Source organism: Bos taurus, chromosome 3, assembly GCF_002263795.3.
Source record: "Bos taurus isolate L1 Dominette 01449 registration number 42190680 breed Hereford chromosome 3, ARS-UCD2.0, whole genome shotgun sequence".
NCBI lineage: Eukaryota > Metazoa > Chordata > Mammalia > Artiodactyla > Bovidae > Bos > Bos taurus.
Window position 1 is genome coordinate 67834950 of NC_037330.1, and position 1127498 is coordinate 68962447.

Genomic DNA, 1127498 nt, shown 5'->3' on the forward strand with positions numbered 1-1127498 from the left:
ATTAGGAAAAGGAAGGATGAGTTCATTAATTAAGATGATCCATTAATAGGAATTAATAAGAATACTAATTTATGGAGAAGGAAATGGAAACCCACTCCAGTATTCTTGCCGGGAGAACCCCATGGACAGTGGAGCCTGACGGACTACCGTCCATGGGGTCACAGAGAGTTGGACATGACTTAGCAACTGAACAATAACAACATATACTTATTTAACCCATTGTTTTCAAAATGCTATCATTTTTTAAAATGTGATCAGTACAAAAATTGTCTATTTATGTTATATTTTCATAAAAGTTTTTGAAACCCAGTGTAAATATGGCACGTTTCAGTTAAGACTGGTCACATCCCAAGCGCCTGACAGCCATAGCCAGCATACTGGGCAGTGCGCTGTCACTGTGACCCACGGTTCAGGCCGACCTATTGCTTCCCCAAGGCCAGACTCAGGCAGGCATTCTTTGCAGAAGTGAAGCGGTGCCCTTTGTGGTTTTCACATCAGGAGGCACAAGGTGCTGCCCTGGCGTCACTGCCAATGTTAACCTTGGTCATGGCACATGATAGGGTTCTGTACTACAAAGTCACCATTTTTTCCTTTTGTAGTTGATAAATATTAATCCTATTCCTCTTCAAACCATCAGCCACCAACCTTTACTTCCAAGGCAATTTCTTACTATATCAGCTACCAGTATATTGATTATCAGATGGTATTTTCTATTTCTATCATTTCTTCTATATTTATTAGTTTATTTCCTATTGTAAGGAACAGATTTTTCTTCTTTCCCCTTCATTCATTCATATCAGTATTGGCTCACGGATGTCTATTTTACTCAATAATATATTTTAATCTGTTACTATCAGTATTTATTTTGATGCTTATAATGTCCCAAATTTGACCAGTAGAAGTCTCTTCAAGCTGACTCCTCTGTCCCTTTGATGAATCTTTGTTATTCTTTGAGCATTCCTTCAATTATGGTCCAATAAGATATTCTAGGTTTGTCTCATATTTTTCCTGTCTCACCTTTGGAATTAGTTATTTCCCCAAGGAGTCCTGTTTCCTTATAATGTAGGATAGAATTTAGAAACCACGATTTTGCTGTGATGCCCTGAGTCAGTGGACAGAGCTAAGATGCATACATATACATATATACATACTATGCCGTACCCCTGGGATCAACACGACAATATAAATCAACCATTTCAATAAAAATTCTTTTAAAAACAACAACAAAAAACTAAAACTACATATAAAAATATGTATGAATCTCACAAGCATCATATATAAAAGAGATCGGACACAAAAGATAATATGTTCATTATTCCATCTCAGTGAAGTCCAAAAATAGATAAAACTAATTTATGCTATAAAAGTCATGATAATGATTATCTATGGTGGGAGTGAATGACAGAAGGAGGATGAGGGAATTTTGGAATAGTTGGTCTTGTTATGTTTTTAGATCTGAGTACTGTTGGTGCTAGTGGTAAAGAACCCACCTGCCAAAGCAGGAGATGTAAGAGACATGCGTTTGATCCCTGGGCCGGGAAGATCCCCTGGAAGAGGAATGGCAACTCACTCCAGTATTCTTGCTTGGAAAATGCCATAGATAGAGGAGGCTGGTGGGCTATAGTCCATAGGATTGCAAAGAGTTGGACATGACTGAAGTGGCTTAGCATGCACTATTTACACAAATGTGTTCCATCTATGGAACTTAATATGTTGTATATTTAGGATATGTTAAGTATAGTCTTATGAATGTATATTATGCTTTAATAATCAGTTTGAATATAAAAGTAATTCTAGCTTAAGAAACAATGAGCAGTGTCTCAACATTTATTCATTCATTTAACAAATGTATTTATGCACTGTTCTTATAGTTACCAGGGATATAGCAGTAAACAAGAAAGATCTTTCCCTTAGAGAACTTATAGTCTCCTAACAGAAAGAGAAAATAAATTAAGAAATGAATAAGTACACTATAAAAATCTCAAGGAATGATAAATTTAGTGAAGAAGAAATTAAGACAGTGCAATGCAGAGTGTAAGGAAATAGATAACATTGACTGGGGTCCATCACAGAAGACCTTCCTGAGGAGGTAGCAACAGAGCAGAAGCCGAAAGAAGGGAGCACCAGCCACATGAACAGTTGAGAGGATGCTAAGGCTCTGAGGTAGGAATAACCTTAGAGTTCTGGGGGGAAAAGCTGAAATTCCTCTTACAGTAAAGATGATATTTGGCTATTTTTTTCCTCATACAATGAGATATCTTGTTGGGAACATGTACATAAGGCTCCCTTGACAAACATTTGTGATAGTATCTGCTTGAGCCATTGAGAGCCAATATCCTTGGCCCCGAGAAGCCACTGAAGGAAATAAAGTCAGGGAGTGAGGTGGTGAGGCATGTGTTTCAGGAGGATTATTCCAGCGATGATAGAAAGGATCCAGAGGAAAGAGCAAGGAAAGAACACGTGACAGACGAGTACAGGATGGAGAACCACTTTAGAACTGACTGCACCGAGGCGACAAACTGAAACTTGTGAAAGTGCCCTGTGAACACAGCGTGTTTCGGATTCTAGTGGTTCATGTGCCGCCTGTGGAAGGGTTTTGTCGTGAGAGGTGTCTCCCTCAGGCTGAAAGTTGCTAATGAGAGATTGTGCTGATCACACTAGGCTCCCAACCTAGTTTTCATCTAGTGGAGTGTGTTTTCACTTAACTCACATAAATACTGATGGAGGGCTTGTTGGTTTGTTGTTTTTTTAAACTTGTATTTGAATCACGCTTGGGACCAAACCAATTTAGCAATTCATTTCCAAATTCTTACAAATATCGAATAAAATGCTGGTTGGCATCTTTTTAACTACATCCTCTACATAAAGCAAGAAAATACATTGCTGAATTATTTCAGATAATCCACTAAGAAAACAGATCCATCCTAACAGACATTGTATCTCTTCTTTATTCTAGAACAATCTGTGTCCAGGCAAGAAAGAGTTGCCCTCTCTTTTCTATTTTCATTGTGTCTTTCCCCAGCATGCTCACACAGAGGGAAAGAGACTATTAACCCCACATCCCCATCACCTCCACCACCAGGGGCTTTCCCCCCCATTTTGTTGGCATATAGTTGATTTACAATGTTGTATTAATTTCAGGTGTATAACAAAGTGATTCAGTTATACATACATTAATTTTTTTTAGATTCTTTTCCCATATTAGTTATCACAGAATATTGAATAGAGTTCCCTGTTTATACAGTATGTCCTTGTTGATTATCTGTCTTATATATAGTAGTGTGAATATGTTCATCCCAAGATGCTAATTTATCTCTCCCCATCACATTTCCCCTTTGGTAATCAGAAGTTTGTTTTTAATATCTATAAGGCTGTTTCAATTTTATAAATTAGTTCATTTGTATCATTTAAAAAAATAGATTCCACATATGAGTGACATCATATGATAATTTGTCTTTCTCTGTTTGACCTACCCTCACTTAGTATGATAATCTCTAGGTCCATTCATGTTACTGCAAATGGCATTATTTCATTCTTTTTTATGGCTGAGTAATATTCCATTGTATATATGTACCGCATCTTCCTTATCTATTCTTCCATCAGTGGACATTTAGGTTGCTTCCATCTCCTGGCAATTGTAAATAATGCTGTAATGAACATTGGGGTGTATGTATCTCTTCAGATTATGGTTTTCTCCAGAACCATGCCCAAGAATGGGATCTCAAGGGCTTTTAATCTATAGTAATGTGGTAACATAGAAGTTTCTACTGCTCGTCAACATAAGGGATGTTGATTTCTCTCCACTGAGTAACTGCAGTTGGCCAGGTACACAAGACATTTTCATTTCTATGGGGGCATCAACTCTGGGCCTCGCTCTGGACCTATTACAGACACTCAACAGGTGCTGTTGTAGTCACTCTGCATAAATAAAGGGAAAGCACTTGTTTATCTCACCAGGTTAAATAAGAAACATTGTTGAAGACCCACACACACACTAGTTGGACTTTCTAAGGAACTGACTCATCCAGATTATCTTTGATAAGTGGATTTATTGCAAGGATGCACAAGACAGTGAATGATCATATTTTCAGTCTGTGAAAAAGACAGCTATCTTTTTTCCAGTGTTATATCTCTCCTTTCTATATTCATATAGCTGCTATGCAACCCCACCAGATTTTATCAAGGCATACAACTAGAGGCAACGCAGCCCAAGGCAACATCTCCCAGCTCCCCTTCCAGCTGAGTGTGGCCATATGAACAAGTTCTCCCAAAGGTGATGAGTAGAAGGGAAGTATGCAACTTCCATGCCACTTAGAGAAATTTGCTTGAATTCCACATGCTCACTTTCTGCTTCTCAATGGGATGAAAATGGATCCTGTGCTGCTGAGATAGCTTTGATTATATAACTAGGACCACTTCCCAGGAGATGACAAAGCCCCTATACTTCAGAAGGAGGGATTTTGACATGTGTGGTTTCACACAAAGTTGATTTAACTACACTTCCACACTCTAGAACATGACACATTGTACTCATGGATTATAAATCATTTCCAGGCTTCCAGAGAAATTTTTCTTGAAGTACATTGAAAAGTGAGCTTCCCAGGTGGCTCTGTAGGTAAAGAATCCACCTGTCAATGCAAGAGATACAGGAGACACAGGTTCGATCCCTGGGTTGGGAAGATCCCTTTTGGTAGAAAACGGCAACCTCCCAACCCCCAGTATTCTTGCCTGGAAAATCCCATGGACAGAGGAGCCTGGAAGGCTATAGTCCATGGAATCACAAGAGTCAGACATGACTTAGCGACTAAACCATCACCACCACTCCAGTATTCTTGCCTGGAGAATGCCGTGGACAAAGGAGCCTGGTAGGCTACAGTCCATGGGGTCCCAAAGTCAGACATGACTGAGCACAGCACACACATATGCACACTTTTCATATACACTGAAAAGCATCTCCTTCTGAAGGCTCCATTCACCTTGACTTTCCACTTCTTCATTTCAGAGGGTGAGCCAGTTCCAAACCACTCAGGGCTGTCCTAACACACAGTTGGGAATGGTGGTGACCACGGGAGAGTTCATTGCTGAAAAAATATTTATCTGTTGTTAGTGTCTGGAAATTCTTCATTAGAAATGCATCCTCTTAGTTTAAGGAAATGTTTTCTGATACAAAAAGAAAATATCCCTGTAATGTCAAGAACTTTGAGGAGTCTGAGATTTTATTTACTCGCAAGCTAACAAGCTAGCCTGCCACAATTTCACAGAAGCTAGTAGGAGACAGGTATCTTCTGTGTCAGAGACAAAGGACTCTGATACTGATGGCTTTGCAGGCTGCATGCGCTTCATGCTCACGTTGGCTCCCCTTGCACCCAAGTCTCACTGGGACCTAGGTGAAGTTATGCATCACAGTTGAGGAAATCCTTACTTTTGAAAGAGTGATTCTAGTAAACTTGCCCAACCTTGGGATATTCTGTGGAAGCAGACATTATCTTCATTACCCCGGGTCATGAAGCTAAAGCTCTTTCTGTCCTGGAGGGAGATATTATTTCTGTCTTCCAAGGCTGTCTGTTACACAGGCAACCTTGAAAAAACAGTGTGGAACAAAAGCTGATATAAGAAAAACAGAAACACTATTGAAAATTGTTAATCAACATATGAAAGAAAGACTATTAAGCCCCTAGCAACTTTATACACATGACCAAGTGTGTAAGGACACTCTCTAGCCTGGCCATCTGAAATGGTTTCCCAACAAAAGAATGGCAAACACAAGAGGTAATTTCCAGAGTCCCAGTGGCCAGGTACTCAACAAAGTGATAGAGCTGGATAAAATACTCAGTTGGAGATCCCGGAACAGGAATAAAGGTGTTGCCTTCACATACTTGACTTGGCTCTTTCTGCCTATACTATTAATACCATTTTTTCCCTTTGCAAAGATATTTTTTCACTTTTTCCTTTAGAATTCTGATAAAGCATCTCCTTCTCTGCAAAACCTGCCCTAAGTGCTTGCCTCCAGCTGAGATAGGTGTTGTGCATCTGTGTCCCTGCAGCACTCCATGCCTACTTTCCTTTGCAGTAGCATCTACTCTACTATATTACAACTTTCTGCATATTTATAATTTCTCTTAATAGGAAATTTCTTGAGGGCAAAAACTGTCTATCTCTCAGTCTCCCTGGCTGCAATAAATGTTTGAGCAACTGAACTGAACTGGGGAGAATGTCAGTACCTAGATTTGACCTTGCATCTTCACTGGTCTTTAAATTCAGTGTAAGTCTATTGTTGTTGTTCGGTCATGTCCTACTCTTAGCAACCCCATGGACTGCAGGGATCCAAGCTCCTCCATCCTCCACTATCTCCTGGAGTTTGCTCATATTTATATCCACTGAGTTGATGATGCCATCCAACCATCTCATCCTCTATCACCCTCTTCTCCTGCCCCCAATCTTTCCCAGCATCAGGGTCTTTTTCAGTGAGTTAGCTCTTCACATCAAGTGGCCAAAATATTGGAATTTCAGCTTCAGCAACAGTTCTTCCAATGAATATTCAGAATTGATTTCCTTTAGGGTTGACTGATTTGATCTCCTTGCAGTCCAAGGGACTCTCAAGAGTTTTCTCTGGTGCCAGATTATAATAACTATAACAGATTATAATGGGCTTCCTTCATGGCTCAACAGTAAAGAATCTGCCTGCAATGCAGAGGCTACTGGAGATGTGGGTTTGATCCCTGGGTTGGGAAGGTCCCTTGGAGGAGAGCATGGCAACCCACTCCAGTATTCTTGCCTGGAGAATCTCATAGACAGGGGAGGCTGGCAGGCCACAGTCCAAGGGGTTGCAAAGAGTTGGACATGACTGAAGTGGCTTAGCACACATGTACACATGTACCAGAATATAATAGTTATATAAGATTATAATAATTATATCAAATTATAATTTCTTGCAGTGCTTTGAATTCTTTGATACTTCCCTGAGTGATCCTTCATAGTAGGTGGGAAACGAATTAGATGAGATTCTTTCTTTTGGTAATTATAAAGGCTAAATGAACAAGAAGTTACTCAAGGTCATGTTAGATGTCACCAGTGCTGGATAATTGTTCTGATCTTCAGGAGGCAGACTATACATTTGAATTTTGGAAGCAATAATAAAGAGACTTTACTGTTGTGGGTTAGGGTACAAGCTAAACTGCTATAACAAAGATACCCCCCAAAATACTAGCTCAAATAAGATAGAAGTTTATCTTTCATGTATTGGTCCAGAATTAGATGGATAGATGGACCAGGGTAAGTTCTGTTGGCAAAATCAAATTTCCCTTTTTTAGTTTGTCACTTAAAGTTGTTTTGACATCTCATATATCACTGTGGGGTCTGGAAGTTAGTTTTTCTGTAACACCCTACATTTCCAGACTCTCTATTTACTTTGTTTCTGATTGAAATTGCCGTTTGTTCCCCCATGGGGTATTATTTGTCTTGTAATATTGCCAAACACAGCCAGTAACAACATACATAAAATTACATTTCAGTTTTCCTATCTCTCCATCTAAAGATGCCTGCTCAGTAGACACACAATCTGCTTTTCATCTTATCTCAGAAGGTGGTTTTACCAAATATGATACATGGATCTCCATTTCTCTAACTTTAGAAATCAATCTTCTTAATATCTCACTGCTGGACCAATGCCACATATTATAATTCTGGGGGATTTGTTTTTGCTTTGTTATTTGGTGACAGCTCACTGCTTCTGTTCTCAATATGCGTATTAGCCAGGGTAAGGTATTACGGTAGGTTATATTAATATTATTGTTCCCAATTATTTGCTGTTCCTCTCTGTGGAGGGATTATAGTTCTCTGGAGAAGGCAATGGCGACCCACTCCAGTACTCTTGCCTGGAAAATCCCATGGACAGAGGAGCCTGGTAGGCTGCAGTCCGTGGGATCGCTGAGTCGAACACGACTGAGCAACTTCACTTTCACTTTTCACTTTCATGCACTGGAGAAGGAAATGGCAACCCACTCCAGTGTTCTTGCCTGGAGAATCCCAGGGACGGGGGAGCCTGGTGGGCTGCTGTCCATGGGGTCTCGCAGAGTCGGACACGACTGAAGCGACTTAGCAGCAGCCGCTCCTTTGTAATAAGCATGGCCATGTGACTTGGTGTGAGCAATGAAATGGGGACAGAACTATTGCATGCCACTTCTGAGCAGAAGCTTTAAAAGCCATCTCATGGGTCCTCCTACTTTCTTGCCTCTGCTACGAGAATAGCAGCACCCCAGTTAGGTCTGCTTCTTCACTTTAAATGCCTGAGTGAAGACACATAAAGCAGATACACAGCTAATCCACAACCACATCTAATGTGAGAATATCTAATAGTGTTCTAAGCTACTGATATTTTGTGGTTGTTTTCACAGCATACCTTAGCGTAATATTAAAGCTAGAATGTACTGCAGAAATAAACTCCTGTTTCTTAGTGGCTTAACAAGAGTTTAAAGCTCTCCTTTAGGGTCGGGTGAGGGAGCTCCATTTTCTTTAGGATACAGCCTGCTATTTGGCATTACTAGGAAAATTGTCCTGCACTATCCTTGCTTTGAACTTATCTGACCAGTGTCCCTTTGTACCATGTACAGCCAAATCCACGGGGAGGAAGCCTCATGAAGGTCTGGATTTTTATTGTTATTTTCTTGTACTGCAAATCCTCTTAGTTTGTTTGTGTAGTTTGACTCTTGCCATTCTGAAATTCGTTTTGATCATGGATGTACCATGTTTTTTTGTCATTAAAGAAGGATTAATTTGGTTGCTCCAAAATGAATTCTATTTTCCAAATCTAATTTTCTTTTGAACTTATTCCAGAAACTGTGAGGCAGTGTCAGTCTCCTGATGTATTTGGGGCTCTGCAGTCTTGGTGTGGGGAGAAATTTTAGGCTCTGTCTTCCCCTTCCTCACTTCTCAGTCTCAAACCTCACATAGAATTTCTAAATGCGCCAAAGTGACCTGCTTATTTCTCTCTTATCTAAAGACGGTGATTAAAATTAGCTCAGTGCTGAAGCTCTCAAAGCCTTTGAACAGATTTCAGCTGCTCGGTCTATCTTTGATTAGGATATGTTCATTTAGGTGTTCCAACTCCTTTAAAAACTCTTCAGTAAATTTCCAAGCCTCTTGTCTAACACCACTGACCGATTGCCTTTCCAACTCCCAGCCCTAAAGGGCTCTAAAATCATTTCTCCGACATTCTCATCAACTAATTGGACTTTGATTGGTGTCAGCTGCTGCCAACTGTGATAAAACTGTTTTCAGTAGGCCTTGACATTCTGGAGGTGACATTAGGTCACTTTCTCATAAACAGGACAGCTTTAGAATCGAGAGGGGGAGCTGATGCTATGAATCACCTTTCATTCAACAGATCTAAATTAAGATCTGACTTTGTGGGGGGTGGTAGGGAGGTTCAGAAGGGAGGGGACATATATATACCTATGGCTTATTCATGTTGATGTATGGCAGAAACTAACAGTGCTGTAAAGCAATTATCCAAGTAAAAATAAATAAATATAAATAAATAAAAAAGATCTGACTTTGTGCCAGATATTGTTGGAGTGGGGTAAGAACTTACTCCCTCCTTCAAATTCTCAATGAACACAACAAAATATTGTAGTTGGAAAAGATGGTGAGTTCAGACCAAGGGAAGTGCTTTCCAGCTTTGAGATGGCTGTGAGGTGAGGAAGAGACCAGGGCAGGAGATGTGGCAGATGTGTGTGTGTGTGAGGTCTCCATCCAATCCTCATATACCACCACGAGGTAAGTATTCAATCCTAGTAACCCCTTTTATGTGTGAGGAAACCAGCGCCCTCAGAGCACTCACCGAGTTTGTAATTGGCTTGGATGATGAGTTAAGCTGTGTGGGCTCCCAGGGAAGGTGGTTGTATCCTTTAGAGAAGGGAAGCCTGGAGCCCCAGTTAACTTTCTGGCTGCCAAGTCACCTGTGGAAAATAGCCACTGCATAGAGATGAGGTTCCCTGAAGGGACTGAACTGGGCTGCAGCTTCCTCCAAACTTTCCTGAGGGCTGTGCGTGCGTGCTAAGTCACTTCACTCATGTCTGACTCCTTGTGACCCCATGGACTTTAGCCCACCAGGCTCCTCTGTCCACGGGATTGTCCAGGCAAAAATACTGGAGTGGGTTGCCATGCCCTGCTCCAGGGGATCTTCCCCAGGTATTGAACCTGTGTCTTCTGCAGTGCTGGTGATTCTTTACTGCTGAGTCACCAGGAAGGCCCCTCCCAGAGAGCAGCCATCCTGCTAATCTCACAAAGTAAAACTACAGTATATCTAAATATTCTTTTTTTATATGTGTTTAATATTGTTGGAAATATTTGATCAAAGACCCACAGTCGTTGTGGCGGAATCTGCCTGAACAATGCTGGGTAAACATGGCTGTTCCTCTTCTGAGTGGGCAAACAGAGAACACTTACTCACTGGGCATGTGATATAAAACAACAGCAGCTCTAAAGACAGCAGGCTTCCTCATGCCACAGGGCAAGTGTCACCCTGCGAGTCACAGGAAGAAGAAGGAAAACTCTCAGATAACCTCTTATTTGCATTCTCAATAAGAGTAAATTGCATTTATGATGAAAAAGCAGGCAATCTGGAAAAGGGAGGAGTCTGAAAGTTTTCATCTTTTTTAAAACATTTTACTTTATTTTGGAGTATAGTCGATTAACAATGTTGTGATAGGTTTAGGTGAACAGCAAAGGAATTCTGGCCTACCTGTGTGTGCGCTCAGTTGCTCAGTAGTGTTTGACTCTTTGCGACCCCGTGGACTGTAGCCTGCCAGGCTCCTCTGACTATGAGATTTTCCAGGCAACAATACTGGAGTAGGTTGCCATGCCCTCCTCCAGGGGATCTTCCAGACACATGGATTGAAGCTGCATCTCCAGAGTCTCCTGAATTTCAGGTAGATTCTTTACTGTTAAGCTACCAGAGATGCCCAGCCCTACATATACATGTATCCAAACTTCTCTCCCATCCAGGCTGCCTAATAACATTGAGCAGAGTTCCCTGTGCTGTAGAGTAGGACTTTGTAGGCTATCCATTTTATATCTAGCAGTGTGTACACGTATATCTGAAACTCCCTAACCATGCCTTCACCCCATCCTTCCCTCCAGCAACCATAAGTTCATTCTGTAAGTTTGTGAGTCTATTTTGTTGAAAGTTTTCATCTTGGAGATGAAGAACATCAACTCTGAATTCATTCATTCAGTGGAAGAAGCAGCCAGTGATTTGAACTCAGGAGAAAATAGAATTAATGCATGAAAAGTAAGGCTGATAAACTATCCCAAGACAGTAAGGGAAAGAATAAAGTAATGGAAACAGAGCAAAGAAACATGTGGCATGATCTATTAATAAGTGAGCTGATATCATATAGCTGGAATGCTTTTCAGAGAGGACATTATAGGTGCAGGAAATAGTGAAAGAAAAATATTTTTAAGTGGAGGAAAAATTTGGCTCTTAGAGTTGAGATAATTAAAATGTCTAGCTACGTCAGGGCAAAGTTTCTTAATTCAATGGTTTTTGAGTGCTTTAACGCATGCAGATTCAAGGGAAATATTCATTATAATGGAAAATAATCCAACCGACCTCAGAACTCTTCTTTAAAAAATAAACACTGGAAGAAAACAATGAAACACTGGCCACATAACAGTACAGATTCCCTTCCTTTCTTTTTTTGAAGCAATTTTGAGGCACAAACATTGTGTTCCCAGAGGTCTAGCCCCAGACACACTAGCCTTCATACGGGAGGGTAGAAGGAAAACAATCTTCAATGTGCAAGGCTTCAAAATGCATGCTGTCAGTGTACCTTTCCTGAAAAAAGTATTGACTAATTTGCTCCAGTGAACCAAGAAATTAATCGTAATAAAGAATTTAGAAATCAAGAGGATTTATAAAAGAAAATGTAGTGAAAGATGAAACCAGTGAAATAGCATTAAATTTAGATTATTATTGCTAATGTAGTTATGGAACTTACCGCAAATGTCAAAATAAAGGGAAAGAGAAGATAAATAATGTCAAAAAAGTATTGAAAAGATTGAAAAGTCCTAGATCATTTTAACAAAAATGTCACATTTTATAGGAAGAAGTATACTGTTTCATGTTTGATGTTAATAGAAATATATGTTTTCATAAATTTTTTAAAAAGTAGCTAACTTAAAAAATTTTTATTTTTATTTTTTGGCTGCACTGTGTGGCATGTGGGATCTTAGTTCCCCCACCAGGAATCACACCTGTGCTCCCCTGCATTGGAAGCATGAAGTCTTAACCCCTGGACTGCTAAGAAAGTCCTTCATATGTGCTTTTTAAAAGTTTCAAAGATGAACACCAATATAATAGCTTAACACTTTTTTGTTTTTAGTAGTTGAAATTTTCCTCTTTCCCTCTACACACACCCATGCACCTAAATATAAAAGAGGTCATATTGGCACAAAGACAGAAATATAGATCAATGGAACGAAATAGAAAGCCCAGAGATAAATCCACGCACATATGGACACCTTATCTTTGACAAAGGAGGCAAGAATATACAATGGATTAAAGACAATCTCTTTAACAAGTGGTGCTGGGAAAACTGGTCAACCACTTGTAAAAGAATGAAACTAGAACACTTTCTAACACCATACACAAAAATAAACTCAAAATGGATTAAAGATCTAAACATAAGACCAGAAAACTATAAAACTCCTAGAGAAGAACATAGGCAAAACACTCTCTGACATACATCACAGCAGGATCCTCTATGACCCACCTCCCAGAATATCGGAAATAAAAGCAAAAATAAACAAATGGGACCTAATTAACCTTAAAAGCTTCTGCACATTAAAGGAAACTATCAGCAAGGTGAAAAGACAGCCTTCAGAATGGGAGAAAATAATAGCAAATGAAGCAACTGACAAACAACTAATCTCAAAAATATACAAGCAACTCCTCCAGCTCAACTCCAGAAAAATAAATGACCCAATCAAAAAATGGGCCAAAGAACTAAATAGACATTTCTCCAAAGAAGACATACAGATGGCTAACAAACACATGAAAAGATGCTCAACATCACTCATTATCAGAGAAATGCAAATCAAGACCACTATGAGGTACCATTTCACGCCAGTCAGAATGGCTGCGATCCAAAAATCTACAAGTAATAAATGCTGGAGACGGTGTGGAGAAAAGGGAACCCTCTTACACTGTTGGTGGGAATGCAAACTAGTACAGCCACTATGGAGAACAGTGTGGAGATTCCTTAAAAAACTGGAAATAGAACTGCCTTATGATCCAGCAATCCCACTGCTGGGCATACACACTGAGGAAACCAGAAGGGAAAGAGACATGTGTACCCCAATGTTCATCGCAGCACTGTTTATAATAGCCAGGACATGGAAGCAACCTAGATGTCCATCAGCAGACGAATGGATAAGAAAGCTGTGGGACATATACACAATGGAGTATTACTCAGCCATTAAAAAGAATACATTTGAATCAGTTCTAATGAGGTGGATGAAACTGGAGCCTATTATACAGAGTGAAGTAAGCCAGAAGGAAAAACACCAATACAGTATACTAATGCATATATATGGAATTTAGAAAGATGATAACAATAACCCTGTGTACAAGACAGCAAAAGAGACACTGATGTATGGAACAATCTTATGGACTCTGTGGGAGAGGGAGAGGGTGGGAAGATTTGGGAGAATGGCATTGAAACATGTAAAATATCATGTATGAAACGAGATGCCAGTCCAGGTTCAATGCGCGATACTGGATGCTTGGGGCTAGTGCACGGGACGACCCAGAGGGATGGTGTGGGGAGGGAGGAGGGAGGAGGGTTCAGGATGGGGAACACATGTATATCTGTGATGGATTCATTTTGATATTGGCAAAACTAATACAATTATGTAAAGTTTAAAAATAAAACAAAATAAAAAAAATAAAAAAAAATAAAAGAGGTCATAGTGATGCCTGCTCGGTTGAGAGAGAGCAGCACACTCAAAACTATGACCCCTGGGCTTCCCTTGCATCTACCTGGGGACCCAGAGGCCCTGGAACAAAATCTTGGAGCTCATGGAGCAAAATTTGAAAACCATTATCTTAATAGATATTATCTAATAGGTAGAATGAATAAATCTTCCATGTCATCTTCCATGTCACAGCTTTTGCCAAGGTGCTATAAATGGACTCCAACTTCAAGATACTGATCTCCTCGGACTGTGGGGTGGCTGAGCAAGCCTGGGGCTGTTGGATTCCCGTAGTCTTTGACCTGGAGCTACGTCCAGGGCTTCCTGACGGGTGGAGTGATCTGATGGTGCCTCTCAGTCCCCACAGGCTGGCCATGCCTTTCTACATTTGCCCTCTGCTCTTTGGGGCTGTGCCAGAGCACAGATGAGGAGGAACGTGTGCACCCTGGATCCCCCTCTTTCAGCAGCCAGTGTTCACCAGTTGTAGTTGGAGAACCACACTTAGCTTCACGTGATGCTGGTCCAGTGTAGGGGTGTCCAGGTGGGCACAGCTCCCTGTTTTCACATACATCTGAAAACATATGCCCATTGGTGGCATAATGCCTCTTTAGTGGCAACTTAGCCAGCTTCAGGATGGCCTCTTAGAGAGCGTGTGCTGTTTCTGAAAATTAGAGCATTGTCAGTGCAGGAGGGTTTCCTTTCCTCCACACCCTTTCCAGCATTTAATGTTTGTAAAATTTCTGATGACCATTCTGATTGGTGTGAGGTGATACCTAATTGTAATTTTGATTAGTTAGTGAGAATCTTTGATTAGTTAGAATTAGTTAGTTGAGAATCTTTTCATGTTCTTCTTGGCCATCTGTATGTCTGCTTTGGAGAATCTCCATTTAGGTCTTCTGCTCATTTTTTGATTGGGTATTATATATATATATATATTGAACTGCATGAGCTGTTTGTATATGTTGGAGATTAACCCCTTGTTGGTTGCAAAATATTTTCTCCCATTCTGAGGGCTGTCTTCAGTTTGTTTATGGTTTCCTTTGCCTTGCAAGAGCTTTTAAGTTTAATTAGGCTCTATTTGTTGTTGTTTTTTGTTTGTTTTTATTTTCATTAGGAAATGGGTCAAAAAAATTTTGCTGGGATTTATGTCAAAGATGTTCTGCCTATGTTTTCCTCTAAGAGTTTTATAGTATCTGGTCTTACATTTAGGTCACTAATCCATTGGGTTTATTTTTGTGTATGGTGTCAGTGTTCTAGTTTTATTCTTTTACATGTAGTTGTCCAGTTTTCCCAGCACCACTTATTGAAGAGACTGCCTTTTCTCCATTGTATCTTCTTGCCTCCTTTGTCATAGATTAAGTGACCATTGGTGTGTGGGTTTGTCTCTGTGCTTTCTATCCTAAATTTTGTATTCTAAATGTTTCTCAATTTTACTTTTTTATTTTTAATCGTAATTTCATAATATAAAGAAAAAATATTTTGTACCAAGCCTTCATATTTCCTCCAGTTTCCTGAGTGTGCAACAGAAGTATTATTTTCCATGCACATACGTCATAATGTAAAAAAGGTTGGCTTTTTTTTTTAAATTTTATTTTATTTTTAAACTTTACAATATTGTATTAGTTTTGCCAAATATCAAAATGAATCCGCCACAGGTATACCTGTGTTCCCCATCCTGAACCCTCCTCCCTCCTCCCTCCCCATACCCTTCCTCTAGGTCGTCCCAGTGCACCAGCCCCAAGCATCCAGTATCGTGCATCGAACCTGGACTGGCGACTCATTTCATACATGATATTATACATGTTTCAGTGCCATTCTCCCAAATCTCCCCACCCTCTCCTTCTCCCACAGAGTCCATAAGACTGATCTATACTTCAGTGTCTCTTTTGTTGTCTCGTACACAGGGTTATTGTTACCATCTTTCTAAATTCCATATATATGCATTAGTATACTGTATTGGTGTTTTTCTTTCTGGCTTACTTCACTCTGTATAATAGGCTCCAGTTTCATCCACCTCATTAGAACTGATTCAAATGAATTCTTTTTAATGGCTGAGTAATACTCCATTGTGTATATGTACCATAGTTTTCTTATCCATTCGTCTGCTGATGGACATCTAGGTTGCTTCCATGTCCTGGCTATTATAAACAGTGCTGCGATGAACATTGGGATACACGTGTCTCTTTCCCTTCTGGTTTCCTCAGTGTGTATGCCCAGCAGTGGGATTGCTGGATCATAAGGCAGTTCTATTTCCAGTTTTTTAAGGAATCTCCACACTGTTCTCCATAGTGGCTGTACTAGTTTGCATTCCCACCAACAGTGTAAGAGGGTTCCCTTTTCTCCACACCGTCTCCAGCATTTATTACTTGTAGACTTTTGGATCGCAGCCATTCTGACTGGCATGAAATGGTACCTCATAGTGGTTTTGATATGCATTTCTCTGATAATGAGTGATGTTGAGCATCTTTTCATGTGTTTGTTAGCCATCTGTATGTCTGCTTTGGAGAAATGTCTATTTAGTTCTTTGGCCCATTTTTTGATTGGGTCATTTATTTTTCTGGAGTTGAGCTGTAGGAGTTGCTTGTATATTTTTGAGATTAGTTGTTTGTCAGTTGCTTCATTTGCTATTATTTTCTCCCATTCTGAAGGTTGCCTTTTTACCTTGCTAATAGTTTCCTTTGTTGTGCAGAAGCTTTTAAGTTTAATTAGGTCCCATTTGTTTATTTTTGCTTTTATTTCCAATATTCTGTGAGGTGGGTCATAGAGGATCCTGCTGTGATGTATGTTGGAGAGTGTTTTGCCTATGTTCTCCTCTAGGAGTTTTATAGTTTCTGGTCTTACGTTGAGATCTTTAATCCATTTTGAGTTTATTTTTGTGTATGGTGTTAGAAAGTGTTCTAGTTTCATTCTTTTACAAGTGGTTGACCAGTTTTCCCAGCACCACTTGTTAAAGAGATTGTCTTTAATTGGAAAGAACAATTTAAGGAAAACAAATATGCAGAGAAAGTCTCATCAATAACAAAAATAAAGGAAGAATAAAGGAAGCCTATTTGAACATTGGTCAACATGTATTAAGTGAGAGGGCAAGTTATAGAACAATACATATGGCTTATTTTCACCTTTGCAAAATAACAGCTATTGCTAGTAGATTCTGTGCCTCACAGTGACGCCTCCCTTCTTGTTACTGTCCTTCAACCCAAACATGCAGTTACAATGGAAGCAGCCATCTTGCTGGGACACAAGCATGCCTCTTGGATTGTGATGGGCTCTTTAAAGAGTCCTGATGCCCTTCCCTGGGAGCTTTGGGACTGTGACCAAGAATGTCTGGTCTCTGTCTGGCTGCTTGCTTGAATAGAGGAAATTGAAAATCACAAGATGGTAGTTTGCATCCTTTTCTGCTGTAAGAGGAGGAAACAGAGTGAAGGATGGAGAGAAGAAACTCTTCCAGTTCCCTGCCATGCTTTAGTCTGTGTCTAACACCTGGCTGCCTTCCTTCTTTTGAGTTCATGGAGGCACCCTACTATGCTTATTATAAATCCCTCCTTTTGCATTAATTCCTTAAATTAAGTTTCCTCAGCCCACATTCAATAAATACATAATCTGTATGTTAATTCACAGGGAAAGATGAAAGTCAGGGACATCTACATTAAAATATTAGCAGAGCTTAACTCTGGATGGTGGACTCTGGGTGAATTTTAGGTTTTATTTTGCTTTTAGAAAAACTTGGAAGACATAAAAGGCACATGCATCACTCTTGTGATATGTTTAAGTCTAATTTTTTATTTTTAAACTCCTAATTTTGAGCCTTATTATACATGAAATAAAACAGTGCTGGTGGTAATTTAGTCACCAAGTCTTGTCCCACTGTTGCAACCTAATGGACTGTAGGCCGCTAGACTCCTCTGTCCATGGGAAATAAAGTGAAAGACTCAGCAAATAATTCTGAAAAGACTGGTATTAATTATTATGACTAAAACTAAAATAAAAATTTAGCAATATGCTCTTTAAATGCTTATAAAAGTAATTTCATTTTTCATTTACTTGCTAGGAGAAGAATTTACAAATTTTTTGTTAGTATATAAATCATACTCCATTTGAATAAATATTTTGTGAAGGGAAATATATTGCCCTGAATTGTTTTTTTTAGATTAAGGCAAAGTGAGTCATAAGAAAAGTTACAGGTTCCCAATCTTGACCCTGATTGTGGGTCCCTGCAATATCTGTACCATCAATTAAATGAGATTTCAAAGAAGCTTGACCTATGTTATTATCCCAGGTGGATGGGAGAACAATGAGGAAGCACATTTGATTTCGGAGCTGCCTGATGGTTGGTGGATTAATAGACACATGTTTTTTAATGAAGGACAAGAGGGAAAAAGGATGCAAGTTATCCAACCACCAACTGTTTTCAAAATGTTAGGAAAGTCTGAATCATTGAAACCCAAGATGCCAAGAAGGCATAAGCTAGAATTTCCTTCTGAACTATCATTTTCTGAGAGAAAATAAAAACAGTCAACATGCTAATAATTTGACCAAGTTGGTCATGTGACTAAAAGCTTAAATGTTGAGATAATTCATCCTGAGAACTGTGTGAGTTTATGCTTAGCACAGATGGGTTCACCTGTGTGAATTTCAGTTCTTGTTTAATGCCGTCATCCTTAAGATGAGAAATGGAAGGCTGACATTTTCTGATGCATTTTCTCTGGCAAGTGAACAGAAATAATCACGGGCGTGATTTGCCTGATGACACTACAATGGGGTAAAATGAATGATGTCAGCCCGTGGCACCTGCCTGAGTTTGCCCTAGTGGAGAGAAGAAATATTTGATTGAAATGAAAAGCTGTTCAAATGTGTGGCTAACTCCATTCTCCATTTCAGTGGTGACAGTGTGTGTGTGTGCTCAGTGGTTTCTGACTCTGCAATCCCCTGGACTGTAGCCCACCAGGCTCCTCTGTCTTTGGAATTTCCCAGTCAAGAATACTGGAGTGGGTTGCCATTTTCTTCTCCAGGGAATCTTCCTGACCCAGGGATTGAACCCATGTCCCTGGTGTCTCCTGCCTTGCAGGTGGATTCTATACCACTAGCACCACCTGGGAAGCCCATTTCCCATTTTTGTACCTAACCATAAAAGTTGCTTATATCTGATTCTTAAGTCCATCATAGACCTTGACCAGTCTCCAGTGTAGGATCCAGTGGCTTTGAATTTTGGTGTCAGTGCTTTCTGAGCCCCATCAAACATCATTTAAAGCTGACACTGATTTTTTCCTCAGGTTGCCTCATCAGGGTGGGTCCAGGCTTTGGATTCAGATGAGCTGTTTGAATCCTGGCTCCTAGAGGTGAGCCTGAAAAGTAACTTCATCTCACTGAATACTCAGTTCATAGAACTGAGTAATAACACTCACCTCCCATAGTTGTAGACAATAAACATGGTGAAAGTAACTGTCACATTCCCTAACACATATTCTTGTACAATATACTTTATATTTTATAGAGAGGCTTAATTTCAGTCCTAACCTTGCCCACCTTGAAAAATTTCCACTATATAGCCTCCGTATCTTTTATGAGAATACTTTGTTCATAACACTGGCATTCACATAATTTCAGGATCACTTAAATATTTGTCATTTAAAGCTTTTCCAGAGCATTATTCTAGAAAATTCCCTTTTTTGTTCAAAGACTAACATGTCATTAAGTGTTAGGACCTTGGGGGCCTAGCAAGTCAGTCACTTGGAAATATGATTCACCTTCTAGACTACAGAGGTATCACAAACTGAGGATCCACTGTCCTTGCCTCAGATGGTTATGTGAGAATGAAGTGACATAATCTATAAAACCTTTAGCATGATGCATAAAGATGGCTATATGAGTGACAATGTTGATAGTGTTAAATGGTCCTGTGTGTGCCAACCAAAACAATAAACTTATAAGGAGTAATTATGTTGCAGATTCTTTTCCAATCAAAGATTAGACCATAGCTATAGGACAGATTGCAAATAGAGACCGACCCCTCTGCCCACATGCTATCTGGAATGCTGAGTTAGGAAGACATCTGAAGCTGCATCTTAGCTCAGTGAAAGAAGGTGTCATGACTGATAAGAGGTGTCCGATCTGAGAGCAGAGGGCAAAGGTTATCCAATGACGTTAATTTAGCATTGCTCTTCTAGGTCAGTTATCCCAGGTGGTGCAGTGATAAAGAATCCATCTGCTAATGCAGGAGATGTGAGAGACCAGGGTTTGACCCCTGGGTCAGGAAGATCCCCTGGAGTAGGAAATGGCAACCCACTCCAGTATTCTTGTCTGGGAAATCTCAAGGACAGAGGAGCCTGGAGGGCTACAGTCCAGGGGGTTGTAAAGAGTCAGACACAACTGACACACACAAACACACACACTTCTAGGTCACTTTTTTCCCTTTTATTTTTTGACTGCTTCCTGCTTATATGGAGCAAAAGAGTCTTTGATTCATCTGTCTTACCCCTTCCCATTTCCTAGGATTAAAAAACAACTCTGTAGCAGCAAAAAAAATTGGAGGAGAACAAAATAATAAGCACTATGCTAAAACTTTCATATTAGTTTCCAAAAAATCATAGGCTCCTCCAAAGTCGTCATCAATTTTAGAGCTATTAATCCATAAACACTGAATTGGTAAAGACTCTGGACTCATTGGAAAAGACCCTGATGCTGGGAAAGATTGAAGGCAGGAGGAGAAGGAGACTACAAAGGAAGAGATGGTTGGATGCATCACCAACTTGATGGACATGAGTTTAAGCAAGCTCTGGGAGTTGGTGATGGACAGGGAGGCCTGGCATGCTGCATTCCATGGGGTCAGAAAGAGTCAGACACAATTGTGCGACTGAACTGAACTGAAACATTGAATTAAAAATAAGGAAACTAAAGTAACAGTAATTAAAAAGCAAGCCTACCACCTGTTGAGAACCCTGGTCAATCAAGAACACACTAATAATATTCTTTATTGAGGGATGTTCTCCAAACACTCAATTAAGAACACCTTCAAACTCACAGCAAAACTGACATAATTTCCACCACCTTGATCCTGCCACCAACATTTTACTGAACTCTCCTATTTTATGGCCCTTTGATAAAATTTGATTACTAGAAATGGCATGCTTAGTTCTCCACTGAACTGCCTTTCTGAGACATGTCATGTGGACATCTCTGGCTTTTATTAAGGGTAAAACGACATGGTACCACAAAGAACACTCTCTTGCCTCTTTATAAAACCACTGCTCTCAACATGGCTCCTCACATAAGGGTTAACACAATGTTAGTCCCAGGACAACTGACAAACTTTCCTTTTAGCCAATTTATTCCTATTTATTGACAGGCCCCTATGTGCCAGCCACTGTTCTAGGTGCTAAGGACACAGCTGTGAACCAAACAAGGGCTTTTCCTTTTCATGGTGCTTGTATTATGTTGCAGAAGCCATGCAATAATGAAATAAACAGATGAGTATGTATTATAATAATGTCAGGAGTGGTTGGTGAGCATTGTATAATTAGCATTTTCTTTGCACTGCCTTTCAGGACACTAATAATATTCTAATAACAATCTTTCTTCCTCTAAACAGTGGGAGTTTTAACTATGTCTATTTTCATGTAGAATAAGATTTCCAGTGTTGCCAAACCTTGAAGAGTGGTCAGACTTAATAGAATCCTGATTTTGAAAATTTACTTCTGTAAATTTTGCTTACACATTAATTTTAGTTCAATGTGACAAAGATTATTAACAGCCCTCAGAATCCCTGGATGGACACCAGGAATAATAATTGTTTGTATTCATAGGGTTTGTGGAGGTAAAGTGAGATGCTGAATGTAACAGCAAGGACACAGGCAGACACCCAGTGAGAGCACAGAAAATATTAGTTATTATAAGTTCATGCAGTTTTAGGAATTCTAGTGAGATGCTGCTAACTCCTTAAATTCTTCTCTGTTTTCTTAAGGGAGCCCACTACACCACTTGAGTGACTTCTGCTCACTTAAGGTTTTGATTCATGTTTTTTTAAGAAAGCCTGTTGCCTTGGGGGCTTCCCAGGTGGCGCTAGTGGTAAAGAACCTACCTGCCAATGCAGGAGATATAAGAGACCGTGGTTCAATCCCTCAGTTGGGAAGACCAACTCCAGTATTCTTGCCTGGAGAATCCCCATGAACAGAGCAGCCTTGCGGCCTACAGTCCATAAGGGGACGGACATGACTAAAGCAACTTAGCACACACATTGCCTTGCACAGACTATTTTATTTTCTTATATATTTAGCATATTTGTAAATGTCTTTAATGAGCTAGACACCATGCAATGTTCTGTGTGGGAGAGGAGGTCACTAACATGAATATTACCGTCCCTGACTCTAAGGAACCATCAGTCTTCCTGGAATGTGTGTGGCAGCCTGAATTAATCTTATAACTTCTATGATCTGGCCCAATCTACATTTCCAAATGAATTTTCTATCACAGTGTCTTATGCTATGTCCACATTGAACTATCATATTTCTTAAGCAATACTTATGCTTTCCAAACTCTGTATCTTATCACATTTTATTTCTTCTAACTTTGAATGATTCCCATCCTCACTTTTAGAATAGGTCAACTGTAACCTTCCTTGTGAAATTTTTCTTTATTGTCATAGTCTGCAAGTGAGACTCCTTTGTGTAACTGTGAAAGAAAGTGAAAGTGAAGTCGCTCAGTCGTGTCCGACTCTTTGCGACTCCATGGACAGTAGCCTGCATCAGGCTCCTCCGTCCGTGGGATTTTCTAGGCAAGAGTACTGGAGTGGGGTGCCATTTCCTTCTCCAGGAAACCTTCCCGACCCAGGGTTCGAACCCAGGTCTCCTGCATTGTAGACAGACGCTTTACCATCTGAGCCACCAGGGAAGTGCTTGTGTAACTGTAGCAATGTGTATTTTTGGTGAATGAATCACTATGGGAATTATGAATGTTGTATCTTACTATAGTCATGGGGCACAGGTAAGGCATGCCTTAGTCATGCTGGATATATATGCAGAAGCTGGTTGCAAGATATTTGGAAGGCAAACATTAGAGATTTGCACTTAATGCATACATAAAACCAGCCTTATTGTATATTGGGTTATTCAAGGGCACCTCCTCTGGCATCAGATCCCAGCCCTAGGACTCCATGTTACAGCCTCAGGCAAGTTACTCAGTTTTCTCATCTGTTAAGTGGAGATAACATAAGTACCAACATCACAGGGTCGTGCAGATTAGATGAGACAATAGCTATTAAGCTATTGACATGATAAGATCCCAGCATATGGTAGGAATTCAACAAATGTTAATTATTACCATTTGCCATCTTGTGAGCTTCTCATTCTCCATGTACCTGTAAGACTTGACTCAGTGCTCATCTTGAATCCAGCTCTTTAGATTCATCTTTCTTGACAGATAAACATTTTATTTTCTTATGCAAATATAAAATTGGGGACCATTAGGAGACTATTTAGTATCAAGAAATGTGGTTTGTGGAACTTTTTGTCTGTCTCAGATAAACCAGTTCCTCAATTGGAGTAGTTCCTACTCTATTCTCTTTCAGTTGCTGTCTAACCACACTTGATGGTCATCTCCTCTTGTTAGCTGGCATTAGTTGAAACCAATTAAAATGCAATTAATAAATGATAACACTGGCATAGGATGATGTTGAATTGTGGCAGAAGTGTTCAGAAACAGAGCTGCCCAGGAGGCCTGTCAGGTTGGCAGAGTAAGCCAGAAACCCATTTAAATGTTTTTTGAAAACAGCTGAAATGGCTTCCTCTGAGCATCACCAGTAAAGCACAAAAGCATCCCAAAGAGCATCTTGATGCAGTGCTGTTTACAGCAGATTTCCCTGATCAAGGACGAATAGATCATTTATGTTATATTTTATGTGTGTGTATATGTGTTAAATAATGCATGCCATCCATTGTAACAGGAAATTTGGATAATAAAATTTGGACAGTAAAGTACAGGTGAGAAGATTAGAGCCTTATCTGCAACACTACAAAGGATGTGAAACACAGCATTTGAGGTCAATCAGAGTTTCTTTGAAATCATTTTTCATGAGGTACTTAAACTGTACCTCATTTGCGGTTTCACGGTTTACAAGTGGACTGTGTAGGCTGGCTGTTGGTTGGGTGAATCCCTTGCAAAATAGAACTGAGAAACATTTGAATTAGGCATGAGACATGACAGGAAAAAACATCACGGCGAGAGGAGCTGGAGAAAGAAAGGGCATTTAGAAAAGTGGCATAGCTGAAGTGGTTAGATGCCCTGGGTTGTTCAGGAGAGTTGCAGTTTAGACTTCTGCCCAGACATCTAATTTATTTAGCACCCCTTTTCACTGTCAATGTCCCAGTTTATGCTGGAGATTAAATACCCAGTGGAGTTTAAACAGAATGCTCAATTTCACTTTCATAAACCAGAAAAGAGTAACATGGACCAAAATCTGCCACTGGCTGCTGAAAGTCCAATTTGTCTAATAGGAATTTAGAAGGAAAGGCGAGAGACTGCATGCTGAAAATCCTCAGCACATTCACTTTGTTACTTAGGTAATAAAGATGACACATCTGGGGCTGGCAAGATAATCAAGTGTATTAGTGCCTAATGCAAATTTGGTCCTCTGGAGAATTGATAATGTGTTTGCCTGGGATCTCCTACTGCTCACCTTGTGGCAGAAGCGATGCCTCACTTTTTCAAAGTAGTTGAAAACAGAAAAATGTCATGGCTTCTTACGAGACTTTATTCAAGGAGGTAGGCTAAAGTGAGATGTGGTTAAAGGTATGATTCTGGTCCAAAGGCTCAAACTTGTTGCCCTGGAAACAGCCTCTTACTCCTAAGAAAGCACAGCTCACCTGTGGAGTCATCTCCTCAGCTCCTTGCATGTGCACCCAGGAGGGGCCGACTGCTGCCTGAGGCCACAGAGCTGTGTCTCACTTTGGCAGCACATATACCAACCCTGGAATGAGTTCAGAAATATTAGCATGACTCCTGTGCAAGGATATTCAGTGTTTTATTTGAGGTTTTGGCCACTGGAGTAAGGCAAGAAAATGAAATAAAAGCTGCCATGAGTGGAAAGAAATAAGCAAAACTGAGTATTCAGAGATGACATGAAAATTGTTCAAGTAGAAGAACTACTGCATTTACATGTACATACCCACACAACACATTAGGATAGTTTAGGAAGACTGCTAGATGTAAGATTATTAAAAGTCAATTGCATAGTAATACAATAGCAACCAATAGTTATAAAGTGTTCATTTGTATAAAATGTTTTAAAATAGCAACAACAATTTATACTGAGGAATAAATTTAACAAAAGATGTCTGTCTTTTATGTAGAAAGAAGACCTAAATAAATGGAGACATGACATGTTGCTAGATATGATGATCAGGTCTCCCATAATTGATCTGTTAACATAGCAATTGAGTTGTTGGTAAAACTCAGTTCAGTTCAGTTCATTTGCTCAGTCGTGTCCAGCTCTTTGCGACCCCATAAATTGCAGCACGCCAGGCCTCCCTGTCCACCACCAACTCCTGGAGTTCACTCAAACTCATGTCCATTGAGTTGGTGATGCCATCCAGCCATCTCATCCTCTATCATCCCCTTCTCCTCCTGCCCCCAATCCCTCCCAGCAGCAGAGTCTTTTCCAATGAGTCAATTCTTCGCTCAGTAGGTAGCATCTAAAGTGTAAAGGAAAGGGGAAAAGGCAAGTAAACAGCCAAGAACAGCTTGAAAATAAAAATGTGGGGGAACTTGACCTAGAACTGTAAAGACTTATTTTAATGCTTTGTATTAGTTTGATGTGGGCTTTCCTGGTGGCTCAGCTGGTAAAGAATCCGCTTGCAATTCAGGAAACCTGAATTTGATCTCTGGGTTGGGAAGATCCCCTGGAGAAGAGAACGGCTACCCACTCCAATATTCTGGCTTAGAGAGTTCCATGGACTATCCATGGGGTTGCAAAGAGTTGGACACAACTGAGCAACTTTCATTTTCATTAGCTTTGTGTATGGATACATAAAGAGATCACTTAAACAGGAGAGTCAGAAACAGACCCACCCATACATAGAAAACTGACTTATACAGAGCTCACATTGCAGACCAAGCAGGAAAATGGGCTGTGCTGTTGATTATGTTGGGACCATTGACTCTCTCTGTTCAAATAAGTACAATTGGGCCTAGGCTTTGTATTCTAAAAAAAATCTAGTTCGGGTGACTTAAAACTTTAATAGTGAAAAGAAATCTCTAAACCTTCTGAAATAGAATATAGGATAAAATCTTTACCTCAAGTGGTGAAGTAGCATTTTTAAACAGTTCACACAAAATAGAAACCACAAAGGAAAAGGAAATGAATTTGATGACATTAGCATAAAATTTTATGTTATCAGAAGGCAGATAAATAAAAATAAAACTCAAAAGAAAATGAGCAAAAGACATGAAAAAGTCATTCCACAGAACAAAAAACCACTGATATTAAACATATATGAAGAAAATATTAGACCTAATTAGCAACCAGAGAAATCCAAATTAAAACTACAATGAATTCATGTCTTATACTCATCAGACTAGCAAGGCTGGACAATGCTAGCTGTGATGAGAATGTGAGATACATAGACCTTGTTAGAGTATAAATCAGCACGAACACTTTGGAAAATTACTTGTCATGATTTTTTAAACTTGAAAAATCATATCCCATTCCTTAGCAATTTCTTTCTTAGGTGTATACTGTAGAGAAATTTTTGCTCATGTGTGTAGTGTGCAAAAATATTCTTACTGTGTCCACACAAATGTCTATCCAAATGTCCATTGCCAGGAGAATGGATCAATAATTTGCATAGTTTAGGAGTGAAGATGATTGAATACAACTGCATGCTTCAACATGGATGAGAATCGAAGCACAATGCAGAGAAAAGAACACAAATCACAGAAGGATACACTGAGTTCACCTGATCAAGTTCAAATGTACAAAAATAAGTGGCATATATTTCTAGTTTATGTGCATATATAATAAACTGTTTTAAAAAGACATAGTCCTTGGTGGGGAGGAAGGGAAATAAGAAAAACTATTGGGAAAGGGGCTTTGCCAGAATTAGTCACTTTCTGTTTCTTAAGCTGGCTTGGGCACATGGATGGTCAGTCAATCATTCTTGATACTTTAGCTATTACCTAGACGTAATTTTTTGAATCTATGAAATAGTTCATGAAAAATAAAATTTTAAAAAGGTTCCAGCTGGCCACAGATTTTCATCAACCGATGCAGACAGTCCAATTATTTCCTTATTTACAGCTGGATTTATACTTTTAACTTTGGCTCATCCCTGAACAAATTTACTGAACATGGTCTGGTGATCAGATTAGCGGCTCTCTATAACGTTTTAGCCAATCCCAACCTCAGCATATGCATAATACAGTTTTAATGACCCAGAACAACATATTTAGTCATCTAGTGTAGGCAGTTTCCCCATTAGCAATTGCTTTGGAAATCCCCTAGTACGTAATTTCTATTAGTGACTTTATTATGAAATTCCACCGCTGTGTGCTGGGGGCTGTATGAGAAACCAGATTTGATGATTCCAACAAATGTTACTTTCTCCATGAAGCCTTTCCCAGTGCCTGAAGGCAGACTTTGTTTCCTTCTGCTTATCCCAATAGCATTTCTTTTTTACAAAATGGGAGTAGTGACTTAGATCTTATAGGTTGCCATGAGGAATAAAGAAGATAATTCATTTAGAGTGACAGTAGGCATCAGCAAATATTAGTCATTCTTTTATGTATATTTATATTCTTGTTTTTGTTATTATTAATATTCCTCAGGCTTTATCAGGATACATGGCACAGTGTGACAAACATCAGCTAATAATGTCTAGCTTTGTCTCTCTCCTTAGTTTGTAAACCTGTTGAGGGTGAAAAGTGTCTTCTCATTTCTTTGTGTCCCTGGCACCTAGTATTGCTCCTGATGTGTAGTAAGCACTCAGTACCTATTTCTTGAATTTAGTTAAAATAGAATTGGTTTATGGCTTAAAATTCTTCTTCTAAAATTTAAGATTTGCAGATCTAGTCCAGGTTCAAGTCCCCTGAAATCCCCTGATATTCTGGGCCTCAACTCTGAGCCTCAGGAATGCCAGTGGTGTTGGTACTTGTCCCTCGCTGGCTGTAATTCAAGGATGGTGAATGCTGGCAGGGGTCTCATAAACACTTCTTGAGGAAAATGAGAAGTGTTCTTCCTTGGGCAGTTTGCTATTCTGGTAAAATAATTAAAAAAAAAAATGCTATTCATTAACCACCTGGCTTGGCCAGAAAGTGTAGGACCCAAGAGTGGATAAAACCCTCTTTTCCTAAGTTATACTGGTTTCTTGAAAATATTTGTTTTGGAAAGAAGACAAAGAACTCAGCATTATTGATCATAATATTATAATATTGCTTTCATAGGATAACATAATTTGTTGCTGAAAATAATCCAGTGGACATTTAGAGTTGAAGCCTCATTCAACTGGCTCTAGACTTGACTCTCCCATATGGATCAGTCTGAGAAATAAATGAGAGCTGATATGATGTACAGCAAGGTGAGGGCCAGAGACTATAGACATTTAAGACATACAGTTAGGCCAAGTCTCCAAAGACCTTACATTCTAATCTTGATCTGTGACTCATTCTAGTTGTATGCTTAGTCACCCAGTCAAGTCCGACTCCTGAGACACTATGGACTGTAGCCCACCAGGCCCCTCTGTCCATGGGATTATCCTGGCAAGAATACTGGAGTGGGTTGCCGTTTCCTTCTCCAATTCTAGTTGTATAGTCATATGATAAAGTGCTTTTACGAATTTCTATTAGAGAGGAAAATAGTGTGATGTGATGTGTAATATAGATCAGTCTGAAATTTTATTGGGAATTTTGTTAGTGTAATTAATAAGCATATAAAATGTATTTTGTTAGAGGGGTTATAAAGATATAATTATGTGGTTACATATTCTTGGAAATAATTTGTGTTATATGAAGAACAGAATACACTAAATCAATGGATTGGGGGAACAGATTTTTAGATAGTAAAGTATTTGAAGGTACTATCAAGAAGGAGAGGAGGCAGCTGTGAGAATGTCTGTTTTTGTGACCACAGCAATGGTGAGAGCCAAGAATAGCAATCAGAACCTTATGAAGTGGGGTTCTCTTGGCTGATAAGGGACTTTTTAAGCACTCTTGGTGGCTCAGGTACTAGTCCCTCCTCATGAAAAGATACTAGGTTGAGCAAGATTGCATGCAAAGGAAGTAAGCAGTCATCAAGGCAAAGCAGAACACGGTCTTATCAGCTGGCTTTTGAAGTGGGAGTGGAAGTGAAGGGATGGAATCGATGATATAGTGTGAAAGCAAATGGGGATGGGTTTCTATCATAAGTACAGTAAGTCCCATATATACAAGTTCTGTTCCAAGACTGAGTTTGTAAGTCTAATTTGCTCACAGATCCAACAAAGTTAGCCTCGGTTCCCAACTAACACAATTGGCTATATAGTGCTGTATTGTTATAGGTTTATAATACTTTTCACACAAATAATACAAAAAAATGAAGAAAACATTTTAAATCTTACAGTACAGTACCTTGAAATGTGCAGTAATACAGCACAACAGCTGGCATGTAGGGGCTGGCATTGAGTGAACAGGCCAGAAGAGTTACTGACTGAAGAATATAGAGGAGGTGGAAGATGGTAGAGCTGAAGGATCGTCAGCAATAGGAGACAGGGGGCAAGCTGCAGTTTCACTCAAGCCTGATATTGATGGAATGCAAGTTTTGCATATTTGAAAAATTGAAACTTGAGGGTTCATATGTAGGGATTTATTATTAAGGAGTTGTACCATGCTTTTATCCTCAAGAGCCAGGATGCACTGCTCTTATTGGTCATTTTATCCAGTGGTGTATCCATGATACAGATTTAAACCAAGGTTCATTAAGTGGCACGTTAGTTGTAGGTAAGGAAAGGCTAGAAGCAGCCAGTAGAAGAGTCCACATAATACAATGAGTGTGACTTTGGAGTCAGGCGGTGCTTTAAGTCCAATCTCTGCCACTCACAGGGTTTGACCCCTGGGTTGGGAAGATCCCCTGAAGGAGGGAACAGCTATTCACTTCAGTATTTTGGCCTGGAGAGCTCCATGGACTGAAAAGCCCATGGGGTGGCAAAGAGTCAGACATGACAGTGAATTTCACTTCACTTCATTGCCACTCACAGGACCTGATATCTTGTGTGACTTACTTAATATTTCTGAGCCTGTTTCCTATTTTTCATAAAATGGAATAGAAACAGGTTCTTAAATATACCTTTATTGGTTTTTGTTTTGTATTTTAATTAAGAACTAGACTTCACAGCTTCCAAAAAAAGTGAAAGGATTAGTCTCTCAGTCATGTTTGACTCTTTGTGACCCCATGGGCTGGGGCCTACCAGCCTCCTCTGTCCATGGAATTCTCCAGGCAAGAATACTGGAGTGGGTTGCCATTCCCTTTTCCAGGGGATTTTCCCGACCCAGGGATCAAACCAGGGTCTCCTGCATTGTGAGCAAATTCTTTGCCATCTGAACCACTGGGAAAGCCCCTTATATCTATCAAGTGCCTTTCATTGCAGAGGCTTCAAATTCTCCTTTACTAATAAACATTGAGTATAACTCCAGTCTGCCCTTGTGCTAGAATTTGGGGAAGAAAGACGAATGAGACACTGTTTCGTTTTTTTTTTCCAAGGAATTTACCATGTCCTTAAGAAAACAGGTAAACAAATGTAACCATTTTATTTTCAAGCAGGAGTGAAAGAAACTGCTAGCTGCCTTCTAGTACCCATCTGTTCTTCTTTCTTGCATATGAGAACCCCAAATTTTGTTGGGAACATTGCAGTTCAGTTAAAATACTATTTTACGAACTCCATTTGGCAATTAATTAACAGCCTTGCAATTAAGTAACAGCCAATGGGAGACAGGCAGGTGCTCTGTGTGCACCATCTGGGATGTTTCCTGAAGGTTAAGGGACATTCCTTTACTGTCTGTTTTTCTTTTTCTGCTACCTGGAATGTGGTAGCTAGAGTGTGAGCTACCATCTTATACCCAAGGAGAAGGTCCTGTAGGGAGGGAGTGGGAGCAATAGCAAAGCAGATTTCTTCTCGCCCCACCTTCCCCCAACCTAGATCCTTGGTGCTCCTGAAGCCAGCTTCCAGCCTTGGGGTTCTTACTTTCAAATTTCATGAGAGGAAAAGTAAACATATATATATTTTTAATACTTTTAAGTTTTCTGCAACTTCTAGCTTGCCTTAACTGAATCATTATTAATGCTACAGAATACAGTGAGGGATACTAACAAGGGATGGATGACTTTTTATGGGGGGACCAGACAAGGCTTCTCAGAGAAGGTGATGCTTAAGCAGACTGGAGAAGATGAACAGGTGTCGGCTACCCAGTGAGGTGCCTGGACATTAGGAGTTTGCTATTTCTGGATACTGTTGGCCTGCCTTAGGCAAACTTACTGGAAGGAGGGTTTGAGAGGCTCTTATATAAATTGATCTGCCATTTCCCAAAAAAGAGAGAGCTGGGAGAGAGCTGGAGATCTTCATTGAGAGGCTTAAACAACTTAACAACTGATTGTTTTTTTCAACTTACTGTGTGTGTGTGTGTGTGATGCTTTGGAAATGTTACTGTTTTCTCATATTTCTTTTTATGTCTTGACCCTTATCCCACATTTTGATCAACTAACCAGTCTATGTTCACTGGCACAGAAGAAGAAAGTGGCGCAACAGGCAGAAAAAAGGAAATCTTTTCCTGGCTTTTGAGTTTCCAAAGCACAGATTCTGATTAGATTTTTAGATTCTCCAAATAAGAATGGAAAAAAAGTAAGTCACTGGAGATAGAAGACAGTCAGACAAGAAGCATGGATGAGTCCCTAAGAACGAAATTCTAAGTGTTCTGCTCTCTGGACCCAGCCTCTAGCCAAGGTGTGTGAGGCCACTGGAAAACCCAGATTTGAAAACAGAGGGTCTCTTAGCCCTCTCCTAGGTAGAGTCGTGGGTGAGTGACAAGGCTCCAGAAAAGAAGTGATTGTGTTCTGTAGGTGGAATGGATATTACATACTGAGAATACCCCTGAATTCCAGTAGGGGCCTGGGAACTGCCTAATGATGGTCCAGAATGTGTGCCCGGAATGGCCCAGAAGTAGCAGACAGAGACCAAAAGTGCCACTAAACCCAGCGAAGTGTCGGGGAGGAGGGGGGATAGCCCAGAGGTAACTAGAGGGCATGTTTCTGTGGGTGTCAACTTGGACAGATGACTGGTAGGATGTGTTGCCAACTCTTCAACCCCTTAAAATTATGTAAGGTTCCCCAGATCTTAGGTGTGATGGATGACCCCACCACAGAAACATGGAGCTGAATCTTATACTGCTAATCTGGTGAAGAACAGCTAAATTCAGTTATGGAAATATAGAGAAAATAATTGTTTTTGCAGAATTGAGTATGAGGATAGAGATTAAGGTCTGTTGCATATTCACTCATTCAAGAATAATTTATTAAGTGCCTGTGAAGTGGCTAGCACAGTTTTTAGATGTTTGGAATGCTGCAGTGAACAAAATCAAATAAATTCCTGCTCTGGTACAGTTTGAATACTAATTAGGGAGATACACAATGCATAGAAAGCACATAGATATTGTATTATCCAGTCAGGTAGTCACGAGGATCAGGTCGAGAAATAAAGCAGGGCCAGGGATAGCTCACCTATACTGGAGGGTGAATATTCGCACGTTAATGATGAGGCTGAATAGAAACCCTTGCTTTTGTTGCCAATCTTGCTGTGTATCATATTGATATTGTGTAGCTGATGAGAACACGCAATTATTGATGACTCTCAAGGTGGGGGATGCCAGAAATGATGATGAAGTAGGTAAACTATCTGTTAGTACCTTCCAAAGATCAAGGCCAAAGTTGAAGCTAATGCCATATTTTTTGGCTGAACCCCCAGGATGAAGCTGAACTTCAATGCAAGGCTCATGTAGAGTCTCTTAACCCTTTATCCACCCCAGTGGGTAAATACCTACATTCAGTTTTCTAGAGTAACACTCAGAGAGGTTATTCAGTTGGGCTAAGATTATATCAAGATTCAGGTCCAGGACTGTGAATTCAAGGCCCTCCCTCTATACTAAATTGGGTAAAAACACTTCAGCAGACTCCATGGGCTCTATTTCTGGACTCTCATAGCTTTGCAGCCAATTAGGGGGAGTTTCAAACAGAAGGATAAGCCTGAGAAATCCTCTGCCAATCCTAAAGGACACTCTCTTGGACAGGTCAGTCTCAGAAAATCGTAGCACTCCCGTTTGGGATGGAAGGTAGAGTAGGGGAGGAGGGGGAGAAATACCTTGGAATGAAACTCAGAAGCCTAGATTATTCTGCAGCAAACCACCATGGGTTACATTCAGCTGAAATCAGTCTGCAAACCGTGGCAGAGGTATTTGTTGTGGTCCTAAACCGGAGGATTAGAAAGTATGAAAGGATTTTGGGGATCATCTAGTCCTTGAATTTCCTCAATAGGATGTCTGACTTGGAGTCACTTCACCTTTTCCTCCCTCCCATCTCTTGTTTTTTTAAAGAGACGCTCTTACCTGACTCAGCAAAATGCCTGTGTTCAAAGAGATAATCCTGTTCTAAGGTGAGCAAAGGATGATGACGAGACCTTGGGGATGAGTAGCCTCGCGGTGTCTGAAAGGGAACATATAAGGACAAAACTCAGGGGTCTCTGTCCATTTCCAAAATACCACTCTGTAATGGGAGAATAAGAAAATTGGAGCCGACTTTATCACGGTGGGGGCTTCCTTAATATAGATCTTAACAGTTTGGCAAAGTAATCGGCCAATTGCCTCACAGAATAAGCCTTAATAAAAGAATTCAACCTGAACGGTGTGCTGTTTTATGGCTAGCACATGTTGGCTCACCTGTATGAATTTACTGTGCTTGTTTAATATCCTCTTTAAGATGAAAAATGATGCCAGCTCAGAGTTAACAGCATCTTTTGACACTGAGAAAGTGCTCCTGTGGATTGAATGGCAGTCGCTCCTTCCTCAGACAGAGATTGAAAACTTCATCCTGAATGTCTTGCACAGGTGATGGCGTCCTGGACAAACATCAGCGTCAGTGCGCAGGTTGATGGAACATTTCATCACCATAGGTACCCTGACTTAGCGGGCTCACTAATCAAGGGTGTCTTCTTTCAGAGAGCCTTTGTCAGCTTCCATCAAACTAGTATAAAGGAAGCTGCTAACTAACTCGTCTTTCAATTTACAGGGTAGCTCTTAAGATATTATCCATCAGATGGCATATTTCACTTTTTCGTTATTCTCTATCTTACTGCCCCTTTGAGTCTTAAAATCCTCTCATAGGAAAAAAAAAATGATAGATTTATGAAGACACTCTACGTGTCAAATTATTCAAAGTTCCCTTAGAGATCCTGAAAGTGATGGAGAAAATGTTATGGGAACACTTCAGGAAACAGGAGAAACAAGATATTTTGATTTTTTTGTGGGACTCAGATCCCCTGCCTATAAACTCAGGGAGAGGCTGAAAGTATCTTCAAGAGCCTAATATCTTGACGGTCTGTATTTTCCCCCAGTTTTTAGGAATAGAGTGTTAGAAGTTTTACTGTTAAGGTGCATAACATTTTATTTCTCATTGTTTTCTCTATAATATAGTGAAAGCTAGGTATGGTGTTGGGCAGAATATAACACTGAATTAGAACTCCATCAGGAGGCTGATTGTAGTTCTAGCCAATGAAAACTGTATGGTGCCAGGTAAATTACTTAGCTTCTCTAAATCTGGGTTCATTCATTTATTAAATGAAAGTGCTAGATTAAACTCATTTTTTTTAGTCCTAAAATATTAGGTTTTGTACACCATTGAGATTTTGTAATATCTAATAAATTATTTTAAAAAATGACAGGGCTTTCCTGATAGTCTAGTGGTTAAGAATCCACCTGCCTTTGTAGGGGGCATGGGTTCAATCCCTGGCTCAGGAAGATTCCACATGCCACAGGGCAACGAGGCTCATGAGCCACAACTACTGAGCCTGTGTCCTAGAGCCTGTGCTCCATGAGAAAAGAAGCCGCTGCAATGAGGAGCCCAAGCACTGGCCTTGTGTGCAGCAATGAAGACCCAATGCAGCAAAAAATGGATGATGATATATAATTGTTACTTTGACCTCTTTCCAACAAGAACAGATTCCTTTAAACAGAAAATAAGTTAACCTGTTGGGGTCTTATATTGAGAGGGGTGGGGGGTAAGAATGCTGGACAGACCTGTGCTTTTCACACTCGTGTTTGTGGACTCCTAGAGTCCATAGATGTATTTTCAGAGGTCTGCAAGGTCCTAAGTCTGAGAAACATTGGTATAGAGACATCAAACCAAGCAGTACCTAGAATTGGAAGTAGGTATGGGGTAGGTACAGGTGGGAGGGAGGTGGAGATAGGTGAGTGTATCCATCTTGTCAGCAAATAGAAGGACATTTAAACTGAGTCATTTGAGGAGAATTTACTGAAGAGTATTTCCGAAGGTGCTCAGGGTCCAGGAAAACCATAAAGAAAGTACAGTGTCCAGATACCATGAACACCTTAGATTAGCAAGGGTAGAGAAAGGAGTAATTGCCAGAATAGAAACAAAAAAGAAGCTGTGGCCTTCAGCTGGAACACCCCACAGGAGGAGCTGGGAAAAAGCACAATATCACCCTCCTTCCCACCTCTATTCCTCTGCATGTTCACTGAACTCCGCCACGCAGTCCAGCATGAAGCCAGACAGACCCACCTCCAGAGGGCAGAGAACATGATCCAAAGCAGAGAGATGGGTCTGTGGAAGAAAAATGAAGATTCCAAAGAAGACATGCAAATGGCCAATAAACACATGAAAAAATGCACAACATTGCTCATTATTAAAGAAATGCCAATCAAACTACAATGAGGTATCACCTCACAGGAATCAGAATTAAAAAAAACTACAAACTATAAATGCTGGAGAGGATGTGGAGAAAAGGAAACCCTCCGGCACTGTTGGTGGAAATATAAATTGGTATAGCCTTTAAAAAGAACAGTATGGAGATTCCTCAACAAACTAGAAATAAAAATACCATACGACCCAGCAATACCACTACTGGGCATATACCTTGAGAAAACCACAATTCAAAAATACACATGCATCCCAATGTTAATTGCAGCACTATTTACAATAGCCAGGACATTGAAGCAACCTAGATGTCCACTGACAGATGTGATAGATGAATGGATTAAAAAGTTGTATATATGTATATACAATGGACTATTACTCAGCCATCAGTCAGTTCAGTCGCTCAGTCGTGTCCGACTCTTTGCAACCCCATGAATTGCAGCACGCCAGGCCTCCCTGTCCATCACCAACTCCCGGAGTTCACTCAGACTCACGTCCATTGAGTCAGTGATGCCATCCAGCCATCTCATCTTCTGTCGTCCCCTTCTCCTCCTGTCCCCAATCCCTCCCAGCATCAGAGTCTTTTCCAATGAGTCAACTCTTCGCATGAGGTGGCCAAAGTTTTGGAGTTTCAGTTTTAGCATCATTCCTTCCAAAGAAATCCCAGGGCTGATCTCCTTCAGAATGGACTGGTTGGATCTCCTTGCAGTCCAAGGTACTCTCAAGAATCTTCTCCAACACCACAGTTCAAAAGCATCAATTCTTCGGCACTCAGCTTTCTTCAAGAAGGAACAAATTTGTAGTTTTAGTGAGGTAGATAAGACTAGAGCCTGTTATACAGGGGTAAGTAAGTTAGAAAGAGAAAAACAAATATTGCATATTAACACATATTTATGGAATCTAGAAAAACAATACTGGTGAACCTATTTACAGCAAAGAAATGAAGATGCAAACATAGAGAATGGTCTGGTAGACACAGCAGGGGAAGGAGAGGGTAGGACAAATTGAGAAAGTAGCATTGACATATACACACTATCACGTGTAAAACAGATAACAAGTGGGAAACTGCTGTGTAACACAGTCTGGCAATCTGTAGATCTACAAGTGTGGGACCTTGAGCCTAGGGAGGTTCAAGAGGGAGTAGGTATATAATTATTACTGATTCATATTGATGTATGGCAGAGACCACCACAACATTGTAAAGCAATTATCCTCCAACTAAAAAAAAAAAACAAAAAAACTTGACACCCTCCTCCCTCCAAAAAAAAAGAACCCAACATACTGGGCAGAGAAAAAGAGAAGTATCAATCCTTTTAACAGGATGACTTAAGTATCCAGCACCATTTGTACTGAAGACAGGTTTTGCTTAATATGATTCTATCATAAAGTACCAAAAATGAACATGCCTCTGTCTCCTCTGTCCTTACAGTACCTAATGCAACGTACTGCACACATGAGAAGCTCAACAAAGATGTATTGATTTGATTAGATGGTACTTATGCTGTGTGTGCTAAGTCACTTCAGTCATGTCTGAATCTCTACGATCCAATGGACCATTGTAGCCCATCAGACTTCTCTGTCCATGGGATTCTCCTGGCAAGAATACTGGAATGGATTGCCATTTCCTTCTCCAGGGGATCTTCCTGACCCAGGGATTGAACCTGCATGTCTTACATCTCCTACATTGACAGGAGGGTTCTTTACCACTAGTGCCACTTGGGAAGCCCTTACTAAGACTTTAAATTTGGAAGTAAAATTTGAAGGAACATGATGGTTTCTTAAAACTCATACTTTCCCTACACATTGGGAGAAAGAAGAGAAATAAAAATGTTTTAGAGTTAGGGTTGGCCATGAAGAAGTGAAATAAAAAACAAAAAAAGGATGCCAGAATTTAATTTTGTTAGCCAGTATTGGGAAGGTCATTTTGGTTTACAGTGCCATTTCAGAGTTGCTGTCTTAATCAAGTCTTCAAAACACACCTGTGAGTTGTTGCTGCTCTTGTTGTTTTTACCCCTACTTTATAGATGAAGAGAATGAGGCCGGAGGAGGCTGAGCAATTTGCCCAAGAGCAGGCTGCTAGTAAATAGTGCTGATTCCCATGCTGATTCCATCACACTGTTCATTACTTTAAAAAGATTAATACAAGACTCCCTGAGGGGGGATGTTAGACTACTAATTTATTCATCTTCTACCTTTTCTTTCTTGTAAGTGGAAAATATGACAATATTATTTGCAACCTAATGGATTACTTTTTTGTGGGGGGGGGCATTGAATTTAAATGATATCATCAATCATCTAGCCAGATGATGTATGGCTTCAGGAAGCAAAGTTAAAAGTGTTTAAGCAGTAAAACATATATTTTATTTCTCTTTTGCATTTTAACAGAATCAGAATACAGTATGTATACCAACACCTGTTTGTTATTTGCAAACAACTATATTTATCTTGTTATTTTCTTTAATTGAGCAAGATTTCATATCAGATTCAGAGTCTGCAGATAGATTGTTTGGAAATAAAATGTCAAATTTCTTGTTCACATACCTAATTTCTCTTTGACCTCAGAGAATTCCCCCAATCTAATGAAACTGCTAGGTAAAGGAATGAGGAGAATCTGGCTGCTCTCAGGCAATTTTGTTCCTCCTTATGTATTTTCATGATATCTGTTTTGCAGTTACTAAATGGTGGTCACAGGGATACCCATCTGTCATGCCTAATTAGGGACTAGAAATAGGTCTTCAGCAAATATTTCATTAAAAATGAGATTTCCAAGTAGTAGAAAGATATTACACCCAAGCTATAATGGCAAGCACCTTATAGAAATATCACAGCAAAATAAGGGGAAATGAATCATATATTATATTATCCAAATTTTAATTAGACTCCGAAAATGTTAACATGAGAAGAGAGCTCAGAGAGAAAGTGGCTGGGAGGTAGAGAGCTAAACATCCATTTAAATAAATTTGCTTCATTTAATAACCATGACATAATTAGAAAGTTGAACTAGTTATTGTCATATATATCCAAGGAAGCAGAGGCTCAGAGAGGCTTTATAATTTTCCAAATGTCACACAGCTAGAAAATGGCATAACTAGGGTTCAAACCTGAGTTTACCTGCATTGATTGCTCAAACTCATACCAGTGGACCAGCTACATTAATAAGACAAGAACCTGGGTTTTCTGACTCATAGTGCAGTGCTCTTCTAACTCACTATGATGCCTCCAAGCAAGGATGAACCCAGAACCTGAGAATGAAGCTTGAGGCTTTGACCGTTCTTCTCCCCTTAGTAAATCTCCCATAGCCTCATAACATCACATATATGAGCATTTATTTATTATGTTTGATGTAACCCATTCAACATATATCAAGGAGGAAGTCTTAAAGAGATATCCACATCTGTTCTCTCTTCTTTATTATAATCATCTTGCTTCTTATAATATTCAAAGTTTATCAAGAATTGTAGTGGTATAAAGTTATGACCAATCTAGATAGCATATTGAAAAGCAGAGACATTACTTTGCCTACAAAGGTCCGTCTTGTCAAGGCTATGGTTTTTCCAGTGGTCATGTATGGATGCGAGAGTTGGACTGTGAAGAAAGCTGAGCGCTGAAGAATTGATGCTTTTGAACTGTGGTGTTGGAGAAGACTCTTGAGAGTCCCTTGGACTACAAGGAGATCCAACCAGTCCATTCTGAAGGAGATCAGCCCTGGGATTTCTTTGGAAGGAATGATGCTAAAGCTGAAACTCCAGTACTTTGGCCACCTGATGCAAAGAGTTGACTCATTGGAAAAGACTCTGATGCTGGGAGGGATTGGGGGCAGGAGGAGAAGGGGATGACAGAGGATGAGATGGCTGGATGGCATCACTGACTCGATGGACGTGAGTTTGAGTGAACTCTGGGGGATGGTGATGGACAGGGAGGCCTGGCATGCTGAGATTCATGGGGTCACAGAGAGTCGGACACGAATGAGCGACTGAACTGAACTGAACTGAATATAATAGATGTATATTGTATAAAGCCATGCATCTGCATGGGTATCATTGAATTTGGAAGCTAAAAGATTTGCTGGGGATGATATAATATTACTTCCTACATTACTGTATGGAAGTTAAGTCCCAGAGAACTTCAGTGACTGATCCAGTCATCCATTTACCTCAAGTTCTAGAATCCAGGTTTTCTGATCTCCAGACGAGTAATTTACTCCTTCACATAAGTTTGTTCTAGAAACAATAACAACAAGAAGATATAAAAAATAAATAATCCCAAGGCATGGTATGCTGAAGTAGCAAAACTCAAGAAAACTAAAAAAGATCCCTATCGTTATCTAGGTAGAAAAAGCAAAAGGCACTCAGGAAGAAAAAGATCAGACTGGCCTAAAAGTTTGGAGGTATTAGAGCAATATCTTTAGTGGTCTTAGAAGAGAGAGTAAATGAAGTCAAACTGTTCATTAATAAAGGTAGGAGGAAATAGCTTCTCAAACATTTGAGCTATAGATGATAAAGAAATCAAGGCAACCATGAGAATCAAATGAAGAGCGTTGGCATTAGAAAACCATAGTAAGAAAGAATGTATTCATAGACTCTGGCAATCAAGGTTGAGGACCACAATGTAAATGTTATACTTGACAAGGTAAAAGTAATAACACAACTGACAAAACCTGAGATGTGAGATGGTGAGGGTTTGGAGAGAAGTGAGAGATGAATATGCACTACCATCTTCAACTTTCATGTTGAAGTCTCACTGATTCAGTGCAACATTGTTAAACCAAGAAAAGGAGACATATGTACATTCTGTGTAGTTACAGAAGCAATGCCCAGAAGAACAAAAAGCAGAGAGGAAATGAAAATTCGCAAAACAAAATGTACCCAAAATACAGACCATCTAGTCAAAGATTGAAAAAAGGCACAAAAATCCAGATGAGTTTTATGCCTCATTTATATAAAAATCAATGCATCTAAAAAGATTTATATATCTTTACCCACATACACTACATTGCCTGTTCATAAAGATGCCATATGGATTGAAGTGGGAAGGGAAGGGGAGAGCTATAACTTTAGCATTTATTTTACAGGACATTTATATATGTTTTATAACATAGTGAATATATCTTAACAATTAAACAAATAAATGACATATGAACCAGTAGAGATTACCTTAAAATTTTACCAATGATTTGGACCAAAAATTTTGGGATATGTATACTGTGTATACTCCCTCCGGGGCACCTACAATTGACTGTTAAAATGCTGTCATCTCAATGTCCCGGATTACTGTCATACACTAGGATACCAAGCCAGGCTGCCGCTGCCGCTGCCGCCGCCACCACAGGCTTTGCACACTTCAGGAGTCACTAGCAGTTCCTACACCCAGCCTGGGTCAACACAGTTCTATTAAACTGTGTGAGAATTTTAATATTCAATCTCTAAACTTCATATTCTTCCACTTGTTTTGGTTCATCTACATAGGAAAGTATTTTGATAAAAATTAGAATTTTTATTATCCCACAAATAGTGCAAGCAAAACTTAACAATTCTCTTTTCAGAAAGTAGAGTATGAGAGCAAGTTAGAAAAAGAATTTAACAAAAAGTAGGTAAATTCCTCGCATTTTAGAAAGGAGGCTATTATGCATGACATCTGATCTCAACAAGAGCATGTTTCAAACTCCTTTCCAATTTTCTCTTTGGAGCATGACCTTGCAACCAATACCACATGTATTTTAAACATTTATTTATGTTTCTGTTTTTTTTTAAATATGAAAAGATACAGTTTTTACAGTATGAATCACATTTTCAACTTTTGAGCTGCATTTGAACATCCATGAGAATTTTAAGCAGGAATACTGAATAACAAGTGACTTATTGTGTAGGTGTGTGAAAAATTCTAATTCTCTATGAAATGCTATTTTTCTGTAAGACAATTTACTGAGAATAGAAGTTTAATAACTGCTGTATGATAATGATTTGTGATGTTATTGATGGTTTTGAAAATTACTAATATGCAATCTGGGTATCTATAATAAGGTGCAGACAAAAACGTGTGTTTTGGTATGTCTGTTTGAGCTGAGGGATGTGTGTTTGCAGTCATAACAACTGCAGGATGACAAAACATAGCAGGAACGATCCTCTTACTCCTACCACTTTGTGTCCGCCTCAGGCTACTGAATCCTGTGTTAAAGCCAGGAGGGCCAGAATTTACTATGCATGAGGGTACAGACCCAAGAGTGGCTTCCATGGTGGCTCAGTGGTAAAGAAGCAGCCTGCCAATTCAGGAGACACAGGTTTGATCCCTGCATCAGGAAAATGCCATGCAGAAGGGATGTAACCCGCTCCGGTATTCTTGCCTGGGAAATCCATGGAGAGAGGAGCCTGGCAGGCTACAGTTCCGTGAAGTCTCAAAGAGTCGAACAGGACTTAGTGATTAAATAGCAACAACAACACAACTCACAAGTGGTTCTGTCATGAACTTTGTCCAATTAGCATCCCTGCGATCTAGTCACTTATTCAACAAGTATTTATTAAGAATCTAATGTGTCAAGCAGAGCTACCACTGGGGATAGAGCAGAAAACAAAGTTATGATTTCAGTGTTTTAGGTAATGTTTACAGGTGGTTTTTAACAGGGAGCAGACTCTAAACTGGAGGTTTATTAGATTATATGCATGGGTTCAACACACGGGGAAGGGAAAGCAGGAAGAAGGATTGGACAGAGGGACTACAAGCTGCACTATAATCTTAGCAGATTATAAACATCTGGGGCCCACTACCCCATCCCTCTTCTCCAGAACTCCTTGTTCCTGGGATTCCCTTATTGTGCCTTTCAGGGCCTGAAGTAACCAGCCAACCAAGTCACTTGCCACTGCCCATGGCCACATCTTACCTTGGACCACATCTCTTTGCACACAAATAGGATGACCCGGTAAACTGGCCAAAGCTCTGCCCATGGATAGCATTTCCTCTCATTGTCCATCAAGGACACCTCTGAATGAGGTGGAGTTGCTGTGACTGTTGGTGTGTAGCTTTCATTCCTATACCAAACTAACCTCCCCATGAACCATGCTTGGGGGTTATTTTCCATTAATGGATCATGAGGGATCTCCCAGGAGTCTCATGTTGAAGTGTAGGTAAGGGAGAACTGCTGTTGCGAAACAGTGGTGGCTGACACGTGGGTCTGTCCTAACGCTTCTTGTAGCTTGTCTGTGTACTCTAGAATCGCTCATGCTCAATCCTGGCTGTGTCACTTCCAATTTAAGATGAATTGCTGCGGCCCCATCCAATTTTATGACTTGATGGGTCTGATGAAACTCAGGTCATGATGGACAGTTCTAGCTGTATGGCCATTTGATGCTCTATAATCTGTCTTTTTCTCAAGGTCTGGGGCAAGACTGCAAACATACACGGCTGTCTGTTCAAGTGAGTGCAGCTATTTCTGATCCTCTTATCTGATAGAGATGGAGAATAATTCATCTGCCAGATCAATAGCTTCATAGCATATATCTGAGATTGTGTTAATCTGCTCTGGCATATAATAGTTCTAACATAGCAGCTGCAACTGGGGCTCCTACTTTTTGAGTTTGCAATAGAATAGCATTCCGTCATCCTCCAGAATCCATCTGTTTCCTTATAGGGGCCAGACTTACTAATTAAATGCTGTTATGATGGGAATAATCAACCTTACATCTTTCAGATGTAATAGTAGCACTAATTTCTGCTATTCTCTCTGAGATGTTACATTATTTTTGATCTCCCATCTTAGCTTGGAGTGTGGAGCAATCTTAGAGTTTTATTCTTGGCTTTCCTCACTGTGATATCACTTGCCACACAGGCCAAGCACAATCTGTGTCAGTAGTGTCGACTACTATATTTCGGGACTTGAGAAGTGAATAGTGATGGGTCCATGGACTCAGCGGATCCACTGTGACCTGAACCTGGTCCAGGGCTCATTTATTCCTAGCCTTTCTATATGTTCATACTAATGTGGGGCCATGGTGCCACTTTTGGATGTCAATGGCAGCTCATACTCTGTGTCCAGGAGTCCTCTCAATGGGTAAACTTCTTTCTGTAATTTTCAGCTAATCAAGTAAATGGCTTTAGGTCTTTTTGGGAGAATCGCTATTATGTTACTTGCCTGGAAAATCCCATGGATGGAGGAGGAACCTGGTGGGCTGCAGTCCATGGGGTCGTTAAGAGTCAGACACAACTGAGCGACTTGACTTTCACTTTCACTTTTTCACTTTCATGCACTGGAGAAGGAAATGGCAACCCACTCCAGTGTTCTTGCCTGGAGAATCCCAGGGCTGGTGGAGCCTGGTGGGCTGCCGTCTGTGGGGTCACACAGAGTCAGACACGACTGAAGCGACTTAGCAGCAGGAGCAGCATGGTCTCAGAAGACCCTTCTTCTTGGGGCCCACCCTCTCTATCAGTTAAAGGATTCTGTGTCTGAAACCTGGCTCAGGCCCGTGAACTGGGTGGGAAATTGTGCTCTTAATTTTAGGACTGCCTTCTTCCTTGATTTTAATCTTTGTAAGGTATCAGTTCATCTATCCTTAATATCTTTTGATTATGTATATTGACTAGTACCCTCACTGGCTTCTCATTTATTCTTTACCTCCCCATAAAGGGATGCCAAATATAGTTAACCATCTTCATGGTCCTCTGTGGGCTTCCTAGGTGGCTCAGTGGTAAAGAATCTCCCTGCCAAAGCAGGAGATGCAGGTTTAATCCCTGCGTCGGGTGGAGGAAATGGCAAACACCTCCATTATTCTTGCCTGGAGAATCCCATGAACAGAGAAGCCTGATGGGCTACAGTCCATAGGGTGGCAGAGTTGGACACAACGGAGCAACTGAGCATGCACGTGTACTCCTCTGTAGGTAAGGGCCCTTGCTCGCATTTCTGACTTTGTCACTCACCATAACTGCATCCATTAGGCCTCTGGCATCTGGCCCTATGTTTCAGAGGCTTACCATCCACTTTCTATTTGTGAATCTAGTACTATAATGGAATCTCCAGATCATTCTGGCCTATAGAAGAGAGGCACCACTGAACTTCTTAGTCATCTTGGCACCCATCTCACCAGTACATTCTTTATCATTTTGGTGTTGCTGTATCATTTGGGCTGTCTGGTAGGACATAGTCCTTTAGTTGGTTTTTCAGCCCTGCACTGAATATACTATAGAACTATATAGTAAAGCAATGCTCAAAATTCTCCTGCCAGGCTTCAAGAATACATGAACCATGAACTTCCAGATGTTCAAACTGGTTTTAGAAAAGGCAGAGGAACCAGAGATCAAATTGCCAACATCCGCTGAATCATTGAAAAAACAAGAGAGTTCCAGAAAAACATCTATTTCTGCTTTATTGACTATGCCAAAGCCTTTGACTGTGTGGATCACAATAAACTGTGGGAAATTCTGAAAGAGATGGGAATACCAGAACACCCAACCTGTCTCTTGAGAAATCGGTGCAAGTCAGGAGGCAACAGTTAGAACTGGACATGGAACAACAGACTGGTTCCAAATAGGAAAAGGAGTATGTCAAGGCTCTATATTGTCACCCTGTTTGTTTAACTTCTATGCAGAGTACATCATGAGAAACGCTGGGCTGAATGAAGTACAAGCTAGAATCAAGACTGCTGGGAGAAATACCAATAACCTCAGATATGCAGATGACACCACCCTTATGGCAGAAAGTGAAGAAGAACTAAAGAACCTCTTGATGAAAGTGAAGGAGGAGAGTGAAAAAGTTGGCTTAAAGCTCAACATTCAGGAAACTAAGGTCATGGCATCTAGTCCCATCACTTTATGGCAAATAGATGGGGAAACAGTAGAAACAGTGGCTGACTTTATTTTTTTGGGCTCCAAAATCACTGCAGATGGTGATTGCAGCCATGAAATTAAAAGATGCTTACTCTTTGAAAGGGAAGTTATGATCAACCAAGACAGCATATTAAAAAGCAGAGATATTACATTGCCAACAAAGATCTGTCTAGTCAAGGCTATGGTTTTTCCAGTAGTCATGTATGGATGTGAGAGTTAGACTATAAAGAAAGCTGAGTGCCGTAGAATTGATGCTTTTGAACTGTGGTGTTGGAGAAGACTCTTGAGAGTCCCTTGGACTGCAAGGAGATCCAACGAGTCCATATTATAGGAGATCAGACCTGAGCATTCATTGGAAGAACTGATGTTGAAGCTGAAACTCCAACACTTTGGCCACCTGATGTGAAGAGCTGACTCTTTGGAAAAGACACTGATGTTGGGAAAGATTGAAGGCAGGAGTAGAAGGGGACGACAGAGGATGAGATGGTTGGATGGCATCACCGACTCAATGGATATGGGTTTGGGTAAACTCTGGGAGTTGATGATGGACAGGGAGGCCTGGTGTGTTGCAGTGCATGGGGTCGCATGGAGTCAGACATGACTGAGCGACTGAACTGAACTGAACTGATAGTATATCCACTGTATTATGACTCCCTTCTCTGAGTCTTTTATTCCCCCTCCTTTTTAAAATATCTGTTGTGCATGGATCATCATTTTTACCATGCTTCTAGATATTATTCAGGTAGCATATTCACATTATCTTCCAAAGTCCTTGTCAGGTGTTAAATCTTGTATCCTGGTAGAGTGCTTCCAGTTTGACAAGCTTTTCTTATCAGACATGTTCAAGCCCCTTAATCAAGCACCATCCGAGTCCAGTCCCGTGTATATCCTCCTAGCCCCTGCTATCACATTAGTACCTCTTTTGGAAAACTCTATCCGGTTTCCTGTGCTCTTAAATCCCTATTTCCAGCCTGCATCAGTTCCTGAAGCCTCACATGCATCTTCAAAAACTTAAAACTGATACTTAGACTTCAAAACATACAAAGCAGAATTCCTTCTCTTCTTCCTCCATCCCCACAAAATTCTGTCATTTCTTCTGTATTTTCTAACTTTGTCATTGGCACCACCATCTTTCAGTTGCCCAAATTAGAAAACATGAACTCAGATAACACTTCTCATATCCCTAGAATGTGTGTGGCCCCCTGCTGATGAAGAGGACATATAAGGTCTTTCTCCTCATTGAGTTTATGATGAAATGAGAGAGACAAAAACTAGTAAACAAATAGGTAAAATAATTTTTGCTTGAGATTGTGGTTATGAAGAACATTAGCAGGATGATGGGATAGACAGAACCTGGGGAAGGACATTATTTTTGTTAAGGCAGTCAGACTTCCTTGAAGAAATTACATTTTAACTGAGACTTGGGAAAGAGAAAAGACATAAGTGCAGATGTTTCAAATTTGATGAGTCATTTGCAATGCTTCACTCTCCTGTCTCCCATGCAAGCCAGGTCTATGGCTTTTCTTTCCCAAACAGTTTGTAATCAGCCTGCTTCTTTCCCCTGCCTGTAGGATATTGTATTCAGGACATCATGCTTTCTTGCCCCAATTACATCCTAGCCATTGCCATGTCATTGTCCTGGTCTCATTCCATTCCACTTTCAATAAAAAGATACATGGGGGTAAGAGGATGGGAGGAATTGGGAGATTGGGATTGACAAATATACACTAGTGATAACATGTGTGAAATAGATTACTAAAGAGAACTTACTATAGAGCTCAGGGAATTCTACTTAATGCATCCTGGCCACCCGATGGGAAGGAAATCCAAAATGGAGGGGATATATATGTGTATATATATATCACATATATATGATATGTATATGTATATATGTATATGATATATACATATGATATATACATATATATACATATATATATGTGTATATATATATATATATATATATATATATATATATATCAGTTCAGTTCAGTTCAGTTGCTCATTTGTGTCCGACTCTTTGCCATCCCATGAATCGCAGCACACCAGGCCTCCCTGTCCATCACCAACTCCCGGAGTTCACTTAGACTCACGTCCATTGAGTCAGTGATGCCATCCAGCCATCTCATCCTCTGTCGTCCCCTTCTCCTTCTGCCCCCAATCCCTCCCAGCATCAGAGTCTTTTCCAATGAGTCAATTCTTCGCATGAGTTGGCCAAAGTACTGGAGTTTCAGCTTTAGCATCATTCCTTTCAAAGAAATCCCAGGGCTGATCTCCTTCAGAATGGACTGGTTGGATCTCCTTGCAGTCCAAGGGAGTCTCAAGAGTCTTCTCCAACACCACAGTTCAAAAGCATCAATTCTTCAGCGCTCAGCCTTCTTCACAGTCCAACTCTCACATCCATACATGACCACTGGAAAAACCATAGCCTTGACTAGACGAACCTTTGTTGGCAAAGTAATGTCTCTGCTTTTCAATATGCTATCTAGGTAGGTCATAACTTTTCTGCCAAGGAGTAAGCATCTTTTAATTTCATGGCTGCAGTCACCATCTGCAGTGAGTTGGGAGCCCCCAAAAATAAAGTCTGACACTGTTTCCCCATCTATTTCCCATGAAGTGATGGGACCAGATGCCATGATCTTCGTTTACTGAATGTTGAGCTTTAAGCCAACTTTTTCACTCTCCTCTTTCACGTTCATCAAGAGGCTTTTTAGTTCCTCTTCACTTTCTGCCATAAGGGTGGTGTCATCTGCATATCTGAGGTTATTGAGATTTCTCCTGGCAATCTTGATTCCAGCTTGTGCTTCTTCCAGCCCAGCGTTTCTCATGATGTACTCTGCATAGAAGTTAAATAAGCATGGTGACAGTATACAGCCTTGATGTACTCCTTTTCCTATTTGGAACCAGTCTGTTGTTTGATGTCCAGTTCTAACTGTTGCTTCCTGACCTGATAACAGATTTCTCAAGAGGCAGGTCAGGTGGTCTGGTATTCCCATCTCTTTCAGAAGTTTCCACAGTTTATTGTGATCCACACAGTCAAAGGCTTTGGCACAGTTAATAAAGCAGAAAGAGATGTTTTTCTGGAACTCTCTTGCTTTTTCGATGATCTAGCGGATGTTGGCAATTTCAGCTCTGGTTCCTCTGCCTTTTCTAAAACCAGCTTGAACATCAGGAAGTTCACAGTTCACATATTGCTGAAGCCTGGCTTGGAGAATTTTGAGCATTACTCCACTAGCGTGTGAGATGAGTGCATTGTGTGGTAGTTTGAGCATTCTTTGGCATTGCCTTTCTTTGGGATCAGAATTAAAAACTGACCTTTTCCAGCCCTGTGGCCACTGCTGAGTTTTCCAAATTTGCTGGCATATTGAGTGCAGCACTTTCACAGCATCATCTTTCAGGATTTGAAATAGCTCCACTGGAATTCCATCACCTCCACTAGCTTTGTTCGTAGTGATGCTTTCTAAGGCCCACTTGACTTCACATTCCAGGATCTGGCTCTAGGTCAGTGATCACACCATTGTGATTATCTTGGCCGTGAAAATCTTTTTTGTACAGTTCTTCTGTGTATTCTTGCCACCTCTTCTTGATATCTTCTGCTTCTGTTAGGTCCATACCATTTCTGTCCTTCATCAAGCCCATCTTTGCATGACATGTTCCCTTGGTATCTCTAATTTTCTAGTCTTCCCCATTCTGTTGTTTTCCTCCATTTCTTTGCATTGATCACTGAGGAAGGCTTTCTTATATCTCCTTGCTATTCTTTGGAACTCTGCATTCAGATGTTTATATCTTTCCTTTTCTCCTTTGCTTTTCACTTCTCTTCTTTTCACAGCTATTTGTAAGGCCTCCCCAGATAGCCATTTTGCTTTTTTGCATTTCTTTTCCATGGGGATGGTCTTGATCCTGTCTCCTGTATAATGTCATGAACCTCCATCCGTAGTTCATCAGGCACTCTATGTATCAGATCTAGGCCCTTAAATCTATTTCTCACTTCCACTGTCTAATCATAAGGGATTTGATTTAGGTCATACCTGAATGGTCTAGTGGTTTTCCCTACTTGCTTCAATTTAAGACTGAATTTGACAATAAGGAGTTCATGATTTGAGCCACAGTCAGCCCCTGGTCTTGTTTTTGTTGACTGTATAGAGCTTCTCCATCTTTGGCTGCAAAGAATATAATCAATCTGATTTCGGTGTTGACCATCTGGTGATGTCCATGTGTGGAGTCTTCTCTTGTGTTGTTGGAAGAGGGTGTTTGCTATGATCAGTGCATTTTCTTGGCAAAACTCTATTAGTCTTTGCCCTGCTTCATTCAAATATAGCTGATTCATTTTGCTGTACAGTAGAAACGAACACAACATTTTAAAGCAACTGCGATTCATGGAGTCGCAGAGTCGGACATGACTGAGTGACTGAACTGAACTGATACTCCAATAAAAATGAATTAAAAATTAACAAACCCCTTTTTATTTAAAAATAAAAAGATACTAAATTTGATCTCTTCATTACCCTTAAAATCTGACCCAGGCTCCTGCTCTTCTTCAGTATAAACCTCCAATTTTCTAGTATGCAATACTAAATATTCCTACCATGAATCTTGTTCCCCCCTCCCATAATTCATTGCTTACTTCCTGCCTTCCAGCCATACTGAATTGCTCACCATTCCTTTACTGTATCACAAGTTTGCCTGCATCCATTGCAAGAGTGGTTGTTTTTCCTGGAACACCTCACCACCTCCCTGGGACATAGCAGATGCTTTGAGGACTGTGATTGACTCATTTCCTCACACTCTTTCTTTGAGAATTATCAGCTGTACTCTCATGACGGCATCTTTTTATGTTACACTTACTGTCCTCCACAGAATGTGGCTTGGTGGTTTTCTCTATTTTTCTCTTGCCCACCTCTCAGTTTAAAGCACTCAGTCTGGTTACTGAATTTTCTTTCAGATATAGTCTTTCCTGAAGTTGCCTCCAACAGCTAAATTCCGTTTACCTAACACCCTATGGCCACAGAGCACGGCCGAGAGGAGCTACCCCACGTCCAAGGAGCAGTGGCTGCACGGGCGCCTAGGGAGAGCCTAGAGGAGCTATTTCACGTTCAAGGTCGGAGGGATGGTGGTGAGGAGATACCCCTGGTCCAAGGTAAGGAGCAGCGGCTGCACTTTGCTGGAGCAGCCATGAAGAGATACCCCACGTCCAAGGTAAGAGAAACCCAAGTAAGATGGTAGGTGTTGCAAGACGGCATCAGAGGGCAGACACACTAAAACCATAATCACAGAAAACTAGTCAATCTAATCACACTAGGACCACAGCCTTGTCTAACTCAATGAAACTAAGCCATGCCCTGTGGGGCCACCCAAGATGGGCGGATCATGGTGGAGAGGTCTGACAGAATGTGACCCACTGGAGAAGGGAATGGCAAACCACTTCAGTATTCTTGCCTTGAGAACCCTATGAACAGTATGAAAAGGCAAAATGATAGGATACTGAAAGAGGAACTCTCCAGGTCAGTAGGTGCCCAATATGCTACTGGAGATCAGTGGAGAAATAACTACAGAAAGAATGAAGGGATGGAGCCAAAGCAAAAACAATACACAGCTGTGGATGTGACTGGTGATAGAAGCAAGGTCCAATGTTGTAAAGAGCAATATTGCATAGGAACCTGGAATGTCAGGTCCATGAATCAAGACAAATTGGAAGTGGTCAAACAGGAGATGGCAAGAGTGAAAGTCGACATTCTAGGAATCAGCGAACTAAAATGGAGTGGAACGGGTGAATTTAACTCAGATGACCATTATATCTACTACTGTTGGCAGGAATCCCTTAGAAGAAATGGAGTAGCCATCGTGGTCAACAAGAGAGTCCGAAATGCAGTACTTGGATGCAATCTCAAAAACGACAGAATGATCTCTGTTCATTTCCAAGTCAAACCATTCAATATCACAGGAACGCTGAAGAAGCTGAAGTTGAATGGTTCTATGAAGACCTACAAGACCTTTTAGAACTAACACCCCAAAAAGATGTCCTTTTCATTAAGGGGACTGGAATGCAGAAGTAGAAAGTCAAGAAACACCTGGAGTAACAGGCAAATTTGGCCTTTGAATATGGAATGAAGCAGGGCAAAGACTAATAGAGTTTTGCCAAGAAAATGCACCGGTCATAGCAAACACCCTCTTCCAACAACACAAGAGAAGACTCCACACATGGATATCACCAGATGGTCAAAACCAAAATCAGATTGATTATATTCTTTGCAGCCAAAGATGGAGAAGCTCTATACAGTCAACAAAAACAAGACCAGGAGCTGACTGTGGCTCAGATCATGAACTCCTTATTGCCAAATTCAGTCTTAAATTGAAGCAAGTAGGAAAACCACTAGACCATTCAGGTATGACCTAAATCAAATCCCTTATGATTAGACAGTGGAAGTGAGAAATAGATTTAAGGGCCTAGATCTGATACATAGAGTGCCTGATGAACTATGGACAGAGGTTCATGACATTGTACAGTAGACAGGATCAAGACCATCCCCATGGAAAAGAAATGCAAAAAAGCAAAATGGCTATCTGGGGAGGCCTTACAAATAGCTGTGAAAAGAAGAGAAGTGAAAAGCAAAGGAGAAAAGGAAAGATATAAACATCTGAATGCAGAGTTCCAAAGAATAGCAAGGAGATATAAGAAAGCCTTCCTCAGTGATCAATGCAAAGAAATGGAGGAAAACAACAGAATAGGAACGAGATCTTGTCAAGAAAATTAGAGATACCAAGGGAACATGTCATGCAAAGATGGGCTTGATAAAGGACAGAAATGGTATGGACCTAACAGAAGCAGAAGATATCAAGAAGAGGTGGCAAGAATACACAGAAGAACTGTACAAAAAAGATTTTCACGGCCAAGATAATCACAATGGTGTGATCACTGACCTAGAGCCAGATCCTGGAATGTGAAGTCAAGTGGGCCTTAGAAAGCATCACTACGAACAAAGCTAGTGGAGGTGATGGAATTCCAGTTGAGCTATTTCAAATCCTGAAAGATGATGCTGTGAAAAGTGCTGCACTCAATATGCCAGCAAATTTGGAAAACTCAGCAGTGGCCACAGGGCTGGAAAAGGTCAGTTTTTCATTCCAATCCCAAAGAAAGGCAATGCCAAAGAATGCTCAAACTACCGCACAATTGCACTCATCTCACATGCTAGTAAAGTAATGCTCAAATTTCTCCAGGCCAGGCTTCAGCAATACGTGAACTGTGAACTTCCATATGTTCCAGCTGGTTTTAGAAAAGGCAGAAGAACCAAGCTCAAATTGCCAACATCTGCTGGATCATCAAAAAAGCAAGAGAGTTCCAGAAAAACATCTATTTCTGCTTTATTAACTATGCCAAAGGCTTTGACTGTGTGGATCACAATAAACTGTGGAAAATTCTGAAAGAGATGGGAATACCAGAACACCTGACCTGCCTCTTGAGAAATCTGTTATCAGGTCAGGAAGCAACAGTTAGAACTGGACATCAAACAACAGACTGGTTCCAAATAGGAAAAGGAGTACATCAAGGCTGTATACTGTCACCATGCTTATTTAACTTCTATGCAGAGTACATCATAAGAAACGCTGGGCTGGAAGAAGCACAAGCTGGAATCAAGATTGCCAGGAGAAATCTCAATAACCTCAGATATGCAGATGACACCACCCTTATGGCAGAAAGTGAAGAGGAACTAAAAAGCCTCTTGATGAACGTGAAAGAGGAGAGTGAAAAAGTTGGCTTAAAGCTCAACATTCAGAAAACGAAGATCATGGCATCTGGTCCCATCACTTCATGGGAAATAGATGGGGAAACAGTGGAAACAGTGTCAGACTTTATTTTTTGGGGTTCCCAAATCACTGCAGATGGTGACTGCAGGTATGAAATTAAAAGATGCTTACTCCTTGGCAGAAAAGTTATGACCTACCTAGATAGCATATTGAAAAGCAGAGACATTACTTTGCCAACAAAGGTTCATCTAGTCAAGGCTATGGTTTTTCCAGTGGTCATGTATGGATGTGAGAGTTGGACTGTGAAGAAGGCTGAGCGCTGAAGAATTGATACTTTTGAACTGTGGTGTTGGAGAAGACTCTTGAGACTCCCTTGGACTGCAAGGAGATCCAACCAGTCCATTCTGAAGGAGATCAGCCCTGGGATTTCTTTGGAAGGAATGATGCTAAAGCTGAAACTCCAGTACTTTGGCCACCTGATGCAAAGAGTTGACTCACTGGAAAAGACTCTGATGCTGGGAGGGATTAGGGGCAGAAGGACAAGGGGACGACAGAGGATGAGATGGCTGGATGGCATCACTGACTCGATGGTCATGTGTCTGAGTGAACTCCAGGAGTTGGTGATGGACAGGGTGGCCTGGTGTCCTGCGATTCATAGGGTCTCAAAGAGTCGGACACGACTGAGTGACTGAACTGAACTGAACACGGTATGGAATGCTGTGTGGCTTGCTGTGCTCCTTTTTCTTACAGAGTTAAATTTTTGTTGGGAAAAGCAATTAAAATGCAGTGCGGCACTGAGGAAACCAGAATTGAAAGAGACACGTGTAGTCCAATGTTCATCGCAGCACTGTTTACAAGAGCCAGGACATGGAAGCAACCTAGTTATCCATCAGCAGATGAAAGGATAAGAAAGCTGTGGTACATATACATCATGGAATATTAATCAACCATTAAAAAGAATGCATTTGAATCAGTTCTAATGAGGTGGATGAAACTAGAGCCTATTATATAGAGTGAAGTAAGTCAGAAAGAAAAACATCAATGCAGTATACTAATGCATAGATATGGAATTTATAAAGGTGGTAACAATGACCCTATATGTGAGACAGCAAAAGAGACACAGATGTAAAGAACAGACTTTTGGACTCTGTGGGAGAAGGTGAGGGTGGGATGATTTGAGAGAATAGCATTGAAACATGTATATTACCAAATGTGAAACAGATCGCCAGTCCGGGTTCGATGCATGAAACAGGGTGCTCAGGGTGGGTGCACTGGGATGACCCTGAGGGATGGGATGGGGAGGGAAGTTAGAGGGAGGTTCAGGATGGGGAACACATGTACACCCATCGCTGATTCATGTCAATGTATGGCAAAAACCACTACAATACTGTAAAGCAATTAGCCTCCAACTAAAATAAATTAATTAATTTTAAAAAGTGCAGCGTGGATCCACAAGTCTTCTTATTTCCTACCTAGAATTTTAAACCCTCCAAGGGAAAAAATCTAGGGGTTTTGATCGCATCATTGGCTTTGAGGATCTTCTCACATTCAGTGTTTATTCATACATTCAGATATCATGTATTGAACACCTTAGTGGTTCTGAGTGTAGTTATGAAGTCAAAACATACATTGGTCCTGTCTTCTTATACCATAAACCTACTCTTGGGTGAGTTATATAAATTTATTGAATGCCAATGTCTTTATCTGGGAAATGGGAATAAAAAGTCTTTTTTCATGTCAAAGTGATAGTAATAAAAATGACATTGTTCCATTTACTCATCTGTGTTACTCCAAAAGGTGATGTCTTCACTGGTCCTTTTGCAACTGCAAGAGAATTTATCTCATCACTTAATACATGTACTCCTTCTTTGGTATTAATGGGAATGCTGTTTCTAAATTTTCACTCCAGAGGGAATCTCATATACTTATTATAGCCCTGGTGGTATTATTCTCCAGTCTCACTTTTTTTGGAGGGAATGACTTCAGTTCAATTCAGTTTAGTCACTCATTCATGTCTGACTCTTGGCAATCCCATGGACTGAAGCACACCAGGCCTCCCAGTCCATCACCAACTCCCGGGGTTTACTCAAACTCATGTCCATTGAGTCAGTGATGCCATCCAACCATCTCATCCTCTGTCATCCCCTTCTCCTCCTGCCTTCAATCTTTCCCAACATCAGGGTCTTTTCCAATGAGTCAGCACTTTGCATCAGGTGGCCAAAATATTGGAGTTTCAACTTCAACATCAGTCCTTCCAATGAACACACAGGACTGATCTCCTTTAGGATGGACTGGTTGGCTCTCTTTGCAGTCCAAGGGACTCTCAACAGTCTTCTCCAACACTAGAGTTCAAAAGCATCAATTCTTCGGTGCTCAGCTTTCTTTATAAATCTAACTCTCACATCCATACATGACTACTGAAAAAACCATAGCCTTGACTAGACAGATCTTTGTTGGCAATGTAATATCTCTGCTTTTTAATATGCTCTCTAGGTTGGTCGTAACTTTCCTGCCAAGGAGTAAGCATCTTTTAATTTCATGGCTGCAATCACCATCTGCAGTGATTTTGGAGCCCCCCAAAATAAAGTCAGCCACTGTTTCCCCATCTATTTTCCATGAAGTGATGAGACCGGATGCCATGATCTGTTTTCTGAACGTTGAGCCAACATTTTTACTCTCCTCTTTCACTTTCATCAAGAGGTTCTTTAGTTTTTCTTCACTTTCTGCCATAAGGGTGGTGTCATCTGCATATCTGAGGTTATTTATGTTTCTCCTGGCAATCTTGATTCCAGGTTGTGCTTCATTCAGCCCAGTGTTTCTCATGATGTACTCTGCATATAAGTTAAATAAGCAGGGTGACAATTCCTATTTGGAACCAGTCTGTTGTTCCATGTCCAGTTCTAACTGTTGCCTCCTGACCTGCATACAGATTTCTCAAGAGGCAGATCGGGTGTTCTGGTATTCCCATCTCTTTCAGAATTTTCCACAGTATTTATTTATCTATTTATCAATTTACTTTATTCAGGACTTCCCTGGTGGCTCAGTGGTAAAGCATTTGCCTGCAGTGCAGGAGACATAGGTTTGATCCCTGGGTGGGGAAGATCCCCTGGAGGAGGAAGTGGCAACCACTCCATTATTCTCGCCTGGAAAATCCCATGGACAGAGGAATTTGGCAGGCTACAGTCCCCAGGGTCGCAAAGAGTCAAACATGACTGACCACGTATATATACAATTTACTTCATTACTTATATAAGTGGAGTAGGAACTAGCAACCCACTCCAGTATTCTTGCTTGGAGACTCCCATGGACAGAGGCGCCTGGCAGGCTACACAGTCCATAGGGTCACAAAGAGTCAGACACGACTGAAATGACTTAGTATGCACACATGCACTTATATAATTGAAGTATAGTTAATTCATAACATTTCATTATTTTCAGGTGTACAACATAGTGATTCAAAAATTTTACAGATTATATTCCATTTACACCTATTATAAAATATTGGATATATTCTTTGTGCTATTCAACATATCCTTGTAACTTATTTTTTTTTATACATAATAGTTTATGCCTTTTACCCCCTACCCCTATCATGTCCTCGCTACTGAGCATAATACACTCAGGTCTATTTATGTTGTTGCAAATGGCAGAATCATATATTTTTTTTTTAATGGCTGAGTAAAAAAGCCGAGTGTGTGTGTGTGAGACATTGTCTTCATCCATTCATCTGTTGATGGATTTTCAGGTTGCTTCCATATCTTAGCTATTATAAATATTGCTATGAACATTGGTGTACATGCATCTTTTCAAATTTTCAACTTCTTTTGATATATTCCCCAAATGAATTTGGCCAATCATATGGCAGTTCTATTTTTAGTTTTTTGAGACACGTCTGTATCATTTTTCATAGTGACTGCACCAATTTACATTCACACCAACAGTGTATGAAAGTTCCTTTTTCTTCACATCCTCAGCATTTATTGTTTATAGATTTTTGGATGATGGTCATTCTAAAAAGTGTGAGGTGGTATTTCAATGTTATTTTACTTTGCATTTCTCTGTGGATTTGTGATGTTGAGCATCTTCTCATGTACCTGTTGGCCATCTGTATGTTTTCTATGTAGACAATAGAAAAATGTCTATTCAGGTCTTCTGCCCATTTTTAAATAGGGCTGTCTTTTTTTTTATATTGAGTTGTATGAGTTATTTATATAGTTTGGATATTAACCTCTTACTGGTCATACTCTGTGTGTGTGTTTAGTTGCTTCAGTCACGTGTGACTCTTTCTGACTCTGTGGACTGTAGTTCATCAGGCACATTTCTCCAAGGGATTCTCCAGGCAAGAATTATATGGAGCGGGTTGCCATGCCCTCCCCCAGGGGATCTTCCTGACCCAGGGACTGAGCATGTATCTCTTATATCTCCTGCACTGGCGGTGGGTTCTTTATTCGTGCCGCATGGAAAGCCCTATTGGTCATACTATTTGCAAATATTTTCTCCCATTCAGTAGGTTGTTTTTTCATTTTGTCAATGATTTCCTTTGCTATGCAAAAGCTTTTATGTTTAATTAGGTCTTCTTTGTTTATTTTTGCTTTCATTTCCTTTATTTTCATAGATGAATCAAAAAAGTAATGCTACAATTTATATCAAAGAGTGTTCTGCCTATGTTTTTCTTCTTGGAGTTTTATGGTTTCCAGCCTCACATTTAGGTCTTTAATCCATTTTGAGTTTATTTTCATATTTGATGTGGGAAAATGCTCTAATTTCATTCTTTTACATGTAGCTGTCCAGGTTTCCCAGCACTATATATTGAAGAGATTTTTCTTTCTCCGTTGTATAGTCTTGCTTCCTTTGTCATAGATTGATCATAGGTGCATGGGTTTATTTGTGGGCTTCTTATTCTATTTTATTGGTCCATGTGTAAGTTTTTGTGCCAGTACCATGCTATTTTGATTACTGTAGCTATATAATATTGTCTGATGTTAGAGAATGTGATGCTTCTAGTTTTGCTCTTTTTTCTCAAGATTCCTTTGGCTATTTGCAGTTTTTATGGTTTCATATAAATTTTAGGGTTATTTGTTTTAGTTCTGTGAAAGATGTCATGGGTATTTGGTAAGGGTTGCATTAAATCTGTACCTTGCTCTGGGAACCATGAACATTTTAACAATATTAGTTCTTCCAATCCATAAACATGATATATCTTTGTTATTTATTTTTATTGGAATTAAATTTACTTTATCAGAGTCTTATAGTTCACAGAGTGTAAATTCTTTCACCTCTTTGGTTAAGTTTATTTCTAAGTATTTCATTCTTTTTGATGCGGTTATAAATGGAATTGTTCTCTTGAATTCTCTATCTGATAGTTCAATATTAGTGTTTAGAAAAGGAACAGATTTATGTATATTAATCTCATATCCTGCAATTTTACCAACTTCATTTATTCGTTCTAATAGCTTTTTGGTGAACACTTTAGCACTTTCTGCCTATGGTATCATGTTGTCTTCAAACAGTGATAGTTTACTTCTTCCCTTCCAGTTTTGATGCCTTTTAATTCTTTATTTTACCCTTATTTTGAGTTTGTTGAACTTGCCAGTAGTCTGGGCCATTTTGGGGGATAGTTTTATTATTTCATCTGACTATAAGTCGTATATATATACTGAAAAAATACAAAAAAACATACGGATGGAAATAAAGAAACTTCACTTCCCATATTACAGGTAATTATTAATGTTTGGTTTTTACTTTTTTCTCCACATTTGTAATATTTTTATTAGTTGACTCCCGGATAATTTATATTATCTAAGAACCATCATTCCAACATATAAAGCAATATAGAAGGCTATCTGTAACTCTTATCATCTTAATTTGATTAACGTAGATCAGTGGGTTTTAATATCCATAGTCAGTCACCACTTAGGTAAGAAGTCAAATAGAATCCTTCACTTGAAGGCAAATATTGTAATTCCCTTGAGGCCATTAGAATCTTTGGGATACATTTCTCCCCTAAAAATGCCTGTCTTACTGGACCCCTTATCATATAAAGATCACTGATTATACATAAAAGTTCTATGCTTGCTTGTTAGTCTTCTCAATCTTTATGATCTCTTTGACCATCTTCTAATATGTTAGTAATAACTTATATGAAGTAGAGCCAATTGAACTGCCAAGCTCTCTTGATTTCAGGAAAAATCTCTACTCATACTTTATCTTATGAAGCTATATTCATCCTCAAATAAAGGACACACATAAATTTTTAAGAAAATGAGCACTGCCCAATTGAAAAATGGGTATACAAACATATTTTATAAAAGAAGAAATATAAATAATAAAATATTCTAATTCACTCTCATTAGCAGTCAAATATGAATTAAAATAATACTATTATTCCTTACTGGACTAGTTCAGTTCAGTCGCTCAGTCATGTCCGACTCTTTGTGACCCCATGAATTGCAGCACGCCAGCTTCCCTGTCCACCACCAACTCCCGGAGTTTACTCAAACTCATGTCCATCAAGTCAGTGATGCCATCCAGCCATCTCATCCTCTGTTGTCCCCTTCTCCTCCTGCCTCCATCCCTCCCAGCATAAGGGTCTTGTCCAATGAGTCAACTCTTTGCATGAGGTGGACAAAGTACGGGAGTTACAGCTTCAGCATCACTCCTTCCAATGAACACCCAGGACTGATCTCCTTTAAGATGGACTGGTTGGCTCTCCTTGCAGTCCAAGGGACTCTCAAGAGCCTTCTCCAACACCACAGTTCAAAAGCATCAATTCTTCGGCACTCAGCTTTCTTCACAGTCCAACTCTCACATCCATACATGACCACTGTATGGAAAAACCATAACCTTGACTAGATGGACCTTTGTTGGCAAAGTAATGTCTCTGCTTTTGAATATGCCATCTAGGTTGGTCATAACTTTCCTGCCAAGGAGTAAGCATCTTTTAATTTCATGGCTGCAATCACCATCTGCAGTGATTTTGGAGCCCCAAAAAATAAAGTCTGACACTGTTTCCACTGTTTCCCCATCTATTTCCCATGAAGTGATGGGTCCAGATGCCATGATCTTAGTCTTTTGAATGTTGAGCTTTAAGCCAACTTTTTCACTCTCCTCTTTCACTTTCATCAAGAGGCTTTTAATTCCTTTTTACTTTCTGCCATAAGGGTGGTGTCATCTGCATATCTGAGGTTATTGAGATTTTCCCAGCAATTTTGATTCCAGCTTGTGCTTCTTCCAGCCCAGCATTTCTCATAATGTACTCTGCATAGAAGTTAAATAAGCATGGTGACAATATACAGCCTTGACCTACTCCTTTTCCTATTTGGAACCAGCCTGTTGTTCCATGTCCAGTTCTAACTGTTGTTTCCTTACCTGCATATAGGTTTCTCAAGAGGCAGATCAGGTGGTCTGGTATTTCCATCTCTTTCAGAATTTTCCACAGTTTATTGTGATCCACACAGTCAAAGGCTTTGCATAGTCAATAAAGCAGAAATAGATGTTTTTCTGGATCTCTCCTGCTTTTTCGATGATCCAACAGATGTTGGCAATTTGATCTCTGGTTCCTCTGCCTTTTCTAAAACCAGCTTGAACATCTGGAAGTTCACGGTTCACATATTGCTGAAGCCTGGCTTGGAGAATTTTAGCATTACTTTACTAGCGTGTGAGATGAGTGCAATTGTGTGGTAGTTTGAATTCTTTGGCATTGCCTTTCTTTGGGATTGGAATGAAAACTGACGTTTTCCAGCCTTGTGGCCACTACTGAGTTTTCCAAATTTGCTGGCATATTGAGTGCAGCACTTTCACAGCATCATCTTTCAGGATTTGAAATAGCTCCACTGGAATTCCATCACCTCCACTAGCTTTGTTCATAGTGATGCTTTCTAAGGCTCACTTGACTTAACATTTCAGGATGTCTGGCTCTAGGTGAGTGATCACACCATCATGATTATCTGGGTCGTGAAGATCTTTTTTGTACAGTTCTTCTGTGTATTCTTGCCACCTCTTCTTGATATCTTCTGCTTCTGTTAGGTCCATACCATTTCTGTCCTTTATCGAGCCCATCTTTGCATGACATGTTCCCTTGGTATCTCTGATTTTCTTCAAGAGATCTCTAGTCTTTCCCGTTCTGTTGTTTTCCTCTATTTCTTTGTATTGATCACTGAGGAAATCTTTCTTATCTCTCGTTGGTATTCTTTGGAACTCTGCATTCAGATGCTTATATCTTTCCTTTTCTCCTTTGCTTTTCACTTCTCTTCTTTTCACAGCTATTTGTAAGGCCTTCTCAGACAGTCATTTTGCTTTTTTGCATTTTTTTCCCATAGGGATGGTCTTGATCCCTGTTTCCTGTACATGTCACAAACCTCCGTCCATAGTTCATCAGGCACTCTATGTATCAGATCTAGTCCCTTAAGTCTATTTCTCACTTCCACTGTATAATCATGAGGGCTTTGATTTAGGTCATAGCTGAATGGTCTAGTGGTTTTTCACTGCTGCTGCTGCTGCTGCTAAGTCGCTTCAGTCATGTCCGACTCTGTGGGACCCCATAGACAGCAGCCCACCAGGCTTCTCTGTCCATGGGATTCTCCAGGCAAGAACACTGGAGTGGGTTGTCATTTCCTCTTCCAATGCATGAAAGTGAAAAGTCAAAGTGAAGTTGCTCAGTCGTGTCCGATTCCTAGCGACCCCTTGGACTGCAGCCCACCAGGCTCCTCCGTCCATGGGATTTTCCAGGCAAGAGTACTGGAGTGGGGTGCCATTGCCTTCTCCAGTGGTTTTCCCTATTTTCTTCAATTTAAGTCTAGATTTGGCAATAAGGAGTTCATGATCTGAGCCACAGTCAGCTCCTGGTCTTGTTTTTCCTGACCATATAGAGCTTCTCCATCTTTGGCTGCAAAGAATATAGTCAATCAGATTTCGATGTTGACCATCTGGTGATATCCATGTGTGGAGTCTTCTCTTGTGTTGTTGGAAGAGGGTGTTTGCTATGACCAGTGCATTCTCTTGGCAAAACTCTATTAGCCTTTGCCCTGCTTCATTCTGTACTCCAAGGCCAAATTTGCCTGTTACTCCAGGTGTTTCTTGACTTCCTACTTTTGTATTCCAGTCCCCTATAATGAAAAGGACATCTTTTTTTGGTGTTAGTTCTAAAAGGTCTTGTAAGTCTTCATAGAACCGTTCAACTTCAGCTTCTTCAGCATTACTGATTGGGCCATAGGCTTGGATACTGTGATATTGAATGGTTTGCCTTGGAAACGTACAGAGATCATTCTGTCGTTTTTGAGATTGCATCCAAGTACTGCCTTTCGGACTCTCTTGTTGACCATGATGGCTACTCCATTTCTTCTAAGGGATTCTTGCCCACAGTAGTAGATATAATGGTCATCTGAGTTAAATTCACCCATTCCAGTCCATTTTAGTTCACTGATTCCTAGAATGTCGACGTTCACTCTTGCCATCTCCTGTTTGACCACTTCCAATTTGCCTTGATTCATGGACCTAACATTCCAGGTTCCTATGGAATATTGCTCCTTACAGCATTGGATCTTGCTTCACCAGTCACATCCACAACTGGGTATTGATTTTCTTTGGCTCCATCCCTTCATTCTTTCTGTAGTTATTTCTCCACTGATCTCCAGTAGTATATTGGGCACCTACCAACCTGGGGAGTTTCTCTTTCAGTATCCTATCATTTTGCCTTTTCATAGTGTTCATGTGGTTCTCAAGGCAAGAATACTGAAGTGGACTAGAAAAGATTTTAAAATACTGGACTAGTAAAGATTTTAAAAATTGCTAATACTTAAAATTCATGAAAATATGGTCAAATGAACTCACGCTGGCAGTGGAAAGCAATTTGGACATACTGTTGAAAATCTTTTTCTTCATATTTTTTAATGTAAAAATTGCCACTCTAGAATCTAGTCTAAGGAGATAATGACATATACATAGAAAAATTTAGTGACACTAATGACATATACATAAGAGAATTTAGTGACACTAATGACATATACATAGGAAAATTTAGTGACACAAATATTTATTGTAGTGCCATATAATAAAAGAAGAAAGAAAATATCTTAGTTAAGATAGGGTTAAGTAAAATATGTATATCTTTATATGAAATAAGTATGTTGACTCTTAAAATTATATTTTTGAAGAATTTTTAATGACATGGTAAGATTATACTATAATATCTTATAAAAAGAATATAAAATTATATATTTAGATATTAACAGCTACATGAAAATACTCATATAAAATACTGGAAGTAAATATGTCTCATCAAAAATTAACAGTAGTTATTTCTGGGTAACACCCTTACTGGCTAATTTTTAATTAATGTCTTTCTATTTCTTACATTAACCTTTCTATCAAATCCTCAATAGCAAAATAATAAAGGTTATTTTTTTAAAAACAATGTACCAGGGCATTATTCATACTATTTATCACCACTTACAAGTTGTTTTGGTCATGTGGAATATATTGAAAAAAACCTGTCCTGATCTTGTTTCCTTCCTATCCTCATTTGAAATGAGAAACTGGAGTAGTTGGTCATCAGTAAGCTGTGACATTTATAGCCTTCAGAGTTCCTGCTCCTCTTGCTCTTGAAAGGTCCCCCAGTCCCAGCCTGCTCTCATGATTGCCCTCAGGACTGGGGTCCCCATGAGATTCTAAGGAACTATGCACTTTCCCTTCTGCTAAGTAGAAGGAGCAGACATACAGGCTACCAGCTCTCAGCTACAAATCAAAGTAATTGTCTGGAGTTGGTCAGAAATACAGGGAGGGCACATTCCTCAGAGATAAGAAAATGATGAGTGGGTTTCCTTTGTACTCATCTTCCTATCCCTTTGTTCTTTGCCTCTAACCTTACATCCTTGATGACTTATGGGTTTCTAAGATGGGGAGAGTTGAATAAAGTCTTAGTTTTATCTGGTTCAGATCAGAACACTATATTTATTATAGAAATATTCAAAAGACATTAATAATCAAGATGAATTGTGTTTTTAGTGGTTGCTATCACAAGACACCTAAGCAAAATACTAAATTACTGAGACTGCCAAGCAAACCAAAATGCAAGGATGCTGACAGTGTGACTCTGTGCAAGCTGGGTGTGCTAGAGATTTCTCTTCATCATTTGGTATTTCATATTGATGGTGAGTAGCAATACTGCCCTTTGTTTATTCTCTCAGCCTAGATGATAATGATAAAAACACCCAGCCCTCACTAATATTTTTTGCAAAATGCTCTTACCTTCACTGTCTTAGTTAAAAGAAGTCAGAATGATGAAAGGGAAAGAATTCAGGCTTTTTTGATTTAGACAGGCCTGGACTTAGTCCTGCCTCTACTGCTTACTATTTGTGGAATCTGTCTGTAAACTGAGAGTTTTCTTACTTTGCAGTTTTGATATAAAAATTATTAATTACATATGCAATGATCTTTTTAGTTCATTCTTTTATTCATGGTTCAAAAGGCACTGTGCTTCTGTTGGTGGGAATGTAAATTGATACAGCCACTAAGGGGAATAGTATGGAGATTCCCTAACAAACTAGGACTAAAACTACTGTATGATCCAGCAATCCCACCACTGGGCATCAGATCAGATCAGATTAGTCGCTCAGTCATGTCTGACTCTTTGCGACCCCATGAATTGCAGTGCGCCAGGCCTCCCTGTCCATCACCAACTCGCGGAGTTCACTCAGACTCACGTCCATCGAGTCAGTGATGCCATCCAGCCATCTCATCCTCTGTCATCTCCTTCTCCTCCTGCCCCCAATCCCTCCCAGCATCAGAGTCTTTTCCAATGAGTCAACTCTTCGCATGAGGTGGCCAAAGTACTGGAGTTTCAGCTTTAGCATCATTCCTTCCAAAGAAATCCCAGGGCTGATCTCCTTCAGAATGGACTGGTTGGATCTCCTTGCAGTCCAAGGGACTCTCAAGAGTCTTCTCCAACACCACAGTTCAAAAGCATCAATTCTTCGGTGCTCAGCCTTCTTCACAGTCCAACTCTCACATCCATACATGACCACAGGAAAAACCATAGCCTTGACTAGACGAACCTTTGTTGGCAAAGTAATGTCTCTGCTTTTCAATATGCTATCTAGGTTGGTCATAACTTTCCTTCCAAGGAGTAAGTGTCTTTTAATTTCATGGCTGCAGTCACCATCTGCAGTGATTTTGGAGCCCCAAAAAATAAAGTCTGCCACTGTTTCGACTGTTTCCCCATCTATTTCCCATGAAGTAGTAGGATCGGATGCCATGATCTTCATTTTCTGAATGTTGAGCTTTAAGTCAACTTTTTCACTCTCCACTTTCACTTTCATCAAGAGGCTTTTTAGTTCCTCTTCACTTTCTGCCATAAGGGTGGTGTCATCTGCATATCTGAGGTTATTGAGATTTCTCCCGGCAATCTTGATTCCAGCTTGTGTTTCTTCCACTCCAGAGTTTCTCATGATGTACTCTGCATATAAGTTAAATAAACAGGATGACAATATACAGCCTTGATGAACTCCTTTTCCTATTTGGAACCAGTCTGTTGTTCCATGTCCAGTTCTAACTTTTGCTTCCTGACCTGCATAGAGATTTCTCAAGAGGCAGATCAGGTGGTCTGGTATTCCCATCTCTTGAAGAATTTTCCACAGTTTATTGTGATCCACACAGGACCACAGCCTTGTCTAACTCATTGAAACTAAGCCATACCCATGGGGCAACCCAAGACGGTCGGTTCATGGTGGAGAGATCTGACAGAATGTGGTCCACTGGAGAAGGGAATGGCAAACCACTTTAGTATTCTTGCCTTGAGAACTCCATGAACAGTATGAAAAGGCAAAATGATAGGATACTGAAAGAGAAACCACTGGGCATACACTCTGAGAAAATGATAATTCAAAAAGATCCATGTACCTCAATGTTCACTGCAGCACTATTTACAATAGCCAGGACATGAAAGCAACCTAGATGTCCATAGACATGTGAATGGATAAATATGTAGTACATATATATACAATGAAATATTACTCAGCTTTAAAAGGAAAAAATTTGAGTCAGTTGAACTGAGGTGGACAAGCCTAGAGCCAGTTATACAGAGCGAAGTAAGTCAGAAAGAGAAAAAACAAATATCATATATTAACACATGCATACAGAGTTTAGAAAAATGGTACTGATGAGCCTATTTGCTGGGCAGGAAGAGAGACACAGATGTAGAGAACACACTTGTGGACACAGAAGGCAAAGGAGAGGATGGGACAAACAGAGAGTAGCACTGAAATAGGTGCAGAAAACGAAGATCATGGCATCCGATCCCATCACTTCATGGCAAATAGATGGGGAAACAATGGAAACAGTGAGAGACTTTATTTTTAAGGGCTCCAAAATCATTTCAGATGGTGGCTGCAGCCATGAAATTAAAAGACGCCTGCTCCTTGGAAGAAAAGGTATGACCAACCTAGACAGCATATTACAAAGCAGAGACATTGCCAACAAAGGTCTATTTAGTCAAAGCTATGATTTTTCCAGTACTCATGTATGGATGTGAGAGTTGGAATATAAAGAAAGCTGAGTGCTGAAGAATTGATGCTTTTGAAGTGTGGTGTTGGAGAAGACTCTTGAGAGTCCCTTGGACTTTAGGGAGATCCAACCAGTCCATCCTAAAGGAAATCAGTCCTGAACATTCATTTGAAGGACTGATGCTGAAGCTAAAACTCCAATACTTTGGCCACCTGATGTGAAGAAGTGACTCATTGGAAAAGACCCTGGTACTAGGAAAGATTGAAGGCAGGAGGAGAAGGGGATGACAGAGGATGAGATGGTTGAATGTTATCACCAATTCAATGGACATGAGTTTGAGCAAGTTCCAGGAGTTGGTGATGGACAGTGAAGCCTGGCATGCTGCGGGCCATGGGATCACAAAAAGTCGGACACGACTGAATGACTGAACTGAATTGATGTACATTACCATGTGTAAAACAGATAGCTAGTGGGAAGTTGCTCTGTAATACCAAGAGCTCAGCCTGCTGCTCTGTGACAACCTAGAGGGGTGGGAGGGAGGCTCAATAGGGAGAGGGTATATGTATACTTATGACTGATTCAAGTTGTTGTAAGGCAGAAAGCAACACACTGTAATGCAAATATCCTCTAATTAATAATAATGATTTAAAAAGGCACTGTACTTGTTCAACTTCAGCAAAGAGAAATACAAATTAAAGCAATAAGTAATATATATAGTATCAAATAAGACATTGTTGCTCTTTACTTAGACCTGACATCTTAGTGTTTCAGTTCAGTTCAGTTCGTGGCTCAGTCGTGTCCAACTCTTTGTGAACCCATGAATTGCAGCACTCCAGGCCTCCCTGTCCATCACCAACTCTCAGAGTTCACCCAGACTCACGTCCATTGAGTCAGTGATGCCATCCAGCCATCTCATCCTCTGTCATCTCCTTCTCCTCCTGCCCCCAATCCCTCCCAGCATCAGAGTCTTTTCCAATGAGTCAACTCTTCACATGAGGTGGCCAAAGTACTGGAGTTTCAGCTTTAGCATCATTCCTTCCAAAGAAATCCCAGGGCTGATCTCCTTCAGAATGGACTGGTTGGATCTCCTTGCAGTCCAAGGGACTCTCAAGAGTCTTCTCCAACACCACAGTTCAAAAGCATCAATTCTTCGGCGCTCAGCCTTCTTCACAGTCCAACTCTCACATCCATACATGACCACAGGAAAAACCATCACCTTGACTAGCTGGACCTTTGTTGGCAAAGTAATGTCTCTGCTTTTCAATATGCTATCTAGGTTGGTCATAACTTTCCTTCCAAGGAGTAAGCGTCTTTTAATGTCATGGCTGCAGTCACCATCTGCAGTGATTTTGGAGCCCCCAAAAATAAAGTCTGCCACTGTTTCCACTGTTTCCCTGTCTATTTCCCATGAAGTGATGGGACCGGATGCCATAATCTTCGTTTTCTGAATGTTGAGCTTTAAGCCAACTTTTTCACTTTCCATTTTCACTTTCATCAAGAGGCTTTTGAGTTCCTCTTCACTTTCTGCCATAAGGGTGGTGTCATCTGCATATCTGAGGTTATTGAGATTTCTCCTGGCAATCTTGATTCCAGCTTGTGCTTCTTCCAGTCCAGCGTTTCTCATGATGTACTCTGCATAGAAGTTAAATAAGCACGGTGACAATATACAGCCTTGACGTACTCCTTTTCCTATTTGGAACCAGTCTGTTGTTTGATGTCCAGTTCTAACTGTTCCTTCCTGACCTGCATACAGATTTCTCAAGAGGCAGGTCAGGTGGTCTGGTATTCCCATCTCTTTCAGAATTTTCCATAGTTTATTGTGATCCATACAGTCAAAGCCTTTGGCATAGTCAATAAAGCAGAAATAGATGTTTTTCTGGAACTCTCTTGCTTTTTCGATGATCCAGCGGATGTTGGCAATTTGATCTCTGGTTCCTCTGCCTTTTCTAAAACCAGCTTGAACATCAGGAATTTCACGGTTCACGTATTGCTGAAGCCTGGCTTGGAGAATTTTGAGCATTGCTTTACTAGCGTGTGAGATGAGTGCAATTGTGCGGTAGTTTGAGCATTCTTTGGCATTGCCTTTCTTTGGGATTGGAATGAAAACTGACTTTTCCAGTCCTGTGGCCACTGCTGAGTTTTCCAAATTTGCTGGCATATTGAGTGCAGCACTTTCACAGCATCATCTTTCAGGATTTGAAATAGCTCCACTGGAATTACATCACCTCTACTAGCTTTGTTCATAGTAATGCTTTTTAAGGCCCACTTGACTTCACATTCTGGGATGTCTGGCTCTAGGTGAGTGATCACACCATCATGATTATCTGGGTCATGAAGATCTTTTTTGTATAGTTCTTCTGTGTATTCTTGCCACCTCTTCTTAATATCTTCTGCTTCTGTTAGGTCCATATCATTTCTGTCCTTTATTGAGCCCATCTTTGCATGAAATATTCCCTTGGTATCTCTAATTTTCTTGAAGAGATCTCTAGTCTTTCCCATTCTGTTATTTTCCTCTATTTCCTTGCATTGATCTCTGAAGAAGGCTTTCTTATCTCTTCCTGCTATTCTTTGGAACTCTGCATTCAGATGCTTATATCTTTCCTTTTCTCCTCTCTTCTTTTCACAGCTATTTTTAAGGCCTCCCCAGACAGCCATTTTGCTTTTTTGCATTTCTTTTCCATAGGGATGGTCTTGATCTCTGTCTCCTGTACAACGTCACGAACCTCATTCCATAGTTCATCAGCCACTATCACACAAAACAAATACACTGAAAATTGCCACTGTGATAAATGCTATCCGTGATAGCTATCTGTAATAAAAACTATTAAGGGTAGTTTCACGATCCTACTCAAGTAGAAAGTTGTGCTTAAGCTAAGATCTAAAGGATGTGTAAACTCTCCCTCTCCCAAGGGAGAGAAGGGAAAGAGGAGCATCTAGATGAGGAATGAGCATGTGCAGTGGCTGGGAATGTGGTCAGTGAGACAAAGAACAAGAGAAAGGGGACAGGTGTCCCAGAAGAAGTGGGAAAGGGCCAGACTGTGCAGGCCTTTGGGATGATTTAATCAGTTTCTCTTAATCTACAATATTCCATGTCAAAAACTGTGGCAAAATTGTAAAAACTGGGTTAGAGGGGAACCATAGAATATGCAACTAGATCATTTAAGGGGTTACTTTAGTAGTTGAAAAGAGATCACGACAGGCTCAATTAGGATGGTGACAGTGGAAATACAGAAAAGTGGATAAAATTCAGAGACAGTTAGGAGGCATAATAGAACTTGGTTATGGAATGAGTGTATGCACTGAGGGGAAAATCTAAATTTCTGGACTGTATAACCCAAAGCCATAAGACCAAGGTTGAAAGACAAATATTCTGATAAGCACATGTTGGATGTAGGGTATATTTGAGATCTCCAAAAGGAGAGTTAAGTGGGCACTTGGTATACAGTCAACTTTTAATAAAATGATGTGTATTATTCATCATATTATATAAACATTGTGTATTCACAAAAGTGTAAGAAACTGGCTATACACTGTCTCATGGGTTAGTACTTGTGATACTGATCAGTGTCCTTAGTTGTAGACAACTGAATCCACTCAAACTGCTTGTCGCAAGAGAGTATTTGTTAAACAAAACCAGTTAACTAAAAAAATCTATTAGTTGGCCAGAGAATTAGCTTTGGATACTGCATAGCCAGGAACAACACAGCCAGGACAACAGACTCAGACCAAATACCCAACCACACCCCTGGCTGTTAGTACCTCTGACTGCACAAGCAGAACAGATATGCTTGCCAGAAAAGCTCATGTCTCTACAAGTGTTGAAGTACCACTACATATGGTTTGAGTCTGCATCCAAAATTTGGGAGACTTTTTATGATGAGTGTAAGCTAGAAAATATGGAGCATTCTAGCTGCAAAGGAGCCTAGGAATCTAGTTTAGGAAAGCAAGTTAAAAGAAAGCTGAATGGGTTTTGAGTGAGCCACCTTCCAGTATCTTCTAGACTTCCTTTTGTGCCCTTTTATATTCAAATTGATCAAATCAATCAAACCAGTCAATCCTAAAGGAAAATATTCCTCAATATTTATTGGAAGGACTGGTGCTGAAACTGAAACTCCAATATTTTGGCCACCTGATATGAAGATCTGACTCATTGGAAAAGACCCTGATACTGGGAAAGATCAAAGGCAGGAGGAGAAGGGGATGACAGAAGATGAGATGGTTGGATGGCATCACTGACTCGATGGATACAAGTTTGAGCAAGCTCTGGGAGCTGGTGATGGACAGGGAAGCCTGGCATGCTGCAGCCATGGGGTTGCAAAGAGTCAGACCCAACTGAGTGACTGAACTGGACATTCAAGCACAGTTCTTGTCCCATCATTAAACTTATAAACACAGATTGATTTTGCCTAATCTAGTATAGCCACCTCTCATACAAATCGATCATGCTCATCCTCCCTTCAAGAGGTAGATAGAGGTAGATAGAGGCAGAGACAGTTTATTGCCTATCTAATACCCATTTCTCTCTGTTTTTCTAAGGATGATTTTGTCTGGGCTGACAGAAGACCCTGCTTTTTTTTTTTTAAATCAGCATTTCTCAGCTCTCTTGCAAATATATTGGCCATATGACACAGTTGTGAGAGTGAAATATGCGTAACACTATACTTTTTGGGTGGATTCTGGGAAAGTCTTTTAAAAGGGGTGAGGACAGATGCTTGAGTGCGCGTCCCAGTTTAGCCTTTGAGCTTTTTTTCCCCTTCCTCTCTGAAAGGTGGATGTTTGAGTGGCCATCTTGTAACCACTCCATGACAGAAAAGCCCATATAATCATATAGACACCTCTGCCCCAGTCCTAGTTTGCTCTTCCTTCTATCCACGCACCTATGGACACCTTATCTTTGACAAAGGAGGCAAGAAAATACAATGGAGAAAAGACAATCTCTTTAACAAGTGGTGCTGGGAAAACTGGTCAACCACTTGTAAAAGAATGAAACTAGAACACTTTCTAACACCATAAACCAAAATAAACTCAAAATGGATTAAAGATCTCAACGTAAGACCAGAAACTATAAAACTCCTAGAGGAGAACATAGGCGAAACACTCTCCGACATAAATCACAGCAGGATCCTCTATGACCCAGCACCCGGAATATTGGAAATAAAAGCAAAAATAAACAAATGGGACATAATTAAACTTAAAAGCTTCTGCACAACAAAGGAAACTCTGAGCAAGGTGAAAAGACAGCCTTCAGAATGGGAGAAAATAATAGCAAATGAAGCAACTGACAAACAATTAATCTCAAAAATATACAAGCAACTCCTGCAGCTCAACTCCAGAAAAATAAATGACCCAGTCAAAAAAATGGGCCAAAGAACTTAATAGACATTTCTCCAAAGAAGGCATACAGATGGCTAACAAACACATGAAAAGATGCTCAACATCACTCATTATCAGAAAAACAAATCAAAGCCACAATGAGGTACCATTTCACACCAGTCAGAATGGCTGCGATCCAAAAGTCTACAAGCAATAAATGCTGGAGAGGGTGTGGAGAAAAGGGAATCCTCTTACACTGTTGGTGGGAATGCAAACTAGTACAGCCACTATGGAGAACAGCGTGGAGATTCCGTAAAAAACTGGAAATAGAACTGCCATATGACGCAACAATCCCACTGCAGGGCATACACATTGAGGAAACCAGAATTGAAAGAGACACGTGTACCCCATGTTCATTGCAGCACTGTTTATAATAGCCAGGACATGGAAGCAACCTAAATGTCCATCAGCAGATGAATGGATAAGAAAGCTGTGGTACATATACACAATGAAGTATTAGTTCAGTTCAGTTCATTGCTCAGTCATGTCCGACTCTTTGCAACCCCATGAATCGCAGCATGCCAGGCCTCCCTGTCCATCACCAACTCCCAGAGTTCACTTAGACTCACATCCATTGAGTCAGTGATGCCATCCAGCCATCTCAGCCTCTGTCGTTCCCTTCTCCTCCTGCCCCCAATCCCTCCCAACATCAGAGTCTTCTCCAATGAGTCAACTCTTCGCATGAGGTGGCCAAAGTACTGGAGTTTCAGCTTTAGTATCATTCCTTCCAGACTGGTTGGATCTCCTTGCAGTCCAAGGGACTCTCAAGAGTCTTCTCCAACACCACAGTGAAAAAGCCTCAATTTTCAATGCTCAGCTTTCTTTACAGTCCAACTCTCACATCCATACATGACCACAGGAAAAACCATCACTTGACTAGATGGACCTTTGTAGGCAAAGTAATGTCTTTGCTTTTCAATATGCTATCTAGGTTGGTCATAACTTTCCTTCCAAGGAGTAAGCGTCTTTTAATTTTATGGCTGCAGTCACCATCTGCAGTGATTTGGGAGCCCCCAAAAATAAAGTCTGACACTGTTTCCACTGTTTCCCCATCTATTTCCCATGAAGTGATGGGACCAGATGCCATGATCTTAGTTTTCTGAATGTTGAGCTTTAAGCCAACTTTTTCACTCTCCTCTTTCACTTTTATCAAGAGGCTTTTTAGTTCCTCTTCACTTTCTTCCATAAGCGTGGTGTTATCTGCATATCTGAGGTTATTGATATTTCTCCTGGCAATCTTGATTCCAGCTTGTGATTCTTCCAGCCCAGCATTCCTCATGATGTACTCTGCATAGTAGTTAAATAAGCAGGGTGACAATATACACCCTTGATGTACTCCTTTTCCTATTTGGAACCAGTCTGTTGTTCCATGTACAGTTCTAACTTTTGCTTCCTGACCTGCATACAAATTTCTCAAGAGGCAGATCAGATGGTCTGGTATTCCCATCTCTTTCAGAATTTTCCATAGTTTATTGTGATCCATACAGTCAAAGGCTTTGGCATAGTCAATAAAACAGAAATAGATGTTTTTCTGGAACTCTCTTGCTTTCTCGATGATCCAGGGGATGTTGGCAATTTGATCTCTGGTTCCTCTGCCTTTTCTAAAACCAGCTTGAACAACTGGAAGTTCACAGTTCATGTATTGCTGAAGCCTGGCTTGGAGAATTTTGAGCATTACTTTACTAGCGTGTGAGATGAGTGCAATTGTGTGATAGTTTGAGCGTTCTTTGGCATTGCCTTTCTTTGGGACTGGAATAAAAACTGACCTTTTCCAGTCCTGTGGCCACTTCTGAGTTTTCCAAATTTGCTGGCCCATTGAGTGCAGCACTTTCATAGCATCGTCTTTCAGGATTTGAAATAGCTCCAATGGAATTCTATCACCTCCACTAGTTTTGTTCGTAGTGATGCTTTCTAAGGCCCACTTGACTTCACATTCCAGGATGTCTGGCTCTAGGTCAGTGATCACACCATCATGATTATCTGGGTCATGAAAATCTTTTTTGTACAGTTCTTCTGTGTATTCTTGCCACCTCTTCTTAATATCTTCTGCTTCTGTTAGGTCCACACCATTTCTGTCCTTTATCGAGCCCATCTTTGCATGAAACGTTCCCTTGATATCTCTAATTTTCTTGAAGAGATCTCTAATCTTTCCCATTCTGTTATTACTCAGCCATTAAAAAGCATACATTTGAATCAGTTCTAATGAGGTGGATGAAACTGGAGCCTATTATACAGAGTGAAGTAAGTCAGAAAGAAAAACACCAATACAGTATACTAACGCATATATATGGAATTTAGAAAGATGGTAATGATAACCCTGTATGCGAGACAGAAAAAGAGACACAGATGTATATAACAGTCTTTTGGATCTGTGGGAGAGGGAGAGGGTGGGATGATTTGGGAGAATGGCATTGAAACATGTATAATATCATATATGAAATGAATCGCCAGTCCAAGTTCGATGCATGATACAAGATGCTTGGGGCTGGTGCACTGGGACAACCCAGAGGGATGGAAAGGGGAGGTTGGAACGAGGGGGGTTCAGGATGGGGAGCACGTGTATACCTGTGGCAGATTCATGTTGATGTATGGCAAAACCAATACAATATTGTAAAGTAATTCACCTCCAATTAAAATAAATAAATTTATATTAAAAAAAAAAACCAAAGAAGGAGATTCAGATCCTCGCCTATAAGCCATTGTTCTCCAGGGATTTCTATTATAAGCAACCAAATTCAGGTTTCTAACTAAAAGGTCTTTTAATCAGGCTGTCGTATTCCTTCTTGTCCCTTCAAGTCTATTTTCTATACCAAAGACAAGGGACCTTTTAAAATGAAAATGGTTATATAATATCCTTATTCAAAACCCTTCAAATGATTTCTCATTACTTGTAGAAGAAATTCTACAGTCTTTCACATGATCTGACCTCTGCTTACTTCTCCAACCCTATCTCCAGTAACTTAACCACCTTTGCCAGGCTCTGAACATACCTATTTCACTGTCAAAACACATCTTCAAAGGCCTCCTCTTAGAAGGAAATGTCCACTGTCCTCACTTCCTATACACCCATTAGATTTTGGCTTTAAATATTCCTTCACCATGTAGATCTATTCTGACCCCATAATTCAAAGCAACCCTTTCCTTTTAGTCTATGTTGCTGTACCATGTTATTTTTCTTCCATAATTTTTACCTCAAATTGTATTTATATACAAGCTTAGTTTTGTTTGTTTGTTTGTTTTTTTAAAACTACATTTCCCTTGTTGGATCATAAACTCCATGAAGGTAAGGCCTTTAACTGCATGGTTAATATTTACATTGAGAACAGATCCTTGTACATAGTAAGTGTTTAACAAATATAGGTTGAATGTCAAATGAATTGCATAATCTATCAGACTGATGATAACAGACATGTTTGAGAAATTAGATCTTATGCATATTATAAACACAGAGTCAAATAGACTAACAAGATTTTATTGTGATAAAGGACCTTGGTGATCAATAGCCTCTTGAGAGTCCCTTGGATCACAAGGAGATCCAACCAGTCCATTCTGAAGGAGATCAACCCTGGGATTTCTTTGGAAGGAATGATGCTAAAGCTGAAACTCCAGTACTTTGACCACCTGATGTGAAGAGTTGATTCATTGGAAAAGACTCTGATGCTGGGAGGGATTGGGGGCAGGAGGAGAAGGGGACGACAGAGGCTGAGATGGCTGGATGGCATCACTGACTTGATGGACGTGTGTCTGGGTGAACTCCGGGAGTTGGTGATGGACAGGGAAGCCTGGCATGCTGCGATTCATGGGGTCTCATGGAGTCGGAACGACTGAGCGACTGAACTGAACTGAACTGAACTGATCAATAGCCAAACACAAAGTGGGAAAAGTTCAGAGATATTGGAGTTTTTCAAAGGTCAGAGGACCCTCTTGTCCCAAATCTTAAAAAGTTCTAACATTAGATAATTCACTTGTTAAGCAGTTTTTATTCACTCAGTCATTTAACAAGATTCATTGAGCCTTTGCTACATGCCAGGCAATATACTAGGAGGAAGATGTTAGAGATAAAAAACATATTCCTGCCTTGAAAGAGAGTACACACATTGGTAGATTGGAGACAAGTGTTTCTGCAAAAGTAAGTGCAATGTCCTCTGGAACTGTAAAACCAGGGCACTAACCCAACTGAGGAATGTAAAAGAAGCATCAAGGGAAAGATGATATGTATGTGAAGTCCTGAAGATAAATAGGAATTCTATAGGCTGATGAACATGGATGGGGGCATTTCAGTTGGAAAGAACAGCATATACAAAGGCATGGACATTGAAACCAAAAGGCCAGAGCTAAGTGGAGCATTTATGACAGGTGCAATGAGCTCTTGACATTCTCTTATGACTCAGCTCAGTCATCACCAAGCTGGGGAACTAACTAAATCTGGTTTGCCAGGCCTCCTTATCTTAGAAGGTGCCATGCTGTATTAGGATCACTCATTTACATGCCTGTGTCCCATACCAGACTGCTTGTAGAGGTATGTAATGAATACATGCTAAATGGATATTTGAATTTGGGCAGGGACCAGATCATGAAAAGCATGAGCAGGTCAGTGATGTGACATGCTGGTAGATTTTAATTTTGATAGATTACCATAGTCTTGAGAATTGGAGGGAGGGCTGATTCAGAGGGGTTGGAAATGAAGGCAGGGTGAGCAATAGAAAGGTGTTGAAATAGATAAAGTATTTGCAGATCACTTTATTTGTTGTTGTTCAGTTGCTAAGTTGTGTCTGACTTTGTGACCCCATGGACTGCAACATGCCAGGCTTCCCTGTCCTTCTCTGTCTCCCGGAGTTTGCTCAAACTTATGTCCATTGAGTTGATGCTGTCTAACCATCTTGTCCTGTCTCCCACTTCTCTTACCTTCAGTCTTTCCAGCATCAGGGTCTTTTCCAATGAGTCAGTTCTTCACATCACGTGGCCAAGGTATTGGAGCTTCAGCTTCAGCTTCAGCATCAATCTTTCCAGTGAATATTCTGGGTTGATTTCCTTTAGGATTGACTGGTTTGATCTGCTCGCAGTTGAAGGGACGGACTCTCAAGAGTCTTCTCCAGCACTGCAATTTGAAAGCGTCTGCTCTTCTGTGCTCAGCCAGATCACTTTATACTTAAAGTAAAATCTCTTCTAAAAAAAAACTTCAGGTAGGCAAATATGATCCAGCTTTATCCCATGCATCTTTTATATTGTCAACCCAAAGCCTTGTAGATATTTCCTTAATATGATATTTTAGTAAATATAGGGAATATAGTAAATATCGGGAAGCACTGTATTTATATAGTAAATATAGGGAATACTATGATATTATATTATCATAATAAGATGATATTAATATATTTAATATGATATTATAATAAATAATATCACCCTCTCCTATGATTTCTCTATGATTCCTAATCCATCTCTCCTCTTTCTCTCCTCTTCATTAGCTAGCTTCTTGAGAAAAAAGTCATCTGCTTCCTAAACTCAAGCATTTCTTAAACAATGGCGAAATGTGCTTTCACTACTTTCCTAAAAATTCTCACATTTTCTGAATGGTTCATTATGTTGATAGCTCCTAGGCTTCTAAAATATGTTTTTTCTTTTCCCACCCTCAGCCTGATCCCCACTCAACAATTAATCTACTATTCTGAACTGCCTTTTAAATGTTAAAATTCCCTTCCTCTTTCTTCCCCATCTACATAGAAAGATGTCATTGTCATTCACTTCCCAAGTTTCAGGCATAGCTAATGCATCTGACTTTCAAATCTGTGTTCCCTAGCCTCCATTTCTTTCACATGAATGTATCAGAGATACCTCAAACTCAATATATCCACCTGTGAATGCATCCTTTCTCCTACCCATAAAGACTTTCCTTCTCTTGCATCCTTATCTCCGTCAGTGGAATCATCATATATTCAGTTAACCAAGGTGTAAACCACAGAGTAATTCTGAACTCCTTTTTCCTGGTCTTACACACTCCTCCAAATCAAATCAATCACCAAGTTTGAAATATTCTCTCCATAAAATAACTTTTTTACTGTGTTTTATATATAATTGTATTTATTTATTGACTCTGCTGGGTCTTCGTTGCTTCGAGGGCTTTTCTCTAGTTGCAATGAGCAGGGACTACTCTGTAGTTGTGGTGAATGAGCTTCTCATGGCAGTGGGTTCCCTTGTTGCTGAGCATGGGCTCTCGTGTGCATGGGTTTCAGTAGCTACAGCTCTCAGGCCCTAGAGCACAGGCTCAATAGTTGTGGTGCACGGGCTTAGTTGCTCTGTGGCTAGTGGAATTTTCCTGGATCAGGGATTGAACCAGTATCTTCTGCACTGGCCAGCAGATTCTTTACCACTGAGCCACCAGGGAAGCCTTATTGTGTTTTGATGAGCAGAATTGTTCAAAAGTGACGCTGGAAGCTCGCTCTCATTATTTGAACAGCGAACTAGCTGGAACTAAGGATTTTCTTCTCCCAGAGGGAGGAACTGCACCCGAGCTCCACTTTCCATGGGCCAAGAGGTGTGCTCCTTTCAGTAGGGTCAACCTCATCATTTAAAGGGTCCAAACTTTCAGGTTTTGAAGAACCAGAACTCCTGGTCCATTCCCAGATTGCTAGCACCTCAAATTCAGATAGCCTTATACTAGGCAGCCTATGTATTCCTGAAATGGCTAAGCTGATTTTTCAAGCTTGTCTTATGAAGAGACAGACCTATGGCTAATAAGGGACATCTTTCCCCTGGAACATAGACCCAAGATGTATGTCCAGCAGGTTTAGACCCCAGCATGCCCTCTGTGAAATAATGCTAAATATAGAGAATCTCACCTTCTTCTGGCTTCTTGATCCAGGTTGTTCAGTTCAGTTCAGTGGCTCAGTCATGTCTGACTCTTTGCGACACCATGGACCACAGCATGCCAGGCTTCCCTGTCCATCACCAACTCCTGAAGCTTTTTCAAACTCATGTCCATCAAGCTGGTGATGCCATCCAACCATCTCATCCTCTGTCATCCCCTTCTCCTCCTGCCTTCAATTTTTCCCAGCATCAGGGTCTTTTCCAATGAGTCAGTTCTTTGCATCAGGTGGCCAAAGTATTGAAGTTTCAATTTCAGCTTCGGTCCTTCAAATGAATGTTCAGGACTTATTTCCTTTAGGATGGACTGGTTGGTTCTCCTTGCAGTCCAAGGGACTCTCAAAAGTCTTCTCCAACACCACACTTCAAAAGCATCAATTCTTCAGCACTCAGCTTTCTTTATATTCCAACTCTCACATCCATACATGACTACTGGAAAAACCATAGCTTTGACTAGACAGACATTTGTTGGCAAAGTAATGTCTCTGCTTTTTAATATGCTGTCTAGGTTGGCCATAGCTTTACTTCAAAGGAGCAAGCGTCTTTTAATTTCATGGCTGCAGTCACCATCTGCAGTGATTTTGGAGCCCAAGAAAATAAAGTCTGTCACTGTTTCCATTGTTTCTCTATCTATTGTAAGTTATCCTTTTTCAGGATCCAGATTGTAAGTTATCCTTTTCCCCCAAAAACGTATATTTTTAAGTCCTTGCCTTGTGACATTGTCAAATATATCCCAAACCATTATACATAACAGGTGATAAGCCACAAGGGACCCACTTGGCATGTCACAGTTTCTCTCTTTCCTAAAACAACATATTTTGTTAACATCCTCAATACCTCTCAGGTAGACCACTGCTTCCTGTCTGAACTGCCTTGGGTCTTGCTCCTTCTCTTTCTAATCTTCACACACCTTCTGACGGCAAATTCAAAATGAAAATCTAATCACCTATTTACTCTTTTAAATCTTTTAGTAGCTACATGGAACCTATAACAGTGCTTTTTTTTCCCTTAAAGAAAAAATGTTGTTTCAGATTCCTAGTGTTGACTTAAATTATTTAGTATGATATTAGCTAAATCTATCACATAAGATTTAGACACATAAGACTAGATGTAACAACTCCTTTTCTCATAGATTATGTTCAAATTTAAATCTCAAAATAAATATACAATTAAATATAAACAAAACTATAAAACCAATACAATTCATACTAACAACACTAATTAATATGAAAGATTAATAGTAAAAAGATAAAACTAAATCTTTCTCTATTTTCATGTTCTATCTTTAATTTGTTTCTGTATCTTAAACTTAAAAACACTAAGGAGGACAATATTTTTATTTAAGAATGTTGTTGATAATGGTATTAAGTAACCACAGGTTTATTTACTACTTTAAGATATTCAAACCACTTACTTATCCTAATTCTGCCCAGATTATTCTGTGGAATAATCATCAAATGCCAATTTTAATGAGCTGTCTCTTGATCCCTATGAGGCTATCTTGGTAACTTGAAGATAAGGTTGTTATTATGACATGCTTAAATTTGCATTAAAAGATTACCTAATCCAATTATTACTGGACTTGTGAATGGGAAAATAACATTTGAAGTCATTTTTTGTTTCCTATATTTTTTGAAGAAATACTCATGGCTGCAACACAGACCTAGTGAAAAAATGTCAGTAAATAACAGTCTGATTCATTCAAACCATTTTGAAATGATATGACCATAAATCAAGTTTTCTATCATTGTTTCCATTTTGTCTGAAATTTGGAAGAAAGTCTATTCAAACTAAAACAAAACCTTCTTTGTATGATGTCCCATGATGTTATTGGGCCTTTATTTAGCATAAACAAAGCATTTACTTAATAAATCTGTCTCTGATCATTTGTCATAAGCCAGAAACACTTGAAGGGGCCACCATTCCCCTTGCAATGCTGTATTCATGGTCTCACATCAGAGTCTTGATTTATTGTCTAACTTAACAAAAATCATATTCTAGTAAAATGTGTTTTATTTCAATTGTCAATGAGAAATAAACATTTTTTTCATAATAAATGATGAAATAATTCAACATAAATACAATGAATTCATTGCAGGACGTTGTCATTTTGCCATTAATATGTGTTGATACAACCCCATGCAATCAAATACACACTTACTAATGCATTAAAAGTTGAAAACTGCTACTTTAGGTCAGGATTGCAAACTGGAAGTACCATGCTTTGTTTGAACGCCACAGTTTTTATTTTTAGCATTGTATTTGAATACTTTTTAAAATGAAGTATGTATAATATACCATGGACCCTTCTACTCTTGATTGTTTATAGCCAGCATGATCATTTATTTGCAAAATGGAATCTATTAAGTATTCAACTCCCACGGTGGATCCAGGTGACAGTGTAACCATGGACAACAAGCATGCTAGCAATCAAAATGATCCAGAATATATCTGTATTCATGTTAGAGCTTTTGTTTGTTTGCTTTTGTTTTGCTTAGATCCTTATCAAAATGAGGGAAAAGAAAGCTTTTGCATCTCAAGAGTGTCCACCCCAATTATCCATGTACTCCAGTTTGAGAAATACTGGCCTATAGTTCAGTTCAGTTCAGTTGCTCAGTTGTGTCCGACTGTGACGTCACGGACTGCAGCACGCCAGGCTTCCCTGTCCATCACCAGCTTCCACAGCTTGCTCAAACTCATGTCCATTGAGTCAGTGATGCCATCCAACCATCTCATCCTCTGTCGTCCCCTTTTCCTCCTGCCCCCAGTCCCTCCCAGCATCAGGGTCTTTTCCAATGAGTCAGATCTTCGCATCAGGTAGCCAAAGTACTGGAGTTTCAGCTTCAGCATCAGTCCCTCCAATGAATATTCCTTTAGGATTTCCTTTAGGATTGACTGGTTGGATCTCCTTGCTGACAAAGGGACTCTCAAGAGTATTCTCTAACACTGCAGTTCAAAAACATCAATTCTTCAGCACTCAGCTTTCTTTATGGTCCAAATCTCACACCCATACATGACTACTAGAAAAACCATAGATGACAGCTGGTCTATAGGATGAGACCAAATTCATTAAGGGGGTGTTCATTCCATTTTAGTGGACTTCTCTGGTGGCTCAGTGGTAAAGAATCTACCTGCCAAGGCAGGATACACAAGTTTGATCCCTGGATCGGGAAGATCCTCTGGAGAAAGGAATGGCTACCCATTCCAGTATTTTTGCTTGGGAAATCCCATGGACAGAGGAGCCTGGTGGGCTGCAGTTCATGGAGTCACAAGAGTTGGACACAGCTTAGGTACTAAACAACAAGCAAACAGTTGTTCAGCAGACCTTTCCTCCTCTCCTATCATATACTGTATCTTTCAGCCACATCAATTGTTTCCCTTTTAAACTTTCCATGAATAATAATGTCTTGATGTAAGTACATATTTTCTTCCTTCTGCCTCTAGTGGCCATTCCACCTTGAAAGTGAAAGTGAAAGTCACTCAGTCATGTCTGACTCTTTGCGACCCCATGGACTGTCATGGAATTCTCTAGGCCAGAATACTGGAGTGGGTAACCTTTCCCTTCTCCAGGGGATCTTCCTAACCCAGGAATCAAACCTGGGTCTCCTACATTGCAGGTGGATTCTTTACCAACTGAGCTATCAGGGAAGCCCTTATTAGATGACGAACTCCCATTCATCCCTCAAGGCTCTTTGTGATCCAGCTGAAGTGTCATCTCCTTGATGAAGGCTTTTCAAACTCCCCATGACTGAGTTAGTTGTTTCTTGCACTATGCTCCCCACAGCACTGTTTTAAAAAACACATTCCTCTAGCACTGATTATTTTACATCGTGAATGAGCTCTTTTTGAGTCATTCACTCTTTTACTGCATAAGAGATGGGGAACTGTATCATCACCTCTTTTCTAAGGACCAGAGATACTACAGAAGTTTTCCAGAACAAATACAGATGATAAAAGTAAATGAAGGAAAGGGGTAAATATCAAACAATAAAGAAGGCTGGGATGAAGAGTTCCATGACTCTTCCAAACACAAGGAAAGAGCATACAATTTAAAGTTATGAGTCCCGAATTTAATTCCTCATTTTTGGAAAACTATCTGCCATTGACTTTTCAGATATTGCTCCCTTCCTGTGCTCTCTCTCCTCTCTTTCTGGAAATCTGGTTTACATGTGTGTTAGACATTCTCACAGTATCTTCTATGGACTTCATTTTCTCTTTTATATTCTGCATTTTGTTGTTGTTTTTTTGTGCTACATTCTGTACAATATCTTCTGATCTGTCTTCCAGCTCACCAGTTCCCTCTTTATCTGGATTTAATGTAATTTAAATACAACCACTCAGTTTCTAATTTGTTATTGTAATTTGAGTTTTAGAAGTTTACTTATTTTTTATTCAGGTCTGATACGTAACTTCTTATAGTTTCATATTACTGAAATCAGATTGATTATATTCTTTGCAGGCAAGGATGGACAAGCTCTATACAGTCAGCAAAAACAAGACTGGGAGCTGACTGTAGCTTAGATCATGAACTTCTTATTGCAAAATTCAGACTTAAATTGAAGAAAGTAGGGAAAATCAGTAGACCATTCAGGTATGACCTAAATCAAACCCCTTGTGATTATACAGTGGAAGTGACAGATAGATTCAAGGGATTAGATATGATACAGACTGCCTGAAGAATTATGGATGGAGGTTCATAACACTGTAAAGGTGGCCGTGATCAAGATCATCTCCAAGAAAAAGAAATGCAAAAATGCAAATGGTTTTCTGAGGAGGCCTTACAAACAGCTGAGGAAAGAAGAGAAGCGAAAGGCAAAGGAGAAAAGGAAAGATATACCCATACAAATGCAGAGTTCCAAAGAACAGCAAGTAAAGATAAGAAAGCCTTCCTCAGTGATCAGTGCAAACAAATAGAGGAAAACAACAGTTTGGGAAAGACTAGAGATCTCTTCAAGAAAATTAGAGATACCAAGGGAACATTTCATGCAAAGGTGAGCACAATAAAAGGCAGATTGGTATGGACCTAATAGAAGCAGAAGATATTAAAAAGAGATGACAAGAATACACAAAAGAACTATACAAGAAAGATCTTCATGACCCAGGTAACCGCGATGGTGTGATCCCTCACCTAGAGCCAGACATCCTGGAATGTGAAGTCAAATGGGCCTTAGGAAGCATCACTATGAACAAAGCTAGTTGGAGGTGATGGAATTCCAGCTGAGCTGTTTCCAATCCTAAAATTCTGTGAAAGTGCTGCACTCAATATGCCAGCAAATTTGGAAAACTCAGCAATGGCCACAGGACTGGAAAAGGTCATTCCAATCCCAAAGAAAGGCACTGCCAAAGAATGTTCAAACTACCACACAATTGCACTCATCCCACACGCTAGCAAAGTAATGTTCAAAATTCTCCAAGCCAGTCTTCAACAGTATGTGAACCATGAACTTCCAGATGTTCAAGCTGGATTCAGAAAAGGCAGAAGAACTAGAGATCAAATTGCCAACATCCTCTGGATCACCGAAAAAGCCAGAGAGTTCCAGAAAAACATCTACTTTTGCTTTATTGACTATGCCAAAGCCTTTCACTGTGTGGATCACAACAAACAATGGAAAATACTTCAAGAGATGGGAATACCAGACCACCTGACCTGCCTCCTGAGAAATCTGTATGCAGGTCAAGAAGCAACAGTTAGAACTGGACATGGAACAACAGACAAATTGGAAAAGGAGTACATCAAGGCTGTATATTTTCATCTTGCTTATTTAACTTTTATGCAGAGTACATCATGTGAAATGCCAGGCTGGATGAAGCACACACTGGAATCAAGATTTCCAGGAGAAATATCAATAACCTCAAATAAGCAGATGACATCCACCCTTATGTCAGAAAGCAAAGAAGAACTAAAGAGACTCTTGATGAAAGTGAAAGAGAAGAGTGAAAAAGTTGGCTTGAAACTCAACATTTAGAAAACTAAGATCATGGCATCTGGTCCCATCACTTCATGACAAATAGATGGGGAAACAATGGAAACTGTGAGAGACTTTATTTTGGTGGGCTCCAAAATCACTGCAGATGGTGACTGCAGCCGTGAAATTAAAAGATGCTTACTCCTTGGAAGAAAAGCTATGACCAACCTAGACAGCATATTAAAAATCAGAGACATTACTTTGCCAACAAATGTCTGCCTAGTCAAAGCTATGGTTTTTCCAGTAGTCATGTATGGATGTGAGAGTTGGAATATAAAGAATGCTGAGCACTGAAGAACTGATGCTTTTGAACTGTGGTGTTGGAGAAGACTCTTGTGAGTCCCTTCATCAGCAAGGAGATTCAACCAGTCCATCCTAGAGGAAATCAGTCCTGAATATTCATTGGAAGGACTGATGCTGAAGCTGAAACTCTAATACTTTGGCCCTCTGATGTGAAGAACCGATTCATTGGAAAAGACCCTGATACTGGGAAAGATTGGAGGCAGGAGGACAAGGGGACAACAAAAGATGAGATGGTTGGATGGCATCAATGATGCAATGGATATGAGTTTGAGTAGTCTCTGGGAGTTGGTGATGGACAGGGAAGCCCGGTGTGCTGAGGTCCATGGGGTCACAGAGTCAGACATGACTGAGCAACTGAACTGAGTTTATAGCATGCTTTTCATTCCTTTGAATATAGCAAGTTAAGTTTTGCTTTATTATTTATATCTATTTCAAGCATATCAATTCTTTATGTATAGAGAAGATACTCTTGTTGACTTATGTCTCCTAGTTGTCTAATTATATTTCTTTTTTTTTTAAATTTTATTTTATTTTTAAACTTTACAATATTGTATTAGTTTTGCCAAATATCGAAATGAATCCGCCACAGGTATACCTGTGTTCCCCATCCTGAACCCTCCTCCCTCCTCCCTCCCCGTACCCTCCCTCTGGGTCATCCCAGTGCACCAGCCCCAAGCATCCAGCATTGTGCATCGAACCTAGACTGGCGACTCGTTTCATACATGATATTATACATGTTTCAATGCCATTCTCCCAAATCTCCCCACCCTCTCCCTCTCTCACTGAGTCGATAAGACTGATCTATACATCAGTGTCTCTTTTGCTGTCTCGTACACAGGGTTATTGTTACCATCTTTCTAAATTCCATATATATGCGTTAGTATACTGTATTGGTGTTTTTCTTTCTGGCTTACTTCACTCTGTATAATAGGTTCCAGTTTCATCCATCTCATTAGAACTGATTCAAATGTATCCTTTTTAATGGCTGAGTAATACTCCATTGTGTATATGTACCACAGCTTTCTTATCCATTCACCTGCTGATGGGCATAATTCAAAAAACTGGAGCCTAGGATAATGACACTTTTCTCCAAGAGAATTTTTCCTCTTCTAGGGGCTTGAGAAATACTAATCTCAGAAAATGTTAATGTAAGTTCAAGATTGTGGTTCCTTAGATCTACTAGTTGCCATAAACCTGAGATGTAAGAGTCTGTTTATTTCTGGTTTACTCTTGAGTCTGTAGCCCTTTGGGGTCCCACCTTAATGTAGGAGGATTGTCAGGTTCTCCAGATGGGCAGGTCCTGGGGGTTGTTTTCCCATCTCTTTTCGAGGCCACCAGAAGTACGACTCAGTTTGCCAGCTCTTCCTTCCCACTAGGTAAGTGTGCTCAGCACAAAACAACTTTGGATGCTGGACTTGCTTCTCTGGATCCTCAGCAACTCCTAGACTGTGGCCCCATTATTCTTGGGATTGTGTTAGTTCTTACGTGCTTTTAAGAGATACTTTTTATATTTCATCTCTCTTTTTTGTTGTGTTCAGTTTGAGGGTTAATTAAAATTACCTAGTTGCCATCATTAGAAGATGGGAATGACAGAGGATGAGATAGTTGAATGGCATCACCAACTCAATGGACATAAATTTGACTAAACTCTGGGAGATGGTGAAGGACAGGGAAGTTTGGAGTGCTGCAGTCCATGGGGTCGCATAGAGTTGGACATGACTGAATGACTAAACAACATCATTAGAAGAAATGTCTAGTCAGGGGCCTTACTATTAGAGGTCTAGGGGCCATACGTTTGATCATCTCCAGCACCTAGAACAGCACAGGGCACATAGTTTAGTGCTCAACAAGCGTTTGCTATTGAACCTGTAGAACACACATAGCAACATGTAACACACAAAGCTGAATTAAGGACAAACATGAGATAACACATATAAAAGCACAAATTCAAGGTGCAGCTGGGGAGGTCTAGAGAGGTTTAGTGATCTGTCTATGGTCCCAAAGCCAAGTGTGAGAAGAGACAAAAGTAGAAACCAGAATCCCTCGTTCCCACTCCAAGGTTCTATGAAAAATGATGCTTTAATGAATGGCTGCCTTGTGGTTTTAGAAAAGTAAATCTTTCTGGGAGTGATGAGCTTGCTGTTAATAGCCTCCTGTCAGGACAAAACTGTTTCAGTGCAACATGAGTGCTTCCCCAGATCTCTCTGGTTACATATAAATTGATCATCTCAACTCACAGTCTGGTGCTACTGGATTGCATGCACAATTCAGTGAAGCAACAAACCAGATAAATGAAACATGCATAGCACTGTTACCAAAGGAGGGAAAAAAAAAAAAAACAAAGAAGAATCTGGGAGAAAAGCAGTCTGTCTCTGGTCACAGGCTCTGTCTTTAAGTTGAGCCTAGATCTGTGTTGAATCTGGTTGGGACGACACTGTGGAATGTGATAACAGGTTTGTTGCTACAGGTTGAAAGTAGTTTCTTCATCTTGCACTTCACTCACTAAGCATGGCTTAGTTAAAACCCACCCAGTTCCATTTGCCTCGGAAAGTCTTTATAGGAGACATGCCGTGTATACTGTGCTAGGGGACCAAGGGTTCAGAAAATAAGTAAGGCATACACAGCCTTCCTTCAGAGAGACTGGAGTGGGTGTAGAAAGACATAGGATCTCAATTATCATAGTTCAAAGCATTTGTTATTGGCATCCCTAAAAACTTACCTGTTTCGGGTCTGACTGTGTGGACATTACTGTGGGTGGGTTTCTCCAGTCGTTTTGGTCATACATCTGAAAGTTACCACCAGAGTAAACAGTGATCTCTGTATTCAGAGTGCATGGCACTCAAACGTATGTTGCTGACTGCAGACTCACTTAAGATTGCTGAGAGCATATGTGTTTCCTCCAGCTGTGTGTCTCTCAACTGTGAGTCCACTCTTCTTCCCTGGACCTGAATTTCTTCAACTGTCAGAAGGAAAGAATGTTCTTAGGAAAATTCAGCCCTAAAGAGAAGTTGAAGGCTATGAAAATCTTCTCAGGGATCTGTTTCTCACCAAATTATTCATTCACTTTTACACATTCAAAAGCCAATATGTTTCACGGAAAAAAAGGAAGAAATCTGATAAGATAAGCTTCCATGCTTCCTAGCTTTTGGGCATTAATTCGCTCTGGACTGATCCAGCTTTCACCATCTCATATTTCCACACATTTCTAAAGGGTATAAAGAGTAGACAGTTTCTTGATTTACTGGTCAGGTATTGATGGGGAACGTGTGTGTGAGAGTGTGTATGTCTGTGTTGTGAGGGTTGCAGGAAAGACAGTAAGAATAAAACCTACCTTGAACAAAAGTAATGCATATCCAAAGTGGATCTGGCATTTGACACTGAGCAGGATGAATTTTCTGCACATATTTGATAGAAATGGGAAAACGGAGGGAGGGGAATGGTGCTGTGTCAGCACATGGATTGCAAATGCAGTAAAAACAGTATCTGAAACGGAGAAGGGAAAATGGGAAACAGTTTAAAACACTCTGAATAGAAAAAGAGAAAGCAAGGACAGTTGTTTAAGTGAACAAAAATAACTGTGAATCAGAAAAGGGAGGAAGGAGAGGGGGATGGAAAGAAGGAGACAGAGGAGGGAGTGGGGGAGGAATTGAGAAAGCACAGAAGCTAGTTTTCAAAGGCCTTGGACCATTCCTTAAAGCGCTGTGAAGAATATGAGGATGGTGTCTATTGAGGGTCCTCCCCTCTGCCTTCTTAAAAGCTTTATCTTCTGTGCCCACATCCTTCATTCTCCTTGTCTCCCAATCTCTTCCAAGATATTTAGTTTTCCTATTAAGAAGGAAAGTTTTCATTTACTCCAGCTGAAGTGTAGATATGATTTTTTGTTTTATGAAGAACATGGTGAAATAAATTGCTAATGGTAAAAAATGTGGACCCCTAGTAGGGACATGTTTTGGAAAGTGTGTCTTCCTGGAAAGCTTTAGACATATGTCCTAGGTAATTAGCAAGGATCTCACCCCAAGGACAGTTCCAAAAATGACAGGAAAAACCAAGGTTTCAAAGAGCTGAAGAGAAATACTAACAGAGAAGCTATGAGAGGTATAAGTAACAGAATATTCATTCATGGAGGTATGTTTTCAGAAAGTCGAGAGAGTAATCTTCAGCTAGCATTATAATTAGAACAGTCAAGAGAGGAAACTAGCACTGATTACACACTAGGGGGCGAGTATGTTGCCATCTGCTTTTACGTGGTCTGTCTCGTTCTAACAATAGCTGTGCGGGGTACCTCCTACTACACCTGTTTTACAGGTGAGAAAATTAAGGCCTGGAAAAATTGAGAAAGTTGTTTAAACTAAAACTGACAACTAATGGCTACCAAGATGAATAAAAACAGCTATCACTTATTGAGAGCTTACTATGTGCCAGGCACTAGTCTAAACACTTTGCAAATATTAGCTAATTTAATCTTTATCATGACATTTTGAAACAAAGATTAATTTCCCCAATTATAGGAGAAGGAGAGAACACATAACCAGTTAAGTGGTGAGGATTGGTTTTAACCCCGGTCTGTCTGACTGGGGACCTTACATGTCACTGACCTGGAGGATCCCACACTGAAGTCCTTGCTGAATACTCCCTTTGCAGGGTGCTTTCCTTATGGTTGCTAATTCTCAGACCCAGCTCTGAATACTGTTCTCTGGCCTCCATTTGTTTGTTTGCTTGTTTTATTTTTATTTATTTGGCCACCTCAGGACTCAACTGTGGCACGTGGAATCTTCGTGGCATCATACAGAACCTTTTGTTGGGATGCACAGGCTCAGCAGTTGTGGCTTGTGGGCAAGTGGGACCTTAGTCCCTTGAACAGGGATCGAACTAGAGTCCCTTGCCTTCTTAAGCTCTGGACCACCGCGGAAGTCCCTCTTCTGTCTTCCTTTAATTCTCTATCTGATGCTATTATACTCTGATCTTGATCCCCCTTCTCCCGAGGAAAGACTCGCTTTGCTGTAGGCACTATTCTTTTCTTACAGAATCTTGAAACCAGCTCTGCAAAGTAAATGTTATTATCTCTATTTTACAAATGAGGAAACTGAGGCTTGCATGGTTCAGCTAACTTGCCCAAGGTCAAACAGGTAGAAAGTGGTGGAGTTAGAATTCTAAATTCAATCTGGCTGACTCTGAGGTCTGTGTCCTTCCATTTCCCTGCAGGACCCTTCGAACGTGTTCTGGGGAGTAATCCTGTGCTCACAGTGGGGCAGAGGGTTAGAATTCTGAACAAAGTGCTTTCTAATCATTGTACTGTCAGAAGGCCTCCACTTTACTTAGTAGCAAACTCCAATTTTTGTAGTGTGAAAGGAAACCTTTGCCAAATAGAAAAAGTGCTTTCATTCCAGAGAGAACCCTAGGAATAAAAAAAAGAAAAAAAAAAAAAAAGGAATTGCAAAGAAAAGCAGTGGGGAACACAGCTAACACCACTATTTTCATTCTCATAAAGGTAAAAGAGACATTCTAGAAAGGATCTATTATGTGAACTTGAAAACAAGAAGTAGGGTCAGAAGTGCTATGGTGGCAGGCCTGTGGAGGAAGTAGCCACTAGAATAATAGCCTTGATTGCGAGCCAGTGTTAATTAGGCTTGTGGGCCCTGAGGAGCTGAGAAGATTGAGCTTTCGCCATCAGTTCCCACATGAAGGTTTTTTAATATGAAAAAAATAGTTAGTTTTCCTTTCACGTTGTCCTTTTGAATTCTCACATTAATAAAATTATTTTCAGTGGAAATATCAGCAGCTAGACATATAAAATACTAACAGCAAGCACTTAAAAAAAAAAAAAAAAAACTCACAGAAAGGAGCTAGGAAATTGACACTTGATTGCCAGCACGTTTTACAGCCTTGCTGTTTGCTGCGGACCAGAGATGATTTTTCTTCTGGAGAATTTACAAGTTTCCATACTCATCATGCTGAAGATAGCCAGGATCCAGCACAAGGCAAGTGGCTGCTCTGTGCTCAGTAAAGAAGACACACGAGCACAGGGAGCATGTTGGAGAGAGGAGGAGGAATAGCACACTCAGGGAGAGAAAATAGGAAAGGATCGCTTCCCCCTGGGTCACCCTCACCAGACTCTGCATTTCCAGTTCTCAGTATTCTTTTAAGTTATTTGTTTAATGTCTGTTTCTCCTTTTCAGTCTGATAAATTGAAAAGCTCCATGGGGGTTTATCAATCTCTGTGTGAGGCATAGTGAGTGCTGCTGTTGTTGTTTAATTGCTGAGTCATGTCTGACTCTTTTGCGACCCCATGGACTCTAACCCGCCAGGCTCCTCTGCCCATGGGAATTCCCAGGCAAGAATACTGGCGTGGATTGCCATTTCCTTCTCCAGGGGATCTTCCCAACCCGGAAATCGAGCCTGCATCTCCTGTATTGACGGGTGAGTGTTTTACCACTGAGCACCATGGAGTGAAGAATTTGGGTTTGGAGCTAGGATTACTGTGTTCACATTCCAGATTCCCCACTGGTAGTTTTGTAACCTTGGGAAAGTCCAGTTTCCTGAGCCGTATAGCAAGGGGACAGTAATACCTACTTCACAGGGCTGTTAGAAAAACTGCATGATTTAATGATTGTTGTAATGGTGCCTGGTGCCTATATAAACTAGACAAAACTATGCTGCTGTAATTATTCCTCACAGCTGCATCCCCACTCCCTAGCTAGTACAGCACTCACGTAGAATACTATTTTTTAGAAGAATGAATGGATATGTACAGCACTTTTTTCTTTTTCCTTTTAGAAGGAAATGATTTTTTTTTTCCCCTGGAGAGAATGAGAAGTCCAAATTTGCCAAACTACATTTATTTTGTTTCAAATATTGGACTAAAGTCGAGATCAAGATAAATGCCCAAACTAGTGCACTGGTATTTTTTATGTATTCGTACTCCTAAGGATTCTAATAATACACATAACTTATGTTTCATGATTATTAACAAAGCATTCATGTCTATGAAAAAGGCAATTCACATCCACCCTTGAATATATTCCAGTTCTTAGTGATCATGTTTTAGCTTTACCTCGAAATGTAATCAACATGAACCCACTGGGAATTTTGTAGAACAAAGAGCTTTCCTGTTTAGAACTTCCTTTGAAGCTAATTTATTATTCTTATTGTGAATTTTAATGTCTTTATCCTTTTTCTTTTTCCTGCTTTCTTTAAAGTTATATTCCAAAACACCTGTTAGGGAGGATATTATCTGACCAACGAATGAATAATTCTTCTCTAATGGTAGTTAGGACAGAAGGCTGAGTTGAGACCATCATTTAGCAATTCGTAGCATTTGAGATGAGGCTGAAGACTTTGGAGCACTCTAGTATTTCTTGGTTCTTTTGGGATGGGCTCTAACAGCCTCCCATGGCCTCAATAATCTTTGCTAGGCGATTTTTTATTCAATGGACATTCTTTTAAAGATTTCTCTTCCCTTAATTGAGACATCCTGAAGAGATGAAACAACAACATCTCGAGGTACAACATGATGTTTGTAATCTCTCTGAGTTCTAAACAACGTAAATATTTTTTAGCTACCAGTGGTATCAATGTCATCTGTATTGTGTGTATACTGGAACTGTGACTTCTGGCATTTTTTGAAGAGTGGTGTCTAAGAGCCTATGACAGAAAACCTTTGAAGAGTAAGGCTTGCTAAAATTAAGATAATAATTATGGAAAGACAGGAATAGCATATTCCTGTGATGGCTTGGGCATACCCTCATGTCACTTATGTTAGAGAATAAGGTTCATTTCAATGTTTCAATGATTATCAATTTAGTATTTGACTCCTTTATTATTTAGCTTAAATGATTGAGGTTAAACTTCAAATATCCTCTTTATTTTTTAATTTATTTTGAAAAATCGTTTTTAGATTTGTTTTTGGTTGTGCTGGGTCTTTGTTGCTATGCAGGCTTTTCTGTAGTTGCGGAGAGTGGAGACTGCTCTTGAGTTGTTACGTGGGCTTCTAATTGTGGTGGCTTCTCTTGCTGTGGAGCTCGGGCTCTAGAGAATGTGGGCTTCAGCAGTCACCAGCAGTTGAGGCACGTGGGCTCAGTAATTGCAGCTCCTGGGCTCTAGAGCATGGGCTCAGCAGTTGTGGCTCAGGGGCATGGTGGGATCCCACATGTGGGATCTTCCCAGATCAGAGATCAAACCTGCATCTCCCACACTGGCAGGTGGATTCTTTACCACTGAGCCACCATGGAAGCTCTCATTTTTTAAATTAAAAGTTTTGCTTTGAAATGATTGTACGCTGATGTGCAGTTATAAAAGTAAAACAAAGAGACCTTGTGAAAATTTTATCCAGTTTCCCCCGAAAGCTCTTTTTATAACTATGGTATGACATCATTACCAGACCATTGATATAGACACAGTCAAGACAGAGGTATGACAAGAATCCCAAACCTTCTTGTCACAGCCACACCCTCTTCCTCCACTCTCCTTTATCTCTCAGTCAGTTCAGTTCAGTCGCTCAGTCGTGTCCGACTCTCTGCGACCCCATGAATCGAAGCACGCCAGGCCTCCCTGTCCATCACCAACTCCCGGAGTTTACCCAAACTCATGTCCATCGAGTCAGTGATGCCGTCCAGCCATCTCATCCTCTGTCGTCCCCTTCTCCTCCTGCCCCCAGTCCCTCCCAGCATCAGGGTCTTTTCCAATGAGTCAACTCTTCACAAGAGGTGGCCAAAGTATTGGAGTTTCAGCCTCAGCATCAGTCCTTCCAATGAACACCCAGGACTGGTCTCATTTAGGATGGACTGGTTGGATTCTCCTTGCAGTTCAAGGGACTTGCAAGAGTCTTCTCCAGCACCACAGTTCAAAAGCATCAATTCTTCGGCGCTCAGCCTTCTTCACAGTCCAACTCTCACATCCATACACGACCACTGGAAAAACCTTAGCCTGACTAGACAGACCTTTGTTGGCAAAGTAATATCTCTGCTTTTGAATATGCTATCTAGGTTGGTCATAATTTTCCTTCCAACGAGTAAGTGTTTTTTAATTTCATGGCTGCAATCACCATCTGCAGTGATTTTGGAGCCCCCAAAATAAAGTCTGACATGGTTTCTACTGTTTCCCCATCTATTTCCCATGACATGATGGGAACAGATGCCATGATCTTTGATTTCTGGATGTTGAGCTTTAAGCCAACATTTTCACTCTCCTCTTTCACTTTCATCAAGAGGCTTCTTAGTTTCTCTTCAATTTCTGCCATAAGGGTGGTGTCATCTGCATATCTGAGGTTATTTATATTTCTCCCATCAATCTTGATTCCAACTTGTGCTTCTTCCAGCCCAGCGTTTCTCATGATGTACTCTGCATATAAGTTGAATAAGCAGGGTGACAATATACAGCCTCTGCATTCAAACACTGAAACCATAATCACAGAAATCTAACTAATCTGATCACACGGACCACAGCCTTGTCTAACTCAATGAAACTAAGCCATGCCATTTGTATATTCCCATTTGAATGCAGAGTTCCAAGGAATAGCAAGGAGAGATAAGAAAGCCTTCCTCAGCAATCAGTGCAAAGAAATAGAGAAAAACAACAAAATGGGAAAGACTAGAGATCACTTCAAGAAAATTAGAGACACCAAGGGAACATTTCATGCAAAGATGGGCTCAATAAAGGACAGAAGTAGTATGGACCTAACAGAAGCAGAAGATATCAAGAAGAGGTGGCAAGAATACACAGAAGAACTATACAAAAAAGTTCTTCATGACCCAGATAATCACGATGGTGTGATCACTGACCTAGAGCCAGACATCCTGGAATGTGAAGTCAAGTAGGCCTTAGAAAGCATCACAATGAACAAAGCTAGTGGAGGTGATGGAATTTCGGTTGAGCTATTTCAAATCCTGAAAGACGATGCTGTGAAAGTGCTGCACTCAATATTCCAGCAAATTTGGAAAACTCAGCAGTGGCCACAGGACTGGAAAAGTCAGTTTTCATTCCAATCCCAAAGAAAGGCCACGCCAAAGAATGCTCAAACTACCGCACGATTGTACTCATCTCACACGCTAGTAAAGTAATGCTCAAAATTCTCCAAGCCAGGCTTCAGCAATACGTGAACCATGAACTTCCAGATGTTCAAGCTGGTTGTAGGAAAGGCAGAGGAACCAGAGATAAAATTGCCAACATCCGCTGGATCATGGAAAAAGCAAGAGAGTTCCAGAAAAACGTCTATTTCTGCTTTATTGACCATGCCAAAGCCTTTGACTGTGTGGGTCACAATAAACTGTGGAAAATTCTGAAAGAGATGGGAATACCAGACCACCTGACCTGCCTCTTGAGAAACCTATATGCAGGTCAGGAAGCAAAAGTTAGAACTGGACATGGAACAACAGACTGGTTACAAATAGGAAAAGGAGTACGTCAAGGCTGTATATTGTCACCCTTTATCTCTAACCCCTAGCAATCACTAATCTCCCCATTTCTGTAAGTTTGTTATTTAAAAAACATCATGTAACTAGAATCATCAGCATATCCTTTGTTTTTGTCTTTAGGGGAAAGAATGTTGTGGCTGAAGATAGAGAAAAAGTTAGAAATTAAGATCTGTGGCTGGTGCTGCTACTCACTAGAGCTATGACCTCAGGAAGTCATCTAATCTCATCTGTAAAGTGAGTTTGGTCTGATAACTTCAAAGGTCACTTCCAATTCAAAATTGTTGTAATTCCAGGGCTCCAGTGTTATCACATTGGAACTGAAACAACAGGAGTGCAGAACTGGGGCTTTGGGAGCAAGGAGGGTCGCTGTCCAGGCTTCTCTCTGAGGATGTTTTCAGCAATATTTGCATCTTTTCTAGTAGGGGGTCACTACTGGATACTCTCCTTCTGTGTAAAAATCTCCCTTCATTTGCAGTTGCAGGAAGTAGTAGAATATTCAGATTTTTCTTCCTACTCCTTTATTAAGTATGGTTATAGAGGCTTCTTTGAAATGCATCTCTGTAGGAAAGTATGAAATTATTATTTGAAACTCTACCTTCTCTGGTACTTCCAGAGTCCTATAGAAAGGACACTGGGGTGAGCATTATACAGAGACACCTCCTTGTAATGGGAAGTCTGCAGGCTAGGCAGACTTCAGGGCTGAAGCTTATGGGAGGGTAGGCTGTTTAACAGCTCTTGCTCCAAATGCAAGTTCTCATGGTGTCAGGGTCAGTTTCATGGCATCTCACCTGTGCAGTAACACAGGGGCCCCTGCCCACAAAGGGTGTGCCTTTTCACTCTTGTACAGTTCTGAAACGTTTTATCCTTTAACTTATATTTTATAGTCCAATGGGATAATGGAGCAGGTGTATGAGTAGTGCAGATACAAGCAATGGGCGTGCTTAGTCGCTCAGTCATGTCTGACTCCCTGCGACCCCATGAACTGCACCCACCAGGCTCCTCCGTCCATGGGATTTGCTAGGCAAGAACACTAGAGCAGGTTGCCATTTCCTTCTCCAGCAATATGCATGCTCACTACTATTCTTTGTCAGCTCAGTTGCATATAGCCTTTCCAGTGCCCCAACGGCACAAAATCTGGTGGATTCACAATGTGGGAATTCACTGACTCTAATGAAGGTAGTATCAGGTGGTACCCGTGTGACTCAGTGCTGATAGCCTCCAGGGGGCCATGCTTTCCGTACTAACCAGAACTTGCTTTGCATACAGGAAGAAGGCAGTGATTTCTAAGAAACATGAATGACCAAGGAAGATTATCAGATCCTTTCTCCCTTGTGTTGCTTCCTCGAAACATATGTTGAAAATTATTAACAAAAGGACACTCATGAGTAAGTCAAAGGTGGAATGTGCATGTACCGAAAAGTGACATAAAATCAGTTGGGTTAGTTTTGTACAGTGTTTTCATTCTCCTGGAGCAACAAAACACCTATATATGAGCTACTAAATATGAACTGTGTAATTCTGGTGATTTTATCTATCAGTTAAATGCTTTGATATTTGCATTTGAAACAAACATTGCACAATGTAAATATAAATAGTAAAATTCATAATAATTTCAAATTTTAGTTTCTTTTTTACTTCAGTTCAGTTGCTCAGTTGTGTGCGACTCTTCGCGACCCCATGGACTGACTAGACAGACCTTTGTTGGCAAAGTAATGTCTCTGCTTTTTAATAATGCTGTCTATGCTATGCTAAGTCACTTCAGTCATGTCCGACTCTGTGGGACCCCATAGACGGCAGCCTACCAGGCTCCCCCGTCCCTGGGATTCTCCAGGCAAGAACACTGGAGTGGGTTGCCATTTCCTTCTCCAATGCATGAAAATGAAAAGTGAAAGTGAAGTCGCTCAGTCGTGTCCGACTCTCAGCAACCCCATGGACTGCAGCCCAACAGGCTCCTCCATCCATGGGATTTTCCAGGCAAGAGTACTGGAGTGGGGTGCCATTGCCTTCTCTGAATAATGCTGTCTAGGTTGATCATAACTTTCCTTCCAAGGAGCAAGCGTCTTTTAATTTCATGACTATAGTCACCATCTGCAGTGATTTTGGAGCCCCCAAAAATAAAGTCTATCACTGTTTCCATTGTTTCCCAATATATTTGCCATAAAGTGATGGGACCAGATGCCATGATCTTAGCTTTCTGAATGTTGAGCTTTAAGCCAACTTTTTCACTCTCCTCTTTCAATTTCATCAAGAGGCTCTTTAGTTCTTATTGATATTTCTCCTGGCAATCTTGATTCCAGCTGTGCTTCATCCGGCCCACCGTTTCTCATGATGTACTCTGCATATAAGTTAAATAAGCAGGGTGACAATATACAGCCTTGATGTTCTCCTTTTCCTATTTGGAACCAGTCTGTTGTTCCATGTCCAGTTCTAACTGTTGCTTCCTGACCTTCATAGGGATTTCTCAAGAAGCAGGTCAGGTCATCTGACCTGCTCATCAGGTCACCTGCTATTCTCATCTCTTTCAGAATTTTCCACAGTTTATTGTGATCCACACAGTCAAAGGCTTTGGCATAGTCAATAAAGCAGAAATACGCATTTTTCTGAAACTCTCTTGCTTTTTTGATGATCCAGCAGATGTTGGCAATTTGATCTCTGATTTCTCTGCCTTTTCTAAAACCAGCTTGAACATCTGGAAGTTCACTTAGAACAACATTAAATTAAAAAAAAAAAAAAAAAAACAAAAACTCCATGATGAGTTGACAGACAGACTGCAAAAGAAAGGAAAAGCTTATATTTTAATACCTTTAATGAGACTTTTCCATGTTTTGGACAAGGAGCCCCACAGTTTCGTTTTGTATGGGGCTCACACGTGATGCAGCCAGCCCTGGGTGGTATGATGGTCATGAGATGCTAAGCACAGACAAATAGGGAAAAACCTTAGATGCACTGGTTGCCTACTTTGGTTTAAAGAAAGCAAAACCAACTTTGCTAACTTAATAAAAAACACTTTTGTTTTCCTTTGTTTTGTTTGGAAAGGATGCAGGATACTCACAAAACTGTAAGAACAGCTGATAAATTATGTTCAGAACAGGAGGAAATCAGAAATTTCCAGGGATCCGGGTTCAGGAAACAAGGACAGTCTTGACGGCATTGCTGGGGTGAATCTGTTGCAGCTGGCTGTCTGTGCTGTGCTACTGTACTTGCATGTCTCGGTCTGGAGAGGGCGCTGGACTGGTCCACCTTGACTTGCTGCATGGCTAGAGAAGAACAGGTCTTCTCGACTGACAGTTTTCCAAGAGTGCACACGATGGGAAGGAGCCATTCCTCAGTTTGAAAATTGGGGTGCCATACCTCAGGATGAGAGAATTCAAGATGAGTGCAAAACCAACAATTGCCCATTACATAGGAGAGACATTCTAAAAAGGGAGTATCTGTACCATCAAAGTATGTGAATGATTCTTTATCCTGACTTCAATGATTATGGAGCTCCCACCAGTCCACATATCTATGTATAAAATACCTTGAAGAGATTATTTTTTATTTATTTCTTCATTGTTCAGGAAAAAAAATGTATATTGGGAGACTACTAAAATCTCTGTGTTAAATATTGGTGACACAGTCATACAAAAGACAGACATGATCCCCTCCTCCATGGAGCCTATAACCTGGGAAGATTAGGATAACAGCTAAAGGATTATTTGAGATCATGGAATAATAATGAAATGTATTTTACATTCCAGCAACATCTGCAAATATACACACAAATGATGCACAGTTAGGTTCTGATACTGATGCCCCAATTCTTCCCTCTGAGTAGCTGATGGAAAGCTGTAGCTAAGCTTTTGTCTACAAAAGCACAGTCCTACTCATTTGTCAAACATTTCTTTATTAGGCTCAATCCATCTAGGATGGGGAACTCTTCTTTCAGGTTCTACGAAGAAAGAAACTTTTCTATATCCTACATCATGGTTGAGAGAGTGGATTCTGTACCCATTCTCTGTCTGTATCCAAAGTTGTCTCCCTGCCTCATAGCTATGTAAGCTTGAGCATATTTTGTAATCTTCCTCTTCCTTTTGTGAAGTGGGAATAATTCCAATATCCACCTGAGTAGATACTTAATAAATCCTATTACCATGACCACCACCCCCTATCTTAGTGTCCACTTTGTGATGTCACCGTTACTGGTCACACTCACTAAACTCTAAGAACTCCAAACCCTCCTTCTCTCTCTCCATTGGCTAGATTTACAGCTACCTATTTCTGCAATAGTGGAAATGTTCTGTGTTTGCACTGTCCAAAGAGTATCCCTTAGTTATACTAAAGTGGCTCTTGATCCTTCAAAATGTGTCTAGTGTGACTGAGAAACCAAATCTTTAATTTTATGTCATCCTAATTAGTTGAAATTTAAATATTCATGTGTGACTACCATATTGGACAGTACAAATCTTGAGAAAGGATAAATGACAACATAATCTTTGAGTTACATGCAGTGGGATTTCTCTGATAGGAATGTAACTGAATTGGAGGAGAGGAGGGGAGAGGGTTAAAGAGTTGTCTTCTCTCATTTTTTCTTGCTTCTCTTTTTCTCCTTTTCATTCTTCCATCTCATATAGCATTGACCTCAGGGAACCCCTGATTTATTAACCTCATCATCATGTGAAAAGTCAAAGGTGGGCCCCAGGGGGAAGGTGGGAGGGCAGTCTTTCTGCACCCCTGATTTTAGCCTGAAAGGTTAAAGCATTCTTGCAAGTCTCACAAATGCCAGCTCAGTTCACCAGAGGAAGACCTGAAAGAAAAGTGGCGTAAAAGCCTAGCTAGTGACGAGTTTACATTTCCTGGGGCCTCTATCCATTAGAAACTTAGCTGGGGGTCAGAATCCAGGCACTTCAGTTCTTTGCTATAAAACTTGAGAAAGAACTATCAGCTTTTAAATTCCCTATTTAGAACCCTGCTTTTAGCTGCTGTTAGATACAATCTTTAGAAATAATATTATCAAGTTTTCTTCCTCCAAAAGACTGCAAAGTGCTGGCCACCTGATTCTTGTTAAGATGATACATGAAAATAATGGCAAGAAATGTGCACTTTTGTCCTCCACACTTCCTTGAAGATGATTGATGTGTTCCTTAGCCTTTTGGAGGCACCCACTCTGCCTTGAAAAGAATGAGAATTGTTGCCACAGAAATGCAAAGAGGAAAAAAGTCAAGTGGAGGTTTTCTGACTTTCATTATAGGCTATTGGAGCCCACAGTAGAAATAAGTTTTGAAAGGTGAAACTTTTAAGTTAGAAGAGGTTCATTATGAAAGGAGAGGCTTTGAGAATCACAAAGGTACCCTTCAAGCATGCAGGACCTAAAGACTGTGCCAGAATATCACATTGGAAAGGGAAACAAAAAGATCCAGACGAATTGCTTCCAGGGCCTCGAAATGATGCAAATGCTAAGCTAATATGTGTAAAGCTTTTAGCATTTGAGACCGGAAGGGAAGTAGGTGGTAGGATGGGGCGTGGATTTGGAGAAGGAGCAGGGGTGGGGCCCCTGTCTAAGGGAACCACAGAGAAGGATACAAAGTCAACAGGTTACTGAGCCATGGTAGGGTGGGGCTTGTGGAAGCCAGACCAACCCTGCAGGCATCCACCAGCATGATGACAGACACTACCCACATCTGAGCTAAGAATCCACACAAACTCTTCATGGCGTCCCTGATGCCTGGGGGAGCGATTTTAGTGATGGCTTCCAGCACACCTGTTAGTGGGTTGTGCGCCAGAAGTGAGGCTTTGTAGTTCCATCTGCTGCCCAAGTGGACATTCCTCCATTTTTCAACCCCCCTGAGACACTCATGCTGTTGCTGTTTAGTTGCTTCAGTTGTGTCTGCCTCTTTGTGACCCTTTGGTCTATAGCCCGCCAGGCTTCTCTGTCTACGGGATTTCCCAGGCAAGAATACTGGAGCGGGTTGCCATTTCCTTCTCCAAGGGATCTTCCTGACCCAGGGATCGAACCCAAGTCTCCTGCATTGGCAGGCAGATTCTTTACCACTGAGCTGCCTGGGAAGCCTGGGACATTCTTAAGCTCCCTTAATTAAATGATGAAAATGTTTGATGCTGATAGAGTGTTGGCATTGGGTAAGGGAACGTGGGTGGGTTGCACTGTAGAGAAACCACACTAGCTTTGTGGAGAGTGCTTCACTCTCTTACTTAACTTAGAGCCAAAGCTCTGTCTTTATAATCTGGATGCTTTAGTCCCTCTTTCTATGCTTTGTCTTCCTGATTATGCTACACTGGAGGAGACCTTGTCTTGAACTTTTTTGGTAGAAAAGCAGCTTTCTGATTTTCTCCCTTGGGGGCAGAATCACTAGTTATATGTGTTGGTATTAGGCATTCACCTCTGGCTGCACTAACCAAGAGGACATTTCCAACTTGATCAATCAGAATCAATACTAATAATCTTTAGCACACTCAATCCAATTGAATTAATTTCTCCAAGCCTGTTTCAAGAGCCAACTCTAAATTAGGCACCAGGCTGATTACCAGTGATACAAAGTTGAATAAGACATGGCTTCTTAGTTCTTCCTACCTCCTTAAAGGTGATGCTGTTCATCTAATATCTATCTGTTGCCCATGTGGGGCAACTGGTAGACACGTAAACATTCCAATAAGTGAGTCTGAATTCTTTTCTTTTACTTTTTGGCTGCAGACTATTCCTGACTCATCTGATAGTGACTCGTGTAGCCCTTAAAGAGCTTAAAGAAGATATTTGGTGGCTCTGTCTACTCTCTTATCTCTCCAGTTCTTGCCTCTGTCACTCAAACTTCTCAGCCCTGGAGCCCCTTCCTACTCCCAAGCCCACCCCAGGGTCCCTCCTCCTGGAACTGGGATAGGCTCCTCCATGCTCCCAATGCTGAATTCCTATTGGCTTGGTTGTTTCCATTTAGCTGTTAGAGACAGCTGCTTGAGGGTGGCTGAGTGGGTAGCTGGAGGCTGTCCAGCTCCATTTGGCTTGTGATAATAATTTAGAAGGTTTTGTTTCTTTCATTTGTTTCCCATTATGGTTTCCAAAAAATGGAAATTTGTCTGCTGAGTGGGATCGAAAGGTAGCAGGTGGGCGAGGCTGGGAAAACGGGACTGGGTGCCTCATGCCTGCCACCTGTTAGGCTGAGAAATTCATTCCTTTCTCTTTTGCGCTTTGCCCCTACCATCTGCCAAGCTGTGTTAGTCAGGTCTCTTTGGTTAGAAGTAACAGGAACTAACAACCTCACTTAAATAAAATGGACATTTATTTTAGGTCTGTGTACAGGGATCTTGCACAGAAGCCAAGGACAAGTGACCTCAGGAAGGATCTGGAATAAGTCTTTGGCTGTCTTCCTTTTTTATCCCTTTCCTCTGTGTCTCATGATTCACTGGCTTTCTCCCTTCCCATCTCGCTGTCTCTGTCTCCCTTTCTGTGTCTTTCTCTGTAAACCCTCTTCTCAGGATTCTGGTCCATCAGGTGGAATGTGACCACCCCACAGCACCCAAATTCACATGTTACTATTTTGTTCAGCTGCAGAGACTGACCATTGCCATCCAGGCCCAGTTCAATACCCCATCTAAATGGTGGGCTTTAGTCCAGTGCTTACTCCTGGTCTAATCAACCATAATGAGAGGGGTGGGGACGTGTAATATCAACTTGATGACAGGATGCACTTCTGTGGACCAAGAGACAATTCTCAAATAAGGGGAAACAGTCTGGAATATGGGCAGACTTACTAGGTATATCCTGAGACAAGCTGTATCTTATACATTTTTCCTTCTTGATCCTTTCAGCTCATTATTTATATGCTTTTGCCATAAGGAAGAGATAATCACTGTAATTCTTCAAGGTTATCCACCTACATCCAGGCCAGATTCATATACTGGCAGGCCATGGATCTCACATGTTAACGACCTGGTCTGTAAATTCATTAAAGATTCTGAGGCCCGTTGACATCTGAGTATCTCTGCCCCAATAACTGTTGAGCATCCTAAGACAACAGTAAATGAAACTGCTGTTTGAATTTCTGGGGTGTTCAATTCTCCTTCTACTTACCAAGAACGGGTATCCCTTTCTTTTAATTAAAGCCCTGACTTTGCTGAGCATCCACTGATACAGTTATAACCTCAGGTTTCTCCTCTGCACTTCAATTTACTCATCTTCAAGTAGCATAATAATATCCCTCATTAACTAATTCAGGGATTTACTGAATGCCTACTACGCACCAAGCATTGTGCTAGGCTTGTGTGTGTGTTCCAAAGTACTTTGAAGACCTACATTAAGAAGAAGAAAAGTATTTCAATTCTCATGGTATGCATATTTAATGATTATCACAAAGTAGACATCAAAAGAATTACAAAGAATAATAGAACAGTTGTGCATTCATGGTCAATTTAAAGAATAAAATATTCCCACAGCAGTTGAATTCTCTGTTAACCTCTTCCTGAATACACCTTCTGCCTTTTTCCCTCAGGTAACCACTTTTCTTTATTTAGCATTTATCATTATCATACATTTTTACCTATTTAGGTTATGGGTTACCTATGTTCCCCCACCACCAAATATGTTTAAGTCCTAACCCCCAGTTTCTTTGGATGTGCCTTTATCTGAAAGTAGACTTTTTGTAAATTATCACGTCAAGGAGACATATGTATACTTGTGGCTGATCCATGTTGATTTATGGCAGAAACCAACACAATATTGTAAAGCAATTATCTTCCAATAAAAAATAAAATAAAAAAAAGGGAAGATTAGGGTGTGATCCAATTTGATTGAGTCCTTGTTGTTATTGTTGTTTAGTCACTAAGTCATGTCTGACTCTTTTGCAACCCCATGGCCTGTAGCCCATCAGGTTCCCCTGTTCATGGGCTTTCCCAGGCAAGAACAATGGAGTGGGTTACCATTTCCTTCTCTAGGGGATCTTCTTGACCCAGGGAGCAAACTCACGTCTCCTGCATTGTGGACAGGTTCTTTACCACTGAACCACCAAGGAAGCTCCTTGGGTCCTTGTGAAAAGGGAAAATTTAAACACAGAAACAAACACACACACAGCAAGAATGCCACATGAAGATGAAGGCAGAGATGAGGATGATTCATCTACAAGCTAAGAACACTTGCTTGGAGGAACAATTGGCCATCTGACAAATGCCAGTAAATCACCAGAGCTGGGAGGAAAGTATAGAATGGATCTTCTTTCAAAGCCCTCACAAGCAACTAGCTTTTTCCCAGAGACTCAAGAAATTACAATTCAGTAGAATCTCCTATTCTACTAAATCCTACCTGCTGCTGCTGCTAAGTTGCTTCAGTTGTATTTGACTCCGTGAGACCCCATAGACGGCAGCCCACCAGGCTCCCCTGTCCCTGGGATTCTCCAGGCAAGAACACTGGAGTGGGTTGCCATTTCCTACTCCAATACATGAAAGTGAAAAGTGAAAGTGAAGTCGCTCAGTCGTGTCCGACTCTCAGCGACCCCATGGACTGCAGCCTACCCGGCTCCTCTGTCCATGGGATTTTCCAGCCTAGAAGCTTATATATATATGTTTTTTAAAAACTCCAGTGACATGCTGCACCCCAGCTTAGTTATAAATCAGAATCTCTGGGGAAGGAGGGTTCAGGAACTAACAATTTTAAAAGTTTCTGAGGTCATACCAATGTTCAGCCAAGATCAAGAACACTGGGTTAGAGGATACCATTCTGAAAGGCATTGAAGGACACACCTTATATTAGTCTCAATTACAATAAAGTGCATTTGAATAGAAAGTCACCATCTCAGGGCTTGGCTACTGTTGTTAGAATGATTTATGAGTGGAAACAGCAAATGGGCAGCACTGAGGTGGGAAAGAGAGCACCACTGTTGCAAATTAAATGCTTTGAGTTTTTTCCTTGCTTGTGAAAACTTTGCAAAATATTATAAGCTTTGCCAAAACAGGGTTGTATTCCCACTCTGTAGCAATCTATCTCTTGCAGCAATTCTAATTCTAGCATCAAAAGGCCCTCTCACAGCACCCTCTGGTTCACAGATCCCAATGAGGTTGCATATTCCCTCTCAGAAATTCATTCTTCCTTGAACTTATAACATGTTTGCACTCTGAGGGCATTTAGAAGGAATTGCTTAGAAAAAGGCCTGCAGGGAGCCTGTCATAATGATGCGGTTTTAAAGAACTTCCCAGACCACTTGTGGGGAATTACTAACCACCCACTGTGTTTCGTTTTCTTTCCTGATCTCCAAGCTTTCTGCAGTCCTTCCATTTGTTTTCCAAGGAAGAATTTACAGTGTATTTCTGACTGAAGAACAACTGCATTTTATCCAAAAGTCTTGTTGGGTTTCCATTTCTCACCAGGAGAACCAAGTCATATTTTCCCGCAGTTTTCTCCAATGTTCACTTTTATTTTGTTCCATGCCCTCCCTTAAGATAGAATGAATAGGGGAGGCTGGTAAACATGTATGCCCTTGGCGAGCAGGCTGCAGATACAGATCTGTTCCTAAATGGGGAAGCAGAGATTCCAGCTGTGTGTGTGTGTGTGTGTGTGTGTGTGTGTATGCCTGTGTTTATGTGTGTGTACTTGAATCTTTTGGGATGTGGGAATAGGGAAGACAATGGATCTTCTTCTACAGCTTCAAATAATGACCAAATAGGAGCTCAGGTTTCTCTCCCTGAACCCACTTGATTGGGTTTCATGATATTAGTGTGGTGTGAGTGTGTCAATCTCTGATCTTCCTGTTCAGATAATCATTCACCTGACAAGCAATTGTTTCATATGGATAAAGGCCCATGTTTGGGATTCAGAGGCCATAATTGAAAGTCCTGGAAGTTTGCTTTCAAAGCCACATTTTTAACCAGAGGATGCCAATTGCCTTTTTATTACCAGATCGCATCGCCTTTTATGTGAATTCAGTTGAGTAGGTTTTCTTTAAAAAGTAGACTCCATGTTCTTCCCCCATCTGTTTCAAATGTTTTATTCAGTATTTGTTTCTCATCAAAATTCAAGTGTCACTTCCCACATCTTCACATATCAGAGGCTAGTTTGCTTTCCAATGAAATGCCCCTTGTTGGCTGTCCTCCTCTTCTGTGCATTACAATTGTTCATGTCTCCCCTTTCTAAATCAGGGTGAAAAAGACACCACAGGTGTTGTCATCTTTAGCATATTTTTCTTTCAGCTCCAAATAAAGACAGTGGCTCTGCAGTGTCTGATATGAGTCTATGGGCTAAATCGATAATGAGCCTATTGAGACAAATAGGCCAGCAATTGTTCTAGCCAGGCCAAAGGAGGCAAGCAAAATGCCAAATGCAGACCCAGTGGTGAGCCAGTTGTGGACGGCAGAGGCAGTACTGGATTAATGGAATCGCAAGGGCTCAGCTTGCACCGGGAACTGAAGTGGCTTTGGGAAAGGCATATGGCAAAAATAAGCCAAAGTTAATCACAGAGTCAGGTGTCCAATAAAGCGGCATCTGCTTGTAAAGGAAGGCACATCAGTCCCTGCCTCGTGACTTTTCTCCTGCTCCTGTCTAGCAGGAGGATGCACAGAGTGGGATTAGCAGACCAACCAACCACAGTGCTGCGGCTGCCAGGAAGGCCAGGGAGCTTGGCCCTCGTGTGCCTGGGGCCCCCGGCCCGCTGAACACCTGCTCCAGGAAGCTGGCTGTGGATCTGATTATGGCCAGAGGAGAGGGCAGTTCTGGTACTAGTCCCCACTGCCTCCCTTTTCCTCCGTGCTCAGAAAACAGTTGCTACCTTGCTCTCTAGTTTTTAAAAATGGCCACTACCTTGCTCTCTAGTTTCCTCCCAGCTCTTCCTGTACTGCCGATTATCAGCAACCACCTGTGCACTCAAGTGCGTGGCCTCATTCACAGAACTTTGGCAGAATGTCAGTGTCGTGTTCTCCCCTCCACCTTTAATAGTGGCATCCCATTTGGCCACCTGATTCTGTCATAACTGCCACAAAAAGCTTCTATGTCCAGGAGTTTGTAAAACTCCCACGATCCTCCCTAAGAGACAAGAAAAGGCCAGAGGGTTATTGACTGCCCAAGGCTTGCTGCCTTCCCTGGAATTTGTTTCTGTAGTTGTTATAGATGATGACCCTGGTTTTTGCCTTGGGTGGTTCTGCCTGTAATCCAACTGCGTTTTCTGGGGGATATTAGTGGGACCTATATGAATGTCATTTAAGAAAATAGCTTCCCAAGTCATCTAAACTTGAGAAACACTGGGTATTCCAAAGATTTCTTATTGTACAATTCTTGTTTATTGTACAGAGACACAACATATTTATTCATTTATTTTGGGTGTGCTGGGTCTGTATTGCTGCGTGGCTTTTCTCTGGTTGCTACGAGTGGGGTCTACCCTCTAGTTGCGGGGCTTGGGCTTCTCTTGTTGTGAAGCAGGGGTTATAACACAGGTTCAGTAGTTGTGGTGCAAGGGCTTAGTTGCTCCATGGCATGTGGGATCTTCCTAGACTAGGGATCGAACTCGTGTCTCTTGCATTGGCAGGCGGATTCTTTATTACTGAGCCAGCAGGGAAGCCCATGGTTCAGTATTTTTAAGAGGTTGATGTGCCTTGTGATTGTAAACAGTTGATAGAGTTGACAAAATTTCCCGATTATTTTAGCCTCAGAAGCCTACTTGAGGAGAATATTTATGGGTTGAAATGTGTTTCCCTAAATTCATATATTGAGGCACTGTTTTAGTTTGATCTGCGAGAACAAAAATACCGTAGATTTGGTGGCATAGCCAAGGTTTGTGTCTCGCAGTTCTGAAGAGTTCAAGATCAAGGTACTGGCAGATTCCGTGTCTGGTGACGGTGAACTTCCTAGTTATAGATGGCTATCTTCTCACTGTGCTCACATGGTGGAAGGGGCTCTTTTATAAGGTCACTAACACTAACCCACTTTTGAATACTCTACCCTCATGATCTAATCACCTCCTGAAGCCCCCACCTTCTAAGACCATCACTTTGGGGAAGAGGTTTTGACATTTGAATTTTGGGGAGACACAAGATTCAGCCTGGAAGCCCTAATTCCCAGCATCTCAGAGTGTGACTTCATTTGAAAATAAGGTCATTGAAGATGCAATTAGTTTAAGATGAGGTTTACCGGAATAGGCTGGGCCCCTAATCCAATATGACTACAGTCATTATAAAAGGGGGAAATTTGGACATATGAACAGAGATACACATGTACAGGAAGCACGCCATATGAATATTGGAGTTATACTGCTGCAAGCCAAAAAGCTACCAGAAGCTGGGAGAAAGGCCTAGAAGAAATCTTCCAGGCTTCTTCCAGGCCTGAAACTAGTTTTATAATTTGAGCATTTGGGGCTATCAGAGGGCAGTGTACCTCTGAAACTAGTTTTCTTCTTCCAGTCCTGAAGAAATCCCAGCCTTCAGAGGGATTGTAGCCCTGGTGACGCCTCCATTTCAGATTTCTAGCCTCCAGAACTATGGGAGAATAAATATTTGTTGCTTAAACCACTCAGCTTGTGGTACTTTTTATGGCAGCCCCAGGAAAATAATACAGTATTCAAGGGAATCCTGCTTTGAAGAACTTACCTTGAGAAATGCTGCTAAACAAGCTTAACAGAATAACAATTATATCAGTCTAAGAGGCTGAGTGCCAAAGATTTGATACCTTCAAATCGTGGTGCTGGAGAAGACCCTTGAGAGTCTCTTGGACTGCAAGATCAAACCAGTCAATCCCAAAGGAAATCAGCCCTGAATATTCATTGGAAGGACTGATGCTGAAAGGGAAACTCCAATTCTTTGGCCACCTGATGCAAAGAGCATCATTGGAAAAGACCCTGATGCTGGGAAAGACTGAAGGCAAAAGGAGGAGAGGGCAGCAGAAAATGAGATGGTTACATAGTACCACTGACTCAGTGGACATGAATTTGAGCAAACTCTGGGAGATGGTGGAGGACAGAGAAACCTGGAGTGCCGTAGTTCATGGGGTTACAGAGTTAGACATGACTTCGTGACTGAACAACAGCAACAAAGAACATATTTTTGGAAGTTTAAGATTTTCAGAAGTTTAAGGCTCAATTAAAAAATTTATGTATATTTGTGAGTAAAGTTAATTTTAGCCAGATTGAAGATATTTCACATTTAAAAGAAAAATCTTAAGTCAACCATACCAGATATTTTGTAAAGCAAATGGGCACACTGCCCTCTGATATCCCCAACTGCTCAAATTATAAAACTAGTTTCATTAACTTAAGCTGATGATAATCTTTTGCCTTGCTTCAATAACTGCAGCAGACTTTAATTAGATGGGTTGGCAAAAGTGTCCCAAGAGTTGCGGTAGCTGTCTTTATTGTATTGCTATTTCCCACTGGCTTGAATTAAAATGGAACATCCTACAATTTGTGGCTGCACAGGAACTGGTGATGCAGCTATTTTATTGAGGGAATTCCTGAGATTGAATAGTGATACCCAAATTTGGAGGTTTCACAAACCAGTAAACTTTTTTAAATTAAGGACTGACATAGATTTATAAATGTTTTCTTTTGTAAAATAAACATATTAAAACAGCAACAAATGACAAAGTGAAAAAGAACAGTCATTGTGGGCTAGCAACATCATTTAAACTTTTTATTTTTCCAAGTAAGAATATTAAAACAATAACCAAGTACCAAACCCAAATACCCCAAACCAACATCTCTAACAATGGTGAACTAGTGATACTGTTTACAAAAGTATGTTTTCCAAACCAAAAAGGTAGAAAGGACAAAATATCATGATGATATTGATGGGTTATGTGTTTTGAGTGCTATGTGCCAGGCGTATTCTAAATGCTTTATGTGTGCGCACTGAATTAATCCTCACAAAAAACTGTAAGGTTGAAACTAGTACCTCCCTTTTATAAGAAGGGAATCTGAGGAACCAGGTTTAAAAGTTGCCTAGGATCACCCTCTGGAAGGTAGTGAGGCTGGGAGTTGAATTTATAAGTCTAGATCCAGAGTATATGATGTGATTTTGAATGTGGTATGATATTTTCTCTAACAAAACAGTTCTTCCTGAAAAAGAAACCCACAAATTGAGTGTGTGTGGATGTTTTTATTCTATTTTCCCCATTATCCTGCATACCTGTGATAACATCGTCACAGAACAGTCTGGACTGGCAGTTCAGAAGCCCCAGGCAGCTGCTCTGAAGGCTACATGACAGCAAGGAACCCAGAACTGAAACGCACTGTGCTGATTACAGAGGGAATTCCTAAGGTAGACAGATGAAATGGCTCATTTTTCTTTAATCAGGCATCTCTATTTTGTGGTAGGGCTTGAGCAACCTTAAAATAGGTGAGTACAAATCAATCATTTCAGCTGACATTTTGAAAATACTTCAGGGTGGCAGCAAGATAATGTATCAAATATCATTAAAGGTGTAGAACAATAAACCAAGACTAATATACTTTAAACTTAACCTCACAATCCAGGTTGTGGTTCAGTGCTGAGCTTGGCTGTACATGTGTGTACATGCATGTAGGTGTGCATGTATGTGTGTGTGTACATGCATGCGTGTGTACTTGTGTGTGATTTGAATTCTATAGCCAAGGTGCTCATGAAAACAGCCCACATAAGCCATTCAAATGGAACAACATTAAGTATATAGATGGCCTTTTGTAACCGGAAATTACCATACTGATGAAATGTTTTGCAAGTACAAACTTTCACCGTGTACTGTGATTTAGTGAAAGGAGAACATGCTTTGGGAGCAAATAAACATGAGTTCAAATCCCAGCTCTTTTTCTTCCTTGCTGTGTGATCTTGGAAAGCCATTTACCCTCCTAATTCTATTTCTTCTGTAAAATGGGAACAATGAAACCTATCTTACAGTCTTTAAAGGATTGACCTAATTCATCTTCAATGCTTAACATGATTACTGACCAAAAGATAATTTTATTATTAAACAAATATTTCTATCGTGTTTATATTGCTAGGCTCAATCCTAAATGATTTATAAATATTCATAATAACCCTGTGAGGGTAGGTATTATGATTTCCATTTTATAGCTCAGACGAACGGGACGTAGTAAGGATGAGAAACTTGCCCAAAGTCACGGAGCTGGTGTCAGAGGACGGATTCAAACCCAGTCAGTCTGGTGTCAGAGACAATGGTCTTGGCCAATACTATATAACATCCTGATGATTGACACTGAAATCCTTTCAATTTTAAGTATTTATCAGTCAACCATACTTGAAAGATGTGCTTTACCGTAACGTTAGAAAGAAAGGAATTAGTTGGATATGAACAGACTGTGTGTGTGGATTTAACTAGCTGAAAACAAGCAGGGCTAAGTGCACAGAGGTTGTACAGTGTGGATTTCCCTTAACTGCCTCTTTCTTTGCATCAGGGGTTGGCACTCGTGTATAGCCATCAGATTCCCAGATGTCTCCTAGTCCTCCTTCACCTCTTCCCTTTTACCCCCCTGGGGTCCTTTCTGGCCAGATTGCCCTCCTCCAACCCTCAAGGTTCTGCCATGGCCCCCCTTGGATGAGGGGGTTCTCACATCCTCTTTTGGACTTCCTGCCTCTGTCAGTGTCCTCAGTGTGGCCAGTCACTCTCCCAACCCTTCTCTGGTTCCAGGCCACTTCTTTCACATATTTCCTTTTCCCGTCCTGCCCAGCCTCCCACTTGTGCCTGTTGTCTCAGTGTCAGCAGAGGACTTGACCTCCTCATTCTCAGGAGGAACAGAGGCCAGTGCACACCAGCTCCCAAGCTCCCCTCACTGTGTGTGCACAGCAGTGTACAGGCAGAGGTTCTTCCTTCCTCTCCAAAGCTACTCTGCGCTTGTGCTTCTGATCCCATCCCTTATCTACATGGCCTTTCTTTCTTCATGATTTCCCCCTCTTTCTCTCTTGCACCTTCCTTTTCGTCAAGTTTTCCCCACATTGCACCAACTCCTGCCTCAAACCTATAATGCCATCAGGTTCCTGCCCTTTCCTCTTTGCTTCATTGACACATATCTTGAAAGAGAGCTGATACTGGCTGTCACTCCTTTCTCTCGTGCAACCGACATTTCAACTCCTGCATCTATTTGGCTTCTTTCCACAACACTTGACTGAATTGCTCTCCCAGTGGTCATCAATGGCCTTTTAATTGTTGAATCCAATAGAATCTTCTCAGTCATCGTGCTTGACCTCTCAGTGAGACTCCACACAGTCTGGCCCAAGGCCAGCTCTTTCACCTCATTCCCAACTACCTCCCCTTTACGCACCCCTCCGCAGCAATATCGGTCTACCTACTGGTCTGCAAACAAGCCAGCACCGCTGTTTCATGGCCTTTGCATGTGCCAATGCCTTTGCCTCCAGAACATTACTCTCTCAGATATTTGTGTGGCTCTCTTCTTCTCTTCATTTGCATCTCTATGTAAATGTCATTTTTCAAAGACAGAATAGCATCGACATATATACCCTATCGTGTGTAAGATAGATAGCTAGTGGGAAGCTGCAGTATAGCACAAGGAGCTCAGTTCGGTGCTCTGTGATGACCTAGAGGGATAGGATGGGGGGCAGGGGGTTAGGAGGGAGGTTCAAGAGGGAGAGGATATATTTATACATATAGCTGATTCGTGTTGATGTTTGGCAGAAACTAACAAGACACTGTAAAGCAATGACATTCCATTAAAAAGTAAAATGAATAAAGAGGCCCTCCTGAACACTGGTATCTACAACAGTACCCTCTTCCCTCATCACTTCCAATTCCCTAACCTGCTTTATATTTTTTCATAGCATGTATCACTATCTACCTGTTCCTGATCTGTTTCTGAATCTGAATATAATTTTTTGAGGGCAGGGACAATACTGTTTTGCAGGTATATTTTTAGTATGTACAGTAGTACCTGCTACACAGTAGATGTTCTATAAATGTTGGGCTAAATTAACAACATTGAATGTCCTTCATTGCTTAGCTTCTGTGATGCCACACTCTCTGGCTTTCCTGTGGCCTCCCTGACCCAACATTCCTTCACTTGCACTTGACCTTCTTCATCCACTTTGGATTTTAGAGTTTTGTTCATGACCCTCTTTCTCCCCTGCTCTGTATCTTGCCTTCAGCAACCACATCTATTTAGTGACTTTAGCTCTCACTTACATGGTGATGACTCCTAGCTCTTTATCTCCTGGACCTAGAGATGGATCCATATTTCCAACAGCCTACTACACACCTTCACCTGGAGATAACACCAACATAGCATGTTGGGCTCATTGTCTTCCCTCAAGTTTCTCTATTTCTGTCTCAACTTATGGTGCCACTATCTGCTCAGTTGTCTAAGCTAAAAACTTCTTATCCTTCCCTTCCACATCAACGTTTCAGTATGTCTGTTTCAGAAGAAATCCATTCTGCCATGCTTGGGGCCAGCCCCTCATCATCTCTTTCCTGGACTGTTTTATCAGTGTCCTATATGGTCTTTCTGCCTCCAACCTTTCCTACCTCCAATCCAATATAGCTACATAAACTGCTACCAGAAATCTCTTTCCAGAATGAAAACTTAATCTCTTGTTTTTCCTCCAAGAATCTCAGCAGATACCCATAGCTTTGGGATTAAAATTCTATCCCCCTGGTATGTCCCATACAATTGGTCAGTCATGTCTGACTCTTTTGCCACCCTGTGGACCATTGCCCACCAGGCTCCTTTGTCCATGGGAATTTTCAGGCAAGTATACTGGAGTGGGTTGTCATTTCCTTCTCCAGAGGACTTTCCCAACCCAAGGATTAAACTCACATGTTCTGCATTGCCGGAGGATTCTTTACCACTGAGCCACCAGGAAAGCCCATATGATTGGTCCCAGGGAACTTTGAATCCGTTCTGAGAGAACACAGCACCACAGCATAAGATCTGGTGTCATTCCTGCTGGACAGTGAGGAGCAATAAATGTCTCATACCACAGCCAAACTCATGTGAGGCAATAACAGCCAAGGGTTTCTCAGTGTAAGGTGGGGTAGTTAACCTACAGGGCTTTCCTGGTACCTCAGCTAGTAAAGAATCTACCTGCAATGCTGGAGATCCCGGTTCACTTCCTGGGTTGGGAAGATCTGCTGGAGAAGAGATAGGCTACCCACTCCAGGGCTTCCCAGGTGACGCTAGTGGTAAAATACCCACCTGCTGATGCAGGAGACATCAGAGACAAGGCTATAAGACAAGCCAACACTGTACCAATTATCAAAATATCCTCTCCTCCAAAGATGTGGACTTTTTCATGAGAAAGATTAATGAATACCTCTTCAATTGTGCTTACTTCATTGATATTAATGATAGTATTTACCACTTGCTATATACCAGCACTATTTTAATCCCAAGCTTCCCAGGCAGCTCTAATGGTAAAGAACCCACCTGCTAATGCAGGAGATGCAGACGACATGAGTTTGATCCCTGAGTCAGGAAGATCCCCTGGAGGAGGGCATGGCAAACCATTCCAGTATTCTTGCCTGGAGAATCCCATGGACAGAAGAGCCTGGCAGGGTACAGTCCATGGGATTGCAGAGTCAGACATGACTGAAGCATCTTAGCACATGTGCACATTCTAAATACTTCATATATATTAATTAATTTAATCAGAAGACAGAATCAGGTAGATATTATGATTCTCACCATTTTACAGAGTGATTAAGTAAATCTTCAAAAGTCTTGCAGATGGAGTTGGAACTAGGATCCAAATTTGGGTAACATGACTTCTGCATTAGGAAGGAAGTCAGGGGAAACACAGGTCTTATTGAGAAGGAAATGAAATTGCAATTGAGGAAACAATAGTCCCCCTTTCTTTCTCTGGGGCCTTCAATGACTGGGCTGAAGAGAATGCCATGAGCAACTGAGGCAGGAACATGCAGAAAGAAATTTGATAGGAAAGATTTTAGTTTTCTTGAACAATACAGTTTGGGTGTTTTAACAGAGATATGAAAGAGTGGTATGGAGAAGAAAGGACAGGCAAGAGATAGAGAGAGTGAGAGATGAGAGATGGAATATGAGAATCAGAGTTGAATGAGAGTGCTCTCTGACTTCCTTCCCTGTAAAGCACTGAGTATGGAAAATCCTTGTTTGGCCAAGGACATGACTCAAGTGATTACAATGTGGCCTTAGATTACTCTCTTCCTGGCTTCTGTTATCTCTGCAGCAAGACTTAAGCCATTGTGTCTTCCAGAGAACTTGATTAGGTGGAAGAAGACAAAGTAGTCAAGAAAGGATTTCACTCCCCTGTGCCTTTTGATGGAGAAGGGGCTGAAGGAGTATTGCCTTTGAATGAATTAAACTTGGATGCAGGAGAGACCAGTGATCAAGAAGGCACCTTAGATGACCCCAGGCTTCAGAGGCAATAGTACTAAACCTACTATTGTCCCAGGTTGATGGCCCACGACCAAGCATGAGCCTGCTACAACCAGATTGACATGCTTCAACCACATTCAACGACCCATCACTGACTCACCCTTTGGGATCTCTCCCATGACATGTCTGTCAGTGTGCTGCTCTGGCCTTCTATTCCCCTCTCTTGCTTCCTACCCTTGTCACTCCCTTCAGTTCATCCCTCGTTTGATGGAAGTCTTACAGGTCTCAAGGGACATGGGGTGTATTTCCATTATCATATAAAACACATTAAGTACGTGTGTTAAACTGTGAGCTCCCTTAAGAGCACACATTGAATTCTTTCCTTGGTGTTCCCACCAAGACGTGCAGGGCACATGATAGGTGCTTGATAAATGTTTGATGAATACATGAGTGAATGAATACCTGGAAAACATTTAATGCTGCTGCATCTGTTGCTGCTGTCAGTCCTCATGCATCTCAGTGGATTTCGTTTTTCTTTTTTTGCATTGGCACACTGCTCCCACTGAGAAGTAAACAACCCCCTTTCCCCTTGGGAGATTCCAAGGGTGTCATTTATTACATGGCACCCCTGATGGCATGCAAATAATCATTTATCCATTGTTATTTCTTCTTCTTTATTTAAACAACAAGAAAAAAAATCTGATTTGTATTAAAGTCTCCTCTAATGGTGACTCTACACTGACAAGGCTTTCTTTTTCAATGATTAATGAAAATTTCATTGAAAGATTTATTTTATCCTGGCTACTGGGCAGGACACTTTAACACATTTTCTTTTTATTAATAATCCTCAGTGTAAGGTCCATTTGAAAAAGCATTATTTTCATTTTAAAATGAAGATACTGCAGCTTAGAGAGGTTGAGTGACTTGTCTAATCTAGCTTACTAATAAGTGAAGAAGTCAGAATTCAAAAGTGTAACCATTGGAATCCAAAAATCCATGCAAGGAGGAGCCATGATGAGATCTGAGTTTCAGAAGGCCTCTGATTGGTGGGTGGAGGATGACTCTAAGGGAGACAGGTCCAGGGTAGGAGAGCAAGCAGGAGCACACAGCCATGTTCCTGCGAGAGCTGATGGGGCCTTCACTGGGGGTGACGGTGGTGAGGACCGACAGAAACAGGCAGACTGAAAGCATATTTGGAGCATAACATTTGAGAAATATTATGATTGAATAGATATTGGAGGATAGGTTGGGGAAGATGTTTTGTGATGTTCTAGCTCCTGATTGGTTGTCCAGGCATATAACGGCTTCATTTGCTGGAGCCATTTCCAGTCACCAGGAAATGGAGACTGGTGAGATGCTAATATAATTCAGCTGTAGTTGGTGAGGTGTTGAAGGTTATGTATTTGGGGACATTTGTGTCTATGAAACTTAGAGGGAATTTCTTGAATCTTCTAAATAGTCATTTGTGCTGTGTAATCATTTGATTCGCATTTCTTTTTAGTTAGGAAAAGTTTTTTCACTTAAAGGTCAGAGGAATTTGGGGAAGCATCTGTTAGTGAATTAGAGCTTTGCAGGTGGTGCTAGTGGTAAAGAACCTGCCTGCCAATGTAGAAGACATAAGAGATCTGCGTTTGATCCCTGGATCAGGAAGATCCCCTGGAGGAGGGCATGGCAACCAATTTCAGTAGTCTGCCTGAAGAATCCCTTGGACAGAGGAGCCTGGTGGGCTACGGCCCATAGGGTTAAAAAAGTCGGATACGACTGAAGCAGCTTAACATGCACACACTGGAAATCTTTTCCATATTATCTTATTAAATACTTGAGTGAGATTTTACCTTTATTGTACCTGAAATCATTCTGCAACCTTAAATGCATTGTATTGAATATTGCTCATTATCAGGAAACAAAGAACTGATGGTGTTACTTCTGCTTCTACAGTCTCAAACTTTCCTTGGTTGTTAAATGAACTATCTACCTCTATGAGTCATTTCCAACTGTCTCTCTGAAAACATGAGTTATAATAATACCTATTTCTCTTCCACACCATCACTTGATTTAAAATAATTATCATATTCCCCTTTAATTAAGCATTTGGCCCTTCAAGATAGCCTTGTTTATAATCCTGAACATAGATGAAAATACCACGATTGAAAACCTAAGAGTCCCAGCTCTGACTATCTCACCAAGGAGACTGCAAAATGCTCCAAGATAAAAGGGAAGGCAGAATGGTAGCAAGTGATAAAAAGCATTATCTCATTGTAAAAAGGAAAAAGGACATGAAAGCCAAAATGGCCTGCCTACAGATCTCCTCCCCTTAAACTGGGGGTCCAGTATATCTTGCTTGATGTAGTGGATATGGCAATGCACTTCCATATATTTGTGAATCACCTCCTCCCACATCAGATTATAAGAGCTGGATCCTACCTGAGAAGCTGAAAACATGATTATTCTCCCAGACCCTTGAAATTACAGTGTGGACACATGACCCAGTCACTGGCAGTAAGCGATAGGCTTGCAGCTGGAGGCTGGCAGGATGGAGAAGCCGGAATTGTGTGGACTCTGTACTCGTGAGTTTCAGCAGTGTCATGCAGTTTTCCGAGATGACAGAATGCAGCTGTGGTTTGATGCCCATGTCATGGAATCTGTGCCCAGCTCTTATGGCAAAGGTGTCTTCATCAGACCTGCTCTGTGATATGTGATTTTGCCATCACATATCTGATATGTGATATACTGCTTTTGCCAGCCAAGCCTCCATACCTGCCTCTCTTAGAGATTTTGTAAGCTACCCAACATACCTTTATTCAATTCACTTTCTGTTCATATTAATGCGAGTGTTGTCTGTTGCTTGCAGCTGATTGATGGCTTTGAAATTCCTAGCTCTATAACAAATTTTAAGAAATTGTAATACTCTGTCCTCCTACAGTTTCTTTCTTGGAATGCTTTTAGAATGAATTTCACTTTGCCTTGTATTATAGTAGCATGTTTTGTTTTTTAATTAATTTATTTTTGGCTACACAAACCCACATGTTGTATCTTAGTTCCCCAATCAGGGATTAAATCAGCATCCCCTGCTTTGGACTTTGGGGCACCTTCACAACTGGTCCACCAGGGAAGTCCCTTGCATGATTTTTTAAAAGCATGTTTTTGAGAGCAGAGATTATATCTTATTCATCTTTGTAGCCTTCTGCTAATGCTGCATCCCAAATGTTTTGCATATTGTGAAGGTTATTTATAAAACTGACTTTCAGTTCAGTTCAGTTCAGTCTCTCAGTTGTGTCCAACTCTTTGCGACCCCATGAATCGCAGCATGCCAGGCCTCCCTGTCCATCACCAACTCCCGGAGTTCACTCAGACTCAACTTTAGAAGGTTGTAAATAGACTGTACATTCATAGCTGCAAGAAAATAACATGGGATAAGCCCACCTGTAAGAGTAGACTGTGGAGCCCTGAGAAACACTGGGAGGCAAGAAGAGTTAAAGGATGACTTCCAGTGGTCAAGACTCAGTGAGATGCTCCCTGTGAGGCTTGGCCTGTTAGCAAGTCCAGCCCACTGGTCAGTAATAGCTAGGATGATGATAGTAATCCCTCTTCTCAGTATTTCCCATCAGAGTCAATTCACTGAGCAATAATAGTCTGCGTCTCACTGGGTCTTCTAGTGAGTTATGGACCTAATGCTATTCTCCTTTTCAGCAGAGTGGAGAGAAGCTTCTTTTCCTGTTAAAGAAAGAAAAGTAGCCCCTAGAATCAGCAGCTTGTGCTCTAGATAATAGTCTTTATTTCTCAGTATCTCACATTCCTTCTCTGTGTGTGAAGGAAAATCGTATATGAAGTTTGCATTCATTTCTTACACAGGTGCAACTGTCAGGCTAATTTTATTATGCTTATTGGATTTATGTATAATATGATACCTAAGGTCACATTTCACTGCTATTTGGCCTGAGTCTAGTGAGTAAATCTTAACGAAGTTGTGCCCATCAAACCTGAAATTGACCTAGTTAATCTTAGCATGAACATGAATTGAACTCCTTTCCCTTTTACCTCATATCTGTAACGCTAATTATCAGAATTGTCATGCATTTGCTTTGTGGGTTTCATTGTGGTCTTGATCCCTTCCCTACACTGTGGTCTTAAAGAGGCATGTGAATTCCATGCCTATGCCTCCTCACACCTATTATAGGTTATTGTTTAGTTGCTAAATTGTGTCTGATTCTTTTGTGACCCCACGGACCATAGCCCACCAGGGTCCTCTGTTTATGGGATTTCTCAGGCAAGAATACTGGAGTGGGTTGCCATTTCCTTCCTCCAGGGAACTTTCCAGATCCAGGGATCGAACCTACATCTCCTGCATTGGCAAGCAGATTCTATACCACTAAGCCATCAGGGGAGCCCATATGACTTGTCAAAGGGCATATATAATATACTTGCCTTATACTCTAAAGTGGGTACCATTACTTTAAGTGGAGAGAGGTTGTTCAAAAGATTCTCAGAGTAGAGTAACTTCTAGACCACACTTTGATATTGCATTAACTTAAAGACTGTGAAAACCATTCTGATTCCCTCCCCCCACCCTCATAGCTGTATTGTTAAGTGCAAATTTGCCTTTATCTATCTAGGGTCATCAATGCAAGGCATAAGAGTATAGTATAGTGATTAAAAGTATAGCCTCTGATATATGACTGCTTGGGAACAAATCCCAGCTTTTCCATTTAATGGTTTTGGACTATTAAAAGAGCCATACTTTGACTTCTCTTCTGTAAAGAGTATCATAACCTATATCAGTGTTGTTGAAAAGGACAAGTTAATATTTACATGTAAGACTTAAAGCAGGGTTCTTGATAAGACCTTAATAAGTATTTGCTATTATTATCCAATTTTATTTTTATATATCTTAAAATTGCAAAGACAAAGCCACTCCTTAGACAGTCTATTAAAATTACAAACATTGGAATTCAAAAAGAATTAAAACACTAACATTGGAGCATTTACAGGTCTTAGCATACATAATAGATTTAGAAGAAGTTAAGCCATAAATTAATTTTTGAAACATGATAATCCATCAATTTTTATTAATTACCTTGTGGCCATTAAAACATTATTTCATAGATTATTAGATTTTTGTCAGCCTAGGTACTAGGTTTTGATAGATCATAAATATACAACTTGAAATGGAATCATGGCATCTTAGACATTTTAGACTTGAAAGGAGTCTTAGATATTAGATGTTCTCATTTTCTATCTGATATGGAAACTCCATTGCTCAAGGTCTCATAATACTCAGGGCTTTCAAGCCTAATAAGACTCATATTTTAAAAAGTAGCATGACTAACTGGAAGAGAGTTTGCACTTCCTCCAACTGTTAGATTTTATTCATTTAAAAGACATGTACAAGTACAAAAATTTAGTTTAAAAGAAGCAATATGTAGAAATAGACAAAGTTAGATTGTTATTCAAAGTAATTTTACAAAGTAAAATTCACATATAAGAGAATGACTAATTTTTATTACTGAATTCCATAGGTAACTAATATTTCAATCTTGTCATTCAGGTTTCAGGTCTGTGTCATCCCTCAGAGAGGGTTCCTAACCATCCTAGCTAAAGAGCCCTTCCTCTCTCATTTATCCTTCTTTATTTTCTTCCTAGTTTATATCAAAAATTATATTACCCATTTTTTTATTATCTCACTGTCTCACACTAGGAAGTAAATTCATGAGGGTCTATGATATCTTGTTAAATATTGTGTCTATGTGTACTGGAACCATTGCCTAGCACACAGGTTAGTTAAAAACACATTTGCTTGATTGAATGAGTAAATACAGGCTTCGATAAGGAAGTGTGATTTCATGTTGAGGGCATAATAAGTGCAGTCAAAGAATTTGGTGCAGCAAGGTAAAATGACCAATTACATGATAATGAGACACTTCGGCTGCATTGTGCACTTACCATTCAGTTCAGTTCAGTTCAGTCACTCAGTCGTGTCCGACTCCTTGCTGCCCCATGAATTGCAGCACACTAGGCCTCCCTGTCCATCACCAACTGCTTACCATTAGCAACCAGGAAATTATATTTACTTTTGGACTTCAAGTGAGAGTACTAGCAAGTATCATTTGCAGCAAAGGCAGACAAATTGAGGAAATGAGAGATTAGAAGAACAAGAAGAAAAATGAAAAGGAGGAGGTGCAGGAGAAAAAAGAAAAGACAACATAAAAAGAAAAGGTTTGTGAAAACAAATGCCTTGGGAAAATAACTACAGACAACCAAACCTCTCAGTGAGAGGGAGAGCTTGGTGAGGTAGTGAAGCATAAATGGACAAAAGGAATCCCCCAGCAAGAGCTTTGGGTTATGAAATTTCTACTTTCAGAGATTAATTTGAGCCCTTACAATGTTATTTTCAGAACTGCTCTACCATCTTTTCACCTAAAGTTGTCATCAAATTTTGTGCTGATACATGGACTCAATGATGCAGGAAGTTGCTAGTGTCTTGGTAACTCTATTTAGCCCTTGTGGGAGGTTTATAAGCACCAAGCAAGATGCTGATGGGACGGGGGTGGAGGGCTTCTGATGCTCTATGCTGTGTATTTTAATACAAGAGTGGTGGCTGCTAAGAGAAACAGGACCTCTTAAAATGCTGGATTCAATTCGGAAATCTCAGCTGGTGAAAAGAAGAGGTCACATAATTAACTGTGAGTTAATGGAAGGAGAACAGTGTCATGAATCATGCCAAACAGTAGATCATCTTAAAACTGCATATAAAACGGGGCTTTGAAATGCACTGCATGACTTCTTTGGCAGAGGATTTACATCTTATTTGCTTTGCTTAAGCTAATAGTAAAATTAGTTTGTATTCCATCTGCATCGGAAAGATGTTTGGTACCAAGTGAATTGGCTGGAAGGCGAGAAAGAGAAGAGGAAAGGAAGTTCTTGGAGAAGAGAAGTGACCTGGAAGCATACTGGCTGGCTGGGAAGTTCAGGCTATGATAAAAACTTGCCACATGGACCGATCTAGTGCAAAACGTTTAGGTGCACAGCGAAGAGTGAACCATATAAACAGTTGATGTATTAAAAGCACAAGGCTTGATAAAATCAGCATGCAGTATATACTTGTTAAATAAATGAAACCTTTTCTCTGATTTTGGGGTAAGGGCTCCTTCAGTTCAGTTCAGTTCAGTCCAGTCGCTCAGTCGTGTCCGACTCTTTGCGACGCCATGAATCACAGCACACCAGGCCTCCCTGTCCATCACCAACTCCCAGAGTTCACTCAGACTCACGTCCATCGAGTCAGTGATGCCATCCAGCCATATCATCCTCTGTCGTCCCCTTCTCCTCCTGCCCCCAATCCCTCCCAGCATCAGCGTCTTTTCCAATGAGTCAACTCTTCACATCAGGTGGCCAAAGTATTGGAGTTTCAGCTTCAACATCAGTCCTTCCAAAGAACACCCAGGACTGATCTCCTTCAGAATGGACTGGTTGGATCTCCTTGCTGTCCAAGGGACTCTCAAGAGTCTTCTCCAACACCACAGTTCAAAAGCATCAATTCTTCGGCGCTCAGCTTTCTTCGCAGTCTAACTCTCACATCCATACAAGACCACTGGAAAAACCACAGCCTTGACTAGATGGACCTTTGTTGGCAAAGTAATGTCTCTGCTTTTTAATATGCTATTACAGATAGCTTAATAGATAAGGTATCGTAAGTTGGAAGAAAAGATTGAAGACTTTCCTGAAGGGTTTTCAAGAATATAAGGAACCCAAGCACATATAGACAAAAGGAGCTGAAGCACAATAAAATTAGTCTGCTGCTGCTGCTGCTGCTAAGTGGCTTCAGTCGTGTCCAACTCTGTGCGACCCCATAGATGGCAGCCCACCAGGCTCCCCCATCCCTGGGATTCTCCAGGCAAGAACACTGGAGTGGGTTGCCATTTTCTTCTCCAATGCATGAAAGTGAAAAGTGAAATTGAAGTCACTCAGTTGTGTCTGACTCTTCGCGACCCCATGGATGGCAGCCTGCCAGGCTCCTCCACCCATGTGATTTTCCAGGCAAGAGTACTGGAGTTGGTTGCCATTGTCTGGGTAATGTTAAATAGCAAGAGCTTTAAAACTCTGAAATAGGTTAATAAGGTTACTTTCGCTAGGATTTAAAAATAAGCTGGTGTCTCATCTGTGAGAGGTGGTTGAAGTGCAACACACCAAGGACAGACCGTGTGGTCAGCTTCCTTAAGTGTGCCTTTGAGCCTTATAATCTCTAAACACTTAGAATTCATTATCACTTCTACTTATTTACTTCAAAATAACAACTGACACTTTGCAATTTACAAAATGCTTTCACACATAGCCTCTCATTTAATTCTCACAACCTCCTACTATATTATGCATATTTTCAAGAGTAAATAACAAAACTGAAATTTGAATAAGTGCTTAATCTAAATGTGATGCTCTTTTCTGAACGTCTCATCTACCTCCCACTTCCATGTTGTCAGCTGGAGAACTGATGAATTCACCATCTTCTGCTTCAAACCTGCTGCTTCTCCTCCATTCCTTGGTTGATGGAATCCCTTTCTGCCCAGTTGCCTGAGTCAGAGATGTAGGAGTCACACTAGACCCCTTCTTTCTCCTGCCTCTGATCAATCTCAAGTCTTGTTTATGTTTAGCTCCTAGATATATCTCAAAATATTGTCTTCTCTCCACCTCACCACTACTTTTTTAGTTTTAAGTCCTCACCACCATTTACCTGAATTACAAAAATAGTTTTCCACCTAGATTTTATCCTTTCAGCATTACCTCCTGAAGTCTAACCTGGGACCAGAGAGAAGAGTTTAAAAGTAGGACTGTAAAATAGGGAGATTCCCAAGGAAATCCTTGGTCTAGAGCTCTTCATACTCCTTGTCTCCTACTGCAGTTTTTCCTGGCTTTCAGCATTTTGTTGCCAGAGTCCTACACCATTGAAAGTGATATTTGGTGTACTGTTGAAAAAATACATTGATGCCCATGATGTTCTGTACTGGACAAACCATAAGACCAACCCATATCATGTGTTCTTCCCAACCTTCCAAAGAGTTGAGAAGGGAGTTTCAGTTATTCAAGGTCTGAAATGTTCTTGCCAGAACACCAGGCCTGGGACTTCCCTGGTGGTCCAGTGGTTAATAATCTGCCTTCCAAAGCATGGGACTTAGGTTCAATCCCTGGTTGGGGAACTAAGATCCCACATGCCACAGGGCAACTAAGTCTGCATGCTGCATCCTGCAACGAAGAGCCCGAGTGCTGCAATGAAGACCCAGAGCAGCCAAAAAAAAAAACCAAAACACACACTGGGCCTGAAACTTATGAGCCCAGGTAACATAAATGATCATCAGAGCAATAACTATTTTAGTCTATCCAAGGCAATAATATTCATGAAATCAGAAGTTTCATGGGCTAGTTATGCTTCTCCCCAATATACATCAAAAAACACATATAACTATTAATGATTTTTTAAATGTTTGTTTATTACCTAAAATTATCTCCATGTATCAGTAATAAACCTACTACACTATTGGAAATTTCTGAGTGTGAAATAAATGACTGTCTATGCTTAGAGCTCTATGTTCATTTTGTAGCTTCATCTGTAGGGTGATTGTAGGATGTAATATAACTTCTCACACAAACCAGCATACTTTTGAGGGTAAAATAATGATCACAACTTAACTTTCTTGGGACATCAGGTATAAAACTGTACAACACAGGGGACTCCGTAATTCAATCCTCTGTAATGGCCTATATGGGAATAGAATCGAAAGAAGTGTGGATAAATGTATTTATATAACACTTTGGTTTACACCTGAAACTAACACAACATTGTAAATCAATTATTGCCCCAATAAAAATTAAAAAACGAACACAAACAAAAGACTTTACCATCTCAGGAAAATTTAGGCATATAGTCACCCCATTCGTCTACTCACTCCCTAATTTCTTTTTTATGCTTGCAAATATTTTCAGGTTTTTCTATCTACTAAGTGATTTAAACCCTCTGAATTTTTGTGAGTTCTGTTCCTTTAGCCCAGAAACCCTTTCTTCCTTTTCTTCTGATACCTAACTCAGGCATCAGCTTCTCCAGGAAGTCTTCCCAGATTTCAGACCGGACCACATGATTGTTCCTAGTATTTCTGAGAACATACATTTATCTCATCTTCACATTAAGGCACTCTCTAGAACAGATGTCACATCTTACTGACTTTGTTCGCTGCAGCACATACATACACCTTCAAGGCATACACAGTGACACATATATGACTCACTACTGACAACCCAGTGGAGGGACCCTGCTGTCTTCCTGTGGGTAACCTGAAGTTAACCTTAGCCTGTCTACTGATGCTGGCACTACATCAGAGTACTGCTCTGAAAACAGGTGCTTGTCTCCCCTCTCTTTTCTATGTTTACCTTCATCTTTGGTGCAGAAGCAGAATATCACGGTGTTTAGGACATCGCTTACGGATTAGGCAGAACTGGCTTAGAATTTGTGCTCTGTATTTACTAGCTTTGTGACTTTAGGCAATTTTCCTAAAACTCAAGTTTTCTTGTCTATAAAATCTAGATGATAATAAAACTCACCTCATGGGAATATTACAGTGATTAAGTGCTTTGGTGCATCTAAAAGGATGACATTACTTTGCCAACAAAGGTCCGTCTAGTCAAGGCTATGGTTTTTCCAGTGGTCATGTATGGATGTGAGAGTTGGACTATAAAGAAAGCTGAGTGCTGAAGAATTGATGCTTTTGGACTGTGGTGTTGGAGAAGACTCTTGAGAGTCCCTTGGACTGCAAGGAGATCCAACCAGTCAATCCTAAAGGAAATCAGTCCTGAATATTCATTGGAAGGACTGATGCTGAAGCTGAAACTCCAATACTTTGGCTACCTGATGCAAAGAACTGACCCATTTGAAAAGACCCTAATGGTGGGAAAGATTGAAGGTGGGAGGAAAAGGGGACGACAGAGAATGAGATGGTTGGATGGCATCATGGACTTGATGGACATGAGTTTGGGTAAGCACCGGGAGGTGGTGATGGACATGGAAGCCTGATGTGTTGCAATCCATGGGGTCGCAGAGTCGGACACGACTGAGTGACTGAACTAAACTGAACTGAACTGAAAAGGATGACTACAGTGCCTGGCATGCAGTATGTGCTGAAAAAAATGTTACTAAAAAGAGCCATGGGTGGATGTGATGAGAATGTAGAGAAATTAATATCTTTCTTCTGTTGGCTCATTAAGGAACCTTGGATTTTCAAGTCCAGTTGCTTGAATCAAAGTCCATATGCAAAGTACCATCCACAAGCTCTGAGGAAGTATGGAATGAACACAGAGAATTAAGACCTTACTTTAGGGAGCATATGTTTCCTAACATATAAAAATGAAGAGTTTAAAAAGATTAACTTTTTTCACTCACAGTATAGCACTGAGATCATCAGCTGCTCGAGGGCTATTTGTAGTTCTTGGTGCCACATCTTCTGTGTACTCAAAAACACATTACTAAGTCCCTAATGCCTTCTCCTCCAGCCCATGGACAACCTGAGTAATTAATCAATCATGCAATAACTAATTAATTGGTTAACCAGAGATCTGTTGTTTTGTTGCTAAGTCATGTCCAACTCTTTTTGACTCTCCAGACTGTAGCCTGCCAGATTCTTCTGTCCATGGGATTTCTAGGCAAGAATACTGACATGGGTTGCCATTTCCTTCTCCAGGGGATCTTCCAGATCCAGGGATCAAACCCGCATCTCCTGAATTGGCAGGCAGATTCCTTACCACTGAGCCACCAGGGAAGCCCTAGGCAGAGAATTGTGGTTTTTTTTTTTTTAAGTCACTAAGTCATCTCTAACTCTCTGTGACCCCATGAACTACAGCATGCCAGGCTCCCCTGTCCTTCAATATCTCCCAGAGTTTGCTAAGATTTATGTCCATTGAGTCAGAGTTACTGCATGCCTTTTACATGACTCCTATGAGGGTCCTATTTTGTGATCAGATCAGATCAGATCAGATCAGTCGCTCAGTCGTGTATCACTCTTCACGACCTCATGAATCACAGCACACCAGGCCTCCCTGTCCATCACCAACTCCCGGAGTTTGCTCAGACTCATGTCCATCGAGTCAGTGATGCCATCCAGCCATCTCATCCTCTGTCGTCCCCTTCTCCTCCTGCCCCCAGTCCCTCCCAACATCAGAGTCTTTTCCAATGAGTCAACTCTTCGCATGAGGCGGCCAAAGTACTGGAGTTTCAGCTTTAGCATCATTCCTTCCAAAGAAATCCCAGGGCTGATCTCCTTTAGAATGGACTGGTTGGATCTCTTTGCAGTCCAAGGGACTCTCAAGAGTCTTCTCCAACACCACAGTTCAAAAGCATTGATTCTTCAGCGCTCAGCCTTCTTCACAGTCCAACTCTCACATCCATACATGACCACAGGAAAAACCATAACCTTGACTAGATGGACCTTTGTTGGCAAAGTAATGTCTCTGCTTTTGAATATGCTATCTAGGTTGGTCATAACATTCCTTCCAAGGAGTAAGCGTCTTTTAATTTCATGGCTGCAATCACAATCTGCGGTGATTTTGGAGCCCAGAAAAATAAAGTCTGACACTGTTTCCACTGTTTCCCCATCTATTTCCCATGAAGTGATGGGACTGGATGCCATGATCTTCGTTTTCTGAATGTTGAGCTTTAAGCCAACTTTTTCACTGTCTACTTTCACCTTCATCAAGAGGCTTTTTAGTTCCTCTTCACTTTCTGGCATAAGAGTGGTGTCATCTGCATATCTGAGGTTATTGATATTTCTCCTGGCAATCTTGATTCCAGTTTGTACTTCTGTAGCCCAGCATTTCTCATGATGTATTCTGCATATAAGTTAAATAAACAGGGTGACAATATACAGCCTTGACGTACTCCTTTTCCTATTTGGAACCAGTCTGTTGTTCCATGTCCAGTTCTAACTGTTGCTTCCTGACCTGCATATAGGTTTCTCAAGAGGCAGGTCAGGTGGTCTGGTATTCCCATCTCTTTCAGAATTTTCCACAGTTTATTGTGATCCACACAGTCAAATGCTTTGGCATAGTCAATAAAGCAGAAATATATGTTTTTCTGGAACTCTCTTGCTTTTTCCATGATGCAGGGGATGTTGGCAATTTGATCTCTGGTTCCTCTGCCTTTCCTACAACCAGCTTGAACATCTGGAAGTTCACGGTTCACATATTGCTGAAGCCTGGCTTGGAGAATTTTGAGCATTACTTTACTAGCGTGTGAGATGAGTGCAATTGTGCGGTAGTTTGAGCATTCTTTGCCATTGCCTTTCTTTGGGATTGGAATGAAAACTGACCTTCTCCAGTCCTGTGGCCACTGCTTTTCCCAAGTTTGCTGGCATATTGAATGCAGCACTTTCACAGCATCATCTTTCAGGATTTGGAATGGCTCAACTGGAATTCTATCACCTCCACTAGCTTTGTTCGTAATGATGCTTTCTAAGGCTCACTTGACTTCACTTCTGGATGTCTGGCTCTAGGTCAGTGATCACACCATCGTGATTATCTGGGTCGTGAAGATCTTTTTTGTACAGTTCTATGTATTCTTGCCATCTCTTCTTAATGTCTTCTGCTTCTGTTAGGTACATATCATTTCTGTGTTAGGCATTAAGTAATATGTAATAGGGATAAAATGATGATAATATAAGTATGTGGTCTTAGGAGCTCAAGTGAGTCAGACAAAGCTTTAATTATATAAACTCCCTACATGTGGCCGTTAGTTTCCCGAAAAAGACGTGCCCAGGTGCTGAGGGTGTGTGGAGGATCGGTACCTAATCTCCACAGGAGTGAGGTTGGTGTATCAATAACAGCTTCTGTTCTGTTTCAGGAAGTTTTTCTTTGGTAGGGCTTACGTGCCATGGATGATCTAATCATCCGATGATAAATTGCACGGGGCAAGAGCAAAGGCCTTTTTCTCTGGGTCCTTTGACCTCCCCGTTGTAACGAGGCTAAGAGGGAGTTGACAATTCCCATGCCTGCCTTCAGGGATTCAGCACTGCCTTCAGGAATTCAGCACAGGATTCACCCACTCCCCAGTCCTCAATGCTGGAAACAGAGAGAATTGGGTACAGCAGGCAGGGAGGTAGTTTAATGAGGCAATTTTTTCAATGCTAGATAAAAACACAGATAGTAACCAACGGAGTGGAAGAAATCTGAGCTTAAGAGGCAACAGGAAGGAAAGAATGACAGGTTCTGATGACACCGAGGTTTCAGCCTGGGTGACCTCATGACGATGAATACTATTAGGAGTAAAGGAATCATAGGATGAACAGGAAAAAGCTCTAGTGGGAGTTTTATCCTATTTTTATAAGATATGATTTTTAACAAGAACTAACCTTTCTGACTATAAATGGCAATTGCCTTCTGCTCAGTATTACTGCATTTTCTTCAGATTCCAAACAAAATGAAACCTGTCACATGTGTCCTGGTACTACCTAAACAAACTCAGGACAGAGTACATTTGAACAATTAGAGACAGTACAGGGGCTTCCCAGGTAATGCCAGTGGTAAAGAACCTGCATGGAGTCATAAGAGACAAGGGTTTGATCCCTGGGTAGGGACGATCTCTGGGAGGAGGGCATGGCAACCCACTCCAGTATTTTTGCCTGGAGAATCCCATGGACAGAGGACCCTGGTGGGCTACAGTCTATAGGGTTACAGAGTCGGACACAACTGAAGAGCATTAGCATACACACACACACACACACACACACACACACACAGTACACTTCCAGTCTGTGTGCAGCTCTGGTCAAGCTCTGTCAATTGTTAGCTAAAGATTTCCAGTAATTAATCAGCCATTTTTTATGTCTCTATACACATGTGTTTTTAAAAAATAACAGTGATGAAGACTCGTGGCTGCTCACAAATACTTGGCTGCCATCCTGGACCGGCTTGGTGGGATGCACATCCTTGCAATGTTCCTTTAACAATCCCACTGATGACTACTTAAAACCAACCTTGTCACATTGGCATACAGTGCAAAGATCATATCTAATTAAACTGTTCTAGTTTGGCATAATTAGTAAAATGTCTGAACTGTGGGCTCTTCTAAAACAATTATGAACATCATGATGCTCGCTCTGTGTTGTGTTAGAAATTATGCCAGCTGACGTGTTGCTGGACAGCTGTCCTGCCCTAACATAGAGGTAAAAAAAAAAAAAAATTATGGCTATTAAGTCAAAGCTGCAGCATGAGCATTTAGCTGATCACAAGGTTAGTATGAAAATGGGTGCCTCTTTAAATGGTTAAGGGGCTTCCCTCATGGCTCAGCAGGAATACTTGGGTTCAGTCCCTGGGTCTGGAAGATACCCTGGAGGAGGACATGGCAACCCACTCCAGGACTCCAGGAAAATCCCATGGGTAGAGAAGCCTGGAGGGCCAGAGTCCATGGGGTTGCAAAAGAGTCGAATATGACTGAGCCACTAAGCAACAAAAAGTGGTTAAAGATTTTGTTCTATGATGTAGTCAAGCATCCTCTTTGAAAACTCCCTTATACATTTCATTGTTCTGAAGCGTACTCCTTTCATCTCCATTAGTACAAAATTAAGTTGTAGGCCATCTCTCAATTTAATTTAGGTCTAATCTAGGTCTTGGGAGACATAACCTAAACTATATGTCCCAAGTTCCTGACCTCATATAACTTTCAGTTATTTTGCTGAATGGGACAGTGAGATAGGAGATTTATTCTAACAACACATTTTTGCATCACAAAGTGCTATGTGTGCATGCTAAATCACTTCAGTCATGTCCAACTCTTTGTGACCCTATGGACTATAGCCCACCAGGCTCCGCTGTCTATGGGATTCTCCAGGCAAGAATACTGGAGTGGGTTGCCATGCTCTCCTCCAGGGGATCTCCCTGACCCAGGGATTGAACCCTTGTCTCTTATGTCTCCTGCATTGGCAGGCGGGTTCTTTATCACTAGCACCATCTGGGAAGCCCATCACAAAGTGCAATAAACACACTAAATAGGGAGTTAGAATAAACTATTTCTGGGGAGATGGGGGCTACTTTAGAGTATTAGGGGAGCTCTGGAAGTTTATGTTACTTGCTTTAAAATCTCCATGATGACAGAAAGAGACAGTCAAACTAATTTGTGGGAGGAAGAGGACAATGCAGAGGAGAGAGCATGTGCAAAGACCTTGAGACATGATGGAAAATAATGTGTTCAAGGAACAGAAAGAAGGCTTGTGTAGCTAGAATATATTAAGTGGGAGAGAAGGGCGAGGAGATAAGGTCAGCAGGAGAGTAAGCCTTCCCTGATACCTTTGCCATGGAAAGACAGTGGGTGTTGGGTGCCATGGGTATTGTGATTTAATGTAAGTGTGAGATCACTGTGGCTGCAGTGCAGAGCATTGGATTTGGGAGACAAAAAAGAAACAGGAAATCAAGAGCTAATGCATTAGTCTAAGCAAGAGCTAAGTGAAGCCTTAGAAGTTTGAGCTAGAGAGAAGTGATTAGGTTGGGATAAATGTTGACAGACAGATCTTCCCAGGTGTAGCTAGTGGTAAAGAACCCGCCTGCCAGTGCAGAAGATACGAAAGACAAGGGTTTGATCCCTGGGTCAGAAAGATTCCCTGGAGGAAGGCATGGCAGCCCACTCCAATATTCTTGCCTGGGCAATTCCATGGACAGAGGAGCCTGGTGGGCTATAGTCCATAGGATCTCAAAGAGTTGGACACAACTGAGGTAATTTAGCATGAAATGTTGATAGACAAGCCTACAATATTTGCTGAAGGACTGAATGAGGTTATATTGAAAAGAGTAAAAAATAGATGGAAATTCTAGGGTTTTAGTTTGAACAGCTTCCTGGATGGTGTTGCCATTCACTGAAATGTGGACCACTGGGAAAAGAGCAAGTTTGAGAGATAAAATCAAGAGCTTAGTTTAAAACTAAGCTAAATTAAATTTAGAGCAGTTTTTTTTTTTTTAAGACATCCAAATAGATCTATCTCATAGGTAGTCATAAATCTATGTCCATTATTCATGGCAGGGTCAAGATTAGAGATGTAGACTTGGAAATCATGAGAATAGCAAAGTGATGAGGGGTCAGTGGACTGACCGCTGGATTGGGAGGACCAGAATAAGAAAGCTGGAATGGTAGAAGGAGTATTCTGAGGGAAGGATGAATTAGGAGTTTGTGTGTGTTATTAGTGGGATTGGGGGCTTCCCTGGTGGTTCAAATGGTAAAGAATCTGCTTGTAATGCAGGAGACCTAGGTTTGATCCCTGGGTCAGGAAGATTCCCAGTGTGGGAATGGCTACCCACTCCAACGATCTTGCTTGGAAAATCCCATGGATAGAGGAGTCTGGCGGGCTAGTGGGATTGATGCCTAAATTAGGATCACAGGAAGGAGGTATGGAAGTAGAGGGTAGAGGATAATATGTCAAGGAATAATGGCTGGTCCTTGCTATGAATGGGAAGTCACTTACAGTGACTGCAAGAACAGAGGTGGAGATGAAGACAGAGGCTCAGATGCTATAGCTGCCATAATTGAGGAGAAAGGACTGTGGTGTTCATGGATGGAAACAACCAGGAAAGAGGGCAAGAATCACATTTTGAAGATTTGCACTTTAAGGGCTCTTGGAGGAAGGAGAATAATAGCTTTGGAAACAGCGAATTGGAGCAAGCAGGACATACTCTACTCCTATGCCTAAGATACAGGCCTAGGAGAGATGTGGGTGGGAATCATCTTTGGGAAAGTTGCTAGGAAAGCAGCGTCTTTGAGGGAAATCCTAGTTCCAGGTAGAACATCAGAATCCTCTTGGAGACTTGTTAAAACACAGGGTTCTGGGCCCCATATCCAGAGTCTCAGATTCTATAAGTCTAGTGTAGGGCCTGAGAGTTTGCATTTATATTAAGTTTGCAGACAATGCTGACACTACTGGTTCACTACACCCTGAGAACCCACTGACTTAGAGCCAGAAGGTTAGGTCCAGTTTCAGAGAAGACTGGGGAGATTGTTGGAGACAGACTGAACATCAGAGGGCAACCTGGAAGTTTTGGAAGAACAGAAGGGGTGTGATAATAAATGAAAACCATCAACTTGGCTATCTGCTGTGCCTGGGGAAATCAGAGATGTGAGCTCTCCTGGGGTCAGCTCTCATTTTATGGAAGGAAGATAGTCAGGGAAAGCTCTATGGTCCAGGTCACTTCTATTATTTAGAATGGTGTGTGGACCTGAAGGAGGGCCGGGGGCCTCCTCAGAAGCAGCTCAACATCTGTGGCAGCTCCTTGAGTGGCGAAGCGGAGAAGGGGCATCTTACTAGGAATGGGAGAAAATGTGGTCTCCAGACCACTGCTCTCTCCCCTGCACAGAGGTGTTGACCCAACAGGAGGGCACGGCTGGTGGAAGAGCACCAGGCGGCTGAGGTCATCGGGCTCCAGGTACTGGGTCAGTTGGAGCTAGCAGTGATTTAAAGACAAATTAGCTTAAAAGATTTTGAGCACCTATTTTGCACAGTGAACAGTGGTGGGTATTGTTGTGGAAGGGCAAGACTTGCCCATTAGGATTTCAAAATCCTGGAGGTACAGAAAGGAGAGAAACTTATCTAGGACTCTCTCTCTTGCCAGTCCCTGGGTGTGACTCTTTCTAGGCACAACTGGACCCAGGTGCTCAAGCTCTGTCATCTTGGAATCAACCTCTCTCTCTCTCTTAAATATTTCACCCATGTTGGCTTCATTTGCAGAATAGCTATCTCTTTCTGGTGGCTATCAGCAGCCCAAATTTATACCTTCTCACTCAGAAAACCCAGTGGGGACTTCCCTGATGGTCAAGTGGTTAAGAAACCACCTTGCAATGCAGGTGACATGGGTTCAGTCCCTGGTTGGGGAACTAGGATCCCACACGCCCTGGAGTAACTGGGCCTGTGCTCCACAACTATAATACTACTGAGCCTGGATGCCTCAACTAACAAGGAAAGATTTGCATGCGGCAACAAAGACCCAATGCAACCAAATAAATAAATAAAGCCATATCTTCAAATCTAGATTCTATAGCAGTGTTATCTAATAGGGATATAGTCTTTAAAATGGTGATAATAGGGATTTCTCTGACAGCCCAGGAGTTAAGACTCTACACTTTCAATGCAGGGAGCGTGGGTTTGATCCCTGGTTGAGGAAGCAAGATCTCACATGCCATGTGGCACAGTCAAAAAAAAAAAAAAAAAGAGAGAGAGAGAGAGAGAAAACCCAGCAGAAAGAAACCTTCTCTTCCCTAATAGTCCCTTGTAAACTGAGGTGACCTACCAATCCCTGTACTGATCACTGTGACCAGTGAGACAGATGCTCTGATCTGACCTTATGTCATGTGCTCATGGATGGAAAAGGAGGAGGTGAATGGGGGTTCTCTGTCACCTCCACCTTAGCCACATGCATTGAAAGGGAAGAAATTGATTGCCTAAAAGAAATTAGGATATATAAGGATATACACTACCATATATAAAATAGATAAACAACAAGCATTTACTGTATAGCACAGGGAACTGTATTCAATATCTTATAATAAAAAATAATGGAAAATAATTTAAAAAGGCATATAGATGTATATATGTATGAATGTAACTGAATCACTTGGCTATACACCTGATATGAACACAATATTGTAAATAAACTATACTGAAATTAACAAAAAGTTATGTTCATATAAAGCAGATAGTAACCATGTTTAGTGAATGTTTTCTCTTTGTAAGATATGATGCTGAGAGTGCATCGTTTCATTTGATTTTCACACAGCCTGCTGAGAACAGTGCTGTTGTCTTCCCCATGTTACTGAAGAGCTGAGAGGTGAAGTCAGTCTATAGCTGTCTATGGCTTGTGAGGGGTGGGGCGGAACCTGGAGTGAGGAGCAAGGACAAAGGGCAATGTGGATGTGTGTGGTGTGTGTCCGGGGAGGGGCAGTTCTGATAGAGGATCCCAGAGAGAGCCACATGGAGGTGAATGAAGGAGTGGGGTCCACAGGTGAGGCAGGACAGTGATAGGTGGCCATGGGGTGGGGGCGCATTCTCAGTGGAGGAGCGGGCAGCACAAACAGTGATGCGGCCATGCCAGAAAGCAAGGCATTCCAGGATGGGAAGAGACTGTCAAAACCAAGTGCCTTGGCGCACAGAAAACTTCAAATAAGTGACGATGGACTTAATGAGGCTTTACTGCACTAAGCTGTTGCTGTCACGATCACTTACTTCCTCTGCAAACACATTAGAGCTGAGGTGGCACAAATGTTGAAGGAGAGAGAATTGGAGTCACGCGGATTATTGGTACCTCATCGACATGCTTGTGCAAATATTCATACATTTCCCATCTGCTTTTCAATTTCACTCTGTGAATCTGGAGCATTTATTTGCAGATCCTCCCCTCTTTTCCCATAGGCAGAGTTGTGCTTAATTTTAATGAACCTGAGTAGAAAACATGTGATTATGATTCCAGCTTCAGCCATAAGAATTTTCATTTTGCTACCTCACACGAGAGTTTTAAGTAAGATTATGGGAATGAGAAATTTACTAGGCATTTTCAGCAATTGTGAAGCTCACAAAACCACACAGTTTCTCTTGTTGGTGTCCTGATGGAAAGCTCTTTGGTGAATCACCAGGATCACAGTATGCCAGGTATGATTAGGTCGACATGATGGATTTCTAGCTGCCCTTGAGAGGCACCCCTTCCCTCTTCTGTGTAGATTTCCCTCTCTTTATTTGCCTTCAATTGATCATAACAGGTACAATAAAACCCACTTTGCCTTAATAAAAACGAATCAGAGAGGCTCATTCTATACATTCCAACCTCACTCACCAAGTGCTGATTATTGATCTGAAAACATGCTATGCCTTAGCTGGTAATGTTTAGCTTTATTTCCACATTCAAGTTTCAATAACAGCCACCATTGCAGCACTGGAATTACCCTAGTAGAGAAATATGATAGCAGACAGGTCAGAAAATCTATCTTGGGTTAACAATTCTTCATAATAAAAATTGAAGACATCCAAGCTTATTCACCAAGCAGTTAGCACATAGAGCAATGCTTTCACCTCGATATATCATATGCATAGGACTTGCTGACAATCACCGATAAACTCAATTTCTTCAGAATAGCTGATAATTATGGCATTAAAAAAATGATTTTGCATAACAAATAGCCACATAACCGGAGCCCATTTGGCTGTCATTGCTGCAAAAGGGAAAATGACAGTGGTTTGCCGCTGAATGCCACGGACGCCCGAAGAACTGTTCAGGAAGGTGAAGCCCAAAAGCATCCAATTCTCTCCAGATGAGCTGTTTTGCCAGCTCCTCCTTGTGAAGTGAGAAGTAGATATCTTGGAAGTGACAGCAAAATGACACCAAGGCCATGGCTACCTGTACTTTCATTTTGTGATTTCCATCCTCTTCAAATCACAAAGTATACAGGTTGATGAGGTCATTTTGCCAAGGGCAGGAACCACAGAGCTGCTCCAAGATGGGAACGTCAAGCCGTGTGTTCTGCCTCTTATTTTACTGTGAACAATAAACCCTGTAATATTCCATTCTATTTAGTAGAGGCTTATTGAGTGTCCACATGTCTCAAGCTCTCTGCTAGGGGCACAGTTTCATGTGATTTATATGCATCTTGTTTCTGTTCGTGTTTGAAAGTGCCATGGGGATGTTTCCTGGGATAGGCATTTCACTGTCAGCTAGATTTCTTGCTCCACTCCATGGCTGTCGTGGTGTGCTATTGTGTCATCTACGCGCTCACTCAAAGCACACACCGAGGGGGACGACTTACCAGTTGAAATTCCAGGTGCAGTAACCTGCAAGCTCCATGGAGTGGCTAGCTCAGACTCAGCAGAGGGCTGGACAGACTCAGGACAAATGTTGGGAAGTAAGATCTGACCTGATAATCCTGTGCAAATGCACGATAACTGAAGAACACAGAAGTTATAGACATTTTACAAAGAGAGACACGAAAACTGTTCATAGTCACCTAGAAACCAGCACTATTTCTAATTTTGCTACTTTTTCTTTTTGGCTGCATTGGTCTTAGTTAGGGGCTTCCCTGGTGGCTCAGTGGTAAAGAACCTGCCTCCTAATGCAGGAGATGCAGAAGATGCAGGTTCGATACTTGAGTTGGGAAGATCCCCTGGAGAAGGAAATGGCAACCCACACCAGTATTCTTGCCTGGGAAATCCCATGGACAGAGGAGCCTGGTGGGCCACAGAGACCGTGGGATTGCAAAGAGTTGGACACGACTGACTGAGCACAGATGCATGGGTCTTAGATGCGGCAGGCAGGATCTTTGTTGATTCATGCAGGATCTTTCACTGAGGCACATTAACTCTCTAGCTGTGCCTCTGGAGCTCCAGAGCTGGTAGGCTCGGTGGTTGTGGAGCGTAAGCTTAGTGGCTCCATGGCATGTGAAATCTTGGTTCCCTGGCCAGGAATCCCTGCATTGCAAGGTAGATTCTTTACCACTAGACCACCAGGAAGACCCTATTTATGCTACTTTCTGTACACGCACCACAGAGGCACTTTCACACATACTCATATTTACAAAAATGCAGGTGTGCCTGTTTTATAGCTTATTTTTTCCATTGAAAATATACTGTGAATATATATTCACTTATTAAGCATTTGTTATGTGCCAGGCACTCTTCTGGGCATGGAGATTTGTGAAGAAAAGAGGAAATTCCAGACTTCATGGAGGACTTATTCTAGTGGAGGTATGAAGTGTAGAGAAAATAAAGACATAAGAAGATACAATAACCACACAGCAGGCAGATGTGATAGATGGAGCTTGGGGGATGTTTTTGTTTGGCTAGGCAGAGGGGCCCCGCTTTCAGAAAATGATATTAAGCAGTGAATCAAATGGCAAAATCAACCGGGTGTGAGAAGATCTGAAGAAGAACATAGAGAGAGCAGCTAGTACAAGGGCTTAGAGAGAAATGGAGATTGGCAAGCTGTGGGAACAAAGAGAGGGCCCTTGCTGCTGGGGTGGGTGAAGAAGGGAAGGTGAATAGGAGATTGAAGTAGAGAGGGAGGCAGGGACCTGCAACTTTCTACACAATTATTTCTCTGTGTGATCAGGGCCATTGGAGGATTTTAAGCAGTAGAGTAACATGAATGGATTTGTATTAAACTCTCTCTCTCTCTCTCACACACACACACCCCAAACTCTCCTAGAAGCAGAGTGAGAATGGATTGCAGAGAGGGATGATAGAGAGACTGTAACCAGGGATATCATGTAAAAGAGGTCATTAAAGTGGTTCTGCAGAATGGTGATGATGAATTGATCCAGGGAGTTCAAGCCATTACCCTACAGGAAGCTTGTTCATACCAACTAGTGGTATTAAGTTATTCCAAAGGTAAGTAATGTGTGGGCAGAATCCCCCAATAGGCCCTTGGGAAGAGGGAAACACATGTGAATCTTTGGATATTTTAATTAGGAACAAGAAAGCTCTTTATCCTTGAGTGCCACTAGCAGGGTTGACATCAGAAAGAGAGAGAGAGGTGAATAAGACAACGTGAGCAGAAAAAAAAAAGGGGGGGGGGCGGTGGGGAGAGAAAGAAAGGAAAGCACCAAGGGGAGAAATTAGAAAAATAGACATCAAGCAGTTGTGAGTGGTGAGGCCATTAGAAATTTCTGCTCCCTGGCACCTGTGAGAAAAATCATCTACCTCCTTCAACATTGTGTCATTAGTAAAATTAGCTATTTGTTAGGAATTTGCAAAGAATAATGAAATCCAGGGGCTTATTCACAGCTATAAGGGTTCTGTTGTCTGAACTGTGATGGGACCTTATTAAAAGATAAAAATAAGCAGCACAGGGTCTCAGGCAGGAGTAGACGCACAGAGTAACAAGATGTCATCTCAGGATCTCAAAATCATTTTCCTGATAATTATACATAAATGGCTTAATCTAGACTCTCATGCACTTGTGGAGTAGGAAATGTAACCCACTTGAGTATTCTTGCCTGGCAAATTCCATGGACAGAGGAACCTGATGGGCTATAGTCCACGGGATTGCACAGAATCAGACACGACTGAGCAACTGAGCACACGTGCATGCACTCACGCACTTGACTTCTAATTGAAGCCAATTGTAAGTAGAGAACCTGACTTTCACATCTTGTCCTACTTTGTTCACACATCCTTTCTTCTCATCAGTGCCTTTTATCTCTCCTCATGTGTGGTTCGTTAGTAGGGTGGAGGCAGGAGAGGAGTGGGAGAGAGAGAGATTTAGGATCTACCTGACTTCATCTTTACTTAAATGAACGTCTTTTAGATGGGCAGTGTATGTGGAAATCTTGTTTTGCCTGAAATATCTGAGCTGCAATTGGGAACATTCTATATTCACAGAATAACTGCTTAATGTGAAAAAAAAAGTGACGGGAGTTATAGAAAGAGTAAGCACTTGGGTGCCTAGTGATCATGCTTGAAATCCTGGGTCTGCTATCTCTTCTGTGACCTTGCCAGTTTATGAAACCTCTCTTGAGCTCTTGGTTTTGTCATCTGGAAAATAGAGATGGGATTACCTGTTTTGTAGAGTTGTTGCAAAGAATAGATATGATCAGGGTGAAAAGTGTCACCCACCCAATGAACAGCCCTTATCTCCTCTTCATTGCTTTCTACTTCTCGGGACACACCCAGTCCAGAACTCCTTCCTCTTAGTCTCTAGGTGGACACATCTACACATATGCAGACAAAACCCTTCTTTTCCTCTCTCTCTGTTGTCACCTGTCCTCTTGTCCACGAAACCCTACTGCTGTTCTTTGGCAGATGAAGCTGTGGGATTTCAAGTTGTCTGCTCATTGGACCACAGTATGGACCTGTCAGTTTGGTTACGGGCCATGTAGTATGTAAATAATGACACCTCTTAAAACATTTTTAATCCTTCATCTTGATGGATGCTTTGGTGTTTCACATTTGTCCTTTGAGTAAGAAGGAAACTAATAGTCCCTCTAGGTGACAGGATAATTACACATCAGGAGCTATGTTAGCCCCAAGTCTGTGCTGAGCTGTACTGCTAAAGGACAGAATTTTTCAAAATCCCACCCCTTTTCCCAATGATGTTAAGAGAAGATAGGTACATTTTAAAATATTTTGTTTTATGTTTTGGCCACACCTCGGGGCATGTGGGATCTTAGTTCCCTGAACAAGGATCGAACCCATGCCCTTCCCACCCTGCACTCCCTGCCACCCACATTGGAAGTATACACTCTTAACCACTGGACTGCCAGGCAAGTTCCAGTAGTTGCACTTTTAATTACACTTAAACACTGAATCATCAGGGAGGTGAAAAGCCGTTGCTGACTGAGCCTGTTTCAAAATTGCCCAGAAATGGAAGCCCAAGAAAATGTTTTGGCATCAGCACCAGGCTAAACAAGGCCGGTTTGATGTTGTCTAGAGATGAACATATGCCTCACGTGTCCAGAAAGTCTAACCACTAGAGGAAGAGAGCTGGTTTATAATCTTGGTTCTGTTTCCTTGTTCTTAAACCAGCATTATCTGATTGTAGTGAAATGGTCCTGAGCCTCCCACATACTTACTGTGAAGTAGGGTGGCTGTAAAACACCCCACAGAAAGGATGCATCCAGGTAAATCTCATGAAGCCATGTAGTGTAATAATGTGTAATAATAAAAGGTAACATTTATTGAGTACTTACTACATGCCAAGCACTTTACATGCATGAATCCTCTCAACAACCTCTCAGCTTCCCCGTTTTACAGATAAATAAACTGATGTACCGAATAATTAAGTGACTTCTTCAAAGTTATGTAGGGAATGACTTGAAACTGACCCTAACCAGCCTAACTCTAAATCTGTGCCAGTAGCCTCGACGTTGTATTGTCTGGTATAAACCCAGGGACACAGTAGAAGCCCGACAGAGTCAGGAGATCTGGGCTTAAGTGCTGCCATGTGCTTGCTGTGTGCTCACAGGCAAATCCCATGCACTCTCTGATGTTTTGTTATAGGAATAGTAATACTGCTTTCCCAATCTCAGAGGACAAATAACTCTATGATTTATTAAGAATATACTATGTTCTCGGTATTTTATATACAATTTAAATATTCCTTTAAAGTACATAAAAGGGAAGAACAATGATCTCCCATTTGTGGATTAAATTTTTAAATAACCTGCCCGAGACCTGCTGGATAAAAGCTATCTGGGTACAGAGCCTACCCTCTTTCTAGGATGTGTATTTTTTATAATTTATTTATTTTTGTCTGTGCTGGGTCTTCATTGCTGGGAGGGCTTTTCTGTAGTGGAGGGCGAGGGCTACTCTGTAGTTGTGGTGTGCAGTCTTACTACAGTGGTTTCTCTTGTTGTGGAGCACAGACTCTAGGGCACACAGGCTTCAATATTCGTTCCACAAGGGCTCAGTTGTGGTTCCTGGGCTCTAGAGCTCAGCCTCAGGAGTTGTGGGGCATGGGCTTAGTCGCTCCAGCATGTGGGATATTCCTGGACCAGGGATCAAACCCGTGTCTCCTGTACTAGCAGGCAGATTCTTGACCACTGAGTCACCAGGGAAGCCCCTAGGATTTGTCTGGATCCACAAGACTCTGAAACTGAGAGGGGCACACTCAAAACATCCCTCTTGACCAGCCCACCTGCTGTTCTCCATCCCCCGTCTCACGGTTGTGGCTCCTTCCCCTTGCCTCTTCTTCTGTATCATTTGATGGTTGCTCACTGCATGCCAAGAACTGTACAAGGTGCTTTCTGTCTTTTTAATATTGAAAATAACTCTGTAACATAGGATTTCAGGGCTCTTTGTTAGGTTGTTCACTTGCTAACACACAAAGGAAGAAGGAAAGGGAAAACAAGAGCAAGAAGTAACATTTTATTAAACACTTCCCACATGCCAGGCAGTGTCTTGAGAATTTTATGTAGGTACTACCATCCTTCCCTTTTTATGGATGAGATAACTGAGGTATAGGGAGATTAATACCAAGCCCACGTCAGGCATTCTGGCTCCAGATCCTACGGTCTCAGCCATGTTTCGTTCTCAAGGTGCCTCCTTAGGGTGCATAATTTAATTCTCATTTGCCGCTGAGGAGACTGAAGCTTAGAGACGTTGACATGTGTTATGCATCTATGATGAGTCAGAACTGCGACTCAGACCAAGCTTCCCTGACTTTGAAAGACCGTCATTTTTGTATCTCACCATGCAGCTTCCCTCACCTGTCTTTCCATCACTGAGGCTGCACTGTTTCTAGAACTTCAGTTCAAAAGACACTCTGTGACACTTAAAGCCGCATTTAAATAAATCCTCTGAATGTGACCGTAAGACTTAAATGGTGTTTCTTTGCCTTTAGCACTACTGTCAGCTGGAGGCAAAGAAAGCTGTGGGATGAAGCGACCCAGTGGGTATCAGACTGAAATTGAACAGTGTGATGTGGGACCCCTATACCTTCGGTACAAATGGTCCCTCCAGACCTGTGGTTATGCCTTAAATGAGGCATCATCATCAGTAGGTGTTTGAGAGATACTTTCACAGAACAGTCTGTCCTGCTGCTTAGAAGGAGTGGTCTCATCCAATGACAACTCAAACAAAATACCTTTCTGAACCAGTTATCCACCCCAAAACCTAGGGGTGTAAAACAATGGTTTATTTAGCTCACAGTTCTGTTGGTAATTTGGACAGGACTCAGCAGTATGGTCTTCTGGTCTGGGTAGAGCTTGCCTATTTTCAGTTGGCCCCTTCAGATGTCTGGGGCCTCATCTGGGAAAGCTGGAACCACTGGAATCCTCCTTCAAAACATCTCTTATCCTCCAAGTGGCTGGCTTGGGCTTGTTTGCATGGAGATGGAAACGCTCCTGTCCTAAGAGCAAATCTGCACGGCCAAGACTGGACACCTGCACAGTGCCATTTCTGATATTTTCTGCTCATGAAAACAAGTTATAAAGTCAACTAATATTCATGGGGTGAGGAAGTAGACTCCACTTCTTGGTAAGAGCTTCAAGGGCTGTATGGTCATATTTGCAATCTATCACACTCTCCTTCCTTTGTTCCTTCTGTATAGAAATTTCCCAATTCTTCTCTCCTCATCAATCACCACAAATATGGTTCATTTCAGGGACTCAATCTTTCTTGAAGCCTTTCCAGCTACACAGTCCATTTCTATTCCCTTCTGGCTATGGTAAATAATTTAAATCATAATTATATATTATCTTTTATAGTTTTTTATGTTGAATTATTTTGTTCGAAGTGAATATTGCTAGTTCTACTTTGTTCTCGCTGGTGTTTGCCTGATAGAGCTTTGTTCTTCTCTTTATTTTCAGTGTTTCTATGTAATTTTATTTGAGGTATGTCTCTTGTAAATAGCACCTACCAGAGTTTTGTTATCTCACCTAATCTCAGGATCTTTTAATGGACTATTTTTAATGCATTTGAATTCATTATAATTCTTTTTTATGTTTATCTGGATTGCTTTTCTTTGTTCTCTTTGCTTTTTTCCTCAGGAGTTTTGAAGTCATGCATCTTATCTCTTTCCTTATAGGGGTTAACTTTATATTTTCTCACATGCATTTAATCTCTATACCTTCTAAGTCTACCCGAGACATTTAGCATTCTTTACAACTCCCCTGGCTTCTCCCATGCCTTATGGAAAAAACTTGGGATTTAGTTCTAGAGAGCTATTTGTCCCCATTGATCTTGCATTATCTTTGGAAACCAATACTTTAAATTTATCTTAAGTTTCACCATACACTTATATGCAACATTAAGGAAAACCAACAAATGAAGACAAAAAATTGTATACATAGTTACACTACTCAAATTTCAAATTCCTATGTTAGGCAAATTAGCTGTTGTAATATATTTTTTCTTTCATGCTTAACACTAATTTTATCAAGGTATGGTTCACAATAAAAATCACCAATTTTAAGTATAATACAATACATTAAAAAAATATTGATGTATAGTTGATTTACAAAATTATATTATTTTCAGGTGTACAGCATAGGGATTTAGTATTTTTGCAGGCTATATTTCATTATAAGTTATTACAAAATAATGGCTGTAATTTCCTGTGCTATCCAATATATCCTTGTTGCTTATTATTTTGTATCTGCTAATTCCATACCCCTAATTTGCAATGCAATAAGTTTTGACAAATATAAATGGTTGTATAACCACAAACAAAATCAAGATATAGGCATATCTACCTCATAGATATTATGGGTTGGTTCCAGACCACCACAATAAAGTGAATATTGCAATAAAGGAAGTCACACAATTTTTTGGTTTCCCCCCAAAATGAAAAGTTATGTTTACACTATTGTTGTTTCTGTTTCTGTCTGACTCTTTGTGACCCCGTGGACTTCAATATGCTAGGCTCCCCTGTCCTCCGCTAGCTCCCAGAGTTTGCTCAAATTCATGTCCATTGAGTCAGTGATACTATCTAATCATCTCACCCTCTGCTGCCACCCTCTTCTCCTTTTGGCTTCACTCTTTCCCAGCATCAGGGTTTTTCCAATGAGTTGACTCTGTGTATCAGGTGGCCAAAGTATTGGAGCTTTAGCTTCAGCATCAGACCTTACAATAAATATTCAGGTTTAATTTTCTTTAGGATTGACTGGTTTGATCTCCTTGCAGTCCAAGGGACTCTCAAGAGTCTTCTTCAGCACTACAATTTGAAAACACTTATACTATAGTCTATTAAGTACATAATAGCCTTATGTCTAAAAATACAATGTACAGAAAAACAAAAAGCAACAAAAAACAAAACAATGAGTATATCTTAATTTAAAAATCCTTTTTTGTTTGCTAAAAAATGCTAACTGTTATCAGAGCCTTCAGTGAAATGTAATCTTTTGAGGGTGGAGGATCTTCTTTCCATGTTGATGTTTGTTGACTGAACAGGATGGTGATTGCTGAAGACTAGGTGGCTGTGGCAATCTCTTAAAATAAGACAATGAAGTTTGCTGCATTGATTGACAGTCCCTCTCATGAATGATTTCCTTGTAGTATGAGATAGTTTGATAGTATTTTACCCATGGTATAACCTTTTTCAAAATTGGAGTCTAGTCTCTCAAATCCTGCTGCTGCTTTATCAACTAATTTTGTATTAATCTAAAGCCTTTATTCGGAAAAGGCAATGGCACCCCACTCCAGTACTCTTGCTTGGAAAATTCCATGGATAGAGGAGCCTGGTAGGCTGCAGTCCTTGGGGTCGCTAAGAGTTGGACATGACTGAGTGACTTCACTTTCACTTTTCACTTTCATGCATTGGAGGAGGAAATGGCAACCCACTCCAGTGTTCTTGCCTGGAGAATCCCAGGGACGGGGGAGCCTTGTGGCTGCCGTCTATGGGGTCGCACAGAGTCGGACACGACTGAAGCAACTTAGCAGCAGCAGCAGCAAATCCTTTGTTATCATTTCAGCAATCTTCAGTGTATCTTAACCAGGAGCAGATTTCATCTCAAGAAACTGCCTTCTTTCTTCATCCAGAAACTCCAATACTTTGGCCACCTGATGAGAAGAACTGACTTATTGGAAAAGACCTTGATGCTGGGAAAGATTGAAGGCAGGAGAAGAAGGGGCAGGCAGAGGATAAGATGGTTGGATGGTATCACCGACTCAATGGACATGAGTTTGAGTCAACTCCAGGAGTTGGTGATGGACAGTGAGGCCTGGCGTGCTGCAGTCCATGGGATCGCAAAGAGTTAGACACTACTGAGTGACTGAACTGAATTGAAGAAATATCTCCTCATCTGTTAAGATTTTGTCATGACATTGCAGAGATCCAGGTATGTCTTCAGGCTCCACTTCTAATTCCAATTCTCTTGCTATTTCTACCTTATGTTCAATTACCCCCTCCACTTGAAGTCTTGAACCCTTCAAAGTCATCCATGAGGGTTGGAATCAATTTCTTCCAAATTCCTATGTATGTTGGTATTGTGATTTCTTCCCATGAATTCCAGTGTAATGATGAATTCTTTCCAGAGGTTTTCAATTTACTTTGCCTAGACCCATCAGAGGACTCCCTGTCCATGGCAGCTATAGCTTTACCAAGCATGTTTCACAAATAGCAACACTTGAAAGTAGAAATTACTCCCTGATCCATAGGCTGTAGAATGGATGTATTAGCAGACATATAAGTGGCTCAAATGGTAACAAATCTGCTTGCAATGCAGGAGACCCAGGTTTGATCCCTGGGTCAGGAAGATCCCCTGGAGAAAAGAATGGCTATCCACTCCAGTATTTTTACCTGGACAAGAATTCCATAGAAAAAGGAGCCTGGCAGGCTACAGTCCATGGGGTCACAAAGAGTCAGGCACAATCAGGAGACTAATACACACACTCAAACAACATTAATATGGTTGTACCTCTCTACTGAAGCTCTTGGATGACCAAGGGCTTTGTCAGTGAGCAGTATTTTGAAAGAATTCTTTTTTTCTGAGCAGTGATTTTCAGCAATGGACTTAAAATATTCAGTGAACTATGCTGTAAACTAATGTGCTGTTATCCAGGCATTGTTTTTCTATTTACAGAGCACAGGCAGAGTACAGTTAGCATGATTCTTAAGAGACCTAAAATTTGGGGAAATGGTAAATGAGCTTTGGATTTAACTTAAAGTCACCAGCTGTGTTAGCTCCTAACAAGAGAGTCATTTTGACAAAGGCATTTGTCAAAGGCATCTGCTTTCAAAATAAGACTGTTTTGTTAAAAACAGTTTAAAAAGTTGTTGTTTAATGCAGTCAACTTTATTAATTATTTTAGCTAGATCTGGATAACTTACTTTAGCTTCAATATCAGCATTCTCTACTTCACCTTGCATGTCTATATGATGAAGATGGCTTCTTAAACCTCATAAACCAAGCTCTGCAAGCTTCAAACCTTTCTTCTTTGGCTTCATCACCTCTCTCAGCCTTAATAGAATTGAAGAGGGTTGAGGCTTTGTGCTGTAATAGGCTTTGGCTTAAGGAAATGTTATATCTGGTTTGTTCTTCATCCAGACCAATAAAACTTTCTCCATATTAACAATAATGCTGTTTCACTTGCTTGTCATTTGTTGGTTCATTGGAGAAACACTTTTAATTTCCTTCAAGAACTTTTCCTTTACATTCACATCTTAACTAGCTGTTTGGTGCAAGAGGCCTAGCTTTCAGCCTGTCTCAGCTTTCAATATGCCTTCCTCACTAAGCCTAATCATTTACAGTTTTTGATTTAAAATAAGAGACATGTGATTATTCTTTTTACTGCAACATATCAAGGCTATTCAAAGATTATTAATTGATCTAATTTCCATATTGTTGTGTCTCAGGGAATAGGGAGGCCCAAAGAGAGGGAGATAGATAAGGAGAGAGTCTGTCAGTGGAGCCATCAGAACACACACATATATTGATTAAGTTCACTGTCTTATACAGGCACGGTCCATGGAACCCCAAAACAATTAAAATAGTAACATCAGTGATCACTGATCAAAGATCACCATAACAAATATAGTAATACTGAAAAAATTTGACATATTGTGAGAATTACCAAAATGTGCTACAGAGACACAAAGTGAGCAAATGCTATTAGGAAAATGGTACCAATAGATTTGCTTAGTACAAATAGGATTACCACAAACCTTCAATTTTTTTTTTCTATAGCATTTACTTTAATTTATTAAATTTTTAAAATTAAAAAAATTAAATTTTGTTGAAATATAGTTGATTTACAATGTTGTGTTAGTTTTGAGTTAAAAACATAGTATCTGCCAAGTGCCATGAAAGTGCAATAAAATACAGTAAGCCTGTAGAGAATATTTCCATCACCCTAAAAGTTTCCTATGGAATGCTTTGCAGTCAATTCTCCCCATTCATCCATCATCTCTCTATGATAGCTTTATCAGAACGAAGTGACTGGGAATTCCCTGGCAGTCCAGTGGTTAGGACTCCGTGCTTCCACTGCAGGGGGCAGTTGGAGAACTAAGATCTTGCAACCTGGGCAGCACAACCAACCCCTTTCCCATTCAAAACACACACACACACACACACACACACACAAAGAAAACCACATATGCATGGGTCTAATTCAGGACATACTATTCTGTTCCAATATTACACTACGTTGACTACTGTAGCTGTATATTAAGTCTTGCAATCAGATAATATAAATCCTCCAACTTTAAATCTGTCTCTAGAAGTCTGTTTCTTTAGTTTAATAGTCAACTAGTGGCACGACTGAGTGACTTCACTTTCACTTTTTACTTTCATGCATTGGAGAAGGAAATGGCAACCCACTCCAGTGTTCTTGCCTGGAGAATCCCAGGGACAGAGGAGCCTGGTGGGCTGCTGTCTATGGGGTTGCACAGAGTCAGACACAACTGAAGCGACTTAGCAGCAGCAGCAGCAGTGATTGGATAGAGATTTCCTTGAACTCTTGGAACCAGTAAAGACTGCAGACTGTGCTGAGGTTGTGTGCCTGTCTGGACCTTCCTTCAATACTCAGCCAGTGGCTTACAAATCTAATGCAGGCTTTATTTCCTGCTCTCGCAGAGCCTCAAGGTCAGAAGGAGATGAGACTGTGAGGTCCTCTGCTCTCCTGACACACAGCCCAGAGCATGCACACGGCCTTTGAGATTCCCGGGAATGTGTTGGAGTTTTTCAAAGCCCAAATAGACATCTCATTTTCTAGGTTTTCCTTCCAAGTTTTTTGGTTAGTTTATTGTTTGTTCCAACTGTACCTTAGGCAGCAGCAACTAAAACAGCCTGAAAAGGTTTTCAATAAATGCCTCATGGGAAGCAGCTTTAGCACTGGACCAGACAAAGCCTTTGAGCTTGTCTTCCAGGAAGCCACCAAAGTCAGAGCAAATAATTGCAAGTCTCTCAAATGAAGGCCCTTAGCTCCCTCTGGTATGGGAAATAATGGCTATTATCTTCATGGCTACTGGCTAAGCTGAGAAGCAGGGGATGGGACTAGGGTAACCTAAAATGCCACAGAGTTCTCTGTTCTTACTGAGAATCAGCTGCTTTTGTTGTGTAAGTGATATCCAGACTGTTGTAAGGCTTTTGTTAATTTTCAGAGTTCTGAAAAAGTTGATTCTGTACGTTTTTAACAGTTTTTTTCATTATCTTTATGGAAAAATGGAATTTGGATCTCCTGACTCCACCATGTTTGCTGATGTCTTTCCTCTTTTTTCCTGATGTCTTTCCTCTTTTTTCTTGCTGAAGAGTTGTATTTTCTTTATTCTTTATATGCCTCATAATTTTTTAGTAGCATTTAGGCACTGTGAGTTTTAGAATATTGGATGCTGGATTTCCTTAAATATTGTTGGGTTTTGTTCTGGGATGTCATTAAATTACTTGAAATAAGTTTCATTCTTTCAAGATTTATTTTTAAGTTTTGTGAAGGTGGGTCCAAAGCAGTCTTTAACCAAGGGCTAATTAATTAATTACTAATTAACACTCTCCTCTACTCAATGCTTTACATATTTGGTTGGTCTTCTACTCTTCCTGGTTTGAACCCAGACCCTTCCCATCCCTGTGGGAGCTCCAGAGATTGTTCCATCTACAATAAGTCCCCTGCATACAAAACTTTAAGTTGTCAACTTTCAAAGATATGAATGTACATCTGATTCCAGCAAGGAACCAGAACCTATGCCATCAGTGTGAGGCATGAGTGAATTGCAGCTTGCCCTCCATCAGCGCCACCATCTGCCACCCCCTCTCCCTCCTCCAGTCAGTAATCTTTCTTGCCTGTTCACTTGATGCCAGCCCTTGTATGTCAGCTGTTGTACTGTACTACTGAATTTTTCCAAGGTACTGTAAAATTAAACACATTTTCTTTATTATTTGTGTTTGCTTTATGTATTATTTGTGTGAATAGTATTATAAACCTATTACAGTACAGTACTATAGAGCTGACTGTACTAGTTGGGTATCTAGGCTAACTTTGCTGTACTTACAAACAAATTGGATTCATGAATATACTCTGGGAATGGAACTCATTCATATGCAGGCGACTTACTGTATTCCCTTCCAGTGCTTCTCTAGATGTGGAGATTTTTTTCCTCATGCATGTGCCGATTAAACTAAGATGTAAGGGGATCTCTCTGCAGATCTCTAGAGTTGTGTCTTTGTGCTGCTCCCTAATCCCAGGTGTTCTGCCCTTTGACATCACTTGTCACTTGACATCTCCGTAATATGACATAGCTCAGCTCTGCAACTGCTGAGATATCTGGCTTCTCCCTCTGTTGCCTATTATTCACTGAATGAAAACCAAGGTGTCATCATCTCTTTTGACTGATTTTCCAGTATTTTAAAATAGGATTTCTCATCCAGTCCCTGATACTCTGTCATGACCAGAAAAACAAGCAGTCGTTAACACTAATTAACACAGGTGTAAATAGTTCTTTGTCTTATTGGTCCTTTTATCAGCATTTTCCCCTTACATCCCAAGCTCTCCTCCTGCTTGGGTTTTGTTTTGTGCTGCAGAAGTATATTCTGGCAGAAGGAATTATTGGGTGGTGTGCCTTCTGAATCTTTGTGTGTCTAAAACTATATTCTTTCATTTGTTGGCTTGGTGAATAAATCTATGTTCAAAATTGATATAGCTTAAAGACATTTCTCTATCATTTTCCACAATCTAGTGTTTTATATGAGGTTTTGAATACTAATTTGTTTATTGTTCTTTTTTCTCTTTAGAAGCATTTCAAATTTGTTGTTTTTCTTAGAATTCAGAATTGCCTGTGTTCCATGATCCCTGAGTGGGGAAGATCCCCTTGAGGAGGGCGTGGCAACTCACTCCAGTATTTTTGCCTGGAGAATCCCATGGACAGAGGAACCTGGTGGGCTACAGTCCATAGGGTTGCAAAGAGTCAGACACAACTAAATTGACTTAGTACTATGAACCAAAAGCTCAATTGTTTTGATGGTAGGGGGATATAGAAGGATATTTTAAAAACTCTGGCAAACGGAGAAAAACTGGGAATAAATGAAGCTTTCCCCTACAGATTGTTATGAGCTCCTAGTCACCTATGCACTCTCTCTGATGCTTTAAGCCTGCCTTTCATTCCTGTCTTCCTTATTTCTTTGAACTTCCTCATCCAGTCTGCCAATGACTCTTGCCTACTTTTGTAAGATATTCTGGGTCCTATAAACAAGGATGTGCTTGTTTAGTTACCAGTCATCTGCTTTATATAGAAACATAGTCTAAAAGTTTTATTCTCCATATAAGAATAAAAGCTCAGAGAATTATCTGCTAAAACTTAGAGATTTTTACAGTTCAGTAAACAAATGTTCCGAAACTAGATTTATCAACTTTGTGGCTAAGGTCCAAAAGAAAAATGTTTCAGGTAAAAACTCAAGCTCCAATATCAGAGTGACACATACTTTCTGGTAAATGTTATAGCCTGTGAAAATTAATTTCAGGTTTAAATGTGCACAAAAGAGAGATATTAGAGGTGATAATGTGTTAAAGGGAGCATTGCAATGCTCATTTTCATTTCATGAATTGTTATTAAATTATGTAATGTTACTAAATTGAAGCCAGCCTATGGAAGACCATGGCTGCTGATTAAAAGCAGGAGGAACAGTTTTGCTTTCGTGTGTGTGCTTTTAACCTAATGCATCTGCTTCACAAAATTAAAAAAATAAAATGGCTATTCCTTTCCCAGACATTCAACAGAGAAGAGGAAAAGAGATAGGATGTAATCTGGGATGGATGCTTTTGTAAGGATATGGTTTCTGATTCAAGTTTCAATATCATTGTACTATAGCATATTCAGACAGAGGTTTGATAGGCACTTGGAAGGCTAGAAGAGGTAAGTTATCTTCTCCTGGGATTTTAACATTGTGTACAATGAAGTACCTGTTTAAATACTTTCATCAACAAGATTTGTCCATGTTTCTCTCTATGGCTACAGCACAAACTGTTTTCAGTGCCGAGTATATAACTTTATGGCTGAAATAGGTTTATGAGGGCTGTCTTTTTTTTTTCCTCAGCAAGGCTTTATTAGGTCCTCTGCTGCAGCAGGGAGAAAGAGAACAAACCACAGGTTCCCTTGCTTGCCTGCTCTGCAAGGAGGGGGGAGCTTGTACCTTATATGGGGTGAGGGTAGAGGTATGTTCAGGGGTCAGGCTGGAGGTGTGGCTTAGGGGTTTTGCCCACCCCTTAGGTGGCAATGTGTTCAGGGGGCATGTACAGTACCCTGCTTTTGCTCCAGGCTCCTAAAAATGGCAGCTGGGTTTTTCTGGTCTCTTTGTAGCTTTTGGATCCAGAATTTGCCTCAACTGTGCATTCAGCCAGTTGTTTTTAGTCTCATACTCTTTCTTTGTCTTTTGTTCCTCTAGGAGAGGTGTGTCCAGATGCAAGCATTACAGCAGAGTCCCAGATCCCAGCCTGTTTCACTTTCACCAGAGAGACTCTACACCTTTATTCTTAAAGGGTAAGGGGATGAAGGTCTCTTCTTCTGAAACTTCTTTCTGCTGAACAGGGGCCACAGACCCTGACCTACCCTAGAGGTGTAGAAGCAGCTCACTGACTGTTTCAAGGACCTGCAAAGACCTGGGCCACCCTCTTCTGGAACGGGCTGAATTTCTTGGGCCATTGTGAGCTTTACTTCAAACTGTTGGAGCCTAAAAGATGCAAACTTAACCAAAAGGTTAATCAAACAAGGGCTAAAAAGGAGAAAAACAATAGCCATTAAAGGGAAGGAACAAATCCAAGGGTCAGGAGGATCCCCTGTCAAAGGAAATGACAACCCACTCCAGTATTCTTGCCTGGAAAATTTGATGAACAGAGGAGCCTGGGGGGCTATAGTCAATGGGGTTGCAAAGAGTTGGACATTACTGAGTTACTGAGCACAAAAGGAAAGGAACCAGATCAATTTTGACCTCCTTAACTGTTGACCAGACAAGGGAGATAACATTGCCCCTGCCAAAATTATGAACGCACTCTGCTTTGTTCTACCAGAAGGCAATCAAGAGCCAGACAATTGTCAAGAACCACATCAGTCAAGGGAGCAAAAGAAGCCCCAAGTACCATAAAGGCTCTGAATAGGAGCCTGCCCACTTTATCACTTTCAGTTCAGTTCAGTTCAATTGCTCAGTTGTGTCCATCTCTTTGAGACTCCAGGGACTGCAGCATGACAGGCTTCCTTGTCCATCACCAACTCCTGGAGCCTACTCAAACTCATGTCCATCGTGTCAGTGATGCTATCCAATCATCTCATCCTCTGTTATCCCCTTCTCCTCCCACCTTCAATCTTTCCCAGCATCAAGGTCTTTTCCAATGAGTCGGCTTTTTGCATCAGAAGGTCAAAGTATTGGAGTTTCAGCTTCAATATCAGTCCTTCCAATGAACACTCAGAACTGATCTCCTTTAGGATGGACTGGTTGGATCTTGAAGTCCAAGGGACTCTTAAGAGTCTTCTCCAACACCACAGTTCAAAAGCATCAATTCTTCAGCACCCAGCTTTCTTTATAGTTCAACTCTCACATCCATACATGATTACTGGAAAAACCACAGCTTTGACTAGATGGAACTTTGTCAGCAAAGTAATGTCTCTGCTTTTTAATATGCTGTCTAGGTTAGTTATAGCTTTTTTTCCAAGTAGCAAGCATCTTTTAATTTCATGGCTGCAGTCACCATCTGCAGTGATTTTGGAGCCCCCCAAAATAAAGTCAGCCACTGTTTCCATTGTTTCCCCATCTATTTGCCATGAACCTTATCTGTTAATGATGCCTGTCTTTTGAATAGATATCTCAGCTCTTCCCCTGGCTCACAGATGTATTGTTTTTCTGTTGTGACCTGTGAAATTTCTGGAGGTAAAATTTTAGTCTGGACAAATATACCCAGCTAGATATCCATTGCCTGCTTCCCTTGTAGCTCAGATGGTAAAGAATATACCTGCAGTGCAGGAGACTCTGATTCGATCCCTGGGTTGGGAAGATCCCCTGGAGAAGGCAATGGCAACCCACTTGCCTAGAGAATTCCATGAACAGACCATGAGGTCACAAAAAGTTGGACACGACCGCACAACTAACACTTTCTTTCCAAATATCCATGGAAATTTGAAAGCAGTGGGGGTGGTTAAAAGTATTTTATAGGGGCCATTCCTTTTGGAAATGTTTGGTCTTTGGGGGACCCCTCTTTCCAGGGCTTAAGAAGAACTTGGTCCCCGGGATTTATTTATGAAGGAACTACTCTTTCCTTTAGAGCCTCTGGACGAGTTATGAGTCCAGCTATATACTCTGGAAGCAGAAACTATGCCAAAAGAGCTTGGCAGAATAAAACAAGAGAATATGGGAGAACATACACTTATGAGTTAACCTTAGAGAAGAGGGTAAAATTGCCTGTGAATTTCTGGTGTCAATTTTAGTGTCTTCTCTCTATGTTCCCCTAGCAGACATGTGGATTCATTGATGGGGTGTTTTGGATAAGCCCTGGAATGGCTTGTTGAGTTCATCAGAATGACAGTAGATGGGGCTCCCACTGGAATGCAGGAGCCTAGGGCTGGGCTTACTTAATGCATCACTGTTCTAGCCTCTAATTCTTGTGTTTTGGAAATGCAGGTGACAGAAAATAACAATGACAGGACTTTAATTTCAAACAGCTCCTGCCCATGTTGAAAGACTGGTAGGAAATAACTCTTTTGAAAAGAAATGCTTGATTAAAAAAAAAAAATAAAACAGAAACAGGACATGATGAAGGCAGCAGAGATAAGGTAAAGGCCCAAGATTTAGGGAGATATATAGGCATGCTGGGCTTCCCTGGTGACTCAGATGGTAACGAATCTGCTTGCAATGCAGGATACCCAGATTCCATCCCTGGGTCGGGAAGATCCCCTGGTATAGGGAATAGCTACCCACTGCAATATTCTTGCCTGGAGAATTCCATGAACAAGGAGCCTAGTGGGCTACAGTGCATGGGATCGAAAGAGACAGACATGACTGAGCAACTAACACATACTACACACACACACACACACACACACACACACAAGCAAGCTATCCAGTGTAATAGAAAGTCCATTTGGGAATGAAGATCTTAAAAATATCTTCAAGAAACTACTGAGATATACTTGGGTGAAGTGGGAACCTCAGGCAATACAGATTCCTTATATATTCCTTATATATTTCTGCCTGGTTTCAGCCAGTATGCATTCCTGTTACAGAGGAAATGACAATTGGTAGAGAGGGAGAGCCTGTGTGACTATCCATTAAGTTGTGCCAAATTAAAACTTCTATGGCGATCAGTCTAGCTGGTGAAGAAACTTTGGACAAGCCAGAGTTTGGGAAGTTTTAATTTTTTAAAAAGAAAGAAAAGCAAAGTCAAACATTTCTATCTTGGGGAAAGAATTTCTGATAGCAGCAATGATTAATCCCACAAAGGGCAGCTGCTTACATTCAAATTGGCACTTTGGTGCATTACTGATGACAATTGTAAACTAGTATGATTCTCTTGAAAGCAATATGGAAACACAAGGCGACAACTGTAGAAACTCCTAGCCCCTAACGCAGAATCTCACCCTGGAGAATGTGTCCTAAGGAAATAATTCCACAGAAGTAAAACAGCTACATACAAGAAAATATCCATTGTAGCAGCTTTATAATAATAACTACAAAAGTGTCTTCGAGAAACAATATATGTATAAAACAGTTGTGAAATTGTTTAGTAAATTACAGAACATTAAGTCTATGGAATATTATTCAGCCATTAAAATTATAATTATGAAGACCTTCAAAAACAAGGAAAAACGTTTCCACTATGATGTTAAGAGAAAAAATGCTGAATTAAGACACAGGGTACATTATGATTGCATCTGTTTCAAAATATGTATGTGAGTAGAAAGAAAATGTGCACAATAGAGTTATTTTAGTTTGGTGGACTTATGGTTGATTTATTTTCTTTTTCAAAATTGGCCTTAAGAAATGATATATTTTAATGAAGTACAGTGGCAATAGACTGATAAAAATAGTAAATGATGGAGTAAACTGGCAAAGATGATACATAAGGCAATGCTGACTCTTGTGGAAATTTTGTTGCTTTAGTTCAGCAGAGGAAAATAACTGTGAGAATGTGTAATGTAATTTACCTTTCATAATAAAAATGTTCAGGCAGATGGAGTCCAGTGGAGCTGTTCTAAGCTGTGGAGTTAAGCATATGGGTGTCTTTCCACACTCATCAGTTATAGAGACGGAGTGTAAGCAGACCTGACAAAGCCGTTAACTTATCAGAAACAGATTTGCTGACTCCTGATTCCCCATCCCCAGTGACTAGTGCCACTGACCACTCCCACCAAAACTTGCCCCCGTGTGTTTAATATGTACAAGTGAATATGTAATATGAATGCATCCTTGTGTGTGTTTGTGTGTCTGTGTGTTTGACTTTACCTTTTAAAAATTATGGATTATTTTATACATACAGGGAAATATAAGAAACCTACAAGTGTTATCTACTAAATAAGTATGAAGTGAATTCCTTGTATAACCATCATCTAAATTGGAAACTGGAATGTTGCCAGTACCTTAGAGACTCCCGATCACGGCTCCTTCTCTCATGAACCACTGGTAGCCAAGGTCAGGAAGTACTACCTTGATTTGCGGGCGATAACCATTCCCTGATTTTGTTGCTTCTTCTCATAGGTCCTGGGTGCACAGAACTGTGTTAGTCACAGTTCTTGGTTCATGGCACACTACTATGATCATTCTGTGCAGAGATAGCTATTTTTATCCCTTTTCATAATGATATGGTAAACCATGAATTCATCACCTAAATCAACACTTATCTCCTAAGTACTTCTCAACTATCCTATTCCACTGCCTCTTTCCCAAAGGTACACAGAGTCCAGAAGTGGGTATTATTCTTTCCTTGCTCTTTTAGAAATAATGTATGTGTCTTCCTTCTTCTCTTCTCATAATGTTTAATTATGTCTGGTTATTTACATGGATGGAGTTATACCACACATTCTTCAGGGACTTGATTCTTTCACTAAAATTATATTTATAAAATTCATCCCCGTTAACGTGCTATCTCTTGTTTGTTATCATCTCTAAGTAATATCTGATTGTATGAATACAGAAAAATTTATTTATTCAATTTAATGGTGATAGGTGTTTGTGTTTCCAATTTTTAAATTATGAATAGAGCTGCAATAACCAATTTTGAACACGTTTCTGGATGCACACATTCAGGAGTTTCTCTAAGCTATATTCTGGAAATATACCAAATGTACATTTCAGTAGGGTTTACAAATCAATATTCAACCTTCCCGGATGGCTCAGCAGGTTAAAAAATCTGCCTGCAATGCAGGAGACACAGGAGACATGGGTTTGATCCCTGGGTCGGAAAGATTCCCTGGAGAAGAAAATGGCAATCTGCTCCAGTATTCCTGCCTGGAAAACCCCATGGACAGAGGAGCCTGAAGGGCTACATAGTGTCACAAAGAGTCAGATACAACTAAGCACAAAGGCAGCCAAAGTTGAGGCCAAATGTTAACACCATCCTAGTAAAATGAATTGCTTTATAAGAATAAAATCGAAATTTTATGAAAATGTAATTGTTGCAATTCAAATGTTAAAAATTTTAGTAATTAAATTTTAGACATTTGAAATGACACACTATTTCTCAATGCTGTTGATTATCAGCAGTGCTGTCAGTAACTATGATCACCATATTGCACTTTTACAATAGATACTTATTTTTAATTAGAATCAGGGGAGAAACAAGGTATCATTTCACCCATTCTGCCAGGATAGGGTTCTATCTATGAGGAAGATATTGGCATCAATGATTACTATGCATTCCTCTCTTCCTAGTGGTAGCAAGCTAACTTCACTAAGCTAATTACGTACAAAACATAACTCCACTTCAACTCATGAAATTGAAAATTTGGTCTATTGTGATAATGCAATTTTACTGAAGCAAACCAAAGCTTTGAGTATTTGTTGAAAGGATCAAATCTATTTTCTGAAGTAGATTTAAGGCTAATACCTTCACTTTTTTTTTATTTCTAATACTTTTGCCTTTAATTTTCTTCCTCCACTCAGTCAAATTGAGAAAAAAATTTGTTTTTAAATCTTGAATTTAGAAATGAGGCCATGCAACAATGTGGTTAACTTTCAAGATAAAAAAAAAAAAAAAAAAACCATGAACATTTCCACCTACATTTCAGCTTTTGTTGCATACACAATAATTTCAGATTCTTCTTTAGAGTAGAATGATGGGAGAAATGTTTTTCAGCAGATGTCAGGTAAGAAGTACTTGCATTTCAAGGAACACGAGTGTGGCTGCTTTTCCAGCAGCTTATAGCAAATACCTTATTTCATGTGTGCTAGGCAATGGCACCCCACTCCAGTAATCTTGCCTGGAAAATCCCATGGATGGAGGAGCCTGGTAGGCTGCAGTCCATGGGGTCGCTAAGAGTCGGACATGACTGAGCGACTTCACTTTCACTTTTCACTTTCATGCGTTGGAGAAGGAAATGGCAACCCACTCCAGTGTTCTTGCCTGGAGAATCCCAGGGATGGCGGAGCCTGGTGGGCTGCCGCCTATGGGGTCGCACAGAGTCGGACACAACTGAAGCGACTTAGCAGCAGCAGCCTATGCTGCTTTACTGATATTGTTCACTACAGTGTATAGTATTAATATCTTTGTTGTTGTTTCCTTAAACATATAGAGGCTGATTTTCTAGCTTTTTTTTTTTTTTATCATGAATGGATGTTGAATTTTGTCAGATCTTTTCCCTGCATTTTTTGAGATGATCATGTGGTTTCTGTTTTCTCTTTTGTTGATGTGGTATATCATGTTGATTTATTTGTGTATATTGAACCATCCTTGTGAACTTGGAATGAATCCCATGTGGTTGTGGTGTATGATCTTTTTATGTGTTGTTGAAATTAGTTTGCTAATATTTTGTTGAGAATTTTTGCATCTACATTCATCAAAGATATTGGCCTGTAATTTTCTTTTCTTTTTTTTTTGGTGGTATCTTTGTCTGGTTTTGGTATCAGGATGACTGTAGCTTCACTGAATGTCTTTGGGAGTATTCTCTCCTCTTCAGTCTTTTGGAAGAATTTGAGAAACACTGATAAAAGTTTTTTGTGTGTTTAGTAGAATTCACCTGTGTAGTCATCTGGTCCTGGATATTTGTTTGTGGGAAGTTTTATAAATTACGTATTCTATTTAACTTCTCGGAGAAGGCAATGGCACTCCACTCCAGTACTCTTGCCTGGAAAATACCATGGACGGAGGAGCCTGGTGAGCTGCAGTCCATGGGGTCACAAAGAGTCCGACACGACTGAGCGACTTCACTTGATATGTCTATTTAAATTAGTTCTCGTTTCAGTTTCGGTCGGCTGTATTTTTCTAGAAAGTTGTCCATTTCTTCTAGGTTGTTGAATTTGTTGGCATGCAGCTGTTCATAGAATTCTTTTATGGTTTTTAGTATTTATACACTATTGGTTGATATTTTTCCTTTTTCGTTTCTTAGCTTGCTTATTTGCTTATATAGGCTCTCTCTGTTTTGTTCTTGGTGAACCTGACCAGAGGTTTGTTATTTTTATTTACCCTTTCAAAGAAGCAGCTCTTGGTTTGAGTGATTTTTTCCTATTTTTTAATCTCTATTTTATTTCCTCTCTGGTTGTTATTATTTCCTTTCTTCTGCTGACTATAGGTTTTGTTTGTTCTTTTTCTAGTAATTTTAGGTGGTAGTTTAGGTCATTTATTTGAGATTTTTCTTGTTTTTTTGAGGAAGGCTTATAATGCTATGAACTTCCTTATAATAACCACTTCCGCTACATCCCATAGATTTGCATGATTGTGTTTTCTTTTTCCTTTGTCTCAAGGTATACTGAAAAATTTTTTAATGTTTTCCATTATGGTTTATCACAGGATATTCAGTATAGTTCCCTATGCTATACATTAGGATCTTATCATTTATCTATTCTAAATGTAATATCTCCCTTGCATTCCTATACACTAATAATGAGAAAACAGAAAGAGAAATTAAGGAAACAATTCCATTCACCATTGCAATGGAAAGAATAAAATACTTAGGAATATATCTACCTAAAGAAACTAAAGACCTGTATATAGAAAACTATAAAACACTGGTGAAAGAAATCAAAGAGTACACTAATAGATGGAGAAATACACCATGTTCATGGATTGGAAGAATCAATATAGTGAAAATGAGTACACTACCCAAAGCAATTTATAGATTCAATGCAATCCCTATCAAGCTACCAACAGTATTCTTCACAGAGCTAGAACAAATAATTTCACAATTTGTATGGAAATACAAAAAACCTCGAATAGCCAAAGCGATCTTGAGAAAGAAGAATGGAACTGGAGGAATCAACCTACCTGACTTCAGGCTGTACCACAAAGCCACAGTTATCAAGACAGTATGGTACTGGTACAAAGACAGAAATATAGATCAATGGAACAAAATAGAAAGCCCAGAGATAAATCCACGCACATATGGACACCTTATCTTTGACAAAGGAGGCAAGAATGTACAATGGATTAAAGACTATCTCTTTAACAAGTGGTGCTGGGAAAACTGGTCAACCACTTGTAAAAGAATGAAACTAGAACACTTTCTAACACCATACACAAAAATAAACTCAAAATGGATTAAAGATCTAAACATAAGACCAGAAACTATAAAACTCCTAGAGGAGAACATAGGCAAAACACTCTCTGACATACATCACAGCAGGATCCTCTATGACCCACCTCCCAGAGAAGTGGAAATAAAAGCAAAAATAAACAAATGGGACCTAATTAACCTTAAAAGCTTCTGCACATCAAAGGAAACTATCAGCAAGGTGAAAAGACAGCCTTCAGAATGGGAGAAAATAATAGCAAATGAAGCAACTGACAAACAACTAATCTCAAAAATATACAAGCAACTCCTCCAGCTCAACTCCAGAAAAATAAATGACCCAATCAAAAAATGGGCCAAAGAACTAAATAGACATTTCTCCAAAGAAGACATACAGATGGCTAACAAACACATGAAAAGATGCTCAACATCACTCATTATCAGAGAAATGCAAATCAAGACCACTATGAGGTACCATTTCACACCAGTCAGAATGTCTGCGATCCAAAAGTCTACAAGTAATAAATGCTGGAGACGGTGTGGAGAAAAGGGAACCCTCTTACACTGTTGGTGGGAATGCAAACTAGTACAGCCACTATGGAGAACAGTGTGGAGATGCCTTAAAAAACTGGAAATAGAACTGCCTTATGATCCAGCAATCCCACTGCTGGGCATACACACTGAGGAAACCAGAAGGGAAAGAGACACGTGTACCCCAATGTTCATCGCAGCACTGTTTATAATAGCCAGGACATGGAAGCAACCTAGATGTCCATCAGCAGATGAATGGATAAGAAAGCAGTGGTACATATACACAATGGAGTATTACTCAGCCATTAAAAAGAATTCATTTGAATCAGTTCTAATGAGGTGGATGAAACTGGAGCCTATTATACAGAGTGAAGTAAGCCAGAAGGAAAAACACCAATACAGTATACTAATGCATATATATGGAATTTAGAAAGATGATAACAATAACCCTGTGTACGGGACAGCAAAAGAGACGCTGATGTATGGAACAATCTTATGGACTCTGTGGGAGAGGGAGAGGGTGGGAAGATTTGGGAGAATGGCATTGAAACATGTAAAATATCATGTATGAAACGAGATGCCAGTCCAGGTTCAATGCACGATACTGGATGCTTGGGGCTAGTGCACTGGGACGACCCAGAGGGATGGTATGGGGAGGGAGGAGGGAGGAGGGTTCAGGATGGGGAGCACATGTATACCTGTGATGGATTCATTTTGATATTTGGCAAAACTAATACAATTATGTAAAGTTCAAAAATAAAATAAAATTTAAAAAATGTAATATCTCAAAGTGTTTTTAAATTTCCTTTATGATTTCTTTGTTGACTCATTGGCTTTTTAGTAGCAAGTTGTTTAGACTCCATGTAATTGTATTTTTCTGAATTCTTTATCTGTGGTTGATTTCTAGCTTCATGACATTATGGGCAGAGAAGATACTTGAAATAATTTCTGTTTCTTAAATTTATTTACATTTGTTTTGTACCTTAGTACATGGTCAATCGTAGATAATGTTCCATGTGAACTTGAAAAGAATGTGTATTCTCATTTTTTTAGATGTAATGTCCTGAAAATATCCTTTGCTATGCTATGCTGTCGATTCAGTAGTGTCCGACTCTGTGTGACCCCATAGACAGCAGCCACCAGGCTCTCCCGTCCCTGGGATTCTCCAGGCAAGAACATTGGAGTGGGTTGCCATCTCCTTCTCCAACGCATGAAAGTGAAAAGTGAAAGCGAAGTCGCTCAGTCCTGTCCGACTCTTAGCAACCCCACGGATTGCAGCCTACCAGGCTCCTCCATCCATGGAATTTTCCAGGCAAGGGTACTGGAGTGGGGTGCCATTGCCTTCTCCGGAAAATATCCTTTAAGTCTACCTATTCCATTCTGTCATTTAGGATCTTTGTTGCTTTATTGGTTTTCTGTTTAGAAGATCTGTCCATTAATGTGAATGGGATATTAAAGTCTCCTACTGTTATTATATTGCCATCAATTTCTCCCTTTATGTCTCTTAGCGTTTGTTTTGTGTATTTAGATGCTCCTATTTTAGGTGAATACATGTTGATGAGTGTAAGGTCCTCTTCTTATGTTGATCCTTTTATCATTATATAGTGTCTTTCTTCATGAACTTTGTTTTAAAGTCTATTTTGTCTTATATGAGTATTACTATCCCTGCTTTTTGTCATTTCCTTTGGTATGAAATATCTTTTTCCATCCCCTTACTTTTAATCTGTGTATTAATATGTCCATTGCCTTAAAGTGGGTCTCTTGTAGACAGAATATTGTGGGCTCCTGTTTTTAACCCAGTCTGCCACTCTATGTCTTTTGATTGAAGCATTTAGTCTATTGACATATAAGGTAATTATTGATAAATATGTTTTTATTGCCATTTTAAATTTTGTTTTCCAGTTGATTTCTGTGTTTCTTCTATGTCCCTTTCTCTTTCTTTTTGTGGTTTCCATTGTGGATTTCCTTTTACTTTATGCTTGTGTTCTCTTCTTTTTGATTTTTGTGGATCTAATGTATGTTTTTGATTTGTGGTTACCCTGTTTTTCAAGTATGTTAAGCCTTTACTATATCTGTTTGCCTTAGACATAGTCATATAAGTTCAAACATTTCTAAAAAAAAGAACCTATATTTTCTTGCTACCTATCTTATATTTTATGATTTTGATGTTCTCTTTTACATCTTCACCCAACGTCATTTTTTTTGAACAATAATTCTGTAACATTTATGGTAAAGACTAAACACATTACTTTAGAGTGTGAACAATGTTATATGTGTGTGATCTCTAAACCACTTTTAGTGCTTGCCATATTGCTTAATTTCTAATGACAATTACATTACACTTGTGATGTTTGGTTTTTTGGGGGAGATTAAATAATATGATTACCAAAATTCATGCAATGGACTCATAGAACATTATACTCAACAACTGCATAGAATACATTTCAGTCTATTTAATCACATGGAGAATTTGAACATTTTCTAGTTCACAAAACAAACCTCAACAAATACTTAAATATTGGAATCATATAGATACATCCTCTAACCACAATGCAATTAATTTAGGAATTAAATTTTTTAAAATTAAATTTGGAATATGTATTTTTAAAGTAAACCCATGAACAAAATGGCTTGGATGGTAAAGGATCTGCCTGCAATGCAAGAGACCTGGGTTCGATCCCTGGGTTGGAAAGATCCCCTAGAGGAAGACATGGCAAGCCATTCCAGTATTCTTGCCTGGAGGATCCCATGGACAGAGGAGCCTTGCAGGCTACAGTCCATGGGGTCATACGGAGTGGGACATGACTGAAGTGACTTAGTAGTAGCAGTAGCATGAATAAGAAGTCACATTGGAAATTAAAAAAAAAAAACAACATTGGAACGGATAAGAATTAAAATGCTACATATAAAATAAGGGTTTCAACAAAAACTAGAGGTAATTACGTAGCTGTATAATGTAAAATGCTGACACTGAAAGGTAAGAAAAGTTAAAAAAAGTTGATAAGCTAATTATCCAAACTACATTTAGAAAATAACCATGAAATAAACTCAAAGAACAAAATAAATAAAAACTATAAGTAGCAATTAATACAATTAAAACATAAAATATAGACAATTTTAGAGACAAATTGTTCTTTGAAAGAGAAAATATAATTGACAAACTGATGAGTGAATTTGGAAAACTCAGAAGTGGCCACAGGACTGGAAAAGGTCAGTTTTCATTTCAATCCCAAAGAAAGGCAATGCCAAAGAATGCTCAAACTACTGCACACTTGCACGCATCTCACATGCTAGCAAAGTGATGCTCAAAATTCTCCAAGCCAGGTTTCAACAGGATGTGAATCGTGAACTTCCAGATGTTCAAGCTGGATTTAGAAAAGGCAAAGGAACCAGAGATCAAATTGCCAACATCCACTGGACCATCGAAAAAGCAAGAGAGTTCCAGAAAAACATCTACTTTTGCTTTATTGATTATAACAAATCCTTTGACTGTGTGAAAAACAACAGACTGTGGAAAGTTCTTAAGGAGATGGGAATACCAGACCACCTGGCCTGCCTCCTGAGAAATCTGTATGCAGGTCAAGAAGCAACAGTTAGAACTGGACATGGAAAACAAACTGGCTCCAAATTGGGAAAGGAATATATCAAATATATCAAGGCTGTATGTTGTCACCCTGCTTATTTAACTTATATACAGAGTACATCAAGAGAAATGCCAAGATGAATGAAGTACAAGCTGGAATCAAGATTGCCAGGAAAAATATCAATAACCTCAGATACGCAGATGACACCACCCTTATGGCAGAAAGCGAAGAAGCACTAAAGAGCCTCTTGATGAAAGTGAAAGAGGAGAATGAAAAAGCTGGCTTACAACTCAACTTTCAGAAAACTAAGATCATGGCATCTTATCCCATCACTTCATGGCAAATGGGAAAACCATGGAAACTGTGACAGACTTTATTTTGGGGGGCTCGAAAATCACTGCAGATGGTGACTGCAGCCATGAAATTAAAAGACGCTTACTCCTTGGAAGGAAACTTATGACCAACCTAAACAGCATATTAAAAAGCATCGACATTATTTTGTCAACAAAGGTCTGTCTAGTCAAAGCTATGGTTTTTCCAGTAGTCATGTATGGATGTGCAAGTTGGATTATAAAGAAAGCTGAGCACTGAAGGATTGATGCTTTTGAACTGTGGTGTTGGAGAAGACTCTTGAGAGTCCCTTGGACTGCAAGAAGATCAAACCAGTCAATCCTAAGTGAAATCAATCCTGAATATTCATTGGAAGGACTGATGCTTAAACTCCAATACTTTGGCCACCTGATGCAAAGAACTGACTCACTGAAAAGACCCTGATACTGGGAAAAATTGAAGGCAGGAGGAGAAGTGGACAACAGAGGATGAGATGGTTCGATGGCATCACCAACTTGATGGACATGAGTTTGAGCAAGCTCTGGGAGTTTGTGATAGACAAGGAAGCCTGGTGTGCTGCAGTCCATGGGGTCTCAAAGAGTTGGACTCAAGTGAGCAACTGAACTGAACTGATGAGTCAGAGTGAAAAAAAAAAACTGTACTAAGAATGTAAAAATGTAGAAGCTTCAGAAATTAGAGAAAATAAAATATTATTAATGTATAGGCAGTTTTACAGAAATGTTAGAAATACAGATGAGAGAGGTTATAATCTAATATAATATGAAATATGAATATAATACTCTTCTATAATAGGTTATATTCACCATCTTTGATGTTGTTTCTCAGTTGCTAAGCCTTGCCAACTCTTTGCAACCCCATGGACTGCAGCGTGCCAGGCTTCCCTGTCCTTCACCATATCCAAAGGTTGCTCAAACTGTTGTCCTTTGAGTCAGTGATATCATCCAGCCATCTCATCCTCTGTTGCCCCCTTCTCCTCCTGCCCTCAGTCTTTCCCAGTATCAGTGTTTTTTCCAGCGAGTCAACTCTTCACATTAGGTAGGCAAAGTATTGGAGCTTTAGCATCAGTCCTTTCAATAGTTATTCAAAGTTGATTTCCTTTAAGATTAACTGGCTTGATCTCCTTGCTGTCCATGGATGCTCAAGTGTCTTCTCCAGCCACCACAATTCAATAGCATTAATTCCTCAGTGCTGAGTCTTCTTTATTGTCCAAGTCTCACCTCTATATATGACTACTGGAAAAACCATAGCTTTGATAAGACAGACTTTTGTCAGCAGAGTCATGTCTCTGCTTTTTTAATACACTGTCTAGGTTTGTCATTGCTTTTCTTTCAAGGAGCAAGCATCTTTTAATTTCATGGCTGCAGCCACCATCCACAATGATTTTGGAGCCCTAGTAAATGAAATATGGCACTGTTTCCATTTTTTCCTCATCTACTTGTCATGAAGTGGTGGGACTGGATTCCATGATCTTCATTTTTTGAATGAGTTTTAAGCCAGCTTTTCACACTGCTCTTTCACTTTCTTCAAGAAACCCTTAGTTTTCTCTTCACTTTCTGCCTTTAGAGTGGTATTATCTGCATATCTGAGGTTGTTGATATTTCTCCTGGCAACCTTGATCCAATTGATGCTTCATCCAGTCCAATATTTTGCATGATATACTGCTTCCCTATAGTTCAGACAGTAAAGAATCTGCCTGCAGTGCAGGAGACCCAGAGTCAATTCCTGGGTTAGAAAGATCCTCTGGAAAGGGAATGTCTACCCACTCCAGTATTCTTGCCTGGAAAATCCCATGGACAGAGGAGCCTGGCAAGCTACAGTCCATGGAGTCACAAAGAATCTGACATGACTGAGCGCCTAACACTACTACTATTCTGCATATAAGTTAAATAAGCAGGGTGACAATATGCAGCCTTGACGTATTCCTTTCCCAATTTGGAACCAATCTGTTGTTTCATGTCCTGTTCTAACTGTTGCTTCTTGACCTGTGTACAGGTTTCTCAGGAAGCAGGTAAGGTGATCTGATATTCCCACCTGTTTAAGAATTTTCCAGTTTGTTGTGATCCACACAAAGGCTTAGCATAGTCAATGAAGCAGGTGCTTTTTCCTGGAATTCCCTTGCTTTCCCTATGGTCCAATGGATGTTGGAAATTTGATCTTGATTCCTCTGTTTTTTCTAAATCCAGCTTGTGCATTGGAAAGTTCTTGGTTCATGTACTGTGGAAGTCTAGCTTGAAGGACTTAAAGCATTACCTCACTAGCATGTGAAATGGAAGAAACAGGAAAACGATAGAGCCATAAATATTAAAGAAATTAGATTAGCAGTCAAAATTCTTCTCATAATGCAAATTCCAGGATCAGATGGCTTCACTGGCACATTTCACTAAGCATTCAAGAAAAAGTAGTTCAGTGTGTATCTGCTAAGTCACTTCATGCTATGCTGTGCTGTGCTGTCGCTTCAGTCATGTCCAACTCTTTGGATTCTGCAGATTGTTGCCCACCAGGCTTCTCTGTCCATGGGATTCTCTGGGCAAGAATACTAGAGTGGGATGCCATTTGTATCTAACTCTTTGCAACGCTATGGACTGTTGCCACCAGGCTCTTCTGTCCATAGGATTCTCCAGGCAAGAATACTAGAGTGGGTTGTTGTGCCCTCCTCAGGGAATCTTACTGACCCAGAGATCAAACCCAAGTCTCTTATGTCTCCTGTGTTGCAAATGGATTCTTTACTGAGCCACTGAGGATGCCCGAAGCTACTTCTAATCCTCAGCAAATGATTGAAGAAAAAATATAAAGAAGAAGGAAAGCTCTCAAACTCACTTTATGAGACTAGTTTAATATTGATACTAAGAATTGAAAGGATTATTCAAGAAAGGAAGAATACAGGCCACTTATATATTTAGATGCAAAAACCCCAAACAAAATGTTAAATCAAATCCAGAAAAATATGAGTGGTGATAATACTTTATGGTCATTTTGTTTTTAACTGAAGAATTCAGGATAGATGTGGCATTAGCAAAATTAATGAAGGTAAACTATCACATTAACAGGTGGGAAGAAAAAAACTCACATAATTATCTCCATAGATTTAGAAAAATTGTTTGAGAAAACTTAACATCTATTTATTATTGCTTGAAGAATACCATGGACAGAGGAGCCTGGTGGGCTACAGTCCATGGAGTCACAGAAAGTTGGCACAACTGAGCACACACACATAACATCTGTTTATGATTGAAACTCTAAACAAACTAGGAAAGTTTCTTAAGCCATTAAGGTAATTGCAATGACTTTTTTTAAACCTCATGTTTGAAGTGAAATTTTGAAGGCTTTGTCTTTAGCATCAGTAAAAGACAGAAGGTTTCCATCTTCAATTCTTTTAGTGTTTATTGGAGATTCCAACCAGCACAATAAGACAAGAAAAAGAATTATAAGAGTTATAAAGAAATGCAGCTGTCATTTTTATATTATGATCATGAGTATTATTAGAATTCATACTATTTCACATTAAGCCTGTAATTTTTTCTCAGTTGTTAAGACTTACTATTTTCTACTAAGAAAGAAAAAAAAATGCCAATTAAATTCTGACATTGCCATAGCAATAGTCCTGCACACTGCATGAATTAATCTTTATTTGTACAGAAGGATTTGATGATCTTTTCAGGGTTTAGGGAGGTTCTTCTCTCAGTTTTATTGCTTGATATATGGCATACAATTATTTTTCACTAATTACAGAATGCTCAATCTACCGCACAGTTGCACTCATCTCACACGCTAGTGAAGTAATGCTCAAAATTCTCCAAGCCAGGCTTCAGCAATACATGAACTGTGAACTTCCAAATATTCAAGCTGGTTTTAGAAAAGGCAGAGGAACCAGAGATCAAATTGCCAACATCCGCTGGATCATCGAAAAAGCAAGAGAGTTCCAGAAAAACGTCTATTTCTGCTTTATTGACTATACCAAAGCCTTTGACTGTGTGGATCACAATAAACTGTGGAAAATTCTGAAAGAAATGGGAAAGCCAGACCACCTGACCTGCCTCTTGAGAAACCTATATGCAGGTCAAGATGCAACAGTTAGAACTGAACATGAAACAACAGACTGGTTCCAAATAGGAAAAGGAGTATGTCAAGGCAGTATATTGTCACCCTGCTTATTTAACTTCTATGCAGAGTACATCATGAGAAATGCTGGGCTGGAAGAAGCTCAAGTTGGAATCAAGATTGCTGGGAGAAATATCAATAACCTTAGATATGCAGATGACATCACCCTTATGGCAGAAAGTGAAGAGGAACTAAAGAGCCTCTTGATGAAAGTGAAAGAGGAGAGTGAAAAAGTTGGCTTAAAGCTCAACATTCAGAAAACGAAGATCATGGCATCTGGTCCCATCACTTCATGGGAAATAGATGGCGAAATGGTGGAAACAGTATCAGACTTTATTTTTCTGGGCTCCAAAATCACTGCAGATGGTGATTGCATCCATGAAATTAAAAGACGTTTACTCCTTGGAAGGAAAGTTATGACCAACCTAGATAGCATATTCAAAAGCAGAGACATTACTTTGCCAACAAAGGTCCATCTAGTCAAGGCTATGGTTTTTCCAGTGGTCATGTATGGATGTGAGAGTTGGACTGTGAAGAAAGCTGGGTGCTGAAGAATTGATGCTTTTGAACTGTGGTGTTGGAGAAGACTCCTGAGAGTTCCCTGGACTGCAAGGAGATCCAACCAGTCCATTCTGAAGGAAATCAGTCTTGGGTTTTCATTGGAAAGATTGATGCTAAAGCTGAAACTCCAGTACTTTGGCCACCTCATGCGAAGAGTTGACTCATTGGAAAAGACTCTGATGCTGGGAGGAATTGGGGGCAGGAGGAGAAGGGGATGACAGAGGATGAGATGACTGGATGGCATCATTGACTCGATGGATATGAGTTTGAGTGAACTCCTGGAGTTGGTGATGGATAGAGGGGCCTGGCATGCTGCATTCATGGGGTTGCAAAGAGTTGGACACCACTGAGCAACTGAACTGAACTGAATTACAGTTAAAACCTATCACACAACTCCATCTGCTTATCGACATTTTCCTTTATTTTCTTCTGTATAGCACTTTGTTTTGCAAGAAAATATAGTATTTTCTTCCAATTAGATATGATTATACCTCTCATAATGACTATTTGCTGCTAAGTCGCTTCAGTCATGTCCGATTTTGTGCGACCCCATAGACGGCCTCCTACCAGGCTCCCCCGTCCCTGGGATTCTCCAGGCAAGAACACTGGAGTGGGTTGCCATTTCCTTCTCCAATGCGTGAAAGAGAAAAGTGAAAGTGAAGTCGCTCAGTCCTGTCTGACTCTTAGCGATTCCATGGACTGCAGCCTACCAGGCTCCTCCATCCATGGGATTTTCCAGGCAAGAGGACTGAGTGGGGTGCTATTGCCTTCTCCGAATGACTATTTACTACATTAATATCTAGTTTATGTCATATTTCTTTGTTTCTGTGCCTTTTTGTGTACTCAATAAATTTTCTTTCGAAAACTTACTAATAGGGAGTTCCCTGGTGGTCTAGTGGTTATGATTTTTCACTTTCAGTGCCACTGTCTGTTTCATTCCCCTGTCAGGATACTGAAATCCCATAAGCTGTATGGCATGACTGAAAAAAAAAAAAAGAAACACCCAACATCTTAATAATAGTGCAATTGTTTTAAAGACATTTAAATTGACAATTACACACACAAAATAATAGCTATATATACACAAATCAACTGAAAAGATGACAATCACTCTCACCAAGTTCACTATTCAGAGACAATGATGACTACTATCTAGAAAATGGTAATTATAAATTTGATTATAAGATACATTTTCATCCCAGAGATGTGAGACTATGTAAATGGATACTCTTTGGAATTACTTAAATATAAGACACTTTAGCAGGTTTGCAGGATACAAGGTCAACATACAAAGTTTCATTTCTTTACCAGTAGTAGACAAAATACCCAGTTATTTGGGTTAAAGTCGCTGAGTTTTTGCTCTACAAAGGGCAATATAATGTCAAGCAAAATGCACTATAAGAAAACTTTCCCCACCTCCCTGCTCTGTTTCTACTCTAGGTGCTTTCCTGCTCCTTTACAGCCCCAGAATACTCTGTTTCTCCAGGGCTTTCTTGCACTGCTCTTACAATGTTTTGGCACCATGAATCTTCCTATGATTGCTGGATTGGATTAGATTTAGAGAGTGGAATCACATCTGGGTTGCTGCTGCTGCTGCTGCTGTGTCACTTCAGTCATGTCCGACTCTGTGCGACCCCATAGACGGCAGCCCACCTGGCTTCCCATCCCTGGGATTCTCCAGGCAAGAACACTGGAGTGGGTTGCCATTTCCTTCTCCAGTGCATGAAAGTGAAAAGTGAAAAGTGAAAGTGAAGTCGCTCAGTCGTGTCCGACTCTAGTGACCCCATTGACTGCAGCCTACCAGGCTCCTCTGTCCATGGGGTTTTCTAGGCAAAAGTACTGGAGTGGGGTGCCATTGCCTTCTCCGCACATCTGGGTTAGTTTTCCATCTAATAGAAAGATTCAGTTTAAACTTTCTAAACCTCTTCAAATATCTCATATTTATGTTTTTTTTTTTTTTTTTCCTGTTAAGAAGCAGGATATGAGAGGTCTTTAAATCATTCAATGTTTCTATAAAACAGGGGAGAAAATCACTCTTTGATCTCTTTCTCTGTTTCACCATTTATAATCTTCATACATATGTATCTGAAAACAGTAATTTTTACCAAACCCTGCCACTTACTAGCACAGGGTTTGTTATTGAAGCAAACTCTTGAGATCTGACAAAAGCTTTTAAATGTATTATAGTAGGTAGAGTTATGGATTTTGTATGTATTTTCTTTAGTTATGTCAATTCTTTGTGCATCTCAAATCTAAAGAGAATTTGAGCAGAAAACACACACATTTTTAAAAAACCACTTTATACTGAATCCTTCCAAAAAATTTCCAGGAGTTGATCAGCCAATTTTATCTTGCACTAAATAAACTCTAATGATAGCCATTTTATGATTGGCAAAACTTCTATTTTTTTGTAGCTGACCATTTTCTAAAATATGGCACCGTGAAAAGATTACCTGCCTAATGAGACTGGTAAGAAATCTATTTTCAGACATGGGGATGCTTATCTTTTCACTCCCTCTCCAATTATTCTTGCAGCCATTGTGGTCATTCTTCTCGGATGATGCCTTTTTCTTCATCAAGTAGTGTGTCTCTTTTTGTTAATCACACTATATGGCTTTCTTATTGACTCCAAACTATGCTGTGCTCTTTCTTTTTCCATCTTGGCCATTGTGTTGTGAATAAATGAGCAAAATAAGGTACATTTACTGTATTGCTTTGGAAGAAAGTGATTGTCCAAATAATACCATCCCACTCCATATATCTCTTCCCTAACTGACAAAACTGACTGCTTTGTTGACAACAGCAAATGTTCTCTTTTGGGAATGTTGCAAAGCCAGTGTAGCCAGGGAAAAGAAAAAAAAAGTCTTATTCAGTTTTATTCATTAGCAATAAAATTATATCTAAAGTCTTACTACAAAATTTATATTAATGATATGTGAAAGACAGGAATGCCTGGATACTTGGATAGAATTTTGAGGATGGATGTATCTATGCTAAAGAAGTTGTACCTACTTTTTTCTTTTTTAGGAGCATTGATGGGACTATAAACTATAAGCCACTCTAAGGTCAACTTTACAGTTATTTTCTTTAATCTATTTTACGAGCAGTCTTACTGTGTAGGAGAACCGAGGGCAGAAAAATTCTGTCTTGGATATCTCTTTTGCCCTGTAACTTTTAGTAAGTTCCCAAACTCTGTACCTAGAGTGGTGGCAGAATTCTCAAGAGTTTTTTTCCATTTGCTGCTTCATTAATACCTATAAGTTTTTTTTCACTGGTATAGCAATACTCTCTTAATAATAATATTGAGTAGAAGTAAAACGTGGGGGCTCTGGACTCAGTTACTAGCTATAACTTTGTGCAAGTTGTTTAACCTCTCTAGACTCAATTTCCTCATGTGAGAAATGAGATATAATGAGATGTGATAAAATGAGAATAATAAATGTATTTACCTCATAGGGATTAAATGAGAAAATATAAATAATCATATAATACAGAGACAGGATGAGAGTAAATGCTCACAAATGTAGCTATTATTTTTACTAATATTGAGGCAAGAAGGAAGTAGGTATGTGGATGATAGTGTTTGTGGTGTGAAGGGTATAACCACATCTAGTGCCATGAGCAATGTTATTAAAAAGGCTTCTGTTGCTTTACCAAAATCCAAAATGTACTCTAAATCATAGAAGATTCCTGAAAGAATATAGAGCTAAAATGAGTTTGACAAAATTACAATGCTAACCCACTGGCTGTAAAAATTATTTTCAACTTCTAAAGAAAATAAAAGCTAATACAATGAATAGAAGTAAAATAAAATTACTTTGAAAAGGATGATTAACTGATGAATAGAAGATTAGAAAAGTCTTTAAAAATGAAATATGACTTGGATCAAAGTTTGTGGCTAATATTTGAGTACTTAAGAAACACAAGTTGTCTTATAAATAACTTTTAGCCTTATCCTGAAACCCCAAAGCAAATAAACAAAGCAAACAAAAAAAGCCAAACAAGTCAGGAGACACTGGACTGTACACAGTGATTAAGCTAAAATATCTTACCATTTCCCTATCCATTTTTCACCAGCATAACTTCCCAGAGTAACACAGTCCATTGCATCAGATGGAATAGGTGAACCTTGACCTGAGGTTGTGGCACATCTGGAAATGTCAAGCAATAAAGGGAAGACATTTGCTTTATTACCATGAATGTTGCAGACCAGGGTTAACAATCCTATAACCTCCGACCGATGTGTCTTTCATTTGATGAAAAAGCCCCACAAATTTAAATTTATGATAAAACATAAATCAGAGCTCTTGAAAAAAGCATTAAGTCATAGTGTTCATTGCCTTAGTGAAATCTTTGCTTCTTCACCTTGTTATACATGAATCATGGCAGTAGAGTGAAAAAATGGTGCTCATAGACATTGAGTGCTCAGCTTTATGTCTCCCAGCCCAGGTCAGGTCCTTAAACTTCAAGTAAAATCTACCAATTTCTAAGAGCCTATTTAGGAGGTCTGCAAAGGGGAAAGAAGGTCATGGAGCAGGGTGAAGGGGGGATATCTGAACAAATGGAAAATGAAGACATATTTCACAGAGATCTCATTGACTTTTAGAAATACTTTGAACAACAGCCACGGTCACTGGGGTGCTGTAATGACATGCCCCATTATAAAATATAACACTAAGTAAATGTAGGAGTGGAAATTTAACAATTTAACACTTAATGGCTGCAATTATGGCAAAAGAATAATGAACCTATTAGATAGGAGAACTGGCAATTACTCTACAGCTTATTGGAATACAGCTGTGAAAAAGTAATACAGCAGCATACTTAAGAATGGTTATTAAAAGAGGATAATGCATTCTGTTTACACTGACAGAAGCAATTTTTCTTTTGAAATGAAATGGGGCTTTTTGGCTATCAGACATATGAACTCAGATATGATGAATCCTACTATCTTAAGGTAATGCATTAAGATATGCCTCTCTAGCTGTAAATGATGCCTCCACTCAGATTGTAGGGCTGAGATTTTTTTTTTGGTAGAAGAAATGGGAGATGTCAAAATGGACTTATAAACACAACATACATCACCTGAAGAAAAATGGAATAATTTTAAATGATCCAAATAGCTGTAATAAATGAAACAGCCATAAGTTCAAAAATGAGGGTTGAAAAGAGAGGGTGTACAGAACAAGTGAAGTCGCTCAGTCGTGTCCGACTCTTAGCGACTCCATGGACTGCAGCCTACCAGGCTCCTCCATCCATGGGATTTTCCAGGCAAGAGTGCTGGAGTGGGGTGCCATTGCCTTCTCCCATCAGAACAATTACATGATCTATAAAATCACTTTGGTATCCAGGAATGACAGATGTGTCTCATGATGTTTTTAAAATGTATATACTTCTAAATACAATTTATATGGCCTTATCCATTTTTCAGATATACCCTTCCAAATGTAGTTACCAGAACCCTAGGAGTCAGCCAAACGTCAGGCTGGCTGAAAACAATAATCTAGACAAAGGGTCAGGCACTGAAATGCAGTTAAAGTATAAGAAAAGTGTCCTACCTAAGTGCATTTGACAGAATGGAGAGAAGGCTCAGCTCTTCAAGACCCAGACACCTGCCTGGAGACAGATTTTGGATTCTTGTAACAAGGTGTCTTTTCTGCTATTTTCAAGGTAGATTGAAGGAATACAAAATAGAAATCTCTGCTTCATGGAGTGCTGGAAATTAAGAGATCCTTGAGGGGGGTGTCGTTTGGTCCATCCTTCTGCCTACGGGCAGGACCATCGTTAAGTCATTTAAGATGGATAGGGAACATCTTCCATTTTCTCTTTCATTGGAGAAGACTCAAAGACATGGTATTTATGACAAGAAAAAATGTGCACCTCCCTCTCTGTGGGGAAAGTCTACATGAAACTCAAACTTAGATCCCTTTTCCTATTCCTGTCCTATAGTTTTATAGGGCAGAATTAAAGCATGGTAATCAGGACATGAGACTGAGCAAACTCCAGGAGATAGTGAAGGACAGGGAAGCCTGGCATGCTGCAGTCCATGGGTTACAAAGAGTCAGACACAACTTAATGACTGAACAATAACCAGGACTTGAACTTCAACTTTCCTGGAAAACTGGTGTGTACAGAAGCCTCAGCCACTTCAGTCTGTGTTTTCCAACAATCTGGTCTGGTCCCAGCCTGGGGCTGCAAGCCAGCTGTGCTCACTATGCCTTATATAACAAGCTTATGTGGAAGAGACTGTTTTTAATGGTATATTCTGTCTGGTGTAGGACCATTTTGATGTTTGACACATGTAAAATGAACAAAGTAAATTATCTTTTGACCTGGAAGAAAGTTGCTTAGGGCAGGGAATGAATGTGAAGCCATAAAACAACAAAATATTTTTATACTTTTAAGGTCACAGACCTGTTTTGAGGATCTAATGGAATCTGTAGACAATCACCCCAGGAAAATATACAGACATACTAGTTTTGCATGAAATTTCAGGAATAGAATCCTAGTAGGAAGCTAGCAGTCCTAGACTGAGACTTATACATAAGAAGTGGCCGTTATCAATTTACACAACCCCTTATCCAGATAAAAAGTATGTAATTGCCAGTTCTCAAACATTTGACTTAATGAAGCCAATGATAATGGTGAAATGATATCAAGGTAATTTAAAAAAATGATTATAACTAAATGGTTTTCCTAGCCTTCTTACCAAGCCAAATTCTAACTGGTTTGGATTTTTCCCTCTTTTCTTCCCATGTTTAAGCTGGTGGAGAAGCAATGAGAGCAAATGTGTAGTGTGTGGACACAGAGAGAATTTTAGATAATCAGCTCTTGAGTATGAAAATAGACTGTTAGTTTTGAGATAGAGAAGAAGTGAAAGATTAGAGAATGGCTTTGTCCATATTTTTCTTCCAACTCTGGTCTCACCAGTGAACCAAACTTCTCTGCATTCAGGTTCAACATGATGGAAAAATTGTCATGCTGCTGCTGCTGCTGCTAAGTCGCTTTAGTCGTGTTCGACTCTGTGCGACCCCATAGACAGCAGCCCACCAGGCTTCCCTGTCCCTGGGATTCTCCAGGCAAGAACACTGGAGTGGGTTGCCATTTCCTTCTCCAACGCATGAAAGTGAAAGGTGAAAGTGAAGTCGCCCAGTCGTGTCCAACTCTTCGTGACCCCATGGACTGCAGCCCACCAGGCTCTTCCGTCCGTGGGATTTTCCAGGCAAAAGTACTGGAGTGGGGTGCCATTGCCTTCTCTGAAAAATTGTCATAATGACATTTTAAGTCTGATGCCAGAGGGGCTATAAAAATAGGCAAAGACTTCCCTGGCAGTCCAGTGGTTAAGAATCCACCTTCCAATGCAGGGGATATAGTTCAATCCCAGGTTGGGGAACTAAGATCCTATATGCTGTGGAGCAACTAAGCCTGCATGCTGTGACTAGAGAAGCCAGAGCGCCACAACTACTGAGCCGGTGGGCCCCAGGAAAGACCCGGCCCAGCCAAAATTTTTAAAAAAGAAAGAAAAGAAAATGGGCTGAAAAGACAAGTCTACGCTTGTAGAGTTTGCACAGCAAACTCCAGTGTCTAACGTGCCCTGCTCTCATTTCAGTGACTGCCCTGCTCAGCCCACACCTTGGACTGTCATTCAAATTTCAACTTGAGGTTTGGGTCTGGGTTCAAAATAATATCATCCTCTCGCATTTACTCTTTGACTTGATTTGCTGTTAGATTTTATTCCTTTGATATAGCTGTTGGTGTTTCCTTGAGTAAACTCTCTTATTTTGGTATGCAGGCCCCACCTCCCTACCTCTGCAATCTAGAGAGAGGGCCTAAGAGTGGCCTTGAACTTGCGCTTCTTGACAAGGCTCTGCCGTGTGTGGGGACAGGCAATAGGAGAAAGGGAAATTGTTAAGTGGTTATTAATTATACGATGATTATTAAGATGGGAGAGGAGGGGGGAAGGGGAGGAGGGTACTCAGTTGACATGTACACAAAAGTCTTCAAATTTAAGCTTCTGGCTTCTCACATAAGACAGGTTAGAAAGAGGTTAGAAACTCAGGTTAGAGAGAGGGCAGCCTTTTAACAATTTGACGCTTGTGCATTATTTCAGATCACAGTGCACTGAGATAATTCTTTTAAAATATTATAATTATCTTATGAATAGTGCAATTATATTGCTGCATGTGTGTGAAAATTGTCAATTTTTTAAGTGAAAACATTTATGTCTAGATTTGTCACTTCTTAATTTTTATGTACTTAGAGCCTCAAAAAAGAAAGACAAAAAATACCTGAAACCTGAGAAGCCCTGGAGAAAGAAAGAAGAGACAAAGGAAAGGAAGAGAAAATTGGGAATAGAGAAAAAATAAAACAGAAATTGACTTCTAGTTTAGATGCAGAAGAGACCTAGTCTACCTTTTACTTGCTGTCTTTTCCATTTCTTCTCACAAAAATTGAAATGCTCCTCTCCCTCTCTATTGCCTGATGATGAATATATGCAAATTAAAATATGCAGAGGCCATGGTATGGCTTCCATGAAAATATCCTCAAGGATTTGATTAGATGCTAAAAAAGGAAGTGCCAAAATTCCCTGTCTCTGTGACTTCACAAATTCTCCATAAGCATTTGTTATATTGAATTCAAGTGAATAAGTTCTGAGATCACTATTTTTTCAAGTTCCTCTGCAATGTCTGTTGCAAATCAATGAATAGCTTTGCCTGCAGGTATCCCCATGAATCACTTGGCTAGTGAATGAGCCTCCATTCACTCATGACTTGTCTCATCAACCCTCTGCATTGCATGCACAAAAGAAATGTTGGACTATTTGAAAGACCTAAATTTCTAGCCCCAGATCTGTCTTTGACTAGCTGTGTGATTTTAAGTAAATCAATTTACCTTTCTGAGCTCTGTTTCCTTCTCTGCAAATAAAGGCATTGAATGATGACAATGTAAGAGATATTTTCCAGATCTAAATGTTTGTGATTTTATGATTTTAATTATTTTTCAATATGATGTTATATGACCCCAAAACTCCATCCTACATATTTTGTTGTCTGAGTACACTGTATCAACATTGCTCAAACTAATATTTCTTTCCATGTATACAAATTGTGAAACCTTTGTTTTTCTGAATACATCAACAGCTTATTTTCATTTGGTGTGTCATTACAGAGGTAATAGAAACTTGGTTTGAGGGATGATTGGAGAAATAAGGCTAGCGATTATTAAGGAACTTATGCAAATTTCTTCCCAGAGCCTGGACCCTTCCTAGATTGCCATGATGAGATTTTTAAGTCTGAAGCCAGCCTTAGCTTACCTCTGGAGATTATGATTACATGTTTAAACATGTCTTATCGTATCACAGTGGGAGCTGGTTGAAAGCACCAAGCAACTGTGCTTTCTTGCTACGCAGAAACAGCAACAAGCTATTTTCTTCAGGACGTGCATTTCACTGATTAGAAAATACAAAAATACTGCCAAAGTCTGGCAAACAAGGAGCTCAGAAAGGTGATTAATAAGAAAAAGGAAATTACTATCTTTATGAATGTGTACTCCCTGTAGCTAATATCAGAAGCAAATATTTAGGATTTTGAATTGGCTCATAAATGCAGCTATCAACAGACTGATAGCAGCAGAATTCTTAGAGAATACATGTATTACTTAAAGAATAAACATAGTTCTTTCTTAATAAGTAGTGAAGCTTTGCTGATTATTGACAAAAATATTGAAAAACAGTAAGGGAAAATTTTCAGAAGAAACCCTTCCAGCTTATGCCACTCTAGGTAAATTGTATTTTACAAAAAAAAAAAAAGAGAAGCACAGAAACTTGTTTATTACTATGTAGTATCATCTTTTCAATATTTCCTTTGGCAGCATTCAATGTTCATGGTAAAGAAAGCAGTTGTTTCCATCCAATGTACTCTATTCTTGACATCATTCTCTTTAGCAGACTTTGAGAAAGGAACATTTTTCTTTTACAAACACAATACAAAAATTTCTGCACTAGGGAATAGCTCTACCCTCTCAAATCTACAAATTGATGCAAAGCCTTTATTGTTTTCTCATTTATTCTCCCAGTGGCATATCAGTGCATATATCACTACTGATATATTAATAATATTTAATGATAATTACATTAGCAACATTAATAAAGTATTTTAATTCTCTTTCCCAGTTAAATCAATTCCCTTGCGCTAGAAAGAAATCATTAGTAATTCCACATCGACTCACAAAATTTTCCAATTATGTTAATGTTGGAGTTTCAGACTTCCACTGAGATGTGGTAAATAAATAAGTCCTTTGTAACAGTTCATCTTCTATTTCAGCTTCTACATGCGGCATTTTTTTTATTTTAATTAATTAATTAATTTTAATTGAGGATAATTACTTTACAACATTGTGATGGTTTTTGCCATACATCAGTGTGAATTGGCCATAGGTATACATGTGTTCCCCCATCCTGAAACCCCCCCACCTCCCTCCCAACCCTAGCCCTCCAGGTTGTCACCGAGCGCTAGCCTTGGGTAGCCTGTGTCATACATCAGACTCACACTGGTTATCTATATTACATGTGGTAATGTATATGTTTCATTGTTATTGTTATCAGTTATATGGAAAGGAAGAGCAAACCACTGAGGTATTAAGAGGGAACTGGGATCCACACCTTCACTTGCCAATTTCAACAGAAGGCTTCTTCAGGAATATACAAGTGAGATTGAGATTGTACTTTTTTCCATGTTTTCCTTTCTAATCTTTTAATAAATTGCATTACTTTTTATTGTTTTCCTTTTTCTGAATACATAATACATAGTTTTTTTTATTTATAAGGAATCAGCTCTTTAAATAAAGCCCTCAGTTGAGTTCAGTTCAGTCACTCAGTCGTGTCCAACTGTTTGCAACCCCATGGACTGCAGCACGCCAGGCTTCTCTGTCCATCACCAACTCCCAGAGCTTACCCAAACTAATGTCCATTGAGTTGATGATGCCATCCAGCCATCTCATCCTCTGTCATCCCCTTCTCCCACCTTCAATCATTCCCACCATCAGGGTCTTTCCAATGAGTTAGTTCTTCGCATCAGGTGGCCAAGGTATTGGAGTTTCAGCTTCAGCATCAGTCCTTCCAATGAAAATTCAGTACTGATTTCCTCTAGGAAGGACTGGTTGGATCTCCTTGCATTCCAATGGACTCTCAAGAGTCTTCTCCAACATCACAGTCCAAAAGCATTCAGTACTTTGGTGCTCAGCTTTCTTTATAGTCCAGCTCTCACATCCATATATGACCACTGGAAAAACCATAGCATTGACTAGACAGACCTTTGTCAGCAAAGTAATGTCTCTGCTTTTCAATATGCTGTCTATGTTGGCATAACTTTTCTTCCAAAGAGGAAGCATCTTTTAACTTCATGGTTGCAGTCACCATCTGCAGTGATTTTGGAGCCCCTAAAAATAGTCTGACACTGTTTCCATTGTTTCCCCATCTATTTGCCATGAAGTGATGGGACCAGATGCCATGATCTCCATTTTCTGAATGTTGAGCTTTAAGCCAACTTTTTCACTCTCCTCTTTCACCTTCATCAAGAGGCTCTTTAGTTCTTCTTCACTTTCTGTCATAAGGGTGGTGTCATCTGCAGATCTGAGGTTATTGATGTTTCTCCTGGCAATCTTGATTCCAGCTTATGTTTCATCCAGTCCAGCATTATGCATGATGTACTCTGCATGTAAGTTAAATAAAGAGGTTAGCAATATATAGCCTTGACGTGCTCCTTTCCCAATTTGGAACCAGTCTGTTGTTAAATTAATACAATCAATGTTTATTTCTTACTTATGGCACAGTTCAATGCAGGTCATGTGGCAATCCTGTGTGGCTCTCATCCGAGCTATGACTCGGGGACCAGACTGTTTGCATCTTGCAACTGAGGAATCCCAGAATCCTTTGCTTTGGGCTTCTTTGTTGGAGAGAGAAAGTATGTGGGGAGGGCACATCTGCCCTTCTGTGCCTCAGATTATAAAGGAGGCAGACTTCTTTTCATTTTCCGCTAGCAGGAACTAGTCACATGTACCCACCTAAATACATGAAGACAGAAAATTACAGTGAAGCTCATTTTGTGAGTGAGGATATTTTTTGATAACAACACTCTCAGCCATATAGTTAAAAAAATAGAAAGATTTTTATTGAGAGGAGGGAAAAGGAAAGTTCAAGGTGAAGAAATTGTCCTTCCTCTCAAGAGTGTGGAGAGTTTAGGGGATTAATGAATTCTAGTGTAGTGTGTAGTCACTCAGACATGTCCAACTCTGCAACCCCATGAACTGTAGCCCTCCAGGCTCCTCTGTCCATGGGATACTCCAGGCAAGAATACTGGAGTGCTTAGCTATTCCCTTCTCCAGGGGATCTTGCTGACCCAGAGACTGAACCAGGGTCTCCCACATTGCAGGCAGATTCTTTACTGTCTGAGCCACCAGGGAAGTCTGTTATTAATTATTGAATTCTAAACATTCAATAATTCCAATATTATAATACTGGACTTTTCCACTTTGGAAGGTACTTTTACAACACTGCATCCTTAGAACTTTTACAGTTTCCAACACATAGTAATTGCTCAATAAACACTTTTGCTGAATCCATGAATTTATGTCAATTCAGTTCAAACTCTTCATAACCTTGCATCTTATCCCTGGTCGGCTGTTTAGCCACTGGTGATAATACAACTTTAGTAACAGACAGCTATGCCACAGTTTATAAAGATAATTGGGCAGCAAATGATCAGAGTTGCCTCTTCCTTCATTAGACTTTTGCCCGGCCACTTGATGTACATGGAACTGCTCTAGATCTGTTCTCTAGAGAGAAGAAAAAGATATCCAATTGCTGCCTTGTCCTTTGTGCTGTGCTGTTCTTAGTCACTCAGTCATGTCCAACTCTTTGTTACCCTATGGACTGTAGCCCATCAGGTTCCTCTGTCCATAGGGTTCTCCAGGAAAGAATACTGGAGTGGATTGCCATGCCCTCCTCCCGGGGATCTTCCCAATCCAGGGAACAAACCCAGGTCTCCTGTATTGCAGGCAGATTCTTTACCGGTTGAGCTACCAAGGAAGCTCATCCTTCTATTTTTCCCTTAAATAGCTTTCCTAATATTGATTAGGATAAATTCTAACAACTGTTACAGATAAACCCCAATATCTTTGAAGTGTTTTATCACTGAACTTATTCCTTACTCATGGCATCCAGTGCAGATGCTCCTGGTCAGGTAGGCTTGTTTGCAAACTATGTCACAGTGACTAAAGCTGTTTTCATCTTAAAACCCCACTGCCTCCCACCTATGTGTCCAGGTTATACTGTGGGGTCACCTTCATTCAAGTCAGCTGGAAGGGGAGGTTCTTATAGTAATATTATACCTGGGATACCTGGGAGTATATAAGTAATACTATACCTGGGAGTTTCTTATAGTAAAATTTCCATAGACCTAGAAATTGTGTACATCACTCCCACCTATATTCCACTACCCACTATTCAGTTTTACAACCATATCCAGTTTCAAGGGAGGTCAGGAAATGTTTTTGAACAATTATTCTAGGAGAAGAAAAACAGGTAGTGCCTGTCACAATAGTCAACATAGATTAAGTAGACATGGTATTTATAAATTATTAACTCACAGAGCATGTAAGATACTTATGTTAAGAGGACTAAAATTTTTATTCACACTAAACACCGATATGTATGTTATCTATTAGGTATTCACTCTCTTTCACAAGCTGCCACCCACTGGTAAGGGAAAAAGAAAAGAAACTAGATTTTAGTTCAATTGAGTGATATAATGCCACAGAAGCCTTCATATCTGATGTTCTCATTATCCATATTTGGTTGGCTATTTGAAAAAGCTTAGCAAAGCAGGAAATCACAAAAGTAGAATCGTAAATACGTTAAGGATTGCAACTTGAAACATATAAATAGGTGTAGTTTTGCCTAGCTTTTGATATAAATTCAAGGACTTTCATTTGTGTGTGGATTATTAATTCAAGTGACTCTTATCTTTTTTGCATTAAGTACACCCTCTGTGCTTTCTGTGTTTTTAAGTTTCAATTTTCTTAAAAAGGAGCAAATTTCCAACTCCCTTTTATAGTTGTCTCTCCCACATCTAATTTGATAGTCATTTTAAGTGTCACTTATCTTTAACAAGATTTTCCAAGACATTCATATTCATTTCTTTCTTGTATAGTGAAATGTATCAAAGAAATAAAAATATTGGATTGGCCAAAAGTTTGTTCAGTTTTACCATACAGTTTTACCAGAAAACCCAGACGAACTTCTTGGCCAACCCAGAATATATCTACAATTTTAAAATGCACCTACCATTCAGCTTTGGATTATAACATTTGTTGTATCCTAGAAGTCCTACCGATTCCCCTTTCCAACAGGCTGCTCACTTTTCTCCTGCTTCTGAGATAAACTTTATCTTGCACACATGCTACGTCACTTCAGAGTCTGACTCTTTACAATCCTGAGGACTGTAGCCCACCAGGCTCCTCCGTCCATGGGATTTCCAAGTCAAGAATACTGGAGTGTGTTGCTATTTCCTTCTCCATATTGCTTGCACTTTACATATGTGTGATAATAAAGCCTATTAATGATTTACTTTTTTTCATTCAAATTGTTCTTTTAAAAACCATCCATGTTCATACGTATTTCTGCTGTTCACTCATTTTAACTACTGTACACTGTTTTGTATTTAAAATACAATTATCACAATTTATCCATTCTGCTGTTGACGGAAACTGCATTGTTTCTAGGTTTTGCTACTATAAATATTCTTGTACCTGTCTCCTCATACACATATACAATATTTCCTTGATTACATGTAGAAAATACTTGATCACAGATAGTGGTTGTAGATGTTCAAATTCACAGTGTAAAGTCAAAAAGTTTTACAAAGAGGCTGTACAAATTTATAATCCTACCAGCTGTGTCTGAGAGTTCTCACTGTTGCACATTATCATCTACATTTGATATTTTCCTATTGTTTACTTGGGATACTAAGCCATTGTTGGATAAATGTCATAAACATCTTTTTGTCAGTACTTGGAGTCTCATATCTCTATTCATTGTATCTTTTAGTGAACAGGCACTTAAAAATTCCATTTGATGAGTTATATTACTTTTAGTTTATAAATTGAGTTTTAAATTTTGTTTAAGAAATCTTTATTGCCCGAAGTCCTAGAGGAATTTTCCTATATTCTGTTTTAAAAGTTTTGTAATTTTCCTTTTACATGTAGCTATTTAAATTATTTGAAGTTGATTTTTGTATCTGGCATGAAGTAAGAATCCAATTTCATGTTTTGTTTAGTGAAGAGCCAATTGTCCCAGTGCCTTTTATTAGATAATCTGTCATTGTCCCCACTAATCTGCAATGCCGGTTTTCTCATATATTGTGTTTCTATATTAAATGGGTTCATTTCTAGACTCTTGCTGTTCTGTTGAGTTATTTTTCTATCCCTAAGCCAAAACACAGAGAAGGCAATGGCACCCCACTCCAGTACCCTTGCCTGGAAAATCCCATGGGTGGAGGAGCCTGGTAGGCTGCAGTCCATGGGGTCGCGAAGAGTCGGACACGACTGAGAGACTTCACTTTCACTTTTCACTTTCATGCATTGGAGAAGGAAATGGCAACCCACTCCAGTGTTCTTGCCTGAAGAATCCCAGGGATGGGGGAGGCTGGTGGGGTGCCATCTATGGGGTTGCACAGAGTCGGACACGACTGAAGTGACTTAGCATTAGCAGCAGCAGCACGCCAAAACAAACCTGATAATTGTTATAGCTTTATAAAACATTTAAAAAATATATTCTAGGAATCTTGCCTTAATTTCCCTTTGTGGAAAAATAGGCAACTGTATGATATTGAATTCTCTTATTCATAATCATGGTAAAGTTTTCCATTTTATTTAATATTTTAATACCTCTCAATAAGAGTTTATAATTTTACCTTTAAAAGTCTTAATTTTGTTTCTTGCTTTATTGAAATGCATCAAAGTAAATTTTTTCTGTAGTCATTAAGATGTTCATATCATTTTTTTCTGTTTGTTAATGTAGTGAATCATATTTATCAATTTTCCAATGTTAAGTCAGTTCTGAATTTCTGGGATAAACACAACGTGGTCAGTCATGTTTGGATTTGGTTGGCCAATAATATAGCACTTCTATATTTGTGCTCATAAGAAATGCTGGACTGTAACTTTTCCCTCTTGTGCAATCATCATCAAATTTTGATATCCAAGTTATATGAATCTTAGTAAATTAAAAAGAGAATGTACTCTTTTTTCTCTTTGCTGGAGATATTTAACGTGAGATTAGAATAATAATTTGTCTCTAATATTTTACAGAAACATCAGTAAGACCAGCAAAAATATCTGGTCTTGTTTTACCGATGGTTATGTGACTATTCAATTTTTTTATTTATTTTTGAGTCAATTTGATAAGTTATGTGTTAAGGAATTTGCCTAAATCACCTTAGATTTCCATTTTTTTTTTGCATGAAGTTAATCTAAATATTTTCTTTTTATTTCCTAATCTCACCACGTGTTATTATACCTATTGCCTTCTTAAAATTATTCGTTAGTCAATCTTTCAGTTTATTCTTTCCATATTTTTGCCTCTTTTAAGAAGCTTACCTTTCTCAAAGAACAGATATTTGGTTTGTTCACACTGTTTAAAGTACCTTTTCTCTTCTCCATTTCATTGATGCCTACTCTTATCCCTATTATTTCCTTTCTTCTGCTATTTTAATGTTTACCTTGGGTTCTGTTTCTAACCTAATTTATTGATTTTCAGTTGTTCTTATTTTCTCATAAGGCATTTAATGCTGTAAATTCTCTAAGTATAACACATTAGCTGCACACCACAAGTTCTGACAACTATTGTTTCAAAAATATTTAATTATAAATATTTCTTTATTTCCACTGCAATTTTTTTACTAGGCATTCTTTTAATATTTACTTGTTTGTTTGCTTGCTTGGCTGCACGGGGTCTTAGTTGTGGCACTTGGGAATTTAAGTCATCACAGATGAACTCTTAGGTGCAGCATGTGGAATCTTAGTTCCCTGACCAGGGATCACACCCAGGCCCCCTGCATTGGGAGCCCAAAGTCTAAGCCCCCAGGGAAGCCTTACTAAGAATTGTCTTGAAGTATAATTTCCAAGCATTTAGTCTTTCTTTAAATTTTTGTTTTTATTGTTGTTAATTTCTAACTATGTGCATTGTAATCAGGAAATAAACTGTGTTTGCTACTTCTTGAGAAACCTGTATGCAGGTCAGGAAGAAACAGTTAGAACTGGACATGGAACAACAGACTGGTTCCAAATAGGAAAAGGAGTACGTCAAGGCTGTATATTGTCACCCTGATTATTTAACTTATATGCAGAGTACATCATGAGAAATGCTGGGCCGGAAGAAGCACAAGCTGGAATCAAGATTGCCAGGAGAAATATCAATTACCTGAGATATGCAGATGACACCACCCTTATGGCAGAAAGTGAAGAAGAACTAAAGAGCCTCTTGATGAAAGTGAAAGAGAAGAGTGAAAAAGTTGACTTAAAGCTCAACATTCAGTGGCTGACTTTATTTTTCTGGGCTCCAAAATCACTGCAGATGGTGATTGCAGCCATGAAATTAAAAGATGCTTACTCCTTGGAAGGAAAGTTATGACCAACCTAGACAGCATATTAAAAAGCAGAGGCATACTTTGCCGACAAAGGTCTGTCTAATCAATGCATGGTTTTTCCAGTGGTCATGTATGGATGTGAGAGTTGGACTATAAAGAAAGCTGGGCCCTGAAGAGTTGATGCTTTTGAACTGTGGTGTTGGAGAAGACTCTTGAGAGTCCCTTCTACTGCAAGGAGATCCAACCAGTCCATTCTGAAGGAGATCAGTCTTGGGTGTTCTTCGGAAGGACTGATGTTGAAGCTGAAACTCCAATACTTTGGCCACCTGATGCAAAGAGCTGACTCATTTGAAAGGACCCTGACGCTGGGAAAGATTGAGGGCAGGAGGAGAAGGGGACGACAGAGGATGAGATGGTTGGATGGCATCACCGACTCGATGGACATGGATTTGGGTGGACTCCGGGATTTGGTGATGGACAGGGAGGCCTGACGTGCTGCAATTCATGGGGTTGCAAAGAGTCGGACACGACTGAGCGACTGAACTGAACTGAACCGAATCCTTTAAAATGTATTGAGGCTCTCTCTATAGCCTAGCACGTCATTAATTTTTATGATTATACCACATGTACCAAAGAAGAATGTGTATTCTGGAGTTTGAGGGTACAAAAACAATCAGTGTGCTATTTAAATTTCATCTATGTGTGTATGCATTGTATGTGTGTGTGTGTGCTTAGTCGTGTTCAATTCTTTGCAACCCTGTAGCCTGTTAGGCTGCTCTGTCCATGGGATTTCTCAGGCCAAAATACTGGAGTGGGTTGTCATTTCCTTCTCCAGGGGATCTTCCTGACACAGGGACCAAACTCAGGTCTCCTGCATTGCAGGCAGATTCTTTACCATCTGAACCACCAGGGAAGACCACTTTACCTCCTAAATCGTCAATATCCAATTTTAGTGTAATGACAGACTTTCAGCTAAACTCTCGAGTAAGCAATGCCTAGACGAGCCTGGAGTTCAGAAGAGAGGTCCAATGTGGAAAGGCAAATCTAGGAATCCTTGCATATATGCAATCTTTCAGGCCAAAGGGCTGAATGAGATCACACAAAGATTGAAAACAAGAAAGAAGAGTAGACTTCTGAAGATTGGATCAAGGGGAACTCTAATGTGTATGGGATAGGGAGGTGGGGAAGAACAAGCAAAAATGACTGAAAAAAAGAAAGAATCTAGTCAGATAGGATATAAAATAAAAAATCACCTGCTGAAAGATCAGTGAAAAAAGCTTTTCAAGGAGTAAGGACTAATGAACTGTGTCAAAAGTCACTAAGTCATATGAGGACTAAGAATGGAACAAACCCAAAGGACCTAGTGATTGTATATTTCAGTTGATGGGAGCAGATGTAAATGAATGAGTGAGTTCAAAAGCTGCTACTGCTAGCTTCCAGTATTCAGGGCACTGGGGTCTTGTCCTGCTGTCAAGGAGCCAAGGAGAAAGGAAGTCTGATAAGAACATTCAGGCTTCCCCTTTCTGCTAACCTTACTGGCCATCTATGATGGGGCCATCCCCACTGTGGTTAGCACAAGCCTGTGAAGTAGCCTCCTCAACACCACTATAAAGAGAGTGGGATGGCAGTCTTTGTGCCTTCAGAGTTCTGGTCCATAATCCAAAGCCCTTCCCCTTCCTTCCAGGGTGGAGCTCACAGCACAACACTTTCAGTACCAACCCCTCTCCTTGCTCTGCTGGACTCCTGCCCACCTTCCTTTTACACAGAAGAGGCAAGGCTTTTTCTTTGTCTACCTTGTATTCTTTTATTTCCTGTCCAGTCTCAGTGGTAAAAGAAGGTATGGTTCTGTGGACTAGTGGAGAGGCACAGGGTAAACTATGAGCTAAAGAACTTTGGAAAGTGCTTAATGTTTGATAATTAATAATCTATCATAATAATTTATTTTGGCCTGTAAGAAAGGTGAATCTTCCATTCCACTCTTCTTCCCCCCACACACATACACAAACTGGCTGTAACTCTTACTTGGAGGAAGATGGTTGCAACAGATACGCCTTTGTTGTCACTGCTGTTTAGTCGCTAATTTGTGTCAGACTCTTTTCCAATCCCCTGGACTGTAACCCTCCAGGCTCCTCTATCCGTGGGATTTCCCATGCAAGAATTCTGGAGTGGGTTGCCATTTCCTTCTCTGGGGGATCTTCCTGACTCAGGAATTGAACCCATATCTCCTGTGTCTCCGGCTTTGGCAGGTGGATTCTTTACCCCTGAGTCACCAGGGAAGCCCCAAAGAGTCCTTTAGGGAGAGATTAAAATGTAACAGTTGAATCAAGGAGCCATTTTATTGGAACCTGTAGTAACATCAGCATAGAAAATCTTCAGTTGTCACTATCAGTGCTGTCCTTAGAAAGGTAAAGGACTCAAGATAACTCAACCACTGCAAGGTGGGTTGGGGAAAATACCACCCTTAGAACTGAAAAAGAGATCTCCGTATCCTTTACCCCTGTATCTTGCACTTTAGGGAACCTAACCTTGGCCCTATATGTCTTTATTCTTCCCTACCCTGGGAAGAAGTACCAGGGGCAAAGGAACAGGCCCACCAAGAACCTGCATATCCCCAAACATTGACTCCTAGGCTGCATTCTGGGAACTCATCATCCATGTCTCAAAGCCCATTACTAAGCCTTATGCAGAATTCTTCCTTGACATTATGCAGAATGTCCTCCCAAGAGTGGACCAAACCTCAGATGAAGATCCCTCTAGGCCTTGGGTATGACCAGTGAGTGATTGGTTTTGCTGGAGGAGGGAGTGTTATGGAGCTTGGCAACTGACAGAAGTATTCAGGTATATTTGACCATCCCACAGTGTGGGATGGAGTCAAGGATGGGAAGAGTGAGCAGTAGGCTATTGATGAGATTTTCCCAACCACCAAATTCCAGCATGGAACTTGGAGAGTACCAAGAACTCTTAAATTCAAAGCTGATCTTTCAGATTGTTATGAAGTTATATTTTTCAAGGTAGAAAGATAGAACAACTTTCATGTGACATTTTGTTACATCAGTTTATGAATTATAAATATTTAAACATACTGTATTTCTTGGTCTGGGTGCTATAGATATTAGGGTTGCAGTACAAGGGGTAGAAAGATATTATTAGGGCTGGTGTATATATAAAATCATGTCACAAAACAATGCAAGAATATGTAAAATAAAAGTTATGAAAAATAAATGCTTTAGGTATCTCTTTTAAATATTATTTTTAAAAATTTTATTCATTTACTTATTTATTTTTGGCTATGCTGAGTCTTTGTTGCTACGTGTGGGTTTTCTCCAGTTGCTCTGAGCTGGGCTGTGGTGCACAGGCATCTCACTGAGGTGGCTTCTCTTGTCGCAGAGTACAGACTCGAGGCCTGCAGGATCAGTAATTGTGAAGCACGGGCTTAGTTGCCCCAAATCATGTGGGATCTTCCCAGATTAGGAATGGAACCCGTGTTCCCTGCATTGGCAGCTGGATTCTTAACCAGTAGACCAACAGGAAAGTCCCCACTCTGGGTCTCTTTTAGTGAAGCACAACTTCTTGCTGCAAGTTTTCCCAACGCAGGGTCCTAGGAACACTGTAACTGCTGAATCCCCGAGGTGGGCCTGCGAATCAGGCTGGCTTCTCACTTCTCTGCTGTGTAATCCCCCTCTAAATAAAAAGCCACTTCCCTCCCCAGGCTGTGTACCTTACCATCCTTCTATATTTTCCTCCTGCTGAACTGAACTGTACCGTCTCACTGGCTCCTTTCTCCTCTGCATCAAATAAAACCCTATCCGTCTTTCCAAGCTTAACAAAATGCTTGGATTTCTGTTCATAGCATGGTGATTTCTGATTATCTGTTTATGTTTCTGTCTCTCAGTAGCATTCATGCCCCTGAGGTCAGGGAGTATATCTGATTCATCTTTGTTTCTCCAGGCTTCCTCCAGAATCCTACACATGCAGGCATTCACTGGGTGTCTTTAGGATAAATGAATAAATTATGTGATTCCTATAGCATATGTATCTAGCATGGTGGGTTCCGTCCTGGAAGATATACTGAATATATCAGTAGGAGGGCTGTTTCCTCTCTGTGTAGTCTGCTTTACCAACTGAAAAGAATAGTGTGGCTATCTTTCGATGACTCTTTCAGTGTAACTTGGATAGTTGTAAGATCATAGTTGGTTTCTGATAATACCCTGTAAGGTTGATTAAAGAAGAAAGGATATGAAAAACATGATTTAAGATGGAAATGGAGCCCAGTACTTCTTGGTAACAAATGTGTCTATAGATATATTTTGGTAAGGGGAAAGGGAAAGAAAAATTGGAGAGGATTAGAAATTATCTCAAGATCCTGCAGTGAGAATTCTATTTTTTCCCTTATCACTGTCCTTATTTTTAGGATTCTAAGTGGTCTTTGAGGTGATCTCCACTGCCACTACACCCTTCCCTCTTAGTACAGGCTGTCATACCACTTGACAGTCGCATATTTCTATCTGGTTTATACAACTTGCAAATACCTTGCTAAGCATCAGGCAGCCTTGAAAAAATAATGCTGGCAGTTTTGACTTTGTATCATCCCCTAGACCAATACCAGAGCCTTAAAAACACTTCCACTTATTCACATTGGCCTTTGGAATAATTTTTTTGAACACTATTAGTTTGACAGTGAATTAATTTCATTATGGCTTTGATTAAGCTTTTTTAAACCATCATCTCAGATGATACAGTTGAGATGGCTAAAAAGAGTCACTATCAAGCCAAAAGCTACACTATTATTAGACAATATATCAGGACAACATCTTTCTTCACAATTCAAGTCAAATAAAAATGAGAAATAGGGAGTGAGGTGGCTGCTGAAACAAGGCAATCCTCTGCAGTCATGCCCTTTTCACATTAGTGTGGAGACCAGGGCTTGAGCAGGAGGCAAGTCAGAAACAGATGCAATGAAAAGCAGATCTGGGAGCAAGAGTGAACAACTGGATTTGTGTGCATTTTTTAAATTTAAATTTTATTTTTTATTGGAGTATAGTTTATTTAGAATGTTGTGTTTATTTCAGGTGTACAGCAAAGTGATTCAATTATACATACACATATATCCATACTTTTTCAGATTCTTTTCCCATTATAGCTTATTACAGATTATTGAGTATAGTTCTCTGTGCTATACCATAGGCCCTGGTTGCTTATCCATTTTATGTATAGTACTGTGTATATGTTAATCCTAAACTCCTAATTTATCCCCACTACCACCCTTTCCCTTTTGGTAACCATAACATTGTTTGCTAAGTCTGTGAGTCTGTTTCAGTTTTGTAAATAAGTTCATTTACATATGCATATATATATATATATTTAAATTACAGAGAAATGGAAATGAAATGAAAGTGGCTCAGTTGAGTCCAACTGACCCCATGGACTATGGAATTCTCCAGGCCAGAATACTGGAGTGGGATAGCCTTTCCCTTCTCCAGGGGACCTTTCCAACCCAGGGACTGAACCCAGGTCTCCCATATTACAGGTGGATTTTTTACCAGCTGAGCCACCAAGGAAGACCAGAGAACTGGGTGCAAATTCTGCTTTCTAAATCCTTGGGCAACTTAATCTCTCTAAGCTTCAATTTCTTCCTGTTTTATTATTTAATAACATGAACCCAGCAGTAGATCTCAATAGGTTGCTGCAAATAGGCTCAATTTTGAAAGAAATTTAACAAGGAAATATAAAATTCTATTCCTATGATTTAAAAAAATTATGTCTCCAAACACACAAATACAGTGGTAATTAAACACACACTTGGGAGTGGGACCAACAGAACTCTCAAAAGAAAAAAAATACACCAGCTTTGAATTGTAACACACAGAAACTTAATGGAGAACTGACTTACAGATTAAGTCACAGAGGGGAAATTTGAATTCCCAGGAAAAGATTTTTAACAACAGACAGATTAAACATTTTTATTACTCCAGAGGACTCAATGTGTAGACATATTAGAGTCTTTGGAAGATGTATCCAACCACCTTAATGGACAAGAATGAAGGAGGCTGTTTCTGGGGCTAGTACACTTCCCACTTCTGCAAGTGGTGTAGCAAAACCTGCATTTAAGGCAGGAGAGAGTAGTGAGTAAAGACACCTCCTGGAGACACATTGCCTGGGTTCAAGTCCCAAACTCTGTCCCTGACAAGCTGTGCCTTCTTTGTGCCTCAGTGCGAAATGGAGATAAAAGCAATGCCTGCCTCATATGGTTGTTACGAGGATTGAATAATTAACAAATGTAAAGCACATTAATGCAATGTAAGCTTTAGACTTTATTAGTCTAATATTTTAGACATAATTAGTCTGTTAGTAGTAGCATTTCATGGGGAGATTGTTGTAGAAGAAATCCATGCTTTAAATGAGTTTCATTGGACAATCAATAAGGGATCTGCCTCTTCTGAGATTCCAGGATCCCGTGTTTCTATATTCCCTATCTTTAAGAGATTAAAATAGCCCTTCAGTTGAGCATAGGCTGAGACACTGTTGAAAAACAAAACAAAAACAACAACAATTCATGATTCTTTAAAACAGTTTGACCACCTGTGTTTGAATATTAATGAACAGTATGTTGGAACAATTGTTCATATGATTATTTTATGACTCTCAAATAAAAAATAGCTTTCCTCAAACCAGCACTTGGGCACCTAGGGGCACCAGGGATAGAAATGGAAAGAAGAGGGAAGCGGGTGTCAAAATCAAATTCATTTCAAAAGACACCAGTTTATGCAATGACTTTACAGTGTGATGGATACAAAATGAAGGATGATCGCCTTGGGCCATGGTGAATACATCCCTTTACTGTGAACACTGAGCTTTGTTGGATATCAGGATGGCAGCCTTAATGGGCGTCCCCACTTTGAGATAATGCAATAATTCCCTTTGGCATTGCAGCTTCCTCACTGTTCTCACTCTCTTTGACTTCCCTATTCCCATCCGTTTGTGTACTACTGCTTGAATATCCCTTATAAAATGCCAATTCATCTCTACCTAATGCCTCTCACTGGCTTCCCTCACGTCTAAGGTATGACATATAAATTCTTTGTCTAGTGACTCACCAGCAACCATGGTGAAGTCTCCGCATCTTAATTCCTGTTTTCCAGCTGACCCCTGTAGTGTCTGTTAATGGTGGCTCTGTGGGCTCCATCCAGATGTACGAAATCTGAATCTCTGCAGAGGAACCCATAGATTAGGCAACTCAAATCAACCATCCATCCATATTTGGTCTGGCTGCCACTACAGGCGGGGGTGTGTGTTGGGGGAGGGGGGTTTCTTTTCCTTGCAGTTTTAATGGAAGGATGGTTGGCCCCAGCCCTCACATCTACCTCTCTTATCAACGGCAGAAACAGCAAGCACTTAACAAACCCGAGATTAAGGCAAATAGCCAAAGACAGCTTAGCCCTTTTCTCCGGCACTGTGTCTTCCAGCTGCACCAGAGATATAATTCATGGCAGCAAACCCGCAACTGCAAGTCTTGACAGATTAATTCCATAACAAAAATCAATCATGACACTTGTTGCCGGCATACATAATATTTTGAGCTTCCTGTCTAACACCACCGAGAAGCAGACCTCCTTGACCTTGACTACACTAAATGAATGCACGGATACATTAATGCAATCAGCTGGTCATGCATGAGCCATCATCCAGGTCTGTATAATGGTGATCAGCCTTGAGCTCTGTTTCCTAATGGAGCCTCCTAAACCAACCAAATTGCCATCCTTCATAGCAGAAAGGATGTCTCTTCTGGCTGAAAATAGGAGCTTTAGCAACATCCTGAGAAGGTCTTATTTTTCGACTGGACACCTCAGGCAGTGTATGTCACCTGATTTGCCTGCTAGCTTTTCCCTGAGCAAATATAAGCCAGCTAAGAGGAAAAAAAAAAAAAGCTCACACTGGAAATTGCAGTTTGACCACAGATAAAATACTTTCTTGTTCAGAAAACACCTTTGCTCCTCCTAGAGCCAAAGAAGGCTTCCTGGTGGCTCAGCAGTGAAGAATCTGCCTGCCAGTGCAGGAAACACAGCTTCAACCCCTAGATTGGGAAGATCCTCTGGAGAAGGAAATGGCAACCCACTCCAGTATTCTTGCCTGGTAAATCCCATGGACAGAGGACCCTGGCAGGCTACAGCCCATGGAGTTGCAAAAGAGTCAGATGCGACTTGGTGACTAAACAACATGGTCAAAGAGGCTGAACAGGAAAGGAAACATGCAGATGGCTGGCGAGCACATCACTTGTGTAAGGAGGACAACACAGACTGGAGCAGAGGACAGGGGTGGCAAGGTGGGCTGAGTGGAGGGAAGAGGAATAAGTTCTCCTCTTTAACGTTAGAGCAGTCAATGGATTAAATTAGACCTGACAACGTGAACTGCACTGGGGGGGCAGAAGAACCCTCCAGAAAGAAAAGTTATTGACTCTCCACTGGATTGCTCACCATAGTGCGGTCAAGGTGGGTGAAGACTTTCACTGTTGATGTCATCTGAGAGACAAATCTAAGTAGCCGAGAGGGAACTTCACCGAAAGTATTTTCCCAGAAACCAGAATGACTCCACGTGATTTGCCTCAGTTGGCCATTTACAGATAAAGTAAGTGATATTCGGGCTCCTCAGGAAGCAGAGCTGGTGTGGCCATTGTCCCCAGCAACCCATACCTATAGAGAAGCCTGTCTCCCCATGTGGGACAAGAAGCAACCCTGCATGATTATTCCAACTAGCCAAAGGTAGCTAAAGGACACACCTGGACTTTGATACCTTTGTGCCACATAGAAATGTCTCATTTTCAAAGCTCTTAATTTACTGTTTTATAAAATGATCCTGTGTCAAAAGGAAAGAGCTAATTAAGCATTTCATTATCTGGCTGATATAACAAAGCACACAGTGAGGGTGGAAAAAAAAATTCAGCATGAGGAAACATCTGTCCCACTTGAATCCTGAGAATTTTCCTGCCTAGGACAGCATCTGCAGATGGAGGTTTTTAAAAATTGAAAGGAAGGAATATTCAAATAGCATATTATAGAAATACCTATAGGGAATAAACTCCAGGTAAAGTTTGCTCTTCAAGCCTACACATAGAATTTACTGTTTTTAGAAATGATAGCACAGCCTCTGTGCTAAGGAAATCATGGCAAGTTGGCAGTGATTTAATGAATACAAGGAAATTATACTGAAATTTACAGTGTGTTGTCTCTCTCATGCTCAAGACTCCAAAGTGCCTTACTAACAAGCAATTAAAATGCGAAAGACCAGGGTTCGTGGGCAATGGGAAAATGTCTGCTCTTATCCCAGGAGCTTATAAATTTCTCAGAATATCTCCTTGGTTGCAGGAGGAATGTTGATTGCTGATGTGATAGCTGTCCTTGCAGCTGTTTGAACAGGCAATGAGATCTGGGATTCTCTCTAGTTAGTGGAATTTAAGAAGAAACTCCGTTTGTAGCCTTCCCATGGCAACTATAGTAAGCCAGTATGCACACAATGCGTGCACTCTGAAAATGTGCTTTCTAAAAACAGCCACTAAAGCACATCAACAAACAAAAGCCCTCAACTTATTCTTAATATAAAATGAATAAATGGCTAATGTAGAAATACAGAAAGCAAAAAGAAGAAATAAAATCAGTGTATCATCTCACCCCAGGGGGAGTTAATAGGCACAATGCCTGGTGCATAGTAGGTATTTCAGAAATATTGGTTAAATAAATATTTCCTCCCATTCTTCTCTAATGAAAATATACACATCGCTTAAATAAAAGTTAGATCGTATTGTACCTATTTTCCTGAAGCCTGATCATAAAACTGTTAGTACTAGACCAGAAATAGCTTTCCAAGTCATTAAATATTCTAACAGTTTACATGATTGCTTGGTACTACCTTTGGGAACACCTTTAAAGTAAAAATAAGTCAACATTTAGTAGCATCTTCTCTTTCTTTCACCCATTCAATAAATATTTTTTGAACACTAACTGTGTGCAAGATTCTATTCCAAACACTTTGACTTCATTAGGGAAGAGACAAAACTCTTGCCTTCAAGGAACTTACACTGTAGTTGGGGGAAACAGACCACTAAATCAAGCACAATAGCTAAATATTTGAGGATGATAAGCACTGTGGAAAAGAATAAAACAAAGCAAAGGGGACAGAGTATATCAGGGAAGCAGGGAAAGGGTATTAATTTTAAAAAATAAAGTTGAAAAAACGTCTTGAAGGAGGAGAGTGAGTTAGTCACATAGATGTTTTAGAGAAAGTGTTTCTAACAGAGGAAATGGCCAATGCAAAGGCCCTGAGGTCACAATGTAATTGTCATGTTCAAGGCATAGCAAAGCAGCTGGACAGGAGAAGAGAGTAGGACATGGTCTGAAAGGGAAAGAGGGAAGATCAAGAGTTTTGGCTTTTTCTCTGAGGGAAATTGGGATCTCCCAGAGTGTTTTGACCAGGGGAGTGATACAACCTGACTTCTGTTTTCAGGGTCTGTTGAGTGCTAAATCAGAAACAGACTTGTGGTTGCCAAGGGGGAGAAGGGCCATGGGAGGGATGGAGTGGGAGTTTGGAATTAGTAAATGCAAATTATTATATTAATATATAGGATGGACAAAAAACAAGATCCTATTGTATAGCATAGGGAGCTATTTTAATATCCTGTAATAAACCATAAGGGAAATTATATGAAAAATAATTTTAAAAAAGAGCAGAGATTGGTACCACATTGTAAATCTACTATACTTCAGAAAAATAAAATACTTGAAAGAAAAAAAAAGAATATATGGGGAAAAGGTGGGAAAAGAAATGAGTTAGGAGGCTAGTGTAAAGCAGCCACAGTGCTGGTGACTCATCCAGGGTAGGATGGTGAAAGCTAAGAAATTCCATTCTCGATGGATTTTGAAGGTGGCATCAGCAGTACATGCTGATGGGTGAGATAGGGGTGCAAGAGAAACAGCTGTGTGAGAGTCATTCGAGGTGCTTGGGCGCAGCACATGGAAGGGTAGAGCTGCCCTGTACAAGGATAGGCAGAGTTGGGGGTGGGCAGACTTCAGGGGGGAGGCCAGGATTCAGTGTGGGTTCGTGCTAAGTCTGAGGTGTCTATAGACATCTAAGTGGAGACTCTGAAGATACAGTTGGATTTAAGACCTTGGAATTCAGTGAGAGTGCAGGAAATATGAGTTTGGATTGGAGTTATAATTTAGGGTATCAGGGACATAAAGATAGCATTAGATTCAAGTGACTGGCTGAGCTCACTCCAGTGTAAGTGTGCAAAAAAAAAGAGAAAAGAATCAAAAGTGCTGAGGGGCATTCCCACATTAGTACATCCACCAAGAGAAGGTGAAGAAAGAGTAAAAAGAGATGGAGAAGAGCAACTGGTGAGCTGAGAGAAAAATCAAGTATGTGGGGTTCTGGAAGCCATGTGAAGAAAGTGTAGAAAGGGGGAAGGCACAATTAACTACATCAACTACTGCTAACAGGCTTACTGCTGTTAATCGATAGTGCCTTGTAGGAAGCTCATCCGGGGAGCCCGGCTCCTACCAACATGCATCTAAACAGCTGCTGTGTGGGTTCCATTTCACCCCTCCGTCCACTTTCCAAGCATCTGCATAGGCACCACCTGCACAACTGTACATGGCCACCCTTGCTGCTGATGGGTAAGATCAGGACCAGCAGCTGATCACTGAATGGAGCAATGTGTGTGCCATGAGTGACTTGGAGAAGGAGTTTCAGAGGAGTGGTGGTCATAAACACATGAATGTTAGGAGATTAAGAGACAATGAGAATAGAGAAAGTGAAGACAGTGCTTTGGAAGAGATTTGGTGCAAAGAAGAGCAGAGAACTCAGGCAGTGGCTGCTGGGGATGTGGGGGTTGGGAGGAATGGAAAGAACAGCAGTGTATTTGTAAGCTACTGGGAGCATCGTACCGTCCTCTCTTGCCTTGAGGTTTTCTCTTTGGTTTTCTTACTTCTGCAGCCCTACAGTCTTTTCTCCAAATATCCCCTGAGTGTGATCCTCTTATACCATAAACCAAATAATGTCATGCTCTCTTTCCTATCACACTTAAAATAAAATCCAAAGGCCCTGTCGCGATTTGTCCGATCCTGCCTGACTCACCCTTTGCCCTTTTTTCCTACCACTCATCCCTCAGATAAGCAGCTCCAGCCACGCCAGCCTCCTTGTTTTCCTTTGGAGGCACCAAGCATTCTTCCTACGCAGGGCTTTGTGCTTTCTGCTCCTTCTTGCTGGAACTCTTCCCTGCATTTTTGCAGGACTTGTCTCTGCACCTCACTCAGGTCACTACCCAATGGTCTTTTCCTCAGTCCTTGTCTGACTCCCTTAAGATCTCCCTGTCATTCACTATTTTTTTCCCATGCTTTTTTTTTTCTTTCATAACATTTGTCAGTACATGTCTTTCTGTAATTCTTTTTTTTTTAAATTTATTTATTTTAACCAGAGACTAATTACTTTACAGTATTATGGTGGGTTTTGCCATACATTGACATGAATCAGCCACAGGTATAATTCTTTATTACCATGTATCTCCCCTCCAAAATTCAAGTTCCATGAAGATAGGGACTTGATCTCATTTTATTCATGTTTCTTCCTAGTTGATACAGTAACAACTGGTACTTAGCAGGCACTCAGTAAGTGCATTTTAAACATATGAATAATTGGAAGAATACAATGAACACCTTGATTCCATTGGCAGTTGAGTGTCATTAGTTTTGAGTTCCGGTGGTCTTTGCAGATGAGTAGTGAAAATCCAGTGTGTATTTTATTTGCTGCATACATATGTACCCTAAGGATATTCTGTCCAAAGGCAAAGGACTTTTGATTCAACCTAATCATACTGTTAAGAGCATTAATTTAATGGAAAAACTCTGCCTGAAAAAAATTTAAGAAAAAATTTAAAAATTAGAGATGTCCTAGCACTGGACATGTATCGGAAGACCTGGATCCAGGTTTCTGCTCTGCTTTTTGCCAATGCTGTGTGACCGACCTTCTGTAAGTCACTGTCTCTAATTTTATATTTGTGAGAGATAATAACTCTTGTACTTCCATCATCTCTTTGCTTGAGGACCAAATGAAATATCTTGGATAATGCCAAACAAATGTGCATAAATATTTTCTCTGAATAAAAAGAAAGTGTTTGAAGCTAAGCTAAGGGGGTGAGAGAGAGAACACAGACAGTTCTGCTGCAGCATACGTACCATCTGGCTCCTTCAAATGTGTCCCTCAGGAAGAAAAATGAGACTGTTGTCAAGACTGCAGTAAAGAATCATTGCAAAAGGGATGTTTTCCAGCTTTAATAAGTCTGTGATCAAACAATCAGTTTCTGGGTAAAGGCTCCAATTTCCACCAGCTGACCTGGACGCAGGTACATTGAATAGATGTATTTAATGTCGAGAGTGTGCACGCAAAAGCGTTTCTGCCTGTGAAAAGCGGGGGAAACCATGTCCTGTAAGAATCTGGACACTCCATTTAGCTGAGGATGGAAAGAGAAACGTGCCTTCATGGACCACCCTGATGCACCCCCTGGCAAATTCCAGCCTGTCCCTTAAGTGACCAGAGGGGTATTGTAAATTCAGGATTTGTGTGTGTTAGTGGCAAAAAGAGAGGAGTTGCCTGTGAGCACATGCAGGTCAGGAAGGGCAGGGAGGAGAATAGCTCAGGGTTCCCTCTGATCTCTCCCTCCAGGTAGCATTCTGTTTCTGCTCTTACCTGCTCTGGGCCCCTCTTCCACCATTATCTTCCTTTGCTTACTCTTGTTTCAGTCCCTGTACCTCAGACTATGCGTATCCCTCTAGGCTTGCCCTGGACCTGTGTCACTCTATTTGTGGTGGTCCACATAACCAAATGAGTCTCTCAGCTTTCCAGTTGCAAATATTTATAGAGAAACCTCATTGGCCCACCTCACCTAAACACTTTGATCCTGGTCACTTAAGTCTTGGGTCACACAAAAGTCCACTTTGCTTTGGACTGCCCTTGGGAGAGATGCTTACCCCTGGTACCTCTCTGAGGTGGTACAGAGCCTGGCTGGGCCCATAGACAAAGAGTGTGGGGCTGGGCAGACTCCCTGAGAAGGGGATTGGATGGCACGGGCATTTTAAGTGATACCTGGCATAAGCGAGAGCATGTTATGTGTGTGGGTTGCCTAGCAGTCTCTTTTAGAATCATTGTTTATTCAAAGAGCAGAAGGCTGTTACTGAGAGAGACAGGTTGAGTAAGTTACTGAATATCCCACTTGGAATCTTTCTTTTCATCTTGTCTATCAATCTAAAATATTTTTTGTCACCTTAATTTATTTTTAAGGCTAACAAACTGGTTTCTAATGTGTCAAAAAGAGGTCCAGACACTAAACCCCATTAAATTGTAAGAGCTGTTTCATGGTACACATTTTATCATGTAGGCTTAGGCTGCCCAGTGTATGAACTCACACAAGTATAGAACAATGTAGGATCCTACTCCATAACACCCCTCCTTTGGTAACCAGCTACCCAACTCTGATTCAGTTCTTCTAGGCTTTTCCTAGTTCTTAGTGGTGGGAACTGGACATCAAACCATGACCTACTATTTCCAGGAATATTCTTTTGGCTGTGCAAAGCCAAGCAAGCAATCACTATAACCTAGGAAATGCTATAACCTTTTTCACCAGCCATATTAAATGTAGAGGATTCGTTGGCCAGATGGGGGCTGCCAGGACTCCCTGCTCTGACCTTCAATACCCCTGGTACTATTTTTTGGGAAAAATTAATTTTTGTGTCATCTCACAGAGATGGGAACTGAAAATGTTCTCCCTCTGGGCACTGAGCTGCCAGCACCGCTTGAGTGTACAGCTGCTCCAGGGCTTGGATAATCACGTGGCCTCCCGCGAGAGGTTCTCAGGATGAGAGTGGGGTTTGGAACTCTGCTATTAGCTTCCTGCCAGAATCTGAAGCACAAGGAAGCACTCATCCTCCCCACCCCCACACCCCAACAAACTTCTCATCGTTACAGCCAGAGGATTGAGTCTTTCAGGACAGTCTTGAAGTGGGGACTCCTATTACTTTGTCAAGGCCTGTGACCAACCCAGTTGTGTTTATTAAAAGAAGAATGAGGATGAGGAGCTCTATGGATCTATGAGGCTGATTGTGTAAGGTTGCTATGGCTCCCTTTCATTCCTAAATGTCTGGATTGGTTGTGGAAGGCAGTCGCACAGATAGGCTTCTACTGGGCAGACAGCCTTTCCATGTTTGAGAGATCACAGGTGAAAGATGGAGTTTCTCACCCCATCCAGGCAGTCTGCCTACCCACAAAGGGTGTTGGACAGCCTGAAGGGGGAGTCTCCCAATCATGTTTTTTCTAATAAGGATGAAGAAGACAATGAAGATAATATCAATAAAATTCACAGATACTCAGAGATATTAAATGACTTGGTAGGGTAATGTGGTAAATGGCCCCAGTACTAGAGAGACAGATTTCCTGTTGAGAATAAATGCAGCTGTTCAAGAGTTTCACATATGTAGAGTTTGGTTCACTCCCAATTTTTCCTGCCCCATTGCTTTTCTGACTAACTTTTAAAAGAGAGAATATTACATAAATATGTATCATATCACTTGGATGTGGAATACACAAAGAAATACAAACGGAAGCAGACTCACAGATATAGAAAACAAACTTGTGGTTCCCCAAGGGGAAGGGAATGGGGGAGGGGACAAATGTGAAGGATGGGATTAAGAGATACAAACTACTATATATAAAACAGATAAGCAACAAGGATATATTGTATAGCATAGGGAATTAGATCTATTACTTTGTAATAACTTATAATGGAATATGATCTACAAAAATACTCAATCACTATGCTGTATACTGAAAACTAATATACTATTGTAAATCAACTACAGACAGTGTGTTAGTGTTAGTCACTCAGTCGTGTCCGACTCTTTGCTGCCCCCATGGACTGTAGCCCGCTAGACTCCTCTGTCCATGGAATTCTCCAGGCAAGAATACTGGAAGGGGGAGCCATTTCCTTCTCCAGGGGATCGTCTGACCCAGGGATTGAACCTGAGTCTCCCACATCGCAGGAAGATTCTTTATTACCTGAGCCACCAGGGTACTTCAATTAAAAATAAATAAATGAAAGTGGGAACATTGACATGGATTCTAGATATTTAGGGGCTAAAAGACTCCACCTTCTTTCCATCTTGAACCACCCTCCATGTAGGATGTACTGGGGAGTTTGAATGAGATTTACTAGCAGGAAATGCCCTTGAAGACTGCCTGTGTTTACTTTTCAGATGTGTGACAATGGCAAAAGAATGCACACATCTTTGCAGAAAGGATGGCATCATAGGTTCTGAGACTTGGCTGCCATGTACAGGTGGGCAGTTGGGCACTGCAAAAACTAAATGAAGAATGAGCATATTAAATAACATGCCCAGGTCATGGGACTGGTTAAGGGTCAGAATTCCTTGCATAGTGCCCGAAAACCAGTAGACTACCAGTAAATAGTTACTGAATGAATGAAAAACAGAGTCCAAATCCAACTTTCCATTCCAAGGACAATATTGTTTCCATTTGGATAGTGTCTGGTTCCATCTTAAAAGTCTTTCATTAATCAGCATTGAGAGAACAGGCACTCTTAATTTTCCATGTTATCTCTGAAACAGAAATGTCATGTTTTGATAGTAAGTAATCCCATCAGAACCATGCTAGTATGACGTTGGTAGGAACTTTGTCAATCTGAGCCCCCTCCCCATCGTGGGTAAACAGCAGGCCACAGTCGGCCTGGAATTTCTTTTACTTTTGTCAATGGAATAACAAGTGAGTGTAAAAAGAGGTTCAGTGAATATTGGGGGGAAAAAAGGAATCCCACTTGAAATGATTGTGTTGCTGTGAGTATGCTGTATGGACCAAAGTGTCAGTCTTCCATGCTGAGAAGAGCAGTGTGGTCAGATAAGGAAACACAACTCATAATTGAGTGGGATCATTCCTGAGATTCATCAGGTAAGTTAATTCAGGATGCTTCATGGTTTAAAGACCACTGATCACCATGGAATATCACTCTAATGCAACCTGCCACAGCTTAGAGTTTACCATAAAGTTAAATAACCTCTCCAAGGATGTTATCTTAATCAAGTAGCATAAAAGAACTTGTTTACTAGTAAGGCAGGCCCTGAGCAAGGGTGGCGAGAGCACTGGATAAGCACTCTACTTAGTATTTAATAAGGGGAAAATGGTTTAATAAAGTCTTTTTTGCATTTAAAAACCCTGAGAAATTCTCCCTCTCTCTTTCTCCCTATTGCTCTGTCTTACTCTCAGTCTTTCTGCCTCCCACCTTTTATTTCTCTTCCCCCTCTTGTTTTCTTTCTTGAGCTCACTGTGTCAGTGAAGTCTCTCATGCAACTCTTCATGCAAGAAATGGAGCCATTGTGCCCATTTAAAGTTTATAAACTTCTTCCCCTTGGTTTATTTCAGTAGCAGTCACTCTTCTCCTCATCTTTTTGAACAACAGAATAAAATTTGTTTCTTATGAGTGCAGGCAAATGCTTTACTACCTACTACAAGTCTTCTGGCTTGCCTACGAATTTTGGGAATTGAAGTGGGGAAAACTCTGACATAGAACATATGAATGGGCAGAGGCAGAGGGTGCCAGAAACATGCCCAAAATCTATGTTTCTGCTTCCCAGGCCAGAACTGATTTATTAAACCATGTAGGTATGCAAGAGGCCATCACAGCTCTAATGCGATATGTTAATTCTGACAGGTGAGAGAAGGGTTCAGTTTCATTTCACGTCTGTTTCCTTCCATCTTCCTTTCATTATGATATCACATAGCCAACAGCAGGCAGCACATAGATGGGGGCCGGGACCAAGTGATGCACCATTCTCAGGAGGCCTGTATCCATGAAGGGACTCATCACAGACAGCCAGTGGTCTGGTCCAGACTGGGATTAGATTTTTCAGCTTCTCAAGCTTCAGCATACCTCTTGTTTAAAGCGGAGGAATTGGTCTAAAGTGTTAAAAGATCTGAGCCCGAAGTATGGTTTTAATTATTCTGTTCACCTAGCATCCATCACCAGCACAGCGCCTCTGATTTTCCCTTTTATGTATATATTGTCTTAAAGTTCCCATTCACCCATACGTTTTAGTAACTTAAAATGGAATAAGTGTTGTCACATATCACATTTGAATGGTGTCTCTGTCATATAAAAGCATACAGTCCTCTCAATGGGGTAGCATGAAAAATAATTCCTTAATTAGTTTAGGTTGTAGTTGTATGTGAGGGTTTGTGAAGTGTGTAAAGGAAGATAGGAGTTGAGAAGTGTTAGAAAATTTGACAGGGACACACTGTTATATTTAAAATGGATAACCAATAAGGACCTACTGTATAGCACCGGGAACACTGCTCAATGTCATGCGGCAGCCTAGATGGGAGGGGAGTTTGTGAGAGAATGGGTACATGTGTATGTACCCAACTCATATATGACTGAGTCCTTTTGCTGTCCACCTGAAACTATCACAACTTTGTTTTTTGGCTATTCTCCAATATAAAATTTAAAGTTTTTTTTTTTTAATTATTAATTTAAGCAAAAAAAGAAGTTTCTGGTAAGGAACTTATTTCTTAAGATTGTCACTTTTTTGAGCAGTTTATTATCAGTTATATACATAGACTTCAAAATGACCATTCAGTAGCCACATTCAGGTAATTTTACCCTGTAAATGAACTTGAGGGCTAGGTGAAAACTAGATCTTCCCTGGAACCAGGCAGAAGTGCCCTTGTTAACCCTACAGCCTGTGGGTGATGCATTTTCAACCATGTCCCACATGAACAGGTCACGTGGAGAAAACATCATCTTGTTTAGAGCCATTTTCATAGTTTAAACAACAAATCCTACAGCCCAGAGGTTACTTGTGGGGCATAAGGTCGGTGAATAGAATACCAATCTAGAGAGGCTTACAAATCTGGAGAAAATTACCTTCAACTACACAAAAAGCATTATGAATTTCAAGAAAACCCTTCTTATTTTTAGAATTCTATGACTAACACTCTACTTAACCTTGAGATGCAGATATTCCAGGAGCTATGGTGTGGCCCAGCATTGGCATATCTAATGATAAAGCTGTTTGTCAGAGACAGATATATATGAGAGCTATTATGTTAAGATTAAGGAAGAAAAATATACGTAGGCGAGAAAGCAAATCAAGCTTTGTATTTTGATCTGAGAGAGACTGAAAGACATTTTCTAAGGCAAAGAATTTTCCTAAGTTCCTTTTGTTTGAATGAATTGTCCTCCTCCTACACTTTTGAAGCCTATTTTGGGTGCCAATTATAAGTTTAGAAAAGCTTTTCAGTGGTATGGTTTTTACTTGATGAGACTGAGTTTTCCCTCTGGTTTTCGCTTCTGACGCACATGTATGACCTTTCAGCTTAAGTTTTACAACCTTTTAAAGCAAAGCCTTGTCTGAGATATTCAAGAACGTGCTGCCTCCAGCTGGGAGTGAGCGGGTCTCTGGCCCTGCCCTGAATGACTGAATCAGGCTGTTGTTGTTCAGTCACTAAGGCATGTCCAAGTCTTTGTGACACCATGAACTGCAGCAGGCTAGGCTTCCTTGTTCTTCACCATCTCCCAGAGTTTGCTCAAGTTAGTAATGCCATCCAACCATGTCATCCTCTGTTGTCCCCTTCTCCTCCTGCCCTCAATCTTTCCTAGCATTGAGGTCTTTTCCAATGAGTGAGTTCTTTGCATCAGGTGGCCAAAGTATTGGAGCTTCAGCTTCAGCAGCAGTCCTTTCAGTGAATATTCAGGGTTGATTTCCTTTAGGATGGACTAGTTTAATCTCCTTGTAGTCCAAGGGACTCTCAAGAGTCTTTTCTCCAGCACCACAATTCTTTGGCACTCAGCCTTCTTTATGGCCCAGCTCTCACATCCGTACCTGACTATAGGAAAAACCATAGCTTTGACTATATGGACCTTTGTTAGCAAAGTGATCTCAGCTTTTTAAATATGCTGTCTAGGTTTGTCGTAGCTTTTCTTCCAAGGAGCAAGCACCTTTTAATTTTCTCTCTCACCATCCTCTGTGATTTTGGAGCCCAAGAAAATAAAATATGTCACTGTTTCCACTTTTTCCCCATCTAGCTGCTATGAAGTGATGGGACTGGACTTTTGGCCTGTTTATACTTTTCATGGGATTCTCAAGGCAAGGATACTGGAGGGGTTTGCCCTTCCCTTCTCAACTGAATGAGGTTAGAACTCACATTTGGAGTCAGTGTCAGGAGAGTGCTTGTGTAGTATGGACAGCATGAAGGAAGGTGTTATAGCTGGAACTTCCTTATCTGAGGTGAAGTAACTTGGAGTTGTAGGCTGTTAATATCTCTATGAGCTTATTTCTCCTCTTCACTTCCCTCCCCTTTAAAGGAGGGACATAAAAACCAGCAATGCATCCCGTACCCATGTGAGATCTCCTGGTAATTCCCCAGGTCCTTTAAGATACCTCCTTTGCTCCATTTGAGCTCTTTCTAGGCCCTCAGTATCAGACTAAGGAAATCAGAAGGAAGACTGAAGGTGTTCAGGGTCATTTCCAGGGATAGAAAATATGAATCTCCAACAACATAAAGAAGATCAGAAGAGAAAGAATGTTGACCCAAGAAGACAGTGGAGAACAACAGAGTTAGACAGAGGCTGACTGGAGGCATGAGGAAGTAGAACATTTAGACAATTAAAACAGAAAGAAATTTCTAAGGGAATTCTTGTGTTAGAGATGACCTCCCAATATTCTGCCCCCCTGATTAGGACTGCATTTTATCATCATTACTCCCCAAAACTGTTACCAGAAACCTTTGGGGTATTAAACACTGCTTTTACATAATTTCCATTTACTTAAACTTTTGTTGTATTGGTGGTGGTAAAATGTGTATAATATAAAATTTGAAATTTTAACAATTCTTCAGGTACAATTCAATTCAGTGGTATTAATTACGTTCACAATGTTGTGTAACCATCAATTTCTAAAATGTTTTATCTCCCTAAATAGAATATCTAATGATTAAGCAATAACTTACCATCCTTCCTCTCCCCAACCCCAGTCTCTGGTAACCTCTAATCGACTTTCTATCTCTGTAAATTTGCCTATTGAAGATATTTCATGTAAGTGAAACTATACATCTGTCCTTTCGCATATGGCTTATTTCACTAACCAAAATGTTTTCAACTTTCATCCATATGGTAGCATGTATCAGAACTTCATTCTTTTTTATGGATAAATACCATACCATTACATGTGTATACCACGTGGTACTCATCTATTCATCTGTGATGAACATTTGGGTTGTTTCTACATCCTGATGCTTGTGAATAAGGTCAAAATTAACCAAACTTTTAAAACTTATAATAGCCATTTGCTAACAAGTTGTTCTTCCTTGCAAGTGTATTTCTTTAAGGGACAGCTTTATAATACCTTTTCTGGGGAAAAGAATTTCCAGATCATCTTGAATGCTTAGTACGGTGGGAACCACATTCTTGTTTTGAAGTCAGCAAATCACTTCTGACCCTGTCCTAGTCGCACCAAGATGTGGGACATCACACCCCAAGATGACTGTGCTAGAACCCCGAATGGAACTGTGTGATAAACAGTGCTCAGTGTTGAGTCCAACAACAGAAGAGAGATTCCAAGAAAATAACGATTGGCTGACTCATACCTGAGAGTTAACTGGTGAACTATGTGGCTTTAGAGCTAATCACGAGTCAGTCAGAGATTCATACAGGAGACAAAACTCTAAAAATAGTTAAAGCAACAAGGAATTTAAGATGGAGAATTGGTTCCTTTCAAAGTTCTCCGAAGGACTTATGGGGCGGGTACTAGAAGGTTCTAGTGTTCTCAAACCATTCTCCAGTGATTCCCAGGGTCACTACCATCACTGGAGGAAAGGACTCATGCTTTTGTCTCCTGTGATCCAGGGTTCTGGACCTAGAATCATTGCAGCTGATGCCGCTCCTGCCTTGACCATCTCTGTGACACTTGTCTGCAATGTCTACAGAGTTGGAAAAATGGATTCTGGGTCGTATCTGCAAGAATTCTACAACTTTTTCACATTCTGTAACTTTGTTTGCCTGCAGAAGCAGCAAAATGGACCATCTGTCTCACTTTCACCTAAGTTCCTTTACTCGGATCTTGGGAGCATTTGCTCAAACATAGTAGAACAAACTAGAGTAACATTGCACTTTTCTCTCCCCAGATAAGTCTGATGAACACCAAAGACAATTTAGGCTGAATCGAAGGTTACTCATTGAGGGATAAATTGGGATATTGGGATTGACATACATTCATACTATTATATATAAAACAGATAACTAGTAAGGACCTACTGTATAGCACAGGAACTCTTCTTCTCAATACTCTGTAATGACCTACATGGAAAAGAATCTAAAAATGAGTGAGAAAAAAGTGGATATACATAAATAACTGATTCACTTCACTTTATAATAGAAACATACAACATTTTTAATCAATTATACTCCAATAAAAAATATTTTAAAGAAAGGTCGTGCATCCCCTGATGTAGTTTTCTTTCTTTTTCAACAGAATAAAAGTAGAAATAGGTTGGGAGTTCCCTGGTGGCCTCGTGGTTAGGATTCCTGGCTTTCACTGCAATGGCCTGGCTCAGGGAACTGAGATCCCACAAGCCACACTGTGTAGTAAAATAAAGTAGAGATAGATTGGATTCTCTAGGGCTGTTCACTGTTATTTGAAGTTCAGAAAGGAAATCGAAAGTTCAGAAAGAGATCTCATTGCTTTGTAAATAATTTTTTAAATTACAAACTTAGAGATGGTGATGATATGTAGTAGTATTTCCACAGTTCAGTTCAGTCACTCAGTCGTGTCTGGCTCTTCGAGATCCCATGAACCACAGCATGCCAGGCCTCCCTGTCCATCACCAACTCCCGGAGTTTACCCAAACTCATGTCCATTGAGTCGGTGGTACCATCTAACCATCTCATCCTCTGTTGTCCCCTTTTCCTCCTGCTTTCAATCTTTCCCAACATCAGGGTCTTTTCAAATGAGTTAGCTATTCAAATCAGGTGGCCAAAATACTGGAGTTTCAGCTTCAACAGCAGTCCTTCCAATGAACACCCAGGACCGATTTCCCTTACGATGGACTGGTTGGATCTCCTCGCCATCCAAAGGACTCTCAAGAGTCTTCTCCAACACCACAGTTCAAAAGCATCAATTCTTTGGTGCTCAGCCTTGTTTATAGTCCAACTCTCACATCCATATATGACCACTGGAAAAACCATAGCCTTGACTAGACAGACCTTTGTTGACAAAGTAATGTCTCTGCTTTTGAATATGCTGTCTAGGTTGGTCATAACTTTCCTTCCAAGGAGTAAACGTGGTAGTGAATTTAAAATGAGTGTCTGGGTCTGCATAAGCAGATAGAGAACTCCGTGATTTTGGAGAGGAGTTTCTCCTTGGGAAACTTGGATGGAGTTTTTCCACAATAGAAGACTTAGCATTTCAGTCAGAGCCCACAAAGCTCTGGAATGAACCTCACAGTTTTTGAGGAAGGGTTCTAAGTCAAGGGCTCTGAACACAGATCTGCCTCTTTCTAGAAGGATGCAAATTTTCCTCATGTCAAAAGGGCTTGAAAGTATCCCTTCTACCTAACTTTCTCTCAAAAGATGTTGAAAAGCCCAGTAGGAGCTTTGATAGTATTTTATAAAAACAGGAAAAAGCTATCCATATAGATGCAAAATTCCACATGAATCATAAACTTATCTTTATTGCCTGTGTATAAAATAGCAGTCTTGCTGCAGCCCTCCTGGGGATTGGTCTACTGTATGTGTTGTAAGTGTGTGGGTGGGGGAGGAGTACTTCTGCTTCCCTCCTTGGGGACATCTGCTAGAGTGTCACTGGTTAGTGAGTTTGGAAAGAGCAGAGCAGGCATGACTGAGCACTTCCTCTCTCTCTCTCAAAGCTGGCTTCCCTCAGGAAGTACACAATCTGCTTTGTCCCTCCGTGTTTACAGTTTTGCAGGGAGGAGGTAAGAGCCTTTAATGTTCAGTTGCAGTCCACCATTCCTGAGGACTTTATTCTTTGAAGTTCAGTTTCTCCTTGGGAATTCACAAGGGAGATGGCTTAAGTCCGAATATGCAGCAGTGTTTTTTTTACCAGAGAGTCTTTAGGTTGCAGAATCAGTAAAGAGCTAAATTAGCCATGGTGATGGAAATGATTTAGGTTGGGGAATCAAATGACAGAGCAAATCAGCCTTGGGTATAGAATGACCTTGTAGTGTCCTCTCCTATTCTATTCTAGCCAACTTCAGAGTTTTCTGGAACAAAATTGAAACTGCCCACTAGTGGTTGGTAAAGGGTGATTTCTTCCTTCCATGAAATAACCTTAGCCCTGATCGACCCTTAGGTTAGGGAATATTCAAAGAGAAACTAATTTTTCTAGCTTCAGATTTCTGTAAGATGAAACCTCAATTAATCAATGCAGCTGGGGGCATTAAGTTCACAATGTTAAGTTCCTTCCTCTCCCTGGGGTCTTTGGAGGCTGTAAGTGACTGAATGTATAAATTATGCTCTGGTTTGCTCCTCCCTTGTAGGACAAGCCTGTGGCTATTCATCAATTCCAATGATTGTGTACAGATAAATAAGGGAGTGTTGGTCACTCAGTCCTGCGGACTGTGTGACCTCATGAACTATAGTCTGCCAGGCTCCTGTGAACATGAGATTTTCCAGGCAAGAATCCTGGAGTGGGTTGCCCCTGTGGATGGATAAGTCTGTTTAAATCAGGACAAAGTATGACAACACCCACTTGGCCAGTAGATAGACCTAAATCACCAGTCTCTAATATCAGCTTCCATCAATAATCTGCCTGCCTTTTGAGTCTCTCATTTATTTTGTTTCCTTTACCTACTTATAGGATTCTTTAGAATAAGATCTGAGTGTCCATATGAAATTTCTAATATCCAGTGGTGGCTTTTGAGCTTAGAAAGAAATTGGTCTTATTTATATTTACCTGGGTTTTAAACTAATTATTAGTTGATTAAAATCAATCATAATTTTAAAATCCGGTTTTCTTTCAGCCTTTAACTAGCAAGTCTTGTTATTCTAGTTATTAACTTAGTAATTTTGGCATAAAATAGAAACAATTTATCAATGTCCATTAACTCAAGATAACAGACTAAATTTGCTGTGACTGTTGTCAATTGGACCACTCCATCCATCATTACTTGCTCTACAAAAATCAATCCTAAATGAACTCTTGAAATACTGTGTTTTTTTGCCAGTGGCCTGGCATCAGCAGTGGGCTCTGCAGAGACACTGCAGCAGGAAGGGGCTTTTCCTCTTGAAAGGCTCCTGTACAAATGCAGTTTCTTCATGTGCCCATCTACCGTGCTGTGAGTGGCTTCTCCAAAGTCTAGAAATTTCTGTGAAGATTGATTCTCCACGTCCAGCTCCTCGTGTGTGGGTGGTTCCTCCAGCGCCGCTGCCACTGTGTACACTGGAAGCCAGCATCTCTCCTCAGAGCCCCCTCAGGTTTCCTAGCAGGATGCCTCTGGTACGAGATCCCTGTAAACAGCTTTCCCTTGTATCTTAGAGAGTGGATTTCTGGAAAGTTTTACCAGTAGAGCTCCACAGCGACTTCTCTTCCATCCAGTGAGACATCTTCACCGAGGTCTGGATCTCAATCCAGGGTAGGCCTCCTCCAGTGTGCTCTTACTCATCTTGGTGGCCTATAGTCCATGGTTGAAAAGAGTCAGACACGACTTAGTGACTAAACAACAACAAAGGATAAGACTGCTTCCTATATTCCTTTATTCTTTATGGTGCTTTTTCCTTCTTACTAGACAATCCCTTCTTCAATCTCCCTTTGTAGAAATAACTCTTTTAAACTTTGCCTGCAACAATTTCTGCACAAATTTTTTCTCTTGATTGGACCCTGACCTATACATACCCTTTTAAACAAGGAGTCCTCTTTACAGACTTAATTAATAAAATATAGACTTTTCAACTTCATTTGTATACTGAATATATTTAATTTTCTTTTATAACATTTAAAATGCCTGATAGGGAAAACTGAAAATCCTAACCAGCAAAATCTCAAATACTTAAGCAATCCTTATAAATTTAATAAGTTAAACTTTTATAGGAAATTTTGAATTCACATAAGCATTCCAATTTGTTGATAGCCAACTTCTTATAGAGACTTCAGTTTAAATCATAATTCTAAAATCAATTACTAATTTAATTTTGGCAATAGAAGGCTAATCTTCCAGATATGATATTCCAATTATCTTAAATACTATAATCATTTTTTTCTAGTACACTCTTTTTTAACCTTTTAATCAAGATATAATTGACATATAACATTATATTAGTTTCAAATATACAATGTAATGATTCAATATATATACGATCATTTTAAATAAAAAATATGGATTAGCTTGAACAATAGCAGTATTTACACTGTAGTTTTGAGTTGCTTATTCATTCTTTACTTATTTCCAAATCTTCCCAGAGTGGAAAAGATATTTAGTTAACTATGAGACAATTTAATCTCTAGTTAGCTAAGGTTATTGTGTCGGTAATTCATATTCATGTTATACTCACCATCTTAGACAGGAAAAGCCTTACCCTTTTTTTAAATTTTTATTTATTTATTTTTTTACCCTTTTTTAAAAAAAATAATTTTGGCTGTACTAGGTCTTAGTTGCAGCTGGTGGGATCTTCCTTTGTGGCATGCAAAATCTTAGCTGCTGCGTGAGAACTCTTAAGATCCCACAGGCTTGCAAAATCTAGTTCCCTGACCAGGGATTAAATCCTGGCCCCCTGCATTGGGAGTGCGAGTCTTACACACTGGACCACCAGGGAAGTCCCCAGTCTTATTTATTGATCAAGATTTTGAGACCACAGGGGAGATATAGGGGCAAAATTTCTGAAGCATATACAGATACATTTAGTTCTTTTTAAAAATTATTCCCCTATGTCAGTAAGGAACTTGAAGGTCACGCCTCTACCAATTCTTTCATGTGATTTGGGTAACAGGAATTCTATATTTTCACTCAAATTTCAATTGTGCATGTGTGCTAAGTTGTTTCAACTCGTGGCCAACTCTGCCACCCTATGGACTCGAGGCCGCCAGGCTCCTCTATCCAAGGGATTCTCCACGCAAAAAGACTGGAGTGGATTGCCATGCCCTGCTCCAGGTGATCTTCCTGACCGAGGGATCAAACTCATGAGACTTAACAGACAAACCCGCACTGGCATGTTGGTTCTTTAGGTTCAGTTCAGTCGCTCAGTCGTGTCCGACTCTTTGTGACCCCATGAATCACAGCACACCAGGCCTCCCTGTCCATCACCAACTCCCAGAGTTCACTCAGACTCACGTCCATCAAGTCAGTGATGCCATCCAGCCATCTCATCCTCTGTCGTCCCCTTCTCCTCCTGCCCCCAATCCCTCCCAACATCAGAGTCTTTTCCAATGAGTCAACTCTTCGCATGAGGTGGCCAAAGTACTGGAGTTTCAGCTTCAGCATCATTCCCTCCAAAGAAATCCCAGGGCTGATCTGCTTCAGAATGGACTGGTTGGATCTCCTTGGAGTCCAAGGGACTCTCAAGAGTCTTCTCCAACACCACAGTTCAAAAACATAGATTCTTCGGTGCTCAGCTTTCTTCACAGTCCAACACTGACATCCATACATGACCACTGGAAAAACCATAGCCTTGACTAGACGGACCTTTGCTGACAAAGTGATGTCTCTGCTTTTCAATATGCTATCTAGATTAGTCATAACTTTTCTTCCAATGAGTAAGCATCCTTCAATATCATGGCTGCAGTCACCATCTGCAGTGATTTTGGAGCCCCCAAAAATAAAGTCTGTCACTGTTTCCACTGTTTCCCCATCTATTTCCCATGAAGTGATGGGACCAGATGCCATGATCTTCGTTTTCTGAATGTTGAGCTTTAAGCCAACTTTTTCACTCTCCACTTTCACTTTCATCAAGAGGATTTTTAGTTCCTCTTCACTTTCTGCCATAAGGGTGGTGTCATCTGCATATCTGAGGTTATTGATATTTCTCCCAGCAATCTTGATTCCAGCTTGTGTTTCTTCCAGCCCAGTGTTTCTCATGATGTACTCTGCATATAAGTTAAATAAACAGGGTGACAATATACACGCTTGATGTACTCCTTTTCCTATTTTTAACCAGTCTGTTGTTCCATGTCCAGTTCTAACTGTTGCTTCCTGACCTGCATACAAATTTCTCAAGAGGCAGGTCAGGTGGTCTGGTATTCCCATCTCTTTCAGAATTTTCCAAAGAAGCAAGAAGAGATAAGAAAGCCTTCCTCAGCGATCAATGTAAAGAAATAGAGGAAAACAACAGAATGGGAAAGACTAGAGACCTCTTCAAGAAAATGAGAGATACCAAGGGAATATTTCATGCAAAGATGGGCTTGAAAAAGGACAGAAATGGTATGGACCTAACAGAAGCAGAAGATATTAAGAAGAGGTGGCAAGAATACACAGAAGAACTGTACAAAAAAGATCTTTACGACCCAGATAATCATGATGGTGTGATCACTGACCTAGAGCTAGACATCCTGGAATGTGAAGTCAAGTTGGCCTTCGAAAGCATCACTACGAGCAAAGCTAGTGGAGGTGATGGCATTCCAGTTGAGCTATTTCAAATCCTGAAAGATGTCACTGTGAAAGCGCTGCAATCAATATGCCAGCAAATTTGGAAAACTCAGCAGTGGCCACAGGACTGGAAAAGGTCAGTTTTCATTCCAATCCCAAAGAAAGGTGATGGCAAAGAATGCTCAAACTACCACACAATTGCACTCATCTCACACGCTAGTAAAGTAATGCTCAAAAATCTCCAAGCCAGGCTTCAGCAATACGTGAACTGTGAACTTCCAGATGTTCAAGCTGGTTTTAGAAAAGGCAGAGGAACCAGAGATCAAATTACCAACATCTGCTGGATCATGGAAAAAGGAAGAGAGTTCCAGAAAAATATTTATTTCTGCTTTATTGACTATGCCAAAGCCTTTGACTGTGTGGATCACAATAAACTGTGGAAATGTGCTAGTAATGGTACCTTAAAGATGACACAGAAGCTGGAATCCTGCTGCCTGATTAAAAAAAAGTAGTAGGATTGTGAAGTGAGCTTAGGGAGAGTGTGTAAATATTTTCTTCCATTTCCATTATATCTGTATTTCTGAAATCAGGTGAAACACGGTGAACAACTGGACAGGCCCCATGAAGACTGAGAGTTCAGATCTGGTTATTATTACTCTTTATGCTATCTAATCTGTTTACATCTCACCCTAAGGTAAGACTGCTTCTCATATATGCTATTTCTATATTCTTTAGAGTTGTCTTCTCTTTGTTTCCTTGGTCACTATTCTTCGGGACCACTGAGACCTTCTGTATTTGACTTGTAGCCCTTTGGTTTGTCATCAGGATCCAAAACCTGGCCTCATCCTTTTCCCAGGGTCTCAGAGTAGCTTACATATCTTTACCTTTTTAAATTGCCATTTATTGAATACTTTATCTTCTAGGCTCTGTGATAGTCACATGACATAAATTATCTCTTTTAACTCTCACCATGAGGAAGGTATTTTCACCACATTTTTATAGATGAAGAAACTGAGACACACACACACGCACAGACACATGCATGACTACATTGTGCTAGGTGCTCTGCAAGGTGCCAGGAATGGACAGCTGACAACACAGGTGTCCCTGTCTTTTAGAGTTTATGGCACGGTGGGGGAGGGGTGATATGCATTTTATATATATATACATATATACACACACACACATCAGTTCAGTTCAGTTGCTCAGTCATGTCCGACTCTTTGTGACCCCATGAATCGCAGCATGCCAGGCCTCCCTGTCCATCACCAACTTCCAGAGTTCACTCAGACTCACATCCATTGAGTCAGTGATGCCATCCAGCCATCTCATCCTCTGTCGTCCCCTTCTCCTCCTGCCCCCAATCCCTCCCAGCATCAGAGTCTTTTCCAATGAGTCAACTCTTCGCATGGGGTGGCCAAAGTACTGGAGTTTCAGCTTTAGCACCATTCCTTTCAAAGAAATCCCAGGGCTGATCTGCTTCAGAATGGACTGGTTGGATCTCCTTGGAGTCCAAGGGACTCTCAAGAGTCTTCTCCAACACCACAGTTCAAAAGCATCAATTCTTCAGTGCTCAGCTTTCTTCACAGTCCAACTCTCACATCCATACATGACCACTGGAAAAACCATAGCCTTGACTAGACGAACCTTTGTTGGCAAAGTAATGTCTCTGCTTTTGAATATGCTATCTAGGTTGGTCATAACTTTTCTTCCAAGGTGTAAGCGTCTTTTAATTTCATGGCTGCAGTCACCTTCTGCAGTGATTTTGGAGCCCAGAAAAATAAAGTCTGACACTGTTTCCACTGTTTCCCCATCTATTTCCCATGAAGTGATGGGACCGGATGCCATGATCTTAGTTTTCTGAATGTTGAGCTTTAAGCCAACTTTTTCACTCTCCACTTTCACTTTCATCAAGAGGATTTTTAGTTCCTCTTCACTTTCAGCCATAAGAGTGGTGTCATCTGCATATCTGAGGTTATTGATATTTCTCCTGGCAATCCTGATTCCAGTTTGTACTTCTTCCAGTCCAGCGTTTCTCATGATGTACTCTGCATATAAGTTAAATAAGCAGGGTGACAATATACAGCCTTGATGTACTCCTTTTCCTATTTGTAACCAGTCTGTTGTTCCATGTCCAGTTCTAACTGTTGCTTCCTGACCTGCATACAGATTTCTCAAAAGGCAAATCAGGTGGTCTGGTATTCCCATCTCTTTCAGAATTTCCCACAATTTATTGTGATCCACACAGTCAAAGGCTTTGGCATAGTCAATAAAGCAGAAATACATGTTTTTCTGGAACTCTCTTGCTTTTTCCATGATCCAGCAGATGTTGGTAATTTGATCTCTGGTTCCTCTGCCTTTTCTAAAACCAGCTTGAACATTTGGAAGTTCACGGTTCACATATTGCTGAAGCCTGGCTTGGAGAAATTTGAGCATTACTTTACTAGCATATGAGATGAGTGCAATTGTGTGGTAGTTTGAGCATTCTTTGCCATCGCCTTTCTTTGGGATTGGAATGAAAACTGACCTTTTCCAGTCCTGTGGCCACTGCTGAGTTTTCCAAATTTGCTGGCATACTGAGTGCAGCACTTTCACAGCGACATCTTTCAGGATTTGAAATAGCTCAACTGGAATGCCATCACCTCCACTAGCTTTGCTCGTAGTGATGCTTTCGAAGGCCAACTTGACTTCACATTCCAGGATGTCTAGCTCTAGGTCAGTGATCACACCATCATGATTATCTGGGTCGTAAAGATCTTTTTTGTACAGTTCTTCTGTGTATTCTTGCCACCTCTTCTTAATATCTTCTGCTTCTGTTAGGTCCATACCATTTCTGTCCTTTTTTGAGCCCATCTTTGCATGAAATGTTCCCTTGGTATCTCTCATTTTCTTGAAGAGGTCTCTAGTCTTTCCCATTCTGTTGTTTTCCTCTATTTCTTTGCATTGATCGCTGAGGAAGGCTTTCTTATCTCTTCTTGCTATTCTTTGGAACTCTGCATTCAGATGCTTATATCTTTCCTTTTCTCCTTTGCTTTCACTTTTCTTCTTTTCACAGCTATTTGTAAGGCCTCCCCAGACAGCCATTTTGCTTTTTTGCGTTTCTTTTCCATGAGGATGGTCTTGATCCCTGTTCCGCCATTTTGCTTTTTTGCATTTCTTTTCCATGGGGATGGTCGTGATCCCTGTTCCTGTACAATGTCATGAACCTCTGTCCATAGTTCATCAGGCACTCTATGTATCAGATCTAGGCCCTTAAATCTATTTCTCACTTCTACTGTATAATCATAAGGGATTTTATTTAGGTCATACCTGAATGGTCTACTGGTACATATATATATATATTCTGTAATCAACATAGAATTCAACCAAGGACTGCAGGGTAAGGAAGGCTTCTGTATTTTAACTCAACTCCAGTATGTTTGCTAGTAAAGCAAACATAAAGTTTCAATTAGTTGAGAACTGTTAAAAGTATATGAATCCGACAGAATTGGATTCAAATCCTAGCTCTATTTTTCAATATCTGTATTAACCTATCTGAGCTTCAATTTCTGCATTTGCAAAGTGGAAGTGGTGATGATGATGACAGAGATCTCATAAAGGATTAAGTAAGGTGATATATATATATAGATATTTAGTACAGTGTCTGGCATCTAGATTTATTTCCTTTTCTGTTCCACGTGCTTTTGTCCAATTTTGTCGTTCATCTTTGTTGGCATGTCTTATCTCTTGATTTCCAGTCCCCTTCCTTTTGAAAAGACCTTGGAACCTGCATGCAAATAAGATTCCTAAAGGTGCATTCTCAAGCCCAAACTCCCTAAATTGGGTATGTAGATTAGATGCCCGTCTCACAAAGGACCCTTATGAGAAAAAGTTCCTCACAATGAGACAAAGATTCACAAACAAACAAACAGAAAAGCTTATCTCCCACTGCACCCTTGCCAGTTAGCTGGCTTTTTGCAGCCGGGAGTGATTGCTTGGGATTCTACCATTTTTAGGAAAGTTTAGAGGTTTCTGCTCATTGCCATTCATCATGCAGCGCCCTCTGCTCTCTGTGCAGGTTGTAGCAACCTCACTGCGCCTGCCAGCTCAGGATGCAATTACTGCCAATTGCACTGGGACATTTTGTATGAAAGAATGCCCTGTGACAGAACACACAGAGGGAAGCAAAACACTGATTATTTAATTTGCATTGTTTTTCCATGGAACTAAAGAAACTCCCTTCTGCAAGGAACATGGAGACAAAATGATTAATATAGAACAGCCAGAATAGAATGAAATAAACCTAGTTGCTTAAAAGAGTGAGGGAAACTCAGGGAAGCAGAAGCAGTCATAAAAAACCATGTTATTTAAATAATACTATATCTCTCCTGCCTTATCATTCTGATTACATTCAACTAATCTACAAAATTGAAAGGTAATGAGCAGTATTTCCTTAAAGCACATTAAATAATAGTGTCAAGATGCAAATTTATTCATTAAGTATAGATGAGTATATTAAATATTCATGAATTGTTGCTCACAGTATATAATTAATCCCATGGTCTTTGTGTCCAAAGAACTGAGAGAATAAAGGGGTTGTACCACCACTATAATAAAATGATATCGTTCCTAAAAATAACCCTCAGGACAAAGATCAGACACCCAGCAGATCACAGTCTGGAACTTCATTTTATCAATACATTACATTGTGTTTTAATAGAAACACAGCTATCTGATGACATACAATTTATTTTTCCAACTCCTGTTGACTGAAAATCTAGGTGAAAAATAAATATTTCAGGCTTGAAGAGGCTCTTATTTGGTCAAAATATACTAGATCTGAGATTCTCTTTGTTTTTGACCTTAGACAAATGGAAACATTTTATGGAAGTCCCCTTCTTAAGGAGAAAATTTTATGCTTCTATCTCTTTTCCTAATCCTTTCTTTCAAAAAAAAAAAAACTAGTCCTTTCATTTGGGATGGAGCACTCTTGGTTTTAGAATCTCTTGAAATTACAGCTCAGTTACTCTACATGGTCCATCTCATCTAAGGCCCTATGGAGAGTCTGAAAATCATTTTTCTTCCTAAATGGCTAATATATCTTTGTAGGTTCTGGGAAGTTAATGACACCTGTTCCTTAGTGTTTCTTATTTACTTTCTAAGTTACTTGTATCACTGTTTAGATTCATAAGTATTGTGGTTGAATTCTAGGGAAACTCACAGGTGAAAAGTAGCAAAAAAAAAAAAAGAAAAAAAATTCAGATTTTTACCAAAAGTCAAAGAAGCTGTAAATATTTCTCTTATTATGTCTAAGTTTAATAGTAAATTTTGTGGGCTTTGAAAGTTTTAAAACTAGGAACCAGATTCTTTCAATTATGTGACTTATCAAGAGTGAACTAGATATACAGGATGTCTTTTATGTAAAGCTACACAAAAATATCTTTATGTAGACTGGTTTCTTGTTCTTAAGTCTTTACTTTCACTTTTGGTTATATATCCAGAAATGAAATTGTTGGATCATCCAGTAATCTATAATTAATTTTTAAATTAATTTATTTTAATTGGAGGCTAATTACTGTACAATATTGTGGTGGTTTTTGTTAGACATCGACATGAATCATTTTTAAGAATTTCCATACTGTTTTCTACAGTTGCTGGACCATTTTACACTCCCACAGGCAATGCACAAGGGTACCAGTTTTTCTACAACCTCAGCAACATTTATTTTCTTTTTCTTTTCTCTTTTTTATAATAGCTTTCTCTCTGGATGTGAAATGGTATCTCACTGTTGGTTTTGATTTACTTTTTCTTTTTGCATTTCCATAACGACTAGTGATATTGAGTATCTTTTCATGTGCTTATTGGTCACATATGTCTTCTTTACAGGAACGTCTATTCAAGCCTTTTCTTTAATGCAGCAGTAGCTATTTAATACAAGATCTATTAACAACAGAAAAATATGTATTAAAAGGGTATAGTAGTTTTTACTTGTAGAAATTCTAGTACATTTTGCTTTCTCTTTTATTCTTTTTGTACTTTTTTGAATATTTTTATAACATGTATGCATCATTTGTTTTTGCTTTTTGGAATTTTTTTTCTAGATTTATTATAGCTTTAGCCCTTAGATTTAGGTCTATAACTTATAACAAATAAAGACTGGGAAAACATTTGCAAACCATATATCCAACAATGGACCTACATCTAAAACATATAAAGAAGTTTCCCAATGCAGTCTAAACACTTTATAAATGAACCAAATATTTGAACGGACATGTCATCTAATAAAATATGTAATGGTTAATAAGAACACAAAGAGATTGACATTGTTCTTTATCAGCAAGATGCAAATCAAAACACACAATGAGATACCACCACACACTCACCTGAATGACTGCAATCAATAATACGGACAATATCAAGTGTCAGAAAGGATGAAGGAAAACCAGAATCTTCATGCATTTCTAATTGGAGTGCAAAATAAGGCAGCCACCTGCAAAACACTTGGTAGTTCCTCAAATAAACACAAATTCATCAGATTCCCCAACAATTCCACTCCTAGACATTTACCCTCCCCCTCAAAGTAAAGTCATATGCCAACACAATGAATCGTGTGTGAATGGTCAGAGCACCACCACTCATCACAGTCCAATACTGGAAAAAGTCTAAATGTGTATCAGCTGACCACGGACAACAAAATGTGGTTAATGCTTTCAAAGCAGTGCTACTTCATAGTAGATAGAAACAGACTCTTGGTATGTAATACAGCGTGAGTGAATCCCCCAAATGTATATTAAATAAAAGAAGACAGACACAAAAGATTACATATCATATGACACTATGCATGAAATATCCAGAAAAAGCAACTCTATAATGGCAGAACATAGATCAGTAGTTGTCTGGAACTGGTGGCAAGGGAAGATCCTGGAGAAGCTTGTTAAGCTGATGGAAATGTTCAAAAACTGTACCGTGATGATGCAGGACTTGTTAATTTACTGAAAGTTTTTGACCTCTACATTAAAATGGGTGAGTTTTCTGCTTCAGTCATGTTTGACTCTTTGCAACCCCATGGTCTATAAGCCCACGAGGCTCCTCTGTCCATGGAATTCTCCAAACAATAATACTAGAGTGGATTACCATTTCATTCTCCAGGGGATCTTCTTATCCTAGGGATAGAACCCAAGTCTCTTATGTCTCCCGCATTGGCAGGTGGGTTTTTTACCACTAGTGCCACCTGGGAAGCCTTACATTATAGAAAGTGAAAGTGGCTCAGTAGTGTTCGACTATTTGTAAGCCCATGGACTATATAGTCCATGGAATTCTCCAGGTCAGAATAGTGGAGTGGGTAGCCTGTCTTCCCAACCCAGGGATCAAACCCAGGCCTCCCACATTGCAGGCGGATTCTTTACCAGGTGAGCAACAGGGGAAGCCCAAGAATACTGGAGTGGGTAGGGTATCCCTTCTCTAGCTGATCGTCCTGACCCAGGAATCCAACTGGGATCTCCTGCGTTGCAGGCAGATTGTTTACCAACTGAGCTACGAGGGAAGCCCTACAGTATACAAACTGTATCTAAATAAAGCTTTATAAAATAATCAGCAAAAAGTTTGAGGTACAGTAAAACAAATTAGGCAATACATTGGGAATTGATGAACTTGGGTGATAGGTAATAAGGGTTCATTATACAATTCCTTATACTTTGTGTATATTTTAAATTTCTCATAATAAAAACTTTCTTAGAAGATTTTCCTATGTCCTGTGTTGGATAAAAGAAAAGCTACAGAAAACAAGGCTAGTTTATTCTTAGGTAAACAACAGTTTTGTAAGAAGGATGAGACAAATGATTCTAGTAGAAGGTAGAGAAGCCTAGCAATGATTTTCAAAACAGAATGGGAGTGGTGAGGAAAGGCTTCACAGTGGAGATGACCTTTGAGTTGCATCCTGGGGGGAGAATGGCTTTGACATTAGCCCAGGGTCAATATGGAAGTAAGAGTGTGAGAAGTTTCAGGGGATATGTGAGGGCTGCAAGGTAATTTAACTGGATAGTGTGATGCTTAGGGATACTGTGACTGCAATGATTTCATTTACTCACTATGTACTTCATTCTTTTCATTTAAAATTTTTTCCTAGCTTTATTGAAGTATCATTGACAGATAAAAATTACATATATTTAAGAAATATAAGGTGATTATCTGAAATGCCTGTACATTGTGAGATGATAACCATGATCAAGTAATTAACACATCATCATCTCATATAGTTTCCATTTGAGTGTGTGTGCGTGTGTGTGGTGAGAACACTTAGCAGATTTCTTACATTCAGTATGTATTCTTTTCCCCACCCCCTGGCTTTATTGAGGTATAATTGACAAATAAAAATTATATATATTTAAGACGATCAAAACATCAGAGCATTTGTATACATTGTGATTACTACAATCAAGCTAATTAACGTATTCATCAACTCATATAGTTATTTTAGTGTGTGCAGTAAAAATATTTAAGATCCATTTTCTCAGCAAATTTCAAGTGCAGTTTGCAATACATTTTTACTAACTACAGTCATCATGCTGTACATTAGGTCTCCAGAAAGTTTTCATCTTATAAATGAAAATTTGTACCCTTTGGCCAGCATTCCCCCATTTCCCCCATCCTTGTCCCGTAATAATCACCCTTCTATTCTATGTTCTTATGAGTTTGACCATTGTAGATTCCATATATAAGTGAGATCATATAGTATTTACCTTTTTGTGTCTGTCTTATTTCACTCAATGTAATACCCTCTACTTTTAATCAAAACCTAGTTGACCATGTACATGCATCATTTTTATAATAAGAAAAAACAATATGCTTATCAGTTCAGTTCAGTCACTCAGTCGTGTCTGACTCTTTGCAACCCCATGAACTGCAGCACACCAGGCCTCCCTGTCCATCACCAACTCTCGGAGTCCACCCAAACCCATGTCCATCGAGTTGGTGATGCCATCCAACCATCTCATCCTCTGTTGTCCCCTTCATCTCCTGCCCTCAATCTTTCCCAGCACCAGGGTCTTTTCCAATGACTCAGCTCTTCACATCAGGTGGGCAAAGTATTGGAGTTTCAGGTTCAACATCAGTCCTTCCAATGAACACTCAGGACTGATCTTCTTTGGGATGGACTGGTTGGATCTCCTTGAAGGCCAAGGGACTCTCAAGAGTCTTCTGCAACACCTCAGTTCAAAAGCATCAATTCTTCTGCACTCAGCTTTCTTTATAGTCCAACTCTCACATCCATACATGACCACTGGAAAAACCATAGCCTTGACTAGATGGACGTTTGTTGACAAAATAATGTCTCTGCTTTTTAATATGCTGTCTAGGTTGGTCATAACTTTCCTTCAAAGGAGTAGGTGTCTTTAATTTCATGGCTGCAATCACCTTCTGCAGTGATTTTGGAGCCCAGAAAAATAAAGTCAGCCACTGTTTCCATTGTTTCCCCACCTATTTCCCATGAAGTGATGGGACCGGATGTCATGATCTTAGTTTTCTGAATGTTGAATTTTAAGCCAATTTTTTCACTCTCCTCTGTCACTTTCCTCAAGAGGCTCTTTAGTTCTTCTTCACTTTCTGCCATAAAGGTGGTGTCATCTGCATATCTGAGGTTATTGATATTTCTCCCGGCAATCTTGATTCCAGCTTGTGCTTCCTCCAGCCCAGCATTTCTCATAATGTACTCTGCATATAAATTAAATAAGCAGGATGACAATATACAGCCTTGATGTACTCCTTTTCCTATTTGTAACCAGTCTGTTGTTCCATGTCCAGTTCTAACTGTTGCTTCCTGACCTGCATACAGGTTTCTCAAGAGGCAAGTCAGATGGTCTGGTATTCCCATTTCTTTCAGAATTTTCCACAGTTTATTGTGATCCACACAGTCAAAGGCTTGGCATAGTCAATAAAGCAGAAATAGATGTTTTTCTGGAACTCTCTTGCTTTTTCCATGATCCAGCGGATGTTGGCAATTTGATCTCTGGTTCCTCTGCCTTTTCTAAAACCAGCTTGAACATCTGGAAGTTCACGGTTCACGTAGTGCTGAAGCCTGGCTTGGAGGATTTTGAGCATTACTTTACTAACGTGTGAGATGAGTGCAATTGTGTGATAGATTGAGCGTTCTTTGGCATTGCCTTTCTTTGGGATTGAAATGAAAACTGATCTTTTCCAGTCCTGTGGCCACTGCTGAGTTTTCCAAATTTGCTGGCATATTGAGTGCAGCACTTTCACAGCACCATCTTTCAGGATTTGAAACAGGTCAACTGGAACTCTATCACCTCCACTAGCTTTGTTCGTAGTGATGCTTCTTAAGGCCCACTTGACTTCACATTCTAGGATGTCTGGCTCTAGGTGAGTGATCACACCATCGTGATTATCTGGGTCATGAAAATCTTTTTTGTACAGTTCTGTGTATTCTTGCCATCTTAATATCTTCTGCTTCTGTTAGGTCCCTGCCTTTTCTGTCCTTTATTGAGCCCATCTTTGCATGAAATGTTCCCTTGGTGTCTCTAATTTTCTTGAACAGATCTCTAGTCTTTCCCATTCTATTGTTTTCCTCTATTTCTTTGCATTGATTGCTGAGGAAGGCTTTCTTATCTCTCCTTGCTGTTCTTTGGAACTCTGCATTCAAATGGGTATATCTTTCCTTTTCTCCTTTGCTTTTCACTTCTCTTCTTTTCACAGCTATTTGTAAGGCCTCTTCAGACAGCCATTTTGCTTTTTTGCATTTCTTTTCCATGGGGATGGTCTTGATTCCTTTCTCCTGTACAATGTCATGAACCTCTGTCCATAGTTCATCAGGCACTCTGTCTATCAGATCTAGTCCTTTAAACCTATTTCTCTCTTCCACTGTATAGTCATAAGGGATTTGATTTAGGTCATTCCTGAATGGTCTAGTGGTTTCCCCCACTTTCTCCAATTTAAGTCTGAATTTGGCAATAAGGAGTTAATGATCTGAGCCACAGTCAGCTCCCAGTCTTGTTTTTGCTGACTGTATAGAGCTTCTCCATCTTTGGCTGCAAAGAATATAATCAGTCTGATTTCCGTGTTGACCATCTGGTGGTGTCCATGTGTAGAGTCTTCTGTTGTGTTTTTGGAAGAGTATGTTTGCTATGACCGGTGCGTTCTCTTGGCAGAACTCTATTAGCCTTTGCCCTGCTTCATTCTGTATTCCAAGGCCAAATTTCCCTGTTACTCCAGGTGTTTCTTCACTTCCTACTTTTGCATTCCAGTTCCCTATAATGAAAAGGACATCTTTTTTGGGTGTTAGTTCTAAAAGGTCTTGTAGGTCTTCATAGAACCATTCAACTTCAGCTTCTTCAGCGTTACTGGTTGGGGCATAGACTTGGATTACTGTGATATTGAATGGTTTGCCTTGGAAATGAACAGAGATTATTCTGTCATTTTTGAGATTGCATCCAAGTACTGCATTTCAGACTCTCTTGTTGACTATGACGGCTACTCCATTTCTTCTAAGGGATTCTTGCCCACAGTAATAGATATGATGATCATCATTCCAGTCCATCTTAGTTGCAGATTCCTAGAATGTCGATGTTCACTCTTGCCATCTCCTGTTTGACCACTTGCCTTGACCAATTTGCCTTGACCACTTGCCTTTGACCACTTTGACCAATTTGCCTTGATTCATGGATCTGACATTGCTAGTTCCTATGCAATATTGCTCTTTACAGCATTGAACCTTGCTTCTATCACCAGTCCCATCCACAACTGGGTGTTGTTTTTGCTTGGCTCCATCCCTTCATTCTTTTTGGAGTTATTGCTCCACTGATCTCCAGTAGCATATTGGGCACCTACTGACCTGGGGAGTTCCTCTTTCCATGTCCTATGTTTTTGCCTTTTCATACTGTTCATGGGGTTCTCAAGGCAAGAATATTGAAGTGGTTTGCCATTCCCTTCTCCAGTGGACCACATTCTGTCAGACCTCTCCACCATATAGTTATGTAGACTAATTAATTACCTAGGCTAGAGCTGGCAAACAAATTGTTCCAAATCTTTATTTAGGATCATAAATCATGTTTTGAATGGCCCACACTTAAAGTTTTATAATAAAGACATTTTATAAATACTTTAAAAATTAGAAAATATCGTAGATATCTGACTTCTCTTACAAAGAAGCCGAAGCAACACTTGTCTGCCTTCTGTTCTGTCTGTATTAACTCAGGACTGAATAGTGGCTGCTAACTTGCCTTTCCTCCCATACACATCTCTGTCATGGTAGCTCTATTTGAATTTGTATCCCCTGCACAAGACAAAAGTGTGTGAGAATGTGGAACACTTAAGTTCCCCAAGCTTGCAAATTCCATGTAGAAGAATGGAAAGTATCTAAGATTTGAAGTCAAAGAAGCCTGAGGTCAAATATGTCTCTGTCTTAGACTCTTTACCTACTGAGCTATCAAGGAAGCCCCTTGTGGCTCAGCTGGTAAAGAATCTGCCTGCAATGCAGGAAACCTGGGTTCGATTGCTGGGTTGGGAAGATCCCCTGAAGAAGGGAAAGGCTACCTACTCCAGTATTGTGGCCTGGAGAATTCCATGAACTGTATAGTCATTGGGGTCACAAAGAGTTGGACACAACTGAGCGACTTTCACTTTCACTTAGGCTCTTGGTGACTTTGCAAAAATATCTCAGTTCCCCAAAGTATTTGCTTTCTTCTCTATAAAATGGAGTTACCTGTGAAAAGTGAAGGTGTTGATTGCTCAGTTGTGTCCAATTCTTTGTGACACTATGGACTGTAGCCCACCAAGCTCCCCTGTCCATGGGATTCTCTAGGCAAGAATACTGAAGTGGGTTGTCACACCCTCCTCCAGGGGATCTTCCCGGCCCAGCGGTCAAATTCAAGTGTCTCACGTCTCTTGCACTGGCAGGCAAGTTCTTTACCACCTGTGAAGTAATATATACATATGGAAACACCTAGATGAATGCCATCAAAAGGAAGCCCCTATATACATGCATTCCCTTCTCAGACTCACAGTGTTTAAAAAGGACAATAATAACATTCAGTTCAGTTCAGTTCAGTCTCTCCTCATGTCCAGCTCTTTGTGACCCCATGGACTGTAGCACGCCAGGCTTCCCTGTCCATCACCCACTCCTGGAGTTTACTCAAACTCATGTCCCCTGAGTCTGTGATGCCATCCAACCATCTCATCCTCTGTTGTCCCCTTCTCCTCCTGCCTTCAATCTTTCTGAGCATCAGGGTCTTTTCAAATGAGTTAGTTCTTCGCATGAGGTGGCCAAAGTATTGGAGTTTCAGCTTCAGCGTCAGTCCTGCCAATGCATATTCAGGACTGATAACATTAGCAATGATAAATTTAATCTCTTAAATGCTTGTTAAATGCTAAATATTATGTCAAATACCTGATAATTTCTGTCTCTGCATCCATCATTTCCAGTAATGCCTTTGGATATTATGTTCCTGCTTCCTTCAAATTTTTTGTTTAAAAATCAGTGAGATCCTTTCTGAGCATCCCTTTATTTATTTTTTCTCTCCATGTTTCATTTCAGATGGCTTTTATTGCTATGTCTTCAAGTTGACTAGTTTTTTATTTTCCTTCCATAATTATCTACTGTTAATTTCATCCTGTGAAAAAGGAATGAAACAGTGCCATTACAGAGACGTGGGTAAACCTAGAGACTTTCATAGAGAGTGCAGTAAGTCAGAAAGAGAAAAACACCATATAATTTCCCTTATATGTGGGATCTAGAAAAATAATACAGATGAGCTTATTTGCAAAGCAGAAATAAAGAGATGTAGAGAATGAACTTAGAGTTGCCAAAGGGGAAAGGGGAGTGGGATGAGTTGGGAGATTGGGATTGACATATACACATTACTATATTTAAAATAAATGACTAATGAGAACCTGCTGTATAATTCAGGGAACTCTATTCAATGTTCTGTGGTGACCTAAATGGGAAGGAAATATAAAAAGAGGGGATGCTAAGTTGCTTCAGTCATGTCCAACTCTGTGCGACCCCATAGATGGCAGCCAACCAGGCTCCCCCATCCCTGGGATTCTCCAGGCAAGAACACTGGAGTGGGTTGCCATTTCCTTCTTCAATGCATGAAAGTGAAAAGTGAAAGTGAAGTCGCTCAGTCGTGTCCAACCCTCAGTGACCCCATGGACTGCAGCCTTCCAGGCTCTTCCATCCATGGGATTTTCCAGGTAAGAGTACTGGAGTGGGGTGCCATTGCCTTCTCTGAAAAGAGGGGATATATGTATACATATAACTGACTCACTTTGCTGTACAGTAGGAAATAACTCAACATTGTAAAGCAGCTATACTCCAATAAAATTTTTTAAAAATTTCATCCTGTTGTATTTTTAATCCCATACACTGAAGTTTTCATGTCTAGAAATGTCAGCATAGGGAAAACAGCTACAATAATTTAAGAAATGTCTTTGCTAATTCTAACATCTGTGTCAGTTTTGGATTGGTTTTAGTCAATTAATTTTTCTTCATATTTTCCTATTTCTTTGCATTCTTAGTAACTTTTTGTTGAATGCCAGATATTGCAGATTTTACTTTGTTGGGTAATGGGCATCTTTGTATTTCTAGAAATAGTCTCGACCTTTGTTTTGGGACATACCTAAGTTTTTATTAATAAAGTGAAGTGAAGTGAAGTGAAATGAAAGCTGCTGAGTCATGTCTGACTCTTTGTGACCCCATGGACTGTAGCCTGTCAGGCTCTTCTGTCCATGGAATTCTCCAGGCAAGAATACTGGAGTGGGTTGCCATTCCCTTCTGCAGGGGATCTTCCCAACCCAGAGATTGAACTGGGGTCTCCTGCACTGCAAGCAGATTCTTTACCAGCTGAACTACCAGGAAAGCCCTTTAGCTTAATTCATTCAGATCCTGTTCTTAAGATTTGTTAGGTGGGACTAGAGTGGTGTTAAGGAGAGACCTAATTATTCCCCAAGGGCTTCCCAGGTGACTCAGTGGTAAAGAATCCACCTGCCAATGCAGGAGACACAGATTCAATCTCTAGGTGGGGAAGATCCCCTGGAGAAGGAAATGACAACCCACTCCAGCATTCTTGCTATGGAAATCCATGAACCGAGGAGCCAAGAGGGCTATAATCCGTGGGGTCACAAAGAGTCAGACATGACTTAGTGACAGAACAGCAACAACAACACTTATTCCTCATTATTCAGTCAAGAACTTAAGTCAAATACCGTACTCAGAGCTCTATTAATAATGGGATTTTCCAGTTTTGCTAATGAGAGTGGGCAGTATTCATGGCCCTGTGTGAACTCTCGCAATTGTTCCCTCTAACAGCCCTGGGATTTCTTTGGAAGGAATGATGCTAAAGCTGAAACTCCAGTACTTTAGCCACCTCATGTGAAGAGTTGACCCATTGGAAAAGACTCTGATGCTGGGAGGGATTGGGGGCAGGAGGAGAAGGGGATGACAGAGGATGAGATGGCTGGATGGCATCACTGATTCGATGGACGTGAATTTGAGTGAACTCCGGGAGATGGTGTTGGACAGGGAGGCCTGGCATGCTGCGATTCATGGGGTCGCAAAGAGTCAGACACGGCTGAGCGACTGAACTGAACTGAACTGAACTGAATACTTTTATAGTCGCTTAGTCATGTCTGACTCTTCTGCGACACCATGGACTGTAGATTCCTCTGTTCATGGGACATTTTAGGCAAAAACACTGGAGTGGGTTGCCATTACCTCTTCCAGGAAAATCTTCCTGACCCAGGTATTGAACCCACATCTTCTGTGTCTCCAGCATTGCAGGCAGAATTTTTACCATTGTGCCATCATTTCAAAGGCGTGTGCCCATAGCTATCTGAAAACTCTAGGGGGCCTTTTGCAAATCTCTAAAGTTCCCTCTCTATGCATCCTTATCCTTTCTGGTACTCTGTCCTTCCCCCTCTAGTTACCTTGGTCTCTCTAGAATCCCAGCTTATTCTCTGTTCATGGCATTCAGCAGATTTTTCTTCAGTCCCCCCTCCCTGAGACATGGCCTGGAAATTCTCAAGTAGTAAGCTGGAGCAGTCATAAGACTCATCTCATTTATTTCCCATTTCTCAGAGAGTTACTGTCCTTTGTTGCTTAGTAGTCAGTATTTTGAAAACTAAGGTTTTATATATTTGGTTTATCTTTTTGGTTGTTTCCAGGCAAAAAGCTGTATTCAGCCTTTTCTTGTCATAGAAGAGGAAGTCTTTAAATTTTTCTTTATCAAAGAAAAATATTTGTTAATGTATGTATCACAAGAAAGGTCAGCTGGCTTGAATTTATTTCTGTCATTTATTGATCATGGAAATCCACTTTCGGCATGTGTGCTGGCCAATACTATTTGACTTTTTAATGATAAATTTAAGAATTCAAAACCAAAAATCGCATGAAAACATGGAACTAATCATATTTTCTGAAACTACTACACCATCAGTAATAAAAAGTAAAATAAAGGATGCTTTTATTTTCCTTTGTGTGTGTCTAGAAGTGGACAGGGCAGGAAAACATCTGGACATAATTGGAATTATCAGACAGCAGGACCACAGACAGGCAAGCTGAATCTCAAGGCATCTTTTATCATCAGTCAAGTTATTAATGAGACAAAAGAATACATTTTGTAAAGCATTAGAGTAAGATGGTGTCATTGTGAAGGACACCCCTTTGAGGTGTCATGATAGATGGAAATGAACAGTGACTGCATTGATTCTTCCCTCTGGAGTTGTGAGAACACAGATGCCAGAGTGATAAACGAAGGGCTGCACTAAGCGAGAGCAGCAGCATTTGTGTGGTGCTCAAAGGGGAAGCTGAGCTTGGGTTACTTGATATGACATAGTATAGGCGATGAAGTGGGTGGAGAACTGAGGCATCTGGAATTTTCTCAAATATGTGAATGTGGAGATGGTGAGGAAGCAGGTGGGAAGGGACATCTGTCTGCCTACTTAGCACTAGATGATCCAGGGAACTTTCTGGTATTTTTTAAAGTGGTCCCAGATTATGTGCTCATCTTTAACCTGACACCTATCCTCATATGTGTATATCTTAAATGCTGCTTTCATAATGCAAAATGAGGCGGATATTTTCAACTATCATGAAAATGAAGACTTTGGTTGGAATAATTCAATTTGGTTGCATCTCTTGGAACTAGTTAATATAAGTTTTTGCTTTCTTCATATCATATATAAACAATTCTCATAGGGGAGAGTGTAGGGTAACAATAATACTAGTGGATAATACTTATTTGGCACACTCTAGGCCAAGTTCTTTCTATGCATCCCTATTTAACCATGTCAATGGCAACAGAAGTTAGATATTTTAGCATTTGTGTATGAGGTGTAGAAAGATTAAGTAACTTGCTAAAAGTCATGCATTTTATGAGTAGTGAATCTGCAAAGCCTCAGATCCTCATTTGACAACATAGGTACTTATCGAATTTTCTTGAGTTGTTAGTGCTAAGTGAGGTAATGTGTGAAAAGTGCTTAGCTACAGCGCCTAGCACAGAGTATGCACCCAGCACATGATTGGTAAGCATCACATTCATTATCTTCAGTGTTTTGTTCAAGACCACACACTTGAGTAAGTTGGAGGCTGGATTTGAAAACTAAGTCTTCTGATTCCAGAGGTTAAGCTTTATAATCCAATTCATACAGGCTTTGATGTGGTTAGAGGCATGGCTTCAACCCCTGGCAGGAAGATCTGACAAGAGCAAAGTTTAAAGGAAGAAAGGCATGATAGAATCATAGAAGAGGGATCCATGGTTTCCAGAGGAGCTGGTTTCTTCATGAAAGTCTCACTAGAAGCTTTTCCTGTCTACTCAAAACCTAAGGCAAGATAGTGTGCTAAGAACAGACAAGTGGATGACTTGCCAACCAAGGTGGAATGCATAGAATGCCATCAGAAATTCCTATGAATACCAGTCAAATTGAAAACATGAAAGGATCAGATGCAACTAGTCTACTGAAGGGGAACAGTTTGCCACCCCAAAATGTGCCTCTTTGGCAAATGCAAGCAGAAGAATCAGGATTGCTAAAACAAAGAGGGTTGCTCAGCACCCAGTTCTACAAGGGTTAAGTTGTTATCTACTGCAGTTGCCAAATAACAGTGCATTCAGAGAGGAAGTTAGATGATATCAAGATATGACACTGTGCTTTGGACAAGCAGGCCCCTTAAATGGTTAAATGCATATCTCAGGAAGAATTTTAGTGACCCCAGATTCTTGCATCTTCCCATACATAGAAAAGGACTAAAATCATTCCCTTGAGATATCTGTTTTTTTTTTTTTTTAATTAGCAGTAGCCTTTAACCAAGTTGTATGCTTGACTGCATGTATTCCTTGCCAAAAATCATATATAAGCTGGCCTTTCCCCACCTCTTCAGAGCAGTCTCCTCAAAGCTGAGTGGCTTCTCCCAGGGTACAGTCCTCAGCAAGACCCTGAATATAACTTAAACTCACAACTTACATTGTGCATCTTTCAAGTTCAACCTGAGTCTTCTCTGTCCCCCCAGGTGCTTTCTTAACTCTCCCTGTAGACTGTATGCTCCCTGGTAACTTGAAAACAGCTCAAGGTTTGCGGTCCATCAGATCTGTAATAAAATTCTGCTCAGTTGCTTATTATGAAACTTTCTTAACTTCCCTGAATTTCACTTTCTCCATCTGTAATGGGGGAATGATGATAGCACTTAACCTTTGTCAAGGAGCTGCCCAGAATGTGGATCTATCAATCCCAGAACGAAAGAGCTGTAGGAGAGAGGGACCTTGTGGGAACCTTTAAAGAACTCTGGTAGGAGAGTCAGCTGGTTATCATCCCCCAAACCTACATTCTGGAGTCTAGCTAGCCACATAAAAACAGGCTTATTTCTTTACTCCTCTTCCCTTCATACACCCAACACCAAGACTCCAGTGGGGAGCCAAATAGTATAGCAAATGGGTGAGGAGACTAACAAGATAAAAATAGAGAGTGGAAGCCTCTAACCTAAAGCTCCAAGAGCTGGGGAGGGGAGAAGACTTGATTCCCAAATAAATATTCAGAATAGTCACTGTTACATGGGACAAAGTATTTTCATTTCTGATTTGAGCCTTGTTTTTAATGACATAAGTGACCAGGTGGTGTTATAGTACCTGGAAATGACCAGAAAAGTTCAATTCTTCCTCCTGTGGAAAAAACTCACCTCCATTCAATAAAATTTAAAGGGACTGTGCGAAGCACAAAGTTGTGTGTTACTCATAATCTTAAATTGTTTATTCAATGTACGGTTTACTTCAACATCACAAATCATTATGACCATAGATAGGATGGAAGAAAATAGAAGCATTAATGCTCTGTGAGTGATGAGGAGTTACTAATAGCCAAATAATCCTAATAGCCAAAGGATGACAAAAATTAGAAGAAACAGTCAAACAGAGAGCCAAATAGCATGGATTTTATAAAAAATGGAATTTTGCTTTACTATTTGTCTCCCTACTGGGGTCTTGGGGTTAGGTATGTTTCCAATCTTTTGCTTTCCTTTCATTTATTTTTGCTGTTCTTTTCTCACCTTCCTGAAATGGATGCTAAGTTCACAGTTTTTTAGCATCTCTCTCCCCCTCTTTTTTTATATACATTTGAAACAACACATTTATCTCTATGGATAGCTTTAGTTGAGTTACATATATTATGTCATATCTTCATTATCATCCAGTTTAAAATATTTTAAAATTTCTACTGCAACTTTCATCTTTGACCCATGGGTTATTAGGAAATGTATATATATTAATTAAGCTCCAAATGCTTGGTAATTCTCTAGGTATATATATTTTAAAAAGTATCATTATTCCACTCTGAGAAAACAACACTTGGTACAGTTTCCTTTGAAATATTTAGAGACTTGTGTTGTGGTTCATCATATGCTCAATTCTGGAAAAATTTTCCATGTGAACTTTAAAAGAATGTGTGCTCAGACTTCCCTGGCAGTCCAGTGGTTAAGATTTTGCCTTCTAAGGTAGGTGCGAGTTCAATCCCTGGTCAAAGACGTAAGATCCCACATGCTTCATGGCCAAAAAACTCAAACATAAAAGAGAAGCAATATTGTAACAAATTCAATAAGGACTTTAAAAATGGTTCATCTCAAAAAAATATTTTAAAAATATATATTCTGTTATTTTGGAGTGCAGTGTTCTATATATTTCAGTTATGATAACTTTGTTTTTTACATTAATCAAAAGTTCTAAATTCCTACCTGTTTATAAACTGCTTTTTTTTTAATATCACTTACTGATCATAGTTTGTTAAAATTTCCCAATATAGTTGTGTTTTTTTTCTTCCCACTTCTCAGTTTATTTCAGTCAGATTTTGCTGTGTATACTTTGAGGCTCTATTATTAGGTGAACACAAATTTGAAACTTTTATATCTGTCTAGTGAGTTGACCCGGAGAAGGCAATGGCACCCCACTCCAGTACTCTTGCCTGGAAAATCCCACGGACAGAGGAGCCTGGTAGGCTGCAGTCCATGGGGTCGCTAAGAGTCCGACACGACTGAGCGCCTTCACTTTCACTTTTCACTTTCACGCATTGGAGAAGGAAATGGCAACCCACTCCAGTGTTCTTGCCTGGGGAATCCCAGGGACGGGGGAGCCTGTTGGGCTGCTGTCTATGGGGTCACACAGAGTCGGACACGACTGAAGCAACTTACCAGCAGGAGCAGCAGTGAGTTGACCATTTTATGATGAAATGTCCTACTTTATCTTTAGTGAAGCTTCTTGCCTTCAAATCTGCTTTTATGTTGGTCCAGATGCGTTAGATTTTTGATTAATGTTTGTACAGTTTATCTGCTTTTATCACTTAATGTTCAGTTATTCTGTATATATTTAAGGTGTATCTCTTATAAACAGCTTATATTACTTGTGTCATTATTTATCAATTAGTACATTTAATTTGTACCAAGGTCAGGAAGCAACAGAACTGGACATGGAACAACAGACTGGTTCCAAATAGGAAAAGGAGTACGTCAAGGCTGTATATTGTCACCCTGCTTATTTAACTTCAATGCAGAGTACATCATGAGAAATGCTGGGCTGGAAGAAGCACAAGCTGGAATCAAGATTGCCGGGAGAAATATCAATAACCTCAGATATGCAGATGACACCACCCTTATGGCAAAAAGTGAAGAGGAACTAAAAAGCCTCTTGATGAAGGTGAAAGAAGAGAGTGAAAAAGTTGGCTTAAGACTCAACATTCAGAAACCAAAGATCATGGCATCTGGTCCCATCACTTCATGGGAAATAGATGGGGAAACAGTGGAAACAGTGTCAGACTTTATTTTTCTGGGCTCCAAAAATCACTGCAGATTGTGACTGCAACCATGAAATTAAAAGATGCTTACTCCTTGGAAGAAAAGTTATGACCAACCTAGATAGCATATTCAAAAGCAGAGATATTACTTTGCCAACAAAGGTCCGTCTAGTCAAGGCTATGGTATTTCCAGTGGTCGTGTATGGATGTGAAGTTGGACTGAAGTTGGATGTGAAGTTGTATGTGACGTTGGACTGTGAAGAAAGCTGAGTGCCAAAGAATTGATGCTTTTGAACTGTGGTGTTGGAGAAGACGCTTGAGAGTCCCTTGGACAGCAAGGAGATCCAACCAGTCCATTCTGAAGGAGATCAGCCTTGGGTGTTCTCTGGAAGGAATGATGCCAAAGCTGAAACTCCAGTACTTTGGCCACCTCATGCAAAGATTTGACTCATTGGAAAAGACTCTGATGCTGGGAGGGATTGGGGGCAGGAGGAGAAGAGGACGACAGAGGATGAGATGGCTGGATGGCATCACCGACCTGATGGATGTGAGTCTGAGTGAACTCCAGCAGTTGGTGATGGACAGGGAGGCCTGGCATGCTGTGATTCATGGGGTCGCAAAGAGTCGGACACGACTGAGCAACTGAACTGAACTGACCATTTAATTTAGGGCTTCTCTGGTGGCTCAGTGGTGAGAGAATCTGCCTGCAATGCAGGAGATGCAGGTCTGAAGGTTTGGTTCCTAGGTCAGGAAGATCCCCTGGAGAAACAAGTGGCAACAATACAAGAATATTCCAATATTCTTGCCTGGAAAATCCCATGGACAAAGGAACCTGGTGGGCTATGGTCCATGAGGTCACAAAGAGTTGGACATGACTTAGTGACTAAATCACCACCACCACATTTAATTTATTCACTGATATATTGGACAGTAAGAGAGTAAGTTTTACTATTTGGATTCCATTTGTTTCATATGTTTGATACTTCTTCACTATATTTTATTGCCTGCTTTTACATTAAATATTCTTATCATATTTTCTACTTCTAGTTAGTTGTATTATCTTTTATTATTTTTTGGTGGTTAGCTCAAGATTTCAATCCACCCTTCTTTTATTAAAGTCTGAAATGAATCTGTACTTTTACCATTTCCTGATTAATATAAGGAATTTAAAAAACTTTATTTATCCTTTTCATGCCTATTAGTTTTTGTGTCATATATTTCTATTTAATGTATTTTAAATTTCACAACTTGATCATATGTTATCAATATGTATTTACTTACACATCAATCTTTCTATTGCTTTGTGCTACTTCTGATATTTCTTTATTTCCATTTAGGATAGATTCCTATCTTCTGTCATAAGAAATCCTTTCATCTCTTTTCCATCCTAGGTTTACTGGTGAAAAATACATTTTTGTGAAAATGCCTTTGTTTTGATTTCATACTTATAGGATATTATCACTGGCTAAAAATTTGAAGTTGGCAGTATTGAAGACGGCATTACATTATCTTCTGGTTTTATTATTTCTATTGAGAAGCCATCTGTCAGTATTATTGTTGCTCCTTTGAAATGATTGTTTTTTGTTTCTTTCCTTTAACCTTTTTAAAAAATTTCTGTTTCTTTTTTCCCAGCTGTATTATGAGATGTTTAAGGGTTGCTTTCTTTATGTTTATCCTTCTTGGAGTTTAAAGTGTTTCTTGAATCCATGGCTTGATATCTTTCTTGTTTTAGAAAACTTTTGACCACATTTCTTCAAATATGTGCACTCTTTTCTCCTAGGACTTCAATTACATGCAGGTTAAATGTTTCCTGTGCAAACTTGGATCTCTACTACTAACCTATCATTCAGTTCACTGGTCTTTCTACTCTTCAGCTATGTCCAGTCTGCTATTGAACTCATTTATTGAGTTTCATTTTCAGTTTTTGTAATTTTCTTGTTGTAAAATTTCTAGTTGATTTGTTCTGGTTGGGGGAAGAGAGGGGTGGTGCTAATCTGTGATCGCATTATTCAGTTTCACTCTTTGGACACAAATAGTTCTTTTTGTACCTCAACTGTTTTCCTTCTTTTAAAAAAATTTTTTTATTTAATTTTCATTTGTCTGTGCTGAGTTCTAGTTGCAGCCTGTAGGCATGAGGGATCTCATTCCCTGTCCAGGGATTGGCCCAGGCCCCCTGTACTGGAAGCATGGAGTCTTAACTACTAGATCACCAGGGGAGTCCAAATTTTTTTTTATCTGTTGAACTGTTCATCTTGACATATTTTTCTTGAGTATATTGGTCATAGATACTTTTGTTTTTATATATGATAACCACAATATTTGTATTTTCCATAGGTTCATTTCTGTTATCTACTTTTTTCCCTTATTGATCTCTTCTATTGATTTTCCTATTAAATTTTTAATAAAAACTTTTTGGATCTTACATATAAAAAATAACTTAGATATAATTTGATTTAGGGTCATATGAAATATTTTCTTTAAGGGGTTTTGTTTTGTTTTCCCTGCTAGAATGCAGTTAGCCTGGGGATAAATTAGTTTAATTCACTTTGAGAATAGGGACGATTGGAATCTGGTTTCCTGTGGGGTTGGCCTATTTCTTGTTAACCTTTTTTCTCCTGAGTGATCCTTTCAAAGATATCAACTGGAAACCTTAGATGTTTACCATAGTCTCTTCTCTTTGAGGGCGTCAAACTTGAATTTTTTTACTCCAAGCCCTATTGTCTAAAATTTTGCTTTCAGCCTCTCAGAGGCTGCCTACAAATCAGCCAGTGCTTTGAAGGGAAAAGCAGAGCCAAGTATCAGGCTTATTTCTTTGTACTTCCGTTCTCTAAGAATCTTGCTTCCTTGATGGCTTCCCAGTGTTTTCCAACAGACCCCATTTTTTTTTTTTGGTTCATATTTTATTCAGTTTTCTCAGTTTTTCTTGGCAGGAGAAGTTAGTCCTATACAAGTTAGTATGCCGTCACTAGAATCAGAACCTCTTATCATGCTTTTCAAATTGTAGTTTTTGATGTACATATTTTATCTTTACTATTAAGTGATAAACTCCTAAAAGACTGGTTGATCTTTTACTTATAACATCTTTCCCTACATATAGTATAATATATTACTGACTGGCTGAATTAATAAATTTTTATTGAGAGTTTCCCAATTAAAAAATATTAAACTCATTTTCTTTGAGTTAAAATTTCCCATAAAGATGCTATTGAAGAGTTATTGTGATAGGTGAATATAGACTCAGAAAAGTGAGCCAGCTAAACTACATCAAAGTTTTAAAATAATGTCAGAAAAGTCAGACACAGAAATTCTGAACACCTTTAACTCCCCAGGATTTATTCATCCTACACGAAATAGGTGTTCTGCTACTGACACTTTGATCTAACATCCTGGTGTTGTCAGAGTTCAGAAGCCTTAAGGCCTCAAAGTGCTCCTCTGATTTTGATCCAAAACCATAATCACATTTTGATCCATTGCAGAAAAGAGGTCTAATCTCTAGAGTCCAACAGCAGCTATGGCATCAGAGGAACCATAAATACACAGACCAAAGGCTCAGTGAGGGGCAAACAACTGATAAATGTGTTGCTGAAAATGTCTGTCCATTTCCTTCTTTCCCTTTGTTCAATGACTCGCTATAAGAATATTTATTTTTCCTTTTCTAGTCTTTTGAATTATGGTTTTTATTATTGCTTTTTTAAAAGAAATATTTTAATGTTGAAAGTGAAAGTGAAGTCGCTTAGTCACATCAGACTCTTTGTGACTCCATGGACTGTAGCCCACCAGGCTTCTCCATCCATGGAGTTTTCCAGGCAAGAGTACTGGAGTGGGTTGCCATTTCCTTCTTCAGGGAATCTTCCCCACCCAGGGATCAAACCCAAGTCTCCCGCATTGCAGGCAGACGCTTTACCCTCTGAGCCACCAGGGAATCTGCAAATATTAGAGCTAGGTAGATGTAGATAGGGATATGAAAAGTATTGAAAAGACTACTTATTTCCAAGATAGGAGAGACAGGAGTGTGTGTGTGTGTGTGTGGTGGTGGGGGGTGATATATATGATAAAGAAGGTTGATGGCCTAGACAGGATGAAACCAGAACATCTTCCAAATTCCAGATTTAATCCTTACTGTGGAAAATGCATAATTATTGAATGAGCAACTGTATTTCAAGAAAATTGTTGAAGTGTTGTCCTCATTGCTACAGGAAATTCTTAAATGTGAGGTGCTTGTTCACAGGATTTAGCAAATGTTATTTCAAAGTAAGGCGCCTCTGAAGTATTGCCTTTTTGTTTTTTAATTAAAAAAGCATTCTAATACTCTAACAGATTACAGTATTAGAATTTGATATATATGATGGAGTATTTGGGAATTCAGAGTCTTCAGAACAAGAATTTTAATCTAAATTGAACAGTCCAGGAAAATGTGGACAAGGATAACACCAGTCAGAGTCCTGGAAACCTGAGCCAGGACAGAGTTTGACAATTGTATTTAGATTAAATAGCTTTAAATCAGCTAACTGGATTATTTCATATGGTGGTTCCATAGATACAATGCCTGACTTATCCAGGACAGACTCAACTAAATCCATCATCTTACCAGGGAAGAATATGATAATAAACACTTCTCTTTCAACTCATTAGTGAAATGGTTTTAACAATATTTTATTGCTGGCCTAACTGAGGAATATAGTATTTTGATAATTAATTGGTAACATTTCATTTAAAGTAATCTTTATTTGCCCAATAGTTATTTACTGCATGCACACATTATTAGATTTGGGGGTATCATTAAATGAAAGATACTGACTATATTAATTAGAATAGTTTTAACTGCCGCTAACAGAAAATCCCAAAATAATATGCAGTAGAGGTATAGTATACTGCTTGTTTCCAGGTAATTTCCACCATCCATGTTGTCATGGTCCAAACTGGCATTCATGTTCCCAGGACAAAGTAGAAGGGACAAAGTTTGGGTATCAGCTGTCCAGTTTTGAAAGCCTTTTAATTATTATTATTTTAGTTTACATATTGAAAAATCAACTTTTTGCATACAGTTTTGAGTTTTAACACATATGTAGATTTGGGTGGCCACCACTGAAAACTCAGCTTCTGTGCACTGGTGCTGAATCAAATCTCAGAGACAGATTTTTGGCTGAAGTAGAAAAGAATAGTTTTACTGCTTTGCCAGGGAAAGTGGGTTCATGTCCCTCAAAACTGTGTGTCTCAACTGGGAAGATTTGGTGAGGAGTTATATAGCAATGGTTGAAGGGTGGAGTTGCTGATAAGAATCAGGGTGTGTGCAGGGCCTGCTCTCCTTTAATGTGGCCCCAAGTGGTCTTCTGATGAGTTCTCTGGAATGAAGAATGCTAGTATCTTCCATTCAGTGGGGGTTTTTGTTCTATAAAAAGCTCAAAGGTAATGTTATGTGTATCCCTTGAGGTGGAAGTAGGACCCTGCCCCTAGGGTGCTGTATTGTTTCTTGGCTGCTACTCCCTTTCTAGATTAGCAACTGTTCAAAAGGCTTCAGGGAGCCCCAAAGGGTCCTGCACAGTTTCACCATCACAGATAAAATACAGAGTAATTCCATCAGCCCCCAAATTTCTTCATACTACCTCTTGGTAATCAATTTCCTCAATAGACCCAAACCCTGGCAACTGCTGGCCTGTTCTCCATTTCTATAATTTTGCCTTTTACAGAATGTCATATAAACCAAATTGTATATCATAAAGGCATTCAGCTTTTTAGTTTTGGCTTCTTATATGTTATCTGTTCAGTCACTCAGTCATGTCTGACTCTTTGTGGCCCAATGGACTGTAGCCCACCAGGTTCCTCTGTCCATGAAATTTTCCAGGCAAGAATCCTGGAGTGGGTTACCATTTCCTACTCCAGGGAATCTTCCCAACTCAGGGATAGAACCCACGTCTCTTGCATTTCCTGCATTGGCAGGTGGATTCTTTACCACTTGCACAGCCTAGGAAGCTCCTTCTTTGATATAGTATAATATAACTGAAATCCATCCTATTGTGTGAATAATAGCTTATTCTTTTTATTACAGAGCAATATCCCACTGTGTGGATGTACCGCAATTAATCCTTTCACCCACTGAAGAATATTTTGGCTCTTTCCAGTTGAGGTGATTGTAAATAATATTAATATAAATATTCACATACATGTTTTTGTTCTGAATAAGTTTTTTTTATTTAAATGCCTAGGTCATAAGGTAGTTACATGCTTAACATTATTAGAAATAGCCCAGGTGTTTCCAGTGTAGCTGTATTATTTTAGCTTTAATCAGTGGGAGACAGAGTGGAGTGTGTTTATACCTTAAATGATATTAGAAAACTGTCAACTATTTTTAAAGAAAGTATCAACCTCATGCTTATACAATATCCATGCTCACATGTCATTGACCAGAATTTAATATGCTTATTCCCATCTGCAAAGGTATGTGACTATTTTCCCAGTCAGAAATTAGAATCTCTGTCATTATGGGAGAATGGAAAAAGCATATATTAGGGGAAAGATAGCAATTTTGAACCACTATCTATTTCCAAAAATTTGAAGGTCTGATAGGGGATATAGACAAGGAAATCCTGTGTTACACTGTTATATTGTAAATGCTATGAGAGATTTATCTTTGTGAGCATAGTTTCCACAGTGGAGTGTCTGGAATCTCAAACACTTTGAGGATAGTCATGTAGATCCTAAAACTTTTGTGATATTTTGAAAACCTTCACAGTAATGGTATATTTACCTTTAATTAAGCTTTCAAAGTTTAACGAAGCATTACATTTATTTTCTTTGGTTGAAATTTTTTCAGCTCAATTAGTAATTTTTGTTTTCTTATTCTTATTAAAAGTTTATAATAGATGTAAAATTTCTCAGTTATTAAAAGTGTAAAACAAATTGCTTTTACTTAATAAATGCAATGTAGTAGACAGTATCTTTCGAAACATGGGACCTTCATGTTGTTGGTAGATTTTATTAGTCTAGATTGTTTGACAGCAAATAACAAAATAGCAAGAATACAATTTTGTTTCTAGACAGTTTCTCAGACGCAAAAGAGAAAAGGGGACATTTATTGACTCATAATCCTGAGAAAAATGCTGGAATGACATCATTCATGATTTTTTGAGGGTTCAAAACTATCACCAACCAGAAAACTTTTATATCTTCTCTTATATGCAACATGGACATTTTTCTCATTAAAGAGGAGATAGGTATTGGCCAGATAGCCTGTTAGCATAACTTTGCAGTAACACCATTGGGAAGAGTTAATTTCATTCTCCCAGAATCTATTCATCAGTCACAGCAAAGAGATCTGATGGCTTCTTCTTGGGTTAGATACCCATTCCAAACCAATTATCATGGCCAATGTGATACAGAACAAACTTTGGTCCATCATGGACTACTGGCCCATCGTGGACTATAGGTCCATCCTGGACTACCTGCATGATCATGATTTGTTGCTGCTAAGTTGCTTCAGTTGTGTCCAACTCTGTGTGACCCTATAGATGGCAGCCCACCAGGCTCCCCCATCCCTGGGATCCTCCAGGCAAGAACACTGGAGTGGGTTGCCATTTCCTTCTCCAATGCATGAAAGTGAAAAGTGAAAGTGAAGTCGCTCAGTCGTGTCCGACTCCTAGCGACCCCATGGACTGCAGCCTACCAGGCTCCTCCATCCATGGGATTTTCCAGGCAAGAGTACTGGAGTGAGTTGCCATTGCCTTCTCTACATGATTTGTTACTGGATGAATATACAGGGGAAAGAAAAGAATGTGTATTGGGAAAAGAAAAAGAACACCTATCTAACCTTAATACAGTGGGCAATAAGAGAACCCAATATTATACCTGATGTAATTTTCTTATCTTTTCTTTTGGTTGAGTATCTTATTTTTTCTTCAATTTCATACCTATATCATTCATCAAGTTTTTCCTTTGAGAAGGATAACAGAGAAGTTCCTGAAATTATTACTTAGAGTAATATATTCTAAAGTTAACTTTCTTCTTTCTGCCAGGAGTTCTGAAATGTCACTTTGTGTCCTCAAGTCAGGAATATTTTCTATCATTAGAGCCAGACAAAAAATCTCAACTTTATTTTAGCCATAGGTGGTATAGATCTGAAAGATCTTTACTATTTTTTTTCCTATCCCTTTGCCACATTCCAGCTGTGATATAGATAACCTAGCACCAGGCTTGAGTACTAATTTGAAATATTATAGTTTCCTACCTTAAAAATGCCCCAGACTACTTTTATTTACACTTCCAACAATTACTTAGTAAAAATTTGTTAAGTAAATGCATTTTAAATGAATAATAAATGTCCATTCAGAACATCAAATATCAAAGACATTTTTGTCTTTTTCGAGATCTTACAACTTTCCTTCTATATATTGACATTCATGATGCATGTTTCATCTTAACTTAAAAAAAAAAAATTTATTTATTTATTTTTGGCCATGCTGGGTCATTGTTGCTGCACATGAGCTTTCTCTAATTGCAGTGAGAAGGAGGTACTCTCTAATTTCAGTGCACAGGCTTCTCATTGCAGTGGCTTCTCTTGTTTGAAGCATGGACTTTAGGGTCCATAGGTATCAGTAGTTGTGGTGCACAGGCTTAGTTGACCCATGGCATGTGAAATCTTCCTGCATCAGGATTGAACCTGTGTCCCCTACATTGGCAGGTGGATTCTTAACCACTGGACCACAAGAGAAGTTCCATATTACATTATTACTGACTATATTCCCCATGCTGTACACACTGATTCTGTGGATTGCCTTGGGCAATATGGTCATTTAGTAATATTAATTCTTCCAATTCATTCTTCAAATTAATCCATCAATGTCTTATAGTTTTCTGAGTACAGGTCTCCTACCTCCTTCAGTTCAGTTCAGTTCAGTTCAGTCGCTCAGTTGTGTCCGACTCTTTGTGACCCCATGAATCACAGCATGCCAGGCCTCCCTGTCCATTACCATCTCCCAGAGTTCACTCAAACTCACGTCCATCGAGTCGGTGATGCCAACCAGCCATCTCATCCTCTGTCACCCCCTTTTCCTCCTGCCCCCAATCCCTCCCAGCATCAGAGTCTTTTCCAGTGAGTTAGCTCTTTGCATGAGGTGGCCAAAGTACTGGAGTTTCTGCTTTAGCATCATTCCTTCTGAAGAACACCCAGGACTGATCTCTTTTAGAATGGACTGGTTGGATCTCCTTGCAGTCCAAGGGACTCTCAAGAGTCTTCTCCAGCACCACAGTTCAAAAGCATCAGTTCTTCAGTGCTCAGCTTTCTTCACAGTCCAATTCTCGCATCCATACATGACTACTGGAAAAACCATAGCTTTGATTAGATGGACCTTTGTTGGCAAAGTAATGTTTCTGCTTTTGAATATGCTATCTAGGTTGGTCATAACATTTCTTCCAAGGAGTAAGCGTCTTTTAATTTCATGGCTGCAATCATCATCTGCAGTGATTTTGGAGCCCCCAAAATAAAGTCTGACACTGTTTCCACTGTTTCTCCATCTATTTCCCATGAAGTGATGGGACCAGATGCCATGATCTTCGTTTTCTGAATATTGAGCTTTAAGCCAACTTTTTCACTCTCCTCTTTCACTTTCATCAAGAAGCTTTTGAGTTCCTCTTCACTTTCTGCCATAAGGGTGGTGTCATCTGCATATCTGAGGTTACTGACATTTCTCCCGGCAATCTTGATTCCAGCTTGTGTTTCTTCCAGCCCAGCGTTTCACATGATGTACTCTGCATATAAGTTAAATAATCAGGGTGACAATATACACCCTTGACGTACTCTTTTTCCTATTTGGAACCAGACTGTTGTTCCATGTCCAGAGTCAGATTTATTCCTGGGTATTTTATTTTTTTTTGATGCAATCCTAAGCTGGATGGTTTTTGTAATGTCTCTTTCTGACAGCTTGTTGGTAGTATATAGAATTGCAACAGATTTCTATTTATTAATTTCATACCCTGAAACTTTCCTGAATTCATTTATTAGTTCTAATTTTTTTGGTGGCAGCTTTAGGATTTTATGTGTATAGTATTATGTCATCTGCAAATACTGACAGTTTTACTTCTTTCAAATTTGGATTTATTCTATTTTTTTCCTATGCATTCCATATGTTGTTTTTATAATGAAGTTAAAATATCTTATGACAAGATATGAAGACTTATGTGGTCTGATATCTGACTGAATTGCTCATTTATCTCTTACTACCACCTTCCACCTCTCACCCCTGTGGTTTTTCTCCAACCATCTGTAGTAAACTTCTTTTAGACTCTTGAACTTGTTGTTTCTCTCTTCATCATGATTTTCTGCATGAGACTGTGCCTTGTCCATGCTTATATTCTTCATACCCCTTTTACTCAGTTTGTTTCTGTTCATCTTATTGATCTCAACTTAAATTCACTTTTATCAGAAAGCCTGGTTTGATAATCCCTTTGTCCAATCTGTTGTCTGTGATAAGATCTCCTCTGTCATCATATCCAAAGCACCTGTATTTTTTCTGTCTCAGCACTTATCCAGTTGTTTGTGAAAACCTATTAACTTGTTTGTCTCTATCATTATACTATAAACTCCATAAAAGTGAGAACTATGTTGAATTTTTCACCAATATGTCCCTCATCCCTAGTAAAGTGTTCAGTTTTATATGATATTTCCTGTTCACTGTAATGTTAAACACCTTTTAAAGTGTTAATTGACCATTTTTGTATCTTTTCTTGTGAGGCATATGTTTAAATCATTTTAAAATCAAATGTTTGTCTTTTTATTATTTAAGAATTCATAGAATGAGTCATTTGCAAGTATCTTTTCCTCTTTGTGGCTTGTATTTTCATTTTCTTAACAGGGTCTTTCCAAAAAAAGTTTAAATTTGTGTCTCATTTATTAATATTTTTCTTTTATGATTTTTATATACTAAGAAATCTTTATTAACCAAAAGTCATGATGATTTTATACTTTGTTTTCTTCTAAAATTGTTTGTTTCCTTTATCTTCAAAGCTTAGATCAATCATCCTTTTCAGGTTAATTTTTTTGTATGGCGTGAGGGAATAATTGAGATTTTTTTTTTCCATGTAGATATCCAGTTATTTCAATACCACATGTTGAAAGACTATTATTTTTCCATGAAGTTACTTTGGCATCTCTATGAAAATCAATTGACCAAATATATGTGAATCTTTTTTTGTGTGTGGACTCAATGACCATAACTCATGAGAGCTGATATGTAATGGAGAAGGAGAACAAACCATTAAAAAAGAATGTAAGATAACCACAGGGATTGAGAAGAGACACATAAAATTATTACTATTTGATCTTGCAACTACCTCTCTCCTCTCCCTTTACCCCCATTCAAGGTAACTACTACACAGGACAGAAATGTTTCCCAGAGTAAGTAGGTTATTTAGGTCATGAAATTTATTTAATCAAAGGAAAAAGTGTGGTTCCTTCATTAGATTTTCTTTGGAAATTGTAGACAACAGCTGACAATCAGGACAGGTGCATATTATGATTTCTGCTTTCCCAGTCTGTTTCTTAGCCCTGTTAAGTCTTCAATTAGATGCATATTGCTACATTAGAAAATTTTCATTCAAGCTCAGTAGATATGTATAGATGAAACCATCATGAGAAAAAGCATAATCAGGGTAATTCACATTCATGGTAACTCCTAAAGCTGAGAGTGAATGCATATAGAGAATAATAACACAAGACTAATTGATCTACATGGATAAATAGGATAAAATGGATCCATATTTACCTACATTGGTTCCACATCTGATGTTATTTGAATTTACAGCTTACTTTGAAATGTCCTTTAAAGGTGTTATTTGCTTGATGAATACATTTAAAAATAGTACCAAAGCCTTGACTGGAGTCAAGGCTAGCAAATTTCAGATAGTACAGGGGAAAAGATATTTTTATTGTAATGTATTGTGGACATATTTATTTGATTTTCCAAAAATAACCCCTACATTTTCAAATAAACATTGCTATTCTACAAGATACTGCTATCAAGAAGCCTCATCTTGTTTTAGATGAAAGCATCTTTATGTCTTGGTGGCTATCTCCTATATTAACGATTTCCAAAAGGCATTGCTAATAGTGGTTCAAAATCCTCTTTCTGAGATCTAACGTGATATAGTCATAACACATGGTATATTCACCCTAGAGATGTATTTGAACATTACTTGCAAATATAATGCAATGACAATTTTTATAACTGAATCATCATTTCCTTATACTTCTTATTCTTCCATATTACATATATTTTTGTTTACATCATTCTTTTGTTTATTTTCTTGTTCTGGGCCATCTGGTATGATCAGAAATTTTTATTTATGTTTCTAGTTCTTCAGTAAACTCCATAAAGATAAATACTACAGCCTATCCATTTCTGTATTTTCCAAAGCTCTAATGAAGTACCATGAATTTGGTTATATTCAGTGTATATTTGTTGAAATAATTTTTTTATAGATATTAAAGATCAGGACTAATTCCTTAGTTATATACCAATTATGTTATCGACATTTCTCTCTAGTTACATTGCCAGGAACACAGTTAAGCTTATGGGCTATCCAAGTCTCAGTAACAAGGAGAGAGATTTGATGGTGTGGGATGATTAAAATGCTTAATGTTCAATTAGCCTTCTTGGATTAAGTCTAGTAAAGGAAAAGGCAGGTAATTTAAAGTTGTATTATGGAGAATATTATTTTACAAAAATCTTAAGAGGGAAATTTGAAAAGGGCATTGATGGCTCAAAACTTAAAATATCTAAGGCATCATTTTGAAACTACAAAATCAGACAAAAGGACTATAAATATACTGAAAATGAGTGATACAGATTAGAAAGCTGAAAAATGTAACTAAATTCAATATGAAGAATTTATTTAATCTAGCAGTAATAGGAAAAGCTGGACAATATAAATGACTTCTAAATCTACAGTGATAACCATTATAATAAGTTACCAACATGAGAAATGCTACGATACTAAATGTAATTTTCTTGAGTCATTACATTTCAAAGACATAGCACAATAGCAAGTATATAAAAATGTGGATATATGAAATGTGAACAAATTTCCCTCACAGGGAAGCAAAGGAAATTATGGCTCCTTGTGAAGTGTTACAAGAATGAAGTCAGTGTTAGGCAGTTGTAAAGCTGGGGGTGGTGGTGATGTAGGGTGTGTCTGTTAGGGTGTGTGTGAGTGAAGAGAGTGAAAGTCACTCAGTCGTGTCCCACTCTTTGCAACCCCACAGACTGTAGCCCGCCAGGCTCCCCTGTCCATGGAATTCACCAGATCAGAATACTGGCGTGAGATGTCATTCCCTTCTCCAGGGTATCTTCCTAAACCAGGGATTGAACCCAGGTCTCCCACATTGTAGGCAGATTCTTTACTGTCTGAGGCACCAGAGAAAAATCTGCCCAAAAAGCAGATTTTTTTTAAACTTTTTTTTTTGGTGAAGAGGCTGTGCCATGCAGCATGTGGGACCTTAGTTCCCAGACCAGGGATCAAACTTGTGTCCCCTGCAGTAGAAGCCCCTCAGAGTCTTAACAACCGGACCACCAGGGAAGTTGTGTGTGTGTACCTAGCAGCGATTGAATGCATCCGCAGAATTCAAGAACCAACTCCGAACATGAATTTGGTGACGTTTGCCATCATCCGAAATAACTTGTTTTAAAAGATGTCTTCTGAATACAGTGCTGGTAAAGCAAAGGCCTTCCAAAATACAGCCACATTAGGCTAACTTTTTCACAGCTTCAGTTTGAAAACTTCCCACTCGGAGTTACATCCTGTCTCACAGAATGTGGGCTTTGAAGGGAGTCTGGGGTAGGGTCAGTAAGTCCAAATTTCCAACTGGGTGAAACACTGAACAAGGGGATGGTGTGATCTATCTGAAAAGATGTCACACAAATCCACTCATTCTAAAAATCCACACTTTACTTCTGGACTCTTCTGAATGTTCTCCTGAGGTATAATCTGAAATTTCATTGATTGGCTCTAGTTCTGTCCAATGGAGTCACAGAGTTTAACACTAATTTTGCACCTCCATTAATACTTTTAAAATGTTTGAATTTAGTTCTCCTTTAAACACTCTATCAATCCAGATAAATGTTTTCAATTACTGGTATGATATGACTTCCAGTTCCCAAGTGATCCTGGTTCTATCTCTTTCGAATGGATTCTTGTCTGTATCTTCAAAGTGTTGTGACTCTCACTGTGATAGAAAAATAGACAAAATACTGGAAGGGCTAATTCATGAAAGAAAAAAATATAAAATGTCAAAAAATGTGCAAAAATATTTACCTTCCATGATAATCAATTAAATGCTAATTAAAGCTAGTCACCCTTCTTTGCATGGGTAAATTTGGCAAAGATGAAAAAAATACCAATTTTTGACAAGGATGCAGGGAAGCAGACACCACTGTATGCTGGAACAATAAAAGAAAAAATCAGAGGAATGTTCAAAAATTCAAAAACAAACTTATTTGTCATATAGAAAAAAATGACAATAGAGGAATGGTTAAATAGATTATGGCAAAATGTAGCAACTGAAAATGTTGAAGGATAATTTAGTGACATTGGGGAAATGTTTGTGATTTCTTATTAAGGAGAAAAGCAGGCTATAAAATAGCACATTTTAAATTTATGTAATTTATCTAGTATCTATAGAAAAGTACCAGAGAAATACCAAGCAGTGTGATATTGAGTATCATACTTTTCTGTCTTTTCAATGTTTTTGACAGTGGGAATTTACTACTTGTCCAATTAGAAATCAAGTAAAAATGAGTTTTAAAACTATTTCAGAAGTGGTCTGATTAATCCTGAACCTTGCTACTTGTTCTTAGACTCTCTTAACATCTTAGGTCTTAATGACCTTTTAAAATTGCTACATCTTAGATTGTTCTAAAACCTCTAAATATTTTTTATAAATACTATTGTTAAGTCATGCTCCTGTCTCTTTTGAACCCAAGTGCCTGGTTTTACGTTTGTTCCTGTCATTTGGTTTCATTGAACCCATACTTTGGACTGTTAAATGTATATATATATATATAGTTGTTGTTGTTTCTTCTATTGCCCCATACTGAAGAGCCACCCACACCTCTGCATGATCCACAGATGCATTTGCATGGTATTAATGTCCTCATCCAACTGTAACACCCTTTTATCCATCAAAGACTGTAGCATAGTATATGACCTTTTTAACTAGAGATGAGACCTATTATAATCATTATCACCAAAAGATATGTTGGACAAGTCACTTTAATTTGAAGCAAAACTGCCACCAAAGATGGAAGACCATTCTGAGTTTATTTCATTGTAGGTGTTATACTTTGGGGGAAGTTCAGGAATTTGGAGGGAAATAATTTGGAGAGATTACAGTGATGTCATAAGCATAGAAAACAGTATACTTGAAAAGTTTTACCAATGTTAGGTGCAAGAACTCTTAACAGGGCATGGTATAAGATGCTACTGGTGTACACTATACTTGTGTTATTCAAGACTTTTAGCCATGGGATTAGGGTTAGTGAGAATCTTATTTTATTCTTGTCAAGCAATTTAAGGTATTCTTATCACCAGTTACAACTGTTAGAAATTCAAACTTTTGTCATTTACCAACTAGGTGCTATAGTTTCTTGTCCTGAAAAGGAATTTCACATTGACCCAGAAGAAGGTAAACACTGGCAGATTCTCTTCTCTAATTATTTTGTTTTTAGAGCCTTAACTAATCTGCCTTGTTAGACAAACTAGGAAAATCTATATTCTCACTTGCAAAGTATTTTTTTCTCAAGACAGCAAACAGTTTCCCATTAAATGAGAAAGAATTTTAGAATGTGAAATACAATTGGTATCAGGAGAAAAAGGCTTCTATGTGGCTTATAGAAAGTAACATCAAAGGATAGAAAGTACTGGGAAGGGAATAGAAATACTGGGAGTTGAAGAGACAGTTCAAGGGGCTTCTCTCCATGAGAATACACCTGTGCCATTTTGGTGATGGACAACCCTTTCATGGCATATTTGGACCTTTTCCCTTGAACAAGTTCACATGCCAATGTGAACAGAGAATGCGAGGAAGCTATGAGAGAGAGATTTGTCGTTTTAAAATATTGGAACCAGCAGTTTCATTTTTTTTTAAATTTTAACATATCATTGCAGCACTGAATAGATCTGAAGACCAAAGGAAAATTGAAAAGAGAGGCTAATCTTTGCAAAGGAAATAGGTGACCCAAAAGATGAGATGATCAAAGGCAAGGGTCAATCCCTATTATTTTAACCACAGATCATTAAGACATTAAAAGTCATGTTTCTTCTACTGTTGGTAAAATTACTTAGACGTGTTCCTTACTTACTAGTTTCTCATTTCACTTCCTCTAGAAAAGGAAATCATATCCTCTGGTGGCATAATAGAATCTAAAACAACATTTTGCTCCCTAGTTTATTTTGTCCGAGGTGTGGGTACTGACATCCATGTGAAGAAATTTTTTTCTTAAGTGTTCCTGATAAGGATTGTCAACATAAATGAGTCATCCATATATCTGCACAAAACTGAGTGATTTTCTTAAAGGCTATATATCAACATGTCTATGACTATTATGGCAGTGCAGAGTGATTTTTTTAAAGGCTATATATCAACATGTCTATGAATATTATGGCAGAGACTGCTGAATGTCCTTTTTGTTTCCCTCTTGGGCACACAGTTAAACAACTTGCCAGGTCATGTGATTGAGTCTGGCCAATAGAATGTGGATTGAATTATGTACATGACTTATAGACTTGCCTGTAAAACAAGTTCCCCATACTTTCCCCATTGGCAGGCCCATACGGAGGTCTCTAAGTATGCAGTGGAGGGCATAAGCACATGATTGAAGGAGCCTGTGTCTTTCTCTGAGTAATCCTTGGAGACAAGCTGGTTAGAGCAGATCATCTATAGGGGACTCATGTTTTAGAGAGAAAAAAACATTTTATTGTCACTGAAATTTGAGGGGTTTTGGTTATATCTATTAGCCTGCCTCAACTCGCCTCCCCAAGGCAGGAGGAGAAGGGGAAAATAGGATGAGATGGTTGGATGGCATCACCGACTCTATGGACATGAGTTTGAGTAAGCTCTGGGAGTTGATGGACAGGAAAGCCTTGTGTGCTGCAGCCCATGGGGTCGCAAAGAGTCAGACATGACTAAGAAACTGAACTGATTAGCCTGCCCCAACTAGGTATTGATTCTGGGTCAAATTTCCCAGGTTCAAAATCTCATTCCATTTCTAGGGAGGCAACCATGGACATGTTACTTATCTACTATTCAATTTTCTCATATGTGAAATTAAATTAAAGATTTACTGAGAGCAGCCACGCCCATCAGAACAAGAACCAGTTTCCCCCAGTCTCTCCCATCAGGAAGCTTCCATAAGCTTCATGTCCTTATCCATCAGAGGGCAGACAGAATGAAAACCACAGTCACAAAAAACTAATCAAACTAATCACATGGATCACAGCCTTGTCGAACTCAATGAAACTACGAGCCATGCCATGTAGCACCACCCAAGACAGACGGGTCATGGTGGAGAGTTCTGACAAAATGTGGTCCACTGGAGAAGGGATTGGCAAACCACTTCAGTATTCTTGCCTTGAGAACCCCATGAATAGTATGAAAAGGCAAAAAAAAAATATGACACTGAAAGATGAAATCTCCAGGTCAGTAGGTGCCCAATATGCTACTGGAGAAGAGTGGAGAAAGAGCTCCAGAAAGAATGAAGAGACAGATCTAAAGCAAAAACAATGCCCAGTTGTGGATGTGACTGGTGATGGAAGTAATGTCTGATGCTGTAAAGAACAATATTGCATATGAACCTGGACTGTTAGGTGCATGAATCAAGGTAAATTGGAAGTGGTCAAGCGTGATGGCAAGAGTGAACATCGACATTTTAGGAATCAGTGAACTAAAATGGACTGGAATGGCAGAATTTAACTCCAATAACCATTATATCTATTACTGTGGGCAAGAACCCCTTAGAAGAAATGGAGTAGCTCTCATAGTCAACAAAAGAGTCTGAAATGCAGTACTTGGATGCAATCTGAAAAATGACAGAACGATCTCTGTTTGTTTCCAAGGCAAACCATTCAATATCACAGTAATCCAAGTCTATGCCCCAACCAGTAATGCTGAATAAGTTAAAGTTGAAAGGTTCTATGAAGACCTACAAGACCTTGTAGAACTAACAACCAAAAAAGATGTTTTTTTCATTATAGGGGACTGGAATGCAAAAGTAGGAAGTCAAGAGATACCTGGAGTAAAAGGCAAAGTTGGCTTTGGAGTACAAAATGAAGCAGGTCAAAGACTAACAGAGTTTTGCCAAGAGAACACACTGGTCATAGCAAACACCCTCTTCCAACAACACAAGAGAAGACTCTACACATGGACATCACCAAATGGTCAACACCAAAATCAGATTGATTATATTCTTTGCAGCCAAAGATGGAGAAGCTCTATACAGTCAGCAAAAACAAGACCAGGAGCTGACTGTGGCTCAGATCATGAATTCCTTATTGCCAAATTCAGACTTAAATAGAAGAAAGTAGGGAAAACCACTAGACCATTCAGGTATGACCTAAATCAAATCCCTTACAATTATACAGTGGGAGTGACAAATAGATTTAAGGGACTAGATCTGATAGACAGAGTGCCTGAAGCACTATGGACAGAGATTTGTGACATTGTACAGGAGGCATTGATCAAGACCATCCCCAGGGGAAAAAAAGTACAAAAAGGCAAAATGGTTGTCTGAGGAGGCCTGACAAATAGCAGAGAAAAGAATAGAAAGAACGAAAGGCAAAGGAGAAAAGGAAAGACATACCCATTTGAATTCAGAGTTCCAAAGAATAGCAAGGAGAGATAAGAAAGTCTTTCACAGCAATCAATGCAAAGAAATAGAGGAAAACAATAGAATGGGAAAGACTAGAGAGCTCTTGAAGAAAATTAGAGATACCAAGGGAACATTTCATGCAAAGATGGGCACAATAAAGGACAGAAATGGTATTGAGCTAACAGAAGCAGAAGATATTAAGAAGAGGTGGCAAGAATACACAGAACTATACAAAAAAGATCTTCCTGACCCAGGTAACCATAATAGTGTGATCATTCACCTAGAGCCAGACATCCTGGAATGCAAAGTCAAGTGGGCCTTAGGAAGCATCACGACAAACAAAGCTAGTGGAGGTGATGGAATTCCAGTTGAGCTATTTCAAATCCTAAAAGATGATGCTGTGAAAGTGCTGCTGCACTCAATATGCCAGCAAATCTGAAAAACTCAAGAGTGGCCACAAGACTGGAAAAGGTCAGTTTTCATTCCAATCCCAAAGAAAGGCAATGCTGAAGAATGCTCAAAGTACCTCACAACTTCACACATGTCACTTGCCTGGAGAATCTCATGGACAGAGGAGCCTGGTGAGCTGCCATCTATGGGTTCACACAGAGTTGGACACGACTGAAGCGACTTAGTGCAGCAGCAGCAGCACATGCTAGCAAAGTAATGCTCAAAATTCTCAAAGCCAGGCTTCAACACTACATGAACTGTGAATTTCCAGATGTTCAAGCTGGATATAGAAAAGGCAGAGGAACCAGAGAGCAAATTGACACTATCCACTGGATCATCGAAAAAGCAAGAGAGTTCCAGAAAAACATCTACTTCTGCTTTATTGACTACACCAAGTCCTTTGACTGTGTGAATCACAACAAACTGTGGAAAATTCTTAAAGAGAGGGGAATAGCAGACCTGACCTGCCTCTTGAGAAATATGTATGCAGGTCAAGAAGCAACTGGACATGGAAAAACAGACTGGTTCCAAATTGGGAAAGGAGTGCGGCCAGGCTGTATATTGTCCCTGCTTATTTAACTTATATGCAGAGTACATCATGCAAAATGCCAGGCTGGATGAAGCACAAGCTGAAATCAAGATTGTCAGTAAAAATATCAATAACTTCGGATACACAGATGACACCACCCTTATGGCAGAAAGAGAAGAAGAACTAAAAAACCTCTTGATGAAAGTGAAAGAGGAGAGTGAAAAAGTTGGCTTAAAACTCAATATTCAGACAACTAAAATCATGGCATGTGGTCCCATCACTTCATGGCAAATAGATGGGGAAACAATGGAAACAATGAGAGACTTCATTTTTGGGGGCTCCAAAATCATTGCAGATGGTGACTGCAGCCATGAAATTAAAAGACACTTGCTCCTTGGAAGAAAAGCTATGACCAACCTAGACAGCATATTAAAAAACAGAGACATTACTTTGCCAACAAAGGTCCATCTAATCAATGGTTTTTCCAGTAGTCATGTGTGGATGTGAGAGTTGGACTATAAAGAAAGCTGAGTGCTGAAGAATTGATGCTTTTGAACTGTGGTGTTGGAGAAGACTCTTGAGAGTCCCTTGGACTGCAAGGAGATCCAACCAGTCCATCCTAAAGGAGATCAGTCCTGGGTGTTCATTGGAAGGACTGATGCTGAAGCTGAAACTCCAATACTTTGGCCACCTGATGCAAAGAACTGACTCACTAGAAAAGACCCTGATGCTGGAAAAGATTGAAAGCAAGAGGAGAAGGGGATGACAGGATGAGATGGTTGGATGGCATCACCAACTCGATGGACATGAGTTTGAGCAAGCTCCGAGAGTTGGTGATGGACAGGGAAGCCTGTTGTGCTGCAGTCCATGGGGTTGCAAAGAGTTGGAAATGACTGAGTGACTGAACTGAACTGATATGTGAAATGATTATAGTAACGTTATATACCTCCTAGTATTACAGGTCACTGAATGCAATATGACAGCCCTTTAATAAACCTGACATATAAGCATAGGTTATTATTACTTTTTTCCCTGAAAGATTCTCATTTTAAGATCGTATTCAAATATGGGTCTCTTATAGCAGGGAGTATCAACCTCTGGGATCAAATGACTGATGAGCTATGGTGGAGCTGATGTAAAAATAAAATAAATAAAGTGCATAATAAATGTAATGCACTTGAATCATCCTGAAACCATCTCTCCTCCCTCGTCTGCAAATGATCTTCCATAAATCTGGTCCCTGGTGTCAGAAAGGTTTGGGACCACTATATAGGTTTGCTGCTGCTGTTGCTGCTAAGTCACTTCAGTCGTGTCCGACTCTGTGTGACCCCATAGACGGCAGCCCACCAGGATCCCCCATCCCTGGGATTCTCCAGGCAAGAACACTGGAGTGGGTTACCATTTCTTTCTCTAGTGCATGAAAGTGAAAAGTGAAAGTGAAGCCGCTCAGTCGTGTCCGACTCTTAGCGACCCCATGGACTGCAGCCTACCAGGCTCCTCTGTCCATGGGATTTTCCAGGCAAGAATATTAGAGTGGGGTGCCATTGAGTACTCTAATTTGTAAAATGAGAAACTATCCATATATTATATTCAACTTCAAGACTGCTGAGTTTTCTAGAAAGGAAATAAGGGAGAATGGAAGAAATGAAAGGAAAGGAAGGAAGTAATGAAAGAGAGAGGGAAGAGAGAATGCAGCCTTCTCTATTTTAAGCAGCTTTTGTACTAACTCAACTTTGCTAACAGGTCTAACATAGCAAGGTAAGCTATATACCTCAGCATCAGATAGTTAATGTTGACAAAGCAAATTTTGGAGGCTGACCAACATCTTCTCTTGCCATTGTCTACAGTAGTATCCCAGAAGTCTTTCTGCCTTGGATACTGAATCTCTCTCCCCAACTGCCACTCAACTTTTTTCCCCTCCTTCAATGACACATATTCTCTGGCTTTGTTCACCTCTCCTCATTTGTCTTGTCATAAAAGTAAACCAAACTGAAATATACCAGTAGTCCTCTGCCACTTAGTAAGCTTTATTCTAAGGCATGATGCTTATAAATAAAGTAATATGAAGCCAGGGGAAAATAAAACCTCACCAAATGCACAACTGTGCATTTACAGTTTCTTCTATAAATAGATGAAGATTACAGGTTTTTAAAGTGAATGAAAGACTACAGCAAAAATTGTGTGAACTGAGAAAAATGAGTGAAGCATAAAATACACTGTATGTAATAGAAATGGGTATTTACTCAGTAGCAATGACAACAAAGTTAAACACAGGGAAGTGATTGCTTTGTAGGTTAGATAACAAGAAACCATGAAATGCCCTGCTTTTAGTCCCTTTGGAGTTTCTTAGAAGAAACTGCTCACTAGGTAGGCAAATATTGGCTATTTATTTGTCAAGATGTTCTTCACTTTTATGAAAGTGAGCTTCTATTTTTCTGAAGTCTCCAAGGCAGGAACAAAAGGAAACCTATCCATGGAAAAAGAGGAGCCTTTTTACTCCATAAACAAATCGTGCCTACTCTGAAAAGAAAAAGAAAAAAAAAAAAAAAGGTAGAGAACAACCAAAATAAATGATGTATTCTACAGTGTTACGATGCCCAAAGACAGTTCTGATTTGATGCCTTAGCAATTTACATGGAATTTTACTCTAGTGGATTCTCTAAGATTCAGCAAAAATAAGCAATAGGACAATATGCTATCTCTGAGCCATTTCAGAGCCTGGTGCATATATTTCAAAATTCTCTTCTAACAATATCACATGAATGGGCTGTAAAAAAAAAAAAAAAAAAAAGCCTTTCAATCTTCATGGTGATTGAGTCTTGTGGGGCATTTGATTTACTGCCCAGAGAGTACATAGACTCAAAGATCATGTGTAGTACAGAGATGAGTGTGAAACCAAAGGGTAATATTTCACCTGCCATTGCAGATGTCTTATTTCATTAACCCAGGCAGCTGAACTGCTGCCAGAGATGAGGCTCTGGGGACAATTCAACGATAGGACCTGCCAGTTATACCAGGTAACCTCTGTATTCAACAGCCCTTAAGAGTATCAGTGACTTCATCATCCTCAATAACAAAAGATGACACTGACTTTTATCCATCCATTCTTTAATCCTCGAATTTTATGACAATAGGACATGGCCTAGAGTTACCAACAAACATAGATGATAGAAAGTGTTAGTTGCTCAGTTGTGTCCAACTCCTTGTGACTCCGTGGACAAGGCTTCTCTATTCATGGGATTTTCCAGGCAAGAATACTGGAATGGATAGCCATTCCCTTCTCCAGAGGATCTTCTGACCAAGGATCAAACCTGGCTCCTGTATTGCAGGCAGATTCTTTACCATCTGAGCCATCAGGGAAGCCCATATAGATAACAGAGAGTATTAGCAATTACTGAACTATTACTTCAATTATACAAATATTTCTATAGTTCAGTGGAAGAATTATTTTGATCATGAGTAGAATCAACATTAATTGGAGCCCTTGGCTTCCAGGAATAGTCTTCCAATAAGTCAGTATGCATTTTCCAGCTACTATTCTGTGCTAAAACAAATAAACAATGTAATGGAGAAAGTACTAAAGAAAGAGACATGAGATTAAGTCTCAGTACTGCTATTAGTCTGGTTTATAGCCACTGGCAAGTCGCTTCACCTCCACCAGTCAATTTCCTCAAATCCAAGATGCAGGAGTTGGATGGTTTGGTCTCTAAAGCCCCTTGCAGTTTTACAAGTCCAGACAATGTACAAAGGCTGGCACTGGCTCCTTCAGTCACAGGATCTATGTATACTATGAAAATGATGAGGTCTTGCCTTTTAAAACTGCAGTCAAGGAAAAAGTATTTTCCCCTCTTGGCCCTGGGACTATAAATTATTTATTGTGCTAAGACATGCAAACAACTGACGCTGGAAAACAGAGTTTGTTCTTTGCATTTGACGTGCCACATTAAACACTTTTTTTTTTAATGAGTCATCTGATTATATTTTCTTGCTTATTGAAATTAAACTGAGCTTACAATTAATGTCCAGTTAACACCACCAGGTGAAGTACTTTAGTGTTTTTTGTTTTTGTTTTCTAAGGAAGTAATGAGTGATTCCCTTCTAGTGGCTTTATACTTCTGGAAAGGTCAGTGAGGTCCCCAGGTCAGACTCTCGTTCCCACGTGAGCTGATTCATTCCAAATCTTCAAGGAGCAATCTCCTTATATAATTTTCTCTTTTTCACAATGGTCACAGTTCTCTAGCCATATAATAAACATCATGCAAATCAGAGTTTGCTTATGGTAAAGACAGGCTTATTTGAATAAGGGGACCAGTGTTCATTCACGTCAGTGTGAATGGAGCTTGATGCGATGTTTTTCAATGTGACTTTAGCTGAGCTGCAATCGGCAGAGCCTGTGATACAGATTGCTGTACTTCCAGGTCTGATTTGTGACTGCCGTGGCATATAATTGTGTCCTCAGTTCTGGATGTAGCAGCTTCTCTAGCTTTATTCTTTTGGCCAGCTGCTGATTGTGTTTTACATACTCTTAGCAATCAGTACATTTAATCTGGATCTTCTTTTTTCTTCAACATTCAAAATGTAACCCAACAAATTTCAGATCAAGTCTAAACTAGATTTTCTATAATTCATACATATCAGTGAGAAATACAGGTTTGCCTGTATACCTTTGTATACACACAAACACACATGAATACACATATATACACAGAGACTCTATGTGCATATATACAAACAGCCTTCCAAATTGGTTTTTCTTTGATAGATTTGATAACAATGTAAAATCGTATATTTTAAAAGATTTCTAACATTACTACCATATAAATAACTACTACTTATAACTTAGAAAGGATTCAAATGTTAATTTTAAAAACCCTTTTAAAATTTTATTGCTTTTCATCAAGGATTCTGCAGAGTTAAAAATAATATTTACTTTATTATTTTTAGTTTGCACATTTTTATGTTCATTTCAGAAAATCGTGGCCATTTTCCAGAGTCCATTTGCCTAGAGCCTGATATGGAAATATTTTTATTTTTTACAAATATTAATTAACTTCTGAGATACATACATATCATTGATAAATAAGTTTAGTCAAATTTTTCAATGTTTAAATGCTGGGAAAAATCCCTTTTTAGTTAACTAGAACCTGTGATGTGGACCAGAAATTTGCACAAAAAGTTCTGTCCTTGAATTTTGCTCCTTTACCATTCGCTTCTCTATCAGTAAACCTTAGGTGGGAAATTTCTCAACATAGGACAAATTAGACTTTGTATTTCCGCTAGCAGTAGAAAGCTCAGGGTAAATGAGACTTTCCTAGTAGCCCAGCAGTTAAGACTCTGTGCTTCCAATGCAGGGGATGCAAGTCTGATCACTGGTCAGGGAACTAAGATCTTACATGTCATGGGGCATAGCCAAAAAGTAGAAATAAATAAAACAACAATAAGAATAATACAATAATTTTAAAAAGAACAGGAAATGGAAGCAGAGAATGTTAAGACTGCAAAGAAAAATAAGTCACGTAATTCTATCAAAATGGTGATGGCACTGGAAGTCATTCAATTAGGCCTACACAATAAATAAGAATAATCTGATTTTTGTTTCCCAATCTTAGCAGAAAAAGGAGATAACGAGACAACAATAAAAAGTATAAAATGGGTTTAAGGAAAAAAAAGGGAAGGAGAGGTGCCCCCTTACCCTTCCAAAGGAAACACTGCCTATTCTACACATATCTACCATCACAGACTGAGGGATACAGAGCTTTGCAGAAGTCTCCATTCACAGACCATCACAGTGAGGCAGGAGAACACGGATGTTTTTTGAAGTTTCTCAGTAAAACAAATAGGGTTGGCCTTCCATTTACCAGAAAACTAAATCAACTACATTATGTCATTCCTTGAAACACTCTGATAACCCAGGTTTCCTTTTTATTTAAAAGTGGAACTTCTGTATCACAACAGGGGGGAAAAACAGTCTGTATTACAACTGTGACATTTTCATCTGTTTATTTTTCTTTGAGTGGGCATTTCTATCCATCATTAGCTTGCTAAAACTAACATACATACAACTGAAAATCACATGAGGAAACAGCAAAAGAAAAACAACAATAACAATTTCAACAATGAAAGTGGCACTTGGTCATTTTTATGGATGCGAGTACTGAGGTATTGAAATGGCAGAAGAGAACAGGAAAGAGGATTTTGCACAAGAGGACCCATTTCAAGGACAGCTAATGGTGGGATTTAGCATTGGTAGAGACCTACAGAGAGCTCCTGAGTTGAAAAGTTATCATCACTTGCAGCCTCCAAAACAGGCTGAGTTGAACCCAGCTTTGTCCTCTGAATACTGGTAAGGATGTCTTTGGTCTCTGAGCTCCTCTCTCAGTAATTTAACCCTCTAATATTTGACAAGCAACGAGTGTCTGGAGAACAAAGTAATCTTAAGATGGAGACAAGAAACTGTATTTCTTGGCTTCTATTCCTTCCTGTTGTCCCTTTACCTCATCTTTTCCCCACCTAAATGGAGTTATGGGAAAAAAATCAAAAGTATCCTTTGTTCACAGGGGTCCTAGTCTATGGCCAAGACCATCCTTGGGATACTTTCTGCATAATCTTGATATAATACATTTATTTGGCACTGAAATCAATTGGTTGCTAGTCTACACAAATGCTACTCTATACAAATATTAGCAAGGGGAGCAACCTGGAATATATTAGAGCAATTAACAAATCACAGATCATCTGCTAGTATGTCAGAATGTGTAGGTAATAGCCCAGTGGGGTGGTCACGGGTGTCACATGAGACAGCATATGTGAAAGACTCTACATGACAAAGCACTTTGGACATCAAGGTCATTATTATTGTGTTATTGTGGTATAGCAATTGATACACTCTGGGGAAAATAAACCCCCAAGAAGGCAAAAGCTCCAGTCAAATTAAATACAAGAAATCATTTCCTCTCCATGTCTAACAGTTGGCACTTGGCAATGATAATGTAATGTGTGGAGAGACACATCTCGGGCCTATAAAATAGAAATTTGAATATACAAATATATATTATGAAGTATGGTAGGATACAAATTGATGTAAAAATATGCTTTGCTTTCCCTGTGTCATGATTTTAAAAAGCATCAAATTTTGTGTTGTTGGATGTTGTAGTAGAGTTAGTAAACCCTTTTGGTTATGTTTTAAGAATGTTTTCACAGTATATGTTATTACAGTGTTGGTATATTATATGTTAAATAGCTTTCTGAAATATTTAGGACTTGACCAAAAATAACTAAACATTAATACAGATCATTCTAGTAATATGTTTAGTTATATTGGGGGGGGGGTAGTAAGAATGGAGTGACGAGAGTAGAAATTCATCAAGATTTGCTAGCTGGCCCATTCTGAACGAAGTGTTTGAGATCGTCAAGTAATCCTGATGGGTAGGATGTCCATGGTATCTTCCTCATTAATAAGGAAATGGCCTGAGGCTTTATCTGTTGGAGGTACTGTTGGAAGAGGGGAAGTCAGAAAGAGGTTTCTTCCCTGCCCCAAAGCCAAGCTGTCACTGTGGCAAGTTTACCCAGAGAGCGTTTCTTGGGTCAGTGTTTGACAATCAATCATTCTTCAAGATGGTGGAGCTGCTCAGGCTCAAGAGACTAGAATCAGTAACCTTGCCTCATGAGGCCAAATCCCAGGGATTTTGGAAGTTATTCACCGTCCAAGAATCCTGGGCAGCTATCTTGAAGGATAATCTTCCAATTTCTTAGGTCACTGTTGTCATATTACTGGCCTTCATTTCAATTCCAGTTAAATTATAAAGTGCAATATGTAATGTTGAACCTTCAGAAAGAACGTAATGAGCACAACCAGCCTCCACAAAATCCCAAGTTCAAATTACAGGTAGAATCACCATCCGTATCTGAGAATGTACAGAAACTTGATCATTGTTGTTGTCTTTATCATCACCATCATCAGCATCAGCGTCATTAGCATCACAATCTCAGCATCATGATCATGTCAAGTGGTGTGGCCAGGTCAGAAAAGCCGACATCAAGACACTGTCCAGTTTGGGTGTGTAAATATTATCCTGTGTTTCTTGGCCCACTTAGCAAACACTTTCTTTTCGGTGATAAACCTATGCCCCCCATATGGCGCATGTTCATGAAGAAAATATTCATCGCATTCATCTCTTCCTTGTTCATAGTAATGGTAGGGGACTTTTCTATACCCTTCTGTCCTAGAAAAGAAACAAAGAAAAGGAGAGAAAGACTGAGATGAAAAATGAAGCACTCATTTATTAGAATCCATTATGTGCCCAGTAAATGCATTACTTGCAAACCCATGCCTGATTCTTGTCCATGAACTCAGTTAAAAGCTATTATACACAAAAGCTTTTAGAAAGACATACTAGGCCCTTAGTGCTTTAATAAATCAAATAAAATTTATGCATCACACCAATTATATGCAAACATAGAGCCATTCTTTGAGGGAGGAAATGGTGTATAATGGAAACAAACTTTGGATAAGCTGATTGCTTTAGCAGAGCTTGAGGAAGCTTAATGATTTTCAGAGTAAGATATTTGGTTCATCTGTGCTCCATTATGCTTACAGTTAAAGTAGAAATATTTGATTATGAAGACTGTGGCTTAGGTACCATTTGACAATACGATTAGAACACTCTCTGAATGATACTGTGCCAATTGTTGGTAGGGAAATCTATTTCATTACCTTGATGAAGCATGGAAGGTTTGTTTTATTACCTAATTAGAAACTATCCTACCAGCAGGGATATACTGTGGATAAACACATGCATTTTAAATAAGGATCTGACAGATTACTCACTTAGCAGTGAAATATAATTTCCAGGAATTCTTGTTAGGGTATCAGCTTCTCTGAGGCTTCAGGACATTTCGTCCTTCAAGATCAAATACAACCATTGAGTAGATAGCCATTCATCAACCATTAGAGCAGAAGAAACAACAAACCTGTTCTGCAAATTAAATAACCATTGAACTTGTTCTGTATTTTCAAGCCAGAAGTCCCTGACATGCCACAGACTAAGGGAAAAATGTTCCTTCTGACATTTGACATTAGACTGTGGTAAATATTTTTCTTTTTATCATCCCTAAAAGTCACAACTTGATGCACTGACAATAAAATGTCATGTCAGCAAAGAATGCCAGGAAAAAAATTGTTGCTCTCTCTGTTTCTCAGATTTATGGTATTAAAATGAATTGTGATATTTTGACAAGATATCAGAATTGGAGATGCATAAAAATAACTTCCTGTGATCTTACTTGCAGTAGGTGTCATTTATCATCCCGTAGACGTGAATGCCGTAACAGGCATCCATGGCCAGAATGAAGGTGAACCACCCCGTGCTGAGATAGGAGCCAGACTGGACTCTGTGGGGGGAATGAAAGAAACAAACAACAAACAAAACAACACAGAAGACATACACAGAGCAACAGCGAAGTGTGAGGAGAAGTGAGCAACCTTTCATCAAAAACATAGCACTTGTTATCAGGAAAAAACATAAGGAAACTTGACAATCTGTCAAAGATACACACTTATTTTGAATTATCTCTGAATAGTTTATAGGCATACTCTCACTCTTACTACCTTAAGCCTAGAAGCTATGTTGTATGGAAGAGAAGCCATATGGCAAATATCTGGAGTCAAATAATCCTGCTCCCTTCAGGTGAAAAATAATTTATTTGACTTTCCGTAAGACACAAATTAGTGCTGTATATCAGAGGACAGGTTTTCTCAAGTTGCTTGGAGCCCTGATGGGAGCTGAATGATAATGGTGTTATCTTACTTACCTGGACATATCACTTCCTTGGAGGCTTGCTGGGCTTCTAAGTGGAAATTGGATGCAGTGTAAGTGAATGACTTGGTCTGTGAAAGCATTTGAAAAGTTTTCCTTCACTGTTTTCCTGGCATCACGAGACAAGATTTTTCCTTTATAAGACCTGTGTTACCAATCTCCTGAACATGTTTTAACTGAGCACCTACTATGTGCCCATCACTGCTGTAGATGACACAGATATATAAACACAGTAAGTATCAAAACAAGGCTTTTTGTCTTCACAGAGGCTAGAGGATTGGATCTGAAGATGGCTATGTTATAAATGTTGATCAGGGAAGGCCTTTTTGATAATAGACACAAAGATACGGGGAAAAGAGAGGGCAGGAGAGGTGAATGGGAAGAAACCATATGGGCCTACTGGGAAGGCAGCCTCATGTGGGCAGTCTTTCAACCCCTCTTGGTCACCTAAGAATAGGCCTTGGGCCTGGAACACTTCCTAACCAAGGAGTTTTCACAGCCTGTGCTGGACGTACCACCTTGTGTGAGAGTAGCCTCTTCTGTTTCACACTCAGTGTGTACTCCTTTGCTCTGCTTAAGTGACATATAGCACCTGGCCAACCTCACTGCTATAACTGTTCCCTGCAAAAAGGGGATGGGGTCCTTTGTTCTGTGGTACAAGAGGGTTGCACGCAGGCCAACAGTCCTGTGTCAGCTGCTGGGAGGGACCTGCTGACCGTGTACTGATGTCCACTCTTACAGCTGGTCTTGCTCTGTCTCTCTTCTTTATGTGAGGAGAGCACTGTTCCATGCAGTGCTTGACTGTGTTGTGTTTTCTTTGGTGACTCCAATACCAAGATACAGTGGGCAGAAGTGTTTGGACTTCTACTCCTGATGATAAGCAACAGATGCCACTTGCTCAACAGACCATATGATGGAAGAGTGTTCCAGGAAGTGTTCAATATCACAGATATGAGGATGTGTGCTTGTATGTTTAAGAAAGAGATGGGAAGTAGAATGACTGAAGGGATAGAGAAATTAGAAAAGTGCTGATTTGAGGAGTCTGTCAAGTTGCAAATGGTTCAAGGGAATGTTGGATGAAAAGCTGGATCTCCATATTCGTCTTTGGCCAAGACAACCCAATCTATCCAAAACAGATGACTGCCAATCTCCTTAAAACTTTCCCCATAGGGGCATCTGGGTCTCCCCAGGTTGTTTGGCAACTGTGTAGCACCACTTTCTAAAAAAGACTAAATTTCCGATCTTCCACCTAGATGTCTTGGTAAACTGGCGCACTGTCATCTCTTCTCCTCCACTTCACCACTGGCACAGCCCTCCCGCCAGCGGTTTTCCCCACTGATGTCCAACATCCTTGCCGCAGTTCTCCAGGACCAAGCCATCAGTGTGCTACAGTTAGGCCCCTGAAGCCTCTTATTCTTTTATAAGCAGGCACCACTTAGTATCAAATCTCAACAGGTAAGCATTTCAGGAGCAAGGAACTCACAGAGAGGGTTGATAACTGGATTTTTAGCCTTTATTTTCATCAACTTTGGTTGATTTGCAAAGAGAAACAAACCCAGTGCATCTGTATCCACCCCCTCTGCCTATTTGTCACCGAGTCTGAAATGCCAATATGTAAAATGACTTCCTTTGTATCTCCTGGTGTGTCTTCTAAATGGAAAACATTCCAGAAACAGTACCACATTGAGTTACATGCACTTTCCCTCTGTGACAGGAACAGTTGCAGCAGCATGGGTTAGGAACAAGTGCCAAATTGGTGGGAAGACCCACCACAGGGAGGGGAAGATAGAAGAGAGCAACTTTGCCTATAATACAATGCAACCTGCAGTCAATCCTGCAATTCTGGTGTCTGAGGAGGAGCAGCAATAATGGGAAGTGCTTAAAGCACCATCTGCTGAAAAAGTCATCTGAAAATTGGGAGAGATCAGAATAGACAAGAGTCTTGACCAAAAGCTCCTAAATCAAATCTAGAAATTTTATCTACATACTGATTTTTTTTTCCCAGTTATTCTTCCTGTTGAATTGTATTTTTCCCCTCTTCTTGCCTTTTTCTTTCTACTTTTCTACCTTCCAATCCTCCCTATCCATTCTTCATTAGTAGGCTGACCAAGCATTAGTAATGATCATAAAAAATTACAGCATTTATTTGCACATGATGAAAAATGACAGGTCTCACATATTTACCCACTTATTCACCTTTTTTAACAAACATTCATTGGAATCCTATTATGTGCTACCGACTATACTAGAAGTTGGTGATGAATATCGAACATTTTCTTAAAGAGCACACAGTCTAGTGGGGGAGGCCACACATGTTAAAGCAATTAATCACAATATAGGGTAACAAAGCAGAACCTGTGTGTTTCAGAGTTAATACCAAGCACAGTAAAGAACTGAGTGAGGGTATCTGGTTTCCCATTCCAGCTGTGACATGACTGAAATGTGAAGCTTTGGACAACTTAGCTTCTTTGGGGCATCTTAGTTTCCTTTTCCCTAAAATGAGATAGTTTAACTAAGGCTTATCTAAGGTTTACTCTCATTTTAAAATCAAACGATTCTGTGATCATCACTCATGATAGTCAATCTGTTTTCATCTTTAGCCATGTGGCAGTTCCATGCTCCATCCATGTAGAGTGTGTAATTAACAAGCATATAACACAATTGGTCAGGTCACAATAAATGCACATTTGTAACATGGGAATGCCTTGGAGTGCCTGGGGTATATATAGAAAGGGCGTACAGTTTTATCTGGCAGTGGTGGTGGCTACCTTCCCTCAACTTTTGGAGGGAAGGTAGCTCTTCTCTCCAAATATGGAAAACTTTCCATATCTTTCTCTTTCACACAATTGCTCATAGAAGGTGCTGAAATGGCTGTCTAAAACCAAAGACACCACCATACCATTGAGGGTAAAGATTAATTTGAGTGAGAAAAAAATCTGAATTAAGTCAAATCGGTTTTCTTTTTAGGTGTTTTTCTAGGAGCTGGTCCCTCCACATAGTAGCTGTCAAGAACCAAGATGGCCTCAGAGCCCCGAGACAAAGGGAGGATCGCTCATGGGACATATGGACTCCTACTCGGCAAAATAAGCTCCCCTGGCTCTTTCTGGTCCAACCCACATAGTTGTTTCTGAGAGTCCAACAGCTAGGCTTTCCTAGCAGAACCCTCAAAGGATAAATAGGGTACAATTGTCAAAGTGATTTCTCTATTTGATTGTCTTCTCTTTACTACAGGAAAAGAGGGTCAAGAATTTCAGGGTTTGGCCTCTGGTCAAAGATCTTTCCATCTCTCCACCTAATAAGGAAAATTTTACCCCATTTCTGATATCGATGGCTTTTAAGCTTCAACTGATTTATTTTGTTTCTGGAGAGAGAGAATAATAATTAGCTCAAAAGCTCTTCGAGCAAGCTGTGTTGCATTTGATTCAGACTACGAGGTTCATACGGCCCAAGTGCCCTGTCCTACAACCATCACTTAATTAAAGAGTTGCATTTCCACCCCCACCTGCCCCCGGTGCCTTTGACATATTTGGGATGTAAAAATCATATAAGGTTTCCTACCCATAATACTTTGCCTGGGCTAGCAAAGTGGTTTCTTTGCAATACTTCCAGCTAATATCCATATAATGATACTTTCAGTGGAAGAATGGTAGCTGCTGGATTAATAGAGGAATTCTTCCAAATAAATAAAGGGGCTTCCCTTGTGACTCAGTTGGTAAAGTTTCCGCCTGCAATGAGGGAGACCTGGGTTCAATCCCTGGGTTGGGAAGATCCCCTGGAGAAGGGAAAGGCTACCCACTCCAGTATTCTGGCCTAGAGAATGTCATGGACTATATAGTCCATGGGGTCGCCAAGAGTCGGACACGACTGAGCAACTTTCACTTCACTCCAAATAAATGCCCTGATGATCTGGGTTCCTAAGGGAATTCGCTGGCCTGGATGGCACTGCATCTGGGAATTCTTATAGCTGCACCATTTCTAAACTGTCCTGCTGTGTGGGTATACTAGAAAGGAGGAAGTATAAATTTTACACCCCAGTTGACCTTTTGGAGGTTTCAATAGAATTAGCAACAAAAAGACTTGAGCTGATACATGTGAAGTTGTTTATGCTTCTTAGCTTGGAGAGACCTAGTGATAACTATCAGATGCCTTAAAAAATTCCAAAAGGGTCACCTCTTGGGCCAAATATTGTCTTGTAATTTGTCAGTCATGCACATAGCACTGTGTACTAGCTGGCCATCAGCCATGGCACTTTTTATACCTTCCACAATTGGGGATCGATAAAAACAATTATTGTCACCTACAAATAAACAATCAAGATTCCCATAGGGATGATAAGAGAATGTTAGCCCCTAATTCAGTACAATAGGAAAGCTTAAATTAATGCAGCAGAATAATGAGCCATGTTGGGGGAGGGGGAGGAGGGGGAAGGCAAGAGTGTTAAAAGGAAGCTATCAATCATTTGTTTCACCAGGCAACTTCCCATCCCACTGCTCCTTGGTAATCAAGACACTTACCACTTGGAAACTGCTAAAATTTACTTGCTCATCTCTTGGAAAAATGATGCTGTCAACACCTTGATGTAGCACATGCTTGAAGGCATATCATTTAAAATATGATTTTTCATCTACTTTATTACCAATAAAATATAAGTTACCATGCCCCTTGATGTTTACCCCTGTTCCTCGATGCTAAAGGCCATCACATGGCCACAGGTGTATGTTGTCTGTCATGCTAGCCTTATTTTTTTTACCAATCCCAATATCTTCATTCACCTGCACCCTTGCTTCTGAGCATGTTCCCTCATCTTCTCATTTCTGGAAACATATTGTGAAGCATTTTTCTCCTAATGCCTGGAGAGCTGGAACTTTCTAGTGAGTGACATGTCCCTTTGGGATAATTTCGGAGGAGGAACTGAGGAAACAGAAATGGTTACTTTTCAAAAGAAAGCTGACTTACAATGAACTGGTCTATTTACAGAATGCTCTCATGACTGAGTGACTAAACACACACACATACGCAGGATGCTCTAATTATTGAGCACCATTAGCTCAATGACTTGGATTCTGAACTCAAGAAGCTTATACTTCGATGGGCAATATAATAGCACTTTCCCTATATCAGGGTTTTTTAAATCTTGGCCTGCTTTAGATGCGATAATTCTCTGTTGTGGTGTATGCCCTGTGTAAGAAGTTCTCTTGCACATTTCACCAGATTCCTCTTTGTTCCAAGCTCCTCTGAGCTTTAAGAGGACAGTAGACTTCTTCACTTGCTGGTGCATGGTCTTTGGCCGAGAGAGATTTGCCATGGGGATGTCTCTGACCCCAAATCCAGGCTCTCCTTATGTACATTCCCATACTTTCTGCTCACTGTCCCACTGGCTTTCCTTACCTAGCCAAGCATCTTGACAAGTCTATCTGAAGCCATTCAGGTCTGGTGTATACTGAATTATTATCTTACCTTGCAACACAGCCCTAAGAATCAACATACTTGGCCTAAACCTAAAGGGAAGTCCCTAGCCTACAATGGGTGCTGTGCAATGCAGAAGGGAAGCCACTGTCAGGGAACAAGGATGAGGAGTCCAGTTGCCTCCATCTCTGTGGCTGCCACCTCTTCACAGAATGGTTCCTTTGGGGGCCTTTGTTTCTACTGTTTCTAATCCATTTCTTCTACGATCCAATGCAAACAAGGCTCAGGGCATTCCAAGTAAAAATTTCAAAAGCGTAATAATCATTTATCAAAGCCCAAAGGGGATCCAAACCCTTCCTACAATGAAGGTTTACTGGAGAGCACAATTGTGGCAGCAGTTTCTGCTGAAATCTGCTATACTCAGGAGCAAAAAGGGAATTTTAAAAAAGACTTAATCAATATTTCATATCTTATTTTAACACTATTGGACCTCAGTTCTCTCATCAATATACTACACTGGCAGGATAAATAAAAATAGTAAAGTAAGTTTCTATATACCTTCCTAGGGAGAAGGAGCATCTGGCAGAATACAGATTATTCAATTAAAAACATTCTTCTATTTTTTTCAAAAGCACATGGATAATGAAAGAATATATTTAAACAAAGACACTGGCCAGGAAAAACAGCTGATGATTATCAGTAGCACCTTGGGATTCAATCTAATATTGTGAACCAGTCTAATGGAAGCAGAGCTCAAAGTGTGGAAACAATTTCAGCTGTCCCCAAGTCATATATTTTTGTATATCATTCGATAGTTGGGAGCTATGGTAATACTCTGGAGTTTGCCCATTATATTAACAGTATATATTTGTACTATCTATCAATGGGATGTGCCCAGCAAATCTTTAGGCAGCAACAACTTTCTGCAAATCAGGTGGCAGAATTCTCCATCTGGGCTTGAATCATTTACAGATGGACATAAACTTTTCAAATGGATAAAAATGCCATACTGAGGAAGATTCCAAAAAGAATGCACTTGACAAAAAGAGTCTAGGTCTGGAAAATAATGAAATATGGACCATGGGCAAATGGAGAAAGCCATAAATCTTTAAGACTGTACTACCATCCGGATCAGCTAATGCAAAAATGCCTGAGCTAATCAGTAGACACTTGGTTTGTAAATATAACAAATAGTTTTCCTAACATAGAATCAACAGGACTCTGACTAGTGATGAATGCAACAAAATTGTGCAAAAGGAGCATAATCAGAAATTACTGTGTTCTTTGCAAAATGCACATTTAAAAGTAAAATGGTTCAGCTCCCAAAGGTATGATTTATGGCTGCTGTAGAAATAGAAGATACCACTCACAAAAATTACTTTGTTCATTCATCTCAGAAATTAGAAGGTTATTTTGCTCCTCCCCTTGGGCTTTAAAGCCCCTTCAGTTGGAAACGTTGGTTTCTGGGATTTCATTCAATTTTTTAAATGAACAATGGAACCTCAGGAATGACAGGGATGGATAATGGAGGTCTCTTTGGACCACTTCATTAAAGCAGGACTAGATCCTTAACCACTCAGTATTGGCTGAATTGTATCCCCTCCAAAATTTTATGTTTAAGTCTTTACCCTCGTTTTGATGGTGTTTGGAGATGGGGTCTTTGGAGGTAATTAGGTTTACATGAGGTCATGAAGTTAGCGTCCTACTGATGGCACCATTGTCCTTATATGAAGAGGGAGAGACCAGATGACCCTTCATGTTACATGAGGACATAGCAAGAAGGCCACAAGCCAGAAGGAGATTCTCACCAGAAACCGACCATGTTGGCACCTTAATCTCAGGCTGCCAGCTTCCAACACTATTAGAAAATGAATTCCTGTTCTTTAATAGGAATTAAAGTATGGTATTCTATTATAGGAGCCCAAGCAGACTAAGACAACGGGTACCTCTTGGGGCCCTTCCCCAACAAACATAACCCCCCTACTCTTTCTGAACTCCCAAGTCTAGTCACATGGTTCCATTTATGGCTCCTTAGTACATCTTGTACCTATCAGATTCTGCCTTTTTTTCTCTTGACTTGTGTACATTTTCCTTCTTCCTGAAATGCTCTCCCCACATCCTCTCCAGTTTCTAATCTTATCAAGCTTTGATTCTGCTTACCTTCATCCATTAAAGAAAGATTTGGTGAGTGCGCTGTAGGTGTGAGGCACTGTGCCAGGCACTGGAAAGACCAAGCTGCCCTTGATCTCAACTCAAGGTCAAGGTGGGGAAACACTCAGTGACTGGTTTCAAAAATAGGGTTATCGAGAGAGTAATCCCCTTACAGGTGTTACGAGAATACTGAGGGAAGAGCAACAGATTGTGCTGGAGGGAACTGGGGAAGGTAGGAGGTAAGAGCTGAGCTCCAGACTAAGAGTAAAGACCAAGCAGATAAAGGAACAGGAGGACACCTTTCAGGCAGGAGGCTATGGGACTGTGCACTGAGGTATGCGAGTAACCAGAATACAGAATAGTTCTGCTTTGCCTTCTAATCTGGAGCAAACCTCAAAGCATCATCAGTACTTAATTTCCATAATAAATTATTGGTTAGAGACAGGATGCACAACTAACGCTGATTTATTTATCTTTTTTACATTATGTTTTGAATTATTAGAGATACCTTGATGTTTTATATACCTAGTTTTTTCAGCTGAAGGAAATTTATGGATCTGGCAAAAGTATCCAGGGGAAAAGTGGCAGAATTATATTTTTACTTCCTCATTAAATTCCTCATTAATTCAGAACTGAGAAAAATGTAAACAATATATGACGAAGAATAAAAACAATTAAAAAATGTGTGAGGCTATTGGAGGTACCCAGTGGTGTTCAGCTGTGTTATAAACTAAGTTACAAGTCATGAGCAAATGCCATCTAATCTCCGTGTAGTCTCTAAGCAAACATCCTTGGTATACACCCAAAGGCTCTCAACTTGCTCCACTTAAAAAGGAAACAGTTTTTACATAAACATTTAACTTACCAAGGGTTTTAAATTATTATTCTTGGACATGAAAATGGATACCATTGCTGCTTTAAAGACATGAACACTTTGCAGTTGCTTTCTGGTCAAGAAATGCTGAACTAAATGTTCTCTACAGCAACATCTCCTCTACTCAGTGAAGCTTCTTGGAGACGGGATTACATCATGTGCCCAATCTCTACTCTGAATAACTGTAGCCTTCCCTGGACCTGTGGTTTTTCTAAATGGCCCATGATTTTGAGGATGTGAGGTATTGTGGATAGCCCATGTGATTTCTAGTTTCAGACTATTCAAGCTACCATAGAGGCCCTTGTCTCAAGGGCCGTAGTTTTTCTATCAACTTTCCTGTGCTAGGTTGTTTTGATTGTTCCCTCCTTGAACATGGCTTGCTCGTGCGTCAGTAACTTTCCTGCCTCGCTGCTTTAGGCTTGGCCAAATGACTTGCTTTGCCTCATAAACTTCTAGTAGAAGTGAACAAGGAGACAGTTCTCAGTAGAGATTTTAAGTATTACATGCTTCCCATTTCTTAATTTCTTCTCTCCATCATGAGAACAGCACATCCTAGACAGAGAGTGCTCATTCAATCTGGGTCCCAGGCTGCAGATCTGAGCCCTAAACTAGAGCTAAGTTCATTGATATCTAGCAGAGTTATAGCTGATCACAGATCTATGAGTGGTAAATAAATGTTCTTGTAAGCCACTGAGTTTCAGGGTTATTTGATAAGTAGCAAAATGCTAAGTATATTTTTTGATAAATAATAATTGTTATTATTTATGGATAATTTATATATACTAGACATTGTGCCAAGGGCAATATATAGGTCATTTTGTTTAATTCTCACAACAACCCCATCCTTTGGGGAGAATTAATATCTCCATTATACAAATGAAAGTTTGGGAACATATAAAGGACTTGCCCAGAGAGTGTCGTATCAGAGAACTCAGGTTTTTAACTAAGCTCTCTCTTGTTTACCATCATTCTCAGCATTGCCCGAGGCATCACATGTCTGACAGTTTGGTTCAGTTCAGTTGCTCAGTATGTCCGACTCTTTGCGACCACATGGACTGCAGCACACAAGGCCTCCCTGTCCATCACCAACTTCCAGAGTTTACACAAACTCATGTCCATTGAGTCAGTGACGCCATCCAACCATCTGATTCTTTGTCATCCCCTTCTCCTCCTGCCTTCAATCTTTCCCAGCATCAAGGTCTTTTCAAATGAGTCAGCTCTTTGCATCAGGTGGCCAAAGTATTGGAGTTTCAGCTTCAACATCAGTCCTCCAATGAACACTCAAGACTGATCTCCTTTAGGATGGACTAGTTGGATGTCCTTGCAGCCTAAGGGACTCTCAAGAGTCTTCTCCAACACCACAGTTCAAAAGCATCAATTCTTCGGTGCTCAGCTTTCTTTATAGTCCAACTCTCACATCCACACATGACTACTGGAAAAACCATAGCCTTGACTAGATGTACCTTTGTTGGCAAAGAAATGTCTCTGCTTTTTAATATGCTGTCTAAGTTGGTCATGACTTTCCTTCCAAGGAGTAAGCATCTTTTAATTTCATGGCTGCAGTCACCACCTGCATTGATTTTGGTCTGACAGACCAGCTGTCAAAAGACCTCAGTTCTTCTGTTTCTACTGTTAACTATCTAGGAAATCTTGAACATGTTGCCTCTTCTTTGGGGGCCCCATTTTTTTTCTCTAATCCATGTGAGAGAGATTATAACTGTCTAGCTGTGTTTTTAGCACAAGAGTTATTATCACCACTTTATAGATAAGTGTTAATAGCTTTAACATTCAAAACACTTTTTAGAATTTCAGCTGTGGTCATGTTCAAACAATAGTTTTAGGCCATTGACATGGATATGTGCATCAACTTTAAAAAGAAATAAAGGGTTAAGTCCTGAAAATAAAGATCAAGTTCCTTTGATTTACTTCATTCCCCAGGCATGGCTTCCTTTCAGCCCTAGGTTTACTTCATTCCCCAGGCATGGCTTCGTTTCAGCCCTAGGATCTTAACATTTTAATAAATTGTCCTCTTTGACTTATGTCAGCTGAAGGAGGCATCTGTTCCTTGTGACCAAAGATTTAAAGTTGGATTGGTTGACCTCCAAGATCCTTTCTAACATAATGAGTCTACTTAATACTCTGGGTATAATTAGGGAGTCAGTTCTACCAAATCCTTAATTCTTATTAGCTATCACTATTTGATCTGATCCTAGTTCTATACTTAAGCTTAAATAAGTTGCTTCTTTCTAACTTACCCTTCAACTTATCTTGAAATCATGCCCTTCCTAAATTGATGTAGTCTTCAGTATTCTGAATGCTAATCACCTTTCTCTACCTAAGGCATAGGTGCCTGTTCCCTGCTAACCTGATAAAGGTAATTAAAGGAAGGTTTTGACTTTCTCTCCTAGTTCTCTTATCAGAAATTCCTTCTGCATATACTTTCCTTAAGACTAAGGCAGAAAAACAAATGAAAGATTATAATCAGGTAGGAGAATATCTAAGTAGATAAGAGATTTTTTTCCTGCCACTTTTAGTTTTTAGAAGAGAAAAGAAAGGTCTCACTTTCCCTTAGTTTTTTAAGTTAATTGGAACTTGAGTTAAAACAAGCTTTTCCTTTAGAAATTGTTCTAGCACAGAATCAGACTCAAACTTGTTTCTGATAAAAATGCTTTCTGAGCCTTGTTTCACTTTCAAAGTGAAAATTTCTGTTTAAAAATAACTTTTTGAAAAGTTGAGGTATAACTGACATTCAGCATTATATTAGTTTCAGTTGTAAAACATAATGCTGTGATATTTGTATATACTTTGAAATGGTCACCACAATGTCTAGTTATCATTCGTCACCACACATAGTTACAGATTTTAAAAAATAATTTTTAAACAATTAAAAGTTTTAACAAGGATTAAGACAGAGACTTGAGATGGTTTCACCTCACTGAAGGAGAACTGGGAATCCAAGCTTATTGCTAAGGTCTCCAGTACCATTGGGATAATCACAAAGCTAGCTCCAGCCATAGCCAAGCAATCAGCTACACATAATAGTGAAATTTTAAAAATACAAAGCAGCCCTGAACTTCTGGTTAAAATGATGAATTTTGCTGCAATTTCCTGCCTATCTGAATCTACTGTTTCTGAGTAACATGGCTTAATAAATCCTGAGGTAAATTATTTGAGGGGAATATTGGACTTTAAAACCTTTGACTGTGTGGGTCACAATAAACTGTGGAAAATTCTGAAAGACATGGGAATACCAGACCACCTCACCTGCCTCCTGAGAAACCTGTATGCAGGTCAGGAAACAACAGTTAGAACTGGACATGGAACAACAGACTGGTTCCAAATAGGAAAAGGAAAGGCTGTATATTGTCACCCTGCTTATTTAACCTATATGCAGAGTACATCATGAGAAATGCTGTGCTGGAGGAAGCATAAGCTGGAATCTAGATTGCTGGGAGAAATATCAATAACCTCAGATATGCAGATGACACCACCCTTATGGCAGAAAGTGAAGAGGAACTAGAAGAAGAAGAAGAAGAAGAAGAGCTTCTTGATGAAAGTGAAAGAGGAGAGTGAAAAAGTTGGCTTAAAGATCAACATTCAGAAAACGAAGATCATGACATCCGGTCCCATCACTTCATGGGAAATAGATGGGGAAACAGTGGCTGACTTTATTTTTATGGGCTCCGAAACCACTGCAGATGGTGATTGCAGCCATGAAATTAAAAGATGCTTACTCCTTGGAAGGAAAGTTATGACCAACCTAGATAGCATATTCAAAGGCAGAGACATTACTTTGCCAACAAAGGTCCGCCTAGTCAAGGTGATAGTTTTTCCTGTGGTCATGTATGGATGTGAGAGTTGAACTATAAAGAAAGCTGAGTGCTGAAGGATTGATGTTTTTGAACTGTGGTGTTGGAGAAGACTTGAGAGTCCCTTGGACTGCAAGGAGATCCAACCAGTCCATCCTAAAGGAGATCAGTCCTGGATGTTCATTGGGAGGATTGATATTGAAGCTGAAACTCCAATACTTTGGCCACCTGATGTGAAGAGCTGACTCATTTGAAAAGACCCGGATGCCGGGAAAGATTGAGGGCAGGAGGAGAAGGGGACAACAGAGGATGAGATGGTTGGATGGCATCACCGACTTGATGGACATGGGTTTGGGTGGACTCCTGGAGTTGGTGATGGACAGGGAGGCCTGGCGTGCTGTGGTTCATGGGGTCGCAAAGAGTCGGACATGACTGAGTGACTGAACTGAACTGAACAGTTGGTACAGTGGGGTTTCCCTGAAAACTCAGTTGGTAAAGAATCCACCTACAGTGCTGGAGACCCCAGTTGATTCCTGGGTCAGCAAGATCTGCTGGAGAGGGGATAGGTTACCCACTCCAATATTCTTGGGCCTCCTTTGTGGCTCAGTTGGTAAAGAATCTGCCTGCAGTGTGGGAAACCTGTGTTTTCTCCCTGGGTTGGCAAAATCCCCTGGAGAAGGGAAAGGCTTCCTACTCCAGTATTCTGGTCTGGAGAATTCCATGGGCAGTCCATAGGGTCACAAAGAGCTGGACACAGCTGAGCGACTTTGACTTTAACTCCTTTTAGGTGGCGCAGTGGTAATGAATCTGTCTGCCAATGCAGGATTCACAAGATGTCAGCTCTATCCCTGGGTCAGGAAGAGTCGGAAATAGCAACCTGCTCCAGTATTCTTGCCTGGAAAATCCCAAGGGCAGAGGAGCCTGGTGGGCTACTGTTCATGGGTTGCAAAGAGACATGACTGAGCACACATATTTATTTTTAAATAGGAAAAGTTATGCTGTACCCCCTTATTCCCATCTATTAAACTGCTTTTATGTAGCTCACTAAAGAAGGACAATTCAATTAGTAAAGGTCAAAAGCGACAACTGACACATAGGTCTTCAGGGACTGAGAATTTAAGTATCTAACTTAGAGAAGGAGGTTTTTGTCATTTTTCCAACATGCTGACTTTCATTGACTACCTTACGCACAGTATCTTTGCCAAATGATAGGCTATCATCAATGTGTCAACAGGCACACTGATCTAATTCTTCTACTCTAGCACCCCGGGATTCCTAAGAGGGGCATCTGTTTGCTCTAGCGGAACACCTGAAGTCAAGTGACTCAGTGATGGAATCTTGCTTGAAACAATCAGAGCTAATGGAGTCTCACTTACTAAACAAAATTTTTGTCCACTAAGGTAGAATGCTATTCCAATTTAATTCTGTCCAGGAATTTTAGTCCTAAGAAATCCATTTTCATCTGTATTCTTGAGATGGGATAGTGTTTGAAGTCTATCCAGATTTTTCCAACTGAGCTAGACCCCTTGCTTAGTGAAGAGAAGAATTTCTTTCATGGAGATGTGTTTTCCCCATAGTGTTGATATACAGGTTGGCTGGCAAACTGCAGAAAGGAGCTGTGTGTTTGTCGTGTTTACTTACAGAAAGTTTGTACCTGGGAAGAAGCCCTTTTATACACAACCTCCCCATACCAAAACTTCTCCCGTACTGGGTCTTTTTATTTAAGGACCACCTTTCTGATCAGAGAAAAGATAATGGTAATAATTCCATTCTTTCCAGCAGAAGAGATGACATTTATGTGTCTCTGGAATTCTTCTAGGCCAGTAATTTTTTTCTTATTGAGGTATAATTGATTTACAATATTGTGTTAGTTTTAGGAGTACAGCATAGTGATTCAGTATTTTTGCTAGTTATTGCAAGATATCAGTTATAATGCCCTGTGCTACATTTTACCCTTGTTGCTACATTCAATAGTTCGTATCTGTTAATCCCTTACCTGTAACTTGTCCCTCCCCTCTTCCCTTTCACCTTTGGTAACCACAAGTTTGTTTTCTATGTCTGCCAGTCTATTTCTCTTTTGTGTTTATATTAAGCTCAGTGATTTTGTAACTCCAGAGTAGACAAAATTTCATAAAATAGGAACGAGAACACAGAGCAAAAGGAATATATCTTAGAAAATGCCAAAAGAAATATGAAATAGAACTTAGAAAATGCTTCTCATTTGAGAGCATCTGATTAAAATGTGAGTGTTGTTTTCTCCACAGACTTTGCTACATTGCAACAATCACAGAATGTCAGAAATCTCTACGCCTCGCTATATAAATGAAAAGGACATAGGAAAACAGTTGAGAAGCTCCTCCACCTTGCATCTTTGCTTTCACCAGTTGGTGATAACACGTTGTGCCTATGTTTCTAACTAAAGAGGCTGCAAAGAAATGACGAGAAGAGCTACTGAACTCTGAAGGCTGTTGAACAGCAGCAGGAGATGAACAGAATTGCTCCTATTTTAGGAGCCCACAAACTGGCTTCCCTTCATTCCTCCTCTCTTCCCCTTCCCTCTGCTTAGTCTTAAGTGTCCATAATCATGCCAAGAGGATGCAAAGAACTACATCGTTGCTTTTTGTAGAGAAGATATATGAGGCATGAAATTTTGTGAAAGCCTCACTCCAAAATAAGAAAGTAGATTGAAGGGAACTTAGTCTTCCTGCCTCATGAACCAGATAAAGGGAAGTGGTGAGTGATGCCAATTAACTGGCCCCTTACCAGCTCCCTCCCCATCATCACAGCCCCAATCTTTGGGCTGCTAGAGCCCAGTCTTGAAGACCCCTCCACCATTTTCTCATTCTGAAAAACTCTTTACTGTCATCAGAGGCCAACATCTCTGATGTGATGATTTTGACTCCACAATCCTATCCCCAGGGTTTCTCTCGTAGCTGTCAGTAAAGAATCTGCCTACAATGCGGGAGACCTGGGTTCAAATACTGAGTCAGGAAGATCCCCTGGAGAAGGAAATGGCAACCCACTCCAGTATTCTTGCCTGGAGAATCCCATGGACAGAAGAGCCTGGCAGGCTACAGTCCATGGGGTCTCAAGAGTCGGACACGATTTAGCAATTAAACCACCACAATCCAACCCTTTCCTTCTCCCAGGGACATCCTTTCTTCCTCTTTAGTACTTGGATCTCACTCTCTACCCTCAGAGCCTTGGCTCCACTTCCCAGACACAGCACTGATTCCACTCTCTGTAGAGGCATTGTTTGCATCGTCTGCACCTTTTCCCAACTCATTTACCACCACTGCTACTGATAATGGGTTCTGATTTTATTGTCCTAGGGATAAAGTCTGGTATTTGTACTTAGTAAGAGTTCTTTTGAAAAAAAAAAAAAAAAAGCTTTCCTGGGTGATTATAATGTGATGTGTGTAGCCACGGTTGAAAATCACTGCTATAAATGCTTGTTAGGTTTGAGGATTCTATTAGAAGTTGAGTTCCATTTTATTATGAATTAAATTAGCTTTTGAGGATTAGCCTGAGAATCTAACCACCATTTAAAAAATTTGTTTCTTTAGGAAAATGTTTCCCGATTTATAAATAGCTTACTTGCAAACTGACTGAATATTTGCCAGTGAAGGGATGATGGTCACCAAAAATATCTTGGCCTTTTTAAAAGTTTATTTATTTAATTGAAGTAGAGTTGATTTACAATATTAGTTAGTTTCTGATATACAGCATCTCTGCTGCTAAGTTACTTCAGTTGTGTCCAACTCTGTGCGACCCCATAGACGGCAGCCCACCAGGCTCCCCCGTCCCTGGGATTCTCCAGGCAAGAACGCTGGAGTGGGTTGCCACAGCATAGTCATTCAATAGTTTATAGTCCACTTAAAGTTGTACAGCAGTGACATTTTATTTTCTTGGGCTACAAAATCACTGCAGATGGTGACTACAGTCACGAAATTAAAAGATGTTTGCTCCTTGGAAGGAAAGCTATGACACTTAACGTATTAAAAAGCAAAAACATCACTTTGCTGACAAGGGTCTGTGTAGTCAAAGATATGGTTTTTTCCATAGTCACGTATGGATGTAAGACATGGACCATAAAGAAGGCTGAGCGCTGAAGAATTGATGCTTTTGAACTGTGGTGTTAGAGAAGACTCTTGAGAGTCCCTTGGACTGCAAGGAGATCCAACCAGTCCATTCTGAAGGAGAAGTCCCTTGGACTGCAAGGAGATCAAACCAGTCAATCCTAAAGGAAATCAACCCTGAATATTCATTGAACTATAGCCACTATTTGTAATAACTTAGTTGTTCAGTCACTAAGTCGTGTCTGACTTTTTGCAACCCAGTGGACTGCAGCACACCAGACTTCTCTGTCCTTCACAACCTACTGGACTTTGCTCAGATTCATGCCAGTTGAATCAGTGATGCTATCTAACCATCTCATCCTCTGCTTACTTCTTTTCCTTTTGCCTTCAATCTTTACCAGCATCAGAGTCTTTTTCAAAGAGTCAGCTCTTCGCATCAGGGGGCCAGAGTATTGGAACTTCAGCATCAGTACTTCCAATGAACGTTCAGGATTGATTTCATTTCGGATTGATTGGTTTGATCTCCTTGCAGTCCAAGAAACTCTCAAGAGTCTTCTCCAGCACCACAATGTGAAGGCATAAATTCTTTGGCAGTCAGCTTTCTTTATGGTCCAACTCTCGCATTGATACATGACTACTGAAAAAACCATAGCTTTGACTATACGGACCTTTGTTGGAAAAGTTATGTCTCTGACCGTAGGCACTCAATTGGTTCTAAGTTGAATAATTTTGGAATGCAAGGTATTCCTAAGTAAGAAATTGCTAACATTTTTCCCATGGAACTTTAGTTTACATATATATATATGTATATAATTTTTTAAATGATATAATAGAGACGTGTGTGTGTGCTCAGTCATGTCCAACCCTTTGTGACTCCATGGACTCCTCTGTCAGGCAAAACTCTGTCCCTGGGATTCTCCTAGCAAAAATACTGGAGTGGGTTGTCATTTCCAACTCCAGAGAATCTTCCCAACTCAGGGACTGAACCTGCATCTTTGGCATCTCCTGCATCATCAGGCAGATTTGTTACTACTGAGCCACCTGGGAAGTCCATAATAGAGATACTTACTAATATACCTGAGAATACATTACCTGTCAGAGATACAACCCAGATTATCACACAAAATTTGATAAAACCCATATGTACCTCTTGTATCTATTTACCTCCAGAATCAGATTTCCTCCCAGCTTTATTGAGATACTAATGAAAATTGGTTGATCAGTGGTAAAGAATCCACCTGCCAATGCAGGAGACATGGGTTTAATCCCTGGGTCAGGAAGATCCCTTAGAGAAGGAAATGGCAACCCACGTCAGTATTGTTGCCTGGGAAACCCCATGGACAGGGGAGGCTAGCAGACTATGGTCCATGAGGTTACAAAAGAGTTGGACACAACTTAGTGACTAAACCACAACAATGACACATAACATATGAAAGTTTAAGGTGTACAATGTAATAATTAGATACATGAACACACTGCAAAATGATCACCACAGTATGGTTAGGTAACATTTCCATCCCTTTATATTATTACAGTTTGTGTGTGCTTGACATTTAAGATTTATTCTCTCAAAAATTTTCAGGTATATAATATGGTATTGTTAATTATAGTTACCATACTGCACATTAGATCCCCAGCTCTTAGTTATCTTGTAGTTAAGATAGAAAAAAAAAAAACACCTTTTTTTTGGTCAGTTGAACCATAGCTCAATAAAAAATTCCTATTTCATCTATCAGGATTAAAGTGTGCTCTGTATTTTTTTTTAATAAATAACAAATCATACCACAGGGTTGGCCATATATGGTGCTCCAAAGAAAAGAGAATAAACAAATATGGGGCTCCAGAAGGTGGAAATATGTGTTTTTGTAATTGATGGTACCCACAGTGGATTTCACAGTGGACTGTGAAGAAGGCTGAGCACCGAAGAATTGATGCTTTTGAACTGTGGTGTTGGAGAAGACTCTTGAGAGTCCCTTGGACAGCAAGGAGGTCCAACCAGTCCATTCTAAAGGAGATCGGCCCTGGGTCTTCTTTGGAAGGAATGATGCTAAAGCTGAAACTCCAGTACTCTGGCCACCTCATGCAAAGAGTTGACTCATTGGAAAAGACGCTGATGCTGGGAGGGATTGGGGGCAGGAGGAGAAGGGGACGACAGAGGATGAGATGGCTGGATGGCATCACTGACTCGATGGACGTGAGTCTGGGTGAACTCCGGGAGTTGGTGATGGACAGGGAGGCCTGGTGTGCTGCGATTCATGGCGTCGAAAAGAGTCGGACAAGACTGAGCGACTGAAATGAACTGAACTGAACTGAACAGTGGATTTATCAACATCAAGGGGTGTATTCATTGTTAAATTCTGGCAATCATGAGATAACATATCAAGTTACCTAAGTTAATTTAGCCTCTTGAATTTTTCACTGCAAAGCAAACTCTCAGAAAATTAAGTGTCATCTGTACCTTCCTGAAGTTATAAAGCACATATTTAATAGAATCTCTGGCAATTAATGTCTTAGGTCACTCTGCAGACACAGGGAAGACTCTTCCTCCCTGTGACCGCTGTCCTGCACCCCTCTTGTCACTTCTGCCACCAGTTTTGCAATCAACAAAGTCCAGAAAGTGACATTTGCATACTGGCCTCCCTTGGCAGGAAAGTTTCAGTCTTCCTGTCAGCACAAAGCTCATTCAACTATGAGCTTTGTTCAGCCTCAGAAGTGCCGTTTTATTTATCAGGAGGCCACTTTCTAGTTTTTAAATGGCTTTGGACCTGCCACTTCTTTGAGCAACCCTGACTGTAAGAGTATTTGCCATTCACCTCAGGCTGTGCTAGCAATCCTCCATAACTAGCGTGCTGCTAATAGGACTAATAATGCATGTGGGATGGTGTCCAGCCTTATCGAGACACCTTTCTAAAACCCAAGCTTTCCATGGCTGAATTGCACATTATAAGAGAAGAAAATCTAAGTGCTCAAAGCTGTGGTGCTGCGAGTACTGCTTCCTTCCGTTCGTGGTTTGAGAATTAATGGAGATATTAACACAGCCAAGAGAGATGTCAGATGGTAGATGGCTCCAGCTCCCAAATTATCTCATTTAATTTGTTTGGATGATGGCTCCATGATTCTCCAGGATATGTGCATCACCCTTGACTCTGCCCTCTTCCTCATCTTTCACATCCCATTAGTTACTGAGTTGTGTTAACTCTTCACGTTCTCTCTCACATCTGTTTCTTTGTATCCCTCTACTACTTTAAAGGACTTTCCTAGTGGCTCAGTGGTAAAAAAATCTGCCTGCTAATACAGTCAATGCCAGTTTGATCCATGATTTGGGAAGACCCCCTGGAGAAGGAAATGGCAACCCACTCCAGTATTCTTGCCAAGGAAATTCCATGGACAGAGGATCCTGGTGGGCTATGACTCATGGGGTCACAAAAGAGTTGGGCACAACTTAGCAACTACAACAACACACTACTTTGAAACCCTGGGTAACAAAGCAGCTTAGATGTAGGCTTCAGATCAGTACAGTGAGCCACTGTGGTACATCTCTGAAATCTGTGTAGACATTTAACAGAAGGGAATGAGGTAGTGGCTGGGCTGGTGGCAAAACAGTGGATACAAATGCAGCCTCAGGGAGGCACTACCAACAAGCAAGATGTCCCTTCACAATCTTGGCATTTTCTTTACAATCACAAAAAATAGGAAGCAGGGACAGTGGCAAAATTTTTAAAGGGGAAACATTTAAGCACTGCTGTGGAGAAAGATATGTTTTCCTATCTCCCTACCCAATAATTTTCTCTAGTCACTGGTGACTTTATTGTGGAAACAGCCTCTCTGTATTTCCTGGTGAGGTGTTGAAACTGAAAAAGCACAAGCTGGGCTAGACACAAAATCAATATTCTTTGATTCGGTTTCAGCTCTTCACTGGGGCACTTGCCCTCATCATCTCCTTCAAGAAGGCAATGCAAAGGAAAATCAGATTTTTCTCTAATTAAGGGTAAGGAATAATTTCTAGCTTTGTTTTAATCAAGGTGCTTCAAAGAACTCAGAACATCACAGCCATTCAAGTCTTGATTTCATATTACAACATACCACCAAAAACTTCTTTCGATTATGATCAGTTTTTCCTTTGTACACTGTTACAAAAGTAACAGCATTTAATAAGCATGTTAAACATAGGCTGAGCACTATTAAGTGGCAGGAAATTTGAGTGTATGAATGGATGAATTAGTTCCTCCCAACAAGTCACCTAAACAAACGTGCTTTTGTGAAGAGTGGGATGGAGCATGGAGAAGGAACCATTTTTCTATTGACAACCATTATTTCCCTCTAACACACATACTTTCTTTCTTGGCATTCATAACATTATAGAGGGCAACACAGGGATATGTGATCTTAGCAGTTTCTTTTTGTCTTAAAAGAAATACATCCAGGATTTGGTTAGAGGATTACATCTCATGCAATTCATGCTTTAGACAAAGGTATACTAGTTTTATTTTTAGCTACCCAGCATGTGAAAATACAAAGAGAAAAAAAAATTGGTAACTTACTAGCTTATTTACAAAGAATCATTTTTGAATATTAAGTTCATTTGAATATGCTGAAAATATCTGAAATGATTATTGTATCTTGAAAGTACTGAGGGAAAGAAAACTGAAATTTAAAGATCCAGTGGTAAGAAAAACACCAATTAATAAAGGATTAAAAAACAATATATGTTTAGCATTTAAAAAGTTGATATATGTGTATGTATATTTAAAAAGCCTGGAAAAAAGATTCATTTTTCTCAATTTAATTTATGACCCACATTGTTTCAGGAGCACATTGGTTGCATAAAAACCGGGGAGGACAACATGAGTGCATTTATTTAACAAGCTCTATGCAGCTACTCCACAAACACCAAGCACAGCAAGGTGCCTGCCATGAGCCTGGCCCTGAACAGCTAAGGTATTTTGCTTTTTGATGTTGAGTAATTCTTGTATGAGGAAGGAAAACATATAAACATCTTTGTGTGTTTTCATGCCCAAGCCCTTAGAAGATCAGTGAAGTATTTTTTCTATGAAAGTATGGCATTTCTCTGAATAAAGGGTTCTATGGCTGGGTGAGGAACTGGTCTAAAAAGGGAACCTAACACCCCGTTTCTTCCCTTACAGACCATGAATGTCCAACCCTGTCCCAACAGTGCTTCAAAGAAAGTGTTTTTAAAAACCTGATCGATACTCCTCGATGCTCTTCTAGGGATCCTAGACCCTCACAATCCAGCACGCTCTGTTTCTTCTCTCTCCCTCGACAGGGCTTCGTCCTTGTCACCTCACTTTGTTCCTAGCATCAGGGACAAGGTGCTCATGGAGAAGTTCGATCCTCATGGCTGGGATTCTGTCATTTCCTGCTTCTCTGACCTGTCTTTGATGCCCTCCTGTTCTATGGTGAACCGGAGTGACAAGAGCAAGGAGTTATTGCTTCTAAGCAGAGGAGGCTGTCTGAACTGCTAACCCTCTGGAGCAAAGAGCAATCATGTTTACTCACAGTGAGGAAAAATGGAGACACTTGAAGCATCATCAGTAGAGAAAGCAGAGCTAACGCGGCAGGGGTGAGGGTGGACCCTACAAGCTTGCTGACAACCAGTTAGCACAGTGTTTGGCTTCATCTCTCTTTTGGCTATTTCATAGAAAATATTTCAAATGAAGAAAATAAAATCTTATGATAATTCCTACGCTGCATAAATTGTTTTATAACCCCCCGCCAAAATATGGAACAAAATTTCCCAGTTTGTATAACCAATTTAGCATCTCACTGATAATGAAAGCTAGGAAAGAACTAAAAGAGGGTCGGGGTGGAAAATGACAGTACAATCCCATTTATAATTACAGGCTCAAAAATCCTCAATTAAAATCTAACCAATATAGGACTTTCCTAATGGTCCAGTGGCTAAGATTCATCGCTCCCAATACCAAGGGCCTGGTTCAATCCCTGCTCAGGGAACTAGATCCCATGTGCCACAACTAAATGATCCCTTATGCCACAAAGAGATCCCATGTGCCACAACTAAGACCCAACAGAGCCAAATAAATAAAGAAATATTAAAACTAACAAACAAACCCAGCCAACTGATCATAGCACTAAAATAAATAGACATACTCTGCTACCAAACAGGTTCTGTTCCAGGAGGGCAAGGACAACTTAATACAAGGAAAATTATTAACATGACACTTCTCAAATGTGTTATTTTGAACCCTAAATCAGTGGGATACTCACCAGTATTTTATGAGGGAAAGAAGGACAGGTGATATTTGGGAATGGTGAGTTTAACAGTTAACTGAATCTCTTTTTTCCATTATGTTGGGATATAACTGACACACAGCACTGTATATAAGATGTTCAGCATAATGATTTGATTTATACCTATTTTGAAGAGATTGCCACAATAAGTTCAATAAACATCCATCATCTCAAATAGATAGAAAAAGCATGTGGTTTTTTTGGTGATAAGAACTTTTAGCATCTACTCTCTCAGCAACTTTCAAATACAGAATTACCCTACAGCATTATGGTGTATCTATATATATGCCGGATTTCTTGACTGCTGGACTTATCATCTTCCATACGATAAGAGTTAATTTGTCTCTAAGAAGTGAATATGTGAGGCAACATTTCCCCAAGCTATTTGACCAGATGACAATTTCCTCCCTTCACATTTTTTTTTTTTCCCTGGATGAACCAGCTTGAGGAAAATGTGTTCTCTGGGAAACATCTTTGGTGGATCCTATATTAATTTAATGCATTGTATCAATCATTCAAGGAGATACTGTATCATTTCTTCAAGAGATGTTAGAAAGAATTTGATACAATCCAACATTCAATCCAATTAAAATTGTTTTAATCTACAACTAAAGGGATATCCCCTTAAGGTAATAATAATAATTAAAAAAAACCTTCTCTCTTGGACTAAGGGCTAGAATCATAAATAATTGCAAAATACTAAAAGGAATGTGTTGCTGAGATCAGGAATAAGAAAAATGTGTATGCTATTTTTTTTTCTTTAACATTGTTCTGGAAATTTTAGAGAATGGAATAAGATATGAAATGTTAATGATAAGAAACAGAGCTCTTATACTTACATGAAATAACTGTTTAAAATTTATAGAAGGAAAGGACATCCTATATAACACAGGAAACTATACTTAATATTTTTAATAACCTATAAGGGAAAAGAATCTGTAAAAGAATATAAGTATATACATACACATAGACATCTGAATCAATCTTCTGTACATCTGAATCAATATATATTGTATTTGACCATTTTATCAAACTCTCTTATTCTAATAGCTTTTAGCTTCCTTCTACACCTTTTAAAATTTTTTATTTTCTTTATTGAAGTATAGTTGATTTATAATGTTGTGTTGCTGCTGCTGCTGCTGCTAAGTCGCTTCAGTCGTGTCCGACTCTGTGCGACCCCATAGACAGCAGCCCACCAGGCTCCTCCATCCCTGGGATTCTCCAGGCAAAAACACTGGAGTGGGTTGCCATTTCCTTCTCCAATGCATGGAAGTGAAAAGTGAAAGTGAAGTCGCTCAGTCATGTCCAACTCTTAGCGACCCAACGGACTGCAGCCTACCAGGCTCCTCCGTCCATGGGATTTTCCAGGCAAGAGTACTGGAGTGGGTTGTGTTAGTGTACAGCAAACTGATTAAGGTATACAGCAAATTGATTCAGGGGTATAGCAAATTGATGTGCGTGTGTGTGTGTGTGTGTGTGTGTGTGTATTCTTTAAAATAAGGGAAAATAATTTGAAAAAGATGTATATATATCTCTGAATCATATATATGATCTGAATCATATATATGATATATATCTGAATCACACACATATATATATCTGAATCAATTTGTGGTACACTAATACATTATAAGTGTACTATATGTTAATAAAGAAAATAAAATTTAAAAAAAGAAGGAAGTTAAAAGATAATAAAATAAGAGCATTTGATAAAATGATCAAATACAATATATTTATTAATATTTAAAAATGAGAAGGTTTATCTTATAGTAGTTTTACCTTATAACCTGAACTAATGGGTAGAAAATATAATGTACTAAAATATTCCTAAAATTCATAATAACAGCAAAAATATTTTAAAAATACTAAATAACAATCTTAATTAAAACTTATGGGGTATTCAGGACTGGACTACCAATGTCACTCACTTGGAAGACTGAAGGCTGTAAGTATGTCTATTCTGCCCAAATCAACACATTTGAATGCAATTCTGATCAAAATTCCACTTATGTGCCCTATGTTCATATAGCAATAGCAGCACTATTTACAATGGCCAAGACATGGAAACAACCTAGGTGTCCATCAACAGATGAATGGATAAAGATGTTGTCGTATATTACTCGTTCATAAAAAATAATGAAATAATCTCATTTGCAGCAACATGGATGAAACTAAAGATTATTATACTAAGTGAAGTGAAGTTGCTCAGTTGTGTCCGAATTTTTGTGACCCCATGGACAGTAGCCTACCAGGCTCCTCTGTCCATGGGATTTTCCAGGCAAGAGTACTGGAGTGGGCTGCCATTTCCTTCTCCAGGTGTGAAGTAAGGCAGAAAGACAAATACCATATATCATTTACATGTGGAAACTAAAATACAACACAAATGAATTTATCTACCAAATAATGACTCTCTCAGCCATAGAGAACAGATTTGTGGTTGCCTAGGGACACCACCCTTATGGCAGAAAGTGAAGAAAAACTAAAGAGCCTCTTGATGAAAGTGAAAGCGGAGAGTGAAAAAGTTGGCTTAAAGCTCAACATTCAGAAAATGAAGATCATGGCATCCGGTCCCATCACTTCATGGGAAATAGATGGGGAAACAGTGGAAACGGTGTCAGACTTTATTTTTTGGGGCTCCAAAATCACTGCAGATGGTGACTGCAGCCATGAAATTAAAAGACGCTTACTCCTTGGAAGGAAAGTTATGACCAACCTAGATAGCATATTCAAAAGCAGAGACATTACTTTGCCAACAAAGGTCAGTCTAGTCAAGGCTATGGTTTTTCCTGTGGTCATGTATGGATGTGAGAGTTGGACTGTGAAGAAAGCTGAGCACCAAAGAATTGAAGCTTTTGAACTGTGGTGTTGGAGAAGACTCTTGAGAGTCCCTTGGACAGCAAGGAGGTCAAACCAGTCCATTCTAAAGGAGATCAGCCCTGGGATTTCTTTGGAAGGAATGATGCTGAAGCTGAAACTCCAGTACTTTGGCCACCTCATGTGAAGAGTTGACTCATTGGAAAAGACTCTGATGCTGGGAGGGATTGGGGGCAGGAGGAGAAGGGGACGACAGAGGATGAGATGGCTGGATGGCATCATCGACTTGATGGACGTGAGTTTGAATGAACTCCGGGAGCTGGTGATGGACAGGGAGGCCTGGGGTGCTGTGATTCATGGGGTTGCAAAGAGTCGGACGCGACTGAGCAACTGAACTGAACTGAACTGAACTGAGGATGGTGTTGGGGGGAGGGATAGATTGGAGTTTGAGGTTAACGAGGATACAATTACTATAGATAAGATGATAAAAAACAAGGTCCTATTGTATAGCACAGGGAACTATATCCAATATCTTGTGATAAACCATGATGGACAATAATATAAAAAAGAATGTATGTACATGTATAATTGAATCACATTACCTTAGAGAAGAAATTAATACCACGTTGTAAATCAACTATACTTCAATAAAAAAAAATCCTCTTGTGCAAAAGTAATCATAAAAGTAAAACACACTGACAAAGTGGAGGAAAAACATCAGTGATACACATGGAACACATGGGCTCATGTTTTAAAGACTTCTTTTTAAAATGATTGAAAAAAGGAAAGCACTGAAGGAAATGGGCACAGGTCACATGTTCACACATTCCTGGCTAACAAATTTTGGTCTTCTGTTCGACAAATGCTCCTTCTTGGTGAGCTTTCTCCTCACCACCCTGTATCAGTAGCAAACTGACCATCCCTCACCCCTAATCCCCTCACTCAGCCTCATTCTCCTCCACACCACTCATGACCCCCTGGCAAATGCCCATAGAAACTTGTTTACTCTTCTCCTCCCATTTGACTGTAAATTCCATAAATGTCATTTATTGGTTAATTTCTGCTTTTCCCAGAATCTAGAGTACTTGTCATATAGCAGAGGCTCAATAATAATTTGTTGATTGAATGAATAAATATCATTTAGTCTCTTCTATTTACTTAAGTACTTCCTAAATTCATTGGATGATTTGATTCATTTGTTTTATGTGTGACTGCCTTTTTCTTTCATATCAGTATGTTCATGCCTTAGGTTCAGGTACTTAGGATTACCTCACTGGCTTAGGCTAGACTTGCTATTTTGCAATGAAACTGTACTTTATATGAAGCAGGGTGTTAAAGCTTTGGGTACAAACCACATTTCAATTGAAATCTGTCACAAGCTTATGAAAATTCCCATTTGTGTTGGCTGATTGGCTCATCTCGGTGTATCAGAAGATTCTTATAAACGAGGTAGTTTAAGAGGCCTGTTACCTAGCAGCAGGCTGGCTGCCAGGGTTAATTAGGCAAATGTTATGCTTGGTTAGGGCAGTCGTGGGACCATATAAGGTACAGTGTTGCTGAGTCAGAACCAGAGCTGTAGGTCATGGCTGGACAGTGTGTCCCCTCTACAAGGGCACAGGGCCAGGAGAGAGGCTGGGGCAGGTGGGGCCTGTAATCAGCCTTTATTCTGCTTGCTAAAACTTATGTTTGGTTCTGGCTGCATCAGTCCAGAGAAAGAGATGCCCTTCAATAGTCCCTCATCTAGAGGGCGCACCTTTCTATTCTGTAATGAGGGGATATGATAACATTAGCTTCCCTTGTGCCTCAGCTGATAAAGAATCCGTCTGCAATGCGGGAGACCTGGGTTCGGTCCCTGGGTTAGAAAGATCCTGTGGAGAAGGAAAAGGCTACCCACTCCAGTATTCTGGCCTGGAGAATCCCATGGACTGTATAGTCCGAGAGGTCCAAAGCGTGGGACGTGACTGAACGACTTTCACTCACTCACTCACTCATGATAGCATTGGGTCTAAGCATACCGAAGACTTTCCTTAGTAAATTGAGGACCAGTTCAGAAGGCAGAGAAAAAAGGAACTCATCAGCGAATCCACAGATATAATATTTGTTGTTTAAAAAAAAAAAAAAAAAAAAGGCCCTAGGAAGAGCTTCCATTAATTAGCAGTTAGGAGAGCAAAATGCTTCATTTTAATAAATCCCAATAAGCTTAACTAAAAAAAAAAAAAAGTTTTTAAAAACAAAGAGATCTAAATGAATAGGTTTTAAGAACCCGTTCCACTAAGAACCTGTTATTCCAAAGCCTGAAGCCAAATAAGAGGTCTAAAGCCCCTCCCTGTCTGTGGAATACTCATAAAATCTGATTTAAAAACCTGCTTGGGATTTCCCTGTAGCTCAAAAGGTAAAGAATCTGTCTGCAAGGCAGAAGACCAGGGTTCGATCCCTGGGTCAGGAAGATCCTCTGGAGAAGGGAATGGCAATCTACTCCAGTATTCTTGCCTGAAGAATTCCATGGACAGAGAAGCCTGGTGGGCTACAGTCTGTGGAGTTGCAAAGAGTCAGATAAGACTGAGAGACTAATTCAGACATAATTGTATTACAATGTTGTGTTAGTTTCTGCTGTACAACAACAACAAAACCTGCTTAACTTTCTACATCATTAAATCATTGACCAAAAATTTTTAAAAATTAAAAAAAAAACATAAAAATAAAAAGACCAAAGTGAGAACAATCCTGGAAACATGACCTTGAAAAAGACCCTGAATAAGTTTACACCCAAAATTAAGTTCGGTTAAGATTGATAACAAGAAAAATTTAACACAGAAGTATCATCTATCCTTCTTTTCATGAATTCATATGTTTTGTGACATTCCTTCAAGTGCTATGAAAATACAAGGAGGATGGAGTTAGGTGAGGAGGTAGTACAACATGTCAAGTGTTACAATGGAGGTCCAAATTGAGAATGTTGAAGAAGGTATTCTATCAGATCAGATCAGATCAGTCGCTCAGTCATGTCCGACTCTTTGTGACCCCATGAATCGCAGCACGCCAGGCCTCCCTGTCCATCACCAGCTCCCGGAGTTCACTGAGACTCACATCCATGGAGTCAGTGATGCCATCCAGCCATCTCATCCTCTGCCGTCCCCTTCTCCTCCTGCCCCCAGTCCCTCCCAGCATCAGAGTCTTTTCCAATGAGTCAACTCTTCGCATGAGGTGGCCAAAGTACTGGAGTTTCAGCTTTAGCATCATTCCTTCCAAAGAAATCCCAAGGCTGATCTCCTTCAGAATGGACTGGTTGGATCTCCTTGCAGTCCAAGGGACTCTCAAGAGTCTTCTCCAACACCACACTTCAAAAGCTTCAATTCTTCGGCGCTCAGCTTTCTTCACAGTCCAACTCTCACATCCATACATGACCACAGGAAAAACCATAGCCTTCACTAGACGAACCTTTGTTGGCAAAGTAATGTCTCTGCTTTTCAATATGCTATCTAGGTTGGTCATAACTTTCCTTCCAAGGAGTAAGCGTCTTTTAATTTCCTGGCTGCAGTCACCATCTGTAGTGATTTTGGAGCCCAGAAAAATAAAGTCTGACACTGTTTCCCCATCTATTTCCCATGATGTGATGGGACCGGATGCCATGATCTTCGTTTTCTGAATGTTGAGCTTTTAGCCAACTTTTTCACTCTCCACTTTCACTTTCATCAAGAGGCTTTTGAGTTCCTCTTCACTTTCTGCCATAAGGGTGGTGTCATCTACATATCTGAGGTTATTGATATTTCTCCCGGCAATCTTGATTCCAGCTTGTGTTTCTTCCAGCCCAGCGTTTCTCATGATGTACTCTGCATATAAGTTAAATAAACAGGGTGACAATATACAGCCTTGACGAGCTCCTTTTCCTATTTGGAACCAGTCTGTTGTTCCATGTCCAGTTCTCAGTATTGCTTCCTGACCTGCATGCAAATTTCTCAAGAGGCAAGTCAGGTATTCTATAGAAAGTGATATTTCTGGGTGTTAAAGTATGAATAGGAATTTGTTGAATGAAAAAGGTGAGAGCATTCCTGACAGAGAGACGGTATATGATAAAAGACAAAGAAGTTAAACTCTGGCACTTTCAGGGGATAAGGAGTTTATTATCACAACACAAGGCAGTATACACAAGAGAGTGGCACGAGATGAGGTGAAAGAAGTAGATTTTTAAATCTGACTGTAAAAGAGCCTCTTTGCTCTGTTTGTGTGTTTACATTGTACATTTTAACCTATAGAAAGCTAACATATGTTTGCTAGGAAATAACTTGATTAGACTTTTATGATAAATCTGTGTAAACTATGAACTGCATTTGGGAAATAATGGTGATAAAATGACAAGACAGGAAGTCCAGTTAAGACATAATGAAGATGGTGATTAAGGTGTGACAAAGGATTAAAGAGAAGAGAGACTAGAGCTAAAGAACATTTCAGAATAGGAAAATGAATGCAGGAGGATGCAGCAAAGAGTCAATTGAAGGTATTTCTAATATGAAAAATAGATGGGATGTTGATACCCACCTAGTAGAGAATGGAGAGTGGAAATGAAGAATCCAGAGGTCACAATATTTTAGGCTGTAATTGAATAGGGTTTGGTATAGATGTGTTAAATTTGAGATACCTCTGGGACCTGAGCCTGGGATGTTCCAAATGAATTTAGAATGTTTGGATAAGTCAGGTTTAGATAGAGACGTCTTGACATAACCAGGTAATGGATTGTAGAGGAAGAAAAGAGATTAAGGAGAGAATAGGAACAATAATGGATCTTTAAGGAACTCACATTTGAAGTGTTGGCAGACGGCAAGAGGTTGAAGACAGAGATGGAGAAGACACCATAAGAGGTCATCTGATGCATGATCCTTTTAGACTTGGCTAGAGATTATACTTATATTCTCTCTCCATGTCTCATATTTAAATTGTGCATATTGTTCTTTTCATTAATGTTTTAACAGAAAAGTTAATATAGCGGTCAGATTAAGTGTTTACTTCTGCATTTCTAAGAATGAATATAGCATCCAGAATTTCCTGAACGCATCTGATTCAGTTCGGTTTAGTTGCTCAGTCGTGTCTGACTCTTTGTGACCCCATGGACTGCAGCACACCAGGACTCCCTGTCCATCACCAACTCCTGGAGTTTACTCAAACTCATGTCCGTTGAGTCGGTGATTCCATCAACCATCTCATCCTCTGTTGTCCCATTCTCTTCCCTCCATCAATCTTTCCCAGCATCAGAGTCTTTTAAATGAGTCAGTTTTTCACATCAGGTGGCCAAAGTATTGGAGTTTCTGTTTTAGCATTAGTCCTTTCAACAAATATTCAGGACTGATTTCCTCTAGGATGGACTGGTTAGATCTCCTTGAAGTCCAAAGGATTCTCAAGAGTCTTCTCCAACACCACAGTTCAAAAGCATCAAATCTTCAGTGCTCAGCTTTCTTTATAGTACAAGTCTCAAATCCATACATGACTACTGGAAAAACCATAGCTTGGACTAGACTGAGCTTTGTAGGCAAAGTAAGGTCTCTGCTTTTTAATATGCTGTCTAAGTTGATCATAACTTTCCTTCCAAGGAGCAAACATCTTTTAATTTCATGACTGTAGTCACCATCTGCAATGATTTTGCAGCCCCCACCAAAATAAAGTCTCTCACTGTTTCCATTGTTTCCCTATCTGTTTGCCATGAAGTGATGGGACCCGATGCCATAATCTTGGTTTTCTGAATGTTGAGTTTTAAGTCAACTTTTTCATTCTCCTCTTTCACTTTCATCAAGAGGCACTTTAGTTCTTCTTTGCTTTCTGCCATAAGTGTAGTGTCATCTGCATATCTGAGGTTATTGGTATTTCTCCCAGCAATCTTGATTCCAGCTTGTGCTTCTTCCAGCCCAGCATTTCTCATGATGTGCTCTGCATATAAGTTAAATAAGCAGAGTGACAATATACAGCCTTGATGTATTCCTTTCCTGATTTGGAACCAGCCTGTTATTCCATGTCCAGTTCTAACTGTTGCTTCCTGATATTCATACAGAATTCTGAAGAGGCCGGTCAGGTGGTCTGGTATTCCCATGTCTTTCAGAATTTTCCACACTTTATTGTGATCCCCACAGTCAAAGGATTTGGTGTAGTCAATAAAGCAGAAGTAGATGTTTTTCTGGAACTTTCTTGCTTTTTTGATGATCCAACAAATGTTGGCAATCTGATCTCTGGTTCCTCTGCCTTTTCTAAATCCAGCTTGAACATCTGAAGGTTCATGGTTCATGTAGTGTTGAAGCCTGGTTTCGAGAATTTTGAGCATTACTTGCTAGTGTGTGAGATGAGTGCAGTTGTGTGGTAGTTTTAGCATTCTTTGTCATTGCCTTTCTTTGGGAATGGAATGAAAACTGACCTTTTCCAAAGGCCCACTTGACTTTGCATTCCAGGATGTCTGGCTCTAGGTTAGTGATCACACCATCGTGATTACCTGGGTCATGAAGATCTTTTTTGTATAGTTCTTCTGTGTATTCTTACAATCTCTTCTTAACATCTTCTGATTCTGTTAAGTCCATACCATTTCTGCCCTTTATTTCACTTACATTTGCATGAAATATTTCCTTGATATCTCTAATTTTCTTGAAGAGATCTCTAGTCTTTGCCATTCTATTGTTTTCCTCTATTTCTTTGCACTGAACACTGAGGAAGGCTTTCTTATCTCTCCTTGCTATTCTTCGGAACTCTACATTCAGATGGGTGTATCATTCCTTTTCCCCTTTGCCTTTAGTTTCTCTTCTTTTCTCAGCTATTTATAAGGCCTCCTCAGACAACCATTTTGCCTTTTGAATTTCTTTTTCTTGGGGATGGTCTTGATCACTGCCTCCTGTACAATGTCACGAACTTCCATCCATATCTTTTCTGTCCTTTATTGTGCCTATCTTTTCATGAAATGTTTCCTTGATATCTCTAATTTTCTTGAAGAGATCTCTAGTGTTTCCCATTTTATTGTTTTCCTCTATTTCTTTGCCTTGATCGGGAACACATCTGATTACAGAACATTTAACCTCTGATGTTTCATATAACATATTCTGGAAAAAATACACTATATATTTTAGTAATCTTGTGTTATGTACAGAGGTTAAATTGATAATATTCATTATAATAAAGTACTTCTTACCTATTAAAAATGAAACAATGAATTGATCTGTCCTGATAATTCAAATAGTCAACCACTCTTTCAAAGAACTGTGACTTTGCTAGGACCAGTCAATTCTTTATATTGTTCATGGTGAAAGTCACAAAAATTTACACATTAAACCAAACATGTATGCTTATAGACTAGTACCAGATTTTTCCTATATATTTTATTTTTCATTTCCAACTTGATTTTGTCTCAAATCTACATCCATTACTCTGAAATAATTCATATAGATGAAAGACTAGAGGTAATGTATTCATCAATACACAGAATAATAAACTACCAAGCTTAAAAAAACTCAGCATTAAGAATTCAGACCCTAGTATTCCAATCTTAGCAGGAGTAACCATTATTTGGTTTTTGGATTTATTACTCCATTATTTTTAGTATAGTTTTAACATACCTGTATGTGTCCACAAACAGAATATTATTTGGTTTTGTGAGTTTTTCAACTTTGCATATTACATATATATATGTATATATAAGACATGGCATCATTTTGCATGTATTTCTCTGTGACTTGTCTTTTTCATTCAGCATTTTGTTTGTGAGACTCATCTATGCTATGCTTGTGGGTATAATTCATTCATTTTTACTATAATAGTAAAATTCATCTATGAATACATAACAGTTTATTTATCCATTCTTTTGTCAGTGGATATCTGAAATGTTTCCAGTTTTCTTTTTTCTTTTGCAAACATTACTACCATGAACATTCACACACCTGTACTAGTGTTTCTCTAGGGAAATATGTAGGGAGTAGAATTGTTAGATAGAAAGGTAAGCAAATGTTCAACTACAAGGTAATTCCAAATTGTTTTCTAGAGTCTGGGACCAATTTCTATGCCTATCAATAGCATATAATAGTTCCTGCTGCTCTTTGTAAATCCTCAATAATACTTTATATTTTTAGACTAAAATTTTTGCCAATTTGGTGGGTGTATAATGGTATTTATTTTGGGTTTGAATTTGCATTGCCCTGATTACTAATGAGGTGGAGAATATTTTCACATGTTTTCAGCTATCCATGTTTCCACTTCTGTGAAACCGTCCAGGTTATTGTTTATATTTTCCAGTGAGTTGTCTTTTTCTTAATGATTTTTGACTAATACTTTATGTTCCTCCTATCTGTATGTGTTACAAGTATCTCCCCTCACCACTGTGCCTTATCTTTTTACTTTTGTACTTTGAAAGAGAAAAGTGAAAGTGAAGTCGCTCAGTCGTGTCCAATTCTTTGCAACCCCATGGACTGTAGCCTACTAGGCTCCTCCATCTATGGGATTCTCCAGGCAAGAGTACTGGAGTGGGTTGCCATTTCCTTCTCCAGGGGATCTTCCCGACCCAGGGATTGAACCCGGGTCTCCTGCATTCCAGGCAGACGCTTTAACCTCTGAGCCACCACATTTAAACTTAAAATTAATCAGCTAAATTGATGAAACTTTTAAAAATAAAATTAGCAAATTAATTAATTAATATAATGAATATGAGTAATCATATGTATGCAGCGTACATCATGAGAAACGCTGGGCTGGAAGAAGCACAAGCTGGAATCAAGATTGCCGGGAGAAACATCAATAACCTCAGATATGCAGATGACACCACCCTTATGGCAGAAAGTGAAGAGGAACTCAAAAGCCTCTTGATGAAGGTGAAAGAGGAGAGTGAAAAAGTTGGCTTAAAGCTCAACATTCAGAAAACGAAGATCATGGCATCTGGTCCCATCACTTCATGGGAAATAGATGGGGAAACAGTGGAAACAATGTCAGACTTTATTTTTTGGGGCTCCAAAATCACTGCAGATGGTGACTGCAGCCATGAAATTAAAAGACACTTGCTACTTGGAAGAAAATTTATGACCAACCTAGATAGCATATTGAAAAGCAGAGACATTACTTTGCCAACAAAGTTCCGTCTAGTCAAGGCTATGGTTTTTCCATTGGTCATGTATGGATGTGAGAGTTGGACTGTGAAGAAAGCTGAGCACCAAAGAATCTATGCCTTTGAACTGTGGTGTTGGAGAAGACTCTTGAGAGTCCCTTGGACTGCAAGGAGATCCAACCAGTCCATTCTAAAGGAGATCAGTCCTGGGCGTTCTTTGGAAGGAATGATGCTAAAGCTGAAACTCCAGTACTTTGGCCACCTCATGCGAAGAGTTGACTCATTGGAAAAGACTCTGATGCTGGGAGGGATTGGGGGCAGGAGGAGAAGGGGACGACAGAGGATGAGAAGGCTTGATGGCATCACCGACTTGATGGACGTGAGTTTGAGTGAATTCTGGGAGACAGTGATGGACAGGAAAGCCTGGAGTGCTGCGATTCACGAGGTCACAAAGAGTCGGACAAGACTGAGCAACTGAACTGAACTGAACTGAATCAAATGTATAGATCTTTTCCTTTACAGCTTGTGCTTTGGAAGCTGTTTTTAGGAAATCCATTCCTAGTCAGATATCAAATTTAAGATTCTTTAAAAAGCACATTTCCTTCGCTTGTCTTACATTTAAAAATCACAAACCTGTTACTATACTTGGACTTATCATGCTAACAACTTACAAACATAATGATTTGGGTGGCTTCAAATGTAGCTTTGGTTCTCTTTTCCTGCTGATTCCCTTCCTCCTCTCTGCTCACGCATCACCTCCCATGTGGACTTGCACATGTGTGCGTGCACACGGAGAAACAGTGCACCTGTGCATCTCTTTCTCTACCCACTCTCAACTCTGGAACTGCCGTGCAACTGAAGTGGTCCCCAGTCATAATTTGGGTGCACTGCCAGCATCAAACTTTCATACTTAAGCCTGTTTCTATACGTGCTCGCTATGCACAATTCTTAACCAGCTGTCAGTAGTCAGGGCTGCCATTCATTTTTTTTGCAATCCTTTTCTCTCATTCTTTCTTTTTTTAATTCAAGAGTATTGACTTTTATTAATTCATATTAAGTCACTCGAAATTATACTTGTTACATTTAAATGCTCATTAATGCTGAACAATTAATGCTGAACAAATCCATTTCCGTGGCCAGTCAATATAGTTGTCACTTCAACACAGCCTTATGACAATTCCCATATCAAAGTAGTACTTTATTTTCTAAATTTTGACCCATTTGAACTATGTTGTATTTTTCTTCAGCAGTCAAATGTACATTTGACAGCGTTTTTTTTTTTCTTTCTACATGCCTTGTTAATGTCCTCAGATGATGACTTCACCTCTTTTCAAAGCAATTAGAGATGGTTAAGTCTCTGAATATTTCTTTCTCCCTCTCTTCCCCACTACTGAACTTTCTTCATTTGGTATCTGTTTTCATTTATTTGGATTGAGAGGGCTATCTCCCACTGCATTTGGGATCTGTTGTTTGGATCCTGCCCCTGCCAATCTCTAGTTAGATTTCCTCCTATTCCTTCAAAATCTCTCCATTCCTAACGTTTTCTCATCTGTATACAATTGCACTCTCCTGCCTCCCTCAGTTGGTCACTTTCACTACTGCCTGTGGTAAATCCCCTTATTCCCAGCCCATTTCTTTTTTTTTTAATTTATTTATTTTAATTGGAGGCTAATTACTTTACAATATTGTAGTGGTTGTTGCCATACACTGACATGAATCAGCCATGGGTGTACATGTGTTCCCTATCCTGAACTCCCCTCTCACCTCCCTCCCCATCCCATCCCTCAGGGTCATCCCAGTGTACCAGCCCTGCACACCTTGTCTCATGCATCAAACCTGGATTGGTGATCTATTTCACATATGGTAATATACGTGTTTCAGTGCTATTCCCTCAAATCATCCCACCCTTGCCTTCTCTCACTGAGCCCAAAAGTCTGTTCTTTACATCTGTGTCTCTTTTGCTGTCTCACATATACGGTCACTGTTACCATTTTTCTAAATTCCATATATATGTGTTATAAACTGTATTGGTGTTTTTATTTCTTATTTACTTCACTCTGTATAATAGGCTACCGTTGCATCCACTTCATTAGAACTGATTCAAATGCATTCTTTTTAATAGCTGAGTAATATTCTGTTGTGTATATGTACCACAGCTTTCTTATCCGTTTGTCTGCCAATGGACATCTAGGTTGCTTCCATGTCCTGGCTATTATAAACAGTGCTGTGATGAACATTGGAGTACATGTGTCTCTCTCAATTCTGCTTTCCTTGGGGTGTATGCCCAGCAGTGGGATTGCTGGGTCATGTGGCAGTTTTATTTCCAGTTTTTTAAGCAATCTCCACACTGTTCTCCATAGTGGCTGTACTATTTTGCATTCCCACCAACAGTGTAAGTGGGTTTCCTTTTCTTCACATCCTCTCCTGCATTTATTGTTTGTAGATGTTTTGATAGCAGCCATTCTGAGAGATGGCTGAGATGGTACCTCATTGTGGTTTTGATTTGCATTTGAGCATATTTTCATGTGTTTGTTAGCCATCTGTACGTCTTCTTTGGAAAAATGTCTGTTTAGTTCTTTGGCCCATTTTGTGATTGGGTCATTTATTTTTCTGGAATTGAGCTGCAGGAGCTGCTTGTATATTTTTGAGATTAATTCTTTGCCAGTTGCTTCATTTGCTATTATTTTCTCCCATTCTGAAGGCTGTCTTTTCACCTTGCTTATAGTTTCCTTCATTGTGCAAAAGCTTTTAAGTTTAATTAGGTCCCATTTGCTTATTTTTGCTTTTATTTCCATTACTCTGGGAGAAGGGTCAGAGGATTTTGCTGTGATTTATGGCAGAGAGTGTTTTGCCTATGTTTTCCTCTAGGAGTTTTATAGTTTCTGGTCTTACATTTACATCTTTAATCCATTTTGGGTTTAATTTTGTGTATGGTGCTAGGAAGTATTCAAGTTTCATTCTTTTACAAGTGGTTGACCAGTTTTCCCAGCACCACTTGTTAAAGAGATTGTCCTTTCCCATTGTATATTCTTGCCTCCTTTGTCAAAGATAAGGTGTTCATAGGTGCGTGGTTTTATCTCTGGGCTTTCTATTTTGTTCCACTGATCTATTTTTTCTGTCTTTGTGCCAGTACCATGTTGTCTTGATGACTGAAGCTTTGCAGTAGAGACTGAAGTCAGGCAGGTTGATTCCTCCAGTTCCATTCTTCTGTCTCAAGATTGCTTTGGCTATTTGAGGTTTTTTTTATTTCCATACAAATTGTGAAATTATTTGTTCTAGCTCTGTGAAGAATACTGTTGGTAGATTGATAGGGATTGCATTGAATCTATAGATTGCTTTGGGTAGTATACTCATTCTCACTATATTGATTCTTCTGATCCATGAACATGGTATATTTCTCCATCTATTTGTGTCATCTTTGATTTCTTTCATCAGTGTTTTACAGTTTTCTGTATATAGGTCTTTGTTTCTTTAGGTAGATTTATTCCTAAGTATTTTATTCTTTTTGTTGCAATGGTGAATGGAATTGTTTCCTTAATTTCTCTTTCTGTTCTCTCATTGTTAGTGTATAGGAATGCAAGGGATTTCTGTGTGTTAATTTTATATCCTGCAACTTTACTATATTCATAGATTAGCTCTAGTAATTTTCTGTTGGAGTCTTTAGGGTTTTGTATGTTATCTGCAAACAGTGAGAGTTTTACTTCTTCTTTTCCAATCTGGATTCCTTTTATTTCTTTTTCTTCTCTGTTTGCTGTGGCTAAAACTTCCAAAACTATGTTCAATAGTAGTGGTGAGCATGGGCACCCTTATCTTGTTCCTGACTTTAGGGAAAATGCTTTCAATTTTTCACCATTGAGGATAATGTTTGCTGTGGGTTTATCATACATGGGTTTTATTATGTTGAAGTATGTTCCTCCTATGCCTGCTTTCTGGGGGGTTTTATCATAAATGGATGTTGAATTATGTCAAAGGCTTTCTCTGCATCTATTGAGATAATCATATGGTTTTTATCTTTCAATGTGTTAATGTGGTATATCACATTGATTTGCAAATGTTGAAGAATCCTTGCATCCCTGGGATAAAGCCCTGTTGGTCATGATGTATGATATTTTTAAAATGTTGTCAGATTCTGTTTGCTAGAATTTTGTTAAGGATTTTTGCATCTATGTTCTTCAGTGATATTGGCCTGTAGTTTTCTTTTTTGTGGCATCTTTGCCTGGTTTTGGTATTAGGGTGATGGTGGCCTCATAGAATGAGTTTGGAAGTTTACCTTCCTCTGCAATTTTCTGGAAGAGTTTGAGTAGGATAGGTGTTAGTTCTTCTCTAAATTTTTGGTAGAATTCAGCTGTGAAGCTGTCTAGTCCTGGGCTTTTGTTTGTTGGAAGATTTCTGATTACAGTTTCAATTTCCATGCTTGTGATGGGTCTGTTACGATGTTCTATTTCTTCCTGGTTCAGTTTGGAAAGTTATACTTTTCTAAGAATTCATCCATTTCTTCCAAATTGTCCATTTTATTGGCATTATTGCTGATAGTAGTTTCTTTTTTTAAAATATAAATTTATTATTTTAATTGGAGGTTAATTACTTTATAATATTGTATTGGTTTTGATAGTAGTTTCTTATGATCCTTTGTATTTCTGTGTTGTCTGTTGTGATTTCTCCATTTTCATTTTTAATTTTGTTGATTTGATTCTTCTCCCTTTTTTTCTTGATGGGTCCCAGGCGATTTCTTCCTATTCCATTGCAAACTGGCTTCTCCCATTCAGTCTCTAAGCCATGACTCCAAATGATTTTTCTTAGGAGATCTAAGCTTTAATCCTGGCTTGACTACTGACTTCTAAGGTTGGAAAGAAAGCAGCCAGTGTCCTTGTAAATGAAGTAATTAGCCCTACCTCCCTGAGTTGCTGTGAGGATTAAATAAAACAATATTTGAGCTTCATGCCAGCATGTGATAGAAGTTCTGTGTGTAAATTCTTTAAAAAAAAAAAAAAGTTTAGTTGACTCTTCTTTAATCTCCTCTTTCAACACTGAAAAATAAATTTCTGTTGCTTCTTGAGCTAATTATTGAAATTCTTTTACCCCATAATTAACTCATTTAACCAAGACCCAATGTCCTAATTCCTTTATTTACCAAAAATAATTATACATTCCCTCAAACTCCATTACCCATTTTATTTTATTAATTATTCAGTTGTATCTCAGTGAATATTAGAAAATAAGTAAAAATAACTGAAATTAGTGAACTTTAATGTGTGTTGCTTTCCTGAAAAAAAACCTGAAGGTGGCCTCAATATTTTTCCATTTTGTAGATGACCATTACCAGGCAATTTTTTAGTGAAATGGAATTGGGAAAAATACATTAGATAAATGGCTTCTAAAGTAGTGCTCTAATCTGATTATTAAAGCCAATACATATTCATAAATTGAAAGTTGGCAAAAAGAATGTTGCTTTGATGTATTTATTTGAGAATAACCTTGACATGATTTAAAACGTACTGAGTAGACTTCTTCAAGACACAGCACAGCACAGTCTCAGCACAGTGAAATACCACTGAAGTGAAGAGATTTATATTCTGGATGATATTATATACTGGATAATAGACTTATATGCTGGATGGGATGTATACTCAGATCCAGGAATTTCTGGTGGGGAAGGGGACACAGAAAAATGAGCAGAGACCCTTATATCCCTATATATCCTGGATTCTTATATCCCTAGCTCCCCAAAGAATATATGTAGTCAGAGTAGGTCCTCAGAGAATGTTGGACCCAATAATAAGTGTAGGTTGAAATAAGATTCTTCATTTGAGAGCAGTGAAGGTGATCCCATTTTCAGATTAGTATACCTTTAAATTAACTTTTGATCAAAAATGGATTTTTAATTCCTACCTATTTCTCTCTTCCCACAAAATCACTTTTCCAGATGTAGAGAATAGAACACAGCACATATGCTATCAAATTCTGTGTCCTGAAAACTGCATAAATGATCATAATTTCATTGACATGCACTACCAAAAATAATAAAATATGATAGAGAGAATGGAAGTTTTTTTTTTAGGCAACACTATTCCTATCACACACACACTGAGCTAAAAACGGAAAAGGTAATACAATAAGAAAATAACCTATTTTATCATAATTTCTTGGATATTCATATGTAGACATAGCACTCAGCACTTTTTCACCATGAAATGTTTACTCTACAATTGTTCTTTTACAATAAGTTCATACTTTAATAAAACTTTAAAAAGAAAAAAGAAATCTTACATAAACAAATCAATTATTTTATGCATAAGAGAATGATAAAAGATGATGTATTTTAATGCAAATAGATAAGGAAAATAAATGAGAAGTATTAATGGTATATTTTTTATCAAATTTATGGCAATAAGCAATCGTAAAAATATATGTAAGAAAAAAGTGATGCAATGAACCTAAAACCATGGGAAAAAAAGCAAGTATACTAATAAAGATGGATTATTTTTGAAAAATAAATATTTTAATATTCAGTTCCATAAAGTATTTTTGCCTTCCATGAAGTATACAAAAATGCAGTGAGAAACAGATATACTTAGATTTCACATATTTTTGTCAGAAATTTATTTTTTGTATAGGTATAGAAAGAAGTATATAGTAGATGTTAGTATTATTGAAAAAATACGCCCTAATTACTCCTCACTTAAATACTTATTAAAAAACAATCCTGCTTTTGGTCTGACAGAGGTTGCCCATTTATTTTTTGTTTTGTGAAGTATTTATGGAAGGAATGAACAGTGAAGTTCGGTGCTTGTCTATAAAAGCACTCCTGAATCAAGGGTATACTAGGGATCAGAAGGATTAGTGGAGGTTTGAAAAGGTATTTTACTTTTTTCCATCACTGAACACAGTGCAGTCAATACAAAAAGTTTCTAGATCCAGAAAGATTGAAATAGGATTAGAATTTATATTTCTTTCCCAAGGCCTCATCATCAGTTTAAATTCTGAATCTGTAAGCAACATTTTGCAAAACAGTTCTACTTGTCAGCTTGACTCCAGTCATTCCTTTGGTCCCAGGGGACACTCTATCCTTCTGAAAGCCCTGGATACATACCATGGGGTGGGCAGATGTGCAGGGGTGCATGGGATCCCTGCCCTTGGGGAGTCAATTGGCACCCTTAGGGCTTCCCTGGTGGTTCAGACGGTAAAGTGTCTGCTTGTAAGGCCAGAGACCCGGGTTCGATCCCTGGGTTGGGATGATCCCCTGGAGAAGGAAAAGGCAACCCACTCCAGTACTCTTGCCTGGAAAATCCCATGCACAGAGGAGCCTGGTAGGCTTCATTCCATGGGGTCACAAAGAGTCAGAAATGACTGAGCAACTTTACTTTCTTTCACTTTTACATGAAGAGTCTCCCATCCTTTTTGTGAAGGCTTCTGGTTATGTGCTCCTACACTGAGCTTGGATGACTGAAATCTGGGCCTGGTGGACAAGAGGTATGCCAGACAGAGCAAAGAGAAAGGGTGAGAGCATAGAGAGCAGAGTCGCATTATGTTAGAAAAAGCACAGACAGATCCCAGGGTTCCCAACCCCAACTCTAACACTGGTTAGTGTGAATTTGCATGCATCACTCAATCTCTTTAAGTTTCTTCATTAGTAAAGAGACAATAAAAATATAAAAGCCCTTTACTTACTAATAGTTTAGGTTGTCAACAGCTGTTCAAAGATCCATTTGCTTGTTTGAAAGTGAAAGTGAAGTCGCTCAGTCGTGTCTGACTCTTTGCAACTCCATGGACTGTAGCCTACCAGGCTCCTCAGTCCATGGAATTTTCCAGGCAAGAGTACTGGAGTGGGTTGCCATTGCCTTCTCCAGGGGATCTTCCCAACCCAGGGATTGAACCCAGGTCTTCCGCACTGCAGGCCGACATTTTTATCGTCTGAGCCACCAGGGAAGCTCCAAAGTAATCAATTTTTAAATTTCTTCAAAATGGCAGTCTAAGCTGATCCTTTAAAGCTGAAAACCAGGAATATTTTCTCTCCTTCTTATATTATCAGGGTACCTTTTTAAAAAATAGAATCCTTTTGCCCATTGCAAATCTGGAGAGAAATGCATACAGTTTTCCCACTGCCCTGCCACCAGAAATGATGCCCACAATTGTTAGAGGGAAAATTGCCTTCTCTAGAATCTATACTCGGTGCCAAGTCCACTTCTTCATATGGGCTTCCCAGGTGGCCCTAATAGTGAAGAACCCTCCTGCCAATGCAGGAGACCTAAGAGATACAGGTTTGATCTTTGTGTCAGAAAGATCCCTTGGAGCCCTTAGAGAAGGGCTTGGCAACCCACTCCAGTATTCTTGCCTGAAGAATCCCATGGACAGAGGGGCCTGATGGGCTACTGAATAGTCTACTGACCTTTGGGATCATTCTCAGAACAGGGGAGTAGTTTTATCAGCAACTTCCCCAGCTTTATATGGAAAATGTGAAGTCAAGTAGGGTGTGTGTGTGTGTGTGTGTGTGTGTGTGTGTATCTGGCTTGTATGTATCTATAGGTTTCAGCCCACTCCAGTGTTCTTGCCTGGAGAATCCCAGGGACGGCGGAGCCTGGTGGGCTGCTGTCTATGGGGTCGCACAGAGCTGGACACGACTGAAGTGACTTAGCAACAAGCAACAACATAGGTTTCCATTAGAAAGGGAAAGAAACTCATCACTGCCATGACCAGGACCCTGCAAATGGTAAGTAAACAACTTGCATTTATTGAATAAATGAAGAGAAGATGACTTGAATGATTAGTCAAATTGGAATACCCAGACTTTCTGCTGCTATATTAGAGCTTTTCCCCATGCCCTGAAAGTTCTGGGTAGGAGTGTCTTTGGCAGGCCTCCTACACACATCAAATGGGAAAACTAATCAGTAGAAAACTGCCTACTATCTCTTTGCTTTATGCCTCCAGACTCAGACTAAACTATGGATTTTCTTTCTTTATTCTTTCCTTTATTAATGTCCCCAGAAATCTTTTAGACTAGTAAATCTCTTTGAGAACACAGCAGTAGTTAGCAAGAAGGAAGAAACAGATACCCTTTTAACCATCTCTTAAAATGAACTCAGGGATAATTATAAGCTTACAAGTATAAACGTGTTCAATCAAAATTGAATTCAGTTCTAAAGAGACTAACTAACAGCATCCCAAACATCTTGGTGTGTGGAGATCCAGCTTGTGGCTGGCCGAGTATACAGTTCACTGAAAGCATCAGTTATAACAAATGTTCTGACATGAAACACAGGGGGAAAGTCCTGGGCTGATGTCATTTCGGTTGGGTTGTGGCTTAATGGAATTAGTCATTCACTTGTTAGCAATCCCTATGTCACTATATGTTTCTTTGTTTTTTAAAATAAGATGCTAGGCTAAACTATTTAAATAAAAGACTTGATAACTGCCACATATCTTATCATTATCAACAACAATACAAGTGCAGATTTGTCTATATTGAATTTCTTGGAATTTGAAATCAGTGTTGTCCAAGAAGAATTTTTTCAGTTCATAATAAAACAACACTTTATGTCTTTTTTTTTTTTTTTTTTAGATTTACACCCACCCTCACTTCCTAGGGGCTTCCCAGATGGCATAGTGGTAAAGAATCCACCTGCCAGTACAAGAGACACAGGAGATGCAGGTTCAATCCCTGGATCAGGAAAATTCCTGGAGGAGGAAATAGCAACCCTTTCCAGTATTCTTGCCTGGAAAATTCCATAGTCAGAGGAGCCTGGTGGGCTATAGTCCAGGGGATCACAAATAGTTGGACACAACTGAACACACACACACACACTTCAATTCCTGAAGCTTTTATTGAGCAACTAGTATGTGCCAGGATCTAGGTTAAAAGCTGAGACTATCTCACATAGACTGTAGATGGTCTCTACTTCAGAGACTGACTATTTCACTGGAGAGATAGGCATTCAAATATAACTTCACATGATAAATAAAATAAAAGAGGCATGCATAAGTTATTAAGGAGGGAATAATTAATTCTTCTTGGGGAGGCAAAGGGGAAACAAAAACCTAAAGCAGGAAGTCCTTGAAGAGTTTTCCAGAAGTCCTCCAGGCCTCATATTAATAAACAAAGCCCACATTTCATGAGTTTATATAAATTAAAAAGATAAATTTTGCATTTTTAAGTGCAGTGGTTCTTAGCTTCAGTTGTGTATTAGAATTACCTGGGGAGCACTTAAAAATGGGGATAAGGAGACTACACAAATCATTTAGTTCAGAGTCCCTTGAGTAAGCTTCAGTCACCTATCCCGTATAAAAATTTCTCCAAGTGATGCAAATTATCACTAGGACTGAGAACTATTTTTCCATGGTAAACAGCTACAGGGCAGCTTCTTTGCCCTAAGCCAAGGGGACCATTATTTTTGCAGGAAGGTGGACTAGAAATATATATATTTCTATATAAGAAATAAATAGAAAGAAAATACAATAAAAGCCAAAGGTCTTAATTACACAACTTCATTTTTGCATACCTAACTGCACTCAGTGTAAAAATCAGGTCTAAAGTGACTACATACTCATGTATGATGTTTATTGGGCTTCCCTTGTGGCTCAGCTGGTAAATAATTCTCTTGCAATGTGGGAGACCTGGGTTTGATCCCTGTTTTGAAAAGATCCCCTGGATAAGGGAAAGGCTACCTACTCTAGTATTCTGACCTGGAGAATTCCATGGACTGTATTGTCTACGGGGTCGCAAAGAGTCAGACATGACTGAGCGACTTTTACTTCACTCACATGATGTTTATTGATTGATACTGGGCCTTAAGAGTTATAAATCAGTGTGTGGACCTGAAGATTCTTACACACTAAACACTGTGGGATTATAAGTACTTAGAATGATTTCTGTCTCATTTAACCTATCCTGAGTAGTTTTTGAACATTTTAAGTATGCCGTGATGATATATTTATTGCACTAGAATTTGAACTTCAGCTAACTTTCCAGTTCTCTTCCCCTGTAGCCTAATAAGGTAGAATATCAACTATGTTACTATGCCAACATCGCTTCTGATAAAAATGTCATCTGGTTGATAAAATGCATCTCAGCTGGGAGAACTATAAACACCTTATGGGAAGCCACAGCTCTAGGTTTACTTGAGTGTGTGCGTGGGGACTCCTTCTAATTGGCATGACCCTTGTGGGGGTCTTGGAAGCTATACCTATGATGTTGTTATAGAAGATAGAGGCTCCTGTGAAGCATGAGGCTTTTAGACCAAAGTACCTCTCACATCTGCCTGGCATGAAGCTTATTTTCTAACACTTCACTGTCACCTGGATGCCAAGAGGATACCTTCTGGATAGTTGTATGGATTCTGCAAGGTGTCCCCTGAGAGGACAGTCAGATGCTGCCCTTCTGGCAGCCTGCATTTCTTGTCCTGTAGTTTTCTAAGCAACTAAATTGTCAAGTGTAGCTTCTGGGAGAACTGTCAGTCTGTTAGAACAGTGCCTGGTGGATACTGACTATCTGTATCGTTACCTTCTCAGAGAAGCTGTAGATAGATGAGAAATGATGTTATATTTTCTCTTAGACACCCAAATCCACTTTCACACTTCTATTAAATGGTTGCACACATCAGTGCAAAGATCAGTGGTAGTATAGGTAACTGTTCAGGCAAATTATGTGCAATCATAGCTATTTCAAAGATAATCAAAGAAAAAAAAAGTAAAGGGTACAAAGGAGCATATCCATCTATCTTTCTGTCCATCCATCTATTCATCATTCATCCACCCATCCATCCATCTACCCATCCATTCATCCATTCATCTGCCCATGTATGCATCCATCCATCTATCAATTCCATCAATCTATTTACCTAACCTAGATAGCATATTCAAAAGCAGAGACATTACTTTGCCAACTAAGGTCCGTCTAGTCAAGGCTATGGTTTTTCCTGTGGTCATGTATGGATGTGAGAGTTGGACTGTGAAGAAGGCTGAGTGCTGAAGAATTGATGCTTTTGAACTGTGGTGTTGGAGAAGACTCTTGAGAGTTCCTTGGACTGCAAGGAGATCCAACCAGTCCATTCTGAAGGAGAACAGCCCTGGGATTTCTTTGGAAGGAATGATGCTAAAACTGAAACTCCAGTACTTTGGCCACCTCATGCAAAGAGTTGACTCACTGGAAAAGACTCTGATGCTGGAAGGGATTGGGAGCAGGAGGAGAAGGGGATGACAGAGGATGAGATGGCTGGATGGCATCACTGACTCAATGGACATGAGTCTGAGTGAACTCTGGGAGTTGGTGATGGACAGGGAGGCCTGGTGTGTTGCGATTCATGGGGTCGCAAAGAGTCAGACAAGACTGAGCGACTGAACTGAAATGAACTGAACTGAATTGAACTGAATGTTATTGAGGTTTCCCTTCCTGAGAAGATAATATTAGGACATAGTTAAGAACAATTTATTATGGGGTATAATTTGATAACTCAGGTCTTCTGAAAAACTAGATGCAACAAGAGGGATTACACATCTTTCGTACTTTTGAAGGTTCCAAATGTCAAGGATATTAAGGGACAAGTATGTTTTTTTTCCTAAGAGGAGAAGTGAAAATTTTAAGAATTGGGTAGATGTGTTATGTTTTTCTTCTTTTCTGTTTATCCATAAATCATCTTGCAAAAGGAAATCATGGGATCTCATGTTTGTAATACTGACTGTTGGGACTACTAGCTTTCTATTTAAAAACAAAATCAGTTCTAGACGAGTTTAAAAAATAGCTGTTTAAATAGCTTCATTTGTATGTCAGTACTTTTACATTTTCTATATTTCTTTGAAAAATATATTTATTTCCAAGAATCACAACTAAAATCACATGACCATATAACGACTTCATCAGCCACTGAAAGTTACCCCCTGCTTTCCAGGTGGCGCTAGTGGTAAAGAACCTGCCTGTCAATGCAGGAGACAGACATGGGTTTGGTCCCTGCGTCAGGAAGATCCCTGGAGAGAGAAATGGCAACCCACTCCAGTATTCTTGCCTGGAGAATCCCATGGACAGAGGAGCCTGGTGGGCTACAATCCATGGAGTCACAAAGAGTCAGACACGACTGAAGTAACTTACCACACATGCAGCAACCCATGTTTAGAGTCATGTCTTAAGGGAATCCAGGAGGCCCTTCTGGATAAAATGCAGGGTGAAGGGGCATCATGAGGGCACCTTCCACTCCACGTTCTTTCTTATGCTGACTGTGATGGGCTTTGTGTGAATCAGGACAAGTCTTGAGAGATTTCTGCAGGTGAGCGGTTGGTGTATTCTATAAGAGTAAGGCCCTCTCTTCGCCATCAAGGCACCAACCCATGTCCTATGACAACAGCACACTTATTCCACTGTAATGAAACCATTTATTTAAGGACTATATTCCCCTTAGACTCCAGATCACCTGACCTGCCTCTTGAGAAATCTGTATGCAGGTCAACAAGTGACAGTTAGAACTGGACATGGAACAACAAACTGGTTCCAAATTGGGAAAGGAGTATGTCAAGGCTGTATATTGTCACCCCACTTGTTTAACTTATATTCAGAGTACATCATGAGAAATGCCAGGCTGGATGAAGTACAAGCTGGAATCAAGATTGCTGGGAGAAATGTCAATAACCTCAGATACAGAGATGATATCACCCTTACGGCAGAAAGTGAAGAACTAAAGAGCCTCTTGATGAAAGTGAAAGATGAGAGTGAAAAAGTTGGCTTAAAACTCAACATTCAGAAAACTAAAATCATGGCATGTGGTCCCATCACTTCATGGAAAACAGATGGGGAAACAATGGAAACAGTAACAGCCTTTATTTTGGGGGGCTGAAAAATCACTGCAGATGGTGATTGCAGCCATGAAATTAAAAGACGCTTACTCCTTGGAAAGAAAGTTATGACCAACCTAGATAGCATATTGAAAAGCAGAGACATTACTTTACTAACAAAGGTCTGTTTAGTCAAAGCTTTGGTTTTTCCAGTAGTCATGTATGATGTGAGCGTTGGACTATAAAGAAAGTTGAGCACCGAAGAATTGATGCATTTGAACTATGGTGCTGGAGAAGACTCTTGAGAGTCCCTTGGACTGCAAGGAGATCCAACCAGTCCATCCTAAAGGAAACCAGTCCTGAATATTCATTGGAAGGACTGATGCTGAAGCTGAAACTCCAATACTTTGGCCACCTGATGCCAAGAACCAACTCATTGGAAAAGACCCTGATGCTGGGAAAGATTGAAGGTGGGAGGAGGAGATGACAGAAGATGAGATGGTTGGATGGCATCACCAGTGCAATGGACAAGAGTTTGAGTAGGCTCTGGGAGTTGGTGATGGACAGGGAAGCCTAGTATGCTGCAGGCCATGGGGTCACAAAGAGTCAGACACAACTGAGCAACTGAACTTTCTTTTTCCCTTAGATTCCAGTATGGGTACCTTGAGAGCAGAGGCTGGGTCCCCTTTACCTTTGATTCCCCAATAAATATCATAACTGGTAGGAATTCAATAATTAATTATTGGAATGAAAATAAACTTTGGGGGAAGTAGAGCAAACAGTCTCAGATAAAGTGTCTGGGAGGTGATTTTGAAACTCTGGACAGTGTTGTTACATTCTTTACTGAAGAAGGAAAATATAAAAGTAGTTTAGAAAGAGAGTTTATAAAATGTCTGTTTATTCTGCCAAGTTTAATTTATTAACACCATGCCCTTTTAAAGGTCAGCAGAGCTTTGGATCTCTTTTTATTATCTCTTTTTTATTCATCTAAATAAGATGAATAGTTACTTAGTTATTTCAAAATGCTCACCATGCCATGATTTTGTTATCTAGTTTGGGCAGTAAGAACTCAAGGTAGGAGCTAATAACATTGTTGCTAGCAAGGAGATAAAATTAAAAATTAACAATGTGATCACATAAAATTCCAGCGATAGCATCACCATTAGCTCTGCAAAACAATACAGTTCTTTACAGAGTCTTCCTTTGCTTGTATACTGCATTTTGTCTGATAATCACTTGCCAACAAAGACATCATACTAATTATAATGTTATACAGGGACAGGAAAACTGATAAATGATTCATTGATTATTTTCTTTCAAAAATAATTCTTCCATTCTTGTCCTTAAGTTACATATGGATTATAAATGGAAGCTTTAAGTGCTTTCCCAGAGAGTTGTTTAGAAGAAATCATGTTGGCAGTTTTAATTCTTAGCAACTTAGCAACTATGAGTGGATACCCATTGGAAAAAAAAAAAAAAGAATGAGGAAAACACACAAAATTTGAATCTTTTGCATGTGAGGAAATGAGTAGTTCTTTTAAAAGGAAATCTGCTATATAAAACATTCTTTGCTTCTCTCTATGATATTTCGAGTCTTCCCAGGTGGCTCAGTGGTAAAGAAGCCATCTGTCAATGCAGAAGACACAGGAGGCGTGGGTTTGATCCCTGGGTCAGGAAGATCCCCTGGAGTAGGAAATTGCAACCCACTCCAGAATTCTTGCCTGGAGAAGTCCATGGACAGGGGAGCCTGGCAGGCTACAGTCCATGGGGTCACAAAGAGCAGACATGACTGGGCCACTGAGCAGACATGATACTTCAGTCCTCGCCTTGCCAGATTACATGAGGCGCATCTCCCTCTCTACATCCCCAGACAGATGGCCAGCAGGGCAAGACGTCATCCTGGTTTTCCTGTCTGGAAAAGGTCAGCACATAGTAACTGATTTGTCTGAGGACAATGGCTGGGCAATAGCAAGACTCTGGCTGAAGAGAGGGTGTAAGCCAGTTCACAAGGCCTTCAGTGACTCAGAAGGAGGGACCAGGAGGTCTGAGATGAAGAAGAGTAGAGAGGGGATGGAGCGAGAGACAGAGGGCTCCAAGGTTCTGTTTGATGCCTTCTCTTCCCTAAGTGAGTGAGGGAGTTAATGAGTATGTAGGTTTATAATCTCTCCTGTGTGTGTATAGTGCTCCTCATCAATAACAGGCCCTGAACTGTTCTTTGTGTATTGTCTTAACTGTTTTTGCATTTCTGTACCCTCATCTCAGTTAAGGCTTGTCAGCAGTCATGTAGCCAGAAACATTTCCTCATTATCTCCATCTCTTTGTTCTCCTTTAACTCGACATGCTCTTGCTGGATTTTTCTTTGTTTCTCAAATTCATCCTCTTTGTCTTTCACTTAGAACTTCATCATCCCTGTTCTGGACAACTATCATCACTTCTTGACTAGTCTCTCTGCTTTCAACCTTTTCTCCCACTTATCTACCTACTAAACTGCTGCCACAGTGATTTTTCTATAATGAAAAGCTTTTATGTCATTATCTTTGCTTACAATACTTCCACTGCTTTCCACCACTAAGACCAGAGAACCAAGACTAGTATTCTTTACCTTTTATTAAGAAAATCTTCACCAGTTTACTTCTGTTTACACTTCTGGCCTCGTACACAGAAGCTGACTCTCACATGATATACATGAACCATTTAGAATAACTTATAGAGCCCCGTATTGTGCTATTTGTAAATTAAACTGACATTTATTATTTAGATGCAAAGCACCAGACACTTTCTAGGTTCTGGGTATACAGATGTGGTCTTTGTACAACCTGTTCTGGAATGCATGTCCTGGGGAGTCTTCACTGACTTTCTCAGGCAGAGGCAGCCAGGATATTTCTGTGCTACCAAATATATTGCCAAACACATATAGCTCTGATATGGCATATCATAAATACATATTTTGGTATCTCTTTTCATCACTAAACTCTAGGGTTGAAGTCCTTCAAGACAAGGGCTGTGCATCCTTCATCTCCATAACCTCAGCGTATGGAGTAGGGCCTGGCAAGAGTAGATGGCTGGAAAATGTTTTCTGAATGAATGACAAATACTGTCCATCATATGTGTCCAGGATACATGGACTTCATGCACATCAGCCTCACACTCTACACAGTTCAGACCCATTACCAGAGGACCCACACAACACTTACTGTCAAAGTGATACCACAAATTTCCAGATAAAAATAAAAATTGTTTTGGTGAAAAATAAAAATACACAAATCTAGAAAGAAAACAATAGTTTTCTCAGGGTGGGGTGGGTTCCCAGAGGGAACCTGAGCACAGGCTTGAAATATCACTCCCCTACACACACACACACACACACAGACACATAGACACACACACACTCCACCTAGTTAACTCAATAGTCCCCATATCTTCACTCATTTGCATTTTTTCAAAAAATCTCAAACCCCCACCTCTCCCCAGATTAAGCAGTCCCCCTGTCGAGTATTCTTATAGCATCAGCTATCCTCTTAGCCTTTATCTACCTGTAATTATATTCATTCATGTAATCATTTAACTAATTTCTATTTCCTCTTCCAAACCATAAGCTCGACAAGGACAGGCTCCATGCCTGTTACGTAGGAGATGTTGAATGACAAACAAAGGATCTGATTTAATCCTCATAGTAATTATTCAAGGTAAACACCATTATCATCTGCATTTTCCAGAAAAAAAATAGACACTGAGAACAATATCCTGACCAAGGCCACACAATCAGGGATGAAATCCTGGGACGGTTACTGGTTTCCTGTATCACAGAGAACTAATCTAGAGCTATTTAAAAACTTTAAGTGAAGGAGCTCAGCTTTATTATTCAATGTTGAATGCCCAAGAAAATTAGTAATTTTAAACATAAGTTTTTTAAAAAATTGAGTGGACCCACAGAGAGTTCATCTTTTTTAATCTCTCAACTCTGATTGGAAATAATTCAGTATTAAGCGAGCTGCTAAAATCTCCACCATGAAGAGTCATGTGGGTGCCTGGAGTCTGACAATTGAAAAAGTAAGCCTATTTTCTCCTCTAATGTATGGTTCTTATATAATTCCCAGTATGAGTTTGAAATAATTAAAAAAGTAATCTGATATTTGCAATGTAGTGAAACAGATCTGACAACTGGGTATTGAAAAATTTATTGTTGCATTATTTTATAGCTTTCCTAAAATCCTAATCCTATTCCTTTATAGAATGGATAGGTCCTTTCCTAGTAAAAGACACTGAGGCATAATGGCAGGTGAAAGATGGTCACATTAAGCAGTTGCTCAGAACCTCAGTAAAGTGTGGGTCTTGATTACACAGGGTTCCACAAACCCCAGGGAATGGGGAGTGGAAATAGAGGCACCTCTTGAGTATAGACGTACCACGTGACATGACTTGATGTGAGAGATGTGAGACATGCGTGCTCAGTCCTGTCTGACTCTTTGTGACCCCAGGGACTGTAGCCCACCAGGCTCCTCTATCCATGGAATTCTCCAGGCAAGAATACTGGAATGGGTTGCCACTTCCTCCTCTAGGGGACCTTCCCAGCCCAGGGATCAAACCCTGCGTCTCTTGCATCTCCTGCATTGCAGGTGGGTTCTTTACCACTGCACCACCTCGAAGCCCATAATATAACTTAGCCACACTGAACACATTTTTCAAGGTCCCTTTGCTGATCCTGCTCTTAGCTGCCACTGGATTCAGCCAGAGATGACTGAAATACATGCCCAGTTTTCAGAGTACTTAGCCCAGTGAAAAGGCAGGTGCCACAATACAAAATGGATTACAAGAATAAAACTGGAATCTACCTGCTACCCCTCAGAGAGGAAGTAAGGAGTATTGTTGCCCCCTGTTTGCCAAACTTGGTGTGGATAAAAAGCTCTATGCATGCAGGAGCGCTGGTCATCAAGCAAGAACTTGTTTCTAAGTCATTAAATACCTGAATGTCCAGTTTATCTGTTTCTGGTAGAATTATGCTATCTTCAATAATAATTTAAGCTACCCTTAAGCCAGTCTTTAGTTCCCTTTGCTTCAGGTGGATTCTCTGAATATTATTCAAGCAACTGTGCAGTTAGGACCAGAGCTCTGAAAAGGCAGCCCTAGCCACCTGACCAGAGAAGGCGATGGCACCCTACTCCAGCACTCTTGCCTGGAAAATCCCATGGATGGAGGAGCCTGGTGGGCCGCAGTCCACGGGGTCGCTAAGAGTTGGACAGGACTGAGCGACTTCACTTTCACTTTTCACTTTCATGCATTGGAGAAGGAAATGGCAACCCACTCCAGTGTTCTTGCCTGGAGAATCCCAGGGACGGGGGAGCCTCGTGGGCTGCTGTCTATGGGGTTGCACAGAGTCAGACACGGACTGAAGCGACTTAGCAGCAGCAGCAGCCACCTGACATGTTGCTTCATATTAATGCTGAATTTCAGGCATGAATTATTTTAATAGCCCATTTTATTAGCTACTGTCTGAATTCTTACAAAAATTACCCAGTTTTATTCTCTAACCACTTAATAAAAATCTCCAATTGTTCTCATTCAGAAGGAGAGAGTGAAAACCAGGTCAGGGCACTTTGTCCTGCCCACCAGGCAAATCCCTTTACACCAGGGCAATGGGCAGGCAGTCTGGTGAGTAGGAATGAACTACATGTTAGAAAGCACAGGGTGAAGGGAAATCTCAGTTCAGGGCTATATTCCTCACCTGGAAAAATACAGAATTCTTACAGGCTCCTGTAGAAGAGTCTGACTGTTGTGTGAAATAGTTTAGCCGTAACAGTAAGTCCTCAGAATAACAAATAGATATTTGCCAATGGCAGGAGATATTGGAGACCAAAGCAGTGCTTTGTTATGATGGAACGTTTAGTGTATTATTCATGCATTTTTGTTTTTATTCAGAGCTGTGTAGACACACGTCTACTACATTAGCTTTCCCATTCTAACAGAATCACTGTGGGCAGAAGTAGGTTCCTATCACCATGTATAATGTATCAGTCAGGGTCTAGACACAAAAAGAAACCACTCTGTACTTCAAGTAGAGAAAATTTAACACTGGAATTAGTTACATAGAAAGACATGAAAAGCCAATCAAGGGAAGATGAGGCATCACAAATATAGGCAACAGCAGGAAGCCAATACCCCCCGGAAGTGGTATTTCCAGAAATCAGTATACTCAGGCTGGAACAAGTACCACTAGGGAGGCTGCCGAGCAGAAGCTGGAGGCCATGGAGGGAAGGGATGTCCCCTGGGGAGTGGGTAGAGCTAAAGGAGAAACAGCTTCTATTGGTAATACCCCCAAAGGCACTGGGAGAAATACCTTGCTTTCTCAGCCTTCCCATCCTCCAGTCTTCCGCTAGTACCTCTTGCTGATGAAAATTACCCAGAATTTGGTTGTCAAGGGAACCTGAAAAATGGTGTTTCCTGTGATTAACAGTAAAGCAGGGGAAGGGAGGGAAATGGACCTAAGGATAAACAGGCAAATAGCCAACCAGCACCCATGTGCTGCCCTCCAGCCTTCCACCCACGGCAAGTATCAAGCACACTCCTTGTGTGCTATCAGCTTTGCAATTCAGTTAACTTTCTCTTCTCCTTAGATTTCTATTGACTATTATTGACCTATCTCTTGTGTCCTGTGTTACACACAGATGCCGAAGTTTGCTGTGATAGAAAAGTAGAGATCAAGAGGGAGGTACCAAAAGTGGAAGACAGTGACATTGTACACTTTATTTGACTACGCTGCTGCTGCTGCTACTAAGTCGCTTCAGTCGTGTCCGACTCTGTGCGACCCCATGGACGGCAGCCCACCAGGCTCCGCCAACCCTGGGATTCTCCAGGCAAGAACACTGGAGTGGGTTGCCATTTCCTTCTCCAATGCATGAAAGTGAAAAGTGAAAGTGAAGTCGCTCAGTCCTGTCCGGCTGTTCACAACCCCGTGGACTGCAGCCCACCAGGCTCCACTGCCCATGGGATTTTCCAGGCAAGAGTACTAGAGTGGGTTGCCATTGCCTTCTCCATTTTTTGACTATAGTTTCATTTTAAAAAATTCTAGGGGAATGTTTTATTTTTATTATTTAAATTTGTTTCTTTTGACAGACTTTTTTTTAAAAAAGGTATTAATGACCACTGAGCATTTACCAAGTCCATCCTTCATTTTTAGGATGGTGTCTAGCAAGGAGCAGAATATCTATAGGTAGAAAAGGAGAGGAGCAAAATGTGTTCGTTGCATTAATCAACCCTGCTTCCTACCTCCATCCCCTTCTGGCATTCCTCAGGCTGGCTGGAGCACAGCACCCCTGGTACCCTTTCCAGGTTCCTGGAGGCCCAGGTAAATCATCCTTGGTGGATGCTCTTGATGAGCTCATGCTGCCACACCAAGCAATGGGATCTGTCTGCACCTTTTGGTGCTGTGAGCCTGCCTCTTGTTAATCCCAGCCTCCCTTTCCTGCCCACCTGCCGTTTCTCTTGTGCCACTGAAACTCAATTAGATCTGAATCTCATTGCCAGAGGGTTGGGGTGTCTTCACGAATTCCATTCATCAAGAGTCCATTATATGTCTGGAATTGAACCAAACATTTTTCTGGATTATTTCATTTAATCCTCATGGGAACTCCCAGTTTAGAGATGAAGAGACTGATTCAGAGATTAAGTTGTTTGCCCAGAGTCATCCAACTGGTAAGTCAGAGAAGTGTGATTTGAACTGGCTTTTGTGTCCAAGCACATACTCCATTATACCTTCTGACAGCTCAGGGCCAGTACAGAGCAGCAGTGCAGCAGGCTGCTCCTCACTTACACCAGGTGTCAGCGTCTAACGAATGTGGCCCTTTCACCAGACTTCTCAAAGCCAGCCACAGCTCTGTACACAGATAGGAGCTGAGGAGAACTGGATGGGCAGTAAGGCCTTTGTGGACACCAGGCCATCCTGTGACATGTACATGCCCACAAGTACAGACCAGGACTCACACAATATGCTCTCCCAGTGCCCGGACTTCTAATCAGCCTTCCATCTCACAGAATGAATTGGTGTCAGATAAGCAAATACATTTCTTTCCTTGTCTCTTCTCATTTAGGGGGCTGTATCTACTTCCTACAGCTTATTTTGTACCATGTATCAAGACTAATATAAAATCATTCTAATAGTAATCCACCCAAACTGGCCTTCATATCTGGTGCCTGCTGGAATATAACAGAAATCTTTCCATTCCAGTTTAAAGAATTGCTTCATCTAACCAACTGAGAGCAAACTGACACACTTTCTAACATAAGGGCTATGGGCCAGCAGGTAAATGCAAAAGTTCTATTAGTTTTCAGACCTAAGGTTTATGATATTCATTTTAAATAAAATAAAAATCCTATACAGGGATAGGAAAAGTCCCAGGGATAGTTTCCATCTTAAAAGCATCCACTTAGCTATTATATAAGGGCCAATAAGGTAGTTGTTTCTGAGTTACCATGTAGATACTTTTTTTTCCTGCTCATTGACTTTGACAAAGACAGCAAATAGCATACAGAGAATAGATACATTTTAAAGAAATATTAAAACACTGATTTATATAACATTAAGATGTATAAAGTCTCTTGCATAGAGTGAGAGAAAAATTAAAATGCTTTTGGTTCCTAATGAAACTGCACCAGGCTCATATAAATCTAAATTCCTTACCTTAACCTGAGCTTAAAATAATGGGCTAACTGACAGAGCTTTACAAATCCTAGCAATGAACATTATCATTTATTACCAGAATGAGTGATAATAGGAGTAGCAAGGAGATATCACATATTGGGAAGTGTCCAAAGAGTTTAGCAAGACAATATTTCTTTTTCACAATACAAAGATAAAAGAGTTGTGAAACTGAGAGCTCATTTCATTCACTTGGAAGAGAAGGGCAGGTGGGTGTTCTTGTTAAACAGATTGCAACCCTTTCCTCCAGGAACGTAAAGGAGAATGAATAAACACAGGAGGTAATATTCACTCCACAGTGCAAGAAGGTACATGGATTTAAAGTCCACCTCAGTAATTAAATTTCAGTGTTGACACAGTACATCTCAACATTCCGAGTTCTAAATATAGTTTATACAGTGCCTGTGAGCAAAAGGCAGCACACATGAATATTTATCTCTGCAGCGATGATTCTTCTGTCACATGCTCAGAAAAGAAGGGTTGAGATTAGGACAGACCAGAACAGAGTCCACAGAATCTGATGATAATCATTTCACATAGCTGAAATGATCTCATGGCTTTCTCTGAGGCCGTGGTTTTCTACATATTTTTGGTTGCAGAACCTTTTGTACAATGAAATTTAATTAGAAGCCAAATATTTGAAGTGGATGGAAGTCAAGTAGGCCTGTAGATTTATGAAGGGCAAAGGGATGCTCCAGAACCTTGACTTCTTAATGCCGCAGCCAACCTTGAGATGCAAAACCTAAATCTATTATTTTAAGCCATAAATAAGTAAAATAAAAATTCATTTTGTATCTGATTGATTTTAAGGTACTTTGGTGATTTTGAGGTGCTCACAAGTTGTACAGAGCTATTGTATTTCAAAGGAAGGTCTTATGGAATCAGTTGATTAACAGCGGAGAAGCAATACGATTAGGAGAAATAAATATTATTTATTTTTTGCCACTCCTCAGGAAGATACTAACTCCATTAACAGTATTCCCAGGCCCTCAGCTTTGGGCCTGGCCCCATCTTGGCAGTTCATCTGCTCTGCGTATGCCTCGATCCCCAGTCTGTCCAGTTCTGCCCTCAGAGATGGTGTCTGTGCTAGGTTCTTCCTTTGCTGAATGTGGCTGGGACAGCAAGGTGCTGCTCTTCTTTTATGCCTAACATGTTTCTCCAGCGTTAGTTCAGATCTCCTTAAGCATAGCCACTAGAGTATCAGTCATTTTAGGTAAGGCATGAAGTGGTAACAAACAGCCTCAAGTACTCAGTGACTTGTAACAACTTAACAACTCTTACTGGTATTACATGAGCATAATGGGTTTGCCTTTCTTTGGGATTGGAATGAAAACTGACCTTTTCCAGTCCCGTGGCCATGGCTGTTTTCCAAATTTGCTGGCATATTGAGTGCAACACTTTCACAGCATCATCTTTCAGGATTTGAAATAGCTCAACTGGAATTCCATCACCTCTACTAGCTTTGTTCATAGTGATGCAAGTCCCTTGGACTGCAAGGAGATCCAACCAGTCCATCCTGAAGGAGATCAGTCCTGGGTGTTCTTTGGAAGGACTGATTCTAAAGCTGAAACTCCAATACTTTGGCCACCTCATGTGAAGAGTTGACTCATTGGAAAAGACTCTGATGCTGGGAGGGATTGAGGGTAGGAGGAGAAGGGGACGACAGAGGATGAGATGGCTGGATGGCATCACCGACTTGATGCCCATGAGTTTGGGTGAACTCCGGGAGTTGGTGATGGATAAGGAAGCCTGGCATGCTGCGATTCATGGGGTCGCAAAGAGTCAGACACGTCTGAGTGACTGAACTGAACTGAACTGAATGGGTTTGCTAGACGTGTTCTTTACTCCAGGACTAAAGCTAATGGAATCCTCATATTTAGGACATTGTTGACCTTGTCCCAGAAAAAAAAAAAAAAAAAAAGGCCACATGGCAGTATGCTCCATAAGGATTCTGAAAACTTTCTGTTGGAAGTGGCACACATCACTTCTGCTCACATGCCACTGGCTCAAAAAAGTCAGCTGTCCAAACTGGATATCAGAGAAGTGGGATGTGGGTTTGGGGGTATATCATCTTTCCACAGAGAGGTGTCCCATAGGAAGGAGTGGCAATATTTTCAACAATCTACTACAACTAATTATTAAAATTCCCTTCCTTACTCCACCTTTGAGAAAGCTCAATTGCATAATTTGGCTTTGTTTCTTCCGACACATAATTTCAGTGATGGGTATCTTATTTCTCTAAAGTTGGCAGGACCCATGGCGCTTTCCACTGAGAGTCGGAAGTAGGATTTCTTGTATGCTTTGTTTTTCAAGCTTGATTTTCCTTTTAGGGCTGCCCATTAAATAATTTCCTGTCTGAGGTTGCTGCTAGCTTTTAAAATATTTGGAAAGCAGAGACACCTAACATGCCCTGAAAAAGAGGACTGCTCTGCCTCAGTGCTGCTGACTCTCCCAGAAGGATGTTTTTATGGAATTTTATAATTATGGAAGGGCTTCCCTGGTGGCTCAGCTGGTAAAGAATCCTCCTGCAATGTGGGAGACCGGGTTCGACTCTTGGGTTGGGAAGATCCCCTGGAGAAGGGAAAGGCTACCCACTCCAGTCTTCTGGCCTAGAGAATTCCATGGACTGTATAGTACAGGGGTCACAAAGAATGGGACACAACTGAGCCACTTTCACTTTCCCAGGTGGCTCAGTGGTAAAGAATCTACTTGCCAATGTAGGAGATGTGGGTTCAGTCCCTAGGTTGGGAAGATCCCCTGGAATAGGAAATGGCAACCCACTCCAGTACTCTTCCCTGGAAAATCCCATGGACAGAGGAGCCTGGCAGGCTGTACTCGATAGGATCACAAAAGAGTCTGACATAACTTGGTGACTAAACTGCAACATAATTATAGAATCATAGATTAAAATAAATAATTTTCATTACACATTAAGAGTGACACACTTGATTTGCATCAAGAGGAACTGGACTATCATATGCTTTTTAGTGGATTCATGGTTGACTGACTCATAACATATTCATTCATTCATTTGTTGAGCATTTCTGTCAATCAAGCAAGAAGTGTCCCACATAAAGTCATGTCCTCCTGGAGTTTATAAATACAACCCAACCTGGGAGGGATACTTGATGTCATAAATGGCATGTTCAATATCTGATATCACCACAAGTGCTACACTGATCCCAACTCTGCCATTTGCTGACTGTAAGACTTACCTGCCTGGCTTCTATAACTTTCTCCATACCAAGGTGGGGAGAATGTAAGTAAGTGCCTCATAGGTTTGTTGTGAAGATTTCCTGAGATAGTGGAAAGCACTTAAATGTGCCTGGAGCATGATGAATGCCCAATAAACATTAGTCCTGGGTTTCATCATCACCACAATCCCATAAAATGTTAGAATAGGGCTGGGGAAGAGAATCTGACTTTACAGAATTACATCTGAAAAGGATCAGGAGGTCATTGAAAAAATTCATGATGGGTCAATGGTATAAAGTAGCTATTAAAAAAAACTAAATCCAACTGAAATAATAGATGGAAAATATTAATATTTTAGCAAAGTCAATTCTCCTTCAGCCTTCTATGATCAAAACTCACCTAGAATATTGAACTATGCTTTTTAGTTTGAGGCCTGTATTTCTGAAAATGAATTACCAACTGAATCACACAGGTTCCTAAGAACATAGCCTCTATGAAGATGAGTTCTTGGCATTATATGCAGGCAAGCAGTCTTCCATTTTTGTTAAATCACTAGGAGTTATGACATGCTCTAGCTTTGGCTTCTTCTAGGAATTTTTCAGACAATTGTTGGTCAATCCTACAGGGAGGCTTTACAATGCCCTTCAGAATGTCAAAAGGACTTACACCAATCCCTAATTTCCTGCTGATCTTTACCATCTGCTACCTTGACCTTTTCATCAAAAGCTCCTCAAGCTGCTAGAAGCCCTGCATGTTAACACCCAGTATGATACTTTCCTGTGTTTCTTTGCCTCATCTGCAGCAGACCTGCATACATTTTATCTGCCATTACGGTTTGAAGCCATTCACCAGAACACAAAAATACATGGCAAAAAGAGAGACTTCTGAGTGGTATATAACGCACATTGCTAAACACTTTCAACTCAATATGATGCTGTGGCATGTTTGCTGGCTGAGATTATTTGCCATATGGGGCACAAATATTTGCTACCTGGAAACATATAGAACAGTCTACCACACCAGCTCTCACTGGCTTAGAGTATGCTGGCATTCCGAGGATCTTAAAAATCATGTATTAACAATGTGCTTTAATTAATTCTTCAGTAAATACATATGTTTTCTTTGGGAAAACCAGTTCATATGCAAATAACTTTGTAGCAAGCGGCAAGCTCAGTCGTGTCCGACTCTTTGCGACCCCCATGGACTGTAGCCTACCAGGCTCCTCCCTCCATGGAATTCTCCAGGCAAGAGTACTGGAGTGGGTTGCCATTTCCTTCTCCAGGGGATCTTCCCAACCCAGGGATCAAACCCAGGTCTCCCTCATTCCAGGCAGACGCTTTAACCTCTGAGCCACCAGGGAAGCCCAATATTAAATGGAACATGTTCAAATTTAGAAGCATTTTAAAAAGGGTTAAGAATAAACTATTGTTGATTAAAGGTCATGAGAAATATAGGAAACTTGGCTAGAGCAACTAAGAATGTGAGCATCCAAAGAAAAAGATTTACTTGAAATCTACTTTCAAACAAAAAAGGAAACTGACATGCTCTGCCCAGTTCCAGGGGGCAGAAGGAGGACCAAAAACTGATAATTATGAAACAGTATATTTTCATTTAACTTGAGAAAAGTTTTTCTAAATTTCATACTATCCAAAAAAGGAATAGTTTGTCTTCTGTAATAATGAGCTTCTTATCACAAGAGGTAGTAAAGTTGGATGACTGTTTGTTACAGACAAAATATATGGGACTCATTAACTGGGTAGCATGGTGGTTTATAAACAGTGGCCACAAATTGTCAATTGGACGAATTGACATTCCTTCCGTAGAAAGGTGGGGTCCATGTTTCTCTCCTTGAATCTGGGTAGACTTGTCATTGCTTTAATTATAAAGGATGGGTGCAGTGATACTATGTCACTTCCAATGCTAGGTCATAGTTACACAGTGTCTGCCTTGTGTTCTTGGAATGCTCGATTTTAAGAGTCTCTGTCAGAACCCAACTGCCATGCTGAGAAATCCAAGCCACGAGGAAAGATCGTATGTGGGTGGAAAAAATTCTGATTATATTTAACCTTTCATTTATATCTATTTTCTATTTGAAAAATTAGAAATGAAGTTCTACTAAAATGTAACATTCTACATCACAGTGGCAGCATCACGCATCCATATGTCAGAGAATCAACATATTAACATTCAGCATACTGTGACACACTCTGATTTAGGTGGTCTAGTCAAACTGGGTTATACATTTATTATTATATTTAATTTTGTATTAATTAGCCCTATTAAAGTGCACAGTGGGCTTAAAGATATACCTGCAAAGAAACCACAGATTGACAAAATACTACCAGTGCAAACACAGGCATGCAGCAGAAACCGGACAGAGCTGACACATCCCCATCCAAGGTCAAGCTTCTTGCTAGTCACAGTGCCAGGATTAAAGCTGTGACGATCTGAACAGAACTAACTAAACAATTTAGAAACTAGGAGCATATATAAAATACAGATTTATACCCAATATATCATTGACCCTCACCTTAAGAGTTGTGCCTTGGTATATTAGCAGTCATAGCATATATGTGCGTATTTGTAAATAATAGATACAAATGCATGCTTAGTTGCTCAGCTGTGAATCTGCCAGGCTCTTCTGGCCATGGGATTCTCCAAGCAAGAGTACTGGAGTGGGTTGCCATTTCCTTCTCCAGGGGACCTTCCAGACCCAAGGATTGAACCTGGGTCTCTTGCATTGCAGACAGATTCTTTACCTTATGAGCCATCAGCCATCCTCTTCTTTAGGTCCTTACTTATCTCCAGGGTGGCTGAGGGCTTGTGAAAGTCCACTCAGGTTGAAAAAATAGAAAATTGCCAATGTTCAAATAGCTTGGACCCATAAAATATCCATTTCATATAGATGGCTTAATTTAACTTATTCAGATTAAATGCTCAAAAATCACTTACCTTCAGAGTGAAGGCAATAAAAAACTGTTTGTAAAGTACAGATTTAAGGAATAAGATGTATGATAAGCATGGATTTAGTAAGTACACGGGAAACCATTCAAGATTGCTCTCCAACTTTATATGTAAGCACTGACACATGACATGTTACAAAATAATTGTTATCTTTGTCTGGCGGGGATAAATAATTTTATTATAACACATGGACTCTTTCCAATTAGAGTGGCTCTTAGCACCCGGATATATTGTGAAACCCTGACTTGAATGACAATGATTATTCTTTGTCCGACTCCATTCTGCAGAGATCTATGTAGAAAATCAACATTCCTTAGGAAGAAACAAGGCTTTAAAAAGAATGATCTTTATGGGAGATGGTGGTTATAGAGAATTTTAGTGCCAATAAAAAGAAGATGAGGATTACTTGTTCCTTTGAGGCCGTGAGGTAATTAAAAAACAATATTTAGTGGCTTTTAGAACACCTATTTCCATGAAATCTCGGCACTGAACAATTCAGGGAAATCAGAATAGATAAATCACCTAAACAGAGCAGAAGAAATGGATAAAGCAACCATAATTCTATTCTATCTCCACCCCCTTCAGATTCACTAAATTATTTCAACCTCTTGGCACAAAGTCCCATAACACTCCAAAGCATGTGTCTTGCTTTGGTGCTTGTCAAAATTAGCATCTGAAAGACTGCACAGGGAATGCTTCTCCTACAAGGGATAGTTTCCTGTTGAAGCCCTCCTGCCAAATGGCTCAGGAAATCCTTTCTCATCCTGCTCATGTAGTATCAACTGTCTCTCATCAGCTAATATTGTGCTGTTTCACAGCACAATATCTAAAGCTGAATTTATTCTTGAAAGTAAAAGGAGATCATGGATCTTTTTCATCTGTTTTTCCATCATTGATTCATTCAACAAGTATTGCAGTGGCTACCAGGTGCCAGGCAGTGATGAAGGAGACACAGAAGACCATAGCAATTTGCAGCCTGGGACTGAGAGATCAACAAAAGAAAAAAGAAATCAGAATTCTAAACACCAGGTGAGTTTGCTTCCCTAAGATAACATGAAAATGTGAGAAGAATGAGACATGTTGTTGAAAACTAATGTGTTCTGGCACTTTTGTGTATCTCAGTCATTTACATTTAAAAACTAGCTCCTTGAGAAGCAACCCCAGAGTTGAAATCATGTGGCAGAACACCTGGAATAAACTGAAAATTGGGTAGGGGAGGCTGAATAAAGTGGGGAGGGAGCAGCCCATTTCCAGAATCTCTGAGACACAAAATTGCGAGAGAGTGAATAGCAGACATAAACGTGTCAAAAGAGCATAGCCAATTTTAAGGAGCTCCTACTGGGCAAAGATGGGACAGTTTGAGCATCAATAAGGATAATAACTATAATGGATAGAAATACTTCAATAAATTGTAAATGCTTGTGTTCTTCATGATGTAAAAAAAATAATGGGCCCTGATAAAGAATGCCAGGGAGCTAAGTCATTATTTTGAAAACTATAAAGGAATGAAAATTTTATCTTCTCTTTTCAACACTAACTGTACCACTGTTAGCCAAAGAGTAATTAAGGGGAATTTTTTTGATTGTAGAAATATTACATCTAACAATGAAGGAGAAAATAAGAAAATCACTAATTTGTAATCTCTAATGAATTAGTGGATCTGGGCTTTGAACTCTAACAGCTAACATCTTTCAAAGAAACAACTAGACATTGTTTAAGTATGTGAAAGTGAAAGTTGCTCAGTTGTGTCTGACTCTTTGTGACCCCATGGACTATACAGTCTATGGAATTCTCCAGGCCAGAATACTGGAGTGGATACACTTTCCCTTCTCCAGAGGGTCTTCTGAACCCAGGGATCAAACCCAGGTCTCCCACATTTCAGGCAGATTCTTTATCAGCTGAACCACACAAGGGAAATCCAAGAATACTAGAGTGTAGCCTATACCTTCTACAGCAGATCTTCCTGACCCAGGAATCAAACTGGGATCTCTTGCATTGCAGGTGGATTGTTTACCAACTGAGCTATCAGGGAAGCCCTTTAAGTGTCTTAAACAACATAGTAAGAAACTTTCATTGTAGTAAGTCCCCTACATAGGAATGAGTTCCATTCTAAGAGCATGTTCATAAGCCCAACAAAGTTAGCCTAGGTACCCAACTAATGCAGTTGGCTATATCGTACTGTACTGTAATAAATTTATAATACTTTTCACAGAAATAATGCATAAAAACAAACACAAAAAATAAAACATTTTAAATCTTAATATAGTATCTTGAAACATACAGTAGTACAGTTCAACAGCTGGCATACAGAGGCTGGCATCATGTGAACAGGTAAGAAGAGTTACTGACTGGAGGAGAAAGAGGAGATGGGAGATGGTAGAGCTGAAGGATCATCAGAAATAGGAGATGGAGGGCAAGCTGCAATTTCACTCACATCTGACATTGATGGCACAGGTTCTGGTTACTTGCTAAACTCAGTTCTATCTACCTCTTGAAAAAACAATCCAGTGATGTCTGGGTAGCAACACTTCTCTCATCATAGATGATACAGTAGTCCTGGATTGCATTCTGAATGGCTGCTGCAACCTTCATGTACAATTCTACTTCAGATCCTGTGCCTCAAAAAGTAACAGTGCGGCCTCCCTGGGGGCCTAGTGATTAAGAATATGCCTGCCAATGCAGGGGACACAAGTTCAATCCCTGGTCCAGGAAGATCCCACATCCCACAGAGCAACAAAGCCCATGCTGCTCAAGAGAAGCCACCACAAATGAGAAGCCCGTGGACAGCAAGACCCAGTGCAGCCAAAAATAAATAAGTAAATCATTTTTAAAAAAGCACACACAGAAGAACTAACAATGCCTCCTCAAATAAATAAAATCCCCTTGCCATTTCCTGCATCCTGAATCTCTTTGGCTCTTCAGTTACTTCTTTTTGTCTCTCTTTTTCCTTTCTCTGGGCCTCTAATTCTATCAGGTCTTCATTAGTAAGCTCCTTGTGTTGCACAGCAAGAAGCTCAATGTTAAAAGAATGAGAGATGTCTACCATTTATTCCTCCTTACTCCACTCTTTCAATTATTTTCACTTTATTTCCATTGCTATTTCTTGGTGCTTCTTAGCAGTACCATCTACATCATCAGGGCTTTTACATTTGCTTCTGGGCATCCTGGGCTTGAAAGAAAGACACTGTACTACTGTACTCTATACAGTACTGTACAGAACACAGAAGCACAATCACGGGTCAAGGATGAACACACATGACAGTGTATGCCAGACACGTGAACTAACTCATGTGATTGGGCATGAGTGCTCCTGTTCACATCTTTGAAAGTTCACAACTTAAAAGTTCATATGTAGGGCACCTATTGTATATGTTTTCTATTAAGTAGACAATATCAGATATGTAGCTATATTATCCAAAAAATCAAATCTGAACATGGTCAAATCTCTAGATCCAACCGCTAATTATAGAAGTAAGAGGATCAAAGGACAGTTTAAACTATACTGTGAAGATGCGATCAGCAAAAGCTAGACTAAGAGAAGGTGTAGGACACCAAGTATCTTTAACAAATGAACTGAAATGAAAAAAAAGGAGAGGAGTATATATCTACTTCTAAGAATCTTAAAGACATATCAATCAATGTAATAGATGAACTTTATTTGGATCCAGTTTTTTTTTTAAGGTATAAATATCTATGACACATGCAATAATTGAAGACATAGACATTGGCTGGATATTTGATGATAGAAACATATATGGTTAATTTTTTACTGTGATATTAGTATTCTGGCCATATATAAAACCTGAGTTTTTATCTTCTAGAAGTAATACTGAACCATTTGGGGCTTCCCTGGTGGCTCAGTGATACAGAATCCACCTGTGATGCAGGAGACGTGTGTTCGATCCCTGGGTCGGAAGAGCCCCTGAGAAGGAAATGACAACCCACTCCATTTCATGCCTGAGAAATCTTGCTTGGGTATTCTTTCTGGGAAATCCCACAGACAGAGGAGTATTCTTGCCTGGGAAATCTGATGAGCAGAGGAGACTTGCAGGCCACAGGCCACAGGGTTGCAAAAGAGTCGGACATGATTTAGCCACTAAGCAACAACAACAATTGAACTATTTAGAAATAAAATAATGAATGCATATGACCTTGGATTTCCCTCAAAGTAACACAAAGTGGGTTTGTGACTCATGGTGAGGATGAGTTAGGATAAATTGATTAGCTGATGTTTTCTGGGGCCAGTGATAGATATGCAAGGTTCATTATAGTATTCTGTTCATGTTTGTGTATGTTTGGAATTCTCCACAATAAAGAGGAAAAAATAAGTAGACATAAAACTGCATATACCCAAAAGACCACCAGGGACTGCTAATTTAAGCTATTAATAGTTCAAGTTTTTCAGTCAAGTTAGCATACACCTAATGGTCTGGTTTTCTCAGGGCCAAAGCTATACCACATGAAGTATATGAATATATGTAAAAATGACAAGAAGAAAAGAGGACATTTATCTCAAAGTGTATTGTGTAGAATATGTAAAATATGTATGTCCATGTACACACAAATATGTGTATGCATAGATATCTCCTGAGATGCATCATTTTGATATATTCTGCTTGACAATGTATTTCACCTTGTTGAAGAAGGGTGAGATCAGGCTGAAAACAAATATACCAATATTCCAATTAGCACAAAATCACATATCAGATTATGTACTAGACAAATGAGGCGTGGGTAGGTAGCATATATAAAGTGTGTTCATGTGAATGTGGACAACAGGTCTCAACAATGAAGGGAATTCTACACTAACAAATATTTGCGTCTAGGTCAATTCCAGCCTGGAGAAAAGGCACTAGATTTAGGAATTCACACTGCAGAGCAGATCCAAGTTTCCTGGGGCTAATCTTTAAAACTGAATACATATAGAATCTTCCAACAAATCAAGCAATAAAAAGATGGTTCACCTACTTTTCATATCACAGGTCAAAGCATCTATCTTAATACTGCCCTATGAAATGCTAACACAATAAAAATTTTAAAAGGAAACACAAGCAAGCAAAACCACCACTCCCTAAACTCCTGAAAAGCAACAAAGCCCAGATTATTATATAATAGCCTCTTACATCTGATTGCTTACCACAACTAGTTGTTTATACAACATAGAAACTCTTGGGGGCTTCTGCATTATTAGAGCAAATTAGCATGTTTCAAGAATGGTGGATTATTGCAGATGAAAGTGTTTTACCAACAGAGGTTTTATGGTTGGCAGATGTAATTATATATCCATTAGCATCTGCAAGTCAACCAAACATGTGCCATATACCTCCTGGAAACACGTCAAGGTGGCTTTCCTAATTTCCACCATTTTGTAAGAACAAAGGGGTTTTTAACCAGGCATAGCCAAAGATAATTTTCAAAAAACTGAGTAGTAAACTAGGGCAAATTATTTCTGTAACTTAAATGATTATCAACTTCCCATCTGCTACAACAAAAAGAAGCGTCTGTCATTTTTCGAAACGTTGCAAATGTTGACCATCTACTTAATTAGTCTACTGTGCTTACCACTAAACATATTGAAATTTTATAGAAGAGAAACTTGGGGAAAGTAATAAACAGTCTCTTTCTCCATCTGAACAGAATACTGTCATAAAAAAATGAGAAAGCTGCCCTCCTGGAATTGCTTGGCCTATGAATACAACTCTGTAGGGCTCCATCATTGTGTGGAGGCAGGCATGCAGGTTAAATCACCACTGATGTGAGCAGTGTGTTTACAGGGAAAGGACAGCACCTTGATGATCTTAGGGTGTTGATAAAAAATATTCCCCTCCTTTACCATAGCTTTATTTTTCACAATTACTAGTATGTATGTAATGAACTCTTAAGCAACAGCTGGAGAAAGGCATGCCTATTTTTCAAGGTCTACAGGAAATGAATGCTTTTATGACATGATTTATAAATGATATTATATCTATGAAATTTTAATGCTTCAATTTGGCCCACATGGCATGAATTAGTGAGCCAAGATTCTATCAGGTCCCCTTTTCACAAGAAGAAATTACCACTAAAAGATTAAGAGGCCACAGCTCTCACTAAAGGTTACCTTCCCAGCTGAAGGATGCAATGGCTATGGAAACCTAGCATGGCCTTCCTACAAAACAATTCCCTTGGAGGGATCAAAATGCATTCCATTTGACAGTTTTGTCATCAAAATCAGAGTAATGGGAAGATGAGCAAATTTTGCTTAGATAAGAGTCAAATGAGGACAAATTAAATCAAGCAAAACAGGTCAGAAAAGAAAGAAAAGCTTTAAAAGTGTTTACCTAGGACAATCTTCCCTCCTTTAAAAAAACATTGGCCAGAGAACAAGATAGTGGAGGAGTAGGTGGACGTGGAGTACATCTCTCTCCATGCGTACATCAGCAATACACCTTAAGACACAGAAGTGCATGCAGAACACCAGCTGAGAGCAGATAGGAGTACTTGACCAGAGGAAAAGAATATATAGGACCACGCAAAACTCGGCAGGATGAAGGAACTCAGGGGGAAAACAGGAGTGTTAGTAGGACTGGACCTGCCCTCGGTGGGTAGGGGAACTGAAGCAGGGGTCTGATCCCCACATCTGGGGAATTGTCTGAGTCAGAGGAAAAACATTTAAGGCTGAGAGTGAAACAGCTGATCTGTGAAAGCCTAAATGGAATGAGAATCAGACAGTCCTTGCGGCAGTCATGCATACCCCGGACCAGAACGCTGGTCCCCTGGAAGGTACAATGGTTGGGAGCTGGAGTTTAGGGATTGTGGAGCAATCCCAGGGTGAGGGGTGCTGTTGACTGTGGAGAGATGGATTGAGAGGATGTGAGGGAGGAGATTGTGGAGGAAAGCCAGGCAGCCATGGGAAGCAAGGCGATACTGCTGAGTCACACGTAGGGGGTGAAGCCATCACCATAGCCTCTGTCTCCTCACATCCCAGCATCTGCAGCTGAATAATAGAGAGGCTGGCCCTGACACACTGAACTACGGAGTAGGACCCCACCCAGGGTTCTCCTTTAAGTGACTGATGCGCCAATCTACAGAGTAGCGCCTTAGTTAGGGGGGCCCCTCTATGTGCCTGATGCGTTGAACAGAGAAGGACACCAGGCAAGGGAACCAAGTGCCTGGACAGGCAGAGCTATGGAGATAGACCGGCTGAAGAGGCCTTCTGATCGCCAGCTACAAGAGACTCAAACAAAGACTCTCATAGAGCCACAATTCCTGCGTTGGAGGCCGTCTGTGGCCCTGCACACTTGGCACCGCCAGGGTCCCCACAGGTCAAGCAGATGTGCCACCTTCGTGCTCAACTCTCCCTGTGGCAGAGCTGCCACAGGCAAAAAAGTCTTGAGTCTATGCATGCAGGGTCGCTATGGTCATGTCTGACTCTTTGTGACCCTGTAGACTGTGGCCTACCAGGCTTCTCTGTCAGGGAACGGGGTTCTCCAGGCAAGAATACTGGAGTGTGTTGGCCAATACTGGTTGCCATACCCTTCTAAAGCACTATATTTCCTGCTGCCCTAGCCGCCAACCCCCCTGAGTACCTGGTGCTGCCAGAAACCCTGTGACCCAAGCAGCTGTACCACCTCCACACCTGGCCCTCACAGGGGCAAACCCAAGTCGTCCTCCCGGGAAACCTCAGGAGCAAACCCCAGTGGACAACCCACATGCAGAGGTGGAAATAAAACCACAGTTGAAACCCAGGGGCAGTGTGGTTAAGGAAGAAGACCCAAAACCTTCCCACTAGCTATACAAGCTGCAGATTAAATCCACACGATCAACTAGGCAGACTCTGTGTCTATGGAATATATAAAAGGCCATTGAGAGCTCCCACAAAAGAAAATGCACTAGTTCTAATAGCTGTTCATTGGACACAAGAACACACTGGAGTAGGACCTGATTAGAATCTGAGCTACCCCACAGTAGGTCCAGAGATCAGCACAGTGTTGGAGGACATCCTAGGGAGGTAAGGTGGACTGTGACTCCCAGAGAGAGAAAGGACTGATAGCAGTGACTCAAGAAAAACATTTATTATTCTTATTTTTTGACTTGTTCTGTAGATTCATTTGGACTTATTTTTCTTTTCTTCCCCCCACCCCCAGCACCGCTGTAGCTGTTGATTTAATTGGCGCTAAGAAATCCAATTAAGTTTTGAACATTTTTTTTCCTCTGTCACAATTTTTATTGTTCTTATAAACCTCTGCCTCTATGTTGGGCTTTTGCAGTTCTGTGGAGTTTTCCTCTTTTTTTTTTTAATTTTAATTAAAAAAAATTTAAACCTATTATTTTTTCTACATTTATTCATTTGTTTGCTTTTCCTACTGTCCTTTTCCCCTTGTAGTTAATCTTTAATGTATTCTTTATTTACCTCTATTTAACTTTGCATATCTATTCTTTTTTTCTTTTCTTTCTCTCTTTTCCTCTCAACATATTTGTTAGTTTTATTTTCATTGGTTTATTCCCCAATTGGCACCTTGTTGTAGTTTTGTTTTCCAGTTTGTGCTTTAGTTAGTTTTGTTCTGGTAAATATAATTTTTGTTTTCCTTTGTTCTGTGGGTCAATCTATTGTTCCTTATTTCTGTTGGACTGCTTTGATTTTGCTTATGGGTGTATATGCACATGCTATATTCAGTCACACTTTTTATTGTTGTTATAAACCTCTGCCTCTACATTGCACTTTTGCAGTTCTGTGGAGTTTCCCTCTTTTTTTCCCCTTTTTTCTTTATTCTACCTTTTTTTTCTCTTTTTCATAATTTTAATTTTTTAAAACCTATTATACTTTTTCTACATTCATTCATATGTTTGCCTTTCCTACTGTTCTTTCCCCCTTGCAGTTAATCTTTAATGTATATAAATCTTCTTAATCTACCTCTATTTAACTTTGCATATCTATTCTTTCTTTTCTTTCCTCTCAACATATTTGTTAGTTTTGTTTTCGTTGCTTTATTCCCCACATGGCACATTGCTTTAGTTTTGTTTTCCAGTTTGTGCTTTAGTTAGTTTTGTTCTTGACTGGTAAATATAATTTTTTTATTTTTTTGTTCACCAGGTTAATCTGCTGTATTTTATTTTTGATGGACTGCTTAGACTTTGTTCATGGCTGTATATGTATATATGTATATTCCATTATTTTAATTATTATTTGCCTGATTTTGTAACTGCCATTTGTCTGGGGTTCATCTTTGATTTCTCATTTTTGGATATTTGTTTTAATCTCACTTAATTCCATAACAAACCACTTGTGGAATCTTCAATCCTGACCAGAGATCAAACTCTGAGCCTTTGGAGTGGGAGCACTGACTCCAAGACCCTAGACTACTAGAGAACTAACCCTAGGGAGTATCAAATAGTGAGAACTCACACGAAGGAAACCACTTGAATACAAGACCCTGGCATCACCCAAACACCAATAGCACCCTGTGCAGGACACCTCATCTAAACAACAAACAAACAAAAAATAAAAACCTAATTATCAGCAGACAAGATTACCACCTCACTCAGCCTTGCCCATCAGAGGAAAAAGAAACAAACAAACAAAAACTCAGCACAAATCTAACCTTATTGAAGCTTACACAAACCACCAGACCAACCTTAAGAGGGCATAAACCAAAAGGAAGAAAGAATTCCACCTTCTTCAAGGAAAGAATTCAACTTTCCTTGAAGCCTCAGACAAGGAGACCTCAAACACAAGTTAAAAAAAATAATAATGAAAAGGCAGAAAAATATTATACAAATGCAGGAACAAATTAGAAACACAGAAATCCAAATAAATGAAGAGGAAATAGGCAAACTATCTGAAAAAGAATTCAAAATAATGATAGTAAAGATGATCGGAAACCTTGAAAACAAAATGGAGAAAATGTAAGAATCAATTAACAAAGACCTAGAAGAATTAGAGAATCAACATACAGAGACAAACAACACAATTACTGAAATTAAAAATACTTAGAAGAAATAAAAGCAGAATACCTGAAGTAGAAGAATGAATTAGTGAGCTGGAAGATAATGGTGGAAATAACTTCTGAAGAGCAGAATAAAGTAAAAAGAATGCAAAGAACTGAGGATAGTCTCAGAGACCTCTGGGACAATATCAAATGCACCAGCATTCGAATCTTAGGGGCCCCAGAAGAAGAAGAGAAAAAGCAAAGGTATGAGAAAATTTGTGAAGAGATTATAGTTGAAAATTTCCCCAACATGGAAAAGGAAAGAGTCAGTCATGTCCAAGAGGCACAAAGAGTCCCATACAGGATAAACCCAAGAAGAAACATGCCAAGACACATACTAATCAAACTAACAAAGACTAAACACAAAGAAAGAATGTTAAAAGTAGCAAGGGAGAAGCAACAAGTAACATACAAGGGAAACTGCATAGGCTTAACAGTTGATCTGTCAGTAGAAGCTGCAGGCCAGAAGGGAATGGCAGGATGTATTTAAAGTACTGAAAGAGAAAACTCTACAGCCAAGATTACTGTATCCAACAAGGATCTCATTCAAAATTGATGGAGAAATAAAAAGCTTTTCAGACAAGTAAAATTAAGAGAATTCAGTACCACCAAACCAGCTTTATAACAAATGTTAAAGAGACTTATATAGCCCAAGAAATAATAAAAGAAAAGAAAAAGATCTGCAAGATCAACTCCAAACAATTAAGAAAATGGCAATAGGAACATATATATCAATAATTAGTTTAAATGTAAATAGATTAAATACTTCAACCAAAACACACAGACTGGCTGAATGGATACAAACACAATACCCATGCATATGTTGTCTACAAGAAGCCCACTTCAGACCTATAGATACATATAGACTGAAAGTGAGAAGATGGAAAAATATATTCCATGCAAATGGGAAGCAAAAGAAAGCTGGAGTAACAATCCTCCTATAAGACAAAATAGACCTTAAAATAAAGAAGATTGCAAGAGATAATGAAGGACACTACCTAATGATCAAGGGATCAATCCAAGAGGAAGACATACAATTGTAAATATCTATGCACCCAACGTAGGAGCACCTCAATACCTCCAACAAACACTAAGACATAAAAGGAGAAATTAACACAATCATAGTAGGAGTCTTTAACACCCCACTCACACCAATGGGCAGATCATCCAAACAGGAAACTAATAAGGAAACACAAGTCTTAAATGATAACATTAGATGAGGTGGATCTCACTGATATCCTCAGTACATTCCATCCAAGCAGAAAGAATACACCTTCTTACCAAGTGCACGTGGAACATTCTCCAGATAGACCACATCTTGGGTCACAAATCAAACCTCAGTAAATTTAAGAAATTTTAAGAAAGTTGAAATTGTTTCAAGCTTCTTCTCTAACCACAACACTATGAAACTAGACATCAATTTCAAGAAAAAAACTGTAAGAAACACAAACACATGGAGATTAAACAACACGTTTCTAAATAAGCAACAGGTTACTGAAGAAATCAAAAGGGAAATAAAAAATTTCTAGACACAATTGACAATGAACACACAACAACTTAAAATATATGGGATGCTGCAAAAGCAGTTCTAAGAGGGAAGTTAATAGCAATGCAATCGTGCCTCAAGAAACAAGAAAAACATCGAATAGATAACCTAACTTTACACCTAAAACAACTGAAAAAAAAAAAACCCAACAACCCCCTTCCCCCCAAATTTAGTAGAAGGAAATAAACCATAAAGATCTGAGCAGAAATAAATGAAAAAGAATTGACAAAAACAATAGTAAAGATTAATAAAACTAAAAGCTAGTTCTTTGAGAAGATAAACAAAATTGACAAGCCATTAGCCAGACTCATCAAGAAAAAGAGAAAAATCACATCAACAAAATTAGAAATGAAAAAGGAGAGGTTACAACAGACAATGCAGAAATACAAAAGATTGGAAGAGACTATTATGAAACACTATATGGCAATAAAATGGATAACCTGGAAGAAATGGACAGATTCTTAGAAAAGTTCAATCTTTCAAGACTGAACAAGGAAGAAATAGAAATTATGAACAACCCAATTACAAGCACTGAAATTGAAGCTGCAATCAAACATCTCCCAAAAAACAAAAGCCCAGGACCAGATGGCTTCACAAGAGAATTCTATCAAATGTTTAGAGAAGAGCTAATGCTTATCCTTCCAAAACTCTTTTTCAAAAAATTGCAGAGGAAGGAACACTTTCAAACTCATTCTATGAGGCCACCATCACCCTGATACCAAAAACAGACAAAGACAACACACACAAAAAAGAAAACTGCAGGCCAAATCACTGATGAACATGGATGCAAAATCCTCAACAAAATTTTAGCAAATAGAATTCAGAAACACATCAAAAAGCTCATACACCATGATCAAGTTGGGTTTATTCCAGGGATGCAAGGATTCTTCAATATATGCAAATCAATCAATGTAATACACCATATTAACAAATTGAATTATAAAAAGCATATGATCATCTCAGTAGATGCAGGAAAAGCCTTTGACAAAATGAAGCAATCATTTATGATTAAAACTCTTTAAAAAATGGCCATAGAAGGAACCTACCTAAACATAAGAAAGGCATGTATGATAAGCCTACAGCAAACATTATTCTCAATGGTGAAAAACTGAAAGCATTCCCCCTAAGATCAGGAACAAGACAAGGGTGTCCACTTTCACCACTGTTATTCAACATAGTTCTGGACGTCCCAGTTACAGCAATCAGAGAAGAAAAAGAAATAAAAGGAATCCATATCAGAAAAGAAGAATTTGTAAAGCTCTCACTCTTTGCAGATGACATGATACTGTGCACAGAAAACCCTAAAGATAGAATCAGAAAATTACTAGAGTTAATCAGTGAATTTAGCAAAGTTTCAGGATACAAAATCAATACACAGAAATCAATTGCAATTTTATATACTAACAATGAAAAATTAGAAAGAGAAATTAAGAAATCAATCCCATTCACCATTGCAACAAAAATAATTAAATATCTAGGAATAAACTTACTTAAGGAAACAAAAGAACTGTACACAGAAAATTACAAGATGCTAATGAAAGAAATCAAAGATGATATAAACAGATGGAGAGATATTCCATGTTCCTGAGTAGGAAGAATCAACATTGTGAAAATGACTATACTACCAAATGCAATCTACAGATTCAGTGCGATCCCTATCAAATTACCAATGGCATTTTTCACAGAACTAGAACAATTTCATAATTCATATGGAAACACAAAAGACCCCAAATAGCCAAAGCAGTCTTGAGAAAGAAGAATGGAGCTGGAGGAATCAGCCCTCCTGACTTCAGATTATACTACAAAGCCATGGTCATCAAGACAGTAAGGTACTGGCACAAAAACAGAAATATAGACCAATGGAACAAGATAGAAAGCCCAGAAATAAACCCATGCACCCAGGGGTACCCTATTTTTGACAAAGGAGGCAAGGATGTACAATGGGGAAAAGAGAGCCTCTTTAATAAGTGGTGCTTGGAAAACTGGACAACTACATGTAAAAGAATGAAATTAGAACAGTTCCTAACACCAAGCCCAAAGATAAACTCAAAATGGATTAAAGACCTAAATGTAAGATCAGAAACTATAAAACTCTTAGAGGAAAACATAGGCAGAACACTCGACATAAATCAAAGCAAGATCCTCTATGACCCACCCCTTAGAGTAATGGAAATAAAGACAAACATAAACACGTGGGGCCTGATTAAACTTAAAAACTTGTGCACAGCAAAGGAAACTATAAGCAAGGTGAAAAGACAACCCTCAGAATGGGAGGAAATAATAGCAAATGAAACAACTGACAAAGGATTAATATACAAAATATACAAGCAGCTCATACAACTCAATACCAGAAAAACAAATGACCCAATCAAAAAGTGGGAAAAAGACCTAAACAGACATTTCTTCAAAGAAGACATACAAATGGCTAACAAACACATGAAAAGATGCTCAACATCATTCAGTATTAGAGAAATGCAAATCAAAACTACAATGACATATCACCTCACACCAGTCAAAATGGCCATCTTCAAAAAGTCTACAAACAATAAGTGCTGGAGAGGGTGTGGAGAATAGGGAACACTCTTGCACTATTGGTGGGAAAGTAAATTGATACAGCCACTATGGAAGATGGTATGGAGATTCCTTAAAAAACTAGGAATAAAACCACCATATGACCCAGCAATCCCACTCCTAGGCATATACCCCGAGGAAACCAAAATTGCAAGAGATACATGTATCCCATTGTTCACTGCAGCACTATTTACAATAGCTAGAACATGGAAGTAACCTAGATGTCCATGATAGATGAATGGATAAAGAAGTTATGGTACATATACACAATGGGATACTACTCAGCCATAAACAGGAACACATTTGAGTCAGTTCTAATGAGGTGAATGAACCTAGAACCTATTATACAGAGCGAAGTGAGTCAGAAAGAGAAAGATACATACATATCGTATGTACGGAAACTAGAAAAATGGTACTTAAGAATTTATTTACATGGAAACAATGGAGAAACAGACATAGACAATAGACTTATGGACATGGAGAGAGGAGAGGAGAGGGTGAGATGTACGGGAAAAGTAATATGGAAACTTACATAGGTAAAATAGATAGCCAATGGGAATTTGCTATATGGCTCAGGAAACTCAAACCTATTTGAGTTTGTATCAACATAGAGGGGTGGGATGGGGAGGGAGATGGGAGGCAGGTTCAGAAGAGAGGGGATATATGTATACCTTATGGCTGATTCATGTTGAGGTTTGACAGAAAACAGCAAAATTCTGTACAGCCATTATCCTTCAATAAAAAATTAATTAAAAAATTGGCCATCATATTTGAATAATTTTGTATCAAATCATCAAAGGACAATAAGAACTTTATATAGATGCAGTTTTAACCTTTGAACCATATATAGAGAAATATGTTTTCTTTTTCTCTTTTCCTTCTTTCCTTCTTCCTTTCTACTGCTGCTGTTGGCAGCTGCTGCTCAGTCAGGAGACACCGCACGGGCTGCTCTGTGCTAGACATTGTGGGAATGAAGAAGTAAGCTCGGAACCTGTTCAGGTCTAGTCTAGGGAGGAGGAGAGAGTAACCATTGAAGTGCAATTTGTCAGAGTGGATGATGACATTGTGTTATGTTACAGACTCTAAATGGTTGGGGGAGAAGGGAATCAAGGACATTCATAGTGATCAGGAAAGGACTCCATGAAGGAGAGATGAGGAATAGGGGCTTGAATGGGATGCGGAAGATGGTAGAATTCTTGTGGTTACAGTGGGAAGGGACACTCCTCCTGGGCTAGAGATCCTCCTAGATCCGTAATGGAGTAATGGAGCACTAGATAAGTAATGGAGTTTTTGGCCTTACTTATCCTTATCCTTCTAGATAAGTAATGGAGCTTCTGGCCTCCAGAAAATGATTATGTATGGTAGATTCAGAAAAATACATATTATACATATAAATATAGGTACATACATATGGAGAGGGAGAGAAATACATCTATTTATGTACAGATTTATCTCTGTATTTATGTATCACTAATCTATTTACATGTATCTACCTAGTCAAGGCTATGGTTTTTCCAGTGGTCGTGTATGGATGTGAGAGTTGGACTGTGAAGAAAGCTGAGCACCAAAGAATTGATGCTTTTGAACTGTGGTGTTGGAGAAGACTCTTGAGAGTCCCTTGGATGGCAAGGAGATCCAACCAGTCTATCCTAGAGGAAATCAGTCCTGAATATTCATTGGAAGGACTAACGTTGAAGCTGAAACTCCAATACTTTGGCCACCTCATGCGAAGAGTTGACTCACTGGAAAAGACTCTGATGCTGGGAGGGATTGGGGGCAGGAGGAGAAGGGGACAGCAGAGGATGAGATGGCTGGATGGCATCACTGACTCGATGGACGTGAGTCTGAGTGAACTCCGGGAGTTGGTGACGGACAGGGAGGCCTGGCGTGCTGCGATTCACGGGGTCGCAAAGAGTCGGACAGGACTGAGTGACTGAACTGAACTGAACTGAACCTATCAATCATCTTTTTATCTATCAAGAGACTGAAGGGAATTTGTTACACATGCAAACCTACTGTTCAGCTATGAGAATACTCTTATTTCCATGACTACTGTGGAAAGGGTTAATCAGGCTCCTCAGAGCTCATCCTTCTCGCCTTTCTTTAACATGTTATCTGTACATTCCAGAGCTATTAGACAACTTTTATGAAACTAAGTTCTATAAGACAGGCTCTAAGGTGTGACTTATGTCTCTTTCTTAAGTCAGAGAAATGTGCACAGCCTGTGTCTCAGGAGACTAATATTTCAGCTCTTCTTGGGGGCATTATTACCTGTTTGTGTCTGGCTTCCACAGCATGAGGCTGCCAAGAGTCCTTGGTCTAACTGCAGCAAGGGAAAAGGCTATCATCAATTATGGATTGGGAGCAAACAATTAACTTTGCAGGAAGCAATTTAAATGAAAGCCAAATTTCTTTTTGGACATTCTGTGACATAAAACTTTGGTTTATCAGGAGATACAAAAACATTTCATTTTCTATAGTGTCTGTGGGTTCCATTAAGTTCTATCCCTTGGCTTTTCCCTGTGTTGCTATAAGAATAAAAACACCATCATGAAGAAAAATATCCCTTGCCATATAGCTAATAATCCTGTTCTCCACTGCATCTGACAGTCTCTAAGGGAGAAGCAGAGAAACTCTTTGAGCAGAGTTGCCTAAGGTTTCCCGAGCTGGCCCTGACTACGCTGGCCACCTGTTCCCTGTTTAAAGAAACTGTCCTCCCCCCCCCAACCTTCTGTTCCTTGTCTCAGACTAACGATGATATATGGGGTTCTGTGTTCCTCCTAATTATGAAAATTGCTTTCCATAGGTTCCAAGATTTTTATTTGATATCTTCTCAGAATCTTGGCTAGCCCCTGTGCCTTGGAGTCCTTATGTAAAATTAGATCTTAGAGTCCCCATATGGGATCTGACATACAACTTTTAACCAGGAGCTCTTATTTAAAAAATGAAAACCAATGCTTCAAAGAAAAGATACCAGCTATTCATCACATAGTCCACCATGTCACTGAGCCTGGGCTTCCATACCTAAAGAAAGGTTCCCGGATCCTGGCGCATGAATATTATGATTGGTGAACACTCCTTGGCTCACATTCTTTTCCCTGTAGGTCTACATCAGTGTGCTGTTGCTTCACGATTCTTCACCTATGCGGTGGGGGCACCATCACCCCCTTAACACTCTGAGTCAGAAACCTGAGTTACTTTTGTAACTGTCCCCACTCCTATATTTTGTTATCATCAAAACTCTCTCCTTGATATCTTCTAACCTAGTCTACCCCAATCCACCTACATTCTACTACTTCATTTTAGGCTCTCACTGGAATTAAACAGATGGCAATCCACTCTTGGTCCCATGTACCCTCTTTGTTTTATCCTTATTCCTGTTTAATTGTTTCTACCCCCCGTAGTTGGAATGATTGCTCCCAAATAAAAATGTTCTATTATTATTCCCTTCCTCCAAGTCCTTCAGTGACTCTCCACTACCATCAGATAACACACAAGCAATGATGCCCAGAATGTCCTACCCTTTCTTTTTCTATTAATAAGTGATTCTGATTTGTCCTCTGGAACATGCCTTGTAGATGTTTTTCATATTCTTGTGCATTCCTCTAAAATAACTTTTTTGTTTGTCTCTCTCCTTGAGCTCCTTTGGGGGATGGGAGAATGCTCTGTATATTTGGTCTGTGAATCCTCAGCACAATGATAGTGTCTGACACAGTCTAGGTTCTCAATATGTTTGGTGAGTGAATCAATGATGCAATTAATGAATAGTCTTCCCTCTTCCTAATTGGCCACAAAGGACATAAATGGATATGACCATAGTTTTAAGGTGTTATTAAAATCACAAGATGGAGAAAAAACTCAATTGTTCTATTTTTACACTGAAATTGTTAGTGTGTTTGTCATGGATGTTGAAAAGAAACCTAAGAAAGATATCTTTCCAATGATAATTATAATGGAATTTAATTTCCCCTGCATATCAAGATTAACATTTGTTATGGCTTAAACCAAGATATTTCATCACTGGCTTCTCCAAGACATACACTGCATGTTAGAGGCTCTTCTCTGCTACAAAAATAGATATTTGGGCTACTTCAAACTGCAATTCCATATTCAGAGTTTCCACTAAAATAACTCAGCTATTCAGATACCTTTGACCAAAGAGAAGTCCAGATGGAGCTTAAAAGATCAACTCTTTTGCCTTGGGATACAGTGTGAGAGGGCTTCCCCGGTGGCTCAGAGGTTAAAGCGTCTGCCCGCAATGCAGGAGACCTGGGTTCGATCCCTGGGTCGGGAAGATCCCCTGGAGAAGGAAATGGCAACCCACTCCAGTATTCTTGCCTGGAGAATCCCATGGACAGAAGAGCTTGGCGGGCTATAGTCCACAGGGTCACAAAGAGTCAGACACGACTGAGTGACTTCACTTTCACAGTGTGAGGCAGGCCACACGCGGACCAGTGAGCGAGGAAGGGGCCACCTTTCCAACTAATTAAACAGATAAAGTCAGCTCTGCAGACAAAGGAGTGGCAGATGCCAAAGCCAGATGACCTCAGGCCTAGCGCTTCCATACCCCACTGGTGTTTCCTTACTCCCTCCATGGTCTTCCTCACTTGTTTTATGGCGAGAATCTAGCACCTGGACACTTTCGGGGCTCTTCCTGGTTACTTGACCTCTGATGCCTGAGAAAGAAATCTGCTCCTCGAGCCTCAACTTCACTGCCTGAGACAGTTCCTGAGACTTGCACATGACTTTCAACAGAAGACCCTCTCGGTTGCGGATTTCAGATTCATAGAAGGAAGATCATTTTTAAAACTAGAGCTAGTGGCTGGAAGAATGGGTTGCCCCAGGAAGCAGAGAACTTCTTGTGCCTAAAGATTTCAATGAGAAGTGAATAATCACAGTTTAATATGCTGGGGAGAGGATTCAGCCACTCAGAGTGTAGAGCAGGTAAAAACAGAGAGGGTGAACCATATAACATTCAAGTCTTTTCTATCTTTGAGATTCTATGAACTGCATAGATATGGCTCAAGTTATGATAAATTCTATGTGCAGGCTTAAATAACTGTCAAAAGACTATAAAACACCATCTAGAAATAAGACTGATATGACTAGCTCATTTTTATGTAATCCACTATTTTAGACACAACAAATAATATACAAATTCTTGATTATGAATTTAACACATCATCACTCAAAATGTTCCTGATACGAGGTCCTGAAAGTACTTATTTAAAACAGTTTGGCTGAAAATTATTTACGGAAGTTTCCAGTTTTGCATTGAGTGCTTTCATCCTTTCCTGTTTACTTTCTGAGGATTATAACATCTACAAAGGCATTTTTACATTATTCACTGCATTGTTTTCAGTATTCAAAGCAGTCCTTGGTACATAGTAGGCATTCAATTATCATTTATTAAATGATGAACATTTTATTACCCATGAAAATTGGACAAAAAAGACAAAGGTATCAGTTCAGTTCAGTCATTCAGTTGCGTCTGACTCTTTGCAACCCCATAAACCATACCACGCCAGGCCTCCCTGATCATCACCAGCTCCTGGAGTCCACACAAACCCATGTCCATTGAATCGGTGATGCCTTCCAACCATCTCATCCTGTCGTCCCCTTCTCCTCCTGCCTTCAATCTTTCCCAGCATCAGGGTCTTTTCAAATGAGTCAGCTCTTCGCATCAGGTGGCCAAAGTATTGGAGTTTCAGCTTCAACATCAGTCCTTCCAATGAACACCCAGGACTGGTCTCATTTAGGATGGACCGGTTGGATCTCCTTGCAATCCAACGGACTCTTAAGAGTCTTCTCTAACACCACAGTTCAAAAGCATCAATTCTTCAGCACTCAGCTTTATTTATAGTTCAACTATCACATTCATATATGACCACTGGAAAAACCATAGGCTTGACTAGACGGACATTTGTTGGCAAAGTAATGTCTCTGCTTTTCAATATGCTATCTAGGTTGGTCATAACTTTACTTCCAAGGAGTAAGTGTCTTTTAATTTCATGGATGAAATAACCATCTGCAAAATAACCATCTGTGATTTTGGAGCCCAGAAAAAGTCAGACACTGTTTTCACTGTTTCCCCATCTATTTCCCATGAAGTGATGGGACGGGATGCCATGATCTTAGTTTTCTGAATGTTGAGCTTTAAGCCAACTTTTTCACTCTACTCTTTCACTTTCATCAAGAGGCTCTTTAGTTCTTCTTCACTTTCTGCCATAAAGGTGGTGTCATCTGAGTATCTGAAGTTATTGATATTTCTCCCGGCAATCTTGATTCCAGCTTGTACTTCTTCCAGCCCAGCGTTTCTCATGATGTACTCTGCATATAAGTTAAATAAGTAGGGTGACAATATACAGCCTTGACGTACTGCTTTTCCTATTTGGAACCAGTCTGTTGTTCCATGTCCAGTTCTAACTGCTGCTTCCTGACCTACATACAGATTTCTCAAGATGTAGGTCAGGTGGTTTGGTATTCCATATCTTTAAGAATTTTCCACAGTTTATTGTGATCCACACAGTCAAAGGTTTTGGCATAGTCAATAAAGCAGAAATAGATGTTTTTGTGGAACTCTCTTGCTTTTTCCATGATCCAGCGAATGTTGGCAATTTGATCTCTGGTTCCTCTGCCTTTTCTAAAACCAGCTCGAAAGTCTGGAAGTTCACTGTTCACATATTGCTGAAATCTGGCTTGGAGAATTTTAAGCATTACTTTACTAGCATGTGAGATGAGTGCAATTGTGCGGTAGTTTGAGCATTCTTTGACATTGCCTTTCTTTGAGATTGAAATGAAAACTGACCTTTTCCAGTCCCGTGGCCACTGCTGAGTTTTCCAAATTTGCTGGCATATTGAGTGCAGCACTTTCACAGCATCATCTTTCAGGATTTGAAATAGCTCAACTGAAATTCCATCACCTCCACTAGCTTTGTTCGTAGTGATGCTTTCTAAGGCCCACTTGACTTCACATTCCAGGATGTCTGGCTCTAGGTGAGTGATCACACCATCATGATTATCTGGGTCATGAAGATCTTTTTTGTATAGTTCTTCTGTGTATTCTTGCCACCTCTTCTTAATATCTTCTGCTTCTGTTAGGTCCCTACTATTTCTGTCCTTTATCAAGCCCATCTTTGCATGAAATGTTCCCTTGGTATCTCTGATTTTCTTGAAGAGATCTCTAGTCTTTACCATTCTATTGTTTTCCTCTATTTCTTTGCATTGATCACTGAGGAAGGCTTTCTTATCTTTCCTTGCTATTCCTTGGAATTCTACATTCAAATGGGTATATCTTTCCTTTTCTCCTTTGCTTTTCGCTCCCCTTGTTTTCACAGCTATTTGTAAGGTCTCCTCAGACAGCCATTTTGTTTTTTTGCACATCTTTTTCTTGGGGATGGTCTTGATTCTTGTCTCCTGTACAATGTCATGAACCTCCATCCATAGTTCATCAGGCACTCTGTCTATCAGATCTAGTCCCTTAAATCTATTTCTAACTTCCACTGTATAGTCATAAGGGATTTGATTTAGGTCATACCTTAATGGTCTAGTGGTTTTCTCCACTTTCTTCAATTTCAGTCTGAATTTGGCAATGAGGAGTTCATGATCTGAGCCACAGTCAGCTCCCGGTCTTGTTTTTGCTGACTGTATAGAGCTTCTCCATCTTTGGCTGCAAAGAATATAATCAATCTGATTTCGATGTCGACCATCTGGCTGCGATGGTGCACAAGCCTGGCAGCTGTGATGGTGCACAAGCATGGGGGGCTGTGATGGTGCACAAGTGAGGCTGAGAGGAGCCATCCACACCCGAGTTAAGGAGCAGAGGCTGCGCTTTGCTGGAGCAGCCATGAAGAGATACTCCACATTCAAGGTAAGAGAAAACCAAGTGTGACAGTAGGCCCTGAGAGAGGGCATCAGAGGGCAGACAGACTGAAACCACAATCACAGACAACTAGCCAATCTGATCACACGGACCACAGCCTTGTCTAACTCAATGAAACTAAGCCAAGCCGTGTGGGGCCACCCGAGATGGTCGGGTCAGGGTTGAGAGGTCTGACAGAATGTGGTCCACTGGAGAATGGAATGGCAAATCACTTCAGTATTCTTGCCTTGATAACCCCATGAACAGTATGAAAAGGCAAAAATATAGGACACTGAAAGATGGACTCCCCAGGTCGGTAGGTGCCCAATATACTACTGGATATCAGTGGAAAAATAACTCCAGAAAGAATGAAGGGATGGATGGAGCCAAAGCAAAAGGTATCTGTTTACAGCAAATATTTTCCTTGTATCCTTCTCCACTGCTTCTACTAGCCACTCAATCCTCTAAATAGTCAGAGAACATAATTGCTCTATTAAATACTCAAAGAACATGACCAGACCACTCATTATTTCCTAAAGTATAAAACCAGAGGATAAATACAAAATGGTAACAGTATGTATATTATGAATATGTTTATTTTTCTTTAGGTTTTTCATTTTTAATGAGTTTTCTTAAATTATTACCAGTGTGACCCCAAAATAAAAAGAGGTGGAACAGGAAAAAGATCCCACCCTGGTCATGCCTGAAAACAAATCTGGGCAGCATCTTTGTAAATGTGGAGTCAGGAGGATGTTTTCCGTTTTTCTCTGTGTCGGTGAGGCCCAGGCAATGTGACCTAATTCACAGTCACACAAAGGTGTGAGCAGAGACAAGCTGTACAGTTGGGTTCCCTGGATCAGGACAGGGTCCAGTCTACAGTTGCCCCTTAATTGTGCAACTTGCATGCAGTGCCTGGCTTCCCTGAAAATAAGAACACTGCCTCTGGGTGTTTGAAATATATGTGATGGATGCTGCTGCCTGTCAGTCAGCAACAGGATTTGTAATGTGAAAGGAGGAGGCAGGAATGTCAGAGGGTTTGTATTGCTTTGATGCCTCAACAAGTAACTGGATGCTTGTGAGAGGACCTGAAAGGCCGTTTCACTGACAAAGACTGGTAATTACTTTTAAAAAGTGCCTGTAGAAATCATTAGATGCCTTGCATGCTCCGTGGATGAGACCTGGCCAAGGGACTTCTAAGGTTTGTTCAGCATTGCTTTCAGCCAGAAGTACAAGTAAAACAATGAAACCTATTTCCCCATAGCTCCCCTGGCAACACAGTTCTACTCTTGCTACATCGATCACTGAGAAAAGATTATCCACTTCTACAAAACTTAGTTAACTTTCCGGGCTATGGTCTGAGATCAGCCAAGCTTCTCTTAACTGATAAGACAAGCAATTTCATTTTCTTCTCTGGTGAGCTGAAGGTACTAAGTCACTATAGAATTGTTTAAAATGGTATCTTCTTGTCTCTTTGCCAAGCTATGAGACTAACAATACTTTTGACAAGATGAAAAATTCTTTAGCTGCCTGCTGTCTCTGCAACAAATTTCCTTCATCAACTAATTCACTAATTTGGGCCTTCTTGAGAACTCGGCTAATTTGTAAGAACAGGTGGCTCATTCCATAAGTGTTCAATAAAGATTTGCACATGATTACACACACAGCATTGCCTCAAAAACAAATGAAGAAATGTGTGTATTTATGAAGAAGCTAAAGAGACAGACAAGAGATTCTTCAGTAGCTAAGAGTGCATCTGGTGGTCTGGTAAAATTATTTCAAAAACTGGTGGGGGTAGGGAGTAGAAGCAGGTGACATAAGGATATAAAGTTCTTGTCACATGGACAATTAACAATTCTTGGGAAACTACCAAGCAGTGTTGGATATGAAAACAAAGAAACAAACTAACCACAGCCTCATTCTGATTTTTTCTTTATTTTTTATCCTGGATTTGAGTTCATTCATTCATACAACATTTTTGAGCATCTACTACATGTCAGGCACCATTTCAGCCACCTCAAAGTCACCTATTTTCTATTATACAAAGAGGAGAAGGTATGTTATAAGGCTAAAAAAAAATCTTAATTTTGTTTAAATCATAAATTAGATGTTGGGCTATTACTGGAACAGGTTAAAAAAAATAAGCTCATGTCAAAAAACTGTAGAGCCAGTCAATCCACTGGTTATTTGGGCATAACATTTTAAAAAGAGGGAGTCTGGATCCGCATGGTAGAGTAAGAAGGTTTTGTGCTCACCTTCTTCCATGGACACAACAAAACTACAAATACACAGAACAACTATCTCTGAGAATGACCTGAAGACTAGTAGAACAGATATCAGGTTTTTACAACTAAGAATATAAAAAAAGTCCACATAGAGACAAGCAGTCAGGGCAGAGGTGCAGTCTAGTCAGAACCCACAGCCTTAGGGCAGCAACGCATACATGGGAGGGGTATCAGAACTACAGGTGGAGGTCCTCTTCAAAGAGCAGGGATCTGAGTCCCACACTGGGCTTCCCATCCTGCAGGACCTGCACTGGGACGATGAGCCCCCAAAACATCTGGCTTTGAAAACCAGCAGGGCTTATGCTGGGGAGAGTCAGAAGACTGTGGGAACCTGAGACTCTGCAATTGAAGGGCTTTCTCACAAGCTCACTGTCTCCAGTCCTGGTGTATACTCAGTGAGTTGCAAAGCATCTCAGTCATATGAGATGGAGATTCATTGGCTACTGTTAGGGCACATGTTGGATCTGGTAGATACAGGGATATGGTGGAAATTTCTCTGGGGACAGAAGCACTGGTGGGTGACTTTTTTCCCCTTTCCTTCCACCTAGCTGGCCTGGAGCTGGTAGGCTCCATTTATGTTACTTTCCATTAACCTACCTACCACCATGCACCCTGTCCTGGCATTCTCCTGAGAACCTACCCCAGCCAGCCCTTTCAAAGAAGCTTCCTTCCACCAGCCCACCAAACCTGGGACACAGCCCTGGCTGGCACTGGTGCCCCTATAAAGTGACTCCTATTCTGGAAGGTGAGTCCCAGCCTGCTCAGCAGTTGGCTTCACCAGCACTGGAACCTCTCTAAAGCAGCTCTTGTTCTGGGGGGCCCAGCCTGCTCACAGCAGTTGCAGTTGGACCTTGAAGACAGCCAGCCTGGAGGACAACCCTATGCACCAGCAGGCTCACAGCAATCACAGCCTAATCACAACAGAATAACTCACACAGGAGATACCACTGGAGCACCAAGCTCTGGAGACCAGGGGAATTGTGCCGTTGGGCCCCTCGGGACTCTTTCTACATAAGGTTTCTCTTTCAGGACTGGGAGGACATAGCTAATAAACTTCATATATGGAAACAGAGAGAGTTAGGCAAAATGAGGAATGGAACTCCTTGCTGTAGCAATCAGACAAGATAGAGATGAAAGGCATCAAAATTGGAAAGAAGGAATAAAACTATCACTATTTTCCAAAGATGTGATATAGCAGAAATCCTATGTGGAAGTGAAGTCGCTCAGTTGTGTCCAAATCTTTGTGACTCCATGGACTGTAGCCCACCAGGCTCCTCCATCCATGGGATTCTCCAGGCAAGAATACTGGAGTGGGTTGCCATTTTCTTCTCCAGGGGATCTTCCTGACCCAGGGATTGAACCCAGGTCTCCCGCATTGCAGGCAGACATTTTAACCTCTGAGCCACCAGGGAAGCCCATATAGACACCCTATAGACTCCATCAAATACGTTATTTAATAAATTATTTAAATTAATAAATGAGTCCAGTAAAGTTGCAGGATGAAAAATCAGTGTACAGAAATCTGTTATTTTTCCATACACTAACAATGCACTATCAGAGAGGGATAATTAAGAGATAAATCCCATTTAAAATTGCATCAAAAAGAATAAAATACCTAGGAATACATTTAGTCAAGGAGGTGAATAATCTGTACTTTGAAAACCATGACATTGATGAAAGAAATAAAGATAACACACAAAAAATGAAAAGATGGCCACTGTGATCACGAATTGAAAGAATTACTGTTATTAAAATACCCATTTGAGCCAAAGACTCTCTGCAACCCCATGGACTGTAGTTCACCAGGCTCCTCTGTCCATGGGATTCTCCAGGCAAGAATACTGGAGTGGGTAGCCACTCCTTTCTCTAGAGGATCTTCCCAACCCAGAAACTGAACCCAGGTCACCCACGTTGCAGGCAGGTTTTTTACTGTCTGAGCTACTAGGGAAGCCTAAAGCAACCTACAGATCAATGCAAGCCCTGTCAGGATACTAATGATAACAGTCAAATAAATCTTAAGGCAGGAGAACAAAGTTGGAGATATCATACTACCTGATCTTAAACTATACTACATAACTATAGTAATCACTAGTACAAAAAAACATACAGAACAATAGAAAAGAATAGAGACCCCCAAAATGAATCTGTATTTATATGGTCGATTCATCTATAACAAAGGAGACAAGAATATACAATAGGGAAATGACAGCCTCTTCAACAAATGGTATTGGGAAAACTGGACAGCTATATGCAAAGAATTAAACAGGACTAGTTTCTCATACTATATATAAAAATAAACTCAAAATGGATTAAAGAGCTAAATGTAAGACCTGAAACCAAAAAGTTGCTAGAAGAAAGCATAGGTAGTACACTCTTTGATATCATTCTTAGCGATATTTCTTTGGATATCTCTCCTCAGGCAAGGGAAACAAAAGCAAAAACACACAATGGGACTTTATCAAATAAAAAGTGTTTGCACAGCAAAGGAAACTGTCAATAAAACAAAAAGGCTGCCTACTCAATCGGAGAAGATATTTGCAAATTACATATCTGATAAGGTGTTAATATACAAAATATACAAATAACTCATACAACTCAATATCAAAAAATAAATAACCTGATTTTAAAAATTGGCAGAGTACCCAAACAGACATTTTCCAAAGAAAATACACAAATGGCCAACAGACATATGAATAGATACTCAACATCACTAATTATCAGGAAATGCAAATCAAAAGAACAATAGGTGAAATAGGTGTAGAGGATTAAGAAGTACAAATTTCATGTTATAAAATAAATAAGTCATGGGACTTCCCTGGCAGTCCAGTGGTTAAGACTCTGAGCTTCTGATGCAGGGGACGTTGATTTAATCTCTGATTGGGGAACTAAGATCCCACATGTTTCATGATGTGGCAAAAAGAGAAAATTAAATTGAAATTAATAAACAAAGTCATGAGACATTATGTAGAGCATGAAGAATTAGTCAATAATATGGTAATAACTGCATGGTGATAGATGGTTACTAAACTTATTGTAGTGATCAATTCATACTATATATAAATGTAAAATCACTGTGTTATATACCTGAAACTAATATAATATATGTTAACTATACCTCAATTTAAAAATGAAAAAGAAAAAAAGAGTAAAGAATTACAGTAAAAATTCTGGCTGATTTCTTTTGTTGAAAAGAATCATTTTTCAATGAGAAAAATATAACTTGCTTAGTAAATAATGCCTAGCATGATGAGAAATAATGCCTAACAGGATGAGATGGTTGGTTGGCATCAACAACTCAATGGACATGAGTTTGGGTAAACTCTGGGAGTTGGTGATGGACAGGGAGGCTTAGCATGCTGCAGTCCATGGGGTCGCAAAGAATTGGACATGACTGAACGACTGACCTGAACTGAACATGATAACAGTAGAAGATACAAAGTGATGTTATCATTATGTATTTTTATTAAAAGGGGAAGAATTTCTTCTAAGAGAGTTACTACAAGAGAACATAGAAATGTTCCCTCTTTCTCCTTAATAGGAGAATTAGGAAAACCCATGTGGAATTTGCATAGATCATTACCTTACAAACTAGCAGAACCAAATAGTATAAACTACATAGTGAGAGCCACAACGGTTTTGAATTAAAATGTACATAATAGGATGATAATTCAGTCACCCTTTATGTACAGTAAATAAACAGCACCAACTCACTCATGCACAGTGGACCTTTCTTTCCTATATAAAATTCTAGCTCTTCTTTTCTATTCTTCTAGCTAAGAAGAAGAATCTTTTGCATTTCTAAGACAGTAAACACTTCTAGTCCTCTGAAGGTTTAAAACAGAGGTTAATGGAAGTGAAGAATTAAGCACAGTCCTCTAACAAAACACATTTTTTTTTTTAAGAAGAGGATTCAGTTCTACAACCTTGAAAAAATCACGGCTATGAAAATCCTTCAACTGTACAGGATTCAGTTCAGTTCAGTCACTCAGTAATGTCAGACTCTTTGTGACCCCATGGACTGCAGCATGCCAGGCTTCCCTGTCCATCACCAACTTCCAGAGCTTACTCAAACTCATGTCCATAGAGTTGGTGATGCCATCCAACCATCTCATCCTCTGTCATCCCCATCTCCTCCAGCCTTCAATCTTTCCCAGCATCAGGGTCTTTTCAAATAAGTCAGTTCTTTGCATCAGGTGGCCAAAGTATTGGAGCTTCAGCTTCAGCATCAGTCCTTCTGATGAATATTTAGGACTGATTTCCTTTAGGATGGACTGGTTGGATCTCCTCACAGTCCAAGTGACTCTCAAGAGTCTTCTCCAACCCCACAGTTCAAAAGCATCAATTCTTTGGCATTCAACTTTCTTTATAGACCAACTCTCACATCCATACATGACTACTAGAAAAACCACAGTTTTGACTAGATGGACCTTTGTTGGCAAAGTAATGTTGCTGCTTTTAAATTTGCTGTTTAGGTTGGTCATAGCTTTTCTTCCAAGGAGCAATAGTCTTTTAATGGCTGCAGTCACCATCTGCGGTGATTTTGGAGCCCCCCAAAATAAAGTCTGTCACTGTTTCCATTGTTTCCCCATCTATTTTCCATGAAGTGATGGGTCTGGATGCCATGATCTTAGTATTCTGAATGTTGAGTTTTAAGCCAACTTTTTCACTCTCCTCTTTCACTTTGATCAAGAGGCTCTTTAGTTCTTCTTTGCTTTCTGCCCTTAGGGTGGTCACCGAAGAATTGATGCTTTTGAACTGTGGTGTTGGAGAAGACTCTTGAAAGTCCCTTGGAATGCAAAGAGGTCCAACCAGTCCATCCTAAAGGAGATCAGTCCTGAGTATTCATTGGAAGGACTGATGTTGAAGCTGAAACTCCAATACTTTGGCCACCTGATGTGAAGAACTGACTCATTTGAAAAGACCCTGATGCTGGGAAAGATTGAGGGCAGGAGGCGAAGGGGAAGACAGAGGATCAGATGGTTGGATGGCATTACCGACTCAATGGACATGAGTTTGGATAAACTCCGGGAGTTGGTGATGAACAGGGAAGCCTGGTGTGCTGTGGTCCATGGGGTCTCAAAGTGTTGGACATGACTGAGCAACTGAACTGAACTGAATAAGGGTGGTGTCATCTGCATATCTGAGGTTATTGATATTTCTCCTGGAAATCTTGATTCTAGCTTCATCCAGCCGGGCATTTTGCATGATGTTTTCTGCATATAGGTTAAATAAGCAGGGTGATGCTATGCAGCTTTGATATACTCCTTTCCCTATTTGAAACCAGTCTGTTGTTCCATGTCCAGTTCTAACTATTGCTTCTTGACCTGTGTACAGATTGCTCAGGAAGCAAGACAGGTGGTCTGGTATTCTCATCTCTTTAAGAGTTTTCCACAGTTTATTGTGATCCACACAGTCAAAGGCTTTGGCATAGTCAAAAAAGCAGAAATAGGTGTTTTTCTGGAACTCTCTTGCTTTTTCCATGATCCAGCAGATGTCGGCAATTTAATCTCTGGTTCCTCTGCCTTTTCTAAAACCAGCTTGAACATCTGCAAGTTCATGGTTCATGTCGTGCTGAAATTTGGCTTGGTGAATTTTGAGCATTACTTTGCTAGCATGTAAGAAAAGTGCAATTGTGTGGTAGTTTGAACATTCTTTGGCATTGCCTTTCATTGGAATTGGAATGAAAACTGACCTTTTCCAGTCCTGTGGCCACTGCTGAGTTTTCCAGATTGCTGGCATATTGAGTGCAGCACTTTCACAGCATCATCTTTCAGAATTTGAAATAGCTCAGTTGGAATTCCATCACCTCCACCAGCTTTGTCCGTAGTGATGCTTCCTAAGGCCCACTTGACTTTGCATTCCAGCATGTCTGGCTCACACCCTTGTGGTTATCTGGGTCATGAAGATCTTTTTTATAGAGTTCTTTTGTGTATTGGTGCATTACAAGGATTACCAGCCTTTATAAATATGGATGCTACGTCTTTTAAAAGCAGATGCTACAGAAGTAGCCCACATTTTCTGATCTAAGGAATCAAGAAGGGCTCAGTCATTTATTAACTTTTCACTTTCTTTTGCTCATTTTTTCTAAAATAATTTATTGAACATCTCACAAGAGGTAGGTAGCATGAGAAGTTCAAGGCTTATGAAAGCAAGTAGAACATTACCATTAATGACTGCAGCAAAATTTAGTAAGTGCTAAAAGAAGGATACATGAACTGGAGAGGGAGTAGATCAGACTTTTCAGTGGAGGTGATAATGGGTCTAAGGTTTGAAGAATAAGTAGGACATAGCTATAAGAGAAAGGGGGTGGGATACAGGAAGTTTCTCCAGTGCAAAGAGAAGGCACAGACTGATAAAAAAAAAAAAGCAAAAACATAATGTACGTGTGAAAGTAAAAGTCATTTGTTGTAGCAGCAGAGACAGGAAAGAGCCAGGTAGGTTGGAGATAAGTTCAGGACAAGTTCAAGAAAAGTCTCATCTGCTAAGCCAGGGTCTAGAAACAGTGGGTGCACAAGGAAAAAGAAAGGAAAAAAGTAAACGTGGCTTAAGGGACTTATAGGATACCATAAGCAGATCAGTGTACACATTATGGGTGTATAATGTGTTTATTATTTAGGAGAAGAGCAAGAGGGAAAGAAATCTTATTCTAAAGAATATGGGCTGGAAACTTCCCAAATTTGGGGAAGGAAATAGACACTGAGATCCAGGATTCTCAAAAGATCCTCCCCCCCAAAAAGATGACATCCCCCTCCCCACCAAATCCACACAAAGGCACAGTATAATAAAATTGTCAAAGGTCAAAACAAAGAGATAATCTTCAAACAGCAAGACAAGATTGACTTGTCATATAAAAGGGAACACCCATGGGGAACACCCATGAGCAGTTTTCAGCAGAAACCTTACATGCTAGAAGGGTGCAAGATGATATATTCAAAGTGCTGAAAACAAACAAAAAACACCTGTTGACCAAGAATTATCAGGAAAAATTATTCAGAAATAAAGGAAAGAAAAAGGTTTTCTCAGGCAAATACTAGACTTGCCTAACAAGAAATGCTAAAGGGAGCTCTGCAGATTGAAACAAAAGGACACTAAACGCAATAAGATAGCACAAGAAAGTATGAAACTCATTGGTAAAGGTCAATATATTAAAAAATACACATTACTGCACTACTGAAAGAATGGTGGATAAACCCCCTTTAATTCTAGTATAACAGGAAAAAGCCAAAGTATCAAAAATAACTATAAACAAAATTATGTTAATGAATATACAATAAAAATGGATGCAAAATGTGATATCGGTAACAGATAATGTGGGAGAAGAGGTTAAGTGTGTAGTTTCTGTATTCAGGTGAAGTTGTTATCAGCTTAAAGTAGATTTTTATATTTTATGTAGCCCCATGGTAACTGCAAAGAAAATGCCCATAGAAGTTATACAATAAAGTGTGATGGTTAATTATACGTGTGATTTGACTAGAGTAAGGGGTGCCCAGATAACTGGATGCAGATCATTTCCAGGTGTGTCTGTGAGCATGTTTCTGGACTCAGAGAAGCAGCAGACAGTCTCGAAAACGTGGACAAAGTCCTAGAAATATATAACCTTCTTATACTGAGTCAGGAAGAAATAGAAACTCTGAACAGAACAATTACCAGTAATGACGTAAGACAGATAAGATTTGATATAACATTGAATGTGGTAAACAAGAAAGAAGGATCTTAAATAACTAAGATTCTGGTTTTAAGCCTGAAAAGAATGGAGCCTTGTTCATCACCAAGGATGTGCCTCATCTTTGCTCTTTTGGAAAAATAAGCCAAGGACATTTTGGGGAGAAAAGAGAATATGTTCAGTTTCAGGAAGTTTGAGTTTTCTTCAAGAGTATTGAAACAGAGACATATAGCAGATAACTGATATTTGGGTCTCAGCAAGCACAGGCTAAAAATACAAATATCTAAGTGGTACCCGAAGCCACGAGCATGTCCTTAGTCCCCTAAGGATAACACATAAAATGAGAAGAGAACCGGGGAAAAATAAAGTCCTAGGGAGACTATTTCTGGATTAAGAAGAAGAAAATCTGTAGAAGGAGATGACAAAAGAACAAAGAAGAAGAAAAACAGTGGTGTCCTCAAAGGCAAAAGAAGAGAGCCTTTTGATAAAGGGAAATGTGTCAAATACCCCGGAAAGAGAAGTAAAACAAAAGAAAATATCTATGCACTTTGGCAACATAGAACATCATCGGTAGGCGTATTGGTGTGGCAGTAAGAAAAACCAGTTGAATGGTTTACAGAGTCAGTGAAAACTTAGGGAGAGAACGTGGAAAGTACACACCTCTTTGAAGCACTTTAATATGAAATATTTTAGAGGTTTATCACAGTAAACCCAGGAGAATATGAGAATGAGAAAATAAAAAATAAGAAAAATGGATGGAATTAAGCAACTTCATGGGCTGTATGGAGAAAAATTAGTACAGAGAAATAATTGAAGGCATAAAAGGAAGAAAGAGGGGTGGGGAAGGAGGGAAGGAAGGAAGAGAAGGACAGAGGAAGGCAAAATAAGAAGGACCTTTGCTCTGAGGATCCAAAGCACAGAAGAACTGCCCATTTCAATACATACGTTTTAATGATATTCCATAAAGGTTTATATTTTATAAAGATAGTCCATAAAGTTTTAAATTTCACATTGATTTAAGATGGACATTATTAACTCAACCAATATAAGTGCATGCTATTCAGAAATGACTGAATTAACTATTAGATCCATTATTTCCACAGTTCGGAGCATAGCTCAGCCCTTCTTTAAGGGCTGCTTCATTACGGAAAGTGGATTTGGTTTACATTAACCTCAGACCGAAAATGATCAATGATTTGAACCACCTAGACATGGCTGAGACAGTAAGTCACTTGCTATCTTGAGATGTTAGGAACTGATTTCCCTAAATTTAAGGACATCAAATCCAAGAACACAGAAGTTTCATGACTTAAAAAAATCTCTGATGCTAATAGCGCAAGTGATAAAATATGGGTCTAATCAAAATGAGTCAGTACTGAACATTAAGCCCTGCAGCATCCAATTACTCAGTGCTGTTTCTGGTGAGAAATATTATATTTAGGGATATAACCTAACCTGCAGGCATAAATAATATACAGGGTGAAAATAAGCAGGAAGAAGCTCCCTAAATGCTGTCCTACGTGATCTTAATTGTAGTCTTATTAGGATAGTAATTATTTGGTTTTTTTCCCCAAGCAATCAGGTTTTTCACATTCAGACTGCACTTCCAAAGTTGATTTGGTAATAAAGTTGCATTTGCAACCCATATTAACATGATTTTATTTTGAAAGTGTCATTTTGATTTGCCTGGGAGTCTTGTTTTGATTTGCCTGGGCTAATTTTGCAGCAGAACAAACAGAATTTTCTTTAGCTGTCTCAGCTCACACAGGGTTAATTTGGCAGCCCCCTGGGCTGGGTTGAATAACTGACTTGCCATGTTTCTATTCATTCATTTTTGCCAGGCTGAAATCCCTTTTCAGGCTGGAATCTTTCCTCCTCCTTGCAAATACATAACATGTTTAGTACTGATACAATAGGTCTTGGAAGGAAAAGGTAACTTGAAACTAGAGAAATCCATATTTTATTTTTTATTGTCTTGTTTTTGCTGCCTTCCAGAGAAGGCAATGGCACCCCACTCCAGTACTCTTGCCTGGAGAATCCCATGGATGGAGGAGCCTGGTGGGCTGCAGTCCATGGGGTCGCTTAGGGTTGGACACGACTGAGCAACTTCCCTATCACTTTTCCCTTTCATGCATTGGAGAGAGAAATGGCAACCCACTTCGGTGTTCTTGCCAGGAGAGTCCCAGGGACGGGGGAGCCTGGTGGGCTGCTGTCTCTGGGGTCGCACAGAGGCGGGCACGACTGAAGCGACTTAGCAGTTTTGCTGCCTTCACCTCAAACAAGTGTATATTTGGGCAGCAGAGAGAGTAGTATATGCTCTTCATTCATTTCCCTAGAGAATGGTTTCTCAAATGAAAAAAAAAAAAGGAGTTATTTTATTCTGTATGATGTATATCAGATTTTTCAACAAGGTGTACTCATTAAGGGCCATTCAGTATACCTGGGGTGCTTCCATGGACAAACTCCCCTGGGGCAATTTAACCTATTTATTCTTCTCAATTTACCTCTAAGTTTCCAGCTACAACAGGAACACAATAAATTAAATTAACAAAATCCATTTGGAAAATGAACCTTTTGTAATGGGTTCCAGGAAATATTTAGGCAGGAATGAACATTACTAACATTTCCACTCACACCCAAGATGACTGCTTTGATACATGAGCAAGAGACTCTTGGCCAACCTGGGATTTGAGGCAGGCCTCATTAATGCACCCGCACTAAGTAATGTACAGCGTGTCAGTGTTTGCACTGTGCCTTTCCGTCGTCTCATCTCCAAATGCAGAACCCCAGTTTGCTATTGTTTGGTTGGGTACAAACTGCCAGTGTAGGTGGGGAATGGTTGTGTGTGTTGAAGTAGGTGTTAATCCATGCATCAGTTCAATGTAGTCGGGCTCCTGCAGAGATTCCAAATTACAATGCGACCGCACAGGGTTTATAGACACCTCTCATGCTGGGAATGAGATGGTCTGAGTGAGTGCCAGGAAGAAGGTACACATACAATTCAGAATCAGGCTCGGGCACAAACCTTCCATAACATTTTTGTACATGAGTTTTGGTGTGTTAAAACAAGGTGAAATGCTTAACATATAAATCAGTTCAATCGCTGGAAACAGTGCACAGGTGCCTTGGGATGTGTACCAGATGATGGTTGGAAGTACAGGGTTCGAAATGTGCCTCTACTTTTTACGTGCCATCTGAGCTCTGGACAAGCGCCAAACCTCTCTGAGCTTCATAGGAGTCTGTGGTAACACCCACTTCACAGGAGGGCTTACAGGATGGAATGACATTACAGATAAGCAGTCTCCTAAAACCCACTGTGAGTTATCCAGGCATTCTGTGAGGCACCTGGGATACAAAATGATAAGATGTGATTCCTGTCTTGAGTTTCAAGTGTTTTGTTTTTTTCTTTAATTTCTAAAGCATCTTCTCTCATTGTCATAAGACCTCAAGGGACAATAATCTTATTTTTACCAAACTGATGCAACCACTGAGAGATATACGACTATTTGCTTAAAGTCGAATACAACAGATACTCCATAGAGAGCACATGGTCCTGATACCCAGCTGACAGTTCCAAGCCGAGGAAGGCAGGTCCTCCCTTATCACATGCCACAAACTGATTACAGATTTACACACCCACCCAAGAGTGACTGGAAACTTGTCAAGGTAAATAACTGAAACACACCCAGAAGAGACAGACACACAGTAGGTTCTTAGAGCCACAGCGTAAGGATTCGTGAGAAGTATGTATTTCCATAAGTACCTGTTTAACTTGATTTGGGCAGTTCAAAGGATATCTTTGCAATATCAAAGGAATTAAAACTGGAATATTATTAGCTACCTCACATCTAGATATTATTGTGTCTTACAGAGTGACTGCTTAGTGGTGCAGCTTTAAAACGTTTTATTGTGCAAAAGGAAAAAAATGGCATTTTATAATATTGTTTTGTTAGTTTTAATACATCATTGGAAACAATCTTTTATTTTGCTTGAGTTTTTCTAGTAAAATGTCAGAGGTAAATAACAATTGGTTTCCCCTGTTTCTTTGATTATTATTCTTTTGTTGGTACCTTACTTTGCCAGTCATATCAAAAGTAAGGTCATGACTGTGCTCATGAATATGCACAATTATAGAGCCTACACCAGCTTGCATAGTATATTAAACCTGGAATTGAAATTCCAATCAGATGTGTTATGGTACTGTGAAGCATCAAAACCAAGAAAAAAGGGTCTCAAGGCTTTAAAAACATATTTAATTTGATCCAGGCATCTCCTAAAAACTGTGCAAAAACATCTCTTTTACTTTCCACAAAAATAAGTATTAATATCCTTTTCCTCTCTCTTTTTCTCTCTCTCTCCCTCCCTCCATTTCTTCCTAGTTCCCTCCCTCCTTTCCTGTCTTCATTCTTTCCTTTTTTCCCTTTCTATCATTCAACATTTCTTTTCATTTCCTTTCTTTCAGCTCAACATATTGAGAGTGGGGTGACCAACTGTCTGAGATTTCTGAGACAGAATGGATTCTGAGGATGTGAAGTTTTCACTGATAACCCTCAGAAATTTCCAAGCAAAGTAGAATGAGGTGGTTTCTTAATTGACCTAGCCTGATCTGTTCAGGTACTACTCCCAGTGCTGGGCATTTAGTAATAAATAAAGCAGATTCCATCTCATGCTGCATATTTTCCAACGAAGAGAGACCAAAAATTAATTCTGACAAAGCAAGTAAGTGTTAGGAAGAAGAATGAAACAGGATAAGAGAGGAAGTGACGGGTAAGGCAAGGAGAGGACTCATTCTATTTCTGGTAGTCTAATAAAAACTTTTGGGTTAGGTGACATTTCAACAAGGTGGAAGGAAATAAGGGAGGACTGCAGAGGCAATGAGGACTCCAGTAATAGGAAGGGCCCTGGGGCAGGCGTCTGTGGAAGGGTGGGAAGAACAGAAGGAGACCGGTTGGCTGGAATGGAGTGAGAGGGCACAAGGAGTAAGAGATGGGGGACCGGCTGGGACATCTACAAGAAGGTGAGCTTTTACTCTGAGTCTGGCGAGAAGCTACTGGAGGAGTATCCGAGTTTATAAGAAAGGTTCTGGCTTCTGTGTAGAAAATAAGCCATAGGGGAAAAGGGTAGAAGGAAGACTAGTTAGGAAGTTCTTGCCATAGTCCCTCTATTATTGGGATGTTTTGAGTATGAACTGTTCTTTACCTTCTAATTATTAAGCCACACCCCTTTGAAAGCTACTTTATATATCAAGCCAGACTGAGATAGTTAGATGGATGGATGAATGGATGGATGGACTGATAGAATAGATAGGTGGATGGATGGATGGATGAATAGATAAATACGTAGATATAGCACACCACTATTCTGGTTCAGAATCGGGGAGATACTGCTGTTTGGAATTTAACTTTTAGGGATCTCGATGGTACCTGTCATTTACTATTACCTCATTCCTACTCTGTCCATGAGATAGACAGACTATCCAAAGAAGTCATCTTTTCTTTAAAAACAAAGTTATTCATTAGCTAAATATAAACATGAACTCACTTGACTAATTTCTAAGTATGTCACAATACCAAACTCTCACTTAGAACAATAACTGAAATAAAATAAAAATACAACACTGATCAAAATAGAAACACTTTCACAAGAAAATCTTTTTAAAAAGGACTTTTCATAGTCCAATGGGAGAGATAACAATTATGATTTAATGGGCTCTTTTCCTCTTCATTCCTCTGTGCATACCCCCTATATTGTTCCAGAGGCATCCATTTGCTCCAGAGAGGATTAAGATTTTTCTTAGGGCAGGATTGCAAAAATCAGGGGAAAGATGAGATGGATATTCAGATCTTTGGAACAGCGGCAAAGCAATAATTTTTAACAACTAGATCTGTTGACAATGGGCTTCCCAGGTGGCACAGTGGTAAAGAATCCACCTGCCAATGACACATGGTACAATCCCTGGGTCAGGAAGATCCCTTGGAGAAGGAAATGGCAACCCACTCCAGTATTCTTGCCTTGAGAATCCCATGGACAGAGGAGCCTGGTGGGCTATAGTCCACAGGATCACAAAGGGTTGGACATGACTAAGCACACACCCTATTGACAATGAGAAGGATTTTCTAAAATCTGTTAGCTTCAATGAACACATCAAGAACTGGGCCTGAGGTACAAATCAGAAATGCTTGTGGTTTTTTCTGTAATGTAGAGAGGACACCCTTTCTGACACTTCAGCTGAATTGTGAGGCTATATGTTCCAGGAAAAAAAACACTTGACTTAGAAGAAGCTAGTTCAAGGGAGGAAGATAAAATGGAAGGGCCTTCCCTTTCTCTGAGGAATTGGGAAGAAAGAGGAGGAGAGTGCTGGGGAAACTGATGGGAACGTGTGTGTGTGTCTTGGTGTCTCCCGGGAGACCGCTGTGTTCTGGGAGGAGACTGCCATGGTGGCCCCGCCAAAGCAAAACAGCCCATTTCAGATCTCCAGAATCTTCCTCAACTCCTGTTGATGTAGATGCTGTCCAGAAACTTCCTCCTATACTCTGGAAGACTGCAGAAGGAGGATGTATGATAAGCTCTGAGGCAGGAATGCTTTCAGTTGGGTTTGTTTTGTTCCCAGTGTGGCAAGTCCTGGTGAAGTTTACCCAGTGAGAGCCCAGAATAAAGTGCCGGCATCATCAATGAGATCAGAGGAGCCCTCTGCCCATCCCAAACCAGGAACGGGGGACACTCCACCTCACCCCCATATACCCAGATTACATCTTTGGGAATAGAATGAGGGAAAGGAAAAATTCTGAAAAGGTCGAGCATTTTCCTGGGAAGAAGTTTTGTTGTTGTTGTTGTTTTTGGCCTTAATGGGATCTTACTTCCCCAACCAGCGATTGAACCTGGGGCCAGGAAGTGAAAGCGTCAAGTCTTAACCACTGACAACTAGGGAACTTCTAGAAAGGAGTATTTTAAATAGAATGAAAAAGAAGAAACAGAACTGTCAAGGTAAAGTTTCTCTCCTACTCAGAGGGAAGGTAAAAACTCATGAAGATTAGATCAGCTTCAGAAAAATAAACATGCCACCTTTTCTTTGCATATTTGAATCTGCATGTTACCTTTAGATCTCACCAGTTTGATATCACCAATGGATCTACCACTAGTTTGGTATTTAATCCACATCTGGCCTGTGAAGTTTGCAGTCATTTGTTGCAGTTTCTGAATAATTATTTTGAATTAAATTCTCTGCAAGAATGGATCCAGGTGATATGAACCCTAAAGCTGATATGATTGGGGCCATGAAGGTCTTACAAAAAAATAAAATTACAAACACAAATTAGGTATGAAAGGAAATACTTAGAAGGAACAAATAAATCACAGCAAATTATTGAAGACATCAAAGTTTAGTTCCTTTTCTTTACTCCATGCAAGAAGGGGGCCTTGATGCCCAAGCTTCTTTAGCTTCATGCTAAATCTCTGGCTCTCAGTTTATACCAGTATGTTACTCTGTTTTCTATAAGAACTTACGCTGCAAGTTTAAGTCTATGATCTCTATGCATGTGTGCTAAGTTACTTCAGTCATGTCTGACTCTGCAACCCACTGGACTACAGCCAGGCTCCTGTGTCCATGTGATTCTCCAGGCAAGAATATTGGAATGGGTTGATGTGCCCTTCTCCGGGGGATCTTCCCAAACTGGGGATTGAACCCAAGTCTCTTCGTCTCCTGCACTGGGAGGTAAATTCTATACCACCTGCGCCGCCCGGGACGCCCACGCCTATGGTCTACTTACAGGCAAACCAGCAGACCAGAAGAGGTAGTTACTTCCTTTCTATGAATGGCCTTATTAGAGAAAGGGGAACGTTGTCAAGTTCACTGTATGCTCCCTCCCATACCACGTATCTACTTCCCCCTGGACATAGGATACTTAATAGTTCTTTCCTGCACAGAATGAAAGAAATTATTACTTTCTTCTTCTGCTAAAGGTTATTAAGAACATTGACTCTTAACCAAAGACTCTTTCAGTTCAGCTCAGTCACTCAGTCGTGTCTGACTCTTTGTGACCCCATGGACTGCAGCATGCCAGGCTTCCCTGTCCATCACCAACTCCCAGAGCTTACTCAAACTCATGTCTATCTAGTTGGTGACACCATCCAACCATCTCATCCTCTGTCGTCCTCTTCTCCTCCTGCCTTCAGTCTTTCCCAGCATCAGGGTTTTTTCCAGTGATTCAGTTCTTTGCATTAGGTGGCCAAAGTATTGGAGCTTCAGCTTCAGCATCAGTCCTTCCAATGAATATTCAGGACTTATTTCTTTTAGGTTTGACTGATTTGATCTCCCTGCAGTCCAAGGGACTCTCAAGAGTCTTCTCCAACACCACAGTTCAAAGGCATCAGTTCTTCAGCACTCAGCTTTCTTTACAATCCAGCTCTCACATCCATACATGACTACAGGAAAAACCATAGCTTTGACTATATGGCCATTTGTTGGCAAAGTAATGTCTCTGCTTTTTAATATGCTGTCTACGTTGGTCATAGCTTTTCTTCCAAAGAGCAAGCATCTTTTAATTTCATAGCTGCAGTTTGCAGGGGCAGAAAGAAGAATGAACATGGCTGAGCTCTCTCATGGAAGCTGTGCTAAGATCCTTTCTATGGCTTGTATTTTTCTATGGAGGAAAAATTATTGCTTCACATTTTTTCATAATAAAATCAATCGAAGCATATATTTCACAGTCAAAACAGTACAGTTTTCTCCACTGGGTAAATTAAATAAGACAATATATGCAAAGTACTTTTATAACTGCACACTGCTAAATAAATGTAAAATATGCTTGCTATTGTTATTATTGCTATTATTTCTACTGCTTTGGGGTATGAAAATTAAATTGGTTAGTAAATATGCCTAACTTTGTCTTCAGGGTGTTGCTGGGACTCTGAAATCCTAAGAACTATCTTCCTTTGAGGAATCCTGGAGCAAATTGCAAGGGTAAAAAGAAAAACATTTTAAAGAAAGTACTGGAAACAATAGCATGACTTCTAGCATGACTCCTGATTCTCCAGACAAAAGAGACATCAGACATCTGCCTCTCTCAGTCTGTCCCTTTGTCAGCACTTGGGAATTGATTTGTTGCTGTTCAGTTGTTCAGTCGTGTCTGACTAGGCGACCCCATGGACTACAGCATGCCAGGCTTCCCTGTCCTTCACTAACTCCTGGAGTTTGCTTAAACTCATGTCCATTGAATTGATGGAAGTGATGCAGATTTTAAAATAGATGGGCCAACAAGATCTAATTTCATCTCTGGCTCAAGGCCTAAGATCCCTTCTTCCCTTTCCCTGGGTCTCCCCACCTGCCTGGTTTATTGAGCAGGTTACCAAACAAGATTGAAAACTGATTGATTTCCCATTTTGATACAGCTAGGTTGCTGGCTATATTTTTCTTTAGTGGGGTTAGTTAAATATTTAATGGAATCTTAAGAGAAAAATTCTGTCTGTGTAATGTAAACATATTGTTAGGTTGCCTGGAAGGGTCATCTCTTGATTAAGCTGAATGTCAGGAGTATTGATAGTACCTTCTTAGTATTCCAGAGAGATGCCGTCAGTAAAGTCCCATGTAGCATGGGGGCTGCTATGCTTGTTATGCACAGCCCAGATGTGTTCATGGTGAGAGAGCTGGGTGAGCACCACATGGGGGTTTGATCCTGTCATCTGCACATCCGATTAGCAGTTTAGTTTTTTAAAAATAGAATTCTAATTAGAGAATTAATCTCTCTGACCTTTATTGTACAAACATATATACATTCTATAATCTACAACAGATCCTGATAGTTGGAAAATAAAGTTTTCCAAAGTTATCACAGCAAAATATCTGTTTTTAGGCAGAATTAAAGACAATGGGTAGATGTGGCAGAAAAGTAAATTTCGCTTCAAAACAACAAAATGAATTAAAATGATTCTCCGACTAGGTCAGCAGGAGGATAAGAAGTGATGGACAGAGGCTTCAGCTCTGGGTGTTTCAAAATAGAGGGATATTTAACCAAACATCAGGGATGATAATGGGGAGCCTGCCTGGTTACCCCTTTATAATCTCACATTTGTTCCCACTGTATCATCCCCATTACCACTATGTTATTTCAAGCCCTACTTATCATGTCTTAGAATTCTATCTACATTCTTGAGCTTGTTTCTTTATCTACAATACGGTCTCTGACAACCTGTCTTCCACAATGACACTTAAAAACCTTTCTTTTTTTTTTAACAACTTTGTTGTGCTATAATTCACATATCATACTATTCATTCATTTAAAGTATACAGTTCAGTGAGTTTTAGTACATCCACTGAGTTGTGTGCCAATTGTGTGTCTACAACCTAATTTTAGAGCATTTTTATCGGCCCCATAAGAAATCCCGTACCCATTAGCAGTCACTTCTCATACCTATCCCAGCCCTAGGAGACAACTAATCAGTCTGCTTTCTGCCTCTATAGATCAGCCTGTTCTAGCTATTTCACATAAGTGGAATTATATAATGTGGCCTTTTGTAACTGACTTTAGCAGAATGTTTACAGTGTTCACCCATGTTGTAGCATTGGTCTATACTTTTTATTGAGGAATAATATTCTATTGTATGTATAGACCATATTTAAAAAATCCATTCATTAATCGATGAGCATTTAAGTTGTTTCCACTTTGGGGCTATTATGAACACTGTTACTGTGAACGTTCATGTACAAGTTTCTGTTCTAAAGTAAGCTTTCACTGGGCTTCCCTGTTAGCTTAACTGGTAAAGAATCTGCCTGCAATGCAGGAGACCCCAGTGTGATTCCTGGGTCAGGAAGATTCCCTGGAAGAAGGCATAGGCTATACACTCCAGTATTCATGGGCTTCCCTGGTGGCTCAGACGGTATAGAATCCGCCTGCAATGAGGGAGACCTGGGTTCGATTCCTGGGCTGTGAAGATCCCCTGGAGGAGGGCATGGCAACCCACTCCAGTATTCTTGTCTGGAGAGTCCCCATGGACAGGAGCCTGTCAGGCGACAATCCATAGGGTTGCAGAGAGTCGGACACAACTTAGTGACTAAGCATAGAACATAAGCTTTCATTATATTAGAGTGAGATAATAGATCATATACAGCTGTATGTTTAGCATTTTGAGAAACTGTCAGATTGTTTTTCAGAGCAGATGTACCATTTCACATCCTTAGGGGCAATGTATGAGGATACCAGTTTCTCCATCTTTGCCAACTCTCATCTATCTTTTGATAATAGTTATCCAAATGGTTATGAAGTGGTATCTTACTGTGGATTTTATTTGCATTTCTCTGTTGTCTAATGAAGTTGAACACCTTTTCATGTGCTATTGATCATTCATATAATTTTTGGAGAAATGTTTATTAAAATCTTTGTCTATTTTTAAATTGGGTAATGTGTCTTTTTGTTATTGAGCTGTAATAATTCTTTTTTTTGTAAATTAATTTATTTATTTTAATTGGAGGCTAATTACTTTACAATATTGTAGTGGTTTATGCCATACATTGATATGAATCAGCCATGGGTATACATGTGTTCCCCATCCTGACACTCCCTCCCACCTCCCTCCCCATCCCATCCCTCAGGGTCATCCCAGTGCACCAGCCCTGAGCTCCCTGTCTCATGCATTGAACCTGAAATGGCGATCTATTTCACATATGGTTAATATACATGTTTCAATGCTATTCCCTCAAATCATCCCACCCTTACCTTCTCCTATAGAGTCCAAAAGTCTGTTCTTTACATCTGTGTCTCTTTTGCTGTCTCACATATATGGTCATCATTACCATCTTTCTAAATTCCATACATATGCGTTATTATACTGTATTGGTGTTTTTCTTACTTCACTCTGTATAATAGGCTCCAGTTGCATCCACTTCATTAGAACTGATTCAAATGCATTCTTCTTAATAGCTGAGTAATATTCCATTGTGTATATGTACCATAGCTTTCTTATCCATTCATCTGCCAATGGACATCTAGGTTGCTTCCATGTCCTGGCTATTGTAAACAGTGCTGCAATAAACACTGGGGTACACGTGTCTCTTTCAATTCTGGTTTCCTTGGGGTGTATGCCCAGCAGTGGGATTGCTGGGTCATATGGCAGTTCTATTTTCCAGTTTTTTAAGGAATCTCCACACTGTTCTCCATAGTGGCTGTACTAGTTTGTATTCCCACCAACAGTGTAAGAGGATTTCCTTTTCTCCACACCCTCTTCAGCATTTATTGTCTGTAGATGTTTTGATAGCAGCCATTCTGACTGGCATGAGATGGTACCTCATTGTGGTTTTGATTTGTATTTATCTGATAATGAGTGATGTTGAGCATCTTTTCAAGTGTTTGTTAGTCATCTGTATGTCTTCTTTGGAGAAATGTCTGTTTGGTTCTTTGGCCCATTTTTTTGATTGGGTCATTTATTTTTCTGGAATTGAGCTGCAGGAGTTACCTGTATATTTTTGAGATTAATTCTTTGTCAGTTGCTTCATTTGCTATTATTTTCTCCCATTCTGAAGGCTGTCTTTTCACCTTGCTTATAGTTTCCTTTGTTGTGCAAAAGCTTTTAAGTTTAATTAGGTCCCATTTGTTTATTTTTGCTTTTATTTCCACTTCTCTGGGAGGTGGGTCATAGAGGATCCTGCTGTGATTTATGTCAGAGAGTGTTTTGCCTATGTTTTCCTCTAGGAGTTTTATAGTTTCTGCTGTTACATTTAGATCTTTAATCCATTTTGAGTTTATTTTTGTGTATGGTGTTAGAAATTGTTTGAATTTCATTCTTTTACAAGTGGTTGACCAGTTTTCCCAGCACCACTTGTTAAAGAGATTGTCCTTTCTCCATTGTATACTCTTGCCTCCTTTGTCAAAGATAAGGTGTCCATAGGTGCATGGATTTATCTCTGGGCTTTCTATTTTGTTCCATTGATCTATATTTCTGTCTTTGTGCCAGTACGACAAGTACATATGTACTACAAGTCCTTTAATAGATAAATAATTTGCAAATATTTTATCCCATTCTGTGTGTTGTCTTTTCACTTTCTTAACAGTGTCCTTTCAAGCACAAAAATTTTAATTTTGATGAAATCCAGTTTATCTGTTTTGCTATTGTTGTTGCTAATGCTTCTGGTGTCAAGATCATGAAAATGTATTCTTGTGTATTTCTCTAGGAATTTTATAGTTTTATTTCCTGTGTTTAAGTCTGTAATCCACTTTGTTAATTTTTGTTTATTGTATGAGGTAGGGTCCAACTTCATTCTCTTATACATGGATATACAGTTGTACTAGCATCCTTTGTTGAAAGGGTGATCTTTATTAAACATAAGTATAATAGTTTCATTTCATTTCACACTCAAAATTCTTTAGTAGTTCACTGTTGAGTATAGTAGTGATTTCTAGACTTGGACCTCATGAACCAGCAAAGTAAAATAATTTTGGAAGACTTAGGGTTGCAAGCTTTTTATTATTATTCAAGAGAGCAATAGGTAAACAGTATTTTACTTTCTGTACATAATTTAACAAGAATATATTTTATATAGATGTACACATCAGGAAAGAAAATAATATCAGAAGTCAAATATTTTAAGTAAATTTAGCTTTATTAAAAACTCAGCAGATTGCCCTTTTTTTTCTTATGTTCCTATGTACTGGTGGAAATATTTACCACAGTCTGTCATTTGTGAAATATCATGAGTTTTCCTGCCTGACAAGCTTCATTTCTTGTCATGTTCCTCCTACACACCTTATGATGCAGCATACTGAACAAACATGACTTAGTTTATCTTCTTTGCTTCTGGCTAGAAACGCCTCCACCCAATCTCATTCTCCAAATGGCAGAAGCATACATATAAACTCGAATACAATTTTAATGGCATAATAGTGATAAAAAGGCCATAGGAGTGCAAGAGTTAGTCTCTACCTTATCTGATCTACATTTCTTGGGAAAGGAGTTAGGATAACCAATGCAAAAACCTAATGGAATCTCAACATCACTGTTAACTATGGACAAGACTTCAACTTTCTTAGACTGAGATTTACTACCTATAATTAAAGATAATACTATCTCTCCCACAGAGTTACTGTGAGGATCAAATGATTTAAAAAATGTAAGCTACCCAGTTGCAAAGCTAGATGCATGATAGTTCATTAGTAAATGCCATTTGCCTGCCTCTCAGCCCCAAGTTAGGGCTTCCCAGGTGGTAAAGAATCTGTCTGCCAATGCAGGAGATGCAAAAGATGCAACTTCAATCCCTGGGTTGGGAGGATAATCTGGAGTAGAAAGTGGCAACCACCCCAATATTCTTGTCTGAAAAAATGCCATGGACAGAGGAGCCTTGTGGGCTACAGTCCATGAAGCTGCAAAGAATCAGACACAGTTGAGCACTACACACACACACACATACATAGTCTGTATTGGTAGTTTGGAACCCTGACTATACATAGCATCACTTGGGTAGTTTGAAAAAACCCATGTCCCACTGACATGTTAATCCTAAAATTCACATGAAAATTCAAGGGAAACACTCTTGAAAAAGAGAGCAGAAGGTTGGAGAACTCATACTTTTTGGTTTCAAAATTTGTTCCATACGGCTATATCAATTGATTTTTCACAAGAGAGCTAACACAATTCAATAGAGGGAAAATAGTTTCTTCTACAAACAGTGCTAGGACAGTTGGATACCTGCGTAAAAAAAGAATGAAGTTCTTCACATGATACACAAAAATTAACTAAAAATTCATCAGAGACCTAAGGGTAAGAGCTGAAACTATAAAACTCTTAAAAAGATAATACCAAAGTAAATGTTTCTGACCTTGGTTTATGGCAAGGTTTCTTAGATAATCGGACTTCTTCAAAATTAAAATATTTTGTGCTTGAAAGGGCACTGTTAAGAAAGTAGAAAGACTCCCAACAGAATTTGAGAATATATTTCTAGATTATATATTTGAAAAGGAACTTGTATGCAGAATATATGAAGAATAATTACAGCTCAATAATAAAAAGCTGAATTAAAATAAGGAAAAGATTTAATAGGCAGTTCTTTAAAGATGGTACACAAATGGCCAATAAACATATGAAAAGTTGTGCAACATTATTAGGCATCAAGGAAGTACTAATCAAACCCACAATGAGATAATGTTTTATAACCATTTGTGTGACTATTACCAAAGGTTGGATAATAATGAAAGTTGACTAAAATGTAGAAACTAGAACTCTCATACATTGCTGCTGGGGATATAAAATGGTAGAGCTGCTCCAAAAAACAATCTGAGAGTTTCTCAAAATGGTAAGCATAGAGTTAGCAAGTGACCCAGCAATTCTAGTTCCAGGAATATATCCAAGAGAAACAAAAACATACGTCACACAAAAACTTGTACATGATTGCACATAGCAGCATTATTCACAAAAGTCAAAAAAGTATCAACAACCCAAACGTCTACTGATTGATAAATGAATAAATAAAACATATTGGTATATATCCATACAATGCAATATTTCTCTGTCACAAAAAATAAAGTACCAGTGCATATTATGTTTTGATAAACCTTAAAAACATTAGGCTAAGTGAAAGAAGACAGTCAAAAAGGCCACATATTATGTAATTCGACTGATAGGAAAGATTCAGAATAATCAAATATATACAGACAGAATGGAGAAGGAAATGGCGACTCACTCCAGTATTGTTGCCTGGAGAATCCCATGGACAGAGGAGCCTGGTGGGCTATAGTCCACGGGGCCACAAAGAGTCGGACACGTCTGCGGGACTAACACACATACAGACGAAAATAGATTAGTGGTTGCCTAGAACTGAGAGGGATTAAGGGTACTGGGAGTGACTGCTAATGGGTACTGTTTCTTTTGGAGGATGATAAAAAATGTTCTAAAATTGATTGCGCTGATTGCTGCACAACTCTAAATAGAGGGGAAAAGCACTGAATTGTGTACTTTAAATGGGCAAATTATGGTATGTGAATTACACATGTGTGCATGCCAAGTCTCTTCAGTTGTGTCTGACTCTTGGCAACCCTATGAACTGTATAGCCCACCAAGCTGCTTTGTCCATGGGATTCTCCAGGCAACAATACTGGAGTGGGTTGCCATGCCCTCGTCCAGGGGATCTTCCTGACCCGGGGATGGAACCTGTGACTCCTGCATTGGCAGGCAGGTTCTTTACCAGTAGCGCCACTGGGGAAGCCCAATGTGAACTATATACCTCAATAAACCCTAACAACAACCTACTCCCAGAGTTTCTGATTCATTTGTTCTGGCACCTTGGCCTTAAAAACAATAGATCTCTAGTAATCCTCATGTGTACTTTGTCAACGTCTTCCTTTAATTTCCCTGATCCATCTACTTTAGAAACATTTATTCAGCCCACCACTTGTGCGCCTTCTGTGTACCTGCTCTCTTCTCGCCATTCCTCCAGTTGTTCACTGTCTTCCTTCTCCCTTACCCAAATCAGATCAACGTCTTTTACCTTCTTTGGATCTGATTCAAATGACATCTATAGGAGACCTTAAATGACTAGCCCCTCTTTGCTTTGCTCAGTGGGTCCTTTCTCCACACATGATTTGTTCATATGTGCTCCTTAGAATCACCAACTTAAGTTTGCAAGCAGGAAGAACATTTTAAGAAAAGGGAAGGAGTAGTCTACACCAACTCCATCACTTTGTTTTACAGCTGATACAAATGAGGTCCTGAGGAAACAATTCAATTCCAACTGAGGAAACAGTTCAATTCTAAATATTTGCCTACTTTGCACTGTTGTATTTACTGATATTAAAAAATTATCTCACATAATACATTGTTGTATTTATTGATGTTAAAAATTATCTCACGTAATACATTGTTGTATTTATTGATTTTAAAAAATTATCTCATGTAACTTTTCATGTATTTATCTGCCTGATTATAGTCTTCTTGAAGATATACAGTAACTTCATTTTGCATGAATTTTCTGTGCCTGTTTACAATAAAATATATGTTTAACCTAATAAGTTGACATTTCCAATGTCTTCCTGAAGTCCCTTCTTATATTATTCAAGGAAGCTTTTACTTTTATGGTCATTAAGACTATTTTTTATGAGGGAATAATAAAGTAGTCTGTTTCCATTATACAGAAGAGAAAGAATTTAACCTGACAAAGGGGACATTTAGGCAAACTTGGACAAATCACTCAACTTTTCTGAACCTCAGTTTCTAACTATAAAATGACAGAGTATAAGTTAATGCTTATTAATATTTAGAGAGTACTTTAAAACTCCCTAATACTGTGGTATCTGCTCAGGAAATATTAGTTATTTTTATCATCATAGTCCTTATGATTACTGGAAGTTTTTCTAGCCTGGAATCAGTTCTTAGCAACCCAAAGATTATTACACTATTGGAATTTATTTTTGCTTCAGAGCATTGAAACTTCTGTTCACTGATCTATTTGCATTAATACAGCTTCTCAGATAACTTTCATTCAATAAGTATAAATGACTATAAAACTACATGCAACCAATGTTCAAGATGCTAATTTCCACCTGTCCTTGCATCATTTCATATGTCTAAAGGAACTGGCTTTATTAACCAAGTAAACATCCTGATTTCAGCATCAGAGAAGGAAGAGCCTCTGTCCCCAGGTAGCATTACCTCCATCAATCAGTAGCATGGTCTAAGGGGGAGAGGTGTCTTCATTAGTTAACTTCTTCCACCAATTTTCACATTGAATTTCTGTTTTGAAGCTGAGTAAAGCTGGATTCGGAGAAGGCGATGGCACCCTACTCCAGTACTCTTGCCTGGCAAATCCCATGGATGGAGGAGGCTGGTAGGCTGCAGTCCATGGGGTCATGAAGAGTCGGACATGACTGAGCGACTTACCTTTCACTTTTCACTTTCATGCATTGGAGAAGGAAATGGCAACCCACTCCAGTGTTCTTGCCTGGAGAATCCCAGGGACGGGGGAGCCTGGTGGGCTTCCGTCTATGGGGTCGCACAGAATTGGACATGACTGAAGTGACTTAGCCACTTAGCCAAAGCTGGATTAATTGGGTTTTCCCCCTTGTAGCAAAAGTTTGGGGGAAGAAGTATATCTTGAAATCTAGTTACATATCTTAACTGTCACCTGAGAAATTTAACATTCACAGATGCACTTCATCTGTCAAATATAAAGACAATTGCAAATGCTGGGCATAAAGGTGGAGATATAGTATATACTTGCATAAATTGTTGCTGTTTCTCTGTGTTTATTAACCCATAGTTAAGTAAGGAGATATTATAACTCCCAAGAGTTTGGTATTTTTCTCCCTATGTTCTATATGATGAAGAAGGAAAGAGAGTGATAAGAATATTCTCTTACTAACACATTGCCAATTGGTATACTGTACTTGATTCACAAAACTATGAAACTAATATTAACTATTTTAATCAATTTCTGAAAAAATTTTTAAAGCTAACAGACCAAGACATCATATTATTGTTACTATTTGTGTACAGTTCTCTTGATACAGTAACTTTTCCATAATTGTATGAATATGTGCATATAATTAGGATTGATATTCAGAAGCAAGACTGCTCAACAACCATCACAACCATATTTCTACCCTGACCTGACATTTTACCACCAAGAGCAATTATACTGAAATAATTTTGCAATATAGAAGCTCTAATTATTGAACAGAATATAGTTTCTTTGCTGAGTATCATAACTACAAAAGGTTTTATATGTATATAAGTCTCAAAAATGATGCAATTACCTAAGATGAATAAAAACAGGAAAAATCAAAAGTGGTGCTAAGGGAATAAGAGAAGTTGCATTCTTCACCACCATCCGCTCTACCCAAGACAGCTTCTAGGAAGACAAGCCCTCCTGGTTCACAAGCAGAACCCAGTTACCTGGAGCAATGAAGGGCCTATTTCCTAAATGACTCTGGATACAGGTCTCACCAAGTTTGTAGGCAAATGGCCAGTATGAGTCACCTCAAAAAAGGTCATGGCACTGGATCAAGTTACCTCAGAAATTCCTGGCTGATTGGAAGTTCTTCTATCCCCTTATTTCATGGTCCAAAAATAAGCAGAACTAATACTTCCACCCTCTTCATATCTTTTGCTATTATTACACGTTTTACATATTTCATTTTAAAAATGTAGAAATACGGAAAAAATGAAAGAAATAAAGAAATCGTGAACTAAACACACAAAGATCTAAAAAGAAATGCATGTAAATTAAAATAAAAATAACAATTCCTTAAAAACCTTAAGGTTTCTTGCAATTTAGAAAAAGACCCAGGTCTCTCTTTGAAATACTCTCAATAACCAATATATATTATTTTAAGAAGTGAAAGATGTTTCAACATTAGAAAACCTATTAATATATTACATAACATTAATAATAAATAATCCATGAGAATCTTGACAGATGATAAAAAAGTATTTAAATTTAATATTCATTTGTGTTTAACTCAGTAAATTGGAATAAAAGGGAACTTTCTAAACTTGATCATTATTATCTATCAAAAATCTATAGCCAGGATCATACTTAACAATAAAACTTTACAAAGTTACCATTAGAAGCAGAGTAAGACAGTGGCTCAGAAGGTAAAGAATCTGCCTGCAATGCAAGAAACCTATGTTTGATCCCTGGATTGGGAAGTTACCCTGGAGAAGGGAATGCAATCCATTCTAGTATTCTTGTCTGGAGAATCTCATACACAGAGGAGCCTGGTGGGCAATAGTCCATGGGATCCAAAAGAGTCAGACAGGACTGAGAAATTTTCACTTTCAAAACAAGGATGCCTGCTATCACTACCTGTTTTTAATACTTTTAGGAGGTCTCAGTCAACATACTTAGAAAATAAAAATAAAATGAGATACATAATGGAAAGAAACAAAACTGTATTTTTGTTTTATAAATGATCAGTTTGTTTGCATGAATAATCCATGAGAATCTACAGACCATTAAAATTAGTCAATGTTCAGCAAGGTAGCTGGATACATGATCAACCTAAAAATAATAATGGGATTTCTACACAGCAATAATAATTCATTTGAGAAAAATAATATTTAGAAGTACTTCATTTAAAATAACAGGAAACTAAAGTGTAGCTAAGAAAAAATAAGGCAAATATGTATTGATCTTTATGGAATAAATTATGAAAGTACTTTCTGATTGACTGAAAGAACTGAATAGATAGAGAGGTATACCAAGTTTATGGATAAGAAGACTCAAATTAACCCATGTATAAGGGTGCTGCTAAGTCGCTTCAGTCGTGTCCGACTCTGTGCAACCCCATAGACAGCAGCCCACCAGGGTCCCCCGTCCCTGGGATTCTCCAGGCAAGATCACTGGAGTGGGTTGCCATTTCCCTCTCCAGTGCATGAAAGTGAAAAGTCAAAGTGAAGTCACCCAGTCGTGTCCGACTCTTCGCGACCCCACGGACTGCAGCCCACCAGGCTCCTCCGTCCATGGGATTTTCCAGGCAAGAGTACTGGAGTGGGGTGCCATGTATAAGGGTAATGACGTTCAAATTTTTGACAGCATTTTTCATGAGACATTATAAGCCAGACTTCAAATCCATTTGAAAGAGTACAAAAAGTCAATAATAGTGAAGATCATTTTCAAGAAGAAAAGGGTCAACGTGCCCCAAACTATGAGATATCACAATTAGTAATAATAATAGTGATGCTACAACTAAAAATAATAGCAGCTGACTTTCATTGAGCATTTATTAAATGCCAGGCAAAACCTTTTCATGTATTAGGAGTTTGGTACAATTATTGTCACTATTTTACAGTTAAGAAATAAATGAGGCCATAAAGAATTAAGGATTTCTCTCAAGGTACCAAGGTGAGGAGGCAATGACAGAGTTAGGATACAAATCCAAGCAGCTCCTGAGCCCTGCCCCTAACCATAAGCAATACAGTCCATAAAGCTATGGTGATACACAGGGACATCGGGATGAAAAACAGCCACTGAAACATAATGCTAAAACCAGAAAGTGACCCATGGATAAATGGAAACTTGGTATCAATCAGTGACCAAAAAGGAACCATTCAACTGAGACTGTTAGTTATCCACAAGACAAACATAAAATAAGATTCCTTTAGGCTCCACCGGGACTAATAGGGAAGCAGAAACTTGAACTTTTTAACAAAAGAGAATATGATGCAATATCTAAGATTTTAGAGGTAAAAAGAAGGATCTTTTTGCAAGATACATAAAAAGCCCAAACCACAAAAGTCACCGTTGGTATATTTTACTATATTACAATGCAATACTTCTATTCATAAAGCTACATTGTAAACAACATGAGTAGACAAGCAACAGTGGGGGGAAGATATCTGCACTGTGTTTTAACAAGAAAGGACTGTTATCCAGAATACGTAAAGAATTTTACAAATTAGTAGGATTGCTATCTGGAATATAAAAAGAACTTTATAAATCAATCAGGAAAAACTAGCTCGCTGTTCCCCTCAAAAGGGCAATGGGTATGAGAAGGCAATTTTAATAAAAAGAAAGCTGATTGCACAACAAACCTTTTGAAAGATCCTCAGCCTTCCCCATTGTCAGGGAAATACACCATAAAACAATGAGATATCATTTCACACCAACAGACTGACAAAAATCAGGATCTGATACCAAGTGTTCAATACAGACACAATTTCTCTCATCCACTACAACATTTTGTAGAACTTTGTCAAAAGCAAAGAAAACAGAAAAAATATACCTCTCTTACCCTGTAATTTTATTTCTGGGTATATACCTTAGAACAAGAAACTCTCACATATGTGACAAAGAAATACGTAGAAGAATGTTAGTCACGGGTAACATCATTTGGAATAAAAATAGGGAAGGACTGAAACAATCAAAATATTTACTGAGAGAAAAAAATAAAACTAAATTGTGGTATATTTTTACAGTGAAACACTACTGAGCTACATACAACTGCTGCTGCTGCTGCTGCTGCTAAGTCACTTTAGTTGTGCTTGACTCTGTGTGACCCCATAGACGGCAGCCCACCAGGCTCCTCCGTCCCTGGGATTCTCCAGGCAAGAACACTGGAGTGGGTTGCCATTTCCTTCTCCAATGCATGCGTGCATCCTAGGTTGCTTCAGTTGTGTCCAACTCTGTGCGACCCTATGGTCAGCAGCCCATCAGGCTCCACTGTCCACAGGATTCTCTAGGCAAGGGTACTGGATGGAGTGGGTTGCCATATCCTTCTCCAGAGCTACATACAAAAATATGGTTAAATACCAATGACATGATAGTTCAGAAATACTGAGTAATAATACTTTTAATATTCACATAATTCATTAATATAATATAATAATATTAAAATATACTATAATATAGTCCTCTGTCCGAGGGATTCTCCAGGCAAGAATACTGGAGTGGATTGCCATGCCCTTCTCCAGGGTATTTTTTCCCCCCGAAACAGGGATTGAAGCTGCATCTCTTATCCCTCCTGAATTGCCATGCAGATTCTTTACCACTAGCACCACCTGGGAAGCCCATAATAAAATATTTATATACAGTTAGAAAACATATAAAATAATAGTGCTTATGGGTATGTAAATGGTCATAGTATCAAGTTGACCAAAATGAGATGTTATGGAAAAACTTGAACTTTTTGGCCAACCCAATATATTAAACAATATTTATAAACAATTGGAAAACATGTAAAATAATAAATACCCTATAGTTTTATACTGTTCATGGATATGTATATGTGAATGCTCAGTCACTCAGTTGGGTCAGACTGCGGCCCCATGGACTGTAGCCCGCCAGCTCCTCTGTTCATGGGATTCTCCAGGCAAGAATACTGGAGTGGATTCCCATTCCCTTCTCCAGGGGATCTTCCTGACTCAGGGATCAAACCTGCATTTCCTGCATTGTGGGTGGATTCTTTACCATTGAGCCATTGTGGAAGCCCTGGATATACGTTTAGTCATAGTATAAAAACATACTAGACAGGTAAATCCAAATTCAGGATACTAGTTTACTCCAGTGAGAGAAAGGAAGGAGCACATACTAGGGAAAGGGACACAGGGACTTCAATTGTATCTGAGATGTTTCGCTTGTCAAAATGCAGTAACCTCCACAGACCACAAGGATGGATGGCAAAATCTGTGAATCTGATAGAGTTGGGTAGTGAGTATGTGAATAATCAGTATTTTATTTCAATCATACTTCTTTTTATATTTGAAATATTTTTAATAAATAAAAAGGAGTTATTATAAATATACAATTTTAATAACCAGAGTCCTATTTTCCCAGGAGGTTGTGATTATGATTTCAGAGTTAGCTTCTCTCTTCTTTGAGAAGCCAACCAAATCACGAGTGAAGCAATATTTATTTTATGCCTGCCATTTATCTCCAACAACTGTGATGCTGAAGAAAACTCTTGAGAGTCTCTTGGATTGCAAGCTTCAATACTTTGGCCACCTGATGCAAAGAACTGACTCATTAGACAAGACCCTGATGCTGGGAAAGATTGAAAGCAGGAGGAGAGGGGATGACAGAGGATGAGATGGTTGGATGGCATCACCGACTCAATGGACATGAAGCTCTGGGAGTTGGTGATGGACAGGGAAGCCTGGCATGCTGCGGTTCATGGGGTCGCAAAGAGTCGGACATGACTGAGTGACTGAACTGAACTGAACTGCCATTTATCAGGCACAGAGCGAGGTCCTGGCAATACAGTGGTGAGAGACCCAACCAAGGAGAGTATATTCCAGTGGGATTAAAAATGTACATCTGCAAATCATGATAAATGCCATGAAGGGAAGAGCAGGGAACTCTGACTAAATAACTGTGGGGCGAGCACATGCTGTGGCAGGTTTGGCTGCCAGAAATTATTCACATGCCCTCTTCTTCCTTGCTTTCCTCCACGACAGAGGTTGGGAAGCTAATCATGATTTTCCAGACTCTCTTGCATGCAGCACAGTTCTAACCAATTAGATATAGTTAGGCGACTCTGGGGGCAGGCGCCTTTCCCAAAGAAGAGAGCCCTTCTGCTCCCTTAGCTCCTTGCATGCCACTCTGCCTGCAGCACAGATGTGATGCGGGGCATGGAACAGACATCTTGACATGATGAAGATGGAAGCCATATGTTCTTGATGCTGCAGCTGAGTCATGGTATGGGCCGGGAGCTGTTTACTCTGAACTTCATTTTAGCAGGTTATAAAGATCTACTGGCTTGAGCCATTTTTAATAAGATTTCTTTCTGCAGCCCAAATCATTCCAAATACCTACCTTCTAGAAGATGTGACTCTTACGTTGAGAAGAGGGGTGTGAGAGGTAGCAAACCCTGCAGAAAGGAGTGTGGGACAGGGGAGGGGGAGAGTGACAAGGCCAGCAGAGGAGGGGACAACAAGTTTGAGGCCTGTATGAGGAACTCAGGAAAGCCCCCTGACACTGGAGCTTGATAAACGGATCAGTTTGCAACTGGCTGGGAATCTGAATATTTGACTCTCAGGTTCCAGGCTAAAAACAGTGCAGTTGATCTATAAACAAAGATGAAGGTTGTTGCTATTTTCAGAGACTCGTCTCTATAAAACAAAGAATTAACGTCTAATCACTTTGCTTGATTTTTTATGCTTGAATTTTTAAAAGTGAACTCTACCTAGTCCACCTTAAATCCAGAAATACAGCTTCCTCTATCCCTTCCTCCACTGCCTAGGAGGGGAAAAAAAAAATTAGCATCTCCCAGTCCCCTTGACATAAAGTAAATTGCAATGATAGGATTTAACCAGAGCCTAGCCAACCGTGTCTCAGGCATTCCCTGTGCTACAAAGGTTTCCATTTTGTTCTGTATTTGTCTGAATGGAAAGAGGCAACTTCATTGTCGACAAGAGTCTGACTTGAACTACACAACAAAATTCTAGTTGCTTTAATCCTGTCCTCACTGGGTATTAAGAAAAGGGTTGGCTTACTTTCTAATGTGCTTCCTACTGGTCCATTTCCAGAATCTTATATTTTTATAGCAAACGAGGGTTATTTTATAAGACAGCATTTACTGCGCACCTGGGTAGGCAGAGTGCCGGTTCAGGCAAGAAGCCCACTGCTTGGAAGAAAATGTGCATTTTCATCTGAAAAGTCTTAATTTTACAGACATTTGGCAGGTTTCCACTTGGCTATTTTCGAATAGACCTGTATATTTATTATTAGTTTCTGGATCTCTCCCTCCTCTTTCAGCTTTCTGCAACTAAACTCTAGCTATCTAACCTTTTTACTCTTTCATCCGAGTCCTCTCCTCAGGCTCCTGGACTCATTCACTCTTGTTATTCTCCGCACTTCTTCCAAATTGCCCGTGCTTCCCTAGGAACCAAGGTGGCAGGAACACAGCCTGAGGGGCCAGGTGCTACTCAGCTAGAACTGGCCACAGAGGAACTGTTACTCCGTGCCCTTCTGCACAGGCAGCTTCAGCCTGGACTTCCCTTTCATCCTGCCAGACTGCCTGGCTGCCCTGAATTTAATTTGCGGCCGCCGTGCCCCCTGGGCCTACTTTGGCATCGCTGCGTTCTGGTGTCGCCTTCCCCGAAAACAGCTCTATGTTTGGATTCTCTTCCCCCAGGTGTATTCACTGCCTTGCCTTTTTCAAATGCTCACAAAGTTATTATTCCCAGCCTACATCCCTCAAGTCTCAAAGGTTGTTTGCATTTTATTTCTGTTGCCTGAGCTGCTCACAACACTTTCCAAATTGGAACCATTAGTGAATTCCAAAAACATCCAGCCTCTTCCCTTTTTCCATCCAGGTCATGAATAAGAATGTGTAAGTAAGAGTCAGACCCACAGTTGTGCCAACAGTGCATCAGGAAGCACTTGTTAATCCTTCAATGGTTACCCTGCCCGCTTCCAGCAGCACTCAGAACATTCTCAGTTTAAAGGAGTTTTTCTGCTAATTTTAAACCCACATACTCAACCTTCCAAACATTTATTGGGAATTATGCTAGGTTGCTGTGAGAGATTCCAAATCATGTAAAAAACAATCATCGCCCTTCAAAAGGCTTCTGGAATCATAGAGTACACGTATACCGTGGAGATATTGCAGGTTTAATTTCAGACCACTACAACAAAGGGAATATCACAATGCAGCAAGTCACACAGATTGTTTTAGTTTCCCAATTCATATAAAAGTTATGCTTACACTATGCTGTAATTAAGTGTGCAACAGCATTATACCTAAAAAAACAATGTGCATAATACATGGTTAAAACATACTTTATTGCTGAGAAATGCTAACTCTCTTTAGTGAGCTGTAATCTTTCTTACTGCTGGAGGATCTTGCCTCCATGTTGATGACTGTTGGCTGATCAAAGTGGTGGCTGCTGAAAGCTGGGGTTCTTGTTGTTCAGTTGCTCAGTCATGTCCGACTCTTTCAACCCCATGGATTGTTGCACACCAGGATTCCCTGTCCTTCACTATCTCCCAGAGCTTGCTCAAATTCATGTCCATTGAGTTGGTGATACCATCCAACTGTCTGATCCTCTGTTGTCCCCTTCTCCTCCTGCCTTCAACCTTTCCCAGCATTAGGGTCTTTTCAAGTGAGTCAGCTCTTCAAATCAGGTGGTCAAAGTACTGGAGTTTTAGCTTCAGCATAAGTCTTTCCAATGACTGTTCAGGGTTGATTTCCTTTAGGATTGGCTGGTTTGATCTCCTTGCAGTCCAAGGGACTTTCAAGAGTCTTCTCCAGCACCACAGTTCAAAAGAATCAATTCTTCATTGCTCAGCTTTCTTTATGGTCCAACTCTTACATCCATACATGACTACTGGAAAAACCATAGCATTGACTAGATGGACCTTTGTTGGCAAAGTAAGTCTCCATTTTTTTAATACACTGTCTAGGTTTGCATAGATTTTATTCCAAGGAGCAAGCATCTTTTAATTTCACAGCTGCAGTCACCATACACAGTGATTTTGGAGCCAAAGAAAATAAAGTCTATCACTATTTCCATTGTTTCCCCGTCTTTTTAGCATAAGTGATGGGATCAGATGCCATGAACTTTCATAATTGGAGTCAACCCTCTCAAACTCTACTTTCTCAACTAAGTTTATATAATATTCTAAATCCTATGTCATCATTTCAATATTAAGTTCACCTTCTTATATGGTGTGGTTCATGGTGTCCCCAAATGATTATAATAGCAACATCAAAGATCACTGATCACAGACCACCATAACAAATAAAATAATGAAAAAGGTTGAAATATTGTGAGAATTACCAAAAGGTGACAAAAGACAAATTGAGAAAATGACTTTTTGAAAAATGGCACTGATAGATTTGCTTGATGCAAGTTTGCCACAAAACTTCAATTTGTAAAAAAAAAAAATATATATATATATATACACATATATATGTTATCAAGTTAAGCACAATAAAATGAATGTGTGCATGCTAAGTCACCTCAGTTGTGTCCGACTCTGTGTGATGGTATGGACTGTAGCCCACCAGGCTCCTCTGTCCGTGGGATTCTCCAGGCAAGAATGCTGGAGTGGGTTGCTGTGTCCTCCTCCCGGGGATCTTCCTGAACAAGGCATTGAACCTGTGTCTCTTAAGTCTCCTGCAATGGCAGGTGGGTTCTTTACCACTAGCGCCACCTGGAAAGCCCAGTCATCTATCAATATATTTCAGCAATTGTAGTTTCAAAATATTTTTGAAACCCAACTAGTCACCATCATCACAGCTGTCACCCTAGTCATATCTATTGCTACTAAAATTTCACTCCAACTGATCTCACTCTTTCCATTCCCATTTCCCTCGAGTCCATTCTCAAATAGTATACAGAGGAATCTTTTAGAAACATAAATCCTGCTTTAAAATCTTTAATTGCTTTATATTACTCTCAGCGTAAAGTTCAAATTCCTTATCATGGCCCACAAGGCCGTGTACAGTCTGAGACCTATTAAGTCCATATATCAATTTTAAAGAAGAAGAGTGCCCTGACCCTTGCTGTCCTTATAAAATTAATGTGTAAGATGCTGTCAGAGGGCCACACTTATTTCCTTAATAGCACCTTCCTCACTGTGAATTTCATATATTTTAATGTAATTGATTAGTAACTAATTACCTCTCACACCAGACTATATGACACTCGAGGGCATAGATTATGTCTATCACTGAATTCCCAGGGCACACTCTAATACCTGCAGGTAGAATGTGCTCAATAAATGTTCACAAATGAGTGAAAAGGAAGAAAAAATGTGAATATCTTTGGCAAAGTTAAAAAGTGACCACCCTACATAGGATTCCAATTAAGTAGATCCTCCCTGCACCCTCCTCCTTTTCCCGGTCTCTGAAATTCAAAGATCTGAGAATTACTGCTCTGTGGTTAAAAAGATAACTCAGCTTGGGCCTCTGGATATAATGGCCTACATGAACAGCCTTTAAAAGCTTGTGGGAGGTGATAGTAGGGAGAAGCCAAAGTGGGGCTGGTCATCTGCTCTTTGAGATGGCAATTTCTTTGATCTAATTCTAGTTCTTGAGTTCTGAAAGTCTGGGCTTAGGCTCTCGAAGTCTTAAGTAAATGTCAAAAGAGAAAAGGAGCAAAGAAACGTGGTACCCATCTCAAGGTTAAGCTCTGCATTTTAGAAAAGTTTATTTGTGTATCTTACCCAATGTGCTGACAAAGTTTAAAGGTAGAAAAATTTATTTATGGTATAATCTTATCCATATATCAACTAGCTATACAGCATCTCAAATCATAACCTATGGACTATAAATTAGAAAAGCAAGATTCTGAGCCAACCAATCAGATTTAGATTCCCTGTGGCAGATTGTGTTACAGCACTTGGATTGTTCTATCAGATAATTTATTGAGATCCAGATGCTCCAGTTTCTGATCTTCCCTGAGTAATTGTCAGGTACTCTTGTCCAAAAATAAGGCAGTTTGTACTTAACTGTAGGCTCCCACACTTGTCAAATGATCTCCGAAGAATATGAAATTGCTTGTCATCTCTGTTAAAATTTCACATGAGTAAGATATTGGCTATCTGTGTTGTAATTAAAAGCTCAATTAAAAGAAATTCTGAAATCATTATCAACTTTTTCAGCCATGAATCATCCTACCGAAAAGCAAGCTGTTTATAGCTTAGGATTTTCCTAGCATTCAAAAGGTGGCTGAATAGGCCGAAGGAAAGGATAAGGTCAGACTAATGTGGAAGCATCCTAAAGGAAGGCAAAAGCAAGAGGCAGACAGTGATATTACCTTCCAGGTAGCAATTCCTCTTGCTGACACTAGTGTGTATAACTGCACATTCTCTAATTAGATCGTGTCATTTCATTAACATTGAGGACCACTGTCCCTAATGAGTCTCTCCGAAATGAGCAAACAGGAGGTAGCTTATCATTATGCTTCTGATTTATGCTATGCCTATCTACTAGAAGAATATTATTGGAAAAATTAATAGTATTACAGTGGGTGCCACTCAATATAAGCACATTTGGTTCTTAGGAAATGATTAGCCTAAGTGGTTGACCATATTCATTGACTATACAGAGTAGGTGTCAGTGATGAGAGTGAAGTAAGTATGTGTGCACATCTGAAGAGGAAACTCACCATTTTATAGCCATAACTGAGGTGGGATGAGGAAGCAGCCTCTGCCTGGAGATATAACCAGGCAGTTTCTTAAGTCAAAACATGAATTATTAATACCAATAATTCAATAGCAATCTCCATTTATTGAGAACTTACTATGTACTAGCAATGAGGCTAAGCCCTTTAAATTCATGATCATACTTAATCCCCACAGCTCCATGAGAATTGTGTCATAGCTTGTAAGTGGTAATCAGGAAGCAAACCAGTTTGACTCTAAAACCAGTACCAATAATCATAAAGCTGTACATGTTAGATACAGACTCCACAGAGATTAGAGCTTCTGGGCTGTTTTTGTTATTATCCCAGCCATGCTATCAGCCTGGATTTAGCCAGTACATCTGGGATTAAGGTATCCAGGCATGATACTGAGCTGAAGGAGCACCTGTGGGTATTTTTTCCTTCCATTCATTTGGAAATTGTTTGGACATAATGGAAAACACTATTTTCAAGAAGAAAATGACTTAACCTTTTTTTTGTGATTGTAACACTAACTAGCAGATAGCAGTAAAGCCTGATTTTTAAAAGTAGCACCAATTCAAATTTTCCGAACTTTCTATTAAACAGAAGGGGTAAACAGTACTCCTAGTGTGTAGTTTAAAACTTCTAATGAATGGGAGTAACATATATTGGAAGATGCCAAGTAAGAAGCAGCAGCAACCTTGTTTTATAGAACTGCCATGGCATACCTGATAAAGGGACACCTCAGAAAATCTTCACTGGCTTGATTATGATTCCAACCATGTGACCTTCCTACCATGTGCTTCACTATCTGGAAAAGGGAAGACTTATGTTTGACTAGAGCAGAGGGTGCATATTGATGGAGCGTGGGAAGAAATGCTGAAGACTGGGTTGTGTTTAATATGGCAAGGCTCCTGAAAGTCCGAATGTCTGTCTTCAGGGTGAATGCCTCCGGGAAGTCGGGCATAGTTGACTGCACATCAGATCTTTATATCTTTGAATGAAATAGTTTCTAATATACTCAAAGGCAGATAAACAAGGGATATTTTAAGGGGAAGACAATGTGTATGTGTGCGTGGGTGTGGCTCATACAGCACTGCTGGAGAAAAGCTTATGCATAGAGGTGGGAGAGGAGCAGCAAAAGAGCCAAGGGTGCAGAAGGGGAAAGCTTTAATGGCTGGTGTGAGAGCAACCCTGAGAAGGATAAGGAAGGGCTTCTGAAGATGATTTCATCTGCTAAATCGGTGGGTTTTGTCCTTAGGGGAATGAGTTAATACTAATGACCTTATTCTGAAGCCATGATGCAAGATCCTCCCCCACTTCCTCATCACCCACTGTCTTTCTTCCACTCTCGGAGGTGTAAGAGTCCTTCCTGCACAGAGCCAACCTTTCCTGTGGATCCAATCCCCTCCACCCCTTCCACTTCATTTGGGGACATGCTACCTCCTTTTTCTCTGTTTTCTTATATATTTCTACTTTTCCTGTTATTGGTGCCTTCCCTTCATCCTCCTGTGCATGCACGCTAAGTCACTTCAGTCATGTCCAGCTCTGTGTGACATTATGTATCATAGTCCACCAGGCTATTCTGTTCACAGGATTCTCCAGGCAAGAATACTGGAGTGGGTTGCCACGCCCTTCTCCAGAGGATCTTCCCGACCCAGGGATCAAATCCGCGTCTCTATGTCTCCTGTGTCAACCGCATTTGCAGGTGGTTCTTCACCACTAGAGCCACCTGGGGAGCCCCTTCATCCTCCTACCTTAATTTAATTTCTCTCCTCCTGAAATAACCTGCTCCTGCCCCTACATTCCCTCTCCTCCCTCTCATCCAAAATTCTCTGCAAAGAAAGACCTGCACTCACTCTCCCCACATTTAGTCTTCAGTTGATTGTAGTTGATTGCCACCTCTGCAGTGAGATTGCTTTGATCCAGTCACCTGGAGTCACAGTTAAAAGAGTCTTCTTAAGTCCTTATACTAAATGTTATTGCTTTGGTTCTCCTTTGCACCCCACCACTTTCCTGATCTTCTGTCCCTCTGGCCTCTGCACTATGACGCTTTATCAAGTCCCTTCACACCATCTCATTGTCCTCTCTAGGGTTTCAGCTTTCCTTTTGGCATACTCTCTAAACTCTGCCCTTCCGAGGTTTCTGTCCTCGCTTCTCTTCTCTCAGGGTTTTAATCACCACTAAAATGCTCATGACTTACAAATCTGAATTTCCTTCTCAGATCTGCTGTTCACAATTCAGGACCATATATCCAGTTGCCTCCTGGACACCTTTACTCCAATGTCTTACAAAAACCTTGAGAAAAACATGATAAAAAAATGAACATGTCTCCTAGGTCATATATCCGAGTCTCCCTCAGTATTCTGTGCATAAACGACTAGAAATCATCCAGTCAGTCAATCCTCACCAGCTCATAAAATTAATCACTCTGTGTTACCTTTCTTCACTATTTTTCATATTACCCTCTTTGTTCTATCTGACTCTCCCTGCCTAAGTTCCCACTCTCAATACCCTCCTCTCTCATCTCCCTGACCCTCGAACCCACATTTCATCCCCCAGAGTGACCACCTTATATCCTGGCTTTATTGGGTTTCCATCAACAATGGGGTAAAATCTGAATGTTTAACATAGTATTCAGCCCTGCTGTAAATCTGACCTCTCAAAGATACATATTCAGTACCATTTTTCAACTCAAACAGGGGCTCTGTATCAATTTAGAGGGGTGGGATGGGGAGGGAGATGGGAGGGAGGTTCAAAAAGAGGGGATATATGTATACTTATGGCTGATTCGTGTTGAGGTTTAACAGAAAACAGCAAAATTCTGTAAAGCAATTATCCATCAATAAAAAAATAAATAAAATTTAAAAAGACACATCTTTTGCTATTCTCTGCTTGATATTTTAAGCTCTAGTCATATTGATCCCTTTACTGACTCAGAATATACCACACTCTTTCTTCTTACCTCGAAGCTATATTCATGCCATCTTCATCTCCTGGGACTCCCTTCCTCTCCTCTCCCTTTCTCTGACCTCCCTTACTCTAAAAACTTAGTCAGAGATCCCTTTCTGTGCTCCCAAGTACCTGGTATGCATCCGTTATTACCAAATACATTGACATTCTCTGTTTATAATGCCTGCTTTTCCAACCTAATTACAAATCCTTGAGGGCAAAACCAGTACTATTATTTCTCTGACTCCTCAGTGCCCAAAGTATTCCTGGTACAAAGCAGGCACTCTTCTGATTTTTATCGAATGCCACAATAAAGAGAAACAAATATGTGTATAGGACTTGAGTATTTCAGAGCACCTTCCAACATATTATACCTCCTTTAATTTTCATGGAAATCCTTTTTGGCTATTCAAAATGTATATTTTTAAAATTTCCACTTATACCATATGGGAATAAATGGCAGCTTATCTGAAAGCTACCTGAGAAAGATGTTAAGAAAACACAGCCTATCTTTATTTCAATAGGAAACTATAGTACTCCTTTAATAAAGCTCATGAGTAAAAGAAAAAAACAAACATACAAACAAAAGAAAAATCCAGAAACAGAAACAAAAGCACAAGGTTTAAAAGAAAAATCCCATTCACCATTCCCATGTATGTAACTCTTACAGTCTACTCCAGTGTGTCTGTTCTCTAAAATAAATGATTCAAAGCCATTTTCCTGTGCTGTTGTTGGTAACTGAACATTTTACCTACCTACTTACTCCTCCAAACTTTTAATTAGAGGTTGTACTCCATTTTTGGTTCAAAAATTTCATAGTGAGTCCTCAGTTCTTATTTTGTATTTTTACCTGATTTTTAAAAAAAATTTTAGGCAAATTCACAAATCAGATTTTATATGTAAGAGCATTAAACGGAGGCATTGTTTAAGATTTCATTTGCCCAGCAGAATAAAATAGGTATCAAATGCTACTTTTGCTGATGAAGCTAATATACCTGTGGCCCATTACTAATACCATTTAGTGCTTTTTTTTTTTTTTCTTTAAGACAAATAGCTTTACCTCTTGACCTAGAGAAAAAGAAGCCATCTAATAACAAAGCTCATGATTTGAATGACGTTCAGAATTTTAATAATGGTTTGTTCAATATTTGAAGTCAATTTTTTAAAGATAAAGGAAAGTAAATTACATTATTTAGTTACTTCTTACCCACTAGAGGGAAAAATATCATCTGCATAAAATATTAACACATTCATATTCTGTTCCATTTCTAACTGACTGTTCTATAAAGGAAACTGTTGCTTTTGATAGATACCAAATATAGAACTCAAGATTCTTGTCCCAACATCTTCATTAGCTGCTGCATGATCCTAAAGGACAATATTCCTTTGCTTTACTTTTAAAAAGCCATGAAAACTAGAACTTGCCCATTAACAGAAAGATAATGCTGCTAAGTCACTTTAGTCGTGTCCGACTCTGTGAGACCCCATAGACGGCAGCCTACCAGCCTTCCCCATCCCTGGGATTCTCCAGGCAAGAACACTGGAGTGGGTTACCATTTCCTTCTCCAATGCATGAAAGTGAAGAGTGAAAGTGAAGTCGTTCAGTCGTATCTGACTCTTCATGACACCATGGACTGCAGCCCACCAGGCTCCTCTATCCAAGGGATTTTCCAGACAAGACTACTGGAGTGGGGTGCCATTACCTTCTCCAACAGAAAGATAATAGAACAGGCCCAAAAGAAATCAGACTGTTGTCTGATGATTATTGTCCTATAAAAGAAAGCTATCAATTTCAGCAATGATATTGGAATTCCTGGAGCCATTTTCTGGGCACATGGAAACATAAGCTTGAAGGCTAGATTTCTATATGTCAGAAAAGAGGTTGTTGCAAATGCTAATAGATTTTCTTAAATTTACAAAAAATAAGAGTGAATACTTATACTTCACTTATTATATGTCAAACACTCTTCTAAGAACTTTACAGGTAGTCTTCATTTTGTCTTTCCTGGGAGTCTAGAGTCAGAAGCCTTAGGACATGCTCTCACCTCTAGCCAACACCTCAACCCAGGAGAGCCTTGAATATGATTACTGTACTCCATGAGATGATTTCCTATTAAAGACTCTCTTTATGTTGAAAAATTTTATTGAAGTTACAGAAAGTCAGCAAGTTAGAGTGAACAAAGACTCAAGAAATCATTCAGTTTAACCAAGACCTAAATGATGTGCTGGAGAAGGCAATGGCACCCCACTTCAGTACTCTTGCCTGGAAAATCCCATGGACGGAGGAGCCTGGTAGCCTACAGTCCATGTGGTCGCTAAGAGTTGGACACGACTGAGTGACTTCACTTTCACTTTTCACTTTCATGCATTGGAGAAGGAAATGGCAATCCACTCCAGTGTTCTTGCCTGGAGAATCCCAGGGACAGGGGAGCCTGGTGGGCTGCCATCTATGGGGTCACAGAGTCGGACATGACTGAAGCGACTTAGCAGCAGCAGCAAATGATGTGCTAAGTGTCGAACACCTAGTTGGTGACAGATTAGAAACTAGAACACTGCATCCTAACCCCTATATATTCTACTATTTCATACCCCTTTACTTATGTGAAAAGTGAGATACTCATTTGTATCAAACATGTTTCCTGATCACCTACACCATATACCAGGCACCAGTTTAGACCCTGGAGATATGGTTAGGGACAGAAAATGTCTATTCTCATGGAGTCATGCTCTTCAATTCACTAAATAAACAAGGATTTACTGAGCACCAATTATGCTCCAAGCTCTGAAGGTCTGCAGAAGTGGATGGGAGCAGGGTACGGGTAGGGTGAGGGAGGGAAGAGTACAAGAAATATTCCCTGATGTCTAGGGAGTTACACAAAGACAAGGGGAAGAAAATGAAATACTAGTAGGAAAATACGATAGAGAACCCAAGGACTTTCAGAGAAGGGGATATCCAGAGAGAAAGTGGGAGGGATGTGGGTGTGTACATTGTGGAGAAAGCAGAGAGCTGAAGGTGATGGTTGCCTACCATGAAGTAAGCAACAGCTAGATTTAGTGACATGGAGGGACTTTAAAGGTATAAGCCTGAGTAAGAAACTAGGAGACACATGAAATTTAATATTTGTGTTATGTGAAATAAATGTACATGTAACAGAAAAAAATTTTTGCTAAAGGTGTATGCAATAAAGAATGATGCATGTAAAATGTAATAGAATGCCTGTTAATACAGAGAGAGGTAAGGGAATAGGAATAAACAAAACCATTAATTCACTGATTAAATAATAAATTAGATCAGGTCCCTCACAAACACATTATGAAATTGTATCATGACCTTGTTAAGTCAACTCTCTACCATCAAGCCCAAGAAAAAACTCAAGGTGAACTGGAAGAGATACAGTGAAAATTTGTAGGCTGAATAGACCATGTTTAGGCTGAGAGAGGAATGGAAAATGTGATCTAGGTTAGGGGACAGTAGGAAAGACCTTTATGCCTGAAAGGGAAGGTACATGTGAAGGGAGTGGGGGAAATATGGGCAGATAAATGGTTTGGATCTCTTAGGAGACCCTCAGAAGTCAGGCAGAAGCCTCAGAGCTGATGGTAGAAAACACGAGTAGGTGAGGGATGCAGAGAAAGAGGAGATGAAGGAAGCAGAGCCTACCAGCATCTTCAGAAAGGACCCCAGTGGTGAAGCACCTAGGAATTCAAATTGTGGACCATTCAGATGTAAGTGGATGAGGGCTGAAGTAGTGGTGCTCATACAGAAGAAAAAGGGGCTTTGCAGGTGGCGCTAGTGGTAAAGAACCTGCCTGCCAAAGCAGGAGATGCAAGAGATGTGTGTTTGATCCCTGGGTCGAGAAGACCCCCTGGAGAAAGGCATGGAAACCCAGTCCATGCAAGGTACAGGCTGTGTATCCTCTTCATCTCCCTTTCTTCTCCATACACATCCTGTGGGAAGACCACAGAAACGCTACAGGGATGTACTGGTTTGGTTCCTTCTGCAGGACAGTTTTTGAAAGTTTGCTTCAGTGTAGCCACAACTCCTGAAAACAGTTAAGTGGGTCACTTGCTTAGCTTTCCTTAGTGGTAGATTAATTAGCCAGCTGTAACTCCCGGATCTCTATTTTTAAATAACGACTTGCATAAATCTCTGAAGACAAGAACTCACCACTAGTATACAGCATATTCCGGCAGCTGCAAGTTATTATGCCCAGTGGAAATTAAATATCTTTTAGGGAAATCATGCAAGATCTCGTGACAAATATGAAATTAACCCCTGCCACCTCTGTACCCAACTCATTTCTTCGCTTGCCTGCCATTCTATTAAGCAGAGTCTCTGGGGTTCTGAAATGACAGTGGAATTGGCAATATTTTACAAAGGTATTATTCATCTATGAGCATTAGTGAAAGATAGAGCCTTTGTCTCACACTGAATTAGAAGCTCTGGAAATCAAACACTGATAAAACACACAATAGACTCCTACTAAAAAACTATTAACCTATGGTCAGACAGAGAAACTTATAACTCCAGGAATATAAACAAACAATTCATTTTGTTTATCATTTTAAGCACCTTGTTTCCTCTGCTTAACACCTTCAAGCTCCCATTCTTCTTCCTCTGACCAAATGCATTCTCATCTGGTTGTTACTTCTTTCTTTGTTTACAAGCTTCAGGTTGCAGATAACACGTGCTTTTTCACTTTCTCTTTTCATTGCCTATTTTTTACGTAAGAGTTCTTATAATTTGTAGGAGATATGAAACACTGCATTCTCCATCAGAGTGAAAATAGAATAAAGAGAAAGAATGGCAAGGGTCCTGAGGTCTGGAGCATTATTGAACATTCTGGTGCCATTTGTAAATGTGTGTTTAATTTACTGGCAGTCAATACTGCCATAATCACCAAGTGAAAGACTTAATTTGGCCATTTTCAATAAAAGACAGAAGTCAGGCATGGTTTTGGCAGGAAACACATTCCTGGGTGGGTGAAAATGGATTCCTCAGATTTCCCAAGTTATTGCAAAGACTCCACAAGAAATCCCTGATTTCCCATGTAAACACCAACAGTCTAGAATCCAAGAGAATAAAAAGATGGAAGCAATCTCACTGTCCATTGGATAGAAGAATGGATAAAGAAGATGTGGAGTATATATCCAATGGAATATTCAGTTCAGTTCAGTTCAGTCACTCAGTTGTGTCTGACTCTTTGAGACCTCATGAATCACAGCACGCCAGGCCTCCCTGTCCATCACCAACTCCCGGAGCTCACTCAGACTCATGCCCGTCGAGTCAGTGATGCCATCCAGCCATCTCATCCTCTGTCGTCCCCTTCTCCTCCTGCCCCCAATCCCTCCCAGCATCAGAGTCTTTTCCAATGAGTCAACTCTTCGCATGAGGTGGCCAAAGTACTGGAGCTTCAGCTTTAGCATCATTAGCCATAAAAAGAATGAAATAATGCCATGTGCAGCAACATGGATGGACCTAGAAATTATCATACTAAGTGAAGTAAGTCAGAAAAAGACAAGCATCAAGTGATATCACTTATATGTGGACTCTAAAATAGGACACAAATGAACTTATTTATGAACCAGACTCACAGATATAGAGAACCAACCTGTTGTTGCCAAGGGTGGGGTGGGAGAGTGATGGAGGAGGAGTCTGTGGTTAGGGGAGGCTAATTGTTATATACAGAATGGATAGACAATATCCTACTATATAGCACAGAGAACTATATTCAATATTCTGCAATAAGCCATAACACAAAAGAATATGTAACTGACTCACTTTGCTGTACAACAGAAACTAACACAATATTTTGAATCAACTATACATCAACTTGGAAGGAAAGTTATGACCAACCTAGATAGCATATTCAAAAGCAGAGACATTACTTTGCCAACAAAGGTTTGTCTAGTCGAGGCTATGGTTTTTCCTGTGGTCATGTATGAATGTGAGAGTTGGACTGTGAAGAAGGCTGAGCGTGGAAGAATTGATGCTTTTGAACTGTGGCATTGGAGAAGACTCTTGAGAGTCCCTTGGACTGCAAGGAGATCCAACCAGTCCATTCTGAAGGAGATCAGCCCTGGGATTTCTTTGGAAGGAATGATGCTAAAGCTGAAACTCCAGTACTTTGGCCACCTCATGTGAAGAGTTGACTCATTGGAAAAGACTCTGATGCTGGGAGGGATTGGAGGCAGGAGGAGAAGGGGACGACAGAGGATGAGATGGCTGGATGGCATCACTGACTCGATGGACGTGAGTCTGAGTGAACTCCGGGAGTTGGTGTTGGACAGGGAGGCCTGGCGTGCTGCGATTCATGAGGTCTCAAAGAACTGAGCAACTGATCTGATCTTATACATCAACTAAAAAAAATCTTTATATAGATGGCATACTTTAGGGTCAGAGGTGAAGCAGAGGTTATCAGTAAAGACCGGAAAAGAGAACAGACATGATAGCTACCACAGTACTCCTGCTTGGAGAAGCCCATCACTCAAGGCCATCACTGTGGAGTGGGATCTGCTGCCCTTTTATCAATTCCCACCTTGGTTCCCCAGGCCTCCCCTTAGCTCATCACATGCTAAGGGGAGTGGCCTCCCCTCAGCTTACTACACACTGAGTGTCTCAGAGGGAAGGTTTCAAACACCAGTGATGCCAGGCAGCACTGTTTTCCTTTCATTTGAGTCCAGATGTGGGCTTTCACCTTGACCCTTTGACCTCCTATGCCAAGAAGTTAACATGGTTCCTGCCCCAGCTAATGGTTTCCAGCACTGCTGAATGAGAGTCTATCTAATCAATTATGTGAACTTCAGACTTTGGCATAAAGGTCATTATTGTGTTATGCACCTGGAATCACATTGTAATGAGGCAAATCACATTCTCTTACAGTCAATGAGGGGGAAAAAAAGCACACAAAATGGAAATCACTCCTAGAATGACCTTGCTCGATTTCTACATCTGGCTAGCAGAGCCTGTTTCTATACATCAAGAAACTGACGTGGCAGCTTTGTCATACAACCAGGCAGCCCAATCCCATGTTAGCAAACATACTATTATGGAACATATGGCATAAGCCCATTAATTTTGTGCACAGTTGATGAATTCTCAGCGTAGAACTCATGATGTTTACTGATTTTCTGCCACCTTGCCCCAGGCTGCTTCCAAACATGTCAGAAAAATAAAATGTCATCCATATTTGCATTCAGAAATTATTCAATATTTACACATGCTAATAAAAACAAAAGCTTGCTTTTTAAGGAAGGGGCAAGCTTCGTAATCAATTTTCTGAGAGGTTCCAGTGTTTGACATGTTCTGCATACATTGCATTCACTGGAATAGCAGCTTGAAAAACTCACGTAGGTTGTCTCTGCAGCATCTCCCCGCTTCTTGTGCTGATAGCAGCTGAGAACAGACAACCAGCCAGGACAGCTGAAGGTACCTGTGGACCACGCACTTCCTCTACCTAAACAACTTGTCTTTGATTGTTTATAAGTGACTGGACAAATATTTAATGAACCAGTGAATGAATTAACTAGATGAATTGCTGTGACCTGAGAGTGCCCTAAAAATTCTCTGCTCCTTTCATTAATAACCATCTCCCTCTCCAATTCTTCAGCTTTGCTCTCTTCCCTGGAATATAGTATTTGGGTTTATTAAATAGGGTATGAAATTCTGAAAATCACTGGCAATGTTATTTTCAAGAAACAAATCATTTAACTTCTTGGAGCCTTGATTTATTTACGCATAAAATGGGTGAATTACAGTATTTGTCTTGTAAGGATTAAGTTGCAAGTGACAGAAACCTAATTCAAATCACTTTTAGTCACTTTTATGTCAGAAAGTGAAAAAGAACAAAAGAGTCTCTTGCTGAAAGTGAAAGAAGAGAGTGAAAAAGTTGGCTTAAAGCTCAACATTCAAAAAACTAAGATCATGGCATCCAGTCCCATCATTTCATGGCAAATAGATGGGGAAACAGTGGAAACAGTGGCTGACTTTATTTTTCTGGGCTCCAAAATCACTGCAGATGGTGATTGCAGCCATGATATTAAAAGATGCTTGCTCACTCCCTGGAAGGAAAGTTACAACCAACCTAGACAGCATATTAAAAAGCAGAGACATTACTTTGCCAACAAAGGCCCATCTAGTCAAGGCTATGGTTTTTCCAGTAGTCATGTATGGATATGAGTATTGGAATATAAAGAAAGCTGAGCACCGAAGAATTGATGCTTTTGAACTGTGGTATTGGAGAAGACTCTGGAGAGTCCCTTGGACTGCAAGGAGATCCAACCAGTCCATCCTAAAGGAGATCACTACTGGGTGTTCATTGGGAGGACTGATGTTGAAGGTGAAACTCCAATACTTTGGCCACCTGATGAGAAGAGTTGACTCATTTGAAAAGACCCTAATGCTGGGAAAGACTGAGGGCGGGAGGAGAAGGGAACGACCGAGGATGAGACGGTTGGATGGCATCACTGACTCAATGGACATGAGCTTGAGAAAGCTCTGGGAGTTGGTAGTGGACAGGGAGGCCTGGTGTGCTGTCGTCACAGGCCTGGGTCACAAAGAGTCGGACTCGACTGAGTGACTGAACTGAACTGAAGAGAAACAAAGTAAGTCTGCTGGCTCACAATGCTGGGAGGGATGTTGGGCTATCTGACCCAGTCAGGGAACAGGAACTTGGTCCTCAAATGCTATGATTAGAACTCAAAACCATCAAACTCACTCTCTCCATCATCTCTTGACTCAGCTCTGCTTGACTTCATTCTTTCCCATTTTAGCCATGCCTCCTCAACTTGAAATGAACTTGGTCACTCTTAATTCTAACTTCACATTCTTTCAGCATCATGAATCCAGAGGCATAACTGCTTATTTTTCACATTCAAACGGAACCCTTCTCTGGTATGTCAGAGGAGGCCTGAAATAGGCCCTGCTGGTTCCCATATTAACCTTAGGACAAGAGGCCTGATTAACTGGCATGGTGTTGTGCCTGCTCCTACACCTAGGGTGAAAGAATGTAGCTAGAGTGAATTACCAGAAGAAGGGGGATCAAAACCTTGCTGAGTAAATAAAGGAATAGAGTTGACCTTATCCTAAACCCATCTCACCAGGTTGTTATGAGCACCCACAAAATTGCTAAACAATCATGGGTTAATATTATGTGGATATAGGCTTTATAAATTGCCAAATGTCATATGTGAGTCTTAGCAAATTAACTACCAATTTGATTTGTTACTGCTCTCTCTGAGTGTGGAACTGGCTTAAGTGAGTATTAACAAAACATAATAGTTGACATTGAAGGAGCAGTTACTGAAAACCAGGAACTGCTTTTCTGAGCACCTTATATATATCAACTATGAAGTAGATTATGTCATTGCCCTCAGTTTTTACACAAATAAACTACTGCAAAGAGAGGTAAAGCAAGTTGCCCAAAGTTAGTTAACCAGCAGTGGAGTGAATGTTTGGCCACAGGAAATCTGGGGCTAGAATTCACACTCCTAACCACCAGGCGTCAATATTTCTTGCACTAGAAGTACGGGATATAAGTTGAAAAGCAACTAATATTTTGTGTTGTGCTTTTTCCTGATGTGCTGAAAACTCTATGAGATCAGTAATTATATCTATCCTACTCACAGTTGCATAAATATGTCACTTAAGGTCTACATGACTGGTATGAGATGAGTAGAGATAATTAGGATTGGGCTAGACTTTTGAGTGTCTGAATATCATTCAAATAATCATGCTTTTGAAAATGAATATGTACATCCATTTTTCTGAAGTTAAGAAAAGATGCATAATATTCAGGTGCCTAATAACTTGGTTGCTAGTTAATCATGAGTGACACTCATATAGCACTTCACCTTTTAAAATCATTCTAGAATACGTTTAGTTCATTAATCCTTACAATATCCATGTGAGACAGGGAAGGCTCCTGACCTGCCTCTAATCTTCCTACTAGCTGGTATCTAAATACTCGGTGGATAAATGAAGGAAGAAAAAAATTCAGATCAACCAAGTAAGGAAAGAAACACATACAACCAAGAATGACAGAGACATGTGGGCAATGAATGCAAAAAGAATATCCTCTGACTTAGAGGTTTGCCCTTGATACGTAAACTTTGATTTCCTGGTGGCTCAGACAGTACAGCATCTGCCCACAATGCAGGAGACCCAGGTTCGATCCCTGGGTTGGGAAGATCCCCTGGAGAAGGAAGTGGCAACCCATTCCAGTACTCTTGCCTAGAAAATTCCATGGATGGAGGAGCCTGGTAGGTTACAGTCCATGGGGTCGCAAAGAGTCACAGACAGGACTGAGCGACTTCACTTTCACTTTCATCCATATAATAATTATTATTCACCTCTGATTGGTTAAAATGTAAGAAAACAGTAATCAACCCACTTCAAATGTCTGTACATCAATCACTTAATCTTATTGTTGAATCATTTCCATTGATTAAACTTGCTTCTTTCTGTGCATTTTCATAATATTTTTATGTGTACATTCTATATCCTGTTTCTCACCCCAATTCAATTTTTCTCAAAAAGGATCTGCCTGATGTTAACATCTGGTATGGTTTTTGCTATGTTCAGTAGAGATTCTTTCATTTCTTTTGTCACCTGGTTAAGGGTTACTTTTAGACAGCGTGAAATGCCGAGGTAATCCTGCCAGTCCCCTGAACAAAGATGTCCCTGGCCATTGCTTTTTTGCTTGTATACTGTGACTACGGTACTTCTCCTCAGTTATGGAGGCTGATCACCACTGACAACCCAAAAAAGTGGAGAGAGAAAGGTACTGAACAAGGTAATAGGGCTAAGAGGATTTGGAGCCATAAGCAATACTTTTAAAATTATTGAGAAGGCAATCCCCTTAATAGAATGGCATAAAAATCAGACTGAATGCAGGTGAGCATATAATCTTGGTTAGTAAACAATCATTTTCCAGCATGAGCTCATCCTGACCTGGCTTCAAATTGATTAAGCTAATTACTTAACTGTATGATCCCAGGCAGGTTGCTCAATCTCTTGGAGTATCAGTTTCCACAGGGTAATACCCACATGGTAAAATTACTATGGGATTACATAAGATAGTTCACTCATAGGCTCAGCCCAGTGACAGGAATTTACTGAATGCTCAGAAATAAAGATTATTAACTGTCTCCAGAGTTCTTAGATGTTTTCACATTCAATTCTGAGGTATGATATTGAGACTTCTTTAAAATGATAAATCCAGGAATTCTAGATAATGACTGCCTGTGTAAAGTGAATATGCTGTGGTTTGTGTTAACACATAGTCATTTTTATCTACCCAGACTAGAAACAAAAATGCTCTAAATCACCCCAAAGGTCAGATCCTTGCCAGCAGTTAGCAAACTAATATGCGATGTTGACCTTGGGCAAAGTCAGGGAATAGATGATGTGTCTGTGATGAGCCTGTGTTTTTCTGCTTGTTCCCTCTTCTGGAGATGTTATCCTCACCCTATTTTATCTGGAGCAATTGAAGCCCTCCCAGATGCCTTGGAAGTTCCAATAACTAAATGACCACTTTACCTACTCATGAGTGCTATGCCAGCAGGGCAGCTTAGGACTCTCAAGGTTACTGATGGTAGCTTTTGTTCATTTCCTATTACCACATTATTAACCTGGAAGGTTTTTCAACTCCTTTCCCTCCCTTCAAACAGTTACAAAGATAATGCATGATAAAGGCACTTGATGGTGCCTCTGATTACCCATTAGCATGGGACAAGGCAAAGGAGATGGTATCAAGTTCATGGGTTAATTTGCACTGGTACAGGGAAATCTGGGCAGATCTTTTAAGAATCAATCCACTGGGGGAACATAGACAAGGAAGCATTCAAACCACGTTGCTCAAGCGGAATGAACACTTATTTCACAGACACAATTACAACCACCAGGGGAGAAAATTTTTCTGAAACTATTTAATCTCTGAAATGGGCAATAAGCTTGTCAGCCTCTTGGGCATTTCAACCTTGGTGCAAATGGTTCATAGCAAATCTTTCTATGACCAAAACCATTGGATTCATCAAGTGTCTCCATTCTCTCATAATAAAAGTCTTTTAAGGCTCTGAGGGTGAGGTAGGCTCTGTGTGGGCAATATATGCTCCTCTCTGTTACCAGTGCAAAACCTGGAGATACGAGGGAGAAAAGAGCCTTGAAAAATGAGGATATTCATCCTGCAAGTGTTTGAGATGCTATTTCTAAGGTAATTTCCCCCTACAAATCAAAAAGTCCGATTCAATTTAAGTCCAATTGAAGCTTGTTTTCCGGAATATCTAGTTAATCCTCAAAAACATGAAGTGTGAACCTCACTTTCTACCCATCCTCCTCTGTGCCCTGTGAATTCCTTATGGCTAAGAAAAGTATTAAGACTAGAATTAGCAGAGAATTTGCTAGAACTAGCTGTTTTTTTTCTCCCTATCATGTCTATTAATGACTGCAACATTATAAACAATAAAGTTTAATTAGGAACTAAAGTGTCTACAGCAATTAAATATGAAGGAAGTATTAAAAAACACAGCAGGAAAGATCATATTTTTAAATCATTTAAATTGTAAATGATGCTATTGATAGAACTTTTACAAGAAATTTTGTGTTGGGAAAAAAAAGAAAAATCTAAAGTGAAGTGTTGACTCCATGACATTTACAGACAAATAAATATTTAGGATGGATCAATTTACAACCATGAGCAAATGCTTCCAGACATACAGAGAACTAATAGGAGCCGTCCTTAATTTCTACTTCACTGAGTCAATGAAGGAAAAAAAAAATCAACTTAAAAGATTCCAGAGTAATGACATGACTCATTAGTGTTATGGCCACTTCAAATTAAAGGATTCATCTTCAGTTACTGAAAGAAGAAAATTATTAGTGAACTTCATGCATGAACACTTGGAAAGGGCTACAGCTCACTCTCTGGGCATGAAACTGTCTGAAGCTGTAATCACAGGATTTGTAATCACAGGTTTCTGGGACCAGATTCTAAAAACAAATTTTCCTCATTTTGGTTCTATAGCTCACTGCTTGACAAACAGTGCTGGAAATGGAAGTTGTGTGAGCAGTGAGCCACCGAGAAGAGCTAGAGGGTTGCAAACTACACGGATAGGGTGCATGCCAGAGAGAAAGGAAAGTTCTAGCTGCCTGGAAAGATATGCAAAAGAAGGGGGCAGCTGAGCCTTCATTCCTCTAAGTTTATGCTATTCCAAATACAGCCGCAGCAACTTGAGGACAAAATGGAAAGATGATGAAAGGTCAGGCATCCTTCTGAATGCTTTACCATACTGCACAGCTTCTGCATTTGTCATTGGTTTTGGCATTTGTTTTGAGATTGAATCTGGACAGTCTGCTTCCATTTTTTAATTCACATATTTGGCCCACTCCAGAGAGATGTCCATTTGAAGCTTCTAGTAATGAAAGCTTGCTGTTTGAAGGAACTCTGTTGAATGAGTTGTCTTATTCCTTGCAAACAAGTTATATAAACAGTAGTCTCATGGAAAATGAAATACTCAGGTGTAAAGTCAAAGGAGAAGTCCAGAATGTGATGACTACAAGGGACTGGGAAGTTTGTAGCTAGCGGTGCTGCCTCCTGTACCATTTATGAAAAAGGTGTTAGATTAATGTACTCTCTACATTAATATTTGAATATTAATATTCAATCTTAATATTCAATCAAGTTTGAATATTGCCAAAACAACTGGGCGTTGTTCACTGGCTCACCGGATGACCTATACCCATATCTATTTCTAAGTTAGAGATTAAAGGAACAGAGGCTTATCTTTAAGGAATTCCTTTCTAATGGCCAGGAATCATGGCAATTTTATCTACTTGCACAATTGTATTTCTTCCTTCTCTGTGTTTGAATTGCAAAAGAACAGAGCATGGCGTTCCCAGTTGAAGTCTTCAGGTTGACAGCTTGATACTCTGATCTATTTTCATTTACTTTAAATTTAAATTCAAGGCCAGTGTTCATAGGTGTCTTCACAACAAGATACAGGCCTCTGGGAAATACTCCCTGGCTCCTGTTTATCTAAAGTTTGGCCTCCTCATTATGATCAATTAATATTTCAGAAAGTTAATCTTTTTCTGAGATTGCAATAGATGTCACTTTCTGGAAAGCCATTTACATTGCTATTCATTTTCTTTTCAGTGCCTGTTTATGACTAAAAAAAATGCACTGATGATTTCATAATGAGAGCATATTATGTAGAAATGGAAATATAATCTTTGAAAAGTATGACTTTTTATGTGTTAGGGAACATTTTTTTTCAATTTTCTTTTTCATGAGATTTTTTTATTTTCTAAAGGGAAATACGTGTTAAAAGAGAAATTAAATATATATCAAGATTTCTTTTTTCTATATTTTTTGAACTACTATAAATTCTATAGGGACAAGATGATTGAAGTCCTTCATTTTTAAAGAATTCTCTTTGAGAAATCTTAGAAGCTAGAGACAAATTGTTTTTAATTATTGTTTAAGTTTTGTTTAAGGGCATTGACTATATCACGTTATTTAAGGAAACAAAATATTTGCGTCTATTTCTGTAATATTCATACAATATGTTGGATTTTTAAAAGCAATACTATTCAAAATGTGAAAGGTATCAATAAAGTCACTGACCATGAGTATCTCAGGGCTATTTATTCATTTACTTCATGATTTAGTTAACAAGTAAATGATGAGCACCTACTACGCGTGATTACATATGCCAAATGTCATAGCAAGCACGGGGACTTCCCTGGGGGCTCAGCTGGTGAAGAATCCGCCTGCAATGCAGGAGATCTGGGTTCGATCCCAGGTCGGGAAGATCCCCTGGAGAAGGGAATGGCTACCCACTCCAGTGTTCATGCCTGGAGAATCTCATGGATAGAGGATCCTGGGTGGCTAAAGTCCATTGGGTCACAAAGAGTTGGACACGACTGAGTGACGAACACTTTCACTTTCAAAGCAAGTACGAACATGAATGAAGTATAGTTCTTACCTTTAAGAAATGCATAATATAGTCATAGGGACAGACATAATGAAGGGCAGAAGGTTCAAAATGTTATGGGATTTCTAGCACAAATGACTTACTGCAGGTACTGCCTTTCTTCTCAAATTACTTCTGATGTGACCTTATAGCAAACCATTATAAAAGCATGGCATGGGACTTCCCTGGTGGTCCAGTGGTTAAGACACCATGCTTCCACTGCAGAGGGCATGGGTTTGATCTCTGGTTGGGGAGTTAAGATCCTGCATGCTGCGTGGCACAGACAGAAAATAGAAAAAGGAAAAAGAGCATGGTAAGACTGGAAAACCGGCCATCCTAACAGCAGAGCAGTACACTGACAGGAATTTGGGAAGAAATAAATAAGAATAGACTGACAGATCCTTCTGTCCCATGTATTAATTGATTAATGCAGTTTTTGGTAGACTAATTCACTCACTGAGAATTATTTTCAAAAAGCAGAAAAACACAAAAATCCTCTCTTTAAATATTTATATATGTAGCTTCAGAAATAATAAGGACTAGAGAGGCTAAAATTGTGGAAAGAGGAGACTCTTGGAAGGATGTAATAATCATCTTCAGTGACATTTTCCCTGGAAGCATGCTGATTCTTGCAAGGGGAGGCTGGGAACCAGGGGTGTCACTGGGCAGAGGACCACTGCTAAAGACAAAGAAAGCAGCACATACTTGGCATTTAGTTGAAATGGACTCACAATTGGATACCTGGGGAGCTTCAAGTGAGAAGTGATTCCTCCCTCAAGATATATACTCTTGAAAGTATACAAGATAGAAGACTAAAGAGATAAACTACAAACTCTGAGACATAAGTGGAAAAAAAGGTCAGCTCCTATGCTGAGAAGACAGACTTGCTACGGCTAATGGGTCTAGTAAATAGGGCAGGCTCTTAATTGAAAGTATAGCGGTCTCTGGATGAGAGGCAGGAGAAAACAGCAATAGACTGAGTTTTATTTCAGTTTAATAAAAACTTCAATAAAGCCCTCAAACTGGTTGATTCCTAATGATTTAAAATAGTCCCTCACTTGGCACTTCCCTGGTGACACAAATGGTAAAGAATTTGCCTGCAGTGCAGGAGAGATGGGTTTGATCCCTGGTTGGGGAAGATCCCCTAGAGAAGGGAATGGGAACCCACTCCAGTACTCTTGCCTGGAGAATCCCATGGACAGAGGAGCCTGGTGGGCTACAGTTTTTGGAGTCATGAAGAGTCAGACATGACTGAGCAGCTAACAATTTCACTCTACCTCAGAGGGGAAAAAAATAATCCTTTTCTGATGCAAGATCACAATATCTGGGACCTCTTCAATATTTACACTCAGTATCTATACTTCAGTGGCAACTGTCATGCAGAAGAAGCTCTTACCCTTCATCACACAGTTGAACACACATTTGGCTAAGAATTTAGAGAACTGAAAGAGGAGTAGTGGCTGAACACCTGACTGCCACCTAACCCCAATGAGGTGAACAGATCAGTGATGACATGTGTGAGATGCAGTGGCATTTGATGTCACTGCATGACCTTCTCAGTGTAAATCTATATGGCTACTGCTTCAATTCAACCTCAAATCCCATACACAATGTCTATTGTGGTCCATATGAACTAAAAACATGTAACCAAGAGAATTCTTGGAAATGTTGTTCAACCGAGCATAAGTGACACAATAAAAAACCACCAAAGAATCTATACAAAGAATTAGATGGAGATTGCAGAAGTAAAATAGTGTCTTATATTACAATAAGAACTAAATTAATGCATAGAACACCAAACTGGACAGAGTTAAGGGGAAAAAAAATAGTGAACTTGGAGACAGTCAAGGGAAAAGATCCAAATAGAAGTACAGAGAGAGAAATCAAAGAATCCATGTGGAGAAGAACAGAGTAAAAGAGAAATAGTATGACATGTATGTAAGTGGTAAATCACAAGGAGAAGGGATAACCGAAAAGGAACAACATTTAAAGAGATGAGAGAACAAAATTTTTCCAATTGAAGAAAAACATTAATTTACAAATTCAAAATGCTCAGCAAACTACAAGCAGGATAAATAATTTTAAAAATCATTAAGTTACATCATTAAGAAACTGAGTTTAAAAAGAGAAATAGAAATAATAAATCTTAAATGCACTCAGGGGAAGAAAAAGACAGTATCTTCAAAGGAATACCAGTAAGAAAACAGCTGACTTCTTAATGGATATGAAGTAGGCCAGAAGACAATGGAATAATACCTTAGAAGTGTTCAAAATAATTGTTAATATGGCATTCTATACCCAGTGAAAATGTACCTCAAAAATTAAAAAAAAATTACTAGAAAAAGTAATAAGATAATTTATTGTCAGTAGGATTGTATTAAAGGGAATATTAAACAAAGTTTTTGGGCCAAAGGGGTATGATCATATAGGAAAATATAGAAATGGAGGAAGAATTTAGGAGCAACATAGAGATATGTGGGTAGACATAGCTGAGTATAAATGGCATATAATTCATGCTGAAGTTTGAAAGAAAACAGCAAAATTCTGTAAAGCAATTATCCTTCAATAAAAAGTAAATTAATTAAAAAATGTTATGTTTACGGAATTTAAACTATATGTAGAATTAAAATGTGTAACAACAGTAATACAAAAGGGATAAATTCTATTATTATAAAAGAGGTAAAAATAATCATTTGTATTAGGCTGTAATAAGTCATAGATGAATATTTTGATCTCTTAACCACTGAAAGAATTATTTTAAATATAAAGCTGAGAATATATTCAATAGAAAAAAATTGAATGACAAAAATAACTTGATTAATCCCAAAGAAGACAAAAAAGTAAAAGGCATTTAAAAAAGCATTCAGATGGGCCAAATGTTAAATAATAAGAAAGTGATTGTAAACCCAAATACATAAGCACATTAACTATAAATGGACAAAACAGTTTAAGTAAAATATTAATATTTTCAAAGGCTGGGTCTTAAAAAGTTACATGTGCTTACAACAATAAGGAGGTACTATGTACCAGGTAAATACTAACCAGAGAAAGCTGGTATAGCTATACCAATATCAGCCCCAACATTTATAAGGCCAAAAGGATTACTAGGACTAAACAAGGTCATATAATAAAGCGCCAGCCCACCAGGAAGATAAAATAATTTTAAATCTAAATGTATCTGATATAAAAAAACTTAGAATTTATAAGCCATACAGATAAAAGTGAGGGCCTCCAAAATAAGTGAAAATTTCCAGAAGAACCTCAACTAACCAAGAGATTAGAAGTAGTGATGAAGGCTAGAAGTAATAAGCTGGGTGATTGGCCAGGTATTTTTGTTCTGTGCGTGTGTGTGTGTGTGTATGTACTCTACTATGGCAACCCCTGGCTCTTAGAGCAGCCAACTACAATTGCCCCTAGAATTAAGCTCTAAGTATAGCTATATAAAGGGCTTCTCAGGTGGCTCAGTGGGTAAAGAGTCTGCCTGTTATGGTGAGAGACATGAGTTTGATCTTTGGGTCAGGAAGATCCCCTGCCAAGATAAGAGGCTACAATAAGATAGAGTGCCAAGATAAGAGGCTGTGAACTATCTCTAAAGAGGGACCTGTCTAGTTATATGTCTCTCTTCCCTTGCTTAGTCCAGGGAACCAAGGCTCCTATTATCAGAGCCTATATTTGCTGCTAGGTCAATAGAGAGATTCTCGTTTGTGCTGACTAAATAAATGTCATTATCAATACTTTTCAATCAAGATCCTCAGATACAAACATGAGCAAACATGCACAAATTGCTAAATATTTGATGGAAACAACAGCATGAAGAGTCACTGACTCAACAAACAGAAAGTAACCACCAAGAAAACAGAAGTTAACAAAGGAAACAAGGAAAAAACTATGTATATTAGAGATACACACTTTTTAAATCTCATAAATATTTCAAAAATATGATATCTGTGATAAAAGCAACTGGCTGCTCTGAAAAATAAATTAGCAGAGTTCTTGGAAATTAAAAACAGAATTATGGTAAACTTAACAGCAGAGTAGTTGAAAACTGAATAATGAACTAGATCAAAATGAGAGATTCTCCTATAAAACAGTACAAATAACAGAGTTGAGTATGAAAGAAAAAACGACTCTTGGAGAATGGAAGGCCATACGGAGTATTAATCAAGATTAACGAAACAACTAGCTGTATCTGCATGATTGTAAAGCTGCATTACTACAATAGTCACTAGCTATGCACGACTATCTAAATTTACATTTAATTTAGTTAAAATGTAATAAATTAAAAATTCATTTTATTTACCTATTACCCACATTTCAAAGGTTCAATATCATAAGTGATATAGGCAGCTACTATTTTGGACAGTATAGTGAATAAAGATTACTTACAGAGAAACAAGGAACTGACTGATGTCAGCCTCTTCAGAAAATTTGGATGCACAAAGCTTGTAAAACCAACCACGTCTTCAAAGTTTTAAGGAAATATGAGTTTCAACCTAGAATTTTACATTTAAATTATTTTGCAAATGTGAAAATGAAATTGACATTTTAAGACACATTCTCAGGATGTATTATCCCATAGGTTCTTTTTGAAGGGAGCACTTGAGGGTATGTTCCAGAAAACAGTAATAAAGCTGTGACACTTAAGGCAGTTTCCATGGATAATTACTAAGAAAGCTCTTTAAAAAAAATGAATAAACTGAATATATAATTGCTGATCACTTCAATAAAATATAGAAAGGGGCAGGAAGGTGGAGAGAAATTGAAAAAATACTAAGAATCTAGTTCAAGAGGTTAATTTGAAAAGTACTTAATGTAAACACAGAATTTGAAATTGTAGGTTTTCGTAGTGTATTTAAACATACAATATATGAAAAAAATTGAATGTATAATTACTAAAGAAGGAATGAAGAAAAACTCAATAAAATCAACTAAATATAGAAAAGGAGAAATGAGAACATCAACACAGAACACATATTTCAGTTATTATAATAAATGTGAATTAATTAAAATACTTTATTTAAAATAGATGCCGTATAGGACATGTAAATAGTCTCAGCTATATGATCTTTACAGTAGTCAAACCTATATTACAATGGCACAGAAAAGTTGAACATAAAATTTCACCAGTAAAGCAAGACTAACCCTAGCAATAATAAATGTGCTTGAGTTTAAATGAAAAGAATTAAAATGATTATGTACTTAAAATATAAAATAAACAACATAAGATAAACTTATTAGAATTATATAAGGTGAAATAAATTTACAAATATATTCAGACACTGCAATTATATATCTCTGAAAAATCAACAAACTGAAGTAGTCATAAGTAAATAAGAATTCAGATTTTCTGATATTAAAAATTATCATGTATTTTAAAATATATACAGATAGAACTTCATATCAACTAATGACTCCGTTTTAATACCCATAGAATATTTGTAAAAACTGGCTACATAAAGCTACAAAAAAGTCATGCATTTTGGAAAGGAGAAACTACAGTCTCCATTTTCTTACTAGATAGAGTGAAAAACAAGCCATCCCTTCCTACAAAACAAAGAAAACTGATAACAAGATAACTCTCCAATTATAAATGCAAAAAATCTTTTACTTTTAATAAATCATGATTTTAAGAAGAAATCAAAGTTAAAATCAAAATCTGCTTAGAAGTGAATAGCAGTGATTACATATCAAAATGGCTAACCTAAAGCTAAAATAAAATTTTAAAGTGTGGCCTTTTAATGCACCCATTAAAAACAAAAAGAATATAGGAAATAATTAAATTATCAACTTAATCATGTTAAAAACAACAAAGCAAATAAAAGAATGTTAAAGGAAGGCATTAATTAAAGTAGAAACTAAACACCATAGCAATAATTGAAGGTAAACTTTAAAAAGATAAGATTGATTAATCATATTTAAACCTGATTCTTTCCAAGAGTAAAGAAGATCTACAAAAAATTGACAAGTCTAATAAAAAACCATATGAGATAAGTTAGGTAAAAATAAGAAGTAGTTAACTTTTTTATATGCCAAAAATAAAACATTAAGAGCATACTTAAAAATTATATTCACTAGAACAATTAAACTAAAGCACAAGGACATAAATTTACACAAAATAGGAAAGATCTATATGAAGAAAATGATGAAATTTTAATATAAGACATAAAAGGAGACCTGAATAAATGAAGCAATATATCATATTTTGGGGTGAGAAAAGTTCATATTTTAATTGTTGATCTTCTCAATATAAAGCTACAAAGTTAATAAAATTTCAATCACAATCCCATGGTTATTTATAAATTTAAAAAGATAATTACTTAGTTCATGCAGAACAATAACCTGTTCAAGAAAATAAAAGAAAACTTTGAAAATAGACCATAATTAATTTGGATTTATCTCATCTGATTCCAAATTTATAAATAAAATGATAAATAAAGGAAAGACTAAATGGTTTTATTAAAAATATGTTTTTAAACTTCTATATTAAAAAAGTTACAGTAAGCAAAGTTAAAATATAGCTAGTAGGAAATACCTATAACATGTATAATATACAATGGTTTATTATTAATTTTATGCAAAATTCCTTGAAAAATTTATGAAGACAAAATATTAGAAATCTCAACAAAGGACAGCTAAAGGAAAAGAAGTGCGTGTGGCTAAGAAATTTAGGCAAAATTCATCAATCTCACTAATATAGGAGAATAAAAATCAAAATAAGGTACTATATATTAGATTTCAAATGTAGAAAAAATTGATAGTATTTTTGACAATGTAGTGAAAAGAGCAAGTTCAGATACTATCCAGGCATATACTCTTTTTGAAGAAATCTGTCAGTGTGTAGCTATCGAAATATAAAATGCATATAGACCCTGACCTTGCAACCTCACTTCTAGGAATCTCTTCTATCAAAAATCTTGCATTTATCCAAAAGCCATATATACTTGGTTATAGCAGAAAAAAAAAAAGTAGAGAGGAGTTTTTTCAGTTGCCATTTATAGAAGCCCAACTCAATTAGTTAAAACAAAAATAATCAAAACAAAAAGGAAAAATCATATACCCATTAAAAGCAAACAAAAGGAGAAAGAAAATTTATATATATATGATTATTTATAGTTGTAAATACATATGCATACATCTGTATATATATTTACATATATGTTTATATGTAAATATATATGTATGTATATCTATATAGAAATATTTTCAAGACATGTTGTGAAAGAACATTTAAAAAAGAACTCAAGTGGCTGGATAATGCTAATATAAATCCATCTAATAATAAAAAGCAGCAGAAAGAACAAATACCACATATGTGCAAGGTGTGTGCGAGTATATGTATACACATAGAAAAAGAGCTAGTCTTTTACTAGAGGTTACTTTAAAGGAGAAATGGAGACAATCTTTCACATTTTTGAATTCTATTTTACATATTATTAAACTCCTCCCCTACAAAAATCATAATATTCCAATATGAAGTTTTCTCATGCAAGAATCATTTAAGGAAGAAATGATGTTATGGCTGCACAGAAAAAGAAGAAACTAACACCAGAAAATAACTCTGAATCTGGAGCCTAAGATAAAGTCCCTGCCCTTTGGAAGGTTAAGGGAGATAAATATTTCTCAGGTGGCCCTGACAGAAGTAGAGAGGTCTGTAAGAGAAGTGAAAACAAATTGTAGGAGAAGTCAGGAGAGAACTATTACTTCAAATATGTTACCTAATAATTCATGTTGTTCCACCACTTAATGTTGAGAGGAAAATTCAATTCATTTGAAATCATTTATTCATATCCCTAAACTGAGTGGCATATTGATTTTGATAGTCATTTTCATTACAGTCAATAGGCCTTCAATTGAAGCCCTTTCCGTTTGTAAGTGTCCTTGAGTCACCCATGATTGTACTGTTACTCTCTGAATACAATAAGGGATAGTTACAGTAGAGGGGGAGGGTTTTTGCTCTGTTTAGTTGAATACAACAAATGTTTGTATACCAGATATTGTGCAAGGGCTGGAGAGGGGAGGTCTTGGTCTAAAGACACCTCAGATCTACAGGAGGGAACAGAGGTGTAAGCTGGGGCTGTGCCCAAGGTGTTGTAGGGGAAGGGGAGTAAGCAGCACCTCACTCAGGTGGAGGAGGAGGGGACTGGCAAATAATTCTGAGGAGAAGCCAGCATTTCAGGGGAGAACAAGAGCAGGATTTACTGAGGTGTTAGAGAAGACTCTTGAGAGTCCCTTGGACTGCAAGGAGATCAAATCAGTCAATCCTAAAGGAAATCAGTCCTGATGCTGAAGCTAAAACTCCAATACTTTGATCAACTGAGGCAAAGAACTGACTCATTTGAAAAGACCCTGATGCTGGGAAAGATTGAAGGTGGGAGGAGAAGGGGACGACAGAAGATGATATGGTTGGATGGCATCACTGACTCGATGGACATGAGTTTGAGTAAACTCCGGGAGTTGGTGATAGACAGGGAAGCCTGGTGTGCTGCAGTCCATGGGGGTTGCAGAGAGTCGGACACGACTCAGTGACTGAAATGAACTGACCTGGAGGAAGGAGGTGTAAATGTAAAAAGGCAGGCCCAAGGGTGTGAAACACACAACTGTCTATGGGGAAATAGAATCCAGTGTATCTGGATTGTAAATAGTAAGAGTGCATGCGGAAAGAGAGGGGTGAAGGTGAGGTCAAAGAGGCAGACCCAAGTCAGACTTCTCCAGGGATTTGAATGGAGAGTTAAAGAATTTATGTCTTATACTGAACAGGATATGAAGGGTTTTAAATCACAGTTAGATTTATCTTATAAATGGATCTCTATGGCATAGGATAAGAGAGGGAAGCTTGACTAAGTCACTTCAGTCGTGTCAGACTCTTTGTGACCCCATTGACTGTAGCCCACCAGGCTCCTCTGTCCATGGAATTTCCCAGGCAAGAATACTGGAGTGAGTTGCCATTTCCTACTCCAGGGGATCTTTCCGACCCAGAGACTGAACCTGTGTCTCTTCTGTCTCCTGCATTGGCAGGTGTGTTCTTTACCACCAGTGCCACTTGGGAAGCCCATTAGGAAACATGGGCAAAATATCCTGATGTCCCGAACTAAAGTGGTAACAGCAGGTAAGGGAAATAGACATGTGTCTGAGAAACTCTATCTAGAAGGTTAATTTACTAGCCTTGACTTGTGAGGATTAAATGAATTTATACACACAAGGTCTGAGACCAGTGAACGGCATATAGTAAACTATTTGGTATTATTAATGTTATTCTTCAATCTTGTATGTTCTTTGCTCTGTAGTACCTTCTGCTCTGAATTGTTGGGCCATCTGCGTCTAGTGGCCCTCCCATCTGGTTCCATAGCTCACTCTACTGCTCCTATCATGACACATTCATGTGCTGTCTCTGGCTGAGGGCTGCTAGACTGACATCTATATATCTCATTTGTATTGCCTTCCCCAGCACCCAGCATACTGCCTTACTCAAGGTCCTCAAGATATTTTTCGTGAAGGATAGGAACCAAAGCCCAGAACATCTTATGATACTATTTTTAGCTCAAAATCATGCCTCCAAATGTAAATAAATTCAGTATGGACACCATACTGAATACTAAAGTTCCTATCCACAGCTCCTAGTACGATGTGGGTTAAATCATCCCATGTATTTGTGCCATGATCTATTATTTTAATGTGGAAAATCTATGTCATTCAAGCCTTTGATTTCATCATTAGCAAATGACACACTTCAGAACAATCCACCGTGTTTTAATGGTGCTCTAAAGAGCTGGGCTCAGCCCTCACAAAAAAAAAAACCAGAAATAAAAACAAAACCATTTTCTCTACCACCTTAAGGCTGATATTCAAATAATTGAGACAATTCCTTCTTCCCAGTTAGAATGGCCCCTTAAAGATGTCTACATTCTAATCCCTGAAACTGTGAATTCTTATCTTATACAGCAAAAGGGACTTTGCAATTGTAATTAAAGACCTTGAGATGGAGAAATTATCATGACAATCACTGTCACTGTAATTATTAATATAAGACTTTTTACAAGGAAAAATAATGGTAGGGAAGACAGGAACGATAGAAAAGGAGATATGACAATAGAAGCAAAGGTCAAAATGATATGGGTCCATAAGCCAAGGAGTGAGGAAGACCTTGCATTTCTTGCTGGAAAAGTCAAGAAAAAAACATTTTCTCTTCAAGCTTCTAGAAGGACCAGTCACAAAGGACCTTGCCAATCCATTTTCAACTTCTAACTCCTGAACTCTAAGAAAATAAATTTGTGTTGTTTTAAACCAGTAATTCTGTGGTAATTTGTCACAGCTGCCATGGGAAACTAATATATTCCCTTAACAAGAATCTTACTGGTACAAACAATATCCAGTTTATGTCTTCCCTTTGATGTAGTTCCAATATCTCAAGAACTGCTCTTACATTTAAATGTCAGAGTAAGCATGGCTCTTCATTCTTTTTATGATTCTGACCAAGATATTGCTGTAGAATCAGTTCAAACAGTCCCAATATTATAAATTTCCATCTATTCTTAATATGTCGGAGAAGGCAATGGCACCCCACTCCAGTACTCTTGCTTGGAAAATCCCAGGGACGGCAGAGCCTGGTGGGCTGCTGTCTATGGGGTCACAGAGAGTCGGACACGACTGAAGCGACTTAGCAGCAGTAGCATTCTTAATATGTAAGTCAATTTTACCAAAGCTAGCATTCTTGAATTTTTGCTAATATTTTTGGAATCATTCTTTGAATGAAAATTCTATAGCAGCTATAGTCAGCACACACCTTTTCTTTGGCTTACAGCTTCCATTTTATGTTAGCTTATTTGTTTACCTATTTTTTTTCTTAGATTGAACTGAGTAATAAAAGATATTTCCCTAGACAACCAGCTTTTAAATCATTTCATAATATACCAATAATTGAAGACTAACTCTATTGGTCTTTCCAGAATAAATAATCCCATTTCCATTTTTTGATGTGTTTAAAAGTAACAATCTGTTCAAGTCATGGGTTTTTATATTAGAAGCTGTTGGGACCTAGAAAATTCTGTCTTACTTGGTAATGTATTTATTCTAAATGTAATTTGTTCTTACTAAGTTGTCACTGTATGCTCATGAACTCTTTTAGTCTGGCAATTTTGGTATATCTTCATGTGATAATAAAAACCTTTCTTAATGGCTCTTAAATGAGAAATATGCTCAGTGTCTCAGATTCAACATCAATTGTCAACTCTTCATTAATGTAAAAGTGACTCTGTTTTCCAAAATCTTTACAATTTTAGAGCATAAAGTGAGGAGAATGAGAGGAGGCCATGGGGTATGCTCACATAGAAGCCTGGGGTCCAGCTCAGCCCCTGACTGGTGCCTGCTGTGAAACCCTTCTCCTTCCCTTTCTAGGGCCTCCTCTACATGCCTTGCTCAGCAAAACTTGCTTTAGTGGCAGATTTCTGGATATCATGCTTCAGCATACTGGGACTCAAGCAACAAACTTCAAGTGGGTTGCAGCTTTTCTGAGTCTTTCTACAGACAGTCAAGGGGCTGTTTGGTCCACAGACCTCAGAGGTGAAACTCTTCTACGTTACAAATCTTTCTAAGGCATGTTTACCCATCAATCAAAGTGAAAGGAGTCAACAAGGGCATGAAAAGATGCTCAACATTATTAGCCACCAGAAAAATCCAAATCAAAACCATAATGGCATACCACTTCCCAACCATTGGATAGATATATTTTTAAAAATACCAATAGATGATAGCAAGTAATTGGTAAGGATGCTAAGAGACTGGACCTTTATACACTACTGACTCGGAGAAGGCAACGGCACCCCACTCCAGCACTCTTGCCTGGAAAATCCCATGGACGGAGGAGCCTGGTGGGCCGCAGTCCATGGGGTCGCTAAGAGTCTGACATGACTGAGCGACTTCACTTTCACTTTTCACTTTCATGCATTGGAGAAGGAAATGACAACCCACTCCAGTATTCTTGCCTGGAGAATCCCAGGGACGGAGGAGCCTGGTGGGCTGCCGTCTATGGGGTCGCACAGAGTCGGACACGAATGAAGTGCCTTAGCCGCAGCAGCAGCAGCACACTACTGGCTAGAAAGTAAAATGATGCAACTACTTTAACAACAGTCCAGCACTTCCTTGGGGCTTCCCAGGTGGCTCAGTGGTAAAGAATCTGCCTGCCAATGAAGGAGATGTGGGTTCTATCCCTGGGTTGGGAAGATCCCTTGGAGAGGGAAATGGCAGCCCACTTCCCTTCTTGCCTGGAAAATCCCATGGACAGAGCAACCTGGTGGGCTACAGTCCACGGGGTCACAATGAAGTACTGATACATGTGACAGCATGGATGAACTTTGAAAACATTATGCTAAAAGAAACCAGTCACGAAGGACCACACATTGTATGATTCCATTTATATGGAACACTCAAAGAAAGCAAATTCATAGAGATCAAAAATGGATTAGTTGTTTCCTAGGGCTAGAATGGGTTGAGGACCTGAGAGATGACAGCTAAAGGGTATAGGTTTCATTTTGGGGTGATTAAAGTGTGCTAAAATTGATTATGGTGATGCTTGTGAAACTCCCACTGTACTAAAAGCCACTGCATTATACAGTTTAAATGAGTCAATTATATGGCATGTCAATTATATCTTAATAAACCTGTTTTATAAAAAAAGAAGTGGAACAAATGAATATTTCCCACCCAATTATATCCTGAGCTGCATCGGTTGCATAACCCGTGAAATAATGAATGGCAGGGGGGGCATTTGCTTAATCCTGCTGGTTTCTTCCTGAAAATTCCTGCCACAGCCCAACTGCATGGGATTCTTCATTATTTCCAAAGGGATGTTCACCTAAGTATTTATTTCAGTTACCTTCCATGTATGCTCCAAGGCTCCACTCCACTATGTCAACATTTATGTGTATTTACTTCTGCTGATTTCTAATTATTTCTTCGTGGGCTGACCTCCAAAGAGAGGTGATAGCTGATTGCCTTTACAACATGATCTGAGTGTTGTCATCTGATCCAAGCCTCCTCAACCAAATTGTCTCCAGTCTCCCCTTTTCACTAGTTTAGCTAATCTTCATGTCTTGAATGTGAAACCCCCATTATTATCTCTCCTTTGGAATAAGGCAAAGAAGTCCTCCTTGAACTATAAATGTGCCTTGGAAAGGAAAGCATAATGATATACCCCCACATATTTACCCCAGTACAGAGTCAGTTGTTCAATAATGTTTCTAAAGAATGGGTTGGGAAGGTATGGAGCAAGCAGCACAGTCTAAGGAGGGTTTTGCTATGTTGATAACCTCAGCCCTGGGAAGATTCACAGAGCCAGGGAAAGCCTCAGGGCAATGAACATCTGCTTATTCGGGTCACTGAAAGAGAGAAAGTGACCATTAAAGGAAAGATGAGGTTTTAGTGTTAGAGATTTTTCACTTAATTCACACTTTTGCCTGGGATGGGCCCAGACTCCTTTTTGTCTTGAGACAAGAGTCTTCTTTTATTCCACATCAGGGCAGTATTATTCTACTACTATTGAACTTCTGTAATATTTCAGTGATAGTAGAAGTAGCTTTTCTCTCCCTTTGGATATACATTGGCTAATAAAGATTTGCAAGACCCCAAGATTCAATAGGGTGCAGAGGACTACCTAATGAAAGCAGAAGACTACTTGTATCTCACAGACCCCATTTCCATGGGACTCAGCAACATTCTGAAGTTTATTGGCATATGATGTGTCAAATAAAACTCATGTTTCATATACAGCACATTATTAAATAATGATTACGTATCAAGGTAGGAGCTGAACATATTTCATTTTTTCCCTCTGCTATTAACTAAGAAGGTTGTTTTCAGCAGCTTTCTTGACAAGTACAGTCAAATCAACACTGAGCCTGGCACTGAAATTAAGTGGTACTTCTTCCTCCCATGCACAAGCCCCTCCATGTGTCCATTTTAAAATTATTTCTGATTGTTATGTTCAGCAAAGGTGAAAGATTCATGATAGTGCAGCTGCAGGCCCTCCATTCTGAGCTTTATTTCCGATGTTTTTAATACATAATGCTGCATTTCAAGCCATGTATAGTCAGAGGGACTAGCTCTGCCTCTTGGAGGATGTAGAAGTGATTTCCCCATCCAAACCTACTGAAGTCTTTCCCTCTTTGGAAATGAAATGAAATTCTCAAATTAGACCAATTGAGCCTTGCCAGTTTTTCCTTCTACCCTCAATTTCTTGAATTCTTTTGCTGGCTTCATTTATTTTAGTGTATGGAGCCTAAACATACTAAACTTTTAGGTTCGGTTTCATGTTTTCTGGCCAGTAAATATTCTTGCCTAGAGAATCCCCATGGACAGAGGAGCCTGGCAGGCTACAGACCGTGGGGTCACAAGGAGTTCAACATGACTGAGCGACTAAGCACAGCACACATGATCAGATACAGATTCAAATGTTTATTTTACTAACATAAGCATATAATATTCCTACATTCTGTCATATACATTACATTAGAAATATCACAATATTACTCATTTACTCTTTTCATTCATTAACTTTTGCTTTCTTATGACAGTTTTATTATTAAAAAAAGACTTAGGTTTGGAGCTGTTGTGGTCTTGGGCAAGTTGTCTAATCTTTACTGGCCTCGGTTTCTTCTGTTCAGTGGTGTTATAGATTGAATTGTGCCTTGCTAAAATTTATATGCTGAAGTCCCAATCTCAAGTACCTCAGAATGTTACCTTATTTGGATATAAAGTCTTTACAGGGGTAATCAAACTAAAATAGGTTCATTAAGGTGGGCCCTGTGTTGTGTTGCTGTGTTGTGTCGCTTCAGTACAATATAGCTGATATCCTTAAAAAAAGGAAAAATGTGGATACACAGGCTTGCACAGAAGGTGGGTGGTGTGAAGAGATCTAGGGAAAAAAACAGCCAAGGAGAAAGACCTGGAAGAGATCCTTCCCTCAGAGTCCTCCATCACTAATTTTGGGCTTGTAGCCTCCATAACCTCAAAACAAAAAATTTCTGTTGTTTAAGCCACCTATATTGTGGAACTTTGGTATGATGGCCCTAGAAAGCTAATACTGATGGCAATAATAATACTTAAGGTCATTTGAGAACATTAATGTGTCAGACATTGCTGGTCACTTGCCTAAAGACCAGCATGTTACTTGCTAACAGAGCCCCAACTTTTCTTTAGGTATTGGGAAAAGATCCCTTGATCTCAGAAATGTGGGTGCTATCCTTGGGATAAGGTGACACAGCAGTGCCTAAGGAGATGTGAGGGGAAACTGCTTGGGGGGAGGGGTTCTGAGAAGGATATTGTTCCTGGACAAGAGAGTCACAGGTGGAGAAGCATTGCCTTTTGCCAACCTTTGTCTCAGGCTTGGAAGTGGATTGTGGGAGGATGTGATGCTTGACACTGACGTCTCAGAATATGGGAACACTGTGGAGGCCAAAAGTATCACAGAGATGCTGAGCTGATCAGGAGCTCTGATTTCATTGATTGGCTGAATCAACTCCAGCAACTCCCTGGATCCAGACTGCTTGTTAGGTAAGAAAAAGAAGCTTCTACTGTTTGGGCATCTCAGCCAAGGGTTTTCAAACTGAAGAAACAAGGCTGCTATTTCGTAATGTGCACTCATCATACATGGGTTCCCTTTCCCCTTGTTCTCCTGTCTAAGCTTCTGTAGCTTTCCTCCCCACTCTGCCTTTTAAGCCTTTCTCTTTTAGGCTGCCTGCATATCCTGCTTCTCTATCTTTGGTATCATTAATTTGGAAAAACTGTATTTGGCTTGTTCATAAGCATATTTTATTCTTTTCTATTCCTTTACTCACCTCAGTCAATTTTTTCCCCTAAACTGACGTCCTCTCCTGCTGCTTTAGTGCAACAAAATGGTTTACTTTCCCTGGTGTTTGTTTTGTGTGACTTAGACTATAATCTCCTGGGATAAGGACCTTGCCTTTTGAAAGGTTTGCCTTATAAAGCATCATGTATACATCTGGGGATTTACAGATTATAGATAGAGCATGCCCAGAGCTGTGGGGGAGTGTCTGCAGTAGAGAATGGATGGGAAAGAGACTGGAATCATCGAGCAGGCTCTGGCCTTTTCCAGGAGGAGGTCAATGGTTTAATTTGGCCCAAGGTAATAGCAAGCAGAAATCCAGATGAGAAATGGCCTGGATGGGGAGGCAGAGAGGATAAGGAAAGGAGCACATTTTAAACTAATTTCCATTTAATACCTTACTGCCAATTCTGCAACAAGGGAAAAAGAGAAAAATATGCCTGCCTCCTCCTCCAGGAATCCTCCTCCCACTACCCTAGGAGTACTCACTATGCATTAATCCAGAAAAGGTTTATGAATGCACAGTCACATATAATTAGAGATAATGTTTACTACTATTGCCTTTTTATTTTGTATAAATGGGTTCACAGTAAACACTATTCTGTAACCTGTTCTTTTACTTCAAGATACATCTTGGATATTTTCCCATATCTGTATACATTCCATAAGTGCCTGAGTAAATGGTGAAATTGCTTTCCCAAAATTATCCTTCAAGAAGGAAGGATAATTATTATGAGGTCCTTGCAATGTCTCTCAGATTATGGAGAGCTTTCCTCGTTGCTTGTGTTTTAATTTAATTTTTATTTTACATTGGAGTATAGTTGATTTACAATGTTATGTTAGTTGGAGGTGTACAGCAAAATGATTCAGTTAGAAATATACCCATTCTTTTTCAGATTCTTTTCCCATGTGTGTTATTACAGAGTATTAAGCAGAGCTCCCTGTGCTATAGAGTAGATCCTTGCTGATTATCTATTTTATATATAGTAGTGTGTATATGTTAATCCCAAACTCCTAATTTATCCCTCCCCCGACATATCCCCTTTGGTAAACCTAAGTTTTTTTTTTTCCTCATTACTTAATTCTGAACAAAAGATTGCTATTTGAAAAAGATGCATCGGCCTACAACAACCTCATTCATCAATAATTTTGAATGCTTATTGAAATTTCCTGGTGGAATTGATTAAAAGGAGGGCAATGAAATCAATCAATTGATCAGATTAGTTTTTATTCTTAGGGCAAGAACTCAAAATTTCAAGCTTGACATTGTGTAAATAAGTCTTTCAAAGATCATTTAATGAATAAGTAGCTGTGATGTGAAATACCACATACACCTCTACAGAATGAATGATGAAACTATTTTCCTGATGTTATGTGAACAGGCACCTGTGGTCTCAGATAAAATTTCTAGTGACTGTGTCTGATGTTGGCCAACAAATGCTGTCTCTCAAGTAATAGACGGAAATAAATGAAATGTACTCTGGAAATTAGGGGTTTCCCTGTTGATTCAGCAGTAAAAAATCTGCCTGCAATCCAGGAGCTGCAGGATACAGTTCGATTCCTGGGTTGGAAAGATCCCCTGGAGAAAGGCATGGCAATCTACTCCACTATTGTTTCCCGGAGAAGCTGGACAGAGGAGCCTGGTGGGCTACAGCCCATAGGGTAACAGAGTCGGACAAGACTGAAGTGACTTAGCATGCATGTACTCTGGAAATTATAGGTTAGATGGCACAGAAAGGAAATCCAGTTTATTTAATATTTAAATAATATAAATAATAATGATTTAAGAAATGCAAAGAAGTAGAAACATTTCCAAATTAACCAATACGTTACATGATATGTGATCTTAAATGCGACCATATATCTAGATTAATAAATTAAACATAAATACCACATTAACAAATTGAAAAATAAAAACCATATGATTATCTCAATAGATGCAGAGAAAGCCTTTGACAAAATTCAACATCCACTTATGATAAAAACTCTCCAGAAAGCAGGAATAGAAGGAACATACTTCAACATAACAAAAGCTATATATGACAAACCCACAGCAAACATTATCCTCAATGGTGAAAAATTGAAAGCATTTCCTCTAAAGACAGGAACAAGACAAGGGTTCCCACTTTCACCATTACTATTCAACATAGTTTTGGAAGTTTTGGCCACAGCAATCAGAGCAGAAAAAGAAATAAAAGGAATCCAAATTGGAAAAGAAGAAGTAAAACTCTCACTGTTTGCAGATGACATGATCCTCTACATAGAAAACCCTAAAGACTCCACCAGAAAACTACTAGAACTAATCAATGACTATAGAAAGGTGCAGGATATAAAATCAACACACAGAATCCCTTGCATTCCTATACATTAATAATGAGAAAACAGAAAGAGAAATTAAGGAAACAATTCCATTCACCATTGCAACGGAAAGAATAAAATACTTAGGAATATATCTACCTAAAGAAACTAAAGACCTATACATAGAAAACTATAAAACACTGGTGAAAGAAATCAAAGAGGACACTAATAGATGGAGAAATATACCATGTTCATGGATTGGAAGAATCAATATAGTGAAAATGAGTATACTACCCAATGCAATTTATAGATTCAATGCAATCCCTATCAAGCTACCAACAGTATTCTTCACAGAGCTAGAACAAATAATTTCACAATTTGTATGGAAATACAAAAAACCTCGAATAGCCAAAGCGATCTTGAGAAAGAAGAATGGAACTGGAGGAATCAACCTGCCTGACTTCAGGCTCTACTACAAAGCCACAGTCATCAAGACAGTATGGTACTGGCACAAAGACAGAAATATAGATCAATGGAACAAAATAGAAAGCCCAGAGATAAATCCACGCACATATGGACACCTTATCTTTGACAAAGGAGGCAAGAATATACAATGGATTAAAGACAATCTCTTTAACAAGTGGTGCTGGGAAATCTGGTCAACCACTTGTAAAAGAAAGAAACTAGAACACTTTCTAACACCATACACAAAAATAAACTCAAAATGGATTAAAGATCTAAATGTAAGACCAGAAACTATAAAACTCCTAGAGGAAAACATAGGCAAAACACTCTCTGACATACATCACAGCAGGATCCTCTATGACCCACCTCCCAGAATATTGGAAATAAAAGCAAAAATAAACAAATTGGACCTAATTAACCTTAAAAGCTTCTGCACATCAAAGGAAACTATTAGCAAGGTGAAAAGACAGCCTTCAGAATGGGAGAAAATAATAGCAAATGAAGCAACCGACAAACAACTAATCTCAAAAATATACAAGCAACTCCTACAGCTCAACTCCAGAAAAATAAATGACCCAATCAAAAAATGGGCCAAAGAACTAAATAGACATTTCTCCAAAGAAGACATACAGATGGCTAACAAACACATGAAAAGATGCTCAACATCACTCATTATCAGAGAAATGCAAATCAAAACCACTATGAGGTACCATTTCACACCAGTCAGAATGGCTGCAATCCAAAAGTCTACAAATAATAAATGCTGGAGAGGGTGTGGAGAAAAGGGAACCCTCTTACACTGTTGGTGGGAATGCAAACTACTACAGCCACTATGGAGAACAGTGTGGAGATTCCTTAAAAAACTGGAAATACAACGCCTTATGATCCAGCAATCCCACTGCTGGGCATACACACTGAGGAAACCAGAAGGGAAAGAGACACGTGTACCCCAATGTTCATCGCAGCACTGTTTATAATAGCCAGGACGTGGAAGCAACCTAGATGTCCATCAGCAGATGAATGGATAAGAAAGCAGTGGTACATATACACAATGGAGTATTACTCAGCCATTAAAAAGAAAACATTTGAATCAGTTCTAATGAGGTGGATGAAACTGGAGCCTATTATACAGAGTGAAGTAAGCCAGAAAGAAAAACACCAATACAGTATACTAATGCATATATATGGAATTTAGAAAGATGGTAACAATAACCCTGTATATGAGACAGCAAAAGAGACACTGATGTATAGAACAGTCTTATGGACTCTGTGGGGGAGGGAGAGGGTGGGAAGATTTGGGAGAATGGCATTGAAACATGTAAAATATCATGTATGAAACGAGTTGCCAGTCCAGGTTCGATGCACAATACTGGATGCTTGGGGCTGGTGCACTGGGACGACCCAGAGGGATGGTATGGGGAGGGAGGAGGGAGGAGGGTTCAGGATGGGGAACACATGTATACCTGTGGAGGATTCATTTTGATATTTGGCAAAACTAATACAATTATGTAAAGTTTAAAAAAAAAAAGAAAAGTGAAAGTGAAAAAAAAAAACAAAAACATAGACACTTGACTATTCCATTTATAATACTGAAAGCAAATACACTTAAGTTAGCCAAAACCTTTAAAAAAGAATTTTCGTGTTGGAGAGTATGAGATTGTTTCACATTTTAGGCAACTTTCTACAAGAGTTGTAATGGAAGATCTATCCCATTTTTCTTTTTTTTAATTGAAGGATAATTGCTTTACAGAATTTTGTTTTCTATGAAACCTCAACATGAATCAGCCACAGGTATACATACATCCCCTCCCTTTTGAACCTCCCTCCCATCTCCCATTCTTCAGGGCTGCCTGAGTGCATTGTTGTATGCTCAGTCACGTGGGACTCTTTTCAAGCCCATGGACTATAGTCCACAAGGCTCCTCTGTCCATGGGACCTCCCAGGCAGGAATACTGAAGTGAGTTGTCATTTCCTCCTCCCAGGGGATCTTCCCAACCCAGGGACTGAACCCACGTCTTCTATAGCCCCTGCATTGGCAGGCGAGTTCTTCACCCCTGAGACACCTGGGAAGTCCAAGGGCTTCCTAGTACTCTCTAATAGAGAAGCACAATGGTTCATTTTGCCATTTGTCTATGATAGCCATTTCTATTTTATGTTCTTCAATTACAAACAAGATTGCAATAAATTTCCTCAAATCTTCATATACTCTTGCACATATGTCTATGGAATAAATTCCTCCAAATGAAATTTCTGAGTCAGTTTATATTATAGTTGAATAGAATGTTCTAGTCCTTCTCTATTTTCTCTCTTCCTTACAAGAAGGAGTTCTATTAGTACAGTGCATTTGAGTTACACTGTTTGTGGCAATCAAAATCAGCAAGGGAAATGCTTTCCTACCTTATATATTTTGCTTTCCTACCTTATATATTTTCACTTTGAAGTCCATAGGGCCCCTTCCCCTCCACTAAGCCCAGGACACAGCAGGATCCCAACAGGGGAGGACCTAATAGAACTGAGAATCTGGTAACTGCAAATCTGAAGGATGACTCAAAGATAAAAAGACCCTCTGAGGAGGGAAAGAATTATGAAAAGAGGAGGTGAGAAAGGACATAGAAAAAAAGATTAGAGCAGAGGCTTCTGATTTTCATCTGAGTTGGACTCTGTGTGGTCTGATAAGGGAGTTAGTTAAGAGGACTAGCAAACAAAACTTCTGGGTTTTTTTAATACTTCAATTCCAATAAGGGGACTCTACTTTCACACTCTGACAGATGATGAACATGACTAAGATGTGATAATAAATATTGCCAAATTGCCCTCCAGAAAAGCTATTTCAAATTCTACTCCCACCTAGAGATTTCCCCCATACCCTCACCAATATTTTGTATTATCAAACTTTTAAATTATTTCCAATTAGTAAAAAATAATATCTCAGTAATATTTCTTTATATAGTGGGTTGGTCAAAAATTTTGTTTGAGTTTTTCCTTAATATCTTATAGAAAAACCCAAGCAAACTTTTTGGGCAACCAATATAAGTTTAAGCATCTTTGCTTGGTCATGAACAAATTCTTGTCTTTTTCTGTGTCTATTTTTTTTTCTTTGATTCCCATTGTTTATATTTTTCTTCTTAATATGTAAAGAGTTTATTGCATATTTAGGAGATTAATCCTTTATTCATCAAGTGAGGCAAGTTATTATGTGTCTTTTTATGTTGTTAATTCACTAATATTTCTATGCAGAAGGTTTATTTTCTTAAGTAATCAAATTTACCAATTGTTTTCCTTACAGCTTCCGTTGTGAAGTGCTGTTGTATTTTAATGCTAATTGGTTAATGCATGACACAGGAAAGCAGGCAGAATTTCATTCTAGCCACTTACCAGGCAAGTAATTTTGGATAAGTCACATGGACTTCAGTAATTTTCTACCTCTACAGAGGGAAACTTTATCATCTGTCTACCTTTGTTTCTCTCTGCTGTTCTGAGAATTGAATGAGGCCAAGTTTATCAGAGATTTTTCACCCTTCACAGTCTACATGAGTGGTAAAGTAGTTTAGGCCTGCAAATTAAGGATGACAAAATGTGACCTAGTTTTAGAAATTGAATTTAAAAAAAAAAACAAAAAACCCTTGAATTAGGAAAAAGTAATTCAGATTTGTGGGATCAACTATATAAAATTCAAGCAAGACAAAGAGAGGATTTTATGAGGGCTTCTTTCTCTTATTGATCAAAGCTCCCCCAACCATCCCAGATGAGAGCCCAGGGCATGAGAGAGCTCAGCCAAAGTTTATGTTGTCCTGCCTGTGACCCAGCCTGGTCAAAGACACTCAGGCGTTCTGCATTCTCCCCTTGTTCTGCATTCTCCCCTTTCAGACAAAGCCCTCCCTTGGGGAGAGTGAGGACACTGAGAGAGAGGAGAAGGGTCATTTTTTAAAAAAACATTGCCCATGTTGAGAAGGTGCTGAATGGAACTCTCTTGTCTTCTATCATAAACATGAAGAAGGAGAGAGAGAGAAAAATCAGTATTCACCCCTTAAGATCATGGGCTTTGAACCATACAGTCTTGGCTTTTAATTTACCAATGCTAGCTGTGCACCATTAGGCAAGTTACTTAAACTCTCTGAGCCCTAGCTGCGTTCTGTCTAAAATGGGACATGAATGCCTACCTGCCAGGGTTTGGGGGGAGAATTCAAGACAGAATATGTGTAAGGTACTTAGCAGAGTAGTTGGAGCAGAATGTAAACCCAGTAAATATTAGTTTTCCTTCTGTATCCTCTAAATCTTTTATAAGGATCAGGCTTAGTTTTGTCCGTTCACCTTAGTGATTCACAGATTAATCTCCCATCCACGCTTTAGCTTCATGGTTTTGAAGCTAAACAATATTATTTCTTTTATCCTCTTTCACCTGGACTCAAATTTTCCAGACTTGGACATTATCATGGCCCCTTTCAGAACTCTCCTCTAATCCTCTCCATTTCTCTTAATTTGTGGATCAACAGTTTGGGAAATGGATTTGCTCCCGAAGTCCAAGAAGATCCAATAGGCACAGATACAACAGACTTTCTTCCCCTGGCCCCTCCAAAGCCACCCATAGTTACACCTCACTCCCAGACAGAAAATGGAGAGTCCCTTTCTTTGAATTCATGTGATGTCAATGACTCCTCATTTCCCACCATTCCAATATTATAGCTTCCCTCTCCCTTCCTCAGAGAATCCCGAATTAGGGTTATTAATACTCCTGACTAGGTCCCCTGAGGGCTTCCCCAGGGTGCAGTGGGTAAAGAATCTCCCTACAATGCAAGAGATGTAGGCAGACATCAGTTTGATCCTCAAATCTGGAAGATTCCCTGGAGGAGGGCATGGCAGCCCACTCCATGTATTATTGCCTGGAGAATCCCATGGACAGAGGACCCTGGCAAGCTATGGTCCACGGTGTCGCAAAGAGTCGAACATGACTGAAGCAACTGAGCATGCACACATAGGTACCCTGAAGAAAGCAGACCATCTGGTACCTTTGGTAAGCTTCCAAATTGTAAGCATTAAAAATGAATCCCTCAAATAAAAATAAAGAACTAATAACCCAACTTTTCAGTTTCTTCACCCATGTGAAGGAGGCAGATGGCAGAATGGCCTGTATTGGAGAAAGCTCCCACCTGAGGCCACGGAGCAGTCAGCCTTCAAGGGCAGTGACTTCAGGATGCAGACATATGGAGAGGTCATTTGTTTCTCATTTACCCAACAGAAAAGAATATGGAAATAGTCTCAGTCCATTTGTTTGATGGGCCTCCTAAGCCGGTAATAAACAAATCAATACAATTAGTTTTGGCCCATTGTCATTAAGGAACCTTCACTGCTGGGACACAATCTAATTATTCCACTTGCTTCACAGGAAAGGAAACCTCTCAAGATGGGTGGTTTCTCTTGAGGTTGAAGCAGTGTGGTTGTGGGTGGGGTGGTTCAGAGGCAGTGTCTGTGTGACTCTTTGAGAATGGAGTGCATGTGTCAGGCACAGCTGGGGCCTGCCCAGGATGGTTCTAAGTGCTCCTGCTACAAACTCTTGGGAATTCGTCTGAGCAAATCAGCATTCTGGGTGAAGCTCAGATATAACAATGCTAACAAATTGAAATAATGAACAAAGATTAAAATGAGGATGTCTAATCCAGAAATGATATCAAACCAAAAGCCAGAATGCCTGGTATGGGTCCTCTGCATCTCTCTGTAGTCGTGACAGATCTACAGAGCTGCCTCTGCCTCAGCTTTTTCAGCTAAGTCTCTCGCACATTGTGACTAACAAGCAGCTGATATTCTGTAAATAAGATCTGTGAACTCAGTCTTGCTTGCACAAAGCACGCTTTGGACCACAGCTGATGCTCTGTGGACTTAAGGCTTTGAATACCATCTAGCTGCCTCTCAGAAGGATTATTTCATATGAACAGAGGAACCATTTCACATCTTTCACTCCCTCCCCTCACTTCCAAGTAGAACTCATCCTTAAACCTAAAGAGATGGTTGTCCAATTAACATAGTTGAAATTTTGATTTGGAAGTGATCTTAGAAACATATGTGGGGCCAACATCCAAAGTTTTAAAATAGGAAACTAAAGCACAGAGTTAATGTATTTGCCTAGGTTACCCAGTTGATGTGGATAGTTTGGTACTTGTATCTACAACTCAATTGGTGGGCTCCCTCAGCTACATCCTAGTGAAAGTGAAGTCGCTCAGTCGTGTCTGACTCTGTGCGACCCCATAGATGGCAGCCCACCAGGCTCCTCCGTCCCTGGGATTCTCCAGGCAAGAACACTGGAGTGGGTTGCCGTTTCCTTCTCCAATGCATGAAAGTGAAAAGTGAAAGTGAAGTCGCTCAGTTGTGTCCAACTCCTAGCGACCCTACGGACTGCAGCCTACCAGACTCCTCCATCCATGGGATTTTCCAGGCAAGAGTACTGGAGTGGGTTGCCATTGCCTTCTCTGCAGCTACATCCTAACAAGTCCTTATTTCTAAAATTCCCTGCAAAGGAAGACTCTTAAATAATAAAACTTTTGGAAAGCTTAATTTACTACCTCAATCTGTAGTCTTTTCCTACTGGGTTCCACAGAGATCATCAATAGAGAAAAGTTACCTACCTAAGATTATGCAACTTCTAAGTCAGTAATCAATTAAATACATATATTTGGAGTTGATTTTATATTTCTTTCCCTTTCAAAGTACAGTGAGATACATATTGCTTTAAAAATCTATATTTAAACATATGGATATGCTTCATATGCCTCAGGTGATATGAAAGTTGCTCAGTCATCTCTGACTCTTTGTGACCCCATGGGCTATATAGTTCATGGAATTCACTAGGCCAGAACACTGGAGTGGATAACCTTTCCCTTCTCCTGGGGATCTTCCCAAACCAGGGATTGAACTCAGGTCTCCCGCATTACAAGCGGATTCTTTACCAGCTGAGCCACCAGGGAAGCCCAAACCACCACAAACATATGGAAGGATTCTACAACTGGAAATTACAACCTGGAGGTGAATGACCTAGGAAAGCCTCCCAACCTTTATCGACTATGATGTGAGAAATAATTGTTTTTATTAAGCTAGCATAATACCAGGCCTGACTGTTATAGGACACTAAGGTGTCCTTGACAAATACTTTATCAAACAAATGAGACTTCACACACCATTATTTGGGATTACAAAGTCAACCATAGGATAGCAAGTCAAGCAGAGCAAGAAATTCCCCCCTTCAGCATCTGACAAGTTATCTGCAACAAGATTATGACAAGGATACTGTAATTTTTAGCACTTTTTCCTAATAATAGTAAAATTTACTCTTTCTATTATTCTCTCCATTTTCTAATGCCAGTAAAAATGTCTATTAAGTGAATACCTAGCATACACACAATGAGCATTCTGTGAAGCTTAATCTTCAGTGTCAACTTGACTGAGTCACAGGGTGCCCCAGTGTGGCTGTCTATGAATCAATCAGCAGGCTGAGTAAAGCAGATTGCCCATTCTAATGTGGCTGGGCCCCATCTTATCAGTAGAAGACCTGGAGAGAAATAAAAGATTGATCTTCTGGTGAGTAAGAAGAAACTCCTCCTGCCTGACTGCTTTGGCTGAGACATTGGGTTTTTTCCTGCCTTTGAACTCAATATTGGCTCTTCTTAGGCCTTCAGCCTGTAAGCCCTTGGACTGGAACTAGATCACTGGCTACCCTGGGTCCATTTTCCAACTGCAAATCTTGAGACTTGTCAGCCTCCATACCACAAGAGCTAATTCCTTAAAGTAAGTCATATATATATGTGTGTGTATACACACACACATATGTATGTATATATTCCATCTTTTTCATTCTATTTCTCTGAAGAACTCTAATACACACCCAATGATTGTTTGTAAATGAACAAACAGATTAGAAAACTTAATTCAAGAGACTTAATAAGGCCAAAATTTCTTCCAAAAAAAGAAACTTTACTTAAAAACAGGATTCTTTAGTAGAACATCAGAAATAAGATTGCTAAATATTTAAGGTGGTATGGATCCTAAGAAACATAGGATGTGGTTAAGATATCATTTAGGCCTCAAAATGGACAGGGAATGATTCGGAAAGTGGAACCAGAAATATGTTCAGATATGCTACTACCAAGATTGAGTCAATGTTGTGATAAATCCCAAGACATTTTGACAGATATTCTACTATTTGAAGAACATCATAGAGTTGCAGAGCTTTATAGAGATATGAACATAGACCCTACTAGGAGCCTGAGCAGAGATGAGAAAGGTGCTCAGATGAGAAAGGGGAAAAAATTTGGAGACGAGATATCTCCATGAACTTGCTTGTGTCCAGGAGGAAATGGCCCTGTACAATGGAACATTTTCAGATTATGGAGATTCCTGATAAGCTTGTTGATATCAATTTGAAACAGTTCTGAATGACCAAATTCAATCCCTCTTCTTATTTAATGAACATGCTAAAAGGACAGTGTGAACCAAACAAATAAATCAATACACGTTGATCATGTTTTGAAATCAGAATGCTGCTGCTGCTGCTGCTAAGTCACTTCAGTCGTGTACGACTCTGTGCGACCCTATAGATGGCAGCCCACCAGGCTCCCCCATTCCTGGGATTCTCCAGGCAAGAACACTGGAGTGGGTTGCCATTTCCTTCTCCAATGCATGAAAGTGAAAAGTGAAAGTGAAGTCACTCAGTCATGTCCGACTCTTCATGACCCCATGGACTGCAGCCTACCAGGCTCCTCCACCCATGGGATTTTCCAGGCAAGAGTACTGGAGTGGGTTGCTATTGCCTTACAAACTGTAATAAAAAGACAAATAGTATACCAAATTCCTGCACTGTCTTTTATTCTAAAGAGCTGAAAACATGCCTATAACATGTTATCTTATTCAAAGCTGGGAAATAGGCATTCCTTTTGGATAGTTCAAGAAGGCTCACATTTTAGAAAACTAGATGATTTCAAGATAACAGGGAACATTTGAGAAATAATCGAAGTCAGGAGTCAATTAACTACATAGAGATCTTAATGCAAGTTCAGGAGCAAAGGGTAAGTTCAGCAGAGACACCAGAGCTGAAGAGATGACAGCGGTAGTTTCTGTGTCTTTCTTTTCAAACTAAGATCACCTTTCTACTTCTGGTGTCCCCTAAATTCCCTTGTTCTCCAAGTCCTACTCCAAAGGCTATTTTTCGGTTTTTCTGTGTTGTCTCCCTGTCAGTTTCTCTCAGCTTCTCTAGGTGTGCCCCAAGGCCATGGCTTCTGGACTCTGCCAACTCTACCCAGCAGTATCTATCTCTTCAGCCACTTGAAAAACGTCTGGCACAAATTGTTTTATAATAGATATTCTTTACTTCCAAAGACAGCATTCAGTTTTGAAAGGTTACTGAATGATATAAGCAATTGAAGAAAAAAGAATATAAAATTAAACTCAACAGGGAGTAAAATGATATTTAAAAGTAGGTCTTGTTGTTTTTCAGTCTCTGAGTCATGTCCAACTTTTTTGTAACCCCATGGACTGCAGCCCACCAATCTCCTCTGTCCATGGGACTTTCCAGGTAAGAATACTGGAGTGGGTTGCCATTTCCTTCTCTGAAGGATCTTCCTGACTGACTGATTGATCCCATGCCTCTTGCATTAGCGGGTGGATTCTTTACCTACTGTGCCACCTGGGAAGTCCAAAAGTAGGTCTAGTGGTACTTTAAAAATGAGTCAACAAATGTAAGAAGATGTCAACTATATTATTACCCACTCATCCTTTCACAGGCCCAGCCCTTAGGGTGAAGTAAGGGTGTAAGGTTAGAGACAATTCAACCTCAGGGCCCCAGGAGAGAACAGAAATTCAGCTAGTTAGTAGAACAGGTGATGAAATATGGCTTATGAATGACATTATTGTGCAACAGATCTGCAGTACCCCAAACTTCCAAATCCACCTGCTCATTGTTGTTGTTCAGTTGCTAAGTCACGTCCAACTCTTTGTGACCCCATGGGCTACGTGACCCCATGGACTGCAACATGTCAGGTTTCCCTGTCCTTCACTATCTCCCGGAATTTGTTCAAACTCATGTCCATTGAGTCAGTGATGCCATCCAACTATCTCATCCTCTGTCATCGCCTTCTCCTGCCCTCAGTCTTTCCCAGAAACAGAGTCTTTTCCAATGAGTTGGCTCTTTGCATCAGGTAGCCCAAGTATTGGAGCTTTAGCTTCAGCATCAGTCCTCCCAGTGAACTGGGTAGGTTTCCTTTAGGATTCAGAGTAGATTTCCTTTAGGATTAACTGGTTTGATCTCTTTGCTGTCTAAGAGCCTTTCTCCATCACCACAATTCAAAAGCATCCATTCTTGACACTCAGCCTTCTTTATGATTCAACTCTCATGTCCACACTTTTTTCCAAAGCTGGAAAAACCACAGCTTTGACTAATATGGGACCTTTGTCAGCAAAGTGATGTCTCTGCTTTTTAATACACTGTCTAGCTTGTCATAGTGTTTCTTTCAAGGAACAAGTGTCTTTTAATTTCATGGCTGCAGTCACCATCTATAGGGATTTTGGAGCCCAAGAAAATAAAATCCGCTTATTAATCTTACATATTTATTTAATCACCCAATTCTCCCTATATTCATTGTCTTATTTTGAATCTACCTAGATTGCTGCTCAGTACTTCCCTCAGGGTGGCTTATTCTGTACTCTAGGTAGTCCTATACCACAGCTTACTTCCATTCCCAAGTTAGGTTTGCATACATACTTTATGTTACCTTGGTGTTACGCAAGGGTAGCTTGGCTTCCTAAGACGCCTTGTATGGAATGGGTGGGGTTCAATGTTGGTGATAAGCTACACTAATCAGTTTTCTTTCAAACTACATTAAACTTTATCATCAAATAATTATATAGCTAGTTTGCTTTTTCTTTTTACTTTTTAATAAGCTCATACATTTTGGATTTTTTTTCTTTTTGATGTAAGTCATTTTTCTCATATAAGCCTACTTACACGAAAGCATCATCAAATCTATTTTATTTTACTTCTCATTAATTATGTTTTATTTATCCAGTGTAAGGCTCTCTTGATAATTTTGTAGGCTTAAAGAACACCAATAAAATTATTCCTATTCATTAACCCACTGGGCCTCCAGTCCATTCTTAGAAGGGCAATGAGTTAATTCACTGGCAGGGAAAGAGCAAAGATTACGGAGTGAGAAAATCTAACTAGCCACAGTGTGGGGTGCTAACTTGTCTGAAACTTAGTTTATGAATCTGTCAAACAGGAATAATAATATATGCTGCAAATGCCTTTGGACAGTGTACATTAAATTGCATATTCATATCAGGATGTTAAATTGGAAGTTTTGGCTGAAAATTCAGCTTTCATAGACAATAGATACCAAAATGATTTATGAGACAGACCAACCTGCAGGATTTGAAAAGGAGACAACTAAAACCAATTTCATAATGTTAAGCAAGTCAGCCACAGAGAATACAAGAAGCTTGAGCCAGGAAAGAATATGTGCAGGAACTTCAGTGTGTGCTACGCTATGAGGTCCCTTCCCCAAAGGGGTGTTCACCCCTTTACATCCAATCAAGTGAAAGAGACTTTGACACAGCCACTTGGAAATGTGGTATCTATTCCCTACAGCAGAGGAGATGTAGTGAAAATGGCATCTAACATTCAGTGGCAACAATGAGTTGAGAAGTGTCTCCCAGAATTTCTTGGGACAAAAATTGTATGAGTGTGTGTCTTAGATTAAACACAGCCCATGTAAACAGGGGACCAGAATGAGGTTGTGTTAAGTTCTATTCTGTTTAATAGGGCCTTTGAGATGGGAAAACTCATCAAATAGAAGGTGAGCCTCATCCTCCCACCCGTAATTCCCTGGGACTGTGGAAGGAGTAAGGAACTAGAAGAAAATGAATCATAGCCTACATCAAGAGAATTGTGTTGCTGGGAGATTCCCAATACTGAGGGTGGGTGGGGAACTCCAAATGTTCAATGGGAAAAAGTGCTTTAACATAGGTCAGGCCCAGAGGGCCTGAGGCCAACATCTAGCAGAACTGGCCATGCCAGAGCTTGCCTCTCCTCCTCACCTCTTGCTCCAATTCCAAACGATCTATAAATAGCAGCTAGCTAGTGCAGAGAGAAGCCAGAGCGTAAAAGAAACCAAATACATTACATTTCCATGCTGTGGGCCCACTGGGAAGAGAGAGAAGAGCTGTAACTTTGAATGAAGTTAGAAGGTTTGACTGTTATATGGGACTGGACATTTCACGTACCAAATTGTGACAGTATTTTGTTACTTAAAGTAATCAGAATATTTTTATTTCCTAAGAGGTATTAGAAAAAGGCATGGGTATATTCAAGCTGAGGTTTCATCCACAGCAGAGGAAAAACTGAAAATACTTTAAAGAGAGAGGTGACAAAATAATTGTGTCACTACATTTCACAAACTGTTTTCAATGTACTTGAGGTATACATACATACTATATATATGTATACATGTGTACCATAAAATGTATAACATATATGCTATATTATATATACTACATATAGTGCTTCCCTGGTGGCTCAGACAGTAAAGAATCTGCCTGCAATGCAGGAGACCCAGGTTCAATCCCTAGGTAGGGAAGATCCCCGGAGGAGGAAATGGCAATCCACTCCAGTACTCTTGCCTGGAGAATTCCATGGACAGAGGGGCCTGACAGGCTACAGTCCATGGGGTCGCAAAGAGTCAGACAAAGCTGAGCAACTAACTCTATCACTTTCACTTTCATGTATACTACACATACCGTATATATATATATGTTTAGCCTAATATTATGGTAAAAATTGAAGTGTGTGCTGAGACTGCAATATAAAATATATAGGAATTTTTAAGGTCAACCCATCATGTGATGATTTTCAAAACATTGTTCCTGGATCTTAGAATTTAATCCCCACTTTGAAAATCCAAGAGAGTCTAGAGTATGGTGCAAGAAGAGAAAAGGTGAAGGAATTTCATGGGAAAGCTCTTGCTTTGTTGAATCTCCACCTCCCCACTTCTACCCCAGGTCTGGTGAGAGGATCAAGAGGAAGATCCCTGGTAGATCTGTGGGCTGTGTTTCCTGGTCAGGAGCTAGAGAAGTCTGATGCCTAACTAACCCTTGACTAACCAGCTTACCTTCCCAGAGTCATTCATGGGAGGGATATGCATATTTCCATGGGGCAGATTTGGGTCATATAGGAGACAGAGCAAATGTGGGATTTTCCTGCATCATCACTAAGAAGTCTGCCTAGAAGGCTCACACCCAGGATATGTACCATCCAGCTTCTAAGGGCTGAGAAAAAAAGCCATAGGAGAGCATCTAGACTAGAATATGCTCAGGAACCTGCTTAGGATGAGAATCGTCAGAAGGGGCCCAACTTGGGAAACTCTGAAGGGCCCACAAAAGCGTCATCAACCAGGCAGATCACTTTGAACCATTTGCAGACTCAGAACTAACAGTCAAGTAAGAACTAGTAAGGCTGAGGTACCATCCCCTTTAACCTTCCTCCCACCTCTTGTTCAACCCTGTGTTGGGGTGATCTGAAATAGCAGCTGAAGAAAATGAAGAAAGAGACGAGCAAAGGAGAACAGACCAAGGACCTAAGCCCATGGTCCCCTGTTTGATTGCAGAGCTCCATCTGGGGGAAGGGAGAAGATTAAATGCAAACTCATGTTCAGAGTTTTGGTTATTCCTTAGAACCAGAAATCAGTTACTGAATTGAGACTGTATTTGTGACTTCAAGACATTATAGGGCCATTTTACCCATGAGTGGGTAGAGGAATTATGAAGTGTACTAGAATTTTCATCCAGGATCAAGGAAAGAAAATCCCTCTCAAAAAAAAAAAAAAAAAAAGTAAAGAGATGGTAGTAACCAAAGTTGTATTTTGATTGTCTATACTTACTCAGTTGTGTCTGACTCTTTGTGACCCCATGGACTATAGACTGCCAGGTTCCTCTGTCCATGGGGTTTCTCCAGGCTAGAATCCTGGAGTGGTTTGCCATGCCCTCCTCCAGGTTTGATTGTATACTGATCAACAATATAACCTAATGCTAGAAAAGCCTTGGCACATAGTAGCTACTCAATATTTATTGGTTGAATAAATGAATAGCAAGCTAGTTTCACATATATATGCAACTCTGAAAACTAAAGCTTCCTATAGTAATACTTCTAAGTAAGTACAATATTACAATAATTATTAATGGTGGTAGTATCCAATTCCCTGCAATCTTGATAAACAGGGTTTGCAGTGGAAAGCATTCAGCCATTCATTCACTAACTGAGATAACAAATGTTGACTAAACAACTTCTTTATTTCAGGTACCATGATGGGCAGTGGAGATACTATGATGATGCAGCTCTTGTCTTTATAAGTGTCACTGTTCAAAGAGAGAAGACAGATAAACGAACAAACAGTTGTTTGCAGAAATCTTGAAATTTTGACTGAGGAGGAAGAGAAAGGAGAAGAAAGATGATCACAGAAAGTCCATGAGTGGGATTTCCTCTGGGCTTGCTGAGTTTGGGGCACCAAGCAGTGAGCATAGAGGACAACATGGGCTGGGGCAATAATAGTACCAGCAAAGAATAAGAAAGAGCAGAGGCTGCCAAACGGGCATTTTGCTCTCTTTACACATTTGTGCGGCACTGATTCTAGGAGCAGAAGCGGGTTGATAGGCAATCATAGACAAATGACAGATGTCAGAATGAGCTAGAATGGATGACTGGGGAAGTTTAGTGGAGGTCAAAGGCCAGAATGCTTGCAAATTGTCTTACATTGCTTTTCATTCATTCATTCCGTAAATATTTATTAAGTGTTGGTTCTGAGACAGCCCGTATGCTCTTGGATGTGGCGTCTTGAAAATGGTCCATTGGAAGCTCATCCTGGTCTTCTTATTCCTTAGTTCCCTCTTCTTGCCAGGGCTTCTTATTATACTCCTTTCTTAGAGAAGACAGTTCATAGTTGAGCAATTAAGAACACAGACTTGGAAAGACCCTGAATTTTGTCTAGGTGACTGCAGTCAAGTTATTTAATTTCTCTGAATCTCAGTTTCCTCATGGGTGAAAATGCTATAGTAAAAGTATCTCCTTGGAGAGCTATTGAGTAGATTCAGTGGAACAATGAATGTGAAGGAATTGGCACAGTTCCTTGCACACTGGAAACCCTGGATAAAGGTTAGCCATTTATCATGATTGTTCTCTTTGTTTCTTTTCTGCTCTGCTCCCTGGGAAACTGGGCACTTTATTCTACTCACTGCAGATGCTGTGGTGTTTAAAATATTCATACTTTGTGAAGCTATTTAATATTGGTGTGTGGGCTATTTTCTCTTTTTTCCCTCTTAATCAGTGTTATTGTTAACAACTCAGAAGCAACACAGTGATTATGGCTCCAAGAGGATTGAAATCTCAGTGGCTCATAACCTTTCAGAAAATGAAAGCTCTTTTAGGTTAAAATTCCAAAGGCTGGCTCCTACTGCAAAGGTGAGAGGTGTGTGTATGTCTGTGTGTGAAGAAAATTTGATAAAATTCTCTCTGACAAATTTCTGAGTCATTGGAGCATGAAAAAAGGTGTTTCTCGTCCTTTGAAAGAAATTCTGGGTGCCTTTTTCAGTGAATGAATATCTCAATAAGCAGCTTGATTTTTAAATGTCAAACTTGCCACAGAACTTGGTTCTTGGGTAGGACAAATGCCTTTGATTTGTTTGAAGAAATTTGATTTGGAAATGGCCAAGTGATTAGTTGTCGAGACTAAGGCTTTGAAGTCAGAGTTTGGATTTCTATTATAGGCCCTTGCAAAGCCCCAGACATTTGCATGTAAAATATTTCTAAAACTTTTGCATATGCTTAGATATTAAAATAAGCATGCTTAATGCATTTATAAGATCCCATCTGTCACATACACAATGCACTTTAAAATGCTACCCAATGAGGAAATATCATCATGTTGTTTAATCAAATAGGAGAACAAATAGACAGTGCTGATGAACTACGATTGCTAAAGTCCTAAATGCAGTTGTATATAATTCTGTACATTGTGCATTTGGGGTCCTGTTAAATAATAGCTTTTATGAGATCTCCATTTGAAAGAGACTCAAGAAAGGGAACTGAACCAAAGAGAGGCAAGAATCATTCAAGTATAAAAATAGAAGTCTAAAAAGGACCTTGCAAGGTTGAAGCATCCAGTCTTTATCTGAAGACTTGCAGGATGTTAGGACTGGGGACCCAAGGGAGACCACCTATTCTGAATGGTTCATTGCCAAAATCAGGAAACTGGGGTCCAAATCAGAGTTTCTAAAAACCTTATCTATGCTTTTCCTTCAGATTTTCAGAAGAGAAAATTCTAAAACTTCCTCTAGCAACAGATTCTTAATTATCAGGAAGCTGTAACTACCTTCCTAACGTGTGTGGATTTAAAATAACAGTACAGCATACATCTCTGTTAGTGACTAATGGTAGGACATGACACTCTGACAAACTGTTAGAAATTGGATATGATTAATTCAGAAATGAGGAAACTCACCAGAGGGGACCTAATCAGAGTTTTTCAACAGATTCACAGTTACTTTATGATGAAGCAGGATCCATATGGTCAAAAGGGAGGGTTTGGAGGAGATGATCTAAGTTCGAGCTCTGTTCCTTACAAACTGGAAATGGGCAAATTACGTAACTTCTCTTCTCTAGGTCTCTATTCCTTTAGAGAAGTAGCAATGGATAGGATTGGAATGATGCTTAAAAGGACTCAGAAGCGTGTCTAGTCTGTTGAAATATCCACTACACCTCTATGCGATATTTTGATTGTGGTTGATATTATAGCTATATCCCATATTTGCAGGGTAATAAAACAGGACAGTGATTACTGCTCATCATTACATATATCATCTCTAACAAATATGCCATTTTAAACTATACACATACATAAGAATTTACTGCTATAAAAAGAATTTCAAGGACTAGTATTTGGGTCAAGAGTAAAGGGACTCTTAAATAGATGATTGCTGAAGGATCTTTTTCCTCTTTCTTCCTGGAGACCAATTAAGTATAAGAGTCGCTAGAGGTACTATAGGGAGAAGGCAATGGCACCCGACTCCAGTACTCTTGCCTGGAGAATCCCAGGGATGGAGGAGCCTGGTGGGCTGCCGTCTGTGGGGTCGCACAGAGTCGGACAGCAGCAGCAGAGGTACTGTGTATCCCATGCAGGGGAATGGAGTTGGTGACATTTTGGTATTCTTCTACCTATGACTTCCTGATTTTTTTCTATCCAACATTATCTTTGAATTCCATCTTATTCTCTTAGTTTTATGAAGCATTAATTCATGTTTGGAGTCAAAAGAAACCTAAGAACAGATAGAGAAAGCCACATATACAAGACTTGTGTCCAACCTCAAGATCCAGTTATAAGGAAAAGCTATTATTTTAATCTTCTTTCAGCAGTACAGAGGAGAAGTCTTGCTTGTTATCACTGGAGATTCTAATTTATCTGCATAAAATGAATTCTAAATGATTATTGATAGTGGTAACTCTTATGCAAATCTATTTCAGATCAGTAGTTGAATGTTAATTTTGCACCATAATGAAAAGCAAATCCTCTAAGTTCTCACTCTCATTATTTAATACAAATTGATGTCACAACATGACCAGTAAACAAAAAAATATCTTTCTCTATTTCTTCTATTTGTTAGTTTCACACATTTAATTATAGACGTGGGAGTTGTCAGTTTTTTGTTTCTTTTATTAACCAATTTTTTGTTTCTTTTATTAACCAACAACTGTAGACAATTTCACTACTTTCTGGTCAGTATGCTATACTAAAAAATGTGATTTTTTTTTTTTTTTTGTATAGGTGGATTGACCAGTAAAAGGATAAAAAATTTGGATAATAAGAGTTTGACACTCATGTACTCAGGGAAGTCCTTACAGGCTATATATCAGCTTCTTGTTTGACTGTATGACATTAAGTGAGGTTTGGGGAAAAAATAAGATTGTTGACTTTGTACACTCCAATGACTGTCCCCCCTAACCCACTTCCTGGAGTAAGTAGCCTCTTCTAAGATGTGAAGATGTATGTAGACTGGACAGTATTTCAGTTGTGCTGTATGTCTCCAGAATAGCATTTTAAGCATGTTGATACTGTGTTGGCTGGAAAGAGTATTGTGAATTAGTGACTAGAGGAAGAGTTACAGCCATAAACGGGAAGAAGAAGAAGATCAACCAGATTATTAAAAATCTAGAACCACATGACTATAAATAAATAAATAATATATATATATATATGGTACTGGGAGTATTTTGATTTTAGAACAGAAAAAATTCACTTTGTCTTCTGGGAATTAAAAGCCCATTCTCTATCTGCATAGGAGTTAGAGATACTGGGCCCGATGTCAAGGAACCCAACACCACTGAGCAAATGAAGTCTCTCTAAAATTACCAACAATACATCAGTCAGAACAGAAAAGCCTGGATACATCAAAGAAAGAACAAACATTGGTTCAACCTGGGCTTCAACAAAATTTTCTCAGAGAGTAAACCAAAAGGGCCACCACAAAACAGAAAAGGATATGTTTGTAAAAGCTCAGGACAGGGGGCCTACATCCAGTGAAAAAACATCCCTACCCCAAACAAAACAACCTTTGACCACAGGGATGACACCTGCAAGGTGAGTATGACAGCCTTGGGCCTACATAGACTGAGACTTAAAGACCATAAAGTTAAAGACCATAAGGTCATGTAAAGGGACTTAGCCCAGACCAAGTAAACACAATAGGGTCAGATGAAATTAAGAGATGAAACTCACATGACTACACCTATTCTTGAGACCTGGTGGGCAGGGAGAATGAAAGATCACCATTCACAATTAAAAAAAAAAACAAAACAAAACATGAACTGTAGGCAGGAGAGACTCACAACTCCCTTTTCATCACTTCTCTCTACCAATCCTTCCAAAAAGGACCATGCTATGGGTTAGTCCAGTTCAAGGACATTTTCTTTGGCCTTCAAGTGTCACAGTGCTGAACACAAGTGATCAAAGACAGACTCAAGGAAAAATGGTATCTTCAGAACAAGGTAGGGAGTAAAATGAGGAGATACCTTGTTTCATGCTCACTGCTTTATTGCCAGGACTTAGAAGAGTGTCTGGCTTATGAAGCTGCTCAATAAATCTGTGTTAGGTGGATTAATGATTGAATGAAGCAGTGACTGGAGGTTGGAGGCTCTCTTTCTCTTGGTGCAACTCTTGTTCTGAGAACATCTGGAGCAGAGGGCCCCAAGAAGTCTGGGAGAGGCAGCCCAGGCCAGCTCTGACGTGGACATTGGACAAACCTGCTCAGGCTCTTTCTTGAGCTGCTTCTCTTCCCTGAAAAACATGTTCTTCCCGATCCAGCCTTCATTCCCTGTTAGATGGATGAGATGCCAAAGGCCAGGCTCTGGAGTAGGCTTAGGGTAAAAGGAAGAAAGGAAGCTGTTTGCCCTAATTTACTCTAGGCTCTTTGTTATACCAAGACCAAGCCACCCAAAAGGAATTCTGCTGGTCCGGCTTGGCTCACAGTGGACCAGACCTCAGCTGAGGTGCTACTTATAGCTAGTGGGCTGTGATTCCATTTGCCTCTTTAACATATCATATAGGATTCATCAAAATATGCTTGATTAAAACACAGCAATGGGGTCTGCTCTCAGCATGGCCACTGATAAATATTTGGGAGTATTTTTTGTGTTTTAAAAATATTTCTCCTTTTTCTCTTTGTAGTCAATGGAAGTGGAAAGATAGGTACAATAACAGGGTAAAGAGAGGGGGAAAGACATTACTGGTGTCTCCAAGGAAACATCTTGGGATGTAAGCCAGAAAAGAAAAGATCAAGACAATCTAGATTATGGCTTCCAGGAGAGTATTTCTCTCCTGGGTCCACAGAGAGGCAGGAGCCAAGGCAGGTGCAATGACTGAAAGAGATACTATCCACCAGTGAGGATTTCCCTCCCACTGGCTGATTGAAACATGTCCTAAAAACCCCTCATCATGAAGGGATATTCAAGCTACTTGTACACAACACAAATAGATGTGTTGGCAGCCAATGGTCTGGGCCAGCTGTTCATTTTCATAAAGGGCAACACGATTTTCAGTTTAGGGTTTTAATGGCAGCTTGTGCCTGATGCCATAAAACCCTGTATCTAAACTTCTCCTCTGAGGAAGAAAAAGAAATCTGTGCAAAGCACAAGGATATTGTTCAGAACTAATGTGCTGAATGGTTTCCAGTCCTGAAAATCATACCTAAGCTCATTGCTTCTCAATAAAAATGGCCCTGTTCCATCAAGGAATGTAATCAGTGGTCTAATTTAAGCCAGCATGTGTGTGAATCAAAATCAGAATTGCTTACATGTTATTTACTTAATGTATTTTCTCACTCTTTTCTCCCAGTATTCATTGGCATAAATATACTAGCAATAAATAATACAAATTAACACTAGAGTTGTGGTCTGCAAACTACAGCCTATGGGTTAAATTCAACCAGTAACCTGCTTTCATATGAGCAAAGAATGGTTTGTACACTTTTAAAAGGTTGTAAAATATAACAAAGAATATGAGAGATAGAGATCATAAGAGACCCGCAAAATGAAAATATTTCCTGTCTAGTCTTTCACAGAAAAAGTTTGCTGAATCCTTCATTAGAACACTGTTTGCTTTCTTACATCCAAAATTATGAAAAATGAAATAATGAGGAACCAGCCTGGCAGTTTTGGTTTGCCTAAAGATCTACAAAGATTCTGTACAACAATAGAAACTGTCCCCCAAGAGCGATATCATAAAGACACATAAATTATAAACTGATCTGTTATTAAATAATATTATATTAAACAAGTGTTACATTTAAATAATTGACTAAATGCACTCAGACTTCATTTCCTTATGTTGTAAACATTTCTGAAAAATCATCTCAATAGGCCAAAAATGAAAAAAGCCCCAGATTTGCACTAAGTCTAATGACCATAGGCACCACTTACTGTGTCCTTACCATATTAAGTACTTCACTTACAATGTTGCATTGCTCTTCAAAACAACCCCAAGAGGTAGACAGTATTCTCCTCATTTTACAGCTGCAGTGACTGAGGCTCAGCGGGGTTAATAGTGTGTCCAGGCCCCAAGGTTAGTAAGCGATGAGACAAGGACTTGAACTCCGTTCTGGCTGACTGTGGAGCACAGGCACATAATCTTTATACTATAGAATCTTAACATAATACTGACTCCCTTAGAGGAGATGCAGTATGCTTTAGTTTTTCGCTTTTTTTCCCCCACAAATACTGCACAGCCTGGCAAATGGGAAGTCATGACATTGCCTGCTAGGTGAGGCCTTAGGCCTCAGGGTCTCAGCCTCCTCCCTATGCGTGAACACACACACACACACACCACAGACATCCTGCTTAAGACACAAAGGCACCCTTTGGGAAGGTTTAAGAATTCATAAAAGAAAAACATCTCTTGTCATTTCATTGTGATATAAAAAGCTAAGGTTAGAGTTTCTTATTTTCATTTGAGGTTATTTAAAGGGAGAATCTGTGAATATGATAATTTTAGTTGAGTGTGTATGTTGTGTTTCTTACTTTTATTTAAGCAGTGTAGCCTTCCAAGAGGTGTAACTAAAATAAGGTACAATCCCACAGGATACGACGCTGCTTGTTTTCTCTCATGTGTGTGTCCTCTCCCTCTCCTTTCTTTCTGCCTTCTGCTTGATGTTTCTGCTTTTGCAACTAAACACAGGAAAAAGGAGTTAGAAAACACCCTTTAGGCTGGAACAAAAGGGAAGGAGAGCTAGTTGCCTCTTTTTGTTGAAACCCCTAGGGATTCTGGTCCTGACTCAGCCCTCAGCTCCAGCCTGTGAGCCTAGCTGCTATGGGAGCAGTTTTAAAGGGAAGCTATGTTGTCATATCAAAATTAACTATAAACTTGACTTACATTCCTCAAGAATACAGTTCTTTACCTAGACGGATTGCTGTCCACAACCCAGACATAGAGTTTCATAATCATTTTATTTTCCTTTCTCCTTTGCTCCCGTCCAATCATCGGGTCATACTGAACCTGGCCGCCGACTGTTCTCCCACATTTTCCCCTACTTCTCTTTCTGTACTTGGCCGCTCATCACCTGACCCTGGATTATGTCTGAGGGCTTTTAATTTGACCTCCTGTCTTGAGATCTTTCCCTTCATGTTCCTTTGCAGCATAACAAAGCTTTCAAAATCTGGAGGCTTAAAGTGGAAACCACCATTTAGCTGCTCATGTTTCTGTAAGGTGGGCAGAGCTCAGCGGCAATGGCTTGTTTTTGCTCCACATGTGTTGGTTCAGGAACTTGATTAAGGCTGCAGGAATCAAGCTGGCAATACTAACACGTCTGGCAACACTGTTGGGGTCGTTGAGCTAGCTGGGGCTACACGGGCCTATCTCTTCTCATGCTTTTTCATCCCCCAAGGCCTCTATCTACCTGCCTCTCCCTCCAGCAGGCCAGGGTTCTTGGACTTTTTTATGTGGTAGCTGAGGAATTCTGGAGGGCAGAAAAGGAAACTGCAATTTCTCCCAGGGCATAGGCACAGAAGTCACACTAGTCACTTTTACTTCATCCAGTTCACAAGTCTAGCCCACAGTCAAGGGGACAGCCCAGATTTAAGGGATAAACTCCACTTCGTGTTGGGAAAAGTGACAAAATAACATTGTGAAAGGGCATGTAGGGTAGGAAGGCTTTTTGTGTGACCATCACAAGAAGAAAAAAATCTATATTTTAGCACTTATGTTTCTACATTACTGGACTCCAGTCTACTCAAAAATACAATGGTCAGCCCTATAAAAAATTTCCCATGTATAAGTATATTCAAGAACATGTTGGGTGGCACAGGGGCAAGATCTAATCCAACTCTAAAATTTACCTTTCTAGTAGTGTTGCAAATTTGTAAGGAGAAAGATGACTCAATGAAGCAAGAAAAGTATGGTATAATCAATCATTTATTTGTGGTGGAGTCATTTTTTTTCTGGTGGAGAATCATTATAAATTCTAACTTCACACTATGGACCACAATCATTTTCAAATGTTCAACTTAGACTTGTCATCACCTAGAAATACTCCACCAGTGGAAGAAAACACCACTGTCACTTTGTGAGCACAATTTCTTATCAGACCAGAATTCTCACTCCTTTGTCAGACTATACATTCTGGCTAGTGTCATCTTGTCTCCGGAAGTTACAGCTCTGTAACTACTTCATTTATCAGTCCTACTCCATTCCTCACTCTTGCAACTTCTTTTCTCCCTCTAGATGAGCTTATTCCTGTTTCACAAAGACAACCATCTATTAGTCTGGAAGGCTTTCAGCTTTCTGGTCCCCACCCACAAAGGTATCATTCTTAGTTTTGCCCCTTTTTACTACCCCCAACCTATCCCTAGCCTTAGGGAGCAAGAAACCCCTCTATCCAAGGTTCATCCATCCATCCACCTCTTCTCTAAATTCTATCTTCAGTCATCTTCTCAGCAGTACTATTCCATCAACTAATCCCTAATTTTTCTACATCTTCAATCCTCAATCTTAGAGAACTGCTTCTTTCCCTCCAGCATAAAAACTATCCATCTTTCACTTAGCTGGAATAAAATTCCTAACCTCTGCCCCTTATCAAACTATAACCTCATTTTCTGTCCAGTTCTCATGGTCAACCTTCAAAAGCAATCTCAAACTGTCTTTGCAGACACTGCAAAAACCACAGTTAATATTTACTGAGGACTTGTAAGGAAATAAGAACTGTTCTACGCATTAACTAAGCATTAACTGTTCTAAGCATTAACAGTAACTAAGAACTTTAGTCCCCATTATAACTTTGAGATAGTTCTATTTTTATTATCATTTTGTAGAAGAGGAGATTGAGGCAGAGAGATATTTGGCAACCTGTCTATAGTCAACAGCTAGTGAATGGAAGAATTTGGGTTTGAACTTGGACAGTCCAGTTTCAGAGTCTGTGGACTCACTCATTACACTTTATTGACTCAACCATTCATGGCTTTAGTCCACTGCGATCTGCTTGTGCCTTTTCTGCCTCCCTGGAACTGTTATGAAATCACCAAGGCCGTGCTAATTTCCAGTTTCAGTGGATACTTGTTGATACTCATCTAAAGTGAAAGTGAAAGCTGCTTAGTTGTGTCCAACTCTTTGTGACTCCGTGCACTATAAGTTCACGGAATTCTCCAGGCCAGAATACTGGAGTGGGTAGCCGTTCCCTTTTCCAGGGAGCTGACAAATTACTCATGAAGAGAAATGAGGAGGAATGAAATGAGAAGAACAGAAAAGGAAGAAAGCAGAGACTTTCCATCTCCTGTTCAAGTGGGAGGGCAGAGTATGGGAAACCAGGTCTTTGTCCAGCATGGCTGAGACCACGAAAATGAATCTTTTCCCCCACCCATCTATGGCTTATGTATTTTAGAACACATTTCTACATGGAAACACCTGAAATCAGTCAGTTCAAACCACAAACTCACAAATGAAGGCAAGTGCTCATTATACTTTTAAGTGACCCCACAAATTGAGTGTTTGCCTCCTTAAGCACCGATTTTGCTAGGGCTGTTGAATACCCTTACTCACAAACACCTGTGCAGAGCATGCGCCTGCAAAGTCCTATAGCTCTTAGAAATTCATAAAACTCCATCTTTTAACAATTGGTCAATAGTGTCAGTATGTGTCATACTGAAAAAAGTCCCCCATTGTTTGAAAAATAACCTTCATCCTGGTTCAAGCTCGAAAAAAGAACTTAAGACATTCTTCTTTCTCTTTTGGCCGCACTGCATGGTTTGTGGGATCCTAGTTACCCAACCGAGGATTGAACCTGGACCCTCAGCAATGAAAGTGTGAAGTCCCAACCACTGGATTTCAGGGAAGTCCTTAGACACTGTTATAAACACTATTTGGAAAAATACAATAACAACAAAAACTTTCAAGAATGATGCCAAAAGACTGAAGAATGTAAAACAAAGTGGAAAAGTTTATTCTCAGATATTTGACTATGTTTCATTTCTAGCTCATTTAGTCAACAAATGTTTATTGAATCCTAAGCACATGCATGTTGCCATACTCTATTCAGAGAGGGGGAAAAAAAAAAACAAAAAACCAGGCCCTACTCTCTTTGGCTTTAAATGCTAGTGCTCACTGTATGTGCAAACTGGTGAACATTTATTCATTCATGAGGCATATGCTGAGTGCCCATGATGGGTAATCTTTGATGAGCTTATAAATCACTAGGGGAAAAAAAAAACAAGAATAACATGAACATTAATACAAAGTAGGAAAAATACTTTTAAACATTTGGAACAGCTATAAACATATAGTAAGCATGTAACAAATATTTGTTAAATAAACAGTAATTGTTATAACATAAGTTCATGTTATGTACTATAAACACTAAAATAAGGAACTCGGTAGGTATTTCATGAAGATAGTATTTGAACTGGGACCCGAAAGAGATTCAGACTGCCATAGATAGGCAGGGAATCTCCCTGCCAAATGTTCCAGGGCAAAGCCACAGAGACCAGAAAACCCAAAAGATATGTAACCAGTCACTTTTGCCAGAATTGGGAGGTTAACTAAGGAATTAGTATTTTAATCGATAGGACCTCATGAACTGTAGCCCACCAGGCTCCTCTGTCCATGGAATTCTCTAAGCAAGAACACAGGAGTGGGTAGCCATTCTCTTCTCCAGGGGTTCTCCCTGATCTAAAGGTCAAATCTAGGTCTACCTGCATTGCAAGTAGATTCTTTATTATCCGAGCTACCAGGGAAGCCCAATAAAGAATCAGCAGCATTATGGAGGAGTGATAGAAAGGGATTAGAACTTTGAGTTAAGGAGCTCAATTGACAATGTGGTATTAACATGGATAGGAGGGATGAGATTCTCCCTTGGAAAGAAAGAAACCAAGTCATGCTTGTATTTCTATCAACAACTAGCACAAGTCCTGGCTATCAATCAGTGGAGTAGACATCTGCCATCTGTTACAGCATCCAGTTCCTTTTTCTGGTAAAAGCACTTGAGTAAATCATTCCTGTCCCATATTCAGCCTAGTTGGAGCTGATCCTAGCTCCAGGAGAGAAAAGTCCACCCAGGCAAAACCTTGACCTCAGTGATGAGTTCTTGAAATGGACATGTGATCTAATTCAGGCTAAAGAAATCAGAGCTTAACTTTTTGTCCAAACTCTTGGGGAAGAAAGCACTTGATTTTTTTCCCCATTAGATTTGGGTATATATTAGGGAAAAACCTGTTTAAAAATAGAGACAATTTAGGAAAGAGTATATTTTATGCTTGTGATATAATAATTCCTAAGCTGCCTAAGCCATTTTAAACTGGAATTTTCATCTAACTTTCAAATGAAAAGGATCCTGACTGGTACAATAAAAGCTTCACTTAATGAATAAACTGAAGAAAGGATGATTGGTTTTATATGCAGAAATAGAAAAGATCTAGTGCAAGACGAGACCAGTCTTTGGTTAGACTATCTAAAATATCATGTTGGAATCTCTTTCCCGCATGAGCTATGATTTGTTTCCAACAGTATTGTTCCCAATGATATTATGATGTTTCTAAGTCAGTCACAGAGAATCACAGTACTAGGCACACAGTAGCAATGCAATAAATCTTTTGATTGATTTGTTGCAGAACCTAAGCTTTAGGGAGAAAACAAGTCATGAAAGATTCTGTTTTCAAAAAAAAAGTATAGTGTTGTAGCAAGTAAAAAGAGATTAATATTGGAAATGCCCCTCAGCTGGCCTGAAAAATGACCACAGGCAAATGCTAGAAGAAACAAGTCGGGCAATTTTCTTTTATTATTATTATTTTTATTAAATTTTTAATTGACAATGTGTTGGTTTCTGCCATACAACATGAGTCAGTCATAATTATACATATATGTATGTGTGTGTGTGTGTGTGTGTGTGTGTGTGTGTGTGTGTGTTTGTGTATATATGTATATATATATATATATATATATATATATACTCTCCCAGGCTTCCCTTGTGGCCCAGCTGGTAAGGAATCTGCCTGCAATGTGGGAGACCTGGGTTTGGTCCCTGGGTTGGTAAGATCCCCTGGAGAAGGGAAAGGCTACCCCCACTTCAGTATTCTGGCCTGGAGAATTCCATGGACTGTATAGTCCATGGGGTCACAAAGAGTTGGACAAGATTGAGCAACTTTCACTTTCACATCTTCTCCCTCTTGAGTCTCACTCCTCCCCTCCATCCTACCCCTCTAGGAACACTGAGCACCAGGCTGGACTCCCTGTTATATAGCAACTTCAACATTGGCCATGTTCATTTCTGATCACCTGAAGCAGTGGCTCCTTTAATACAGAAAAATAAGTCAAATACCCATCAGAACATTTCAAACTTTTTTTCTTTCTAGGTGGCTACTACAAGTCGGTCACAGCTACTCGGTATTCCCACAATAGCAATACATTGCCAAGGCTGGCTTTGGCTGTTCAGAAATAAAGTAACTGCTCTCCTCTGCCTCACCTGTCATTAAATTGGTGGGCTTTATACATCATTCATAAGCCTCCTAGTGTTATTTATTGTGATTCTCTCTGGCTCAAGTCACATTTGATCAACATACTGAGAAACAAGTGTTCCAGCCACTAAACAAAACTTTTATAAGAAGAGAAATGATTTGAAACATGTTCTGGATTCAGCTTCCCTTAATACAGTTAACTGGATTAGCTGCCAGGTATATGTCTCTTTGTGAATTATTTGATAAATTTGTGACTCTTTCCCCCAAGGTTCTGAATTGAATTTATTCAATATTTACTGAGCGCCTGCACTATGCAAGACACTGTGCTGGATCCTGGGGCAATCCAATGTTTTGTACTATTAGATATCATCCCTCAAATTCATAAGAAAGTGACAAAAATGTAAATGATGAGGACATGTAGGAGGAAACAGGAGGAGGTGTGTGGTGTTACAGTAGCAATAAGCAGTCAGGAAAAAGTCTTTTGTTAGGGAGAAATAAAAGCCAACATTTTAGCTAACCCCCAGGCTAAATCATTGCAACACATAACCAGAGGAATTTATAAGAAATGGACACAGTAATTGTCTCCTGCATAAATAATACTTTACTACCTAGTTAATAACACTGCCTTTTGTTTTGCGGGGGGAGGGGGGGTGTTGGGGGAGGTTTCCTTGGTTGTACCATGCAGCATATGGGATCTTAGTTCCCCAACCAGGGATAGAACCTGGGCCTCTTGCATTGGGAGCATAGGGTTTTAACCACTGGACCGCCAGGGAAGTCCCAATAATATTGTGATAATCAATAACTCATCCCTTGTGAGACTTTCTCTTTTATATACTGAGGCAGAAAAAGCAATGATTCCCCATCTGCAAGGCATCTCAGGTGGCACTAGTGGTAAAGAACCTACCTGCCAATGCAGGAGACATAAGGGATGTGGGCTTGATCCCTGGGTCAGGAGATCTCCTGGAGAGGGAAATGGCAACCCACTCCAGGATTCTTGCATGGACAGAGGAGCCTGGTGGGCTACAGTCCATTGGGTCACAAAGAGTTAGACATGACTGAAGCAGAAAACACCCCATCTGCAAATACAGCAATCAAGTAAAGACTTAAATTTTTCATAGGTGATGCCAGAGTATCTCTCTACCTTCTTCTTTCCTCTGTTACTTCCTTCCTTCTGTTCTTGCCTCCTCTTTTTTTCTACTTCAAAAATATTTACACAAATCAATAAAAAGTTAAGCAGAAATTTCCATAGTTTTTGCTATTGATTAAAAGTGCAAGGGAGAACAAGATAGCATAAGAGTGGTGGACGTGGAGTACATCTCTCACCACAGATACATCAGGAATACATCTTCAGACACAGAAGCGCATGCAGAACACCAGCTGAGAGCAGCAGGAGTACCTGACCAGAGGAAAAGAATATACAGACTCAGGCAAAACTCGGCAGGATGAGGAACTCGGGGGAAAAACAGGAGTATTAGTAGGACTGGACCTGCCCTTGGCAGGTTGGGGAACTGAAGCAGGGGTCCAATTCCCACATCTGGGCAACTGTCTGAGTCAGAGGAAAAACATTTAAGGCTGAGAGTGAACAGCTGATCTGTGGCAGCCTAAATGGAATGAGAATCAGACAGTCCTTGCCACAGTCATACACACCCTGGACAGGGACACCGGTCCCCTAGAAGGCTCAGCGGCTGGGAGCTGGAGTTTAGGGATTGTGGAGCAAACCCAGGGCAAGAGCTGCTGTTGACTGTGGAGAGATGGATCGAGGGGATGTGAGGGAGGAAATTGTGGTGGGAAACGCCTGTGGAGGAAAACTGGGCAGCCGTGGAAGCAAGACAACACTGCTGAGTCAAGCATACGGGATGGAGCCATCACCATAGCTTCTCCTCACACACCAGCATTAGCAGCTGAACAATAGAGAGGCTGGTTCATCAAACGCCTGGTGCACTGAACTACAGAGCAGGACCCCAGCCAGGGTGCCCCTTTAAGTGCCTGATGTGCCAATCTACAGAGTAGGACCCCAGCCAGGGGAGCCCCTCTATGTGCCTGACATGCTGACCAACAGAGAAGAACCCCAGGCAAGGGAGCCCTCTAAGTGCCTGAATGGGCAGAGCTATGCAGAAAGACTGGCCAAAGAAGCCTTTTGATTGCCAGCTACAAGAGGCTCGAAAAAAGACTTTGAGAGAGCCATAACTCCTGCGGTGGAGACAGTCCATGGCCCTGCACACTTGGCACCACCAGGGTCCCTGCAAGCCAAGCAGCTGCGCCATCTTCATGCTCAGCTCTCACTGGGGCAGAGCTGCCACAGGCCAAAAAAAAAGTCTTGCAGCTATGCTCACAGGGTCGCTTCAGTAGTGTCTGACTCTGACCCTGTAGACTGTGGCCTGCCAGGCCTCTCTATCAGGGAGGGGGTTTTTCCAGGCAAGAATACTGGAGTGTATTGGCCAATACTGGTTGCCATACCCTTCTAGAGCACTATATTTCCTGCTGCCCTAGCTGCCAACCCCCCTGAGTACCTGGTGCTGCAAGAACCTCTGAGACCCAAACAGCTGTACCACCTCCACACCTGGCCCTCACAGGGGCAAACCCAAGTCCTCCAGGGCAACCTCAGGAGCAAACTCCAGTGGACGACCCACGTGCAGAGGTGGAAATAAAACCACAATTGAAACCCAGGGGCAGTATGGTTAAGGAAGAAGACCTAAAACCTTCCCACCAGCTATATAAGCTGCAGATTAAATCCACATGATCAACTAGGCAGACTCTGTCTATGGAATATATAGAAGATCATTGAGAGCTCCCATAAAAGAAAATGTACTAGCTCTGATACCTGTGGACATTGGAGGTAAGAACACACAGGAGTAGGACCAGATTAGAATCTGCGCTGGCACCACAGCAGGTCCAGAGATCAGCACAGTGTTGGGCAGCATCCTAGGGAGGTGAGAGGGACTGTGACTCCAGCAAGCAAAAAGACTGGGACAGCAGTGACTCAAGAAAAACATTTATTATTCTTATTTTTTGACTTATTCTGTAGATTCTTTTGAATTTTCTTTTTCTTTTTTCTTCCCCCTTTTCCCCTCTCTGTTGTAGTTGTCGATTTTATTGGCACTATGAAATCTAATTAAGCTTTTGAGCTTTTTTTGTTTCCTCCTTCACATTTTTTATTGTTGTTATAAACCTCTGCCTCTATGTTGTGTTTTTTCAGTTCTGTGGAGTTTTCCTTTTCTTTTTTATTTTTTCTTTTCTCTTTTTTTAAATTTAAAATTTTAAACCTATTATTATTTTTTCTACATTTATTCCTTTGCTTTTCCTACTGATCTTTTCCTTTGCAGTTAATTTTTAATATATATAAATCTTCTTTATCTACCTCTCTCTAACCTTGCATATCTATTCTTTCTGTCTTTACTTTCTTTCCTTTCCTCTCAACATATTTGTTAGTTCTATTTTCATTGCTTTATTCCCCAATTGGCACCTTACTTTAGATTTGCTTCCAGTTTGTGTTTTGGTTAGTTTTGGTCTGGTTGATATAATTTTTCTTTTCCTTTGTTCACTGGGTCAAGCATTTATACTTTATATTTTTGTTGGACTTTTTGATTTTGGTAATGGGTGTATATGTATATGTGTATATTCAGTCACACTTTTTGTTGTTCTTATAAAACTCTGCTTCTGCATTGGGCTTTGCAGTTCTGTGGAATTTCTCTTTTTTCTTTTTCTTCTTCCATTTTTCTTCTTTTCTCTTTCTTATAATTTTAATTTTTAATGTTTTAAAGCTATTATATTTTTCTATATTTATTCCTTTATTTGCCTTTCTTACTGATCTTTTCCCCTTGCAGTTAATCTTTAATGCATACAAATCTTCTTCATCTACCTCTATTTAACTTTGCATATCTATTCTTTCTTTCCTTTGCTCTCAACATGATTTCCTTTTTTCACTGGGTCAATCTGCTGTACTATTTTTGATGGACTGTTTTGACTTTGCTCATGGGTGTATATGTATACACCCATGGGTGTACATGGGTATATGTATATGTGTATATTTCATTATTTTAATTATTATTTGCCTGATTTTGAACAGCCATTTATCTGGGGTTGATCTTTGGTTTCTCAATTTTCGATATTTGTTTGCATCTCACTTAAAGTCATAAAAAACCACTTGTGGAATCTTTGTTCCTGGCCAGAGATCAAGCCCTGCGCCATTGGAGTAGGAGCACTGGCTCCAAGACCCTAGACTACCAGAGAACTAACCCTAGGGAGTATTAAATAGTGAAAACTCACACAAAGAAAATGACTTGAATATAAGAACTGGCATCACCCAACCACTAGTAACACCCTGTGCAGGATGCCTCATCTAAACAACAAACAAAACAAAAATATAAACCCAATCATCAGCAGACAGGATTACCACCTCACTCAGCCTTGCCCATTAGAGAAAAAAAAACAAACAAAAACTCAGCACAAATCTCATCCTATAGGAACCTTATACAAACCACTGGATCAACCTTAGGAGGGCAGAAACCAAAGGGAAGAAAAAAATCAACCTTGAAACCAGGGAAAAGGAGACCTCAAACACAATAAGTTTTAAAAAAATAATAATGAAAATGCAGAGACATACTACACAAATGAAGGAACAAACTAGAAACATGGAAGTCCAAATAAATGAAGAGAATATAGGCAAACTACCTGAAAAAGAATTCAGAATAATGATAGTAAAGATGATCAAAAACCTTGAAAGCAAAATAGAGAAAATGCAAGAATCAATTAGCAAAGACCTAGAAGAATTAAAGAATAAACATACAGTGACAAACAACACAATTACTGAAATTAAAAATACTCTGGAAGGAATCAATAGCAGAATATCTGAAGCAGAAGAACGAATCAGTGAGCTGGAAGATAAAATGGTGGAAATAACTTCTTCAGAGCGGAATAAAGTAAAAAGAATGAAAAGAGCTGAGGATAGTCTCAGAGACCTCTGGGACAATGTCAAATGCACCAACATTCAAATTATAGGGGTCCTAGAAGAAGAGAAAAAGAAAGGTTATGAGAAAATTTTTGAAGAGATTGTGCTGCAAGATGAAAATTTCTCCAACATGGGAAAGGAAATAGTTAATCAAGTCCAAGAGGCACAAAGAGTTCCATACAGGATAAACCCAAGGAGAAACATGCCAAGACACATACTAATCAAACTAACAAAGACTAAACACAAAGAAAGAATATTAAAAGCAGCAAGGGAGAAGCAACAAGTAAAACACAAGGGAAACCCCATATGCTTAACAGCTGATCTTTCAGCAGAAACTCTGCAGGCCAGAAGGGAATGGAAAGATATATTTAAAGTACTGAAAGGGAAAAATCTACAACCAAGATTACTGTATCTGGCAAGGATCCCATCCAACATTAATGGAGAAATCAAAAGCTTTTCAGCCAAGCAAAAGTTAAGAGAATTCAGTATCACCAAACCAGCTTTACAACAAATGTTAAATGGACTTACATACTCCAAGAAATACAAGAGAAGGAAAAAAGCATCTACAAAATCAACACCAATTAAGAAAATGGCAATAGGAACACATATATGAATAATTATTTTAAATGTAAATGGATTAAATGCTCCAATCAAAAGACAAAGATTGGCTGAATGGATACAAAAACAAGACGCATATATACTCTGTCTACAAGAAACCCACTTCAGACCTAAAGACACATATGGACTGAAAGTGAGAGGATGGGAAAATATATTCCATGCAAATGGGAAGCAAAAGAAAGCTGGAGTAGCAATCCTCCTATCAGACAAAATAAACCTTAAAATAAAGAAGATTGCAAGAGATAAGGAAGGACACTACATAATGATCAAGAGATCAATCCAAGAAGAAGACATACAATTGTAAATATCTATGCACCCAACACAGGTGCACCTCAATACATATGATAAACACTAAGACATAAAAGGAGAAATTGAGAGTAACACAGTAATAGTAGGAGACTTTAACACCCCACTCACACCAATGGACAGAGCATCAAAAAAGAAAATTAATAAGGAAACACTAGTCTTAAATGGTACATTAGATGAGAAGGATCTCATTGATATATTTGGAACATTCCATCCAAATTCAGAAGAATATACCTTCCTCTCAAATGCACATGGAACATTCTCTAGGATAGACCACATCTTGGGTCACAAATCAAACCTCAGTAAATTAAAGAAAATTGAAATCATATCAGGCATCTTCTCCGACCACAACGCTATGAGACTAGATAGCAACTATAATTTAAAAAACTGTAAGAAACACAAACACATGAAGATTAAACAACACATTTCTAGATAACCAACAGGTTACTGAAGAAATCAAAAGGGAAATCACAAATCTCTAGAAACAAATGACAATGAAGACACGACAACTCAAAATGTATGGGATGCAACAAAAGCAGTTCTAAGAGGGAAGTTTATAGCAATACAATCCTACCTCAAGAAACAAGAAAACCATTGAATAGACAACCTAACTTTACACCTAAAACAACTGGGAAAAGAAGAACAAAAATCTCAGAAATTAGTAGAAGGAAAGAAATCACAAAAATCTGAGCAGAAATAAAAAAGAAATGAAAAAAACAATAGTAAAGATTAATAAAACTAAAAGCTGGTTCTTTGAGAGGATAAACAAAATTGACAAGCCTTTAGCCAGACTCATCAAGAAAAAAATGAGAGAAGAATCATATCAACAAAATTAGAAATGAAAAAGGAGAGGTTACAACAGACAAAGCAGAAATACAAAGGATTAGAAGAGACTATTAAGAACAACTATAAGGCAGTAAAATGGATAACCTGGAAGAAATGGACAGATTCTTAGAAAAGTTCAATCTTCCAAGACTGAACAAAGAAGAAATAGAAATTATGAACAACCCAAATACAAGCACTGAAATGGAAGCTGTGATCAAAAATCTCCCCAAAACACAAAAGTCCAGAACAAGATGGCTTCATAGGAGAATTCTATCAAACATGTAGACAAGAGCTAATGCCTGTCCTTCTAAAACTCTTTCAAAAATTTGCAGAGGAAGGAACACTTTCAAACTCATTCTATGAGGCCATCAACACCCTGATACCAAAACCAGACAAAGAAAACACAAAAAAAGAAAACTACAGGCCAATATCACTGATGAACATAGATGCAAAAATCCTCAACAAAATTTTAGCAAACAGAATTCAGAAACATATCAAAAAGCTCATACACCATGATCAAGTTGGGTTTATTCCAGGGATGCAAGGATTCTTCAATATATGCAAATCAATCAATGTGATACACCATATTAACAAATTGAATTGTAAAAAGCATATAATCATCTCAAAAGATGTAGAAAAAGTCTTTGAAAAAATTCAGCACCCATTTATGATTAAAACTCTTCAAAAAATGGCCATAGAAGGAATCTACTTCAACATAGGAAAGGCATGTATGATAAGCTTACAGCAAACATTATTCTCAATGGTGAAAAACTGAAAGCATTGCCCCTAAGATCAGGAACAAGACAAGGGTGTCCACTTTCACCACTGTTATTCAAAATAACTCTGGACGTCCTAGCTATAGCAATCAGAGAAGAAAAAGAAATAAAAGAAATCCAGATTGGAAAAGAAGAAGTAAAGCTCTCATTGTTTGCAGATGACATGATACTGTACATAGAAAACCCTAAAAATATTATCAGAAAATTACTAGAGTAAATCTAGCAAAGTTTCAGGGTACAAAATCAATACACAGAAATCACTTGCATTTCTATATACTAACAATGAAAAATCAAAAAGAGAAATTAAGGAATCAATCCCATTCACCATTGCAACAAAAAGAATTAAATATCTAGGAATAAACTTACTTAAGGAGACAAAAAAATTGTACACAGAAAAGTATGAGACACTAATGAAAGAAATCAAAGATGACATAAACAGATGGAGAGAGATTCCATCCTGGGTAGGAAGAAACAATATTGTAAAAATGACTATATTACCAAATGCAATCTACAGATTCAGTGTGATCTCTATCAAATTACCAATGGCATTTTTCACAGAACTAGAACAAAAAATTTCACAATTCATATGGAAACACAAAAGACCCCAAATAGCCAAAGCAGTCTTGAGAAAGAAGAATGGAGCTGGACGAATCAACCTTCCTGACTTCAGATTATACTACAAAGCCACAGCCATCAAGACAGTATGGTATGGCACAAAAACAGAAATATAGACCAATGGAACAAGATAGAAAGTCCTTAAATAAACCCATGCACCTATGGGTATCTTATTTTTCCCAAGGGAGGCATGAATATACAATGGGGCAAAGACAGCCTCTTCAATAAACGGTGCTTGGAAAACTGGACAGCTACATGTAAAAGAATTAAATTAGAACACTTCCTAACACTACACACAAAGATAAACTCAAAATGGATTAAAAACCTAAATGTGAGTCCAGAAACTATAAAACTCTTAGAGGAAAACATAAGCAGAACACTCGATGACATAAATCAAAGCAAGATCCTCTGTGACCCATCTCCTAGAGTAATGGAAATAAAAACAAAAGTAAGCAAGTGGGACCTGATTAAACTTAAAAGCTTTTGCACAGCAAAGGAAACTATATGCAAGGTGAAAAGACAACCATCTGAATGGGAGAAAATAATAGCAAATGAAATAACTGACAAAGGATTAATGTCCAAAATATACAAGCAGTTCATACAACTCAATACCAGAAAAATGAACAACCCAATCAAAAAGTGGGAAAAAGACCTAAAACAGACATTTCTTCAAAGAAGACATACAGATGGCTAACAAACACATGCAAAGATGCTCAGTATTGCTCATTATTAAAGAAATGCAAATCAAAACCACAATGAGATATCACCTCACACTGGTCAGAATGGTCATCATCAAAAAGTCTACAAAGAATAAATGCTGGAAAGGATGTGGAGAAAAGGGAATGCTCTTGCACTGTTGGTGGGAATGTAAATTGATACAGCCAATATGGAAGACAGTATGGAGATTCCTTAAAAAACTAGGAGTAAAACCATCATAAGACCCAGCGATCCCACTCCTAGGCATAAACCCTGAGGAAATCAAAATTGAAAAAGACACGTATCCCATTGTTCACTGGAGCACTATTTACAATGGCAGATGGAAGCAACCTAGATGTCCATTGACAAATGAATGGTTAAAGAAGTTTTGCTATATATACACAATGGAATATTACTCAGCCCTAAAAAGGAACACATTTGAGTCAGTTCTGAAGGTGGATGAACTTAGAACCTATTATACAGAGTGAAATGAGTCAGAAAAAGAAAGATACATATCATATTCTATTGTATATATACAGAATCTAGAAAAATGGTACTGAAGAACTTATTTACAGGGCAGCAATGGAGAAACAGACCTAGAGAACAGACTTATTGGACATGGGGGGAGGGGAGGAGTGGGTGAGATGTATGGAAAGAGTAACATGGAAACTTACATAACCATAGGTAGCCGATGGGAATTTGCTGTACGCCTCAGGAAATTCAAACAGGGGTTCTATATCAATCTAGAGGGGTGGGATGGGGTGAGAGATCGGAGGGAGGTTCAAAAGGGAGAGGATATATGTATACCTCTGGCTGATTCATGTTGAGGTTTGAAGTGAAGTGAACTCTTAGTCTCTCAGTCCTGTCAGACTCTTTGCCACCCCATGGACTGTCGCCCGCCTACCCTGGCACACTGTATACTGGACTTGAATTCTACAGTCCCTCAATCTCAAAGGATAGGGGTCTAGATCTCAAGTATTACAAGCAACGACAAAATATTTGGGTGTTTCTATGGGTTGCTCTCTCTAGAACCCGCATGGAACTATGTGTAGTTTTCTTACTTGGCGAAGTGGTAGTCGGAATAAGCAGATACATAAATAAAATGGGTCACTCCAGAGCAATTTCAGCTCATTGTGACATCCCTTATAAATAAAAGATGGTCTCTGGAGTTGATACAGGTTTGTATCTCCTTATATCTGAGTCAGTGTCATCATCACAATGATTTAACCCAACTATATGAAACTGAAGGTCAATTTTTCTGGAGACTAACAATATTCAACTTAGATTTATTTGATATTAGGGCTATTACAAACCATGACAGGGAGAAATGTTTGTTACAACACAATTTATTTTATATGAGCATCCTTTATGCCAAGAGTCATAATACATTTTACAGTGATACATAAGCTAATGGTCCTTGTACAATGCTGATTTTTCGATGTTTATTTCACATGGGATAAAAAATCGGTTGTTTTATTTTCTGGCAGGTAACAGCTGACTTTTCAACAACTGTGTTAAAGAAAATAATCCCAGAGGTTAAGAAAAGACCAGAAAGACCACAGACCTGGAACATCATGATTTACCCTCTCCCAGTGCCTCATACGGAACTGAGGAAATACAGCATTGTGGTGAAAACAAAGGAGGAGAGAAAAGAACAGGAAACGATGGTATTCCTCACTAACAGGGAAAATCTGTCAACCAAGGAATATTTGTTCCTAAAAGAAGTGAAAAACACTCCCTTGTATTTTGCCAGTAAGTGTGCAGCTCCTCAGCTGCTTTCAGGGTACCGATGTTCTAACATTTAAATGATAAAGTAAGACAATTTGAAGTTCACCATATCAAATATACCAACAGCTCCCCAAGGAACAAGAAAGAAGAATCAATGGCTGTACTGCTGAATGCTTTAGGCCTGTGGTAATATTTTCATAAATTAAATTTATAACCAACTGGTTTGCTTTCTTTTGCTCTTTCATTGAAGTCAAAACATCGTATCTCCCCATCAAGAGAGATGATACTGACAGTTTCAGACAGATTTTTTGGCTTTCTCTTTTCTTTTAGCCCCAGTCCCTCATCTTAGCATAGAAACTCTGGGAAATTCTTGCTTCCAAGGGAATAGAGGGTATGCAGGGTTCTTCTAAAACCACATAGAAGTGACTCAGCTGGTCAATGGTAAAGCCTTTTATTCCCCAAGGACACAAATTCAGGAGAAAGTCTCATTGGGTTTTAGGGCAAATGACTCAATATCTAAAGTGCAGAAAATCCAATGCTTCATTGGTATTCACTTGAGGATTTCCAAAATCTCCTGCTAATATGTAGTTCATTTATTCCTCCTCCTTCTCCTTTAAATTCCATGCTCTTTTTTTATCACTCAAAGGGAAGACATAGATCTAATCAGATTTATTATTTTTTTAATTTATAAAATGCCTGCTTGTTAAAATATGTTTGAATTTTTAAGAAGGTCAGATATGATGGCAAATGAGATTTTTGGCAAAGTTAATGGCAAAAACAAAGAGGCTTTGAGGAGATAGAGTAGTGAAAGAATGCTTCTGAATTAGATGAGGCTAGAGTTTGAGCCTTAGTCCTGAAACTAGCTGTGTAATCCTGGACAAGTCACTTCTCCTTTTTAACTCCCAGATTTTCATCTATAAAATGGAGTTAAGAGACACCTTGTAGAGTGATTGCAATGACTAAATGCAATGATAATATAAAGATTCTAGTATGATGCCTCTCATATAGAAAGCCTGGCATACAGCAGGCAATGAATAGATGACAACAGGCTTTGTCATTGCTGCTGCCAGAGGTTTAAGTTATCACCCCATACTTTTGCATTCTTCCTTGAGAACAGATGACGGACAATACTGAACTTGGACTCACAAAGTAGGGGCTAGTTGTTAACAAGGTGGTCAGTTCTCTCATTCTTCCATAAGACTCTTCCTCCCAAGATACTTACTACAAAGCCTAGTGAGCTGGATAATTAACAAGGAAGTCTATGACCACTTCATGGGTCATGATCAATATCACCCACAATGACAAATATTTATTGAGCTTTTCAAGTATTTGTTAGATAGAGATAAAGTACTGTGTAGGAACCAGAGGTTGTGGTTTTAAATAACTTTTCATATTGATTAATAAGATAGCTTCCTGGAAACACATATAAAAATAAATAACTCTTTTGAAATTGTTTCAAATGTGTCTGTCATAAAATTAGCTGAAGCATAAGTCAGGAGAGCTGGAAGGTCTTACAGGGAAATATTAGAGTAAAAGTGGAGCTCTGTCAAGGCATACAATGCCAAGGAGGTGATCTAGAAAGATGTGATCAGGGTAGAGAAACCATAGTGATACACTGTACCCCACGTCTAGCAAAAGAGGGGCATCGGAGGAACAAGAGGAGGGGGAGTGGTTACTGGAATGCAGAGACAGAAACAACTGCGTGGAGACAAAGCCTGAAAGGATCTCTGATTTTCGATATTGCAATAGAGCCTGCCTGCCATGACCTTGCAAGGAGGGAGAATAAATACTCCTTCTTCACTGTCCTTCCTCCCTCTGATCTTCTGCTAGGGCATCCATTGGCTAAACCCAACCAGATGGCAGAGAGCAAGAGAGTTCTTGCAATCCGTGTGGACCAGTCTCCCAGGGCAGAGAGCAAGGTGAAGGTCATAGAGTGGGCCTGGAGGGCAGATGGAGGACCTGCAGTCTACCCATAGACTCAGGCAAGATGAAACCAAGTCTTAAAGTTGGAAAACTCATAAACCTGATGGCCCTTTATAGAAAGAATCGCATCTGGCTCACTTTGTAATCTTATTGTCCAACAATTACCTTGCTCAGAGTAAGCTCTCAACAAATATTTGTTATAGGTACAGTGGTGTCACTTGGGTATTCTTCACTTTAGTACTGGATTTTTTTTTTTAAAGAAGAACATTTTCAATTTGCTACTAAACTGATCAAAAGCTTGTCTCTATGGAGTCATGGAGAAATAGGAAAATAGACAAAGTGACAAAAGTTTGGCATGTGAAGTCAAAACTGTCTTATCTCCAATGAGCTGTGCAAGGCAGCTCTGCACATGAATGCATTCCGCAGCAAAGTCTGGCTCCTTCCCAGCAAGTTGAAGTTTAAATCCTATATTAATGCTATTGACTGATGTAAATGGATCCCCACAATTTAACTAAAGCAGCAGTACTTTTAGGTTAACAGTTGGAGAGGCAAATTTAAAGAAGAGTAAAAAATGAAATAATTCTGTGAATTTCGAAGTTAAGCTTCCACCATTACATTTTTTTAAATTTCTATGTTTTTCGTATTAAAATTCTCTGTGGTATTTTTATTTTTGATCATGCTGCATGCTAAGTCACTTCAGCTGTGTCCAACTTTTTGCGACTCTACAGACCATAGTTCACCAGGCTCCTTTGTCCATGGGATTCTCCAGGTAAGAAAATTGGAATGAGTTGCCATGCCCTCCTCCAGGGGATCTTCCTGACTAGGGATTGAACCCATGTCTCTTATATCTTCTGCATTGGTGGGTTCTTTACCTCTAGTGCCATCTGGGAAACCAGTGTTAAAATAATTGTACTAGGGTGAAACTTCCTAAGCCTTGACCATAAGTTTTACAAAAGCTGACTAAATATAAAACTTTAGGAACTGTTTAAGCAGGACAGGTGATTCTGGGTCACAGGTCACATACTGCGATGTCATTTAGGACAGTATATTTCAAACAGTAAGCAATAGACTTCACATAGCAATCTAGTACACACTCAGATATATACTGAATCACAACACAAAATGTTTTTCTTAGTGTAGACAGTGGTCAAATGTTTTGAAATGAATTTTCCTAAATGCTAGTGTGGCGTTTGCTCTGCTTAAAACATGCCTTAATGTATGATATTTTAAAAGTACTATTGATACACATGAAATCTTCTATTTATCCATCCATCTGAAACAAATACTGTGTCTTTCTATTTGCCATGCATGCTGATAAGCTGTATTCTTTTCTGGTCTATTTATTTCTTTAAAAACTGCTGACTACTACCCTCTAAATTAATTTCAAGACCCACTAATGGATAGAGACCCACAATGTTAAAAGGCTTGATTTGGCTTAGTGTATATATAAATGCCAATTGTGAAAAATAAGAAACTACAAGGCAGCCTAAAAATAAAATGATGAGGACTGGAGAAACTAAAGAGAAAAACAACAGGATCATTTATCCAGGGACCTATGGAGATGGCGGGGCCCATTTTACATTAAGAGTTGGGACAGAACTCAGAAAATAACCTATTAGTTCATTCACCCACACATTTTTCTCCCATTAATTCAACCACTCATTCCACAGACTTTGAGTTCCTGCTGTGTGTTATTCTCTCTATATAGAGAGATAAAAGTCTCAGTACCAGTACTCTCCAGAAGTTCACAATCTGGGAAGATGGAGACAAGTATGGAGATACTTGTTGTACAGATGACATCAGCTGCTGTAGACAGACAGGATGTCAAGTAAACAGGAGGCTGTGTGGTCAGCAAGACTGGAAAGTTAGGTACACTGTACACCGGAGGCCATGCTAAAGACATGCTAGGCAACCTCAAGAACCTGCCCAGGTTGCTTTTTCAGGGCTTCAGTTAAGGTAACCAAGGTCTCAGTCCTTATTCTGTCTTTTATTACCCGAGTGACCTTGAACAATCTTTTGAGCCTCAGTCTTTCCATCTATAAAATGAAAAGTTAATGATACCCACCTAGAGGAGTTGTGATAAGGATTAAGGAGGACAGTGTACAATAAGGACCTTAGCACTGTACCGGGAATCCAACATATGCTCACTGCCACTACCAGTACCACGGTCAGCATCAAGCTCGTCCTTCTGCTTTCTCCCTCCAACTAAAAGCTCCCTTGCAAAATGGAATCCCGAATGATTGGACTTTGAGGCTGCGTCTCCTGAATTTATACAAGCATGGCAGTTGTCCATGCTGAGACAGAGACCATGGCCTGAAGTCTTTAGAGAAGAATGTGGAATAAAGGCTCCAACATTAAGCATCATTGGTCCGGAGTATCTTTTCCTGAAGTTTTAATACTGTTGTTTGAATAGTTTAATTGTGTGATTTTAAGTATTCTGGTGCTTTGAGGGCTTAACAGCTCATGGTATAATTACTTAGAGATGAAATGTAAAATAAGGAGTGAATAGCTATCAAACTTCAAAGTCTGCCATGAGCAACCACCAGGGAAGAGACAACTTAAATATAAAGCCCAACTCATTAAATTGAACTAAGATGCAAATGATAACTGATTGCTGATCACTTTGTGCTTAGCATAGTTAGAGGAGTCATGGAGAATATGAATTACCAGTAGATACGGGATATTACAAAGAACAATTTTATAGTGGAGAAGAAAGAAGAAGAGCCAGATTAAAGAAGACAATGACCAATCTTGACTACTAAGATTCAATTTCCACTTCCATGTTTCCTAAGTTATATTTTTTATGCTCTGATCTTACTTCAATAAATGAGACATTCAAATAAAACGATCACAAACAATACTAGTATACATCTCACTACAGAACTCTGACCCAACCATGGTAAAAATCTGCTACCATTCCTTCTTCTACCCACTTACCCAAAATACTTCAACAGAATCAGAAATTCTGAGTCACCAACCTAGTCACTGGATTGAAAAAGGAATAGATCCCCATTATCAGGCTAAATGTTTCCATTGAGAATGATTTGGATGATGTGAAGAAGTGCTCTCTAAAAGACTCCATCTCTATGTGTTAAATCAAATAAATAAATGATAACAGGATGCTGGTTTGGGTTATAATCTTGTTCCAGCTTACAGCAGTTGCTAATGCAAATGAAAAAGAATGAAGTCAGGCCCTCTTAACAATTGTCTTTGAAGGCAATGCCAGCTCCTGGAAACCCATAGTGATGAAACCAGGTGCAAAAGTGAGACTTGGTTCTATGGTCCATCATTTATTTGCTGGAATCAAAGGTTGCCTTGTTTCTTGACAGATGGAGCCAGGGGACTAGGGATCAAAGGGAAAGAAACAAGAAAGGCACTTCTTAGTGAATGGTGGACAAAGATCTTAGCAATATTTATCCTTGAGACTTTTCCAAATTGTGTAATTCTTAATAAAATAACCAAGAAGCTTTAATTTTTGTCTTGAGCTTAAAATATTATAGCACAAAGGCAAGTGAATTTTAAAATGGGCAAAAGACTTGATATGTCTCCAAAGATATGTAAATGGCCAAGAAGCACATAAAAATATGTTCAATCTCATTAGTCATTATGGAAATGCAAACCAAAGCCACAACGAATGCCAATTCACAAGGATTAGGATAGCTATTAAAAAAAGAAAGAAAAAATAATGTGTTGGCAAGGATATAAAGAAGTTGGAACCCTTATACATTGCTAGAAGAAATGAAAATAGTGCAGTTATGTGTGTGTGTGTGTCAGTCACCCAGTCATGTCCAACTCTTTGCAATGCCATGAACTAGTTTGGCAGTTCCTCAATAAGTTAAACATAGAATCAATTCAACTCCAAAGTTCATACCTAAAAGAACTGAAAAATAGTGTTCCAACAAGGACTTTTCCAAAAATATTCATAGCACAAATATTCACAATAGCCAAAAGGTAGAAACAATTCAAATATTTATCAGCTGATGAATGGATAAACAAACAAAAAAAAATGTAGTATATCCAGACATAAAAATGAATAAAGTACTGACACACACTAAAACATGGACAAATCTTGAACATATGCTAAGTGAAAGAAGCCAAATACAAAGACCACATGTTGCATGATCCCATTTATACAAAATATTCAGAATTAGCAAATTCATAGAAACAGAAGCAGATTAATGAGCAAATGTCAGGGTCTGGAGAAGGGATAATAGGGAGTAACTGCTTTATTAAAATATAAAAAAAATTAATTTTTTAAAAAACGGCAGAAGACTTATATAGACATTTCTCCAAAGAAAGCATACAGATGGATAACAGACACATAAAAAGATGCTCAACATCACTAATTATTAGAGAAATGCAAATTAAATCCCAATGAGGTATGACCTCATACTGATCAGAATGGCCACCATCAGAAAGTCTACCAATAATACGTACTAGAAAGGATACAAAGAAAATAGAACCCTCCGACACTGTTGGTGAGAATGTAAAGTGGTAAATCATTATGGAGAACATGGAGATTCCTTTAAAAAAACTATAAATAGAGCTACTGTATGATCTAGCCATCCCTCTCCTGGGCATTTATCCAAAAGAGATGAAAACTTTGATTTGAAAAGATACCTGTGACCCAATGTTCATAGAACTAATATTTATAATACTCAAGGCATGGAAACAACTCAAATGCCCATCAAAAGGTGATTGGTTAAAGAAGTTGTGATATATATATATATATATATATATATATATATATATACACAGACACACACATACATGCACATACATATATACTATATAATAGAATATTATAGTCACATACATAATGGAATATTATATATATATATAAAGAAATATTACTCAGCCATAAACAAGAATGAAACTGCCATTTGTAGCCTCATGGATGACCTAGAGAATATCATACTAAGTGAAGCAACACTTCCCAGGTAGAGCAGTGGTAGAGAATCTACCTGTCAACACAGGAGACACAGGAGACACAGGTTCAATCCCTGGGTTAGAAGATCCCCTGAAAGAGAAAATGGCAACCCATTCCAGTATTCTTGCCTGGAGAATTTCATGGACAGAGGAGCCTGGAGGGCTACAGTCCATATGGTCACATAGAGTTGATATCACTGAGCACCATGCACGTGCACACACATGAAGTAAGGCAAACAGAGAAAGACAAATACGCTATCACTTATACGTAGAATCTATAAACTAATACAATGAATTTACATACAAAACAGAAACAGACTTAGAGACATAGAGAAAAAACCTATGGTTACAAAGGGGGAAAGGAAGATAGTAGGAGGGATAAATTAGGAGTATCAGATTAACAGATACAAACTACTATGCATATAAAGGGGCTTACCTGGTGGTTCAGACCGTAAAGAATCTGTGTGCAATGTAGGAGACTTAGGTTCAATCTCCAGGTTGGGAAGATACCCTGGAGAAGGAAATGGCAACCCACTCCAGTATTCTTGCCTGGGAAATCCCATGGCCAGTGGATTCCAGAAGGTTATATTCCATGGGGTAACAAGAGTCAGACACAACTTACTAAACCAAACCATACATAAAATAGATAACAAGCATTTATGCATAACACAGGAATATATTCAATATCAACTTTTAATAACCCATATTTAAAATAATTTGAAAAAATACATATAACTGAATAACCTTACTGTACACCTGAAACTAACAGATTATTGTAAATCAACTATACTTTGATAAAAGAATCAAAAAACTGTGTTTACTAAGCATGAACATAGTTTTCTTTTAAAATGGATATTTATTTAGGCTTAAAGTAAATCCTAATTACTGGCTGGAAGTAAGAGGATGATGGAGATTTAGGAAGAAAGAAACATATGAGAAGTATTCCACAGCACTACCCATGTTAAAACATCTTATAGAAGTAGCCAGTTTTTCCATTTTTAAATAGTCAAATATGAGACGCTATTTTTTGCTGTGGATGCACAGTAAGTAAAATAGATGTGCATTCAACCATGTTCATATTTTGTTACCTGTATTTATTTAAATGAGCATAGCCTATAATTTCTGTTCACAGCATCACCATTTTTCTCCCCGGTAATATGAAATACTGATAATTTTGTTCTTGACTCCCCTTGCAGTGACAGGGAGCAAGCATGTTTACATACTTGTAATAAGCTACTCCCCCTAGCAGCCCACAATCAACTGCATTCTATCCTCATATTTCTGTCTATTAGATAGTGACACCTTATTGTCTAAGGACACTATTTTGATTCTTCAGGCCATCTTGAACCTGAGTTTAAGAACAAGGAAAGGAAGGAACCCAATTTCTTAGAACTGATAGCTTAGAAGTTGTTTCTGTACAACTTAAGCAGAAGTATGTTCACTCCTTGGAACATTTATTGACATACTACTGCTACTACTGCTAAGTCACTTCAGTAGTGTCCGACTCTGTGTGACCCCATAGACGGCAGCCCACCAGGGTCCGCCATCCCTGGGACTCTCCAGGTAAGAACACTAGAGTGGGCCACCATTTCCTTCTCCAATGCATGAAAGTGAAAAGTGAAAGTGAAGTCACTCAGTCGTGTTCGACTCTTAGAGACCCCATGGACTGCAGCCTACCAGGCTCCTCCATCCATGGGATTTTCCAGGCAAGAGTACTGGAGTGGGGTGCCACTGCCTTCTCCACATACTGGGACTTTATAAATACCAGAAATAATACAGTACATCTTCCTGAATTGTCAATTTCTTTCCATGATAAGTGACCTAAGAACATTATTTTTATATTAAAACAGATATTTTATGGAGCAAAATGCAAGAAGTATAATCTTACAAATGTGTATTTTTAACATTATAGAAGACTGAAATGTCTCACCAGTTTTCCGTCACTGAAGGAGCAAGTTCATTCTCTGCCTTCAGAAATAAATAAAAGCACTGTGTAAACTGCAGCAAACCAAACAAAATTTTGGCAACATAGCATGGGGCATGTTGGTACAGAAGTATGAGGATCTCACCTAATGCCACACAGAAAGTGACAAACTTATTTCAAAAAATATATGGGGCTGGCCAAAAAGTTCACTCGGGTTTATATCTGAACGAACATTTTGGCCAACTCAAAATTATTACAGTTAGTTCACAAAGTGTTTCTACACATGCAATTCACTCAGTCCTTACAATGCTCTTGTGAGGTTGGCATTTTATACAGAAGGGTAAGGAAGCTCTGAAAATTTAAGCAATGTTCATCAATAGCGGTAGTAATAGACTAAGAAATACAGGTACACTGAAGCAAAGCAAAACACAGGGATGAAGATGGATGGAGAACTGATTCAAAGTCAGTAGCTAGATGACAGTGATGCAACTGCATTTATCCCTCAGAGGGGAGGCAGAATTCTCATCTAGAGTAACTGAAATAGAGAGAGCAGTGGTTCAATGGAAAGTGGGGGTTAAACCTTGTAACTAAAACCCCCAAATATGCACACTAAGTGAAAAGATCCTCAGCATCCCAGAAACCAAGGTTATATCCTAATTCCCTGAAGAAATCATGTCTCCTTAGAGTAGAACCAACATATAGGGCTTTCCTGGGGGCTCAGTGGTAAAGAATCCACCTGCCAATGGAAGAGACACAGGTTTGATCCCTGATCCAGGAAGATCCCACATGCTGTGGAGCAACAAAGCCCATGAGCCACAACCACTGAGCCTGTGCTCTAGAGCCTGGGGCTGCCACCCCTGAGCCCACATGCCCCAACTACTGAAGCCTGAGCACCCTCGAGTCCATACTCTGCAACAAAAGAAGCCACCTCATGAGAAGCCCATGCACCGCAACTAGAGAGTAGCCCCCACTTGCCACAAATAGAGAAAAGCCCACGCAGCAACAAAAACCCAGCACAGTCCAAAATAAATAAATAAAACTATTTTTTAAAACCCTACACATACAAAATTAAGAGTCCTCAAAAAGCTGGATCAGCAAGACCAAGTTACAGTGAATGCAAACTCTCCACCCAACATGCAACTTTCAATCAGCTTTTATTCTTTGCTTTATTCTTAAATATAAATCAGCAGCAGAAGATGCCATAAATTATGGAAAGTTTCCAAACTGAAAGTCAAAAATCAAAACAAACAGAAAAAAGGAAATGGTAAAAAGTAATATGCATACATAATATGTGCAGGAAACATAAAAATGTAATGACATGATATAAATAAAAAAGATACTGCATCCATAAAATAAGAACAGATTGTTATGGAACAGAAATAATCTAAGAATGCAAAAGAACTCTTGAAAAGGAAAATTTTAATAGCAGAATATTAAAAACCTAATCACTGGAATATACATATAACTCAATCTGCTCTAAAGCAGAATAAAAAAGTGAAAAGAAAAAAAACCCAGAGAATAAAGCCATATCTCTAATCTAAGATCAACAGAAAGAGATCTGAAAAAATAGATAGGATGGATTTATCAAAGAAATAATTCAAGAAAATTTCCCAGAGTATAAGAGCAAACTGGAATCTCCATGCTCAACCTGTTTACTGAAGTCGAGCACAATTCATTTAAGAGGATATACATTTTAGCCTACTATATTTAAGTATCATAACTCCAGAGGTGAAGAAAATTTCTTAAGGTTCCTAATGAGAAAAAATCAGGCACAAAGGAGCAAAAAATCAAGATAGAATCAGATCCCCAACTATAAAATGATAGAACAATTCCTCCAAAATTCTTAAGGAAAAGATTTCCTAGCTAAATGCTATTCTTAACAAATATCAATCTAGTAGGAGGTTAGAATAAAGACTCATTCAGGGAGAAAAAATGCAAAAACAACCCCTATCTTTCTTGTCACTTTTTCTTAGGAAGTGCCTGGAAGAGGTCATAGAGCAAAATAAGAGACTTACCAACAAAGAGAAAGAGTAGAATTATTTTCAAGATTAGAATGTGAGTCTCTTCATGAGCTGATTTGTGAAAACTTCTCCACACTTCACTACATTTCACTATAGTGTTTCGTGAATTTGCCTGCCTCTCACTGGACTGTGTGCCTAGCACAAAATATAGTCTTGAAATGGTAGTGAGTAAAAATTGTCAAATAAATGGCAAGCAAATATTGTAGAAGCTGTATGAGAGAATTGGGGAGTACATTTAGAGCATCCAGCCCCAGAAAATTGGATAGATTGAAAAAAAATACCTTCTAATATCCCTTTAACTAACACAGAGGATTTATAATCAGACTGATTTTTAGATAAATAAATGCTAAAGATTGGATGTCATGATAGTAGCTATCAGTTGACTCATTGGAAAAGGAAGAACTCTGGATATGATGGCGCCTGTAGTTGGCCATGTCTAGCATAAATTATGGAGAAGGAAATGGCAACCCACTCCAGCGTTCTTGCCTGGAGAATCCCAGGGACAGTGGAGCCTGGTGGGCTGCCATCTATGGGATCGCACAGAGTTGGACACAATTGAAGTGACTTTGCAGCAGCAGCAGCAGCAGCAGCAGCATAAATTAAGAGCAAACCTCCTTCTCTAGAAAGAAGCCAACTTCTTTGCTTCTGATTCTGTGAAGAGTAGAAAGTCAATTCCAGTTACCTGAAACACTGGTCTGAACTACTCCAGCAAAGCCACCCTAATGAAAATTTCTCTTAAGAAATGACTGGAAGTTGTCAAGATGCCAAATTGTACCCAGTACAAAGTCTCCTAGAGTGTGAGAGCATTTATGTGAAATACAGCATTTATGTGAAATACAAATCCTCTTGATATCTCTCGAGTGAGAGCCTGATCTTTGTTATGCACAAGTCAAAATCAGAAGGCTGCAAATGGCAGTCTTCATTCATTTTATGTCGGAATAATATTCCAGTGTATATATGTGCCACACCTTCTTTATCCACTCCTCTGTCAATAGACATTTAGGTTGCTTCCATGTCTTGGCTATTGCAAATAGTGCTGAAATGAACATGAGAGTGCACTCGTCTTTCTGAATTATTGTTTTCTCTGGGTATATGCACAGGGTCATATGGTAGCACTATTTTTCGTTTTTTTAAGGAACCTCTGTACTGTTCTCTGTAGTGACTATACTTAGAGATTGTCACACTGAGTAAAATAGACCAGATAGAGAAGGACAAATATCATATGACATCACTAACACATGGAATCAAAAAATGGTACTGCTGAACTTATTTACAAAGCACAAATAGAGTTACAGATGTAGAAACCAATCTTATGATTACTGGGGGGAAGTGTTGCTGTTCAGTCACTCAGTTGTGTCTGACTCTTTGCAACCCCAGGGACTGCAGCACGCCAGGCTTCCCTGTCCTTCACTATCTCCCAGAGCTTGCTCAAACTCATGTCCATCGAGTCGGTGATGCCATCCAACCATCTCATCCTCTGTTGTCCCCTTCTCCTCCTGCCTTCAATCTTTCACAGCATCAGGGTCTTATTTTCTAATGAGTCAGTTCTTCACATCAGGTGGCCAAAGTGTTGGAGCTTCAGGTTTAGCATCAGTCCGTCCAGTGAATATTCAGGACTGATTTCCTTTAGGATTGACTGGTTTGAGCTCCTTACAGGCCAAGTAACTCTCAAGAGTCTTCTCTAACACCACAGTTCAAAAGCATCAATTCTTTGGCGCTCAGCCTTTATGGTCCAACTCTCACATCTATCCATGACTACTGGAAAAACCATAGCTTTGACAACTGGAAAAACCATAGCTTTGACTAGATGGCAAAGTAATGACTCTGCTTTTTAATATGCTGTCTAGGTAGAATTGGACATGGAACAAAAGACTGGTTCCAAATAGGGAAAGGAGTACGTCAAGGTTGTATGTTGTCACCCTGTTTGTTTAACTTATGTGCAGAGTACATCATGTGAAATGCCAGGCTGAATGAAGCACACACTGGAATCAAGATTGCCGGGAGAAACATCAATATCCTCAGATATGCAGATGACACCGCCCTTATGGCAGAAAGTGAAGGAGAACTAAAGAGCCTCTTGATGAAAGTGAAAGAGAGTGAAAAGTTGGCTTAAAACTCAACATTCAGAAAACTAAGCTCACAGCATCCAGTCCCATCACTTCATGGCTAATAGATGGGGAAACAATGGAAATAGTGACAGACTTTATTTTCTTGGGCTCCAAAATCACTGCAAATGGTGACTGCAGCCATGAAGTTAAAAGATGCTTGCTCCTTGGCAAAAAGATATGACCAACATATTAAACAGAAGAGACATTACTTTGCCAACAGAAGTCCATCTAGTCAAAGCTATGGTTTTTCCAGTAGTCATGTATGGATGTGAGAGTTGGACTATAAAGAAAGCTGAGTGCCGAAGAATCGGTGCTTTTGAATTGTGATGTTGAAGAAGACTCTTGAGAGTTACTTGGACTGCAAGGAGATCCAACCAGTCAGTCCTAAAGGATATCAATACTGAATATTCATTGGAAGGACTGATGCTGAAGCGGAAACTCCAATACTCTGGCCACCTGCTGTGAAGAACTAACTCACTAGAAAAGACCCTAATACGGGGAAAGATTGAAGGGGACCACAGACAATGAGATGGTTGGATGGCATCACTGACTCAATGGACATGAATTTGAGCAAGCTTTGGGAGTTGGTGATGGACAGGGAAGTCTGGTGTGCTATAGTCCATGGGGTTGCAAAGAGTCAAACATGACTGAGCGACTGAACTGAACTGCGGTTTGTTACAGCTTTTCTTCCAAGGAGCAAGTGTCTTTTAATTTCATGGCTACAGTCACCATCTGCAGTGATTTTGGAGCCCAAGAAAGTAAAGCCTGTCACTGTTTCCATGGGAGATGGATAAATTGGGAGATTGGTATTGACATATACACACTACTATATATAAAATAGATAACTAATAAGAACCTTCTGTATAGCTCTAGAAACTACTGAGTTATCTGCAATGGCCCATATGGAAAAAGACTCTAAAAAAGAATGGATATATGTATATGTATAACTGAGTCATTTTGCCATACAGCAGAAAGTAATACAACATTATACATCAACTATATCCCAATAAAATTTTTTAAAAAGATCAGGAGGATATTTTCTATCACAATATCTTCATTTTCAAATCATTTTATTCAAACTTCATAAAATAATTTTTATAGAGCATTAGACTGTGCTTTAAAAACTTGACAAAGCCAAGAAAGCTAAACTACATCTCCTTCATACTTTAGCCATAGCTATTGAAAACAGAAAGTAAGATACTTTTTGGTGTAGAAATTCTTGATGTGCATATGTTAGGGAAGGGGGGAAACGCTTAGGAATTACAAAAGGCCATGAGTTCCCTTCCATGATCAAGACTTCTAAGACGTCCTGCCTTGTACTCTGCAACATATTCTAGCAGACAGGAGGCCGGGCCCTCCCAATTCCAAACTAAATGATCTGATAGAGCCATCACTCTTTAAGGCCAAGTTGAATAGCACTGCTTTAACTTGTCCCAGAAACTGTTTGAATTAACAATAATAGCTCTGCTTTTGGCTTTGGTCTGGCCAAGACACTTGGATCTTATAATTCAAAAGTATATCAGTAAATGTGCTGGAATAAAACCAAGTTGGTGCTCTCAAGACTTCAGAAATTGAGACTTCAAGGAAGAGAAATCTTGAGCAATCATAATTGTGATACTGTAGATGTCAGAGATCACAGAAGGAAGCTATAGAAAGTTAGTAATTTAAAGAGAGAGAGAGAAAAAAAAAAAGATCTAAAACACAGTAGGAGACCATTTTGACTTTCCTTATCTGTCCTATGTGTGAAGAAATGAGGGCTGCATTCCCCAGGAGTCTGATGAAAGAGGAAGAACCAAGTTTCCACTCAGATTTCATAGTCTTTAATTCCATGAAGGTACATTTTTGGTTTGGCAGTCACATTCTGCTGGTGAAAGTCAAAAGAGGGATCCTAAAAAGAGTAGTGTCAAAATGCCCACTGAGTTGTATCCCTTGCTGGGGTGTTAGAATAATGCCAGGCTGAGTACAAATTGGAAGTTCCTGTCGTATAACAGGTCTAGTCTGCGAACGGATGGGGAAAAAGTAGGCAAGTGTTCTTGGTAGACTGAGCAAAAAGAAAAAGAAAAAAGAAAGCACTTAATACATTTTTTCCTAGTCCACATCATTGCTCAATAAATCCTGAGATGAATTATTTCACAACACAGATAGTTTAGCTCTTGGATGTGCATGGAGTAAAACCAATCTAGTCAACTCTGAACTCTGTCATGCTAATGAAAGAAAATAGTGACATGGATAACCTAACAGAGTATAAAATCAGAAAGTCCCTTACTTGGGTTTATAGAAAATATTGTATTGTTTGAGAGGCATCATGTTTATCTTTGTGCTTGTGTTTTACTTGTGGAAATGTGAAAATTAGTGGCTAGCCTCTAAGTATACATCAACTGGCAGCGGAGACAACTGATGTAGGAGGAATAAATCAGCATGGAATGGAGCATTTCTGTAGATAAATTCCAGGTGGCAAATTTAGAGCTAATGGGTCATTCTATTATAAATGGGAATGGACATCAACTCATTATCTGAAAGGGGAAACTACAGCTGAGGCTACTTCACCTGACCCAGATCAGAAAATTAGAAGTCCCTTACCTCTGACTCTGACATCCTTCCCACTCAGGCCTACTATGTACTCCATGCATCTGCACATTAATACTTAGAGTGGACTGGAAGAATATAAATGCACTGACAAAAAACTCTTCTAAATTGATGAATGAGAGATCATCAAAGGGCTGTTTAGAGAAATTAAAATGCTTTATGACTGAGACGGGCATCGGGGGAAGCTTACCCTGCCAAAGTACATCTTCAGAGATCATGGCCAGAGAAAGAGCCTATTTGATGAAGGATAATGACGTTTGTCTCAATTTAAAATTGCTTAGGTCTTCACATAGTGTTTCCTGCAATGTTTTTGGGGGTTCTCTTAGTATAGGACAGGTACATGTGTGAGGTCTGGGATTAAATCTGAGTTGGAACCCTGCCTTGAGCACATTTTCTCCACTCTGGTTCCTCCCCCTGCTGACTTAGGCAAGTAACATAATCTTCTGAGGCTTACTTTCATTACCTGTAAAATGAACTTAACACTTGTATCTGTCTCGTAGGGCTATTGAAACTATCAAATGAAATGAAGTATGTATACACAGCCCAGGGTCTGGCATATAGTAAGTATTCAGTGGTGCTGGTGGTAAAGAACCCTCCTGCTAATGCAGGAGGCCTAAAAGATGCAGGTTCGATCCCTGGATTAGGAAGGTCCCCTGGAGGAGGGCAGGGCAACCCACTCCAGGATTCTTGCCTGGTGAATCCCAAGGACAGAGGAGCCTAGCAGGCTACAGTCCATAGAGTCGCAAAGAGTCAGTTATGACTAAAGTGACTTAGCATGCATGCATGAAAGTGTTCAACAAATGATATTTATTATCATTAAAAATCATAGGTCCACACACCTTTATTCAACCTCCTGATTTGAGCAAGCTCACATGCTCTCATATTTCCTCAAGATTTGGTGTCCACATTGCATTTTGCTCCTTTTCTATTCAGTAGCTCTTGGAAAAAAGTACATCTTTTCTCTTACTTCCTCTGTGTAGTTACTGCCAGACAAGGACTGTCACGATAAAAAACAAGTTTAAAATTTCCATTTACTTTAAATAGAGAGTCATAAAAGTAATCAATTGTAGTATATGAGGCTATAATGTTCCTGAGTGGTTTGAAGACAAAAATTTGAAACAGAATTTGATAAGGAACAATAAGATTTTATCAAACACAATTCTATTTTCTGGAAAAGTGAAGGGACATACCTGTAGTGGGTATTTTTCCCTTGGTATAATCTCTGTTTTCAAATCCTGGCGTTTATTGCCTTTCCATGGACAGCCTAGCCCACCACCTCTAATTTGGGCTGTTATAATAATCAGTTATGGACCTTACTGAGATCCTTGGTTGTATCTTTTTATAATACACATTCTCTGACACAACACTCATTTTTTTGAAAATATAAACATCAAGCTCAGAAATTCTTGGTCTAGCATACAGTGCTCTTTTTCATCTGGCACCTAACTTCACTCCGAGGACATCTTCTCCATATTTTTCATGAAAAGAAAGATCTACCAACACTGAACTCCTCTCCAGCATACTTCCAAACTTCCTGCCTTTGTGATTTTACTCAAGCTATTACCTCTGCCTGGGAAGTCCTTTCTCATCTTCCCTCCTAAAAAGCCCAAAATATCTTTTGTGAAACCAATCATATTTATCGTCTATTGAGCACATACTCGGTGTCAGGGACTGTTTTAAGCACTTACAACATAAATGTTAATTCAATCTCTACTAAATTGGATGAGTCGGTACTAATATCATCTCTATTTACAGAAAAGTGAGGTACACAAAGTTTAAGGAATATGTCCAAAGTCACACTGCTGGTAAGAAGGAGCTAATTCCAATCAGTTAGATTCAATTCTGTCTTCTTTTCTAGTATAGGATATTGCTTATACTGCCACTTCAGTGCTTTTTACAGTCTGATGTGTTGTTACAAGCTCCTTTTCTTGTTTACCTTTGGATTCTCAGTGTCCAGTGCTGAATCTTACTTGTAGTCAGTGCTTGTCTAATGGTTATCAACTGCATGGATCCAAGTAAGAAAAATATAGTTATGCTCTCTACAGATCTCCTTAACATCATGTATGCTATTGCATCTTTAGTGGGTTGCAAAAACGGGTTTAGCGGCAACTGAATACAAGTGAGAGTGTGTAGATGAGAGGAAATAACGAGTTTCAGAGATGGTATACTTTTGTAAAAGTACACACTTCAGCATATAGCAATAAACCAATGCCTTACACACTCCTAAATCCTGAAGAGTTTCTGAACATATAAGGAGAAATTGAAAACATAAAGCATAGCTTTTCAAAGCCCAAACCTTTTAAAATAAATGTCCTTTTTTCATTTCTATCTATTAGATTTTATATTAAGCTATACATATTAGGGAGAGTTAAGAGCCTCTTGAAACAGCGTAGTTTAGTTTTGACAGTAACTCTTTGGCAAAGACTTTTACTACATCATTTCTCCAGGACTCACTTCTCCTACTAAATGTCACAAGAAAACAGATAATATATGATATTTCATGCCCTCCATGGACATCACTTACCTTGACCAAAGTTTAGCTGAAGAATTACTATGGGAGAGTTACTATGGAAGAGTTACTGTGTTATTATAGAAACCTTTCAGATATTTCCAAAGATATCTCAGTATCCACTCAGCCTTTAAGAAAGGTGGGTGGCAAAGAGCAACTGTGTTATTTCAAAGAAAAAAAAAAAAACCATGGGACACTTAGCTTATGGAATCACAGCTTTTCTCATTTCCAAGTTAATGTTTATTGAGCACAATGTTACAGATACCAAAAAAAAAAGAAATGCATAAAACTGCCCTTTGCTCTCAAGAAGATTCACTTCTAACTGATCAGAAAGACATCTACTCAAATAGCTATTCCATTCTATAATCTGGCCCTTATTTAAGAAGCATCAGAGCCCAGATGAAAGAAGGAATCACCCTGCCTAGGTGTGGGCTAGAGCAGGGAGGGTTCTTCAAAGAGGTACCACTTCTGACCCTTAGGGAAGCACCCTACTTGACCTGGTAGGAAGGTATGGAGGACGCAAGTTGGGACCACAATTACAGGTAGGATGAAAAGCATTTACAAACTTAAAGGCAAAAAGAGAATCTTAAAATATTGTTTTGTTGGAGCATAGGGTGTCTAAAACTATAAAAGGAGGAGAAAGGTGGGAAAGAATCATAAAAGAGATTTTTCCTACTACATAAAAGGAAGGCACAGGCTATAGCCATGAATCTTAGGTGTGAAGGAAGAAGTCGAGGTCTGTAGGAATCAAATTCAATTAAATGATTTATTACAAAGTCAGAATATGTTGTTTGATAGCATATCATGTAATGATGATTAGAACTGATAATTAAGGAAAATCATAAGGTTATTTTTTTTTAAGGTTATTTAAATGATCCAAAAGTCATCAGTATTTGCAAAATCAGTATCCAGTTTTGGTTCAAAACTTTGGAAAATGAATTATCTTAGGCAAAAATAAGCTTATATAAGTTTTGATCACACTTAGAATACTCAGTTCTTTATATTTTGGCATTAATTTTTAAAATAAATGCTGATCGAGAGCCTATTATTAGCCAAGAAAATTCTTAAAAGTGATTTTAAGAAATTAAGAAAACACAAAAATGGAAAAAGTTCCAAATGAAACTAAATAATCAATCATTATTAACACAAAATTACATGTAACCTTCCTGTAATAAGAAATTTGGCAAGTTAAAAAAAAATAGGCATCATTGGAAACTAAGAATAAACCAAGGATATGTTCATCAGAGAAAAAATTCACTTTAGAAATTAAGAGTAATCTGTGAAAATCAGGCAATAGAAAATCCTATTGAACAGGGTTGCCAAAAGGCAATGATTGAAACCTAACACAAGGTTAGGAAGCGTCTTCCTTGTTTTGTGTATTATAATTTCTGTTGTGTGTGGGGACAGAGACCTAAGTTTGATTCCTGGGTTGGGAAGATCCCCTGGAGAAGGGAAAGGCTACCCACTCCAGTATTCTGGCCTGGAGAATTCCATGGACTGTATAGTCCATGGGGTTGCAAAGAGTTGGACACGACTGAGTGACTTTCACTTCACTTCATTGGTAAAAAAGAGTTTCCAGAACCCTGTGTTGACAATAGTAAGACTAGGTCAGCCAAATGCATAGCAAAGCTCATCCATGCTAAACCTCTGGTCAGAACAAGGGTTCACTTTCCATCATGCCACGTGGATTGGGGATTGAAGATAAAATTCTTAGAATATGCAACAGTTCATTTCCTAAAATTGGCAATGCTGTAATTAATAGTTGGGTTAATTTTCAAAATAGGGACAATTTTTTAAATTAAAAAATCTTCAAATATGTTATAAATCATTTTAGGCAAAAATAAATTTAGATTATTATGTAAGGTCCTAATGTTTCCATTCCCTTATCTGTGTGTGTGTGTGTGCGCGGGCATGGGCACAGATGTGCGGGTGAGTATGTGGAGGGAGAGGAATATGTTTCCTCATGAAATTACTGTAAGAATTAAATGAGATAATATGAGAAAAAATAATTGGCCAGTGTCCAGTATAAAACTAAGGATTTGTTAAATAAATTTGGGCTCCAAAATCACTGCAGATGGTGACTGCAGCCACGAAATTAAAAGACTCTTACTCCTTGGAAGGAAAGTTATGACCAACCTAGATAGCATATTCAAAAGCAGAGACATGACTTAGCCAACAAAGGTCCATCTAGTCAAGGCTATGGTTTTTTCTGTGGTCATGTATGGATGTGAGAGTTGGACTGTGAGGAAGGCTGAGCACCGAAGAATTGATGCTTTTGAACTGTGGTGTTGGAGAAGACTCTTGAGAGTCCCTTGGACTGCAAGGAGATCCAACCAGTCCTTGCTGAAGGAGATCAGCCCTGGGATTTCTTTGGAAGGAATGATGCTAAAGCTGAAACTCCAGTACTTTGGCCACCTCATGCGAAGAGTTGACTCATTGGAAAAGACTGATGCTGGGAGGGATTGGGGGCAGGAGGAGAGGGGGACAACAGAGGATGAGATGGCTGGATAGCATCACTGACTCGATGGACGTGAGTCTGAGTGAACTCCGGGAGTTGGTGATGGACAGGGAGGCCTGGCATGCAGTCACAAAGAGTCAGACACAACTGAGCGACCGAACTGAACATTAAAATATCCACTGTACATTTGGTTAAGAGCTCAGTTCCAATGTTTAATTTATTAAGTAATGACTGAAATACCACAAACAGGTAAAACAGAAATGTTGACCCTGATTCCTGAGATTCCTCTTTAAATGAAAATATTGTGATTCAGGATCACTCAATAGTAACACTGATCAATTCAATTCTAAAAGAAAGCAACATCCCTTTAGGCTTAAATTTACCACCCCATAGCCTTAATGGCCAACAGGTCTCAAAAGTGATATTCTGATGGGCTTCCAGGTCCTTGGCGAATTATTACCATCCTCAGTCATCTATCCTTTAATCTAGCTTAGAACTGTGTCTCGTTTGATTATGAAAAGTCTGAGCTTAAGTGACTTTAGAAAATTATAATATTGACACACAGAAAATTTATAGCTTTTTTTTGCATTCAAATGTTTTAATGCAAAAGAGATTGGATTACAGATTTCATTCAAAGAAGTTTTAAAAACAAAGAAAGTGATTTTGGTTTTCACTCCAATTTGAGGAATTTTAGAAAAGGGTGAAGCATAAGATAATAGGTATGTTGTCTTTTGATATTCTCTGAATCATTGATATTTAATCATAAATGGAAAACAGTTTGCCAAAACAAACACAAACATGGCAAAACTAATATTATTTTAAAGTTATACTGAAACGTTAACCAGAATCCTATGTAAACTACTTTTTCAGGAAGGAAAAGAATTCATTTTAGGAGATTTATAGTTAAGTCTTTTTTGGTGGTTGTGGTGATTTAGTCACTAAGTAGTGTCTGACTCTTGCAACCCCATGGACAGAGGAGCCTGGCAGTCCGTGGGATTCTCCAGGCAAGAATACTGTAGTGAGTTGCCATTTCCTTCTCCAGGGGATCTTCCCAACCCAGGAATCGAACCTAGGTCTCCTGCATTGTAGGCAGATTCTTTACCAAATGAGCTACAAGGGGAGTCCTAAGTCTTTTTAGCTTTGGTCAAACAACTGAATAAATCTAAAAATGTGAAGTGCATTGCACCAAGGCTCTGGCAATTCTTTCCCTGAGTAATGTTATTTGACCAAATATTTTAGATTTATTTAATTATTTACCCAGCATTCAGGACAATCATTATCTGTGATGTCTCATTCAAACACGGGAATGTCAGGCTGCTAAGACTTCCTTTAACCTTTGCTCTAGCAACTAAATAAGAATGTCTCTTATTTCTGAAAAAGGAGATACTAGATTTTTCTCACCTTTTGCTACAGTCATACTTTTCATAAATTAGTCTTCCATAAATAAGTATATATTTATTTAATTACTTATTTTCCCATATATAGCCTAATAATAACAGCTACATTATCTTTTATCTTATATGTATATATATATGTATTTTTTAAATTGCTTTTAGATTCAGAGTCTTGATATTTTCAATCAACTCTTTGATGTATATTTTAAATATCCTTAATCTATATACTTATTGCACATTGAATACATGAATTATTAACTCTACTTTATAAGTAAAGACAACTAGATACTAAGAAAATAAGAGTACTAAATATGAATTACCAAAACATGTATGCCTGTGTGAGTTGCCGCTCAGTCTTATCTGACTCTGTGCAACCCCAAGAACTGCAGCTCGTCAGGCTCCTCTGTCAATGGGATTCTTCAAGGATACTGGGATGGGTAGCCATTCCCTTCTCTAGGGCATCTTCCCAGTCCAGTGATGGAATCCAGGTCTCCTGCATTGCAGGCAGATTCTTTGTCAACTGAGCCACTAGGGAAGCCCAACCAAAATATCAAATAGCAATAAAAAGTTATCTTCCAGTGACAGCTCCTTGTGTGCAGTTGTACACATATATGTCAGTTGCAGTTAATTCAATACAAAGACATATTTGTTCACATGATGATAAAAAATAGTTTATTATGTTTTAATTTTTCTCTCTACTGTGTTCTGTAAATAGCTACCTCTTCTAAAATACTTTTATAATCTTGCTTTGCATTCATTTGTTAAAATGTCTGCATCTCTCACTAAAAGAAGTGAAAAATTTAAATTTTTTAAAATTTAAAATTTTTTTAAATTTAAAAAAATTTCTATGCTATTCATTATTGCAGGGTTTTTAGCCCATAGTAGATGTTTAATAAATCTTGTGGCATAAATAGATAAAATGCTTACTTGTCATAGTATGTGAGCTGATTCCTTAGGACAAGCTTCTGTTTAGTTAACAGCCTGATAAACCAAAGTGCTTAGGCCATGCCAGTTTATAGTCATAAAACACCATGTCTATGTTCACATGTACACAATGAGAGGTGGCAATTTTACAGGAGTGTAAAAATGGGCTTGATCTCTGGCCAAAAATAATCTCTGTCTATGATTCTTCCCACCTAAGAAAAGTTCTAACCCATGTTAATGATCATATCAGTTGGAAGGAAATCTGGGAGCCCAGATTTTATCCAGAGCCCTACCACCTTGGTTCCTGGGGGGCCTGCCCTGGTTTGCTTTCTGAGGTTGTTATCTGTGAGGAGTGAGCAAGTAGTAGCACTGGTCATGCAGCTTAAATGAGCACCCAGCAATCAATGAGAGCAATCAATAAGAATGCTAACATAAATAAATGAATGAATGAATAAATAAAAGATTTTTTTAAACCTCTGCAATCACAGTGTGATACTATAATAATGAATGTCTCGCTACATGTCATCTCTATGTGTTATCATCAGCAGCTTTTAAAAATAATTGTCATATTTAACAAAGGGTGCTGGATTTCTTAAGGTAGTCAGTGCTATTTCTTCCCATTTCCTCCGTTGAAGAACAGTTGGCAGCAAGAGTCTAGCCTTGGGGAATTCAATGGAAGTGACCCATGACTTGCAGTTTTGTAGGCGTCTGTTAACCATTGGATCACTTCCACAATTCCTGGGGACTGCTGTCCATCTCCAGCTCAGCCAGCCATTGCAGTCACACTTGGTGGTGATGACAGACACAAAAAAGGAGATTTGATGGAACACTAGAAGCAAGACCCAAAGCCAGGCACTCATTATGACGTTTTTCTACGCCAAAATTAAAATCGCTTCATTGCCTTTTCTTTCTAACTATAAATATTTATACACATGTACCATGAAACAATATCAGAAAATACATAATACTATAATGAAGAAAGTAGAAATCATGCATAACCCCACCACCTACTCTGCTATTTCTCAGACTTTAAGGCATAATGCATCTCCAAAGTACAAAATATAGCAGAAAAGAAAACCTGGAATAGAGGAGGAATAAAATTTTTCTTTTATAATGCTAAAGAAAAACTTCACTGAACATCAAATCAAAACAAGAACAAAATGCTACAAGAATGATAAGCATCACTAGAAATCTGAATGATACATAGGACAGAAAAAATGTTTAAAGGGAGGGAAAAAAGACAGTGATCAGATCAGCTTGTCTCATAAAACCATGGCACGGAAAAGCACTGAGTAGCAGAGTCAAGAGCTCTGAGGAAGAACATAGAGAGATCCAGAGGGAACAGAGTGAGCAGGCACCCAGAGGAGAGGGTGAGCATGAGAGGCAGAAAGATGCAGGGAAGGCAAAAGGGCGTCACCATAAGAAGAAAAGCATCATTAGAATAAAGATGACCAACCCCACCCACCCACACACACACACACACATGTCACCTTCGAAGACCACCTGTGCAAGTTTGTGAGCTACCCAATTATTTTGGCTTTTTGTTAAAACATAAAAATGTTTTTAGATGGTACAAATGACAGAAAATGACTTGTACTTATAGTCAACTATTTCTAACAAAACAAAATCACAGCACTATAAAAGAGAAAAAAGAAAAACTAATGAAGGTAACTTAGCTACCTTTAGCTGGGATTTTTCAGTGTATGAAATAAAACATGTTAAAAGGAAATCACTTTCTTATCCCATTTCAATATCTTATTTCATTGGCAGCTTTTTCCACATCGAAGAGAACTTAGGGTGCAAGAGATACCTGAGAAAAAACTGATTTGGTAGAGAATTGTGTGTGTGTGAGTGTGTATGTGTGAGAGAGAGAGAGAGAGACAGAGACAGGCAGAAAATGACAGAGAAGAGAGAATTTGAGATAGATTTGCCTCTATGAAATGAAGAGCTACAAAAAAATCAGGTGATTTTGTCTTGAATTTTACTTTTTTTTTTTTTAACCAAAATGTGATTTCATTTTATTTGGATTTATCTAGCTTCTGATTAAAAATTAAAAAGTCATCAAATTTTAATGTATGAAACGAGTCGCCAGTCCAGGTTCGATGCACGATACTGGATGCTTGGGGCTGGTGCACTGGGACAACCCAGAGGGAGGGTATGGGGAGGGAGGAGGGAGGAGGGTTCAGGATGGGGAACACAGGTATACCTGTGGCGGATTCATTTCGATATATGGCAAAACTAATACAATATTGTAAAGTTTAAAAATAAAATAAAATTAAAAAAAAAAAAGAATGAAGGAAATAAAGGCTACAGACTATGGGAAGTGACTTGTTCAGGTTTACCCAGTTAGTTAGTGACAAAGTTGAGGCAAGCATACTCGGCATTCACCTGCTTTTGTTTCTGGGGTTTGCTAAGTGGCCTCAGCTACAGATGATCCAGCCCCTGCTCTTTCAGAAATGAAGTTAAGGCCCCACTAAGACGGGAGATTGAGAAAGCTGCCCTCAGGCGGAGAGGGGCTACCAGGACTGTGATGCTAATCTGTGTTTCTGTCCGTTCTCACAAACTCTCAGCTAAATGGATACTTCCCCAAGGAGAAGGTTTTTGAATTCAGGGCAGAGGGGATTGTGCTTAATTCTGCCAAGAGGTTTCACAAGACTCCTATAAGAAGGAGGCTCAGAAAACATTCCTTCTAAGTAATGAAATCGGCTCCAGGCAGATTCCAGTAGTCGCAAAAAGGCTTTTGAGTGCTGTCCCCAAGTGCTTACAAAATTGACATTCTCATCAACAATGTTTGTGGAGGATCTAGTATACCTAGTACTCTGCATAGAGAGATGGAAGACAGCCTTGGGGTGGGGGTGGGGGACTTCCAATCTGGCCAATCACGTTGGTCTGCCAGAATCATACATAAAGGATAATAAAAAGTCAAAGCAACCTGAACAAAGTGTAAGATATAGGGCAGGAAAAATAAATGCCTGAAAATTCATAGAAGGGAGAGACTAACAGGGTTGTTAAAAACAGCTGCATGAAAGCTGTGACTGAACAAATTTATATGACCAGGATACAGAAGGAAGGGCATTTCAGTTGGGGAAACAGTATCAGCAAAGATACAAAGCTCAGAGCATGCTGGTAATAAGCAGACTCATTTGGTTGGGCTAGAGAATGTTGGTAAAGATGCTGGTGACAAACTTGGACAGAAGACAGGACAAAACTCTTAGGACAATGATCCAGATGAAAGATACTATTGGCATGAGGAACCATTAAAAATTTGTGAGTAGGTGAATGAAATGTAGAAGTGATTTAAGATGACAAATGTGGTAGATGTATAAAATGTAGATTCAAGGACAAACAATGGGAAGGAGAGAATAGATGGAGAAAATTCTAGTAGTCTCAACATGAGATGATGGGAACCTTGAAATAGAAGTAAAGCATATAATCAGTGGGCTTCCCTGGTGGCTCGGATGGTAAAGAAACTGCCTGCAATATGGAAGACCTGGGTTCGATCCCTGGGTTAGGAAGATCCCCTGGAGGAGGGCATGCCAACTCAGTCTAGTATTTTTGTCTGGAGAATCCCTATGGACAGGGGAGCCTAGCAGGCTACAGTCCATGGATTTGCAGAGTTGGACACAACTGAGTGACTAAGCACAGCATAGCACATATAATCAGTATTATGAAATAATATATGGTAGACTTGGTAATTAAATCAGAGCTTGGTTTGGAAAGATAAGCCAAGTTTTAGACATATTAAGTTTCACCTAGAAATTGCATAATAACTGATATAATTTAAGAGACCAATGTTCAGAAGTGATGTCAGAGTAGAGGTAACATATAATACTGACAGTCAACACTATGAAATTGAATGAGTTCTTTCAGGGAGAGAATGCTTCATTTGTGCTTAACATATCAAGGGATCAGAAGAAAAATAAAGGCCAGTGTTACAGCTTCTTGGATGTATAGTAACAACTGACCAAGTGTACCAACTTCTACCTGGACTGCCTTGAGTAGCCTCTGCTTCCTAATGACCAAAGACTGATGACAGTGGTCAAGGGTCCATCACCCTGAAAGTGAAACTCAAATAGCTAGAAACACTGGCGACCTGACCGACGTCTTCCAGAGCTCTTTGTGTCTTAAAACTCTATTCTGGAGAACATGCTGATTGCATATCATGGGCCATTATGCTCTTTTCATTATGATACATGTAAGGACTTTCTTATACTTTATATATTAAAAAATGTTGGAGGAAAAGTGATACTATCTTGGAATTATTCTTTTGATGTTGTAACATGGATGTAAAACAACTCATAATAATGACAAACCGTTATTAATGTTTACCATGTGCCGGGCTCTAGCTATGACATTTATAAATATTATTTAGTTTGATTCTAACAAAAGTACAAAGGGCAGATATTATATTCCAACCTTACTTTACAGTGTTACTCTTGGCCTTAGTCACACGGGTTAGATGTTGGGGACAATCATGTGCTATAATCTAAAGCAAAGAACCAACACTACCCTCATTTCAGCAAACCTCTTCTAGCTTGAAAATTTAGTAAAGCTAGTCTATCATTAGAGATAAAACACAGATCTGAGTCAAACACACACACACACACACACATTTACAGGAGGGGAAGGGCTAGTGGGTATTTTAACTATATCAATGACATAATCCAAGAAATTTTTTTTATAAAGCTACCCTTAGTAAGAACTCACATTTGCAGTTCATTTAACAGAACAGCATTAAGTTACGGTCTCTGCTTGAACTGATGGTTGCCTTTCAAAACTCATAATAGAGATAGACCCTGGTTTCACTAATGTCTCCATATACACTGTTTCAAGCAAACTGTAGTTCGTTTACAAGAAGTGCGGAAATGTTGTTAAACTTAATTAGATGTAATTGTCACACTTTCATTAGCTATTAACATTATGTAAAGATAAACTAATGCATAATGAGTTCTTTCATTGTCACATAATTATAATTTAAATGATTACATTATGACCACTATAGAACAGTGCATATTTTCAATTTTCCCATTAGTGGGCAATTATTTATAAGATTTCCTATTACAATCTGTCCATGGAGACCAAGTTATTAATGCCTTCATTTTCCTATAATGATGACCACAGTGTTGAAATCAATATGATGGCCACAGGGAGAATTGCAAAGTAACACAGAAAGAACAACAAAACTGAAGTCAGCTCATTCAATACATGCCTGAGGAAATTTCAAGATGGAGAAAAATAATATATTAATATTCTTATAAGAAGTTCTAGTTTATAAGATTTCCTCAAGTATGTTTCCTTCAATTTTTGTGGCCTTAATTCTCCAACTCTCTCCCAGACAGTCTCCATGGTATGAAATATTCAATAGCCTAACCTCTAAAAAATGTCTTACACAGTTTTCGCCCTTCAGAGAATTAAATTAACATCTCACAAAGCCATTTTGAGAAATTTTTTGAATTGTTCAGTTTCAGGGTTGTATGTCAAGAAGTAAAATGCTGATGAACTGTGTGATACATCCCCAAAGATGATGAAGAGTGGGAGACATTTATGAGAACAAAGGCCAAGGGCAATGTGACTGGGCAGTTGATTATGGCAGCAGTAATCATGGGTCCTGAAGCTAACAATAACAACAACAATATTAATAACCTAATAGAGATTTGCTTCTATCCCTTACTTCTGAGAACTCACTTATTATTCTTTCTATGAAGACTGACACTATCTGGGGGACCTGGAGGGATACCCAGCGGTTTACAAAGAGATTTAGAGATGTAGTCTGCTAACCCCTCAGCCTTAGCTGGTGTAGGACTTGAGGCCTCTTATGGAGACATCACACTCTTCAGGGCTTTCCTGTAGCCCCTGAAACCATGTATGTCTCCCCTAACTACACTGGGCCTGTCTCAATTATTTGTGACTCCCTTGGACTCTACGAATGTTGTGGAGGAAATTATTGAACTAGTTAGATTTAAACCCCAAATTTCAAAGTAACTCGTAGCTCATATTATTTAACTTGATGGTAAAAAGAAACAGATTTTAACATGCCCCAGCATCCCTCGCTGAGAAAAGCTGTTGGTTAAAGTGTTCAGTAAATATGTATCCATATAGTTTGGCAATAAAACTTGAATGGTTTATTTTTTCTCTTCAAATGAAGGAGAATCAAGAATCCTGGCATATAATAGATTACTGGTTCTTAAACACATAAGACACACCTGGGGACCTGATTAAAATTCAGGGCCCCCAGTTCTATTCCTGGAGTTTATGAATCTACAGGGCTAATAGGCTATGTTTTTGTTAACACCCTCCAGAAGATTCTGAAATAGGTGGTCCATAGGATATATGTGTGAACTGGTAAACATGACACTTGTTTAGGATTCAGAAGACTCTGTGATTGAAGCTTCACACAATAAGGGACGCGACCTTGAGAAAGTCACTAAACCTACCCTGGTCTCAGATTTCCTCACCCGTGAGATGTATGTGTTGGGCTCATTTTGGAGTTTCCTTACTGAAATCTCTGGATAAGGATACAAGAAACTGGCAAGAGAAATTCTTGAACTATGTATAAAGTTTCAAAAGGTCAATTAGGAGACATTTATTTATCCAACACAAAGTCTTATTGACACATCCACTTTTTCGGTTTCCAGCTGGAACTATATCACCTCTGGCCATCAGAACTTTTAATGGAAGTTTTATTAGTTTCAGATTTATAAAAATGGAGAAGGGAATACTATTGAACTATGTGTTTTTTGTAGATCACATATTTCAAAGCATAAAGCCCATAGGGGTAAAACTGCATAAATGTTGGGACACAGTGGGATAGACATTTCTAAGTTCCATTCCGACCCTGAGTTCTTATCTAATGCTGCTTCTTAAATGAAGGGGCTAACAATTCCAAACACTTTATCCACTCAATAACTACATAATGAGCATCACCTGTGTGCCAAGTGCTATGTGAGGGGGCAGAGAGATGGCACTGGGTAAAACACAGGCCTACTCTCATGTTACTTACAGTCTGGATGCGGGGATGGGGAAAACAAGAACAAAACCATAATGTCTCCATAACCAAACAAGAGCAAAACTCTCATGTTACTTACAGTCTGGATGCGGGGATAGGGAAAACAAGAACAAACCATGAGTGACGTGAAGGACAATAGACTTTGGTAAGCAGGATGTGGCGGGGGATCAGAGGGAGGGTGTTGTCTAAGAAGTGCTCTCTGATAAGGCAACATTTGAATCAAGACCTAAAGTAACTGAAGGTGAAAAGTGATACAGGTCCTTGGAGATCTCCAGACTTATTGAGTTATAGAATATATGTTTTTCAAAATAGGAAGATGATTCATCTTTTATATTATCATAAGCCTTACTTTAACATATTTATAAGCTCATGTTTTGGGCAGACTCCAGACTTCTAGAAAAGAACATGATCATGACTTCTTAATAGGGCTTGTAGATAGCATAGGTAAAATCTCTAGGCCACCAATTTTCCAACAATAAGGTAAAGCCTGGACTTGGGCACAGTGCTTATTTTTGCTGCTTTAAGAACACATGTTGGTTTACTGCACATCCTTGTGGTCAACATATTTTTAGTTCACTCTGGGATTTGTTCTATCTTGGCAAGGTTTCTCAGTTGCTTTCATTTCCTGTCTACTGACAACCTGATGAGCATGATTTATAAATATTAAAAATAAGGAGGTGAGATCAGATGCAAAGAACCTGCCAACACATGTCAGAATCTCTGATGAGTTCCCAGTAAAACTAGAGAACACGTTTCAAATGCCAGAGGATCCCCCACATGGAGGACACTGTCTGGCACCTAGTTAACACCCAGGGAATATGTGCTACAAGAATGAATGAAACATTTGTAAGAGACTTGAATAATGCTCTACTCTAACTGCCTATCTCAAACCAAAATAAAAGTTCTGCTTAAATAGCAGAGCTTGGTGTGAGTGTATGTGGGTGGGTATGTTAGTAAACAGGATGTTTTCTATCCTTTATGAGAAAGCATGGCAGCTGCTCACTGAGCTCCTAATAGAGGAAGCTGTGAGTTTTACATCCTTGAAAGTTCCCATTTGCATAGACACCATATAGAAAGCAGAAGTTAGAAACGGAAACAGTATGTGATTACCAAATCTCACTTTTGCTAGAAAGTTCTGCCTGTGGTTTGTGATTTTTGGATATGTGGCTGTGCTGACAACAAAATTAACTCCTCCAAAGAACTGAGAATTGCCTCTTCTCATCATCCTTCTCACTGTAATTTATATGACTTGACGAAATTAGACTGTTATTTTCATTGGGGTGATCTGCAAAATCATAAAATGTTGTGTATTTTGGGAACGCTTAATTAACTTGCGTTAGTTCCACTGAAGTCTTAGCCACTAATATAAGCGTTGCAAATATCACAGAGGTGTTCACATCCAGTGTTAGTAACCCAGAGATACTGAAAGGACTGAAGAAAAATTTCTTTAGAAATCAGGCAATAATGAGGGTTCTAATCATTTGGCCAGCCTACAGGATAAATTCAGATCGACCCTGATTTGCCAAGACTTGCCTTGCAGCAAACAGCAAGAAACATTTTATAGCTGAAGCCAATAGTAATAATCAAAGCAGCCAAATTACAGACCCATACACACAAATTCCATCCCTATTCACAGTTCTTATCACAAACATTAACTAATATCCATCAAGCTGTTTGTCACAAAAGTTTGCTTTAACATCTAATCAGCATACGAGGTGAGAGCCACCTTTCCTAGACAATTGCCAGCACCTTGTGTCATACTTGTAAATAATGGGCTACTCCTACTGAGCACCATCTGCTTAATAGAGGAAAATGTTCATCTTAATTAGGAAATTCTTCTTATTATTTAATATTTATTGAACACCCACAATGTGCTTGGCAAGTAAAAGCACCAGAAACACACACTCTACCCACTAAGAATCCACCTGCTAAAGAGAATATGATGAACCAGTTAGGCAGTCATTTCTGTTTTTAACATATTTTATGTAATTCTTTCCAGGTGACAGAGTTGCCAATGCTTCACTCTATTGAAGGGTCTTGTCTCCTAATTAAGGTGGGATGGTAAACTATGAATTATGGGCAAAGTAGATGATAAAGAACAAATTGATTATGGTTGCCATGAAAAATAAGTGAAATTTGCTCCATCGATGGAAGAAAATTTAATGAACTACTAAGTAAACCCAACTGTGTTTGTTATGGACTGACAGATTAGGACTGCATAATATTAAGAGAAATGCCGAAAGCATCATGGAAAAGTCACCTTGAAAAAGCAAGCATACTTTGTTTTGCATTTACCTTCAGTGCTTCAGCACCTCCACAATGATACGACTATGCTGTGTAATATGAACGTCTTAGTAATAAAGATCTAATAGTCGAAGATCTACTCTCAACTAGACGAATTTAGACAGACTGACAACCTCCCCCAGAAGCCTTCAAGTATATCCCCTTCTCTTTTTCCTACATCCAATTCAACAAAAGTTCAAGAAAACTTGACAGGTTCAATATTGCAACTGTGTGGAAAGCATTCTTGGAGAGAAAAAATAACCTATTCACATCAAGAGACTGTTACACGGTAATAGTGCCTGGGCTTCCCTGGTAGCTCAGTTGGTAAAGAATCCACCTGTAATGCAGGAGACCCCAGTTCAATTCCTGGGTAGGGAAGATCCCCTGGAGAAGGGATAGGCTACCCACTCCAGTATTCCTGAGCTTCCCTCATGACTCAGCTGGTAAAGAATCTGCCTGCAATGTGGGAGACCTGGGTTTGATCCCTAGGTTGGAAAGATCCCCTGGAGAAGGGAACAGCTACCCACTCCAGTATTCTGGCTTGGAGAATTCCATGGACTAGATAGTCCATGGGGTCGCAGAGCAGGACAGAACTGAGCGACTTTCACTTTCACTTTTCATGCATTATTTAGCAGTAACTTGAATTATCCTTTTAGAGAAAATTACCAATTTTTAAAAATGTGGTTTTGCTGTAGTAATCGAATAGCACAAGTATGTTATTTTTTTCTGTATCTGGAGTTTTAACTAGTTCTTCGCATCACATGAGAAAAGCTTCTCCATCCACATTGCCAGTCTCACTAAATGTTTCTAGTTTCGTTTCTTAGTTCAGTCACTAAGTCAAGTCCAACTCTTTGTGATCCCGTAGACTGAAGCACGCCAGGCTCCTCTGTCTCCACTGTCTCCTCAAGTTTGCTCAAATTCATGCCCATTTAAGTCAGTGATGCTATCTAACCATCTCATCCTTTATGCATGGGTGTGTGCTAAGTTGCTTCAGTCATGACTGACTCTGCAATCCCATGGACTACAGCCTGCCAGGCTCCTCTGTCCATGGGATTCTCCAGGCAAGAATACTGGAGTGGGTTGCCCTGCCCTCCTCCAAGGGATCTTCCTGACCCAGGGACTGAACCCGTGTATCCTACGTCTGCAATGGCAAGTGGATTCTTTACTACTAGCACCACCTGGGAAGCTCCTCATCCTTTATTATTCTCATTAAATTATATAGGCTCCTCCTGCTGATTTCTTCTTAGAAAAACATACAATGAATGAAAAAGAAGGTGATGACATTGGTCATAATATAACTTATTGTCCTTAGGTTTTATGGGTTTTCACAAATCAGCAAGAGCAACTGCCCCACTCATCCCTTTGGAATGTTGAGTCAAAGAATGGAATATTGTCCACTATCTTAATTTTATGGATATACTCCCCAGATAACCATCTGACCCAGATAATTTGGGCACAAGAGAAATTACATGTTAATAGAGATAATGCTATGATGATGGCTGTTGTCAAACAGTGCTGATATGAACTTTAAATGAATATAGTGATAGTGATAGTGAAGTCGCTCAGTCCTGTCTGACTCTTTGAGACCCCATGGACAGTAGCCAACCAGGCTCCTCCGTCCATGGGATTTTCCAGGCAAGAATACTGGAGTGGGTTGCCATTTCCTTCTCCAGGGGATCTTCCCAACCCAGGGATCGAACCCGGGTCTCACGCATTGTAGGCAGACGCTTTACCATCTGAGCCACCAGGGAAGTGAGTATATTAAATGAATATAATTTGAGAGAAATACATGACAAAGGGATAACGACTAGCTCATATACTGTCAGGGTAATAAATACCTAATGAACAAAATTGTAAAGCAAATAGTAGGTTGAACACACACCCAAATGTCGATTCTTGACTCAGAGTCAGAGAACAGAATGATTTGTCTCTCTGTCTAGAATGATAAAGCATCACTTCTTCATAAGCTAATGAGTAGCACCATCTGGCATGATTACAGAGGAGCAAGATTGTAGGAAAGGGAAGCGTAAAATGACAGAGCTGCAGTGGGATTTTCACAGGAGGCTAAAATATTCCTCACCATTAAAAATAATCATAATAAAAATAACTTTGGATGCTGACAGAACACTCTGCCAACAGTATAAAGGTTATAGGACCAAATGCATTCAAAACAATTGAATGTGATTCCTTCTATTTCAGAATCTTTGTCTATCCAGTGGTTCTCAAAGTACGTCCCAGGACCACCAATGACAGCATTATCTGGGAACTTGTCAGAACTGCAAACTCCAGAATCTTGTCCCAGAACCATCGATTCAGAAACACTCGAGGTAGGACTAGCAATCTGTGTCTTAACTAGCCCTCCAGATGATTCAGGTGTAGGCTCATGCTTGAGAGCATTTGCTTTACAAGCCCAAATAAGAGTGAGAGATTTTTGCTAGATACCAAAAAAATTAGCTAATTTGGTCTATTCTGTTTAAACAATTTGTCTGTATGCTAAACAATAAAAATGAGTCAAACTGGTTCCTTGAGTAACATGATGATCACTTCAAACAAGACAGCTGCCATCCTAGTATCCTTTAGTAGAACAAAAGCAGACGAATTTGCCTTAAACCTGTACCTTGATATAGCAAACAACTCATGGTTACTAAGGGGGAAAGGATGGAGGAATAAATTAGAAGATTGGGATTGACTTATACTCACTCTCTACTGTATAGAACAGGGAACTCTATTTAATACTCTGTTATGACCTATATGCGGAGAAGGCAATGGCACCCCACTCCAGTACTCTTGCCTGGAAAATCACATGGGTGGAGGAGCCTGGTGGGCTACAGTCCATGGGATCGCTAAGAGTCAGACACGACTGAGCGACTTCACTTTCAATTTTCACTTTCATGCATTGGAGAAGGAAATGGCAACCCACTCCAGTGTTCTTGCCTGGAGAATCCCAGGGACGGCGGAGCCTGGTGGGCTGTCGTCTATGGGGTCGCACAGAGTCGGACACGACTGAAGCAACTTAGCAGCAGCAGCAGCAGCAGCATGACCTATATGGGAATAGAATCTGAAAAAGAGTGGATATATATATATATATATATATATATATATATACACACACACATATATAACTGATTCATTTTGCTATATAGCCGAAACTAACACAACATCGTAAATCAACTATGTGTGTGTTAGTCGCTCAGTCATGTCTGACTCTTTGCAACCCCGTGGATTGTAGCCCACCAGGCTCTTCTGTCCATGGGATTCTCCAGGCAAGAGTACTGGAGTGGGTTGCCATTTCCTTCTCCAAAATCAGCTATACTGCAATTTAAAAAATTAATTTAAAAATCTGTACCTTAACTGTATGGTTTCTGAACACATGTATTTTCTTCCTTTTAAGCTAAGTTTTTAAGCTTCTTTGGCAGACCCCATGAGACAAGTTTTGCAAGTTTGCCAGAATCCTTTATTTACTTAATTGGTTTTCCATCCCTTGCTCATTCATTCAGCAAATATTAAGTATCTGCTATATGCCATTCACTATTCTAGGTGCTGGGATATATAAGTCACAAAAACAGACAATGATTCCTGCTCTGAAGGAGCTTACACCTTGGTAGGGGAGAATGACAAAAATAATAAATGATAAAATCCGTAAGTATATAAAATGCTAGAAGGTAAACAATGCTATTGGGGAAAGAAAGGAAAAGTAAAACAAAGTAAAGCGAACTGGGAATGCTGCTTATGAGGGGCAGGGATTTCAATTTTAAATAGCATCATGGTAGACTCACTGAGTGGGTGACAGGAGCAAAAGCTTGAAGGAGTTGATTATGCAATATATGAAGAGAAAGGTGATCCAGCAAAGAGCTGAGATGTAGGCCTGCGGGAGGGAGCTTGCCCAGTGTGTTTAGTTCATAGAAGTCAGAGAAGAAACAAGAGGTCAGATCACCCTGGAAGGCATTATAAGTCATTGTAAAAACTTGTACTTTTACTCTAAGAGAAACAGGGGACTGAGCAGAAGAGTGACATGATCTGAACTCTGCCAAAGCACTTATTAGTTTTCCTCTATGTAGAATTTCATCAACCATCTATGAAGCAGGTTAAAAGACACTGCTACTATTTTTTTTTCTTTTATGTTCTTCCTGAAGTTATTTCAAAGTATTTCCACTAAGTCAATTCACTTTCTTTGTTGTCAGTGAAGAAAATGTTATCTAGAAAATGATTAGAAGATAAATTGGGCAGTAATCAGTTCTCCGTTCCTTGGGTTTTTTCTTTTCTGCCTTTTGTGGTGGTGGTTGTGTTTGCTGCCTACGGTCCAAGAGTACAACCTTGGGTCCTAGGAACTGTTTTTTCACTGGGCAACTGACATCTAACAACTGTGAGCGAAGTCTTGGAAACTGCTTTGTCACTGAAGTGAAACTAAAATGGAAACCTGTATTTGAAGAATGGCTCTGTCACTGACTTATTAAAAAACCAGTGCCCGGCTACAAAATCTCTGGAAAAGGTAATAGTCTTGCCAACCTTTGGGTAAGACAGAGCAAGGGGTGGTCTGCCTGAGTAGAACCGTGGAAACTTTTCTATCAAAAGCCAATTCTATAACTTGCCTCACTTGGTATTACTGTGACCCCTATATACTGAAGGAAAGTGTTTGGAAATTCACAAGTATTTCAACAAGTGGCAAAGGGACTTGTAAACTTAATGACTACTGGTATTATTTCTTTCACTCTTTTACTCACTCATTTATTCATTCATCTATTAAACATTTACCAAATACCTATTAGACTCAAACATAGTATCAGGTGGTGGGGAAACACATATATAAGAGCTGATATTACCATAAAGAGTTTATGGACTACCTGGAAGATTAGACATAAATGACAATAATGCATGGTAGAGAGTGATGACTTTTATTTTTAAAAAGTCCAAAGTCTATGGACTTTCAGAGTAGGAAATGAGTTCTAATTAGAGGTATTTCAAAGGCTTCATGGAAGAGGTAATATTTAATTTAGTCATAAAGAATGCATTTGTGTGCATGGTGATGGGAGGAAGTAAAATTTAGACAGAGGAGCAATTTCTACAGAAACATAAAGGCAAGGCTGTATTCATGGTCACCCATGTGAGAAGCAAAGAAGACTTCAACTAGAGCAGTACTTGTCGTAATGAAAGAAGAAAGAAAATGAGTAATTGGCTGAGGTCATTTCAAGGAATCCTGAAATATCTGTGGGCCATTTAGCTGAAAGAACCAGAGTGAAAACATATTTATATGCTATTTGATGGTAAACCAACACTGTACTAGGTCTGAAAATAAAATGCTGGGTCTGGAAATAAAATGGAGATAAGCAACATCCCTATTCTTAAGAATTGTGTTGTCTAATGAGGGAAATGGACAAATAAACACAGTAAGGTCAGATAAATAAGATCCTCATTGAATTCTTAAGGACTTCAGGGCACTATGTTTAAATGGCCATAGTCACAAAATTGGAATCCAATTACAAGCAGGTTACCAAGGTTATTTGAGAAATAGCTACTCTTCCCTTATATATTTCTCTGATTCAAGGAACAGTGAAATAGCCTGTCTCTTCATTCAAAGCAGTCTCAAATAGTACAATTCAAAGTATCATCTGGAGATTAACAGCACTGGCCTGGCCTGGGAGCTTATTCAAAATGCAAACTCTCAGGATCCACTTCAAATCACCTGAATCAGCAGGTGACTGAAAGCACACTCAAGTTTGAAAAGTACTGTACTAAACAGAAAGAAGGGAAGGGAGGGAGGGAGGGTGAGAGAGAGCAAGGAAGGGAGGGAGGAAGGAAGAAGGAAAGAAAGAAAGAAAGGCACTGTACAAAGAGGACTCGTTTCTTAGAACAAAAAGCTAAGAAGGTAAGTCCGTCAATAATACCACATCTAATAAGATCTCTCATGTTTGTTTCCAGAGAAGTAAAAATTCAATTCAATAAACATTTGTAGAGCTCCTACAACATCTCAGACACTATGCAAGATACTCCGAAATGGTACCAGTTAAAAAAACTAGCAGTACAGATAGACATGGTGTAGATTGAAAAGTTTCAAGGAAACCAACTCTGTCTTGAATCCAAGCATATAAGAATTGAAGAAAAAAGAAATTGCCCCTGGTTCATATGTTTTATGGACAAATATATCATCTTTCTTAATTTTTTTTGGTTTTTATCTAAACTTGAAGAGAGATGAAGATTTTTTTTTAAAGGAGAGGAGAAATCCAAATTATAGTAGGAAGTAAAACAACTGAAGAGATAAATCTTATGACTTAAATAAAAATCCCATGGCTTTAAATTAATAAATAAACAGGAAAAGAAAATGAAAAACAAAAACCTTAAAGCCTTTATAAAGTTAAAAGTGTAGATATACTCTAATGAATCTTCTGATTGAAGGCCTATTTGTCTTTGAGTTTCACACTCTTTGTAGTGTTCAAAAGCCTTTATATTGAGGGAGAGTTCAGCATAATTGTCTATTGGAATGTCTTTCTACACAGCATAATCTCACTATGTATGGAGCTATTCAGTCAAGTCATATCCTAAGGCCCAGGAGAAGATCAGTCTCCAAAGTAGACTGGTTGCAAGTCTTGATTTCTACAACTATCAGTAGTCTGATACACTTCCTTTTAAAAATATGGTCACTAAATTACAGAGACCTCCAGAACAATATTAAATGCTACAACATTCGAATCATAGGGGTCCCAGAAGAAGAAGACAAAAAGAAAGACCATGAGAAAATACTTGAGGAGATAATAGTTGAAAACTTCCCTAAAATGGGGAAGGAAATAATCACCCAAGTCCAAGAAACCCAGAGAGTCCCAAACAGGATAAACCCAAGGCGAAACACCCCAAGATACATATTAATCAAATTAACAAATATCAAACACAAAGAACAAATATTAAAAGCAGCAAAGGAAAAACAACAAATAACACACAAGGGAATTCCCATAAGGATAACAGCTGATCTTTCAGTAGAAACTCTTCAAGCCAGGAGGGAATGGCAAGACATATTTAAAATGATGAAAGAAAATAATCTACAGCCCAGATTATTGTACTCAGCAAGGATCTCATTCAAATATGAAGGAGAAATCAAAAGCTTTTCAGACAAGCAAAAGCTGAGAGAATTCAGCACCACCAAACCAGCTCTCCAACAAACACTAAAGGATATTCTCTAGACAGGAAACACAAAAACGGTGTATAAATTCGAACCCAAAACAATGAAGTAAATGGCAACGGGATCATACTTATCAGTAATTACCTTAAACGTAAATGGGTTGAATGCCCCAACCAAAAGACAAAGACTGGCTGAATGGATACAAAAACAAGACCCCTACATATGTTGTCTACAAGAGACCCACCTCAAAACAGGGGACACATACAGACTGAAAGTGAAGGGCTGGAAAAAGATTTTCCATGCAAATAGGGACCAAAAAAAAGCAGGAGTAGCAATACTCATATCAGATAAAATAGACTTTAAAACAAAGGCTGTGAAAAGAGACAAAGATGGTCACTACATAATGATCAAAGGATCAATCCAAGAAGAAGATATAACAATTATAAATATATATGCACCCAGCATGGGAGCACCGCAATATGTAAGACAAATGCTAACAAGTATGAAAGGAGAAATTAACAATAACACAATAATAGTGGGAGACTTTAATACCCCACTTAAACCTATGGATAGATCAACTAAACAGAAAATTAACAAGGAAACACAAACTTTAAATGATACAATAGACCAGTTAGACCTAATTGATATCTATTGGACATTTCATCCCAAAACAATGAATTTCACCTTTTTCTGAAGCACACATGGAACCTTCTCCAGGATAGATCACATCCTCGGCCATAAAGCTAGCCTTGGTAAATTCAAAAAAATAGAAATCATTCCAAGCATCTTTTCTGACCACAATGCAGTAAGATTAGATCTCAATTACAGGAGAAAAACTATTAAAAATTCCAACATATGGAGGCTGAACAACACGCTGCTGAATAACCAACAAATCACAGGAAGAAATCAAAATTTGCATAGAAACAAATGAAAATGAAAACACAACAACCCAAAACCTGTGGGACACTGTAAAAGCAGTCCTAAGGGGAAAGTTCATAGCAATACAGGCATACCTCAAGAAACAAGAAAAAAGTCAAATAAATAACCTAACTCTACACCTAAAGCAACTAGAAAAGGAAGAAATGAAGAACCCCAGGGTTAGTAGAAGGAAAGAAATCTTAAAAATTAGGGCAGAAATAAATGCAAAAGAAACAAAAGAGACCATAGCAAAAATCAACAAAGCCAAAAGCTGGTTCTATGAAAGGATAAATAAAATTGACAAACCATTAGCCAGACTCATCAAGAAACAAAGGGATGCATGATGCTGGATGCTTGGGGCTGGTGCACTGGGACGGCCCAGAGGGATGGTATGGGGAGGGAGGAGGGAGGAGGGTTCGGGATGGGGAACACATGTATACCTGTGGCGGATTCATTTTGATATTTGGCAAAACTAATACAATTATGTAAAGTTTAAAAATAAAATAAAATTAGAAAAAAAAAAAGAAAAGAAAAGAAAAAGGCTCTGAAAAAAAAAATTAAATTAAAAAAAAAAAAAAGAAACAAAGGGAGAAAAATCAAATCAATAAAATTAGAAATGAAAATGGAGAGATCATAACAAACAACACAGAAATACAAAGGATCATAAGAGACTACTACCAACAATTATATGCCAATAAAATGGACAACGTGGAAGAAATGGACAAATTCTTAGAAAAGTACAACTTTCCAAAACTCGACCAGGAAGAAATAGAAAATCTTAACAGACCCATCACAAGCATGGAACTTGAAACTGTAATCAAAAATCTTCCAGCAAACAAAAGCCCAGGTCCAGACGGCTTCACAGCTGAATTCTACCAAATATTTAGAGAAAAGCTAACACCTATCCTGCTCAAACTCTTCCAGAAAATTGCAGAGGAAGGTAAACTTCCAAACTCATTCTATGAGGCCACCATCACCCTAATACCAAAACCTGACAAAGATCCCACAAAAAAAGAAAACTATAGGCCAATATCACTGATGAACATAGATGCAAAAGTCCTTAACAAAATTCTAGCAATCAGAATCCAACAACACATTAAAAAGATCATACACCATGACCAAGTGGGCTTTATCCCAGGGATGCAAGGATTCTTCAATATCTGCAAATCAATCAATGTAATACACCACATTAACAAATTGAAAAATAAAAACCATATGATTATCTCAATAGATGCAGAGAAAGCCTTTGACAAAATTCAACATCCATTTATGCTAAAAACTCTCCAGAAAGCAGGAATAGAAGGAACATACCTCAACATAATAAAAGCTATATATGACAAACCCACAGCAAACATTATCCTCAATGGTGAAAAATTGAAAGCATTCCCTCTAAAGTCAGGAACAAGACAAGGGTGCCCACTTTCACCATTACTATTCAACATAGTTTTGGAAGTTTTGACCACAGCAATCAGAGCAGAAAAAGAAATAAAAGGAATCCAAATTGGAAAAGAAGAAGTAAAACTCTCACTATTTGCAGATGACATGATCCTCTACATAGAAAACCCTAAAGACTCCACCAGAAAACTACTAGAACTAATCAATGATTATAGTAAAGTTGCAGGATATAAAATCAACACACAGAAATCCTTTGCATTCCTATACATTAATAATGAGAAAACAGAAAGAGAAATTAAGGAAACAATTCCATTCACCATTGCAACGGAAAGAATAAAATACTTAGGAATATATCTACCTAGAGAAACTAAAGACCTATACATAGAAAACTATAAAACACTGGTGAAAGAAATCAAAGAGGACACTAATAGATGGAGAAATATACCACGTTCATGGATTGGAAGAATCAATATAGTGAAAATGAGTATACTACCCAAAGCAATTTATAGATTCAATGCAATCCCTATCAAGCTACCAACGGTATTCTTCACAGAGCTAGAACAAATAATTTCACAATTTGTATGGAAATACAAAAAACCTCGAATAGCCAAAGCTATCTTGAGAAAGAAGAATGGAACTGGAGGAATCAACCTACCTGACTTCAGGCTCTACTACAAAGCCACAGTCATCAAGACAGTATGGTACTGGCACATAGACAGAAATATAGATCAATGGAACAAAATAGAAAGCTCAGAGATAAATCCACGCACATATGGACACCTTATCTTTGACAAAGGAGGCAAGAATATACAATGGATTAAAGACAATCTCTTAACAAGTGGTGCTGGGAAATCTGGTCAACCACTTGTAAAAGAATGAAACTAGAACACTTTCTAACACCATACACAAAAATAAACTCAAAATGGATTAAAGATCTAAACGTAAGACCAGAAACTATAAAACTCCTAGAGGAGAACATAGGCAAAACACTCTCTGACATACATCACAGCAGGATGCTCTATGACCCACCTCCCAGAATATTGGAAATAAAAGCAAAAATAAACAAATTGGACCTAATTAAACTTAAAAGCTTCTTCACATCAAAGGAAACTATTAGCAAGGTGAAAAGACAGCCTTCAGAATGGGAGAAAATAATAGCAAATGAAGCAACTGACAAACAACTAATCTCAAAAATATACAAGCAACTCCTACAGCTCAACTCCAGAAAAATAAATGACCCAATCAAAAAATGGGCCAAAGAACTAAATAGACATTTCTCCAAAGAAGACATACAGATGGCTAACAAACACATGAAAAGATGCTCAACATCATTCATTATCAGAGAAATGCAAATCAAAACCACTATGCGGTACCATCTCACGCCAGTCAGAATGGCTGTGATCCAAAAGTCTACAAGCAATAAATGCTGGAGAGGGTGTGGAGAAAAGGGAACCCTCTTACACTGTTGGTGGGAATGCAAACTAGTACAGCCACTATGGAGAACAGTGTGGAGATTCCTTAAAAAACTGGAACTAGAACTACCTTATGATCCAGCAATCCCACTGCTGGGCATACACACTGAGGAAACCAGAAGGGAAAGAGACACTTGTACCCCAATGTTCATCGCAGCACTGTTTATAATAGCCTGGCCATGGAAGCAACCTAGGTGTCCATCAGCAGATGAATGGATAAGAAAGCTGTGGTACATATACACAATGGAGTATTACTCAGCCATTAAAAAGAATACATTTGAATCAGTTCTAATGAGGTGGATGAAACTGGAGCCTATTATACAGAGTGAAGTAAGCCAGAAAGAAAAACACCAGTATAGCATACTAACACATATATATGGAATTTAGAAAGATGGTAACAATAACCCTGTGTACGAGACAGCAAGAGAGATACTGATGTATAGATCAGTCTTATGGACTCTGTGGGAAAGGGAGAGGGTGGGAAGATTTGGGAGAATGGCATTGAAACATGTATAATATCATGTATGAAACGAGTCGCCAGTCCAGGTTCAATGCACATTACTGGATGCTTGGGGCTGGTGCACTGGGATGACCCAGAGGGATGGTATGGGGAGGGAGGAGGGAGGAGGGTTCAGGATGGGGAACACATGTATACCTGTGGTGGATTCATTTTAATATTTGGCAAAACTAATACAATATTGTAAAGTTTAAAAATAAAATAAAATTGAAAACTGAAAAAAAAATTTTTTTAAATAATAAAAATATGGTCACTGAAGTTTCTCTTGTTTTAATCCTAAACTAAGCTGTCATGTCAAATATAGTTTTACCTAGTATGTACCTGTGTGCACACTTGCCCAGATGTGTGTATTTTTAAATATGCAACAGTTCAGTACTGATATCTTGATAAATGACAAACATCCCTTCCATCTTCCCATTAATACAATAGATTCTTCCCTCTTTTTATTGAAATTTTAATTTCCAGTCCATGTGTATTATAGAGGAGGCTTAATGTAGGTCACTAGATGCCATCATGAATAATAGGAAAAAGGAAGTCTCTTGTTTCCTAATGCCTGTTAGCATGAAAACACAGCTCTGGATGCCTTATTATGCTTTTTGACTCAGGAGTCCTATGGGTCTGCCATAACTGCTGTGTGAACTCATTGTTTCTGCCAAATACATCAGCTGGGGTGAGAACATTAATTCATGTTAACAGAGATGTGTCAATGTTGCTCCTGAAAAAAGTGCTGAGATGTTATATTTGCAAAGATCGTCTTTAAAGGAAAAATACTGTTTTTAATATTATGTTCTGTCTCTCAATCGAAGAATTTTTCTACTTTGCCTATTTTCTTTTGGGCCAGGTTTTCCTGAGGTTAGTACCCATTTATCCTGAGTTAGAAATGATTAGGCATCTTTGTTTTTGGAGTCCAGGTAGGGTAACAGTACCTTTTTGGGCAACGAGGCATGGGTCTGTGCCTTGTGGCTGGCTCTCTGGCCAACACAGCTTCTGAGTTTTGTTTCTGCCACCACTCCCACCTTGCTGTACTGCATTTGTTGAGCAGTTTGCCTGTTTTGTGTCCCAACAAAGGGGGACATTCAGGGAGTTCCCAAATTCTCAAAGGAGAGGCTTGAAACCTCTTTCCACTCTAGGAACTACTAAGGGTTGCAAACCTAAGGGATGTGAGCCAATTTAATCCCTAAAATCGATCACACAGTAGCACAAAAAACTTTCAAAATGGTCAAAGCTATGTTAACTGTAAATTGGCTCTTGACAAGAGCATTTGCCAGTGAGTGAACAACCGCAACAAGGGCATTTGCCACCTGCCTCTGTGGAGGTCGAACCCTGTGCTGCTACAGCTGCTCACCTTCAACACCCCCTTAGGGAATTTAGAGTGAAGTGAAGCACTCTGCTCCAGGGATTCTGTTGGAACAGGTCTTTAGGTAGTTAAATATTTTCAGAAAGTGATTTCATGATCCCAATCCTTGCATCTCTTCATATCTAGAAAAGCACTAAATCACTTCTTACTGACATTAGCTTCTCGTGGCTAGCAGAAAACCTTTTGTAAGTAAGGACTTGACTGCACTGAACTCCTCCTTCACCAAAACCTTATATATTGACCTTCCCCAACTGCCTCTTTGGAGCAGTCTCTCAGAGCTATCTGAGGTGCTGTCTCCCTGGCTGCAGTCCTCATTTTGCCCCAAATAAAACTTAACTCACAACTTTCAAGTTGTACATCTTATTAGTCGACAGCTAAAACAGCGAAGCTGCACTTAAAACCCACTGGGCTGCACTTAAAACCCACACCGGATGACAACTCCATCTCCAACATCAGACAGTGAGGAATAACACATTGCTGATTTCTTTTTCTCTCTGCAAGATTGAATGGGAATGGATGGAGCACACAAACAAAGACTCGCCATGCATGGCTGGTACTTACCAATCCGTTTCTCACTTTGACAGTGTCTTCTGAAAGTGACTTTTGTATCTCCTGTTTTCTAAATGCTTTAGAAGTAACTCCTTCCCTTTACATCCTTTGAACCTAAAGCAGTAACATCTTGAAACATTGATCTATTTGCTGCTAGCTTTCATTAATTTCATCCATTCCTGAAGGCAGAGCCACATTGGTGTCCACTTAGTGAAGACCTACTTAGGGCAGCTCAGGTCCCTTTATCAGGCCCGAATTAGCTTTGCAGTTTTAATAAGAACTATAGCTTTCTCAATTATTATTTAATTCAATAATGTGCCCACATTTGCTAATGTATTTCTAAAGTGGGAGGCAAGCTGCAACTGCCTATCTGTCCATAGGTAAGCAGAATGTGTCACACAGGCTGTGCCACCTCTCCGGGAGAGTTAACATTCATTTTGCATCTGTACATGGCCAGGCACATAATCCCATTCTTCAAATGTTGAACGTAGCACCATTTGCCAGTGTTAGCCCCGCAGCACCTCTAGGGTATTTCAGTCTCAAGATGTATTAATGCAAATGTGTAAATGTCAGCAAGCTAGTATTATGTATGCACACCCATCATTCAAAGGGGGAAAAGAGATCCATTTTGGCTTAGATTATTTTCACTACAAGGCCTTTAATTCCAAAGTTTCCTGGTTTGTTGAACGTGGCTGTTTCCCAGAAAAAAAAAAATACTTGGTAAGTGAAGATATAACGGTGACCACTACCCAAAGGGCCTAGAATTCCAAAGAAAACTGAGCCCCAGAAGATGAACAGAGAAAGAGCAAGCAGCCTCTCTTTTTGTTCTCTCAATTCTTCCCACAAGGTCATCCTTTCTAATTGACAAGCCAAATAATTTTATTCAGTAACTGATAAGAAAGCAAATTAAATTTCATTCGATTTGAAAAAGTATTCCAACATGTGTATGAGTTGGTCTAAATTCATTCTAAGAAATTTAATAGGGTAAAATTTTTCTTTTATTACTTCATGTTTTCTCAATAACGAATTCCTTGAGATAAAAATTAAAACTGCTAGAAAAATGAAAAGATGCCCACTGTAAACGGAGGAGGGGGCCTATATTTTTTAAAAGGATTTTGATAATTTGAAGAAACAAGTTGAGAGGCAAATAGTTCTTTGAAGAACTCCATTTAATCATTTTCCTATCATGAATCACTTTAATGACTAGGGACACATTTTTTTTTAAATTCTATGAATTATACACCATAACGGTGACATAATGTCACCACTAAAAACCTGATGATGAAAATTAGCACTTACCTCCAGAAAGTGCAGGCAAATCAACCAAATAGTTTACACAAAAGTCAAATTATATGGATATTCCTTTTTCCTCACCCCTTCATACCTGCAATAATGTATTCACTTAATTCTGTTTACTTAGGAGAAAAAATTTTAAACTTTTGTTAGGATATAACCAATACACACTTTGTGAGCATGGACTCACACAAATGCTTGCATTAAAACATCTTCTTTGATGCAGAATAATCTTAAAATGTTTACAGTAATCATATTTCTGGTTGCAGTGTTACTCTTAATTCTAAGAGTGTTGTGTGTATACTGTGGGATAAAGCAGATGAGTATTTACATTGGTGCTTCTAGAACCTGTGATTGCCAGCAAGGCAGAAAGAAGACAAATGTAAGATAGATGAGATAAAATAAAAACCTGATAGTCCTGAATTTGAATTGGAAGTTTCAGTTTGAACTCATAATCATTTTGTCTTTAAACAGTATATATAGCATATGTTGTTTATATACTAGTTCAGTGTAATGAAAAGACCAAGAAACAAAGACCAATCCAGTAGTTATGAGTACCTGTAGAGCCAAGATTATGTTCTCTTCAACACTATCAATAAAAGGACCCAAGTTATTTGGGGAAAATGTTTGGATATGGCATGCATCAGGATATGTACAAGAAAAGCCTTAAACATCATATAATATTAGGAAACAAAAAAGAACTTACAAGACTTTGTTTTACAAGATTACTAAAGACATGTCAAAAGTATGCAAAAACCAATTTAAAGAGGTTCGCATAGCTCAAAATAGGACGATTTGAGCATAAGAACATAATTTTAATGAATTAAAGTATTTCAAATAGGTTTAAGTACCTAAGTGGATATGTAAATACTGAAAACAATAAATTTACTGGTGCTTTTTTGGAGGATGATGGTGTCAATGCCTTAAAACTAATAAATGAAGAGAAAGAACTTGTACTATCTTCTATCTCACAGTAACCAAATGGTTGATGACAGCAAGTTTATAATGCATATCAGCTAATAACAGAAAAAGAAATGATGAAATATCACCATTTTGCACCATAATTCTAATGAATTATTGGATCTGGACAATGATCATTAATGACTGCTAACATAAAAAGAGAGAAAACTGTCTTCATTCTGACAGAAGTATCACCTAGTAATCTTGATTAAAAAAAAAACAAACAATTTTAAAAATTAGACCCAAATCCAATAAACCCTCAATATCTAAGTCCCCTACATAGAAACCTTCAAGTTGCAAACTTTCAAAGATGTGAACATGTGTTTGAATGTCCAGTTAAGTAAGTTATTCGCAGGTCTGGCATACACGGTCATGTGTGTGTATCCTCTATATGTGGTTGGACAGTAGTGTGCACTGTAGTACAGTATCTTTATTTCAAGCCCAGCATGTCCAGCAGCAAGGGTGAAAGCAACGGTGATGTGGCTGGCACTGCTAAGAAGTGCCAACTGTTGTACTGCACGACTGTACTTTTCTAAGATTAAAACCATTTTCTTTACTTCTTGTGTTTGTTTTTTATGTATTATTTCTGTGAAAAGTATTATAAACCTATTACAGTACAGTACTATATAACCAATGGTGTAAGTTGGCTACCTAGGTTAACTTTGTTGGACTTAAACGAACAAAAGTTAGACTTACAAATTCACTCTTGGAATGGAACTCATTCATATGTAGGGGACTCACTGTACCAAGGTATCAGAGCAGAAGTACTGGGGGGCAGTCAGCAAAATATAGATTGTGGACGAATGACTAGATCTTTTTCAATAATAAAGGGAGAGAGGGAGAGAAAAGAAGCTATAGATTAAGAGAAATATAGGAGACATATCAATTATTTATAATGTATAAACTAATGCTAATCCTTATTTGAACATGTATGGACCTTAATACTAATCCTGAAACAATTAACTGTTAAAAATATTAATGAGATCATTGGAGAAATTTGAAAGCAGACTAAATATATATTGTTATTAAGAGACTGTACTGATTTTTATATGGGGCAATGGCATAGTGTTTATTTTTAAGAGTCTATCTTTTAGAGATAAATGCTGAAATATTTATAAATGAAAATAATATGATGCCTGGCATTTGCTTCAAAACAAACCTTGGGAAAGGAGAAAGCAAATAGAGGTATAGACGGAAGAAGACTGGCTATGAGTTAATAATATTCAATCTGAACTGTGGGTACACAGGAGTTCATTACAGGATTAGTCTCTCTATAAGTGTGTGACATTTCTCTTCATAAAAATTTTAAAAATGTCTCTTTGAAAAGTGGCAATGAACATCAGGTCACTATGGGAAATCTTTAACAATCAAATCAACACAGCTGTATTTAGGACACAGATTAAAACCACAGTGGAGATAGCAGCCCTTGAGATCATTTTGGTCAGCCTTTTGTCATTCAAATAGATTTTACCAAAACTATCCATTCTGCTCATTTCTATTACTTGGTTGTCTTCTTTGGTCTGGTTGCAGTATTCAGTGAAACACAGGATTAGATTTGGGGGAGAAAACAGCTACAAAGCATCATAAAATCATTTTGGCTTGATTTCTATACTTCTATTTTGGTAACTCTATGAAATGAATGATACCTGCAAAATTAATTTTAACAACTGAGTTTTTTCCTACTATATAAACAGCTTTCCTCCTTAGAGACAGTAGGAAAATGAACCTCCCAAAGCTATTCTTTCCCAGCACTTGTCGCCCAGTCCATAGAGCTGCGACAGTGCTGTCTCTGAAAGCTCACAGCAAAACCAACATGATACAAGCAAAACGCATGGGAACAGACAGCATGCTGAGTTCTTCTCTGATACCCCTAAATTATTCAAGGGCCTATAGTTATGACTAGGTGATACCCCAAGGGCAAACTGTTATTAATGAAAAACCAACTATACCTAATTAACTGCATTGCTCTGGGCTAGTGAAAAATCAGAAATTTCCAAAGCCACTTGAGAATGATCATATTTATACAGAATGATGATACAGGTGACCATATTTCTTTGAAGCACATACCTACTCCTTTTATCCCTACTGCCTGTCTCTTTGCACCACTTATACTACACTGATTCAAATCTAAACACTGGGAATCTTCTCACTAACTCTAAAGTAGATCAGATCAGATCAGATCAGATCAGTCACTCAGTCGTGTCCGAGTCTTTGCGACCCCATGAATCGCAGCACGCCAGGCCTCCCTGTCTATCACCAATTCCTAGAGTTCACTCAGACTCACGTCCATTGACTCAGTGATGCCATCCAGCCATCTCATCCTGTGTCGTCCCCTTCTCCTCCTGCCCCCAATCCCTCCCAGCATCAGGGTCTTTTCCAATGAGTCAACTCTTCGCATGAGGTGGCCAAAGTATTGGAGTTTCAGCTTTAGCATCATTCCTTCCAAAGAAATCTCAGGGCTGATCTCCTTCAGAAAGGGGCCACTATCAACGGCTATTTATCTTGCGTTTCATTAGGAGCTATGTATTTTTGGTGCTCAGAAGTAGAAAACACTAAATTTGACCTACATTATCATTAGGAGAGTTGGTCCGCATAAAATTTTTAAAATAAATACCAGCATTAAAACTCTATCCAGAGATGTTAGAAACTCCCTTTCTCAAACACATAACTCAATACAGTTAAAGGTTTAAATTTGATAATAATAAAGGATAAAAGATATACATCTTGAGGAAATCAGAATGTTAATATTGGAATTATAGTCAATGCTCAATTTATCCATGATATTGCAACCAGTCCATTCTAAAGGAGATCAGTCCTGGGGGTTTATTGGAAGGACTGATGCTAAAGCTGAAACTCCAGTACTTCGGCCACCTCATGCGAAGAGTCAACTCATTGGAAAAGACTCTGATGCTGGGAGGGATTGCGGGCAGGAGGAGAAGGAGACGACAGAGGATGAGATGGCTGGATGGCATCACTGACTCGATGGACATGAGTCTGAGTGAGCTCCGGGAGTTGGTGATGGGCAGGGAGGCCTGGCGTGCTGTGATTCATGGGGTCACAAAACGTCGGACATGACTCAGCAACTGAACTGAACTGATTGCACAAGTAAGCAATATTCAGTGGTAATTCAACATTTTAGCAATCAGTTTCAATATTTTTCCTTCAGCAGTTCTTTATCAGTACTAGACATATGAACTAAAATAAAAGACAGACTGATTTACAACTCTGCTTCTCTGTCATATACTGGTTACCTTTCTAAAGAAGAAGAAGAAAAAAGTAAGTTATATGGGAGAAGAGGAGGAGGAAGAGGGAGCAGGGAGGAAGCAGGAAAAGTAAGGAGCAGGAGAAAAGTAAGCAAGCACACCTCAGGAAAGGTATTTTACAGAATGCTGCAGAAAACCAGATGTAATAAAAATATGCAAATTGGTTTTTAGCTAACTGAGTGAATGGTATATATATATATCTCATTTCTCATCAAGAACCCACTGTTAATGATTTTAAGTAATGCTTAATTTCAACATGATATTCTGCTTAATGTGTTAAATGCTAAGTTATGGTGATCACAAGTTTACAAGGGCATGGCCTATTTGCAGGCAAGAAGCTCTGCAACCCGATTACAGAATCAATAGCCTGTTCTGCTTTGGAGTCTCAGTAAATTTTTGCCACAACTTCCAAAGGAGTTTAGGTCCTAAAGTTCCTTAACATTTCTATTTTGAGACAAAAATATGTAGACTTCTTTCAGCTTATATCCAATTTAATCAATAGCAAATTGAACTAAATAAGAACAAACCTAAAGATATCTTGGGGAAGCAGTCAGTGTTTTTTTTTGTTGTTGTTGCTGGGGGGGGCTTCAATCCAATCAAAATGAAGAGAGAGAAGTTGGTGTAGGTGGACTAAATGGGGCCTCACTGCTGGCTCATCAAGTAATCATAATAGTCAAAAACATATAACAACCGGTTTGAAAAATAACTGTTCATTTAATAGCTGGCAAAAGAACTCTGCAAAGACAGCATGAAAGACAAAAAGGCCACTTCTCAGAGGACTCACCTGTCTTTCCCAGTTTCCTTCTTAAACACTCCATCACAGTAACTCATGCGCTTCTCTGTGGTCACATAAATTTGGGCATTGGGATAGATGTCAACAGTCTTTTTCAACATGTTGTACACAATGCCATTGCCATCTTTCCTCATATTGCGGAAAGGGCCCCAAATAACATAAATAGTAGTGTTTGCTTCCTTGAAAAAATAATCAGGGTTTTTCAGTAAAAGAGGAACGCTGGTATGGGATACGACGCGAATCATTGTCATGCGGCCAACATCCTCTTCATAGCCCTTGGTGGGTGCATTGTTCATTCTCCAAATGCAGGACGACTGATCTATCTCATTCCCCACCTTCTGGCCAACCATCTGACCCGAGTTTGACACAATGGCACAAAGATTACAGTCCAGTTGCAAAGGCTGAAAAACAGAAAGAGAAACAGGGCAGGTAGGGGAGAAATGTGTAAATTAGAAAGTTCCTCATATTCCAACAAGTTTTTCTGGGAAAACAAATTCCAGATATTGTGCATAATTGCTAAGTGTGGGAATATCGCTGAAATATATTTATACTAATCCAAAACTAGCTCCATAGGATATCAAGCTTGGGGCATGCCTCCATTTAAAAAGTGAATGTGGATTGCTAAGAAATAACTTTCATTTCTCTTTCTTGTGTTGCTTTGAAATTCAATGAAAAAGCAGTCATTTGTTTCCCACCTTTTATGATGTCTTTTCATTCAAAACTGTTATTTCAAATGAAATAAGGAAATACAGAAAGATTTGCTCTCTTTAATAAGGGTGATGGCTAAAAAAAAAGAAATGCAAAAGGAGTATATATAGGCATCAATTTGAAGTTTACTTATATGTATGAATGATTATGTAGCAGTTGACAAAAATATAAAAAATTCAGCAAATGATGAGATTCTGAATTTTCAAAACCCAGAACTACTGAAGATAAATTTCAGGGTAGCAAAAATATTATAGAGAATCTTAAAAAATTCCCTTGCATCACCATGGTTAAACAACCGTTGTGCTCTTGTTTATTCTAGTTGGATAGGAAAGGCTTCTTTTTAAGAACTCAAGGAAGGCATATACAAAGACAGTCTCCACCATCCTTTTCTTTTTTTATTGGAGTTTAATTGCTTTACAATGCTGTGCTAATTTCTGCTGTACAATGAAGTGAATCAGCTATACCTATACATATATCCCCTTCCTACTGGACTTCCCTCCTGCTATTCTCCCCACCGTCCCACCCACCTAGGCCATCACAGAACACTGAGCTGGGTTTCCTGAGCTATACCGGAGGTTCTCACTAGCTAGCTATTTTACAGATGGTAGCGTATATACATCGATGCTAATGTCCCAATTTGTCTCACTCTCCCCTCCCCCTGACTCCATCCAGTGTCCACACGTCCATTCTCTGCATCTGCATCTCTATTTCTGCCCTGCAAATAGGTTCATTTATATCATTTTTCTAGATTCCACATACTTTAACCAATGAGGTAACAGAGACTCATAGAGACTAAGCATCAACTTTCAGGGCTGGCAGGTGATACAGTTGCATTGGTGGATTCAACTCTAGATCCAACTCTAAACCCACCGCTCTCTCCCTTAGTCTCTGCTTGTTTTTTTTTTTTCCCTTCCCAGGTGGCTCTAGTGGTGAAGAACCACCCTGCCAATGCAGGAGACAGAAGAGACATGGTTTTGATCCCTGGGTCGGGAAAATCCCCTGGAGGAGGGGACGGCAACCCACTCCATTCTTGCCTGGAGAATCCCATGGATTCTCAGAGGAGCCTGGCTGGCTATACACTCCATGGGGTTGCCAAGAGTTGGACACGACTGAAGCAACTTGGCATACTCGCAAGCAAACCAAATACAGTCGACACTCTGGGGATAGAAAATACCACACCATCCGGGTTGCTTGGATCTGTGGATGCAGAATTGGAGCATATGGAAAGCCCATGGCATGGGAATTGAGCATCTGCAGGTTCTGGCATCCACTGGGGTCCTGGAATCAACCCCCCTCGGGTATGGAGGAATGACTGTATATTCCTTTTATGATTTCCCCACACATAAAGAAAAGTGAACTTTTAAACAGTGAGTGATAAGGGGACAAGGCACTTTGCTGATACATGCCTTTCTTCTTTTCTTTCTGTAAGATTCTACATTTATATCTGATATGTGACCCCAGATTTCTTGATGCCTATTGGTCAGTGGCCTCTTCCATACTGTGTATTAGTTGTGTTACAATTTATTATTTAATTATGTCTGTCCACTAGAAAGTAAACTCCATAAGAGTAGGCTCAATGTCTGTCTTCATTTAACCCCACTCCTCAGAAATCCCTGAAATATTATAGTATTTCAAATATACAGAGGTCAAGTTAGGAAATGAAAGCAATTTAATGAAAAGTATTTATTAGGACCCTAAACATAGTATTAGGGAAGAAGTGGACTTTTTCAATTCATCTAGAATTGCTGATTTAGTTAAAAAGAGAAAAGCAATCCAAAAGAAATACATCAACATACCCACAGGTTCAATCTAGGTGAGTGAATCTATTTATCTGAGATGTCAAAATTAAGAATTTTAAAAAAACCTTACTTATACAGCCCACAAAGGTCCATTTTGAAGTGCCTTAATAGTCTGCTATGAAATGGAGTGACTGTCCATCGCTCCTGCCCCAGTAAGATTTCTAAACTAAGGTGGGCAGCAGGTGGTCCAGGCACCAGGTCAGAATATCTCCACTCAAGGTGGGTGACTGTATTAGGGCACTTGGCAATGGGATTTTCTAGGTTGGTGCCACAGTGAAGACTTCACCAAAGGGCAAATGAAGGCACAAGAGGATGCCTCGTAGATTCAGGCATTGATTTAAGCCCCTTCCTCTGCATTTAAGCCCCTTTCCTACAATCCTTGGGAAGATTGTAAGGAAGAATACAATGTTCTTCCTGACATCCATTAGACTTAGCTGAGTCCTCCAAAATCAGTCACATAAATCAATGCCTTATTTAATTTGTGTATCACATGACACATTCCAATTTATCACCAAAATGCATATGGTGCAGGAGGTTAGGTTCCATTTAGTGTTCCAAGAAGTTGCTTCCCTATATACTAAAAACATTTTAGGGTGCCACCCCCACACATTAAAAAAAAAATCAAAAAGAAAGATATAAAGAAAAAGCCTTGGAGGTGTTCTAATACCCAAAATGCAGCAATTTGCATTGGATTTCCAAGTCATTAAAGTGAATTAGCTGGTTCTGCTACAATAACGGAGAAGGCAATGGCACCCCACTCCAGTACTCTTGCCTGGAAAACCCCATGGGTGGAGGACCCTGCTGGGCTGCCGGCTATGGGGTCGCACAGAGTCGGACACGACTGAAGTGACTTGGCATCAGCAGCAGCTACAACAAGGCTTCATTTAACTAATAAGAATCAGCGTACTGGTTTCCTTGACAATTGTAACCTCTGAGAGTGATCAATTAAGACATCACAGTCTGTTTCATGACAACATATCAGCTGTGCAGCTATGAGGTCAGCAGCTGACTAATAACTTGAGGGCAAATATTGGGAACAATGGCCTCTTGTTTATATGACAAATACGTAATTGGACAGGGTGCTATGAATATAATACCTTTGGGAGTAGGTGGTGATCTTTAAATTGCCCCTGTCTTTTATACTATTCACTTGGCCATATTGTCACCAAGGCCAGAGTTGTACGAGACTTGCTCATGTCATACTGCTTGGTCTCAGAACTACCTAGCTGTCTGGTTTCCTGAATGAGGTACCAGGAGTCATGGCTGCAGGTGTGACTGTTCTATTTACCACATGGTTGCAGGAACCATCTTTACAGTATGATAGGAGTGCAGGGCTAGATGAATGAAACATTCCTAATCATAATCAGAAGCTTCAGGTAACACGAAGAGCTTGTTAAAGCACAAGGGACTCATCCAAATGTTTGAAAGCACTTTCAAACTACAGTAAGCCATGATAAAAAGAAAGACACACCTGGGCACGAATGGATGGTTTGACCCAGGGGCTGCTCTTATCTGGTTATCTCAGTTCCTTTTATTAGCTTTATCACTGCATCTTGTGATCTCAACTTTCTTTGTTAAAATGTCCTGCTGTTTCTTGAGCTCATTTATGTTATTTGATTTGGGGCTTTTGCTTGAAAATTTATTCCATGTGTGTCCACTCGCTCAGTTCTGCCTCAGTAAGCAGTTTCTTTCTAGATACAGGCCCTGGATTTTCCGAGACCTTTGGAAAGATTTATCTGACTCCACTTTATCAAGCCCTATCATAATTTTGAACTTTCCTTTTCAGTTGACTTCTCCCTATTTTTTGTTTCTTTCCATTAAAAACAAATTTGACCTCTTTGTCTTTCCCTCTCATACACTCAAAACATCATCAAGCCAAATGCTTTGCTTGAGCTTTGGCTGTCTATAAACTGAGATTACCACAAATATTCAGCCAACCATCTAGGCAGCTGTGTTCCTAAGAGAAATCTCACAAATGTAAAATGCTTCCTTTCATCTGAAGTCTAAGATACTGATTTTTTTTTGGGGGGGTGGGTAACATCATTATACAGGCATATCTTACTTTACTGCATTTCATTTTATTGAACTTCATAGATACTGTGTTTTCTTTTTTCTTTTAAACAAATTGAAGATTTGTTCAGTTCAGTTCAGTCACTCAGTTGTGTCCAACTGTGACCCCATGAACCGCAGCTCGCCAGGCCTCCCTGTCCATCACCAACTCCGGAAGTTCACTCAAACTCATGTCCATTGAGTCGGTGATGCCATCCAGCCATCTTATCCTCTGTTGTCCCCTTCTCCTCCTGCCCCCAATCCCTCCCAGCATCAGGGTCTTTTCCAATGAGTCAACACTTCGCATGAGGTGGCCAAAGTATTGGAGTTTCAGCTTTAGCATCAGTCCTTCCAATGAACACCCAGAACTGATCGCCTTTAGGATGGACTGGTTGGATCTCCTTGCCATCCAAGGGACTCTCAAGAGTCTTCTCCAACACCACAGTTCAAAAGCATCAATTCTTGGGTGCTCAGCTTTCTTTATAGTCTAACTCTCACATCTATACATGACTACTGGAAAAACCATAGCCTTGACTAGACAGACCTTTGTTGACAAAGTAATGTCTCTGCTTTTGAATATGCTATCTATGTTGGTCATAACTTTCCTTCCAAGGAGTAAGCAAGTGTCTTTTAATTTCATGGCTGCAATCACCATCTGCAGTGATTTTGGAGCCCAAAACAATAAAGTCAGCCACTGTTTCCCCATCTATTTCCCATGAAGTGATGGGACCAGATGTCATGATCTTAGTTTTCTGAATGTTGAGCTTTAAGCCAACTTTTTCACTCTCCTCTTTTACTTTCATCAACAGGCTCTTTAGGTCTTCTTCACTTTCTGCCATAAAGGTGGTGTCATCTGCATATGGCTGCACCATGGCTCAGAAGCACCCAAGAGGAGCTACCCCATGTCCAAGGTCAGGGGCAGCGGCCAAGAGGAGTTACCCTACATCCAAGGTAAGAAACAGCTGCTGCGCTTTGCTGGAGCAGCCGTGAAGAGATACCCATGTCCAAGGTAAGAGAAACCCAAGTAAGACAGTAGATGCTGAGAGAGGGCCTCAGAGGGCAGACAGACTGAAACCACAATGACAGACAACTAGCCAATCAGATCACACAGACCACAGCTTGTCTGACTCAATGAAGGTTTGCAGCAACCCTGTTTTGTCAAATAATGGTTAAGTATATTTTAGCCATAGAGTACTTTTTAAGTTAACGTATGTACTTTTTTAAGACATAGGCTATTGCATGCCTAACGGGCTACAGTACAGTATAAGCATAACTTTTATATACCCTGGGAAACCAGAAAATTCATGTGATTTTATTGTAATATTCACTTTATTGTAGCGGTCTGGAACTGAATGTGCAATATTTCCAAGGGTTGCCTTATTTGATTTGGATATTTTCTCCCTTTACAAGATATACTACCTCTATACTGTATATCTGGTAATAAATACTCAACTTGGGGAAAGTTAATTCAATGATATCTAGTAAACAACTGTCAACTACAAATTGGCACTTACCAAGAGCTTTGCCAACGACTGAACAGCAAAGGCGTTTGCCCTGCCTCTACAGAGATTGAATCCCATGCTGCTATAGCTGTTGACCTTCAACAAACCCTGAGGGAGTTCAGGGTCCAGTGAGGCACTCTTTACTCCAGGGAATCTGGAGGGACAGTCCTTTAGATAGTTGGATGTTTTTAGGAAAAGATTTTATGATCTCAATCCTTGCATCTCCTCATATCTAGAGAAGCACTAAATCCCTTCACAGTGACATCAGATCCTCATGACTAACAAAACCTTTTTATAAAATGAGTGCTCCCTTCACCAAAACCTTATACATTGACTTTCCCCCACTGCCGCTTTGGAGCAGTCTCTCAGAGTATCTGAGGTGCTGCCTCCCAGGCTGCAGTCCTCATTTTGCCCCAAATAAAACTTAATTCACAACTCTCAAGCTGTACATTTTTTTTTTTTAAGTCGACACAACCAAGTAATTTTTACCATGCACTTAACAAGGCTATGTTAAGGGTAAAATAATTTTAGGATTTTAATTACTGTGAATTTTAACCTCAGCATACAGCTCTGAGGTAGGTGGGGATGTTTTATGATCAACTACAGAGTCGGATACGACTGAAGTGACTTAGCAGCAGCAACAGCAGGGTCAATTCATATACTATTGGTTGGCTGAAAAGTTCACTTGGTTTTTTCCATAACATCTTATGAAAACCTGAATGAACCTTTTAGCCAACCCAATGTTTTAAAGGTCTAATGTACTGCCTTGAAAAACAAGTCCTTTCTCTGCTAAAACAAATCTTGACATTTGCCTCCTTTTTGAAAAAGAATTGATTCCTATCTAACATGCAGGCAGAGGTTGAGAGAAGTAAAAAACAGTGTGATGGAGACATATAAATACAGAGTATTATTAACATGATTAAATACCTATTATGGGCCAGTCATCCTGCCCAGCACTTCATTACATTATTCCATTCAGTTCTCATAGTAAATTCTTCAAAAGTTAGTTTTTACTTCATATTATTGAACTGAAATTGAAATGAACATGATGTCCAGTGAGTACTAGATATCTTTCAGGTTAAGAAGACAGCACATATTATCTTTTGTGAAATGCACTCATAGCCCTAATAAGAAATGGGAGGTATTAAAGAAATATTTATTATGAATTTGCACTATCCCTAATAAACATGTAGGCAAACACCTTAACTCTCACCCAGTATTATATTAAAACTATCTACATTAAATTATAAATCAATGCTTTTAAATATGCTGGTGGCCAAAAATTTCACCAAAAGAGGACAAAGTTTCCTAACTGATGAAATTCTCTTCAGGAATGTTAGATAGAATGTATGGGGATAGAAATAATCTCTCCTTTCTGGCAATGACATTATGATGGCATAAGAAACTATGTTGATATTTTTTCTTAATCTTCTTTGGAAGGAATGATGCTAAAGCGGAAACTCTAGTACTTTAGCCACCTCATGCAAAGAAAAGACTCTGATGCTGGGAGGGATTGGGGGCAGAAGGAAAAGGGGATGACAGAGGATGAGATGGCTGGATGGCATCACTGACTCGATGGACATGAGTCTGAGTGAACTCCGGGAGTTGGTGATGGACAGGGAGGCCTGGCATGCTGCGATTCATGAGGTCGCAAAGAGTCGGACATGACTGAACGACTGAACTGAACTGAAGTTTAAAATATGGCTGAAATTTCAGTCTAAGATAAACTAATCATGACTGATTTTATTAGCTTTAACATTGTCCTCCACATTTTTTCACTCAATTTGCTTTTCAAACTTTTTTTGTAACAGGAGTGAGTTGTGTTTCTTTCTGAAGCATTAAATTATTACAGTCCACATCTGAGAAAACACAAAGCCATGGCAGATGCTTTTATAAACTGGTCTCCATGGCTAAGGGAATACCTCTCCCCAGTGCAAAGTCTCCTGGAGGTAAATTCACTTTAGAAGCTCACAGTGGCTGCTGTCAACTCCTTGGGTAGCAAAGATAGCTGAGATGCCAAGCCCTCCTCTAACTCTTTGAATCGCTCCCCTCTCCATACATATGAAGATTCTAGAACACTAACTGCCTAGGTAGTATGTTCATCCTTAGGTCATTTTACAGTCATGTGGATTTTTAGTTTTAACTTACCATAAGCATGGGCATTCAGCACAGAAATGAATTCTTGTTTGCACAAATGTGAAGAATATAAGTGCAAGAGAATCCTTGATACTATGGAGGTAAGAGAGGAAAATGAGGCTATTCTAATCTCTTTTGAAGAGTCTGTGGTATTTTAATAATTAGCTTTATTTTCCTGTGACTAAATATTATTTAGGCAGACTCTAGAAACCAATTAACCATGACATGTCCAATTGATTCTTGTCTGGTTTAAAAAAAAAAAAATGACTGAAACTAATATGTCATTCACTCTGATCAGGAAGTCTCACCTTTTATTGAGTCAGTCACTTTCTCTTCAAATTAGGACACGTATAGTTACAAGACTTCTTTCTGTTTCTCTGCTCTATTTTTACACACACACAAACACACACACAGAGTCACCCTCATCCTGCAAATGAGACAGCTCATTCTCCTAGCCACTTTTTCCATCCTGCTCCTTACCAGCCAAACCACTCTGGAAAATTTCCCTTCTCTGTTCTTTGGGTAAGAAACTGACAAATTGCCCTATCCTTTTTGAATGATATATTGGGACAACTGCCAAGCACTTTACATTTTAATCAGTAAGAAGAATGAAATATTTAACCTTTACTTTTTTCTCCATGAATAGGCTTATAGACAATAGAATAGATAATTAAAATCTGTGAATTAAAACTTGCAAAACAGTGTGGTTTCCCCAGCAAAGAGAAATGGCCATGTACGAAAGGTCACCTGTCAACTAGTTCTAGTTATTAAATCTCTGCATTTATCACTGTGGTGGCTCCATGGAAAACGAAGGTCAAGACATTAAATTATGAAATAGTCAGGATTAGAAAAGGTCACTAAAAACTCAACTAAAATTTAACCAAACCTGCTAATTCCACATCCTTTGAAGCGAGCAGACACAGCCAGGAATGAAATACACACTGAATGGAACTAATCTATCTCCCTATTTTATCCCCATATTCAAAATGAATTTCCATTTGACGTCTTGAAGTCTAAAATGAAACTTGCTCATCTCAAATAAAAACAGGAGCTTCGATAAATATTTCAGAACAAAATCATGTTTGAATCGAACCGACTTAAATTATTAAAAACATTGTTTTACACCACTCTAAGGGTTGCTTTCACTTCAATCATGAGAATGCAATTTAAAATATTAGCAATGGGGCACTCTTGGCATCTTAAATGCTTTACGGGACAATTAGCAAATTCACCACTCACTAATTTCCTACTTTAATGTTGAAATAAATGAGATCTTTGCTTTTCATCATGCAATTTGAATGAATTTGAACAAAGCAGGTTGAACAAAGCTCCAGAGACACACTCTTCAGTTTGCTGTCATTTATTTCTCTACTCTTCCTGAATGTCTTTAGAGTTTTAGTTTTAGAGGCTTCAACATGTATAATGATGCCATTGGGGAATAGATTTTGCCTTTATTCTCCTTGATGTTCTTTTGAGGTCTTTCAAGTGAAAGGTACAAAAAAGGCATTAACAATCTGGCATTGTTTTTATTGCTTGACAAAGAAAAAAATGTATTTTAATTTTTCCCATGTTTCAGGAATGATTAAGCAAGCTGTTTTCATCCACACTGAGTCACTTTCAGCAGACCTCTAACTGTGAGCAAAGACTTGTAAAGATGGTTCTAAGGAGAATTCAACACAGTTCAACCAAGCCAGCCTGTATATGTACTTCTTTGCCCCTCCACAATCCCGCTTCTTTCAGTTAATGCAGCTTTCAAAAGCAGTGTGTATAAATCATACAGTATGAGTAACTGCACATAAAAAGACAGATTTGCTAACCCACGGTTTGGCTCTGGCTCTCTGTGGATTTGGGATATGGCATTTACCTTGATTCCTACATGGTGGCATTATATTCAAGCATAAAACTTAACAGGGGGGTGCATAAAAATGTTAATGTCAAGAGATAATTCTAAAACCAGCAACATAAAACTGTTTCTCAGTCACCATAGACGGTGTGTTCTCTTCATTGGGAAGTTCCTTTAAAAAGTGCATCTGTATAATCATGCAGGCATACCAAATGAAAGCAGTTTGCTTTCTCTGGTGCATGTGTGCTAGGTCACGTCTGTCATGTCCAACTCTTTGCGATCCTATGGACTGTAGCCTACCACGCTCCTCTGTCCACAGGATTCTCCAGGCAAGAATACTGGAGTGGGTTGCCATGCCCTCCTCCGAGAGACCTCCCAGACCCAGAGATCAAACCTGTGCCTCCTGCAGCTCCTGCATTGCAGACAGATTATTTACTGCTGAGCCACTGAGGAAGCCCGTTGCATTCTCTGGACTAGAAGACAAATGAGTCTTTTCAAACCAAAAAAAGAATTTTTATCTATAGACTGAGAAAATGGGAGTAATTCTCACTGTCAGGTCATTAAAAAAATTGACTAATTTTGAGGCCAGTTTCAGTTCAGTTCAGTCGCTCAGTTGTGTCTGACTCTTTGCAACCCCATGAACTGCAGCACACTAGGCCTCCCTGTCCATCACCAACTCCTGCAGTTTACCCAAACTCATGAGTCGGTGATGCCATCCAACCATCTCATCCTCTGTCGTCCCCTTCTCCTCCTGCCCTCAATCTTTCCCAGCATCAGGGTCTTTTCAAATGAGTCAGCTCTACGCATCAGGTGGCCTAAGTATCGGAGGCCAGTTTACCTCTGGATTATATTTCCATATAGCTATTGCTGATTAGATAGCATTAAACACCTTTATGTTCTGGCTAGAATTTGCTTTGGAACCTAGGAAACTCATATTACCTCATAAATGTTTTTAATTGTCATGTAGAGTTTTTGCCAGATATATAAAGCTAGCGATAAACTGAACATGTGTTGACGAATATTCAACACAGGGTTTTTTTTTTTTTTAATCTTGTTCTATTTTCCTAAGCTGAAGGATGCTTTAGTGGGTTTATAGTTTGAGAGAAAGGGCTGGTGAAGGATGAGAAATTGCAAATACGTGACAAAGGCTCACTAATGGAGTGAGAACCTAGAAAAGATAGGAGTCGACAACTTAAGGAATATTACTGATGTTGTTCAGTTGCTAAGTCATGTCCGACTCTTTTGTGACCTAATGGACTGTAGCCCACAACGCTCTTCTGTCCATGGGATTTCCTAAGCAAGAATACTGGAGTGGGTTAGCATTTCTTTCTCCAGGGGATCTTCCAGACCCAGGGATAGAACCCAAATCTCCTGCATTTGGCAGGTGGATTCTTTACCACTGAGCCATCAGGGAAGCCCTTGAGGAATATTACTTGGTCATAAAATGAATGAAATATTGCCATTTGCCACAACATGGATGGACCTAGGGATTATCACACTAAATCAAATTAGTGGAAGACAAATATTATGACATCACTTATATGTGGAATCTAAAAAACAGTAAAAATAAACTTATTTATAAAACAGAAACAGACTCACAGTCATAGAAAACAAACTTATGGTTATCAAAGGGGGAATGGGTGGGGTGGGGATAAATTAGGAGTATGGGATTAACAAATACATATTACTTTATATGAAATGGGTTTCTCAGATGCAGGAGAGGTGGGTTTTATCCCTAGTTTGGGAAGATCCCCTGGAGTAGGAAAAGGCAACCCACTCCACTATTCTTGCCTAGAAAAGTCCATGGACAGAGAAGCCTGTCAGACTACAGTCCATGGAGTTTCAAAGAGTCATACACAACTGAGTGACTGAGCACGCATGTAGTATATATGAACTAGATAAACAACAAGGATTTACTGTATAGCACAGAGAACTATATTCAACATCTTTTAATAACCTATAATGAACTAATACAATTATGTAAAGTTTAAAAATAAAATAAAATTTAAAAAAATAAATAAAATAAAATAAAATAAATGACCTATAATGAAAAAGAATCTAAAAAAGAATATATATATATATATGGTATATAACACAATAGTGAAGTGAAGTCGCTCAGTCGTGTCTGACTCTTTGCCACCCCATGGACTGTAGCCTACAAGGCTCCTCTGTCCATGGAATTTTCCAGGCAAGAGTTCTAGAATGGGTTGCCATTTCCTTCTCCAGGGGATCTTCCTCACCCAGGGATTGCACCCAGGTCTCCTGCATTGCAGGCAGACGCTTTACTGTCTGAGCCACCAGGGAAGCCATATAACACAATACTTTAAATAAATTCTAGTCCAACAATAAATAAAATTTATTTTATTTATACAGTTGAATGGGCAAGCTTTGCAAAAATAGACACTTCTTCCCCTAAGACAGGAAAAAAGAATTAAGAATGACAAGAAACTGTGACCTTACAAGAGTGGGATACAACCAGAGTTTACCTCAGATTCCCTTACATTTCTATAAAGCAAGCAAGGGTTAATTGAGAGACTTAGAGGTAAGGTTAACAGGATTAAGGAGAGATATGAACTTTTGAGAAAGAGAGCATTTTGGGCAAGAATCAAAAGGATTGCCAACTGTGCCACCATTCCAATATAGAAAGTACATATTTTTGATGATGATACTGTAAGATTCTATATTCTTTCTAAGTACTGTTTAGAAGCACGGAGGCAAGGGTGAAGAGAGCTTATCCAGCTTGATCCAGGGCTGAAGCTTGGAGCAAGTGGTATACTGAAAGCTTGACACTGAAAAATAATTATGGACACTAATAATATAAATTTCAAGCTAATAGTGGAAGGAAATAAATGGTAGGAAAATGAGCAAATGGAAGAAATAAGGAAACAAGAATGTCTTAGTGGGGTTATGTTCATTCAGTGGAGATAGGGAGAGAGATGCTTGTATCGTATACCCTAAGATTATGCTTATTTGGGAAATAAGGAGAAAAATGTGGCTAATTTAGGCTTTAAATTAAAGGCCTATGATTTCAATTGAGAAAAATTTCAGGAAAGAAGCTGTAGTGTAAGTCATTCCTTCCAGTTTGGAAATGCAAAAACCAAAGAATAGAGAATATTCAAATTCATTAATAGTTAAAAAGTACCATGTTCTTGGGGGGCAGGAAGAGAAGGGGACAACAGAGGATGAGATGGCTGGATGGCATCACTGACTTGATGGACATGAATCTGAGTGAATTCCGGGGGTTGGTGATGGACAGGGAGGCCTGGCGTGCTGCGATTCATGGGGTCACAAAGAATCAGACACGACTGAGCGACTGAACTGAACTGAACTGAACTGAACCATGTTCTTGCATTGAAAGAATTAATATTGTTAGATGACCATACAACCTAAGGAAGTCTACAGATTCAATGCAATCCCTATCAAAATATTAGCATCATTTTTTTCACAGAACAAAATCAAGTAATTTAAAAATCTGTATGGAAACACAAAGACCCCAAATAGCCACAACAATCTTGAGAAAGAAGAACAGAGTTGAAGGAATCATGCTCCTGACTTCAAAATATACTACAAAGCTACAGGAATCCAAACAATATGGTACTGGCACAAAAACAGACACATGGGCCAATGGAACAGAATAGAGAGCCCAGAAATCAACCCACACACTTATGGTCAATTTATGGTAAGGAGATAAAAATATTCAATATTCAAAGGGAAGACAGTCTCTTCAATAAGTAGCATTGGAAAAACTAGACAGCTATATGCAAAAGCATGAAATTAGAACATTCTCTAAAACCATATACAAAAATAAATTCAAAATGGATTAAATCCTTAATGTAAGACAAGAAACCATAAGATTTCTAGAGCAAATCATAGGCAGAACACACTTTGACATAAATTGTAGCAGTATTTTTTGGACTTCTATCCTAAAACAAAGAAAATAAAAGCAGTAATAAACAAATAGGGCCTACTTAAATATAAAAGCTTTTGGACAGTGAAGGAAACTATTGACAAAACAAAAAGATAACCTACTGAATGGGGAAAAAATATCTGTGAATAATATGGCAAATAAGGGGTTAACATTATATAACATTTTATATATATATATAAAAAGCTCACACAATTCAATATTAAAAAAAATCTGATTAAAAAATGGGAAGAAGACCTGAATAGATACTTTTCCAAAGAGGAATGCAGATGATTGTCAGGCATGTGAAAAGATACTCAAGATTGCTTATCATCAGGGAAAAGCCAATCAAAACCACAATGAGATATCACCTCACATCTGTTAGAATGGCTATCATCAAATTACAAATAACAAATGTTGACGATAATGTGGAGAAAAGGGAACTGTTGTACATTATTGGTGGGAATATAAATTGGTGCAGCCACTATGGAGAACAGTATGGAGGATTCTCAAAAAACTAAAAATAGAACTACCATCAAAAGGTGAAAGTGTTAGTCACTCAGTTGTGTCCACATGGAGTATAGCCTGCCAGGCTCCTGTGTCCTTGGAATTCTCCAGGCAATAATATTGGACTGAGTAGGCATTCCCTTCTCTAGGGGATCTTCCCAACCCAGGGATTGAACCCAGGTCTTCTACATTGCAGGTGGATTTGTTACCATCTGAGCCACCAGGGAAGCTCATTGGTGGGAATGCAAATTGGTGCAGCCACTGTGGAAAGCAGTATGGAGGTTTCTCAAAAAAAAAAAAAAACACAAAAATAGAACTATCATATGATCCAGCAATTCCACTTCTGGGTACATATCTGAAAAAACCAAAACACTTATTTGAAAAGATACATGCATCCCAATGTTCACAGCAGCACTATTTCCAATTGTCAAGATATGGAAGCAACCTAAATGTCCACCAACAGATGAGTAGATAAAGAAAATACGGTATATGTATCCACAGAGTATCATTCAGCCATAAAATAGAATGAAATTTTGCTATTTGTGGCAATGTGGATGGACTTGGAGGGCATTATGTTAGGTGAAATAAGTCAGACAGAGAAAGACAAATACTGCATGATATCATTTATGTGTAGAATCTAAAAAGTACAACAAACTAGTGAAATTAAAAAAAAAAAAAAAAAGGAGACTTAAAGAGAACACACTAGTGGTTACCAGTAAGGAGTGGGAGAGAGAGGGCAATATAGGGATGGGGAATAAAAGATTATTATGAAATTATATGAAATCATGTGTGTGAAACTTGAAAATTGCAAAGCACTATGGAATTTAAATAATATTTTATTCAATAGAAATAAAGAAAGAACTAGAATGAGAACCAATTCTGCTTCAGTATGTTAACCTGCAAAATTCAGACTACCCTTTCCATGGCAGATAGCTAAAATAACTAGCAAAAAAAATAAAAATCATCTCTTGAAGACTATCCAAGAACTAACAAGATAGTGGAGAATTGCCAGCCTGGAGAAGTTTTGAATTCTAGGAGGTACATCAACACTAAGGAGTATTTTTGCCCTGGAGGTATTTGTGGCTCTGGAATAATTAGCAAGATTCTGCTTCTGTCAGCCTCTTGGGTCTAAGTAGACAAAGATCACAATCCAGAGCCCAAAAAGAATAAATCAACATCCACTTTGAATGAGGATTTCTAAGATGTATTTTAAGAATAAATTTTGAAATAAACCAGTCTTGTAAAATCTGTCATCTTCTTTAATGTCAATTGGTTGACTCTGAAAACCTGTTTTGGAGATTGTATAGATAGATTGCCTGATGAACTATGGATGGAGGTTCGTAACATTGTACAGGAGACAGGGATCAAGACCATCCCCATGGAAAAGAAATGCAAAAAAGCAAAATGGCTGTCTGAGGAGGCCTTACAAATAGCTGTGAAAAAAGAGAAGTAAAAAGCAAAGGAGAAAAGGAAAGATATAAGCATCTGAATGCAGAGTTTCAAAGCATAGCAAGAAGAGATAAGCAAGCCTTCCTCAGCGATCAATGCAAAGAAATAGAGGAAAGCAACAGAATGGGAAAGACTAGAGATCTCTTCAAGAAAATGAGAGATACCAGGGGAACATTTCATGCAAAGATAGGCTTGATAAAGGACAGAAATGGTATGGACCTAACAGAAGCAGAAGATATTAAGAAAAGGTGGCAAGAATACACAGAAGAACTGTACAAAAAAGATCTTCAAGACCCAGATGATCATGATGGTGTGATCACTCACCTAGAGCCAGACATCCTGGAATGTGAAGTCAAGTGGGCCTTAGAAAGTATCACTATGAACAAAGCTAGTGGAGGTGATGGAATTCCAGTTGAGCTATTTCAAATCCTGAAAGATGATGCTGTGAAAGTGCTGCACTCAATATGCCAGCAAATTTGGGAAACTCAGCAGTGGCCACAGGACTGGAAAAGGTCAGTTTTCATTCCAATCCCAAAGAAAGGCAATGCCAAAGAATGCTCAAACTACCGCACAATTGCACTCATCTCACACGCTAGTAAAGTAATGCTCAAAATTCTCCAAGCCAGGATTCAGCAATATGTGAACTGTGAACTTCCAGATGTTCAAGCTGGTTTTAGAAAAGACAGAGGAACCAGAGATCAAATTGCCAACATCCACTGAATCATTGAAAAAGCAAGAGAGTTCCAGAAAAACATCTACTTCTGCCTTACTGACTATGCCAAAGCCTTTGACTGTGTGGATCACAATAAAGGGTGGAAAATTCTGAAAGAGATGGGAATACCAGGACACCAGACCTGCCTCTTGAGAAATCTGTATGCAGGTCAGGAAGCAACAGTTAGAACTGGACATGGAACAACAGACTGGTTCCAAATAGGAAAAGGAGTACATCAAGGCTGTATATTGTCACCCTGCTTATTTAATTTATATGCAGATTACATCATGAGAAACGCTGGGCTGGAGGAAGCACAAGCTGGAATCAAGATTGCCGGAAGAAATATCAATAATATCAGATATGCAGATGACACCACCCTTATGGCAGAAAGTGAAGAGGAACTCAAAAGCCTCTTGATGAAAGTGAAAGTGGAGAGTGAAAAAGTTGGCTTAAAGCTCAACATTCAGAAGACGAAGATCATGGCATCCAGTCCCATCACTTCATGGTAAATAGATGGGGAAACAGTGGAAACAGTGGCAGACTTTATTTTTCTGGGCTCCAAAATCACTGCAGATGGTGACTGCAGCCATGAAATTAAAAGACGCTTACACCTTGGAAGGAAAGTTATGACCAACCTAGATAGCATATTCAAAAGCAGAGACATTACTTTGCCAAGAAAGGTCCATCTAGTCAAGGCTATGGTTTTTCCTATGGTCATGTGCGGATGTGAGAGTTGGACTGTGAAGAAAGCTGAGCGCCAAAGAATTGATGCTTTTGAACTGTGGTGTTGGAGAAGACTCTTGAGAGTCCCTTGGACTGCAAGGAGATCCAACCAGTCCATTCTAAAGGAGATCAGTCCTGGGTGTTCTTTGGAAGGAATGATGCTGAAGCTGAAACTCCAGTACTTTGGCCACATCATGCGAAGAGTTGACTCATTGGAAAAGACTCTGATGCTGGGAGGGATTGAAGGCAGGAGGAGAAGGGGACGACAGAGGATGAGATGGCTGGATGGCATCACCGACTCAATGGACGTGACTCAATGGACGTAAGTCTGAGTGAACTCTGGGAGTTGGTGATGGACAGGGAGTCCTAGGGTGCTGCAATTCATGGGGTCGCAAAGAGTCAGACATGACTGAGCGACAGAACTGAACTGGACTCAAACTTGTAAATGACCTTAGATACCTGGAAAAATTGAAGGAATTCTTCCCCGAGGGGAAGATAAACCACGCTGAGACCTCGAATTAGTCCTACAAATAAAATTTCAAATACAATTCCCAACACACAATCTAAAAAACCCAGACATGAAAAGACAAAACATTATTAGAGGAAACCAACAGAAATAGTCCCATAGGAGCTCCACATTTGAAATTATATGGCACAGACTAAAACAACTATGTTCACTGTGTTCAAGGAGATAAAAGCCTAGTGAAAATGTTGGCAGGGAAATGAAAACTATACAAAGTGATGGACCATATGTGAAAAAGAACCACTTAGAAGTTCTAGAACTGATAAATATGGTGTATAAAATAAAAGATTCAATGAATGTATTTAACACCAAATTAGCTAGACAAACTTGCCAGCAAAGTTAAAGAGAATTAGTGGACTAGAAGACAGAAGCAACTGTTCAGAAAGAAACATGAGATTAAAAAATGAGAGAGAGAGACAGAAATGCAGAGAATACAATATAAAGGCCTAACACAACTTTAATACCAAAGAAGGAAAGAGAGAGAATGGACAGTAGCTGAGGTCAGTAGCTGAGAATTCCCTAAAACTTATAAGACTCTCCAAATTCAAAAGGCTCAGCTGATACCTCCCAGGAGAAATATATAAAAATAAATTCACCTCTAAACATATTATAGTGATGCTTCATAAAAACAAAAACAAAGAGAAAATTTCAGAATTAAAATTACCATAAAATAGCAAATAATTTGAGATGGGGGTAAATGGAGTAAAAATATCTTAAAGTTCTTATATTGTCATGGGAAGAGGATAACATCATAATTTTCTAAACTTAAGAGGTCTGGTGGTATTCCTAGGGCAGTAGTTCTCACACTTTTTGGTCTCATGTACCATAGACAGTCTTGATAATTATTGAGTGTTCTAAGGATCTACTGTTTATGTGAGCTGAATATACATCAATACTTACTATATTAGAAATTGAAAATGAAAAGACTTTGAATATCCATTTATTAAAAAACCCAACAATATGACCATTTCATATTAACTTAACACATTTTTATGAAAAGTAATCATATTTTCCACAAAAATAGTGAAAATAATACTATTATTTATATTATAGTTTTACAAATTTCTTTAATGTATAACTTAATTGAAAAGAGCTAGATTCTCACAACTCTCTCTGTTTTCAATCCATTAAAATATGCTGTTTTGCTTGAAGTATATGAAGAAAATCCAGTTTCACAATGATATATACATCTATAGTAGGAAGAGGGAGATAATTGTGGATATTTTTATTAATGAATGTATACCAAAATTTGACAAGGCAATTTCTTAAAGTTTATTTGCAATATGAAATCTAAAACCATATCAATAAAATTGTCTACTGTTATGTTAGAATTCATTTGTTTAGCATCTTGCATAGACCTTTAACTCATGTATGATTTTATAGCATCATACACTGCTAATTTGAAGAAATATGAGTCCAATAAGTTATGCAGTGGAGAGGGCAATGGCACCCCACTCCAGTACTCTTGCCTGGAAAATCCCATGGACAGAGGAGCCTGGAAGGCTGCAGTCCATGGGGTCACGAAGAGTTGGACAGGACTGAGCGACTTCACTTTCACTTTTTACTTTCAGGCATTGGAGAATGAAATGGCAAGCCACTCCAGTGTTCTTGTCTGCAGAATCCCAGGGACGGGGGAGCCTGGAGGGTTGCCATCTATGGGGTCACACAGAGTCGGACACGACTGAAGCGACTTAGCATTAAGTTATGCAGATATTTGAAACACTGATATTTTCTAATGTATATTTTAAACACATTAATTGATATTACCAGTGAATTCATCAGAAAAGCCTTTAGGTTTTGGAAAACCAGAAAGCTGAAGGTGAAAAATAGAAATTTTTCAAAATGCTAATTTTGACTTGAAAGTTCAATTCTTGTCATTAGCTAAATATGCTGCCTGTTATTTTCTTGAAGTGACAAGCTCATTTCATTCATGTGAGAAAATGTCTGCCAAATACCTAAATCTGAATATTCATAATCTGGCTGTTATGAATCTTGGCTGTTATTTCAAGTAAAAATGATGTTCAGTGAAACTTGCAACTCATATGGAATTTTTCATAATAAAAGTATTAGAAAGAAAAATCAATATAACTTGCAACATTAATAATAAAATCATATGATCACCTCAAAAGAAAAATCATATGATCATGTGGTCATCTCAGTAGATGCAGATAAAGAATTTGATAAAATTCAACACCAACTAATGATTAAAAACTCAGTTAAGGGAAAGTTACAGGGAGATTCCTTAACCTAATGAAATGTTTCTACAAAACAAAAATTCTATAGCAAAACTGCACTTCATATTTAATAGTAAAATGCTGGAAGCTGACTCTTTGAAATTGGGATTTCCACTATCAACATTGTTATGCAATATTATGCTGATGTCCTAGCCATTGAAGCAAAATAGTGAAAACTATATAAGGATTGAGAAAGAAGAAACAAAAATATAATTATTCACAGATGACAATGGTGATGTGTTTAGGGCAAATCACCCCAAAATATGCCACTTGGCATTCTGATTATTTTGAATTAAAGCTACTTAAGAAATTCATTGTTATTTTTTCTAAAAGGTATAAAAGCTGACTCCTTTGGTCACTTCTTTGACTCCCATATTTTTATGAACTGCTATATGTACAAAATTAAGTTTGCTTTTCTCCTGTTAATTTGTCTTATATCAGTTTAATTATTAGTCTGGCCAAAGAACCTAGAAAGAAGGGAAAAATTTTCCTCCCCTAAAATGGTATCCACCTATAGTTTGTTATCATTTTTATCAGAGTTAGATACAAATTAGAATGCAAATCAATTGTATTTCAATACAGCAGCAATAATAATCATGTATGAAATGAGTTGCCAGTCCAGGTTCGATGCACGATACTGGATGCTTGGGGCTGGTGCACTGGGACAACCCAGAGGGATGGTATGGGGAGGGAGGCGGGAGGAGGGTTCAGGATGGGGAACAAATGTATACCTGTGGCGGATTCATTTCGATATTTGGCAAAACTAATACAATATTGTAAAGTTTTAAAATAAAATTAAATTTTTAAAAAAAACAGAAAACTAAAAAAAAAAAAAAAAAAGATTTTAAGTAAAGCATTTACAATGACATCAAAATATAAAATACCTAGGAATAACCCTCATAAAATATGGGCAAGACCTCTGTGGAGAAAAAAACCAAAATTTATCAAAAAATGTTTTCAAAACTCTACATAAATGGAGGGTTATAACATGGGCATAGAATAGAAAACTTAGTAAGTAAAGATGTACATTCTCCTCAAATGGATCTATAGATTCAAGGTTGTTGTCACTGGCACAGGGATAAACAACAATACCCAAGGAACACGGTATAGGGCCCACAAAATTGTGATGAAAGCACCAAGAAGAGAAGTGGAGAAAAAAGTCAGGCTTTAAAGAAAGTGGAGCTGGAAAGACTGGATACTTTTATAGAAAAAAAGTACATCTAGACCCTTAATTATATGAAAAAATCTGTTTCTGGTGAACTGGAAACCTGTATCTGAAAGACAAAACAATAAGCTTTAAGGAAAAAAAAAAAAAAACGAGGAAAAATTTTATAATATTAGAATAGGAAATTTTTTCCTAAGACAAAAAAGCACCACAAGAAAGAGATTGATAAACTATGTTAAACTTAAGAACAGCTGTTCATCAAAATATGGCACTAAAGAGTGAAAAGGCAGGCCACAGAGAAATTTATACAGTTGACCCTTGAACAACACAGGTTTGAACTGCAAGGGTCTACTTACCCAGGGATTATTTTTTCAACAGTAAATGCTACAGTACTATATGGTCTACTGTTGGTGGAATCCACAGATGTGAACCCAGGAATATGGAGGAACCATGTCTTTGGAGAACAGATTATAAATTAAGCCTGAATTTTCAACTGTATGGAGGGTTGGTACCTCCAGCTTCTTGTTGTATATGCTTTCCACTGTATATATTTTCTCCCTCTCCTTGAGGTGCACGCATGCATGTGTGTGTGTGTGTGTGTGTATCCTAGAAAGAGTTAACACACAAAATATATAATGCATTCATACAAATTAATAATAAAAGACAGTAGACAGCCAAAGCAATTGAAAGACTACAAAAATTCAGTCATTACATAAAAGAGGAAATTCAAACAGCAAACAAATATAAGAAAAGGTGCTATCAGAAGTAATCAGAAAAATGCAAATTAAAACAATGAGAGGTACTTGCACATATACCAGGGTGCCTGTGATTAAAATGTCTGACAGTATCAGTTCAGTTCAGTTCAGTTCAGTTCATTCGCTCAGTCGTGTCCGACTCTTTGCGACTCCATGAATCACAGCACACCAGGCCTCCCTGTCCATCACCAACTCCCGGAGTTCACTCAAACTCACGTCCATCGAATCGGTGATGCCATCCAGCTATCTCATCCTCTGTCATCCCCTTCTCCTCCTGCCCCCAATCCCTATGTATAGTAACAGGTAATCTCAAGCAATAACTGATAAGACTGTGAAACTGTAGCTTGATCCTATATACTTGAATATATGTATATACCCTAAATCCAGAAATTCTACTTCCTGCTAGGTATATGCTATGAAAATGCATTCTTTTTTGTACCAGGATTCATTTACAAGAATATTCAGAGAAGCGCTTTTTATAACACCTTTAAATGCAAATAACACAAATTTTCATCAACAAACTTGTACAAAGGAATACTATCTAATCGAAAACAAATGAACATGAATGAATCTTAAAAACATTATATAGCGCAAAAGCCAGCTACAAAGGAACACACAGTAAAAGATTCTATTTATATAACACTCTTAGTAATCTAGAAATAGGATGTTTTTTTAAAGGCCTACCCTGGTAGCTCAGATGGTAAAGAATCTGCCTGCAATTTAGGAGACCGGGGTTCCATCCCTGGATCAGGAAGATCCACTGGAGAAGGGAATGGCAGCCCACTCCAGTATTCTTGCCTGGCAGGCTACAGTCTATGGGGTCACAAAGAGTTGGACACAATTGGACTGAGTAACTAGTACATCCACACAGGATGTTTTTTAATGTGATAAGGACCATCATTCTGAAACCAAAAGCACAGTGAACAGTGCCCTATCAGAGTAGGAGTCACGTGTTGTAAGACGGTAGTTAGTTCAGTTCAGTTCGGTTCAGTCGCCCAGTCATGTCTGACTGTTTGCGACCCCATGGACTGCAGCACGCCAGGCCTCCCTGTCCGTCACCAACTCCCAGAGTTTACTCAAACTCATGTTCATTGAGTCGGTCATGCCATCCAACCATCTCATCCTCTGTCGTCCCCTTCTCCTCCCGCCTTCAATCTTTCCCAGCAATTGGGTCTTTTCAAATGAGTCAACTCTTCGCAACAGGTGGCCAAAGTATTGGAGTTTCAGTTTCAACATAAGTCCTTCCAATGAACACTCAGGACTGATCTCCTTTAGGATGGACTGGTTGGATCTCCTTGCAGTCCAAGGGACTCTCAAGAGTCTTCTCCAACAACACAGTTCAAAAGCATCAATTCTTCCATGCTCAGCTTTCTTTATAGTCCAGCTCTCACATCCATACATGACTACTGGAAAAACCATAGCCTTGACTAGATGGACCTTTGTTGGCAAAGTAATGTATCTGCCTTTTAATATGCTATCTAGGTTGGTCATAACTTTGCTTCCAAGGAGTAAGCGTCTTTTAATTTCATGGCTGCAATCACCATCTGCAGTGATTTTGGAGCCCAGAAAAATAAAGTCTGACACTGTTTCCACTGTTTCCCCATCTATTTGCCATGAAGTGATGGGACCAGATGCCATGATCTTTGTTTTCTGAATGTTGAACATTAAGCCAACTTTTTCACTCTCCTCTTTCACCTTCATCAAGAGGCTCTTTAGTTCTTCTTCACTTTCTGCCATAAGGGTGGTGTCATCTGCATATCTGAGGTTATTGATATTTCTCCCAGCAATCTTGATTCCATCTTGTGCTTCATCCAGCCCAGCATTTCTCATGATGTAATCTGCATACAAGTTAAATAAGTACAGTGACAATATACAGCCTTGATGTACTCCTTTTCCTATTTGGAACCAGTCTGTTGTTCCATGTCCAGTTCTAACTGTTGCTTCCTGACCTGCATACAGATTTCTCAGGAGGCAGGTCAGGTGGTCTGGCATTCCCATCTCTTTCAGAATTTTCCACAGTTTATTGTGATCCACACAGTCAAAGGCTTTGGCATAGTCAATAAAGCAGAAGTAGATGTTTTTCTGGAACTCTCTTGGTTTTTTGATGATCCAACGGATATCAACAATTTGATCTCTGGTTCCTCTGTCATTTCTAAAACCAGCTTGAACATCAGGAAGTTCATGGTTCACATATTGGTGAAGCCTGGCTTGGAGAATTTTGAGCATTACATTACTAGCATGTGAGATGAGTGCAATTGTGCCGTAGTTTGAGCATTCTTTGGCATTGCCTTTCTTTGGGATTGGAATGAAAACTGACCTTTCCCAGTCCTGTGGCCACTGCTGAGTCTTCCAAATTTGCTGGCATATTGAGTACAACACTTTCACAGCATCATCTTTTAGAATTTGAAATAGCTCAACTGGAATTCCATCACCTCCACTAGCTTTGTTCATAGTGATGCTTCCTAAGTCCCACTTGACTTCACATTTCAGGATGTCTGCCTCTAGATGAGTGATTGAAGTGATTGACACCATCGTGACTGAAAGGTGGTAAAGGTCTTTTTTGTACAGTTCTTCTGTGTATTCTTGCCACCTCTTCTTAATATCTTCTGCTTCTGTTAGGTCCATACCATTTCTGTCCTTTATTGTGCCCATCTTTGCATGAAATGTTCCTTTGGTATCTCTAATTTTCTTGAAGAGATCTCTAGTCTTTCCCATTTTATTGTTTTCCTCTATTTCTTTGTACTGATCACTGAGGAAGGCTTTCTTATCTCTCTTTGTTGTTCTTTGGAACTCTGCATTCAAATGGGTATATCTTTCCTCTTCTCCTTTGCTTTTCACTTTCAGGGCTATTTGTAAGGCCTCCTCAGACAGCCATTTTGCTTTTTTGCATTTCTTTTTTTGGGGGATGGTCTTGATCCTTGTCTCCTGTACAATGTCATGAACCTCTGTCCTGATTTTGATAGACATCAGGCACTATGTCTATCAGATATAGTCCCTTAAATCTATTTCTCACTTCCACTGTATAATCATAAGGGATTTGATTTAGGTCATACCTGAATGGTCCAGTGGTTTTCCCCACTTTCTTCAATTTAAGTCTGAATTTGCAATAAGGAGTTCATGATCTGAGCCAATGGTCTTCAAAAACAGTGCTTTGGTAGCTCATCTGGTAAAGAATCCACCTGCAATGAAGGAGACCCCAGGTGGATTCCTGGGTTGGGAAGATCCTCTGGAGGAGGGCATGGCAACCCACTCCAGTATTCTTGCCTGGAGAATCCCCATGGACAGAGCAGCATGGCCAGGGTATAGTCCATGGGGTCACAAAGAGTCAGACATGACTGAAAGATTAAACACAGCACAGGACATGCTGAGAAATGTCACATACATTCTCCACCTCTTGAAGATTGCCAATGCATATTAAATACTAAAGTTTATATAAAGTCATTCACTAGGAAAACCTGTCTCATTTTGTTTAATTCAGTTTCAGAAATTTATTTGGAAATCTCATCTCATTTTTTTTTGGTAGGAAACTGATTTATATTTTATTGGGTAAGAATTTGGAAAATAGTATGGAAACTCTGCACAAGATATGTTTTTTGTTAGGGCTGGGAACAAAATGTGAATGCCCACTGATACCATAATTATTTCACATTGTTCTGGAGTTGAGCAAAGTAACTGTAGTTCACTGAAATAACTGAAGCCCAGAGGCAGGGTTGGGGAGGTATAATACTGGAACAGAAGAGAAAAATCATCATTATTTGTAGATGATATGATAATCTTTCTTACAAGCACAATTAATCAGAGAAAAACAATTAGAACTAACAGCAGAATTAGAAAAACTTGTAGCCACAAATGTACAAAATGACCAATAGCATCATCAGGAAAAACAAAATTAGAATTTAAAAAAGCTCTAATATACAGTAGCAACCAACATGAAAAATACCTAGGGAAAAAACTGAATATGAAATTTATGAATGCCCTAAGAAAAATCAGCACCTGATATGAGAATGAATAAGCTGTCTGGATACAGAATGATATGTAGTTTTTAAGAAAAATAAGCATTTGAATTTCTTTTTTTTTTTCTAATTTTATTTTATTTTTAAACTTTACATAATTGTATTAGTTTCTATATCCATGTTAGATATTTGCAGAAGTTTATTTCAGATCTAAGGTCTTGTAATCTACTATTGGACAAGCTAAACCCTTTGAGTTAAAGAATCTGATATTAAGATTAAATATAATATTTATGCTTGCTTTGGAGTCTCTTTTTCCTTTATTGCTATGGTAATTATAATTGGAAATCCCTTTCTTGTTTGACTAATTATTTTTAAACTATTTTAAATCTTCTTCTAGATATCATGGGTTATTGACCCAGTAAATGAAATGACTGAGCCCACAGTATTTTAGTGCATTAATGAAGTGGTTTTCTAAAATGCACAACCATGTAAAGCATAGCAATTAGCTAAAAGTGAAAATTACCACTCTTCTAGGACCCAGGATTGTAGAAACCAGACAAACTAAAGACTCCACTCAGGCCTCAAAAGATCAAATGACAACAATAAACAAACAATTACTAGAAGGATGAGTAAACCAGAATACTTAGTTGAAAACTATGGTACATCTTGGCCACAGTTTTAAGAGCAGATTTCAGACTTTCTTAGTGTCTTCCCTAAAATCTACACAACCAAATTTTAGAATTCTCCATGAGATCATTTTGATAAAAATCAATTTGGGCATCTCCTGCTTGTGCAGACACATCAAGTCGCTTCAGCCATGTTCCACTCTGCAACTCCATGGACTGCAGCCTGCCAGGCTCCTCTATTCATGGAATTCTCCAGGCAAGAATACTGGAGTGGGTTGCTATTTCCTCCTCCAGGGGATCTCCCCAACCCAGAGATCAAACTGGCTTCTCTTACTTCTTCTGCACTGGCAGGCGGATTCTTCACCACTAGCGCCATCTGAAAATCCCCATCTGAGCATCTCATAGGCATTGAACATTGTAGCAACCTTACATATTTTAAAGCTGAAAAAAAGAGCCCTCAAGTGAAACCAGATCAATTGCCATAAAATGAAAATAGCCAATGAAAAATGGAAACAAATTTTTAACTTTTGTTTCACTTACAATATAAGTTTATTGATAGGCCATGAAGAGAATGGGTTTCCTTTTTACCTTAAAAGAAGGAAATCTGAACCTTGCAAGAGTCGTTGCCACATGCTATAAATAACATTCAAATCCTCGTTCCAGGATCCCTGCCTCGGACCTGGGCTCAAGGCTGTAGCTGCATTTCTGAGACACAGGGCCTAATTAGCAATCTAATGAATTAGGTAGAAATGTATTATCATAGGGCTTCCTTGGTGGCTCTAATGGTAAAGAACCAACCTGTCAGTGCAGGAAACATAAGAGGCTTGGATTTGATCCCGGGGTTGGGAAATCCCCTGGAGGAGGGCATGGCAACCCATTCTAGTATTCTTGCCTGGAGAATCCCACAGAGGAGCCTGGCAGGCTACAGTCCATGGATCCCAAAGAGATGGACATAACTGAAGCAACTTAGCACACTGGCATGCAGATTATCATAAAAACAGTTAAACTTTCAGTATCATATAATTCATTTGGTGGGGAGTAGAAGGTTGGGGAAATGAGGCAGGTGAAGCAGAGAGGGAAGATGTGAAAAGTCAAATGATTTTTCTAGTTCTAATTTTTATGAAAATGTTTTGTGTATGTGTAAACAAACACGTGCTAATTTTATAATAGGCAAAGTGTAGGTGACACTTCAAAATATGGGATTTGCTCCAACTAAATGTTTATTTCTTGTTACAGGAGACAAAAAGTTTATGATACCATGGCCATATCATTTCTATACGGTTTTGGTTCCAAAAGCATACATTTGCCTATAAACCATTTTTCCAAAATGGGTTAAACAAGGAAGACATAATTTAAAATAAAAGCCATTAATATCAGGACTTTGAAAGTTTAATATACAAACATTTATATATAAATGTATATAATTTTATAGAGTTACTTCAATACCATCAACCTTTAATCATATTCTGCTTCTAGCTCATCTTAAAAAATTTAAGCTGCTTTAGGAAAATTGTAATGGAACCAGTTCCTAGCGGCATAGTAGAATAAAATTAAGCATTGACTTTTCATCAGACTTGCATTCAACTCCCTCTCTGATCTTTTCTATCTGTGTACTTTAGCAAAGATTTTTCAACTCTTGACTCTGTTTCTTAACTTGTGCAACTCATTTATTAGTTATCCATGAGCAACCTCTGTATTTGCCCTATGGCAAACCTGAGTAAAAGTCAATACAACTAGTCATCAAAAGTAAAAAAAAAAAAAAAAAACAGAGTTTATCTGGACAATAGAAATTTAGTTGAAAAATGGTTTGGGAATATGGAAAAGGTTCTCCCCTTCCAGATTTTCATTTCTTTCAAACAATATACCCTAGACTCTATATCTCTCCACTTTTTACAAAAATTATTTTTTTATTAGTTGCACTGAGTCTTCATTGCTGCGTGTGGGCTTTCTCTTGTTGCAGTAAGTAGGGGAGGCTACTGTCTATTTGCAGTGCATGGGCTTCTCATTTGGAGAAGGCAATGGCACCCCACTCCAGTACTCTTGCCTGGCAAATCCCATGGATGGAGGAGCCTGGTAGGCTGCAGTCCATGGGGTCGCTAAGAGTCGGACACGACTGAGCGACTTCACTTTCACGTTTCACTTTCATGCATTGGAGAAGGAACTGGCAACCCACTCCAGTGTTCTTGCCTGGAGAATCCCAGGGATGGGGGTGCCTGGTGGGCTGCTGTCTCTGTGGTCGCACAGAGTCAGACACAACTGAAGCAACTTAGCAGCAGGGCTTCTCATTGTGGCAGCTTCTCTTGTTGTAGAGCACAAGCCCTAGGCATGTGGACTTCAGTAGCTGTGGCACAGCCCTGTGGCATGTGTAAGTTTCCCTTACCAGGGACTGAACCCGTATCTCCTGCATTGGCAGGCAAACTCTTAACCACTGGACTACCAAAGAAGTCCAATATATCTCCATTTTTTTTTTTTTACAAAGCAGTGTATTTCTCTGGGTTCCTTCAAACTTGAATGCTCACATCTACCACTCCCCAGTCCCCTAAATACTGTCTAGTTATCAGGATCCACCCTTCTTAGAGGGCTTCCGTGGTTCAGATGGTAAAGAATCTGCCTGCAGTGCAGGACACCTGAGTTCAACCCTTGCATCAAGAAGATCTCTTGGAGAAGAGAATGACAACCCACTCCAGTATTCTTGCCTGGAGAATTCCATGGACAGAGGAGCCTGGTAGGCTATAGTCCATGGGGTTACAAAGAGTCAGACACGACTGAGCAACTAACAATTTCATTTTCACTTTTTCACCTTTCTTAGGTGAAAGAAGTTTCTCACCTAAGAGATGCATCAATAACAAATCTTGTGATTAATAAATAAAAGTAGACATGCACACATTTTCAAGGGGAAATACGGGCTTTTTATTTCCTGCATTATATCATATGAGGATTCCCTTCAGAACTTATAAAATACTTCTGTTTGGGCTTTGTGCTTTGCTATTTTTCTGAGAAGATGTTAGGAATAAATATAAATGTGATTCAGAAGCATCATACACTTGTTACCTTCATTTTTTTTTTTTTCCACACAAGTCTGCTTGGTACAAAAATGCTACTTAGAAAACATCAGGAGGTAAAATGTCAGATGCAACTTAAGGACACACAGAGTGAAGGCTTCTGTGTGAGTTGGATCATGTATGGGGAGTATGAATGGTGAATAAAATCATTCTCCATTCATGATGAGAATAATTTCTCAGACCCGAGTTCTCCCACTGTCCCACAGAGGAAATCTAAGTAACAATTTTGACCCATTCTTAAGACTGCACTGCAAGCTTCAAAAGACGACCAAGGCCAGGAAAATTCCATTAATGGTTGTCTGTCTCCTCTGAGTGACAATCAGATAGTCCCAAGTCAAACACTTTGGGCTTTGTTTCTTAAACAAAAGGATAAGTTAAACTATTTTTTAATTAATCTCAAAATAGATTCTTGGCTGGATGTTAGGAAGACTGTTCTCAAAAAAATAAAGTGTTATTTGTAGTCTTTTTGGAAAACTAGTTAGGTTTTATGTGTAGTATGGATAACCACAGATGGCAGTAAAGTGTATAATGTATGCAAAGGGGAATGGTTCCAGGTTGATATTTTTTTCCCCTGAAAAACTTTCTAATATTCCCACATCAATAATGGACCATTATTCAGAAATTGAAGGTGCTAAGTCCAAACACCACAGGACTTGTAGTTATGCTTTGAATGTGTTCTTGCAATTATCCAGCTGCAAGTTAAATGCAGTGTAGACTATGGCTTCCCAAGCTGAATTCTGACTGTTATTTCTAGCCAGCTGACCTGTGCTCTTGTTTTTGACTGCAACATGAGTTTGATCCACAAAAATATCCTGGATGAATGAGATGACATTGCCACCAAACTCTGAGTTCTAACTCTCAAGCTGGAAGTCTAACCTCTAATTTACTTTAGTCCCAGAATGATTAGACCTATTATTTAATGAAGCCTCTCTTGGTTGCCTGTCTATCAAATTATTTGTATTCATGGAGACAAAGTGATAAGCCAAAATGCTAATTATCCATTTTTCTAAAATAAAATATCCATGCTAAGAATAACAATCAGTTATTAACATAGCACTTTCATCTGACATAATATATCTTAACAAGTTCTTTATATCCAGGGATTTTCATTACTGGACATCTTATCTAATAAAAAGGAAGATGCTTACTTTCTATCTCTTCAGGCTTTGTTAGCATTGGGCATAAGCTTTTGAATTTGAAATACTGTTGGAAATAATGAGATAAATTGGGGAAATCTAGTCTTTAAAAACAGATTTTTTTCCTTTTTATTTTTTTGTTGAAGGATAATTGCTTTGTACAATTTTGTTTTCTGTCAAACCTCAACATGAATAAGCCATTGGTATCCAACCAGTCCATTCTGAAGGAGATCAGCCCTGGGATTTCTTTGGAAAGAATGATGCTGAAGCTGAAACTCCAATACTTTGGCCACCTCATGTGAAGAGTTGATTCATTGGCAAAGACTCTGATGCTGGGAGGGATTGGGGTCAGGAGGAGAAGGGGACAACAGAGGATGAGATGGCTGGATGGCATCACTGACTCGATGGACGTGAGTCTGAGTGAACTCCGGGAGTTGGTGATGGACAGGGAGGCCTGGCGTGCTGTGATTCAAGGGGGCACAAAGAGTCGGACACGATTGAGTGACTGAACTGAACTGAACTGATACATATATCCCCATCCTTTTGAACCTTCCTCCTATCTCCCTCCCCATCCCACCCCACTAGGTTGATCAGATCAGATCTGATCTCTGTACTGTCTTCCATACTGGCTGTATCAATTTACATTCCCACCAACAGTGCAAGAGCATTCCCTTTTCTCCACACCTTCTCCAGCATTTATTGTTTGTAGACTTTTTGATGATGACCATTCTGACTGGTGTGAGGTGATATATCTCATTGCAGTTTTGATTTTCATTCCTCTAATAATGAGCAATGTTGAGCATCTTTTCATGTGTTTGTTAGCCATCTGTATGTGTCTTTGGAGAAATGTCTATTTAGGTCTTTTTCCCACATTTTGATTGGGTTGTTTGTATTTCTGGAATTGAGTTGTATGAGCTGCTTGTATAGTTTGGAAGCTAATCCTTTTTCATTGCTGGACATCTTATCTGATAAAAAGGAAGATGTTTACTTTCTATCTATTCAGGCTTTGTTAACATTGGACATAAGCTTTTGAATTTGAAATGCTGTTAGAAATAATGAGATAAATGGGGGAAATACAGTCTTTAAAAACAGATTAAAAAAAAAAAAAAAAAACTATACTTAATGTGCTTCCCAGGTGACTCAGTGGTAAGGAATCCGCCTGCCAATGCAGGAGGCATGGGTTTGATCCCTGGGTCAGGAAGATCCTCTGTAGAAGAAAATGGCAACACACCCCAGTATTCTTGCCAGGGATCAAACCCAGGTATCCCACATTGCAGATGGACTCTTCACCAACTGAGGCACAAGGGAAGCCATATAGCAAGCCCAATATCAAGGCTTCCCTGATAGCTCAGTTGGTAAAGAATCCGCCTCCAATATAGGAGACTCTGGTTCGATTCCTGGGTTGGGAAGATCCCCTGGAGAAGGGATAGGATACCCACTCCAGTATTCTTGGCCTTCCCTTGTATCTCAGCTGGTGGAGAATCTGCCTGCAATGCGGGAGACCTGAGTTTGATCCCTGTGTTGGGAAGATCCCCTGGAGAAGGGAAAGGCTACCCACTCCAGTATTCTGGCCTGGAGAATTCCAGGGACTGTATAGTCCATGGGTCACAAAGGGTTGGACATGACTGAGCAACTTTCACTTTCAACTTTCTTTTGAAATGTCAATACTGCTGAGGTTGAAAATCTCAGGTCTAAAAGAAATCAAGGAATCCTAATAACTATCAATAAGTCTAATAAAATTAAGCCATACAAATGCTACGAATTTAATCTTTTCTGTGCTCCAAGTTTCACCAATTTTTCACAAGAGTCTACCCTCTTAGAACAATACTAGTACTTAACATAGCTCAAGCCCTAACGTCATAGTATCCCACATTTACATCTCAGTCCTGTGCTAGATTAAGTAGAAAACTTTCCTTCTGATGAAAACTGGATGGAGAAGAGTATGTACTGAAGGAGAAACAGGAAATAATAGAAAAAGAGGAAATAAGAAGAGACAGGGACAGTTGACTAAAAGCGAGTGAAGTCAATTCCAATGTTATAGGTCAAACATGTATATTCCAAATAGCTTTGTGATTTATTTCTAAAGAATGCACAATCCTGCAAAAGGTTTTGTTAGCTAGTGAATTTACATGCTACCAATATCATAAGCATTACCTGCCCATATAACCCATATTCATTTATATACAATCACCCTGCTGGAATAATTTCCACCCAGTCACAGGCTCACATCACCATTTACACTTCAGGCCTTTCACACACAGGGACTGTCTTAGTACAAGAGCTGAAATAACTGTTACCACTACCACCATTTTATTAATCACTTAAAAAGTTAACAGATATTTTGATAATTGGGAATAAAATAATTTGGGGGAGCATAAATAATGCACCATTTTGTTTCTGTATGAAATTGTAGTATTAAACTTCCAAAGTAAAGTCCTAAGTTCTTTTTTAATCATAAAGCAACTTATAGGTTCAGCCTCTCCTAGTCTTCCTAGAGGAAAAGTCAAGGGAAACAGTTTATTTTCTAGACAGGTTTCTATTTCCTTGGCACACAGATTCCTGGCACTAGAGAGCTGTGAAGAACACAGTGGTTTGGGGCTGGCAAGCTCTGAACATTTCAGTTCCCAGCAGCCGGGCTCCTCTGATGGCTGCCAAAGCCACAAAGCAACACTTCGTCATTGGAGCCAAAACCCCTTGGGAGGGAACCATCCTTCTCTGTGCAAAAACCCAGTATATGCTCCATTAGCTAAAAGGTTGATTACCAGTAGCAGAATCTTTAATAAATCATAGCTAAGTTTTGAAATTTGATGGATGCTAGTGTTATAGAAGTTCAGTAGTCAATAAATTATCGATAATGTAGATGCCAGAGAGGAGCAGCCATCTCTGTTAGTTAACACCAAAGTCCTTCTCATCTAATTCAATAAATTCCTTAAAAAATTTTTTTTAAATGTGGAGATTAAAGATAATAAAAGCTGCAGATACAGGTAGAAAGAATAATCAATATTTATTTATATGGAACAACGTTTCTAAAATTCATGTATACCCAACACAGAATTGTTTGTTAGAATACAAGGTGGTTCCTCCAAAACAAAATGAAACAGAGAAAAAAAGTACCATGAAAACAATATAAATAATAAATTATTTCTAGAAATAAATGAGCACAGGGAAATCTATCAAAACCCATTAAAATATGAATCGTACATAAAACTGATTTTGTATGTAAAGACTGGATTAAAGGTCAGTATGATATAATGATAGGAAGTGGTAGCAGACCAGTGATGGGAGAGAAAGCAAATATCCAGCTATATTAAATCATTGGCTATTGCAAAAAATTAAATTATATACATTCTTAATAAACAGTGCCAAAAAGTTAAGCTGAATGTACAAACAGTATTATGTAAAACCAGAATGGTTCCCTGGTGGCTCAGATGGTAAAGAATCCACCTGCAATGTGGGAGGCCTGGGTTCGATCTCTAGGTTAGGAAAATCCCCTGGAGGAGGGCATGGCAACCCACTCCAATATTCTTGCCTGGAGAATCCCCACAGACAGAGGAGCCTGGCGGGCGACATCCACAGGGTTGCAAAGAGATTGAGAGATTAAGCGCACACATTACACATGTAAAAACAGAATACTAAATCATCGAGTAAATAAATGCATTGGGATGTTTGGCATTTGATCTTATTTTCATTATTTTGTCAAAGTATGATCATTTTTTTCATTTCCTCTTTGACAGATAAATTCTGTCCAACACAAATGTCTTCCAGAAAAAAAGTAATTAAAATGTGGTCGATGTGTGCCATACTTTCTTAATAGAAAACACTTTTTAACAGGATGAATTAAAAGTGATCTAAAAGGTTAAGTGTAATGAAGTGTGCTAAGATATAGTTACCAATTAAAAACATATTTGTGGTAATTAGCATTCAAAATAAACATGGAGATCCTGAGCTTGAGAATCCGTATTACACTCTCAAAAGACACATGGGCCCGTGAAAGTAACTGAATCCAAACACGAACTACATAAAGCAAGACACTGTCAGCTGGCATTATTTGAAATGTCTCCTTAAGGAGACGTATTATTTCGTTTTCTATGGTTTCATATTTCGTTTAACCCCCAGATCAACAAAGTTCATACTGCATGTAGAATAAACTCCAAACTATTCACATGGCTTTAGGCTCCAGTCATAATCAGCCAGCAAACTTAACTTCTGTAAGTTTCCTGACCAGGTCATATTCTCATCTCAGTCTCAAAAGTTGGACTATTCTGTTTCTTTTTGTCCTGGAATATTTGCCCTCCATGTCCCTTGCTATTTTTGCAGGTACCTTCTCATCAAGCAGGACTTAGCTTAAATGTCAGCTTCTCAAAGAAGTCTTGTCCTGACCAGCCATCTAGCTCAAAGTAAATCCTCTCCATTAGAGCTTTTCATAGCACACAGTATTGCACCCTCAGAGATACTCCCATAAGTTTACTTATGTGCTTATGAATCCATTTGCTCATTTATTGTCAGTCTCTCCTGTTTGACCCTCAATTTCTTGGAGGAATAGAACAATCTATTTGTCTCTGCATCAACAACACAAACAAGCTACTTGCCCAGAGCAGGTGTTAATAAATATTTGAATTCATGAAAACAGACTCAGATGTACTGTAAATATCACACTGGTTATCTGTGATGTTTACTGATAGGGTGGTTTTAACACCATTACCCAACATCAGTGTTAAATAGGGTTCTGCTTTATTTAGATTTGTTAAAAAGTAAGTCTTCAATTTTTTTTAAGTGCAGTGAATTCTGAGGATTCTCCAACAATGTGGAGAACTCTGGTACTACTGGGATATACAGTTCACCAACTACTTATTGAACTGGGAAACAATATAAAATGTACTGTGTCTGAATCACACAAATAAATGTCCTTATGTACATAAGCATGTGTGCACATATATCAAAACATACCTATAAACAGATGCCCACTCAGCTCTGTGGGACACTGTCTTGATAAAGATATGTGAGGATTTTGCTCCTGAGCTCTTTCCTCTCCTTCACTTTTCAAAACTTGCTTTTTTAACCTACATTTTACTGTAACATCCAAGAAGTCTAATATGAAATTTCAGATAAAGTACCATATTGAGTTAGAGGGATTGAATCTAAAACAGACTTGAATCTATAATAAAAAGGTTATAATAGCTAGAGAATCCAGAATCACAGGATTTTCTTTTTCTTGGTTGAACAGATCAGTTCAGATGGATAAAACATGAAAACAGAAGAGGGGTTTGAAAGCAAGACAAATAAAAACTAACAATACAGTAGGATTATTCATCAATACATAAGACTATAAAACAATTTTAACCTTAACATTTAAGAAAAGAAAAAGGCAGATTTTAAGTGTTATTTGAAAAGAGTATAAAGTGTAATATTCAATTGCAGTTTTAATGATTATTAATCAGTGAGTTTTATAAAAGCAAGGTATTTGTTTTGTTCTTTGTATAACTCCAGCATCTGAAATAGTGTCTGACATCTAGTAGCAATCAGTAAATATTTGTTAAATGAATAATAACAATAATAGCAACTTCTATTAACACTCTGTCAAATATTGGGCTAAACAGCTCATAAATAAAATACCAATTATCTATCCCATCAACCTTAAGAGGAAGGTGTATCATTACCATTTTATAAATGAATTAAAATAATTCAAATACTTTTTTTTCCAGGATCTGAGAGAAAAGCTAGCATTCATATACAGGACTAGTTGGCTACAGAATCTGCTCTCCTACCCACCATACTAAACAGGTTTTTGTGACTTGCAGAACTGTATGGAGGAGAAATGCAACCACATTTAAAAGGATTTGCAGAAAAAAATATCAGAATGTAAGATGAACTACAGAGCTGGAGAGCAGGGCCTATTTCTGAGCAATCAGTTCACTGAAGCTGCAAGTACAATGCCATAGGATATTACAGAGGGGGCTAAAGACACGATTGGGGTAGGAAACGGAACCCAGAAAAAATAGATAGCAAATAAATAAAAGCTTATTCCTTTCCATGGTAACACTATACCTCTAGCCGCAACACTACCCGTGCTGTCAGAAGAACCTTATAGAAATGAGGCAGACCCTGTTTGTCAAAAGAGTAATAATGAAAAAATAAAGTCCTGTGGTGCTTTTTCTCTATCGGCCCTGCTTATAAATTCACAGCACAGCATGGAGGTTATTAAAATCCCATATGTGAGAACCACACACAGCACAAAGAGATATGAATTGGCGTTCCATGGAGATAATGCTATCTAATGGGCAAAACAAGTAGTAGGGTTTCATTTTTATTCTGAGTACATTTGAAAAGGGCTCAGCATCCAACTACTGCACATGGATAGCTGACCGTCCAAAGACCATTTCTCCCTTTCTTTCCTATGGATTAATAAGTGGGATATAAAGAGCAGGGTTGTTATCTGCCCAAGTCTGGATATTCCCATGACATTTTTTCTTCACTTGCAACTGTTTGAAATGCAGTGGATTAAAAGTGTCTCCAGTTGCCTTGGCACAAAAGGGAAGCCGAACAACCCTCCCCTGCTCCCTGCATAGCATTAGGCAGGCCCAGGAGTCTGAAGGAACTCATCATTTCTGGTCCAGAGAGCACCAGAGACTCCTCTGGAGACCCAGTACAGGCTAGCTTACATGAGGTTATTTGGTGCTCATTTGTTCACAGGTTTATTTGTTTGTTTGGTCAGAAAAGGCTATTAAAAATCTTATTAGGGGAAATCAAATATGGCTCATAGAGGCAAAATGCTATTCTATGTGCTCTGGCAATGAAAATGGAAAGCAGCATCTTACAAAAAGCCAATTTTGAGAATATCCTATGACCTTAATCATCAGAAAACTTATATCTGAAGTTTTCCAGTTATTAATAACTTAATAACTTAGTGCTAGAATTTAATTAAGACAAACTAATAGCTTCATTTTTAATTCATTTACTAAGAAATCTAACATTCAAAAGCAGGTAACTTCATGGCCATAAACACTTGGACCAGGGTATGGGTAGAAGACAATACTTTAAGGAGCCAGGAAATTTGAAATTCAATTAGAATATAAAGCAACTCTACATACTTTCCAAATAACTGGAAGCAGTTCTTTTGCCCCTTTCCTGTTTACCCATTTCTATTTCACTCTAACCTTAAAAACCTAACTATAGGGATAAGATCACTAATCAGTTGAAACTAACTCCTGACTTACGCTTTCCCAAATGAACACCATGCCTCACCTAACCTGTCAGTTCTTTTCCTAGATAAAAATAATGAAGAATTAAGTAGTGAAACAGTGATTGGTTCTCTACTCTGAATGGGCTTCCCTGGTGGCTCGGATGGTAAAGAATCTGCCTGCAATGCAGGAGACCCAGGTTCGATCCCAGGGTTGGGACGATCCCCTGGAGAATGGCTACCCGCTCCAGTATTTTTGCCTGGAGAATTCCATGGACTCTGGGGTTGCAAAGAGTCGGACACCACTGCGTGACTCATACCTTCATTACTCCCACCAGTCCCCTAAAGAATCCTGCAGGTAGAACACCTGGGCAAGATAACACCTGAAAAGGGAGTCAACCAGTCTGTATGCAATGGAGAATGATGCAGAACCCAGCCTCCCGTCTCAATGATTCACTGAGATTCTTCCCACCATTTTCCCCTTTGAAAAATGTCATGGCTAAGCAGAATCTTTGGAGCTGGTCTCTGGACACAAGTCCACCTCCTCCTCAGACTGCCAGCTTTTCTGATTAGAAACACCTTTCCTTTCTGCTGATATTTGCCTCTCAAATTATTGGCTTTTGAGCACTGAGCAGCTAGACCTGAGTTCGCTAACATAATCAAAATTCCAAAAGCATCCAAACAGAGTCTAAACCAAAAATTTGAAAAGTATGGATAAGGGGAAACGAAAGATAGGAAATCAACTAAAACGCGAAGGGTTTCTGAGTCAGAACATCATTCATTCACTGAGGAACTACTTAATGAGTCTTTGTAATGGTCCATGCCCTGGGGGATTCTGCAGGGAAAAAAGAGACAAAGACTGTTCTCCGAAGCTCACAGTTACTGCTAAGAGGGAAGGTAGAATTCTAGACCGCTTCCTGCAGCCTTAGAAATATGTTAGTTTTTTAAAATACTTAGGTGGCTTGTCTGTTGACCTAAATTTTCTTCAAGGAAACCCCGAGCTCCAATGCAAAAACTCATTGCTGAATTGATGGTTTTAAATGAGGAGCAACAAATGTAGGAGCCATGGTGTGATAATCATCTCCATCCTGGGAAGCAGAAGAATAGAAAAATCTCACCTGAGAACAAGAAAAATTCAGAAAGATGGAAGACCATTATAGAGAGAGGTTGAGGCTAAAATGAACTATAATGTGGGAGAGTGAAATGTTGGGTCCTAAAAGTGGGAGCATCCTTAAATGAAGCTTCTGTATCAAATCTCTTAAATTTCTTAAAAACCTCTACTGACTTATGTCAACCATCTAACTACTACATCTGAAAAGATGGGATGTTCTTGTGCTAATAATTTAGGAAAATATCCCTCTCTTTCAAGAAGCCTTTGCATAGGTGCTATTCTCTCACTGGATATCTGGAGATAAGAATGTAGAAAAACAGGAAGGAATAAAAATCTCATTGCTAGGATTGAGGAGGCCTGGTTTCTAGGTTCATCTCTAACAGCAATAGTTATGAAATTGTTAGGGAAATCACTTTCTCTCTGTTATCTCCTACGCCAATTGCAGATAATAGCCCCTCCCTATCATACTAAGTGTTACCAGGAGAATAAAATGGACTTTAAGAAAAAGGGAAATGAAACATTTGGAAAGCTCACAGCTCATTTTCATAAATCAGGTCAGCTTGGTTTTAGACTCTTGGCTAAGAGTAATTAAGAAAATAACATCTACAATAATGATAACTGCTGTTTACTGAGTATTTAATATCTGTACCAGACACATATCTCATTTAATCCCTACAACAACTCTGTGGGGTTCCTATAATCACTGCCCACATATTACAAATGAGGAAGCTGAGGCCCTGAGAAATTAAATGCTTTATGAAAATTCACATATCTGATAAATTCAAATCTATCTGACTCCAAAGTCTATGAGTTAAACCACTCAACTAGTTCTTACTACCTCTGAAGATTCAGTTCAGTTCAAATTAATATAATTTAATTCAGTTAAAATCACAAACTTTTTTTTTTCAAATACATAGATTCTCAGCGTTCAGGAATCTGACACATTAGCAGAAACTGATATATGCATGCCATTGCTGTAAGTTTCCAACTTACTTAGCCGTGAGTTCTTAGCAGTGGACGCAAGGTGAGTGCTTCAGGAAGGGACTGATGTCACATGTCTTTGCATTTGGTGTTTGGTCCCTAGCACAGCGCCAAGCTGCTCTTGACACTCTCCTGGGTTATAGAGTCCTCCCAGGATTAAGAAAACAAATTCTTCTCATCTTATTCTTAACACTTAGACTAATTTATGCTGCTCTATTTAAGCTTCTGGTTTATGAGCCAACCTTGTCATCAGTGTAAGTTCATCCTCATCCATAGACGGAAAACAGAGTCAGTTCCCAAAATAATTGTGCCTCTAGCTTTCCGGAAATCCCAGCTTCCTGACTGCTGAGTACAGTTCTAGGTATTAGATGGATTTAAAACAAATATAAAGAACAGTTAAATCCCCCAAGGTAATTATAGTGACAATCACAAACTTTTATAGAGTGCTTACTTTTGTGCTAGACACTGTTTGAAATAATTATTGACTCATTTAATTCTCAAAACAGCACTATGACATAGGTATTACTGCTACCATGATTTTACAGTAAAGAAACTAAGACACAGAGAGTTCAAGTGATTTGTCCAAGTATTAAACTGAGATTTAAACCAAATAGTCTGTCTCCAGGGCTTTCTCTTTAACCACTACATCATGCTGCCCCAAGGATCTGAGACAAATAATACCATTAGCTGGTATGTTTATTTCCATAATAAATAATAAATGAAAATGCTAATGGGGTTTAAAAAAAGTAAGACATTTTATTAGGTGGAGGAGGATTCATGAAAAATACAGAACTGGAACCCAAGAAATTTCCTGTTTGTAATGTTTGCCCACTGTTTTCAGGGAGAAGGCACTTCATTTTCTTATCTTGAGTTTTTTTTTGTTTGGGGGGAATTTTATTAAAAGATACATTTAATGAAGTACTATATATATACAGTAAGAAAAGAAAACACTATTCTGACATATCATTATAGCTTAATTTTACCTGTTTTGGACTTTATAGACTTCCCCGATAGCTCAATTGGTAAAGAACCTGCCTGCAATGAGGGAGACCTAGATTCAATCCCTGGGTTGGGAAGATCCCCTAGAAACGGGAAAGGCTACCCACTCCAGTATGCTGGCCTAGAGAATTCCATGGACTGTATAGTCCATGGGGTTGCAAAGAGTCAGACATGACTGAGTGACTTTCACTTGGAATTTATAAATGGAATCACATGTGATATGTTTTTTTGTGTCTGACTTGGTTTGCTCATCATTGCATCTACAAGACTCATTTTGTGTACATATAGCAGTGTTTCATTCATTATTCCATTGTATAAATACATGACATAATTTTTTAATTTTACTGTTGATAGACAAAGGGTTATTTTATACTTCATGAACATAATTGCACATTTCCCTTCTTACCAAAAGTACATATTTGTGTTATATATCCAGGAATGGAATTACTGGGTCATAGGTTATATGTGGGCTTCACTGGTAGCTCAGCTGGTAAAGAATCCACCTGCAATGCAGGAGACCCTGGTTCAATTCCTGGGTTGAGAATATCCACGACAGAAGGGACAGGCCACCCACTCCAGTATTCTTAGGCTTCCCTGATGGCTCAGATGGTAAAGAATCCTCCTGCAATGCAGAAGACCTGAGTTCGATCCCTGGGTTGGGAAGATCCCCTGGAGGAGAGCATGACAAACCACTCCAGTATTCTTACCTGGAGAATTCCCATGAACAGAGGTGCCTGGTGGGCCACAGTCCATGGGGTCGAAAAGAGGTGGACTCGACTGAGCGACTAAACACAACGCAAGATATTTGTACGTTCTTGGTATCTTTTTGCTATGATTTGTAGCCTAATTCTACTGTGATCAGAGGAAATACTACATGTAACTTCAATCCACTGAATTTTTTGAAGATTTACTTTATTAATTGGTGTATAATCAATTTTATCGCCCATGTCATATTTATCTGAAAATGTGTATTTTGCAGCTTTGGGATGTAGAGTTCAATATATGTTATTTAAGTTAAATCTGTTAACTGTGTTTCCAAATATAATATATTCTTAGTCATATTTTTGTCTGCTAATGCCAACAATTAAAGAGAGACTAAGATATATTAAAATCTTCAACTATGATTGTCAGATTGTCCACTTCTAATTTCTTTCAGTTTTTGTTTCAAACGTTTTGTGTTATTAAATACATATCTTTTAAGATTATTGAAATTCCTTTCAAATTCCATTTCATTTCAAATTCCTGGAATTCCATTTCATCACCATAAAATGGCTTCTTTCATTTTCAGTATGATTTAAATTCCTTAAAATCGACAGCATCTTATATCAGTATAGTTATACCAGCTTTCTTTTGATAAGTGTTGCATGGTTTATGTTTTGCAATCTTGATTCCAACTTGTGCTTCATCCAGCCCAGCATTTCGCATGACGTAGTCTGCATAGAAGTTAAATAAGCACGGTGACAATATACAGCCTTGACATACTCCATTCCCAATTTTGAACCAGTCCGTTGTTCCATGTCCAGTTCTAATTGTTGCTTCTTGCTGCAGTTTCTCCTCTGTGCTTAGACATGGGGTATCTTTTTTTTGGTTGGTTCCAACATTCTCCTGTCATTGGTTGTTCAGCAGCTAGTTGAATTTTGGTGTTCTCATAGGAGAAGATGAGTACACGTCCTTGTATTGTACCATCAGCCTAGTTAATCATCAGTAACCTGTAGTATATCACTGTCTTTGAAATTCAGTTATTTGGTCTTATTTCCTGACATACCTGGACATGTCCATTGACTGTTATACATTTAAGGATGTTAAAGCTTTGGATGATATCTTCCTACACAGAGGACTTCACTTTCTTCTGTAAGACAGTATAGAAATATTATCTTGATATTGTAGAAAATGGTCTATTTCCAGTTTTTCTTTTCTTTTAGAATCTAGCTCTTCCGAGTCTCAACTGAGAGTTTCCATTTTTACCAGGACCCTTCTTCTTTGGGGATTCTGCTCTGAACTCTAATTTCTGCCCTTAAATTCTATGGAATGCTTAAATCCCTGTTTGTACTTTTGGTCTCTTAACTGCTGCATTCTTGGTTTCTCAGTTTTTCACTCTGCGTGTGCATAGTTCAGAAGTCCACAAATTGCTACAGAAAGTTGCATGTAGAATGCTGGCTCAGCTATCTCTGAGTTCCTTTTTCTGTGGTGTCTTGGTCCTGCATATTCCAGCTATCTCAGTACTCCTGAATATGAATTTTTCTCTCCTAGTTCCACTGAAATTCCTGTGAGATCTAGGGCACTACTTTTTCTTTGGTTCTATGTCCCTTTTATGTATTCCAAGTGCATCAAAAGGGGGAAAAAAAGCCACAGAAAAGATCTGCTCACATTCCCTTTTTTCATTTGTCTTGACCCCTCTGGCCCCTTCAGGTGTGCTGTGAAGCCTTCAAACAGTAATTGACCCAGATTCTTAGTGGAAGGATAATTCTGATACCAGCTACTCCTGTAACAGTCTGCTTACAGGATTAAATATTGTGGAAAATAGTTAACATCAGTAAATAATAGTAAATATTTAATCAATATTACTGTTATTATTATCCCTTTGCTGTTGTTCAGTTGGTAAATCCTGCTGGGCTCTTTGCAACCCCATGGATTATTATAGCATGCCATGCTCCTCTTTCCTCCACTCCCATGGAGTTTGTTCAAATTTATGTCCATTGAGTCAGTGATGCTATCTAACCACCTCCTCCTCTGCCACCCTCTTCTCCTTTTCCCTTCAATCTTTCCCAGCATCAGGATCTTTTCCAATGAGTCAGCTCTTCACCTCAGCTGCCAAAGTATCGGAGCTTCAGCTTCAACAACAGAGCTTCCAATGAAGATTTAGGACTGATTTCCTTTAGGATTGACTGGTTTGATCTCGTTGCTGTCTGAGAGACTCTCAAAAGTTCTCTCCAGTACCATAATTCAAAAGCATCAATTCTTCAGCGCTCAGACTTCTTATGGCCCAACTCCCACAACTGTACATGACTACTAGAAAAATCATATCTCTGACTATATGGATATTGTCAGCAAAGTGATCTCTCTGCTTTTTAACACACTGTCTAGGTTTGTCATAGCTTTCCTTCCAAGGAGTAAGCATTTTTTAATTTCATGGCTGCAGTGATTCTGGAGTCCCAGAAAATAAAATCTGTCACTGCTTCCACTTTTTCCCTATTTGTCATGAAGTGGTGGGACCAGATGCCATGATCTTAGTTTTTTGAATGTTATTTCAAGCCAGTTCTCTTCTTCTGCCCTCATCAAAAGGCTTTTTAGTTCCTCTTCACTTTCTGCCATTAGAGTGGTATCATCCGCATATATGAAGTTGTTGATATTTCTCCCAGCAATCTTGATTTCAGCTTGGGATTCATCCAGTTCATCGTTTCACATGATGTACTCTGCATAGAAGTTAAATAAGCAGGGTGACAATATACAGCCTTGTCATACTCCTTCACCAATTTTGAACCAGTCTGTTGTTCCATGTCTGGTTTTAACTGTTGCTTCTTGACCCACATACAGGTTTCTCAGAAGACAGGTAAAATGATCTGTTACTCCCATCTCTTCAAGAATTTTCCACAGTTTGTTGTGATTCACACTGTCAAGAGCTCTACATATTAGCTATTGTTTAGTTCAGGGGCATCTTTTAGTTAATGTTCCTGGGAACTCTTACTCCAAACTTCCAGTTCCATGTGCTTTTATTCCAACACTTGTCCCTGGCATTGCAAGTGCATATATATTGCTTTTAGGTTACATAATATTAGATTTTCCTGGTGCCTGGTAATCTTGTATCACCATAAAATGTCCTATGAAGTCCTTTAAAATTTGATAAAGGAGTGTATGTTTGTGTGTTGTTTGGTTTTATTTTTGGTTTTAGTAGCCGAAATTATTTTCAAACAAATTTTATGTAGATTCCAAATAAATGCATCCATATCTGCCTATTCTGATTACTTTTATCTCAACCTTCCTTTTGACAGATAAACAATCCTGAGTTGTACAGTCTTAGAGCCCCAAAACTCTAAGGAACCCAGTTTAAAAACTTCTACCATAGTGACAATTTCTTTGACACTGTAGTTCTTCCAACAAAATAATCCTTAAATATTAATGCCATAATCCTGAAAACATTGCCAAGTGTTTTATCTTCCTTAAGTCCCACTATAGAAAGGCCCTTCATGGCTCAACCAAAATTTCTAGTGAATTTTATTCATCACTCTGCTTTGCTTGCCTTTTCAGTCGATTTTAGGCTTCCCTGGTAGCTCTGTTGGTAAAGAATCTGCCTGCAGTGCAGGAGACCCAGGTTCAATCCCTGGGTTAGGAAGATCCCCTGGAGAAGGAAATGGCAAACCACTCCAATATTCTTGCCCAGAAAATCCCATGGACAGAGGATCCTGGCAGACTACAGTCCATGGGGTTGCAAGAGTCAGACACGACTTAGATACCAACCACCACCACTACCTCTTTAGTACTCATCAGAACTCAAGTTCTTATGTATTTCTTCCATAATATGCTAAATATATATCATGGCCTAAGTATTCTGTCTGTTTACATCTGAATAAACAAGTATTAGATGAGGCAGCAGAGTTTTCATGTACAGTCAAAAACAACTCTGACTCAGGAAGGCTTAAATGTCAATACTAGACTCTCCATTGCTAGAAGAGAACCACTCAGAAGGAAAGTGTGTAGTATTAAAGGGCTAGGAAGGAGAAAGCAAAAAGAGGAACAACCGAACACATTACACAGAAGGGTAGACATTCTAGGTCCCATGTGATATTGTTTGGGCACAATGGCACAGTTAAAAGAATAGAGTTGAAAAATATAATCATTTAAAAACAAAAATAAGTTTAAAAATAAATAATAGCTAAGTAAACAAATGAGATGTAAGACATAATCCAATACTCCTCCCCCTCCTCTTTAATAAAACTTTTTAAAGTACAGAATAAGAAAAAGGCAGAAATCATAAATGTATAACCTACTGAATTATTTCAAATTGCTCATGATTATGTAACCACCACCAAAAGCCACGAAATGGAAGGTTACAAGGACCTCAGCAAGCCCTCTGGTCCTTTCTCAATTACTGTCCTCTCTGCTCCCAAAAGACAACCACAAAACCAAACACAGGTTAGTTTTATATACATTTAAATTTTATATAAATGAAACACACAGTATGTAGCTTTTAACATCTGATTTCTTTTTTTATTATCTATGTGACCCCATGGACTGTAGCCCACTAGGTTTCTCTGTTCATGGGATTCTCCAGGAAAGAATACTGGAGTGGGTTGCCATGCCATCCAACCAGGAGATCTTTTCAACCCAGGGATCGACCCTAATTCCTGAATTGCAAGCAGATTCTTCACCAACTGAGCCACATGGGAAGCCCATCTACATGAGACTCACCCATATTTCACTCTTTTTCAGTACCATATAGTGTTTCACAATATAAATATACAATTTGCTTAATCACTCTACTGTTGATGGACCTTTTTATCTCAATTTATTCTCAAATGTAGCTTTTATGAATAAAGTGGCTATAAACATTTATATGCATGATGTTCAATGCTCACATGTACTCATTTTGTTTGAGTAGATATCTAGAGGTAGAATTGTTAGCTTATAGGATATAGGCATACCTTAGAGATATTGGGAGTTTAGTTCCAGACCACTGCAATAAAGCAAATACTGCAATAAATCAAGTCACACAAATCTCTTGGTTTCTCAGTACATATAAAAGTTATGTTTACATTCTATTGCGGTCTATTGTGTGCACAACATTGTCTAAAAAAGCAATGCACATGTCTTAACTTAAAAATACTTTATTGTTAAAAAAATTGCTAACCATTATCTGAGACTTCAGTGAGTCATAATAGTAACATCAAAGATCACTGATCACAGATCACCATAACAAATAGAATGGTAATAAAGAAAAGGTTTGAAATACTGTGAGAATTACCAAAATGTGACACAGAGACAAGAAGAGAACAAATGTTGTTGGAAAAATGGTGCCGATAGACTTCCTTGACATAAAGTTGCCACAAACTTTCAATTTGTAAAATAAGCAATACCTGCAATGTGTAATAAAGAGAAGCATAGTAAAACAAGGATTGCCCGTATGCATATGTTCAATTTTAATAGCGAGTGATAAACAGTTTACCACGCGGGTTGTGTTAATTATTTCACACCAGTAGCATAAAAAAGTTCAAATTCCTGCATATCCTTGCTAACATTTGGATTTGTCAGTCATTTTGGTTTGGTCATTCTGATAATATTTTTGTCTCATTGTGGTTTTAATCAGGGCTTCCCTGGTGGCTTAGCAGTAAAGAATCTACCGGCAATGCAGGAGACCCAGATTCGATTCCTGGGTCGAGAAGATCTCCTTGAGGAGGGCATGGCAACCCACTCTGGTATTCTTGCCTGGGGAATCCCATGAACAGAGCAGCCTGAGGCTACAATCCATAGAGTCACAGAGTCGGACTTGACTGAAGCAACTGAGCACGCACACACGCGGTTTTAATTTGCATTATCCTGATGAGTAATGAGGTTGAGTGTCCTTCCACTCATTCATTATCCATTTCACTATCCTTCACTCTCTCATGAAGTGCCCATTCCATTTCTTACCCAGTTTAAGAACAATTCTCAAAAGTCTTCTTTCCTTTTCAGGAGCCCTTCTCAGGTGGTTAATTTGACACCCTCCTTGCCCCATCACCTTCTTCCATTTATTTTCTTCACCAAGATGATGTGGTCATACTTTGTGGCTGCCATACTCTGCTCCTTACTTCTTCACTCCATCCAAGACTCAAGATTCTCCCCAGTAGAGGACAGCCTGGGATGCAGCAAGCAGGAATCCTCCGGCTCCCTCCCCTGTTGCCACTCTGTACCATCCTCCTGCTCCTGCATCACCAGAAGCCTGGAAAATGTTTGTTTAAAAGTTTTTTCTAAGTTCTATGAGGTTTGTTTGTTTGTTTTTTTTTGTTTCCTCATGACTCTACTACTTTCCCATGCCATGTTGGGCACCTGGCACTAACTGAATTCTGCAGATGGACTACAAAAGAAGGAATACACACAGGAGACCACTCTACAATCTCGGAAGTCAAATTTGACCATTTGCCAGGAGAAGCCTGTTTTTCTGGGAGATGAGCCACACGTTGCAAAGAGAACGAGCAGCCTACCAGCTCTCTTAATCTTCCTCCAGGGTAGTATTCCTCATTTCTCAGTAACCTCAAACCAAAAGCCATTATCAGATTCTCTGTCTTTCTCCACCATGGAAAACTATTTGGCCACAGTTTGACAAGCACAGATGGTACCACCAGCTGCAATTTTTTTTTTCAGTTCTTGTTGACTCTAAACTGCCCTTAGTCTTAATCTCTTTTCAGTTTTGCTCAGTCGAATGGGAGATGTGGCCAAACTTCTAATCTGGGAATAAAATTCAAGATGGGAGATTTAGTAGGATCTAGTGAAGGGTGAAATGGGATTAGGGACACTGGCAAGATATATGAGATAAAAGCCCTAGGGAAAAAATGTACAGATAGTCAAAATGAATCAGAAATTGTTTAAATAGAAGATAAGAATCCATAAAGGAAAGAGCCACAAGAGGAGGAAAATATTTTTAGGTTTCATGATAAATATTCTGCTGGTTTGAAAATATATGTGTCAAATTAGGAATAAGGAAAATAAAAATCATTTCAGGGAAGTGTTCTCTGTATGGTTCAGTTCAGTTCAGTTCAGTTCACTTGCTCTGTCGTGTCTGACTCTTTGCGACCCCATGAATCGCAGCACGCCAGGCCTCCCTGTCCATCATCAACTCCCGGAGTTCACTCAAACTCAAGTCCATCGAGTCAGTGATGCCATCCAGCCATCTCATCCTCTGTCGTCCCCTTCTCCTCCTGTCCCCAATCCCTTCCAGCATCAGAGTCTTTTCCAGTGAGTTGACTCTTTGCATGAGGTGGCCAAAGTACTGGAGTTTCAGCTTTAGCATCAGTCTTCCAATGAACACCCAGGACTGATCTCCTTTAGAATGGACTGGTTGGTTAGAATAACTTAAACTCACACATTCTGATTGTGTGACATTTCATCTAACAGATCTGGATGATCTTCTATACAACAGAAAACACACAAAAAAAGCAGCTCTAAGAGTCATTTACATATACTCTGGGTCCTGTATAAAATAACTAAGTGTCACTGATGCCCTGCAAGAGATTCTAGCCAAAGATCTGTCAACAAAGATGCATGGAAAGTTGGAAAAGACTGATTATGTATCTTAATGCTAGGGACAGTGCCACCAGTTCTGACATCTTTTCATCCTCCCAAGTATGAGCCTATGAATCTATATCTATCTTTTTGTTACCCTTTGCTTTTTTCAATACCAAGACCATCAGTCTAAGCATAGGAAATGAGCCATGAGGACCGGAGGAAGCTCTTTTCACTCCCAGACATATAAACATATGGTAAAATCTGGCCTTGTTGGCAAAGTGGAAAGATGGTGCCATCTATGCCATCAGAGGAATTAAAAGCACAAAAAATCTTGTCTGGGGGCACTAGTTTCTCATCCTGAGGAATGGCACCATGTCATTCTACAACTGCAAACTCTGAGTCAAAGTAGGCACTGGGGGGATAAGTTACATAATAGCAATGCTTTCTTTGAGTTTTTGTCATGTGCAGGATATGATACGAAGAACTTTACATACATTTTCCCAGCAAATCCTCACAGCCATTCTATGAGTTTGGTTCCATTACTAACTTCCAAAAGTTAATGAAGGAAAATACTACTAACAGACTTTGCAAATTTATACATGTATGTGGTAATACCCAGGACAACCACTAAGAATACTATATGAAGTGATACAATCAAAAACACTATAAATCAATATATATGGAATCCTAAAAATGTTCAAGTAACCCTCAGGATGAGAAATGGAGGAAATAAACAGAAAACAAATAATAAAATGGCAAACTTAAGCCCTAACATATCAATAAATACCTTCCATGTAAATGGTCTAAAACACCAATTAAAGTCAGAGTTTATTGCAAAGTGGATAAAAATAACAATCCAACAATATGCTGTATATAATAATAGACACATGCAATGACTTGGATAGGTCTCAAGGGAATTATGCTGTTTTAAAAGCCAATTTCAAAAGTGATTTACATACCATGTTATTCCACTTATGTAACAGTCTTAAAATGGTAATATCATAGATATGGAAAATAGATTAGTTGTTGCCAGGAGTAAGGAAGAGGAGAAAAGGAGGGAGGTGGCTATGGATAAGCAAGGACGGTGGAAGCACAAGAGATCCTTGTGATGTAACTGCTCTCCATCATGACTGTGGTATTGGTTATGTAAACTTACACCTGGGATAAAATTGCATAGATGTAAACACATACACATACACCTGTGCATGTAAAACCAATAAAATTTGAATAAGCTTGATGATCTGCATCAACTGTCAAATTTCTGGTTGTGATATTATACATTTGCAAAATGTTAACATTGAATGTAGCTGGGTGAGGATACACAGAATCTCTCTGTATTATTCCTTACTACTGCTGTGAATCAACAATTATCTCAAAATAAAAAATTATTTTTCTCTTTTAATATATACACTGAAAAGGAAGGCTCTCATTTGCTTCTGTCTCCCAATCCTGCCATTCTCTTCCCCAACAGTAATTACCGTGGCTATTTTTTTACCTATCCTTCCAGAGATAGTCTGCGGTCTCTCCATATAGAAATCTGTGTGAATGAACACACAGATTTTTACACAGTTTTAACACAGGCTTTAATATCATATATACTTTCCCCCACCACCCACATTGCTTTATCAATTTATCTTTGAGCTTTTAGTAGATAGAGCACCTTGTTTTAACAGGTGAACAGTATTCCTCCTACAGATAAATCCTGATTTACTTCGTCAATTCTTTCTTCATTGAAAAACATGATCCAACAAAAAAAAAGAGTATTTAGTTTATTTCTAATTAGTTCCTATTATAACTAATGCTTCACGGTGAGCCAGCGAGCATTGAATTTTTTTCTAACCACATCAGTCCTACCCTATACATACACACACAACCCTTCATTCTGCAGTCTCGGAAGTCAGCTCTAGGTCTTTTAATCTCTTCACAGTGTGTTATGCGCTGAACTTAACAGACACTAAGCAGATGCTTATTTATCTTTGTTGCCATGTCCCTGGCTTTGCCCCACTCAGCTTCCCATTTGTACTTTATTTTTGGACTTACAACTTTTTTCCTGATAAAAGTGAACCTATTTATAATTTCCTGTAGAAATTTTTCTCCACTTTAAGAACATTTTTCTCCACTTTCCTCTAGACTGCCTCCCCAAACGTAGAGCACTCTCTCTTCTTTATTCAGCTCCCTGCCATCTCTGCTACGACTTGTCCCCCTTGAATGAGCAACTACTTTTTCCTACAACCCCTATCTGACAAGCAGCTCAATCAAAACTATAACTGCCCTTTCTCCTTGAGGACAAGGGAAGTAAGGTGTTCTAATGTGCTTTACACACGTGTGAAAAGTGAGTGTTAGTCACTAAGTCATGTCCAACTCTTTGTGACCCCATGGACTGTAGCCTGCCAGGCTTGTCTGTCCATGGAATTCTCCAGGCAAGATTACTGGAGTGGGATGTCATTTCCTTCTCCAGGGGATCTTCTGACCCAGGGATCAAACCCATGTCTCCAGCACTGCAGGCAGATGCTTACCGTCTGAGCCACCAGGGAAGCCAGGTATAAATAGCATACTGTGCATGCTAATGTGGAGCAAAAACTCATAGTTTGACATCATATGATCTCTCTCCCTTTCCTCTTCATGTATCACTTCACCTCACCTTTACAGAATTTCAAATCTTTCAAATAGACACTTTAAAAAGGTAGCAGTTATAAATTCCTATAATATTAATTATATAACAGTATAACACATATGTAATACATAATAACAAACATATTATTCTAATAAAAGTAAATTTTTTGCTGTAAAAAAATTTGGAAGAAAACAAGAAAATGTGGCCATTTCCCAACTCCAAGTGTGGAAAATCACAACAAAAAGCATTTTTTAGTAGTTTGTTTCTTTTGTTTTCATAACCAAAGTAAGAGCTCAGCTCATGCACTGGTATGTTAGCTCATTTCTGTCAGTGAATCAACAAAGGAAAATGTGGATTGAACTGAATATGTTTGTGTCCATGCAAGTGTGTGTTGACATTAATGTAAAATTAAGGCACAATACATAAATGACATACCAAGATGGAATCATCAGATCAGATCAGATCAGATCAATCGCTCAGTCGTGTCCGACTCTTTGTGACCCCATGAATCGCAGCACGCCAGGCCTCCCTGTCCATCACCAACTCCCGGAGTTCACTCAGACTCACGTCCATCGAGTCAGTGATGCCATCCAGCCATCTCATCCTCTGTCGTCCCCTTCTCCTCCTGCCCCCAATCCCTCCCAGCATCAGAGTCTTTTCCAACGAGTCAACTCTTCGCATGAGGTGGCCAAAGTACTGGAGTTTCAGCTTTAGCATCATTCCTTGAAAAGAAATCCCAGGGCTGATCTCCTTCAGAATGGACTGGTTGGATCTCCTTGCAGTCCAAGGGACTCTCAAGAGTCTTCTCCAACACCACAGTTCAAAAGCATCAATTCTTCGGCACTCAGTCTTCTTCACAGTCCAACTGTCACATCCATACATGACCACGGGAAAAACCATAGCCTTGACTAGACGAACCTTTGTTGGCAAAGTAATGTCTCTGCTTTTCAATATGCTATCTAGGTTGGTCATAACTTTCCTTCCAAGGAGTAAGCGTCTTTTAATTTCGTGGCTGCAGTTGTTTTAAAATTGTTTCCATGTAATTTTTAAATATACATCTCCAGTGTCTGGTAAATGCTCAATGCAATTTGTTGAGTGAATTTGAATGAATAAATGAGAATACCTGTTTATATCAGTGATTTTTCTTAGTGCATCTTACCTATTTGTCAGATGTCTTTTTCATTAGTGTTGCATATGCCTGAGATTATGAAAGCTTAATGAGCAGTGATGAGGCTTTTCTTTGACTTTCCCTCTCCAGGTAAATATTCTGTAACCTTTGCAACATTCCAATATGTGCAAGCTCTGCCTTATCCCTAACCATTATTGCTCTGGGGCAGGACTATTTCAACAACTGATCTATTCCACCAGGTGAAGCAAACAAGTAAGACAGAGCACCACAGCTGCTTGATATAGGATGTCCTCATGTTTTTGCTCCATTTTTTTAATACACCCAAGCATCACATTTATTTTTTCAACAGCTGCTGCACATTGAGCAGACTTCTTAATTAGCTAATGTTTAGAAAGCCCTTTGAAGATAAAAAGCCCTATATACTTGCTAAGTGTTATTATTACCTTTACAAAAGAGTTCTCTTTTACCTTGGCTCACTGCAAAATGTGTGAGGTTTCCTTTTCTCTCACTAGTAGTAGTCGAAACACAGGCTACATAAATCTGAGAAATCCAACTGTGGCCCTTGAACATGGGCAGCTCGGTACCTTGAAGTGTTCCTTCACGTCTTAATGTAATTTTGACCAGGTACCAGAAGAAAAGCATGCTGGGGATAGGAAGGGTGAGGCTCTGGAATGCTTTGGCGAAATACAAACCTTTGAATACAGGTTTGCCTGGCCACACACCTGAGGTCTTTCCACAAGTGATAACGCTTCAATGTCATAATCATTAGAGCCTCAAGAGGATGCAAAATAAGTATGGTGTCATTACAAATACAATCTTTTATCATTATAGAAAGGGAGAGGAGGCCAGGAGTATGTCTGGCTGGTCTGATCAGGGAAGTCACTGGGAAAATGACCTTGATTGCTTTCTTGAGGAGACAGCTATGCTATATCCCACAGAGTAGGAAAACTGGCACACTCAGATGGATTAGCACTTGATATCATTTTCATTTCAGAATGCATTCAAGAGATAGGTCGTGAAAATAGTGGGAGAAGATGAATTGAAATAACAAATACCCATATCATAGAAATCAGCTCAGGTCTTCACTGTTCATTTAAATAAATTGTTCTCATCTATTTTTTAAAATAAATAAAGTATTTAAATTTATTTCAATAAATTATGTTATTACCAGTTTTTCCTAAGACTAAGTTTCAAATCTGAGTACCTAGAAAGATAGGACAGTCATGGCATTCATTGAGAGGGAAGGAATTTAGAAGTAAAGAAACTGCGAAGGAGAAAATAATAAATTCTACTCAAAAGATTCAAAATTGGAAAAATTTCCATTAAAACCACCAACTGTTAGGCAAGGACTCTGCAAGCAGCTTTAGTACCGTCTGGCCATGTAGAGCTCTTAATCAGCCTGCTTCTTCTATCACTTGAAAGCTGCTGCCTCCATTTCCTGGTGCCAAAGTACACTTATGGAGCAAGGACACACTCAAGAAGCTCACATGCCAAGAGAAAAACACTTTCTGGTGTCCTCCCTAAATGCTACTGGAAGTAGAAAATACTTTCCGTAATTCACAGCTCTAGGGCTGAGAGACTGATGAACATAGAAATCCATACTGCAGATCAACTTTGAAGTAATCTCTTGTAATGGGGTGGGGGTGGACAATACATAGCTCCCTCCTGCAAGACAAGAACAAGGGTAGTGAGCTACTTAGTGGTGAAAGCTTGTCTGTGGCTAATATATTAGATAAATTATTCAGGAACAACATCCTTGTGAGCCCTGTAATCACTGCCAAGTGAGTGAGCTTGTTGACCTACAAAACGTAGATCAAAGACCAAATCTGCATTTCACACAAGATTCCTCCCAGGCTCTAGGAACTGGGTTGGCCAAGCTGCTGATCTGAAACCCAAAACCTGGAACACAGAATATAGTCACTCAGAAGCTATAATGTAGTTGAAATAGAGAGGTTCAGAAAACAGAGAAAGAGAAGCTTGGACTCACCACTGCCAACAAGTGATGTCAAAATTCTCCATAATTTGATCCAATCACTCTTTCCAAATAGATCTTCCATTGCTGCTATTCAGGTCTCCAAGTTTCCTCTAATTGGAATCACTTGCTTTTCCATCTCTTATATATCCTGTATTTCCCACCTCTACTTGTTAATACTTACTACCTGGGGTTTTTTTAGAATGTGTTTCCACTACAGTTCCCCATTTCCAAATCCCTGTCCCCCATTCCAATTCAATGGTTATCTCATATGTCACTTCCTCAGGGAAGTCTTTCTTTCAGGAAGAAGCATATATAGCACTTCTGCTTCATGTCTCATATGGTAACAACTACTCTCCCCTGTAAAGTGATGCTGTTAAAAGAATACACTGTGATGACGACTTATTCATCTAGAACCTCCTTAAGAGTGAGATCCATATCTCTTTTACCTTGGATCTTTTTAGACTGTCAGTCCAGTACTTGGAACAGTAGAAGATGGTAAATAAATATTTATTTAATAAAAAGTCACTCAACAGACCTCACATTTATCATCACTTACTGCCAGGTACTATTCTAAGTACTGGGAATATGCTATGAACAAAGGGGACTAGCATTCTGACCTAATAGAATTTACATTCTAAAGTGTGAGGCAGAGAATAAACAAAATAAATCAGTTGTGGATGGATGGATTACAAAGTGAAAAACTGTCTTTATCAGTGGGAAAATAAACTTTCCCAGAACATTTTCTATTCTCTATATAAATCAGTTTCTCAGGCCAAAAAAAAAAAAAAAAAGTGATGGTTCATCTCATCCACAACAATTTTAGAAAAACAGAGGACACAGAATCTGATTTCTCAATTTATTGCTAAACTGACTCAAAAGCCCCTGCACAAGTTACTTCTGGTGACCTTGTAAAAAATATTTTAATGCCCATGAGTTTATGAAGAAACAGTTTCTTTGGGTCCGAAAGAGCATCTTTTAGTCTGTGGATGTTCCTATAAAAGGAATGTTTTTTTTTTTTTTTTCAAATGAGAACTAACCATTGAAGATTAAAATATGAGATGGCAAAAGTTTGGAAGAAAAAGGGAAGATTTTTCCATAAAAAATGGATATCTGTTTATGCTAATTTAACCAAGTCTGTCATGAAGATAATTTTCACAAAGCAATTGAGATCTGAGATCTTCAGATCCTTAGTGATCAGTTTCTGTGTCACATGTGAGTTTGTTAAGCTTATTGTTATTAAGTTTACTAATTTTTCTTTGCAACATGGAATGGTGAGAATCATTTCATGCATCACCATTCTATAGTCGGAGTTAGTACCTGGTCCCATAAGGCGGCTACATTTCTCATGCTTGGTCTCTGCTGCACTGTCACTAGGAAAAATAGCATTATATTCTCTACATTATTTCATAAGTTGATTTCAATTTTAGAGAAAACATCTATTTGTGGTTAAAACTGTACTTCAAACTTCGTGAAAAACACTTAGTGAATAAGAACATCTTTTCAGTGTTCCAAGCAAGCTCTTTGAAAGGAGAAAGCAGCCTAGCCATTCAAGGGTATTTTCATTTCCTTCCTGATTTTCAAGGCTCACAATATCCTGATTTGGAATTTTCTGCCTATTGTAGAGCCATTGTTGCCTGATTTCTAATGTGATCTCTGAACATTTCTACTTGTCTCAGCCTCTAGCTTAAATCATGGACACTTATTTGTTTCCTGCCCCTTCTTCATCCTTATTTTCTGCAATTCTAAAAGAACAGTAGAATGGAGACCATATATGCCGTGTGAAGGAGTAAGGCTAAAAGGTGAGTGATCATAGCATCAGTGAAATGACTGAATGCACCAACTCAGAACCAGCTTATCCAAGTTCAACTTCTAGTTCCACAATTGCCAGCTGGGTGACTTTGGGTGATACAGCTAATTTCTCTGTGCTATAAATTTTTTAGCAAAATAAAGATACTGCAATCGAATTTTCATGAGGGTTAAATAAGTTACTATCTATAGATAGTGAATGCCTGGTACCTAGTGAGCTCCATTAAGTATCTGTTGTTCTTCCTGCAAGTGGAAGAAGAAAAAAAAAGAGATTTTCTGTGGCCAAGGTCTCAGCTTGCTCTGGCTAGGATTCAAAGTGATGTCTGGGCATGTTGACAAATTGGGGGTGGACTTTTTGAAGTGTGTGCCTGTAAGGGCTAGAGGAGTTTCCTGGCAAAGAATTCTTCCCAAGGGCTAAGCTTCATGATTTAGATCCAGTAACAAAGTCTCGATCTTCATGGAGGACAGAATTATTCTGATTACATCTGATCTGACTCCAGCCTTGTTTCATAAGTCAAAGAGACTTATTCGGTGCTATAGAGATAATGAGCTATATTAAAAAGGGAAAAGACATTTTACTAAAATCCTGTTAAACACTGGAGCACAGACAGTACATTCCTGGGACCCCCTCTAAGGAGTGTAAGACACTATTGGGGCAGAGAGGCGCTCTTCTCCACTTCAGGAGAGCAGCAGTCTAGATGGGGGGAGGGGAGGAGGACAAATTGCCAGTGGTCACAGACTCTCCAAATGGCACTCAGCTAAAAAAGGGCTAAAAATCTTGATGTCCACAGCCCTCTGAATGCCATAGGAACCAAGATACAGGTAAACTGTTGCTTTGTTACAAAACAGAGACTAAAAATGTGACATGGCTCATAAACTATAAAACCAGAAAGAAATTTCACCTGCTAAATGTACAATCCTAACAAAGTCAGGGAAGGCATAAATAATTTCATTCCTCAAGCATTAAACAAACATTAATACTGATTCAGCCCCTTGTATGTCCCAGGCACTGTGTGTTCAGTGCTGGGGACATAAGGAGCACAAAGCAGACAGGTTTCTGCCCTCATGGAGTTCACAGTCGGGAGTGGATGGAGTGGAGAGACCAGTCCCAGGATGACTAGAATCAGTCATTTCTCTGGAGGGAAAGTTACACAGTGCTGAGGGAGCTCATGAAGGCCACAGCCTGGATTTGGGGCACTGGTGAGGGCTTCTTCATTGAAGAATGACTTCTATGCCAAAGAGTTGAAGGATAACTACAATCCAGCTGGGCAAAGAGAGGGAGGAGCAGCATTCTAAGCCATGGCAATAGCGTGGGCCAGGGTCTAGATGTCATGCATTACAGAAGCGCTGTAAGTGTGGCCCACTGGCCACTGACTATTCTTGTAAATCAACTTTTATTGGAACAGTCGTTTACATACTGTCTATACCTGGTTTCATGCTACAAATGGTAGAGTTGAGTAGTTGTGACAGAGACTGTATGGTCTACAAAGACTTTACTATGTAGACCTTTACAGAAAAAAAAAAAAAAATCTGGATTATGACAGGGCAAGTGGCAAAGTGGTGAGCTCTCTCTCCCAGCGAATTTCCATCAGCATTTTTCTGATGTTGGATTGGACAGTAGTATAAAGCAAAATGGAATATGTCGAGAGGTTCACTTTTCTATGCAGGTTACAAGTCAAACTTGAAGCAATGCTCTTGTGGCACTCTGAAAGAAAGAGGGGCTTTTGTGGTGTGTTTTTACATTTGTGCTCTGTGTAGATTTTTCATAGGACATACTTTTATCCAAGTTACTGGCAGGCACTAACTCACTACATGCTGCGGAGACCAAAAACTGTGTTTCTAGACTATAGCCTCAAATTGCCAGCAACATGCAGAATAAACACACTATCTGACAAACTATGTGACATGTCCTCTTAAGATGAAATGCTGGAGGCAGGTGGCACACCCAGTGTGGCCACATCGTCAGTTCTTTTCTAAAATCACAGTTGACAGTCATCCAGTTCAGAGAGCTATCAATAATATATGAGCAGAAAACCTTTACTTTGGAATTTTAGGAAGACAGCAAAAGCTTCAGTGAACTTTAGCACATTCAATATTTACTGTCTGCTTCTGCCTGCAACCATCTCCCTTACTCTCCTGTAACCCTACCATCTTTTGCTCTTAGTTACATTTATTTTCCGGAGAAGGCAATGGCAACCCACTCCAGTACTCTTGCCTGGAAAATCCCATGGACGGAGGGGCCTGGTGGGCTGCCATCTATGGGGTCGCACAGAGTCGGACACAACTGAAGCAACTTAGCAGCAGCAGCAGCACATTTCTTTTCATTGCCTAGAAGGATTCAGATAAACATCCCCACTTCCTGTTCCCATCATGCACTGTGCTCACACACAGTAACCATTCTTTCCTGCCACCACCCCATTCCTGTCAGATCCCTGAAGGCAAAGCTGTATCTTTCTCACCACTGTAAGTCAGTGCCTGAAACATTGGTGGGTGCTCAATATGTATTTATTTAATGTATAAATGAAAAAGGAAAGACCAATATTGATTGAATTAATGCTCTGAAATGAGTTTTACATATAGTTCACTCTTTCGGTAACAAGTATAATTGCATGAATAATGAGCCATATGGTTCTGATATCAACCGCTATTTCCCTCACACTGAGGAATTACCCAGGTGTTGCTCAGAGAATATCCTGCTTTCTGGTGTCATTTATAACTTGTTCTACTTTATTTTGTCTAGATTTTGCAATCCCACTGATTCTCTGCCCCAGAGTCCTACACTGCCATTTTCTAATACTGATCTGCTAGAACAGATATTTCTTTATGTCAGAACTTTTAATATCTACCCTGAAGACTTCTCAATCTCTTTTGTATAACAAAGATTTAATGAGCTGCTTTTCCATGGAGTTTTGTTTATTCCCCTTGTTCCTGCAAAGTGCCAGCTTCCAAATCTCATGCCTAGCAATGGTGCTATTTATCTCCTATAGTTCTCTGCTGTCAGCACTTGTGTCTTCTGCCAGACCAGGGAGATGAGAGTTAGTTATTACCCAGAATAAAAAGTGATTTTCTGATTGATTTGAAGTTATGATATCAGGGGCACCTTGATATTTGCTGGATGAGAAGTTCCTGTTTAGTCATTTTATATCCAGGATCACACAGAAGAAATCAAACCAAGAGGGAAAGCTCTAGAGCTTCTCAATGCAGTAAGATATTCAAAGTGGGAGAAAGATCATGGTACAAAACAGTCATTTTGCAACCTGTGTCTTTATATTCATTTTTATTGTTTACTTCTTTGGGGAAGTAGATAATGCATGGAGGGGAAAAAACCTCACAGGTGATGTTTCAACAAACTCAGGAATCAAGTAAAATTGACTGTGCACATTGTTTGCACTTAATATCTACTTTCAAATGTTTAACAATATAAGCAGTAGATACTTCATTTTAGAAGCTAAATTAAAAGTCAGGGAAAATAATTTGGAGGGGACAATCAAGTCAGATTTTTAAAAGAAGATCCATGGACATGAATTCACAGATTTCTTTTGGGCTTTGAAAGCGAAAAAAAAAAAGTGCATTGGACAAAATTAAGCTGGGTTAAAAACTGAATATTTCACGCACAGATTGATTTTGAAAGAAAACAATGCATTTTGAATGCATTGAAAGGAATTCTGAATGTATTAAGAATCAGCTTAGAGAAAAAGAAATTCAAGATGTTAAATCTGAAAATAAAGAAACCATTGAATGTGAACAGAGAAACAGGAGGGACTCAGTCTGAAGTAGTAAGTCAATAACTTTTTCTGATGCTGGCAATTCTGCAATTTCACACCTAATGCATGTTTTACTGGGAGCTGTGGATAATATAAGAACTTGAAGGAAAGAGTAAAGAAGAGAGAAAAAGCAAACAAAAGTGGAAAATTATATTTATAGATGTATATATTCTTGCAGTTGACACAAGAACAATGAATTAAAATAATGAACATAATCTTCAGAAAATAGAGACAGTGCATATGATCTGTTACTTTATCAATTTTAAGAACATAAAAAATGGAAAGATTATGTTTGTCATTATTTTGAAAGAATTCTATGACTTACTTTTACATACATACTCATACTCTTGTGAATTCTTTGAAAACATCTTAATTATGTGGATGACACATTGGTTTTCACTGGAACAAACCTCAGAGCTGCAGACGCTACACTCTGGAATTATTTTAAATATCACATAAAATTCTACTCATTACCCTTTTAAAACAAAAACAATAGCTTTGTCTTCAGTAGCGGTGGAAAAGAATTTAATTTTTAAAGAGTTTTTAAAAGGGACAGATTTTTCTTAATAACTCTGTCCAGTCTCCTTGATCCTTCAAAAGGTCAAGAGTCATTCATTTCCAGAGTCTATTCACTTATCTGTCAAAACATCCAATATCTCTTTTTAGAATTTTAAATGTTCCTTGCACTGAGTTTTACAATGTTTTTCTGATTAAAGAAATATTTGGTACCACCATTGTCAAAGAATAACAATCCAGAATAAGCAGACTTAAATGACAAAGACTTCTGAGAATTTTTCAAGTGTATTAAATAAAATATTCCTCCTTCATTTTTACAAAGGGAAAATTGAAAACAAGTCTCATTTAAGTACTTTATATTTTCAAATGCACTTAGTTTTAAAATATCACAATAGCCAAGAGGTGGAAGTAATGTCCATCAACAGATAAATGGATAAACAAAATGTGGTATATGCATTAACTGGAATATTATTCAGTTTTAATAAAGGAGGAAATCCTGTCACACACTACACCATGTATGGACATGGAAAACATTATATTAAGTTAAATAAGCCAGTCACAAAAACCAAATATTGCATGATTCTATTTACAGAGGTATCTAAATAAGATAAGTTCAATTCATAGAATAAGAAAGCAGAATAGTGGCTAGCACGAGATGGTGGCACGGGCAGGAGAAAGGGAGTTGTTTGGTATATAGTTCCAGTTTTACAAGATGAAAAAGCTCTGGAGAACTATTCAAAAATCAACGTGAAGGTACTTAACACTACTGAAACCGTACACTTAAAAATGATTAAAGTGGTACATTTTATGTTACATATTTTTTTACCATAATTTAAAAAAACAAAAACCAAAGCCCCCCTAAGGTATGTTTCTGACTTATTTACAATTAATTCATCACTCATTTGCAGAGAAATCAGAAGGCTCTGAAACCCTTGCCATCAGTCCTTTAATTAGCCTATAGCTCTTTTTCCTAAGACACAAAATCTCCTATTTTGACAGGATTAAATGAACACGCATACATGAAAGGAAAAGTTTAAATTTTCCTTGAAATTGAGATGCTGACACAGAAGGCCAATGAGGTTCTAAACTTGAAATGTACACTTGATGATCACTGTCAACAGTTAAGATATATCATCAGGCAAATTCTCCAACCTACTTACTATGTATGAACACAAGCAATTATGCCATTGCACAATACACACACCACAGACTGCAGAGCACAGAATCAAATTAATGCATAATATACTCTAGCATGGATAATTGATAACAGGAATATTGATTAGCCACCAGAAATATTTCATCTCAACACTTTGCATTTTCATTATTAAGTAAGGAAATAGACAAGTATATTTATTATTAAGCTATTGAAAGAACTAGCTGGGGTAGAGAATATTTGAAATCAGGGCCCAAACTTGTTCCTTCTCCACAGAGCAGCAGTTTTTAAGCTCTGCTGCTTAGTGCTTGGTACAGGTACTGGCAAAATAAACCATAGTCCTTGCTTTTAGAGCTTTTATAACAAAATGAGGAATTTCGCTAGGCCTCTATGTAATTAAAATGTAACGAGAACAATATAAGAACAATAAACAAAGGACTACAGGAGTTCAGAAGAGAGAAAAATAGACTGAAGTCATAGACTTACTGTCATTTAGACTTTGCTCAAAGATATTAGAGATAAAAATCTACCTCCCAAGAGCATTCATTCCATTTTGGGAAGTTCTGTTTGATTAAAAACTTTTTCTTAGGTAACATGATGTATATCTTCCTTCAGCATACAATTATTTGGAAGCATGGATTATTTATCTATATGGTAACCCTTATTAATTATTAGTAATTAATTTATCCAATCAAATATCATCAAAGTGGATGTGGAAAATCCAGGTGGAACTCACCTGGCATTGGGTATTAGAATCTGGAAGACTGGAAAGAGGTCTTAACTAAAGGTATACATTTGGGAGTCATCAACTAATAAATAGGACTTGAAATCCTTTATCATTGCTCAAGCTTTTCTTCTCCTCTCTCAACAAACCAAGACCAATCACTCATGTGTCCTAGTTGATTCTACTTTAAAATGAACTCTCTAATCTTTCCCCAAATCAGTATCACCTTTTATTTTACTTGTCTCCCTGTAATCTAGTTTTGCAAACTTCCAAACCATTCTCCATACTGCATCCGGGTTTATCCTGACTCCATCAGATTGTTAGCCATGCTGCCAGAAAGTTCCACAAACCGAGTGGCAAAACAACAGAAATGAATTGTCTTTTAGAGTTGTGCAGTTAGAAGTCTGAGATCAAGGTTCTGATTTCAAGATACAATCAAGCCACACCCTTTTTGAAGTCACCAGGCAAGAGTCTTTTCCAGGCTTCTCTCCTTCTCACATGGCATTCTCCTTGTGTGCATACCTAGTAATTCACATGACATTTTTAAAAATAAAGACACTAGTCATATTGGAATAGTGCCCATCCTACACTAATTACATCTGCAGTGATCTTATTTTCAAGTAAGTTCTCATTCTGAAGTTCTGGGGCTAGGACTTCAATATATGAATGGCAGGGGTGGCATGGAGAGGACACAATTCAACTCATTACACTTATAAAATATAAATATGATACTGTCACTTTCTTTTCAAATAATCGAATGGCTCCTCACTACTTCTAAGATAAAATCCCTGTCTTACTAAATTCTTCATAATCCAGCCCCTAGATTCTCTCGTTTTACTCCTTAGAACTCTCTTTCTCCCTGTATATTCTTTCTCCCAGGTATCATCTCCCAATTTTATGATAAATGTAAAATTACAATAGTAATATGTGCTTCCTAATAGTAGATTTGAACTAATCAGGGAGATGAGAAAAGGCTTCCTCAAGGATGTGATGATTGATCTGAGAAGTGAAGTACCTGAACAGTAGGTAGTTGAAGAAGGGAGAGAAAATCATCCTGGATAGAGGGAGCAGCTCGTCCTCCATGCTTAAAGGAGGGACTCAAGGAGGTGAGGGGAACATGGCAAGAGATGAGGCTGGAATGGACGGAGGGAATAAAACAGAGTCCCGCAGGCCATACCCACAGGATTGTGGGTAAAGCATAGGTAAACACTGGGAGTCTCACTCAGGGAAATGAATCTATAAATCTACATTTTAAAAAGTCACCCTGGCCAGAAAGAGAAAAACAAATATTGTATAATATCACATATATGTGGAATCTAGAAAAATGATACAGATGAACTTATTTGCAAAGCAGAAACACAGACACAAACATAGAGAACAAATGTATGGATACCAGGGGGGAAGGGAAGTTGGGATGAATTGGGAAATTGGGATTGACATATATACACTTGTTCTTTAGTCACTAAGTCTGACTCTTTTGAAACCCCATGGACTGCAGCCCATCAGGCTCCTCTGTCCATGGGATTTCCCAGGCAAGAATACTGGAGTGGGTTGACATTTCCTTCTCCAAGGGATCTTCCTGAAGCAGGGATGGAACCTGGCTTTCCTGCTTGGCAGGTGGATTCTTTACCACTGAGCTACCACTACCATGTATAAAATAGATGCCTGTTAAAAACCTACTGTACAGCACAGGGAACTCTACTCAGTGCTCTGCAGTAACCTAAATGGGAAAGAAATACAAAACAGAGGAGATATATGTACACATATAGCTAATTCACTTACTGTAGAGCAAAAATAGAATATTGTAAAGCAACTATACTCCAATAAAAATTAATTAAAAAATTACAAATCACCCTCATTACTGTAAATAACTGTGAAGAACAAAGGGTGAGAGGCAAATGTGGATCAGAGAAGCCCAGTTTGAGACTATGTGCATGGTCCAGGCAAGAGATGATGGTGTTCTTTTGCTTAGAAATGATTAGTCTCTAAGTGAGTTCTAGATATGTCAGGAGGCAAAAACTGAGCTTGGAAGTGGATTGTTTATAAGGAGTCAGGAGAAGGGAATGTCAGAGATGACTTTTAGAATTCTGGCTTGGGTACATGGAAGGCCAATAGTGCCATTCATTAAAATTGGAAAGAGCAGAAAAGGCTCATGAATTCTGCTTGCACATGTTGGGTCTAAGAAGCCCTTGAAGGGAATTTTCGGTTGGCAGATGGAGGTTCAGAGCCTTGTCCACAATGGAAAAATAAGAGATCTCCACCATATATATTGCAACTGCATAAGCAAGTAAAAAATGAGGAGAATAAAGTACCTAAGATACTAAGCTTAAAAGTGAAATTTAGTCGCACAGTTGTGTCCGACTCTTTGCAATCCCCTGGACTATAGCCTGCCAGGCTCCTCTGTCCATGGAATTCTCCAGGCAAGAGTACGGGAGTGGGTTGCCATTTCCTTCTGCAGAGACTCTTCCTGACCCAGGGATGGAACCTGGTCTCCTAAATTGAAAGCAAATTCTTAACCAACTGAGCTACTAGTTTAAGCTTAAACTGCAACATTTAAATACCAGCTAAGAGAAGAAAAGCCAGCAAAAGAGAGGAAAAGGATCAGTTAATATCTTGAATATGGAGGGAAGAAAATGTTTCAAAAACTAGGAGTGGTAAACACCAAAAACTATTGCCAGAATTTCAGCTAAGAAAAAGAAGGAAGAAAAGAAAGAAAAAGAAAAGGGAAGGAGGAGGAAATGAAGAAGGAAGGAAAGAATTTAAAAACTTACCTGTCATTACTTTTCTCCTTGCAAACCTAAACATCTCCTGTCTTTCATCTATCAAGTATACCACAACATTCTTCCATTTCCAGTGCCTTGCACTCTGTTATGACAATATTTTGCTTGAATATGCCCGAGAGCACTCTTGTTAATCATTCCCTCATTCCTGCTCCACACTTGCTGGGGGTGAGGGATGATACAAGATCAGTCAGGGCAGACACTTACTCTCAAAGAGCTTTAGTTCAATAGAAATGTTAAGGCATACTGATGTATAAGTAAACTCAATGCAAAATGCCCCCAAAGAATTTGTTATCAACATTCAGAAGAGGTTGTCATTGTTTTCATTTTTATAGGAAAATAAAAAATTCAGCAGAGTCCAGTAGGGTGAATAAACTGAAGAGATAGTAGAAAAAGGTCTTCCAGCTAGGGAAAAAAAAAAAAAAAAGAAGAAGACAGCAAGGAAGGAAATCAGAAGATTGGCATTAAGGAGTGTGAACAGAAGCACTAGGGGAAAAGGTTGGAAAACTAGTTGATGGAGGACTAAGGCAATGGCACCCCACTCCAGTACTCTTGCCTGGAAAATCCCATGGATGGAGGAGCCTGGTGGGCTGCAGCCCATGTGATCTCTAAGAGTCGGACCTGACTGAGTGACTTCACTTTCACTTTTCACTTTCAGGCATTGGAGAAGGAAATGGCAACCCACTCCAGTGTTCTTGCCTGGAGAATCCCAGGGACGGGGGAGCCTGGTGGGCTGCCGTCTATGGGGTCGCACAGAGTCGGACACGACTGAAGCAACTTAGCAGCAGCAGTATGCATATTAGGCTAAGCATTTTAGACTGTTTCCTTCGGCAGTCTGAGTTCACCAAATGTTATTCTTGATTTCCATCTGTGTGTCTATAGCCTTTCGCTGTGTTCTTTTTTCCATGACATCCCTTTAAATTTTAATTAAATTTCATTATCATCTCCATTACCTGTTTTATATCTAATACCTTCTTTGTCCACCCCAGCTCTCCTTATGTCCCTTCCTTAGTTTACAATTCTTCATAGCACTTAACAACCTCCAACATATTACATTTTACATACTTATGTTATATTTTTGGTCTCTCTCCCCGGTCCCCACTAGAATGTAAGCTCCATGAGGTAAAAAAGGTTTTTTACGCTATTGTTCATTGCTATTTCTCCAGAGCTTAGAAAAGAGTTGGGTGTACACAGGCCTGCTGTGTTACTGAATGGGTGAACTCAAAAAATATCCAGGAGGTAGAAAATCCAAAGGATTTGATAATTCAATAAACATTGGGAAAAGGTGAGAGAAAGAAATCAACGGTAATTCAAGTTTTCAGAGTGAGTAAATAGAAAAAGTAGGGTCTCCTGGCAAAAATGGAACCAGTAATACTAGCAAAGAAGCTGGGTTGGAGACTGATATTCTAGAAACTAACAGTATTGTTGTTTCCTATAAAATATCACTTTGCATCATAATATATTATTTTGAAAAAGCAGAGAAACATGGTAAACCCTTGCATTCCAAATAACCTTCTTTAAGCCAACAGTATACATTTACAGTACCATATGGGAAACCAAGACAGAAGAGCAGAAAAGAGAAATTCTGACTTTGATAGATAAAACCCTTGTCTTGAAAAATGGTTCATGCAGATCAGGAATGGGAGTCCTGAATGCCAACACAAAGAGCCAAAAATAATCTTGTAATTTAAAAGAGTGAATGAATGATACGACAACTCTGAGCTTGGAAAAGCCTCAGCTGTGATCATGAAATATGTATCAAAAGCATTGGCTCTCTGGGTGATACGTAAAATTTCCTCTCAGCCTGTGATGGAAGCTATTTTTTCTGATACAGAATGGGCCAAATTCAGATTACAGATTCTACATTTTATAATTCTTCTAGCATAAATTGCTGCAAACCAAGCGGAATCCAGAATACACTTTTTCTTGGTTGGTGGAGAAAGTGGCAGTCTATAAAAGGAAACGAGCCAGCAGATTTATCCTCTTTATCACAAAGTGAAATCAAATGCATAGCTCAAAGTGAAAGAGAAAAAGATCATATATCAGAAAAAGGACTGAAAGGAAATACACTCAAATGGAAAATTTCTTTGCTGGAAATATGCATATTTTCTATTTTATTTCTTTATAATAAATACATACTACTCTGCAATTTGAAAAAAAATTGAAAACAGGCTGATTTAAAAGACAGATCACTGGCTTGAAACTATTTGACAATAAGCTCATGGGTCATTTTAAAGTTCTGTCAGCTTGCCATCTCCACCAAAAGAAGAAATTAACTGGGGAGGGAAGAGGATTTTTTAATATCAATTCAAGTCATTTTGAATTTAAACAAAAAAGAATCCATTTGATTATTTTGAGATGACTAAACCACAGGCAATTCTAATCACCCTGCTGAGATACTAAATATATTAAATTATACTGAATTCATAGATACCTCTTAAATGCTATTTTAGTCCATGAAGTCAGTCTCTGCATCCAAAGATTATTTCAAATAATTTATATTGTTTAACCTCAGAATTTTCCTTCTTGGTTCAATAAAACGTCTACAAAAATGTCTTGTTTTGCTTTGCTTTGTTTTAAAGGACCATAATGAAAAAAGAAACACAAACCATAAATAACTAACCAGATAGCTAAACATAGATAAACATAGAACTCAGTACTGGCTACTTTCCCCAAACCAACATTCACAGACCTTCTGGAGCAATACTGGCAAAGCATAACTAATCATTTGGAAGGAAATAAAAAGGAAACCTCTCCTCTATATACCCAGCCACATAGGTACACATTTCACATAAATAAAAACTGATTTGATTTTCAAACTGACAGATCAATCATCCTTTTAATACAGCACAGCCTTGGCATTTAATAATTTAAGTTTCATTATTTGGATCTATGAGAATTAAGCCAAAAGTTCATTATATAAAATATGAGATACATATTGATACCTACTGAGGGGCTGGTGCTGTTCTAGCTATTGAGGGTGCATTTTACCTGGAGCAACAAGATCCCCTCGTCTATGGAGGTAATAAGATGGAAGTGAAAGGCCAATAGGAAGAAAGGAGCCATGCCCCAAACTAAGATAAACTCCAGGACTACTGTGCAGGATACATGGCGGCCCAGCAGGTAGGCAGGGCTGCCAAGACCAAGCAGCCTAGGACAGGATGTCAAACTGGTTTGTTCTCACTGGGGCAGCCACTGTGAGTCTGTAGTCATGACAACAGTAGGAGCAGGACAGCTACCAGGAGGCAGAGGTGAACACATGGCAGGACTCACAGTTTCAGCAGCACCTCTACACCGTCAAGGTGGGAGATGTCACCCTGGCATTGGTGTGGCCCGAAGAGAGCCTGGAAACCAGGTGAAGCAGGCAGAGCTGTACACGGGCAAGAAGGCGTCTTGAGCCTGGGATTTCCCAAGATCCACTTGCTGGGGTTTGTGGAAAAGAATGGGGCTGGAAAGGCCAAGGGGGCCCATGTCTGAGGGTCAATACCCCTGTGCCTGGAAAGTAGGGATGAGCCCCCAAGATGGAAGGCAGTGTTCAGCTCCTAGTTAACCCCATATGGCCTATGGAAAAAGGACAGATCTGTTACTAGATAATTCTCTGTTACCACTCTTTGAGATAAATGACACAAGAGATTCTCCACAGCAATAGATGATAGCATTGTGAAGGCCATGAACTTGGAGCCCAGGAGTAAAGTCCTCACCTACAACCTGGCTCCCAACACCTTCTAAGGCTTGCATCCAGCTGCCCTCTTCCTAACCTTTTCTGTCCCACATGCCCAGCCCTGGCAGGAGCCCCAATCCAAATCATATGGAGCAGCCCAACTAAAACTATGGTCAAATTTCTGCAATAATCACTCTTGTTCAAAACACACACAGACACACACAAACTGGACAAGGCTACCCACTCCAGTATTCTGGCCTGAAGAATTCCATAAAGAGTCGGACACGACTGAGTGACTTTCACTTTTCTGATACATTTTTGAAAGGAAAGGGTGTTATCACTAATTGTATTGGGACAGTAGGCAAACACCAAAATGTCCCAGGCAAACTGGTATGTGTGATCCAGAGATCATCATGAACTCTGAAAGAGACTGTAAAGATAAAATTGGCAATACATGAATTCTAAAATGGATAAATCAATAAATCTAAGAGCTGACTTGTCAGAAAACCGAAAAAAAAAATAAGCAAATATGGAAAATCGAAGACAAGACAAAAAAGAGAAAACAAAGCAAATTAGAAGTTATAAAATAACATAAAACATAGAAATAACATTTAAATGTGTCATATAAAACTATATACATTCTATACTAAGAAATTTGAAAGTCTAGATAAAAAGGGGGGATGTATAAATTTTTTAAATGAACTCAAAATGACTTAAAAACAGTATGGGTAATCATGAAAGAAATTAAAATGTCATCAATGAAATATTTTCAAAAACAAATTTAGGCCATACATTTCTTTGGAAAAATATCCTTTGAAAACTTCAAAACACACATAATGATATGCTACATAATATGTTTCCAAGCTGAACAAAAAGATAGAAAGTTATCCAATTCATTTTATAAAGCTGCTGCTAAGTCACTTCAGTTGTGTCTGACTCTGTGTGACCCCATAGACTGCAGCCCACCAGGCTTCCCCACCCCTGGGATTCTCCAGGCAAGAACACTGGAGTGGGTTGCCATTTCCTTCTCCAATGCCTGAAAGTGAAAAGTGAAAGTGAAGTCGCTCAGTCGTGTCCGACTCTAGCATAAGCCTAATGCCAAAACAGTTAATACACAAAGAAGAAAACTGTAGTCGTCTCTCATGCGAACATAGACATGCACATCCAAAGAAATTCTAGCAAATTAATCCACCATCACAAGCTGATTAATATGCATGATTCAGGACAAAAATCTGTCTTACTTCTCAGAACTAAGTTACTCTGAACTTTTGTACATAGTTTAACACTTTTCCTAGTCACAGGAGCAAGAAGTTAGAGAAGAATGTGATGCTGCAAATCCTTGGAACTATAAAAGTGAAAAATGTGTCAGAAAATTGAGATGTGGTGTTTAAAATAGTATGATCATATATCAGAATAATAATGCTTAGGAAAGCTCCAGTAACTCTAGTGTTTGCTTCACAACTGTCAGTCCCCATATTAGTGTAAGTACTAAAAGATTTTATGACACTAATATTTCATGCTTTAGATGAGATAAAACAATACTTTTAATCCATTATAATAATTTTAATCCATGTCACAGAACTGGTATAATAGAAAGCTTATCTAAGAAGCTGGAAAATGTGTTTATTTTCAACCTGTCTTGGTTTAAAAATCTAAGCCATGGTTCACACATTTACCTATTTTATTGACGATCCTTTTAGTAGACTATTAATTGCACTTGAGCTGAAGACTCTGACTCTAATGAATGCTTTTAAAATGTGTCACTCAAAGAACATTTTCATAGTTTTTCTCTTAGTCTTATTAATTCTCAGTAGTTACATCTTAAAAAATTTAAGCTTAAAATCTCTCTTTTTAAATTTCATTTCAGGTCAGTTGCTCAGTCGTGTCCCACTCTTTGCGACCCCATGAATCACAGCACGCCAGGCCTCCCTGTCCATCACCAACTCCCAGAGTTTACCCAAACTCATGTCTATCGAGTTGGTGATGCCATGCAGCTATCTCATCCTCTGTCGTCCCCTTCTCCTCCTGCCCCCAATCCCTCCCAGCATCAGAGTCTTTTCCAATGAGTCAACTCTTCGCATGAGGTGGCCAAAGTATTGGAGTTTCAGCTTCAACATCAGTCCTTCCAATGAACACCCAGGACTGATTTCCTTTAGGATGGACTGGTTGGATCTCTTTGCAGTCCAAGGGACTCTCAAGAGTCTTCTCCAACACCACAGTTCAAAATCACCAATTCTTCGGTGCTCAGCTTTCTTCACAGTCCAACTCTCACATCTATACGTGACCACTAGAAAAACCATAGCCTTGACTAGACGGACCTTTGTTGGCAAAGTAATGTCTCTGCTTTTGAATATGCTATCTAGGTTGGTCATAACTTTCCTTCCAAGGAGTAAGCGTCTTTTAATTTCATGGCTGCAGTCACCATCTGCAGTGATTTTGTAGCCCCCAAAAATAAAGTCTGCCACTGTTTCCACTGTTTCCCCATCTATTTCCCATGAAGTGATGGGACCAGATGTACTTGGTAAATCTTGTGAGGGAGATATAAGCATCTAATACATTCATCTTTCTAAACTTGTTCAAATTTCTGGACTTTGAAATAGACTAGTTTGTTTCCTTCAAGTTTTTATTTTGAAGAATTTAAGTCAACCTCAAAATTACATGAGTAAGAGAATGAACATGTTTATCTTCTGTACTTAGAATCACCAGTTGTTAATATCTTGCCACATTTACTTTATCTCTTTATGCATCTAGGAACCTTTCTATATTTGGCTATACACATATTCTTATTAAAGTATTTGAAAACACAGTGCATGCCTCTGGACCCTTCATCATATATATTGCAAGTATAATGATGGTTCCTTTTCTAAACACAATATATTTAGCAAATGAGGAAATTTAATAGTTAAACAGTAATTTTTCTAATATACAGTCCATTTTCCAATTTTGCTAATCATACTGTATTTTAAATCCTGTTTATTAGTTTACAACTTTTATAAACAAATTATATATAAAACCTGGGAACTTCAAGTATGATTACAGAACAGAACGCTAGCAACCTTGCCAATGTAAAAAGGGAGAAAAGAGCAGGGGAGACAACATGCTCATCTTGGTGGGGAGACAAGACAGGCTGCCTAGTGGTGATGGAACAAAGATCAAAATCTAAGTTCATTATTTAAAATTAAAAAGAAAACAGGTTTCCCAAATGGTTCAGTGGCAAAGAATCTGCCTGCGATATAGATGTGCAGGAGATGTGGGTTCAATCCCTGAGTCAGGAAGATCCCTTGGAGAAGGAAATGGAAACCCTCTCCAGTATTCTTGTTTGGAAAATCCCATGAACAGAAGAGCCTGGTGGGCTCAGTTCATGGGGTCATAAACAGTCAGACACGATTTAGCAACTAAACAACAAGAACCGAAAGAGAACTAGCAGAAGAAATGAAATATGAACATAACCATCAAATGTTGGAAAGGGAAGGAGAAGAAAGGTAGGGAGAAAGGATAAGTGAACCCCCCCTGTTCATAGAGGGAAATCAGTAAATAATGTCTCAAGTTGATAAGTCAGGCAAGGGCAAATAAAGAAGTAAGGCAGGATGGTCCTATCTCAAAATACTAATTTAGTTGTTCCCTGTGCATTTCTCTCCCCAACTTTTCTCTTATTTGTTCCCCAAGTGTTATTTTCCTCCTTCCATACTTACCCTCAGACTATACCAAAGGGGAAAACAAAGATTCAAAGAGCCAGAATCAGATTTGCCGGGCTTTTCCTCCAGGAGAGGCTGAGTAAGACTGGATGCAGAGAAAAGTATGAGAGAAGATGAGGGCTGACACAGAGAAAGGAAGGGAAGATATCCTGGAGGGACAGAAAAGGATCAGTTCCCACAGGGTCTGGAGAGCAGTGTAGAAAGGATTCAGATGAGTGGTCCTGAACTGTGGACTACTTCACACAAGCCATCCACCTGGACAACAGGTATCAGTTCAGTCACTCAGTTGTGTCCGATTCTTTGCAACCCCATGAACTGCAGCACGCCAGGCCTCCCTGCCCATCACCAACTCCCAGAGTTCACTCAAACTCATGTCCATTAAGTCGGTGATGCCATCCAGCCAACTCATCCTCTGTCATCCCCTTGTCCTCCTCCCCTCAATCCCTCCCAGCATTAGAGTCTTTTCCAATGAGTCAACTCTTCGCATGAGGTGGCCAAAGTACTGGAGTTTCAGCTATAGCATCAGTCCTTCCAAAGAAATCCCAGGACTGATCTTCTTTAGGATGGACTGGTTGGATCTCCTTGCAGTCCAAGGGACTCTCAAGAGTCTTCTCCAACAACACAGTTCAAAAGCATCAATTCTTCCACTCTCAGCTTTCTTCACAGTCCAATTCTCACATCCATACATGACCACAGGAAAAACCATCACCTTGACTAGCTGGACCTTTGTTGGCAAAGTAATGTCTCTGCTTTTCAATATGCTATCTAGGTTGGTCATAACTTTCCTTCCAAGGAGTAAGCGTCTTTTAATGTCATGGCTGCAGTCACCATCTGCAGTGATTTTGGAGCCCCCCAAAATAAAGTCTGCCACTGTTTCCACTGTTTCCCCATCTATTTCCCATGAAGTGATGGGACCAGATGCCATGATCTTAGTTTTCTGAATGTTGAGCTTTAAGCCAACTTTTCACTCTCCTCTTTCACTTTCATCAAGAGGCTTTTTAGTTCCTCTTCACTTTCTGTCATAAGGGTGGTGTCATCTGCATATCTGAGGTTGTTGGTATTTCTCCCGGCAATCTTGATTCTAGCTTGTGCTTCTTCCAGCCCAGCATTTCTCATGATGTACTCTGCATAGAAGTTAAATAAGCAGGGTGACAATATACAGCCTTGGAACAACAACCAGTCTGTTGTTCCATATCCAGTTCTAACTGTTGCCTCCTGACCTGCATATAGGTTTCTCAAGAGGCCAGTCAGGTGGTTTGGTATTGCCATCTCTTTCAGAATTTTCCACAGTTTATTGTTATTCACACAGTCAAAGGCTTTGGCATAGTCAATAAAGCAGAAATAGATGTTTTTCTGGAACTCTCTTGCTTTTTCGATGATCCAGCAGATGTTGGCAATTTGATCTCTGGTTCCTCTGCCTTTTCTAAAACTAGCTTGAACATCTGGAAGTTCATGGTTCATGTATTGCTGAAGCCTGGCTTGGAGAATTTTGAGCATTACTTTACTAGCGTGTGAGACGAGTGCAAGGTCTAGAGTTCCACAATCGTGAACCCTTGTAAGGCCCCCACCTGAAAAAGGGTAAGCAAGAAATTTGCACCTGACCCAGGTGAATCTAGATTGACCCAGCAGGGAATTTCTCCATGGGAGCTCAGTGGAAAATGTATAACCACTGGTACCTGTAGCATTTAATGCTGTATTGGCAACTATCTGCAAGGAGATCCAACCAGTCCATCCTAAAGGAGATCAGTCCTGGGTGTTCACTGGAAGGACTGATGCTGAAGCTGAAACTCCAATACTTTGGCCACCTCATGCAAAGAGTTAACTCATTGGAAAAGACCCTGGGAGGGACTGGGGACAGGAGGACAAGGGGATGACAGAAGATGAGATGGCTGGATGGCATCACCAACTCGATGGACATGAATTTGAGTGAACTCTGGCAGTTGGTGATGGACAGGGAGGCCTGGAGTGCTGTGATTCATGCAGTCGCAAAGAGTCAGACATGACTGAGCGACTGAACTGAACTGAAGCAACTGTCGGAAGAAATTATTGTTTGTTTTTAAACTAAGACTCGAAAAAAAAAAAAAAGACTGGGAAAGAACTGAAGCAACACAGGGTATTTTTGCTTTTTATTTCAATTCTTGTGTACTATTAGATCCTTGATATGTACATTTATTCAGTCAGTCCTTCTCCTCCTGCCCCCAATCCCTCCCAGCATCAAGGTCTTTTCCAATGAGTAAACTCTTCGCATGAGGTGGCCAAAGTACTGGAGTTTCAGCTTTAGCATCATTTCTTCCAAAGAACACCCAGGACTGATCTCCTTTAGAATGGACTGGTTGGATCTCCTTGCAGTCCAAGGGACTCTCAAGAGTCTTCTCCAACACAACAGTTCAAAAGCATCAATTACCTTGTACAATTTTAAAAGGATTAAAACTCTTGGTTTTTACCACTGAATACCTACTATAAGCTAGGCACTATGGTAGGTGCTTTACATTATATTCCTTATTATTAAAAAATTAAGTATTGCATATATAAGGGTAAGGGCCCAATATTAATTTAATGCTCAGTACATGCATACAGATATGCAACATAAATAGCAAATGTGAGAAAAACTTTAAAATTCCAAAACTACAATCTTGTCTCACTAACCACCTCATCTATGATCAACTTGCTTGAATTGCATAAAATTGGCATCATTTTTTTTTTAAGTTCTTGTTATTTGGGAAACAAAAAAAGGAAAAATCTATCATTCACTGATAATTTCAATTTATGCCTCACTTTTTCTTGGAACTTCATGGTCTCCAATGGTTTAGAGGAGAGGAGGTTCTTTCTGGCACAGAAAACCTTAAATTAGAGTGAATAAATGGAGACTTGGCATTGCATTTCTGAAAGGTTGCCAACCTCTGCGCAGCTGCCTTTTCCACATCAACTCTCATGTGCAACGGAAATTAGAATGCACAGGTTGCTGGGAAGGATACTTCCACATTCTGAAACATACAAAAATCACAGGTGGTCTCTCACACTAAATTAGACTTTCAGGATAAATCAATAGGGTCAAAAAGTGCACAAGACAATAAAACTACAGACCAGACAGTCAGTGCTAAATAATAAGTTGACTCTGTAACACAGGATATAGAGAAAGTTAGAAAATAAATAACAGAAGTTACTTTTCAAGTGCATTCAGCATGGGTGATTTTGTTTTGTGGGGTTCTCTAAGAATAGAACATCCTTTACTATAAAAACTTGTTCTCAGAGCTACTGGTTCATAGGCTTCTGGAAAACCAGGAGAAAGTTGTCTCATTATACAATTACTGCCACGTTTGCAGAGAGAGTATTAAAATTAAATGCTATCATTAGATTTGAAAAGTTCCATTTTCTTTAAGTTTCTAAGATGAACATCAAGTACATTTCATAATAACTGTTATATGTTAAGCCACACACCAGACACCATGCTAAACAGTTTATATACACTACTTAAAATGTACTTCTAAAAATGCCTTCTGAGATAAGACATACAAATAAAGCCCTACAGATAAGCAACTTGAACTTGTCCAAACTGTATTAGTATGGGTCTTCCAGAGAAACACAGCTAATAAGATGGATGAATGGATAGATGGATAAATAGATAAATAGACAGATAGATGATAGATTAAATGGATTAATGGATAGATTGATAGATACAACTAGAGATGAAGAGATAGATATACAAAAAGATTCTTTAAAATCAGGAATTTACTAACATGATTATGGAGACTGAGAAGTTCAAGATCTACAGTTAGCAAGCTAGAGACCCAGGAGAGCTGATGGTATTGTTCCAGTTCCAGCCCAAGTCCAAAGGCAGGAGAGGATTAATAATCCAGCTTGAAGACAGGTGGAGAGAAAGAATTATTGGGTGAGGCTCACCACTATTGGAGAGGGTAACCTTTACTCAGGCTACTGATTTAAATGTTAATCTCACCCAAAAATACCCTACAGGCACACCCAGAAACAACACTTAACCAATCAAGTTGGCCTAATCAAGTTGACACACAAAATTAACCATCACAATCACAAAAGCTAATAAATGCCAAAGCAAGAACTTGAATGCCAGCAATCTGGCACCAAAACCCTGGTTCCTAACCACTATCTCATACCTAGTAAGCAAAGGTATAGTAAACCCTGCTATAAGCAGTCAACTTTATCAGGGGGTAGCACCATGGGAACTAGATAGTTGTTAGGGTTCACCAGGATTTAAATAGCTCAGATACCACCAATTCCTTGCTAGGAGACCATATTATATTATATTATCATTCCATCTCAATTCTATTCTATTCTATTTAATATATCACAAAGTTAAAAACATAATTAATCACATACAAATACAGACTAGGCCTGTGTCAAAGATATGTTAAAATCATTAATGAAGGAACCAGAAAGCATAAAGCTAATTCAAAAGAGAATATAAGAAACTGACAGGAAAGTAGGTAGGTAGGTAGGGGGACAGGCAGGTAGATGGATGGAGAGATACATGGGAAAAGGACTGCTGAAATGATATTTCTAAGATATATATCCAAAATTGCTTATGGTCTACAGAGCAAGAAAACCCAAACATTTGGGGTTAGCTTCTCTACAATTAGAAATAATTTGCTTTTCTATTGGATGGTAGTGATTTGCATCCCATGCTTTTCTATTCATTAACTTCAACTTTATAGAATTTCAACTATAATTAATGGTAAAGAATAGGCTGAAGAAAATTATATTGTCCAAGAAAGTCTACTATGAATCAAGAAGAAAGCTGACATAGTCCTGGTATTCACAGTCTAGAGTCAAAAGACAAACAATTGATATAAAATAATATATTCCAGGTGATGATAAGTAGTACAGAGAAAACTAAAGCAAGGTGAGGAAAACGGGTCGCAAGAGGACGTGGTGGCAATGGGGAACGAACATTTTACAAGGAAGAAGGAAGCAAAGGAAGAAGAGTCCCAAAGGTATCAAGGGAGAAAGTTATAAGGACATTTGGGAAAATATTGTTTGGGGAAAAATAAGAACCTGTGCAAAGTCCTTGAGGCAGGACAAGATCAACAACTGAAAAGAGGCCAATGTGGATGGAATGAGGTGAGCAAGGGAGAGAATGAGAAGAAATACTGACATGGGGGTGAGAAGCTGATGCTACTGAGAGGTGGGGATGAGGAGTGGATACCATAAATATATTGGGGTTTACTCTAAGATGGAACATGATTGAAGAATATTGAGCATAGGAATGACAAGAACTTACCTTCAATTGAAAGGAACATGTAGAGGAGATAATGTATATAAAACTCAGCACTGTGTTTAATGAATGTTATTGTGTTACTACTTTTAGCTATAGAAATAATATTCCAAGTTGGAGATACTACCTTGATAGGGTTATCATGGACCTCGCTGTCAGCATCTTCTCGGTGGGTATGAGATATGCTTATAGACATACAGCAGGCTTGTTTGCCCACTGCCTCTGTTCTCCTTCACTCTTTGATTCATTCTCTGATCTCCCTTCTTCTCCCCTCTCATCCCTCGCCTCTCTACTCTCTGCCCTCTCTCTTTGCCTCTGCTCTCTAGCCTTGTTTTCTCATTCTTCCATACTGCTTGATTCCCCTGCTTTTACCCTAAGTAAAAGGGGTGCAAAAAGGGATTTAAAAAGCTAGAACAAGAAAGTGGGATAGGTAGAAGCTCACTGGTGCAGTGTGTTCCTCACTGCCAGAGAGGGAAGCGGAGCCCACAAGCAGGTTGATGGTGTCTGCTTGCTTTGCCCACGCTTACACAGAATAGGTAAAGAGGGCTGGCATGCTCCCGGGACAGCAGTCATCAGCTTGGGGTTCAGCAGGAATCGGTTGCAGATTAACCAGCTGTCCCCTTGAAAACCAGAGCCAATGGTCCTGAGGGCCTAGGAGTACAGACACGTGTGGTGTGTGGTAGAGAAGAAGGCTGGGGGAAAGACTCAGATATACTAAGGAAGCCAAACCAGAGAATGGAGAGATTTTTAATACTTCAATTCCTTCTTCTACCTCACAATGTTCACAGCTCTCACCCCCAGAAGAGAGATGGGGAACCACTGGAGAATGATGACTACTCAGGCCTTATAATATACCAGCGTGGGACTGATTTTTACATATATTTTCTTCATTCAAAACTCACAGTAACTCTTAAGTATAGCATGTTATTCCAGATCTGGAAGTTCTCAAAATTCTTGATCTTTCTTCCAAACCATATACCTCTCTAGGGGCAAAAGAACTAGCTTAGTATAGCAGAAATGGTTTTCATCCGGCTATTCTTCTAGGAACCAGAGACAGTCATTGTGAATAAAGTGGACAGAATGCAGGTCCTTGTAGACTCACATTCTAGTGGGGTATATAGGCAATAAATTAGATAAATGAGCAAATAATAAGCATGTCAGACATTAGTAATAGAGAGAAAAAATTCTGAAGAAAGGGAATAGTATTTCCAAAAGCCAAGGGGAGGTGGGGAGGGGACCAGATAAAGTCTCCTTAGAGGCATAAGAGGGCAAGCTTTTCTTAGATCATGTGACTCTGTCAATCAAAATCTCCTTTTCACGGGCTTTCCTGTCTTTCAAAGTAGAGAAAAATTGTTTCCATCCCTAGTCTATTACTATATACTTTGCTCTTCCTCATCATTCAGGTCTCAGATCAAGTCTCAGGCAGGCCAGTCCTGGCTACACAAAGCTGGTTGCCTCATCATTTACCGGGCAGTCATCACTCTCTAGCATATATCACATCTAACACTTTCTACAACTTGTACTTTAATTGCATGTTTATTTATTTGCATGTTTGTCTCCCCCACCATTTATATTTATGAGCAGGAGGCCCAGGATAAGGTCTTTCCACACCTGCCCACATCCAATGCTCAGCTCAGTGCCTGACGACTCTGTGAAGATGAATGAATATACCCTTCTAGCTATCATCATGCTATGCTATGCTAAGTCACTTTAGTCGTGTCCGACTCTGTGCGACCCCATAGATGGTAGCCCACCAGGCTCCCCCGTCCCTGGGATTCTCCAGGCAAGAACACTGGAGTGGGTTGCCATTTCCTCCTCCAATGCATGAAAGTGAAAAGTGAAAATGAAGTCACTCAGTCATGTCCAACTCCTTGCGACCCCATGAACTTCAGCCTACCAGGCTCCTCCGTCCATGGGATTTTCCAGGTAAGAGTACTGGAGTGGGGTGCCATTGCCTTCTCCTAGCAATCATCATGGATAGCCTTAATTCCTCTGTAAAAAACCTGTTGTTTTACAATTACTTTTCACCAGCACATTTATCATATAACGTAAGGGAATCCTGCTATTCCGTGGCAGTAACACACAATCAAGGCTTTAAGAAAATAAAAGGCAAAGATTATCAAAGCACTTCAAAGTTAGAAGGAGGTGTTTGGTTCTCTCTTCTCCTCTGTAGTCTGTAGGGTTTGCTATAGATGTTAAAGAGAAGAAAGAAGAAGTAAAGTAGGCATCTGTTCTGACCTTGAGGACAGGGGAAGCCGTCGTCATACCCGTAGTTGACAGGCCATGGTGCCTCAGAGTTTTTCTAGCTGCTCATCCTGGCTGCGTGCCTGGTTTCTGTCTGGTCTGGACTACTTTCCCAAGCCTTCTAGGATGTTAACTCAGTTCCCATAGAACTCAGAGAACATAATGATCTCACATTTTTTACATTCATTTATCCTGGTTTCGAGTTGTCTTTATGCTTCGCCTCCCGTTCCCCTGCTTTTTTTCTTAACAATCCCTGCAGAACTGAAGAATTAACTGATATTAAAGCATAAATTTTATAAAACAGGCCCTGTCACTGAAAAGTGGTAAAGCTGAAGGTGTCCATTTTACTTTTGTTACTGTGTGTCTGAAAGGAGAAAGCTTTGGAACTCAGATGATAAAGCATGAGCATTAATCTTTGGGTTCTGAAGATACTTCATTTATCTATCAAAGAGTGGGGAAAGGCAGCTTAGTGAAACTCATTGAGGGAAAAAATCTAACAGGATAATCAAATTAATGACTGAAATGCCTTTCAGCTACAAGTGGCTTATTCAGCTAAAGAAGGATGGAACACACACACATCATCTATGACCTTGCCATCGTCATTACGAGATTAGAGATGCAAAGTACATTGAAAAAGCCCCCTTAAACCTAAGATGTTAATGAGTAGGCAGACAGGCCAGGTCTAGACTCCCAGGGCCTTTGGGGTGCCATCTCCAATCCCTGCCCCCAGCTCTCAAGTCTTACTCCCAAACACAAAGCCTTTCAGCATTTTAATTTTCTCAGCCTTTTATTAAAAATAGACCAATCCATCACCTGCCTTGGGAAAAAAATATGCAGATTATATTTCAAATATTTCAATTTCATCGTTTGGGAGAGCTTGATTCCTCCTGGGGATTAGTTGTTGGCAAGCCTGGGCTGTCAGAGGCTGCCCTAACTGCTTCTCCCTGGTCCTGGCCATGCCGGGACCAGGTCTTTAAATTCCTCAATGATTTATGTCCCAGTATAGCTAGGTACTTTTGTGAGAGACTAGTTGTTTGCTTGAAGCCTCAATTGGCTTGTGGTGAGCACCCTGCTGAACCAGAGAGGTATATGAGGTGGAATGGTCACAGCAACAATGATATTCATCCACTGACTCTGTCCTCATCAACCTAAAAGACTTGTCAATCTGAAGGGAACACAGAATCGCCATCAGCTCCATGTTGGGAAAATAGTCCTATTTCTGGGCCTCTGTGCACAGTTACCAGAGTCTGCGGCCAACAGCTTGTTCCCTCTTTACTTTTGTAGAGACAGAAAATGAAGGTTAACCTCCAAGTCACTTGGCAACCCCACTATTACTCTCTGAGGGACCACAACAATGAAAATAATGAATATTTGCAAGGTGCTTTTAAATTCACCCAGGGTTTCCATGTTTGCTGCCCAGAATTCTTGAGGCAGCTCTGTGAGGTAATATTATCATTATACACCCTGACCCCTCTCTGTACTTTAAATCCCTGAAACAAGCTCCCAGCTCAGGCCATGTGTTCTCGCCTTTTCTTCTGCTAAGAACAGTCTTCCTCCAGGTATCCACATGACTTTCTCCCTCACTCTCTTGAGGTTTCTGCTACATGTCACCTTTTCACAAAATCCTTCCCTAAACACCTCCTATAAATAGACCAGACTCCAACTTCCTTTCCTGCTTCAGTTTTCCTTCAAACCACTTATCACTTATGTATCACTTATACATGTATATATTTTGTTGTAGTTTATTGGCTCCTGTCACTAGATTAGAGCTAGAGGTAGTCTGTGTCACTAGATTAGAGCTAGAGGTAGTCTGCTCTCTCCCAGGGGCTTAGAATAGAGCCTGATACATAATAGATAATCAGGATAATTGTTAATAACTGAAGGAATGAATGAATAATCGAGGTCCGTTTTACAGTGGCTCATACACTGTGAATGGAGTAGGACATCAAGAGGGGTGGGATGGGGTGAGAGAGAAGTTCAAGAGAGAGGGGACATATGTATACCTATGGCTGATTAATGTTGATATACGGCAGAAACCAACACATTATTGTAAAGCAATTATTCTTCAATTAAAAATAAATATTTTTTTATAAAAAGAGCAAAATAAATAAGAACCACTGCTATAGAGGAAACACATCTAAATGCCACAGCCTAGGTGCAAGGGAGCAGGGACATCAAGCCTCCGGCTGCATCAAGTGTCCAGGAATCTGAAATTGTAGGTGTCATTTTCTTTATCTACATTTAGTCCCATCACTTACAATACAGAATTCTGGCTGAAATACTTTTGGCTGCACCAAGCACAAAGTGCTTCCCCAATACTGCTGGCAAAACATAATTAACCAAATGACAATGGCTTTCACATACACATTGATTCCTGTAATTTCACGTCTCCATTACTAGATAAATCAGCAGCAGAATTATATTTATCAGCAAAAGCTTCCTCTCCTGCAGACTTTTTGTTAAAAATATTAATCCTAGAAGAGTAATATTTTCCCTCTGCTTTGCAAAGCAGTCCAGCCATAAAAATGTTAATAACCGCATCATTTTCAGTATGCTCTTCCTCCATTAGCTGTACAGCTGCCCCCACCAGGGCTGCTGTGGGTTTCTGACTATAAGGTGTGATGTTGTGAGTGGCTGGTCCACGGAGGGCCGTGGCCTCCTGGACTGCCAGGAGAAAGCCATGCAGTCTTCATGCAACTACTAATTCCTTGTCTGGACATCACCACTTCACACAGTCCTCTGGAAATGTCACACTGGGCCAGAAAGCACAGAACGGTTAATATTACCCCACACCCCAGTAATGGAGGTTAAACCCCACGCGATGTGACCAACTTATGCTAGGAAAGGACACAGAAAATGCAGCCAAGTGCTGAGCAAGCCCCTAGGATTCTCCCCAGGCTCCTGAGTGTTATTTAGGTTAGGGCTTCTCAAACATGCTAGCAAACCCTTTGTAGATCTTGTTAAAATGTAGGTTTTGATTCATTGGGTAGGTGTGGACTGGGCCCTGGAATTTCATGTATCTAACCAGCACCTACAAGGAATGGTAACCTACAGGTCACACTTCTGGTATCAAATACTAAACAACCTGCTTTTAAACCCCTTACCCTGAAAAGGACCTCATTCCGAGAGGAAGACATCCTTGAAAAGATACAGCCATTGGCACACTAGTTTCACCTCAGTTACTCTGCATTCCAAGCCTAGTGGGGAAAGAATTTCCCAGCTCATTTCTGTATCGCTGTAATTGCACAGTAGCTTCTGCCATTTGGTTGCAAGCACATCTGGCAGCCCTGTTGCCTCCGGGCCAACAGGCTCCAGACTCCAGAGTCCTGCAGAGCCCAGGCAAGCATTCAACTGCTGACAGAGCAGCCAGAGGGGGCTTGGGGACTGCGGGAATGACTGTGCTCCTCGTCCAAGGGGGTACAGCCTGGCCCCTGCTTAAGCAGCAGGATGGGACAGAGCTGGTAAAGGGAGTCCAAAGAACAGAGGCTGGCCTCTGCTTGAACCAACCAGCATCTCCGCATCTCAGAGGTGTGGGCAGATTTGAATAATTGGGGCTGCAAGGCAAATGCAGATTTCTTTCTTGGTCTGCGAGGGGAGCCCTGCTAGTCTGCACTCTGGCGGCACGTTAGCTCATCTGGAGGGAGCCCTGGCTACTTGCTAATGCAGCTGCTGTTCACAAACCTGCAGCAGCCCAGACTAAGAGGGGAGGAAAGGGATATAAACTAAGGAATCCCTTTGACATGGCAGGGTGGAATGCGTTTCTACTTAGATTCAGGAGATGCACTTCCCCAAAGAATCAGCTCTCACCCCTGTTCACACCACCCCATCAGCCTTGCCCTTTGGCCCTGATCTTGCCCCTGCCTCATATTTTTCGTCATCAGAGAAATGGGAATAAAAGAAGCTTCGCTTTACAGAGGTGCGGGGCAGTACAGCCTCTGGAATCTGTCATTGAGCCAGGGATAAATAAATCTGAGATGTCGCAGCTCTCACCACTGATAGTTGTTTATTTTGGACAAATCACTTACACTTGTAGTGACTTAGTCTCCATACCTATATAATGTAGCTAAAATCCCAAGGATTATCTCATTAATTTCTAATGGAGATCAAATCTGTGTATGATTGCTGTAAGCTGCCCCAAATGCTAAGATTCCAGTATTGATGCCAAGCAAGACACAATAGCCTTGTTTATGCAACAAGATACACTACTGTTAGAATTGGAGATCTCTGTACTTAAGTGTCTTGGGATTCACTTATATGGTCAATGTAAGGGCATCCATGACAATCATTAGAGGAAAACAGAAAATATTCTGTGCTTTGCCATGCTGAGAAATATGATACTAGAAAACATGTTTTAGACCAAATTCCTATTATTCTAACAAATAATCGAAATGATGCCAAAAGAATATTAAGGTAACTCAGCTCCACATTGCTTCTTTTATGTAAATGCAATCTAGCTCCAGTTCTTCTTGGTAAGCTAATGGCACTCCGAGGAAATCCTCAGTGAGAAATTGCATCTTCTTCTCAGCCTTCTCAGCCTGCCCTTAGCATTTTAATCTTTGCCTCATGTCAGGCAGGCTTTGAAAGTGTGACCCTGCCCTCCAGACTCACTTATTATCCTTCCTTGAAATAGGAGTCCTTATTAAAGTCCATGCAGCCCATTCAGCTGTGGCACTGCTGGCTGAGCCCAGATTGAAAACATTGAAACAAGTAAGAAGAGAAAAATAATCTTACATGGCTCTTTTGGATCAATAAAATTAGTGATTTTTTTTAAATCAGAAATAAGTTATCCCTACTCTGGCATGGTTAGAGATATGTGGTAAGTCAGTCTAGCCTGTTGGAATAAGGTTTCCCCGTAAGAGATACTCATTCACTTAACAAACATTCTTTGAGCATCTGCTATATGCTGTATGAAAACTGCAAAATATAATTTGGAAAAGGAGGTATTAACAGTCTCAATTATTTGCTTGGTTTTTTCCTATGTAGGCATCAGGCAGATTTCTACTCCCAAATGACTTTTTGGACCAAGTAGATGCAGACATGTTACCAAATAGTGAAAAATGTAGTGTTCTGTATCAAACTGACAGAGTCAGTAGAGGATTGAATGGCATCAACTCAAAAATTTTGAAAGAGTTGGGATAATACTGTGAATGTGTGTAACTTCTGGGTATGCTTTAGAAGTGTTCTAAAAACATGCATGATATCCGTGAAACACCTAACCTCTAAAAAGCCCAGCCTTTCAAAGTATGGTGCCAGGACCAGAAGTATCAGCATTATCTGGGAATATGCTACACATGCAAACTCTTGAAACTGGCCTCCGCTCAACTGACTCTGAAACCCTGAATTAGGGCCCAGAAATGAGTAGTTTATCCAATACTTCAGGTGAATCCGATGTATGTTAAAGCTTGAAAATTGCTTCTCTAAATCTTTCCAGGGACTTGGGTGGGCTTATAGAAAAAGTCAATTTTCACTGGATTATTTGATACTATTTTGGTTTCCACAGGAACAAAAATATAAACGGAGAAGTCTCAACAGAGGATAATTAACATAATCCTGAAAATAGAATCACATCCTGTGAGTTCAACCCAAAGATGTGAAAAGATACATGCACCCCAACGTTCATTGCAGCACTATTTATAATAATCAGGACATGGAAGCAACCTAAATGTCTATCAGAGGAATGAATAAAGAAGATGTGGTACATATATACAATGGAATATTACTCAGCCATAAAAAGAATGAAATAATGCCATGTGCAGCAAAATAGATGGACCTAGAGACTGTCATACTGAAGGAAGTAAATCAGACAGAGAAAGACAGAATCATATGATATCACTTTATATGTGGAATCTAAAAAATGAGTACAAATGAACTTACCTACAAAACAGAAATAGAATTACAGATGTAGAAAACAAACATGGTTATCAGGGGTTAAGTGGGGGGACTGGATAAATTAGGAGACTGGGATGGACATATACACACTACTATATATAAAAGAGATAACTGATAAGGACCTACTGTACAACACTGGGAACTCTTCTCAATACTGTGAAGTGGCATATATGGGAAAAGAATCTAGTGGGTAGATTTATATGTATAACTGATTCACTTTGCTGTACACCAAAAACTAACACAACACTGCAAATCAACTACACTCCAATAAAATTTTAAAATAAAAAAAGTTTAAAATAAAGACATATAGTTAGATAGCAAATTTAGAAAATCATAAATGGTATAGTAGCCAATGTCAGTAAAACAACAATATAAAGAAACAAAAGCAACAACAATAAAGAAAAGGTTCAAAGAAGAAATCTTTAGCAAAGACTGCCTTATCCAGGGGAGAAGGCAATGGCACCCCACTCCAGTACTCTTGCCTGGAAAATCTCATGGATGGAGGAGCCTGGTGGGTTGCAGTCCATGGGGTCGTGATGAGTCAGGTACGACTGAGTGACTTCCCTTTCACCTTTCATTTTCATGCATTGGAGAAGGAAATGGCAACCCACTCCACTGTTCTTGCCTGGAGAATCCCAGGGACGGAGGAGCCTGGTGGGCTGCCATCTATGGGGTCACACAGAGTTGGACACGACTGAAATGACTTAGCAGCAGCAGCAGCAGCCTTATCCAGTGTATAATAAACACATGTAATTCTACTAGATGAAATCATCTTTGAAGTAAGAGATATTATCTTATTAAATTTATTGACCAAAGGTCAACAGTGCTTACTAGTTATAGGTTAGATTTCAGATCAGATTGCTTGGGTTCTTCCACCTAGCAACCTTATGATCTTGGGCAAATTAGTAACTCTCTCTGTGCCTCAGTATTCTAATTCATAAAATGGGAAGAAATATAGTACCAACCACATAGGAATGTTGTGACAAATGTGTTTATATGTGTAAAACACCAGTAAACACTTGATAAATGTTAGTTACCATAATCATTATCATATGTTCTTTTCATCTCCTGCTGCACCTGGCCCATTCAGGTATTTGCTTTCTTAAATTGAAAGATATCAGAAAAGTTTTGGGAATTTTATAATACACATAGACAAGGAGTAAAAACACACACAAACAAGGACAGCTGGATTCATTGGAAAATGAGGTAGAAGATAATTTTTTATTGACTTCAATTAATTAAAAATTTAAATGAAAACTGAGATAAATTGATGGATGTCAAATCCATAATTAGCAATTATGAGAACTTAATGGTGTTTGAACTAAATTACAGATAAAAATAGAATCTTAAAATTAGAAAGGAACTTGGCAAAGCATGTATTCCACATCGATAGGAGAGTATATATTTGGTAGCATATCTGCGAGTCTTGGTACAAATACTTTCAGTCATTGAGACCTCATTATTTGACAACATAGGACATTTCAAATTCTGAAGAGTTCTAATGCCCAGAAAGTTATTATTTATATTGAGTTCAAATGTACCTTCACAACTCCCAATCACTGTCCTCCTTTCTGTTTTTCTTATGAAATACAAATCTTCCTGAGAATTCACACCCACTGAACATATTACAACTGAGGAGAGCTACATCTTCTGATAAAACTAATTTGTTTCTCTGTTAGGGTTGAAATAAATATTGCCTCTAAACTCAGAATTTTAAAATATTTTTTGGATATGCTTCTCTCTGTCTGGAGGCATCACTACAGACAGGAAGGGAATACAGGGGATTTGAGACATAAAGAGGATCCTACCTTTAAGGAGATTATGGGTATATAGAGGAAGTCAGCTCTGCACACAAGAAAGGGTAATAAATGATTATAGGTGCTCTAACAGAAATTGGTAGAAGCTACCTTAGGAACCCAAGTACTCCAAGGAGAAGAAGATAATCAGAAAAGGCCTGGAGGGTGAGTAGTTCACCAGGTAAGTGAGGGGAGGTGCAGACATTTAAAGTCAGAAAAATATGAATATATAGGGTATTTTGGAATTCAAAGTGACTCATCATGGTCAAAGCATTGAGCACCATTGGGAAGAGGTGCATGCAATGAATGATTAGCTGAGAGGCAGGAAGATGTCAGAGTCTATAGACCAAATGGTGTGTGTGTGTGTGTGTGTGTGTGTGCACGCGCACGTGTGTATAATAGTTCCCTGAACAGGGATCGAACCCATGTTCTTACGCAGTGGAAGCACAGATTCTTAAGCAATGGACTGCCAGAGAAGTCCCTCAAATGGTCTTAAGGACTAATAGATTGATTCACAACACAGGCTCTGCCTTGTTCCCACCCTATCCGCTAACTCAAGTGATGCCATTAGCCCTGAGACACTTAGTGCAGACTACATGGTAAAAATCTGACTCATCACAGCCTTATTACTTTCCAAGGAAGTGGTATTGACTCTGTTCTATAGAAGGTAACTTAGAGTTCAGTGAAGTACCTCATCTCAATCTGAACACTATGGGAACAACATAGGAAAATCAATCTCACAATTTGCTGAGTCCCAAGTTTTCCAAATGTTTCCAGATCTCTTTCATGAGTAAGAAAATGAGAGAAAGGAAATGGCTAGATAAAGAAACTGCACCACATCCCACAGCTTCAGTGAAGAGGAATTGATGAGGTGCAGGCTCCTGTTGTTGGCCAATTAGTGATGAGACCCCTAGAAGAGCATTCTAGTAGGTTCAGATCCCACAAGACATCTGAACCAAATGCCTTGTTTTCCCTCTGGGGATCCCCATTGTCATTAACCTGGGAAGATCTATTAAAAACACTCATTTGGTGAAAGGTACACTGTCCACATTAATACACTGCCACAGAATTAACTCCAGGTTAGAAAATCATGAAAGTGAGCACAGGAGAAGTTATAGCACTAATGACTAACAAATCTGAGCTGAGTAACAGGATGCTATGAACTGAAATCCTTGTGTTCCAATCAATCTTCCAGGAAACTTCATTGAAAGTACACTTGAGGGAGAAAATCCATGAGATATTGTAGGCAGGTTTCTTTATAAAAAGAGAGGAATAATCAGAAAAGACCTAAGACAATGACAAGTGGGGTGATTATTAGCTAGTAATTCCTAAGTCCAGACTCTTTGGTAAATAAATGTCTACCTTTACATTAATTCCCCATAAAAGTAGTGACACTTTTTCAAACAAAGACCCACTTGAGACACTTACTCATCAGAGCCAACTTTGCCCTAATCAGTTGGAAGTCATTGGGAAAAGACAGTCATGATAAGACCATTACCAGAATAGGAGTTCACAAGTAATTGGTGAAATGAGTGGCTGGTCAGATGAGGAATTGATAGCAATCTATCTAGTATTTAAATCAATAAGTTGCAGAATATTTAGAAAATAATTGGTTATGGGCAAAAAGTAATGCTAATGACATAGCATTTGAGCAGGAAAGGGGAACAGAGTTTCTACCCAATCATTATTTAGAAAGTTGAAGGATTAAAGAAGCATTTAGTTAGTCACATATTTACTCAGTGACTGCAAAAGTATGTATCTAGATAGAGCCTTCCGAGCATTTGCTTCCGTTATTAATTTTCCAATAAAGATAGCATAAGTTTTTCTTCAAGAGCTATAGGAAACATCCACTCCTTTCTTGGTCCTGTATTATACTACTTGTTAAAAAACAACTGTTCTTTACATCAAACTATGCAGTGGTTCATCTCGTTCCTTTGGTTGGGTGAAACCATTGCAAATTTGACTTACTAAATATTTAATGAACATCTTAACAGCATCTTATTCAAAAGGAATAGCCAATAGCTACACATAATTATTACAGCTATGCTAGCTACTGTCTTTTGGTCTTTTACCTCCTGCTGTGCTCTCCCCTCTGGAGAAGGCAATGGCACCCCACTCCAGTACTCTTGCCTGGAAAGTCCCATGGGCGGAGGAGCCTGGTGGGCTGCAGTCCATGAGGTCGCGAAGAGTCAGACACGACTGAGCGACTTCGCTTTCACTTTTCACATGCATTGGAGAAGGAAATGGCAAACCACTCCGGTGTTCTTGCCTGGAGAATCCCAGGGACAGGGGAGCCTGGTGGGCTACAGTCTATGGGGTCGCACAGAGTTGGACACGACTGAAGAGACTTAGCAGCAGCAGCAGCAGCAGCATGCTCTCCCCCCATCCTACATAGCAAGAGCTGGAAAACTAACAACTACATTTCCCAGATTTCCTGGCCACTAGGGTCCTGGATGCCATGCAGATTCTGGTAATGGAATGCACTCCTTCAAGTTCTGAATTGGGACTCAATCTTCCTGTAGCATTGGTGATTGAAGGGTAGCCTCTGGCAGTTGTGACCTGTAGCATTTTCATTAATTAGATATCACATTTATGATGTGGAATACTGACACTCCCAGTAGCTTCTCAAAGTTACCTGACCTTGAATAAGTTGTGTATCACTGTCCTTTGAATTGGTGGTGGTGGTGGTTTCGTCATTAAGTCATATCCGACTTTTGTCACCGCATAGACTATAGCCCGCCAGGCTCCTCTGTCCATGAGATTTTTCAGGCAAGAATACTGGAGTGGGTTGCCATTTCCTTTTACATGGGATCTTCCCAATCCAGGAATCGATTTCAGCTCCTCTGTGGTGCAGGCAGATTTTTTGCTGACTGAGCTACCAGGAAAACCCCTGCCCTTTGGATTCAGTTCAGTTCAGTTGCTGAGTCCTGTCCACCTCTGTAAGACTCCATGGACTGCAGCACACCAGGCCTCCCTGTCCATCACCAACTCCCAGAGCTTGCTCAAACTCATGTCCATTGAGTCGGTGATGCCATCCAACCATCTCAACCTCTTTCATCCCCTTCTCCTCCCGCCTTCAATCTTTCCCAGCAATAGGGTCTTTTTAAATGAGTCAGTTCTTCACATGAGGTGGCCAAAGTATTGGAGCTTCAGTTTCAACATCAGTACTTTCAATGAATATTCAGGACTGATTCCTTTAGGATTGACAGGTTTGATCTCCTTGCAGTCCAAGGCAATCTTAAGAGTTTTCTCCAACACCACAGTTCAAAAGCATGAATTCTTCAGAGCTCAGCTTTCTTTATGCTCCAAGTCTCACATCCATACATTGACTACTGGCAAAACCATAGCATTGACTATACGGACCTTTGTCGGTAAAGTAATATCTCTGCTTTTAATATGCTGTCTAGGTTTGCTGTAATCAAGATTGTCGGGAGAAATATCAATAACCTCAGATATGCAGATGACACCACCCTTATGGCAGAAAGTGAAGAGGAACTAAAAAGCCTCTTGATGAAGGTGAAAGAGGAGAGTGAAAAAGTTGGCTAAGCTCAACATTCAGAAAACGAAGATCATGGCATCTGGTCCCATCACTTCACGGCAAATAGATGGGGAAACAGTGGAAACGGTGGCAGACTTTATTTTGGGGGGCTCCAAAATCACTGCAGATGGTGATTGCAGCCATGAAATTAAAAGACACTTACTCCTTGGAAGGAAAGTTATAACCAACCTAAATAGCATATTAAAAAGCAGAGATATTACTTTGCCAACAAAGGTCCGTCTAGTCAAGGCTATGGTTTTTCCAGTAGTCATGTATGAATGTGAGAGTTGGACTGTGAAGAAAGCTGAGAGCCTAAGAATTGATGCTTTTGAACTGTAGTGTTAGAGAAGACTCTTGAAAGTCCCTTGGACTGCAAGGAGATCCAACCAGTCCATCCTAAAGGAGATCAGTCCTGGGTGTTCATCAAAAGGACTGATGCTAAAGCTGAAACTCCAATACTTTGGCCACCTCATGCGAAGAGTTGATTCATTGGAAAGACCCTGATGCTGGGAGGGATTGGGGCAGGAGGAAAAGGGGATGGCATCGGATAAGATGGCTGGATGGCATCACTGACTTGATGCACATGAGTTGGGTGGACTCTGGGAGTTGATGGACAGAGAGGCCTGGCGTGCTGCAATTCATGGGGTCGGACACAACTGAGCGACTGAACTAACTAAGGTTTGTCATAGCGTTTCTCCCAAGAAGCAAGTATCTTTTAATTTTGTGGCTGCAGTCACCATCTGCAGTGATTTTGGAGCCCAGGAAAATAAAATCTGTCACTGTTTCCATTGTTTCCCCATCTATTTGCCATGAAGTGATTGAACCAGATGCCATGATCTTAGTTTTTTTAGTTTTGAGTTTTAAGCCAGGTTTTTCATTCTCCTCTTTCACTTTCATCAAGAGGCTCTTTAGTTCTTCTTCACTTTCTGCCATAAGAGTGGTGTCATCTGCATATCTGAGGTTATTGATATTTCTCCTGGCAATCTTGATTCCAGCTTGTGCTTCATCCAGTCCAGTATTTCACATGATGTACTCTGCATAGAAGTTAAATAAGCAAGGTGACAATATACAGCCCTGATGCACTCCTTTCCCTATTTGGAACCAGTCCATTTTTTCATGTCCAGTTCTAACTGTTGCTTCTTGACCTGCATATATATTTCTCAGGAGGCAGGTAAAGTGGTCTGTAATCCCATTTCTTTAAGAATTCTCCACAGTTTGTTGTGATCCACACAGTCAAAGGCTTTTGCATAGTCAATGAAACAGAAGATGCTTTTCTGGAATTCTCTTGCTTTTTCTATGATCCAAAAGATGTTGGCAATTTTGATCTCTGGTTCCTCTGCCTTTTCTAAATCCAGCTTTAACATCTGTGAGGTTCTCAGCTCACGTATTGTTGAAGACTAGCTTGGAGAATTCTGAGCGTTGCTTTGCTATCGTGTGAGATGAACCCAATTGTGCGGTAGTTTGAACATTCTTTGGATTACCATTTGTAAATAGCAGGATAATAATATTGCATAGAGTTCCTTTGAAGACTGTGTGAGGATCTGAAAAGGAGGTGTTAGGTATTACTTTTGCTGCATATAACCACCTAGAGGAATGCCTGGTGAAAAGAAGTGCTCAGTAAGGGCTAGCTAAGATGATGGTGATTTGAGAGCAATTGAATATAGCTGACAAAGGAAGAAATTTGATGTCAGAATACAAAGGACAGTTGTGCGGCACTTAACAAATTACTTAACCTCTTTGTACTTTGGTTTGGTTTAATGTTTTCAATTCAAAGTGGAGAATATCTCAAGTTCACAAAATTATGAAATGGGATAATATGTTTATAAGCTTTGTAAAGCATAAAGAACTATGCAAGTGTTTATCACTATTAGTTACAACAAAAAGTGCTGAAGAAGGTCACAGGAAGGAGCCATGGCTTCTATGAAGAATCAGGCAAACCACCATGGAGGAGATAGCTTTTGGACTGAGCTCTGAGGAATGGGTAGATTTTCTACATGTGAAGATAACACAGAGAACCTTGCCAATCTGAACTAAGCCATGAAGGTGAGAAATGGAAGGGCCAATATAGAATACATTATTTTTCTTTTAACATCATTTTTTTCTAGTAGTTAGGCCAACAAGCATTGAGAAATGAGTAAGAGAAGAAATCCTAAGTGCAATCTCTTAATTGGCTTTCTGCATACTTAACATCATGTATGGGAAAACAAGTCATGGGGGCAGGATGCAGTAGCCTATAGAATTTGAGGCATTCTTCTATTTTAAAAGTAAAAAAGAAAAAAGAAATGTTCCTGCTAGCAGGAAAATGCCAAGGTAGCTCAGATGGTGAATATTATTCTGTTGTCATGATTCCCATGGTTTTGTCAGCATAAGTGTTTTTAACACAGGCACACCACTCACTGAAGAGATGAATGACCTCATGTTAGGTAACCCCATTCCCAGCTTCTAAGTGGGGATAATAACAACAGGCCGAGAGTGGGTTATTTAATGAAAAGGAGAGTTATAGTGATCATGCTGGTTTTGAGAAGCAAGTAAGCGAATTGACCACAGACCCATGCACTAAAAATACATAAATAAAATTCTGGAGATGATGAGGGCAATTGGAGTTAGTTCATATTCGTGTGGTTCCCAGGGATATCAAAGACAAATCTGCCTCTTTGAAGTAGATATTCGAGGAAGAAACAAGGGCTATTTGGCACATAGCTCAGCACCTAAAACTTTGCCTCATTTTCATCCTCAGTGGATTTCTGACAAACAATATCAATTTCCACCTAATTTAATATCAGGAGACTAAATTACCATATTCCCCCAGTTCTTTAATTTGAGAAAATCAACATGTTCACTCTGAAAGGCTGTTTTGAACACATCCTGTCTGAAAGCTTATATTGTTTCAAAACTACAGGGTTAAGAGGCTCAGGGCATCCAGAGATGAAATACAGTTATCAGCCATACTGTTTTTGAAATAGAACTTAAGTAACTCACAAAACAGTAGTTTCTTTTGAAAAATGCAAGGAGATAAACAGGAGGTCAATTCATCACAAGATAGCAAGAATGGTGGTCTTGTGGTTGTTATGCCTAGCAGTACAGTACAGTAAAAAGTCAGGAGGTGGGCTTCACTTTTCTACTTGGTCCAGATGTGGACTTCACCAAGATAATCGACTTATATCAGCTTATACCAGTAAGTAAAAATCACAACTCTTACACTCATCATCTGGCTCAAAAAAAGCAATCAAGATTAAGTCACATATGAAAGACCTAGGCCATTGACCCCTGAGCAAATGAAGTAGGGTCAATATAAAGAATAAGGTTCCAGTACACTGGATGCTCTGGAGTCTGGATCCTGCCATTTTGAGCAAGTACGACCTGGAGCAAGCTGTATAATCTGTTCTTATTTCAATTTCCTTATCTACAATATAGGAGAATAATTTTACATAACTCATAACTATTCATGGGAAATTTTAAAATTCAATGATTCATTAAGAGAGTTATACACTGTTATGGTTAATTGCAAATGTCAACTTGCCTAGACCATGATATCCAAGTATTTGGTAAAACATTGTCCTGGATGTTTCTATGAGGTTGATTTTTGGATACAAGTATCATTTAAATTAAGTAAAGCAGATTACCCTTCATAACATGATGGACTTTATCCAAACAGTTGAAATCCTACTTAAACAAAGACTGACCGACTGCCTCTGGACTCAAACTGCAACTCTTTCTTGAGTCTCAAGCACAGTGAACCATTCCAATCTCACCAGGCCTCCACAACTGCAAGAGCCAATTCCTTAAAAGAAACTGCTTTCTATATATACATACATCCTGTTGGCTCTGTTTCTTTAGAGAACCTTGACTAATACATACATCATGAAAAACACAAAATTAATTGGCAAAGATGGTTAAAAGCAAGAAAGTTCTATCTTGATACATTAAAAAAAAATCATAGTCATAACAATATAAGCCCCAAAGTCATTTGATAAAATTCAACATGTATAGATATAATTTTAGAAAAAATAATTCTAAAAGCAATTGAGTTCTTCCTTAATATGGTAAAGAGTCAGGTCAACATTATGTTGAGTGATCAAACATTAGAAGCATTCTTTTAAAAAAATTCTCCTCAGAAACTGTTATTTGTAATTTTTGATAAGCTCTGGTCAATGCAATAAACATTGAAAAAAAGTGAGAAAAAAAGATCATTTAAAAACATTGAGATTGCAGACTGGAACAGGCCAAAGGAAACTTCTACACCTTAACTAGAGTTTTTCAGTATAGTAAACAAATGCAAGACAAATATGTAAAATTAATATCATTTCTGCATATAAAAATTAAATGGCTATAAATATGATTTTAAACTTGTACTAAAGATAAGAAAAGTAAAATGGTTCAGCAAACACTTAGTGGACTTCTATTAGATTCCATAAGAACTTTGATTAAAAGGTACATACATGCTCTTTTTCAGAAAATTATTTACAAATTACTTGTATAGATAATATATTCTTTTTGTTTGTTTGTTTTTATATTTTATTTTATTTTTTAGCATTACAATACTGTATTGGTTTTGCCATATATCAACATGAATCCTCCACAGGTATACATGTGTTTCCCATCCTGAACCCTCCTCCCTCCTCCCTCCCTGTACCATCCCTCTGGGTCTTCCCAGTGCACCAGCTCTAGGCAGCAACTGTTATTAAAATGTCTGTTTTTTAAGTTAACATATAATGCAATTCTAATCAACATTTCACTAGTGTGGGCTGATAAAGTTATTTGGAGCAAATATTCATTCTCTCTACTCTCACCTCCATGGGAGTACAATTTCCATTCCACTGATGTTGGCTTTGGCCATGTAACTTGCCTTGGCCTCACAGTGGGTGAAGTGTACTTTCTTGCCTCTTCATTTTGGGCTTGGCTCTGTGACTTACTTTTGATCAATGAGATGTCAGCAGATGTGAAGTCAGTAAAAGCTGGCAATGTGCCTCCAAAGTTGGGCTTAATCTCTTGCGCTTTTGCCAACACTCCAGTTGGCTCAGAGTTCATCAATGAAGAGTGATGCAGAAAGCAGGCCTGAACCCAACTTGCAGACTTGAGACTAAGCCCAGTGGATCCCTACTGACCCATAGAAGAGTGAGCAAGAATAAATGATTATTCTTTAAGCCACTGAGTTTAGGGGTGATTTGTTACAAACACTGTTATGCATATAGTTGTGTGATACAACCAAGAGTTTCTATTTTGTTCAACAAAGTGATGTAGAGGTGAATTTATATAGATACATGCTCAGTTGCTTCAGTCATGTCCAGCTCTTTGCAACCCTATGGATTGTAGCCCCCGGGCTTCTCTGTCCATAGGATTTTCCCAGCAAGAATACTGGAGTGAGCTGCCATGCTCTCCTTCACAGGATCTTCCCAACCCAGGGATTGGACCTACATATCCTGCATCTCTGGCAATGCAGGTGGGTTCTTTACCTGCTGAGCCATTTGAGAAGCCCATATATACATATATGTGTAGACTAATAATTAGCCATTAAAAAATAAACTATTACTTAGCCATACACACAATGGAGTATTATGTATCTAGCTATGGACACACAATGGACTATTAGCCATAAAAAATAATGAAATGCTGCTATTTGCAGCAACATGGATGGACCTAGAGAACACTAAGTGAAGTAACTCAGATAAGGAAAGACAAATATATATGATATCACTAATATGAGGAATCTAAAAATAATATAAATGAATCTATATACAAAACAGAAAGAGATACAGACATACATGGTAACCAAAGTGGAGGAGAGGGTATAACTAGAATTATGAGACTAACAGATTCAAACTACTATACATAAAACACAGAAATAAAAGGAATAACACAGCAAACAATATTCAATATTTTGTAATAATCTGTAATGGAAAATATATATAACTGAATCAATTTGCTATATGCCTGGAATTAACACAATATTGTATACTGACTATACTTCAATTAAAAAATGGAAAAAAAATTATGGGCAAAACAGACACTTTTCAGAAAAGTGTTTAAAATTAGTATGATCCTTTTCCCCTTCTTTTTTTTGTGTTTTTATTGTATCTGTATGAGAAGATGGATATTAACTGAACCTACTGTGGTCCCATCACTTCATGGGAAATAGATGGGAAAACAGTGGAAACAGTGTCAGACTTTATTTTTCTGGGCTCCAAAATCACTGCAGATGGTGACTGCAGCCATGAAATTAAAAGACGCTTACTCCTTGGAAGGAAAGTTATGACCAACCTAGATAGCATATTCAAAAGCAGAGACATTACTTTGCCAACAAAGGTTCGTCTAGTCAAGGCTATGGTTTTTCCTGTGGTCATGTATGGATGTGAGAGTTGGACTGTGAAGAAGGCTGAGCACTGAAGAATTGATGCTTTTGAACTCTGGTGTTGAAGAAGACTCTTGAGAGTCCCTTGGACTGCAAGGAGATCCAACCAGTCCATCCTACAGGAGATCAGCCCTGGGATTTCTTTGGAAGGAATGACGCTAAAGCTGAAACTCCAGTACTTGGGCCACCTCATGCAAAAAGTTGACTCATTGGAAAAGACTCTGATGCTGGGAAGGATTCGGGGCAAGAGGAGAAGGGGATGACAGAGGATGAGATGGCTGGATGGCATCACTGACTCGATGGACGTGAGTCTGGGTGAACTCCGGGAGTTGGTGATGGACAGGGAGGCCTGGCGTGCTGCGATTCATGGGGTCGCAAAGAGTCGGACATGACTGAGTGACTGATCTGATCTGATCTGATCTGACTGTGGTAATCATTTCACAATTCATGAAAATCAAATGATAAAAATAAGTACATATGAAATAGGCTCCCCCAAAAAAGGGATAGAGAAGACTGTAGAATAGCATAATGATGAGTAGCTTAGTACTGAAAAAAGAAGTATGCAAACTTTCACATACACCACAATTACAATTTCATAAATATGTGTACATAAAGATAAAGAATATATAGAGAATGATTGCATAACAGCACATTTAAATAAAAATACATTTGTCTCAACTGTTTTGGGGAGAAATAATAAAGACCAGAAAAATATCACATTAGTGCACAGTATTTCATGTACTAAAACTACAGTCAAGATAACCTATATAGGATATTTTGAAATTATCAAAATGCTTCCGTGAGCATTTGCATACCTCTGGCATACATAAGAAATGGGGAAGAGGCAATTTTTGAGGGAAAAAATAATCCCTCTCTTTATCCTCAACTGTAATTTCATCACCTCCTCTAGCTTTGTTCATAGTGATGCTTTCTAAGGCCCCCTTGACTTCACATTCCAGGATGTCTGGCTCTAGGTGAGTGATCACACCATTGTGATTATCTTGGTTTTGAAGATCTTTTTTGTACAGTTCTTCTGTGTATTCTTGCCACCTCTTCTTAGTATCTTCTGCTTCTGTTAGGTCCACACCACTTCTGTCCTTTATCGAGCCCATCTTTGCATGAAATGTCCTCTTGGTATCTCTAATTTTCTTGAAGAGATCTCTAGTCTTTCCCATTCTGTTGTTTTCCTCTATTTTTTGCATTGATCGCTGAGGAAGGCTTTCTTATCTCTCCTTGCCATTCTTTGGAACTCTGCATTCAGATGCTTATATCTTTCCTTTTCTCCTTTGCTTTTCACTTCTCTTCTTTTCACAGCTATTTGTAAGGCCTCCTCAGACAGCCATTTTGCTTTTTTGCATTTATTTTCCATGGAGATGGTAAAGAAACACCATTCCCATGGAAATACTGTGCACAAATGTTATAGATGGAATTCCAGTTGAGCTATTTCAAATCCTGAAAGATGATGCTGTGAAAGTGCTGCACTCAACATGCCAGCAAATTTGGAAAACTCAGCAGTGGCCACAGGACTGGAAAAGGTCAGTTTTCATTTCAATCCCAAAGAAAGGCAATGCCAAAGAATGCTCAAAGTATGGCACAATTGCACTCATCTCACACACTAGTAAAGTAATGCTCAAAATTCTCCAAGCCAGGCTTCAGCAATACGTGAACTGTGAACTTCCAGATGTTCAAGCTGGTTTTAGAAAAGGCAGAGGAACCAGAGATCAAATTGCCAACATCTGCTGGATAATCAAAAGAGCAAGAGAGTTCCAGAAAAACATCTATTTCTGCTCTTTGACTATGCCAAAGCCTTTGACTGTGTGGATCACAATAAACTGTGGAAAATTCTCAAAGAGATGGGAATATCAGGACACCTGACCTGCCTCTTGAGAAACCTAAATACAGGTCAGGAGGCAACAGTTAGAACTGGACATGGAACAACAGACTGGTTCCCAATAGGAAAAGGAGTACCTCAAAGCTGTATATTGTAATCCTGCTTAATTACCTTATATGCAGAGTACATCATGAGAAACGCTGGGCTGGAAGAAGCACAAGCTGGAATCAAGATTGCCAGGAGAAATATCAATAATCTCAGATATTCAGATGACACCACCCTTATGGCAGAAAGTGAAGAGGAACTAAAAAGCCTCTTGATGAAGGTGAAACAGGAGAGTGAAAAAGCTAGCTTAAAGCTCAACATTCAGAAAACTAAGATCATGGCATCTGGTCCCATCACTTCATGGCAAATAGATGGGGAAACAGTGGCTGACTTTATGGGCTTTTTTTTTAGGCTCCAAAATCACTGCAGATGGTCATTGCAGTCACGAAATTAAAAGACACTTACTCCTTGGAAGGAAAGTTATGACCAACCTAGATAGCATATTAAAAAACAAAGATATTACTTTGCCAACAAAGGTCTGCCTAGTGAAGGCTATGGTTTTTCCAGTGGTCATGTATGGATATGAGATTTGGACTGTGAAGAAAGCTGAGAGCTGAAGAATTGATGCTTTTGAACTGTGGTGCTGGAGAAGACTCTTGAGAGTCCCTTGGACTGCAAGGAGATCCAACCAGTCCATCCTAACGGAGATCAGTCCTGGGTGTTCATTGGAAAGACTGATGCCGAGGCTGAAACTCCAATACTTTGGCCACCTCATGCAAAGAATTGATTCACTGGAAAAGATCCTGATGCTGGGAGGGGTTGGGGGCAGGAGGAGAAGGGGACGACAGAGGATGAGATGGCTGGATGGCGTCACCTACTAGTTGGACATGAGTTTGGGTGAACTCTGGGAGTTGGTGATGGACAGGGAGGTCTGGTGTGCTGCGATTCATGGATTCACAAAGAGTTGGACATAACTGAGTGACTGAACTGAACTGAACTCTTTATCCTCAAGTTTTACAAGCCCTTCTACAGCTGAAATGTGATTACTCTATATAAATGTTAGCTATTATTACAAGAAGTGGTATGTGTGGTGGTCAAGAGCAGGAACTCTGGAGCCACGGTATAACTTTCAGCAATGCCACTTAAAGACAATGTAACCTCTGGCAAGTCTATTTTAACCTTTCTTTTCTCATTTCCTCATTGAAAAATGGGATGATAATAATCCCTTTTATAAGCATTCTTATGAAGCAGGTCAGGAAGCAACATTTAGAACTGGACATGGAACAGCAGGCTGGTTCCAAATAGGAAAAGGAGTACGTCAAGGCTGTATATTGTCACCCTGTTTATTTACCTTATATGCAGAGTACATTATGAGAAATGCTGGGCTGGAAGAAGCACAAGATGGAATCAAGATTTCCGGGAGAAATATCAATAACCTCAGATATGCAGATGACACCACCCTTATGGCAGAAAGTGAAGAGAAACTAAAAAGCCTCTTGATGAAAGTGAAAGTGGAGAGTGATAAAGTTGGCTTAAAGCTCAACATTCAGAAGACAAAGATCATGGCATACGGTCCCATCACTTCATGGGAAATAGATGGGGAAACAGTGGAAACAGTGTCAGACTTTGTTTTTCTGGGCTCCAAAATCACTGCAGATAGTGACTGCAGCCATGAAATTAAGACGCTTACTCCTTGGAAGAAAAGTTATAAAACCTAGATAGCATATTCAAAAGCAGAGATAGTACTTTGCCAACAAAGGTCTGTCTAGTGAAAGCTATGGTTTTTCCAGTGGTCATGCATGGATGTGAGAGTTGGACTGTGAAGAAAGCTGAGCGCTGTGGAATTGATGCTTTTGAACTGTGGTGTTGGAGAAGTCTCTTCAGAGTCCCTTGGACTGCAAGGAGATCCAACCAGTCCAATCTGAAGGAGATCAGCCCTGGGATTTCTTTGGAAGGAATGATGCTAAAGCTGAAACTCCAATACTTTGGCCACCTCATGCAAAGAGCTGACTCATTGGAAAAAACTCTGATGCTGGGAGGGATTGGGGGCAGGAGGAGAAGGGGACGACAGAGGATGAGATGGCTGGATGGCATCACTGACTCGATGGACGTGAGTCTGAGTGAACTCCGGGAGTTGGTGATGGACAGGGAGGCCTGGCATGCTGCAATTCATGGGGTCGCAAAGAGTTGGACATGACTGAGTGACTGAACTGAACTGATGAGGGTTAAATAAATTAGTATATGTAAAGCCCATTTATAACAATGTATGTTACCTAGTAAGCTCCATGTGTGTTGGTTTATTATCACATGTAACATCTCTATTATTACTGTTGTTATGTTACTGTTACCATCCTTTGGGGACATGCTGAAAACATTGTCCCGTGAGCTTTGGGAAAGGTAAGTGAATGATTGCTAAGTGTTCTCAATCTAGCAAATATTATTAAACTTTATTAGAAAGAATTATTGGCAAAATATAATACCATATGGATCCACCAAAAAGTTATTTACTTTGTACCTTTTCTTCCCAGGAATTCCACAAATAATTTACATTGCCAAAAAGTGGTTTGCAATAATAAAAGAAACTGCTCAAGTGTATGAGAACAGCTAGAAGGAATTTAAAAGCTCACACTGACCTCCACATGTACTCTTGGTGGAATCCTTGAAGAACTTGTATTTCATAAACTTTTTGAGGAGAAGGCAGGAATTATTTCTATTAATATAATACTAATTTTTCTCTGAAAGTATGTTGTGTTCAGTGTGCAAAATTAAAACAATGATGCATTTGCAATGCATTTGTCTTATGCATCCCTTCTCTATGGAGCTGGACTAGTATACATTTTAAACTATTTTCAACCATTTTTCTGTGGGCTTCCTCCATCTCAGTTAATGACAGTTCTGACCTTCCAGACACACGTCAAAAACCTAAATCCACTTTTTAAAATAATTCTCTTAGAACGGTTTTAGATTTATAGAATGTGAGAGGGCCAATGCAGAATTCCCATACACCCCACATTCAGGTTCCCCTATTATCAAAATGACATTTTGGTATGATACATTTGATGTAGTGAATGAAACAATATTGGTAAATTACTATTAACTAAAGTCCATACTTGATTGATATTTCTTAGTTTTGACTTAATGCACTTTTTCTGTTCCAAGATCCCATCCAGGACACCACATTACAGTTAGTAGACATATCTTCTTAGAATCCTCTTGGCTTTGGTAGTTTCTCAGATTTTCCTTATTTTTTTTCCCCCTAGATTTTTCTCATTAGATAGGGGTTACAGGTTTGGAGATAGAAGACCACAGAGGCAAAGTGCCATTTTCATCATATCCTCCTAAGGGAACATGCTACCAACATGATTTATCACTATTGATATTGACCTTGATCACCTGGCTGAGGTAGTGTTTGTCAGATTTCTCCACTTTAAAATTACTTTTTTCTCCCTTTCCATGTTGTACTCTTTGGAAGGGTGTCACTATAAGCTACCCACAAAGGAGTAAAAGAATATTCACTTCTAAAAGTGCTCCAAGTAATATATTTATCTAGACATTTAAATTCTATTTTTTGATAGACACAGAGTGTTTCATGGAAAGATACTACTTAAAAAATAAACTGCTTAATTCCAGTAATTTGTTCTAGTAAGTATAACACATGCTTATTGTATAAAAACTAGAAAACGTGTTTAAGCAAAACTCACCTAAAATGTACCACTTCAGACAGTGCTGCAGTCCTCAGCTGCTCAGTTGTGTCTGACTCTTTGTGACCCAACTAAAGCCCACCAGCTTCCTCTGTCCCTTGAATTTCCCAGGCAGGAATACTGGAGTGGATTGCCTTTTCCTTCTCCGGGGGACCTTCCCCATCCAGTGATTGAACCGTGTCTCTTGGGTCTCCTGCATTAGCAGGCAGATTTCATAGACCACTAAAGTTAATATTTTGAGGCACTATCTTCAAACCGTCTATGTCTACATTTAGAGTTAAAATAATCCTCTACATATACTACTCTATCTGGCTTATTACCATTTCACGTTAACAAAAATTAGTCAGTATTTTTTTTAGACTGAGTGTTTTCTTCTCTACAATTCCAGAGCCTAGCATAGTGCCCAGCATGTAGTGGCTTCAGCAAGTGTGATCCAATGAGCTTTCTGACTTGAATGGAGGAAGCCTCCATGAAACAATTTAATGGAATTTGCTGACAAAAGCAATCTTCTTCTCTTCCTTTGCCCTTACAGGAAAGCCAAAGTCACAGGCATAGCATCACCAATTTTGGGCCTTGGACAATGAGTTAAATCAATGAAATAGTGTGTAGTTTCTAAGGACTACAAGATAATGGTATGTGAAGTGTTTAAGTACACAGGCCCATGATTCCTTACCCCAAACCCTTTTGACCAGGTATATTTTGGAATTCAGAATTCCTTAGTTGAGGAGGACAATAGGGCAAATGTGCAATATATTATGAAACACCACGATTGGGCACAGGGAAACACATTGTGGTCAAGCAGTCATATTTTCTAAAGCAAAGTAAGTGAATCATAACAATACATAGACCAATTCCTTGTGTTTTATAATTTTTTAAAGTAGATTCTAAAAATCCCTTGTGGCTGGACTCTAGAGGAGTCCCAGTTCCTTCAGCCTCAGTTTATTACCATCTAGGGACCAACTTGTAAAATTAAAAGACTCACTAGCATTCAGGACTGGCATTTTGCATTTCCAGGAATAATTTTTTGTTATCTAAAGGCCAAAGATATAAATAAACTTCCTTATCTGTTATCTGAGCCAGTTTTCATGATTTCTTCCCTAACCCACCCTTTCACTTAGGGAAAGCTTGTTAAGGGCCCAGCTTTAGGTTGGAAGGGAGGAAGGGGTTCTCGCTCTCTGCCTTTGCTGGACCCAGGCCCTGCTCTCCAACCTACAGGGTGAATATCATCGATTCCCTCAGTCACTGAGGCTGATAAACTCCCAGGAAACAACACTATCAGTTTTCCTGCTTATATCTCTCTTTCCATTACTTCTCAGTTTCTGGTGCCAGACGATTTCCCTTCGTTCTAGCAAAGCCAGCTGAGCAGTAAATAATAATTTCTATTTTATCCAACACGTCCTTGGGTTATAGCAGAGTCGTCAGGTTTTCTTAGCCTACCATATTGCTAGACCAGAACCCTTAATTTCATTTTTCTTTTAAATAAACAATCTATTTATTAAATACTTAAAATATTCTATTAGCCAGATTTTTCATTAACCATTTATACCACTTCCCAAGCCTTGTGGAATAATATTTGATATAGGCATTATATAGTTACTTATGAAATAAAAATTCTTTAATGAATATTTTTCTTTTGTAAATAAGTCTTTATAAGCCTACTCTGGGAAATGAGAAATCACAATTTGATGCCATCTACTTAGTGACAAATTATCTTCCAGACGTTGAATACAATCGCTTAGTTGAAATGACTCGAAAGCTAACTATTCTTAACAGCAACAGAATAAATTTGTTATGGTGAAATGTCAGTGCTGTCTAGGTAGTGTTGTTCCAAGATACTTATGATCATATTAAACCTATTTGGTTCTCTTCCTTGTGTGTGCATGCATGCTAAGTCATTCAGTTGTGTCTGACTCTTTGCAACCCTATGGACCACAGCCCACCAGGCTCCTTTGTCCATGGGATGCTCCAGGCAAGAATACTGGAGTGGGTTGCCATGCCCTCCTCCAGTTTCTTCTTTAGTGAATCCCAATCTTAATTTCTTTTTTAAATAGAGTTCATTGTTGATCCTTAGCTCATTGTCTGGAACTGAACAAGGACGTACTCAATATTTGGTGACTAAACTTCCACTTGATGAATAGTTTTGTGCTGGCCACACTGTCAGGCTATTAGCTGGAACTTGAGAAAAGATGAACAAAATCTCTTACCATTGGAGCCCCAGTTCTATGATCTTTTTCAACTTTAAATTCAGGGTGGTCTTTGTGGCTACCCTGCTCTGTTTTTCTTTGCTTGTCACAAATGAGGCAGTTTGATATTTGAATTCCTGATAAGCCTTTTTCAAGACTGTTAACATGACAATTGGAAAATGGCATTTTTCTATCTAAGGTAGGATAATGAATAAAATTTCCTTTTATCTTCCAGGGGAATCAATGACTACATTGAAAACTATGATAACACTGGATCTTTCCTCAATAACAGATGTGATTTGTAAAGTGAAAATCAATGTTTAGACTGATGATGTCTCTTAGCAATAAGGAAGATTTCATCTGAGTAATTATAATAAAAATATACGATTAATCAGTTGAGTAAGACTAGAAATTCACTAAATAATGAGCCTTATTGGGCCATTTTTTGGCTTTACAATCTGGGGAAATTGTGAGCTTCACACTTCTCCCTCAAAAGCACAAGCTAATTTCCTAAACACATGTCCCTGATCAGGGAGACATACAGTGTGCGTCTCTGTGGACACCTGAACCAACTGACGGACTGACAGATATTTCTTCTTATGCTCAGCCTCCCAGCAGGTTTGGAGTATGGGCTTGCAAGGATAGGTCCTCACATCCTCCAGGCAACCCCTTCTTTGAAGATGAATTTCACAATGTTTGGTTTCTGTTGCTGTAAAACAACCATCACGTGTAATGTATTTACCAGCTGGACTCTTTTGGTTGTGGATGACCAAAACATAACCCAAACCTTCAGACATGAAAGGCAGGAATTTACTGGCTTCACACTCAAACCACAGAGGAGGGCAGGCTGGCTTCAAGAACGGCTGGTCTCAGTACTAGAGTACTGTCCAGGCCCTTGTTTGAGCTCCGCTTCTCTCAATGTCTTGGTGTTATTGACTCCAGGGAACACAGCCACTGACACCCAGAGAATCTTATCTCAACATCTCTTTTCCTAAAAGAAAAGTGTCTTTCTCACAGTATTACACAGAAGAACAATAAGCTTTTGGAAGGATTAAGAATGGCTCATCTGGGACCATGTGTCCACCCCTTAAACCATCACATCATTGGTCAAACACTGGTCTGAATTTTCTGCTCACCACTATAGTCAGAAGTGAAGGGACAGTGGCAAACATAAAAGGCACTGTATACACTTAATCAGGGAATTATATATATTAACCATTTTATTATGTAATATAGTTATATGTATATAGTCTATGGCAACCCATTCCAGTGTTCTTGCCTGGAGAATCCCAGGGACAGAGGAGCCTGGTGGGCTGCCGTCTATGGGGTTGCACAGAGTTGGACACGACTGAGCGACTTCACTTTCACTTTTCACTTTCATGCATTGGAGAAGGAAATGGCAACCCACTCCAGTGTTCTTGCCTGGAGAATCCCAGGGATGGGGGAGCCTGGTGGGCTGCTGTCTATGGGGTCGCACAGAGTCGGACACGACTGAAGTGACTTAGTAGCATATAGTCTATGTATGTTTGTCTTTAAGAAAGTCTTGTGACTTATCCTGTCCTTGTATATGTGAATATATATGTATTTTTTGTATATCTGTATATACTACTTCATGAATATAGATGAATGCATAAATTGTACACATGTATTACTGTTTTGCAAGTAAGAGTGTATTTTTTCCTTTTCGGGGGATCCCATTTACATCCCCAGATCATAATTACCCAGTGAATGTATCCGCTATCTTCTATCCCCAACAGTAAAATGCATTCCAGGCAGATTGGCCTACTTATTGCCCCTACATGTGTCTGATTTCCTTTTTTGGAAAGTCAGAGAATCATGCAGACCTATAGTAGTACCTCAGGGGGCCATGGGGTGCCATATCCAAATCAGGGGTACACAGAATGAAGCATTATTAAAAGTCACCTTATATGCAGTTTTTGTGGCATCAGGACCAAGATATGAATACTCCAAGACTGCATAACCAACCAAACAATATGGGGAGCTGGAAGGTAAGAACTAAGGGTAAGGGAACCAGAGGGAAGGAAGGAAGGAATGCACAGAGTGTGAGATGGAGGGGATTCCGAGTGCAAACATGAGTTCACTATGGCTTCTGTGTAGAGCTCTTGACCTATTGGGAGTGGTGGGAGCTGAAGGAACATGGATAGTTCACCTTCAGACCTTCTGCTTTAGCTCTTTTCCCCAACTCTGCTTTCTCTTCTCTCTCTATCCCATCCAAATCCTTACCCTATGCATGTGTCTCACCTCCCCAACAAAGCCTCCTAGAATTACAACCCACAGCAAGGTCTGTCCCTCTTCTTTGGCAGTGGTGCCCCTGAGATTGCCTTGAGATCAGCCACTGTTTGGGAGCTGCTATTTCACAACCAGACTAGGAAACATAATCTTTTTTCCACTCAATAAATATATGTCCTCATACTTAGGAAAAAGATAAATTATCTTCCAAATGACAAATTCAGTATGCACATGCCAAAGAAGTCATCTTTGCTGTATGTTAATTTAGTTGTTTCCTTTTCTATAACAATCTAATAGTTGAAAGTTATTTTACTTTATGGTTATACAAATGCAATGTTCAGATTTTAATTAACAATTAAATTGATGAGTTTTAAACTTCTGGAACATATATTTGCATATAATTGCTTCAGTATACTTATGTAAAATCCAAAGCTCATATTCCCAAAAACAGAAAGCCTATTCATGTCAGCTTTAGTTACATGTGTACATTTATTTGAATGTGTAGAGTGTGTGCTTTTATTGCCAAGAAAGTCAGCTCTGTTTCTTAATTGTCACTATAACCACAATTTGGGAAATTCTATTACAACATCAATATGGTATGCACATCTTTAATTAGGCTAGTACGGCCTGTCATAGCAACTGATCCTATGTATTCTTATTTAGCCTACTTGAGGTTTTAAAATGTCCTCATTTTTTAAAGAGACATATTTCGGCCTCATTAAATTGTTAAATCAATATACAGTCCTACAACTTGATTGCTATGTTTGAGAAATCCTGTGCCTCTTCACTTAGTGAATCTTTAGCACCATCTGAATGGGCATTCTTCCCTAAACACCTGAAATCTTCTTCAGTTCTAGTGTGTTAGGACTCTCTTATCAGATCTGAAGGAGACACCTGTCACCCTCCCCCCCCCATTACCAGGAAGATCTGGCTGCGGCATCCTATTGATCCTCAGAGCTTGACTCTCTTATTTAGCAGTTAATGCAAATATGTTGCAGGTTGCTTGCTCTGAGCAATGTCTTCACATCAGGTCACCACCCAAAAAGACAACAGATTCCGTGGACTGGAGATCACAAACAGAATCTAACCTAGAGTTCATTTCCCTCTCTTTCCTCCAGATCTGCCATGATCTCAACAGGGAGAAACAATGATTACCTGTAACCAAGCCCTGCAGTCCCTTAGTCTTATATACCTTTTATTCTGTCACAAAATAATCATTAAAATCTGCATTAAGGAGAAAGGAGAATTCCCATGATACTGACAAGCATAGATGTGTCTTTTTGAAACACATATGGGTGTTTTATGCTTTTTGCTATGTCCAAGGTCAAATGATAATTCAGGAACTGCCATAAAGCTATAGGTGGAGTTTCTCAAATTCGGTCCTATTAAAATAGAAGGTTGCATTATTCATCAGTAGTGACATGAGAGGGCAAGTATGAGCAGCTTGGGAGTCAGGGGTTAAAGTGGGGGTGGGACACAGGGGAGCTATGGACCTATTGAAAATCTAAATCTCCTGGTCTCAGCTTCAGGATGGCACTTGCCTCTTGCCGGTTGTCAGCTCAAACAAGTATTGATGAGGAATTCTGGGTTCTCTGGTCAGCAGGGACTTCCTGAATTTCATCACTCACCAGGTTAGTTGACACTCATTTTGTTACCCTGCTTCTCAAGATTTCTCATTCCCCAAATATAAGAACTTTAGCCTATATTAAGAAAGGGAAGGGGGGCAGGGCAAAAGATGGGAGCCAATATTTAGACTGTCATTATTATGGTGGGATGGGTATTTTAATTTTTTCAATTTATCTCCTCTAGACTAGACCTCATAATTTTCACTACATATTCCTTTTTATGGATCTAGACCAGGAAACAAAAATACTCCAACCATATGAAATGTGATGGTTGGATAACATCAGTGACTCAATGGAGTTTGAGCAAACTCTGGGAGATAGTGAAGGACAGGGAAGGCTGGCATGCTGCAGTCCATGGGGGTCACAAAGAGTCAGACAAAACTTATCAACTGAACAACACATAAAATATAAGCAAGTACACCTATTTATCTCTCTTGTGTTCTTTGTACTTTTACTTCTTGTACTTCCTTGGGGAATAGATCGTTCAAAAACTATGTGAGTTGATCAAATGAAGCCAAGCTTCAACTGGATATAATTTACTATATGAGAGTTCTTCATGACAGATTGTTACAGATTCATGAGACAGCTTATTCTTCTACTTGTGCCAAGCCTAAAGGACCAGAATTCAGCTCACTTTTAAAGATAACAAAAGAATCACATCTTGCTCCCAAGCAACTCAGCTCTCTGGTGTCCATAAAATCTTCAACCTAATTCTGCCACGCCCATCCCGCATCTTTATTTAGACAGTAGTGGAGAGACATCCTTTCTTGTAAACATTTCTGCTCTTAAAATCTTAGTCTAGTGGCAGCAATGTCTGATTCTCCAGGCAAGAATACTGGAGTGGGTTGCCATTTCCTTCTCCAGGGGACATTCCCGACCCAGGGATTGAACCCAGGTCTCCCACATTGCAGGCAGACGCTTTAACCTCTGACCCACCAGGGAAGCCCTCAACTGAAACACTGGGCAGTAAAACCATTATTGACAATGTGATGTTTGCAGCTGCTCTGAGTCTGGAAATCATTGCTGGCAAGTTTACATGTTCAAAAAAATTCTTGGACATCTGGTGGTGTCTAGAAAGCATGTTCTTTCTTCTGAGAAACTCCTGAGAAAACCTCAAGGACCAAGATCTTGAAATAAATAGATCATCTTGGTGACCACTTAATTCAGCTCAGCCATAGCCATTGACTCTTTTTCCAGATTAGAACAGAGTGAATAGGAACACAGGAGTGTCTGGTTACCCTTGAAACAAAATTCAAGGGCCACTAATATAGCTATTTGCCCCAGAACATCAAATATACCACTTATCAATTTTGCTGTATTACTTAGACTCGAAGAATTTTCCTTCTGAGTCTAATAGTCTAACGTAACTATCTCTGAGAAGGCCTTTATTTAAGGCCATTATTTGGTGAGGACTTAAAACCATTGTTTGGTGAGGACCCATGCACAGAGCATTCGGGAGCAAGAGAATACAGACATGAGGTGGGAAAAGAAGAATTTTGAGAAAGATGAAATAACGAGGATGGAGGTAAAGAGCCACCAAATTTTGTTTTCCTCCCAATTTAGCCTTACAACTACCAGAGTTCAGAGGAAAATCTGTCATTCTTTTGGGGTGTTATACATTGTTCTTCAGCTTCCATGCAAAATTTCTGCTTATTACTTGCACTAATGTTTCAGCATTCTGAAACATCTCTCTTTAAGTCTTCCTGTGACCTATAAATTGAATCACACTGTTTGTGTTCTTTTATTTTTCATCTTTTGCTCAAAATTATGCTTTTTTAAATCCATACATGTTGTCATGTGCATCCATGCTAAGTCACTTCAGTTGTGTCCGACTCTTTGCGACCTTATGAACTGTAGCCGGCCAGGCTCCTCTGTCCATGGGATTCTCCAGGAAAGGATACTGGAGTGGATTCTCATGCCCTCCTCCAGGGAACCTTCCCGATCCAGGGATCGAACCTTCATCTCTTAGGTCTCCCGTGGTGGCACGCGGGTTCTTAACCACTAGTGCCACCTGGGCAGCCCACCTGTTGTCACACATAGCTGCAATTTCCTCGTTTCCATTGATGTGTGGGATTCCACTGGATGGAATCCCACACATTTAACCATTTTCCTACTAAGAGACATGTCCAGGTTCTAGAATAATGCTGTTATACATGATATCTGTGCCTCCCACTACATGCATTCATTCATGTCTCAAGTGAATACATGGATGATTAGAAATGCTGGGATGTAGAATATGCATATCTTCACCTTTACTAGAAAATGGGAAGCTGTTTTTTCCCAAAGTAATTATTCCCTCTACTAATATATGAGTTCCTATTGTTCCACATCATCATCACCAACACTTGGTATTGTCAGATTCTTGATCTTTTTGTCAGTCTGATTTTTAGTGAGCATTCACCTCCTTGTGCTTTTTTCTTCCTTCTCACTATGGTTTTAAATTTGCAAAACTTTGATTTCTAATGAGACTAGGAACTCCTTCATTTATTTACTTCCCTGAATCCAGATTCCTTAAAATGTTAAATTTCATATTCTAAACTTTTGTATTTTGGTGTTGTTCATACTAGACATTTCGTGACATAACTGATAAGTACAAAGCAAGCAAAAGAAACTCATTCATTGACCATCAGTGTAGAAGTGGGCACTTCATGTACTTTGTCCTATTTAATTGTCATAATAACTTGCTGTGGTGGTTTAGTCACTAAGTCGTGTCCGACTCTTGCCACCCCATGGACTGTAGCCCGCCAGGCTCTTCTGTCCACGGGATTTTCCAGGCAAGAGTACTGGAGTGGGGTGCCATTTCCATAACTTGCTAGTTGATCTTGTTTTTCTAAGTGTGAGAACTAGTACTCAAATCATGCCTGTGCGCATCTGTAGTCAAAAAGCTCTTTCCAGTAACCATGTTCCCTCTCAAGAAATTACCTTCACAGGATCCAAATCATGATCCATATCTTGTAGCAAAGTCATTGTATTACAAATCACACCAAAAGAAGTTCAAAAGTGGCTAGTTAATGTGAGTAATTAAATAATTGCAGCCCTAGGTCAGTTTTCCTCTTAATACTCCAAAATCCAATCCATTATTATATAAACAAATGAAAGGTTCTTTGATATTTGGTGAGATTTCTCTCATGAGAGTAATTTGTGAGACAGTTCAGTCACATGTTTCATTTTCTACCCATGAGAGGCACTTGTGAAATGATTAACATAATCCAGTAGAGTTATAGAATATTAAATGACCATCTGAAATAAAGTAACAAAAGACAAAAGTGAAACCAACTATTCTCTAAGAGATACATTGTTATATAAGTAATCAATTGATTAGGACATTCAACAAATTCAAGCAATAGACACTTAAAAAAATTAATTCAAAGCCAATTAAAGGATAAACACAAGCAAGACTCCTAAGAATTTATATGTTATAATGGTGCCTTTTTCTTTTTAACTATAAAAGTCTAATAAAAACCTAATAAAAGCCTATAAATCATGCATGTATAGAAACAATTTTCAAAGAATCAATTTAACCAGAAGCAATGACTCATGCATGATATTGCCTACAAAAGAGGATGGATAAAGTCAGTTTTCAACATCCCTCACTGACGCTAAGAATAATTCTTGGGATGGGAGTTGCATTATGTGGGTAATTCCCTTCTCTAGTATTTTTGCAAAAATGACCTTTCAGTGGGATCTGATCCAAAATTCTTTCCAGTGATGTAGATACACTCGTGATTTGTACCTTTTTCACCAACAAATTCCAAAGGCTTGGACTTGGCAGCGATGAATATTAATCTCACACTCATCCCACTCCATGGAAACAAATAGTTTAAACAATTATATTAATCAGTTCTATACACTGCATGTATTTTGTGAAGTTTTTGACTTTTACTTCACTCCATGACACAAATCCTTGCTTGCAAAAATGTTAGCACAGTGTGCACTTTCTACTTGTCAAGATACCTCCATCCTCTTCTGTACCATTAATGGGCTACAAAGATTCAGAGGTTCAGTGATTATAGGATTTGAATGATTTTAACCCCTTTAAATTTGGAAACTCTTTAAATCCCATTATCTCTGCAGCCACTGAGAATTTTTAAATCAGCTTGGCCTTTTCTAGCTCCAGGTCTAAGGATTACAGAGTTTTAAACAGTGTAAATGCCTCTTTGCAGTTCTACAAAGAGCTGTCCCCAACCAGCTGACCTCCAGGAAATAAAGCCAGCCATTTCTCCAGCTGGCGACTGCTGATCAGAGTTTCTAAATGGAAAGATACATATGTTATGCCACAAACCACCAGGAAAACAAGTAATTGCTTCCTCAACTCCACATGAAGCCAGTGAATCAGAAGATCTGATGCAGGGGGGGCGACAGACTTCAGACACATGTCAGAAAGTGTCTAAGAATCAGAAACCAGGAAATGTCAGGGACCCAAAGAAGCGCACTGGGCCATAGAGGAAGTTCAGTGATGGGAAGCCACCTCGCACCCAAAGAAAAGTTGTTACCATTGACACCCTTGAACCCTATGTGACCCTCTGAGGTCTTACCTCTTGCGTCCTCACATTTATGTATCCATAGTGAGTTCGAAGGGGCCGCCTGTATGTATAGGAGAACGGTATCCATTTCGCACCAGGTTGTCCAAAGCAGTTTAAGTAGCAATGGGAAATTCACTTCATTTACAAGGCGCACCACCAGCAGGAAAAGGAATGCTGCTATGAAGCTCACTGCAATCACAGACTTTCTCTACAAAACATTAAAAAAAGAAGAAGAAGAATGAATGACTTTCAATCAAAAACAGTCTCAGAAAAAGGATATTTCACTTGGAGACAGAAAACAATTATTTGATGCCCAGATTGCCCTAATGTGCTGAGCCTCTGAAAACAAACCGAGTATGGATTATATTTCCATCCCATTCCTAGCTCTCCTCACCTTCGTATCATCCTCGGTGACTCCTATGTAGCGTTCAAAACCCAAGTCAGACTTTCCCATCTATAGGAAGCCTTTCCTACCTGTTCATTTTCTTCCCCAGTATCGTCCCCTCACTCCCAACCTATCTACCCTAATAGAGGTAAGAAGTCCCACCCCTCCAGTACTTTGAAGGCCCTTCTCCTGTTGTGCATTTTTCATAGTATAATTCCTTACATGACTTTTCTTTCATGTTATTTTGAGTTTCTGGAGAACAGAGCTGCACTATGCCATATCGCTCTGTATCCTAAGTCCTTAACACAGTACATAGTGTAGGCACTCACAAACATGTGTGTGAATGAATAAATGAATTTTGCACATTCTGGTAGACCCAGTCTCATTATAAATCATTATTCTGTATCTTTATCTAGCACTTTACAGGCAAGAAACTTTGTGCTATAGGATATGCAAAAGTAAGATTCAAAAAAGCTAACACTAACAGTAGGAAAAAAAACCACATCAAGCAGCATAAGAACATCCCCTAAATGCGTTTGTCATCAAACCAGAGTAGGAGCAACTGTATCAGACTGCCATGGGGAAAGGAGAGCTGTATTTGTGCTTGAACTTGATAAAATGCATGCATTTTTCACTAGACATGTGTGAGCAGAGCTTTCTAGGAAGAGGGAACAGAATAAGGAGGCAAGAAAACATGAGGTTATACATAGCCACATAGCATTTTGTTTTACTGTGACACAGAGAAGAAGAAAAAGCTGAAAATAAAGATGATAACTTTATAGACTGTCTCAGATACCAAGCTAAGTCTCTACTGAGTTTGTTAGATGATGGAAAACTTAAGGAGATTTTTTGTTTAATTATTTAATTTTTGAAATGTGACTGTTATGTCATAATCAAACACCAGTGTTTGAGGCACTTTGGAGCAGAGTGAAACCAAACACAGGCAGCAACTAGTTAGGAGAGTATTTCAATTGGCCAGGACAGAAGTAATGAGGAATGGAAGTGAGAATAGTGGTGGGAGAGTAAAAAGGTGAGAAAAGACATGAGAAAAACTCAATTCAGGTGGAAGACAGAAACCTTGGCTTCTGACTGAATAGAAGTGGCAGACAGAAAATTCAGAGATGCCTCAGATGTTGAGTTCAGGTAGCTGCAAGAACACTAATCATATCAGGAGAAACCAGGGTGGTCAGGGCAGGAAATGATTTAAGAGAGTAAGTGGACAAAGAGCTTGACTTTCTAAGTCCTAGTTCTCAAGGGCAAATGGGTTATCAAGGGGTCAGACAGAAAGTCAAGTCTAGAGTAAGAAGAAAGAAGAGAGCTGAGGACAGATGTTAGGAACAACACTGCCTTCTCTCCAGGGTGAAGACACAATTAAATATTCCTTCCTAAAGGAAGGGCTTTGCCCTTGACTCTTCTTCAAACTTAAGGGAAACCAAATTACTTTCTGGGAAAGACTGAATGCTTGTTGGTGGTGCTGTTGTGTTTTTAGCTTGCCACTTTCTGGTAGAGTCAGCTTCCTTTTACTTCTCACAGAATGTCCCAAAGGAGAAAAGAAGCCCAAAGCTGGCCCCTGAATCCTCCCTGGGCCCATGGTCACAGTCTCTGAAAGGGCAACAGAATAAGGCCTCAAAGTCAGACACGCAAAGGAAGTCTTCTCTCTTGCCCAGCTCCCAGGATTTGTAAAAGCCCCATCCATCCCCCTGTCTCACCAGCCTAATTTTCCAGTCACCTGAAAGTCCCTTGAATTCTGCTTCCTCGGAACCCCTTATCTCACCACTTACTACCACAGCCTTACCTCATTTAACCTTCTAATCATGAAAAACTGTTTTAATTTGTTCCTCTGTGGGAACATTATGTCCACAACATTGCAATGTGTCAAGGTAACAGCTTAAATGAAGGTGATGGATCTTACAAGTTTAAAGGGACATAGACCAGAACAGATGGCTAAATAAAAGCAAAGGGGCCAGTCACCCATTAAGTAAACAGGTAAGAACCTTTTTTATCGCCATCCAGTAGTTTGTTGCAAACCAGTAGCTTGTTTTGAAGGAAACCAGGTGGGATTTGAGCCCAGCGTGGCTCTCTGCTTCTCTTAGCTGCCGCATTGCACTGCGTGGCTGGGGCTGGGGGACAAAACCATGGAGGGCCTGTCTGAATTCACTGACCTCACAAAACAACGCATACATAATGTACCCATGAGAGGAAAACAAATCAGCCATCTTGAGAGAAACTTCAAAATGGAATGAAATCATAGTCGTAAAAGCCTGCTACCTAGCAATCCATGTCTGCCTCCCATGTTCTATCAAGGGGAACCAAGTAATGAGCACAGAGAGGATGAGGGGGGCAAATGAGGAGTGAAAGCCAGGCACTCACTCCTCTGCGCTGGACCTACACCACAGTCTGCAGTGGGCAGACAGGCTTCTTTCATGGCTCCGGCTTCAGCCTCGATTCTATTGCATTGTCTGACCATCATTCTTTGCCTTCCTTCATATTTCCATATTCTTGTTTAACATAAACTCAGTCCCATAGTCCTAATATGAAACACCCTGATGTTTCACTAGAAAAGGTCTACAAGCATATTCTGGACTCAAGGACAGCAGGACTTAATGTGGAATGCATTCTTCTAGTAGTCCCTTCTACCAGATCATGACCTTGAGTTTCAACAGCTAAATTAAAACCACAATGAGGCTACTCGAAGTTTCCATACATCAGAACGCAGAGAGAATATGTATGTGTGTCTATATAGGGACATAGGAGCTGGGGAAGTTACAAAATACCAATATGCCATCCAAAATACCAACATGATATGTTGTTGTCATTTAGTTGCTAAGTCATGTCCAGCTCTTTGCAACCCCATGGACTATAGCCTCCTCTCTCCTCTGTCTATGGGATTTCCCAGGCAAAATACTGGAGCGGGTTGCCATTTCCTTCTCCAGGGGATCTTCCTGGACTAGGTATTGAACCCATGTCTCCTGCATTGACAGGCACTGGCAGGAGGATTCTTTACTGCTGAGCCACCAGAGATGTGCATCCATGATATACTTGAATATGAATATATTTATTCCAAGTCACAACTGCACATTGAGTCCACACTCTGTATAGACTTGGCGAGGTGCTGAAAAACAGGAATAAAACTACAGAAGATAGACCATGCCTGCAGAGAGTCACAACTTAGTGCACCTGGCAAGTGAACAGAAAATTAGAATACCACATATCAAATCGGGTGACAGAGGTATGCACAGGGCGGTGTGGTACCCCAGAGGAAGAGGGGGACAGCCATGCATGAAACAATCTAAAGAATGCTTGTCTGAAGAGGTGATGTTGAAATGGAGTCCTGAAGAATCAGGAGGAGATAGACAAGTGGAGATGAGAAGGGCATTCCAAGCAGAGGGAACAGTTTAGACAAAGGCACAGAAGTTTTTTAAAGGCCTGAATTTGGTCAGAAACATGCAAGTCATTTGATAAGATGAATACATTTCATATGTAGTGGGAGATATGCTGGGAAGTGGACAAGGTTCAAATCATAACAAAAAATAATAAACCAAATGCATGAAGTCAGATGCATTTATTTGTCCCACTTCCCATACATTAGGATAATGAAAATAAATGCATAAAGTGCTGTTTTATAACTCTATTCTTCACTTTCAAATCTAGTGAAAATGTGTCCATCACTTTATATTACAAATTGCCAGTTAACATACCACAACTTGTTTCCAGTTGTTTGACTTTAGTTTATCCTATCAGTTGCTTCTTCTTTTAACTGTTTTAAGTCCATCAACAGTCAGCAAATGACTCTACTTGTTTACACATGTGTTCTACATCTAACAATTTGTTTATGGAATTGATCACTGCTGTTTTTATTGAAGTAATCAGAGCATTCTCCAGATTCAACAATCAACAATTAGGTAAGAGAAGGCAACAGTAAGTACTTGTCAAGTTAATAATGCACAAGATTCAGTGCAACAAACTTTCACACTGTAGAAAACAGATATAAATTTAATAAGTCATTCCCCTAAGCTCACACAGTGAACACTGAATGATATAATAGGTGGAAAAAGCAAAGCACAGGTCAGGGAACCTAGTGAACACTCAAAAATGGAAGATGTCACTATTACAATATGACCACTATGGTGAAATCCTTGCAGGACATGAGCCAGTGATGAGCACAGGCTAGCCCATGGGAGCACATGATAAGAACTGAGAGATACCTTTTTCTTAAATATCCCAAGCAGCTGCAGACACATGAACATTCAGCACAACTCATCCACGCGAGTTCTGAGAGAATGTCACCATGCCCAGATAGATCTGATGAATTGCTTTGCAGAAAGCTTTCTCCTTCTTTTGGGCAAGTCTGAAGGGGCCTTTAACAGCTGAGACATTTAGAATTTAATCCCCTCTGTGCTGCAAAAATATGCATCAAAAATGTGGCATTCCAGTTGCTTGCTCTTTAGGGTAGGAATATCATTTATCAGACTTTATAGCAGAAATACCTATTTCAAAATAAAACCCACAGAGAATTCATGATTTAGGAAGAAAACAATTGCAGAGATGTGGACCTAGCAATTTTGCAACCCATATTAACATTTTTATGTTTTTATTCTTTTTATCACAGACTTTAACCACAGAATACGTTCTTTAACTTTTAGGTTAGTTGGTTGCTAGATTTTTTTTTTTTTTTTTTGGTTTATTTTCTGTAAATGACAGACAACAGTATAAAGGTATATTTTTCTATTTAAATTGTATTATTTAATGACTAAATTAGCTGTTTATGTGGTAAAATGGCTCACTTTTGTTCGTATGCTATCACTTACTCAATAATAAATATGAAACACAGTGTCAATTGTATTATTTATACCATTACTCAGTAACCTCACACAGTGATGGGAACCTCAGTTCAGTTCAGTCACTCAGTCGTGTCCGACTCTTTGTGACCCCATGAATTGCAGCATACCAGGCCTCGCTGTCCATTACCAACTCCCAGAGTTTACTCAAACTCATGTCCATTGAGTTGGTGATGCCATCCAGCCATCTCATCCTCTGTCATCCCCTTCTCCTTCTGCCCCCAATCCCTCGCAGCATCAGGGTCTTTTCCAATGAATCAACTCTTCACATGAGGTGGCCAAAGTATTGGAGTTTCAGCTTTAGCATCCATCCTTCCAATGAACACCCAGGACTGATCTCCTTTAGAATGGACTCGTTGGATCTCCTTGCAGTCCAAGGGACTCTCAAGAGTCTTCTCTAACACCACAGTTGAAAAGCATCAGTTCTTTGGCACTCAGCTTTCTACTCATTGCTTATTTGTGACTTATCAAATACAATTTCTTTTCCTGTATAAAAAGCTATATCTTCAATGTAATTCTACCTTGTGCCATTGGCCAAGCTCCAAATCTGGTCTCCCTGAATGCAACAAAGCTTCATCCCTTTTGTATAAGGATGAATTAGCAAAGCTCAGGATATATAAATATAACCTTCATTTGTTTCATTTTATTTATTGAATCAACAAACTGGATCCTGACTGTTAAACTATGGTAAACTCTGGGGAAAATCTCACTCATGTGTTGGGTGGGATAAGAAAAAGAGGGTAAAAAAAAAAAAAAGTAGACAATCCTAGACTGGTGGAGTCCACACAGGAGCTTATCAAGGGCAGCCTTAGGCAGCTAGCTGGTAATAGAATCATTGAGGCCATCAAGAAGAGAGAAGTGAATGTCAAACAAGGTCAACAGGGGAGAATAAGCAGCACTTCAGAATCCAGGAGGCTAATGAAGAAAATGTGATAGGAAAAAGCAATACATTTTGGGAGCAAGCTTTCAAGAGCGCAGAAGAGTGAAGTTAAAAGAGTAGGAAGGGATTTGGTTATAGGAAGTTATACATCATGCCAAAGAGTCTGCACTTTCACTATAGACTTTGAAGAAGGGGTCTAAGTATGGGATAGAGAGGTCAGACTTGATCATGGAAAGCTCACTCTGGAGGTAGTGTAGTAAGTGAATGGAGAGATCCTTCAGGAAAGACAATGAAAAAAGGCAACAATGGATTACTTCTTCAGATATCACTAATGGACACTAAAAATTCTCAATAGGAAAACTGCAATTATTACTTTCAACAACTGGCTTTTCTTTTCCTAGAAGAGCCAATGGGAATAAAGTCCAGATATAGCAGACATGGGTGAATAACCATCATAAACTTAATAGAAGATAGCATTTAATGAGTGAGATTAGTTGGAGAAATATTTCTGTAATCCCTACCTTCTAGATTAAGAAATAGAGATATAGAGTGGTTGGGTAATGTGTCCAAGGTCACAGAGCAAGAAAATAGTAAAGACATCTATGTAACTCAGATATTCTGACTCTAGAGTCTGTCTTTTAGTGTATGAATTAACTAAGTTGTTAATTGTTACTCATACCAAGAGGAACACTCTTATAGGACTGGTTCAGAAATTTTAAAAACTGGTACTAGCCATAAGCAGATTTTGTAATACATTTGTCAATAAACAAAATACCTAATTCATATGGAAAATTAAGAGGCTGATCTGAAACATGGTAATTATACTTATTTCAAAATCAGTAATTTGTGGACAGATTTAATTCTGGCTCTATTCTCAGTATTAAAAATACAACTACATTAGCTCTAAGGGAAAATAAAGCAATTATCCTTCCACTTGTGATAGAGAATATTAGGTACCCTTAGTCAATCAATACTATGTAGTCTTAATTCAGGAAGTCTACAGGAACCAACATGACTGAATGGGTATGTCTTCCCTTCTCAGCTCCACAATTCCATAATCTTTTTATTCAATGAAGATGCAGCCAAACAGCAAAGTCAGTTCTAATGAGGTGGATGAAACTGGAGCCTATTATACAGAGTGAAGTAAGCCAGAAAGAAAAACACCAATACAGTATACTAATGCATATATATGGAATTTAGAAAGATGGTATTAATAACCCTGTGTACGAGACAGCAAAAGAGACACTGATGTATAGATCAGTCTTATGGACTCTGTGGGAGAGGGAGAGGGCAGGGAGATTTGGGAGAATGGCATTGAAACATGTATAATATCATGTATGAAACGAGTCGCCAGTCCAGGTTCGATGCATGATACTGGATGCTTGGGGCTGGTGCACTGGGACGATCCAGAGGGAGGGTATGGGGAGGGAGGAGGGAGGAGGGTTCAGGATGGGGAACACATGTATACCTGTGGCAGATTCATTTCGATATTTGGCAAAACTAATACAATATTGTAAAGTTTAAAAATAAAATAAAATTTAAAAAAAGAAAGAAAAAAAAACAAACAGCAAAATATTGATGGTTTCTTTAAATAAATGTACACATAAATATATAAATAAATAAAGTCAAAACATTAAAGTGAGTTTTTTTTAGTTGTAGAACATCTTCAATATGGTGATCTACTTTAAGAATGTGGAGCCACATCAACATGTCACTTTCAGACATGGGTACAGTCCAATAAGAAATACAAATCCAATCAACAAAACCAAAGCAGTAGAGGTCTCATGGGCATCCCCACTGTGATAAACTATTCTATACAAAATACTAGGAAAATTACAGGTGGCCAAAATTGTATTTCTGCTTTATTGACTATGCCAAAGCCTTTGACTGTGTGGATTACAATAAACTGTGGAAAATTCTGAGAGAGATGGGAATATCAGACCACCTGACCTGCCTCTTGAGAAACCTGTATACAGGTCAGGAAGCAATAGTTAGAACTGGACATGGAACAGCAGACTGGTTCCAAATAGGAAAAGGAGTACATCAAGGCTGTGTATGGTCACCTTGTTTATTTAACTTATATGCAGAGTACATCATGAGAAATGCTGGGTTGGAGGAAGCACAAGCTGGAATCAAGATTGCCAGGAGAAATATCAATAACCTCAGATATGCAGATGACATCACCCTTAGGGTAGAAGTGAATAAGAACTAAAGAGCCTCTTGATGAAAATGAAAGAGGAGAGTGAAAATGTTGGCTTAAAGCTCAACATTCAGAAAACGAAGATCATGGCATCTGGTCCCATCACTTCATGGCAAATAAATGGGGAAACAGTGTCAGACTTTATTTTTCTGGGCTCCAAAATCACTGCAGATGGTGACTACAGCCATGAAATTAAAAGACACTCCTTGGAAGGAAAGTTATGACCAACCTAGGCAGCATATTAAAAAGCAGAGACATTACTTTGTCAACAAAGGTCCATCTAGTCAAGGCTATGGTTTTTCCAGTGGTCATGTATGGATGTGAGAGTTGGACTATAAAGAAAGCTGAGTGCCGAAGAATTGATGCTTTTGAACTGTGGTGTTGGAGAAGACACTTGAGAGTCCCTTGGACTGTAAGGAGATCCAACCAGTCTATCCTAAAGGAGATCAGTCCTGGGTGTTCATTGGAAGGACTGATGTTGAAGCTGAAACTCTAATATTTTGGCCATCTGATGCGAAGAGCTGACTCATTGGAAAAGACCCTGATGCTGGAAAAGATTGAAGGCGGGAGGAGAAAGAGACGACAGAGAATGAGATGGTTAGTTGGCATCACCAACTCAATGGACATGAGTTTGGGTAAACTCCGGGAGTTGGTGCTGGACAGGGAGGCCTGGCGTCCTGTGGTTCATGGGGTTGCAAAGAGTCGGACACAACTGAGCGAATGAACTGAACTGACTGAAAATTTCTTCAGGGATTTTTTTTTTTTCTCCAAAGGAAACTTTCTGTAGCTGCAAACATGTGCTGTGCTTAGTCATTTAGCTGTGTCTGACTCTTTGTGACCCCATTGACTGTAGCCAGCCAGGCTCCTCTGTCCATGGGGATTCTCCAGATAAAAATACTGGAGTGGGCTTCCATTCCCTTCTCCAGGGTATCTTCCCAACCCAGGGATCAAATCCAGGTCTCCTCCACTGCAGGCAGATTCTTTACTCTCTGAGCCCCCAGGGAATCCCAAGAATACTGGAGTGGGTAGCCTATTCCTTCTCCAGTGTATCTTCTCAACTCAGGAATCAAATCGGGATCTTCTGCATTGCAGGAGGATTCTTTATCAGCTGAGCTACCAAGGAAGCCTATAGAGAAGTTCAAGTTAACATGAACATTATGAGTATCAGATGTCATGTTAAGAGGTCACACTGAACTTTCTAACACTTTATTTTAAAACTAATGAAAAATGTCAATGAGTTTTCAATATGCCTGCACATTTTTCTTATTTTATTTGAGGAGGGTATTTAGGTTTTCTGGCCTAATTTGATTTTCAAACTGCTGCAATATGAAATGAAAACAATCATGGCTACATTCACTGAGTTTATTTTGTAAAAGAATATAAAATCAGTTTTATATCATTTTGCTTCTTCATCTTAAACATATTGCTTCAGCATATATCCTTTCATATAGAGAAAGAAATCAAAGTTCTTCAGAAACACAAGATAGAACTGGAGATGGGTACTGAATATGTAAAGCGAAGAACCCAGCAAGCAAAATCTCTCACTGTGGCTGTACAGATAGACATAGAGAGATTTAATCCAAAAGGCCAGTTCTCATGGTGAGAGCATCAGAGATTGGGGCAAATGAACCTAAAGTTATGTTTTTTCCCTTAAATCTTTGTACTTATAGGAAGAAATATGTTCCAGTCTACCTGCTGTTCTCTCCCTATGCCCTGGCATTCTGTTGAGGGAGGAGAGGTGCTAACTAACGAGGGGTGATGAAGACAATTAGGTCAGCAGACCAAAGTTTTTGTTTTATTCTCAGCCAACACATAGTCTTCATTGGCCTTACTAGGTTTCTACAAACATCAGCTTGGCATCGTTTACTCTTAAACCATTGAGTTTATCTTTTAGAATCCAATTCTTACTTCCGGTTTAGGACACAGAAGTGGAGCATAAGGATAAATTCTGGTGGTCCTGATGTCATTAGGGCAGGGGGTCCTGCCTAGAAGCATCATGATAATGATTAGAATGACAAGGATGAATCTATACAGCATTACAGTGTACAGCACTTGCCTGTAAGCACTTTCAGACTTACCACCTCACTTGATTTTCCACATAGCCAGTGAGATAAGACGGGATGGTCAGATGCGTGAAAGTTTCATCTCCTATCTGTCCTTTCATTCCCTTCACGTTTCCAGCTGGGCTTCTCACTAGGCTCCAACACCCCTTGGCTCCCAGTTCCTGTGACTTTGTCTGGGCTGCTCCCCACTATTGCCCTGCTGCGTTCTACCACCCCCATCTCTATAAGTTCAAGTATAACTCAGCCTAAATCATGTAATCTTCTTAAAACTCTCTATTTCTCCCTGACTCCCAGTTCACAAATAACGGTGGGGTGGGTAATGAAAGAAGATAGAAGAAAGAGATTAGCAGAAATGCAGAGTGAGGAAGGGAGAGGGAATGATTCTCCTATAATTCTGTTTATAAAAACTCCTCGAGGATGTGAACAAAGTCTGAGAAACATCCCTCATACAGGCAGCATGAAACACAGTGTCTTGAATTTAAAAGAATGATTATCAAATATTTGTTGAAGAATAAAAGAGAGAAAGAAAGGATGGATGGATTCCAAGTTATTCTTTTCTAAATATAGGCAGTAAATAATTCAAAAAGTTGTAGTTTAGGGTCATTAGGAAAAAAAAAATGTTTTCTTATGAGCGGAAAACCCACAAATTTTTCCTTTCTTTCTTCTTTGTAATTCACTTTACTTAAAACTACCTGTGCAGATTTGATGTGAGCATGGAGAGGAGACAAGGGAGGAACACTGGGATGGGGGAACTTAAAGTGGGAAGAATTCTAGTCCTTGTTAAACTGGACTTTTCGGTGAGCATTGCTTCAAAGTTCTGATAGAACTCACAGATCTGCTAAGAGCAACATCCTTTTTACAGCACATAAAGAAAAGACTTACAATAATTCACATTTTTAAGAAAACCAGCTCTTGTCCAAGGAAAACTCTTAAAGCTAGAATCCCACATCATGGAATGAGAAGTGGATAACAAAAGGGTAGCCTGTCCTTCTAATAAGGACAATGGCCCATTTTCTGAGAGTAGGAACTTGCAGCTGTTAGCTGTGTGCTCAGCAAGTATCAGGTACTGTGCCAGGAATCTTATAGGGATGAAATTAGATTCTCACCAGCAGCCTATCTGTAGACTCAGGGTGGTCAAGTTACACTAAATGAGCCAATATAGGTAACCTTGGGCACACTGTATAACTTGTTTGTGCTTCTATTTTCTTACATGAAATTGGCAGGGGCAGGGGTGGATAGCACGTGCCTAATATGATTGTAAAAGGTTTAAATGAGTTACTACATATGAAGGGCATTACAGCACTGCCTGGCAAAAGGAAAGTGCTTAACACATGCTAGCTTTTATTGTTAGAGTATCTCATCAGATCTAAGACACCATCCATTGTTCATCACTGCTGCTGCTGCTGCTAAGTCGCTTCAGTCGTGTCCGACTCTGTGCGACCTCGTAGACGGCAGCCCACCAGGCTCCCCCGTCCCTGGGATTCTCCAGGCAAGAATACTGGAGTGGGTTGCCATTTCCTTCTCCAATACATGAAAGTGAAAGTGAAGTCACTCAGTCGTGTCTGACTCCTAGGGACCCCATGGACTGCAGCCTACCAGCCTCCTCCATCCATGGGATTTTCCAGGCAAGAGTAGTGGAGTGGGGTGCCATTGCCTTCTCCAATTGTTCATCACAACATTACTCTAAATATGTTACTAGAGTAAATATAACATTACTCTAAATATGTTAAGAAAGGAAACCAAGGTGGGGAGCCGACACCAAAATGCTATTCCTTTCAAGTTACAATATTCTAGAAATAAAGGTGCCATCCAAAAAGGCACAGCAAGAAGACAGAAAGGAAAAATAATCTCCCCAAGAACCTGAACCACAGTCAGGTACTCAAGCAGCCTTCTGATACAAGTTCACACTACCACTGTGATTCAAGGAAAAAGTCAGTAAATAACTCAATTTAAAGTTGTCTCCGGGTGGTAGTGTCCCCAGATGACCATCTGAAACAACACATAAATCCCATCTGGATGAATTAAACTTTATTGTAGGCAAATAGCAAATGCTAGGTACTGTGTATAAGACTGTGTTCATTTTCAGAGATGCAAAAAAATAGAAAGATATTTTAAATAAATGAAATATGATGGTATTCCCTGGAGAAGGAAAGGGCAACCCACTCCAGTATTCTTGCCAGGAGAACCCCATGGAGAGAGGAGCCTGGCAGGCTACAGTCCATGAGGTCACAAAGAGTCGGACATGACTGAGCGACTGAGCAGTGGCAGTATTGCTGTCATAGGTGTCAATGTTATCATCATCGTCATCCTAGGGAACAGAGAACCAGGAATGGAGCTGTCCTGTCCCTCACCCTAAACTCTAAAGGAAGCATAACCACAAATCCACAGAGTCTGACAGAGTCCTGGAACTTCCCAGGACACCGGAATTCACAAATATAAAAACACTCAAGGGCTTTTTTCCCCTCTTGTCCAGATTGCACAAGTTAAAAAAATAAAAAGTCACCTTCTTTTTTGGAAAATGTTTAGACTACCCTGCACACACATGCACATGGGCCCCATCTCCATGCACCGATATCAACTGTTGCACCTCCTGCACCTCCTAGTATCTCTTTAAAGAATGCTCTTGGAGGTCAAAGTTGAACCTTGGCAGAGGAATGCGTACATATTAAACAGTCTTTTTATGAACAGCAATAGAGTTTTGCCAGAGCATAAGTTTCATGATGATAATAAATAGTACTGTGTCATGAACATTTGAATTTCTAAGTAAGATAGGTTTCCTATCAATTCTTGACAGTAATTTGAATTGCTCATGAAACATAAAGTCTATTAGTTTATTACTTATAGTTTCCTGTGCTAAAATAGCAAAGGCAGAAAGATCTCCATTGTTATGCACAAGGTCTGTCATCAGTGAGTTCCTGATATATTTTTTATCATAACCAGATCAGTTAGTGCTGTATTTCCTATAGCCTACTAGCCATCTCTATTTGGACGTCTGAGGTAACTCGAATTTAATAGCAGTAGTCCAAATCCAAACTAATGATACCTTCTCTCCCTTATCTACAGTGTGCTTCTGAGTAGCTGCCATTAAAGTCACTTTGGAGTGCCAATACTTAAAATCACACTTCTGCTTAGTAGCTATACAACATGGGGCATCTTAATTTTCTTTGTCCTTGTTCCTCATCTATAAAATCATAGAATCATAATGAAAATTAAATAATGAGAAAAGACATAAAGGACCAAGCTTAGGACTGAGCATAGCAGGCAATAAATGATCATTAATTTCCTTCTGTTCTCCGCATACTAGTCCCCCACACAAGCTGTCATTTTTTCATGGACTGTCTTCTTCTTTCCTTTCTCTGTCAGAAAAGTGAAAGTGAAAGAAAGTAAAAGTCACTCAGTCATGTCTGAGTAGCCCGCCAGGCTCCTCTCTCCGTGGAATTCTTCAGGCCAGAACACTGGAGTGGGTAGCTGTTCCCTTCTCCAGGGGATCTTCCCCACCCAGGGATTGAACCCAGGTCTCCCCCATTGCAGGTGGATTCTTTACTGTCTGAGCCACCAGGCAAGCTTCTGTCAGAAAACTGCTACTTATTCTTTGAGACTAAAGCCAAAAGATCATCTCTTCCAAAACAATCCTGATCACCCTTAAAGATTTCAGAACACTTTTTTCTGAGGCATAATTCATGAAGATAATTCATCTGGTAATTATTTAATTACCAGGCAACCTTCATCATTCAAATTCTGCAAACACACAGCATACCATGCCTCCACATTCTTTTTCCCCAGACAGACATTACTAATCAGCCATAGTTTCATTTCTCCCTGAGTAAGGATGCAAGTTCAAAACCCTTTCAACACAATGTTCCAGGCAGTAGTAATGCTAATAAATCAGCCTGGTATATTTACCTCTGTGGCACAAAACAGGTAGCAACTTAAGATCAGAGGCTATGTCTTGATAAGTCTATAACCCATGTGACCACAGATATGATTGTTATCCTCTCTGGGTCTTGATTTCCTCACCTGTATGACAGAATATTTTTAGGAAACTAGCTGGTGATCAAGTCTAATGACACTGTAATGATGACCAGGGACCCTGATACGTCAAAACTGATGTCAGTTCAAGGAAGGTCTGTAGCGCAGCTCTGCACAAGGCCCCCACTCTGGGTCCAGGCCCATTTCTTATCACAGAGTTAGGCATGCCTTCAGACACTTGAAAATTGAACCTGGTGTCTAAGTAATTGAAATAGAAATGGGGTGAGAATTTGTGATCTTTCAACTTGGTAGATAGCAGCTGCCACTTACCAAAGTCTACCTGATTGCAGCTATTTTGTACCTGCTGAGAAAAAGTTTGCAGCAAAAGAGATTATTTCCTTTTTAACCCTTGTCTGAAAAGAAGTTTCCATGTAATTTGACCCAGTTGTATAGAACAGGATCAGGTTCAGTCTTTCACATGTATATGGACACTAGCGGGTTAACACCCCTGGCCAAACCACTTCCACTGAGCCCTGACCCTCTCAATAGGAATTTTAAATGTCCACTGAGTTATTTTGTTGAAAACTTGATATCAAAGCAAAGACAGTCTGAACATTTTCAATTCTATGTATATTTATTAAAATAAGAAAAAAATCTGTTTTTGTTTCTTATGCGTATGTATGTGTTAGTTACTTAGTCATGTCCGACTCTTTGCAAACCCATAGACTGCAGCCCACCAGGCCCCTCCGTCCTTGGGATTCTCCAGGCAAGAACACAGGAATGGGTTGCCATTTCCCTCCCCAAAAGGAACTATAGAAAGGGAAAAAGTGAAGTCACTCAGTCGTATCCGACTCTTTGCAACCCCATGAATGGTAGCCTACCAGGCTCCTCCATCCATGGAATTTTCCAGGCAAGAGTACAGGAGTAGGTTGCCATTTCCTTCTCCATTGTATCTTGTAAGTGACTGCATTAAAGATGAAGTTTCTCTGGAGATTAGTTCTATGAGCCAAATATTCAGATTTATTCAGTAAACATTATCATAAAAATATATACCATGGTAGTTCCAGGAAAAGAATTACCAATAAATAGTGAAGAAACAAAGGCCATTTCCCCAGATTTAGAAACAGATTCAGTGGATGAGAGGTAAGCTTGTGCTAGATCTTAATATTTAAACTAAAATTTCAGCTCTGGTGCCCAAGACCCTGCCTAGGTGGGTATTCTTTTACAGAACTAGGTCCAACGATTAAACTTTCACAACCGCTAAAGGGTTTAACCACCATCCCTAACATTGAACTTCCTATTCAGTAAGTGTCTCTGTTCACTGTTGGAATGACTAGCTTAACATCTCTCTTCCTGCAGGACTATGAACTCTTGAAAAACCAAAGCTCTACCTCTCATGTTCACCAGTGCTTCACCACCCACAAAAGCAGCCAAGCCAGCAGCCTTGTGTAAACAGACCTCCAAAACACATGAGGAATCTGGAAACAGCTTTGGAGGCCTGCCTGAGTGTGGCACAGATCATCTTCTCTAACTACATGTCTCCTGGTCTTAGTCAGCTACAGGACTTCCCCGGTGGCTGAGAGAGTAAAGAATCCACCTTCCAATGCAGGAGACTCGGGTTCCATCCTTGGGTCAGGAAGATACCCTGGAGAAAATGACAACCCACTCCAATAATCTTGCGTGGGAAATTCCATGGACCGAGGAGCCTGGAGGGCTACAGTTCATGAGGTCACCAAGAGTTGGACATGACTTAGCGAGTAAACACCAAAAAGTCAGTTAGAAGGGCGAGGCCACCTCCACACCCTTGTTTGCTCTCTAACCATCTAACCACCAATGACTAGGATGGTGCTTAGAAAACACATCATTCCTGTTCACTTTAAAAAAAAACAGTATTGCTGATTTTGTTCGATAATTTCCCAAAGCATGAAGTTGGACCATAGTCAGCATATTTTGACATTTTTCTGTGATTTGTTATTTTTAGGTGATATTTTGCAAATCAGGCTTTGCTCCTGATTTTAACAAAGCCTTTTCTTCCTGAGCAAAACAGATGAGCAGTTCAGCAAGACAGGGCGGCTTTTATCTGCAAAAAAATCTGCCTTTCAGCAGAGCAGACAATACAAGCAAAACGGAGGCAAACACGTGCAGTATTTCCTGTATGTGAATTGTGAGTCTTTCCTCCTGTGGGATGAGCAAGTGGCAAGGTAGTTTATTCCCGTGTGGCACTGATAGCAGGTCCCGAATACTTCTGAATATATCACTTTTATTGCCTTTTATATTGAATTACTGTGAAGGAAAAAATACTTTTGTGAGAATTCAAAATCAAAATACTTTAGGAGCTTTTAGAATCCACCTCTGGGACATAAAGAAAAGCTTAAGAAAACAAATAAATCTGCTCTGCTGAGGGATACCACATACCACTCCCACTGAGAGAGGGCCCCTTTACAGAAAGGGGGACGTTATCAAATATTTATGTTGACTTTCAGGGAAAAAGGTAAGTGTTCTATTTGGGGTCCAGAAACTCTGAACCTGTCTCTGCCGCTTTAGAACTTGCTATGTAAGGGATGAAATTTGCCCCAGGGTGCTTTGGCCTGCAGCATTTCAACACCACATGCGTCTTCTGGTACTTGATTTAAGATGCTTCCTAATGGTATATTTCACTAGAACTCGCACCTCTTCATTATCCACTGATTATAAAAATGCTTAGTCAATATACATCATTTTTGGGGTTTTCAAATGCATTTTCAATAGATTTCCTCTCCTTTCTGCGCAACCAAGAACTCCACAAAACAAGGTAAGTTGTTTCAACCATTTTAGTTCTAGGCTTGTCCTTTTCTCTTTAGGTGAGAAGTTGCTTGTATGGTAAGTAAAGTCCAGGTGGCTTAGCATGACATACAAGCCCCTCTATGATCTGACCCGTGACTGTGTGTCCAGCCTAGCTCTCAGTATTCCAAAGCCCATTCTTCATACTTTGGCTACAGTAAGCATCCTGTGCTTCTTGAAAGGCTCTATGCTTTTTGATAGCTTCATACACTGGCATAATTCCTTCTATCCAAAAGTTCAGTTCAGGGGTTAAAAAAAAAAACCCACAACAAAACAAAACCCCCAAAAAATCTGTCTTCACACTCTAAAAAACTTTACCTCCTTTCAGACAGTTCCCCTAGCCTTTCTACTGCCTCATCAGGAAATCCGTCCCTAGATCTTGGGGAGTTCCTGGCCAGATGAGAGGAAAAGAAAGAGAGATAAAGAACAAATAGAGACATAAAAACAAAATATATACATATATATGTATAATTTGCACTGGTTCAGTCATGTTGTAATTGTAGTAGCACTAATTGAGCACCTATTACTTGTGTGGAATTGTGCTAGACCCTTTACACACATTTCCTCTAATATTTACAACTGAAATACACATAAATACTTTTATCCCCAACTTCACAGTTGAGGAAACTGCTGGTCAAAGGGGAAAAATGATTGTCCCAGGATAAGAACTAATTAGTAGTGATGTCAAGATTCAAACCAGACTCTCCAGGAATCTAGTGATCTTTCCATTATACCTCAAAGATATCTTATCTCATAGCTCTGTATTTATTAAGTTATATCTTTGTCAACTTCAATTAACTATAATGCTTTGAAGGAAAAGATTGCATTTTGGACACTTAGTTTTGGAAACTCATTCTTTGGCATATACAAGGTGCTCAAGAAATGTTGGTGAAGAAAAAGAAAGAAATGTTGATGAATCAATAAATTAAATGAATGCAATAATTTGCCTCTGTGCTTTTCAAATGAAAAAAAAATAGTTATTATGAGTGGAAACTGAGATGCTTGTACATATTCTGATGCTTTGTTTTAATCATTTTCAAGAGGCAATGTAGTCAAAAGATGATTTGGAGACAAGAGACTATAATCTTAGCTCCATAGTGGACAAATTAGTTCCTATCTACAGATTCCTAAAATGTAAAATGGAGATTATAAGAGCCCCTTCCTCAAAAATTTATGAGCTTTAACTCTTAGGAAAGTGAAAAATGAAAGTGTTAGTCGCTCAGTAGTGTCTGATTCTTTGTGACTCCATGGACTGTAGCCCACCAGGCTCCTTTGTCCGTGGAATTTTCCAGGCAAGAATACTAGAGTGAGTAGCTATGACCTTTTCCAGGGGATCAAAGGCTATCAAAAGCCCTTTCTTCATAAACACCTAATTTCAATACACATGTTGACTGATTTTGACAGTCAACTACACAGGATGATTTTCCTTAAAGACTATTTATTTTTAAAATAATACTTTTGTAAGCAGAATGATGAGGACTAAAGAATTTAATATTTTCTACAAATCAGTGCACACTTATTGAGCACCTACACCATGTCTAACTTTTTTGAAGCTTCCTTGGTCGTTCAGCAGTAAAGAATCTGCCTGCAATGCAAGAGATGCGGGAGACACTGGTTTGATCTCTGGGTCAGGAAGATTCCCTGGAGGAGGAAATGGCAACCAATCCAGTATTCTTGCTGGGAAAATTCCATGGGCAGAGGAGCCTGGCAGGCTACAGTCCATAGGGTTGCAAAGAGTCAGATACAACTGGGTGACTAAACACATATATACATACACCATGTCTATACATGGTCTGAGTTCAGTCTGTTCTCCTAAAATAAAAAAGCTGGTGATAGCAGAAAAAATATGAAGAAGAAAAGCTAATGTATTTCTTATAAAATAATTTAATTTAATGTCATTCTTTCTTATTAGGTTGAAATTCTATAAGGGGTGGGAACTATTTGTCTTTTTGTTGGTACTACATCATCCTCATATAATACCTGGTATAAAGATGGTGCTCAAGATACATTTATTGAACATACATTCATAGCTCATTGTTTAGTAAAATACTATCATGGACACTTGGGGTTTCTAAGATAAGACATGGTCTGGAAATGGAGGGCAAAAGTTAACAGAGAAGTGAATTTTCCATTTAGGAAAAGCAACAGGACTTTGCCAATTGAAAACAAGTCCAGGAAAGTAGGAGAAAGCCAGGATCTAACTGGAGTGACCAGAAGACAGTTCCTTAGGAAATAATGAATTTTCACCATCTACTGATATTACAGTTCTCAAAGCATTTTATCCCATGAAAATGTATTTCCTCCTTTCACCTAACATATAAACACAGACACACAGACTCACACACAGACACACACACACACTTTGGTTTTGATCTCCAGGCTTTATTCTTCCCTGTGTATAATTCTTCCTCTCTGAAGCCTACCCAAGTGGAGACTCCAAAGACCCTAACTATGGACATTAAAGAAACCTTTGTTTGCTTCCAGACAAGCGCACTTTACCAAATTTGTAATTTACTGTAATTTGCACTGTACTGAATTTGTAATTTGGAAAATGAGGATAGGAGCCTCCACTTCTCGTAGTAACACTGAGGATTGGAAAAGTAATAAGTAATATATATTATGTAACTGGCACACAGTGAGTATTCAGTAAAGGGTCTCTTCTGTCTCCTATTCCCTCACCTCTCTATTCATACTTCATCATGAGAGAAACAATTTGTAACTACTAAGTCTCAGTTCAGCAGAGGTGGGAACACACACACACACACACAGACTCAAATACCTTTCCTTTACCGAACGCAATAGCACTAAAGTCCAACATCTCCAAAGAATAGTACACGTGGTAGAACATTCTGAGTTTTAAACTACAAAGGCCCATGCTAGTAACACCCTGAAATACAACCTTTGGGTCTCCTTAGTTGGAAAAATCTTCAAGAAGCTCTTTGATATCAAAGAACATACCTATTTTCGGTAGCTTTAAACTATAATTGCTCAGGCTTCCTGGTGGGTAAAAAAAAATAAAGTCTCATACAGAGAAAGAAAATATCTCAATAAAGTCTTCTGGAGGAAAAAAGTCTCTCACCGGTTTGCAAAAATTCTTGACAGAGCTTTTTTCATAGCATGGAGTGGAGAAGCTGCCAGGAAGAAGAATCAGATTGTAATGGGAAGAACAAGTAAAGAATTACAGTGCTCCAAATCCTGATCACTTTTTACAAATTGAACATCTTTCCTTCCCCATCCCAAATTATGGAAATTTGGTTTATTGAACCTTCTAACGGGGAATGAAATGTATGCAACAAATAGAATCTTCCCAGGATATTTCCCTTTCTTCAAATAATAGATATATGCATTAATTTCACGTAAGTTATATGCCTAAATACACCAGCTAACAACATGCTATACACATCCATCACTCTGTTTCCCTTACGTGGGTTGAACTTGACCTTCAAAGCCCTTGAAATGCAAAAAAATTTACTCTTTTCTGACATTTATGAGTGTCTTTTCTGCTTGACTGCCTTTTACCGCTTGGAAATAATAGTGAAGGCATTGTAGACAAAACCTGCTATAAACACTAACAAATAACAGGAAAGGCAGACAGTTTTATTCCAGGCAGGTTAAAGCTAATCTAATCAAATCTAATTCTCTTTCTGTAAGCCTACCACTATGTTCAATTTATTTTTTGATTAGAAGTGCAATAGGATAGCCCTCTGCTGGACCACAGTTAAACAATACTGAGTTTACATTTTCCTTACAAACAATTCTGATGAAACAACAGATTTTAAAGGTGCTTTTTTAAAAAAACATTGTCTAATACTAAAGCTAAGTTCCAAGAAGATTTTAAGGGGAACTTTTTCTTACCTTTTTTTGACTTTGAAAATTTATGGATGGTTCTATTGTAACCCATAATAAAATACACCTAAGAGAAAAGTGTTCTTTGGTCCTGGATTTCAGAGATTTCAGAAAAAAGAGCTCTTTGGAAATACTGACTAATGGTAGTAAAGACATTATGTGTATTTAAATACTGAATAATGGGAACAATGAGACCTGAAGAATAGTTGGGAATTCAGTCAGCAAGGTACAAAGAGCTATTTTCTTTCCATTGAACAAATGCACAGTCTCTCATCAAAGAGAGAGCTCCCTTAGTGAGCATGAAGCAAGGCTACCTTCACCCCAAATGACTGTGCATAAATGACCAGTTTGCCTTTACGTGAAAAGTTTTCACTGACCAGTAAATCATCCTGTTTCTCCTAGTCTTTAGTTGTGGGTTGAGCTATGCACACACAACTACACACACACACACACACACACACACACACACACTTCTACCTATAATGTACCAGTTGTTAGAAGTGGAAGGAATTTTACTGATGGTCTTAGAAAAAGAAAGGGGGAAAGACTACCATCTTATCTCCAAATTAACGTTAGTATAAGACTTTCACTAATAGACTAGGAAATTTCAAGAAGACATTTAAACATTAAATGTCTATCTAGTGTTAAACTTGAGAATGATATGAAGAACAACAGTTGTGAAAGATAGTGGTTTCTTACAAAACTAAACATACTATTACCATATGATCCAGCAATCATGCTCCAAAGGAGATAAGAACCATATCCACATAAAACCTGCACATGGATGTTTATGGCAGGTTTATTCATACTTGCCAAATCTTGAAAGCAACCAAGATGTCCTTCAGTATGTGAATAGATAACAAACTGAGGTACATTCAGACAATGGAATGCATGTATGTATGTATACTTGGTCACTTCAATTGTGTCTGACTCGGGAACTCAGTGGACTGTAACCCACTAGGCTACTCTGTCCATAGGATGCTCCAGGCAAGAAGAATATTGGCGTCTGTTGCCATGCCTTCTTCCAGGGGATCTTTCCAACCCAGGGACTGAACCCACATCTCGTGTATTGCAGGCAGATTCTTCATCACTGAGCTACCAGGAAGCCAGACAAAGGAATATTCAGCACTAAAAAGATGCATTCCAAACCATGAAACTCTAAATGCATATTACTAAATAAAAGAAGCTAACTTGAAAAGGCTACTTACTATGATTCCAACTATATGACACTTTGAAAAGGCAAAACTATAACGATAGTTTAAAAAAAAAAAAGTTCAGTGTTTGCCAGGAGTTAGGGGACAGGGAGAAAAGAAGAGGTGAAGAATAGAGGATATTTAGGGAAGTAAACTACTCTGTATGTTACTGCAATGATGGATATATGTCATTATAAATTTTTCCAAACCCATAGAATGTATAATACCAGTAATGAAGCCTAAACTATGGACTGTATTGATAATGATGAGTCAATAATAATAGGTTCATCAGTTGTAATCATTCTGGTGAGGGATGTAGATAGTGGGGGAGGTTATTCATGAATGGGGACAGAGAGTATATGGAAAATTTTTGTATGTTCAGCTTGATTTTGTTGTGAACTTAAAACTGCTCTTAAAAAGTCTATTTAAAAAAGTGTAGCCATAATAAAAAGGAAACGGCACCTGCCTTGGGTGCCACTTGGCCCTGGCTCTAGTCTGGGTGCTTCTACTAACCAGCTATGTAACTTTAGACTTGTTGGGATTCCGTATCCTGATACACAAAATTGGAGAAGAAAATCAATATGTTTTATATTTTCAAAAGTCATTTCTAGCACAGTATGGAAATTTAGTAGGCCTAATGATCAAATGAGAAAGGTAAATGATGAATTAGTGCCACCCTAAAGGGGAAAAAGACCCTAATGGCATATACCAAGGTATGAATGCCCACAGTTATCTGTTACCAACTATATTGATCAAATCTTCAAAAATTTAATACAACAGCAACAATGCTGTTGACAAAATAAGCATTTAAAAATTCTCAATAAGGTAGAAAGATGGGGAAAAACCAATATGATTAAATTGTACAATGATAAATGGGATAGATAACAAATGGGGGGGGGGGGAGGAAGCATTGTTCCAATAAAAGATGGCGGGGAAATGTTTCCTTGATATTACTAGAAGGAAAAAAAAAGGCCTAAGGTTTTAGTTGACCAAAAAGTTCAAAATGATTGACACAGCTGCTCAAGAAAATAATTAATTGAGGGAAATAAGGATTAATCTACAGCAGGGAAAACTTGATGAGTGATTAAACATCAAAACACTCTCACTCAAAAAGAAGTTAGCACATTCTTTTCTGAATAGAGTATAGACCTAGGGGGAGCTTCCCTGGTGGCTCAGTGGTGAAGAATCCACCTGCAATGCAGGAGACATAGAAAATGCAGGTTCAATCCCTGGGTTGGGAAGATCCCCTGGAGAAGGGCATGGCAACCCACTCTAGTATTCTTGCTTGGAGAAATCCATGGACAGAGGACCCTGGTGGGCTATAGTCCATAGGGCTACAAGTTGTGGGACATGACTGAAGCGACTGAGCACTCTGAGAACTAGGTCTACCAAGTGGAATTTCAGGGAGGTAGATTTTGACTTCATACAAATAATAACTTTTGTTTCATATATTAGAAACTGTTTCTAGGGTATTTACTATTTCCCAGGCACAATCAAGATATGGAGCTACAGAGATAGACTCATGCTCAAGTCCGGACAGGATTCCTTTCAAAGTATTGAGATGAAGTGAAAACTCCAAAGGAAGAAGCCTTCGTGCAAAGGGTTACTGGTGAGTTGATCTTTTGTTTGTTTGTTTCCTAACTTTTTATTTTGTATTGCGGTATAGCCAATCAACAGTGTTGTGATAGTTTCAAGTGAACAGCAAAGGGACTCAACTATCCATGTACATGTATCCATTCTCGCCCAAATTCCCCTCCCATCCAGGCTGCCTCATAATATTGCACAGAGTTCCATGTGCTATAGGGGATTACTTGGTGGCTCAGATGGCAAAGAGTCCACCTGTAATATGGGAGACCCAGGTTCAATCCTTAGGTTGGGAAGACCCCCTGGAGAAGGAAATGGCAATCTACTCCAGTATTCTTGCCTGGAGAATCTCATGGAGAGAGGAATCTGGCAGGCTACAGTCCATGAGGTCGCAGAGTCAGACACAACTGAGTGACTTCATTTTCTTTATTTCTTTTCTTTCAATGTGCTATATAGTCAATCAGTCAGTTCAGTCACTCAGTCATGTCTGACTCTTTGCAACCCCATGAATCACAGCATGCCAGGCCTCCCTGCCCATCACCAACTCCCGGAGTTCACCCAAACTCATGTCCATCGAGTCGGTGATGCCATCCAACCATCTCATCCTCTGTCGTCCCCTTCTCCCCCCGCCCTCAATCTTTTCCAGCATCAGGGTCTTTTCAAATCAGTCAGCTCTTCGCATCAGGTGGCCAAAGTATTGGAGTTTCAGCTTCAACATCAGTCCTTCCAATGAACACCCAGGACTGGTCTACTTTAGGATGGACTGTTTGGATCTCTTTGCAGTCCAAGGGACTCTCAAGAGTCTTCTCCAACACCACAGTTTAAAAGCATCAATTCTTCGGCACTCAGCTTTCTTTATAGTCCAACTCTCACATCCATACATGACTCCTGGAAAAACCATAGCCTTGACTAGATGGACCTTTGTTGACAAAGTAATGTCTCTGCTTTTTAATATGCTGCCTAGGTTGGTCATAACTTTCCTTCCAAGGAGTAAGCGTCTTTTAATTTCATGGCTGAAGTCACCATCTGCAGTGATTTTGGAGCCTAAAAAAATAAAGTCTGACACTGTTTCCACTGTTTCCCCATCTATTTGCCAAGAAGTGATGGGACCAGATGCCATGATCTTCATTTTCTGAATGTTGAACGTTAAGCCAACTTTTTCACTCTCCTCTTTCACTTTCATCAAGAGGCTTTTTAGTTCTTCTTCACTTTCTGCCATAAGGGTGGTGTCATCTGCATATCTGAGTTTATTGATATTTCTCCCGGCAATCTTGATTCCAGCTTGTGCTTCCTCCAGTCCAGTGTTTCTCATGATGTACTCTGTATATAAGTTAAATAAGCAGGGTGACTATATACAGCCTTGACGTCCTCCTTTTCCTATTTGGGACCAGTCTGTTGTTTCATGTCCAGTTCTAACTGTTGCTTCCTGACCAGCACACAGATTTCTAAAGAGGCAGGTCAGGTGGACTGGTATTCCCATCTCTTTCAGAATTTTCCACAGTTTATTGTGATCCACATAGTCAAAGGCTTTGGCATAGTCAATAAAGCAGAAATAGATGTTTTTTTGGAACTCTCTTGCTTTTTCGATGATCCAGCGAATGTTGGCAATTTGATCTCTGGTTCCTCTTCCTTTTCTAAAACCCCATTGAACATCTGGAAGTTCATGGTTCACATATTGCTGAAGCCTCACTTGGAGAATTTTGAGCATTACTTTATAGCGTGTGAGATGAGTGCAATTGTGTGGTAGTTTGAGCATTCTTTGGCATTGCCTTTCTTTGGGATTGGAATGAAAACTGACCTTTTCCAGTCCTGTGGCCACTGCTGATTTTCCCAAATTTGCTGACATATTGAGTGCAGCACTTTCACAGCATCATCTTTTAGGACTTGAAATAGCTTAGCTGGAATTCCATCACTAGCTTTGTTCATAATGATGCTTCCTAAGGCCCACTTGACTTCACATTCCAAGATGTCTGGCTCTAGGTGAGTGATCACACTATTGTGAGCATCTGGGTCGTGAAGATAAGGCCCTTATTGGTTGTGCATTTTTTTAAAAATTTTATTTTATTTTTAAACTTTACAATATTGTATTAGTTTTGCCTAATAACGAAATGAATCCGCCACAGGTATATATAGTTGTGTGTACGGAAATCTTGTATTGAGTGATTTGTTAAGTTAAACTGCCTTTTCAAGTGTCCATCAATGGATGTACAGACAAAAATGCAATATGTGTGTGTGTGTGTTATTCGGCTATGAGAAAGAAAGAACTTCAAGTTCAAATCCTGCTATTTGCAACAACACTGATGAACCTAGAGGATATTATGTTAGTGAAATAAGCCAGACAAAGAAAGATAATTACTCTGTGATCTCATGTAAATGTAGTATAAAAAAAAAAAAATTGAACTCAGAAACAGAAAGTAGAATGGTAGTTACCAGATGAGGAAGGGGCAGAATGAGGAGATACTGGTCGAAGAGTACAAATCTTCAGTTATAAGATTAAAAAGTTCTGGAAATCTAATCTACAGCATGATTACTATAGTAAATAATACTGTAATATATACCTGAAATTTGCTTTGAGAATAGATCTTAATCATTATCACACACACACACACACACAAACAGTAACTGTGTGAGGTCATTGATGTGTTATTTAACTTGATTACACTAATCATTTCACAATGTATATGTATATGAAATCATTACTCTGTATACTTTAAATATATACAATTTTATTTGTCAATTATACCTCAGTAAAACTGAGTGGAAAAATGAAACTTCTTTTCAGTTTTAATTCCATATTACTGGTCCGTGATGTGGCAGGGAATTTCCTTTAAAACTTACATTTAGTAAGCTGATTTTACTTTATCCAATTAATATTCCAAATGTCAGAACTTCAGTCATAGCAAGTACTTAAATGAAAAGAGGAGGACTCATGGTAACCAGTTGATTGATTCTTTCAACAAACATTTCATAAAGTCTCCTTACACCTGCTCTGTGGGAATCTGCCCTTATGATGTTGAAAACTCACTGGTTTTTCATGAGCATTCCTCAGCACCCAGGTATATCATTGCATAGTCTCCGACTAGACTGAAGTCACCTTTTCCAACAAAATAAATTGGGATCAAGAATGTTTTAACTTCCCATGACATGGGGTGCCAACTGTCCACTTCCAGTGTTGCTGTCAGAATATCAGAATTTTAACTTCCCAAGAAGTTTCACTCCTTATTACTGGTTCAGTCGATATTTTATGACAGGCTACAATGAATATAAATCCCCACAATTGTCTTGGAGAGCTCTCAAAATAGGACTGTAAGATTTCCTTGGTGAGACTGCTAAGTCTTCTGACTATAAATCTCCCCCCAATAACACTGCTTATATAATTTAAGGTTGCAAGCCCAGAGAGATTAATGAGATGAGTTGTCCACTAGTGAAGGGAAGAACACAAGATCTAGCCTATCTTACTTCATCTTCTGGTTTAATCATTATAAGTGTTATGTAATGTGACATTCACACATTATTGAAGATATTCAAGGAACAAACTGCTATCACTAATCAGCAGATCATTTTTTATTTTCATTTCTTGCAGACTCTAAAATTAATGATGCCCTCCCTTTTCTATTAAATATTTTTTTCAAGAAAAGCTATATTAAATAAGAAATTGAACATGGGAACAATAAGTATTCCTTTTTTTCTTCTGCAACTTCGGTGCTTTTCCCCAAGCTAATGAACCCCAGTGGTGTTAGAAAAAAGGCTTAAGGAGCAGCAACTTATTTTGTCTCGGTTCGTTAAACCTCTGACAAGCAATGTGCTCCTTCAGGATCCAAAATGTTCTTTTCCACTTGATTCTTTCATGTCTGCTGTTCCTCTTTAACTTAGTGGATGCAACACACTCGGATGCTATTTCTAATCTGCTAGTTGGGTCCAGGAGAGTGTCCGGATGGACTGGGCCAGCAAGGCCACAATGAACTCTCGGGGCTCCATGCTCTCTGCCGGAATCTGCTCCACTTGGAATCCTCTCTGCCAGGGCTGCAGGCCTGCCCAGGGCTGGGGCAGCTGATGGAAGGGGACACCCTGGCCTGGGGCACCACAGGCTAGAGAAGAGAGGGCTGATATCAACCATCCTGACCTGCACCCTCTCCAACCACGTCCTGGGGGACTCTAATTAAGCAAGAAACTCAACAATATTATAAAATATTGAAGAAGGCTCATCAAAAAGAAGCTCTGAAATTTCAGAATTCTTTGAAATTTAAACTTTTTGAGTAGGCTCTAGGAACCCTTTTTTTTTTTAAAGTAAAACAGTCAATTAGAATCCATCTCCTCCTTTCCAGTTCAAAATAAGCCAGTCTCCACAGGTTATTATCCTTCACCCTCTTTGGTATCCTCTTCCTTAATAATTTACGAATTATTTCATTCTGACATTTCTCGGTTGGAGCTCTCAAATTCAGCCATGGATGGATAACTCCGTGCCTGCTTTGGCACCACAGCTTGGTGAGTAGGTCAGGTTCGACAGTCTGCACAATCTCCTCCACCCCCTTTTTATTCACACAGAGCTGTCCATCTCCTGAAAGCTGCCTTCCTTCAGGGAACTTGCAGTAGCTGGTCTATCATTGAGTGAGAAAATGAAGCAGCAATGTTTGGGGATACCCCTAAAATGTCACTACTATGAAGAAATAATATCTCCAAGGGCCCAGTCTTGGGAGAATGTCCGATGGCTTTGGAAATGGAGGGGAAGAATAGCCACCAAACTTGAATTTGGGACAAAAAGTCATGGATTCCCATCCTGTGTCACCCCTTGGGACTTGGTTTCCTCTGCTATAAGACAACATCTGCTTCAAAGACCAGCTATAGAAATACATCAGTCAAAGAGGCCATAGTCTTAGCTGCAGTTAAAGGAAAAATCAGAAATAACATAAATATCTCCCAGAAGGAGAAGTGGGCAAGTAAATAATGAAATATTCATTCCCCGGGCAAGCAGCAGTTTAAAAGAATGAGACAAATCAGTGTGTTTTATAATGGAATCATCTCCAAGACATATTATGAGTTAAAAAGAAAAAAAAGTGCTAGTAGTAGAAATTATGTACGGTGTGCTATCATTAATGTAAAAAGAATTAATGTACAAAGTTAACATTGTACATTTTTTATATTTACTCTGCATGCAAACGAATAGAACTGTATTGGGTATAATACACTATTAATGATGACCAACCCTGTGGAGGGAGCAGGAAACTGAGACCGGAAGTGCTGCTCCAAGGGAATATTTACACTTATCTATATAACATGTTAATTTTCCTATTAGAAATTGTGTTTCTTTATTGAGTGTGTAATTAATTAAAAGATATTTTTAAAGGAAAAGAGTGCTTGTGAGATACGTGTATGAAACTACTCTGGAAAACACAAAAAAATAAAATGCTTGGTAGACATGAACTTTTTCTGTTTAATCTGCCCAGGCCAAACGCCACATGTCCTGGCCACTTTCCTTTTGGACAAGATGGGCAAAGCAACTCACTTTCTCCTCAGTTCAGTGCTTCCACCACCTCTGACTCCAAGGAAGGACCCAACTGAAGGAGGGTTACTCCCCTTGGTTATTTCACTTTGCAAATGACCAAAAAGTGAATAGGTAGACCCCAGACTGGGCTTCCAACAGGCCTTCCTTAGATGCCTATAAATTGAAGATTCTGTTGATTATTAGGCCTCAAACTACATTTTTGATTTTTTTTTTTTCTGTCAATGCTTCATTGGGTCTAATTTAATGGAGTTGATTTAAATCAGTTTCCTAACTATTTTTCTTTTGTGCACACACATATCCCAGGCCCTGCCAAAGGGCACTTTTTTCCCCCTAATCACACCATTCATGAATTTTTGCCCTTGTGGGAGTGCTTTCATGCCTGTTGAGGATGCATGACTTCAGCTATTTATTCTTTACTAGGTACCTGCTGCTGCTGCTAAGTCACTTCAGTCGTGTCCGACTCTGTGCAACCCCATAGACGGCAGCCCACTAGGCTCCTCTGTCCCTGGGATTCTCCAGGCAAGAATACTGGAGTGGGTTGCCATTTCCTTCTCCAATGCATGAAAGTGAAAAGTGAAAGTGAAGTCGCTCAGTCGTGCCCGACTCTTAGAGACGCCATGGACTGCAGCCTACCAGGCTCCTCCGTCCATGGGATTTTCCAGGCAAGAGTACTGGAGTGGGTTGCCATTGCCTTCTCCGTTACTAGGTACCAGGTACTGCTTAAAGCATTTCACCTGATTGGACATACTTAATCATCCACATGAGCTGAGAAGTCTGAGGTACAGATAAGTTAAGTGCTTATCATAGGTTCCACAGTCCTTTGTCAGACCTGGGGTCTGAACTCAGTCCAACCAAGGAAGACAGTCTGATTTGCTTCTGTGTTCTTGCTGCTTCTCAGAAAAAATGTGCCCCCACATGCCTCACAGACAGAGATCAGTGGAGTTTATTCCAAATAAAACTGTCACTTTTCTGTCATATTTACAGCACACAGAGGTTGAGATTAAAGGTAACGCATCAGAGTATAAGTAACATAAGTTCCTGTAGGCACAGATTTCAAGAACACAAGTGGAAAGACAAAACAAATATGTTTTTACCCGAGTTCATGGCACCTAAAAATAAAGCTTCTTGAACAAGAAAAGAACACACACTAGCAGGAGACATCACTCTGGAGGGTGAAGACTGGCTCCACTTGCCATACACAAAAATCAGATTTTTGAGCTTCACGCCTTCATACACCAGTGAGCAAAGTATACGTTTTCCTCCTCCCTGTGGGAGAGCCTGGGTCACTAGGTATCTTTCCAACCTCATCTCCTAGGACTCCTAAAACAATTCTCCCTCCCTGGCTCTGGCCATGCCTGTTTCTCACATTTCCAGAGGCTCTGCACAAGCAATGCCATTCTCTCCAGTCATCCAAGTCCAACCTGCTTTTGAGGGTCTACCTCAAATCCAGTCTCCTTCCCATCTAAAACAAGCCCACATCCTGTTGCCTCCTTGGAGATTCCTGCCCACCCAGCAAGATCTGATTTGTCGCTTGTTTGAGCTTCCTGGCATATAATGAGTACACTGCTCATCTGAAGCTCTTTGCTGTAAGGGTTGACTTGGTTCTGCATGCCATTCTCTCTGAGACCATCGTTAACTGGCAGAAAGGCCTGGCTAGCACTGACACTTCTAGGTACTTGCCACAGAGCCCAGCAAATAGTGACTGATGGGTTGGCATGTTTGGGGAACTGGGGTCTGATATGGTTTGTTGCTTACAATGTGCGTACCAAAACACCTATTTAGAGGAGTATGGAAAGACATTGTTTTGGTCACTCCGAAAGCAGACACTGGACCACAGGACTTCAGAAAACATTTACACTGGATGGGAATTCCCTGATGATCCAGTGATCAGGGCTCTGCACTTCTACTGCAGGGGACATAGGTTCAATCCCTAGTCAGGCAACTAAGAGTCTTCATGACACGCAGAGTAGTCAAAAACAAACAAATAAACAAAAATCATTAACACTGGATATAAGGTTGAGGAGGATAAAATAATCACCACTTCACTTTCAGCTTCCACAGTGATTTTATCTCCTTTAACCCAAAACTTTTAGACAATAGTCACAGAGTTGGCCCACAAACTAAAAAGGTAGCAGATAAAAATCCTAGTGAGCAGAAGGGCTTGCCCTCTCAGTCAAATAATGCTACCTCTGAGAAAGGCAGTAGAGTGTAACCAATAAGAGCACTAGTTCCCAAGGCAGTCTGATTGTTACTCCCAGCTCTTCTGCCCACAAGCTGTGCAGCCTTAGAAAACTTGTGGAACAACTCTGTGCCTCAGCTTCTTCACCTGAAAATGGAGCTAATAAAGTGTTCTCACCTCAAAGACTGTGGTAACAGATATGCTACACTTAGAAGAGTGTTGTTAGCTGCACTACTGTTTGCACAAGTGCAAACACTACTGTTTACACAAGTGCAAACACTATTGTTTGCACTTTTATATAATAAAAAGTGCATATAATCAGGAAAGGCAATGGCACCCCACTCCAGTAGTCTTGCCTGGAAAATCCCATGGATGGAGGAGCCTGGTAGGCTGCAGTCCATGAAGTCGCTAGGAGTCGGACACGACTGAGCGACTTCACTTTCACTTTTCACTTTCATGCATTGGAGAAGGAAATGGCAACCCACTCCAATGTTCTTGCCTGGAGAATCCCAGGGACTGGGGAGCCTGGTGGACTGCCATCTCTAGGGTCGCACAGAGTCGGACACGACTGAAATGACTTAGCATAGCATAATCAGGAAAGAAGAAACTAGCAGATGCTCTTTATGTCTGTATAATATGGAAGAAGAGCAAACTCACCTAAGGGACTAACTCTTAACAATGCTTAAACTTTTGGGGCATCATTGTGTACATTTCTTGCAGGAGAGTATAAAGCAAGCTGGCTTTTATAGCACCTACAATCTGGGCTAGAGATGACAGAGTCACTCTTTAATTAACCCGCTGCTACCAGATGATCCTAGATAAACTATTCATCTTCTAAACAGATGAGCTTTTCACACCTACCAAAATGAATCCAAAATAAAAGCTATTGGCTTGAGAAGGGGGAGGGAGGCTTCAGTGTGATCCTATAATTCCATTTCTGATGGGATGTATGCCCCATCCCACACTCCACTGGTGTCAGCAAATGGCAGAAAAACCTTCAATGGATAGAAGGCAAACTTATAACTTCAACTGTCCTTATTCTCTTAACTAAGCAAATTATCTTCATAATAATGCTGGACAGTGGCTATGAATGAATTTACAAATAGACACATACTGTGATCATTTGTGCAAAATAAGCAATTACTTCACTTCAAAACACTTTTCACAACCAAGCACATGTGAGCAGTTTTGCCTCAAGACTGGCACTGTATCACTGCCTATCACTTCCTCTCTGGCCCTGTAAGGTATAAAGGCCAAGCTTGTCCTGGTTTAATAACTTCTCTCTTTTTATTTTCTTTATTGATTTCTTCCTAGAACCATCTTCTGGCAAGATTAGAAGACCAGCATTCAGAGAAGACTGAAGTATATACACTTTTTAGTGTAAATTATTTCATTTCACTGGAGTTTCTTATAGTACACTTCAAATGGTGTATATCTCACTTGATTTTTTATAAACCTCCAACCCTATTTTCCAGAGACAATATAAGTGAAAAGGAACTGTGTGACTTTCAATTAGTGACAAGGTCTTCATGTTCCAATCGTCCCACTCTCCTGGTACAGTCATAATCAAGGCAGCCGTCCTAGGGTTCAGGCTGCAGAAAGACAGCCCCCAGACCAACCCGAAGTTTGCAGTTCCCATCTGTTTTGGTGGAAGCACAGCCATGAGCTTGGTCGCTTTGTAGCGTCAACCATGGCACTTTTTGGAGGAAGGACCAGGCCACTGAATCTCATTCCACCCACAAAGGGGAGTACAGCCCAAGGTCAAAGTCAAGGACTGGCATAAATCTTCCTCTCAGGACTGCTATGTACCCAGGAGCACAGGAGCAAAGAAGGTCTGGCCCTCCCTTTTCTCTCACTTGATCCTCTGTGACTAGAGACAAGGGAGTGGTCAGAGAGGCCTGTGACTCTTCAGACACATTTGCTCCCAGGATGTTGAAAACATCCCACTAAGGTGATGGCTGCCCCTTTTCAGCAGAATGCTTCCTGTGATACCTTTGTCTGTGTCTGTTTGTCTAGTTCAATATGTCTGTCCTGGGTCTCCATCTATTTCACTCTCCCTGCCTCTCTGTATCTGTCAGATTATTTCTGAGTATGTCTGTGTGTGCATGAGTGCATGTGTACATGTATCCGCCTGGCTCTCCCTCCAAGTGTGTGTCCTTCTTTATCTCCTTCTATCTGTCTCCCTCTTTTTCAGTCTGTGTGTCCTTCTTGTCTCTTTCTCTCTCTGTCCTGTCTCTGTCTCCCTCTTCGACAGTGTGTCTATGCAAGTCCATCTATGACTATCTTGATTGTCCAGTCAACCAGGGCCGCATTATGACTTTCATGGCCCAGAACTTTTGCCTTCATGGGCTCTTCATGTATGGAAAAAAAAAAATTACAACACATTTTATGATTGCATTGGCACAGAGGCAAATATAATCCAGGATGAACTCATAACTGTACACTCATTATTATTATATTTAGCTTTTCTCCTGATTAAGAAAATTTAATATTTTATAGATTCCGTAAAATTATTGTGAGGCTGCAGTCAGACTCTTTATTTATACACACACCTCTGCACACATATACCACACCCTTCGAATAGGTGGTTGAGGGGGGACCTGCATTTCCAGCCTAGAAAATTCTAAGCAAGACCATCTAGTTTACTTCTGCTCTAAGCTTTGAGGCTAAAGTTATTTTGTTCCTGTACATTCTTTTACTCCTCACAGATAGGGTGGTAACACTTGCCTTGTCCTTATCCCGGAAGGTTAAGATTGAAGCTTCTGTTGAGAGTTTCAGGATAGAAACAAAGTGGGTTCCTGCACGCTTAGTTCTAGGTTAGATGCAAGGAGTTCTCCATGCAGCCAGGTCCACCCCACTAGACATCTGCCTTGGGGATGCAGCTGAAGCTCCAGCAGGATCAGATGCTCCTTTCCTCACCTCATTTCCTGCTTCTCCTGCTGGGAGACCTGGCTGGATGAAGGCAGAAGGGTGTGCAAGCCATGCATCCTCCTATCCACAACCAAGTACTGGTGCCCCATGGTAACACAACTCACACCACCTCCATCTAAGGATGCCTCGGCACCTCACACATAATAAAGCTTGATTGGTCTTCTCAGAGAACTAGCAGGGCAGTGACATATGGTGTGCATAAGAGCAGGCAAATTTGATCACCTTGGCTCATGAAGACAGAATAATCATTTGCCTCCAAACCTAACCATCATCTACACGCTATCCCCAGAGATAGTTTTCAGGTGTATTATTTGGTTCTTTAACTCATTTCTATAATAGTCCTAATTAAAAAGTCCTCCCCAAATCCCTAAGCTTTTTGCTATTTTCTTGGGAAATAGAATAAAATGAAATTGATTTTCTTCTTTATCAGTAAAGCTTATAAATTGAAGGCACAAATCCCAGGAAGCCAGCACATTAAATTTATCTTAAGCTACTAATTGGACCAAAAAGATGTCCTCTTTTGCTTGTTAAAGTTTTGAAAAAACAACTAAATCTCACCTGTTTCAATTGTACTTTCCTATCTATTTCCATTGGCCCCAGTAAAATAAAAATAGGTCCAATGTGGTCTTTTAAAAAAAAGTTTCTTGCTTTTCAAAGGATCACTTGGCCCCGAACCTTTTTTACCTGTTTTGTTTACAATAATGCCCTCTTCCTATTCGCTTGTATTTGCTAATGGGTTTCTCTCTCTGATCCTTCAGTGTTACCTACACACATTTACCTTCTAATTTCCTTCTGGTCTCAGAGACCTGTCAACAATTCACCTTATCAAAGATGGGAGGAAAAATTAAAATTATAAATCTAATAATGGTAATACCTTAAGGCATAAATTTCTGTCCTTTCAATACCCTATGCATATCTAACTCAGTTCTCTGACATTTCCATTGGTTTAAACCAATCACAAAATTCTCATCTTCCAACAAGCAAGGGCACAAAAAGGATGAATGACAAAGAGATCACATTCCTAATAACATATTCATAAAGGTTCCCTTTTGCATGGTCACATGAAGTCTGTAAGTTAGGCTCAACACGTGATTTTCTAAGAAATTCAAACCTCATCATCTGAAGAAAGAATGACACCTTTTTATTTATTAGCTAACTGTGATCACACTCGGGTTCACCTTGGAAGAAACATACAAAAGAAATGCAGTGAAAACACAAAAGTGAATGCCTGTATTATATTTCCTGACTCCTCCCCATCTCAGCAGGCGTCAAAGAAACATAGAAATCATAGAGAAAACGGACCTTGTTGCAAAGGAAAATAATCTATTTAAAGTCATGACAAGATGTGTAGGGTTAACATTTCAAACCCAAACTTAAGAAGATCAAAAAGGGCAAGCCATGGAGAAGTAGGCTTCCCTGATGGCTCAGTGGTAAAAAAATCTGCCTGCCAATCCAGGAGACATGGTTAATCCCTGATGGAGGATAATCCCACATGCCTCAGACCAACTAAGTCCACGGGCCACAACTATTGAAACTATGCTCTAAAGCCTAGGGGTTGTAACTACTGAAGCCTGAGAGACCAAGATGTGCTCCGCAACAAGAGAAGTCACTGCAATGAGAAGCTCGTTCACGGCAACTAGATATAGTCCCCACTCACAGCAACTAGAAGAAAGCCCGCACAACAGTGAAGACCCAGCACAGCCAAAAATAAATAGATAAATAAAATTATTTAAAAAAAAAGACTTGGAGAAGGCTAGTTGTACCAGCCATGCCAGATTTTCTTTACATTGTTGATTTCAGGAGACACATAGGTCCTGACCCCTTGGGCCCTCTCCTAAGCTGATGGGACAAAGGAAAGTGAATGGACTTCCTGTTCTGCTCACACATATCAATCCTTCAGGGAGCTCTACCCAGACTGCCTGAACATGTCTGAATTTGTTTAAATATAAAGGCTCTATTATAATATATAAAAATGAACATTATTATTAATGTGTTTGGTTAAGTAGTACATCAAAACTCAACCTGTTCCAAGTGGGAATTTGCTGTGTGACACAGGGAGCTCAACCCAGTTCTCTGTGACAACCTGGGGTAGGGGCTGGAGAGGGAGACGGGAAGGGGTTTGGAGGGACAGGACATACATAAACTGTGGCTGATTCATGTTGATATATGGCAGAAACCAACACAATACTGTAAGGCAATTACCCTCCAATAAAAAAATATTTTTTTAATTAATTTATTTTAATTGGAGGGTAATTACTTTACAATACTGTAGTGGTTTTTGCCATACATTGACATGAATCAGCCGGGTGTACATGTGTTCCCCATCATGAACCCCACTCCCACCTCCCTCCCTATCCCATCCCTCAGGGTCATCCCAATGTGAAGGGACTTCCCTGGTGGTCCAGTGGCTAAGACTCCACGCTCCCAATAGAAGGGGCTCGGGTTCAATCCCTGGTCAGAAAACTAGATCCCACATGCCACAGCTAAGAGTTCCTAAGAGTTTGCATGCCACAAATAAAGATTCCACATGCTGCAACTTAGACCTGGTGAAGTCAGATAGATAAATAAATAAAAATAAACATTAAAAAAAAATGTGAGTTAGAAAAAGAAAATAGACTTTCTTCTTTGCAAGGAAAAAACAAATTTTCAGTCCTGTGTAACATAAGCAAATACTAACATCACAGACAACAAAGTTACTACCTAGCTCAGAGTCCTGGAGCATTCTGAGGTACTGTGGAAGCTCAGGCGTCACTACAGGGCAGAGGAAAATCCATGGAAGCAAGTCCCTTTCTATGATTTCAACACAGTGGTTCTTCCATAATTGCAAGAATGATTCCAGTACTTAAAAAAAAAAAAATTAGCTTGAAAATACAGATAATACCTCTGACTTAAAATTTAAAAAAAAATAAAATAAAACTTTTCCCTGAAAAATAGGAATTTGTGCCATTTAAAACAATTTTTTTCTCCAAACTTTTCTTGCAACACTGTTGATAAAGCTAAAAACTGGAAATGACCTAAATATCCAAAAATCAAGTTTTAGCATATGGTTAGTATAGAGTTTTAGGCAATATTAATAATCATAGTGTAGTTTTAAACATTTTGACATGGCAAGATGTTCATAATAAACTTGAAAGTTCAAACAGATTTAAAAAAAAGATTAAATATGGTATAATCTCATTTTATATTGTCTATGTATATATCATTATGAAATTATATACTTACGTTATATAAAATATAAATACAATATGAATATGTATTTGTGTCCATTAACCTCTTACTGTCTCCCTCTAACCCTGAAATCCATACAAGACAGGACAAAAAGAAGGAAAGGAACATATAAAGACGGAACTCCTTCAGCAAGCAGAAAGAGAGAAAAAAATGAGAAATACACGTAATGTGATTCTTATCTTCTCACACAAGGTGGTTATATATTGTTTCTAATCACTTCAGATGATTTGAGCACATGAATCTTGGAATCAAAAAGGTTTCGAGGCATTCTACCTTTTCCATTTCCACTTCCCATGCATCCTACCCTCTACATTAACCTTTTCCTTCCTTTTCCATTACTGCTGAAGATATTTCTGCTTCTCTCGTGTCATCAATTCAGCGAACACAAGTAGAAATGCTGTCAAGGCACCTGGCACCTGCTGTGTGCTCAGTGTACAGTCTCTTCCTCCCTCTTCTGACTGTCAATTGTGCCTAAAAACATGTTAATGATCTTCAAGAATAATGAATGTAGGCCATTTTCTTTGAAAGCTCCTAAATCGGCAGTTAACTGTGTGGCAGAGTGAGGTTTGGGGCCTTCCCAAGGACCAAACATTTGAAAATGAGAACAAGATGCTGAATAAACCCAAACCACAGCCAGTTTGTAGTCATTATCCTCTGGACCTGGCTCCCCAGTTCTGGTTAAACAGAAGGGTGCTGTCTGTTGGCTTGGCTTCACTCTCCAACGATTTTCCCAGCGATCTTGGCCCCACTTGAATTCCCATCTGTGTGCCTTTGAACACTGTGCGTACTCTGTGCAGATGAGGAGCGCAGGCACATGGCCGCAGCAGCTGGTGCCGGCTCTGCCCCACAGGCTGCAGGCGTCACTATCTGGCCAGCCTCACCACTGACAAGCAGCCGGGGCTGCAATCCGCTGCCTCTCTCAGACGCGAATCAAACAAAGTCCACTCACCCCTTTACTCCATGAATACAGAGAATAAACTCATAATTAAGTGTGCTTTTGTTTCATGTTGTTTTATTCCTAGGAAAATTTGCAGACTCAAGAGAAAAATCCCAACTGATTCTAGGCAATGTCTCAGGGTAATAACATCTTCAATTAAAAGGATGAAAGCTCACAATCAGGTCCCTTCACACAAGTAACAGTGGCTCTGCCAGTTACTATCCTTGTGGCTCTGGGCAAGTTATTAAACCTCTCTGTGCTTTAGGGTCCCTATCTGTAAAATGGGGCTGTTGTTGTTTAGTAGCTGAGTCATGTCAGACTCTTTTGCAACCCTATGAACTATAGCCTGCCAGGCTCCTGTGTCAATGGGATTCTCCAGTCAAGTATACTAGAGTGGGTTGCCATTTCCTCCTCCAGGAGATCTTCCTGACCCAGGGATCAAACTTGTGTCTCCTGCATTGGCAGGTGGGTCCTTTACTACTGAGCCACCTGGGAAGCCCAGAAAATGGGGTAAAAACATAATAACAGTAAAGGGTTATTATGATACTAAAGAGTCAAATCTACAAAACACATCATCTTAGGTGAGGAGAAAAAAAGGCAATTTCAGTGAGCATTTTCTTTGTATTAGATGATTTCATATATGATCTCATTCATCTCTATGAGCAAACTATAAATGTGTGCTCTTGATCTCAATTTACAAAAGAGAAAACAGAGTCTCAAATAGAATAAAGTGCCTTGATAGCATGTGACTGAGTTGGAATTTGAACAAGAAGTTGATCTGAATCCAAATCTTTGTACCACACCATGCATATAACATTAATAATGGTGATAACAGCTACCATTTACTTCATTCTCAATTCTGTGCCCATTATTTCACTTCATTCTTACAGGAATCCTTAGCAACAGTACAAAGGACCAGCCCCTGCCACTGCACATGGTGCCATCAACTCAATCTTCTGTCCCTGGTGGCATCAGTGAAGGACAGGCCGATCAAAGATCACAGTCCTCACCCTTGTTCGAAATGATTATGAATTTAGCTCCCACAATAGCACACTGGGTATTCATTTGCTAAAAAATAGTAAGTGCTGAAAGAATCATACAAAAAATGTAATTCACCTACCCAAACTGGAAAGGACTCCGTAGTTCTAAAATGCAGAGACATTTGCAAGCAGCAGTCTCCAGTATTTCTTTATTAGCAACATATTTTTAAGAACATAGTCTTCGTTTACTCACACCAAAAACTTAAACGATGAAATAAATATAGAAAGGACTTCTGGTATTGTTCCCAAATTTCTACTTTGGCATTTTGACTCAGAACATAACAAGTGGTAGAGGGGAGAAAAGAGGAGACAGAGGCAAGAAAAGGAAAGAGAAAGAGAAATGGGTGGGAGAGAAGGGATGGTAAAAATGACAGATGACAGGAGAATGGGCAGAAGTGAAGGGGTGAGGAGAGGCAAGAGAGGAAAGGAAACAGAAAAAAAAGATGATTTCTGACCATCTGTTTTCGTAAAAGCTTTTATGGTAGGAAAGCATTTAGAACTCTTCTGGCCAAATAACGTATATCCACCATGTTTCTGAAATCACATCTATGTTTGGAAACTTTCAACCTAATTCTTCCTATTTCATTTTTGGATTCTGAGGCGACACAGGTGAGGAGACCCAGGTGAGGCACCTGAGTGCCTGGTACAGGATGGCTGGTACAGGAATCACAGTTGTGCTCTTGCTCTAAAAAGCAGGGAGACTGACTGAGGCTGTGGCCCCCACAGACCCCACTTCTGCCTTGGACAGCTGGCAGACATTACCCCAGGCACCACAGCTGAAACCAGCACTTTCATATGCCGCACTCACTTGATAATGGCCACTACCTGTCTCTAACAAGCCATCAAGATCACTAGTCATCTCTTCCCCACAAAGGCTCCTCCTGTATCTCCTGTAACAACATCCCACCAAAGCTCCCGAGGCTTGCTGAAGAGAGCAGGTTGATTGATAACAACTGTGTCTTCCAGCGGACGATTTCACCCATGAGGATCACAGATGGCCAGATGACTCGAGGTAATTTTCTCACCAAAGAACATTGGGCTCAGGCATGCAGGCCATATTCAGCAGAGAATCCTTCCCAGTCAAATCCACAGAGGAGATTTTTCACAGCTGTAAGCTTTTACTTGAGTTGTTATCAGAGTCTTCCATCACTGACTGTTTAAGAAAATATTAAAAGACTGCACACAGACTTCCGCATTACTATTTCAGTTCCCCAGACTGGCTGTGCACATTGACAAGCAGTCTAAGGGAAGCATGCCAGTGATGCCTGCTATCTGCTTCCTCAGGTATGTAAAACTCTTCCCTAGGGGCCAGTTGGTCTCCTCAGCCAGCAACAGTGACAAGAGGAAAGGAACTGAGTGCTATCAAACCTCTGCTGACTTTGGGGAGGGGGTGGAATGTCACATAATTGGGCTATAGAATGAATTATTCATTCCAGTCATTGTATTCAGCGCTTAGAAAATTCTGAACATACTTTTTGCCTGAGGGAAAAGCACAATATGATGAGTAAAACCATTTTGGAGTGAAATTCACTTACTTTTAAATCCTGGCTTTGCCATAAACACATTAACTTCAAGCAAGTTACTTGGCTTCTCTAAACCTTGGATTCCTCGTCATTGAAACAGGAATAACATCTACCTTGAGAGATGAGGGTGGGCTTCCCTGGTGGCTCAGACAGTAAAGAATCCGCCTGCAATGCAGGAGATCTGGGTTTGATCCCTGAGTCCAGAAGATACCCTGGAGGAGGGCATGGCTATCCCACTCCAGTATTCTTGCCTGAAGAATTCTATGAACAGAGGAGCCTGTTGGACTACAGTCCATGAGGGTGCAAAGAGTCAGACACGCTAAGCAAACTAACACTTTCACTGAGAGGTGAGGGTGAGATCATATAGGTGTGGCAGACAAATTAAATTACTTCTAAATTGTATTGTTCTCCATTTTTAAAAATTTTTGTTCCTTTTCCTTTCTGACAGGTAAGTAAACTCTATCATTCATTGACACATGGATTTGTGCTCATCAAAAAGCAGAGGTAAGCAGATATCAAAGGCTGTTCTTGTCTTATGTAAAGTTCAGTGAGAAAAATGCCTAGCAATAATTAGAAACTGTGATGTTGAAAGATATCATTTATAATAGCAACTAAGGACACAAAGACCTAAACTGGTTAAAGCTATGAGTAGATAAAGCTACAGATAGAAAGATTCAGTGCTATAAAATTATAAAGATTCCAGTTCTCCCTCAAATCTATAATTTTAATATAATTCAATAAAAACATTGGAAACTTCCATGCCAATAATAAAACTTATGCAGAAGAACAAAAAGCCAAGAATGACCAAGGCACTCCTGAAGAAAAAGGTATAGAAGTTTGGAAGGTAGTGCCTAATCAGATTTAAAGATTACTATAATGGCATAACAGAGAAGGCAGTGGCACCCCACTCTAGTACTCTTGCCTGGAAAATCCCATGGACGGAGGAGCCTGGAAGGCTGCAGTCCATGGGGTCGCTGAGGGTCGGCCATGACTGAGCGACTTCACTTTCACTTTTCACTTTCATGCATTGGAGAAGGAAATGGCAACCCACTCCAGTGTTCTTGCCTGGAGAATCCCAGGGATGGGGGAGCTGGTGGGCTGCCGTCTATGGGGTTGCACAGAGTTGGGCACGACTGAAGTGACTTAGTAGTAGTAGTATAATGGCATAAAAGCCAATGACATTATGATAGTGACACAGACATTCAGATAATGCCACACAACAGTCCAGAAATGAATCCACACACATATCGAAACTTGGTAGATAACAATGAAGTCATTGGGGAAAATAAGTGGTGCTGAGACCATATAACAATCATATTCAAAAAATAAATGGAATAGTGCTCCTTTTTCATGCAAGATCAATTAAAGCTGCAGTATTTATGAGTGTGTGTGTGTGTGTGTGTGTGTGTGTATCATGGAGCTGGATTAGGAAGTAATTTGGGAGAAAATAATTTTAATAATAAGACACTAACCTAAAAAAAAAAAAAGACACTAACCTATAAACCATAAGGAACAGTTTGATATATTTAATCATCTTAATTTTTAAAATTTATTAACAGACATTACTTTAAAAAATACAAAAAGTGAAACTATAAATCACAAAATGAGGGCAGAAACTGCAACATAAATAACTGACACTTGATTTATAAGCAGAATATATAAGAACTTCTACAAATCAATTTAGAAGAATAAAACAACACAATAGCAAAATAGGTAAGACGTGAAAAGATATTTCAGAAAAGAGGAAATAAAACTACCAATAAGCAAATGAAAATCTTCTCAACGTAATTAATTTGTCAAAAAAGCACACTGAACCACAAAATGTAATCTTCACAGGCCAATTTGGTGACTACTCAAAATTCTGACAAAACCAAGTATGGAAAAAAATATGTGAAACAACAGGATTTCTGCTATTATATGCATATTGAAAATCATTTTCATCCTTTTTGGAAAACAATTTTGCATTATCTAGTAACATTAAAAATTGTGCCTGATCTCATTCAGCAATGTCATTCTTAACTATACATATGTATATTTTGGGAAGTCCTTCCATGCAGGCACCAGAATGTACAAGAGAGCTGCATGGAAGCATTATTCATGATAGCCTTCAACTGAAACCAAAAAAAAAAAGGTTCCTCAAGGGTAGACAGATGAATAAACTGTGGTTTAATTACACAATGAAATGCTACATCACAGCAAAAATGTCCATCAACAAAGGCAAACCTCACAAACCATGCAGAATGAAAAAAGCAAGTTGCAGAAGAATATAGATAAATTATATCATTAATAAAAAATTCAAAATTACACATTAAACAATATGTTATTTAGGAATATATATCTATGGACTAGAGTTATGTTAAAAAGCAAGATATTAAAAACACAAAGAAACCTTAGCTTAGTCGGTGAATGTTAGAGGCAACTAGGGAAGGTCTGGAAGCGGCCCCCGACAGAACTGGTAATACTCTATTCCTTACACTAGATGAGAGTTTACGTTATATTATTTTCCATAGAGATAGAAAGGTCAACCCACTCCAGTATTTCTGCTTTCAGAATCCCATAGAACAGAAGAGCCTGATAGGTTACAGTCCACAGAAATGGCAAAGAGTCAGACACGACCTAGCAACTAGACCACCATTCTCCATGTATCTTATATGGTATATATATATTTTAAAGTTATAAAATGATTTTAATGGACTTATGGTATCCAATGAAGACCAATATGATGTTTTGAGAGGTTTGATGGGCATTATTACAGGAGAGTTTTGTCTTGTGCTCAGCTGCATCCAACTCTTAGCAACTCCATAACTGTAGCCTGCCAGGCTCCTCTGTCCATGAGATTTTTCAGGCAAGAATACTGGAGTGGGTTGCCATTTCCTCCTCGAGAGGATCTTCCTGACCCAAGGATGGAACCCACGTCTTTTGTGTCCCCCTGCATTGGCAGGCAGATTCTTTACCCCTGCACCATCAGGGAAACCACTTATTGTGAGAGAAGGATTTTTTTATATTCTCAGAACCTACCCAAAGTCAACTGTCTCTACTGCTGGAAGATACGGTATGTAAACATAAAGCCTGGAATCACTTTAGCCATTTTCCTCCCGACAAAGAAATACATCTTAGGCTCAAAAGGAAGAATGAAACTGGTGCCTTGATGATACTATTTAACTGCTGAATCAAACCAATCCTGGTCCATTATCAGTGAACCATCCAGACATACAACTCAATATACGCCCCTGTTTTTTTTAAATATGTAAGTGATGGAGGGGTAATTTTATTAAATACTGAGAAACCATCAATTAAAGAAAAAATAAACCAGCAGAACTTAATGGAAGATACACAAAAATAGACTTACAAACACAGAAAACAAATTTATGGTTACCAAAGGGGAAAGGCAAGGAGGGGAAACATAAATCAGAAGTATGGGATTAACATATGCAAACAACTGTATATAAAATAAGAAAACAACAAGGATTTACTGTATAACACAGGAAACTATATCCAATATCTTGTACTAACCTATAATGGAAAATAATATGAAGAAATACATACATGTATAACTGATTCACTTTGCTATACACCTGAAACACACAATATTGTAAATCAGTCATGTTTAAATTAAAATAAAAAGGAATAAGGAGGAAAACACAATTGGAGTAAAGAGAGAGAGCAGAAGAGGAGAAAGATTTACATCCCTATTTGTAACTACTGTCCAGGAAAGACCTCGAGATCGTTACAGTTCAGTTCACTTGCTCAGTATTGTTCGACTCTTTGTGACCCCATGAACTGCAGCACGCCAGGCCTCCCTGTCCATCACCAACTCTGGGAGTCCACCCAAACCCATGTCCATTGAGACGGTGATGTCATCCAACCATCTCATCCTCTGTCATCCCCTTGTCCTCCTGCCCTCAATCTTTCCCAGCATCAGGGTCTTTTCAAATGAGTGAGCTCTTCGCATCAGGTGACCAAAGTATTGGAGTTTCAGCTTCAACATCAGTCCTTCCAAAGAACACCCAGGACTGATCTCCTTTAGAATGGACTGGTTGGATCTCCTTGCAGTCCAAGGGACTCTCAAGAGTCTTCTCCACCACCACAGTTCAAAAGCATCAATTCTTCAGCACTCAGCTTTCTCCACAGTCCAACTCTCACATCCATACATGACCACTGGAAAAACCATAGCCTTGACTAGATGGACCTTTGTTGGCAAAGTAATGACTCTGCTTTTTAATATGCTGTCTAGGTTGGTCATAATTTTCCTTCCAATGAGTAAGCGTCTTTTAATTTCATGGCTGCAATCACCATCTGCAGTGATTTTGGAGCCCAGAAAAATAAAGTCTGACACTGTTTCCACTGTTACCCCATCTATTTGCCATGAAGTGATGGGACCAGATGCCATGATCTTCGTTTTCTGAATGGTGAGCTTTAAGCCAACTTTTTCACACTCCTCTTTTCACTTTCATCAAGATGCTCTTTAATTCTTCTTCACTTTCTGCCATAAGGGTGGTGTCATCTGCATATCTGACGTTATTGATATTTCTCCCGGCAATCTTGATTCCAGCTTGTGCTTCTTCCAGCCCAGCATTTCTCATGATGTACTCTGCATATTAATTCAATAAGCAAGGTGCCAATATACAGCCTTGATGTACTCCTTTTCCTATTTGGAACCAGTCTGTTGTTCCATGTCCAGTTATAACTGTTGCTTCCTGACCTGCATATAGGTTTCTCAAGAGGCAGGTCAGGTGGTCTGGTATTCTTATCTCTTTAAGAATTTTCCACAGTTTATTGTGATCCACATAGTCAAAGGCTTTGGCATAGTCAATAAAGCAGAAATAGATGTTTTTCTTGAGCTCTCTTGCTTTTTCCATGATCCAGCAGATGTTGGCAATTTGATCTCTGGTTCCTCTGACTTTTTTAAAACCAGCTTGAACATCTGGAAGTTCACAGTTCACGTATTGCTGAAGCCTGGCTTGGAGAATTTTAAGCGTTACTTTACTAGCGTGTGAGATGAGTGCAACTGTGCGGTAGTTTAAGCATTCTTTGGCATTGCCTTTCTTTGGGATTGGAATGAAAACTGACCTTTTCCAGTCCTGTGGCCACTACTGAGTTTTCCAAATTTGCTGGCATATTGAGTGTAGCACTTTCACAGCATCATCTTTCAGGATTTGGAATAGCTCAACTGGAATTCCATCACCTCCACTAGCTTTGTTCGTAGTGATGCTTTCTAAGCCCCACTTGACTTCACATTCCAGGATGTCTGGCTCTAGGTGAATGATCACACCATCATGATCATCTGGGTCGTGAAGATCTTTTTTGTACAGTTCTTCTGTGTGTTCTTGCCACCTCTTCTTAATATCTTCTGTTTCTCTTAAGTCCCTAACATTTCTGTGCTTTATTGAGCCCATCTTTGCATGAAATGTTCCCTTGGTATCTCTAATTTTCTGGAAGAGATCTCTAGTCTTTCCCATTCTATTGTTTTCTTCTATTTCTTTGCATTGATCGCTGAGGAAGTCTTTCTTATCTCTCCTTGCTATTCTTTGCAACTCTGCATTCATATGAGTATATCTTTCCTTTTCTCCTTTGCTTTTCACTTCCCTTCTTTTTCACAGCTATTTTTAAGGCCTCCTTAGACAGCTGCCTAGGACAAGAGAAAACTGCTCAAGAGTAGATAAATGAGCAAGAACTTTGGCACAGCACTAATAGATAGGGGGATAAATTTTTTAAATTAAAATTCTGATTTTTAAGGTAGTGGGCTTTAAAATTACAAATTAATATTTCTAAAAATAAAAATATTAATCCTTACATGTCTGAGTTTGTAGACCAAGATTCAAATCTGCTGCACTTGCAAGGTCCCAAGATAGAATTTCCCAAAGTAAGCTTTAGAAAACACTACTCTCTCTCATGAACAAAGGGTTCATGTTCATCTAGGTTTAAGAAATGCTGTATGTTGCAACATGTTCATATTGATTCACAATGCACCCTAGAATTTTAAAGCCCTGCAGTGAATCTTTCTCTAAACTCATTTGAGCAATGAACTTTTCCAGAGGGACATCTACCACAAGCCGAGAAACTATAACTGCACCAAACAGATTTTGGAAAAACACTGTCTGCCTATGGACAGGAGGTCAGTCTGTCTACCAGGATGCCATGTCATTATTCTCTCACTCAGTATATATAGCAGAACTCTAGACCACACTTAATGCAGTCTTAAAGAGTGACAGTTTTCCATCTCCTAGTGAAGCGATGGCTTTTAGTCAGGTTTGAATTCAACACAAGGTGAAGCTCAACGTCCTCTGTATTTGAGTGCTTCTGCTGTCATAGTACGGAGAAGGCAATGGCACCCCACTCCAGTGTTCTTGCCTGGAGAATCCCAGGGACGGGGGAGCCTGGTGGGCTGCCATCTATGGGGTCGCACAGAGTCGGACACAACTGACGAGACTTAGCAGCAGAAGCAGCTGTCATAGTAACAAACTGTTGATGAAAGTCTCTACCAATAATTGTTGAATCACACAACTTTGCCAAGAAAACAGTAAGAGAGCATCCTGCAATAGCATCCCAATTCCAAACCTGTCCCCTTAAATTAAGGGGCTTCCCAGTTGGCTCTAGTGGTAAAGAAGCTACCTGCCAAGGCAGTACACAGAAAAGACGCAGGCTCGATTCCTGGGTTGGGAAGATCCCCTGGAGCAGGGCATGGCAACCTGCTCCAGTAATCTTGCCTGGAGAATCCCATGGACAGAGGAGCCTGGTGGGCTACAGTCCCTAGGGTCGCAAAGAGTTGCACACTACTGAAGCGACTTACCATGCAAGCACTCCTTCAACTGCTTATGTTTGCATTTACTGTTTGCTCATAGATTAGAAATCAGACAAGGAGGACTGAGACTAGCATTTTAAAAATAATAGAATAAAATTAGAATTTATTAAGTTCTGACTATAGAACTGCTGGCAATCTTTTATTGATTGAAGAAATATGGGCCACGGAAATAGCTTTAACTCATGCTCCACTCAAGGTCCTTGAATTGCTTGCTTGGGGATTCCTGACATGAAATAATGAGTAATGGGAGAAGAGGCTGATCAGAGATAAGGCTGTATTACTGGAGGTTGGGAGAGATGAGGGCAAACTCATGAAAGCCCGCCCCATGCTTGCTCCAGGCCACCGAGTGGTTAAAAGACTTACAGAGACAGATTTCACAGCTGGGTCCTCCAACTTCACTTTGCACAGCAGGTTGTGTTTTTAAAAGGCTGCGGGTAAATTATAATCTTTATAAAAACTTTTAAAAATTAATATAAATTGCAATAGGTTCAGAGTCTATATTTAGAGAATTAGAATGAAACTTGCTCACATATATACATAAATATATATGTAATCCACAAGTACACACATATATAATCTATGCATAGTTTAAAGGAGTTGTTCGTTATTGACAGATGACAGTTAAGTAAAATTCCCTCTAACTATGAATACATTTTACAAAAATTAAAAAAAGAAAAATACCAAAATATGTCTGACTTTGGAAGTCATGATTATGACTGGTCTTTTTCTTTCCTTCAGTTTTATGTTCCAAAGTTTCTGTGATAAATGAGACTCTCATCTCTGAGCCATATAACATGTTCCCACTGAATCAAGCAATGATGTGCCACTGGCTTTGGAAACGGCCACAGACACTTAGCAGTAGACCTCCATAAGATATAAACCACAAGAGTGGCATAAGGACTGTGTGTGGTGAGGTAAACTTACAGAAATAGCATTCCACCATCCCAGGCAAAGTGGTAAAGAATCCACCTGCCTATGCAGGATATGCAGGAAACACAGGTTCAATTCTTGGGTCAGGGAAGATCCCCTGGAGGAGGGAAGGCTACCCATTCCCGTATTCTTGCCTGGAGAATTCCATGGACAGAGGAGCCTGGCAGGCTACAGTCCTGCTGCTGCTACTGCTAAGTCGCTTCAGTCGTGTCCGACTCTGTGCGACCCCATAGACAGCGGCCCACCAGGCTACCCCGTCCCTGGGATTCTCCAGGCAAGAACACTGGAGTGGGTTGCCATTTCCTTCTCCAATGCATGAAAGGGAAAAGTGAAAGTGAAGTCGCTCAGTCCTGTCCGACTCTTCTCGACCCCATGGTCTGCAGCCTACCAGGCTCCTCTGTCCATGGGATTTTCCAGGCAAAACTACTGGAGTGGGGTGCCATTGCCTTCTCCAAGGCTTCATCCACAGGGTCTCAAAGCATCGGACACGACTTAGGGACAGAGCATGTGTGGTATAGCAAACACACATCTTGAACAGATATTTAGATTGTTTGCAACTGTTCTCTATTATAAATATGGTTGTGATGTAAATCTTTTGCTCAAATTTTAGCTTTTTCTTTTTAAGAATAAAAGTAATATTAATGAGTCAATGAATATTAATATCTTAAGGCTCTGAATGCATGTTGCCTATTGCTTTCCAGACTGATATAGCAGGAAATATTTCTATCAGGAATATACAAATGGCTCTATACTAGCTTTAAGCATTAAAACTTGTATTTTACCTTTACCAACTTGACAAACAGAAAATGACATCAGAGGCGTTTTCATCTTATTTGAATACTAGGAAGGCGAAAGCTTTTCCTGTACATTTATTTGCCGTTTAGATTTCCTCTTTAGTGAATTTGGAGTTATTCCTCTTAATTATCTATTAATGTTTGGGTTTTCTCCTTCAAGATACACATAAACTTTGGCTTAGCCATTGAAGAATTCTCCTGCAATGCAGGAGACACAGGAGACGTGGGTTCGATCCCTGGGTGGGGAAGATCCCCTTGAGGAGGAGATGGCAACCCACCCCAGTATTCTTGGCTGGAAAATCCCATAGACAGGGGAGCCTGACGGGCTACAATACATAGGATCACAAAGAGCTGGACATGAATAAAGTGACTTAGCACATAAACTTTTTACATTAAGGTTATTAACTTTTATTTAAATATGTATTATGAATATTTTTCTGGTTGTGTTTTAATTTTTATGTAATAAACGCTGTTTTGTCCACTTTTCCTTGTAGTCAAAATCTTTCTACATTCTGAGATCAAATAAATACCCATTAAGTTTCCTTAGAGTTTTTTATGATTTTTTTCATTTATATTCTAATCCTTGGAGGTTTTTATTTCTGTCTACAATATGAGATGAAAATATAACTTGATACTTCCCCAGATATCTAATTTTCTCAACATTTTTTCCCTAACAATGCCTACTTTATGAAATATATTAAATTATTCCATATACCAGGATGTATTTCTTTTATAAGAGAAAAGACTATAATTTTTTAAGTTTATAAATGCAACAAATCTCACATCACTGAAAGGACTATAAGTGAACCTTTGAACACTTTTATAAATGGCCTCTCTTCTCCCCACAATAATCTGTTTTATCTGTTTTGTAAACATTGACACATCCACCAAGCTGCTCAAAACAAAGTACAGCCCTCTGTGCCTATTCTGTATAGATTCTCTCTGTTATTCTTTACCTCACTGCACTGTCCACCACACTAGTGAGCATCTTAGTTACCCCTGTACTCTCAACACTCACAATCCTTAGGGCACACAGTCAGTCCCAAGGGAGTTCTGTAGGGGGCTGGGACAGGAGAGGGTCTGCAGGTTTAAGAAGATGACACTTGATGATAGAGATGAAAGGACAGTAAAATGAACACATCATGCTGCCTCAGTTGGGGGGAAAAAAAGCATTTTATTCCATTGGCGCTTACTCAGAGAGTGACATGAAGGTGGAAAAGCTTTTCACGGTTCAAGTACAGAGGTAATGAAAGAACATTAGACTAGAAACAAAGAAGCCTGAGGTTCCAGTCCTGATTCTGCCTCTAATGACCTTGGACAAGTCAATGGAGTTCCTGGGACCTTGAATCACTCATCTGTAAAATGAAGGGCTTGACTATTACAGGATGAAGTTTGGAAGTTCACAGCCCAATTATGCAAATATATTTAGTTCGGTTCACATGATGTTTTAAATTTTAATGTAACAGGGCATAGCACTCTGTTTCTAAAAAGCTCTTTTGTCATGCAGCTAGTTTCAGTCACTTCTGTTCCCTATTTGGCTTCAGATGAGGTCTAAACGATCCTTAAAGTCCCTCCATATTTCATAAATGTATCCAATCATATAATTGTATGAATCTGACTGCTCCTTACCCCTCCATTGCTGCCACCTGCTCCAAGTCACCAGCCTCTCTCACCAGGATTATTGCATTGACCTCCTAATGGGTCCCCCATGCTTCCATCCTAGCTTTTCTGCAGTCTGTTCTCACTAGAAGCAATCTTATTAAAGCATAAATAAAATTGCCACTCCATGTCTCCTAGTCAGGTGCATCTGCTTTGACCACTCTGTTTTAAGTAGCAGTCTCTTTTCCCATGTTTCTAATCACCCTGAACTGGCTCTATTTTCCACATAGAATTGTCTCCTCTTTACATACTATGTAATAGTACTCCTGTGTTGTAGATTTGATTTTGTTTTGATTTTGTCTGTTTTGTCCCACTGGAGCAAAGGACAGGCCTTTGGGTCTGTTTTATCTAGTGATTGCTTATAGCCCCAGTGCCTGGAATAGATCCTGGGATAAAAGGGGTCCTCAATAAATTACTGTGAATAATTTTGAATTTATGAATAATTTCTCTCAGTCCAAGAATAAGTTCTTCTGGTTCTAAGAAGTGACATTACTTAAGTATCACTTCAAAATGGAGATAGGGAAGTCCAGTGGCTAAGACTCTGTGTTCTCAATGCAGCAGTCCAAGGTCCAATTCCCAGTCAGGGAACTATATCCCACATGCTGCAGATAAGTGTTCACATGGTGCAACTAAAGATCCCACATGCCTCAACTAAGACCTGGTGCAGACGAATGAGTAATGTTTTTAAAAATGGACATAGGATCCTCTTTTCTAACCTTTTCCATTATAGCAAACCACCTTACACCCACTCTACAGCTTGCAAAATTTTCAGCAAGAAAGTAATTTGCCAAGTCAACAAGGACTAGGGATACTTTTATTTAATAAGCAGGCCGATCCTTATGTCCCTACGGAGACGAGTATAAACAAGAGGGAGACTTCTCTTCCACAGCCATCAATTAAAGAATCGATATGAGGAACAATTTATAAAACAAACATGGCAGCCAATTCCAAAAAGTAGGCTCGGCAACTCTCACATGACATAGGTCAACGTTACATGGTATCATCCATGTTCTTTGAGCCCATCATCCCTGGATGGGGCCATTCCAGGTGTGTTTGCTGAATTCAAACATGCTGACAATAAGATCTTTTGTTTCTCAAGAGTCATACATTCTCCTTCCAAAACTAGAAAAGGTCAGTATCACCAGCAGCCCCCCTCCCCACCCCCGCCAACAAGAAAACAAAACCCTGACCTGCTTGCAACAGCTTTCAGGTAAATTTCTTCCAAGTGTGGGCTGAATGAGGACAGGCCCCCCTCACAAATGCCATCACTTTCACTAAGAATGGATGTTGTCTTCCTGCGCTGGAGTTCCCTGCCCCTCTCCCCTCCTCTCTGCACTTTCCATCAGCTAAAGGCTTTGCGCAAGTCTGGTCAAAGACTCTTCCATTTCAGAGACCAACACAATCTAGAAAGAAAGAGGGGAGGGAGGAACCGTTCTAAGGTTGTCAATTTTTCATTATGTTGAGCAAAGGCACTCTTCAGGGTGTTTTGGCACATTTGGGGGAAATAACAAGTACATAATGTCAAAATAAGTTTAATAATTTTAACTTCATGCAATACTTGGTTTTTCTCACAGTGTCAGCTATAGGTCAGAGACATTTTCTCAGGAGCCAGCATTTGGAGAGCACGGCTGTAAATGCCCCCTTATCTAGATAAATCCCTTATCTAGAATGATAAACCTCAGAGGGATTCCCACATTGGCAAGATGGCTACGACTCTAACTGAACGCCTCACTGGGCTTCAAACACACATATATTCTAGAGCAGTTAGAGTCTGGGAGAGAAGACAGCACTCATTAGCAAGGTCCAGGATTTTGTGTCAGGTATATTCATAGCGAATGTGACAGTCCATGGTCTTTATGGAACTAAGCAATTAGCTTTCCTTTTTTCTATTCTTTCAGAATCCTTCAACAGCTTTTGCTGATCAGCAAACAGCATTTGGCAAGTGACCAGATATGCGTGGCTTTATACGCAGAGAGCCACAGTAGGACAGTCAATCCTATTACAACTAGGTAGCTACCAAATAAAATTTTAAAGCAGACAGTGCAAACCAGTGGTGCACTATGACAGCTAAACACTGGGGCGGGGGAGTGGGGGTCGGGGGTGCACCTAGGAATATATATATATAACACATACACACACATGAATCGCTATGTTTAAAAATTGTAGAGCTTACTTAAGATTCCATCTGACTTGTTTTGAAAAATCTAAAAACTTGGCAACAACAAGCCCTCCTTCCAGTGTGGCCACTGCTGCCCAGTACTGTGAGGAGACAGGCCATGCCCTTTACCCTGGGCTGAGTCATTTCATTACCTGCCTGGAGGCTGCAAGCACCTGTGTTGACCTCTGGCTTAGCGTATGGAAGGTTATTTATACTCGGCCTAATCCCTAAAAGGATTGAAAGAGGTTTAGACGAGACAGACAACAAGGAGAAAGGAGAGGAAGAAAAAGAAAGCTCACTATAAAGCCAGGAATAGGGCCATGACCCAGTGTCTACCACACGATTCTATCCACTTAGCTGGAGGTGGGCTGCACATTTGGTTCCTAACTTCTTCACAGCTGACTGCAGCTTATAGTCTAAAACCAAAGTCAAATAATCTCCCTTTAGTAGAATACAGTCTTTCTATAGTAAAAAACATTAAATCCTGTGAAGATATTAAACATGAAACAGCAATACAAAGCCACACAAAGTGCCAAAATGTGTAGTATTGGTGGCAAAGTGATCTTACAAAGGAGCCCTTGGTTGGGCCAGGGAAAGACAGGAACATCACAGGTAGGCAGAGCGTACACCAGCTGCATAAAGCGAAACGCAAGCCTGTCAAAACAATAGGAAAAAAGCCGTGTCAAGTTCATTCAGTCGACAGGTACTGCCCGTAATTTCCAGCAGCTCTGCTTTCTTCCTGAAGTATTTTCTTTGAGTTGTTGTGAAACCAAGGGAGACATGAAGCTAGTTAAAAATGAAATGCCTCTTAGAGTTTACTGCACAAGTACCTCAGCTCTGAGACTTCAAGACCCAATTTCTTTCCCTCTTCAAATCAAGATCACCTGTGCATGGTTTTGCTGACTAGTTGGGTGTGGGAACTGAAGGGGAAGTTGAGGGTCAGCTGGCTGGGCTCAGAGAGGAAAGGGTCAGTTCAGAGCACCCTTCCGTGCCAATGGCTCCAGCTCCCAGCACAATGTATAGCTTTTGCTTTCTCTCTCTCTTAAATCTCCATCAAGTAGCATCAAGACAAATTCTGGCAACCACTCGACAATCTTACCTCTATTTCTGCATGTTGCTGATGGAGAGTTTTGCATGGCCTGAGTGAAATTAATGGCAAATCCATTTGGCAAAGCAAAACAAATCTTGAATTAACAAACATCACCACTACCACTTCTCAGTTATTAGTGGAGAAAGATATATTTCGTGCATTTTCCTCAGTCAATATTTTCTCTGTATCAAAATGGGGAACAAAGAGCTCATCACATCAATAATGGAATTTCAAGCAGCCATGGGGATATGACTACAATTTTCTCTCCTATGTAAATGGAGATCTATGAGTTCTACAGGGAACAGACTCTATCCAGACGAATCAATTAAAAAATTATAAAGCATTTTGGTCGCTGAGTCAGACGGACATGAGAACATCGAATACTTCCTCCCCTCCTCTCTATACTGCTGAAGGTAGAAAGTTGAAGTCTTTTTTCTGAGATATTGACTACATCCTCATATCAAAGCAGCCACAGTCATTACAGAGTCTGCCAGTATTTCTGTAAGAAACCCTATCTGGGGAGGATTTACAGAATATTGGCTGCTTTTGATTCACAAAGAGCTGATTTTAAAGCTGGGGTCTCAGTAGCCATGAATTCACTACATTTGCATATCACACATAGTCAGAGCAAAGTCATTTCCTGGGCCTCTGACCGCTAGCAATTTTACAGAGGTGATAATTAAGATAATGGTCTACTTTCTTCAGAAAATACATATTATTCTCAGATCTGAGAATTATGAAGATCAGATTCATATTCAGCCTCAGTACTGACATATTTTCCTTCAGAATCTTTATCTGATTTTCAGTGGGGCCCTGAAGAAAAGGTGGTAAAGCACATTGGTGGGGGAGGGGGTGGATGCAGGTGCTCTTCTCTGGAACAAAGGAGGAAAGAGAGAGGCAGAGGGGAAGACAGTGAGAGGAATGCAGTTCTGCCTTGTCTGACTTTGGACCCCAGTGGGACAGAGCTTGGGTGGGATGGGAAGGCAGGCAACAGAGCAGATGATCTATCAAGACACTAAACAGCCCAGTAACCAAGTCCAAGAGAAGAGAGGTCAGTGCAAGCTGGAAGAAGGAGGCGGATAGTTCCATAGGTTCATCAAGCAAAGGGTCATGATCAAGAGGACAGACTTTGAGAATCCATAACTGGGGACAAGGGCTCAGGAACCTGAGTCAAAGTGTGTCAGAAAAGATCTCAATGCAGACACTGTGTGCTCCTGCCCGACAGCAGTCCTGGACTGGAAGAAGAGTTGGAATTCTCTAGAAGGACAGGGGACTTGGCCAAGGTGGGGCAGCTGCGTGGAGCAGAGGGGCTTTCGCTAGCACTACTGACCCCTAGCCCAGTTCTCTCACTATTTACCATGCTATCTCTCAAGGACGCCTGAGCACCACTCTCCATAGGACACAACCCAATAACACAACCCTGGGCCACTTGTGACTGTCCCCTCCAGAGCAGCTGAGCCCCAGACTGTATGTGGTCACCAAACTAAAAACATGGCTGGAGAGTCAAATAAGGCAAAGACTGATAGTTTCCAACTTGTCAACATGCTGGACTATCCCTGCCTCAAGTGGAAGAAAAGAGAGTGTGGTTAGTGACTGCTGCACTCACAGGGAAGGTGGCAACCGGAAACTCATATGGGTGGCTGGAATCAAGATAGAAGAGGGAGATAAGACCTGGAGATAGCACCCACTGAGCCAGTTGTGAGACGTGCCCTCAAACAGCTTTTGTTTTGTTTCTAGAGACCTGACCTTGCCTGTAGGCATTAAAAGGCTTCACCTCTAAAGGTGCAACCTCGGAAGTGAGAGGTTACACCTGTTGCCCCACACTGGATGATAAAAACAAGTAAATTTCTGGTCCTAGCCAAGAATGCAGGGTCTGGTCCCAACAAAGCGAAGACTTCCAGCTCTTCTTCCTCTGAAACAGTTTCTTTCAAGACCCAGCATAGTTGTGAAGCAAGAGTAGAAATCCTAGAAAGTGGGGACTTGAAAGAATCCATAGACCTACTTGACAGAGTTATCATGATGCTGAAAAAGAGCTGTCCTGGGAAGCGGAGCCCTGGGTGCCCAGGAAAGGCAGGTGGTCGCTGAGTGCTCCACCATCATGCCTGCCTTGTCTGTCCCCGATTTGCCTGCAGCTAGGGGAGGGTTTGCCAGAGAGAAGGTGACCAGTAACATGTGGTAAGTGAATACATTCCACAACACCCAATTTTCTGCTACTAGCTATTTGCAGTTGGTGAATTGACCCCTGAAAGTTATAATTTCTGCCTCTGAAAAACTGAGGGAATTTGACCATAACCCAGAAAAGTTTGAAGAACTCATTATACAGCCCATTTGCTTAGAACCTGAAGCATGATTTTCCTAACTATGATCCTCAGATCATTTATCTGTGAAACTGTAGGTTTCTGGGCTTTAATCAGATTTACTGCTCCCAAAGCCTTGGAGGGGGATGGCTGTGAGTATAAGAATATGAAGCTTTCATACACACTGCAGGTGATATTCAGGCATACAATGATTTGAAACACACAGAAAGATGTATTTACTGAAAAACCCTCTATCCTAGGTCCTAAGCTTGAGACTTTATACACACTTTTCTTTAATCCTTATAATTATGCTATGAGGCAAGTATTATCCTCCTCATTTTATAGATAAGGAAACTGACCTGAACAAGGTCATGCAACCAGTAACTAGCTGAGCTGGGATTCATCCCAGGTCTGCCAAAATCCCAAACCCTTGCTCTTATGCATAGGAATGAGTTCAATGAACACTGGCCACAGAACCAGTAGTAAGTAGAATGTCCTATGTCTCGTTTTCAGTCTACCTTCACTTTAATTCTGAAGAAAGTATATGCTTATAGTAAAGACCTGAGAGGAAATGTAGTTGCATTTGTGGGCACTGTGTTTTCACAACCTAGGAACATGAGGAGCAGTAGAGGCAGGAAAAACACAGGGAGGAAAGAAAATAGCAACACAGATGAGCAATGTGATGTTTGTGCACTGAAGTGAAATGTTACAGTTGAATTGCATGGCCTTGATTTAAGATGGTTAGCAAAGCTGGGTTATTAGCCTATAACGTGACATTGTACTCGTACTGCGACCCCACATAACTATAGTGACCTGCCTACAGGTAACCTTGATGTTTGGGGTAACCATAATTGGTTTCAAAAGATTGAATTATGCCCCCAAAACATGACACCCTGAAAGATGATGTGTCGATTTTTAATTGTCCTTCCTCTAGCCAAAATGGCTTTTCTTCTTTCTTCAAAGCAGTTGCCAGAGTCAAATATTACCCATATAAACATTCCTGGAGCAAAATAGCATTGAGTGCTATCTTTTACAGGCTGTGTAAATGGTCTCTTGATATTCCTGAAAGAGCTAACTTGCTTCATATAATGAGGTATAGGTAATTTATTTTTTGTAATCTAGAGGTGTAAAGGCCACTTCTTAAAAGTGTAAAACATTTATCTGAGTAATATAATCCAGCAGACAAAGCCTTAAATTTATAGTCAAGAGTCATGGGGTATGGTTTTATCAATAATCAGTTTAGGGCCAAATAAGTCTTCCTTACCTTGGACTGCCCCAGTGGCTCAGAGGTGAAGAATCTGTTTGCAATGCAGGAGACACAGGTTTGATCCCTGGGTTGGGAAGATCTCCTGGAGGAAGGCATGGCAACTCACTCCAGTATTCTTAATGAAAAGATCCCATGGACAGAGGAGTCTGGTGGGCTACAGTCCATGGAGTGTCAAAGAGTCTGAAGCAACAGAGCACAGTCTTGTTTTAATCACCTGATACAATATCTACTGCTATTATTTCAGAGGAGTTTAATGAGAATCTATTAATTCAACAAACGTGAAACAGTCTTGGACACCTAAATTCTTATTCTAATGTGATTAAGAAGGATGTCATCTGAACAAGACCGGGTTTTGATCCAGATTATAGGAGCTCCTGAGACTCCTCCCCACCTCCTTCTGAGCTACTCCACAGTAAGCTATTCCACTCTCCATCTCAAAGGATGGATTTAAGTAAGGGATTCCTGCAACGTACTTGGAGCAACTCACAGAAACAGACATTTGAAGCACAAATTATTATTTTTATAGAAGATATTACAAGAGTAGGGCAGCAGTTACTACAATTACCATTCAGTGAAGAATCTCCTTAAGTGCATATGGCAGACGTGCTCAGTGAACCAAAATATTTTCACGGGTCTTAAATGTTTAAACTAATAACACCTATCTAGTTACTGAAGATAATTTGATGGCTATAATATATATAGATAGATAGGTTCATTATAACTAATGAACCCACTGCCGTATGAAGAAAAATTGAAGTAACTACTATTATGCTGATGTGGCTGCCTTGAGCTAACCCCAACTCCCTTCAGACACATTCTCTGCTGGTTCTAATAGAATTTCAGGCTATTACTTAAGGAAGGTTCGTCATCTGTAAAATGAGGGGGACAGAGGTAATCTGTGTGGTTCCTTCCAGCTCCATGAGTATGCAATGGTTTTTGCATGTTGTATGAAGTCACAATGGTATTATAATGGTATGTCATTGCAAGATACCATCCAGGCATGAAAGATAATCAGCAGACAAAGGAAAGAAAAAGAGCACTTACCAGATCCACAAGAAGGATGACCCTGACTTTGGTTTAATGAATAGTGCTAACACATCAACAGAAAGAATATGTCAACTGCCAGGGATTAGCATTAGAGGAACATGATGTTCAGAGGGGCAAATGTCTTTACGTAGCAGTGTCCAAAAGAATGAGACACTGGAGCTGAGAAAACTAAGACAGTTCCATTACCAGACAGATAACCACCATTCAGAGGTTTGGCTATTTTGTCACTTTTCCAGAGCTTTAGTATTATATGCCTAAATGACCTCTTTTCTTTGTTGATTCCATGTTCCTTGAGCTACCATCTGACCAATGATACAGTTCCCCAGTAACCTTAATAAGAGAATGGGGGTGGAGGACAGAAGTGACAAGAAGTGGGGCACAGAGAGTCCTTGACATATGAATTTATATATAAAGGATACTGTATAATAAGGGATGATCCCCTGGAGGAGGTTATGGCAACTCACTTCAGTATTCTTGCCTGTAGAATCCCATGGACAGAGAAGCCTAGCGGGCTACAGTCCATAGGGACACACAGAGTCAGATATGACTGAAGCAGCTTAGCACACAAGAAAGCAAGCACATATGATTAGTTAATTCTGACTTACATATCAGCCATGATGATACCAGTATGTAGTGTTTATCAAGAACTTGCTATGCTCCTAGCACTATTATAAGTGCTTTACATGAGTCCATTTAATCAACATAGCATCTTGCAAGGATATACCATGCTAGTGTGAGGAAACTGAAGCTAAGAGACATTAAGTAACTTACCCAAGGTTACACAGTTAAATGGTATGGACCTAACAAAAGCAGAAGATATTAAGAAGAGGTGGCAAGAATAAATACACAGAAGAACTATACAAAAAAATCTTCATGACCCAGATAATCATGATGGTATGATCACTCATCTAGAGCAGACATCCTGGAATGCAAAGTCAAGTGGGCCTTAGAAAGCATCACTATGAACAAAGCTAGTGGAGGCGATGGAATTCAAGTTGAGCAATTTCAAATCCTATATGATGATGCTGTGAAAGTGCTGCACTCAATATGCCAGCAAACTTGGAAAACTCAGCAGTGGCCACAGGACTGGAAAAGATCAGTTTTCATTCCAATCCCTAAGAAAGGCAATGCCAAAGAATGCTCAAGCTACCGCACAATTGCACTCATCTCACACACTTGCAAAATACTGCTCAAAATTCGCCAAGCTAGGCTTCAACAGTACGTGAACCATGAATTTCCAGATGTTCAAGCTGGTTTTACAAAAGGCAGAGGAACGAGAGATCAAATTGCCAACATCCATTGGATTATCGAAAAAGCAAGAGAGTTTCAGAAAAACATTTATCTCTGCTTTATTGACTATGTCAAAGCCTTTGACTGTGTGGATCACCACAACCTGTGGAAAATTCTGAAAGAGATGGGAATACCACACCACCTAACCTGCCTCTTGAGAAATCTGTGTGCAGGTCAGGAAGCAACAGTTAGAACTGAACAAAGAACAGACTGGTTCCAAATAGGGAAAGGAGTACATCAGGGCTATATATTGTCATCCTGCTTATTTAACTTATATGCAGAGTACATCATGAGAAACACTGGGCTGGAGGAAGCGCAAACTGGAATCAAGATTGCCGAGAAAAATATCAATAACCTCAGATATGCAGATGACACCACCATTATGGCAGAAAGCAAAGAAGAACTAAAGAGCCTCTTGATGAAAGTGAAAGAGGAGAGTGAAAAAGTTGGCTTAAAGCTCAACATTCAGAAAACTAAGATCATGGCATCCGGTTCCATTACTTCCTGGGAAATAGATGGGGAAACAGTGGAAACAGTGTCAGACTTTATTTTGGGGGGCTCTAAAATCACTGCAGATAGTGACTGCACCCATGAAATTAAAAGACCCTTCCTCCTTAAAAGGAAAGTTATGACCAACAAAGACATTACTTTGCCAACAAAGGTTCGTCTAGTCAAGGCTATGGTTTTTCCAGTAGTCAGGTATGGATGGGAGAGTTGGACTGTAAAGAAAGCTGAGTGCCGAAGAATGGATGCTTTTGAACTGTGGTGTTGGAGAAGACTCTTGAGAGTCCTTTGGATTGCAAGGAGATCCAACCAGTCCATCCTAAAGGAAATCAGTCCTGAATATTCATTGGAAGGATTGAAGCTGAAGCTGAAATTCCAATACTTTGGTCACCCGATGCAAAGAAATGACTTATTTGAAAAGACCCTGATGCTGGAAAAAATTGAAGGTGGGAGGAGAAGGGGACAACCTAGGATGAGATGGTTGGATGGCATCACCAACTCAATGGACATAGGTTTGAGTAAACTCCAGGAGTTGGTGATGGACAGGGAGGCCCGGCATGCTGCAGTCCATGGGGTTGCAAAGAGTCAGACATGACTGATCAACTGAACTGAACTGAGCACAGTTAAAAGTGGCAAGGACTTGATCCATAACCTTTATATTGTTTTTCTAATTTAGCTTTCATGAGGCAGAGACTGAACTCAGTGACCTAAAGATAACCATTTTTTCTATACTCATTAGACAGAAGGTCGGGTCTGAACCATGGTGGCTCAGCTAAGATACTGTTGCTGAGAACTCTTGGCTGAGGTTCCCTTAGACAAGATCCTCACACAAATGGCCTTCAAATCACCATATAACCCTGGACCCAATGAGCCCCAGATAAAAGGAACTGTTGATACTTCCTCATTAAGGACATGACAGTCATCACTCTGAGAGCCTGGGAAATACCACCTGTGAATATTCCCTAAAGTTTTAAAATGGGAAGTAGGAAATACTCAGGCACACCTTTCCAAACTCCATGGACAGATGACATCCTGAAGGATGATGAGCCATGTCCCCCCATCCAATCCACTCCAGGATGAAGATCTAATTACCACTGTTAAATCCTACTACAAACATTTTTCACATTTGCTGATTTGCTTTTATTTCCATTAACATTTCTCACCCCAGATTTCCTTGCCTCATGCCTAATGATGCAACAGTCTCTTAGCTGCTTTCCTCATTTCCAGCATTTATCACCTCTACCTCAATCTGCACAAAGCAGCCAGACCAGGCTCTTGAATATTGTATTCATCTTATCCCAACTTAGTTGACGAACTGATTATAAGTTGATTGCTTAGACAACCCATCTGTTAAAGAAGAGGCATCAAAGAAGAGGCATCAAAGAAGAGGCATCAAATTTGACAAAGCAATACTCTGCTGTATTAGCCCTTATATATCCCTCTTTTAATACCATACATATTTTAGTAAATATTTCCATATCTTTACCAATACAGATTTCCATAAAAACTGAGCCAGTATTTCACAGTTACAGCTGCACGGCATGGGGTTAGCATGGTGGGTTCTGGTGTTGGGCAGAGCTGAGTTAGGGTTCTGGCCCTACCAACCTGGGCAAATTCAATATATCTCAATGAGTCTCCATCTCCCTAAGTATAAAATGGGCATGCATGCATGCTTTAACCATCTCCAATTCTGTGGCATCCTATGGACTGTAGCCCACCGGGTTCCTCAGTCTATGGGATTTTCAGGCAAAAGTACTGGAGTGAGTTGTCACGCCCTCCTCCAGGGGATCTTCCCAACCCAGGGATTGAAACTGTGTCTCCTGCCTCTCCTGCCTCTCCTGCATTGTAGGCATATTCTCTACTGCTGAGTCACCAGAGAAGCCCATAAGATATGCATCGTGAGGGTATATTCCTCACAGGATTGTTGTGCTGATAAGAGATAGTTTGGAGAGAGTGCTGGGCACAGTTTGTGGCACACGACAAGTGTTCAGTAAGTGCTGGCTATCAGCGTATCATGATTATACAGCACTGTGGTTTAGTGGTTACGAGTTCAGGCATAGGGGTCATAAACACATGGTTTGGGCACATGAAAACTGTGAGTCAAGGTCTCTAAAAATTTCACCCTGTCTTCTTTCCATGTGAAAATATTTTCTTGGTAAAACTATTGAAACCGCTAACTTCTCCATCCCGGACACTCTTGAACTGTGGTCCAACAATGGTCAGAATAAAGATATATGAAAGAAAAGGCAAACATTGCCCAGAAGAGTGTTGTTTTCAACCTCTCTGATCAACAAATATTTATTGAGTCTCTATTATGCAGCCAGCCTAAAGATGAATGGCATGGTTCTGCGCTCAGAGAACTCATGTTCTAGTTCAAATCAGAGAACATTTTGTTGGGTCTTGGTGATATGATTGCCCCCATTGTATAGCAGCTACTCCATGCCCAGCTCTGTGCTAAGCCCTCTGCACACAGTATTCATTGGTCCTCTGGGTTATCCTTTGAGAGCAACAATATTTCTCTAATTTTTCATGAAGAAATTGAGGCTTAAAGAGACTGGATGTCTTGTCCAAGGTCACACAGCAGGTGGCCAGGATCTAGCTGACGTGACCATCTAGGTGCTCCCTGCGGGACTTGTGTCTCCTGCTTGCCCAAGCATCGCCAATACTCCCTTTTTATCATAGAGCAACTGAGAAACAGACAGCAGCAGCTTTCAAGTGGAAAATTTACCTAATTGGCAAAATCTGGAATACTGTGAATGCCCATCAACAAAAGAATGATTAAATAAATTATGGTGTATACAATCAATAAAAGAATAATTGAATAAATTACGGTATATCCAAACCATATCATGCAGCCATTAAAACTCAAACAGATATGTATTAACCTAGATGGACGTTCATGGTATTTTTTTAAGTTTTTTTTTTTTTAAAGAATCCCTTAAAAAAATGTTGAGTGAAAAAAAAATGAGCCCAAGGGGAATAAGACAGAGCTGGACACACTGAATTTAACCTGAGTCTGTACCTAATTTTCTTTAGACCTAATTTTCTTTGATTTACCTGCAAACCAAAATACTTTTTTAGTAGAAACTGTACCCCATGAAACAGACATGAAGAAACATAGGAAAGTGGTTATGAGCACAGGCTTTGCAATCAGACAAATGCAGGTTCATATTTCATCTCTACAACTTACTACCTGTGACCTTGGGCACATTACTTATCTCTAAACTTCAGCTGCCTCAACCAAAAATGATGCTAATAATATCCCACTTTCTAGGACTATTGTCCTGACTGAATGAGATAATGCAAAGAAAGTGCTGAACACAGTAGCTGGCACATAGCAAGTGCTCAATAAGTGGTGGCTCTTACTTTAACTATCATCTAATTGCCTTCAAAATCAGCCTTTGCTAAAAACAGAAATCCTTCTGCAGATTGACATTTAAAAGGCCACCACCACAAAGAATATGCTAAGGTTTCCAGGAAGGTACTTGTGAAAGCGTGGGCCGATGAATAAATGACATTTGATTTTCTATTCCAACATCTTTCCATTTCAACTTCTTCTGATTAGGCAGCTATGTGCCACTCTCTAGCTGCTCAGCTTTCCTCCCACATTTTCAAACCAGAATGATTTCAAATGTGCAGCATGGCCCCCAAAACTTCCTGTTTGCCATGATCACAGATCATCCACAGGTCTTTGGGTTATAAGGCCCTGAAGCAGGTGAGGTTAATTAGCTCTATGGATCAGCCCAGTTATTTCATGCTTCAGTTGCAAAAAGAAAGAAAAAAGAAAAATGAGGGCAAGAGAATGAGAAAGGACAGATGAACCAGTCTCCTGGTTCACCGTCTGGAGTGCTGCTGTAGATTCTAGAGCAACTGTAGGAAGGAAGGAGAAGATTTTAAATTTGGAAAGAGATTCTTAAATTTCTGGACACCCCTAGCTGCCTTGTAAACCAGAGTAAATAAAGACAAGCTTATCAATAGTAAAAAATGCCACTGCCCAAGTTTAATTAAATTCAGCTTCAGAGTATGTATACTCAGCTCTGTAGTATTTATATACTGATAGACAAAGAGGCATCGTTGCCAATACCATGTAGGTCATAGCACCCACTTCACTTCCAGTTTCCCTACAGCAATCTATGGAGTACCGGATGCTTTAAAACTATTTAAAGGGAGGTGCTAGTATTAGATTATGACTTACTCAAGAAAGAAAGGAAGAACAATAGTAGTGATGGTGGTGGTAGTGGTGGTATTAACAGCTCACATTTATTGAGCACTGACCAGGTGCCAGGCACTATGCTAAATGATTTACCCAACAATTCGTGGAATAGATACTATCACGTGAAATAGACTAGAAGAGGTTAGGTAATCACTCTTACGCAGTGATGACCCACAGTTTAGACATAGGCAGTCACTCTTCTGAGCGCAAGCTCTTATGCTATGTCATCTTCCATTTAGGTGTCTACAGTCCTTAGTACCTCCAGTGTCTGGTATTTGATTTTTTTCTGCCATTTGAAGTTTCCATTGCTTCTTCTAATTTTTCTAAGCAAAGAGTAACCTAGAGCATTTCATTCTAATGCTTCTCACCTACATATTTAATTTTTTTCATTTCCTAAAAGAAATTATGGCCATTTGAGCTGAGTGTCATAATACATATTTTTCAGAGCATGCATTCATCTTCTACTTTCTTGAACAAGATTTTGTTTCTAGCATATAAGATAGAAAAACAGCATTAAAAAGGCAGGAAAACTATCAATCTTCTCATGGAAACAAGACACTCCAATCACACTGGAGAGTTTAGAGTTCTTTGATGTCCTGGCTTCACTAGAAAATTTTTGAGGAAGTACATTTTGAGGATCACAAGTATGTCTGAAACAACTTATCAGCTTTTCTAGGTCTGATGTGTAACCGGGTGATTTCTATTTCTTCTACCACGTTATACATCATGCAGTATGCAGAGTGCAAACCCTTTATTTGGATTCATTGTGTTTTCTTTCTGCCAGATCTTTATTTTCAGCTAGACTGCAAGCCCCTTGTGAGCTGAGCCACATCTTACAAGGCCATGTACACCCAGCCCTCCCAAAGAATCTTATATATATAGCCAGCACTTAAAAGAAGTTTAAGTCCAAGATCACTTATCTTTTAAGCAAACCCCAAACCTCTGAAAAGTCGACACTCTAGACTGCATCACTTCCTCCAATATTTCTCCATCCCAGGGGAGCCTTCATGTGAACAATAAATTGATTTCCTTCCACAGCAACCCAAAGGCCCGATGGCTCTGGAATTACCATCCAGATACAAACCCATCTGTGCTAAAGGTGCTGACTTCTTTAAAAAGCTAAGAAAGTTAAGACCTCAAGAAGCAATTTTAAATGATAATATCTGGCCTGCCAATTTAAAGATCATGCAATTTTATAAGGAAGTGCAATAGCACTTTTTAAACTGAATTGTGTCATACATTCAAAGTGCTTAAAAATATTTATTGAATGAATGTCTTCTTCCAAAAAAATTAAACTTTACACCTCATCCTACTTTACAATCGACTCTCACACTAAAAGCTGGAGATAGGTTTATGATAAAAAGGCATTTTAAATTCTATACAAATCATTTTAATCAAGGACAAATTCTACTTTGAGAACATACTAGTTATACTAGACAATTTAAACATGACAAAGCCATGGCAGTATACTTTATTGCCTTTAGATGGAACACAAAAGGTTAAAGGTCACAGCAGTTTTCAGGTTCGTGAGAGGGATCTGAACACCAGTGTCTGAGTCAGAGGGAGGCCCAATGAGCACGGCTGCCAGCCAAAGAGCTCCACATTCGTCTGCTCTCTAGAGCAAGATTCTGTGTGAGATTCAATCTAATGAAAGGAAAAGCACCTAAAAGTGCAGAGATATTAAATAGAAAATAAAATAACATCCTTAGGCTTCTTTCACACTCCATTTCCCCAATTTCATTCAGCAGAATTATCTGTCATTCTTTCTAGGCTGATTATCAATTGTGAGTTAGCCCATTTCAGAAGCTACTGGTTTTCATTAGTGAACAGTGGATTTAGGGACAGAGCATAAGCGGAGACTCAAGTAAGGTAATTAACAAGCAAATGGGGAAGATTTACTGGAACCTACACTCAGTAGGATTCATACCGGGGATAGACGTTATAAATGTACAGAATGTGGCAAGGCCTTTATTAAGGGATCTAGTCTTAATGGCAACCCTCTCCAGTAATCTTGCCTGGAAAATCCCATGGACGGAGGAGCCTGGTAGGCTGCAGTCCATGGGGTCACTAAGAGTCAGGCACAACTGAGCGACTTCACTTTCATTTTTCACTTTCATGCATTGGAGAAGGAAATGGCAATCCACTCCAGTGTTCTTGCCTGGAGAATCCCAGGGACAGAGGAGCTTAGTGGGCTGCCGTCTATGGGGTCGCACAGCGTCGGACACAACTGAAGCGACTTAGCAGCACACTCAGTAGGAGGGGCTACTACTGCTGATTTGCTGTTGTTTAGTGGCTAAGTCTTTTGCAACCCCATGGACTGTAGCCCACCAGGCTCCTCTGTCCATAGGATTGCCCAGCATAGCTAAAGACACTTGAAAATACTTTGAGCTAAATCAGGTGCTACCTAAACCAGTGCTTTTCAAACCTGACTGTGGTTCAGAATTGCCCATGGGGCTTGCTGAAAACATAGATGCCTAAATTCCACCTAGATTTACTAAATCAGAATCCCCAAGAGTGGGGAGGGACCCAAGCAATATTTCACTAATACCTCCAAATTATTCTCATGCATACACAGCCTTCAGAACCACTCTTAAAAGCCACATCAGTGTCACAATGTAAATCCTTGGCAACATAAAATGAATTTCTTTAAATTAAGAAATATGTAGGCACCTTGACTGGTGATAATAAAACCACACTCATGTCTGTGTGTGTGTGTTAGTCACTTAGTTGTGTCCAACTCTTTGTGACCCCATGGACTGTAGCCCGACAGGCCTCTCTGTCCATGGGATTCTCCAGGCAAGAACACTGGAGTGGATTGCCATTTCCTTCTCTACCTTCATGTAGCATAGGTATTAAAATACTTCCCAACATCCCAGACAATTAATTGTCACTTCTTAAAATTAGAGATTTAAACTATATGCTCCAAAATCTTCTTTATAAACTCAACATTATAATGCAGAGTCTCCCGTAATAGTTCTAAACTTGCAGATAGGAAAATTTCCTCTCTCACTCATAATAACTAGCTGCTTTTGACAACTGTCAAATTTTCTCACTGCTAAGACTTGGAGATTCATCAAAACCAATTGCCAGACAGACATCTGGTTTTGTAAATTTCTTTAGAAATATAATCAGTAGCCCTGGATATGGACAGGATATTCAAAGCATTGTGAATGCCTCAGATTACTCTAATTTTAACTTTTGTGGGTGAGGTATTTTTTTCTCATTCTTGTGAAATCACTATTCAGAGTGTCCTGTTTATAACTTACACAGCACTTGTTCAAGTTTCCTGAAGACTGGAAAAAAATAATCCCAAGCAATTTTGTTTTCAGAACTTTATGAAACACTCCAAACCATTCCACTGGAGATATCTACAGTCATCCTATGAACCCATAATAAATACCAGAAAGAGATATTTTTAAATCTTACTTACAAAAACACAGACCCAGTTCTAACCTATAAACATGTATCCTCCAAATTCTAATTTTTTTATTTGTCTTTTATTTTTGGTTGATACAATTTAAACTCATGGAAGCAATAGAATGCCACTTACGATACCACTTTAATATACAACAATCCGGCTGAAAAACAGCTTGTTCAGGAACCTTCTTTTCTTTCCATCGCTACTCTTTGCACCCATAATGGTCATCTCTTGCCGCCTCTGAGTTTCAGTGTCTTTTTGTTATAATTAGGGAATATTCCAAATAGTTGCCCTTCTCTAACATGAAAATTGTCTTTAAAAATTACTGCAATTTCAAACAGTGAATGGATTTGCAATGTATACAACAATGGCTGTTTCAAAGAAATAGATCTGAAGAGAGAGAGGGAAGACTATTACCTTTTTTCTTTCCCTTTTTAAATTACAAAGGTAATTTAACACTTGTTATAACAAGTGAAATGTACATGAAGTAGAAATATATTTTTAAACTATTTTAAAGTACCTTAATTTTTACCTTTAAAATTAGATAGTTTCAATTTTGCCAAGTTTTTACGTTATAAGTACCTGTATTTTTCCACACTAGTTAAATAAGTTAGATTTGGGGACCCTTTATAGCTTTTCTTAATTATATCTTACCATGTGTGTATTGTGTTTTACCATTAAAATTATTTTTACTTCTTTAATTCTATTTTTACCCTATATCATTATACTTTGTTTTTTCCTTTACAGGAGTTCTCATGGAAATAAGGACAACTGACTTTGATTTTATTTTCCTTATATTATTATTTTACTGACATTTATATAGTGCCTTTTGCTTTTTTTTTTCCTATTATTGTGGTAAGTACACTTAATATGAGATCTACTCTCTTAACAATGTTCTAAGTATACAGTACAGTATTGTCAACTATAGACACAATGCAATGTTATACAGAAAATCTCTTGAACTTAATTATTTTGCATAACTGAAACATCATACCTACTGAATAGCAACACTCCATTTCTGTCTCCCCTCTATCGCCTTTTGCTTTTGTCTTTGCTTTCTTTCTACCCTTTCAGTTTCCAATTATTGCTCTGGCATACATAGATATGAACTTCCCTGGTGGCTCAGTGGTAAAGAATCCACCTGCCAATGCAAGAAATCCAGGTTCAATCCCTGGGGTGGGAAGATCCCCTGGAGAAGGAAACGACAACCCACTCCAGTATTCTTCCCTAGGAAATCCCATGGACAGAGGAGCCTGGCAGTCTATAGTCCATGAGATCACAAAGAGTCAGACACGACTTAGTGACTAAACAATAACAGTACATAGATATCCTTTCCTGCCATACAGATCAAGCCCTTAGCATAGACACACACAGCTTCCTAGTTAGGAATGAGTCTTTCAACAGGGACTGCAAACTCATTCAGGGAGCAGGAGGCAATAAAGGTGGTGAGACAAAAGTATAAGACATGAAGGAGCAATGGGGACTATAGCAAACTACACTGGAAAGTCACTTAAATGCAGTTGTATTTAAGTTTATAACAACGGAACAGAATACCTCCAGGGACTGGATTCAGCTTTACAGGGCCAGTTTGCACCCTTAGCAAGATTGCATTTCCCACCTTGTTTTATCTCCCTCCAAACAGGAAGTTCAATTGGTCCTTTCTTATTGGCATCAATACAAAAGTACTATAGAATAGATAAAACAAAAGAGCAGATAATTCAAAATCCGCATACACATGTCCTCAATGTGAACTTCTCTTCCTGCAAATTTTATCATTTAACTATAATTTATTCAAGTTAACCCTGCATTAAGAATAGTTTGTATTCCTCCCAAGACCAAACAATTCAGTGGTATAAGGGAGGAGGTCGATGAAACTGACACAGGTAATGAAATCAACACTGGAATGTAGGCAGCATCACAGGACAAAAACAGTGTAATGCAAAATTCAGTACATCTTTAAAGCTAGACATTCACAGGCAGATCATGGCAATAACTATGGGACAGTCATTGAATTTAGCCTTTGGAGATGACTGAACCTGGTGAAATAAAAGCCAACTCTCATCTCTCCCCTACCATTTTGTCAGTGTCAAGAAGAATGATTTTTTTTCACAAAAACAGCCTTTGAAATTCTATCCAATGAAAATTCTGCCAACTGCTTACCAAAAATGGAAACAACACAAGAGGAAGATAATTGTCATTTTCTCCTATCACAAAAGAGAAACTTCTAACAAATTGAATAGGGGAGAAAAATCAAAAAACCGGCGTGAGACAGCTTTGCCATTCACCAGAATGATGAAGGGTGAGTCAGTCCCTAAAACTACAGCAGCTTATTTAATTGTAGCTAAGCACACCAGTACCCACCTTAACACCTGTTTCCTTCTTAGAGCATCAGAATACTATTCTCTGATCCACTTGAGCCTAGAAATAGTAACTGCTCTAAGACCAGAGGAAAATCAAACCTTGGAAGGTGTAAATCTAGCATCTCTATAGCATTTTGTGGTTTCAAAGTTGTGGATGACCATTTGCATGATTCTTTCTTACAGAAGCAGGGAAGTTTTCTCTGCAAAGGGAGAGAAAAAGTCATTGGCAAGGTCACAGAGAAAATTAGCAGAATGAGAATCCAAACTTATAGCCCCTTCCAGACCATTATCTCATCCACAGAGGGCTTCTACCTCATTTACCACCATTTCCCCCTTAACTACTGATTGGCTGCTGAGGGCTTTGAGAATCCTTTGAAGAATCCCAAGATCTGTGCTGCACACACTGTCTTTCCATAGAATCCCACTGAAGGATGTGCGTCAGTGCAGAGAGAACTGATTGTACTCCAAGAACCTAGGCCATCTGCTAGGATATTGGAAACTAAAAAAAAAAGTCAGGATGTTCTGCAAAGAGAGGTTCCCCTGTGCTAAGAGTAAATGATGCCCAGTATGCCTGCCTTATGGTATTTTCAACCAAACTTATCAGTATATGTCACCAGGTGACCAGGGTTAATGTATTTGCATCCATAATTTTCCATGGAAGTATGCTCCAATTAAGCCCATCCTAAAAAAGAAACAGAAAACAATTTGGTAATTTGACCAAATTTGAGATGCATCCTAGCAGGGTCATGATATATACCAGGGAAGTCCAATGCTTCACAAACATTTCCAAGACATGGGGTGCTGACATAATCAATCTCTTTCTGTCATGCGCTCAAAAAAGCTTTGATTCTGCATCAGTTCAGCTTCTTGTGAAGTTTTAATACAGAAAGGCTTCACTTTTTAAATGAGCTCCTCCATCTTCATCCAAGCCCAAAGACATCAATGACAGTATTTTTTAATCCAGGATTTCAGGAAACTCAGTGAACACTTATCTCTCCTTTTAAAGGAAGGGAATCTGTAGTCAATTTACTAATAGATGGACAATGCAGAAGAAAGTTCAGAATTGAAAATAATTCTAAACACAGAAACCCAAGGCTCGTTGTAGAACAAAATTATACTCTTCTCTATATTCTATTTTCTTCAGATTTCCAGCCTTGGGATGTGTGCCTGTGTCTGTGTGTCTATAAGTGTGTTTCTGAGTATGTTTTGCTTCATATGAAAATGCTGACTGATAATACCCCAGTACAGTAAGACAGAGCCTATCCAATCTATAAAGTAAGCAGCACAATACAGAAGTCATAAAATTCTATTTTATATCCTCACTTTGTCTACTCCTCCCGCCCCCACTAGCATTCTACCATCAAAAAGAGAATCTGATCGATCGGTTCATGACAGTAGACAGTGATTTAATTTCTGACACATGGCAATAAGGTAGACTTCATCAGCAGTCTTTGATCCATGAAAGATTGCCTTATGATCTCCCACTCCACAAACCTCATTTAAATTGAATGCTATCACAGAGCAGCTTACCAATTAAATCAAGATGTCTTAATATTATAGAAAAGAGATTCTTAAATGCAATAACAGCATTTCTCAGCTGTGTTTACAGCCTTGGACATTGCTATTTAAATATCCCCAAGGATATAAATTCTAGGAAGAATTCCACTTTGCACAATTTCAGCTCACTGGCTTTAAATGCACATCTCTCTCAGGACCAGTAGTAGCATTCAGGAATCTGAGCCTAGTCCCCAGTTCAAAAAATTATGAAAAGAGACAGTGCTTAAGGAAACTAGGTCAGATGTATTAGAAATTATCATTTATACATTTTCCAGACTAGTTAAATAATACATACATACCTTTTCAAACATACATATGAAATAGCTCCCATTTGACAACCACATGCAAGGACTTGGCACACATATTATCCTAGTTATTCCTACAAAAACTTTGAGAGGATTGCTTGTTTCATATCAGTGTTAAATACCAAGGTGCAGAGAAGTTGGGCAGATGACTTCAAATGAGACCTATAAGCCTGGATTCCGATCCCAGTGTCCACATAACTGCCTCACTACAATGCCACCCATTCATTAAACCAGCTCTATGGGACTGTGTGCCACAGTTACAGAAGCTGCTGGATCAAGTGCAGAACCAGATGAGCCACTCCAGGCTTGGCCCCTAGCCCTGCATGACCAATTTAGCATCACTAAATTTCTCCCACTGGTTTTCCTGGGTTTTGTCATGCATGTGTACTAAGTCCCTTCAGTCCTGTCTGACTCTTGGCAACCCTATGGACTGTAGCCAGTCAGCTCCTCTGTTCATGGGATTCTTCAGGCAAGGATACTGGAGTGGGTTGCCATGCCCTCCTCCAGGGGATGTTCCTGACCCAGGGATCAAACCCATGTCTTTTAAGCTCTCCTGCATTGGCAGGCAGGTTCTTTACCACTAGTACCACCTGGGAAGCTGGGTTTTCTTACACTTATATAATAACTCTTCCTACCATCCAAAAGACCCAAACAAAGCTGATTAATACATGAAAAAATATACTGTGGACTAATTCAAAATTTGGACATGTTTGCCTTTAGGTGGGAGAGGAGTAATCATATTTGAGCTGGCAAACTCATTCATGAGAACCTTTACCTAACATCTTTTCTGAGTGAGGCACTTTGCTAGATGCTGTAGCAAGGTAGTCTATGCTTTTCCAGGAGCTGATAGGTTTGTAAGTGGAGTATGGGGACTCAAAAAGATTGAGAGAGAAAGGAAAGCAAAGGATTAAAGAATGCACTGGTCAAAGTCAGAGAGAGGGACTGAGACAAGAGAGAAACTTGTGACCAATGACAGAAGTATGACAAGAACTGTAACAGAAGCCAATGCAAGATGACATGAGTGTCAAGGAAGGCTTTCCAGGGTTATTTTGGGTCTTGGAACTTAAAGGTGAGTAAGAGTTCATGGGGTTCTCTGGAATAAAGAATCTGACCACCAATGCAAGATTCAGTCCCCTGGTGGGGAAGATCCCCTGGAGAAGGAGATGGCAGCCCACTCCAGTACTCTTGCCTGGAAAAATCAGTGGACAGAAGAGCATGGCGTGCTACACTCCTTAACAGCTAAACAAAAACAAAGAGTTCATAGAGCAGAAAAGCAAGAGAAAGTTTACTCCAGGCAGAGGAGAGTGGACAAACGCATGGATGTACAGCAGCCCACAGTGTGATTGGATAACAGAGAGGAATTTAGAGCTATGTGAGAACAATGTGATTTAGAAAGGGAGGTAGAGGCAAGAATTAACAGGTCTACATAAGCTATTTAACAAAGAGTTGAGACGTTAGGCTGTGGGAGTCACTGGAGATGCAAACAAAGCATTGGCAGAATAGAGTTCAGGGTTTTGAAAAGTAATTTTGGTAGAAATGTAGACAAATGATTAGAGAATGTATTAGTGAAGAGTAGCTTTATACTGTAAATTCAGGAACGAGATAATCAAAACCCGAACTAAGACAATAGGGTTGGAAAGGAAGAAACAATAATAGACTATAACTAGGGATGTTGAGGGGCTTCACAGGTGGTGCAGTGGTAAAGAATCTGCTTGTTAATACAGGAGACACAAGAGACTCGGGTTTGATCCCCGGGTAGGGAAGATCTCCTGGAGTAGGAAATGGCAACCTGCTCAGTATTCTTGCCTGGGAAATCCCCTGGACAGAGGAGCCTGGCGGACTATAGTCCAGGGGGTCACAAAGAGTCATCAGACACAACTGAACTGACTTAGCATGCACCGGGACACTGGGGTAAAAATAGTAGAATTTGGTAATTTACAAGGTAGGTGATTTTGCTATAATCAAAAGAGTAGAGTAGATGGGTGAACGTAGAAGGAGTGAGAAAGAAGGGAGAAGAGAAGTTCAATTTTAGATGTTTGAAACTTGTTCTGCCAAGACTTCCAGGTAAAGATCTGTGATAGACAAGTGGAAATTCAGAATGGAGCCCAGAAGAATGGTCAAGGCTGTAAACACCAATTTGGAATTCATCAAGTTTGGCAACAGGTAGATTACATGGAGAGTTCATCATGCAGAACGCTGGCTGGATGAATCACAAGCTAAAATCAAGATTGCTGGGAGAAATGTCAACAACCTTGGATATGCAGATGATACCACTCTAATAGCAGAAAGTAAATAGGAAATAAAGAGCCTAATGATGAGAGTGAAAGAGGAGAGTGAAAAAGCTGGCTTGAAATTCAACATTCAATAAACTAAGATCATGGCATCCAGTCCCATCACTTCATGGCAGATAGAAGAGGAAAAGGTAGAAGCAGTGACAGATTTTATTTTCTTGGGTTCCAAAATCATTGCAGATGGTGACTGCAACCATGAAATTAAAAGATGCTTGCTATTTTAATTGCTCATCAGAGGATGAACCTGGATAGTGTATTAAAAAGCAGAGACATCACTTTGCCAACTAAGTCAGTATAGTCAAAGCTATAGTTTTTCCAGTAGACATATACAGACGTGAGAGTTGGACCATAAAGAAGGCTGACAGCCAAAGAATTGATGCTTTTGAGTTGTGGTGCTAAAGAAGACTCTTGAGAATCCCTTGGACTGCAGGGAGATCAAACCAGTCAATCCTAAAGGAAATCAACCCTGAATACTCATTGGAAGGGCTAATGCTGAAGCTAAAGCTCCAATACTTTGGCACCTGATGCGAAGAGCCCACTCACTGGAAAAGACCCAGATGCTGGGAAAGACTGAATGCAAAAGGAGAACGGGTGGCAGAAAACAAGATGGTCAGACAGCATCATCAACTCAAAGGATGTGAATTTGAGCAAACTCTGAGAGACAGCAGAGTCCAAAGGAACTTGGTGTGCTGCAGTCCACAGGGTTGCAAAGAGTTCAGCTTGACTGAGCAACTCAGTAACAACAACAGGTTATTGGTGACTTTCCTTGTTCTCTGAGAAAAGAAATTTGTGTACAGTGTTGACTGAGGCCAGAATACACAAAGCTGAGAGAATGGAAAGTATCTTACATTATTAGTGAATTCCTTCTCACCATTTCATGTGTGTATTTTCTATTCCTTCCAATGAGTAGAAGCCCTTTAGGGCAGACATCATGACACACCTTCCTTGCATGCCTCATGGCCATGTTACAGGTACTAATAAGCATTTGCTGAATTAAGGAAGAGTGGCGGAGAGAGAGTAGTTAGAGAAGACGATCTTTTTTCCAGACAGTCCTTGGAAGTGAACTTGGAAGCTTCTGAGATTGCACACAACAGCTCTTTCTCTTTCACCTCTGCAATGTGATTCAGGTTTTCTCCTGGCTGAAGGCCTCTGCTTATTTTCCATGGATTAACGCTTCCAAGTGAGCAAGAATTGACTTGCCAAATAGTCTAATTCATTTGGCTGGTGCGTCTCACTTAAAAAGCCATTAACAAGCCAGACTGGAGAGGTGAGGAATGCCCAATTAAGGCAATTGCTTCAGTGTCCAAATGCCTAGCAGCTGTGCCCTCCTCGCACCGCTGACCTGCTATGACAATAAGATTTTAACAATTCTTTGATAGCACAGCCAAAACTTTGTCTGGAAGCCAGTGAGGCCTGACAAGGGCAGGTTGGAAATTATAAACTAGACTATCTTCTTCATTATGCCTCTGTTTTTAAACCCTGAAACTTTTATGAATTAAGTCATGATTCCTTAGACGTGACACTCAAAGCACAAGCAAGAAGAGTAAATAGATTAAGTGGGCTTCATCAAAATTAAAATTTTGTGTTTCAAGGAATACCATCAAGAAAATGAAAAGATGATCCACAGAATCGGAGAAAATACTTGCAAATCATACATCTGATAAGGGACTTGTATGCAGAATATATAAAGCACTCTTACAATTCAACAATAAGAAGATAACTTAATTTTTTAAATGGGCAAGGCATTCAAAAATTGTTTTCTCCAAAGAACACATAACAAATGGCTACTAAACACTCAAAAAGTAATCAACATTACTAATCACCAGAGAAATGCAATTCAAAAATCACAAGATTTCTTCACCTTCACTAGGATGGCTAAAATCAGAAAGACAGAAAATAACAAGAGATAGCAAGGATGTAAAAAAATTCTACCCCTCTTACATTTCTGGTAGGATTGCAAAATGATACAGCCACTTTTTAAAACAGTTTGGTGGTTAAACACATGGTTACCTCATGATCAGCACTCCCCTCATAAGTATATACCCAAGAGAATTAAAAACATGTTCACACAAAAGCCTATACAAAAATGTTTATAGCAACACTATTCATAATAGCCCGAAAGTGAATACACTTGATGAATGGATAAACAATAGGTGGTAATTCAGAGAAGGCAATAATATTTGGCAATAAAAACAATCAAGTATTGACACAAGTTTAAATATAAATGAACCCCAAAAAGATTATGCTAGGAAGCCAGTCACAGGAAGCCACATACTGTATGATTCCATTTACAGATAAAAACAGAGATTTTAGGGAGTATTTATTAGTACTGCTAAAACATACTTGTTTGGGGTGGTCAAAGAAATGAAGAAATTAGGAAATGATTGTACAATTCTTTGAGAATACTAAAAGCCATTGAATTGTATACTTTAAAAGGATAAATTTTATAGTAAGTGAATTACGTCTCAATAAAGTGAAAAAGTGAAAGTTGCACAGTTGTGTCCGACTCTTTGTGACTTCATGAACTGTACAGCTCGCCAGGCTCCTCTGTCCAGGGAATTCTCCAGGCAAGAATACTGAAGCCGTTCCCTTCTCCAGAGGATCTTCCCAAGCCAAGGTTCAAACCCAGGTCTCCCGAATTGCAGGCAGATTTTTTACTGTCTGAGTCATCTGGGAAGCCCAAGAATACTGGAATGGGTAGTCTATCCCTTCCTCAGGGAATCTTCCTGATCCAGGACTTAAACCGGGGTCTCCTGCATTACAGGTGGATTCTTTACCAGCAGAGCTACTAGGGAAGCTCTATATCACAAAAAGTAAATACATCACTATTATTTTAAAAAGGAAGAAAGAAAACTTATGAACATGTACATCATATAGATGGTCCAAATTATGGATCATCAACCAAAATCAAGGAAAAATAAAACATTTCTGGGCTTAGAATAATAGCCATTTAGTTCCACACCCTTCTTTTAAAAATTGAGGTGGTGATTTGATTAAAGAAAAGCATTAGCTAAGCATGGGGCTTTAAATAGGGATTGCTAGACTTGAAACCCATTTCCCTAATTCCAAGGAAGCTAATTGCTCTCAGTTTCCTTCGATTAGATCCAGAGAGAGGTTAGCTGTTATAACTATACTTAGGGAGATGATGACATTAAAAAAAAAGCTGTAAAGGAGAACAAAAGCAGTCTCAGCTTTGATAATGCAAATACATTTTAGAAGCATTTTTAAAAGAAGAAACAAAAGACTGTTTTCCTTAATGAGAAAATTCAAAGTCAGTCACTGATGAGCATGTAAGCTGCTTTTGGGTAAAACAAAAAGATAGGAGAACAACAGCTGCCATTTGATGAACAACTTTTACACACCAGGCACTGTACATATACAATCTCCAACCCCAATAACAGCCCAGCAAGATGAGAACCATCCTCTTCATTTAATGAAAACTTGCTTTCCATTTCCCACTACTCAGGTCCCATGTTCAGAAATACTAGAGGATATTTGAGTATGCTAAATATATATCTGATAACTTTAATCTTCAGAGCAGCACTGTCCAATACTGTGAGTTGTATCTATAATCTTAAATTTTCTAGTGAAAGTGGGCTTCCACATTCAAAAAAGAGAATTCATTTCAATAATGCATTTTATTTAACCCTGTCCATCACCAACTCCCGGAATTCACCCAAACCCATGTCCATCGAGTAGGTAATGCCATCCAGCCATCTCATCCTCTGTTGTCCCCTTCTCCTCCTGCCCCCAATCCCTCCCAGCATCAGAGTCTTTTCCAATGAGTCAACTCTTCGCATGAGGTGGCCAAAGTATTGGAGTTTCAGCTTTAGCATCAGTCCTTCCAAAGAACACCCAGGACTGATCTTCTTTAGAATGGATTGGTTGGATCTCCTTGCAGTCCGGGAGTTGGTGATGGACAGGCAGGCTTGGTATGCTGCAATTCATGGGGTCACAAACAGTCAGATACGACTGAGCGACTGAACTGAACTTAATATATCTAAAATATCATCACTTCAATGAGCAATCAACAAATAAAATCTTTGAGTCACGGACCTTCATTTTTCAAAATTTCTGTACCAAGCCTGTAAAACCCAGCATATGTTTTATACTTACAAATTATCTCAATTCAGACTAGCTGCATTTCAAGTATTCAATATCAACTCATGGCTAGTGGCTACCTTTTTGAATGATAATGTTCAATTTGTGTTGCTATTCAGTCACTAAGTAATGTCTAAATCATTGCAACCCCCTGGACTGTAGCCTGCCAGGCTCCTCTGTCCATGGGATTTCTCAGGCAAGAATGTTGGAATGGGTTGCCATTTTCTTCTCCAGGGGATCTTCTCAACCCAGGGATCGAACCTGTGTCTCCTACACTGGCAGATGGCTTCTTTACCTCAGTCATCAGGAAATGATCTATAAATTTAAAATTTATGACATGCATATTCTTAATTAATATTCACAGTAACCGTGTGACATATTTTGCAGGTAAATAATCCGAGACCCAAAAAGTTAAATGGTCTACCAAAGTAATATAAACTATCATCACATTTTTTTTTTTACAAGAAGAAGGGTTGAATAAGCAAATAAAAAGATCACATAGCTGTTAGGTGCAAATCAAGTCTCAAACTCAGTTCTACTTTTAGGTCAGTGCTCTTTCAAAAGTGCTTTACAATGTGTCATTTTCCAGCTTTGTCACTTAAACTTGGGAGATTGAATTTTAAAAATATTATCAAGTTAAGCTAAATGGCCAGAACAAAAATGTTTCAATTCTTTCTTTCTCTGTGTGTGAGTGTGTGTGTGTCAGTGGTGGTGGTAGAGAGTTTACTCTGATCAGTAGTTATTCAGGGACTCAAATTGAGGGCAACTTAGCTTCCAAGGTCACTCTGGCCTTCCAAGGTCACGCACCTCAGTGGTCTGGAAGGGAGAGAACAGCACAGAGGATACTTGTGGGAAGTTGATGGTCACGCCTGGAAGCGGCACACATCACCCGCACTCACCGCTGGTAAACACTTTGTCAGATGGCCACACTTAACTACAAAGAGGGCTGGGAGATGGAGAGAAGATGGTCAAACTAAAAAGAATAAGAGAATGGATTGGGGTGATCAGTCAGAAGTTACTGCTCAGCATGGACAACTAGATATAATTCTGCAAGGAACTGAGGAAGAATACTAGCAAAGAGTAAACTGAGTTAATCTATAAATTAAATACAGACTTGAAAGAGGAGGAAAGGCTTGCATTTTAAGCTTCTTTTATGTAAAACACAGTGCTAAGTATTTAATGTAGGTCCTTCCAAATAATCTGCGCAAAAATTCAATGAGTGAGTGAAAGCCACTTAGTCGTGTCCGACTCTTTTCAACCCCATGGACTATACAGTCCATGGAATTCTCCAGGCCAGAATACTGGAGGAGGTAGCCTTTTCCTTCTCCAGGGGATCTTCCCAACCCAGGGATCGAACCCAGGTCTCCTGCATTGCAGGTGGAGGTGGACTCTTTATAGGCTGAGCCACATGGGAAGCCCAAAATTCAATGAGGTGGGTATCATTTTCTTCTTTAGTAGCGGTGTGATAGACTGGAAAGAACTTGAGACTGTAAGAGCACTCTCTCCAACAATTATTATCTGTTTGTCCATGGAAAACTTATTTAACCTTGACTAATTTCAGTTTTCAGATAATAATTGTTGGAGAGAGTGCTCTTACAGTCTCAAGTTCTTTCCAGTATATCACACCACTACTAAAGAAGAACTACAATGAAAAAAAAAAAATTGTTATTCAGTCGCTAACTCATGTCCGTCCTAGAGTTTGCTCAAACTTGTGTGCACTAAGTTAATGATGCCATCCAACCATCTCATCCTCCGTTGTCCCCTTCTCCTCCTGCCTTCAATCTTTTCCAGCATCAGGGTCTTTTCCAATGAGTTGGCTCTTTGCATCAGGTAGCCAAAGTATCGGAGCTTCAGCATCAGTCCTTTCAATGAATATTCAGGGTTGATTTCCTTTAGGATTGACTGGTTTGATCTCCTTGCAGTGCAAGGGATTCTCAAGAGTCTTCTCCAATACCACAGTTCAAAAGCATCAATTCTTCACCTCTCAGCCTTCTTTATGGTTCAAAGCTCACATCTGAACATTACTACTAGAAAAAACATAGCTTTGACCATACCAGCAAATCTAAAGATACAGATTTATTTCCCAATTGACGTTTAAGGAAACTAAGACCCAGAGAGGATAAGTAACTTTCCCAAAGTGACAGAGCTAATTTAGTAATAGTTCATAGATTTTAAAGTGTATATACTTTTTCTCTATTAATTTATCAATGGCTACTTTAATAGGGAAAAGCTGAAATGATGCAGAGGATGAAATGTTGCAACTGAGAGGCTGAAATAAAGAGTAGGAAGATTTTTTAAAAAGAAGAATCCAGAAGAAAAAGGTTAAGGTGCTAATAGCAGAACCTTCTACTAGAACAGGGGTTTTTTCACATCTCATCTCAGCCTTGCATCAGATTTCATAACAAAGTTGTTTCTTTCTAGGAGAAATCAAGCCTCCTATTTCCACATCCTCCTCTTCTCTGCCATGGAAGAAGATTAGGGTTACTGACAGATCAAGTTCAAGGATGACGATTCAGACCACACATTAGGAAACTGGAAAGTTAGTAGAGCATCGCTGAGGCAAAATACCCCTTCTTCCATCTGTTCTCTCCATGTGACCAGGGTGGTAATAAGGCTGAACCATGTCCTTCAGATTCTGTCCTCTCTTGGGCCAACCTGAGAACCACAGGAAATAGCTGGTGGCCCACAACAGCTCTGCCAACATGCTAGAGGCTGAGCATCCTTGCTCTTGTGCTTACTTCCTGCTTACTGGGCCTTATATTTTCTTAAACAGTAAAAATCCAAAATACTGGAGCAAGCTGAGTAAAAACATAGACTGGTTATCTGCATCGTCCCAGACTGAGAAATACTTTAAATGTTTTGATAAAAAGTCTGGACCAAAAAAAATCCCTAGACGTGTCGGTATATGTTCAACCCAGCATTTGTGTACATGCTATTTCCTGCTCATAGCAAATATTCTCACTCATTTATTTCAGCTCTTCCACCAGAAAAAAAAAATCCCTATCCACCCTTTATGGTTGAAATCCAGTGTCATTACTTTTATGAAAGACTGTCCTCTGCATAGTTGGTTTCTTCCTCCTCTGAGCGCTCCAGGTATCTTTGTTTATTGTCTACAGAGGCAATGGCATTGCATTACAGTTAGCCATGGCTGCATCACCCATCTCTTTGGCTAAATTGTTGAGCTCCTGGACACAGAATGCTTCTGCACATCTAATTTCCAGCACCCAGTCTGGCAGGACACAGATCTTCAACAAACTTCTGTGGATGAACTAAGAAAGGAGAAACACTTCAAAATGCCCTCAAGACACCTATGTCTTTGGTGTTTCAAGAGGATCAGCTTCTCCTGGCTGAAAGTTGACTCCTGCTGTGGGCATCCTCTAGTGCATTTTTCATTTGCCATAATGGCCTCTTCTTATCATGCATTTTATTGATCTGCCTGAGCACTGAAATTTATTATTTATTAGATTTCTATAATAGTTTTGCTCCAAAGAGCACAGTGTGATATGTAGAAAACTCCAAGGCAACAGCAAGGAAGACAGAACAGTGACAGCACAGTGTGGGAAATGAAGAGGAAGGGCAGAAGCCAAAATCTAAGAAAGAATGGCTAGGAAGGAAAGGCCATTCCCCTCACAAGAGCGGCAGCCAGGCTCCTGAGAGTCCCAAAATACCAGTCCTGGTCTTAGCCCAGACCCTATTCATCTGCACTTTTGTATGAGAGTCTGGCAGGAAAAATAGTATAGCACTTTGAAAAATAGAAAGCACTTTGAAAAGTTAAAAGCATCCTACAAATGCAAAATAATATTATTTCATTATCATTAATCAACCTAATTCATCCAAGAGCAGGAAGTGTTTCATATTCAAACCAATGAGGAGGAAAGTTTGGAGTAGCTCTGTTCTCCAACTAGACCATACACTCTTCTAAAGCAAGGACCATGCCATATGCATTTTTGCATAAGGCACCAAACAGCACTGCCATATACAGAAACATATTCATTTTGTCAGGAGTCCTGGTGGGTAATTGAGTGTTAAATGCCCTCTAAATAACTTTCTTTCATTCTCATCTGAATTTCCATGGGAGATGGCCCTAAGAGGAAAAAATAAAAATAAAAACTAGTTTCCTGTTTTCACTTACACTGATTACCTGATAAATTCTGAGCTAAAAACCATTTAACTTCTACTACATTTCTGGGAAATCAGGCAAGGGTTGATGTAAGTAAGTATGTAGAAGACCTTTTAGTTTTGCTGACTGGCTCCTTCAATGAGGCTAAATATGCAACTGAAGTGGGTCCCCATCTCTCTACTTATTGAAAATAAGTATCAGAGTGCCTGAAGGGATGCATGGGTTCCATGTGACCTTCTACATCCCTCCCCCAGATACCATCACTCTGACTGTTCCTCACCATGACCCTCACCATGCACTCAGCTCAGCCAATCCCAAGTCTGGCCAATGACTCATCCCCTTCAGTATACTCAGGATCCCAACACAAGTTCTCTGAAGGCAAGAGACAGGTTTTATTCATCTACTGATTCCTAAAATGGTATCAGGGACCCTGTTCACTGAATGTTAACTAAATCAGGAAACCATCAATATTTTAAAGAAATTATTGACAAAATCAAAATGACTATTTTATGTTTGTCTAAATAACAGTTTTTATGCGGCAGCTGATCTTTCTATATAGAAAATTGTGGCAGAACCTTGATCATGAAAATTCAATACGTTACATGGAAAATTGCATTTACATACAAAGGAACTAAGAAGTTATAAATTTTTAAGAATTCTGTTATTTCCATTATTCAAAGTATTACACAATCGGGTTGAGATGACAGTCTTATTTACAATGATAAACAAGTTGGGAGGCTTCAACCACATCAAAATCATTTCACCTCTATAAGCTTCAGTTTTGTTGTCATTGTTCAGTTGCTCAGTCATGTCTGACTCTTTGTGACCCAAGGACTACAGCATGCCAGGCTTTCCCGTCCTTCACCATCTCCTGGAGTTTGCACCAACTCATGTCATTGAGTCGGTGATGCCATCCAACCGTCTCATGCTCTGTTGCCCCCTTCTCCTGCCTTCAATCTTTCCCAGCATCAGGGTCTTTTCCAATGAGTCGGCTCTTTGCATTTGGTGGCCAAAGTATTGGAGCTGCAGCTTCAGTATCAGTTCTTCCAATGAATATTCAGGTTTGGTTTCCTTTAGGATTGACTGGTTTGATCTCCTTTCAGTCCAAGGTCTTCTCCAATACTACAGTTCGAAAGCGTCAATTCTTCAGTGCTCAGCTTTCTTTATGGTTCAAATCTCACATCCGTAAGTGACCACTGGAAAAACCATAATTTTGACTATACTTCAGTTTATTCATTTACAGAGCTTCAATTTATTCATTTGTAAACTGGGGATCCTGAAGATAAAGAACGTACTTTGAAGATTACTATGAGGATTAGAAGGAAGTACAACAATATAGTCCCTGACACATAGTAGGGCTTCAAATAGTAATAATAATTATTTATATTGTAATTCTATCCTCTATCTGCTTACCAGTAATAATCAGAGTAAATTCTCACACAGTACTTTACCTGTGCGTGTGCTAAGTTGCTTTGGTTGTGTCCAACTTGGTGCAACCCTATGGACTGTAGCCCACCAGGCTCCTCTGTCCATGGATTCTCCAGGCAAGAATACTGGAGTGGTTTGCCATGCCCTCCTCCAGGGTATTTTCCTGACTCAGGGATCAAACCTGCCTCTCCTGCGGTTCCGGCATTAGCAGGTAGAATCTTTACTGCTGAGTCACTGGGGAAGGTCAGCACTTTATCTGCTGCTGCTAAGTCACTTCAGTCATGTCCGACTCTGTGCGACCCCAGAGACGGCAGCCCACCAGGCTTCCCCGTCCCTGGGATTCTCCAGGCAGGAACACTGGTGTGGGTTGCCATTTCCTTCTCCAATGCATGGAAGTGAAAAGTGAAAGGGAAGTCACTCAGTCGTGTCCGACTTAGTGACCCCCTGGACTGCAGCCTACCAGGCTCCTCCGTCCGTGGGAGTTTCCAGGCAAGAGTACTGGAGTGGGGTGCCATCGCCTTCTCTGGCACTTTATCTACTACTCCTTTAATCCACACAATAACCCTATGAGGTGGTGTTAACTGGTTAAATTGTGTCCCTCTCCAAATTTATATGGTAAAATTCTAAATCCCAGTAACTAAGAATGTGACTTTGTTTGGAAATAGGGTCACTGCCGATATATTGGGCTTCCCCAGTGGTTCAGCGGTAAAGAATCCACCACAATGCAGGAGACCCAGGTTCAATCCCTGGGTTGGGAAGATCCCCTGGAGAAGGAAATGGCAACCCACTCCAGTATTTTTAGCATTCTTAGCAGATGTATTAGTTAAGAGGAGGCTATACTGGAGTAGGATGGGCCCCTATTTCAATATGATCAGTGTCCTTCTAAAAAGCAGAAATTTGGATATAGACTTGCACACAGGGCTAACACCATGTGAAGATAAAGGCAGAGATCAGGAATGCCAAAGATTGCCACCAAGACATCAAAATACCTCAGAAGGAACCACCTTACCAACACCTTGATCTAAGATTTCTAGTCTCCAGCGTTGTGACTCAATAAATTCCTGTTGTTTAAGCCCCTGCTTGTGGTATTTGTTATAGCAGCCCTTGAAAACTAATATAGGTGGGTGTTCTTATGATCCCCATTTTAAAGATGGGGAACTGAGGCATCCAAGAGACTATTATTCTATCAAGTAAGGGACACTTATTTACTTATTGTTCTAAGAAAATAATCCTGGCTTTGATAGACTTTTCAGGTAGGTAAGGTATTTACTCACATGTGTGAGTTTGGGTACTAAATACATGGGAAGTAGCCATTTTTCTCTTTTGAACGACGGCTCTGAACAGTTCTTGTTTTGCCTTTGAGAGCCAGAGACCATCAGCTGAGGGACTGCCTCTTGGCGCCCCCTACAAAAGGTACCCACATTGGGGCTCCAATCCCTCAGGTTTAAACACTGGGATCTCTGGAGAAGCTGAAGCCCCTTCTTCCTGGTTCTGACCAGAGGTGGGCTGTATTGGATGGAGGAAAGGGTAGGCTACTGGTATCTGATTATCTAAGTAGGGCCCTCTGGGGTGCTCTTGTGAAAGAAGCGTTTAAAGGTAAATTTGATAGATTTGCTATTATTGCTTAAATTCCTCATCATCCATGGGCCCTCTGGGAAGAAGAAAAAGAAATCTTATTCCTGATAAACTGATCCTAGAAACCCTGGTTAAAAAGCTGAGACTGTCTATTCAATTTTTCCAAAGCAACAACCTTTCACAGCGACTACAAAGTGTTTCTCATGGCTGCCTCTGTTAACGATGAAATGTGTTTGAAGATTGAATGTTCTTGGAATTGCTACACAGAGAAACTCAGGTGTAGAGCCTAGTTTATAAAACAGCAGCAGGAGATTCTAGTCAAGAGGGTCAGATGAAGGCATGTGGCTGACAAGGCGTCGGTCAGAGACAAGCATCTGCTTTCTGTTATGATTTGCGTGGGTCCACAAAGCACTGGCAGCTCAGACAGTAAAGAATCTGCCTGCAGCGCAAGAGACCGGGGTCTGATCGGAAACATCCCCTGGAGAAAGGAATGGCAACTCACTCCAGTAGTCTTGCCTGGAGAATCCCATGGACAGAGGAGACTGACAGGCTACAGTCTATGGGGTTGCAGAGTCAGACATGACTGAGAGACTAACACTTTCAGTTTCAACACAAAGCACACAGTTTCAAATTGCTAACTTTGGGCAATTCCTCAGCATAATTTTAAAATGCAAATATCCATTCCTCCAACCCAGCAGCCAAAATTTGTCCTGGAGCACTTCCTGGCTAACAATGATGCCAAGGAGGTGGGATCTCAGATCCTACCAGAGAAAAGCAGTAACAGGTCCCAGGCCAGTACAGAGGGATTTGGGAGCAAGGGAAGCAAGGAAAATACCTGGAGAAAGGTAGGTCAGAAAGTTCTTTCCTCACCCTCAGAGCAAGCCACCAGGAGGCAGAATGGGGTAGTGAATAAAAGTACAGGCTCTGCAGGCACCACAGATGTGGGTCTGAGTCAGAGCTCCCAAAACCTAGTCATTTTGTGTTTAGCTCCCTCTCAACCTACATTTTCACATCTATTTAATAAAAACAATAATAGCAGGTGGCTGTACTCCTTATATTTTTAAAAATTTACCAATGCCCTAAGGAGCCTCTTTGGACTTCCCTGATACCTGAGTGGTAAAGAATCTGCCTGCCATGCAAGGGATGTGGGTTTGATCCCTGGGTCAGGAAGATCCCCTGGGGAAGGAAATGGTAACCCACTCCAGTAATTCTTGCCTGGGAAATCCCAAGGACAGAGGAGCCTGGCGGACTACAGTCTAGAGGGTCGCTAAAGAGTCAGACATAACTTAGCAACTAAACAACAACAAAGAAACCTCCTTAAACACATCATTTAATTGCCCATCTGTTAAATTTTAAAGTTAAAGATATACTCCATATCTGTTCATCTGTGTTTAAGCTGGGACATCAGTCTTCTCCTGCCTTTGAAATCAGACTCAGACTAGACCTATACCATCAGCTGCCCTGGGCCTCCAGTTTTTGGATTTGCCAACTGCAAATCCTAGGACTTCTTAGCTTCCATAACTGCCTATGGCAAATCCTTATAATAAATATCTATAAGTCTAGATCTAGATATATCCTACTGGTTCTATTTTTCTGGAGAACCCAGTCTACTATAGCCTCACTGAAATATCAAGAGGCTCGTGCTAGCTCTTGGCTGGATCTCCCAAACTACATGGTCTTTCATCCTCGTCCTGTGTTCCCAGGGTGAGACAGGAAGAAGTGGGACCTCTCAAGACCCTGACTTGCAATTGCAAATGTCACTTCCACCATAGTCGGTCAGAGAAAGTCACAAAGTTATCCTAGATTCCAAGAGTGGAAAAATAGATTTCCTTCAGGAGTGGGGAAGGGTACACATCAAATCTAGATTGCAAATGTGCATGCATAATCTTCTCAAATAAAGCACCACTTAAGGTGACGGGAGTAAAATGCTAAGGACAGTGACCAGCAATATAGTAAGTATTCAATACTGGGTTCTTATGTTCTGTTGTTATGCTTGTTATTGTTATAATTCTTCAAATTCCAAAAATGTTTGCCAATTGACAAATCAGCTGATGCTGGTATCTTTCCAATGTATTTCTCCTGATCACAGAGATGAGGAAGTCATCAACTGCTAATAGGCATATGTATCTCAGTCTTCATATATATATATCTAAATATACAAGATATATATCATTTATAGAGATATATGACTTTCTATATCTAAAGTCTCTTTTAAAAAGGCAAACCAAAGCTAAAATATGAAATTTAATAATGCTAATGTCACAGTTCTTCTATAAACTGATACAATGACTACATTTACCTGATAATAATTGAAGAAAATTATTTTGAAAGAACACTTAGACTCTAGTATATATTCATAGGAGCCTACAAGCTCAACTAACAAAAGATAATGTGAAAATAATGTATATCTTTCATCATGAACAATGTTTAAGTACCTTTGTACCTTTCTTTTGTTTTATCAAAGCTCCATAATTGCGATTTTTAAATATAGTAATAATGGAATGAACACAGATAATGAACTCAATGCTGAAAGAACCAAATACAATAACAAAATAAGGTGTGATATGGTTTCAAACGGCTCTTAGGCCATTGTTCGAACTCTTATCTTAACATTCATATGTACTCCAGGTTTGAGGAGAGGTCACTGCTGAAATGTCATTGAATTTTCATTAGGAAAAGAAAAAGTAATAACTTGGCTTTTGTTTCTGAGTCTTGTCATACTGGGTCCTATTATGAGTCGAAACAAGAGTATGAGGAAGTTGGAGCTTCTAAGCCAACTCATCTATAAGCAAGTATTAGCCTTTTGGTGACCTGCTAAACTCAGATCTCCTATTTCCAAATCTTTTGAGGATAATATTTGAAAAGGTTTTCCTTTATATTTTAACATTTAAAAAAAAGGCATTGGCCATTGATCTCTGTCACAAAGAAGCCCTCTGCACCTCCCCACTCAGTGCCATGAGAATGTGGTCCTCCGCTGAATAGTAATACCTAATGCTTGCCTTGACATTTAGTAATGTGCTTTACTGCTCTGCCCTTTCCACACATAGAAAGGCAACGGGTGGAGTGGGGAGGGGGAGGCATGGTCTATCTCTCTCAGCCCAGCCACAGCCTCCTCTAGAGCCTGGAAACGCTAATGTATCCTAAAAGCAACATCCACCTGGAATCACCCACCTACAGAGATTTAAAAAGTCCTCCTGGATAATATCATTCCCTGTCCAACTAGGCCCTGTGGAAATAAGCAAAGACCAACCAAATGAGCACAAGCACAGGTTATTAATTCAGCACTTACTACATATAGAGAGGGAGACAGCCAGCCACTGTGGCTTGTGTTTTGGCAGAGACTCAAAGGCAGGCAGAGGAGTGGGAAGCGTCATGGCGGGAAAAAGGGAAGGCTTTGGGTGTACTCTGATTGTTGCAGGAGGGCAGCACCAGCACCAGGAAGCTGGAGGCAGACCAACTAGAAATGGGACATCCCATGTGACTGGTTAGATGAGTTTATTTACCTTTCTCTGGCTGCTCCTTAACCAGAAGTGGGAAGAAGTAGGGAAATTGTCAATCATCAGTAAAGTCCTAGCCTGGCCTGATTGTTATAGAAGTTATCATTTAGCTTCTTGGGTTGTTACTAGAGATAGTAGAATGATTTCCAAAAGTCTAATTTACAGCAGTAAGATAGCCTGAGCTATTTATTGTAGATAAGAGGTTGGTTTCCTGGACAGGTCGCTGCAGGTCAAAGGTCAAAGTTCTATTTTTATATGTGGTCTGGCACACTGTCTGTTTGAATATTCAGTCTCTCGGTACAAAATGAAACCTAAGCAGGTACAGTGAGCACTGGCCTGGTGGGTGCTACTTGAATCGGATAAAGCCAATCTGAAGGGCAGCTCCCTTCCCCAAGCTGTTTTATTCTCTGTTCAGACACCCATCAACATTTATCATCTGAGAATGACCATCCACACACAGGGCTCTGTCTCTAACTAGCATGAACTTCTCCAGGCAGAAACAACTGCTTATGTTGCTTCATTTTAACCTTATAAACTGATATACAGTAAACAATTTGGATCTAAATTTACTCACAGCTAAAACTAAAAGGGTAACACATTTTGTTTTCTTACAATAGGAAGTATGTCTCATTTACAGAGATAACGTTTTTCCAGAAGTAAACCAAGTGGGACACCGAGGAATGGATAATTAAAAAATAATTTGCAAGACTAACATAATAGTTCGTCAGCGTTCTGAGACCCACTTCCTACAAGGTTTTTAAATGTGCAGCAAGACTGACCCAGAGCACAGCGTAGACCCAGAAATGTGGTGGATTAAGTCAGACACAAAATAGAGCCAAAATGAATTAGAAACAACTTCATATGCACTGGTTCCAAACTGACCTCTCTTTCTGGGGTTACCAGATCACCTATGAATTAACCTGGTTCGAACAAGTGTTTAAGGAAAAGAACTGAATTTGTGCCATAAATATCTCAGCTTAATGCAAGATAGAGAAGAAAGCTCAACCTTGGTCAGAGAGCTTATTTTCACAGCAGTCATGATTTGACTCACAGTATTACTGAAATCTCAAGGCTTTGCTTAAAATTTGGCGCTCTTGAACTATAATGTTCTTGAGAATTCCTAAGTGGTAGACAAACCTCTATGACATGGTTTATTTCCAACATTTCAATAGGAAAATTCATCCTCATCTAGAGCAAATGTATTTTGCTACAATATGTATCTTTCTGCCTTGACATCCTAACCTCAATTCTCTTGAGCCTGAAGCATAATTGTAGCTGATTGGTGTTTACCTCCAGGAACACACTTTGTTAACAAAGTAATGAAATTAAATGTTCCACAAATGCGTACTTGCAGGTTTTAGATATTTTCCCCCAAACACAAATTCTAGAAACCAATCCCTTACAAAAAAAGTTTAGCACAGTATTTTCCAAGGCTTTAGTGTAGTCCAGCTGCAACTCTCTTGCAGCACTCTAATTATATGCTATATGGTCACATGAGAGCAAATAATACTAGACATACCCTCATACTCAGTAGATACGGATTATTAATATAATAGCACTTTTTCAAAGAGTATCAAGGAAGTTTTGGCATCTTCTTCCCTAAATATTTTTAAAATATAGGTCAGAAATTCAGCCAGTTAATATCAGGCTGACAACCTAAATTGCTGCTAAAATGCACTCCAATAAGTGGGATCTAAATCCTGAAATGTGCGTAAGACAAAGACATATTTGCATTTATTTAGATTAAAGTTTCTATTTTTAAAACATTTTTTGGAGTATAGTTGATTTACAGTGTTGTGTTAGTTTCAGGTAAATAGCAAAGTGAATTAGTTATACACACACATATATCCACTCTTTTTTCTTTAGATTCTTTTCCTATATAGGTCATTACAAAGTACTGAGTTGAGTTCCCAGCAGGTTCTTATTAGTTATCTATTTTATATATATCGGGGTGTATATCTTGAGCTTCCTTGATGACTCAGATAGTAAAGAATCCACCTACCAATGTAGGAGAGTGGGGTTAGATCCCTGGGTTGGGAAAATCCCCTAGAGAAGGGAATGGCTACCTACTCCAGTATTCTTACCTAGAGAAGAATTCCATGAACAGAGGAGCCTGGCAGGCTATAGTCCATGAGGTCACAAAGAGTCAGATAGGACCGAGTGATTAACACATGTGCAACTCAGGTGGCACTAGTGGTAAAGAACCTGCCTGTGGATGTAGGAGACACACGAGACAAAGGTTTGATTCCTGGGTCAGGAAGATCCCCTGAAAGAGGGCATGGCAACCCACTCCAGTAATTCTTGCCTTGAGAATCCCATGGATGGAGGAGCCTGGCAGGCTACAGTCCATAGGGTCCCAAAGAGTTGGACACGACTAAAGCAACTTAGCACACATATGTCAACACCAGTCTCCCAATGTGTCTCTCCTCTCCTAGTCCCCTGGTGACTATAAGTTTATTTTCCACCTCTGTGACTGCTTCTGTTACATTCTAAACATCCTCTATAATTTTAATGCATTTTGCAGATATTTACTAAAAGCTGTCTCTATGCTATACATCAAATTGGTGATGAAGATACAAAGATACACAAATACAGCCCTTGCCCTCAGGACTTCACTGTCTAGTGATAAACTCAGATGGAAAAACAGACAAACAAATAGTTTTAATACCAGGTGATAAATGCCACAAGAGAGATTGATCTTGAAGTTCTCAGGCATATAAAATGAAAAGGCAATAACTTCTTCCAGAAAGGACCTGGGAAGGCTGCCTAGACCACCAACACCATACTAGATATTTATGGCCAGAGTCTACTTTGATTGATCAGAGCCACAGTACTACTGAGGGAGGAATTCCAGGGTTCAGAACAAAAAGAAAATAGGGATAACGCTTCTTGAATTTACCTGTCAGTTTGTACATCAGCTGACGTTTCCAGTTGCATCTGGTTTTAACTCCATTGTAAACTCAAATTACTTTTGAGAAAACAAAAACAAACAAAAAACAAACTTGTATTTCTACATGATAAATAAATATTTCTCTTTTTTATCACAAAAGTCAGTTAAACTGAACCCAGAAACTGGAATAACTCCCTGGTATGTTTGAGCAAGCTCTGGGAGACGGTGGAGGACAGGGAAGCCTAGCATGCTATAGTCCATGGGGTTGCAAAGAGTCGGACATGACTGAAAAACAACAATTTCCACTTGTGGGATTCTAGTAAAACTCTATTTGCTGTCTCTAACAAGATTCTTAATACTTATATTTGTAACTATTTTTCACTGAATGCAACCCTTTGGTAGGAAAAAGAGGTCATTCCAGCTAGGCTTCCTTGAGAACAAAGAGGCTTCAGCATTAGAGACACCCGTCCCTATGTTGGCACTAAATGCCAGGCCAAACACTAATCCCAGATGTGCTTTAGGGTACAAAACAAACTGAATTCTCTCTTTCAGAAAAAACATACAGTATTAAGTCAAATTTCAATATTTCTCACCCTCCACTATCTGCCAGACAGGAAGAAAATCCACAGTGCAGTATTTTATACCCATAGTCTGGGTACAATTGATTTACTTTCATTGGAATCATTCATCTATCAGGGCTGAAAACATAAATGTCAAAGCAGCCATAATATATTTGTACCAATAAAGTCATCGGTTATGCTTTCATACCACATAGAGAGAGAAGACTTTATTAACCTTCATGAGGATTAAACACAAAAATAACATTAAAAGAAAACACTTGGGGATATTTTGGGTTACTGATGTGTGAGTGTGTGGTGGAGTGGGGTAGGGTGAAGTAATAATTGGTGTCCTAAGATAAGTAGACAAAGAGAAAATGACTGTTAAAATAGCTCCTTTCAAAGCTTAAATCTTTGATTTCCATATAACATTCACTGCCCTCGCATCCCAATTTGTCATTATTTCCTCTCCACTGTGTACCTGTATGCAACTTCTTAGTAAACACTTTCCCCACTTTTCTGTGAGCAGTTATCTAAGTAATACTATTTCCTTACAAAACAAGAGGGCATTTAACTAGGCTGTCTAAATCCAGTGAAACTAAAGTTGGTTAGAAACTGCCTCCAGGATAAACAGTGACATAGGCAATGCTACCTTTGATGGCCTTAAATGCAACTGTTGGCTAGAGGGGGAGGGGGGGCGGGGGCAGTTCTTTTCTTTCTTTAATGGGTCTGGTTTTCCCCTCATGTTTATAATAATTCCTTTTCTTACCTCCATCAGTGTCTAACTTCAGGAAAAGGAAACTCTGATAAACTCATCAAACCAACACACATTACATAAAAAGCATAATGCATTCTTCACAGGGGACCAAACTTTAAGCTAAAGTAACAAGTTTATAATTATGAAATTTGTAGCATCCATACACAGGAATGGGGGCTGCGGAAGGGTTATTCTTTGGACAGAAGGCACGGAATTCAGTATCAGATTAAATCTCATTTCAGGAAAGTTAGAGTCTCTTTTAAGTCTTTTCAAATAATGGGTTTTGATTATATTGAACATACTTTGAAATAAGGAAGGTTTTGTCTCATAGATACACAGGTAGATGCTCAGTTTCTCAGTAGACAAAAAATAAAAGATGGCATAAGAAGAGCATTGCAAGAATCACTGCACTGACCGCTGCTCAGTCCCTGCTCCTGATCCACAAGTCAGGAAGTGGCCATATGTTTAGGTGGTTACCTGTACTATAGTGCCAGGTTGGCATCCAGGCATTCAGAAATAAATCAAACTGACCCTTCAGGGTTCTCTGTTGTCATCAGATGGCCACAATATAAATCTCCAGGGGACCATGACTCCAGATCAGATCTCTCTTTTCATAAGAGATTCCCGTACCTTCCAAAGTCACTTGGTGAGAAAACAGTGTATTTCAATACAAGACAAAGGCTATCCTGTGATGCAGAACTTTTTAATCAGGCTGATTTAGGGGAAATCTTTCTATCTGCCTAGGCCTTCTGCCCCCTTCAAAATTTACTGAGAAGCTTATAAGTACTGAAATCAATCTCCAACACCAGAAATCTTTTGTTTCATGAAACTTAGAGGAATCAATTATAACCTTTTCTGTTGAACAGAGAATCAATGTACAATTATTTAACATGGGAGACCATGATACCTCATCCAGAGGACAAGCAACTTGATTCTAGATTATATAAACCATTTACCAGCAAGATGGCAATGTTGATTCCAGCACTGTAAGCTCTGTAAGGCAGTCTCAACTCCATCTAAGTAAAGAAGGTGCTTTCCAACCAACCATTTGCCTATTTGTTAAACAAATATTTAATGAGCATTTACTTTGGGCTGGGCTTTCCTGGTGGCTCAGACAGCAAAGAATCTGCCTGCAATGCAGGACACTTGGGTTCAATTCCTGGGTCAGGAAGACCCCCTGGAGAAGAAAATGGCAACCCACTCTAATAGTCTTGCTTGGAGAATCCCATGGACAGAGGAGCCTGATGGGCTACAGTCCATGAGATTGGAAAGAGTCGGACATGACTAAGAAACCTACACTTTCACTTTACTTTGTGCCAGCACCATCTTCTAGGCTGAATGTACACAGATGAACAGAATACATTTCTTATCCTCAAACTTAGGGGGGAAATATGATGAGTATTATAAGAGAGGCAAACAAATGAAAGAATAACTTTTTGTTCTCTTCTCCAGAGAAGGTGGCCTTTGAATAAAATCTTGAAAGCAAAATAGAAGTTCACCAGACAAAACCAAGGATGAAGAAAAGGCATTACAACAGAATGATCATCGATGCCCAAAGCAGGAATGTATGAAGGAAAAAAGGGCCCAGAACTATTGAATAGGTCAATGTGAGGGGACCATTACATGATGGCTGGAGGTTGCATGTGAAGTTGGACAGGTTTGTTTCTTATTAAAAAGTTACAATATTCTAGAGTAGATCAAGAATGCCTTTCTGTAAAGCAATTATTCTTCAATTAAATATAAATAAATTGGCAAAAAAAAGAATGCCTTTGAGACTTAGACTAAATCTCTGGATCCTTTACACATAAAATTTTGCATACATATTCAGAGACTTCACCAATTTCCTGACTACAATTTGTAGACCCAGGTTTAAGAATCCCTAAAGCTAGAGAACTGTTCAACTTCAGCTTCTTCAGTGTTACTGGTTGGGGCATAGACTTGGATTACTGTGATATTGAATGGTTTGCCTTGGAAATGAACAGAGATCATTCTGTCATTTTTGAGATTGCATCCAAGTACTGCATTTCGGACTCTTTTGTTAACCATGAGGGATTCTCCATTTCTTTTAAGGGATTCTTGCCCGCATTATATGATCATCTGAGTTGAATTCACCCATTCCAGTCCATTTTAGTTCGCTGATTCCTACAATGTCGACGTTCACTCTTGCCATCTCCTGTTTGACCACTTCCAATTTGCCTTGATTGATGGACCTAACAGTCCAGGTTCCTATGGAATATTGCTCTTTACAGCATTGGACCTTGCTTCACCAGTCACATCCACAACTGGGTATTGTTTTTGCTTTGGCTCCATCCCTTCATTCTTTCTGGAGTTATTTTTCCGCTGATCTCCAGTAGCATATTGGGCACCTACTGACCTGGAGAGTTCCTCTTTCAGTATCCTATCATTTTGCCTTTTCATACCATTCATGGGGTTCTCAAGGCAAGAATAATGAACTGGTTTGCCATTCCCTTCTCCAGTGGACCACATTCTGTCAGACCTCTCCAGCATGACCCACCCATCTTAGGTGGCCCCACAGGGCATGGCTTAGTTTCACTGAGTTAGACAATTAAAGTCTAATAGAGTTTTGCCAAGAGAATGCACTGGTCATAGCAAACACCCTCTTCCAACAACACAAGAGAAGACTCTATACGTGGACATCACCAGACGGTCAACACCAAAATCAGACTGACTATATTCTTTGCAGCAAAGGATGAGAAGCTCTATACAGTCAGCAAAAACAAGACTGAGATCTGACTATGGCTCAGATCATGAGCTCCTTATTGCCAAATTCAGACTTACTGGAGAAAGTAGGGAAAACCACTAGACCATTCAGATATGACCTAAATCAAATCCCTTATGATTATACAGTGGAAGTGAGAAATAGATTTAAGTGACTAGATCTGGCAGAGTGCCTGATGAACTAGGGACTGAGATTTGTGACACTGTACAGGAGACAGGGATCAAGACCATCCCATGGAAAAGAAATGCAAAAGCGCAAAATGGCTGTCTGGGGAGGCCTTACAAATAGCTGTGAAAAGAAGAGAAGCAAAAAGCAAAAGAGAAAAGGAAAGATATAAGCATCTGAATACAGAGTTCCAAAGAATAGCAAGAAGAGATAAGAAAGCCTTCCTCAGCGATCAATGCAAAGAAATAGAAGAAAACAACAGAATGGGAAAGACTAGAGATCTCTTCAAGAAAATTAGAGATACCAAGGAAATATTTCATGCAAAGATGGGCTCGATAAAGGACAGAAATTGTATGGACCTAACACAAGCAGAGGATATTAAGAAGAGGTGGCAAGAATACACAGAAGAATTGTACAAAAAAGATCTTAATGACCAAGATAATCACGATGGTATGATCATTCACCTAGACCCAGACATCATGGAATGTGAAGTCAAGTGGGCCTTAGAAAGCATCACTACGAACAAAGCTAGTGGGGGTGATGGAATTCCAGTGGAGCTATTTCAAATCTGGAAAGATGATGCTGTGAAAGTGCTGCACTCAATATGTCAGCAAATTTGGGAAAATCAGCAGTTGCCACAGGACTGGAAAAGGTCAGTTTTCATTCCAATCTCAAAGAAAGGCAATGCCAAAGAACGCTCAAACTACCACACAATTGCACTCATCTCACACGCTAGTAAAGTAATGCTCAAAATTCTCCAAGCCAGGCTTCAGCAATATGTGAACCATGAACTTCCTGATGTTCAAGCTGGTTTTAGAAAAGGCAGAGGAACCAGAGATCAAATTGCCAACATCCCCTGGATCATCAAGAAAGCAAGAGAGTTCCAGAAAAACATCTATTTCTGCTTTATTGACTATGCCAAAGCCTTTGACTGTGTGGATCACAATAAACTGTGGAAAATTCTGAAAGAGATGGGAATACCAGGCCACCTGACCTGCCTCTTGAGAAACCTATATGCAGGTCAGGAAGCAACAGTTAGAACTGGACATGGAACAACAGACTGTTTCCAAATAGGAAAAGGAGTTCATCAAGGCTGTATATTGACACCCTGCTTATTTAACTTAAATGCAGAGTACATCATGAGAAATGCTGGGCTGGAAGAAGCACAAGCTGGAATCAAGATTGCCGGGAGAAATATCAATAACCTCAGATCTGCAGATGATACCACCCTTATGGCAGAAAGTGAAGAGGAACTAAAAGCCTCTTGATGAAAGTGAAAGTAGAGAGTGAAAAAGTTGGCTTAAAGCTGAACATTCAGAAAACAAAGATCATGGCATCTGGTCCCATCAATTCCTGGGAAATAGATGAGGAAACAGTGGAAACAGTGTCAGACTTTATTTTTCTGGGCTCCAAAATCACTGCAGATGGTGACTGCAGCCATGAAATTAAAAGATGCTTACTCCTTGGAAGAAAAGTTATGACCAACCTAGATAGCATATTGAAAAGCAAAGACATTACTTTGCCAACAATGGTCCGTCTAGTCAAGGCTATGGTTTTTCCAGTGGTCATGTATGGATGTGAGAGTTGGACTGTGAAGAAACCTGAGCATCAAAGAATTGATGCTTTTGAACTGTGGTGTTGGAGAAGACACTTGAGAGTCCCTTGGACTCCAAGGAGATCCTACCAGTCCACTCTAAAGGAGATCAGTCCTGGGTGTTCTTTGGAAGGAATGATGCTAAAGCTGAAATTTCAGTACTTTGGCCACCTCATGCGAAGAGTTGACTCATTGGAAAAGACTCTGATGCTGGGAGGGATTGGACGACAGAAGATGAGATGGCTGGATCGCATCACTGACTCGATGGACGTGAGTCTGAGTGAACTCCGGGAGATGGTGATGGACAGGGAGGCCTGGCGTGCTTCGATTCATGGGGTCACAAAGAGTCGGACACGACTGAGCGACTGAACTGACTGACTGAAAGCTAGAGAGGGCTGCCATCTATGGGGTCACACACAGTTGGACACAACTGAAGCAACTTAGCAGCAGCAGCAGCAAAGCTAGAGAGGTTTTAGCCAGAAAGATTACTTAACTGAGTTTTTTATTATTATTACTATTTTGGTTGGGGAGCTGGAGGGGGAATCATGCTGGCATCAATAGGGAGAACGGAAAAGTGAATTACTTGAGTCTGGACAATGGGAAAAAGAGTTGAAATAGTGCAGAAAACGCCACTGCACAGGTTCTTAATTGTACTGGCCAACATCAAGAAAGTAACATGGATTTTTATAAGCTCTGGCCTGTTACACTTCCAAAAGTACATTTCAAATATTTAAGTTTTAACACAAGAGAGAGGGCTTTCAATGAGGCCAAAAACGGGGGAAATAAAAGAGATGAAAAGAGAATTTCAGAATTATCTTCTTCATGAAGGTGCCCACCTAGCAACAGAGCAATCATTCTCCTATTCATCACTCACATTACAGTCAGAAACACAAGTTGATTCTTTCAACACAAAGCTCATGCCAAGAGCTGGATAACAAAATTGCATGGAGTGTGAAATGGCAGAGATATTCCTTGAGTCAAAGTGTTTTTATCTCAATAATCCTTATACCAATAATCTGCTCACTTCAGTTAAATTAAGTGAAGAATCTATCATTTGTTACAAAGAACAAGCAACCTATTCCAAAGATTGCATTCAAATCCAATGAGAAATGCATATCATACTGTTTTCCTCTTTTGTTTTGAATTGCTGAGCACATGAAATGAAAGAGGGAAGGCAGGAAAAAATAGGGTAGTAGGTTCTCATTGCTGTTCACTTAGTCAAGAATCTAGGACTTGGAATGATGGATGGAACACGATCTGAACAACACACAACAAAATATATTCCAGGAAGCACTGGGAGACAGATGCTATGAAGACCAAGAAAGCTACAGCTGGGTGAGAGCCACAGTTGATTCTATAGTATTTTAGGGCCCCTTACAGCCAAATCCATGTTGTGGTGGTAAAAAGTGAAAGTGTTATGTTGTGGTGGTAGAAAGTGAAAGTGTTATGAAAGTTGTGTATGACTCTTCGTGACTCCATGGACTGTAGCCCGCCAGGCTCCTCTGACAATGGAATTCTCCAGGCAAGAATACTGGAGTGGGAAGCCATTCCCTTCTCCAGGGGATGTTCCCGATTGTGGCAGTAGCACGTAACAATAACAGCTGTGCTGCTGGTTATTAAATAATTGGCCCCAAGACACATGGTTGGAACTAGAATCCAGACCTTTTGGACTCTTCCCAAATTCAGAGCTCTATACATCATAAAACATGACCTGGTTTCTTGGGCGATTAATCACATTATACTCCAGAACTAATGATCCATAAGTCCCTAAAATTTATTTTCATTAGGGGTTCCAGAACACAAAAAGTTTCTTGATATTTACTCTTACATCTCACACCAATCAATTCCATCTTCCCAACAGAAGCAGTCCTGTAATCTTGGATTTACAAGGGCTTCCCACCTCATCCCCAGGAGGACCCATACACCAGCTGCATCAATCTGCACTAATCAATTCAAAGCCGACCTGACCACTGGGTGAGAATAAACTGCTAAGAGCTGAAGTTTGTGCCCCAACTAAGGGCAGGATATCACCCGGGTGATAGGTGCTATCTTTGGATATATCAGACTATGCACCTGTCAAGACTGAGATGGTATTCACCAAGTTTTTGCAATACTTTTGAAACTGTAAATGTCACAATCAGGAACAATTTGAAGTTCTTGCTCTCATAAATATCTCTGAGAAGAAGACTCCAATTACACCATGTTACGTTCCCAGTTCCAGGAATATGAATAAGCTATTTCCTCACTCCAAACCCTTCTCCCACCCCAACAGCTTAACCAGGTTAATTTTCACTGCTTCTTCAATTTTTTTTTTTAACTCTAATTTTTTCGGGAGGAAGTCCTTGCCAACTTCTCCATGTCAGAGTTAGGTCACCTCTATCTACTATGTGCTTCCATGATGCTTTCCCCTAAATTGTAATGATCTGATTACTTATTTATACCTGTCTGTCAGTAGATTATAGGATCTATGAAAGCTTAAGTAGTCCCACTACCTGGCATATAGTAGACACTAAAGTATTAACTAAATGGAATGAATAAGACAATTAATCATGCAAACTGATATGAGATACCTTAAAAAGTGAACCAAACTACTAAAATATTTTTAGTTTGTGTAAAACACATGCATTTAAAGAATAACTATAAAAATTGAAAATTTACTTGTGTAATATGCATACTTTCAACACTTAATTTTTTCTGTCTTTAATGTCTGCCCCAAAATACGAAACTATTGATAGTATGGGTAGGCCTTTAAGAAATTATTTATAATCAAACTCCAGAGTTTCAGGGCAAAAAGTTAAGAAGTTTTACCCTTTGCGCACACTTTTGACAAAATTTACTAGATCATTAAGTAGGTTATTTGAAATGTGAACCAAAGAACCTTCAAAAAAAATTCAGAAAATTACAGTAAAAAGAAATTAATTGGGGGAAAAAAGCTTCTACTTCAGTAGAGTTTGCCATTATAGATTTTCATGCAAAATGGTATTTACAAATAATAATAAGCTTCTTCTTCATTCATTGATAAGTACTTTCTCTCTAAGAACCATCATGAGTCACAGGAATGATACAGGGCTATGACAGTCTACAGCTCAGGAGCCCAGAGCAAGATCTAGAACCATTCCATACGTCTCTAGAGATCCAGTTCTCCAACCCCAATTGGCTTACCATAAGAACTAAAACAGAATTAGAGGATGCAAAATCTATGCGTCAAATGGGTCATTTCTACTACAGAACTCTGTTCAGTTACAGAAAGAAAAGTTCAGACTATCAAATAATGCCATTTCATACATCATATGACATGTTCACCATATCCTATCCCACCGCTGCCTCATGCCACTCACAACATGCACTTAATAACACATGGCCAAAGCCCAACCTCCCATTCACTCTTCAGGGCCCTTGTCACCAGGAAAACCCCCATGTGGTGCCTCTAGGGAGGGCTCACTTCTGTGCACAGGGGAAGAAGAATACCCACTTGCCCCCAGCACCTGCTTGGCTGAAGAGACAGGCTAGGAGAAAGCACCAGCAGAGGTGTCACATCTACGAGCCCGGAGGTTTACATTTGTGCCCATTCTGCATTAATCATAGGATCACATGGGACATCAAAAACATTTCGTGACTTCTCAATACTTCAGGCATCACGAGGTATCTAGAATGATGACAAGAACAAAGTCCAAACTTAAGTAAGGGGCTAGGAAGTAACTAAGATGACAGAAGAAAGCAAGCAGATTATTCAGTCTTAAAAACAGAGCACTGAAGGCAGACCATATCAGCCATATGCCTTGTGAGCACTTCTGTTATCATGTGCCAAGAACCAAGCTGCAAATGTGAAACCATTCATCTAACTGAATCATCCAAGCAGTTTCCACGGCAGGAATGAGCACCTTTGCTTTACAAAGCGGAAACCAAATATCAGAAAGTTCAAATCACAAAGCTGGCTCAGTTTCTTACTTAACAATCATGTAACCTTGAGCAACATATTATAGAAAATCTCAAGGCATAATTTCCTTAGCTATAAAATATGGACCATAGCATTACCTACATCATAGGACTGTTGAAAGAATTAAATACAAAAATGCATGCAAATCCCTTGGAGTCTGATACAGTAAGTGACAAATACAAGCAGCAGAAGTAATTGTTATCTGTGAAAGTGAAAGTCACTCAGTCGTGTCCAACTCTTTGCGACCCCATGGGCTATATAGTCCATGGAATTCTCCAGGCCAGAATACTAGAGTGCGTAGCCTTTCCCTTCTCCAGGGAATCTTCCCAACCCAGGGATCAAACCCAGGTCTCCCGTATTGCAGGCGGATTCTCTACCAGCTGAGCCGCAAGAGAAACCCAAATGTTATCTATACTAAAAATAATAACAACAAGGATAACAACAGTAGTGATAACAAATATATATGAAGTGCCAGAGCTGGAATTCAAATATAGGTCATTCTGATTCTGAAGGCTTTACTTTTAATTCTTATATCTGCAATATAGCATTTAAGAATCAAGATGCATGAATGGATAAATGGAGGGTAGAGTGAGAGGGAAGGAGAGAGGAAAGAGGAGAAAAGAAGGAAGGGAGAAAGAAGGAAGAGGGAAGAGGAAGGAGTGGGGAAAGAAAAAGTAAATTAATATTTGATAAATATTGATATATATGAATATATTACATATATATAATATTTCCTGCAGAAAATAAACATTTTTTTTCAGTTTTTCTTTATCTCCAACAGACAATATGCACATGTTGCATTCATTCTTTAGGTTGAGGAAAACAGATTGTTTTCCTCACCACTGTACCTCTAGCCCCAAGCACAGACTCAGACAGGCACAAGTTCTCAATAACAATAAATACTTGTTGACAGAGTTTCCTCTCAAAGGAGCTTCTGATGAGAACGGAGGTCATCAGAATGAGTTCAAGCCTCGAAGGTCTCTAAGCTGGACAGGAGGCCGCAACCCTCTGGAAAGGCTATAGTGCTGCTCTGTCCAAAGACAGCCTCCTGGGCCAGGTCAGGCAGTGAGAACCTGCCCTGACCTTTGGTCTTCTCAAATTTATGTTTGCAAAACACCTTTAAGTTACAAAAGAGCTAAGAAGCAGTCACAATGAGCGGCAGTGAGGAGGCACTATTTATGCTAACAATGAGAAATTCAAAAGTTCCACTGGATGTAGGAATAAAGATTTTGCTGGATCTAAGACAATAATTCAGACCATCTCATCATGAGAGAGATAAAATACTTGATTCACAGAGCTTTTTCAACCTCCTTCTGGACTATGATTAAAAGAAAAATCTGCTTCAAAAAATGAAAGGGATTTAGGATCACAATTTAATTTCCTCTTCTCCTTGAGAAAAACACACAAAAACACAAAACAAAGTAACTGAGGATTTCTGAGAATTCTCTGTCAATAAAGGAAAGTTATTAAAGAAGCCGAGAGAGGTTTAAGTTTTTCCACGGGGAGTTAAAGAGTACTATTATGATTTCAAAACTTGTATGTTAAAAGACTTCTGAATTGATAGATTTAATCGTGTATGAAATTAAAATGAGGTGTTATCTTAAAAGGCTGAATTTATTTTAGGAGAATTCAAGCATTTTAATATATGCCCAAGGCTGACTGTTTATCAGAGCTGGCATTTTTAAAATAACAAGGGATGATTCTAATACTTTCTTCCTAACAAGATTTGTAATTTATGTAGCAGGAACAACTTAATGTGCCAGTGATTTGTCCTCCTGCATCTGCAACTGATGACAGAGCACTAATTTTTACACATCAAAGACATTAAACCTAGATTTTCTGTGCATTATTGACCTTTACTGTACCCAAAGTGGTGCAGAAGAAACAAATTACACTGCAGTAAAGTTTCACATTTCCTTTTCACATTGAATTTCATTCACTGGTTGTCTCAAAACTACTAATCAGTAATAAAGTTTTGTCTTTAGAAGATGCTATTCCCATATGACATGGAGGAGGAAAGGGGGAAAAAAGGAAAACAGTTTGAAAGTGGTTATTCTACCTGTATATTACTAAATTTATTCCTCAAAAATACAAATTAGGTGACCTCCTTCCAGGAAATTTATCCAGGCCAGAACAGAAAATGTGAAACATAATCGGTGCAACAGCAGATGTTTCTTGAGCAGTATAAAAACCCAGCACTTTTCTGGCCCTGGGGATATATCAGTGCACACTGCAGACAAAAGTCCTGGACCATGTGAGGCTTACAGTCTACTAAAGGAATGGTTTCTGTTGTTTAGTCACTCAGTTGTGTCCAACTCTTTTTGACCCCATGGACTGTAGCCCATCAGGCTCTTCTGTCCATGGAATACTCCAGGCAAGAATGCTGGAGTGGGTTCCTATTTCCTTTTCGAGGGGATCTTCCCAACCTAAGATTGAACTCGCATCTCCTGCATCGCAGATGGATTCTTTACCACTAAGCCAACAGGGAAGCTCTATAGATATAGATAGACACATCTGTATCTGTGTGTGTGTGTGTGTGTGTGTGTGTGTGTGTGTGTGTGTGTGAGATTTCAGATGGTGACAGAAAAATAGAGATAAAGGGTAAAAGGAGAGACTGTAATTTGAGCAAAATCCTAAAGAAAGTGAGAGTAATTGTGCACATATCTGAAGAATAAGTATTACAAGAGGAAGAAACAGCAACTTCAGAGACTTTGAGATGGAAAAGGTGCTTGAAAAGCATGGGTGCAGGGCTCAAAGAACAGCAATGAGACCAGTGTGCCTGAGGCAGGGGATGAAAGAAAATTTGGAGGTAGTTGAACCTATCACCCAGCCTGTTTAAATGCCTTTAAATTCACCATAAAATCTGTGAGGGCTCTGTAAATTTCCAGAGCCTGGCAATCCTGGCCACCTCCAGGATGCACTGCTGTCAGCAAAGCACTTTCCTAGTCCTTTCCTGAGGCTTCCATTCGGAAGATCTCTTTCTACCCTCTGAAATGCCAGAGAGAGGAACTAAGCTTAGCTTCCTATGACAGGACAAGCAAGCAATGTCCAAGACTGTTACCTCTTCCAACTCTTCTCCACACAAAGGGCTTTGTTTCCTTCAACTTCCCCTCAGAATGTTAGAACTGCCAGTCCACCCATTGTCCTGACATCTTCCCTAAAGACACTGCAAGCCTAAGTAGGACATTCTGAACTTCCTGCAGCAGGCATTTTTCCATGCAAGTAATATTTAAAGACTGTAAACATGGAGTGAACATATGGAGAGACTCCCTCATCTTAGATCTGTGGTTCCCAAACTTAGCTGCACATTAGAAGCACCGGGGGTAATGGAAGGGAAGTTAAAAATCTCAGTGCTAACACTGAGTCCCACACCAATTAAATGAGAAACCGTGCCAATGGCTCAGTCATCAGCATGCTTAACTTCCCAGGAGTTCCAGTGTGCAACCCCGGTGTCTTATGCTATTTCTAAAACTAACTTCTGACAGCCACAGCACATGTGGCATGACACTGTAAGCCACAAACTCTGTCCACGACCACTGCAACATTTCTTTAAATCAAGTGTAAATCATATTTCTCCTGATTTCACCTTAAAGGATTAAACTATCTTTTCAGTCTATTGAAGTCTCTCTGAATTCTGATTTTTAGTTCAGCTTAGGTCATCCACAAATCCAATCAATATATCCCTATGGATATGAGAGATACGAACATTAGCTGGATTGAAGTGAAGACTCACCCTTTAAAATTCCACTTGAGACCTCCTTTCATACTGTGTTCACACTAGCCTTTTAAATCACCATATCTGACACCCACAACCACCTCATAATGTCGAAATTATTATGCACAATCTGAAGATGAGAAACCAGTGATTCAGAGAAGTGAAATGACTGCCAAGGATCACACAGATTAAGTGAAAGAGCCAAGAATTGAAGCTAACTCTAAATCCAACTGCAAGTTGAAAGCTCTTTTCATTAGCTGCTTCTCGCGGTTATTTAACTAGTTAGCAACTCACCCAACTGTCTTATTACCCAGCAATGACTGCTTCATAGACAGCAAAAGAACTGTTCCCTTTGTCTTGATAAATTAAACTAACTGCATCCACCTTATTCCTCTAATAGTGGTTCAACAGATATTTACTGAATACCTTCTGCGCTATAAGCAATGAAAATATGAGAACTCAGCAATGAAAAATAGATTTAAAAATTTCATCTTTCATGAAGTTTATATTGTTATGCCAATCACAGAGAAAAATGAAAGGAATCTGTCATAATTTCACTTGTGAACCCTTGATGGCTTCTAATTGTCAAACTTTCTTTTATGAGTACTCAGAAATCATCCTTTTGTGACTTGTTCTAGAAACTTTTCCAGAATTTATATTATAACAATCTTAAAAACATCTCATGTGCTTTAAAAAAAATAGCATAGTGCTGTTAAAAAAGCAAAATTCAACTGAGTAAATTTTAAGATCTTACTGGCTTTATTCAGTGATTCATGAATCAGGCAACATTCCAACTAGCAGACAGAAAGGAGCTTCAAAGAGCTATAAAAGGCAAGAGATTTTATAGAAAGAAGGGAGTGGGAATGAGTAAGTGGCACTGAGCAAAAAAAGCAGATTGGTTCTTGCAAGGTTGCTTCCTTTAGGGATAGCAAGGGTTTATCAAACAGATTGGGCTTCCCAGGTGTCTCAGTGGAAAAGAACCCACCTGCCAATTCAGGAGATGCAGGTTCAATCCCTGGGTCGGGAAGATCCCCTGGAGGAGAAAATGGCAACCCCACACCAGTATTCTTGCCTGGGAGATCCCATGAACAGAGCAGCCTGGTAGGCTGCAGTCCATGGGGTGGCAAAGAGTCGGACATGACTTAGCAACTGAACAAAAACAATGGCAATCAATCCGATTACCTAACTAATGCTGATCAAATGATTCCTGATGGACTGGTTTAGTATTCCATTTCTGAAAGAGGCAAAAGTGTAATTAAGTCTCAGTTTGGTAACACTGGGCTTACCATAAATGACTCCATTTGGGGCCTGTTTTTTTTTAATAGTGCTTTTAAATAAAGGAGAAGTGAGAAAATCTGGAAATTTAATTGCACCATGAAAGAATGAAAATACAAAAGCTAGCTCTCTGTACCAGTCCTGGCTAATAGAACTCTAAGGACTGATGGAAACATTCTACATCTGAGCTGTCCAAATAAGACAGGTAGCCACTAGCCTCACGTGGCTGCTGCTGCTGCTAAGTTGTTTCAGTCATGCTACTGCACACTTAAAATGTGGCTAATGTGACTGAGGGAATAAACTGTTAATTTCATTTAATTTTAATTAATTTTTACTTAAATTTAAACAGTCATATATGAATAACAGCTGCCATCTTGGATCACACAGCTGTAAAAAGGAAGCTAGGATATGAAATGACTACCTCTCAAAGTGGAGAGGGGGACAAAAAAATTTCTAAACTCAATGTTTATGGCCCTTGGCTATTGCTTTTTCCTGGGTTTCTTTCAATGATATTTAATCGTTTTCTCCCAAAACAATTCTGAAGGGCAAGAAGTCCATTACTGCATTCATAAAAAAGTAAGCATTCATTTCTGACCTAAAATAAATTAGGTAATAATCATACCTAATGGGGACTTCCCTGGTCGCTCAGCAGTAAAGAATCCCCCTGCCAGTTTAGGAGATGCAGGTTCTATCCCTGGGTTGGGAAAATCCCCTGGAGAAGAAAATGGCAAACCACTCCAGTATTCTTGCCTGGGAAATCCCATGGACAGAGAAGCCTGATGAATTATAGCCCATGGTGTCACAAAAGAGTTGGACACAAATGAGCAGCTAAACAACAACAACAAATCATACACGGAACTCATGTGCTGTGTCTCTGCAAATGAATCTCTTTTGTGGAATTTTCACAATTGAGAACACGTGCCTGAATTGGTGCCTGCCTTCCCTTAATCAGATGGTGGTGGCCACCAGAGGTAGATAACCTCACTTGCTGGCTTATGTCTAGAAAATGCAGATTCCTCAACAGATTTTAGAGGAAGAATAACACCTGATACTATTTCCCTCTCTAAAAGTTTGTTTTAATATGCATGTAACACTGCAGATGGTGACTGCAGCCATGAAATTAAAAGACGCTTACTCCTTGGAAGAAAAGTTATGAACAACCTAGATAGCATATTGAAAAGCAGAGGCATTACTTTGCCAACAAAGGTCCATCTAGTCAAGGCTATGGTTTTTCCAGTGGTCATGTATGGATGTGAGAGTTGGACTGCGAAGAAAGCTGAGTGCCGAAGAATTGATGCTTTTGAACTGTGGTGTTGGAGAATACTCTTGAAAGTCCCTTGGACTGCAAGGAGATCCAACCAGTCCATTCTGAAGATCAGCCCTGGGTATTCTTTAGAAGGAATGATGTTGAAGCTGAAACTCCAGTACTTTGGCCACCTCATGCGAAGAGTTGACTCACTGGAAAAGACCCTGATGCTGGGAGGGATTGGGGGCAGGAGGAGAAGGGGACGACAGAGGATGAGATGGCTGGATGGCATCACTGAGTCGATGGACGTGGGTCTGAGTGAACTCCGGGAGTTGGTGATGGACAGGGAGGCCTGGTGTGCTGTGATTCATGGGGTCGCAAAAAGTTGGACACGACTGAGCGACTGAACTTGAACTGAACTTCACAGGACCTCTGATAAGTATTAAATAGGCCTCTAAATTAGCACATCCCTGTGGTTCTACTTGGAATAAGTACAGCAAAAAAATATGGTCTTAATAGGTCAGAAACTGATGTAGGTACATTTTGTTGCGGTATTCATTGTTTTCAGGTCATATATTTTTCAGCATAAATAATGAAACAGAGTAGGATCCTATGGTCCTTGCCTCCCATGTTCTCAGCCCGTCTTTTGTTTGTGGAAAAAATTTAGCCAAATAATAAGTTTAATCAGACAAGTGAGAAACTGTGGAGATCAAAGGAGAACAGTCAAAGGAGACCAAATAATAATAGTTTAGTGGTTAAGCAGGGGCTTCCCTGGTGACTCAGGGGGTAAGGAATCTGCCTACAGTACGGGAGATCCAGGTTCAATCTCTAGGTTGGGAAGATCCCCTGAAGAAGGAATTGGCAACCCACTCCAGTATTCTGGCTTGGAGAATGCCATGGACAGAAGATCCTGGCGGGCTACAGTCCATGGGGTCACAAGCAGTCGGACACAACTGAGAGACTCTCTCTCTCTTTCTATCTCTCTAAGCAAAGTCAAGGACCTTTAGTTCCCCCTCAAGGGCTATAGATAATATTCTGTGCCATATCGTGTGAGCTGTCTTATAGATACTGAAACCCTCACCAGGTGGAAGAAGTTAACTACATGATGACCAGACTATAGCCATGATTTAAGCTGCCACAATTCCAAGAATTAGCCTCAAGGAAATGGAAACAAACTGACCCTGGAACTGAAGATTAATTGTACTTAATCAAGATGATGCTGGTTAGATCACCAATGACCAATTCCAAGATGACTGTCAGAGCTGACTATACTGTTCCTGCCTGTAGCTGCCCCCTCCCTCCACCTGTAAAAGCCCTTGCCCTCTGAATGTTAGTGGGGAGGAGTCGACCTTCTGACAGGCATCCCTCCACCCCTACAGTTGCCCGCATTCAAGATAAAGCAAACTTTCTTTCCACCAAACTTGTCTCTTTATTGGTTTGAGTGGCAAGCTGATGGACCCCACTTTTGACTACAATAATACTGAGAAACAAAACCAAGATGAAACTTTACTATAATTATTATAATACAAGCACTGTAATATAACCCTGAAATCAAATTAAAGTGGCTTACAACACAATAAAGATTTATTTCTTGTTTAAATCACATTACAGCTTCATGTGAATTGATGGGGGCTCTTTCCATGCAGTGTTTCAGGGACCAGACTGCTTCTGTCTCTGGCTCCACTATCCCTGAGCTTTTCCACCGTACCCTCTGAATCCAATCATTGGACAAGGTAAGGACAATATGTGGAGGATCACAAAAGAGGACTTTTAGGCAACAGGTTTTGAGGTGCCAAATGTCATTCCCACCAAACTTCATTGGCTAGAATTCAATCCCATGGCTCTACCCAACAACAGGAAAGAGTGAGAAATGCAATTTTAGCCATGTGCCCAGGAGGAACAAGCTTGATGAACATATAGCATTGTCTTTCCTTATCACTAATTTGGATTATTTAAGAAACAGTCCATCCTGAATTAATGAAGTCATTCATTTATCCATCAAGTTATTCATTTTAAGCATATGAAACAGATGTAGCTATTTACTAAATGTTTCCAGCACAGAACAGATCAGCCTTTACCATATAAACCTCAGATGTTCTCTTTTTCTCTTCCTGTGTCTTAGACCCATCAGCGGTACCCACAGATACTATCTAGCTCAGAAACTGATAACTGATCATATACTGCAAATGAAACTATAACTGATCATATAGTGCAAATGAAAATTCAGTACCAAGAAAGTGTTCCTAATTTCACCAGACTGATGAGCTTCCTTGTAACAACCCTGAAACATTTCATGATTAATCCCCAAAGAATTTGCACTTTTTAATCATGCACCTGCATTTCAAAATGGTCTCAAAAAAAAGAAAAAGAAAAAAACCTTTTCTCATGGAAATCACTCTTGTGCTCAGAAAAAAAATAGAAAAAAATAAAATTATGGAATTCTTCAATATTGCATGAGAGACATGAAATAAATTGTAATGTTCCATAAATTTTTAAAGATACTTGGTGGATGATCAAATCCTCCCCATTACTATCATTAGCAAAATTGACCATTAATACTATATATATTAGGGGCTTCCCAGGTAGCACAGTGGTAAAGAATCCACCTGCCAATACCGGAGAAACAACAGATGTGGGTTTGATCCTTGGGTAGGGAAGATTCCCTGGAGAAGGAGAATGGCAACCTGCTCCAGTATTCTTGCCTGGAAAACTTCATGGACAGAGGACGCTGATGGGCTACAGTCCATGGGGTCACAAAGAATCAGACATGACTGAGCACGCATGCATGCACTATACCCTGCTGCTGCTGCTGCTGCTGCTGCTAAGTCGATTCAGTCGTGTACGACTCTGTGCGACCCCATAGACAGCAGCCCACCAGGCTCCCCCGTCCCTGGGATTCTCCAGGCATGAACACTGGAGTGGGTTGCCATTTCCTTCTCCAATGCACTATACACTAGGCAGGTGTTTTTTCCCAGGAAAAATTTCCCTCTGTGATCCAGCACCTCTTTAAGTTCAATGAATTTAAACTGCAAACCATCAAGAAGCATTTTTCAAATGATCAAAAAAGAGAACCTGCCAAAATAAGGCTCTTGATTAAAAATCAATATGATTACTACAAGCACAGGCTGGAGGCCCCAGCCCGCTGAGCCCTTTGAAAATGCTGCTTATGGGACAAATATGGTCCAGAGAACACCAATTTAATTTTAACAAAATGAGATTGTCTGGAAGCATTTCACTATATTTAACGTAGGGGAGCAGTTTCCAAAAATGAGGCTTAGATTTTTATAAACAACAATTAGGACGCCATCTAAGGGGCAAGGTCTGAAGTGTAATTATTGTGATATGGAGTGTTTTTCTGACGGTGGAAATGAAGTCTTTAATATGGCTACATGAGGCCAAATGGACCCAAAAAAGGTATCAATGAAATGTTGTTAATGTCTACTTGATATGTTTAAATGAGAAAGGCTTGCAAGTGTGGGCTGTTATGGAGTGAATTGTGTCCACTCGCAATTCATGTTGAAATCCTAACCCCAGTGTGACCGTATTTGGAGAGGAGACATTTAATTAAAGTTAAAAGAGGTCATAGAGGTGAGACCCTAATCCAACTGGACTGATGTCCTTATAAGAAAAGAAAAAGACACCACAAATACACACACAAGGAAAACGTGACCATTTGCAAGCCAAAGGGAGTTCTCACCAGAAACCAACCCTTCTGGGTTCTTGATCTTAGATTTCCAGCCTCCAGAACTGCAAGAAATAAACTTCTGTTGTTCATTCCACACAGGCTGTGGCATTTTGTTCTGGAGCCCTAGTGGACTAAATACGAGGATGACTACAGAAAGCCTCAGGCCATGTTAGAACAGGTGTCCAGAAAAGATAACAAATTCAGTTCACTATAGATAAGGTCTGAGTCACAGATCTCAGAACAAAGGGCAACATCAAGAAATATTTGCTAAGGAAGTATACTATCCCTTCAGCATACAAGTCGGAGAACGGGTAGTTATGGTTCATATGAGGGGGAAAAAATGAAATACCTAAGGTATATGCAGCTCTCAGATGCAGTTACAGTGTGGCAAAGGCTGCCAAGTCACTGAGCTGTTGACTTCTAGAAAACCCAGTCCTGAATCCAAGTGCGGCTGCTCCAGGAATTAACCAAAGTAGATGGGAAATGGAAGACCCTGGGGACAAGTTTATCTTAAAAGAGCTAGGCTGCTTGAATACAATTTGGGGGCAGCAATTCTCTAGGGAGAGTAGGACACAGCAGGCAAGGGTGACCAATGGGCTGCTGCTGCTGCTGCTAAGTCACTTCAGTCGTATCCGACTCTGTGCAACCCCATAGACGGCAGCCCACCAGGCTCCCCATCCCTGGGATTCTCCAAGCAAGAACACTGGAGTGGGTTGCCATTTCCTTCTCCAATGGACCAATGGGCTACAGAGGATGAAATCAGATGGTGGCTCTCATTGCAAGACCCCCACTGAGTATCAAATAACTGATGGAACATAAAAATCATCCTGTGCATGAAAAGCACAAACACATGCTACGTGGTTCTTTACCAACTTTTTTATAGCTTGCTTTGGCCTTTAACAACTTCCCTTATTTGGGAGTACTTCAAGATTCCGGGTGAGTAAGCAGATCTTTGTTCCCCACAAGAAATACCACTACCTCTTCTTGCAGCTTCTCCCCTGAAGGTAAGTTTAAGCAGACAGGATACCAGCCCACATGACACCTTCTCCAGTATTAGAAAAAGGGTCCCCCTTGAGGATGCAGCCCTGAACCAGGTGCAAAGCTTGGTAAGGGAAACAAAGGCTGGCAGTCAGCACCTCCTTGTGCCCTTGGACCAGCAAGCTTGAGCAGGAAGCAATTTGCATGACTATGAGATGCTCTGATGATAGAGTTTTTAAAGCCTCCTCAGCCACTGTACTCACAAAAGTAAGAAGTCCATGGTTTATCCCAGCAAAAGCTCAATGGCTACAAGAAGCACTCCAAGTGCAATGGACACAGGGTAGAGCAGCCATCATGACGGGCACAACATCACACACCTACTGTCAAGAAAGTGCAATTTAGAATTCACCAAGTCAATTGTATCAGCCCAGTAAATTCTAAGACACCTTTGAAAAGAGGAGAATCAAGTAATAAAAGACCTGAGAAAGCACCAACATATATGCAGAATAAGCCACTAAACACAAAAGCTTTTAGAAGTACAAAAGATAGATTCATCTCTAAAGATGAAGCATGGAAGATTTCTGGAGACCAAAGAAATTTGAAACTGGGCCAAGAAGAATGAAAGAAAACACCAAAGAGAGAGATAAAAAGAGGTGAATAAAATCCTTACCAACACTAATCATCCAGAGAAATGTGGGAAAAAAAAAAAAAGCCTACAGAATACAGACACCCAGTGCAAGAGAACATTTGATGTGAAAAAGATTTATGATGTATACTACTCTAGGTACAAGTGACTGGAAAATGGTAGAGGCAGATATTAAAAAAAAAAAAAAATGCGGGTGGTGGGGAATCAACAATTATTCAGAAACACCATCATCAAAACGGAAAGAGAATCCTGCTGCGTATAGAAGGGCACTCAGATCCTAGTCGAAGATGAGTCAGCAACAGGTACGGCAACCAACCCTACCTTTTCCAAGCCCATCCAAGCCTTTGAGGTTTGACTCAATGGGTTGGCACTAAAAAGTTTCCTGGCTGCTTCCCTCAGAAAGTTTTAGACTCAGAGTCCCTGGATTTCATCCACAGAAGCAATTCCAAGGTTCTGGAAGACAGAGGCACATGGTTTGAGTCTCTCTTCTCCTTCCAGTAGATTCTGTTGCTAATCCTTTCACAGACTAATTCTCCAGTCAAATGTTGGGTTGTAATCCTGAGCTTTTTCTGCTCAAGCAGGTATAAGATTATGATGGCTAAACTTGTATAACACCTGCTATGATCTGAGAGTGTGTGTCCCCACCAAAATTCATATATTGAAATTCTACCCCCCAAAAGGTGATGGTATTAGCAAATGGGACTTTGGGAGGTGCTTACATCATGAGGGTAGAGCCTTCACAAGGGGGATTAGTGCCCTTATAAAAGAGGGTCCAGAAAGATACTTTCCCCTCCCATCATGTAAAAAGACAGTGAGAAGTCTGCCACCCAAAAGAGAGCCCTCATCTAACCATACCACCACCCTGATTTTCTTCCCAAACTATGAGAAATATAATTTTGTTTTTTGATAAGCCACCAAGTCTGTATGATATTTTGTTATAGAGGACCAAACAGATTAAGATAATACCTTATCATTTGTAGAACACTTTGATACAGAAAACTTGGCATCTTAGTGATTGTCAGGACATCCTGTAAGATGCAGCACCATCCCAAGAGCTGCCCCAGAGAGAAGGACCCAGCAGGACTTGAGATGGGGTGGAGAGTTCTGGGGTCCTGGGTCCCTGTGTTGCAGAAGGGGTGCTATAGTTTCCAGGCAATTCATCACTTTGCCTGTGAGGACTCCTCATTCCATGGGTGGGAGCAGCCAGAACAGAACACTAAAGTGTGTTCATCTGAAGCACAGGGACAGTGCAAAGGGTCCAGTTCCTCTTGCCCAGGTCTAAGGACAGTACAGCTTTATTATGAAGGAGGTTCCAAGGTCAACTTATATGATAGGCACATTGGAGCATCCAAGGTGAAAACTGAACAGCTAGTAAAGAATATGGACTGTGGAGAATCAACACCAGAGAGGAGATTAATTTAACATCCATCCTTTAGCATCAGTTTGAAATGGGGCAGGAGGGCAGATAACTACCCTTACTGTGTAGTTTCCCAAATGGTGCTAAACCCCATAAGCGCAAAGAGCAGAGGCAGCAGCCAGCCAGGCACCATGGGGAGAAGCACGGGCTCTAGAGCAAAACTACCAGAATTCAATCCCACCATATCACTCTCTGGCCAGCTGTGGATTTGGTTTCATAATTTATAAAACAGGGCTAACAACTACCTCACAGAACTGTTAGGAGAATTAGATGAGATTAATCATGTAAAACATTCAACACAGTGACACAAATATAAAGAGGAAAAAACTTAATGTTACTAGTTACCACTAAAAAGACAGAAAGATAAAAGAACCAGAAGTCAAAAATATTAGATTTACAACCCTCTCTTAATATGGGGTAGAAACTAACTGAGGCTTCCTTCTTTGGGAATTCTTAAGAAGTGTCAATAAAATAAAAAATGGAAAAAGAAACATATTGCTTCCTCAAGGAAAGCAAGCACCACTCCATGATATATTGTCTAATGCTGCTAATTTAGGGGAATGAAAAGTACTAAATCTGTCATATAAAGAAAGACAGGTTAACCTGAGCAAGGTGAATGGAATTGTTTTGCAGGAAGGAATCACTTATGTGTGAGTTTAGTGGCCCAGTAGAAATACTTTTACTGCTATAATTGTTGTTAATAACCATCACCACATACTGAATGCCTTCTAAGTGCCAGTATTTTGCTAACTGTGAGCATTAGTGCTGCTCTTTCACATCTCTGAAAGTTACAGACATATTTAGTTTTGCTCAGAAATATTAAGTAACCTGTCTGTGTGCGAGCATGCTAAGTCACTTCAGTTATGTCCAACTCTTTGCAACCTATGGACTGTAGTCCACCAGGCTCTCCATTCATGGGATTTTCTAGGCAATAATACTAGAGTGGGTTGTCATGCCCTCCTCGAAGGGATCTTCCTGACCCAGGGATTGAACCCACATTTCTTGGGTTTCCTGCATTAGCAGCCAGTTTATTTACCACTAGTGCCACCTGGGAAGCCCAGGCAACCTGTCAAAAGCCCTACAATGGAAGACTGGCAGGGCCAGGATTTAAATCCAAAAATAAGTCAAATGACCATACTCCTAATTCTACCATCCCACCATCTTCCACAGCCTAGAGGAAAATTAAAAGCCACCAGCCCTCAGCTATCTCAGGCTGACATCAGATGAGGAAAGATTATATTCATGCCGGAAGGTGGTATTATTTTCTGTGCTGTTCTCTCTTCACTTGAAAAGATTCCTTCAACATGGCTGCATAAAACTTCATCATGTAGGATTTCATGGGATTATCTTATGGTCTTATTTTTCTTTATGACCTCCTTTTCCTATCTCCTGACTTATAAGCTTCTAGAATCTAAAGACCAGTCCTCACGTTTTGTTATATCTTCTCAGTAGCTAGAACCAAGCCATTACACGAAAGGAGTTCAAGAAACTACTATTTGAATAAATGAATGATGTTCTAAAGAGAAACCAAATTGGGAGGATGTAATGGCACTGGCTATAGTGAGAAACATAAAGGCAACTTCGTTCAATTCCAAGATGGAAAGTAATACTGACATCTGTTGTTTGGGGAATCCATGATCTAATCTCCTTTAACATCCTTAGTGCTTAATCTGTCAGTCACCACACACAGATTTAGTACTTGCTGCCAGGTATTCATTCTCAATTCTTTGAAGCATAAAATCGGCAGCATCGGATAATACAGCTGTGGAAATGCTTTTGGGAGGAAAAAATATATATATTCACTTTCATTATTTCTCAATCCTATTGTAGATTTCCCTCCTCCTTGACAACATAAAAGTAGTAGCAGCAAGGGTCCCATTCACAAACGCACTTATTTCCCTCAGAGAATGCCAGTTGGGACCAAACAAGATGTTCTTTTGATACGGGGCTCAGATGTCCAGTAGGCATATCACCAGTATCTGTCCCTCTCCACATCTTCCTCTGCCACTCATCTGGCCCTGAAGTCAGTCTTCCATAAGGCATGATGACTTGAGCACCGCCATGATCAGGGGAACGCAGGGAGGTGTGGTGGAGACTCCACATTAAGAAGGCAAAGGGAGACCATAAACCAGTGAGTATACAACAAGAAACTGCCCTTTCTTCTAAAGTAGTCATTCCCCACAGTGCTAACATGACACAGCATGAACTCTTCACGCAGGTAGAACTGAAATGCTGATATACTACACTTAGAAAAATTGCACAAGTCTTTTTGGCCAATCAGATCTAAGCTGGCCCATCTTTCACTCACCACACATTCAGTGAGTCATGATTCTGAGCCAAGCATTGTGCTATGGGACTGGGAATATAAAGACAAGGGAGAGATCTAGCCTGCCCTCAAGGTCCCCACAGCCCAGGAAACAAATGATGGGAGTAACTCTAGTAGTGAGGAAATTATAGAATTGCTAACATTTACTGCAGATAGATGGGGAAACAGAGGAAACAAAGACAGATTTTATTTTGGGGGGCTCCAAAATCACTGCAGATGGTGATTGCACCCATAAAATTAAAAGACGTTTTCTCCTTTGAAGAAAATGTATGACCAACCTATACAGCATATTAAAAAGCAGAGACATTACTTTCCCAAAAAAGGTATGTCTAGTCAAAGTAATGGTTTTTCCAGTAGTCATGTATGGATGTGAGAGTTGGGCAATAAAAAAAGCTGAGTGCCAAAGAATTGATGCCTTTGAACTGTGGTGTTGGAAAAGACTCTTGAGAGTCCCTTGGACTGCAAGGAGATCCAACCAGTCCATCCTAAAGGAAATCAGTCCTGAATATTCATTGGAAGAACTGATGCTGAAGCTGAAACTCCAATACTTTGGCCACCTGATGCAAAGAACTGGGCTCATTTGAAAAGACCCTGATGCTGGGAAAGATTGAAGGCAGGAGGAGAAGGGGACAATAGAGGATGAAATGGTTAGATGGCATCACCGACTCAATGGACATGAGTTTGAGTAAACTCTGGGAGTTGGTGATGGACAGGTAGGCCTAGCGTGCTGTAGTCCATGGGGTCACAAAGAGTCAGACATGACAGTGACTGAACTGAACATTTACTGAGTGCTTGGCAGGAGCCCAGCATTGTCATAAGTGCATTTACATATACCAATTCATTTAAGTCTCTATATGACCCCTATAAAGTAAGGTGCAATATTATACAAGATTCCAAGGCTACTGGCATTCTGATGGAGTGCTATGGAAATCCAAAGAAATCTCCTGTGTCATCCCTCAGTTCAGTTCAGTCACTCAGTCGAGTTTTCTTAAGAAACTATAAGAAGCAGTTATCAAAGGGCTAAAAAATTATGGCAGTAAAATATATTTATTTATTTGTTTTAGGAGTATAATTGCTTTACAGTGTTGTATTAGTTTCTGCTGTACAGCAAAACCAATCAGCCACACATATACATATATCCCCTCTTCCTTGGAATTCCTTTTCATTTAGGTCACCACACAGCATTGAATTCTCTGTGCTATACCGTAGATTCACATTAGTTATCTGTTTTTACACCACTATGTATAAAATCTGTTGTTATTCAGTCACTAAGGCAAGTTCAACTCTTTGCAACCCAATGGACTGCAGTATGCCAGGCTCCTCTTTCCTCCATTGTCTTCCAGAGCTTATTCAAATTCATGTCCTTTGAGTCAGTAAAGCTATGCAATGAACTCATCCTCTGCCACCCGCTAGGGCAATAAAATTTAACTTGAGAAAATTCTATCAAATCTCCCTACACCTCATAGAAAAACACTGCTATTACCTGATCTTAGTATTAAAACACACATCCTGCGATATGGAGTATTCTGAGCAGTGCACATTTGTTCACTGGATAGCTAGGAGAAACATGCTCCTAGGTATCCAGGCCAACAACTACTCACCCCCACACCCCGTCTCCGACCTCCACAGTGGGATAAAAAGAACTCCTTCTACATTCATGGCTCTCCCAGGGCACCCAGCACCACCCTACTCGTCTCCACAGACACTAGGCTTTGTTTACAGACCAGATCAAGTCCAGCTCTTTCACTCTAGAATTTAGAGTAATTCTGGCAGGTGAGAGGATTAAGATTTTATCCATAATGTAGAATAAATGGTGAAAATCTATGATGGAAGAAAGGATTTCCAAGAATTCCTACACTTTGAAAACAAAATTTCCATCCAAACAACATGCTAAGTATAAATCATTTAATTATCAAATATTTACTGCCTATGTTTTCTTGTTACTCCTTGGCTTTTATTCAAGTTTTCCAGTATTTGAACATAGACTTTCTCGTACTTTTGTACAGGAAACTGTTAAGGAACAGGTTCACATGTAAATTTCCTTTTTCTCTCACTTAACTGTATTCTCTGGAGGGCAAGGGTCCATTCCATTGATTCTAAATCCTCAATGTGTATCAGAATCACCTGGGGAGCCTGTAAACCTTACCAATGACTACCCTAATCCCCAGAGGTTTTATTTAATTAATACTGGGTCGTTTTAACTCTCCAGAGCTTTGACTGAGGTCTCACACATGGCTGCACAGTGAAATCACCTGAGGAGTTCTATTAAACTAGAGATATCTAGGTACATATCCACAGACTCTGATTTAATTGATGTGAGTTCTACCTTCATTGACCTGAGTGCAGCTTCCATTGATCTAAGTGCCCCCTTTATTGATCTGAGCACTACCTTCACTGATCTGTGTCCTTCATTGACCTGTTTCATTCATTTATCTGAGTGTGTCCTTCATTGACCTGAGTGTTTCATTCATTTATCTGAGTGCTGCTTCCATTGACCAGAGTGAAGCTTTCCTTAATCTGAGATCCACATGGGTCTCCAAATTTTCTTAATAGACTTCAAGCTCCAGGTGACTCTACTTTGAAGCCGAGACCGAGAACAAACAATTTCTTTAACACATATCCTAACACCACGCACAGTACTTGCATTTGGCTGACAGCCATTAAGTTTTCTTCCACATATAATGAAATTTCATTTAAAATTTTCTAAACCCTGATTCAACAACTTCCCACAAATTAATGAGAAACAATAAAGTCTAATTATACATTAAAAGTGACCATACTAGGATCCTATAAAATTACAGACCTGATTATCTGAGGAAGTATTTCCTTCCTTGACAGAAAATTTCATCACAATTAAGATGAACTGATGAACTTTCAGATCTCCCTTTTTAACACCAACAGCCCAGAGGCCACATTGATATACACCTAATACAACAGCACTTTGAAAATGCAATGCACTAAGGCCACATATAGACGACAGGCTTAAATTTTTAAAGACTCTAGGCAGATTTTCCACTGGAAAAAAAATGAATCTCAACATCTAAGACTAACTGGTCTCATCAGCATAAAATAGGCAGTCTCTGATAGCATACTCTTCACTCCTCTCATTTGATGTTGTCTAAGTTTCACCTCTACTTTCCTTTCCAACAACTCACTGTGCACATTCATCAGGTCCCATGCAGAGTTTCAACAGAGCCAGGACTGGAAGAGGATGAGGCAGGAGACTTGGGGTAGAGGTGGGGGCACTCTTCACCTTCCTCTAATGCTCAGCTTTCTGAAAGCAGAGTTTAGGGTTCCATCATCCATGTATGTATTACCTCCACAATCTTTCAGAGGCCTTACACAAAGGTTCATAATAAATACTTCTATTGAGTTTCTTTAAAGCCTTGGAGCTAATTGTATACACACACACACACACACACACAATCTACCCATACACCCTTAAAGGACCCCTTTCACATCAGTTCAGTCACTCAGTTGTGTTCGACTCTCTGTGATCCCATAGACTGCAGCACACCAGGCCTCCCTGTCCATCACCAACTCCCAGAGTTTATTCAAACTCATGTCCATTGAGTCGATGGTGCCATCTAACCATCTCATGCTCGGTCATCCCCTTCTCCTGCCGTCAATCTTTCCCAGCATCAGGGTCTTTTCCAGTGAGTTAGCTCTTCCCATCAGGTGGCCAAAGTATTGGAGTTTCAGCTTCAGCATCAGTCCTTTCAATGAATATTCAGGACTGATTTCCTTTAGGATGGACTAGATCCAACTAGTCCAAGGGACTCTCCAGAGTCTTCTCCAACACCACAGTTCAAAAGCATCAATTCTTCTGTGCTCAGCTTTCTTTATAGTCCAACTCTCACATCCATACATGACTACTGGAAAAATCATAGCTTTGATTAGAATGGACCTTTGCTGGCAAAGTAATGTCTCTGCTTTTTAATATGCTGCCTAGGTTGTTCATAACTTTTCTTCCAAGGAGCAAACGTCTTTTAATTTCATGGCTGCAGTCATCATCTACAGTGATTTTGGAGTCCAAAAACTAACATCTGTCACTGTTTCCACTGTTTCCCCATCTATTTGCCATGAAGTTATGGGACCAGATGCCATGACATCAATTAACAGTTTCTCCTGCTTTCTGGATAAGGAACAGTGCTTCTGAATTAAAGTCAAAGGTGTGTGCAATGGCTCTGTCTCTCTATGTGTCATCCTTGTATTGTAGTCAGAAAATTCCCTTGATTTGCCCTCTGTGTCCTTCAGTCATCCCTGACTTCTTGCCACTTGACTCAGAAGGAGTGCTGAGTCAGTTAATTACTTTTGCTTTAATGGATTCCGTTATTTTACCAAGTCAATGCTCCCAGAGCTTTGGATAGTTAAATTTTACTAATGCATTTGCCAATATATTTTGCACATGCCAAACACTATGTACATTGGGTTATGAGTAATTATAAACTAGAAATTGACACTCTGCAACCAAGAGCAGATTCATGCCCTGTTGCAAGTCTTCCTGTTACAATGCCAAATGATTCTATCCAAGGCCCTTCTTTATCTTCTTCATGCTGAGACCTCTGATTCCCCCCTGCTTTTTTGCTAAAATACATATATATACATATGTACACATATATACATATATGTATATACATATATATGTATAAAGAAGCTTTTCTACTATGCTTGATAAAGGTTTGAGAAAGAACAACAACAAAACAAAATGAGATGGTGAAATTGGAATAAATGAAATGAGAGCACTGAATATGAAATAGAAAAAGTGAAGCAAACTAGATAAAAGTAAAAAATCATCATATAGTCCAGTTGTTTTTAAACATGGCTGCTAATTAGAAACATACCTGGAGCTTTGGAGAAAAAAGCAATACCTGGGCATTTGTACTTTTCAAAAAATTCCAAGATAATTCTGTTATGCATCTGAATTTTAAAAAGTGATTACACGTTTTTTCTATTAAATGGTAGTCTTTGTGATACAGAATTCTATTATTTTCTATTGACCAATCATGATACAAAGGTATTAAACTAATAATAGTTACATAATCACAATAGTAATAGATGTTTATCAGTTTTCACAATCAGTAGCCAGACAAAAAATAAAAGATAATTACAATTGCAAGCCATAACAGAAACATGATTAACCTAACAATATAAAATAACTACATACAATTTGAGGGGTTAAGTAGAGTGATGTGGTAAGTGGAAGTATATACATGAATATGTTCTCATCCACCTAGCCAGTCTGTGTCTTTTGGCTGGAGCATTTAATCCATTTACAGTTAAGGTAATTATCAATATGTATAATCCTATTACCATTTTCTTAATTGTTTGGGGTTTATTTTGTGTAAGTCTTTTCCTTCTCTTGTGTTTCCTGCCTAGAATAGTTTCCTTAGTATTTGTAGTAAAACTGGTTTGGTGGTGATGAATTCTCTTAAATTTTGCTTCTCTGGAAAGCTTTTGATTTCTCTATCAAACCTGAATGAGAGTCTTGCTGGGTAGAATATTGCTGTTTGTAGTTTCTTTCCTTTCATCACTTTAAATGTATCGTGCCATTCCCAACTGGCGTTTCTGTGGAGAAATCAGCTGATAACCTTATGGGAGTTACCCTTGCATGTTATTTTGTCATTTTTGCTTTTAATCTCCCCAGCTTTTTATCTTTTTTTCCCCTTTTATTTTTTTTAATTTGGCAGCTCCACTGAAATATACTTTATTCATTGTAGTCTTCCTTTTTTGAACAGATATTTTCTCCCTACCACCAACTTCCTGCGAAGCCAGTATTTCTTCCTATACACAAGAGAACTACAAACAATTAACATCAGTGCCAGCTGGCCATACAGCCACTTATCAGTTCTGTTTCCTCCCAATGATAAATTCTCTTTCCCTTTCAGATTCTCAGTCTCAACATAAGGATTCAATAATCCAGCTCATTTTTCCTTTTTTTTCTTTTTTGCTCAGTATCATATTTTCAAAGGTAATTCTTCCTGGGGTAGAGTAGGAGAAGCTTGAAAGTTCAAATATGGATGACATTTTAATGGCAATTTCCATGGCCCTGAGAGCATTTGGGCCTCAAGATATCTATTTTTATTAATTATAATAGCAAATAGTATTGTCTAAGTACTTACTCTATGCCAGCACTGAGCATTTTATGTGTATCATTACTTCTTCATCTTAACAACCTTAGTATTATTAACCCTATTTTAAAAAGTTTTCACCAGGAGGTTGACATTATCTCCTTTCTTACTTCCCACATTCATGTTCTCAACTCTGCAGTCAATGGTAAAGAGACTTGTCTTGAAACATTTAATAGATCACATCATTGCTTCCCATTCCATTCTATCACCTTCTCTCTGTCTCTCTCCTTAGGAAAATTAGTGCTTTCCCACTACCCTTTGAGTAAAGGACAAAATCGTTAGCATCATTCTGTACTAGCCCTACCTGTCCATCCAGTTTCATTTCATAACCCCCAACTCCCTGGTTCTCAGCATAACCACTAAACCATTCCCAGCATGTTCCAGGGTCCCTTCTCAGAACCTCTACTCAGCCTCACTGCTCATTCACTCACCCATTCATTCTCTTCCTTCAGCTCAAGAGTTGCATAGTCAGGAAAACCTTGCCTGAACTCCCAAAGTTCATATGCCCATTTGTAGCACCAGGTCCTTCTTCTTCATACTACTTAGAAGTTATATGGAAAGTTGGAATTTGACAAGTTTGATTAATGCCGGCAAGCTCTAGTGTGGTGGCCCTCAGAGTGGGGTTCTGGAACCAGTAGCATCAGTTTCGCCTGGGAACTGGTTAAAAATGGAAATTCTTGACTCACACCTCAGAGGGACCAAATCAGAAATCTGGAAGCATAATGCAATATCTGTGTTGAACTCCACAGGTGATTCTGATGCTTGCTAAAATTTTAGGAGCAATGTAGATGGTAAGTTCCAAGAGGAATTTTTGAATTATCAAGGAATTATATCATATTTAATGAATAAATAAATGAAGATGAAAAGCTTAAAGGTTAAATAACTGAAAGGTTAAATAACTTGTCCAAAATCAAAGATCCAGCAAGTAATAGAATCAAGAAGTATGATTCTTTATCATCATGTTTGCGACAATTTTTTTTTCATTCCAAGAAAAACCAAGAAATATTGCTCGTTCATATTTATACTGAATAATACTTGGACAAGTTTCTCAAATTCCCCTTTCCCTTAAACATTTTTCCATACACCCTCACTTACATAAACATTGATGACAGGATGTTAACTTATACTCAGTAAAAGTACCTAGAAGTTTCTAAGAAACTTGCTTTGGGATTCTGAAATCCACAACCAGGATGAGATGAAGTGAAATTATAAAAGTGACTATGAAAAAGTTTCTTTAAATGAACATAACTGGCATTTCTAAAACATGCTACATAAAGACCAATTGATATCAATAAATAATTTGGAAATTAAACAATAATGAAGGTGGATATTCACAACTTTCACTTTTCTAAAAAATTTTTATGTAAAATCAGAAATTTCCAATCTATTATAGTTAGAAGTCAATTATCAGTTTTCCTTATAACTTTACACACACATACACATGCACACACACACACCCCACACACAGATCTAACAACCTAATTAGTACGTAATCATATTTAGGTAAGCACAACTGTTGGCTTTTCATCTCTCATTAAAATGATTGCAAATCACAAAGTAACTTTAAAATTGTGTTTTTATAGTAATAAAAATGCATATAAAATCAAACAGTCTTAATGTCACTATTTTAAAAAATTTAAGGTAAAATAAGTGAAAGTTTCTTTTTCTGCTCTGTCAACCTCACTTTCCCAGAAGTAATCATTTGTAACTCTTTGGGGGCTATCTATCACAATATCTTTCTAAACATACTGAGACACATCTAGCTTTACATTCAAGTACATATGTCTGCATACAAATATCTGTTTATATTCATATATACAGTATATAAACCCACATTTAGTCATAGTTTTCGGATAATAAAAAAGGAACACAGACATAGAGAACAAATGAATGGATATGGAAGGGGAAGGGGGGGTAGGAGGAACTGGGAGGTTGGGATTGACACTATACAGTATTGATACTATGCATAAAATAGGCAACTAATGAGAACATACTGTAGAGCACAGGGCACTCTACTCAGCGCTCTGAGGTCACCTAAATGGGAAGCAAATCCAAAAGGGAGGAAATATATTCATATGTATGGTAGACTGATTTTCCTGTGCAGTAGAAACACAACACTGTAAAGCAACTATACTCCAATAAAAATTAATTAAAAAAAAAAAAGGAACACACTAGATACGCTGGGATGCAATTCATTTTTGCATTACTATCCTATGGACAGAGGAACTCTGTGAGGCTATTTATTACTATTAACCTTCAAAAGTCAAAGATGCAACAGTGGTTTTCTTCCCAATCATTAAAAACACTGAGCAATCAGAGGGCCCCAGTTAGGCTGGGATTTCAAAGCATGTATTTCAGGCAGTTCATTTCAGTTCAATCGGTCTGTCATGTCTGATCTTTGTGACCCCATGAACCACAGCACGCCAGGCCTCCCTGTCCATCACCAACTCCTGGAGTTTACCCAAACCCATGTCCATCGAGTCAGTGATGCCATCCAATCATCTCATCCTCTGTTGTCCCCTTCTCATCCTGCCCTCAATCTTTCCCAGCATCAGGGTCTTTTCAAATGAGTCAGCTCTTCGCATGAGGTGGCGAAAGTATTGGAGTTTCAGCTTCAACATCAGTCCTCCCAATGAACACCCAGGACTGATCTCCTTTAGGATGGACTGGTTGGATCAGAGGAATAAGACCAAAAAATGAGTAACAAAGTCTTCTGGGAAGAACTCTTCACCCCAAGGTCACCTCTGGCCACCACAGTACCACTCCTAACCTCAACTGAGACACTGCATTCTGTTCCTTGTCTGAACATCAAACTTCAAAAGGCTTTGACTTCTAGACCTGGAACCAACCATTGCTTATACACACATCTTCCTTTGTTTTAAGAATCTTGTTTCAAATATGTGTGTGTTATTACATTTCCTATACTCACTCTTACATTTTTAAGAAAATAACATTTAAACCAAAGACTAGCTCAGCTTAAAGCCATAAAATGATGTTCAGTTCATGAGAAAGCCAGTTTTAGGATACAAACAAAGCATAATAACAAGCATCCAGTTGGAACATAGAAATCTAGGCAATGTAGCCCATTTCACTGCTCCTGTGCACAGGAAACCATGAGCTGGTTTAGGATTATTTATTCAAAGGATTCAGGGATCTATGAGAGACCCCCAAAGGCATGAATGAGCTGGATCTTGAGAATTTACTGGAACTTGGGACTGAGATGCTCCAGAGAAGTCTAGGAATTCTTTCTCTCTGTTGCTTGTCTTTGCTCCTCATCCTTCATCCTTCTGTGTCTGTAGATCTGATTTCTCAATTTCACTATTCACACAGCAGAAAATGGCCACATCCAAAGATAGGCTGGAAATCTGGTAGAACCAACTGCAAAGTCCCAGAGGCAGGGGCTGGTTAGCATAGCTTAGTATTGAAATTCAATTTTGGCCCAATCAGTCACTACTAAAAAGTGGTATATACAAAAATGATTTCTCCTATAAAGCAATGGCAACCCACTCCAGTACTCTTGCCTGGAAAATCCCATGGACAGTGGAGACTGGTAGGCTGCAGTTCATGGGGTCGCTAAGAGTTGGACACGGCTGAGCAACTTCACTTTCACTTTTCACTTTCATGCACTGGAGAAGGAAATGGCAACCCACTCCAGTGTTCTGGCCTGGAGAATCCCAGGAACGGGGGAGCCTGGTGGGCTGCCGTCTCTGGGGTCGCATAGAGTCAGACACAACTGACACAACTTAGCATAGTCACCACACAGAGTTGGGTAGGTGGAACTACCAGGAGATGGGACCCTCCACTAAGTTTTGGAGATAATTCACTAGAAATTTACTGCAAATTTTATTTTGCCCAACCACAGTTTTCCATTTGAATACACAAACAAGATCTCATTTAATCAAGAGTCTTAATTCTCCCAGTTGGGATGGTTGTAAATTTCAACTTCCCAACTCCTTCTGGACAAATGGGACACATAAATTAGAAAAACAAAGACCGCCAGACCAGAAAATGCAAAGCGTCTAAGGGTTTTAATTCAAATATGAGCTACCCAGTGCATTCCGTATTATGTAGGGAAAAGTTTTGAAGCATCTTATTTTAATTAATAGAGTCTTGAAACTATTGATGAAAATTTTAAGCATGAAATCCAAGTACACAGCACAGAATTTCCTTCAAGTCAAATTATCATATGACCACAGGATCCAACTCTGAAACAGTCATGATAAACCATAGCCATTTAGAATGCACCAGCTCTTAGTTTCATGTAAATAATACATTGTACCTTCAAAGGTCAGGTATCTGGAGGACCTACCACTCAGGAATAAAAATCACATAATATCATACACCAATGATCCTGGAGACTTGGTTATATGTCATCATAACCCTTCAGTGATAGCTACACAATCTCTAAATTAAAGTTATTACTTTTTCATCAAAAGTGGCTTTTATGAGACAGAAACACAGTTCTGATACTCATCAACCCCAAAGAGATTTCTCTTTTGGAAGTGGCAAGCAACCTCAGGATGAGGAGATTTGTCTACATTACAAAAGCCCACTATATAATTCAGCAGTCGAGGCCAGCATCAGCCCTGGAGAGACGCAGCATGTGTCTTCAATTCTGGATTTACTGATTCACAGTATCTGTCTGGGGCACACCAGGAGTAAATGTGGCAGTCTCCACAACCAGTCATACCCTTCTGTATCTAGGAGTTCCCAGTCACTGTAGAATGACCCTAATGAGCATCTGGAACCACACAAAACTTAAATCCACTGAAGGAAAGACACACATGGACACACAGTCAGCTCCCTTTCACAGAACCAAGCTCCTCTAAACCTCACTGGCACTGCCACATCCTGCTTTTCCTTCTCCATATCAGCCCCTCCTACTCTTGCCAGGATCTGCCCCGAGTATCCTGCTCTTCACACTCAATGCATTCTCCCTCAGTCTCACCTAGAGTTTCAACTTCCACATAATTATTGGCTCTGATCTTTCTCCTAAGTTCTAAAACCAAAACTTCACTTACAGATGAAAATTTCCTCTTGGCTCTCATAAATTATCTCCATTTTGACATATCCAAAATCCCCAACATCTTCTCCTGATCCTCCCCAATAAATCTGTTCTTCCTAGTGTTGTTAGTTTTTGAGGCATCAGACCCAAATGAAGAATGATACAGGAAGGTTGCAGCAGCCATTCAGAATGCAATTCAGGGCTACTGTGTCACCTATGATGAGAAAAAGAGAGTTAATACCCAGACATCTAGGGACTTGCCTGGTAGCTCAGTTGGTGCAGAATCCACCTGCAATGCAGGAGACCTGGGTTCGATCACTGGGTTGGGAAGACCCCCTGGAGGAGGGCATGGCAACCCACTCCAATATTTTTGCCCGGAGAATCCCCATGGACAGAGACTGGCAGGCTACAGTCCATGGGGTCACAAAAAGTCGGACATGACTGAGTAACTAAGTACAGCATACACCTAGACATCTTCCCGAGTGACACAGTGGTAAAGAATCCACCTGCCAAGCAGGAGACACAGGCTTGATCCCTGGGTCAGGAAGAGCCATTGGAGGATAAAAAAAAAAAAAATGGTGACCCATTCCAGTATTCTTGCTTGGGAAATCCCATGGACAGAGAAGCCTGGTAGGTTACTGTCAATCAAGTTGCAAAAGAGTCAGACACAACTTAGTGACTAAATAACAACCCAGAAATCACTGGATTGTTTTCTCAAGAGGATAAATAGAATTTAATCCAGCATCAGAACCAGAACCTGTGCCATCAACGTCAGGCGTGAGTGAAATTGCAGCTTGCCCTCTGATTCCATTGCTGATCCTTCAGCTCTACCATCTCCCACCCCCTCTCCCTCCTTCAGTCAGCAACTCTTGTTGCCTTTTCACTCAATTCCAGCCCCTGTGTGTCAGCTGTTGTACTGTACTACTGTCCTTTTCAAGGTATTGTACTGTAACATTAAAAACGTTTTGTTTAAAAATGAAATCTGTTCCTCCTCCTGTGCTCCCTTCATCAGGGAAGAGCACCACCATCTTTTTCAGGACTCAAGAAGAATCCTTAAGAACACCCTTGATTCCTCCCTTTCCTTCACTATTCATGTATAATTAGTCACCTGTCAATGCTATCACCTAAATATGTCTCACGTCTACATACTTCTCTCCATCCCTACAGCCCCTACCTTGGATTGAATGGTTGGTATTTCCCACCCAAACTCCTAGAGCAATGTATCTCCATGTCTCCAGTCTTGCCAACTCCCAACCATTCTCCCCAATGCTGTCAGTGTCTGGCCAAAGGTGTAAATTGATTGGCATCACTCACCGGAATAAAACGTGACAACTGCCCTCCAATACTCTTAAAGGCAAAACTTGGTAACAGCAGTTCTCAATCAGTGGCAATTTTACTGCCCACTCTCAGGGGACACTGGGAATGTCTGGAGGGGAGGGTGTTGGCAGAGACCTGAAATATGGATAAATATCCTATAATGCATAGGACAGCCCCCAGCCCCACCCCAACAAAGAAATACCTGGCCCAAAATTCAAGAGAGCTGAGATTGGGAAACCCAAAAGGCATAGAGGGCTCTGTGTAGCCTTCCTATCTTCTTGTGATTTTCTACCTTCTACACCATCCCCCTGACCTAATCTCAATGAACCAGCCAAATTACACTTATTCCCAAAGATACTGTAATCTCGCGCTCCTTGAGGTCTTCCTGCACACTATTTATACAGCCTGGAATACTGTCCGTGTGGTTTGCCTGCTTTCTTTACCTAATTCATAGTCTCCCTAAAGGTTTCAGCTCTGATATCCCTTATACTGGGAACACATCTAGCCCCATGAATTAGGTACCCCTTCAGCCCAATCAGTTCCAGTCTTTCCCTGTTTCATAACTGTTGGTTGGCTTATCAGTGACCCAGACTTGTCCATGCCTATCTTGACTTTTGTTTAGTTCTTGGCATCTAGCACAAAGCCTTTCACACAACTGGCACTTGCCTACTGTTAAATGAATATACAATTTGAAATAAATGAATATACAGTTTGAAATTAACATCACTGGTAATCATAAACTACCAATGCTCCTCACGTAGGACATCTTCATCAGCAGTCTTAAATCAGAAGCCTTGTCTTTACTTCTAAGTCCTAAAAAAAAGTAAGCTTTGGTAAGCTCAGAAAAGTCACAAAGATACCATGACATTATGCAAGGTATTTAGAAGCTGTTGAAAACCATGGAGGTTAGTAAAACTGTTATCATCAGGCGAATTTTTGGAGCCTAACCATCTGATCTGCCTTTAATAAAAATGAGGCATGGCTTTATAGCTGGTGTTAGTGGTAAAGAACCAACCTGCCAATGCAGGAGACATGAGACATGGGTTCAATCCCTGGGCTGGGAAGATCCCCTAGAGGAGGGCACAGCAGCCTTTCCAGCTCTCTTTCCTGGAGAATCCAATGGACAGAGAAGCCAGCCAGGCTACAGTCCATAGCGTCACAAAGAGTTGGACATGACTAAAGTGACTTTACACGTGGCAAAACAGCACATATTTTTAAAAAGTAAATGCTAAATCAGTACTGTCCCCAAGGAAAAACCACACACACATACACACACACACACACACAGAAATTTCAGTTCCTGGGCAAAATTAAATGAAAAAAGAAACCAACAAATGAAACAGGAAGAATAAGAAGATACTACCTTTCATCCAAGGATATCAACTAAAAGGCAATGGCTTGCTGAGTAACCAGGAAAGAAAAGGACACTGAGTGGGCTCCTCTGACTCAGGGTTTCAGGGAATGTGTTGCACGGAAGAGCAGACCTCCCCCTCAGAGACCCCTAATCAGTAACTCCAGAGGTGGGGACTAGCGATGGGTGTTTTAACAAGTTCTCCAGGGCATTCTGCTGCCAACTGAAGTTCGAGAACAGCTCCCTGATTCATCCTATAGTTCCAAGCTCCATTTTCACCATAACTACATTATACAGGCCTTTCTATGTACCAGACTCTGTTCTTAACTATTTCTACATTAATTCATACAATACTACTACTACATTCCCATTTTGCAGATGAAGAAAGAAATGCAAAGTGGCATTCTGTTCCTATGAATTATAGAAACTTCTGATATTCTTTGAAGAGCAAATACCACAGAATCTGAGCTTCTGAGCTTTAGGACTCTGCTAAAATCTTTCTCCCTCTCATCAACTTCATTTAAGGGTTGCCCTGTCACCCATACCACACTCCTTGCAGAGTTGCTAATCCTTGATCCTTATGAGGTAATTTAATGGATAGGGCAGAATCCCATCTAGCAACTACAAGGATACACCCACTAATCCTTGAACTTTATACTCAAACCAAGTGCATGCCTGTTCCTGCCTTCCCTTGGGGAACCCATTCTCACAAGACCAGTCCTCTAGCCCAGCTGTTCTCAAAGTGCTGTCCACAGATCCTGAGGGTGGGAGGGTCCCTGAAACCCCATTAAAGGACTACATGCTTTTATAACAATACAGTTAAAGGTGTACTTGCCCTCGTTGCTTTGTCAGCATTGGCACCACAGATAAAAAAGCAACGGTAGTAGGTTAAAGTGTTAGTGCCTTAGTGTGGATTAAGGAAGTGGCAGCAAACTGCACTGGCAGTCATTGTGCTCCTCAAGGCCATGCACTTGCAATAAAATAAACAGTGGTTTCAATCAAGAGGGTTCTTAACGGACCAGTAAGAGTTATCAGTCTTACTAAACCTTGAGTACACTTCCTTTTAATATTCTATATGATGAAATGGGGGAAATACCAAAAGTACTTCCATATAGGTAAATATAATTGTTACAAGGAAAAGCATGTGTCCGGCTATTTGGGTCAAGAGCTCAGCTGGTTCCTTTTTTCCTTAAACACAAGTTTTATTTGAAAGGAAAACTAACAAAGTATGATTATTTAGACTTGGTCATTTGGCAAACCCTTTTCTGAAAAATGAAGGAAGTGATCCTACCACTTCAAGAAAAGCAACTAACAGTACTTGATGCCTGTGATAAAAGTTTAGTTTTTCAAATGAAAATTAAGACTTTATAAAACTTATATCTGCCAACATGAGCTTGACAGCTTTCCAGTACTTAAAAAATTTTTCTGATGAGATATTTGAAGTGATATTAAAGAATGTAATATTTGGCTACTGTGTAATAAAATGTGTCATTATTTGAAAGATCTTCATTAACTCAGTGAACCAATATTTTCATATGACCAATGCAAGATGTGACAAAATCATGAATGGGTAAAAGTTTCACTCAGAGTACAAGCTAGACAGTGAATTTTAATGTAACAGAATATGAAAAGTCTGTTGATTCCCTTTCAGATTTCACACTGCAACTAATTTTTAAGAAATTTGGGGTTTTGGTATGGTACCAAAGCAAAATGTCCTTAATTATCAGAAAAGGGTATTCAAATATTCTTCCCTTTTCCAATATCCACGTAAAATTGCATTTTCTTCATATACTTCAACCAGCACAACATGTTGCAACAAGCTGAATGCAGAAGATATGAGAATCCAGCTGTCTTCTATTAAGGCAGATTAGAGAGATTTGCAAAAAGAAAAGTTTTAATGCTAACATTCTCACTAATTTTTTTGGAAAATATAATCACTTCTTATCTGTGTGCATGCTCAGTCACTCAGTCATGCCCAGCTCTTTGTGACCCTATGGACTGTAGCCTGCCAGGCTCCTCTATCCATGGGATTTTCCCACCAAGAATACTGGAATAGTTTGCCATCTACTTCTCATAAATATATATTATTTGTGTTAACATGTCATGAGTTTATCATTATTAATTTAAATAGATTAATAAATATTTTTAATCTTCCCAGTTTTTATTTCTAATACTGTAAGTATTAGGGCTTCCCTGGTGGCTCTGTGGTAAAGAATCCTCCTGCCAATGCAAGAGACTTGGGTTCGATTCCTGGGTCAGGAAGATCCTCTGGAGAAGGAAATGGCAGCACACTCCAGTATTCTTGAAAGGGAAATCCCATGGACAGTGGAGCCTGGCGGACTACAGGGGTTCATCATTGGGTCACAAAAGAGCCAAACATAACCTAATGACTAAATAACAATAATAGAAACTATAAATATAAATTGATGAAACATACAAACAAGAGGTTTTTAAGATTCTCAATGCTTTTTAAGAGTATAGGAAGCCCTAAGACACAAAATTTGAGAACACGGCTTTAGTCTATAAACCCTCTTCCTTGTATATAGTTCCTTAAAATCCTACTTAGTATCTCAGATTATTTCTCTTCCAAAATTCTTCCCTGGTTTATACCTAACCAACTATAATCACACCTCTAAGTGAAAGTGAAAGGAAGTGAAGTAACTCAGTCGTGTCCAACTCTTTGCGACCCCGTGGACTGTAGCCCACCAGGCTCTTCCGTCCATGGGATTTTCCAGGCAAGAATACTGGAGTGGGTTGCCATTTCCTTCTCCAGGGGATCTTCCCAACCACGGGTTGAACCCAGGTCTCCCGCATTGCGGGCAGATGCTTTAACCTCTGTGCCACGGAGTGGGCTAATCACACCTCTACTTAAATCTAAATTGTATACGTAACATAGTTCAGATCTTTATACCTATATGAGCCAAGTCTGAGTACACCATACCTTTGACTTAAACCTAGCTATTTGACTTACTAGTGTAACCTTGAAAAAGCTCCTTGCTCTAAGCCTCAGTATCTTCATTTATAAAGCAGAAGTAATCATAGTGCCTGCTTCATTAAAGATTGTATTTTGAGTAAGGAAGTCATTAAAGTTAAATGAAATCATAAATATGAGTCCCTGATCTGATGGGATTAGGGTTCATAGAGGAAGAGACAGCAGAGAGCTAGTTCTTTCTCTACTGTGTGAGAGTACAGCAAGAAGGTGGCTCTCTGCAAGCCAGGAAGAGGGTTCCAACTAGAAACCAAATCACCAGACCTTATCTTGAACATTTAATCTCCAAAATGATGAGAAAGTAAATTTCTGTTGTTTAAGCCACCTAACCTATGATATATTGTTATGGTAGCTAAGACGGTCAAATTGTAGCTCAGTTGGTAAAGGTAATGCCTGCAATGCAGGGGACCCGACTTTGATCCCTGGGTCGGGAAGATCCCCTGGAGAAAGAAATGGCAATCTATTCCAGTATTCTTGCCTGGAGAATCCCATGGACAGAGGAGCCCAGCAGGCTACAGTCCTTGGGGTTGCAAGAGTCAGACATGACTGTGCAACAAAACCACCACCCTGGCAGCTGAGCAAACAAAGGATTAATAAGATAAGAAAAGTAAAGCATTTAGCACAGTTCCTGGTGAACAGTAAGCTCAACAAATATTCTTTGTTATTTCTATTATTATTCAATGAATATTTATTTAGTACCTACTACAGTTTCCCAGTTTCCTGCCATCATGGAACTTGCAGTCTGGGGGAGCAGGTGAAATGTGAGGGGAGACCACATTTAAACAAACAATTATTTGGAAAAGGAGTACGTCAAGCCTGTATATTGTCACCCTGCTTAGTTAACTTATATGCAGAGTACATTATGAGAAACACTGGGCTGGAGGAAGCACAAGCTGGAATCAAGATTGACAAGAAAAATATCAATAACCTCAGATATGCAGATGACACCACCCTTATAGCAGAAAGTGAAGAAGAACTAAAGAGCCTCTTGATGAATGTGAAAGAGAGTGAAAAAGTTGGCTTAAAGCTCAACATTCAGAAAACTAAGATCATGGCATCCAGTCCTATCACTTCATGGCAAATAGATGGGGAAACAGTGGAAACAGTGGCAGACTATTTTGGGGGGCTCCAAAATCACTGCAGATGGTGATTGTAGCCATGAAATTAAAATACACTTACTCCTTGGAAGGAAAGTTATGACCAACCTAGACAGCATATTAAAAAGCAGAGACATTACTTTGCCAACAATTTTCCAGTAGTCATGTATGGATGTGAGAGTTGAACTATATAGAAGGCTGAGTGCTGAAGAATTGACACTTTTGAACTATGGTCTTGGAGAAGACTCTTGAGAGTCCCTTGGACTGCAGGGAGATCCAATCAGTCCATCCTAAAGGAAATCAGTCCTGAGTGTTCATTGGAAGGACTGATGTTGAAGCTGAAACTCCAATACTTTGGCCACCTGATGCGATGAGCTGACTCATTTGAAAAGACCCTGATGCTGGGAAAGGTTGAAGGTGGGAGGAGAAGTGGACGACAGAGCATGAGATGGTTGGATGGCATCACCGACTCAATGGACATGAATTTGGGTAAACTCCAGGAGTTGGTGATAGACAGGGAGGCCTGCTGTACTGCAGTCCATGGGGTCTCAAAGAATCAGACATGACTAGCAACTGAACTGAACTGAACTGAACTGATAGTTGTGTTAAAAACTATGGAGTAAGTAAAGGATGTTAAGAGAAGATATAAAAGGGACAACTGATGTAAACTGGAAGGAAAGTATACATTTAGGAAGGCATCTTTTCAGTTCAGTTCAGGTCAGTCAGTCAGTTGTATCTGACTCTTTGACAGAAAATAGTCTGTCACAGTTTCCATTGTTCCCCATCTATTTGCCATGAAATGATGGGACCAGATGCCATCATCTTCAACTTTTTAATGCTGAGATTTAAGCCAGCTTTTTCACTCTCCTCTTTCATCAAGACGTTCTTCAGTTTCTCTTCACTGTCTGCCATTAGGGTGATATCATCTGCATATCTGAGGTTATTGATATTTCTCCTGGAAATCTTGATTCCAGGTACTTCATGCAGCCCAGCGTTTCTCATGATGTACTCTGTATATAAGTTAAATAAGCAGGGTGACAATTACAGCCTTGACATACTGCTTTCCCAACTTTGTTCTCAGTCTGCTGTTCCATGTTCAGTTCTAACTGTTGCTTCTTGACCTGCATACAGATTTCTGGGGGCAGGTAAGTTAGCCTGGTCTTCCCATCTCTTTAAGAATTTCCCACAGTTTGTTGTAATCCACACAGTCAAAGGCTTTAGCATAGTCAATAAAGCAGAAGTTTTTCTGGAATTCTCTTCCTTTTTCTATGATCCAACGGATGTTGACAATTTGATCTTTGGTTCCTCTGCCTTTTCTAAGCCCAGATTGAACATCTAGATGTTCTTTCATGTACTGTTGAAGCCTCACTTGGAGAATTTTCGGCATTACTTTGCTAGTGTGTGAGATGAATGCAATTGTGCTGTAGTTTGAACATTCTTTGGCATTGCCTTTCTTCAGGTTTGGAGTGAAAACTGACCTTTTCCAGTCCTGTGGCCACTGCCGAGTTTTCCAAATTTGCTGACATATTGAGTGTAGCACTTTCACAGCATCATCTTTTGGGATTTGAAACAGCTCAGCTGTAATTCCATCACATCCACTAGCTCTGTTTGTAGCAATGCTTTCTAAGACACACTTGACTCCACACTCCAGATGTCTGACTCTAGGTGAGTGATCACACCTTGCGGTTATCTGGGTCATGAAGATCTTTTTTGTATAGTTCTTCTGTGTATTCTTGCCACCTCTTCTTAGTATCTTCTGCTTCTGTTAGGTACATACCATTTCTGTCCTTTATTGAGCCCACCTTTGCATGAAATGTTTCCTTGGTATCTCTAATTTTCTTGAAAAGATCTCTAGTCTTTCCCATTCTATTGTTTTCCTCTATTTGCACTGACCACTTAAGAAGGCTTTCATATCTCTCCTTGCCATTCTTTGGAACTCTGCATTCAGATGGGCTTCCCTTGTGATTTAAAATCCTCCTGCAATACAGGAGACCTGGATTCTACCCTTGGGTTGGGAAGATCCCCTGGAGAAAGGAAAGGCTATCCACTCCAGTATTTTGGCCTGGAGAATTCCATGGACTGTATAGTCCATGGGGTTGCAAAAGTCAGACATAACTGAGTGACTTTCACATCTGCATTCAAATGGGTATATCTTTTCTTTTCTCTTCTGCCTTTTGCTTCTCTTCTTTTCTCAGCTCTTTGTAAGGCCTCCTCAGACAACCATTTTGCCTTTTTGCATTTCTTTTTCTTGAGGATGGTTTTGATTATGGTCTCCTGTACAATGTCATGAGTCTCCATCCATAGTTCTTCAGGCACTCTGTCTATCAGATCTAATCCCTTGAATCTATTTGTCACTTCCACTGTATAATCATAAGAGATTTGATTTAGGTCCTACCTGAATGGTATAGTGGTTTTCCCTGCTTTCTTCAATTTAAGTCTGAATTTGGCAATAAAGAGTTCATGATCTGAGTCACAGTTAGCTCCTGGTCTTGTTTTTGCTGACTGTATAGAGCTTCTCCACCTCTGGCTGCAAAGAATATAATCAGTCTGAATTCTGCATTAACCATGTGGTGATTTCCATGTGTAGAGTCATCTTGTGCTGTTGGAAAAGGGTGTTTGCTATGACCAGTGCTTTCTCTTGGCAAAACTCTGTTAGCCTTTGCCATGTTTCATTTTGTACTCTAAAACCAAACTTGCCTGTTACTCCAGGTATCTCTTGACATCCTGCTTTTGCGTTCCAGTCCCTTATGATGAAAAGGACATCTTGTCTTGGTGCTAGTTATAGAAGGTCTTCTTCACAGAACCATTCAGCTTCTTCAGCATTAGTGGTTGGGGCATAGACTTGGATTACTGTGCTATTGAATGGTTTGCCTTGGAAATGAACAGAGATCATTCTGTCATTTTTGAGATTGCACTCAAGTACTGCATTTCAGACTCTTTTGTTGATTGTGATGGCTACTCCACTTCTTCTAAGGGATTCTTGCCCACAACAGGAGATATAATGGTCATCTGAATTAAATTTCCCCTTTCCGGTCCATTTTAGTTCACTGATTCCTAAAATGTCGATGTTCACTCTTGCCATCTCCTGTTTGATCACTTCCAATTTGCCTTGATTCATGGACCTAACATTCCCCCTCCTATGCAATATTGTTCTTTACAGCATGAAACTTTACTTTCATCATGAGTCACATCCACAATTGGGTGTTATTTTTGCTTTGGCTCAGCCTCTTCATTCTTTCTGGAGCTATTTCTCCACTCTTCTCCAGTAGCATATTGGGCACCTACTCACCTGGGGAGTTCATCCTTCAGTCTCATATCTTTTTTTGCCTTCTCATACTGTTCATGGGGTTCTCAAGGCAAGAATACTGAAGTGGTTTGCCATTCCCTTTTCCAATGGACCACATTTTGTCAGAACTCCCCATCATGATCCATCCATTGGGTGGCCCTATAATGGCATGGCTCATAGTCTCATTGAGTTTGACAAGGCTGTGATCCATGTGATCAGTTTGGTTAGTTTTCTGTAATCTTTTAGAAAATTACATTTATGGTTTCACTGAAGGATAAAGAGAAGTCTTCAAGTATAGATTCCTAAAGAGAAGGGGTCTCTGTGGACCTTGCACAGAATGGTCCACATGCTGGTAAATCAAGAATTTACCTTGATTATTAGAGTTTTTTCTATCTAATTTAAGCTACATTCAGAAGCACAAATGCTTGTTTCTAGGATTTTTTTATGACACTTTTAAACTTAATGTTTATTCTGGCTTTTATTTTAATATCCTAAGCTTACTGTTCATTGAGAATTACTAGTAGAAGTAGAATTACATTCTGGGGAAATTGAAAAATGACCTTTACAGGCAAAAAAAAGAGGAGATGAAAGGATCAATAAACAAAAGTCCCCAGTTACTCAATTCACCTGACTAATGTTACAATCAGAAATAATTTAATTCATAAGGTCAAAGTCTTCAGAGAAGCAAAGACCAGCAGGTGAAAACAAGGACACATGGGAGTCTATGAAAGGAGATTCCAGTCTCACTGTTAAGTGATTTTTCCTGATCAAAAAGCAAAAGCAGTGAAAAGATTTGAAAAATGACCCATCGTGCTAAGTACATAGCCATGAACATTCCTGTTAAGCCAGTCTATTTTAACTACCTGGCCTTAGAAACAAAACATCTTCTGACCAAAATACAGGCCCCAGCAATGAGCAGACAACAGAAGAATGAAAAACAGCTATGACTTCGTTTTGGCAGAAGAGACCTCTGAGGCTGTGTCAAGATAATAAAATATTAATATTAAAGTGTGTCTCAATTTAACTTTTCCTTCAGTATTCCCACAGATATTCTGTGAGAGCAGAACTCTTCAAAAACTCTTTTTCCAGCTCAAATAGAGTGCAGGCTTTTGATAAATCATAAACTGTAAATAGCCTCATGGAAGGAGCTTCAAGCTAGGAGCCAGCAGATCCTGGTACCAATCCCACTTTGTGACTATGGAAAAAACTTGTCCCCTATCTTTGCCCAAGAATCTCCATCTTTCATATGAGGATAATGGCCTTTGAGGAAAATCAGATCATGTGTAAAGATGCTCTGACTTTATAGAAGTAAGTATTAATACAGTCAACAGGACTACATTTTAGACCAGCACTATATTAAGTATACATACAGTTCCTGACTTAGGTTGGTTAGATTTAATGATTTCTCTACTTTACAATAGTTTGAAAGGGATACACTTTCAATATAAACTCTACTTCAAGTTGTGGATTTTGACTTTTTTCCCAGCTAGTGATAGGCAGTACAATGTTCTTTTATGATGCTAGGCAGAAGCAGCAGCTTTCACTGAGCCATGCAATCATGAGGGTAAGCAACAGATATCCAACACTTTGCTGTAAAATAGACTTTGTGAGATATCATTTTGCTCAACTCTAGGCTAACATGAGTGTTCTGAGCATGTATAAGGTAGGCTGGACTAATATTCAGTAGATTATGTATATTAAATGCATTTTGAACATGCATTTTCTCTTATGGTGGATTTATGGGGACTGTGACCATCCTAGGGCTTCCCAGGTGGCACTAGTGGTAAAAAAACCCACCTGTCAATATATGAGACAGATGCAGGTTTGATCCCTGGGTTGAAAGATCCCCTGGAGTAGGAAATGGCAGCCCTATAGAAGATCCCCTGTAGGAGGACATGGCAACCCACTCCAGTATTCTTGCCTGGAAAGTCCCATGGATACAGGAGCCTGGCATGGGGTCCTCCCTACAGTCCATGGGATCACAAAGAGTCAGACATGACTGAAGTGACTGTGCACTTAACCATCCTAAGTCGAGGAAGATCTGTATGATGTTTGTTATTGTTTAGTTGCTAAGTAGTCTCCAACTCTTTTGTGACCGCATGGATTGAAGCCTGCTAGGCTCCTCTCATGGGATTCCCCAGGGAAGAATATTGGAGTGGGTTGCCATGTCCTCCTACAGGAGATCTTCCCAACCCAGGGATCAAACCCAGGTCTCCTGCATTGCAGGCTGACTCTTTACCTGAATCTTCGCCCAGAATCCCCATGGAGAGAGGAGCCTGGCAGGTTGCAGTACATGGGGTCATAAAAGAGTCAGACACGACTGACTAACACTAACACTAATACACAAACACACACATACACAATACATATATATGCATAAGGACAATGGCAAATAGCATCTCAATGCCAGGGTTTAGAGTGGATTACCAGCAACCTTTATCTCAAGAAGAGGTGGACTCTGTGTGTTACAAATATTCTGAATAGCAAATAAAGTTTTTCAGCAAGTGATGGAACCAGTATTTTACATATCTGATCAGCCAGACTGGGTTAAATTCCAGAAGCCCTTGTGAACCAGAAGCAAGAACCACTTCTGTACATCAAGCTGATCTTTTTTTTAATTACCTCACCAAATAACCTAATTTGTATTTACCAGTGGGAGTGGAAGGGATGCTGTTTTGTTTCCTTGGCTTGCTTTATTTTTTAATATAAGGTAAGCTAAATCCTTCCAACAGTTGTTCATATGTCCCAAAGCTTACAAAGAAGGAAATAGCAACCATTTCTGAGCAGCAAGAAGTGACCAGGCTGAAAGTTTTTACTGTGTTTTCTTTAAGGCAACAACATTCTTCCTCAAACTGGCCTCAGTAGGGATTGGCTTTCCCAGGAGATTAAATTCAAGGGATTAGATCTAATAGACAGAGAGCCTGAAGAACTATAGATGGAAGTTCATAACACTGTACAGGAGGCTGTGATCAAAATCATCCCCAAGAAAAAGAAATGGAAAAAGGTAAAATGGTTGTCTGAGGAGGCCTTACAAATAGCGGAGGAAAGAAGAGAAGTGAAAGGCAAAGGAGAAAAGGAAAAATATATCCACCTGAATGCAGAGTCCCAGTGAATAGCAAAGAGAGATAAGATAGCCTTTCTAAGTGATCAATGCAAATAAATAAAGGAAAACAATAGGATGGGTAAGACTAGAGATCTCTTCAAGAAAATGTGAGATACCAAGGGAACATTCCATGCAAAATGGGCTCAAAAAAGGACAGAAATGGTATAGATCTAACAGAAGCAGAAGATATTAAGAAGAGGTGGCAAGAATACACAGAAGAACTATACAAAAAAGATCTTAATGGCCCAGATAACCACAAGGTATGATCATTCACCTAGAGTCAGACATCCTGGAGTGCAAAGTCAAGCGGGCCTTAGGAAGCATCACTACGAACAAAGCTAGTGGAGGTGACAGAATTCCAGTGGAGCTATTTCATATCTTAAAAGATGATGCTGTGAAAGTGCTACACTCAATATGTCAGCAGTGGCCACAGGACTGGAAAAGGTCAGTTTTCATTCCAATCCCAAAGAAAAGCAATGCCAAAGAATGCTCAAACTACCACACAATTGCACTCATCTCACATGCTAGCAAAGTAATGCTCAACATTCTCCAAGTGAGGCCTCAACAGTACGTAAACAAAGAACTTCTAGATGTTCAATACAGATTTAGAAAAGGCAGAGGAACCAGGGATCAGATTGCCAACATCCACTGGATCATAGAAAAGGCAAGAGAATTCCAGAAAAACATCTACTTCTGCTTCATTGACTATGCTAATGCTTTGACTATATGGACTACAACAAACTATGGAAAATTCTTAAAGAGATGGGACTACCAGACCACCTTACCTACCTCCTGAGAAATATGTATGCAGATCGAGAGGCAACAGTAAGAACCAGACATGTAACAACGGACTGGTTCAAAACGGGGAAGGAGTATGTCAAGGCTGTATATTGTCACCATGCTTATTTAACTTATATGCAGAGTATATCATGAGAAATGCCAGGCTAGATGAAGCACAAGCTGGAATCAAGATTGCCAGGAGAATTATCAATAACATCAGATCTGCACATGACACCACCCTTATGACAGAAAACAAAGAGGAACTAATGAACTTCTTGATGAAAGTGAAAGGGGAGAGTAAAAAACTGGCTTAAAACTCAACGTTCAGAAAATGAAGATCATGGCATCTGGTCCCATCACTTCATGGCAACTAGATGGGGAAACAATGGAAACAGTGACAGACTTTACTTTCTTGGGCTCCAAAATCACTGCAGATGGTGACTGCAACCATGAAATTAATATGCTTGCTCCTTGGAAGAAACACTATGATCAACCTAGGCAGCATATTAAAAAGCAGAGACATTACTTTGCCAACAAAGGTCGGTATAGTCAAAGCTATGGTTTTTCCGGTAGTTATGTATGGATGTGAGAGTTGGACCATAAAGAAAGCTGAGTGCCAAAGAATTAATGCTTTTGAACTGTGGTGTTGGAGAAGACTCTTGAGAGTCCCTTGGACTGCAAGGAGATCTAACCAGTCAGTCCTAAAGGAAATGAGTCCTGAATTGAATATTCAGGACTGATGCTGAAGCTGAAGCTCTAATACTTAGCCAGTTGATGTGAAGAACTGACTTCTTGGAAAAGACCCTGATGCTGGGAAAGATTGAAGGCAGGAGGAGAAGGGGATGACAGAGGATGAGATGGTTGGATGGCATCACCGACTCGATGTACATGAATTTGACCAAGCTCCAGGAGTTGGTGATAGACAGGGAAGACTGCTGTGCTACAGTCCATGGGGTCTCAAAGAGTCAGACACAACTGAGCAACTGAACTAAGTGAACTTCCCTGTAGAAAGGTGCTACTGTGTACTTTTCTAACAATTTTACTCTGCTACCCCAAAATTTTTCCTTCCTGTCTTTTATCCTGATATATATAATATATATAATATATATATATATATATAATATATATATATAATATATATAACTATAATCTATTAGCACAGACACAGACAATATAATCCTTGGGTCTCATCACTACCACAGAACACTCCTGGACAAACAAGCAGAAAAGACTTTACTGGAGAATACCATGAGCAACCACAATACTTTTGTTGCATTAATTACCAATTAGATACAAGTTGTCTTAAAGCAAGGACTATTAAGCTTTATCCCAAAGTCAGAAAGTTCTCATAAGGAAAAGGGCATCTATCAGATAAAATTTCCTTTCTATGCTACAACAGAAATCTCAGAATTCACATTCTGTAATCCAATGACTTAGATACTCATGCCTCCAGCCAGGCATGGCAGGTTCTTGCAATGTCAGCCCCCACCTGACAGCCCTCAAGGATCCCTTCAAGCCTCCAAGGTGATGGTCCAACTCCTTAGCCTGAACCAGAAGACCCTTTACCAGCTGTAGCTGGCCCTGTCCTCTACCTGTTTCTGTCCTTTAACTCTCCATTTGTGCTGGAGAGTTCTTACTTCCCTCAAGAGCCTTTCTCTCTCCACTTCCACATGGGGTGAGAGGACAAATCTAATTGCAAATTAGGCCAGCATTTCCATTTAAAATTAGGGCATTTCCAATGCTAGACTATTTTTTGTTGGTAGTGGTTTTACTCTTTGCAGACTTCTGATTTCTGATTAGTTGTTCTAGTCACTGTTCATCATAAATTGTATTCATCTCAGATTTGAAAATTCTAAACTCACTAATCACAATGACCAAAGTGAATTGAGTCTGTCCATGTTTCACTCCATTGTATACTGACCTGTAGGCTTCAGCTCAGAAGAAAAAGGGGACACCAAGAAGTCCAGGGTAATTGCATACAGAAATGGACACAAAAGAGCCAGAGAGGTCTTATGCACCCATGGTTGATCTCTGGGTTTCTGGACATTATAGACTCAACACAGGGGTTGTTGTAACAGACAGAGGCAAAAAAAAAAAAAAAAAAAAAAACAAGCTGCTTTACTGTAAGAAAATAATTTAAGAACTTACCTGTATAAAGGTGGGCACACAAAGTGCATTCTTCCAATAGAAGAACAAATTCTTCTATCAGATCATACAGCCTGGCAAAGCCTGAATCCCTTAAAGAAATTTCCTTTCCCATTATCCTTTGAGGCTTACATCCTCTTGGCCCCACCCAACTCTTCTGGAGAGACTGGTCTGGACCTACTGCCTACCAGAAGCTAGTATCTTCCAAGTGCTTAAAAGACTAGATAAATGCAAGATCGATTTTCCATGTACAACAATCCCTTAGATGACTTCACAATCTAACCCTATATAAACTAATTCCTTTCAAATCCCCAAAGCACTGTAATAGTCACATTTGCCCTTACCTACAAAATACATACAATTACTGATTCCACTATTATCCACTCATAGGCTGTTAATTACCACTCATTTATTTGAAGACAGATCAGTCCCAAGTTCCAAATTCTCCAAGAGCTAAGTCTCAGAGTGATTTTAAGAAAAAAAAAAACAAATGAAAACACCAAAGGTGTAGGTCTTTATATGAAAGACTCAGAGAATTCAGGAAACCATGAAGGCTCAATGCAATCCCCAGGATGGACCCAGGGAATGGACATTAGCTGCTATACACACGTACACACAGCCACAAGTGGGTCTCTGTAAACACAGCGCTGTTCTCTGCTGTTTTCTACAAGGAGATAAGTGTGTGTGTGTGTGTGTGTGTGCAGCATAGGATAGGGTAGGGAAATTGAAGAGACAGGAGAGAAACATTTCAATCAACATAGCTCAAATGCCTAAGCAGTGGATCTGAATGCCTGCATCCTATGGTACTGTGTGGCTACCCTCTGCCTTCCCATAGTATTACAAAGTAAGTACATACTTCTTTGCCTTTCATAGTAACATATCCAGTGGTTTATGGAATGTCCAAGTATATTTTTTATTCACTACTAGCATAATCGATGAAAAAGTGATGCTTAGATGCAGTAATTAATTCATCTGGACGTTGCAAATTTATTGAATATATACAGTCAGTTAACCAGAATATATTATAGATACGCACTGAGAGTAAAATATATATCATAGCCTAACCTTTCTTTTATTTCCAAGCCTCACAATGGAATATCAAGTAAGCAATTATAGAACTACAGTATGTTAAACAACCAGGGTATTTTGGCTAAAGAAGCTGTGACTCTGAAGTGTGATGCATTCCTCTATTGTACGTCATAATGAAGGTAGTAATTTGTTTCACTGCCATTTAGAATGCATGGCTATTCTGCAGAGATGCACCCAAAACATTAAGAAGATCAGAAATAAAACTGTAATTTCTTAGGAACTGGTGCCAGAACCAAAACTTTAACAATAGCAGGAGGCTACAACAGCACATTTTGAGTTTAAAATTAAAAAAAAGTCAGGCTTGAGAAAGTGGGAGGGAAGGGATGGAGAGAAGGAATGGATATGCAGTTTCCTTGGAAACTAAATGTGATATTATTGCAGCAATAAGCCTTAGGAATCATTGTTGAGAGGGTGAAAATACTGCTCATCTTCTTAAAACTGGACAAGGGTAATTTAGAACCTAAATAATTGTGATCTCTACATGAATCTTCGGGGAACTCTTAAAGACTGCCGTAGAGTGGAAGTACCATATACAAGCTCATTAATCTATAGAGGAACATGAGAAATGCCCCCCATGAGGCTACAGAAAACAGACGATGGCAGCAATGAGTTACAGGTACAATTTTCAGGGCACTGATATAAATAGGCACCACAGGGCCACTCACTCTCCAGCCCTCCTGGATCCTTTCTCATGGCCTTGGGAATACACCATGGTCCCAGACAAGCAGGTTGGCAGGGAGATTGAGCTTCGTTCCTCATCCCCACTTGATCACTCCTTTGCTCCTCTGAGTCTGGACACCCTACTAACCTCACTGGGCCTTATCTGGAAAAACAGAGAAAATATCACTTTATTCTCAGGGTGACTTTGTAAATTAAATGAAGGAGGAAATGCCCAGAATATTGCCTGGCACATAGTAGGGGACTCATACCTGTTAACAATCTTCTCAGTGGTCAATGAGTTTATTTTGATCTACTTCTTTCCTCTGTGGATAATGAGATATGAATAAAGTAGACTTCATGTGAGAATCTGTGGCAGGAGGTCTTTACAGAGAAAGTTATTGGGTACAGCATCTGATCAAGTCAGACTTGTGGTGTGTAGGTCTTCTCTGCCATGAGAATCAATTCTGCTAATGACACAGTGATGGGGGTGTGGGGGTTGGGGGTGGGGAGCAGAGGATCATGTGTGAGGGAGGAGCTGAGTTGAATTCGGATTGTCTGAGTATGAGTATTCCTCCATAAGGACAGAACCTGTGCCTGGTCTGTCCATCTTTATGTCCCTAATACCAAAGCCATACCTGGAACACTGCGTGTGTTCCATAAAGCATTTGTGCAATGGAAGGGCAGTAGAGTGTGCCAGAAGCTGGTGGGCAAGGCTATCCAGGGATCAGGGGTCAGGAGTAGGGTTCAGAGTGAGAGCACAGATGAAAACCACAGACAAGGCAAAAAGCGTCTCCCTCCATGGTATGTGCATACATGCATTTGAGTCCCTACTATGTTCCAAGTGCTATTTTAAGTGCTTTGGAATGAAACAGACAAAGAAAAGCCCTCTTCTCCTGGCGCTTACATCCTAGTGCTACACAGTTATGTTACAGTAAAATGATTTACATGTCTACCTCCTCTATTTGTCTGTAAGTTTCTCCATGCAAAGCCCATGTCTTGGCCATCTCTGATTCTGCAGTGCTGGCAACAGTCCCTGTAGACCCACAGGAAGGGCACAGTGAGTAGCTTTTGAACTGAACTCAAAGTCAGGCATCAAGAGAAGCAGAAGCACTGAATGACATTGGCTTGGGTTTGGAAGAACTGAAGCCCTAGATTCGAGTCTCGGCTCCACCTCTCACTAGCCTGGTGACCACCTGCAAGTGACTTTACCTCTCTGATCCTATTTCCCCACTTGTAAAGTGGAGATATGGTTATCCATAGCTCATGGGGCTGTGGGTTGTGACAAGGGTTAAGAGACAGGCTGCTTAAAGTGGTTAGTGCAGGGGAGAGCACCTAGTGGTCAGGAAGTGGTCCCTGTTGCTCTCAGATCACACTCAGGATCATTATCATTATCATTCCTCATCAGGGACAAGAGCATGGCTGTGCTCAGCTGGAAAGTGTGGGAAGAAAACTGGAGCAAATCCTTACCGGCAAAGCTTTTAACTCAAAATAAGACAGTTGGATACATAAGAACTCTCCCTCATGGATAAATAGGTCTAAAGGAGACCCCACCCCAGCCAACACAACGCATTTTGTGTGACAGAGCATCCTCTGATCAGTCACATTGACCTCCCTAGAGTGAGCATGATTTCCAGCCCAAGCCCAAATAGCAACACCTCCCACTGATGGGTCTCATTAGTTGGTTTGCTCCACGTGACCTTGCTCAAAGTGTCAATGGTCAATTTTGTATTCCGAGTTTTAGTCCTGGGAAAACCTGGGAAAAGCTAGAACTCTCTGAACTTTGTGACCTGGATAAGCTAGCTTATCTATAATGAAGCAGAAACAGTTTTCTCAGAGAAATGCTCCCATGGAGATGCATTTTGCTCACATAAGGATGATCATATAACACAGTTAACGATTGGAAACGAGCTAAAGGAAGAAAATGATGAAGGATTATAAAAATAGTTATTAAAATGGGTTACTTGGATAGACTCAGAGTAAAGAGGGAGAAAAGAAGTGGCACAGAGAAACAAGAGAAACTAAACACTAAATGACATCCACAGTTATAATTTTATATGGATGCATACATTGGACTGTGTCTCAATGTACATGTAGTATATGACAATGAGCTGAAGTTTCAGTAACATATATAGTACAATCAATAACATGTATATGCACATATAAACACTGCTTGTCTCCACCCTTCCAAAACATATATGTGATACATATTCAATAACATATATGAGATATATATGTACATATAGTTATTACTTGTCTCTACCCACTCCCCTAAAAAGGCCATTATTGAAATTTATTATAGACAACAGCAACGGCAAAAAGGACACTAAAACTTGAAGTCTTGTGCTGACCTTTTTTATAGGTAAATAATAATGTAATAATATATCAATGAATAAATGAACTGAAGAAATAACCTTATAGGAAATCATACAAAATGTCCTCCAGACAAGTCTAAAATAGTAGAGCTAAACTGGTGTATAGAAAAGCCTCCTAAATTCTCACTATATTACCAAAAGATTGACAGTAACTACTACTTCATTGTCATTCTTTTCTATTCTTCTCCATAATCCTATATTGAACAGAGCCCCAAATAGACAGCATTAGAACACACGCCAGCATCTGCAAACTCTGTAATATTCCTCACGTATAGCCTTAGACACCAAAGCCATAAATATAGGCTCTATTTCTCAAATGACAATTTCGCTCACAGGAAAATAAGTGGCAAGTCAAAATTCAAATGACTGAAGTTGTTTTAGGTAATTCATAGGTTGTAAAAACTAATGAGAAGTAAAAAAAAATTATGAGGGTATTACAACTCTCCCATTAAAATGAAAATCTCTGTTATAACTTTATGCTCTTCAACTACCATACCAGACAGAAGCATCGAGCAATATATAAAGTGTTCTGTTTCTAAAAATTACTTTGTTTATGTGGAGAAATAACCTTACTTATTGATTTTAAGAAATACTTGTCCAGCTATCTTTTTAAAGCAGAATCATCTTCAATGTTTAAAAATAAACATGACCATCAAAGTTTATTTTAATCAGCAATTCATTAGAATAATTAAAATGCGAATCATTGCTAAAAAGGCTAGAGGACATTACACACACACACACACACACACTCCCAGTGCAACAGAGTAAGCTAAAAGTAGATAGATAATCACGCCTCAAAAAAGAAAAGAATCTCCTATGAAGTCATCATTTTGAGGTTTTATGAATATCAGTAAAGGATTTAACACATTTATGAGAAATGATCTGCAACAAGACCCAATCAGCCATGCTACAGAAAAGACAATGTCCAGACTCACTGGCAAAAAATGGCATTGTTGTTACTCTTTTCTTCTGTCTTAAGTGTGGCTGTGCAGTACACAGAGAGCACTATGAATCAGGGTGCTGAGTGGACAAATGATTGCCAATAATCAAATGGCATGATTTATCTCTTGAAAAACCCTGGAGTGATTCTAAGGAACACCAGTGTGAGTGCTAAGCACTGCTTACTTTGGTGAAAAGGCTTATTCCATTTCAATCTTCAAACCCAGCCTACAGAGAAAACATACAAACAGAGTGAGCTTGACACTGGACTGTCAAATTTTTATCAGTAGGATCTGCTAATAACACAGGGCGGTACTTGGCCACATCATAAGAGACATTCAACAACCCTTGCAGGTATAAGAAATAGCATTCTGATTCAAATTTCTGAGTGTTCGTGTCCTGTCATAACATTAAAATAATCATGCAAATCTCCCTCCAGCTGGTCTCTGATTTGCATTCATTTTTTTTTCATTTGAAATGATTTATACATACTTGTACTAAATTCCAATCTTAACATTCGGTCTTGAAAGAACAGACATCTACAGTATTTGAACTAAATTTACAATATTAATAGCTAGCAATTATTAACAGTGTAAGTGTGTGAATGACACTAAACCTGGTTAATGAGCAAACTATCTGCATGCATGCTTTTCACAGAATTGAGCACTAACCATATTTTCTTGGCTAACGTGAAAAAGAGTTGGTTACCATGGATATTATCTCCTTAACATATGAATGATACAGGCACTTAAAATATTGCATATTGATTAAGTATAAAAAGATACAGAATGAACTCTATACAATTGAAAAACCTTCATAAACCCAATGTAATTGAAAAAAATTGAATAGTCTCCCTTCTATTGCTTGCTTGCTAAGTCGCTTCAGTCATGTCCAACTCTGTGCGACCCCACAGACTGCAGCCCACCAGGTTCCCCCGTCCCTGGGATTCTCCAGGCAAGAACACTGGAGTGGGTTGCCATTTCCTTCTCCACTCCATTCTATAGTTGTATTTAATTTTAAAGATTTGCTTAAGAACAGCAGGAAAATTTACACCATGGAAGTTCTCACTTATGCAAAGATCCTTCAAGCAAAAACCCTAGAACCATTAGCAGGTAGCCCACACTGTTTTAGGAGAAGTGGAATAGAAGCAACCAAAACTGTCCTATGGGATTGCAGTCACTTCCTGGATCCCACTTTCATTGAAGTCCAATCCATGCCTGAATAAATTCAGTTTTTTAAATCAAACCCCAATAAATACTAACAACAACAACAGCAACAATAATGAGAGCTATTATATTTTTAGTGCAAACTTGATCTAACACTTTTGTTGGAAACTTACACATTAGTTCTATTCTGCAAAAGTACCCCATGAAACAAAAGTTACAGTTGATCTTTGAACAACATAGGTTTGAACTGCAAGGATCCACTTATAAGTGGATTTTTTCAATAGTAAATGTTACAGGACTACTCCAGCCACATCTGGTTGAGTCCACAGCTGTGGGGCTCAGGATACCGAGATACAACTGATATGGAAAGAAAGAAATAAAGTCTCTCAGTCATGTCCGACTCTTTGCAACCCCCTGGACTATACAATCCATGGCATTCTCCAGGCTAGCATACTGGAGTGGGTAGCCTTTCTCTTCTCCAGGGGATCTTCCCAACCCAGGGATTGAACCCAGGTCTCGCACATTGCAGGTGGATTCTTTACCAGCTGAGCCACAAGGGGAGCCCAATTGATATGGAGGCCAACTATAAATTATATGCAGATTTTAACCACCTGAAAGATTGGTGCCCCTAACCTCCATGCTGTTCAACAGTCATTCTTTTAATGAGAAAACTCTGAAGAATAACGCACTGAATGTCACACAGATAACAAGTGATAAAGCTAATAATAAGTGATCAAACTGAAAATCCAGATCTACTAATAATACATTTTTTCAACAAATTCTTTCTCAACACCTACTATGTGTTGGGTACTTTTCTAGACCTGGGGATCCACAGTAAAACAATACAAAGGCCCTACCCTCACAGAGCTTGTATGAAAAATACAACAAAATAAACAATGTCAGGTGATGAAATGTGCTATGAAGAAAAACAAAGCAGAAATGTGAAATGAATTGCATGAGTGCTCAGTTGCTCAGTTGTGTCTGACTCTTTGTGACCCCATGGATTGCAGCACGCCAGGCTTCTCTGTCCATGATATTTCCCAGCGGAGAACACTGGAAAGGGTTCCTTCCCCAGGGGATCTTTCAAACCTAGTGATCAAACCCATGTCTCCTGTGTCTCCTGCATTGAAGGGTTCCATTTTTATATAAGCTGTCCAAATTGACATAAAGCAAAAAATCGGTAGACTTGAAGGAAAATGAGAGAATCATATAAATATTTCATTTAAAAGAGCTTCAGGCAGAGGAAACAAGGGCAGTGACCCAGAGAGAGGAATTTGCTTGGCCAAATGAGAAATAGCGAGTAGGAAACTATGGCTAGAGCAGTGAGATCAAGGGAGAAGGAAGTCAGAGATGAGGCGAGAGAAACTGAGATGGGGAAACCACATCATGGAGTGTCTTGTAGGACACTGTAAAGTCTCTGTTCCGATGCTGAGAGGGAAGACTTCTGAGCAAAGAAGGGAGAGCCTAAGTGATATTTGAAAGGATCACTATGATTGCTGTGCTGAGAAAAGACTGGAGGAACAAGGGCAGAAGCAGTGAGACCAGTTAGATGGCTGTGGCAATAATCCAGACAGTGATGGTTTGGACCAGATGTTAAGAATAGATATAGTGAGTTTACAATAGCCAAGACATGGAAGCAACCTAAATGTCCATTGACAGAGGGATGGATAAAGATGATGTAGTACTTATATACAACGGAATATTACTCAGCTATAGAAAGAATGAAATAATACCATTTGCAGCAACATGAATGGACATAGAGATTATCATACTAAGCAAGGGTAAGTCAGACAAAGACAAATATCATAGATGTTGCTTATATGTGCAATCTTTAAAAATTATACAAATAAACTTACCTATAAAACAGAATAGACTCACAGACTTAGAAAACAAACTTATGACTTCCGAAGGGAAAGATGTGGGGGAGGGATAAATTAGGAGGTTGAGATTGACATATACACACTTCTATATATATAAAATAGATAATCAACAAGGATGTACCATAGAGAACAGGGAACTCTACTCAATACTCTGTAATAACCTAAATGGTGGAAGAATTTGAAAAAGAATAGACATATGTATATGTATAACTGAATCACTTTGCTATATACCTGAAACTAACACAACACTGTAAATCAACTATTTGCCAACATAAAATAAAATTAAAAAGACAATAAAGACGGTGAGGATAAATGGACTCCGGATATATCACTATTTAAGTGAGGGGTATAGAAGACAGAAGGTCATTAGGATAACTCAAAGGATTTTGTCCTTAGCAAATAGAAAGACACTGGGCCATTTACTGGGAAGAAGCCTACAGAAAATCTACCAGCCTTTAAAGTCCACGCTCTCTTGAAATCACCGTGCTGTTTCACACAGTGCACTTTCTGTCAGAATTAGTCTGAAATTTAATTCAGACCCATCTTGAGTGTCCAGTCATGTCCACCAGGCTGGGATCCCCCACCCAAAGTGCAAAGTGGAGGTTCTAGTACTATGGGGAAGCAGACCTGTGTCATGCTGAATTCCAGCCTCACTTGTGAGCTCACTGAGCCAAAGCAGAAAACAGACAGGAAGCAGGAGAGATGGCTCCAAGTGCAGATCAAATGCATGAAGTGTTGATACATAGGGAAGAGGCAGCGGAGAGAGGGTGAAGGTGGAGCAGCAGACAGGGAAGAAGGAAATGCCATTACACCCGCCAGTGCATGAGGAGTGAAACTGCCCTGCTCAGACCTTGGAAACTAAGACAGTTCTCCTGCCTCCAGTTCAGCCAGCAGAGCTCTGCTGTGGATGGATTTACATATTCCTCTTCCTCAGATATTTGGACAAAGGGTTCCAAAACTCCTTCTCCCTCTTTGTCGATTTCCCTCTGTACTACTACCCTCTCTCTCATTTTCATGAAAACTATTCACCTTGACCAGTAATTTTCAAACCATGCTGCACACAAGGAATCTTTGGGAAACACAGACTCCTAGCTCTACATCCAAAATACTGGACTGGAATCTCCAGGAAGGAAAGGCATCCAGTCAGGCTTGGGAACCCCATCTCCCATCCCCTCTGTGGTTTCTCAATAAACATCAAGTACAGTTACAACTTGAACAGGGTCTTGTTTCCTTTCTCTCCATACCATTAGGGCCCCTGAGATGATCCAAAATCTGCTGAGCTTTTCCAATTTTTTTTCAAGGAATCAGAGGCAGAATACTCTCCCGAGAAATTACTCACGCCTTTGGGTTTAGTGAAGTCCTATTACATTCATCTCTAAAGTACAATATGAGACCTTCCTTTTAAAAATGACTCTCCCTAGTGGGGAGGCCAGTTATTTTTCTGCTTCTTACACTTTTTGTTCTATGTAGTTGCTTTGGATACTTTAATTAATGTTTAATCTTCCTAAGCTTCTGCCTTCAGGCAGAGTCCATGAAGAGCACAGAGTTCAAAATCTTGGCCCCATAACATGCTATTAAATAATCATGACAATTTAAACCAAAGACCAAAACCTCACTCAAACTGCCAGGAACACAGGGTCAGTATGCAGGCCTTCTCTGCCAAATCTGTGATTTTGTTTCTATTCTCCTCCCTTTATACTGGTAGATGACTATCTCTCCTTTCCAGGGAGGGGCTGTCTTCTGTGAGAAAATTGCTCTGTCAAGACTGAAGACATCAATGGAGCAAGACTGGGATAGAAATGATTACTGAAGGCCTGTTATGAGACACCAACAGAGACTCTATATTAACCATCATTCCCCCTGTACATAGTGATCAGAAAGAAGGTTTTCAGCTGCTATGGTATCTTAGGGAATCATCTGACAGCTTATTTACTAAATGTATTTTAATATTAATTCTCCTCTGCACCACAGCTGACTTTCAAAAAATCCACTGGGTCTCAAGAACACATAGCACAATGGCTGAGGGAAAGCATGAATGTGAAGAAAGCTGCACCTAAACGTTTTCTTCCTGTGCAGTTACATACAAAATCATTACGATTCAATACTTAGGTGGCTTATCTTTTAATATACAGCCTAAAACAAAGATCAATTAGAGCCCAATTAATTGGGATCCAAATTATTTTTCTCTCTGCACATTTAGGAGAAGAATGCAAATTACAGGAATGCACAGCAATATAAGAAAAATTTTAAACTCCTCAAAGATGTCCTGGATCCAAACACATTCTGCCTCTCCCGTCCTATAAAATGAGGACTGCATGCAGAATGATGACTCTCGAACAGCCAGGAGATACACAAAGCTATATTTAACCTCCCATATTTACTAAGTCAAAACATGGATCAAAAAGCTCTCCAAAAGGAATCTCATATTATTCTTTTTCAATTGTGGTGAAAAACAAATAACATAAAATTTACCCCATTAACCATTGTTCAGTGATATTAAACATATTCACATTGTTGTGCAAACACCACCATCTATCCCTTTTCACCTTGCAAAACTGAACCTCTGTATTCATTAAGCAATAACTCTCCACTTCCCTCTATTTAACTCAATCAAAAATTTTATTGAACAGAATTCTCCCTTCTTTAAATATTTTGAATGACATGTCATATAGGATAAAATTCGGAGAAGGCAATGGCACCCCACTCCAGTACTCTTGCCTGGAAAATCCCATGGACGGAGGAGCCTGGTAGGCTGCAGTCCATGGGGTTGCTGAGGGTCGGACACGACTGAGCGACTTCACTTTCACTTTTCACTTTCCTGCATTGGAGAAGGAAATGGCAACCCACTCCAGTGTTCTTGCATGGAGAATCCCAGGGATGGGGGGAACCTGGTGGGCTGCCGTCTATGGGGTCGCACAGAGTCAGACACGACTAAAGTGACTTGGCAATAGCAATAGGATAAAATTAGGAGCAACTTTTTTATGATTTAACTCATCTTTTAAACCCAGTTTATACATTACGCTCAGGAAAGAACTGTTATTTTGTTCTAGAAAGTCATAGTTAATCTTCAATTATCTACATACCAGGGCTTTACCGATGGCTCAAGCAGTAATGAGTCCGTGTGCAATGCAGGAGACTAGGGTTCAGTCTCTGGGTCAGGAAAGTCCCCTGGAGGAGGAAATGGCAACTTACTCCAGCATGCTTGCCTGGAAAATCTCATGAACAGAGGAGCCCAGCAGACCATAGTCCATAGGGTCAAAAAAAGGGTCAGACACAACTGAGCACGTGAGCATGATTCTTCTTATCTACATACCAATGCTGGTGAGCATTGTGAATGCTTATGTTCTTCAAAAATACATGTGTTGAAACCTAACCTAATCCCTAATATAACAGCTCATCAATTGGATTAGTATCCTTGTAAAGAGAGGCTAAAAAAAAGCTTGTTCTCATTCTGCCATGTGAGGATGCAACGAGAAGTCAGCAGTCCGTAAACTGGAAAAGGGCTCTTACCAGAACCTAACATGAGAACCCTGACCTCAGACTTTCGGCCTCCAGAACTGTGAGAAATAGATTTCGGTTGTTTGTAAGTCATACAGTCTATGGTATTCTGCTATAGCAGCCTGAACAGACTAAGATAATGACCAATCAATACAGATAGCCTAATTTAAATCAGAAGCCACAGACATCTTTCTTTACTCTCTCTGAATCTGTTAATACCATTAATTAGGATCAGAGACACTTCACAAAAATCTGGGGGATGATTATCCCTAAAACCACATTTTAATCTTTTTAAAGCACTAGGGAAAATGACTACCTAGGACTCCAGTGAAGAAATAGTGCTTATGACTCCCCAGAAATGAGCATCATGTGAGCCAAGCCAAGCCTTCTGGGTGCACTGCACAGGAAACCATACTGAGACCAGCTTGGTGGGGGGCATTATCCACCATGGAGCAGCAAGGCTGCAAGAGGGCATGGGCACTCTCTGGAGCATTAGCAGCCCCAGCCTAATATGAATATCTGTGTCAGTCTTTCTTGGTTCTGAGTCATTAGTTTCAGGGTGGGGAGGCATTAGAAAGACTTTCAAGCCACAAACCACATATCGTAGGGAAAAGGCTAATTAGAATTCACCCTAAACTGCCATAGAATTAACAGACATTAAATAATCATTATTCATAATTGGAGAATCAAGTTACCCAAGAGAGAAAAAAAAAAAGGCAAAGCTCAGATTGCCTTGGTTAATGTTTAAATTTGAAAAGTAAAAGGATAAGTAGTTCCCCAAATGACCAATAACTTATGTTCCCAATGTTAGTAATGTGGAAAGTATTTTTTCTGGAGATGAAATATTAAAGATGTGATTGGGATCTCCAGTCTTAAAAGATCACACAAAAATCATTTCACCCACATTAGTCAAAGTATAGGCAAACAGTCTGTCTCAAGCTCTGGAACAGTGACCAAGGGGTAAGGTAACTAACAGGGAGAAAGAAATTTTCTTTTCATAGAATAGACTCAAGGAGAATCTTGTTTGTTTGTTTGTTTTTTTAAGTCTTTGATTTCCCTGTTTCATTTCTCTGTAATTCTTTTTCAGTTTTTGGTACTTCTCTTAGAGGGAAGTGATATTCTCAAACTACCTTTATTTCACTCCTTTCCCCACAGTTCCCCATCCTGGCCAGGCCTACCCCCAAAAGCCTATGCCTGGGAGCAGCTGACTCCAAGGGATTCAAAGCAAAGGAATCAAACCGAGACTTCATGATTTCAGTTTTGCTGTAAAGTAATAGCTTAGTAGTATTTAACATCAAAAAATCAAAAAAATGAAAATAAAAAATGAAAATACAGATGACACTTGAATAACATAGGTTTAAACTGCATGGGTTCAATTACATGTGAATTGTTTCTCAACAGTAAATACTGCAGTACTGCATGATCTATGGTTGGCTAAATCTCTTGACGTAGAACTGAAGATACAAAGGGCCGACTATAGATTATACATGGAGGGTCAGTGCCCCTAACCCCCATGATGTTCAATGGTCAACTGTATATTCTCGCCTGACATTAAAAATAATGAGATTCTCTGGTGTGAGAAGGTATGGAAAAATAAGCACACTCAAGAAACTCCAAGGTAGTGTAAACTTAAATTTCAGCCTTTCTGGAGGACGCTTTGGTTTTACATGTCCAAAGTCTTTCATTTTAAGAATAATGTTGATCCAGCAAAAACACCACTAAAAAATACACAAAGGAAGCAATCAACGAGGTGCACAAAAAAGAATGTGGAAAGATGTTTACGATGTCACTTATACAACAGAGAAAAATCAGAAACCTAAATGTCCATCAAAGGCAGATTGGTAAGTAAATAATCAGTTTTCATACAATGGAATACATGGATACCATTAAGGAGCACATTATAGAAATGTTTATTGATCAAAAAAAGAGTCTTCATGATTTATTACTAATTAAAAGAGAAATGTATTGTGTTAGTTGCTCAGTTGTGTCCAACTCTTTGCAATCCCATTGACTGCAGCCCCCCAGGCTTCTGTGTCCATGGGATTCTCCAGGAAAGAATACTGGAGTGGATTGTCATTCCCTTCGCCAAAAGAGAAATGGGCAGACTATAAACATACAAATGTGTTTTATAAGATATATGTAACCATATATATTAAAATATATGTAAATATGATCTAAGTTTGTATATTAACATTGTCAATTAAACTATCTTATATATATACATATATAATAAAATATATAACTATATATGATTTTACTTACATAAAATTTTTCATATACTTTATACACATAAAATGTATATATTCTCAGTTGCTGAGTCGTGTCTGACTCTTTGCCACCCCATGAACTGTAGCCCTCCAGGCTCCTCTGTCCATGGGATTTCCCAGGCAAGAATACTGGAGTGGGTTGCCATTTCCTCCTCCATGAGATATTCATGGCACAGGGATTGAACCCACATCTCCTGCACTGACAAGCAGATTCTTTACCACCGAGCCACCTGGGGATCCCAAATTTATATATATGATACTTAAAATTCCATAATTATAAAAATTTTAATGTAGTTGTGTGTATATTAGAAAGACATTCATAAAAATGAAAACAGTGGTTAGACAACATCCATAGCTCTACTAGAGAAATGCCAAGATAGCATAAGAGGTAGAATCTATTGGAAAGTTTCTTAACGAGGAGATTATAGAGTATCTCTGTATTATTATTTAGGATAACATTCTCCCCCAAACACACACACAATAGCCTCAGTGAATTAAGAACAAACAGAAGAAAGACAGTTGCACCTTCATACTTTTCTCAAAATATTTGGCTATTTCTTCCACTGTAAGAAATACTGTACATCCTAATGCTTTAGAATACTTGAGATCATGTTAATTATTCCTGGGGAGTGTTTAAAAATTAATATTATTTACTTCTGAGAGACCATGACAACATCCTTCCAGATTGCACCAGACTATTCTTATGTGAATCAAGGATTTTAGTATCTAAGATGCAATAGTGATGCTTTGGGCTAGGATCAATGAAAGGAAATGAGCTACTGTGGTTTGTCTGCCTTTCACCAGACTAACCCCTACCCACCCAACACTTACTCAGAGTCCTGAGTGTATCAAAACTCCACTTGTAAATTAAACTAGCTTGTCTGACACAAAAACAAAGCTAAACCATATGCGGTGCAAAACACACTCATGGCTTTTTCTTAACACCACGGATCTCTCTTCCATGCCAACTCCCTGGTGGGTGAAGAGATGAACAGTTAACTAATGAACCAGGCTTGACAGAATCCAATATAAACCTTTGAAATCATTTCCTTTTTAAACATTTTTATCTCCTCTCTTCAGCAATGCAATTTACTACTACTTTCTGCATTTTTTTAAAGTCTTGGATATTTTTTAAATGCCCATTTTTTTTCAATCAAATATACTTTTTCATTGTGATTCCACAACATCAGCCTTGTCATTGACTAACATCATTCTTTCTTTTCTATTTCCTAATTTTTTTATTTCTGCCTACTCAATACAGTGTGTTCAGTTCAGTTCAGTCACTCAGTCATGTCCGACTCTTTGCGACCCCATGAATTGCAGCACGCCAGGCCTCCCTGTCCATCACCAACTCCCGGAGTTCACTCAGACTCACGTCCATCAAGTCAGTGATGCCATCCAGCCATCTCATCCTCTGTTGTCCCCTTCTCCTCCTGCCCCCAATCCCTCCCAGCATCAGAGTCTTTTCCAATGAGTCAACTCTTCGCATGAGGTGGCCAAAGTACTGGAGTTTCAGCTTTAGCATCATTCCTTCCAAAGAAATCCCAGGGCTGATCTCCTTCAGAATGGACTGGTTGGATCTCCTTGCAGTCCAAGGGACTCTCAAGAGTCTTCTCCAACACCACAGTTCAAAAGCATCAATTCTTCGGCACTCAGCCTTCTTCACAGTCCAACTCTCACATCCATACATGACTACTGGAAAAACCATAGCCTTGACTAGACGGACCTTTGTTGGCAAAGCAATGTCTCTGCTTTTCAATATGCTATCTAGCTTGGTCATAACTTTCCCTCCAAGGAGTAAGCGTCTTTTAATTTCATGGCTGCAGTCACCATCTGCAGTGATTTTAGAGCCCAAAAAATAAAGTCTGACACTGTTTCCACTGTTTCACCATTTATTTCCCATGAAGTGATGGGACCAGATGCCATGATCTTCGTTTTCTGAATGTTGAGCTTTAAGCCAACTTTTTCACTCTCCTCTTTCACTTTCATCAAGAGGCTTTTTAGTTCCTCTTCACTTTCTGCCATAAGGGTGGTACCTGACTCCAAAAGTCTCCTTTCCTTTGTGGGGTCCCTATTGGAGTTCCTCTCGGGCTGGGGAGTGACTGATGTTATCTGTGAGCCTCCTGTGCTATCTGCTCCTTCTTCCTCCCTTCTCTTCTGGGAGAGAGCATAGAGCACCCAGATCCTTGGTTCCTCCACACCTTCCCCACTGGTGCACCGTGATGCATAGGTTAGTTCTGGGTGCAGTAACAGGGAGCCTAGTTACCCACAGATATAAGCTACATACTCTAACCTAGAACTAGTGACATTCTGGTTTTCCCTCTGCTGGTTCTTTCATCTTATTTCTCAGTTAGTTCAAACCTGGGCAGGAGAGAGAGCTTCTCAAAGACCCCAGCATCTGGAGCATTTTGCCATGAACCTTAATGATATTAATGATATTAAAACTGGCAAAATACATCTGGAGGCATGAAGGCTAAGGGTAGGTGGCTCTGAACTTTGGAATGCTTCACTAAGCATGGGCCATCATAGTTTTTAACTTTGACAGTTTGCAAAGCTTGTACTGAGTCTTGGGTCCGATTTTACAGTCTTCAAAATGTCGTGGAAGCATCAGGTAAATATCAGATGAATTGTGTACTTCATCTCTAATTTTCACAACAATCTTAAAAAAAGTAAAAGTTACTGTACTTCATCAAATCTTAAAATGCCACTGAATGTTAAGACACACCATTATTTTATGCACCAACAAGGAAGAAAAGAATACTGCCAATTATAATATATCATTCATGTAAGACAGATGTAAGTTCTAGATACATTAAAATGTGAAGGAAAAAAATGAGTCTTAAAAATCAATGAACTGTTTAATATTATCCTCATTGTTTTTTCAAGGAAACTGAGGCTCAAAAAGAGTGATTCGTCTAAGATCACACATATGCAAAATCGCGAAGTCAGGGTTCAAATTCACTTATTCAGATCCAAAATGCATGCACTCCCAAGTTTAGCATGTGGCACTGTACCTACATAACAGGGTATATTATAAAGTTTTTGGTGGACTATTTCCAACATCAAGCATTATATATTTGTTGATCACTGCAGACTCAGCATTATGCTCAGCCCTCGGGAGACACAGATAATACAAAATCAAGGCTCTCTCCTCAAGGGACTTTCCATCAATCTGATTCAAGAAAGATACATAAACTTTAAGAACATGTTTTAAAGAACATAAGTGTTGAAATATATAGTACAGACCATGCTATGAGTTTTTAGAACAGAAAAGCATCAGTTCTGAGGTAGTCAAAGATAACTTCATGAAAGAAAAGGGTAAAATGAGACTTAAGACAAACCCTCAACTTATGAGCTAGGATTCAGTAGCCTTAGAATTTACGATAATAGCAATGACATTTTACTTACACGTTACAACATCTTACATCTTACACTTACATATCATACTTTTTTCACACCTTCAAAACCTACCACATGCTCTCCTGCCTCTGAGTTTAAACACATGCTATACCCTCTCCTGGAACCGTCTTTCTCTGCCTCTGGACCCAGTTATCTGCCCTTTATCCTTCACACCAATCTTCAATACCACATTATCAGTGAAATATTATGTGATCCCCAGACTTGGCTGGGTCCCCCTCTAAGTGCTCCCAGCACTTTTTCTCTTTTAAAGACTTTGAACCCCTGTAATTACTTGTAATTGTTTACTTCCACATTTATAACTGTGTATAGTCACACATTCATTAGACTTGGCCATTCCATGATGGCAGGTGCTGTCCAGTTTGCCTACCACTCTATCTCCAGGACTAACACAAAACAGGAGCTCAATAAGTGGACTCATGGTTATCTTGACAAAGCATTCACAAGCCTCACCTCAGCTAACCCTGACTATGTTACAGGAAGGTGGGTGCAATTACTTCTCCCACTTTATCAACAGGGGAAACTAAGGCTTGAAGAGGTCAGTTAATTCACCATGTCTCACAACAGAGTATTGAAACGCCAGCCGGATTGCCTGACATCAAAACTCCGGCTCACAAGCAAAACCATGGAGGCAGAAATAAAATAGCATCATGTGGTCCACAGAGACATCCAGGTACAATGGATAATGCATGTGCCATAGACTCAGGTTAAACTCTGCCTGGCAACCTGCCAACTGCCTGAACGTGGACTAAGCACCTCTGACATGAGGTGTTTATTCTCACAATCATACCATGGATTTGGACTTATCTCTACTTTATAATAAAGAAACAGACTCAGAGAAGCTAAGTAACATGCCCACCAACACAGCTGGTGAGCAGCAAAGCTAAAGTGATGAGCTGTAAGTCTGGACAATGGAGAAGTCACAGTGGATTTCAGAGAATTTTGGCACACATTTTTTGAAGTTCTTTTTTTTCCCCTGGTCCTATACCCCAAACTAAGTGCTAAGCCTTTGACGAACTGACACTGATAAATATCTGTTTCCAAAAACTTTCTGACCAACTCTGATCTTCAGTTAAGGGTTTATGATGAAAGTCCAATAATATGTAACTGAAACAACAATGGGCACCACTATAATTAAATAGAATTTAGAAAAGGCAAACCAATAAAAATGCGGAGAATCAACAGTAGGCACTATGTTAAACTGCCATCTGTACAGACTGTGTTCAAATCAAGGGGTGGCCTTTCAAGGCAAATTATGTGGCTCATTGCTGGGGCAAACCAGAGTTGGAAGAGCCAAATTATAGACAAGCTCCCAGTAAAATTGATTTTGACACCTCTTTCCTCAGGAGACTGGGAATTATCTTCCCAGTGCGTACTTTAGAACATCAGTGTCAGCCCATCTGCTACCTAAATTTAGATCTCAATACAGTATGTAATGGAGAAGGAAATGGCAACCCACTCCAGTACTCTTGCCTGGAAAATCCCATGGATGCGGGAGCCTGGTAGGCTACAGTCCATGGGGTCGCAAAGAGTCGGACACAACTGAGCAACTTCACTTCACTCACTTCATACTTTCTCACTGGAGAAGGCAATGGCAACCCACTCCAGTATTCTTGCCTGGAGAATCCCATGGACAGAGGAGCCTGGCGGGCCATGGTCCATGGGGTCTCAGAGAGTCAGACACGACTGGAGTGACTAAGCACGCACACACACACAGTATGTAAACCCTGGAGGAGGGCTTGGCAACCCACTCCAGTATTCTTGCCTGGAGAATCCCATGGAGAGAGGAGCCTAGTGGACTAGGGTCGCAAAGTCCATAAGACTCAAAGAGTTGGACACAACTGAAGTGACTTAGCACACACGCAAAGTACGTAAATCATTTTGCTATGCTAATTAGCAGAAAGAAAGCCTCCAAAGCTCCCATGGTTAAATGAAGACCCTCGGCATCTGTTTCATCCTCTGAGGAGCCTGTCATTTCTTCTCTTGCTCTTGGTAAAGGACTGAGGGGAGGAGATTTGGAATCAAGCAGGGAAGCAGTGTGACAGAGGGTCGGGAGACCCAGAGGCCAGCCCCATTCTGCTGTAAGTTCTGTGATCTTAGTCAAATCAAAAAAATCTCAGGGTCACAAAGAATCTTTAAGGTCTGTTAGTTCAGACACTTTACCAATGTTTGAATCCCTTTAATAACATCACTGCTAAGTGTTGATTCAGTTTACACTTTACACTCATGTGATAGAGAGATCATTACTCCCATCCCCTCTCTAGGGCTCTATCACTTCTGAGAACCTGGAGAGGAATCATAACCCAAGTCTTAAAGGTTGGAGAGAACCTGAGGTCTAAACAGCAACTAGCTCTTAACAGTACTGGAGAGCAGGAAGAGGTCATGAGCCCATCTCTATGGAGAGAGTTATTAATTATCAATTGAGGTTAAGTGATCATGTAAGGTTCCAAAAAAAGAGGAATCCTTGACATAAGTGGCTTGCCTGTAGAATAAAAAGAAAACTCTTAGAATGTTAAAACTATGTTTTCTACATGCAAGTTTTGACCTTAGAGAAAAAGAGACTTAAAGTATAATACCTACATATAAGAAATATAATAAATTGATTATATAACAAATTACTTTAATTACAGTTGTGGTCTAGTGAAGGTCTACAAATTGTTATCAGGCTACCAGGAGATAGAAGCTTGCTCTAGAATGTAAATCAACTTTGTCATGAAGCTTACCGTGTGTGTGTGTGAATGCGTGCACACATATGTGCACCAAGACTTTCTCAACAAAGGAAGCAATGCATTGATTTACATCCTGGTGTAAGTCCCCTATCTTGGTCTGAACAGTAATAAACAGTCCCTGATGGGCTACTTCAAGGAGCACATAGGTGGCATTTCCCAGAGGGACTCAAATGAACCTGTAACGTCTCTTCTTTCACTCGGTGAAGTATAACTTCCCAAATGCAGGCACATCCACTGTCTTATTCAGGAGCTGATGCATTGTCTTATCTAGACTATTGTAAGCCTTCCAGCAAGTGCCCTGTCTTCAAACTGTTTTGACACACATCCAAGCCAGTCTCCATACTGCTGCTAAAGGAATCTTTCTGAAACATATCTAGGTAACTACTCCCCTGCTTAAATTCCTCTGAGAGTGCCCCAATGCTGGCTGCATTAGCTTTAACCCTTTGAGTTTAATCGCCAACCATTCCCTGCCACCCCTTGACCCCTGAGATTACTAAGCATTCCCTGAACACATTACATACTTCCATCCCTCTGTGCTTTAACTCCCATGTCTCTTCTACTTGAAACACTCTTTCCCTAATTCATCTATAAACTCCAATTCATCCTTTAATAGCCCATTCAAATAATGCCTCCTCTGAAGGTCTCAACAACTATCCCAGAAAGAACTATATATTCAGACCTTCTGTGGGAGCAGTTCAGTGCCATAAATAACAGAGCAGGCTCTGGAACTTGACTTCACAATTCCTATCTGTATAACCCTGGGCAAGTTATTTAACATCTCCTGCCTCAGTTTCCCCATCCATGAAACAGGAACAATGACTACTTCCTTCACAGGGTTGATGTGAAGACTAAGTTAACTAACTCATGTAAAGCATTTAGCACAATGCCTCCCATATATTAATAGTAAGTATTCCATAAATTGGTCTTCCCAGGTGGCGCTAGTGGTAAAGAACCAATCTGTCAACGTAGGAGATAGAGACATGGGTTCGATCCCTGGGTTGGGAAGAAGCCCTGTAGGAGGGCGTGGCAACCCACTCCAGTGTTCTTGCCCAGAGAATCCCATGGACAGAGGAGTCTGAGGGCTACAGTCCGTAGGGTCACAAAGAGTCGGACACAACTGAAGCAACTTAGCAGGCACGCACAGTCCATAAATTACCGTGTTGCCAGACACTTGTTTTCATCTCTCTGATTCTATAATGTATTATGCTTAACTGTTTTCATGTCTGATTTCTTTAATATATTGTAACTTTTAAAAGAGAGAAGTTTTAATGAGTATCATTTATCTTTTCATCTCTGTCCTTACTGCATGTGTCTGGCACAGGAAAGGCACTAAATAAAATAATTGTTCAATAAATACAGCAGGATACAGATGGATGAAGCTAGAAACAGGCTGACTCCAGGCACTGACCATGGCTCAGAAGGCAGTTCAGAAAAGGACTCCAGGCCTAAATTCCCCAACCCAACTCATCATAAGCACAGAAAGAGACACCATCTTCAATTAGACTGTTCTACCCTGTCTGCTAGAAAGTGTCTGGGCTTTCCCATTGAAAGTGGGAAAGGAAACTGCCTCTCCACTCCATCATCACTCATCCCTGCTTAAATCACAAAGGAGCCTGAAACAGTGGTGAGACCCCCGCACTTGCCAGCAAAGGGCCTTGGTAGGGTTCCCAGCTCAGCCACTTGCCAGCCTCAAGATCCTGAGAATGCTCTTCAATATCACCGTTTTCTCATGCATCAAATGTGGATGTCATTTCCACCCAGTTGTTAAAGAGAATAAACAAGTAACAAAAGAGTTTGCAGTCTACATTATAAAGCACTAGGTAAATATCAAGAGCTATTATTAAATAATAGAAAAATTGCTAGTTACCAGTTATTTACTGACAGGCACTTTTCTAAGTACCTTGTAAGTTATCTTATTTAATCCTTTGAAGCAATATGATAGCTACCACTATTCCTGTACTAACTACAGGACTTGTAAGCAAAAGGAGCTGATTCTGCCCGACTTAAGTTTTAAAAAACTAAAGAAAGAAGAAGAAGAGGAAGAAGGAGAAAGAGGAGAACACTTTTTAAAAAAATTGTTAAAGGTACTGGAGTTGCTAAAATAATGAATCAAACACAAAGCAATCAGCCCAGGCCAGGCAGAGACCAGGGGCAACCCTGGAAGCTGCAACAGTGAATGTTGACAGACCTGCTCTCTAGACTGCATAAAAGTGCCTGAACACCAAAAATCCCCATTACTGGGTTTCAGACTCCTAAGCTAGAGAAGTTAATTGGCCTGACTCAACCAGCTGCTGTGACCAGGGATCAGAACCACACTGCACAGACACCCCGCTGCTGCTGAGAAAGAGAACTGTTTAGTAAGCCAGCAGGATACCATTAAAAGGGTCCACTATGTTCTCATTTTATAGGAAAAGACTCCAACCTTGGAGCCTTGTTTGCTCAAGGTCCAGCTGGGGCTTATAACTGGTGGAGTCAGGTGTCAACCTAAGTTTCTGAGATTAAAGCAAGAACTCTGAAACTCCCCACTACGCTGGCTATTTTCCAACAAAATGGGTCTAGGAAACTGCCTAATATGTATTATAACTAAGTTGTTAAAAATAAACAAAGATTCCTTCTTCATTACCTTTAGAGGCCATCTGCTGGGTGGTTATGAGTCAGCCTCTGCAGCCATACCACCCAGACTTGCATCCTCCACTTTTTAGCTCTGTGATTCTTAACGGGGCTTTCAACTTTTTTGGGCCACTTAGTGAGTTACAATGAGGACTGTGAGTTAATATATGTAAAGGACTTAAAACCATGCCTAGAACCAAAGACCTATACTAGCAAACGCAATACTGAAGAATAAAAAAATTTAAAAGAATCATACTAAATTATTTCAAAACTTACAGTAAAGCTACAGTAATCAAAATAGCATAGTATTAATGAAAGAATATACACAAATATCAATGAAACAGAATACAGAGAGCCCAGAAGCAGATCCACACAAATAGTCACGTGACCATTGACAAATGAGCAAAAGCAATTCAATGGAGAAAGGATAGTCTTTCCAACTAACAGTGCTGAACAACTAGATATCCAGATGCAAAAAAAAACCAACAAGCTAAACACAGACTTTATATCTCTCATAGAAATTGACTCAAAATGATCACAGACCTAAATGTAAAAGCAAAACTGTAAAACTTTTAGAACAAAGAAGAAAATCCAGTTTACCATAAGTTTAGAGATGAGTTTTTAGAAGGATGATATAAATTGAACATTATTAAAATTAAAAATATCTGCTTTGAAAAAGACACTGTTATGATAAGCCACAGAAATTTGTAGACATTTGTAAATACATATCTAACAAAGGACTTTGTATCCAAAGAATTCATAAAACTCAACAATAAGAAAGCTTAATAAAAATTATTTAACTTCTATGCAGAGTACATCATGAGAAACTCTGGGCTGGAGGAAGCACAAGCTGGAATCAAGATTGCCGGGAGAAATATCAATAACCTCAGATATGCAGATGACACCACCCTTATGGCAGAAAGTGAAGAGGAACTCAAAAGCCTCTTGATGAAAGTGAAAGAGGAGAGTGAAAAAGTTGGCTTAAAGCTCAACATTCAGAAAACAAAGATCATGGCATGTGGTCCCATCACTTCATGGCAAATAGATGGGAAAACAGTGGAAACAGTGGCTGACTTTATTTTTCTGGGCTCCAAAATCACTGCAGATGGTGACTGCAGCCATGAAATTAAAAGATGCTTACTCCTTGGAAGGAAAGTTATGACCAACCTAGGCAGCATATTAAAAAGCAGAGACATGACTTTGTCAACAAAGGTCCGTCTAGTCAAGGCTGTGGTTTTTCCAGTAGTCATGTATGGATGTGAGAGTTGGACTGTGAAGAAAGCTGAGCGCTGAAGAATTGATGCTTTTGAACTGTGGTGTTGGAGAAGACTCTTGAGAGTCCCTTGGACTGCAACAAGATCCAACCAGTCCATCCTAAAGGAGATCAGTCCTGGGTGTTCATTGGTGGGACTGATGTTCAAGCTGAAACTCCAATACTTTGGTCACCTCATGCGAAGAGTTGACTCATTTGAAAAGACCCTGATGCTGGGAAAGATTGAGGGCAGGAGGAGAAGGGGATGACTGAGGATGAGATGTTTGGATGGCATCACCGACTCAATGGACATGGGTTTGGGTGGCCTCTGGGAGTTGGTGATGGACAGGGAGGCCTGGCATGCTGCAGTTCATGGGGTCACAAAGAGTCAGACATGACTGAGCAACTGAACTGAACTGAACTGAATAAAAATGGACAAAAGATCTGAGCAGAGATTTCACCAAAGAAGGCATATAGATGGCAAATAAGCATATGAAAAAAAGTTTTAAATCATTACTGCATGCATGCTCAGTCACTCAGTCATGTCCAGCTCTGCGACCCATGGACAGTAGCCCTCCAGGCTTCTCTGTCCATGGGGTTTTTCCAGGCAAGAATACTGAAACGGGTTGCCACTTCCTTCTCCAGGCAATCTTCCTGAGTCAGGGACCATACCCACATCTCCTGCATGTCTTCTGCATTAGCAGGTGGATTCTTTACCACTGAGCCACCTGGGAAGCCTTAAACCATTATTAGGAAATTATAAAATAAAACAATGAGATATCACAGCATACCTCATAGCCATACCTATTAGAATAGTTAAATGTTTTTTTAAAAAATTGACAATACCAATTACTAGCAAGGAAAAAGAGCAACAGGAACTTGAGTCCTTTGCTGGTAGGAATAAAATATGGCACAATCAATTTGGAAGACAGTTTGACAATTTCTTACAAAGCTAAATATAGTCCTAGCATGTAATCCAGCAATGGCCCTCCTAGGTATTTACCCAACTGACTTCAGAACTATGTCCATATAAAAGCCTGCAAACAAATGAACAGCAGCTTTATTCATAGCCACCAAAAATTGGAAGCAAGGAAGATGTCCTTAAATAAGTGAATGGATAAACAAATTGGAGTTTATCCATAGAATGAAACATTGTAAAAAGAAATGAGCTATCAAGTCACGAAAAGACATGAAATCTTAAATGCATTTTGCTAAATGAAAGAAGCTAATCTGAAAAGGCCATGTTCTGTATTATTACAACTATATGATATGACATTCTGGAAAAAACAAAACTACAGAGACAATTAAAAATCAGTGGATTAAAACAATTAAACCATTAGACAATTAAAAATCAGGGGAGGGTCAAATAGGGTGAATTGATGAAGAACAGAAAATTCGTAGGGTGATGAAGCTATTCTCTATAACACTGTAATGGTGGGTACCTGGATTTGTCAAAACCCACTGCAATATACAGCACAAAGAGTTAACTTTTAGATACGCAATTTTTTAAATCAGGTAAAGATTAGGGGAATCTCAAATGAAATGCAGAATGTGACAAAAGAATCTGTGTTATAAATATATGAAACAACCTCACTGAACCTTTCCCTCAGTGGGGGGAAAAAAAAGGTGCTCACTAAGTAACTGTGAAAATGAGGAGTCTGTAAAACTAAAGGCAAAAGAAATTGTACATAAGAAACAGACAAAGGTATTTTCCATGGGGGTCTGGTTCAAAATCCTGACCCTGCTGTACACGTATACTGGAACTGAATGATTAGGTAAATACATGGCATGTGGTGGGAGCCAAGTTTACCCCATTGTTGGAGTAGGCAATCACAGATCCCGAAGGGGAGGAGGAGAAAATGACCCGTGTGGATATCAGTTTGATTGGGAGACAACTGTATGCTTATGTGTAGCTTAATACAGATACAGATGGTTAAATACACATGAATTTACAAATTAATACATACACATATATGTCCCAGCTCTGTCCTCTGAAAGGGCCTATATGCAACAGCAACCCTGTAGCAACAAGGACACTTAGTGTCCAGATCTTGGTTCTAACACCATCTTTGGAGAAAGGACTGATTCTAGGACTAGAGCATATTAAAAAACATTAAAAAGCAGAGACATTACTTTGCCAACAAAGGTCCATCTAGTCAAAACTATGGTTTTTCCCGTAGTCAGGTATGGATGGGAGAGCTGAGCGCCAAAGAATTGATGCTTTTGAACTGTGGTGTTGGAGAAGACTCTTGAGAGTCCCTTGGACTGCAAGGAGCTCAAACCAGTCCATCCTAAAGGAAATCAGTCCTGAATATTCACTGGAAGGACTGATGCTGAAGCTGAAGCTCCAATACTTTGGCCACCTGATGCGAAGTACTGACTCATTGGAAAAGACCCTGATGCTGGGAAAGATTGAAGGCAGGAGAAGAAGGGGACGACAGAGGATGAGATGGTTGGATGGCATCACTGAATCGATGGATATGAGGTTTGAGCAAGCTCCACGAGTTGGTGATGGACAGGGGAGCCTGGAGTGCTGCAGTCCATGGGGTTGCAAAGAGTGGAACATGACTGAGCGACTGAACTGAACTGAGGACTAGGGCAGGAAATGCACAAGATTAGCCTGGAGTATCTTGTGCCAGAAAATAAGACAGTACTCAAAACCACCACCACCACCATCTCACAATGAGAGAAGCAGGTCGAAGGGACACAGAGCAATGGACAGAGCTCCCATGGCCAAAGCTGGAACAATCGGAGCAACAAAGTAAAGCGGTCTTTTATTATAACCCAAAGTACAAAATGAATCATGAATCCATATAATGTAAATAAACAATTGAATAAATAAATACAAAGGTGAGAAGAGACAAATTTCCTGGGCAGGAAGTTTCAAAGAATTTGTGTAGCTACTCTGCCCTCAAGAAAGTGAAGTATAACTCCCCTCTCCTCCAGGTAGACTCCGCACACTGACTGTCTTCTAAGAGCACAGTATGGATGGGGGTAGTAACTTCACAGGAAACCTGCCAAACACTACTTCAGCTAGGTGACAAAGGTCAACACCAGCCATGACAAATCATGTGAGTGATATGTGTCCTTGATAGGATGTGATGAGAATAGTACTCCATCTCTGTGGTCTTCCTCTCAAAAGTCCGTAACGCCACTTTCATCATAAGAAAACCTCAGACAAATTCTAATAGAGGGACATTCTACAAAATACCTGGCTAGCATTCTTAAAATGCCAAGGTCATCAAAAGCAAGTCAAGTCTGAGAAACTGTCACAGCCAAGAGAATCTTAAGGAGACATGACAATTAATATGATGTGGTCCTGGAACGGAAAAGGGACACTGGGTCAAAACCAAAGAAATCTGAATGAAGCATGGCATTTAGTTAGTAACAATGTACCAACACTGGATGAAGCACAAGCTGGAATCAAGATTGCAAGGAGAAATATCAGTAACCTCAGATCTGCAGATGACATCGCCCTTATGGCAGAAAGTGAAGAACTAAAGAGTCTCTTAATGAAAGTGAATGAGGAGAGTGAAAAAGTTGGCTTAAAACTCAACATTCAAAAAACTAAGATCATGGCATCTGGTCCCATCACTTCATGGCAAGTAAATGAGGAAACAATGGAAACAGTGACAGACTTTATCTTCTTGGGCTCCAAAATCACTGTAGATGGCGACTGCAGCCATGAAATTAAAAGATGCTTGCTCCTTGGAAGAAAAGCTATGAGAAACTTAGATAGCATATTAAAAAAGCAGACACATTACTTTGCAAACAAAGGTCTGTCTAGTCAAAGCTATGCTTTTTTCAGCAGTCATGTATGGATGTGAGAGCTGGACCATAGAGAAAGTTGAGCGCTGAAGAACTGATGCTTTTGAACTGTGGTGTTGGAGAAGACTCTTGAGAGTCCCTTGGACTGCAAGGAGATCCAACCAGTCCATCCTAAAGGAGACCAGTCCTGGGTGTTCATTGGAAGGACTGATGCTGAGGCTGAAACTCCAATACTTTGGCTACCTCGTGCAAAGAACTGACTTATTAGAAAAGATCCTGATGCTGGAAAAGATTGAGGGCAGGAGGAGAAAGGGACTATAGAGAATGAGATGGTTGGATGGCATCACCGACTCAATGCATACGAGTTTGAGCAAGCTTGGGTAGTTGGTGATGGACAGGGAAGCCTGGCATGGTGCAGTCCATAAGGTCACAAAGAGTCAGACACAACTGATTGGCTGAACTGAACTGAACACCAGTTTATTAATTGTGACAAATGTGCCATGCTAATTTAAGTTGTTAATTTAAAAAAAATGGGGGGAGCTGAGTATAGGGTGTAAGGGTACTCTCTGCACTGTCTTCACAGTTTTTCTGTAAATCTAAACCTGTTCTAAAACATAAAGTTTATTAAAATAAACAAAAATAAATCATGCCTGGGGCATAGTAATGTTATGTAATTTTTAGCTGGTAACAATGCTAATGAGGCTTCCCTGACGGCTCAGTCAGTAAAGAATCTGCCTACAGCACAGGAGACCCGAGTTTGATCCCTGGGTTGGGAAGATCCCCTGCAGGAGGAAATGACAATCCACTCCATTATTCTTGCCTGGAGAATCCCACAGACAGAGGAGACTGGTGGGCTACAGTTCATGGGGTCACAGAAGAGGCGGACATGATTTAGCGACTAAACCACCAGAATGATGCTGGTAGTAGTAGTTATGGATTGGTGGGTAGTTTGGAGGCATACTTGCTATATGAGTCCTTTAAAGCTAGTGGAGGTGATGGAATTCCAGTTGAGCTATTCCAAATCCTGAAAGATGATGCTGTGAAGCTGCACTCAATATGCCAGCAAATTTGGAAAACTCAGCAGTGGCCACAGGACTGGAAAAGGTCAGTTTTCATTCCAATCCCAAAGAAAGGCAATGCCAAAGAATGCTCAAACTACCACACAATGGCACTCATCTCGCACACTAGTAAAGTAATGCTCAAAATTCTCCAAGCCAGTCTTCAGCAATATGTGAACCGTGAACTTCCTGATGTTCAAGCTGGTTTTAGAAAAGGCAGAGGAACTAGAGATCAAATTGCCAACATCCGCTGGATCATCAAAAAAGCAAGAGAGTTCCAGAAAAACATCTATTTCTGCTTTATTGACTATGCCAAAGCCTTTGACTGTGTGGATCACAATAAACTGTGGAAAATTCTGAAAGAGATGGGAATACCAGACCACCTGATCTGCCTCTTCAGAAATTTGTATGCAGGTCAGGAAGCAACAGTTAGAACTGGACATGGAACAACAGACTGGTTCCAAATCGGAAAAGGAGTATGTCAAGGCTATATATTGTCACCCTGTTTATTTAACTTATATGCAGAGTACATCATGAGAAATGCTGGGCTGGAAGAAACACAAACTGGAATCAAGATTGCCGGGAGAAATATCAATAACCTCAGATATGCAGATGACACCACCCTTATGGCAGAAAGTGAAGAGGAACCAAAAAGCCTCTTGATGAAAGTGAAAGTGGAGAGTGAAAAAGTTGGCTTAAAGCTCAACATTCAGAAAACAAAGATCATGGCATCCGGTCCCACCACTTCATGGGAAATAGATGGGGAAACAGTGGAAAGAGTGTCAGACTTTATTTTTCTGGGCTCCAAAATCACTACAGATGGTGACTGCAGCCATGAAATTAAAAGACGCTTACTCCTTGGAAGGAAAGTTATGACCAACCTAGACAGCATATTCAAAAGTAGAGACATGACTTTGCCAACAAAGGTTCGTCTAGTCAAAGCTATGGTTTTTCCTGTGGTCATGTATGGATGTGAGAGTTGGACTGTGAAGAAGGCTGAGTGCCGAAGAATTGATGCTTTTGAACTGTGGTGTTGGAGAAGACTCTTGAGAGTCCCTTGGACTGCAAGGAGATCCAACCAGTCCATTCTGAAGGAGATCAGCCCTGGGATTTCTTTGGAAGGAATGATGCTGAAGCTGAAACTCCAGTACTTTGGCCACCTCATGCGAAGAGTTGATTCATTGGAAAAGACCCTGATGCTGGGAGGGATTGGGGGCAGGAGGAGAAGGGGACGACAGAGGATGAGATGGCTGGATGGCATCACTGACTCGATGGACATGAGTCTGAGTGAAGGAGTTGGTGATGGACAGGGAGGCCTGGCGTGCTGTGACTCATGGGGTCGCAAAGAGTCGGACACGACTGAGCGACTGATCTGATCTGATCTGATCTGATGTTCTTCCTGTGGAAATTTAGGTTAAAGGATCCAGAAAGTAAGCTGTCACTAAGCTAGTCACCAAGTAACAACCCTTCCCAAAACCTACACCCCCATCAGGAATAGCACTGCCTGCAGCTCTATGGATTAACACTGGAGGCTTTTTCTAGGGAGGAGTCACCACCACCCTCCCAACTTTTGCAAATAAAGGGCAGATCACCTCACACATCCTCCAAGGCTGACAAATTAAAGAAGAAAAAAAAAGACTGGTGGAAATGCAAAGACGTCAATAAAGAAATGCCTTGTAATCCAGAAGAACTTCAGACCAAAGATCAAGGAACCAATTCCACACAGCAGCTGCCAGATGACCTAGAAACCCCAGAAGTCAGAACGGTGGTTTTGTTAAATGGTAGCGCTCCCTGATGCATTGACTGAGTGAAATATGACTTGAATTTCCCTTGCTTGAAATTCTAAATCCTCTCTAAATGGAAAATCTCCTGTCAGGCTGACGCACACCAACATGGGCACTCTCCAGCTCTCCCAAAATAAACAGGATCGACGCAGAGGACTAAGTCCTCATCTTCCGCCGACCTCCACACAAACCTGCTGCAGTCACATTTATACCAAGTAGGTGGGCAAGGAGAAGAGCAGACTGGATGTATAGCACTTCAAATGTGGATGCTGCTTCTCCAAGTGTCAAAAAGCCCCAGGGTTGCAATCACATTTCATTAATGAAACACAAATAAGCAGGGACTGTGCTTAATTTATCACAGAAGTTTCCAGACACTAATCTTGCCACTCCTGTCTGGGCTGGAGAGTGTTATATTCATAACACACCTTGAGAATGGAAGCTGCGACACAGAGTAGCATCTTAAATGCAATGTGTTTCTGGGGACTTCTTAACTGAAAAACAACCAGAGTTTTTCCCAGGTACTATCGCTTTAAGAGCGACAAGAGTGCCCTCTAGTGGGATAGAAAGAGTCCTGCATGCAGGGTATAAGCCTGTGCCAGACTTCTCTCGATAAACTGGTCACTACAGGTTGCCGTTCATGCTGTTGGTTCCTGCTCTTTGCTTTCTCCTTTTCATTATCGTGGTGGTGTTCCAAGAGAATAGGTCATCCCCATACACAAGAAAATTCCTGAGAGAAATAAATATACCTGTTTTCAGGTAGATGGGGCCGGGTTCAGCTTCAGTTCTCTCCTGACGAAAGCCAGCAGCATCTACCTGGCTTACAGTGCATCTTCAACACTGACTATGGATGGCTGACATCTCACCAGCACTAACGATGACCGAGCCAACTCGTTAAACCAGTAGGAAAGGTCTTAAAGAAACACCCAAATGAGAAAAGTCGACCATTTCCAAGGGTCCCAACTCGGCAAACACCAGAAGGGTGAACATCAAGGGTGTTCTTGATTTTAACAGACTTTCTCTCAAAAACAGCATCCCAGAGCACTGTCCCAGATAGAGGAAAATGATAAGTGAAAGTCCTTATGGAGAATATGGTCGTTCCATCCAATCACTTCATTAGAAGGTGAAAACAAAGCGCTCAAAGAAAACCATGTTTATTGTTTTAAACAAAACATAGTTTGTGGTCAAACGTTGGCAACATGGGACAAGCCACACCAACAACAAAATACAGAAAGGTCTGACTTTAGAGACTAAAACGTGGACTTCCTTACCTGGACTCATTCCATGCATTATTGACGTGAATGAGGATTATCCTGCGATTGAAAGCCCTTCCGCCGAACAGGTTTGTCAGCCAGATGCTACCATTTGGTCTAATTTTCACACACAAGCGGGTGATGCCCTGCGCTGGGAGCAGCTCCGGTGGGTGGCCCATCTCCCCAGGGGCTCCCAGTTGCCCTCTAGCCTATAGCTTATAGGGACCCAGGGGAAGCAGCAGCCTGGCTTAGCTGAAGTTATCCTTGCAGAAAAGTTATTCTATCAGAAAAGGGTAGAGCAGGGGAGGAGAGCATTATCAGTGTCCTTCAAGAACAGGCAACTTCCTATGAAATGCAAATAGGCAATAGTCACAAGAAAAAAAGGTCACAATAATATTCAAAGGAATGCAAATTAAAGCAATGATGTTCTATCATTTATTTCTTATCAGGTTGGCAAAATTAAAAAGAATGACACATCCGTTACTGAAGAAGATCTAAGGGAAGGATGCCAAAAAAAAAAAAAAAAACACTAGAAAGGGGAGTATAAAAATGGTCTCCTCATTTCTGGAGACCAGATGCACCCAAATGCCTTAAAAAGTATGCTGACCTTAAGACCTAGCAATTTCCTTCTGGGAATTCTAAAGGAAGTCTTGGACAAGCTTTTCAAATATGAAAGATCCCTTTGCTAAAAGTTTATAAATGACCACATAATGGGCATTAAACTTTTGGCTTCAGATAAATAAGAAAACGGAGACATAACTCAACAACCAAAATGCATCCAAGAATTAGACATAAGTTTAAATGGAATCTCCAAGCCTTTTCTCCACTTTACCACCATCATTTGCTAACCCCATGAGTAGACCAAAGCTCATCTGTCATGTTTCTAGCTAGTCCCATGGGTTCAGAGTTATACCCAGGCATTTTATTTACAATTAAACACTTCCAGTCTGCTGTGGGAGTTGTTTCTGTCAGAGGTCACGGCCAGCATCCTCAGCATGTGTTCCCCTTGGTGGAGGCTGGTTATGGTGCAGGTTAGTGAAAGCCTCTGGTTTAGCCTTGGGAATTAATAGATGCTTCACTCTGTCAGCATTACCAAAGGCTTGTGGGTATTTCAGACTCAAAAAGTGAGCTGATTCTCACCTAGCAAGATGCCTTATAAACAATCCCAACCCTTTCATCCAGAGGAGAGCCACAGTGCATGATACGCACAAGTCACCTTTGTCATCGCACCTGGCGGGACATATTTAGAAGCTGCTCTTCTCTGATAAATATTTATTCTGCATCTTAAATAACCTGGATATTAATAAGCCATTGTTAAGGTGATGGCTTTCAGGCTCTTCTAGAATGGATCATCCGTGTTCTTGGAAAAGCAAAAAGCTCAAAGCCCAAGTAAACACTTTAAGACATGACAGTGACAAAAAGACATGAATAATAAATGCCTTCAAAAATATAATCTTCCTGGGAGACTTTATTTACACATTCCGCCTTTTTTTCTTTTTTGCTCTTTTTCTGGCTCTCAGGATCGAATCCCTTTGACAATTTTTCACTTAGAAAAAGACTAAAAAATCCACGACGAAAAGGGAATATTGTTCCATTAATCAGATACCAAACACCTCATAAATCATTACAAATTTAGATTTCTACCTTGAGTAGTCAAGTGGAGAGAGCACTAGAGCCAGAGTCGGGAAACCTGGATCCTTGTGACCTTGAATCTCAAGAACTGGCTCTGTGACCTTGGGGCTCAGTCGCTTTTCTGAGTTTTGGATTTATTCTCTGTGAAGATAATGACTGAGGGACTTCACAGGCAGTCCAATGGTTAAGACTCTGTGCTCCCAACGCAGGAGCCACGGGTTTGATCCCTGGCTGGGGATCAAAGATCCCACGTGCCGCACAGCAAGGCCAAAAAACAAGAAAATGACTAAGCTCCTGTTTATGATCCTTTGGAAAGTGAATGTGGGATAACAGCTGGAACAGAGCTGCCATGGCCTCTATTACTTCACCCCTTTTATCTCTCTCCCCGAAGCTCTCTGGCCAGCAGATCCTTCACAGCTCGGGTACAATAACCTGAAGTTGTCTGTGCTACACTGTATTCCCACTTTCCCTGTGGGATCCCGTGCCACTTGTCCACAGGGATGGCTTGCCTGCTAATACATCCTTTCTCCCGTCTCATTCCTCATGTCCCCAGCACTGTTTTCTGGAATAATCCCCCGATAACTAAGTTACCTGGAATTCTTGTCTCATGTCCTGCTCCTGTGGAAACTCAAACTACAGCAGGGGATTATGTGTCTTTCTATCAGTGTCTCAGTCTTTGCAAATGGCCTGTTCTTAAATGGTTACTCTTTCCTTGAAATGTAGGAGGTAGTAAATTTTCTCCAGAGCAAACAGGAATACAAAATTTGAAAGTGACACAGCTTAGCTGTGTATCTCCCCTTTAACAACTCAGGGCAGTTCTGATGGCTCCTCCCAATACTGAGGGTTCCTAACCCAGGAATCCCCAACAAAGACAGACAGCAATGATCTAAAGGCAAAACATAGGGCCTCTACCCCACTTCCCACCCTCGCTGCTCCCTCTCTGATAGGGACCGCCAATGTGTTAATATACATTGAGAAAGGGGCCCAAATGCCAGAAATGTCAGGTCACAGAGCAAGCTGAATGAGAGCTGTGGCTGAAGACTCAAAGCACAACCACTCTTCAGTGTCCAAGAGGCTGAAATGTCAGGATCACAGCCCCAGCTATAACAATGCTACAAAAGTCCCAGGTCCACTGAAACCAAGACAGCCCCTGGCTTGGCAGAAACAGGCTCAGCTGCAGCCATGATCTGCTGCAATAGTCCCTCTGGGTCCCAACCTGCTGGATATTCAGGCCACCATTTGACTATCATCGGAGAAATCTTTGCACCCCATCTGAGGTGCTGTCATCATCCAGATAAAACAGATGGAAACCAAGCGGTGAGTGATCACTGTTAACCCGTCTCCATCCTCACGCCTCTGCCGATGCTTCATGCTTCTGCCGATGCTTCACGCCTCTGCCGATGCTTCACAGCATCCCACCATCACCTCCCACCATCACCATCACCACCATACAAGCCACACTCCCAAGGGATCTGCTCAAACCTGTGAATTCAAGCAGAGTTACTTTCCACAGCAGGTTGCAGGAAAATGGCACTATCTACAGAAAATCTTAGACCATGAAGAGAAAGACATGATGATGAGAGAATATTCTAAAACTCCAAGGAAATTTCAGAAAGGGAGACATGGACCATCTAAAGGCAACATGGCCGTGAGAATGGAACAGAGTCCACCTACACTGAGACCAGATGAAGCCTCTCCACTCACCGACTCTACATCACCAAAAGAAGAGGAAATCTGATTCATCGCTGTTGGCTTGACTTGACACCTTGAAAGAAGAGTGGAAGCAGGAACAGAAAAGGTGAAAGAGGAAAGTTTGAGGTCCACTTGAGAGTTGGATACCTTTCACACCAGGGTGCTCAATGTGAAAGCCAGCCCCCCAGGAGGTGACTGGTGAAGATGCCCTCAGAAAAGATAAAGAAGCTCTTTAACGGGGCCCAAAACATGTCATCTTCAGTGCTAGAAGATCCTAGAGATAATCTAGCCAAGTCTCCTCATCTTTCAGAGGAGGAAATGCAATCCAGAAGCCTGCAGGACTGCGTGCAGGAATGGGAAGAAAACCCCATTCTCCCAAGCAGAGCTCTTCCTGGCACCTCTGCCAGGCCACCGCCATGCTCCAGGGAAGGACATCAAGCTTTCATCTCAAAGGCACGAGTGAGACACCTGGAGAGCACTGATGCCATCAGCATCGTGCAGCCAGGGACACAAATGGGGCTTGCTTTACTGGACCCCGTGTTTGTTCCATTCACTTATCTGTGAACAAAACGAGATTCCTCCTCAAGAATCTCATCATATCATCCAGGAAATGTCACCCAAAATACTAAACAGCTCATAAAGGCCCTCCTTTGCTTACAGGTCTGCTTATAGACTAATAGGGAAGCCAGACTCCCAGGAAATACACACCTTTCCACTGCGCTTCACATACGAGCCTCCTCTTTAAATGCCTGGACACAACAGGCTGAGCCACCCATAACCTGTTCCTCACTTTACTTAGTTGAATGGCTTGTGAAGGTAAAATCTTGGGTGCTTTTCTTTGAAACAAAAACGCTTTGACTATTATGTGTCAGGCATAGAGGTTGAAAAGGGTTTGAGCCCTAAGACCCCAGATGCCAGAAAGGTTGAGAGCATTAAATGCACTATCTCGGCCATTTAATTTGTTTTTGCTTATTTTTTTATTTTGACTGCACTGGACAGCATGTGGGATAAAACTCACGCCCCCTGCAGTGTAAGCACAAAGTGTTAGCCACTGGACTGCAAGGGAAGTCCCCTATACTGGCCATTTAGAGAGTGACTACCAGGCGCCACACACTGTGCTCCAAATTTCATGTGAATTATCTGATCTGATTCTCGCCACAACACTTACGAAGTGGGCATGCTAGCCCCATTTCACAGATGAAGAAACTGAGGCTTAGAAAGGGAAAATAACCATGGTTATACAACTAGTCCATGAGAATCTGAGGATGAAAGTCTGCCTGGTTTCAAGCCTTTGCTATCCTATGTCCCAGATAAATACATATATTCATTCATTTGGTTAACCCCCACCTTGGAACAGAACAAATTAAAGCCAGTGGTAATGAATAAATGGAAAAGCCGTATGAGAAAAGGCCTGTGGGATTAGAGAGGGTTGATGAGCCAGAGGACAAGTTATGGGTTGGCTGTCCCTGAGTGCCTTGGGGATAAGAGACACTCTGTGGAAGAGAAAGAATGACAGACTCTCCTGTGGCTCAGTGGAAATCCTGTGTCAGCAATCTTAGAACACACTCGGGGCCAAGCACTGCCTATGAAAATGTACTTTGCGAAAAAGAGCATTGCAATTTCCCAGCATTTGTTTATACATTGTGGGAGCGTCTGAATTCTCTCTGAGGGAAGAGAGGGGAAGGAAATAACAGAGAGAAAGAAACAAAGATACAGATAAATAAAGATAAAAACATTTAAACAGTTTTGCCCTGAAGTGGGAAACCTGTTTGCCTCAAAGAGGGAAAAATGAATGAAACGGGCAAATGAAACCTGAAAGGAAAATAAACTCCAGCCACTCGCCACCCTCCCGTCTCTCAGTTCTTAGACCGTTCTCTCCTAATGTGATGAGCAATTGAAATTTTTGCAACACAAGCTCTGTAACGGACCAAAGAAACATCTTTTAGGAAAAAAAAAAAAACTTTGGGGAAGCAAAAATTCCCATTAAGTGACTGTTGAGGATGTCAAGCACTCACGTGGCAGGCTCAAGTGAGGGACACAGGCGTGCGAGCACTGCCGCACCCACCCTGTGCAGCCCAGACACGGACAGGGCTCACCTTACAAGAAGCACGGGCTCGGGTCTGTTCCCTCCACGTATACATTTACTGAGCATATTCCACAGTGCTGTAAAACGAAAACATGAGTACCCCACGTGTTTCAGCTTAAAAGTAACTTTACTGAAACATTGACTATATTTACTGACAAAACAGGTATAAACAACAGCATTCCATAAGAAGGGTACTTACAATGAGAGAAGGGTCATGATTAGAGAAGACTTTTTGGAAGAAACAGTACTTAGAGAGGTAGATGTTGAAGCGGGATAGAGAGATGATGTCAGATGAAGACGATGGGCTAAAATAAGTGAACAAGAATGAGGAAAGAGCAGAGAATCAACACTGAGCATAGGCAGATGAATGCTTCATCATTCATTCAATTTGAAACATTTACCAAGCACCTACCACTTACTAGACACTGTTGTGGGTGTTTGGGTAGACATGAACCAAACAAATGTCCTAGTCTCATGGAGCACGTGTTCTAGTTGAGGAAGACAGGCAATAAACTAAATAAATGAAAGGTACAGTCTATTAGGGGGCTTCCCCAAAGACTCAGCAGTTAAAGAGGAGACATGCAGAAGATCTGGGTTTGATCCCTGGGTGGGGAAGATCCCCTGGAGAAGGAAATGGCAACCCAGTCTAGTATTCTCACCTGGGAAATCCTATGGACAGAAGAGTCTGGCGGGCTCAGTCCATGGGATCGCAAAGGTGTCAGACACGACCTAGCGACTAAACAACAACGACAGCAAAGGACTAAAAAGGAAAACGAAGCATGGAGGACACTGAATGCCAGGGGAAGGACAAGTGTGGTTGCCAGTCGGTTGGTTCAAGAGCAGAGGGGGTCTTGAATTTCAGGTTAAGGTATTCGAATTTAATTTCACAGACACTGAAGAGGCAAAGGAGCTTTTCTGAGAAAATGCTTGTAAATGTCTTGGCAGTGAAATCAATGATCAGTAGACGTTAGCTATTGAGATATATTCGAGAATACTAAATTTGCAGCAGCACATGCAATCATTAGACATAGCATAGGCTAGAGAGGGGTACATGGGAGAAATACCAAAGAAGAGGTCCCAAAGTACATTTCACTGAACACTGGTCTTGCTAAATATTTCCTAAGAGGGTGCTACCAGGAAAGAAATTTCAGACTAAGACACCCAACAACTTAACCCCTACCTGGAAGCATATTAAAGGTTCTGAGTTGTCCTGTGGTTCAATCAACAAACAGAACCCCATGTTTAAAAGGATGGATTTGTGAAGGGAGAGAAGGAGTTGAATGACAGGCCAAGGCAAACATCTGCTTGGAAGTAGCCTGGAGAGCAGGGAGGACGGGGAGGGGAGGAGCCGTCAAAGTCAAAGAGGACAGGAGGATGCCAAGATGCCACTAATACAGAATCCTCAGGAACATCTCAATCAAAAGTTGAACCACCTTCTGGGAAGGCGCCATGAATGCTAACTGACTTCTTCTGAAAGCTCTTCATCTGACAGCAATGAAAACAAGGAATTAAGAAAGGGATAATCTTCCTTTTATAAAAAGTCAAAGTTACGGCTTCAGACAGGCAACATCCTAGATCACCCCAGCAATCAATCCTGAAGGGACGGAGAAGGACAGTGCATTTTGAAAAAGCAAGAAAAGAAGAAAGTGTTGTTTAGAATTAAACCTTGTTTAATCAGGCTACGGATATAAAGAGCATCTTAAATCATCAGTCTTGAAAAGCACATCTCGTCCACTCAGGCAGACACATATAATTTAAGCATCTCTTTTTCCTCGGCAGCTTAGCAGGTTGTCTATATTTATTAAATTGCCTTTACACCTTTAGGATGGCAATAAGTCTTAAACAGCAAAGACCTAGGAAGCCACCTCTGTTTATGTACCAGGTTGTCTTAGGAAATCAGTACAGATCCAGATTATCAGTGTCACCACCTAATAAGAGAACAAATCTGTAAATTAATCATTTAATCACTTACAAGTCTACACTGGGAAAAAAAAAAATTCAGAATAATGTAAATTTCTTTTTTGATACCACTATTCAGGAAAGCCATTGAGAAAGCAGAAGCTGATTTATACATGTTAAAATTTTATTTTTTTTATTCTTTTTTTTCTTATATGATATTATACATGTTTTAATGCCATTCTCCCAAATCATCCCCCCCTCCCTCTCCCACAGAGTCCAAAAGACTATTCTATACATCTGTGTCTCTTTTGCTGTCTCACATACAGGGTTGTCGTTACCATCTTTCTAAATTCCCTATATATGCGTTAGTATACTGTATTGGTGTTTTTCTTTCTGGCTTACTTCACTCTGTATAATAGGCTCCAGTTTCATCCGCCTCATTAGAACTGATTCAAATGTATAAAGCCCCTATTATACTGTCGTGTGAAATTCAAATTTATCTAATTTTTCAACACATATAGAATTTACTCTCTAGCTCATAAAATGCCAGCAATTCTGTGATGTCATTGCAATAGCATTTATAAAGATATATCTATTCAAAGAGCCATGCAGGACTTCGCTGGTGATCCAGTGGTTAAGAATCTGCCTGCCAACAGAGGGGACATGGGTTCAATCCCTGGTCCAGGAAGATCCCACATGCCACAGAGCAACTAAGCCTGTGTGCCACAACTACTCAGCCTGTGCTGTGGAGCCCACCAGTTGCAACTACTGAAGTCTGTGTGCTTTCGAGTCTGAGCTCTGCAACGAGAGAAGCCCTCTCTGCATCATGAGAAGCCCTCGTATCACAACTGGAGAAATTCCATGTGCAGTAACAAAGACCAGTACAGCCAGTCAGTCAGTCAGTCAGTTCAGTCGCTCAGTCGTGTCCGACTCTTTGTGACCCCATGAATTGCAGCACACCAGGCCTCCCTGTCCATCACCAACTCCTGGAGTACTCTCAGACTCACGTCCATTGAGTCAGTGATGCCATCCAGCCATCTCATCCTCTGTCGTCCCCTTCTCCTCCTGCCCCCAATCCCTCCCAGCATCAGAGTCTTTTCCAATGAATCAACTCTTCGCATGAGGTGGCCAAAGTACTGGAGTTTCAGCTTTAGCATCATTCCTTCCAAAGAAATCCCAGGGCTGATCTCCTTCAGAGTGGACTGGTTGGATGTCCTTGCAGTCCAAAGGATCCTCAAGAGTCTTCTCCAACACCACAATTCAAAAGCATCAATTCTTCGGCGCTCAGCCTTTTTCACAGTCCAACTCTCACATCCATACATGACCACAGGAAAAACCATAGCCTTGACTAGACAGTACAGTCATATATAAATAAATAAATTTTTTAAAATAAATGTTCCAAATAAAAATAAAGAACCATGCAATCCTATATCAGTAGTGAATTTCAAGTCACTAACTATTACCATAATTTTAAAAGAACAGTATACCTTAATAGTATGTTGACCCAGAGGTATTCAACAGACTGGTGCCTCTCAAACAGTAATGTGAAAAGCTTATTGCAGGGCAGATTTTGGTGCAGTAGGTCTGAGGTGGGGTCTGGGATTTCACGTTTCTAACTAACTCCCTGATGCTGAGATGTCTCTAATGCTGTACATCCAGGACCCTTTGAGAGACAAGTGAATGGACCATCTTCCAGGGCTGAGACTGAAGGGAAGGCAGTGTGGTTAGATGAATTAAGCTGGGTAAAAGCAACTGAACTGTTTTCTTAGTTTGCCTGGGCATTTCTGTTGGACCTTCTGTAAAAGCATTGCCTCCCCTTCTGTTTGGTTAGACTCAGAAAGCTCTGGTTAGAAAATCATATGTGCAAAATTTGGAAGAACAAACACAAAGGAGAAACATGATATACTAGTGTAATGTAATAATTATAGTATAGGGTTGGTGCAAGGCTCTGTACTCTGAGCTGCTGAGAATAATAAAGAGGGGTATTCTTAAGTTAGTCTGGGTTAATGTATAGGATTCAGATTTTTATAAATACTCAGCTGATTCTTAGGACCAAGCAAGTTCTAGATAAGTTACTGGAAGACAAGCATTCTTCTGGTGGCTCAGATGGTAAAGAATCTGCCTTCAATGTAGGAGACCTGGGCTGATTCCTGGGTCAGGAAGATCCCCTGGAGAAGGGATAGGCTAATCACTCCAGTATTCTTGGGCTTCCCTTGTGGCTCAGCTGGTAAAGAATCCACCTGCAATGCAGGAGACCCAGGTTCAACCCCTGGGTCAGGTAGATTCCCCTGGAGGAGGGAATGGCTACCCACTCCAGTATTCTTGCCTGAAGAACTCCGTGGACAGAGGAGCCTGGCAGGCCACAGTCCATGGGGTCACAAAGAGTCAGACACAGCTGAGCAACTAACACATATTGCACTCTTTTCATTTTGCAATAAAGATACTGGAAACACAGAAGATATGCAAGTCCACCCAACTCATAACAGAGCTAAAATTCAACTCCAGGAGGTCTCCTGATACCCAGAAAGAAGCTCTTTTCTCTAAATTACACAACATGCCAAGGGGAGCCCCAAACCATCATTGGTAACCAACATTTGAGAAAACCACTGATGTCAAACTTTCAAGAAATAAAACTACCAGGAACTGCAGACTAGTTTGCTTAACAAAATTGGGTGGGGGAGGCAAAGTGGATTATTGAACTTACTTAAAGAAGTGATGAACATACGAGCCAACACAGGCTCACTGTTCAGCTGGAATGAAGGCTCCACTGGGGCAGAGGGATGGGCCCCTGTCTATTTTCCTTACTGCTGATCACCAAGATCCTTAAGCAGTGCCTAGTCCATAATAAATACTTAAATATTTATCTATTGACCGAATAAATGAATGATCCAGAAAGAGGCCAACACATTCCATCATTTATTGAGCTCCTAGTAGGGGCCAAGCACTGTAGATGTAAAAATATCAATAAATAAGATACAGTCCCTGACTACATGCAGTTAAGATCTGTTTTCTTAATAATACTTTGTAAAGAAAGCTATAGTTTCCTACTTAATGACATTTGCTGTTCCGATTGCTCCTTTCCCCTCCCCTTTTCTTGGTCTCTGAGCAAACATTAGTGACCCTTCTCCATCCATTGAGCTGAGCAGTATGCTTCCTCACCCTCTCATTCTGTGCCCAAGAGCCTGCTATATCCCCACGCCCTCATTTCTCGGGAGGTATTGTGGTAAAGTGAGAAAAACATGGGCTCTGGAGTTGTAAAAACCTGGTTCTTTTATTGAGTGCTTCCATGTGCTGGACACTTCTCTGAGCATCACTGGTGTTAATCATTTAGTCCTCTTAGCATCTGTGCAAGGGGACATCACACCGTTTCACAGATGAGGAGCCTGAGGCCCAGAAAGGCTAGGGACTTGCCCAAGGTGAGCCAGCTAGGAAGTGGCCAAGTGAGCTTAAAACCTGGGCAGTCTGGCTATAGAAGCCATTCTCCTAACCATACTCCAAAACCAAAACCATACTGAACCTGTCAATGTGCAGGCCCTGGACATTACACTTTCAGATTCAGTCTTCATCTCAAGTACGTGTCTGGTACCTGAGATGAGGGGCAATGATCCCATCTGCCTCAGGAGAAAAGACAGTCTGTTTCTTTGCAAATGAAGCCTCAGTATTGCTATTAGATACCAGCTTCTCTCCCCCACAGTTCTTATCTCAACTTGGGAGCGAGCTGAAGAGTAATTTATTGAATTGTTTGGAAACTGTTATGAATTCTCCAACATGAAGAGGCTAGGGGAAAAAAGCCTAGTGTTTGGCATTATATTCTAACAAAACCATTCAATCTACTTTTTCTATCACACGTTTTAAGTCCTCTTCTGGATACAGCCTTTTATCAGAGGGACCACTTGGCAAAAAAAATGGATACTGTACATCTATCTCATCACCATGTCTTAAACACCCCATTTCAAATATGCACAGGGACAGATGGATAGACACACACACACACACACATACTTAGACACAGACATACATATGCCTACAAATAAACAGACACACACACAAGCACATAGATACACACACACACAGCTTGGTTAAAAGTCCACATTGATTGGGTCCTGGGCTAGTATTTTCGTTATCACTTAACAAGGCTTTGACAGATGAGTTTGCTAATGAGGCTGTCATACAACTGGAGAGGAACTGCATCTTTTATAAGCACTGAAAAACATTCTTCTCTCTTAAGAACAGAAGACTAGTGGTAAGGAGATTACTTTTTAAATAAATCCAAAGTTAGTTTTAAACATTTACTGCCAAGATCCATTTCATGAAATAAAAATAGGTTCCTCCCCACCACCCAGAAAGCCTACCATAAGGGTAAACAGAGTAAGTTCAATTTTCCTGAGAACTGGTTTTTAAAAAATCACTGTATCACAAGTTGAGGCATCTGATTTCCTTGTGATAGGAAAGTAATTGCTCCCACATCCTCTCCCCACTCTGGCTACAGGCCAACATGTTCAAACAGAACAAAGCGGAAGAAATAAAAGACATGGTGTACTCGTGTCTAATCCTCCATGTGAATTGACTCGATGTGGCTTGCAGTAATGTAGTCCAGAAGTAGATGCAAAATTCAGAAAAAAAAATCAGGTTTTCGAGACAGTGAAGCATGGCCACTACCAGCGAGTTCTGCCCTTTTGCCCTCACCAGATGGCTTAAAGCCAAAGCTGGCCGCTCCTTCACTGGCTAAAAAGGTTCAAAACGTGATTCTTCAATATCTTTAGAATGACTACAAGTTCTCTGATAAGGCATTTAAAGTCTGTCACAGTTTTTATTCCCATCTTGCTTACTGCACAGTGGCCAAAATGACTGTCTCCCTTCCTCTCTTAGCAACAGATCCTGTACCCCTACTCTATTAGAGGCTACATTATCATCCCTCTTGCAGGTAGGCATGGCCAGACAGCTTAATTCTGTGCTTCAGAATGCCATGTAACTTAATGTTTGTTCTTGAAAAGGAAAAGACTTTCTTCCTCTTCCCAATGGCTATGCGAATGCACTCAGTCATGTCAAACTCTGCAACCCCATGGACTATAGCCCACCAGGCTCCTCCTCTGTCCATGGGATTCTCCAAGCAACAATACTGGAGTGGGTTACCATGCCCTCCTCCAAGAGATCTTCTCAACCCAGGGATCGTACCTCCATCTCTTGTGTTTCTTGCATTGGCACACAGGTTCTTTTTTTTTTTTTTAACTTTACAATATTGTATTAGTTTTGCCAAACATCAAAATGAATCCGCCACAGGTATACCCGTGCTCCCCATCCTGAACCTTCCTCCCTCCTCCCTCCCCATACCCTCCCTCTGGGTCGTCCCAGTGCACCAGCCCCAAGCATCCAGTATCGTGCATTGAACCTGGACTGGGGACTCATTTCAAACATGACATTATACATGTTTCAATGCCATTCTCCCAAATCTCCCCACCCTCTCCCTCTCCCTCTCCCACAGAGTCCATAAGACTGATCTATACATCAGTGTCTCTTTTGCTGTCTCGTACACAGGGTTATTGTTACCATCTTTCTAAATTCCATATATATGTGTTAGTATACTGTATTGGTGTTTTTCTTTCTGGCTTACTTCACTCTGTATAATAGGTTCCAGTTTCATCCACCTCATTAGAACTGATTCAAATGTATTCTTTTTAATGGCTGAGTAATACTCCATTGTGTATATGTATCACAGCTTTCTTATCCATTCATCTGCTGATGGTTCTTTACCACTAGTGCCACCTGGGAAGCCCTGGCAAACCAGATGTGACCACATGCACACAGACAACACTCTAAGAGATGCTGGAGCACAGAAATAAATGAAACCTGTGTCTAGAAGACATATTGCACAAAGCCAACTAACCTTTCTAGACACCCAGCTACACTTACACTGTCTCATGAAAGAGAAACAAACTTCGATTTAAGTCCCTGACTTTTTAAATCTCTGTTCCAATAGCTTGGCCTCTTCCTTAATGAATTCACTCATCTGGAACTACTTTCCCAACCAAGATAGAATTTTTCCAGCCTTCCCAACGTTCCCTCCTATCTCCATGTCTTTGCTCTTGGGGATACCTGCCCCTGATTGAGACATCCTCTTTCTGACCAAATGTATTCATCCTGCAAGGTCTATGTACTCTCCTCTCTCCCCTCTACAGATTCCTCCATTAATAGATCCCTCTTTCTTAGAGATTCTGTTGCCCTTCAAATCTGAAGCTTCGGCACTTGATCAGGTACTAACTGGAACGGGACCTAATTGTTTCATGGATACATCCCTTCACCTCTCCCTGGGAGGGGCAATGCACTGTATCGTTATTGCTGTTCAGTCACTAAAGTGAAAGTGAAAGCATTAGTCACTCAGTCATGTCCGACTCTTTGCAACCCCATGGACTGTAACCCACCAGGCTCCTCTGTCCATGGGATTCTCCAGGCAAGAATACTGGCATGGGTTGTCATTTACTTCTCCAGGGGATCTTCCCAACCCAGGGATTGAACCTGGGTCTCCTGCATTGCAAGGGGACTCTTTTCCATTTGAGTCAGTTCAGTCACTAAGTTGTGTCCAGCTCTCTGCAACCCCATGGACGGCAACATGCCAGGCTTCTGTCCTTCACTGTCTCCCGGAGTTTGCTCAAATTCATGTCCATTGAGTCAGTGATACTATTTAACCATCTCATCCTCTGCTGCCCTCTTCTCCTTTTGCCTTCGATCTTTCCCACCATCAGGGTCTTTTCCAATGAGTCAGCTCTTTGCATCAGGTGACCAAAGTATTGGAACTTCAGCTTCAGCATCAGTCCTTCCAATTAATAGGCAAGGTTGAATGCCTTGAGGATTTACTGGCTTGATCTCCCTATAGTCCAAAGAACTCTCAAGAGTCTTCTCCTACACCACAATTTGAAAGCATAAATTCTTCGAAACTCATTAGAAAAGCCTAAAATACCACATTTCCCCTCCCATGAAGACATGAAGGAATAGATCCTTCTGACAAGAATGAAGCACCCTAAAATATCTATTATAATGAAGATGCCCAAAGAATTTTACTTCATTTCCAGACAAGAAAGCTGTACGTGTTATTTTCCCCAAAACATGGTTATAGAACTGGCATACAATAGCAATTTTAATAAATGTTTTAAGCTGCAAATATCCCCAAATATTTTCTAGGCTTTTTCTGCCATAAGCAAACATGATGCTGACCATCTGCATAAAAGATAAGCTTCAGTCTTTCATGCTTAAAAAAAAATAAAAAAAGAATGCTATCTTTTGTTGAATCTTGACTCCCCAGATTTGACCTGGATTCTCTAGCTCTTCAAGCGGCTTGAACAGGGGCCATGGGGGACACAGGAGGAACTATTTGCTTCAGAGTCTGGCTGGAATATTAGACTCTTTCAGTCTGGCATTCAAGTAGCTGTGGTCACCTCTCAGGCCATCCAGAGGTAGACAGACATGCAGGCTCATTTCTTCCCTGTGCTACAGACAAGAGGACTCTCTCTCTCAGTCAGGAATGGGACAGCTCTCAAAACTCGTCTCCACTGGCTATCCAGGGTGTTTCAATTCAGCATTATAAAATAGACCAGGCTGGCCAATAAAAACATGCTTTAGGCCTGCCACAAAGGAGACTGGCTGGTGCCAGCTCAGTAGATGGAGCTGCCAGGGACATCCCAGCATGGGGTACTAAAACCAAGTCTCCAGGCTACCCCCCAAAAACCAAGTCTCCAGGGTACCCCCGCCTCCATTCACTTCCACTTTCATCCAGATTAACTCGTCATTAACAATTTCAAGAAATATTTATTGAGCTGAGTACCTACTATAGGCAAGTCATTTGAGTATACAGTAAGAAATAAGACAGAGCCTCAAGGTTGTCACAGTCCTGAAAGACGCAGAAATAAACAGATCTCAATATGATCTGAGAAGCACTATGCTAAAGGAAGTGCAAGAACCTGTGGATGTGGCTAGAGATGAGGACAGGCAGATAAGCTGGCAGCCATCTGACTACCAGGGGCCAGGTAGGTGTTAGAGCCACCCTTTTTTTGTTCCTTACCTGGCAAGAAGGGTTGCCTAACCTCACCAGTACTGCAAGGGCAGCCAAAAGTAAAAGGGACATGAACTGACTGCAGCATGAATGAAATACCTTGTAAATGCCAAACAGGCAGAAGGCAAAACTCTCTGCTCAAAGGACTCTTTTTCCTAACTTTAAACTGCATATTTTGTAATGGGGTATAGCTAATTAACAATGTCACAGTAGTTTCAAGTGAACAGCAAAGGGACTCAGCCATACATATGCATGTATCCATTCTCCCCCCAAACTCCCCTCCCATCCTGGCTGGCATATAACATTGAGTAGAGTTCCATGTCTTATCTGTAGGTACTTGTTGGTTATCCATTTGAATATATCTGCTCAAAGCATCTTGATATCTACTTCACAGAGCATCAGATGAATCCCTTTCACCATCAAAATCAATAAGAGCTGAGACAAGGGACAGGCAGGGGAAGCATTTACTTCTGCATCAGAAGACCAAAATTAGATCAATTACATCGTTCAAGAGCCTAGTTTTCATGGTGAGAGGCACCACCTGTATAAATCGGTGATTGACAGAGACATCGAACATGCACATTGAGCACAGCAGTGAGCAAGTACAGAGGATCTCTCATTTTGGAATGAGGACTGATCTTATTCCTTCTCAAGACTTGTGAGGATTCAGATCTTCAGATCTTAGTCACATACTATTTCCATCCTATTCTGCTTTTTACTTCCTCCATCATTGGGAAAGAGACAACATGGGATTTCAGAGATAAAATCTTAGAGATCATCTGGCCAGTCCCTCATCTACAGGTGAAGAATCTGGGGTCAGAGAAGGTAAGTGCCTTGCCCTGCTGGTTAGTGACAAAATCGGAATTAGAACTCAGGCCCTGAACATTCACTCAAGAGCTTGTTCCACTAATCCACTCTGAGCCCAGAAGCCTGGCACTAGACAAGTACTTATTTGGGAAAGATTATGTTTTGCTTAGAGACATTTTTCCTTTAATACTCCTCTCTCTGAGAATCTATGTCATGAAGACATAGCTATGAGGACAAAAGCTGTCCCTGTTTAAAAGCTTTCAGCCTGGCTTCCTACAGGGATAAAGGCTAAGGAGTGGATCTGCAAACACGAAAAAAAGAACGCACTGCCACCAAATACATGTTTCCTCCCAGGAAACAGGAAACATTCATGAGAGTGTATGTGTGTGTGTGTGTAGATGTGTATATACATGTATATGTTTTTACATGTATTTGTATCTGTGTGTGAATGCAACAGTGCTGTATATGTGCATATGTGTGTCTAAGAGTTGTGAACATGTGTGTGTGTGTGAAGGTCTCGTTGGTGAATTTGCATGTATTTGTCCATTTAGGTTACTGTAACAGACTACCATAGACTGGGTGGCTTATAAACAACAAAAATTTATTTTTCACAATTCTGGAGGCTAGAAGTACAAGATCAAGGTGCCGGTAGATTCACTGTCTGCTGTCAGCCTGTTTTCTGGTTCATAAATGACTGTCTTCTGGCTGTGTCCTCACATGGTAGCAGGGACAGTGACCTTCAGGTCTTTGTTACAAGGGTACTGATCCCATTCTCAACAGCTCCACCACTCCCCATGGCCTAATCACCTCTCAAAGACTCCATTTCCAAACAATACCACTGTGAGTAATAGGACTTAACATAAGAATTTGAGGGGCCCTAAAAGCATTTAGTCTATAGCAGTGTGCATATATATGTGATTACATGTTTGACTGTGTGTATGTGTAATTGTGGGAAACCAGGGTTCAATCAATGGGTCAGGAAGATCCCCTGGAGGAGGAAATGGCAATCCATTCTGGTATTCTTGCCTGGAAAATCCCATGGACAGATAAGCCTGGCGGGCTACAGTCCATGGGCTCGCAAAGGGTCGGACACAGCTGAGCAACTAAGCATGAATGCATATGTAAATATGTATATAGTTATGTATATATTCTTAACTCTATCATATAATCATGGAGGGCAGGAGAAGGAAATGGAAATAGGAATCTTTATTCTGCTGGTTTGGGCTGTGTTTACAAAACTACGAATCTGTCTCACTGGATACTTACTAGGGGATCACCTGCCTAGTAGCCCTTTTCAGTATTTGGTGGATGGAAAAAGTTACTGTACTAGAGTTCCAAAGAGCAAACAAAAGCCTGAAGAGACACACACATACACACACACACATGCATATATATAGATATAGATATATGAGAAGCTATGATTAGGATGGCATTTATTTAAAGAAATAACAAATGTCGATGAGGGTGTGGAGAAAGAGAACCCATGTACACTGTTGGTGGGAATGTTAATTGTTACAGTCATTATGAGAAACAGCATGACAGTTCCTCAAAAAAACTTGAGGTACTATATGATCCAGCGATCCCACTCCTAGGTTATATATGAGAAGGAACTGAAATCAGTATCTGGAAGAGACAGCTGCACCCCAAGTTCATTGAAGCATTGTCCATAATAGCTGAGATATGCAAACAGCCTAAGCATCCACTAATGGGTGGATGGATAAAGAAGATGTGAAACAGATAGATAGATAGAAGGGAGTATCCTTCAGCCACAAGAAAGAAGGAATTGCTGTCATTGGTGAAAACATGAATCGACTTTGAGGACGATAGGCTAAGTAAGATAAGTCAGACAGAGGAAGACAAATACTAGTGTATGGTATTATTTACATGTGGAATCTAAAAAAACCTGAACTTGTGATGTTATAGCCACATGTTCTGGGAAACAAACTCACTCAGAAGGACAATGCAGATAGTGGAGTACAGTTTATTACACCGGCGGGCCCAAGGCAGAGTCTCCTCTTAGCCAAGGACCCCCACCAGCATTTGTGAAAATCTTTTATACCCCATGTGCACATGTCCGAACCCACCACCCCAAATTCCTTGAAACTTACATAAACAAAGGAAGGGTAAATACAATCACAATAACCCCATCATTCATGTGTTATGTGTCTAACAGCTAATAATCAATAAGTCTACAATTACATTCCAAACAGTTATAATAATCAATAAGCTTGTGGTTACACTCCAATAGATACAGAACGAATTTATGACCTGTCCGGAGGCAGGGGTGATTAGAGTATGTTTTCTCTTAGGCAATGAGTAACCTGGATATGAGCTTCAAGATTCCCCTGGCTAGAAGAGGTCTTATCCTTCTGTTGTGGTTTCCATAGACACTAAGCACAGAGTTCAGAGTCCATTGGAGAGGTGGCTGAGCGTGATCAGCATGGACAGGCCTAAGATGGAGTCCAGCTCTGTCTGTTTCCTCCTTCAGTGAAAATAGTAGAATGTTGGTTACCACAGGCTGGGGGATGGGGAAGTTGGAAAGATTTGTTTTAGGGTACAAACTTGAAACCAACAGGTTAAAAAGCTCTGGAGATCTAATGCACAGCACAGTGACTACAGTCAACAATACTGTAATATATGAAACTTCAAAGTTGCTAAGAGACTAGATTTTAGTAGGTCTCAACACAAAAAAAGAAACAGTAATTATATGACTTCATAAAAGCATCAGCTAACGCTATTGTAGTAATTGTATTGCAATATATAATGTACCAAACCAAAACACTGTATTCCTCAAACTTATACAATGTTATATGCCAATTATAACTCAATGTGTTAAAATGCTGAACTATAAAAAGAAGAAGAAGAAGCAATGGTGAACAAATACTAGGTTTCACTTCTCTCCATTTTAGAAAGAAATCACACAAAAACTCATTGAGTTGAACAGTGGTATTTTACTTGTAAGGCTTACCTTTACTTGTAAGGTATTATACTTGAAAATGGTATTTTACTTGTTTGTATCTACGCATGATGACCAATTTAGGGAGGTGCCCACAAAGAGCGAGCTCATGCGATGTGGGCTACAAAGATTCAAGCAATAAACTCTGGCCCATGACCAGGCTGGCAATACCAATACTGCCCTCAGGAGGCACCCTACACTATCCCCTCACGAGGAAGCTTGAAAGGACACATCACCCCAGGACCTTCTGCTTTGGGCCCCCTCTAAAGCAGCAGTCCCTAGCCTTTTTGGCACTAGGGATCATTTCTGTGCAAGACAAATTTTCCATGGACTGGGGTGGGGAGGATGATTTGGGGATGATTCAAGTGCATTACATTTATTGTGCCCTTTATTTCTATTATCATCATGTTACCTCTACCTTCAATCATCAGGCATTAGATCCCAGAGGTTGGGGACCATTGCTCTAAAGCATTAATGGGTTGTCTTCCTAAAGCACCAGAAAATGCCCCTTCACAAGCCCTTCTAAAAATTATTTTACCTTTTCTTATGTTTAATAAAAAGTGACATCTTTTCAATTGGCACTTTTTTACATTCTGACACTGCGGTCTTCTTCACTAGACTCCACAGTCTTTTAGAGCAAAAACCATGTATTTCTTCCTCCATATCCCTAAAACCTATCATGGTGCACAGCATATGTTTAACTGAGTCGAGATACTACCTAATATATGTCTGAATACCACAGAAACAAGTTTTACCACAAAAGCATGAAGATTTGTTCTTGAGGTGATGCAACAGTATTTAGAGCATGACTCTGAAATCATTTAAGCCATGTCAGTGGCTTACCAAGGAGTATTGGGTCAAAGATTTGGGGAAGACTTCCCCAGGGCACCAGTGAATTCAGAGTCACAAGCAGTTGAAAGCAAGAAAAGTATATTCAAGTAGTCATTTCCTGCTGAACCCGACAAGCAGTTTGGCCCTGGGTAAGGGACTGAATCCTTTAGAAGGATCTCTAGCCTAGACAATCACCATCCTGAAGCCCACAGTAACCCACAATTTCCCTTGTGGGGACATGACCTTAACTGGATGAGAAAGGAAGCCAGTGATGTCTTTTGCTCAAATACACTAGTAATAAAGAATCCCTCTGCCAACACGGGAGATGCAAGAGATGTGGATTTGATCCCTGGGCTGGGAAGATCCCCTGGAGAAGGAAATGACAACCCCCTCCAGTATTCTTGCCTGGAGAATCCCATGGACAGAGGAGCCTGGCAGGCTACAGTTCAAGGGGCCTCAAAGAGTCATACATGACTGAGCTCACATGCTGAAAATTACACATAAAGAATTATTAAGTCAAAATTTTCTGCGCTGATGGAGGTGGAGGGCAGGGTCATTCTCCACTGGAAGTTTCTACTTTGAACAAAATAACATAAACTTTCATTGCATTTGTTTGGGTCCTATCTCTGTCTAGTTTGTACTTCTTGACCATTATCACTTGGATCACCTGCCTCCCAGAAACATGTTTCTATCAAAACACTTCAACTTTGGAGCATGTTTATTTGGAGCAAGTTTTTAAAAGTCATCTTATTCTCACACAACTGATCATTAGTTCTCCCAAACCCTGGCAAACATTAGAGCTATACAACAGCTAGTAGCTGAGTGTGCCTAAAAAAATGTTGAGAATACAGTAAATCCTCAGGCTTCCCCAGACAGAGATAATATAATAGAAAGAAAACTCTGGTATTTCACAGAGTTTTCTTCCAGGTAGTCATTTAGCCTTGCACTAACCTCTTCCCTGCTTAAACAGACAGGGTGGCAGAGGAGATGGCAATAGAGGGGACTGAAAACAGATTCCTAGGCAGGCAAACCTCACTTTCAGTCCCTCCTCTGTCATTTTCCTGCTGTATAATTCTGACCAAGTTACTGAACAAATCTGAGTTTTGGCTTTCCAATCAAAAAAGTAAGTTAAAAATATCAACTTCATAAGCTATTATAAAACTAGGTAGGATGTTACTTTTCAAGCACTTAGAGCTGACACTGGATAAACAATGGTTAGCATCAGTACCAGGATGTGTATGAGAATAGCCATTTCTAAGACCTATATATTTCAGCAGACCTTGGGGGAAATATCTCATCAAAGGGTTAGTGACAAAGATTACGATTCCAAGTCATCCTAACCATGGGATTGTAAAGAAAGACATAACTTCCCAAATATTTCAAACTTTCCTAAACAACAACAATGTTCCTGAAATAGGCATGCACAAAAGATGTCATATAATTCAGGGGTCACAGGCCTTCCCACCTCTGATGCTTACTCAACTGTGAAAGCTATTTAGTACCAAGCATCTTCTGGGGCTTGCTCATCTAAAAGGAGTATTTCACACAAACACACACACACAAACACACACACACATACACACACTTTAGTAGACAGTCCTCTTGGGGATATTTTTTCCTGTGAAAATCAAGTAGAATAGAATTAGCTTAAAGATCTCTACAGAGAATCAGAGAAGACACCACTCAAAATTGATTCTACATCCTATTGTATAGCACATGGAAACAAACACAAGTGTAGTACCTATGAACAAAAAATAAAATAAAACAGTCTATCAAAGATGACTAGATGATACATTACAGACTGCAACTTTACCACTAATTTCAAAACCCTCACACATTAACCAGTCCTATAAATGAATGAATGTATTTGTTAGGCACATATCAAGGAACGAAGAGTCTACTGACAACAAAGCTATTTTGGAGAAAGTCTGCCTCCCAACAGAAGTAAATGCATTTAAAATAGCTGTTGACCAGGCTCCTGCCTTTTAGTAAACCCTCTGAATTTTGTTTCTAGAAGTGCATCTATAAATGGCCTATAGCTGTCTCATTTTATTAGCTCTTTACAATGCACGATATAAATTTCTCAAATAAAGCACCTGTAATGAAATTCCGCTGTGAGCCTGTTTGTGGTAGGCAGCACTGCTTCCCAGACCTGTACAGCGGATTCCAGAAGACTACAGACAAGCCACCGCCAAAGGCCCGACCCCACAAGAGCCCACTCCGCACATAGGGCTCCAATGGAACCAGAGCAGAAAACTCCGGGGTGTGCAACCAAGTCACAGATTCAGGGCTACAACTCTACAATGGTGTAGAGCCTTTCAAGAGCACTGCTGTGGGGGCCCCTTTGCCACAACACAATTAGGGACATGTGTGACACCTGGAACCAATCAGATGTGCCCAGGTACACAGTAGAGTCCCATGGACAGAAATCTACACCAGGAAGGAAAGCAGTCACCTTTCTACCACATGCCCATGTGCTGGGTTGGGCCTGGAGGACAAGACTTTCCCTGAAAAGAGGAGGGATGTCTCAGGCGGCAGGTAGCCTTACCATGGTTCTCACTGGTTCAGTTTCACAACACGGTATACTTAGATAGCATACTTAATAGCCATTAAAGCACACAGGCTCTTTTTTATAATATTTTTATTTATTTGTCTGCACCAGGTCTTCGTTGAGGCCCAAGGGATCTTTAGTTGCGGCAGGTGAACTCCTAGTCACAGCATGGAGGATCTAGTTCCTCAAGCAGGGATCAAACCTGGGCCCCCTGTATTGGAAGCACTGAGTCTTAGCCACTGGACCACTAGGGAAGTCTCAAAAGAACTCAGGTTCTTGAAGTCAGTCCCACGTCAAGTGAATTTTGATGCTGGCCCTTGTTAGCTCTACAACTGGGGCAAGTGATGGAAACATTCTGAGCCTTCATTTCCGCAACTGCAAAATAAAGATACTGATATCCACCTCACTAGATGCTGCAGTAAAGGAGCTAACTTATGTAGAAACTCCCATTTTGTCTCTGTCTTATCAGTAGATACTCAATATTCAGTCCACTTTTAAAGCGAGTCATGTGACAACGTGGAAAATATATTAAGTTCAAAAAGCAAAGCATTAATATAAACACAGCTTTGTGCCATGCAGCAAACAAATATACAAAACAGAGTAGGAGGAAATGTACTAGAACCGTAACCATTCTACATTTGCACTGGAGGGAGTATGAGTTCAGTTTCTCTCTTCTCCCAAATTTTCTTTGAAGAAGAAAATGTTACTTTTATAATGGCAAAATTTTACTGTTTTAGTAGAAGTGTTAGTTGTTCAGTCATGTCTGACCCTTAGCAACCCTGTGGATTGTAGCCCACCAGGGTCCTCCATCCATGGAATTCTCCAGGCAAGAACACTGGAGTAGGTTGCCATTCCCTTCTCCAGGGGGATCTTCCCGACCCAGGAACTGATCTCAGGTCTTCTGCATTACAGGCAGATTCTTTACTATTTGAGCTACCAGGTAAAAGTTATTTATTAAGACTCAGAGTTTCTTTAAAGAGACAGTGTTTCTGAAGCAGGGTGGTTTTTATGACATGAACACAGACCAGTATTTCCTCAAGGCAGCCAGTAGAATACTAATCACAGCCAGAGTTCAGTGGCCACACCTCATCGTCAGAAGCACACCAACAAGAGTCAGGGGAGTATTCCTGAAGAGGTCATGGTCGCTGGCTGCACCCACTAACAAAGAGGAAGCCCAGGGCCTCTCCAGATACTGGGGACAGCATGAACCCCCTCTGGGTGTCCTTCTGGAAGCCGCCTTAGAATAGGACTCCTCTCAACAACAAGCACTGGAAGCTGCTCAACAAGCTGAGGCCAGGGGCTGGCCTTGAGACCACAGTGCTTGCTAGGTTTGTGGAACTAAGGTGGTGGCCTCAACGCCCACATACCCACACATCTGCTGACTGCAGCCTGTGGCAGCCGGAGACCACACTGGGGTGCCAGTCTCTGGGATTCTTGACCTGCAAGCTGCCTGAAGCCACTGCCCAATGTAAATGCTTTGGACTGAAGCCTCTCACTGCTGTTGGACTCTAGTGAAAATGAACTCTCTCACCATCGAAGGGCCTTATGTGACCCTGAGGCCAGATGTGACTCTCCTCACTTGGATTTCTACCAATTTATCATCCCAAACCAAGCCAAGCCAGGACCTCGAGGGATTCATGGACTCCATGAGCAGGTAGCCACCATAAGGGCATGAACAGAGTGGCCTGCAGGGATGCCCTGGCCCCTCTCCTAGCCACCCAGGGACCAGCTCCGAAGCCATGGACTGATTGAACAATGGTTCTGCCAAACTGAAAGCTGATGGAGTCCCCTGGGCTGTTGGTGGGGGGAGCGGGTCACAGAATACCACAGTACTGGGATTCCCTGGCAGCATCTGGAACTCCCAACCCCTCTCCACAGGTGATGCTATAGGACATGCCAAGTTTGTACAGGAAATAACTTCATTGCCTGGACTGAATGATGGGTTGAAAGGACTGAAGGGAACAGCAAGAGCAATGGGTTCCTGAGGAAGTACTGGCCCCTGGGTTACGACAGACAGCCTGGGTGGCCATCCCCAGACACTCCATGCTTCAAGCGACAAAAGGAGCATCTCCTGCCTTGGGAGGTATGGGGATTGGGGCACTGACCTCTCTCTTCCTTCCCAAGACCCATGGTGATGCCTAGATTGACAACACCCTCATCCTGCTATGGCCAAGGAATATGCCTTGAAACAAAGTGTATCTGCCACCAAAGACTGAGGGCTGTATTGCTTCAGTCTCCCACCTTGGTGGCCTGGCCGATACTTAAGACATGGGCCATCAATGGATCTGTCCTCTGCGTGACTCTGCTGATACGAGTTCAGATGCAGGATGACTCCACTGTCCTCTGTTAATGGCACCTGTAACACAATTAGAAAGGACTCTGCAGGGAGTCAGGTGTTGCTGACTCATACAGGCAATCTGGGCAGAAGGATAAGTTGTCTCTTCAAGCCACAAGCTGGCAACAGCAGGCAGAGACAAGGTATAACTGCATTAGTCAATGACATACAACCACCACTCCCTAGTGTGAGTCACCGGCTCTCACTCGAGATATGCTTCTTTGTGGTCCTTGATGGGCTGTGGCCTTTCCCCGGAGAAGTCTTGTTGCCTCAGGGTCTTAGACCTACCATCTGGGTGCGTAACTGCATACAGGTTAGAGGGTCCCCACTCTGTTGGCCCATTGAAGGGTGGCAGGTGACATCCTCCCCAAGGGGAAGACTGACAGTTGGTTCCACTCAACTGTCTGAAATTAAATACCAGGATAGCACACAGGCCCTAGAAATGATGATACCCACCCTCTACTTGACCATGGCAGAAATGGCTGACTCCACCATCCAGGCCATTCAGGACCAACAGGGCTCACTGAACTCACCAGCCGAGCTGCTGATGCGTAACCAGATCACTGTGGGGTTACCTGCTCGCAGAACAGTGTGTTCTAGCCAACACCTCCTGCTGCATGTACATCAACAATTTGGGGAAATTAAAGAATTATGTGGAGAAAAATCACGCCAAGGCAGAACAGTTATCATCAGTAAATCCAGTTTCCTTTACACTTACTTTGACCTTTCCAGCTAGCTAAACTCTAACATCTGGGCTCTTGGCTGAGTGTCATACTCCCAAGAAAGTCTGACCTCTTCAGAAGGTCCTGTTAGTGGCCTAGACCACCTGCTGTTTCCACTGGGCAGGCGCTGTGGGGCTCTGTGGGGCATGAACCACACAGAATATCTCTCTGCCTCATGCGCAGGGTGGCCAATGGTCCTGCTGAGTGTGACAAGCTTTGCTTTTCCTAGCATCACGCTGAGGGCAGGGGGTGGACTGTTGGGGTAGCAGCCACTACATGACCTGCATCCTCTCCCCAGGATTGCCAGTGGGTGCTTTGGGCCTGGAACATTCCCTTATATGGAGGCCAGGTGCCAAGCTGCTACTTGGCCTGACACTCTTCCTCATTAGGAGAAATCGTCCCGTGTTCCAGGAGGCAGTGAACTTCCTTGTAATGCCTAAGCATGAGTTTTATTCGGCACTTGGTGAGCCCCACCAGTATATTTGCCCTCTGCCCTCTCCACAGGAAGAGAAGGGGGTCTTCAACTTCAGCGGGGTATATGCAGTCCAGCCCATGTGTCAGTTATCAGGAGTGACCCGCTGGCCATGAGAGACAAGGACACACCACAGATGCCAATCCTGCCGCATCACTTCTCCCTTCTAAGTAAAGCACTGTTCCAACCAGCACTTTGTGCGTTAAGTCCTCCTTGGAAACTTGGAGCGCAAAGGTGCTGCTGTGAGCTAAGGTCTGTGGTTGGCATTGTCATGCTCTTTGCCATCATCCATGTGGTAAGACTCCTCATCTGGTGCTTGTAGCTGGATCTTCCTGTCCTGCACATAGCAATGTCAAGTAGCAACACCTGCTATGTGGAAACAAAGCTGGTTAAGGAAAAAGATAGATATGGGGTGAATTACAAAAGACAAAGTTGACTCATACAGGACCTTAAAGATGTGATCAAGACTGTGGATGTTCTAAGGTAATGGGAACAGGGGAAGGTGTGCCCACAGGTCACCTACCTTGTGTGGAGAACTCCAGACACACAATCCATGGCTCATAACACTAACAGGAGGCTGCCTCCCCAAATGAGCAGACAGCCCTTTCATCACTGAAATCTCAGAAGACAGAGACCACCGACACATTACCAAGCGCCCTTGTGGTATCTTTATTCTAACCTCTTGATGCTACTGAAAAGAATAATACCTTCCTCAGCACCATGGTGAAGAATGAATAAGATAATCCACATAAAATGGTGAAAACACTACAAGCCATAAGAATATCATAAATGTTTATTATTTCAACACACAGTAAAACATGAGAACAGAAAAGCTCACTTAACACACAAAGTTTATTATAAATAAATACAGACTCTTGATTTTATTTCCATTTCAGATTTGCAATAAAGTCTACATACTTTATTTGAATAACATACTACCTGCCACAGCCCCTTTCATTGCTGTCTTAGTCAGTTTGGGCTGCTAAAAAAAAATAACATAGACTGGTGGTTTAAATAAACATTTATTTCTCACAGTTCGGGAAGTTGGAAAATCCAAGATCAAGGTGCTGCAGATCCGTTGTCTGGTGTATAGAGAGCCACTTTCTTGATGGATCCTCACATGGCCAAGAGAAAAAGGAGAGAGACAGACAGAAACAGGGATGAGGACAGAGACAAAGGACAGAGAGAGACAGAGAGATAAAGACAGAAACAGAGATAGACAGAGGGGACGCACGCTCTCCCCATCTCTTCTTATAAGGGTACTAATCTAATCACGAAGGTTCTACCCTCATGATCTCATTACTTCCCAAAGGCTCCATGCCCACATACCATCAGACTGAAGACTAGGGTTTCAGCATGTGAACTTTGGAGGGCACACAAACACACAGCCCATAACAGATGCTATGTACCCCTTCACCACCGTCTGTTATTAAGAGAGTAGAAAATTCATATTTTTTAGCCAAGCAGATACAGTATCACTCTGCCGCCAACAGAAATATTACTAATGGCCTGGGGCCCCCATGATGGCTTCTCATGTTGATTAAAGCCCAAGTCCCAGGGATATTCTTCCTCAGAGGGAGTTGTTTGGGCCTTCCATGACGCATGGGTTCCTGGAACACCAGCTTCCTTGTTTACACATCCACCCACATCTTTGAGGACATGCATTTTATGAAGCTAATTACCATGAGCACACAAAAATCTTAAAGATGATTCCAGAAATCTTATTTCCTGCCTCAAAACTTTCCTTTTAAAAACATCACTGAAGACCTGGGAAACTCTGGATTTTGTTTTAACCACTGTCTTACATGTCTTTGAGTTTTCGAAACAAAAGATATACACATATAGATAGATAGATATAGATATAGAAATATATATCTATATATATATATATATCTTTTATATATATATAGTTTACTGAAGGCATGAAGGTTACAAAGGCTCCTGGACTCAAGAAGGCTGAAAGAAGACATTTATCAAAGATCCTGGCTGAAGTTGTTTAGAACTACTATTTGAATGTCCACTATATGCTAGGTACTTATTACAGTATGTATACTGTCCTTGGAGAAGGCAATGGCACCCCACTCCAGTACTCTTGCCTGGAAAATCCCATGGACGGAGGAGCCTGGTGGGCTGCAGTCCATGGGGTCTCTAAGAGTTGGACACGACTGAGCGACTTCACTTTCACTTTTCACTTTCATGCATTGGAGAAGGAAATGGCAACCCACTCCAGTGTTCTTGCCTGGAGAATCCCAGGGACAGGGGAGCCTGGTGGGCTGCTGTCTATGGGGTTGCACAGAGTCGGACACGACTGAAGCGACGTAGCAGCAGCAGCAGCATACTGTCCTTAATGTTAACATGGCATGGTAGATATTATCCTTGTATTACAGACAAATTAATGGAAATGCAGAGCAGTGATATAATGTGCTCAAAATAAAGATGGAGCAGGGTGTCTAACATGGTTCTGACTCCAAGGCCAACACTCTGTCTTCTGTTAGATGCTGCTTCTCAGAGCAACAGAACTGCACCCTTTATATGAGCAAGGAGATGCTCACTTGATTAGGAAAAAACATACTTCATCATGAAACATATTCACTTATGTCTGTAAGAGATATTCACTGCTCACGAAAGGGTCAAGGGTGGGGTGGGGAGTGGAATGAAAGAAGAAAGACTTTTCCCTTAAGGATGTCACTACCAAGTTTCATGGCTAGCAATTAAGTCCATTTGAAACACGGGCCTAAGGTTAATGAGTGAGTGAGAGAAAGAGGGAAAGAAATGTAGAGGAAAAGCATAAAAACGACACTAAAGAGGGCACAGAGAGGCAAAGTATTAAGAAAATAGAAGGCTTTGTGTGTTCTGTTTTTCTTGAAATATTAGAAGTAACTTCCTTATCAGCAAGACTCTTGAGACAGACTCTGAAAACATCTTTCAAGGCAAAGAAATGAGGCCCTTTACTATTTGGGGAGGGTTTCTATATTAACTTAAGTCTTGCAAATCCAATAAGATTTCCCAACAAAATCCCAGGAGATCTCGCTGTCTGCAACGCCAGGAGGAAGATTTACAGTAACTGAATATGGCTCTTCAGCAGGGCCCACTCAATTGGTTCCATCTATCTAAATAAGACTCTAACACAGAAACTGGAAATTAGAGTAGGAGACGGGGGTGGTGGGCATCACCACCTTCACAAGGGAACAAGTCACACCCTGACTGGTACTTAAAAATATATCAGGAGGAAGTAGATCTTGCTGTTAAAGAGAAGGCATAGAAACGAAAAGGAGTCACCCCCAGACCTGCAAAAGCTGAGATAATGCCAGGAGCAGTCCACAACAAAGATTCTTAATCCAGCTACAAAGGAGTCTGCTGTCTGCTGATGGGAAACACATGCTTTTTTGTACAGAGAAACCCACTTCTGATCTTCTGAATGTGTTCTAGGTACTGAAACAAGATGACAAAAGAAGCTTTATGGCTCCTTCCAGATGGACCACAGAGTCTCGCACTGCAAGTTGGAAGGGGTTCAGTGTGAAGCTGAGTCCCAAACCACCACACATATTCTGATCACCAGCACTCACTGTTTCATCATTCTGCTGTGTCCAGACCTAAACCTTGTCAAATCCTCAGACCTTGTGGAAGTTGTGAGTAACTTGGTGGGATTCAGTGCAGACGCCGTGCAAACACAGCCCAGAAGCACAGTGAGAGGCCACCTGTGTCTTCCTGCAGAGGAACGAAGTGAGAACGAATCGGACACTAAATGTTTATTTAACTTAGAGAACATCTCTAAATCACATCTTCAAGGAGACATGAAATACACTGTTAGGTGAGAAACAAAGCCCATCTTGTATGTTTCATGTTGTGTAACTATCTCCATCTCACACTTGGCCATTGTTGCTTGAAACTGTCTGGAAGTTAAATACACCTTCCCAGGAGTGCCAGGTAAATGCTGCACAGACAGAAGAGAAGAGTTCCCACGGGGATCTTGTCTCATGTACATTTCAATCATAAAGTGTTTCAAGTTTGCCAATGGGTCTTAGGAAGCTCAGGTAAGAGCAAAACAGGTAAATGAAGGTCCCAGATACATACAGACACAAATAAAAATTATTCTGAATCATTAAATGTGAACTCTTTCACCCACCAGATCTTTCACCAGTATGTGCCAGTTCCCTGGTGACTCAGAAGGTAAAGAATCTGCCTGCAATGCAGGAGACCCAAGTTCAATCCTTGGGTCAGGAAGATGCCCTGGAGAAGGGAATGGCAACCCACTCTGATGGAGCGACTGAACTTTCATTTTACTTCACAAATGATTGCTAGGATTCTGTGCCTCCTCACGATCCAGTCACTAAACAGTGAACAGCTAGCTGGTGGAGCAGAAGCCAGTCTAGCATTGTTGGCCAGCCAGCACTGTTCTGAGTGGCTGTGCTCATACCCCACCCACAGGCAAGGAGCCAAGGGATGTGAGTCCGACTTCCACTTCCTGTCCAATGTTATGCACGCGTGCATGTTCAGTCACTTCAGTCATGTCTGACGCTTTGCGACCCCATAGACTGAAGCTCACCAGGCTCCTCTGTCTATGCGATTCTCCAGGCAAGAATATTAGAGTGGGTTACCATGCCTTCCTCCAGGGGATCTTCCCAACCCAGGGATCAAACCTGCATCTCCTGCAGTGTAGGCAGATTCTTTACTCACGGATCCACTTGGGAAGTTCATCCAATGTTATAACCACCTCCAATAGTTGAATTAGCTATTCATTTACTCCATGAAGATTTACTGAAGTTCCTGGCATGAGTTAGACACTGCACAGGCCCTTGTGATACAGATAAACAAGAAAGACAGACTCCCTGATCTCCTGGATTCATAGACTAAAGGGCACAGAAAGACAATTAAACCAACAGTTATGGCCCAGCAGCATCATCAGAACAGTGGTAGAGGAAGCCTGGAGCACAGTGGGAATGCTTAACCTAAACTGAGAAAGCCAGCAAGGGAAGGGAGGGAGTCCTGTGAGGCATAAAGTCTGGTTTGGATAGTGGATAGGGAATGGGGCTGGTGGGGAGAAAGCCAAGAGATGAGGCTGGAAAGGCTAGCAGAATCCAGAAAACACAGGTCCTTGTAGGCCACATAAAGGAATATGGACTTGATCCTAAAAGCAAGGACTTTTATGTCCTACAAAGATCATATTGGTTGTACTGAAGAGAAGGACCTGGAGGGAAGCAAGACTAGAGGCAAAGAGGAAGGAAGTGGGGAAACTAAGGCACACAGAGATAGAAAGAAAACAGTGTCCTGAGCTACGGCAGTAGCAGAGAATGTGGTGAGAAGAGCATGGACTCAAAAAGATTTAGCAGAACTGATGGAGCCTGGGTATTGACTAGACGTAGAGATGTAAGAGACAGGCACCAAAGATGTTATTGCTTGGGTACCTGCCTTGGAGAAATGGATGGATGTTACCATGACTCCTAAGACTTGAAGACAAAATGGGACAGAAACTAACATGGGACAAAGAGTCAGAGTCCCACTGAGGACATGCTGAGCTTTGAGGGACCTGCAGGGCAACTCAACGCAGTCATCTATCCAGCAGCTGAATTAATGATATCAGGAGAGGAGTTGGGGCAGAAGACACAAATTTGTATATCACCAGTCTGAAGATGGTAAATGAAGCCAGGAACACGGACAGAATCATCCAAGGGAAGTATAAAGTGAGAAGGGAAGGGAAGAGAAAGAAGGCTGAGGTCAGAACTGCGAAATGGCTCACAGTTAGGGCTGGCAGATTGAGAACAGTCTGCTGAGAAGCCCAGAGAAAGGCCTGAGGATGGTAGAAATGAGGCCAAATGTCAACCAGCAGCCACCTGGCAATCAACAGTCCCAGTGCCTAATACCCGAACAGGATTTAATCAGTGGGTCCAGGACCACAAAGGCAAAGGGCGAGGAGAGGATGGGGAATTTTTAATTCACTTGATCTTCTGCTCCAAGAATGGATTACAGCAGACAGAAATCTCATTAGGCTGAGAGGGATTGTCCCATAAAAGTATACTGCAAACCACAAATGTAGGCCACATTTATAATTTTAAATTTCCTTACAGTTACATTCAACGAGTAAAAAATATATAGGAAATAAACTTTAGTTTCATCTGCAGGGTAAGTCACTTCAGTCATGTCTGACTCTTGTCGACCCTATGGACTGTAGCCCACCAGGCTCCTCTGTCCATGGGATTCTCTGGGCAAGAATATTGGAATGGGTTGCCATGCCCTCCTTCAGGGGATCTTTCCAACCCAGGGATCAAACCTGCATCTTACATCTCCTGTATTTGCAGGCAAGTTCTCTACCACTAGCACTACCTGGGATACCCTTGAGTATCAGACTTTAATATAATAAAGCAAAATATTATCATTCACTAAGGAATCAATATAAAAATTCTTAATCAGGTATTGTACATTCTTTTTTTTTGTGGCATGGAGCCTTTGTAATCTACTGTGTATCTTACCCTTAGAGGAGATCTTACTTGGACTAGCCACATTCCAAGTGCTGCTCAGGAGCCACATGTAGCTAGCAGCTGCCACCTGGACAATGTAGATTTGTGGTTTACACACAAACATTTTACCTTTCTCCACATTTTATTTAAACAAATAAAAATTGAAGAAGGGTATGATCAACAGGAGCTTTCTGAAAAGCCTAGGTGGCAAGCAGGATATCAAATCCAGAGGAGGGAGAATAGGAACAATTAAGGAGCATTTTTTATAACACTGTCACAAAAGGAAAAGACGCTGGGGACAGGCTGACCTCGTGCTTGATGCTGAACAGTGCAGCAGACAGCTGCTGTAAAATGCAGGTCAGAGCTGGTTCCCTGCTAGGAATAAGCAAATACAGCTTTTTAATACACAGTACATGAAGTACTGCATGTCACCATCCGGGGACATGCTACATTATGCAAGGTCAGGTGTGGGGGACTGCACCCAACCCCTCCCTGGTCAGTCAATGTCATCTAACCAGATTTCCAGCTGGAGCTTCTCAAAATTGTTTAGTCGCCTCTTCACATCACCTTGAAAGGGTGCATGTGATTTCTTCATCACAGGGACACCAACAGGACTCAGCTCGGGCTCTCCTCCCACCGCAAGCTCATCGTCAGTGAGACGGGCCCCCCAAAAGGAAGGGCAGATGGAGGTGAATCGAACTGCCCAGCTCAGGACCTCCTGGCACTCCGGCAATCACGTCAGGAGCCCAGCTCAATTTGCTGGCCTCACTTCTCCAGCTTTTGAGGCCTCATAGCTGCACCTGAAACTAAGCATTCTTTTTCTCTTTGGATAACTCCAACAAAAGTTGTTGCTTAGAAATCTCACCCCTGGGGGTGAGGAAAGAGGAAAGAGTAAAGAGGAAAAGCCTGATACTTAAACCTAGGAAATGGAAGCAGAACCATGCCTATCCTGCCGGCCTTGTGTCTCATATGCCCTTATTTTCCCCACCTCCTATTGTATACTTTAATAATAACACACAGTTGGTGGGCCCCCTCCCTCTCACGCACATACACGCACCTCCCCCCACCACACACACACACACCCTTAAGAGGAGAGGCAGAATAGTGTTTGTGTAGTTAATAGATTAGGCTTTGAAGAAAAATCCAAATTTCACTGCTGACATTTGCTAGCTGTGTCACCTTTGGCAAATGAGCTCTACAACTGAGTTTTCTTATCTGAAAAATGGGGAGAATAACCATACCAACCTCACAGAGGTGTGTGAGGATTAACATGAGGTAATGTACTGAATAAGTGTAATAGGAAATAAAATGAGTAGCACTGGCCCTAAAATGTGCTAAGAAGAATAAGTGATCACTATCACTTATTAACCACTAAGTAAATAAGTAAGTAAATGTTAGTTGCTCAGTCATTCCTGACTCTTTGTGATTAACCACTGTTGCTGCTGCTGCTAAGTTGTGTCAGTCGTGTCCGACTCTGTGTGACCCCATAGACGGCAGCCCAACAGGCTCCCCCATCCCTGGGATTCTCCAGGCAAGAACACTGGAGTGGGTTGCCATTTCCTTCTCCAATGCATGAAAGTGAAAAGTGCAAGTGAAGTCACTTCAGGTGTGTAATACTACCATACTACCATAAGTGGTAGCTATGATTATTGTTCTTAAAATCCCTGCTCCTTTCCTCAAAGCTTACCTCAGCTATTATCTCTTTCTGCTGGCTTTTTCTGTCAATGCCACTCTACCAAACCCTTTAGTGCCACAAGTAAACACACACTCACAGGACTTCCCTGGCGGCATCCTGGACAAGACTCCATCTGCCAATGCAAGGGACATGGGTTCTATCCTTAGTCCAGGAAGACTGCACATGCCATGGAGCAACTAAGCCCAAGAGCCACAACTACTGAGCCCGTGTGCCGAGACTACTGAAGCCCACACACCTAGGGCCTGTGCTCCACAAGAGAAGCCACAACTACTGAGCCTGTGTGCCGAGACTACTGAAGCCCACACACCTAGGGCCTGTGCTCCACAAGAGGAGCCACTGCAATGAGAAGCCCAAGCAATAAAGAGCTAGGCCCCACTCACCACAACTAGAGAAAACCCACACAAAGCAGCGAAGACCCAGCACGGCCAAAAATAAATAAATACATATGCAACCTAGACAGTATATTAAAAAGCAGAGACATTACTTTGTCAACAAAGGTCCGTCTAGTCAAGGCTATGGTTTTTCATAGTCAGGTATGGATGTGAGAGTTGGACTATAAAGAAAGCTGAGCACCGAAGAATTGATGCTTTTGAACTGTGGTGTTGCAGAAGACTCTAGAGAGTCCCTTGGACTGCAAGGAGATCCAACCAGTCCATCCTAAAGGAGATCAGTCCTGGGTGTTCATTGGAAGGACTGATGCTGAAGCTGAAACTCCAATACTTTGGCCACCTGATGTGAAGAGCTGACTCATCTGAAAAGACCCTGAGGCTGGGAAAGATTGAGGGCAGGAGGAGAAGGGGACAACAGAGGATGAGATGGTTGGATGGCATCACCAACTCAATGGACAGGAGTTTGGGTAGACTCCGGGAGTTGGTGATGGACAGGGAGGCCTGGCATGCTGCGGTTCATGGTGTTGCAAAGAGTCGGACACAACTGAGCAACTGAACTGAACTGAAGCACACTCACACTCACTCAGATTTGATGCCCCTCCCTGGGCAGCTGGTACTTCCCACTCTGCCCATTCTTAACTCAATAGTACAGTAACTATCTGCTTATGGTCTTTGTTACTTCCCTACAGCAATGCTTCTTAGAGCTTTGAGGAGGTAAAATGTGAGCAGAGACATGAAAGAAGGGAGAAAAGGAGCCATGTAGATATCTGAGGGAAGAATGTCCCAGGCAAGTTTAAAAAACAGCAAGAGAACTGGTGTGGCTGGAGCAGAGAGCAAGGCAGAGAGAGGAGAGGAGGTAAGAAATGCAAGGCTGAGTGGGCCAAAGGGTAAGGCCCATAACTCATGGAAAGGGATGTGGATGTTTTTTTTTTTCTGAGTAAGATATAAACTTCCTGGAGGGCTTGTGCAGAGGAGTGGTGTGACCTGACCCACATTTTTAAAAGCCATTCTGGCTTCTGAGAGGAGAACAGTAGGGAGGCAAGGGCAGACACACGACAACCAAATGAAAAGGCTTGGGCGTCAGTGGTGCAGGTGAGAAAATGTGGTGGGTGAGGTCGTAATAGTAGAGAATGGCACCCCACTCCAGTACTCTTGCCTGGAAAATCCCATGGACGGAGGAGCCTGGTGGGCTGCAGTCCATGGGGTTGCCAAGAGTCAGACATGACTGAGTGACTTCACTTTCACTTTTCACTTTCATGCACTGGAGAAGGCAATGGCACCCCACTCCAGTGTTCTTGCCTGGAGAATCCCAGGGACGGGGGAGCCTGGTGGGCTGCCGTCTATGGGGTCGCACAGAGTTGGACACGACTGAAGTGACTTAGCAGTAGCAGCAACAGGACTTGATGGACTGGATGAACGAAAAACAGAGGGTAACACCATAGTTATGGCCCTAGAACTTGGTATGAAAGCGTTAGTCACTCAGTTGTGTCTGACTCTTTGTGACCCATAGACCACAGCCCACCAGACTCCTCTGTCCATGGGATTCTCCAGGCAGGAATACTAGAGTGGGTTGTCATTCCCTTCTCCAGGGGATCTTCCTGACCCAGGGATTGAACCTAGTTTCCAGCACTGTACGCAGATTTTTTTTTACCATCTGAGCCACCAGGGAAGATGTAGTAAGCCAAATAATGGCTCCCAAAGTTATCTGCATTCTAATCTCCAAACCTGTGAACATGTTATTTTCCATGTTAAAAGAAACTTGCTGATATGTTTAAATTAAGGATGTTGAGATGGGGAGATTATCCTGGGTTATCTGGGTGGGCCCAATGTATCTGAAGGGTCCTCAGAAAGAAAATATGGGGACAGGAAGGTCAGAGTCAGACAAGGAGATGTGACAATGAAAGCAAAGGTCAGAGTGATGCAGGACCAGCAGCCAAGGAGTACCAGCAGCCTCCAGAAGCTGAAAATGGCAATGAGACGAAGACTCCAGGGGGAACGTGGCCCTGCCACCCCATTTTAGAACTCTGACCTACAGAACTGTGACATGGATTTAGTGTTGTTTTCAGTTAGTAGTAATTTGTTACACCAGCAATAGGAAACTCATATACCTGAGTTGACTATGATGCCATTTATTGAGACAGAGGATACTGGGGAAGGAACAGGAATCAGGAGCTCTGTTAGGTCAAAAATCCTGAACAGACATTTCTCCAAAGAAGACATACAGATGGCCAACAAACACATGACACACATTCAACATCACTAGTTATGAGAGAATGTAAATCAAAACTGTAATGAGGCATCCCTTCACACTGTCAGAAATGGCCATCATTAAACAACCTACAAAGAGTAAATGCTGGAGAAGGTGTGGAGAAAAGGGAACCCTTCTGCACTGTTGGTGGGACTATAAACTGATACAGCCACTATGGAGAACAGTATTGGGTTCCTTAAAAAAAACTAAAAATAAAACTACCATATGACCCAGCAATCCCACTCCTGGGCATATATGCAGAGAAAACAAAAATTCAAAAGGATACAAGCACCCCCAATGCTCACTGCAGTGTTCATTGACAATAGCCGGGACATAGAAGCAATGTAAATGTCCATCAAGAGGAATGGATAAAGAAGAGGTGGTACATACATACAATGGAATATTACTTAGCCATTAAAAAAATGAAATAAGGCCATTCTAGCAACACAGATGGACCTAAAGATTGTTATACTGTAAGTGAGTGAACTCCGGGAGTTGGTGGTGGACAGGGAGGCCTGGCGTGCTGCGATTCATGGGGTTGCAAAGAGTCGGACACGGCTGAGCGACTGAACTGAAGTAAGTCAGACAGAGAAGGAGAAATATCATACGGCATCCCAAAGTGATGCAGATGAACTTACGTGAAGGCAGATTTTTTACCCCTCCTCACCTCTCTTCCAGGTCAAATAAACCCCATTCATTTACCCTCTGTCACAGAACTCAACTCCTAGAATTCTTCCCATCCTCTTTGCTTGCTCCTATGTGTACAATGTTTGGCTGTAGTCCTCTTAAAATACAGCCTTCCATGCAATGCAGTAGTCTGACCAATGTCAAGTATAATGGAGCCATCATAGAGTAAATGTCTGGAATGAAAGGACTTAACAATCATTGCTTCAATTATTCACGAGCAATCCCAAAGATCCATGACATGTTCTAATGTAAGATTTCACTGAAGTACAAACAGCTCATCGGATAATGCAAGAAGTGTTTGGGACAATCATTTAGAATCCAGGTGCCCAGAATCTTTCTGGCAATAAAACTTGGAGATTCCCTCCCTGTTCTTGGGTGCAATAATACCTGGGAATGATTACAAACTCAGATTTCTTAGGAAAATTTGCCACCAAGCAAAGGAAGATACTTTAGTAAATAAGGCTCTGCACAGGAAACACGTGATCTCTAACAGAAATATGATTTGGGACAAACAAGGGTCTATATTAACATTTCCTTATTCACAAATCTGAAGGTTTGGGATGGCCTCAAACAGTATCTTTCACAAATGTCATGTGTCCTCCATATACATATCAGTGAAGCCAAAGAATGTGCTATCTTCTATACATGAAATAGGCGGCATTGTGTGTATAAAACTGAATTAAGAACGAGGTCCCTGAGCTCCACAACCAGCTCTGCCAGGCACTGCTTGACCTTAAGAAACTGCGGCTCTTCTGGGTTTCAGTCTCTCCACCTATAAAATGAGATGTTGGAACGAGTCAGGGATTCTTCACCTGCTGTACAGGGACAGAAAGGACAGGTAAGATGTTTACCCACTGAACTTTTAAAGATATGGATATGTACATTTTAAGAATAAAAAAGCCACAACATTTATCAAATTCTAGGCATTGTGGTAACTGCTTTACATAATAACAGTCATAATATAATGAGCAATACTAGTAATTAAATGGAATAGGAAATGGCAACCTACTCCAGTATTCTTGCCTAGAGAATCCAGTGGACAGAGGAGTCTGGTGGGCTGCTGTCCATAGGGTGGCACAGAGTCAGACATGACTGAAGCGACTTAGCAGGCATGCATGTATTGGAAAAGGAAATGGCAACCCACTCCAGTATTCTTGCCTGGAGAATCCCAGGGACAGAGGAGCCTGCTGGGCTGCCGTCGATGGGGTCGCACAGAGTTGGACATGACTGAAGTGACTTAGCAGCAGCAGCAGCAGCAGTACTTAAAAGCTTATTATGGCTTCATAAGTATTATTTTACTGAAGCATACCATTCTGATGCACTAAGTACTATTAGTAACCCATTTTATTGATAAGCAAGTTGAGATTTAGAAAGAGCAGGTAACTTGCTGGAAATCACTTAGTGTGAGAAAAGCAGAGGTGGGGTTTCCACACAGACCTGAATCCACAGATCCTGTTTTTCTCTACTGTTCTGTACAGTTTCACAGTGAGCTCGGTAACCAGGTAAGAGGAGCAGCTGGTAATCACACCATGGCAGAATTGTCTTTAATTTGCCTATTTTCAGAGTGGTATTTTCTCAAATCTCAGCAGTGGTTGGCAGAGGCTGTTCATGCAAACTAGCAGACCCAGAAGCCAGACCAGTGCAAGTGACCCTCCATGAGCAAAGCTGCTCACTCCAAGAGCTGAGAGTGCAGCAAAGACAGAAATCAGAAAATGCAGTTGATCATGCTTACAAATAAACCACATTTTTAATTTATGCTAATGGTACTGCTGTTTATACCACCTACAAAAAGAAATAAGGCCTGAGTGAGCTGTTAAGACACAGATGAGAGAGAATACAACAGGTAAAATATCATTTCTTATTAAGGTTTTACACTCAGATCCATAAATTATCCTGTTAAAGTGTTTCTGCTTAAGCAGCAGACTTTCCTTGGAACACATTTTCCTTCTTGGGAAATGTTAGATGAACTGAACTTCTCCTGTTCCCTTGTATCCTCAAACTAAAATAGAGGATAATTGACTTTCCATGACTTAACAAGCTTTGAGGCCCACTTAAAATCAGAAGATGGGCCTAAAGCAAAATTGTAATACATGTCTATAAATATCTTTATACACAGAAAAAAAATAATTTTACATTAGTCACTGAAACTAACTCTGGCTAGTTTTAACACAAAGTGGGATGAGAAGACTTTTTTAGAGGAATACTATTATGTTATGGAATCCAAGGCTAAAGGACCTGACAAATGAAATTTTTATCTTCAAATAGTATGCACTATCTAATCCCAAATGGATAAAATGTATGTATGTATATGTACCAGTTTCCCTGAAAAAGTACAGGAAGACTTGGCACCAAGATATAAACTAGAGTAAGGAGTTCCATTCTAGTTGCCATAGCATCCTGTCCTATATTTTTTCCTTGTAGCATTTATCAGAATTCTAATTCATTACTTGTGTAATGGTTGGTTATCAATTCCTTTCCTCAAACAAGGACTCTGTCCTACACCAGGCTCAGAGTAGTGTTAATTAAACTTCTGAGTGATGGAATGAGAGGTACTTATTTTCTTGTTTTTGCTTTTCTCTAGAAACGTCTAGAATCAGGGCCTGGAGCATGTGGAGGAGTCAGGAATGGATTCTGCCTCTCTGATTTCACCTTCAGTTCTCCATTCCTCCATTCTGGTCTCAGGCCACCCAACAGAACACAGCCTCCTAACAGCTCTTCACCTTGGTCCACTGTTTTAGCCATCACGAAACTAACTTCTCGTTCTCAGAATCAATTCCAATACCCCAGGAGATCAAATAAGAAAAATCCCTGGATAAATCCACTGTGGTTGAGACACAGAGTTGCCTAATGCAACACCACTGTCTCCATGATAATCATGGGGATAGAACGATAGGCAAGCGATTTCCAAAACAGCAAGGGGGCTAATGGAGGGGTGGCCAAACTACATGCAAACGAAATGTGTTCCCTACACATTCTTCCTAAAGGAGACATTTAAATCAGCTGAGAGCACGGAGTTCAGAGTCCAAAGTTCTCAACGTGGGTAGGAGCCTTACAATCTGACCCCTGACCCCTGCTCTATCTTCTCTGAGGGCATACTCACTCTCCCGCACTGAGCGGCAGTCACCGCATCTCTGTGATGACAGAAGGCCTTCTTACTTCAAGGCCTTCTCATAAAGTCATGGCCTTCTGCATACCTCCCATCTAGCTACTTCCCCCTAGTGTATCTTCCACTTAGACTTTCTCATAATACCTACAGCAGACCAGATCACAGCTGCAATTAAAAGGCTGTGTAGCCACTGCTCTATTCAAAACAGATACCCAACAAGGACCCACTGTAGGATGCAGGGAACTCTGCTCAACACTCTGTAATAGCCTAAATGGGAAAAGAATTGGAAAAAGAATAGATAACATGTGTATGTATAACTGAATCACTCTGCTGTACAGTTGACACAACCACAACATTGTTAATTAACAATACCCCAATATAAAATTTTTAAAAAAATTTGAAAGGCTGAGTAGCTTTTCATTTGATGTTCTTCTTGTCTCTAATTCTGTAAACTTAATGAGAACACAGCCTATCTCTCCTCTCTGAATCTAATTCCACAGTGCCTAGCACAGGACCCTGATAGCAAATTAAAAGATTAGTTAGCAAATTAGCAAAAATGAGTTAATGCACATTTTCAAGTGAAAAAATGAGCAAGTGAACCAGGCCAAATCCTAAACTTTCAAATGTAATGGTATCCAAAAGGTAGGAGTAGCCTAGAATTAAATACGGTATTTCTCACCTCATTTTCCAACTCAGAACACTTCCATAGACAAGAACCAATTGGCAGGTGGTGGCTGGCAAGGACAACCGCGAAGGCACAAAGGGTGCTTTGTTATACCACGGCAACTCTGCAAACAAAGTCAAACCGCGGTCCACCAAGAAGCAGAGTTTCTGCACTCAACGAAGCCAAGTACATGTTCCTGTCCCCAGGGCTTTTCTGAAAATAGGCTATTAGCCACTCATCTGAAAATCAGAAACCCCAAAACATCAAGGTTCTTTTCAACCTAAAATCAAAAGATACATTACCAAATGACCATTACTGAAGACCTACTGCCCTTGTTCTGTGTAAGTAACTTCTCCGGTGGTTTTAATATACTAAATGCGACTGTGGAATATGACTGTCATGTAGTAAATTTAAATTCTTCTGACAGTAAAAATAGTCATAGCAATTCAGATCAGTCATAAATTATTGGGGGTGAGAGTTTGCTACCCAGTTTACTTAAAGACATACTAAAATATACTGATGCAGGAAATAGATGAAAACCAAGCCTAAGCTCCGAGGGCCAAATTTCCACTATGAAGTGCCTAGAAATATATCCTGAAACATAATACATCTAACAAGTGATTCTGTAGTAACAGTCTCTCGTATTTTTTTTCCTTGAAAAAGCAAGCCCAGTGCTAAAGGGTAAAGAATAAATATGAATTGTGTCATTATTTTAAGTGAAGACAAAGCCATCAGGTCAATTGTCTGCTATTGCGGGAATGGACTTCTCTTGATCTTGGCACACTCTGTGCTTTCTTTAGGATATCTCCTCTACTTAACAAGCTCTCAGATCCAAGAGAGGAAACCTACCATTTCCACACACTCCTCAATGTGTCCCTTTCTTTGTTAGTCCTTTCCATGTAGGTTTCTTCTTCAGCTGCAGAAATATCTTCTCTTAAAAGTAATAGAGAATACTTAATTATGTACCCTTCATTTTAGTAAGACTTGCATTTTGTAATGAGGAATACAGTATGCTTACAGTGGGAGCTGTAAAACTAGAGAAAAGCAGAAACAAGAAAATAAGCACCTCTTATTCCATCACTCAGAAGTTTAGTTAACACTACTCTGAGCCTGGTATAAGACAGAGTCCTTGTTTGAGGAAAGGAATTGATAACCAACCATTACACAAGTAATGAACTGCAATTTTGATAAATGCTACAAGGCAAGGACTCCTTACTCTAGTTAACATCTTGATGCCAAGGCTTCCTATACTTTTTCAGGGAAGCTGGTAAATATACATACATTATTAGCCAGTTGGGATTAGATAGTGTGTACTATTTGAAGATAAAAATTTCATTTGTCATTTCCAGAGCTAACTTCTACAGACAAAGGAGTTGTCTGTCTCAGGATTTCCCTAAGAATTCCCAGGAAACAACAGTAGGCAAGACAGCCATCGGTGAGTCACAAATGGTCACAGAAGAAACCAAGGAATTGTTTTCTAGGTCTCTCTGAAACAGTCAAATAACCTTTGGCCAAAAGGAAGTCATTGTTGACCGCTGGATGAGGTCATCATATAATACAAAAAGTATAATCAGAAGCAAAAAGGAACACATTTATGATTCTTCTTCTTCCCTCTATGGTCTTATAAAGTTGCTCACCCACCATGACTTTATCAGAGTTTTAGGTTTGCAGATAAAATCTTATAACAATGTCATTTGGGAACTGCTTCACCTGATCTGTCCTTTAAGATCTAGACAGATCTTCAAGACTGGCTAGAAACCCCCTTAACTCCATGCCCACTAGAAATACAAGTCTCTCACTTAGATTTCTGCAAATTTCTATATGTGACTATGTTCTGTTGGTCACACTCCGCCTACAGGATTTTGTTTCCACATCTGGTATCTCTGTTACACTCAGTATTAATTTAGACAACTTATGCAATTGAGTTTTCCACAACTGGGAGAAATTGTACAGCTCAGCACATCCAAATGTAATGGATGAGCCTCACCATGGGAAAACTACTTTTGTGACCATGATACCTCCCCTGCCTCATAAATATTCAAGTTTATTTTTGAAATGTATTTAGGTACTGGTCTCTATCTCTTTCATGAAAGAAGCAAAGCTTCTATTTCACAATAAGTGACATCATTCTAATTCCCCCAGGAGTATCAGTATCCATGTTTGCATTCACATTAAGGTTTATAAGGTATAGATAACTGAGATCAGATTCTTTCCTGAGAGTAAGATTCCAGGGGAGAAAAGGATGTGGAAAATAGAACATGAAGGAACTAAAAGGATAAAAAGGAATTATACCGAGGCCCTTTGGGAAGAAGGTAGAGAAAGAAGAAATGAGCATGGCCAGCGCCACTGATTTCCATCCAGATACCCATAAGCAAACAGACAAATTAAACTTCAGTGATAATTGTGAGTGCACTGCCTGATCTTCTCATACACAGTGTGCCTTACAGTTTTAAAAATGAACGTTTAATTTAGTACATTCTCAAGTACTTTCAAATGGCCATTTTTTTTAAAGTGGAAATTCATCTTAATAATTTCTTAGTAGAGGAAACCATAGACGTAAGAGTAATGTGATCCCTTTCTAAACTTGAAAGAACACCCTCCTCAGCCTGATTCTCAGCTAGGCTCTTCTTAACCTTCTCAGTCAATTCCGATATGTCAGAAGAAATTTCCCAGCTCGGTTTTCAGGGAAGAATGACTTCACCCAGGCTCTCCATGGTGCTCTGGCAGAAAGCCAGGAGCAAGCAATGCAGATATTGCTGCAGCCTCTCTGCGCTCAGCCTAAGATAGGATCTGCCAGGCCAGAGAGGAATCTGGGTTCTCCAAAAATGCTACAGCAAGTTACTCTGGCACTGAGCAGAACACACTACCCATTGACCAAACAGTGAAGATGGGACTTGTGCTTATTCTCCTTTGAGTGGAACATTCCAGAATGATGTATGGGAAGTTCTAGATAATGAGCCCCTTTGATCAATTATACCATCAGATCAGATCAGATCAGATCAGTCGCTCAGTCGTGTCCAACTCTTTGAGAAGCCATGAATCACAGCATGCCAGGCCTCCCTGTCCATCACCAACACCTGGAGTTCATTCAGACTCATGTCCATTGAGTCAGTGATGCCATCCAGCCATCTCATCCTCTGTCATCCCCTTCTCCTCCTGCCCCCAATCCCTCCCAGCATCAGACTCCTTTCCAATGAGTCAACTCTTCGCATGAGGTGGCCAAAGTACTGGAGTTTCAGCTTTAGCATCATTCCTTCCAAAGAAATCCCAGGGCTGATCTCCTTCAGAATGGACTGGTTGGATCTCCTTGCAGTCCAAGGGACTCTCAAGAGTCTTCTCCAACACCACAGTTCAAAAGCATCAATTCTTCGGCGCTCAGCCTTCTTCACAGTCCAACTCTCACATCCATACATGACCACTGGAAAAACCATAGCCTTGACTAGACAGACCTTTGTTGGCAAAGTAATGTCTCTGCTTTTGAATATGCTATCTAGGTTGGTCATAACTTTCCTTCCAAGGAGTAAGCGTCTTTTAATTTCATGGCTGCAGTCACCATCTGTAGTGATTTTGGAGCCCATAAAAATAAAGTCTGACACTGTTTCCCCATCTATTTCCCATGAAGTGGTGGGACCAGATGCCATGATCTTCGTTTTCTGAATGTTGAGCTTTAAGCCAACTTTTTCACTCTCCACTTTCACTTTCATCAAGAGGCTTTTGAGTTCCTCTTCACTTTCTGCCATAAGGGTGGTGTCATCTGCATATCTGAAGTTATTGATATTTCTCCCAGCAATCTTGATTCCAGTTTGTTGTTTCTTCCAGTCCAGCGTTTCTCATGATGTACTCTGCATATAAGTTAAATAAACAGGGTGACAATATACAGCCTTGACATACTCCTTTTCCGATTTGGAACCAGTCTGTTGTTCCATGTCCAGTTCTAACTGTTGCTTCCTGACTTGCATACAAATTTCTGAAGAGGCAGATCAGGTGGTCTGGTATTCCCATCTCTTGATGAATTTTCCACAGTTTATTGTGATCCACACAGTCAAAGGCTTTGGCATAGTCAATAAAGCAGAAATAGATGTTTTTCTGGAACTCTCTTGCTTTTTTGATGATCCAGCGGATGTTGGCAATTTGATCTCTGGTTCCTCTGCCTTTTCTAAAACCAGCTTGAACATCAGGAAGTTCATGTTTCACATATTGCTGAAGCCTGGCTTGGAGAATTTTGAGCATTACTTTACTAGTGTGTGAGATGAGTGCAATTGTGCGGTAGTTTGAGCATTCTTTGACACTGCCTTTCTTTGGAGTTGGAATGAAAACTGACTTTTTCCAGTCCTGTGGCCACTGATATATGGTATAATGTGGAGATGTGGAAAACCTAATAATGGAAGACAAATATCTCATGGCCGTTGCATCTCATCTCAATTTATACAAGGTTTTGGTTTTCTGTATGGAAACACAATACCGTTGCAGATTGAGAATTCTCCTGTTACTCTTACTGGAAAGGAAGCAGTAAGTGTGTAACCAGAAATTCAGCAAAAAATTCTATTCACTTTTTTGTAATCAGTCAACTTCTGTTTATGATGGAAGTCAGTGTAAACCACAGCAGCGATGAAGCCCAGGCACTTTGTTCTCTTCCTATGTTCTAGGGCTCTGAGTGATATATGATTTCTCCTAGGTATGCAAAGGCTTTAGCAGACCTGTCAGAGAAACTGTAAATCATCCAACAAAATAATATGAAAACGAAGTCAATGAAACCCCTCACAGAGTAGCAGCTTTCTGCTACTGTGGACTAAGGAACCCCAAAGGAAGATGCTCTTTTCTTTTTGGTATAAAAATTATCATTTTCTTCAGACATTACACATACACACACACACACACATCTACAGAGTTGAGAACTCATTGTATTGGTATTACTTTTTTCAAAATGACTGAGACTTATCTAACCCACTATTCCTAACCATAACTGAGATTTTCTTTTTCTTCTCTCCTAGGATCTTTATTTCAAAGTGTTTAAATTCTCCATAAAACATTTTAGAAACCCTACATACCAAGTTTTAGAAGGCTGACTAAATGAAGATGATGCCTTTGCTAAGGACATCTCTTTGATTATGAGTAATTCTGCACAGTTACTTCCTTTCTTAACAGCCTTGTAAAGTTTCAGTGATGAACAAATAGGACTTGGTTGAGTACAGTGCCATTTAAAAATCTGGGTTGAATATCTCTATATATTCATACATGAAGAAGGACTTGATGTGGAGATTAGAATGTGATTAAACCAGTAAGGAGGTACATCACAAAGCTGGGGTTCCTAGCTGGGAGTCTTCAGATGGACTTCAAAGGTCCATGAATCACTTCAAGTCTTACATGCAAAGCTGTGGATTTTTAGGGGAAAAGAATCCATAGCTTTCGATAAAAGGTTAGTGAGCCAATGAAATTTAGGAACCTTAAAAAGAACAGACAATAACTCATTGTTGAATAAATGAACTCAGGGAGAATCAGCTTACTACTGGTTATAACCCTTCCATGATCAAATCTTCTTTGGAAGCACTTGAAGATGGTGGAAAGAAAATTGGCGATATTGAACTATTATCACATATGTAAGAGCCGGGCTCTGATCAAGTTGCTGCTCCGTCCCTCAATTCTTTTACCAAACACTACTTTACTCTTTATAACTGTCAACTACAGACAGTCCAAATATATAGCTAAAAAAAAAAAAATAGCTCTTTTCCCCACTTTCGAAAATTGCTTCAAGTATTAGGGATTTGTAACCTAGATGCCAGGAGATCTAAATGTCTCCTGAGAGAATGTCAGAGTGTGGGAGCTCCAAGGATAATGGAAAGGAATATGGGAGCAAAAGGACAAAGACAGTAAATACACCGGGGTGCAGAAGGAAGGAGTAGGTAGAAAAAAGAACCTAGACCTGCCATTGGAGCTTCCATTACTCTCCAGAGTGCATCATCCTAAACGCCTGTGTACATGGGCTACCCACTCCTGTCCACCCATAGGACTATGTAAACATGAGGTGAGTTAGAGAGTAGGGTGAGAGGAAAAAGAGGCTCATCACAAAGATGTGCATACTGATTAAACAGGAAGGAACTGGGAGCAGGCGTATCAAGAATAATAAGAATACGAGCATAACACTACATGCAATACTTACAATGCAAAGAAACCATCACGGTATCACAGGAGAGTAGGATAGTTGTTAAGAACACATTCATTCTCCAGTGTCAGACCAATCTGGAGTTGAGCAGAGGGCTGCACTTCTTAAGATTGTGTCCTGGGCAAGTTATTGAACCCTCCAAGCCAGACGGTAAAGCGTCTGCCTACAATGAGGGAGACCCGGGTTCAATCCCTGGGTCAAGAAGATCCCCTGGAGAAGGAAATGGCACCCCACTCCAGTATTCTTGCCTGGAAAATCCCATGGATGGAGGAGCCTGGTAGGCTGCAGTCCATGGGATTGCGAAGAGTTGGACACGACTGAGCGACTTCACTTTCACTTTCACTTTCAAGCCTCTGTTTAAACCCTCCTCAGTGAAAGGAGGATAAAAACAGGACAGCTATTTATCCTGTCCTGTCATTAACCCAATATAATTGGGTTAGTAATGTTATTCACCCAATAACAACACTGGGTTATTGGTTACTATGGGACAAAATGAGATTGTTTTTAAAGATAATGTATTAGATGAATACTTAATTAGCAATAGTTGTTTTTATTCTCATTAGCCATTGTATTCATGAGATTAGTCAGGGAAGAAGTTAGTCAGCAGAGGGGCCAACTCCACTCAGATGTGAAATGTGTGTGCACGACAGCAGTGAAAATTCCCTCCATGACCAATGAAATGCTTGCCAGTTGGTGAAGACTCTGAATGAGGCCTGTGTTTCTTTCCATAAAGTCATGAGTGGGTAGCATGTGATGACTATTCTTTCGGCTCACAGGCAGGGACAGACAGAAGTTAATTTCTCAGGAAGATAGCAAAAAATCATCTTTAGGCTCTTTAGAATGTACAAATCTCAGACAAAGGGAAATATACATATATCTGTGTTCCCAATTCAGAGTGAATGTTGCCACACACGTCTTTCCCATGATAGCAGCAGTGAGCCTGTGGGAATAAAGATGCTCAGGAAGTGTTGCTATTTCATTTATTTACGTACTCCGGCCTTCTGATTTCAGTCATCATTCTCTGTCCCAGACTGCTGCTGTTATTATAAGTCCACTCTCGACCATCTAAAAATTAACATTCCTCATATCTAAATAATGGATTTTTCTGTTTGCTTAATTCAAAAAGGCAAAAAAAAAAAAAAGTATTTTGTTGCTACTGCTCCGTCTCATCTCACCAAGTAACAGGGCTAGTCAGCTTATGAAGAACTCGGCAGCACTGTCCCATGATCCCTGCACAGAGCCCTGCAGGCCATCAACAGAATCACATGGAGGACACAGCATCCCAAGCACAAGCCATACCACTGAGGTCAAAGCGCAGGCCAGGACTCACTCACAGAGCTCCAAGTCTCAGAAGCATCGCATAGGAAGACAAATCACAATTTTCAAGGTCATTTTATAGACTTTGCAAAATGGTTCTGTCTGCCTCTCTGCTCTAATCAACACTGTTCAGTTCAGTTTTTGGGGAATTAGGCCTACAGAGGAAACAAAGATTGCTCTGGAAGAGAGTGTTAAGAAAACTCATAACAACAATAATAATACCAATAATAGAAACAACTAACACTGATTAAGTATTCACTATGTGACAGACCCCATGCTAGACAAATCAGCTCATTTAGGCCTTACGGCCCCCAAATAAATAAATTTATTTATTTATGTGGAAAGTGAGGGCTAGAGATATCACATAACTGGGTAAAGGAGAAGTTGACCCATAGTAGACAGGCTTACAGAGAAGATCTATAATGTAACACATCTAAAATCCTGCCAAGGAATCTCAAGAGGTTACATGGCTCTTAAGAACATGGACAACATTACTTTCTGCCAAGGAATTTTGCCTGAATAGTTAAACTTTGTTTATCCCAATCAGTGATAGGGAGATTCAAGCTCTATTACCATAAAAACCCAAATCATAGGAAATGTATATATACAATGCAGTGGAAGGACTGAGGCTGGAGCTGAAGCTCCAACACTTTGGCCACCTGGTGCGAAGAGCCAACTCATTGGAAAAGACCCTGATGCTGGGAAAGATTGAAGGCAGGAGGAGAAGGTGATGACAGAGGATGAAATGGTTGGATAGCATCACCAACTCAGTGGACATGAATTGGAACAAACTCCAGGAGATAGTGAAGGACAGAGGAGCCTAGCATGCTGCAGTTAATGGGGTTGCAAGGAGTTGGACTTGACTTAGCAACTGAACAACAACCACATATACAATGCAATAAAACGTCAAGTGCGTAAAACAGGAAACTCAAACTAGCTTAGACACCAAAGGAAACTTATTAATTCATGTAACAAAAAAGTCCTGAAGCAGGAAAAACCTTAGAGATGGTGTGATCATTGCTCCAGCTAAGCTTCTCTGCAATTCTTTCACCTTTTCCCTACTCCTTGTGTCTGTGTCATCTTTCGGCTGCTTTTCCTCATGGAAGCAAAATAGCTGCAGCAGCTCCAGACCTCACATGGCAACCCAGACCATCCTGAGAAACAGCAATTTTCTCTTTCTCAAACAAAAGTTCAGTGCATCACACTAACTTATCCAATTCAGATCACATGCCTAGTGCTGAACTCATCAACATAGACAGGGAAAATGGTATGCACTGACTGAGTAAAGACTGACCAGTACTCCTCAAGAGGATGGTGTTTGAAAGATGGTCTTGCCAATCAGGATCCATTCTTCCCAAATTAGGTGACTACTACTGAATGAGGTATTAAATGGTTCCCAAAAGAATTATCTAGGTGCTGTGAGAAAAAGAAGGTGGATACTAAAAAAAGGTAATCAACAAATGTCCAAAAGTGTACCAAGCAGAGAACAAATGAAGGATTTACAATCATAAGCACATTAGGACAAATTGCATTTAATTTTGTATGTATAGAGGTGGTAAAGTGTTTGGGAAAAATCTATTTACTTAAATAGGAACATTTCTTTTGTTCACATGATTCATTTATTTAACCATGACTACCTTCAAAATTAGCACCAGTGTAGACTTTGATCCAAGCCATATATCAGCCTCCAAATTAGCAAATTGTTGTTGTTCAGTCACTAAGCTGTGTTCAACTCTGAGACCCCATGGATTGTAGCATGTCATGTTTCCCTGCTTCACTCTCTCTTGCAGTTTGCTCAAATTCATGTCCCTTGAATTAACAAGAGCTGTTCGCATTAGCAACATTTTCCTGATCCAGTTCTCCCCACTCAATTTTCACTTTTTTCAGACATGTTTTCTTTTCAATGAACTCCCCAGAATCACTATGAGCTTAGGATGCCCTGGAGGGAGGCAGTGCAGCCGAACAGTTAAGTTCACAAGCAAGGAGAATACCAGGCTTAGCATGAGCTCTGTCTCTTATCAGCTTGAAAATCCCAGACAAATCATTTAACTTCTAAATTTCTTCACCTGTAAGTGAAGATAATAACAGCATCTATCTCATAAAGCCAGGATTAAATTAAACAGTGTACATAGGCACTTGGTACACATTCTGGAACAGAGCAAATGTTCAACTCATATTAGCTCTTTTATTGATAAGAAATTAAAATAATGTTAGTACTCTGAGACATTTTTTAATCTTACAAATAAATTGACTAATCAAAGGAAAAAACTCTCTTTTGCATTCATCATCACATCATATGATCAAACATCATAATAATGACAATATATGACTTATTGACTGCTTACTATGTTCAAAGAACTGCGTTAGGTGTTTTGCACATATGAATTCAAGGATAGGTATTTTGTTGTTATATGACAGGAGAGAAAACTAAGGCTCAAAGAGGTTAGCAAAGTTGCCTAAATGTTGCAGAGCCAGTAAATAAGAAGGCAGTATATGAACACAGACGAGTCTGACTCCAAAGCTCGTACTCAGAAATTTCCAAGTTAACTGACAATTCTAGTTTCTTTAACCAATAAAGAATTGTCCCTCATAAAAGAAGGCTAACCTTCCCAGTTAAAAAGAAAAAAAAGAAAATTCTTTAAAGTGGTATTTGTACAATAACTTTAGGAAATATAATAGCCAGATGATAATAGCACTAGCAATCCAGGATGTATTTTATGGAGCTATTAATATATGCCTTGAGTGGTCAAAGGCTTCACCACTCACTTGAGGCATGTAGTAATGGCCAATAAAACTTGCCTTGTCGTGTCTTAATGCCATATTATATCATCATACTTATAATGAAATGCCCTTAAACTTCAGTGTTATCAGAAGAGAAGAAAAAGTGGTGGTTAAACAAGCTAGCGAAGTAAGGAAGAAGTACAGAATTTGTAAAGAGCCCTGAGCTATAGGACCTCGGCCTAACTCTACTATGCATCTGCTTGACCTTCAACACATCCTCAGATCTCAGGATTTCAGCATCTCCTTCTATAAACTAAGGTTCATTATGGTAAGTGAAGGCTTCTTCCAGCTTCAACAGCCTGTGGTATTACAGAATATTTCATTCATTCAACAGGAGCTCACAAATTGCAACATACACACCAGGTATACCCTATTCTATGAGCTGAGAGAACAGCAGTAACCACGGCAGAAGTCCTGTCTCTGATGCTGGACTTAAATGGCTTACCTGGTAGCTCAGACAGTAAACAATCGTATGCAATCCAGGAGACTCGGGGTCACAAAGAGTCAGACACAATGAGCGACCAATGCAACAAAGAGGGAAAGGGATGACTCAGGGTTTAAATACTGCCTTGCTTTCTAATTTTCTCTCCTTATACATCATGAACATGTCCAAGCATGATACTAGTTGATAATAGTTGAATTGGGGTGGTGGTATAGACCCTAGTTCTTTGTACTATTCCCTCTACCTTTGTGATGTCAGAAATTTTTCATCACAAAAATTTAAGATAGACGAGAAAAGCTTCAGGGAGAGCTTTTGCTTCTGAGAATAACCCACTAGATATGCCAGATCTGCCAGATAAACCTTTCCACCAAAGATAAGAAGGAAAGATAGACAAAATATTTATGAAACACTTAAAAATATCCCAAAATCAATAAGGGGGGGGGGGTATTAAATAAGAATCAAGGGAAGAAAGGAAGTCCAGAGAAAAGGGATGGCATTTTGCACCTGTTTTCCCTCTACAGATGCTTGAAGAGCCAGGAGAATAGAGATTTATGTTCACAGTCTGCTGGAAACAGGGTAAAAATATCTGAGCATATCATTCGCTTTGCGTCAGGATCTCCAAAGAGATACGCTCTAGCAGAAAGGAAGAACAGAAAGCTAACAGGTCCCTACAGGACTGCAGCTGATCTTCAAACTACCTCAGTCTCTGAAACTGAAATAAGCTGTTTCTAGAGTACTAAGCTCCAAGTACTTACAGAAGCAATGTAATCCCGCCTAGAGCTAGATTACATTGACCTCAAATTATATCTGTAAACAATTGTGCAAATATAGTATCTCACACACAATTAAAAATAACCAGCAATTGAGAAGATAAGAAGATATAAATACAAACTAGCAGAAACAACAGAAATAGAAATAGATCTACAGGGCTTCATATTTGGAATGACTTGAAACTTTTTGTTAAAAGTTTACTTGAAAATTTCAGCATGGAATTGTACAGTAGGGTAAATGGTGGCTCCCTCTAAAAGATACATTCATGTTCTAATTCTTGAGACTTGTGGATATTATTTCACATGGCAAAGGAGTGAACATTACCTTATATGGTAAAAGATATGATTAAATTACAGGTGCTGCAAGGAAGAATTTATCCTAGATTTTCCAGGTGCGCCCAAGTGATGAAAGAACCTAATTGCTAGCCTAGAATTCCATGCCCAGAGGAAACACCCTTAAGAATGGTGATGAAATAAAGACATTTCAGATAAACAAAGAACGGAAAGAATTTGTCAGCAGTAGACCTACAATAAAGGAAATACTAAAGGACACTTCTTCTTAAGTAAGTGATCCCAGATGGAAGATCAATGATACAGAATAAATGGAGAGCAAAGAGAAAAATAAATATATGAGTAAATCAGAATAAATGATTGTATCTTGGGCATTTGAAATATATAGAAAGAAAATACAGCACAATAATAAGAGACAAGAGAGATCTGAATTATATTAAAGAATTCTAAGGCCTAAATCAAGAATACATACTAAAAGGTCTAATGTAATCATTAAAGTAATAATGAAAGAACGTAAAACTTCCAAGCTAACAGAGAGAAAAAGTGGAATGGTAAACAAACTCAATCCAAAAAAAGAAAAGAAAAATAGGAACACAAAACAAGCAGGACTAAAAGAAATCCACTTAATATAATAGTAATTTCAACCCAACTTTGTGTGTAATTATATTAAAAGTGAGTGAACTAAATGCTGCAATTTAAAGACAAAAGTAGTCAAATCTAATAATATACTGTATGTATTAATACAAGAAATGCATTTAAACATATGGATACAGAAATCTGGGAACTAAAAGGATGTTTTAAAAAAGATATGCTAGGCAAATATTAGCCAAAAGAAAGCTTGTGTGGCTTTATTAATACCAAATAAAGTAGAATGTACGGCAAAAACTCATTTTTGGTATATGAGGAGTCAATTTGTAGTGTCAAAAAGTTCAATTCATCAGGAAGATATAGCAACTCCAAATTTCAAATTTATTTAACATAGTTCCAAAACATACAAAGGCAAAATTAATAAAAGTACAAGAAGAAAAAAGATAAATCTACAATCAAATATGAGATTTGAACACATTTCTCTCAGAAACCTATGGGACAAATAAGAAAAATAAAAACGGGTGATGATGACAGAGAAAATTTTAAGAACATAAACGGTAAAGTTGGCCAAATGAACATACAGAACATTGTATCTATCAACTAAAGAATACACATTTGAAAGACCACAGCAAACAGGTACAAAAATGGGCCATCTGCTGTGAAACCAAACAAGTCTCAACACATTTTAAAGTACTCAAATCAGAGTATGTTCTTTGCTCACAATGCAATGAACCTAAAAATCAATAACAAAATAGTAGCTAGAAGACAGTAGAAATTAGAAATTATGTTAGAAATTAGAAATTATCTGATGATAATAAAATGATTTCATATAAAACTTTGCAATAAAAATGTTTAAAGTGAAATTTATTATTTAAATATAATAATAGGATTAAAGCTGAGAATCAGTGAATAAAGCACCTCATTTCAAGAAATCATTTTTTAAAATCAGCAAACTTAAACTAAATAAAAACAACACTACAATACAGAGGATCAACCGAGGGAAATGTTAAAAAGATCAGTAAAATTGATAAACCTTTGGAATGACTAATTAGGAAAAACCAATGTCAGAAAATTTTAAAGGGACATCTCTATAGTCAGCACCCATATGTCTTGTGCAGCGCATTCCCCTCACCAGTCTCCTCCATTCTCCACTCCGGTCAAACAGTGATTTCATATCTATCACTACAGAGTAGTTGTGGTTGTTATAAGTGAAAGTCCCTCAGTTGTGTCTGATTCTCTGGGACCCCACGGACTATAGATCGCCAGTCTCCTCTGTCCATTGAATTCTCCAGGCAAGAATACTGGAGTGGGTTGCCATTCCCTTCTCCAGGGGATCTTCCCAACCCAGGGATCAAACCCAGGTCTTCTGCATTGCAGGCAGATTCTTTAGCATCTGAGCCACCAGGGAAGCTCTTCTTATAAAGGCAGTTGCACAATATGTACTCTTGGGTCTGGTTTCTACTGCTCAAAACACTATTTTTGAGACCTATCCACGTTGTTGGGTGTATCAGAAGCTCCCTCCTTTTTATTGTTGGTAGTTTTATAATATACCTACACATTGGTCCTTTCTAGTCTTGAGCAATTCTGAATAAAATGCTATAAATATTCATGCACAACTCTTTCATAGACATATGTTTTCATTTCTCTAGTATAAACACCTAGGAGTAAAATTTCTGGGGATTCAATGGAGTCTGAAAAACCACAAATAAAATTCCACAGTTTTTGTGGAATTTGATGAACTACTTCTAAAATTCAAAAGGATATATAAGAGTTAGAATTAGCCTTAAAGAAGAACAACATGTAGAAAGGCTGGCTCTATTAGAAAAAAAAAAAAAAAAACCATTATAAAACTTATAATGTGTGGTGTCAGCGTAAAAACAGTCAAGCAAATCTATGGGATTTTTAAAAAGGCCCAGAAATAGGCCCAAACTTATATGAATATTTGGTATATGACCAAGATGCCTCTGCTGGGTGGGAATGGAAGAACACTCTTTTTTTTTTTTTTTTGGTTTTAACAGTATCTTTAAGAAACACTCTTTTTAAGGAGTGGTGCCAGGAAAATTGGGTACCAAATTGAGGGAGGGGTAATTGATACTTTATTTCAAATTGATTTGATATTGATTTCAAATTGATTTAAATTGATAAATTTGAAATGGTTTTTTAATCTAAATTTGAAGAGCAAAATAATATAGTTTCTAAAAGTTAATACACTAAAATATTTTCAAGAAATCTAGGTAATCAAAAACTTCCTAAGAAGAGATTTTAAAAAAATCATTAACCATAAATAGAAGTAATAAACTGGGTTGTGTTAGAATTGCTTTGTTCATCAAAACACACCAGTAAAAGAAGGAAAAGGCAGGCAAAAACGTGGGAGAAGATCTCTGCAACACATATAATTGGGAAATATATAATATATTAATGTACAGACTATATAGAAAGAATTCCCACCAAATAAAAAAGGAAAAAGACAGGTATAACTCATTTTTTCAAATGGGGGGAAAAAAAGACTGGAATAGGTGTTTCACATATGGAATAGTCAAATAGCTAATAAAGAGGTGAAAAATACTTAATCTTATTCTTGTCAGGGAAATGCAAATTAAGATTACAAAGAGATACCATTAAACACCTACCGAACAGCAAAAGTTAAAAATCTGACAATACCAACTGCTGTCAAGAATATGGAGCAATAGGAACTCTGGTACACTTCTAGTGCGAGAGTAATTTGAAACAATCACTTTGGAAAACAATTTGGTATTATCTATTGCCAGGAAAAATCATGAAAGACTTTGAATAGGGGCAAAAAATGTACTGAGGGTTCAAATTAGTGCCCCTTTCATATTATCCTGCCTTTCATGGACTTTGAGCTATTCTACAACTACTTAAGTTATAGAAAACTACTAATAACACAAATGCGTCTTATCTATATAAATGCAAACGAATTGTGTCTGGTAGACTTCAGTGGATGATAATACTGCGTAAGACTCATTTTTCATCTATTCAAATTCATTTCAGCATCCCTTGTTGCCTATATATGCATGGGTCTTTCAATTCTCCTTTGAACCAGTTGTAACATCATCTTGGTTCTATCATTAATTGATATGTCAAAAGAAATCTTTGACACATGTTCATTTTATATTTGTATCAGAGTAATGATTTTACTTTAAAAAAAAAAAGTATCCTTTAATGCCACTAAGGCCAAATATACTTATATTCTATGCTCCAACAATCCCAACCAACAGAAACATGTTCATCTGTGCTCCAAGAGACATGTGCAAGAATGCTCATAACATCATTACTTACAACAGCTAAAAACTAGAAGCATTTCAAACACCCATCAATGGCCAAATGGATAAAGAAATTGTATATTCAGAGAATAAAATCCAGCAAGTGAATAACAGCTACATAGCACAAGAGGGAAGAAACTCAGATACATAACACTGGGGAAAAAAAGAAGCCAGACATAAAACAATATTTTGCTGTATGACTCCATGTGTATGAAATTCAAAAAAACACAAAACTAAACCACAGTGTTTAGAAATATATGTTTAGGTGACAAAACTTCTAGTAATAATTTCTTTGCTTTTCTTTACAAAGTTAAGACAATCGTCTCCTTGGGAGTGAGAGAAGGTAATAGGACTGCTTCTAGAACACCTTGGTATCAGTGACAACCATAAACATGTCGACTGAAAAAAAATGCACAGCCTCAATGTTGAGAGTTTTATTTGGTGGACTTTCTGAGGAATTCAAGCCCAGGAGACAGCTCTCAGATAGTTCTAAGGGACTGCTCTGAAGAGGGAAGCAAGGAGCCAGTGTAATAGGAGTTTTGTAGCCAAAAAAAAACAAACAACAACAAAAAAAAAAACCAGGTAGTCAGAATACCAAAAGATTACTGTTAATTAAAGAAAACCAGACATTTCAAGTTAGTGAATTTAGCACTTTTCCATGTATTTGTTGTTGTCGTTTAGCCACTAAGCATGTCCAATTCTTTTGTGACCGCATGGATTGTAGCCCACCAGGCCCTTCTGTCCATGGGGATTCTCTAGGCAAGAATACTGGACTGGGTTGCTATTTCCTTCTCCAGGGGATCTTGTCCACTCAAGAATCAAACCACATCTCCTACCTTGGCAGGCAGATTCTTCATCATTGAGACACCAGGGAAGTACTTCTATGTATACAAATATGCAAAAGGCTGGGCTCATGAAAATCCTCCCTCTCGTGTGCAGCCTCAGTCATTTGGGGCCAGCCTGCTGTGTTTTCCTGCCCTGAGTTTCCTCAGGGTGCCCTGCTGGGGAATGGCTGCAGTTGTTGATGGCCTGATGGTGGGCATCCTGTTTCCATCCTCAAGTTCCTTCTGGGCTCACCTTCAGGGGTGGCTGTACTGTGATGGCTTGATGACTGTGACATCCTTTGTTTACTGATACGGCAGGTAACATTTTTAACTAACAAAGATATTCACGTGTGCATGCTAAGTGGCTCAGTCATGTCCAACTTTTTGCAACCCTTTGGACTGTAGCCAACCAGGCTACTCTGTCCATGGGATTCTCCATGCAAGAATACTGGAGTGGGTTGCCATGCCCTCTTCCAGGGAATCTTCCCAGCCCAGGGATCAAACCCACATCTCTTATTTCTCCTACCTTGGCAGGTGGGTTCTTTACCACTAGTGCCACCTGGGAAGCCCCACAAAGATATTCACTTTATGATAAGTCATTAGGTTATTTTATTGTTTTATGTACTTTTCATAGTGTGCACTATCTTTCACAGTAAAGAAAACATTAAACAAGAAAAAAAAGACTTTGGGGAGTGAAAGGCCCAATAGCCAATTAGAGGCAAAAACTATAGCATTCACTGTATTATCCAACAAGCGGGTTTTCCACATTAATATTCCAAGTCATTAAAGAAATAGCCTTTGGAGACTATTTTCTAATCCCCCAAAGCAGTAAAATAAATGCAATAAGCTGCTGAAAGACAGGAAGCCTAACAATCCAGTGCCAGGACTGTTTTTTCTTTTCCCTCAAGAGGCCTTGCCAGGTTCACAAGCTGAGTATTTTTAGCCAGAAGTTAAAGTTTAAGCTTTAACCTGCTTCTCTGAAAACAAAATATTAGCTGCCATTCAAAAGAAATTAATGCCTGCATCCACCTCATTTCAAGAGAAAATTGTTTCTTTCCATCTCCGCATAACTTGATACACGTCTGCACGAGTCAGGTGGCGGGGAGGGCCCCTCTGTTGTCAGCACAGGTAAATGTTTCCTAGGTAACTGAGCCCTCTCCCAGCAGTGCCAGCTCCTTCAATCTGTCTGGGCTGAGTTCACCAGGCAGTGTTGGCACTAACCCAGCTCGCTCATGAGGGGATGAGCAGTTAGAAAATTCAACCCAATCTCCCTTGGCTGTTCATGTTTTGATTCATTTGTCCAAATGTTAGAAGGGCATGTCTGAGGGCACTCTAACAAAGGCTGAACCATATTTATGAGACATCCAATTTCATTCCACCTTGAGGGGAGGAAAAGATTGGAGATGTGGGGAGGAAGGGACAAGCAAGAGAAGAGGAAGGAGAGTATATCAACACCTCTTACACTCTGTGCCCTACTCTTCTAACACGCAACATTGAATCACTCCTTTTTTTTCAGGAATAAAAAATAATACTATGTACCATTTAACACCTGCTATGTGTCAAGCACTTTACGTCCAATATCTCATTTATTCTTCTTCACAATAGTCCTTATAAGTAGGCAGCTTTGTCTTCATTTTCCAAAAGGAAACTGCAGCTCAGAGAGGTTAAGTGACATGCCCAAGGTCACACTAGTGAGAACTCTGACCCACTGCCTGAAGGAAACTGTTATCAATGACTCACCCAGTCTTTGTGAAAAGCAACTAATTAACTACAGTCTACCTCTAGAACCCAGAACTCACCAGCTTTGAAATGATACATAAAGTTGCCATGAATGATACTCCTCCCAAAAGTAAAGTACCAGTAGTAAATAAAATTTCTTACACTAGAGACAATTTACACAATGAACTGTGTCTATCCAAAGTATGCGGTCTTACTTCATGTTGCTCCTGCCAACAGTTATTAGTAAGCCAGACATGATTTAGAGATTGAAACAAAGGTTCAAGAACATTTGCTGCCTGCTCCCAGATCCAAGGGCTGTAAATAGTACAGTGAGGACCTAACTGACCTGAGTGCCCAGTCATCTCATGTACTAAAAATGACCAAGGAGTGCACACACACATCACTCAAGCAGGCACACATGTTACCAGCAACCACATGGAGAGTTATAATTTATGAAGAAGCCCTCAGTCATTGTTGGCTATTATCATTATCATCCCTAATACCTTGGGCTATAAATCCACACTCCTTAACTTACCATACAAACTTCATCAATATTTGGTCTTCACCTACCTGTCCAAAATCACCTCTACCACTCCAGCCAAGGCCAAATACTTGCAGTTCACCCTATTTTCTCCTTCACCTCCATGATTTTGTTCTTACTGTTCCCTCTGTCTAGAACACTCTCTCACTTCTCCACCTGGATAGTCCCCCTGAGCTTCCTATACTTTTAACTTTGTCAACTGCTTTCCTGGGACTCCTGTGGCTGATGCCTGCCTCTGTTGTAGCCCCAGGTACCCTAAGGTGACTATGCAAAGTCACTCTTTTTTTCCATCTTCAAGTCCTGGTGTCTCATTGGCCTCTACCTCTTCACAGAAAGTTTTCAAGAAATGTTGAGAGGGGAATTCAGGTAGTCTCAGGGTCTAGGCATAGATCATGGAGGCAGAATTTTTACCAAATTGATAGAAATCCTCTTCAGTCTTTCTCTATTTCCCTTTAAAGCAGTCCATGAAAGTAGCTTCTCATAAAACAGTCCATAAAACTGTATGGGGTAATTAAGTGTTGCTAGTCCACAGAGCATCGCATGCAGATAAGCATTGCTAAGGGACGGCTTGTCTTTCATATACACCCGGGCTTTCTTTTTCTTTTCGGTTCTCCTGACCAAGGAAAACTATTAATACAAAACAAATATGTTACAGTAATTCCACGTTACTTCTATTTATTTTTAGGCTATGATTTTTTCACTACAGCAAGGATATACAATTCTTGCCGTATCTTCAGATCTTCCCTACTGCTCTTCTATAAACCTAACTGGGAAATTGTATGTATCAGATACTCAGCCCAACAAAGTTTAAATCCAAAGAATTCAACAAAGATGAATCAAACCACCTGCCTCTGAAGACAGCCCCAAAGAAAAAGGTGGTGGAGGGGGGGACCTTGCTTTATAAATATGAGATATGGAAAACTAGAGAATGTAAATGGAATCGTGTCAGCTTAAGGCCAGGCACTCTGGGTTTGAATGCCAACTCTGCCACTGACCACTGAGTGACCTTGGACAGTTCATCTAGGCAGAAGCAACTGTATAATTTGCAGGACCCTGCACAAAATTAAAACGTGAGGCCCTTTGTTCAAAATTATGAAGAATTTTTAGACAGCAATTGCAGAGCGTTCAATCAAGTGTGGGCCCTTCCAGCATGAGGCTTTGTGATCATACATGTCATACGCCATGAAGCTGTCCCTTCATCTAGCCTCTATGTGTCTCAGTTTCCTCTTCTGGAAAATTGACACAATAATAGCACCCACCTCACAGAGTTGTTGTGAGGATCAAATTAGAAAATCCCATATAAGAGAAAAGTGCTTATAAGACAACCTGGTACATGTCAAAAAATATCAGCTTTTGCCATTGTTACTTTTTTGAGTCACGTTATAAAACAGAATAACTAAGGCATTAATATTCAGTATTAATGAATAGTATTTGAATTTAATAATGAATAGTAAATTCAATATTAATATTCTTTACCAAGGGATTAACTAATTCTTGAAACAGCAGATTTCTTTATTTAACTCTGATTGAGTTTACAAGACTGATGCCTCCGATATTTATTAGGCAAAACAAAGCATCTCTAATCAGAGAAATGAATCCAAGACAGAAAGATCAGCTTTAGACAAAATGGCTTGAAAGACATTTTTATTTGCAATATATAGGAAAGGAGATCTCCCTCTGTTCCTCCCTATATCCTGATCTGTCTTAAGGGCAACCTTACATCTTGGACAGGGCTGGCATTAGAGCATGGGTTTTGGAGTTGGAACTGTGTTGGAGTCCCTGGTCCTAGATCCACTAACTCTTTGACCTCAAGCAATTTCTCTAAATCCACATTTCCTCATCAACAATACCAATTCATATGGAGACTACAAAACAGAATCACAGATATACTAAAGCTTTCACTAACACATATACATATGTGGAGCTTACTTTGATGTCTGGAGCTCAGTGTGTGTGTATCATTCACTCAGTTCAGTCAGTTCAGTTCAATCACTCAGTTCTATCCAAATCTTTGAGAACCCATGGACCATTAGGTTCCTCTGTCCATGGAATTCTCCAGGCAAGAAGACTGGAGTGGGTTGCCATTTCCTTTTCCAGGGGTCCAACCAACCCAGGGATGGAACCTGGGTCTTCTGCATTGCAGGCAAATTCTTTACCATCTGAGCCACCAGGGAAGGCCCTGGAGCTCAGTATTACTATATAAACAGGTGCCTCAAAGGCAGTAATATGAAACCACACTCTAAGGCAGGTCCAGGAAACAGCAGACATTTAATGGGCAATGGGCCAGAAGTAACTTACTCATCCAAAATTACAGTTTAAGATTACAAGCACTCATTGTTCACCAGTATCAGAAAGAAGCTGAACTGTACATCAAAGCCTTAAGGGCTCAAAAGAGTCAATGTTGTAAGGGCTCTAAGTTCAGTTCAGTTCAGTTCAGTCGCTCAGTCATCTCCGACTCTTAACAACCCCATGGACTGCAGCACACCAGGCTTCCCTGTCTATCACGAACTCCTGGAGTTTACCCAAAATCATATCCACTGAGTCGGTATGTCATCTAACCATCTCATCCTCTGTCGTCCCCTTATCCTCGCGCCTTCAATCTTTCCCAACATCAGGGTCTTTTCAAAAGAGTCAGTTCTTCGCATCAGGTAGCCAAAGGATTGCAGTTTCAGCTTCAACATCAGTCTTTCCATGAATATTCAGGACTGATTTCCTTTAGGATTCACTGGTTGGATCTCCTTGGAGTCCAAGGGACTCTCAAGAGTCTTCTCCAATACCACAGTTCAAAGGCATCAATTCTTCGGTGCTCAGCTATCTTTATAGTCCAACTCTCACATCTATACATGACCACTGGAAAAACCATAGCTTTGACTAGACAGACCTTTCTTGGCAAAGTAATGTCTCTGCCTTTTAATATACTGTCTAGACTGGTCATAAGTTTTCTTCCAAGGAGTAAGCATCTTTTAATTTCATGGCTGCAGTCACCATCTGCAGTGATTTTGGAGCCCAAAAAAATAAAGTCTACCACTGTTTCCCTATCTATTTGCCATGAAGTGATGGGACCAGATGCCATGATCTTAGTTTTCTGAATGTTGAGCTTTAACCAACTTTTTCACTCTTCTCTTTCACTTTTATCCAAAGGCTTTTTAGTTCTTCTTCACTTTCTGCCATATGGGTGGTGTCATCTGCATATCTGAGGCGATTGATATTTCTCCCGGCAATCTTGATTCCAGCTTGTGCTTCCTCCAGACCAAAATTTCTCATGATGTACTCCGCATATAAGTTAAATAAGCAGGGTGACAATATACAGCCTTGATATACTCCTTTTCCTATTTGGAACCAGTCTGTTGTTCCAGGTCCAGTTCTAACTGTTGCTTCCTGACCTGCATACAGATTTCTCAAGAGGCAGGTCAGGTGGTCTGGTATTCCCATCTCTTGATGAATTTTCCACAGTTTATTGTGATCCATACAGTCAAAGGCTTTGGCATAGTCAATAAAGCAGAAATAGATGTTTTTCTGGGAACTCTCTTGCTTTTTCCATGATCCAGCGGATGTTGGCAATTTGATCTCTGGTTCCTCTGCCTTTTCTAAAACCAGTTTGAACATCTGGAAGTTCACGGTTCACATATTGGTTAAGCCTGGCTTGGAGAATTTTGAGCATTACTTTACTAGCATGTGAGATGAGTGCAATTGTGTGGTAGTTTGAGCATTCTTTGGCATTGCCTTTCTTTGGGATTAGAATGAAAACTGACCTTTTCCAGTCCTGTGACCACTGCTGAGTTTTCCAAATTTGCTGGCATATTGAGTGCAGCATTTTCACCGCATCATCTTTTAGGATTTGAAATAGCTCAACTAGATTTCCATCACATCCATTAGCTTTGATCGTAGTGATGCTTTCTAAGGCCCACTTGACTTCACATTCCAGGATGTCTGGCTCTAGGTGAATGATCACACCATTGTGATTATCTGGGTCATGAAGATCTTTTTTGTATAGTTCTTCTGTTTATTCTTGCTACCTCTTCTTAATATCTTCTATTTCCTAAAGGCTCTAAAGGCTCTGCTTATTTAACTTATATGCAGAGTACATCATGAGAAATGCCAGGCTGGATGAAGCACAGGTGGAATCAAAATTGCCAGGAGAAATATCAATAACCTCAGGTATGCAGATGACACCACCCTTACAGCAGAAAGTGAAGAAGAATTAAAGAGCCTCTTGATGAAAGTGAAAGAGGAGTGTGAAAAAGTTGGCTTAAAACTCAACATTGAAAAAACTATTATCATGGCATCTGGTCGCATCACTTCATGGCAAATAGATGGGGAAACAGTGGAAACAGTGACAGATTTTATTTTGGGGGCTCCAAAATCACTGTAGATGGTGAGTGCAGCCATGAAATTGAAAGATGATTTCTCCTTGGAATAAAAGCTATGACCAACCTATGGTCATATTTAATATTTTAATATGACAGCATATTAAAAGGCAGAGACATTACTTTGCCAACAAAGGTCTGTCTAGTCAAAGCTAAGGTTTTCCCAGTAGTCATGTATAGATGTGAGAGTTGGACTATAAAGAAAGCTGAGCACTATAAAGAAAGCTGAAGAATTAATGCTATTGAACTGTGGTGTTGGAGAAGACTCTTAAGAGTCCCTTAGACTGCAAGGAGATCAAACCAGTCAATCCTAAAGGAAATCAGTCCTGAATATTCATTGGAAGGACTGATCCTGAAGCTGAAGCTCCAATATTTTGGCCATCTGATGCGAAAAACTGACTCATTGGAAAAGACCCTGATGCTGGGAAATATTGAAGGCAGGAGGATAAGCGGATGACAGAGGATGAGATGGTTGGATGGAATCACTGACTCAATGAACACAAATCTGAGCAAGCTCTAGAAGTTGGTGATGGACAGGGAAGCCTGGAGTGCTGCAGTCCATGGGGTCGCAAAGAGTCAGACACAATTGAGCAACTGAACTGAACTGAAAACTTATGACTGCCTAGGCTAAATGAAGATTTCAGCAGCTTCATCTGCCAATAATATTTTAGTTTTATTATCACTTTCAAATGAACTGGTGTATTTGCTTATCCAAAGTTTAAAGATTTCCCAGATGTCACACTGCCGTTAAAGCATGAACACACAAAATGGATCCAGTACAAGATCCTGGTCTAGCTCCTTGACTTCAGGGAACATGTATCTTAAATGTAACTGATTGTACCACACCCAGGGACAAAAATGCCATTTTATCTTACACCCTTCTAGTAGAAATTCTGGCTGTATAATCATTAAGACTACCATATTTGGAACAAGCAATGTCAAATGTCAATAATGCTTCAATGAACACAGGTGCAGATATCTTTTCAAGTCAGTATTTTCATTTCCTATGGATAAATACCCAGACATGGATCACTGGATCATAGGGTACTTTTTTAAATTTTTTGAGGAACAGCTAAACTGTGTTTCACAGTGGCTGCAGTGCATAAGGGTTTTTTCCCCCTGTCCTTGCCAACATTTGTGATTTCTTATCTTTTTTGATAAGAGCCATTGTAACAGGTATGAGGTGATACCTTATGACTGTTTCAATTTGTATTTCCTCATGATTAGTGATGTTGAGCACCTTTCCGTGTACCTGTTGGCCATTTAAATGTCTTTTTTTGGAAAAATATTCAGATCCTCTGCCCATTTTTTAATTGGATTGTTTGTTTTTGTTTGCTGTGCTATTGAGTTGAATGAGTTCTTTACACATTTTGGGTACTAACCAATCAGACATATGATTTGTAAATATTTTCTCCCAGAATATGATCAGTCAGGCAAGGAAATAAAATCATCTTATATGCATTTTTTAAAGTTCCTTCTAGCTGCTATGCAAAGAACTGATTCCAGAGTGATGAAGAAGAGGAGACATCTGGTGGGATGCCCAGATGAATAAAATGTAGCCATCCCAGCTAGTTTGCCTGATAATACTCATGCTTATTCATCAAGATTCTGTTCAAGTATCTGCTCAACTTAGGGCTCAATTGAGCTAAGAGTTTTAAATAAATGTCTGCCAAAGTGTAAACTAGTTTAAAAGTTCTTCCAATCAAAAAATTATTTTGGAATTCCTTGACTTTTTTATATTCAGTTTAACTCAGATCAAAATTATTTTCAAAAGCTCTTTTGAAGTATAGTTATATTTCATCAAAAGTCCTATATGATTGTCTCCTTTAGAGGTAGGAAAGCCAAGAGTTAAAAGCAGGGCATTCTGAGTCACACAAATCTGAATTTAATCCCTTCACTTCACTACTTGGGAGATTTACTCAACTTTCCTAGGCCTGTTTCTCCATCTGTAAAATGGGAATACAAACACCTCAAACAGATGCTGGAAAGTTTCTCCCACATAATGTAAGGTGATTAGCTCAGTGCCTGTCATGCGGCAGGTGCTCAGTACATAACAACTGCTGCCAGCACAGTATTACCGTCCTTCCAAGGCAGGGCTGGAAGACTGTTGCTACATAATGACCCACAGGGCAGAATGACCTAACATCCTCCTTAAGAGCAGTAGTGTCAACTGAACATGAGTCAGCTCTACCACACAGAGTTTAAACAACCCAAGATAATGTCCAAATCTAAGATTCCTTCATTAAACAGAAAGTTCAACAACCTGAACAACCGATAATTTATTTGTATAAAATGTTTAGTTTAATTCTGTTATTGGCTTTTTCTTATTTCATGGATAAAACTCCAAGCTCTGCTATAAACAAGCACACTTACATCTTTGGCACATTTTTATTTCCAGCATTCTATTTGAAATTCTGCCTGTGTAATCATTGTAGCAAAATCATAATTGGGACAAGTAATTTCCAAATATGAAGGACAATGACCAGAGTCATTTCAAGGACTTGAAGTATTCTAAAATAAGACAATAAAATATTCTCTCTGATCCAATATCTCTACCACACTTAATGATCTATTTAAATCCCATTAGTTTCCCCATTTCTAAAGGATAAAAGTCCACACTACTTGGTAGGACCAACATGACCACTCACGATCTGACTCCAACTATATCATTTCCTCCGGCTCCCAAAACCAACTTGGTGACAGTCATCCACAACTTTTCACTGTTCCCCAAAATGACCTGTTCCTTCATGCCACCATATCTTTGCACCTACAATTCTTTTTTGCCTGAAATTAATTCATTAAATCATTCATTTCTTTTCTTGACTATACTATGCTAGATGCTAGGCATACAGTGATCAACAAAATAACCATGATTTCTGCCCTTTCAGTTTTTTGACTGACAGGTAAACAAACAAATATGCATGTATTCATATATTAAGAAAATGTTAAATATACAATAAATAGGGAAGCATAATAGGGAATATCATGAAGTTATATTTCATTGATATAAATCAGCAAAGGCCTGTCCAAAGCAGTAAACTTTAACTAAGGGCATGAAAGGTAGGAAGAAATAGCCTCAAGGAGAACCTGGGCCCAAAGTATGGCAGGCAGGGGGATAACAGCTCAAAGGTTCTGAAGCACAGAGGAACTTGGCATGGTCCAAGAACTGGATGGAATGAAAATAATCAGGGGACCAAGATGTAGGTGATTTCTCAAAAAGACGCAGGAGCAAGGTCATGCGCACTTGTGAGCTTTGGAAAGGAGTTGTTATCCAAAATGAAATGGAAAGCCACCAAAAAGTTTAGATAAGGAAACTGACATGACCTGATTTACCTTTTAAAAATCACTTTGGTTTCCCTGTGGAGTTATTCCAGGAAAAAGGTGAAGAAGGAAGGACAAGGAGACCAGTCAAGAAGAAAAATTGCCTGGCAACCCTCATCTAGTCAGAATGACAGTCTCATGTATCCCTCGTCTAGTCAAAATGACAGTCTCATGCTCATTGAGAAATTCCACCTCCACTTGGAAACTAATGCCACCAGGTCTGACTTGATCGAGTGGCTCTTCTAAAGGTATCTGAATCAAAATTCTTCAAAGGCATAAAATAAAACACCTCAAAGAATATATTTTTAGTTTAGTTTATCCAGTCAATAATCAAGAAAGTTTTTAAAAATCTCCACAAGCTCCTTTGAAGTGGGTTGATTTTATATCAGAATGGATTTCAATAGTCTTAGGTGATTCTCTGCATTAGGAGGTAGAACACCAAAGTGTGGGCCGGGGGGCAAGGGGAGGGGAGGCAGAGAGATCTGTAGTCTGGTGCACGCTTGGTACGTATACGGACACCAGAGCCAAACTGCCTGGGTTCAGTTCTCACTACTGCCAAAAGCAGCTTGGTGACCTTACCTAACCACTCTGGGCCTTGGTTTCCTTATCTGAAAAATAGGAATTAAATGACACAATAAGTCTAAAGTGCTGAGAACAGTGCCTGGCCCTTACTGCATATAGTAAATGCTAATTAATACAAATAATTATAAAATAACATGTTCACACAAATTTTACACTCACTAGCCAAAGAACCTGGGGCAAAGAACTAAAGTTTTCTGCAAGCATCAGTGTTTCCTCCCAAGTAAAACAGATATGATAATAATAGTATTTTTCTAATAGGACTTTTGAATATTAAAGGAAACCATATATATTCCTTAAACACAGTGTCTACCATAAAGTGCCCAGAAAATGCATACTGATGTTATTTTATTCATTAGGTTATTAAATTACTGTGGGCAAATTTCAAATAGGTTTGCTCATGTATGACTATAGGAATATTTTCTTTGACCGAACTCCTGAATTCAAATTCTACCTTCTCCTTTAATAAGGGTACAATCTTGGGGAGGTCACTTAGCTTAAGTAAACCTCTCCAACCTTCAATTTCCCCATCTATATGGGAAATGTACAATAATACCTATCTTATAAGATTGAAAGAATTAAATGAGATAATACAAAGCTATAAAGCCCCAACACAGTAACTGTAAGCACTCAGTAAAGCTGACTCATTGGAAAAGACTCTGATGCAGGGAAAGACAAGGCAGAAGGAAAAGGGGACAACAGACAATAAGATGGTTAGATGGCATCACCAACTCAATGGAGTTTGAGCGAACTCCAGGAGATGGTGAAGGACAGGAAAGCCTGGCATGCTGCACTCCATGGGGTCCCAAAGAGTTGGACACGACTTAGCAACTGAACAACAACAAAGGTAGATTATTGTTACAGTTACTATTATTCATACAGGCCATAATTTTGAAAAAAATTAAAATCTTCAGCTTCTGTTTTATCTTCATTCCCTTTGCCTCACCTCTTACCCACAGTACTTGACTTACTTCTCTCTAACTGCTTGGTAATAAACTTCCTCTTCATGGAAGAAAAGAGGGATGGGGAAAGGTCAAACACAGATCCCTTTAACCTATACAAATCTGGAAAAATATATAGTGAATTACAATTGTTCCAATACAGAACTCTAGAGTGGTATTTGGTTCAGATGTCATTTCTTTAAGTAAAATTTGAATATCGAGGTACAAAATGGATGAGAAGAAAACAAACCCCAATTTATCAGTAAGTTATAAGTCACATGTAGAAATCTTGGTTCAGCTCAAGTCATCAACCAGGTCGCTATGGTTAAACAGCAAGCAGAATTAAATAAATATTAAACCTGCCAAGGAGCAAATAATTAAATGACATAAACCAGGGTACAAGAGAGAGAGATTTTCTAACTCCCAACTGAAAGAATGTAAAGAATAAACAAGAAAACATCATAAGGTGTCGTTGGTTCAGGTACCTGTTACTACTGGAGAATTTTCAGCAGTATCTTGAATTTTCTTCAAGAACTAGGGAGAAAGAAAGGAGGACTAGGTGGAGAAAGTCAGTAATGAAAGAGCAAAGTAGTTGCAAAGTCAGCCACTAGGCCATGGCAAAGGTGTGTGGGATGACATCCATTGGCTGTCATCAATGCCACACCACTGAGTCTACACCAGGAGCCCCGGTGGCTCAGCGGTAAAGAATCTGACAGCGATACAGGAGATGCAGGAGGTGAGGGTTTGATCCCTTGGAGGGGAAGATCCCCTGGAGGAGGAAATGGCAACCCACTTCCGTATTCTTGCCTAGAAAATTCCATGGACAGAGGAGCCTGGTGGACTATGGTCCATGAGATCACAAAGAGTTGGACACGACAGTGACTGAACACACACAGAAAAGACTCAGGTTTCCCGGAGTAGAATTCCTATTGGAACGGTTTTTACCTTGGGAACTCACTCTGCAAGATATTTCATTTGCTTGGCAACAGAGTTCCACAAGGCTTCCCTTGTACAGCGAAGATTTACAAGGCTGAGATGATGGTTCTTTAGACACAGCCAGCTGAACTCAGGTTCTGCCACCCACAAGTTCCTGCGTCCCCAAGTTTGGCCATTTCCAGTTTCTGCCACCTGTGGCTTCTGCTCATCCCAGTTCTGCTGTCCACCAAATTACAGAAAGTTTCCAAAAGCAAAAACTTGGATCTGCCTTGTGCTGGCAACTATTTACATTGTACTTACAACTTTTTACATAAAATGTACATTGTATTAGTGTCAGTATTCAAAGATTGGGCTTCCCTGGTGCCTCAGAAGGTAAAGAATCCACCTGCAATGCAGGAAACCTGAGTTCAATCCCTGGGTCGGGAAGATCCCCTGGAGAAGGGAACAGCTACCCACTCCAGTATGCTTGCCTGGAGAATTCCACCGACAGAGGAGCCTGACAGGCTACAGTCCCAAAGAGTCAGACAAGACTGAGCAACTAACACACAATGAAAGATGACTTAAAGCATGTGGATAGACATGCATAGGTCATATACAAATACGATGCTATTTTATATAAGGGACTTGCAGATTTTGGTATCACCATGGGTGTTGGAACCAATCCCCAGGAGACAGATGGATACCTGGATACCAGCTGTACTTGATGATGATCTCTTTAACACCTGTACTGGGGACAGGCTAGGAGGCCAAAGGTGAAAGTGGAAAAATCAGAAAAATGGGCTCCACAATAAATAAAGGCACATAAATGGAGATCCAAGGAGAAAGCAAACATTTAGAGATTTATTTTCTTTTTCATGCCAATATAAGCCTATAAGAGATTAAATCAGCAGTTTCCAATGCTTTTTGTTACTTATTAAAGTCCCAAACAAGGCTATGAATCATCAACATGGAAAAAACAAAAGCTATCATCTTTCACCAGGCCTCATTTTTCCCATTCCTAATTCTAAAATAATGACTTTTTAAATATGAGACTAAGTCAATAATTAAGAAAGTGAACTCTAGCACTAACCCATTAACTTCCACTACCAAAGCCAGGACAATCTGACTACAGAAGCTGTTTCCTACACCCCCAGGTCTTCTTGTTAGCCACAGAGAAACGAGGGTCACAATATGAGAAAGGGCTTGACATACAATCAGCAGGAACCAAATTTCTGGTTTATAAATCATCATAAACTGATTTTGAAACTGATTTGAAAGAAATAGAGTTTCTAGAAATACAAGAGGCATGGCACCAGTGACAGATTCATTTCAGAGCCAGTCCCTTGCTATCAGACACAGAGGCACAAGCATTTCAACATTCATGGTGGCCTGAGTCCCATAGCATCAGAAAGCTTGGAGTTTAATGAGAACAATGTAGGCAGAAATCAAACAATCACAATGCCTGAAAAGGCCATTAGAATGCACTTGACTCAAATTTGTAGTTGAGGGCTTCCCTGGTGGCTCAGATGGTAAAGAATCTGCCTGTCAACACAGGAGACCCAGGTTCAATCCTTGGGACAGGAAGATCCCCTAAAAAAGGCAATGGCAACCCACACCAGTATTCTTGCCTGGAGAATTCCATGGACAGAGGATCCTGGTGAGCTACAGTCCATAGGGTCACAGAGTCAGACATGACTAAGTGACTAACACACACACAGCTTTGAAGCCATTCATAACTCAGCAGCAATTTATTGAGCAGGATGTAGTATGATAGGGCTAAATGAAGTATGATTGGCATCAAGCAGCATCACCTGGAGGCTTGCTGGAAATGCAGATTCTTAGATGCCAGTCCAGAACTATGGAATCATAAACTCTGGAGGTGGGGCTTAGAAATCTCTGATGTAAAAAGCCCTTCAGGAGGTCCTGTAGTTCAAGCTGAGCAGCAGTGTGGTCAGCTTATCTGTGAGAAGCAATGGACTTAGGGATTAAGCTTTGGAGTCTGAATCCCAGTCCCACTGTGTGAATTTGGGGAGTTACTTATCCTCTCTGGGCTTCAGTTTCCTCTTTCACATGGAGTTCTTGGCTTCATATTCACTAAATATCCCTGATATTCATGATGTGAGGCCCAGGTGTGAGTACCCTGACTGCCCCTGACCCTGGCTTTTACAGTAAGAACTCAACAGTTCAGCATAGGCTTGCACACTTTATCTGTAAAGAGAAAGATAGTGAATATTTAAGGCTTTGCAAGCCACAAAGTCTACATGTGGCTTTCTCACGTCAGCTTTCTAAAGTCTGCCATTACAGCACAAAAGCACACCAAGACACTAAGACATGAATAAACATGGCTATATTCCAGTAAAACTTTATTCAAGGACATCGATATTGGAATTTTTTAACATTTTCACATCATTAAATCTTCTTTTTTTTATTGTTTTCAACCATTTTAGAACACAAAACCCATTCTGAACTTGCACACTACATATAAACAGGCACCAGGCTGGATCTGACCCAAGGGCTATTAGTTTGCGGACCTTGGTCTAATGTTCTCGCATTAACAAAGTTTTTATGCAATATGAACTAGAGTTTCCTCATCTGTTGGATGAAAGTAATAATACCCATCCTGTAATCTTGCTGAGGGATAATAAATATCTGTAAAATATCTGCGAGCTGTCTGCCAGAGAGAAGGTACTCAACAAACGGCACCTGCTGTCATTATGACAATGAAACATTCTCCACGTGAAAAATTGCTAACACTCTATGATTCAGGAAATCTAGGCAGAGCCAGGCAGGCTGTACAACTCAGTACAGGCAAGCAAAACTGCGCTGCAGGTTTACAAAGTGATTTACTCTAAGTACCACCAGACGTACACCTATTAGCATATTGCTGAATTTATAGACACAAATAAACAGTCAAAAAATAAGCAAACTGTACAAAGGAATTCCAATCACCTTACCGTCTTGACTTAAAAGAAGACTTGTGGTTTATTCTGTATGTCTAAATTGCTGCCGTATGTGTACCGCCCTCCTGGAGCAAAGGAACTATTCAAATAAAAGTGCATAAAGTCTGTCTCTGACCTCAAAGCCTCCAGTTCACCCTACCTCACTAAGACCAAAGCAGCACTCTCCTGGGAGAATTCACAGCTGCTCAACATCTGGGGGGCCAATCAGGCTCAGGATATGAAAAAGCATAGGACTCCATTTCAGATGAAATTTTAAGGGCTCATCAAAGGCTTAAATGCATCTTTGGAGCAACTTAGACATGTGAATCTACTTTTTAAACTGAACATTTTATAAAATCTAAATAGAGATCAAGTATTTGTGATGAAACTTTGTCATACAAATTGAAATATGCTGCAATGGCAAAATATACACAGACATGAAGACTTATGAAACAAGTTAAATAGCTTATTTATAAGTTGATATTGACTCCAAATTAACATTAACCTGTTTTGAATATTTGGGGTTAAATAAAATATATTATTAAATAAATTCTGCCTACTTCTTTTTGCTTTCTTTTTAATGTGGTTCTTACAAATAAAAAATTACCTAAGTGGCCTGCATTATATTCCTACTGGATAGTACTGCTGCAGAATATTAAATAAAGGTATTATTGTCATTACTCAAACTCATCACAAAACTGGAATCAGACTTGGAGTCCGTAACACGGTCTTTTTCCTGTCCACACCCTAGAGAACAGCTCTTCTTTCTTGGTTACCCTTTTCCCTGATTGATAAGGCAAACCCTTTACAGAGAGAGACTTTCTCATCTCTTTCTCCAAAGTCAGGCACACCGTTGGGGCCAAGAACACCAAACATGTCCTCCTATTGTCCAAAGGAGGGGAATTGTCTAAGGACAGTCATTTGCTCGCTCCAATCCTTAAAATCTAAGATGAGCTCCACATGCACAGTTTAAGCCCACATTACAACCCACTCCCAATGCAGCGACATATACATTTTACTTCGTTTCCTTGTGATCGTGATCTTTCAGAGCAAGATGCAAACAGAGTTTTCAAAACTGACCGAACCTTTTATTTTGTGTCTGGTAAACACACAGCTAATAAATTCCCTAGGAAACAGATTTGAATGTTAGACAGAAGTCCCTTCCAAAAAAGGATCTTACATACAAGGGTTTTCAAACCTCAATACATATTAAGATATGATTGAATAAATGTGGGTGCCCATTTCTCTTTATATTTACTATGTGTATGTAGAGAGACATATTTTTTACACAAACACTAGAATGTCTTAGGACAAGGACTCTCTTTTCCTGGCCCCTGAGCAATCTCTTTAGGAGTTAACTGTTTCCAGTCTCCCAAATACCAGAAGTTGTAAGCCCCCACCCCTCCACATCTCACAGGAAATGAAACAGAGGCCTGGAGATGTGGGGTGTGGACAAAGGGCTCTCTGAAAATATTACCTACCCTGAGGCTGCTGTTTATTGAAGTCTCTGGATGCCCTAGGCCAAGATCTCTGATTTAGTGACTTTAAATCAAGTTAAAATCAGAACCAGAGTGCACTTTTAATTCTCCAGCTGAGGAAGAAAGAAAACAATAGTGAAATCACAGATAATCTCTTCACCACATTTGAGTCCTTTTCTTTACCCTCCTGCTGACAAACCCTGACAAAGCTGCTAACAGGGAAAGGAATGAACCAATTTGAGGCTTAGCTCCTTTGACTTTTCCAGGCTCTGGTGGGAGTGCTAATTGGCACTGAAACGCATAAAAGGTGTAGATCAGAGTAGCCAGGGACCAACAGGATCTGGCTAATCCATAAACTGAATAATGAGCCTTTTAATAACTAGGAGCTAAACTGCAGCTTTCTGTAATGGGATCCTGATAATACTTGTTTAAATCTACTCTGTTCAATTAGAAAAATGCCTTCCTCCACTTTTTGCTGAATCCAGAAAACAGAGGACTTATCCCATCTCCAACCCTCGGGGATAAGTATGTGTTAAATTCTCACAGATAAAAACTTTTCTCCTGGGGAGGAGATACCATAACTTTTCCCAGACCTCTGATGGAAAGCTTAGTGGGTTCCCTCTGCTTTCCTCAAATCTAAACTCTTCTTTACTAGTCCCCAAGATAGGTTTTCTTGATTCAAGCTGTTATCTAATTATTAATAATACTAATAATCATTTGCGTATGTGTACAGCACATTCTACTTTTCAAAGTACATTCACAAGCTTTATCTCTTTTGGATGCCAACACCACCCCAGAGGGGATCTTGGTTGGGAAGCCTGAAGCTTATATAATCTGTGGTTCTCTTTAAGAAAATGAATATAATATTATAAATACAAAAATGCCAGAACCTCTTCAGAGCCTTGAGGTGGGGGAGGGGGTGGGAGGGGGGCAGATCCTGAAGCTTGGCCTAACAGTAAATCCAACTCTATTACTCTTCTGTTTCACTCCCACCTTCAAAGGGACACAGGAGTTTCTCAGGAAAGTGGGGGTGTGTAGTCATGAGACTTGCTCAGGGTCAAAAGGCTATTAATAATTTAGAGGCAGAGTTAGAACCTTATTTCCACACTCTCTGTGGCCCTTCTATATCCTCCAGTTCCTCTGTCACAAAGGAAACTCTGAGGAAGGGATAACTAAAAATAACACAGCTAAAAATGAGCCCCATCAGGAGTATGTTAGGAAGCTGTATAGATTCAGAGGATGGTGAAATAGACTCAAAGCCCCTGTGAACATTCACCAAATTGGCCCTGAAGGTAAAATACACATTACATCACCAACCAGAGCCAGGTTCAACCCCACCTTCACCACTTACTAACCATAGGACCTGGGACAAGTTAATTAGCTTCTCTGAACTTCAGTATCCCAGGTATCAAACCGCGTCTCCTGTGTCTCCTGCACTGGCAGGTGGATTCTCTACTACTGAGCCACCTGGAAAGCCAGTAAAAGTTTACATGAGAAGATATATGAAAAGCAGGCAGCCAAGGACCCAGCCTGAACACACTCTAGGAGTTCACTAGAGAACAATTGTTAATGCTGCTGTTGTTCTCAATCCATCCAAAGAGCAAAGTTTTACATAAGCAACTCATTCCCCAAAGTAAGCTGATGGAAATTGCAAAAGCACCTGCTCAGACACCATGAGCCTAAAAATGAGGCCGGGCAACTACTGAGACTTCAGCATCCTTTGGGCAGCAGAAAGAAATGTCATAAAGCAGATTTATTAAACAAAGTGCCTTGTCTATTCTATGTGCTGGAGTTATCTTAGAGTTTCAGGATTACAACCTGTGTACCTGTGACATTTCTGTGGCTGTCCAGTCTGAGTGAAGCCATATTATTTTCCTTTGATATCTCACAGTTTGAGAAACACAAATTATGGTTGCAAAAGTTGGAGTTTGTTTTTTGTTTTTTGCTTTTGCTTTTATCGTTTCTTTTAACCCAGAGAATCAAAATGATCGTAACATAAGATAAGTCACTCCTATACTTTCCTCTTTCTCCGTCCAAGTCCAGTTCTCGGTTCTCCCTCCCTCCAGATTTCAAATTGGCTCCAGATTTTATATGAGAAGCAATCACAGATCTAAAAGAAACAAAACTGAGAAGCAACTTAAGAAAACTAATTGATAGACTACAATCTACTTGCTTATGTTAGAGTGAAAAATCCACGCTATATCTAAAAAGAATTCAGCTATTCCTAGAAGAGGCCAAGTTAGACTGTTGTCTCTAATTAGCATCTCAAAAAAATTGTATCATTTACACAGTTAATATCTTGTTATTGTTGTTGTTTTGTCACTAAGTCGTATCCAACTCTTTTATGACCCCATGGACTATAGCCCACCAGGCTCTTCTGTCCATGGAATTTCCCAGGCAAAAATACCAGAGGGGGTTGTCATTTCCTTCTGCAGGAGATCTTCCCAACCCGGGGACAGAATCTGTGTCTCCTTCATTGGCAGGTGGATTATTTACCACTGAGCACCTGGGAAGCCCATTCAACATTTAGGAATCTCTTTACTAAGAGTCAGACTAGTTGTTATGGATATCAAGTTGAATAAGACAAGACCTTTCTTGCCCCCAATATTCAATTACATAACTACCAACACCACCACTCAAATATTCCTATACCCTAGGTATTCCTTTCTTTTCACTGAGTCTATAGTCTTACTTACAGCAAGAACAGTATTCATTTACTATACAGTCCATGGAATTCTTCAGGCCAGAATACTGGAGTGGGTAGCCCTTCCCTTCTCCAGGGGATCTTCCCAACCCAGGGATCGAACCCAGGTCTCCCACATTGCAGGTGGATTCTTTACCAGCTGAGCCACAAGGGTAGCCTAAGAATACTGGGGTGGGTACCTATCCCTTCTCCAGCAGATCCTCCTGACCCAGGAACCGAACCAGGGCCTCCTGCATTGCAGACAGATTCTTTACCAACTGAGAAATCAGGGAAGCCCTCAATATGCTTAGGAAACACTAGCTGATCAACCTACTAAAGTCCCTGGGCTTTATGAATTCATAATAAAACAAAAGAGTTGAGCATATAAACAGCTAATTTACACTACAGGGTAATACTTGTCCCCTACAGAGACAAAAACCAAGCCATGGGGCCACAAAGGAAGACTGCTGAGGCAGAGGAGGGTTTGACTGCAGATGTGACACTGAAATAGGAGTTGAAAGATAAGTTGAACTCTGTCAGAGGAGGAAAAGTGATAGCAGAGAGAATTTCCTGCAGTGAAAACAGCCGGGATGATAACAACTAATAGCAAATACTTATCAAGGACTTATTATGTGTCAGGTTCTATTCTATAGAAGTTAGCTCATTTATTCCTCATAACCTAAAGAAGTAGACACTATTTCTGCTCCCATTTCACAGATGAGGAAACTGAGGCTTAGAGATTTCACTGCTGGAATAGGTTGGTCTGACATTAGAGACCATGCTTTTGCCATTTCCTTCTCCACGGGATTTTCCCAACCCAGGGATCAAACCCCGGGTCTCCCGCATTGCGGGCAGACACTTTACCATCTGAGCCACCAAGGAAACCCCTTCAACCCCTATACTATACTACAAAGGCACAGAACCATGAAAGGAGGTATATCTGAAGATTTGGAGTTCATCTAGATAAGTATCTAGATCATAGGTAAGGGAGTAGCAGGCAGTGAGGCCAGATATGCGGGCAGGGGCTAGATTTGGAAGGAACCTGAATGCCAAGCTAAATAGCTGGGCTTCTCCTTCAGGGGCTGGGGAACCAAGACAAGCATTTAAGCCTACAAATGGCTTGATGAGCACTGTGCTTCAGCACAGTAATCTGAGAGTGATGTGGAAGGTGGGCGAGTTTATGAAGAGCCTGAAGGAAAGGAGACTATTTCAAAACACAGACCAAATATGAGGTTCTGGACAAGACAGAGGTGACAGGGATGGAGGATAATGTGCAGAGTTGACAGATTTTCCTGAGATAGAATTGATGCAGCATGGTGAAGGATTAGGTCTAGAGCAGTGGGGGAAGAGTAAATGAGAAGACACCAAGCCCATACATAACTGGATATCAACACTCATCAAATTTCCCATCAATCAAGATCAAGGTAGGGACTTCCCTGGTGGTACAGTGGTTAAGACTCTGAGCTTCCATTCCACTGTAGGAGGTATGGGTTCGACCCCTGATTAGGGAATTAAGATCCTGCACGTCTCACAGCAGGGCCCTCCAAAAAAGGATCAATGTCATACAAGGACAGGTGACAGGTAGAGAAGATAACAGTAGCTTAGTCATGCACCTATTGTGCTGTTGTCTAACTGCTTCAAGTTCCTAAGTCTCAGCAACCTGGCAAAACCATAATCTTTTCCAAGGCAGAAAGAAGTGTCCTGTGTCCACATGTCAACTCAGTGTACATTTCAGCACAGAATCCAAAAAAAGAACCTTAATACAATTCACTAAATATGTGTTAAACATCAAAGGTATACATGAAACTGTTCTCAAAAAGTAACTGCTGGCCAAAGATAGAAATCATTAAAGAAAATATGAATAGGTTTTCATTATAGCAAATACTAATCTGTAATTTATAAGAGAAGAAAATCAAATGACTTTTATAAATTTAAAAGTTTTATTTTACTAATAACCAAATAAATACTAAGTAAATATCTTCCTTGTCTACCAAATTTCAAAGACTTTTAAAACACCCTATGGAAAGAGAGTGGCCCTTTATTTGCTTGTTCACAATGGCCTAGCTCCCCAGAAGAGCTGCCTAACCAGAAGCACGGCAAGAAATGAACCTACTAAGACGTGAGGCTGTTTTTTACTGCAGTAAACTAGCCTATTCTAACTAATGTGAAGATATTCCCATTTAACCTGTAGAATAACCCATTGAGGAATGCATGATCATCTCCATTTCAGAAACTGAGGCAATGAAATCAAGAAACTTATTAGTGGTTGCACAAACAGTAAGTGGTGGAACCATAAACAAAACCCACATATTTCTTCAAAGTCCATGCAGTGTAGAGTAAGTATATATTCCGCAATTAAATGATTATTGAGGTAATCATTATTCCATTATGAGAACCAGCTTTACACATGGGCAGAATGGGCTCTTACTATGCATAAAACCTTGAGTGGATAATCTGTATGGCCCCCAAAGACCACCATTTGCTGCCACAGTATAGGCTCCTCCTCTTAGCTAGTCAAGGATTGCTATTTAGGGTCACTATTTAGGCAATAATGATAGGTTAATCCACCTCTTTGTATCTCAGTTTTCTCATAATGTAAAAATGTAAAATAAGATCTACCTCTAAATTCTGTTGAGAAGACTATATTTTGCCCACGGAATAAAGTTGACCCTGCCTCAAAAGTTATCCTTCTAAAACACAAGCTTCATCACACTACATCATATTCAATCTTCAAATTACAGTTCAAATCATATATGAGTGAGAAGTCCATCCCGATTGTCCAGTTAGAGGGTTCATTGCTTTCTCTCTCCATGCTTCTCTCTTATGCCTTCCACAGACCTATTACTCTTCACATTGTAACATAAACATTCATTTACTTTTCTATCCCCCTTACTATACTGGAAGCCAATTGAGAATGGAGTCATTGGCTTATACATTTTGTGATACCTACAGCAAGCCTAGGGCCAGTTATGGCAGAAAATATTTCATCAAAAGCAACAAAAACAGTATATCATCTTACCCTCATAAAACCCTGTCAGCAATTCTACAGCTTGGGCAAATTGATGTTCCAAGTTGCAGTGACTGTCTAATATATGCAGGAGATCAAGCCTGCATGGAATCTAGGTGTATGGACTGTCCACTGCACCACACATGGCCCTTCAAAGACAAGGAGAAAAGGTCTACCACAGGCCATCAAGACCATCGTTGCACAATGGTACTTTGTTTCTCGAAGGTGATAAGGATTCTGAATGGTTTTAGGGCAACTTAGAAAGTCATCACATGGGAAGGTATAGGGACACAGTTAAAATATAAAGAAGGCTGGCAGATCTGAATCTAAGTCCAGGTTCACCCTGCCCTTAACCCTGTTCCCTTGGATAAATCTCTTAAACTCAGGAGGCTCTGCTTCCTCATCTGTAAAATGGGATTTTAAACAATGATACTCACCTTGTAGGGCTTGACATAAGAATAACAGTTATATGAAATGAGCTGAGGATATAGTAAAGGTTAATTACACTGTAGTTATTATTATTTATGAGGGAAACTAGGACATACTGAATGCCTGTTCCACGAAGTATTTTTCATATCTTATATTATTTCATCCCCACAGCAACCCTGTGGAATACTACAACCTTGTGGTGCTGTTACTTTAGTCTTATATTAAGGAAATTGAGACTCAGAGATGATTTAAGTGACTTGTCCAAGGTCACACCGGTAGCATCTGGCAGAGCCTGAGTTCAGACCAAGGTCTTTCTGAGTCCAAAGCCTTTGCTCTTTGCAGTTTACCTGTCTGCACCCCAGCTTGGTTCAGTGGAGAAAAAATAAGGAGCAATCAGATATGTCCCAAATGTCTGAGGTCAGTGTGAGGGGCTAGAAGGCAAAGTTGGATCAGATTCATCTTAAAATGTCTTAAAAATGTTTGGAACATGTGCAAGATGAGATAGAGAAGAAATCAAAAGGGAAGAAGACAGCCAACAATAAACGTCACACTCAACTTCCCTTTAGGCTAATAACCCAATAAATAGTAGAGATGACTCATATTATATTTCAGTCCTTGTGCTAGAAGTCTCCAAGGTAAAAATCCCACACTGTAGTACGAATGTAAATAATAAAAATGTATTATTTGATCTTGCTACCATTATGTCCCAGATAATGTTCCGAAATCAAACAAAGGAAGTTCAGAGAAATCACAGGAAATATCTCATCTCCTTTACTATAAGAAATGGAAACAAACTAGGTTAGTCTCTTATTTGCATCATTAACACCAAGGCATGTTGGAAGAGGATTCAGGTAACTAATATAGCAGTAGATGGCTTCAAATCACTCCACAGAAAAACAAATGCTCCTACACACACACACACACATACACACGTATACACACACAAATTTCTGGTGTTTTCCCTCTGTCACACACAGCTTCCCCAAACTTGGAACGAGTAGGCCTTTACACTCTCCAGTCAAGGCCCAGGAAACTTTCATGCTGTGAATGTTTTTGACTCATATACAGTCAGGAGTCAGGTTAGGCACCAGTAGAAACAATAGTGCAGAAAAATGAAAAAACAAACAAATTGAAAAAAATAAACAAAATTCCCTGTGGAATAAAAAGTTCTCAAGTGAGGCACTCACACCAAGTCCTCCCACCTGATGCTACAAGGCTGTGAACCTAGAAAGATGTTCACTCCAGGCTAAGAACACACGTGGAGAAAGAAAACTCAACAAAGAAGGGGCGCCTGAGCAGACTCTGAGAGGGAGTGAAATCATTTTGTGTGTTTGTGAGCAAAAGAAAGGTTCAACTGTTTAAATTTTTTAGCCAAAGTTAGGTTTGAAATTCTCTACTAATAAATACATCCTCTTGTGAACTCTTCCGAAGTCGAACTTCGGGCACAGAGTTAGCTGATTTCACAGAAAACTCATTCCTAAGGGACTACCTGTAAACTCAGAAGTTTCTGTCTTCATATGATCAAATGTGAGGTAGAACTCCCTCTGCTCACTCTCATCCCATTCAAAAGCGCTCTACTCCTCAGCACCAATAATCCGTGGCCAGCCTTTGCTCTACTGTGCGTGGCTTCAGAAAGGCCTCAGGCATCGGGGCCGCGGGATTCGCTGGAGCACCCCTCCCCTCCCTGCCATCCCCATTATTCGGCACACAGCCCTTCTCTCCCCTGGAGCCAACAGTCTGCAGTTCCTTCAATGCAGGCGCGAGCAGGCAGGAATGGTGGGAAGAGAAGCCGTGCCAGCTACATGTTTCTGAATCTCCCTCCATATGCATTTGCCAAAGGAACAAAAAGAAAATCAACGCCAGGAAAAGACAACTGAGATGAGGATGCGGTGGGACCGCGGTTGACTCCGCGCCTCTGAGCAGCAAGAGGCTGGCCAACCACGCGTCCGAGCCATAGATGCGATTCGTTACCTTAAGGATGCAGGCCATGGCGCTCCGCCGGCCCTCCTGCCACCGAGCAGCGGGCGCGCCTGGGTCAGGGGCAGTCCCGGCGACAGGCTGGAGGCTGGTACCGCTGCAGGACCGCTCCAGCCCACATTCCCGCAGATCCAAATAAGGGGACCGCGGTGAGAGCTGCGCGGGCACAGGCCCCGCCCCTTGGGTCGTGGGCCCGCCCCCGGTCCCGTCCACTGGCTAGAGGCCTGCGAGGCCCCGCCCCCAGATCACGTGCCGTCCCTGGCGCCTGCGGCTGCCTCTTGGTGCTTGCTACTTTTTCTTTTCTGTTTTTTTCTGTAAACTTCTGTCTGTTCATCGTATATAATGTCGCTCAGCAGCAGGCTGGGAGCTCAGATGGGTCCCGCTGGGGAGAGAAAGTGGCCTTTTCTTCTCCTCGATACGGTCTTCGCTAACAGATCAGAGAACTCATAGCAGACCCTTCACACTTTTAAAGAAGTTTAGTGGGTTTGGAATCATCTCTCTCCAGGCTTTGGGTACATCAAAGGATTCTTCAAAAGTAGCAAAATTCTCCCTAAGCTGGTCAAGGAAAGAGCCTTCATTCTACTTTAAAACCCTGTGATGGCCTTATCTAAAATTAATTTGCCATTAAAAGGGAGCACAAATGTCAATCATGGAAAGATGCAACCAACTGGAGCCTATGTAGGATATATTTCGTTTCTAAGTACACAATGTCTTCTTTCGTGGCTCAGGCGGTAAAGAATCCGCCTGCAATGCGGGAGACTTGGGTTCGATGATCTTTCATTGCCTGGAGAATCTCATGGACAGAGGAGCCTGGCGGGCTGCAGTCCACCGGGTCACAAAGAGTCGGACACAACTGAGCGACTGAACTGAACTGATAATGCATTGCTCTTTCCTGCTTTAAGCTTACGTTTTTAGGCAAGAATACTGGAATGGATTGCCTGCGGTTCTCCAGGGAATTTTCCCAACCCAGGGATTAAAACCTTGTCTCTTACATCTCCTGCAGTGGCCGGCAGGTTCTTTACCACTAGCACCACCTGGGAAGCCCATGAAAAATGTATGTATACATAAATACACTGTAAATAGAATATATGTATATATGAAAATATAGTATATTTTCATATATATACATTAACTGTATGCATATATATATATATATATAAAGAGAGAGAGAGAGTGTGTGTGTGTGCACGCGCATGCACATGCACAGGACTTTGCCCTTTCCTGCAACAAGTTTAGAATTTGACAATTTTGTTGCAATTTCAGTAACAAGGTTAGATCTAAACTTTTCTATTAGCATTGGAAATCCAGAGAGGCCAGTTTTCACCATCCAACCTGAATGCTGCTGCTAAGTCACTTCAGTCGTGTCCGACTCTGTGCAGCCCCATAGACGGCAGCCCACCAGGCTCCTCCGTCCCTGGGATTCTCCAGGCAAGAACACTGGAGTAGGTTGCCATTTCCTTCTCCAGTGCATGAAAGTGAAAAGTGAAAGTGAAGTCTCTCAGTCGTGTCTGACTCTTAGCGGACCCCACGGACTGCAGCCTACCAGGCTTCTCCATCCATGGGATTTTCCAGGCAAGAGTACTGGAGTGGGATGCCACTGCCTTCTCCCATCCAACCTGAATACTCTGATGCTAAAACACGGTGAGGTATAGCAGCCCCACCTAAGAAGCAGGCGATCTGGGAGAAGACATGTCCTAGGCCCTCTCCACCTCTCTTCAGCAAGCCGCCTTTCCTTGTTGACTGAAAAGCAACAAGGAAAGCCCAATTCCCCATCCAGAACTGACTAAGAGAAACAGTTATTTCTACGAGGAAAGTAACATCACATACATAGCAGAAAAAGGGAGAAACTGACCTGTGTATATACAGATCTCCACCACTTAGTCTGTCAGAGAAATATTAAAAGTAGGCCCAAAATATTTACCCAAAAGAAGTTTCACTTGCTGGAACCCAGTTTAGTTTGCCTACATGGCGTCAGGAAAAGCACTATAGGCTGCCAGTGGTGACTGTGACATCTGAGATTGGCTCACAAACCATAGAGCAAAAGCCCCAGCTGTCAAGGAAGGCATTTGATGTTTTCTTGATGAGAACATGCAAAATCCCGGGAGAGCAGGAGGAACCTCAGAAAGGGGTTGCAGAGGCTGAGACTGTGGAGGAACTGACTTGCTCCCAAGGGAAACTCCTCTTTTTAGTCTCCCTGAAGAAGACTCTGCTCTCCCACTCCTTCCTCTAACCCTTCCATCTGTTTCAGAGATCTGCTGTATTTTCAAGGAAGAACTTCTTGATCCTGACTGCGTGTTTTAAACCACCACTTTCTCTCATGGTCTTCAGTGAGTCAGGAATACTCAGTATTTCATCTGTTTATGAATTCAACAAACTTTTATTGAGCTGCTACTAGAAGATTAAAATTTTTTTGAGCTAACGTTAACTGGAGGAGAAAACTTTTATTGAAGTACTACAGGACCTATCAGAGATGAGAGAATGATTTCTGTGGTCTCTAACATTATCTCAGGTTCTGTCAAGTGAGAAAGATAAGACATATATGATATAATACAATGTGATAAGGTCCTTAACCAGGGTTCCCTAATGGCTCAGACAGTAAAGAACCTGCCTGCAATGCAGGAGACCCAGGTTCGATCCCTGGGTCAGGAAGATCCCCTGGAGAAGGGAATGGCAACTCACGCCAGTATTCTTGCCTGGAGAATCCTATAGACAGAAGAGCCCAGTGGCTACAGTCCAAGGGTCACAAAGAGTTGGACATGGCTGAGTGACTACCACAACAAGGTCCTTATCCAAAGTGGAAGCAAAGCTATACAAAAAGAGGGACTGAGTCTGACAGGGTGGCAGGTGGGAAGGCCAAGAGCCGACAGAGCTCTCTTTTTCCATCCAGAAAGTTTGCCGTTCTGGGAGACAACACAGTGGACTCCAGCGAGCAACCCCATTGAGCCCTTCCTTGCTGGAAGACCTTGATCAAGTTTCTTAACCTCTCTTTAATCCTTAGTTTATTTAATAATATGTAATTCCTTGTGAAAAATAAGATACTGCTTGTAAATCCACTCACCTCAATCTCCGGCACTATGAACATTCTCAAAATGGTAGCTCTTTTTCTAAAGCAAAAAAAAAAAAAAGTTGACTAAAGAGAGTGTGAATAGGATGATTTCCATTCTTCTTGAGTGTCTCAGAAAAATAAACACTGATCAGGCAAACAACCAGCATCCTGTGGCTTGGGTACATCGCCAAGAGGGTTTCACTAGCTCCCTCAATCTTGTGTATGGCTCTCTCAAACTCCCACCCACCCATGTCCACACTTCCCAAAATGTTATTCTTTTGTTAGCATCCATAAATTATAACTAAATAGGGGCAGGAATTGTCATATTTTATAACAACCTAAAAACAAACTCAAACAATTCTAAAGTAAGTCTGGACCAAAAGTTTTACAAAACAATATTAACAGTCATTCTTTGAGCTGGACAGAAGTTGGGTGAGAAAAAACGCAGTTGGATGGTAATAAAAGCATATTCTGATCTTATTAGGGAATAAAGGCACAGCCAGATGTGCAGGTGGGTACTGGTTGTCTGTTTTAAAACTAGCCAAACTATAGGAGTAGCTTAGTTTAGCCCATAGATACAGCATAATTTTCCAAGTCTCAAGTTACATGACTTAAAGCCAAAAGCCTGTTTCCAAAAATAATAATAACCAACCATAGGCACCCTGCAACTATATACAATATCCCATTTGATCCTCATGACATCCATATCAATGTTGTCATTCTCAGCTGGTAAGTAGGGCAACAGAGATTTGAACTGAGATAGTTGGGCTTCTGTGTCTGCACTCATAACTGCTACACTCGGCTCCCAGGTAGATTAGAAGCCCAATCTCTATCATTTGACACCATTCAAATTTAATCTAATTGTCTTAGATTTGATAGTCAAAAAACCAAGGGTAAGAATATATCCTCTCTAGAATACATACTGGGACCTACCCAGGAGGCACTAATGGGAAAGAACCTGCCTACCAATGCAGGTAGATGTAAGAGATAGGGGTTCTATCCCTGGGTTGGGAAGATTCCCTGGAGAAGGGCATGGCAACCCACTCTAGTATTCTTGCCTGGAGAATCCCATGGGCAGAGGAGCCTGGTGGGCTATGGTCCATAGAGTTGTAAAGAGCTGGACACAACTGAAGCAACTTAGCACGCACGTGTGCCACGTGCTGGATACAGACTAGGATACAAAACCTAGAGCAAATATGTAAGTATATGGGAAATAAATACATTCTATCTTTCTAAGTGTACAGGATAGGTATACTCACTTGTATCTATCAACCCTTAGCTCCTGGGTCCTACTTTAACAAAGACATTGCATATCCCATCCAGGTTTCCCGTAAAACCAGCTATTACCACCTTCTACTCATGAGAATTTCATCTGACCAAAGACTCTCCCTTCTGTATCTCTCATGGTTGTATGATGTGGGTGGGGCCTGATGTACAGTAGCCTGCCAGCCCTTGCTTTCCTCCATGGTAAGATCCTTGGGAACTGGCCCTATTGTTACATCAGCCTCCTGTGGGTTCTTCTGGGCTCTAATGGTCCATCTTCCTTTTCCTCACCAGCCTTTCACCTTAATTTTAATATGCCTTAAGGCTGAGATTTTATAAGTTATGACAAGTCATGGGCTAAAATGTCCTATTTAAATTCAGTTTTGCTTTCAGTGTAAACAGTCCCATTACCATGTAATTCTCTGAGTTATAATGTTTCCTAATAGAAATAGAATTAAAACTCAGACTCCCATAACTTTTCCAATTTCATCTTGCACACATATTAATTTAATATATTTGTATTCAACACAGAGTCATTTATTAAGGTTTTAATTGGATCTCAGTTTTGCCCATCTAAAATTTTTAAATGAATTCCAGATATCATAAAACTCTTCTTGTCATCCACTACATAAATTATGCTTCTATAGGAGACTGCGGCTAGAAGATTCATTATACAATGTTGTGGGGCAGTCATTTTTTTACATTCTTGGCTAGGGTAGGAAATGATTTTTTTTTCTAGAATGCATTGCACTGTTACAATTTTGACCTAGGAACTTTTTCATACCCTAAAGCACATCTATTTGTCCATGTCCATGTGTGTGTCTGCATCTGTATCTATATCCAAGTATTCTGTGGTTGTGCTCTTCTAGGTGAGTATTTATGAGACCATACTGACATGTGAGTTAAGCTTTATTTCCCTCCATTTAGGGTAGAAGATCATTCCAAAATTTCATCCATTTTACATTCCCAACACTTGCGCTTACTGCTTTTTCAAAGCTTTACACAGTTCTAATCCAGATTTCATCATTATCCCTGACTATAGTCATACTTATCTGGGATTAGCTCCAAAACAAGTTATGCATTTTTATTTTAAATTGCATTTTTAAAATATTATAACTTTTCTCATTCTCAACGTTCTCCCTTAACTTCATCTCTGCCCTACTCTACTGAATGATCTACTGAGAAATGATCGTCCCATCATTTCTCAAAAAATTTTTTTGGAAATGAGACAAAAACTTTAAAAAGATATCTGTTTTTAAGTAAAAGATAAAAATGTGAAATTTGTATTTTACCTAATTTTTATTACCTAGAGGAATGTAGGTTTTAACCAGGTTTGGTTTCCTTAAAGAAATCCGCCTAAGATTTTTTAAAAACACAGTCAACTGAAAGCAAGCATGGCTAGAAACTCTGGCATGTCATTTGAATTTGGTTTGTATTGGATTTCTCTAAAGTTATTGAAGGCTCCACTATTAATTGAGTCTGATATTTCTTAACCACATTTCCCAGAGTTTGTTTTCTTTTTATGGTGAGGTTCTTCCCATGTGTTTCTCTACACTCTTCTTATATTTCACCCCTTAGCGAGGCTTGGTGACACGCTGCCTTAAAATATTAGAGGAAACTTGGTATTTGAAATGAATCCATGGTGGATCTGATGCGAACACCCACAGGAGTGGTATAACATTGGCCTCCTTCTGCAATGTGGCTTTGCCTGAACCACTTTTTCTCTAATGATCTGGCTCTCACAAACCCTCTAGAGACAGTGAGCTTTTCTGGTCAATTCTTTGTGTCAGTGCAAACTCTCACTTTTTGTAGTTCTATCTGAGCTATGTAGGAAAAGTAGAAGACAAACAATGTCATACAATCCAGAGAAGAAAGGTCCAGGGAGGAGTCATTTAAATACACTCTTAGAAAAGCCCCAAAACACAAGGTACTGTTTCACGCCCAACAACGTCAAAATCTGTGAGAGCCGCTCACAGCACACTTGTGGGAGATTAGGATGGACAACCTCAGAGAGTCAAGGTACATGGCCTTTGCTGAAATAGCGTTCATTCTTTTGAAGAGCAACAATTCTAAAGCAACAGTGGGGTTAGGAATCTGAAACATTGTTGTTCATTTTTTTATGATTTAACAAACATTTCTAGGCACAGGTGATGTGTTTAGGAAGCAAAGGCAGTTTGGCTTCCTCCTATATTCAAAACCTGCGAGGGTTCCTTTTCATCTCAAGCTGGGTGTCTTATAAGCATGCCAACATTCCTTTCCATTATCATTTCCCATTATTCTCTTACATCAGGAGTCAGCAAGCTTTGTTAGTAATGATCTATATACTAAATACTTTAGACTTTTTAAACCATTTATTCTCTGTCACAAGTACTCAGTTCTGCCCTTGTGCCACATTGTACCTGTGGTACACATGTACATTGTACAGTCTGCATTGTACCACAAAAGCAGCCATAGACATAAACAAATGGATAACGGCTGTGTACCAATAAAACCTTATTGGTGGACACTGAAGTTTAAATTTCACATAAATTTTCAGTGTTATGAATATTCTTCTTTTTTTTTTCAAACATAAGAAAAGGTGGCAAGAATACACAGAACTATACAAAAAAAGATCTTCATGACTCAGGTAACCATGACAGTGTGATCACTCATCTAGAGCCAGACATCCTGGAATGCAAAGTCAAGCAGGCCTTAGGAAACATCACTATGAACAAAGCTAGTGGAGGTGATGGAATTCCAGTTGAGCTATTTCAAATCCTAAATGATGATGCTGTGAAAGTGCTGCACTCAATATGCCAGCAAATTTGGAAAACTCAGCAGTGGCCACAGGACTGGAAAAGGTCAGTTTTTATTTCAATCCCAAAGAAAGGCAATGTTCAAACTACCGCAAAATTGCACTCATCTCATACACTAGCAAAGTAATGATCAAAATTCTCCAAGCCAGGCTTCAACAATACGTGAACCATGAACTTCCAGATGTTCAAGCTGGTTTTAGAAAAGGCAGAGGAACCAAAGATCAAATTGCCAACATCCACTGGATCATCAAAAAAGCAAGAGAGTTCCAGAAAAACATCTACTTCTGCTTTACTGACTATGCCAAAGCCTTTGACTGTGTGGATAACAACAAACTGTGGAAAATTCTGAAAGAGATGGGAATACCAGACCACCTGACCTGCCTCCTGAGAAATATGTATATAATATATATTTGTATGAAATATGTATGCAGGTCAAGAAACAAAAGTTATAACTGGACAGGGAACAACAGATTGGTTCCAAATTGGGAAAGGAGTACATCAAGGCTGCATATTGTCACCCTGCTTATTTACCTTATATGCAGAGTACATAATGTGAAATGCTGAGCTGGATGAAGCACAAGCTGGAATCAAGATTGCCGGGATAAATAGAAATAACTTCAGATATGCAGATGACACCACCTTTATGGCTAAGTGAAGAACTAAAGAGCCTCTTGATGAAAGTGAAAGAGGAGAATGAAAAAGTTGGCTTAAAGCTCAACATTCAGAAAACTAATATCATGGCATCTGGTCCTATCATTTCATGGTAGATAGATGGGGAAACAGTGGAAACAGTGGCTGACTTTATTTTTCCGCTCCTTGGAAGGAAAGCTATGATCAACCTAGACAGCATATTAAAAAGCAGAGATATTATTACTTTGCCAACAAAGGTCCATCTAGTCAAGGCTATGGTTTTTCCAGTGGTCATGTATGGATGTGAGAGTAGGACTATAAAGAAAGCTGAGTGCAGAAGAATTGATGCTTTTGAACTGTGGTATTGGAGAAGACACTTGAGAGTCCCTTGGACTGCAAGGAGACCCAACTAATCTATACTAAAGGAAATCAGTCCTGAATATTCATTGGAAGGACTGTTGTTGAAGCTGAAACTCCAATACTCTGGCCACCTGATGCGAAGAACTGACTCACTAGAAAAGACCCTGATGCTGGGAAAGATTGAAGGCAGGAGGAGAAGTGGATGACAGAGGATGAGATAGTTGGATGGCATCACTGACTCAATGGACGTGAGTTTGAGTAAGCTCTGGGAGTTGGCGATGAACAGGGAAGCCTGACATGCTGCAGTCCATGGGGTTGCAAAGAGTCGGACACAACTGAGCAACTGAACTGAACTGAAAAATGTATGATTCGTTCTTGGTTCTGCAGGTTGTATAAAGTAGTCTCCAGGCCAGATTTAGCCCAAAACAGGTTTGTCAACCCCATCTTAATCTTTGTACTCTTCACGCAGCCAGTTTTCACTGTCCTTCATGGCTGAATCAAATCAGTGACTTTTTGGACACCCTAGTCTACCAAAGATTCCCCTATGTGAATTCTAGCAATTAGTTTGCAAAAATCTTTGTTGGTCAATCACATTCTATCTCATGGCATTTCTTCCAACATTAATTTGTCCTATTATCTGAATCTTTATTTTAACTTTTATTTTTGGCCTTACTTCCCAAATAGATCACAAGCTTCCTGACTTATTTCTTTCTTCTTTGCATCTTTCACTTCTCTGTGCCGCAAACACAGCAACTATGAAGAGATAACGAAGAATGCCAAGTGAGAAAGTGTTAGCAGCCCCAAATTTATAAGCCTGAAAAACCAGGCTGTTCTACCATTTTGAATACTACTCAAAGATTTTGAGAAAAGAATTTTGCATGTATTAGTAATCCTTCCACCACACATGATATTCTCAGAATGTCTTATATTTCTCTTTAAGGCATATATCATCTTAGTCCTTTTTATTTTTTAATCAACAAACTGATTACTTGATTTAGATGGATTTTGCAGCCCATGTTTAACAACAAGAGTGGCCTGTAATTACCCCTGTGGGTGTTCTCAGTTGATTAAGAAATCAGTGATGCTTTTCTTCTAAATGAAAGCTGCCTTATTTCCATCATGATATTTTTTTAAAAATCACTATGTACAGTATTTTTTAATCAGTGGCAGTGAATTCTGTTTATCCAATATTTATTCTCATTAAAAATTACTTTCTGACTTACACTATTATTTTTTCCAGTTCATTTCACTTTATTTTATCTTTATTTTTATTAAAATGAAATGAATCAGATCTTATAAATAAATTCATTTTGTCTAATAGATGAACAGATGTGGATTTTCAAAGGTATCAAATATTTAAATAACTGAGTTTGCAGTTTTTACTGACACTTTTGTAATTAAGAAATAGTAAGAAGTCATATTCTAAATTATGACATAGTCCTAATAAGATTAGTGTTCCCTTCCAAGCGGTGAATTCAGCAGTATTCAGGACAAGCATGGCATGATTAGAACATTAGAAAACTATCATTTCCTTTAACTCTTATCAGTTTACATTTTAAGTGAGTTACCATTTTCTCCATTTTTTAATTGTAATTAAAATTTGCCATTTAAAAATAGGTGAAAATTATTAAACCACCTCTCTCCTGATTAATTAGCCTCTCTGTATTTTCAACAAAAGTATGTCTATTAGTACAGCCATTGGATGAATTTAATTTTTTTTAAAAACTACATTTGTCTGAACATACAAAAATGTTTCATACCTACGCCCTGCTCTTTTCTTTGACCTGTTTTTTCCCACTATTTTTGATATTCCCATCACCCCATTTTACCTCTTTCTTCACTTACAACATCCTTTACCCTTTTTCCCCTGAGAATGTTTTTCAGTTTAAATTTAACAAGAAAATTAAAAACCAAGGAAGATATTTCACCTTAAGAAAGGACTAGTTTGGCTCAAGTGTTTGAATAAAGTGCAAATACTTCATGTAGTTGACAAGATTTGTGAACGACCTGAGGCTTTACCCTACATGCAAACTAAGGAAGTATCTGTACACAGTTATGGCTCTTGACTAAAGCCCAAGATCCTGGGCCCAGAGATACAGGACTGTAATTTATAGGAAGAGGACTATTTAGCACTCTCAACAATTACTCCAGGCAGAGTATCAGTGTTTGCACCCGATCCCCAAGCCCCAATTCTTACAACATAACTTAAAAACCACATACCTGCGCCCACTGTGGGTTACCTTTATTAATAGTAGAAGAATTCCCTGAGTTTAGGGAACTCAGATCTTTATAATAGGCAATAAGCATGCTGGCTTTTTGCTCCTGAAGGAAATTCTTTCTCTTCCGAGACTGGTAGCTGTGCAAACATTCTTGAAAAGCTATTTCAGAACAAAGGCAAGGTATGCTGTTGCTGTTGCTTAATCACTAAGTCGTGTCTGACTCCTTTGTGACCCCATGGACTGTAACCCACCAGGCTCCTCTGTCTGTGAAATTTTCCAGGTGAAAATACTGGAGTGGGTTGCCGTTTTCCTCTCCAGAAGATATTCTTAACCCAGGGATTGAACTCGTATCTCTTGCGTCTCCTGAATTGGTTCTTTATCACAACCACTAGGGAGACCCTAAGGCAAGATATACATAAACTTACAAGACCAAATTGAGAATTGTCTCCCATTAGTAATCACATTCACTGTACATGGCATTATGAATTTTGTCTGATTTGACACTCCTTATCTATTTTCAAAAAATGTAGACAATTATGAGGCATTCAGTGATGTTTGTTGAATGAATGTGAGCTACCTCAAATAACTTTTTAGGAAGTAAAGTTTGTAAAAATATAATGATATTAACTAATTCTAGAGTATACACAGATTCAAAATATTTATTCCTCCTCCGACCCTAAATATCATTTCTATCGGCATCCTATCACTGTATGCTTTAAAATGAAATATTTACCCACTGACTTCAAAAATATCTTTTATTTTATTGTCTTTCTGTTTTTTCTGCTACACACACACACATACACACACACACACTTTCTATTTTTCTTGTAAACAGAGATTACATAAAATGTCATTAAAGTTTTAGCTATGCAGAGAATGGTGATTGAATTACTGATGAGTAATGGATGCTCTGTTAAACATTCAAGGTGTTCATATTACTAAATAGAGTCCCCCCGCCCCAAACCACATTTCTTTTTTTTCTTTCTTTCTTATTTTTAGCAAACCCAAATATTGCTAACCCCAGGAAGGAATTAGAGGACATAAGTATAGGAGGACGCTTATATTTGCAGAGTCACTGTATTTTTGAATGACATGAAGCAGTCACACAGACCTGGCTGATGCACAAATGTCTTAAGCGAGCATCTGAATTAACCCTTTGTTTTCAGGCAAGACTGTGCTAATTTAATCTATCCCGGAAATGAGAGAATCTGTCATATTTGAAAAAGGGAATTTTACAACATTCTTTAGGGATATTTAGCTCCAGTACTTCTAATCTTTCCAAAATGCTCCTTCATGTGAAAACTGACATTTTCCTTGCAAAAAATTAAAGTCATTACACACCACTCTGACCTCCCCATGTCTTCTTGGTCTTGCATTCCACTTGTATTCTCCACACTTCAGTGTCCACGTGCATCTGCAGGTCCAGAATACTGGGCCCTGAAATGTGTGTCTGGCAGCGAGCCTCTGATGAGACATAAAATAAACATTTTCCACTTCCCTTCAATGGTAAACTTTCCCCTCTTCTCAGACATCTCTTGTCTGCAGCCGGGGAATGGGAATGATATCACTAAACATGTAATGTGTGATGTGCTGTGGGGTCAGCTGAAGGGTAATTTCTAGGAAGCACGCCTACTCAGAGGACAAACCAGAACTGGCATTGAGCAGAGGCACTCAGCAAAATGATGCATTTGAGATGGCATTTCCTCAGGGTACACAGTGCCAAAGGCGTCGTGCACCAACTCAGCCATGCTAACAATCAACACACTAGTGTCCTTCAGGGACACTTCAAGTGGCTTCTTTATGGATTCAGGAATAGCAAAATAATGAGATTTAGCCGAGAGTTCATCTTGAAGGAAAGTGAAGACATGCTGTCAAGTGAAATACTTCTGGAATCTCGCAAAACTTTCTTTTAGCTCTGCACCTTGGGGGGCAGACATGCCCAGTTAACAATTTTGTTCAGGATGTTTCAAAGCTAAAACTCAAGCTGACCCTAGTAATAAGCAATGATCCTTCTTCTAATTTAAAATGTGTGTGTGGGGTGTGGAGGAGGAACAGGTAAGAATGATGTATAGAAGAATAAAACTGCACACACATAAAATGATACCTCTCTAAAGCCACCACCAAGTCTAAGCATTAGAGGAGACAGAATTAATATTTCTTTAAAGCTGATATTGTACCCTGAATAATCTCCTAAATGGCTTTTTGTAACTCAGTGATGTTTTTAATCCCACTCCTCACTGCCCACTTTTCTTTTCACCTCTGCATTTTTTTCACCACTCATTCTTCCCCCAGAAGGTCTTTCCTTCTCTTCTTCAGCAGCATCTCTGTATGACCAATTCAAAAGCTACAATCTAGATGACCATTCTAATAGGAAATACTTAATTCAACTAATTCACTTGCATTAGACATAGAGCCCTGAACAAGGCAAACACAGTTCCTGGCCCTACAGTACCTGCAGCATTCAACTCCTAAACTACGGACTTTCCTGTAACTGATTCATGTGGTAATTGGGATACTCTTCATTACATTGTGAGCTTAGTTGATGGATCTTTTTAGTAGATCTGATTAGCCATGTTGCCATCCTTAGAGACCCTCAGAAGGATGTCAGGCCACAGAACACGTTTCCAGACACATAAAACTTAGTTACCTCAATGGTAGAATACAGCCAAGTAAGTAAAACTGTGATTTCAGTAAAAATGAACTAAGGGTTATATACAGAACTCTTTTGCCTCAATTCTTATGGTTAAAAAAATGCTTCTGAATGTGCTTGTCCACTTTATAAGAGCAATACTGCAAACAGAATTATTATTCCTTTGAAAGCTGATGTTTTTCAAGGCCACTCTTAGCAATAATTGCTTTCACTAAGCAGAACTACACATGGAGATGGGCTAGGAAACTGGGCTTTACATATAGTGATTCAAAACCATGCTCAGGAACTCAATGAAAAAAATTCTCTCATTGGTTACTGTCTTAGCATTGCTTTTTTTCCATCAAACCTAAGTGCAAGGGGAAAAATCCAATTATTTGGAGGTTCCAGTTAGCTGGAACCTTTGGTCTGCTAGGCTACAGCTGGGCAAACTTCAGCTATGGAGAGATGCTCTCTGATCATCTACCTGTGGTGTGATGGATTATCTCTCTTGGTATTTAATCAGTAACTGCAAATTACCCAGATTTCGGACATATGGTATTTAACAGTTTAATAAGGGACTCTATCAATATGATAGTTAACAACATAATCAAACTAAATAAATGTCAAACAAATATAATTATAACTAGGACTCTAATTGTTTCCTGAGTATATTTCATGCTTGTATAAGTAACAAGCTCCTTGTAGAAAAGGGCTGCATCTTTAATTTCCTCTAAAAGGCCCAGTATGATGCAAGACATGTAATCATGTCCTGATTGAAAATATTATGGTGTCCCTTCCCTCAACATATAATTCAGCATAGAAACCTTACAAAAACACAAATTAGCTGAAAGTCCAACAAAGCTCTTGTTTATTTTTATGGAAATTACTTTGATGCTGTATATATATATGCATATATATATATATATATATGTGCTAAGTCACTTAAAATTGCTAAGTGTGACCCTGAAAAATATCAGCTTTCAAAGAAATGTCAATTCTGTTTGCAGTATTGCTCTTATAAAGTGTACAAGCATATGCATAAACATTTTTAACCATACAAATTGAGGCAAAAGAGTTCTCTATATAACTCTTAGTTCATTTTCACTGCTGTTTTATATATACAGATATAAATGAAGAATAATATATATTCCAGTACTTTGGAAAAACTGACTCACTGGAAAAGACCTTGATGCTGGGAAAGATTGAAGGCAGGAGGAGAAGGGGACGACAGAGGATAAGATGGTTGGATGGGCATCACTGACTCAATGGACATGAGTTTTAGCAAGCTCCGGGAGTTGGTGATGCACAGGGAAGCCCAGCACTCTGTAGTCCATGGGGTCACAAGGAGTCGGACACGACTAAGTGACTGAACTGAACTGATGAAGAATAAATATATATGCACACACACACATCCACACACAGTATCAATTTTTTGTCCACCTCCAATTGCTTCTTTTTTAATGTCCCTACCTTGTTGCTGCTTTTTATACTCTGGGTAATCTAGTATTGCATATAATAAAAGCACATTGGGAAAAATAAACATTACAAATGCATTTTATATCCAGAGACCTGGGCAGAATCTCAATAACTGGTTCTGATCCCCAGGGCACTTCTCTTAAAGGAAAAGCCTCGTTAAGGTATAAATACACCATTAAGTAGCCAGCCATATCAGACTATTTGTCATAGAGATAAAATTCCTTGGACAATCTGGTATCACTAACATACTTGGAAACAATAAACCCTCTTGATTTCCTTGTCTGAGTCAAAGAAATTTCTAGATGTTTTAAAGTTTTCGCTATTTATATCATTTTACTACTGTATGAATGTATGTAAAATTGAAGCCCAAGAAAGAAAAAAAAAGGTATCTAAGAATCCACTGACATAAAATTTACTTTTACTGCCAAAAGAGAATAGTTTTGGTTCCATTTTCATATCCAAAGTATCCATGTGTACTATAGTCCCCCTCAAGCCGATATAACTCATTTACCAGAAAATTTCAAAGTTTGAGTGAACTTTTTATAGCACTCTTTCATTGCAACTCCTGGTTTTCAAGGCCTGTATCATTATTTGTTATAGTTTTTAAGGCAAACATCTCTTATTCATATTCTTCTGCAGCATCTAAACTGTTTCTCCTCATGGTTGTATGCAAATCCACTGAGTTTCAAAACAAATATGATTTTGAAAGACACTGTGTTGCTCTAACAAAGGGAACATTGTCCATCTTCCCTGACAGCCTCTCTCTTCATTAAAGAGGCCCTGATGCTCTGCAGAATGCCAGGCTCCTTAAACACTCCCTCCCAATTGCTATTTTCACTGCACTAACAGTGAAGAAAACAATTTATAGTTTACTGGGGTCTCCTTCCTAGAAAAAAATTTAATATTTTTTTTTCAGAAGGGATAAGGAAGCAAAATTTCCTGATGGAACATAATTCCTTCTTTTAAAATACCACTGGCTCGGAGATTTTTCTTTAAAAAACGGCTCCCTCTACCATCATCATGGAGCTATCCATTTTTGGGTTATTTTTTTGACAGTGACCTTTCACTTATTATCCATTCTGATAAACCATCTTTGACATTCTGTTTCCCAAAATCTGGCTCTGCAAAAACACAAAAGCTGAGGGATCCTTTCATGCCTAGAAATGGCAACATCAACTTCCTCACTCTCTAAATATCATCGTGAGATGGACATTTTACACAAACAACCAAAGATGTGCTGGTCTATTTTGCAGTCATAGCATACCTCATTAGAGCTTACAAAGGAAAAGTTTTCCTCTATTTTTCTAAGCTTAATCTAGATATTTGCTTAGTCAAGCTCCTATCTAAAGCGCCTCACATGTGTGTGTGCATATGTGTGTGTGTGTGTATATATATATATATATATATAGTATGAAAAGAATGTAATAATGTCATAATACCATGATCTTTCTACTTTCTTTTCATTTCTTTATAAGAAGGATTTATTTAGTTAGAGGTAAATTATAATATGGTTTAAGTTAAGGCAAAGTAACAGCAATAGAAATACTCTATATTCATGTTGTAAAGGTTCCAAAATAGTTCATTCCCATTTTATCATTTGACCTCCAGTGCAAGCCTGTGGGTCAAATAGTTGATAAATGTTAAAAAATTATACAAAGTCTAGTTCTCATGCTTTAAACCAGAGATGAAAAATCTTTCTGTAAAGTGCCAGATAGTAAATATTTTAGACTTTTAGAGTTTAATGGTCTCTGTTCCAACCAGTCAACTCTACCATTGCAGTGCCAAAGTAATGACACATGGTATATTAATGAATGAGTGTGACTGCGTTCCAATACAACTTCATTTGCAAAAACCATCAGTTTTCTGGATGTGTGGTGAGCTATACTTCACCAACTTCTGTTTTAAACCACTATGCTTTAAAGTCCTGAGAAGGTAGAAATCAGAAGACAATTACAGACCAATTGAAACATTAGTCTTCAAGATAAGGAGAGATTATAGCTTGAACTATCAAAAAAAGTCTTTATGGAAGAGAAAGCACTTTAGCAGGGCCTGAAAGATTGGTTAGATCTATTTATGGGTACCAGAGGGTTAGATATTTCATGCAAAGAGAACAACATGAGCAACTCCACAAACAGGATGCAGAATGGGGTATGTATAGGAAGAGTAGGTAGTTCAGTTTGACTAAGACATACGTAAGTGAAAAAGGCCAGTGAGACAGAAAAGATGGGATTTTGCTCAATAAAAGTATTTTGAACTAAATAATAAAATCTCCTTCTGTAAAAAAATTAGAAACTACTATATATTGCAGGTAGAAGAGTAGTATCAGAGAGGAAATATTCATTTTTCCTTATGATGATCAGAGTAAGTCATCCCAAAGGGATTGAGAATTGTCCTAGTAGCTAGGATGCATTTCCAGTCCTTGCAGGGAACATAGAAAGACCTCAGTGAAAGATGGATTTGAAAGGCTACATCCACTAGACTAAAGCAGTGGTAAGATAGCATGCCATTTGCCTATACCATGCTTGCCTGGTGATTCATATGGTAAAAAAATCCGCCTGCAATGCAAGAGACCTGGGTTCGATCCCTGGGTCAGGAAGATCCTCTGGAGAAGGGAATGGCTACCCACTCCTGTATTCTTGCCTGGAGAATTCCATGGACAGAGGAGCATAGTGGCTACAGTCCATGGGGTCACAAAGAGTCAGACAAGACTGAGCGACTAACACTTGATGAGTGGAAAAGCACCAACTAAGAATCAGAAATCTGCAGATATATGGTGAATTAAAATTATTTGCTTATGCAGAGTTCAAGTTTGGAGGGGAAAAAAGTACAGCCAGGGACCTCCTATTTTGAAATTTGAAACAAGAAGAAAATTTTATTGTCCTTAGGTTAGTTGATCCTATGAATCTTAATCAACGTTTAATGCAACTTAAAAACAAAATAAAAAGCAAATATGCTTTAAAATAGAATTGTGAAATATAAAAGCCACAGAAAATTAGAGTTTTGGTCATTTCTATATGACTATGTAAATGAAGCTTTTTGATAGTTTCATATTATTTCAAATATCAAAATTCAATATAAAAGAAATTACTTGCCTATGATCTTGTAGTCAGAGATTCAGGTCAAACTTGGCTAGATGGTTCTTCTGTTCTACTTGAGGCTGGGTTATTTACTTGCCTGCATCTATCTGTTGACTCAGCTAGAGTGAGGCAGAGGTTCAAGAAATCGTCACTCATATGGTTGATTGCTTTGGTGCTCTTTCTCTCAGCTCTCCCTCTGTATGTGGAAAGCATAGACTTCTTCACAGCATGGTAGTCTCAAGGTAGTTAGGCATCTAACATGACGACTGGCCTCTAAGAGGAAGCAAGTTAAGTGGTGATAATACAAGTCGGGGATCTCTTAAAATCCAGTCTTGGAAGTTATAAAATGTCATTTCCACCACATTCTATTAGTTAAAGCCAGCCACAGGGCAGCCTGCAATCAGGGCAAGGGGAACTAAATAAAGTGGCAAGAGGTACTTTATAAAAGAGCCTGTGAGAGGGAAGATACTGTCATGATGCTCAATGGAAACACAATCTGGCAAAGAAGTTAAACATAAAAATTAGGCCAGGACCAGTGAAATCTCTAGGGACCTCACAGAGGCAAACTCAAAACGGCTCCAGATCCTATGGGATTCACACATTAAACAAACCCTTCTGAAAATCAACTTATGATAAAAAATCACAGACCATATAGGGAAAAAGGATGTAGACAAAGCAGAGAGTGGAAATGGCACACTGTGACCTGGGGTAATAAAGGAAAATGGAGAGACTTAGAAATAAACACATTTAAACGTGAAGGAGATAAAGGTAGAAACAGAAAACACAGAGCAAGAACTGGACAGTAGAAAAACAAGCAGATGTGTTTGAAAAGTATTAAAAATTGACATTTTAAGAGTAAAATAAAAATCCTTCATTGAAATAAAAGTCCTTAACAGGTGAAAAGAGAATTAGTGAAGTGGAAGACAGGCATAAGGGAACCATTCTGGATAATGTAGCACAAAGAGATATAAGTACTCAAAATATGGAACATGAAAAGGGTATTAAGAAATTGGAAAATTAAAATAAGAAGTCTAATGTATATCTGATAAGAATTATAGAAGAAAATAATGGAGAAGATGAAAAAGAACCAATATGCAAAGAAGGAATGTCCAGGGACTTTCCAGAAGTGAAGAAAGAAGTCAGTCATTATGGATTACATTTAATTTCAAATACAGTAATTAAAAAACAAATCCTCAATTATATATATATCTTAGTGAAAATGTACAACTTCTGCAGCAAAACATAAATCTTCAAAGCTATTGGAAGAAGGAAAAGAAAACATAAGCAACTGGACTGACTAAGTTCTCCTGAACAATGATATGCAGATAATAGAATAACACATCTGAAGTATGAGGGAAAATGACTATCCACCCAGAAACCTGTGTGGCGCTAAACCATCATTCATAATGAGAGCAAAAAAGCTCATATTGTAAAGAACAGAAACCATCAAATCAGATCTTTTTATATTATTCAACTTTATTAAAACATATTTTATATACCATAAAAGCCATCCCAGTTAATCCTAAAGGAAAACAACCCTGAATATTCATTGGAAGAACTGATGCTGAAGCGGAAGCTCAACACTTTGGCCACCTGATGCGAAGAGGGACTCATTGGAAAAGATCCTGATGCTGGAAAAGATTGAGGGCAGAAGAAGAGGGTGACAGAGAATGAGGTGGTTGGATGGCATCATTGAGTCAATGGACAGCAGTTTTAGCAAATTCCGGGAGATAGTAAAGGACAGGGAAGCCTGGCATGCAGAAGTCCATGGGAGCACAAAGAGGCAGACAAGACTGAGCGACTGAACAACAACATTTTAAGAGTATAGTTTGATGACCTTTGACAATAAATATAAACTTGTAACTACTACTACAAATCAAGGTACAGAATATTTCCCTCACTGTGAAAGGTTTCCTTATGTCTTTTCCCAGTCAATTCCTCCAACCAACTTGTCCCCTAGTAATCACTGACCTGGTTTCTGTCACTATAAATTAGAATTTTTCTAATTTTCTATAAATTATAACTTTCTATAAATTTTCTATAAATTCTACTACATTTGATCTTTCTATCTGGCTTCTTTCATTCAGTTTAATGTTTTTGAGATTCATCCTTATCAGGTGTATCACTAATTTTCTCTTTTTTAGTGCCGAATAATGTTCCATTTACAGAAAGGAAAATTGGTGCTTTAATATCAATTTCATGCAAAAGAACATTTAAGCCAGAAAGTACTATTAGGGTAAAGAGAGACTTTACATGATGACAAGAAGCACATTATACCAAGAAAGTAATATAAATATTAATTTCCATGCTTCTAGCAATATAAAAACAAAGCATCTAATGTAAAAAATGGATGTAATTATCAGGAACAACTTTAAAATGCACCATCACGCTTTAATTTTTAAAAGACACGTCTCTCAGAAAATCGATAGATCATCAGTCAAAAGTAGGGAAGGATATGGAAGATCGGGAAAGAGGAAGGGTCAAAATTTACAATAAGATGCCAAAGGAGGATTCCCTGAAAAAGTCATTCATTAGTTGAAGGGCCTTTTACAGTCTTAGATACACTTATATGGCAAAGCACAGTCAACTAGCTCAATGGGAACAGGATTGGTGTGAGGGGGTTAACATTATTAGCCCTTTTGTAGGACACAGGTGACCATGCTTCTGGGGAAGATTTGAAAACAGAGGTTGGATGTTTTTCCCTTCTCCATGAAATAAAAACCAAAACAACAACACTAATAAATGACATTAATTGAGCACTCAACATGTATCAGACCATATGTTAAACACAGTGTATGCATCATCTCTTTTACTTCTTGGACTAACTTTTGAGTTCATGGAAAAAGAAACTGAGACTCAGAGGTGGAAATAAATAGCACTATAGGGTCTTGAATTCTTGAACTTACGTCTAAATCAATATTTGGAACTCAAAACCAAGAGTTCACAAACTCCCATCATTAACTGCCTTTTCTTCTGACAGCATAGCTCATTCCTGACCCAAATCCCTACTAAACCACAGGCCAGCTCATTCTTATTCAAACTGTGGAGAAAAGAATCAGCTGGATTATTTCTCATGTAAAATATCCCATCTGCAGAGAAGCAAGACAGGCTATTTTCTTAAACAGTCTGCCTGGGGCTGGCCTTGGGATGGAAGTGAGAAGCAGCAGGGTACATATCCATGGCTGACAGTGAAATGCTGGAGATCAGAGCAGGGAATGGTATGCTGATACAGACATCAAAGGATGAGGAATGGCCAAAAAAGAGGCAGCCCTACGTAGACCTGGCTCCCTGCTGCCAGAGGTGGCTACAATGATCCTCGTGCGTGTGTGTGTACGCGCTTGTATGTTTGTGTTTGTTGCTCAATCATGTCCAGCTCTTTGCAGCCCCACAGACCTATTGTCCATGGAATTCTCCAGACAAGAATACTGGAATGGGTAGCCATTCCCTTCTCTAGGAGATCTTCCTGACCCAGGAATCGAAACCAGGTGTCCTGCATTGCAGGTGTATTCTTTAGCATCTGAGCCACGTCCTTTCTTAACCACTATTTGATTGCCCACAACCAAATGCCAATGTCTTGCATCGCCTTTGCATGGTCTTTGCTTCCTGTTTCTTGATTCTTAGTTAACTCTAGATCATCTTGCAAGACAAAATACTAAAAAAAATTTAAACCAAGACACACTCCAGTTCTTACTGATTTTAGATAGCTATAAAAATGAGAACCTGAATGAATTCCACATGCTTTTGCTAACTGACCTTAACTTTGTCTAATGAAAACAGCCCTTTCCATAATCTGAATTATGTCTTACACAGAATAAAAAGAGATAACTCATTAGTATTCTGTAGAAAGCTTGTCATTTTCTGAAGAAAGAATATGAAGAGATACAACATTGCTATGCTATGCTAAGTCACTCCAGTCGTGTCTGACTCTGTGTGACCCCATGGACGGCAACCCACCAGGCTCCCCTGTCCCTGGGATTTTCCAGGCAAGAACACTGGAGTGGGTTGCCATTTCCCTCTCCAATGCAGGAAAGTGAAAGTGCAGTCGCTCAGTTGTGTCCAAGCCTCAGCGACCCCATGGACTGCAGCCCACCAGGCTCCTCCGTCCATGGGATTTTCCAGGCAAGAGTACTGGAGTGGGGTGCCATTGCCTTCTCCGGATACAACATTGAGAGGACACAAATAAAAAACTTGGAAGAAAAATATATCGCCTTAGCTTTTACCAAACACTGTATATGTTGGCCACCAAGCATGAGGCTGTTGCTAAATAAATGGTGATGACTATGAATAATTATGATACTGTAGAGGGCTTAGAGCAAAACTATCAGTTGAATTAAATGAAATGAATGAGATACTGTGTTTCCTTGACCAAAATAAAAGGATAGATGATAAATTGTTAAGTGAATTTAACTAACCTGGATCATCAACTGCCTAGATTGAAATTCCTATTCTTCTCTGTGACCTGGCCATATTGAGACTTCTCTGTGCTTCAGTCTTCTCGACTCTGCGAAATGGGGGCTATAAGGTTATCTCCAGGAGTTGCTGTGAGGATTACATTAAATTCTCTGTGTAAGCACTTGACACTGTACCTAGCATGCATGCAGTGAATACTCAGCAAATGTTGGCTTTTTGTTACCATTTCTTTAGGTCACTTCCCTTACTCTTTTCCCTTTGTGAATAAAATGTAATCATAACAACTAGGAGAAAGTTTGTAACTAAACACTGAAAACTGAGAGCTCCACACCAAAGCTGACTTCCATCCTGCATTTTGTGATGGTTAGTGTGGCCCAGTGTTCCATAAACACTGAACTTCTATTCTTTCCTCTCTTTACAAAAGACATTTGTCCTTCATATAAACAGAAAACTAATCTCCTAATTAACAGTTTCAGAAATGTGCCCCTATTTTATGCACCATTTTAGCCAAAATAGATAAGCATATAAGAAATCTTCTCACAGAGAGTGGGCTACAAAGAACTCTGGCTTCAGTACGAGAAGGACTAGAGAGAAGGTTTTTATGAGGGAAGACTTTGTCCACAGTCACCGCAGCACTGGCACAAGCAGCACTTAATGACAGAGTACGACTCGGCTGTAAAAGAGAATGAAATAATGCCATTTGCAGCTACATGAATGGATCTGAAGATTCTCAAACTGAGTGAAGTAAGTCAAACAAGAAAAACAAATATCATGTCATATCACTTACATGTGGAACTGAAAAAAGGTGCAATTGAACTTACCTACAAAACAGAGTTACAGATGTAGAAAATAAACATGATTACCAGGAAGTAAGGGGCAAGGGAAAAATTAGGAGATTGGGGTTGACATAGACACATTACTATATATATCAAGTAGTCAAAGTCAAAGTCACTGAGTCGTGTCCGACTCTTGCGACCCCATGGACTGCAGCCCGCAAGGTTCCTCTGTCCATGGGATTCTCCAGGCAAGAATACTGGAGTGGGTTGCCATTTCCTTCTCCATACTATATGCATAATTGATAACTAAAAAGGGCCTGCTGTATACAGCACAGGGAATTTGATGCAATACTCTGTAATGGCCTATATAGGAAGAGAATGTTAAAAAAGAGTGGATATGTGGATATGTATAACTGATTACGGAGAAGGCAATGCCACCCCACTCCACTACTCTTGCCTGGAAAATCCCATGGGCAGAGAAGCCTGGTGGGCTGCAGTCGATGGGGTTGCTGAGGGTTGGACATGACTGAGTGACTTCACTTTCACTTTTCACTTTCATGCATTGGAGAAGGAAATGGCAACCCACTCCAGTGTTCTTGCCTGGAGAATCCCAGGGACAGTGGGCTGCCGTCCATGGGGTCGCACAGAGTCGGACACGACTGAAGTGACTTAGCAGCAGCAGTATAACTGATTAACTTAGCTGTACACCTGAAAATAACACAACACTATTAATCAACTATACTCCAATAAAATTTTTTAAAAAAGAGTAAAAAATTAAAGAGTGACGAAATGTCTGAGATACCCAGTTGATCCTTCTGGCTTCATTCTCCAAACATCAGGTAGTGTAGTGGAAAGAACATAAATCAAATTAACCTGGATTCAAATCTCCAACCTGTTACTAAACTGTGATTTTCATCAAGATAATCTTTCTAAATTAGACCACAGTTTTCCATCTGTAAAAAGGGCAACCTTTGTAGAACTGCTATAAGAATTGGAGGTAAGTGCGAAAGTTTCCTGAACCTAACAGCACTCAGTGTTGTTGTTGTTCAGATGCTCAGTCACGTCTGATTCTTTGTAACCCCATGGACTATAGCACGCCAGGCTTCCCTGTCCTTCCCATCTCCTGGAGCTTGCTCAAACTCATGTCCATTGAGTCCGTGATACCATCCAACCATCTCATCCTCTGTTGCCCTCTTCTCCTCCTGTCTTCAATCTTTCCCAGCAACAGGGTCCTTTCTAAGGAGTTGGCTTTTCACATCAGGTGGCCAAAGTATGGAGCTTCAGCTTCAGCATCAGTCCTTCCAATGAATATTCAGGACTGATTTTCTTTAGAATGGACTTGTTTGATCTCCTTACAGTCCAAGGGACTCTCAAGAGTCTTCTCCAACACCACAGTTCAAAAGCATCAGTTCTTCGGCGCTCAGCCTTCTTTATGGTCCAAATCTCACATCCATACATGACTACTGGAAAAACCATAGCTTTGACTAGACAGACTTTTGTTGGCAAAGTAATGTCTCTACTTTTTACTACGCTGTCTAGGTTTGTCGTAGCTTTTCTTCCAAAGAGCAGGTGTCTTTTAATTTTATGGCTTCAGTCACCATCTGCAGTGATTTTGGAGCCCAAGAAAATAAAGGACAGAATAAATAAAGGACAGAAATGGTATGGACCAAACAGAAGAAGATATTAAGAAGAGGAGGCAAGAATACACAGAATTATACAAAAGAGATCTTAATGACCCAGATAACCACGAAGGTATGATTACTCACCTAGAGCCAGATATCTTCGAGTGCAAAATCACGTGGGCCTTAGGAAGCATCATTATGAATAAAGCTAGTAGAGGTGATAGAATTCCAACTGAACTATTTCAAATCCTAAAAGATATGTTGTTCAAGTGCTGCTCTCAATATGTCAGAAAATTTGGAAAACTCAGCAGTGGCCACAGAACTGGAAAAGGTCAGTTTTCACTCCAATCTCAAAGAAAGGCAATGACAAAGAATGTTCAAACTACCACACAATTGCACTCATCTCACACACTCACAAAGTAATGCTCAAAATTCTCCAAATTAGGCTTCAACAGTACCTGAACCAAGAACTCCCAGATATTCAAGCTGGATTTAGAAAAGGCAGAGGAACCAAAAATCAAATTGCTACATCCGCTGGATCATTGAAAAAGCAAAAGAGTTCCAGAAAAACATCTACTTCTGCTTCATTGACTACACTAAAGCCTTTGACTGTGCAGATCACAACAAACTGTGGAAAATTCTTAAAGACATGGAAATACCAACCACATTACCTGCCTCCTGTGAAACCTGTATGCAGGTCAAGAAGCAACAGTTAGAACAGAAGGTGGAAAAGACTGGTCCAAAATTAGGAAAGGAGTATGTCAAGGCTGTATATTATCACCTTGCTTATTTAACTTATATGTAGAGTACATTCTTCATAATGCCAGGCTGGATGAAGCACAAACTAGAATCAAGATTGCTGGGAGAAATATCAATAACCTCAGATATGCAGATGACAGCACCCTTATGGCAGAAAGTGAAGAGGAACTAAAAAGCCTCTTGATGAATGTGAAAGAGGAGGGTGAAAAACCTGGCTTAAAACTCAACATTCAGAAAACTAAAATCATGGCATTCGGTCCCATCACTTCACGGCAAACAGATGGGGAAATAATGGAAACAGTAGCAGCACTCAATAAATGGTAGTTATTCTTATTTCCCAAAGTTTTTGTCATCATGGATTCATCTGAAGTTTACTTGATTCTGTTTAAAGCCACCAACACTTTCTCTTTCACACATTTTTCTGTCTTTATGTCTGAATGCAGAATAGTGTAGCATAATGAGCTTTTATTCTGGAAAATGACAGAACTGGGTGGAGTCATCTCTGATATATTGGGAGAAGGCTTGCTGCACAGTGGGAAAAGACAGAAGAAAAAACCCTGACCTTTTGTTTATTAGCTCAATGACCTTAGGCAAAAAGGACTTAATATCTCCAAGCTTCAAGTTTTTCAAAGTAGTCAAGAATAATAATAACCTTAAACATAGGTTTTTAGAGGGATTAAATAAGGGCTCGGTTGAGGCTTTGTTTTATTTGATCACTTTCCACAAAGAACTAAATGTAATGAATATCTAGAAGGCAATCAATAATGAAGGATGAATAAATGATTGAATACATAGATGAAGGAGAAGGAAGAAGAACAGAAGGAAAGAAGGGAAGGTCGACTGAAGAAAAAGGCACAACCTAAAGTTTAAGTTTTATTTGAGGATCTTATTGAAAAGTATAGTCTGGGAGATAGCTTCTCAGATAGTTCTGAGGAACTGCTCCAAAGAGATAAGGGAGGAGCCGGGATGATATATAGGAGTTTTTGTTGAAAAAAAAAAAAAAAACATGTAGTTGAAAGAAACATGTGGTTGGACATTAAAAGATTACTGCTAACCATAAAGAATAGACATCTCCATTTAGTGATTTTCATGCTTTTCTATGTATGGGAAGGTGCAAGAGTCTGGCTTCATTGAAATTATTCCTTAGATATGCATCTTAACTATCTAGGGCTGGTATCCAGAGCACCAAATGTTTCCTGGTTTTCTGCATCCTGAATTCCCCTCGGGGCATACATTTGGTCACTGCAGGGGGTATTGGCTTGATGGCAGACCACATTCCCTGTTTACTGAAATGGCAGGCAGCATTCCCTTTCCATGGAAGGAAGGAAGAACAGAAGGGAGGAAAGAGAGAAAAGAGGAAGGCAGACAGGCAAGGGGGGTGGAGGAAAAAAATGTACCCCACAAATATTTCAGACTTAAATAACTTACTTCAAGATTTTACTTTCAAAACATAGGGTAGTGAAATCTGGAGGGCAGATCCTGAAGGAAGCCATTTGTAAAAATTATCACTTCCAATGAGCCTGTCATCTCATTCTTCCCAGACCTCATGAAGTATCTAGAATACCTTGGAAGAACACCAAATACCAAATCATGAAAAATGGGAGAAAAAATTCCCAAGGCAAAGGGATTGCTTTACATTTTCCCCAGCATCTGTTCCTTCATACTGAAATATTTCATGCAAAATATACTTCATGTAATTCTAATATTAAACAAATAACAGAGAATAGCAAATAGCAAACCTCTTCTGATTTCATTCTCATTGTCCTAAGCTTTCAATAAGATATAAACATTCTTGTACTCAAATTGCCAACAAAATTATGACTGCATTGCCAATTTTATTGGAATTATTTGGAAGAAAGCATTATTTGAGATTTTCTTTAAATCATAGAAAAACAAAATATGTAGTTAACATTATTCTTTAAGAGAAAAAAGCTATAAATCAATTAAACATTTTTCTTTTGTATGAAGGAAACTCAAAATGTACTGAAAGAAGTCAATTTTGAGCAGCCATAGCTTTCATTTTTTCTTAAATGTATCAGACATAGATTTCACAGTTCATAAATAATTCCCATTGCTCACATCATCATTAATTTTTAATCAAGGCAGAGTTGCTGTGAGTGCTACTGCTATTTCACCAAGGTTAGTAGGGGGCTGTTTCCAGGCTCAGAAAACTTATTTGTTCTGCATAACAGACTGATTTCTAAAAGGATGGCCAGATGCACCCTGTAATCCCAACTAATTACCTACAGGTGATGGGGACAAAACTGTTTTTGACTCAAAAAAAAAAAATCTAGTTTCACAGATAATTACGCATTTACACAGGCTAGGGATTTAGAGTTTCATATTCTTGGCAGTGTTAGACTTAGGAGTTACATATTGTTAAAAAAGATTCAATTTACCATTCTCCCCAGGTAACACGGTAACATTGTGCCAGGGAGCAAATGTTATACAAGTTCACAGAACTTTTCTGACATAAAATCGCCAGACGAGGAAATGGTTTCAATGTGGGTTTAGGAAAGCTCCAGGCAAGCTATTCTCCAAGTCAACATCAAATGACCCAAAGCAAAACCAGAGAACATTCAATTTCAAATCAGATAAGTCTTCTTAAAAAATGAGTACTATCAACTTAACAGAAACCCTACTGAAAGGAAATGTGGTTTTTTTAGGTTTAATACGTGTAGGTAAAAGCCATAACTTGGTCATTTAAACAAAGATGTTGTATATCATGTATAATATGTATATATAGTTCAAATTAATTTCTTTTTGGAAAACAATGCCATGTTTATAGAAATCTGATAAAATATCCAGTAAGGAAAGATTGTCTGACTAACCTAACCGAATGTAAATAAAAGTCAAACTGCTTTAGTACACTTTCAGTTCAGTTCAGTCGCTCAGTCGTGTCCGACTCTTTGCAACCCCATGAACCGCAGCACGCCAGGCCTCCCTGTCCCTGACCAACTCCCGGAGTCCACCCAAACCCATGTCTATAGAGGTCAATGATGTCATCCAACCATCTCATCCTCTGTCATTCCCTTCTCCTCCTGCCCTCAATCTTTCCCAGCCTCAGGGTCTTTTCCAATGAGTCAGCTCTTCACATCAGGTGGCCAAAGTACTGGAGTTTCAGCTTCAACATCAGTCCTTCCAATGAACACCCAGGACTGATCTCCCTTAGGATGGACTGGTTGGATCTCCTTGTGGTCCAAGGGACTCTCCAGAGTCTTCTCCAACACCACAGTTCAAAAGCATCAATTCTTCGACATACATACAGATACATCTTAAAGATGAATGTATATGTATAAAGATATATATGTTACAGATATCTATACCTTATATATCATAAATATTAAAATTAACAATTCAAATAGCTTAAAACAACTTTAAACACCTTAGCTTTTATATTCGTACACACAGGGAGATTTTCTAAGATAAAAATATTAGTGGTATTAGTAATAATTTCAACTTTTTAACTTATTATTCTCTGTATTTTCCAGATTCTTAAGATGAATGTATAATTTTTATAAGAAAAATGTTTTAATATTTTTAGCCTTAAGAATTTTAAGCTAACTCTCTTATATGCCAAAGATATAAAATAAAGAAATATAGTTCTCAATAAGCTACATAAATAAAATTAGTTTCCTCACTTAATCACACCTCCCACTATCACACCTTCCATACATAACTGTAAATCCTGAATAAATGACTTATAAGTACCTATATAGAGGACACACCTTTCCAAGGACTACAGGAACAGATCTAATAGAGCAACTTACTTCAATAAAAACAACATCAATGAGATTTAATGTGAACTGCTCCACAGAATTGTGTGGTTCTAAGTTAATATTATCATTCAGTGTAGCATCAATACAACTGCAAATTCAAATAACATTGATTGCAAATCCATGTAAATCCAAGGTTCATTACATAAAATACCTAGTTCTAACCCATCCCTCTCAACCCTCCCTCCAATGCCATTAGCTCCCCACTATTTCATATAGCTGGGTCACTCTCTGCATGGACATGTAAGATTTTAAATATGAATGCCACTGAAATTTTTTCCAGCTTAAATGATCATCTCTACTATCCTGTCAGAAGACCTGAATTTCCTACTATCCAAGACTTTGACCTCATGGACTGTAGCTCACCAGGCTCCTCTGTCCGTGGGATTCTCCAGTCAAGAATGCTAGAGTGGGTTGCCATTTCCTTCTCCAGGGGATCTTCCCAATCTAGGGATCAAACCTGGGTCTCCTTCATTGCCAGAAGATTCTTTACCATTTGAACCACCAGGAATAATGAAAAAGCAAAGAAACAAGATTTCTTTTTTCTTTTTTTTTTTAAACCAGTTGGGAACAAAAGCAGATGAATCACCACAGGACTTCCCTGGTAGTCCAGTGGCTAAGACTCCATGCTCCCAATGGAGGGGGCCTGGGTAAAATCCCTAGTCAGAGACCCAGATCTAACAACCCAAGGCAGTGGAAGAGGCAAGAGTAAAACATCTGGCTACTGACTCTATAATCTAGATCTCAACCTCTATGCCACATTGTGTCCCCAGAACCTATATGAGCAATGAAATAGTGGCTGACTGACTTGACTGGCTTAATTTCCAGTATCTCTCCCAATTCTCCCATGCAGTTTATAGCAAGAAATGAGGACTAGCCAGTCAGTTGCAGGTATAAATTTCCAGGATCCTTCTCCTCAGGTCCAGATATTGCTCCAGTCTCCCTCCCTGGCTTTTCTTCTTTGATGCCTCACCCTTCCCAAGTCTTTCCTATGTTTCCTGGTATCATCTGTACCCAAGTCAGGCTTTAGCTTGGGGAAACCTAAAATAAAATAGTCAAGTAATGATATGAAGTATTTTAAAAAATAAAGTGGAGGGATTTGGTGAAAAAGAAGATAGTAAACCATTTTCTCATATCACTTGGGAAAAATTTGAGAAGGTCTTAATGTTAGTAGGCTACAGTGAGAAAGAAAAAGTGATGCAATTCTATTTTGTTCAATCCATTCCACCAGTTTTATTGGACATTTATTCTGAGCCAGACACTTTACTAAGCTCTGGGAATATAATAGTGAGCAAAACTGATAATCACTGACTGTTTGGAGATTGCAATCCTGTCTGGAAAACAGACCTTGACAAAATAATCACACAAATAAATATAACTGCTGTGGAAGAGAGGTATGCAGTGTACAGTCTGAAGGAGAAGTTATTGCAAGATGCAATGGGATGATGCACTGATAGTAACAAAAGATAAAGACGATTTTAATTATCTTGCCAGGAGACGAGTATTCAAGTAGTATCACCTATCCTGCTACAATAGTGTCTAGTGATCAGACATGTATTAAAAGAAAAATAATACATTATGATATATCAGTCAGATAATCTGACTAAATTTGCATGTTTGTCTACTTCTCTTATATAGATACTAAGAAGCTTCCATCCCTATATAGTTAGAAAACATTACAGTGAATGGGAAAGCTAGAATCTTCTAGACAGAAAGAGAGAATCCTATCCTCACAAAGCTGGGAAATTTGTTAGCACTCCCATTGTGCAGAAAACTGAGATTTTTATTTTTTTTAATATATTATACATTTCAGACAAAAAGTTTTTTAAAAATTATAGAGTGAAGACTCATGAATTCATTATTCAACTTAAGAAATAAAATATTTCCAATATAATTTAAAGCTTGAAGTACCAAATGCCTCTCCTTCCAATCTCATTCCCTTTGCTAATACACGGAGGAGGCAATTATCCCAAACGATGTGATTATCATCAATGAGAGTTTTTTAATACTGTATAAATATTGTTGTTTAGTCACTAAGCCGTATCCAACTCTTTTGTGACCCCATGGATTGTAGCTCACCAGGCGAGAATACTGGAGTGTGTTGCCATTTCCTCCTCCAAGGGATCTTTTCAATTCATGGATTGAACCCATATCTCCTGCATTGTAGGTGGATTCTTTACCACTGAGCCACCAGGGAAGCCCAATGTATAAATGTATGTATCCCTGAAGAATAATTTCATTTTATATGGCCCTATACTTTGTATTAATACAATCATATTGTATATATTCTACAACCTGCTTTTTCTGTTCATGGTTATATATGTATATACATATATATATATATATATATATATATATAGTGTATATATATGTAGTCTCCTTATGTGAATGTATGTAAATTCATGGTTATATATGTATATACATACATATATATATAGTGTATATATACATATATATATATGTAGTCTCTTTATGTGAATGTATGTAAATTCTGTTAATTTAATTTTCTCTGCTATATAATATTCCAACATAGTCATTCATTCTTCTGCTCATAAAAATTTAGCATGTTTCAATTTGAATCCTTCTATCCATATGCATGGGCTTCTCTGGTGGCTCAGTGGTAAAGAATCCACCTGCCAAAACAGGAGATGGGGGTTTGGTCCCTGGATTAGGAATATCCCCTAGAGAGGGAAATGGCAACCCACTCCAGTATTCTTGCCTGGGAAATGGCATGGACAGAGGAGCCTGGTGGGCTGTAGTCCATGGGGTCAAAAAGAGTGGGACACGACTTAGTGACTAAACAATTCATAAGCATGTCATGCTTCACCTCTTAAAAATAATTAAATTTTAACTTCTTCAAACTTGCTTCAGAAATATTCTATGGATTTTTATATGATATCAAAGAATGAGTATTCAACTAGTGTGTCAGAATTCTAGCACTGAAATTCTATATGCTTAATTTGTTATGTGGGGCTTCCCTGGTGGCTCAGACAATAAAGAATCTCCCTGAAATGGGGGAGACCCAGGTTCAATCCTTGGGTCAGGAAGATCCCCTGGAGAAAAGCATGGCAACCCACTTTTCACTACTAATGTGTTACATATGGAGAAGGCGATGGCACCCCACTCCAGTACTCTTGCCTGGAAAATCCCATGGATGGAGGAGCCTGGTAGGCTGCAGTCCATGGGGTTGCTGAGGGTCAGACATGACTGAGCGACTTCACTTTCACTTTTTCACTTTCATGCATTGGAGAAGGAAATGGCAACCCACTCCAGTGTTCTTGCCTGGAGAATCCCAGGGGCAGGAGAGCCTGGTGGGCTGACGTCTATGGGGTCACACAGAGTCGGACACGACTGAAGTGACTTAGCAGCAGCAGTGTTACATATGTGTGGATATTTGGATTTGGGGAGTTCGTGTCTAAAAACATTTTTTGTAGAACATCCTTAGTCTTTTTTTCACTGTTACCACTGAAATTACAATAGCATGCAAACATGATTACCCTGTAGGCTCAGGAGAGGAAATGTTATAAGCCTTCATTCCTATGTAGATATAAAGACATGTGAAAAAGGGCTATCATTATTTGAATTCATGATGTACCTTTCTTCTAAAGGCACTTTTAAACTATATAATTTAATTTATCCTGAAAGTACTCCTGAGAAATAGAGGTGCTTGTAGCCCTATTTAATTGACAATGAACTTTGTTGGATCACCTCGGATCACAGAGACTAGCTTTGATTCTTACTCAAAATGGCATAGACTCCAACTAAGCTGTCTTATACAACTTTCATCTTTGATAGAATAGTTAGAGCCTACGTTATTTTAAGTTCGGGCACTAGAAAAGCTATTTCAGCAACTGAATCAGCCAAGACTCCAACCAAGGCTCCTCTTGGATAGTTTTATCAGTCATGGTCTGTTAGGCTGGTGGTAAAAGAAATCCAATGGCGTAACAATAGGAAAGTTTATCATCTCACAAAGGAAGAAGTCTAGAGGTAGGTAGTTGATTCAGTGGCTTATCATTGTCATCAAAGACCCACATTATTTCCGATTCCTCTGTGTTTTTCTCAGTATTGCATTATCCTCAGGATGGTTGTAAAATGGCTGCAGCTGTTCCAGACATCACATAGAGATACAATAACATTCAGAGAAATAGAGGAACATTTTTTAATAACTCTTTCTTAGGAATGCTCCTCAGAACTCCTTTCCTACCCTCACCAGCAGACTTTGCCTCTGGTTTCATGGTCCATAGCTGAGCCACATGTCTATCACTGAACCAGATTATTAACAAAGGGAGTGAGGCTGATATGTCAGCCAGTCAGGCACATCCCTAGAGCCAGGATTGGGGTCAGCTACTCTCAAAACACAGGACTATATGGGGAAGGAAGAAATACCCAAACAAAATCAAAGTTCTGATAAAAAAGGGAGAAAAAGAAAATATCCAGGTTAGGCAATCAACATTGTCCATTAAGAGTCAGTTGTCCTAAACCCCCATGTAAACACTAAGGATAAATTTCAAGCACCAAGAATGTGAATTCCTGCTCTGCTTTAATCCCATGAAAGACTTTTACAAGCTCCCCCAAAACTACCCTCCCTCAAAACCCCTAAATCCTGTTGACTTCTGATCCACAGCTGTTATGGTCTAATGTTTATGTCTCTCCAAAATTCATAGGTTGAAAACTGAATGCCTAATGTGGTGGTATTAGGAGGTGGGGTTCTTTGGGAGGTGATTGGCGTCCTAATAAAGAAATGCTGCTGCTGTTAAGTCGCTTCAGTCGTGTCTGACTCTGTGCGACCCCGTAGACGGCAGCCCACCAGGCTTTGCCGTCCCTGGGATTCTCCAGGCAAGAACACTGGAGTGGGTTGCCATTTCCTTCTCCAATGCATGAAAGTGAAAAGTGAAAGTGAAGTCGCTCAGTCGTGTCTGACTCCTAGCGACCCCATGGACTGCAGCCCACCAGGCTCCTCTGTCCATGGGATTTTCCAGGCAAGAGTACTGGAGTGGGGTGCCATTGCCTTCTCCGAAAGAAATACTAGAGAGCTCCTAGTCCCTTCCACCAGGTAAGGGCACTGAGAGAAGCCACCAGGTACAAACCAGAGCAGGCCCTCACCAGACATCTAACCTGCTGGCACCTCCATCTTGGACTCCCTCATCTCAAGAACTGTAAGAAATAAATTTCTGTTGTTTATAAGCCACCCAGTCTCTGGCATTTTGTTATAGCAACCCAAACAGAATAAGATAACCACTTCAATCAGCACAGGTGGTCATCAGCATTTGATTATTCATGGCCAAAATAAAGATGAATTTGGGCCTGAGCTGATTACCACTAAGAATGACTGTTGTCCTTTTCAGCGTCAATCTGATTAGGGGACATTAAATGTAATGTTAAATGGCAGACTGATATTCAACATTTGCTTAAAGAACTCTCTAATGCTCACTGTAAATGCTTTAACATATGAAATTAAATTAAATGACTGGAAACACTTCCTTCATTCCACTTCCTCCCATCACATCAATACAAACTATTTAGTTATCAGACCAACTTGGGAAAAAATGAATTGGACTTTAGGTAGGTATTTTAGATTAACCTGAATATTAGCTATTTTTTTTTCTTTTGAGTGACAGCTAGGTATCTGCCAAATGCTATATATAGAACATATCCAAACACTCTGATCCAAGAGTTTGCATATACTATGCTTTTTTTTTTTCAAATTCACATATTCTTTTAAATAAGTTGCTTTTAAAATGCTGCCAATATATCTGAAGATGCCAGTGCAATTTAGGCAGAAATTTAAAAGACTGCACCCGTTTGAGTGAGGCAACTGTCAAAAATATAATAAGAAGGTATCCAAAAATTCTAGTGATGAGGGTCTGGCAGGGAAACTGTAAAATCTCAACTACTTCTAGTGCCAGATTTAAATGCTTATTAACTAAACTACAACTCAGGTCTTTAAATGATAAGAGACTTCCCAAACTGCAAAAAGTTTCCCAATAAAAGGAAACTTCTGATGTTCATGTGAGTTTACATCAATTTCTTCTAACCCTGTGATAAGCTTTTGTGAGGCTCAGCTATGGGCAGTGTGCTAATACACCCCTTCCAGGTTTCATGAATTCTTCAAAGTTGATTTGAAAATATGCATGGTCTCCTCACAGTGCTTCAGCAGCAGTTCACAGACAGTTCTGCTTTAACCCTAAAACAAGTTAAACATGTATTTCTTTCAAATACAAGCTTACTCCATTTAAGAATTCAAAAGCATTTTTGATATATATAGAAAGAAATACTCTTGGACTTCAAGAAGTGAAGCCTATAGATTTCATCAGCATATGTGAAAGTTGATCATTTGAAAGTTGTCAATTTGCTTTCTTCTGGTATATTTGGAGAAGAGATGCCTGGTTGGAAAAGCCAAACGAAGTTACCATATTAGGTTCCTATAGATTAGAGAAGAATATCAATGACATCAAAGCATGGAATATTATTTTTAAGACATTCTCCTGGCTAACTCCTATGATTCCTTTTGCATTCAACCATTTTTCTGCATTTGTTTTCCCACTCTGCTGCTGCTGCTGCTGCTGCTGCTGCTAAGTCGCTTCAGTCGTGTCTGACTCTGTGCGACCCCAGAGACGACAGCCCACCAGGCTCCCCCGACCCTGGATTCTCCAGGTAAGAACACTGCAGTGGGTTGCCATTTCCTTCTCCATCTCCCACTCTACACCTTTCCAAAACTAAATTCTGTGCTGTCAACAGCAGACAGGAGTAAGAGAAAAGGAGGGTGGGGGGAGCAGCTGACAGCAGTTCCCTGTGGAAGAGGAAGGCTGGCAAACACGGCACCTGGGGAGCTGAAGGAGAGGGCGGTGGGCAGAGAGGTTACCTGGAATCTCTTGGCTCTCTCATTTCCTCAGCTGCCAACCATTCTTTTATTATCTATGATCCTTTCCTCTTCCTTCCCCCAACTCATGTTTCCCTTTCTTCACTCTCCATAGAAAAATACTTTCTGAAATGCCATGCAGTAAACAGGAAAGATAATGAAATTTATTACACTGTTTGCAGCCTACTCCATGTACTAAGGAAAAGCCACCCTTTGCAGATCAGTTCTTTCTCCCTGCCCATCTTCATCCCCACCAAGTCCCAGAGAGGATAAGAGCTGCCTGTGAGTCATTAGATTTCACATGTAAAGATCAAGATACTTGTTGGGAAAAAAAAAACTTTTTTAAAAAGCACAGAATTAAAGAAGGCCTTGAAAGGGAAGAGGAGGTCGTGGAAGTCAAGAGTCCCATCTGGCTGCACTGGACAGGCAGTTTAAGGTTGAGAGTTGAGTGCAAGGAGAGGCAAGGAAGATATACAAGCTCTTATGGCATTGGAACTTTGTCCACTCTGGGAGCATGTGTGGCACATAGGGGACATTCAGGAGTACAGTTCAATAATTAAGAACAACAGGAATGAAGAAAGTATATATGGTTAGAATTACAAATTAGATCTGCTTACATATTTTCTAAGAATCTCCAGTAAAGATTTGAATTGCTTTTAATTACTTTTGTTTGATGGATTAAAGTTCTTTCTATGAGACTCCTTGCTCTGGCTTTTATTCCTGTTACATACACATCTTGTCATCCACAGTGTCAGGAGGTTGAAGTCATTTAGTAAGCTGCAGAGCTGGGGTTAGAACTACATTTACAAGTGTTATTTTCTTGGGGAAAACCCACAGAATTCTTACCAGTTTAACATATTATTTTAGAGGGGTGTATGCTCAGTCACTCAGTCATGTCTGATTCTTTATGATCCTGTGGACTGTAGCCTGGCAGGCTCCTCTGTCCATGCCATTTCCCAGGCAAGAATACTGGAGTGGTTGCCATTTCCTACTCCAGGGGATCTTCCCAACCCAGGGACTGAACCCTCATCTCCCGCATTGCAGGCAGATTCTTTACCACTGCGCCACCTGGGAAATTCCCTTTTAGAGGGGTAATAGTGTCAAATGCATTATTTTGCAAGCGAAGCAGTGGAATGACGGTAAAGTGGATGAAATGCATTTATACTTTCAAGAATAGTGGTTGAACATCCCCTGGGTGCTAGGCATCGTGCTAGGTGAGATATAGCATAAGGAAGTGTGGTTAGGACATAAGAAAATCAGAAATTATAATTTAAATTAGGGGCATGGTAGATGCATTCTATCCTTATGAAGATGCAAGTCAAAATTATACAAGGAGATCCCCTTATTAAAAAGGGACAAGGTGGCTGAAGCTTCCTATTTAGTAATCTCACTTAGGACTCCCAGCATGGGAGCCATGCCACCCTCCTTCTGGGAATGCTAACTTCCTTCTTTTTGGGAACTTCTCTCTCCGTGACTTCACGCATATAGGGGTTCTAATGAGGGCTGCATGTGGTAGGACCCCACACTTTTGGCCACAGTTGACCAAGTCCAACGATAAGCATGTGACCCAAACCAAGCAAGGATACTGCTGGAGGCTTTGTTTCTGACCAAGAGGAGGAAGTCATTTTGCATTTGCTTAACACATCCATTATCTCACATATTTATTCTTTTTGGTGAGAGCATTTAAGTTCTACTCTCTCGGCAAATTTCAGTTATACAATACAGTGTTTTCATTTATAGTTGGTATGTTATATAGTAGACCCCCAGATCTTATTCAACATAGAACGCTTTTAACTTTTCACAAACCTCTACGTGTTTCCCTCATCCTGCAGCTTCTGATAATGCTCATATACTCTCTGAGCTTGACTTCCTTTTTTCTTTTTTGTTTTAGGTTCACATGTAAGTGATACCATGCAGTACTTGTCTTTCTTTGTTGGCTTATTTTACTTAAGCATAATGCCCTCTGGGTTCATGCATGTTACTACAAATTATGGGATATCTTTTTTTCAATGCTGAATATTACATATACATGTGCATGCATGCTCAGTCCCTCAGTCGTGTCTGACTCTTTGTGACCCCATGGACTGTAGCCTACCAGGCTCCTCTGTTTATGGGGTTTTCCAGGCAAGGATACTGGAATGGGTTGCCATTTCCAACTCCAGGGGATCTTCCTGACTCAGGGATCAAACCTAAGTCTCCTGTGTCTCCTGCATTGGTGGTAGATTCTTTTCCACTGAGCCACCTGGGAAGGCCCATATGTATACATGTAAATTTACATATATACATTATATTTTATTGATTTATTTATTCTTTGATGGACACTTAGGTTGTTTCCATACCTTGGTTACTGTAAATAATGCTGCAATAAACACGGGAGTGAAGATATCCCTTTAAGATAACGTTCTCATTCCCTATGGATATAAACCTGATAGTTGGATTGCTGGATCATATAGTTAAAAGTGAGAGTGAAATTGCTCAGTCGTGTCCCACTCTTTGCGACCCCATGGACTATAGCCTACCAGTCTCCTCCATCCATGGAATTTTCCAGGTAAGAGTACTGGAGTGGGTTGCCATTTCCTTCTCCAGGGGATCTTCCTGACCCAGGGATCGAACCTGAGTCTCCTGCATTGCGGGCAGACACTTTATCATCTGAGCCACTTGGGAAGCCTGTATCATATAGTACTATTTTTAATTTCTTAAGGAAACTTCCTACTACTTTCCATTATGACTGTACCAGTTTACATTCACACTAACAGTGTACAAGGGGTTCCTTGTCTCCATATTCTTCAGTTCAGTTCAGTTGCTCAGTTGTGTCCAGCTCTTTGTGACCGCATGGACTGCAGCACTCCAGGCCTCCCTGTCCATCACCAACTCCCGGAGTTTGCTCAAACTCATGTCCATTGAGCTGGTGATGCCATCCAACCATCTCATCCTCTGTCGTCCCCTTCTCCTCCCGCCTTCAATCTTTCCCAGCATCAGGGTCTTTTCCAATGAGTCAGCTCTTCGCATCAGGTGGCCAAAGTATTGGAGTTTCAGCTTCAACATCAGCCCTTCCAATGAATATTCAGGACTGACTTACTTTAGGATGGACTGGTTGGATCTCCTTGCAGTCCAAGGGACTCTCAAGAGTCTTCTCCAACACCACAGTTCAAAAGCATCAATTCTTTGGCACTCAGCTTTCTTTATAGTCCAACTCTCACATCCATACATGACTACTGGAAAAACCATAGCTTTGACTAGATGGACCTTTGTTGGCAAAGTAATATCTCTGCTTTTTAGTATGCTCTCTAGGTTGGTCATAACTTTTCTCCCAAGGAGTAAGCATCTTTTAATTTCATGGCGGCAGTCACCATCTGCAGTGAATTTGGAGCCCCCTCAAAGTGAAGTTTGCAACTGTTTCCACTGTTTCCCCATCTATTTGTCATGAAGTGATGGGACTGGATGCCATGATCTTAGTTTTCTGAATGTTGAGCTTTAAGCCAACTTTTTCACTCTCTTCTTTTACTTTCATCAAGATGCTCTTTAGTTCTTCTTCACTTTCTGCCATCAGGGTGGTATCCTCTGCATATCTGAGGTTATTGATATTTCTCCCGGCAATCTTGACTCCAGCTTGTGGCTTCATCTAGCCCAGCGTTTCTCATGATGTACTCTGCATAGAAGTTAAATAAGCAGGGTGACAATATACAATTGGGTAGGAAGATTTGGTATTTTAACTAGCCTTTGGTTTCCAAAACCTATTTTGATAAAACTCATAAAATAATTCTTTGGTTTCACTAAGTCCCTTACCTATTTATATTGACCACTTTAAATTAATTAAGTTTATTAGTTAAACTTTTGTGATGGCCAGTGATAAAAAACCCAACTCAAACTAATGTAGTCAAAAATGGGAACCTCTTGGGGTTCAGTTGCCTTTGGGAGGAAGCAGGGTGACTCTTTTTGACCCCATGGACTATACAGTCCATGGAATCCTCCAGGCCAGAATACTGGAGTGGGTTGCTGCTGCTAAGTAGCTTCAGTTGTGTCCAACTCTGTGTGACCCCATAGACGGCAGCTCACCAGGCTCTTCTGTCCACAGGATTCTATTGGCAAGAATACTGGAGTGGGTTGCCATTTCCTTCTCCAGGGGATCTTCCCAACCCAGGGATTGAATCCAGGTCTCCTGCATTGCAAGCAGATTCTTTACCAGCTGAGCCATCAGGGAAGCTTTCTCCATATTCTTACAAGCATTTTTTAATCTGATGTGCAGGAAAAAAGAGATGGAGAGAAAGGGAGGCAATGCAGAGCAGGAATCCCTGACTCCACTATGTCTGGGCTCAGATGCAACACTGCTTCCTCCCACAGGCAACTGAACCCCAAGAGGTTCCCATTTTTGACTACACTAGTTTGAGTTGGGTTTTTATCACTAGCCATCACAAAAGTTTAACTAATAAACTGAATTAATTTAAAGTGGTCAATATAAATAGGTGAGGGACTTAGTGAAACCAAAGAATTATTTTATGAGTTTTATCAAAATAGGTTTCAGAAACCAAACGCTAGTTAAAGCCCCAATCTTCCTGCCCACTTGGGTAGTAACCTTGGGGTACTGCCCTTGCACTGTGGTTTCAACACCATCCGTGAAGAGCAAGATCAAAATAAATGGCATACATTAAACACGGCAATTGCAGGCCACCCCATGAAAGGTGGTTATTGCTGCATACCCACTGTGATAAACCAGAATTCATGAAGGCAAGAGTTACATATACACTGGTGCTGTCCTGAAGGTAATAGCAGCCTGGAGTGATTAAGCAAGTTTTAGGGCATTTCTCAGTCCAAAGGGGAAAGAATTATGTCTGTGTTAAGTGAGTTCACAGAAAATGATTCAGAGCAAAACCAGTAGAATTATTTTGTCACAAGATACAATAGATAAAAGACCTGATAGGTCACATAGATTACCTCCTTATGGAGTTCATGAGGAATTACCTGGTGACATGAGAGAGAAAGTGAACGAAATAACCCTTCTCTGAAAATTCCTGGGTTTCTCTAGGGGTCTCGGCATATAAACTGGACAAATTGATTAGACTCTGTGCAGATTACCAATGTCTATGTATAATCAATAACAGGAAAAGTGGCATCATTAAACCATTGGAGAACTTTAAAGATAATCTTAACTATTGATTTATGCAAAGGGTCTGGAAAATTGCTTAGATGAAGAAGCTGGTGCTGAAATTGCATTTGCAATTCTTGGTTGTATATAAATTCAATGTCACTCCCTTTGGATTGATGGTCTGCTTTTCAAAATTTGACAAGTGGTTTACCCATTTTACAGTAGCTATCAAATTATCATGTAACCTAAGTGTAAAAGAGATCATTTGATGTCTCAAATCATTGTCAAATGAAAACCATATGACTAATCTTAAGTGTCACTTCAGAAATGCCAACTTTTAACTCCCAGAAGTCAAATACTTCACCAAAGATGGAAGATGAACAGGTAGACCTCTCTCCCTACCACACCTTCCCCCTCATCCCACAATATGAAACAAAAAAGATGCTTTCAATCATGGGAAATCATCTGCAACCAAATGAAGCTGTCATCTCCTGTGTTACATTTGCTCTGAGCCTCTACCACATCCTCACCTCCCAGGCAGACTAACCATTTCCTGCATGTGGCTCCCATGACTCCTGGTTCAACACCTACTAGGAGGGCCCTTATTATGTTGTATTACAGCCACTAAAACAAGAGTTGTCTCCCACTCATGACTTCAAGCAAAGTCCTAGGCCTTATTCATTCTTGTTCCCTGAGACCTAGGACTCTAACACAGTGAACATTTGCTGAATATTGACTTTTCCACTTATAGGAAGGACACCTATCCTTGCTGAGAAGTTGAGTCTTGAGCCCTAGGTGATTCAAAAAGAGAGCTACCTTCTTGAGGCCCTTCAGAGAAGTATTCTTTGTCCTAATGTATGTCATTGCTGAAAATACTCAATAAGAAGCCAGTGAAGTTTTTAAGATAATTGAGCCCCTCCCAGTTACAGAGAAGCCAAATCATTTAACTTAAAAAATAAGTGAACCAAATGAGGTGATAGCCAAGGAGGATGGCTTCCTCCATCAGGTGGGAAAGGATGACTTTACTGAGGAAAAGTAGAATGTGCCTCTCCAAAGCTCTGGTTTTGAAAATGAGACAGGGCATAAATTACTTATCTGGATTAGTGCTTTAGGAGAGTTATCTGGTTTAACTCAGCCTAGAGAAAAGGATATGTTTATCCACATCCTAGAGTATTAAGAAACTTTTGCAAAACTGAAATTTCTAGATTGTTCTTGAAAGTTCCAAATGTTTCATTATTGTTCCAGAGTGCTAAGTACTCCATCAGATAAAAGCTTGAGATGTGTCTTACGGTCATGATAGGATAAAACTTACTGTAATCTATTTTTGAAAAAAGGAATTAACAAAAGAAAGATATTTGCGTTATAGTCAGAAGGACAAGTTAACAATCACAAAAACTTTGATCCAATCAGAATTTCCAAAACAGTGGTTCCTAGAGAAACATCAGAATGATCTAAACCTCATTCCATATATTCAATCCCACTTTGAAAGCGGAAGCAGGTGGGGCCTGGAGTTTGAATTGACTGTTCTAACTTAACATTGTGCATGCTATGCTAAGTCACTTCAGTCATGTCCAACTCTTTGTGACTCTATGGACTGTAGCCCACCAGGCTCTTTTGTACTGATTGCCAAAAAAAAGAAAGAAAATTTAAGAGAGAGCCTTGAAATGCCAACCTCTGTGTGTTTTAGGGCAACAATTCTCTAACTTTAGCATTATTTGGAACCTTCATATTGCATATTCCCAGGACCAACCCTGCCTCAAAAATCTGCATTTTAACAACCTGTGTGATTCTGGTCTTAGACCACCATTTTAAAGACATTTCTTGTAGACTCATTTAATAAAAAGGATACAGATTTTGTTAAATAAAATGCTTTGTGTTTTGAGAAGAGGATGAGACTTGAAACAATATTGAATATATACAGTATGGTTTCATGTCCTACTTATTGATTTATTGATGATGACAAAAAAATGGGTCATTCAAGTTAGTCAAATTATATGTCAACTATAGCATTGTTCCAGAGTTCCAAGATCTAAGGGACCCTTTTGGCTCATGAGCTAATTTGAGGATGAAAGATTAGAGAGTGGTACCATGATAACAGAATTTCTGTGGATAAGTAGTGCCATTTTCTTATCATCACTCTTCTATTAAACAAAGTAGGTAATTTAATTTGTATGGATATATATTCTTCCCAGAGGACTTAAATATAATTTAAGTTTCCATTTTTAAAGTGGCTCATAAATATTCAATACGTCCTAAATTGGTCTGTGCGCCAAAGGATTGCTCACCTCTGGTGAATCCATGCTGGACAGAGACACTGAGGGGTTCAGTTCAGTTGCTCAGTCATGTCTGACTCTTTGTGACCCCATGGACTGCAGTACATCAGCTGTCCTTTTTCATCACCAACTCCTGGAGCTTTCTTAAACTCATGTCCATTGAGTTTGTGATGCCATCCAACCATCTCATCCTCTGTCGTCCCCTTCTCCTCCTGCCTTCAGTCTTTCCCAGGATCAGGGTCTTTTCCAATGAGTCAGTTCTTCGCATCAGGTGGCCAAAGTATTGGAGCTTCAGCATCAACATCAGCCCTTCCAATGAACACCCAGGACTGATCTCCTTTAGGATGGACTGGTTGGATCTCCTTGAAGTCCAAGGAACTCTCAAGAGTCTTCTCCAACACCACAGTTCAAAAGCATCAGTTCTTTGGTGTTCAGCTTTCTTTATAGTCCAAGTCTCACATCCATACATGACCACTGGAAAAACCATAGCTTTGGCTTGACGGACCTTTGTTGGCAAAGTAATGTCTCTGCTTTTTAATGTGCTATCTAGGTTGGTCATACTGAGGGGTTGATGAAACACAACTATTGAGTGCTTCTACACTGCAAGGCCCAGTAGAAACCTCTGCCCATCCACCATCTCACTTAACTCTCATATCAATCCTATGAGGTAGCCATTAATAATATTTCCATTTTACATTAAAGGAAAATGAGACTTGGAGACATGAAGAAACTCAAATATTGTCATTTGGCCAGTGAGTGCTGGAATCAAGATTTGAACTCAGGTTCATCAGACTCCAGATTCATGTGTCTCAAGAACTAAAGGTACATGCAGGCATGGCTGTTTCTCCTAAATGGACTAAGAATGAAGAACTAGTCATATTTTACTGTATAGTTAAGTCTTACCTAAGAAGCAAGAAAGGATCTGTTCCCTTCCTGTACTAGGACAGAGTATTAAAGAGCAATTTTTCTTTTTCTTGTTTTAATCTGTGATAGTGATGATGCTTGGTGGGCAGCAGGTCAGAGGAACTTTCAAAGTCTTGCCATCAGCCTGAGCACCACCCACAGTGAGCATTTTCAGAGTACATCACATGCATGTCTAGTGGGAAAGCTTTTACCTAAGTAAAGGGGCTCCTTGTTTCATTTTTAATATACTTCTCTAACTAGTTTTCTGTAACAACTCTTACATCAACTGGGGATAATAAGGAATTTATAAGTTGAGAAGAGGTGGAGTTTTTGAAACTCTCACAGGCAAGCACTGGGAAGCCCATAACTAAGCTCTCAAGCAAAGCAATGTTAGCTCCTGGCAAAGCCATTAATTTTAGACTGAAATCATAGAGGCAGAAGGTCATTTATGAATACAAAATGCTAACTGGAAATTACTTCTCTAGCAACCCCAACTACCAGAACATAGCCAGAAACTAGACAACAAATTTAAAGCACTTCTGAAAAGGTAAAAGAAAGATCAAAGTCTATGTGCTTTCCTCATACAAAAAGGCTCAGCTCTTGTTTAGCTCTTAACAACTCCTATTTTATAAACAATGTTAACAGAACTGGTAATCAGCCATCAGTGGAGCAGATACTAGTGATGAGTACATAAACTGTTCCAATCACTGCTGGTAACCAGTCAAAGAAATTGTTTCTCAATCTTTCTTAAAAAATAAAAAAATATTGAAAGTTAGCACAAGGTGAGGATAAAAGAAGTGTTCAAAGCCCTGTATAACTTGTGATGTCATAAGGACATCACTACCCACAACCTATTAGTGCCCACTGTATTACTAATAGACCCATTAGTGATGAGTCAGTAAGAAAATTGTTCAGTAATATTCTTCCTGCTGTTTTAAGGCAGGGAAGGGTATTTGGGGAAGAGGCAAGAGTAGGAGGAAGACTTTTCATTTCACCTTTTAATCTTCGAACCATATTGTAGTAGTGTCTTTGGGCTGCCATACAGAATACTACAGACTGGGTGGCTGAAACAACAGAAATTTATTTCCTCACAGTTCTAGATGCTGGAAGTCCAATATCAAAGCGCTTGCAGGATTGGTTTCTGATGATATCCCTTTCTGCCTTGTAGACAGCTGCCTTCTAGCTGTGTCGTCCTGTTGTCTTTTCTCGGTCTGAATGCACTTCTCTACCTCCTTTGCTTCTTACAAGGACATCAGTCCTAACGGATTAGGGCCCCATCTTAATAACCTTAACTATTTCCTTAAAGGCCTATCTATAGTCATATTTGAGGGTATAATTCAATGTTGAAGAAGGTGGAAGACCTTTCTTCAACATATGGATTTGATGGGGGGTGGGGGATACAATTCAGTCTGTAATAAAATATTTATTCAAAAATAAAATAAAATAAATTTTAAAATAAAAAAGTAAATATTAACCTGCCACCCCCTTCCCCTTTCACAGTTAATGGAGCAGCCACCATGTGCTAGGTGTGGGACAGTACTCTGAAAGAAAATGAATCACAATAGAGGAGTTTACAATAAAATAGAAATGGAAAAACCAAATGTTTTGATATTTAATTTAACTTCCTGGAAAAGAAACAGTCATTTCCTAGTGATGTTTCTAAGATGTTGCCATACCCAGCACAGCAAATACTTTCCTCTCTCTCTCTTTCTCCTCTTTTTTCTCTTCTCAGTTCTTCCTCTTCTCTTATTTCTTGCTTATATTTCCAGTTACTTTTTAGTAAAGTCATTCTTTTGACTGCTCCTCTTTCAAGAAGTAGTCTAGGGAATTTCCTGGTAGTCCAATAGTCAGGACTTCCACTTTCACGACAGTGGCCCCAGTTCAATCCCTGGTCAGGGAAGTAAGATCCTGCAAGACCCTCATCATGGCCAGAGAAACAAAGAAGTAGCCTAGACAACCTAAATGTCCATAAACAGATGAATGGATAAAGAAGATGTGGTATATATACCCAATGGACTATTACTCAGCCATAAAAAAGAGTGAAATAATGCAATTTGCAGCAACAGGCTGGACCTAGAGATTATCATATTAAAGTGAAGTAAGTTAGAGAAAGACAAATATCATATGATGTAACTTATTTGTGAAATCTAAAAATACGATACATAGAAGAGTCTATAGAATCTCTTATATGTTTCTGATTAATTCATTTTTTCTATCTATTCCTCACACTTTGTAGTTTTGAAATGAGATGCTCTTATATTTTTCAAATTATTTTTTAATAATAAAGTTAAATATTTTAAAAAATTAAAAATAAAAAATGATACAAAAGAACTTATTTAAAAAAACAAGCAGACTCACATACAGAAAACACATTTATGCTTAACAAAGGGAATAGTAGGGGCAGAAGTGGGGAGATAAATTCAGAGTTTGGGATTAACATGCACACACTACTATATACAAAACAGTAAACAACAAGGACCTACTGTATAGCAAAGGTAACTATACTCAATACCTTGTAATAATTTATAATGGAAAAGAATCTGAAAAAGAATATATATATATATATATATAATTGAATCACTTTGTTGTACACTTGAAACTAAGGCAAAATTGTAAATTAACTATACTTCAATTAAAAAAATAAAATAAGGACTTCCTTGGTGCTGTGTAGTGGTTAAGAATCCACCTGCCAATGCAGGCAACACAGGTTCAGGCCCTGGTCCAGGAAGACCCACAGGCTGCAGAGCAGCTAAGCCCGTGCACTGCAATTACTGAAGCCCGTGCACCCTGGAGCCCAAGCTCTGCAACAAAAGAAGGGACCACAGTGAGAAGCCCTGGACTACAACTAGAGAAAGCCTGAGTGCAGCAACGAAGACCCAACGTAGCCAAAAATAAATAACCAAATAAGAACTTTAAAAAATAAAATATATTTAAAAAATTTTAAAGTAACCTGGAGACTATTAAAAGTTTTGATTCAGTCTTGCTCATTTAAGAGAATTTGGGACTCAGTAAAAAATTTTGCATTTACCTCATGTTCTTGCTTAGGGTGGAGGGTAGCAGGGATTCCGGTTTCTACTGGGGGCTTGTTTTCACTCCTTTCTTCTTATTACCATTATTTTGAATTAGCTGACTACATCTTTAGCCCTCTGACATTGTAAGGTATGATTTTGTACACGCATTGTTCTAGAACAAGACTGAAGAAAGGCTGTTCTGGTTTGACTGTTGTAAAGACAAACGCAAGAAACCAGGGCAAGTAGTGATGACTCCAAGGCCTACAGCTGCTAAGTGTAGGCTCCTGACTGCAAAACGTGTCACTTGCCATTCTAAAATGATTCTACTTCAATGGCCATGGAGCGCAGTTGATGAATGGGCTTAGTCATTTCAAGAAAACGAGATTTTTTGTTAAATGAATTCTTTTCCACCTTTGATTTGTGAGTGAAGGTTCTTGCTTTAAATCTGTTTTGCCAAACAGCTGAAGTACGCAAGGGAGGGCGCAATCTCTGTACTGCCACAATACGCCCGCTTGCACTTCAGACAACTCAGATGGGTTATAAATATCCCATAATTTGCTAGGGTACTGAAGCACAGCTTTGTATCAGGTTTTTATTATTCCTCTTCTTCAAGCCTCCTGGCATCTCTCTTATCAAGATTTGACAACAATGGGCTCATAGCTCAGCTGCCTATTTATGCTTAATCCAAGACTGAGAAAACATCTTACCATGAGAGATAACTTTCTAGAAAGTTAGATCCCTATTTGATATGTAAAGTTCAAGATTTGCCTGCTTAAAACCGGTAAGCAGTCACCGTGGAATTATATTGACGGAGGGGGAGAGACAAGCTCGAAATGGGGAGCAGATACCATACATACGGCCTTTGAAGTAAATTTTATAATTGCAATATTGAGATTAGTGGCCATAAAATTGATTTGAGCAACTCCCAAGTGAATGACCAGCTGCACAGCTAACAAACCTCCATACTTACCTGCTCCACCCTTCCTATTCTAATAACACCGCTCACAAGTGAAAATGTTCATTTATGTCAAAATGTCCCAAGTCAATGGGGAATTCACTGGGATGACAATGGTCATAAATTGACATCTGATTCTGATCTCATAATGATGCTAATCTGTTCAAACTCTTGACTGCCTGGCTGAAAGATAAGCTCACCTTCAAAATAACCTAATAAGGACAATCTTCTTGAGAGCTGAACTCTAGTGGTATGAAAAATGTTGTGATTTGAAGGTTATTTCAACCAGGGATGCTTATCTTGCAAAATTCCCATGGTTCTAACATGCACACCTGAAGTTCACTACCATGCTGGCAGATGTCCGTGTCCACATTGAAATGTTTATTTTGCTACTTCACTATTTCAAGGATAGCATTTGTCTTGTCTTAATAGATGGCAGGGAAGGTGGGGGTGAGGGCAGAATTACAGAGCTAAGAGTTATCCAGCTAGTGATTACAAACCAAAGCTTCTTATCTGGTTCCAGGCTGACTGCAATGAACTTGTTAAAAACACAATATTACAGGTTCTGCCCCTAGGAGATCTTGAGGTAGGCCCTATGAATTTAGAATTTTTAAGGCTCCCTAGTTGATTAGGAAGACTTTCCAAGTGGCTCACTTGGAATCTGCCTGCCAATGCAGGAGATAAGGGTTCAATACCTGGGTAGTAAAGATCCCTGGAGAAGGATATGGCAACCCACTGCAGTATTCTTGCCTGGGAAATTCCATGGACAGAGGAGCCTGGTGGGGAGTCCATGGGGTCACAAAGAGTCGGACATGACTGAGCAATTGAACACAAGCACAAGTTGACATGTACAGTCAGGATTGAGAAAAATTGCTGTAAATCTAAACTGAACAGAAACAATTCTGTCCTATCACCATTTATTCTTCCAAATAACACCCTAAAAATTCTGGTGCTTATGGGCAAAATAGATACAGAGGCAGAACTTTATAACCATTAACAAAAGTAGTAACAACAAAAAAGTAACAGAAAAACACTAACATCGTTTTTAAAATGTTACATCTTCAGAAAAGATATGTGTAGTATACAATCAGTTCAGTTCAGTCGCTCAGTCATGTCCAACTCTTTGTGACCCCATGAACTGCAGCATGCCAGTCCTCCCAGTCCATCACCAACTCCCAGAGTCCACCCAAACCCATGTCCATTGAGTCAGTGATGCCATCCAACCATCTCATCCTCTGTTGTCCCTTTCTCCTCCTGCCCTCAATATTCCCCAGCATCAGGGTCTTTTCAAATCAGTCAGCTCTTCACATGAGGTGGCCAAAGTATTGGAGTTTCAGCTTCAACATCAGTCCTTCCAATGAATACCCAGGACTGATCTCCTTTACGATGGACTGGTTGGATCTCCTTGAAGTCCAAGGGACTCTCAAGAGTCTTCTCCAACACCACAGTTCAAAAGCATCAATTCTTCGGCGCTCAGCTTTCTTGACAGTCCAACTCTCACATCCATAGATGACCACAGGAAAAACCATAGCCTTGACTAGACGGACCTTCGTTGGCAAAATAATGTCTCTGCTTTTTAATATGCTGTCTAGGTTGGTCATAACTTTCCTTACAAGGAGTAAGCGATACTTAACCTTAAAAAAGATGATGTTTGATGGAGAAAATCACAAAGACTGGGGACAGCACACACGTACTCCTAAACTGGAATACACAGTGTGGAGTGTGGTCACACTCACACTGCACTGCACCCCTCCGTGGCTGAAACGCCATGGTCAGCAGTGAGAGGGCACTCTGGCACCACTGCTTGATGGTGCAAAACATCAAAGGGCTGATGGGAACCATTAACGATCCAACACAACATCCCACTTCATACTGATAGCATTATGCTAGTGGCCAACAGAATACGAACTAAGTCACACTTAGAAACACACAACTGTCATAGCAGAATAGACAACCTTCTAGACAACATTTCTACCAAGTGTTTATTTTGCTTCTACTTAAATACTTCTGCCTGAGGTAGCTTACTCCCTTTTTAGAGAGCACTAATAATTAAAAGCTCTTCTGTTTGTTGAGCTAAAATTTGTCCTTCTCTCGTGCACAGCCATTTGTCCAAGTCTAATTGTGCTTCTGCATGAGCGAGCTTTTCAAATATTGGGAAACAGTAATCTTCACTCTCCTACATCTTCTCTTCAGCAGGCTAAGCATCCCCCAGTTTCTCTCATGTTCCTTCTCCAGCATTGGTTAGCGTTCTCTGACCACTCAGGCTACCTTCCTTTAAAATACTCAGAGTTCTGATGTCCAGAACTGACCATAATACTCCTGATTTGACTGAACAAAGTAAACATGAGTGAATCTATTAGCTCATTTGAGCTAGACACTGTATTTCTACAGACGCAGAGCAAGAGAATAAGCTCTGGCAATCAAATCACAGCACTGGCTCACCACTTGCCGTCACTCATGCTCTTACTGAGAGACTACATTTTAAGCCCGCGGGCACACCCTTGCCCTTGACCATGGAACCTTACGCAAGGCCTCTTTGGCTACATGATCATGAGCTGAGGCACTTCTGCTTGACCTCACCTTTCCAGGTCCCTTTTCACACTGCCTTCGCTGGGCAGAGGCTATTTGTGATGCTGGACACTCTTCCTTGAAAATTACATCACACTTATCATGACACATTTGAGACAAATTATGTGATTTTTGGATGGACATGTCCCTGAAAATATTCACATTTTCCTCACATTCAGGAGAGATCATGCCCCTGAAATGAAGCCAAGCCTCCAAGTCACTTCCTGCTGGGCCCTGAGGCTCCCACACTGTCCACAAAGCCCAAGCCCTAAGCACATGTTTAGCATGAACTTCTGTTAAATCATGTCTCCCTAGGCACATTTATGGAAGTGGTTTTGGTACATAAATGTTGGTTACATTTATGTTATAAAATACATTTATCCCTATAAAATTTTATGCTGTTAAATTTGTCTATTATGTTGTAATCTCTGTGGTTCTATACTATAATCCAACATACTTGTTACATTCCCACATCTGTATCACATGCCAATATGATTTGCATGGTGGATTCTTTACTGACTGAGCCACCAGGGAAGCCATTACTTGCATGGCAGCAACAGTCTTTTCCAAGGCATCATTAAGACTGTTGAAGAGCAAAGACCAATGACAAATCCTTGTGGTTATGTCCCTAGAAACCTCTGTCCACATGACATTGATCCATTAAACCACACTCTTTGGCATTGTGCACCAATAAGTTACGAGCCCATGAGTAACTGACTCAAAAATTAACTGACAATTCTTGCCTGGAAAATCCCACGGATGGTGGAACCTGGTAGGCTACAGTCCATGGGGTCGCAAAGAGTCGGACACGACTGAGCAACTTCACTTCACTTCAAGTAAATTATACTGAAATTGTCATAGAAAAACAAGGAAAGCCTAAGAAACTGTGATAGACCAGAAGAAACTAAGGAAACATGACAAATCAATGCAGCAAAGTACCTTGAATAGGATCCTGGACAGAAGAAGAACATTAGTGGGAAAACTGGTGAAAACCAAATAAAGCCTGAGTTTTATCAACATTCATTCCTTAGTTTTGATAAATGTACAATGTTCTAAAACATGTTAACATTAGGAGATGAGTGAAGGGTATGTGAGGACTTTCTATACTATCTTACAACTCTCCTACCCATCTAAAATTATTTCAAAATTAAAAGTTCTTAAAGTTTCACAAAAAAGTTTTTGGAAACGGCAATAAATGCTTAAAATGTCACTTCCCAGTTTTAATACATTTTACTATTAACTATAAAAGTGAATATTTGTTAGTGACCGCAACAGTGAGGTCAACAACCAGGCTTCAGCAATATGTGAAACATGAACTTCCTGATGTTCAAGCTGGTTTTAGAAAAGGCAGAGGAACCAGAGATCAAAGTGCCAACATCCACTGGATCATGGAAAAAGCAAGAGAGTTCCAGAAAAATATCTATTTCTGCTTTATTGACTATGCCAAAGCCTTTGTGTGGATCACAATAAACTGTGGAAAATTCTTCAAGAGATGGGAATACCAGACTACCTGACCTGCCTCTTGAGAAATCTGTATGCAGGTCAGGAAGCAACAGTTAGAACTGGACATGGAACAACAGACTGGTTCCAAATAGGAAAAGGAGTACGTCAAGGCTGTATATTGTCACCCTGCTTATTTAACTTATATGCAGAGTACATCATGAGAAACACTGGACTGGAAGAAACACAAGCCGGAATCAAGATTGCCGGGAGAAATCTCAATAACCTCAGATATGCAGATGACACCACCCTTATGGCAGAAAGTGAAGAGGAACTCAAAAGCCTCTTGATGAAAGTGAAAGAGGAGAGTGAAAAAGTTGGCTTAAAGCTCAACATTCAGAAAACGAAGATCATGGCATCCGGTCCCATCACTTCATGGGAAATAGATGGGGAAACAGTGGAAACAGTGTCAGACTTTATTTTTTTGGGCTCCAAAATCACTACAGATGGTGACTGCAGCCATGAAATTAAAAGACGCTTACTCCTTGGAAGGAAAGTTATGACCAACCTAGATAGCATATTCAAAAGCAGAGACATTGCCTTGCCAACAAAGGTCCGTCTAGTCAAGGCTATGGTTTTTCCAGTGGTCATGTATGGATGTGAGAGTTGGACTGTGAAGAAAGCTGAGTGCCGAAGAATTGATGCTTTTGAACTGTGGTGTTGGAGAAGACTCTTGAGAGTCCCTTGGACTGCAAAGAGATCCAACTAGTCCATTCTGAAGGAGATGAGCCCTGGGATTTCTTTGGAAGGAATGATGCTAAAGCTGAAACTCCAGTACTTTGGCCACCTCATGCGAAGCGTTGACTCATTGGACAAGACTCTGATGCTGGGGGGATTGGGGGCAGGAGGAAAAGGGGACGACAAAGGATGAGATGGCTGGATGGCATCACTGACTCTATGGACGTAAGTCTGAGTGAACTCCGGGAGTTGGTGATGGACAGGGAGGCCTGGCGTGCTGCAGTTCATGGGGTCGCAAAGAGTCGGACACGACTGAGCGACTGAACTGACTGACTGACTGACAACAGTGGCCTTGTGATTATTTACTTCTGTGGTATCTATAATGCATACATTGTTAAACACTCACCAGCACACCACTCTTAAAGATCTTCCTCACTAATTAGAAAAATGTTAATAGTCTGCTCACACCCTTGACTGTGGTAATTATTTTTTTTAGCAATTGATTCCTATGAGAGAAACTGATCCTCTGCTTTCTCTGGAAATAAAATGGTTGTATGACAACATAGCTTTGGAACTCTTTTGTCTACACTGTATGTGTGCATTGTTTCTGAAACAACCAGGGTTTTCTGAAACCTGTTGTAATTGAGGACATTTTAAATATTAATATCAGAAGAATCACTTTCTTATTATAGTCCAAACTAAAAGTGAATTCCCTTATTGTGCAAAAATGTTACGTCATTAACCATCTCCCTCTAAACAATCACTCAAGGCATTACTGCCTAATTACTCCCTGTCCTGTATACACTGGGTTACAGTCCTACATACCTAACCACCATGTGGTCAGGACCATACATCCCATGTTGGCTACTGATTTGTCACAATATACCCTGCAAATGCTTTTTGGAAATCAGATACATTGTGTCTAAGGCAGTCCCTTGACTAACTGGTCTAGTTTCCCCTTTAAAAGAATTAGGTTGATCTGATGCAAATTTTTTCTTGGTAAACTCCATACTTTCATATCACCCTCTTTCAAAAAGTATGTGAAGTGACTCTCCTGTTTATTTGTTTGATTGCAAGCTGTCTGAGACTCAGACAAATGTAACAGAACTTCAGGAAATTGCTTCCTAATTGTCAGACTTCCACACTATGTTCAGGAAAACATGATCACAAGGTTAACTTCAGAATTGCTTCTGTTTACCTTCATTTTAATCGAAAGCAAGTAATTAAGAAATTTTCTCTCTGGAAGACTTCTAATAAGCAAATTTCCATTATCCTTAACCACATAGTGTGAGCTGACTTTTCTTTTCTTAATGAATCTTGTAATGTGGACGTGGACATGCATTAATCCAGTTATGGCTGAGCAGAGCTGAGCCCATGAAGACAAGAATCAAGGGCTCTTGCATAAATTAATAAGTGCAGGGTGTACACTTTATGGTTTGAGTTGAAAAGGACAAGAAAGCCTTTATCTCTCTCTAGCCCAAGGGACAAAACATTATTTATGTTTTTAATGTAACCATGTTCCATTAACACATGTAAAAATGTGACAAATAGGATGACAACTTGAATAAACGATTTCACAAACGATAATAGGTACTACCTATTGTGCCAAGCAATCTACTATGCACTTTAAACAAATTACCTCATTTAAAACAATGGGGGCTATTATCCTTTTTTTACAGATGAGGACATTGATGTTCAGAGATGTAATCTTGTCCTAGGTGACCACAGTGGTAAGTGATCAGTTGAGATTTGAACTTAGGACCTCTTGGTAGCAAAATCTTCATTCTGTCTCCTATGCCTCTCTCTTCGGATCTGTATTTATTTGAACTATTGAAAAAATAAAATAATGAACTTTTTTGCTGTGAAAAACATAGGAAGTAGTTCTCACATCCTATTAGCAAAATCTTTCCAAAACACACTTCAATACCTAAACATGTATCAGTTCAGTTCAGTTTAGTCGCTCAGTCGTGTCCGACTCTTTGCGACCCCATGAATCGCAGCATGCCAGCCCTCCCTATCCATCACCAACTCCCAACATGTATAGCTTCATAAATTATGTACTTGTGGAGTCATAATACCTTAATGTGTGCATTATAAAAAATATAAAAGTAGGAAAATTGTAAAATGCTATAAAATTTAAATATTTTCTAATATTTTCTTCTTACATTCAATGTGTTTTCTTGTACACCCCTGCAACTTATGCACAGCCTCTAACTGAGGCTGCCCTTTGGCAAGTTTAATCAATTTTACACTGGCTTGGTAAATTCTTATGAGTACTTTGCACTAGTATTTTTACAAGTGGGTTTATTATTCCCAATATAATTAACATCAGGCAACACTGGCTACTTTTCAATTGTAGGTGACATGCTGCTGCTGCTAAGTCACTTCAGTCGTGTCCAACTCTGTGCGACCCCATAGACGGCAGCCCACCAGGCTCCCCTGTTCCTGGGATTCTCCGGGCAAGAACACTGGAGTGGGTTGCCATTTCCTTCTCCAATGCATGAAAGTGAAAAGTGAAAGTGAAGTCGCTCAGTCATGTCTGACCCTCAGCGACCCCATGGACTGCAGCCTTCCAGGCTCCCCCGTCCATGGGATTTTCCAGGCAAGCTTACTGGAGTGGGGTGCCATTGCCTTCTGCAGTAGGTGACATGAAAGGAGCACAACTCTTAGAGAGGATCAAAGGGTAATAGCCGAGCCTGACTCCAAGCCTATCCCATGCCTGGGGTGTGACCTGCCCCTCACGGCAGCCTGTACAGCTACACTGTACCATCTGCGCAGGAGCTGGAGTAGCATCACTAATGAACGGGGGTTCTGAATGTTAACCTATGATATATGTTATATATCATAGACCACCCAGTGACCATCAAAATGCCATGTTAATATTTCACAACTCAGATCCACCATCTATTTTGTGGACTGACTGTGAAATTTTACTTAGTGACTGAAATGTGGAGAGTTCATGCAAAATCTAAAGAATTTTGCAAGTTTCTTTTCTTCAATAATCATTTATACTGTTTTAACAGTGCTCTGTGTTTAGTTAGAACATAACGCAGACTGTACTTTACTGGCTTAAACTCCCAGCACATGCCTGAAAAATCCCATGGACAGAGGAGCCTGACAGGTTACAATCCAAAGGGTCACAAAGAGCCTGATTTGACTGAGCAAATAAGCACGAGTGAAGAAGAGCTTTCCAGAAGAATAAGAACATTTGGTGGCATAATTCATCAGGGAATATGGGTAAATCACGGCGACTATAATACAGAGGGGGCTCTTGACTAATGACTGTTCTTATAGCAGTCCAGCTAAATATTCTTAGGAATCAGTTTGATTTAGTGGTTATAAAACTGTGTTCAGTGGAGTTCACGAATGGTGCCTGCCATGCCCCCTGGGGAAGGAAACAGCAACCCACTTCAATATTCTTGCCAAGAGAATCCCATGGACAGAGGAACCTGGTGGGCCACAGTCCATGGGGGTCCCAAGAGTCGGACAAGACTTAAGAGACTAAACCACCACCGTGCAGCTGAGGGTGGGGAGGCAGAAAAGCATGTAACCAGGAAGGGGCGCTCTGGGCCTCTTTCCCTAATCAGAGCTACTTTCTTCTCTTTTATACCTTAGAGATACTTTGAGGATTTAGCAAAAGGCTCTGTTAAAGAAAAATTAACCAAAGACCCAATGCTGGAAATTTAGTTTTTTATCTCCATAAGTAAAATATAGACTTTTCCTGCCGTTCATTTTTAAAACTTGAGGAAGAATGTGAGGCAAAAATCAAATTTGAAAAAACTCCAAGGGCCAAAAAATGTAAAAAAACTCAGGAAATTAATAAATTTTGGTTTCTAGATAACACTCCATATTGAAATACAGTTTACTTGGATTACCCAAAGTTAGAATTTCCAAACTTATCCCCACTGAGGATGACCTCAATGACAAAGTCATTCAGCTTGGCACACTTCTGACAGTCTTAATTCAGACGTATCTGGAGGATTGATAAGGGATGTGCTGGGGTTTTGAACTCTGAATAGCTGATTATCAATCTTTGTGGGTGCTTCCAAAGCAAAATCAAGATAGATGAATCTTCCAGCAAATGGGTGGGGATAGAGGGAATTATAGGAATTAAAACATACTGGAAAACCAGTGTCCTTGCTCTGAAGGATTTTTCTGCAAAATATGTTGGTAGAGAACTGTCGTTTTCAGTGGAGTGTAACATTTGAGGCTGTCAGTGCTGACAGCCCGCTCAACACGGGCCTTGTTAGTGTTTGCTATAGGCAAGAAGACAATGCTCATGGGGTCCCGTATAGTTGAAGCGAACCGGTAATTACAAGCACAGACAGACTGCCACATACTTAGAAAAGAAGAAATTGCTTTGACATGAGTGACTCAGCATCTCAAATAGTTCTAGTGCCTATGCTCCCGAAGAAATTCTGTACGTATTGGTCAACACGACCCCAGTCCATTTTATGGCGGAATAATTCACAATAGGAAACATACTCTCCAGCCAGGCAAATCTACTGCAAGTTTATTATCACTTCCAAACCTTTGCCCTCCTTAAATCTTGCTCCTGAAATGCCTCTCTGCTTCTATGTACATTGTCTTCATTCTTTAAGAATTATATCAAGCTTCATTCTTCAGTCAACTCTGCTTATAGCAATTTCTTTATTCTCCAAATTAATTCATTCAGCAAATATTTATGGTGTATCTACTATAGGTCAGGTACTGTTATAGGTACTGTTGATACAATGGTGAGGGAGACACACAAGTTCCTACTCTTATTGAGCTTAAAATCCTAGTGGAGAAGACCAGGGTTAACAACAACACATTATATATATAATTTTTGTCTGTGTGTGTGTGTGTGTGTGTGTGTACTTTGGACACCTGATGCAAAGAGCTGACTTACTTGAAAAGACCCTGATGCTGGGAAGACTGAGGGAAACAGGAGAAGGGGGCAACAGAGGATGAAATGGTTGGATGGCATCATGGACTCAATGAAAATGAGTTTGAGCAAACTCCAGGAGATAGTGAAGGACAGGGAAGCCTGGAGTGCTGCAGTTCATGAAGTAGCAAAGAATTGAACATGACTTAGCTACTAAACAACTATACATACACACACATATATATATATATATACACACATTTACATATTCACACACATATTTATACTTAATATCTTTTAATTCCAGGAAATAGTGCAATGAGGAAATATAAAGCAGGATGAGGGAGTCTCTAATATCCACTGTCTGTGACACTCATTTTTAACACAATACCTTGTATTCTGATTTAACTTTTAATCTGAAACGATTTTGTAAGAGTCTTAAGGGAGAGATGTACTATCTTTGTATCCTACACAATGCGTGACTCAGATTATGCAACAGATGTTCAATAGATATTTGTCGAATTTTCTCGATTTATTGAAATCCATTTGCTGACATCATGGAGAAAGATTTTGACTTGATGCTGACTAATAGGCTGGCTTAGTCCCCACATAAAGACAAGAAGCTTTGGGAATCATTTGCAGCTGTCACAACAACAGATGCTAATCTAAGTCACAGATATTTGGTTTTCAAATATGCATAGATGCCATCTATGCTATGCTTATTGTAACTACACAGGGATGATTCATAAAATATAATGCTCATATTTTCTCTTTTCTGTACAGTCTTTAATCCATATATTTTTATTTTTTTCAAAATAAAGTTACATTGGTAACTTTATTTTATATACCTTTAAGATTCTTTTCATACAAATCATGAAAAAATAACACTGAGTGAAACAGCATCTGTGGGTATTTCTGTAAAGGCTTCAGTTTCTTTACATAACCAAAACCTGAAAGGCATATTCTTTATGTCATTCTTTGCTCTATGATACGTTATTTTATTTTAATAAATCGCTCCGTAAAACATTTTTGAGTGTCCTCAGCTACAAGATTGACCTGGGTAAAGAAAGTGGAAATGCAGGCATGAGGAAATTCTGTACTTGCCTGGGGTCAGGGGACCAGCCAGATACTTAATATACTAACGTTCTTATCAGTGGCTTTCATTCTTTTTCATCTCATTATGATTCAGAGAGTAGAGCACCCTTCCAGGATGACCTTCATCTTGTGGTTGTCGTAAACAGAATGTGTATTCTGGAGTCAGACAAACAGATTCACACTGTAATTCTGTTACTCACTTGCCAAGTCACCATCTTTCTGAATCTCAGTTTCCTCACTGTAAAATAGACTCCACAGTAACCACCACTTAGAGTTGTGGTGAGGAGTAAATAAGATGTGTTAGCCGCTTAGTTGTGTCCAATTCTTAGCCATCCCACGGACTGTAGCCTGCCAGTCTCCTCAGTGAGAAAAGATGCATATTAAATGCCTTGAACATATGGGACTGTCAGTGTATTACCACTATTTTCATCATTATTTCTCACTTTGTGCACAGCATTGACACAGACACAGACATATGAATAAGCACCTTCTAGGACTTCAAGACATTCAGTATAGATGGGGATAGAGAAACCTAAGCAGACAATTCCAACTAGTGAATGAACAGAAGTAATGAGTGCAATGATAGAGAGATGCCCAGGATAGTGTGAGAGCCTGGAGGAAGAGTATCTAACTCATAAGGTGGGAGAAGGCTACCTAATGAGTATCACACGGGAGGTCTTAAAGGATAAATGGAAGGTCAGCAAGATGGAGAATGAAGAGTAGTCCAGGTACAAGGAACAGCATCAGTCAAAGCACGGAAGCAAGTGCATGCAGGGAGCTACAAACTATTCAATACTGCAGCCCACAGGCCTAAAGCAGAGAACAGTCAGCATGAAGAGAGGAGACTAGAGATAAGCAGGAAGCGGCTCATGAAGGTATGTCACAATAAGGATTTTTAATTTCATCCTGTGGAAAACTGATAGAAAATGCAACAGGAGCATTTAAATAGATAATCGATACAGTTATATTTCAGCTTCCCTGGTGGCTCAGATGGTAAAGAATTTGCCTGCAGTGTGAGAGACCGGTTCTGATCCCTGGGTTGGGAGGATCCCCTGGAGAAGGGAATGGCAACCCACTTTAGTATTCTTTCCCAGCAAATTCCATGGACAGAGGAGCCTGACAGGCTACAGTCCATGGGGTCGCAAAGAGTCAGACATGACTGAGAGACTAACACGTTTACTAAACTTTCATATTTTTTTTTGAATAAAATATGTCACACTGGTAACTGTAGAAAACGGGTTGGATGAAGATATTAGGAAGTGGAGAAATACTTCAGATTCTAAGGTAGGGCATGGTTGTAAGGATGGATTTAAGAATCAAGAGGTAATTAGGCAAAGTAGGGAGGAAAGAATCAAGGAGACCGCACAGGTTTTCACCTAGGTGGCTGAAGTGGAATGAGTTTAGAAAGTTCTGGGAAATTGTGAGGGTCCAATGGGGGCTGATTCACTCATCCTCCAGGGCCCCGAAACACACTACAATTACGGCAGGGGTTGGAGTGAAGAATAATAGTGAAAGCTAAAGACGTCTGTGAATTAGGCAGAATGACATTCTGGCTCCATCAGTAGTGGTCAATAATACACTGGTGTAAACCTGCCCAGAGTATGAATTTTATGCCAGAGTAGATGCGTGCTTGTGTGAAGTGGTAGTGGGATGCATCAGTCAGTTCAATTCAATCAGTTCAGTCACTTAATCGTGTCCGACTGTTTGTGACCCCATGAACCACAGCACGCCAGGCCTCCCTGTCCATCACCAACTCCCGGAGTCCACCCAAACCCATGTCCATCAAGTCGATGATGCCATCCAACCATCTCATCCTCTGTCATCCCCTTCTCGTCCTGCCCTCAATCTTTCCCAGCATCAGGGTCTTTTCCGATGAGTCAGCTCTTCACATCAGGTGGCCAAAGTATTGGAGTTTCAGCTTCAACATCAGTCCTTCCAATGAACACCCAGGACTGATCTCCTTTACGATGGACTGGTTGGATCTCCTTGCAGTCTAAGTGACTCTCCAGAGTCTTCTCCAACACCACAGTTCAAAAGCATCAATTCTTCAGTGCTCAGCTTTCTTTATGGTCCAACTCTCACATCCATACCTGACCACTGGAAAAACCATAGCCTTGACTAGATGGACCTTTGTTGGCATGGGAACATTAGTGTACACCCCAACCCTCCACTTGCGGTGTGCATACTGAACAGGGCCCAAGGGACAGTCTTGTACTGGGAAGTGAACTAGGGTCCAGCCAACATCTAAAGGAACACAGAATTCTGTGACAAGAGCTTAAAGATTAAGGGGTCTTTTAGTAGTGGCACAAGATTTTCCCTTCCCTCAGTTCAGTCACTCAGTCGTGTCTGACTCTTTGCAACCCCATGAATCATAGCACGCCAGGCCTCCCTGTCAATCACCAACTCCCAGAGTTCACCCAAACTTACATCCATCGAGTCGGTGATGCCATCCATCCATCTCATCCTCTGTCGTCCCCTTCTCCTCCTGCCCCCAATCCCTCCCAGCATCAGAGGCTTTCCAACCTGTCAATTCCCATACCACCTCCAGGGGTGCCAATGTTAAGTGCTCTCTAATTTATTATCCCTTCCCCTCTTACCAGAGCAGACTGTTAACTCTTCTGACCTCCACAACCACATGCTCCTCTTCACTAGTACAGTGATCAATGCCCATAATATATCTTTTTCCAGAGAAGTTTCAAGCACTCAGAACTCATCACAGTGGATGAGCAGCTTTAACTATTAGCTCCTAGAGCCTCGATGTGATGAAATAGCAAATGTTAAGGGCCTGTGGTCTTGATTGATTCTCCTGGTGGCCTCACACGCAATGAAGGGACCCTCAGAGATACATCTTACCACTATTTAACAGTCGTCTGAAGAGGGGGTCACTCAGTGCATCTGACCTCCTCACCAAACAAGACCAAACTGGCTGAGTGTTTCTAAGGATTTCCATTATCTTCCAACAGACTCATTAACAGTTGTGAACTTCTGATTGACTTTCAAATCCATTTTTACTGAGTGTGTATGTGAATGCTCTAATTCGGCTAATAAAATATTTAGAAGGAGATACACTTGTAGATGGGACTTCCCTAGGAGCTCAGTAGTAAAGAATTCACCTGCCAAATGCGGGAGGTTTGATCCCAGTTGGGAAGATCCTCTGGAGGAGGAAATGGCAACCCTCTCCAGTATTCTTGCCTGGGAAATTCCATGGACAGAGGAGCTTGGCAGGCTATAGTCCATGGGGTCACAAAAAGAGACATGATTGAGCACACATAAGTTATTGTGTATACCTGTAGATGCCTTCAAAAGGTTATGTAAATTAAAGGAAGAGTTCTACCTTTTAATTCAAAATCATTCATTTATATCTGTAAAAACACTGAGTTCTCTTCATCTTCTTAGGGCTAGAAATTTTGCCCCTTTTTGGTCTTCTAACAATGCTAACGTGTCTACTGAAACATGTGACTTGAATATAGAAGTTACTGAATTCACCAGTGGTACAGGATTCAGGCTATTTGTTAAACTCTACCTTCAACTGTACTGGGAAAGCGGATGTGTTCACAAAGATGCTTTTGAGAGAACTCTCTCCAGACAGCACATAAAAAGACAGAGACAAATCCAAAGTTTTGACTCTGTCTCATTCTCACAAAATAACTCGGTATTCACTTTTCCTACTATACCTTGTGACTCCCTTCTTGGCTGTGTTAGTTAAATAAAGAATTAGCTCTAGGACTTCCCTGGTGGTATAGAGGATAAGAATCCACTTGCTAATGCAGGGGACATAGGTTCTATCTCTGGTCTGGGAAGATTTCACCTGCCATGGAGCAACAAACCCTGTGTGCCACAACTATTGATCCTGTGCTCCAGAGCCCAGAACCTACAACTACTGACCCACATGCTGCAGCTGCTGAAGCTCACAGGCCTAGAGCCTGTGCTCCGAAATAGGAGAAGCCACCACAATAAGAAGCCCGAGCACCACAACGAGGAGTAGCCTCTGTTTACTGCAACTAGAGAAAGCCCACGCATAGCATTATGAATCCAGTGCAACCACAAACCAAAATAAGAATCAACTCTAGATACAAAACTAACAGACACCTTGACATGTGTTCAGGAAACTGTGACCTGCCTAGCCCCAGCCCTCTAGTTTGTGAAATTATTTTGACAAAGAGCAGCTTCACCAACCTTGTAAAAGTGTAAATGAAAAGCACACCAGCATCAGCAGCAGGTTATTTATGGTATGGCTGTACAAAACTGCAGGAGCATAGAGATTGCTTGCTTTTAGGAAGGCTGGACTGGCATAGAATACACTTTTCCTGGGTATGTTTTCTGGCTACTGTTTGGAATCAATTTTAGGGCAAAAGTACATGAGGCTGGAGGTAGGAAATGGAAAAAATCTTGTATAACAGCAGTTTTCAAGGATACAGCCACTTTTTGGTAGAAAATTAGGACAGTGACAGTTTATTTAAACAGAATGACTCAAGTTGGGTTCTCTGAGCAAGGATTTGATGGAACTTGTGCTAAACACACTTGTAAACAGAGGAAGAAATGACTTACATTTTTGCTTTTGCTTTTTAGAGTAAGGATTTTGCTTTTCAAATGTTCCAGACACCCCCAGTGCTTGAACATAAGTTTGTGAATGTTCATACCCAATTGAGGATAGGTTGACATTTACATTTCAATACATTGCAAGATTAATTTTGGTTGTTCCACTTCCTTATGCATTTCAAAGAGCTTCATATCATCTCAAAATAATCACAGATCTTACAATCTGTAGTTATGTCTAGAGGCTACACATTTGGTATGAACTTGAGCAACCTACAAACCCTGTAGACTTGAAATGTCTTATTTAGAACCAAGCATCCAAGTCTTTTCAATCAGGGCATGGAAAAGTGATAGGTAGCCAGTTTTCCCACCTTGACCAGCCAAATATAGCCGGATTGGAGATGTGCTGTAAACTGTTGAAATTAAGTTCACCTAAAACCTGCTTACCAAGTTTATGATTAATCTTTCTATCCACAGTTTTATTCCATTTCTTGTTCTCTCTGACTTCAATCCTTTTCTTGTCTCCTCAATCCTCAATCCTATGTGACTGAACACCAGTCAACCAGAGTCAGCAACTAAAATTGTTGCTGTAGATAACATCATTAACATACTAAAATCACTGCTTTTGACATTATTGTTAATGTACCAAGATTGCTATTAAAGATATCATTGTTAATGTACAAAGTCAGATTATTTCTACAGGGCAAGATGACCTAACAGACCTCCCAGCCCTGGACCACCTGGTCAGAGAATTATAAACCTAAGACATCCTGATTCCCAAAACTAAGGTTAAGAAATGTCATAGAAATGTCACAAGATGATGGCTAATCCTATCCCCTTTGTTGTTCCCCTTTAAAAACTACAAACTCAAAGACCAAGACAGAGTGGATCTGAGACTTGTCTCCTTCTCCCTTGCTGACCACCCTGTAATAAACCCTTTGTTGTTGTTTAGTGGCTAGGACATGTCCAACATTTTTGTGATCCCATGAACTGTAGCCTGCCAGGTTCCTCTGTCCTTGGGATTTCCCAGGCAAAAACACTGAGGTGGGTAGCCATTCCCTTCTCTGGGGGATCTTCTTGACCCAGGGATTAAACTCGCATCTTCTGCACTGCAGGCAGATTCTTTACCACTGAGCTACCTGGGAAGCTTTCTTTGCTGCAGATATCTACTGGTAGAATTTGACTTTCTGTGCTGAGGGCACACTACCTCTTCCTTCATTATTACACTGTGGTAGTTATGGAATGACACTCCAGTTTTCTCAATGTCTTTGAAGTTAAATTTATTTATTGATGTTAAAGGTTCACCTTTTTAAATAATAAAGGATTGATTGGCCTTTATTTTATTTAATTTTAATTAAACTCAACATTTATTGGCTGTCTTCTGCATGCCAAGCAAAGAACAAAGTACACACCAATGAGTTGGACTAAAATAGTACACCAAGATGATGATCCCTGGAACACTAGTAGTGCAGGGGGGAAAATGTAGAATATTAAAAATAGAATGCCAAATAATATTTTACTTCTCAAAAAAATGTAATGTATGTGAAAGAAAAATACTAAATGTAATTTTATAGTTGTTTTCATAATTATGCAGTGGTCCACCTTTGAAAAATGGTATCCTGTACCCTAAATCAGCAGGGAATCTTGTAAGAGATGCCCCCTGCAGCTAGATATGATATCAGAATCACTGAATGCTCTACTCTGAACTGGCTACTTTCTGGTCTTTTTATGCCAGTAGTCTTTCTTCACATTTTCTTGCTCATGTGTCCCCTAACCTAAAGTATGAAAAAAATAACTACCCTTTACATATTCCTGACCATTCTCCTAAATGTTTAAATATTAGTTTAAATAGTTGCAAAGACATAATCTCCAGCATATTGCAAATATTTGCATTTATTAATATTGTTTAATTTTTAATTTTTAAATAAATAAAATGGAATCTAAATACCAAAGTGCTTGATACCCACTATCATCTATTTAAAAGATACGTGGACACACTCTGACAGTTGGACATTTTCACAACATTTTATTTCCTTATGAAGTTTTTTCATTCTACTTTCCTCACATAATTTTGCCCTCATATAATATTATGCTATGCTGGAAAATATTTTATTGATTAACAAAGAACCTATTTCTTTTGCAAATATGAAGCTCTAAGTGTTAAATTACTTTTTCATAGTGTTATTCTTAAAATTATTAGTTGTAGATGGTTGATTAAAGCAATATAGCTATGTTTTTGATTTTGAAAAGCAATTATTAGACAAAACAAGTAAAATGTTACTGGGAATATACCTCAGCACAATAGATTTTTTCTCAATTAATTTATGTAAGCTTGGATGAAAATTATTTAGTGTTCAAATGAAACATGATTCAACATCAGTTCAATCCTATTAATCCTTAAACTTTAGCATTTATGTGCTGAGGAATCATTCAGTGGAAATGGACAGAGTTCCTTTAGAGTAGTGTTACTCATTTTTGATCTCCTAAGATAAATGCCGAAAATCACATAATGATCTATCATCAAAAATTATTTTTTCATGATCTTTCATCTGACAATTCAAAGGAGTCCTCTTCAATTTTGTTGATAACAAGAAATTGAAAACAATCTGCCTTGTAAAAGGGTATGTTATTGAGGGATTAAAGCCATTCACTTTTCAGTTCCTGGGAACTCTAGCTAAACAGAGATGCTGTACAGAGACTTATCAAGTGATCATTTTTATTATTAACTCAGCTTATTATAGTCTTTCACTTTCACAAGAGGCACCTTATTTGTAAATTTAAAATTAGGTGAAACTGGAAGCTGTGCACTTTAGGTTTTTGTTTTATCATGGCCTGTGAACAAATCTATAGTTTCTTGCCAAATGTTCATTTACAGAATATATGAAAGCAACTTTAAAAGGGTATGGCAAATACTGGGTTGACCAAAAAGTTCATTAGAATTTTTCTGTAGCATCTTACAGAAAAACCTAAATAAATTTTGGCCAGCCCAGTAGATGACAAATACTTGATGCTGATTTATAAAAATAGATTATATTATCTTCATTTCATAGTTGAAGATTCTGAAGTCGACAGAAATATAACAGAACTGGAACAAGCATATCAATATCTGAAAAGGAGACACAGATCCTATTTAAATGACGAAGTTGGTTTTCTAAAGTCTAATACACCCTAAGGGATGGGACGAGGAGGGAGGGGGGAGGGGGGTTCAGGATGGAGAACACATGTACACCCATGGCTGATTCATGTCAGTGTATGGCAAAAACCACTACAATATTGTAAAGTAATTAGCCTGCAATTAAAATAAATAAATTTTTAAAAAAGTCCAATACATTACATACTAGATTGCATCTGAGGAATATTTCATTCTATACTTAGCAATTAACATCAAGAAGTAGTAAGGGCTTGGCTTAAAAGTGAGTATTGTTCAGTCACTGAGTCATGTCTGACTTTTTGCAATCCCATGGACTGCAGCCCACCAGGCTCCTCTGTCCTTGGGATTCCCCAGGCAAGAATACTGTGGTAGGTTGCCATGCCATACTCCACATCTTCCCAACCCAGGGATTGAACTCACATTTCTTGCGTCTCTTGCATCTCTGTCTCTTGCATTGACAGGCAAATTCTTTACCACTGTATGACCTAGGAAGCCCTGCACACATATATGTAATTATAATACCAATTATTTTTTGGTAAAAAGTAACAAAATTATTTCTCCTCTAGCCTTAAGACTCAATGTTGATCTGTTGAAAGTAAATGTTGACATTTATACTTCTTCCTCTTTGGAACCATGCAAAATACTCAACCAAATAAAAGCACTCACTCTTTTTTCATTATTGACTATGGTGACTATGCCAGGATGATGTGTTTCATAATCAATAAATTAGTATTCCTCAGTATCCTTGTAACAAATGTTAAGATGAATTGGTATGGTATATATGTCAGGATCCAGAAAAGAAAACAAAAACCACAGGAGGAATTTTTAACATGAAATTACTTCAGGGAATTGGTTTTCCAGATGGTAGAAGACTGAATGGGCCGACAGGGTCACCGCGGTAACCCTGATATACAACAGCAGGAGCAGCTGCTATCCAGGAAAGAGGGTGGAATTACCAGAGCTCAGAAGCTCAGAGAGAGCCCCACAGAGATAGGGCTCAGATCCCCGAGGAGGGGATGACCCCACTACTGCTAACATTCTGAGAACATGCCCAAGGGCTGGTTTCGAGAGCTCCAAGTGAGACTGCAGACCCGAACTAACTCCTGCTGTCAGACAAAGGCCATTCCTGGAGTGATACTGAGACGAACAACAGGAAAACAGGGAGGAGAAAGGCCCTTCCTCCATCCTTGCAGTCTCTCTGCTGTCCCTATTTGCAGACCCTAACCCAGGTGGTGCTAGTAGTAAAGAATCTGCCTGCCAACGCAGGGGGCATAAGAGACAGAGTTGGATCCCTGGGTTGGGACGATCCCCTGGAGGAGGGCATGGCAATCTACTCCAATGTTCTTGCCTGAAGAATCTCATGGACAAAGGAGCCTGGCGGACTACAGTCCATGGGGTCGCAAAGAGTCGGACACAACTGAAGCGACTTAGCCTGCACGCAACAGGAAGCCAGCTGGCAAAGGAGAAATGTATAGAATCCCAGCCCGCCCCACAGAGTAATGTGTGAAAGAAGGCATTTGCAGCTGAGAGGTGACACCTGCCCAACCATCTCAGCACATGGCTGAGTCAGCCTTGAGTTTGTCACCTAGATGAAAGAGGCTGCCTCTCCCACCAGAAGGTGGGCACTGTGCTTTGCTTTTTCCCCATTCTTGCATCCTAATGCCTGAAACAGAGTCTAGCACTTAGTAGGTACTCAATAAACATTTGTGAAAGAAGAAATTTAAACAGATCTCTCTAATTGCAAAGCCCATGACATTAACTCTTCTTACTATCACTACAACATCATCCACTGTCTTTAAGGAAGAATAATTCAAAGAGAATATCTTTCCCACTTTATAAAATTGCCTACAAGGGGTTTTAGCAGCCTATTTTATTGTCTCTAATGCTGCTAGAGTGAATCAGAAAAAAAACAAAAAAACAACTGATAAAACATCAGCAGTGACTAATGACTCTCAACCTGCCTCTTTTCACAACCTAGAACAAAATTTTACCTGACGACGAAGTTGACATAAAATCTTCACACAGAGAGACAGTCCAAATTTTATTTTGTGCTAAACTGGAACTACAAATAAGATGAAGTAATAACTGCTATAAGAATCTCAGGAATGCTTCAGACATGCTTTTTTCCAAAACAAACCAATCTATGTACATCATTCTCTATTCAAACTTATAAAAACTTAAATGACCTCAGTGTCAAAAAACAAGTTGTTAGAAATGAGTGGTGGTTATCTTATGCCTTTGGAGTCATGGATTCACAGATTTACACCTTGTTCTTGACAATACATCACTCTTGACACCACAACCCCCCATCCAACCCCTGGTTGCCCTAAGTCATGCCTTACAGCACAACAGACAGCCTCTGCTCCTCAAAGCCCAGAGACATCATTGCTATTCTCATTTGCATTTTTGAAAAGAAAAAGAAGAGGAAGCTTTTCAGATTAAAAAAAAATCTAATTAATTCCATATAACCCTATGATAATCCAGTGAGGTGCACCCATTCTAACCACAAGCAGGTAAGAATTTAGACTTTTTTCCAGCATTCCTGATGGGCTTAAATAAACTTTCTCAATGGCATCACACATATGGCAGAATACTAAGCCCCATGCCCTCAACAGGAGTAAGCAGGTCACTAAAACCTTGGGTTACCTTTCACCTAGCACAGAAGTTCGGAGCTGCATTGCTTCTAACATTAGTTGGGTTTATGTTCTATGAGGCTGAGTGGGACTCAGGAGCTTTTCTTTGGAAACTTGTGCTTGGTCTTCAAACTTGTTCTGTCTCTCACATCACCCTGAAGTTCAAGGCCTTGTAATGATGTGGATTCTTATGGCTCCTATGGACAAATGTTGAGTGTTAATGTAGTTTTGGTTTTGAATGCTGTTACTGATTCATTGCATTTTCTGGAAGGAGAAGCTGAGTGTTTTGCCTGATGCCCAGTTTGGAGGTAAGTTTTTCCTTTTCCTCTCACTCATGGTATTGTCTGATTGTATCCTTTTCTAATTTAGGCAAATGAGCCACTGGGTTGTTTTACACTCAGTCACACTTACCTATAGTGGATTATATGGCAGTTACGGTGTTTCAAGCCAGAGTCTTACTTGGAGACCTGGAGTGTTGGCATCTGAGTTGGAAAAGCTTAAGCAGAGGTTGTTTTTGTATACTGTGGAGTAATGTTAGACCAACATATGGCTTGAGACATGTGGTGTCTCCACCTTTGGGCCCATCTGTGGGGAAGGTCTCAGGCACACCATTTGGAACTGATGGCTGAAACAAAGTCGGCTTGTTAGATCAGAATGCTTAATGGGTATCTGGAGCCACTGAGAAGGCAATTTTATTACAAGTCTCCTGCTCCTGCAACGTATACCATTTCTATATAATCAGTTCTTTCTTCTCATTGGTCTACCACTATTTCTTCTTTTTTTCCCTTGCTTTTTTGTGTTCTCTCTAAATCTTTATTGTTTCACACTTAACCCTATTAATGTTATCAGGATTTAAAAGGCTGTGGACACCCAAGTCAAAGCAGTTTTTAAACTGTGGTCTGGTTTTCTACATACCTTCAAAGCCAGTAATTACAGGCGATAAAGGGATTCTATAACGGCTTCATCATCTAACTCAATGAGATTAATGCTAATATCTCTTTTAAACAGAGGTGTAGTCCAAGATTGTTCACCTTTAGATTAGCAGCTCTCAAAGTGTAGTCTAAGGAACTCTGGGGATCACTGAAACACTTTCAGGGAGTCAGTGAGGTCAGCATTTAAAAAATAATGATACTAAGATGTTATTGGCCTTGCATGGTATAATGTTGATCCTGCTCAGTTAATGTCTTGATATGATCACTATCAACTTCAACTGGTCTACTCAGCCATGAAGTATCATCCAGCAAAAAATCTCCAGCACGAAACATCGCACACCATTTTTGACACGTTCAATACGTCACAGTACCCTCTCCACACACTACACAAATCTTTGTTTTGCATTTTAGTTGCATTTTTGTCTTTCTGGAAATCCTAAAGCATAATATGCTGAAAATGTTGCCTTTTTCTTCCATCTTCAGTGTTATTAATAAAATGGCTATACAAAAAAAAAAAAGATGTTACTGGTCATATAATTTTATCCTTTTACAAGAGTATAGTGGAATTCACCAGAGGCTACATGATGTGTGATATCACAATAGATTGAATGCAGAAGTAGATATGAGAATCCAGTTATCTATCTTTTGTTGAAAGTGGAAAAGAAAGAAAGTGAAAGTCGCTCAGTCGTGTCCAATTCTTTGTGACCCCATGAACTATACAGTCCACGGAATTTTTCAGGCCAGAATACTGGAATAGGTAGCCTTTCCCTTCTCTAGCAGATCTTGCCAACCCAGGTATTAAACCCAGGTCTCCCACATTGCAGGCAAATTCTTTACCAGCTGAGCCTCAAGGGAAGCCCTATCTTCTGTTAAATGACTTTAAAGAAATTATTTTTTTTGCTGCCTCACACAGTATGTAGGATCTTAGTTCCCTGACCAGGGATCCAACTTGTGACCCCTGCAGTGCAAGCACAGGGTCTTAACCCCTGGACCACAGGGAAGTCCCCCCAGACTTTTTAAATGTAGAGCACTGGCATTATTCTCACTAAATATTTTTCATCGTGGAGAATATAGTTAGCTTTCACTAAAAAAATGGGTTATTTCTGTTAACGTGGGTTTAATAAACATAATGGGTTTATTAGTTTTAGGTTTACTATTATTGTTTTAAAATTAATCAACAGATGAATATTCTAAAACAGTTATCAATAGATCTAATCCATATTAACAAACTCTTTGAGGTCCTCAATAATTTTTAAGAGTATAAAGAACTTTCAGATCAAAAAGTTCAAGAAACATTGTGTTAGATTATAGCCTGGGCAGTCAAATATCAGTCTTCATTTTAGAGTCATTTCCATAAAGTACAGACTTCATAGGAGAGTTTTTTTTTTTTAATTTATGTATTTTTTAACTGAAGGTTGCTTTACAGACTTTTATTGTTTTCTGTCAAACCTCAACATGAATTAGCCATAGGTATATACATATCCCCTCCCTTTTGAAGCTCCCTCCCGTCTCCCTCCCCATCCCACTCCTCTAGTTTGATACAGAGCCCCTGTTTGAGTTTCCTGAGCCATACTCATGGGAGAGTTTTAATATGTCAAAATAAATCCTGATAGCCTGAATTGCAAACTGTAGGAGGAATCTAACCACAGCTTAGTACCCTCATCACCTATACTCTAATCTACATCTACTGGAGATATTTTCTCCAAGTCTATTTCATTGCATTCACTTGTACCACATGTAATCCATCCTGGATATCACACCCAGGACGATCTTTTTAAAATGCACATCTGATCATATCTCCCTCTTGCCCAACTTTTCACTGGCTTCTCATCACACAGAATATAAGCTTTTGCAGGCCTGCAAGACCCCATGTGATCTGGTCTTGCCAATTCCAACCTTTGCTCCAACCATTTCTTGCTTGTCACATTGGCCTTGCAGTTCCTGGGCTAAGCCTGATTTGTTCTTGTTGCAGAGTCTTTGCCCATGTTGCTCACTCTGCTTGGAGTGTTATTACTTCAAATATCTGTCATCTCCTCCAAGTTCTCTTAAAAATTGTGCCCCACCCCCTCCCACTCCATCCTCTTTATTACCATGTCATGTCATTCTGTATTTCTTTGTTAACACTTCACTGCTTGACATTATATTATATATTCTCTGCATACTGTCATCTCTCCCACTAGAGTGAAACCTCCAGGAAGGCAGAAACTTTGACTATCTTATCTTACTTATCATGATATATTCAATGCCTAGAACAATACTTAGTATTGAGTAAATTCTCAATAAATATTTGTTGGATAAGTGAGGTCTAAATGTCCCATTTCCTTATAGCTATGTATTAACTCAACATGTGCTATGTATTTGGCTCTAAAGCAGGTAGTAGCATATGGAGATAAACAAAATATGGCCCAAAGCCTATATTATAAATTGTAATTACATAGATCTTTGATGAGAGATTCTGATAAGTTGTATGAGAGAGAAGTACTAAGGAGAAAATGATTAATAACCACTGGGAGATTCAAGGAAAGCTTCAAGATGGACAGAATAAATGAAAATGTCCAGCAATGTTAATTTCAACTTTATTTGAGCTTTGCAAAATAATCTCTTTGCTTTGTTGTAATCCTAGTAGCAAACATTCAAGGCTTTTGCTTAAAACATCCAGAAGATCTGTTGGTTCATTCCTGCTACCAAGAGTCAGTTGTTTCAATAGGCAACAGAAGGAAAGGAAAAGAGCTAATTTTTACAAAAAAAAAAAAAAAAAAGAAGAAGAAGAAGAAGAAGAAGGAAAGAATCCAAGAGAACTGACTATTCTGGGCCATTGCTATTGAGAAGATTTCTAGGAGTTTGGCCCTATGCACTTTGTCCAGGTGATTTTCACCTTGGAAACAAAAAAAATGACTAAATTTAACAAGGTTTGATCTGGAGTCAGGAGAATCCACAAGATTTAATCAATATTTTATAAGAGTCTTACAAAAAGCATCAGATTAGCATGCTATGAAAATTCCCATGAGCATAAAAAGAAATGAAAATTAAATGTAATACACTTTGCTCACTTCCACATTATTACTAGAATGAGAACCAAGGAAAGATTAACAAAGAGAGGCACTGAAATCAGAGGGAGAGAGGGATGGAGAGAGACAAAAAGGGAGAGAGTGAGATTGGAGAAAAGTGAAGAGAGAGAGAGAGTGAGCCAGCAAAGGTTATAACCTTTTTTGAGACTTCCTACTTTGTATGGATGTGAGAGTTGGACTGTGAAGAAAGCTGAGCACCGAAGACTTGATGCTTTTGAACTGTGGTGTTGGAGAAGACTCTTGAGAGTCCCTTGGACTGTAAGGAGATCCAACCAGTCCCTTCTAAAGATCAGTCCTAGGTGTTCTTTGGAAGGACTGATGCTAAAGCTGAAACTCCAATACTTTGGCCACCTCATGCGAAGAGCTGACTCATTGGAAAAGTCTCTGATGCTGGGAGGTATTGGGGGCAGGAGGAGAAGGGGACAACAGAGGATGAGATGGCTGGATGGCATCATTGACTCGATGGACATGAGTTTGGGTGAACTCTGGGAGTTGGTAATGGACAGGGAGGCCTGGCGTGCTGCAATTCATGGGGTCGCAGAGAGTTGGACACAACTGAGCAACTGAACTGAACTTTTGAAAAGAAGTTTTTGCAATAAATAGCCTTAAATATCACATTAAATATTAAATATCACATATATCCATGTCACCCTTAAATACTATATCATTGTTTGATGTCATTCATTCCAGAACAGATGTGAAGCAAGCCTAGTGATTAAATGGTATTCACATGGAGAACTTTTGGTGACTCCCTCTTTCCCCAGTTTGTACAGATTTTCCAGACTGCATCCAAATCTCCCCAAGTCAGTCACAACCTTGATCTTTATTCCCAAGTCCTGTTGAATAGGATGTTTTAAAACTAGTGACATCTCACCAGAACTCCTACACTACTCTCTCCATTATCAGTTGTATACAGTAGGGTCTGGTTCCTAGACTACAAGTCTTACCACATCAGAAATTAATTGTAACCAAACAGCTCTTCTGAGCAAAGACTAGATCATGTTTAAACACTGTGGCAGATTCATTTTGATATATGGCAAAACCAATACAATATTGTAAAGTTAAATAAAATAAAATTAAAAAAATAAATAAACACTAGGTGACTCATTCATGTCCTCTGTGAAATCTCAAATATTGCAATTTAAAAATTTTGCCCACCCTTGATTGATGGCCTAGTCAGGAAGATCCATAATTTCTCTCGATCCCTGTCCAAAGCATTGATTCATCCAGGGATCACAATGATGTCCTCAAGGACCCAGGTTACTGCCCCCTGTCTCCACTCTCCTGTCCACAAAGTTGGCTTCTTCCTAAGGCTTCCTAAGATAGCAATGCTATCATGCTGTTTTTTCACGTCCAGCAGGAGAGAGAGCCATTTCCAGAAGTGTTGTCTCAATATTCTTTCCCAGAAGCCTCTGGAAGATTCTTTATCAAGTCTCATTGCCCTGAATTGGCTTCAGACCTACCTAACTCTGAACTGATAACTGTGGAAAGGAGGAATGGGATCACCTTAGCTGAGGATCAACTCCCCAGCCCTCATGGTTGGAGCACAAGGAGGAAAGTGAAATGGGGGTGACAACCAGGGTATTCACAACAGTTCAGGACCATATAGGAATTACTTCTTAGTCCTGCTTATCTAACTGCAATTCTTTCTCCCATCCAAGTGCTAACCAGGCCCAAACCAGCTTAGCTTCCAAGATAAGGTGAGATTGGGTGTATTCAGGATGGTAAGGCCCTAGACTGTAATTCTCTCAAGTTTCAATTGATGAGCATCCGTACTGTGGACCTGTAACCCCAAGCTCATCTAATTGTTTTATTTGTAGATATTTGTCTCCTCCTCCTCCTAAGTCGCTTCAGTTGTGTCCGACTCTATGCAACCCCATGGACTGCAGCCTACCAGGCTCCTCCATCCATGGAATTTTCCAGGCAAGAGTACTGGAGTGGGGTGCCATTGCCTTCTCCCGTAGATATTTGTCTAGATTCACCATTTGTTTCCATCAAAACCTTATCTAAGAAGATATTCTTTGAGTCTGTCTCTGAAAAGAGAGGCCATGTCTTCTTTCAGCCCTAAGGCTATGTGAAAGAAGGCATTAATTAATACACTGAAGTTGGCCAGCGCCTGAAGTGACCCTGACAGGTGGGAGTGCTGATTTCTCACCCTGCTGACTGAGGCATCTTCCTTAAGCACAAAGCATCTGGAGGGGTTATGGCATGACTCCAAGTGTTTAATGTACTTTATTGCTTTGATGCTGAAGACTGCAGTCAGTTTCTCCTATCAGAGGCATGGTTAAAAACATGGCAATTCACAATTTGTGTTATTCAGTTTGTACAGACCTGCACCTCAGTGGATAATTTGCCACATGGATTTATTTAGTTCATCCAAACACTTTAAAGCCCCTGAGGATGCTAAGGGAGTACTGGATCCAAAAGCATCTCCTGTGAGGCCTGAGATGGCTTGAAGCATCCCAGGAGAAATCCTCTGATGAGCTGAGATTTTGTTTAGGAGTCTTCTATTCCAAGCACACTTGAACATTGGCTGGATGTACAGAGATGCTTCCAAAGAAATAAACAAATCCAACCCGATTCTCTATGGGCTTCAAGCCAAGATAAGACTTCCTCCATGGCTACTTGAACGTTCCACTTAGGCTTTACATCATTTTCTCCTTTTGTAAAAGGATGATCAGTTCTTTCTGATCAAAATCAACAATCCTCACTGCTATATGGACAGGGAATTTTATATAAGCTAGGTATTCTCCTGCTGCCCTTTTTCTAATGCTAGGGACAACTAGTTAAAAATTCAGTAAAAATTCTCTGTTAGCTTGCACATTATCAGCATCCTATTTTACCCAGTATAAGGGGGAAATTTTTACTTATATTCTTGGCCGTGGCTTCATCATGAAAAAAAAAAAATCTCTTTTTTATAGGCATTTTATTCTCACAGGTCTTCACAATACAGATTTTAGAGGACTTCTTTTTGGACATTTTTTGATCCAAATATTTGTTTGAGACACTGTGAAGGTCTCATGTGACCAAGCACCAGACTGTGTTATTAAATATCAACTGAATTGGTGATGTGAACATCTCTGTGAGAACTCATGGATAGTGACTGGAAGGTATAGATCCTGGGTGAGCCACGACGCAACCCCAGGGAAAATCCTAAATGACAGCTTTGCACTACACACAGACACAAACCGAAAGAAGTCAAGAAACCATGTCATCTAGACCTCCTTAAAAATTTAACAGGCCAAATTCCATCTAGTGCAGCTGCTTGCCTAGTTCAAGTTCAAGGCTCATTAATAAAAACAGAAATTAATAGGTCTTCTCAGGACCTACTCTGGGGCTGCTGACAATTTTTTAAATCCACCGCTACTATCCAAAATCATGGCAGTGTCTCAAGATCATTCTGTTTACTGGCAAATCAGTTAAGGATGAGATAACTGGAATTTCTGCATCAGCTGAAGTTACCACTTGCGAAACTGAGCCAAATGGAGGATTAAAAGACATATGCATAAAAGCAAGGGACATTTTCCAAGAAGAGACAGTAAATTCCAAAGTCAGAAGCATCACTCAGCATCATTGCACAGCATCAGTTTTATCTATTGGTGACAGATGTCTGAGCTGGCTTGAAATTGGACAAGTCAATATTTTTCCAAGCTTAGAAAATAGACCCAAAAAATGGATATATCTTGTTACTAAGCACAACCTATCTTCTACCATACTCTGTCAATCTGAAATATCCCTCAATGGTAAAAATTTCAAGATTTGAAGTTTGCCTCTAAGTTTGCCACTGGAGCCTACTCACCATTTTCTCATTCATTTAACGTCAAAAGAAAGAATCTCATTATGACCTTATTGTATCTGCGCCTCTGGCCTCAACACAGACTCTGAAGCCACGGAAGGATCCGGGCCCTGATGGTTTGGAGTGTAGGGGAGCAAAATTTGCCACCCTCAGAATGTCTCTTTGGCATGCATATGATTTTGAGCTGAAAACAATCAAGGCCCAAAAGACTCAGGAAGAAACTGACCTTCCCCCACAGCTGCCTAAATAAAGTAGAGGACCTGTTCCAGGAAGGGAGCCATCAGCATGGATGACTATGGTATGAACTAGGTTTGTGAATAGGGAGAAGCTGGAATAACAAGAAGTGTACTTGTTAAAATTTCTCTCTGTTCCCTCATCTCTTCACAGTGCAACAAATATTTATTTACCAAACATCTGCTTTTCTGTCTCTGTGTGAATTGCCTTCCTGCCTTTGAGGCTCCAAACCACCACAGCAACATCCTCTCTTGTCTTTAGCTGAAGATGGCATTTAAAGTGAGGGTTTCAGCCATTTGGGGGAGTTACTCAGCTCTCCTGGGTCTTTCCCATGTTTGGGTGTGTGTGCATGCTCAACTGCTCAGTCATGTCCAACTTTTTTGCAACTCCATGGACTGTTGCCTGCCAGGCTCCTCTGCCCATGAGATTTCCCTGGCAAAAATACTGAAAGCAGGTTGCTATTTCCTTCTCCGGGGGATCTTCCTGACCCAGGAATCAACTCATGTCTCACGCATTGGCAGGTGGATTCTTTATCACTGCACCACCTCCCATGTTTACATGTTATTACATTGTTGATTGATTTTCTCCTGTAACTCTGTTTCCTATCAATTTAATTCTCAGACCAGCCTAGAAGAGTAGAGGATGAAGAGGAAAATGACAATGATTTATTGCCGACATCTGCCTAATTTGATTGGAAAGGTCCTACCTGGAAGACTTTATTATTTTTCTTTTACAATTTCATCATTTTTATTCAATATTGTCTTGAAGCCAAACCAGTATAACAATAATTTATATATATATATGTATATGTATGTTAAAATGGTCTTTATTGACATTCAACAAGTTCTATTACATAGAAAGCTAATGGAATTTACAAAAATTTACTGGAATTTATGAATGAGTTTAGCAGGGCTTCAAAATGCTTTAGATCAATATAATAAAATCAACTGTATTTCAATATATTAAAAACCAGTAATTGGAAAGCAAAAATATTTTAATATCATCATTTATAATAGAATAAAAAGTGTGAGGTACTTTTTAGGAATAAATCTGTTAAACTATGTGAAGAACCTCTGTTCTGAAAATTATAAAACATTGCTGAGAGAAATTAAAGAATGTCTAAATAAATGTCAACTTTTTCTGTATTCCTGGGTTATAAAACTGAACACTGTTCTGATATCAACTCTCTCCAAACTGATTTTATTTTATTTATTTATTTAAATTGGAGTACAGTTGCTTTACAATGTTGTGTTAGTTTCTGTTGTTCTACAAGATGAATCAGCTGTAAGTACACATATATTCTCTCCTTCTTGAGCCTCTCTCCCCGCCATCTTCCCCCCTGCTACTGCTGCTAAGTTGCTTCAGTCGTGTCTGACTCTGTGTGACCCCAGAGATGGCAGCCCACCAGGCTCCCCCGTCCCTGGGATTCTCCAGGCAAGAACACTGGATTGGGTTGCCATTTCCTCCTCCAATGCATGAAAGTGAAAAGTGAAAGTGAAGTCGCTCAGTCGTGTCCGACCCTCAGCGACCCCATGGACTGCAGCCTTCCAGGCTCCTCCATCCATGGGATTTTCCAGGCAAGAGTAGTGGAGTGGGGTGCCATTGCCTTCTCCGATCTCACCCCCTAGGTCATCACAGAACACCAAGCTGGGCTCCCTGTGTTATACAGCAACTTCCCACTAGCTATTTTACACATTGTAATGAATGTATGTACGTTAATGTTACTCTCAGTTTGTCCCAGCCTCTCCTCCCCCCTCCCCCACTCCCCATGTGTACAGGTCCATTCTCTACATCTGTGCCTCTATTCCTGCCCTGCAAATAGGTTCATTTTTTACCTATCAAATCTATAGTACCATTTTTATAGATTCCCTATATATGTGTTAGTATACAATATTTGCTTTTCTCTTTTTAAGATTTTCTTTTTATTCCTTTAATTGAGCCTCTTTGGAACAGCTACCAGCAGTTTTGTGATGGATACAAAAGTAGAAGAAACCCACCTGGAATAAGGGCTATTGTTAATTTCCATTCTGAAGATCTGAGAGGAAAAAAAGGATACTTGCTTCCAAATAGAAATCTAAGAGAATTTCTGGGTATTCAGTCGCATCTTCCTCTGTAACCCAGGGAATTCTGTAACTTTGGGAGTGAAATCCACAGGCAGTTTACATACTGGTTAGAGACACAGCCTAAAGCCAGCTGTAAAGCCCAGGCAGGTTCTCCATTTAGTAGCTGTGGGAGCTGGACAAATGAGTTAACCTCTCTGTATCTCAAATTCCTCATCTGTGAAATAGGAATACTACTACAACCAACCTGAGTGCCATTGTGAGGATTAAATTAGTTTGCGTATGTAAAGTCTTCCCCATGGCTTAGAGGTAAAGAATCCACCTGAAATGCAGGAGCCACAGGAGATATGGATTCAGAAATGGCAACCCACTCCAATATTTTTGGCTGAAAAATTCCATGGACAGAGGACCCTGGCTGGTTACAGTCCAAAGGGTCTCAAAGAGTCAGACACAACTGAGTGACTGAGCACATAAAGTGCCTAGGATAATACTTGGCATTTAAAATCAACATATACAATAATATTAACAATAATAATATATTTGCAACAATTCGTATACATGAAATATGTTTCAAGACTATAAAAGTTAAATAAAATAAATTTATAGTAAACCATATATGATAAAAATACATATAAGAAGCTAAATAAAATTATCCTACTCTTAAAAATCACTTGAATAAATGAAGGTATGATTCAAGCCCTAGAAAATGAATAGAAAACTAACATACACATGAATTTTAAAAGGAATCCAAATGTAGAAAATGCATAAAACTTCATAAAAAGTCTTATCTAGAGCTGATATGTTAGTAACAGTAAATTTACAAAGGATGTGTGAGAAAAAATAGATTATGTGAATAAGAGGTTTTTAATGGTCCAAATCTATCCAACGTAGGGTGAGATGATACTTTTCCTTTAATTCATTTAGTATTGAGCAGAATTATTCAAATAACTTTATTAATCTTATAGTTTAATATAATAGGTATTCAATGGACATGAATTTGAGCAAACTCCAGGAGATGGTGACAGACAGGGAAGCCTGGCATGCTGCAGTCCATGGGGTCACAAAGAATCGGACACGACTTAGTGACTGAACAATAAACAACAAACATTTATCATTGTTAATAATTATCATAGTGTTAGATTTCTAGTCATCAAAATAATAAAATTTCATGACTAACCACTAACATTTGATCTTATCTTTACAAAGCACTTCCTTTGGATTATTTTGATAGAGCTCCACAGCTTCCCTATGAGATCAGTAAGTTTTCTTTTTCTTAGATGGAAAACCTAACTCAGGTTGATTGAATGACTAACTGGAGGTTACATAGTTTGTAAGTAGTAGAGATGACCCTTAAATTTAAATTCACTTTTTCCTACACTCTTGAGAGGGAGAATTTTTTCTATGCCCTATAGAACGTTCCCAGCCAACAAAAGTCAGATTGTTAGAATTGTTCAATAACCATTGGTGATGTTGATGAGGATGGAGCTGGGGCTTCCCCTTCAAAGACACTCACCAATACATGTTTTCTTTTCTTTTTATTCCTGCCTCTATGTTTCTTCAAAGTAACCAGTGCAGCTGTCTCAATAGCAGATCAAAGCCATGCTCATAGGAAGTAAACCTAAGTGGGCTAAGCCATTCTTTTTTACAGTTCTTTCTGGCAACTACTACCTTGTCTTGCCTGAGTCTGTGGTTATTTAAAGCAACAGCAACCAGCAATGGTTACGATTTTATTTACCGAACTTAATTCAAAATTACTTTGAACTATTTTTTTAAAATAAATTCACTTTCAAAGAGTAGAAATTTGCTACAAAGCAGGGATATTCAACACAGAAGGGAATTGTCGAAAAAAAATCCCAAAGCTTCCTTGATACCTCAATGGTGAATAATCCACTGGCCAGTGCAGGAGATTTGGATTTGATCCCTGATCCAGGAAGATCCCACATGCCACAACTAAACCCATGTGTCACAACTGTTAAGCCTGTGCTCCAGAACTCAGAAGCCACAACTACTGAACCTTTTTCATCAGTGTCAGGTGGGAATGAAATTGCAGCTTGCCCTCCCTCTCCTATTACTGACAATCCTTCAGCTCCACCATCTCCCACCTCCTCTTCCTCCTCCAGTCAGTAACTTCTGTTGCCTGTTCACTTGATGCCAGCCCCTGTATGCCAGTCGTTGTACTGTATGATTGTACTTTTCAAGATATTTAACTATAAATTTAAAAATGTTCTTTATTTTTTGTGTTTGTTTTTTATGTATTATTTGTGTGAAAAGTATTATAAACCTATTACAATACAGTACTATGTAGTCGACTGTGTTAGTTGTGTATCTAGGCTGATTTTGTTGGATTTTTGAATAAATTGGGCTTACAAATGTGTTCTCAGAATGGAACTCATTCGTATGCAGGGGACTTGCTGTACTGGAAACAGGGAAACCAGTTAGGAAGTTATTGCAGTAATCCAGGGAAGAGACAATGAAGGTGGCTTGAAACAAGACTGTAGTAGAGGCAGATGTAAGAAATTGGTAGGTTTTAGGCAAATTCTGAAGATATAACTTGTACTTCTTGATGACTTAGATGTAGGGTAGAAGCAGGGTGTCACAAATCTGCTTTGCCTCGGAAAATCCCACTTCTAACCCTGTTGTCTGAAGAAGGAAATGGCAACCCACTCCAGTATTTTTGCCTGGAGAATCTCATGCATAGAAGAGCCTGGTGGCCTACAATCCATGGGGTCACAAAGAGTCAGACACAACTGAGCCACTAATACACAACACACACAACCCTGTTGTCTGGGACAAATCAGTAATAGTGTTTCCTTCTATTCTGAAAGTACCCTGGTTTGCACAAAAAATTATATAGACTCTCCAAGTTTAAAAGACAGAGAAAAGTCAAGGAAGTGACCAAGTGTTTGGAAAGAGCAACTGAAAGCATGAAGTTCCCTTGGTGTGGGGAATCTTCAAGTGGTACAGGTTTGGGAAGTATGGTCAGAATCTCAGTTTAGGAAGCATTAAATTTAAGATGTCCATGAAACATCCAAGTGGAGATAAGTAGGCAATTTGCTGTCCAAGTCTGTAGTTTGGGAGGAAGAACTGGGTTGGAGATATAAATTTAGGAGTCATCAGCATATAGATGGTACTTAAAGCAATTAGGCTGAATGAGATCACCATGGGAGTGAATGCACATTGAGAAGAAAATAGGATCATAGGCTGAGCCTTGGACTACAGCAACTCAGCAAAGAAGACTGAAAAGCCTCAACCTCTAAGGTAGGGGGAAAAAATTGAGAAAGTCATGCCCTGAAAACCAAGTGAAGAAAGTCAAAGTCCAGTTTTAAAAATGTCATATTTCTAATTTTATAGTAGGTCATATTAACCTTGGGGTGTCCCAGGTAGCTCAGTGGTAAAGAATCTGCCTGCCAATGCAGGAGCCATAGGAGACATGGGTTCAATTCTTGGGTCAGTAAGACACCCTGGAATAGGAAATGGAAACCCACTCCAGTATTCTTGCTTGGATAATCCAGGACATAGGATAATGGATGCAGGAGGCTGGTGGGCTACAGTCTATGGGATTGCAAAGGGCTGGACATAACTGAGCAACTGAGCGTGCACACACACACACACACACACGCATATTGACCTTCCTCCAAATGAAGCTGTTAGTGAGCTTTAAAAAAATTTACAAGTATCTGAGAGAAGTGGCCACTTTATTTATGTAAGGTCAGAGATGCACTAAGAGACAACATGATATGTTTATAGGTAGAAGATTTGGGGTTTAATCCAAATTCTAATGTTAACTTGCTCTACAACGTTAAGTCAGCCATTGTCTAGTTATGTTTCAGTTCTCTCATCTGCTAAATTTTTTAGCTCTCCACTCATTCAGCAAGTATTCATTGCCTGCTATATGCAATGCCTAAGTGGGATCAATTCCACACTGCCTAATCATTAGAAGTGATAATGTAAGTGCTTTGGAAAGTTCACTCTGTAAATATGTCACATGCCACGTATGTTTCTGCAGACAGCTCTTTCCCAAAGACTCTTAAACTCTAAGATATGCTATAATCATGTCCCTTAGATGCTTTGCATGCAGTCCTGTTCAGAATTAGAAGAATGATCCAGGACTTCTTTCAACATTCACTCATTCTTTTTCCTGTGCTGAGTGTCCAGTAGATACTAAACACTACACTAGCTCTGGGAATACAAATATGAATAAAACACAATTCTTGCCTTCAATGGCTATAATCTGGTAGAAAGACATTCAAGTGAACAACTGTATACAATGCAATGGGCTTTCCTAAGACTTTTCTCAGTAATCTCTCTTATCTAAACAATGATCAGATTCAGTTAAAAAACCACAGATGGCAAATCTTTTATTTTTACTGACAATTTTCAGTTCAGTTCAATTATTCAGTCATGTCCGACTCTTTGCGACCCCATGGACTGCAGCACGCCAGGCGTTCCTGTCCATCACCAACTCCTGAAGTTTATTCAAACTCATGTCCATTGAGTCAGTGATACCATTCAACCATCTCATCCTCTGTTATCTGCTTCTCCTCCTGCCTTCAATCTTTCCCAGCAGCAGGGTCTTTTCAATGAGTCAGTTCTTTGCATCATGTGGCCAAAGTATTTTTTTAATCATTTTGATTTCTTTAACTATTTTCAACTGATGGAAAGTGAATTTGCATACTGTTCACTTCCCATCAGTTGAAAATAGTTAAAGACATCAAAATGATTTAAAAAAAACAAAAAAACAAAAAACCCTCCTGGAAACAAATTGATTCCCTGACAAAAACTATTATCTTAAATGTTTCTTGACTGAAGGGTGAATCACCACGTCTGGGCAAAATAATGCCCAGAAGAAAGTTAGCAATAAAGTGACAACAAAATTAAGGTATTAGAGTTCCAAAGATCAACATCCTAACCTCTATTTCCAGGAGCATTCACCCCTCTAAGATAGAGCCAAAAATACTACCTTAGAATTATCTTAGGGGTTATCAGAAATTCTTCAGACCAGCACTTTCTATAGCTTGGCCCTCCCTGATAACAAACCAAGTAGTTTGCTGATTTACAGTAAGATTTCATCAGAACTTTCAACATTAAGGTTGGGAAAGGAAGTGACTGAAATTACCCTGAGAGGGGAAAATTTTATCTTTCCATTGTCTTAACTCATAAACAACTACTTTTTTATTAAGAAAGCAAGATCCCATTAAAATTAGAAATGAACACATGTATACCTGTGGCGGATTCATTTTGATATTTGGCAAAACTAATACAATTATGTAAAGTTTAAAAATAAAATAAAATTTAAAAAAAATTAGAAACAAACAAATGTTTGCCTTTCCACAAGCAGGGCAGGAGGGGATGAAGTAAAATTGAGGAAGGGGAGAATTAAAAGTGAAAGTCCAAAACGTAAGGGGAAAATGACTTCAAAAAGTATTTAGCGGAATTTATAACCACAGCATTTTTATAAAAACCAAAGGACTTACATAGAGAGTTTTCCTTTATAGATAATGGCACTCATTTTCTTACAAAAGAACAAAATGGTTATTTCTTCAGAACACTACACAGTCTCAGTTTCCAACAACCATAGAAGGGTTAGTTATGTTTATGACTGTGGCCTTTAAGGCAAACTGCTTAATTGTCTTATTTAAATTATTAACTAAAAAATAAATGATGCAGGGAATTATAAATAAGAAAAGTATGTTTGGGGTCTTAAGAATTGCAACATGGAAGACATGGGTTTGGGTAACCCTGAAAAAGAGTTCCCAGGAAGAAAAAGAGTCAGGGGCTTATAAAAACCAAAAAAGCCACAAGGTTGGTAAAATTTGCCTGGTGAACACTGTGATTGACTCTGATGCAAGACAGCAAATATCCATCTTTAAGCAGTCACAAGTTGCTTTATCCAACAAGTAGATGGGTTGTCATAAGTTACTCTAGGATAAGGTTCCTATAAGTATCTTGAATTTCTGGAAGGTGTCCTGGATGTCTTCATCTGACCTCTCAAGGTCACATTCCATGCAGTCTGAGACTTGCATAAATCACCTTCCTTAATGGCCTCCCAGCTCCTCTGTAGTGAGCTCTCTTAGCAGTACTCACTCCATTCTGATTTTCCTTTCACAAAATAAATATCTCTTTAGAAAAAAATTCTTCTGCATCTACATTTCTCACCTCCATTCTTACCATTACAGCTTGTTAAATTGCTTGTTTGTTTTCACCCAGTTTCTGTCATCTGTCAGATGAAGGTCTTGACTTAATATGAGCTTAAGAAGATAGATTATATATTTCCTTTGAAAAATCCAATACATGACATACCCAATTGATTTATAAGGCTCACCTGTATAATTTTCAAATACATGAATAGACCTCAAGGAATTAGATGATTTTTGCCTGTTAGACATGATTGCAGATGAGGTCTCCATTAAGACCACTTTTACCCTTTAGAAAATTTTAAGTGACACCCTAATAATAGTTAGCTTCCAAACATAAAACATTAGTGCTGCTTTAGTCAAATAAAATGTATAGTTATTGAATCATAGGAAATGCTAACACCATATGCCTCCAAGGCCCCCTTTATTCAAACAATAAAAAGTTACAAAAAATTACAAAAGTAGGCGATGTTTATCTCCCATATCTAGCAGTATTTCTACAATAGGCAATGTGATGAGAGTGCATAAGAACCAAAGAAGATGCTGTATTTGACTTGATAGCACTTTTGCTAGGGTTTAGGACCCTGTGAGGTCATCCAGGAAATATACACCCATGCCAGTGTGCACGGCCAAGATGACAGGGAGGAGGATGAGCTTTCAGAAAAGCCAGAGTGTCCCTCTGCTGTGTCTCCTCATTAACCTCTCAAAAGACCCAAGTCTTCCCCACAGTAGCACTGTTTGAAAGTAAAATATGAATCCAGACAGGAATAAAATCCAGAGGTTATTAACACTGGCTAGTATGTGACTAGTGGTAAAGATGGCACTAGTGGTAAAGAATCCTCCTGCTGATGCAGGATACACAGGAGACACGGGTTCAATCCCTGGGTCAGGAATATCCCCTGGAGAACATGGCAACCCACTTCAGTATTCTTGCCTAGAAAATCCCGTGGACAGAGAAGCCTGGCAGGCTACAGTCCATAGGGTCGCAAAGAGTCAGACACAACTGAATGACTGAGCACACACAGTATGTGACTAGGTTTTAGTGTCTGTCTTTCTGGAAGGAAAAGAACATATATACCTCATACAGTTATTGTGAAGGTTAAAAGGGTCAACACACAAAAAAATATTTAGAACAGTGCTGGCAGATTCTACAAAATCAATAAATTATATACATAAATATCATGTAGTAATAGTTATGTGTTTTGAATAGAAAGTTCCTTTATGGTTTATGGAATATGAATAAAGAAGAAACTCATGGTACTATGAAGCTCTCTTTCCTCCACAGTGATATTAGGGAAAAGGTTTAAATGTGCTGGTAGGTCATGGATAGATTGTAAAAGAATAAGCCATAATCTCATATTCTAAGTTGACAATCATGGCCACAATTATACTTCTATCCCTCTGTCTTCTACAGCTGTTAACATTTGCAGGTGTCACCAGAAGCATTTGCATGCCAATTTCAGTAAAAATGTCTTATCTAAAAAGTGTCAAATCCATTAGAATAGTATTTCTTTTCATCATTCATTAAGGATACTCCAAGGAACAACCCCAACTACATCTGTACTCTCCAACATCCACTCCCAGGGACTGCGGTCACAAGCACCACGCAGACAGAAGGCACAATGTACAGAATCCATGTGCAATTAGAAAATCAAAGCCATCCAGGGTTTTCCCAGGTTAAAAATGACAGATCGGCATCTGGACCAAAAAAAAGGCATTTCAACTTTATTTTGCAAAAATTAAAATATTCTGAATGCATAAGTGGGTGGAATCTTTTATCTAGTGAGCCAGGGCTAAATCTTCTGGATGAATATTAAAAACATGTAAAAGAAAATACTTCACTGAATAATCAGTTCCAGACAGCTCTGTACAAAGAATATTTTTAATACAAGTCAAACACAAGACAAAATATTCAGTATTAATTTCTATCAGGAAACACTTTTGGGTGGCTATAAGACATGAAATCTGACTCTGGTGAAGTTTGGTATCCAAATATGAATTAGCTGAAGGCAAAAGAAAAGAAAAACGCATGCAAGATTTCATGACTTCATTTATGACTAATGTCAATTCATTATGGGTCTTCCCATGGAAGCTGGCTGAAAATGATATTTTGCCATCTTGGTGCAGCAGATAACAAGGATTTGAACCAGGCTGCATCTTTCTTTAAATTGATATATAGGTGATATATAACATTCCGTTAGTTTCAGGTGTACGACATAATGATTCGCTATTTGTATACACTGGGAGATAATCACCAACTGTAAGTCTAGTTAATATCCATCAGCATACATAGTTAAACTTTTTTTCTTGTGATGAGAACTTCTAAGATCTACTCTCTTAGCAACTTTCAAATATGCAGTACATACGGTAGCCATAGTTGCCATGCTGCATATTGCATCCTCCTGATTTATATATTTTATAAGTGGAAATTTCAATCTTTTTACCCTTTTCACCCACCCACCTCCCATCTCTGGTAACTACAAAACTATTCTCTGTTATCTATGAGACTGTTTTTTGAGGTTTTTCTTTTTTAGATTCTACATATAAGTATGATCATATGGTATCTGTGTTTTTCTGGCTGACTTATTTAGCATAATGACCTCAGGTTCATCCACACTGCTACAAATAGCAAGGTTTCATTGTTTTCATCCAGGTTGCATCTTGATTAAACTGCCATATTGAAAATCCAAGATAGGCCAAAGATTTGACAGCCCTTGAAATAATTCATCTCATCACATTCCCCAAAGCATTAGAAGACTATCTGATATTCTGCCTCTTACCAAGGAATCCTTTTTGGTTTGAAGATTGCCATAGCCTGACTCTTCATGATTTCCTAGCCCCTTTTCATCTACTAACATAAGATTTTGCAGTAAATGACCTTGCTTAACACCACTTCATTAAAAGAAGGACAAAAACAAGCTTAAGAAAGCATCCTTATTGATACAAATGACAAAACATCATTTTGAAAGTTGCCTGACAAAATTGTATGTTTTAATGTAACTATACTGATACCTTTTATAGATATATCCCACCCTCAAAACAGAAATTTCAGAGACCACTAAGAACATTACCATCTGAGCTAAAGCCACAAGAAGCCAAGCTTATGGACAGTAAGATCCTAATTGATAATTAACAAAAGTGAATTTACAGAGGTCCCTGAATGTACAACTTACCTTGCTCTGAACAGAGACATAGTTTTATGAGAAACTAGAACAGAGAATTACTGAAAGAAATTAAATGAGTCTGGTCAGTGTGTCAAGTCAAATTACATAAACAGTGATGTAAACTATTACATGCCTAGCTGCTTGTCTAATTACCTAAGAAGGATAAATGGGGAGGGCTGGGAGGGTAGAGTGCCCTTCCCATTTTCTTTTATTCAACTTTAAATCCAATTCCTAACTCTTGAACATATGCTGATAACAATGGATTCTGTTGCATTGTTTAATCTACTCTCTCAACCCCTCTCTCTGTGTCTCTATCTGTATGTTGTATCTCTGTCCTTCTCTCCTCTTCTGCTATCAATCTCTCTTTCACTCCTTTTTCAAATACGATCTGCAATAGTCAAAATTAACTTTCTAGTGATTCCTGGGCAGTCTATCAGATATGGGTTCCACTAAGGAAATCAACACACTGGTCATAGCAATCTCTTCCAACAACACAAGAGAAAACTCTACACATGGACATCACCAGATGGTCAACACCAAAATCAGATTGATTATATAATTTGCAAACAGAGATGGAGAAGTTCTACACAGTCAGCAAAAACAAGACCGGGAGCTGACTCAGATCATCGCTCAGACCATGAACTCCTTATTGCCAAATTCAGACTTAAATTGAAGAAAGTAGGAAAAAACACTAGGCAATTCAAGTATGACCTAAATCAAATCCCTTATGATTATACAATGGAAGTGAGAAATAGATTTAAGGGAATAGATCTGATAGACAGACTGCCTGATGAACTATGGACAGAGATTCATGACATTATACAGGAGACAGGAAGCAAGACCATCCTCCAAGCAAAAGAAATGCAAAAAAGCAAAATGGCTGTCTGAGGAGGCCTTACAAATAGCTGTGAAAAGAAGAGAAGTGAAAAGCAAAGGAGAAAAGGAAAGATATACCCAAATGAATGCAGAGTTCCAAAGAATAGCAAGGAGAGATAAGAAAGCCTTCCTAAGTGATCAATGAAAAGAAATAGAGGAAAATAATAGAATGGGAAAGACTAGAGATCTCTTCAAGAAAATTAGATATATCAAGGGAACATTTCATGCAAAAATGTGCTCAATAAAGGACAGAAATGGTACGGACCTGACAGAAGCAGAAGATATTAAGAAGAGGTGGCAAGAATACCCAGGAGAACTATACAAAAAAGATCTTCACAACCCAGATAATCACCATGGTGTGATCACTGACCTAGAGCCAGACATCCTGGAATATGAAGTCAAGTGGGCCTTCAGAAGCATCATTATGAACAAAGCTAGTGGAGGTGATGGAAATCCAGTCGAGCTATTTCAAATCCTGAAAGATGATGCTGTGAAAGTACTGCACTCAATATGCCACCAAATTTGGAAAACTCAGCAGTGACCACAGGACTGGAAACGGTCAGTTTTCATTCCAATCCCAAAGAAAGGCAATGCCAAAGAATGCTCAAACTACCACACAATTGCACTCATCTCACATGCTCACAAATTAATGCTCAAAATTCTCCAAGGCAGGCTTCAAAAGTACATGAACCGTGAACTTCCAGATGTTCAAGCTGGATTTAGAAAAGGCAGAGGAACCAGAGATCAAATTACCAACATCCATTGGATCATCGAAAAAGCAAGGGAGTTCCAGAAAAACATCTATTTCTGCTTTATTGACTACGCAAAGCCTTTGACTGTGTGGATCACAATAAACTGTGGAAAATTCTGAAAGAGATGGGAATACCAGACCACCTGACCTGCCTCTTGAGAAATCTGTATGCAGGGCAGGAAGCAACAGTTAGAACTGGACATCGAACAACAGACTGGTTTCAAATAGGAAAAGGAGTACGTAAAGGCTATATATTGTCACTCTGCTTACTTAACTTATATGCAGAGTACATCATGAGAAACACTGGGCTCGATGAAGCACAAGCTGGAATCAAGGTTGCTGGGAGAAATATCAGTAACCTCAGATCTGCAGATGACACCACCCTTATTGCAGACAGAGAAGAGAAATTAAAGAGTGTCTCAATGAAAGTGAAAGAAGAGAGCGAAAAAGTTGGCTTAAAGCTCAACATTCAGAAAACAAAGATCATGGAATCTGATCGCAACAGTTCATGGGAAATAGATGGGGAAACAGTGGAAACAGTGGCTGACTTTATTTTTCTGGGCTCTAAAATCACTGCAGATGGTGACTACAGCCATGATATTAAAAGACACTTACTCCTTGGAAGGAAAGTTATGGCCAACTTAGACAGCATATTAAAAAGTAAAGAGGTTATTTTGCCAAAAAAGGTCCATCTACTCAAGGCTATGGTTTTTCTAGTGGTCATGTATGGATGTGAGAGTTGGACTATAAAGAAAGCTGAGCACCAAAAAATTGATGCTTTGAACTATGATGTTGGAGAAGACTCTTGAGAGTCCCTTGGACTGCAAGGAGATCCAACCAGTTCATTCTGAAGCAGATCAGTCCTGAATATTCATTGGAAGGATGGATTTTGAAGCTGAAACTCCAGTACTTTGGCCACCTGATGTGAACAGCTGACTCATTTGAAAAGACCCTGATGCTGGGAAAGATTGAAGGTGGGAGGAGAAGGGGATGACAGACGATGAGATGGTTGGATGGCATCACTGACTCAATGGACATGAATTTGAGTAAACTCCGGGAATTGGTGATGGACAGGGAAGCCAAGCGTGCTGCAGTCTATGGGTTCCAAAGAGTTGAACACGACTGAGCAACTGAACTGAACTCAAGGAAATCAGCTATAAATCAGATTTGGAGAATGGGGGATTTAAAATGATCATGACTAATCTCCCCTGGTGGTCCAATGGTTAAGAATCCACCTGTCAATAAAAGGTACATAGGTTTGATCCCTGATTCAGGTAGATTCCGCATGCCGAGGGGCAACTAAGCTCATGCACCACAGCTACTGAGCCTGTGCTCTAGGGCCCACACACCACAACTGCTGAAACCCTTGAGCCTAGAGCCCATGCTTTGCAACAAAGCCACCACAATGAGAAGCCTGCACACCACAACGAAGAGAAGCCCCCACTTGCTGCAAATAGAGAAAGTCCACATGCAGCAACCACACCCAATGCAGCCAAAAATAAAATAAAAATTAAAAGATAAAATTTATTTTAAAATTTGGCAAAACTAATACAATTATGTAAAGTTTAAAAATAAAATAAAATTTAAAAAAAGAGAAAAAAATAAAACAAAAAAAACAAAAAAAAATAAAAAAAAATGAGCAAGACCATTAATTCTGAAGCAGTAGATATTTTCACTATCTTTCAAATATTCAGTGTAGTATATGAGTACATGAAGTGTGATCATAAAAATATCAGAATAAACTTTTTATCAAAAATATTAGTCTTGTGCATGCTCCAGAGTTTTTAGAGAGTGTCTCCTTCCAATCATATTGGGAGACTGCAGTTGTGCCACTGCACCAGATATTTCTGAAATTCCTTCACAATTCTCTTTTGTGATCGCAGCATATCAGTATATTTATTTTGTAGTGAATCTACAAACTTTGAGGGTATATATTATTTTTGAAATGTGTTCTAAGTCATTTAGAGTTAAACTCAGTGATTAAAATTGGGTAAATATTATTTGAGGTCAAACTGAACTATGACTATAAATTTCTAGCCAGAATATGTTATTCATCTTTTACTCCTTTCAGAGTCTAACACTAGCATAGTCTCAAGAAATGCTAGTCAGAATGGATAATAGATTTCATTGCATGGGTCATAAACTATTTCTGAAGAGCATTCTGAGAATTTTAGAATAATCACAGTCTCTTTTAGGTGTCTACTTTGAGTGAAATCGTTCTGATATTCTATGTGTAAATTCCAGTGGTTTTAAAATCTCCTTACTTTATTGCCACATTCCTAATATATATCAGTTGACTGGGTTTGGCCATTTGCAGCAAGTTGACTTATACAGCCACGTATGGATGTGAGAGTTGGACTATAAAGAAAGCTGAGCACCAAAGAATTGATGCTTTTGAACTGTGGTGTTGGAGAAGACTCTTGAGAGTCCCCTGGACTGCAAGGAAATTCAACCAGTCCATCCCAAAGGAAATCAGTCCTGAATATTCATTGGAAGGACTGATGCTGAAGCTGAAACTCCAATACTTTGGCCCCTGATGTGAAGAACTGACTCATTGGAAAAGACCCTGATACTGGGAAAGATTGAAGGTGGGAGGAGAAGGGGACGACAGAGGATGAGATGATTGGATGGCATCACTGACTTGATGGACATGAGTTTGAGTAAGCTCTGGGAGTTGGTGACGGACAGGGAAGCCTGGCGTACTACAGTCCATGAGGGTCGCAAAGAGTTGGACATGACTGAGTGACTGAATTGATTGACTTATACAGTCTGACTTCTCTTCAGATATCCTGGCACTTCTGTTAATGATAAGCTATGATTTCCATTTTGATCTAGAGAAGAGGTCCACAAACTTTTTTTGTAAAGGACTAGATAGCAAATATTTTAGACCTTGAGCACCAAGCAGCAAAATTAAGGATCTTACTTAGCATTGATGAAATTCAAAATATAATGATAATAATTGAATATAATTTTTTATAATATCAATCTACTAGGAACAAAGATGAAATTCTTTGTTGGAGGGTAATATTTCACTTAATTGGGGTCATAATCAATGCTTCCTATCATCAAATTGATAGCAAATGTTCACACATAAAAACAATTTTTACAAAACAGGCAGTGGGCCAGATTTGTCCAACAGCCAGTTTGCCAACTCTTGGTCTAGTGACTGCAGTGAATCACCACTAACTCTACAGGTTGGTTTATCTCTCCAAGGAGAATTGGAAAGAACCTGTTATGATCTGAATATTTTTGTCCTTCCAAATTCTTTATGTTGAAATCCTAACCACCACCACTCCCACCAAAATGGTATTAGTAGGTGGGACCCGTAGGGATGATTTGGTCATGCATATAGAGCCCTTAAGAATGAGATTAACGGAAACAACCTAAATGTCCATCAACAGAGAAATGTAAAGATGTGGTACATATATACGATTGAATATTACTTAGCCATAAAAAAGGAGGAAACTGCCATTTGCAGCAACATGGATGGACCTAGAGATTGTTATGCTGAGTGAAGTAAATCAGACAGAGAAGGAGAGATATCATATGACATCCCTTATATGGGAAATCTAAAAAGAAATGATACAAATGCACTTATTTATGGAAAAGAAATAGACTCACAGACTCAGAGGACATACTTACCAGGAGAAGAATGGTGGGAACAGATAGAGAACTTGGAATTCACATGTACACACTGTCATATTTAAAATGTATAACCAGTAAGGTCCTACTGTATACAACAGGGAACTCTGCTCAGTGTTATGTGGCAGCCTGAATGGGACGGGAGTTTGAGTAAGAATGGATACATGGATATATATGACTGAGTCCCTTTGCTGTCCACCTGAAATCATCACAATATTGTTAACCGGCTATACTCCAATATAAAATTAAAAGTTTTAAAAACGAATGAGATTAGTGTCTTTATAAAAGAGACCCTCTAGAGCTCCCTAGTCCCTTCAGCCATGTGAGGATTCAAGGAGAATGACCTGAAAAAGGAGCCTCACCCAACCACACTGGCATGTGATCTCAGACTTCTAGCCTCCAGAACCGCAAGAAATCAGTTTGTTGTTTATAAGCCACCCAGTCTTTGGTAGTCTGTTATAGCAGACCAAAGAAACTATGACAAATCAGCCTACATTTAATTTCATTAAAACCAAGAACCGTTTTCCTGGCAGCCTGGTACCATTCATTGTTTTCAAGCCCATTTCCTTGGTGCTGTAGGGTAGAGGAGGCTAAGACATCTATCAGGCAACTAGTTCTGAATACTGTTCTCAGATTTACTGTATTCCATTGGTTCAAAGACATGAAGTTTTTCACATTTTAATATTTCTAAAATTAGGTTGGGCCTTACTATCAATGATTTAATTGAATTGACAAGATTTATTTCTTTCTTAGTGCAAATAAAATGGCGAGGAGACTTATAACTGATGCTATCTTAGCTTCTATGAAATATGGTACTATTTTTCATTCAAAGCTGCAGTTCAGCTCCCTTTGGAGTCTCTTCACCTTCAAATAACTGCTTTTCTTATTAGAGCTTATGTTCTGCTTCCTCCTATTGCCACAGAAATGGGCCCTTTTGGAAATGTCATTCCCAGGGAAGGCCTTGGATGCACATCAAGAGGCTGTCAATTTTGGATTATTTGGCAGCTGGGTGTCATAGGACTCTATTTAGGAGTAAACTTTCTTATAAATTTAGACTTTATCTTCTGAAAAAATTAAAATTCCCTTCCTTTCCAAATGACAGGGGAGGGAGAATTCCTGATAGTTAGTGTATCCAGCATACAGCCACCTCTCCCTTCTGGACTAACTTTCCAGGAGGGGAAAAGCCAGCCCACCTCCTAAGTTGGCACAGGGTGGGTTCCCTTAACAACTGCCTCTCCAAATCTGATGTCAGGCACCACCTGGTGTCTGCATTAAGCAGGCACAACCAACTGTCTTACTGAAGGAAGTCTGAAGGATAGGCAAAAAGTTGGAATGCAATGAATAGAACCAGAAGTCAGGCTCAGACAACACGAGGCACTACAACCCAAGTATCTGCTTTACTGCATGGAATATGAAAGCCCTATATAAGTAAACATAGTGTAACATAACTAATTGGTTAAAAAACCAAAACAGCTACTGTGGAAAGGGCATGAGCTAGACATCAGATGTCCTTGGCATTAATTCTGGGTTTGCCATTAATCTGCAGATGGCCTGTTACATCAGTTCAGTTGCTCAGTCATGTCCAACTCTTTGAGATCCCCATGGACTGCAGCATGTGGGGCTTCCCTGTCCATCACTAACTTTTGGAGCTTGTTCAAACTCATGTTCTTTGAGTCAGTGATGCCATCCAACCATCTCATCCTCTGTTGTCCTCTTCTCCTCCTGCCTTCCACCTTTCCCAGCATCAGGGTCTTTTCAAAAGAATCAGCTCTTCACATCAGGTGATCAAAGTATTGGAGCTTCAGCTTCAGCATCAGTCCTTCCAATGAATATTCAGGACGGATTTCCTTTAGGATTGACTGGTTGGATCTCCTTGCAGTCCAAGGGACTCACAAGAGTCTTCTCCAACACCATAGTTCAAAAGCATTGATTCTTCAGTGCTTAGCTTTCTTTATAGTCCAACTCTCACATCCATACATGACTACTGGAAAAACCATAGCTTTGACTAGACTGACCTTTGTTGGTAAAGTAATGTCTCTGCTTTTTAATATGCTGTCTAGATTGGTCATAGCTTTTCTTCCAAGGAGCAAGTGTCTTTTTATTTCATGAAGTCACCATCTGCAGTGATTTTGGAGCCCTCCAAAATAAAGTCTCTCACTGTTTCCATTGTTTCCCTATCTATTTGCCATGAAGTGATGGGACCAGATGACAAGATCTTAGTTTTCTGAATATTGAGTTTTAAGCCAGCTTTTTCACTCTCCTCTTTCACTTTCATCTAGAGGCTCTTTAATTCCTCTTCTTTTTCTGCCATAAGGGTGGTGTCATCTGTATATCCAAGGTTGTTGATATTTCTCCCAGCAATCTTGATTCCAGCTTGTGCTTCATCCAGTCCGTCATTTCACATGATGTACTCTGCATATAAGTTAAACAAGCAGGATTAGAATATATAGCCTTGTTGTAGTCACTTCCCTTTTTGGAACCAGTCTGTTGTTCCATGTCCAGTTCTAACTGTTGCTTCCTGACCTGCATACAGATTTCTCAGGAGGCAGGTCAGGTGGTTTGGTACTCCCATCTCTTTCAGAATTTTCCACAGTTTGTTGTGATCCACACAGTCAAAGGCTTTGGCATAGTCAAAGCAGAAGTAGATGTTTGTCTGGAACTCTCTTGCTTTTTTGATGATCCAGTGGATGTTGGTAACTTGACCTCTGGTTCTTCTGCCTTTTCTAAATCCAGCTTGAACATCTGGAAGTTTACAGTTCACGTACTGTTGAAGTCTAGCTTGGAGAATTTTGAGCATTACTTTGCTAGTGTGTGAAATGAGTGCAATTGTGCAGTAGTTTGGACATCCTTTGGCATTGCCTTCCTTTGGGATTGGAATGAAAACTGATCTTTTCCAGTCTTGTGGCCACTGCTGTGTTTTCCAAATGTGCTGGCATATTGATGGAAGCAATCACCAGTTAATCATTGAACAACAGTTCAAGTAGTGTTCACACACTTGTGTATGAAAACCTTGTGTGCACCAGGACCCAGGAGAAAGGAGCAGTGACCCCACAAAAGACTGATCCAGACTTGCCTGTGAGTGTCCAGGAGTCTCTGACAGAGTCATGGGTTGGCGGTGGTCTGCTCCAGGGTCAGGGACACTGAGTGCGGCAGTGAATGCATAGGACCTTTTGAAGGAAGTTTCCATTACTTCCATTACCTCCACCATAGTTTGGTCTCAGGTCAAACAACAGAGAGGGAACACAGCCCCACCCATAAACAGAAAATTGGATTAAAGATTCACTGAGCATGGCCCCGCCAATCAGAGCAAGACCCGGTGTCCCCCACAGTCAGTCTCTCCCACCTGGAAGCTTCCATAAGTTTGTTATCCATATCCACCAGAGGGCTGACAGGATAAAAACCACAATCACAGAAAACCAATCAAACTGATCACATGGACCATAGCCTTGTCTAACTCAGTGAAACTATGAGCCATGCCATGTAGGGCCACCCAAGTAAAACACTGATTAAGATGGTGGAGTAGAAGGATGTGCACTCATCTTCCCCTGCAAGAACTCCAAAATTACAACTCGCTGCTAAACAACCATCGATAGGAGAAAGTTGGATCCCACCAAAAAAAAGATGCCCCATGTCCAAGGGCAAAGGAGAAGCCCAAGTAAGATGTTGGGAGGGGAAAAATCACATTTAGAATCAAACTCCATACCCATCAGAGACACTCGGCGTGTTCAAACAGAACCTTGTGCACAACAGGACCTAGCGACCCCACAGAGACTGAGCCAGATCTGTGTTTGAGTCTTCTATGGAGGTACACGTCAGGAGTGGCCTGCCACAGGGGCAGGGACTCTGGGTGCAGCTACCTGGTCACACAGCCTGTGGCATAAGCCCTCTTGGAAGAGGTCACCATTAACTCCACCAGAGAGCCACCAAGCAGATGACCCACAAACTGTAGAACAATCATACCAAAGAACTTTTCTCACTGTTAAGAAAGTTTTAGGACCCACAACAGATTTCCCAATCTGGGGATCTGGCAAAGGGACTGAGAACTCCTGGAGAATTTGACTTTGGAGGCCAGTGGGATTTGATTACAGAACTTATACAGGACTGGGGAAACAGACTCTTGGAGGACACAAACAAAACCTTGTGCTCACCAGGGCCTGTTACATGGCAGGCACTTTATTAGGTACTTGAGCCTAGCATTGTGCTGAATGCACTACATAGATTATTTCATTCATACTTTTGAGAAAGAACTTAGGAGGTTTAATACCATGAAAGACCTAATCCTCTTAATCAAGAGGTGTGAAAGCAGAGGACAAAGGAGCAGGAGAGAGCTTCATCATTGGCCTGACCAAGGGCTAAAATCCTCACTGTTACTAGTGAAAGTGTTTCCTCACACACAAGGCTATCTCCAAGTCATTATAAAAGTTTGCTACCAATTTTCTTTTTGTGATCCCTCAGCCACACCAAAAATCAGATGACTTCTCAGTAAAAGTCAGGGTTCCCAGAGCTATTTCCACTACTCCGTGGCTGTCTGAACTCTCCATCATTGTGCAAATGCCAAGAATTGCATCACATAACTGTAGCAACAGTCTCACCATTCCTGCAGCCCTCCCAGTCATCAATCTCCCCAGAACCACTCATAGATGGGGTTAGGGCCAGAGATGAATCACAAACATAAGGAAAGAAAATATATAAACATATGGAGGAAATAAAACTCTCCTGGAAAGTGGCAGAATTTATTTTCACTCTCCAGGAGCTGTCCTCCAGACTTGCAAACCTCCACCTTCTTAAAAAAGCATCTGGAAGTTCAGAATTACTTTCATCTGGCAAACTTGTGAACTGTGACTCCAATATTTTGTATCTGTTTTCTTGCTTAAGACTTTTGAGAGCACTACAGGAAGAGCACTTTCTCTCATCTCTTACTATCTTCACTCTTGAGAGGTTTAGGATTAGTTTAGGTAGGCTCATAAAAAAAATTGAATCTCAGGAAAGCTTTGAGGTAAATGAGATCATGCCTATGAAAATAATGTGTAACCTGAAAAGTTTGTGAATGTATCAGGGTTCGGTTCAAAAAGCAAAGTATTGTGAATATTATGGGATAAAGGATTTAGTTGAGCACTTAAACTTTGCACAGAATAGGGGAGAAGCTGCAGAAGTATAGATCTGTAAGAGGACATAAGACAATCAGAGAAAGAGTCAGTAACCAGACTTCCCTGGCAGTACAGTGGTTAAGAATTCGCCTGCCAATGCAAGGGATACAGGTTCGATCCCTGGTTCAGGAAGATCCCACATGCTGCGGGAGGGGGGAAACTAAGCTTGTGCACCGCAACTATTGAGCTTGTGCTCTATAGTCCAGGAACAACAACTACTGAAGCCTAAGCACTCTGGAGCCTGTGTTCCAAAATCAGAGAAGTCATTACAATGAGAAGGCTGCACACCATAACTAGAGAGTAGCCCCTGCTGGCCACACTAGAGAAAGCCCATGCACAGCAACAAAGACCCAGGATAGCCAAAAGTAAAATAATTAATAAAAAAAATTAAGTGTCATTAACCAATGCATCTAAAGCTCTGGCACAGATGGACAAATTATTCTACCTCTCCTCGCCTAGGTCTCCTCAGCTGTAATGGTAAGGAAGGGAGTCTCTAGAAGCTGACCACCTGTGTTCAAATCCTATATCTGCCACTTCTTAGCTGTGCAGGCTTGGGCAAGTTAATTTATCTCTTTGTATCTCATATCCTCATTTGTAAAATAGAGATAATAACAGCACCTATCTGATAGGGTTGTTGTGAGGATTAAACAAAATGACAATTAGAACAGTGCCTGGGATATGTAAACGTTCAGTAAATGTAGTCATCTTTACGATCAAAAAAGTACTGTGATTGTGATATCGCCCAGTCATGTCTGACTATTTGTGACCCTGTGGACCCCTGCAGGCTCCTCTCTGTCCATGGGTTTCCCCAGGCAAGAACACTGGTGTGGGTAGCCATTCCCTTCTCCAGGAGATCTTCCCGACCCAGGGATTCAACCTGGGTCTCCCACATTGCAGGCAGACTCTTTACCATCTGAGCCACCAGGGAAGTGATGATTAAATGAGATGTATATTGAGCAACTAGATCATTACCTGGAACATAATAAGGGCTAAAGAAAAACTAGCTCTGTGCTATGATTAATTAGGATTTTTTGTGAGAAACATTGTAAGGACAATATAGGAAAAGTTTGGAGATTGGAAATGCAGGATGTGTTAGGGACAAGAAGTATGGTTAAAGGATAGGTTCTGAGGAGGGCTGATGGGAAGCACGGCTAGAGACACATGTTAAGGCTGAAGCAGGAAGCATTTAACTGTTATATAAACAAGAGCCATAGTATGCCCTGGAGACTGACACAATGAGAGATGTGCTTTTTAAACATCATCTGGCACAGCTTATAGACTAGAATGAGAGAATAGGGGCAGGGAATCAAATCTACAGGGAGAAAGACTAATTAGAGAGTTCTTACAATAAAATAAGGCAAGAAGTAAGGAGGACCTGGATTGTGACAGGCTGGAAATGAAGAGATGGAGAAAAGGGATGTCACATGGCAGAATTTAACAGACCACTGAAACTATTGAATATTGGGTACAATGAAGAGGAGGGATCAAAGGTAATTTTTAGGTTAAGGGAATTAGAAAAACAAAAGTAAGCATTGGTGGGAGATGGTTTTTGAGCAAATACAAATGAACTATTCAGGTTACTATGTGTAGCCTGGAACTCAGAAGAAATGATCTGAGATGCATCTGGAGAGTGACATGAAAGTGGAGGACAAAATTGCCTCTTGCTAGTCTCACTTTGGAATATGAAAAGACTTAAGAAATAAAAAAGGAAAACATAAAACCCTAAATATAGTATTAGCAAATCTTAATTATAATGTATGTGTGCATGTAAAAAGGTAAACAGATACAAACAGATAGAACAAAATGATCAATTAAGATGTATTCAAGAAGTTGAAAGATGGCTTAACAATGGAAAGTCTACCATTTACTATATTATCAATTTAACTGAGAAAAAAACAAATGCAGAAAAAATTGATAGAACACAACACCCATTCATTATGCTTTTTAAATAACTTAGCAAACTAGGAAAAGACGTGTCTTAACATGATAATGAATATCTAGTGCAAACATACTAGTATATCATTAGGAACTTTGGTACTTATAATGGTATTGATGAACTTTTAAAATTATTTATATTTTGGATTTTATTTGATAGTTTTATGATCATAAATGACAAAAATCAACATAGTTTGGAAGTCGGTGGGGGCATCAATTAAATAAAAGTCATACTCATAAGCATGGAAGACTGGTCAAGAGGGTGACTGTCATAAGAAAGAAAAGAGGAGTCAATGGCTGACACAAGAGAAGACAGTGAAGAGACCCACTCGGACAATCAAGATCTTTACCATATGTTTCTTCACAGTGTTACAGTGTGTTCTGTGCCTTGTGTGGAAGCAGTTCTCCCAAAGGATGAGATGAGTTGACTGCAATTTTCCTAATTCAAACAAAATCCAGTGTTGTGGCTTTCCCCCCACTCCCAAAAGTCTAAGAAAGTCTTTATCCTGGTAGAAGGATGGTGATGGAGTTAGGGGAAAGCAGTGGGAATTGAGGGGCAGCTAGGCTCTGCCTTAGGCAAAGTCAGTTCTTTTTTTTTTTTGGCAGGTGGAGCAGGGGCCCAATTGTGGCAATTTTCCCCATTTGCCTTTCCTTTCCCTTTCTTTTTTTTTTTTTTTTTCATTTATTTATTTTAATGGAGGCTAATTATTTTACAATATTGTAGTGGATGTTGCCATACATTGACATGAATCAGCCATGGGTGTACATGTGTTCCCCATCCGGGACCCCCCTCCCACTTCCCTCCCCATCCCATCCCTCAGGGTCATCCCAGTGCACCAGCCCTGAGCTCCCTGTCTCATGCATCAAACCTGGACTGGCAATCTGTTCCACATATGATAATATACATATTTCAATGCTATTCTCTCCAATCATCCCACCTTCGCCTTCTCCCACAGAGTTCAAAAGACTGTTCTATACATCTGTGTCTCTTTTGCTGTTTAGCATACAGGGTTATCATTACCATCTTTCTAAATTCCATATATATGTGTTAGTATACTATATTGGTGTTTTTCTTTCTGACTTACTTCACTCATTCACCTCATTAGAACTGACTCAATGTATTCTTTTTAATGGCTGAGTAATTGCTTATTTAACTTATATGCAGAGTACATCATGAGAAACACTAGGCTGGAAGAAGCACAAGCTGGAATCAACATTGCCAGGAGAAACATCAATAACCTCAGATATGCAGATGACACCACCCTTATGGCAGAAAGTGAAGAGGAACTCAAAAGCCTCTTGATGAAAGTGAAAGTGGAGAGTGAAAAAGTTGGCTTAAAGCTCAACATTCAGAAAACGAAGATCATGGCATCCGGTCCCATCACTTCATGGGAAATAGATGGGGAAACAGTGGAAACAGTGTCAGACTTTATTTTTCTGGGCTCCAAAATCACTACAGATGGTGACTGCAGCCATGAAATTAAAAGACGCTTACTCCTTGGAAGGAAAGTTATGACCAACCTAGATAGCATATTCAAAAGCAGAGACGTTACTTTGCCAACAAAGGTTCATCTAGTCAAGGCTATGGTTTTTCCAGTGGTCATGTATGGATGTGAGTTGGACTGTGAAGAAAGCTGAGTGCCGAAGAATTGATGCTTTTGAACTGTGGTATTGGAGAAGACTCTTGAGATTCCCTTGGACTGCAAGGAGATCCAACCAGTCCATACTGAAGGAGATCAGCCCTGGGATTTCTTTGGAAGGAATGATGCTAAAGCTGAAACTCCAGTACTTTGGCCACCTCATGTGAAGAGTTGACTCATTGGAAAAGACTCTGATGCTTGGAGGGATTGGGGGCAGGAGGAGAAGGGGAAGGCAGAGGATGAGTTGGCTGGATGGCATCACTGACTCAATGGATGTGAGTTTGAGTGAACTCCAGGAGTTGGTGATGGACAGGGAGGCCTGGCATGCTGCGATTTATGGGGTCGCAAAGAGTCGGACATGACTGAGTGACTGAACTGAACTGAAAATTCCATTGTGTATATGTAATGGACAGCTTTCTTATCCATTCGTCTGCTGATGGACATCTAGTTTGCTTTCATGTCCTGGCTATAATAAACAGTGCTGCGATGAACATTGGGGTACACGTGTCTCTTTCAACTCTGGTTTCCTCAGTGTGTATGCCCAGCAGTGGGATTGCTGGGTCATATGGCAGTTTTATGTCCAGTTTTTTAAGGAATCTCCACACTGTTCTCCATAGTGGCTGTACTAGTTTGCATTCCCACCAACAGTGTGAGAGGGTTCCCTTTTCTCCACACCCTCTCCAGCATTGATTGCTTGTAGACTTTTGGATAGCAGCCATTCTGACCTGCATGAGATGGTACCTCATTGTGGTTTTGATTTGCATTTCTCTGATAATGAGTGATGTTGAGCATCTTTCCATGTGTTAGTTATCTGTATGTCTTCTTTGGAGAAATGTCTGTTTAGTTTGTTGGCCCATTTTTTGATTGGGTAGTTTATTTTTCTGGAATTGAGCTGCAGTAGTTACTTGTATATTTTTGATATTAATTCTTTGTCAGTTGCTTCATTTGCTATTATTTTCTCCCATTCTGAAGGCTGTCTTTTCACCTTGCTTACAGTTTTCTTCATTGTGCAAAAGCTTTTAAGTTTAATTATGTCCATTTTTGCTTTTATTTCCATTTCTCTGGGAGGTGGGTCATAGAGGATCCTGCTGTGATTTATGTTGGAGACTGTTTTGCCTATGTTTTCTTCTAGGAGTTTTATAGTTTCTGGTCTTACATTTAGATCTTTAATCCATTTGAGTTTATTTTTGTGTATGGTGTTAGAAAGTGTTCTAGCTTCATTCTTTTACAAGTGGTTGGCCAGTTTTCCCAGCACCACTTGTTAAAGAGATTTTCTTTTCTCCATTGTATATTCTTACCTCCTTTATCAAAGATAAGGTGTCCATAGGTACATGGATTTATCTCTGGGCTTTCTATTTTGTTCCATTGATCTATATTTCTGTCTTTGTGCCAGTACTATACTGTCTTGATGACGGCAGCTTTGTAGTAGAACCTGAAGTCAGGCAGGTTGATTCCTCTAGTTCCATTCTTCTTTCTCAAGATTTCTTTGGCTATTCGAGGTTTTTTGTATTTCCATACAAATTGTGAACTTATTTGTTCTAGTTCTGTGAAAAATACTGTTGGTAGCTTGATAGGGATTGCATTGAATCTATAGATTGCTTTGGGTAGTATACTCATTTTCACTATATCGATTCTTCCAATCCATGAACATCGTATCTTTCTCCATCTATTTGTGTCCTCTTTGATTTCTTTCATCAGTGTTTTATAGTTTTCTATATATAGGTCTTTTGTTTCTTTAGGTAGATTTATTCCTAAGTATTTTATTCTTTCTGTTTCAATGGTGAATTGAATTGTTTCCTTTATTTCTCTTTGTGTTTTCTCATTGTTCATATATAGGAATGCAAGGGATTTCTTCTGTGTGTTAATTTTATATCCTACAACTTTACTATATTCATTGATTAGCTCTAGTAATTTTCTGGTGGAGTCTTTAAGGTCTTCTATGTAGAGGATCATGTCATCTGAAAACAGCGAGAGTTTTACTTCTTCTTTTCCAATTTGGATTCTTTTTATTTCTTTTTCTGCTCTGATTGCTGTGGCCAAAAGTTCCAAAACTACGTTGAACAGTAGTGGTGAAAGTGGGTACCCTTGTCTTGTTCCTTACTTTAGAGGAAATGCTTTCAATTTTTCACTATTGAGGATAATGTTTGCTGTGGGTTTGTCATATATAACTTCTATTATGTTGAGGTATGTTCCTTCTATTCCTGCTTTCTAGAGGGTTTTTATCATAAGTGGATGTTGAATTTTGTCAAAGGCTTTCTCTGCATCTATTGAGATAATCATGTGGTTTTTATCTTTCAATTTGTTAATGTGGTGTATTACATTGATTGATTTGCAGATATTGAAGAATCCTTGCATCCCTGGGATAGAGCCCACTTAGTCATGATGTATGATCTTTTTAATATGTTGTTGAATTCTGATTGCTAGAATTTTGTTAAGGATTTTTGCATCTATGTTCATCAGTGATATTGGCCTGTAGTTTTCTTTTTTTGCGGCATCTTTGCCTGGTTTTGGTATTAGGGTGATGGTGGCCTCATAGAATGAGTTTGGATGTTTACCTTCCTCTGCAATTTTCTGGAAGAATTTGAGTACGATAGGTGTTAGCTCTTCTCTAAATTTTTGGTAGAATTCAGCTGTGAAGCCGTCTGGTCCTGGGCTTTTGTTTGCTGGAAGATTTCTGATCATAGTTTCAATTTCCATGCTTGTGATGGGTCTGTTAAGATTTTCTATGTCTTCCTGGTTCACTTTTGGAAAGTTATACTTTTCTAAGAATTTGCCCATTTCTTCTAAGTTGTCCATTTTATTGGCATATAGTTGCTGATAGTAGTCTCTTATGATCCTTTGTGATTCTGTGTTGTCTGTTGTGATTGCTCCATTTTCATTTCTAATTTTATTGATTTGATTTTTCTCCCTTTGTTTCTTGATGAGTCTGGCTAATGGTTTGTCAATTTTGTTTATCTTCTCAAAGAACCAGCTTTTAGCTTGGTTGATTTTTGCTATGGTCTCTTTTGTTTCTTTTGCATTTATTTCTGCCCAATTTTAAGATTTCTTTCCTTCTACTAACCCCAGGGTTCTTAATTTCTTCCTTTTCTAGTTGCTTTAGGTGTAGGGTTAGGTTATTTATTTGACTTTTTTCTTGTTTATTGAGGTAAGCCTGAATTGCTATGAACCTTCCCCTTAGCACTGCTTTTACAGTGTCCCATAGGTTTTGGGCTGTTGTGTTTTCATTTTCATTCATTTCTTGCATTTTTTGATTTCTTTTTTGATTTCTTCTGTGATTTGTTGGTTATTCAGCAGCGTGTTGTTAAGCCTCCATATGTTGGAATTTTTCATAGTTTTTCTCCTTTAATTGACATCCAATCTTACTGCATTGTGGTCAGAAAAGATGCTTGGAATGATTTCAATATTTTTTGATTTCCCAAGGCTAGATTTATGGCCCAGGATGTGATCTATCCTGGAGAAGGTTCCATGTGCACTTGAGAAAAAGGTGAAATTCATTGTTTTGGGGTGAATCGTCCTATGGATTATCAATTAGGTCTAATTGATCCATTGTATCATTTAAAGTTTGTGTTTCCTTGTTAATTTTCTGTTTAGTTGATTTATCCATGGGTGTGAGTGGGGTATTAAAGTCTCCCACTATTACTGTGTTATTGTTAATTTCCCCTTTCATACTTGTTAGCATTTGCCCTACATATTGCGGTGTTTCTATGTTGGGTGCTTACATATGTATAATTATATCTTATAATTAATATCTTCTAATAAGAATAATTAGAAGATATGTATATAATTAATATCTTCTAATACTAACTAATAATTTATATCTTCTTCTTGGATTGATCCTTTGATCATTATGTAGTGTCCTTTGTCTCTTTCATAGCCTTTATTTTAAAGTCTATTTTATCTGATATGAGTATTGCTATTCCTGCTTTCTTTTGGTCTCTATTTGCATGGAATATCTTTTTCCAGCCCTTTACTTTCAGTCTGTATGTGTCCCTTGTTTTGAGGTGGGTCTCTTGTAGACAACATATATAGGGGTCTTGTTTTTGTATCCATTCAGCCAGTCTTTGTCTTTTGGTTGGGGCATTCAACCCATTTACATTTAAGGTAATTACTGATAAGTATGATATTGTTATTATTGATAAGTATGGTCAGGGGTGGCGGCCAGGAGGAGCTACCCCACATCCAAGGTCAGAGGTGGCAGCCGGGAGGAGCTATCCCACGTCCAAGGTAAGGAGCAGCAGTTGCGCTTTGCTGGAGCAGAACCATGAAGAGATACCCCACATCCAAGGTAAAAGAAAACCAAGTAAGATGGTAGACACTGAGATAAGGCATCAGAGGGAAGACAGACTGAAACCACAATCACAGACAACTTGCCAATCTGATTACATGGACCACAGCCTTGTCTAACTCAATGAAACTAAGCCATGCCGTGTGGGGTCACCCAAAACGGACGGGTCATGGTGGAGAGGTCTGAAAGAATGTGGTCCACTGGAGAAGGGAATGGAAAACCACTTCAGTATTCCTGCCTGAGAACCCCATGAACAGTATGAAAGGCAAAAAGATAGAACACTGAACCATGAACTCCCCAGGTCAGTAGGTGCCCAATATGCTACTGGAGATCAGTGGAGAAATAACTCCATAAAGAATGAAGGGATGGAGCCAAAGAAAAAACCGCACCCAGTTGTGGATGGGACTAGTGATAGAAACAAGGTTCGATGCTGTAAAGAGCAATATTGCATAGGAAACTGGAATGTTAGGTCCATGAATCAAGGCAAGTTGGAACTGGTCAAACAGGAGATGACAAGAATGAACATCAACATTCTAGGAATCAGTGAACTAAGATGGACTGGAATGGGTGAATTTAACTCAGATGACCATTATATCTACTACTGTGGGCAAGAATCCCTTAGAAGAAATGGAGTAGCCCTCATAATCAACAAAAGAGTCCGAAATGCAGTACTTGGATGCAATTCAAAAACAACAGAAAGAGTTCTGTTCGTTTCCAAGGCAAACCATTCAATATCACAGAAATACAAGTCTATGCCCTGACCAGTAACGCTGAAGAAGCTGAAGTTGAATGGTTCTATGAAGACCTACAAGACCTTCTAGAACTAACACCCAAAAAAGATGTCCTTTTCATTATAGGGGACTGGAACACAAAAGTAGGAAATCAAGAAACACCTGGAGTAACAGGCAAATTTGGCCTTGGAGTACAGAATGAAGCAGGGCAAAGGCTAATAGAGTTTTGCCAAGAGAACACACTGGCCATAGCAAACACCCTCTTCCAACAACACGAGAGAAGACTCTACACATGGACATCACCAGATGGTTGACACCGAAATCAGATTGATTATATTCTCTGCAGCCAAAGATGGAGAAGCTCTGTACAGTCAGCAAAAACAAGACCAGGAGCTGACTGTGGCTCAAACCATGAACTCCTTATTGCCAAAAAGGAGCCTTGTCTCCAGGCTAGTTAACTGTAACTCCATTTTGTTTTCAAGATTTTGGATCATTTTTACTATCATTATTCTGAATTCTTTTTCAGGTAGACTCCCTATCTCCTCCTCTTTGGTTTGGTGGGCATTTATCATGTTCCTTTACCTGCTGAGTATTTCTCTGCTTTTTTATCTTGTTTAGATTGCTGTGTTTGGGGTGGCCTTTCTGTATTCTGGCAGTTTGCGGTTCCTCTTTATTGGGGAGGTTCCTCGCTGTGGGTAGGGTTGGACAGGTGGCTTGTCAAGGTTTACTGGTTAGGAAGTTTGCATCAGTGTTCTGGTGGGTGGAGCTGGATTTATTCTCTCTGGAGTGCAATAAAGTGTCCAGTAGTGAGTTTTAAGATGTCTATGGGTTTGATGTGACTTTGGGCAGACTGTATATTGAAGCTCAGCATATGTTCCTGCATTGCTGGAGAATTTGCATGGTATGTCTTGCTCTGGAGCTTGTCGGCTCTTGGGTGGTGCTTGGTTTCAGTGTAGATATGGGGGCTTTTGGATGAACTCTTATTGATTAATGTTCCCTGGAGTCAGGAGTTCTCTGGTGTTCTCAGGTTTTGGACTTAAGCCTCCTGCCTCTGGTTTTCAGTCTTATTCTTACAGTAGCCTCAAGACTTCTCCATCTATACAGCACCAATGATGAAAAGATTCTCCATAGTGAGGGACACCCAGAGAGGTTCACAGAGTTATATGGAGAAGAGAAGAGGGAGGAAGGATATAGAGGTGACCAGGAGGAGAAGAGGGGGAATCAAAAAAGGAGAGAGCAAGCTAGCCAGTAATCAATTCCCTATGTGCTCTCCACAGTCTGGGCCCCTCAGAGAGGTTCACGGAGGTACATAGAGAAGAGAAGAGGGAGGAAGGAGATAGAGGTGACCAGGAGGAGAAATCAGATCAGATCAGTCGCTCTGTCGTGTCCGACTCTTTGCAACCCCATGAATCACAGCACGCCAGGCCTCCCTGTCCATCACCAACTCCCAGAGTTCACTCAGACTCACATCCATCGAGTCAGTGATGCCATCCAGCCATCTCATCCTCTGTCGTCCCCTTCTCCTCTTGCCCCCAATCCCTCTCAGCATCAGAGTCTTTTCCAATGAGTCAGCTCTTCACATGAGGTAGCCAAAGTACTGGAGCTTCAGCTTTAGCATCATTCCTTCCAAAGAAATCCCAGGGCTGATCTCCTTCAGAATGGACTGGTTGGATCTCCTTGCAGTCCAAGGGACTCTCAAGAGTCTTTTCCAACACCATAGTTCAAAAGCATCAATTCTTCGGCGCTCAGTCTTCTTCACAGTCCAACTCTCACATCCATACATGACCATTGGAAAAACCATAGCCTTGACTAGACAAACCTTTGTTGGCAAAGTAATGTCTCTGCTTTTGAATATGCTATCTAGGTTGGTCATAACTTTCCTTCCAAGGAGTAAGCGTCTTTTAATTTCATGGCTGCAGTCACCATCTATAGTGATTTTTGAGCCCAGAAAAATAAAGTCTGACACTGTTTCCACTGTTTCCCCATCTATTTCCCATAAAGTGGTGGGACTGGATGCTATGGGGAATCAAAAAGAGAGAGACAGATCTAGCCAGTAATCAGTTCCCCGAGTGTTCTCCACAGCCCAGGACACACAAAGAGATTCACAGAGTTGGGTAGAGAAGAGAAGGGGGAGGGAGGAGACAGGTGACCTGGGGGAGAAAAAGGAGAGTCAAAAGGAGGAGAGAGTAATCAAGCCAGTAACCACACTCCTAAGTAAAAATGGGTACTAAAGATTGGATTCTTAAAGGTACAAAATTGATTAAAAAAAAAAAAAAGCAAAGATTAAAAACCCAGAGTAGAGGTTAGACTCTCAAAAATACAATCTTAAAAATACCATAGTCACAAAAATTATAAAATATATATATGAAGTTTGCTTTAAAAATAGGGCCTTTTTTTTGGCAAGGTAATAATAGGTTACAAAAATGAAAATTAAAGGAGTAATAGAGGACTTAAAAATTTAAAAAAAATTTTAATTAAAAAAATGATAATAGTAAAAATATACCTAGGAATTTCTCTGGAGCTGTTGCAGGCAGTGTCGGGTCAGTTCAGTTTCAGATAGTTCCTTGTTCCAGCTTATACTTCTCAAGATCTATAGGGCCCTTCCAATGTAGTCGCTGCTAACTACAGGGGTTTTAATCTGTTGCAGCTGTCACTTCCAAAGCGGTCCCCTCTGTTTATTTTAGCTTCTTCTGTTTGCTGGTCTCTTCAGTGTCTAATTTCTACCCTGACACAAGGGGGCAAAGGTGGTCACTTATTTAGGCTCACCTGTTCAGTCATGCTGTGGGGAGGGAGGAACACTGCAAACAAATATCACTGGAGTGTGTGGGGAGTACTCGCAGTGTCTTGGCTGCACTGGGTTTGCCCCTGCTCACAGCGTGTGTGCTTTCCCAGTCTACACTTCTGAGGCTCTAGGTTGCTCTGCGGGGGAACTGTCTGAGGCAGGCCCAGGGTTGCGTGCACTTCCCAGGTCTAAGCCGCTCAGGTTCAGGTTCTCGGGTACTCCACAAAGGCACAGACTCAGTTGGGCCTGCGTTTTTTGCCCTTCCCAGGTCCAAGCAGCTCAGGCGACCAGGTGCTTGGCGAGTGTAGTCTCTCCAGGTAGGGGGTGCATCTTATCACCTCCCTGGTCCCAGCTGCTTGGTTTCCTGGGTGTGCAGTGGGAGCACCGTCTCAGGTGTGCCGTGTGTCTCTTCTGGGGAGCTCATCTCTGGCTGCGACCCTCCGGGTGGATGTCAACCTTCCAGAATCCCAAGAAGTCTTGGTTAGCAACTGGGAGCCTGCTTGCAGTTTGGTAGAGGATGCCTTCTCGGTGGCCGAGATTGCCCCTTTCCGGCTCTGGCTGTCCCCAGCCTGCCTCCCTGCCTCCAGCGGGGGATGGACCAGTCCGCAGCCAGCTAGCTCTCCTCTGATAATTCGCTCAGTCCTTTGTTCTGTGAGCAGGCCCGACAGTGCCTTAGGTTAAGGGTTTTCGCGGGATAGTTCTCTCTCTCTCTCTTTTTTTCCCCTCTGTCTCTGGCTGATCAGGTGGTCTGGTATTCCCATCTCTTTCAGAATTTCCCACAGTTTATTGTGATCCACACAGTCAAAGGCTTTGGCATAGTCAGTAAAGCAAAATAGATGCTTTTCTGGAACTTTTGCTTTTTCCATGATCCAGCGGATGTTGGCAATTTGATCTTTGGTTCCTCTGCCTTTTCTAAAACCAGCCTGAACATCAGGAAGTTCACGGTTCACATATTGCTGAAGCCTGGCTTGGAGAATTTTGAGCATTACTTTACTAGGGTGTGAGATGAGTGCAATTGTGCGGTAGTTTGAGCATTCTTTGGCATTGCCTTTCTTTGGGATTGGAAAGAAAACTGACCTTTTCCAGTCCTGTGGCCACTGCTGAGTTTTCCAAATGTGCTGGCATATTGAGTGCAGCACTTTCACAGCATCATCTTTCAGGATTTGGAATAGCTCAACTGGAATTCCATCACCTCCTCTAGCTTTGTTCATAGTGATGCTTTCTAAGGCCCATTTGACTTTACATTCCAGGATGTCTGGCTCTAGGTTAGTGATCACACCATCGTGATTATCTGGGTCGTGAAGATATTTTTTGTACAGTTCTTCTGTGTATTCTTGCCATCTCTTCTTAATGTCTTCTGCTTCTGTTAGGTCCATACCATTTCTGTCCTTTATCAAGCCCATCTTTGCATGAAATGTTCCTTTGGTATCTCTGATTTTCTTGAAGAGATCCCTAGTCTTTCCCATTCTGTTGTTTTCCCCCTATTTCTTTGCATTGATCGCTGAAGAAGGCTTTCTTATCTCTTCTTGCTCTTCTTTGGAACTCTGCATTCAGATGTTTGTATCTTTCCTTTTCTCCTTTGCTTTTCCCTTCTCTTCTTTTCACAGCTATTTGTAAGGCCTCCCCAGATAGCCATTTTGCTTTTTTGCATTTCTTTTCCATGGGGATGGTCTTGATCCCTGTCTTCTGTACAATGTCACGAACCTCTTGAGAAATTTGTATGCAGGTCAGGAAGCAACAGTTAGAACTGAACATGGAACAACAGACTGGTTCCAAATAGGAAAAGGAGTTCATCAAGGCTGTATATTGTCACCCTTTTTATTTAACTTATATGCAGAGTACATCATGAGAAACGCTGGACTGGAAGAAACAGAAGCTGGAATCAAGATTGCCGGGAGAAATCTCAATAACCTCAGATATGCAGATGACACCACCCTTATGGCAGAAAGTGAAGAGGAACTAAAAAGCCTCTTGATGAAAGTGAAAGTGGAGAGTGAAAAAGTTGACTTAAAGCTCAACATTCAGAAAACTAAGATCATGGCATCTGGTCCCATCACTTCATGGGAAATAGATGGGGAAACAGTGGAAACAGCGTCAGACTTAATTTTTCTGGGCTCCAAAATCACTACAGATGGTGACTGCAGCCATGAAATTAAAAGACGCTTACTCCTTGGAAGGAAAGTTATGACCAACCTAGATAGCATATTCAAAAGCAGAGACGTTACTTTGCCAACAAAGGTTCATCTAGTCAAGGCTATGGTTTTTCCTGTGGTCATGTATGGATGTGAGAGTTGGACTGTGAAGAAAGCTGAGTGCCGAAGAATTGATGCTTTTGAACTGTGGTGTTGGAGAAGACTCTTGAGATTCCCTTGGACTGCAAGGAGATCCAACCAGTCCATTCTGAAGGAGACCAGCACTGGGATTTCTTTGGAAGGAATGATGCTAAAGCTGAAACTCCAGTACTTTGGCTACCTCATGCGAAGAGCTGACTCATTGGAAAAGACTCTGATGCTGGGAGGGATTGGGGGCAAGAGGAGAAGGGGACGACAGAGGATGAGATGGCTGGATGGCATCACTGACTCGATGGACGTGAGTCTGAGTGAACTCCGGGAGTTGGTGATGGACAGGGTGGCCTGACGTGCTGCGATTCATGGGGTCGCAAAGAATTGGACACGACAGAGCGACTGATCTAATCTGATTTGATCTGTCTCTGGCTATCACAGTTTGGGTTGCTATCTCATGTTAGTTCCCTCAGATTGCCCTCAGGGCATTCAGAACTGGTCCTTACCCTAAGCAATGCAGCCTGTGCCTCCCTGTTCAGCCCCGGCTTGCTGGTGGCAGATGCAAGCGTCTGGGCTACTTCTCTCCTGGGAGTTGCCATTAGGCACGTAATCTGTGGGTTTTATTTCTTTATTTATTTATTTTTCCTCCCGGTTATGTTGCCCTCTGGGATTCCAAAACTCCCCCACAGACCTGCCGGTGAGAGGGTTTCCTGGTGTTTGGAAACTTCTCCTCTTTTAAGACTCCCTTCCCAGGACTGGTCTCCATCCCTAACTCTTTTGTCTCTCTTTTCGTCTTTTATATTTTGTCTTACCTCCTTTTGAAAACAATGGGCTGCTTTCTGGGTGCCTGATTTCCTCTGTCAGCATTCAGAAGTTGTTCTGTGGAATTTGCTCAGCATTCAAATGTTCTTTCGATGAATTTGTGGGGGAGAAAGTGGTCTCCCTGACCTACCTATTCCTCCACCATCTTAGGAAGCCCCTGCCCCCACCGTACTGATGAACTTATTTTCAGGGCAGGAATAGAGACACAGGGTATAACAAATGGACTTGTGGACACAGTGCGGGAAGAAGGAGGAGAGAAAATTGAGAGTAGCATGATGTATATATACTACTGCTGCTGCTGCTGCTATGTCGCTTCAGTCGTGTCCGACTCTGTGCGACCCCACAGACGGCAGCCCACCAGGCTCCCCCGTCCCTGGGATTCTCCAGGCAAGAACACTGGAGTGGGTTGCCATTTCCTTCTCCAATGCATGAAACTGAAAAGTGAAAGTGAAGTCGCTCAGCCGTGTCCGACTCTTAGCGACCCCATGGACTGCAGCTTACCAGGCTCCTCCATCCACGGGATTCTCCAAGCAAGAGTACTGGAGTGGGGTGCCGTTACACTACCATGTGTTAAATAGATAGCTAGTGGGAGGCAGCTGTATAGCACAGAGAGCTCAGGTCGGTGCTCTGTCATCTCAAGGGGCGGGATGAGGAAGGGGTGGGAGGGAGGCTCAAGAGGGAGGAGATATATGTATACACATAGCTGATTCATATTGTTGTACAGCAGAAACTAACACAACATTGTAAAGCAATCAACCCTCCAATTTAAAACTAATAATAAAAATCAGTGGCAGTGAAAAAAAGAAACATACCTTATAAAATTAGAAACTAGACAAAAATAGCTTCTATTGACATTTCTCTTCAACATTTCCCTAGAGGTCTAATCCTGTGTATCAAGACAAGAAAGAGAAATAAAAGGATTATAAAGTAAGAATAAAACATATTATTCCCAAACAATGTGAAATATAGCAAAATTGTTTAAAATTCACAGATCACTAATGACTTACAATAAAAATTTCCACAAATTTGTAAAATAAAAGATAAATATATAAAGTGAATTACATTTCTAAACACTTTCAACATAAAAATGTATTTTAAAAGGTATAATTTATAATAGCACAAATATACATACATAATGTAGACATCTTACATATATATCTCATACCATGTATATGTATGTGATAATGAGGAATAAATCCAAACTAAAGGTACAGAGACCTTTAGAAAGAAAAAAATTTTAATATTAAAAATATTATAGATATCTCAAATAAATTGAGAGATACACAATGTTTGAAAATAAAAAGACTAATTATTAAGATGTCAATTTTCTTGGAATTAGTTAATCTAATGTTATGACAACTAAATCTTGATTTTAAAATGTATAGGGAAACAACCAAAGGTGAACATAAAAAGTTTGAAGAAGAAAAATAAGTTTAAGAGATTTGTCCTCCCTAACATCAATATTATCCATCTGTGGTAATTAAGACAATGCAATATTAGCCAGACATTTTTTTAAAAGTCCAATGGAAAAAAATAAAGACCCTGAAGCTGACTCATGAATATACAGAAGCCTTATCTAGAACATATGTAGCATCATTAGATAAAGGATAAATTTTTAAGCAAATCTTGCTAAAAGAACTGACTTTTCCATGTGCAGAAAAAAGGAAGTATACCTCTCTGTCACATTATAAACAAAACTAAATTCTAAATGATTAAAAAACAATTTAAAAAAAAACCAAACTTTCAAGAAAATTACAACATATTGACCACAGGCACTTGTGATTCTCACACAAAACATAAAAATTACAAACCCAAAATGAAAATACAGATTATACAAATGTATTTGCAATGCTTAGAATCACACAAGTGTGGTTTCCATAATACTCTAATAGTAAAAGACTCACAAAAATTGATAAAGGAGAGAGAGAAACAACTGAGATGAAAAATAAAGCAAGAATGTGAACAGGTAATTCTTAGAAAAGGAAACCCAGTGGACAATCCAATAACATATGAAGAGTAGCTCATGAATGTGTAGATATTGAGCAATTGAAGGGTAGATCCACCTCCAGGACCACTTGAAGAGCCATTACTTTTCCTAGTGGACTTGAAGGTGAGTTCATGTTTCACTTGGCAATTTCATTCCTAAGTGTGGACTTCAACGGGTCCAATATTGTTCCCTGGGGGGCATTTGGAAATTTGTCAGCTGTCACCTGACTCCAAATTATAAATCCTACCTCCAGTCATGAAGATCTGGAAAAATGAGCAATTAAATATTGAAAATATGAATGTAATGGGTTGTATCCACTTAGCTATATAAAATGCTGAGATTTCCTCTTGTCTTTGCAATCTCTTAGTGGAGTGCCTGTGATGTACATCACATTCTGGTTTAATACTTCTTCAATAACAAAATTGTCTTCTTTCTCTTAAAAACTCACTGGTAATCAGAGAAATGCAAACTGAAACCAAAAGATACCATTACATACCCATCAAAAAAATCCAACAATAGCAAACATAGTGACCTCATAGAGCACCTGTAACTTTCATACACAGTTGGTGGAGGTATAAATTGGTATCCACTTTGGAAAACAGTTTGGCATTGTCTAATAAGTTTGAAGAAGCCCATATCCTATGCTTCATCAATCCCCTCCTTAGTTATGTATACATACCCCAAAAAAACTCTTGCATATGTGTACCAGGATACACATATACAAATATTCATGGAAAGTGAAAGTGAAAGTCACTCAGTTGTGTCCAACTGTTTGCAACCCCATGGACTATACAGTCTATGGAATTCTGGAGTGGGTAGCCTTTCTCTTCTCCAAAGAATCTTCCCAACCCAGGGATTGAACCCACCTCCGCTGCATAGCAGGCAGATTCTTTACCAACTAAACCACAAATATTTATAGGAGCACTGTTTTTAACAGCTCAAACCTAGAAACTACCCAAATGTGTTTCAAGAGGAAAAGGGGCAAATTTCTGCTTCTTGGAACAATATCAATAAATCTCCCAAGCATAAATGAGTCATGAAGAATTAACTTTACTCAAAGACACCCCTGTCCTTTGCCCTTGGCTAGTGGAGTTGATCTCCAGGCTTTGGAATGCCATACCTGATTCAAATGCCTTTCTTTGCCTAGAAGTCTTGGCCACCAAACAATCTGACAGTATGATTTATGGACTTGCCTGGTGGTCCAGTGGTTAAGAATCTGCTTGCCAGTGCAGGGGACATGGGTTCAATCCTTGGTCTGGGAAGATCCCACATGCCTTGGGGCAATGCTAAGCCTGTGCACCACAGCTGCTGAGCCCACACTCTGCTGCCTGAGAGCTGCAACTACTGAAGCCCACCTGCCCTAGAGACTGTACTGTGCAACAAGAGAAGCCACTGCAATGAGAAGACCGTTGCACTGCAACTAGAGAGTAGCCCCTGCTCACCACAACTAAAGTCCATCACAAAAATGAAGATCCAGTACAGGCAAAAATTAATTAATTAATCAAAAATAAAAAACCAAAAAGTTGACTTAAAAAAAAAGTGGTATTTGTGGTGGGATTTGGGCCACTCAGTATCTACTTTACTTCTAGAGGGGCTGCAGACTAGAAACTTGCCACAGGGCAGTCAACCGTGAAGCCCCAATTAAAACTCTGGACATGAAGACTTGAGTGATGTTTTCAGGCTGCCAATACCACATGCATGTTGTCACACATTTTTGCTGGTAAAGTAACTCCATCCATGATACCATAGGGAGAAGAAGACTAGAAGATCTGGACCCTGCAGTCTTCCCTTGGCTGATTGTAACCTGTATGCTTTCCCTATCAGATCAGATCAGATCAGTCGCTCAGTCGTGTCCAACTCTTTGCGACCCCATGAATCGCAGCACGCCAGGCCTCTCTGTCCATCACCAACTCCCGGAGTTCACTCAGACTCACGTCCATCGAGTCAGTGATGCCATCCAACCATCTCATCCTCTGTCGTCCCCTTCTCCTCCTGCCCCCAATCCCTCCCAGCATCAGAGTCTTTTCCAATGAGTCAACTCTTCGCATGAGGTGGCCAGAGTACTGGAGTTTCAGCTTTAGCATCATTCCTTCCAAAGTAATCCCAGTGTTGATCTCCTTCAGAATGGACTGGTTGGATCTCCTTGCAGTCCAAGGGACTCTCAAGAGTCTTCTCCAACACCACAGTTCAAAAGCATCAATTCTTCGGCACTCAGCCTTCTTCACAGTCCAACTCTCACATCCATACATGACCACAGGAAAAATCATAGCCTTGACTAGCCTGACCTTTGTTGGCAAAGTAATGTCTCTGCTTTTGAATATGCTATCTGGGATTACAACAACTTTCAATGTGCTCAGTCAACCTTTCTGTGAATTATGAACTGTGAAGGTGGTTTGAGGATTCCTTGAATTTGCAGTTGGTATTAGAAATGAAGGTATACTTTCCTCCAATTTTGCAATGATGTTCAGGGAAAGTAGCAGGTTACATATAACACATTCAATACAATACTATTTATTACAAAAAAAAACTCTCAAATAGGCAAAACAATGAATACCCTGCATCTCCCTTTGTGCAGCCTGTCTACTGCAGTTTTAGGAAATACTGTCCCTACTTTAACTTTTGTAAACAGTGCCTCCTAGACTCATGCAAGCACACACTGCTCAAGTGGACAAGGAAGTATCATAGCAAACATTTTTAATAACAGTAAAAAGCATGCATGAGAAAGATAATCCCAGTCTAGGACAGTGGTTATCTTTTGATGGGGAAATAGGGGGAAATAATCAAGAAGGCATATACAGGGGACTTCAGCTACAGATGTAACATTTTATTTCTTTGGCTGGATGGTGGGTGCTGGGTGTTCTTTATATTTATTATTCCCTATCCATACGTATGACATATTTCATTTTTTAAAAACCTGTATTTAAGGGACAAAAAACCCAAAGAAGGAAAAAAGGTCAGAGATAAAGATAAAAGGGGAAAACCAGCAGAGCACAACAGCAGGGAAATCAAAAGAGGGAATTTAAAAAGGACAAATTAGGAAAACTGTGTCTTCAATGCTTCAAGGAGCTGAGGATGATAAGAAGTGATTTGTGGATTTGGCAATTAGGTCATTTTGATCTTTCAAAGAGCAGTTTCAACAGACTGGTGAGAGTGAAATCAGATTGCAAGAAGTTGAGGAGAGAGTAAGAAGTGATGAAGTGGAAACAGTGCATGTTGATGCCACTGTCTGGAAGTTCAGCAGCAAAAGATAGGAGATGGAATAAGAATCTATACTGCAAAGAATCACAAAGAGTCTGCTATAGACGCTAATGTCTGTGTCCCCAAAAACCACGTGTTGAAACCTAACCACAATGTGAGTTTTGGAAGGAAGACCTTTTGGAGGAGATCAGGTCATGAGGGTGAGACTTCATGAATGACATTAGTGCCCCTATTAAAGGAACCCTAGAGAGCCCCCTCTCCCCCTTCCACCATATGGGGATACACAACCAGAAGACTCCATCTATGAACCAGGAAGCAGTCTCACCAGACACCAAACCCGCCAGCTCTTTGGTCTTGCACATCCCAACCTCTAGAACTGTAAGAAATAAATTTATGTCATTTATAAGCTACCTTGTCTATGGTATTCTGTTATAACAGCCAGAATGGGCTATGACAGAGCCTTTTTTGTTTTGTTTTGTTCTTAAGGAAAGAGGAAACTGGTAAACTGATGGAAGAGAGGGAGAAATTAAAGATTGGAAAGAAAAAACATTCCATTGTCATCCTTTGGGAATACTTTCTCTTCTCACATACATTCTAGAAGACTAGGTGTCATTGTTGCATTCAATATAAGTAGTTTTCTTACCAAGGTCTTAAATTACCAAAAACTAAGTCATTTGTAAGTTTGGAAACTTGAGAGCATTTTTCTGACACATATTACAAAGGATGACTGGTTTCCATGCAAATTTTTAAAACCCAGAGTAAGCAATAGGCCAAAATCTGTGAATCTACCTTATTCCATGAAGATATCACTTTATTCTGCTCAGCTGACAAAATAAGACATCAGATCATATCAGATCAGTCGCTCAGTCGTGTCCGACTCTTTGCAACCCCATGAATAGAAGCATGCCAGGCCTCCCTGTCCATCACCAACTCCCGGAGTTCACTCAGACTCACGTCCATCGAGTCAGTGACGTAAATTAGGAAAAATAAGACATAAATTAGGAAAGATTTTAAAATCTTTCTCTGGAACTATGGTGCTTGAGTGAAAACACAGATACAGTGGTGGGAACTAGATGGATACTTTTTGTCAAGAATCTTTTGAAGGGGCCTTAAGTTGGCACCCCACTCCAGTACTCTTGCCTGGCAAATCCCATGGACAGAGGAGCCTGGTAGGCTGCAGTCCATGGGGTTGCTAAGAGTCAGACACGACTAAGTGACTTCGCTTTCACTTTTCACTTCCATGCATTGGAGAAGGAAATGACAACCCACTCCAGTGGTCTTGCCTGGAGAATCCCAGGGACGGGGGAGCCTGGTGGGCTGCCATCTATGGGGTCACACAGAGTCGGACACGACTGAAGCGACTTAGCAACAGGAGCAGCGAGTTGCTCTTCAAGTCTGTTAAGTATGATGGCCACTGGCCCTTTTCTTTAAGGCCAGGGCTTAGAAAAGAACTAGATATGTCAGGAAATCCTCCAAGTTTATGTTTGTACCCATCGTATTTCATAGAGGCTGCGCATCTTCAGGGAAAAACACTTGAACTCTGTTTACCTATAGAGGGTAGCAAGCACTAGGCATGCACACAGCTGGGGTTAGAGGCGAGGAGGAGAGCAAAAGAACTAAGACCCTCTGGGGCCTTCCTGGGGGCAGGAGTCTGGCTTGGCCTGCCATGAAGCAATTGGACGTATGAGTGCAGTGTGGTTCCTGGCAGCCCCACCATCCAGGTGGGGAGATGGCTGGTGTGTAAGCTCTTTCATGAAACCTGGTAATTTTCCTAGATCCAAATGACTCTGTTTTGTGAGGCCCCAACACACACACACACACACACACACACACACACACACAGTTGTGTCACAGAGGACAGGAGCTGCAGCCCGCTTTCCTAAATTAAGACTGAGCATTGTTGGGTGGATCTGCCCTCTGTGTCAGCACTGGCGTTGCTCCCAGAGACACAGTGGTTCACAAAGATATCCCAGGAACCTGGAAGTGGCTCAGTCAGTGAGGCCATTGAACAGCCAGCAGCTGCCAGGGCTGATAGTAGTCCTGGTCCCATGGAAGACTTGGGGGCTCCTATATATACTGGGGGGAATGGGCAAGTGGGTGGGGCAGGACTTTGCACACTGGACACCAGGCATGAAACCAAAGAGATACGGGAATTTGTACTAATACAAGCTCATTGATACACATAGGCAGCTAAGCTTGGAATCATTTGAGATATACCTCTACACTTGGTGCAATCATAGCTTCTTTTTTCTTTATTCCTGTGAATCAGGAGTTGTTCTTATTTACTCTCATTAAGGTCATTTTTAGCTGACAAGTAGAACTACTTTTAGTTCTGGAACTACTTTTGCTCAGAAGGCCACAAAATTTCTTTAAAATAGAAGTTCTAACCTGTGGCGGATTCATGTTGATGTGTGGCAAAACCAATACAATATTGTAAAGTAATTAACATCCAATTAAAATAAATAAATTTATATTAAAAAATAAAAATAAAATAGAAGTTCTCATTCTGTACAGAGTCTTGCTTTCTCTCTTAACTTCACAGTTATGCCCAGTTTTTCTCAAGTTGTTTTTATCTTGTTTTTGTTGATTCTTATACAAACAAGAATGTTGGCTCAGTGGAATGGAGTCATCCTTCAAATGCCCACAGCCTCTCTCTGGCCTCATGGCTTCTACACTTGGCAGGGCACTGTGACTGGTGACCCAGGCTTCTGGGCCATACTTTCCCTGAGAATAGTGAGTCTAACTGGCTCAAAACATAACTAATTTGGATTTAGCCTAATCTTACAAAACTCCAGCACCAGGTCCCCAGTACTCAGGTGGGATGAGGAGACCACAGAAAAGATGGAGTTCCTTATCCCCAAAGAGTGGTGAGGAGAGGACTCCAGTGTCTGCCCCTCCAACTCCTCAGAGACTTAAAGAGCTGCCTTTTCCATCCAAGGAATACAACAGAGAGAGGGAGTCACAGGATAGCAGGGAATCTTCAAGTCCAGAAAATAAACAAAAACTAGCCAGCCAGCCAGTCAAAGGTATGGGCCGCAAAGAAAGGAAAAGTGAAAGGGGAGGATTCCCCTTGGCAGTGCTGAGAAAGAGAGAAAGTGAACGCTAGCAGCAGAAGAAAGTAGGGAGGGGAGTTGGTGAGAGAAGAGCAAGAGGGAAAAGAAGACTGAAAACAAGGAGGGGAGAGAGAGCTCAGCAGTGAGACCATATTTATACAAAAGGGCATTCAGAAAACTGACATGAAGGACAAAACTACCTGTAAGAGCTTTGTCATGGAACCAAAATAGGGAACCACTTCTGTACAGAGTCATCTTGTATCAATGGCAGACTTGTGTAAAAAGCAGAACTATCCAACTTCATGAATTTCACAGGTTCCCACCTAATGTGTGACTTAAAACTCCTATGTTCATGGAAGGCACAGAGTCGTACAGAAAGAAAATAGGGCAGCAAACATCCTATAGAATCTAATGGGATTTGTGTTGAAAATGGGTTGATGTGATGCATTCTCCTACTCATAGCTGTTCTAGAATGGTTATCCAATCACATATATGACCTATTTAAAAAAAAATTAAAGTATCCCTGTGTTTATACTAGTTACATGTATAACAGTTTGCTTTGGTCATTAAAAGTCAGCAAATTAGTTTTCTGAACTGGGAAGGAACAAAATACTATCTGGAACAAATATGCTTGTTTTCAAATGGTTTTTGTTTGCCATTTTGTTTGCTTTTGTTTGCCATTGCTGTATAACTCCCTTGTGGGGTTGGAAGCTAAATCCATGTTCTCTTAAAAACCATGAGTAGGGACTTACTTCCCTGGTGGTCCAGTGGACAAGACTCCAAGCTCCCAATCCAGGGGGCCTGGATTTGATCCCTGGGGAACCAAGATCCCACATACAGCAACCAAGCCTGCGTATCACCTCTAGAGACAACCATGCCACTGCAAAGATCCAGCATAGCCAAAATAAATAATAAATTTTTTTAAACCCATGGGCAGAGTCTGCCATAGAAGGGCAACAAGACTGATGTTTGGGAGCCCCTGACCATCAGGGGCAAGCAGTATCTTCTGAGTTCTACTCTCTCTTGTTCTTGGTTCCTAGAACCCAGATTCAACTCATCTCCTGATGAGTTTTCAAAAGCTGCCCATCCCCCTCCTGCTTCTGACCATGGGTCTCCACTGCTGACCGTCACTAGAGGGTGACTCTATGTCACCCTTTCCAAAGCCATCTTCCTTTAGCAGCTGCCACTTGGTTGTCTTCTTCCTTCATGTGCACAACACCTATAGGTCCCCATGACCAGAGCTGTGCTCTACACTAGCTGATCAATAAAAGTTACACCCAAAATTATAATACCTATCTTGGCCCCCAAACTAATACTGACCATTCTCCTTCAAGCCCTTTATGAATTCCAAGAGGTGCCTTGAAATTATACAAATCACGTATCAAACTCTTATGCCTAGAAGATCTAGTAGGAACCATAAATAATTGAAGAAAATGAATAGAGAGACATTAGGACATGGTGAGGACTGAGGTAAACTAGAGAGCACATGCCCCTGTTCAAGGAGGAATAGTCAAAACTCAGCTGGACTTGGCAACCAATTGTTGCCATGTGGGAACAAACAAGGACACATTCATTCCAAATTCTTTGACTTGTTAAAAAATCTCCCATTTTTTTTTTATGCTGGAAAGTAATTTAACATCATATTCAGTTCAGTTCAGTTCAGTCACTCAGTCGTGTCCGACTCTTTGAGATCCCATGGACTGCAACACACCAGGCCTCCCTGTCCATCACCAACACCCAGAGCTTGCTCAAATTCATATCCATTGAGTCAGTGATGCCATCCAACCATCTCATTCTCTGTCGTCCCCTTCTCCTCCTGCTTTCAATCTTTCCCAGCATCAGGGTCTTTCGTAAGGAGTCAGTTCTTTGCATCAGGTGACCAAATTATTGGAGTTTTAGCTTCAGCATCAGTCCTTCCAATGAATATTCGGGACTGATTTCCTTTAGGATGGACTGGTTGGATCTCCTTGCAGTCCAAGGGACTCTCAAACACCAGTCTTCTCCAACACCACAGTTCAAAAGCATCAATTCTTCGGTGCTCAGCTTTTTTTATAGTCCAACTCTCACATCTATACATGACTACTGGAAAAACCATAGCCTTGACTAGATGGACCTTTGATGGCAAAAGTAATGTCTCTGCTTTTTAATATGCTGTCTAGGTTGGTCATAACTTTCCTTCCAAGGAGTAAGCGTCTTTTAATTTCATGGCTGCAGTCACCATCTGCAGTGATTTTGGAGCCCCCAAAAATAAAATCTCTCACTGTTTCCATTGTTTCGCCATCTATTTGCCATGAAGTGATGGGACCAGAAGCCATGATCTTCGTTTTCTGAATGTTGAGTTTTAAGCCAGTTTTTCACTCTCCTCCTTCACTTGCATCAAGAAGCTCTTCAGTTCTTCTCCTCCTTCTACCATAAGGGTGGTGTCATCTGCATATCTGAGGTTATTGATATTTCTCCCGGCTATCTTGATTCCAGCTTGTGCTTCATCCAGCCTGGCATTTCACATGATGTACTCTGCATATAAGTTAAATAAGCAGGGTGACAATATGCAGCCTTGATGTACTCCTTTTCCTATTTGGAACCAGTCTGTTGTTCCATGTCCAGTTCTAACTGTTGTTTCTTGACCTGCATACAGATTTCTCAAGAGGCAGGTCAGGTGGTCTGGTATTCCCATCTCTTTCAAAATTTTCCACAGTTTGTTGTGATCCACACAGTCAAAAGTTTTGGCATAGTCAATAAAGCAGAAATACATGTTTTTCTGGAACTCTCTTGCTATTTTGATGATCCAGAGGATGTTGGCAATTTGATCTCTGGTTCCTCTGCCTTTTCTAAATCCAGTTTGAACATCTGGAAGTACTCAGTTCGTATACAGCTGAAGCCTCGTTTGGAGAATTTTGAGCATTACTTTGCTAGCATGTGAGATTAGTGCAATTGTGTAGTAGTTTGAACATTCTTTAGCATTGCCTTTCTTCGGGATTGGAATGAAAACTGACCTTTTCCAGTCCTGTGGCCACTGCTAAGTTTTCCAAATTTGCTGGCATTTTGAGTGCAGCACTTTCACAGCATCATCTTTTAGGACTTGAAATAGCTCAGCTGGAATTCCATCACCTCCACTAGCTTGTTCACAGCAATGTTTCCTAAGGCCCACGTGACTTTGCTCTCTAGCATGTCTGGCAAGTAGGTGAGTGATTACACCATCATGGTTATCTGGGTCATTAGGATCTTTTTTTGTACAGTTCTTCTGTGTATTCTTGCCACCTCTTCTTAATATCTTCTGCTTCTGTTAGGGCCATACAGTTTCTGTCCTTTATTGAGCCCATCTTTGCACGAAATGTTCCCTTGGTATCTCTACTTTCCCATTGTATTGTTTTCCTCTATTTCTTTGTACTGTTCACTGAGGAAGGCTTTCTTATCTCTTCTTGCTATTCTTTGCAACTTTGCATTCAGATGGGTGTATACATATATATATGTATATAATCATGTTTTATACATATATGATAAATATATATACACTATATGAACTAACACTACAAAGGACAAAAGAAACACATCTGAACCCCAGTTTGTGATGTGTGACGTGTTGGTTAAGAACATAAGTGTGAACAGGGCACTGATATGTGAATCTGTGGTGTGCAGCAGCTGTCAGATAATGACCATGGTTCACATTACGACCCTCTGGCTTCCATCATATTATAATTAGCAGCACAGAGAAATGATTCCTAAATGGAAGCTACACAAGATTACTTGCTTCTCTCTTGCTGGCTAGTAGAAAAGGAAAGAGAAGAAGAATCAATAATGTATATTAGGGGCACCTCAAACAGGCTATGGGCTTCCCTGGAGGCTCAGACAGTAAACAATCTGCCTGCAATGCAGAGACCTGTGTTCCATCCCTGGGTCAGGAAGATTCCCTGGAAAAGGGAAGGGCTACCCACTCCAGTATTCTTGCTTGCAGAATTCCATGGACAGAGGAGCTATATAACCATGAGGTGTTCCATTCCCAAAGTAACAGGCAGCCCCAGAGAAACTAAATTCATATCTCTGGACCCGGGCAGATTCCATGGGTTTCAAAACCCTTTGGGAGAGGCAGGGTTCAAAATGAAGGCACTATGAGCTCAAGCCTAGTTTTTGGTTTTCTAACAATTAATGTACTCAAAGAGTGAGACATACAAATGTGACAGGAAGAAGTATGCTTTACTTCTTATGTGGACCAGTGATCATGTGACTTTTCTACCAGCTTTGAACCCGCCAAAACCTTCCCTTACAATTTTAATTCAGCACCTCCCAAGCAGTGTGCTTAGGCTCAGGTTTATTAATAAGCTTGCTAAAACCCTAATTCCCTGAGCCTCAGGCTGTCAGGTGAGCGTATGGCAGCTGGAGTCCCTGAGCCTGTCACCTCTGGCCACAAGCAGCCAAATCTATTTATCCCAATGCAATATAAAAATAGTATTTTTGATTCTGCAATGAAGAAAAGATTAGAATGCACAGCTAACTCATCTGTTTGCAGGTTTCTTTATGGATGGGGTCTGTCTTGGAGGTGGCCTGAGTTTGTCGTGGACATCCTGCTCAGATCTCCCCTCCAGGACAGAAAAACTTGTCTCTAGAACTGCTGGGGGTGTTGACAGCTGACAGCTCTTAGCTGCATCCCTCAATGGGGCTCTTGCCCTCTGCTAAACAGAACCACCTGACTCAAGGTCACTGCTCTCCCCAAGGACATCCTGCAAGCAGTGACTGTTCAATGATGGGGAATGGGAATGAAGTCCTGCCTCCCTCTTCCCTAGTCAAGTCTGAAGGGCCACCCCCAGATCCAGAGCTTCTCTAAGTTCAACTGAAACCTCTGTTTCAAGGCACCACAGTTTAGTTTTCCTCTCTGCCCAATCCTGCTATCTTTTCTTCCTTCAGGTACCCATCCTGGGAGTACACACAGCAAGCCTCATGAATACAAATTTCCATCTCGGAGTCAGCCTCCCAGAACCAGAAATGACCTGTGACCACCTCTGATTCCATTTCTTTCTCACGTAAAACTCATCCAGTCTGGAAACATATAGAAACATAATTAAGCATGACCTTGCCATCTCAGATGAATCTCATTTCAATTGCCATTTCCCACACAGGTTATTATAATCTTAATTCTTTCTAAGTTCTTTTTCTTACATAGCTCTTGAGGTCTGTCTGTTTTCACTATACTGGACTTATTCAGTGGGGTTAGGAAAACAAGTTTTACACAGTGGGGAAGAGAAGTAAATTCACAAGAAGTGAGACTCCTCATTCTGACACCCTCACTCCATCTCAGGCCAACCACAAGCATCAGATGTTGCTGTCCAGGGGTAGATGAAGGGTTGGATTGTCCCTGCTATTATCCATACTTAGATAATAATTACAATAATAATAATAACTATCACTACCATCAGTCATACACTTGCTATGTCATAAGTTCCACACTAAAATTTTTTCTTGATATATTATCTTTAACTTTTTCAACAAATTCAATGAGGAAAATATTATTAACCGTTTCTGTAGACCACTAATGTGAGGTGAGTCAAGCTGCCCGAGGCCACACAATTGTTGTTGTTCAGTCATTAAGTCATGTTCAATTCTTTGTGACCCCATGGACTGCAGCATGCCAGGCTCCTCTGTCCTCCACTATCTCCCAGAGTTTGCTCAGATTCATGTCCACTGAGTTGGCGATGTTATCTAACCCTCTCATTTTCTGCTGCCCCCTTCTCCTTTTGCCTTCAATATTTCCCAGCATCAGGTTCTTTTCCAGTGAGTCAGCTCTTTGCACCAGGTGACCAGCTTTAGCATCAGTTCTTTCAGTGAATATTCAGGGTTGATTTTCTTTAGGATTGACTGGCTTGATCTCCTTGCGTCCAAGGACTCTTAGGAGTCTTCTCCAGCACCACAATTCAAAAGCATCGTTTGAAAAAAAAAAAAAAGCATCATTTATTCAGTGCTCAGCTTTCTTTATGGTCCAACTCTCACATTTGTACATGATTACTGAAAAACCATAGATTTGACTATACACATCTTTGTCAGCAAAGTGACGTCTCTGCTTTTTAATACTTTGTCTAGGTTTGTCACAGCTTCACACCATTCTGGAGCTGGGACTAAATGCTGGATATTTTCCCCTTCAAAGGTACATCATGTTTCTCTGCACCAAATTTCCCTCACCTATATTCTTCCCAACTCCCTAGTTCATAATTCACTTTGGAGGGAATGCTCTGTGAGGGCAGGGAATTTTTTCTCCATTGTGACTCACCGCCTACAGCAGAGGCTGCCATGTGACAAATGCCCAATTAACTGTTTGCTTGTTTGAATGAATAAGTGGATGAGATCCAGTGGCACAATCCTTGAGTAAGAGTGGACTCAAGCATCAAAGAGTACCGAGGAATATGTCTGAACTCATTTGTTTCTGAGCAAGCAGCAGCTGCTGCCAATACAGTGTGTCCAAATTTGAAAAGTATACCCTTTTTAAATAGCTATATACACCTATCAGAAAATTGTCCTCCTACGTGTAGAATAAGATACTTTACTGCCATCTGCCCCAAAATAACAACTGCACCAATCTACCATATCTTGATGTGGACAATGTCCTCTGTGATGTGATGCTTGGTGCGCTAGACAACCTGCACAGCCATGTGAGGCCCCACTGCCTGGACTGGCCCGGTGTAGTTTATACTTTTGTCTAACTAGATACCAGGCTTATATTTGTCTTATTTTCTGACAGATGGACTCTAACCCAGATTTGTTTTGAATTCTACACTCAAGCTACCTTTTGTCAACTTTGAGATAATGACCAAAATCTCAGAAAGTTTGCTGGATGATAGTCTTGGTATTACCGAGGCTCTCCACTCTATAAGGTTTGTGCTTTCAGAGCACTCTCTTATCACCCCTTGATGGAGAGCTATTTTCAAGAGCTATACAATTTCCTGACATTCTTTTTTGCTTGTTGAAGACAGATTCTCTTGAAAGAGTACAATACCTTAAGTACTTTAAAAACACTGTGAATGTCATCACCTCCCTTCTGAATCAGGCTTTCTTTCTCATCAGTAATCTTCCTCTCTGACCTCCTTTTACACCCTTTTTTACTTCCTTTGTCCCAGACAGATAAAACAACTGGTCTGGAAAAGGTCAAATTCAGCATGTCAAAATGATATATATTTTTATATTTCTAATGAAAGAAAGGCAGACTGAAAGATAACATTAACCAGTCCATCTCTGGGGTTCTTGAGAGAGACACTAAAAATGTGAAATCATGAACAGTCTTTGATCAGAGAAGCCCAGATGCCAATATAAAAACCAACCGAGTATTTTATATTATATACAGTTCTTTACACAGAGCCAGGAGAGAAAACAAAGCAAAAGGAATAACAGGCCACCCTACTGTTATAAAAGGTAATAAAACAAAGGCAAATCTGACAGGAACCAAAAATCTGGTTGGCTTAATTCCCAAGATGCTGAAGCGAACATGATTTGGGTGTATAAGTAGGTCACAGTAAACAAATAACAACTTTACTTTGATGATCAGTTCAGCCCACTCACCATGGCAACTAAACTAGATCTTAACGCCCCAGGCAGATCTAAGTTGTTCCCACATTTGAGAACCCATTGCATTTTGTTTGTTCTTCTAGGGGAGTATATAATATGTTGTATGGAATTTTCAGCTCACCCAACCCAGTGGGGATTACTTGAGGCAACAACTGCATCTTATGCACTCAGTAATGAGTATAATGCCTGGCACCACATGGGCGTCCACAATGCTTTGTGGGAATCGTTTGGCTGTAGCTATGGACTGAATGCATGCCCCCCAAATCCACATTGTGAAGCCTCAGTCCCCAGTATGTTTACAGGTGAGGTCTTTAGGAGGAAATTAGGTTTACATGAAGTTAAGAAAACAAAACCCCTATGATGAGACTGGCCCTTATAAGAGAACACAGAGATTAGAACTCTCTTTCTCTAACTTGTGAGGATATGGCAGGAAGGCGGCCATCTGCAAACCAGGAAGAGGACCCTCATCCAATCATTCTGGCACCCTCTCAATGGACTTCCAGCCTCCAGAACTGTGAGAAATAAATATTTGTTGCTTAAATCACATCTCTGGTATTTTTCTATAGCTGCTGCTGCTACTGCTGCTAAGTCGCTTCAGTTGTGCCCGACTCTGTGTGACCCCAGAGACGGCAGCCCACCAGGCTCCACCATCCCTGGGATTCTCCAGGCAAGAATACTGGAGTGGGCTGCCATTTCCCTCTCCAATGCATAAAAGTGAAAAGAGAAAGTGAAGTTGCTCAGTCGTGTCCGACTCTTAGCGACCCCATGGACTGCAGCCCACTAGGCTCCTCCATCCAGGGATTTTCCAGGCAAGAGTACTGGAGTAGGGTGCCATTGCCTTCAGTCTGAGTTAAAACAGATGTTTTTCCATTGGTGCAAAGGAATTAAACACCATTCTTTATTATGAAATCTTCCTTCTGGATATTAAAGGAAGAGGTGTCATTAGCAGTATTCAGAAGGCTCAAAGGGCAATGTCCACAAGACAGAGCTTTTCCCCTCACAATGATATTAATACATTGCTTTCATTACTCCTGATTTACTGAAATTCACCCATTTTTTCAGAAATCTTTGTGTGTTGTCCTACTGTGTACAATGACTCAAGCAATGAAATGCAGGTGCCTAGAAGGAATCTGTGACCTTCATGATGCAGGGCATGAAGCAAATGGACAGAATTTCCCTAACTAGTACACTGCTACTGCTGCTGCTAAGTCGCTTCAGTCGTGTCTGACTCTGTGCGACCCCATAGATGGCAGCCCACCAGGCTCCCCTACTACACTAGGAAGATGTTTAATGATGATGCACAGCAAGTGCCACGTGCTACACAGGGCTCTCAGAAAGACTCTGCTCACCAAAGGACTTCTATAATCTTTCTCTGTCATTCTGCCATATTCAAGGATATTCCAGCAGAGGGATTATAGTCCCCATTGCAGAGAATCCATATTCTTCAAAAAAGAATGCAGTTTCCAGAACATTTCCAGTACAGAACATTGTGGCTCCAAAGATAGCAAGCATCACAGCTAACACTGGAGAGCAGTTACTATATGCCAAGCATTTGGCTAGGGACTTGACAAGCATTCACCCTTGGAGTCACCCAGGGAAGAAGGTGCTCTTAGAATCTCCAATTTATAGATAAGAAAATTGAGGATTATTAAACAGGTTAGTATTACCTAAGATCTCATGAAAAGTAAAGCCAGCCTTGAACCCAGTTTGGAACCTGGTACTTTGAACGAGTACATAAACAGAAATGAAGTGTGATAAACACTACCAAAGGCTTCCCTGGTGGCTCAGATGGTAAAGAATCCACCTGCAATGTGGGAGACCTGGGTCCAATCCCTGGGTTGAGAAGATCCCCTGGAGGAGGGCATGGCAACCCACTCCAGTATTCTTGCCTGGAGAATCCCCATGGACAGAGGAGCCTGGCAGGCTGCAATCCATGGGGTTGCAAAGAGTCGGACATGACTGGGCAACTGAGCACAGCACAGCACAAACACTACCAAAGTTTACCAGCGCATTTGGGTTCTTCTTTCCTTCCAAACACACGGTTGGATTACATGACCCTACCCATTTAAGTTAGTCTTGATCTACTTAAGCCAATGAAATGACATAATATACTTCATAGCAGAAGCATTTAAGATTCAAAGTGCAACTCTCTACTTTTGCCATAGCAAAGCTTGACACCCTATGCTGAGATGGAAGCATCACCCAAATGCCAACTTCAGGTATGAGACCAAAGATGATAATAGAGAAGGAAGGACCTCATGGAAGGCCAAGCAATGGAGATTGACAGGCTTGGAGGCTTTCCTAGGGTTCAGAAAGGAGCCCCACCTAGGAATATTCTCCTCTCCCAAGGAAGGGAACTATCACATGCCAGTAAGTTTATAGAACTGCTGCATTTCCCATGCTTATTCTTACAGAACATGAACATTTATTGAAGCTATCCTGCCCCCATTGTAGGGAGAGCAAGAGGGAGGGACAGAGGATTTGGTTTTTTACTTCACAGTGTTTCATGAGGTTTTGGGGCTCACTGTTTTGCAGGATGCTATGGTATGAATGTTTGTGTCCCCGCAAAGGGAATGGCAACTCACTCCCATATTCTTGCCTGGAGAATCCCATGGATAGAGAAGCCTGGTGGGCTACAGTCCATGAGGTCACAGAGAGCTGGACATGACTGAAAGACTAACAAAACAATAATAAAGTTCATATACTGAAATCCTAACCCCTGAGGTGACGATATTAGGGGGTGGGGTCTTTGGAAATGATTAGTTGAAAAGGGCAGAACCCTCATGAATGAGATTAGTGCCCTTATACAAGAGACTCAAGAAAGCTCCCTTTTTTATCATGTGAGAACACAGCAAAAATATGTCATACATGAACCAGAAAATGGGCTCTCAGCAGACACCAAATCTGCCAGCATCTTGATCTTGGATTTTCCAAACTTCAGAACAATGAATAATAAGTATCTGTTGTTTTATATACTACTCAATCTCTGGTATTTTATTTCAGCAGTCCAAATGGACTGAGATACAGGGGGTAGGGACCATATTCTGTGTTTAGGGAAAAAAAAATTGACCTAAAATTTTGTTACCAGATTATAGTAGACATTATAAGTTACTCCCAAATATTTCTCTACCTCTCTTTTTCTTGGGATACTAGAATTTTGTATTTCCCTGTCTCTTGAAGTCAGGCATAGCCAATGGGTTGCATTGGTCAATGGAATATGAACAAAACTGACATGTCACTTCTGGGCAGACACATTTAAGAGCCAGTACATGATCATCCATGCTTATTTCCTCAGTCACAGCGAACCCTGAAAACTTATGTTAAAATAGCAATGCTGTAAGATGATAAATTGATGCTTTTGAACTGTGGTGTTGGATAAGACTCTTGAGAGTCCCTTGGACTGCAAAGAGATCCAACCAGTCCATCCTAAAGGAGATCAGTCCTGAGTGTTCATTGGAAGAACTGATGTTGAAGCTGAAACTCCAATACTTTGGCCACCTGATGCGAAGAGCTGACTCATTTGAAAAGACCCTGATGCTGGGAAACATTGAAGGCAGGAGGAGAAGGGGATGACAGAGGATGAGATCATTGGATGGCATCACTGACTCAATGGACATGAGTTTGGGTGAACTCCAGGCATTGGTGATGGACAGGGAGGCCTGGCATGCTGCAGTTCATGGGGTCACAAAGAGTCAGACATGACTGAGCAACTGAACTGAAATGAAATGAAGATGATAAAGCTTCTATCGGTCTGAGGCACTGAATGACCATTGTTGAGCACCGTCCCCTACTAATACAAGTTAGATGTGTAGTATTAGAAAAAATAAACCTTTGTCATTTTAAACAGAGAGAGTTTGACAGTTTGTTACAATAGCATAACCTAGCCTATCCTGATCATACCCTAAAACTCTGCATTATGAGAGCCCTGACATTCGAAGCTCACCTGGACTTTAAGGGTTAGAAGGACAATGGGAAACATCTTAAAAAGAACTTGAACCTGAACTCATCATTAGCCAAACTGATCAGAACCTACTCCTTAATGAAGAAGAAATAAAATAGACACAATAGAGTTTATTATAAATGCACATATATAGTAAAAGATATATAGCTTATGGAGTCACTCATTTGTCAAAAAAAATACTTTATTCATCTTCAAAAAACTGAGTTAACGATTCCCTTAGGGATCCTCAGAATCCTTAGGTTATCCTCAGATAACCAGATGAGGAACACCTGGAATAGCAGTATTTCTCATAATGTGGTTTGTGAACACATTACATCAGAATCACTAGTAGCCTCATTAAAAACCCAAATCCTGAGGCCATAGCACTGAAACTCATGGCTTTAGCAAAATTCTGTCTAAAGGAGCCTTATTTGTGTCTGGGTGTGCTACATCATATGGTTCGACTTCTCCTAGAGTTACATAACTCCCAACACCGTAATCCCACAATCTCCTAAACTCAATAAATGTTTAAGACCATTAACAATTCCTTAGGAGTTAATGCCTGGACTAATACTAAAAAGTGAATTGTAATCATCTGGGCTTTAAGCAGGCATCCTTGGTGGACTTGGAATAAGGAAGAATGCATAATGATCAAAGAAATCAGTATTTGAAATATCCTTTGCTGTTAATGTCAAGAATATGAAACACTCACAATGTTCTAATTTTAGCCATTATTCCAGGTGTTAGGTATACAAAGATGATGGTTCCATGTCCCAAGGAATTCCTTGAGGAAGGAACAATATAGTCATTTCTCACAATTCACCATTGTTCAGTTCAGTTCAGTTGCTCAGTCGTGTCCGACTCTTTGTGACCCCATGAATCGCAGCACGCCAGGCCTCCCTGTCCATCACCATCTCCCGGAGTTCACTCAAACTCACGTCCATCGAGTCTGTGATGCCATCCAGCCATCTCATCCTCTGTCATCCCCTTTTCCTCCTGCCCTCAATCCCTCCCAGCATCAGAGTCTTTTGCAATGAGTCAATGCTTCCCATGAGGTGGCCAAAGTACTGGAGCTTCAGCTTTAGTATCATTCCCTTCAAAGAACACCCAGGGCTGATCTCCTTCAGAATGGAATGGTTAGATCTCCTTCAGAATGGACTGGTTAGATCTCCTTGCAGTCCAAGGGACTCTCAAGTGTCTTCTCCAACACCACAGTTCAAAAGCATCAATTCTTCAGCATTCAGCTTTCTTCACAGTCCAACTCTCACATCCATACATGACCACGGGAAAAACCATAGCCTTGACTAGATGGACCTTTGTTTGCAAAGTAATGTCTCTGCTTTTCAATATGCTATCTAGGTTGGTCATAACTTTTCTTCCAAGGAGTAAGTGTCTTTTAATTTCATGGTTGAAATCACCATCTGTAGTGATTTTGGAGCCCCCCAAAATAAAGTCTGACACTGTTTCCACTGTTTCCCCATCTATTTCCCATGAAGTGATGGGACCAGATACTATGATCTTCGTTTTCTGAATGTTGAACTTTAAGCCAACTTTTTCACTCTCCACTTTCACTTTCATCAAGAGGCTTTTGAGTTCCTCTTCACTTTCTGCCATAAGGGTGGTGTCATCTGCATATCTGAGGTTATTGGTAATTCTCCCAGCAGTCTTGATTCCAGCTTGTGCTTCCTCCAGCCCAGCATTTCTCATGATGTACTCTGCATAGAAGTTAAATAAGCAGGGTGACAATATACAGCCTTGACGTACTCCTTTTCCTATTTGGAACCAGTCTGTTGTTCCATGTCCAGTTCTAACTGTTGCTTCCTGACCTGCATACAGGTTTCTCAAGAGGCAGGTCAGGTGGTCCGGTATTCCCATCTCTTTCAGAATTTTCCACAGTTTATTGTGATCCACACAGTCAAAGGCTTTGGCATAGTCAATAAAGCAGAAATAGATGTTTTTCTGGAACTCTCTTGCTTTTTTGATGATCCAGCAGATGTTGGCAATTTGGTCTCTGGTTCCTCTGCTTTTCCTAAAACCAGCTTGAACATCTGGAAGTTCACAGTTCACATACTGCTGAAGCCTTGCTTGGAGAATTTTGAGCATTATTTTACTAGCGTGTGAGATGAGTGCAATTGTGCGGTAGTTTGAGCATTCTTTGGCCTTGCCTTTCTTTGGGATTGGAATGAAAACTGACCTTTTCCAGTCCTGTGGCTACTGCTGAGTTTTCCAAATTTGCTGGCATATTGAGTGCAGCACTTTCACAGCATCATCTTTCAGGATTTGAAATAGCTCCACTGGAATTCCATCACCTCCACTAGCTTTGTTCATAGTGATGCTTTCTAAGGCCCACTTGACTTCACATTCCAGGATGTCTGGCTCTAGGTTAGTGATCATATCATCATGATTATCTGGGTCATGAAGATCCTTTTTGTTCAGTTCTTCTGTGTATTCTTGCAACCTCTTCTTAATATCTTCTGCTTCTGTTGGGTCCATACCATTCCTGTCCTTTATCGAGCCCATCTTTGCATGAAATGTTCCCTTGGTATCTCTAGTTTTCTTGAAGAGATCTCTAGTCTTTCCCATTTTGTTGTTTTCCTCTATTTCTTTGCACTGATCACTGAGGAAGGCTTTCTTATCTCTTCTTGCTATTCTTTGGAACTCTGCATTCAGATGTTTATATCTTTCCTTTTCTCCTTTGCTTTTTGCTTCTCTTCTTTTCACAGCTATTTGTAAGGCCTCCCCAGACAGCCATTTTGCTTTTTTGCATTTCTTTTCCATGGGGATGGTCTTGATTCCTGTCTCTTGTACAATGTCACAAACCTCCATCCATAGTTCCTCAGGCACTCTATCTATCAGATCTAGTCTCTTAAATATTTTTCTCACTTCCACTGTATAATCATAAGGGATTTGTTATGTTCTATTAAATCACGACAAGCGCTGAATTAGCAAACACTGAACCACTCTCTAGAAAATATAGGGTTAGGTTCCTGCAAGCCTCCAGTCATAACATTTTTGTCATCCAATAAATATGTAACCCTATTTTATGTCTGTTTCTGTTCAAACCTATCTATTTACTATGCTGCTGCTATTGCTGCTAAGTCACTTCAGTCATGTCCAAGTCTGTGCAACCCCATAGACGGCAGACCTGCAAGCTCCCCTGTCCCTGGGATTCTCCAGGCAAGAACACTGGAGTGGGTTGCCATTTCCTTCTCCAATGCATGAAAGTGAAAAGTGAAAGTGAAGTCGCTCAGTCCTGTCTGACTGTTCACAACCCCATGGACTGCAGCCTACCAGGCTCCTCCATCCATGGGATTTTTCCAGGGAAGAGTACTGGAGTGGGTTGCCATTGCCTTCTCCGCTATTTACTATATTGCTGATTAATTAAGATCTAACTCACAGCCCACAGTGCTGTGACTCATGTCTGAATAAAGCTGATGTAATACATGTATTTTCTCTGTAAGGCCCATCACAGCCTTCTTGCACTTAGGAACACTATATGGCACTTCAGCACTACCTTAGGGATCTCACACAGCAAAATCACCATCAAAAAGAACAAAAATGTGAAAACCGTAGCCTGAAACAGGCCACAAAAAGGACATCTGTTCACAGTGTGAGAGCTAAAACAAGAAGGCTGCCTGTTTGACCTCAGCTGGGAACATGCATGACAGGTGGCCCAAATCTTTTTTTGTGTTGTATCCGCAAGTGATCATGAAAATGCCACAAGTGTTGACTGGAGGATCACAGATACAGCTTAGCAAGTAGAGAAATGTACAAATATGGAATTGTGAATTACAAAGATCAACTGTGTATACATGGATAATGAGCAAATGTTGTAATGGAATCACAGAGTCCAAAGAAAGGATAGAGGAAGGAAATAAGAATTTTATGGGCAATGTTGGTGGGAATGTAAACTGGTGCAGCTACCATGGAGAAGAGTATAGAGTTTCCTTAAAAAAACTAAAAATAGAATTACCATATGATCTAGCAATCCCATTCCTGGACATATATCTGGAGAAAACCGTAATTCAAAAAGTTACATGCACCTCAGAGTTCATTGCAGCACTATTTGCAATAGCTAGGACATGGAAGCAACCTAAATGCCCATCCACAGATGAATGGATAAAAAAGATGTGGCACATAAGCACAGCGGGGTATTACTCAGCCACAGAAAACAAAGGAATAACGCCATTGCAGCAACATGGATGGATCTAGACAATATCACACTAAAGAAGCACGTCAGACAGAGAGAGAGAAATACCATATGACTTCTTGTATATGGGGACTCTAAAAAGCAATGATACAAATAAACAGAAAGAGACTCACAGACTCAGATAACTTACTTGTAGTTGCTGAGGGGGAGAGATTGGGGTTCCGGATTGACATGTACCCAGTGCTTTATTTAAGTAAACAAGGTCCTACGGTATAGCACAGGGAACTCTGTTCAATGTTATGTGGCAGCCTGGATGGGAGAGGAGTTTGGGGGAGAATGCTGCTTCTGCTGCTGCTAAGTCACTTCAGGAGAATGGATACATGTATATGTATGGCTGAGTCTCTTTGCTGTCCCCCTGAAACTATCACAACATTGTTAATTGGCTATACTCCAATATATCATATCATTTATTTATGGAATCTAAAAAATAATACAAATGAACTTATTTACAAAACAAATAGTCTCCTAGTTATAGAAAACAAACAAGGTTACCAAAGTGGGGGGGGAGGGATAAATTAGGAGTTTGGGATTAAAATATACAAACTATTATATATATAATAGATAACCAACAAGCACCTACTGTATAGCACAGAGGAATATACTCAATATCTTCTAACAATCTATAATGGAAGTGAATGTAAAAAATATATATACATCTATATACATACTTATGTATAACTGAATCACTTTACACCTGATACTAACACAACATTGTAAATCAATTATATTTCAATAACAACTAAAAAATAAATGATCACATACAAAAGTTTCTAGGCAAGAGTTTGGTGAAAAAGGATGGAGGGAGGCAAAAAAGCAGTCAAAGAGGAAGTGATGCCTAAGCAGAGACATAAAGGGAACAGGAATTTGACCCATAGGTAAAGAAGAGAACATTCCAGGAAGAGGGAAATGTGTGTGAGAAGAAAAGGAGACTGAACAGACTGGCAGGAGATGATCCTGAAAGGCCATGCATACCATGCTGAGGAGGTTAGACTTCATCCAGTATAAATATCAACGAATGATATCCTGGTGAAATGAACAGACTCTCAATTTTAATTTCCCTTCTATTTGCTACATTGCTATCTCACATCAAATACCAGGAGGGCATAAATGATTATCTTAGAATAACAATCTTTTGCCCTATCCCTTTTGTAATTTCTCCTACTTAAATTTCATTTCCTAAGTATGGCTTACCTGAAAGTTTCACATTATGATTTATTCACTGAGTAATTTCACTTTAGGAGACAATGTTTTGGCAATGTTTTTATTAGATAAGAATCCAAGACATGGAACATGACATAAATCAACATCTGTCTAATCCCCAGATAACTACAAGTCAATCAAATAAAACTAGTCAGAGTAGCTCAATCAAGTGAAACTAGTCAATAGTACCGATATGTCCACCACATATCAGTAAAATACTTTTGACCAAGCAGAGGAAAATACCATGAAGAAGTGAGCCTGTATTTGGAGGAGGTAAAGCAGTTCAAAGACTGGACCAATTAACCAGCCTATGAACTGGTTACATGGAGCCCTATGATAGTTATTGTCATTGTTTATATGTGCTGGAGTCCTTTTATTGCTTTACTAGCCTTAGACAGCCCTCAGGCAGGCCTGCCTTTCATTTAACAAATGGGATTGCCACAGTCACCCATGTGACCAGATGTGGTCACCAGGCAACAGTTCAGATCACTATCATCCATTACCTTTTATATTACTATCATTCCTTATCGGCCCTTTTTTTTTTATTTTATTTTTTAACTTTACAATATTGTATTGGTTTTGCCATATATCAACATGAATCCACCACAGGTATACACTGTGTTCCCCATCCTGAACCCTCCTCCCTCCTCCCTCCCCATACCATCCCTCTGGGTCGTCCCAGTGCACCAGCCCCAAGCATCCAGTATCGTGCATCAAACCTGGACTGGCGACTCGTTTCATATATGATATTATACATGTTTCAATGCCATTCTCCCTTCTTTATAATCCCTTAATTATTCTTCCTTATTTTAGTTTCACTTTTTCCTCCCATCAGCTCTCCACACTTCTTCAAGGGTAACCTTTTTAAAGTGGTAAAGCCAATACATCGCTTTCCAGCTTGGAAATCTTCAGTCTCCTTAATATGGGTTCAAGACCCAGCTTGCTTAGGTTTCCCTTAACTCTTTCATGATCCTCATGTTTACATTCAGTGTTTGAGCTGCTGCTGCTGCTCAGTCGCTTCAATAGTGTCCGACTCTGTGCGAACCCATAGACAGCAGCCCACCAGGCTCCTCCATCCCTGGGATTCTCCAAGCAAAAACACTGGAGTGGGTTGCCATTTCCTTCTCCAATGCATGAAAGTGAAAAGTGAAAGTGAAGTCACTCAGTCATGTCCAACTTTTAGCAACCCCATGGACTGCAGCCTACGCCACTATTTAACACTCTTCTTCCAAACCACGATTTATCCTGTCTCATGACCTTTGCACATGCTGCTCTTCCAGTCAAAAACATTGTTCCCTTGTCCCCACCCACGAATTTCTATTTATTTATTCAGTCTCATCTTAGACAGCTTCCCTGATAGCTCAGTTGGTAAAGAATCCACTTGCAATGCAGGAGACTCTGGTTTGATTACTGGGTCAGGAAGATCCACTGGAGAAGGGATAGGCTACCCACTCCAGTATTTTTGGGCTTCCCTTGTGGCTCAGCTGGTAAAGAATCCACCTGCAATGTGGGAGACCTGGGTTTGATCCCTGGGCTGGGAAGATCCCCTGGAGAAGGGAACAGCTACCCACTCCAGTATTCTGGCCTAGAGAATTCTACAGACTGTATAGTCCATGGGGATGCAAAGAGTCAGACATAACTGAGCAACTATTACTTCATTTCCAGAAAGCTTTCCCTAACCACCCCGTCATTCTCCCTGTCCTAATGGGATTCCCATCATTCCCTACATTTTCCCTAACAAAGTACAGGTCATCCTGTATCATTCCTTCCTGTTTGCTTACCTATCTTACCCCATTAGACCGTAGGCTTCATCAGAGCAGAGACTGTGTTCTATTTTCCCCTGCATTCAAGAGCCAACACACTGCCAACACTGTGTCCATAAATGTCTGTAGAACGTGTGCATAAATGAACAACAAGTGACTCAATACCAGACCCTTCGTCCGAGGAGACAAGACAGCATTTAGAATCTGAAAAAAGGACAGGTGTGATTCCAGTTCTGCCAGTTACTGCTATGTATTGTGGGTGAGTCACTTATTCATTCTGAGACCCAACTCTTACCTTCAAAATAAAGAAGACAGTCACACCTATTTCACAGAATTGTAGTGATGGTTGTTTAAAATGTACACAAATAGGTCCTATAAACTGCAATTTGTTAAATGTATATTAGCTGTTACATACATAGAAAATACACATTTTATTGTTCAGGGGGTTAATGTTTTCAATCACTAATTTCATCTGAAAAGAGTTTAATTTGGTGCTGTGGGTGCAATTTTATCCTATAAATGAAAATCATTGTACTGTGAATAGATTAGGATATTAGGACTCTCATGAAATGCAGCAGGAAATTGGAAACGTTCTAAAAGAAGAGGCTAGTAGAAGGAGGCTGCTGTAATTCTAAGCTTCCAGCATTTATTGAAAAAAGAAAATGAAATACACCATGCAAAGAATTTTTAAAATTCTCTATCCAATATAAAAGAATTATGGCCCATGATAACTTTATTTGCTGACACTAAAACAATAATTTATAGCCAACCCATTTTCTGTGTGGTCAAGTGGAAAACTGGACATTGCAGATTATATTGGGACATGGAGATGATGGCAATTCTACTCTTCAGTTCATTCAGCCATACAGAACTTTCAGCTTGCTTCTCTATAGACCCTGTAGGGAAAGCTTCATGGGCAATAGCTTAGTTCACTAAATGACCAGGGGAGCTAATGGACAGTCATGCTGATCTCTTCATGCAGCAAAAAGAGTATTTTTCATTGTTGGCTTTGAGACCACTTCCAAATCTACCTCTTTGTCAAGATCAGCTATCATTGCTTCTATTTCCAGATCAGCAATCATTTTTAAAGTTTTGGAAACTGGCTGGTTTATCTGCATATGTCCTACCAATGAACTCCAATATGGAATAGCCAACTTGTTCAAATAAAACAAGAGCCTAGTCAGATCAATTCCTGGCCCCAGACCTCAGCTGTAAGTGAAAGTCATGTCAGCAGGTAGATTTTTCAGTTGCTGTTTTTTCTAAATGCAAAGATATAGTTTAACAGTCTAGAAAATATTTCCCCAATTATTTCCCCTGAGTTCAGATAATAAGGTAGGCAGGCCCTCAACTCCCCTGTCTTTTAGTTTATCTCTGCATATCCACACTTCTTCATCTCTATTTCCCACTGTTCTCTTAGGGGAGAAAATATCCATCTTATTTGGGAGTTTACTCTTTCCTATCTATGAGCTCTGTACCTCTTTGTTTTCTCTCTCTATATACTAGACAGGAAAAGGGAGTCAATAAACTTACTGATTAATTGACCTTGAATCCACACTAATACCTCCCTCCACATTACATCTTCAATAACTACACTGACCCTATTTGACACCTTGAAACACGCCCCAAGTTTTCCCTCCCTCCCTTCAAACAAACAAAAAGTGTCACTCAGCCAATTCATTCCAACAAACACTTACCTAGTATTTAAATATGTTCAAAGAGCTATGATGGCACTGTCAGGGACAAGAGAAATAAGATCATCTCTTCCGCAAAGGACCTTCCAGTCTGGCCCAAGAAATGAGACACACAGTGAGATGCTGGTTTGAAGAGCCTGGCTCTTCTGCAGGCCTGGTGAGTTGCTCATCCCCTCTAAACCTCAGTAAAACAGAAGTTCGTCTGTAAAACAGAGTGATAATGGGGCAAACCTTAGTGAACTACTGTGAGGCTGAATGCATTAATTTATAAATGTGAAGTACTCAACACAATGTGGCCAAAGTCAGTGAAAGATAAGTGTTTTTTTTTTTAATAAATTGAATATATATAATATGGTAGAAAATCTATCCCCACAATTTCTGAATGACTTGCCAAGTTAAGTAAATGTTCTGTGATACTTTCATAAAATATACTAAAGGAGGAGCCATGAGGCTTATCATGAGGAGCCACTGAAGAGTTTTTAAGCAGGAATCTAACATGATGAAATTTATATTAAAAATAAAAGATTAAAAAATAAATAAATAAATAAAAATAAAATATTACAAGTTGAGTAGTAAAAACATAAATAAAATCTAATTATCCATCTATCTATTATTTCTGCTTGTATCATTTATGCTTTATGTTACTAGAAGTTGGGCAGGGAAAAAGACAAACGAGGCTGATAACAGATTATTCAGCGGGTGTGGGTAAGAGGAAATGAACAGATTTGTCTTTACGCACATCTGCACAGTATTGTTTCATGTGACAAAATTAACTCTTTTAACCTGAAAAATAGCAAATGGAAACAATTAATTTTAAAAAGATCACTTAGTCTACATTTGGAGAAGAGAATGCCAGGTGCTGAGGGTGGGAACTGGAAGGCCAGGTAGGGAATTTTGGTAACAAAGCAAGAGTTGATGTGGCCTAGACATGGAAGTAGAGCTAATGTACTGAATGGCAAGGGGTGAGGGAATCATGAAAGCAAGAGTGGAATCAAAAATGACTCCTAGGTCTTTGGTTTGAACAGCTGGGCAGGTGATGGTATCATTTGTGAAAGGTAAGAGTGGGGAAGGGACAGGTTTGGAGAGGGGGTGCCAATATATAAAAGTGTTCTCTTTTATAAACGTTAAGTTTGAAACACCTTTTGACATCCATATGGAAGTGGATTTCCCACTGGACTGTGTTATTTAGGATGTGAATCGGGAGCATTATATGAACATTAGCATTACAAAGGAACAGCGTGGGAGGGAAGGCATTCTTCCTGCTACTTTTAAGATACTGCTTTCCTACAGACCAAGAGTTGCTCTTGCCCAAAGAAACAGCACAGAGGTGGCTAGTTCTCTATTCCAAGATCTGTCCTCTCCTTCTTCTTATGTAATTGAACCTTTGATTTTTAACTGGGCACAGGGCCAATTGCAGCTGAACTCATACCAGTGAGCAACAAAAACCACTGTCTGCCAATTTCAGAAAAACCATATTAAAATATAGTTGATGAGACTTCCCTGGTGATCCAGTAATGAAGAATCTGCCTTCCCATGCAGGCGACGTGGTTTCAATCTCTGGTTGGGGAGCAAAGACCCCACATGCCATGGGGCAACTAAGCCTGCACTCCACAAGGAGAGAGCCCTCACACTCTAAGCCTGTGCTCTGCAACAAGGGAAGCCAGGACATTGCAGCTGGAGAAGCCTGAGCACCAAAACAAAGAACCTGGCACACTGCAACAAAGACCTATTTCAGCCCAAAAAAAAGTTATGAAATATACTTGACTTGTTCCTTGCTGCTATTGCTGCTAAGTCGCTTCAGTTGTGTCCGACTCTGTGCAACCCCATAGACGGCAGCTCACCAGGCTTCCCCGTCCCGGGGATTCTCCAGGCAAGAACACTGGAGTGGGTTGCCATTGCCTTCTCCAACGCATGAAAGTGAAAAGTGAAAGTGAAGTCATTCAGTCGTGTCCAACTCTTAGTGACCCCATGGACTGCAGCCCACCAGGCTCCTCCGTCCATGGGATTTTCCAGGCAAGAGTACTGGAGTGGGGTGCCCATTGGCTTGTTCCTTATGTATCTTCTTTCTATATCTCTTTCTCTATCCTGTCATTAGAGACAGATATGAGTGCTGGAGCTTCAGCAGCTTTACTATGAAGATGAGGTCCATACCGAAGGATTATGGAAAAGAAAACTGAAAGAAGCTCAAGGCCCTGATGACTCAAAGGAATCACCATACCAACCCCAGCCAACCTTCTTGTTGACTTCTTTTATAAAAAGAAAAGGTAAAATTTTATCATGTTTAAGCCACTTTCGTTTTGACTATTCTGTCACATACCATCATCGAATCTATCCTGTCTGACAAAGAACAGAAAGAAGGTACTGTTCATTATAGGATCAGATACCCTAAGTTCCTTGTCCTCTTTCTGACCCTCCAATCAACAACCTCTATATTCATTATTGGAATTTGCTATAATTTTCTCCTTTTGCTATTTTTTTCAGGTTTGAAACCTTTTCTGAACACATAAAATGAACTGGGTTTATAAAATAAATCTGGAAACTTTTTTTTTCTTTGTCCAGGATCATTTAAGAACACTGAAATTGTCTGTTCTTTAAAAGTTAGACAAGATTCAGCTGAGAAACTTACTGATTCTGCTGTCCTTTTTAAATAGTTGATCTTTGGTTATATTCCAACGTATGCTATAGGCATTGGTCTATTCAGGTTTTATACTTCTTCCTATGCCAACTTAGATCATTTATACTTTACTAGGAAAACATCTCTCCTCTAGATTTTCAAATTTATCACCAAACTGTTACATTCTGTTTTACCTAGACTCTTTTTGTATCATCGTAAACTTCCTTCCCTATTTCTAAACACTTTTATCTCTTCTTCACCTTTCCTTATATTGAAGTCTCTGTCCCAGTTCCTTTGCTCGTTTTGTGCCCTTTCTTATGTATTTTCTTTAGGTGGGGCATAACCTCAAATATCTCTCTTTAACCCTGACCCATGAAGTCACCGGGTCGCTAGGAGTCAGACACGACTGAGTGACTTCACTTTCACTTTTCACTTTCATGCATTGGAGAAGGAAATGGCAACCCACTCCAATGTTCTTGCCTGGAGAATCCCAGGAACGGGGGAGCCTGGTGGGCTGCCGTCTCTGGGGTCGCACAGAGTCGGACACGACTGAAGCGACTTAGCAGCAGCAGCACCAGCATGAATTTATGTATATTGGCTCTGCTTGGACCCTTAGATTTTAGTCCTTTTCTCTAAGTAATTTACCATTTCACATACTGCTGAAATTCAAAGCCAGTCTGATTGCTTTGCCCTTGTAACCACCTTTCTCTTTCCATCTGAAATTATGAGATTTCTATCTTGCAATTCAGCAATTTTACCAGGATATGCCCAGATAAGTCTTTTCAGTTTTTCCTAGGACACTTTCAAACTACAGTCAGAATCTTTCTTCAGCATTCTCATCCCTCTTTTTTTTTTTTTTCCTTTAGCTGGAAATTTTCTGTAATTCTCAGGTTTTTCATAGATCTTTCGTCCAAGTCTGTTCTCTTTTCCATCATGAGTTCCATCTCTTTGAAAGTTTGCTCTGTGTCTTAATAAATTTTATCTTTCAGACCAGCACACAGCTCTTGACTAGGAAGGACAATGTTCTTCTCCCTCCATCTACTGAATGTTTCCATTTATAAATCACATTTTAATTTCAGATAGTCTGTTTCACGCTCTCTTTATATCCTTAATTGCTCTTGTCACTGTTTTATTTATATTACTTTTTATCTTCTCCAGCAACTATATTTCAATAGGAGTTCATTTCAAGAGTCATACTCAGCCTCCTGTCTCTACCTGGCCCATTGGTGGACCTTATCGTTTTCCTTTGCCGAAATATTGAAGCTCAGATACAGCTGCTGGATACCTTAAATGGACAAAGATTGAAAATTAAGACATACTGTTCTCTGTTCTTTGGGGCAGGGCTACAGCAACAGGCAGGCTGTCATCCTATCAGCTCTGCACCCAATTTCCTCCCATATGCTCATTCTCTTGAGTAGAGAGGATTCAGCTACTCCTCAGTCGCTCAGGGTCCAGGAAAGCTGTATTCTGAGAGCAGCTCTCTGCTGGAACTGCCTAGAATGCAGCTCTCTCTTCACCAGTAATATCCAACAACCGCCAGCCCACCCTCAGAGCCTTCTGCAAAGTCGGAACTACTCTGTTCTGAAATGGACAGATGAGAGTTGGGAATAGAGAGGAATAAAAGCATATTGAAGCCACCATCTTCCCAGAACGACTTCTGTGTGTGGGAGTAAGGATGTGTTTTATATTTTGTGTTTGTGTGTATGGGTGGTAAAATGGGTGATTGTGTTTTGTGTGTGTGTGTGTATATGTGCATGTGTGTGTTAGACACTCAGTCATGTCTGATTCTTTGCAATACCATGGACTGTAGCCTTCCAGGCTTTCCTGTCTATGGGATTTTCTAGGCAAGAATATTGGAGTGGGTGTCCATTCCCTTCACCAGGAGATCTTCCCAACCCAGGGATCAAACCTGAGTCTCCTGCACTGCAGGCAGATTCTTCACCATCTGAGCCATCAAGGAAGCCCCCAGTGTGTTTTAACTAACACTTACTGCATGCTTACTAAGTATTCTGGGCTGAAGAGTGTTCTTCCAAAATTAATATTCACCTGGAACCTATGAACATGACCTTATAGGGGCTTTGCATATGTAATTAGTTAAAATTAGATGAGGTCATATTGGATGAAGGTTGGCCTTAAATCCAATTAATAGTATCTTTATAGAAGGCCATGTAAAGACAAAGAGAGACAGATAAGGAGAATAATGTGTAATGAGAGAGACAGAAATTGGAGTGATATGTCTATAAGCCAAGGATCACCAGAGATTACCAGCAACAATCAGATGCTGAGGCAAAATAGTGTTCTTCTCTAGAGCCTTCAGAGGGAGAAGGACCTTGACGACATCTTAATTTCTGATTTATAATCTCCAGAACTGTAAAAAAATTAATTTGTATCATTCTAAGCCACCCAGCTTGTAGTAATTTGTTACAGTTTAAGCCTAGGAAACTAATATATAAGGTTTCAGATGCAGTGTAAAGAACTTTAATTTTATTATTTCATCAATTTTCACATCAATTCTATAAGATAAAGCTATTCCCATTGTATGGACCAGGAAACTGAGGCATGAACAATTGAAGCCTCTTTCCCGTTGTCAAACCATACCATTAGTAAGTGATGGAGCCTGGACAAAAACATCAACAGGCTGGTTCTTAACCACTGCTTTCCAATAATCTCTCAATGACTTAGGAATTTCAACACCTTTCATATGGTTGCTATTACAGACCAACACACTCCAAATACAGAAGCTGACTTGCTAGCATGAAAGAATCTTCTGTAAGCACCTTTCCAAACCAGGAGGAGGGAAGCCAGGATGCATGTAACCAGGAAAGTGATCCAGCAGCCACTTCATCACTGAGCCTGAGACACTGAAGGGGAAAGTGGACGGCATCTAACAGTGCTCATGGTCTGCCTACTGCCCTTTGTAAGAACCATTGCTTCTGATGGGCGTTTTCATTGTTTCTATTAGACTAAAATGTTTTCTTCTATGACTGCGATGCAGTGGTTACTAGGCAGTTAGAGAAAGTAAGTTGCGTGGCAAGACTCCTGAAGGAATGCGGGTTCTAAGGGCTGCCCAGGTGACAACAGTGCACCCTCACACAGGGTCCCTTCCTTTTTCTGTCCCCTCACATCCTGTGACTGTTGCTGCTCTTGCAGCCTCTTCATTATATTATACCTTTCTCCCAGTGTCCGTTACAGGAAGGCAAGTTCCTCATGGGTCAGGATCGTGTTTTACTCATGAGTCTTTTAGCAGCCCAAACACAAATGGCTATTGGTTGTACATTTCCTCGTATGCTTTCAGTTGCCTCTTTGGAAGATAATTTCTTCCTTTCAATTATTTACACCTTGAATGGAGGAAAATTTTGAATAAGCTGGGCTCATTTAAAGTAAGGAACATAGATTGCCTGAGAGGGGAGTGGAAGGCATTCTAAGCGGAGACAACAGCATTGATACACTGCACAGAAACAGGATAAAGGGCTTCACTGGTGGCTCAGCGGTAAAAACACAGATTCAGTCCTTGATCCGGGAAGATCCCACATGCCGTGGAGCAATTAAGCCTGTGCGCCACAGCTACTGAGCCTGTGCTCTAGAGCCCAGGAACTACAGCCTCTGAGCCCAAGTGCCACAACTACAGAAACACATGTTAACCTAGAGCCTGTGCTCCACAGCAAGAGAAGACCGTGCAAGGGATACCCGCGCCCTGCAACTAGAGAAATGCCCGTGCAGCGAAGAAGGCCATGACAGCTGAAATAAATAAACAATAACGAGAGAAATAGGGCGGAGAAAGCGCTGGGATGAATCAGGTGAAGGTGATTAGCACTGTGATTAGCATGGCTGGAATTAGGCCCATATGACCTAGAAAACTGCCATCCAAAATTAGGGTTAGGGTTAGGGTTAGAAAATGAGAAAAAGGCAACACTGCTCTTAATGTCTAAGAAAGCAGGGAGAGCCTCTTTTCCACGTATTCTGATTTTACCAACTCCAGCAAGGGCCCTCTGATTGTAGTAAATGCCTCCTCAATCCCACAGATACCTAAAATTAAAGCTGGTTAAATTATAAAGAAGATTAGTCAAAAGAACACAAAAATTTATATAAATCATTGTATCTTAATGGCTATGCATTTACCACATCCTTTGCTGAGCACACAAAATGTGGAAACAAAAGAACATGAGGATTTTGGATGGAAGATAGGAAACAATGACAGAAGAGGAAGAATAAAAATATACATACAACTAATTTCACAATTCTGCCTGGAGTCTTGCTCTATAAATGAGGCTGGGTATTCTGTGGGACAGTCTTTAAAGACTATTTATTCCCTAGAAGGATGTAGTTTATTTGCACATTGGAAAATCTAGCATATTAATTCATTAGAGCTCCCTTTACCAACACCCTTCCACCCTAGGAAAAGGAGACAAATATACCAGCGCCTGAACCATTGAAAGTAAGTATTTTATTCCTATCACATAGAATAGAGTAAGAAAGCATACTTAAGTGATTTCTTTTTCCCAATTGTTTTTGATCCTGCATTAGATTTGCAAGGAGGCCTTCTAAAAGTCACTTCAAAGACAAGTTCAAATCAGATTATTGTTTCTTTTGACAATACTTATTAAGAACTGGAAAGACAGTTCAGTTCAGTCACTCTGTTGTGTCTGACTCTTTGCGACCCCATGGACCACAGTACGCCAGGCCTCCCTGTCCATCACCAGCTCCCAGAGTTTACTTAAATTCATGATCATTGAGTTGGGGATGCCATCCAACCATCTCATCCTCTGTCTTCCCCTTCTCCTCCTGCCTTCAATCTTTCCCAGCATCAGGGTCTTTTCAAATGAGTCAGTTCTTCGCATCAGGTAGCCAAAGGATTGCAGTTTCAGCTTCAGTATCAGTCCTTCCAATGAATATTCAGGACTGATTTCCTTTAGGATGGACTGGTTGGATCTCCTTGCAGTCCAAGGGACTCTCAAACACCACAGTCTTCTCCAACACCACAGTTCAAAAGCATCAATTCTTCGGCACTCAGCTTTCTTTATAGTCCAACTCTCACATCTATACATGACTACTGGAAAAACCATAGCCTTGACTAGACGGACCTTTGTTGGCAAAAGTAATGTCTCTGGTTTTTAATATGCTGTCTAGGTTGGTCATAGCTTTTCTTCCAAGGAGTAAGCATCTTTTAATTTCATGGCTGCAGTCACCATCTGCAGTGATTTTGGAGCCCAAAAAAATAAAGTCAGAGATGCTGACTTTCATCATTTTAGTCTTTCATAGGAAAGACAGAGATGCTGTCAATTTCTCACTTTGGTTGACCTTGCTATTTTCTAATGACATCAGCAGAAATAAGTTACATCTCTCCCAAGGGAAATATGATTTTTCTAAGAGGATTTGTTGAGAAATCAACTATTTAGCAACTTAACACTTTTTTATCTTTATATCACAAAACCAAAGAGAAGAATGGAAAATAATATTAGTTAAATTTCCCTAATTTAAAGTCCATTCTGGTGGATTTCCCTGGTGGTCCAGTGGTTAAGAATCAGCCTGCCAATGCAAGCGACACAGGTTTGATCCCTGCTCCAGGAAGAGCCTACATGCTGCAGAGCAACTAAGCTCATGTGCCACAACTACTGAGCCAGCATACCCAAGAGCCTGTGCTCTGCAACAAGAGAAGCTACCACAGTGAGAAGCCCATGTCCTACAGCTAGAGAGTAGCCCCTGCTCACCCAAACTAGAGAAAGCCCAGTGCAGCCAAAAAATAAACAAACAAAAGTCACCTTATTAACATAAAAAAAGACACCTTTGTCTCTTCTTTAAAAAAGAGTCCATTCTGGCATTCTCACTGCCAAGTATTCTAGGAGGACAAACACTCATGTTAACAAGTTAATACTAATCCTCTTAATGCTAGTACCACTACTAATACTAATAATGTTAGTACATGTAATAAGTTTATATGCCAGTGATATGTGCTTTTATATTCATTTTTTAAAAATATAATTCTCACGAAAACCCCAGGCCTATCTATCTGCATTCCAACACTTGTTAAACACTGGGTCAGACCCGGGTGAAGCAATTATTTACCAGCTGCATGTGACAAGACAGTTATATCACTTCTCTCTTTTGCCTCACCTAAACAAACAGGATAGTCATAGAACCTACTACACTTAGATGGGTGTCAACCTGACTGCGCCACAAGGTGCTCAGATATTTGGTCAAACATGAGCCTGCCTAGGTGTTTCTGTGAGGATGTTTTTGGATGATATTAACATTTAAATCAGTAGACTGAGTAAAGCAGATTGCCCTCCCTAAGGTAGGTGGACTTCATCCAACCAGTCGAAGGCCTGAATAGAACAAAAGCTGACTCTCCCCAAAGTGAGAGGGAATTCCTCCTGCCTGACTGCCTTTGGACATAGGCTTCTTTCCTGCCTTCAGACTCAAAGTAAAATATCTGCTCTCCTGTGTCTCAAGCCTCTGCCAAATATCTTTTCAGATCTTGGGACCTGCCAGCCTTCATAATCCTATGAGCTAATTCCTTACAATAAATCTCTCTGTGGGTATATATCTTACTGGTTCTGTTTCTCTGGAGAGCTCTGATTAATACAATAGAGTAGTAATATCTAATTAGTACAATGAAATAAAGTATTTACTGAGTACAGTGCTCAGTATAGGGTAGCACAAACCACTGTGCAACTATCTCTCTAATAATTGTCATAACAATTTTTTTAGCCCATTTATGAAGTGAACACATCCCAGGGTTGTTCTCTTGGACTCAAAACCCAGAATAAACACAACAATATTGATTATCCTTGCTTATCATTCATTTTATATACCTTTGTTGGTTGAATTATTTGTTTTAAAGAAACCACAGACTGGCTGATTTTAAGATCTATTTTGGGTTAGTTATTAAATCAATGCTATCAAAGTTGGCTTATTATAGCATCAGGAATTTAGAGGCCACCTACTTCGTTTTCTTTGATTTTCTTCCTATATGAACATTTTAGGTCCTTCATCTTTTAAAGTGTATTTTTTCTGAAAGAAAGAGAATCTTTGAGAAAAATAGCAGTTCAATAAATAAATGACTCAATCAATACAATAATATGAACCTATATTATAAGAGTGACAGGATAATTACTGTCTATAAAATATTCTTGTGAAAGGCAATCAGAGCATACAGAGAGAACATGATGGAAGGTGTTTTAAATGACCTGTTCCCAAAATAAATCTTCCAAGTAAAATAGAAGAGTAGATATAGGGGTCTTCACAAGAGCAATGAACAGTGTGGTAAATTGCCTTCAGAACCTCAATTCCGTTTACTATGTATTCCACACTTATGTTGAGCCAGGTACTATAGACCTGCTCTCTGCCCTCAAAGAGATCACAGTCTAGGTTCCATTCAATGCAGAGGATAAAAGGAAAAAGTATTCAGCTCAAGGTAGAAGATAAGGATAGCGTGAACAACAACATGGTCACGGTGATGGACAGAAAGGAGAAAGGGAAAGAGGAGTCTTGGCGAGAGTGAGAACATATTGAAGAAGACACCGAAGCACAGAAACAGCACAATGTGTAGGGAACAGATAGAAACTTCTTATGACTCAAATAGGGGATGAGGGGAGGGAGGAGCACAGAAGTGGTAGGTAGTGCTCTGGTTATGGAGGGTCTTCAGTGTAATACACAGGAATTTAGACAGGTAACAAAGCATTTATATTAATCCAACTTGATGATGCAAAGTGCTTTGATACCACCTCATTGCTTAGAACAAAAGACACACCTTCACCTTTCAAGTGCACTCGTCTATTACTGTGGACTCTTCACCATGTGATTTGCTGTATTGTGGTCTTCTAACAGAATCTATTTGATAAACAGTCCTTCCTTTATCATCTGAATAGAGAGCTAGAAATGGGGAGAGGGGGAAAAGAGAGTTGGGAAAGAAATCAATTTGATATTTGGTCTTTCTCCATTTTACCACTGTTCCAGTGGTAGAGGGGATTGTGGAAAAGTGAAAATGACCCACCTGCCTCCCTGCTCACTATGGGAAAAACTGGAAGCCCCAGGAGAACTATCTGTTAGGGTTTGAGGATCACTGTTCCTTGTCTGGAGTTGCTGCTGAGCACTGACTCATTATAGAGCTGATGGAAAGCATACAGAGTATGCTGTGGCTATGAGAAGGAAAAATAGAGGGGTTTCCATGCTACTGGATGCTGAGGATTTGGAGATGAGTTAAGAGAGATATCAAGCTACCTTGAGACACCTGCCCACCTAACAAGAAACCACAACCTGAAAAGGTATGTGGTACTCTCTCCTGAAGGGAGGTTGAAGTGAAGGGGCAGCATCCTCCTCTGGGGGCTTCCCCGGCCTGAAGCTGAGTCAGAGGAGCCCAGCTGAGAGTACACATCACCCATACAGATGATGGAGAGCCTACTTCCCACTGCATCCAGGTGGAGATATGATCTGCAGATATAAGCAACTCTATATGTCACCAGCATCTGACAGAGAAGCAAAATTACCCAATAAAAAAAGTAATTCCACCTCCTTATCCTTAAGGTGTGGGCAGCAACCCAAGTGGACTGCTCTCTCTCCCTATCCCATCCCTTGGAGGGACATAAGCACAAGAGACAGGGAGGAGAAAGATGGAGGGGCAGGTGGCCACATCCTCTTGTGCCCTTTATTGACCCTACTCAGAGGGTAAGGATAGAAAATTTACTTGAGATGAAAGTAAGATCTTAAAGCAATATTAGACTCCCAATCACTGGATCAGGACTGGATTCCGGTATAATTAACTAGCAACTCTGTTTTCTTTCCCTTTTCTTATTCCACCAGTGACTTGGGTTCTGAATTGCAAGCAAGAGTCATGATTAGTATGGAAATAAGTAACTGGTGTTAAAAATGACATATCCTAACCTGTGGGACTGGGGCTTCCCAGGTGGCACAGTGGTAAAGAACCTGCCTGACAATGCAGGAGATGTAAGAGACACAGGTTTGATCCCTGGGTTGGGAAGATCCCCTGGAGGAGAGCATGGCAACCCACTCCAGTATTCTTGCCTAGAGAATCTCATGGACAGAAGAGCTTGGTGGGCTATGGTCCATGGGCTCAACTGAAGTGACTAAACATGCTCATATATGCGTGATGTGTGGGACTGGCTCAGTCAAGGAGAGGGGTGGGCAATGAGTTTCCCCTTGACCTCAGCTGGGAAGCTGGCATTCTGTGTAATGCAGTAGGAAAGTCGCTGATTAACCCTGCTGGTTAAACTGTCACTATATCTTACGATCTCAAACTTGAGGCTCGTCTTGATCACTGCCACTGGTTAGTGAACATCTGGGGTTAGGCTTCTCCTGTGGGTCAGTGCAAATGCCCCCTCAAAACTGGCCCTATGCAACAAAATAATAATTGGTTGTGAGAAGAGATTTTTTAAATTTAATATGAAGGCAATAAATATGGAGAATTTTTGTGCTGTGTAACTGTGTTTGGGGCTAGGTTTTTACATGGTGCTCATTTTAACAACCCTGTTTCATTTGAGACGGCAGGAGTGAATGAAGAATTTCACTGAGGAATGAAATTTCAGCCTAGTGCACATGGTGGCAATGGGATAAACTGCATCTCCAGGCTTTATCCATCTTGGAAACTTCTAGGAGCAACTTTAAGAGACATTACAACATTCATAAAGAAACTTGGGGCTAACCACCCTTATATTAGATCTCAATTGTTGCAGCAGTAAAGACTGCTTTCAAAGTCCCACAAAAGGAATAAATAGCAGATGTAATGTGTTGTTAATCTTTCCCCCAAGAGAGCCACAATCACACTCTAGATTTGCTGTTAGTATGCTTTTAAATCAATTAGATTAACAGGATAAAATTTTTAAAAAAAATTGAGAAATGCTAATCTTATGCCCCTAGGTTGCTACACTTTGAAAGGGGAAATGATCTGGTCAGTTTTGAAGGCAATCAACTGACCATTGCATTTTTGGGTAGAGTCACTTTGCTAATTAAACATCACAAGGTAAATATGTGCAGCCATTCCTTCTATTTCTTTCACAAGTCTGGAGTAATAAGGATACTATAGGTGGGAGAGAGGCTCAAAAGGGAGGGATATATGTGTACTTATAGCTGATTCCCATGAAGGAGGGCATGGGAATATAAATAAATAAATATCTCACTCCTATATTCTTGATTGGAGAATCCCATGGACAGACGAGCCTCGCAAGCTACAGTCCATTGGGTCACAAGTGTCAGACACAACTGAAGTGATTTAGCGCACAGGCACACATAGCTGATTCACACTGTTGTACATGCATATGTGTATGCAGTCAATCATGTCTGACTCTCTGCAACCCCTGCCAGGGGTAGCCTGCCAGGCTCCTCTGTCCATGGGATTATCCCAGCAAGAATACTGGATTGGGTTACCCTTTCTTCTTCCAGGGGATCGTTCCAACCCAGGGATTGAACCCACGGCTTCTGCATTGGCAGGCGGGTTCCTTACCACTGAGCCTCCTGGGAAGCCTTCATGTTGTACAGGAGAAACTAACACAACATTGTAAAGCAGTTATCCACCTATTAAAGTTTAAAAAATAATATTACAGCTGCCCTAATAAGCTTCCATAATTTCTCCTTCCATTTTTCCAGATTTTTTTTCCAAAACACAAAAAACTCTGGAGCTACTACCATGTTTAGAACAACCTGATGCAAGCAACTCTAAGCACTAAAGGAAATCTGCCTTGTCTTTCTGCTCTTCCTGCTTTTCTCTTTCTTCTCTCATAGATGCTCCTTCCACTTTTCTCTCACTGGAGTGGCAGCATACCTAAGAGTCTTCTGGCCTACTTTTGTATTATGTCATTCAGATCCATCCAACTTCAGCTAAAAAATTCTCCACAGACCTGGGGTTATATATTGAGGTTTGGGGTCAAACTCCAGCTTTGCCTTGTATATTCATTTGTGTGTGTGAGGAGCGGGGTGGGGGGGCGGGGGATGATGAGTGTGTGTGTGTGTGTGTATACTTTCCCTTGGAGATCCTTTGGGAGGAGTTATTGGTCAAGAGAAGGATTCTGATTGTGGTGGTTTCAAAGTATATCTACAAATTATTTTGACACTCTCCCTTCAAAAGGTGGAGCCCAATTCTCTTCCCTTTGAATTTGTATCAAACAGAGTGACTTGATTCTAATGAATAGAATGTGGCAGAAATGATGGTTTGTGATTTCCAATCCTGAGTCTTAAAAGGCATTTTCACTTCCACCTTGTTTTCTTGAATTGCTTGTTCTGGAGGAGGTCAGCCATCATGTCAGGAGGACACTCAAGCAACTTATGGACAGGCTCACGTTGGAAGCACATGAAGCCTCATACCAACAACCAGTCTCAACTCGCAAATGGATTCCCCAACCCCAGTCAAGCCTTCACATGGATGTAACTTTGGCCAGCATCTTGACTGCAACTTCATAAGAGACCCTGAGACAGAATTACCTACTCCTGAATTCCTGACCCACAGAAAGTGTGAAAATAATAAATAAATGCTTACTCTTGTTTTAAGTTACTTCACATTGGGATATTGTTATACTGCAGTAGATAACTAATGGTGATTTTAGTACTGGAAATGGTATGATGCTATAATATCAACCTAAAATATGGGAGAGGCTTTAGAACCGAGAAGTGAGAGGAAGTTGAAAGGACTTCAAGGAAAGTGTTAGCAGAATCATGACTGCTTTTGAGGAGGCTACTGGTGTGATCTCAAAGGAAAGTAAGAAAGATGTTACTGGAAACTGGAGGACAGAAAATCCCTGTTATGTAGTGGCAGAAAGCTTAGTGCCACTGTTATCTGCAGCTACATGGAAAGTTGAAAATGTACTAATGAATTGGTTTATCTAGTTAAGGTAATTTCCAGGAATTCTGCTGATGGTGTCACCTGTTTTCTTCAGACTGATTATAATCAAATGAGAGGAGATAAATAAGCTAAAGATAGGACTTTTTTACATAAAAGAGTCAGAACTTGTTGGTTTGGAAAATTCCCATCCCCTCCAGATGTCAAACTATGCTAAAATTAAATGTCCCAAGGTAGAGACCCAAGTAAATCCAGAACACTATCAGAAAAAATGTATAAAGATGAAGCTGATGTGTGCTCAGTTGCTCAGTCTTGTCTAACTCTTGCAGCCCCGTGGATTGTAGCCCACCAGGCTCCTCTGTCCATGAGGTTCTCCAGGCAAGAATACTGGAGTGGGTTGCCATTCCCTTCTCCAGGTGATCTTCTCAACCCTGGGATTGAATGTCTCTTGCATTGGCAGGAGGATTCTTTACCACTGAAGGAGTAGCTATAAAGTCCTTTGATTAGATCTCAGAAAGATGAAGGAAGGTATCTCAGAAAGCTTTTAGTTAGAAAATAAGACTTCCAAAAAGTTTATGGTTTCTTCTCTCAGCAGTCTCAGCAGAAGCCTGAGTAGGGAAGGGTAGACCTCAAAAATATTCATGGGTGTGGCTTAATGACATGAACTCTCAATAAGAGTCAGGAGACCCACAAGTTTTAAAAAGAACTTCATGGTAGGAACACAACCAAGTTGGACTGAAAGGAATAATATAATACAAAATGAAGAGAGATCTTTGGGCTTCCAAACTTCTACAGGCAGTAAGCAGGCTTACAAGATTACTCAACTATAAGCCTTGGCTACCTTTCATGAAAAATGAAGGATAACTCAGAAGGTGCAACCAAGAGACCAGGGTGCAGAGTTGAGAGGTATAGAGACTTATTCCCAAGCATTGAGTCCCAATCAAGGCACTGCCAACTAATGCTCTGCTATACTAATTTCTATAGACTAAGGCTCTTGGATGCCTCCTGTTTTTACCTTTTTTGAATGGGAGTGCCTTTGGCACTTATGTTATGCCTATCCCACCATTGCATATTGTGGAGAGTATTTGTGGGTTAGATGACTTGCCTCTTTGGTTCATACGTCTTCAGGTCAAGAGCAACTACATTTGAAGAACTGTATGTGAGGAACTACACCAGAGGAGCCTCACCTACATCTGAGGAGCCTCACCTACACCTGAATCTAATGTAGATGATGTGATGCTAGAGTTTAAGCCAATGATGTAAAGGATGAGACTGTGGGGAGATTCTTGGGAGCGACTAAGTATATTTTGCATGTGAGAAGAAAGTAAATAATTTTTGGCTGGAGAGCAGATTATGGTGGTTTTAAAACAGGTCTATAAATTCTTTCATACTCCTATCTTCAAAACTTACAGCTGGGTCACTTTGCTGTGTACCTGAAACAATCACAATATTGTTAATTAGCTAACAGTTCAGTTCAGTCGCTTAGTCATGTCCAACTCTTTGCAACTCAGTGGACTGAAGCACACCAGGCTTCCCTGTCCATCACCAACTCCCAGAGCTTACTCAAACTCATGTCCATCAAGTCGGTAATGCCATCAAACCATCTCATCCTCTGTCGTCTCCTTCTTCTCCTGCCATCAATCTTTCCTAGCATCAAGGTCTTTTCCAATGAGTCAGTTCTTCACATCAGGTGGCCAATGTATTGGAGTTTCAGCTTCAGCATCAGTAGTTCCAATGAATATTCACGACTGATTTCCTTTAGGATTATATAATTGGCTATACTCCAATATAAAACAAAATTTTAATTAAAAAAAGAAACATAGAGCCCAATTCCCCTCCCTTTGTCTGTGGGTTGGACTTAGCCACTCCCTTCTAATCAATAGAACGTAGCATAAGAGATAAAGCGTGACATCTACTACATATTGAGGTAATTTGTTACACAGAAATAGATGACAAATCTCTATCTCAAGTAGTACCACAGAACTGTTTCTAATTCTCTCTGAATAAAAGTCAGGTTCTGCTGTAACTGAAAGTACCACACAGTACAATAAATAGTCTCCCTTCATTTGAGACAACATCATAAATAACCCCTTCTCTGTGAATTCTTCATCTCTCCTCTCCATACCCACAATTTTATTGCTGAGGTTGTTTTTCTGTGTGTCTCCCAGAATAATATGAAGACATCTTGAGCATAGGAGTCATTAATATATGACTGTAAAATACCTTGAATATAGTAGCTAATTATACAGTAGATAAAAGTGTTTATTATCCAAAAGAATGAAAATCAGGAGAGGTATTATACATTTAAATCTTTAAGTTACTAACAGAAATATCTTTTCCATAGCAGGTATGCCATAAATACTGGTGCATGAATGACTGATCAATTGAGCTTAACAGCAAAAATGTCAAAAAGAAAAAAGAATGTAAGGATAGAAAGGTTTGTTCAAGCAGGTAAAGCTATCCTTGAAGCCAGGATCAATGTAAAAACAAATTAGCAAGATATTACTGAACATTTCCAAAATGACATGACACCATATTATAGAGAGAATGGACATAACAGAGAAAACAATTGAAATATATGGCTAGAAAGGAATCCAAAGAAAATACTTTTCCTCTTCCTTTCCAATCTTAATGCTTTTAAAAATACATCTTTCTTTCCTAGTAAAACAAAAAGAAAAATATTACACAATTTTGAGACAGAAAGTCTCAAAAGTCTTCTGTCTTTTTCCCTACAAGAGGGTATTCATATCTTAATAAGTTGAAAAATATAAATAATAATCCATTACAATTGGATGCTGCTTCAGAAGTCACCAGGAATTTTTTCACATATCTAATTTATCTTTTGCAACAACCCTATGAAGTAGGCATACTAGGATTTTTGTTCATTTGCAGGTAAGATAATTAAAGTTCAAAGGAGTAAAAAGGTTTGTTCAAAATCACACAGGAAGTAGGAGAACCAATACTTAAACTCAGGTTTTTTGACTCCAAATCTAGCTACATCTCACTACATCGCAATGAAACACTGAGTTAAGTACATGGGAAAGTCAATTCAGTTTATCAGTGAATGAATGATAGCAAGCAAGGCAGTGTTTCCTAGTAAGCCATAAAAACTCCATCTGGAACAAACTGCCCAATTTCAGAAATATAGGCCACATAAAAATCATACCTTACCTGAAATTAGACGGGAAAACTCAACAACACTGTTGAATGATAGCCCAGTTTCACATGGTAGCTTCCTTGACTTTATAATGAGCAGTATTTTCAATCACCATTATTATGCTGACTCATTTTCTCATCTAATAGATGATGGCTGTAGGCATAAAAAGAAAAATGTTATTCTTTAAACAAGTTTACTACATGATATAAACTTTTTTCAACTTTTTTAATGACTCTAACTTTAAATCAACATAATATCTGTACTGGAAAACTATTACTTTCAGTTGAAAAAAATTGTACTGAACATTTCTAAAGTATACACATAAATTTAATATGTGATCACTAAGAAAGGCTGAATAAGAGAATGATTATAGTGACATGGGGTAAACCATAAAGCGTGATAAACACAAGCTGGGGGCAAATCATAAAGAAGATTCCAGAGTAAGGCAATAGGATACTGAAGGAAAGGATGAGAACGACAGAACCATATACAGAAGAAAAACCAAATGAATTAGGTTGGAGCAGAAGGGAGGTTGCTGGGAGACGGCAAAATAAAAGGTGTTTGGGGACCATCAGGCTAAGGACTTTAGATACTATAATGAAACTGGGAGTACTTGATCCAAGGAGATATTGAAAGTGACTAGAACATCTATTTGACAACTATGGATAGGGTGCATGTACATTTAGGAAATCCAACAGTATAGTAATAAAAAGTCCTAGTAAAGACATTGAAAGTCAAAGAAATATAAAATTTAAGAGCTAGAGCAGGAAAAAATGGAGTGATCTTATAATACCATCATAATCGAGGATCAAACTTTGCATCAATAATGGTGGGACAATCTGATAATAAGGTTCCTTCTGTTATGATGCAAAACATACTTTAGTATCACTTAAGAAAAAATCTTGTCAAAAATGGTTATATGAATATAAGGAAGTTAGATTATAGAAAATATTAAAAAATAAGAAAGTTAAATCTCGGTAGGAGCAATTACACAAACCCAGAATGCAGGATAGTCTATAATTATCATGGAAATAACATGAAAGAAGGGAGTTTGGGAACTGCTCCAAAGTTAAAAAAAAAAAACAAAAACAAAAAATTAAATGCAAGGTATAAATTTCTGATGGACTCATATTTTAGAAAAAGCTCTGAGAACATAGTTTACAACTTGGACTTGGGGAAATCTGTATGTGGACTAGGCATCAGATGATTTGGAGACAAGCTTGAGAAGAACCTAGAAATTATGTGGATAACATTCATTTTACAGATATCATGCTTATTATATGAGAAAACAAAAAATAACTAACCCTACAGGGAGTAAGGAAAGGCTGTTTCTTGGATATCTTTTACCAACGAAGTTTATTAATTTGCTGGATGTGTGAGGACTGACTAGTTCTTCCCTCAGTGGGAAGCATCTCCAGCCCCAATCTTTTCATCCAAGTATTACTCATTGTCTTTTCAATCTTTTAGAATTAAATTAAAAGCCTTCTTTTCCCCTACCAATGTAACAATTAAAAGCACAACTGAAAAACCACAGTAGAAAGCACAAAGGATTCTATTTTGTCTCTCCTAAATATAAAAATGTATGCTGCCTCCCAGAGAAATACAAATATGATGAAATGCTGGAACAAGAACAAAGATGGACAATAATCCACAGCCTAAAACTCCTGTGGTTTAGGTCCATTATTTTCTCTTTATCTCCCTTCACAGTTGATATTCTCTTCAATACTGAGAGAATGGTCACTTGTACGTGAACACATACACACAGCACACCAGACATACTCAAACATAGAGAGAGGGGGAAAAAAGGTCACTACAATTAACAAAATTCTAATTCTTCCCTCATTTTATTAGGGGGCTGACTAGAACTCTAGATATGCTTGTTTACTAAGTACTGACTTGTATTTTTATTTTCTCAGTTGCTTGTTCTGAAAGAGAAAGAAAGCTCTACTTGTTTATAATTCTTAGAAATATATATGATCAATTCTCATTTATATGCTGAAATGACAAGAATTGACAAAATGCAGTGATATTCCACAACAAAAACTTTTCATTTCATTATACTTTTTGACCAAATATTTTATTTTTAAAACAAAATTAGCTTTAAGAAAGAATACAAAAATATTGATTTTAGTTTATGTTCTCTGCTAGATAGTCAATGAATTTCTAAAGATACCCTGGAGAAACAGAAAAATAGAAAACAAGAAGTCTAAATAATATATAGGTTTTATAACCAATTCTCAGAGTATTAGTCATAGATCTGCAAATAGTTAAATTTCTCATTTATCTCATAAAGCTGTCTTTTGATTTAGCCTCTCATATCATGACTGAATCCCAGGTATTTGATATGATTGATATGCCATATCACTCATATGCCATATGCCATTGATATGCCATATCTAATTGATATACCATATCAAATCATAGTTGTTCTCATTTTTGTTAGTTAGATGAAAATATCAATTATCAAGTCCACTAAGAAAGAACACTGGGCTGCGTAATAGAACTAAAATATGGGAAAGTCTCATTATTTTTGGAATAAGAGAGCATTTAGGTATAAAGTTTAAAGTTAGCTAGAAGTAACTGACTTGCCCCAAACCAATTTTTCATGAAGTAACAATGAAGACAGTGATGCTTTATGGTCTACTGAAACCCAGGAAGAATTTCCATAAATCAAAATGTGGATGGGTTCCTGGCAGAACAAATGAATGAGCAGAAGAACTGTAAAATAATCAGACCCAATTCTATTTTCATGTTTCCAAAGGACATGGCATCTTTAAGATGCAAAAGAACTATTTCTGTGCATCTCTACACTTCCCCTCCCCAGAGTGATCCAGGAAAGAGGCATCATATCTATTTTACTCATTCTATTTTTAAAGCCTAGTACATTGAGGAATAGTTGGCACTCAATAAGTATTGATTTCAACAAAAAATGAAGTGAAGGGCACACTTAAGAAGATTCTTACAATCTAGAAAAAAAGGAAAATTGTAGGGGGAAAAGTGAGATATATGATAAAGACTTCATTAAGAGACCACAAACACATTCACAGAGAAGTAATAACAGAAGCATGTTTTTAATTGATGTGTTCCTTCAGATCTAAACAGCTTACCAGATATCAGGAAAAATAGAGAAAAAAAAAAAGAACCATCTAGACATAATTCGGAGAAGGCAATGGCACCCCACTCCAGTACTCTTGCCTGGAAAATCCCATGGACTGAGGAGCCTAGTGGGCTGAAGTCCGTGGAGTCGCTAAGAGTCGGACAAGACTCAGCGACTTCACTTTCACTTTTCACTTTCATCCATTGGAGAAGGAAATGGCAACCCACTCCAGTGTTCTTGCCTGGAGAATCGCAGGGATGGGGGAGCCTGGTGGGCTGCCGTCTATGGATTTGCACAAAGTTGGACATGACTGAAGCAACTTAGCAGCAGACATAATTCAATGATACTTTAAAATTTCAAGGATAAAGGAGAAATCCTACAAATGTTTAGAAAACTAAAATACAAAAATTAATAAAAACTTGGTCTAAAATATTTCTGCAGGAGTAATGCCATATGACAACTTGTTTAGCATTCACCAAACTTTGAAAGATTATATATTACACAACCAAATTGTTGTTTGTATAATAAGAGAAAGATGTTTTTAGTTATACAAAGATACAGAATATATAACCCTATAGTTACCTTCCTAAAAAAATATTTACTTGAAAATTTATTTAAGGGGTTGGGGGGAAAAATTAAAAATTGAGAAAATATAAAGAGACTTGTGGAAGGCACCAAAACCAACTAAATATGTATTGTCTAAATAGTTGTTGAAAATATTATAGTAAAGCATTAAAAACTTGAAAGAAATGAAGTAATACTTTAGAAAACCACTTAAAAATAAAACCGTTACATAACATTGATAATACTGCCAAGAAATAACAACAATGTAAATCTGAAACAGTACATTATATCACTGTAAGCAAGGAAGTGACTCAATAGAATATTGTTTAGCCAATAACATAGCCAATAAAAGATATACAGACATTTCTGAAGGCAAAAACTGAAGGAGTCATGTTCTCAGACAAATATATAATAAATCCAGAAATAATTTTTAATTCTAAAACTCAGAATACTTAGAAATATTAAAATACCATCACAAAGCAAAGATAATCCAATCATTAGAAATTTACTCAAATATTTTCCATAATAAGTGAAAAGAGAAAAACCATATATTTGAGGATGGTTCTCAGGTACTTTCCTCCTGTAGCACACCTTCAACTCTCTGATCCAAAAGAGGTCAGCCATGAGGTCTTATGAAGTTACTTCACAAAGCAGGAGTCAACTTCCAAATGCCAGACCTGCTTCTTGATTTTCTGTCCTTGAAATTATTAGTAAAGCCTGACATTGGGCAAAATCTCTGATTCATCTGAGTATGATTTGATGATCTGATCCTTTGTGGTATATCAGGTTATAGATTAGGATTTGATGCAAGGATGGCTGCCTATCTGTGTTAAATGGTGAAAGTGTTGAAGCAAATTACAGATAACGAATCTTATCAATAAAATTGGAGGAATTCAGAATTTGTAGAAAAGACTTAGTCCTAAAAGAAATGGCAAGTAAACTGTCACAGAGTGGCAGGCAGGAAGTGACAAGTAGCCACCAGAATTAGTTTAAACCTTTTCAGTGGATCAATGGTAATATGCATTGCAAACCCTTCTGAAAGTCACCTAGTCCAGAAGAGATTCCAAGAAGCCTTCTTTGAATGCCGAGCAATTATTATCAAAACAGGCTTGTTTGCCCAACACACAGTAAACCAAATGCTGAGACATGGAGGTTTGTAGCTGAGAAAGAGTTCATTCAGAAGGTAGCCAAGTGAGGAGATGGGAGAACAGCCTCGGATCTGCCTCCCCAAAGGCAAGGGGCTTGAGATATTTATGGGATAAAGAAGCAGGGTGGTCTCAGGCTTGGGGAAAGGGGTTTGGAGGAAGGGAAAAGGTAACATAATCAGTGTTTTATTCAGGTGTATCTGGGTTACACACTTCTTTGTGGGATAAATGTTCAAAACCGGCACTTATCATGATCTGAGGGTGGAGTTTTTGGCTCTCTAACATCAAAAGGTCTCTCATAGGATACCAGCACAGGCCCAGTTTTGGGATGGTCCCAATCAGTCTTGACCAGCTTAAACTGAGCAGGAGCCAACTCCAGGTTCCTTGAAAACAACTTAATCCCCCCTCCATTATTATAATAACTCATAAGATAGAAGCATTATCTATAGAGGTAGTTAAGAAGTCTGGTGATATATATTACCTAGGCTATGTGAGCCTCAGAGGGTATACAATTAAGAAAAAAAAAAACTAAAGTAGGCTTAATTAGTAAAGGCAATTTACAAGCAGAGGGTCTATAACAAGCTGTTCCCTTATCTGCTGTTGTGTAAGATACATTCCCACAAACTCATCAATATTTTCATTGGATTCTCTCCAAAACTTGTCTTCTTCATTTGTGAAAGATCACTTTGTTTAGTCCATATTCTGGGATCAACAATAGTCAGGTTGTTGATAGTTTGCCCCAGGCAATGGCACCCCACTCCAGTACTCTTGCCTGGAAAATCCCATGGATGGAGAAGCCCGGTAGGCTGCAGTCCATGGGGTCGCTAAGAGTCGGACACGACTGAGCGACTTCACTTTCACTTTTCACTTTCATGCATTGGAGAAGGAAATGGCAACCCACTCCAGTATTCTCGCCTGGAGAATCCCAGGGACGGGGGAACCTGGTGGGCTGCCGTCTATGGGGTCACGCGGAGTCGGACACGACTGAAACAACTTAGTAGTAGCCTCTTCTTGGTTGAGGAATCTTAAGACAATGTCCAAAAGTATACTATTTGGCCAGTTAAAGTGGCTTTCTTGTTTCTAATAAGTTTGTCTGTGTCAGTAACTTTCAACTGGGGTGAGTTTGTCCCCCATGGGACATCTAGCAATGTCTGGAGACTTTTTAAAAAATTTTATTGAAGTACAATTGATTTACAATAGCAAAGTAATTCAGTTATATATATATATATATGCATTTTTTCATATATTTTCCCTTGTGATTTACCATAGGATACTGAATATGGTTCTCTCTGCTATACAGCAGGACCTTGTGGTTTATCCATTCAATATTAGAGACACTTTTATTGTCACAACTGTGGACATTGTAAGCTGAGGCTAGAGATACTGCGAAACATTCTATAATGCAGGACAGTCCCATATAACAAAAAATTATCTGGATTATCAACAACAGTGTATAAAACTCCAGACAATCCTCATTGGTCTCTCCTGCAGCTTTATTGAATGAGGACCAAAAAGGGCAACAGGAAATAAAAAGGTTCTCATGCTCTTAGAAAAAACTGACTGTTCTGTAGACACAGTGGCATATAGTCAATCATGGAAAGTCCCTTGCTTCTGGAATTCAGCCAATCAGGGATATACTGACTCCAATAAACTCACCCATAAGTGCCAATTAGTTAACAACAATCTTATTGAAGTAACTAAGCTCTACTCAGAGAGACTGACCAGCAAACTTTCTAAAATAAGCCATCAATTCAGCTTTGTCTTTTTATTCCACACATTGAATAATGCTCTCATCATCCTTTAACAACATCTATGTCCTCATGGTATGTTCCTTATGACTACTTGGCTAGGAGGGAAAAGAACCTCAAGTCTGATTTATAGATGATTCTACATAATATGCCAGCACTGACAAAAGGTGGGCCTTCACAGTGGTACAAGCCCATTTGGGAGTGTTCTGGAACAGTGAGGAAGGACTATTCTCCCAGTGAGCTAAAACTTTGAATACTGTTCTATCCACTTGATCCAGATTAAAAAATTGTCATATATACAGATCTATCTACTATTCATAGATAATGGCTATTTTATTTTATTGTCAGGGAATTGAAAGAAATAGGATTAGAAGATTAATCCATAAGGAAGCTTGGGAAAGAAGTAAATGAACAGACCTTTAGCAATAGGAACACTGTGAAGGTGTATCCTATGTGAATGCATACCAAAGGACATACACTATAGAGAAGGTTCCCAATAATCAGGTTGACAAAATGACATTCTGCGTATGCCACTCTCTTCCCCCAACCACTTCTATGCCTGCTCAAGGGACCCAGGAGCAAGTGACTGTGGTGAAAGAGAAGGAGCTAAAAATACACATACTTCCCCTCATTGAGGCTGACTTGGTGTGGCAGATTTTATTTTCCTAAAGATGGTCACAACACTATAGATATATATCATCTCCCACATGCTCCTCTTACAATGTGACCTTGACACATTTACCCTCAAGTAATGGGTCAATGTCCTCTCCGCTAGAACTTAAGAAGATCTTTATTATGGCTTTGATCAGCTAAATACAACAGTGATACAACTTGACTTCACAAAATAAATCATAAAAATGGCGCTCACTTCCAACTTGTCTTTTTAAGACACTCAGCTTTGGAGCTCTAGGCCTCTAAGACAGCTGAGGCTATCACGCTGTGAGAAAGCCCAGACTACAGGGAGAGACCCTGTGTAGGTTTGCCAGCCAACAGCCAGCATCAAGTGCCAGACATGTAAGTTAAGATACTTTCAGACGATTTCAGTCTTCAACCATCAAGACACTCTCAGTCTTCTCAGATGAGGCCTCAGACAATGAGGAGCAGAGAAAGGCCACATCACCTATCTAAATAGCAGTGATCTATCTCAATTAGTGATCTATCTATCTAGAAAAAATTGTGATCTATCTAAATTCCTGATCCATAGGATCCATGAGTATAACAAAGTGGTTATATCATTAAGGCTTTTTTTTTTTTTTTTTTGGGGGGGGGGTGGGCTATGCAGTAATAGATAACTAGAATAAAATTTAAAGCCTGTAAGTGGAGATGTTCATACTAAAAACATAAACTCTGTGGTGCTGACTTTGGGACCAAGCAAAAGCTGGGTGGATTTGAGGACAGTTAGCCTAGAGTGCTTCAAAGAGGCTTTTAATGAGTGCTCAAGGGATAGTAAGGAAAATGTTACTGTAATCTGGAGGAGAGGGAAATCTTTCTATGTATTATTGAAAAGTGTGGCGGTATAGCGTCTTGTTGTTCACAATGTTCACTGAACCCAGGGTAGGCAAGGTGTGAGCAGGGAAGTTGGAAGAAAACTCAAGGAGCCATAGGAACTGTAGATGTGTTTATTCTCTCCTGGCTGGCACAGCAGCCATAACAGCAGACATGCTGTATTCTCTCCTCTTGTGATTGACCCAGCAGACACAGCCATAATGTAGCCATAACACACCCTTAAGGCCGTCTCAATGGCACTTACATAGGCCACCACACAAAGTAGCCCATGACCAAGTGAGTACCTCGTGGCATGCAGGCGCAGTGTTATAAATGAGCTCAGCTGTTACATAATCATTATTTACAAAACCTGGGGCAAGAGAGCCTGATCACACCATCTTGGCTAATTTGCTCCTCCGCTACACAAAGACAATAGAAAATGGATATAAGGAATTTAATAAAGAAAACTAAGAAGATTTTTAGGCAGAACATTAAAAGTACTACCTGACTTCTCACTATGATAAAATATGAAAGGAAATAAATTAATTAAATAATAAGCTGTTAAATATAAAGGATCTAGGATTCACTAGGTTCAAAATTAAAGCTGTTTCTAATCCTAGTAGCTTCCAAGTTAAAGTCAAAAGTGCTTTCCCCATAACAATCTCACAAGAGCCCAAAGTAAAGAAATAATTTGTGGTTTTTATCTAAATAGTGAAAGTCACTCAGTCATGTCCAACTCTTTGCAACCTCGTGGACTATACAGTCCATGGAATTCTCCAGGCAAGAATACTGGAGTGGGTTGCTTTTCCCTTCCCCAGGGCATCTTCCCAACCCAGGGATCAAACCCAGGTCTCCTGCATTGCAGGTGGATGCCTTACCAGCTGAGCCATGAGGGAAGCCCAAGAATACTGGAGTGGGTAACCTATCCCTTCTCCAGTGGATCTTCCCGACCAGGAATCGAACCAGGGTCTCCTGCATTGCAGGCAGATTCTTTACCAACTGAGCTATCAGGGAAGCCCTCTTTTCCAAATAAGTGTATTATAAATTGATGCATTAACAAGTCTGTAAAGTTTTTAAAAGGATTTACCAGCTTTGATTGAAAGGGAAAGAGGCAGAAATAAAAAAGAGGTGTTTGGAGTACCAGCACCTACTTGTACAGATGATGTCACAGATGTCATTTACACCTGTGAAAGTTCACCAATCCCTGAATTCCAGCTTCAAAACACCCTGTGTAAGATTAGTGGGACTTCCCTGGTGGCACGGTAGAGTCCACCTGCTAGCACAGGAAACAAGGGCTCAATTCCTGGTCTGGGAAGATTCCATGTGCAACAGAGCAGCTGGGCCCGTGTGCCATAACTACTAAGCCTGCATGGTACTGAAGCCCATATGCCTAGAATCTATGCTCCACAGTAAGAGAAGCCACCGCAGTAAGAGGCCCATGCACTGCAACAAAGAGTAGTGCCCACTTGCTGCAACTAGAAAAACCCTGTGCAAATCAGTGAAGACCCAGAGTAGCAAAAAAATAAATAAATAAATAAAAAAGAAATTAGTGGATGCAGGCGAAGTTTACTCAGTTGCAAACACAGATAACTTTTTATGGAAAAGGAAGGATGATTTAAAAGACAGAGGGAGTGGAGCCATGACTCCAGGAGCACAGCCAAGAGTCATGGAAAACAAGTTCTAGGAAGTAGCTTCTCCAATGCATGAAAGTGAAAAGTGAAAGGGAAGTCGCTCAGTCGTGTCCGACCCTCAGAGATCCCATGGACTGCAGCCTACCAGGCTCCTCCGTCCATGGGATTTTCCAGGCAAGAGTACTGGAGTGGGGTGCCATCGCCTTCTCCTCTAGGAAGTAGGACTGAGGCCTATTCAAGGAATTGGCCACATGTGTCTGCTGGATTTTGGAACTGCTGTAGACCAGTGACTATTTTTCCTCCTTTATCTATAAGGGGTTCCTCTATGTATATCCCACAATTTGATGTTGAGCATGTGTGGGATATAAATAATTTCATTTACAAGTCTTCAGAGGGAACCATACCCAAGAAGCCTTATCTAAACCTGGACCTGATTAGGTAGCAAGATTCATGACTTTAAGCTGATGCTATGCTGAAATAACACTAGAGGGATCCTAAGAGAGGAGGTGAGTCAATGTTGCACGTGAGAGGGATGAGAGTTATGACCAGAAAATGGCCAGAGTGTGGATCTAGTGGTTCTCATTGATAAAATCACACACAAGTAAATCTGAAATTCATAATCCACAGTAAATTCAATTCGCTACTTAGTATATAAACTGTGTAGGAATCAGGTGACATTTTCAAACCAGGTGTTGTATCAGAATTGATTACCTGAAAGGAGAATTTGTAGTTTGAAAATTGATTGCTTAACACAGAATTAGAGCAAAGAAAGGATTTATGCAAGGAACATAGTCTGATAAAATCTAATGAAAAGTTCCTGTCCCTTAGAAAAGACCCTAGAGACCTTGACACTCATGTTATTCAGATTTTAAAACACTCTAGAAAATGCTCGATGCTCATTGCCATGTGTTTCTGTAAAGTGTGCTTTTTCAGATGCTGGCTATATGCTTTTGGTAAGAGTTTTAAAATACATATTAATATCACTGATTAAGCAACAATCAAGTTTTTCTATAGACCTAAGAGATATTTTGTAGTACTCATGTTGGTTTGATTAGTTTAAATTTCAAAATAGTAAGCTTTATTTTCCTTAAGGTTTTGTACCAAGCACAATTTATATAGACACTTTATATTTTACAAATTGGTTTGTAAATAAAACAAGTAAAATGAGATTTATTTATATATGTTATATATTATAATGTAAACTTATAATTTTTGTAATTATACATAAGTATATATTTTATATATATATATATAAAATGACAAATCAACTCATTTAAAACTTAAGCCACTCCACTACAAAGCTTTTTAGCACTTTTCATTGCTATCATCTGTAGACTTGCCACCACCTCCTTAATCAATGAAGTTTATGGGATTTTATTCACAGTTTTTATCTGCCCTAACTTTTACAATCTTCCTACATCTACAGAAGCAAGTTATATAATGACTTTGTCATAAAATTGCTGGACTCTTAAACTGCTATAAGTCTAACTCTCCAAGCTCTATCTAATGTGGATCTTGTCTTCAAAAGAACTTCCCCACCTCAGATACATTAAATGTTAATACTGTATTCTCTGACCTGCCAAATCTCTTCTTCACTGTTGCTTCACCTAATCTTTGGCCATGCAGCAATACAATCCAATTATCCACCAGCCCAATCCTTTTCTGACTTCTTTTTCTTTCTACCCTCACCTAGATACTACTGCTCATCATTTTAACCTCAGTTCTATTTGTTTATATATCACAATATGACCAAAAAGTTACATTTCTGATTTCAAAAGTAAAGTTAATTTGGCTTTTCTTGCCTGATTACAAAAGAAACACATGGGCATTGGGCAAATATTTAGGAAGCGAAGAAAAAAATCACCATAAACCACATTAAAAGAAATATCCAGTATTAACATTTTGCTATATATACCTTACTAGTTATTTTTATTCATGTATGTGTGCTACATGTATTTTTTTAAACTATAGACTGAATTGTATATGCTGGGTTTTTTAAGCTGTGTGACTTTTTTATTCAAATGTTACTCTATAAATAATCAAGATTAAAATTTTTTACAAGATAACAGCATTTTTGAAAATGTATTACAAATGCCTTTAATTTAATATAGAGATTTAAATTATAATGACCCTGATGCTGGGAGGGATTGGGGGCAGGAGGAGAAGGGGATGAGAGAGGATGAGATGGCTGGATGGCATCACCGACTCAATGGACATGAATTTGGGTAAACTCCGGGAGTTGGTGATGGATAGGGAGGCCTGCTGCTGCTGCTGCTAAGTCGCTTCAGTCGTGTCCGACTCTGTGCGACACCATAGACGGCAGTCCGCCAGGCTCCTGGCATGCTGCAATTCATGGGGTCGCAAAGAGTCAGACACAGCTGAGTGACTGAACTGAACTGAATGATATAATTTATGTAGCAGAGATCTTTTATGAATGTTACAGCCAAAATTATTACAATCTCACATTATTTCCTGTCACCCTTTAAAATTCTAATTGTGATTATATTTCTCTCTAGGTTAAAATGTTCTACATATAGAGGTCATTTCTTATTCTAAACACTTTGGAAATTAGAATTTGACAAAATTTTGAAACTTAATGGCCTGTTTTCTTTTTAGTATTGCCATTTTATTCAAGTAGAATGTATCAATAATATCACCATAAGTCTCTGTATGCTAATTTTCAAGGGTACATATTTTCTTTTCATTATCCCTATATTCCTATTTTAAAATACACATTATTATTTTAAAAAGAAAAGTCTCCACCCTAATAAAGCCATTTCAAAGCCCTCTTCCTGCACTTTAAGTAGGTACAAAAAACAAAACTAATTCAGAAAAAGAAGAGGAAAGAAGAATAAAAAAACAGCCTGTTTATAAGGGTTGAAAATACAAGTGGTAGAATATTTTCAGACATTGTTCTCGCTTTAAAGAAAGAGAACACTAGGCCAGTAGTTTTCAAATATTTTTAGCAGCACTTATTTTACAAAAGGAAATGGGAAAGCCCACATGAAGTGGGCTACTTCAGTTCAAGCACAAGGGAGCAGGTCCCAGACACACCCAGCTGGATCTGTCTCACCCTATGCTAACCCTTGAACCACAACTACAACCCTCAGGGTTCTGGGTAGCGGCTATGAATGAACAGTTATCATTAAACACCTATCAGCAACATGGTATTATCAACAGACAAGTCTCAGAAACTACTGAAGAATGTGACTATATATCAAGTATAATTGTTCTGCCTTTTTTATGTTCAAAAAATCACTATATGGAGTTCTATTTTTAATTACTTGAGGAACCTCCATACTGTTTTCAATCATGTCAGAACCATTCTATATTACCACCAACAGTGTATAAGGCTCCAATTTCTCCATATCCTGGCCAATCAACAGTTTAAAATTTTTTTATAACAGCCATCCTAATAGGTGTGCTAAGGAGTGTCTGCCTCTTTGTGGCCCCATGGACTGTAGCCAGCCAGGTTCCTCTGTCTGTGAAATTTTCCAGCAAGAATACTGGAGTGTGTTGCCATCTCCTACTCCAGGGGATCTTCCTGAACCAGGGATTGAACCTGCATCTTTTGCATCTCCTGCATTGGCAGGCAGATTCTTTACCACTAGCGCTAATGGGAAGCATCCTAATAGGCATGAGGTTATAAATCACTATGGTTTTAATTGAGAAATATCATTTTGGGTATATACTTGAAGTCAGGATCTAGAAGAGTTAACTGCAATCCCACATTCATATTCAAGTAGGACAATGAAGCCAGGAAAAAAACCCTAAATATCCATCAACAATGAATGAATAAAATGTAGTCAGTTCAGTTCAGTTACTCAATCATGTCCAACTCTTTGCAACCCCATGAACCGCAGCACGCCAGGCCTCCCTGTCCATCACCAACTCCCAGAGTTTACCCAAATTCATGTCCATTGAGTTGATGATGCCATCCAACCATCTCATCCTCTGTTGTCCCCTTCTCCTCCTGCCTTCAATCTTTCCCAGCATCAGGGTCTTTTCAAATGAGTCAGCTCTTTGCATCAGGTGGCCAAAGTATTGGAGATTCAGGTGCAACATCAGTCCTTCCAATGAACACTCAGGACTGATCTCCTTTAGAATGGACTGGTTGGATCTCCGTGTAGTCCAAGGGAGTATCAAGAGTCTTCTCCAACAACACAGTTCAAAAGCATCAATTCACCAGTGCTCAGCTTTCTTTATAGTCCAACTCTCACATCCATACTACTGAAAAACTAGTGACTACAGGAAAAACCATAGCCTTACTAGATGGACCTGTGTTGACAAAGTAATGTCTCTGCTTTTTAATATGCTGTCTAGGTTGGTCATAACTTTCCTTTCAAGGAGTAAGCGTCTTTTAATTTCATGGCTGAAGTCACCATCTGCAGTGATTTTGGAGCCCAGAAAAATAAAGTTTGACACTGTTTCCACTGTTTCCCCATCTATTTCCCATGAAGTGATGGGACCAGATTCCATGATCTTAGTTTTCTGAATGATGAGCTTTAAGCCAACTTTTTCACTCTCCTCTCTCACTTTCATCAAGATGCTCTTTAGTTCTTCTTCACTTTCTGCCATAAGGGTGGTGTCATCTGCATATGTGAGGTTATTGCTATTTCTCCCGGCAATCTTGATTCCAGCTTGTGCTTCATCCAGCCCAGCGTTTCTCATGATGTACTCTGCATAGAAGTTAAATAAGCAGGGTGACAATATACAGCTTTGATGTACTCCTTTTCCTTTTTGGAACCAGTGTGTTGTTCCATGTCCAGTTCTAATTGTTGTTTCCTGACCTGCATACAGATTTCTCAAGAGGCAAGTCAGGTGGTCTGGTATTCCCATCTCTTTCAGAATTTCCCACAGTTTATTGTGATCCACACAGTCAAAGGTTTTGTCATAGTCAATAAAGCAGAAATAGATGTTTTTCTGAAACTCTCTTGCTTTTTCTATGATCCAGGAGATGCTGGCAATTTGATCTCTGCCTTTTCTAAATCCAGCTTGAACATGTGGAAATTCACGGTTCACGTATTGCTGAAGTCTGGTTTGGAGAATTTTCAGCATTACTTTACTAGCATGAGATGAATGCAATGTGCAGTAGTTTGAACATTCTTTTGCATTGCCTTTCTTTGGTATTGGAATGAAAACTGACCTTTTCCAGTCCTGTGGCCACTGCTGAGTTTCTCAAATTTGCTGGCATATTGAGTGCAGCACTTTCACAGCATCATCTTTTAGGATTTGAAATAGCTCAGCTGGAATTTCATCACCTCCACTAGTTTTGTTCGTAGTGATGCTTCTAAGGCTCACCTGACCTCACATTCCAGGATGTCTGGCTCTAGGTGAGTGATCATACCCTCATGATTATCTGGGTTGCGAAGATCTTTTTTGTACAGTTCTTTTGCGTATTCTTGCCACCTCTTCTTAATATCTTCTGCTTCTGTCAGGTCCATTTCTGTCCTTTATTGGGCCCATCTTTGCATGAAATGTTCCCTTGGTATCTCTAATTTTCTTGAAGAGATCTCTAGTCTTTCCCGTTCTATTATTTTCCTCTATTTCTTTGCATTGATTGCTGAGAAAGGCTTTCTTATCTCTCCTTGCTATTCTTTGGAACTCTGCATTCAAATAGGTATATCTCTCGTTTTCTCCTTTGCTTTTCGCTTCTCTTCTTTTCACAGCTATTTGTAAGACCTCCTAGACAGCCATTTTGCTTTTTTGCATTTCTTTTTCTTGGGTATGTAGTCTATATGTGCAATAAAGTATTATTCAGCCTTAAAAAAGAGGAAATCCTACCATTTATGACAACATGGATGAATCTACAAGATATTGTATTATGTGAAATAAGCCAGTCACTGAATGACAAATGCCACATGGTTGACTTACATCCATCTAAAATAGTCAGAGAAAATAGAATGGTGGTTTGCCAGGGACTTGGGGGAAGAGGAAATGGGAAATTGTTTTTCAATGGATATAAAGTTTCTGGTATGCAAAATGAGTAAGTTCTAGAAATCTGCTGTACAACATAGTACCTGTAGTTAACAGTATGATATTACACATTGTAAAATATAATAAGAGGAGAGATCTCATGTAAGTGTTCTTAACAAAAAAAATGGAAATTTTTGGAGGAGATGGATATGTACAGTACCTTGGTTTTTTGATGGTAGTGAAAAAGTTGGCTTAAAACTCAACATTCAGAAAACGAAGATCATGGCATCTGGTCCCATCACTTCATGGGAAATAGATGGGGAAACAGTGGAAACAGTGGCAGACTTTATTTTTCTGGGCTCCAAAATCACTGCAGATGGTGACTGCAGCCATGAAATTAAAAGATGCTTACTCCTTGGAAAGAAAGTTATGACCAACCTAGATAGCATATTCAAAAGCAGAGACATTACTTTGCCAACAAAGGTCCGTCTAGTCAAGGTTATGGTTTTTCTAGTGGTCATGTATGGATGTGAGAGTTGGACTGTGAAGAAAGCTGAGCACTGAAGAACTGATGCTTTTGAACTGTGGTGTTAGAGAAGACTCTTCAGAGTCCCTTGGACTGCAAGGAGATCCAACCAGGCCATTCTGAAGGAGATCAGCCCTGGGATTTCTTTGGAAGGAATGATACTAAAGCTGAAACTCCAGTACTTTGGCCACCTCATGTGAAGAGTTGACTCACTGGAAAAGACTCTGATGCTGGGAGGGATTAGGGGCAGGAGGAGAAGGGGACGACAGAGGATGAGATGGCTGGATGGCATCACTGACTCGATGGACGTGAGTCTGAGTGAACTCCGGGAGTTGGTGATGGACAGGGAGGCCTGGCGTGCTGCGATTCATGGGGTCGCAAAAAGTCAGACACGACTGAGTGACTGAACTGAACTGAACCGAACTGGGTGTATGTATATGTGTGAACACATCGGAATGTATACATTAAATATGTGAAATATTTTTCATATCATTCATACCACAATAAATGTTAAAATTCAACATAAAGGCCTTTCATGTAAATAATATGTGCTGTTTCTATATTTTTTGGAAAGAATTTAACTTTTAAATAAAATTTTTGGCTAGAACTCTGTTCATTTACAAATAAAAAGCTCAAAATTTATATAAATCTTAGCATTTTCTTTTATTGTCAAATGTCTCCTGATCTGGGTAAAAATTAGCATTTTATGTTCAGAAATTTCAAATGTTGACACTTTTGGTTGACTTTTTATAGAAAAAGTCAAAAGAAAAGCGAAAAATAACATCAATTGGAAAATTACTCTAAGGGTGCTGAAGTACCTGATAAGCTCAGAGCAAAAGCATATTATACTAAGCAAAGGATATTTTCAATTCTATTTTTTAAAATAAAATGTCATGTATATACACTGTTGCTGCTGCTGCTAAGTCACTTCAGTTGTGTCCGACTCTGTACAACCCCATAGACGGCAGCCCACCAGGCTCCCCTGTCCCTGGGATTCTCCAGGCAAGAACACTGGAGCGGGTTGCCATTTCCTTCTCCAATGCATGAAAGTGAAAAATGAAAGTGAAGTTGCTCAGTTGTGTCCGACTCTTAGTGACCCCATGGACTGCAGCCTACCAGGCTCCTCCATCCATGGCATTTTCCTAAAACAGATAACTGATGAGAACCTACTGTATAGCATAGGGAACTCTACTCAGTTCTCTGTGGTAACCTAATGGGAAGTAAATTCAAAAAACAGCGGATATATATATATATATACATATAGTTGATTCATTTTACTGTACAGTAGCAAATAATACAGTATTGTAAAGCAATTATATTCCAATAAAAATTAACTTTAAAAATATAAAATTTTCAAAAATGTCATGTGATAGTCCCAGTTTTCTGAGATGCAGACACCAACATAGGATTAAATGTGGGAGAAATTTTTTAAGGAAATACTGTGAGTGGAAGAGTTAGTCAGATTGCAATGGTAGTCTAATGCTGAGGGACGGAGGAAGGAAGGTTGGGTGGAAGAGACATAAGCTGAGGTTGGTGTGCTGCCAGGCATATCTCACGGCCACCACCAACATTTAAGTGTTTCAGCCCAAATTTTTCCACAAATACTCTTTTTGGCTAACATTCAGAGACCTTTCTACAACTGTCAAATAAGTCACTTCTGATTCCTTTCAATGTTTCACCAAATTTAGATGCTATAAAACTGTCTGCTAAATTTTATTCATTCCAGACATAAGTTTACCCACTTAAAAGTTCTTTCAAGTTAAATTTTACAAGGTAGACTTAGACAATTCGGAAACCAAAGCTCATATGATGGCCTGTCCTTATTTAATTTATTCAGTACTTCCCTTGCTTGTGAGGATAAAGTTCAACATCTTCCATTGTGCAATTTTTTATTTAATAATTACAAATTTCTAAAAGTTTTAAAAACTGGAGGTGTGTTGATTGCTCCATTCATTGAATATTTTCATTAAAATCTCAACCTGATTTTGAATAAATTCAACAAAAACCTGGAGTACCCGTTTCCAAAAATACCATTATGGTAGGTTAAGTTGATTTACAAAATAGTTCTTCAAAGGCTCAAGTATTTCTAAAGTCTGACTGGTTATGGATAAAGGGAGAAAGTATATACTTTCTGAAGTATGTTTTGTAATTCAACATAACCTTCTTTGTTGAATTCACTTTGCAATTAACTTTGTAAGTCAGTTGTCCATATATGTTTACAAATTGACAAGCAAAACTTCTATTTAGACTGGCTTCTTTTTAAAATACCAGAGCTCTGTTTGGATTCAATTGTACATCATATGTATTCTAGAAAGAATTCTTTAGTACATTTCTATATCATAGGTCTCAATTTACTAAGAACATTGTTTTATCACAGAGCTGTTTCTTCATAAAATCTGTTTCATATTATCATTGTTAAACCCAATAGTTTTCTTTTTAGTGAGAAAATTTATTACTGACTTGTAATTACCTTCAAAATATTAGCTGATTCACCTTTGACATAATAAATTCCCCAAAGTTTTATTTTGATTCCATATATTGAATGAAAAATCGAGCCATCAATAGAATGAACTGATTTTATATTTGAATTACTTGATGAAACAAATATAAAATTGGCAACACTTGACTATCTGTGAAGTTCCGCTGATGAAGCCAATGTGTTGACATTCTTCAACTGTTTCTTGTTTGCATACTAAGTCACTTCAGTCATGTCCAACTCTTTACGACCCAGTGGACCATAGCCTGCCAAGGTCCTCTGTCCATAGGATTCTCCAGGCAAGATTTCTGCCATGCCCTCCTCCAGGGGCTCTTCCTGACCTAGGGATCAGACTGACTTCTCTTACATCTCCTGCATTGGCAGGCAGGTTCTTTACCACTAGTGCCACCTGGGAAGCCCAGTTTCTTACTTATCTGTCCCTATTCATGATAAAGTGAACTAATACTTCACTTTTCATATCTACACATGAAAAGCTTGAATAAAAAAAAATGAGCAAGCAATTATTTTTTGACCTAGATGAAAAAATCATGCCCTCCACAGTGATGTATAATATATTCTGAAAGTACATTTGTAAAATTATGAACTTTGGACACAGCCTTCTTCAAAAAACTACTAATTTGAAACAAACAGTACTGCTGCTTCAGTAGATTTGTCTCTTGGCTTTCAAATGATCAGATATGGTCCCCATGTGGGTCGCAATACTGATCCAACTGTTTTAAGCAAAATACATTCTGCTCATCAATTTCTTTGAGAAATGTAAATTCTGAATGAAATTTTTTGCTAACTAAAGCATGCACTTTATTTCATTAATGCTGAAAAAGGGTATTGGAAAACACAATACTGTTAATCAAATTATACAGTAGTTTCATTGTACAATAAATGACAAAATAATTAAAATAAGAGCTTTTAATATATCCTATGTACCCTCGGAGAAGGCAATGGCACCCCACTCCAGTACTCTTGCCTGGAAAATCCCATGGACGGAGGGCCTGGTGGGTTGAGTCCATGGGGGCGCTAAGAGTCGGACACAACTGAGAGACTTCACTTTCACTTTATGTACCCTAGGACAGGAGTGTTCAGCTTCTATTTTCATATTCTACATATTTCATGTACAGCTTCTACATATTTCACACACACCCAACAAATAATTTTCCTTGTTTCCCACTGACTCTGCCTACTATTGTCCTGGTAGACTTGAGTGTCTTGAATGTTGTAGCGCAAACCATATCACAAATGACTGGAATGACAGGCATTGTCAGGGACATCACCACTAAATATTCTACCACCACCTGCAGCCACAGTTAGTTGTTTCTCAGCTGCTGTTGTTGCTGTTTAGTCACTCAGTTGTGTCAGACTCTTTTGTGACCCCATGGACTGTAGACCACCAGGCTCCTCTGTGCATGCGGTTTTCCAGGCAAGAATACTGGAGTGGGTTGCCATTTCCTTCTACAGCAGATCTTCCCTACCCAGAGTTTGAACCCAAGTGTCTTGTGCATTGGCAAGTAGGTTCTTTACCACTGAGCCACCAGGGAAATAAATTTAACCTCTCATGGGGAGCTCTGGAGCTGGGATGTATGAGTGTACAAAATTGGAAGCAGATAGGACTTTTACTCCTTGCATTTATTAGGCATTAAATGAGATAATATGGCTCTGAGGACAAGTCTTAGAATTAAATGATTAGATCACAGATTTTAAGCATTTAGAGAGGAATTCAGTTGAGACCTGTCTGCTGCCAGTCACTACAAGCAGCTGGAGAGATGAGTGCTTTGGTCTAGAAGAATCAGGGTGCATAACTTGGCACCAACTAAACAGGGTGTATTCTAAAAATACACCTGAGTTTATCTCAATGAAAATACTTATAACATCTCATTAAACATGAAAAACCTGTAACAAAATTAAACTGGACAGGAATCAGTATAGCAGGTATAATTGAGTGCTATCCTAGACAAACCAGTATATATGACCAAGTACTACCACTCTCTTCTGGTTGTCTCTTTGGATAATCGTTGACCACGTTTTGGTTTCTATTGCCCAGTTTCTTCCCCTGCCTACTTCTTAAATATTCCCTGAAGATCCAATCTTTGCCACCTTATCTTATTAGGCTGTATTAATCTTGTACATACTGATGACTTGTTATTTTTGAGTGGATTTTATGTGCCAAACACTGTGCCAGTGTCTAGGGGTTAAAAAGAGATTTCATCTATGTTGTGTAGAGGTAAACACATAATCTAGGGGAGCACATAAATGATTCATCAAGGGGCACCAAATCCAAATCATATGAAGGATTTAGTGTCAGGGAAAATTTCTTGCTTTAAGAGATATAAAAGAAGAATTCCTATCAATGTGGGAGGATTTGGAGATTTTTCATATAGAAAAAACAGCATCGCACATTCAAGCAGGTACAAATATTTCAGTATGGATGAGATTCACAGAGTGAAGTCATTCAGTCATGTCCAACTCTTTGTGACCCCATAGACTATAACCTGCCAGGACCCTCTGTGCATGGGATTCTACAGGCAAGAATACTGGAGTGGGTTGCCATTTCAGTCTCCAGGTGACCTTCTCGACCTAGGTATCAAACTTGGATGTCCCGCATTGCAGGAAGATTCTTTACTGTCTGAGCCACCAGGGAATTCTTGTTGACTACAAGATGGCAGAGTAGAAGGACAGGTGCTCATCTCCTTTTGCAAGAACTCCAAAACTACAACTCGCTGCTGAACAACTGTCAACAGGAGAATGTTGGATCACACCAAAAGAGATACACCGTGTCCAAGAGCAAACAACAAGCTCCAGTATGACAGTCTGTTTAGTTCAGCTCAGTTCAGTCATTCAGTCGTGTCCTGACTCTTTGCAACCCCATGAATCACAGCACGCCAGGACTCCCTGTCCATCACCAACTCCTGGAGTTCACTCAGACTCACATCCATCAAGTCAGTGATGCCATCCAGCCATCTCATCCTCTGTCGGCCCCTTCTCCTCCTGCCCCCAATCCCTCCCAGCATCAGAGTCTTGTCCAATGAGTCAACTTTTCACATGAGGTGGCCTAAGTACTGGAGTTTCAGCTTTAGTATCATTCCTTCCAAAGAAATCCCAGGGCTGATCTCCTTCAGAATGGACTGGTTGGATCTCCTTGCAGTCCAAGGGACTCTCAAGAGTCTTCTTCAACACCACAGTTCAAAAGCATCAGTTCTTCAGTGCTCAGCTTTCTTCACAGTTCAACTCTCACATCCATACATGACCACAGGAAAAACCATAGCCTTGACTAGATGGACCTTTGCTGGCAAAGCAATGTCTCTGCTTTTGAATATGCTATCTAGGTTAGTCATAACTTTTCTTCCAAGGAGTAAGTGTCTTTTAATTTCATGGCTGCAGTCACCATCTGCAGTGATTTTGGAGGCCAAAAAATAAAGTCTGACACTGTTTCCACTGTTTCCCCATCTATTTCCCATGAAGTGATGGGACCAGATGCCATGATCTTCGTTTTCTGAATGTTGAGCTTTAAGTCAACTTTTTCACTCTCCACTTTCACTTTCATCAAGAGTCTTTTTAGTTCCTCTTCACTTTCTGCCATGAGGGTGGTGTCATCTGCATATCTGAGGTTATTGATATTTCTCCCGACAATCTTGATTCCAGCTTGTGCTTCTTCCAGCCCAGTGTTTCTCATGATGTACTCTGCATAGAAGTTAAATAAGCAGGGTGACACTATACAGCCTTGACGTACTCCTTTTCCTATTTGGAACCAGTCTGTTGTTCCATGTCCAGTTCGAACTGTTGCTTCCTGACCTGCATACAAATTTCTCAAGAGGCAGGTCAGGTGGTCTGGTATTCCCATCTGTTTCAGAATTTTCCAGTTTTATTGTGATCCACACAGTCAAAGGCTTTGGCATAGTCAATAAAGCAGAAATAGATGTTTTTCTGGAACTCTCTTGGTTTTTTGATGATCCAGCAGATGTTGGCAATTTGATCTCTGATTCCTCTGCCTTTTCAAAACCAGCTTGAACATCTGGAAGTTCACAGTTCACATATTGCTGAAGCCTGGCTTGGAGAATTTTGAGTATTACTTTACTAGCATGTGAGATGAGTGCAATTGTGTGGTAGTTTGAGCATTCTTTGGCATTGCCTTTCTTTGGGATTGGAATGAAAACTGACCTTTTCCAGTCCTGTGGCCATGGCTGAGTTTTCCAAATTTGCTGGTATATTGACTGCAGCACTTTCACAGCTTCATCTTTCAGGATTTGAAATAGCTCTACTGGAATTCCATCACCTCCACTAGCTTTGTTTGTAGTGATGCTTTCTAAGGCCCACTTGACTTCACATTCCAGGATGTCTGGCTCTAGGTCAGTGATCACACCATCCGGATTATCTTGGTTGTGAAGATCTTTTTTGTACAGTTCTTCTGTGTATTCTTGCCACCTCTTCTTAATATCTTCTGCTTCTGTTAGGTCCATACCATTTCTGTCCTTTATCGAGCCCATCTTTGCATGAAATGTTCCCTTGGTATCTCTAATTTTCTTGAAGAGATCTCTAGTCTTTCCCATTCTGTTGTTTTCCTCTATTTCTTTGCATTGATCACTGAGGAAGGCTTTCTTCTCTCTCCTTGCTATTCTTTGGAACTCTGCATTCAGATGCTTATATCTTTCCTTTTCTCCTTTGCTTTTCACTTCTCTTCTTTTCACAGCTATTTGTAAGGCCTCCCCAGACAGCCATTTTGCTTTTTTGCATTTCTTTTCCATGGGGATGGTCTTGATCCCTGTCTCCTGTACAGTGTCATGAACCTCCATCCATAGTTCATCAGGCACTGTATCTATCAGATCTACTCCCTTAAATCTATTTCTCACTTCCACTGTATAATCATAAGGGATTTGATTTAGGTTGTACCTGAATGGTCTGGTGGTTTTTCCTACCTTCTTCAATTTCAGTCTGAATTTGGCAATAAGGAGTTCATGATCTGAGCCACAGTCAGCTCCCAGTCTTGTTTTTGTTGACTGTATAGAGCTTCTCCATCTTTGGCTGCAAAGAATATAATCAATCTGATTTCAGTGTTGACCATCTGGTGATGTCTATGTGTGGAGTCTTCTCTTGTGTTGTTGGAAGAGGGTGTTTGCTATGACCCGTGCATTTTCTTGGCAAAACTCTATTAGCCTTTGCTCTGCTTCATTCTGTATTCCAAGGCCAAATTTGCCTGTTACTCCAGATGTTTCTTGACTTCCTACTTTTGCATTCCAGTCCCCTATAATGAAAAGGACATCTTTTTTGGGTGTTAGTTCTAAAGGGTCTTGTAAGTCTTCATATAACCTTTCAACTTCAGCTTCTTCAGCGTTACTGGTTGGAGCATAGACTTGGATTACTGTGATATTGAATGGTTTGCCTTGGAAACGAACAGAGATCATTCTGCCTTTTTTTTTTTTTTTTTTGAGATTTCATCCAAGTACTGCATTTTGGAGTCTTTTGTTGACTATGATGGCTACTCCATTTCTTCTAAGGGATTCCTGCCCACAGTAGTAGATATAATGGTCATCTGAGTTAAATTCACCCATTCCAGTCCATTTTAGTTTGCTGATTCCTAGAATGTCAATGTTCACTCTTGCCATCTCCTGTTTGACCACTTCCAATTTGCCTTGATTCATGGACCTGATATTCCAGGTTCCTATGCAATATTGCTCTTTACAGCATCAGACTTTGCTTCTATCACCAGTCACATCCACAACTGGGTATTGTTTTTGCTTTGGCTCCATCCCTTCATTCTATCTGGAGTTATTTCTCTACTGATCTCCATATTGGGCACCTACTGACCTGGGGAGTTCCTCTTTCAGTATCCTATCATTTTGCCTTTTCATACTGTTCATGGGGTTCTCAAGGCAAGAATACTGAAGTGGTTTGCCATTCCCTTCTCCAGTGGACCACATTCTGTCAGCCCTCTCCACCATAACCCGCCGTCTTGGGTGGCCCCACGGGCATGGCTTAGTTTCATTGAGTTAGACAAGGCTGTGGTCCTAGTGTGATTAGATTGACTAGTTTTCTGTGATTATGGTTTCAGTGTGTTTGCCCTCTGATGCCCTCTTGCAACACCTACCACTTACTTGGGTTTCTCTTACCTTGGATGTGGGATATCTCTTCAAGGCTGCTCCAGCAAAGTGCAGCCGCTGCTCCTTACCTTGGAGGAGGGGTATCTCCTCACTGCTGCCCATCCTGACCTTGATGTGTAATAGGGCCTCTAGGCCTTCCTGCACCCGCGCAGCCACCGCTCCTTGGACATGGGGTTGCTCCTCGTGGCCGCCTCCCCTGGCCTTGGGCATGGGGTAGCTCCTCCTGGCCACTGCCCCTGGCCTCGGGCATTAGGGGAAGCGGGGTAGCTCCTCCCAGCTGCTGCCCCTGACCTCGGACGTGGGGTAGCTCCTCTTGGCTGCTCCTATGCTGTTGCAGCCTGGCACTCTCAGCGGCAGCCACTGACCTCGATGCAGGGTAGCTCCTCTGGGCTGCTGCCTCTGACCTCAGACGTGGGCTAGCTCCTCCTGGCCGCACTCTGTGTGCCATCGCAGCAAACCCCATACCTGCCAGAGACACTTGGAAGGCTCAAACAAACCTTGTGTGCACCAGGACGCAGAGACCCCACAGAGACTGAACTGGAACTGTGTTTGAGGGCTTCCTGTGGAGGTACAGGTCAGCAGTGGCCTGTTGCAGGGGCAGGGGCTTTGGGTGCAACAGACCTGGGTATGGCATAAGCCCTCCTGGAGGAGTTTGCCATTAACCCCACCAGAGAGCCACCAGAACTTACACAGGACTGGGGAAACAGACTCTTACAGGGCACAAACAGAAACTTGTGTGCACCAGGACCCAGGAGAAAGGAGCAATGACCCCATAAGAGACTTGACCCAACTTGCCTGTGAGTGTCCAGGAGTCCCTGGTGGAGGTGAGGGTTGGTGGTGGCCTGCTGAAGGGTCAGGGGCACTGAATACAGCAGTGTATGCATGGGATCTTTTGAAGGAGGTCACCATTATCTTCATTACCTCCACCACAGTTTGGCCTCAGGTCAAACTACAGGGACGGAACACAGCGCTGCCCATCAATAGAAAATTAGATTAAAGATTTACTGAGCATGGCCTCACCCATCAAAACAAGACCCAGTTTCCCCCTCAGTCAGTCTCTTCCATCAGGGAGCTTCCACAAGCCTTTTATCCTTATCCACTACAGGTAAGACAGAATGAAAACCACAGTTAAAGAAAACTAACCAAACTGATCATATGGACCACAGCCTTGTCTATCTCAATGAAACTATGAGCCGTGCCATGTAGGGCAACACAAGATGGACGGGTAATTGTGGACAGTTCTGATAAAACGTGGTCCATTGGAGAAAGATATGGCAAACCACTTCAGTGTTCTTGCCTTGAGAATCCCATGAACAGTATGAGAAGGCAAAAAGATACAACACTGAAAGATTAACTCCCCAAATTGATAGGTGCCCAATATGCTACAGGAGATTGGTAAGTAATAACTCTAGAAAGAATGAAGAGATGGAGCCAAAGCAAAAACAATGCCCAGTTGTGGGTGTGACTGGTGGTGGAAGTAAAGTCTGATGCTGTAAAGAGCAATATTGCATAAGAACCTAGAATGTTAGGTCCATGAATCAAGGTAAATTGGAAGTGGTCAAACTGGAGATGGCAAGAGTGAACATCAAGATTTTAGCAATCAGCGAACTAAAATGGACTGGAATGGGTGAGTTTAACTCAGATGACCATTATATCTACTACTGCAGGCAAGAATCCTTTAAAAGAAATGGAGTAGCCATTATAGTCAACAAAAGAGTCCAAAATGCAGTACTTGGATGCAACCTCAAAAACAACAGAATAATCTCTGTTTGTTTCCCAGGCAAACCATTCAATATCACAGTAATCCAAGTCTATGCCCCGACCAGTAATGGTGAAGAAGCTGAAGTTGAATGGTTCTATTAAGACTTACAAGACCTTTTAGAACTAACATCCAAAATAGACATCCTTTTCATAATAGGGGACTGGAATGCAAAAGTAGGAAGTCAAGAAACACCTGGAGTAACAGGCAAATTTGGCCTTGGAGTACAGAATGAAGCAGGGCAAAGGCTAATAGAGTTTTGCCAAGAGAACACACTGGCCATAGCAAACACCCTCTTCCAACAACACGAGAGAAGACTCTACACATGGACATCACCAGATGGTTGACACCGAAATCAGATTGATTATATTCTCTGCAGCCAAAGATGGAGAAGCTCTATACTGTCAGCAAAAACAATACTGGGAGCTGACTGTGGCTCAGATCATGAACTCCTTATTGCCAAATTCAGACTGAAATTGAAGAAAGTAGGGAAAACCACTAGACCATTCATGTAAGACCTGAATCAAATCCCTTAAAATTATATAGTGGAAGTGACAAATAGATTCAAGAGATTAGATCTGACAAACAGAGTGCCTGAAGAAATAGGGACAGAGGTTTGTGGCACTGTACAGGAGGCAGTGATCAAGACCATCCCCAAGAAAAAGAAATATAAAAAGGCAAAATGGTTGTTGGAGAAAGCCTTACAAATAGCTGTGAAAAGAAGAGAAGCTAAAGGTAAAGGAGAAAAGGAAAGAGAGACCCATTTGAATGCAGAGTTCCAAAGAATAGCAAGAAAAGATAAGAAAGTCTTCCTCAGTGATCAATGCAAAGAAATAGAGGAAAACAACAGAATGGCAAAGACTAGAGATCTCTACGAAAAGGAGAGATACCAAGGGTGCAATTGTGCAACATAGACACAATAAAGGACAGAAATGGTATGGACCTGACAGAAGCAGAAGATATTAAGAAGAGGTGGCAAGAATACACAGAAGAACTATACAAAAAAGATCTTCGTGACCCAGATAACAATGATGGTGTGATCACTCACCTAGAGCCAGACATCCTGGAATGCGAAGTCAAGTGGGCCTTTAGGAAATATCACTATGAACAAAGCTAGTGGAGGTGATGGAATTCCAATTGAGCTACTTCAAATCCTAAAAGATGATGCTGTGAAAGTGCTGCACACAATATGCCAGCAAATTTGGAAAACTCAGCAGTGATCACAGGACTGGAAAAGGTCAGTTTTCATTCCAATCCCCAAGAAAGGCAATGTCAAAGGATGTTCAAACTACTGCACCATTGTACTCATCTCACACGCTAGCAAAGTAATGTTCAAAATTCTCCAAATCAGGCTTCAACAGTACGTGAACCATAATCTTTGAGATGTTTAAGCTGGATTTAGAAAAGGCAGAGGAACCAGAGATCAAATCACCAACATCTGTAGGATCATCGAAAAAGCAAGAGAGTTCCAGAAAAACATCTACTTCTGCTTTACTGACTACATCAAAAGCCTTTGACTGTGTGGATCACAACAAACTATGGAAAATTCTTCAAGAGATGGGAAACCATACCACCTGACTTGCCTCCTCAGAAATCCATATGCAGGTCAGGAAGCAACAATTAGAACTGGACATGGAACATCAGACTGGTTCCAAATAGGAAAAGGAGTACATCAAGTCTGCATATTGTCACCCTGCTTATTTAGCTTATATGCAGAGTACATCATGTGACATGCCGGGCTGGATGAAGCACAAGCTGGAATCAAGATTGCTGGGAGAAATATCAATAACCTCAGATATGCGGATGACACCACCCTTATGGCAGAAAGTGAAGAACTAAAGAGCCTCTTGATGAAAGTGAAAGAGGAGAGTAAAAAAGTTGGCTTAAAACTCAACATTCAGAAAACTAAGATCATGGCATCTGGTCTCATCACTTCATGGCAAATAGATGGAGAAATAATGGAAACAGTGACAGACTCTTTTTTGGGGTGGGGCTCCAAAATCACTGCAGACGGTGATTGTAGCCATGAAATTAAAAGACGCCTACTCCTTGGAAGAAAAGCTAAGACCAACCTAGACAACACATTCAAGAGCAGAGATACTACTTTGCCCACAAAGGTGCATCTAGTCAAGGTTATTGTTTTTCCAGTAGTCATGTATGGATGTGAGAGTTGCAGTATAAAGCTAGCTGAGCACTGAAGAACCAATGCTTTTAATTGTGGTATTGGAGAAGACTCTTGAGAGTCCCTTGGACCACAGGGAGATCCAACCAACTTATCCTAAAGGAAATTAGTCCTGAATATTCATTGGAAGGACTGATGCCGATGCTGACACTCCAATACTTTGGCCACCTGATGTGAAGAACTGACTCACTGGAAAAGTCCCTGATGCTGGGAAAGATTGGTAAAGGGGATGACTGAGGATGAGGTGGTTGGATGGCATCACTGACTCTATGGACATGCATCTCAGTAAGCTCTGGGAGTTAGTGATGATAGGGAAGCCTGGCGTGGTGCCCTCCATGGGTTCACAGAGTCGGACACAACTGAGTGACTGAACTGATACTGACTGACATTCACAGGGATGAAATACTGAGAAATATTACTAAAGAATAGACATACAGGAGTTTGTTACTTTATTTTGAGAGCTACAATGAGGCTCAAAAATATTCTTTAATGGAATATTAGTATCATCAGATTGTGTTTTGGAAAATCAAGCTGGTAACAATATGGGAAATGGTTTGGCCTAGACAAAATGTAACAATTAAAGAATCTAGGAAGAAATCACAGGGCCTAACCTAAATCAGTTCAAGGGATGTTGGAGAAAAGAGGACTGCTTTGGAAGACATTACAAAGAGATATAATATATACGAAAACTGGTGTGATGGTGGTGATTGTTGTTCAGTCACTAAGTCATGTCTGATTCTTTGAGACCCTATGGACTGCCACATACCAGGCTCCCCTGTCCTTCACTATGTCCTGGAATTTGCTCAGATTTCTGTCCATTCTGTCAGTGATGCTGTCTAACCCTCTCATTGTCTGCTGCTTCCTTCTCCTTTTGTCTTCAGTATTCCTCAGCATCAGGGTCTTTTCAAATGGGATATGAAGTGAAAGTGAAAATCACTCAGTCATGTCCGACTCTCTGCTACCCCATGGACTGTAGCCTACCAGGCTCCTCTGTTCATGGGATTTTCCAGGCAATAGTACTGGAGTGGATTGCCATTTCCTTCTCCAGGGAACTTCCCGACCCAGGGATTGAACCTGGGTCTCCCACATTGTAGACAGATGCTTAACTGTCTGAGCCACCAGGGAAGTCTTCAAATGGGATATATATATATATATATATATATATATATATACACACACACACACACACACACACACTGGTGTGAAGGTGAGAAAATGGAATACTATGACTTTAAGGCTTCTCACTATGCTAACTGGCTATGTAGTAGTGCCACTCACTAAGAAAGAAAATGTAGAAGGACAAATTTTAACTTGTTGTAGCTGAAGTGCCTGTGAGTTATTCAAGACATGATGTGTAACAGGCAGTTGCATATATACAATTAGAGTTCAGAAAAGAAATATGGGCTGAAGACATACATTTTGGGAGGTCAGTATCATATAGTTGATGCAGAAGACATGCAAGGAGTAAGATTAACCAAGAAAAGACTATAGAGTGAGAGAAAGAAAGATAAATTAATCCTAGGAGGACATCACAATTTATAAAGCAACTAGAGGAAGAAAATCCTTCCAAAAAACACTAAGCATTCATAGCAAGAGGAAACATATGGAAAGTGAAATACCATGGAACTCAAGGGATTTGATTTGCAGGGTCTGGTTTGAAGAAGTTAGGAGTGCTGAAAAAAAATCCAATGAGGCACTGAGTTTTATAATAGAAGAATTAAGATTTGTCCATTGATTTAACATCAAAAAGAACATTAAAAATCTTGACAAGAGGGAGCAGGCTCAGTGGTGGGGCAGAAGCCAGACTTCAGTTGGTTGAAGAAAAAGATGAAGAGGAAACATAGTAAATATAAACATAAGATGCACATTCAGGGCTATAGGAAGAAGAGGTAGGGTACAAGAAATATAGGGTTGAGGTAGGTAGGATTTGTAGTTTCTTTTAGGATGAACATGACTTAAATATGTTTATACGATGCAAAACTGCCAGAAAAGAGATGACGTTACAAGACACATGAGAGGGAAAATGCTACTTGGGACAAGGTCACTAAGAAGAAAGAACAGGACACATTTGAGAGGAATATACTTAAACAGGAAGGATACTGGGATGTCAAAGACATGAAAGGTAAGGGTGGGTGCTATTGCAGGCTGAGCTGTATCCCTAAAAATATATACATGTGTGTCCAAGTCCTAAATTCTGGTACCTGTGAAAATGACCTTATTTGGAAATAGAGTCTTTATCGATGTAATCAAGTTACATGAGATCATATTGGACTAAGGGTAATCCAATGACTGATAACTTTCCAAGATGAAAATTTGGACACAAACATACAGATACAGAGGGGAGAAGGTTGTGTGGATACAAAGATTATTTTAACAAAACATAACATTTCTGTTTGGAACTAAGTTTAGCTAAAGAAATTCAACACTTGGTTAAAGTGGGAGTAATATGTAACATCTGGTTTCAAGTTTCTACTAGACCAGTGATGCTGACCATCAGAACAACTGCTTGAGACCAAATAACCAATACTCACTTCTTTTATTCCCTGGCATGGAAAACAAGGCGGAGTTGTAGGTCACAAAATTATTTGAGCATCATGTAACTGGTACTTACTTTTCAGGTACTGATTAGAAAGTTTGTTCTAATGACTGGTTTAATCTTTCCTGTAAAAATCTCAAACCAGTCAATCCTAAAGGAAATGAACTCTGAATGTTTACTAGAAGGACTAATGCTGAAGCTGAAGCTCCAATACTTTGGCCATCTGATGTGAAGGGTGAACTCTTTGGAAAAGACCCTGATGCTGAAAAAGATTAGGGCAGGAGAAGAGGCTGACAGAGAATGAGATATTTGGATGGTATCACCGACTCAGTGGACATGAATTTGAGCAAATTCTGGGAGATAGTGAAGGACAAAGGAGCCTGGTATGCTATAGTCCATGAGATTGCAAGGAGTCGGACATGACAGCAACTGAACAACGACAACAAAATCTCACTGATTTCCACTGTAAACTATTTTTCCAGGTGTCTTTTATTCTTTCTGCCTAGATGATCAGATATTCAAAACTGAGAGAATTCAAATTAATGTTTTACTCTAGTCTTTCTTCAGTATTTTTTAGTCAATCGCTTCATTCCCTACAAATGATTTGTAATGAAAATGAAAGAATCTAAGAAGTCACAGTTGGATTCTGACCTCTCAGGTTAATTTCATTTAAATAGCTCCAACTACAGGAAAGAGCAGAACTTCTTGCTTTTGGGGTGAAAAGAATCACAATTTGAAATGTCAGTTGCCTCAGGCAGGCACATCACATTGAGTTGTATTTAAACATAGCTTACAGCCAGCTTCACACTGAATTATAATAGAAAAGTTACTGAAGTCATATCCTCATCTATAATAGAAAAAGGAAAAGAATTTTAGTATTATTTAACAAAGGAAAAATGGTTTATATATTTATAATAGTCCATTATATTTACCTTGTTTAATGATAATTTTTCTCTAAAAAAAATCTAAAAACTTGCAAAGTTATCCAATAATTGATACAATTTGGTATAATATCAGCATATATATGAATTAGTATGATAAAAATAATTTTCACTGGCAATAATGAAGATTCCCAGTTAATGATTACCTAAGGGAGACGTGTGTGCACGTGTGCGTGCGTGCGTGCGTGTGTGTGTGTGTGTGTGTGTGTGTGTGTTCAGTCCTGGTAGTCTTGAGTGTCTTGAATGTTGTAGCACAAACCGTATCACAAATGGCTGGAACAACAGGTGCTGTCAGGGATATCACTACTGAATATTCTACCACCACCTGCAGCCAGAGTTATCTGTTTCTCAGCTGCTTTTGTTGCTGTTTAGTCACTCAGTTGTGTTAGACTCTTGCGACCCCATTGACTGTAGCCCACCAGACTCCTCTGTCCCTGGGATTTTCTAGGCAAGAATACTGGAGTGGGCTGCTGCTTCCTTCTCCAGGGATCTTCCCAATCCAGCAATTAAACCTGAATGTCTCCTGCATTAGCAGGCAGATTCTTTACTGCTGAGCCACCTGGGAAGACACTATAATACATATATTATCTTATATTACTTACTAAATATTTCTTAATCCAAAAAGGAAGTCAAGACTACAAATAGAAACCATTTCAGAAATAACAAAAATGCATCAAATTAAAAATTACTATAGCCTAAGGATGAAGCACAAGCTGGAATCAAGATTGCCGGGAGAAATATTAATCACCTCAGATATGCAGATGACACCACCTTTACAGCCGAAAGTGAAGAACTAAAGAGCATCTTGATGAAATTGAGAGAGGAGAGTGAAAAAGTTGGCTTCAAGCTCAACATTCAGAAAACTAAGATCATGGCATCTGGTCCCATCACTTCATGGCAAATAGATGGGGAAACAGTGGAAACAGTGGCTGACTTTATTTTGGGGGGCTCCAAAAATCACTGCAGATGGTGATTGCAGCCATGAAATTAAAAGACACTTACTCCGTGGAAGGAAAGTTATGGCCAACCTAGACAGCACGTTAAAAACCAGTCCAGGTTCAATGCAGGATACAGGATGCTTGGGGCTGGTGCACTGGGATGACCCAGAGGGATGGTACGGGGAGGGACGAGGGAGGGGGTGTTCAAGATGGGGAACACGTGTACACCTGTGGCAGATGCATGTTGATGTATGGCAAAAACCAATACAATATTGTAAAGTAATTAGCCTCCAATTAAAATAAATAAATTTAAATTAAAAAAAAAAAAAGCAGAGACATTACTTTGCCAACAAAGGTCCGTCTAGTCAAGGCTATGGTTTTTCCAGTAGTCATGTATGGATGTGAGAGTTGGACTATAAAGAAAGCTGCATGCAGAATTGATGCTTTTGAACTGTGGTGTTGGAGAAGAAGCTTGAGAGTCCCTTGGACTGCAAGGAGATCCAACCAGACCATCCTAAAGGAAATCAGTCCTGGGTGTTCATTGGAAGGACTGATGTTGAAGCTGAAACTCCAATATTTTGGCCACCTGATGTGAAGAGCTGAGTCATTGGAAAAGACCCTGATGCTGGGAAAGATTGAGAGCAGGAGGAGAAGGGGACGACAGAGGATGAGATGGTGGGATGGCATCACCAACTCAGTGGACATGTGTTTGGGTAAACTCCAGAGTTGGTGATGGACAGGGAGGCCTGGCGTGCTGCAGTTCATGGGGTCGCAAAGAGTTGGACACAACTAAGCGACTGAACTAACTAACTAAAGTGATACTTCATAAAAAAGTATAACTTTGAATATTTTTAATAAAATGAACTAAAGAGATTACAAAGAAGATAAAAATTAACAGGAAGCTCTTTAAAAATGAAAAAAAAAGGAACGATATTAATGAATGCAGAAATTAAAAGATTAGTGAAGGAAAACATTAGGACTTTGTCTATGCATCATCTATACTGGTGGTTTTTTAGTTTCCTTTTTCTGCCTCTGGGCATTTTCATAAGTTGTTTCCTCAAACTGCAATAATACCTGTCTCTTCTTTTCATCTAAATAACACTTATTAAATCTTATGGATCTCAGTTTATTTCTTCAGAGAGGTCTCTTTGACACTTATGTGGGTTAAATCCTTCTTGTATATGCATCCATGGCTCAGACAGTAAAGAATCTGCCTGCAATGCAGCAGACCTGGGTTAGATCCCTGGGTTTGGGATGATCCCCTGGAGAAGGAAATGGCAACTCGCTCCAGTATTCCTGCCTGGAGAATTCTGTGGACAGAGGAGCCTGGCCAGCTATAGTCCATGGAGTCACAAAGAGTCGCACATGACTGAGTGACTGATACTTTCACTTTCATATGCATCCACACTCCCTAATTTCTTATTACACACTATTTGTTCATTGCTAGATTATAAGCATCACAGAGGCATGGACCATATCCAACCATCTCAACACTGAATCTCTAGTGCCACATATAGTGATCTTCATATAATGAGAGCTTGAACATTTGTGTTAAATGAATGCATAAGTAAATAAGTGAATTAAAGAAGTCTTGGGAGAAAATACAATCAAATATACAATTTTCCAAAAATTTTAATTCATGAAAAAAAAGAACCACAAATACACAAAGTTAAGAATGGGAAAAGGAAAGAACAGATATTAAGGAGATCTTAAAGCGTCAAGGAGACATCTCTGAAGAAATGTTTTAACTGAGACCTCTAAAGATTTGGTAAGTGTTATTTAGGTGAAAAGAAGAGGCGGTTTGAGGAAACTGTTTATGATAGTACCCTGAGGCAGAAAAAGGAACAACAACAACAAAAAAAAGATTACTGTGGATAAAAAAGTCCTCTTTGGTGTACTACAGACATTTCCCTTAAACTCAATAGCAAAGCAAGAAAGCCCATTAGGAACAGTTATTAAACACTGACTAAAAATGTCTACCCAGTACAATAAATAAGAAACCAAAATATGATATATAGCTATTGTACACAAAGGGTCAAAAATATTTTTATTTTCAAATGGTGCTGCTGCTGCTGCTAAGTTGCTGCTAAGTCACTTCAGTCGTGTCCGACTCTGTGCGACCCCAAAGATGGCAGCCCACAGGCTCTGCCATCCCTGGGATTCTCCAGGCAAGAACACTGGAGTGGGTTGCCATTGCCTTCTCCATTTTCAAATGATACTCATATCCAATTAAAAAATAGAAGAGGTGCTCGCTTCGGCAGCACATATACTAAAATTGGAACGATACAGAGAAGATTAGCATGGCCTCTGCGCAAGGATGACACGCAAATTCGTGAAGCATTCCATATTTTTATACACTAATAATGAGAAAACAGAAAGAGAAATTAAGGAAAAAATTCCATTCACCATTGCAATGGAAAGAATAAAATACTTAGGAATATATCTACCTAAAGAAACTAAAGACCTATATATAGAAAACTATAAAACACTGGTGAAAGAAATCAAAGAGGACACTAATAGATGGAGAAATATACCATGTTCATGGATTGGAAGAATCAATATAGTGAAAATGAGTATACTACCCAAAGCAATTTATAGATTCAATGCAATCCCTATAAGCTACCAACGGTATTCTTCACAGAGCTAGAACAAATAATTTCACAATTTGTATGGAAATACAAAAAAACTCAAATAGCCAAAGCTATCTTGAGAAAGAAGAATGGAACTGGAGGAATCAACCTACCTGACTTCAGGCTCTACTACAAAGCCACAGTCATCAAGACAGTATGGTACTGGCACAAAGACAGAAATATAGGTCAATGGAACAAAATAGAAAGCCCAGAGATAAATCCACACACATATGGACACCTTATCTTTGACAAAGGAGGCAAGAATATATCATGGATTAAAGACAATCTCTTTAACAAGTGGTGCTGGGAAAACTGGTCAACCACTTGTAAAAGAATGAAACTAGACCACTTTCTAACACCATACACAAAAATAAACTCAAAATGGATTAAAGACCTAAACGTAAGACCAGAAACTGTAAAACTCCTAGAGGAGAACATAGGCAAAACACTCTCCTACACACATCACAGCAGGATCTTCTATGACCCACCTCCCAGAATATTGGAAATAAAAGCAAAAATAAACAAATGGGACCTAATTAAACTTAAAAGCTTCTGCACAACAAAGGAAACTATAAGCAAGGTGAAAAGACAGCCTTCAGAATGGAAGAAAATAATAGCAAATGAAGCAACTGACAAACAACTAATCTCAAAAATATACAAGCAACTCCTACAGCTCAATTCCAGAAAAATAAATGACCCAATCAAAAAATGGGCCAAAGAACTAAATAGACATTTCTCCAAAGAAGACATACAGATGGCTAACAAACATGAAAAGATGCTCAACATCACTCATTATCAGAGAAATGCAAATCAAAACCACTATGAGGTACTATTTCACACCAGTCAGAATGGCTGCGATCCAAAAGTCTACAAGCAATAAATGCTGGAGAGGGTGTGGAGAAAAGGGAACCCTCTTACACTGTTGGTGGGAATGCAAACTAGTACAGCCACTATGGATAACAGTGTGGAGATTCCTTAAAAAAATGGAAATAGAACTGCCTTATGATCCAGCAACCCCACTGCTGGGCATACATACTGAGGAAACCAGAATTGAAAGAGACACGTGTACCCCGATGTTCATCCCAGCACTGTTTATAATAGCCAGGACATGGAAGCAACCTAGATGTCCATCAGCAGATGAATGGATAAGAAAGCTGTGGTACATATACACAACGGAGTATTACTCAGCCATTAGAAAGAATACATTTGAATCAGTTCTAATGAGGTGGATGAAACTGGAGCCTATTATACAGAGTGAAGTAAGCCAGAAAGAAAAACCAATACAGTATACTACTGCATATATATGGAATTTAGAAAGATGTTAACAATAACCCTGTATACAAGACAGCAAAAGAGACACTGATGTATAGAACAGTCTTTTGGACTCTGTGGGAGAGGGAGAGGGTGGGATGATTTGGGAGAATGGCAATGAAATACGTATAATATCACATATGGAACAAGTCGCCAGTCCAGGTTCGATACACGATACTGGATGCTTGGGGCTGGTGCACTAGGACGACCCAGAGGGATGGTATGGGGAGGGAGGAGGGAGGGGGGTTCAAGATGGGGAACACGTGTACACCTGTGGCAGATTCATGTTGATGTATGGCAAAAACCAATACAATATTGTAAAGTTTAAAAATAAAATAAAAAAAAGAAACAAAAAAAATAGAGAAGAAATGTAAAAAGAAAAGATTAAAACTAATATGAGAGTTTGTAAGACATCTGGTTTCAAAAATATGCACATGGTTTCATGTCAGTCTCATCTTACTGACAGTGATGCTATTAGCCAGGATTGCTTGGGGCATGGTAGTACTTGCAGTAGCCCTGGCCTGGCACCGCCCCCCACCCCCCGCCCCCGCCCTGCAACACTTTTCCCCCACCAGAGCCAATGCTGTGCCTAGACCTGCCTTGTGGTTCTCATTATAACTGTAAGATATACCTCAGCAACAGCAATCAAGGACCTTTGAAAAGACAAGGTTTATTACTCACAGTTCTTGGAGAGTACAGGGCACATACCTGAGGATCCACACAAGGAATCTGTGGGTAGAAAGAGAGGGAGAAAGTTTCCATCTGGGATTCTGCCTTTACTGGGGTTGAGGATGAGTTCTCTAGTGGTTTATGAGTTGACTTTTCATAAGATTTATAACATAAGAGCAGGAATTAGGGTTCAGAAAGGGAAAAGGGGTGACATTATTTTGCTAGCAGCTGTGTCATACAGCTGACAGTAAGTTGATTCGAGATGGATGCCTTTGAAATGGATACCACAACAATAAAAAGTTTAATGTCAGGTGGTTACATTACAAAAAAAAAAACAACCCTTATTGTCAGGCACTTATACTACACATATATAGTAAAATACAATATTTAAGAAGATATATATCTGGGGACTTCCCTGGTGGGAGAGTGGATAAGGGTTCACCTGCCAAGGCAGGGCATGTGGGTTTGATCCCTGATGTGGGAAGATTCCACATGCTGCAGGGCAGCTAAGCCCATGCACCCTAATGACTGAGCCCTAGAGCCTGTGAGCTGCAACTACTGAAGCCAGTGCACCTAGAGCCTGTGCTCTGCAACAAGAGAGGCCATCACAATGAGAACATCACCGCATTACAATGAAGAGTAGCCCCTACTCAAGGCAACTAGAGAAAGTCCACAAGCAGTGAGACTCAGTCCACAAGACTCAGTGCAACCAAAAATAACAAAAAATGTTTTAAAAAAAGAAGATATGTAAATGCTTATGAGTACCTCTGAGTGGTAGAACTACAAATGATTTTCCTTTCCTTTATACCTTTCCTTTGATAGAAACTAATATTATAATCAAGTTATAAATGTATAAAATAATTATAAATGTACCTGCTTGCCAAAAAGAGCCTATATAATTATATTGATAAATGTCAGTTATTATACAGTGTAAAATAGCCTCAAGTTTCAATATAATTGTGTTTTCCTCCAAAATGAACAATCCCTCTCTCCAATAATTGGAAACATACTTACTTCATCTCTAACTATATAAGCAGAACCTTACAGTGGCACTTGCCTGGCTTTACCTTCTATCCCTTAATTTAATTTTCAATTTGGAGAAACACATCAATCATGAGAGTTACCTGAGCAAAAAGCAAATAACCAAGTTTAAGTCAATAGCCTTAGCACTATGTATAATAAGTTAGGGGTCTTCCACTATTTTAAAGTACACTTCAGCTTTGCAAATGGCTCTCTTTTCCTTCTTTGATACTCAAAGACCTTTTTTCACTTCATATTTGTATTTTGCATTGATCAGACTATCAAAAGTCAACAAGAAAGAGAGAAAAGAAAGAGAGACAGAGGAATAAAAGGAGGAAGAAAAAGAAAGATATTTATTAACTTAATATCAAAAGAATGGTGATACCTTAAAGAATTAAAATTTAAACTACACATTTCCTTTGACTCACTGAAGTTTAAACTCTTCTGTATGATGCATGCTCAAACTGAAGATTCATATATTAAGATAGAATAGAGAGGCAAAATAATAATTCAAATAGAGGGATAACAGTCTTAAAGACATTTTAACACTTAAAATCAATTGTTACTAACACAGGAACCCAGAGGCTATAAAAAAATGTTCTGATCCCCGAAGTAATTCTTAGCAACTGCCAATATTTCCAAGTTATTCAGCTTTATGGCAAAAAACTGTACTTGGATATTGTCTAAGCTTGTTACAGACAGACCTTTATTAAATTATTAATAAGTATCATATCCTTTTCTTTTTAGAGAATTGAAGGGAAAAGGACAATATAAGAAATATTCACTGAAAAGTTTGGGGATTTTTACAAAACTCTAGCCAAAAACATTGTTCATTATATTTTAAAAGGGTATTATGACATATGAATTATACCTCAATTTTAAAAAACCATAATATTTTTTAAGCATTATGCTCATTATGCTATTTAGTGTCTATTAACAAAAGGAGCCACATAACAGTGGCTTAACAAAAGATCTGGAAACTTTAATTCCTAATAATCTAAGACTGTAGAAATAACAGTAACATAACCTAGAGAATGGATCATTAATTTGTCCCTTAGATTTTTCTCTTTTAAACATCAGCTCTCAACTGACAACTGGTTAAATGCTAGATCCCAATAATCTCATGTTTGAATTCTCTAAAATGCTAATTTATTAATAAATGCTTGATATAAATCACAGAAATAAGGGGGTGACTTGAGCAAGATGGTAAACTAGGAAGTTTCAAGACTTTCCTTCCCACACTGACAAAGAATTAACAATACATGGATCAATTCCTCTTACAAGAAAACAAACAAACAAAAAAAAAACAGTTAAGAGGCTCCTGCACCAGAGGAAAGCTTGAAAACAGTTGTATCAAATCCAATAAGAAAATTCTTGGCACCCACTCTCCAGAGCCCCTCTGCCCTAGGCACAGCAAGATCAGGAGGAAATTCCCAACCCCCACCTTTTCTAGGGGAGGGAAAAAGTTGGAGGCTGTGTCCAGCATTCTGACTTTTCAGGGGCTGCCCAAAAGATGGTTTCTGTCTGGTCTGTCTCATAGGGCACACTTCCAATCTCATTCTATGAGGTCTACCTTACCCTGACACCAAAGCCAAACAAAGACAAGAAATAAGACTACAGGCCAGTATCTCTGATGAATATAGATGTAAAAATCCTCAGCAAAACACTATCAAACTGAGTCCATAGCACACTGAAAGGATTATACACCATGACCAAGTGGGACTTATCCCTGGGATAGAAGGATGTTTCAACATTAAAATATATATATATATGATTTACCACATAAATAGAACAAAGTACAAAAAGTCACATGGTCATATTTGACAAAATTTAACACCTTTCATGATAAAAACATTCGACAAACTGGAAATTAAAAAATTAATTCAACATCATAAAAATTCTATATGACAAACCCATAGTTAAGATCATAGTTAATGGTACAAAACTGAAAGCTTTTCCTCTAAAATCAGGAACAAGGCAAAAATGCTTGTTTACAATTACTATTCAACATAGTGCTATATAGTCCTAGCTAGAGCAATTAGGAGAGGAAAAGAAAAGGCATCATAATTATAAAAGAAGTAAAATTATCTCTGCTTACAGAAAACATAATCTTATATATAGAAAACCCTAAAAGATTCCATTAAAAAAGTTATAAATAATAAAGTCAGTAAAGCTGATGGATACAAAATCAATATACAAAAATCAACAGTATTTTCATATATTAACAGTAAAAAATCTGAAAAGGAAATTAAGAAAACAATCTCATTTAAATATATCATTAAAAAGAATAAAATACTTAGGAATTAATTTAATCAAGAAGGTGAAAGACGTGTACACTGAAAACTATAAAACGCTGCTGAAAGAAATTTAAAATGACACAAATAAATGGAAAGACATCTTATGTTCATGGATTGGAAGACCTAATATTGTTAAAATGTCCATACCAACAGAAGCAATCTACTGCCAGTGCAATCCCTTATCAAATGCCAGTTCTGGACTTCCCTGGTGGTCCAGTGGTTAAGAATCTATCTGCTAATGTGGGGGACATGGGTTCAATCCCTGGTTTAGGAAGATCCCACATGCCACAGGGCAATGAAGCCCATGCACCACAACCACTGAGCCTGAGTACCACAACTACGGAAGCCCACTTGCCCTAGAGTCTGTGCTCCACAACAAGAAAAGCCACCAAGATGAGAAGCCCACACACTGCAACTAGAAAGTAGGCCCCACTCAGTGCAGCATGCAGCAAGGAAGACAGCACAGCCAAAAAACTAAATAAAACAGAAGTTACTATCTTACTATATCAAAATAACAATATAATATATATATATAACAAAATAAAATGAAGACATAGCACAGCCAAAAAACTAAATAAAACAAAAGTTACTATCTTACTATATCAAAATAACAATATATAATATATATATATAACAAAATAAAATGAAGACATAGCACAGCCAAAAATAAATAAATGAGTTACTATCTATCTATCTATCTATCTATATATAAATGGGCTTCCCTGGTGACTCAGACAGTAAAGAATCTGCCTGTTTCGATTTCTGGGTCAGGAAGAGCCCCTGGAGAAGGGGAAGGCTACCCACTCCAGTATTCTTGCCTCAAGAATTCCATGGACAGAGGACCCAGGTGGGCTACAGTCCTTGGGATCACAAAGAGTTGGACATGACTGAGACTCATACACATACATACTATACATTATACACATGATGGAATATTATTCAGTCATAAAAAGAATGAAATGTTTCCATTTGCCACAGTGTGGATGAACCTAGAGGGTATTAGTCTAAGTGAAATAAGTCAGGAAGAAAAAGACATACTGTATGATTTCACTTACATGTGGATTCTAAAAAAACAAAACAAATGAACATAACAAAACAGAAAGAGTTACAGATACAGAACAAACAGATTGTTGCCAGCAGGGGAAAAGGAAAGAAATAGGAAAGGGAGATTAAGAGGTACAAACTTCTAGTTGCAAAATAAATGAGTCATGGGTATGAAATATACAGTATGGGGAATATAATCAATAACTATGTCGTATGTGTTAATGGTAACAGATCAAAACTAGATTTATTGTGGTGATCATTTTGAAACATATTGAAATACTGAATCACTATGTGTAACGAGCTAGCATAGTGTTGTGGGTCAATTATACTTCAAAAACAAACTAGAAAAAAAGAGCAGATTTGTAGTTGCTAGAGGCAGCAGGCAGGAGAAGAAGGAATTGGATGAAGGCAGTTAAAAGGTACAAACTTTCAGTTGTAAGATAAATAAGTAAGAACAAACTTTCAGTTGTAAGATAAATCAATTCAGTTCAGTTCAGTCGCTCAGTCATGTCCAACTCTTTGCAAGCCCATGAACCGCAGCATGCCAGGCCTCCCTGTCCATCACCAACTCCTGGAGTCCACCCAAACCCATGTCCATTGTGTCGGTGATGCCATCCAACTATCTCATCCTCTGTTGTCCTCTTCTCCTCCTGCCCTCAATCTTTCCCAGCCAATGCGTCAGGTTGTCGCATCAGGTGGCAAAAAATATTGGAGTTTCAGCTTCAACATCAGTTCTTCCAGTGAACACCCAGGACTGACCTCCTTTAGGATGGACTGGTTGGATCTCCTTGCAGTCCAAGGGACTCTCAAGAGCCTTCTCCAACACCACAGTCCAAAAGCATCAATTCTTCAGCACTCAGCTTTCTTTATAGTCCAACTCTCACATCCATACATGACCACTGACTCACATCCTTGACTAGACAGACCTTTGTTGACAAAGTAATGTCTCTGCTTTTTAATATGCTGTCTACGTTGGCCATAACTTTCCTTCCAAGGAGTAAGCGTCTTTTAATTTCATGGTTGCAGTCACCATCTGCAGTAATTTTGGAGCCCCCAAAAATAAAGTCAGCCACTGTAACCACTGTTTCCGCATCTATTTGCCATGAAGTGACAGGACCAGATGCCATGATCTTAGTTTTCTGAATGTTGAACTTTAAGCCAACTTATTCACTCTCTACTTTCACTTTCATCAAGAGGCTCTTTAGTTCTTCATTTTCTGCCATAAGGGTGGTGTCATCTGCATATCTGAGGTGATTGATATTTCTCCCAGCAATCTTGATTCCAGCTTGTGCTTCTTCCAACCCAGCGTTTCTCATGATGTATTCTGCATAGAAGTTAAATAAGCAGGGTGACAATATACAGCCTAGACGTACTCCTTTTCCTCTTTGGAACCAGTCTGTTTTTCCATGTCCAGTTCTAACTGTTGCTTCCTGACCTGCATACAGGTTTCTTAAGAGGCAGGTCAGGTAGTCTAGTATTCCCATCTGTTTCAGAATTTTCCACAGTTTGTTGTGATCCACACAGTCAAAGGCTTTGGCATAGTCAGTAAGATAAATAAGTTCTGGGAAAACAAACAAACTTAAAAAGACACAGAAGTGGCAGAGGTGACATTCCATTGCAGAAGGGGAAGTTAAGACCCTTACTTATAGTCTTAGGAATATAAGCTCATGTGATTTCCACCCAAAATTGTAAAGTCTGGAGGTTAGTGTACTTTTGATTTTAATGTACTATTTAATATGCTAATTAGATTAGATATGTTCCTCTGAAAGAGCCTTGCATAGCTGAACAGAAGAATGACAGGTAAGAATCTGGTGGTAGGACACTGGCTTGATCCTTGGTTTGGGGCTCAGACAGTGAAGAATCTGCCTACAAAGCAGAAGACCTGGATTCATGCCCTTTCACTGCAGGGGGCACCTATGACTTACCTGTAGAACTTATTTCTCGTGAAACTGTTTAGCAGGCCAAGTCTGTCCTTGGCACCTCTCCTTAGTCACCTCTCGGCTATCCAGTACTGTTGTGTCACATTCTCTGTACTTTGCCAATTCTTAATCTATAGTTCTAAGATTTTCTAGATAAGCTTCCCAAGTAACAAAATATAGTGGCCTTGAGCCCAGCCAGATTAAAGGCTTCAGTTCAGTTCAGTTCAGTCCCTCAGTCATGTCCGACTCTTTGTGACCCCATGAATCGCAGCACGCCAGACCTCCCTGTCCATCACCAACTCCCAGAGTTCACCCAGACTCACGTCCATCGAGTCAGTAATGTCATCCAACCATCTCATCCTCTGTCGTCCCCTTCTCCTCCTGCCCCCAATCCCTCCCAGCATCAGAGTCTTTTCCAATGAGTCAACTCTTCACATGAGGTGGCCAAAGTACTGGAGTTTCAGCTTTAGCATCATTCCTTCCAAAGAAATCCCAGGGCTGATCTCCTTCAGAATGGACTGGTTGGATCTCCTTAGCATCTAATAAAAATGTGTTTATTTAAAGGATTAATGAGTGAGAACAGTTTCAAGTCCAAGCTTTCTAGATAACATCTAGCCCTGAAGTGCACAAATCGAAAGGAAAAACAGAGTAGGAGTTTTAGGTAGCGTTTGAGACCTATGAGCTTTTGGCCTACTCACAACACAGAGAGGTCAACTTGCAATCTAAATCTAGGGTACTATGAAAAACAGTAAGATATTTATTTGAAACTCACAATTTTTCAATCATTAGTGCATAACATATGGAACATTTTCCTTTAAATCGGGACATTTATAAAAGCTGCTGAACATATTTTCAGTGTCATTGACTTCTAATGATTCTATTGAGGGGTTTTCCATGAAAATGAGAACACATAAGCTATACTCTGGCACAGATGTTATACTCAAGTCTGAAGGCAGCCGAGCACAGAGGCAAAGGATATGGACTGTGGACTCATTTTTGGTTCAAATCATTGCTACTCAGTAACTACATGACTCTGGCAAGTAGCTTAACCACTCTAAATCAAAGGTTCCTCTACCATAAAATAGAGATTAAATAATAGAGAACTAGGAAGATTAAATGGGAAAATGCATGTAAAGCACTTGTATAGTCTAAGTACATAAGAACTCAATAAATACTATTTATTAATATTACTATTAATCAGCAGATTGTGCACTGAACCTGTTTTTTATGTTTACCATTAATAGTGGCTATAATTAAACATCTTTTTAAACTAATGCAGCATCAATTTTGACTTAATATGTCTGGTTATTATATTCAAAATGAAAATGATTTTCCTACTTTTTTATTATAAAAAACATAATGAGACATTCAAACCATAAACAAAATTATAAAGGAAAAAATCACTCAAAATTTATACATGCAGAGATATACATTATTCCTTCCTTAGTCACTAAGTTGTGCACAACTCTTTTGTGACCCCATAGACTGTAGCTTGCCAGGCTCCTCTGTTCATGGAATTCTCCAGGCAAGAATACTGGTGGGTAGCCATTCCCTTCTCCAGGGAATCTTCCTGACCCATTACTCCTTTAATAATAACACTTTTTACAAAGCAGGATTAATCTACCAACTGTTTATTGATATTTTTGAGATATAACTGCAGAGCTCTTGTTTCTTGACTTTTGTTCATGAATCAGCCATGAAAATGGAAAGGAAGTTCTCTTTTTTGGAGAAGCAGGAGAAAGAAGAAGTGAAGCCTCTATTCCCATTCTGAAAGTGAAAAATTATTAGTGGCTCAGTCATGTTCGACTCTTTGCCACCCCATGGACTGTAACCTGCCAGGCTCCTCTATCCTAGGGATTTTCCAGGTGAATAGGTAGCCATTCCCTTCTTCAGGAGATCTTCCTGACCCAGGGATCGAATCCATGTCTCCTGCATTGCAGGCAGATTCTTTACCATCTGAGTCACCAGGGAAGCCCATTCCCACCCTGCATGGGTTCGAACTCCAGATTTACTACATACTAGACATAACACTGGAGAAGGCAATGGCACCCCACTCCAGTACTCTTGCCTGGAAAATCCCATGGACAGAGGAGCCTGGTAGGCTACAGTCCATGGGATCGCTGAGAGTCAGACACAACTGAGCAACTTCACTTTCACTTTTCACTTTCATGCATTGGAGAAGGAAATGGCAACCCACTCCAGTGTTCTTGCCTGGAGAATCCCAGGGACGGGGGAGCCTGGTGGGCTGCAGTCTATGGGGTCGCACAGAGTCGGACACAACTGAAGTGACTTAGCAGCAGCAGACATAACATTGTGGGTTAAGTCACTTAAGCGGTACATCTCAGCTTCCTTATCTGTGAAATGCAGTTACTGGAAGGATTAAGGAATTAATATAGACAGTATTTAAAATAGTACCTAATACATAGTAAAAGAATATAAAAGTTAACTATTATATATGGTCCTACAAAGGTACCTGAGATATATTGTTATATAAATAAAAATCAGCTCATAGAACCAGTTATACATAATATTTCCCATATAAAAAGAACAAAGTATATAATAATACATCTATTTATATACATAAGCATAAAAATATTTAAACAGCTCCATATAAAGCTAATATGTTTATCTTGAGGGACTTTCACAGGCTCTATAATGTTTTAATTTTTAGTTAATACAATCTTTATCTGTAGTATTACTAAGAAATCAAAATAGTTCAGTTAAAAATGTATTTTTTGAAGTAGGAAAAAGAAGAAAAAGAAAGTAGAGGAAAACAAAAAAAAATCTTGGTTTTTGGAAAGATGATAATAGTTATTAGGTTTTTATGCTAAAGAGAGTTTGGATTTTACAAAATACAACATTAGTGGAAGTATATTATAATAGTAAGCATAAAGTTATAATTTCCTTCACTAAAGAGACATCATTCATATTATGTAAAGAAAAATAAGCAAAACAAAACAAAACAAAAAAAACTTAAGTACCCTTAAAATTGTTAAAAATACATCCAAGGTTGATAAATTTAACAGAAAGGTGGCTGAAGCATTAACTACTAAATAATGACAAAACAATTCTTAACATATTTTTGCTTTACTGAGACAAGGATGCCAAAATAAGCCTGAAGTATTTTTAATGTCCCCCACTGTATATATTCTACATAATATATAGAGGAATGATCTCTATAAAACTTATAATTCTAAAACAAAGTTTCCAAATTCTGTTTAAAATTGTATGACATCTTTTCTCTCTGAGAATACAGTACCTATTTGCAGATCTCTTAACCTATTTTAACCTTCAGTTCAGTTCAGTTCAGTCGCTCAGTCGTGTCTCTTTGCGACCCCATGAATTGCAGCACGCCAGGCCTCCCTGTCCATCACCAACTCTGGGAATTCACTCAGACTCACGTCCATCGAGTTGGTGATGCCATCCAGCCATCTCATCCTGTCATCCCCTTCTCCTCCTGCCCCCAATCCCTCCCAGCATCAGAGTCTTTTCCAATGAGTCAACTCTTCGCATGAGGTGGCCAAAGTACTGGAGTTTCAGCTTTAGCATCATTCCTTCCAAAGAAATCCCAGGGCTGATCTCCTTCAGAATGGACTGGTTGGATCTCCTTGCAGTCCAAGGGACTCTCAAGAGTCTTCTCCAACACCACAGTTCAAAAGCATCAATTCTTCGGCACTCAGCTTTCTTCACAGTCCAACTCTTACATCCATACATGACTACTAGAAAAACCATAGCCTTGACTAGATGGACCTTTGTTGGCAAAGTAATGTCTCTGCTTTTGAATATGCTATCTAGGTTGGTCATAACTTTCCTTCCAAGGAGTAAGCATATTTTAATTTATGGCTGCAATCATCATCTGCAGTGATTTTGGATCCCCCAAAAATAAAGTCTGACACTGCTTCCACTGTTTCCCCATCTATTTCCCATGAAGTGATGGGACCAGATGCCATGATCTTCGTTTTCTGAATATTGAGCTTTAAGCCAACTTTTTCATTCTCATTCACTTTCATCAAGAGGCTTTTTAGTTCCTCTTCACTTTCTGCCATAAGGGTGGTGTCATCTACATATCTGAGGTGATTGATATTTCTCCCAGCAATCTTGATTCCAGCTTGTGCTTCCTCCAGCCCAGCATTTCTCATGATGTACTCTGCATTTAAGTTAAATAAGCAGGGTGATAATATACAGCCTTGACGTACTCCTTTTCCTATTTGGAAGCAGTCTGTTGTTCCATGTCCAGTTCTAACTGTTGCTTCCTGACCTTCACATAGGTTTCTTAAGAGGCAGGTCAGGTGGTCTGGTATTGCCACCTCTTTCAGAATTTTCCACAGTTTATTGTGATCCACACAGTCAAAGGCTTTGGCATAGTCAATAAAGCAGAAATACATGCTTTTCTGGAACTCTCTTGCTTTTCCCATGATCCAGCAAATGTTGGCAATTTGATCTCTGGTTCCTCTGCCTTTTCTAAAACCAGCTTGAACAAGCTAAAGTTGAACGGTTCTATGAAGACCTGCAAGACCTTTTATATCTAACACCCAAAAAAGATGTCCTTTTCATTATAGGGGACTGGAATGCAAATTTAGGAAGTCAGGAAACACCTGGAGTAACATGCAAGTTTGGCCTTCGAATACACAATGAAGCAGAGCAAAGGCTAATAGAGTTTTGCCAAGAAAATGCACTGGTCATAGCAAACACCATCTTCCAACAACACAAGAGAAGACTCTACACATGGACATCACCAGATGGTCAACACCGAAATCAGATTGATTATATTATTTGCAGCCAAAGATGGAGAAGCTCTATACAGTCAGCAAAAACAAGACAGGGAGCTGACTGTGGCTCAGATCATGAACTCCTTATTGCCAAATTCAGACTTAAATTGAAGAAAGTATGGAAAACCACTAAACCATTCAGGTATGACCTAAATCAAATCCCTTATGATTATACAGTACAAATGAGAAATAGATTTAAGGGCCTAGATCTGATAGAGTGTCTGATGAACTATGGACGGAGGTTTGTGGCATTGTACAGGAGACAGGGATCAAGACCATACCCCAAAAAAAGAAATGAAAAAAAGCAAAATGGCTGTCTGGGGAGGCCTTACAAATAGCTGTGAAAAGAAGAGAAGCGAAAAGCAAAGGAGAAAAGGAAAGATATAAGCATCTGAATGCAGAGTTCCAAAGAATAGCAAGGAGAGATAAGAAAGCCTTCCTCAGTGATCAATGCAAAGAAATAGAGGAAAACAACAAAATGGGAAAGACTAGAGATCTCTTCAAGAAAATTAGATATACCAAGGGAACATTTCATGCAAAGATGGGCTCAGTAAAGGACAGAAATGGTATGGACCTAACAGAAGCAGAAGATATTAAGAAGAGGTGGCAAGAATACACAGAAAAACTGTACAAAAAAGATCTTCACAACCAAGATAATCACGATGGTGTGATCACTCACCTAGAACCAGACATCCTGGAATGTGAAGTCAAGTGGGCCTTAGAAAGCATCACTATGAACAAAGCTAGTGGAGGTGATGGAATTCCAGTTGAGCTATTTCAAATTCTAAAAGATGATGCTGTGAAAGTGCTGCACTCAATATGCCAGCAAATTTGGAAAACTCAGCAGTGGCCACAGGGCTGGAAAAGGTCAGTTTTCATTCCAATCCCAAAGAAAGGCAATGCCAAAGAATGCTCAGACTACCGCACAATTTTAGCCTTAGTTTCCTCAATTATAAAATAGGGAAAATATCCCATGAAGATTAAGTGAGACTATGCAGTCCTCATGCAGAACATGAGAACAATAGTACTGAACTTTTTCATTCTATCACTGTCTGTTATATTATAGCCTAAACAGAATAATCAATCTGATTATTAATACTATTTTGTCTCATGTGTAGACTGTGGGTTTTAGCACTTGATAAACATACTATTAGCTTGAAGTGAATTCTTAGAAAGTTAAAAATATCATATCTTATCTCTTCCACATGCCATTTCTGTCCAATATGTCTTTCTCAAAAGTCATCAGTTACATTTAATATCCCAAATCTCTGACCTGTTCTGATGACAGATCTCCATCTATTGTGATGTCATCCAGTACTTGATGGTAGTATTTCACATGATTTTTTTTTTCTGGCTACAGTTTAAAGGGCACTTCCTGTTTGTGAAGTAAAGCCTACCATACTATCAAAATATGTAACTGAAGGGTTACAGTATGACTTCGTGTGATTTTATTTCTACATCATTGCCTTAAATAGCAATGAGTAAATCTTCTAAATTATGTTGTAAGACTTCTTGCCCACGAAGCAATATATTCTGTAGTCTCGTTGACAAAGTTTTTAAAAGACCATCCTTGCAGTCTTTGCATCAGTGGGGATATCACTGCTATGAGCCCAGGGTTTATAGAACACTGGCAAAAATTCTGAGGTATGTCGACTTGGAAGGATTTGACATACTACTCTCAGATTATATTGCATTTGTGGAAAAATCAGGATGCCATTTAGAAGTAAATTTTAACCTTGAATTTACTGAAATATGTGTGAATACAATTCTGTACTGGGTTTTCGCCAGAAAAGGTAATCCTGACTTTGTGGAGCTGCTTCTCAAGAAGACAAAAGACTATGTTCAAGACAGAAGTTTTAACCTGGCACTGATATGGAGGTAATAATCTCCTATGTTTTCAACATAAAAGGGGGAAATTTCTCTTTAAGGGATTATACTACTCCTTTTTTTCTAAAATGTATATTTATAGTGACTATATAAGGAAGCCTGAATTGATTGTCCATTCATTTGTTCATTCCTTCATTATTTATTCCATAGAATTTTGCCTATTATGTACATTATTATGTGTCAATAAATTACTAGTGGTTTGCTCTATAGAGCTTACATGTTAGTGCTCAAGATAATGCAATGTTAAACAACCTAGATTTCTGTAACTAGTCAAAGACATTGCTTTTGTAATGCTGTGATCTCTTCTTTTTGAGAATACTGAGAATGTTTACCTATAATATCATGTATATAAACTGACTTTCAAAGTATAATTCAGAGTATAAACACATATTCACTTAGTAATACTTATTAAACATAATAATTCTCTTTTTATGTTAATATCATTGACAAATTTGACATCAAATTCCCCGGAGTTGACTACAATGAAAGTCAAATACCTGATTAAATCTGTTATGGAATCACATTTTCGTCTAATCCAAACATGGCAATCTAGCTAATGAATATTACTGAGGATCTTATCAGAATAAAATATCTAACATAACCTCTTTGTAGTCTGTAATACAGATTTTAAAGTTACTTAGTTTGTACTAACTCCAATTTACTTTTTGGTTTTAGATATTCATTTGAATATCTCAATGAACAGAATAGATGTGCATATGTTCACTCATTCAACAAAATATTTATCACCTTACTATATACAAGGCACTGTACTTAGCACAGTGATAGAACTACCTATGTAATGAAAAATAAGACAGATCAGTTTAAGACTAAACCCATTTCCATTTTCCTGAAGCAGTGTTGTTTTCTTGATGGTGTATTATGTGATCCTATGTGGTGTTAGAGAACCACTAGATTACTTTCCTTAATAATAATCAATAATTACCCAAGTACAAAAATGAGCACTTAATTCTGGAATATCAATAAACAAAACTCCAAAATATCACTTTTTGGTTGTTTTAAGGGCTACTATATATGTAACTATAGCAGAGATCAGCAGCTTCTAACAATGAGCATCACTAACTGGACTAAGTAATGCCTTTATATATCCCTTGACAGGTCCATAGGAAAGAAAAATGAAATGAAACAGAGGAAGAGAGGATTAAGTTTTTTACAAAGGTTAATGGGGGAGTGGAGGGGCAAGGTAAAACTGAAAACAAAGAACAGGAAATGAAAAAGAAACACACAGTGGGACATAAGAGTGTGCCATTAACAACTGTTTTGATAAATTGTTAAGATTCATATATTTTGACTTAGATGCATCATCAAGGTAAAACACATTACAGACCAATTCTATGTCCCACAGTTTTTTGGATCTTTCAGAGTCACAGAACTTTAAATTCAAATGGAACCTAAGAATTCATTAACAAACCTCCCCCGCCCTCTTCCTGGACAACAACTCCCATAATGTATCTCTGGTTGCTGCTCATCTGGTCTTTGCTTGAACGACGCTAGTAGTAGTGAGTTAACTATTTCCTGAGATAAACCATTCCTTTACCAGGGACCCTTCTCTGTCCTAGCTATCCACTTTCCTCTCAATGATTTTACCCAGTCCCATGACTTTAAATATGTCAATTACTCCTAAATCTTTACCTCCAGCCCTGACCTCTCCTCTGAGCCCCAGACTCCTCTTATAAATCAGGCTATTGGCTCAACATCTGAAATTTAACAGAAACAAAACAGAGTATTGATCTAAGTTATCCTCTGCCTGCTAACTTGCTCCTTCTCTTGAATTCTCCACTAGATTAACAGCCTCTGTTGCTCAGGTCAGAAATCCAGGACTTATTCTTGTTTCTTCTCTTTCTTTCACAGCACATCAGCAAATCTTTTTGACTTTATCTCTAAAACATATCCCAATTTGTTATCCTTTTCATGTCCTCCATTCCTAACCTAGGTGAAGCCACCATTACTTCTTACCTAGATACTCCAAAAGATTCCTACTGGAAATCTTCCAGCTTCCATTCTTCCTTCTTACAATCCATTCTTGAGGCAGCAGCCTGAGTGACCTTTTAAAAATGTGAAATAGGCCATACCACCCATGTTTAAAATCATCCAAAGTTTTCCCACTACCAGTAGAAAAAAATTCAAAATCTATATCCATTTTTTAAAATTCCCATACAATCTATCCCCAAATCCAACCTCCCAAATCTATTCTTATGTCACTCTTCCTTGAACACTATATTCCAACCATGTATTGGTTGTCCACTATATACTCTTGCTAAAAGTAAGCTCCAGGAGGAACTTACCAGGTGGTCCAGTGGTTAAGACTCTGTGCTTCAAATGGAGGCGGTGCAAGTGTGATCCCTGGTTGAGGGACTAAGATCCCACACGCCATGTGGTGTGGCCCCCCCCAAAAAGAAAATGCTCCATGAAAGGAGCATATTCTTTAACAGTGCCTAGAACTATCCAGATACATAGCAAGTGGTTAATCGAGATTGCATTAGATGAAAACTGAATTTTTATACAGTGTTTAGACTCTTCTTTGTCATAATGCACTGAATTCTGTCTCCATTTCTCCAACTCTGCCCCAAGAAATATAAAGGACAAAGTCTACTCATTCTGTCTCCTATATGAAAACCTCTCAAATATTTGAACATAGTTATTTTGACCCCATAAAGAATATCTTAAGTTTCCTACTATCTGTTGTTTATTTCCATAACAGCATCACTCTTTGGTCACCTCCCCTTGTATACACTCCAGTTTGATAATTTCCCTAATACAATCATAAAGTGTATTAATAGGACCCTGGGGGGAAAAAAAAGACAGAATTAGTGAGGGAAAGGAACTTAAAGTTTGTTCATTTTATTTTTGCTTATTTATTATAGCAAAAATATATGCTACTGTATGGCAGACTGTAAGTGGTTAAAGAGAGATAATATCATTCAGTTAAAATAATAGCAAGTATTTAGCATTTTCTAAGTACTAGGCATTGTGTTATTTGTTGGGGATACAAAAACAAAGTAGATATATTTCCTAATTTTGGAGAACTCACAGACTAGTAAGCAGGCCATGAAAAGAATAATCCAATATAAATTCAGAAACAGAAGTATGTACAGGTAGAAAGAATATAGGACATTGTTAACACTATTGGGGAGCAGCAGATATCTAGAAGGCTCTTTAGAAGTGATGTCTTAAACTGATTTTTCAAAGATAAAAAGGAGTCTTCCCTGTCTTTCCCTTGAAGAAATATAATCTAGGCAGAGAGAGGCTAACTAAAGCCAAGAGAGACACAAACACATTTTATCCATTGACTACAGGCAACTCAGCAACTGCTAGAAAATGAGATGGAAATCAAGTAATAGGGAGCAATAAGGCCTAAAAGTGAAACTGTGAAAGATTTTGTAGGTCATACTAAGAAATCTAAAATTTACACCATGGGTGATGCCCAGTCAGTGAAGATCAGAATTGTAGTATGAAAAGATTAACCAGCTCTCATCTGAAGACTGGATTGTGGGAAGAAAGGCTGGAGCTGTAGCTGACAGACCAGTTAGTAGACTGCTCATCAGCAGTTCCAGAATTTCTATGTAGAAAAGGTTGAGGGACACATCTGATTGAAAAGAGGCAGGTGGTTAGAGGAGTTGCTTGAAGCTGAATTTGCATAGCATGCCCAGTATGCTAACTAAGATTATATGTGTATTTATAATAATTTGGGAGGAAGAACTAATTCTGCTCTACTACCATGACCCCACACACACACAGCCCCTAGCCACCTTTTGTTATCATAATTGTCCAGGTAAATTATAATGAGGACTTAAACTAAAACAATAGCAATGGGAAAAGAGATATTACTAAACAGAATAACCAGAATTACAGTAGGTGATCAGAAGTAGAGAATGAAAGAGGAAGAAGAGTTAAACTTCAGATTTATAAATTTTGAGACTGGTTGATGATTGTATTAGTTTCCTTTTGCTGCTGTAACAAATTGCTACAAACTTAGAGCCTTAAAACAAGATAAATTTATTATTTTCTATTTCTGATGATCAAAAGTCCAAAATGAGGCTACAATGGCTCATATCAAGATGTCACAAGGCAGATTCCTTCTGGAAGCACTAGCTAGAGGCATTAGCTGCTTTTGCCAGCTTCTAAAGCCTGCCTACATTCCTTGGTTCATTTGCATGGAACCATGAAAGACTATCAACAGCCAAAGCAACCTTGATAAAGAAGAAAAAAGCCAGAGGTATCATGTGCCCTGATTTCAAACTATACTACCCTGATTTCAAACTATACTACAAAGCTATAGTAATCAAAACTGTGTAGTAATGGCATTTTTAAAAAAGATACATACATCAATGGAACAGAATTGAATGTCTAAAAATAAACCCATGTTTTTATGGTCAACCAATTTATTACAAAGGAAGCAAGAATATACAATGGGGAAAAGACAGCCTCTTCAATAAATGGTGTGGGGAAAATAGGATAGCTACACACAAACTGACCAGATTGTTATACTATATACAAAAATAAACTCAAAATTTATTTAAAACTGAAATATGAGACCAGAAATCATAAAATTTCTAGAAGAAAACATAGGCAGTACATAATTTTACATCAGTCTTAGCAACATTTTCTTAAATACATATCCTCAGGCAAAGGCAACAAAAGCAAAAATAAACAGATGAAACTACATCATACTAAAAAAGCTTTTGGATAGCAAAGGAAAGCATCAACAAAATGAAAAGGCTTACTGAGTAAAGGGAGATATGCACAATATATCCAATCAGAGGTTAATATCAAAAACACGTAAAGAACTCAATATTATAAAAATAAAATTTTGAAAAAGGGGGGGACCCATAGGTGTTTTCCCAAGGAAGACATACACATGGCTTATAGACATGAAAAGAGGCTCAACATCACCAATATCAGTGTGTTTGCATGTGCGCACACATATTCAGTCAATTCAGTTCAGTCACTGAGTCATGTCCGACTCTTTGTGACCCGATGAAACGCAGTACGCCAGGCCTCCCTGTCCGTCACCAACTCCTGGAGTCCACTCAAATCCATGTCCATTGAGTTGGTAATGCCATCCAACCATCTCATCCTCTGTCAGCCCCTTCTCCTCCCACCCCCAATCTTTCCCAGCATCAGGGTCTTTTCCAATGTCAGCTCTCCGCATCAGGTGGCCAAAGTATTGGAGTTTCAGCTGCAACATCAGTCTTTCCAATGAACACTCAAGACAGACCTGCTTTAGGATGGACTGGTTGGATCTCCTTGCAGTCCAAGGGACTCACAACAGTCTTCTCCAACACCACAGTTGAAAACCATCAATTCTTCAGCGCTCAGCTTTCTTTATAGTCCAACTCTCACATCCATACACGACCACTGGAAAAATCATAGCCTTGACTAGATGGACCTTTGTTGGCAAAGTAATGCCTCTGCTTTTTAATATGCTCTCTAGGTTGGTCAAAACTTTCCTTCCAAGGAGTAAGCATCTTTTAATTTCATGGCTGCAGTCACCATCTGCAGTGATTTTGGAGCCCAGAAAAATAAAATCAGCCACTGTTTCCACTGTTTCCCCATCTATTTGCCATCAAGTGATGGGACCAGATGCCATGATCTTAGTTTTCTGAATGTTGAACTTTAAGTCAACTTTTTCACTCTCCTCTTTCACTTTCATCAAGAGGCTCTTTAGTTCTTCACTTTCTGCCATAAGGATGGTGTCATCTGCATATCTGAGGTTATTGACATTTCTCCCTACAATCTTGATTCCAGCTTGTGTTTGATCCAGCCCAGCGTGTCTCATGATGTACTCTGCATATAAGTTAAATAAGCAGGGTGACAATATACAGCCTTGACATACTCCTTTTCCTATTTGGAACCAGTGTGTTGTTCCATGTCCAGTTTGAACTGTTGCTTCCTGACCTGCATACACGTTTCTCAAGAGGCAGGTCAAGTGGTCTGGTATATTCCCATCTCTTTCAGAATTTTCCACAGTTTATTGTGATCCACACAGTCAAAGGCTTTGGCATAGTCAATAAAGCAGAAATAGATGTTTTCCTGGAACCCTCTTGCTTTTTAGATGATCCAGCGAATGTTGGCAATTTGATTTCCTCTGCCTTTTCTAAAACCAGCTTGAACATCTGGAAGTTCATGGTTCACATATTGTTGAAGCCTGGCTTGGAGAATGTTGAGCATTACTTTACTAGCATGTGAGATGAGTGCAATTGTGCGGTAGTTTGAGCATTCTTTGGCATTGCCAATGAAAAGGCAAAAAGATAGGACGCTGAAAGATTAACTCCCCAGGTCGGTAGGTGCCCAATATGCTACTGGAAATCAGTGGAGAAATAACTCCAGAAAGAATGAAGGGATGGAGCCAAAGCAAAAACAACACCCAGCTGTGGATCTGACTGGTGATAGAAGCATGGTCTGATGCTGTAAAGAGCAATATTGCACAGGAACCTGGAATATTAGGTCCATGAATCAAGGCAAATTGGAAGTGGTCAAACAGGAGATGGCAAGAGTGAACGTTGACATTCTAGGAATCAGAGAACTAAGATGGATTGAAATGGGTGAATTTAACTCAGAGGGCCATTATATCTACTACTGTGGGCAGGAATACCTTACAAGAAATGGAGTACAGTGTCCCACAGGTTTTGGGTTGTTGTGTTTTCATTTTCATTCATTTCTATGCATATTTTGATTTCTTTTTTTATTTCTTCTGTGATTTGTTGATTATTCAGCAGCATGTTGTTCAGCCTCCATATGTTGGAATTTTTTATAGTTTTTCTTCTGTAATTGAGATCTAATCTTACTGCATTGTGGTCAGAAAAGAAGCTTGGAATGATTTCAATTTTTTTGAATTTACCAAGGCTAGATTTATGGCCCAGGATGTGATCTATCCTGGAGAAGGTTCCGTGTGCACTTGAGAAAAAGGTGTAATTCATTGTTTTGGGGTGAAATGTCCTATAGATATCAATTAGGTCTAACTGGTCTATTGTATCATTTAAAGTTTGTGTTTCCTTGTTAATTTTCTGTTTAGTTGATCTATCCATAGGTGTGAGTGGGGTATTAAAGTCTCCCACTATTATTGTGTTACTGTTAATTTCCCCTTTCATACTTGTTAGCATTTGTCTTACATATTGTGGTGCTCCTATGTTGGGTGCATATATATTTATAATTGTTATATCTTCTTCTTGGATTGATCCTTTGATCATTATGTAGTGTCCTTCTTTGTCTCTTTTCACAGCCTTTGTTTTAAAGTCTATTTTATCTGATATGAGTATTGCTACTCCTGCTTTGTTTTGGTCTCTTTTGTGTGGAATATCTTTTTCCAGCCCTTCACTTTCAGTCTGTATGTGTCCCCTGTTTCAAGGTAGGTCTCTTGTAGACAACATATATGGGGGTCTTGTTTTTGTATCCGTTCAGCCAGTCTTTGTCTTTTGGTTGGGGCATTCAACCCATTTACATTTAAGGTAATTATGGATAAGTATGATCCCGTTGCCATTTATTATTTTGGGTTCGAGTTTATACACCCTTTTTGTATTTCCTGTCTAGAGAATATCCTTTAGTATTTGTTGGAGAGCTGGTTTGTTGGTGCTGAATTCTCTCAGCTTTTGCTTGTCTGTAAAGCTTTTGATTTCTCCTTCATATTTGAATGAGATCCTTGCTGGGTACAGTAATCTGGGCTATAGGTTATTTTCTTTCATCACTTTAAGTATGTCCTGCCATTCCCTCCTGGCCTGAAGAGTTTCTATGGAAAGATCAGCTGTTATCCTTATGGGAATCCCCTTGTGTGTTGTTTGTTGTTTTTCCCTTGCTGCTTTTAATATTTGTTCTTTGTGTTTGATCTTTGTTAATTTGATTAATATGTGTCTTGGGGTGTTTTGCCTTGGGTTTATCCTGTTTGGGACTCTCGGTTTCTTGGACTTGGGTGATTATTTCCTTCCCCATTTTAGGGAAGCTTTCAACTATTATCTCCTGGAGTATTTTCTCATGGTCTCTATTTTTGTCTTCTTCTGGGACTCCTATGATTCGAATGTTGGGGCATTTAACATTGTCCTGGAGGTCTCTGAGATTGTGCTCATTTCTTTTAATTCATTTTTCTTTTTTCCTCTCTGATTCATTTATTTCTACCATTCTATCTTCTACTTCACTGATCCTATCTTCTGCCTCCGTTATTCTACTATTTGTCCCCTCCAGAGTGTTTTTGATCTCATTTATTGAAAAAGGAACCCTTTTACACTGTTGGTGGGAATGCAAACTAGTACAGCCACTATGGAGAACAGTGTGGAGACTCCTTAAAAAACTGGAACTAGAACTGCCTTATGACCCAGAAATCACACTACTGGGCATACACACCAAGGAAACCAGAAGGGAAAGAGACACGTGTACCCCAATGTTCATTGCAGCACTGTTTATAATAGCCAGGACATGGAAGCAACCTAGATGTCCATCAGCAGATGAATGGATAAGAAAGCTGTGGTACATATACACAATGGAGTATTACTCAGCCATTAAAAAGAATACATTTGAATCAGTTCTAATGAGGTGGATGAAACTGGAGCCTATTATACAGACTGAAGTAAGCCAGAAAGAAAATACCAATACAGTATACTAACGTATATATATGGAATTTAGAAAGATGGCAACGATAACCCTGTATGCGAGACAGCAAAAGAGGCACAGATGTATAGAACAGTCTTTTGGACTCTGTGGGAGAGGGAGAGGGTGGGATGATTTGGGAGAATGGCATTGAAACATGTATAATATCAAATATGAAATGAATCACCAGTCCAGGTACAATGCATGATACAGGATGCTTGGGGCTGGTGCACTGGGATGACTCAGAGGGATGGTACGGGGAGGGAGGTTGGGGTGGGGGGGTGGTTCAGGATGGGGAACACATGTACACCCGTGGCAGATTCATGTTGATGTATGGCAAAACCCATATAATATTGTAAAGTAATTAGCCTCCAATTAAATAAATTTATATTAAAAAAAAAAGAAGAAGAAATGGAGTAGCTATCATGGTCAACAAAAGAGTCCGAAATGCAGTACTTGGATGCAATTCAAAAACGACAGAATGATTTCTGTTCGTTTCCAAGGCAAACCATTCAATATCACGGTAATCCAAGTCTATGCCCCAACCAGTAACGCTGAAGAAGCTGAAGTTGAATGGCTCTATGAAGACCTACAAGACCTTTTAGAACTAACACACAAAAAAGATATATTTTTATTATAGGGGACTGGAATGCAAAAGTAGGAAGTCAAGAAACACCTGGAGTAACAGGCAAATTTGGCCTTAGAGTACAGAATGAAGCAGGGCAAATAACAGAATTTTGCCAAGAAAATGCACTGGTCATAGCACACATATTACAGAAATGCAAATTAAAACTGTAATGAGATCACTTCCCACTTGTCAGAATGTTATCAAAAAGACAGCAAATAAGTGTTAATGAAAAGAAAAGGGAAACTTTGTGCACTGTTGCTGAAAATGTAGACTGTGCAGTCACTGTGGAAAACAGTATGTAGGTTCCTCAAAAAATTAATAATAGAGTTACCATAGGACTCAGCAAGTTCACTTCTGGGTATTTATGTGAAGAAAATGAAAACACTAATTCAAAAAGATATATGCATGTCTATGTTCATTGCAGCATTATTTACAGGACCCAAGATATGGAAGTAACCTAAGTAATCATAGTAGATAAAGAAGTCATGTCTGTGTATATACACATAAATACAATGGATTATTACTCATCCATAAAAAAGAATAAGATCTTGCTATTTGTGATAACATCAATAGACTTAGAGGACATTACACTAAGTGAAATAATTTAAATAGAGAAAAACAAATACTATGTATTTGTAGAATACATAGTATTCTACATGTAGAATCTAAAAAACAAAACAAATGAACAACAACAAAAAAAGGAAACAGACTCATAGATACAAACTATTGGTTTCAGGGCAGCAGGGTTATGAGTTCAGAGAAATAGGTAAAGGAGATTAAGAGGTACAAACTTCAAGTTATAAAATAAGTCATGGGGATGTAACTTACAGCATTGGGGATATAGTCAATAATATCATAATAACTTTGCACAGTAGCAGATGATGAATTGTAGTGATCAGTTCATAATGTATTTAAATATCAAACCACTATGTTGTATACCTGAAACCAATATAATATTGCATGTTAACCACACTTCAATTAAAAATATAAATAAAATAAAATTGACAAATGCCCTCACTGCACCTTCTCAGCACTTCCATACTTATCCTGCCTTACTTTTTCTTTTTCCCCACAATATTTATCAGAACCTCTACATACTATAAAATTATCTTGTTTGCTATGTTCATTCTGTATTGTTTGTTTCCCCTCACTGCTGTATTAGCAAGAAAGGAGGTATCTTTGTTTTGTTCACTCATATATCCCAAGTACCCAAAAGACTGCCTGGCATACAGTATGCAGTCAATAAGTATTTGCTGAATAAATTATCATGTTACTGTCACAGATGAAATTGCCTGAGAATAGTTAGTCAGATGAAAATTAGTCAAAAGGCCACATTTACTTTACTTAGATATTAAGGGCAGAGAAAGAGGGATAAGTTAAAGAGGGTTGAGAATGAATAGTCAAAGAGGTAGCTGCATCTTAAAGAGAATGGTCCCACTGAGCCATGGGAAAATATCTCAAGAAAATCAACTGTGTCAAATATCAGAGATAAAATTATTGTGAAGAAATGTATATTGAATTGGCAGTCAGACCAAAAGAGAAATATTAGGAAACATTTTAGAAATAACTATTATAGCTGCAAAACGGAATCATTCTCTGTATATCTCTATGGAAATATTATATTCCACTTCATAACTGTGTATATGACAGGTTTTCAGATACAGAGGGTTCAGTTCATTAAGCTCACATTTAAAAACTGATTCTTGACTTGCTTGCCTCCCTCCATCCATATAAGTACTGTTATAATTAACTGTCAGTACAGATTAAGCAAATTTTGGTTTACAATAACATGCTCTTTAAACGTGAGGATTAATCATATGCCATTTGGGTATAGACTAGACATTCAAATCTTATTTTAAACCTATTTGAGTTTTATTTATGTTTCAACATTTTTGGTCCAAAGTATCTTCTACAGGTAATCTTAATATCTTAAAATCAGCTAATATCTCTAAATCTTAAAAAGGGCCGCTTATGGTATTTTCTGCCCCCTAAGTCCCCTGAATCCCAATACTTATAAGACTCTTAAGTCAAATATCTTAAGAGTTAGCAAGATGAATAAATGAGATTGTTCTTGAAAATTCTAAGTGATTGCACTTCACCAAAAATCTTATTAGGTCCAAAGCTATAGAATAAATTAATAATATTTTAATAATATTAGAATTAAATATTTTAATTTCAGTTAATTAAAAATAATATTTTTCAGGATAATAACAAAAAAATCACTTAATATATACTTGAGTATCTACTATGGGCCAAGCATTGTTCTAGGCATTTAGGGATATAATAGCATACTAAACAGACAAAAAGCATTGCCCCACAGAACTTAAAATTTTATAGTTCATCTTGCCCACCCATTTATTTTGAAGATAAGAAAATGAAAGATTAGAGACATTAAGCAAGTTGTCCAAAATGATAAGGGCTTAATGGAGCTATGTACAAAGAGCTATAAGGAGTAAGACAAACTCAGGCAATCAAAGAAGACTTTGCAAAAGAGTTTATTTGATAGAGTCTTATATAATCAGCAAGACTTGTCCCAGAATTGAAAGTAGAAGGGAAGAACACACACAAATCCAAGAAACACAGAAAAGTTGAAGGCAGTTGTGATTTGGGAAAGTGAATACCAATAATCAGGAGAAAGAATACAGAGGTAGTTTAGAAATTGAATTTTGCATATGTGTTAGAAGTATTTGTGAAAAAGATGAGATGTTCAGGACAATATTGATCTGGAGATGACTCTAGGAGAGAGTTTATATATACTTGACATAGAATTAAAAGGATATATATAGTATCACCAGCACAGTGTTAACAAACTCTTACTTCTTAATTTCTAAAATGCTATTCTGCACTGCAAATTTGTTTTTTTAATCATAAAACTTGGCATTTCAGAGTTCAGTGAAGCTTTGAAGATAGACTTTTGGTCTAGTAATTTTCATGCTGTACTTTTTGGAGTTCCTGACAAGAACCACAGAGGAGGTCTCTAAGACCCCAAATACCCATCAACAAGAAAATTTATCTAATACAGAACATACATTTTAGACAGCAAGTTCTTGCATAACAATACTCCAATGTTGGTTTATATCTGTAAATGAAACATTCTTGCCAAACATCCACCAATCATTCAAGTCTTAGCTCCAGGATAACCTACAGGCAATGAATATTCTAGGTAGAGTTGGGTGCCTCTCCTCAATGCTTTTACAGTATCTTAAGCATGCTTCTATCATAGCAATTATCATCTTTCACTGAAGTTTTTAAAATTAGTTGTCTATTTCCCTTACCAGACCATAATAAGCGTCTTTCATCTCTGCATATCTAGTACTTAGTACATGCTGGACAAGCATTAAATAAATTAGCTAATGAATGCCTGAGCAAATGAACACATAAATAAATGCACGAGGAAAGGGAGACTCAAAGAGGCTGACCTACCTGATGTCACACATCTTATTAGGAAAACTGAAACCTAGAAACTAGAACTTTTAAATCTCTACTATTTTGGGCATTATATCATGTCACCTCTCATTTTAATTATTTGAAATCCCCATTCGTCTAGTCAAGGCTATGGTTTTTCCAGTAGTCACGTATGGATGTGAGAGTTGGACTGTGAAGAAAGCTGAGCGCTGAAGAATTGATGTTTTTAACTGTGGTGTTGGAGAAGACTCTTGAGAGTCCCTTGGACTGCAAGGAGATCCAACTAGTCCATTCTAAAGGAGATCAGCCCTGGGTGTTCTTTGGAAGGAATGATGCTAAAGCTGAAACTGCAGTACTTTGGCCACCTCATGGGAAGAGTTGACTCATTGGAAAAGACTCTGATGCTGGGAGGGATTGGGGGCAGGAGAAGGGGACGACAGAGGATAAGATGGCCGGATGGCATCACTGACTCAATGGATGTGAGTCTGAGTGAATTCCGGGAGTTGGTGATGGACAGGGAGGCCTGGCGTGCTGTGATTCATGGGGTCGCAAAGAGTTGGACATGACTGAGTGACTGAACTGAACTGAACTGAAAGTTCTTTTTGAATAATGCTCTCCTTGATAGGCATAATTGTCTAAAACTAATATTTATAGTTTGTATGTGGTTTTGGACTATATCAGTATTTTATTAGACCAATCAAGAGAATTCCAGAGACAGGACTATGAGTAAAATTTCCCTTTCCTTAGTCCTAAAATCCATGTTTACTTGGCCAAATCAAGGCTTGATAATTAATTAAAACAATCCCCTATGGTTGATTCTACCATGTCCTATCTACATATCTTGACCAATTTAATAGCAAACATAAATGTCCATGAAATGAAATGACTGCAAGAACTACATACAATTAGAAAAAATAAAATTTTCATTTCTGTCATAATTGAGCATAAATTTTCAAGTCCAGCCACCATATAGTACTCCAGGAAAAGCAAAATTTCAGAGAACTCTCAAAACTCTATTGAAGAAGCAAAATTATACTCTGTCCTTGAGAGACGTGATATGGCCCTCATCATAATTTACATTTCTTCAACCTGAAAATATCAATTCTAATTTTATTAAAGTGAAAAAATAGAATTAAGGTAGTTACACTTTTTCCTTTTCAGTCTAATTTTCAAACTCAATTCAATCCCAAGCCTGATACATGATTAAGAACAACAAAAACAAAAAGATATCAAAAGGGTCACATAATTCTGTTCTATTAAAAAGTGAAATACAAAAGTCTGTCCTTCTATTCCATTTTAGATTTTCTAGAGCTATATCAGTTTCATAATGCAACTTCTAATCACTATGGATTTCTCAAATGAGAAACAGAATTGCTATCACTAAAGTTAAATACTTTCCATACAATATAAATCTTTTTGTTTGTTTTTACAAGTGTAAAAGGGGTTTAAGCGTGTAGTAGGAGCTTTCTTATTTTTTAACCTTCTAGTTGGCCTAGATTCAGAGTAGAAAACTTTTTAAGACATATTATATATAAAGGTAAAGTTATATTAAAGTTATTTAAGATAATACTATGATTTTAAGACAAACAGTTTACCACATTTCTTAATTCTACATTCAATGAGGTCTTGTTTGTTTGTCTGGTTCACAGAACTTTCACTCCAGTATACTGTCCAAGCCCATTAAGTGGCATCACACCTCTACTTTACGTAGCTCAGACGAGACAATCCAATATCTTAAAAATACTCCTGCAATATGGAATCTTAGAAAGAGAAAATAACCCTATCAACATTGTGTTAACAATATTGCTCTACCCTTCAAGAGTGAGAATAATGGTTGATCATGAATTGGTAGACATCGAGGAAGATGCCAAAACATGTTTAGTGCTCTGTTCCAGAGTGCTTTCCACCATTTCAATCAGGGAAATAGAGGTAAGCAAAATATTGTACTTTGTACTTTGACTCAATTATTGATCAAGTTTAAGACAGAACTGTGAGGCAAGAATAAAGTCAATTTTAAATCTATGGATCCAGTGAAAAATTAATCACTGAGTATATACTTATAAATTAAAAACAAGTGGAATTCCAATTATATTGAACATTAACTCTTTTAGTTCATAATTTTATATCTTCTAAATATGAAATAACTTTTAAAAGTTAAATTTATATTTTATTTTAGCATTTATTAAGTTGATATATGTTATTATTACATCCTAATTACATGATAACCTGTTTATTAGGATTTCTATATCTATTAAAATCACAACAAATTAAATTTTTAACAGATTTCTTTTCCTATAGAATATTTGGAAATAAAAGTTGCATTTCTTCCCACATAAAATCACATACCAAGAAACATATTTTGCTTTTCAAAACTCCTGAACAATTTTAAGCATGAAAATATAAAGGCTTTAAATATTTGTTCAGTTGAAAATATCTATCCCTCAGAAATATGAAGAGTTTCTCCTTGGTAAGGTTTAGGGAAAAAAAACAACAAACAAACCATGCAATGGGCATGTTCACCCTGTCAAAATGAACTGCAAGTTTTAGCATCAAACTGTATCAAGTTTATTAGTGTCAAAAAATAAGTCTGCTTAAGATAAAGAAGGTAGCCCTATAAATTTAAACCAGTCACATTACTAAAGAATTTAGCAATTCCCCTTGTCTTTAAAGGTGTGACTTCAGAAATAAACTCCTAAGAAATATAATTCTGTTGGATCTTTAACTTTCTTAAGCCTCAACTACATATATCAGTCAAACACCCCTGGGCCAATTGTAAGGAGGGCAAATTGGTCAAATTGTAGCTCAGCTGGTAAAGAATTTGCCTGCAGTGCAGCAGATGGGGTTATATCCCTGGGTTGGGAAGATCCCCTGGAGAAGGAAAATGTAACCCACTCCAGTATTCTTGCCTGGAGAATTCCCATGGACAGAGGAGCCTGGCAGGCTACAGTCCATGGGGTCACAAGAGTCAGACACCACTTAGTGACTAAACCACCACCACCATTTTGGCAACCAATTTTAGGAATTTGCTTGTCCTTGTACAGTGTTAGTTTTGTACCATTATTATAGGACATATTGATTCTCAGGCATCTCTGTGAATGCTATTCCTGAAGTACACTCAAAATAAAACAGTATCAGTTGTAGGATAGAGTGAGTTGATCAAAATCTTTGCCTGAATGGCAAAGTTAAAGCTGGATTCCAATCAACTGCAGTTTAATAAGTGAAGTGGCATTGAGCAAGAAGGTGAAAGATGGCATAAAAACCAGCTTAAAGAACACTTCAAATAACGTGCTTTGCATTACCACACTTCCCAGTTTTATTGTAAATATACATATAGATATCTTTACTTCTAGACCACAGTTCTGTGAGCCCAGAGACTATGTCTGTTTTGTGTAGCCTAGCAATTATCCTAAGCACCAAGCTCACTTCTGAGTATACACAAAATATTCTTTAAAAAATTATTTACTAATGAAAAATTATATATCATTTAAGTTAGTGTCATACAATCTGTAGAGAAGTAATACAGCAGATGTCTTTTACTTCTGTATCAGGCTAATAACATTTACCTTCTAGAACTAAATATTTAAAAGGTTACCTTAACTAAACCTTAAAAAGTCATCTTCACAGGGATGGACCTCTTGTCAGATCTTCTCATGATTCAGCAGTATGAAGTTTTACACTACAATGACTGGAATTACCTGGCAGATTTATGTTGTCTGTGTGTGTGCTTAGTTGCTTCAGTCATGTCTAACTCTTTATGACCGTATGGACCATAGTCTGTAAAGGTTCCTCTGTCCATGGGGATTCTCCATACAAGAATATTGGAGTCCCCTCTTCCAGGGGATCTTCCCAACCTAGGGACTGAACGTGCATCTTCTAATATCTACTGCATTGGCTAGAGCCTCCTGGGACCCCAAACCAACTAAATCAGAAATTTAGGAATAGAACCTCAGCACTGATAGTTTCTAACGTCTCCTAGATAATTTCAGTTTATGGTCAAATTGACAACACTCTAGAGGAGAAGCTAATAAACCATATGATCTAAAATTAAAAAAACAGATTCACTGTTGTAAGAAATAATGTTTTGTGTCCTTAGACACAAAAGACATTCAACTTTATATATGATTTTGTGAATAAAATGGGTATAAAAATTCTTGACTCAGGCAAAAATGTTTTGGGGGAAAAAAGCATTATAGAGTTAATAAACTTAAGATACAATTCTGTGAATTCAAATAAAAAATTAAAATGTTTATAATTTGGACAAATACAGTGATTAATATTACAAAGTTAAAATATTTCTCTTTTCTTTAGATGCAGCTAAGTTTAGGAAGACGTCCAATTATTTCAAATTGGCTGGACTACATTCCTTCAACAAGATACAAAGATCCATGTGAACTATTACATCTCTGCAGAATAACCATCAGGGCTCAACTACTAACCAACAATATGCTCCCAAATGGAATATTTTCACTTCTAATCCCTGTTTGTCTACAGAACTATCTGAATTTAGAAAGTTAATGCACATCTTTTTGTCATTCTTTAAGGATGCTCACTGTTGTATGGTTTAGAAGTTAATAAACTATTAACTTCCCACAAATTTTTACTGTACTGAACATTCCATCAGAAAATATATTTTCAAATAACATACTAAATGAATCACTTTTAAATAAGTATATGGCTATACCCATTACTTATCTATATAGTGGAACAAATTATATGCATTTTTATAAGATTTTAGGTTTACCCTCTTATTCCATTTTTAAAAGTTATTTTGGCCTTGGAGCATTCTTACTACTTGTGGAAAATCTGGTTATATTACTATTCTGAGCTCTGAAGCTTTTACTATCAGTTTGTCCTAGGTTAGGTAAATATTATTTTATATTTTGTATTCATAATAACAAATGTTTATTGAGTTACTTTGCAAATAAAACACAGTGCCTGGTAGTAGGGAATAATTAATTAAATTAATAGGTGATCTCTTTCTTGAGAGAATTTATAATTCTGTAGCAGCCATGGTCACAAACAATACAACGCAAAGAATTAGTCAACTAAAGTGCTGGGAGTAGGATGACAGAAATGTATTATGTCTGGAAATAATTAGCTTTAAATTACAACAGGGAGCTTGAGTGTTTTGGTATATGATACCTCTGAATACTAGACTAGCAGTAGTTTTTTTAGTGAGATATAGTTGCATATAACATTAAAGAGTTCAGGTATAAATATAATGATCCAATAAATTTATATACTGTGAAATAATCACCATAATAAGTCCAGTTAACGTCCATCATCACACATTACAATTTTTTTGTGATGAGAACTTAAAACCTACTCTCTCAATATCTTTGAAATATACAATACAATATTAACTATAGCCACCACGTTGCTCATTACATCCTCGGGACATATTTATAACTTAAAGTTTGCACCTTTTGACCACATTCACCCATTTCGTCCACCCCCGGATTCTATGCATTTTAATACAAATACAGAAACCATTTTGACTCAACATCACATTAGTTAAATCTGCATACTCTTTGGTAAGAAAGGAACTTGTTATCTTAAAAAAATAACAACAACTACGACAGTTTTTTAGCTCTGTGCTTTCTTAATATTTAGAGTATTAGACCCTTCTTTATATAACTAGAGAGAAGTCAACTGTTGGAAGATGAGAACTGGGAGAAAATTCTCCATGGGTCTCTCATGTAATGAGTGGAGGAACTGATTGCCTTATTCTTGATTATCTTTTTAAGGATGCTTGTATAGTGAGCAGCCTTAGAAAATAGAGATAGTGACTCCCTCTGAGCAGAGGGCAGGTTTGCTCAGTGTCTAATGTAATAAAGGCAATGTTTTCCTCTGGGGAAATAAATGGTCAAGCAGGTGTGCTTACAACTCATTTTAAAGGACTGGAGTTTTGAAAGCTTGGGGTTCTTCAGCTATAAGACCAATCTACTGTGTGCATATCTACCTGGACAATTACACATCTGACAATGGGAGTATGTGGAACTAACACAAACAAGAAGCTCATGCTTCATGCTTCACCACTAGTAATAAAGTCCTTTGTCTGATCCAGTCTTTTGTCTTCTGACAGCAAACATGACACTATGGGAAACTAAACTGCTAGTTTGCATGTAAGTTGATACTCTTAGATGCTTCACAGTCCTTGGCAATGAGAATCTGTTCCCTACCTAATCACTGCATTTAGATCATTTCAGTAGCTACTGGCAGACAATATCCATTCTCACTGTCTATCTGCAATCTGGGAACTATCAAAACTTTGACAATTCATAAGAAAAGGGTATTATTTTGGTTTTATAGTAAGATAAAACAATTGTTTAAGTTTCTTAAGAACAGAATAGAAATATCAAAGTAACAATATAATGAGATAACTCGCTTTTCCTCTCCTTTTACTTTTATTCCTTTAAGCGCATCACAGGGTTGAATTATAGAAATACTTATTTATTATACTTAAACCCGTGGACTGCCAGATGTTCAAGCTGGTCTTAGAAAAGGCAGAAGAACCAGAGATCAAATCGCCAACATCCGCTGGATCATCGAAAAAGCAAGAGTTCCAGAAAAACATCTATTTTTGCTTTATTGACTATGCCAAAGCCTTTGACTGTATGGATCACAATAAACTGTGGAAAATTCTGAAAGAGATGGGAATACCAGACCACCTGACCTGCCTCTTGAGAAACCTGTATGCAGGTCAGGAAGCAACAATTAGAACTGGACATGGAACAACAGACTGGTTCCAAATAGGAAAACTCTATTAGCCTTTGCCCTGCTTCACTGCATATTCCAAGGCCAAATTTGCCTGTTACCCCAGGTGTTTCTTGACTTCCTACTTTTGCATTCCAGTCCCCTATAATGAAAAGGACATCTTTTTTGGGTGTTAGTTCTAAAAGGTCTTGTAGGTCTTCATAGAACTGTTCAACTTCAGTTTCTTCAGCGTTATTGGTTGGGGCACAGGCTTGGATTACTGTGATAGTAAATGGTTTGCCTTGGAACAGAGATCATTCTGTCGTTTTTGAGATTGCATCTAAGTACTGCATTTCGGACTCTTTTGTTAACTATGATGGCTACTCCATTTCTTCTAAGAGATTCCTGCCCACAGAAGTAGATATAATGGTCATCTGAGTTAAATTCACCCACCCATTCCAGTCCATCTTAGTTCGCTGATTCCTAGAATGTCGACGTTCACTCTTGCCATCTCCTGTTTGACCACTTTCAATTTGCCTTGATTCATGGACCTAACATTCCAGGTTCCTATGCAATATTGCTCTTTACAGCATTGGACCATGCTTCTATCACAAGTCACATCCACAGCTGGGTATTGTTTTTGCCTTGGCTCCATCCCTTCATTCTTTCTGGAGTTATTTCTCCACTGATCTCCAGTAGCATATTGGGCACCTACTGACCTGGGGAGTTCCTCTTTCAGTATCCTATCATTTTGCCTTTTCCTACTGTTCATGGGGTTCTCAAGGCAAGAAAACTGAAGTGGTTTGCCATTCCCTTCTCCAGTGGGCCACATTCTGTCAGATCTCTCCACCATGACCCATCCATCTTGGGTGGCCCCACACAGCAGGTGGCCCCACACAGCATGGCTTAGTTTCATTGAGTTAGACAAGGCTGTGGTCTCCATGTGATCAGATTGACTAGTTTTCTGTGATTATGGTTTCAGTGTGTCTGCCCTCTGATGCCCTCTCACAACACCTACCATCCTACTTGGGTTTCTCTTACCTTGGATGTGGGGTATCTCTTCATGGCTGGTGATGGACAGGGAGGCCTGGCATGCTGCGATTCATGGGGTCACAAAGAGTTGGACATGACTAGGCAACTGAACTGAACTGAAATAGGAAAAGGAGTACGTCAAGGCTGTATATTGTCACCCTGCTTATTTAACTTATATGCAGAGTACATCATGAGAAACGCTGGGCTGGATGAAGCACAAGCTGGAATCAAGACTGCCGGGGAAATATCAATAACTTCAGATATGCAGATTACACCACCCTTATCGCAGAAAGTGAAGAAGAACTAAAGAGCATGTTGATAAAAGTGAAAGAGGAGAGTGAAAAAGTTGGCTTAAAGCTCAACATTCAGAAAACTAAGATCATGGCATCTGGTCCCATCACTTCATGGCAAATAAATGGGGAAGCAGTGGAAACAGTGGCTGACTTTATGTTTTTGGGCTCCAAAATCACTGCAAATGGTGATTGCAGCCATGAAATTAAAAGACACTTACTCCTTGGAAGGAAAATTATGGCCATAATTTGTACATATTTTAAGCTCATAAATAAATACACAGGAAGTTCAAACAACACACAATACATTCACATTTGAAAATTTTACCAGTAGCATATAAGACAGTTAATTTTTTTGGTTGAAAATACATTATAATATGAAGTAAAAAAAGAATCACCTTTAATCTTTTTTTTTCTTTTGGCCAGGTCATGCAGCTTGCAGAATTTTAGTTCCTTAACCAGGGATCTAATCTGAGAGCCTGCCACTCAGAGGGTTGAGTACCAACCACTGGACCACAAGAGAATTCCCTGAAATTTCTTTCTACTGGAATTATTATTTCTATATTTCTCAACATGGTTGATGGAATCACCACCTAGAATCATATTTAACTCTTCCTTTCTGTATTAATTTGCTAGGGCTGCCATAACAAAGTACACAAACTAGATAGCTTAAAACAACAGCAATTTATTATCTCATAGTTCTGGAGCCAGAAGTCCAAATTGAGGTGTTAGTAGAACCACACTCCCTCTGAAGCCTGTAGGGGAATCCTTCCTTGTCTATTCCTAATTTCTGTTGGTTTCCCAGCAATCTTTGGTATTCCTTGGCTTGTAGATACATCACTCCAATCCTCTGTCTTCACATGCTGTTCTCCGAGTCTCTGTCTTCACATAGTAATCTTATAAGGGCCAATCATATAGGGGCCCACCCTTCTCCAGTATGATCTCATCTTAACTAACTACATTTAAGATGATCCTATTTCCAAATAAGGTCATATTCTGAGGTGTAGGGGGTTAGGATTTAATGCTTCTTTTTCAAAAAGACACACTTCAACCAATAACACCTTTCCCTCACTAAAAAATCAGATAAGTCATGAATCATTAATCTGGTTAATCAGCACAAAATCTCAATATCTTTCAAATCAATGTTTTCTCTACTCCATCATCTCCATTCTCCTCCTTTACGCGCACACACACACACACACACACACACACACAACCTGTTCTCGCTCCTTTCTCACTGTTCTGTCTCCTTTACACACACACACACACCTGTTCTCCATTCTCACTGTCACACACACAACACACCGTTCTCACTCCATTCTCACTGTTTCCACTCTTAATCATCAATTCTCTTCTGCACTACTTAAAAGTTTCTTAAACTCTCTCATCTGCTTGGTTTCAACCACACATCTCCAAACCATTTATGCTATCACCCAGACGATCTTTCAAAAGGAAAATCTAATCATGTTATTCCTCTACTACCACCATCCTCTTCTACTCATCCTCTTCTACTCTACTTTTGTCGTCTAAAGGAGAAACTATATAAAGCACCTTCTTCAACCTTTTGCCACTCTCATATGCACTCTATCCCCCAGATAAACCAAACTGCTTCTGGTGTCACATCTTTTTGCTTTTACACATGGTGATCCTTAACTAAAATGCTCTCTGTTCCTGAGCACTTGACGTATTTTACTACCCTTAAACTCCCTTGAACCACAAAGAATTGCAAACACTTTTTGGTGCTATTACCCTTCTTATTTTCCTCTACTATTGTACTTATCACATGGTATTCCAACCAGTCTAAGTTTGCTTTTTTCTCTTAACTACACCTGAAGTCTACCTCAAGGTCAGACATCTTTTGTGCACCTAGCACACAGCATGTTGTCTGTTCCATAGTAAATATTATTGAACTAGATTTTTCAGTAGTTTTTTTCTTTTTACAGTAAGACTTACTCTGAAACTTTCGCTTGAAGGGAAACATTTAACATGTTACCAAGAGCCACTAAAAAGCAGCTAAAAAATAATTTTGGAAAAAAGAGTTTTAAAAATCACTGCTTGTGAAAGAATGATCAGAATAACTTTAAAATATCTTAAATACATTACTCATTGCACATCTATTAGAATGGCTAATATTTTTTAAAAAGCTGACAAGTGCTAAAGAACATGTAGGACAACTGAACCTCTCATACATGGTTGACAAGAACGCAAAATGGTATAAACCCTCTTGGAAAGAGTTTAGCAGCTTCTCTTGAAGTTAAATATATACTTACAATATGACAGAGCCAGTCCACTAAATTAAGTAAATTTTAATAAATTAAAACTTAACACTCACACAAAAATCTGTATCCAAATGTTCATAACAGCTTTATTTGAAATCGTCAAAAACAAAATGCCTAAATGTCCTTCAGTGAGTGAGTGAATAAACCATGGTACATATTCAATACAAACAATGGAATACCAGCTAGCAATGGATAAATTCTAAAGTACATGATGCTCAGTAAAAGAAGCCAGTCTCTAAAGGTCACATGCTACCTAATTGGTAAAAACAAAATTATAGGGAAGAAATCCTTAACCATTCCCAGTGAAGACAGAGGTCAGGGAAGAATTTGGCCACAAAGGGCCAGTACTGAGGGATCATCTGGTAGTGACTGAACTGTTCTGCATCTCAATTGTGGTAGTGGTAGTGGTTCCACAAATCCATAAACGTGCCAAAATTCATCAAATTATAGACTTAAATGAAAATTTAATTTTACTGGATGTAAATTTAAAAATAAACAAATACATGTATAGGGTTAGCTGCCTTTTTCCTCTACTCCCATGTACCTTAGCCCTAGACCTGAGAAAGATTAATTTATGTGAGGAGAAAGGTGGAGCAGACTAAAAAAATGGCTTTGAGGTAGATTATCAAGGAGTTTGCTACAACATTATGAATATTTATCTTAAAAGACTGGATTATGAGATGACAATCTATAATTTTAGAGAAAGACAAAGGTGAAGAGGTATTAAAGAGAGCAAATAGACCTGAAAATTAAAGAATGGATCGTCTCCCTACCTTTCACCTCTGTCCTATAGCACCATGACTTAATAATTCTATCTTCATCTGACTTGCTTTTTCATGTGCTTCTGCTACACACAAAATGATTGAAGAAAAAGCAATTTAATTTTAAGAAGATATAAATCCATTTTTATTTCAGTACTTCAAATCTAAAATAAAAGGGATTAATCAGCTGGCTACAGTTTTCGCATCAAAAGCTCTAAACGATGAACAATTTCTTAAAAGTCTGGTGGAATTTAATTTGGCATTAAATGTAAAGGGGAGCTAATACATCTGAGGAAATGATATCTAGCATATTTAGTATTTTGCACTTGTCTCTGCTGCCTGCTTTTCTTCCACAGCTCTGCTCCCCTTCTGACTTTTATTGCTTCCTCCTTTTCTTCCCTGCCCTCCTAAACAGTGTATGATGCCCTTTAGTTCCTCAATGCCTCCTAGAAACTTGCCACAAGTCTAAATTATCTACCTGCTTTTAGGAATGACCACACAAAATACAATTCATCTCAAAGGCTGTGAATTAAAATGTGGTTATAAAATTCAAATACTGTGGAGCTCTATTTATAAAACATGATAATAGGAAATATAAGTAGTCTAATAGGACATTTAACATATATCTAATGTAAGTCTATGGGGTTGCACAGAGTCAGACACGACTGAAGTGACTTAGCAGCAGCAGCAGTAATGTAAGTACTAACACTAATTTACAGTAATTAAAAAAAAAAAAAAAGAATGTGTGTCTTTCAGATTATAACTTTTCAGTATACTTGGCTACTAATATGTACTTAGAATACCGAGAGTTGAATAAAGTCAAAATTATTACATTTTGTAAAATAAAATATGCATATATTAACAAAAATACTTTAAAATTATTTAATAATTTCCCCATTGTTAGGCCTTTGGGTTGAGATTATGTGACTAAGTCTTTTACTGAGATGGAACTGCAGAAATAAGGTGTTTGAGAAGCTCTTTGCAGTTATTGAATAACTGACAGTTTTCCATTTTCTTCTGTCCATTTATAGAATAAACTTTGGGTAAACTCTAAGAGGTGCTGTGAGCCACATGCCTGTGCAAAAACAGTTCTACATAATGTTTCCTTGTGAATCAACAATTAAGGCAAACATATCAATATTATCTTTCTGCTGCCTTGGTTACTCACCTAAAAAAGATGGTCAAAAATGAAAATTTGGAAAAGGGAAGGGGTTGGTGAGTAGAAAACAGAACACCTGGCTATTAGGTAACTACTCCTTCCAGAAACACTCTCTGCATTATGAAATACCATTTGCTGAATTTCAACCTTTAGAACTATACTGAATGCCAAAATGAATACTTTAAAACTCTCAATGCTATTCTAACAAACTTCAGATGTATCCAGTGTTGGAATTTGATGGCATTAATTAAGAAATTATTGAATCATAGTAAGAATGTAAAAGAAATATTGGTTCCAAATAAGAGTATAAAAGAAAACCTCACCTAAGTTTCCAGGCCCACAAAGAAAGATTTCTTTTAGCTAAACTATATACGATAACATGTGAAACCATAACTTA

General features: G+C 39.6%; 2 protein-coding genes and 1 non-coding gene across 4 annotated transcripts; 2 read left to right on the plus strand and 1 right to left on the minus strand.

Annotated features, from left to right (window-relative positions):
- Window positions 1–264138: 264138 nt before the first annotated feature.
- Window positions 264139–892418, minus strand: ST6GALNAC3 (ST6 N-acetylgalactosaminide alpha-2,6-sialyltransferase 3). Its single transcript, XM_003585887.6, is given in 6 exon segments — window positions 264139–266377; window positions 267438–267545; window positions 518670–519079; window positions 632980–633084; window positions 633086–633175; window positions 892280–892418. Coding segments are annotated over 6 exon segments (918 nt in total). The 5' UTR covers window positions 892298–892418; the 3' UTR covers window positions 264139–266190.
- A 194537-nt stretch (window positions 892419–1086955) lies between these two features.
- Window positions 1086956–1087062, plus strand: LOC112446159 (U6 spliceosomal RNA). Its single transcript, XR_003034220.1, has one exon. It is a non-coding gene; the product is annotated as a U6 spliceosomal RNA (small nuclear RNA).
- A 14634-nt stretch (window positions 1087063–1101696) lies between these two features.
- Window positions 1101697–1119478, plus strand: ASB17 (ankyrin repeat and SOCS box containing 17). Of its 2 annotated transcripts, XM_059884880.1 has the most exons (4): window positions 1101697–1102013; window positions 1102158–1102247; window positions 1116534–1116813; window positions 1119193–1119478. In XM_059884880.1, the coding sequence occupies exons 1-4, from the start codon at window positions 1101847–1101849 to the stop codon at window positions 1119397–1119399; spliced, it is 744 nt and encodes a 247-aa protein (XP_059740863.1). In that variant the 5' UTR covers window positions 1101697–1101846; the 3' UTR covers window positions 1119400–1119478. The 2 variants fall into 2 exon arrangements, with proteins under 2 accessions (XP_059740863.1, NP_001069898.1); NM_001076430.2 differs by having other exon boundaries at window positions 1101726–1102247.
- The last annotated feature ends 8020 nt before the right edge of the window (window positions 1119479–1127498 follow it).

What these genes read in the sequence shown, in the direction of transcription:
- ASB17 (NM_001076430.2), top strand. Translation starts at nt 1,101,847, where the DNA reads ATGAGTAAATCTTCTAAATTATGTTGTAAGACTTCTTGCCCACGAAGC. An exon ending in AACCTGGCACTGATATGGAG is followed by an intron (nt 1,102,248 to 1,116,533) that starts GTAATAATCTCC and finishes TCTGGTTCACAG; the next exon opens with AACTTTCACTCCAGTATACT. An exon ending in TTTCAATCAGGGAAATAGAG is followed by an intron (nt 1,116,814 to 1,119,192) that starts GTAAGCAAAATA and finishes TCTTTTCTTTAG; the next exon opens with ATGCAGCTAAGTTTAGGAAG.